General features: G+C 42.9%; 47 protein-coding genes, 13 long non-coding RNA genes and 3 other non-coding genes across 135 annotated transcripts; 30 read left to right on the top strand and 33 right to left on the bottom strand.

Annotated features, from left to right (window-relative positions):
• Positions 1 to 323: 323 nt before the first annotated feature.
• Smurf (SMAD specific E3 ubiquitin protein ligase) lies at positions 324 to 7,768 on the bottom strand. Of its 4 annotated transcripts, none has more exons than XM_033478873.2 (13): positions 7,590 to 7,768; positions 6,599 to 6,637; positions 6,420 to 6,528; positions 6,222 to 6,355; positions 5,884 to 6,148; positions 5,341 to 5,807; positions 5,006 to 5,255; positions 4,738 to 4,913; positions 4,195 to 4,385; positions 3,704 to 4,101; positions 3,169 to 3,629; positions 2,887 to 3,078; positions 324 to 2,807 (listed from the first exon to the last, which is right to left on the bottom strand). In XM_033478873.2, exons 1-12 carry the CDS (start codon positions 7,642 to 7,644, stop codon positions 2,891 to 2,893), a joined length of 2,733 nt encoding a protein of 910 aa, XP_033334764.1. In that variant the 5' UTR covers positions 7,645 to 7,768; the 3' UTR covers positions 324 to 2,807; positions 2,887 to 2,890. The 4 variants fall into 4 exon arrangements, with proteins under 4 accessions (XP_033334764.1, XP_033334763.1, XP_033334765.1 ...); XM_033478872.2 differs by having other exon boundaries at positions 324 to 2,810; positions 7,590 to 7,767; XM_033478874.2 differs by having other exon boundaries at positions 324 to 3,069.
• A 567-nt stretch (positions 7,769 to 8,335) lies between these two features.
• Positions 8,336 to 16,357, bottom strand: LOC117225448 (protein snakeskin). Of its 2 annotated transcripts, none has more exons than XM_033479020.2 (4): positions 16,202 to 16,357; positions 11,624 to 11,679; positions 10,327 to 10,485; positions 8,336 to 9,950 (listed from the first exon to the last, which is right to left on the bottom strand). In XM_033479020.2, exons 2-4 carry the CDS (start codon positions 11,666 to 11,668, stop codon positions 9,762 to 9,764), a joined length of 393 nt encoding a protein of 130 aa, XP_033334911.1. In that variant the 5' UTR covers positions 11,669 to 11,679; positions 16,202 to 16,357; the 3' UTR covers positions 8,336 to 9,761. The 2 variants fall into 2 exon arrangements, with proteins under 2 accessions (XP_033334911.1, XP_033334913.1); XM_033479022.2 differs by lacking the exon at positions 16,202 to 16,357 and adding an exon at positions 12,444 to 12,589.
• A 2,764-nt stretch (positions 16,358 to 19,121) lies between these two features.
• spoon (A-kinase anchor protein spoonbill) lies at positions 19,122 to 37,219 on the bottom strand. 3 transcript variants are annotated; one of them, XM_033478900.2, is made up of 6 exons: positions 37,024 to 37,219; positions 22,659 to 23,495; positions 21,976 to 22,467; positions 21,656 to 21,871; positions 21,447 to 21,577; positions 19,122 to 21,361 (listed from the first exon to the last, which is right to left on the bottom strand). In XM_033478900.2, the coding sequence occupies exons 2-6, from the start codon at positions 23,449 to 23,451 to the stop codon at positions 21,254 to 21,256; spliced, it is 1,740 nt and encodes a 579-aa protein (XP_033334791.1). In that variant the 5' UTR covers positions 23,452 to 23,495; positions 37,024 to 37,219; the 3' UTR covers positions 19,122 to 21,253. The 3 variants fall into 3 exon arrangements, with proteins under 3 accessions (XP_033334791.1, XP_033334792.1, XP_033334793.1); XM_033478901.2 differs by lacking the exon at positions 37,024 to 37,219 and adding an exon at positions 25,881 to 26,121; XM_033478902.2 differs by lacking the exon at positions 37,024 to 37,219 and adding an exon at positions 24,133 to 24,156.
• Positions 31,862 to 35,467, top strand: LOC143258874 (uncharacterized). Its single transcript, XR_013032798.1, has 2 exons — positions 31,862 to 32,362; positions 33,377 to 35,467. It is a non-coding gene; the product is annotated as an uncharacterized LOC143258874 (long non-coding RNA).
• A 1,435-nt stretch (positions 37,220 to 38,654) lies between the features above and the next one.
• Positions 38,655 to 40,791, bottom strand: LOC117225358 (uncharacterized). 2 transcript variants are annotated; one of them, XM_033478866.2, is made up of 3 exons: positions 40,633 to 40,791; positions 39,309 to 39,496; positions 38,655 to 39,194 (listed from the first exon to the last, which is right to left on the bottom strand). In XM_033478866.2, exons 2-3 carry the CDS (start codon positions 39,482 to 39,484, stop codon positions 38,783 to 38,785), a joined length of 588 nt encoding a protein of 195 aa, XP_033334757.2. In that variant the 5' UTR covers positions 39,485 to 39,496; positions 40,633 to 40,791; the 3' UTR covers positions 38,655 to 38,782. The 2 variants fall into 2 exon arrangements, with proteins under 2 accessions (XP_033334757.2, XP_033334758.2); XM_033478867.2 differs by lacking the exon at positions 40,633 to 40,791 and adding an exon at positions 40,465 to 40,613.
• Positions 40,792 to 41,645: 854 nt separating this feature from the next.
• On the top strand, positions 41,646 to 44,862 carry LOC117225356 (signal peptide peptidase). Its single transcript, XM_033478864.2, has 6 exons — positions 41,646 to 42,397; positions 42,619 to 42,726; positions 42,796 to 42,878; positions 42,959 to 43,133; positions 43,216 to 43,709; positions 43,783 to 44,862. The coding sequence occupies exons 1-6, from the start codon at positions 42,206 to 42,208 to the stop codon at positions 43,859 to 43,861; spliced, it is 1,131 nt and encodes a 376-aa protein (XP_033334755.1). The 5' UTR covers positions 41,646 to 42,205; the 3' UTR covers positions 43,862 to 44,862.
• Positions 44,863 to 44,875: 13 nt separating this feature from the next.
• Positions 44,876 to 45,887, bottom strand: LOC117225357 (proteasome subunit beta type-2). Its single transcript, XM_033478865.2, has 3 exons — positions 45,656 to 45,887; positions 45,204 to 45,560; positions 44,876 to 45,107 (listed from the first exon to the last, which is right to left on the bottom strand). The coding sequence occupies exons 1-3, from the start codon at positions 45,744 to 45,746 to the stop codon at positions 44,932 to 44,934; spliced, it is 624 nt and encodes a 207-aa protein (XP_033334756.1). The 5' UTR covers positions 45,747 to 45,887; the 3' UTR covers positions 44,876 to 44,931.
• Positions 45,888 to 50,472: 4,585 nt separating this feature from the next.
• LOC117225501 (uncharacterized) lies at positions 50,473 to 58,014 on the top strand. Its single transcript, XM_033479117.2, has 6 exons — positions 50,473 to 50,689; positions 53,046 to 53,244; positions 53,767 to 54,012; positions 54,274 to 54,405; positions 55,087 to 55,238; positions 55,671 to 58,014. Exons 2-6 carry the CDS (start codon positions 53,047 to 53,049, stop codon positions 55,795 to 55,797), a joined length of 855 nt encoding a protein of 284 aa, XP_033335008.2. The 5' UTR covers positions 50,473 to 50,689; position 53,046; the 3' UTR covers positions 55,798 to 58,014.
• A 401-nt stretch (positions 58,015 to 58,415) lies between these two features.
• On the top strand, positions 58,416 to 69,224 carry LOC117225502 (uncharacterized). Of its 4 annotated transcripts, none has more exons than XM_033479118.2 (7): positions 58,416 to 58,495; positions 61,414 to 61,624; positions 62,988 to 63,227; positions 65,650 to 65,736; positions 66,619 to 66,750; positions 67,556 to 67,707; positions 67,774 to 69,224. In XM_033479118.2, the coding sequence occupies exons 2-7, from the start codon at positions 61,415 to 61,417 to the stop codon at positions 67,898 to 67,900; spliced, it is 948 nt and encodes a 315-aa protein (XP_033335009.1). In that variant the 5' UTR covers positions 58,416 to 58,495; position 61,414; the 3' UTR covers positions 67,901 to 69,224. The 4 variants fall into 4 exon arrangements, with proteins under 4 accessions (XP_033335009.1, XP_033335014.1, XP_033335011.1 ...); XM_033479120.2 differs by lacking the exon at positions 58,416 to 58,495 and adding an exon at positions 60,232 to 60,339; XM_033479121.2 differs by lacking the exon at positions 58,416 to 58,495 and adding an exon at positions 60,346 to 60,470.
• Positions 69,225 to 70,045: 821 nt separating this feature from the next.
• LOC117225505 (uncharacterized) lies at positions 70,046 to 71,431 on the top strand. The gene is made up of 4 exons (XM_033479137.2): positions 70,046 to 70,235; positions 70,296 to 70,420; positions 70,711 to 70,798; positions 71,086 to 71,431. Exons 2-4 carry the CDS (start codon positions 70,296 to 70,298, stop codon positions 71,269 to 71,271), a joined length of 399 nt encoding a protein of 132 aa, XP_033335028.1. The 5' UTR covers positions 70,046 to 70,235; the 3' UTR covers positions 71,272 to 71,431.
• On the bottom strand, positions 71,240 to 128,135 carry LOC117225503 (uncharacterized). Of its 7 annotated transcripts, none has more exons than XM_033479124.2 (10): positions 127,685 to 128,134; positions 93,788 to 93,906; positions 93,269 to 93,443; positions 86,636 to 86,963; positions 85,503 to 85,806; positions 85,152 to 85,439; positions 82,671 to 84,010; positions 81,595 to 81,990; positions 80,340 to 80,495; positions 71,240 to 80,237 (listed from the first exon to the last, which is right to left on the bottom strand). In XM_033479124.2, exons 2-10 carry the CDS (start codon positions 93,875 to 93,877, stop codon positions 80,078 to 80,080), a joined length of 3,237 nt encoding a protein of 1,078 aa, XP_033335015.2. In that variant the 5' UTR covers positions 93,878 to 93,906; positions 127,685 to 128,134; the 3' UTR covers positions 71,240 to 80,077. The 7 variants fall into 7 exon arrangements, with proteins under 7 accessions (XP_033335015.2, XP_033335017.2, XP_033335016.2 ...); XM_033479126.2 differs by lacking the exon at positions 127,685 to 128,134 and adding an exon at positions 113,119 to 113,137; XM_033479125.2 differs by lacking the exon at positions 127,685 to 128,134 and adding an exon at positions 112,087 to 112,258.
• A 2,784-nt stretch (positions 128,136 to 130,919) lies between these two features.
• mlt (tubulin folding cofactor E like protein mlt) lies at positions 130,920 to 156,847 on the bottom strand. 3 transcript variants are annotated; one of them, XM_033479134.2, is made up of 7 exons: positions 156,480 to 156,847; positions 143,304 to 143,567; positions 137,909 to 138,928; positions 136,806 to 136,975; positions 135,698 to 135,806; positions 134,898 to 135,002; positions 130,920 to 134,087 (listed from the first exon to the last, which is right to left on the bottom strand). In XM_033479134.2, exons 3-7 carry the CDS (start codon positions 138,914 to 138,916, stop codon positions 133,935 to 133,937), a joined length of 1,545 nt encoding a protein of 514 aa, XP_033335025.1. In that variant the 5' UTR covers positions 138,917 to 138,928; positions 143,304 to 143,567; positions 156,480 to 156,847; the 3' UTR covers positions 130,920 to 133,934. The 3 variants fall into 3 exon arrangements, with proteins under 3 accessions (XP_033335025.1, XP_033335024.1, XP_033335027.2); XM_033479133.2 differs by lacking the exon at positions 143,304 to 143,567 and having other exon boundaries at positions 156,480 to 156,846; XM_033479136.2 differs by lacking the exons at positions 130,920 to 134,087; positions 134,898 to 135,002; positions 143,304 to 143,567; positions 156,480 to 156,847 and adding exons at positions 134,637 to 134,845; positions 153,200 to 153,218.
• A 2,257-nt stretch (positions 156,848 to 159,104) lies between these two features.
• Positions 159,105 to 188,423, bottom strand: LOC117225326 (uncharacterized). The gene is made up of 13 exons (XM_076519446.1): positions 187,915 to 188,423; positions 175,588 to 178,329; positions 174,905 to 175,489; positions 171,815 to 172,934; positions 171,538 to 171,706; positions 171,245 to 171,446; positions 170,270 to 170,764; positions 169,962 to 170,196; positions 169,409 to 169,577; positions 169,087 to 169,201; positions 167,843 to 168,161; positions 167,556 to 167,766; positions 159,105 to 166,328 (listed from the first exon to the last, which is right to left on the bottom strand). Exons 2-13 carry the CDS (start codon positions 178,294 to 178,296, stop codon positions 166,181 to 166,183), a joined length of 6,477 nt encoding a protein of 2,158 aa, XP_076375561.1. The 5' UTR covers positions 178,297 to 178,329; positions 187,915 to 188,423; the 3' UTR covers positions 159,105 to 166,180.
• Positions 188,424 to 192,632: 4,209 nt separating this feature from the next.
• Positions 192,633 to 314,566, bottom strand: LOC117225524 (uncharacterized). 7 transcript variants are annotated; one of them, XM_076519270.1, is made up of 18 exons: positions 312,791 to 314,566; positions 311,120 to 311,229; positions 310,445 to 310,502; positions 281,992 to 282,049; positions 280,927 to 281,008; positions 277,602 to 277,687; positions 274,894 to 275,026; positions 274,000 to 274,190; positions 218,292 to 220,908; positions 216,041 to 216,214; positions 204,113 to 204,332; positions 201,824 to 202,059; positions 201,281 to 201,614; positions 200,992 to 201,206; positions 200,651 to 200,853; positions 200,398 to 200,570; positions 200,156 to 200,320; positions 192,633 to 199,557 (listed from the first exon to the last, which is right to left on the bottom strand). In XM_076519270.1, exons 1-18 carry the CDS (start codon positions 312,852 to 312,854, stop codon positions 199,067 to 199,069), a joined length of 5,610 nt encoding a protein of 1,869 aa, XP_076375385.1. In that variant the 5' UTR covers positions 312,855 to 314,566; the 3' UTR covers positions 192,633 to 199,066. The 7 variants fall into 7 exon arrangements, with proteins under 7 accessions (XP_076375385.1, XP_076375386.1, XP_076375384.1 ...); XM_076519271.1 differs by lacking the exons at positions 310,445 to 310,502; positions 311,120 to 311,229; positions 312,791 to 314,566 and adding an exon at positions 282,267 to 282,693 and having other exon boundaries at positions 274,909 to 275,026; XM_076519269.1 differs by lacking the exons at positions 310,445 to 310,502; positions 311,120 to 311,229; positions 312,791 to 314,566 and adding an exon at positions 282,267 to 282,692.
• Positions 314,567 to 318,008: 3,442 nt separating this feature from the next.
• LOC117225442 (acid phosphatase type 7) lies at positions 318,009 to 320,389 on the top strand. The gene is made up of 7 exons (XM_033479010.2): positions 318,009 to 318,549; positions 318,689 to 318,883; positions 318,944 to 319,271; positions 319,328 to 319,510; positions 319,565 to 319,784; positions 319,871 to 320,065; positions 320,146 to 320,389. The coding sequence occupies exons 1-7, from the start codon at positions 318,447 to 318,449 to the stop codon at positions 320,245 to 320,247; spliced, it is 1,326 nt and encodes a 441-aa protein (XP_033334901.1). The 5' UTR covers positions 318,009 to 318,446; the 3' UTR covers positions 320,248 to 320,389.
• Akt (AKT serine/threonine protein kinase) lies at positions 320,280 to 324,783 on the bottom strand. Its single transcript, XM_033478911.2, has 7 exons — positions 323,994 to 324,783; positions 323,255 to 323,522; positions 322,944 to 323,184; positions 322,668 to 322,865; positions 322,326 to 322,596; positions 322,003 to 322,239; positions 320,280 to 321,929 (listed from the first exon to the last, which is right to left on the bottom strand). The coding sequence occupies exons 1-7, from the start codon at positions 324,073 to 324,075 to the stop codon at positions 321,589 to 321,591; spliced, it is 1,638 nt and encodes a 545-aa protein (XP_033334802.1). The 5' UTR covers positions 324,076 to 324,783; the 3' UTR covers positions 320,280 to 321,588.
• Positions 324,784 to 325,448: 665 nt separating this feature from the next.
• On the top strand, positions 325,449 to 329,416 carry Sec5 (exocyst complex component secretory 5). Its single transcript, XM_033479258.2, has 11 exons — positions 325,449 to 325,952; positions 326,038 to 326,338; positions 326,395 to 326,590; positions 326,648 to 327,149; positions 327,219 to 327,508; positions 327,585 to 327,769; positions 327,835 to 327,949; positions 328,024 to 328,302; positions 328,359 to 328,682; positions 328,754 to 328,938; positions 329,008 to 329,416. Exons 1-11 carry the CDS (start codon positions 325,844 to 325,846, stop codon positions 329,192 to 329,194), a joined length of 2,673 nt encoding a protein of 890 aa, XP_033335149.1. The 5' UTR covers positions 325,449 to 325,843; the 3' UTR covers positions 329,195 to 329,416.
• LOC117225574 (rifampicin phosphotransferase-like) lies at positions 329,356 to 334,678 on the bottom strand. Of its 2 annotated transcripts, XM_033479257.2 has the most exons (19): positions 334,546 to 334,678; positions 334,353 to 334,477; positions 334,150 to 334,288; positions 333,891 to 334,071; positions 333,712 to 333,822; positions 333,415 to 333,639; positions 333,227 to 333,354; positions 333,029 to 333,151; positions 332,750 to 332,958; positions 332,548 to 332,693; positions 332,210 to 332,476; positions 331,952 to 332,102; positions 331,336 to 331,875; positions 330,962 to 331,264; positions 330,503 to 330,892; positions 330,105 to 330,433; positions 329,943 to 330,027; positions 329,553 to 329,862; positions 329,356 to 329,486 (listed from the first exon to the last, which is right to left on the bottom strand). In XM_033479257.2, exons 1-19 carry the CDS (start codon positions 334,670 to 334,672, stop codon positions 329,407 to 329,409), a joined length of 3,969 nt encoding a protein of 1,322 aa, XP_033335148.2. In that variant the 5' UTR covers positions 334,673 to 334,678; the 3' UTR covers positions 329,356 to 329,406. The 2 variants fall into 2 exon arrangements, with proteins under 2 accessions (XP_033335148.2, XP_076375391.1); XM_076519276.1 differs by lacking the exon at positions 334,546 to 334,678 and having other exon boundaries at positions 334,150 to 334,308.
• Positions 334,665 to 338,105, bottom strand: LOC117225578 (lipid scramblase CLPTM1L). The gene is made up of 8 exons (XM_033479261.2): positions 337,563 to 338,105; positions 337,230 to 337,350; positions 336,950 to 337,170; positions 336,584 to 336,869; positions 336,310 to 336,498; positions 336,077 to 336,249; positions 335,755 to 336,006; positions 334,665 to 335,673 (listed from the first exon to the last, which is right to left on the bottom strand). The coding sequence occupies exons 1-8, from the start codon at positions 337,814 to 337,816 to the stop codon at positions 335,583 to 335,585; spliced, it is 1,587 nt and encodes a 528-aa protein (XP_033335152.1). The 5' UTR covers positions 337,817 to 338,105; the 3' UTR covers positions 334,665 to 335,582.
• Positions 338,106 to 338,552: 447 nt separating this feature from the next.
• Pitslre (cyclin dependent kinase 11B pitslre) lies at positions 338,553 to 342,260 on the top strand. 2 transcript variants are annotated; one of them, XM_033479260.2, is made up of 7 exons: positions 338,553 to 338,926; positions 339,226 to 339,589; positions 339,667 to 340,350; positions 340,425 to 341,068; positions 341,154 to 341,418; positions 341,501 to 341,731; positions 341,838 to 342,260. In XM_033479260.2, exons 1-7 carry the CDS (start codon positions 338,917 to 338,919, stop codon positions 342,130 to 342,132), a joined length of 2,493 nt encoding a protein of 830 aa, XP_033335151.1. In that variant the 5' UTR covers positions 338,553 to 338,916; the 3' UTR covers positions 342,133 to 342,260. The 2 variants fall into 2 exon arrangements, with proteins under 2 accessions (XP_033335151.1, XP_033335150.1); XM_033479259.2 differs by having other exon boundaries at positions 338,554 to 338,926; positions 339,218 to 339,589.
• Positions 342,261 to 342,395: 135 nt separating this feature from the next.
• Positions 342,396 to 343,254, bottom strand: Pdf (Pigment-dispersing factor). Of its 2 annotated transcripts, none has more exons than XM_033479264.2 (3): positions 342,972 to 343,254; positions 342,718 to 342,860; positions 342,396 to 342,633 (listed from the first exon to the last, which is right to left on the bottom strand). In XM_033479264.2, the coding sequence occupies exons 2-3, from the start codon at positions 342,841 to 342,843 to the stop codon at positions 342,508 to 342,510; spliced, it is 252 nt and encodes an 83-aa protein (XP_033335155.1). In that variant the 5' UTR covers positions 342,844 to 342,860; positions 342,972 to 343,254; the 3' UTR covers positions 342,396 to 342,507. The 2 variants fall into 2 exon arrangements, with proteins under 2 accessions (XP_033335155.1, XP_033335154.1); XM_033479263.2 differs by having other exon boundaries at positions 342,718 to 342,865; positions 342,972 to 343,240.
• Positions 343,255 to 344,461: 1,207 nt separating this feature from the next.
• On the bottom strand, positions 344,462 to 392,154 carry LOC117225397 (uncharacterized). 2 transcript variants are annotated; one of them, XM_033478935.2, is made up of 6 exons: positions 392,020 to 392,154; positions 351,410 to 351,479; positions 349,319 to 350,023; positions 347,049 to 347,277; positions 346,895 to 346,985; positions 344,462 to 346,573 (listed from the first exon to the last, which is right to left on the bottom strand). In XM_033478935.2, exons 2-6 carry the CDS (start codon positions 351,459 to 351,461, stop codon positions 346,463 to 346,465), a joined length of 1,188 nt encoding a protein of 395 aa, XP_033334826.1. In that variant the 5' UTR covers positions 351,462 to 351,479; positions 392,020 to 392,154; the 3' UTR covers positions 344,462 to 346,462. The 2 variants fall into 2 exon arrangements, with proteins under 2 accessions (XP_033334826.1, XP_076375406.1); XM_076519291.1 differs by lacking the exon at positions 392,020 to 392,154 and adding an exon at positions 358,544 to 359,302.
• TRNAR-ACG (transfer RNA arginine (anticodon ACG)) lies at positions 389,329 to 389,401 on the bottom strand. Its single transcript has one exon. It is a non-coding gene; the product is annotated as a tRNA-Arg (tRNA).
• Positions 392,155 to 393,065: 911 nt separating the features above from the next.
• TRNAI-AAU (transfer RNA isoleucine (anticodon AAU)) lies at positions 393,066 to 393,139 on the bottom strand. The gene has a single exon. It is a non-coding gene; the product is annotated as a tRNA-Ile (tRNA).
• Positions 393,140 to 393,228: 89 nt separating this feature from the next.
• Positions 393,229 to 393,302, bottom strand: TRNAI-AAU (transfer RNA isoleucine (anticodon AAU)). Its single transcript has one exon. It is a non-coding gene; the product is annotated as a tRNA-Ile (tRNA).
• Positions 393,303 to 396,106: 2,804 nt separating this feature from the next.
• Positions 396,107 to 403,481, top strand: LOC117225480 (short-chain dehydrogenase/reductase family 16C member 6). 8 transcript variants are annotated; one of them, XM_033479071.2, is made up of 9 exons: positions 399,766 to 400,432; positions 400,510 to 400,741; positions 400,835 to 400,994; positions 401,285 to 401,439; positions 401,573 to 401,750; positions 401,818 to 401,947; positions 402,018 to 402,141; positions 402,776 to 402,901; positions 402,969 to 403,481. In XM_033479071.2, exons 3-9 carry the CDS (start codon positions 400,854 to 400,856, stop codon positions 403,036 to 403,038), a joined length of 924 nt encoding a protein of 307 aa, XP_033334962.2. In that variant the 5' UTR covers positions 399,766 to 400,432; positions 400,510 to 400,741; positions 400,835 to 400,853; the 3' UTR covers positions 403,039 to 403,481. The 8 variants fall into 8 exon arrangements, with proteins under 8 accessions (XP_033334959.2, XP_033334966.2, XP_033334965.2 ...); XM_033479068.2 differs by lacking the exons at positions 399,766 to 400,432; positions 400,510 to 400,741 and adding an exon at positions 396,107 to 396,575; XM_033479075.2 differs by lacking the exons at positions 399,766 to 400,432; positions 400,510 to 400,741 and adding an exon at positions 396,909 to 396,933.
• Positions 401,422 to 405,895, bottom strand: LOC117225478 (ketohexokinase). Of its 4 annotated transcripts, XM_076519294.1 has the most exons (6): positions 405,233 to 405,895; positions 404,224 to 404,820; positions 403,720 to 404,145; positions 402,765 to 403,640; positions 402,232 to 402,445; positions 401,422 to 402,120 (listed from the first exon to the last, which is right to left on the bottom strand). In XM_076519294.1, the coding sequence occupies exons 1-3, from the start codon at positions 405,373 to 405,375 to the stop codon at positions 403,746 to 403,748; spliced, it is 1,140 nt and encodes a 379-aa protein (XP_076375409.1). In that variant the 5' UTR covers positions 405,376 to 405,895; the 3' UTR covers positions 401,422 to 402,120; positions 402,232 to 402,445; positions 402,765 to 403,640; positions 403,720 to 403,745. The 4 variants fall into 4 exon arrangements, with proteins under 4 accessions (XP_076375409.1, XP_076375408.1, XP_033334956.1 ...); XM_076519293.1 differs by having other exon boundaries at positions 402,261 to 402,445; positions 402,765 to 404,145; positions 405,233 to 405,893; XM_033479065.2 differs by having other exon boundaries at positions 401,422 to 402,180; positions 402,261 to 402,445; positions 402,765 to 404,145; positions 405,233 to 405,893.
• A 3-nt stretch (positions 405,896 to 405,898) lies between these two features.
• On the top strand, positions 405,899 to 412,054 carry Sym (symplekin scaffold protein). 4 transcript variants are annotated; one of them, XM_076519278.1, is made up of 16 exons: positions 405,899 to 406,015; positions 406,581 to 406,777; positions 406,865 to 407,098; positions 407,171 to 407,457; positions 407,524 to 407,753; positions 407,826 to 408,011; positions 408,081 to 408,523; positions 408,597 to 408,869; positions 408,946 to 409,129; positions 409,202 to 409,443; positions 409,510 to 409,688; positions 409,761 to 409,921; positions 410,005 to 410,140; positions 410,238 to 410,602; positions 410,701 to 410,778; positions 410,861 to 412,054. In XM_076519278.1, the coding sequence occupies exons 1-16, from the start codon at positions 405,938 to 405,940 to the stop codon at positions 410,966 to 410,968; spliced, it is 3,381 nt and encodes a 1,126-aa protein (XP_076375393.1). In that variant the 5' UTR covers positions 405,899 to 405,937; the 3' UTR covers positions 410,969 to 412,054. The 4 variants fall into 4 exon arrangements, with proteins under 4 accessions (XP_076375393.1, XP_033334949.2, XP_076375394.1 ...); XM_033479058.2 differs by having other exon boundaries at positions 410,882 to 412,054; XM_076519279.1 differs by lacking the exon at positions 405,899 to 406,015 and adding an exon at positions 406,031 to 406,366.
• Positions 411,390 to 413,877, bottom strand: LOC117225479 (17-beta-hydroxysteroid dehydrogenase 13). Of its 2 annotated transcripts, none has more exons than XM_033479066.2 (7): positions 413,604 to 413,877; positions 413,212 to 413,388; positions 412,975 to 413,139; positions 412,750 to 412,902; positions 412,428 to 412,687; positions 412,233 to 412,358; positions 411,390 to 412,170 (listed from the first exon to the last, which is right to left on the bottom strand). In XM_033479066.2, exons 1-7 carry the CDS (start codon positions 413,646 to 413,648, stop codon positions 412,104 to 412,106), a joined length of 993 nt encoding a protein of 330 aa, XP_033334957.1. In that variant the 5' UTR covers positions 413,649 to 413,877; the 3' UTR covers positions 411,390 to 412,103. The 2 variants fall into 2 exon arrangements, with proteins under 2 accessions (XP_033334957.1, XP_033334958.1); XM_033479067.2 differs by lacking the exon at positions 413,604 to 413,877 and adding an exon at positions 413,447 to 413,562.
• Positions 413,878 to 414,029: 152 nt separating this feature from the next.
• Positions 414,030 to 414,869, top strand: LOC117225483 (uncharacterized). Of its 3 annotated transcripts, none has more exons than XR_013032802.1 (4): positions 414,030 to 414,236; positions 414,370 to 414,456; positions 414,597 to 414,649; positions 414,728 to 414,869. It is a non-coding gene; the product is annotated as an uncharacterized LOC117225483 (long non-coding RNA). The 3 variants fall into 3 exon arrangements; XR_004491521.2 differs by having other exon boundaries at positions 414,740 to 414,869; XR_004491520.2 differs by lacking the exon at positions 414,728 to 414,869 and having other exon boundaries at positions 414,032 to 414,236; positions 414,597 to 414,714.
• A 2,261-nt stretch (positions 414,870 to 417,130) lies between these two features.
• On the top strand, positions 417,131 to 511,391 carry Lapsyn (Leucine-rich repeat activity-regulated protein at synapses). 2 transcript variants are annotated; one of them, XM_033479079.2, is made up of 6 exons: positions 417,131 to 418,116; positions 428,431 to 428,580; positions 505,597 to 505,820; positions 507,080 to 507,322; positions 508,050 to 508,685; positions 509,722 to 511,391. In XM_033479079.2, the coding sequence occupies exons 2-5, from the start codon at positions 428,520 to 428,522 to the stop codon at positions 508,644 to 508,646; spliced, it is 1,125 nt and encodes a 374-aa protein (XP_033334970.2). In that variant the 5' UTR covers positions 417,131 to 418,116; positions 428,431 to 428,519; the 3' UTR covers positions 508,647 to 508,685; positions 509,722 to 511,391. The 2 variants fall into 2 exon arrangements, with proteins under 2 accessions (XP_033334970.2, XP_076375410.1); XM_076519295.1 differs by lacking the exon at positions 428,431 to 428,580.
• Positions 500,568 to 507,155, bottom strand: LOC117225484 (uncharacterized). 2 transcript variants are annotated; one of them, XR_013032806.1, is made up of 3 exons: positions 507,016 to 507,155; positions 506,528 to 506,669; positions 500,568 to 505,834 (listed from the first exon to the last, which is right to left on the bottom strand). It is a non-coding gene; the product is annotated as an uncharacterized LOC117225484 (long non-coding RNA). The 2 variants fall into 2 exon arrangements; XR_013032805.1 differs by having other exon boundaries at positions 506,839 to 507,083.
• Positions 511,392 to 511,922: 531 nt separating the features above from the next.
• On the bottom strand, positions 511,923 to 516,818 carry LOC117225477 (uncharacterized). Of its 3 annotated transcripts, none has more exons than XM_033479061.2 (13): positions 516,461 to 516,818; positions 515,823 to 516,039; positions 515,502 to 515,754; positions 515,280 to 515,418; positions 515,036 to 515,205; positions 514,582 to 514,956; positions 514,351 to 514,510; positions 514,205 to 514,271; positions 513,860 to 514,103; positions 513,698 to 513,799; positions 513,509 to 513,622; positions 513,116 to 513,430; positions 511,923 to 513,037 (listed from the first exon to the last, which is right to left on the bottom strand). In XM_033479061.2, the coding sequence occupies exons 2-13, from the start codon at positions 516,036 to 516,038 to the stop codon at positions 512,436 to 512,438; spliced, it is 2,757 nt and encodes a 918-aa protein (XP_033334952.2). In that variant the 5' UTR covers position 516,039; positions 516,461 to 516,818; the 3' UTR covers positions 511,923 to 512,435. The 3 variants fall into 3 exon arrangements, with proteins under 3 accessions (XP_033334952.2, XP_033334953.2, XP_033334951.2); XM_033479062.2 differs by having other exon boundaries at positions 513,509 to 513,589; positions 515,823 to 516,119; XM_033479060.2 differs by having other exon boundaries at positions 515,823 to 516,119.
• Positions 516,819 to 516,962: 144 nt separating this feature from the next.
• On the bottom strand, positions 516,963 to 530,731 carry cib (thymosin beta cib). 2 transcript variants are annotated; one of them, XM_033479077.2, is made up of 6 exons: positions 530,571 to 530,731; positions 519,387 to 519,540; positions 518,695 to 518,808; positions 517,925 to 518,038; positions 517,734 to 517,847; positions 516,963 to 517,642 (listed from the first exon to the last, which is right to left on the bottom strand). In XM_033479077.2, exons 2-6 carry the CDS (start codon positions 519,514 to 519,516, stop codon positions 517,614 to 517,616), a joined length of 501 nt encoding a protein of 166 aa, XP_033334968.1. In that variant the 5' UTR covers positions 519,517 to 519,540; positions 530,571 to 530,731; the 3' UTR covers positions 516,963 to 517,613. The 2 variants fall into 2 exon arrangements, with proteins under 2 accessions (XP_033334968.1, XP_033334969.1); XM_033479078.2 differs by lacking the exon at positions 518,695 to 518,808.
• LOC117225486 (uncharacterized) lies at positions 519,874 to 521,085 on the top strand. Its single transcript, XR_004491526.2, has 2 exons — positions 519,874 to 520,660; positions 520,742 to 521,085. It is a non-coding gene; the product is annotated as an uncharacterized LOC117225486 (long non-coding RNA).
• A 993-nt stretch (positions 530,732 to 531,724) lies between the features above and the next one.
• Positions 531,725 to 534,789, bottom strand: LOC117225437 (TBP-associated factor 6). Its single transcript, XM_033479001.2, has 9 exons — positions 534,657 to 534,789; positions 534,276 to 534,593; positions 533,889 to 534,207; positions 533,413 to 533,816; positions 533,139 to 533,342; positions 532,868 to 533,050; positions 532,588 to 532,804; positions 532,163 to 532,491; positions 531,725 to 531,982 (listed from the first exon to the last, which is right to left on the bottom strand). Exons 2-9 carry the CDS (start codon positions 534,453 to 534,455, stop codon positions 531,887 to 531,889), a joined length of 1,932 nt encoding a protein of 643 aa, XP_033334892.1. The 5' UTR covers positions 534,456 to 534,593; positions 534,657 to 534,789; the 3' UTR covers positions 531,725 to 531,886.
• A 92-nt stretch (positions 534,790 to 534,881) lies between these two features.
• On the top strand, positions 534,882 to 537,255 carry LOC117225438 (RCC1 and BTB domain-containing protein 1). 3 transcript variants are annotated; one of them, XM_033479002.2, is made up of 10 exons: positions 534,882 to 535,093; positions 535,171 to 535,343; positions 535,407 to 535,562; positions 535,629 to 535,815; positions 535,872 to 535,999; positions 536,083 to 536,340; positions 536,412 to 536,551; positions 536,636 to 536,727; positions 536,790 to 536,920; positions 537,006 to 537,255. In XM_033479002.2, the coding sequence occupies exons 1-10, from the start codon at positions 535,012 to 535,014 to the stop codon at positions 537,144 to 537,146; spliced, it is 1,488 nt and encodes a 495-aa protein (XP_033334893.2). In that variant the 5' UTR covers positions 534,882 to 535,011; the 3' UTR covers positions 537,147 to 537,255. The 3 variants fall into 3 exon arrangements, with proteins under 3 accessions (XP_033334893.2, XP_076375404.1, XP_076375403.1); XM_076519289.1 differs by lacking the exon at positions 535,171 to 535,343 and having other exon boundaries at positions 534,910 to 534,929; XM_076519288.1 differs by lacking the exon at positions 535,171 to 535,343 and having other exon boundaries at positions 534,936 to 535,093.
• LOC117225535 (uncharacterized) lies at positions 537,105 to 538,181 on the bottom strand. Its single transcript, XR_004491539.2, has 2 exons — positions 537,892 to 538,181; positions 537,105 to 537,720 (listed from the first exon to the last, which is right to left on the bottom strand). It is a non-coding gene; the product is annotated as an uncharacterized LOC117225535 (long non-coding RNA).
• Positions 538,182 to 538,419: 238 nt separating this feature from the next.
• NFRKB (nuclear factor related to kappaB binding protein) lies at positions 538,420 to 545,098 on the top strand. Its single transcript, XM_033479175.2, has 15 exons — positions 538,420 to 538,663; positions 539,024 to 539,272; positions 539,338 to 539,570; positions 539,642 to 539,907; positions 540,043 to 540,395; positions 540,468 to 540,802; positions 540,888 to 541,133; positions 541,196 to 541,429; positions 541,500 to 541,721; positions 541,811 to 542,199; positions 542,272 to 542,592; positions 542,662 to 542,854; positions 542,922 to 543,699; positions 543,765 to 544,088; positions 544,180 to 545,098. The coding sequence occupies exons 1-15, from the start codon at positions 538,658 to 538,660 to the stop codon at positions 544,618 to 544,620; spliced, it is 4,590 nt and encodes a 1,529-aa protein (XP_033335066.1). The 5' UTR covers positions 538,420 to 538,657; the 3' UTR covers positions 544,621 to 545,098.
• Positions 544,847 to 571,318, bottom strand: IP3K2 (Inositol 1,4,5-triphosphate kinase 2). 5 transcript variants are annotated; one of them, XM_033479176.2, is made up of 8 exons: positions 570,991 to 571,313; positions 567,536 to 568,569; positions 566,802 to 567,123; positions 566,490 to 566,730; positions 546,872 to 546,952; positions 546,394 to 546,756; positions 545,878 to 546,090; positions 544,847 to 545,639 (listed from the first exon to the last, which is right to left on the bottom strand). In XM_033479176.2, exons 1-8 carry the CDS (start codon positions 570,996 to 570,998, stop codon positions 545,307 to 545,309), a joined length of 2,595 nt encoding a protein of 864 aa, XP_033335067.2. In that variant the 5' UTR covers positions 570,999 to 571,313; the 3' UTR covers positions 544,847 to 545,306. The 5 variants fall into 5 exon arrangements, with proteins under 5 accessions (XP_033335067.2, XP_076375402.1, XP_076375401.1 ...); XM_076519287.1 differs by lacking the exons at positions 566,490 to 566,730; positions 566,802 to 567,123; positions 567,536 to 568,569; positions 570,991 to 571,313 and adding an exon at positions 563,355 to 565,204; XM_076519286.1 differs by lacking the exons at positions 566,490 to 566,730; positions 566,802 to 567,123; positions 567,536 to 568,569; positions 570,991 to 571,313 and adding an exon at positions 556,188 to 556,547.
• Positions 552,346 to 556,183, top strand: LOC117225534 (uncharacterized). The gene is made up of 4 exons (XR_013032804.1): positions 552,346 to 552,485; positions 552,576 to 552,913; positions 553,062 to 555,276; positions 555,363 to 556,183. It is a non-coding gene; the product is annotated as an uncharacterized LOC117225534 (long non-coding RNA).
• Positions 557,759 to 558,815, top strand: LOC143258875 (uncharacterized). The gene is made up of 2 exons (XR_013032801.1): positions 557,759 to 557,996; positions 558,680 to 558,815. It is a non-coding gene; the product is annotated as an uncharacterized LOC143258875 (long non-coding RNA).
• On the top strand, positions 564,796 to 565,455 carry LOC143258876 (uncharacterized). Its single transcript, XR_013032803.1, has 2 exons — positions 564,796 to 564,936; positions 565,201 to 565,455. It is a non-coding gene; the product is annotated as an uncharacterized LOC143258876 (long non-coding RNA).
• Positions 571,319 to 571,632: 314 nt separating the features above from the next.
• Positions 571,633 to 573,361, bottom strand: LOC117225532 (uncharacterized). The gene is made up of 5 exons (XM_033479177.2): positions 572,857 to 573,361; positions 572,648 to 572,784; positions 572,409 to 572,550; positions 572,211 to 572,332; positions 571,633 to 572,122 (listed from the first exon to the last, which is right to left on the bottom strand). Exons 1-5 carry the CDS (start codon positions 573,026 to 573,028, stop codon positions 571,685 to 571,687), a joined length of 1,011 nt encoding a protein of 336 aa, XP_033335068.1. The 5' UTR covers positions 573,029 to 573,361; the 3' UTR covers positions 571,633 to 571,684.
• A 169-nt stretch (positions 573,362 to 573,530) lies between these two features.
• LOC117225439 (interference hedgehog) lies at positions 573,531 to 582,262 on the bottom strand. 6 transcript variants are annotated; one of them, XM_076519281.1, is made up of 9 exons: positions 582,125 to 582,262; positions 580,694 to 581,989; positions 578,633 to 578,713; positions 578,266 to 578,520; positions 577,209 to 578,192; positions 576,295 to 577,137; positions 576,094 to 576,219; positions 575,290 to 575,424; positions 573,531 to 575,213 (listed from the first exon to the last, which is right to left on the bottom strand). In XM_076519281.1, the coding sequence occupies exons 2-9, from the start codon at positions 580,854 to 580,856 to the stop codon at positions 575,143 to 575,145; spliced, it is 2,658 nt and encodes an 885-aa protein (XP_076375396.1). In that variant the 5' UTR covers positions 580,857 to 581,989; positions 582,125 to 582,262; the 3' UTR covers positions 573,531 to 575,142. The 6 variants fall into 6 exon arrangements, 5 of the variants coding, with proteins under 5 accessions (XP_076375396.1, XP_033334895.2, XP_033334896.2 ...); XR_013032799.1 differs by having other exon boundaries at positions 574,983 to 575,213; positions 576,104 to 576,219; XM_033479004.2 differs by lacking the exon at positions 575,290 to 575,424 and having other exon boundaries at positions 576,104 to 576,219.
• Positions 578,187 to 580,472, top strand: LOC117225441 (uncharacterized). The gene is made up of 2 exons (XR_004491510.2): positions 578,187 to 579,397; positions 579,499 to 580,472. It is a non-coding gene; the product is annotated as an uncharacterized LOC117225441 (long non-coding RNA).
• Positions 582,263 to 583,031: 769 nt separating the features above from the next.
• Positions 583,032 to 587,239, top strand: Dis3 (exosome complex exonuclease RRP44-like protein Dis3). The gene is made up of 14 exons (XM_033478664.2): positions 583,032 to 583,234; positions 583,325 to 583,498; positions 583,581 to 583,738; positions 583,823 to 584,010; positions 584,092 to 584,318; positions 584,396 to 584,674; positions 584,765 to 585,049; positions 585,127 to 585,364; positions 585,435 to 585,693; positions 585,776 to 586,019; positions 586,081 to 586,301; positions 586,368 to 586,536; positions 586,608 to 586,886; positions 586,961 to 587,239. The coding sequence occupies exons 1-14, from the start codon at positions 583,181 to 583,183 to the stop codon at positions 587,126 to 587,128; spliced, it is 2,943 nt and encodes a 980-aa protein (XP_033334555.2). The 5' UTR covers positions 583,032 to 583,180; the 3' UTR covers positions 587,129 to 587,239.
• A 1,144-nt stretch (positions 587,240 to 588,383) lies between these two features.
• eRF3 (eukaryotic translation release factor 3) lies at positions 588,384 to 593,770 on the top strand. The gene is made up of 7 exons (XM_033478667.2): positions 588,384 to 589,123; positions 589,852 to 590,039; positions 590,225 to 590,345; positions 590,414 to 590,876; positions 590,970 to 591,276; positions 591,429 to 591,861; positions 592,027 to 593,770. Exons 1-7 carry the CDS (start codon positions 588,883 to 588,885, stop codon positions 592,068 to 592,070), a joined length of 1,797 nt encoding a protein of 598 aa, XP_033334558.1. The 5' UTR covers positions 588,384 to 588,882; the 3' UTR covers positions 592,071 to 593,770.
• A 329-nt stretch (positions 593,771 to 594,099) lies between these two features.
• On the bottom strand, positions 594,100 to 609,862 carry LOC117225266 (acyl-CoA synthetase short-chain family member 3, mitochondrial). Of its 2 annotated transcripts, none has more exons than XM_033478665.2 (13): positions 609,644 to 609,862; positions 605,702 to 605,948; positions 598,838 to 599,003; positions 597,271 to 597,560; positions 597,095 to 597,191; positions 596,795 to 597,003; positions 596,403 to 596,631; positions 596,095 to 596,205; positions 595,785 to 595,984; positions 595,388 to 595,533; positions 595,105 to 595,327; positions 594,857 to 595,032; positions 594,100 to 594,466 (listed from the first exon to the last, which is right to left on the bottom strand). In XM_033478665.2, exons 2-13 carry the CDS (start codon positions 605,814 to 605,816, stop codon positions 594,371 to 594,373), a joined length of 2,058 nt encoding a protein of 685 aa, XP_033334556.2. In that variant the 5' UTR covers positions 605,817 to 605,948; positions 609,644 to 609,862; the 3' UTR covers positions 594,100 to 594,370. The 2 variants fall into 2 exon arrangements, with proteins under 2 accessions (XP_033334556.2, XP_033334557.2); XM_033478666.2 differs by having other exon boundaries at positions 605,702 to 606,056.
• Positions 609,863 to 615,048: 5,186 nt separating this feature from the next.
• Ms (neuropeptide receptor myosuppressin) lies at positions 615,049 to 628,160 on the top strand. The gene is made up of 3 exons (XM_033478856.2): positions 615,049 to 615,255; positions 627,253 to 627,473; positions 627,543 to 628,160. The coding sequence occupies exons 2-3, from the start codon at positions 627,260 to 627,262 to the stop codon at positions 627,629 to 627,631; spliced, it is 303 nt and encodes a 100-aa protein (XP_033334747.1). The 5' UTR covers positions 615,049 to 615,255; positions 627,253 to 627,259; the 3' UTR covers positions 627,632 to 628,160.
• Positions 628,161 to 628,432: 272 nt separating this feature from the next.
• Positions 628,433 to 637,660, bottom strand: LOC117225348 (C2 domain-containing protein 5). The gene is made up of 15 exons (XM_033478845.2): positions 637,068 to 637,660; positions 636,510 to 636,906; positions 636,306 to 636,446; positions 636,019 to 636,235; positions 635,803 to 635,922; positions 632,840 to 635,346; positions 632,210 to 632,359; positions 631,965 to 632,133; positions 631,114 to 631,900; positions 630,733 to 631,050; positions 630,462 to 630,660; positions 630,221 to 630,393; positions 630,033 to 630,158; positions 629,817 to 629,963; positions 628,433 to 629,742 (listed from the first exon to the last, which is right to left on the bottom strand). Exons 2-15 carry the CDS (start codon positions 636,877 to 636,879, stop codon positions 629,656 to 629,658), a joined length of 5,511 nt encoding a protein of 1,836 aa, XP_033334736.2. The 5' UTR covers positions 636,880 to 636,906; positions 637,068 to 637,660; the 3' UTR covers positions 628,433 to 629,655.
• Positions 637,661 to 637,727: 67 nt separating this feature from the next.
• Positions 637,728 to 642,566, top strand: LOC117225349 (NCK-interacting protein with SH3 domain). Of its 4 annotated transcripts, none has more exons than XM_033478849.2 (11): positions 637,728 to 637,859; positions 637,937 to 638,075; positions 638,672 to 639,041; positions 639,135 to 639,322; positions 639,389 to 640,216; positions 640,294 to 640,496; positions 640,569 to 640,672; positions 640,749 to 640,967; positions 641,024 to 641,196; positions 641,338 to 641,435; positions 641,496 to 642,566. In XM_033478849.2, exons 3-11 carry the CDS (start codon positions 639,017 to 639,019, stop codon positions 641,584 to 641,586), a joined length of 1,929 nt encoding a protein of 642 aa, XP_033334740.2. In that variant the 5' UTR covers positions 637,728 to 637,859; positions 637,937 to 638,075; positions 638,672 to 639,016; the 3' UTR covers positions 641,587 to 642,566. The 4 variants fall into 4 exon arrangements, with proteins under 4 accessions (XP_033334740.2, XP_033334743.2, XP_033334742.2 ...); XM_033478852.2 differs by having other exon boundaries at positions 639,138 to 639,322; XM_033478851.2 differs by having other exon boundaries at positions 638,832 to 639,041.
• A 60-nt stretch (positions 642,567 to 642,626) lies between these two features.
• TpnCI (troponin C type I) lies at positions 642,627 to 649,362 on the bottom strand. Of its 2 annotated transcripts, none has more exons than XM_033478854.2 (6): positions 649,151 to 649,362; positions 647,708 to 647,738; positions 645,281 to 645,424; positions 644,849 to 644,968; positions 644,128 to 644,259; positions 642,627 to 643,107 (listed from the first exon to the last, which is right to left on the bottom strand). In XM_033478854.2, the coding sequence occupies exons 1-6, from the start codon at positions 649,172 to 649,174 to the stop codon at positions 643,079 to 643,081; spliced, it is 480 nt and encodes a 159-aa protein (XP_033334745.1). In that variant the 5' UTR covers positions 649,175 to 649,362; the 3' UTR covers positions 642,627 to 643,078. The 2 variants fall into 2 exon arrangements, with proteins under 2 accessions (XP_033334745.1, XP_033334746.1); XM_033478855.2 differs by having other exon boundaries at positions 649,172 to 649,360.
• Positions 649,363 to 649,532: 170 nt separating this feature from the next.
• Positions 649,533 to 653,814, top strand: LOC117225355 (uncharacterized). Its single transcript, XR_004491482.2, has 2 exons — positions 649,533 to 650,856; positions 651,227 to 653,814. It is a non-coding gene; the product is annotated as an uncharacterized LOC117225355 (long non-coding RNA).
• On the bottom strand, positions 653,401 to 654,537 carry LOC117225354 (translocon-associated protein subunit gamma). The gene is made up of 4 exons (XM_033478863.2): positions 654,294 to 654,537; positions 654,001 to 654,128; positions 653,816 to 653,907; positions 653,401 to 653,725 (listed from the first exon to the last, which is right to left on the bottom strand). The coding sequence occupies exons 1-4, from the start codon at positions 654,421 to 654,423 to the stop codon at positions 653,527 to 653,529; spliced, it is 549 nt and encodes a 182-aa protein (XP_033334754.1). The 5' UTR covers positions 654,424 to 654,537; the 3' UTR covers positions 653,401 to 653,526.
• Positions 654,538 to 656,670: 2,133 nt separating this feature from the next.
• LOC117225353 (RCC1 and BTB domain-containing protein 1) lies at positions 656,671 to 659,704 on the top strand. Its single transcript, XM_033478861.2, has 10 exons — positions 656,671 to 656,901; positions 656,985 to 657,202; positions 657,304 to 657,429; positions 657,501 to 657,750; positions 657,903 to 658,018; positions 658,076 to 658,375; positions 658,445 to 658,566; positions 658,633 to 658,730; positions 659,139 to 659,269; positions 659,344 to 659,704. The coding sequence occupies exons 1-10, from the start codon at positions 656,817 to 656,819 to the stop codon at positions 659,485 to 659,487; spliced, it is 1,590 nt and encodes a 529-aa protein (XP_033334752.2). The 5' UTR covers positions 656,671 to 656,816; the 3' UTR covers positions 659,488 to 659,704.
• Positions 659,705 to 672,596: 12,892 nt separating this feature from the next.
• Positions 672,597 to 805,350, bottom strand: LOC117225352 (acetylcholinesterase). Of its 8 annotated transcripts, XM_033478859.2 has the most exons (10): positions 805,110 to 805,350; positions 804,709 to 804,942; positions 730,437 to 730,595; positions 708,513 to 708,836; positions 704,321 to 704,551; positions 701,907 to 702,198; positions 700,793 to 701,428; positions 699,648 to 699,809; positions 698,218 to 698,393; positions 672,597 to 673,953 (listed from the first exon to the last, which is right to left on the bottom strand). In XM_033478859.2, the coding sequence occupies exons 4-10, from the start codon at positions 708,823 to 708,825 to the stop codon at positions 673,799 to 673,801; spliced, it is 1,965 nt and encodes a 654-aa protein (XP_033334750.1). In that variant the 5' UTR covers positions 708,826 to 708,836; positions 730,437 to 730,595; positions 804,709 to 804,942; positions 805,110 to 805,350; the 3' UTR covers positions 672,597 to 673,798. The 8 variants fall into 8 exon arrangements, with proteins under 8 accessions (XP_033334750.1, XP_033334748.1, XP_033334751.1 ...); XM_033478857.2 differs by lacking the exon at positions 804,709 to 804,942; XM_033478860.2 differs by lacking the exons at positions 804,709 to 804,942; positions 805,110 to 805,350 and adding an exon at positions 797,683 to 797,798.
• LOC143258878 (uncharacterized) lies at positions 709,719 to 716,523 on the top strand. Its single transcript, XR_013032808.1, has 2 exons — positions 709,719 to 709,939; positions 710,993 to 716,523. It is a non-coding gene; the product is annotated as an uncharacterized LOC143258878 (long non-coding RNA).
• Positions 750,384 to 751,435, bottom strand: LOC143263847 (uncharacterized). The gene is made up of 2 exons (XR_013037172.1): positions 751,254 to 751,435; positions 750,384 to 750,678 (listed from the first exon to the last, which is right to left on the bottom strand). It is a non-coding gene; the product is annotated as an uncharacterized LOC143263847 (long non-coding RNA).
• LOC143258879 (uncharacterized) lies at positions 795,829 to 796,750 on the top strand. Its single transcript, XR_013032809.1, has 2 exons — positions 795,829 to 796,162; positions 796,235 to 796,750. It is a non-coding gene; the product is annotated as an uncharacterized LOC143258879 (long non-coding RNA).
• Positions 805,351 to 813,275: 7,925 nt separating the features above from the next.
• Positions 813,276 to 816,809, top strand: LOC117225506 (uncharacterized). Its single transcript, XM_033479138.2, has 6 exons — positions 813,276 to 813,384; positions 814,383 to 814,469; positions 814,569 to 814,731; positions 814,848 to 815,042; positions 816,130 to 816,241; positions 816,552 to 816,809. The coding sequence occupies exons 2-6, from the start codon at positions 814,388 to 814,390 to the stop codon at positions 816,747 to 816,749; spliced, it is 750 nt and encodes a 249-aa protein (XP_033335029.2). The 5' UTR covers positions 813,276 to 813,384; positions 814,383 to 814,387; the 3' UTR covers positions 816,750 to 816,809.
• Positions 816,810 to 818,404: 1,595 nt separating this feature from the next.
• Positions 818,405 to 820,553, top strand: LOC117225507 (uncharacterized). Its single transcript, XM_033479140.2, has 6 exons — positions 818,405 to 818,486; positions 818,674 to 818,753; positions 818,855 to 819,014; positions 819,095 to 819,289; positions 819,819 to 819,930; positions 820,280 to 820,553. The coding sequence occupies exons 2-6, from the start codon at positions 818,678 to 818,680 to the stop codon at positions 820,472 to 820,474; spliced, it is 738 nt and encodes a 245-aa protein (XP_033335031.2). The 5' UTR covers positions 818,405 to 818,486; positions 818,674 to 818,677; the 3' UTR covers positions 820,475 to 820,553.
• A 2,207-nt stretch (positions 820,554 to 822,760) lies between these two features.
• LOC117225508 (uncharacterized) lies at positions 822,761 to 824,917 on the top strand. Its single transcript, XM_076519302.1, has 6 exons — positions 822,761 to 822,852; positions 823,040 to 823,119; positions 823,221 to 823,380; positions 823,459 to 823,653; positions 824,183 to 824,294; positions 824,644 to 824,917. Exons 2-6 carry the CDS (start codon positions 823,044 to 823,046, stop codon positions 824,836 to 824,838), a joined length of 738 nt encoding a protein of 245 aa, XP_076375417.1. The 5' UTR covers positions 822,761 to 822,852; positions 823,040 to 823,043; the 3' UTR covers positions 824,839 to 824,917.
• The last annotated feature ends 2,688 nt before the right edge of the window (positions 824,918 to 827,605 follow it).

An 827,605-nucleotide genomic window follows, 5' to 3' on the forward strand; every position in this document is an offset into this window, starting at 1 on the left:
CTCGAACATGCTTTGATTTAGAAGTTGATCAATTTACTTATATATAGAATATCTATATGTGTTAGAGTTTTTCAACGCGTACACATATTTTCCTTTGTATCTAACACCAAGAGACAATGAATTATTAAAAACGTGTTGTTTTGTGAATATTTAGATTTTACTTGATTAAAATTTCTTTGCTGATATTCGTCCAAGTGGTGATATTAGTAATCTCTGCTGGCTGTCCAACTGTGGGGTCCCTATCTTATAGTAATCTATACATACGTTTTCGTGATTTACGTTGTGATAATTTTTTGATGTTTTTAGAATTAACGAGACATTCCTTAAAATGGCATGCAGCATTATTTTTATTCCAAAATATAATAGACATAAAACTTTTGTTCTTTTTTTCATTGACATCATCTCCAAGGCACTAATAAGGCCTTTATTCCCGTCAGATGCAATAGAAATTAAAAAAAGTTTGCGATATGAGAAACTTGTGGGAGACCCTCATTGTAGTTGTCAGCAATTCAACATCATGAATGCCCAATTACTCACGATATGTAAATTCAAATTATAAAGAAATTAATAAAGAAACTTGAGTGCAATCTTAAAAAGATTTAATATCAAGCAAACAAAAATAGAATATTTAGGAGTCATTGCACTTTTCAAAATTTGTAATATCATAAATTTCGGGTAATACTGTTTCGCAGAACTTTACAAATATGTCGACATGAACGTTCTCATGATCACTATCAATATCAATCGTCAAAAGGGTGAAACATATACAACAAAAGTATGAAGGCAAAGTAGTCAGACCGTATTTCAAAATCAAAAACGGGTGATACTTTTACAGGTGAAATATAAAAGATGATGATGTAACGTAAATAAAAACAATGTTAAAACAAGTATTCATACAAAGGTTTGTCGCTTCACAACTCATACGAGTACATGTGGAATATTCGAACAAACCATTGATAAGTGTCCCCCACTGTTTCTTCCTTTTTTTACGATATGTTTGATCACAGTTATGTGCAGAATAAAATACAATGTAATAATAATACGAAATGATGATTCGTGCTATTAGCCGCTAGATCTTTACAATAGAAGTAAATACTAGAGACCGAATGAAGGATCCGTGCGATAAATAAGTTTCTCTACGCTTTACTAAAAAACCTAGTAAAGTATAGATTATTTCGTGAATTCCTAAAGTAAAAGAGTCGATTCGAGCAAAATTTATTAACTTTACATAAATGTGTCGAATAAACTCTTTCCTTAGATATCTATACCGTGTTTAAATTAAAGCTAATGTACATGATTCACGATTCAACCTACACTAGAACTTGGCGTACACGTTATACGCTTCTGGTATTAATTTATATTAAACTTTATTATTTATATTTTATTAACGCATTCGGTGCTGTCGGCTCCTAAACTAGCAACAATAATCTGCGATTCGTACGAATAACGCAGCGATAACAAAATTTGCTGATTGCGTTACGAAACTCCCAAACGCAAGTGTTGTTTGTATTGCAACAAAAATAGGTTTAATGCTGAAACGCGCTTTCTTATTTTCGATAACGGGATTTTAACGTACGGAGCATTTACACGTTACTAGTCAGTGTTTTTCATGAGAAGAGCAAAAAAAGAGAGGTATTATTTTTTTTCCTTTAGTTTTCGTATACTTATCACTCATGAGAAAAACGTTGACTAGTAGTTAAGTAAACATTCCTTATTTATATTCAAATGTACGCTAATACGTTATCATAGTTGATGCAAAATCAGCGCGTTCCTATACAGAAATGAAAGCATCTATAAAATATATTCATTAAATAATAAACGTAACACTTGCGTTTAAGGTCATGATGTATATATAAATTTTGTATTTTCCCCTTAGCCACCATGAGCCATTGTGTTATAATACATTTGTAAAATACTAGATTCCCAACACATGTTTTCAATATCTGATTATAGTAGCGTGAATTTGAGTATACGTTATTAATCTGACACTAAATTCTATTACTTCGGAGATAGTTAATGTAGAAGTATTAATTGACAGTGCATATTGTTACTACATTTGATTCAAGAGAAACTGAAATCTTTCGAGAATGAAAGAACATTGCACAAAAGAAAATTGATTTGTACTAATAATGCGTATTAAGTAATTCTGAACACTCTGAGATTCTTAAGTTGTTTGTCGACTATGTTTTTACATTTTTGTTTAATACAAAATACTAACATGAGCGTGTTTAGAATTGAACAATGCTTTTCATTTTGTGAAAGAATTCATTTTCCATACATATTTGTGCATGCATGATTCATCTATCATACCTTGAACAATGAAGTTAATTCTTTAATAGTGATCTTATGAGTTAATTATTGGTACTATAATTATGACGGAAAACTCGATTACTATAAATAAAATTGAAAAAATTTAGGCCAATCAAAATGATTACCTGAATGAAACTGCAATATTTGCACATCACTATCAGTCATTGAATGATAAATAGCTAGAGACCAATATAATCAGAACTTCTGAGGAACCATTCATTTTTTAAATGTTCATGGACGAAGTGAGAAAATCACAAGAGTGTTTACATACATGATATACCAATCGACAGTCGCTTGTCAGTCATTACAACCACCAAGGCCATTTGAATATTTGTACAAAAAACATTGTCAGAGATATCACTGACATTCTACGTATTAACATTTTCATTTTATAGTACTAGCTCTTTCCTTTCTTATTCTTCTTAGATAACATCTCTTGGTACTTCAAACATTAATTTTTAATTTAACGACAGTAAAAATCTGTCGACGAATATTCCCTGCTATAAAAATGTATACTCTGAGTGATTCTATGAAACAGAGTATATACTATACAGAAAATAAGGTAACGTATTTTACCTATTTATTCAACAGCAAAACCACAGGTTTCTTCAACCGCCTGTGTAAGCTTATCAAGCATTTTCTGATAACTGGGATAACTTTCGGGTATATCTATTCTATTGAAACAAGTATGCGCTTTTGGCAAATTTTCACTAGGTGCATCGACTGCATGAATTGTGAACAGACGTGGACCTGCAGCTCCTGTTGAACCTATGAAAAATATATTAATCGTACAAGCCAATATAAAAAAAAAGAAAGAAAAAGCAGTTAAACATATTCTGAATATATGTATGATATTACCTTGTAAAGCCTTAAAACCTTGCAAGGGAACTCTGGAACTTCCGGTAACAAACTGAAGTAGTCGGGCTCTCATTTCTTCTCCGTAAGACTCGACTATTTGCCAGAACCACTTTACCACTGGCGTATCAGGTGTGCAATGTTTTAATCGTGTATGCATTTTCCAGTCATTAATATCAATAGTTCCCAAACCACCTATAACCAATTCTAATTCTCTTTCGTCGAATGGTCTTAACAGTTGCGGTGGAATTAGTTCGTGGAATCCCTTTTGTAATGCCAGAAACTGTTGTTCAATTCCTCGCATGAAGCGATAATTTACATATAGGCGGACATATTCCCTTTTATTTTCTTCAGTTACGGGAATGTCTTTGCCGCCTGGTTTTAGCTCGTGATTTTTTAATACTCCGAAACTACTGTGTTCTACTGAAAATGTAGCATCCAAAACTCCGTCTATACTGTTTTCTCTGTCAAGAAAGTAACAATACTTTTTACATGTTCTCTTCTCTTCTCGTACACAGAATAATTCATGTTTACTTACAACATCCACGTGAGACTTCTGTGTAATTCTGGATCGACCCCTTCTATATCAGTTAGAGTAATTGCTTTGTTAAGCAACATTTTGTAAAACGGAGTTGTGAATCCACCGTCGATATGGTGACCATGAAAAACAGCAATTCCTATTATCCTGCCAGCAAAGTGGAAGTACGATAAATGTTCCGGATTTATTCCTGAATCTGGATTAATCTGAAGCGTATAGTTGTCATCTCTCGAATATTGAAATAGTCCATATTGTGGATTTAACATTTCATGAGATAGTAAATATAACCATTCTCGAGCAACACCACCATAATCGAGGCCTTCTTCACCACGGAATTTTACCATAAGCCTTTTCCGCATGTCTTTTGGTCGCATTTTCATTATTAATCTATACGATTCCTGAAAAATTGTATAGACAATTAGAATAAGTACCACAATTTTCATATCTCGCTTATATTATTCACTTATCTCACGATATTTTTCAATACTCACTTCGAAAATTTCATTTCTGGATACTTCAAGCCTACAGTGTCCACTCTGTGGTTGAAGAGCATTTAATTCTGCCCTCAAACATTTTAATTTCGCCACTAGATCTCTTTTGTATTTCGGCAAAAGTTCATTATCCATGAGTTCCTTTGGCAATTCAGATACGGTCTGCGCATTTTGACTCGTTGTATTTTCCACTAAAATCAGAAGCACAAATGTACAGAGCACGTAGATGAAGTTACTATATCTATTGCAACCATAATACAAACACTAATTACAATACAGAGCTCTAACAAGTAAATAGTGTCCAAATCGGAAAGACATGTCGCTAAAGACTGACTAATGAATAGGAAGCGATTGCTGAATAGATATCCGTGACGAGATAAGATAAAATTGTGCGATGCACAAATATGTTTTTGTTTTGATCAGCCTAGGATTTAATTATAATGATAACGTTAGCAAATTGCAAGCCGAATACATTTAAAAACAAACATTAAAAAAATAAAGTATTTAAAAATTGTAATACTATTTCATTATTTTCGGACTTACAAGTTGGTGAATTATTGTTACTGCCACTCTCTGTTCTTGGCCTTTGTTGAACTATATTGCATTGAATACTTGGCGATGTTGGTGTCTCTGTTTCTGTAGTTTCGCTTGCAGCTGTGACTGCTGGTGAATTATTTGCGCTACTTGTTTGATTAGTTGTACTATTATTTTGTCTCCTACTGTTGTGATAAAAAAATATCATAATTAAGAAAAAACACTTAATAAGCTGTACTTATTATATTATTGATAATTAAATGTATTGTTAGCTTACTTTAATAGATTGCTTATAATTTGACTGGATAGTCTAGGATCAGTGAATTGCGTAGTTCGATTATTATGATCGACAAAATAAACGCGACCACTATGCGTTTGTCGCATTTCCCAACCACTAGGTAATGGTCCAAGTTCACTTGCTAATTCGTTGGCTGGTAAATCTCTAGGAATTCTAGGATCATGCCACGTAGACGAACCAGTTGGTACATGATAAAAATACACTTGACCTTGTTGGGTTTTTCTCATTTCTGTGAAATATTGATTTTCTTATATTCTTCGTTCAATTTGTACATGTCCTGCAATTAGAAGCGTTTTTAATAACATAATACTCACCGTATCCTCGAGGCAAATCTGGTGGTTGCGGAGGATCGTATCTCATCTCGTTATTAGCTGTTACGCTGTTTCTGTTTCTATTACTTCGATTAGGCCTCCGTGGTTGACTATTATTAGTACCACGATCTGGTCTAACATTCCCACTTTGATTGCCGTTTTGTTCATCAGATGCTCTTACTGGTCGACGTTCTCTTGACGACGCCGGTGTCATATTTCTTGTATTATGTTGATTTTGTATGTTTCTATTCTGTTGTTGGGTCGTTGGTGTATTTCTTGGGGTGTTTGATGTAGAACTGTCTCTGCTGGGTGTTCTACTAGGCGTTCCTTCACCGTTCCATTCAGGTGTGCATCTTGTAGGACTTTCAGTGGTTAGATTAGGAGGGCTTCCACTACCACTGGGCGAAGTAAATTCCGAAAACGGAAGTGGTGGTGGCTCGGGTGTAGTTGGTATAATACCATTGTTAGGCCTGATATAAAATCATATAGTATAAGTCATTTACATTCGAGGAGCCACATATTAGTTTGTAAAAAACAAAAATATACCGAGCATTTGGACGAATCCATTGTGTACTTCTGAGGTAATGATTGACATAATAGAGACGTCCACTATGAGTTCTCCTTTCTTCCCACCCTTCTGGCAGATCAGTGGGACAACTGAGATCCCCAAGAACATCTACCACAGCATTATGACCTACTGTATTGCTCACAGCACCATTGTGACCATCTCGTGACAATAAGGATACAACAATTTGTCCTTTAACAACGTCAGTGTCATCTGAGTGGGCTTTGCAAAGGTCTAGTCGCTGGTCTGTAAAACATAAAAGGTTCACAATTATGCCTTATCAATATATTGTTTCCAATTGTTACAGCAGGCAAATTACATCCAGTATCCTTGAGTCTTTGAATTGTGTTGGATAATATTCGTACACATCCCAAAAACCCACCACCTTTCTTTTTATGAATTTTCTTATGATTCCACACTGATATAGTAATGCCATCATTCTTTCCAATGTATCTAGAAAAAAACATGAACCGTTTTTTCCAAATAATTACAATCATATAGCAATAAAGATACTTACAGGTCATAATGTTGGTTCCATTTAGGATCTAGTGTTGCTTTGCATGTATCTGTGCTATGACACTGACCAGAACCGTCTACTGTGATCTTGGCGAAAGGGTCCGGTAGGCCTAAAACCAATCTATTATATTTCACTGCTTTTCACATATCCTACTACTTTTTCGCAAACAGGATACTCACGAAACAAATCTTTCCTGACAAGATTACGGGCACATAAAACTGTAAAATTCACATAATTAGATTATACATTATTTTGTATGAATCTTATTCTACCAAACATGTATCAATTACACATAAACAGACACAGAGAAACAAACGAAATTAATGTTGATAAAACTAGAAATTGAATTAATTTTTTAAGCATTATCCTTTAACAATGTGTAAATACAATGTTAGCATTACCTAAGACAGTTAATCGAATATTATGTTTATAAGTCACTCTTCTATCTAGAAACAGAGTGTACTAAAATCTATATTGCAGACATTTAAAAAACGAAGATAAAGGAAGAACAAGAATCTGCTAAAATGATCTAATAAAAAAATTCGTTCTAAAGAACATGCACGGTTTTAATCTATCAACAGTACGTACATCAAACGTACGGATGTATTAAGAATATTCATTTTAATGGAATCGTGGGTTCAAGCATCAGCGCTAGGCGTCTGACGTTTCTTAATTAGACCTATTCATATTCGATTTGATCTCGGCTATATTCCTCATTGAATCAATCAACATTCAGCGAGTATAAACTGAAAAATGCTCGCGGCGATTGTGGCTCGGTGAGAAGCATTATTAATTAAGGGAGAATAAATGCTAGCGTAATAAGTTCATCGAAATTAACGTTTTTGGTTTACGGTCTCCCGGAGTGCTCGCGGTGGGGTCTTGACCTCCGATAGGGAGTTGCCATAACCAAAGGACGAAAACCCTAGTCAAACCTTTTCGCGTGCCTCTTCGTTATGGTACGAGCAACGGGCGAAGGTTGTTATTTGGAAAGGTTTGCTTGACATTTCTGGGAGCTTAGAGCCTCCATAAGGTTTACGATGATGCCATATTAACGAATACACACAACAAATACAAAGCATGAAAAGGATCACAACGCGTGTTGTGTCGGCTGTGGGCCGACTTTCACACTTCTCTGCCGATCGAATCATTGTGATTTCCTGATAAACTCACTCGTCAAACGAATCTTCATGGCCCCATTCCTCCTACTACCGCCCGGATTCGACATTTTCCACGCACATTTAACGCTTCCTACCGCACATCGGCACTCTAATTAGTAAATAAAACTGCTGCCTCGAAGCGGCGGTGCAATCCGCACACACGCAATCATGCACGATCGACTGTTGCAGTTAATCGACCTTACCGACACTATCGACTCCGGTTCTCCCTCTGTCGACTTGAACCACTCGAGATATCGAAACTACTGCGTGATACTGCCTAGAACGGTTACAAGGTTTCAATTTCCATAAAATTGTTACTGCAATTTTCAATTAATAGATCGACTTTAAGCAAATACGTTAACTTTGGAAGAACAACAAACTTTCGTCTAGTTGTGTTAGCAACTATTTTGTTAATATAAATTTCGATGTTGAAGATGTATTTTAATGATCCACGTTACGTGGTAATTAGTTAGCGTTATGAAAATTATTTATGTATTATGACATGTAAATATTATAATATATTAACTATAAACTTAAAATTATAATTAACTTAGAATCAAATTAGAACTTAAGGATACATTATCAATTATATTTAAGCGATCATTTCAGTCGCGTTTAACATTGTTTCAGAAACATTTTATGCAAATATTTCAAATTTTTCATCTTCTAAACAAATTTGAATTTATTTAAAATTTTTTAATTTTTTCCAGATCAGGCGGAAATGTTTTTGATTTTAAATGGGTGTTTAAGAATACAACATTGGTCTAAGCTACTTTTTATTGAAGACAAATATATATTTACAAAGTTATAGAATTTATTTTAAATAACTGCACACAGGTACATGTATTACATATTAAAATTTTCGGTGTTACATCAGGATCTATGATCCTGATGAGGGTGATATATTCGTATTTATTAAACATTGTATAAAATATATAAGTTAACAGATAAACCAGAAGAAACGTTGGATAATATCGTTATAAAAAGGTGTAACATCCATGCGTATAAAAAATGTAAGGAATCAGCTTTCTAAGTATGACTTGGTAAAAAAAACACGTTTTGCTTTCGCACGGTAGCCGTTATTGGGCGTAGAGCGCGATTGTAAATTAATTTATGCGTGGCAATAATGATTACAACTTTCACTGGCCTTAGAATTAGAGAGGGACTGCAGCTTATTCTAGTTAAACGTATCGATATTTTGGTATCATCAATGAATGTTACAATTTTGAATTATCGCTACGTTCACTCCTTCATTTGAATTCGTGGATCCGAATAGATAAAATTATTTCAACGAAACACTTTTCGTCACGAACAAATGTATTCACGAAAGTATCCGAATGCTTACGAACGAAACGTTTCAATAAATATTTTTTTTTTAATGCAATGGGATGCTTATTAGTTCAATGCTTATTATAACGCTGTAAATGTAAAATCTCATTTTACATTAGAAAATTGTGAACACAGATTAAATAAAAGCTCATCACCTCGGTGAACGGTTTCACTGGATAAAGCTTTTATTTAATCGTCGATTGTATATAAATTGACGAATTTATTATACTCCGTTTATACGCAATAAGTATCTCATAGCGAGATATAAATTGAAAATGTAACATACAAATTCACAAGGTCTTTAATGACAATTAAAACAATCATTAAACAAATTTTTGAAACTTACTCTTAAGAAGTATGTTAACCTGAAGGCGAAAAATTGCAAGCAAGTACGAATGGTCCAGTTAATATGATCATCATACCCTTTTATGGCACTTTATGGATTTTTCAGCAATGCGTGAATACTTTCATGACTTACCACTCACAACTCCATCATTCAATAAATATTTTCTGCTATAAAATATTACAGTTTCGAATATGAGAAAAATGATTATTCAACGTAAGCATGTTGTGCATATATTATTTATTTCTGTATACTGATATTCCTCTGAAAAATCTATTCTGTCGACTTTTGTTATTTTCATTTGTACTCTGTGTTTTGTTTCATAAGTTGCTCTGCAATGTTTCACGCGTGAGCTCATTACCGTTCATCGTTCTAATCGGTTTAGTACGATGCTCCCATAGAAGTGTTTAATGGAGTAATTTATTCGATCTTTGGCAGTATTTATGAATGAAAATTTCGACAGTTTCGCATCACGGAATGTGATTGTACTGTGTGTAACAAGTATCATTGGATTCAGTTTTCTCCTCGGAACGTAAGGAACGCGTCCACGAGGAACAATGCTGCTTCGATTATGCTGATCGATCCTTTGGCGAGACCTGTGTCACGGAAAGATTTGGAGTACCTCATCTGTAAGAAGTAGTCGATGTTCAATGCGCCGGTGATGATGAACAGGACACAGCCGACCACGGCGAAGAAGAGGTCCTGCGGCAAACAATTTATATGAGTCAGTTTTGCATGGTGTTAGATTTCAGTCAAGTATTGTCAATATTTGAAATCTCAGGAGCGGTTTATTTCAGCTTAAAATTATTACTGGAACATATATCTATTACAATTTAAAACTTCTGAATTCGAAAATTAACATTGAACTTGCCAAGACTGAATTTAATTAGATACTTTCGCCATTTTGATTATATCTTATGTTTGAATTAAGAAATTTAGTCGACTGTTTTCTACAAAAGGGTCTCCGTAATTTGAGCAATTTTGAACGAAAAAATGCGAATTCGGCAATTTTGTCCGGTGCGGTAGGTTTAAAGTTAAACAAATCAGTTGTAAATTAGGAAATTTTGTGCATACGTACCACACGCCGATTAACTGGCGTCCCCATTACATTGCCAGCAAATAACCCCACGAGAATGATTAAGTATCCGCCTAAGGTACCCATAGTAATCATTGCTGTGTGTTTATCGGCAGGATTGAAAGAGTGATAATCCAATCCTATAAGGATGCATACTATCAACTGAAATTTAAAAAAAAGAAATACCATGAAAATTTGAATACTCGTAAAATGTGTTATGCAGTTTCGAATGTTCAATTAATTCTATAAGAATGGTCGTTGGAAAACTGTTATGGAAAATGATATTAAGTTGATTACATCAGTCTGATTGTGAGCTGACTGCCATTAAACTCGAATGTAGGCCGATAAAAGACCTAAGCATGGACGTTGTGGTCATAAATAATACATTAACATTCTATAATTGCGTTCCAGTTAGGAAGTTTCTTCTATTCCGAGAAACACGTATTCGGTTTTGAACTGTAATTCCGTATTTTGTCATCGAGACGATTACTAACGATGGAAGATTGTATTCTAGTATTATTTCTAAGTATTCCTATTTCCTAGAATTGTGTGTCACTACTTGTTGCACATAATATTTCATTTATTCAATTTGTTATTGCGTGCAGATTTTTCAAATGTACGAAAGCCTTTCTAACAAGGCCTTTCTAACAACATTTCTATTTTCTTTTTACAATGAGTAATTTTCTTCAATTATAATTTTCATAAAGATCTGCAGTCTATTTGTCGTGGTATGGTTACAAGATTTTATAATCAAAACGAATTTATCGACAGTTTTCTTTCATTCAATTATCAATCTTTTGTAAAATACTGTGTCTTGTATAATGTTTCTGATGACAAAAAATGTTAGCCTTTCTTCGTGACTGGAAAAATTGTATATTTTATAAAAGCATTTTATTTAAATAAAATATGAAAAGAGTCAAACAAATACGGTATAATTACAGTAAGTCGCATACTTTCGCGAGAGATTTTAAATGATTATCGTGCGCTAAACGCGAGCCTAAAGGAACGTAACGGAAACGAAGACAGTGATTGTCTTCCGGTCTAACAAACGGTGTGACCACAACGAGAAGATAATCGCTCGCTTCGTAGTCTTCGGTTATTATACTAATCTCCATTCTGGGACGTTCTGAAGACATTCTCTCCCGAAAAGTGTTCCCTTTGCTTTCGCGATGTTTACTTCGTTTTGAAAGATCCGTCTGCCATCGAAGAATATTGGAATTGTATATTCAAAATATCATGGACCGTGACGTAAATGATTAAAATGATTGCTGAATGCTTAGTCACAGATAAGTTTACTTACCAGTTCCAAGAATTTGATGATGGTAAGTCTTGTGATGGAGGCCATTTTGAATTAATCTGTAACAAAGTACATAGTACAAAGAACTTTCACTGAAACTATTCTTCGGCAGGTAATCTTCATTACCATGAATCATAACATCATAAAATTGTTTAAATAAAGATAACTGTGTATCATGAACAGCAAATAAGAAGGTTGTTCATTCGATGACTCAACATAAGTTCGCGTTTATTATATTTCTTATCGTTATCTTTCTTCGTGTTCATTAATCAATTACAAATATTATCGCATCTTCGGTCAATAATTCTCAATTTGGCTCGATGGGGTGCAATTCCGAGTTACTGCTTGAACGAATGTTTTCGGTCATCATTACATTCATGCATTCTCTATTATGATCGATGAATAACTGCACATAGTGATCGTTTGACTCACGCTATTAAATGTAAATCGCTTCGCACATAATGCTTAACGTAACATCCAGTTAAAGACTTGATGCAACCTTATTATTCATTTACGCGTTTATGCACTTCTTTTAATAGACGCCTGAGACGATCAACATGCTTAACATTTAATAATATTAATGAATTATCTTTATTTCTCAATGACCTCCGCGACAGTGATAGTGCTACTCTTACATGATCGTGGACGTTATTTATGCCGTTTAACAATTCGAACGAAATAATGCTATAAGAATCGTGGAACGTGTAGCAGCGTTCGTTGTTTAATTTGCGGAATAATTAAACAATATCAGATAGTTGAAGAAATAATTTGAAGCAACAAACGGTAACGTCACAATTTATTTAGCTTCTGCAACTGTATTTACTTTTTATAAATTGTAGAATCACGATTGTTAAATTATTCCAGAATCATTCAAATTTTGTAAACGTTTGTAACGGCACATGTGAATCACAGACGTCAACAATAACAGAAACGGGCCACTGACGACGTTATATTTAGACGGTCATAGGATGACATAAGGATTATGGTATCGACGATGACAGTAACCTACAACACAGGTTTCAAAATTTGTCTCGATTTTTCCCTTGCATTTCATTGCCGAAAAACCATATCACCCAGAAAACAAGCATTAAAAGCATGCAATTTAAAAAATGTTTGACGAATAGACACGTTCAGATAAGAGTTATGTTCTCAATATCCAACCATTTCAATTTCTTCTATTGTATTATACTTCCACGGTGATTAAAATCTGTAGAAATTGATCGAGGATATACTTTATCTTGTTAAGTATCGTATAAGGAAATAGATGTAAACAAAAGGAACGGCTCGTCAAACCAAGGCTAAATTTAAACGAGCAGCTATTGTGATATTTACGCGCTGCTAAAAATCTCATTTTCCATGGAATACTTTGCGCAGTTAGGTCAGTGGAGCAGGCATCATTTGCGGCGGCCGTGCAATACCAAAGATGGACAGAATAGCTGGTAGAAATACCAATACGAGTCCAGAGCACATGTACCATCGTTAAACGCATAATATTACGCAAAAAATGTTTGCAGACTTTCGTAACAAAGAGTTAAAAATCCTGCTTGCAACGATATAATATATGTAATATAACAATATAATATTATATTATATTATTATTATATTATATATATTATATATTATTATTATTCTATATTCTATATTATATATTATTATTATTATATTATATATATTCTATATTATTATTATTATATTATATATATTATATATTCTATATTATATTATATATATTATATAACAATTGCAATGGTATTGCATACAGTTTAGAAAGCCCGACAGGGCAGACTATTTTCCATAGTCTTCGCTTCGAGCGATGGTTGAAGTAATCTCTTTGAATCCGTGTTTGCAATAATCGATATGTACGTAGAATCGCGCAAGAATAGCGACTACGTATTCTAGGAAAATAAAACCAGAAAGAGTGCACAGTTTACGACGATAAGCACGAAATCTTGTTGAAACAGCACGGTTTGCGTAGCACATGTTCTCAATAACACCTATCGTAAACCTATGGTAACTCACAGGATAGAACGACGCTGGGCCCGAAGTGTTTCGAAGCTGCACTCAATATAGAGGCCTTTGTTTAAATGAATTTCGTGGCAGAGATACGCGCGTACCTACGCGAAAGAGAATGAACGCTTATCGCACGTCCTGTCGCGAGAAACAAAAAAAATACAGTGCCCGAAAAGAAAATCGAGCGCGCGCTTTCACGTGAGAAATCATCGACTGCGACAGAAAGCCTTGACTCAACTTCGCGAACAGTTTCTCTTGACGTGACTTCTTTATTGCACATAGCGCTCGAAGGACAGATGCTTTCTTTGAAAAGTTGTCCCCGGCGCTTCGCATGACATCGTTTTTTAAAGGAACGTTGAATTAGATCATCGAGTAATTACATCGTGCGACACCACTTTCTGTTGCTTATCGCTTCGAAACATTTTACGAACCCGTAAAATGTTTCTTTCCTTTTAGTGACTTTAACCACTAATAGAACAACCGAGCCCTAAACGCGGCTAATGTACATACATTGTTCTATTAACAACGACGAGATTGGATTTATTTGAACATGAGGAATTGCAAAAAAAAATAATAAGAAACCAGTCCATTCTAGTGTTAAATATAGTAGTTCTTGTTGAATCGATTATTCTACTGAAATATCCACCGTGATTATGGTAAACGTTGTGTTACATTAATTTCGTACATGAACTCTTTAGAACATTAAAATTCTTTGTAACATTATAGAAAGTATATAATGGAAATTTTACCGATTGGACATATAATTTACATTTATTTATTTTATTTTACCGATTGGACAAGAGCACATGTTATCGCTTGACATTTACGTATGCGCGAAATTCTCGCCGTTCCGCTTAAAATAAAGATTCATAGTATACCCGATGAAATGTAATCTCCTGCGTGGCTCATTTTACTTTCAATTCAATTAGAATGTTCAATTGAAATAATTATTGTTATCACACGTTGAATGTAGTCTTAAAAGTATTATCTCACAGCAGCTCTCAGTGATATCATCGGCATTGATCGGAATTAAGAGCTTCTCGAGTAACGAAAGTGCATTTATCATGCTTGACGTCTGGATAAAATATTAACTTGAACGGAAAACAGTTACCATTGCAAAGCTCATAAGCGCGCGGCTTATGCGCGCGTTCGACGGGAACTGACGGGATAGAAAAAGTGTTTTCAAATGTGGAAAGTGGAAACCGGCATTTACGTTTCATACTAATTGCCGCGAGGGTCCGCGCTAACGTGCGAATTTTGCCACGCGTTTGAACAGTGCGACTCATTATGTGAGTCACGGATAAAAATTGACTCGCGAACGAGCTTGGTCGCGTGATTTTCCAACACGTTATTCAATTACACGTTTAAGATGATACCCCGACACCTCCTTGTCTCTAATTGTCAACCTCTTGGCCGGATAAACAACGGTGACTCGTTTCACTCGCGATTTTCTTACGTTGCGTTATATTTTTCGCCTTGATCCGTGGTTTCCCCTATCTAATCGCAGCGATAATAACTGACAAAATTAGATTTTGCTAAAATCCATGGCAGAACGTTGCAGTAAAAAAAAGGATGATATCAGAGCACAGTATTTTGTACGAAAAATTTAATCCATTTTCGATGTCTCGCAAGAATTTCATTAAATTAATATCACGACATTGTTAGAGTATCTTTTTGCAAAATGATTGCCATTATCACTTTTCTCGGTAATTTCGTTACGCCGATTTTTGTGCAAAATAAAAATTGTCTACATTAATTGCAGATTATAGGAGACATTCGCTTAATAATTTTAACGTGTTAAAAATAATGCAACAGGTTTTTAAAATTCTTTAAATGTTTTTACGATTTCGCGAAGCATTAAATCCGCGGTCGATTGTTTATTATAAATAGCGTCGATATTCTTTTCAGTAAGAACTGAATGTACAAAGACGCTTCTTCGTTTCTTTCTTTTTTTGTCATATGAAAATGCAACAGCCTTATTCCGATCGTAAGAACGTCGGCTGGTCTTCATCAACCGGCAGCGTATTGTCGAGATGGGCGGGAGCGGAACCTCGCCCTTGACATGTGCCCATACAAAAATGACCAAGGTGTTAAATAAAAGCTTCTGGCGTCCAACGTGTGACTAGCAAATTGCCGTAATCTGTGCCAATTCAACGCCCTGGAAGATTTCTATTGAAGTAATCTCTTCCACTAGCTCCAATAAAAGTTCAAAAGTGTCCTGACGAATCAGTTCAAGGCGCGCCTCAACGTCCTCGTCGGTTCTTTCTATCATAAAACGTCTACATTCCGTTTCATTCCCGACCATCCTGCGCGTTGCTGACGTTCTAACATGTGATCCGGTTTTTGTCGCGACAACTTTTTCAAACTCGAATATAAATTATATCCCATTTGTTTCTTACGCGCTTCGTCCACGAACTACACATATCCCGAGTGTTAGTCACGGATTTCGAAGCAAATGAACTTTTCGACGAGCGCGGTAGCTGGCCAAAGTATTTCCCAAGCGAAATTTCCCGAACGCGTTGCAATGACATTTCGATGGATTGGACTCGATGATCGAAAGCGAACACTTACATGTGATTGTTCGGTGGCTTTGCTGTGCCGCACGTGGACGTTCACGAGACGAAGGTTCGGCAACGACTGATGCTAAGGTCTGATCGCGTGTCGCGAAGGAGGGACGCGCAGCTCTGATTTTTACTTCACCACCGACAGAAACACGCGGCTACGCGGCTCTTTTTAAGATGATCTCACACTTGTCACGACCGAACAACTTGTAACGCAAGAGAAAATAGAATATCGACTTCGAATGCTATAGGCAGAGTGCAGCAACGTGAAAGAATGAAAATAGGATACGCGAAAAATGCGGGTGTAGATTGGTTTGCATCTTCGGCTATCAGCAGCTCCTGCGCGAATCCGATCGTTCTACGTTCTAAAAATGTTAATAATAATAATCTTATTTATCAACGGGATGAACCCTTAACGTTCGATCACTGGATTTTTTAATGTTATCGTTTATCCGAATGTTATAAGATTTTCTCAAAGGGTGGGTAAGATTCCTCGCAAAAAATGTCAGTGTACGATCCGCGCTTGGTTGATTACTTAGCGCGTAATTGCTACTTATTAACTTGGAGGGTAAAGAAACCGAAGTTGAACGTAGGTGGGTAATAGAAGAAGACTCTTTGTGATATACGAATGACGTCGTGGCAAAATATTATCCGCATCGGATTCAATTTCATTTAAAAGTGTGGACACGTCTTTATACACCTACGTTTCACGGCCTGCTACGCAGGCATGTGTGTAACCTCCATTTTACTATACTTGAGTCATCTCTGTGATACAGTGTCTCTCATATGTAAGGTCTTCTCAATAAATATCTCCATTATCTCGTGAAGTGTGCAACAGAAATAGAAAAGTATATTTTTGGGATAAAGCCGATGATGGTGCAGCAACTCGAATGTACCGCTTGAAAAGAAATACATTCGTGATCCCAGCTTTGTTATGTTCACATTTTTATATCGTACATGAAAAGAGTAAAAATTCCAAATGAAAATTGCCTGTATTAATTGCAAGACACGTATCAGTTGCATCGATATCTATTTCTTAAAAATAATTTTAACGAATTGAAAATAATGCAACAGTAGTTGAAACGTTTTACAAAATATTTTGACTCTTTTGCATTCGATCGTACTCGTTTTTATCGTAAATGCATAAAATCTGCAGTGAACTAATAACTCTATAGCTTGACAAATTTATTATTTTTCGATGTTCCCCCTCGTAAATGTTTACGTTCGTTTCCTTTGATTCTAAAAAACGATGTGAAAGATCAACAACAAATGATCCGTCCTTATGTTTTGTATCTTTTTTTCACAATTCGATCGACAGTCGCAAAAATGTTTTTTCCGTGGAAACGTTGGAGTGAGAAACACTGCATTGTTATCACGTTCATTCAGTCAATGGCAGGGCACATGTTTTCGTGAAAGGGAATACGGAGTTCTAGGGAAGAAGAAAGTCAAGCGCTCAATTATCGCAATGCGAAGTTAATTGTAATTTTATATTATCAATTAAGCGTTCCAGTTCTCGCAATTTATTGTGCAACGTACGGTTTACTTTTTGCGAACCGCTTGCCATTGAAATTCTGTAATGGTACTCTGATTCACCGCTGGTTCACGCATGTGATACGTAAAAAATGTAATCGATTAACTTGCGTGGATACACACCCATTATTTATTCTATGAATTCTGACAATGTTACATATTATTACGTCACGCCAAGAGAGTTTATGATGTCTATCCTCACACCTATTCGAAAAATAAGTTTTGGTAGCAGCTCTTTTATATCCTTTGGTGGAAATTGAAAATATATAATTAACAGTTGTTTAACGGTGTTTTCTAAACTCAATATATATGTTATAAATTACATGCGATTAAAAAGTAATTATTATTTCGATGAAATATTCGCTTGCAGGCATTTCATGAAAAAATTTCGATACAAAATGCCATTGCGTAAAACGACTCTAAATACTTGAGAAAATGCTATTGCCTCTAAATTTGAAAGAGATAAAGAAGATTGAAGACAGTGTGGAACTTTTTAAATTATATTTAATGATTTTATTTAATCAACTCCGAATACAATGCTTCCATATTTAATGATCATATGTTGAAATAAACTAAATACTATATTAAAAATTAATGAAGAATTTTACATTTGTCAAACTTTTTTCGTTGCTTTATCTTTTGCTATATCTTATGCCATTGTGGTAATCGTTTCAAATCTTGTCTAATTGTACTAAATGCGTTTTCGCGGAGTCCATAGTTGATACGGTGCATTACGTTGCTGCAACGCCCTCATGAGTGACATCATTTCGCTAATTGCACCATGACGTCCTATTGTATAGCTAGAATGCGAAACGTCGTGAACTTCTGCGGAATTTATGGCAGTAAACTGCAAAAATAAATCTATGCCGTCAGATTCCATAATAGATGTTACGTACGTAGGTTGTATAGTGGAAGCGACATGGTCATCCACCTAGCATGATGTACCCCATAGAGTTGTACACTTATATCTGTCTGTTTTCCTATTTAATTTCTGTAGTTTTTCTTCCTTGCCCTTGAATATGAAATTTTGTATATAATATGATAAAAAGATTAAAGAGTTTTGTTAAAAATTCGGAACTAGTCGAATCATTATTATGCGAGCTAAATATCATAAAATGCGGTTTTTTAACTTTAATTTAAACTCTCAAAAGATAAAAAATTCTCAAGGAAATACATTTTTAAATCAGATAAGGATTATATAAAATTTTATTAAGAAAGTCTTAAAAATAGTTAAACTTCTACTACACATTTAGATGAGAACTTATTATTTAAAGAAACTAAACAACATTCTGTGTTTCGTAGAAATAGCAACGTTTACCTTGAGTGCCACTTGTGGTCGTGATCGATTGACGGTGTAGAATTTATTTAGTCAGCTTAGGATAGAAAATAATAACGCATAATTAAAATGATACAAATTTAATGAGAATGCCAGAGGGTACATTGAGGTATATACAAAATGAGCTTAATTTAGTAGATAATGATAAATGAAGTTGTAAGAAACACGATTGGATCCGAATGTTGCCGTCGTGCACATGTTTTATGCACATACACAACATGAGCATGCTATTATTAAGAATCGAATGAGACAAAATTATTGATTGTACTATTTCTGATTAGAAACGTATATTCAATATTAAAAATAAAACATCTGTGTAACAATTTTCGTTGCGACACATTTATGGAACATATTGTACTGATAAATATAAAACGTTTATCATGAAGCATACACACGGTTGAACAATGATGGCTTTTAATAACTGCGTCCTATGTATATTCATAGAAAAACAATTCTATTATGATTAGGTATCAACATCAATAAGTATTAACATGTAACAATTTTCGACATGTGCTTTTTTTTCTTTTCACTCGGTACTAGTACCAATTACAAATGACACTTCTTACATGTTTCTTTAGGAATTTTTTATGCTTTTTATCACACTAACGGTGGTAATTTTGTCTTATAAATAATTGCCACAATTCGTTTAATGCAATTTAGCGTTACGAAGAATAAATGAAACGCCCGAAAAAGGATAATTCGTTGGACACTATACAATGAAATATAAATGTTATATTGTACGATCGTCTACATTGTTACCAAAAGATTACCAGCTCTTTCATATGCCCAATGGCAGCAAACTGTTTAAAATGTCATATTACATTTTATAAGACACTTCAACCGGGATGTGGGAAGCAAAAAAAAAGTAACAATTACTTTATTTGCCGCATAACCAGGAGAGAAGATGTTATCATTACACAAAAGAAGTTTGTAATATAATACATTGTTTTTCTGTTTTTCTTACTGTTGGAAAATAACTCAGCCAAACCGACCAACATATACATAATTATATAAGATACAAGCCTCTAACGTTAAATTATACAGGATAATATCGATACTACAGTTTTCAACAATTTTAGACAACAGCGACCCCAATTTTAAAGGAATCGCGGCGCTTTATAATTATCTTTCATTTTAATAACAATCAGGATACAAAACGAAGGAAAGAAGAAATTAATTAAATAATTAAAATAACATTTTCTGGCATAGTTAGACGAAATAAGTCTCTCTGGCATAGCTTAATCGACTAAATGATTTACGTTTCGAATGAGTAAATTTTGGCTGTAATAGAAATTACGGTCTCTCTTAGAAGCGAATTTCCCGATTCGTCTGCAATTGTTAATAATGTTCATCACTTTTGATCAGTGCTTGAGAAATATAAAATATATAAATCAACTACTGTTCAATTTTGTCATCGTTATCACCGTGTAGAGTTATCTAGCGCCTATCCGTTTTTCGTTTTCCTCGCTATCCTTATTATCATTAAGGTATATTATAAATACTTTATAACTGAAGAAATATTGTTACACTATATACAAAGGTATGATTAAAGTCTGCTTACGGGGAATCTAAATATGCAAAATGCAACCGTCAGTTGCATATTTTTCAGTAACAGTCTCAGAGTTAGGGTTTCGTTCTCATGTTTTTCGAACTTAAAACGTGAGCGTTTTGGTTTCTAATTATCGAAGCCATTTCGCAAGAGGACACTTGTTCGAGCTGTAATCCGAACACTTTGATCGTATTTATTCGAAAAGTAGAGGAGGCTTCCGAAGATAACTCCTAAAGAAAGTTTAGGCGCAATACTGCTCCGATTCCGAAAAATAAATTGTTAACAACGTGAAAAAGTCGGTCGTCGTGTGTCAATCACGTGAGTTGCGTCATATTACTTGTCGAAATTGTCTCAGAATGCGTCCCCAACACCTTCTCTCGATCAGAATATCAGAATTATAGTTCGTTCTGTTCCCTTGCCAGCTCAATAAATATACTTATACGAAATAGTTCGACGGAATTGTTTTTTAAACAATCACCAGGAAGGGTCTACATCGTATTACCGAAGTACGAAATCATGAATCATGAAAACTCCGAGTGTGAAAAATCGCTTCGGATACACGCGTACAGTGACTAAAATATTATATAATCACGTATTATCACCAGATGATACATCTTTATACAACTCAATTAATAAAGACTAAACTCTTATACCATGTTGTATGAAACCGATACACTGTCTTCTGGAACTATATATTCTAGCGGTACCGGGTATGCTAATTCGCGAACTATTAATTCATCAGCAAGAGATATCACCTGCGAACAGAAATCCATTAGCGATTTAATACAAGCAAGATGCATAATATAGTTGAGTATTTCGAAAATTATCTTGACTACTTACCCCGTACTTTTGAATATTAAGATAAAGATTAACATATATGCTATTGTTAATGTAGCCTTCGATTTGAGCTTGGATAACAGCACCGCTGCACATGTGAAGAACTATGTCGAAAGCTTCTTGACACCACTCACCTAATATAAACGAATGTTACAGTACAAAACACTTCAAGCTATTGTTAAGGACTGTGTACAATACAGCAACATGCTCACCATTTGTTGGCTGTACATTTGCTAACAATACTTCAATTGCTTGGAATGGCAATGTGAGATAATCTGACCTAATTTTTTTCATTTCTACGTCACTGAAATACCAGTAACCCCCGTGATCTACTAGCCGTACTAAATGCCGTTCACCATTGGGATCTGGTTTCTCGACATATGCCCTCACCCACTTATGTTGCCAATTTGCTACTAGGATCATGCCCCCTGGAAATTCAGTACGAATTAGAAAGTTAATAAAGACTGCAGAGCTTCGTGCAAATAATGATGTGTGAAATTCAACATCGTGATAGATTAATAGAAAAACTCACTGCTAAGTTCTTTTGGAGCTGGAGGTGAATCTGTCGTGTTGTATAATTTTGTCATACTGTCAACTAAGGTCCATAGATAGGGGTATGTGGGGTGAGTAGGAAGTTGTACGAAGAGGCGATTTGGTTTAACTATATGACATACGATAACATCGTTATTTACTCCTCCCACTAGGGATAACTGCATTAACTCTGTAAGCCATTCGTTGAACGGCAAAACCTGTTGAAGGTTCACGTCCGGATATCTGTTTTCTGGGAACCTTTGTCGTATCATGTCCAGAGCGACTTTAATCCCTTCTGGTGGTCCCGATATCTGACATAATTTCAAATCTCTCGACGAAGGATGACAGCGCAGTTCCATGTGCACGTTAGCTTTTATTTGTATAGTTTGTAAGAAACTACGGCGGGCACCAAGTAATTTTCCTACCAGTCGTTGTGGTATATTAAATTCGTATGACGTTGGACCATCTTTCAGATGATCCTCGATACTACCACCTGGAATAGACGTAGAATTTTAAACACTGTACAATACATGTAGATTTAGCGTTGTGTTAACCAAGAGTTTTCTCCATCATCAGTACTCTAGAATGTTCATTTTGAAAGACATTTTACTAGAATTTCCTAAATACTGATGATGAAGGAAAACTGTTGAACAGCGTATCTATTACCATATGTATTACTATTACCTTTACCACTATCTGTACTTCCTTCGCTTCTAGCTTCGTCTGTGACACTGCCTTCCAACACGCCAGAAACTGGACTGTGATTAGCAGAATCTCTTTCGGATAATACTTGCGTTGGACTCTTGGCGCAATTTTTGGATGAGGTGGCATCAGGTTGCTCCTTCTTTGGATGGCAGCTATATTCGTAATTCACTTTATGTGCCTCTTTCTTATCAACGTGCTGCAGTGAGTTGACCTCGCAAGCTATCTTCTGTTCTTCTTCTTCGGTAACGTTCTCGAATATCTTCATCACTTTGCTATTAGGCTCCATTGCGCTCTCCACAGAGGAGACGCTTCTACTTCTGGCGATCGCCTCGAAATTACTTGTCTTGGGATTACTACCAAGCTGTATGTCCATTTTGCTGGATGTGGTATTATCTGCGTAGTTGTACCATGCTACCTCGTCTTTCGAAGATGTTTTTGATCTTGAGCTGTGCGTGCCCGGCTTTCTCTGAGGAATATCTAGACTCTCGCTTCGCTTTCTGGGACTGCAAACGGTCTCATCCGTCGGCTTGCTGCAAGAACTCAGCGTGAACGATTCATTCGTGTGTACGTCGGTGTCGTACAAGTTCGAGTTGACTTTCGACGTGGCTGGTTCTTCTCGGCAATCGACGGGGGTTCGATCGCTACGATCGGAGTTTATAAATCCACCTGGATCACCTCTGTCAACTCGGCGCCGTTTGTACCAGAGGAGGCCAATTATGAGCGCGAAAGCAGGAAAACTCCACTTCACAACTTGAACGTGGGTAGCTGACATGTTTCTGATCCACCGTAGCTGTTGTTGTTGCAAACCTTTTTATCCTGGAATGAAGAAATATAGTTTTACAATTCTGCATTATGGTACTTCATTCACGTTTCTCCTTTTTCTTTTGTTTTCTCAAAAAATATCTTCGATAACGAATCTCAAGGGACAGCAAAATATGCTACATACAAATGAGTTTAATGTCTAAGTAGCCAATCTCGCGTTCTGTCCGAATTGCTCTAATAGCGAGAACGAGGAAATGATCGAAAATAACGGTACAACTACGTGTATACGCCGATTGTGCAAAGTCGATGAAATTTAACTTTTGCTCAGAACTATCTTAAGGTGGGCTCACACGGATCCACGCTTCAGTCTAACTTTTAAAATACTGTAATCATTTCAAAACGTTTTAAACATTTTAAAAACACTTTTAAAGACATTATCAGAAGTAGATCCTCGGAATTGTTTTTACTTGAAGCAAGGCATAATGTGCGCACACCTTTACTCAGTCTCCTTCACTAATTAATGTTTCGCAAGCGTAACTTCCGGCCGTGAAGGGTGCTCGCTCGAGTATCGTTATTAAGAAAGCAAAGATCGGAGTCTCTTACGGTTCCACGAGGCGAGCAATTCAGAAAAATGTAAACGCTGATCATGGAAGTGGATGATTGATAAACTAAAACGACTTAATAAACGTACAACTTTACAATTTTGTTACTCCTTCGGCGCGGTTGCAAACATTCCTGTAGAAACGATTTCCCATTGTAAACACAACACATTTGTTGACGACTACATGGGAACTGTTTAGGTAGGCTACGTAAACGACTCGATTAGACACGAAGCCTGTTGGCGCGTTTTCCGCTAAAGGCAAACGTCCCGCAAGGACCATAATCCGTGAGCCTAGTCTAAGATTGTTTGCATTTTTTGCTCCGTAATTGGATTCTAATATAATCCCAAATATTTCTCGTGACGTCGGGACTTAGCCAAATTTAAAAGTTACCGTTGAACTGGCACTTTCCCTTGATTCGTATACCGTCGGCATTCTGCACTTAGTCGCGGCGCGTCCCAAGACTTTCAGGAAGCGACCGAGCGCTTCCCACGGAGTAGAATAATTTCGGATGCTCGAAGACTGATGCGCGTGATAGGCAATCACGAAATGAACCGGTGTTCGTTGACAGAGAATTGTGCAGGATACTCCGAGATAGGCCGGATTGGCGATCAACGATAATAGAAAAGTTTGAATCGCAGATTCGAAGTAAGCGGAAAGGTGACACTCGAAAATACGCGTCACGAGTATAGACTTTGCTTTTAATTTATACTAATAGTTCGTGGAACATGCTATGTTTCCAGCAGACAAATATTCTGTGTCTACGTTACACGAAGAATTCCTCTGTATTCAGCAGCGACTTGAAACAGCGTATTGCAGTAAAACAGTGCAATATTGTTACAATTACGACGAAATCGAGGAGTGCTGTTTTTCTAACAGCGCAAATTAGAAACTTTTCATAGACGAATTACGAGTTCGAATTGTGCGAGTTCTGCTTCCAGTGGAAGATGAAAAGCTGACAGAACTTTCACCAAGATCCACGTTTCGGCGTTGTTCCTCAATAATGCGTGCGACGAACGCATAAAATCAGTCCATTCTGTAGTTTGTACAATCAGGGTTCCACAAAACGAGCCGAACAACAATTACACGAGCAAACCTCGATGCTCGAATTACAAGACGGGCCATTCCCAGAACGAATAGCCCGAATCCTCCGCTTCCACGCAATCTCCATTCGCCTTCCCGCTCGCGTTACATACTTTGAGTGTGCCTGTAGAGCACGGTTGCCCGGTCACGTTGCATGTCGCGGAGCTTTCCATCTGTGACGCCGATAGATCCGAGAAACGGATCAATTCTCGCCGAAAGGAACTGCCGAAACGCGGGCCGGTGTGAACGTTACCCAAAAACGCGATACTATCGGGTTTTGTAATAAGCCCGTTCGCGTTTTCTTGTAAGAAAATATAGTACAGTGCGGTCGACGCGAACGGACCTTATGTCTTAAAGTAGACACTTTCAACTTTCATTAAAGCCAAGTTGCATGGACATAGCCCCGCGAGAACATATCTCGAAATTCGTCCGAACTGTCGCTTTAAATTTGTGTAATTTTCCTTGTCTTTTTCCTAGGTGTCAGAAGTCTGGGAGCAGACTTATTATACAACCTGATATGTACAAGAAACTTCTCACAATTCCCGAATTAGTGGATTCGTGGCGTTTCGAAGGAGAAATTGAAAGGCTACATCCTCGGTGGAACTTTCCTCGGCGGAGAGAGGATTGCGACAGATTCGACGGCTGGGAGAATTCCAGGGCACGCACCAGGGGGACACCATGGGAGACGGCATGAGACACGAGACACGAGGCCTCGAAGGTCGGGGAAGCTACTTTTACAATCGGAGGCGGGACTCACCGTCGTTACGTCCATGCTCACTGCCATCTGTCGCTCTGTGGTTCCTGACCAGTTATTGGCACTATCTTTGAGAAATTGTGTCTTTGACACCTAGAAGAAGAGCTCGCGAAGACAAGCGACAAGACTCGCAGGCTCGGGCGTGAATTAATCTCGCTGGCGAACCTGAACGGCCGCTGTCTTCTGTCGCTTCGACAGTGACTGAACTGGCGCGAGCACGACGGGTACTGCGGTTTGCGGAACAGCCACGGCTTGAAAGGACGCGGTAACTCTGGAGACCAGTTCAACCGGAACCGCTCACGATTGCGCAGACGCGATTACGTTAAGCGGCGCTCACACGGTGATAACGATGTCTGATAACGAGCGGAATCGGCTGCTTCAGTTTTGCATCGACTGACCGGCCAGCGAAAATATTTGCCGATCCGGCGATACGGCTGAATCTAAGCGAAGTCGAAGAATTCAATCTTCCGCTGGCCGGTTCTTTAACCTACCGAGCCGGTTTCACACTTTTTTTTGTTTTAAAGCTGTTGAAATGGCAAAGATTTCTAGTAATAGTTTAGTAATAATTAAGACGTTATAGTAACAATTTGGTAGTAATTAAGACGTTATGGTAACAATTTGGTAGTAATTAAGACGTTATGGTAACAATTTGTTAGTAATTAAGACGTTATGGTAACAATTTGGTAGTAATTAAGACGTTATGGTAACAATTTGGTAGTAATTAAGACGTTATGGTAACAATTTGTTAGTAATTAAGACGTTATGGTAACAATTTGTTAGTAATTAAGACGTTATGGTAACAATTTGTTAGTAATTAAGCTATTAAGCTTAGTAATAATTAAGTCGTTATAATAACAATTTAGTAATAATTAAGATTAATTTCATCACTATAAAGTAAGCGCTCGATGGGTTTAATGTTCACACTGGTCCAAGCCAATCGAAATGACTGGTTTCCGATTTTTTCTTCTGTAGTTTCTGATGTTACAAAAATATTTCTATGAGTAACTTCTAGCTAAGCTTCTTCGTTCAAGCACGATACTCTCTGGGGACAGTGGGATCTCGTTAATTGATATTACTAGTCGTTAAATATCAACACAAATTAGTACCTCGATCGAATAAAGATCTTCCACCTTGATTGCAACAGTAAGTTGTTTAGTAAGAATGTATTCATTTTAAGAAAATTAAGTTTAACATGAGAACAGGGGCTGAGAGAAAGTTTAGCAGTGGTGGTAATAGTCTCTTTCGTAGTGTTACGTAGCTATCATTTGCACGTGTCAGAGGTAAAAGGCAAAGTTTTTGTCCTCCTCATCATTGAGGGGGACATTGGGACGTGAACGTGAGTTCAATCTTGATCTCCGAAACACCTAATCGATCCTTTTGTGGATTCAGGAAACAGATGGCTGTGGAAAACTACAGTGAGCATCGTTGCTGCCCCTCCTTCCAAAATTGTCTGCTCCGAAGGACGATTATTTTTCGTTGAAGAAAAAGGAAGATCCGAGAGATTGAAAAATGATGGATGCTCGACATGATCGCACTAACAGATGAGCTCTTGGTACATCTATAAATGAAGAAAATTCAAATGCATGCGTACAAATCAACGTGGAGACCTTATCTAATGTCTAACACTTGAACGATTGATCACAGTGATTGGTCAGCACGGTACTTTTGGAAAAATTGTCGCAGCGTTCCGCTAAGATTGCAGTTAGCACCGTCGTTGGATAGAATGACACGTTATCCGTGATCCAAAACGATTCGAATAATACCGCGTCAGTATCAGCGTGTCATTCGACCCCCTGGAAGACTAAACAGCGACGAGTATGCGACACAAACAGCGGAAAGTCTCAACCTGCGATTATTCATATTGAGCACCTGTTCCTGCCAGGCATTCGCTCGCACAAAAGGAAAATATTATTTTGCTTCCCGGTTAGAATTCTTGTGTAGAGTTAACGAAGAACTTGCTTCTTATCTTCGGGTAGCTGGAAATTATCTGGTTAGCGAATTTTCTGATTTACGGTGGCCATGTTGACGCAGAATCTGTTTAATAAAAACAAGGAAAATGCTGCATTAATTGCGATTGGTTTTTTAATGAAACGAAGTGAAGGAGATAAATACTAATATGCATAAACAGAGTTCTCGATGCAAGTGGCTAATGTCATGCGGTTGCTACAAAATAGTTTTAGACGCAGGAGAAATTCCACCAAGTACTATGTATTAGGATTGTTTTGAAAAGATGTTAAACCTAATATTTTCTATTCTTTTAGATAAATGGAATTTTATTCTACTTTGTTGCGTACATGACATTAGTGTCATGTGGTTGCTACAAAATAGTTTTAGACGCAGGAGAAATTCCACCAAGTACTATGCATTAGGATTGTTTTGGAAAGATGTTAAACCTAATATTTTCTATTCTTTTAGATAAATTGAATTTTATTCTACTTTCTTGCGTACATGACATTAGTGTCATGTGGTTGCTACAAAATAGTTTTAGACACAGGAGAAATTCCACCAAGTACTATGCATTAGGATTATTTTGGAAAGATGTTAAACCTAATATCTTCTATTCTTTTAGATAAATGAAATTTTATTCTACTTTGTTGCGTACATGACATTAGTGTCATGTGGTTGCTACAAAATAGTTTTAGACGCAGGAGAAATTCCACCAAGTACTATGCATTAGGATTGTTTCGGAAAGATGTTAAACCTAATATTTTCTATTCTTTTAGATAAATGGAGTTTTATCTACTTTGTTGCGTACATGACATTAGTGTCATGTGGTTGCTACAAAATAGTTTTAGACAGAGGAGAAATTCCACCAAGTACTATGCATTAGGATTGTTTTGGAAAGATGTTAAACCTAATATTTTCTATTCTTTTAGATAAATGGAATTTTATTCTACTTTGTTGCGTACATGACATTAGTGTCATGTGGTTGCTACAAAATAGTTTTAGACACAGGAGAAATTCCACCAAGTACTATGCATTAGGATTGTTTTGGAAAGATGTTAAACCTAATATTTTCTATTCTTTTAGATAAATGGAATTTTATTCTACTTTATTGCGTACATGACATTAGTGTCATGTGGTTGCTACAAAATAGTTTTAGACACAGGAGAAATTCCACCAAGTACTATGCATTAGGATTATTTTGGAAAGATGTTAAACCTAATATTTTCTATTCTTTTAGATAGATGGAATTTTATTCTACTTTGTTGCGAACATTTATCAGTGACCGATTAATTTTGCTGTAATTGTAGCAATTCGCGCAGTATCGATGGCAAGCAATTTCTAATATAGCGAGTGACGACGAAAACGGTACTGCGTGTATAATTGTAATGTCTGTTGCATGGTTGGGTAAAGTAGGGAGGAATGGATCGTTTATAGTTTTAGACACAGGAGAAATACTTCGAAATTTTTCCACCAAGTACTATGTATTAGGATTATTCTGGAAAGATGTTAAACCTAATATTTTCTATTCTTTTAGATAGATGGAATTTTATTCTACTTTGTTGCGTACATTTATCATTGACCAATTAATTTTGCTGTAATTGTAGCAATTCGCGCAGTATCGATGGCAAGCAATTTCTAATATAGCGAGTGACGACGAAAACGGTACTGCGTGTATAATTGTAATGTCTGTTGCATGGTTGGGTAAAGTAGGGAGGAATGGGTCGTTCATGGAACTCCCTCTTCCATCGCAAGTCGTTTGATCAATTCGATGACTGTCCTCTCACTGGTACAAACGTTACACTACGAATTCTTAATGAAACGTTCCCAAATCCCTTGATTGAGTCTGATCGTTTAGACGAGCAAGGAGCGCGTGCGATTCGAATCGCTAATTCGCCACAAATTCTACGCTACGGACTCTGTAGCAATCAAAACTACATCAAACTTCACAAAAATCGCGAACTAAACATTTTATACTTTATTCTCATATTTCATAAATGGAAATATTAAGTCGGACTTCGGAATGGTCGTCATTTTGCAAATGGGTCGCGAACATCGTTTTGCAAAATGGTCAAACATTAATTTTGCAAGTAATACTTTTCGCTGTTACCTTGGAGCATAATTGTGTTTAATGCGTTATGCATAATAGATTCACTTGCAATTAGAAGTAAAGTATTATGAAACGCTTTTACTTTCGTTTACCAAACTGCTTCGACCAATTTCGAAGCGATTTACGTGTTCGCCGTTTCTTTATGCAAGCTCTCGTCATCGAAAATGACTTTGTAGTCTCGGAATGGAACAAAATGTCTTCCATCGATCAGATGATTTCACACGCGAAATCATTGCTAAAAGTAAAAGGAGCGAAATTGGTGAACGAGGGAGGCCATTGCGCAATGCTTCGTAAAATTATAGGTTTTCGTCGGTGGCAGTTAACACGGACACAATTCCGAGCAACAGGTTTCAAGGAATTTACGTTACGCACGCTTCGTGTGCATAAAAATTCGTGTCTCGTGGACACTGTATCCATCGCGTGAACGATTTCACAACGAGGCGAAGAAAGAGTCCGATACAGTTTTCACATCGGCGATAATCAAAAGTTTCCTGCGATCGCCGAAAGTTCTCGTCCTCTTACTTTTCGTGGAATTTCTGCGACGAGAACCGACGGATTGCGGAACTTTATGCGATCGCGGTGCGTGAAAGTCAAGATAAAAATTCGACGAAATTCGATTTTTCATTTATTGGAGGAACGGAAACCGTCAAAATGACGGGTCACTAATTTTTTAAATTTACGATTATTCGTATCGTAAAGGTACATTTATGAGTTATTTACTCCATTTATATGTTACTTACGGCAAATGTTACAATAACACTTGCTAAAAATCGGAATATAAATGTCTTATTGTTACTTATTTTCATAAACTACTATAAAACAGCTGTTTTTTGTGCTCCGTAAATCTGATGTTAAAAACGCACATCGTTTGCATAAACTATTACAATCTGTTCGCGAGTGTACGAAACCGATTACATCACGAAGAGAGTCCATTACAAATGCAAAGTAGTTAACGACCGCGTGCAGCATTATCTGCAATTCACTCACGCGTATCCGTGTGTAACGTGCCAATAATTAATTATTATTTTGCATTGAGCCGCACCTATTATCGGCCAACACGCGACATTTTCTGCAAATATGCTTAAATTGTAGATCTGCTTTTGATCTTTCAAACTGAAACATCCATAGAACCGCAACATATGTAATCACGTAGCGTGATCATTGAATTTCACACTGAATTTTATAACGACGACCGCATCGCGTAATCATGTCTTATTTCATCTTGTCATTATCTTAGATTGTAGATAGCGCTCAAAGTTGCTAAAGCAACATAGTTGATAGCGCAACGGTTACATAACTGCAGCAGTTGGTAAAACGCGATAAAACAATTATAATTGCGATAGCAGTGCGAACTGGCGTTTCTCGATAAGGCTAGGATCGCCAGAAGTACTCTCAAGATTCACCCTACGTTGATATCGCATAGATTTACGTTAGAACTTTCTTCATGAAATCATCGTCAACACTTTTGCGAGATTTCCTTGGCTGTAAACTCAACAGTTTCAAACATTCCATAAAATCGAAATAATTTATTTAATAAATTAAAAATTGTATTACACTGTGAATTCGCTAAAATTCATTTTAAGTTTGGGGGAAATAATCCGACACGTTAAAACGAGACCAAACTGGATAGAATTATTTATCATATTTTCTCGTGTAACGAGCAATTAGAATCGCATAAGCGTACGTGATCAAAATGATATCGCGTTCGGACGAATTTTCATCGGAACAATCCCTACCGAAACGTTTACTTACTGTCTTCTAAACTTAAGATTTATCGCGCACCACCTTTCGAATAATACAGTTGCCAATGTTATCAGAGAACGGTTGTATTACATATGGAAAGCTGCATTATCGCGCGCGCATAAATAAAATATTACAAGCGATTACTCTTACTTAACGCCTCATTATCGTCCTCGCGGTATCACGTTAATGAACGACTAAAGATATAAATCCGGGTGTTGCATTTAAACTACGCATGAACTTATCATTATTTATGAGAACTTTCACGGCACGCCATTCATCGGGGGTACAATCGTCGCGAAGAAAGCTCGTGTACGTAATAAACACATTACTGCGGCCGTTCTGGCTGCTCGACGAGCCGATCTATCGATCATCGACGTGCCAATACCTCGGCAGGGTGGACGACCAACGGGGGCTGCTCTGCTCGCTCTCCTTTCGGGACAACGAACGGGAGCGAGCAAGGTGATCCGGCCAAGGTGAGACGGGAGAACACGAATTCTCGGGCGTTTACCAGCGCCGGTCGAAAGGGAGAAGGGGATATACGCACACGGTGACCGAAGAACAAAAAGTTCAATTAAAACGAAACCGGTATCCGCTGTCCGTCGAAGATCGAATCGGCGACTCCGAGAAGTGGGTTACATTGCTTTAAATCCATGGGATATCAAAATTTCAAGAATCAGATGCCGCCCAGGTACGTATAGATCGCGCATCCTTGGACACACTCGATCAAATACCTCGGGCTACGAACGTCTAAATTATGCACCTTCCTGTCACCCTCGGAAGGTGAATGTTCTGAACTTCGTAGACAATGCTTGGATCTGGTCCAATACTTGAAAATTTTAGCGGCACGTTCATTGCCGGATACGCTTTTTGGGACCAGGTAAGCCGTTGCTGACGGGTTCCTTGACCCTGTGATGGTTGAACCTGATTCCTCAGAATGTACGCTCGGAGAAATCGTTCGAGAGGACTCAGTGCAAAATGAGTACCCGATGATAAATTCCATGTTCACAATTATTTTGCAATGTCGTAGCAGTAATCGGTATACTGAAAATTGTTCTATGGTCATTCTAGGGTGTCACTGCATAGTTAACACTATGCCGTCCGGTGGCACCACGCTGGTGCCCATGCAAAAACTATCTGTTGTATGCCGGTGCTACCACTTTGGTGCCATTTTAAAAAACTGAAATAGCATTTGAACTATATTCCTTGGGTGTTGAAAGGCAGCAAACTAGCTATAGCATTGTGCTTATTTAACTAAGAATTAAGTACGAGAATTCTTGGATGACATATCTTAATTTTAGGAATTTATATTACCGCCATCTGCAAAATTCTTTTTAAAATCGAAAATTTCCAAGCTATTATGTCGGCGTCAAACAAAAGAATCATATCTAAGATCTGCGGACGGCACAGCGTTAATAACAGTCAAAAGCATCGCAATACAAGCAAATGTGAATAAAAGTGATTCAAGCGATTCTAATTTGTGCTGCCAGAGAAGTAGTCCAAGAGTGCAGGCGAATGGAGAAAAAAGATCGAAGCTAGCTTCTCTGATTTAACAGGATTAAACTCTGATTTTACCCCAAAGTTTGTTCTAAATTAATTGCAGGTTTTCATTAGCTTCATTGCTATGTAAACGTAATTTAATATTTCACAGGAATTAATATATTGCAAGGAATCGTCATGGAATGAATCAAATGAATTGTTGCAGATTTAAAGATCAACTTGAAAGTCAATTTTCACCAAAGAGTCTGCGATGGACATGCAAGGTCGACGCGGTTCCGTTTAACGGGTCAGGTGAACATCTCCATAGGCTGTTCGAAGCCGGTTATGATATTCGAGGACAGTTATTATCTGGTGTACCCGGATACGAATATTATGTATTTGGATCATGGGACCTGTATCTAGGCCCCCTCGCCAGTTTTCCAAGATACACGGACCGTGTTCGAATCGTATCTAGCATCCTTTCATCGTCCTGAAAATCACGATCCGAACGGTCTTGAACGTTCCGCGATCGTGTACACACGTTTTCCGGCCAGTGTGTAACACGAGTAGCAGTTCAATTTGTTCCGTTATTATTGGTTTATTCTTCGACGAAGGGAGGCACCCATCTAACTCGCGGGGATTTACTGCGGCAGCTGGTTAGAAGACACATAGATATGCAAGAAACAAAGGTGGCCGTGGTTCAACGTGCTCTTGGAATGTTCAACCTGCACGCAGAACGATGAAGTAACCGGGCTCGGGCGAGAAGAGGGAGAACCAGAAGACCAAGAGGCCGGGAGAAGGACGACCGAAAGAGCCGTGGAAGAGAAAGGGACGATCGAGAAACCGTATTGCTTCCGTGGTACACGTTTTCGTACGAAAATTTCGTTGCACGCGCTGTGCACGTAACTCTCGTGTCGATGAACAGAATTGTTCTATGTCATGAACACACGACCATGTGTCCGAGAATACAGTAAAACTTCGATTAGCCGAATTCAAAATTGATAGTTGATTTCTTTTTATTTTCGATCGTTTCGAGACTCAATCGAGGTCCTTCAACGGTTTCACATCGCGAATAATCAAAAATCTAAATAACAAAGATCGAGAAAAACTCCAGTTCTGGAGATTCTACCGTACTTTGAAAACAAAATGTTGACACCTGAGAATTTGTACATGCAGCAATGTTATTCGTGAACCAAGAATTTCTGCTAACAAATACCCCGTCACATTTATATACAGCAAAAATCAATTAAAATCTTTTTTTGACCAGTGTCAAAAGTGGATTATTATTGAACCAAAGGTTAAGCGGTATTTTTTTGTAGATAATGGTCAACGTTTACAGAAAAAAGGGGAACGCAAAAAAACGTATTATAATTTCAGCGGTATGCGGTAGATTACAAAGGTCGGAGGTCAAGGTTCGATTGAGAGGGGTGGAATACATCGAGTGTTGTATAAAATTGATGATGTAAAATTGAATAGCTGTGATAATCTTGTGTAACGCTTGAATAAGATCAGTCACCGTCGGCAGTAATCATGAAATATTGATGACTAAATGTTCCGTGCTCGGTTACGTTCATTCATTCTCGTGTAACACCATAATGTTGAAATGGGGAACTAAATCGTTCTCGTTGCGTCTCATACACAAGAAATTAATTTAATTTTTCTAATTATTAAACGTGCCAACGAAATGTAATGCAACGAACTTTTCTAATACTTTTTGTTTTAATTCTTCTAATTTTTTTAATTCTACCATGATGTTATAGTATCTACGTATATGAATTAAGTATAAATGATAGAACTGTATATCAAATATTTATATAATAGTCGATCACAGTGGCAACACAAGGTAACAAGAGCGAGGCTATTTAAATTATTGTATGCCACATCTAATGCTTACATAAATCGAACGAAGCCAATCGAAAACTAGGGGACTCCTGTTCCTATATTTTGTATTTATGAAGGATATCCTGGTGTTACATTTATTACCAGAGATTAATGTGTCGTACACTCGATATTTGGGTCCTATCTACTTTATGCTCGCAGCGTTGATAATAGATACGTGTTGATAACCACTGGTTATCAACACGTACAAAACCACCGATCATTGAAGGTGAGCCGTAAGAAGTCTTCCATTTCAACATTGTCTATTACACGTTAAATCTCCGATCGCGTGAATGTTCAGTCGTTATTATTTATCAGCGGATGTTTATGCGAAATAAAAATTATCCAAGTCAATTGTAGGAAATCAGAGACAAATGTCTTCCATTTTTCGATAATTGTAATATGTTGAAAACAATATTAACAATATCCTTAAATCGTACTAATGTGTACACAGTTTCTTCACTTCACTTGATCACTTTTAACGTAAACGTATCAAATCCGCAGTCTAGTTATTATATTTCAAGTGGTCTAGTCGATGAATAAACAACTTGCGTAGCCGCGCGAACAATTTTCATCCTGCCGTGTTCTAACGATTTTGTTAATTCTATAGGAACAATATTTGGTGATAATGCTCACTTCGGTCCGTCGCTTCGATGAGAATACTTTGTAAAGCAGTTCTGAAAGCTGGCGTTATCGTTACGCGCTGCAACTAGGATGTGTACCGTAAATACAATCGTAAACACCTCTACCGAATTACATAAACATAATTTCGAAACGATCGTACCAGAATTAGTTTCAGAAAATTTTGCCACGCCGGCGAGTCGAACGCACGCCCAGTTCGTGCCGACAAAACATTCGGCGGTGTTCAAAAATTAGCAACGCGACGCGCACAGCTTGAAACTTCCACTCTTATTCGTCGATAACGCTTCTATTAATATTCGCATCTTTCCGTATAAATTTATCTCGGCTATGCTGCATCCGGATGGAGGATCCGTGAAAGTAAGTTCCTGCAGGACGGATTCCTCATTTTGCGGTCAAGCTGTCACGTGGCCCGATCGAGGAACAATTAAACGATGACTCCGATAGTACATACGGAAATAGCCAATGCCATATTCAGGGCCAACCGCCTTAGAAAGCTAGGCGGCGGATTACGGAACGGATGTATCTTAGAAATAGCACGTAACTAAAAGCGACTCTTACAGTCTGTTGACCCTTTAAATGTCCGTGCACAGATGGAGGAACAGCGACGACCACCAAAGCTGCGTGGAACGCCTCAGGCGTGCACATGCTTCCGAGTTGTTTTCAAGATAGTTTATCGACTTTGACGAACAATCAAAGGGAACGAATCGGCTCGAAATAGCCGAGAGCACCTTTTTTTCCCATCCAGCAATTTATCAGAGAATGATTTCTTTCAATCTCCATGTGCCGAGTGCAACTGTGTTCCGCATGGCCAACAACGTCAATGTGTCGAATAAAAACATGAAAAATACGTGCGCGAGATTTTAATCGTGGCAAAAGAGGGTGAACGTTCGGTAAACGTTCCGCAAACACGCTATTTCCAGATTTCGCCTAATACTCGATGATATCATTCGATAATATTCGGCCGCCTGAGGAGGATCGTTCCATGGGACACGTTTCCTCGTAAACGAAACGGGACACCGTGTACATGAGACGAACCATGCGTCGCACGTTTCAAACATCCGAATTTTGGTATTTGCGAAAACGTGCCCGTGTATCGTGGCAAACGAAATTTCGTCGAGGCGTGTGCGACCCATCGAGAAAATAACCGCAGCCTCCATACGAGTTATCTGTTACGTTAAAATCGACGTCGCTCGAAGCCGAAACAAAATTTTCCCCGTCGAATCGTTGAACTACATATCGCGAATGATCATTTTCGGGAATCCACGGTTTATCACCGGCGATAAGCCGGAGATAAAGGAAAGCCGCTAGGCAAGCCCCGCTAGCACGAGGTCCACAGAAAAATGGTCGACGTACCTGTATAATTACTTGTCATTCAACATTCAATTTCTCTTCGACCCTCCGTGTGCGTCCTGCGAATATGTACGATCAGTTTCCGGGCACACCGAACAATCAACTTTCCTTAAATTTCCTCGAAAACTACGCAACGTGATCACAATGTTTTTCCTCGCACGCGAGAGACAATATGGCGGTACAAATTTGGGAGCAGTATGTTCGGCACAATTTGACCGGTGAGACACACGTCGGCGAGATGACAAACTCGTTGTGGCGCGAAATGCATTGACATTCGAATAATTGATTTACGCGCCGGATAGTTTTATGCTGCCTCTTTTAATAATCGATTGGTGCGATTGAACGGTTGCTTTCGTAGAAGAGGAACGATTAACAAGTAACATATGCTTTGAATTTGATGTCAAATATTAGTTTAGAATGATTTCGGACTGTAATGCGCATAAGCTGTTTGCCATGAAAAATCGATTTTCGTCGTTTTCATCTTTTCGACTGACATCTTGCGGCCAGTTATCGCACTACAATTTAATGCCACGGATTGGTTGTAGATAAAATATGTAAACATTAAATTAAATTAATAAAAGGAGTTTGATTTAATAAACTATTGATCGATTTGTGCAATTAAGATTTTAGAATATATATAATTAGTAAATTTCATAAACTTGTCGCATATAATTGTCGTCATGTAACAGCGCCATGTACCGGCAAAACGCACTGAAACTTCTCCAAAATTGTTCCCGGATGATAATTTCTTCTTTACCTACGTAACTCTAAATGGAACCACGAAGGACCGCTGAACTTACGGTGGATTTTAGTAAATACATGCAGTAGATTTTTATCGTTGTATTGTCGGTGAACGTGGGCGCTGGAAAATGGATCGCAGTGATCCAGTAAACATATGCTACACGTCCTCGATTAACCAAATCCTCTCAAAAAAGGAATACAAATATTTACGCTTCATGCGATATTAATCTTGTAGTGCTTCATAAGAATTTTATATTGAGTAGGTGGGTTATAATTATATTTTTCACATAGAGAGAAAATCTAGGTCAAACAGGTAAATAAATGCGAGCCATTTTTCGCATTAATCTACAATATTGTTGTTAATTCGCAACACCTACACTGCAAAGGATCGTAGCTGCGGCATGGGGCTCTGAAAGATAAACGAAGCTATCTATAGCAACGCGATTTTCACGCAACGTGAAAATAACTTTGTAATCGAATCAAAAACCGCGAAATCGCGATTATTTGATTTGCAACGCTGTACTTTAAACAATTAATTTCAATTTCGTTCAAAATTAATTAAAGCAACGCGTGTTTATTTGTTCGCAACGCTATTGCAGGTCCCGAATGTGCCTATCTGCACTGTTGTTGGGGCGGCGAGGTCTGCCCTTTATTGTTGAAAATTAAACTATTGCAACACGATTATGTTATCACAACACTAATTCAACGAACAGAGATCCAAAACCTGACGACATAATGGGGCTTTTGAAGCCCCATTTTTGAATGATGAAATAATTCATTAGATGTATTAACTTGTTAGTATGAGAATCGGGTATATACTTACAACTTGCCAGCATCTAGATATTGTTAAATTATATTTCGTACAAAAAACAAACCAAAAAACATTAGTCAAATACTTTTGTCCGCACAGTCATTTATTATTATTAAAGAATGTCATGATACATATTCGTCTACAAATCAAAAGAAATACATTAGTTTACACACTTTGTTAATTAATAAAAAAAAGGATTAGTCGAAATTTTCAAATATTTTTCTTTGTAAGTCGGTATTTTGTTTTATTCTTTAACTTATTCCTTATACGTTCAACAGTCAAAGCAAAAGTATTCGGATTATCCGGAAAATAATATGCTTCGGCATTATTATTCGAAATATTATTCACATCACACTTTATCTGTACAGAATACATAGGCTCTCCAATTGATCCAAATATATCATCAATATAACCCAAAAACATAAATTCTGTATTACAGTTTTTCACTTCTGAACAATGTAAAAATAATGGGCTTCCAAAGAACAGAAGATTACTTGGAGAGAGTACTTTTACAATAACCACATTAAGTTTCTGAATAATATCGGTAACATGTCCTCCAAGACGTTCACCATGTGTTTCATCGGGTCCTGCATCCTCTTGCAGCTTTAAATACTTCTTCATCCTACACAAAGGTATGTATTTGTTTAAATTAAATATATTGTTTAAGATTAAAATACACAATTCTTGCAATTGTAACCAAATTTTTTAAAAGTTACACATGTATAATAAAACTTACCATCTCGTTGTTTCACACTTTCCTGTTACTATTTCTGTTTTTATATCTGTTTCTACTTCTGTTTTTTTTCCTTTTTTAGATCTGGACCTTTTTTTACTGGATTTCTTTGAAGATTTAGAAGTACCTGGAACTGCTTCAGAATATTCTTCTGTTGTCATTTTACGTTTAGTTGCCATTGTTTTATTTAGCTAAAAGATAAATATTTAAATAATCGTATGGGTCGTATCGGCTCGGGTTCCCGAAAATTTCGAGGTTATCGAATGAATCGAGTTTGCTGAAAATTTTGAGATTCTCGAAGGAATCTTTTCGAAAAAGTCAAGATTTCCAGAAATTCTGAGAACCTGGTTACCGTTTCTCAAATTGTACAGAAAACTGCATACTTATTACTTATTAGTGGATATAGTTGCTAATTATCAACAACTATAAAAACGAGTCGCAATGTTCGAATAATCATATCTCCTCTTTCCAAATGATCCATTTTTGGTTCCAAGAAGAGGGGACAATTTAGGAGAATTTACTGTACTCCGCATTACATAATTTTGTAATAATACAATCGGGATTTCCGATCATTTACATGCGTTTTAATACATTCATGGTTTCAGATTTTTTATTGTATATGTGACAGGCAAATTATCATAAAATTGTACAATTCGAAATATATGGAGTAGGAATAGTGTACAAATACGTAATAAGTATGCACGGTAGTTTGAGAAATGTAGCCGGGTTCTCGAACTTTTCGGAAATCCCAATAAATTCGAGAATATCGAAATTTTCGAGTACCCGTCTCCGAAGTCACCACTTGACCGACATTGATTTCGCTAACGATATTAATTAACCGACATTGTGAAATCACCATTAATGTTTACATTCATCGACATTCGGTTCACCGACAGTTTTTGTTCAATACATACATTATTATGTGGTTATGTATGAAGGTCAATATATAGTTATTACCATAGAGATTTAAAATTATTTCAGTCTATAATTAGTTATTTTGGATGAACAGTTATTTTGTGATAATTAATGCGTTTAATATATCAATGTCAATATCTGTGAAATGAGTGTCGATGATTTTACCATGACAGTTAATTAATATTGTCGGTTAAATGGTATTGATTAAGACATTATCGATGATTTGATACAAACACAAACGTACATTTATGAACGTAAAATAATTGGAATACTCGAAAATATAATGTGTATGATAGTAATTGTTTCAATAAACCATTCAATAATGGAAGACTTCAGATGACATAAATATTATACACTTTGAATTATATAGTTCAGAGAACTACATAACAATTACACCGTGAGCATTACTTACGAACGGTTGTAACAATTGTATGGTATATGATTCTGTCCAAGGTGGTGGATGGGTGGGCCTAGGAGTCTACAGTAGTGGATCGATCAGCTATGCGAATTCGTTTGCGGTTCGATTCCAGTGTCAGCGTTAGACGTCAGTTAGACGTTAGTGGGCGTCAATGTAGGTGTCATGCGCCGGCGCGGACAGTAGAGATGTTCGATTTCGATTCGATTCTTGAAAAAATCGATTGTTTTAGTAAAAAGAATCGATTTTTTAAATCGACATTCTACAGACAATATTTCTGAGAATCGATTCTTCTCCCTGAGATTCGAGAACCGACTTCCATATTTCAGCGACATATGAATTGTAGAAATGAAGTTCTTTCATTGCTGTTATTTATTTATTACCAACCGAAAGATTGACTGAAAGTTAGAGAAACTCAGATGTTCGATTGCATTCGTACGTACAAAATTATAAAGATATATAGCACAAATTCCTTTTTTTAGAACCAATAGAAATATTTTCATATTTCTTGGTTTGGTTTTATAATTGCACGGCGTCATTGCAACCAAAATTTTCTTATCTTTCCTCGCAGTATGTATTTCTATCTAAGCATTGCTGTTTGTTGGGTATGCTTCACAAACTTATTGTTTGAATTTTAACTGATGATGGATTTGGATCAAGTATAAAACGAAAGATAGTACGAAAAGTTGTTGTGTTTAAAATTGTTTTAATTTCACTTCTCTAATCGTCGGACATAACCTTGTCTCATTTTACCTAATCTAATTTGTTGGATTCTTAAGATTTTTAGAAATATTACGGAATTGATAATTTACTATAATTATTGTTTCTGCATACATTACTAATGAAAAACTGGCAATTAAAGTACGATTAATTTTGTCAAATTTAATGTATGGCATCATAAAATTCTATAGGTTATTTATAAAATTATACGAGATCATTTATTACTAATTACTATTATTTCAATTACAAGTTTGTTATAAAAGCTATAAAGCTGTACAGCTTCTATTGTGAAAAATAAAATTACATAATAATTTTTCACCAATTTTAGCAAAATCGATTTTTTACGAGAATCGATTCTCGTGATTCGATTTAGAATCGATTCTTTAAAAAGAATCGGACATCTCTAGTGGACAGGCGCGAAGCTTTCATATTTTTCTTATGTCTTAGACTATATGCTCTAAATACTTTATTCATAGACTTGCACTGACTTAGGATCTGTTTTTCAAAATGACAAAATGTGTGTGTAACACGAAATTCCACGTGATGACTGATCCAGTCTGGTCTACTCCGATACCACAGACTTTTCGATACATCAGAGTCCCATTCTCAATTGTTTAAGTCCATTTACATTAATTTGTCAGGGATAAAATAAATGATAGATATGTTCGTGCGATTGCATCACATGTGTCTACATATGTTAGGTATTTACATATCCAGTGAGTATGATGTTATCGTGCACGTGATGAAAGACATGGAGGGGGGGCTAATATGACGTCGTCCTTATCCCTCGTTGAGGGATTTTGTTGGCAACGCTGAATCTGGTTGGTGTAGTCGTGTCGACAGATTCAAGATGGCTAGCGAGATTAATGAAATCGTTGCCCAAATTAGTGAAAATGTGACGGAAAGGAATGCCTCGATAACTGGGAGAATACCCTCGACTCCCGAAGGAATGGCCATCGCTTACGGTAGCTTGATCATTATGGCTGTTTTGCCGATCTTCTTTGGCAGCTATCGGGCTGTTAAACACCATATGGAGCATCAGGTACGCCACGCGTTTCCCCAACAAATTGTTACAATAGAAAAAAAAAGCGAAGATCACCCGTAATCTGTTGAAGATAATTGTAGTTCAACACAGCTAATGTTTACTCCCATTAATATGCCGAAATTTGAAAACTGTACCACCAAATCCGCGGTTAAAATCATGAACTTCGTGTAATTAATGTTCGTGATACGATATTGACCATATTTATTCATGTATTGTAGGCAAATAGTGAAGAGAAAGGAGCACCAGATGCAATGACTTGTAAAGAAGCATTGATATATCCATTCATTTGTAGTTTCACATTAGTCGGACTCTATGTGGCATACAAGGTATCGAATCAGATACTTTCCCATTTTGTGGTTTCCTAAGAGATACTTAATGTTATCGTATTGTTTCAGATATGTCCGGAGAACTATATCAATGTAATTTTGGTTAGTTATTTCCTCTTCCTAGGTATCTTTTCCTTGTGTAATGTCACCAGGTATAAATAATTCATTCGTATTATATTCATGTACTTAAAAAGCTTTAGACTGAAGTATAATAATTCTGAAACAATTACAGTCCCTTAATTTCATCGCTGGTACCTGCTGCTATTCCAAAAACTCAATACCATTTCATGTTCACCAGCGGAGAAGGTGAAAATGCAGAGTCTATCATAGCCTATAAGTTCAATCTTCATGATTGTGTTTGTCTGGTTTGTTGTTCCCTTATTGGAGCATGGTACGTTCTAAAAAAGGTAAAAATTAATATTTCCTTTCATAGGGATTTATCCAAAGTTGATCTAAATACAATAAAATAATTGTTACTTGAATTTTTAGCATTGGATAGCAAACAATTTGTTTGGTATCGCGTTCGCGATTAACGGAGTAGAACAGTTGCATTTGAACAATGTCGTAACAGGATGTATCTTGTTATTCGGACTTCTTCTCTATGATGCATTCTGGGTCTTTGGTACAGACGTGATGGTGACGGTCGCAAAATCATTCGAAGTTCCAATTAAATTAGTGTTCCCGCAAGATCTATTGGAGAAAGGTCTCACCGCAAATAACTTCGCCATGTTAGGCTTGGGGGACATCGTTTTACCTGGGATTTTCATTGCACTTCTATTGCGATTCGACAACAGCTTGAGCAGAAAGTCGAACGTCTATTTCTATGCCACCTTTTTCGCATACTTCATGGGATTACTGATCACAATGTTGATCATGCATTTATTTAATCACGCACAACCGGCTCTACTATACTTGGTGCCCGCTTGTTTGGGCACTCCTATACTGTTGGCGTTAGTGAAAGGAGACATAAAAGCGCTATTTTCGTATGTATCATTCAATTAAATTGTCCGTTTGAATATTCGCTGATTTTAGCTTAATTAATTATGTATGTTACAGTTATGAGGATTATCCGAAAGTTGTACCAGAAGAGAAACAAGAAAAACAGACGCAAGTAGAATCGAAGAAAACGTCGTAATATTTGAATTGGAACTGAACCACGTTACCGAAACCTTTCAGCATCGCTATCACGCTGATATTGTTTTAACAAATCCATTGAATACCAGGAGCAGGACCGATCGTTTATATCTCATGCTCAAGATGTACAATCGTAGCACGCGATACATGAGAAGCATTATTGTGCTTTCGACACACTCTATGGGATATAATCTGATACTTTCAACACCGTAATCAGATGATGCCTTGAAACACGGTTCCGCAACAATTATGATTCGAGACTTAGTGTATTCTCATTTTTCGTTTCCCGTAACAACCGAGAATCGTAGAAATCGAGATTCGACGAAACTAATACATAGAGAATTTACTAAAGAACGTAAGTTATATATACAATAGCATTGGTATAGGGAATAGAAATTGTTTCATATCCTTTTCGGTTTTTAGTCAAATCGTATTGAATGAAGATTTGATATAGAATTGGCATTAGTATACCATTTGCGTTAGAGATTCAGGCTTCCGCCGCTGATATAAGTATTACATTTTCTTCATAGCCGAGTAAATTTCGATTTTAATCTTCCCTTGTAAAAAATTACCCGTATCCTACATATATTCGGGATGCTAGTAAAATACGTTTAAAAGAAACGCATATTTTTAGGTTGAAATTTTACATTTCTACATAAAAGAGAATGTTTTCCCTATTGTAATTGGCGGCACTTCCTGTGCGTTAAACTTACTGGTAGGCTGAATAATTCCATCAATATATGTATTCATATTTTTGAGTATATGTACTTTCCATATGTCTTACCCAAATTAAGTACAATCTTTTTTGTCCGCCGTGGATCCATAAGAAGTAGTCTGGCTCCTTTAGGCCAGACTTAATCTCTTTATGACAGTAGAAAATATTTCTTAATTTATTGTTCAGTTAAATGCATACAATTTTTGTATACCATAACTATGTTGATTGTCACAATTTGTAAAAAGAAACTTTTTCGAAACTATAATAAAACTACATTTTTTTTTAAATTCATGCATCGTCCTCGTTTTTCAATTACCATTTATTGAGTAGATAACAAACGAATAAAAATAGTGATTTTATGACTTAGCAGCATCTTCTACTGCCAAACTTTTTGCAGTAATGGAGTCCAAATCTTTGATGCCATCTTTGGATACCTTCTGTACTTTGAAATTAGGAAGATTGACTATTAAACGTTTTTGAATTTCTCTGACACACATTTTCATTAAGTTATATGCCTCTTCTTCTGTAGAATCTGTAATGAATACAAAATAAATGTAATTCCCTTTTTAGTAATGCCAGGTGCCATAGTATTTTAGAAATAGTATTTTCGATTAGTAATTCTTATTACCTAGTTTATGGTACCTATCCATAATGGCCAAAGAGAAAAAGCCTCCATAGCCATGTGCTGCATAAGGCACGCTGACACAGGACGCTAAGTAATCGATGAAAAATAATTCTGGTCCAGTAATATCGTCGTAGCCAGCCATTAGTAAATTTACAAAGTATGGTGTTCTACTTCTGAGATAATCAGCCAGATTTCTCCTTGTGAAACAAGCAGCAGCTCTCGGTGATAATTCGTAACCATTCCTCATTTTATAAAGTTGTATATTTTTTCCTATGTACTCAGAAAATTGTGTTGTGTCACCGGATTCTCCGGACACTGCCATCACTAGCTTTTCAGAGATCTTATGTATTTTATGCTCATCTGAAATAACGAAAGTAATACAATTTTTATTTGCGTTGGATAGAAAATCAAGTTATTGAAATAACGTGGGAATTATGATTAAACAAATTTCTTACCGTTCTTCATCACCATTATCGAGTGGGCTGTAGTCATGTCAGCCGCGATCAACACGAAATCTTTAAATTTTATTCCAATTAAACACTCCATTCTGATGGATCCTTCCTTCTTACACTTACGTTAAAATTAAACTGAATTAAACTGCTGGATTACAAACAGTGAAAATTGCCTGTCACCCAATGGAAGGTTAACTTTCGCTGTGTGAAACAACGCCGGTCAAGATTCTGTATATTCTATGGAGACTACAAATGCTTTTACATAGATTGTAAACACAAATGATCCTTGCCACTTCGCTCATACGGGACAACGGGAATCGCGGCATGAATTATGTGCTCCTAAAACCAAAATTTAGCGCCATTACGTGCAGTGGTAAAACACTCAAACTCGAAAGGCATACTCACCGACAGAGCAAACACATTTTAGAAATCCATAATGATGCCATCTAGCATTTTCGATAAAAATGTTTGCAGTTGGTAATTCGTCTACTAATTTGAGTATTTCGCCAAATACATGTACTGGCGCTGTTTGGACATTTCGATGGGTTCATCTCGATGCGACATTTGCGACACTTACAGAATCGTAATCTGTCGATAATTTTGACGAATACAGTGAATTCTTCCTAATCGATGCTTAGGTTGTACACAAAAAAGAACAATTTGTGAAGAGGAGATACGATTATTCCAGTCTTGCAGCTCGGTTTTTGTAATTGTCGATTATTTTCTCACTACGTGTAGTGGCGCTATTTTGACATTTTCACGTGCAAATGATCCGTACCGGATTTTACATCGTATCTTATGGAGACAGCGGTAAGAATCATCTGTTCTCGTAGGAAATGCCCATTAGGAACTCAAAAAATTATGGATTCGGTGCTCGTAAATATATATTTTTGCATTCGTATGTATCGCCAACAATTCTACGAATATTCTATTTTATAGAAATATATATAATATAGAAAAAAAAATATATATATATATATATTTTCTATAATATTTTCTATATATATATATTTATATCTATAATTATATATATTTCTATAAAATAGAAATTCGTAGAATAAAAAAATATATATATATTTTCTATAATGATATATATTTCTATAAAATAGAAATTCGTAGAATAAAAATATATATATATATATATATATATTTTCTATAATTATATATATTTCTATAAAATAGAAATTCGTAGAATAAAAATATATATATATATTTTTTCTATAATTATATATATTTCTATAAAATAGAAATTCGTAGAATAAAAATATATATATATATAATTATAGATATAATATATATAAATATATATATATTTCTATAAAATAGAAATTTGTAGAATTGTTGGCGATATATATATATAATTATAGAAATATATGTATTCTTAGAATCCTAAAATTTTCAGTTACCTCGGAAGGACTTCCGAGGACCCAGAAGACCCCCGGTAATTAGAAAACTAATAATTAGAAAACCTCCAGAATCTCTGGAAGTCCTAAACTCTTTCCAGTCTTTAAATAGAACCGATTTTTCGTTGGTTCGCTGAAAGAGGCAAACATCTCGAGAGGAACAGACAGACCCGTTCGTTTCACTTCCTGTTTAACATACCTGTCCACGGGATAATATGCGTGGATCACGCGAGAATAGGGCGGCTGCATACAAATCATCAAACACGAGTGCAGCGCGTTCGGATGTTCCGCTATGTTAACGTTTTGTGTGTCAAGTAGCTGTAATAGATATTCTAATAAAGAAAGTCATATACGGCTAGGAGATCCATCGAAATGTTGATCTAATCGTTGTACACGGGGTCTTCCTAAGCCCAGCCATGTTGCAGATCGACCACGAATCTAATGAATCGAATCGCAAATAAATCGCACAGCATCGTTGGTACTCCGTTATTAACTCGTAAACGGACTGTTGCGTGAACTGTTGAAATCCATTTCAGAGGTCTAGCGAAACATTTAATTTCCAATGAAAGAATTGAAAAAAAAAAGAATCGAATACTTGCAAGTTTCTAAGGTTTCCGGGACTTTGAGCCAGCATGCAACGGTGCTTATGACTCTGTAAAGATCGCACGAGCTATCACGCGATATCAAGAATGAGCTGCGCAGCTTGGATCGCGGGAAGATGAAAGATAGAAGATCCCCGGTCAGAAATAAACGGAAGGAGCGGCACAGAACAGAAACTGCTGGTATGTCGGTGCGTTTCTGTGTCAGCGGTAAAGGTCTAATAGCGGGCCCGATTCTCCTATTCCTTTCGGCTTTATTACAGGCGCAGGAGCATTGATTATTTCTTCGGGATCGGTCGAAAGGAACGAGTCTGACGTTCTTCGGCCTCGCTAAGTTCACAGAACAGTGCTTAGCCTAGAAACTCGTCAAACGGAGGGACCTCCTTTTATGGTGGCTAAGCAGCTAGGCCTTTTACGTTGTCGCGAAAGATTCGACAGTCTCGTACGGATGCTCTTTTTATTCCGTACAGCTGAGCGGTACTCGTCGATGTTGAAGAACAACAAATGTTGCTACAAAACGGTAAATTACAATTGTAATCATCGAATTAGCGCGACGGCCGAGTCGATGGCCAAACGAATTCAATTTTCATTAACCCTTTGCACACGAAGCTATTTTAACCGTAGATCCAAAATCATTTTTCCGATTTACAGCATTTGTAGCGGTCTCAGAATCGCCGCTCCGGTGCAAAGGACTACGTCAAGGTCATGTTACGGTTAAATTAACCCCTTAACGTGCACGCTCGAGTTAACTCGAGCGCGCTGAACTGGCCAAATTGTGCACACTCGAGATAATTCGAGCGACGCTGTGCTTTATGTTGCTATAATTTTTCACACTCGAATGTAATCGAGAATTGAAAATAACAATGTGAAAGCAAAAAAAAACAATCGTTTTATTGGTATTTACCATTTACATGAGATTGTATATCCTTTTTCTACTTATCACTTACGACTTATCTCTTCCATGTGAGCCGCTTTCCGACAGCGTATTCATATTCAGATTCTGATTCGCTCATTTTTCAATATATATTTTACTAAAATATAATGTAAAATAAAATACAATAATAATAATAATAATAATAATAATAATAATAATAGTAATGTTCTGAAAATTAGAAATCACACCAATCGTATAAATTAATTAATTGTATTTTTGTAATTTTCTTACCAAGACAACGTCCTAAATTGTGTCTTTTCACATTAAAAAGAATTGATTTCTTTTGGCCGGCCTTTTTAAAAAAAACTGTGCATTAAAAGGGGTTAACGTTATGTTATATCCAGGAAATTAATGTCTCCGACGTCTGCAGTGCTTTTTCAGTTCTTTCTCGCTGTCAGAAAATTCGTTTCACGGACATACAAGAGACTCGCGGATTCCTAGCTCGGCGACCGCCGCAACAAACTTTCGTTATTGGCATAACGGTGAGCCGCCGCCATTAACATAGCCTCTATTGATTCCTCGCGGGACTTTTCGCCGAAATAGGCGACGTCTGCTGGAAATTCGAGCGACTTGTTCTGGTATGCACGCTCGCAAGGGCAGGACCGTGGACGAGCATTCTCTTCGTAACGCCCGTTAGTTTTCGACGGGGCTGTACTTTTATTTTCGATGACCCGGTAATGACCAGTTCGATAACCGGTCTTCGTCGGTAACGACGGACTACGCAGCAATTTGACTCGGCAAGTGTGTCAAGCATGGTCAACGGCATTCGTGCCCGGCATCTTTTTATTTTTTTCGACGCTCCCGATCGATCCGGGATCGCGACGATATTCCTTTTCTTTCTTGTTGTCTTTTTTCCTTCGCCGAGGACGCTTTTTCCCCGCGCGGAAAGAAGAATTGGATCGGCAAATACGCTCGAACGGAGGTTCGGCCGATGATCTCCCGGGATCCCAGGTCGTTCCGAGCATGCGGCGATTAGCGAGATCCTCCTAATAAGAAGACACCACGCCAGCGTCCCGCTACTGAAACAGTTATGATGGATCGTGATCGCTTGGATCGACGGTGCATCGATCGGTCGGACATTCGCGAAGAAAAGGAAAGCCTGCGGCCGATCTATCTCCGATCAAATCTTCATGCTTCCCGGGTCGTCGTCGTCGTTTTATCGAATTATTCGCTCTCTTTCTCTCTCTTTATTGAACAAGGCAACCTGCCGAAGGAGGGTAGAGCAGACAAACGTTTCTTTCGATGAATGAAACAATAATTGACAAGGTAATAGTATCGTGGTATTCGGCAACGATTTTGCGAATTGTATTTCATTCAATAACGATTTACACTTGGACGCATCTAGTCCGCGAAGTCCATTTTGAAGAATTCTGTCCTCGAAGTCAGCATTTATTTATTAGCGAAACAAATAGATAATGATAATTAAATAATAATAATGAGTACAAAATAATATAAAAAAATTCTTTTTCTTTATTATTATTATTATTATTATTATTATTATTATTATTATTATTATTATACAGTGAATGGGTTAAGCCAAGAAATTCTGACGTATACCATAATCAAATTTATAATTATAAAATATACTTAAATAAATGTATTTCTCGTTACGCTTAGGGAAAGGAACGGAAACTGGCAACAATCTTGGTCAATTCTTACATCTTTTATTCTTTTTTCAATCGAGAGAAGACAACCGTTTCGCGTTGTAGGATGATCGAAAGTATGCAGACAAGTAGCTGGATCGTTCGCAAGGTTAACGTACGTGCCAAGAACGGTTTCCGGGGCGCGAGTTTCTGCGAACCGGCGGACTTTTGGCAGAAGAATTCGGTCGCGGTGGATCGCGAACGGGGGACACGCCGAAGAAGCTCTGTTCGAAAACTGGATCTTCGGGGTCCGCGGCGGCGAACGGCCGCGGCCGCGTCGCCGCGGCCAGCGGCGGAAGATTGGTCAGTGCCATTGAAAATAGTGCCAAAGGCGTGTGGTCATTGGCCGCGCGGTCTGCCCCCCACGTAAGTGCGCAAGCTATATAGAAGGCCCCGCGTGGAATTTCATCTTCAGAGTCGAGAGTCAGTGTCAAGGAAGTCCAGCTGAAAGTAGCGAAGTGAGTAGCCCGCACTAGAGTATTCTGGAAACGAGACTCGCCCGTCCTCGCCGCGTTTCGTTCTTAGACACCGCGGCAATCTACGTCGTGCGACGCCGATCTGTCTCTTCGACGGGGACGTTTCACGAAGAAACTCGCGGTCCTCACGCGGTTCGTCCTCTTTCCTTCGGCCTCTTCTCTTCGATCTCTGTCTGCGTTCATTGTCTCGGCGGTCTTTCTCTGTACAGAGCCTCTGCTCTTACTTTTAGGTTGAAAAATGGAAAATGATGCGAAATGAAAATCGCATTCGTGAATCGCGACGACCGGTTGCCAGGTGGAAAGTTCTTTCGGTCTTTAACAATTTTAGTAATTTGATGATACTGTAACGACTGGACTGCGTATCTTCGTGCATTTACGGGAAGATTGGGTGGTTACGATCTCAAATAACGTAAAGATTAAAAGCAATTATATAATATACAAGCAATTATAAAATTAATTAAAGCAATTATATAATAATTATTATATAATATTTTTAATTTGTTAAGATTGTTAACGGAAGAATTAACTTGCTGCTATTCGTTGAAATTGGTGCAAACAATGTTTATTTTGCATTCAAGTCCGCAGTCTGGTAATGACACCCTTCAATTCTCTCTATTTGTCTACCGTTTTAAAATTGACCTACGCATTTTTTAGCCAAAAAATGCATAAAATTCGCGGTCTATTTACAAGATATTCGGGCATCCGCGAGATTCCCGGGTACCCGGGGGTATTTCAAAAGATATACGAGACATGAGATAAAAATTCTAATTCGATGGTTTATAAATTGTACGGCGGAAATAATATGACCAAATAATATGAACAAATTATTTTCATTTTACGTTATTTATTTTTTAAAATATAAAATCTAACGCACTCGAAGGGGCATTAGTTAGATCTCCATTTCCATCTCGGTGGACGGTGATATTTCGTTTATCATATTTCTAATGTATGTTGTAATTTGATTTCTTATTTAAAACCTTTCACCTCTAACTTGACCTCTAGCTTTATCTCTAGGTAAACCGTTAAAAGAGTTATAAAAAGATAAACTGTATCTTAAAATCAAAATAATTTTTCCATATTATTTTATCATATCATTTCCACCGTTAAAGTTTTATACCATCAAAGTAGGATTTTAGACTTTTCTATATCATTTTGCGATATTATTTTCACCGTTCAATTTTCATACCATCAAAGTAGAATTTTAGACCTTTTCATACCATTTTGCGATATTATTTCCACCGTTCAATTTTCACACCATCAAATTAGAATTTTAGACCTTTTCATACCATTTTGCGATATTATTTCCACCGTTCAATTTTCACACCATCAAATTAGAATTCTAGACTTTTTCATACCATTTTGCGATATTATTTCCACCGTTCAATTTTCACACCATCAAATTAGAATTCTAGACTTTTTCATACCATCTTGCGATATTATTTCCACCGTTCAATTTTCACACCATCAAATTAGAATTTTAGACCTTTTCATACCATCTTGCGATATTATTTCCACCGTTCAATTTTCATACCATCAAATTAGAATTTTAGACCTTTTCATACCATCTTGCGATATTATTTCCACCGTTCAATTTTCACACCATCAAATTAGAATTTTAGACCTTTTCATACCATCTTGCGATATTATTTCCACCGTTCAATTTTCACACCATCAAATTAGAATTTTAGACCTTTCCATACCATTTTGCGATATAATTCCACCGCTCAATTTTTACACCATCAAAATAGAATTCTAGTCGCAGCTGTACGCGATTTTACTTCCTCACGTACTTCACATACATCTTATACATCTTACGAAATACGAGATCTCGCTCGGTTTAGGATCCCTTCGAAGCGCGGCAGAGTTTGACGAGGATCGTCCGCCACCTCGTAATCAACCAGTCGATCGTCGCATCACCGTCGATCGCCGCGGGATTTCATAAATAATTACAGCGGCCGCGAATCACGGCGACCGAAGTCGCGTCCACGTGCCGTGAAACGCTCGGTACCAGCATTTTTCCGCGAGCAAGGGCGCCGGCGACAGTACAACACCGCGACCGCGTTTCCCTGTAACGGTACCGCTCGGGTTCAACAAACCGGCAGCATCTAGCAAGAAGTGGGCTAGTAGCTGGTGCTGCCAGGGCGACCTTAACAGCTCTGACACACTTACCGACAGCTGGGAGCCGTTCGCCCCGCGCTGTTCCCGTTTTTACTTTTCCTCGGTTTTCGTATCGCGGGTCAAGGTTCCAAACGACAGCCCCGGGTGGGACCGGAAGAGCTCGTCTTCGTCCCGTGGTCTGCGGTCACATTGTCACGGGAGTCTCGAACCTCTGTTGCAGGATGTATCAGAAACAGTACGCGGCGCTGTGCGTGGTGGTTCTGGTGCTGGGGAAGGTGGTCGCGCTGCCGCAGGGTCCGCAGTATCCTCAGCAGAGCCAGCAACGGGTCAGGGACGACCGGAAGTTCGCGGAGAAACCGAACGCCATGAAGAAGGTCGGCATCGACGAGCTGAACGAGGTGAACACCAATCAGATTCAGGTGAGAGGGAAGCACGCCGATTAGGTTTTCGCGATCGTCGCTGGCGAACCACGCGACGAATCGATGATGAAGCAAAGCTCCGAGCCGATCGAAATGATCGGTTTCACGTATCTTATTTGAAAATTGCTGGAACTGTAAAGGCTCTTTCATAGAAAATGTTTGAATTAATTTCTGGAAATAATATAATAATAATAATAATAATAATAATAATAATATAATAATAATAATATAATAATATAATAATATAATAATATAATAATATAATAATATAATAATATAATAATATAATAATATAATAATATAATAATATAATAATATAATAATATAATAATAATAATATAATAATATAATAATAATAATATAATAATATAATAATATAATGATAATATAATAATAATAATAATTCACGTTCTGGAAACAATTTCTAAATAAATTCGGTCATATAATTCTCCCAGAGCAACGCGCATTCGTCGCTTTTGCTCCGTAGGTTCGTTGTTAATTGTGTTCCATTCGTCCCGACAGGAGAGCAACGGCAACAGCAGCTTCTCCTGGTCGAACATGCTGGGAGTGCTGATGCGACTGCTGCTGGGACGCGTGGCCGGCGACAACGAGGCTAGCAAAAACGAGATCGAGGACGGCGCGCCTGCTAGTCCCTGGGCCAACGTGGTCGCAGTGGGTCTGAGAGTGATCACTGCTCTGATCGGTGGTCCTCAGCAAGGCGACATCGAGGGCATCGACAAAACCAACAACGACGGGAGCCCTATGCAGGTGGGCAGCATCGATTCCGTTAGGTCGAGCCGTGAATAACTTCCGATTCAGCTAGGTAGAATCTGTTGTTCGTATCTCTGTCCACCGGGACAAACGAGTGTTTGCTTTCGCTAAATAGACGAGGCTTCGAAATAAATAAAATCGAGAAACGAAAGAGACAAATGAAAAGAACAAGATAAATGTCTGGTGACGAAACGGAAGTTATTTATGACTCGAGACAACATCGTCGGCACCGTGTCCAATCGAATCTTGCTCCGACAGTTCATCAGCATCGTGGTGAACCTTCTGGACGCCTTGAAGACCTCCTTCTCCCATCGTTCGTTCACCGCCAGGTCCGCCGGAAGACGGGACACCGTTTCGGAAGCCGCTGTCGCCTCCATCACTATGTTCAAGGTACGATCTTCTTCGGCAGGGTCGCAAAGCTGACAGAAGCTTTGCGTGTTAATTCGGAGACAGGGTTCTCGTCTTGAAACAAGTTCAAAAAACCGTCGGCTGCGGGAATTATCTTTAGAAATTATTTTATAGAACGCATTCCATTTGCGAGATACGGCCGTAAACGGCTATACAGGGTGATCAAATTGTTTCCGCTGGAACGCGCGTCCCTTCGGACCGTGCAGTCTGTTCCCCTAGCATTTTTCAGTGCCGTTAACGATAACGGAGATACTGCTTCGGCGGATCACTCTGTATAAGGTGTCACGCACCGCGAGCTCCGCACAGCGACCGCAAAAAGAGCAACACCTGTTCGCAAACTATCGCTTCACGGTCGAGAGGGTCCGGCCGACGACTGTTGGCAGGCCGACCCAAGTGTCACGCCCGCGCGTGACACAGGCTGTCGGAACGTAAATACAGTAAATTCTCTGAAATTGTTCCTCTTGTGAACAAAAATTTCGGCAATTTCGGACGAGGAGATACGACGATAACAGCTATAAAAACGAGCCGCAAAGCTCCGATAATTGTATCTCCTTCGTCCGTTGCTCAATTTTGTTTGCAAGCCGAGGGACAATTTGAGAGAATTTACTGTACACAGCCGCGACTGAGAATACGAGAAGGAAACGCGACACGACTCGATTGCAGGGTTACATGAGGTCCTTGAAGAGCTTCAACAACGTCGGCCGAGCGGAGGACGAGGGTCAGCAGGGCTGCGCCGAGCGCGCCCTTTGCGAGGCGAGCGCCGAGTGCGTCGCAGACGCTCAGGGAACGTCGTCGATCTTCTGTCAACTTGGCTCGTAAGTCTCCCTCCGATCGAGCAGTCGAAGAAAGCCGATTACGATCATTTCTGTTACATTGCCCCTCAATTTGGAAACGAAAGTGGGCAACTCGGGAAGAGGAGATGCGATTGTTCGAGCCTTGGGGCTCGCTTTCATAGTTGTTGGCAATCGGCAACAATAAAAGCGAGCCGCGAGACTCGAACAATCGTATCTCCTCCTTTCACATTATAGCTTTGTTTTAGTATTTATTTGAAAATAAATTATGCAACATTGAATGCGTATTGGGAAAGAACATATTGATATTTATAAAAGTAAAATCAATGTCCATCTTCGTTTCCAAGCCGAGGGACAATGTGAGAAAGTTGGCTGTATCTTTCATTGGAACGATCGAGTTGCCACTGTTCGATTTCCATCGACTTTCCATCGACGTTAATCGTCCTCTCGTCGAAGGTACGCGACCAGCTACATCCTCCAAAGGCAAAGCGGAGTGGGCTTCGAGGCCCTTTACGAGGCGGGACGACGGGGACGCACTGGACAGGACTGCAGGACCCTCTTCATGGACTGCAACGCGGTCTGAGAGCGCCCAGGCCGATGTTTCGCGGTTTCTCAGACTGTCTCGGTCGCCTCGAACAAACGGAAGACCCTAGGAAATCGAGCGGAGGTCAACCGATTACAGTTTTCCCTTTTTGGCGCGATTCCGAGAACACGGCGAGCCTCTGTCGCGCGGTGCACGCCATTTTCTATTGGCTAACAGCTCGATTACGTCTCCTGAGACACTGTAAGGTGCCGTAAACGCGACGATAACAGCGAGACGCTGACGAGGGAAAGCTGTAATCGCTCGCTGCGATTAATTGGTTGACAGTGCCGTTGGGTAACCAAGAAAGACACGCGCGATTTTCCTGCGTCGTTGTGGAATTTTGTTGAGTCGTTCTGAGTCGATAATCTTTCGTTCAAAAGCGCAGTCGAGTTGGCTTTCAATCGCGGCAGAGTGTACAGGTCGATTCGTAGGAGAAGCGCGACGGATTTCTTGGTCACCCGATAGAACCGATGAAATTGATCGAAGCTCTCGGTGTTCATGGGATCAGCATGGTAAGTCCTGGGAGTAGTGTTCTGTCTGATACCGCATCGATACTTATCGATACCAGTTAACAAATTTCGATCCAATACCGAATTGTATCGAAGACGCAGGTATCAAACAGAATCGGTACCTCTTCAATACTTAGTCTGAAATATCGATACCTGACCGATACTCAGAGCTGGGTAATATTTATAGAGAAAATATTTTTCAACAATAGATTCTTCAGATAGAATAGTATTTCAAATAGGACATGAAATTTCAGTAGATAAAATATTTTCATTTCGATAATCCACAGCCGAAGCACGAAGTAAATATTTTATTTTAATAATGCAAAACGTAAAATAAAATATAGTACATTTTGGTAAAGCTGTGAAGCATGAAAATAAAATATTCCGAACTATGGCACGAATATTTTCAGTGTTTTTCGAATGAAATGCTATTTGAGATATTGTTTCAAAAAGCTTTTTTTGAGAAAATAAGATATCTTATTTTCAGTAATACATGCTCGATTTTAAATAAAATTATTTGCTATTTGCCACTTAAAATACTATTTTACCTAGCTCTGTTAATACTTTTACGGGAATATCGATACCTTTTCCGATACTTTCACAATAACGGAAGTTGCCGTTAAATGTTTTCTGACGAACGACAATTCGCGAAGCATCGAACGTGCATCGATACTCTCGGAAAGCATCAAGGAAACTTCGATTCAATACGGTATTTGTTCGGTATCATTTTGAGAAGCCTCGACAACGACGAGTGATACTAAGTACCTAAAATTTCGATACATATCCGATACCTGCTATTAATTACTATGGTATCGAATTGATTGAATATCATCAATAATACTAGTATCGATCCCATCGCTACCCGTGAACACCGACAGCTGTCGAACAAGTGGAGAAACACTTGTCCAAGTAGACTGAAGAGGACTCGCGGCGTGGACTCGCGAGCCTCGATCATCGCCACGATACTATATCTATGTTTGTTAAATATATCGACGGTAGAGTTAGTGTGGACTTTCGCTGGCAATGTCTGTTGCATTGTATCCTCGCGCTTTATTTATATTATACCGAACAGTTTTATTCAGGCAGGTCGATGGTAAGTAGCGTTATCAAGCGAGAAAATCGGGAGACGCAAGGATCGAAAGCGGAGGAATCGCATGATGCGGCACGTATGATTCCAGGGATGAACAACTCACGATACGATAACATAGCTTTTCTAATTCTAACATTTTAAAACTGAATTCTTCTTTTAACATGTTGCTGACAGTTTTCTGATTCAAATGAGACCAAACACGGCATAATTTGGACAGATATTTCCAATTACGTACAATGAAATTAATCAAGATATGTAGTTGAATAAATACGGTCTAAAGCAGGTCGCGTTCGGTCTCATTTTAATTGAAAGGATCTCGCCAATGTGTTAAGAAGGATTTTCACTTATAAAAAAATTAGAAATAGGAAAGTTACGGCATCGTTTTTATTCCAGCATTACTGCGTATTCGCGTTAACGTGTCTCCCGAAGTTGTCCATTTTTCGATCCCATGCTGAGGGACAATTTGAGAGAATTCCAGCACGGAAGCTTTCACGAGGAAAATCGGACTTTGTGCTCTCCCGCGGTGCATTCGAGAACGCTTGGTGGTTGTTGCTATTTATACACATCACTGTACATAAAATGGCTGTATGCGTTTGTAAATAAATGTAAATGAAATTAGCCCCGGGAACCGGTACTTTTCACCCCTCGCCCCAATACTCCCTCCTGCGAGAAGAGCCGTCGACACCGAACCTCCCGTCGGTTCCAGAATATTCACCGATCAGCGTTGTTTCCTCCGGAGAAGGAAGAAAGTACGCGTATCATTTCCGAATCGAATCGAAGGCCAAGATCGGCCGAGGCACCGACGATCGTCGCGATCCACGACGTCGATCCTCGGCTTTCTAAGCGGACGCAGCCTGCGAACTCGTCGGAACGTCGTAACCGTGAAGCTACCGATGAAAAGTGTTTTAAAAGTAGACCTCCGGCCGTTCGGTGACGGAGGATTGGTCAGTTCCATTGAAAATAGCGCCAAAGCCGCTTGGTCATTGGCTGCGGGGCCTACCCCCACGTGGGCCTCGCAAGCTATATAGCAGGCCCCGCGAGGAATTTCATCTTCAGAGCTGAGAGTCAGTGTCAAGGAAGTCTACCTGGAAGTGAGCAAGTGAGTAGTACTCCGCTAGCCGAACACCGGAAGTCGTACCGTCTCGTTTTCATTCAGCACACCTCCCCCCCCCTCTCTTTCGATTTTGCTCTGATCGAATTCGGCCGCACAAGTACCGCAAAACTCGCTCGAAAACTCTTCCTTTCCGCCGGTTTTCGACCTCGCAGAACATTTTGCTATCGTACTTAGTTCGGTTAGGCTCCGTAAATAACGTGCATCGCGTGAAAATCCGAATCCAAAGTGAATCGTGGACAATTTTAACGATCGCGTCTTCGAGTCGACCATAATGTCGGATGATTCGGTAAAATCAGCTGTCTCTTGTCGGTCGTTTATTTTGTTTTTTCTTCTATTTATATTTTTTGTCTTTTCGTTTTATATTTATGTTGAACCCTTATCTATATCTAATGAGAGCAAAAATTCGTTTATTTCGGTGACTCGTAGTTGGTAGACGAGAACAATAGATTTCTACCTAACTGCATCGGAAGTTATTGATGACTCGACCTAATAGAAGCTCGTGAATCGATCGTAGTTTGAATTATAGATATTTCTTAGCGTGTAGTGCAGCACGGGGAAGTTTCTCGAACGCATCGGTTTTCATGTTTTAGTGATTCGATGACGAGTTTTTCTTGTGCAGCTCCTCTTGAGAGCGTGCGATCCTCCCGACAATACCAATTGCGTTGGGAATCGCGTTCACAAAAGGCCAGGTCGCGGAACGGGCCCCCGGAACGGGTAGAAAACACCTTTCGCAGGTGTCAGGGTACAGTTAGAAATCGTTCGTGATTTTTCCGGCACGCGTGTACCGTTTTCGAGAGGCTCTCGCCGCTCCACGCCTGCTCCAGCACATTCGATACGGCTCCGACGACGTTTCTTCACGGTGCCAAACGAAAACTTCGAGGCGACGTAAGGCGTGTCTCAGTTCCCGACGTCTCAATCGATCTCACAAAATTATTCCACAATTATCCTACCGTCGTCGACACGTCGCGAGCTCGTCGAACGTCGGATAACATTTCACGCTTGCTGAAAACACTGCCGAAAATTCGCCGAAAATTCGCGCAATTTCGCACCCGAATCATGTTCAATGCGACACTGCTGGTAACATTTTGCCGGCGATAAATGCAAACGTGAAATAAAATTTCCACATCTCGCGGACGTCTTACGCTGTTCCAGAAAAATGATTGCTGTAACTGCGATCTCGTAGGAAAATACTACGTGCTGAAAACAATGGTCTACAAAATTTCTAAAAACAGTGTCTAACAGATTTCGAGAAAAAATTGCTCGGCCATTGTCAACCGGTAACAAGCTCGTCAAATTAATTTCGCTGGTACTCGGAAGTCGGAACGATTACCAGAGCCGAATACGCGATCCTCAAAGCGGAACCGTTCTCGCCGAGCCCGCAACGATCCGGCAATTCCATTGTCTTCGAGGCGTGAAGCATTTTTTATCCGTTCTCCCGGAACGATCGTCTTCGTTGCGTTTTTCTCGGCCATGTTATTCGTCGTCCGAGGATTTCCGCGCGATGTTTGCCGGCTCTCGAAGCTTTCTTTTTCCGGGATAGCCCATCTGTGTCGGTCGTTCGACGGCCGCCGCCGAAGAAGACGCCGACGACAGTAGGTCGCGACCGCGTTTTCAGGTAACGGTACCTGTCGGGTTCAACAAACCGGTAGCCGCGACCGAGAAGTGGGCTACCTGGTGCTGGCAGGGTGACCTTAACCGCTCTGACACACTTTCCTGCCTTTCCAGCCGTTCCTCCGATTCCCGCGACTCATTCGTTCGGCTTTATTCGTTCCGTGCTAGGTCGCTCGCATTTTCCGCAGTCCCAAGGCCAAGGCTCGTCAACCAGCAAGGTCAGAAATCGCTGAGTCGATCGTCTTCCGCGATACCAGCTTCGTCGCATCGCTTGCCGCCGCGCTCGCAAAATCGGACGATTCGTCTATTAATCTCGACCGCGGAACGATAACACGATTTTCATCTCAAGGTCAGTCTCTTCGGACATTGTAAAATCAATCTTGCATCACAGAATCGTCGGCTCTGTGATCTTCGTCTGGTCACGGTATACGCGTGAAACTGTCGAGATTCGATCTAGTACCAGTTTCAACAGCGTTTCATTGCTACAAGCAACTTTTAACTAACAATATGTAATTTTAACAGAATACGGCCCGGGCTGTTTGTGCGTACATTTTTGCGTGCATGTTGTAGAAGGGTTTTTATTTTTGGAATAGATAATTCAAGTTTCGACTGTTAAGTTTTTCTTTTCTATCGAGGTTTGACCAGTTTTAGTTCCCCGGCTTTTCACGAGCGATCGAGATAATTTTCACTCATCCGGACGGTAATGTGTTAACCCTTCGACGGGGGACCCTTTTGACAAAAATATAACTAAATATGCTTAGGATCGTTCGTAACTTTATGTTGGTTCTTCTGTAGTCTCTTTAACGAGACATCTAAACATTTCAATTGATTGTCAGAAACAACAATATTTATATCGCGCGACCAAAAGGACCCAACCTCCGCCGTCCGAGTGTCGACTATAACAGATTGAGCTTGTTTGGAAACTTTTCGGTCGCGTCGCTAAATCGTCGCGGAGATTGTCCCGAGTGCCAACGAATTTGTTCATAGTGGGTGCGACAATGTTTCCCGTCGAAGCGGAATTGGTCGGCGTCGGATCGCGTGCGAGTGTCTCGCGTGTGACACATTCGGGACCAGATTTTCTCCCGGACGAGTCCCCGATCCTCTACTCTTGGTTTCTCTTTTGAGTCATTCCCGTTTTGATCGGACAGAGAGAAAGAGAAAGAGAAAGAAAGAGAGAGCAGCCATAAAGCTCTCGACGCGTTCACGGTCGAGATAGCATCCGAGCCGCGGACACCTTCTCTTTCCGCGAATCTTCCTTACGGTTTCCGGCAGCTTGCGATTTTCCCTTCCAGAATGAAGTACAATCAGTACGTGTCGCTGTGCCTCGTGGCGCTTGTCCTCGGCCAAGCCGCCACCCTGCCGCAGCATCCGCAATACTCGCAGCAGCTGCAACAGCCCCAGCCTCAGCAGATCAGGGAGGACAGGAAGTTCGCCGAGAAACCGAACGCTATGAAGAAGGTCGCTCTGGACGACTTGGACGACATCAGCACCAATCAGATCCAGGTGAGCACGCCTTGTACACCGCTCTGCGATTGAACTGCAATTTCGTTAGGTGCATTTTGCGTTGGCGCGTTGGAGTTTCTCGTGGCTGTTGGTAGACGATCGATTTTTACGTCAAACTCGATGGGAATTATAATTCGTTATGGGAATAATAGTGTTATAATTTCGGTTCAATTCAATTCGGTTCTCCTTTCTTCTGTTCTATTCAATTTTTAATTAATACCCTTGTTAATTAAGCAAGGCATGGAATACGTTTTCGCTTTATGAGAGATCCGCGTTAAATAACACGATTCAACTCGGTGAAAACAATACAACGGTCGGAGAACGCAATTGAACTGCGCTAAATCGCATTAAATCATATCAGGTGGAAAATAAAAAAGATTGATTTTTCCGTTCAACCTATCTGTTGAAATTCAACAAACTCGATACGAAGTCTTTGAAACATAGTTTTTGCTGATACAACGTTTTATTTCTGTCCCAGTTTTCGCGTTTGATTTCTCTTAACAAATTATTTATTTTTTTCATTTATTTGTTTAGTATTTAAATTAATATTTCTACAAAAATTCAACGTAATAATATTGGTAATGATTAGACTGCGGGTCTTAATGCATTTATAGCAGGTGCAGAAACGTAGATTCTAGCAGAACGTATATTAATATATTTTATTTTTATATATTTATTATTTTTTTTTATTATATTTTTTATAGGGTTAATATATCCTTTGTACTCGAGTGGTGACTCTGAGCCACCATAAAAAATTGTTATATCCTATAGCAAAGTAATGTTCTTGCATCGTCAAACCCTTTTATATTTTAACAAACTGTTAAAAGTGTAATTGTGCAAAGGGATTTTATTTTATTTTTATAATATGCAATCTTTTAGTTGGAGAGACATTTCTACAAAACAAATTTTAGTCCAACGACACATGAATTTGCATAAAAACCCGCAGTCTAGTAATCACAATAAAATAATAAAAATGAAAATGTCTGGGATTTTGTTCAAACTGAAATATGACGTAGTCCATGACGTAGCCATTAACTCATCATTTTGCTAATTTCGAATTTGTTTAAAAAAGTACAAGGGCCTGAAATCTACGATTCTTGCCAATTATTTTCCAAAAAATGCGTTTTACTTAGGAATTTTTATCTCGGAAACTATAGATCGCATCGGGATGCACCTTTTCTCGTTTCACTTGAGAACGATCCATCTTTCCAATGAAATTTTGATCCGATTGAAGAATCGTTTTCACCCGCAACATTCGGAGAGCGTAGAAACGGGTGGCTTCGTTCGCGAGATGCACCTTCGCGAGGGTTGAAACCGGTGCGAGAAACGTTTGTCTCGAATCCCGATCGTTTGGTCCCATCAGGAAGGTAGCAGCAGCGGTTTCTCATGGTCGAACATGTTGAGCATGGTGATGCAAATGCTGCTCGGCCAAACCGGCGGCGTGGCTGGGCCCAGTAAGAACGACATCGACGATGGCGCACCGACCAGTCCCTGGGCGAACTTGTTGTCGATGGGCTTCAGACTGATCACCGCCCTTCTCGGCGGACCCCAACAACCTGTCGACGGCATCGACAAGGTCGACAATCAGAGCAGCACGATGCAGGTAGGTCGACGCGCGGCTTGATCGCACGATCCACTCGGTCGACGCTGTCGCAACGGAGGCTCGAGCTTTCGAGATCGATTGTTCCGGCGGAATTGTTCCGTAGCAAAGAGCTCGCTGCCATTCAGCTCTGTGTTCCGTGCATTTCCGTTTTTCTCTATCTCGTTTGCTATGGAATCGTTCCGTGAATTGCTTTAGTACCTATACGTTAGACGCGACACGCTGTACAGGTAGACGAGTAGCGTTGTCCTCGCTTAATTGGAAAATCGGTTGATTATTAAAAGTAGATCGGTAGACGATTAAGCGGGGAAGATCGCAGTCGGTGAATTGCGGACCTGGATGCATTCGTGGCTTGTCGAACCTTGTTCGAAAATTATTATTATTATTATTATTTTGTTTATTAACAGGCCTGCTAGCAGAGTCACGATTTTGTATTTTACGCGAAGAACATCGAATTAATTTTCTGAATGTAATTATTTAACATCGTAACACGATTGCATGATATTCAGAGAATTTATATATTATAGTGTTCTCTTCGACGACGCTTTTATCGTGTTTTATAAGAGGACACGATGTATTTAATACGATAAATACAATGACTTATGTATAGTATAGTGACGCTGCTAGCGAACGTGTTGACGAGTTTCATAAATTCGTTTGGAGTACAAGTTCAACATACATTATAATAAAGTAGAAAAATTATAGTAAAGTAAATAAATTCTGATAAAGTAAAATGGTTCTAATACAGTAGAAAAATTATAGTAAAGTAAACAAATTCTAATCAAGTAAGAAAGTTCTAATAAAGTAGAATAATTATAGCAAAGTAAAAAATTTTAATAAAGTAGAAAAATTATAGCTAAATAAAAAATTCTAATAAAGTAAGAAAGTTCTAATAAAGTAGAAAAATTATAGTGAAGTAAAAAAGTTCTAATAAAGTAGAAAAACTAGAGCAAAGTAAAAAAATTCTAATAAAGTAAAAAGGTTCTAATAAAGTAGAAAATTATAGCAAACTAAAAAATTCTAATAAAGTAAGAAAGTTCTAATAAAGTAGAACAATTATAGCAAAGTAAAAAATTTTAATAAAGTAGAAAAATTAGAGCAAAATAAAAAATTCTAATCAAGTAAGAAAGTTCTAATAAAGTAGAACAATTATAGCAAAGTAAAAATTTTTAATAAAGTAGAAAAATTATAGCAAAATAAAAAATTCTAATAAAGTAAGAAAGTTCTAATCAAGTAGAACAACTATAGCAAAGTAACAAATTCTAATAAAGTAGAAAAACTAGAGCAAAGTAAAAAAATTCTAATAAAGTAAAAAGGTTCTAATAAAGTAGAAAAAAAATTATAGCAAACTAAAAAATTCTAATAAAGTAAGAAAATTCTAATAAAAAGTAGAAAAGTTATAGCAAAGTAAAAAAATTCTAATAAAGTAGAAAAACTAATAAAGTAGCAAAGTAAAAAAATTCTAATAAAGTAAAAAGGTTCTAATAAAGTAGAAAAATTATAGCAAACTAAAAAATTCTAATAAAGTAAGAAAGTTCTAATAAAGTAAAAAAAGTAAAAAGTTCTAGTAAGGTAAAAGAGTTATAATAAAGTAAAAAAGAAAAAGTTATACTAAAGTAAGGCACAAATAATTGAATGAGATAGACAAGGAAGGTCGTGGGATCTCTCGTGCAAAGCTCGAGGTCGAACCGCATATTGATTTCGTACGAAGAAGCTGGACAAGTTCGAGTGGTTATACAAAAATGATCAATTAGAAATGTTGCCAATAAATGCAAGCGTCCGCAGTTTATCGATCGCACCAAGTAGCACACCCACGCAGTAGATTGTACATCGCTGAGCATGAAGTAGCCAGTTCGAGGATCCTTTGTCCCTTACGACGTTGTCCCCGCGCCCTGTTAATTTTCCATATGTCCGAGAACAAAAAAAAGCGAGATGTAACGACGTCGTTAAAGAAGCCACAACGGTGTACGAAATCGGTTCCAGTCGCGACCGGTTGCCCGCCTTAACGATGTCGCCCGAGCAATTAGAGTGGCCATCATTATTCTCGCACGGGGCGTGGTTCCGTTAACGATCTTCACGTTTTCTAAACGATATAATTCGCCGGCCGCGGCGAGAGATTTTTCGATCTGTCGTTCCGTGTCTCCGAAACTCGCGCAACGTTCTAATTAGCGAATCGAAAGTGCATCGTTGTGGCTGCCCGTTCAGCGACGCATGCACGGCCAAGAAGGAAACGCTGAATCCGCGATCCGGGACTATTAGATGTCGCGCGTCGGTGGTTTCCGGGCCCAATCGGGCCCCGTTTTTGATCGTGCCCGCGTCGCTGACGTTCCACCGCTTGGGATTCGAAAGTTCAAGCTGCCGTTTGTAAATAATCTACGTGAGAACTTCCAACTTAGAGCACACACGGCTGGTGTCGGTTGTTTAGGATATATTGGCTGCGATGCTGGGCGCGTTTCTGGGACGAGACAGGGACCCTAATCAGATTTATACCATGGCTAAAAACGCTTCCGAGGTTAGTACGCAAACAAAATTGTGAACGGACGAAACACGACCGTCAGGCTCTCGACGCTTTGCGGATCTCCATCGTCTGTTTTTCCCATTGCGAACACTTTGCAGCTTTCTTGAAAGTTTCAATGATCATCGTTTTCCAATTTCTGTGTTTCATTCTGAATCTAGTCGGTTTAACAAATTTCTGTACACTCGTACACTCTAGAAAACTGATCGATATAACGTCTCAAAAATAAAAAATTCAAGCGATTTGGAACGATTTGAGAAGAGTTGTTCGGTTTGAAAAGCGCGTTAACGCCTCTTCAAATCGAACAACCTTTTCCAAATCGTTCCAAATCGCTTGAACTTTTTATTTTTGAGACGTTATACCGATCAGTTTTCTAGAGTGTACGAGTGTACAGAAATTGAATGTACAAAAAATGTTTAGATTCCAATTGGTTAAAACGACACAAAAATTCGAAAACGATGTTTCGTCAACTTTTTCATCCGAGCTTGTAACGAAATTAGAAAAAGTAAAAAGAAAATGCGTTTCGTAGATCAGGTTAGATCAGGATCGAGTGCGTTACCTCGAACGGGACACCCTGTATATGCGGATGCTGATAATTTCGTTGAAATCGATCGCCGGAGGCCGGCGCGCGGCGTATGCTCGGCTCGGTTAATTCGATCGGATGAAAAGTAGCTCGGCAAAGCGTCGAGGACCATAGTAAAATAGAAACTTACGCTTTCCTCGTGTAGAATGCTTCTACTCTGTTGACTCTGCACTCTTAGTTTCCCGGCGAGGACCCTTTCATCTCGAATTAAAACAATTGTACAGAGTGTTCGACGATCAAAGGGTCCGCGAGAGAAGCCGCTCCGATCCCGTACTAATTCGATTCCTGTTAAATAGTTCATTAACATAGTGGTGAACCTTCTGGACGCCTTGAAGACTTCGTTCTCTCACCGTTCGCTCACCGCTAGATCCATGGGGAAACGTGACACCATTTCCGAAGCTGCGGTCACCACGCTCACCATGCTCAAGGTAAACCCGCCGGGTCGATGCTTGTAAACGAATCTCGTTCGGTTTACAAGCTTCCGTCGGAAAAAAATTATTGAAGAAGATTAAAAAAAAAAGAAAAACTGACTCCTACAAAAACTGAAGAATCTGTGCTTCGATCGCATTAATGTCGCGATGCTCCAAGACTCAGAGTTTATGTCTTGTTTCGATAGCTCGTGGATTTGTTGCTACGATGATATATATTTACAGTAAAAATTACAGTAAAATAAAATTTCAAGCTAGAACAAATCTAACTCCAACAACTAGACGCCGTGGATTTTATCCATTTACGACAAAAATGACCACAGTAATTTCTCCCTAATTCGCGTTCAGATTGCGCACAAAAATTGGACAATTGTGGAAGAAGAGATCCGATTATTCGAGCCTCGCGTCTCGTTTTTATAATTGTCGACAATCCGTAATTATAAAAACGAGTCGCGAGACTCCGATAATCGGATCTCCTCTTCCAAAATTGTCCATTTTCGTGTGCAATCCCAGCGCGAATTAGGGAGAAATTACCGCGGATCGAATACAAAACAGTGAAAACGTTCGCAGAATTCGAACACGCGTTCGCATTATTTCGAAATCGTCGAAACGATGTCAACGTATACGTAGCTCCTGCGTCTTGCAATTAGCGTGACTATCGCTCGTGAACTTCCAATAAATAATTTTCCTCGCGAAAGATGTTTCGTTGCCGGTGAAAGCTACCCTAAGACGTGATTTCAAGCTAAAAAATCGGCCATCGAACCGCTTCGTCGTTCACTGGAACCGGATGGAACGTTATTTTCAGGGTTACGTGAGATCGCTGAAGTCGTTCAACAACGTGGGCCGCGCCGAGGACGAAGGGCACCGAGGTTGCGCGGAGCGCGCCCTTTGCGAGGCGAGCGCCGAGTGCGTCGCTAAGTCCCAGGGCACCTCTTCCGTTTTCTGTCAGTTCGGATCGTAAGTGTATCAGCCTAATTAACGATGCAGAGAAAGCGCGAACTATAGAAACTGTTTCTCTCGAAGGTACGCGACGAGCTACCTGCTGCAAAGGCAGAGCGGCGTGGCGTTCGACGCGCTTTACGAGGCGAGTCGACGAGGCCGCAGCGGAGAGGACTGCAGGACCGTTTTCCTGAACTGCAACGCCGTCTGAGAGTCTCTCGTCCCGATCACCTGAGTACGATTTAGGCCGCGTGGGACCCGAACGGCTCCGGACTCGAACGCACCGATGCTCGAACGACTTAAAAACGTTCTTAAACGACCGAGTCGTACGCTTCGATCGACCGTTATCCTTGACAAGTTCGAGATCTTCGCTGGCAGCCCGTGCTGCTCGGGGTCCCGACGCTTATATCGCACTCAGAACAGCGAAGTAGCTTTATACGCGACGTGGAACATGCGGAACATCGTGTCGAGACCGACGGACTCGCCGGGAATCTCGGCGGGCCTAACCCTCGAGGCTCTCGGCCGCAGGACTCGGCTTATTCCCTCGACTGATTCGGCTCTATTTCGCGATCAACTAATCACTAATCGTTCTCGACTGGCCTATGTACCGCAGTAAAGTAACGCTCACGAGAATCGGCCGAGTTCTCGGCGAATGATCGCGAGTCCTCTCGTCGGAGAGTTCGTCCGCTTTACGGCGGAGACGAAACGGAAGACCTGAACGAACTCGAGGAACGCTCGGACAGGTCTCTCGATACTATTTATTTCTATTTATTGATTCTGAATAGACTGAGGATTTGATGCGTTCGTAAAGAAAAATGGCTAGGTGAAATTTTAAGCAACGAAAATATTCGAAGAATCCGAATCTCTCTATGTATTATTTTTAACTGACTTGAGTCGCCGAAGGCGGACCAGAGATTTTCATTCGACTCATCTTTGTCGCAATTGACGAGGACAAGTTTTATTTTGCACGAAGATCCGCAGTCTAATTATGAGTAAACCTAGATAGTAGACACCGCTCGAAACTCGACCTCGGCTACGATGCCAGATGGGAGACGAAGCAATGAGATCGCGCCTCAGGAATCACGTCTCGTGGTGACGAGAAGCACAAGCCTCCCTGAATCGACAGAGCTCGAGTTTATCCTTTCGTATTTAATCCATAGTTTGTTCGCGGTTTGCGAGACAGAAATTCACTTTCGGGGAGGAAGACGAGCTTTGGGCAGCTGGATCATCGACGATCGGTAACGATAACGTGCTCGGCGGATCTTGGCACGGTCGGGCCGAGATTCGTCGTTGTGTGGCCCTCCCCTCGATTCGAACGAGTTAGCGTCTCAGGATACTATATTCGTTTTTTCGCCACCCGTTCGAGATTATCTACTGTATATAGGCAATTATATACGTACGCAGAGTGACCGGGTGGACCTTATCGCAATAGCCCGCGCTCTATTTAGCTCGGTTAGCGTTATCATTTAGAGTGTAAGCTGTATTTATGCGCGGATTGTATTTCAATCAAGCTAATAAACGGTCTCGTTCGCAAATGGTTCATACCCGCTTCTCTAATCCTGTCTTTCCTTGTTAATTCCGATGTTTGTTTCAAGCGTTAAAAGCAATCTGAAAGCGACACGAAAAGTTTTCACTTTCTTAGCGGTGGGACCTTGAAAAATTTCGGAGCAAAAGTGGCTCGGAGCCACACACGCGGCCTATTATTTCGAATTATCTCGAGAAATAAATTTTTTCGAATTCTTTATAAACAGACATCATATTCGTGGCATACTCGTTATTGATTACATTAATCGATTATTAACTTTTTAATTTCCGATTATCCAGATTGTAAAGATACGTTTACGAATTATTTGTTTAATACTTGTCTTGCTTTCGGCAAATATTACAATAACGCTTGTTGGAAATAAGAATGAAATGTCTTATTGTTGCTTTTATAAACTAATAAAAAAGAACAGCTGCTTTGATAGTGTTTCGTGAATCGAGTTAGTGTTCACGCGATAGAAATTGTGCGTTCTTTGCACTACGATCAAATGTCATACACTGATTATTGTAGTAATTTGTCGTCGTATTAAAATAGCAGAGCTGTCGACCTACATTTGTTAACAGCGAGAATTAATTCGAGCAGCCGGTATAAAAGCTACTTTTAATCGCTACGGTTTCTTCTGCAACAAATTAGCAACATCGAAGCCAGAGTGTCCGCTCCGAGGCTTCAACTAATTCCTCCACCGTCCCCTACGATTAAAAGAAGCTTAACCCGCCCGGCCACGATAAGAAACAATGGAACAATCGTGTTCGCAGCTGGCCAAAAATTCGCCGCGACCTCGATGACCGTCGCCGTTAAGTAAAGCAACGAGGACGACGTGTACTTAAACTGTGCGAACAGCGGAAAGGCGAACAAAGTGGCAGCAGGAAGGCGACAAGGAAGCTGCGAGCCGCGACAGAAAGCAGACGGAACGGACGGCTCGTTGGAAACAGTCCGGCATCGCGCGTCCTGAGGACAGTTCGCCGAAAAGTTACGAAACAGCCGACGATTTATCGCGACCGAGGTGAGACGACGACCGTGACTCGGCTCGGACAGAGTTTCGCAATGGTGATCGCTGTTTCAGATGACGTTCAAGTCCTTGATGAACTTCGGGAACTTCGCTAAGGATTATTATTCTTCTCCCGTCGATCGGTACCACAGCGCCTCCAGGGGATACCATCATGGCGGAGGGTGGCAGAGTTCGCGAGGGTAATTATGCCTGTGCACTTCGATCCACCGGTTCTTTTCGCTACAACGTTCAATTTTCTACTGTAATTTTTATATAATTTTTATGTGAATAAACGAAATTTGGTTCGACTTTATCTACCTTTCCAAGGATCACCGGTAAAATAATTTACATGTGGAAGCGATCTCTTAGACTTTCTGCTAAAAATGCCAGAGAATTTGGAACGAACAGTAAAATGGTGGATCTCTTAGCGACAGAATTCACGAATTAATGAACAAAAAGAACCGTTGCAATCGTGTGATCGCTTTCGCAGGAATTCGAAGGGTAAAGGTGACGGAAGTGGAGCAGCGTTGAGTGCCTTGACCTTGCTTGCCTTTCTGTTCCTGATAAATGTCATGCAGGTATGTATCTATCAATTATCAGAAATAAGTTATCTTACGTACTTATTATCGCTGATTTCAAGCCGTTAGAACGGATTAAAATAAAGAGAAGTCTGAAATGAGAGATACAGTTCTTTTTGTACTAAGCCTCTTTGCGATCGACGCCATTTTTACTCTAGCATCATACCTTGTCAACGAACCTGTTTTACGAACAAGCAAAAATTAAATTCAGCATCGACTAGATCGAAGAGCTCGCGAAAGATGAAATTAGCGAAACGAACGACATTTGAACTTGTTTCTGCTTGCAGCAATCCTTGCAGGACACGAACTCGACGATGCCAACGATGGCCACCGCGGTGTTGCTTCGGGACGGCGAGCTTCCGGTGGTCCTCGACACGAAGGATGAGGTGGAATTGAAGAAGCAGGACGAGGCGAGGCACAGGACACCAGCGAAATCCAAGATTCAAAGGCTTAACAATCAGTATATTAAATAAAACGAATCGGTACATAATGATTGATACACGATAGTAGTCGAAAAAGGATGGAGAAAATCAACACGGATCGATCGGATTGGAAGCTGCTTCGCGCTCGTTTAACAATCCATCCTTGACGCCGCCTTTTACATCTGTATTTTTAAGATAATATTTATTTGAATCATTCTGTAACAATTCCTTAAACGGATGTGCCTCTCACGAAATACCGTATATTAATAGCGTAACGCTTGTTATTCTCTTAATGCACTCTCTTCTAGCTCGCTTCGACGTTCATATTTGTATTCGTTCCTTCTCGTTTCACCGTTTTTCGGTTTTCACCGTTTTAATTCCCGGTCTCGGTTAATTTACCCGCTAGATTTAATTATATACATATAGAATCTGTTTTCTGTTCTCAATTGGAATCAATGTAATCAGCCGTATAATTTCTTTTAAGAATAAACAGACATATATACAGCGAAAAATCTTGATCTCTTCTCGTCATCGACTATATCATCTTTTCACGTTTCTGTCGCACGGTTTTTTCCCTTCTTCATTTTTATCTTTTTTTTTTTTTTGGTTTTTGGTTTTTGGTTTTTGTTACGTTACGATTTTCACGGCGCGCTCGAACCTCGGGCGGGCGCGCGATCGAACTGACACTTCCGGTGGTCGACGCGGGAACTCAGTCGAAAGATTATTTATAAGAATAGACTCTATAGGAATAATTAATGCTGTTCCTCAGAAAATAACAGGCTTAGAGCCGTCCACGACGAAGCTTCTCGCTTGTTTCTACGCGACGCACTTCCTTTCTAAACCGCTTCTCACCTTTTCTTTAGTATTTTTTTTTAGCTTTTTTGTCTCCCGTCTCTTCGTTATCGCGTTTTCGCGCTTTCTTTTCTTTCTTTTTGCTTTTTTTGTTTTAAATGGGTGTATCTCGTTTCGCCCCGGCCCGGTCGCGATGCTTTTCTCAATCGACGACGAACACCGCGACCTAGTACGTTCTCCGAACTTTCTCCGAGCATGGCGTCACTCGTGGCGACGAACAACAAAATGGCGTGCGAGATTTCCGGCTCTGACGAGGACTTGGATCGCTCTCGCGTCGAGAACTTTCGGGGAATCGTTTCTCTCCGCTTTTCGCTGCGATCTTTTCCGTTCATCTCTCACTTCTCAACGATTTGCCGCGCTGAAACGCAAGCGACAAGATGGCCGCTGCCTCGTTCCCGACGCGCGATCGATCGCAGGCCTCGGATTTTTGTACGTAACGTTACCAGCTAAGCATCAGCGCTAAATTGATTAGCTCTTTACAACTTTTCGAAGGCGAGAGAGCATTCTAGAGACTAGAGGAACGCAATTTGAAATGATTGAGCCACCCGTCGGTATACGCAAACAATCTTTTATTCTCTTCCTCCGGTTGTTCTTCTCGCTCTTTCTCTGCCTCTCTCATTCACACTCTCAATCTGCCTCTTTCTCCTTCTCTCTCTTTCTCTCTCTCTCTTTCGCCTGTTTCACTTTCTCTCATCATACCTCGTCTCACGGCGTTCTCACGATATGCACTCTCCGATGACGTTTTTTATTTACACAACGGTAGAAACATTTAAATACTCTTTTAGACTTCCTCGAGCGTAGTCGAGTCCCTTAAAAATAATCGTGAATGCTAAGGGGAGGCTGGATCCGTGGTTACGAGGGTGAGTTCCAAACATGTACTCCTCATTCTTCCCTCTCCTAATTCGAAAGGGGGGTCATCTTTTGTTAAACGGTCGCCACGGGGCCGCGGAACCGCGGGAGCTCGAAGATAATACGCGGCGAAACCATTTTTTCGCCTCGGCGAACCATTTCGCGCCTGGCAATTTTTATATTCGCGCTCTGAAAACTTGCTTTCCGAGTCGCGAGTCTCGCTTTATCCAAATTAAGTGACACGCCTTTCAACAGTTGGCATTGATAAACGGTTTGATTGTTGTTTGTTATTTGATTCGCGTCATCATTAATCGTAAACAAATCACCACGCTATGCAGCAACGTGTACGCAGTGTTGAAAGCTATTATAAACATTCGATGGACGCCTGATTTCTCCAGGAGGAGACATCAACTAGCCCCCATGATCATGTCAGATCTTTTCCTATGGGGCTTATGAAACAGTAAAGTTTATGTCAATAAACCACAAACGATTGGCGAGCCAAAAAAACAATATTATAGACGCCGTTAATGAATTAGAACCCCAATTACGTAATAATGTAATGGAAAATTGGGTAAAACAAGTCGGGCTCGTGAAAATAGCCGGGAAGCGGACATTTGTACGGCACTGTATTCCACAATAAATATTATGCAATGGACTTTATATTAAAATAAAGTAACCTGAAATGTCTCAAACAGTTTGTGTTTTATTTCAATTTAAAGACGTGACACTCAATTTGGATAACGCTATAGCTCTTCGTGCACCGTCATTTTCGTCGCCCAGAATGGCGACAAAAATGCCATCGCCGACACGTTAAATTGCATAAGTCAACGGAAAACTGGCTCACCGTGTTTATCTCCGATCGAGAAAGATCTCAGAGAACAACAGAGGCTCGGTCTGCGTGACAGACAATCTCCAGAAGACTTTCCATGGGCCGCCGTTCCGGGGCCCCGTGGCGCAAAAGATGGCGGCGTTGAGTGATTCCCGGATGGCGGCTGAACAATCGACAAAGAGATGAAGCTACGCACATCAATATTCAAGGAAAAAGACACTACATAATTACGCGCGGCTAACGATCGAAGGTCCCTTCGGTGGTTCACCTCCCGTTCTAGCTACGGTTCTCTTTGTCCAAGGGCGAAGATAAAAAGTAGAACAATTACTCAATTCCTAGACGCGTTAGTACACGGGAGAACTCGAGGAGAATCGTTCCTGCGCACCGGCGGCGCAGCGAAATCTCGGACGAGCCGCGATCGACATTGATCGTTAATAGACGGCGGATTTTATCCATTTATAGGAAAAATAGTGAAACGTAAATTCGTGAAAAGATTCAAAGAAACTACGAATGGTTGTTGTACTAACACTAAACCTATCGAGCCGATCAAAATGACCGGTTTCTCATTTGTCGTTCTCAAGCGACTGAAGTTGTAACCATTTTTTCATAGTAAATAACTGAAATGAATTTCTTAATCCAAACAATCGTTATAATAGAAATGGCGAGAGGTCGAAATGAATACAGTCTGTTCATCGATATAGAACGACACATGTTAGTTACTTTCAGGGCTCGGTAGGTGTTTCCGTTGGAAACGTTTTGGATTCGAGAAAACGAACGAACAATGTCGATCGCACGGCCTGGAAAGCTTCGAATTCGATCGATTTCTCGAGTGTTCCCCGACAGAAAGCGTCGACGTGGGTCGACGAGCGTCGACTTCCGGTGCGCCAGGACGACACGCGTTTCCCCGGCTGTTTTTTCTTTTTAATTCCATTTTGAACACAGTGTTATTTTGTTTGTCTCGGTTGTACACAGAGCTAACGTAGTCGAAGAAACGCAATTTGTTGAGCAGAAATTGTTAAACACGACCAGCGTTCTTAAGGGAAATGTGTTACGCAAGGAGCGGCACGGCGGCGTGGCGCGTCTACCGGGTGAACGTTATAATTCTGAACTGCGATCGGGACGCGACGCAGAGCTTCTGTCTGATCACTAGACTGCGGATTTGATGCACTTATGGGAAAAATGAATAGGCCAAATAGAAAGTTGTAAAGGAATTAGAAGAACTCACGGATACTGTTACATTATTTTTAACTCATTACGATTGCTAAAAGAGGGAAGATATTTTCATCCAATTTATGTTTCTTAGAATTAACTTGGGCAATTTTTATTTTGCATACAAAAACGGAGTCTACTGACAACTAGATTGCGAGAAGAATTCGAGAACACTTTTTTATTATGCACAACTTACTAAAGTTATTAAAAGAGGAAAGTCATTTTCCTTCAGCTTACGTTACTCATAATCGAGTAGGACAACTTTTACCTTGCATAAAAATCCGTCGTCTACCGATCACGCTGCGCGGGAATCCCGCGCATGCGTCACCAGCCCCACTCCTTGCGTCAGCCGCCCCCACTACACGCGTAACTTATTTCCCTGCGAGCACTGAACACGACAGTTGTTCGTTTCGTTACTTTCCTGCGACCACGGGGCGCTGCCCCTCGTCGAGAGGAGGCTCGCCTAAACGCGATCGAGGATCACCCTCTAAGGTAGCCTCGTCGACTTTCGACCTCTACTCGATCCTCCTACTGTACCAATCGGCAAACGGAAAAAGCACGAAACAGCGATCTAGTCTGCCGGAAAGGTTCGCCGCTCGGCAATGGCCGACCGTCTCTTTTGCAGTAGCAGACGCATCCTCTGGGGCGCCGCGAGAGTCGCATTCATTCTCGTCGCCTAATTTACCCTAAACCATACACAGCGGATATACACCGTGGCTCGCTCGCGCAGCTAATTTAACAAGATCCCTATCGACCGTACGATCCATTAACTTTACAATTACCGCTACTACCTTGTACTCTTTAGGTCAACTTCCACGGAGCGGAATCGACCTCTCCCGAGGGAGCTCGGCGCTCTTTATCCTAATTCTTCGGATTAGGCGAATCGAGGCTCTGGGAACAGCTGAAATTGATCTCTGGTGGCCCGCTAACGAGAGGCCCGATGCCATCGATTCGTGTACGATCGAGATACCACAGCGGTCGATACAAATATTAGAAAACGATATAGTGAAGCGTCGAGAAATGATCAGAAAGCTTGTAATATTTATTACAGATTTAGACTGCGGATATTATGCATTTATGGCAGAAATGGCTAAGTCATATTTCAAACTGTGAAATGATTAAATGAATTTAAGGATAACGACGTACTATTTTCTATTGATTAAGATTGTTAACACTGAACCTACCGTGCCGGTCATAACGATCGCTTTCACATTTTCGATTTTTAAATTGTTGTCACCATACAGATTCTTTGCTTAAGAAACGATCGTACAAATCCCAATTCATTCGAGCTTACATTATAACAAAAATAACAGGAAGTCCAGACGAATTCAATCTTGATATTCTTACAAAACAGCGCACACGTTAGTCACCTTTAGAGCTCGGTAGGTTAATTGTTAATGTAAGAATAACATATATTTTCATCGTCTGTATTTTACAATCGAGACGGACGATTTTTACTTTGCACAAACATCCGCAGTCTGGTAACAAATAATCGACGACGATCTCGGAGCGAGCCTCTCGTCTTCCCTCGAGGCGGAATCGATCGATTCCGGTCGTTCGTGGTTGTTTGATTCTGTCTTGCATCTAAGCTCGCTAACTAATCGCTGCCTCCGAGTCCCGTTCTCGTGGCAGGCCGTTCCAGAACGCTCGCCAACGGCGGACGGTGGCTCGTGACCGACAAAATGGAGATATCTAGAGGAAAAATCTCGAATTCGAAGGATATGACGTGCGGACGATCCTCGACCGACCGTGCACAAGACTCTTAACCCTTTCATAGGCACTGGGAACTATGCTCCCCGCTCACTTTTAGCGCCACGTGTGGACCACCAGGCTCAAATATTTCCACCGTCGAAAATTCTTATCGCGAATTGAAGTGTTCTCGAATATTCATATTGTGCCCATAAAAGGGTTAACGAATATCGGCGGAATGAACTATCGATAACTCGCGACCATCGACAACGGAACGCGTGCGGAATTCCTCGACTTCCGCAAGCCCAACGCATTCTTGATGTTACGACGACTGATAATAACAAATTCGCGAGAAGCGTCACGGTTGACATGCTCGGTTAATTTGTTCGCGAAAACAAGGCCGAGTCGCTGCGACGGCGAGATGTTCCCTGTGTTTAGTCTCCCGATGAACGACAACCAATGACGGCCATTGGGGCCATTGTACACCAAACGCGGTGAAAAGTCATTCGAATAAAATATTACTATAATGAAAAGTTAATTTGTTTGTTGGGAATATGGACTACAATTTGACATAATCTTTTTTACCACTTATTATTCATATTAGCTTTTAGTTCTGAATGGTAAAAAAAATGGGTTTTTACCTATTTTTACTTATATATATATATATATATATATATATATATATATATATATATATATATAAATTTGATTTAAATTTGATTTAATTTAATTTAATCTAATTTATATATATATATATATATAAATTAGATTAAATTAAATCAAATTAAATTAATTTCAGTGAGGAATAGAGCGTTCTGAAGAGACCCATCTCGAAATCATTCCGAAATAAAATCATTGTTTAACACGTTCCGTGCCACGTGTACCATCGATGGTACACGCTTGCATGTTTACTTAGTGAACTGAACAAATTGTTTACAAGAAATTTAGAACCGAAGAATCAATTTCCACCGCAAGAATGGGCGTTGATAAGTTTTTGTTACGTTGTTATGTGTACGAGAATTAATAATTGCACGTAATACATCAAGTTTTAGTAAAATATCAAAGTGTGAAGATTCGAGTAAAAAAAGCTCGGCACGGAACGTGTTAAAGATGTGTTATTTAAAAAAAAAAGAAAAGTCAGGAAAGTGGGTAAATGACTCATACATATTTACGTTGTATAAAATATGATACAAAGAGATGTGTACGCATGATTTATAAGCTGTCTTTCACCGCGTTTGGCACGCAATGGGCCAACTGCGCGACGGCCATATTGGAAAGTCGTCGGGAAGCCGGATCGGAGGACTCCGCTCAAAAGTCGGTTGCTTCCCGAAAACAGGCCAATTGTTCCCGGTGATTTTGCATAGAATCATTTACGAGTCAGCTCGCGCGTCAACGAGTCGGAATACGGTGGAATATTTGCAGACCGGAAGTCGGGGGTGGGCCGGTCGCCGGTCGCCGACGCCGATAACGATCTTATACTTTCAACATTCGATAAATTTTACGGCACGACGGAAAAAACACTTACAGAGCTAAAATTCTACCTACATGATATGAAGCTGGTCGATGATACCGTCGATCCTGCGAGCCACCGTTCGCCGGCACGGCGGGTTTCGCTCGCACCCTGCCCTCTCTCTAACCGTAAAGGAAGCATTTTTGGTCATCGCACGCGCGCGCGCGCGCGCGCTCGCACACACACACACGAGCAAGCATGCTTCTGTCCGTAAAAGGTAACGTGGAATCTAGATAACGAGGAAAAACGAACGAGTTCTCGTGGAAGGTGCGCCCCTCGACTGAAATATTCTCCCGAGGAAAATGACAACGTTCCGGCTATTGCAACGTACTATGTACAAACGCGCGACGGACGATTGCAAACTGAAATGCGCCGGGACGAAATCCGCCCGGCGAAACCGTCGGGGCGGTCGTTGCTGGCAACGACGATAGAAAATGGGGAGAAAGTGAGGAAAATGCCGCGAGACAACGGGCCGTTCTGCGTTGCCTTCGATTCGAAGGATCGGGCATGGCAGGGAACGTAACGTTCCCCCCTTAGCGTCGCGCGGTTTGGAAAATACATCGAGATGTTTAGAAACGGCAGAAGTTGTTCGATCTTCGCCTTCATTGTTCAACGATTTACGGTTAAATATGTTGCGGGGTAGAAGAGAATTCTCGCGCGACGATATGGAGGGAACTCTGTACTAAAACGAGCAGGTCCGCTCTAATAGCTGGCTAAGAAACTGAAGCCAGCTTTTTGCTGTTTTTCAAGATTATCCAATTCTTCGCTGAGGGAAGGCTTTTATCTGTCTAGGCGGTCAAATTGTACTGCTTTTTATACAGTGATGCGCGTAAATCAACGCGCGTCACGAAAAGTTATTCGTTTCAGTTTTCTTAAGAAACACGTTAGACTTTGCAACTTTGATAAAGAAAACCGAAACGTTCCAGTCGTCGCAGAAACAACTGGAACGTGTTAATTTTCGTCGCAAAAAAAAATGAGACGTGCTCGTGTTTCGTAGTAAATATGAAATACAATAGTCTTCCGCGGAACAGATGAAACGTGATTTTCTTGCTGGTAAATTGAAACGTGGTAGCACAGTAATTAGATCAGTGTACAGAAATAGATACAGTACATCTAGTTACATAGTAACTAGATCGGGGTGTACCGAAATTGATACACAGCAACTAAATAGAAAATTCATTCATTCATCTCCCTAAGATCTCACAATAACTGGCTCAAAAACTGTTTTCTATGTTTCGTTAAATATTTTGCATTCTCTGCGTACTTTGATTATGAAACAATTTTGTACTTATCCGAAGGACACCAACATATAATTGAAATGCTTCATTAAAATAAGAATATATTTAATAAGAAAGCATAAGAAACTATTTAATTTTCATTTAAAACCATCTAATTTCAGTGTGAAACTTAATTTTAATCGAAAACTATTTAATTTTAATTTGAAACTTCGGCTTAATTCGAAACTATTTCATTTTAATTTAAAACTATTTGCTTTTCATTAAAAACTTTAGACGTCACTTTAATGGGCACGGTAACTGACGCCCTCGCCCTACTAAGAAAAATGTGACGTGTTACTTTTCGTGACGCGCGTCGAAAATAACGCTTCCATGTAGACGATTTCGTTCAACTCTGACAAGAGAGCTATTTGAGGAAGCAAATTCATATCCATGCCCGAGGTGAATCGAGGACCCGGTATCGGTCGCTAGAACGCCGTCAAATAATGAAAATGAAAATGAAATGAGAGTGAGAGAGACTGAGAGCGAGAGAGAGTGTGTGTGAGAGAAAGAGAGGGAGAGAGAGAGAGAGAGAGAGAGAGAGAGACAGAGAGAGCGCGACGAGAACTCGGCCGAAGGAGTCGAACGAGGAGGAGAATTTGTTGAAAAGGGAGAGTAAGGCGAGGAGGCGTGCCGTGAAATGAATTATTGGTGCTGGATCTCGTCAGTCTCGTCCTGGGACACGATGCTGGACCTGTTCGACCGTACGTCGAGGTCCATGCCGAACGGTCTCGACGAGGAGTCCGCCGCGAGAAGGGTTTGCGCGCCCTCCTCGATGCTCAGGCTACACTCCAACGAGCTGTCACTGAAAGTACAGAAACAGACTTCTACTCATCACTAGCGTCTTCGACGTGTGTCCTACGAAACGGTGCCGCTGTGATCGACGATCGTACCCGGGCGCGTTTACCTGACGATGCTGGCACGATCCACCGATCCGGACGCCGGCATCGTGCAGTTGTCGCCGTTGCACGATCGTTCGCCGTTGCTGCTGCACGAGGACGATGTCCTGGTCGCCGCGGCCTCTCTCAGCGACGCTCTTCGCGACTCTTCGTGGCACTCGCACCTGCCGATCGATTTTTTCACCTGGGGTTAGCCGCACAGAGGGGAGGATCGGGCTTATTTATAGACGCTACGTGTACGCGCCGCGACATCATTCATAAGCGCGACCGCGACAACCTAGGCGAAAAATCTTTTCGAACGTTACGTCGTCCTCGTCCAGGCTCTTATCTAACGTTCCTTCAATTTGTTTTTCAAGCTTGTTCTGGCTTGAAATTGTTGGATAAGTAGAAACATTCTCCAGGCGAAGGTCTCTCAAAGACTTGACTGTTTCGAGTGTCAAATTGACTCTATATTGATTATCTGGCGGGTATCTCTATATTATCTGGCATCAAATTGACTTTGTATCAATTAACAATGACTTGAGGTCAAATTGACTTCATATCAATTAACAGTGACTTGAGGTCAAATTGACTTCATATCAATTAACAGTGACTTGAGGTCAAATTGACTCCATATCAATTAACAGTGGCTTGAGGTCAAATTGAGTCCTTGAAGACAAATTGACTCCGTATGAATTAATGATGACTTGACGTCAAATTGATTCCGTTTTGTTAACGATGACTTCACGTCGTATTAGCTTCGTATGAATTGATAACTTCACGCAAAATTGATTCCATATCAGTTAATGTTGATCTAAAGTCAAATTGACACTGTAACAATTAATGGTTAATTTGACATCAATGATATTAAACCAGTGGCCACCATACAGTGGCCTTGACGCTCAGATTGTGCATGATTTTTATATAAATTATATTTATATATAAAATAATATATTATTAATTATATTATATTAATTATTATTATCGTTATATTAATTTTTATAATTATATCATATTAATTTTAAATATTTATAATTAATATAACTTTATTATAGTTGTTGACAATTGATAACTATAAAAACGACTAAGGCTCGAATAATCGTATCTCCTCTTCCTAAATTGTCCATTTTTGTGTACAATCTGAGCGATGAATTTACTCTAGTTAGATTTTTGATCATAACTAACGTGCAAATGTGTCATCGTCAACGTTGAAAGAGATTCGCGGAGGTACCAAAGCTGATTCTATGGCTATAAAGGTGAGAAAAATGCGAAATTTCGATTTACCTGCATTCCTCAGGCTGCACGTAGCTGTACCCGGACTTGGGCTCGTCGTCGGCCCGCGGGATCGTCTGGATCCTCTTCGGCGCTTTCCTCTTCTCCGGTATCTCCTCGAAGTTGATCCAATTGGTAGGTCTGGCCGGGGCCCTCGGTGGCAGTGGCGGTGGGCTCGGCGACTTTCCCGCGGCCCTTCGGCCCGCGTCGGTCACTTTACCGGCGAACTCCGTGAACGTGTTCGCCGGGTGTTTCCTGGGGCTCTTCAGCTTGCGGCTGTCCTCCCGGGGCAGCGAGATCTTCATCTTCTCGATGCGACGCTCGTCGAGCGATGTCTGCATCACGAACTCGTCGAGCAGCGTCGGGTTTATGGGCGTCGTCGACCGCGGCCTCTCGATCGGTATCGTTCTGGACATCGTTCACAAACCATTTGGTGTCGGGTGCTATCGTGAAACACGCTACCGTCGCCGATGCTCTACCATCGTCATTCTACTGGTACCAAGCGTTTTTGTTACGGACAGTTGCGTGGTTTTGGTTTCGTAGACTGTTCACCCCCATACGCTTCGCCGTTTATACGATTACGATCGTTCGCTGCTCGATCGGTCGGAGATCGAAGTCGGTTGAATCAAATTTACTTCATACAAATGAAATCAAACGCTATCGAATTTAAATAGAATCTATTTCGAACGAATCAACGTATCTCATAATGTTTAATCAAGGCAAGCCGTACAGTAACATTATCATTTACTCCACTCGTTTCTCCAACACTTTGGCGCGTACAAGATTACATTTCGAGACGCAAGCCAACATTTACGTAAATGTCGCTCACGCCGCTACGATTCTAGTAATTCAATGAATCGCGAAAGAGAACGCGGACGAGCTATCGCCCCCCTGTGGAACGTATGAGGGTCGTGTGTATCGACTGTGCGGAAGTGTTTCATTGGTAAAAGTCTCCGTGTCTCGTGGATGAATTTCGACAGCGAAGTAAACACCGAAGCCAACGAACCGAAACGAAACAGTTAGCGAACACCGTGAACAAATTGCCATAAAAAACCCGTCGCCACGGACAGATCCGGCCTATGACCTACCTAACTTCTTGAAGTCGTTGTTTGACAGGCAGGATCGGCACGGCGACGCTCTTCTCTAAAGGTAGGGTGGTCGGTACGTAGGGTAGATCCTCCTCGAAGCTCTCCTCGTAAAACAATCCTTTCCTCTCGTCGGGCAGCTCCTGGACGATCTTCTCGGCCTTGTTCCTGATGAACTCGATCTCGGAGTCCCGCTCGGACTCGGAGCTGTTGTGATCGAGATCGGAGACGACGCTGGGCGCCTTCGCGAGGCCGTCCTCCGCTCTGAGCCCGTCGTCCGGCAGCTCCACGGACTTTCTGGTCTGGGCGAGCTCCCTGGCGAGCTCCTTGGCCAGCTCCTTGGCCAGCTCCTTGTGAGACGGCTCCCTGTGAGACGGCTCCTTGTGAGGCGGCTCTTTGTGAGGCGGCTCTTTGTGAGGTGGCTCCTTGTGAGGCGGCTCTTTGTGAGGCGGCTCTTTGTGAGGCGGCTCCTTGTGAGGCGGCTCCTTGGGCTGCTGCTTCTGCCGGGGCGCGTTCTCGTCGATCCTCTCGGGCGGCTCGATCTGCTGGACCTCTTTGCTCTTCCTCTTCGGCTTAGTGATCTCCTTCTTGCCGACGGAGTCTCTCGACGAGCTGCTGGACACTCTGTGCTCCGAGGAAGGCCTGCTGTCCGCCGGCTTCGCCTCGGCGATTTTGCTGTGCGAGCTGATCTTGGACTCCTTCGAGGAGCTCCTCGAGATCTCCGAGTCCTTCGAGACGCTTTTCGGGAGCGGGCCGCTGTCCCGCGAGTAGGACCTCGAGGTGGTCTCGATCTGGGCCTCGGTCTTGATCTTGGCCGGCACCGGGTGATGCTCGATCGACACCTGGGTCACTATGCTGCCGGTCCGCGGCTCCGACTCGTACTCGTCCAGCAGCTTGGTCGGCGTCTCCAAAGGAATCGAGACGCTCTCGGAGGGCAGCGCCTCCTCGTAGTTCCTGTCGTCCGCGTGCAGGCTTATGAAAATCGAGTCGTCCTTCCTGTTGTCTCTGTCCGCGTTGAACCGGAACTCAACGTTCCCTATGCTCTCCAACGAGGGATGGCCGCCGCTGTCCTCCAGCTCGGTGCTGCACGCGGCCGCGATCGCCTCGTCGTAGCTCTTCTTCCGTTCGCGTTTCTTGAACAGGCTCAACGTCGACGAGAACACCCCCTTGTTCTTCGAGTCTTTCTTCAGGCTCGAGCCTTTCTCCGCGGACACGCGCTCGCGCGACTTCGATCTGCTGCGCAGACTCTCCGTGGTGTCCTTTATCTTCGAGGTCAGACTACGTCGCGGTTTCGTGCTCGGCGACGGTGATTCTGGGCTCAACACACTGCTGTCTGTTCGGCCCTTAAAAGTTGAACACGCGGATCGTCAAGAACATGCAGTGTTATGCGACACACTCTTCTCGAAAAAGCTAGCGGGTCTTCTACAAAGACAAAGCAAGGAATCCATGTGCGGGTGAGACAAGCGGGCAAAGCGTACAGCGGGACGCAGGCGCGAGCCTCCGCGACCCTGATCCTGCGATCACGATCGAGCGATCGAGAACGGGGTGGGGACCGGGAGGCCAAGCAATGTCTAGTTTTCTAGGAATTTTCTTATTAATCTGGTAGGAAGGCGGTTGTTGATCGATAACGTACTTCCAGGCATTCTACGGTCTGGAATCTAGACTATGAAAGGATTTTCGGTGTCATTTGCTCAGCCCTCCCAGCGCGCAGTGTTCCGGGAAAAAAGTCATAACTCGCGAACTAATTAATTTTCGAGCGAAATATACCTTAATACTTTTTTTCAATAGAATGCAAAGCCGAATCGATCGGCGAATTAAAAGATATTATTTGCTTCGAATAAATTGCGATGAACTTGTTTGTGCGCTAAATGGAAAGCGTTTTAGAATTTTAACGGACTTAGAAAATCCTTAAAAATTCCTTTTATTTACCTAAAAATAAACGAAACGAATGAATTCATAAATTCATGAATATCTTGTTTAATACTTGATTAAATAATACGAGTATATACTATAGTACTTCATTGTCACTATCATCGGAACAAGTGTTAGTAACTTAATGTAATGCGTGATCTAATAATAAATAATTTTCTATGCCTTGGTAATCTTGTTTTTATTGTTTTCGTATGTCTGATTGAAACCGACTCTATATGAAGATTATTTAATAAGTCTTTCTTAGATTGTTCTCGTGATTCGACAGCAGATTTTTCAGTCTCGTTACGAAAAAGAAATTGATATCTTCAGTTAAGATCGAAGATTTTTACAACCTAATTGAAGATTTACAACCTACGTTTCGTTATGGATTATTTTGAGACAGCTAAATGTGCAGATCGTGCGCTTCGATTTTGTGACTTTTTTCCATGGGACGAGACACTGTGCAGCATTGTGGTCTAGATCGCAACGGATGGACGACAAGGTCGGAGAAGCGGCAGAGAGGCTCGCGAGGCTGCGTCTAAGGCAACAGCAGTCCTAGACGACGAACAGTACCTTGAACAGGGAGGCGAAGCTGCTTTTTCGGGAAACGGAGGAGGGGCTGGGTGTCCGGGAGCCCTCGAGCTCCCGAACCTTCTGATGCCTCGGCAATTTCGGGCTTCCGGTCACGCTGCTCGTTGTCGGAGTCGTTTGCACGATTTCCTTGAAGTTCTGCGACTTCTTTCTCTTGTCGTTGAAGTCCAAGCTAACCGGCTTCTGCACCTCCTGCGGCAGACTCCGGCTGGACGACTGCTGCGCCGTCGTTGTGCTCTGCGTGTCCGCCGGCTTCTTCACGATCGGAACCTGCGCAATTTCGTGGGATCAAGGGAACGCTTAGGAAACGACTGAATCGCGCGCGATACGAACCTCTATGTTGACTCGCTCCAGGAATCTCTTCGTGATCTCCACCTCTCTCTTGAAGATCTCCTTTCGCTCCTCCCGGCCTCTCCTTCGCGGCTTGTCCAGAGGGTCCGGCTTCAGGTTCCCGTCGATCATCGACACCTTTATGCTCTCCGGTATCAACGCCTTCGTGGTGTCCGCCTCGCGTTTCAACAGGATCTTCTCCAGGTCGTCCGTCTCCGGCTTCGACGGCTCTATCAGGTTGTCGGCCAGCGTCGGCTTGCTCCCGCAGAACGAGGTCTCGAGCAGGCATTTGTGCGGACTCGGTGACCTGGCAGGGATCATCCAGTTCGATATTCAACGCCTCACAAGGTCGGACCTTCTCCGAAAAAGTACGCCACGATTTATAACTTTGTACGATTTTTGATGAAGTTCGGCGCTGTTATGTTTGCGAGATGGTTGAGCTTGAACGCGTTATCGGAAATGGAAAATCGGATCCCAGATAGCACAGAGGGGTCTTTGGAACGTCTTAAAGACGTCCCGAATTGGACGACGTTTTAACGTCGGAGACAAGACGTCTTAAAGACGACCATTTTTAAGTTATTACTAGACTTGAATAGAAATTTCGTGTCTCCATTTTGCGATACAGTGGCTAAAAACAAAAGTGCTTCTTTCTTCAATAGTTTCACTAAATTGACAATAATATGACAACATCCTTGAATTGTGCATAAAATTCGTGCATAAAATTCGCTGACTAGTTACTACGAAGCACAAGAATTGATCAACTCCGACCTTCTACATCTCGGTAACCATTCACGAAATTAAAAAATTTCAAACAACATTTGATTCTCTAAACCTTTCTGCGAAAAGGTAACATTATGCCTTCAACTCAAATTCGCAATGTTCCCGGCGTGACGAATAAACTGTGCGGATCTTTATGGAAAATAAAAATTGTCCAAGTCGATTGCAAGAAACGTATGTCCGATGAAAATGATTTCTCTCTTTCAATGATGTTAATAAATCGTACACAATATAAAAACATTCTGAAATCCTTCTCGCGTCTTTACAATTTCGTTTTTTGTCAAGTCGATTTACTTAAAATCCTGAATACGAAGAACCGGCGAGCAAGTACTCGGACGAAAGTCGAGTGGTAAATGTACCTTGAGGAAGTAGCCGAGACAACGGAGAGCTTGCCAGAGGCTCCAGAGCCCTGGCTGCCGACCGACGACAACCTGGACGTCCTGCCGCTGATGTTCAACAACACGATCTCGGAACAGTTGCTGTCCTTCCTCTCCCTCTCGAGCTTGCTGCTGTACTCGGACAACGAGGCATCGTCCTTCTTTCTCTTGGCTAGCTTCTTCGACTCCCGCCTGAGATCCTGCTCGTGCACGGGATCCTGCAGGTCCAGCTCCTCCGTGGACGATCTCAGATCTTGAGCGTCCTCTTTGTAACCCAGCGTCAGCTTGCATCCAGGTGGAGGCTCTCCGCCTGGAACGTTCACCGGAAGCCAGCTGTTCACCGTTTCGACAGGACGCGCGGCTCGTCGTCGATCTACGACGATCACTCTCCGAACGACTGGGGCTAGCTGCTACTTCTCTATCAACGTTCCTCGGTTACAACCTACTTCTACCGGCGACTATTATAGTCTACAATCGATACAGAACAGTTGGCTAAACCGTGCTCGGATGGAACACCGGGCGTCATGCAACGCGCACTCTCGCGCGCCTGTGAGGCTCATTTCATGAGAAAAACGGATACTCTTCGCAGGTGTAGATCGCGACCTCAAACCTACGGATCAATTCCTCGGACAGCCGCGCTACTGATTAACGTATCGACCGTATGCATTCAGAGCCCTGCACACAAAGCGCGGGCCACATTATCGAGTAACTACGCCTAATGCATGGTAAACAGATTTTCTCGGCCGCTAGTTTGTTGTGTCGGTGCATAAATAATGCTGCTCTTTGCGAGCATCCCTAGTGCCGTCCCGGAGATGTCCACTCGTTCTCCCGACTTCCTGCGGCCCCGGTTGGAAGCTCGCGACTCGCGTAGCGCGCTTGGAAAGCGTTTCCGTCGAGGAGAGCGGCTCCTTAGGAAAATAGAACGCGATCCTATTACCTAAGTGTACCCATTACTAACAAGGGGAACTTACGATCATGGGAATCGCTTTCGAATCGAGAATGGGTTGAAGTTATAGTACATAGCTGATATCGATAAAGTTTAATAGGAATTTTCAAAATGGGCCTCCATTTTTCCAGATATTTTTATTTAAAGTTTGCACGGAAAAAGACTGACATATACAGAGAATATCCATTTGAAATCATTAAAAAAAAAAAAAAAAAATCTAAATATCTCGAAAATTGTACATTTTGGGGAAAAATGTTGAACACGAAAGTGACTCGATCTCAAGAAAGAATAAACTTCTGCGTGAAACATTTTGCCCGGGAACGTGTTGTTTCCGAGATATATTTCGATTTGAAGTTTTCAAATGATCATCCTATATATCGCATGATCCTCCATACGAACTTTAAATCGAAATATCTCATAAACGAAGACGCATTTTGAAAAATTCTATGAATATTATATCTATAATACTACGTATATACACTGTAATATAATCTTGTACCTAATATAATATATGTATAACCTATGGAGGGTGTTCCATAATTATGTTAACACTGGGAAAATGGTGATTCCTGGGGTCATTTGAAGTATCTTTTTCCTCAGCGAAAATGCAATCCGTAGCTTTGTTTACGAGTTATTAACGAAAAACAGTGACCAATGAGAGGCAAGTTCGGCTGGCACGAGACGGCCGAGCCAATCAGCGGAACTGGGCTTCGTGCGCTCGTTGGCTGTACCGTCTCGCGCCAGCCGACCTCGTCTCTTATTGGTCGGCGTTGTTCGTTGATAACTCGTAAACGAAGCCGCGGATTGCACTTTCGCTAAGGAAAAAGTTACTTCAAATGACCCGAGGAATCGTCCCTTTCCCGGTGTTAACTTAATTACGGGACACTCTGTATAAAGTAATCTTGACATAATCCATTCTCGTTTCAAAAGCGATTTCCACGATCGTAAGTTCTCCTTGTAAGTACAGTAAATTCTCTACAATTGTCCTTGAACTTGTAGACAAAAATGGACGATTTGGGAAGAGGTGACATGATTATTCGAGCCTTGCGCCTCGTTTTTATGGTTATAGACAATCGGCGACTATAAAATTGACTCTAATTCGATCTTCCCAAATTGTCCATTTTCGTTTGCAAGCTGAGGGACAATTGAAGAGAATTTATTTGTATTATATTACCAACCGACGGCTGACATATTATTTATGCAGCGATCCGGAAAGAGCCGCTGGCACACCGCTGATCACGAATTACGACACCGATCGGCTTCAAGAGTTCTACGAAATTCTATCGAAGATCCGATGATTTACTTCCTCGAAGATCGTCGACTATGCGAAGCCACGTGACGCTCGGACACGTGCCGAACGATTGTCCGCCGTTTAACGAGCGTGCAGAACAGGGCCGGTCGACGCGGGCTGTTTCAGCGAACGACGGAGAAACGTGTTGCTTCATCCTGCAGGACGCGGCCGTTTGTGTGTCGCGGCGACAATGGCGAATATAGGACGAACTTCCGGTAGCACCCGCGCGTCCCGCCTCCGTAAACGCGCCTCGCGACCTGTATTAATTCGTGGCCGTGCACGCAGAAACGGGAATCGGGGCTCGCGTTATCTCCGGGGACCATTTCACGGCGTCGCGAATCGTCTCGATCGATTCGCCAGCGCGACGGTTCTCTCCGAGGTGAACTCGCGTTTTCTGCAGCTTCGTAGTTTCGCATGGAAACGAGATCGACGGAGGAAAAACGCTGGCGTTGGTGGAGGCTCGTCTTGTCGGGAGCTCTGTTTGCTGGGAACTTTAACGGAGAACGAAATTACACGCGCAGAACGATGGAATTATATGTGGACGAATATAACCGTGAGATTTTCGATGAAGGAGTGAGAGGAAAGGGGAGAATGATATGTTTTGAGGGAGGATTCGTTTTGGAGAATCGAATTCGGATAGAGGGTCGTTGGAGCGGCCATCTTATCAAGGAAGGGAACAGTTCGAGAACAATCCAATTGAAGAATGCTTCGTAAAAATAAAAAATATTGTATGCATTTATTTGGAATGTGGGGACATAGTTGAGCCGTTTATTTTGAAAGTGGCATAAGTCACTTTGTTTTTAAGTCGATATATTTAAGGGTTTGCGTTTTAACACGTTTAAAAATATGGATGCTAACTTTCGAGAAGATTTACTTGTATTTGTTATCTCAGGATACTGATATTTTTCTCAGTATAAATAATTTCGTATAAACATTAAAAAATCACCACTTTTCACTACGGTAAAGTGACTTATGCCACTTTCAAAATAAATGGCTCAGTTATAGAGATAATTTGAGATGGTGGTAAAATAATTTAAAATTGGAGTAAAATAATTCAAAATGCGATGAAGATAATTTAAAATTAGAGTCAAATGATTTAAGATAGGAATAAGATAATTTAAGAGAGGAGTAAAATAATTTAAGATGCGATGAAAATAATTTAAGGTGCGATGAAGATAATTTAAAATGGGAATAACATAATTTAAGATAGGAGTAAAATAATTTAAGATGTGAAGAAAATAATTTAAAATAGGAGTAAAATAGTTTAAGATGGGAACAAAATAATTTAAGATGTGAACAAAATAATTTAAGATGTGAAGAAATTAATTTAAGACGGGATCAACATAATTTGAGATGTGAAAGAAATAATTTATTATGTAACAAGTTGTAGTAATTAAAGGAAATGTCTCAATCAATTGCTAAATAAATAAATTGGTGTTTTATCCAAAAATAATTTATGCAATCGATTACGACAATTTAAAGAAATATTTGAATAAATTCACTCGGTATACTCGCGGTTCAAACGAATCGAAGGTGTCCAGTGCATTATGACACTTGGAATTGTATACGCTGACCTGATAACCTAATTAAAGGATTCGCGACGCCCTCTAGCATCGCTAGCCAAGTGTTTCCACGAGTTCTAGCAATGTAAAGGACCAATGTTCCTATAGCCCTCAGGAATACAAAGGGTCAGTATTCCCAAGAACTTTAGAAACGCGAGGAGTTAAAATTCGAACCGATAGAAATTCAAGTTATGGGCCAGAACATTCTCCTAGGATCTTGAGGAAATAAAAGAGACAACAGGGATCATAAAAAAGATCATGATGCAAAAATAAATAATCAATGTCCGATTGATGAAGACTAGGTTTACGGAACTCGGACGCTACTTGTTCAATATAGAATTCTATTTTATTTTATTTTTATTTCATTTATACGAGCTCGTAAATAAAATAAAAATAAAATAAAATAATATTCAGCTTATCTGTCATTACTTGCGGCAAATATTAGAATTACACTTCAGTTCCTAATCAGAGTAAATGTCTTATCGTTACTTTTATAAAGCAATATAAAACAGCGGCTTTTAATGCTCCGTAAATCCAATATTAAAACGTGGAAAGCGTGTCACCAAAATCGCGACCCAAATCATTTAATACCACGAGGTAAACGAAAAGAAGAGAAACTTCTATTCCATCCACGGTAATTGTGCATACGAATAAAAGAGCACTGGTCGCGACGCTCGTTAAAAGTGACAAGGGTCTCTTTAAAAACTAAAGAGGCATCGGTGATATCGAATGCACAGCCGCGGTCTGGCGCCGTGCGGGGAAAGTGAAACTGCATCTTGCAGATCGCGTGACATTCAGACGACATTGTAAAACTCGTGAGTGCATTCAATTCTTTATAGTTGATGTATGACGTCCGGGTGCTCGGAGACCGACGACGCGGCAAGGTAATAAACCCAACGGGGCCATAAACAGGGCCATAACTCTTCCGTCGGGCTCGTTTCAAAAATGTCCAGAACCGCTCTCCGCGTCGCGGCATAATTTCGCTTTGCATCTTCCGTCGACCGCCGCGGTTCAACTACATTTTACTGCCGCGAAGTCGCCCCATCGGGCCGCGGCAGCGACGTTTTACGCGACATTCTTCGCGAGCCTGTCGCGGATAGAACTTCCCTTTCATTCCATTTCCCACAATGGACGGTCGACGTTATCCGATGTGACCAAGCGCGGGCGGTTTACCCAAACAATCACGGGCCCGACGGTCGTTTCTCCGCCCCGAGTCGCCGGAGAAAATGGCGGCAAGAGAGCCCGAAACTGGATCGTTGTTTCCCCGAAATTGGGAAAACCGAGGCGACGCGCGAGACGGATATTTTTCAAGAAACCCTCGGGGACGCTGGAGTCACGAGACAAAGCCAGAGAAAGAGAGATGGAGAAAGCCGTATCAAACTGTCGTTGTTTGATTGCCACATCCGGCACGAAATTTCCAGGCGAGCGGGGAAACCGCCGAGACGGACGCGGACCGTCTAGCGTGCTGTAATTGAATTTCGTCGCACGCCCGACGCTCCGGCAATTCAATTTTCTCGCGGTAACGGCGCTACCAACGCGAAAACTTCTCCGACGGCCAGCGACTCGCTTCTTTTTCCACCTGTACAAATGTGCTAAACGCCGGAGTGACGTTCGGCGAAGGTACAGTGGCCACCGAGACAGAAATCCTGCCGAGCTACGAGTCTAATATACACTGCTCTACGAAAGGGTAAAAATTGGCCATGTTTGACTGACGACAACTCCCCGAAAAAACATTGTAAGACGACGATCTTTCCTTCAAATTAAAGCTTGAAACCTCTACTTTAATGCACTGTTTCGTGATTTGAAGTTCGACACACTCTCGTCACCGTAAACCGTTAAATACGAGGCAACGTTTGACATATTGAAAATTGCCAAGTTTGACGAAATGCACGGACTTTATAAAATTCTTTTCGCGGACGTTGTTTACAGTGAGACGAAGCTCGAACCTTCCCCTTTAATTTAAAAAAAGAGAAACGAGGCTGTGATTTTTTTTCGCGTAGTTGCAGCACTTTGAAGTAAGCCCTGTATTTTTGTATTGTCGCCATTGGCCGCACCCGATGTGCGCCACGGGGAGGTTGACGGTTTAAAGGGTTACAGTGACAGGGGTGCATCAAACTTAGAATTCGAAAACGTTATTTTAAAGTAAAAGTTTCAAGCTTTAATTTAAGAAAAGAATCATCATTCTACGATGATTATTCGCGGAGATATCGCCCGGCTAGTTTGCGAAAGAACGACCCCCGGAGCCTCAACCCTTTTTAGCTGCCGACCAATAATATATTACGCACGCTAAGTAAAATGGCTTTTGTTTATATGCTTAATTATAGTACCTACTAAGGAAGCGATAATACGGATTTTAAGGAACCGATCACATTTCAAGATGCCTGTACACAATTCCCATAAAAGTAGCCAGCATTTCGATTGTATTACTTGAAACATGCGCAAACCAACGGTCTATCTAAAGTAAATTCTCAAAAACATTGCAACGATACGAGCGACTAAGCTAGAACACCTCGAGAGAACGCCTTTTGATCACTTCTCTAGCTAGTTATCTGCACGAAATGACCTTGACTCGAGAACTAGACGACTCGACGACTCGACTAGAAGCTTCGATTGACCCTCCGGAAGAGCGAAGGGAATCGAGAGCAAGCTGGTCGGTCCTCTATCGAAGCTGAACTCGCTAGAAGCTGTTTGGCCGACGTCAGTAGCCTCGCAGGGCCGATAAAGGGCGTGGGCGAGACATTTCGCTCGGCAAAGTCGCCGCGAAATGTAAACGTACGTTGCCGTGGAAAAAGGAGAAAAAGAACGGCGAGAATTACCTGCGAGAAGCTCCCTCTCGGGCGTCGAGTCCCTGGAGTTACTGTCCTCATGGTGGGAGGAACTGCTGGCCCTGCTGATGTCAATTCGCGGTGTGCTGGGTGTCTTTAGCGAACTGCCAGGCGTAGCCGGCGTGGTGACCTCGACGATGCCTGGCATTCGCGCAGCCGGTTCCCCCTGCATTCAAATTCGTAACGCTGGTTTTTCGCTCGGGTCACAGTCACTGGGGTGTGGTTGGTGGTGGTGGTGGTTGGTGGTTGGTGGTTGGTGGTGGTAGTTGGTGGTTGGTTGGTTGGTTGATTGGTTGATTGATTGGTTGGTGGTGGAGACGGCAGGTTCAGCCTGCTCCGGGGACGCGGAGCTTCGAGAGTGTTTTTGCGGAGGGATCACGCACGCTTAGATCGCCGAGAGATCCTCGATCGAAGGTCGAAGGTCTGGGGGACGAAGGACTCGGGCACGGATCACGCCCGTGACGCAGCCGAGTTAAAGAGGACGAAGGGAGGACACAGGGAAGGACTCACGTTTTCCACCTCGTCGGACAGGTCTTCGAAGGATGCTATCGGCGCTGGTCCAAGCTTCCTCTGATGGGCGCCCGGTACCCCTGACGCCATATTTTTCGATAGCTCAGCCCTCGATGATGCTGCAAAACACCCTTCGTTTTAATCATTCGCGCTGTCGCACACGCGCTCCTTACAACACAGGACAACCACCGATCGTCTTAATTTATCGAATGCCTTAGTTGAACTCCACCTTCGAAACGTCTTACTACGAATCGGCGACCTGCTGCGCAGGGTTGTGCCACCGCTACCCAACTTTTTAATTCGTAGAACTTGTTCGCAAACTCTCGTCACACGTACTGTTTAATCGAGTCAATTTGTCGGACTCCGTCTATGAAAAAGGTCAGACATCGCGAGGTCGTTCGGGACAGGTGTCATAGTGCACAATCAGGGTACAAGGTTAGAGCCGAACTGTTCAATCACTGTTTGATCAGAGAGAATTACGGCCAAGGAGGATGTCCACCCACGTACCGCACAACAGCTTCGACTCTCAAGGTGCTCTCAAATCATCGAAACTGTGCACAGGGTGTCCCGTTCGAAGTAACACAATCAATTGTCTCCTAAACTATAGTTCGTTTCGAAAAATGTTTCACATGAAACTTATCCTGTTTCGAGGGGGACGTTCTGTCGCGGTAGCAAATTTTTGGCTGTTATAGAACAATGAATTGACCGTGAAATGCACGATCCGTTTACTTAAAAAGAAATATACAGTTCCGTTGAAGAAAATCAAGATCACCAAAAAGATCACGGAAGCTCGTCCACCCGGCAAATATTTGCGAACATTACAAGACATTCCTCTCGAAACAGGGTAAGTTTCATTCGACACATTGTTTTTTAAACGAACTATGGTTCGGGAGATAATTGAATCGTAATTCGGACACCCTGTATATTCGTGGTAACGTCACCGTTTTCAACGATTTTAGAGTTTCAAATGCCCGGGGCCGTCTGCCGACTAACTAGCGCCCGATGCCACGGTCCGATCGGGAAACCGTTGCCGGACCAAAGAAGCTAATCAGAGCCGAAGTTAGAGCATTTAAGCGAAGGACGAACCGATTAACTCGCGCCACGTCGCTCAGGATGAGGGATATCGAGAGGCCTCTCGTCATCCGTCGGTGCTGATCGAGCACCTGACCGACGAACCGTCCCTGGCTATCGGGTGACCGAAACGATCGGACGTGACGCGTCCTAGTTCACTCGAAATTGAAAAACGATAATACCATCGCACGACAGCGCCGGCTCCGCGTACGCACGTATTATGAAGCGCATAGAATCGAATTACTTTCCCCGTGACTTGGCCGTTGGAAAGTTTGAAAATTCTCTCTCTGCCGAGGAAATAATAGCATTAAATGCTCGGGAAGCTCGTTCTTTCGGCGCAGCTAAAATGCGCGATGAAAACGTTTGCCCTCGGGTTTCCGGTTTCCTTGGAAATTGCTGTTGGAAATTTATCCGATAAACGTGTTCTGCGACGAAAACAAATAAAAAATACCAAGCTGCGAAGGTAGCCGAGGCCTGCGAGCGACGGGGAAATCTTCGGCGCCGCAGCTGCCGACAAAATGGCGGACTTCGGTCTCCCCGTTTCGCAATTATTCGGATCGCGAAGGTGCTTCTGCGGAAGATCACCGCGAATTGGGAACCACGACGAGTTGGTCGGGTTTACGGAGGATTTTATAAAAATTTCAGAGCTGGTTTTTGCGTACCCCGCGGTCTTTTCGCTGGATCCCGGAGCCGGCTTCTCGGTTTCAGGCTCGAGGAAACTTCTGGTCGGCGATGTTCTGCCGAGGGCTTTTTAACGAAGAACGCTCGGGGAAGCTACCAGCCTTCGAATTAACGTTGGCTGCCGCCGGGACCGAGCAGCCCACGGCTCTCCTGCCAGCGAGAGCAAACATTCCGACAAGTTGACGCGGAAACAAGCCGGCTCGAAGTACTCGATGCATATAATTGGACGCAACAGCGGCCGGGCGAACCGTGCATCGGGATCTTCTTGTGGTTCGATCAGCCAGGCTTCGATGAAATCGAAAACTACCGGCTGGAACCTCGACCGATCCCCCGGGGAATCGAGGTCACTCGGATAATTATTTACGAATTGGTACCGCCTGATCGAACCTCATTACTCGAGCCCCGGCCAAGCGACTCCTACGATTAGCATAGGTAGATTCAAATTCGTGGCGGAATTAGCAAGGAAAATTGGACCGACTGCTAATTTCTCATGAATATGCTGGGATTGACGATCGCGCGTGTCAACTGTGCCGCGTGTACGCAAGCGACGATACAATCGCCGGACCGCGGAGTTTCCACGCGAGACAAACATTGTTTGACACGGCAAGAACAAGACACAGCGGTCAAATGGAAATTTGTTTGCTCCTTGAACAATTTTTACACATGCACACGGGGTGCATGATACGGCTTCGAAAACTCGAGATTTATGGTGCACGTGCGAGCTGTCGAGCACGAAACTGGAAAGGCAATAACGACGAAATAATAAATACGATAACAAAAACTGCGAATCGTTCGCCGAGACGAAAAACGGCTGCGTCACAAAAACCAGCTGTACGAGAACGCGTTCCATAAATACATACGCCATTTGCACGCTAAACGTTGATTTGTTTGCGTGCTAATGTCCACTACAGACAGTTTCGTAGGATATTATTGAGTGGATTACAGATTATGATAAAAATGGTGGAAAATAAAAATATATTCGGTCTTGTCATTCTTATCAAGAACACACGTTAGTAATTGTTACAGCTTGGTAGGTGTAGCGTTTAACACTGTGCAATTATTTTAGATTTGTTCTTTTACGCTTACTGAAATTATAAAGATATTTCTGAGACCGATTATTTAACAAATTCCTTTGCTCGATAATAAATTCAATCTTGTCATTCCTATCAAGCAACACATATTAATAATTGTTACGCCTTGATAGATTTAGTGTTAATACTATAACTATATAATATAATACTATATTATATTAATACTATATAATATAATATAATACTATATATTAATACTATATAATATAATATAATACTATATATTAATACTATATAATATAATATAATACTATATATTATATAATATATGCTATAATATAATACTATAACTATAATAATACTAACTTCAGATTTTTCCTTTTACAGTCACTGAAACTATACAAATATTTCTGAAATCGATTATTTGACAAACTGCTTCACTCGAGCGTACATTATAATAAAAATCGTACAAACTTTTAGTAAATTCAATCTCGTCATTGCTCCAAAGTAATACATATTATTCGCGTTTAGGACTCGGGCGTTTAGCTGTAACGTTATCAGTTTAAAAGCTGTTTACAAGAAATCTTTATCGACGTTCGTTGGCCAACGGTGAGGACGTTACCGTGGACCGACCCTGTTTCGATCCAGGGAATCGTATTATATCGGTAGAACGCCGCGAGGAAGTTGAAAGTATACGAAGTTTACGGAAACGGCGCCGGGGACGCCGTGGAAACGCGAGCGGCGATCGTTTTCGGGTCGCCATGCAATTCCTTTCCCGTTGTCCCCTTTGAAACGGAATGCGCGAACAATCGGACGACCGGCTTTCCAGGCAGCGGGCTGGGAATGCAGTTTGCTCGAGAAAGCGCAAAGTATATATCTGGAGCAGAAAAGAGGAGAAAATGTTGCGCGAGTAGAAAACGCGGCGGGGTTCTTCTATTAATGAGAGCCGGCGCTAGACTTCGTGAAACTTTTCCGTCGATGGCTCTCGGAGCCTTCAATTTTACGCGATCGCCTGTGCGCGGTATTTGCGGCCAACAAAATTCACTTGTATAGACTGATCTTTTCGGATAATTATTTACTTATTTAACAGTCAACGTTTAATAATTTATTCGATCAATGCATTCTAACGGAAGCTGCTTTACGACTTCAATAATTATGAAGACAAAAATGTGAAACCGGTGACAGGTTTAGTGTTAAACGTCGTAGATCAACCCCCAAAATTGTTACAAAATCAATGTTGCGGAAAGAAAGTGCAATCAACTTCGACAAATATTATAACAGATTGAAGATAAGTAAATGAATTAGTGAAACTGAAACCAGAACGTTTGAATTTACTATTAGACTGCGGATTTTACGCATTTATGACAAAAATGGATAATTAAAATCCAAAACAATGAAATTATTGCAAGAATTTAAGGACATCTCTGTATTATCTTCAACTAAAATGATTAAAGAAAGAATAAGATTTCTATCTGACTCCTTTTTGTAATGATCGTCGAAAGATAATTTTTACTTTACACACTCATTTGCTAATGTTAACATTATTTTGAAACATAATATAAGAAGTTTCAATGTGTCATAATAAGGGTTAACAGTACGAACGAATTTTTGAAGCTAGCACGGAACGGCACCGAAGATCAGAAGCTGCTGGAACATTAGAACAATGTTGAATTAATTCGTTACGAAAATAAATTGCTGTACGCCCTGTCAGTCTTGAAACGGTGGCATGCTCTAAGAGGATATCCGTGAGTCGATTCTAAATGGGGACCATGGCTTACGGGGTAGCTGGAAAGACGAGCCGAGTGGGCGGAGATTCCGCGGCGGTCGGTTTAAAGAAGCTCGCATGGAAAAAGGAAACTCGCGATGTAAGAAAGGTCGTTGATACGCTGAGTCAATTAGCAACGGAGTCTCGAGGGGCTCAGACGGAATCTCGTGCTTCAACGTGTTAAACACGCCGTGCCCGGCCGTTCGCTTCCTCATCGAAAGAAGAAAGAACGACGCTGCGACGACGACGCTGCGACGACGCCTCTTCGCCGCGAGCCAACGACCGATCGAACTTGACAGAGTGCCGCCTATCGGCGCAGGAACACGGAGATAAAAATCCTGCATTGTACGGCCAACATTTTCACTCGGAACAATTAAACGATAACGGGGAACACCGAGCCCGGGGCTTACGTAACCGCGAGCAAATAATTTGCGCGCGGTTTTCTTCCCGGAACGTAATCCCTGCTGAATTAAAAATGGATATTCGATGTTGATCGTTACGCTATGGGTGGAGATATTTTAAATTAACCCTCTCGGAAGTATTTCAAGCTTGCACACCGCCAGGCACAAGCTATTTTTCATTATATATTCTCATAGAAATTATCTACTAAAGATTTTTCCGTCGGATATAGAAGAGAAATGATTTATTTTTTAATACAAAATTCATTGATGTACTTTCGTGAAAATCGTCGTGTCTGTTCTTCCAAAGTTCCCTCTGCCAGATATTACGGTTTCATCGATCTAAGTTAAAGGTTAAGGGTGAATATTCCGAACAGCGAGAATGGTGTGTTCGAAAAATTCTGTGAGCTCCGGCAGACATTTTTGGAAACGTTTGAATGTTGTTCCAGGATAAACGAGCGATAAAAATTGCATTCACCAATTTTCAGAGAGCACAGGGGAACACGAATCGTATTGATTTTTACATCTCTTTTTTTTACAATTAGCTTCCCCTGTATCCTTTAATTTGGTACACGTTTCATCCTGCTTCATGAGATATTTTATTTTTTTTCGAATTTATCAGTAATAACGATCTCTTCGAACTGTGGCGATATACGTCAAGATAAACAAGGCCAATTGTTGTTTCCCTTGCTATTTATTTTACGCTCGAATACATTATATTTAAAAATGTATATGTTTCTTGATTGTTATATTACTCGTCAATATATCAATGTATTTCGTCGATTGTTATGTTAAAAGAAATAAAATATATTGAATATAAATATGATTGAATTACTAACAATATTAAAATATAGCTTCCGCGGAAATTTCATTTGAACGGAAAATTGATTTTGATTTTCTTTTTTTTTAGACCGATGTACTGGTTACACCGTGCGACGGTGCATCAACTTTGAACTTCCGTTGGCAATCGCGTGGAAGGCGGACGGAATCGCGGGCTTAAAACAGTAGACAAATAAGCGCGAAGGCCGCGCGTAACTTTCGGCAAAGGCGATCCATCCATCGAGGCGGTAATATCCTTTAAAGTCGCCGGATTTGGCTGCGAGCCGAGACACCGGTTATAGATTTCGGGACCGTCCTCGAAGTTTCCGCCGATTCCCATTCGGCTCGCTGACTCGCGAACGATTTACGTTCTTCGACGGCCGGCGATCGGCCGTGGACACGATTAATCGAACCGACGAATTAATCATTAATTAAACGGGATCGCCGGGGCTCGTTACCAACGGTGAAAAAGCACGCCGGGCCGCTCGTTAACGCGTTCCCCTAACCGGAAAACGACGCGTTCGATTAAAACGCGCCGGCGAAACGAGTGCTCCTGATTCTTTTAGCCGAAATCCAATCGGCCGAGAGCTCGCGGATTTATTTTGTAATCAAACAGCGTGATTCTCTGGTGCAATCTCGGCGCCATCGGTTTTCGTGGCTATTAGAGCTTTCATTTTGTATGAAACGTAATAAAGAGAGGGGGAACCGTGTTTGCCGGGGATGTGTACACACGTACAGGGTGACTCGGCTGAACGAGGCCATCCGAATATCCCTGTTGTTTGTCGAGATATTGATGAACTTTATTGACAAAAGTTGTTCAGTTTCAAGAGATCTGTAATACGGCGGTAATCATTTGCTTGCAGATGGAGTATTTCCGAAGATCTCGAGGTTACATCCACTCTTTTAACACTTTGACTGCCATGTCGATTCATATATCGGTGACAACATTTTTTTTGGCGAACTTGACATTGAGTGTTTACTATAGTCTATTAACCCTAGAAAGATAACCATATGACAACGTACGTAAAAGATAACCATACGCTTCAGAGGCGCATGCTTTTCTAAGGCGTCAATTTTATACTAACAATGGATATTTATTTAAGTTAATCTAGTCATTTTAAAGGTTTGGCATTATTGTAAAAATAAAATGCATTTATATTATATTTTTTTATATTTTAAGTAATTTTAAACTTAAATCACTAGACCTCTATGAAAAATTAACAAAAATCAACAGTCTTCGGTTTATGGGAACAAATCCCGTAAAATATCACAAAAAATAGTGTTTTATCCTTACAAACTAGTAGACAATAATATAATCAGTGTAAAAAAAACTATAATATTATAAAAAATTTCTTTAGAGACAGTCATGACAAACGTCTTTCTTGTGTTCACCACAAACTGTCTTTTTCATTTGGCACAGGTCATCTTTGACATTCTTTTCTTTTTAGACGTGCAAAGACTGCAATAACGCCTTTTTTTGGTTGAGGGTTCTTCTTCATCATCTGTGGAAGCCTGTACAGCAGATTTTGGAAGAATATCTTCAATGTTGCTTCGCACATGCCTTGGCAAAGTGGGTGCTTCCAGTCTTTGCGTCATCCACGGTGCAGTCAGTTGTTTATTTCGCAGGCGCCTCTGCGACGTAGGTTATCTTTCTCGGGTTAAAGAAATCAGAATCGTCTTGTATCTACAAGATTCGAGAGTGTTACAGATGTAATTTCTACAATAATTCTCTATTGTTACAATATGAAATAAGTTGTTCCGATTTCGTGCAATTTTTATAGACATTCCTGTGGCTGTCGACGCGTTAATTAGAATCATATGTTTTTGTATACATTAATTGCTACAGTCTGATAGATTTAAAAAAAAAATAAAGATTGTATTGTGTTTCTGAAAAAAAGTACCTAACCTTGACCCATATATATTGACAAAAGATTAGTTTAACATTAGAACCACCAAACCAGTCAAAATGATTGGTTTCTGATTTTTTCATTTAGAATTCCTGATATTATAAAAATGTTCCTCTGAAAATTTTTCAGATGAATTTCATTGTTCGAGCAGATATTATAATAAAAATCTAACGAAGCTCAAATAAATTCGATCTTGTGGTTGTTATGAGACAATATACATTAGCCTTGTTAAAAGTTTTTTTTTGATAGTTCTAGCGTTAATAATATCGTTGAAAAACTCCAAAAATAACAGAGATATTTAGGTGGCCTCTTTTAGCTGGGACACTCTGCACACGCAGTATATTCCAGCACGAATTATATTGCTTTTAATAGACGGGAAAAATGTACTCGGCGCACCAATTTCCGTGTACGGGCTCGACGTTTACTGATAACGCGCGACGCTGAAATCCGTGTTTACTGGAAATCCTATCGATGTTACGACTAAATTAATGAAATGCGATCCTCCGCGTCGAAAACGTCTAGGATTTGGCGATGGAACGTCCAATTGCAAAATTGAGTGACGTTCGCGTCCGACAAATTGTTTGTTCGCTGAAAATGCTTTTCTCCACTGAATCCTGATCGATTGGATTACTCGTTTTTTTTTTTTATTTTATTATAACGCGCGTCGAATATCGTATTTAACCCGAGCTTTATTTAAACGCGTGCTCCAACGCTGGTGCTCGAATGAGAATGAATACGTTAACAATTAAATGGGCCATTTAAAAAGTGACTCGTCAACATCCGTTCATAATCGTCGATGCCGATCGCTGCCGTTGAAAGCCACGTCGCGATGTCCTCGAATTTTTTTTCGAACGACGTTCAAACATTCAATACGTTGTCAAAAAATACACCACTGTGTTCGAGGGAGCGCACGAAATAATTCTAGCTGAAATGAAAGTGTAACTTTTACGGTCCACGTGGGAAAAATTCGCGGCGTTGAAAACACGACGGTTTCGTAAATATTGTATGTCTTGCGGAGAAAACCGCCGAAAAATTGGCGAAACGCGAAACGAAATGGTAACGTTTGTTGCGCAGTTGGGCGTTATTTGAATTGTTTCGAATCAATATTTATTTAACAACAAGGTAATTATCCGAACCTATACTTTTCAGTCGAACGTTTTATTTGAATTACCTTTATCCATTATTCGTCAGAAGTTATTCCATTCGTTTAACACTAGGTTTACTCGTCACAAAATGACGGGTTATTATTTAAATTATTTTTAATTTATTATTATTTAATTTACGATTATTCGTAATATCGATTGTAAAGATATATTCATAAGTTATTTATTCAATATACCTCTGTTATTACTTGCGGCAAATATCACAATAACACTTAAATTCAAAATCAAAAGTTACTTTTACAAACAGATATAAAACAGCTGCCTCTATAGTGCGCCCTGAATCTAGCATTAAAACGATTAAATAATTCTTTATTCGAATAAACGTGCATTCAGATCAATTTTCATTCGATCGGATATTTATCCGACAGCGTCGAATAAAATTTTATTCGTTCAACGTGTTCCTCTCTTATCTCCGTCGCTCGAATAAAATTTTGCCAAACTTCGGTTTTGTTGGTCAACGATGCGAGCCGACGGAGGGACACTCGCATGATTTTCTCCGGGAAGTATCACGGTTAAAACGAGCGGAATGTCAGCGAGCGTGTGGAACGACGCGGAATGCGAGCGCACCGGCCGATAAACTCGCATCTTCCGGTTCTCGTGCAGCCGTCGGCGGAGTTATACTACTCGATCGGTTCTCGTCGAAGAGGGATATAACGCGGTCGGGGCCGGGCTGGGAAACTGGGAACGCAATTTCGTGGTCCGTTTGACTCGGAGACGGGCGCGCGTTTGCAGGTCGCGCGCGACGCAGGATCGGCCGGCGGCGACGCCGTTCAAAAATGCTGGGAACCCGGAGCCCCGGTGTTTGCGGTGCCTGTTCTTCCGGGCGACAGGCTCAAAGAGATTAGCTCACGGTCTGCGGCCCCTGTTTTCGGTTACATTTGTCTAGACCCGTTAAAACGGTCTTTGTATCGCTCCCGACCGCTTTGTACAGCTGACACGGCCTCGTGCCCGCCACCTGGCGCAGCCCTTCATCCCCCTTTTCCTTATTTTCGCCGATAAAACGCGGCGGCGACGACGCGAGCCCGTCCGGCCTTTCCCCGTCTGTTCGACGTTTCACCGTTCCAAAGTGATCCTGATCTCTCTCGTGCCGGGACCTGCATTAACGTCATTTAATGCGGATGCACTTTAGTCAGCCGCCGCGTTCCAGCCTTCAGAGCATTCTCCTGGTATCGCGATCCGACGTTATTTAACTGAATATTCTCCCGCGAAGAACAGGAGATCGTTCGTTTTTTTTTTATTATGCCTTCCAACCCCTTGCCGTACCATTTTCTTCTTAATTATAATGATCGGAACTTTTACGATAGCAATGATTTTCTTGATGAAAAAGAAACTTCATATTTATTGCGTGCTTACGTCTGCTCGAATGTTGAAATATTGGTGACAAGAGAATAGAAATATTTCGTTTCTTTATATGTGCAGTTTTATAAAACTGTTCTAAAGTTATTTCCAAATGCGATGCTTTGGAGTTGTATAGAAAAGATGTTCGACTTTAATTTAAATTTGTTTTAGTGTTCTTTTATCAATGAAAACGTTGAATGTCCTTCTTCAAACTTTTATGGGATAACTTTGCTCCGGTCTGGCCTACTTAAAATTTTATGTTCCGATTCGAAGATATTGCAGAGTCACGGCGATTTTAATAGTGCGACGCACCGGTGCGTCCTTTTCTCCAGATTTTATCTTATAAATTAGCTTCAACGATTTCTCTTGAATAATTGTCTTATTTGTTTCAATTAATTTTCAGACAGAGGATCAGTACGCGCAATGAATATTTCCTCCGATGTCTGCGAGAAACTCGAATGACATATAAAAATGTCGTCTTCCGATCAATTCAAGTAGCCATCTATTTTTGTTTAACCCGAGAAAGATAACCTACGTCGCAGAGGCGCCTGCGAAGACTGTTGATTTTTGTTAATTTTTCATAGAGGTCTAGTGATTTAAGTTTAAAATTACTTAAAATATAAAAAAATATAATATAAATGCATTTTATTTTTACAATAATGCCAAACCTTTAAAATGACTAGATTAACTTAAATAAATATCCATTGTTAGTATAAAATTGAGGCCTTAGAAAAGCATGCGCCTCTGAAGCGTATGGTTATCTTTTACGTACGTTGTCATATGGTTATCTTTCTAGGGTTATATTCGTTCAATTTACTCGTCGACAGGATGAAAGTTGATCGTGGGAGAACGCGTTCGAAGAGCGCGGCTTGTTTGCAAACAGATGTAAAGGTTGACACCCCCATGAATATTTATAGTTGTCGAGGCACTTCAGAAAACTCGTTCGACAAGGGCCGGGTTGACGAAGACAGTTCGGCGTCCTTTTCGCGGGTTAAAAACTCGTGGAACTATCTGAGAAGCCTGCGACGTCTCCGGAATCGTTAGCGACAGTGGCGAAGTAGTTAACGGACCGCGGAAGTTCGCCGGCGATTTGCATTTTTGTAATCAAATTCGGGGAGTCCGAGGCGAAGTAAAATCCAGCGAGCCGAGTTTCAAGTTCTAATGGAACGGGAGTTAAAGAATAGCTCTTGGATGCTTGAATTGAAGCCAGTTCCCATTGGAATACCTATTTTCTAAAAAAAGATATATGCATTTGCATCATAGTTGAACATTATTCGAATAAATCCTACGAATACGATTTCATTCGAATAAAAAAAGAGATATGCATTTGCACATCATAGTTGAACATTATTCGAATAAATCCTACGAATACAAGTTTATTCGAATAATATATCGAATAGATTCTTCGAATACAATTTCATACGAATAATATATCTAACAAATTCTTCGAATAAAATTGTGTTCGAATAATATATCGAATAGATTCTTCGAATACAATTTCATACGAATAATATATCTAACAAATTCTTCGAATAAAATTGTATTCGAATAATATATCGAATAGATTCTTCGAATACAATTTCATACGAATAATATATCGAACAAATTCTTCGAATAAAATTCTGTTCGAATAATATATCGAATAGATTCTTCGAATACATACATTCGAATAATACTTCGATTAAATTCCTCGACTAAAATCGTTATTCCAATAAAATACGCCCGACTCTGATTCGCACAAACGCCGCAGTCCAGTTATAAAATACCATTTAACATCGATAAATCCAGTTCACATTCGAGGCGCAAAAATATGTCCAGAAAACTGCGACGCCCAGCGACTGCAAGGTTGCTGAACGTCGCGTCGTAAAAGCTAAGTCCGATATAAGAGGATTAACAGCGACTGAAGGAAGCAGCTTGAGAATCGGGTAAAATCAAATTGATTTCCATAGATTTGAATGGATCTCTGGGTTCGCCATGAGACAGTAGAAACCCTTGCCATTTTGAAGAGAGTAACCTCTCCCAGATTGAAGAAGACTATCGATTCTATTAGAGGTTCGAGGAAGGCGCCGTAGGAGGTGCCTCGCTGACTGCTCTATCGAGATCGGTGGTGTGTTTCGAGGAGCTACGGTCATCGATTAGGAAGTCCTTGATTTTTCACTGAGCCGCGAGGTTTAACGACTCCTGCGGGCTGGGTAGGCGATGGTTAATGCGTGGGAGTGGCTGCGGGAGCATGGAATACTGCCAATATCTGCGAAGTGTCTATTCCCGAAGGAGGATCGGACGTGGCACGCAAGAGAAAGACTGCGAGAGAGAGGGAGAGAGAAAGGGAGAGGGAGATAGACCCTTGAGAGGGAGGGAAGAGAGAGATCCTTGGGAGAGAGAGAAAGAGAAAGAGGAAGGGAGAGATACTTAAAAGAGAGAGAGAGAGAGAGATACTTGAAAGAGGGAGAGAGATCCTTGAGAGTGAGGAAGGAAGAGAGAGACTCTTGAGAGGGAAGAAGAGAGAGAGAGAGATCTTTGAGAGAAAAAGGCAAAGAGATAGAGAAAGACTCTTGAGGAAGAGGGAGAGAGAGAGAGAGCGTGGGAGAGAAAAAGAGAAGAAGAAAAAGAGAGAGATCGCAGAAAGAGGGGTGGATAGGGTGGAAGAAAACAGGAAGAGAAATAGGGCCGTCGAGATATAGGAGAGCAGCCAAGGGAAACTAATAGCGGCCCGGAAAAGCTCCGAGATGGTCGCGATTCACGCTGCGTTCCCTGATAACGAGGAAACGGCGTGGAGCGGCGCAATCACTCGCGCGCGACTTATCGGCCGGATCTGCTCTTAACGCGGCCTCCAATTTCACCGGGGAAGACAATCGATGATGGGACTCCGGGAGCACTTTCCCTCTCTCGCAACAGAAAGTTAACGAAATCGCTCCAAAACATCTCGCCGGAACCAACAAAAGAACAACATCCAACGTTCGCGTTTTGTCCCGCTCGATTTTAAAGCTTCCCCTCACGTTCCCGCTATTCTGTATTCCGCCCGTTCGTTTTTCCATGAATGCATAAAATTCACTGCCTAGCCGTAAATGCAAAACACCCGCGTCCCGGAGTCGTTTAAATCTTACACCGTCGAAGCAGAAACGCTTGCAGCGTTTGCAAGCCGTATGGATCTTTGTACGGACATGCAGACGGTGCCGAAATCGGCGCTGTTTGCTGGCTATGTAACTTTCGCCTGACTAAAATTTGTGCCTAACGATTGTCGGTTTAACCTTTCAGTTTTTTTTAGCTTGTCTCGCAGAGTGATAAGTAGACAGCGGATCTTCATGCGACGTAAAACTCGTCTACGTTAATTGTGTAGGAAATTGTAACAGTTGCAGAGTAGAACTTCGTTTATCCGAATTCAAAATTTGATAGTTAACACTGGAGTTACGGAGCACAAAAGACAGCTGTTTCGTATTAGTTTATAAAAGTAACAATAAGATTCTGATTTTTAACTAGTGTTATTGTAACATTTGCCGTAAGTAACATGTAAATTGAATAAATTAGTGAATAAATTGGTAAATTAAAAAATTAGCGACCCGTAGTATTAACGTCTCTTTATTTCAGATGAATTATTAATACGGCAGTATAAAATAATAGATCGATATTTAATCAAGGTTCTTCGATAGTTAACCTCGATTAATTAAAAATCTAAATAACAAAGACCGAGGAAAGTCCAGTACGGTTGATCGAGATTCTACTGTAATAAGTTAAAATTAATGTTAACGAATTAAACCGTTAAATTCTCGACTCTCTTCAAATTCTTTCTTCTCCTTAAAATAACTGGAGAGTGAGTTATCTATTCGAGCTATCCATTTCCGTCATAAATGCATAAAATCCACAATCTAGTGACAACACGTCGAATTGACGAGCGCGACCAATTGGCGGTTAACCCTGAAACACCCTGTATATCTGTGTATTCCGAAGGGCTCGACCCGTCAAGTAAATGTTATTATTATTATTTGCAGCGTTAAAGCGATGAAAATGTAAGCTCCGCTTTAGCGGTTGTGCAACCCGATAGGCGCGTCGCAACCGTGCAGCCATCGCTGCCCCGAAAAGCATCCCCCCCCCCTCCCCCACGGCTGCCCCGGAGCGGCTTGAGCGGCGGGAAGCCGATCGCCGCGATGAAAATCGGAAAATTGTCGAGGCTTCGGGGCTCCGCTTGTTCTCGAAGCGTTGTACGGCAACGACGCGCTATAAATAGAGGAGCCTTGTTAGCGGTTAGACGTCGTACGTACACACGGACACGCGGCGGTAGACGCGGCGCGCGGACACACAATTGCCATCTTTTTTTAAACCGGGGAAGAAGCTCTGGCCGGCCGATAATCGTCCTCCACGAGCAAATGAACAGCCGCGGGACCGCGGTGAATAATGAAACGACACCCCGGCCTCGTGCTCGCCGCGATTTACGCGATCGTCAGCCCGTTTAACTTCAACCCCCCCGTGCCCACGACTCCGCGGTAGCGGAGCCCTGTTCCCAGGAAATTTTTCACCGATCCCGCCGCGCGCCGGGTTTTTTAAACCGCGTAATCCTCGCCGGAACTGCGCCGAAACGATGGAATTTTTCAGCCCTCTGTCGAAGGGTGATCGATAAGTCGGCCGTACGGCCCTGTAATTTTCGTTCCGGCAGAGACATATCTCTGCCGATTAGTGGACACGTTGGGGCGGCGTCAGCGACGGCGTATAACAAGTTTCAACTCGATCGTGTCGGCTGTATGGCGTATTCTCCGATTCGCTGTCACTTTTAATTTTCTCGTTTCTGTACTTTTTTTTTTTTTTTTTATTGACTTGGAGCAGTTACAATCGACTCGCTAATGGAATTGTGAGTGAATCTGTTAACGGTTTACCGTGGCATGAGCAGTGTAATTTATATGGTTACGTTCGATCATTGCATGTTGCGGTATAATAACTGGACTGAAAATCATATTAGGCAAAATAAAAATATTCTGCTTACATTGCAAGACATAGGAGTCAAGTGCACAAGCTTGTTTCTTTCTTTAATAATTTTAATTGGTTCAAATTGGTACATTAACATTCTTAGTTTTTTTTTTAAATATTTTTACCGCTTTAAATTACGCCTACTCATTTTTATTATAAATGCATAAAATCCGCAGTCTAATAATAACCCGCGTATGATCGTTGTAACAATTGTATGGGTATTTACTCGTACATATAAATAAATGAAATGAAATTAAATTAAATTAAAGTAAGTGAAATTAAATCAAATTAAATTAAGTTAAATGAAATGAAATTCAGTTAAATGAAATGAAATTCAGTTAAATGAAATGAAATGAAATCAAGTTAAATTAAATTAAATATTCCCATAATCAATCCTTTTCCAACGCATTCATAATACAATCTGTAAAGCCCTTCGTACTTTAGGATCTAATACAGTAGAACTCCGTTTATTCAATATAGTACTCTGTTTACCGACAAGTGGACGTCAGAAACGATGCACCTATTATCCGACTGCAGCCTACGCGACATACCGATTATACGACATACCGTTTCTGCTCCTTCTTATTTACAAATTCTAGCACAGTCTTCCTGCATAGTAATGTCGGACAATTAACGATTTAATGCAGTTACTCATCTGTGCGATTCGTCCAGAAACTATATTCCAAGCACGTCTTCTCACAAATCAAACGAACAGAGAAAAAGAATGATGCTTTGTGTCGATGAACAATTTGAAATTATCGGACGCTTAAAAAGAAACGAAACAACGAATTCCTTGTCTCGTGAATACGACGTTGCTAGATCTACTCTATATACCACTAAAACTAACGATGATAATATACTAAAATACAAAGAGGAGAGCTGCAGCAAATAAGCGAAAAAAGGAATAAGAACGAATAACAGCCTCCACACGCGGGTGAAAATAATTCAGCTTTGAATGAAAGATCAGATAACGAACACATCGGGATCACGGAATTATATAATGTCGCAAGCTGCATTTCGCACTGCATACATAGAGCGCGATGCAAAAGATGTGACAAAATAATAACGACTTGATTTATCGGCGGGATAAACCCCTTGTCACAGTGAGAGAAAACAATAATAATAATGACGTAACAGTCTCACGAAGACGGATGAAATACGACCAACTAAAAAAGGCTTAAATGTGAAAACTTTACATATTAAATGTGAAAAAAAATGTGAAAAAGAAAGGAAAATAAAAATACGATATACACGAGATATAATTCGTTTGTTTCAGCGAATGTTCGATAATCCCGAATTTCCGAGATTTTCGAAAAAAAACAGCAAGCAGTTGATGGCGTACAATGTTGCGTGGGCGACGATCGGCGGGCCGAATAAATCTGGGCCATCAATCGCAGTTAAAGAAGCGCCGAAACGTCGAGAACGGGCGCACACGCTCGCGATTTCTTCGCCGGTGACCCGTTAAGCCGCTAAACGCGTCGCTTTCTTTCTGCAGACGTTTCGCGAACGATCTTCCCTGCTAACGACGCTTCTTGCGCCGCGTGCCGGCCGGCTAACTTCGTTCTGGAGAGACTGTTTTGTCGGCGGAATAAAGCGCCACTCGAAGCGGGTGCCGTGCCGCCCCGATGCCGAGAACTGTTCCGCGCGGTAATCGGTTTTTCTGCTAACGACGACACCATTGTGCCGGGAATCGCGACGAGATTCGACGGCAAGAGTCGCATTTCGCGGGCCGAACTGTGCCCGGCTTGTCTCGATGCTAAATAGTTCGTTAGCTTGTCGCAAACGTTTGTGTTCCCGGCTGATTTTCGCGTTCCCCGGCCGACTCGCAGAGCTGCTCGTGAATCGCGAGACGAGACAAGTTTATGCATTTACGCGGAGAAGAAGTGCTTGAGAAATTGCCTTCAACGATACTTCGAGTGTAACTCCGAGTGCAACAGATTCTGTCCGAGACCTCGTCTCGAAAATAATCGACTGCGACAGTTTCGTGAACGCCGTCGAACGGAAGTAAAATGGCGTGTCTGATCATCGCTCGCCTTTTCTACTTTCATCGAGGTAAATCCTACGAATTTAACCCCTTGCACTGGGGTGTCGCCGATACGACGACGCTATCTATTCGCGTCAAAGTGTCACTTCTATTTAATCATTATCATTCTTTTACATACCGCAAAGTAATCGCGTAAAATATACCAAATTTTTTACTTGTTAATTTCTACACGTTAATTTCATTTATCTTAATTCTAAAAATAACTGACCTCTATTTCAATTCAATTTTGCTGTTGGTCAGAAAAATACGTCAGAACAATTTTCCGAGTGCCAAGAGTTAATCTCCATGCATATCAAACTGTACAGTAACAACACAATTTGGGACAAAATTTTGTGCGTTCGTTTTCGGCAGAACCGTGGAACGACGTATAATGAAATTGGAAAATGTTAATTTCCAGCGGTGGTAGAGACGCTATTTATTCGCGTCAAAGTGTCACTTCTATTTAATCATTATTATCCTTTTACATACCGCAAAGTAATCGCGTAAAATATATTAGCAAAAATACAAAATCTTTTATTTGTTAATTCCTATTCGTTCATTTCATTTATCTTAATTCTAAAAATAACTGACCCCTTTATTTCAATTCAATTTTGCTGCTGGTCAGAAAAATACGTCAGAACAATTTTCCGAGTGCCAAGAGTTAATCTCCATGCATATCAAACTGTACAGCAACGACACAATTTGGGAACAAAATTTGAAGCGTTTGTTTTCGGCAGAACCGTGGAACGACGTATAATGAAACTCGAAAATGTTAATTTCCAACGGTGGTAGAACAGAAATAGATGCGTTCTGCGCTCGACGAAGATTAATGCAGGCTTAAAAGCGGCTAATAAACATTGCCTCGGAAGAATTACAAGACAGAATTCATTCGAATTTCTCACAATTTTGATAACAGAGCGAGTCCGAATAAAGTCAACGATTTCAAGCAGCGTTATGACGTCGATAATCATGGGATAAAAAATGTGAAATTTGACCGGCGGTGACAGGTTTAGCGTTCAAACAGCGTAGCCTAATGGCTCAGTTCGTCGTTTCACCGAAAGCTCATTGATCGGCCGACGAGATATCCTCGATTGGCAGCATCAGAGCGGCGGACCGTCGACGATGTCAGTCGCGTTTGGCAGCTCACCGGATCTCAACAGGTCGGCACAGGTACGTCGCACAGGTATCGCGACGCGTTACGACGCCGAAACATGTTCGCAGTCGATTCACAGCACTCGCGGCACTCGCGGCTGCGTATCCGGCATCGAGACTAACATCTGCGTCACTGTTCGCGAGCCGGAACACCATCCCGCGGTACGAGCGGCTGCCCGCGTAGGTACGCCACTGGAAATATTCGTTGCGTCAGCCTCGAATTTACGCGCGAGATCATTTGATAAAATAAAATCATGCGATTCTGTTACGCCGCCAAGTATGACCGGCTGAAATTCTCCGCGAGGAGTCACGCGATGGTTTCCTCGTAGCTGTCAACGTGCGCGATTACGGCCGATCCGAAGGCTCCCGCGATGCATCGAAAAAGCGACCTTGGCATTCGCTGTAACTCGCGCTCCTGCCAAGCTAATTTCTGGTCTTGCCAATTAACGGGTACACGAGATGAAACAATGATTGTCAAATAGCGCCTCCTTTCGTCGGCGCGTTGCAGTTTGCACGAGAATCTGCATTGCGGTCGCTTGTTTATAAACATAATTAATCGCAGCTACGTCTTTCAATTAGCAACGCGGGTCTCAGGATCTCACGATTAATTGTTTATTTACGCTGCTTGCATTGCATTCAATTTGAATCGTTCGCGCGCGTCGTGTTTTCGCGCTGCAATAATTATTCGACACACGGCGTCCATTAACAAATCAATAATTGAACAAATAATATCCACGGGAATTATGTCGCAATTATTTGCTGCAATATTCGTTGTCGCTCGATAACGTTCGCGGCAATGCGAATCGCGTTCGTAATTATTGTATTCGACGCGAGGAGAGATCGCCGGCTGTTTGCGATCCGGACCGCGCGAGCATTCGCGATTTACTTTTCGTTCGAGGCCTCGCCGGAATTTAATTAGCCGGACACCGAATGTCTGTGTCTTGGTAGCAGATTCTGCGAACCGGCGAGCACCGGTGTTTGGAATTTGAATGTTTCAGCGAACAAATACTCCCGGCGCCGTACATACCGACGGTTTCGCGAAACTCATGGATCGATGGGTCTCGCGGAATCCAAAGAGAACCGGCCGTCGCGTCGTTCCCGCAGGTGAGTGCACGTCGACGGAGAGGAAAGCCAGCTTTTTATCCGGGATATTAGAGCAGCCGGCGACGATCGCGCAGCTATCCAGAGCGTCCCGTGTATTTATAAACGTCCTTTTCGTCGGACGACTTTCGAAATTCCGGCCTCCCGTCGCGATACTTGTCCGCGGGGTCGCGAGACTCGATAATAATATTTACGGTCTTTACTGAGACTTCGAACGAACTCCACCAGTTTCACTGCACTTTTCGAAAGCACGCGTCTTTCTGCGATCGAAATCTGTTACACACAAATTGAATCTGTAATTGCAAAAAGGAAAAATATCGGAAGTAGAAAAATAATTACGGCATTTCAGAAAACGAAAGTAAATTTTCTTTTCTTTCTAATTTCTTCTTGATATTTCCCTCTAGTGAATTTTTACGAGCTTTCTGATATTTGCTGGATTTCATTCAATTTTTGAAACAAGCTTACGTAAAACTGTTTATCTGATTTGCTGATCCGCCGATGCTTTTGTCAGTCTAAATATATGTTTCCGTTCTGCATTGTAAATAAATTAAATAAATGCACGAATGAATGAATTAAATTAAATTAAATTAAATAAAATTAAAAAAGAAATTAAATTAAATTAAATTAAATTAAAAAAGAAATTAAATTAAATTAAATTAAATTGCGTAAATTCAGATCGGACAAATTGATGCAAACCGTGCAGAATATCGATGTAAAATAATTATCCCGTTTCTGCGGGATAAAATCGCGCGGGTACTTAAAAATCGACAGCTCCGACCTGATATCGATTATGCGTCGCGAACCAACCCTTGACACGAAAAACGCGAAACAGAGGAAAGTATAACTTTCATCAAAGTACGGAGACTGGCAACGTGGTAGCAGGAGGAAACCGGAGGATTCGAATCGGCGAAGCTTAAGGAGGTGGAAAATCCAACCCCCGGGGGTAAACAAAGCGGAGAGCCGAGGCGCGCAATTGTTTGTAACGCGATTCGCAAGTTCCCGGAGTCCAATTAAATCTTTAGCTAATTAAGTAGGCCCGTAACGAACCGTCGCGACGGCGACGACTGCGTAGACTCGCCGAGGAACGAAGCGGAACGAGAGGAACGGCGTAGGATATGAAAGGACGAGGTTTCTCGAGAACACGCTGTTTGCGATGATAACGGAGGGCTACTGATTGTATATAGTATATATTCTGTTTTTTTCATAATTTATCGATCTATTGCTTTGTCGAATTATCCGAATAAAGAATTTTTCGAATTATTCGAATAAAAAGTTATTCGAATAAAGAATTTTTCGAATTATTCGAATAAAAAGTTATTCGAATAAAGAATTATTCAAATAAAGAATCATTATTAAAAAATTACTAAAAATTATATGAAATTATATAAAATTATATAAAAAATTACTAAAAAATTATGTGAATAAAGAATCATTTGAATACAAAATTATTTGAATAAAGAGTCATTCGAATAAAGAATTCTTCGAATAAATAGATAGAATAATTAATGACTAATAATGAATTATCCGTATAAACAGATAAAACAATATATAACGAATAATGAATTCTTCGAATAAAATATACGACTAAAAGGAACTCATTCGGATAACTATCTTACAGAAACATTTATTCGCGAAACAATCCCGTATAACGTCCACAACTATGGTGCTGAACGTTGTGCAAAGTTGCGGAAGAATTTCCTGGAATACGGTGCTGAAGATTTATCGCATTGATGTTCAACAAAAAGAAAAGTATAAATGCTACTGCTCCCTTTTCAATCGGGACCAAAGCTCTGTTCGGTTCTCGTCGATGTTTAAGCGCTCGAGTAAACGCAGGCACACAATAAAGTACAGATTTTCTTTTCCTCTTAAGAGAAACGATTGTGCAATCGAAACGATTCTAATCATTGTAATTGCGAGGAAATTGATACGGCGAGGAGTTAAATGAAACAATAGAGTGTTCTTTTAATCTCGCGTTTCGCAGACGCCAGCCTCTGGCGCGTTAAATTACATTAGGGCACGAAATGAATGTTCAAATCTGCACAAACGATTTCGTCCGCTATCTCCGGGAGACGCGGCACGCGAGGCACTAAGTAATTGCCTTAAGGGACTGCCGGGTTATTCGATATTCGAGGCGATTCGTTAAAACGGAATTGAAATCGTCGCTGATGGAACATTTGCTTCCAGATCTCCGTGCGCGAGACAGAAATTCGATGTGCTGCTCGTGCCTGTTAAATAGCGGCCGATAGATCCCGTTCGAAACGGGTAATTAATAAGGGCTGCGATAGCTAATGGATCGAGGGCTGTTTCCCCCGAGGTAAGCCTTTGAGTGGCTTCCGTCCGGAGCCTCGGCAAACAATAGATACAATCCACGGTTTCCTAACGTCTTGCGTACATACGCTGTGCCTCTGTTGACACGTGCCCCTATAACACGAACTGCCCCGTGAAACGGCAAGAGATTTATAACTTTCATCGATGCCGCCGCGAACAATCGAGTACGGCGAATCGGTTCCCACCCAAAACTCGCAAAAACGAAGTCCCCGCAAAAACTTGCGAAATTACAACAATAGCTCCCTCGCCAATTATAAGGCTGACCTCAGTCCGTCCAACGAGCAGGCACAGTCCAATCGATTACAAACCCACGGGCAAATTGATATTACAAATTTATGTAGATTCCCGTTCCTTCGGCTAACAAACATCCACCAAATGTCGCCGTAGACCGAGCTACGTCGTTTCCAGAGATATGGCAAATTCTAGTCGAATTAGATTCCATGCGAGTCTCTTAAAAATTCTTCCTAGATTGAAAATTCTTGCTTCTTTAGTGGTAAAGAGTGATCTGGTTATTATTAGGTGTCACTCGAGTTAATTTAACACGTTCACTGTCAACTACGAGTTATCTCGTGGCAGATGACCATCACGACGCGTCTGTTAAGGATTTTTTACTTGTTATTACTTTTTACTTATTATTATTTTTTACTTCTTAATACCTTTTACTTATTATTATTTTTTACTTCTTACTATCTTTTACTTGTTATTATTTTTTACTTCTTACTATCTTTTACTTATTATTACCTTTTATTTATTATTACTTTTTACTTCTTACTACCTTTTACTTATTATCATTTTTTACTTGTTACTATTTTTTACTTATTATTATTTCTTACTTCTTACTACCTTTTACTTATTATCATTTTTTACTTGTTACTATTTTTTACTTATTATTATTTCTTACTTCTTACTACCATTTACTTATTATTATTTTTTACTTATTACTATCTCTTTTATTTATTATTATTTTTTACTTCTTACTACCTTTTTTACTTGTTATCATTTTTTACTTGTTACTATTTTTTTACTTATTATTATTTTGTACTTCTTACTACTATTTACTTATTATTATTTTTTACTTATTACTATCTCTTTTACTTATTATTATTTTTTACTTCTTACTACCTTTTTTACTTATAATCATTTTTTACTTGTTACTATTTTTTTACTTATTATTATTTTGTACTTCTTACTACTATTTACTTATTATTATTTTTTACTTATTACTATCTCTTTTACTTATTATTATTTTTTACTTCTCTTACTACCTTTTTTACTTATTATCATTTTTTACTTGTTACTATTTTTTACTTATTACTATCTTTTACTTGTTATTATTTTTTACTTATTACTATTTATTACTGATTACTATCTTTTACTCATTATTATTTTTTACTTATTATTATCTTTTATTTATTATCTTTTACTTATTATTTTTAGCTTATCATTATTTCTTGCTTATTATTATTTATTTACTTAAAAGAGAAGAAATGTCGGCGTTTAGAATAGAATTTTTCGAAACAAGCCTGCCATTGAACGTGTTAAAAGCAACATTTAGTAAATGATAGTAAACCATGATGAACCCATACGGGACATCAAAGAGGCGCCGGGCTATGGTCGAACGAATGATCTAAATTCAGAAAGATTCTCACCGGCGAAGCCGCAAAAACGTTCGCCGCAAGTGGCAATAAAGCGCCCGGTGAAATTTCCATGGCAGAGCGAATTATAGACGAGATATCCTTTGATTACAGATCCGAAAGGGGCATCCAGTGAACCGTTGACGATCGGAAAGCGGCGACCGCGGTCCGACGAGACGAGACGCGACGCGGCGCGGCTCGGCGACGACGCTGCTTGCCACCCCTTTGCAGAAAAATCCGCAAGGTTCCCGAAGTATTTCAATTTCAATCGAGCCTTGCACGCCAAGACTGCATTTCGCCCGTGTCGCGGAATTCCCCCCAGGGAAAGCGAAAGTATTCGGAGGGCAAGACGTGGGTGAGATTCTTTCACGGACCGGCTCGCTCGCGGCTTAATCGACCGCCACCCTTCGAAAGATCTCTCGTGCCGTGCCGCGGTATCGTGCTTTAATGCCCCACCCCCGAACGACCCCACTGTGTGCAACGTGCACCGAAACCCATGCACACTCGATCCATATTCAGCCTGCGTCCGCACGTTTCGCTTCACCGTCACGGCCCGCACAGGCCCGAGATCGCGATACCGTGTGACCGAAACGCATTTCTTGCAACTATTGCTTTTGTTAGCAGCATCTTAGCTCCGAAATAAAATTAACACCAGATTTACCGATAGGCCGAAACGCATTTCTTGTAACTAATTGCTTTTCCTGACAACATTTCAGTTTAAAAATAGAATTAACGCCAGATTTACAGATTTATTAGTTTATAATAGTGTAATAGTACTAGTTCGTAAAAACAACAATAAGTTATTGTAATATTTGCCGCAATCTCTTTTTTAGAATCTGAATAATCGTAAATCAACAAATTATATTAAATTATTATATTATTATATTATTATATTATTAAATTATTATATTAATATAATTAACGAAATTAACACCCGTCATTTTTGACCGGTTCCTAGTGTTAATTGTAATTGAGATTACTTCTTTCTCTTTTAAACATAGTTTAGATTTATACTGTAGTTTCTGTCCGAGAGTAATCAAATCAAGGAATCAAAGGAAACAAAATCTGGATAAACGTATTAATAAAATCACGTTCGATGCAAATTAAAAAGAGTTAATCGAGTTAACGCAGTCAGTTAAGATAAAACACGGCAAATTAATTGAATTAATACGCAATTGTAAAAAGCAAAATTATTACCGAGTTCTGCAGACTTCCGCGAGATGTTCAAGTTGCAATATATCAGAAAATGTTTGTTACGTATTCTTCGAAAAAAGAAAATTCGGTCCGAGGCGAACTTTGAAAGTAGAAAATTTTGCGGGAAAATCCCGGGACACCCTGTACATTGCTGTAAGTTAGAAACGACTTTGAACCGTATTTCGAGCTTACAATTTTATCGCTCTTGGCCAGGATTTAGCGATTTCTCGCCTGCGTGCGGCCTGGTCCGGAAGAGGAGAACGAGGAGAAAAGAGGAGGCGGGGTTGTAGCGGCGAAAATAGGAGGCGAAAGCTTGCGGGGGGGGGGGATGGGCGGAGAGCGACCAGATTCGCCGTGTTCCGTGCAATTGATCGGATATATTTATCGCGTGGTGGGAAAATTAGCTTTGTTATTTTTACGAAGCGCGGAGCCCTAATTCTCGCCACCCCCGCGTCGTCGCACCGCCCTCCTGTAGCCGGGCTGAAAACGCGCGCGGTTAGTCGGCGCTAATTAATCGAGTTCAAGGCAGCGATCCGACTCGGCGGTACCGTAACCGCGCCTAGTTCCAGAAACCGGACTGTTCATTCTTTAAATGGATTTCATTGTGTTCGGGGATCGATCGCGATGGGGCGTCACCACTTTCGGCTATCATATCGATTTCCGTTGCACGCGGATGTACAATTGGTCGCCGGGTTTCGCTTTTTCCTTGTTAAACACCCTTTGAATTTGCCTGGTGTATGATTGTAGCGAATCGTGAACGCGATTCTGTGGAGCAGGGGTGGACAAACTTTCGATCATTACATACATTTCGATCTGTTTTGTTTTTTTTTTAAATTATAAGCGGCGGTCTACCAACATCATATGTGTCAAGCGACCATAAGAAGGGCAGTAATTTAAAGCCAGAAACAAGTTTAAAGTTAAAATGAACATAGATAATATGAGACTAGGAGTCCTCCGTCTGTCGAAGGACTGTTTTATGAGAGCGGCGGTAATGTGGATGTTATAAAAATGGAAATTAACGAATGAATTAATTTCGAAATGATCTTAAGCTAGGAGGAAAGCACTCTAGAACTCTTTAATCCTTGGTAATTCTGGTAACGAAGATGTTCATAAAGCTGCTTTATGAAAGAACAGTGTTTTATAGGTGTGGATGATAAAAACTGTCGTTATTCAACTGTGGGGTTTACGTAGCTAAGATGCAAATGAGTGGACGATCGACGAAAAAGTGGGATGTTTAACACGTTCCGTGCCACGTGTACCATCGATGGTACACGCTTGCATGTTTACTTAGTGAACTGAACAAATTGTTTACAAGAAATTTAGAACCGAAGAATCAATTTCCACCGCAAGAATGGGCGTTGATAAGTTTCTGTTACGTTGTTATGTGTACGAGAATTAATAATTGCACGTAATACATCAAGTTTTAGTAAAATATCAAAGTGTGAAGATTCGAGTAAAAAAAGCTCGGCACGGAACGTGTTAAGGACAACTTCGAGGATCGATCGAAATAGAAGCAGGATAGAAAGAAAGAATTTTTGCTTTCGAAAGTCTTCGTGTTATTATAACTCATTGCGAACGAGAATTTTTGTAAGCACTAAAGACAATTGCCTAAGAGAACTTGATTATTTACCAAAGAAGTAAATAATGGGTAACATGAACGATACATCTTGATCTTTTATTGCGAAAATAATCAAATTATATGTCCGCAATTTTTTGAATAAGATGTACGACCCCGACGTTGTCGCTATGACGACATTCGTCGTCAAAGGGTTAACATTCTCCAGATTAGCATCCTTGAGGAAAATAATGAAACGATCACTTTTGCAGAACGCCGTTCCAGACGTCGATAACGAAACGTTCCGATTCCGCGGCGATGCAAATATTCCACCGCAGAAATGCAATAATTCTAAGTGAATCGGAAGACGCGGACATTTTTTGGAAGTTCGCTAAGTGAACCGAAGCGTGCGGAGATTTTCTGAAAGTTTTCTCTAAGTGAATTGAAGAACGCAGTGCCGAAGCGACTTCTGAAACGAGAATTGAATAGGCTCCTTCGAGTCCCACGGGTCGACGACGAACGGCAGGTTCATCCTCGGGTACACAGTTTAGTGATTTACTCGACCATCCCTATCTCTCGTCGCTATAATTAAACACGCCGTCGCCGACACACAGTGGTCCGGATTTGCCAAAACACGAACTGGAGTTAAATTTACGACTTATAAAATGACAATGTAGTTGGACCAGCAGAACACTGATTTTGCGAGACAAAGAGTTCGGTTCAGTTTTGGCTTTCGAAGCACGAAGATCTAACGTAGCTAGCGATTTTATTTACCCTTTGCGCACGAGACTATTTTAATTCCAAAATGATTTGATTCCAAATGATATTTAATTCCAAATGTTTCAACCTACAGTATTTCCATTTGGTATAATTGCTTTTATTTGATATATACGAAATTAATCGTGTATGCTTATAGAAGATTTCTATTCTATTATTCGACAATTTTGACAATTTATTAAATATTTGATAATTTAATAATGTGAAAATTCTTTGTGAAAATAGCGTAGCAATTTTTAGCGTCGCCTGAGAGTCGCCACGCGAATGCAAAGTGTTGAAGAGTGTTCGTTAAACGCTATTAAAAAGTGTGCCCTAAGAAATATTACTTCGCCTCGTATTAAACAATGACGGAAAATGGCAAAAAGGATTAAAGGATTAAACAAAATGGCAAAGGAAAATTACATGGTTGGAATTACACAAAGGAACCACTCGAATCGATCTATAGAAGAAAAAAAAGTTGCGTTTCAGATTTCTTAAAAAAGATTTGTCTTTATAAAAATCATTCGTATTATATAAATACAAAAATAGAATATAAATATTAACGCTGATACCCATGTAACGAAACATTTATATATACAGGAATTTTACTATCGTAGAAAAGTAGTTCGCGACGAATTTTTTACTCTGACAAAGGAATAGTATCAGAGTCGGATTCTACGCCTCAAAATGCCTCTGTAACGGTTCCATTTGTAATGGAGAACGTACAAATAACACAGCCATTATGCTAGCTCATGTTTTGTCGAATCCGGACCACCGTGCGACAACAGTCTCGAAACTGTGCGCGAACTTCCCGCAGCCTGGGATCGCAGTGTACACAGACAGATCTCGGAGCCTTAACCCTTCCGACACATTTGCAGGATCGTTTCTGCTCTGTGCTCGTTCCGTCCGCCGATCGATCCGGATGATCCGAGCGTAAGTGGGCCAAAGTACGGCCTGGCGATAGGTATTCTTACAGATAGCTAACTTTAAGTTTCCGCTTAACCCGTCGACGCGATCGGACCTCGGCACCCTCGATTCGACGGCCGGCACCCTCGACTCGACGGCCGGCCCTCCCTCTCTCCCGATCCCACCCGCTTTCTCCGCGACTTCGCGAGCTTCTCGACGGAAAGTCCGAAGACGCGTCAAAAGACCCGCATCGTTTTTCTCGCGAATCTGGAACGACGGCGACGGCATTGAGTCGAGCGAGGCGCGAAACAGCGGCCATTTAACGAGAAAGCCTTTCCCGACGCTCCGCTTTCCTCGAGCAGGGAACGCGATATCCCGGCTGTAAAATATTCGTTGGATAAAAGTCGAAGGTGTCCGTTCGTTAAAAAACGCCCACGCTAGCGAGGAAATATTCATCTTTGATTCCCCGGGCGCACTGTGACCTTTCCATTCGTCGATAAAATTAAATTGTTCTACATTTTGATCGCGAAACTGCATCGAGCATAGGAGAACAACGATGCTCCATTTCTTTTCAGAAACAGCTTGCTATGCAAAAGCTATGCACGCGCGCATTCTCTTCGGTCTACGCCACGGTCTTTTCTATAGAAAATGCATTCATGAGTTCCGCTGCGCGGAGACTGCTTCTTTTTTTCCTAGAAGGGATTGCTCTGTTGCAAGACGAAGCGAATAAAACGATGGATATTATAAGAAAATTCAGGGAGGAATTTAGTCTGAAATGCTTCGCGGTACGGCGGATGTACCGGTCGAGGCCGGTGCATCGTTTCTGGCAGTCTGTTTTATCTCAGTATGCTTGAAATTGTTAATTACAATAGCGTCAAGATAGACAGATTTGCAGCCAATGTTATGTGATTCGAAACGAATTTACCTAAGCTGTTTACCTAACTGCCGACCCGCTGATTCTCGGTTTGTATTAACACTTCAACAGCCGCTTTACCCGTTTGGGGGTAGTGAAATTATTTAAAATTTAATTTCCATGCCAATCCGTAGAAATATCTTAATTTTATTAAGATTCGCAAGAGGTGAGAATGTTGAAATAGTAATCGATTGCTTCGCATGTTTAATTTAATCGATTAAAATACTTGAATTCTATGAAATTTTGAGATGTCTTTGACGCGGCCATCAATGTGTTTAGTTTTTGCTTTTTACTGTAAAAATGGGGTTTTATCTGCACATATAAATACACAAATCTTTATTATTATTTATATTTTCTTATTCGAAATTGGCTGAGGTTTTAGCGACAAACAGAACTTTAAACTAGTAAATATATCGTCTCTGGTCAACACGTACAATTAATGTTGAAAGCATTTTTCATAAATCATAAACTATTCTCAATAAAAGAACTAGTGAAATTGTATGGTTTTCTTACGATAAACGTAAAGGTTATGTCAAGGTTATATACTACGTGCGAAAAATCTGTAGAATTACGATACCTATAACCTAAACATAACCTCAAAAGAAATAAAAGAAATGAGTGGAGAAAATGCAATGCAAATAAAATTAATAGCAGAAAGGATCAAACAGGAGAAAGCAGAACAAATGAAAAAGAACAAAATTAGAAGCAAATTCATATGAATTCGTAACCACAACCGATGCTCCTACCCTAGCAACGATGCAATAGCACCAGAAACAACCCTTGCGATCTGCGACAGATCAGCCATAACTTCGTAACCGACGAACATTTTTAAGCCAAAAAATTACGAGGTTTCTCTAACGCGAACCTTATCGAACACGAATAAATTTTTTAAACAAACTCGCACAGTTCTCGAAGAAGAAAATGCTCCAAGGTCGCCTACCGTTTGAACGTCTTTTTTTAAATTGCGAGTGGTCGCAATGTACCGGGCAGAGGTTCTGAAAGCAAAATTATGCGAGCTGAAAAGACGCGGTACAAGCCCCGGGCGATCTAGAACGTCAGCACGGCCCTGTCGGCTAAAAGAAGGAGCGTAAACCGGACGCGATTATTTATGCAGGCCAGATAAGAAAGAGCGTATAACTTATGGAACGGGCTGGTATCTTTCTGGCGTGGAGCGCGTCTGGTGGCGGCAATCGCCGTCCCCATCGCTTTTGTAACCCACCCCCGGGGGTCGTCTCTGCCCCCGAAACGCAACGTTTCCCTCGAGTTCCTTTGGCGGACGGGTTTCCGCGAGTGTCGATCGGGGTCGATCCGTCGGGAAGGGAGAGAGTAAGAGAGAGAGAGAGAGAGAGAGAGAGAGAGAGAGAGAGAGAGAGAGAGAGAGAGAGAGAGATCGTTCAACGCGAACGTCCTCGGTTGGAAGAGTTCCAACGTTAATAAAGTCGCACCTTCCACCCCCGGAGCGCGAAAAAGTTGTTAGGAGCCATTTACCTGAGGGCTCTAACCGACCCCTACAGTTTTCGAGCCCGCGGAAAGCTTGAACACGACCGGCGACGCCGAGTCGAGCCGAGTCGAGCCGCTTTCTGCCGTTCTGCCGAGGCCTACGTGTTCTCGTTTAAACCCTCGTCACGTCTAATTCGCCCATAGGGCCCCTCCCGCGGAAGAATCGTTAGAACAGAGTGGCCTCGACTGGATCATTTTGATTCCCATCTGGGAATCCAATGCCACTGTCTACGATCGCGATCTTTTCAACGCCGTAGCTTCGGGAAGTATCTGGACGATTTTCCGATTTCCCGAAATCGCTGACATTCAAGCTGCTGTGGTTTCGTGAAAACATATTGCACGAGAATGAGTCTAGACTCGTCTTAAAGCTTGAAGCTTCCACTTTCGTAGACCGTTTGTCATTCTTTCCTGAGGTGAGTTTTCATGATACAGCAGGACGGAAACTGGTGACACGATTTTTCAATTTAGCACCAGAAAGGGGCATTTTTTCGATTTTTAGTAATTGGCGATATTCGAATTATTGTCATTTCGGGGGAAAAGATTGTATGACCAGAATCTTGGAGTCATTTTGAAGCTTGAAGCCTCTACTTTCACAGATCATGCGTCATTTTTTTCGAGGTCGCGTTTTATGATACGGAAGGTCGGAAATTGGGGACACGGTTTTTCAGTGTAGCATCAGAAAGTACCAGAAATTTGCGACACTGAAATTATTATCACTTCGTGAAAAAAAATTGTATGGTAGTAACCTTGCAGTCAATTTAAAGCTTTAAGCCTCTACTTTCGAAGACCGTAAGTTATTTCGTCATCGGATAATTCTGCACGACGCAGCAGATCAAAAAACAAAGACGCGTTTTCATCTCTCGAGCACCATTATTCTTGTTAGAAAAAGAAATAACGATGACGATGGACAATTTGTTCAGGCGACGAGTCTACCGTAGACGTGAAGTTCGAAGCTTCCCCTTTACAACGACACCCTGAAACTCGATCTACGATTAGTCTTCGTCGTCTTATCGACCTCTCAATAGCAGGTATATATCACGCTCTTTAAAGAGTAGTAATAGCGGATTACTTCGTCGCAGCGAAGTTCCACGGAACACGATTACGATCAGGCGAGTCTAGACGACGAAATAAAATATTAAGCTGGTAATTATACAGGCAAGTTGGTGGGCTCGTTTAAAAAAAAAATGACAGAGAAGAGGATAATGATCTGCGAACGCACGAAGCTCGCAGCAATTTCGCAGCGAGCACGGCGTCTCTCTCGACATTTTAATATGAAAGCAACATTTATTCAAGCACCTAATAACGACGACTGCGAGAGTTTCTGCAAAATTGTCGTTTCCAATTTGTCATGCGATTTAAAGGGTGCTCGCGCTTCCCCTTTTCAAACATTCAATGTCCTTTAACATTTACACGTTGGCTCCATCAACCGTGCAATATTCACGGTTCCATCTTTGAAACAAATTGCATCGAGCGGAAACACAACAGAGAGACAATGCTCGTAGTATCGGGAATATAAAATGGCCGAATACGCACGCGAAGGGGGTACGAAAACAACGGGAAAGGTCAAAACGACAGCACTGTCCCGTGGAAAGATGAGAAAAATCCGCCGGCGATTTCCCAGCGTTTCCTCATTCAATAAGCGTCCCGATAACGACGCACGGAAGCTCCCCGTTTATCTCGTTCGCGGATCTTCGCGATTTACATTTAGATTTTCCCGGGATCGAGCGACGCGACGCGACGCGACACGACGTCCTATCAGAGATAGAGATTCTATGGGGGTGGGTTTCGCGGCGAGACGGCCGACCCCTTCCATGCCACTTTCTTCCGCGACCGGGTTCGCTGCACAATTATCCTGCCATGAATAGTTCACTTCAAACAATTTCCATATCCGATTAAAAATTCATCCCGCGTATTGATAATCCAAAGGGAACCGTTCGAGCCGCGTTTCACACTGAATTTACACCGGGACTCCGCCAGACAGGGGCTTTACGCTATATTAAGGCTGTACTTTATTAATTGGGTTTACGGTGCACTAAAACCAGCTATTTCATGTTACAAATAACAAACGTTCGGACTTCTAGCGATTTTCATTATAAAATACATTTGCCGACAAAAAGTAAAGAAACACTGAAACTAAGAAACTCTGATATTTTAATAAATATACGCGCCTTATTCGATTAAAAATACATATCGTAGCGAGGGCGTATAACACGTTGTTCGTATTGCAACATTCTTTTATTTAGTGCGTACGACAAATAACAAAGAAATAAAAAATAAAATAAGTGTAATGAATTACGAAAATTAAAAAGAAACTGGAATTAATAGTTTGGTCGACGCGATACATATATTGGTTCTATGTTAAGAAGTTTTAATACACCCGAGAATATGCATCTGTGTGAAATATTTCTTAACTTTTGTCGGTAAATGTATGTTCAATGAGATAAAATTGAATAATTTCGTTATAATTTCAGCAATCGTAAATTCGAAAATGTTCAACGCGAGAACAAATGACGCGAATCCGGTAAATAACCAGCTAATAAGTATCTGGTTAATAACTTCGACGTTCCCATAAGAAGATATTGTAACTCGATAATGGCCGTGTAATATTTTTATAGACGAATGTAGTTTCCGCGGAGAACGTAGGAGAAATAAAAGTTTCAATAGAGACGTAGTTTGCGTAATGACCCAGATGGTAGCGCTGAAGGAAATTGCTCTAAAATGTTCTACTTGTTGATGAGACGTTTGATAAGTTTGTTAAACCGAGTGCAGAAACTCGAAGACATTATCATTGCTGAGCAAGATAGATGATGATCCTAATTATAATTGTTTTCAAACGTTGCACCTGCAGACTGAACGACGGTAAGTAAATATTAAAGTTAATTCGAGAGCCGAAGCACGCAAAAAATAAATTGTCTAAGCCGAACACGAAAAGCAGAAAGAAACAATTTCCCTGACAAAATTACAAATCCTAAAACAAAATTAACCCTTCCCGACCTTTTTCCGGCAATTGGATCGCAGCTCGTCCGAAAGCGAAACCACCGTGATTCGGTAGCATGCAAGCTTTCCACAGAAAATTCTGTAATATTAGCGTAACTGTTTTCGCGCAATCCTACTCGAAAGTGAACCTATTAGTTCCAGCCCCTGCGTGCTCGCGAGCAGAAAGCCCGACCGTGGCACTAGCGTTCCGAGCACTGTGCAAGGGTTAAGATCGCACGGAGATTAGGCGAGCACGGCGTCGCGACGCGCGAAGCATCGTCGGACGGTCGGCTCCTGAATGGGCTCCAGGTGAGCGGGTTCGTTTAAAAGGAAATATAGGACCCAGCCGCGATTGTCGGCAGCAGCGGGGACCAACAAAGAGCGAAAGACAATGGGTCACTGGCGCGGGTATTTACTCGTGTAGGAGATCGGGCCGGATCGGAGTCCGCGTAGGTTCGGAGATTGGTGGAAACGAGGCCACAGGGGCATCTCGTCCGTCGATCGGGGGTGAGAGTGATTTTCACGAGGAGGCAACGGTTGAGCCGCGACAGGGGCGGCCGACGCGATATCGATTAACAAACACTTGCCGATGAATCCTAGTCACATTAGTCACCGAGTGGCAGGATAGATCGCGCGGATCTGGCCGCGATCGATCGCCGAATCCTGGCGAATGCCACGGTACGCACCCCTTTAAGCGGACCACGGGAACAACCCCCGGTGTCTCACTTACCCCAGTGCCGTGTCCTCCATGCCAACTATCGGGAAGCAATCGATCCCCCAGGTTCCCGCTACACCATCCTCCCTGATCGGCCCAGTTTGATCGCTCGTCGTTGCTCCGCGCCACCACTTTCGCCTCTTCTTCCTCGACGTCGACGTCTTCTTCTCCCAAAGCTGCTGCTTTCTCCTTCTTTCTTCTCTCTTCTGCACGATTTCTTCACTCCTCTCCTTCTTCCTCTCTCTCTTCTCTATCCAGTCTCTCTCTCTCTCTCTCTCTCTCTCTCGTGCACGTTCTCTCGGCCTGGGCCAGCGGCTACCGTGGACACGTCTCTCTGCCGACAGCTTACATCTTGACGGTCCGTGCCAGCTGTGTTCCGCAGGAGACACGCTCTCTCGGCCCTCTGCACCGACGCACGGCGACCCACGTCCTACTCATGCTCGTTGTCTCTCGAACGCGCACTCGCCACCCTTACCCACGAACCAACGAACACCAGGGGTGCACGACGCCGCTGTCGGGCCACCGGGCTACCCTCGCCCGCCATCTTTCAAACCGCCAGTCGAGAACGTTCGGATACTGTCGTTCGAAACTCTGGATTTCGTCGGCTTGCACGCCGATCCTTGGTGCATAACATGGGGTAGGATTTTACCTGATTTTCTGTCCCCGTTGCTGGAGGGCGGATTCTCTCTCTTGAAAGCGATATTGCAGAAATTAATTCGTCTCCGAGTACGTTGATATCGGTGGATTCTGATAAAATTCTAAGGGTGGTTGTATTGCACGTGGGATTGCGACTGTTTTCGAGTGACATTTGTTGGAGGGTGGTTTTGGACGCAGTTGGGCGAATTGGTTCGTTTCCGAGTAAATTGAAATTGCAGTTTTCCAAAATTGTGAAGATTGTGCTAGCATTGTTTTTTTATAATTGTTGAGGATGCGAGGGTATCTCTGGGAACGATTATTAAATGAATGAAAATGAAAGAAGCGCACCCCTTTTGCTTTGTCATTGAAATTAGGAAATTGTGGGACCATTGGAGTCTCGATAAATGCTACCACGTAGAGGGAGACAGTCACTCGAGGCTGCCCGCTTCGGAATTATTGAGAACACGTTGGTGCTGTTGTGGGAAATTATTAAATATATTGATTTATTCGTGCGTGTGCCGCGATGGAAATCAATCGAAGCCTCGATAAATGCACTCTTGAAATTTGCATAAGGAAATTGCTGGGAACGGCCGCTTGAACGGCCCTGTCCTATTATTCGCGAAAGAATTTCCAACCCTTTCGGAACGGTGGTAAAAATAATTTTTTAAGGAGACTCTCGTTGCTTCATTGTTCCCCGTTCATAAACCGCAATACCTCGCTTAAATACACGTCTTCCGCACAATAGAAACGGTATTGTCGCCTTAATCACGCTGGGTTCACACGTTCGGTAAACGCAGCAAGGTGAATGACCCTGTTACCGACCACGCGAGAACGCTGTTCTCTCTCTCTCTCTCTCTCTCTCTCTCTCTCTCCCAATGAATACCGTACAACCAGATACGGAAACGCGCTCGTTAAATATCAATCCGAACACCATTTTTCTTATCTCCGGCATGCCCCGAGCGTGACGTATTTTTATTAGAAATTTATAACGAGGAACACATTCGATCCAATGCCCCCTTCATTGACCCACTTGCGCCAGCAACGAGAATTTCCGAGCAAATGAATGCAAAATACTGCACCCCCCCCCCTCCATTTCTATTCAACCGCTAATTGAATCTTTCCAGCTAATCGTTCCGCGATTTCATGGCACCGGAAACTTTTGTCATGCAATATCACCACCCTCGGAAAAACAATTACGGAAATACTTCACCTTTCTACCGCGGCTGGAATTTTTATACTCGTACGAATTCGCATTTTGCTGACATTTTATGAACGAACAAGCGTGTGAAAAACATTCCCAACTTCTTCGTGGAACGTTCAACGAAAATACCAAAAGCCATCAGCAAAACTTACCAGCTCGAGTCGTCGAAAAAATCGTCGGGGTTGCGCGATTCGTCCAAATAACGGCGAAGAGATCGCGCGACTGGAATATCTTCGGAATGAAATTGTCATCGTCGAGGAACAAATGGAGGAGTGAAGCGACGATGAAATTTTTGGAAGATTTAAGACGCGGGGCGCCGCAACGGGGATGTCCTTCTCTGCGGACTTAGCGCGGTAGTAGGGGGCGCAGGCTCCCCCAGGGTGGGATTAGTCACGATCCCACTCGGTCGTAAAGTTTCAAAGGTAAAAGGAAAAAGGTGGCGGCCCGTAACGAGCTGTCACCTCGCGCCGGTCTATTATTCCGGGTCGGATGATGTGCCATGTAATTGAACAGAATTTCGCGGCACTCGTTAATTGTTTACCACGGTCGACGTGGACGTGGCGCCCCTTCGATCGATTCTCCGCTGGAAAAAAATGACAGAAGAAAAAAAGAACAGATTCGACATTGAGAACGATGAGAAGGATCTACGTAGGCACACGGTTAGGGGAGGGGGTTGGTTGCAATTAGAAAGATTGAACGTTGGTGACTTGCAGTGCGGAGATTCGAGATCGATGGGAATGGGATTGGAGGCCTCGGAGCCCGCTGTTTGCTCTTTGATTTGCGAGAAACCCTAACGAACCTACCCCCTGGAGCAGTCGCGCTCCTCGAGGTCGTTCGCGACCCCTAAGTTGTTCCTCTTTTGGAATCGTTCCCGGCCTTCGTTGCACTTCGAGCTGCGGTAGAAAATGTTGTCAACAATTTTCAAACAGTGGGAGAGGAACGGGGCGATGGGGCGCAGGTGTTCACCTCTGCCAGGGGCGGAGCTAGTCCGCCTACCGCCCTGCGCGATTTTAAAACCATGAATCGCTGGACATAAACGCGTCTGATGGCCCTAATGAATTTCACATTGCCTCCTTTTTACAGCCCGCCGCAGATCCGCGATTCTCCTCGAGAATTTTACTGCGTGATAACAAAAAGCTGCTCGGCGTCGTAAGCGTCGGCCAATCGGCGCGACGGTTCCCTTAGGGACGTCGCGACGGCCAGCGTCGCGATCGATGCGCTCGCCTAGGCTCGGCTATTCTCGCGGAAAAGCCAGCCCCATGCAACCGGTTACGAAATAATATGCATCCCGTCAAGGCCGGCGAATCGTTTAACCTTTTCCAGCCGGGCATCGATTCGGCGAACTGGAGGATGAACGAAGGAAGAACAGAAAAACGCGGAGCATCGTCGTCCCTGCCACAACCATCTCTAATCTCTCATATATAAAGGATTTTTATTTCGTTAGTACGTACACGTTTGCGCCAGCACAAAAAAGGATCGTTATTATATAAAATCAGAATGATGCAGAGCTCCTTTTCCGAGACTAGACACATACTGCGCGCCAGGATCTCAGGGGCACGGGCGTCGATCGAGCGCGATCCCCGCGTTCCCTGGAATTCCGACGTCAACAACGGTCGCGATGCAGCGTGCGATCTTCGAGGAACACGTCTCTGCCGACTCTTCCGACCCTCGAACCCTCAACCACATTCTTCGGGACCTGCCGCTGGAACGTTCGAACCGGGGAACGCGACATTTCACGAACTCTGACCCCTGTGCGTTCCTTAGATCGCCGATCTCTTTCATTCTCGGATACTTTTTAACGTTCGGCCTCTTTGTGTCTGTGCGAGGACATTTGTTGAACCCTCCGCTCGGTTTTCCGTGGCTATATACATTGACATTTCAGGACACTCGTTTTTTACAACTCTCGCGATAGGGTTCTCGACGATTTTTAGCGGCAGCCATGACTACATACTTTCTGATCTTACGGTAATAATTGTTTCCAATCCCTCCGAACGTACTTTCGTTCGGTTTTCACGATAGTCATTGATAGACACATTCATTTCTGTTGAACAACATAGTTCTTTAAGATCGACGTCGATCTTCTGATTGGATAATGTTTTAAATAATTGATAGAACAATTTCTTACGCGTCATGAAAACGTTCGCTCTTACGCTCGTCAATTTAAAATAACTGCGTGGAGAAGTATGATTCAATTTTCCCAACGTGAGATCACAGCAAGTGCATTCGAGCGTGCAGCAAATATGCATGAAGTATCGTTCTAGGCTCTTGTGTGCAACCATTGTCAGCAGAACAGTATCGGATTCTCCAGCAAGAAAGAGTATCTAATAATCTTTAGGTACGTGAAACGCACGCGGGTCGATGCTACAATTTTTCCGGTACGGTAACAGTATGGTTCAATGAGATCGTCGATCGAAGAACGTTCCAAGGTCAGGTCCCGCGCACCTGAAGAGTCGACGAAGTTGCGTCGCGTCGCGGAGCCGAAACTCGGTCGTCCGCGCGTTCCAATGGTATTTACAAGGGCAGTGTTAGAAGTATCCGAGTTTATGCTAGTTAAAAGGCAGGCACTAAGTGACTCTTCAAGGTTCCCCCCCGTCTCTTCCTTGATCTCGCTGTTGTCGCGGGACACGCGGCAGACAACGCGTTGCCGTTTCTTCGTGCTAGTGTCCTTGCGCGAACGATCGGCCATGGCATCGTCGGGAAACTGGTGTCTGCACACTCTCCGAATCCCAAAGAAAAACAACATATACACCACGAAGTGAAAGACGGCTGTAAATTATCGGCTAAAAGTATAGAAAGTTGGCGTTAACCGATTCGTCGTCAACGATTGTTCTCCGGAGCTTAAGTACACATCGAAAATGCATGGGGACTGCGACCGAAAGTGTTCCATGGTGTCGGGGCTCGTCGCCCGACGCTGGATAACGTTTGAACGACGCTTTAAAAAAAAAAAAAAGAAAAACAGAAAAAAGATCTGTTCGTTCGTCTTCTTCGGTATCGTCCAGGACGACCGGAGTCCTCGGGAATAAACGAAAGAATTCGGTGTGTCCACGTGCGCGGACGATACAAAGCGGTACACCGTGTACACTTTTTTTTTACAACGCCCAGCCATAGTCTTCAGCAAACTGGTCCGAAGACGACTGCGGTCTACAAAAATAGTTCGCTCCCTCTTTCTCTCCCTTTCTCTCTCTCTCTCTCTCTCTCTTCCTCTCTCTTTTGTTTTTTTCTTTTTCTTAAAAATTCGTCCGCAACTCGCTCGCCTTTAGACAGAGTCCTCTTACAGTTACAGAACATCAACAAACTGGAGTCAACATCTCACTACTCAACATTCACCGTATTAACACTAGAAGTCCGTCCAGGTCTACTGTCGACCAAGCACTCTCACTGTGTTCATTCGTCTCTAAGTCGACTGGTCAAGGTCTACGATGATTTTTTGACGTCTCTCTTCCGTACGAGACACTTATCAATTGCTAAGGTTTCTTGCTTCACTGTACAGTAGCAAAGTAATAACTGTGGCACCCGGGATGCCGGCTAGATCAGTGGACGCTCGATAAGCAGTCGCGCCGGGGGCTGTCGCGCGATATCCCCGCCGCTTAGCCTCCCCGCAAATTGCCAATAGTCTACAAATTTAGTTACGAATTATATTAGTTACAAAAGAAGAGGAGAGTATCGTTGAAACGGAACGAAATCGGCCGCGAAATCTCTGAAGATTCTTCTTCGGCGAAGAAACAATCGCGGCGCTGTAATCTCGACGTCTTCGACTAGTATCTAAGAGACGCCGTTTGGAAACACGTCGATCAACGTAGAACCGTGTAGGTAAGTCGACGCGAGATTGTCCCCAGCGGCTGCTTATCGAGCACCCACAGCACTCAGGAAGGAATCCGCGAGCGGAGTACTACTTCTTCTAAGTACGTAACTGGTTTCATTTCCTCTGATAGGCTGCTGTAATCTACGCTAACGATTATTGCGAAGCTTCGCGGAAGGGTCGCCGATTCTCGCCGGAATCTGTCTCTCTCTCGTGTAAAAATGAAAATGTCCGCGACGCCCTTCGCCTAACGATCTAATCGAGTATCAAACGCGGGCCAACGATCGTACCCGGCGGACGCCCTCAGGGATCGATCGCGATCCATCGACTCTCTGCAGCCCCCTCCCCCACCGCTCTCTTTTCGAAACGCTTCTCTTCGAACCCTGAAGAATCGACGACGTGTACACAGTTCGTCGCTAGAAAAACAACTTTACTCGAAGAATGCTTATATAAAAAGATCTCGAGTGTCCCCGACGTCGACTTCCTGCGATCTTCGCGGATCTTCGTCGATCGCGGCGGTCCTCCTTTCTCTGTTCTCTTTTCGGGTCGTCAGCTCGTTACTGGAGATCGGACCCTGACGATCGTCAGGTCTGTTTCGAGTCGTCCGACGACTCGCTGGCGAACCTTCTTCAGGAGCGTATCGAGGGCGTGCCGGAGGACGCGGACACGCAGCGGTTCAGCTTGCTGTCGATGATGATCTCGTCGCCGTTCCGTATGTTGTACCGATACAGCTGCTTGTTCGGGTAGAGCATCTCCTCGGGGCCGTATTGCGCCTTCATCACCTGAATGAAACCATCGGATCCATTAAAGCAACGTCGCAGGCACGAACACCGCAGGGTGTCTGGCACAAGTGCACGCAATTCATTGTCTTGGAATGCGTTCAAGATACGATAGATACATTAAACATAATAATATATATTATATTATTATAATATATATCATAATGTGTAATAATATATAATATATATTATATTATTCTAATATATATTATAATATATAATAATAATATATAAATATATATATTATGTATGTACATAATTTTTCTCTCTTTTCTTTTTGTTTATACTCTATTTTTCTTTTTTCTCTTCGTTTGTACTCATGCGATTGCCATTTAAAATCTCTTACTTTTTACTACTTTTCTGTAACAAAGGGTAATTCTGCCCGTACACATGAATAAATAAATAATAATTATTATTATTATTATTAGATTAGACTGAAAGATCAAACCGTAAGTAACTGTTTCTAAGAGTAACTATTTCGTGTCCTGAACAATCGCAAAGACCATCAAGGACTTGCGCCAAACACAGTGCACACATACACACACGCACACTTCTGGTGTACCGTTCGAAGCAAAGAAAAAAGGGAAAAGAATTTTCGGTACGCCTATGCGGACACACTGTAGAAACGATTTACCTCGATGCTCGATAATTTTCGAAATTTTCGCGGCTCGCCGAGGTTAGCGCGATTTCGTGGGAGGGGTGTGTGGGTTCTATATCGTGATTTCGTGGTTTTTAAGGGGACTCTCGAGGAACCAATCATTCTGCAAAACAGAAGAAACAACAGATAAAGTGACGTCGTCCGGGATTGCTCACCTGGTCCACGTAGAACAGTCGCATCCGATTCGCCGGGATTTTCACCATCGTCTCCAGCTTGGTTTTCAGCTCGAAAACCGTCCTGTACACGTCCACGGAGCGTACCTACAATTTCCCAGCGATGTTTAACAATGTATCTACGCGCGGCGGTCTATGGGAAACCGTGAATGCCCTTCGAACGGCTTGCGGTAGCAAAGATTGATCAGCTGAGCGAACAAACGCGACAATTTTACAAGCGAGACGATTGGACATCGTTATTTACCCTCGTCTTTTCCTCATAGTAATTTCCATTTTGGTGCATACTGACTAAATTGTAATCTTCGTGGATAATGACTAAACTTTAATTGTCGTGGACACTGGCTAAATTGTAATCTTCGTGGATAATGACTAAATTTTAATTGTCGTGGACACTGATTAAATTCAGATTTACATGGGTACTGACCAAATTGTAAGTTTCGCAAATTATGCTCTAGCATTTCATTCTCAACCCTTCGCTTATGATTTTCACACCCTAAACATTTTTTAGAAGAAAATAGCACGTTCAAAAATTCATAGCAAAAGAGCAGAATTCGAGTTCGACACGAACGAATGAGAAAAAGAATTCGCAGAACTCGCAGATTTCGTTTGAAAGCGAGATGGACTTGCGGAAAGAACTTGCCGAGTCGGTCGTTCGCGTTTGTATCGCACTGATCTCGCATGATTGATCCACGGCGAGATTAGGCAGTGGGAACGGGGGGCGGACGAGGGTTAATTACGGTGGCCAATTATCGGTTTCCGCGGGCAAACGGCGAATAATTTACCTCGACCAGGTCGCCGTATGTGAACGTGACCTTGACCCTCTTCTCCGGCGTCAGGTCAACGTGAACCAGCGGGTCCAGCTTGCCGTGAATAGCCACCAGCTCCGAGTACCTGAAAACGGAGGAACAGGGTCAAGTTAGGGTTCGCGCGTCGCGGCGACAAACGCCGCCCGTGAAACTAGAATAGCTTTATGGTTTCTGGTGCAACTAGAATAGAAACGATGAATGCGGAGACCCGGAGAAAATATACGGCAGTTAATTCCCGGCGGGATTGACGCCAAATTAACTTCTCTGCACTTCGGCCAGGCCGGCCAGGCACGAACACGCCATTCAAGGATCTGAATTAGTGGGACAATGGCGGCTCGTTCATTTAACCGAAATACACTCGGTGTTCTTCTGGTACGACGTTCATGTAAATATTAGGTCGAGTCATAAATAACTTCCGTTTCTTTATCAGACATTTATTTTATTCTCTCGTATAATATTTACTCCTTTCTATTTTTTATTTTATTTATTTTGAACCCTTATCTATTCGGTGAAAGCAAAAACTCGTTTGTCCCGATGACTCGTAGCTGGTGGATTCGAACAGTGATGGATCGCATCGGAGATTATTTATGACTCGTTCTCTTTACGAAAGCGTCTTTGATCCTAGTGAAATTGGAAAATGGCGTCGATCCATCGGAGCCAGTCTTTGATCTTGACAATCAGAGGACCCGAAACGATCATTCGTTTATGAAAGTTTGTGGAAGTTTCCGACTCAACAAGCTCATTCTCCCAAAGGGAAGATCGAGCATAAAGAACGAACGAGTCAGCGGGCGAACAAAGAAAAATAGGAAATTGGCGAACTTTCGTAATTCCAAACTCGTTCGTTCGCAAATCGACTATAAATATTCATCGGCAAGTGTCCCTAACAGTCTCGAAGATCCTTGAACGGCGCGCACATGGCGGTCCACTCGCGGACAAGATGGCGGCCGATGGGTCCGGATCAAGAATAGAGGAGCGCGAACATAAGGAGGCCGCGGCTTGTCGAATGAAAACGGAAAGACAGGAACCAGACGCTGACGGATCTAAATCGAGGAACGGCCGATCGAATGGCGAGTTTTCGACGCACCTTTCAGGCCTGTCCGCTTCCGGTTTGTCCATGTAGTAGCGGATGAAGGCCCTCTCGGCGTCCTCGCGTTCCTGGGACGATATCACGCCGCCGCCGTTCAACGTCTCGACGTTCGGCAGCCTCGCTATCAACAGCTGCCGCCTCTCGTGCTCCGTGTACTCCCGAGGACTCTGGAACATCGATTGCTCGCTCTTCATTGTTTTTTTATTTATCCCGCGAGCCGGATGCTCGCAGCGGGAACGAGACAATTAACAGACCGTGGCCCGAATTGTCGACAGACCTCGGTTTAACTTTATCGGCCGATCTCTACGCAGATCGAGACTTTAATATCCCGTAGATTATACAGGTAGATGCCGAAGAGTTCGAAAGGGCGCACAGATGTCAGTTTCTGATCATTAGACTGCGGATTTTTGCGCGAAATTAAAATTGTCTATGTTTGTTGCAAGAGTCGGGAATCATTTGGGAACTTTTTTCTTTCTTTAATAGTTGTAGTAGGTCGAATGCAATGTATCGATGCTCTTAATTCTTTAATTCTTTTACTCTTTTTCTTCTCTTTAAAGCTACAGATACTCATTTTTGTCACAAATGCATGAAATCCCCGGTCTACTAATTACTCAGTCTTCTTTCGATTAAATGCTTCAAAATTCGACAATTAGCCACGGTGATCGATCGAGATACGGTATACGAGATTTCTAGAAGAACACTGCTATTTTTAATAAAAATGTAACGTTAATATTACAATCGTCTATCGTTTTGTGGTATTTGCTGCTCACATCGCGTACTTACCGACAGTTCTATATCTTGTTTTATTCGAGCAGCAAAGATGTTAGTCGTTGTAATTTCTTTAAAAATACGCGAATTGTCGCGCCTGTTAATCTTGCATTGCATAACGGTTTTTTCCCGTGTTCTTTGCTTAATTTTAAATGTAACGGTATACGTAAGTACTAAATTTATTAACTTTCTGTACAACGGATTCTACTGTAAATGGTTTTCGCCATATTCCTTGCTTGGCTCCCTAGCAGTGTTCTTCTAGAAATTTCGTATACTGTACCAGGGAGAAAAGTATCGAAAGTCAAGTTTTAGACGAAGGAAAGCTCTTTCACCTCGAAAAGAGGGCAGCCCTGAATCCTCAGCGACTTCAGGACCGGGAACCTGGCGAGCCTCTCGACGTCGTCCCACGTGGAGAGCAGCGTTCCATTCACGTTCAAGAACCGCAGCTTCCTGAAGGGATCGTGGGAGGACTTGATGGTGGTCCCACTGGACTCCGACTCGGACTCGGACCTGTCGTAATTGACCTTGCCCTCGGCGTATATCCGATTCCCTTTGCCGTCCACGGACCCGTTCTCGTCCACCCCGAGATTGTTCATGTTCTCGTTGTCCTGGCAGAGGCTCTCCTGCTCCTTCTTCTGGCATGTGGTCTCCTCGTCGTTCGAGTTCCTATTGTCCACCAACGCGAGCGATCTCAGCGGACACTCCGCGAGGACCAGGCTCTCCAGATTGGGGAAGACGTAGCCCAGCTTCGAGATCTCGTTCCAGACCTCTATCGGGTTCCCGGTGAAGTGCAGCTTCTTCACCGAAGGGTTCCCGTTCTCCGGCTTCTGGTACTCTATGTCGACGGTCTTGTACTCGTTCAAGGACAGGTGTAGCTCCTCCAGGTTACGCAGCAACCGTATCAGTCCCTGCACCGTCGACCAGGACACCCTGGTCCCGTTCAGGACCAGGTTCTTCAGCAGGTCGTAGCTACCGTGCTTGATCTCGAGGACCTCCGCGAGGCTGTTGAAGCTCAGGTTCACGAACTTGATCTTCGGCATGTGCTGCAGGATCCCGAACACCTCCGTCCATTGCGAGAGCTTGTTCTGGGCGAGGTCGAGCTCCTCGACGTTCTTGCACTTGCTGCGCAGCTTCTCGTCGTCGTTCCCGGCGCACTCGATGTCGCAGTCCTGCAGCACCAGCAGAGCGGGGACCGTGTGCCGCGGCGACTTCTTCGGGATGAATATGCTGACAGAGAGGGCGGCCTTCGGCGAGCTAGACTCCGTCTCCTCGTCGGTCAGCGAGCAGTCGGTCGTTGAACTACCGTACTTCAGCTCCAGCGCTTCCAGCAACGACGGCATGTTTACTGCATTCTGAAAGGAAACAGAGTCCGCTCTTGTACTCGCCTCGCTCGAACCTTTCGTGGGATTCGGGGGGGTCGGTCGGCTCCTAATTATTGTACAGGGTGTTTCATAATTCGTGGCACAAATTGGATCGGGTAGGTACTACAGCTAGAAATTCGATGAAAAATCAAGAATGACGAAGTTCCGTGGGAGGCTTCGTTTTCGAGGAAATCAAATTCCGAGTCGGAATAATATATATATATATATAATATAAATTATTTATAAATTATATATTATAAATTTATTATTATATAAATATTATATAAATATAATATATATATATATATATATATATATATATATATATATATATATATATATATATATATATATATATATATATATATATATATATATATATATATATCAAGTCGAGTACACGCGCCTTGAACGATAGTTTGACTGAAAAATACACTGATTATCTTAGTATGCTGTGTTAAATGTATTCTTCGAACGTATCCCGACAGTTAACGAATCACTAAAACAATTTAGCAAATGAAAGCCGTAGACTGATTGAACATCGTATCACGTACCGTGACTTCGAATGTACCAACATGCACGATATTAATTTCTCTGTGTACAGCTATGTATTTATTAATTATTCTTTAGAATTAATTATTTATAGATTAATTGGTTATATTATTTTAACTATTATTCGTACGATTTTGTATTATTTTATTGGTTGTATCATGTTTACGTCAATTGGACAGCAAACTTTTAGTAGAATATTCATCAATGGTGCATACAGGAATTAGAAGAATAATAACAATTTTATAAAGTAGGGATTAATGATTGTTACATTGTTATAATTGCTCATGGATTATGTTCATCTGGTTTATTTTATTTAGTTAACTCAAACTATCAAGAAAGCAATACACATTTAATATTAATTGATGAGGTAGAATAATTAATTATATACCTAAGACAACATTGATACGATTTTTACTTGGTTCATGGAATACAGCATATCCTGTTCCATTGAATTTAATTAGCGAAATTATAATATTAATAAGCTTAATTGATTATTATTATTTTATTATATATTTATTTATATTTATATTTATTTATATTTTATATTTATTATTATATATTATTATTATTATTTATTTATTTATTAATATCATCTTGTTCTTTTTTACTTTACGAGAGTTAACGAGATTCGAGTAAAATGTGACAATTATTGGAAACTAGAGTCGATCGGTTTCTTCAGAGAAGCTTTCGAGACGTCCATCGTTACTTCGTTCCTCCAGTTACAAAACATTCACAATGCATCATTTCTCTTTACGATCTCTGTCGCAACCGTGTTCCGACGCTCTCGACACATTCCACGAGCTGGTCATCATTCTCTGATAATTCTAGTGTGACGGTGTTCGCTGCGTCGTAAATTCGCGCCTATAAGAAGACGATAAGAGTGTCTCTAGCACGCAAAGCAAAATGCGTTTCGTTGTAGAGCGTGATCGCGTGGGCGAGCGCTCGCTCGATCGTGGAATCGTTTTCCAGCGGCGACAAGGGAACCGGTACCGGTTTTCCGTCGCGCAAAAAGACAATGCCGCGACCTTAGCGGATATGGTCAGACCAGGTATTCGTCGAGGATGCCCGGTCGCACCGGCTCTTTCCTCGATGATGCCCGTGTCTTTCTTTTCCCGGCGTTGTCGTCGTCGTCGAAAGCCACTCTGCTCCGCGTTCTTCAGCCCTTTGTCTCTCATTCTCAAACATCTGGCCTACCTTCCAGCCTTCGTCTCCGACGTTTTTACGCTGCCCATTCTCATTAGATGCGGTGCCCCACGCTAACTAACCCGCCGGCTGTGTGTTTCAGCGAAAAATTCCTGCGATATGTTGCAGTAACGGAACGTACATATATATGTATACATATAACACTGCTAGAATGCATTTGATAGTATGTGATGCAAACGGAAAAATTGCCACCGATAGCATTTCTAATCCATCTGTATTTTCATCCTTTTTATTTCCATTTCATGCGAAGATATTGAATTAAATTTTTTTAGAGTTTTTAATATTTCATGGATTTATTAAATCAAAGCGAATTTATTATTTGAAAGAATTTTTTTCATTGAAACAAAGCGAAATGATTTTCATTCAAGAACAAAGGTTTTAAGGTTCGAATCTTTTTACAGGGTCTAAAGATTTGCGAATGATACTCAGAACGAGAATGAAAAGCTTTGTTTCAATCTGAAACAGGGGTTAAACGGCTTGCGGATCTTTACGCAAAATAAAAATTATGTGTCGCGATTGCAGCGAACAGGAGTTAAACAAATATTTGTTCTCCTTTTTAACATTTTTAATATTTTGGAAAAAGTCTACTAGCATCGTTGAATTTATCTGCATTCACTGTTTTGTAATCTGCCTGTATGCACTTTCGTCGCAAGTGCATAAAATCCAATGAAATAAAATAAATTACTGTTGCATTAGATAATATATTAGATGATATTTTATGCACTTATAGGAAAAATGGGTGAGCGAAGTGCAGAACAGTAAAAAAAATTAGAACAATTGAAGAATCTCGTCGAAATATTTTCAATTTGTTGAAAATATTCAAACGACGCATACATCTTTGTGCAACTCTTGTTTTTATGCAATCTATGTAGGCAATTTATATTTTGCATAAAGATCCGGGGTCTACTAATAAGCCTGCGAGAAATATCTTGAAAAATATATTTGGAAAAATCGCAGAGTAAAATCTACTGATAAGTTTGCACGCAAACAATCTATGAAAATATGCTTGGAAAAATTGCCGAATAAATTAGAGAATTGTTCTAAACGACGTGAAAACGGTCGAGAAAATGGTCCGAGGGTAAATGGCAGGTAAGCTGCGGAGCAAAATGGCGGAACAAGGGTTGCCGGTGCACCGTAAAAAAAAAAAGAAGAGGAAACGCGCGTCTCTCGAGGACATCGCTAGCGGCGCAACGCTGGATCGTAGCGCTCGCTTCTAGCAGGCTTCTCGTTGGCAGAGCCGCACCGGAGAAAGTTAATTTCGCATGGCCGTTGAACCGATATCGCGATTACGTAGGGGAAGCCGGGGAATAATGCAATGACTATTATGCCGGCCCCGTCCACTCCTCTCGCCGTGTCGTCCCGAGCGTGTCGCCCGGTGCGCTCTTTTCCCGGTCCGTGCACAATTTGCCCCCGAAGGGGATGAAAACTCCCCCTTCGCAAAGATCGACAACCTTTTTTTTTCTTTTTATTTCGCCCTGTCCCGTCGCGCCGTTTCGAACATGTCGACGCGGTTCGTCCTCGGTCTTGTGCTCCGCCGCGGAACGAGACGATACCGAGGGCACGGCAAACCGAATTAGAAAGCGGGAGACGGAAAGGAGGGAGCCGTGTCGCGTCGAAGTTTCGCGTAAATGGAAACGACACGGTTTGGCCGGTTTCCAGCGCTCGCGGCCGCCTCGGACCTACGCCAAATCGACGTAACGCTTCTCAAACATGAACGATCTATACACACGCGCGTATTCCGTAATCGCGTTCCCCGTGATTTTCGTTCTCGTTCGCCGGCAGAGAGCATTTTTGATTCCAGAGCTGCCGCATTCCATTCCGCGGCCGCGCGCCCGCGATTCGTGTCGCTCGCCGGTTTTCGACGCGCTCACCTGCCGAGGTTCGCACAACCGGCCAGCCTAATCGGTTCAGGATGATACGATAGAAAGCACCGATCGCCGAGAAACGGACGAATCGCTATCTTGGACCGGATCTTAATAATTTTCTACACGGAAGGGAAACGTTTCGACCGAGAGAACCGAGGAAGATGGTGGATTAGTTTTTTTTTTGCGCGCGCGGAGATGCACCAGTTTCGGAGCAGATCTGTACTCCGGGCAGAAACCGGACCGACGAACTTTGGACGATGTCATATTTTCATAGGCGGTTCTGTATTCTCATGCGAGGCCGCTGGAAAACCGCCAAGATTCGGAAGCGAATCATCCGTCTTGTTAGCCGCGTTATCGGCACGTTCGTAGACGATAGCGAAATATAAGAAAATATATTCGGTAGAAATAAGGACAAAACTTCCTCCGTACGGTCACGTTGAAGCAAACGCAGAGGAAAATCGCGTACCTTCCGCGCACTTGTCCGATCTGCAACAATTTCAACCGCGGTTTCTCGCTCTGTTCTGCAACGAGATATTATTCTTTCGGCTAAACCGGGATCAAGGACGCGAAAGTAGAGACTTCAGTCTGGAAAACGAGCGTGAAAAGAACCTCGTGAGATTTTTCTGCGTGAAATTACAAGGGTACGAAGATCGTGAACTTTTCGATGATAATTTATCGTTTCTGCAAGTTCGCTGGAGCGGCGCGATAAAACGTGACGCGGATTAGGAACATTGAGGTGGCCTAACTGTTTCCGCAGGTGTCGAAATTGGTAGGGTGTTCCTCGATCGTGCATCAGGTCCGGAGAAGCTCGGCTATCCGATGCGTGGCCATCGCAAACGGCGGATTCTCGACAACAGGTCGCCGGGTGTTGGTCACTGTATACCGGGTGGCATGGAATCACGGAAGGTCCTTCGCCTTGATTCCTTTCCGGTCGAGGACGAGGATGGGAAGGGTATCCTGGGGACAAAGGACAGCCTCTGTCTCTGTTTCGCTCTCGGGAAGGCTGTAAACTACAAAAGCGATCGTTTTGAACAATGCAACAGCCCCGACATTGTAAAACACGACTAGGCTTTTGTAATTGAACGAGCGACCGAGCCGTGCTGATAATAACCATGCAAAACGATCCTAATGAAATTACACAACGCGGTTCGGTTGCATCACGCGATCCGTTCGCTGCTCGGTCCCGACACAGAGCCGGACAGAGGCAACTGCAACTGCGACTGCAACGGCAACATCACCGGCAACGGCAACAACAGCCGCGGTAGACGCGAGCACGCGTTGCTACTTTCTCCTCGGGCAATGATTTTCCGCGCGCGCAATGCTCGCGGCCGTAAATCAAACCGAGCAAATTGGAATGGCGATCGAGGCGGAAACCGGCACGCCGAGGAAACGATTAATAGGAGCAGCGGATGCCTTCAACTCTCCGAGCTACGCTCCACAGAGACGGCTATTCATACTCCAGTAGCATGATAACTTAATTCGAGCTAATTCGACCGCGGCTCGATGCACCGCATTGTCCACCGTGGACGCGCCGCTCTTAAAACAACGCGCGGATCGCCGCGTTGTAGGTGCCTCTTTCGTGTAGTTGCCGCGTAAATCACTTTCTTAGCCGGGACTCCGAGAAATAAAGATATTATAATGGAAATTTGTTCGTTCGATCGTAGCGCGATGCCAGGACTGGGAAAAACCTGATTTTTGAAATATGAAATAGACTAAATATGTTTTAAGATCAATTTAGATAAACATTTTTGTTTTCACGTGTGCTACTGAATTTATTAGATAAACATTTTCTGAAATAGTAGTAACAATAGCTTTTCAAATATATTTAACTACGTAATATCCATATGTAACTATTATTTCGAAAAATGTTTATTTACAAACTTCTGTATTACACGGACAAAATTATTTATAGACTATTCGCTGTTTCTAAAATCTATTTCTCCCAAGCATTGTGCAATAATAATATTATTTCTCACTTGCACGATTACTTATTATTTATTTATTTGTCATTTATTATTCATACGATTATCAGAGGCAAGAATGAACCAGAAATTGATTTTCTCTTTCAAGAATCTTGGTGCTTTGATAACATTGCACTCTTAAAATGTTTCAATCGTTGTACGTCCGGTGGCTGCAAAGTAAAACCGTTCTGCCCCAAATCGCAGGAGGCAAGAACGAAATAAAAATTGATGTCCTCCTTGGATTGGTTCGGTGAAAATGCCGCGCTAGCAGTCTCACATTGCTTCGATGATTCTTTTCTATTTCGCGAACACATTGTCGCGCACGCAAACGAAGGGTTTTTCTACCCGTATTCGAGGATAAATTATGATTAAAACACGAAAAAATAAATAACAATAATAATAAAAATAATACATTTTCCTCATGAACACAGAAAATTCGCAGCCCACTGAAACACCACCGATTTCAGTCGCGAACGAAACGAAGGATACGCGACATTGAGCGCGTTAATCACCGTTCAAACACGTTTCCGTGACAGCAAATGTAACGTTGAACTATATCAACCGGTTCAGAAGAGTTCTCGGAACGCTCCTTGGCGAGGCGCGAGTCGTTTTCCCTTGATCATCGAAACGCACCACATTGTCCGACGCGCCGAGAAGATCGCCGGAGAAGCGGCGAACACTTTTTCCCATTGGAAACACGATACAGACTATCGCGGATCGTTTCTATCCGCTCTCTTTAACGTATTTCCTCGGACCTGTTAACAAACTTTGCGGTTCGGTGAAAGTTTTATTAAATTGTCTATGACTGTGACTGCGGAGAGCTAATCGCGTGCGTACGCGTTCCGAATCTTTTCAAATGTTCCACGGTTTCTGCCGATTCTCACTTTCCTTCCGTTTATAGAGTAACCGGTGCTTGCTGCTACCACCGGTAAGGTCAGAACGATCCACATTGAATTTCTAGTCGCTTTTTTTGCCTAATCTCTGTTCGTCGACCGCCACGTGTTCTCCTCCTTCACTTCGCGCGCGAAGCGGCTGTTGCACATTCCGTTGCAAAATCTGTTGCAAAATCTGTTGCAAAATCTGCTGGAAATTCTGTTGCAAATTCTCGATGCTCGAGTTGTCAATTTTTGATTGTTCCATTTTTAACACAAAAGTTTCGCTGTTCGAAAACGTTTGCGCGTAACCGGCGTACTTCAAGGTTGCTGCATCGTTTTACAAACATGGATATAACTTTGTAAAATATCAGACAGCGAAATTCAATTATAATATACGTTGCTTCGTTCAGAATGGACTTTATTCGGATTGCGATTACGCGAATCAATTTTACGATTGGACTTTCTGCTTTTAAATTGCATTTCACGGGCAATCAAGAAAATTACCATTACCGGTCGACCGGACGGTAATGTGTTAATGCACATCGAGTTACATCGGAGATTGGAATATTTACGAAGACGCAGCAAGTGTCCGTAACAGCTGACAGCCACACGAATTCAGCGAACGCGAGCGTTAGGGTGCTTTTGCAACGTGCGGCGAGCCACGCAGTTCCTCGGGGACTCGGTTTCTTCAATGAAACAGGGACAAACGTTCCCGTTTGACTGCGGCTATTCAAACGGAGCTTCCTAACGAATAGCCGGCCCCTCTGAATGTCTAATAACTCTGAAAAGCACGCCGCGGCGGTGCAAGAGCCCCATAAAGGCGCGAATCCTAGCGTCGCTAGCGCGAGCAACTGCGTGGAGCTAAATATACGTCGACGGTGGCGGTTACGAAATGTCAAGCAGAAGCTGCCGAGTACTGGGTCAGTCGGAGACGACTGCTCTAGAGAAAGACTCTGTGCTCGAGGTGCAATCCGATCGACCCTCGCGAAAACGTCCCTTCCGAATCGCTCAGGTTTTCAGGATAGAGTCAATCGGAGGTATAAGAACGTTGCGATCGTTCGCTATGCGTAGCATTTCGGTCAGTTTCGGAGTGCAGAGGCCCCTAATTCATTGTTCGAAATCATTTCGATTTTATGCATTTATGGCCGAAACGAGTGCAGTAATTTCTCCCTAATTCGCGCTCGGATTGTGCACAAAAATGGACAATTCAACACTAAACCTACCATCGCCGGTCAAGCGACCGATTTCACATTTTTTATTTCATAATTATTGAAATCATAAAGCTGCTTTCGTTAGAAATTGTCGAATGTGTTTCTTTATTCAGGCGCGCACTTGACATAACCTTCGAATTCTTATGGGAGAGAATTAAAAAATTAGAAAATATCATTCTATAATTATCAATCCGATAAAGTTACTAAGAAAGGAATGAACTGTTTAGTCAGTTTTTATTTCTTGCAGGCGATTTATAGAATTTCTATTTTACACGAAAAGTCGGCAGTTTATACATCATTTTTAAGCTGTCGATGCAAAAGCAATCTCTTCAACATAGTTTCTCCGTCTCTCGCGCGATAAGGTTCGCTAATTCGGTGCAGGAGAATTGAAATCACTGACTCTGAATATCGTTTTGACCATCTTTGAACTATTTCCACTAGAAAGTCAAGTTGCGCCTCCGATGCACAATGCACTCTTTGAACCAATTTACAATTGCTTCGAATTGGCCATCGACACGAAAACATCCCTTGAAACCTGACGCGAGAAAATTGCTGCCTGGCTCCAAGTGTCGCATTGATCATCTTCGAATGACTTCCATCAGGAAGTTAAACAGCGACTCTATTGTCCAAGTTACCTTTCGGAATGATTTTCAAGGCATCGTTGCGAAACGCTCGCGAGCGAAGTTGTACCTCTCGAAGACGAGCTAAGTGAAATTCAACGGTGACACACGCACAACACACACGCGCGCGTGCACGGCGTTGCAAAAGTCTGTTTATAGTTCGTTAACTAGCGAAATGCGACACAGGATTGTTCGGCCTAGGAGTGCACGGATCCTCCAGGTGGCAGGACACGTTCGCAGCGCGGAGCTCAAGGCCTTAGAAAGCTGCAGAAAAGACCGCGGACCGTTCCCCGGTAGCGGAGCTACCATTTTCTACTATAATTTTCCCGTAATGCTTTTGGTCCAGGCCCGCGGAGAGCAACAAAAACTGATAGACGATACTTTCTAAACGTCGGCCCGATGGAGCAGAGCGGCTGCGCAATTTCCACGGGGTTCTACAACGGGATCGGAAGTTCGGATCCGAAAAACGGCGAACAGTGGTCTCCCAATGAAATTGTACGTACGCGTGCGGTGTCTCTGAAATCGTTGTAACCAGACTGCGGATTTTGTGCATTTACGTAGTACATCAAATTTGATACGGTGAAAACATTTAAAGAACTCAAGGACACGATTGCGCTGCGTTCAACTCGTTGGAATTATTAAGAAAAGAAATAAATGTCTTAAGCGCCTGCATCTTGCAGTGACTGCACGCAATTTTTATTTTGCATGAAGATCCGCAGTCTAATTATAACTTGATAAAAAGAAAGAATCGTGCAACAATAAACCTGATCGCTAGACCGTGGTGTTTCATGCAGAATAAAACTTGCCTGCGTTGCCTGCATGACGCAGAAACTGCATAGACATTTCTTTCACTGTTTAATTATTTTATCGACTCGAAAATAGTATAATAGTATTTTTAATTTCTTTCAATATTTCCGCTGTATTTTAAAGCTCGAAGTCGGCACTTTCGCGGGTCACGGGTCATTTTCTTCTGAAATATTTTCACTCGACATAGTTATCGGAAAACCGAAGAGACTCGTTTCCCAGGAAAATCGTTCGAATTCGAGCATCTCTTGTCTTTATATCTTAAATCTCTGGTGAATTATCCTCTAGACCGAACGTACCATAAATTTAAGGATCCACTTTTACAAAGACCTCGTGAAACTGTCCGGAGGATTTCTGTTGGACCTCCCATCGAGCCCGCGCGTTCCGAAATGTTTCGCGATGCTTCGAGGGAAATGCAGTTTGCAGCCCGCTCGCGGTGCCGAATACTCCCCGATAAAGCGTTCCGGGACCCGGAGGACGGCGGCCGGAAAAGTTTCCGGTGAAAAATTTGACGGGAAATCGTTGGGGAAACTGAGTTTCGTCGAGGCGGGTCGATGCGAGAAGGAACTATCGACGAAGGTCCGGCTGGCCGCAGTGTGCTGCGCAAATGCTCTCCCGTCTCGGAATATTACTCGGTTAGCCAAGGTTGCCGTTCGCTGAGCTCACGACCCGAGAGCATTATACACGTGCGTGCAGATATATCTGCCACGCAGTTACAAAGACACGCACACACCTCCGCAGGGACGCCTATTTACGATACACGCGAGGATCCACGCCTCTCTACAGGCGCACAGCCGCCGTCGCCGTGTCGAACGCGGATCAGCGTCTCCCAACCTTTTGTCTCTATTCTTAAACCGATTACCGGCGAATGCGCGTCCTTCCTCGTTTCCTAGGCTAATCGCGACACCCCTCCGACAACCCTCGGACGCGTTGCATTTCATGATTTCGCGCGGTTCAAGGCCGACCCGCCGTCGCGCCCCCGTTTCCAAACGTAATTTCGGATCTGGCGCGACCGGCCAGCCTAAAAGATTGGATTCGATGCCGCCGCGCTGCCGATTTTATGCGCTAAAAATACCCGGAAGGACGCTAGAAGAACCGATAATTTATTTGGTGGTTTATTCGATTCGGTAAGACAGAAAATAGATCGTTCGTTCCAGTTGTTCCCGCGCAAGCTGGCGCAATTTGCGGAAAAATCTGCAGGCTCTAAAATATAAAGGACACTTAAAAATATACAGAAAAAGTTTTCCAGTTTCATGTTATTTAATGCAACCGATTGTAACGAGTCTTGATAACGAAGATCAACTTCCGACAATATAGATGCCGAGAAGTCATCTGCGGTTACCTAGCCGTAGCTATCTAATGAATTTTTCTAATGACTGTGCACCGTCTAAAGAACGCTCAACTATTCTCTGTCTAAGGTAGCATTGTTCCGGGAGAAACGGCTGAATCATGTTACTGCAGGCGGTTTGTCCTCTCGCGAGTAAAATGATTTCGACCTCGAAGCGTTCCGACAACGACGTCGACAATGAAAAAGTTCACGAAAAGAGCAACGAAAAAGACAATGACACGAGCGATTAAGACATCGCGAGAAGGCGTTCGGCACGAAAAACAGCCGAGGTCGAAATGCTCGCGAAGCATTGCGGTATCGATGCCGGATCGGTCGAACGATTTTCGCGGGGCCCGACGGAATAGAAACCGCGTCGAACGATCGAAAGCAAAGGACGCGGGACGCGAGATTGGGAAACGCTGTGCCCGCGATGCCAGTGTGCACGTACGCTTTGTTCGTTTCTCGGCTTTTAAGAGCGTGTCTCGCATCGGTGCACGGCAATTATATCGACGTGTGTGTGAAAGCCGACAAGAGATACATCGGACACCGTTCGCTGTGCACGTCTCGTTTGGTACCGAGCCTGGTGCTGGCTTTACAAAGGCTTCCCCAGCGCACCGTCGGTCGAAGACCAAATTTTTCTTTCAGCTTGAAACCGAGATAGTCCGCGGGAAAGATGACCACTTTGATATTTAACGTCTTTGTGCGGCAGCTGGATGCGCGAATGCATTCTTGCAGTTCTCTCGTGAGAAACACGAGCGGCCGGATGGGGAATGTGGATCAGTAGAACTGGCGGTGTCATGATCAGACCGCTGATTTCGGTGAGCCTCGAACCGCGATCGTAAACCACCGCCAACGATACTCTAGGATCGAAGCACGAAGACGAATGTAATCTGAACTAGTATTTTACCGGTTCGCGCATATAGTATAATTGCTTGAACTGCGACTTTCTAGATATGCATAAAATATTAATTGATTAAACTACGATCTTACAGGTCTCTGTAAGATATAATTGTAGAAATTATTACATGATTTACTACGCGACGTTGTACATTTATCTCAAACGGAATTGAATAAAATTCAACCGTGTACATTTATCTGAAGCAGAATCGAAAAAAGTACGACTTTCTACATTTACTAGAAACAGAATCGAATAAAATACAACTTTCTACAATTATCTGTAGGAGAATCGAATAAGATACGACTTTGTACATTTATCTTATCGAACGAAACATGATTTTACATATTGCGTGTCGATAGAATCGATGATGTCATTATCAGACTGTTCACTGTTCAAAGCCGGCAGCTAGAAGGTAATTTCATCGATCCAAAATATTCTTGAAAATAATAGAATCGGTGTTCTAAAATTCTTTTCATCTTCCTGGAATCCGTAGGGTACGCGGTATGATATAAACGATAAAAAACAGAGTACAACAGATAGTAACAAAAAAATTCTCTGTCTTGCAGTTACAACTTTCTTCCGGGTCTAAAATACCGTGCACACCAGGCGTGGCTTCTTGGCCCTCGGGTTCAACGAAATAAACACAGTGCCCCACAGAGAAATTCCTGCCAAGAACATCCCGAATGACGCAAATTCGCTGTCTCCTTCCCGCGGAGTCCCACCGAAGGGAAAATCCAACGACCCGAACGCGTCGTTCGCATCGCGGATCCGTGATTCATAGATCTCCGCGTGGAGAACGGTTTCTCTCGATTACCGGGACGAACCTCGTAGATCACGCGAGAGAAGAACCTCGTTCCAAGAAATTACTTTCCTCGTGACGCCAGGAAGAGAAAGAGAAGAAAAAGGAGAGAGAGAGAGAGAGACAGAGAGAGAGAGAGAGAGAGACAGAGACAGAGAGAGAGAGAGAGAGAGAGAGAGAGAGAGAAAGATTGGAGATGATTGCAGGAAGTTGTCGGCTGCTTGAGAAGATCTGTCGATAAGAAGTGACGATCAAACTGTCCGTAACGTTTACGTTAACGGGGGATCAGCCCGGTTAATTGCTTCCTGCCGCTGCCGGGACTGGGGATCCGGGATTAGTAACTTCGGGAACCCGTCTGCAGCCGAAACTGCCGCTGATCCGTTTCTAATATTTAAAAATAAACAGCTGGCAGCGGCCGGCCTTTTCGAACCGCTTCGGGACAATGGTCGCCGAACCCGTTGCTTGCTTTCTAATCACAAGCACGCGAGTATTTTAGGCATCGCGTAGGCCCTCCGAACCATGGGGAACGATAGCGAGCTATTATTCCTTTATTATTCCTCGGGGTTCGTTCGGTCTGCTGTTCGTAGCCCGCGGGGTCCGCGAAAATCTGCGCGAAGTGGTCGCGAAATAGCCTAAAAACCCTACGAGCAACTTTTACGGTGCACTTGCAGCTCGTTCTGATTTTATTTTCGCAGATGGGTCCCACATGCTAAATAAAGAAGTTGCGCGAAAATAAAACGCGAAAACTGATATATCGTAATTAAGGGAAAAGTAGAGAGAATGCAGTGCGAACATTTCTTAACCTTGAGAAATCTGCAATTTTCCAATTTTGTTTTGGTTTGTCAATTTTTCGCGCACACAGTATGTAACAAAAAAATCTGAAAAAATTCTATAATGTGCGGTTTGTAATCCAAAGTAGGCCAGGTTTTTTCTCAAAATTTTAGCAAGCCACCGAAGTCACCAAGCCACACTAACATTCGACTGGTTTTCAAAATTCATTTTTATTGTAGTATATTCGAACAAACTGAATTTTACTAGGACGTTTAAAATGCAAAAGAGTAGGAATACCATTCACTATGATTATAAACGCTCTGGTTTCAGATTGATGGATAAAATCGCTTCGATTTTATGCGAATTTTTGGGGTTGATCTTCGGTAATCAACGCGTTAACGAGCACAGATGTTCGCATAATCCGTTGGAAGTTAGATACGATTAAAAGCGAGTACTTTCTGGTGTAACAATTTCGGAAATCTCCGGAGATCGAGTCTGTTCCGTGTCACGTTCGCTAGAGCGAATGTCGTGACGGGGGTGTACGTGTTTCCTGATCGCGTTATCAGCAGAACTTATCTAATCTGTTTGATAGCGTGCAACTATCGACAAGGACGGGAATTTTGCAATTTTGCGAGCCTCGGTAAGCCGTTTGATGACAGTCCGCCCTGATCGAGTGTACACGAGCGATTCCGTTTCGACCGAGTGGAATAATGGATGGAATAATGAATAGAATAATGGATGGCGATTCTCTGAACACTTTCACGATCGCGCCATAAGCCTCACAAAATTCATCGAATTAATGTCTATTTAAGCCTAAATTAATTCATCGAATTCATTCAATTAAATTCAAATCTCAAAACAAACTTGTATAGCATCGATTACTTCTCCAACATTTGCACCTCTTGCAAATATTAATAAAATAAAGAAATTATAATTTTGATTAGTGTAAGAATCAATTTTCAGAAATTGAATTTTTAACAATTCTGTCACCCACGTACTGCTGACGCGGCAGTGTTTCATAAAGAAAGAAGAAGTGTTCAATGAATTGCGAAAAACTTCGAGTCAAAACCGATCGATGGCAACAAAAATAAGTAAGCAGAATAAGGGCCACGCGTTGAGAAGATAAAAGTGGAAGATTTTCTCATTCGGTCCATCAAGCGACTTCGTTTTAAACGAGAAGATCTCCCCGTTCGGTTGGCCAAGTGTTAAGAGCCGACACTCCGAACAAGCTCCATCAACGAGAATTAACGATACGTGCGCGGTTGGCATCGACACGCCGTGTCGACGTCGCGTGTCAGACGAACCGGAAAATCGAAATCTGCATAAAAATTTGTAACGGCCTGCCGAGGACCGTCGAAGAAAGACATTGTACGGACCGATGGATGTGATTCGAGCGAGGAGCTCGACTCGCACAATCGTGATTCCAGGCGCAGCGCCGTCCGATTCCGCATAAATTTCGCGCTTCCTTATGTCCGAGCGAACGTGTCGGAGCACAGTTTCTCTCCTGAATTGCATCGGCCTTGAGGTGGCGAGGGAACGACGCAGTTCACACGAATCCGCGGCTCTTTGTCCGAGCCTCCTTCGTCGGCCGTTATTGCCGTCGAACTCGTAGAACGAAGTCGGCGCGACCGTTCCTCGCACGAAACGCAACAATGACTCCGATTAGGCTCTCGCTGCGGCTGCTACGCTGTCTCGACGCGTAACGCTGCCTCTTATCGTTCGTCGCATGATGAACGAACCATATTTATGTAAGCTTCTGTGAATAATTGACGCTTTATCGGGACAGCCGAGTTTTCCGTCTTCGACGAGCGGGACTTTATCTTTAACCTTGAACATCGGCAATTTCAGCGGATTTCAGTGTTCACGGTGGTTTTCCCTAGTTTTCTGGTTCCTGTACTCGGGGATTCTCGTTGCAAAATGCATCTTGATGAACTGCAATTACGTTCGTTGCGCGACAAGACTTAATTGTAGTGATTACTGCAGGGTACAGCTAATTGTACCCTGTTGGATTCCTGATGAAGTAGATTAATTAAATAAACTGGACGTATAATCAATAATAGTTTAATGGTTTAATGATAGCGTAATTTTACATTCCTTGCATAAATCATGATATTTCGTTAGAATTTAATTTATTGTATTTTATTCTATTCTACCTGATTTTATTTTATTCTATTCTACTTCATTTTATGTTATTTTATTCTTATTTTGTTTAATTTCATTTTATCCTCTTATTTTATACTATCAATTTTATTTTATCGTAACCAATCGAATTCGTTGAATAAACTAAACGCGGAGAGAAGGTGAACTGCATACAATTATTACAACGTGTACAGTAATCACTCGAGTTTTAAAACGAGTTCGAATTCATTCGGCTAATAAACCTGCGCGAACCACGGACGGAACATGCAATCTTCTTGTCACGGCGCGTCCACTAATGATCGCGGGAGTCGCAAGATCGATGTATCAAAGGTATTTCGACACGCGACATTTACAGAACGTCCGGACGACGTTCGATAATCGATCGCCGATTCAAAATCATCGACCACGGTTCATCGTTTCGGCACAACTACGACGCCGATGATCGATCCACCGTAATTGCTGGCTAATAAATCCGACTTTTCGAGCGACCCAAGTCTCGGTAAGTCTCTAGCCAATCCGGTTAAAACGAGATTTCTCAATGAAATTCACGATCGAGATAAGAGGTGCGATTGCGACAGAGGATACTGGTTCGAGGAAACGACGACGCGCCGCGATGAAAATACGACGTAGAGCAGCTGTCAAAGCGTGCGCTGCCGCACAGCTGATTGCGATTATGTAAGTCCTCGAACGCGTAGCTGAACGCACTGCGTCGCAGAGCGTCGATTATATACACCGCCAGACGCCGCTCATTCGTCGAAACGTCGAAAACACACTATCGTTTCACGTTAAAACGCTATTCATCGTCTACGAACCAGTCTTCGAACTGCGTCTCTAGCCAGTTTGCTGGCGGCGACATGCTTTCGATCTAAAGCCTCGAAGATGTAGTCTCAGAATCTGTGCTAATTCAATAGATAAGTCATGACACCGCTGTGGATTAGCAATTTAGCTGCCGGAAGTCTGCTGACCGTTTTAGAGCTCAATAAAATAATATGAAGCTCTGTGTACTGTTATTTATACTTCACACGATATTATATTCATAGCACTCTGTTCACGATGCTATACGTGTTTATAGTACTCGACATGTACTACTTAGCAAACCAAAAATTCGTTGAATACCACGAACAACCCTAATTCGTAAAACGAGATACCCTAATTCGTGAATCAACTATTCCGTCCCAACAAGAGGCAATTGGAAATGTTTGTGAAGCATTTATTGGATGGTTCGCACTCCAAATTCACCTTCGCGCAAATTATGAATTTGTACGAATTCGTTCCCTCGAATATTCTTCATAGTTTAATCTACAATGGTGTTCCTGCTTATTATACATATACATTCGTTGTAACAATTACTGCATCAATCGCAACAGTTTCAAGAAACAGTTACGCAGATCCGACAAAGGAAATCGAGCTGGCTCTATAAATTCTAATGATTCGCAATTACCAGCAATAATTGTAAGTGGGTTATGCCAAATTAAACTGTACATCCTGTAAAATTAGTGTCTTATGTTTATATAGAAAAAAGAAATATTTTATTCCCGAGACATGGGTGTAAATTTAATTTGCAAACGACTGTGCACAATTCACGAAATGGTCAAACAGTCGGAAGACTGTGCAAACGTCTACCACCAATTGCAACCCAACTAGAACATTTACCGTGGCGATCGGAATTCAATTTATAAAATCAGCTGCTACGTGTCCTATATTTCCTCTCGAGTCTTAAACTGGGGGTTTCAATTCGCCGCGAGGATTAATGAAAACCCTAAAATGGTCAATCAGTGAATTTTCCATGCATCCACCACCACTCCAACCTGGCTGGGACATCTCCCGTGGCAAACAGAATTCAAACAATTTACAAAATCAACAAATACGCGCCTGTATTTCTGCAAACGTTTCGTTCGAAGTGAATCTATTTAGCAAAAAAGGACGAGCACAATCCGAGAGATGCGTATTCAGACAGAACCCCGTACATCCGCACCCCACTCCAAGCTAGGCCCATCCACCCACAGAGGGTGTCGCTGTCCTCCATCTCCAAAACAACACCCATCCGTCGGGAATAGGTAAACCACACTCCCGATTTCCTTATCCAGAATCCACAAGGATCGGAACAAGATGGGAAAAGATGGAAAAGAGGAATATCGACGAGGGAGGTCGAGCTCGGCCTGTCCCGCGTCTAGGTTCCGGAAACAAACAGGCGGCGGCTGCGGCGACGTGGCCGCGATCCGCGCAGGCTAACTGCATCGGAGAACTCTGTCCGTTGCACAGGTAGGTATGCCAGAGCGTTTCGCATCGCGGCGAATAGAAGGGACCAGGAGCGTTCTACGTCGCGGCGTGGATCGATCGAGCAAAGTCGGAGAGCCGACGGAAAGATTGAACGGGGAACAGAGCGAGAGACTTTAAGATGCGGTACAAGAATATCGCGCTTGGGAATCGGGTCAAGGATTCGCGTTGGATCTCGAAGAGGCTCCGAGAGACGCCCGTAATATCTCGGCAATGATAGATCAGATCAGCTCTACTCACTGTTGCCTCTCGTCGTATGCGCCCGACCTCCTAGATGTCACCGGATATTATATCCCTGGCCGATCGACCTGGCGGACCACGGGCAAAGCTGATTCCCGTCTCTCCGTCTGTCTCTCTTGGGCGCTCACTCGCGATCTTATATCGCCGCGATCATCAAGCCAGATGTGGACCCCTCGCGACACCCGAACAGAGGTTAGAGTGTATAAAAAAAAAAAAAGGTAACCAGTGCTGTGTGCCGAGAGCACCGACACACGAACGTGCCGCTCGCCGTCCACCGTTGAACTGATTTCTGGCTCCTTTGTTTAGTAAACAGAAACAGCTGAGCCGCGCTACTGGTTACGCTGGTGGAGGTGGCGGGAGACAGGTCTCCTCTCTACGACGCGCGACCACTGCACCGCGCAAGCACGCCGCTTGACAGGTCACGTGGCCCCGCTCGCTCAGCCAATCACCCGATGCCGCGACTCAGGGCCGTAGCGTTCGCGGCACCGCGGTGGTTTGACCTTTAGAGCACCGTTGCTACGTTCCGAGAAAAATAACAAATTATGCTGTACCAGGCAGTTTTATCTGTCGTGGTATCCTCGGCTCTTCCATGTGATCCAGGTTACAGTTCTCTGTACCGAAAATTCTGTGTACAGTGGTCTCTTCTTCTTAAGAACGACGCACTTTGGACAACAAAGGACTCGTACAGGACTCGTCGAACTGTTTGGAACGAGGAACTGTCTCGATTTAGTGCTTATTTAACTGTCATTCAAATTCTGGTATTGTTTGTTGGAACTCGTTATTTGAGCCGTTCACAGGCCAAATCGATTGGCTCCACTTTTTGAAATATTTTAAATTTCAGTGTCAAAGCACTTGGTTCAGTCGTAACTTTTTTTTATTTATGATAAATTTCCCAAGTAATAGAGAATAGCGCTGTTGAACAACAAAATTGTTTTGGTCGTCGAATAATAAATAATTTGTTTCAGCCGATAACAATTACACCGAAGCTATCCTGTCTTATTCATTCTACATGTATTTACATGAAAGCTACATCTGTATTTATGCATTATGCAATGTTTATTTCAACTTTTATTTTAAAGAGAATTTTGAAGAACAATGCATATTATTTCATCACATTTCTCGACTTTCTGTTTCATGGAGTTAATCGATTATTTAGACTAATTAGTTGTACTATCCTTTGCTTTAATCTTTATTTGTTCCGATTTGTTATTTACCCGATTATCGTCCAATTATGCTATCATTTGTTGCGATACATTCGTGCTTTCGGTTCGAATTTATTGTATTCGCTTAAACTTCGTTCTGCGTGAAATTGAATGGAATCTTTTCTTGCATAATTTTTCATGTAAGTTAATTAAGTAATTCGAACGCGAATGCAATATCTTTATTTTTCTTTTCTTGTAGTTCTTGTTTGTGAAGTTCATTCGGTCGACTAATGATCCACTCATGTTTATCATGTTTTTCCAAGATGATAGGTAAACTGTGGACTTTAAGCGAGATAAAAATTGTTTCATTATTTGCGAGATATAGAAGTCATTTTAATGTTTAGTTCTTTCATCAATCTAACTCGTGTCTGCCATAAATGCGTGGACATTTCTTTCTCTACTTAATTCCATTCGTGTTTCTAATGCATAGAGATATGTTTCTTCGCTTGATTTAATTCGTGTTTATAATGGATATTTATTTCTTTACTTGGTTTAATTCTTGTTTTTTATTGGATAGATATTTATTTCTTTGCTCGATCTAATTCGCGTTTATATCGTGGATAGACATTTATTTATTTTCTTCATTTCATTCCTGTTTATCTTGGATAGACGTTTATTTCTTGTTTCGATTTCAACCGCGTTTCTAATGCGTTGACATTTATTTCTTTCCTTGATTTCATTCGTGTTTACCGCGAATAGACATTTGCTTTTTTCCTCGATTTAACTTGTCTTCGCCACGAGTGCACGAAGATCTGCAACCCAGTGACAAATACCGAACGTTCGCTACTTGTGCAACCGCATCGCTCGCATCGTCCCGCGGCCTGCGAACAGCCTTAAAGATTACCGAAAAACGTGCTCCTAGAGAACTGCGGAACGTTATTAATTCTCGAACGGTAGAACACAGCATAGAACGATCCTGTCGCGAACTTTGTCACCGAGATGTTCACAGCCGCCCGTCGATCGAATTCTTCCCTTGAACGATCCATCGAGCAGCGGTTCCCCATTCTCGATCGAGCGATGAAATTAGAACGCGGCAGGAATTTCAGTGTCACGGAGAAAGAAGTCGCGGATTTCATGAATGCGACGCGGTTGCGAAACGCGAATCTGTAATTCATCGATGGCGCGTAACTGATGTTACGTGATATCCCTGGCCAAGGAATGCCGTTAGACACGGTGTTAGGCGCGAAAACGCTCGATGACTACGCCGCTGCCGTGCAACCTGTTTTACCGTTACGAAACTTACCCGAATCATCGAACGCGCCGCCACGCTCTGCTAGCTTATTTTCATTTTCGCCGGAATTCCGAATGATTTCTAGCGGATGGCACATCCTCAACGATCGATGTCCAGCGATTCTGCAATCGGTTACGAAAGATCCGCGCGCGAAGGTGTTCGGGATCGATAAGATCGTCGTCGTGAACCCGATTTCGTCCCTTAAACAATGTTATATTATTTATTGATACATAGAATTTATCAATAATACCATCAGCTAACAGTATTACACTTGTTCCTGTCTAGTTTCCCGAAGGTTCTCGTTTTTTTTTGTTCTCGTTTGCGAAATTATAATACATACATATGTCGGGGGGCACGCCCCCTCGATCGACGCTTCTCTCTTTCTCTCTCGCTTTCTCTCTCTCTCTCTCTCTCTCTCTCTCTCTCTCTCTCTCTTTCTCGCTCGCTCTTTGTCTCGTCATTCTTTGTATTTACCGCGCAGATTACTATGTTAGATCACAATTACAGATCATACATACACGTATAATTACACATTATGACGTTACATACACGTGTTGCCTTACATATATGTATATATATAATATATATATACCTTTGTATTTATATATTTATATACTTATAAATAATGGATCTGATTCGCCCCGGGATATGTCCGACGCCGTGGTCCTCCTTTAATTTCGAGGCCCGACGCCGACTGGAAAATGAAACGGTGCTAGGATCACCGAGAGTGACAGATATAAACGTAGCCTAAACTTGTCGCTAGCCCCTAAAACGGTGTTCCTCGAACCACCTAATTAAGTTCGTTGATACAAGTGAGGCAAATCTGCTTTCGTCGACGAGGATACTCTTGATTTTTGCACGCGGATTGGTCGGCTACGACGATCGCTAGAAGTCATTGTTAAAGGAACGTTTTAGCCGTATTCGATTGTTCAGCTCGAGGCGCATGCTAACCTGTAGAAAATGCGTTCTCGCGACGCTCGATAAAAAGCTGCCGGACGAAATCATCGGCTAAATCTGCGACAGCGCTGCGAATTCGCGCGGAATTTCGCGCGGGAAAGACAATGATGCGCGTTCAAAGGGGTTCTATATCTTTCATTGCATGATTCGCGTGGACACGCTCATTCTAATCTGCTTAAATTCACCTGTACAGAACACTAATCTCTCTCTCTCTCTCTCTCTCTCTCTCTCTCTCTCTCTCTCTCTCTCACGCACTCTTAATTTACTTATTTTTTTTGTTTTCGGTTTAGCGTTAATGATACAACAACAAGACTACGTAGCTTATATCTATGAACCGTACGGTTTAATTGCTAGCAATCGGATATAGGAGCGCCAACAGGCGGAGGTTGCAACGATCCTGCAAGATTCAGCGGACTGACGGAAACTTTGTGGATCGTGATCGCGAGCGCTTCGGCGGGTCAAGGTAGTAAGAATAAATGTCCAGCAGGATCGATGAAGAGGGTGTCCACTTTTTTATGTTTTCTGCCTCCTGGAGTTCGCAACGATCGATTCTGGCTATCTTCTACATATGTATGATACATATGTTGGTTTTTAATTATGTAATGAAATGTATGTGAATATTAATTCCTCCCCTCCGCGGACCCCTCCATTTCGCGTTGTCGAATGCGGTATACTCATTTTTACGGTTATGAGACAATCTCTGACTCGTAAAATGATTTAACAGTGTAAACACGCTTTAAACACGCGAAATTGATTCGCTTACACGAAGAAAGTTCTGATCAGAATTCGAAAAACACCTGATGCCTAAACATTCGTGTTCAATCACGTCAATTTATTCATATTATTGACGTACCGAAGAATTGTCAAGTTCAAGTATCATGTAACAGAAATAAGTGTATGAGCCTCTGCACTGAATGTAACAAAAATGTTTGCGGAAAATGTATTTCAACAGCTGAGTTTACATGTAAAAAATGTTTTCAATAATTGTTTTTATTAATAATAATGCTTTTTAGTGAATTGTAATAATAAAAATGTGTTTTAATAAATTTTTAATAGTAATGTTTTTAATAATTGATTTAAAATTAATAAATTTACATAAAACTAATAAAATCAATAAATTTTAAAAAATTGATTTGGAAGTACTCTTTTTTACAAGAAACCTCAATTTTGTTGTACGAGTCAAATTGGCTCAACGCAGTAAAAATAGGTATACAATCAACATCCGTAAATCTAGCGTTTATTTGAGTTTGGTATACTCGCGCTTGGTTATGATTGGCTAAAATGGTGGCAGTCTAAGAGGAACATAAGCTGCTTCTCTCTCTAAATCTTTTAGACACTCGTCGATATTTCAGCGAAACGAGCGAAGCCCGGTTCGACTGATCGGGGGCCCAAGTGCATCGACGCTAACGGTTCGTCGCGAAAATTAGACTACGCTGGAAGATGCAAAAGCGAACGCGTTAATAGGAATGTAAATTTTAAGTGTCTACGGGGATTCGATCGGATCGATCTCCAGGCGGCTCGTTAATTCGAAATTGGAAAAGAACTCGGGCGGAGCCTCTAACGTCGATCGCGATCGCACACGTCGAGGCTCGTTTATTATTAGACGGCGGATTTTATACATTTATTAGAAACATTGGCACGTCAAATACGGAATAGTGAAGATATTGAAAGAATTCAAAGAACATTGTTACAGTATTTTCGATCGATCAAAATTATTAAAAGAAGAAACGCATTTTAATTTAGCTCTGGTTTCGTAATTAAAAATATCCGCTGTCTACTTATCATCGTTCGACGGATTGCGACTAAACACTTGCGAAGCCGTTTGGAATCACGATCGATGTCCGAAGTCGTGCTAAATCAGGGGTCACAACCTCCTGTAGTTGACTGGTCCTCCTCGTACTCTCATTCGCTCGATCACAGGCATACACGGTAAACTCACACGCACGATATATGAGAATACACGATCGGTAGGCAAGCCGGGATATCAAACATAGATCGATAGATCGCTAGTTTGAATCCCATTCCTACGGATATTTTATCTATCTACGCATTATTGTGTCATTATTCGGATTTCCCCTTTTTTCTGTAGATACACAAACGCCGTTCCGGATCCATCGCACGACGCGGTGCGATATTACGCTTAGGTGAGATCACGAGCTGGAAACGCTTTATCCCGAGCGGCGGGATCACCTGGATAGGTGCGCACCCTCGGGATCCGTTTAATGTATCGAACGCAAAACAGACCGCCACGACCCGGACGGAAAAGCTTTGGCGCTGCTTCTCAAAGAACGGAATCCAATTCTCCCTACGGTCCGTCCAATAACTCCGCCATTGCAGGCGACCATAAGTCCTAAACCATCCTCTCGTAATCTCCTCTAACAGACTATTTCTCTACTCGCGTTGCAGCTTAGGAGCCTTTACATTTTTATACATATATATCAGACAATGGAACATTAGTCACAATACGTATAGTCACAAACTCGTTTTGCGACTGTATTATGCATACCTAATCGCTAGACCGCGGATCTCCATGCAAAATAAAAACTTTACAAGACGATATTTATACGAAGTAGCAGAGATGAATTGAAAGTGAGTTGTTTTATTTGAATGATATGGTGTAACAGTATTTTATGAAATTCTCCTTGTGTTGTCTTCGCAACTTTATATTTCTGCCACTCATTTTTCCCATAAATGCATAAAATCCGCAGTCGCACGTAATTTAGAAGCCGCTACCAGTTAATACGTAATTATGACAGACAATTAATTTTTGTTAAGCTCAAAAGTAATGTTTTCTGCTTTTTTCTCGTAACGTTTGTACGAAGTATTATTACGTTCGTCTGAGTTTTTATTTAATCCAAAACATAGGACAAACTCGGGACAAAATGTCATTTTGCACTTTAAACAAAACAAAAAATGAAAATAAAACAGGTAAACGTAGGTGAGATTCGTCAACGAATGTTTCAAACTGGAATTACATAGGTCATATATTTTTTTCTTTTTGTTATCTTGTCCTGAACAAAAACGTCCCATTCACGGTAGTTCTCCCCTATCAGAGACGACAATTTTTTTTCAATAAAACAAGCAATAAAACGAAAGGATTTCCACCGATCCAGCAATTGTTACGTTGCTCGGCGTTATCGCAAAATTTCGAAGGACCCGTTTCCTGCTTTGGCAAACACGCTCCGAGAACGGAGCCACCGGTGCGACATGCAGCCGCCATCTTGTCGGAGCCACCAGAGGACACAACGACGCTAGCAACCCACGATTCAATGCATCGTCTCGCGCTGACACGGATCAGAGCGACAATCTACAACCGACACGATCGGTCGATTAACTCTACTTATGATGCTGGTTTGGCGTGCCGAATATCTCATATCTGCGAAGGGACCGCGGGACCGGCGCCCCGAACGGCGTCTAACAGGTCGCCGCGGTCAGTTTACTTATAAGTCAAAGACTAGAATGGACTCTTCCGGTTCTCCTTTGCAGGATGAGAAAAAACGTTGAACGTAAAACGCCCAAAAATCCTGAACGGAAACTTACGTGTCTAGGTCTTCGTTCCCTGATTAATCGCTACTTCATCCGACCGACTCTTCCTTACCCTAATGGATATATGTGTGCATCGTCCTCTCACTCTCTCTTCCTCTCCTCCCGCTCTCTCATACACACAAACACACAAAACACTCTCGTTCTTTCTCTCATTCATTTATTCATTCATTCATTCATACATTAATTCTCTCCCTCTCTCTCTCTCTTTTTTCTTTTCTCTCTCTCCCTCTCTCTCTCTCTCTTTCTCTCCCTCGCAGACATACACGCGCGCGGAACTGTTCGCGGCCGGAGATCCATAGATCCCGCCGCGATCAGAACATAAATTTACGTGTACTGCTTATGACTATATTCTATGCGAAGCGTTCGAGGCTGTTCTTATCGTTAGCAACGAAACGCCCGCGACACTACTAGTGGATCATTCATATAGGATACCGCGCGAGCTCGATCCTGTCTCGCTCGCGCGAAATTATAGACTATGTACTCCTTAATTGTCTAGTAACCGACGACGCTTAGTATCGATAAACTACGCTCTACGACTGGATAACATTCGATATAGATCATCTGCAAGCTCAAACGAATAAGATATGCTATGCGATCCTCCGAATTGCAACCATTTACGCTTAATTAACAACTATTGTCCTCTGATCGACGTGTTTTATGCATGTGTGTGTGTTCGCTCGTGTACGTGTGCATGCGTGTGCGTGTGTTTGTGTGTACAGCCCCCTCCAAAAGTATTAGGAGTCTAATTACTTATACTTACTAATTACTAATTACTAATTACTAGTTACTTATACTTATTTCTTAGTAATATTTTATGTTTTATATTAAGTTTTATGGCATCGCATCGTCGAAAGTACACGTTAAATTCAAAGTGTCCGTCACTTATGCAATTAGTTTAGCCATTTTAGACCAAGAAGTAATTACAAAACGCGGTGGATATATCGGCGAAAAGAAAATTGAATTTTTTTTTTATAAGATCAATGTTATTTTTATTATAATGGAAAAAATAATATAGATATACGTACTTATTATCGTTTCGTATAATTAACTTTGAAATGAATTGAGGAAATTATAACAATTTCCTATCGGTTCCTTAAATTTATTTAATTTTCTCTCTCTTTATCTCTCTCTCTCTCTCTCTCTCCTAATACTCTCGGAGGGGATGTTGCCCGCGTATGTAGATGAGCGTGTTCCCTGTGTGTAGGTAATCCCGTGTGTCCACCCGATCGGCTGGGAGCAACGCGTTCTATCCGAAGACGAAAGAACCGAGAAAAATAGAAAGAAACTCCTGACGAACTAGTTAACAGGTGGCCGGCAACAGCCACTGGCTATCGATTCGCTCTTTGACGAACAGCGTGGCAAAGCGTTTTTCGCCGCGAGTCCGTGTTTGACTACTTAGCAAGCTAAACTGAACGTAAAATCGGTATTGTCCACCCTTACAAATTACTTGTTTCGTACGTACATTGTTTCGTTAACGGCTACGAGTTCAGCCGGGTTCCCACTTCGCTCGAGACGGAAGAGCCAACGAGCGGATTCCCTTCGACAAATTCTCATAACGCCGTTCTCTCGTCGACTTTATTAATTACTGTACGATTAAGGGCGCGCCCCCGTTCGGTATAATGATCACGAGCACCCCGCCGCGCGCGAAATCACCACGATTGGCCCATTTTCGACGCTTTATAATTATACTACTACTACTACTACTAATAATAATAATAATATAATAATAATAATAATAGTAATAATAATAATAAAATAATAATAATAATAGTAATTAACACTTTGACTGCCACGTCACCCATATGTGGGTGACGGAATGATTTGTTCAGACATGACAATTAATTATTACGTTAATCTATTATATCTTCCTAATTCTATTTAATTTAATTAATTTAGTTATTTATTTATTTATATATATACGGGTGAAAACCTATTTTTTACAATACAGAACTAAAAGCTAATACTACTATAATACAATGCAATAAAATAGAGTTATCGCGATTTGTAAGACGTAAGATCATTGGGAAAGCAATCGATGTCGCACAACTCCGCTTCTCGATTTTAATTCGATTAGATAAAATTCTTTAATTTTGTGAAACATACGCGGTTGTCGGCGTGGCAGTCAAAGCGTTGAACGAGCAGAGATCTCGGCTAGATATCGGATTGGATCGTATACTGCGAGATACGTACGCGATAAGGATATACGAATTCCGTACGTTCCGTACGAAGGAACGGAACTTTGGATGAAGAGGTAATTCGTTGCGAAGCCTGTCCTAATCGTAGTCGCGATTTCCCGTAAGCTGGATCGACAGATCCACGACGAATCGCGATCGCCCCGCGCGGCGGCGCACGGTTTCTTACGTTGAGCAGGTGTAATATTGTCGTTCGGTAAACGTTACAACGATTCTTATACTACAGACACAGCTCAGACCGATCGCGGACTGTCGAGACGGGTTTTTCGATCGAGTAGGAACACGGCTTGATCGGGAAGACGCGCGGCGAGAACCGATCCAGGCGGACCGAGCCGAGCAAACGAACGCGATATACATACATATAATTGGATAATACTGACGCGCGCTCGATGCTCGATCATTTTTCACACGTCTTAGGAAATCTCGAATTCGTCCTGCTCGCCGCGGAGATCGTTCGCCGCGCGTCCAGTCACAGGCATCGTTTTCTCTATGTTCGTCTCCTATATACCAACGGCGAATTATCTGCGCGCAGGCGCCGCAAACACCTGGACCTTGTTACCTGGCGGGATTCGTTTATTCGGAGTCGGAATCGAAGTCGGAGTCCGGATGCACCTCCGGCACCTCGCTCGGGACTTCCGGCGTCGTTTCCGGGATCTTCTTCGCGATCGTCGCCGACACGTACGCGCCCGGCCCTTCGCCCTGCGTGTGCTCGATCTCGACCCTGGAACATCGTCGGGATCGTTACAGTCTCGGCGCGAAATTGTTGAAACACCGCGAAACCCAAAATACTTCGTGGTTAATCCTTCTCTTCGCAGTTATTGCGATTAGAAATTTTTGATTGCAATAACTTCTTAGAAGGGAATGAAAATTGATGCTTATTGCTAGCGTAAATTTACTTGAATGCTTGATCATAAGATTGATGGTAAGAGATTAGAATTGTATTCCAATTTTAAAGGACAGAATAATATCTATATTCGATAAATTGTTACTAGAAATTTTCATCACGAGTCGAACTCGTGAAAATACGGCAAGGGGGTGCGAAATCGGCAGAATCTGCTGGGTGTTGAAAGACAATTTGGGTGGATTGTTTGAAACAGTTCACCCCTGAATAATTCGTTTGTCTTTAACACTAAATTTACGTGACGGTTCGACAATTGGTTGACGCATAATCGAGCTACTGCCACTGGGGCATGTAAAAATGATCTGATTTTTGTCGGAAATAATGAAAAACTGCTGTTTTCACGAGCATTAAATTTTCACTGCTCGTAACAACGCCAACCGATCTCTCAATGAAACGTTCATAAGTTACCGAGAAGTACCAAATGCATTTCTCAAATTTTCATTGTAAGCTCGAAGAAGAAATGTGAAAATAACGAGTGCTTTTGCATATTTCTTTTATTCCGAGTAACAGAAAAATGAGATCGACAAAAATTACCCCTTCTTTTACGTCGAATACGATTCAAAGATAAAAAGTATATCATTCTATTTTAAAAAATTAGGTTCGACCTTCGTATCTCTTCTTCGCCTCCAAACTCTTTTTTCCATTGTTAAAGACAAACCAGTTATTCAAGCGACCCGTTTTAAATGTCCCACCCCGTAGAAAGTGTGGGGTCGACGAAAGGGTTCGAAGATTCCCAGAAGATTTGCAAACGGATCGTTATCGGCGAATTTCAGAAATTATTATTCATTATTCATTATTATTATTATTATATTAATTATTTTAAGGTTCTGTGAACGAAGTACAGTAACGTCTTTCTAATTAACGCTCCGATTGTCCACAAAAATGGACACTTTAGGAAGAGAAGATACGATATTTTATCGCTTGCCCAACAACTATAAAAAACGAGCTACAAGGTTCGAGTAATCGTATCTCCTCAACCTAAATTATTCATTTTCATGGACAATCTGAGCGTCAATTAGAGAGACATTATTGTATTAGATTTCTCACCTGTACTCGTGCCGCGACAGGTTCCTTACGTATTTCTCAGGCGGAGCGTCGCTGTCGCTGTTCTGAAAGCTGACGCTTCTCGCCGTCGTATGGGACACTTGCGTGGCCGGCATAGTGAACTCCACGTAGCAGTACTCGGAGAGATTCTCTGGTATCTGGTCGTAAGAAGTCAGAGCCATGCGACAGACCAGCTGATGCGTTGTGTACGCCCCTGAAAATTGCCGAAACTTGTTAGAAACTGAACCGAGGATCGCTCTCGATGAAAAGGTCGAAGCAACGGAAGCTACCTTGACCCTCCTTCGGCAACCTAGGCATCCTCCAGACGATGGCGCGATGCTGATGCTCGTACTTCGCTTGGCCCGAGGTCACCTCCATCAGCTGCGGCTCCAAGGTGTCCACAGCGCCGAGGAATCGTTCTATACCTTTGATCTTTCCGGTTCTCCTGTGGGCAGACTTCACCGAGCCGTACCTGAAGTGCTTCTCCACCCTGAACAGATAGATCCAGCATTCGGGAATGGGGAATCGGACCATCACGTCCTCGCAGGGCACTTGGCCGAGCTTTCTCGAGGCGAATCCTGGCACCAGGATGTCCGCTCTCAGCTCCACCTAGCATGAAAATCAGTGTGAACTCCGTCGAAATTGCAGTTAGGGTTGACGGGGCACCGTTTACAGTAAATTCTCTCAAATAGACCCTCAGCTTGGAATCGAGAAATGGACAACATAGGAAGACTAGACACGATTTTTCGAGTCTCGCGGCTTGCCTTTATAGTTACCGATATCTCGTGAGAGAGAGAGAGAGAGAGAGAGAGAGAGAGAGAGAGAGAGAGAGTCGATAAACTTAAAAGCCAGCGACCAGCATATCGGTGTACATTAATACAAATACACAATAATGCTAGAATAAAAGCAGTGCCTTAACTTCTTTATTTCTAATTTTTCACGCCAAATTTTTGTCAGATTCTTCCAATTAAGATGAGACCAAATACGGCATGAATTACACCATATTGCCATGAACACTCAAATTGTCCCTAAGCTTGGACTCGAAAAATGGACAACTTGGGGAGACCATACACGTCAATGCGAATAAAACGAATAAAAACGATGCAATTACTCCTTCATTTCTAATTTATTTTTAAGTGAAAATCTTTTTTAACACATTGGCGAGATTCTTCCAATTAAAGTGAGACCGAATACGACATGATTGCACCATTGCACCATATTTATTCAATCACATTGCGATTGATTTTATTACAAGTAATCAGAAATATCTGTCCAAAATATATCATGTCAGCATTAAAGCATTGAAATTAATTTGTTATTCTGTTACGAGCTGTCATTCCGGGAATCTTAGTCGATACTTCGACGAACATTAGCACAGGCGTAGGAATGACGCGTATAGGCGTAGAAATCGAGCATATAGGCGTAGGAATAGCGCGGGGATAATGCGAGTAGACTTCTAACAGGGACAATGTGGGAGAATTTACTGTATCGTACTCGTTAGTTCGGGCAACGTTGACTAAGGTTCGACCATTACCTTGTTACCGGTAACGCACATTACGGCTTTAAGCTGCAGGGGAAGCTCTCTGTTCTTAGGCGGTCGCACCCGGAATCGCATGAGTTCGATATAGCATGCATCGGGTGGCTTGAACCTTCGAACGGGTTAGTCACGGTTAATCGCAGTCGGCAAATCGATGGCGTCGGGCTCCGCGGAAGGTTCGAACGGTCTTTTTGCAGCGAAAGCTGATCGATCGATCGACGAACTCGCCGATGAAGACGACTGAACTTTCCGCGGAATCCGATGCCCGGGGTTAGAAGGTGTTAGCGAACAATGTTTCTAGGTGGGTCGATGCACGTACTTTATGATCCTTGATCTCTCATACTCGTCCTGCTGGACGCACGCGTGGAACTCCACGTTCTCCAATCGAATCCATTCTTCCGTCACGACTGGAATGATGTCGTGCCGCCCTACCACTTCCTTCCCCTGCCTCCACATGTCGTTTATTCCCAGCTCGACGTCGGGCATCCCTGGAATAGTAATTCGATTCCAATCGTTGTCAATTGATCTCTCAGATAATAAACTGGTACGATGTTCCACAATTTGATCGTGTTCAATGACAGGGTATTGGAGCCTATTATTCTGGGGTCGCTTTATATTTATCGAATGAGAGATATTAAATTCTTTTATTGACACATTACGGTCCGGGCTTGTGCGAAAGCTTTTGCGCGTAGTGCAGCGTGTAGCTTGAAAAGAGAGGTCCTTATTACCAAAAGAAATTGAAGTTTTAACCGTTAAATTTTTGTTATTAAGCTTTGACTATTATTAGTCGTTCGGACGGTAATGCGTTACGATATGAACGAAACGAAAGAATAGAAAAATAAGTTATCCCGGCGAACAAACGAACGGCTCACCGGAAAGGAAACCCAAGAAGAACAGTCGAACGCGCGCGATCTGCTTGTCCACGTGGCCCTCGGCGCTCTGTTCTACATAAAGCTCGTCAACGACGGTGATCTGCACCTCCTCCATCTTGTAAGTCAGCGCCCGATCTCGATGAGCCAACAGTCTGAACAGAGCTTCGTCGATCGCGCAGGAGAACTGTTTCAGGTCCTCGTAGTTCTGTGAGCCCAGTTTGAACAGCTGTGAAATCTGCAACGCGATCATCCTTTAAATAAGGCAACAATCACTCCTGATTCGATCGATCGAAACGAACGAAACGTGCCTGTGGCGCGTGCTCCACCGGCAGTCCCAGCTTCTTCAGGTCGCTACCGAATTCCTTCACCCCCTGATAGTCACCCTGGATAGCGTACGCGGCGAACTGGCTGAGCTTGTTGGTCAGCCTCTCGGCTTTCGTCACCTGGCCGGGCCTGACCCCGGGTCGTTCCTTGTAGAAGATGTACTGCAGCTTCACCGTGAAGATTTTGCCGTATTGATCGAACTGTTGCGCCCCGATGTCGGACACCGAGTAGCAAGGTAGGAGCGGCAGCTCTTGGAAAGGGTCTTTGTCGTCCTTGTTGTTGAACAATTGCAGAACAGGATTGTCGCCCTGGTAGACCAGCTTCAGGAAGACCTTCTTCCAGAACCGCTGCCCGGTGATCTTCTTCTTGTTCGGCTGTCTCAGCTGCATCTCCCAGCCGTCCCCGGTGTACGTCACCCTCGGGAAGTCCTCCAACGGCTGGCTAACGTCCTCGTCGAACAGCGGCGTGGGCGGAGTTTCCTGAAAAGTGTATTTCACCGGTAGGAAAATATATTGATCGGAGTTCCGGATATCGAATATCGTGAATAGACCACGAATTTACAGTAATTTCTTCCTGGTTCGAAAATTGCGGCTCGTTTTTATAGTTACCGATTGTCAACGACTATAAAAACGTGACGCAAGGCTCGAATAATCGTGTCTCCTCTTTCCAAATTGTCCATTTTTGTGCGCGATCTGGGCGTCAATTAGGGAGAAATTACTGCATATGGAAAATAAACGTGATCCGCATCAATTGCATGCGACAGAGACTAAACAGCAAATTCATTCTATTTCTTAATCATTTTAATACATTAAAAATGATAAATCGACATTATAAGATTCCTTTAACCTTTATACCATTTTAACTTATAACCACCCAATTTTGTCACAAATGCATAAAATCCGCAGTCTAATCGTGAAGTGACGAAGGCTCTACTCGAATGCGAATGTTTCCACGCGCACCTGAGAGTCGGTCCTGGTCATTTCCGCTGTTGGAACAGCCTCCGTGGGGATGACAGCCTCCTGGCCGAAGCCAGACTTGTCGAAAGGATTGAATCTAGGCGAAGAATCGACGTACGCAGAGTTCTGGGGACTCTTAGGGGGTGGAGCTAACACTGGGACAGATCCACCCTCGATGTTGACGGCTTCGTCCCCCTTTTTGGGCCTGCGAAACGACAGCAAATATGCTCGTTAGTGGTTGTATTCTTTAAATTGTCTATTGAAAATCATTCCAGCTTGGTATTGTAAACGTTTACTTGATGAAGACGCTGAAGTCCGGCCCCTCGTCGGACTCCGCAGACTCGACCCGCTTCATCTTCGTCTCCTGCGGCGGTGCGGTCATGCTGAGGAACGAATCGAACCCGGCTGGCTCTCCGAAGCCGGTCATTGCTGTTTCTGACCCGGTGGCCGAAGAGTCGCCCCAAACTGCAGGATGAAATTGCAATACTTGTAAAAATACGAAGCTCGGAAACGGACGCGTTAGAAGCTCGATACGAATTCGAGACATCGGCCGAGTGTCTTATAACGGCTCACCATCGCTGGAAGTGTCCATGGCAGTCGGGCCGCCGCCAAAAGCGTCCATGAACGGATCAGCGTTGGCATCCGGCTCCGCGGCCTTGTCGAACTTGGACGCGAAGATGTCGAAAGCATCGCCGGTGCTCTCGATGACCTTGGTGGTTGCTGCGAAGCTGTCCAGCTGGTCCTCGGGCCTGTAAGATTCGCTGTCAGGGAACTCTGACGCTGGAAGCGGACTGGTGATGCTCGTTGGGGTGACGTCTTTACTGAGCCCCCCGAAATCCCCGAGCAAATCGGAAGCGAAGGGTCCCGAGGGCGCGGCGACCTCGCCGGTGGCGAACAAGGGTTGCGTGGGCGACGGTCGTGGCGCGGGGGTGGTGAACGGCGAGGTGGCGGTGTCAGCCATGCCGAAGGGCGTTGTGGTGGTGGTGTCAGCCATGCCGAAGGGCGCTGTGGTGGTGTCAGCCATGCCGAAGGGCGCTGTGGTGGTGTCAGCCATGCCGAAGGGCGTTGTGGTGGTAGTGTCAGCCATGCCGAAGGGCGCTGAGGTGGTGGTGTCGGTGACGGAGAAGAACGTGGACTCCGCGGTGGCTGTCGCGAGCTGGTCGGTCGCCGTCGAGAACAACTCGGCTGCCGTGATGGTCGGCTGAGGCTCCGGGACCGCCGGGGACTCCGTCGAGAAGTCCAATGCAATGCCAGCTTTGTCTTCGACGTCGCTGCCAACCACCCCGGTCGTCGAGACGATCGAAGGCCTCCTTTCGCTGCAGATGGACGCTGTTTCCGAGTAGTCCCCTCCGAAAGCGTCCTCTCCCGGAGCTAGAGAGCCCTCCTGCTCCGCCATGTTGGCGAACGGGTTGTCCTGAGCGGTGGTGGTGATCGCTGCCACGCCGGAGACCACTCCTGCCGCGTCCCCCGTGGTCATAGGCGCCGAGAAGATCGTGGTGGTGGTGGTGTCGGTGTTCGGCGCGTCGAACAGGTCTAAGATGTCCCGGTTCTGAGGTGCTTCCATGGCGGCGATCTTGTTGTCGTCGGACAACAGGTCCGGCACGTTCGAGTCCACGTCCAGGAAGTCGGCGAAACTGTGCTCCGGCGTCGGCGATGGAGAGTGCATCAGCGTCGGGCTCGGCGTTCTCGTTGCCTGCGATAACAATCGCACATGAACCAATATCGATCTACCAACCTACTTACCGTGTTCCCCAGGTTCGGGCGTTGCGAAAGTATTGGATTGGCAAGAAAGTAATTTCGATTTGCAGCAATAGATAGCGTCACGTTTGCATTGTCATTCTTTTGTTAGGGTTATAATTTTGTTGTCTTCAGCTTTGGTAGTTGACATGATTAGGTTACTATAGAAACAAATTCCGTGTAGTTTTGTTTACAACTGATAGTTCGCTGCCAATTTTAACATGGAGTGCAGAAATGAACATTTTCGACACATTTTACTTTTTTATTTTCATAAAGACAGAAAAGCGACCGAGGCTCGCAAAGAGATATGCGAAGTTTATGGCGTCGATTGTTTAACAGAACGCCCGCGTCAGAATTGACTCAAAAAATTTCGTTCTGAAGATTTTTCACTTAAAGATGATCGACGTTGTGATCGACCTTCTGAAGTTGACGATGACAAAATCAAAGGCATACTTGAATCGAATCGTCATATGACTGTACGAGAGATTACGAAGAGGTTAAATGCATTACAACCAACATTGAATATCGCATAAGATATCTTGGACTTGTTAAGAAGCTCGATGTTCGGATTCCGCGTGAATTGAAAGAAATTCATTTAACACAACGAATCAGCATTTGTGATACGCATTTTAAACGTAATACAATCGACCCTTTTTTGAAACGAATTATCACCGGTGATGAAATATGGATCGTTTGCAATAACATTAACCGAAAAAGGTCATGGTCCAAGCGTGATGATCCAGCACAAACCATATCGAAAGCTGAATTGCATCAGAAAAAGATCACGCTGTCAATTTGGTGAGATTACAAAGCTATTGTGTATTTTGTGTTGCTTCCAAGCAACGAAACGTTCAACTCAAATGTTTACTGCCAACAACTTATGAAATTGAAGGAAGCAATCGAAGTGAAAAGGCCATAATTGGCAAACCGCAAAGGAATCGTGTTCCACCACGACAATGCGAGACCTCGTACATTTTCAGCAATATGTACAAAATTATTGGAGCTTGGTTGGGAATTAATATCGCATCCTTCATACAGCTCTGACCTTGCACCAACGGATTATCATTTATTTCGAAGTTTACAAAACTTTTTAAATGGTAAAAATTTCAATAATAACGATAGCCTCGAATCGCACTTGATTGAGTTTTTGACTGATAAGGACTAGAAGTGAAACGGCTATAATTGACAAATCGCAAAGGAATCGTGTTCCACCACGACAATGCGAGACCTCGTACATCTTCAGCAACATGTACAAAATTATTGGAGCTTGGTTGTGCAGTGATGTCGCATCCTCCATATAGCTCCGACCTTGCACCAACGGATTATCATTTATTTCGAAGTTTACAAAACTTTTTAAATGGTAAAAATTTCAATAACAACGATAGCCTCGAATCGCACTTGATTGAGATTTTTACTGATAAGGACCAGTAGTAGGCAAAATGTCATCGAACAGAATGGAAAATATTTGACTGATTAAAGTTCGTTTCTTGTATAGAAAAAATTGAGTTTTATTTCACATTGAAACACCGAAATTACTTTCCTGCCAACCCAATAATCACGGTTTTCTGAATAGATAGCGTTCCCATTTGTAGCCCAAGATCCTACGATAGTCTACCAAGAAAACCGAAATTGCTTTGCAACAACCCAATACAGTAATGTCTCCCTTACTGGCGCTCAGATTGTGCACGAAAATGGACAATTCGGGAAGAGGAAATACGATGCTTGCAGCTCGTTTTTATAGTTACTGATAATTCATAATTATGAAAACGAACCGCAAAGCTCGCATAATCGTATCTTCTCCTCCCAAATTGTCCATTTTTGTGCACAATCTTAGCGTCAGTTAGGGAGACATTACTGTACTCTGGCGCAATCGTCTTAACCCATCTCCCAGAAACGATGTACCCTGAATGAAAGCGTCGCACCAACCTGCAGCCGATCTAACAGATGGTTCGAGGTGGCGTCCATGGCCCCGGTGACGGACAGGATGAGGTCCTTGGTGTGCTTCGGAGGTGCCGGGGGCGGTGGCGGTTGTGGCCTCGGCGGGGGTGGCCTGGAAGGCGCATTCCTGCCATTTTTCGGCGGAGCCGGCGGCTGGGGTGCCGGCGCAGGGGGCTCGACGGGCTGGCCGAAGATCTCCTTGGAGGGCTGGCTGGCGTCGAACAGGTTCTCGGACGACCCGGTCGTCACGAGGATGTTGCTGAGTTGGCTAGCGAATATGTTGGTTGCTGGTGTTTCGGTGGTGTCCGGCTCGAAGCCGGCGGTCGGCGCAGTTGTGTCAACGCCGAACGAGGCGAACGGGTTCGTCGAGTCGACGCTGATGGCCGGTTCGTAGGCCGCCGGCTCCGGGGTGTAATTCAGAAATGGATTCTCTCCGGCCCCGGTGCCCCCCGAGTCCCCAAAGTCCTGGAGGAACGGGTTCGAAGCCTGCGCGGCCATCCTGCTGTCCTCCTCCGCCGGGTAGTCGTCCATCAGGAACGGATTGCTCCCTTTAGAGTCCATGATGGCGGAGAATCAAGTCCTAGCTAATACTTTCGAGAGGTCGCGCCAAAGGCGTCGGCAGCAAAGATATTGAAAGAGAGGGGGGTGGACAGAGACGCGGGGGAGGCTTATTTGTCCATCAGCTCGGACTCCAGAAGCCTCAGCTCGGTCTTGCCATGTGCGATGTTGGCGAAGCTGGTGTCGAACGGGTCCACGTCCTCCGCGAACGCAGGGTTGCTGGTCTGCAGGGGTGTCAGGACCTTGTCGCCCGGGCCTTGGTCGTCGATGCACAAGAAGTCCTGCGGGTCCTTCTTCTCTTCGGCTCTCGGATCGAAGTCGTCGATCTCCGGGACCGCGGCGGCGATGATCGCGGTCAAGTTGACGGTGGCGGGTCTCACGGGGACTTCCTCTTGGATCTGCTGCAGCTCGCTTTCCAGGATCTTCAGCTCGGCCTTGCCGGGGAGGATGTTGGTAGCGATCGATGTGTCGAACGGGTCCTCGTAGGACAACTCCTCCTCCTCGATCTTGTTCTCGATCGTAGGCGTCAGAGGCTTCGCGTCCACCTCTACCTCGGCGTCCAGCAGACTCTCTTGTCTCTCGGGCGGCTGTCTAACCCGCGGCTCCTCGAACTTCTTCAGAACGGACTCCTGCACCTCCTGGAACTTGAGGTCCTCCGGCCTGACGGAGGTGGCCGTGAAGTCGCTCTGCCTCCTGCCGGGCTCGGACTTCTGGCTGAAATCGTGGTCGCTGACGCTGTGCGGCAATTTCGACTCCTGCTTCAGCAGCTCGGACTCGATCAGCTTCAGTTCCGTCTTCCCGGGAGCTACCTTGGCGACGAAGCTGGTGTCGAACGGGTCCACATCGACCTCCTCCTCCTCGATCGGCAGCGACTCCTCGATCGACTTCTGCGAATAGTACGGCGTGAGCGGCTTCGAGGGCAGAGCCTTCTCCTCTTCGCTGGTAGCCAAGAGGTCCGGCCTCTTCGATGGAGTGGGCAACTCGAACGCTACCGCCTTCGCAGGCGCCAACTCGAGGACTTCCGGCCTCGAGGTCCTGCGCCCGCGTTCCGGGGCCGCGGTTGGATCTTCCTCCTCGTTGAACTCAACCTTGAAGACCGGTTGAACGGGAGCAACGACGGGGACCACGGGAGCAACAGGGGCTGGTGGTCTCGGCGGGGCTTTGGAAACAGGAGCAGCTACCTGCTCCTCTTTCCTGGGGTCGAAGTCGTCGTCGTCGTCGTCTTCTACGATGCCCGGTGATTCTGCCTGATCCCCTAGCAACTCCTTCTCGAGGAATTTCAGTTCTGTCTTGCCCGGTGGTAGTTCTTGGACCGAAGAGGTGTCGAACGGGTCGACGTAGGTGATCTCTTCGACGGGTGCGATGGGCTGATCGGCGAGCTGAGTCAGATCGGTGGTGGATCCTCCTAGCAGGTCTTGCGACGGCTGCAGACTCCTCGCGCCATCTTCGGACAGCAATCCTGTCTCGTAGTCCCTGTTCAAGCCGGCAGGATCGGTCAAGGATATCGTCACCTCCGAGATCGGCAGCTCCTCTAACTCCTTTTCGATGAACTTCAACTCTGCCTTCCCGGGAAGGATGTTCTCGGCGAAGGTGGTGTCGAACGGGTCCTCCTCGTCGACGAAGGTGGCAGCCTCGAAGCTGGCTTCTACGATTTCGGTCTGGAAGACTAGATCCTCCGGCGGCTCCTTGGTGCCGAAAGGATCCTCCGCCTCTTCGAGTTTCACCGGCTCGTCCGGCGCAGCTTCTAGGTCGAACTCCGCGTCGTCTAGGTCCGGGATCTCCTCTAGGATGTTCTTCTCCTTCAGGATCTCGAACTCGGAGATGTCGAGAGGCTCGTTGACCGGTTTAACGTCCGCGGCGGCCTCCTGGGTGGCTATCGGGCTGACCGGTCTCGGTAGAACTGGAGGAAGCTTGGTTAGATCGACCGGGATATCGGGAAGATCGCTGTCATCGTCCAGTAAGGTTCTCGCTGTTTCGACCGGTTCGGCGGTTACGTTGCCTGTCGGCGGTTCCGCCTCGTCGAAATCGTCTAGCAGAAGGTCCTGTTGAAGCCTGGGCCGCCTGCCCCTCGATATTTTGCAGGTGCTGACGTAGTCGATGCGCCCGGAGAGAACCTCGACCGCGTTGCCTAAGCTGACTAACTTGTTGCCTTTCTTGTCGACTGTTTTCAAGACCTTGTCCGCGCTGGTGGTGTCGAACGGATCGTCCCCGGCCTCTTCTTCGGTTGGGCTGTCCGGGATGTAGGCTAGCTTCACATCGATATTCTGCAGAACGTCCACGTAAGTGGTGTCGAAGATGTCCTCGTCGACGGAGTCCTCCTGGTCATCGTTGTCCTCCGGGATGTCGACGAACCCGTCCTCGCTCACCAAAGGCCTCTCGCCTTTGCCTCTACCTTCGCCCTCGAAGTCTGGCGGCTCGTCTTCGATCGGGTTCCCTTCCTCGTCGAAACCAACCCACTTATTGCCTTTCTTGCTGCACTCCTCCCGACTGTCCTCTTCGTCTTCACCCTCCCTCTTCTTCCGGTTCTTCTCCTCTAACGGCGGCTTCCGCTGGAAGAACGAGGTCGACTTGATGCGGTCGAGGTCGCCCTGGGTCTTCTTGAGGATCGAATCGACCCCGGCGGTCAACGCCTGGAACTTCTTCCACTCGTCGGAGCCGGCGTTGCTCGCCTGCTCGCCGGAATCCTCGGCCTTCTGCTGGGCCTCCGCCCGCTCGCGCCTATAACGCTCGAGCTCCTCCGGGTCGAACTCGTCTTCCTCGGCGCCCTTCTTCCCCTTCTTCTGCTTTTTCTTCTTCTTCAGGCCCTTGGCTAGCTTGTGCATCCTCTAAGAGCTACAGTGGGTCGCGCGAGGCCTCTGAAACCAGCAGTTTACAACATTAGTGTAATCACCTTCCCGAGGAATACGTTCGAGTGGCACCGACGCCGAAGAGATCCAGAATCTTCGCCAGAATCGGTCTGCGCAACTCGAATACGTTCCCTTGATAAAATACAGGGTGTCCGAAAATTATGTTACTTCCGGGAAATGAGGGGTTCCTCGGGTCATTTGCAGTAACTTTTTCCTTAGCGCAAATGCAATCCGCGGCTTCGTTTACGAGTTATCAACGAAAAACGCGGACCAATGAGAGGCGGGCTCGCCTGGCGCTGGGCGGGCCAGCCAACGAGCGCACGAAGCCCAGTTACGCCCAGTTCCGTCTCACGCCAGCCTCTCATTGGTCAGTGTTTTTTCGTTGATAACTCGTGAACGAAGCCGCGGATTGCATTTGCGCTGAGGAAAAAGTTACTGTAAATGACCTCAGAGAATCTTCATTGCCCTGAAATAATATAATTTTAGGTCATCATATATCATTCTGTTTCTCGAGAGAAATCTGCTGGCTACTCTGTCCAACGCGAATCTTGTGAATCAGCGATTCTTCTGGATTCTCTCTTCATCATCCTCGGCTGGAAGAATCAATGTTCGTGGATCCGAGGACGATAGAAGAGAACAATTCTCAGACTGAGAATCACTGAACGCTTCGACGCGTTGACAATTGGTTAGGTTAGACAGTGCTATCGACTACCGTTACTCGATCCACTCGTGCTGGTGTGCGTGGGTGTTCGTTATATACCTACTGGAGTTCTATGGGTCGCGCTCAGAACTCGTCGACAGTTTGGATTCTCGCGGATTAAAACCTTCTCCGGGTACGAACGACGTGCACGCAGTGATTAACCCCGCAGGCCGGTGGCTCGGTCGATTTTGACCCGGGAGCTCGATTTAAATTGTTCACTTAATTGCTCGATCTTCGACGATTAAATCAAAGAAAATTGCTGTCACATTAGGAACAGCAGAATGGCTAATAAAACTTCAAGAAATATCTTCAGAAATATGTTTGAAAAATCGCCGAGCAAAGATGAGGATTGTTAGCAACATCGTGAGCGGTAAAATTGTGAAAATGGTCCGTCGTGCGAAGGTTAAACGAAGCGTCGCAAGTCTAATACCTCCGTAGCGGTGCCAGATTCTCGATCTACAAGAAGATGGCGCGTCGGCCATGTTGGTGCACGGTTTCCCAGCGGGCACGCCAAACCTTTCGACCAGTGTCGGAGCGCGACACTGCACGTTTCTAGATACCACAGCCGGGAGAGACACTATCTCAGGATCGCTACGTGATTAGGGCAATCGGACAGAGCCAGGCTTCGATCTCGTCGGAGCCGACGCGTGCGAAACGGACGGCGCGCGGCCGTTCCCGAAGGCCAGCTCCCACGCAGCTTTCGCACCGAGATCCTCGAATACTTGTTGCACACTACCGATCTTTATTTATAGCCGGTTACACGTCGGTTACACCGTGCTAAATTGGTCCGATGTTTTTCCAACGCGCCGCGGTCACGCCAAGAAGCCGCGCGAGTCCTCGCGTTCTCGCCGGCCGAACCGCAGTTCTACGGCGTAGACGTTGCGCGGATAGAAAAGGTTCGGCCGGCGATCGATCGGAGTCGGAACGAGTGCACTTCGACGAGTCCTTCCGGCCCCTGGCGCAACGAGCCGCTCGTTGTCCAAGATATCCGTGCCGGGCCGATACAAATCTCCGCCGCGAATTCGTTCGCGCGGCATGGGACCGTTGCCAGAACACCGCGATCGATCCCAGTGCCGTAACCGGCGACGTTCTCGCCCGACCCTTCGGCTCCCCGAGACGGCCGAACTCTTCGATCATCGTCGACGAACGCGATCCGACCGAGAACCGCGGCACCGGTCGGATGCTCGGCATCGATCGCGCCGCCGCGATCTGCCTCCGGCTGCGTGATAAGGAGCTTACAGGCTTACGCCGTGCGATATTTAGCATATCAGTCGGACTAATCCGGCCCGGAACGGGGAATTTAATTAACGCCGTCCTGCACGCGGTGACGTCGCCCGATATCCTGCGAACCCGTTCCGGCGTCGTCGAACGCGCTACCATGCGCGAGAATGCTGGCAATGTTTTGTGGCGCAGTCCGCTGTGTCGCCTCGAAGACGACCGAATTGCCAGTGTCGAATAATTGCGCGAATTCGCGAAATTACGCTGCAACTGTGAACCATCGAGCCGAAGCTTCGTCACATTGTGCTCTCTCGCGGTTTTTTAACACCAGAACTGGCAAACCAGTCGAAATGACTGGTCTCTGATCTTTTCTCTCACAATTTCTGTATATCAGTAAAATTGCTTCTAAGAGAATTTTTTATTTCAAGCGTACATCGTAACAGAAATTCTACAGAGTCTAAGTAAATCGAATATTCCCCGAAACAATACGTGTACAATAAGCGCGATTAGGGCTCGGCGGTTCCAGTGTTAAACGCCAAACCCACCGAGCCGGTACGAAACGACCGGTTTCACATTTTTTTTTTTAAATTCAACGCTAGATTTACGGAGCAAGAAACACAGCTGTTTTATATTAGTTTATAAAAGTAACGATAAGACATTTATTCTGATTTTGAACAAGTGTTTTATTGTAACATTCGCCGTAGTTAACGTATAAATTGAATAAATAACTCGTAAACGTATCTTTACATGAATAATCGTGAACTAAAAAATTAGTGACCGTCATTTTGACGGGTTCCGTTAAATCTAGTGTTAAAATTGCTGAAATTACGAACACTCTTTTATGGAAAATGATTGAATAAATTTCCTAAACCGTGTATTCGTTATTATATAAATATTATTATTATTATTATTATTATTAGTGTAGTATATAGTATATATATAGTATATATTATTATTAGTAGTATTCGTTATCATATATCATAAAAACCGTGGAAAGTCTGAATAAATTCAGTCTCGTCATTCTTACAGAGCAACGCGCGTTCGTCGCTTTTAATGCCCGGTTGGTTTAGTGTCAACCCTTTGCGGTCGAAGCTATTTAAATTCGAAATCCAAAACATGATTTCTGATCTACAGTATTTCTATTCTATATAATTTATTGCAAATTTATGCGCATGAAATTGAGCCTACCGGCAAGTACAACGCAATTTTAACAGTTTTTTAAAAATATAAACGAGTCTGATGCCCTTACAATGATTTTGAAAAATAGTACACCAATTTTTAGTGGCGCCTCAGAGTCGCCACTCGATTGCAAAGGGTTAAAATAATGCGGCGTTGTTTCGAGGGACCGCCAGCGGTTTCCGTCTATGCTATCGGATCGCACAGAGGCCTACGCGGTCCGAGATTGACCGGCGGCAGAAGCAACGTGCCCGATACAGAATTCCGTCGATAATTGGAGGGGTGCACGTGCTCCAGATTGTTGGACAAGGGTGGCCGCTCGCTAACAAACTCGCCCGCGTCTATCGCCGGCCACCCTTGGCTCTACTAAAACCGATACCGAGTACACCTGCACGTACGTGTTACACCGGGAACCCGGGATCGATAACGGAACAGGAATCCTCGGAGCGTTCCCGTTCTCTTTCTCTTTCTGTTCCACGGCGCGACGGAAACGCGATCGACAACCGATCCTTTCGCTCCGCCGGATCGACCGCAAGATGTCCGCCGTCTGGTTCCGATTCCGGTTCGACGCGATATCGGAACAATCCAGAAGCACCCGGCATGCCCGCCTCGATGCACTTCGCCATTCTTGGCCACGGTTTAGAACAATCGACGAAGACGCTCCGGTTTGTCACCGAACCAGAACAGTGTTGGGCGTCGCAGTAAATTCTCCTTAATTTTTCCTCGGCTTGCAAATAAAAGTGGATAATTTGGGAAGAGGAGATTCGATTATTTGCAACTCGTTTTTATACTTGTTGGCAGTCGGAAGCTATAAAAACGAGCCGCGAGACTCGAGTAATCGTATCTCCTCTTCCGAAATGATCCATTTTTGTTTACGAGCTGAAGGAAAATTCGGGAGAACTTACTGTATTTCGATGAAAAATTGCAACAGAGACTCCCTAATTCGAACATTTATTTTTATAATATTCTGGCATCTATTATATTGAATACGTTAAATAAATTTAAATACGTTATCATTTGGTAGAGAACTTGGATTAAATTATTCGATAATAAAATATTTGGTATCAGGATATTATGAAAATAAACCTCCTGATAAGAGAGTCTCTACTGTATTCAAATAACGATTCGAACATTATCTTTATTCGTTATTCGAACGTTCGAATGAAAAAAGGTATTCTCTTATCCGACGAATAAAGATACAGATAAAAGATGACAATATTATTCGACGCTACGTGTAAAATGCGCTTCGAATAAATTCTCGTCGAATGAAATTATTTATAAATAATAATAATAATATAAATAAATAAAAATATAAATAATAAAAATACTTCTTTTATTCGAACGTTCGAATAACGAATCAAATTTATCTTTTAATCGTCATGGGAAATTTGTATGTAGATAAACATTTTGCCCAACTCTGAACCAGAAGCTCGCTGGATCGCGCAATGTCAATAATTCCTCGTGTCGACTGCGCTTAACGAAGAACTCGATAAAAGTCGATAAGACTCGAAGGACCTTTTACAACGAGCATGGAATTGCGTCCAAGAAGTATACAGATTTGCAAGTTGTGCTGTTTTCTATCTACTACGAATTTCTATTCATCAGCAAACATTTCTGCTGCGCGAACGTTCATGAAACAGTTTCATCCGGCATCAACGAGAAGGAGTTCGAACGACGCCGAATATTTTTGATGAACAGATTTTCCTAGAACAGATTTTCTTCGGGTCTCAATTTTCTGCGCGCTCGACGGAAAATCGATGAACAACAAACAATAAGTGACGTACTCGAACGCATCGTCGTCGGCTGGATGCGGTTTGAAGAATTTAGAACACCGCAAAACGAAATGTTAGGATAGCGACACGTAAAAGGGCAAGGTTCATCGAGTATCGAGCGCCATCGTTAAAGTTGTTCCTTATCCGAGTCCTCCTAACCTCTCGGTTCTAAAAATGGCGGAAAAGTTGAAGAAAACCGAAAGACTGTTTTTAGATCCAGCCGGCTGTTTACTGGCGCAATAAGTACAGTAATTTCACCCTAATTCACTCATAGATTGCGCACAAAAATGGACAATTTGGGAAGAGGAGTTACGATCGTTCGAGCCTCGCGTCTCGTTTTCATAATTATTCATTGTCAACGATTATAAAAACGAGCTGCCAATATCAAATAATCGTATATCAAATATATATTTGATATTTGATATATATATCAAATAATATATCAAATATATATAATATAATATAATATAATATAATATAATATAATATAATATAATATAATATAATATAATATAATATAATATAATATAATATAATATAATATAATATAATATAATATAATATAATATAATATAATATAATATAATATAATATAGTATAATATAATATAATATAGTATAATATAATATAATATAATATTATATATATATCAAATAATCGCATCACCTGTTCCCAAATTGTTCTTTTTTTGTGCGCAATCAGAGCGCGAATTTCGAGAGAAATTACTTGTATTGAACTCGCGGAAGAGCGATGGCTGGCATGTTGGCACGACAAACAGAGAACCTACAATCGAATAAACCCATCGAATCGATGACTGATCAATGCCGGAAACTCGGCGGGAGCTTCTGGCTTTTCTGGATTCGAGAAACCTGTTAAAACAAGCTCGCAGAACCGTAAACAGTTCCGATTAACGATCCGCGAATTCAATCGCTCACGGTTGAAACAATATTCGTAAAATCATTGTTCATGGGGGGGGGGGGGCACGATCGAGTGCCAGCTGGTCGGTGGAAACGTTTGAACGATAGGTGACGTTTCGATATCGATAAGGCAGCGCGACGCGATAAGGTTTATTCTTATCTCCGGCAGCCAGATAATTAAATTTGGCTCGTGCCGCGTCACCGAGTTGAATAGAGATTATCGACCAGCACGGTTCGAAACCCTGCGGGCCGGGTATCGAGACCGACACTTGTTATCAGTTAATTATCGGCGGCCCGTGAATGTTAATTCGTCGGGGAATCGGCACGGACGAGCCTAGGACGCGAATCTCGCGGCCTAGGCCGTCGCCGCCATCTTTATATCTCGCGTCTGGAACCTGATTTGCGAGACACGAGCTCCATGCTCGCTCGCAAAATCAATGTTCGCGTTCAACGAATCGACTTCAGCGTGTTCCACGATTCTTGGGAAAGTTCGCTTTTCTGCGACTTTCTTCATTTCGCCATTTCCCTTTTTTCCACCAATCAGATCTTTCCAATGTTTATCCTCCGACGCGACGTCGCCGTTGCGGCGCGAATCAAATTGTTCGAAATTCAATTCCTTTCGTCAAGGTTATCCAACGATCTTCAACTTCGTTCTACCGACTCGTTGCAAGCAATCGAGACAATCCCTTTCGTCAGGCAGGATTCAGTTATTTTTAGCCTCGCCTGTTTTACCGACTCGCTCCATTTCAACGATTTTTCAATAACACATTTTATCGTTTAGTCCGCCGCGTTCTTCGACGGCGCGATGACATTTCCCCGGACATTTTGCGCGAACGAGTGGGAAAACAAACGTTGTCGCCGGCGCGGCCTAGAAATCCACGACGGAGGCTCGACGATCGTTTCGCCGGGCCGTCGATGTAATTGTCAGCTGTAATCGCGCTTTGTGTAAAGAATCTAGGGTACGGTAACCCCCGCGCGCGCTTGCAATTCCCAGGAAACCGCGAACGCGAACGCACGGCGGCCGCGGGTGACACACTATCCCACTTCTGATGACAATGACACAAAATGATCGACTCGCCACTGGCCACTGGGAAGGAAAATTTCGATCCGCCACGAAGGAATCGTCGTCCGAAAAGTTCGAGGAGAGGTCGCGACGAGGTCGCGGAACCGAAGACGGGTAACAAATGGTGCTCGGCTTATATTTAGAAGCCCCGAACCCCCATACAAAGCCTGGCGATCTTCTGGAAACGGCTCTGAAGCCGGTGGGAACACGCGCGAAACGAGTCGACTTGTAAAATCAGAAAACGGAGATATTGTTGAAGCCACCTGTACCGGAAACGGCTGGCTGCGAGCGTCATCGCCGATTCCGTTCGACGACGGGCCATCGAGGAGCAAGGCACGGGATCCCGAGTCGGACTGGCATTTCGGACGTAATTGAGAAACCTTCGGGCCAGGAGTATCGGTCTGATATCTGGTACAGTTGTCCAGCGGATTTCCGGCGAGGGCGCACGCGTAACGCCGGCACCGATGATGCTCGGGCCGAAGCTTCTCACCTGTCACGCTCGCCGCCGCGCGATTGAAGACCGTCGTCCAGCGTCGCCGCGATTCCGCTCTAGTTACCACGAAAATTCCCCGGCCGAGATCTGGAACCCTTTGAAAATCGACGGGAAAAAGAGATCGACGGCGAACCCAAGCACGCCGCCGAGGGAAAAAGAGAACGGGCCACGATATCGACCAAGCCAGTCCTCAATGGACAGCTTCATTATCGTCTTAGCAACGATCATCGCTGAGTCAGCTATGTTCACGAGGGTTTTTTTTCCCCAAGCTTTCCACGCAGAATTGTTGTCACCGGATGTCTTGTTTCGTATGACGCTTCGAATTGTTAACGAGAATGGCGACGAAGTAGACATTTCTCTTTCGTGTTACGATTAGACGCTTCGATTCCTTCGATCGCTCGGATTCGTAAAATTCGTCATTATTTATTCCTCGCGATCGACCAGATCTTCGATAAAATATTAATTCTTTTCAGCGCGTGGGAAGTCGACGAAATGGACAGCCAATGTCAGAAAATTCGGAACGAGTTTGCAGAAACTGTTCGCCTAAACTGCTGATTCTATAGCAATATTAGCCTTTTGTTGTATTAATTTGTAGTTGTATTAATTTGTTGTGTTAATATTAGCCTTTTGTTCTTCGTGAAAAATCGTAAAAAATGGGTTTTTAGCCGTATATACAAATAAGTAAATAAATTAAGAATTGAGTAAATGAATAAATCACTGTGTTCAGCGTGAGACCAGCTGATCCCGGAAACACCTAACGAAATGTCGCGTTTTCTGCGCCATTACCGGGCACTCGACCATGGAAAACCGGGTGCCAAGAATCTCCGTCACTCAAAAATAACTGCCTCGTCATTTTCGAAAACGCGAGAACGTCTTCGTCGCGGAACGTTCAGACACCTGTGGACTGGTGCTGCAGTATTGTTACCGAAATCTTTCAATTATTGCGCAACAATCGACGGAAATCTGTGCACGGAACGGTCTGTATACATTGGGGTTTCTGGACGACCTCGAGGTACCATCGCAGGATCGATTAACAACTTCGTCATCCGTTTTCGGACGAGAACGACCGCTTCATCTCCTGACGCTGTTAACCCTAGAAAGATAACCATATGACAACGTACGTAAAAGATAACCATACGCTTCAGAGGCGCATGCTTTTCTAAGGCGTCAATTTTATACTAACAATGGATATTTATTTAAGTTAATCTAGTCATTTTAAAGGTTTGACATTATTGTAAAAATAAAATGCATTTATATTATATTTTTTTATATTTTAAGTAATTTTAAACTTAAATCACTAGACCTCTATGAAAACGGTGCAGTCAGTTGTTTATTTCGCAGGCGCCTCTGCGACGTAGGTTATCTTTCTCGGGTTAAATCGACTACGCCGAACAGACGATACTCGTCTCGGAACGCGCCATGGCACCCTATAAACTAACGAATTTTCTCTGGAAGAGAGGCCTCCGTCAATATCCTCAATCCTTTCTCGAGCACCTTCGAGAAAAGCCGAGGACTAGGTCGAGGAGTTACACAATCGTGCTGGGGGATGGAGAGCCTCCTACCCTCGCAGAATAGCCGACAATGTTCATCGTACCCGAAGCAACCCCGGAAAAATCCGTGGACATACGAACGTTACGCGATCGCAACAAGAGGATGAAAAGTCTAGCAAGAATTTTCCTAGCGTCGTTTCGTAGCGTCCCCTTCGGAAAATCGCGGCGACCAAATCGTGGAGAGGGTAGGGGTTACACAATCGAAACAGCGAGCAGAATGAGGCGCGATTGGTTCGAGAAAAAGCCCGAGAGACAGCTCGGAGGAGCCGTCGCGGCGCGATCGATCGGGGAAATCGAGGAAGACCGTGAACCCTCCGAGATACCCTAAAAATCTATCGGCGGACGCCGCACAGTCCGGAGGACTCGAGACAAGAAGTCTGTCGAACAGGAAGACGCCGCACAGTTCGGAGAAGCTGGGTGTCGGGCTCGGCGTGTCTCTCGAGGCTGTTTCTCGCGGTGAAAAATTGGGGTGCGCGATCGACACGCGGCCTAATCGAGTCGAGTCGGGTCGAGTCGAGTCGGCTCTCCGGTATCTGGAGCGGATCAATCGCTGGTGGAAGCGTAGGTGTCGTAGGCCCCGCGTGCCTCTAGGCTAAACGTTCTCGCACACAGTTTGCATTCCGGGAGAGAAGCCCGTGCGACTTGGGGGTTGGTTGGTTGGTTGGTTAGTAATCGTCAGGCAGGCTCGCGTAATCATGTACTTACGATTCCAGCCTCGTCAGCCACATCGGTACGACGCACATTTTTTTCGAGTCATCCCGCGGGGTATCGAGACTCCTCTCTCTCTCTTTCTCTGTTCGCCGAGGCCCGGAGACGCCGATGGATGACACACACTTTTGGGAGCCGCGGGGGAGGGTCACACCGAGAAGAAGAACAGGTAGAGGAAAGGTGATTCGGGGGGACGGGGACGGTGATTCTTTCTCTTTCTCTCTCTTTTTCTCTTGCTCTCCCTCTCTCTCTCTCTCTCACTCTCTCGCTCTCTTTCGCTCTCTCTCTTTCTCTCTATCTCTCTCACTCTTCCCGTGTCCCCCTTTCTCGCGAAGACAGAGGATACCAGACGGAGCAAAACTGACGCGGAACGGTACCGAACTTCCGGAGCTATTGAGAGAGGGTTTCTTCAGGTTGGAGAGGCCGGTTGCTCTCTCTCCTGGCCTGGAAAACACGGAAACTACCGGGCGTAGAGAGCCGCGAAGGCCCTGCCGAAAGCGAAGCCGACTCACCTCGTACTCTCCTGCGGCTCGAGCTATTTCCAGCATCGATCCATCCGACTCGCGGAGAAGAAACATGCGCGTACAACTTGGACGCCCACCGACGCCCCCGGCGTCCCCGGCGCCCCTGCCTACGGACCCCCACCAGCGGTACACCACTCACCCTCCAGCTAGCGACGGCCTGAAAACCCGACGGTACGCGCGCGCCTACATTTCGGGATCGATTTCTTCCGACGAAATTACCGAGCCCTTTGTCGAACCGTCATTGGAGATTTCATGTGGTTATCTTCGTCTGCATCGACGTTTTAAACATTGTTCGCTCGATGACACTCTTGCGGGAGACGCGGTGCTCGGGGTGGAGGAGGGGGGAGGCAGTCTCCGCGGTGTCTTAGTAAGTCGGCTTCCGATAGACCGCCTCGGCCTTGGTCTTCGTCGAATTTCCGTCCACGATATCTCGGAGCCCTTTCGTCGAACTATCGTTGGACATTTTCTCTGGTTATTCTGTTGGAACATTTTCGAACCGATTCGTTGTACGACTGTTGTCGGTGTCGCAGGGATTGGTACTTCGACGCGTTCGGCGCCGGTCGAATACCGGTGACACTGATTTTTCACCGGTTTTGAACATTCATTTTCGTTGTAATTTATTCGAACGAACCGAATTTTGATCAGGATGGTTCGGATGCGAAAGGGTTCTAATGTTTATCCACTGCGGTAAATTTTGATTATTATTTATAATTTAAAACTTTAATAATTAAATATATTTAATTATTGTACAATATTATTCGGTTTAATCAATTGTGGACTCGTGGAGAAAGGGTTTTTATTATCGTTATTATTATTTATTCATTAATTAAATCAATTATTGCCTCCCTTTGTTATACATAATTGCTTGCATTGGTGATAAAATTATGGAATCAGCGTTTAAAGGTTGTTATTAATTAATTATTAATTAATCTTCGCAGAAGGGATAATAGAACATTTCAACGGTGTTGAAATTTTAAAATGATTCAGACGTTCCTTTTACTTTGAAACTGTGTCATGGTTGACTTTATTGAGGTCTTTGCTTGTATTAAATCTTCAAGCACAGGAGAGAACGATTCTATTTAAATAATACAATGGAATCCCGATTGTCCGGCACCGTTCGATTCCAATTCAATTGTAGTTTTATTCTTCTGCTAGTAAGTTTCGATTGAGACTTAAGAGAGTAAAATATAGTAAATCCTGACCTGAGAAAAGATATTTTGAGCACACGAGAATGTTCAGCGGAATTTTCTGCATCCGAATAATGCGAATAAAATGTATTTATTATTGCAAATATCTTGTACAGATGATTCTTGCCGCTTTTCCCATAAGAGACCGTGTTAAAAACGGCACGAATCAACCGTCCCTGTAAATGTAGAAATAGCGCCACTGCACGTAGTGGCAAAACGCTCAAACTATTAGCCAAATTACCAACAGTCGATTTCGCTGAACAGTTTGAGCGTTTTGCCACCAGTCCACTTGGCGCTGTACGGACCTCGAAACAAGCTTCGCTTTTTCTCCGCAAGGGGCGCTATAATCGCCCGCATATACACAATGCATTGTCGCCGAAAAACATTAATTATGGCAAAATTAGAATGTTACGATATAATCAAAGGTTACAGGACTGTTCAAGAGAATCTGCTGTACGAAATTCGTGCGAGAAAAGCTCCAAATTATCGGGAATATTTTAAGATAGAAGCTGTTAATTTTGAGAGAATTAACTTCTTTTTTATTTCCAGAAACCAGGCAGAGATTAAAAGATTCCCCAAGAGGGAAAGGATCCGAGAGTTCGACGGCAGCCTGTGTTAAAGGCTCAAAATTTCCGGAGTTCGCTTCGAAAGGATTTTTCGTTTCGTTGAACGCTTTCAAGTGCGCCCGACTTTTCATACATCCATCACGCGCCACCCTTTCGACATTGCCACTTTCTCGTAGGGGTGGTTCTCCCACGGCGAACGTTTCCGGACGAATTGAATACAGATGGGAGAAAAGATACTCGCGGCAATAAATAACCGTGAATGAAACCGTCGGGGTAGAACCGCGAAAATTTTGCGACTCCGCAATGCGATTACGCAACTCGCTAGTAAATATGACGAACGCTCCCCTTGCCAGAAATCTGGACACCTTATTCCTGCGATAAAACAATTAGCATAACTGACTGGTAATTCGAGAAAAATTTTACAAGCTTGAGACAATGAATTCCTTCGGATAAGAAATTCTGTTATTACAGCGAATATTATTAGCAAAAAGGTTAACAGAGTTAGTCTAGAGAGAATTTCTTTGTGCAAACTAATGTTAATTTAAAGCAGAAAAGAGCTTCGATCATTTCGCTGGTAGCGTTAGCATTGATTTAAAAATGAATCAAAGGTTGTCTATGCTAAGTAAGAACAGTAAAAAACGCGACAAGGAAAGAAATCTTATTTCCATTTCAAACGGGGAATAAAATAACCCAGGAAGATCGAGGGGAAAGATCGACAGACTTTTCCGGGATTCGATGCCAGCAGAAGGGGATGAGGGTGACGTAATCGAGATAGGGTGCCGTAACAATGAGTACACGCTCGAGTGTGAGCCTTTTGATAGGGCGTCGTATCTCGCCGCTGGGAAATGGGATAGGTCATGCGATTTCGTTCATTGCTGGCACCGAATTCATTTCGCAAGGGGTTGCAATGCTCCCGATACGCGTACAGGGTGTTCCAACAACACCCGGTACCTCTACAATCTATCTTTTACATCCGAGACTAAATCGTAATTACCAAATACAATTATTTCTTAACATGGACTCCACCTCGAAATAATTTTCAGAGGCAGAAGGAACAAACTTTAACGCACATTAGTTCCACCCCTATCTCGGCACCCCCCTCGTTTACCACCGAGTCTGTATTATCGTTCACATCTCCCCTAGGAATCGTGAATCACGAGCAATTTACAACCCGCAGTAACTTACAACCCCTTCTAGATCGAGTCGCGGCTCACCTGACGAATTTCCTTGCGTATCGTTATCCGACACTCTACGTGGAAATTATGTTCGTTGCTGAAAAATGAAGGGAGAACCGTGGTTCAGGCTAATTGGGAACACTTTCCTGATTAATCCATGCTAGGTTTTAGCGGTTGTTCTCTGCTCGTTGAAACGCTATTAACGAAGAAAAGGCTCGTTGGAACTGTTGATAATTAAATAATGCAAATAATCGAATTGCACGAATCGAAATGAATCGACGAACAAGGTGCGATGATTGAAACCTGGGTGTTTCACCTTGGGGGTTGCTCAGCGATGCGAGGGTGATGACTAAATTGCGGATTTTATGCATTTATGATCAAACTCGGCAGGTGTAATTTAAAGCAGCGAAAATATTAAAAGTAACTAACAATGTGGATGTATTAACACCTTACCACGATTTGACGAGTTCGACTTGTAGCAAAAATTTCGATTAATAATTCAAGTATGGACGTTATTCTGTTCTTTAAAATTGCAATGAAATTCTAGTCTTTTGTCATTGATATTTAACCCTTTGCACTCGAAATTTAAAATAGTTTCTTGGTCCTATAGTATTTTCATTTCATATAACTATAATAAATTTTGTGACTCAAGCAACACAGTTACACTTCGCAACGTTTTTCCTTTAAATATAAACAACTTCGATGATGTTAAAATCATTTTGTAACGTGATAAAACAATTTTTTATGGCGTCTCAGAGTCGCCACTCGAGAAATTATTGCAATCGAAAAATTTCTAATCGCGGTAACTGTGAAGAAAATGATTGTGTCAAGGGGTTGATGCGAACTTCGAAAAATGATCAAAAGAAGAAGAAAGCTTGTGATCGGCTCCTGCGTCTTGCAATTAATGCAGAGAATTTTTATTTCGCATAAAGGTCAGCAGTCTGGCGACGACGATGGAACATTGACACCACTCTGGCCGAATATTGCAAATATCTCCGCAATAACTGCAAAACGGATATTTCTACAACCGAAGCCCAGTCGTTTAGTCTTTTTGGAATCTAAATTGTCCACTTGTGAACTGCACGCTTCGATATGAAAGCGTCAGCTTTGGTCGATGTAAACCTCTAAAACTAATGTACGTATATGGTTTTCTTCTATGTGTGGGTCGTCATAGTGTGCGGCGATCCAGATCCTTCAGGATAAACTCCGATGGCGGCGGAGGGGAGCTCGGTCTCGGGCGTGGTGTGAAGCAGAGAAGCGACCTTAGAAATATTACAGTAACTTTTATTTAACGAAATATATAACAGAATATGGAGGAAACTGGAGGGAGTGGAACGGCGACGCTCACGCGAGATCGGGATATCTCGCCGGCCCTCGGGATCGAAGCTCTCGGCGCTCCTATACATATGTATACATATTCATGTCCTGTGTGCCTGTGTGTATGTATATAATATACGTCGCTAATCCTCCGACTCCTATTTACACAACGCCCTCTCTCCCGTATCCGGAACAACGATCTAAACGCGCGTATCCCGTTCGATCCCGAGGGTGATTCGCTCCAGAAAAACGAAACGCGTCTTTCTGTCTTCCTTCTTCTTCATCCGCTTCTTCTTTCTCACAAAACGCCGCGTAACTGCCTCCCGACGAATAAACGAAAACAGAGGAAAAAAAAACGACCCACGTTCCCGTGAGCATCACGCGGGTCGGTGATCGAGGCGACCATGCTGCTGCTCCCCGGGCGCGGAGGGTTTGCGGATCGCCGCGCCGCGCCGCGAACACCGGAAGCGAGTCGCGGCTCGGCGACACCCCGCACGCCCGAGGAACAACCGATTTCGCTTTTTAGAATGTTCCGCCGCGCGGTCGTGCGCTCTACCCTCGCGTTATTGCTAATTATACTGCTCGTCGATCGACCGCTAGGTCGGTAACCACCCCCGGAAGCGCGGCTCGCGGGCCGACCGATGATCCGTGAACACGGCCCGAGGACTCGCCCCGGCGAAAGTCGAGAGTTCCGGGAGAAAGCGAGGCTCTCCTGAACTTCGAACTCTCTCGAACTCCGGCATCGCGAGACTCCGGCGTCGTCGAAAGAAACGTTAGCGTTCCTCGCGTCGCGATCTTCAACTTCCCCGTAACTTTTTAAACCCTCGCACGACTGTTCGATCGATCTCGCGTCCGCCGGAGCCTCGTTCGGCCGATCCCGGGTCACTTGTGACCCGCGCGCTTCGATCACGCCGAAGACGCGCACGCGTTCGTCAGTCTGTCGCATATGTGCTCGGGCAAATTTGATTGCGAGCATCGCCGGAGAATTGAATTTCGCAGTGAAACACGTGTGAAGGTAATAATGGCGAGGCTGTTTATGGGTCATGAGTGACCCGCGAACCGCTTCAGATCGTTCGATGCCAATAAAATTGAATAACGAAAAAGCGAAAATGATTTTAACTGGCTTCGTGATCGTAAATCGGAGTGGTTTCGTGAACCCCGACGGAGCCATAAGTGCTTCAAGGGGGGGAGCGGGGGGCAAAGACCTCCGTTCTCTGAATTTCCGTAAACGGCGAACGCCACAGGTGAGCAGAAAGTTTCCGGTGCGCTCCCGGGGGAGCTATTGGCGACACGATTCCTCTATCTTTGTCTAAGGACACGGCAGAACGACGATTCGTAACTTGTAGAACCTTGAAAAAGGGGGATGCCCGGCGGGCTACCTGGCTGCGGCGCCCCCGAGAGCCTCTAAACACGTATACGAGTGAAAACGAGGAACCATGGTGCCAAGATTCAATTACGATTCAGCGCGTGGCGATCGACGAGCGCTCGTTTGGTTTTTAACCCCTCGACCGGGAGTATTTTCGATTGCGAACGCTCAGGAAGACGTAAAACAGTCGACTTGGAGTACCGTGAATAGAAAAATTTGATCGCAATCGGCGCGAATACGATGCACACCTCTGGCAGAATATATTATAATACATCAAATAAATTCAGTGTACGATGTGAAAATTGTACGTTTCCTGTGAGAAATATTTTCTTTGACCTTTTCACTGCTGCAGACGTATATTTACGATATGTCTATTATATCTATTATAATATATATTATATACATTATAGATTTTAATATGTTATATATTATAAATTATAATATATTATATATTATAGATTATAATATATTGTGTATTATAGATCATAATATATTATATATTATAGATTATAATATATTGTATATTATGGATTATAATATATTATATATCATAATATATTGTATATTATAGATTATAATATATTATATATCATAATATATTGTATATTATAGATTATAATATATTATATACTATAGATTGTACAATACATTGTATAATATAGATTATAATATATTATATATTATAGATTGTAATATATTGTATATTATAGATTATAATATATTATGTACTATAGATTATACAATATATTGTATATTATAGAGTATAATATATTATAGATTATAGATTATAATATATTATATGCTATAGATTACACAATATATTATATGTTATAGATTATAATATATATATTACAATGTTATAATATATTACAAACTATAATAGGTATAACGGACGTACCACAAATATACGCCAGCAGCAGTGAACAGATTAACCATAAATGAAATACTATCTCTTGTCAGGGTATTAAAATCTTTACACAACGGTCACGTGACGGCAGCCAGCACGTTCTTTCGTATTTAGTACAAAGATACGAGCATTTATCATTTTTCAAACGTTTTCTTTTCCTAATGTACACGAGACACCACTTTTTTATGTTTAATAAATGCTCAAGTAATTCAGTCGACAAGCATATTTACAATAGTTTGTTGCATTATTCTGCCAGGGATGGCGTTTCAATATGGACGACAACAAAGTGGAAGAATTATTGTTCGCTGTATTAAGTAGAAAATGAATAATTAGCGAGAGGTGACGGCAGCTGCGAACGACGAGAGAACTCGTCATCCCCGGTCGAAAGGTTAAAATAGGAAGCGGAAACGATCCGTTCCGACGGCCCCCGTCGCCGACGACGGCACGGGGGCAGACGATCTAACGCGACGGCGACGAGTCACGACTCTGATTTCATTTTCTTGTTTAAACACTAACACACCACCGATTTTCTAAGACGACCTTACACGACTCTCTACCGCATCTTATTGAATACAGTCGAACGAGGAAATCCGTGGCTTCCGCGGTTTCTTTTCGGTTAGGGGCAGAGTTTTGGCCCTCTAAGGGTGGTTGACCCCTTGCGCCGTGATATCGCGACAATCCTCGAACTGCCACCAAACATTTTCGTATCGAAATAAAATTCTATTTTCTCGTTACAGCCATCGTCGATTCAATAATATTTGAATTGTTGCCGGTCGAAACAATTATTTACAAAACCGCAATGTTGAAATTCTTAGAAGAAAACAGATAAAACTCGTGGACAAAGAGAGCGTGCCGCTTTAGGACGACTCACCCTATAGTTTCAACAGCACGTCTCCCAAATTATACCGTGTCTGGGAGGAAAAACTTCCCTTAAAACATCGAAATCACAGGGCAAGGGGTGAAGTAGAAATGCAGATGCATGGGGGTAAAATAATGACATCGATGAACGAACACGGAAGAAGGAGAGCTGGAGGTAACGAGCACCGCGAAATCATCCTGGCCTCCCCTGGACGAGGGGCTGGCCGTCGAGGGGGTTGTCGGGGGAGGAGTCAACAACGAGAGTCGATCTTAACAAAATACTCGCTGAATTTTGATATTCCTGTATCGCATCTTTCTCGCTCTCGCAGTGTACACTTGTGTGCTCCTGTATCTGTGTCCGTGTGTGTATGTTTAGCATGTACGTGTACTCGCGCGCGCGCGCGCGCGCGCGTGTGTGTGTGTGTGTGCGTATATACCGTACGTATATACAAAAACGTATATGCACCTATACATAGATAACGTATCTCTTTCAAAGTTGTACGTTTATTTTACACATAAAGTCGGCTGTTCGTCGGATAAACGGAATCATGCTGCTTTTCGTTCAATGTACAGAGAATGCCGACGGGCACCGGACGTTGCGTCACGCGCGTTTAGGATCCCCTCGCGGTCGCTCGGCTGCGGGTCCTCGTGCGAATTTAATCGCGTAAGCTTATTCCGTGAAAATCAGAATAACGGAAGCGTATCGTTTCGTTGGCAGTCAATTCATGTCGTAACACGCGTTCGATTGTATCTTAAAAGTGCGAAGGATTCCCCAGTCCGGACACGACGCGTCCGCGAAACAACTTCGAAGAGCATGCTGCATTTGGCAAGCTGCGAGAAATTATGCGAACACCCATAGGACTAATCGAAACAAGATTTCGCGAAAATTCACTAAACCCGACAGGCGAGAATTTGCCAAAAATTCCGCTAGCTGCACGAAGTTCCGCAGTCCGGGCGCGAAGAGGAACACGGTCCTCGGAGGACTCTGGAAACCGGAAGTCGCCGATGCCCGCCGGCCGCGCTCGAGAAAAAGAGTACGGGTCGCAGTAGCGAATCGAATAATCAGAATAACCAGAATGATAATAATAATTAGAATTAGGATAATAATAATAATTAGAATAATAAGAATAAGAGAATAATAATTAATTCGAATAACGACAATAATAATACTAAGGACAATAATAACGATAAACCTCTTATTCGTGATCTCTGTTTCTATACAAGTGCACAAATATTTACAGAAACAATGTAACGGCGGACACACGTGGTTTGGGTGTCGTTGAGCGTGTTCCGTAGACTTCCCGCCGCGTTTCTAGCCAATCCCGTTCTCGTTTCACGCGTCTCCCAATCCGAATTAGCGCGAGCCCGACCGGTCTCGACCTGGACAGGACAACAGCCTCGGGACGCCATTTTGGCACATCGTTACCATTCAAATTGGCACAACGTCCCGAGGCGTCGTCGACGATTTCGCGAATTCGATCGCGGCCGAGCCCGCCACTCTTTATCGTTCGGCTGGACTCTAAGCGACACCGAGATCGTGCCGCGCGACACTTCTCCTCTCCAACCGCGTCGCCGGACCGTCCTTTCGCATTTCCGCGCCGGGAACAAATACTGGCACAGACGTCAAGATCCAGATCGAGAATTTCCGTGTAAACTAGGAAGAAGAACGGTCCTCCCGCTCCGCCGTTGATCGCGGTGCTCTCCCGACATAATGATAGAAACGCTTCGAGTCGCCAAGAGAATGATTCAGGACCTCGCGGAAGAAGTAATAGTGACCTTAAGGAAGCTCCAGTTTATCTGGAAGTAGCTTCTCGAACGCCATAAACGCGTAACTTCTACATTCCAACGGCGAATAAATGGAGAATGGCGAGCGCGATGAGCAATTTAGAACCCAATTTCAAGATGGCGGACACTCTGGCGACCAACGGCGACCGAGGCGGACCGGAAGAAATTCGTAGAACCCTCCGGGGGGGATAGGTCAGAAATTCCTGGAGCCACGAGACCTGTATCTCAGCGGGTTCGACCCGTTAAACACCGTTGATTATTGCTAGTCGTAAACAAGTGGAAAATGAGCGGAAACGTTCGTCCGTTCGTTTGGCCGAGGAAGATACACCGGGTCGGCCGGTTTCGTCACCGTTCTCTCGAAAAGTCCGTTTTCACGCGGATTCGCACCACACGAGCCTAAGTCTATCGTATTTAACGAGGTCTACGGGCTGGAGGGGAGGGGGAGGGGTGGTTAGAGGGTGTACGACACACTTGTCTAAACAAACACGAGACAGAGAAAGAGATAGAGGGGACGAGGGGAAAGAGATGCCGGGAGAGACAGAGGGTAGAAAGAGACAGTGGGGGGTGTCTACGACGAACGATGAATGGGGGTGGTGGTTGGTTTCATGGGAATTCCGTGTTCACGAGGAACGCGGTCACGTCGAGTCCCTTCCGGCTTGGAACGCGGCAAACAGGAGCTCGTGCCGGGTCCTCAAGTTCCTAGACGATTCGAGAACGCTCCTGATTGCCCTAGATGGCTGGTGGTTCGGTATCGCTCGCGGCCGTGTCCGGCAGGAAGTCGGTGAGTTGCTGAAAGAAGGCCGATCTCTTTCAGGATTCATCTTTGGGAAAAAACGTTTGTGTATCTTACGCGGAGCTGCGACGGTTTTCCCTTGGGATCGGATATCGTTCGCGAGTTAAAACTAGGTGTCCCGAGCCAGCCTCGAGCCAGAGGGCCCAGCGACGGAGGTGCCGAAGCTCGAGGAGGACTCGCGGAAGCGAGATCCTGAGGGTCGCGTGGAGCGCGGTCGTGACCGTCTGCAGGATTCGACTCCAAGGTTGTGGCGCCTCGTGTTTTCCGAGGCCCGGTCGAGGAACGAAGAGTCGCGACACGACGGGTGCTGGGGCTCGTGGACGCTGGAGACGTCGGCGACGATCCTCGAAGAACATCTGATGGCAACGACGAATGCAACACGGAAGACTACGCCGAAACCAGCGGTACTTGGAGTACGATAGTCTGGCAACGAGTGTTTTGATACGCGCGCGTGTACGAAACGTAATATTGTATAACAGGCACCAGATAGAAGAACGAGTCCTTTGAGGAGCCTCGGGTTAGCCTTTGGAGCTTGCTCTTTCATTTCCGCTGTGCTACTGGCCCTCTCCGCGCCTCGCGGCAAGCCCCGCGAGGCTGCTAGACCCGGTCCGCGCGGGGTGTCTAGACCTGGTTTTAAAGGGTGGCTCGCGCTCGGAAGCTGGCTTCTCTCGTTAATCTATCCAGGACGCGGGGACCCATTGCGGCTCCCTCTCCAGGGAGTTGATCTCCGTCAGCAGATCGTTGTACGCTCGATCCGTGTCGGTGTTTATGATGATCATGTCGAACAGGTGGCCGTACTTGTCCTCCATCTCCCGCGCCTTCTCGATGATGTCCTTCAGCTCCTCCTCCTTGAAGCTCTCGTTGTTCTTGATCCTCTTCTGCCGGAGCTTCTCCAGGCTCGGCGGCGCGACGAACACCACGTAAGGCTTCAGGTCCGAGTTACGGAGGATCTTCAGGCTCTGCGGGTGCAGGTTCAGAACACAGATTTTCCCGGAGTTCACCACGGTCCGTATCGCCTCCACTGACGTGCCGTAGTACGCCTTCTCGTATTCACCGTGCTCGACGAACTTCCGGCCGAGGATGTCCGACTCGAACTGAGACCGAGAGATAAAGTGGTAGTCCTGTCCGTCTACTTCCGAGTCCTTCCGGGGACGACTCGTGTCTGGAATAAAGGATTCTTGCCAGTGCGGTGTAGCGAGGAGACCGCGAACCGGTGAATTATTCACCGAACAAGCCACGGCTAAGCGCTTATCGATATTAAACGTTTGCCTTATAATTCAGTATCGTGGTTTCCGATGAAAATTTAGTAAACCGATCCTGCAGTTAGCTGTGTTCATCCCTTACACAATAATGTTACGCTGAACCTGATCTTATATTGAATACGAATGTTATCCTAAATCGCATCAAACTTCGAATCTTCTCTTATCAATATCCGGAGATGAAAATAAATGAAGCCGTACAGTTGACAAAAATTGTCTAAAATTGTAGCGCAAAGGGTTCAAACGTGCAGAAACTGAGGGATTGAATGTCTACGTTGTCGGTCAGAATAGACGACGGGATCCCGTGGTAGTCATTTTAACTCTTCGAGAGAAAGCAGCGCGGCTAATACCTAAATACGATCAACCTAATCCCTCGTTAGTGTGTTTACCACGGTCTCGGCTTGTTCAGCAATATCGATCAACGAAATCGCGTGCATCCCTTGCGAGTCTCGTGGAACGAGCGCGTCTCTAGGGTGATTTGTATGGGTTTGAACGGCTTACGAGGAATTGCCGCTGCAAAACGCTCGCTGTCCTGCATCAGTCTCTGTCTCAGCTCGTGTCTGCCAATGTTCGGTGGCCCGATTAGGACGATCGGTCTCTTGTGGTTCGCCCTGGGATAGTACAACGCGACTTCCTCGTACGTTAGCACCTCCTCGCTGTCGTAATCTAAACGGGACGCGTGAACGGGAGACATTAGTAGACCGGAAACATTAGAGCCCGCTATCATCCCCCCCGATATCTACCGTCGATGGCAGTCGTTGCGTAATGCGGATAACCGTCGTCGTTGTAATTCGCCCCGAATTTGTTTCGCTTCTTCTTCTTCGGATTCTTCCGGGCGCAGAGCAGCGTGCTGGACTTCTTCGAGCTGCGCACGGTCGATTTGTCGCCGGCGATCGTCTGCTTCATCGACTCTCGCCTAAGCAGACCAGGCAAAGGTCAAGCGAAATGTCAGGGACGATTAATTCCAGGCTGGCGCCGGAAGATCGATCGACTTACTGGTTCTGGAAGGCTTTGCTGGGGATGAGACCGGCCAGGGTTTGATCCTCCTCGCCTTCTCTGTACGCCTGCCACCAGTTCGGATCCTCCTGCGAGATCACGTGCAGCACGTCGCCCTTCTGGAAGCTGACGCCCAATTCTCGACAGGGTATATAAGGGTCCTCTTCGGGATCGTAATCGAAGTGCGCTCGTATGTGCTGTATCTGGAAATGACGCAGCCTCTGTTAGCCCAAAATCGACCAGACATTTAGATTACGCTTAGAATTAGATATATTCCCTCTCTAAATTACTGAATAAACATCCATTTAATAGATCGTACGAGCAGGAGAACGTTCAGCTACCTGGTTGTTGTCGTCTCTTCGACTCGACAGGTTGTTCCAGTGACTCGAGGGAGCTGGCAACACCAAGAAGGTCAGACTGCCCTGCATCCCCGCCAGGATGTCGCAGACCTCGTTCACACTTTTCCCGCGCATCTCGACGCCGTTCACCTCAAGGACCTCGTCGCCTTCGTGAAGAAGGCCCGACTTGTCCGCAGCCCCGCCTCGTACCACGCGACCTACGATCGTCGTTCGATTAAAAACTGTTGCACTTTCGAGTCGCCGAAAGGAAAAGTCGTCTAGGAAAAGTTACCTATAATGACAGCGTCGCCCTCGTTTCTAACGGTAGCACCCAAGGGTTCGTTCGTCTTCTCGATCCGGATGACTTTAATGTTGTCCACCGCCCTGGTCCCACCTCTCCAGCTGGACGTAGGGCTGGGAGGTCCGCTGGGCGACGATGACGACGGGCTCTGCTTCCTCTGCTGGCCGTCGACGTAGGAGACGATCGAATCGTGCGCGAGCAGCAGCGCCTCCATGTCGTAGCTCGTCAGGATTCCGTTCAGCTCCTCGACGGCCGTTATCGTTTCCGCTCCGCCGACACCTGTTGCCGTCGACGACGATTGCCACTTCTCCAGAATCTCCACGCACTAAAACAACAATTCGCCGTAACGAGCTCGTTACTTTAGAGATCGCGGTCTGGCTGGACGGGGAACAAATGGCCGAGAGAGGCACCCGAGGAACGCGCAACCGTGTCAACCGTCGTGGCAATCGGTGCGTGGCTGTTAACAGGACAGCTGAAAATAGCCTGTCGAGACCATTTGTCTTCCATCGCGGAGCGGAAATTGGGTTTACGCACATCCCGGGCCAACGTGGACGCGTCCTCCGTGTGGTGCTTCAGAACTTTGTTCGATCGCAGCTTGCTCTTCAAGGCGTGATGGGTGGCCAGGGCGGAGGCGAATCGGTTCTGGACCAACAGGGTTCGCACAGCTTCGAGTTCCGCTTCGACGCCGGGCCCCGAGATTCCCAGGGCGCCGGAAATGCTGCGCAGCTGGAGCTGTAACCTCTCCAGGATCGCCACCACCTCTCCGTACGCTGAAATAATGCACACAAGGTTTAGTCGGACATTCTTCGGGGTCTGACAGAACCTTTAATTTAACATTCCAAGTGCGACATTCGATTTTACTCGTATTTTTCGCAGCTATCCTATCGCAGATCCTTCATTTCGAAGCGTCTTCCTCGACAACATTGTAACAATTAGAGCACTGATTTAGGTTGACTCGATTTTAGATCCTCTGCTCGAGTGGATCGTGCCTGGGAAAGCTAATTACTCGAAAGCGCTACGAAATTCGGCAAGATTTCGGTTCCAGAGCAAGATGGCGGCGCCCTTAGGAACCCTCGGCGCAACGATCCCATGAATCTTGAGAGCAAAACGTGAAAAAGGGCCGACGATCGAGTTATGTAGATATAAGCAGGGTCTTATAGTTGCCCTAATAGGGCAACGAGTGTCGTTAGCTCGCCATCGAGTCAAGAGGCTACGACGACGAGGGTGGTGTATAGTACACTGTTTCAGGAAAAGATGATCTCCTTAAGAGACGGGACGAGATAAAATTCCGTGAAAAATGTCCCGACAAAGTTTCGCAGTCAGGCAAACGTGCATTTCGCCGTCCATACTCGAACCAAATCCCGCTCCCTATCTTCAAAGAGCAAAGACACGATCTCTAGCTACGAGGGCCGCAAAGATGGCCGCCATCTTGAGAGCTCTGGCGCCTGGCGCGTCCGATAGCGTCTCCAATTATCTCGAAACTGAACACGATCTTTAACTATTGCACTTGTACGAGATAGTATTTTTTTGCACGAGTCTCTTTGCTTTCTAAGTAATCAAGAAAATTGACTCGAATGTTATCACAAAATTTGTATTAGTTAGTTTTTATTAGAAATTATTTCAACAAATTATTATATGGAGGCGATTCGATGATGATTTTAATTGACATTAGTTTAGTGGGTTGAGTACACTTTTAGTTGAACAGAAATGTTACGAGTTTGTTCGTTACTTAAATTTTATTACTTTTTGTTTCGTTACTTAAATTTAATTAAAAAATTACTGAGGGTTGTGTACGATTTATGTTATAGAGTATAATATAAATTTAAATCAAGAATTAATAAATTAATTGAATTATAGGTATGAGGTTAGTTGTAAGATTTTGTTCATAAACAAAATTTATGTTTAATTTAGAATTTGAATAATTTGAATAATACGGTATGAAAATTGAATTTAGCATTTAAGTGACAGTTTGCATTTGATATTTAAATTAAATAGTGGTTAGTTTAGTGCCAGCATCAGCGGTTAAACTATTATTACAAATTAATTTATATAATTTTTTTTAATTTTAATAGTATAAATAATCATACTAACTCGTAACCTAATGCAGGCGTAGCTTACAACTCCTGTAACAATTTCTCGACCGAATTTGCACTGTCAGAGTAGAATTTCAATTCTTTTTGGCTTACGATTTTCAGCTAGAATCAGCTACAGCCGAGTTTAGGCCGATTTTCGACGAATTTGAGTGACAGTTTGCATTTGATATTTAAATTAAATAGTGGTTAGTTTAGTGCCAGCATCAGCGGTTAAACTATTATTACAAATTAATTTATATAATTTTTTTTAATTTTAATAGTATAAATAATCATACTAACTCGTAACCTAATGCAGGCGTAGCTTACAACTCCTGTAACAATTTCTCGACCGAATTTGCACTGTCAGAGTAGAATTTCAATTCTTTTTGGCTTACGATTTTCAGCTAGAATCAGCTACAGCCGAGTTTAGGCCGATTTTCGACGAATTTGAGTGACAGTTTGCATTTGATATTTAAATTAAATAGTGGTTAGTTTAGTGCCAGCATCAGCGGTTAAACTATTATTACAAATTAATTTATATAATTTTTTTTAATTTTAATAGTATAAATAATCATACTAACTCGTAACCTAATGCAGGCGTAGCTTACAACTCCTATAACAATTTCTCGATCGACTTTGCACTGTCGGAGTAGAACTTCAATTTTTTTTGGCTTACGATTTTCAGCTAGAGTCAGCTACGGCCGAGTTTAGGCCGATTTTCGACGAATTTCACGCGAGCGATGTGACTTACTGAGGGGCCTGGGAGGCTCCTCGACGTCCTGCACCGTTTTCGCGAAGACATGGCTGGGTCTGGCGACGGTGGTCACCTCGTCCTGCGCGTAAGCAGGATTCTCCTGGCCCGCGAGGCTGGTCGCGTGGCTCTCCAACGCCTGGAGCTTCGTCGATCCTCGTAGCGATCGATTGAGTATCTCCTGCCTCTCCTCCTCATCCTTCCGTTTCCGCAGCTGCTCCTATAATCAGATCATCGATTTACGGTCTTTCTGGCGACCTCGCGGGCGGGGGCCAGATCCGACAATTTCCTGGGACTGCGGACTTCTTAATTCGATCTTCCATCGGGCTGCGACGCGGAACATCTCATCGTTGCTCGAGAAAGAGAAAGAGTGAGACAAAGAGAGAGAGAGAGAAAGAGAGAGAGAAAGAGTGAGAGAAAGACATTCACAGAAAAATATAGGGGGGACAGAGACACCGGTGGGGAACATTTAATTACCTTACCTCGTAACCAACGATTTACGTAATTTCGCCGAGATAATCGGGCCACGAACATCGATCGGACATATAGGAAGACGTTCACGCGGAAACTGAGAACGAGTTTATTTCGAGAATCAGGTCGGCGAACCCGGAACATTATGAAACTTCGCGTTGAATTATCGATAACATAATCCTATTTTTAGTTTGCTTTTCGTTTAGTCGTCTCGAAGGGGGTGAACCGACCCTTGGAAAAATCGCAGAATTTTCTCGTTCGTGACTTTAATTCTCGCCGCACCACGCCCGGGTCTTTTCAGGTCCGGAACTCGAGGCCAAACTTGACCGTTTGACACTTGATGCCCTCTGCCGTTTGTTTATGTTCGAGCGATAACGAATCTTTTTATGCACTCGCGTTGTTCAATTATGTGATTAGCACAACTCTCCGTGGAGATTTAAGGAAAAAAAAGAAGTGGACGCAGGGGAACAGAAGCAACCTAAAATGATCGGAGGAAGTACGGACAATCGAAGCGTGTCTTTCGGATGAAAATTCTGCGACTTCAACAGGGAGAGAGAGAAAGAGAGAGAGAGAGAGAGAGTAAGTTCATCCTCAGAAATCTATTGTCGAAGAAGAAAGCGAATTGCGTTACGGACCAGTGACTCAACGAATTCCAAGGTTTCCTAGATTTCCGGGTTTCCGAACCTGGCGAGATCGGACGTGAATCGACTGCCGTATCGAACTGGTCACGACCCGACCGACACAATTGGGCATTATGCTCGCCCTAGGGCGCATAGCTGGCAATAGCATGAGAAACGAGCGTTGCGCCGATCGCGTCCTTGGACCTTGCGTTTACCTACCTCGTTTCCCACGCATCTCGTGGCCGGTACGCTCGGCGAAACAGGCAGAACAAGGCAGAACAAGGCAGAACAAGACAGAACAGACACCGGCAACAACGACGAGGCAGAACCGTAAGGGCGTAAACGGCGAATGAGGGCGGTCGCACAGTGCGGCCGTCAACGGACAAAATACAAAAAAGTCACCGCTTCGTTCAAAACTATGTGCACGATGCGTGAAAATGTCTAAATAATCATATTGAGCAACAGAATGTTCAAAAACTTTAGCCAGAGATTAACTTCGAGCGAGAGTTCCCCGAGCGAATGCAGTAATTTCTCCCTAATTCGCGCTCAGATTGCAGACAGAAATGGACAATTTCGGAAGAGGCTTGTTTTTACAGTTACCGATTTTGTCAACAACTATAAAAACGAACCGTGAGGCTCGGATAATCGTGTCTCCTCTCCCAAATTGTCCATTTTTGTGCGCAATCTGAGCGCGAATTAGGGAGAAATTACCGTATTAGGAAGATCATATGCACTGTCTTATGAACAAAGGGCAGCTTTACGAAGTGGTCTTTATAAAAAATGATGGAATTTATAGAAATTTTATAGTACTTATATGCAATACAATAATTGACCCGAAATGAAATAATCAAGTTCGATTTATTTGTTCACACTTTTGATAAGGTCTGAAGAAAAAAAACGGCTCAAAATATCACGGAATTCCTGCTCCGACATATTCGTCGGACAGTATATTTTGATATTATAAAAACTTTTTGCGCGCGAAAGGTTGCCGATCTTCGGAGTTATTTAACAAAATACGTAGCCATGGCCGGTCCACGAATTTTCAGGCGCCGACGCAAAATTCATGAAAAATTCTTTCGGACAAAATATTATTCGGCTAACAATAAATCGTGTTCATGAAAATTCGTGTGAAAGTTCTCATTCGATAAAGAGATAGAGGCGACCAGATTTTCTGTTATGAAGTCATACAATCTTTTTGCGCAAATCGTTGCGCAAATGGACAAATTATTAAGACATTTCGTTCGAAAATCGATTTGCTTCGAAGTTATGATTTTTGTCCGAAAATTATGATTTTTATCTCGTATAAACGGCGCACTGTGCGGCGGTGAACATCTATGGCGGAGCGTGACGCGCTCTATCCGACTATCAAGCAAGCAAACCCGCCGATCGGCGACGCTCGCCGGATCGCAGCGAAGCGGAATGCGAGCCTCGCGAAAATTAAATCGATCCGTTCTATCTGCGGCAATAAATTCGGCCGGGAATCGGCGCGATATCGTGCCCCGGCGAACCTCGATTCACGATCGACGCCCACCGGCCGATAAAGCCCGGAAAAATGCTCTGCGAACGCGTCGCCCGGCCGATTTATGTAACAACGCCCGGGCAGAAATACTTGGACGAAGCCCCGGTCACTCTCGCTGCAACCGGAGTAAGGCTTCGCCAGCGTCACCTCGTACCGATTCGATGGATTTCCTTCGACTACGGCTGGGAATCAGAGCCCCGCACTTGAATCCTGGGTATAGGGAAGCTCGAACAGAAAGGGTGATCAACGAGTGGCTACCTATGCTATCCGACCAGCTTCGTTATTTTTAACGGCGGTCGGACGGAGAATTGTTATTGACGATATTCGGCCAGACTCCAAAAGGGTGCTCTTTGGGAATTTTTCGAAGAGTAACTCGACAAGGTGACTCTTTTCTTTTTAACACGTTCCCTGCCAGACCGTTTTTTGAAGACTTTCCGTTCAAGCCGCGTGGGGCGTATGCGCCCCACGCTTTACATTTGTATTATTTTGTTTCTGGCGTATGCTTTACAATAATTAAAATAGTGCAAAAATCATAATTATCAAGGAAAGGTTGTATAGTTTAACACGCATAACACAGCAAACCAATAAATTTATTTTTCTAGGAATTACTTTAACAAATACCTGGCTGATCATTATTATGCCAAGCGAGTTGCATCCTCACATATAATTTTTTTTATCATGCCTATATTAGTTTAAAATATAACATTTTAGTTAAATTCAAGTTTGTATGCGATTACAAAGGGATGTTACGATGAACTTTGTTAAAACATGGCAAACATAAGTGTGGTTTATCCACACAACTATCGCAGAATGTTACAACTTTTACAGTACTATAGAACTATAAATCAATCCCAGCTTCAGTGAAGCAGTAAGTATTGTGTCAACGACACGCGAATAAATGACTGATCGGAATAAGAGAAATGCAGTTAAAACAAGTTACAGTAAAGAAAAATTGCCCATCACGCCGCGTGGGGCGTATACGCCCCACGATTAAATGAGGGCATCAGCAATAGTATTAAGATGTCCATAATTGACTGCATAATGAATTTTTAAAAAATTCTTCATTTTACAATGATAATACCAAATGGCTTGAACGGAAAGTTCAGCGTGGGGCGTATACGCCCCACGCGGCAGGGAACGTGTTAATTTAGTGTTCAAGGTCAGGTCACTCTAATTAGGTTGATAGTAGACCGCGGTTCTCTGTGCGAAATAACAAATTTTAAAAGTCGATTGTGTAAGAAACAGAAATAAAAATAAAAATAAATTGTTTCTTTTAATAATTTTTATAAATTGAGAGCGGTGTCACAATGTTATTTTGTTCTAGTTTGTTCTACTCTGTTTATTGCTCTTATGTCTTCGCAATTTCATATTTTAACCGCTCATTTTTCACATGAATGTATAAAATCCGCAGCGTAGTTGTTAACAATCACGTTGAAGGGATGTGTAATTAAATAGTATTTTGGGTCTGCGTTTAAATCGAATGGCGAAGTTCGATGGCAAGGCTGACACTCTTTTATTAGAATCTGCTGTTTGCAGCACTTCTGGGAAATTCGGTGTGCGATGTTTTACCCTTTCCTGTCTACGTTTAGCACAGTTGCTCGAAATATGTTTCATAGTGTTTCGAGCATTGCAAAGATCGCAGATATTGGGTCCCGTTTTGTCGACTACGTAGGATATTGTATCCGGAATGTATAATCGATTCCCAATCTTCTCTCTATCGCTTGATCTTTCTTGGCACAACGATCGCTGAGTTAGTTTTGACGAGGTGTCTTTGTGCAACGTGATAAACGTATTTTCAGTATACAGTAAATTACGGTATACATAATAATATATATATAATTTACGGTATACAGTAAATTCTCCCTAATTGACGCCCAGATTATACACAAAAATGGACAATTTGGGAAGAGGAGATAGGATTATTCTAATAATTAATTATTATATATATTTTTATAGTTACCGGTTGTTAACAACTATAAAAACAAGTCGCAAGGCTCGAATAATCGTATCACCTTTCTCCAAGTTGTCCACTTTTCGTTTCAAATCTGAGGGACAATGTAAGAGAAATTACTGTACTTTGGATGTACAGTGAATTCTCTCCAATTGTCACTCAACATGTACAGTAAATTCTCCCTAATTAACGCTCAGAGCTTAAACAAAAGTGGTCAATTTGGGAAGAGGAGATGCGATTATTCGAGCCATGCGGCTCGTTTTTATAGTTACCAGTTGTCAACAACTATAAAAAAGGAGCCGGAAAGCTCGAATAATCGTATCATCACTTCTGAGGGACAATGTGAGAGAAATTATTGTGCAGAGATTGCAGATTGTGCAGAAAAATGGACAATGTCAAAAGAGGAGATACGATTTGACAATAGGCGACTATAGAAACGAGCCGCGAGGCTCGAATAATCGTGTCTCCTCTCTCTATGTTATCAATTTCTGTTTACATATTTAATGACAATTGGAGAGAATTTACTCTATTCGAGAATTTCGATACGATTTTAGCATCGAAATTCTAGGTATTGTTACTGAAGAATTAGAAGAAGCGTCCTGAGAGAAATCCTGCCAATAAATCCGCAGTCTAGGTGAATAATTGCGACAGCTTTGGTGACAATGCCTTATAAAAATTAATTAATTAATTAACATATACTAAGCACGTAGAAACACATTCGGTAAGTTTCATCGAGATATGACATTTGCTTCGTTCCAGAAAAAATCCCAAAGTCCACCCTCGATATGGAACAGCAATTGTAGCAACATACTGTTTCGAACAACTTGATCATTGTTCTTCAAACTGTCAAATGGAAGGACACGAACAGGCACAGCACGTAACTTCTGAAAGCTTCTGAAAGTATAAGGAACGCTATAAAGGACGATCAGACGGAGGCTGAACGTTTCAACGATGCCAGACGACGAAGGACTCTTATTAATCCCGATCTGTCCGACTCACGCAAGAAATCCTGTGATGGTTCGCAACGCGTTTCCGCGTCTGCGCAAAGAAGAAACGCTTCCTGTTCGCAAATCACCAACAGCATAAAGTACCTGCGAGCAGAAGAAATTCCTCGATAGGCAAATTCCACAAACGTCCAGCGAAAGAGACGCAAACAATTTACTGCGAAGCTGAAGAAGCGCGTCCTGGGTCGTTCGACGAATCGTCGGACACCCTGTAGAGCGAGGTGGCAAGAAGAAGGGCTGTCTATGGCAACGTGGCGGTCGGTGCACATTAACAGGTTGCGTTCCACGCCAAGGACCCGGAGTGATGCGACCAGTGTCATCGGAACGACGGGGGGAAGATCACTCGTTATCGTTCAGGGGGAGACGATTCCAGGGGTCTGTTTCTCTCGACGGCGTTACCGGGTCCGCGTAGAAAAAATGCGGTTTCCCGGTAAAAGGGGCCACAGAAAAGCGAGGTATTGCTAGTGCAGGGGGAAACGAAACAGGCCCGACCGACTGAGTCAGCCGCGACGGTCCATACACACCTATCGAAAAACGCCGTAACGTTACACTCGAGCCTTGTAATCTTAGACCATTGTGCACGGGGGGTTCTTTACATTCCAGACCACACTTGACTTAAGGCGGCTGGCGCGAAAGGTTTTTAGAAGCGTGTCCGACGCGGCTTGTTCTGCTTCTGGCATTTCTCACGGTGAACCACCGTATCGGGACTGGGACCTTTCCTAATCGGCCACTCTCGACCGCGATATCATGCTGCAGCTTCGACTTCGCTGCGGCAAAGGAGATTGGGGTGGGCCCTCGAAGGGCTGCCTCACCCGTTCAGTTTGAATTTGCTTTCTTTTTCGAGTCTCGGTTAGATCGAATATGACAAAATTATCCAGACTTTATATATATAAACCCAATCTTAAATATTCTAATAAATTCGCTAAATACTGGACGATTTTCGATGGCGAGGATATTGTTAATTCGGTCAGAGTTCGGTCATTCTTTGAATTCAAGAGGACATTTATGGCTCGCTGGGAGACAAGTTAACCGTTTCCGATGAGAACAAATTTGTCACACGAGAGCATTGCGGTACCCAAGAACCGCTACGCAACAGATCAACCCCTTGCGCTATGATAACTGGACTGCGGATTTTATGCATTTATGGCGAAAATGGCCGAGTTGAAACGGCGAGGACGTTAGAAGAATGCACGAATCTTGTTGCACTATTTTTAGCGTGTTGGAAATATCGAAAGGAAACATTCATTTTTGTTTAGTTCTTAGCACTCGGAAGATTCTTTTTTATATACCTATGATTCTTTTATACAAAGTTGAATTAAAATAAAAATCGCTGCATTTTGTAGGATTATTTAACCCTTTATTTAACCCTTTGCACTCGAGTGGTGACTCAGACACCACTAAAATTTATTATATCACGTTCTAAGATAATTTTTATATCAACAAAGTTAGATTTAAAAAATTGTTAAAAGTGTAGTTGTTGTGTGAGTCACAAGACTCAATTTCATATGCATCAAATGCACTTTGTCATATAAAATGAAAATACTATAAGTCAAAGAAGTTATTTTAGATTTACAGAGAGTTAAAATAGTTTCGAATGCAAAGGGTTAATAAATCAAAGATTTTGTGGGTTTATTTAAGTTTTTTTACAAGATTGCCTTGAAAGATATAATTTAGTGTTGCCGTATCGGTGACATCCGAGTGTAAAGGGTTAATTCTTATTTAATACAATTGGGAGCAATTTTTATTTTGCACGAAGATCCGCAGTCTAATAATATCGAATCAAACTCGTCGCGAGGTTTTTGTACGAGATCTACTAAATATGAACGTTATTAAGCATTTTTTAAGTCGAAACGAAATTTTGCCACCAAAATCCAGGAATCAAAGTCAACGAAGACGTTCAAGAAACAAAAAAATCTCTGGTTTTATCAAGGAAATTATTAAGTGCTGATCGACGCAGTTCTGAAAGAAATCCTGTTTCAAAGGGGTTAACGAAGAGGTTAAATTAACTCGGGGCGACATTCGCATCCAGAAAGCCGGGAGAAAGAAAAATTGTTCCTTCTGACAGGAACTATCAAAGTATTCGTCGATTCAGTAAACAAATTACCTAGATCTGATGGGAAATCGGAGGTCAGGAAAACAATGATTAACGAAGCATGTACTGAAAACGTTGATCAAGAGGTTGCCGAGCATTTCGGGCGGAATCGGCAGAGAAGTATGCGCCGCGGAACACGACTCTGGCATTCCGCATGTATAATTTAGCGTTGCGTAAGACTGTAAAGGCGACGGGAATCGACGCGACGCGATGCACTGTGGTCTGGCCGAGCAGCGATCCATGACAAAAACTCAATTTTCCAATTTTCGTTCTTTGAACGATTGTTTTCTTTTTTCTAATGGGTTTACGAACCCCCAAAGCTTTAAGATCTAAAATATTAGTTCATTCGTGCGGTTCTATGATTAGATATAACATTATGAAGACCAGCTAATGAAAGTTTAGAGAAACGTATTTGTTAAATTAATCATTAATAGTATAAGTTTGTATTCCATTATTATGTTGGTAAGCTGGTATATTTTAGTTACTTATGTAACATGTATCCACTTTTTACTTAATGTGTAAATGTTGAAATGCAAATAATTCCTACATATACCAATCGCCTCATCTGGTTTTAATTAGGCGAGGTAACAAATGAGACAATACCGAGTCTCATGTGAAACCTAATCTATCAATGCTGTTCTTCCTAATTAAGCAACCACAGTGTGTACACGTATGTGATATAATAAGAGTGAAATTATATATATATATTTCACTCTTATTTCATATATATATTTTCACCTTATTTCAGAATGAATATATATATATATATATATATATATATTCATTCTGAAATAACAACAATAAACATTGCAATATATACAACAATTCAAACTTTAGGAAGACTTACGGAAAAACAGTTAAAAGTTGTTCGAACGAGACTTGTTTGATACGAAAACTGATTCAATTGTTACATATTTTTATGTTATTACATATCTTTGACTCGATAACATTGTCACGTCCTGCGATCGGACACGAAGTATTTTTCGCAAAACGTTTATGCGAAATCATTAAATCAAACGAAAATGTTAAACGCGCGAAAATCGTGTTGATTCGAGTTCACACGAACTGTACATAAAGTTAAGCGAAATAGTAGTTTATTCGAGTGTAAGAATCTGTTTAAATCCGCCACTATTGAACATTTGAATACGGTGAAATAACTATTTCGAACTCGTTATTAACAACTGAGTCGGGAATGTTTAAATGCGAGACAAAGAGAACTCTATAAAAATAAAAGGTGGAAGGACGTAACAATATTCAAGCTGATATCGAGACGAATTCAACGACCTACTATACTACAACCTAAACCATTTTCACTCGAGTGGCGAACCCAAAGCGCCATTAAAAATTCTTGTGACACATTTCAAACTAATTTTATTAATCAAATTTGCTTATATTCAAATAATTGTTAAATGCGTAACTGTTGTATGAGTCACGAAATTCAATTTCATGTGTATAAAAAATATATATATATATATAAACTGTTGTATGAGTCACGAAATTCAATTTCATGTGTATAAAATTGCATTAGGTTATATACATAAACTGTTGTATGTAACTGTTGTATGAGTCACGAAATTCAATTTCATGTGTATAAAATTGCATTAGGTTATATATATATATATATAATGAAAATACCGTGGGTCAGAAAAGCTAGTTTAAATTTTGCATTAATTTGGCTTCGAGCGCAAAGGGTTAAACCTTGAAACAACGCTAAAATAACGTTCGCCATGGTTCGCAGCTCTGCGGCAGACCACTGTGCGACGATTCGTTGTTTAAAAGGGACAGGGTTGCCCAGGTTCGAACAGGAAATTACGGATCCCGGGCGCACAATGGTCGCCGAAGGAGCGTATCGGTGTCGGCGCGGCCGTTTCTATAGATTTCGAATTTCCTATTTGAGCGGTGGAAACGTTTGCACGCGGCGAGAAATTAATCGGCGATGCCTGGCGACAAGCGGGATCGCGCGGCTGCTCGCAGCTGTTGCACGCGCGTGCAAAGGCGTATGCAAAACGATCCTCGGCCCCGGAGAACAACCGTGGGATGCACCAGCTCTCGCGGTGGTATGCGCGCGCGGATCGTTAGGCAATTTTCTAATCGACGGCCGACGCGGTCTTGCCGCTTGGAAAATCGTTCCCGGGGAAATCTTGACCCGGAGAACCGCTGGCGCGGGGATAACGCGCGGAGAATGAATTTTTCAGCCGGGAATAACGACGCAAGGCGCAGCTGAAACGCCCGAACCGCGGAAAAAAAAATACGACAGAATGGGACTTTTCGAAGCAGCAAACATCGTTATTTAACGTTAGAACTATGAAAACAGGCAAAATGACTGGCTACGAATCTTTTCTTTTACAATTCCTGATATTACGAAAATGTTCCTACGACAAATTTTGGGATGGACTTTTTTATTCAAGCATATATATTGCAACAGAGGTCCCACGAATTTTAAATAAACCCAATCTTGACGTTCTTATAAAATATTATACGATAGTCGCGTTTACGGTTCGGTAGTTTTTTAGTGTTATTAGTATAAGAAAAAAGATTGCAACATTGCAGAATCGTAGTTCTATGTCAATTCTTGCTAGTTCAAATGATGCAAAAAAAGTAATGAGAATTTATCGAGTCTGCCTCAAATTCGATTGAGTTCTGTTAATATTATCGTTTTAATTCGTTATCCAATTTCGTTATATATATTGTGTAATAATATATGAAAATACTGATGTGAAATTCAGGACTTCGTTATTTTATTCCTGAAAATATTTGTTACTAATAAACGGCTATGTTAAACATTAATCCGATTATAGATACGCGATCAGCGAGCGGAAAAATCCTGGTACACACCAATTGTCGTGAAAATCGTCCAACGATTTCACATTTCGTCCGGACGTTTTCGCGCGGCGTGCGACGTGGCCCGCTTCAAAATTCATTCGGCTCGAATTGAAAACGTTCTCCACGTTAAAACCACCGAGTCCGAAACGCGACTGAGCTTTCGGGTCGGGATATTCGAACGCGGAGAACGAGGCGAAAAAGCTCGGCTAACGACTCGGTCTGGAATTACGTAGTGCACACGTCGTTCCTTATCTTTGCCAGAACTGGCGTCGACGACGTGGCGTGCAAGCGTTATTTCACTTAGCAACAGATCAGTTAACAATCGGCATCACCGTGCCGGGCTGGAATGCGAACGGCCCCTCCCCCCCGGGTGTCGTCGCTCCGCGAAATCGTACATTGTCTTTCCGCATAATCGTCGGGACGATGGTTAACTCTTTTGTTGTTGCGCCTCGTGTTCCGCTGACGCGAGTATCGTATAAACGATCATTATGCGGCATAGACCGCAGCGGTCACCGATTGCACAACCAAACTGGGCGGAATTTTGCCTCCGGTAACCGGGAATTTCGAAACGAGGCGCGTCGCGGTAATCCAGCAAAACGGAGACCATAGAGAATCACGACGTACTTGGAGTTCGTTCGGCGCGCCGGACGAAAAGTTCGTTTTACGTAAAGAAACCGAACGAGAGACAGCTCGTTGTTCGCCGAGGGCTTAGTTAGCAGCCGTTGTTGACATGCGACCTGCACCACCGGCTCAAGAACAGATCCGAGGAGGGGTAGATTTTTGAAATAGTCAATGGACCGTAAATATTTTCATGTTCTCTTATGTAGTCCCGAATTTGGCGAACGAACTTTTCTTTAAAATGGTAGTTACACGTGGAAATAGCATTTCAAGTACAGGATGTCCCGAAAATGTCTCGCAATCCGGAAATGTGGGGTTCCTGAGGTCATTTGAAGTAACCTTTTCCTTAGCGAAAATGCAATCCGCGGCTTCGTTTACGAGTTATTAACGAAAAACACTGACCAATGAGAGGCGAGCTCGGCTGGCCAACGAGCGCACGAAGCCCAGTTCCGCTCATTGACTCGGCCGTCCCACTCCAACTGATTTGGCTTCTCATTGGCCACTGTCTTTCGTTAATAACTCGCCAACTAAGCCGCGGATTGTATTTTCGCTAAGGAAAAAGTTGCTTCAAATTACCTCAGGAACCCCCCATTACCGAGTTACAAGACATTTTCAGGTCGCCCTGTATATTTGAATACTATTATTATTCTGTCACATGAGAAGACAAGAATATTTATAGTCTACTTACTAATTTAAAAATCGATTTTTCCCCAGCTCTGCTCAAGAACGCGGGACAGGACCTTCCAATAATCGCGTTTGGAAACGATCCGGCGTTCGACGAATCGAATTCGCGGGATGACGGCGGAACCGGAAGTGATCGATGAGCGTACCTGGTATTTTCTGATGGAGTGCAGCTGCTGCTGGGTGGGCTCGGCATTGGCGTAATCGGTGGTCTCCACATTATTGTTCTGCGTGGACAGACGCAGGTTATCTTTCGGCGGTCTGGCAGGCGCCCTCTTTTGATCTCTCGGCGGTATGGCAGGTTTCAGCCCGTTCAGACCGGCCTAAAAATCCGTTCCGAAAAGAAACAGGCTCGCATTAATCCAGCCGTGGCGTCGGATGGCCGCCGCGATCGCGACTAAAACGAGTGGTTTAACTAAAAACTCTCTTTTCGTAATCGATTCTCCCTTGGCGAGAAGTCGTACGTAGAAGCTCTTCGTCTTCCAACGACGACGACGACCACTCGTGGACGTCCTCCGACACGCGTCCGCTTCCGGTCTCGACCACGCGGAAGCGAACGGCACAGAAGAAGAAAGAGAGAGAGAGAAAGAGAGAAGGAGAGAAAGATAACAGACGCAGAAGTACTAGATGAAGAAATACAGAAAGAAGAAGATTACAGGAGATAGAGACGAAAGAGGAGTCTGGCGCTTGCACTACGAGAAAGAGAGAGAGAGAGAGAGAGAGAGAGAGAGAGAGAGAGAGACAGTTTTTCTACGACTACGCAGACAGCGTTTGCAATCGGCTCTGACTACTTTACCATGCCTTCCAAGTCTACTACAGTGTGTCCGTTCCGCATGCGTTCTCTGTCGCACCGTGCCCCGTGAGAAACGGAGCCCCGGGTTTCTTGCTCGGCCCCGCCGACGATCGAAGAATCAACGACCCAACTTCGGCAACTAACAGACTGCGGAAGTTCCAAAGCGAATTCGCAAGTTTCTAGACAAATCCCCGTTCTGCTCCCCTAATTGCCGCGTTCGGCGATTCACGGGGTAGCCCGGGCGAAAAATTAGTTTGGGAGCTCGGTGCTCGAAACTTCGACGTGAATATGCAACGGGCGCGTTTCTTGTTTTGCCGTTTAGATCAATAACCGAGAAGACGGCCCATCCGCAGTCTGTTACGGTCGTTCGATGCTTGTTTCGACATGTGTCGCTGTGGGTCTATCGTACGCAGAAAAGCTGACATTATCCTCAGAATTTTAAAAAACCCGGAAACAAGCCGAAAGTATTCGCGTCGTCGTTAACGGAAGCTGACGTGGTCTCCGAAATTTCGAAGAGGCCAGGGTCAATCGCAATGTACATCCCCCTCCAAAAGTATTAGGACAGCTGCTAATTCAGTGTATATAAATTGCAATATTTCGTTCACTTTAGGTAATATCTACATGGCATCATATTAAGTGCATATTAAATTATAAGCGTTTTGCACTTATGCAATTAGTTTAGTCATTCATTGCGCTTTGTTCATTGATAACGTATCCTAAGTTGATTCCGGCAGTCTTCGTTTGGTTCGATACAACGTTATCGATTTCCCGTTATGTTTTCTTAACATGTGGAACACACTACAAAATGCATGGAACCAAAGAATGGAATGGAACCAATAATAGAACCAATAATAGAAGAGCTAATGAAGCGAATGGCGAAATTGGTTCAAGAAATGATTGAAAAACGCGGTGGATCTATCGACGAGAATGAAATTGAATTTTCTCTAATTAAATTAGCGATATATTTGTAACAACGTGAAAAGAAATATATATATAAGTATTAGAGTCATTGTCTAGTAGACTGGTCCCTCTATCATCGACAAAAAATTCAAGTTATATAGTTCACTTTTAAAAAAAGTTACGAGAATGAAATTGAATTTTCTCTAATTAAATTAGCGTTATATTTGTAACAACGTGAAAAGAAATATATATATATATAAGTATTAGAGTCATTGTCTAGTAGACCGGTCCCTCTATCATCGACAAAAAATTCAAGTTATATAGTTCACTTTTAAAAAAAGTTACGCCGTTTTTCAAGTGGTTTTAAATACATGTCCGCTACTGTATACGTGCTTGTTACAATTTAATCCAATTAGCTTTGAAATAAGTTGAAAAAATTAGAACAATTTCCCACGGTTACCGTTCCTATTTACTCAATTTCCTGCAAGAGTCCTAATACTTCCGGAGGATGGTGTACACGCCTATCATTAACGGAGACCGACATCTCCAAGATCATCGGCTTTGGACCAAGTCAGTAACATTCCCAAAGACTCGTGACAGTGACAGTAAAATCCTGCAGACCCTCCGATCGTCGGCTAAAGCCGCGGGAGACCCGGCGACCCCCTTGCCCAGGCGCAGGGCGCGTAGAATGTCGAAGCAAAGTTTACCTGTGGCGTTTCGAGATGGTCTAGGCCCTGGCACGAAGCGTACGTACGTATCCTGGCAGAGAAGTCATCGAAGATGGTAGCGTCCAGTATGCGCCGGCTCGAACCGCTGGCTGATGTACGCCAGGGGATGATTCTACTCGCAAGATTCGAATCCGAGAGGCAGGATTGGCGTAGACCGGAGCGGGAGTAGTCGTGGCGGGGGCGGGAAATCTCGGAGTCGCTCCTGGATAGATCCCGACCGGCCGCGGGCCTGTCGGGGCCCCGCGAGAGCTTGTCGCGCTTGTACTCGATAGACAGCCTCGAATTTTTCAGATTTTGCGTGTCGGGCGACTCGTCGGGGCCGACCGCGACCCGGCAACGATCGCTCCTCGGATCGGCGAGCCGATCGTTCGTCGATCGACCGCCGGCGGACAACTCGCGCAGAGAGTTGCGGGAATTTTGATTGGTCTCTTCCACGAACGACAAGCGTCTCGGCCGAGAAGGTTTCCCTTCGACAGGGTCGAACGGCGGGCACTTCTCGAAGACGACGCTGCAGGGTCTGCTCGAGGACAGGTCCTTCGAGAAGCGGACCTGCAGGTGTCCGGAAGCGGGCCTCGTTTCGCCGTGCTGGCTCGGTTCGAGCCGCGTGCTGGGGCTTAGATAGATCAGCGAGCTGTTAGAGGGCGAACGGTGTGCGATGCTCGCGGTAGAAGCGTGGCGTGGAAGCGGTTTGCGGTGGCGGGGCTCGTGGTGCACGAAAGATAGGAAGCTGTCGAGAAGCAAACTCTTGACTTTGGACCTTACCTTCTTCGTGGATGAGTCGCGTTTTCTGTCTAGCGTGCGCGCGGCCACGGTAGACGAGGAGGACTCGGTGGTAGCGAGCTGGTCGCCGCTACCAGCCAGCATCGCGAGCGCGAGCTCGTTCGGGGGGAGATGCCGGGACGGCGCGGTCGTCGGCGACGGCGACGGCGACGGCGACGGCAACGGCAACGAGGTGGCCGTCGTCCCGTCATCCCCCGCGACGGCCGCCGCGACCGTCGCGACGGCCATCGTCGTCGTCCCGTTTCGCTCCCGCTTAGGCTCGAGCGTGTTCTGCTTGCTGTTCCCGGGGGTCTTGTTCGGCGGGGGATAGACGGGATGGCACTTGGTCACCGGCACGAAATCCGGCGGACAGTCGACGGCCACCTCGCGGTACGGCCTCCCGCCGACCACCAGAAAGCTACGCTCCGCGTGCTCGTGGTCGGTGGAGGCATCGCTCCTCAGAGTGGAGTAGCCGCTGGAGATCTGTTGATGGCGTTTCTTCTTCGGCCGCTGCCTCGAGGACGAGGACAAACTGCTGCCCGACTCTATGCCCACGAGATCCTCGCTGGATCCAGACCTGATCAGCTCCTCCACGTCCAGGGACCTTGTCTTCGCCTTCGTTTTAGCGCGGTCTTCCGTTTGTCTGCGGTTCTTGCCGCTTTTCAACGACTTCGCCGGAGTCGAGTCGGTCTGCAGCTCTCTGGGCTCCTTGTTCCGAGCCGGAGACGACCTGTCCTGGTCCCTGGGTAGTCTCGGAATCGTGCACTGTTCGTCGATCAGTCTGGTCAGGTCGGAAACCTCGTCGGATCTCATCAAAAGACCCTGGAGGTCCTGCAGGTCGGCCAGTCCGTACGCCGGGTTGTCGAAGGAGGTCGCGTCCCTGGTTCTGCCGAACCTCGGGGCGACCTTGATCTCTGGGACCACCGGTCTGCAGGGGGAGCCCAGGTCTATCCTTCTGGCGTCGTACGTCGGGGACTCTTTGTCTCTGGTTTTGGCGTGCCTCAGCACCAGACTGCTGTCCAGGGGAGCGGTGCTGTCGGATCTGCCGGAGGAGCTCCTCGGACTGGCCGAGTCGTCGCTGCAGGTCTTCAGCATGGTCGGGTAGTCCTCTTTAGCGAACGGATAGTCCTCCTCGACGTCCACGTCGACGCTGGATTCCTTCTGACCGTGCGCGTCTTCGTTCACTCCCTCGTCCTCCTCGTCGTCGAAGTCTTTGAACGGGTTCTTCAGGTCTGGGGAGCCCAGGGTCGAGGGACTCCTGCGGTACGCGTCGTTCTCCGCTTGCTTGCCGTCCTTTCGCGGCTTCTCGTCCTCGTCCTCGAGGTTCTCCGGCTCGATCTTCAGCTCGATCTTGACCATGTGCGGCTGGTGGTGACCGTTCCTTGCGCACGGGCGCACGCTGGCGTCGGTGACGTCCTCTACGGTCTCTAGGCTAGTCGGGACTTTACCGTCCGCGCTGGCGATGCGCGGTGGAGGCGGCGGAGGCGGCGGCGGCGCAGGCGGCGACTTAAGGGTGTCGTTTTTAAGGTTTAGGGAGAGGTCGAGGTCGCTAGCTAGCTCGCTACGGGGGCCACGAAGCTCGTTCCTATAGTCGGAAGAGCAGTTCTTTACCTTGTTGGGGTAGGCCTTCTGTAGAAGGGTGTCGGGGACGTCGACTGGTAGCTCCCGGTGAGGCCCTAGGCCGCCAGGGGCCCACATCTCATCGGGACCCAGTCCCTCCTGCGGCTTCTTCGCGTTGTTGTTCTCCTGCAGCTGCTGCTGCTGCTGCTGTTGCTGCTGCTGCTGCTGTTGCTGCGAGTGTATGTCCGTCACGCCACTGCCGTTACGAATTCGGGACCTGTCGGACAAAACGGAGAAGGTGACCGTTTTAACGATTTTCGATGCGTCCGGTGCTACCTACATCCTGCATCCCCCACACACGTAACCTAACCCTCTCTCTCTTTCTCTCTCTCTCTCTCTCTCATTCACTCTTTCTCTCTCCCTCTCTCTCTTCTCTCTCTTTCTCTCGCCATATATCGCTCTCGCATCCTCGTTCATTCCCGTTCATTCTCTCTTTCACCCTCTCCAACGTGCCATCTCTTTTCTTTACAGAGATCTCCGGACACGCGGCTCACCTCTATTCAACGGCGACCCACTCACACGCTATTTACAGAACGAAGTGGCCGCGCGACCCGATGCTGCTTCGAAACTCGCCTACATCGCGGATTTTTTTCCCCAGGCCGTGACACAGGGTAAACCCGGGTGCTCCGATCATCCGCGAGACTGGTCATCGTTATTATTCTAACGGTTGACCAGTGGAAGAGACTCTGCCGATAGGGAATCTCAATGATTCTGCTGATTGGAAAGAAGCTATTCCCTTGACGTACAGTTTCCCACAAAAGCGTTCGCACACCGTTTAACGCTAAACCTACCGCGGTCAAAGTGGCCGCTTTCTTATCTTGCAATTCTGCAAAGTTTCGAGACTCTTTCGTGGAAAACGCTTGAACAAGTTATATTATTGGAGCAAGTTTTATAATAAAAACTTCGCAAATTCAAAATAAATTCGGTCTTCTCACTTTTGCGAAGCAGCACATGCCAGTTAGTATCACTGCTTGGTAGGTTTAGTGTTAAAATGCAATGACTCCTTTTAAACTGAACTAAATCGCTTGAATTTCTGTTCAGATGTTGGCAAGAAATCTACAAATCTTTCAACGGCTGTCGCTTGACTCTGGGTTAACGTTGATTTCAAAAGAAATTCAAGTCATTTAGTACGGCTTGAGAAAAACGTTCTCGCGTTTTGAAAGGTGTGGGAACACTTTTGCGAGTCGCTGTACAAACTGAATGCAAATCGGCGCGGCTCGAAATTACTGTTTCATCTGACCGAACTGAACGTGAACGAAACCTTGGAGACGTAACAAATAATTTTGCAACAAAAGACCACGCTAATTATAATCCCAGGGGTTAAACGCGCTATTCATTTTTACATTTTTACTTTTACATTCATCGCGTTACATCGTTCACTTTCCTTTCAGTTTCACTTCACGATAATTATGAACCCGGATCTCTCGAAATTTACTCGCGAAAGAACGGATCCGTAGCTCACAGAAACGAAAGATCTGCCGATCCCGGGCAGAGTTTCGAAGCATCGTGTAGGTTACGCAACAATTAACAGATAAATACGAATACAAGGCGAGTACAAACAATGACACAAAGGGGGCCGAGATACCAAAGTTTCGATATTAAAAGGTGCCGCGAAGGGGTCAAATGCCATGGTACCAACGTGAAAGGTGACGATAGAGAGGGGAAATACCGGAATCTCGTTACCAAAAGCGACGCAAAGGAGGCAAACACACTGCGGAAACAACGGATAGAGGTATACGGGGTTGCACGGTATGCCAAAAGTACGGCGGCTGCTCGAACAAACTCTCTCCGTACACTCTCAAAGGAAAAGCGGTGCCAGCAACGGCGTGCTCGGAGTTCGGTGAGAACGCATCGACACACTCGGGGGAGAGGAGTGCGCGGTGCACGCTAACTACGGAGGAGCGGAATTAACCAAGGGGAAGTTAACGAGTTTTCTAAACGCGTTTCTTACGCGCAATCGAGGCCAATCTAGGTTACAGCCACTTACCGACGTAAAATCATAGTTCGAAACTGCGGCCCGCGAACGGGACCGTCGCGGCCTCGCTTGCAAAATATCCATCGGGAGAAGTTACTTTTTACGATGAAGTGCGAACGAGCGACTCGGTCGTCGTGTCCGCAGCCGGAAGATTAATCCTCTGGCTGCCGTTTCGCTGACAGTGAATTACCGTATCGAATCTCATTGGTAGCTGTTATCTTAATCGGGAATTCTTTGCTCGTACGATCTCAGCTAAAACGTCATTTAAATTCCATATTCCTTACGAACAGCTTCGCCGGTAAAAGATCGTATCTCTTTATGACTCTCGGAAATAATTTCGGGAAAACTGCGCATATTTTTTTGTGAAGGTCCGGAATGGTTGTTAGACAGACACGAATTACAAAGTCGAATGAAGAATGAAAAATTGTCACGGAGAAACGAAGATGAGCATTTTCTGTTCGCCACGATGAATCGTGTCGGTACTCGAAATACTTCGAGATAAAATGCTGAAATAAACGGCTTTAAAAAGATCGTGTCGCGGAGCTAAAATAGTGCTTCAACACGAATCTGAATGAAGCGTACGTGGAAGGATCGTTCCATCGGGAGTGCACATGTATATTTTCCCGGTGAATTTTTCCAGGATCGACGCGTGAATGAGCTATTATCGGAGAGCCGGTGACCTTAAGAGGTGAGCAAGGGACGCATGAAACCGCCGATCGACGCACGTGGAGTGCCCGACCGAGAGAATTCTGCGTAAAAGTGAATTTTCACGCGACGCTGAGTATCGGTAGAAAGCTGGGCGCCGTACGCGCGTGTCCGCCCTTTTCTCGTGTGTCGTACCTGACGCCGACCCACGAGAGAATCGAATATTTAATCTTATTTATTTATATTACAGTCTGTTATATCTAGACTGAAATATTCCAGACGATGTATCTCAATCGCGGACGTCTATTTTGCATGCAAATGTCGAGCACGAACGCGAGACTATGACTCTCGAAACAACAGCAAGAGAATAAAAGGAAGGGTCGATATAAATAATAGATAATCGAAAATAAATAATAACTCGCGCGTCGCCATCGATGAACTAACAAGTAAATATCGTAAAATGATTCCGCTATCCGAATTGCAATCCTTCGAATCCTTCGAGATCGAATGGGATCGGCGCAAAGAAAATGCGAGGACGGAACGGCATCGTTACCGATGCTGCATCGACGTTGTACGAACGTTGTCGTGACGAACAATAATTGGTGCATCGAAAGGCAGCTCGATAACCAGAGAATATTGCCGGCCGATTCGTCAAAGTCGAAACGAAATCGTGTTATTGGCGAGCCCGAAAGGGCGTCGGCATGTTGCATCATCGATCAGCAATAAGAGATTAATGAAGGAAATTGCGCAGCGTTGCTCGCGGAAAGGGCGCGGGAGAAAGAGCGAGGTGAATAACGCGATAGAAATTTCAATGGAAAGTCGCGGGGCAACGTGGCGCGGCGGTTATTCGATCGGGTTCTGGATTGTCCACAGCAGCCGCGATCGCTGGGGAATTTTATCGATTCGACAATTAGCACGTGCCTGGCCGTTCGCGCGCGTCCGTCCGACGTACACATCGGCTGGCTTTTCTCTTTCCCCGTTCTTTATTTTCCACGGTCCGAGGACGAGCGAAACCGATGAAATTCCGCGTCGCTCGAGAAACTTTGCTCGTTAATTCCGGACTCGGCGAAGATAAACGAGAACGCTCGATTTCTCGGGCCCCGCGGACTTCTCCAGAAATTGGAAAACTCGTATCGGTTATGATCAATCGCGGGTGCTGCGCGAGCCCGGGCCAAATATTTCTACGTGGAAGCAGCTGTGCCTCCATTTTATTCTTAAATCAAGCACGGGGCGCGGTGGAGCCAATTACTGGGCCCTGTTGACAGCCTTCGGGAGTTTTCGCTATTAGCGCCATAACTACCGTGCTCTCAACGAGACTAAATGTATGTTGTTTTATAACAATTCCAAGATTGGATTTATTTAAACTTCGTGCCATGGATTTATTTGAACTTCCACCATGTGTGCCTGGATAAAGAAGTTTTTTTTTGTATGAAAATTCCTACTAGAAATATTTTTATAATATCGGGGACTGTAAAAGAAAAACTCAGAAACCAGACATTTCGATATAATAATGATATAATAAATAATAAGTCATTGAAGAGCCCAAATTAGAGACGACTGTTTTAACGAACTTTCATATTTACATTCCTCCTGTTTAAAAATATGACAGAGATGATTCGAGGTTTGAGACTATGTAGGCCTATCCTGTGGTAACCAGCACAGTAACTAACGCATCGAGCGAAAAATGGGTTCAGTTACTGTGCACGGTAAATAAACCACCGAAATTGAAACTAAGAACAAAAATTCAAATAAGTAATCGCTGTTTTGTTATTCAGATTGTAAAGATACATTTATGTGTTATTTATATCTGTTACTACTTGCGGCAAATATCACAAAATAACACTCGTTCGAAATCGAAATAAATATCTTATTGTTACTACTTTTATAAATTCATATAAAACAGTTGCTTTCAGTGCTGCGTAAATCTAGCGATAATAGATTATTCCCGTAGAAGAATAAATAAATAAAGAACAATTGTGCGTAGTTTCCCTCGAGTATCTGCTCTCCACGGATCGTGATATCCTCATCAGTTTCCCGATAATTCGGTCTGTTGATTGCGCGTATGGCTAGCTCGGAAAATTGTTCTGAATTCGCAGCGCGCGCATTAGTGGAACTTTCGAAACGACGCTGCGCATTAAAATGTAATAAATACGTTAATTACGGAGGTATCCTCGAACTCGTTCAACGGATACAAAGCCACGGCCATCCTGAATAGAATTTTCCGGTCATTTACCTCTGGCTGCCTCGACTATTTTGAAAGACCGTCACCGAAGCGTGCTCGTTAACTTATCGACGCTTCAGCAGTTGCATCAGAGTGTCCATTCATAATAACCTGTACCTCTTTCCAAATAATTCTGTGCAAACGTAAAATATTACGGAACCCGCTCGACCTTAAACCAGCACAGTGGCCGAAGCAATGGTAGGTTCATCGTATTTTCGTGATATAACAACGTGCTTCATGTAGTATTTCTGTGTTTTGTTATTGGCGGACGATTATTTAAACAATATAGGTAATTTTTATTAATACGGTTATTTATTATTGTATCAATATTAGAAAAATTTGGAAATTTTGTGCGGAATAATTGTAGGTTCGCTTAATATTACTGCTTAATGCAATTGGAAATTAATTAATTACGATACTTAGTTGGTCCTTCATTGTTTTTTATGATCTCGAGTATACTTTGCGGCACACTTGTGGAGCAAAGTGACGAAATTCTGTCAAAATCGAAAAACTTTTGATAGAAATGAGAGATAAAGCGACGATATCTTTTTTACGTTGAAGCTGAAACGTTGCAGAACAAGGAAAAAAATAAAGTGAACGTGGTATGGACATTGTTCGCCGTTGAAAAATTATGTTAAACTTAAAATGTGATTTATCCAACAAAATTCTGACTCATCCAGTACCATGTACAATTGTATATTTTTTTGTGACATGTTACATATCATTTCCCATAGATTTTCACACGCCAATTTCAAATTCGGTCGTATAATTTGTCTACCATTTAAGGATTTTTCACTCGCCCCAAATCATCAATGATGAAGGAGAAATCGGAAAACTCGAAGGAACGAAACCATTAGACCTTCCTAATTGGTAATTGCCAATTGTCAATCGTTATAAACGTAACAACGTAAGAAAATTACATCGAATCAGATGGCATCGAAACTGCTGGTTCGCCTAAAAAAAAAGGTCAGCTGCAGATGTACATTGAATTATTAAAAAAAAAAGAAGGGGGAAACTTCAGTATTTTGAAGATCGACTTAGGCGAAAAAACTGACGAAATCGTGATTCCGCGAGCCATTATTCCTGAATCGTTGTTTCGGCCACCGTGTCCTCTCGAAGAACGACACCGGCAGTCGAACGATTCGCTAGGCCGACTCATCGACGAATTAAGCAGCACGGTGTCCCAAAGAGATCGGTTCGCGCCGCAGTTCGTTGCCCCGTGGAATTATCATCGGCGGATCTACGGAGGATCCCATAGGAGGACAATAGATCCCGTGGATCGTTCACCGTGACCGAAAACCCGAGCAGAACGCCGCAGACGAATTCCCCGAACGAGCGATCGCCTCTGATGGAAAGAGACGGGGTTCGGTTGAACGCGATTTTTCCCGTGGATCCAGTTACAAGGGCAACGGAAAGGGGGGGGGAGGGGGCAAAGGAAGAACAAGAGCCGCGACGGCATTACGGTTGTGGGTAAGTGGCCACGTGAATTCGACGGGGCGGGAGAAGCAAGACGCGAGCGGAGGAAGAAGAAGAAGAGGGGAAAAAAACGAAAGAGACAATGCCGCATACCGGCTGGCCGGACAAAAGCGACAGAAAACGCGGGACGCAATGGCGCGCGGACCGTTCGCGAGCGATGCAACGTAAACGAGTTCACGTTCACGTGCGTTCGCCGGGGATCTTTTCAAAGGATCCTTCCCGGGGAACACGCCCGCACGATTCTCCTTTCACGATAGTTTTTTTCCCCGACGCGACGCTCCTTTGTACGCTGATTCGTCTAAGAAACGAACCCGCGCCGCGCCGCGCCGCGCCGATTCGAATCCTTCCTGGAGACCAATATGGCGCTCGCCGGAGTCACTTCGTCCATCAATCTCGTTCATTAAATGCGATAAACGATTAATCCTACGAGAACGAATAATCGCATAGGAGGCGCAAGTATGTGCATCTAATAATAACATAATGATAACGTTTGTTTGTTGGTATCGTTCACTGTGTACGGCTCACAAAACCTGTACATTGTTCTACGACGATGGCGAGATTGGTTCTGCTTAAACTTCGTACGATTTTTACTGAAATAGAATCTTGAATAAGATATCTATCCGAAGATTGTTCATGGAAATATTTTTTATAACATCAGGAATTGTAAAAGAAGAAATCGCGAACCGTTGTGACTGATTTCCTAGTTCTAGTGTTAAGAATACTACAAATTAATTATTATGTATATAATAAACGAAAAAGAGAAGAAAACTATACATAAAAAGAGTAAGAAAGAAGAAAATGATTGATTTTACTTTTTCGATTGAATTATCGTAGTATTATAAATAAGAATTGTTTCATAACTGAATTGAATAAAAGTTTATTGTCGTTAAAACAGAGGAGGAAGAAAGATAAAAAAAATATCCATTAAAATAGAAAAGAAATATGAAAAGAATAGTATTATAATAATTATATAATAATAATTATATTATAATAATTATATTATAATAATTATATAGTAATAATTATATAATAATAATTATATAGTAATAATTATATAGTAATATAATGTATTGCTCGAATTTTCCATTATCCGAGTCTTCGATGTGTGATCTGGTTGTCCCATAAAAAATATTCTTAGTGCTTTGAAGAAGTTTCGATTACTATTACAATAATAGAATATGTACGATAAGGGATTTCAACTGATACAAGTTGTCCGCACTTTTATCAAACTAAAACAACTAAGCATTTTTAGGAATCCGCGAATGCTTCGATTCCTTCTTGTTCATAACAATGCGATTCTTACTTTCACTGCAGCTGCACCGCGATTGTGGATTAGTTTAGTCAGAGACGACGATTGCCATGCGAATATGGCGTTGCGAAACGCGTACGGCTTTAAGTTACAGCACGCCGCAGTCAAAGGGTCAGATACCGCAAGATGACAGGAATATTTAGAGACGCGTCGAGAATAGTGTTCATCCTTTCAGAGCGACAATTTGTCTGTTTTTCGTTTGTAGATGAGGCTACGCGGACCAAAATGGCGCGCACGCTACCGATACTCTGCGTATAGTCGATGATAATGATGTTTCGTTTATTGTATTGTTAGTGAGTTTGTTGGACTAGCCAATTTCCTTGTAATATATTGTCGACGTTGTAAATAATGGGATAAATTTATTAATAACTATTTAACAATAAATTCTTAAATAATTTTTGTAATAATTATTGAATAATATATTCTTAAATAATTTTTGTAATAATTATTTAATAACAAATTCTTAAATAATGTTTGTAATAATTATTTAATCATAAATTCTTAAATAATTTTTTTCATAATTATTTAGTAATAAATTCTTAAATAATTTTTTTCATAATTATTTAGTAATAAATTCTTTAATATTTATGTAATAATAAATTTTTTAATATTTATGTAATAATGTATTCTTAAATAAATTATTTAATAATTCCCGATTCTAATAATTTTTTACAAGAAAAAGAACATTTCTATTAATTTTGTACCTACAATTGCTTAAACAGTTAAATATTGATGAAAAGAGAATCGCATTTTATTCCGACTTAGAGAAACGGAATAACATTCATACTCAACAGATTGTTCCTAGAAATCTCCATCACGAGCGAGACTCGGAAAAAGTATGCCAAGGGGTTAATTCAACCATTATTCAACGATTTTGTATGCTATATTTTTGTCTGGTTTTTATCCTACCGTATGCAGAACCAATTATAGCCTGCATAATTCGATCAGCCGTATTACCACGGTTTCTGACTGCCTTGCCGAACATGTCGATTTTTTTCTTGGTTCGCTGCAGTATTTCAAACACCAACTGCGGAATAATGTTTTATAAATGTACTATCTCATTTTCTTGTATAGAACTAGAACGTATTTCGCTATATTGCAATGCATTTCCTAGAGATTGAACCAAATGTTTAGAAATATCTTAAGATTAAAAATTATTGAACCAATTTATCAAATTAAACATTTCTAAATCAATTTATAAAATTGATGTTAGTTAATTTATTTATACAGTTAAAAATTAATAAATCCACTTATATAGTTAAAAATTAATAAATCAATTTATAAAGTCAAAAATTAATACATTGTATTTCATATATATTTATGTAATACGTATAATACATTGTATCAATACATTGGATTAATATTAATACAATACAATGTTTGTGTATATCACTGTACTACTATTATTAATGTACATAAAAGGCAGATGCCCGTCAATAAATAAATAAAATAATAATAACATTCACTTTTATTCCGATTATGTTATAATTGGTAGATTGTTAATATGATTCGACAGAAAAATCCCGCAAACCAGACCTCGCCCCCCCCCCAAAGTTCGAATTAAAAGCCCGGCTTCCTGGCGGGTTGCATCACCTAAACCCAGAATCCCCAAACATAGGGGACTCCGGTCATCGAGAATCGTGCAACCGACCACAATATCGAACTCCACACGGTAACGATGGAACAGCCCCGAGCTAACAAACAGGTCAATAATCGCGAGAGTAAACGCGTCGCGGCCGATCCCCGGTGATAAATCGCACGTAAACTGGACTGTTGCAAGAGTCCTCTCGTGTGTTCTCATGCTCGGCCGAGGAACGCTCGGAATGAATCCGGTCTTAGGAGAGATTTTCGCAATGGAAAGTCGCGGATCGGCGGATCGAGGACTGCGGGCACGCGGGAACGCGAGAGACCCGATAATTGTCGCGGCGCGATCGCCGATTCATCGCGGCTGCTATCGGCAATCGCGTTACGAGCGATCAAGGCCGCCGTGAACGATGACTGTGCGTCGATGGAAGGCTGCATTCGTACGTGTTCCAGCGCGGTCAGATAAAACGGATAGGGTGACACATCGATACGGAGAGTGCATCCAACGGCTACGTGGCTACTGGACGATATACAGGGAAACTCGACCGGGCCTCGCTCGCTCTCTCTCTCTCTCTCTCTCGCTCTCTCTCTCTCTCTCTCTCTCTCTTTTGTCCGGCTTTGTCCGAGGAGGCAGACCGGTGTGTATCTAGGCTAGACACTGGCTACGGATTTAACAGGGATTATACTGTTAAAGGGAACGAGCGGCGCGACTCGATTCGACGGGGTACTTCCAGGAAAAGCGGTCGAGAGGCCGACCTCCGGCAGAACAACCGACTTCTCTATCCGACAATTTTTGCCCGGAGGTGCACGCGTGTCTCTAGTTTGCCCAATCATATGGAAACATCTGTGGCTCCGGGGCTAAACCACCGTCATTTGGACGTTTGCCGGAAGCGCCGGGGTCAAGTGCTCTCTGTCTTCGACGCGCGGGCGCCGTTAAAGAAACATTATCCGACGTGCTTTCGGCCACCGTTCGCTGTCCAAGTCTCGTTTCGCCCATTTTCCACAAGCTCGATCCCCCTCCCGGTTCCCACGAATTTCGAGAATTGTGGCGTCGTTCGAGGGCGATAGGCTAAAACGATCTACTGGCTCAAGGTGGACAGGTGGTTCAGCGTGAGTCATTTAACACGTTAAGCGCCGTGTCGGTCACCGGTGACTGACGATGCACGATTTAAAAGTCATATTCTTTTATTAATATATTCTGAATAGTTTGGGGATCAGAAGATAGTGCACGATATACAGATCAAAAGTATTAATGGTTAATAATAGTTTAACAGTTTAATAATAGTATAGTTTTAAGTTCGTTGTGTGGAAATTATTGTATTTTATTTCTGTGTCACTTATTGTATTTTATTCTAATCTACTTTATTTGATTTGATTTTCTTGTTCCAATTGTATGTATCTTATTTTATTGTATGGTATGCGAGCTATGACGAGATTTAATCCGTAGGGAAGCCAATAAAGTTCATTGTTATGTACGATATATACAACATAGAAGTTACATTCTTCCATTAGTCAATTTTAAATCATTTGGTGATCACGAAAGAATGCACGATATACAATTTCAAAATTATATTCTTCTGTTAATAAATTTTTAATAATTCGACGATCACAAAAGAATGTACCTAAATATTACTTGTTACCAAGCAAAATTGTAACGAGTATCGTTTCAACACGGTATATACGCGAAAATGGTCGTCCTTTGCAGGTTTCGCAGGATGTTATAACGCGGGAAAGGAAGACAAAACAGGCTTGGCGCTTAACGTGTCAATTGTGGCGTCTAAATTTATCTGTAAACGATTCGTTGCGTTTTCAATGACAGTTCTTTGGTATCGAGTGTACGATTTAATATGATCTCGCGCAGGTCACCTTGAGCTCCGAAGGAAACCGAATGCATGATTTATGAGAAGGCCTCTTTGCGATTTTATGCGTGCGACAATAAGCATTCTCCAATGAAAAGATGGCGGTCGTCGAAAAGTCGAAGATTCTACATGGAAAAAAATAGGTGAATTTTTCTTCGCAGAACGCGCGTGTCGAAGCCAAAGCACGTGTGCTGTTATTCGAGAGACAGTTAACTGCGATGACGACTTCTACTCGGACAGTTTGCTTGTAAATAACAGCGACAACGGCGGTGGCAATAAATACAGAGAAAAATGCGACAATGCCGGAAACACATGCTCCATACATCGGTGCTTCGAAAAACTGATGCCTGCCTGCGACTGGCACGAGCTCGAAGCAAACTTGACGCGCTAATCGCTTCGACTCCGATGTCAAGCATTTTATTTATCACTTCATGATAAGCAAACTTCACTAAAACTGTTATGGTAAATGTTAAAAAATTGAATATGCGTTGGCCTGTAAATATAAACTTAATTATGCCCGAAAACAAATAAACGCCACAGCGATTGATCAGTCCATAATACCCGGTTCCATTATTCTATACTAAAAGTAAAAAAGGCTGCACTGTTTTTCTAGCTACCGAACGGTAGCACCAGTTTTAGGAAGATGTAAAATTAAAACCTCTTGCAAGCGTGTCAATTTTATCAGGTTCAATAAGTAATAACTAGACTGCGGATTTTATGGATTCATGACAAAAACGTGTAATTAAATTAATTAAGGAAAGGAAGAAGTTTCTATTTGCATTCCATTTCTTGCAACTGATGCGAACGATTTTTACTTTGCATAAAGATCCGCAGTCTAATGATAACGGTGTCGTTCGCAGGTATCAAGAATATTTTCGCAGATATTATCTCGGCCCCAATTTTCGGACGAATTTGCGTACGCTCATCGATTGCACCGAGTGTTCTGCGGCGAGAGAACACGCGACTCGGCGGCCATATTGAAACCGCGGGTCGCCTTTCAGGATCAGAGGGCCCGTCGATCCCGACGTTTCTGAAAAGGTCCGTTTCTGTTTTACAGGACGCAGGCCGGCCCTTTCGAGGCGAAAGGATCTGGTTTTTGTCTAGAACCGTTCCACGAAGTACCCCGTCGCCGTCACCGGGCTCCAAGCACGACAGACCTAATGGCATTGCGCCTCTTCAGCACCCGAACCCTCTTCGGCGGTCCTCTTCTTGCAAGAAATCCGCTAAAACCAGCCCATGTTCCTTCGCGACGTTGCTGCGGCTGCTCGACGGCTACGTTTCGCGACAATTCGCTGGGAAAACACGATTCACAAGTCACGAAAACCGCCGGCAAACCTAATTCGAGGCGGATCCGATACAACAGCAGTGGACAAAACCACCTTGGCAACGCTACAAACCGCGAGCCTGAATGGCTGTCTATTTAATTAAGCGACCTGTTGTTTCAATGCTCTTGCATTTTGCAATTCCTAACCTTTGCTCCATCGGGCACATCTTTATGAATAAATAATTCCATTCCGTTCGGATTAAATTTTCTGATATAGCCCTTGCTTTTGTTATACGCATACGTTCACGCCAATTTTGTTATTCCGTGAACACGAAACGAGATTCCTGCATTTTATTCCGCATAAATGCATGCGCTATGAATACATTAGATCTATAGTGTATTAATAAATTAGACGTTAGGTTGATTGATTGACAGCTCGGTAGACAAACAATGAGTTTGCTGTTTCCAGGCCGGGATATACAGGGTGGATGAAAAATCATGATACAACCGGCCAGGGGATGATCCTGCACGGAGAAACAAGTCGAAAGAAAAAAAAAATAGTAACATTTTCTTTCATTTAAGACTGCGTTTCCGAGAAAAATAAGTTTAAAGATCCGTCGGGTTTGTGCAGCTTTTGTAGCATAACGAGAAGTAGAACTTGACGGCGAGATGCGTCACTTGATTCCTACCCAATAATATCATTTTTTCAACATAATTTTCCTGGAAAAATTTCTCGCCCACCCTGTATAAGCAATGGAACACGCGTAAACGATCGTAAAACGATCCCGAATAATTTGCCAGACGATCCAAGCACCAAAGATTGGCTGCAAGGGGCCATTTTACGGCGGAAGAACTGTAAATCCGTTATGTTCCTGGCCGTCAGCGCGGCAGTCAACAGGTTCGTCCTTATCAGAGACAGTGTATTTGCCCATCTCCGGATCGATGCGAGGGAGCAACGGTATTTAACGATGGATCCAAGGTCCTAGGCGATTCACCGGGCAATCTCATGCGAAATCTTCCGGCGTTCACGTAACGCGATACGCTATCATTTTCGCGGCGGCTTCTCGTACGCGTTCGGAAACGTTCTCACGAGACGAATTCGTCGAATCTAGGCTGAGATTTGCTCGAGACGATTCTGTACGGTCCACGGGCCACGTCGTCGGTACGAATTCGATCCATTTTCTGCGCGAATGGTACCTCAAAGATCTGGCATCCTGTTTCCCGTTAATCGAAATCAGTGTCATTTGTCAAATCATAACTTCAGCTACCAGAAAGTACCGCGACTTCACCTGCGCCAATTATTACAACCATCTATAATCGTTACTAGACTGCGGATTTCGTGCATTTGTGCAAAAATGAAAAGACATAATTTAAAACAGTTCAGAAATTACAGCAAACTGAAAATTCGATGCATTAATTTGTACTTATTAAAATGTTTTAAAGAGAGGAAAGAGAAACGTGCGCTTCTCTCCCGTGCCTTGCAATTGGCGCGGACAATTTTTATTTTGCATAAAGTTCCGCAGTCTAATTATTACAGCTTCTCTTGTCCGAGGAGCTCGCCCCGTGACCAACGAATCGCTGTAATCGATGAACATCGGCATAGATCGATTCGACGTTGGAAGTCTGAACGAGCCGCGTACAGTTGGAAGACCAACTGCGGCGTAAATTGAAGGCGAGCTGAAGGGAACCGCAGTCGGGAACGTTGAAGAACATCAACCGTAAACGTGCTGGCCGTTCACGGGCGAGAAAAATGCGAAGAAGATCGTGCGACGGAAAGCGAAGAAACCATTCATCGCTCAACGGAACTCCGGAAAGAGGAAAATTCCCGTGGTCGAGGGGGAAAATCTGGCCGGCAGGGGCCGAGGATCGGTGGAACGCGGGCTACACGAATACCTGGCGGCGGTGGCGGCCAGGTAAGCGGGACTGCAGAAACGGAAACCCGAGACCCCCCTGCTCCCCCTGGCGCACAATGTGAGAACAAGTGTCTAATGGCTTTCCTGGGCGAGCCGCGATTACGTAAGCCCGCGGATCTCGGGACGAAAATCATTCTCGACTAGCGTGCCGTGTGCTGGAAAAAAATCGCGGACGGCTATTTTCTCGATTGGAGGTCGATTTGTCCACCGTCGTGATCGTTCGCACAGGCACGAGAGCCGCACCGGCGTTTCCGTCGTGGATTTTCGAGGGCCGAGCGCGGCGGAAATTTTAATTGCGCTCGCCATTAACGACGGCGACCGTATACAATGCGAATATTTATGCAAATCTCCGCCGTCGATCGTCTCGTGGAGCATAGAAAGAATCGGCGGGATTCGTTGTTGCTAGATCGTGGACAATGGTTACGGAATCCGTCGAATCGTTAGCGAAAGCGAAAATGTTTCGCTGGGTTTTCGGAATTTGCGAACGTCGTAAATTCGTGGTCGCTACGGCGCTCCGTTTCGAATTCTTCGCTAATGAAGGCAATTAATGGGTCGGGATTTTCGTGATGTTGCCGTTCGTCCGAGTCATTCGGTATTCATACAGTTACGCCGTGCCGGATTCACGATTCTCTTCGACCTGCCGAGTATTTTCTAATAATATTATCGAGTTTGAGCTTTCTCAACGGGCACGCGAGATTTCATTAGAAACATCGGCGACTGTACGACGCGATTCGCAAAATTGCCAGGTGAAGAATCGAGCCGTTGGCGACGATTTCACCAGAATTGATCGTGCGAGTTTACGATGTTCCGCAATTATTACGGAATTCGAGCGATATTTTCCTGCAAGCAGAGTGCGCTCGTCTTTTATTTTTGCTCGTTCAAATCAAAATTTAACGAAATCCGAGGGGCATCGGGAACTTTCTTATCGACGTTAACGCATGCTGAATCCGACATAATGATCGAACTAATTTAATCTCGCGAATTCGAGCCAGTTTTCAACGCCCCCATCTCGATTTCCGGTCGCGCGCGTTCCAATGGGAAAACCGACCTCCGATCGAGAAAATCCTCGTAACATCGGCCGCGAGCGTGTCAAAACGAAACGGAACCTGCAGGTTCGAAGTCCTGGCAAGCATAAAGTTCGACGCCAGGCTTTCAAAGTCCCGTTGCCTGCCCATTCATGCTCGTTAGCCGAGTGCCTGGCAAATACTTGGTGCACGCAGGATTAAATACCTGTACCTCGCGCAGGCTGGCAGGCGTGGCTGGTCGGTGCGCGCCCAAAGGAATGCACATTTGATCGATCAACGAGACAGCAAACGTTTTAAGTTTCGCAGATCGAATCAACCATCGGCCGTGTGCCCCGCCTAACCGTAAAGCTTTCGAAATTTTGCGCCGGGACGCTTCCGACAGGGAAAACGACCGGGGAGCGCCTGTCCCAGCATACATCGCGCCGAATGCCGAATCGAGTCGTAACAGCGACGATAGCGGCCGCGACGATCCTACTCCGATTTCACGTTCGCTTCCTGAATCTTCGAATTCGACCGGAGGCACACGGCGCAGTGTTTTGCCAACGAATTCAACCGAAGACGGTTGTCTACGCGGTCGCAGTGTTCGGCTTCTAGAGCTTCTCCGAAGCGGCCGGGGACGGGACTCACGGGGGAACTTGTTCCCCGAATCGATTTCCATACAAAGAACAACCTGAACAACCCTCGCTGGGATTAGAGCGAGCAACAAAACCGGAAGAACGCGACGCCGAGCGTTGCGACGCGATGCGACGCGACGAGAGGCTTAGTTGGGGACCTACCAGTGGAGCGTTTTGAGGATTCTCATGGCGTGGCTTCTCAACAATTCGTCCTTCGTTCAAACCTCATGGACGGACCCTCTCTCGCGTGCAGCGCGGCCGAGCAGCGAACGGTCGAGGAATCTCAATCGCTCGGCTATCTCGAGACACCTTCCATCATGCCCTCCGATTCCTCTCCCTGTCCTCCTCTGTCCTCTCTCTCTCGCTCTCTCCTCTCATCCGTCTTCCCCTTCGAGCGTCCTTCCTCTTCCCGATCCTTCGAATCCTGCTCCTCTTCGGCTCGGATTCCACTTCGGTTCCACTTCGGCTCCACTTCGGTTCCACTCCCGTGTCCGCGACCGCGACGCTCCTCTTCCAGGCTCCCTCGTCGCACTATCACTCGGCGTGTTCACGCGCTATCGAGCATTCCCACCGGATCGCACCAACACACAAATCTCCCGCACATGCATACACCGTGCGGCGTGGCGTATTCGAGGAATACCGAATCACATGGCAACCACCGGCGGTCCACTCCGATCGAGGAAAAGCGCGAGCCCGCGCGGTTCCAGGGCCGTCCGCGGTATTATCCACTCTCGCCGGGCCCTACGGGGAAGAGCCGCGGGTCGACGGGACGCGACGCGACGCTCGCGGGAACGCGCGAACGGAAGAGAGACGCGCAGAGACGGCGGTGCACGGGCGCGAGCGCGAACGCGGCACGAAGAAGCGCAGACTCGCTGGCAAAGCGAAGGTGTATGCACCTTTTGAAGGCTGCATGCGGCAAAGAAGGCGGCACAGCGGCACAACGGCGGAGCGGCAACGAGGAGAAGGAGGAGCGCGGCAGCGCGCGAGCCAGCACAAGCGCGTTCTCTCGCGCTATATCGCGTGGAGAACGCTCGTACCGGTTTTGGCCCGCCGCCGGACAGGTATTCCCGACTCCGTTAACCGCCTTAATTGCGCCCGGCTCATATCACCCTGGGGGAAAAACGCCGCTTTCCACCACCCCCTCCGTTCGACAACCACCCCTCGGTTCGGGGTACGCGATTGGAGAACACTGCCGATTTTCAACCACTTCGGGAAACTAGGGAACTCTGCTCGCGACCGTTGAACAGTAATCTCGACGGCGACGTTGTTGTTGTTGTTGTTGTTGTTGGTCCGCGCGAAACTTCGATCCTTGATTCACGGAGGCACGCTGGTGATCCTCTCGGGATCGACGCGCGAGGAACGGTTAGGGGACCGGGATCGGTTCACCGACACTGCGGGTTTCACTTTCAAGGTCGCCGGCGGCCCCGGTATTCGGCGGTCGGCTCCGTGGACGGTCGCGGGCGGAAGATCTCTGAACGCACGACGATCGCTGGCATCCCTCCAGCTTTGGACTGACGTGAGTTTGTTGGCTTCGGCTTCGGCTTCGGTTCGCTCCGAGCTCCGAGCCCCGACCGAGGCGAGCCGGTGTCCCCTTCTCTCGCTCTCTTCGTCCCTCCGCAACCGTTCCGTCCTTCTCTCGCTCGTTCCTTTCCCTCGGCATACCTTGCCCCCTCCATCGGACAAGTCCTCCTCCACCTTTCAGCTGCGCGTTCCTACCTAACCGCCCCTCCACGACGGCTCTCTCGGTCTCCTCGGTGCCCCTCCAACGCCGCGACGGCTCGTCGCGACGTCCCTGTTCAACCTTTCCTGCCCCCTGCGCGCACCTCTTTCCCCCCTCTCGCGCCCTCTCTCTTTCTCACCTGTGCTACTCTTTACAGAGAGTCCTCTCTCGGTGCGCACACCTCTCTCCATCCGCTTCTTCCAGCCTCTGCCTCCACCGGTCCCCGTCTTCTTCTTCTTCTTCATCTCCTGCTTCTTCTTCTTCTTCTGCCGTTGCCGTTGCCTCCGCTGCCGCAGCCGCCGCCGCCGCCGCCGATTCTTCGTCCCTTTCCTGTGCAGATGCGTCACCTCTTTGTTCGTCGCGAGAGATTCCGGCCGGCTTTTGTTTTTCAACGACTCCCTTTTCACCACGGGGAAAGACGGACCCAGGGTTCGAGCACCCTCCAGACGCGAGATCGGCGACGACGACCGGAAAACCGGTAGCCCATGCGATATCCGCGGCTTTTCGGGGATCTCGACGCTTCCGTGCTCAGCGTCGCGAGAGCAACGGGCTTCGTAATATATCTAGCAATTCGAAGGAGACGTTCGAGTCTACCTCCTTAAGGTCGCGCGATAAAGTCGAAAGATATCGTGGAACAGCGGAAGCTGTTTCCTATCGACTGACAATTTCAACGAGCTGGCACCTCGGAACGAGAACAAATCGTTTATTCTTATCCGAAGTTGTTAGTGAAGTTGTTTATTTAATCATTTAATTGTATCGCTACAAGTTCGTTGCAGAAGCGACGAGAAACATGCGAGGAAGAAATTCTAAAAAGAAAGAATTCCTAAAAGGAAATTCCAAAGCGTTATTGCTTTTTAATATCCGGGTGGGCCCAGCCTCGGAAACGTATCCAGCTAGACCTTAGCTTCTGAAGGAAGCTCTGCTTCGGGAACCTTTTTATCGTGCACTCTATTTCGTCCCGTAGATCCCTATTTTCCCGGCAATCCTGCTTGTTATCAGTTTTTACCTCGGAACGTTTCAAACAAGCCTCTCCTCTCGTTCGTCGACTCGCGGATGGCTTTCTCTCGTCTCTCGCTCGCTCTCGAAGGTCTGGTAGCTCCTCTCTCTCTCTCTCGCGCGCTCTCCCGCCCTCTCTCCCTGACGGTGTCGTCGCTCCTGCGTTCCGGGGATCACGTAGCCAGGCATTGAAGTCTCTCGGCCACGCACGGCCTGCAGGAACGCGCCCGAGAAGCTGATCCCGCCTCGCCTCGCTCGGCTTTCTCTCTCTCCCTCTCTCTCTACTTCTCTCTCTCTCTCTCTCTCTCTCTCTCTCTCTCTCTCTACTTTTCTCTCTCCATCGTCTCGCTCTCTCGTCTCTCAGCTGATTCCGGCCAGCGTTTCTACAGAGATTCCTGCTCGTCCTTTTCCTACCGACGAACGGGGATCGACGTGGATCACGATCGAGCCTTGAGGTTAGATCGAAAACGGCTACTAGCTGTACTTTGCCTTTCCGTGGCTGTGCTGTTACTATTCTTGGCTCCCTTCCTCGCTCGCTCTTCATCCCGAGGTGGCCAACCTCGCGGATAGCCACAATATTATCAACAAAACGACGCTATTTTTCCTAATAGCGACGTCCTCGTTGTTCGTCCGGCTGTTGCGAATGCAAAGCACTGAATTTTAACCTTCGGACGGCGGACATTTTTTAGCGTTTACGGCCGCCACGGCTAGAGATCCGTTCGAATCTTTTACGATCACAACTTCTTCGATTCGAACAACTTTTTGGAGGGAAAAGAAAATTTACATTTCTATCCGCTCTTACCGGAACGCTTAAATATCGATGGCAGAGGAACAGTATTTGTTTCCGAATTCAATGAACGGGACACAGTCATACTCGGCAGGTTATTACTGGAAATTCCCATCGTGATTCGGTCTCGTCGAAGTACGGCAAGGGATTAACCCTAGCGCGCTTAAGGGATTAGAAGGTTTAAGATCTGCTCGAGGGTGGGCCATTTCGTATTCAGGTAAGAAATAGTGATACAAATATTATTTATGCGGCACGAGGCAGGTATATTTGTTTGTACAATACTGATCAATAATACGCTTAGGTATCTGCAAAAATAAAGCAAAATTTATGTTTCAGATTCTGTGGACGTTCTTTGACCCTCCCTTTAGCATGCTAGGGTTATTGACTGAAAATGACATTGGAACGTTTATTAGGATGCTAAGATCGCTATGAACAATTCGCTTTAAATGATACAACATGACCGCGTGGGTTTTACGCTGTGAATTTTCGTTCGATCTTTCTTTAGATCGCTCGATAACATTTTGTCATCGAAAGACGTTATACCGAAGTGCACCAGAATCCACGATAAAGGTGAAATCGATACAAAATCCAGCACTAGAAGATCGTCCTCCTAGTTCGCGAATAAAATTCTTGTACGGCAGATGTTCCAGCAGGTGAAATCGCTGGAAGATTCTTCTCAGAGCCGTTTCCACGGGTCGGAGGCGCGAGAAAACGTCGAAAGGAGGAGGCTCTCTCGTTTTCGGTATCGATCTAGTTTTCCTCTTTCGCGCAGAAGCTGCCGGCAGCTTTCTATGATCGCGGCGCGACCGGTCCGAGGCGTTTCCGCGCCCGGCAGCCGGAGCGGAAACCGCGTTAATCGAGGCGGAATGGAGACAGAACGGAAGAGGAAGGAATTAAAGATTTCCCGGAACGTCGTCGCAGTCTTCGAGGGCCTAATATCGCGACCCACTGTCCTACTAGCGAACGAGCAATCGACTTTTGCGCCGGATCGACGTTTCACCACTGTCGTCGGAGCGGTTTCGAGCGGAACGGTGCGCTCGTCCACGCACCGTACCGTCGCGGATTTTCGTCGCGGAAAATTGGAACGTGGTCCCGCTTGACCCGGCCACCTTAAACGGCCATCTTTCGTCTCCGAGCCGCCGGCTGCCACTCGTCCGACGTGCTCGAAAAGATTTCGACCCAGTAATAAAATGTTTAAGCCGCTCTTCCGGCCGGAATACGAGCAGGAAGTAGACACGTAACCGCCTCGTGTGTACAGCCGCGTGAAACTCGGCGAAACTGGGGCTTCGGCGGCGCGCGATTCATCGACTGTTCGCTTCGTTCGGATGTTCGTCCGCTGCACGATCGCAGAGGAAAATGCCCTAATCGGTTCACCAAAATATTTTAAACGTCGTCGGGGCTCGTTTCGCGCCGGAATTTCGCTCCGCGGATGTTCGATGCGGTGGACCGTTCAACGTGGATATTTGTGCCGGGATCGAGAAACTTCTTTGGCATGACGATTTTGTAAGATGTTGTTGTCAATGTGGTAGCTCGTTTTTATTTAATGGATTACTTGATAATTTTACTTAATTATTGTAATTTAGTAATCGGGTATTACAGTGCGGATTATTGTAACAGAGTAATCTCGGTTTTCCGAATAAATAGCTCGCTCAATTAAATTTCATTAAATAACAATGGACTGTATCGCGTTCGGACGTTTACTCAATAATTGTCCGCGAAATGGTCTCTTTAATTCAGTTTTGAAATGGAACAATAGGTTCGGCGTTAACGTGTGTATTGTTTCGTAGAATCTTTTGTGCGCGAACAGCTGTATTCAGGAATTTTAATTAATAGACCGCGGATTTTGCGTATTCACGAGAAAAATGTACAGATCAAATGCAAAGCTAAGAACACGTTACAAGATAGTTACATTGTTACATTGTTTTTCATTTATTACGATTAAATCTACTACAATTAAAGGAGAAAGATATATGTATTTTGATCGCAAGTTTATACTTCTTAGAACTACATAACTTGAATAATCTTTATTTTGCGTAGAGATCCGCAGTCTATTAATTAGCGTATAAAGTAAAAAGCAAGAAATAATGTGCATCAACCAGCAGAACACATTCCATCCGACTTTTTGTCTGCAACAAGAACCTGTCTGTCCCGCGTAAAAAGGAATTTCCTGAAAAATCGGTCATCTAAAAAATGGTTAATGATCGCGGAGCGAACGAATTCCCGCGGCAACTGTCCGACGATCAACGGAATTTAATATATAGTTTCGTACAACTGATTTCATTGGACCGACTTCCAGGTCGCGAATTAAAGGAGCCGAGAAGATATTCGCTGCGGCTGAAAACGAGGAAGTCGTCCGCGCGGTCTCGGCGCTTTTAATTACGCCGGGTGATTACGCAACGTGCGCGACGATCCTTCGTGCATCGTTCACGTAATCCGGTCGTTATCGAGCGAACCGAACGATTTTCGTCGCGTTCCCGGAGCGCTTCGGAAATTTTCGGCACCGGGATTTCGTAGGCCGACGATATTTCCCTCGGCGCCGGGCGTACTCGACCGCGACATTACGAAACGACCGCAGAACAATAATGAAAAAGAGGGGCCGCAGGGAGGAGGGACGGGAGGAGCACGAGCATGAATTCGGGCGAACGAGACGCCGGTAATTATTTGCCGGAATTAATGCGAAATTCCTGGCCGATCGACGGCATCGTCACGCCCCGGGAACTCGACGTGTCTCGACGAGAAAACGAGAGAGCATGTCTGCTGCTCGCGTAGAAAAATTCGGCTCGCGATCACAGGCCTGCTAATCAACTTTTCATTGTTTCCGGAGACACGATTTTTCGGCGACTCGACTTTGTCGAATTTTGATCGCGCGATGCTTAATGTAATCAGCATCGCACATTTGCGACGTTTACGAATTTGTAGTTCGCGCGAGGAACATGAAATTAATTTTTGTGAATACGATTATTTAGCAATTGTAACACGTGGCACGATTTTTGGGGAAAATGGCTTCTCTTTGACGATATTTTTGTCGTCTTTTATAAGAGGACGCAACGTATTCGATACGATAAATATAATGTTGATAAATGCAATAAATATAATGCTAATAAGTACAATAAATAAAACGTTCGCTGGTGACAATTGTAGCAAACGCGTCAACGGTTAAGCTGTGGATTTTTATGCGAATTTATTATTAAGATTTTTATTCTATTTTTGTAGATTGTTCGAAAACCTGGCTGAGAGATAAAATGGATTCGCTGGCTAAAGATTGTCTCCCAGATTATAGATTTTTTATTCAAATTCGGATTTTTATAGATCGCCCGGAAATCAGAACGAAGGAGAATCATTATTTCGTCGACTGAACCGACGATTAGAGGACGAAGTCTCGTTTGTGTAAGTTGTTCAGAAAACCGGACTGAAACAGACATTTCTGTCGCCTGGCTAAAGATGATCGTCGTCGAGTGACGGACTTTTACGTGGAATTTTATAGTTTGTTTAGAAACCGGAGGAGAAAATGACCGGCTAATATATTCCGTGAAAATAGAGCGGAAATCTCATGAACGTTCGTTAACGTGGACGTTTCCTTGGGCTCCGTGGATTTACAGAAGCAATAAATGCACGCCGGTTCTATGAATTCCATTGGAAGACGGCTCAGAATAATCTGCGAGATTAAATCGCGGGTTCGACCAGGAATATTATCATTATCATCCGTGGAAATGAAAACAAAAAACGCGATATTCATGCTTTTCCTTTCGTTCTTATTCCTCGTTTCTTCTGTTGAATAACGCACGAGTATACCGCGCGACCGTAAAATAGAAAGGACGGGGCACGGTAAAAACTCGCGGCATGTGCCCGACTTTTGCCGCGAAATTTCGAAGATAATTAACGAGGTGCCGCGGTGCGTCACATTCGCGGAACACTTGCCGGAATCACGGATGATCCCGTTCGAAAACGAACGCGACCGCCTGGGTCGCGCGATCCGCTGAACTTTCTCATTATTCCCGGTGTGTACTTACGAAAGATCGATACTTTTAATCCATCTTTCGCCGCACCGCCGGAAAAGCAAACTAAATTAATTACAGCTTACTGCGTTTGCCGACGTGTTCGTCACGGGACTCCCCCGTTCTTCGACGTTATGAGAACGCGATCCCGCGGTTCCCGCACGTATCGATTCTCGTTTGACGTTTCGCTTCTATTTTTTCCAACGACACATTTATTTTCGGCGATCCGACGCCGTCCGAGAAGCACGTTTATAGAAAGTATAAAAGCCTTCTCCGATGTCCTAAAATCCGATCGACCAGCCACTGCAACTTCTCATTTCCACCGCTGGATTTAACCGCTTTCCATCCCACGGTTTTCCCACGGTTTTCCCACGGTTTTTGCATAATTTCAACGTTATCAAATTTATCGAGTTTACAATTATCAGATTTATTTATATTTAAGAAGCTGTTGGAAGTGTAACTGTTGCACGAGTCACAAAATATAATTTTACATATAGTATAACTCGTATAGAGTATAACTCGTTAATTATTATGAATTGATTGTAATAAACCACCTTTTATAATCGTTAATCATTGATCAGATTAATTTTCGCCCAACTCTGGTGCTAGCAAACGGAGGTAATCAATACATGGATCTTTTTATGCGAACTAAGAATTGCCTATCACGATTGCAATGAACAGAAGTCGAATGAAAATACATTTCATTAACATTCATTAACATTCGGTAAATTGTAAACGATGTAACAGCATTTCTAAAATCTTCAACAGTCTTCATTTTTATGTATTCGATCTGCTCATTTTTCTCATAAATACATGAAATCCGCAGTCCAGCAATTAAACCTTCAAATTATTATAAATTAGTAACAATAACTAACGAGATAGCCCGATTAATTTTTGCCTAATTCTTATAAATTGATTATAACAACAAACGAGTTATAATCGTGAATCACTAATTAGATCATTTTCTACCCGACTCTGACCAGCACGATTCTAACAAAAATAGGACTCGCAGGTGTTCCTTTGCAACAAAACCGACGAAATTGCGATCCTAATCTCCTTCAGAAATGCACACCAAGCCACGAGCCAATGAATTCCGAAATGAATTTCTCAGCCAAGAGCGCAAGGAAACCTGCCAACAGATGGCAAGGACAATAACGAAGAAACGCTTCCAGCAACGATCCCCCCCAAAAAAACCTCGTGTCCGAGAGGAAGCATGAGCGAGCTCCGACGAAAACAGGAAGCGTTCCTGGCCACGGAACTAATAGAAACGGTCCACGCGACAGATCAACCGCCCTCCAACAGCGCGATCCTCGGATTTTCGTGCTGGCGTCGCCGCGACACGTGTATACAAGCACCACGCCGAAGGATCCAGCATGCTATTTTATGGGGAACCGCCTCCGGAGAACAATGCCACGCGGCCCGGCAAACGTCTACGTCCCGCGGAGAACTCTCGAGAGAAACCAGATTCGCAGCGCGCCGCGGAAATTGCCGGCCAGAAGTCTTCGAGGGCCAACGAATCCTTATTTTTTCGTTCTCGAGTGGCTCCGGGGGCTGGAGAGTGGCCGACAGACGGTCGCCAGGCTGTTCGATCTTTCGTCCTTTAAAAAACTTTCACGAGAATCCTGCATACGGAGTTCCGCGTCGTCTGCGAAATGATTACGGAGAGACGCGGGTATTGAGAATGCTTTTTGTTGACAGATTTTGGAGAGATACTAGATCTTTGGTTCTTGGTCCTAGGATCCTTTCGATAGGATCGTTGTCTCACGTTTTGCAGGGTGTCCCAGAAATGTCTTACAATCCGGAAATGACGGGTTCCTCGGATCATTTGAAGCGATTTCTTCCTTTACAAAAATTTTCTCCGAGACACCGTTAACGAGTTATTAACGAAAAACAGTGACCAATAAGAATCGAGTACGGCTGACGCGAGGCGGCCCAGCCAACCAGCGCACGAAGCCCAGTTCCGCTCATTGGCTCGGTCGCCTCGCGCCAGCTGAGCTCGCCTCTCATTGGTCACTGTTTTTCGTTAATAACTTGTTAATGGTGTCTCGGAGAAAATTGTTGTAAAGGAAAAGGTTGCTGCAAATGATCTGAGGAACGGATTGCGAGACATTTTTGAGACATCCTGTATATTCTGACGTTAAGCTTACGGAACCATAAGAGCAATCATTTGATCTAACTTGATCAAAATTAGACAAATACATTGCTCAACAAAATTATATTGTAGAAATATTTTGGATAAGTATTGGCCAACTTTGACTGACGATAACTCCGCGGAAAATCATCGTAGGATGATAACTATTGCTTTGAAATAAAGCTTGAAATTTCTGCTTTAAGACAGTCTTTCTAGATTTTCAGTTGACGCACCCTCGCTACTGTAACCCTTTAAACAACCTTCCCATCAGGTAACGTCAAATCCAGCATTTATATGGCAAAATGCAAGGATTACTTTAAAGTGTTGTAACTTAACGAAAAGAAATCGCAGCTACATTTATCTTTGTTTAGATTAAAGGCAACGGATCAATCTTCATTTTACTGTAAACAAGCGTCCCCGGAAAAAATTTTACAACGTCCGTGCATTTTATAAATCTTGGCAATTTTTGATATGACAAACGTGACCTCACATTTAAAGGATTACAGCGGTAAGCGTTTATCAAACTTAAAATCCAGCAACACTATCTTAAAGTAGAGGTTTCAAGCTTCAATTAAAAAAAATAGTCATCATCGTACGATGATTTTTTGCGGAGTTGTCGTCGGTCAAAGTTGGCCAATTTTTATCAAGTTCGAAGCACTTGAAACACGTTGTTTAAATCGGAGCATCAAATGAATCAGAACAATTAATGTCCGTTAATCAAATAATGTCCAGAAACAGATAAAAGTTAAATAAAACAGAATCAGAGATCCCTAAATCTGCTCCGATACCAAAGACAAAATCAGGATAATTTCCAATGTTCGTCCACCAATTTTAATGTACTTCGTGATACCTGAATCACTTTCCCTAAATTGGAGCACCGAATGAATCGGTACGAGCGATGGCAGAAGAATCGCAAAACAGGTCTAAAAATAGATGAGTCGAACAGGTCGAAATCAAATGTTCCTGATCGTGCTCCATTTCCGAGCAAGAAGATAGAATCATTCCCAGTGTTTGTTCAGCAATTTCCACAAACTTTGAGGTACCGCTCACGGGTCCTCTAAATCGAACTATCAAATGAATCGTAACAAGGTCAGCTTAATCAAAAGTAATTGGAGATCATCTGCACTCGATTCCCACCTTGCAGCCGCGTCTACGCTCTCGCGATAAGCACGATCCGCAAGGAACGTATTTATTAGGTCGAGTCGTAAATATCTTACGACGCAGCTACGTAAAATCTATTGTTCGCATCTACCGACTACGAGTTACCGGGCCGTACGAGCTTCTGCTTCCACTAAATAGACAAGGGTTCGAAATAAAAATAGAGAAGAAAAGAACAAAACAAGAAATAAATAAAAGAGGAAAATAAATGTCCGATAAAGAAACGGAAGTTATTTACGACTCGACCTAATACTGCCTGCAGAAGAGTGACACCGAACGTGTGCATCGAACGTTTACCTGCAGAATAGAGTGGCGATCCTGAGCCTGTCCAGGGTGCAAAGCCAGCAGGCCCTGCAGGGCCCGCAGGCCGTCCAATCCACATCGATCATTCTCGGTCGGAGAACATGTTTTACAGGTACGAGGGGAACAAGGTGCACCCTCGATAAGAGGATCGCGGGTGAACGAACCACGAAAGAAAACACACGGGGGTAGACAGACGGGACGAAAATTGTTGACACGACTGACGGTCCGCGCGCACCATGAGAACTGGGGCCTGGAATGCGGTTTATCGTTCTCGGCACCTGATATCGAAAGCTTATCTCCCGCGTCTCGTTCCTTCTGTGTGCATACGCCCGCCTCGCCTATCTTTCCCAAAGAGCTCGCGCGCGGACGTGTAAGTACGTGCGCGCGAACGCGTACGTGTACGTTGAGCCACTTTGGAATCGTCTCCGGGCACCGAGTGGAATTGATTTCCACTCGCGATCGCTCGAGAGCACGCTCAGCCGTCGAGAATCGCCGGCTTTCGCAGCGGAGATCGTTCCTAATTTCGACAGCTCGAACCTCGCCGCGAGACTCATCTCGTAGCCTGATGTCGTGCTCCTGCGAGCGACTCGTAAAGATAGGGCAGATGAGCGAATTTCTGCGTCCTGTTAGCAACCTTCAGGACGTTTGGCTGTCAAACGGAACTGTAGCAATTTAAATGACATTTTTAATGAACTTAAAGGTGAATCTGAAAGCGCCTTTCGTCGATGGAAATTTTCCCGAGTATCGAATCTCCTTTGAATATATTAGGGGAAAGAAAAAGATGGTTCTGGAGCCAGTTACTGTGTGGCTAGCGAACGTTTGGAAAAAGATTCGGTGTTTGGTTGCTTCGTAAATCGGAATGGTCGTTTTGGGAAGGAGTTCATGCGATTCTGCTCTGTGAACACGGCTTGTTTCGCTGTTGCGTAAAGAAGTATATGACAGATAACGGGTGACGTTTGTTTGCGAGCGTAGATAAAAATTGTTATCGCTTCAGATTCGTTCCTTTCGTCAGGCTGCACTTTGATTTACAACTTTTACACTTAACCCTTTGCAGCCGGAGCCATTCGGACTCGAAATTCAAAATAGTGTTTCCATTTTATAGAAACCGGTGCGTTTTGTACGTGTGAAATTGAACTTTTAGATGTAAAGTGATAACGTTAAAATCATTTCAAAACGTGATACGATAATTTTTATCGGTAATTTAGAGTTTTGCATTTTTCAGGAAAATGTAAAAGTTAACGTACCGGTTAACGCTTTGCACTCGTGTGATGTCGCTGGGACACCGCTAAAATTCTTATATCACGTTCCAAAATATAATGTTGATATTAACAAAGATTAGATTTAAAAAATTGTTAAAACTGAAACTGTTGTTATTAGCCACAAGACTCAATTTCATATGCATAAAATCCACTAAGCCAGAAAGATTATTTCAGATTTGCAGTTAAAATGGCTTCGAATGCAAAGGGCACAAAGATCAGCCTTTGAATGTTGAATGTTGCTGCCACTTGCCATCATCCTAAGCGACATATCACCGAGCCCAGAAACCGATATAACACAAAACGAAGCGACTTCCCGAGATCGGTGTTAATCCTACCGAACTTCCCCTCGGCTTTATACACCCGCGCACAACAGGCTCGCAAAGATCGTTCGATCGATGCGATTATTCAGCCTCGCTGGAAAAAGAGGACGCGCCACCGGCGTGGGCCGGTAGGCAGCATTTCTTTCGGTTGACGGTAATAATATAACTTAACCGATGCCGATGACCCATTGGACTAATTAATCCGCGCGTTCGGCTCGGGTGAAATCTCTCTTGTATCTGGTAAATGGCTTGAAACCCGGTCGGATCTCGTTCGCGAGCTGTCCGCGCCAGAGCTGCCGCGTGTTTTTAAACGAAAGATAAAAGAGCCTCGGGAGAGCAGGAGGACGGGTTCCACGACTGGTTCGACGATAAGGAGGATCGTGGGCCCCGTGTCCCGTCGATTTGCCTTTACACGGCGCCAAAGCGAGGCGCACGCACGTGGCCGATCGAATTCTCTCTCTCGCTCTCTTTCTCTCTCTCTCTCGCTCTCTTTCTCTCTCTCTCTCTCTCGGGTTCTCTCTTGTTTTCTCTCTCTCTTCCTCTCGTGTTCTCTCTTTGTGTATTTGCTGGGAACACACGGTGTGCGTGTACAGTGCACACCTGACGGGGGCAAACAGCGTGCCCGATCGGTCGTGCACGCGATAGACACTACTCACTACGCAAACCCCATCGATGAGTCAGCCGGCGTGTGACCAATAAAACGAACCATCAAACAAACCATCATGGAAACCGTCCGACCTTCGTCGGATCGGTCCGACGAAACGGAGCATCGCGAAACGGGAACGGGCTGCTCGAGCTGTTACGCGAATCCTCGCAGAACGTGACGTCAACGATCTCCCTCCCTCACTCTCTCTCTCTCTCTATCTCTCCATCTCTCTCTCTCTCTCTCTCTCTCTCTCTCTCTCTCTCTCTCTCTCTCTCATTCTCTTGAAGCCGTCACGTGACCCAGAATCTAATGAAGTTTTCGTGTTCCCGGAGCAATCGGCGTGTTTATCTTTGCACAGACCGGCTGTCAATTAAAAAGGCTCTATCAAGGTTTCTAACACAGAAAAGGTGAGATACGCACGCGGCCTCGACGCGGTTTCCTGAAGCTGACGGAACTTCGATGCTTGGCAAATCGCTCTGGCTTCGTACAAGAACGATTCTCGGTCTATACATTATTTCCCGACGAATTTTTAGGCGCGTGGTTTGAGAAATTTCGATGTATAATGCCTGAACACGTGTAACGTTTTTATTGTAAAAAGTCGGTCTTTACCCGTATACACAAATAAATAAATGAATAAATAAATAAACAATGGTAAAATAACGGTCTGCGATGTGTGCTGTTTGTTTCGCTGGCCGACTCGATTGCTGGAACGTACTAACTAAAGCAACGTGCATACCGTCGATGCATAAATGAGAAAGATATTTTCAACGAACTTACGTTTCTCACGATTAACTTGAAGAATTTTTATTTTGCATGATGATCCGCGGTCCAGTAATTATTACCAACTAATCCCTTGCCGTACGATTTTCTTTCCAATTATGATGACTGGACGTTTTTCGATTATAATAATTTCTTAGAAGAAGAAGAAAATTTGTATCTATCGTGTGCCTACATTTCCATGAATACTTAAACATTGCGGAGAAAAGAATAGAATTTTATTGCAACTTAAAAAAACGGAATAACATTCATACTTGACAGGTTCCTACTAGAGATCTCCATTACGAGTTAGACTCGTTAAAGTACATCAAGGGGTTAATATTGAAATTGATAAAAAAGGATTGACTTTGGTCCCGACGAAGAGCTTTTAATAATACAATACAAATGAAAATTAATCGTAAAGATTCGAACGGATCTAGCCGTGGCTGCCATAAACGCTTAAAAATGTCGGCCATCCAAAGGTTAAGATGACTCGGGAAAGTTCCGTTTTCACTTTCGTCGACGGATCGCGTTCGGATTCGGAGGTCGGTTTAGGGCCCCGACAGGCTTCCGGGCGTCAGGTGCTCGCCCCTGCGATTCGGTGGGCAGGAAACGCAGGTGTACACAGCCGGTGGATCCACCCTAGCTGGAGGTCGAGCTCGAGCCCGGGGCCTGCGAACCGCAGTTAAAGCCTGATCCATACTCGGCGCGACGAAGCGACGCGACGCGAGTCGAGCAACAATGGCGTTTTTTTAGGAACCGCGGCGACTACAGGTGTACAATAGGGCAGGTATGACGCGGGGAGATACAAATTGACGTCGGAAGCCGTAAGGCAGCAGGAGGATCGATGAATAAACGGGGCTTGGACATGTGAACGGTGCGGAACGGGCTTAATCGCGGCCCCTGGGTCACGACGAGACGAGAGACGACAGCCTGGAACTCGGGGACGGGGGTCCGCGGTCACAATGGCGTCAGGTACGAGTAAACAGTCGCAGGTAAGGCCCAGACCGACGGCTTTTCCCGTAATGATTCCATTGAAACGGCCCTAGCGTGGCACCGAGGCTGCTCGTGGGCACGCCGGCGCGGCACAAAGTGGCCTAAAATGGCCAAGTTTCTGTCAAAACTGTAGAACATTTGGCAGAGATCGGACAGAGAGACGATTTTCTTTTTTTTTTTTGCAATCGGTTGACTGCGGATCTTCGTGCAAAATAGAAATTTTCGCAGGTGATCGCAAGAAACAGAAACGAAAGAAAAATGAATTGCTTCTTTTAACAATTCTGATAAATTGAAAGTAACGTAATTAAACTCTTTGAATTACTTTTGTGCTTCACAATTTTTATATTTCAGCCACTCATTTTTGCTACAAACGCACAAAATCCGCAGTCCAGCAGTTAGACTCGAAATGTTCTGAAATCAAGAAAAATTGTAAAGAATGAACAATTTTCGAGACTGAAAATTTCCGTTGAGCTTGAAGTTTTCCAACAAAATTCTGATTTATCCAATGCCCGCGTACAGATGTTTCGAATCCGCAAAATTGATCTACCACTTCAGAATTTTGAGAAAAAGAAATCGATTCGTGTGAGGAAGCTAACGAAATCGTGATCTTTCTCGTTGAAATGGCAAATGACGTGTAACACGTCGTAAAAAGAAGTCCAACTGTACACGATGTTCGATAAATCAGAATTTCGCAGCATTATTTCAAGTGTGACATCAATTATCAAGGTTAAAAAAACGTTTGAACCTCGTACACCAGATTCTCTCGATTTTTCCCTCGTTCCGCAACATTTCAGCTCCGGCGTAAAAAATCTGCACCGCTCGATCTCGTTCCTGTCGAAAGTTCTTTGATTCTGACACCACTTTTTCATTTAGCACCACTGTGCGCCGCGTCGAGGCGGACGCTTTGAATCATACGAACGCGTGAACGACGACAGTATCGCCGCGAGTATCGTTCCTGGAACCGGCAGCTCGAACGCGAGCATTACGGCGTTAGGGGACCTGCCGAATCCACCTATTCTCGGCAACGGGACCACCCGCCGTTTCTGTCGAATTACAACGGGCGAGTTGTGAACAGAAAAATCAATCCGGCAAATAGTTTTTTATTTTCCGTCTGACACGATTTAATCGCGACGACGTGCGAAACGAACGGAATATTCGAATGTTGTAGCAGCATCTCGAATTCAGCTCGTAAAGCGCCTAATGAAAATCGCGCAATTGCCAAAAGTGGCACGTGAAACAATTTCACCTTGGCGGTTCGACGACGTCTCGTGTTCAAGGAGTTCGAACGCTCCAAGGCCCTGGAGACCCTCGAAACGACCGCGAGAGTCCCTCCAGACCCGGCCGAGAATTTCCGAGATGGCGGGCCGCGCCTTTCAAGAATTTTCGAACGATCCCGAATCGTCGCGTGACCGAACTGCTTGAAAACTTGTACGGAGACACTGGGAGAGCGATCCTCCCGCGGTTACGGACGATCGCGAGCGGTCGCGAGCGTTCTTTTTTTTTGCGAACAGAAAATACGCCGCTGTTCTTTCCGACGAAATATTCGATTCGGGACAAAGGGTTGGATCTTGCTCGTAGAATTTCCATTTACTCGATGAAAGTTTATTCACTGTTGCGGACAATTCGACAGAAATATAAAGAGCACGTACAGACAATAAAATCTGGAACAAAAGGATCTTCTATCGTTCGAGCAGCCTCCGAACAAAACGTGCTCACATGATTCTCTTTGTCTCTCGAAAGAAGCAAGCCTATTTTGGATTATGACACTTGTCGACGGTTTATGATTGGCTGGCGCGGTGATCCTTTTGTTCATGAAAATCTGGTCATTGTCCTAGCCCCTCGGCCGGAGAGAGAAAGATATCGGCTTCTACCCGAGTGAAAGGCTGCCGAATGAGGAAGGAAAGAGGGAAACAGAGACAGAAGGAAGGAAAGAATAAGAAAGAGGGAAAACGAGGGAGAAAGAAAGAGAGAGAAAGAAAGAAGGAAGAAATGCAGGAAAGCAAGAGAGAGAGAGAGAGAGAGAGAGAAAGAAAGAAAGAAAGAAAGAAAGAAAAAAGAGGAAATGTAAGAAAGAAAAAGAGAAAGAAACAGAAAGAAAAAGAAAGAAAGAAAGAGAGAGAAGGAGATAAAGAAAGAAGAAATGCAAGAAAGAAAGCGATCGTCGTTGAACATTACCGATTTTTAAAGCAGACCCTGGTCGGTCGGCGGCGACGCGACAGCCATAATGAACTTTCAATTAGCGTGGTCGCTCGAACCTTGACAATAGGTCAGTGGCTCTCATGCGAACGACGCGCCTATGCGCATCGCTTATGGATTACGCTCGCCGTGAGTCGAATCCGAGGGCAAAGGAGAACCGAGACGATCGCTCGACCTATTTCCACCGGTAAGATTTCGTTCGAGGGGGTTGTGATCGAACGATTCACCGGATAGAATTGAAATCGATGGGCCTCGAGGCGGAATTCGAATCGATTCCACCCCTTTCTTTCGACTAATCCTAGTGTCGCGAGCCTCGTTAACCCTCCTACATTGTCCGACTTGATTCGACCCGAAACTAACGGCTCCGGTCTCTTCACCCTCTCGTAAAACGTTTGTCGAATGTTCGCTGAACGTATTCTGCTCGCAAAGTAAAGAGCAACATGATTCGAATTATTGGGCTGGCAAGAAAGTATTTTCGGTTGGCACGCACAGAGAAAGCTGCAATTGTTGCTTCAGAACCGAAATTACTTTCTTTTCAACACAATAGAATGGTGTTCTGGGATTCGAAATCCCTTTAAAGCGCCATCTCTGGAAACAACCCTTGCACTTATGGCTGACGAGTGTATTCGTTTGACGACTGAAACTACCGAGATATTATTATTTATTATTATTTATTATTATTTATTATTATTATTTATTATTTATTATTATTTATTATTTATTATTATTTATTATTTATTATTATTTATTATTATTTATTATTATTTATTATTATTATTTATTATAGCCTTCAGATTATAGAATATAATATATATACAGTGAATTAATTCGAAATATATGTATATTGTTTTATAACAATGGCAAAACTGCGGATTTATTTAAACTTCGTACGATTTCTATGATAAGATAAGCTTGATTGAATCGTAATTAACCTAACAATTTCTCGCAGAAAGATTTTTATAACTCGAATAAACGTGAAAGAAAAAAATCAGAACAACCGGCGATTTTAACTGGTTTGATAGTTCTAGTATTGAAAAGAGGAAATAAAATTACGGCCATGCAATGATCCCATTAAATAGGATCATTCTCCCAGCTGGAGAATCGATCCATTGAGCCATAGAAGAGAAGCCTGTTTCTTTCAACGCTAAATCCACCCTCGCCGATCAAATGTCGGGACCGACATTTTTTTACTTTCAAATTGTTGAAATTACGAAGATTCTTCCTTAAGAAACGATCGAATCAATTTCTTTATTCAAGCTTTCAATTTCATATTTCATATTTCATAATTCAAAAAAAAAAATGCTATTCAAGGATTGTAATCAACATGGCGAAATTTTTACGGAGATTTCTACTAAGAACCTGTTAAATACGAATGTTATTCCGTTCTTTTAACTTCGAATATAAAATTCTGTTCTTTTCTCCGCGATATTTAAATATTCAAGGGCGAGAATAAATAAAAGTTTTCTTCTAAGAAATAATTATAATCGAAGAACTTCTAGTCATCGTAACTGGAAAGAAAGGGGTACGGCAAGGGATTCAAAGTGTCGAATCAGTATCGTTCTCCCGGCGAGAAATCCGAAGACTGAATGAAAGGGAAAAAATAGACTGTGTCACGAGCAATTACTGGAGCGATTGTCCTCGAAATGAATAATTACCGAACAATTCGCCTCTTTCCGCGGCGTATTAATACGAACACGGTCATCGGTACGTTAATAGAACTCCGATCGACTTTCCACGGAAACAGAATTGCTCCTTTTCTCGATCGATGGTCGCGTTTCGCCGCAACCTTGAGCGGTACGCGATCGTCTGCGTCGACACCGACAAGAGGAATAGAGAGCACGGCCGCAACCGGAGGGGAAAACAGGTGGGAAACGCCGATAAAATGCTCCATTTCCCAGGTGCGCGCCGCGCTCGGGCTCCGTTATGGGGCCGCAGCGCGTGGCGCGACCGTACGGTGCCTTGTGCAACGGACAAAAGTCAAAAAACTGACGCCAAAAATTCGTGGCATATTAGTAGTCTGTGGATTTTCGTGCGAAATAAGAATTGTCCGCATCATTTGCAAGATATAGAAACTAGACACCCGATTTATTCTTCGTTCTAATAAATTGAAATTTTTAAATTCCTTGAATCTTTTTACTACCTTAAATTGCGTCTACTCGATTTTCCCATAAATCCATAAAATCCGCCGTTGTAATGGCTTAAAATGTTTTCGACGCTGCTCGTCCAATTGTGTCACATTTTCGCCGTTCATTTCCAGAAAAAAGTTAACTCCGAATTTTAGTATCTTTATGAATATTATAAATATCGTACGTGTATAAAAATTTCACATATCATGTTAGCCGATCGTCGACCACTAGCTGGAGGGTGGCAATCTTCCGCGCATCTTTGCGCGAAGTAACAATGCCCGCATCGTCGGAACGGAACGGATGCCTCGATGGCATCGTATAGCTCGCAAACGCAGAAATTCATGAAATTCCCGGCGAGGACACGAGATCGCGCATCGAAATGCAATTGTTAGACCGTAGCGAGCGCACGATAGACTGCGATCGGATCGTAGAGAGAAATCGAATATTTCCGAATCTCCGAAGCGGCCGCGGATCGAGACGAATCGCGAAGAGACTCGACTCCTCGCGCTTCGATAGGACTCCCCGATCCTCGGGGCAATTAACGATTCCCTATCACGGAACTCGAGGAATGCCCGGCCAGTCAGCGACCCGGTGTGGCGGTCGATGCATCGCGTGCCACGATCACTCGAATGCAAGTCGCGGCGAACTTCGGCGAAATCTCGAAATCGGCCAAGTTTCGGCGTTCTCCGGGATATTGCTCTCCGTTGTGGAGCAGCGGGCCCGTTTAATCACTCGCGCCGCAATGCCGCAATGGCGCGCCCTGTGTGCGCCGATTGTTGACTATCCTGAATGCCGATGGATCTGCCCCATTGCGAATTTGATCTTCGTCGTAAGAGAGTTTGCCGTGGGACGCAATAACCCCGGAGTTCGGGCGACAAATGGCCCACTGCGTCCAAGATTGACAGGTTGCCCATTTCGGCGAATAGGCAGGCGATCCCTCCGATCGGTCATGTTAATTGTTTGCGAGGGCGAGTGTTTATCGGGAGCTACGAATACGTCGACGGGATGTTAAGTTATCCCATTCTTTTTTCTCGCGGTTGAATCGTTTTCATCGAAGACTTCTCTGATTTTAATTTACAAAGTTAAAGGAAGACGTGATTTTGCAGCGAAACGAAGATATATTCTCTGTCATAATCTTCTGTACTATACACTTTTAGGTATCTGCTATGTACTTATTGCGTACGCTAGAATTTTGCTTACTTTGTATTATATTTATATAACACATTTATGCTATAATACTTATATTTATATAATAGTCTTTCTTTCTATTTCTTCTTCCGTAACAAAGACACTTTTTTTGCCCGTATACTGGGCGAGGCTGAATAGCGACGGTGCGTCGAACTTAAAATCCATAAACACCACCTTAAAGTAGAAGTTTCAAGCTTTAATTCAAAAAAAGAGTCACCATTCTGCGATGATTTTTCGCGGAGTTATCCTTAGCCAAATTTGGCCAATTTTTATCAAAAATTTTTCTATCCTGTAAATTGTTTCGAACAGTGTATTATTTTTGAATGCTTCCTCGATCAAGCAATTTATTAATGAGGATCATTAATGAAACAATTGACAGCCTATAAACTATCACACGCGCAGAAGTTCGACAAACTGTAATTGTCTCCCTTGAAAGGCGAGAACAAAACTTCCCAAAATACTCTAAAAATCTACGAAATTCTTGTGGTCTCACAGCTCCGCATATTTTCCATCGTTTCGCGAATAAACCACCTGATCCGAGACTGCCACGAAGCTAGAACAAAACCTGTCGTCAGCATTTCACCTGCTGACCACCGTTTCCGACGATCCCGCGGAAAGTCGACGCCGCCGGATCGATCGAGCCGATAGGCAACGGGAATTTCTAATCGCGCGGCGACGCCCGAAGGAAAATCGAGAGACGCGGCTGTAAGTGAGAGGCGAGGAGAGAGTCCGTGTTCTCCTCGGTAGCGCGATTAACTTCGGGGAAGAAACACGGGGGCCGCGAAACCACTCGATTTCGGAGTTTCAAAGCCGGCCGCTGGATGGAGGGCCGCGGAACGAAAGCGCCGCTTTAACGGTTCGAACCACTTTCACGGAGGCCGCGAGTGCTCGGTGAACGAGCACTCGAGATCCGTGCACTCTCGAGAGCACGAGTACTCGCACGTATCGGCTCGCGTGCGCATCAAAACACGCGGAGAACCAGCCCCGGATCCGCTCCGCGCCGCGCCGTGTCTCGGATATCTCTCGCGTTCACCGATATAGGCTAGAAGAGCCAATTACTGTGCCCTTATCACACACAACTTTACCCTAACCGTTAATGACTTTTTAAACTGATTTAAGTAAATAATAGCAAATTATTTGTGTTGATTCGATTAAAAATCTACTCAACCCCCAAAACTAATGACAATTTAAAATGAAAGTTCATTTTGTTGATTATACCCCCGTATAATTTGTTCAAATGATTTACTATAAAAAGTAAGTGATCTGTATTAATAATACTACTAAATTTTAAATTTAGTCTATGGCAATTTTATAAAAACTTTGTAATTACAACAGTACATTCGCACTACTACATTAATATATATATATTAATTATTTATCTATAATATTAATATAGATATATATATATATATATATATATATATATATATATATATAAATAATATATATATTAATTATTTATCTATAATATTAATATACATATATATATAAATAAGCATGATTTTTACTCAGTTGGTAAACAACTTTAGCAATTAAATTGGCCGTTTACGGAACAGTCGAGAATACGATGATTAATAACCGCGGATTGAAAGGAGCGATCGTGGATGGTTTTCGCTCTGTGAGAGCCTAACGAGAAGGATCGTGGAATGTCAGTTATTGTTGCTTGAATGCACTGCTTAGTTAGATCATCGAGGCCGCAATAAGTAGCCTCCAGGCTATAATATACTATATTACACAGCCGAGTAATCCTAGATTCTGCTGAACGTCTCGAAATAGATCGTCCTCATCAAACGACTAGATTATTCCACCGAATCTATCCTCGATGCGATAAATAGAAACAAATTGCACCGGGAAAGATGTGGAATAACAACGATCGTAGGCAATTTTTTAACGATAACTATTATTAGATCGCGAATTTGATGCATTTATGAGAAATATGAATCGGTTAAATACAAAGTTGTGAGGGAACTAGAACTTACGAATGTTGCAACATTGTTTCCAACTTATCACAACTATTAACGCTTGATTCACGAGGCATAAAAAACAGCTGTTTTTATATTAGCTTATAAAAGTAACAATAAGACATTTATTCTGATTTTGAACGAGTGTTATTCCGTAATATTTGCCGCAAGTAATAACAGATATGAATAACGCATCGAACGTATCCTTACAATCTGAATAATCGTAAATTAAAAAATTAGTGATCCGTCATTTTGACGGGTTCCGTGAATCTAGTGTTCCAAGAGGAAAGATATTTCCGTCGAACTTGCGTTTCTTGCAAACGACTTGGAGAATTTTTACGTTGCATAAAATTCCGCTGTCTAATGATTATGATACGACAAAAACACCCTGAATAATACCGAATTGATGTGGGTCGATATGGACGATCGAGGGATGATTTTTCCGCAACGGTGATCGTAGGAGGATAAACGACGGTTGCGTGACCGGCCTGACCACTATCGAGAGCGCGTTATCATTTCCGAACGTTATTCCCTGCGCATATCGGTGTCAATGGCGTATAAATCGACGTGTTCGACGGTTTTAAATGCGACCGCAGTCCCCGTGTGCCGCGACCGCACTACGTTTCTTTATTTTCGACGTGTACACGATAACGCACACGGCTTATCGACGTTACGTAAATAATGCCGGCTTGTTTCGCGGAACGGAAACGGAACGCGCGGCGCTCGTCAGCCGAGTCAATCGTTCGATTACTCTGAAAATACGAGCGGAACACGGGTGCCCCTGGGAGCCCCTTCGTTTTCTCTACGCCAGCGGGCACAGACGAGTGTGTTCGACGATCTCCCTTTGTGGAAACCCTTTGATCGGGGCGCAGGTCGCTGGGGAAATTATGCATTGTCGAACACGGTTGCGTATTGTTGTCTACGGAAACCGGCTCCGGCACTTTTCACTCTCGTTACGCGTTATACGAACGAGAGCCGATGGGACGCGGCTCGATCATTTTCGAACATGTTCACCGATTCCCATTGTTTCTGTAGTCTAAACGTCTCCCGTGTTACATATTTAGTTTCAATTGTTGCAAGCGTTTTTCATGTCATATAGTCACAATTGTTGCAATCGTATCTCCCACGTTATTCAGTTGTAATCGTAACGAGCATCTTCCATGTTAAAAATAAATATTCCTCGCCCAAAATGAACCGTCGTGTGACCAAAACGTACGAATAAAAGCTATTTTTCATGATCTTTAAAGCAATAACGAAGACCGCGTAGACGAGTCTGAAAACTAGAAAAGAAAACCGGGCAAAGTCCGCGAGAGATGATTGTGAGCTATTTTCAAGGACCGCGGAACGATCGAGAAACCAGATTTCCTGATTAAGGATCGACGGATGAATCCGTGATCGATCGCGCGCAGGAAATTGTGCAAGCCGCGCGGCATTGCGCGGCGAAACGAATTACGAAAGGTTGCTCGATAACGCGTCTCGCGCGCGAGAGGACGCGATGGGGTGAGGCCCGGGGACGCAATTTCATCCGGATCGTGAAAAGAAAGACTTTCACGGCGAGACGAGCGCACCGTGACCGAGTCCAGCGAGATTCGCGGTTCTGGTGTCCGTTATCCGAGCCACGGATATCGATTTGCACTCACGAAATCGATAGCCGAGCCGAGCCGAGCCGACTCCGGCCGTCCGCGTTCACGCTCCGACTCGCGCGGAGCATTTTTTCACGTCGCGGCCTGCGAGCGGATTTGCATCGGGCCCCGTGCGGCTCGAGGACTCCTCCTTAAAAAGCCTTCGGCCCGTTCCCGTGGCCATCAATATTCTTGTCATCGCGCCTCCCGTCGAAACAGATCGATCATCTTATTCGCTCGCACGGCCGGCCGTGCCTTTGGCGGAAGTCCGGCCGCGAATTCGAAAGAAACGCGTTCCGTCAACGTCGGACCCCGGCGCGTTCCTTCTGGATCAGTGGTTCGCACGTAGGCGCGAAATCCAAACGAATTCTCGAGCCATTTGTTGTACTCCGTTTCATCCCGCAGATTGGGTTTCGTTCGATGTACGTAAAACGATCCTCCTCGGTTTGAAGGAGCGCTTCCATTTTCGTTGAAATACCGCCGCGCGAATCGAGTGTATTTAGACATTTGATAAAATGGAAGCTTTCTTCGAAACCGTCAGCTTTTCCGCAACAATTTACGCTCACGTTTGTTCGAAGTTAATGTTAACCTTGCTTCGCTATTTTACCGCAGAAACGCCAAATGATCGTTTCGATCAAAAATTTTATATTATTTATATTATTTTATATAATTTTTTTCATATTATTATTTATATAATTTTTATATTATTTATATTACTATCATATTCACACTTATATCATATCATTTATATTATATCATATTTATACTTGCGTCAAATTTTATCGTATTTATATATAAAAGATTTTGGATATTAAAGATACTCGTAGTCCGTTCAAAGTTAAGAAAAATTTAGAGATCGTTGTTCACGACTGTTAAGCACAATCCTTCGAAAAGAACTCGAAATTAAAGCGCTGTCGTGAGCGACGCAGGCCCGAATCGTCTTTTTACTTTAAACCTAATGAAACGAATTGGTCCCGCCTCCAACTTCGTCCGCTTTGTCTGTGCAGACCAAACGTAGCAGGAAATTCTAAAAAGAAGTACTGCACCGTTGAGGACACAAAGGGTCAGCTAAGCATGCAATGAACGCCGTTTTTTGTATTTAGTACAGTGCAACAGGACGAGCTCTATTTATACGTGCACACACGAGAGAAACTGTATACAATACAGCATAGAAGATGGTCTTCTTATAGATCCGCCACTGTTCCCTGGCGCCGACACGATGCATATTTAAAGCTTCATCTTATGAAACGCGACGCAACAGCCTCGTCGCCGCTGCAAATCCCCATAAAAATCGCGGTTCTCGCGAAACCCAATCGTGAACGCAGATCCCTCGTTAAATCTTCGAGGGTCCGAGCGGGGACTCCGAATGAATTAAAAGCGACGAAGATTAATTGGATTAAACGGTCGGAGCTTTTCGAGCTCGATCGCTGGAAGATCGGTGAGAAATCGATGATGCACTCGACAAACGGTCGGAGCTTTTCGAGCTCGATCGCTGGAAGATCGGTGAGAAATCGATGATGCACTCGCTGCATGCAATGGGCGCAGCTCGGGCCCGATTCCCGGCGCGCTCTAGCGTCCCGTGGAGGTTCCCCGCGACACAGCCGTGGAATACCGATTGTTCACTTTCCCATTGCGTTTCCTGTTCCGACCACGTATCCCGCTTTCAAAATAAAAAACACGCAGAAGACGAAGCAGGAGAACGAAAGGGAGAGGGACGCGTGAAACGAAGAGCCGGAAAGAGAGAAACACAGAAGGCTAAGGGGAGAAGAGAAGTAGTGGCAAGGAGGGCGGAGGGGAAGGACGTAACGAGGATGACGGCATCGTCGATTCGACGCCGATGCACGTCCGTCTCGCCTATTGTTCGACCGGTTGCATTATGCGCGTCATTCGACGCCTTTTATTCGGTGTTCAGCGAAATCTGCTCGCGATATTCGCGATCGCAGGCGTTCGATCGTAATCGCCTTGTTAATCGACGCGTCCTTTCAGCTTTCAGCGTCGTCGCCGAACTGTGCAGACGATCCCCTCGATTTTTACAGATCCGCTGAATCGTCGTACTACTTGTCATTCTTCGTTGCACCTTTTCGGTCCCGAGGCGTCAGAAAATTCCCAGTGATATCCGTCGATTCTGTTTCTCTATTTCATCAATAGACCGCGGATTTTATGCATTTATCAGATAAACGAGTCGATTTCAAATTCGAGGCGGTGAAAAGATTCAGAGAATTTAAACGCACGACTGCATTGTGTTCAACTCGTTAGTTATTAAGAAAGGAAACGAATGTCTGTTGAGCTCCTGCATCTCGCGGTCATTGCACACGATTTTTATCTTCCATCTTCATGGAAGATAAAATCGCAATCTATTAATCGACATTTTTGTAGATAGTAATGTCACTCAATGTGACTCTGCCATTCTTTCTTTGATCTTCGCGACGACTTTGTTAGATCTCAGAATTTAAAACGAGTGTTAATATTTCTAAAAAATTTAGACTCACTGGTAAAATTTTGGTAACATGATTTCAAGTAATCTTTTGATTTTTTTCAAACAATTTCAACCTGAAGTTTATAATGATTTGAAACAAAATGGCGGGAATTCTGAATACTTTCATGGAGCTCGTGATATGTTCTTACTATTTCAATGCCTGTATTTTATTTAGAAGTTGCAATTTTTAAGAGAAAAGAATTTGAAGAAATGTCCCAAGAAATGGGACATTGCCGGATAATGGCTTGAAGACATTTTCAAGTAGACGTTTGAAATAAAACGTCCCGGACCGGACGTTGTTTTAACGGTTGGAACAAGACATCTGAAAGACGTCCCGAACGACCTACGCCTTTAAAACGGCCAGAATGTCCTTTAAGACGCCTTAAAGACGCCTTAAAGACGTCTTTGTGTTATCTGCGGATATTTAAACGAAGATACTGCAGCTTTCAAATTTTCCTTTAAAATCTTTTATAAAATACTCTTCGTACAATTAACCATCGAAACCATAAATTCGCCTAAAGCTCTAGAGACAATAAAATGCTCGTGAAATGAAAATATCGTGAAATAAAAGAATCAACAAAAATGACTGAAGACTATGCAGCTAGGAGGATCCAGAAAAATTCGTTGAAAACAAGAGATCGATCGGAGGAACCAGCGGCAACAAAAAGTCCCCGTTTCCCATGGTGAAGGAAATTACCTCCAAGTTATTCATGGAGAGTGCAGGGGGAGCGCTTCGGGTGCGAGTGAATACGCCCATTGACACCGGGCCACTTTTGCACGCCGGTGAATGCATCGGGAAACGAGTGCTTTGCCGTGCAAACGTTCCGAAACGCTGTTTCGGGATCGTTCCCCGTCTACGAAACCAGGCCGCCGAGCCGAGAGATCTACCCCGCGACGCGACGTCCACGAATCGGAATCGAGACCGACCACTGTCTCAGTTCTTCCCGCGATTTCTCGATTAAATTCTCCCCCAACTGTGAAAACCCTCCAAGTTGCGGGCCTCGTTTCCGCGTAACGAATTTCCTGTTTCGAAAGCCGCCGCGCGCCGGATGTTGACGCTTCGATGATCGAACGCGCGCTGTTTTCCCTTCGAACGACAATGCCGGGGACCGAGCCGCGCTTCCGTGTCTTCTCGTTTCCAATAGGAAATTAACGGGGAAACAGCAAACACCGGCCGAAATTGTTTATTTCGCGCGCGAGACCATGGAATTGCCGGCGACTGACGTTTGTTGCATCTATTGATCTGTACGAGCGGGCTCGCGGATCGTGCAGAAGCACGCTTTCGGCCGCCATTTTGTAGAAACAAGAACGCTGCGAAGTGTTCTTCCGGAGGCTGAGACGTTCTTCGTGGTCATTTCTATTGTAGCGGAGGAGAGAAGACTCGGTTCTACGAATACTTCGAATGACTTTACAGTTTGTTAGAAATAGACTGCGAATTTTCTGCATTTATAACATGAACGAGTAGAGTAGTTTAAAAGCCGATTACAGTTGAGTGATCAATTACTGTGTCTTTCGTTTGGTTTACTAATGTTTATATTTATCGAATAAGACGCGTTACATTTTTTTTCAGCAAGAAATGAACAAGATGAAAGGATAAGAAAATAGTAATATGTCTTATTCGAGAAATATAAAGGTAATTATGCCCGAAAAAAATCAAAGGCACAGCGATTGGTCACCCCACAGTAACCTACTACCACTACCCTACTCATTCTTGTCGTAAAAGCATAATTGGTCATTCTGTCTATCCCTTATCGTATTATCTGTGCTAATTACTTTGTTACTCTATGCAAAATAAGAAATTCTGCAAGACGATTGCGAGAAACAGAAATTAAATAACAATAAATTGTTTATTCCAACAATTTGAATAATTTGCAAATAGTGTAACAATATTATTAAATTGTGTTCTTGTCCTCGTAATTTTATATGTCAGCTATTCATTTTATACATAAACGCATAAAGCCCGCGGTCTAGTTATTACAATTATCTTGAGAAATTGTTTCTGTGTGACTTTCGAATCTTCCAATTTACACTAGATATTTTCGAATTAAATCACTGTATGTATTATACTCTGTAATCTAAATGGGGTATCTCGCGCGTTCAATTAATTAATAACAATAACAAATAATATAATAATAATCAATTAATAGATAACAATAATTGGTACAAGGTTATGTCAAGGTTAAATTAATTAATAACAATAATAAATAATATAATAATAATCAATTAATAAGTAACAATAATTGGTAATTTAACCTTGCCCGCGAGTTTTCACGACGACCTCTAATAACGTGTAAACCGACTTCTATTCTGTCGGACGATAAAAATTGTAATGCGAAGATGAAACGACCATAACGCAGTCGAAAGCAAAGCCTTCGGCCGTACACCGCGTCCGCCTAATCTCTTCAAACGATTCCGGGCTATGATCGCCGAGTGAATCCAATCGAATCGCAGCGGTTCATAAAGAATGGATCCGGCGGACCAGTCCCGGCCGTAAAAAGTCTAATAAAACAGAGATCGGCGAGTACGTGGCAATTTACCGAGACGAGGAGGCGTTTCGTTAAAAATTGAAGATCCCGCCGGGTCCTCGGGCTAACAGAAAACAGTACGCTCTCCGCGTGCACACTCGCGAAGAGAAGTGGCTCCTCGTCTCCTCCTCTGTTCCCGCCGAGCCATTCGTCTCCGTCGTTCCTCCGCTGCTTGTGGACGACCGAAGGGAAAACAAGCGGCGCGAGAAGGGACGCGGAGGGCGCGAAGGGAGCGAGAAAAGGAACGCAGAAGGGAGGAATCCGAAGCCGGCGCGCGACAGTGTTTCCCAATCCGCGTGTTTCGACACCCACGCCTCGCGAATGTCATCCCGGCTTCTTGCTTTCGAAGCTTCGCGAATCAACGGGACGCGTCCGCTCGGCTATTCGCCACTTCGGATCTCGCCTCGGCTTCGCGCGACTCCATCTTGCGCCTTCGTTTTCACGGCTACGTTCGCCAGGCTGTGGATCATTCGCGAGACAATAATTTTTAGCAAGGATTTTAAGAGACCCTCGAACAATTTGTGAAGCTTGCAACGCGTTCGAAAATACAGCATTTCATTTAAAAGAATTAAAGTAACCTTCAAATGACGAAATTAGTACAAATATTTTAACACATTCTACGTAAAAAAAAACATAAAAAATGCATTTGATGCTTTTTTCATAAAGTAAACCGTTGACCAGTTATTTTAAACAGCGATTCCACGGCGATCAATTTCCAAATTACCCAGTACTCTAAGCAAATAGTCTGAAGCTTAAAAAAAAATATTATTCGCGTGTTCGTACCTTTCTTAAAGCTGTAGATTTGTACAATAAAATATAACTATATCATCACACGCGCCAATCGATACTATAGAACCTTAAGTCATTCGCTGTAATATTTCTGCGATCTTTTCGCGTTCGCTAACTACCTAGCTGTTGTTACGACCTTGATAAATGAATAATTAAAAGGAAAAAATTTTTTAGTCGCAGGGCATAATTGAACAGGTAATTGTTCCGTTGAGTATTTTCAGAAGACGAACGCAGCGTGCCTAACGATGCACAGGCGCTTTATTAACATAATAATCAGGAAGTCCATAATTTTCGGTTGCTTAATTGCTTGAATATCTTACGAAGGTGATTTGCTGCGTTTAATGAAACTGTGGCTCATGGAGCTGTGACTTACGAGCAGACTTCTTTTACGATACCCAGATTCCTCTGACAATTCACTTTTGCGAAAATCCGTACGAAAAATACACGAAACAGTCACACTTCAGAAATTGTAATTATCACGCGTGCATAACTGCAACTCGCGCGAAATCGCAGCATCGGAATGCGCCGAGCGATCGCGTTCAAGGAATGAACTTTCTAAGAGATGCGCCGAACGCTCGAGCAGCTGAAAAAATAAATTCTGGTCGAGCGAAATCCGTAAAATTCCAGCCTTTCGAAACCAACGACGTTCATCAACGGAGAAGAAATGTTATCGTTGGATCGCGAATTTTTCTGCTAGATCGTTCTTCGTCTCGCGGTTGTTCTTAATGGATTAAAAATCACGCGTCGATATTTTCGAACGCTTCTGTGCTTTTTAGTACACGGAATCGCATTTACGCGATTTTACCATAAACGCGTGAAATCCGCGGTCTAGTTATCGTGGTAATTAACGAGAGCTTTCACTGCGAGACCGAAGAGAACGAAATGAAAATTGCGAACAGTGAATAAATTCGAGTCTAAGAAACGATCATGATCTCTTCGGGGGGTTCTCTTTTAAACTATTAGACGGCGAGCACACAGCGACGTCGGATTCAAACTAGCTGAATTAAGCTGTTTAATGTAAACGTGGGTCGATTCACACCATTAGCTCCTTGTTTCCGTGCAGAAGGAAATAAAGCTTGATTTATAGGCAATCTTCCGGATTGTCCAAGGGGTCGATGTTCATAGACGATTTAACACGATGCTCTCGGTTCTCGAGCAATCAATTTACTTGAGTGACGCCACTTGTGCGCTAAGTGTCTCGCCGGTAATTTATATCCGGGTCGATCGCAGAAAAAAAGCCCGAACGAAAACAGAGAGAACTTCGCGTTTCCAGCGTAACGAAGTCCGAGCAATTCCGCCCGTCCCTTTCGCGACGGGGAATTCGATTTTTTCGGGAAAGTTCGAGGGAAAGAACAGTTATAGCTGCCGGCCAGAATGAAAGAGACGGAAGTTCTCACGCGAATTATCGCGGCGTCGGCGTTAATCTCGCCGCAAATTGATCGGGAAATATTAATCGCTCCGCGGCGATGCATCGGCGGCGTGGGCCCCGCGGATTCCCAGGCGATCCAAAATACCGGATAAATTAGACGCGCGAACCGGTGTTTTAATCTCGTCGAAACTTTAATGGATATCGAGCCGGCGCGGCTAGGCGGCGCGTGTTACAATGGCGACGGCTGGTCCGCGCCGAATAAATTCCTCGCGAGAGAGAACACTGAGAAACGCGGGAGGGACTCGGTGCATCGCCGGGGACTGGAAAACGCATTGTTTAGGCTGCGCTTATGCACCGGCACCGGTCGACCGGTGGGTGTGTCACGAGCGTGAAATACCAGCGAGCAGAGCCTGAACTACGACATCAGCGCACAGTGGGACAAACGGGCAATCTAGCTGGAAAAAAAGTCGTGTCAGAGAAATAGACGCATCTTCTATTTATTCTTGGTCCGAAATGTTTACCGAGGCTAACGATACCTGTAATAACATGTTTAGTAACCACGTAAGCATAAAAACCGTTGCTCGAAGACTTGGAATCGCGATGAAATCATGAATCATGATGAAATTACACATTCATTTGTGTTCTAAAGAACGTTGTGCGGGAACAACTGGTAATTGTTCTTGAACTTTTATCGATCATGAACTATATCGTGCATGAGTAGACGTTTCGAAACCTGTATAAACATTTGTTCATCGATGCATTTTACAAGAAATTCTGGAAGCTTGTATAAAGTTAATTTGTTGCATCGTTTAGTTCGCTTTAGAAGCGAAGGTCTAAATAATACCAAGAGATACCGCCATCAAACTTATATGGCGTGAAGTTTAAACTATGCAGAACAGATTTTTCCAAAATTTAACTCCTAATATCTGCTGATCGGCTTGTCGCGTCATTTTTTAATTCTACCGAGACCTACGAGCCTGTCGTTGTAATGTAAAACTAACAATAAGAATTTGTCTTTTAATTTCCGCAATTGAGAAATTTTGTCTACGATCGAGATCGGCAGGAAACGAAAGGTCGAAGTCTCCCGTTTACATCGACCGCGTACAAGTTAGCATAAATAGCGTCGCTGCTGCGCAGGATTTAGTTCCATCTAGATTCACAGCAGCCGGTCCGAAGACTCTGGGAAGATTCTAGCTCTAGGCAGATCCTAGGGGCCACCAGCGTGGGTTCGGTGGTCTCCCAGCTCGGCCCTGGGACCTCCGTCTCCCTCGAGAAATTAATTATCGGAGCCGGCTTGTAAACCGAGCCCGGGCGACACGCCTTTAATTAAAAGTTCAAAGCTAGTTTTCGGAAAAGAAGCCGCGCGAGACCGCCCCCCAGACCGGCTAGCCTCCTCGGATAATAATCGTAAAGACAATGCCCGGTACTACCGGGAAAGTTGGGAATATGAGCCCGGTGCCGTGAACCGGGACTTTCGAATTCTTAACCGGGCTGGACCAGTTAACTCGTTGTTTGCGCTCGCTTTTTAGTCGCTTTTAATTCTCTTCATCGGCCGAGCGACCGTTCTTCCGTTTCATTAGGCCTCGTTCCGCCGCACCTGGAACACCTTTCCGTCCGAGAGAGAAATATGTTCGGCACCGATTCGCAGCCTGTTCATCATAATCGCGACATCTCTCCACTTACTTCAGAACTACGCGGACTCTCTACGCAAATTCACATTTTCATACAATAATTAGAATATATAAATATATATCATAGAATAATTAGAATCGAAGGAGAGCTTCCTTCGCGTTGACCAAACGATTACACATTGTGAAGAGAAAATCGAAATGCTAACAGACGTTGTCAATTTGTGCGGTCTTCTTGCATTTAAAAAATCTATTCAACCAGTTAGCTGTTACAATCTCTTTGGATAATGTGAAATTTTCACGTTTTTTAATTTTTTTTTTTAAATAGAACACTTTTGTAAAATACACAATAATTTAATAGAGAATCTCAAAGTTATATATCCTCAAATAGTTAGCAGTCTTTGACGAGTACGTTCGTCGCGAAACGAATTCCAACATTTTTTCTTACGACGTGTGCACTCTTAAAAAAAAACAGCTAACTGGTTAAAAATACAGAGCCAGAGTTTGCGACAGTTTTTCCGACAATGCAGAGCGGAACAGCTGACCCGTTCGAAACCTATATTTACCAACCCGTTCAAAACCTATATTAACACGTCCGCTTTTATTCGAGCTGAATCTATTGTATTTCATTCTATTCTATTTTATTTCATTTTATATGTATTAACTTGTAAACCGTAAGGATACCGGTAATGTTAACACATTCGCTGCCAATGCCACGCGTTCGCGACGGAATGAAATTAATTACGTGTACGCGGCTACTAGAAATTACGACTCGCAACAATATACTCGAAGATCTCCTGACATCGCCCCAACAATTAACAACAGTTTCGTTTATCATTCACAAGAGGATACGTCGTGTTCGGTAAACCGTTACGCTTGCGAAAGCTGTTGTTGAAACAAACGCTGTTAGCGAGCGCGCGATGCGTATTCGCGCTATTGTTCCATTTTTAGAGTGTCATCCGGAAAGTCGGCTGTTCCGGTTGACTTAGAGAAGCCTTCGCCTCGAATCGCGTCGTAAAGAGCTCGGCGAAACGAAGAGGACGAACCAAGGATCGGACCGACGGCAAGGAATCGGTGGTCCTTCCGCAGTCGGCGAGAGCTGAAAAGCGCAGCCCATCTCGAAACGTTTCTCGGCTAATCAATATCGCGGCCGACGCAAAGAAACAACCGTTAAACCGCATCGCGGCGTAAAAGCAGCTCTCGAGGAACTTTCAAGGGCGGAACCGCGCGAGTGGGCCGGGGTAGCAAAGTGGCCGATACAATCCAGTCCACGGAGATTGATCGGCGACCTCGAGAAACCTCTCGAAAAATCGCGAAACTCGAAGGAGAGACCAGACCCAGCTCCACGGGAATAAAAGGTACCGGCTGCTCTTTTGATACCCGGGCCGGGGTTCATAAACGTGCACTTTGCGGGGAGACGGGTCGCCGGTATTGCATTACGCTGCTCCGTTAACGCTGTTATCCTTATTGCGTTATAATTGTGGCGGGCCGGCAACGTCGCCGCGGATTAATCCGGCGACGATTCGTCTCCGGGCACCGTGGTCGGCTTCGAAATTTCATCGAGAGGGACCCGGGGGTGCCACGGTTTGACGAAGTTTGCACCCCTGGACCCCTCTGCGGCTGGTTTCCCCCCCGGTAACGGAGATCCCTGGCGCACACCGGCGACCAACACGGCTACCGCGACATCTAACAGTCACCTGCGGAGGCGCCTATGCACCGGCCGGCCAAGGAACTGCATAGGCGCGGCCCGGAGCTGCAGGCAACTGCGAGATCTGCATCTAGTTCCCGTGGCCTCAGCGCTGCAACTGCAATTCCCAAGTGGACGCGGGTCCCTTGGATCGTGCAGATCGAGAGGACCGAATCTTACAGAAGTTTTCACCCTTACGGATTTCGCCGGGGTTCGATGACCCACGGTCTTTTTTTGAAGCTAGATTTACGGAGCACTTGAAGCAGCTGTTTCAGATTAGTTTATAAAACATTTACTCTGATTTGTAACCAGTGGAATATCTGCCCGCAAGTAACAATTAGATTGCGGATTTTATGCATTTATGCAAAGAATGCAAAACAGTAACACTTTTATACTCCTATCAAATCATTAAAATTATTAATGAGGACAATGAAAGGATAGTTTTTATTTTGCATTAAAAAAATCCGTAGTCTAGTAATAAGAGATATATTGAATAATTGTAAATTAAAAAATTAGTGACCCGTTATCTTCGCGAGTTCCGCAAACCTAGTGCCAATTAATGCAATTTCTGTATATTCTTCTAAATCGATTTTCAACAGGTTCCTGTTTGGTATATCGAAGGCGGATCGAAAAGAGCACAGTGTTGATATAACACTAATTAATTGTTTACCAATGTGGTACCAGATTCTAAAGGTATAGTTCTTGATGGTCTGCAATTATTTTTTCTAAATAATTCAATTTTTGTATTCTCCTTAAAGTATAAGCTAATTTTCCATAAGTTTGAAATTGGTGCATTGAAGATGCAAAAGAAACGTCCGAAACGGGACGTTTCAATTAACTTTCATAATAGTTTTCATAAAAATGACTGACATACTGGGATCACCATAGATCCCAAACAAATACTATAGCAAACGTGTTAACCTAATTCCGATACGCTCTGACAGTAGCATAGTTTCGAATACAATATTTTAACGTAATGTCACCAGAACTTTTAATAATCGATCCCCCCCCCCCCCCACCCGAGGGAGCTGTATTCTACATTTCTGTTCTATCGAGATCGATTTCCGCCGCTCTCAAAATCGACGTACCGACGCCGACCAGTTTTCGGTTTGCAGCATGATAAATTAATAGAGTCTCATTAGAGTCTGCCGCTATTAAAGATAATAGCGACTGAAAATTGTGGATCATTAATCGGTGAACCCGGTATCAGGCTTTTTGGAAGCGGCGATTAACGATTAGCAGCCGATTACTGAATTATTCAGGCACGGTAGCTAACTACGGGCATGCGTCAATTATTGTTGAAAAAAAAGGAAATTTTAACAACGAACAAAAATTAATCTATAGTTTACTTAGTACTAAGATACTAAGATATCGGTTTACATTTTCGTCGGTTCCATCAGCGGGCAACGACGGTGATGTAAACTGTATATAATAGATACCGCGATACATCATCACCGGTACCATTAGATACACATCGTGCCCTGACTGTTTGGGGATCCCAGCGTCACGTATACAATGTGAAACGCGACAAATAAACGTCTCTGATTGGTGGATAAGACGAACCCAAGAAGGGTATAAAAGAAGCGTTTTTTCTTACCGGACTCTCAGTAGAGTTTGGTCGCTCGATCGTTTTCGCCCATATAACCATAAATAAAGTCTTTTTAAGAAAAGAATTAGAATCATATTCATTTTTTCATTCCATAATCCCAATAATTATGATATCCCCAATTTCGATAACCAGCTCCAATATCATTGTTCTTTGAGACGGTAAAAATCGTCGTTCCTCCTCGAAACAATTCTCATTTGCTCATCGTCATTTGCTCGTCCGAGCAGCCGTGCTAAATCATTCGCACTGTCGCAACTAAAAATCCAACATAGAGGCGAGGCCGAGTAGTTGCGACATGTGACAACGACAAGATAAACGTCGCAACAACGTGACTGCAGATTAAAGTCTACATGCAGGTTAAAGATGCGTCTACTAGAGAAGTGTGTGCCGTAGAATCGACTGAAGGCAAAAGGACACGGCAGTTCAACCTCCGCGCGCTGCTCAAGAGACCATAATTCCTGGTATACCAACGCTAGAACCAGCGAGCCCTAATTTCATTGATTAATTAAATTTTCTGCGATTTCTGTTATAATGACGCTTGAATAGAAGAGTATTTAACTCTTTGCGGACGAAGCCGCTCGACGGGCGAGCGTCGCTGTGGACGACAGGTATTGGATATAAAATAAAAATGTTATAAGATATAATGTTATAAATATGTGGAAAACTTTGCTGGTTTCTCTCTGGTATTGACACTGAAAGACCGACTCGACAAACTGAAATTCATTCTGAAACCTACGGTTAAATTAATAAATTTGTATTAATAATTACTAAATTAATAAAAAGAAAAAAAACGATAAAATGACTTGGGCGGCTATTTGCCGATACTCGTCCGCAAAGGGTTAAAGAAGAGTATTTAAAAAATTCTCCTAGAAACTTTCTTACAATATCAACAATTGTAAAAGAAAAAATGAGAAACCAGTCATTTCGATTGACTCGGTAGCTCTAGCTAACATGGATCAATCCCGTGGAAGAATAAATGAATAAATAATTGCAGAAAATAACCAGTTTCCCGCGCGTGTAGCGCAGGAACTATCGGCGTTTAAATTTCGACGGTTCAGCAAGAAAGATTACAATTGGTGGAAACGGCCCGGGACAAATGGACGAATGGACCCTCGCAGCGCAGGAGGATTGAAGAAGACGGTATAAACGCGGATCGATCGCCGGTGAATTTGAAGGTACTCGCCTCCAAATGGGCTTCTGGTCGTCACGTTCGTCCGGTTGGTTCAGGAAATTGGCGTCGTTCACCGCCGAAGACGTGGATCCCCGCGGCGACCTTGGCCCGCCCTCCAGCTCCCCGATCAGCACCTCCGTCTGGCCATTTTGGAACGGGCTGCTGGCTCGTCGTTCCCCGGCCCTTCCGCTTTGCACCGGTGTCTGAAACCAAGCCACGAGTTCTCCCTCGATCATCCGCCGAACCGATCCTCAAACAGACCTCACCTCCGCGGGACCTCTGACGATCGTGAAACGGGGACAACGCCTCTTGTCGTTGGCAGCCCGAGAGACTTGGCAGATACGAGCGCGAATTCTGCGGAGGAATCCGCAGTCTCGGCCGTTCGGCTCGACCGTTTCTCGCGACCGCGTGTTTCCTATTGCTCCGGCGATCGAGCAGGTTCGGCGTTCAGATCTCGGAGCGATCGCTGGTGCCAACTCTAGGACTGCCGTCGATGGCTAAGACGGTGGTATGCTAATGTATTTCGCCAGCGAACGACCGTTCGGTTTTTCCGTTCTTTTCTTCTCCGATTACTAACGACATTCTTCGACGCGCGTAACCTCGCGAATTAATTATGCGGGAACGAGCCACGGACAACGAATCGCCGCTGTTCCGGGAAATGCTTGCCTCACGCCCGACCAATCAGCGCGGCCATGCCGCGCCGCGCTGAGGCCGCGTGTTTACATAAGCGACGACGCGAAGGAGAAATCATTTTTACGCGGGAGGTGCGAAGACCGAGAGAGGCGGGGAACGACGGGCGCTGGCTCCGTCGCTTTCAAGGATATTAAAAAACGGACGTTCGACGGTCGACGGTTCCTCGGGGAGATCTGTCGCGGTTTTAAGAGGATTTGATTCGGTTGGACTGACCAAAAGCTTCGTCACCTCGGGGTGGCTCTGCTGCTTCTCGAGCGCGTCCTTTCCCTCGATCGAGTCCTTGCCGGGCCCCTTCGGGATCGTGCCGTTGCTCAGCTTCGGGGCGAAGGCGGTCGAGCTCGGTTCCCTGCGACAGTGTACACAGTAATCCGTAAACGCGACATCGACGAGCAAGGGACAGTGTGACACGTTCGCTACCAGCGAACTAATTACTAATTTGCACACAGTGACCCATAAAAGTGCTCCGACATCCCTTAAAACTTTTTTCGAACTCTACTAAATGACTTAAAGACTTTTTAAGTGATAAAGGGACTAATGCAGCAGACAATGACTGAAACGTTGTTTCTTAACTTTGTTATCGCATCGAATGACGAAAGAAATACAAAACTCACGTTTGTTAAGTTTTTCATCCGAGACAATCGCGAAAATTTAAAAAACGTCATTCGTAGATGCATGCTGAAAATTTTATCGAAATTTTGTAATTTTTAACTCTCGTTTGATTTTTAAATTTCGTTTCTTTTAGCCTTCGTGACGTTGTATTGAAGTACTGTTACTTTTGACTGAGATTTCATTTATTGCTTTCTTCAAGGATCTTGACATATATCATATGTCATCAAATATATCATATATATTTTTTATCACGGTAATTAAAAAAGTTGAAATTTGAACGTTGTTGCCTTTACGAATGGGACACAGAAAATGTTCATGGATGGGACGCGAATAAATCATCTAGCGCAATAAACAGTGAAGAAAATTTCTTTTTACTGAAAGGATTATTTCTTGTCATAGAACACTAAAATGTAATATTAACCGGAGATGCAAAGAAAGATTTATGTAATTTAAGATCATTATATATTATTATACGTACTTACAATAAATAAAAAAACAGTACTTATAAGATGAATACCAAAGTTACTTTAATAAGTTACACTGTCTCATTCATGAATATGCCTGTCCCATTCGATACAGCCAATCGATGAATGGGACTAAATGTGCTTTCCAAAAAAAAAATTGAAAATAAAACAAGTAAACAGCAACTTCTGTCCTAAACAAGTGTCCCATTCATGGTGCTTGTCCCCTATCAACGGGGATGCAAATAGAAGATGAATGATTGGGAAAGCCTGGCGAAGACACGGCTCGAAGCCGCGGGGAACACCGTGAACCTGCATTGACTTCTGACACGGTGATGCCGCCGGAACAAAAACAACAACGGTATGCGCGGTTGCGCCGCGATAGGGTATCAATCACGCCGATCGCAATGCCTCGCATCCGGCCTGTAATTGCACTTCCCAACGGTTACGCGGCCAGTTTTCTCGTTTCGCAGTGCGCCGCGGGATCCGCGCTATGCCAATTTCTACCACCGTCAACGGACAAACATAAAGACAATACCTTTTTTATTCTTGAATCATCTATCGTATCTTTTCTTTTCTTATTTCTATAATTCTTTTAACTTGCTACCCGTGCGACTAAATGTCGTACTTTTGTGGCACAGAGATTTGCTCGCGTTGATCAAATAAATATTATAATCATCATTATATTATAAAGGATCCGAGAATGTCCCTAAAAATCCGAACAACGCGGTTTCTCGGTTCGCCAGAATTTCCACGAGTCGAAAATGACTTCACGAGCTCGAAGGCATCCTTGGGAAATCATAAAAAAGAAACTGAGAAGCACGTCGGAATGATGCTTACACGTTAACTGCTCGGTCAGCAGTCGTAAGAATTGAGAAACGGGAACGAAAAGTCGAGATTCATCGCAGATTCCAGCACTTCGCGCATTCGTAAAGACCAAAACTCTTCGAAATGATGTCTAATGTTATATTCAACGGAGCTTCGGACAGATTCGTTCATTTTTCATTTAATAGAAGCATCGATAAGAGGAGGCATAACTTGATCTAGCTTCGACTCTGAAGCAGAAACTGGATCTTGGCTCTGCAAGCTTTGATAAGATAGGAAGCTCGAATATACATTTTAACCGACTTAACCGAAATTTCCTAGCATCCTTCTACAAAAATCTGAATTCGTCCAACTGTGTCCGGGATGACAGATGTGTCCAGTTCTATTGGCTCGTTCGGAAAGTCGTTCCGTTCTTTCGCGAGAAGACGAAAGACGATTTTTTAACTTTTTACAGTAGAAGAAAATGCACAGAATCTCTTTAACATTTCTCTGGTAGCTTCAAAATCCTATGCTCGCAGTGGTCCTGTTTTTTATTGGCAGTATTTCTTCAGCATCTTAAGTATCTTTTATCTTCAGTTCTTGTTAGAACACCGAATCAAGTACTCATCCAACAGCCTTGCAAAACGAAATTCTGTTGATAAACGGAACAACTTTCCGAACTTTCCGATAGTCGAATGTCGTTCGTTTCGCAAGGGCTGGCGCCGAGCGAGATTCGCATGAATTTTGTAATCGGGGCAAACAATGGGCTCGGGCAGGTGACAGTCCGTTTAGCGGACTCGCCTCGCACGAGTCTAGGACGTAACGGCTCGAGGACGATCCACAAGTGTGTCCTATAAAATTTAACAGTCTGTCAATACCGGTTTACGAGCGTGGTCGCCCGGACGCCGGCGCGCGCGGCTCGCCGCGGCGATCTTCCCAACGGAACGACTGGAAAGAAAAAAGACCAACGGGACGAAGTAAAAAGAAAATCGTGTCGCTGGGGGGGCGCCGAAAGCGGGGAACCGTCAGGAATGAAATGGCACTTACTTGTCGGCAACCGTCACGGTAATTTGGTTGCCCGTCACATTTTTGCTCGCGCTGTCCTCGCTGGTGGACGCGGCCGACTCGTTGATCTGCACAGAACCGAGCACGCGAAACGATCAGAGAGCCGTGTGTTACCTGGCAAACGATCGCGCTTTGCCACAGCAGGGAAAACAGACGTACATAGGAGAGAAAGGGAGGGAGAGAGAGAGAGAGACAAAGCCAAAGAGGGAGGAGAGAAAGAGAGAGCGGGAGATCCACCGTCCGGGAAAAGCGTTCCCGATCGATGCTCTTTCGCGGCGCGTCAAGCAATGGGAAAAGAAAAGCGAGAGACAGAGAGACCAAGAGAGTCGGAGATAGAGTGAGAGAGAGAGGGGCCAAGTCGGCTCGCACAAAGTCAGAGAGAAGCGAAAACGTTTTTTCGGGGCGCAACCTGTGGAATACGCCGGCGGAGCTGCGCTTCGGCCAAGGCCGCGCATGATCGCGCGACCGCCGCTCACTCAGGCTCATTTACTTTGCATTCCACATGTCATAAGCAGCCTCCGTGACCGAATCCGCTCGCTTGTCTCCGCTTGGACAAGACGCCAATCCGCCGATTCGCCGGTCCGCGAGCTTCCGATCAGTATGTCCGATAGATCCGCGGCGGGCACGCGGACGGAATACGAACTAATTGTATTGAATACAATGGCCAGGAGCGAGAGATAGGCCACGATCCTCGGCATTGTACTCCGCGGGGAACGAGTGCCGCGATCGATCGTTTCTGCTGCGTGTTGACTGCGCTTCTTCGACATCGGAATGTTTCGCTTAGATGTCGAGTCAACTACGGAAACGTCCCGCAGACTGAATCGCTTCGAAACCGAACAACTCTCCGATGAATAGGACTGCGATCGTTGCGATTGTTGCGATTCTTCTATGTAACTATGGAGATCTCCTATAAACGGTCGGCACTGTCCCGACGATAAACAGATCGAGCTATAGACGCGATTCGCTAATAACCAGTTCGAATGCCAAGGATGAAATACGAAGCTGCTCGTTCTTCCGTGAAGGAGCGAACCTTGAAGATCGGTCTCGAGTGTAGACGTAACTGAAAACCTGAAGCATGCGTACCAGAGAGGAATGCAGCGTAGGAACTGAAACGTATCGGTGAACTCGAAACTTGTCTTCCAGTGGAGACGGAGACGAAATCTCTGAACCGGACCTCGGTCGGGTGAACTTCGGAAACTTATCCACCGAGGGAGGATGCGCCGCACAGACTTGTTGTTCTCGTATGGAGTCGCAGGATAGACCTCGAAACATGTATGTTAGTGGAAACACTTGAAATTTACTCGAATGCGGAGGTGTCGCATGGATATTGGAACTAGCTTCGAAAAGAAGACACACCAAAGAAATTCGCGTACCCAAACGTGGGAGTACAGCACGGACCCCGAAACTTGTCCCGAAGTGTAGCCACTGCTTAAAGCTCTTGATCAAATGAAATTCCATGATATGGTCGCCGAAACTACCACCACGAAAGATAATTTGTTAGAAAAACTTCTTTCCAAATGGGTCCATGGTACAGACCTCAAAACTTACCCCTAACTGTAGTCACTAATTAAACCTCATTCAATCGAATGAAACAGATAGACGTTGAAATTAGCTGCTAAAAAGAGAGTTTACTAGGTATACTTCTTCCCAAACGAGACCACAAACTTCGAAAATTGTCCTTAATTATAGTAGTGACTATTTAAACCTCATTTACTCGAATGAATTGTGATAAGTTGGACGTTGAAAGTGCCCCTACTAAAGAGAGTTTGCTAGAGAAATTTCTTCCCAAATGGGTCCATGATATAGACCTCAAAATTTACCCCTAATTGTAGTCACTAATTAAACCTGATTCGATCAAATGAAACACCATGAGACAGCTGTCGAAACCAGCTCTTGAAAAAGGAGTTTACTAGGTATACTTCTACCCAAACTGGACTATGGTTCAAGGTTCGAAACTTGTCCCTAATTATAGTCAATATTTAATCGTCATTTGCTCAAACGAACTGTGATAAGATGGACATCGAAAGTACCTCCATAAAAAAGAGTTTACTGGAGAAATTTCTTCCCAAATGGGTCCATGATATAGACCTCAAAATTTACCCCTAATTGTAGTCATTAATTAAACCTGATTCGATCAAATGAAACACCATGAGACAGATGTCGAAACCAGCTCTTGAAAAGGGAGTTTACTAGGTATAATTCTTCCCAAACGGGATTATGGTGTATATTTCGAAACTTGTCTCTAATTATAGTCACTATTTAAACCTCATTTACTTGAACGAATTGCGATAAGTTGGACGTCGAAAGTGCCCCTATAAAAGAGAGTTTACAAGAGAAATTTCTTCCCAAATGGGCCCATGGTATAAACCTCAAAATTTATACCTAACTGTAGTCACTAATTAAACCTCATTCGATTAAATGAAACACCATAAGATAGACGTCGAAACTAGCTGCTGAAAAAAGAGTTTACTAGGTATATTTCTTCCGAAACAGAACTATGATGTATACTTCAAAACTTGTCCCTAATTATAGTCACTATTTAATCCTCATTTGCGCAAACGAACTGTGATAAGATGGACGTCGAAAGTACCTCAATAAAAGAGAGTTTACTAGAGAAATTTCTTCCTAAATGGGCCCATGGTATAGACCTCAAAATTTATACCTAATTGTAGTCACTAATTAAACCTGATTCATGATGAGACAGATGTCAAAACCAGCGCTTGAAAAGTGAGTTTACTAGGTACACTTCTTCCCAAACGGGATCACGGTGTACAATTCGAAACTTGTCCCTAATTATAGTCACTATTTAAACCTCATTTCCTCAAACGAATTGTGACGGACGTCGAAAGTACTTCCACAAAAGAGAGTTTACAAGAGAAATTCCTTCCGAAACGTGACTATTGTATAAACTTCGAAACTTGTTCCAAATTGTAGTCACCGTTTAAACCTGGTCAAATGAATTGTGATACGATAGTCATCGAAATTAGCTCCCATAGAATCTCCTTCTCAAACGAAACCACAGCACAGACTTCGAAGTTATTCTCCAGGCGGAGACGCAGCAGAACCGAAAGATCGCGAGGTCCGGCCATCGGCAAACGGTCGACGGACTCCTCCTCGACACGATTGCCCTCCTCGTTTCGCGGGACCGACTCGCGTTCGCGTGTTTCTATGGGGTTACGTAAGGCGTTGTTAATCCGACTCGGTGAAAGGCCAGCGAGATCTTCTTTCCGCGGGCCGATCGAGACGAGACGGCCGGACTGGAAAAGCCTAGGTTCCCGCGATCGCTTGTTACACCGACGGCGCTTACCTCTTGCTGGAGGATCGCTTGGATATCGCAGGGCTGGATCTTCCAATGGGACGCTAGCCTCTTCAGTCTTTCCTCGGCGCGCCTGCAACCGAGAGACATCGCCTGTTACGAACACGCTTTTCATTTAACGCCTCGGCAGCGGTTATTTAACAGGCTTTCTAGAACCGGCGATTTGCGGCTCGGATCAGCCAGAACCCCGATCAAGATCTGCGGCGAGAAACTAATCAGATCCGGAGTGGCTTAATTACTTCTTTTCTGCTGTCGATCACCTCGATCGTTAAAAAGCCTGTTATTCAATTTTCCGTGTTTGGGATCGACGTTGATCGAATACGTGCAAACAAACGATTCTTTCTATTTTCTCGAGATCTCAATGCACTGTTATACCGGATATTTGTTCAATTATTCATTATTGTTCTAATGATTAGACTGCGGATTTTCAGGTGGAAAGGATCCACCGATCGCAAGAAGCGTGCGACAAATGAAGTGTACTCTTACGTTGTCCACTCGCTTTCGTCGTATAAAATTCGTAGTCTGCCAACGATATTTACCGAATTCGATCATTTATTACTAGACAGCGGACTTTCGTGCGAAATAAAAATTATCGCGATCAATTGCAAGATGTGAGAACTACGTAGACATTTCTTCCTTTTCTTGATCATTCTAATGAGAGTTGACGGTAACACGATGATACTTCCAAATTGTACAAACGTTTCTGCTATTTTGCATTCGACGATCTATTCGTTTTTGTCACAAATGCAAAAAAATCCGCAGTCTATTATCATCAGATATGTAAACTCCTACAGCAACAACATCAATTTTGTCTGACTCCCAAATATTCCAACGCAATTTACACTATGTACTTTCGAATTAAATCGCCGTGTATATTATATCCTGTAATCTAAACGGTACTTTGCCCGTTCAATTAATCAATAATAACGGTAATAATAATAATAATGTACATCGCTGAGCAGAACCTGCTGTATTTCCTGAAACACGCGAAATCCGCGTCTGGCGTGCGAAACCCGGCGCGATCAACTGCAACGCCGAAGAGTGTGCATTAATTACCTTTCGACGGCGATGACCCAAGCCTTCCGCACCCGGCCAGCCTTGAAGCCGTCCAACTCTGCACAAAAACAATATCAGTCGGATTAATCCTCGGTAATCGGCGTCGAGTGCTGTTACGTGTACGCTTGAACAGAGAAATCGGGATAGATCGCGAGAAAGTGAGAGAGAGAGAGAGAGAGAGAGAGAGAGAGAGAGAGAGAGAGAGAGAGAGAGAGAAAGAGATAGGCGACGAGAGGAAAGCGGATCGATCCGTTTTCTCGCCGCTTGTGTCGGACCTCCGCCGTTCCTGACCGAGCCTCCGGCTCCGTCCTCGTCCGGCTCCTCGTCGTCTATGAACCTAATGGCGGACAGATCGAAGTGTCTCGCGATGTCCTCCACGGTCTGCTCGGCCTCTGCGAACGACCTGGACCCGTCGTCGTCGTCGTCGTCGTTCTCGTCGACGACGAAGGTCCTCGAGTCGATAGCCGGCGGCCCGCTGGCCGAGCATCCGCAGAGGATCATCTTGCGGAAGAACCTCGACATCCTCCTCTCCCGTGTCCTCCACCCTCTTCAGACACCCGAAGAACCGTTCGCAGAACCGTCGAGTCAGTGTTTTGCCGAGCACCGCTTGTTTTCCTCGATCGTTCTCATGTTCCGAGCGACGGCGACCAAGTTTCGCGTCGCGACGCTCTCTCGGACACGTTCGACGAAACTTTTCCGGAGGCGCACAGACACACCGAGGAGGCGAGCACAGGTCCGAGCGACAAACGTCCCGGGTCACTCTCGAGGGAGAGCTCTCTCGTGCCCGCCGCGACTGAGGGAGCGAAGTTCGCGGATTTTTCGGCGGAAAGTTTTCGGCTCCTCGAGGAGCAGAGCAGCCGAGGTGACGAGGAGACGAGCAGACGCGGCGACGATGTTCGCGCGCGCACGTGTCGCCGGACCATAGAAAATAAACTCTGCGACGACGGGGCCGGGAATGGATGGCACGGCGCGCACCGACCAAGGGGTTTATATTTGGAACCGCTCGCCGACATCCACGATAAAAATTAAGCAGCGGAGACCGAGTGCGACGCGCGGTTTACGCCACTGAGAATCGTCGGCCGCGAACCTTCCGCTGGGGAAACGAGGGCTGCTCCGATTCAGCCTATATTCGGCGATCCCGATTACGTCGCTGATACGGTAAATCCCGCCCTAATTGACGCTCGGCTTGGAAACGAGAATGGACAATTTTCGGAAGAGGTGATACGATTATTCCAGCCTCGCGGATCGTTTTTATAGTTTTTTATAATCGGTAACTAGAAAAACGAGCCGCGAGGCTCGAATAATCGTATCTCCTCTTCTCAAATTTTCCATTTTTATGCGCAATCTGAGCGTCGATTAGGGAGAATTTACTGTACTCTGTCGTCCACGGTGATCGTTTTATTTGAGATGTAGGACATAGTGAGTTTTGCAAACTGATTCTTAACACATTGTGTGCGAGACAGGTATTAATAGCTTAATAAAAATCTGCTTTTATAAATTTTGTCATATGTTTGAAACAAATCCCTTTGAATATATGCCTGCTATCAAACTCTTATTGTTGGTTTTGAAGATATTAAATATTTTAATTATACAAGTGAATGTTTTCATAATTCGCTGGTTTCGAAGGAGTTTTACCGTATTTCTATCTTGGAAAGCGCATCGTCGAACGTGAGATTCACAGTAAACGTTCGCGAATTGTACAGAGATTTTTCGATTTCCCATTCAAATCGGCAAGAATGTGTTACGCAACGGTTTTATAACCCAGCAGGAATAAATATGACACGAATTTTCCACTAAATTGTTGTGTAGAAAGTGTGCTCGGCATTGGAAAAGAAACCGCGAGCTGGTTAACTTCCCCGTTATTAATTCTAAGGAAATGCATTACAATTCGCTTTATACACGGTGTCCCGGGAATTTTCCGCCAAACTGCGAAAGCTTAAGCTACGGGCCAGGAGAAGAAAGAAATGTTACATGAAGTTTGTGCGAATTAACGATTTGTTACAGAAACATTTAGACAGTATTTCAGTCATTTCCGTTTCTTTGCGCGGGTCTGTTTCATAATTGGTATAGCGAGCGATGATAAGCACAGATCTATCCGACATGTTTGTAACTGCACAAACCGTACGATGAAAATGATCGAGCCCCGAATCCAGTCGCGGGCGAGAAAATTCCGGGACACCCTGTATACCTCTCGGTTATAAATCCCCGAAAATCTAAGCATTCCGCGAACATCCACAAGCAGGAAGCCGCATAAACAACATACAACAGCGTATCCGCAGCGAATCTAAGGAACTTATGTTCCACTTTCTAACTGCGAGTGATTTATTATTTAGGGGAACGCGGGAAACGCAATGAACGGAAGACTCGAGCACGGAGCCGCGCATAATGAACGCGAGACGCAGGTAAAACTGCCGTTCCGTATGGTTCGCTAAATCTTTTGTGAATTTTCCATTGAAACTCATTTGGCCATGTATCCCGGAGATAATATAGATATCGTCGGACTGTTCTCATCTTACTAACATCGTCGACAGAAGAGACACATTTCTAACGAGCCTCTATTTTTGGAGATTGACGATTGGACGATTTTTAGTGAACCGATATTTCTTTTAATTCGTGCAGACAAATTTTAGTGCTTATTACTGCTTACTGCAGCTAATGCAGAATATTCTTATCCTGCAGAGACATGTACAATCTAGTTATCTCACCCAAGAAACGTCTCTCGCATTAAACAAATAATGTACTCAACATACAGTGACGGCCGTGTACTTAAGGACACTTAAAAAACGGTATAACTTTTTTCGAACTAAACTAAATGACTCGAATTTCGTTCGGACGACAGAACGACTAAAACTTGCAATGAAAATTTCAGCATGTATATAAGTGTCCGAGATCTACATCGAGACTTTTTATTTCTTGTTTTGTCATTCCAAGTAACAGCAATATTTAAAGAAAATGTTACAGTTATCGTCTAATATATAACCTTTCTGTCACCCAAAGAATAATTCGAGTTATTTAGTGCAGTCTTAAACAAGTTGCGCAGTTCTTCAAGTGTCCTTAAGTATATGGCAGTCACTGTAGATCTTGGCGCAGTAATCGCGTTCCCAGTGGAAGACTGTACCCGCGGCTAATTAATAATCGAATCGCCTAACAGCGCCAAAGTTCCAAGTAGCCCAGCGACGAGGTCGCACAGTGGAAAATAGTCCAGCAGTGGCTGCGAGCGTGACAGTCTTGCGCCCGGCAATAATCTTATCGTGCCGGAGACACTCGAGTTTCTGGAAAACAGCCACTGACCCGGAAGCGGCAACGAGTCAGCAGGATTTTCATTATTTTTCAGCGGGCTCGCCAGCCGGCGAACCGGTCCTCGAATAATGGGATCCGGTATTAAATTCGGGACGGGGCCGCCGCGTAAATTGCACGCGATTTTATCTCCAAAATAATCGAGTAAACAATCGACGGGACGCCCGCCCACGCGTCCCGCTGTACCGGACGATCTCGCTCGTCGCCCCGAGATTCGAGATTCGATCGGGACCCGTCGACCAAGATTTTTATTGTCTTCGACCGGCTCGCTCTCCTCTCCTTCCTCTCTCTCTCTCTCTCTCTCTCTCTCTCTCTCTCTCGCTCTCCTCCCTGTCTCGCTCCTTTCGCTGTCAGACCGGCTGACGAACTCTTACTTTCGTTAGAATCGACGGAAACACGACTGGTAATCGCTTTCTGGCTCGATAACACGCGATCGCGGCAAGCTATCGACGAGCATCGAGAGTGCAACAAATTGGAGCAGAGCTGTGTTGGTGTTCCGATCCAGGTGTAGGTGTAAACAGCTATTATTCGGTCGTTGGGGGAAGTGGACACCGAGGATTTGCGTGACTTGATGTGAAGCGCAGAGTTCGGTATTATTCGAATTAAACTTTATTCGAATTAAATTTTATTCGAATTAAACTTTATTCGAATAATATTTCGATTATGTACTTCGAATAAGATTTGATTCGGATAATACATCGAATAAATCCTTCGAATGAAATTTTATTCGGATAATACATCGAATAAATCCTTCGAATAACATTTTATTTGGATGATACATCGAATGAAATGATTTTACTAATGCTACTGTATCTGTCGTAAAATCTTGTTCTCTGTAACACTGATGTTTTTGTTCCGGATTATGTGTACTTCGTTTGTATGATTTAAAAGGACCTAAGTTTATTCGCGAAATATTTCGAATACATTCTTCGAATCAAATTTCATGCGTTATTCGAATAATAAAAAAGCGCAACTCTGCGAAAGTTTAAAGGTCTGATCTTCGTGTAATTTCTTATTTACGTAAATTGACAAATTCTGGATAAATGGACTTTGTCGACTTAATGCTGAGCTTACTAAAAGTAACTTAATAGCGAGTATTTATTATGAGGAGAATGTGAATTCAACTGGACGGTTCGCTATTCCACGATTTCCTACGAAAGAGTCTTCATGGTAATTTTAATCTTCCTTCTGACGAAATTAAAATAGAAGAGCCATTGATTTTTGTCAAAAATATTAGCTCAAATTAGATTAGATCGAATTCTTTATCGTTAAAAGACAGCGATTTTCCGCAACTAAGACCGAAGAATAGGAACTTGTTCGGAGAAATTTTCGTCTAGCCCAGTAAGAGCAGCTCGGTTCTCGATTGTCGTTATCGTTGGTAACTAATAAAGCCCGGGCAGGTCTTGTACAGCGTGCGCAACAACCTGAAACGTTATCGGCTCTCGGCCGGCTCGAAAGGGAGCAGCGAAAGGGAGAAGAGCTTTCGTTCTAAGCTGACATTAGCGCATCAATGGCGGCGTGGGCGGCGGGTCTCGCCCTTGAAAAATTGTCTTGGCAAGCGGCGAGGCGCTTTCTCCGAATCGTCGAGCGATATTTGAACACGTTCTGGCCGGCCGCCAGGTTTTCCCTCCGAAACGGAGCAGATCGCGTTCCATTGTTACGAATTTTCTTTTTCGGGAACTCTCTCGCCGGTGGCCCGACACGAGAGACCGTCGGAGAGCAAGCGAGAACAAGAGGGCCGGGTGAATTTACGAGTTAACAGGGACTTGAACCGAACCGGAGTCGAACGGTGTTTGCGTGAATCGCATTACCTGCTCGACGAAATCGCTCCAGGAACCGCGCGGATCTGTTTCACGGCGTGTTCTCACCTTTTTCTCATCGCGAGCAACGCCGTTGAACGCGTCGGAGAATGATCATCGGTCGAACCTCAAAGGCTTTCATCCCCCTCTTCCCAACCCCCGTGGAAACCCGAGGACAAGAACGCCGGCATTATCGAGTCGCGGATATGTTTATGTAGATCCAAGGTTTTAAGGGCCGCTTAATATGTTCGCCGGCGAACCTATAAAAATTCCGCGACGACGCGTTCATACACACCTCTTCATAGATATTTTATGCTTACACTCTAGCCCGCGTCTTCGGGAAATTTATACGAAAGCCGATGGATAAAGACATCGCCGTTCCATTTTCTTTCAGAGGTCCTGGCGAGATCCCGTGCATGGTAAATCGAAGACTGTACAAATATCTCAATATCGATTAACGCATTTATTGATCTTCATTTTGACCGAATTGATATTTTATCTGAAAGATTCGTTTCGAGACGGGAGAATTTATAATGTTTTAGGTTAAAGACAGTGTGGCGATAGACCGTTTATGCGATGAAAAATTTCTCCTACACGGTTTACAGATCCTGGAACCAACCAGAGGCTTGCTTTCTCCCATTCTGGCGCGCTAACTTCGACACCGAACCCACTAAACACTAAACTCGGCCATGTTTTTGATTGACTTGAAGCATTTACAATCAATTCCCTCATGGAATTATGGATAAATTTGGTCATTATGACACGAGGAGTAATTTGTATATACAAGCATAATTGTCATTTATTTTTGTACATATATATTATAAGATATATTATTTATACGTATATATTATATTATTATATTTATATTATATTATTATATTTATATTATATAATTTATTATTATACATAGTATAATTTGATCATTATATATAGTTAAATATAGTATCATAACTTGTGTACGATCGCCGTTATATTTGCAATGATATTAGATTTACTTAGTGAATCTGTTTGTTAGGTATCGCTAGTATCGGTACGAATTAATTCAACAGCCGATGGGTTTTTATGTTGCAATAACAATTGTACGCGGCGTTCGCTGCAGTTTGATATTTCATGTCCGGCAATGTTTTATAGATTCCGAATAATCGGCGGCGGTTTCAGCATCGACTGAATCGTCGGACTCGACTGCACCGCAAAAGCAAAGGTGTCAAAAAATTGTGCACAGTTGCGAATGCAATCGGAATAATGGCGACCGAGAAAGGTGAGAGACCCGCACGTTTTTGAAGAGAACGAGCTCGTGCGCCGGAAAATTAATCGAACTGTCAAGCCCAACCATTGCCTGTCCGGATCGATTTTAAACAATCTTCAACTAATTTCATTGTCAAACAAATAGTGCCTCGCAAACAGTAAAACGAGCACGGTTTTCATTGGTCGCGCAAACAATGACTCCCGATGATCGGTCTGGTTCGAAAAACTTGTATCGCGAGTGCTCGATGCCGATTCGCAGAATCAGCTCCTTCGGAACCGTTCGACGCGGGACAATCGAACGGCGTGCCGTCGAAACGTTCGACACACGGGCCGATAATGTTGATTACCGTTCATTAAAATTTCATTGACAATGGCTTGATCAAACAATGGCTATGTATCGGCGATATTGGTCCCGCTGCGTCAACCTGTTTGCCCCTGAATAAAGAACCGACCAGCCATTGACTTTTGGCTCACCAAAAATTCTATGAATACGTACGGACGGCTCGGAAGCCAATCAGGATAAATAATCCTAACATTCAGATAAATAAGGATTTTGCAAATTAGCTGTAAGAAGATAACAATGCCGCTAATAATGCGATGCACAATTTTTGTTATACGATAAGATGGCATTCGAATGAAGAAACGAAACAAAAGAAAAATGTTGATGTCTTTTTCTACAAAAAACAATTCCCTCTGAATAATTTTGTTTAGTCTATTGTTTATTTACGAAGAAAGATCCTATAGTTATTTATTTATTTTTGTTTAGGCGCTCAGGAATACGTATTTCCTTCCTTTACACCGAGATCTTATGACAAGGAGAAAAAGAAAAGTGAACTTACGCTGGAATGGCTTCTGAACCGTCCATAATAATAATTAGAGCATTTTCCTCGCGAACGAATCGACCACGGATTCGAAGGTCGAAGCTTTCCCTTTACAGCGACCCCATAAAACTTGCTGTGCGATTTTTTTCCCGGTGGTTTTATCGAACCCCGAACGAAAGGGGTGCTGTCGAGTTTACAGTCGTGTAAAATCGTCATGAGGAGTTTACGCGATCTAACCTGTACCTCTTTTGTGGTCCATAAAACGGCGAGAAAAAAATCGCACTTTTAAGTTTCACGGGGTCGTTGGAAAAAGGAAGCTCCGACCTCCGAATCCGTTGTGAATTCAGCCGCGAGAAATATTTTCTAAGCATTCCATAGTCCTTTCGATTCGCGATGTTTCCAGGACGAGACTTGCGAGAAAGGAAACCCGAAGTTTTCAAATCAACGAAATTTTATTTTTTAGCTATACCTGTTCGACGAAGGTACGTTTTAGAATAGTACGGATTTCGGCAAAATTTTTCAAAAAATTGGAAATCATTGTTGTAACACTTCCGGTGCGGCGGGACACGGGCTAATCTTTGAAGAGGAACGTGAAGCGATTCGCGCTGCGCGCGACAACAATGTCAGTGTTCGGAAAATGCGGACGAAGTTCAATCTTCGCGGTAATTCGTTTCGGTGTAGCCTGTGCGGCGACGCTAGGAATAGAAAGAGAAGAGGAAAAATGAGAGAAGAGAGCGGGGCGAGCGGTTGTTCCGCGAGGTTTAAGAAGCCGCGCGGTCGTAATCAAAAATTTCGCGGGATCTGGGTCAAACAACTCGTAACCTTCGCGTCGCGCTTTCCCGCTTGACAAAGCTCGGCCGAGGGAAAACTGTGCGCCGCCCGCTTGGAAACCGGACGAGGAAATTCCATGAGAAATTGCTCGCGAAACAAGGAAAGACGAAGCAGGAAAAAAGCGACGATTTTCGAGCCGGCACGACGCGAGACATTTTTGCGCGCGAGAGTACATTAGGAGTACCTTGTTGTGGCCACCTTACGGATTTACACGAATTTCAACGAATAAATATTCTTAAAGTCTTGTATCGCATAAGAAATGTGCACATTTATATTAATATCTAACTTGCAATAGGGTAACAAAGCGATTCAAGAATTACAGTAAATTCTACCCAATTGTTCTTCAGCTTGTAATACAAAAAATGGACAATAGTTGTTGATAATCGCGAACGATAAAAACGAGCCACGCTGTTTGAACAATAGTGTCTCCTCTCCCCAAATCGTCCATTATTGTTCACAAGCTGAAGGACAATTGAGGCGAATTTGTTGTATTACTAGACCGCGAATTTCATGCATTTCTGTCAAAAATTGATAGGTGCAATAAAAAATTGTAAAGATGCTGGACGAATTTAGGAACACTGCCGCAGCGTTGCTGATTTGTGAATATTATTCAAAGAAGAAATTAATTTTTCTTCGTCCGCGCTTTTTCACAATAGATTGTTAAAATATTTATTTTGCATGAAGATCCGCAGTCCAATTATTATAAAAATTATTTACTATAAAAACCATTTGTGTGTACACCAATACCGGTCATGTTTAGTGCCATTTCCAGCCATCTCAAAAATATATTACACCTACCCTATCGCGACGGTGTGCGAGCGGCACGAAGCAGCTGATTAACCGATTAAGGATTAACATTTTCTCGCGGAGAGGCCCAGGACGCTCTCTAAACTAAATCTCGCGTAAAATTGCGACCGGTCACGGTCGAACGTGCCGCCAGCTCGCGCGGATTCGTCGAATTCGGGTCGAGGGAAACGGTGCCGTGACGACGACGTTCCAGGGAATCCTTTTCTCGGTCGGAACACATTGTTATACGGCCGACGACGAGATATAGCAAGCGGAATTCTTCGGCCGACCTCGGCTGGCTTGCTCGCACCCCCGCGATTGTGGATTTTTCTTTTCGAGTTCGATTTTTCCGAGAAATTCCTCGCCTTTTACCGTTCGTGCCTCGAATTCGGCTTTCTTTCTCGTACGAGGCTCGTAGAGAAATGTGCCTTCGATTTTTAATTGACTCGAGCGTTTTGATTCACCCCCATAATACTTAATGAACTGTTCGATACGCTAAATATATGATCTTTCATGAGATGGGCGCGAGATCGAGAACAGCGTCGATTTTCCTTTTGTAAGATGTTCGGAAATATGGGTCTTCAATTTTCAATTTTACTTAACATTTTATTATTATTGTTATTATTTATTCACGAGCTACTAGACCCTTTAAATCATACAAATTAACTACACGTAACAAAACGTAGTCCAATAATTTAACACAATTTTTTAATTCAATCTTGGAACTTTAGAAACTTTGATTAGAATCGATTAAAGTGTATTAAAATTGTTTAAAATCTCTATAGCTTCGAAAGTGTTACAGATGTAATTTCTCCAATAAATCTCGTCTTCTCTAGTCTTACATTATGGAACAAGTTGCTCTGATTTTCTGCGATATATGTATATGGGCATTGCCGTGGCAGTGAACGCGTTGATGCACCTAAACATAGATCCTCTTGGGAATCAAGAAATAAACAATCGAATTATTGGCGAAGAATTGAAGAAGAATCTCGATCTTCTTTATCTTCGTACGAATTTTCGAAAGACACGCAATTAAACTCCGACGCGGAATTCCTACAATTTGTCATTTTCGAATCGCCGACTCACCGAGCTTCTGCAAGAGATGGTTTTTAGTTGCCGTTTACGGATTCCGTCTCGCGCACGTACTTGCCGAACAAGACATTACCAAGTACGGAATTATTGTATTATGGTCCCTAGACAGGATCCAGGCAAACTCGTAAAATTGTTCTCCCGAGGACCGACGTTTATGAATACTGCAAAAGCTAAGCAAGCCTCGAGGTTGCTCGGATCTCGACTCGAGGTCCAAAGGTGTTAGCCTGGTTTTTGAAGCTAATGACGGCAATCTACGGGGGGGAAGGGGACTGATTAATAGTTCAGAAGGTACTCGGCCGAGTAAATTGCAGGGGTCTCCGGACCTTATTACGTGCTCGCATTAGGTCAATCCGTGCGTTCGCGGTTTCCTGGACCACAGTGTGCAGGAATTTTGTGTTCTCGCGGCTTCGGCGAACGCGATCTGTAACGCGATTATTTGAAAAGTTTCGCAACTTCGATGCTCGAAATGGGTTCTACGGAAGTTTTCCGCGAAAGCCGAAGGAGCTTTATTCGGGCGACCGTGTGCAACGTACAAATGTGTGGCCTGTTAAAGAAAGTAATTCGATGGGTTGCTGTTACGGAATTATTGACATTTACGTAGAACCATTCCTTTCAGTTCGACATCGTTTATCTTGCGATCTACATTCCCGTAAGATTTATGTTCGCAGACAGAAATGCTCGATCCTTTCGTCGATGAACAATATCCTTGTTCGATCGATCCCCCACCATTTGTCACATGCCTATTCTTCCAGCGATAACTTAACAAATTGCTTAAAAATTCCACGTACATTTTCTGGTAGCGCAAGAATTTATTCCTTCATACCAACACTCGGGCTACCGACCCGAAAGCTACGACACAGAGGTAGAAAAATCATGTCTCGTTATTCCACGACTCTCCTTCTCGCAAGAAGTACCATTTCCATCTTCCATCCATCAGTATCTTAGAAAATTATTCGAAAAACCAACGTCTACTTTTTAATAGCATCCGTAACTCAAACGGATGATGGTTAAAATGTGGACGTAGAAAAATCCTGGATCATTATTCAACGTTTCTCTTTCTCGCAAGAAGTACCGTTTCCATCTTCCATCCATCAGTATCTTAAAAAATTGCTCGTAAAACCCACATATATTTTCTAATAGTAACCAAACTCAAACTGATGACTCGGAAGGTAAAATGTGAACATAGAAAAATCCTGAATCATCATTCTACGCCACTCGTTCTCGGAAGGAGTACCATTTTGATCTTCCAACCAGCGGTACCTTAAAAATTGTTTTAAAACCCCACATGTATTTTACAACAGTGTTCAGACTCAAATTGATGGCTCAGACGGTAAGATGTACAGATAAAAAGATCATGACTCGTTATTCCATGTCTCTGCTTCTCGCAAAAAGTACTATTTCCATCTTCCACCCACCGGCATCTTAAAAAATTGTTTTAAAAACTAATATATATTTTTTAATAGTAACCAAACTCAAACCGATGACTCAGAAGGTAAAATGTGAACGTAGAAAAATCCTGAATCATTATTCTACGCCACTCGTTCTCGGAAGGAGTACCATTTTGATCTTCCAACCAGCGGTACCTTAAAAAATTGTTTTAAAACCCCACATGTATTTTACAACAGTGTTCAGACTCAAATTGATGGCTCAGACGGTAAGATGTACAGATAAAAAGATCATGACTCGTTATTCCATGTCTCTGCTTCTCGCAAGAAGTACTATTTCCATCTTCCACCCACCGGCATCTTAAAAAATTGTTTTAAAAACTAATATATATTTTTTAATAGTAACCAAACTCAAACCGATGACTCAGAAGGTAAAATGTGAACGTAGAAAAATCCTGAATCATCATTCTACGCCACTCGTTCTCGAAAGGGGTACCATTTTGATTTTCCAACCAGCGGTACCTTAAAAAATTGTTTTAAAACCCCACATGTATTTTCTAACAGTGTTCAGACTCAAATTAATGGCTCAGACGGTAAGATGTACAGATAAAAAGATCACGAATCGTTATTCCATGTCTCTGCTTCTCGCAAAAAGTACCATTTCCATCTTCCAACCACCGGTACCTTAAGAAATTGCTCTAAAAACCCAAATATATTTCCTAATAGTACCCAGACTCAAACTGATGACTCGGAAGGTACGATCTGACGGTACAAAAATCCTGCCGCATTATTCCACGCCTCCTACCAGAAGTATCATTTTCACTCTCCATCCGCCGATAGGTGGGAAACTGTCTGTCCAAAAATCGATTCTCCCTCGCGCGAGCCGAATCGTTCAACACCGGAGCGAAAAATCGACGGGAAACGACACGAGGAGACGATCGCGAGCGCATCGCGGATGCTGGGTCCCTCCCGTACGGTACACGAGAGCGGGAATACTCGGAACCACGGCTCTGGAATACAGCTTGACGCACGGCCAGGCGAAAACCAGTTTCCTAACTGTATAGGCGTTCGCCGGTGTACGTTTTACAACCACGCGGTGGAAGTCAGTCATCGCGTTGCGCCGCGTAAAAATGAAAGTTCCTCCTCCGACGGTCCCTAATAAATTCGAAATGGCGTGGCCGTGGTGTGACCGCGGTGTGGCCGTGGCGCGGCATAGCATCCGGCAGCCAGCGGTCCCCTAAACTTCTTCGAAACGGGGTTCCCTCCGGGCGACGGAGTGTCGTCGCATGCAAATTTTGCGGCGAGACGGCCCGCGGTCGGGGAACTCTCGCAGTGAAAACGCGTTATCCGCTGTCTTCGCGGCGCAAATTGCGCGGAATACTGGAGGCTATTTAGCAATCTAAATGCCATGCCGGCGCGACACGGCGCGGCGCGGCGTGTCCGGGACGCGCGGAACAATCGCGTCTGCGTCTGCGTCGCGTCGCGCGCGATCCATTTCTGTGTCACGCCCGACGCGATTCGTCCGGATTCGCTAATCGGACCGTGATTTTCATGAATGAAAATTATCCGACGCGATCCCGCCTGCTGAATCGCCGAGAACACCGTTCGCGAACTGCCGGCCGTTTTGCATAAGCTCGCGAGGGCTGCGCCGGGATCTGCTAATTGGAAACGAAATGGTACTTCGGATTGGCGGGACCGTCACTTCGAAGTTTCTTTGTTGATAGCAGCCTGCGAACTTTTGTACCAAATAGTAATTTCAGGACGCGAATTTCATCGAGTTGAAAATATAATGCAATTGTATTTTTAAGTTCTTTCAATTCTTCTGTCGTTTTGCATCTGATCCACTCGTCCTTGCCATAAATGTGTCACGTCCGTCGCGGTCAATAGTTCAAAATTGTTTGCTTCGGTTGGAAGAAATATTTTCCTAATTTTAACATTTCTGATAAATTGCAAATGATATTGTTCAGTCTGATAGAAACGACCTTGTTCTGTCATTATCACAGTGTGATTCTTTGTGCAACAGTTTCAACATCGGTCGAAGACAGTTGAGACTAAAGAGGAAGAAATATTTTTCTAATTTTAACAATTCTGGAAAATTGCAGATGATTATTACTCGGTCTGGCAGAAACACCTGTTTTATATCACACTGCGATTCTTTGTGCAACGGCTGCTGCATAGGTCGAGAACAATTAAGACTAGATAGAAATGACTATTTTTTTAATAATACCGGTAAATCGCGAATGGCGTTACTTCAGCGTTGTGAAAAACTGGATATGCATTCCCAGGGGAGGGCATAAAAATTCTTAAAACAAATGTCGCAGAGGCTCGCACGCGAGCTGCAGTCCACTGAAATAATTATGAACAGTAGCATTGCGTACTCTAACGAAGTTGCCGGCAAGTTTCTCCCTCTCCCGTGCTTTAATTCAGTTCTAATTTCATTCTCAAAGCAGTAAAGCAACAATTTCCAGGACCGCGCGCGCTAACAGGAATGCAGTTGTAGCACCGAGGCTTCCAGCGACAATTTCCTGAACAGGGACTAACAAGAATGCAGTTCTACCGTGTCGTCTTTTTGGACTGCATAGAGTGGTCAAATAATCGCGAGCCGCGCTCTGAAGTGCAATCAAATTCATAACGAACGAAAAATAGAATTCGAACGCATAATTGGAATAGCCTCTTTCGCGGACCAATTTAAAAGTCCTCCACGAATCCTCAAAGCGTCTTTGCTTTGTTTTCGGGCATAATTAACTTCATATTCGTCGAATAAGCATATTAAATTTGTTTGTTCACGAATAAACAAAATAAAAGAATGGAAAAATTTAATATATCTTATTCGATAATTATGCCCGAAAACAAACTGAAGGGCGCAGCGATTGGTCATCCCACGGTAACCGGCTCCACTGCTCTACATCGGTATTATTCTATTTTCATCACCTGCTTCCCACACACACGAAACCAATAGAAGCGAATCCATTTTTAGTACATCAGGTTAGATACATTCGTAACGAGTCCGATAAGTAAGTAGTTAAAATGCAAGCCAGCTAAAGAATTCAGGCGCTGAACGTTTACGGCTCGCCGGGTTAAAAACGAACGATATCGGAGGGTGAACGGAGTCCGCGCGATGGCGGCAATTTCGCGGACCGCTAACAGGAACGCGGATCTATCGCGGCGCGGCGGTATCGCGCGAGATCAGCATTCCAGCCGAAAAAAGGCTGGTTCCCCGCCGCGTCCTGGCCTCGATCGGCCACCATGAAATTCCCGGGCCGGTTCCGGTGAAATTCCGGGAATCGCGGCGCGTTTTCGGTACGCGAGCAGCGAGTCGCGCCCGCCCCCGCGTCGAGCCCCGCCGGGAAAGTAAATTCGATTAGCGTCGGCCACTTTCCACTCTCTGCGGGGGTAAATTCGATTGACGCCGCGATAAGATCGAACCATTAGCAGCGTGAAACGCGTTGTCTAAATTGGCTGCCGCGTAATCTAGAGCACTCGGGAGGACGTCCGCGCCTCTCGCCGTCGAAAACGGGACGGCACGGAATGGGACTGGTCGGATCGGTCGGGTCGGACGGGAACACGACGGGCAATCCACGTCGAAACCATACCATGAATCTCGCCGGCCCTCGATCCACCCGTCGGAAAATACCTGCTGCTGAAAAACGATCTCGACGAGCCGAGCTGTCGCGCTCGATTCTCAAGCAGCCGGCGTCCGGTTTTCGAAAAATACGCTCCGGACGAATCGCGCGCGGTAAGGAACAACCACGATTTTGATTAACGCGGAGCTTTTCTGTTCGTGTTGCAATGTCGTGGAACAGTTTTTAGGCGACTCGATTCGATTCATTTTCAGAAAGCTGCTGGTCGCAATGGTTGCGAGCAGTCTATCGTTGGAGATCAAACGGGTGGGACATTTTTTGGTTACTTTTTTCCGATAAAAAAATATAGCTCGCATTGCTTGACATATTCAATCTCGCTGAATCTATCCACCTCGAAATAATTTATTCATCTCTGACCAATCGAAAATGTTTACAACGGAATCATTCTTCGATTTGTTCGTCATCCCAATCGATTGCCATTCAAACAGATTTTTGTATACTCATTCTCTAACAAACTAGCCGGTCTAACATTTATATTAGCTCTACCGGAAAGTTCTGTCCGTTTGAGAAATGAAAGGAAATAATAGATTTTTCATAAATTTAGTAATATTTATATATTGTAGAATATAATTTCCGTCATTACTTATGACCTCTTGCCAGCGTGATGGCAATTTGTGAGCAACATTTTTCAAAAATATATGTCTCAAATGAATATGTGCATATCTATCGAAATTTGCAATGACATTATCGGACAGAACTTTCCGGTAGACCTAAAATATATATTCTCTTTCTATTTGTTGTTACTTCTCGTGTAACAACTAATCTCTCTACGTTGTTATTATTACGTTATTATTATTATTATTATTATTTCGAAAAAATTCAAATCGCTCGGACCAATTTAGAAATGATTATTCCCTTTGGATATGTATTTAACACTAGATTTACGGAACCCGTAAATCTTTTTTAATTTACGATTATTCATATCTTAAAGGTACATTTATGATTACTTGCGACAAATGTTACAATAATACTTGTTAAAAATTAGAATAAATGTCTTATTGTTACCTTCATAAACTAATATGAAACAGCTGCTTTTTTATGTTCCGTAAATCTAGTATTAACATGACTCCCGACTCGAGTGGTAAATATCCAGCAATTTCTCGGGCAGAAAACTCCCTGGCACAAGTTCCTGGAATTTTCGAACAGGTTCCCGTGGATCCGCTGAAATTCCCCGAAAGCGTAGCCTGGCTGCTCGCAGCACATCAGCCCCTTGAATTCGCTCCTGGGGCCGAGCCGATAATCGGAACAACCGACCAGTGTATAAATATTTTCCAACGATCTATTTTTCTTCTCCCTTGCACCCTTCGTTTTCACGCCCCGTAACCTACACCTACACTTGCGCCTACACCAACACGTACACGGAAAACAAAAAACACGCGCGCGTCTACACACGCGCGCCGCCCGCGAGTATCTTTTTCTGCGGCGCGGCGCGGCGCACCGGTACAAATCGTGCTACTCTCTTTTTTCTCGTACTTCCTTCTCCTCTCCGTCCTCCCCCGCGTGTTCGAAGCTTATGCCCGCAACGGCATCCAGTAATTGTCCCGTGCTCGCGGTGCGTGCAACTCGCTTCCCTATTTTCCGCGCGGAACCGCTCGCTCGAGCCTGAACCGCCGCAAATGATAGCCTCGAATTCGCAATCGGGACTCTCGATTAACCGTTCGACGACCGTTTCCTTCCGCCATCGGCCTGGACGAATGGCGATAGAGGAAATGGGAAGAAATGGTGCTTGCTGATCGAGGCTCCATGATTGTCGATCGGGGCTCGACGCTTGCCGATCGAGGAGGAGCTCGTCTGGAGGAAATTCATCCGGAGCACCGGCTTCGAATCAAGGCCGGGTTCTCGAAGGATTTTTCATCGAATTAAAACATTAACCCCTTGCTATACTTCGACGAGCCTGGCTCGCGACGGAGATTTCTAGTAATAATCTGTTAAGTTTAAATTATATCACGTCTTTTCTAAATCGAATAAAATACGTACTAATCTCTTGTCATCAATAGTCATACATTCGAGCAAATGCAGTCACACTGTATATAGAATTTGTGTTTTTTCTTTTTCTAAGAAATTATTACAATGGAGAAACTTCTTTCCAGATCGTTGTAACTATGACGAAAATGGTACGGCAAGGGGTTAATTGTTATCTTGTTAATCTTTGGGACTACCTGAAGAGCTGGGGACGCTTCGAAGTGTTTCCAAAGTTGTTGTTAGGCCACATTGTCGGGATCGAACTGAATCTTTGATAATTCAAAGCTTTTAAAGGCTCGACCTATCTTTGCATGCCATTAACCCCCGGACGGCGGACCATTTTCACGACCGTGACGGTGTTAAATAAGAATTTTAAACTTTGTTCAGCAATTTTACAAAACATATTTTTAAAGATATTTCTAACATACTTATTAGCCTTTCTGTGGCTATTATTCACGTATTAAAATATGTACTAAATTATGTATTGAAATGTGTATTAAAAAATATGTATTAAAATATGTATTAAATATATTATTTATGTGTCACCTGTTGCAATAACACTCGTTAAAAATCAGAATAAATGTCCTATTGTTACTTTTTTTAATAAACTAATATAAAACAGCTCGAAGTTGCCGAGAAGCGATTTAAATACTCTGGGTCACAATTGTCCTGGCCACCGTCCTGCGAGGGTTAGAAAGAAGAAAATCCGGAAGGAGAAGTGCCACTCTCGGTTAGAGATCCGACAGGAGGACAGAGTGGATTGATAAAATAAAAAAGAATAAAAATTCGATGGATAGGAAAAAGTGGAATCGATCGCGATATGGGGGCGTTGTCTGTCGAGGAAACGCTGGACAGGGAGAGGGGGATGAATTGTGAAAATAACCGTGGTGGACAATTGTATGCACCTCTGTTTACAGCATCGGGCAATCGCGAATATTAAAAAACGGAAAATGAACAGGAGAAAGATAACGAAACGATCGATTGAAAAGGATTAATTATAAAAGACTGGCGACGCGAGGCAACGCGGGGAGGGGAGGCGCGTCATCAATTGGCCAGATCGAGGCAGAAGGAAAAACTGCCACTCACAGCCGAAGGGTTGACAGGAAAACGGCGTGGTCGGGAAGGGTCTCGTCGTGCACCCTCCGGAGCGGTATCAGCGTTATCGTTTCATAAAACGGAGAAATAAAAACGCAACGGGAAGGCAAAAACAATAGGTGCTCGTCGCAGGAGATTCAACGGTGCTGGAACGCGGTTGGTCGAGAAAAGGGTTGTGCTGCACCCCATGCGCGGGGCACGGAGGTCATCGGTTGATAAAACGAAAAGAAAAGGAGGCAAACTAGAAAACAGGAAAGAAAAAAATGTCACTCATTGCAAGGGGATGAAAAGGGGTTTAGAGATCTCGAAGCCGGGTCGAGAGGGGTTGCGTGGTGCACCCCTGATGCAATGCGGACGTCATCGGTTGACGAAACGAAAAACAAAAGGAGAGTGGTCGGAGCAAATTGCGCTCTCCTGCACAGAATCAACAGGATGGAGACCTGGCGCGCATCTCGAGCGTGATTATCAGTGCCGTTGCAGTTGATAAGACGAAGCTAAAGGAACGGGAAAAAATTGGACACGTTGCACGGGGCGAATAGAATGGAACGTAGCCGGGTGTATGCATCCCCGGCACTGTTATCGTTGCCATTAGAGTTGATAACGCGCGAGAAAGGAGAGGAGAAAAATTGCGGCGGATCGATAGCGTCGCCGGACCAAGTAGATAAAATGAAATAAAGAGAAAACGGTGAAGAAAATGAGACTCGGGGTAGGTAGAACCGAACGTGGTTGGTCAAGCAGGCACGGGAGTGCATGCCGCAGCATGCATCGGGAGCTCGCGCGCTGAAATTTTCGCAGGATCGAAGGGCTAGATGAGTCGCATCGATCTCTGACGCCACAAAGGGTGCTGCGGATCACTGGTCTTTCGCTTATCCGAGGTCAAACTGCACAGGTCTATAAACACCGCTGCGGACTACACGTTCCACGGCCATTTTTACACCAGAAAGGTGCGCGCCCCTCGGGTCCCCGGCGACGTCGAGATCGCTCTATATTGGGCGACGGACCAACTTCTTTGGGGAATGCGGCTGCGAAATTGATATCGCTTTCCCGCGATCGAACTCTCGTACACCTTCGGGACGGTGCGCGGCCCCGTAGTTGTACAACTGCTCGAGGAGGAAACTATCGCGGAAAAGCCACAATTCGCGGCAGAATCTCGGAAACATGCTAGCCCAGCATCCGCGATTGCATTCCGGCGTCACGCGTTCCGATTGTTCGGAAAAACTTGCCGCAGACCGATGATTCGATTAAAATCTCGATAACCGTTTCAACTGTTTCGTAACCGAATCACGACCACGAAAATCTCGCAACCTCAGAGCGATTTGGTCGCGGAAACCGGCGAGCTGAAATTTTACGTGCCACGTATAAAACTCGAACTTTTCACGACGCGAATTTGTTCCCGGGACCTAATCAAAGAATCGTCTTTGCCAGAAGCCATGCGAACAATTTTGATTGTCTTCGAAAATCGGTCGCGTCGTCTCGAGTCTTTCAATACTTTTGCCACGCCAACGCGGCTTTGAAAATTTCATAAAATGAAAGTATTCTATTCGATCCAATTGAAGTTGGAAAGTAAAGTTCCATGACATCGATTACCGTTTTACCGTTCTCACGTTTCTCGTGTCTTAGTAAAATTAGGATATTGCGATAAATTGGCGCAATTTTTCGAATCTGAGCGAACGATTCCGTCAGCCACACGTGGGCGACGCTACAGTGAAAGTGACTGTGTCCACGGTATCTGTCGTAAAATCTTGTTCTCTGCGACGTTTATTTTGTTCTAATAACTCGTAGATAAATCGTAATAACAATAATATAATAATAACAATAAATAACGAATGTAATAATTCGTGGCACGATAGAACTTGCTTCGTAGCAACCACCGCCCACGGTATCGGCTTTTATAGCTCGTAGCGGCTTCGCGGCGCAGTCGACGGCCATGGAAACGAACAGTTTCGAAATTCCGATTTTCTATGCAGCCGATCCGTGGTATCGATCCATCGGAACGGTAACTCGTTAGCGGTTGCACCGCGTTGCATCGCAACGCAGCGCGGCGCGGCGCGGCGCGAAAGTGTCTCCGGAAGAAAGCGGATTCGTGGAAACCGCGCGCGGTGCGCAGCGGTTCGGAAACAACGTCGAAGCGTGCACGCACGTCGATACGCGTCGTGCACCGACCGATTGTTGCCCCTTCGTCGGCAAAACATTCGCGATGCCTCCCCTGCGCCCGATACGCAAATACGAGCACGCGCGTTTATCGGGCCGGCGCGGCGGGACCGGTGTTACCGGTGCGCGAATCATTGCGATTTCCACTAGAAAACTCGACGACCTGCTCTACTCTTAAATCGGGCGTAAACTTTGCCGTGGGCTGCCCCAAGGAGCACCAGGTTAACGGAGCCAATTACTGTGGGGTAGCCAATTATTGTGCCTTTCCTATATTTATAATTATTATCGTGGAAGATACATCGAATTCTTTTATTTAAATTCAATTAATTATTTGCCTCTTGAAATTAGACATATAGAAGACGGAAGTTCTTGAAATACCACCAAAATTATTTCAATTGTTTGATACTGAATTCGCGAAATTTTCTGTAAAGCTTACGTTAAAGCTTGAGAAAATACTGGACGAACGAAGATTAATATTCAGTAAAATGAATCGTCCTAAGCAAGATATCACAACGTTAATTGGTACAACATATTCAGATTACAAAATACAAAACTAATGAAAAACTAAGAGCTAATTCGAAGGTAATTTTTTAGAGGATACGATGTCCAAGGTAGGTCAATGCTGGCTCTCTAGACCACGCCCACGGAGAGCAATCTTCACAGAGAAAATCCCTTCTCTACGATATTATTTTTCTTTGGCCCTCCAAGGCAATCCGAAGGCTTCCTCAACACAAAGATCGAGTACAAAGCTAAAGATTGATTAGAAAATATCGCCTTGTTTCCCATTGGAGACTAGAATCTGGCAATTTTAATGATAAAGTAGAAGCTAATTCGGAGATAATTTTTTAGAGAATACAATGTCCAAGGTAGGTCAACGATGGCTCTCTAGGTCACGCCCACGAAGAGCAATCTTTAGAGAGAAAGATCAAGAAGCCACGCCCACGCAGAGCAATTTTTGACAGAAGGAGAGCAAACAACCACGCCCACTATGTCTGCATTCCCTGACATCTGCCCGGAATCTTGGCCCCTGGGACAATCCAAGGCGTTCCCGGAGCAAATACCTCTTGCTGTCGTTGCGTCATGATCTAATCCTATCGACAACAACCGTCTCCGTTTCCACAGTATATACAAGGCAGTCTTTGAACGAAAAGGGAAGAATTAAAAGGGAAAAGTGATTGCAGTCTCCAGAGCTAAATTTGAATAGAATCCAGGACGAACAAGGACGAAGATTGCTCTGTAGGGCACCGCCCCGGTTCCGTCCGAGCAAAACCACGCCCACTCAAAGCGTTCCTCGCCCGTGTCTGTCCGGAATCGACCCCGTGAAGCTCGGCGCGAGCGACTATTTAAAATGGACTCATCGAAGTTCGCAGGAGCCGGCTGAATCGAAATGATCTATCGGCTGCCGATGATCCCCGTCCGCGTTAATGGCGCGCTCTCCGAGCCTTTGTGAAGGCGACGCGAGCGTCCAAGGTAATTCGTCCGCGGAAAAGGCACCGGATAATTATCGAGACCATCGAAAAAGCAATCGCCATTTGTCGCTCGTAAACCTAATTACGCGATAATGTCTGTCGACGTTGGCAATTATGAACGCATTATGCACTCGCTAATGCTTCGGAGGCTCCCGCCAGCCGAAGCGAGTCACGATACCGTCCCCGGAGAGGATCGTCCCACGGCCCGAAGCAACGCGCGACGTTGTTCCTCGAGGTTCGCGGAAAATTATTAATATCGAACGGCTGCAAATAACCCGGAGCGTCGCAGATAGACTAATAAACCGACCGTAAACAACCATCGTCGTGTCGATGATCGATGCGACGATAAAACACAAGGACCCCGGACGAAGCGTTTCGCGGAGCTTCTTCCAATCGCTCAAACAAATCCATTTTCACTGTCGCCGACGGGTTTTATTTTACTGCGAGTTCCCCCCGCCCTCGTCCGAGACAGGGACGGCGGGCAGGAAATAAAACTGAAAAGCAAGAACCGGAGAACGATTCCTCGCCCGCCGTGGCACGCGTTCGATATTCAACTCTCCGAAATTTCGTCGCCCGCTTTTATGCCGGCCCGGGTTATCTTCAAACTCGATCAACGAATCGACCGTGTCGCGAATGAAACTGTCTACGAGAAAGGGAATTTGCATAATCGCGGGCGGTCTGTTTGTACGCCGAGGCTGAAAGTCCCGTGTCGGTTCGCGAGCACCGGGGAAATCGAGATAACGCGTTAACAGTGACGCGGCTGCCGACCGCTCGATCACACGAAAGATTACTCGGCTCATCGATTAATTAATCTAGCTCGCAGCGTCACGGATCAACTTCTGACACTGGCGAATATATTTCGACGGGCGACGCGGGAATTGAAAGTTTCAGCGACGACTTTTTGCGGCGGCGGCGGCGCGGCGGCCGCTCGTCGATTCGACGAATGCGCGGAGCACGATGGAATTTGTACGGAAATGGAGATCGTTCGGCCAATTTTCCGTTGTTTTACAGTTCGAAGATTGTTGCGCGTCGACGACGAAGCGCGAGCGTGAGAAATACGAAACGGTAGAAACTTTAGCGGCGCTTGCAGGATTTCGTAATATCGTCTCTAATTTGTGAAAGGGTCGCGCTCGAGCGATGCGAAAGGAAGGTGGCTTTTTTGGAATTTCCTCCGCGGAAATTAATGGACTTCTCTTTCAAACGGGGATCTTATTTCGGTGCCTGTGCATTGCACAACTTGCAGTAATTTTTTCTCGCCACGGAATCTCGAGCCGAGAGAGGAAAATTGTAAATCTTATTAAACCAGAGGTCGGGCGGGAGCGGCTTTAGAAGTCGAAAGTCTTTAAGACAAAAGCGAGTAGCTGTTTTAATTTGAAACAGCCGGGTGGTTAAATGACTTTCTGAAACGATTAAAGAAACGAAGGAGCTGCTGACTTCCGTGCAACGGACCCGGGACTCCAACCACGAGTGGCCGCGTCCCGTTCGAACGACTTCGAATCCAACGAAAATAGATCGTAATTTCTCAAAGATTATTACGGGATCGGAAACTACGGCGGCATAAATAAACGCGGCGGTTTCCGCGGACAGGGTCTTAGGCGGCCGAATGGGATTCGATTATATTCAAATTTGCATTGGAAACCCACTCGATCGGCGGTCGATGCCGGCTGCGATAGCGGTCGCATCGCAGCGCATCCCACGCATCGGCTCTCTAACCCAGAAACTGCAACCATGACGGATGCCTTGTCTCCGTTTTCGCCTATTAACGTGTCGCGTAAAACGATGACACATTGCTCCGTCGTGCGGGAGCGGATCCACGTCGCTCCGGCGACGTGAGCTCACGAAAACTCATTTTCTGTCGCCGTGTCGCGACGGTGCACAGTGAAACGAAACACCTATTTTCGTGGACATCGTCGGCCAATCGTCGACATTTCCTGCTATAACTACATTGAATTTTTAATATGTGATCGTAGCATTCTTACGCTACGTTCTCTTGAATGCAAGAAAATGAAAGAAGAAAACGAGGATTAAAAAGTAGAATAATGAGCTGCTGACAGCTGCGATCAATAAAATAAATCGCAGCTATCAGCGGCTAATTTCTCTACTTCTTAAAACCTTATCACTGAAGGAGTCAATTTAGGTATTTTAGATCTTGGATGATTTTTAACAAAACCTAGTTGAATTACGATAGCATTGAGTGCAATGGATTTTTATTTTATACAGTCGTTAAACGATGAAATTTAAATGAAGTTAGAATGTTTTTTTGTAGGATATCATTGTTAATAAAATAGCCAATAATATGGAAAACATTGATAGACTAATAGGATTCAAGCAATAATTATTATATTGTGGATTTGGTTGCATTTACGGGAAATATGGGAAATATAAGTGAAACATAACATATTCCCATATATGGGAAATGTAGGTGAAACATGAAATGGTAAACAAAATTAAAATAAACTAAAAATGTTGATATGTTAATTGCAACTTATTAGAATTATTTGAGAGAGAAATAAGATAACACTCGGCTCCCGCGTCTTGCAGTTTAGGCGGACGGTTCTTATTTTGCACAAAGATCCGCGGTCTAATAATTATTTAAAGTGGAGCAACTAGAAAAAAAGACCGGGATTTTTGTAACAGCCAAATTTACATACATTTGATTGAATTTACATACTTATTAAAGATTTAACGAAGTTACAGTACAAAATTTCGACAGTAAATGTTGCCCGATTACGTCCAAGAAAATAGATGTTTCGTTCCACTGTGCGGCGGTCGTGCAAGATACGGCCCGTATCACACGCGACCGTGGACGATTGCGCGTTCTATGTGCACGATCCTCCAAACAGGGCCTTAATACGTGTCCTTAGTACGCGAGTGCCGCCTCCGAAAAACCGATCGCGATGCGCCGAAACGTAAAATCCGTCGATTGAAGCCCCGTCGCTTTGCGAGTCGGTAACGAGCGTTGAGCAACGTCCTGCGATTCCGATGGAAATCGCACCGTGTTCAACAGTATTTTCGAACGCAAAATCGCAATCGAGTTCTCTGTGAAAATCCAATGCAATTACTGAAATCCTAATGACGCTTCCTCGCAAGGAACGATTCGTTCGAGGACACGTTGTAAAAATTGCAAATGATCTAAGTAAAAGCAACCTTGGAGTTCTTTGTACGGCGAGCGTGACGTGACAGTGACGCTGGTTACTATCAAGAGGACAGCTGTTAGCAGACTGTAAGATAATGTACGATAATCCTTGAAAATGAGGTAATAGATTTTTTAAACGAGTGAATCCATTTAAGAACTCGGTCGGACAAATTACATGCGTTGCGCGCATGCTCCTATGCATATATCTTAACGAGCAAACGATTCATCGAGTAATTGTATACATTTCTTACAAGGCTAATTGAGTCACGCCAGTTGTGCTGTTTACTTGTAAGCGGACATCTACTAATAGACCAGAGAATGTGAAGATAGTTCTCGAAGATACGATGATAGAATTTTTAAACGAACAGTAATTATTGAAGACGATTCTCGATTCGAGAACCCGTAACATCTAAGCAAATTCAAACTTATGGTTCCAACATACGTATCAGACCGACTGAGACGTTGCTGGTTAGACTGTTTACTATTACGAAGAAGACAGCTGCCAGCTAACTAAACATGAAAATCGTCCTTCAAAGTAGGATATTAGATTTTTCAGTTGACTAGATTCTGTAACACTAGCTGTCATGAATTGTTTAATTTACGATTATTCAGATCGTGAAGATACATTTATCAGTTATTTATCCAATCGATGTGTCATTACTTGCGGAAAATATGACAGTGACACTTAAGTTAAAAATCGGAATGAATGTAATATCGTTACTTCTATAAATTAATAAAGAACAGCTGCTTTCGCGGTGCTCCAAAAATCAAGCGTTAAGAACTGGTTGGACAAATTCCATGGATTTTGCGCATGACGGTGTGCATAAATCCTAACGAGCAAACGATTCGTCGGACAATTGTATACCTTGCCAAATCGGGGAAGGAAAGTTCGGTGACACGAGGCTGGTTACCCACGATTACTAAACGAGTGGGCTCCCGCAGGCAATTGCCGCGAGCCAACGATTCGACGAAAGCAACGCATAAATAGGCCAGAATCGTTGAAAATCGCTGGGAATTAAGTAGGACATCGACCGCGCCGAGTAGGTAACTAATTCGTGAACGTTCGTCCGCTTGTTCCGGAACCACGGGAAGAAAGATCGGTCACCTTTCGCCGGCGATCCAGCGAGCGTCGAGCGTCGATCGGCGATTAACGGTAACGGCGCCGGTCAGAAATCGTGGAAAGATTCCGTGGCTGGTCGTCGGCTCGTGTCCACGGCCTCCTGGTACGCTCGTCCACGTATCCAGCTGCCATCTGGCTCTTTGTCCCGGTTTCCGTCGACCGGTAAGTCGACCGGCGAGCGGACAGCGGGCGAACGGCGAGAGAACGACGATGCACACAGAAGAGAGACACACACGCGCACAGAAACAGCGGGAAGAACCGATCGGCAAAGAACAGGCCGAGAGAGAAAGAGAGACCAGAAGGGAAAGCGGAGGCAAGGAGGAAGAGCGGCGAAACCCGGAGAACCACGGTAGGGCCTCGGTCGAAGCACAGCACAGCACTGTCGGAGCACGAACGTGTCCGCTTCCTTCCTGCTTGCACGGCTCGCGGAAAAGAAGCCGCTCTCTCGGCGTGCACCAGCCTGCTACCGATCACACGCGGCGACTCGTACCCGCTCGGCTATACCCGATCGACCTCTGACACACGGAACACTGTCGGTTTCGACAGCAGGAAGACGGCAGAGAACCGCGGAACCGCTGGCACGTATGGACGGTTCCGTACTAGCGAGGACCGAGCGTGACAGCGGATACATTCGAAGGTTAGATTCGCTCGGTTCCTCCTGGGACCTCTCTCCGAGTTCTCCGCGGCGAACACCGGGGCCCCCTCCCGGCCCCTCCGGCCTCCCGCCGCTCAGCCGTTCAACGGGCCCAGAGAGTCCCCCCACTCCAGTCCTCGCGAACTCCACTACGTATACCCGCAGCTCGCGTCACGATTACGGCGACCCGAACGTTTACCTGGCGAACTGCCGGAATCGCACGAGGAGACACGAAATCGGCCGACGATTTACCTGCACACCGCGCCAGTGAAATTGCTATGACACACACGCTCGTCGGACGTGTACGATCGCGCACGGATTCGCTTAAGGACGGTTCGATGGATCATTATTCGGAAATTGAGCGTTCCTTTTTTTTTCTGTTTTTTTTTTGTTTCCGTTTCTCCCGATCCGATGCACTCGTCGGTTTAATAGGATTTATGGGACTATTTGTCGGGCTTTGCGTTTGTTGATTGGCGATGTCAGGGAATCCTTTGGGTCAATGGTTTCGGTTGGCATCGTTCGAGGGCCGAGGGTTAATCGGATTTTGTTCCGCAAGGGCGGCTGCTGGGATTGACGCCGATTTTCGAATGGCTTTTTTCACAATTTTTAATCGTTCCGTTGCATTAGAATGTTCCTTTAGAATGACACGGTTATGTTGTTGGCTCGAGTACGTACGTAATTTCTGTCTTCGAAAACAAATTACATTGAATGTTGCCTCCTGATCTCGTAAGTGACAGCAAGTCGTTGCAAATAATTATGGATATATTGTTCATCGAGATACCGATTTAGTTTAATTTACTAGAGAACGTTTTCTCGCGAAATCGCTCGAGGATATATCTTCAATTTACGCAGATTGTTGAAGACAAATTGATACCCGAACTCGAGGTGGATATACGGGTGGATGAAAATTTTGGGTGCATTCTCAGTGTATTTTGAGTGCCAAGTTACCAAAAGTGGGTCTAGGTACTCGCGCTTGTGATAAAGTTATGGATGAATAAAAATGTGTTCAATTTACATTGCATTGCCAGGAGTAAAAACTTCTAAATACTGGAATGCTGGAATTTGGTAGGTAAATTAATATTCTGAGTGAACCCTGCATTGGCAAATAGTTGAAGAAAAATGATAAGTACCTGATGGTGGTACCTGACGGTAGTACCAAAAGGTATTCAAACAAGATACAGTAAATTCACCCCAATTTTTCTTCACTAAAAAATAGACAATTTGGGAAGAGGAAATACGATTATTCGAGCCTCGCGGCTCATTTTTGTAGTGGCCGATTATCAACAATTAACGAGGTGCGAGGCTCGAATAATATCCCCTTCTCAAATTGTCCATTTTTATTTACAAGCTGAAGGAAAATTGGAGAGAATTTACTGCAGCTACCAAACATTTAAATGGATGAGTATAGACCCGAATATTTTGAATATTAGTATCAAGAATGTACCCTACATTGTCAAGTATCTGAAAAAAAATGTTAGACACGCAATGGTCCCCGTGAAATAGCAATCAAATAGAATCATGAGCTCTCGAACCCGAGAAGAACTTGCGGCTCCATGGAAAATTCGTGATTATTGGTATGTACGGGGTCCGGATAATTCGCAGCGGTGAAAGTGTTCCCGCTAATTGGTAGCGGGCAACCGATTAAAGATGGCGGCACGCGATCCTGCGGACGAGTCCCGCCGGCAAAATAATGGCAGCGTTCGTATGTTTAATCGTACCCTGTCGCGTTGTATTAACGGACCTATCGTTGCTGCCACGATCGAGCCGGCTACTGAAAATCGATATACCGTTTGGTACTTCTAATCGTTCGACGTGACACGTTTATCCTCTTTAACGGTCCATTTTGCACATCGATTTTTCCCTCGCTTTGCGCCGCTCCTAATGAGAAGTCATTCGAGACGTTTGCCCGGCCAACTGTTACGATACTATTCCCGTTTCTTGCCCGCCGCGGAATTATGCTAATGAAAATGCTTTTCGATGGACACTCACCCCTCTTGTTTCCGCTTCTTCTTCGGACCCGCAGGCATATTGTTCGGGATTTGATGCACTACGGATAGAAAAGGATTTTGTGAGTCGTCGTAATAACATTCGAGCTCGCGCGAAATTATTCGATCAGATCGAATGAATAAACTTTCATATTTATCGTTTTTCTTCTATACTTTCTGTACGTCTCTTGGAAGATATCGTTATTAACGAGCAAACCGAATTTTCTATGCAAGATTTTATAGTATAATTTTAGTCGACAATCTTTATCGTTGTCTTCATCGTTCTAAATTTAAAAAGAAAGAAACGTCGTGCCACTAATACTTGTTTAGTTTTTTAAAGCATGAGAACGTATACTGTTTTATGAACATTTCATCCGCACGATAATCCATCGCGTTCGCTTAATGTACATATAATATTTATCATGTTTAATGCACGTCTAAGTGAATTTGTCAACAATTCTATGAAAATACTCGCATCAAATATTTCAATCAAATATTTCCAGCCAGAGGCAGCAATCCGAAAGAAAATCGAGTTTAATCAGAGGGAAGAGGCGTCGACGGCTCTTTATCTTGAAAGTGGAAACTTTTTGGCACTTTAACGCCGGTTCTCGCGCTTTAATAGACTCGCATGGGGAACGGACGCGAACTGGAATTTCGGTGATAAATAAACGTTAAGTACCTCGTATATATATTGAATCACTTCGGGCTGGCTGGCGTTCTCCAACGTGCTGCCATTAACTTCTAAAATTTCATCTGCCACCTCCAGCGTGTCCACGTTGCCCGGCGAACCTGCGACCCGTTCGAAATTGTTTCAATTACTAACAAATTTCAAGCAATCATGTGAACGTGTGTGTGTGAGAGAGTGAGTAAGTATGCGTGTGTGTATGCGGGGGAAAAATGTTCCTGTATTCAACGAAAATCATTCGCGATAACGGACTAAAGAGGATTACGTAGAATGTAACAGCGGCGCGGGCAATATCTGCTGGGACAGTAGAAAGGGACGGTGCCCGGTCAGACAAGTGATCCGATTATTTGCAGCAGGACGAAGAATTTTTCGCGATATTCATGGCTTTAATGAAAGAAGCTTCAAAGCGGAGGTGTAGCTAAACTTCTGCGTGCTTGACGACCACCTTCGCGGCCACTCATTAAACGGCAAACACCGCTGCTAATTAAAGACGGCAGAGGACGAGCTTCTTTCACGGCGGCCAACGAAATATCACTTCTTCTTTTTTTGCCCCTTTTCTTCTTTTTCTTTTTAGTTTACCGACGTCCACCACATACGGCCAGACGCGAGATGTGCAGGTCAATTTCAAATTTAAACGCGAATTCAGCCCGTATTCAGGGAACAAGTCCTCTAATTAGAGATGGTAGCATGCTCCGAGGTAGTAATTTTTGAAAAATTCGAGCGACCTCGATTTGCCAAATGGAATCTTCGGGCCCAGAAAGTAAATCATTTCTTATTGTGTTTCGATAAAAGGACGTAAATAATTTGTAAAAATAAAGAGCGCTACGATTTTCTAGAATTAACCCTTTCTCCTACAATATTGTGTCGGACTATGCTACGAAGATTTCAAACGGAACCCCCACTAAACCGAAATAAAATAATGCTACTTCTTTTTCTCACACATATTTGATCATTGGATTAAACTTTGGCATACAATAAATGCAAATATTATTTTACTAGATAGAAAATTATTAACAACAAGAAAGTTCAAATCAACGTAGCTTTCAAAGAAACGAAAGTTCGATCCTGGAAGAAATAACAGATGAATTCGACAGATGGACTTTCTAGTCTAAGGAAATTCTAATTGCAAGGCAAATCCTTGTTAATGTTTTCTATGCATCTTATCGAACTGGATAAGAAGAGATTAAAAACAAGTCGAAAATATTTCGAAGGCCGTTAAAAACCTCTGCCGAGATCATCGAACGTTCCGCAGTGATTCTCCATGGGTGGAATCAACAAATTCGCGACGGCCAAAAATTCAACCCCCGCAATTTCCGCGGCCCCTGAATCAGTAAATCTGAATCGGGTCACATTGACCCGTGGAATGGTCGCGACCCCCGTCGAATCCAACTTTCAAAAGGAAAAGCGAGGTACGATCGAGGTATTAAGGACACTAAATAACGTGGAACGGCGTACTCGAATGCACCGTACCCGAATATCCCAGAGAGAGAGAGAGAGAGAGAGAGAGAGAGAGAGAGAAAAGGACAAAGAAAGAGAGAGAGAAAGAGAGAGAGAGAAAGAGGGAGAGAGAAAGAGAGAGAGAGAGAGAGCGGGTCGGGTACTCGTGCACCCATCTCGGCCTTGTATCTATAGAGAAGCAGGTGTGGAGGGGCAATCGATGCTCACCGTACAGTTTGATCTTGTCATTGTGGTTGATCAGTATGATAATGTATCCCCCGAGATCGACCATTTTCGCTGTGTCGAGCGGGTAGACGGTCGGTCTACTCGGTCAGATGCTGTAGAGCGGCGGGTGGTGTTTCGGCAGGAGAGACAGAAAGAGTAAGAGAGAGAGAGAGAGAAGAGAGAAAAGAGAGAGTGACAGAAGGAGTAAGAGAGAAGAGACAAAGACTGAGAGAAAGAGAAAGAGAAAGAGAAAGAGAGAGAACGTTGACACCGGGCGCGCACGATATCACAGGCCCGTCATCGCCGAGAAAACGATTCGCCGATGTTAACGTCGTCGTAGCCGCGTGCGATTCCTTCCGTTTCCTCTCGCATCTTCGCTTAACGTTCGATGGTACTATCGACCTCGCGCGACCTACTTTTCACCGACAATATCTACGCTTCCTGTAAACGTAAACGCGCATATTTCCTCGGTGTCCGCTCTGTCCGACGCCGCACACAGTTCTTCGCGGTCAGTAACAAAAGACGGAGCCGGCGATCCCCTATTCTTGCTGCACCCTCGAAGAGACGCACTACGGGGAACGGGGCCAGCGGCGTTCTAAGGACACCGAGGTTCCACACCGACTACGAGACTAGAACACGAACAGAACAGAAAGAAAGAGTGAGCTACGCGACGAGTATTTTCGGTTTAAGATACGCAACCTTGCCCCCCCGGCCCGGCCGGTGATCCCCCAAGCGCGCGCGATTATTATCCGGAAGGAACTTCTTGTCACTCGTCGACGGCGGGAGAAATCCGCTCGCGGATCAGCGGACAAGTCCACCTGGCAGTCCCCGCGACGATCACCGTGTCCCGTCAAGGCGGAACGGTCCGCGGAGACAGTCCTTGAGGAAACCCTCTTCGGGGCCCCGGTCGTGGGCCCCCCCTACATCCTCGCAACAGAGTCTCCTCTTCCACGGAACGATCCACCGAGCTCAGAACTCCCGATGGCTCAGAACTCCTGGCTTATTGATCAGAGACTTCGCCGGACTCGGCTCCTCGCTCGCTTCCAGCATCCTGTCCCCTTGCATCCTTGCTCTCCGTTGCTCTGTTCCCGTCCTGCGGCATTCGGACCGCGCGAGGATCACCCGCCAATGTAAGACGACACCGGACCGCCGACAGCTATCCTCGTGCTAGCTCGACGAGGGTCCTGGCGACTCCTGCTTCCGATCGGGAGAAGCACATCCTCCGCGGTGCTTCATAACACGGTGCTGGCAAACGCGCGACTAGGCTCTTATGCAATTCGACTCCTGTGGACCACCGGATGGATGGATGGATCTGCCTCTCCCCCTACTCCTCCGCCGCCTGCTCCTCGCACCCTCCCTCCTCGAAGGACACTCGCAATGTCCTGATTAGAAAGCGGTGCACTCACATCCCCGCCTCCCTCGAAGGACTAGGTCCCTTCGAGAAGATCGACAGGACTTCGTCCAACAGGACATCCCTACGAACAGACTCGATCCTCCCAGGGTACGGGTATTACTTTCGCTGCGAGTCTCGATCACAATCGTTTCTCCCACTGGTCTACGTCCGCCCGTGGAACGACCCGATCACCACGATTATTCACCGACACTACCCGACTCGATTTCTGATCGTCGAACGAGAGACGAATCTCGCGAAGGCTTGCCGCGACGTCGTTTAGAGGCTGGCGAGTTTCAGCGAGAATGGGTGTGAACCTGTGCGTGTTAACCGACGGCGGCTGCAGCCCTGACATCGCTCGTCGCCCGCTGATCTTCAACCCTCACCGCGTCGCGGCGACAGTGGCGGCCGCGTAGCGGCGCCCTCGTCGATTCCGCGCGCCCCCACTCGTGCCGAGCCTCGCCGAGCAGAGTCGCACGCAACCCCTACGCGAGACGCGAAGCGGACCGAGCTTTCACCCCTTTCAAACGTTTGTAAATTAACAATGAGACTCGGCATTCTACGGTACAACAGTCGAACGATGTCTGATTATGTCCTGAGCGTCCACTGTCGGACACACTCGGGGTGATCACCCCCGCATCGCCGGGCTAGAGTTCCAGATTACGAAGTATCTTGGTCCAATTTTTCCGAGACCGAGTTTCGTTCCGTGGATTTTTAATGAGGTGTGTTGAAGTACTAGATTGAACGAACGATCATGCCATAAAACATCCCCTATTGGAAGAGCTGGATACGGTCATCCTTGACCAACCGGGTGGAGCCTCAGACTGGTGTATCCTCGGAGCGGAGGTTCTTAAATCAATGATAAATTATATAGATCTTTAATAGGGGTTTTAACGAAATAGAATGATTGGTTCTGCTTAATAGTGGAACACCCATTATTCGAATAAATTGGTAGGCTCACCTCTGATCGATGAGGTGGAATTTCTTGGATTAGTGATCAATTTCGTAGATTTTTAATAGGATAGTATACTGAAGCTTCCCCTATTCGAATATCTTGTTATGCTAACTCCCTAACTGTCGAGACGGAGTCTCGAGAAGTTCCTCGGATCAATAATAAATTCCATAGATTTTTAATGAGTAACTAGCTCGAATGCTGAATTATGCCCGATAATATCATATACCATCCCCTATTCTGATACCACGCTGTGTTAATCACGACTGACGATATCGGGTCTCAGAGTGAAGCCTCTTAGATCAATGATAAACCCTAAATTTGTAATGAAGGATTTCAACTTGTTCAATTATGCCTGATAATACGGGAAAGTATTATCGAAATTAACATCCCCTATTCGAATAGCCTGTTTATTAATGGGGCGGAATCTGAGGATGCAGTTTCTGAAATCAACGACAAATGAATGTTCAATAGAATTTGTAACGAACGTTATACCCTAGGTTTGAATATGGAAAGCTGTACCGTAGATTTTCTTTCGTGAAGGATAAAACAAACGGTAGCCATCACCGAACGCGGCTTCTCAATGGCCCGTTTTATCGATCTATCCCCGTAATAACGTATTATAAATAAAAACGGTTTTTTTAACCTTGTTTTGAACGATTTTACTCTCGACAGAATCTATATTTACGGAGATCTCGCCGGTATTAATAATCGTAGTAGTAATCGGGCCGTAGTCAAAACAAAATGGTAGTATTACCTATGGTACGCTCAGCCACTGGAATCGTTCCAAAGCAAACACACGATAGTCTCGCGGTCCTTGGCCTTGATCGAAATACGGATGCGATACTGTGAAAGTAATTGTTATCTTGCTCGATTATCGCTCCGTTCCTTCATATGCAACGAAAGAAAGGAAAAGTTTCTGCAATCATCATCCGGAATTGTGTCTCATTGAATAGATGAACTAACAGATAATAAAGTGAACACGTTGACTACTAACAACCAATGTTGCATAACTCTACTATTTTATAATTTTAAATAAGGAGAAAAATATAAAAATAATATCAAGATGTTTGACTCGTAGACAATATCAAGAATGTATCATCTTAAATTATTTATTACACATTAGCCTTGTCATTAATACAGTGGCGATCCTCACCAAAGGATTAGTAAATTAATTGAATTTAGAAGTGATTAGATGATTGATGCACGAGTCACGCGATAGTCAACGTGTTAAGAAGAGAGAGAATTAAATGAGCCAACAGACAACCATGTTGTGTGCGAATCGACAAAAGGAAGCTCGAATAATGGGCGACTGTGAACATTCCCCGAAAAGAGAGCATCCTAACATTAGAACTAGGAAGATGGAAGAAGAATGAAGGGGCAGGCCCGTGGTGGTGTCGTATGCGTTCACATTCGTTGGATGCATCCCGTGTGTAAATACATGTTCGCGCACGTGCGCCGTAAAATCAGAACGGCAATCGCTGCGACAAAGAGGGAGGAAGAACTGGCAGAGCGCGTGATCAATATAGGGCATAGGAGATGATGGTAGCTCTGCAATTGCCTGCTTAGTTCCTCGCACGCTCAAGTCCGCTTTAGCATCCCAACTTATTACAAATAAGGCCCACAAGCTCCCATTGATTGATATACCGGATCACTGCAAATAAAATCGAAATAAACATTTCTGGTCCCACATGTTTGTTAACAAAAAAAGAAAACCTGATTTACCCGATTTGAAAGATCGACTTTCTTTTACTTCAATCGATAATAGCATACATGGAAATTGTATCTGCAAAGTTTCAGACAGAAATTCGGGGTATTCATGTAAATGCAGCTTGCATCAATTTGAATTTGGCGGGCATAATAGAAGAAGAACTATCCGATCGATTGACGTGTCCTAATGCATGCAGCTAAATGATAACCGTCCTCGATGAATCTAAAATATATAAAAGGAATATAGATTAAACAATTACTCTCTATGAACAATAGCAAGAATGTTTTTAGCTAACAATGGAAGGCTACGAGATGCCCGCCAACTTGCACTTCCGGTATTAAGACTCTACACAAATGTGTATATACATATATATGGACTTCCAGCGTACGTATTTTAACAAAAAAATTAGTGCACATTCCGCGAATATGAGACAAATTATCCTAATAAATCCAAAAAGATTTAGTTCTAAATTTCGTTTAAAAAGAATCACAAAGATCGCCTCATTATCAGCGTTTGAAACCGGATACCGCTCCATCTGAATTTCGTTCCAATTTGGTTCCAAAGGGTTAGGGCATTATGAAAAATATAAGTTACAAAAAGAATGACTTTTTTATAACTTTTACATAGCGATGGACAGTGCGCTATTTTACACCTAGCAAAAGGGCAAAATCATTATGTCAATCTACCAAATACAAATAGATATTATCCATTTCTTTCAAACTTAAAGTAAATTCTGTTTTTCTGCTATCGATACTTAAACATTAAAGTTAATATAAATATATAAGGGATATAAATTTATTTTTCATACCTAATAGATTATGAAAAAAAGTTCTAATCATTGTGACTGCGAGAAATTTTATAGCAAAGGACTAGCTATTGAAATCATATTTTCGGATTCTTTTAAATCCTGCATGGTCCTAATGCTTTAAATAATATTCTCTCACTCGATGATACGTGTATTTCGCCAGAATTTATAGCAGCATCTGTTTCTTCTTGTATATCGTGCAGTAGGATCACGAATGCCATTCGAAATGTGTTTGGGCATCAGATGCAAAGTGCAAACTGCATGCTGCGCTGCAATCAATTACAGTCAAGATGGCGCTGCTATCGTAAATCGCAAGATGCGCGGTAGCAATGGTAGCCAATGACATATCATGGTATATATGTAACTATGTAATGTAGCATAGAGCATCGCGATGCTTTATTTGAATAAGATTAGGGTGATGTTGAACTTTGATCTCAAGCAGGATGAGAGTGACGTTGAAGGAATCCACAAAAATGTAACGAGTGAAAACGATCGATGCTGTCTCTGCAAACAGTGTGATAAATAACTGCCATGCTCGCGATACTGAACAGCTGATAAAGATGCACCTTTAGTAACGTTTGACTCATTGTTTTCCTCATGCGATTTTGAAGCGATATTTAACTATTACGCACAAGTCCAGTATCCGTTGTGCGTTGGAAGGCAGTGATGTGTCCATAGTTTCTGTATTTTTACGTCTACTTAAACGAAATCCATGGATCGGTGAAATTCATAAATTCAGAGTCTGACGATTGAAGTGATTTATTTGTTACCTACATTTCTGGAATTTATTAAAATCGGAAGATGGCTGCATTTATCTTTGCACTTGCAATTTTCTCTTCAATCTCCACTGCATTTTCCAATGTCATTTATTATCAACCAGAAGCTGTGCATATTGCCTATGGGGGTAAAAATATTTATGAATACTTTATGAAAATTATGAATATTAATAAATCATTGATTATTTATAGATAGTAACTGAAGCATTTGCATACTGCTTCATATAGTAATTTTGATTAATTATTTTATGTTGGTGTATTTTATAGATAACATTCATGATATTGTCGTCACTTGGAGCACAAAAAGCAATACAGGAGAGTCTATAGTGGAATATGGAATAGGAGGATATATTCTAAGTGCGAGTGGAAATGCTACGCTATTTACTGATGGTGGGAATGAAAAGCAAAAGCAGTATATACACAGAGTATGGTTGAAGAATTTAACACCCGACAGCAAATACAGTGAGTTGAATAATTTTCTATTTTTCATGAGAGGCCTATTGATAAAATCTTTTTTAACAGTGTACCACTGTGGTAGTAAATATGGTTGGTCAAATGCTTTTTACGTGAGAACTGCTCCTGAAGATTCTGCAGAATGGTCACCACAAATTGTTATCTTTGGCGATATGGGTAATGAGAATGCTCAGAGCTTAGCAAGGTTACAGGAAGAAGCACAACGCGGACTATATGATGCAGCAATTCATGTTGGAGATTTTGCTTATGACATGGACACTAGTAATGCACGTGTTGGAGATGAATTTATGAATCAGATAGAAGGAGTTGCTGCTTATATACCTTATATGACAGTAGCTGGAAATCATGAAGAGAAATACAACTTTAGTAATTACAGGTCTGTTGGTAATCACTTACTTTATGTTTCAGTGTTACTAATATGAATCTTTCTAGGGCTCGTTTTACAATGCCAGGAGATAGTGAGGGTTTATGGTATAGTTTCAATGTAGGCCCTGTTCATTTCATTGGTATAGAGACGGAAGCATATTATTTTCTGAATTATGGCTTGAAACAGCTCATTAAACAGTATCAATGGCTAGAAAAAGATTTAGTAGAAGCCAATAAACCTATGAACAGGTAAAATAGAACTGTCTCTTGTTATATTCAGATAAATCAAAATTATTTTTTTAGAGAAAAACAACCATGGATAGTAGCATATGGTCACAGACCAATGTACTGTAGCAATTTGAACGGGGATGATTGTACAAATCATCAGAGTCTCATTAGAGTTGGATTGCCATTTTTTAATTGGTTCGGACTCGAAGATCTCTTTTATAAACATAAAGTAGACTTGCTACTATGGGCTCATGAGCATAGCTACGAACGTATGTGGCCCATGTACAATTTCAAGGTAATTTCGTTGGTTTCGTAAACCCAAGATTTTGAGCATGTTTTTTCAAATAGATTTAATCAATGATAAAAAGAAACTAATCATAGGTACAAAATGGTAGTTACGAAGAACCGTATAAGAATTACAAGGCACCTGTACACATAGTAACTGGATCGGCCGGATGCAAGGAAGGTAGAGAAAACTTCGTCCCGAATAAACCTGAATGGTCTGCATATCGTAGCTCAGATTATGGTTACACAAGGATGAAGGCATATAATCGGACTCATCTATATCTTGAACAGGTACTGGATATAGTTCGGAATAGCAGGCACAAGGAATGTTCGTTATTATTCATTTTACAATATGTTTCCGACGACAATAGGTATCTGATGATAAGGATGGTGCCGTGTTGGATCAAGTTTGGCTCATAAAGGACGAGATTTTCCCGGCGTACAATATAAATCACCTTGCAAACAAACTGTAGAGCACGTTTCAGGAGAAAAGTAATTGAAATAATTACATAGACATATCTTTTTAGTTATCATTTTTTCTCGTTCGACAAAATGTACCACGCTGTTTTATGGTAAATAGCAAAAAGTCTATAGCTATAAACTTCAAACAATCGACTTTTTCTTTTAATTCTATCTTTAAAAATTCTCCCTGTTCCCCCTCTCGCGTTGAAACGAATAAACTACAAGTATTTGCTAATTACAAATAAGATGGAAATTAATAATGCGTACGTACAATATAATTCTTTAATTGTTAAAATATAAATATATGTGTGTATGTATATATATATATGTATATATATATATATATATTTTTTTTTATATTTATATATATATATATATAATATACATATATGTATATAATCATTGTAGCATATAATATTAATAATATAATATTAGAGTAGCATTTTATATTTCCATCTGATTCTCACAGTAAATTATTAATTATCAATGATACATAATGAAAGCGCGAACTGTAGTAAAGGAAAACAAACCTACTTTTTCAGTAGTACTAGTCACTTATCAAAGAAAACGCTTCCTTTCAGTGCTAAAAATCTTGATCTCAAATTTACACGATAATTCAATTAAAGCTGTAAATGTTTTTCTATGCTCCTACTTTTAAAATTGATACACACCACTAGCCCGTTGGTTGGCTTCTTTCCAAGTGTAATTTGTTATTTTGGCTTCTGCTATAACAGTTGACTAATAAGTTTAAAAAAATAACCAGGAACTTCCCTTCCATAAATTATTATAATAAAGTTGATGATGAAGCTAGAAAGTGTTGAATCATCACTTTCGTAGAACAAAGGACTGTAACTATGATTATCAAATATCGTTCTTCCACATGGAAGAAGCGTGCCGCATTTTACAATGTAACACAGCATCGGGGATGAACTTAAGTTTAGTTTTCGTTCACTCTTCTTCCTCTATGCTTTAAGACAAAAATTTATCCCCATCATTATGTTATTGTAAACCTACTCAGCAGGTATAAATAGTATTAGCTCAATCGGGTAGTATAGTACACAATCTTTTTTCATGTACAATTTCAACGTGTGCGCGCGTAGTTGCACATGTTGTGCATACACACACACACGCGCGCGGACACACACGAACTTGATCTGCCATTGGAGATATGTGTTAAAATTTATTCGAAGATGCATGAAAAAAGCATCATAAATTAGCAAAAATGATACTTGAATTAATCTGCTTTAAAAAAAACGTTTTCTCAAATCGGTCGACAATACCTCTTTGTTTGACTGTGCCCATGCATTTAGCCACATATCTCAGTATATAAACAACGAAAACCCTTGATACTGTCAGTGATTAATGGAAACGATGGAAGAGGTTGCTGCTGAATGACTTTCTTGATAGGAGAACTGGGGAAAATGTTCTTGTTCTTCGGCTATCGAATTCAAACCACCCCCGCTACCTAAAAAGCTTTGATCGGGTGGAGTAAGCTCGACACTTTCACCCGTGAATTCGCTATCAAAGTATCGGGTGTCTGTGTCAGAAGTTACTTGAGGTTTAAAAGGAGGGGGAATTTTCTTCTGCACGAGGTCCGCCCAGTCAATCGACGAAAAAAACGCATGATCCATAATCTCTTTCGCGTCGTTAGGTCCACCTCCCAATCTTTTGCTTGGATCTTTTATAAGTAATCCTGCGAAATAAAAATCATTGATATAAATGTTTCCTTCACATGAAAAAATTGATTTGTAAAATTATTCACTGACCACCCAGCATGTCTTTCGCATCATTACTGATCGTCCTTGGAAATCTGACTTCTTCCATTACAATCAGCGTAAAAAGTTTCTCGTGGTCCTTGTTATAAAAAGGTAATCGACCACAAATCATTTCATACATAACAACTCCAACGCCCCACCAGTCCACCGCTCGTCCATAGTCGTTATCTTCGAGCACTTCTGGTGCCAGATACTCGGGAGTCCCGCAGAATGTTTTCGTCGTTCTTCCTACACGATTGAAACGTAACCAGTATTTGTCAGTAATTCTCAAAATTTGAGAATACGTCATTGATTCTCTGCTCTCTACACCTTACCATACGTTATATCTTCCTTACATAACCCGAAGTCAGCGATTTTAATGTGTCCATCTTTGTCTAAGAGAAGATTCTCTAGTTTGAGATCACGGTAAATGATACCCTGTGAATGAAGGTAGCCTAAAGCCGAGATAATTTCGGCCCCGTAAAATCGTGTACGATCCTCGCCGAATCTGCGAGAACGTCTTAAGTGAAAGAATAGTTCTCCACCGTTCACGTATTCCATTACAAAACACAGTCTGTCCGCCGTTTGAAAACTATACTTTAAGGACTGTAAAATGAAACATTAATTAAAATTGTAAGGATATAGCTCTGATATAGGGTAGTTTCTATGTAACATACAATTAGGAACGGATGATTAGTAGTTCGCAATACTCTATTCTCGGTAAGTGCGTGCGCGACCTCGTGTTTACGTATGATCACCTCCTTTCGTAAAATCTTTATAGCATACAAGTGTCCTGTCGCTTTTTCTCTGCAAAGTATCACCTTTCCGAACGTGCCTTTTCCCAAAACTTTTAAAAATTCGAAATTCTCAAGGGTCTGCAATGCAAAAATCAGAATTAGAACTTCTGGCTTTGCTGGTAAAAAAAAAGTTCAATGTATAAGCATTGTACATACTACTTTTTTCTTCCCTGTACTTTTACTACTAGAAGTTCCTTGAACGCTAAATTTTGCAGACAATTCGTCGATACTGCCACCATCTACATCCGAAGACGACACTCCAACAGACCCACCAGAATCTGACCTACCGCCTCCAGACGATTCCATTTCAACATCTTCAGACGAAGATGAGTGTTGAATTGGAGATGGTTGAGGCTGCTGCTGGTCCTTTTCACTTGCTAATCTAGCGGCTACGTACCTACTCATAAAAGTAATATTCTAAGTTTTGCTTAGGAGCAATGTATGCAAGATAAGAAGATGAAGCAAACCTGATTGCTGCCACCCAATCTTCTCTCTCTTGTTCCGTATCTACATGAAAAGTTCTTTCTATTACAGCTGCCCATTGCAAACCTCTTATAACAAAGGTATAAGGCTTAGGTCTATCCACAGACATAATCTGACATCCTCGAACAGTAAAATTATTTAAAGGCTGAGCGGCTGCTGCCATTTGTTGATCGGGCTTTGCTTTGAAGCCCACCAGTGTACCATCGTCCCGTAAAACGAAATACCTTGACCTCCAGTTTTTAATGTGCTCGCCTACATACAAACAACAAATCTTGGAATCATTTCACTTAGTCATTGTGGAGGCTACAAAATTCTGTGAGAGTGTCAGAGTTCAATTTGTTTCGCAAGTAATCACGTTACTTGTTTCAGATTGTTTTCTTGAATTTTTTCAGACAGAAAAAAGTTCAAACAACCTCGACAAGAGCAGTTCGATATTTTAAATCGAGACTGCGACGATTTATCAAGGAAAAGATCGGAGAGACAACGCACGTTTGCTGGAAATACGACGTTGTTTGTGAAATAAGCGAAGACTTTCTAAAATTTTCGCGGAAGACACGTCGGTCATCGTATTCTTGACATTTTGCTAAACAGACAATCAGTCAAGGTTCGAAGGAGTACACAGGCAAACGGGGAGAATCCCGTTTCAAGTTCATGTCGCAGATTCGTTGAGAGCGAGGCGAACGGGTAAACAAAAATATTATGAAACTGTTCTATGGTGTGTACCGCGTTTTTGAAGCCAGCCTTCTTTAACGACACGCTGACCGCCGCCACCGGACGCTGCGACGTTCATCGCTGCGTCCCCCATAACTCCTTCCTTGATCTGAATTCGTATGCAGGCTCCTGATACTTCTTATTTCCGTTCGGGCTGAATATTCCAGGGAAATTAGTAAAACACAACAGCGAGAATGGCACGAGTATACAAACTTGAGCAATCATAGATACACGTTTGGCAGGTAAACTCGAGTATACTCTGATCGACGGACGCACTAATGCGCACTAACTAGCATTGCCTGCTTATTCCGAAGATGGCGCGTCGATCAATCATGATTAAGGAAGAATTCTCATGGAACAATGTCCTTCTACTTTCGGCCACCGTCGCTCGACCGGCACTGACATTTCTTTTGACAGTCCCGTCTATATAACCCACTTTTTTAGACATGCATACGCAACATCTTTTGTTTATCACCGCTTATTTTGTTGTATGTACACAAATGCATCGATCAGTGGGAGAGCTTGAATTCAAAGGCGATGCAAACGATTGCTAATGGAAGCAGATATTACTTACTGTTTTATTCTCGCTAAAAGTGGGTGGGATTTAATTTACCAACCGATAAGAGTCTGATGACTCTATGCGTAGATATCGGGTTTGCTGTCTACGATTCAGAAGTTCTTTGGATCACTGTGAAATTCTACTATCACGTTTAACGCTACTGATTATGTATCTTTACATTTGAATTTTTAGGAGAAACAAAAAGTCTCGTGTACGTGTGTATGTATATGTACACTCAATTTGTACTACGAACATAGACGAATAATAAGACTAGACTTGAAACTTCGTGTATCTCTGTGTAGTCCAAGGTTGGCTGCTATACCGACTGAGAAATTTCAGGATACATAATTTGAGCGACCTCTTCTCATGGACAACGATCAATTGGATAACTAATAAATTCATTGAAGTTAGTATTCAAATCCACATCCTATTCCACACCCTATTTACACTCAAAGCCACTTCCAATCCGCAGAAATACTCAGGACCACACTACTTACCCTGAACTTTCTAAATTATGTGAATATTAATTAATATTGGAATAGAAATAATCATTATTAAAGAAAAATACATATGTACATCAATTGAAACTAATTGTAAACTCTACTCATTACTCAGTTGGTAACGCTGCGAATGACACAAAATTATTAATGCTCAGAAATAATTGCACGGAAGGTCTTAGGATGATACTTCATCTGTTATTATAGCAATTAGCATATTAGCAAATTCATTTATGATATATTTTAAAGAAATACGTCTTACAATACCTAAAATTTTGCAGTATATAAAAGTAGGAGCAGGTGAATTTTCACCCTATGAAACTTATAAGGGTCAATAGAGGGCTAATGATCCACGAAATTGAGTTAGCTCATTAGTTCTATTGTTATACATGAAATCATACATCTGGAAGCATCAAACAACTTGGTTCGACTTAGGGATGTCCATAAAAGATCGATTTTTGATAGATCATTTGGGCATCCCTACAGTTTGAGTTTGTTCTACCTAACTACAATTTGTGACGTCAATGGCCGTTACTGTCATTGGATTATCAGCCGTTATTATTTTGACAGAAGTCCAAGTTATCTTCTAACCTGTACATCCATGTATAGATTTTACAATCGTTATTGACATTTTAGATTCATGTTGCGTCCTAGAAAGTTCTGGAATAAAATATGTACTTGCCGACGTTTTTAGGGTAGAACTGTAGATTTAATCATAGATCAATGATCGAGGTTAGAACCATGAATAGCCGATATTTATTCGCACAAAAATAGGAAGAATTTCGTATTGAACCGAAATCAAGAAAATGGGTCCACCACCGGTGGTAACGGGAATATCGCCCAAGGAAGGACCGCCAGGAACCCGTGTTATTGTTCGCGGTGAATTCCTGGGAAACAAAGCTCAAGACCTTGTAGGTTAGTATCTACCGATTATAGGACTTGAAATATATTTTCCATCAAATAAAGGATACGATATTATGGTAATGTCCGATGCTTTTAGGCTTAACAATATGTGGTTGTGATTGCCTTCTGTCTGCCGAATGGAAATCCACCAACAAGATTATTGCTAGGTCGGGACCTTGCAAAGGTCGTGGAGACATTATAGTTACAACCAGAAGTGGAGGACAAGGGACATCGACGGTACAATTCCGTGGGTATCATGAAACTATAGGGCCTATGAAAGAGTCAGCAGTATGGGTGGAAGAAGCTCCTTTACAAAGTTTTGTCTGGGGAAGGAGAACACTTTCGCCAACGAATTATCAACAGGAAGACCCTCTAGGTCTGAGCGTGGAGGGCAATGAGTATGTTCACTTAATGATGTATATTGACATGAATGTTTCAACATGTTTCTTTGTAGCAAAAAGTTCCCTGAAGATGAGTTGATGGAACTTTTTGGAGAAGGCAGCGGTGATCTTACAAACGAGAAATTTCATCCTGGTTGGTTTCTGTTGCAACACCATCATGCTACCACTTTTGAGGATCTCAAAGCTGGATTGGCGTATCTTAAAAGAAAAGTCAATTCCCAAAAGGAGGGTCAACTATCATTTTTAAAGGTGATTGGATTCTAATTTTTATCTTTGCTTGCTTATTGTGGTTTGCAATCTTTTTAGGCTAATGTAGGGTCAGTAATGGAACAATTAGACACAATAATGTTACTAAAAGAACAATTCGAAACAGATATAAAGACGTATGGTGGTGACCCTACCGAGAAATTAGAGAAAGCTATTCAACAATCTATGACCGAAGCTAATAAATTATTTGACGATGTATTAGCAAGAAGAGATAGAGCAGATGCAACAAGAAATGCTCTGGCAGTAATGCAACGATATAAGTTCCTTTTTTGTATGCCAATTAATATAGAGAAGAATATTAAACGGGGCAATTACGATCTCGTGATTAATGACTACGCTAGAGTAAAGAATTTATTTAAAACCACTGAAGTGGAGGTCTTCAAACAGGTGTTACAAGAAATCGATAATAGAATCGAAATGCTCAAGGTATTTCTAAAGAACAAATTGGAAGAAATGCCTTTGAGTTTGGAAGAACATAAAAAGATAATTAGAAATCTTGTTAATTTGGAAGCTGAAGGAGATCCAGCTTGGGATGCGATAGGTATTCATATGTATTAAATTTAATGATAACGTCCCAGCAAACAGAAAATATTAACTATTAATTTTTCAGTTTCACACGCAAATTACTTGAAAAAGAGTATTACGGCTTGTGTACAGGAACATTTGGAAGCAGAAAATTCGAGCGGGGATGATCTGAACAAATCAAAATTTGGACAGAATAACAAACAACTAAAAACGAATAAGAATGACGATGGTAATATGTTTCCACAAATATTGTGCATTGAAGCAATTTGTGATATCATAGTTGAACAGATACCAGATCTTTGGAGATTAGGTCAGAGCTATTTTACCGGGCAATTGCATGTCGCGGTGGACGTGGAAAAACAAACACCTTTCAAAGTAAATCAACATTAATAAATTAACATTTAAAAAAGGATGTAACATTTGTCTGATTCAATTAATCTTCTTGACATAGAATATCGTGCTATCTAGCATGCAACACGCAATGGAAGCTATGAGAAATATGTGCAGTAACGAACAGGACGCAGTTTGGCTTCTACATACTTTGCGCAGGATTAGACAAATGTACGCTTCGCTGATTCACTTAGATTTGCCGAGCGATGCATTGGATATTTTTGGAAAACTTATACTGGATCTAAGGTAGAAAATACTCTTTAATACTCCCCTTTTTTATTATACAATAAACTAATTATCTTTTTAAACAGATTACAGTGCTTTGCTAGTCTTTTCAAGCAAACAGCAGAAAAGATTGCAGCTTTGAATAAAAAGGAAACTTGGCAAATTGAATACGTGAACGAAGATGGCGGTGTTACTAGAGTGGTGATTATTTTTGTATATTGAAAATTCATGCATCTGTCTCCTGATTCAATATACATTCTCTGAATTCTGCACAGCCATATTTATTCGAGGATATGGTCATGGATGTTTCAAAGCGGGCACGGGACACTGTTGTAGCTTGTGGTCCTCGAGAAGGTCAATTGTTCGCTAATCCTGCGCATCAACAATTGTATTATAACTCTATCAAAGCACTGTTTACGTCGTTCGCACGATGTTTACAGCAATTAGCATTCAGTGGCTGCGAGGAGGCTTTAGACGACGACGAATCTTCCGTTTCTCAATTAGTTGGTTCTCCTTCCGGCTATAAAAGCAAGAGCAATAAACATCACGGCCCAGTAAGTCCTTCGAAATCAATGTTGTAATATTTTCACTACTTATAATTTTGTTTCAGACATGGGAACAATGCCTTTTAATTTCGTTAAGTAATATTCGCTACACGTTGAAAACCATTCTACCAAAAATTGGAGACGCGTTAAAAGAAATGGATTACCCGAGCTTATCAAACGCGGTTGGATGGAACTCTGATTGGACATTGGAAACGTTGGATACTGCCGTTTTGGAAGCGTATTTGGAACGACGTTGTGATCCATTAGTTGGTACAATTGAGCCCAGTATGTATCTGGGTGGTCTGGAATGGGATTTCGAAACAGAACCGACTCACGTGAGACCGTACGCCCAAGAAATTTTAGCAAATCTAATTGCTGTACATGCAGAAGTATTTATCACCTATCAGCTTCTTTAAAAACATATGTGATCTCTGTTATTATTAATTATATTTTTTGGTAGGTGCGCCGGGTCGCGCCAGCTTTGCTATATCGAGTATTGTCTCACATTGTTGAGACTGTGGCAGAGGAGTTAGCAAGACTTATGTCATGTGTTACTCAATTTCGACCCGCTGGTATTGTTCAAGCACGAACCGACATCATACTTCTGCGAAATGCCTTGAGAGCTTATAGTACAACCAGAGCAAAGTTTGTATCTCTTTTGTTTGGAATTATGTACAGCAATGTCAATATTTTTCAACGCACATTCGTTGACAGAAACTTCTTCGAGGAGGCCCTAGACGCTATACCCCAACCGGTCAACAAAGAGGATCGCATGCGAATCGATATTCTGTTGACAAAAGTGACGAACTCCATGCAATTACAGTTATCGTGTCTTGCCAGTAACACAACAAATAATACTCCGCAACTGGTAGCCGATCCTAATCGAATTACCACTGTATAGTAACACTAGAGCTTTAAGGACCTAATGTATTACACTCGCCGTTATATTTTTATACCGTTGCAACGGGACTCTATATAATACAGTATCCTTACTTGCTACTATTGTCATGGATAAACGAGAAACATCTTCAGATGTAAAACTGTATCGACAGATGCGCACGATTAGTGCTGAAAGATAGAATTTGTTTATTACAGAGGTTTATTACAAGAATATTACTTTGGATTCTCGTTTTCTTCGTATCTTTTTACTAACTCTAAAACCCCAGTGTCTGCGACCAGCAACACTGTATCACCTAAAAATCCGTATAGAAACTTTAACATATTATTTATTTCTGTTTTTCGGGATACGAACAATATACCTGTTTTGAACAGTTGCGTGGCACCCCTAGCTCCGACTATGCAAGGCAAACCGTATTCTCTGGCTACAACAGCCCCATGACTTATAATTCCACCCAATTCAGTAACTATGCCGCTCAGTAGTGTAAAAAATGGACTCCAAGCGATATCGGTGGCGAATGTAATTAAGATGTCACCGCTTTGTATTTTATGAGTCTCCGATAAATCTGTTATTACGCATGCTCTGTTGAGTGCAGAACCGGTACATACCGCAGTCCCTTGAATCTTTATGGAACCATCGGTTGTTAGGAACCTATCAATTTCCGACTCATTCTGCAACACGACATTATTTAAAACTTTCACTATTAATCAAGATAAAATGAACTCTTTCTAAACTAAATATCATAGTCTACCTTGATTGGAAGCGGCATGCCGGTATTAACTTCAGGAAACCGAAGTTGCTTCAGTTTGGGATACAGTCTGTGTCTACGGACGGCTCTAACACAATGTACAAATGTATAAATATTACACGGAATAATAGTACTTCATATAATTAGTAGCAGTTTGCCACTTACCTCTGGACAAGCGATTTATTACGGTGATTTAATACTTCTCTAATTTCATCTATCGTTAAAAAGAATATAAGATCCTGGTTGGGTAGATATTCTTCCAGGACCATCAATTTCCCCAGCTTCTTGAAAGCTAGCCTAAACTTATGCACAACGTTCACGAGTAAAGACTTCGTCAACTCTCTGCGTGTAACACTTTTTCTACTAAGGGGTACAATTACATTTAAAATCGACCTAATGGCTTCTGACTTTGGTGTCTTCAACAAAGCCACCGTTTCTTTCGCGGTCAATTTCTTTTGTTTTGTGTTGTCCATGTTCGCCGATGATACCATTGTCTGGTGATAATATTGTCATTTAACGATTTAGTACAGAAATGGTTCACTGTGTCAAATGATTCGTTTTACCTGCAACGTTGTAATAAGCGTATCCGGTCGTAGGGACCAAGGTTCCATCATCAGATCTAATTCTTGGATACATCTGTGCCCATGTTCCTTGAGAACATTCTCGAATTCTTTTGAAGCTGGCGGACAGTTAATTTTCATCCAATCAATAGCTTTTGTAGGATCCAGTTTCTTAAATTCATCATCGAGCTCACACGCCTTCAGATACTTTACTATTTTCTTAAGGCTTACCACTACTTGACCGCTAACTATATCATTAACAGTGCCCAACAATACGGCAATGTCCGAATAATGATGAGGTACAATGTCGTCGTAACCATTCGTCAAGATTGCCATCATAAGCATTTGATATATGACACTACCTCTCGTTGCCAGTGAGTGATATTTTATCATCTAAAAAATTTAAATATTTAATGGCAATCCCATATTTAATGCAACACCCATCAACAATCGATGACTTACTTCTATATATTCTGATATCTTTTTATTAATTTCATTGTATAGACTATAAGCGGTGTAAAAGTTCTCAAGATTGAAAGTAATGCTACTTTCAAGTTGTCTGGCAACCGGTTCTACAGAACCATTTTGTAAAATATCTTTGACAAGCATCCACAACCAAAAGCACCGTTCGTATCTACTGCATAAACCATTTCTTTCGAGGCCGACTTTGTGTATTTCAGGCGTTATCATAATATGTCCGCATAAAGCAATGTCACAAACTTTATTTGACAGTGAAATCTCTTTATCAGGCTGACGTACAAAAAGCTGCAATGATAAACAACTATTATTATCCTTATCTTATGCGTGTATATTTAATTGCTTCTAAAACAACTTACGTTGTAATAGTTCAATATGCACCTCATGCTCACGACATTGAAACAGTTCGCATCAGGAATGTTGCTGGAAGGGTTAGCTGCATCGTTAAACGGTTTTATGAACATAGAAATTGTCAAAGGCGACATTGGACCCGGCATTACCTCGCCCACGTTCGCGAACGATAGTATATCGATATCACTAGGCACTACTGTGTCGAGTTCATGTATCAACTCGAAATCCGTCCAGTTGTACAAAGTAGTAATGGGTCGTGCTTGGAGCAAGTAGATCTGCTCACCGACTACTGCCCATTCTATATCTCGAGCGCTACCAAACAGACTTTCTAGGTTTGTTCCAATAGTGGTTAGTCGTAAAGCAATTTCTCCCGATATACAGACTTTTTTCCTCTCCTGCTCGCTCAAATCAATTGTAATCAAGCCATCATCGTTTGTTAGCATCTTTCGCTGTTTGCTCCCTGGCATCGTGCTGTTCATAGTCAGCTTATCATCCCAACTCTTATGAACTATTATCGTGTCCGGTTCAACTGCAGCTGATACCACTGTCTGAATAAAGTTAGCTAGCATAATAAATACCTGCAGATTTGCCGTTCAGATTGGTTAATGTATGTTGTTATCGTACCTCTCCCAGACCATAATTAGCAGTAATAACGATATTCGAAGGATCCCCGGTTGTTGGATGTCTAGTGAACATCACACCAGCTGCATCAGCATCTACCATCAGCTGCACGCAGACTCCCATGGATGATTTTGTAAACATGCCGTGCTGTTTTCTATATATTCCAATATATTCCAAATTAGATTCTAATATAATTCTAATATATTCCAAATTAGAGTTCAATGATTTTTATTTGAATAAATATGTATTATTCGTAATTACCTATATATCACACTTTGATAAGAGTACAGACTTGCCCAACATTTAGATACGCTTTTAATTATATTATCTGCACCTTGAACCCCTAAGTACGTTGCATTCTGACCAGCTGCTGAAGTTTCTTCGCTATCTTCGCCAACTGCACTGGATCTTATTGCATATTTATAAGGTTTATCACTATTCTCTTCTGCCTCCAAATGATTTAATGCTTCTAAAATAGATTCCCTTACTTCATCCACAATGGGAGCGGATTGGATAACCCTAACAGCCCTGTAAGAGATACATATAATGAATATCGTGCATGTAAAATTAGGAGACGTCAAATCAGTTAAGTAATTTACCTATGGCAGTATTCTTGCAAGTCACCTGTTTTTTTACCAACGCTGACGTGCTCGATGTCGTCAATAACTCCCTGCAGTTCTTTATTGGTGTGCAATTGCAATTCAAGCCCAAAAACGGTGATGCAAAATCCTTTCGGCACTATAAACTGTAAATCACTCATGTTACTTGCGACTTTAGAAATCGGTATAAGAAATTACTTACGCCTGCATCTTTAATCGAAGTTAAGATCGCGAGGGAGAATCCCTTTCCGCCAGTTATATTTTCGTTTTGGCACTTTACGTTGTCGAAAAACACCACATAATCACTTCTTTCCAAGTGTACATGAAGTTGTTTTAATAGTTGCAATTTTCTAGACGGAGTTGTCTGGCTCGGTCCATCATACGAATTGCATAGCTGCAGCAATCCAACACCTGTTAGAAAATTATTTTAATAATGCTCAAGCTAGTAAATGCTATATCGTGATGTTTTTAGTAACAATACCTGGTCTTCCATTGAATTCTAATTTTACAGGAATAATTTTGTTCTTCCAATCCCAAGGCTGACCATGATACAAAGTCACTGGTTCATTGAATTTCATAAGAATGTCATAATCTTTACCTCCAGCTAAAGTAAAAATTATAAATTAAATTTTTCAATGGTTGTTGCAAACTTTTGAAATTGAGTGAAAACGTGAACAACCTTTGCACCATGTTCTGTGTTCGGAATTGCTTGTCAACTTCTTTTCCATAAAATCAGCTAATGTGAGTCCCATGCTCTCTATTTCGCGAATCGCTTCGTCGTTGTCTTTCAGTTGTCCACATTGTATTCTGTAATTACATAAAGAGTCGTCACGAGCTTTGTTATAAACGATAAATTGCTTAACTTACGTCGGAAAACTATGTTTTGTACTGCTCGTATTAAGATAAAACAAGGCTCCAAACTTCGTAGCGCCAAACAAGGTAACAGATTCTTTGAACTCGCAAGATTCGTGTTTTCCCCAACGATGCTGATAAAGTCCACGCAAGTATAACGCGGAAGTTTCTCCGTCGTTGTACCTTACCTCGCCTAACAGAGAGCCAATGTAATCGGTACCTGTGTAGTCTAGTTGTCTTCTAAAATAGTTGCACAAAATAATATATAGAGTAATCAGTTATTTATAGAATAATTTATGGAAATATGAATACATTTTGTTCATCCACTTGGGACTTCTCCATGGTTCACGAGCTAGAACGTCCGCGTGCAGTTTGAGACTCCAGTCTTCTGGCCATCTTAGTGGTACGGAATTCACGATAAAACTAAATAGAAAATAAAATATTTAGCATTTCATTTCATTACCTACTTAAGCCTAGATTTCTCTATTTACAGGAAGTTCAAGCGAACATGTTGCACATTTTTGTCGTTGCATTCGTCGCCTTTACTTAAATCCCGCAACATGCCATTGTAAATTATTCTCCAACGCTGATGTGCTTTCAAAACTTCTATTTTAAGATCTGCTGTCGCCCATTCTTGATTGAAGCTACTAACCACCGTGGTGTCAGGGTAGCCTGAAAAAAAGTTGTAGAATTATCCACAACTCTAGACGGGGGAGGGTACAGTTTGCGAAATTTATCTATTTACTGTACCGGGTAGTACGAACAGACGACCATCAGATGTTGTAAGATGCAACGTTGCTTCCACCGTTTTAAATCCTCTATGTGAAAACTTAATCAACAACGAGTTTCCGGCCTGATCAGCTCCATAGAAAAGCAAAGTGTGGCTGCTCTAAATACAAATCCGATAAACTATGAAACAAATCACGAAGAGCAATTGTTTTATTCACACTTACATTTTTATCTTTTATTCTTGAAGTCTTTAGCTTTTTATTTCTCCAATTAGTCGAAGTCGCTGTTTTTTTTCTTCTCATTCTGAGGAAAAATTCTGCCAACCAGTATTTTAGTAAATAATTTACACCTAAAAATATTACCAATCATTTCAGTCTCTTGTACTTCAAAGTCTCTTTTAGATGATAGTATACGTACTTGGTAGTTTGCGTATTGAATTGAAGCATAACGGGTTTTTTCTCACAATTTTACTAAACGTAAGATACAGGAACAGTGAAATTCCGATGGAAAACGTAATTTGAATAATAAACCAAACGTAGTCCATATTGATTTTGTATTTTACCAAAAAAAATAACGACGTATCAAATAATAGCAACAAGTACTGTTATAACTTAATTAGTATTCTCTTAAGACGAAGTTCTGCCCACCGTAAGCGGCAGAATGGGACAAAATTATTGTTATTTATCTCACTTCAGACAAAGATAACGTTCGATAATTATCATGGAAAATGCACGTGTGCTGTGTAGATAGAAATTCAAAAATGCGATCTCACTGTTGTCAGATTTTTCATACCATTTTAAACAGACATATTTATTAAATTTCAAAACGTATGTTTTCATGTGCTATTTAAGAAAACCGGCTACTAGAACGTCCAGCAGCGTACTGGCGTACTGACTATTATTACATAGTAGTTACTATCACTTTAGCAATTTAAATCAGTACTGGAATTCTCCTCGTTGACGATTATATAACGAACTCGTATACTTTTGAGAGACTGAAACTTAAGCACCAATCTGGAAATCCTACACTTCACAACGTCATTATTTGTGAGACATGCGAACCAATCAACCTCGCACTGATTAAATAGAGTTGTATACAATTTTTATACTAAGTAGTTTTATACAAACGTTATCGCGAGATCGGTATTACATTATCTTAAGCCGTCTAAGAAATCCATCTCTGTAAGTGTCGCAACGATCTGATAAATTTCAATTGCGACTCACAGATCTGTGAGAGGAATAAAGATAACCGTTCGGATCTTGTTGTATTTCCGATCGATGCAATTCGTAGAATATCTCGTTGCTCGAATCACTTTCTTACATTTAACAAGCTTCGTTAGGGTACACTTGCTATACTGGATTCTCGCAGCTACAACTCAGTTTCTCACTATACCACAAACAGTGAAAAATATATTTCTATCTCTACATAACATTATTATCTTTAATTAGTGGCTTTCAATTTGTTTTTTTACTCGAACTTGCGAAATCCACGGACTCCTCGCCAATTGTATCGATATCGGGGCGAGATTTATCGACGGGGTACAGCCTGAAAAATGTTGTACCATGTAAGTTGATAGTTCTTTATGAAACTAATGACAAATATGATTCACTTTGATGGATGACTCACCATCTTTGGTAGAGATAAACAAGGAATACTGCATCATCACGGAAGCAAGCTATTCTGTGTGCTGTCGGTGTAACAATTATAAACGCAAACACGTCATCAATGAACGTGTTAAATGCTTTATACATGAACGTCCTCCATGGTAAATGCGATACAGACTTAAGCTTGTAATTCACGAACAGCTGCGGTAACATGAATAAAAATCCGAACGCGTAAACGCCATTCACCAATGAATTGATGCTCCACGAATACCAGCTTAAAATAACGATTTGGAGTTAGTAATAGCTGCTTGTGATCTAATTCAGACAGATTTGCAACCAGTTACCTTTTATGGGGTTGATAAAGTAAAGAATATATGGCTCCAATGATAACGAGCGGATACAGCAAATAGCTTAAATATCGCATACTTTCCGCATCAAATTCTCTTGTCTTCACTTCAGCAACATTTTTGCTACTGGTATGCAACCTAAGTTTCAACACCTTCGTCAGTTTCCATATCTGTAACGAAAATGTTCAAATGTTTATAATAAATACTAAGAAATATATTTGATTTATTACCTCAATGATAGATCCTATTCCAGCAGGAATTAGAACAAGCAAAGAGGAACCTTCGTCCAGTAAATAGAGGAATATGACAGTTTGACTGAATCCTCTCCATAAGACAGTCCACTTGCTCAGGCCAACTAAATTATTTTTCTGTCTCCAATAACTAACATCATTTTTAAACGCCAGAAAATCGAACAACAACTACAAAAATGCAAAAAGTAATTAAAATAAAACAACGTTGCATTATAATACTAGTTATTCTACATTTATTTGTATTTTTACATACATGAATAGCTGCAATGAAGAATGTTCCTCCTAGAATATATATATTAGTATCAGCAAAGATTCCTTTTACTTCATCCACATCTTTGTCAGTGAATCCAAGATTCTTTAAGGCATGCATTGTAGGCTCAACGTGCAACAGTAACCTTAGCTTTCCAAGAGATATCGGGGAGTATTGCAGTGTAACATTAATTGTGTTATTTTGTGGTAAGATTCTTATTAAATCATGATGTCTGCTTTGCAGAAAATCATTGTTAACGATCGGTAAAAATGTCCGGCTGTGTATAATCCTGCACATGCATAAGATCATTAACAATTTGCTTGGAAAAAAAACATATTAAATAAGACAATATAATTATAAATTATGTACTTTAACTGATTCACTAGCTCAATTGGTATAGTTTGCATAGGAAGCTTCACGTCATCAGTCATTATTGTAAATGTTATGCGGCTCTTTATATGGGTCACAGGATGTATGAAATCTTTCTTTTTCTGTGCATTTGTATTTTTCTCTCCTAACAAATTAAAAGCCTTTGCTTCAGGAACTGTGTACTGTGTCATCTTAATAATAGTAAAAGATGTATATGAATCCTGAAAGATATTTATATTAAATATTCAACTCAATATGATTCGTATCTAAGGGTATTTACCTTTTGTAGATCATTAAATGCAATATTTTTGCTGTATTTTCTGGAACTGGGTGCAACAATGATATAGAAATACAGTGTGCCATTGTTTTTTGTTTTACGTGGCACAGTTACTGTTATTGAACTAGAACAAGCACATTCACATTAATAAATTTTAATTAATGATTAATCTGTGGAGCTTTAAGCAAATTTACACATTTATAAATTTTATAATAATAGTGTTTAAGTCTCCAAAATTGTTTTAATTTTACATTTTCTTGAAAATTTTCTAACACCATAAACACGAGCTCTGCAATTATTTTCAGAAAACGTCCGTAATGAAAGTTGTATACTTACAAACTATCTGGATGCGTGTAATTAAAATTGTCGATACCATAAACGAAGTCGAGGTGACCGTTATTCGAGTATTTGTCGACGGAACTGTAAACCCGTAACTGTAAATGTGGCTTTTTGCTCAAGTAAGATGTCAAACACTGTTTTCCTTCTTCGCAAGACGGTGCAACGAATAACAGTGACAAATTGTATGTCGTATAGGCGATGTAACCTAAAAACACCTCTATCAAGATCAGGTTCAGCGACGGCCACTGCATTTTCTTTGCTTTCTTTTCTAATGTTTACAACATGATCCAGATAATACGGTTTGAAGTTAAACGATGCACTTTGATCGCTAAATGGTCTGTGAATGTGAAATTTCTTTCAAGCGGCGCGTAGCGTATCACACGAACGAGTTTGTTGACATTTCACCCACTTGTACACGTGTAAATCGTTCACAGATTTTTGCCGGTTGAAAAACATAACAGATAAGACATTTCGAAATTGTGACAGAACCACTTACAAACATGTCACGGTGGCAGCCCCACCGTTATCATTATGCATAGCGTCTTTAGCGGAATGTGACTGAACTAGAAATTTAATACGAAAATTTAGTGAAAAGAATTTGAAATTAATGCATCTGCAGTAAAATTTCAATTATCCGGCATGTTCAAAATCAAGATTCCTATATCTACATCACGCAAAAAAAGTTCATTTATCATTGTAAATGCAGAGAACAGATGATCCTTGTCGCTATTGCTATAAGATCCGAAAATCAAAAATACCGCCATACGGGACAAGTAGCATCTCTTGTGGCAAAATCTGGAAGCTCTATTCAGGTCCGTACAAGCTACATTGGTAATTGTTTCGCTTGTGTTGTGTGTGTTAGTTGTGCTGATATCGTGCTCTCTTGCTCACTTATCACTTTCTCTTTTTGTCTAAAACTGGTGGGGGTTTAACTGTGAAGCGTCAACCAATCAAATGAAAAGCAGTTTCTCTACCTGCTTCATAATTCTAAGCCGGTTGCCTCCGCGTGGGTTTATTACGATGAATCATTACTGTAGCTGCCATTACTGTACAGTGGTTGATAGAGGAATCAGAGTGGGTGAAGCGTGATGCTTTGAATTGAGTGTCTTGTTTATTATCTTGTTGATTAACTATTAAAAATGTACATACAATCGTGACTAAAACGTATATTAATAAAAATCATTCTTCTAACTATAGTGATCGGAATCAGTCGTATTCGCGAAGTATAATTTTGTTTCCAAAAACGTAACAGTAGCGTGTGTTTATGCTTTCTTCTCCGTTCGTTGACAAATGGATCTTGATAACCAAAGCGAAGATGGAGAGATAAAGAAAAGTCCTTCTAAAGACATGGATGACTTTAGGTAATGCTCGATCTGTACTCATAACCTAAAATAACCATTTTAATGTTCGATTAACAAACTGTCATACGATTTTTCTCTGTAACAAAGTTTTGAGTATTTAATGCTATTAGTAACCTTATTGTATGTATTCCTATAATTTCTGCAATCTCATTGTTATAACATTTTTGATATATTTTTTCATTTAGTGCCAGTTGTGTAATGATCATTTATATTTATTTATTTTCGCTTATAACAATATAATTTAGATTGTGCGTGTGATCATTAGTGGTTTTGAGAAAAGTATACTTTAAGTTTTTCAGAGGAGGATGGCGGGGACACAGCAGATTCTTTGGACATAAAACCGCCACAGGCTATTGTCCGTCATCACAAGTCTAACTCCTCCAGAAGGAGAGACAAGCACGGGGATAGACGAGATCGTAGAGAAGAGAAAGAAAGAAAATCCAGACACCATGATCGTGGGGAGGACAGGCACAGAGATAAACATAGACATCGTAGACACGGTGTAGATTTGTTAGAGAGATCAGATCGTTCAGAAGGTTCCAAGAGGGAGAGAGAACGGATAGAGAGACTCGAGAGATTGGAAAGTCATAGGGAAAGGGAATCTAGACATGATAGAAAAGAAAGAAGCACGGGGGATCGTGTTTTAGAAGATTTAAGAGAGAGGTATGAAGTATGCAATTTCTGTTGGTTTCATTTCAGACAACTTTTATTATAAGCCTATTAAAACATTCAATTTACAGATTATTGGACAAAAGAAGAGAAAGGCGAGAGGATTCCAGAGATATACGTGATTATAAAGGCGACGCTCGTTGTGAGATTCGCATAGACGATTCTCGTGAATTACGTGATTCCCGTGAACGCAGAGAGATCCGAATAGAAGACATAAGAGAGCGACGAGATATTCGTTCTGTCCCAGAAGATGTTAGAGAACGTCGCAAAATTCGTATGGAGGAGCACAGACACATGAGAGTAATGGAGGAACAATATTCAGAAACAGAGCTCATAGAGCGGGCCGAGAGAAGCGAGAAACGCCATAAGAGATCCCACAAACACGATCGACTTCGTGACAGAGACAGAGAGAAAGCGGAACGTGAGAAAGAGCACAGAGAAAAGCAATTGCGCGAGGCTATGGAGATCGTGTCTGAGGAACCCGACGAAATGGAGATGAATGAGATGCCAATACCGCCTAAGGATCCTAAGGAGATGACTGAGCAAGAACTCAGAAAAGAGAGGCTCTTGGAAGCTGACAGAGAAATGGCTAGGAGAAAGGAAGTTTCTAGAATGGAACTGGCAGCGCGACGAATGAAGAGAGGAGAGAAACGACCTCTAAGTCCTGACAACAATCAGGATCCCTCCATCGTTGAATTGTCTGATGAAAGTCCGAGTCCTGTTCATTCGGATGAAGTTCGTTCTAAATCGGTGGAGTAAGTTATCTTTATTTAAGAAAATTATCATACTTAATTAGATGCGAAACCTAATGGAGTTTCCTGGATTTCAGGTCTAGACATTCCTCAGATGGTCAGAGAAGCATTCGTGAAAGATCATCGGATAGACATTCTTCCGATTCATCTGAGTCTAGCAGTGAAGATGACGATGAATCCAACGATTCTAATAAAGGTTCCAACGCGGACTCCAATGATGGCTCCGACTACAATAATCCAAGTCCCTTGTCTGTGGATCGGCTAGCCAAGTCTGATCATTCCGATGGAGAATCGCCAGGGCATGTTGACTCCAACGGTGCACCTAAAACTGTGGAGGAAGAAGAAAAGAAGGAAGAGGAACCCGAGTTGCCTCCTTACTTACCTGCGATTCAAGGTTGCAGAAGCGTTGAAGAGTTCCAGTGTCTGAATCGCATCGAAGAAGGCACCTATGGTGTAGTTTACAGAGCTCGTGACAAACGCACGGACGAGATTGTTGCTCTGAAACGATTAAAAATGGAGAAAGAAAAAGAGGGATTCCCGATCACCAGTCTTAGAGAGATAAATACTTTGCTAAAAGCACAACATCCGAATATAGTAACTGTCCGGGAAATAGTTGTCGGTAGCAATATGGATAAAATATTTATAGTAATGGATTATGTGGAACATGATCTTAAATCGTTGATGGAAACGATGAAACAGAAAAAACAGGTGTTCATACCAGGTTTGTTCGATCTTCTTTTGAAAACTATAAATTTTATTTTCAATTTTTTTTAAAGGATTGATATAAGAAAATATCCTTTTTGCAGGCGAAGTCAAGTGTCTCATGCAGCAATTGCTAAGAGCAGTTGCACACTTGCACGACAACTGGATCCTCCATAGAGATTTGAAAACATCGAATCTGTTACTGAGTCATCGAGGTATCTTGAAGGTTGGTGACTTTGGCTTAGCCCGAGAATATGGTTCACCGTTGAGGCAATACACTCCAATTGTCGTAACGCTTTGGTACAGAGCTCCCGAGTTGCTGTTAAGCGGGAAAGAGTATAGTACTCCCGTTGACATGTGGTCTGTCGGGTAAGCATACAACAAGAGAACAATACCAGATAATTTTTATAGCGTTGACCACAGCGATAAAAAAATAATATTTTGTTTGCAGTTGTATTTTTGCGGAATTATTACGAATGGAGGCATTGTTTCCGGGGAAATCAGAGATCGATCAATTAAATAGGATATTCAAGGAATTAGGAACGCCGAATGATCGAATATGGCCAGGCTACAGTAAACTTCCAATGGTGCAGAAGATTCCATTTGCTCATTATCCTGTGAACAATTTGAGACAACGTTTTAGCTTGTCACTGTCAGATTTAGGAATTGAGCTCTTAAACAAGTGAGTTTTTTGTTACTTAAATTTTTTTCTTTTTTTTGTTACTTAAATTTTCTGCACTGCTTCTATTCAATTTTTTGCACTACTTAAAACGAAAATATATTTGCAGGTTTCTTACATACGATCCTCAGCAACGAGTGACAGCGGAGGACGCGTTGAATCACGGCTATTTTACAGAAGCTCCTCTACCGATCGACCCACAAATGTTCCCCACATGGCCAGCCAAGTCAGAACTTGGTATCAGAACAGCGAACGCTTCACCCAAACCACCAAGCGGTGGTAAAGAGTATAAGCAATTAGGTGACGGCGATGAAGCTGACTTAAGTAATTCCGGTTTCCACATGGGTCTCACGGAAGGTGGAAGACAGCCTCCAGTCGGCGGTGGTTTCCATTTAAAGTTTTAACTCTTCACAAGTTCAGCGAGCCCAAATCGAAGAAACTTTTTTACTATAGATAAAGCTTTGTACACTAATTGCAAACATTCGATGAAAATGTGTGCGTGTAAAGAATTAAAGAATGTCACATGCTAAAACTTTGCACTGTAATTCTTCCAAGAGTCACATCGTATAACATCGATATTGAAAAGTTTATGTTTGTTTGAAAATTATCAACGTGGGGATTGGTACTTGTTGCAGCGGATGGAAAATTGAGGAGAAATACAAAAACGTATATTTCTACATTTTTATTAAGCCTGATACGTTACAACGTCCAGAAATTTTCTTAATATTTATTATTCGTATAGAACGTAATATGATTTTCGGGATAGTTTACTCGGTAATTCATTTCCCAACGTTATTCACATTTTTCGGTAGAGCCAACAATGAGTTTATCAGTTCGGAGTTGCGTTTAGGATGATACAAACGTTGAGGCAACAGTAGAAGTCTGACCAGTTGTAAATCGTTGTCCTGCAAGTATAATTATACAAAAAGTTATTTTAGTTTGCGGATATATATATATATTATAACGCTTCGTATTCATTTTTTGTTTACCATTCCTCCCCCATATGGATAATTCAGTCCCAAAAAATTTTTATCCGTGTCCTCTAGTACTCCAATTGTCTCGTGTACCACTCCCAACATAACGATCAGGATGATCATGCATTTGATTGAAGCCATTGAAGTATCTTGATACACTGTACTAATAATTTTAACAGTAATAATTAACAGAATGCTTGATTCGTTTGAAGTTTTGTAATCGTGAACAATAGGATGTTGGTTTCACAGATAGATAATAATGTAATTACCTGTTTCTCTCGGCCAAAAGACTACTGCGAATACTTCCGTTGGACGTGCAAGCTAACTGTGCGCTGACTGCATCCTAGATGCGATACTTTTATATGCAGCCGGTGCTCGTGGGGGATGAAATATGTTAGCGGCAGATGTATCTGTTCGTGACAGATTTAGCCCACCCTTCGAGAAAATCCCGAGGAGATCACTCCTTAGATCGTCCTTTTTCTTCAATTACGTAAATGGACGTTGTGCGAATGACAGTCTCTTCCAGATCGGCTTGAAATCCTTTCTTATTCGTTCCCCTGCTCATGGATAATTAGTATGTTTAATTATTTGAATATCGCCATTTGTATCCACGAATTTCTTATACAATTATTCTTAGTTTGGATTTATTATAATTAGAGATTATCTTTCATTAGATTAGAATAACGTTTATTGTACTGAATCATGCATAAAAGTTACGCTACTATTGTAATTGATATAGTAGAAGATTGGTAGAAGAAAGTATTTGTTCATCTGCGACTTTTAATAGCAATCGACAATATGCCAATCAAATCGTATCTTCATAGCAAGTAAAATTATTGTAAAATAGTTAAGAGAGATCAATTTTTTAACAGACTATTAAATTGCTATTACATAGATTATTAAACTGTTTAATTTTTTAATTCCTGTAAAATACAATGTAAAAATTGTTGGCAAGAATCATTTTCCCCGATAAAATTTAAATATCACGCCATTACGCATAGTGGCAAAACGTTCAAACTGATCGACAAAATTACCAACCGTTGATTTCGGCTAACTGTTTCAGCGTTTTGCCATTTATTAATTGGCGCTGTATAGACTCTGAACAGAGCTTCCAGATTTCTCCACTAGGGACGCCACTGTTTGGCTAGCAGTTTGAGCGTTTTGCCATTTACTAATTGGCGCTGTACAGACTCTGAACAGAGCTTCCATCTTTCGCCACAAGAGGCGCCACTTGTCACATGTGCCGCGATTTTTAATCTTCAGAAAATTATAATAGAATTTTATGGCAGTAGCGTCAACAATTGTCATTTGCAATAATAAATGAATAATAAATTGCTTCGTAAAAAGAGATTCAAATTCTGCTTATACCAAGGAACTAGGTGGTCTTGTCAGTTAATGTAAGAGAAAACATACGCATTAATTATAATGGAATTTTATGGCAGTAGCGTCAGCAATTGTCATTTGCAATAATAAATGAATAATAAATTCCTTCATAAAAAGAGATTCGAATCCTGCTTATACCAAGGAACCAGGTGGTCTTGTTAGTTAATGTAAAAGAAAACATACGCATTAATAATAATACGAGTGGTTTATTAAATTATAATAGAAAATTATAATGGAATTTTATGGCAGCAGCGTCAGCAATTGTCATTTGCAATAATAAATGAATAATAAATTCCTTCATAAAAAGAGATTCGAATCCTGCTTATACCAAGGAACCAGGTGGTCTTGTTAGTTAATGTAAAAGAAAACATACGCATTAATAATAATACGAGTGGTTTATTCACAACCGTTACCATACGATGAATCGGTGATAATTTTACATTTATTAAACGCTACGATCTATCACAATAAACTCTGTTTTTCCTCGATAGCGGGAGGCTCGGTATAGAAATATATTTGAAACAACACGCGCTAACCTTCTACTAGAACGTAAATCTCAGAAAATTTGCACACCTAAAAGATACATTCGTAATTATTGTACACGTACATACATACATATATACAAGCTAGAAGTCGTTAGTGGAAAAAGACGAATCGAATATCTCCGCTTCGCGAACGGTTTTGCTGGATATGTTGTAAAGGCGTGAAGCTACAAACTACATAATGTATTTGGTCCGATCCTCTCGTTAGCCCGGTTTCGTTTTTTCATTTTTGTTTTTTCGAAAATAGTCTGTGTTCTTGAAGCCGACAAGTAACGTGCGCAAAGCGAGTTACAATTGTTCTCCAGTTACCCTATTAGAACCATGTGTACTCTCTTTCAAGTTCGAAGACCGTAAGAAACGTTTTTGAAGCTTGATCACAAATTAAGAGGAGATACCTAAACGTGGTCGTATCAATAGAAATTCATAGTACATATATACAGGATATCCTCTCTTTACTTTATCGCGTAGAAATATTTCTTTCGCTTAGAGTTCTCTTAAAGGTAACAACGGCCAGCCTGTCTCTTTGCATCATAAAATAGAAAGCCACTACATACGTTGCAGCCTTTAACGATAGTTCAGTGCCTTATGGCACGGGGTCACGAAAGGTCACCGAGGATCGCGTCTAAATCATAAAACAATACAGACAGAGGTCTATTAAAATACTATAAGCAAAAGAAACTCGCAGGAAGCGTTACCCGAGCGAAACTTGTATACATTGACTTCAAAAAATATTTCACATATATTGTTCTAACTATCGTTACTAGACTGCGGTAATGTTCAGAATACCGTTTACCATTTCCAACGTAACAATTACAGTCAGACCTTCTCTCAATCTCACTCTTGTTGCTTGGAATTGACGCGGATAATTCTTTATTTCGCGCAACGGTCCGCAGTCCAGCGATTGATTTCGATTCAAGGAATGGAAATAGTCCTCGATAACGGGGTCATGTATAATACACTTTTTAAAAGGTAGTCGGACATTTAAACTTATTGAAGTCTAATCTAATCGACCGAATATGGCTTTCGACCTCGGACGGGGCTATTTTCATCCCTCGGACGTTCATGCAAGTATTGTTGAACGACTCGGGCAACGCCGCTTGTTCGATTCGGTGATAAAGTTTGGTGGCTACCCTCGCAGTTTGGAAGTATTCTCTGGCGACTTTAGTATCTTCGTTAGGAATTCATTTTTATGAAATTACCTCTCTCCCTCTCCGTCCCTATTTTATATCTAACTAGAAATCAACGGTTTTATTTGTACTTAATGTTCTAAGGATTTTATCGTTAACCGTCGCGCATCGATAAAGTACATTCTATTGCACCAACCGATTTCACTGCGGCCTGAACGAGGTTGTTCGCCGGCCGCGAATAGTAACGGTAGAAAAATATATATACGGAACGGTGCTGGTGACGAAATCAAAATCCAGGCGTGTGTAAGAATATATTCCCAGTCGCATCGGAAAGGACACGATGATCACGGGAATATAGGAATGCGTGCGCGTCCTGTAATTTTGATGTGTCGTCAACGCTCTCTCACCCTCGGGGTAGGCGAGTTCGACTACCATCGGATCCTGCGGGAACGGATAAAAACGCTTTGTTCGCTTCAGCGAGAGAGTGGAGGGAAGTAAAAAGGAAGAAAAAAGAAAGTACAGAAGAAAACAACGCTACCGGAATCCACTATCGTCCATACCGTTAAAAAACAACAACAAATAAACGCAGCGCACGGCACGCGTCGAGTTTAAGTACTATTGCTCCAACAATGAAATTTGTTCGTGCGCTTCACCGTCGGAAATACTGAACGTTTCCATCCTCTTCCCCGGCTGGATTATCTTCTTTTGTCATAGCTTCGTGTGTTTCACGCTGTCCGTCCAGTAATTCTGTATTGTCATCGCCTCCAACGAGTTTAGGAACGAGTCGTTGTCCAGGCTGTACATCTCCTCGGAGTTATCCTGCAAGAATCGGAAGTGGTCATATTCTGCATTTCCTTATTCAATAAACCAACTTATCGAACGCGCAAATGTCAAAGGACAAAAAGACGCTTCCTCTGGCTCGCAACAACAAAATTAAGAACGCACCCGATTGCGATGCGATTTTTGAGAATTTTATGAAAATGCTTGTCAACCAGCATTCGAAGAATCTGCTCGAATGTTCTCGAACTATAATCGTAATCTCTCTCTTTCGAGGTTACAGCGGAGATTCTGTCCTTCTTTCATTCGTGCATTTCGATACCCCCGTCGACCGTACGTTTCCGTAGACTACGTATTACTCACACGAATAGTGGAATCGTCGATGTAACCGGAACTATCGGGGTTGCTGCACTTATCGCTATTCAAGGTCTGCGGCGGATTCAGGTACCTGCGCCTGCAACAGCGAACTCGTTAGAACCTTTCCGAGCGGCTTAGTGCTCCGCGCCGAGATAATTACCTGTACATAATGAATCCGAGGCTGCCCATTGTGCTGAGTATGACAACAGTCGCGAGACAGCTTCCGGTGATGGCGGCGATGTCTACGGTGGACCTCGAGGAGCTCTCTTGCTTCGAGTTCTCGCCGTTGTTGTAGTCGGGCAGATGGTCCCCTTGGACCTGATCCCTTTGGAAATCTTTGGGAAATGCACTCCTGGCTCGGCTTAGACGCGTGGACTCGCTCACGCCAACTAGAACATCCAATTTCAGACTTAATCAGTAACTCGAACCGAGAAAGATGTCTCGTTCCCCGAATCCTAAACGTTTCATGCCGACGAGTCTTCGCGTCAACGATTTGAATAGGACGAGTTCCAAAGCAAACGGTGCATCCTATCTAGCGAGGAACAAACGAATCTTTTGAACGATTACAACATCCAATTTCAGACTTAATTAGTATTGGGTTGTCCGGAAAGTTCGTGCCGATTTTCGGTAGGTAGCGTGAGAGACCTGACTGAATATATCACAATTATTGAAAACAAATGGCACGTGTACATATCCTAAAAGAGATAACTTCAGCCATATTTGGAGAAAAGTTCGTTTACGATTCGTTAATTTTTATCGGTTTTGTACGCCTTAGAATATGGTGGCAAATAAAGTGCATTATAGGCATTTAATGCTTTTCTTTTTCCGGAAGGGCAAAAATGCCACACAAGCGACAAATAAGATACGCGCTGTTTATGGCGAGAATGCTGTAGCCGAAAGAACTGTGCGGAAGTGGTTTGCTCGGTTCAACCCTTTGCACTCGAATGGCGACTCTGAGGCGCCACTAAAAATTGATATGCTATTTTTCAAAATCATTCGAAGAGCATCAAACTCGTTTATGCTTTAAAAAAGACTATTAAAATTGCATTGTACTTGCCAATAGGCCCAATTTCATACGCATGAGTCGCGATAAATTATATAAAATAGAAATACTGTAGATCAGAAATTATGTTTTGGATTTCGAATTCAAATAGCTTCGACTGCAAAGGGTTAAAGCTGGAAATTTCGACCTTGAAGATCAAGAACGCCCAGGTAGGCCGTCCACCACAGACGAAGATATGATTAGAACAGAAATCGAGAACAACCCACGCTCAACATTACGTCAATTAACAGAAGTGCTAAATAAATCAAAATCAACCATCCACGATCATATTGTGAAGCTTGGCTATGTAAAATCGGCACGAACTTTCCGGAGAACCCAATAATTCGAATCGAGAAAGATGCGTTCTTCGTCGACGATCTTGGTCAATAATTTGAATGGGACGAATTTGAAAGCAAGCGGTGCATCCTATCTAGCGAGGAACAAACGAATCTTTTGAACGATTACAACATCCAATTTCAGACTTAATTAGTAATTCGAATCCAGAAAGATGCGTTCTTCGTCGACGATCTTGGTCAATAATTTGAATGAGACGAATTTGAAAGCAAGCGGTGCATCCTATCTAGCGAGTAACAAACGAATCTTTTGAACGATTACAACATCCAATTTCAGACTTAATTAGTAATTCGAATCCAGAAAGATGCGTTCTTCGTCGACAATCTTGGTCAATAATTTGAATGGGACGAATTTGAAAGCAAACGGTGCATCCTATCTAGCGAGGAACAAACGAATCTTTTGAACGATTACAACATCCAATTTCAGACTTAATTAGTAATTCGAATCGAGAAAGATGCGTTCTTCGTCGACGATCTTGGTCAATAATTTTGTGGCGGACCAGACATAAAAAGACACGTCCTTCAAAAGCGGGGTGTGCATATGCCTTTTTCGGGTTTTCCCGACGCAAGGCGTACACACCGCAATGAAACAATAAAAACGTTGGGACACAGCTTCGGACCATAGGTCCCGGATCACCCCGGTCGGAAAATCTTCGGGAAAGGCCTTCGCCCTTCCCAAGGACTTTCCCTTACCAATTTCAATACGTTCTCCCCAATAAATACGAGGACCTCTCGACCGGGAGAAGTCAGTTAGCAAGTTTTCCTCCGACTCTCAACGTGTTCATATTTCTGTCTCATCCGTCACTCGTTTACCTTTACCTTCTACACACTGTACCTCATCGCCTTTTGTTACAAGTTATATTAAAGTTCTCGTTATATAAAAACCAAAAACTCTCTCGGGTTATTTTATATAAACCGTCGCAGTAACCCCTGCGACGAAATTTGAACGAGACGAATTTGAAAGAAAGCGGTGCGCATCTGTCCGACAGGAAATAAAAGAATCTTTCGAACAACGAGATTCCGCAAATGGATCACCTTCGAGGATCGACGCCGCCGTGGCGAACAGCTGCGGCTTGACTAGCTCCTCGTCGATCTCGACGTCGCCGTCGCCGTCGGACCGGTTGAACGACCTGATGCCGGAGGCGCCGACGGACGAGGCCAAGGACGAAGAGGACGCGGACAACAGCGTCGACGATTTAGTCTTGTTCAGTACCAGCCTGATTCTAGACACCTCTTCCTGAAGAGGCAACACCGTGAGGTCCTCGACGAAGTCCACCGTCGAACCGTTCCGGTTCTCGTCGAGCCTCTCCTCTTGCTCGTACTTCGGCCTGGCCGTCTTGTTCGACGTCAGGATCCAGGTGATCTTGCTGTCCTTCTTCGTCGCGGGGCTTCGAATCCTGTCCGAAGTCGCCGGCCGACCGATCGGCTCCAGGCTCGTCGCGTTAACGGCGCGCGCAATCCCGTCACGCCGGAAGTCCTCGGCGACGGGGTCCACGCTCGTCACCACGACGTTCCCTCTGGCCTCCGCGGGGGCCGAGTCCGTCGTCGAGGGCAGTCTGTCGAGGACCATGGCCGCGTTCGTCGCCGGGTTGAAACCGATCGCCTTTGCTACACGGAAGCCCGGTCGCGCCTCTACCATTTCCGCGTCCACAGAGGACACTTCCGGCGTCGGCTCCGAGCTCGGACGACTCTGCACGCGAGGCTCCGCCGTGCTGGACGGCACTGGGTTCCCTAGAATCACTGAACATAGCATGCTTTTGTTAGAACACTCCGTCTGGTTCCGTTCCGTTGGTTTTCTTGGTCTTCTCGCCGGGCAACTGCCGTGCGACCAAGTCGTTTCGATCGGACCGTTTCGTAGATACACCCCCCTCCAAAAGTGTTACACTTACAGAAAATTAGATAAATACGAAAATCCGGCATGAAATTGCTCTAATTCTTTTTTTAACCGAATTTCGAAGTTAATTACATTGAACTGTAACAAGTACGTGAATATATTTCACGTTGTTATAAAAATAACAAGTCGATCTACTGAACGAGAATCGAACGTTCTTCTCGTCGACATATCCACCGCGTTTTTTGATTACCTCTCGGACTAACTTCGGCATCCGTTTTATCAGCGTATCTGTTGTTTTTGATGCTCTTTGATTCCATGCATTTCGTAGTATGTTCCACGTATTGAGAGAAAATATATTAAGAATCGATGCACGTCGCACCGAGCGAAGAGTACGAAACGTACCCTGGCGTTCGTTTCAATGAACAAAATGTAGTAAATGTGTAACAAACACTTGTACATTAATGTCTACCGTCGACAATGCGATTCCATATCGCAGATTCGCGGACATTACTTTCAAACTGAGCGGAATATTACGGTTTACACGAAATAGGCAGGTGTTCTAATACTTTTGGAGGGGCGTGTACATCCGATACCGAGGCGAAACGAAGCCTCCGCTGTGCTTTCACCGAAGAGCTAGATCGTTTAAGCGACTTCGATCCGGATTTCGTATAATCTTGTAACAATAATACAATAATGATAGTAAAATTGATTCAGAGATACGCGTAGAACAAGCGCCTTTGCGAAGTAATAACAATTGGAGAGATTTTATGTAGCGATACAAGCGAACAAAGTAAGACAAATAAAAAGCTTCGAAAGAAAAATATCGCGGACGCGATGAAAAGTCGCGACAGCATGCGCGACTAGCTGGCGCAAGTTCGGGGAGAAGCAATAAGAAAATTTCTGTTCGCGAATGTCTGTTACGAAATGTACGGTCGCAAGGCTACGGAATCAACTATAAAATGGCCATAAATTGGAAAGTTTCGCCTCGCGACAGCGTTCGCGGGGGTGCGTTGTGGCAGCCGGAGGGTCGAAGCTCGGCCATTGCGCAGTAATCGAGGTCCCGGCCGCGGATCGACGGAAACCGTGTCGAGGATCGCGGATCCTCGCCGCAGAGACCTTGATCCCTGGCCGCGGAGACGCCTCGTCTGCGATTTCGCGTTTCTTTCGGAACAATTTTCATCCGGACCGTGAACGAGCGAAAAGCTTTTGTTCGCGGCCGCGGCCGCGTGAAAGGCAAAAACGCCACGCGTCGCGTTGTCGTCCTTGATCGCCGATGATTATTTAGAACGCACCGAGAAATTGAGCGGTAACCCAGAACCAGTGCATCCACCAGTGCAGCGTCATCGCGTCATCTGCGTGTACCTGAAACAGAAACGTGCGCTGTTAGCCGCGTCGTTGGATGATCGATTGCGCAACGCGCCTGGAGGCGAGTCCAAATGATCGCGAAACGAGGAACGCGTGATTCGGTGATTCACTGCGGTCGTGTATACAGGGTGTTCCGAACACCTGGGGCCCCTCCTCGAGACGCGTCACGGCCCCGGCAGAGATCCCGCGCGCAATTAACTAGAACGTAATTAGACCGCGGATGTGCGCGCCGCGTTATCATTCCGTCGCGGATCTTCGCGCGTTCGCGGAGACCTTGCGTCGCCGAGTCGGCGACGTTTCATCGACGAAGAAACCGTACGTTTAAGGCCTGGCTAAATTGGAGCGCGGATCCATAGTTCGGATGGCAAACGGCGTTTAATGGACGTCGGTATTTTTCTTGGCACGGACGCGAGTTACGGCGGTCGGCTTCGTATCGCGCTTTTTCCATGCTCGACGCTCTTTTCGTATTCCACGCTCTTTTCGCGTATTCGACGTTCCTTTTTCTCGCACTCGTTGCTTTTTTGGTTCGGCATGACCCGAGGCAAAACCGAGCGATCGCGACAGAACCATCGCGTCCCGTCGAGTCGATTTGGTCCTAATAAATTATTTTAAAATATTATATAAAATATTATATTTAAATTAAAATTCATAGTAATAAAATTATTATTGTAATGTAAATACCTAATAAATTATAATCCTAACGTTACATTTTAAATTATTTTTATATTAATTAAATAATTTAAATCCTAATAAATTATTTTAAAATATTGTATAAAATATTATATTTAAATTAAAATGTCACATGAACCCGTCCCGTCGGTCGGGTTCCGCGTCGATCCGGTTACGCGTACCGAAATTTGTCATCGTAACTTGTATTCGGCGCGGCCTTTAACAGGAAAAGACCGAAGGATACGACACGGTGACACAGGTGGTGCAGTCACCGGACGGTTTTAGACGATACCTGTCCACGATATCCCGTTACGCGGACTCTTTCCCGCGCGAGTTCGCTCCGGAACGAATAGCGAAACCGAGATGGAAATCGTGGGACCCACGGCACGAGCGAGCACTAACGTCAACATAAACAATTAGAAAACCAACAGTCGGCTAACATCGTTACGATGTAAGCAGCGCAGCCTGCGTTATCAGACCAAAAATACTTTGATACCAATAGCTGCTACCTATCCGCGGATTATTTTGCTCGAATTCGCCCGGTGATTTCTCTTTGGTGAAATTCGGGTCAGACGTGAATCGTAAAATATTTTTCGGAATTCCCGCTCCGGAAAAGCTAGAAATATTTACAATTCTTATCCGCTTCTCCGATCCGCGAATCAGCGGCGTGACGTGAGGCTATATTTATCGTTTCGCAATTACTGTAAATTCTACCTAATTGACGCTCAGATTGGGTACAACGAACGGACGGTTTCGGAAGAATAGCCTACTTGCGACTCGTTTTTATAGTTACCGATTATGAACAACTATAAGAACGAGCCGCAGGGCTCGAGTAATCGTATCTCCTCTTCCCAAATTGTTTATTTTTTAGTATAATTTGAGTTTATTGTATTTAGAGTCGGAGTATCTTAGAACCAGATTAATGAAAAAATTTAAAAAAACAACTGGAAATGTTCACATGTTAATTAGAACCTATTAAAATTATTTAAGGGAGAAACAAGATCGCACTCGGCTCTTATGTCTTGCAAACAATGCAGACAATTTTTATTTTGCATAAAGGTCTGCAGTCTAGTTATTACTAGACTATGGATCTTTATGCGTTTATGACAAAATTTATGTAAATGTAATTTAAAGAAGTGAAAGGATACAAAGAATTTTCAAATGTTAATGTATTATTCTCAATCTGTTAAAATGATTGAAGAAAGAACAAATTTGCTATTTAGTTCCAATATCTTTCAATTGATGTGGACACTTTTTATTTTGCATAAAAGTCCGCTGTAATAATGTAGTAATAATCTAGAAGTGACCAAACTTATTTTCCACAAGTGCTTAAAATCCGCTGCAAAGTAACCATTTTCTACGTCTGCTACAAGAAATAAGAGTTTGGTAAGCAATCTCTTCTGTTCAATCCTTTCTTTTAAAAATAATTAGACTGCTTTTTTATGCTGGTTTTATGCATTTATAGGAAGTACGTATAGACGAAATATGGAATAGCGAAAAAATTAAACAAAATGAACTGAAAATGTTCACAAAATTTATGTAAATGCAATTCAAAAGATGAAAAAAATACAACGAATGTTCAAATGTTAAGGAATATTAAGAAAGAACAAACTTACTATTTACTTTCTACATCTTTCAATTGACGTGGACAATTTCGATTTTGCATAAAAATCCCCTATCCAGTAATAACCTACAAGTAATCAAACATATTTTCCAGAAGTGCTTAAAATCCGCTGCAAAGTAACCATTTTCTACGTCTGCTACAAGAAATAAGAGTTTGATAAACAATCTTTTCTGTTCAATCCTTTCTTCTAATAATAACTAGACTGCGAATTTCATGCATTTATGGGAAATATGTGTAGACGAAATATGGAATAGCGAAAAAATTAAACAAAAAGAACTGAAAATGTTCACATGTTCATTAGAACCTATTAAAATTATTTACGGGAGAAACAGGATCGCACTTGACTCTTACGTCTTGCAAACAATGCAGGCAATTTTTACTTTGCATAAAGGTCTGCAGTCTAATTATTACCAGACTGTGGATATTTATGCGTTTATGGCAAAATTTATGTAAATGCAATTCAAAAGATGAAAAAAATACAACGAATGTTCCAATGTTAAGAAATATTAAGAAAGAACAAACTTTCTATTTACTTTTTACATCTTTCAATTGACGTGGACAATTTCTATTTTGCATAAAAATCCGCTACCCAGTAATAACCTACAAGTAATCAAACATATTTTCCAGAAGTGCTTAAAATCCGCTGCAGAGTGATCATTTTCTACGTCGTCCTTTCAATAATCATAATAATTTCGAAATAATTAAATTCATTTTTCACGAAAGTTTAACGACCGTTACACCTATCGACTACTCTCCGTCGTCGCGAGAACATCCCAAAATTCTTCCAAACCTCGATAATCCCTCGCCCCTTTACCTCCGGCGATAGAAATTGTCCCGACGAAAGGATATCGAGATATCGCACGTTGCCCAGGTCCACGGATCGCGTCCCAGAATCTGATATCGGCCTCGGAGGGCCGCGGCGCCGAGGTCGAATTTCAGTCGTTCTCGAGTCTAAAGTCCAGCCGAAGGTCAGCCTTCCGAGCGGATTAATATGGAAAGTGAATGATGCACGAGCGAAGGAAACGGGCGCCGAACGCCGAGCGTCGCGCCGCGGCGAGATGCGCTTACGCAACGGTCCCAACGACCGCCGCGTGCCTTTCAGGAAACAAGTTTTCCTTCTCCTCTCGGCTCCCAGGGCTTTATGGGACATCCACGGTCCCTTCTGTATGTCTTCTCCAACCGCTCCGGCACACCCTTCGACCCAGCGCGTTCTACCCTAATAAAAGAAATCACTGTCGCGACGGTCCCTTCGGTACCCACTAACTTCTGGGCCACGTTGAGCCTCTTGAAATACCTTGGCATACACCTGGACCGAAGACTAAATTGGAGGAAACACATCTGGCAAAAAAGGAAACAACTAGGCACACAATTGCGCAAAATGTACTGGCTATTAGGACCCAAATCAAAATTGTCAATTCAAAGCAAAATAATAATCTATAAATGCGTCGGAAAACCGATATGGACATATGGTATACTGTTATGGGGCTCATCCTCCGTGTCCAACATCGAGATCCTCGAGAGATTTCAGGCAAAACTTCTCCGCATGATAACAAACTCCCCATGGTATATAACGAATAATAACATACGCAATGACCTACAGATACCTACCGTCAAAAATGAAATTAAAAACTTTACCGACAAATACACTGTCAAACTCGAACTTCACCCAAACATGTTAGCAAACGAACTACTAAACGAACAGACTGATACGCGCAGACTCAAAAGATTCAAATCGCTAGACAATAGACACAGATTTCAAGATACTCGAGGTGCAATACTAGACAAGTAGGAAATAAGTTGATCTCAAAAGCAAAACGTGATAAAACCTTTATAGCAATTATATTAGCTAGAAGAAAACCAAAGAAGATATGAGCCAGTGGGCGAAATATCTACATATTACGAGTAAACAGCTATAAAATCTTGCTTATTGTTATTTTGTAACAGATTGCAGATGTACTTATCAAAATAATAAAAAAAAAAGAAAAAGTTGAGCCTCTTGGATTCGAACCTGCGCAACCTTTTCTCACGACGGATGTATTCGGAAGGCGTCGTTCTTGTACGCACCGTTACTAATCTGCGAGACATCCCTGAATTCCTAGGGTTTCCCAACACTTTCGCGACCACGCTAAGAACCACAAGAATTTCATAAAATTGAAGCGTTTTATTCAATGAAATTAAAATCGCATGACAGACTTGTATGACGTCAGTCACCCCTTCGGCATTCGAGTCACCCATTCGGCAAACTAAGAAATTATAATGTCGATTAGCGTAAAAATGATCTTTTAGGAATCAAATTTTATTTAACTATTCTGTCGCCCATTTATGGCTGACACGGCAGTCGAAGTGTTCGCAGAGTTTGATCGAAACTGTGTGTTATATAATGGAAGAGAATGTATTCAATGAATTCTAAAAAAATTCCAGGTCAAGACTGATCGACGACAACAACAAAAAGTAAGCAGAACGAGGGACACGCGTTGCTAAAAACATTTGAAACGCGGAGATCTACCCGTTCGGTTTGCTAAATGTTCAAATCATGGACCTGTAGAATGTTTTTGTGTATATAAATATGCGCAGCGTCTCTTCATTAACATATGTATACTGTCATTATACACTTCATCGCATATACTGCATTAACATATCTCTTTATTAACATGTACAAAGTTGACCAGCGTTCGCGCTGTTATCATTGCTGTGAAACAGCGCAAATGCTGGCCGATCTTTTTACATGCGAATACAAAAGATAATAATATTAAGATAATATTATTATATTATATATCATATTAAGATAATATTATTATATTATATATCATATTAAGATAATATTATTATATTATATATAATATTAAGATAATATTATTATATTATATATCATATTAAGATAATATTATTATATTATATATCATATTAAGATAATATTATTATATTATATATAATATTAAGATAATATTATTATATTATATATAATATTAAGATAATAATATTACATATTGATACGCTATAACTTTCTACACGTCCATGATTTTAAGTGTTCTAGTATATCTATAACATAGTATTATACTAGGTTGGTGCATATGAAACGACGGATTTTCTTTACATGTGAACATTCGTCTCCCTGTTTTCGTTATGCTTTTGTTTTTGGTATAATCTCGTTTACAGTCGCACTGTCCATTGCCAGAGTCACGTTTCGACAAAGAAGATTTTCTCAAAAGCGTTCCATTTTGTTATTTGTCTTGAATTTCGTAAGGATATGAATTCGACCGTAATTTTTTTGCATGAGTTAAGTATCGCGGTGTGTACAAGTATCGAGCAACGTTCGTGAATTTCGTTTGTAAAATGACTGGTCTGGGAACGTTGCAGCAGCGGCAATTATAGATCTGCGTGTCGAGGAATGTGCTGATTATTATACAACTCTCAACCGGTTAACACAAAATGTTGTCATCTCTTCGTGACGAGTATACTCGACGGAAACACCTAAGCAGTTATATTAAATAAACATATAACCGGTTATATTAAATTATGTATTTTATAAGACCGTTGTACATAATATTTGTAAATTATGTATTTTATGAGAACGTTCTACTGGAATCAAATATGAAGAGATATCAAAAATATCAAACGTATATGGTTTATTATTTAATTACAGTATAATTAGTCAAGGAAAAGAGACATTCTTCATATTAAATTATGTATTTTATAAAAACGTTTTACTGCAATCAAATATGAAGAGATATCAAAAATATCAAACGTATATGGTTTATTATTTAATTACAGTACAATTAGTCAAGGAAAAGAGACATTCTTCATATTAAATTATGTATTTTATAAAAACGTTTTACTGCAATCAAATATGAAGAGATATCAAAAATATCAAACGTATATGGTTTATTATTTAATTACAGTACAATTAGTCAAGGAAAAGAGACATTCTTCATATTAAATTATGTATTTTATAAAAACGTTTTACTGCAATCAAATATGAAGAGATATCAAAAATATCAAACGTATATGGTTTATTATTTAATTACAGTATAATTAGTCAAGGAAAAGAGACATTCTTCATATTAAATTATGTATTTTATAAAAACGTTTTACTGCAATCAAATATGAAGAGATATCAAAAATATCAAACGTATATGGTTTATTATTTAATTACAGTATAATTAGTCAAGGAAAAGAGACATTCTTCATATTAAATTATGTATTTTATAAAAACGTTTTACTGCAATCAAATATGAAGAGATATCAAAAATATCAAACGTATATGGTTTATTATTTAATTACAGTATAATTAGTCAAGGAAAAGAGACATTCTTCATATTAAATTATGTATTTTATAAAAACGTTCTACTGGAATCAAATATGAAGAGATATCAAAAATATCAAACGTATATGGTTTATTATTTAATTACAGTATAACTAGTCAAGGAAGAGAGACATTCTTCATATTAAATTACGTATTTTATAAAAACGTTTTACTGCAATCAAATATGAAGAGATATCAAAAATATCAAACGTATATGGTTTATTATTTAATTACAGTATAACTAGTCAAGGAAGAGACATTCTTCATTAAATGATGTATTTTATAAAAACGCTCTACTGGAATGAAATATGAAGAGAGTCAAACATACACGGTGTAATTACAGTACAACTAATTAAGAAAAATACACACTTTGATGTTCATTAAATTATATATTTTATAAAACCGTCGTGCCGAAATCAGATGTGAAGATAATCAAACGTATGCGGTGTAATTACAGTAACTTACACGCTTTCCAAAGGGATTGCAACAGCTAATTAAAGAATATCTGAGTATCTTTTCGTGTAGAATAGCTAGGCTGGTATCTTCTTACTGCGGCGATGATTCGAGCGACTCTACTTAGTTCCGCGTCCCCCCGTCAGCGACAAAATGGCGGATCGGCGGCCCGGGAAGAGGACCCAGCGGACCGAAAGCGTGTCGCTTTTGCGAGTGAAAAGTCTCCGAGGAAAAGAAAAGAGCCCGGAGCCAGGGACGCGAAAAAATCTGTTACAGTTATTCGCTGGCCGGTCATGCTCTCTTGACTGTGACCAGTTGCGCACCTGGACGGTACGCGACGCGAAGCGACGAGACGCGATTTCGCAATTTTTCCCGTCGTGCCGCGCCGCGCCACGCCACGCTGCTGTTGGTCCGGCCTCGACGGAGATGCCGGAACAGCGTCGCGCCGCTCCCTTTCCGCTTCGTAAACGCTTGCCGTGTCCGCGATACACGTTCATCGAGGAGGAATTTTTAAGGAGTAAAGAGACTGCTTAAGTGCTGCTTGTTATTTCTCTTGTTCATTGTTTTATTAACGCTAGAACTACCAAGCTCTAAACACGATTAATGAATATTTAATTTAATTTGATTTTTTTTATTTTATTTTATTTTATTTTATTTTATTTTATTTTATTTTATTTTATTTTATTTTATTTTATTTTATTTTATTTTATTTTATTTTATTTTATTTTATTTTATTTTATTTTATTTTATTTTATTTTATTTTATTTTATTTTATTTTATTTTATTTTATTTTATTTTATTTTATTTTATTTTATTTCATTTTTTTCATTTTATTTTATTTTATTCCACTTCATTTCATTTATTTCTACATACGGAATTGTATTCATTTATACTTCCTGCAATTTTTATCATAATATATGATTCAACGAAGAAGTTCGTGCAATAATTTTTAACAAAAACATTTTTACAGTATCAGAAATTGTGAAAGCAACAAATCGGAAGCCAGCCATTTTGACCGATTTGGTAGTTCTAGGGTTAAGTTCGTCAATTTATTTAACTATCGAGGCGTCGAGAATAATGTCGTATGATGGTCTGCCGATACGGGGATGCACAGAATCAATTGTTACGCCACGATTATGGGCTGAAACAATTTTCGCAATACACTGCTAAGACTCAATGGTAATCGCACGTGAACGTAAGGATGATGCAGCTTTGTGCAATCGTCTCGATCAGCATGCTCGAACGATCGACAATGGCTATCTCGAATAGCAATCCTCCTTGTCTCCTTCCGTCTGCTGCGTTACTCGTTTCGTCGGCCGCACGACTTTTCTCGGAGACAAACAATCGCGAAGTTTCCGTCAACGAAGGCACAATGAGGCGTGTAAAGTGGCAGAACGAGCGGTCGGGAATATGTAATGACAAGTTATCGGAGAGTTAGCCGGCTAATTTCTGGACGGCGTATCGCAGGGACCATTAATTCCGCTGGCAACGTAATCGAGTAATTAATTGTGCTCGAGCCGCAGGATCAATAAAACAACGTTAAAATGCAAGCTCGTCGTTGCGCCGCGGCCGCAATCTGTGCCCGCGAGATTATTTTATCTGTTGTGCTCGTCGTTCCCGTTTTCCTTATCGATCCCCGAGCGAGTTACATAAAACCGCTCGATGAATCACGCGGATAATAAAAAGACCGTTTGGTGCCCGGCGAGCACCCGAGACGTCCAAGCCCGTCATCGAGAGAATAATTCGCGGGTTAGCATCCTGCACGGTGTCCGGCCCGTTCTTTTCTCGTGCCACATCGTTTTCAGACCAAAAAGCTGGCCCGGATCGCGTTCTAGTCTCATTCGCTCGTCGATTGTTCCTTGGAACTCTGCCTCCGCGATGGATTCATTCTACTTTGACTCCGAGCCCGGATTCCCGTCCATCTTCTCCAATTCTTTCTTACGAAATCATCGAGCTAAAAGTGAGATAGGTAGGGGAGGCCGAGGCAAAGTTGGTCTAAAAAAGTTCGGCGGAGGATACGAAACGTTTCCTTTGGTAAAAGAACGCTGAAATAAATTTAAATCATAATCGAATATCTTCTGTACACAGTAATGTCTCCCTAACTAACGCTCAGATCTTGCACAAAAATGGACAATTTAGGAGGAAGAGAAGATACGATTATACGATCCTTGCGGTTCATTTTTTATAGATACGAATTGTCAACAACTATAGAAATGAGCTGCAAGGCTCGAATAATCGCATCTCTTCTTCCCAGATTGTCTATTTTTGTGTACAATCTGAGCGTCAGTTAGAGTAGTTTACTGTAGTGCGAATTTCCGACCGTTTCATTTTCAACAAAGTTAATCTTTAAGAAAGGTTCTTAATATTTTTTAGAGCTTACAATAATTTCATAGTTGTTGACAATTCGCAACTATAAAAACGAACCACAAGGCCCGAACAATCGTGTCTCCTCTTCCCAAATTATTCATATTTGTAGACAATCCGAGCGTCAATTAGAGAGACATTACTGTACATAGTTCCGAAGCATCACGTTTGGAAATAACCTTAAAGTGGTTCCAAAACTGGGCCAAAAACAGGATGTAAAATTAGAAATTAGACAAGTCAATGAATTACACTGAACCGTTCAACAAGTTCGTCGGTTTGTAAATAAGAACAACGCTTCGAAACACTTTCAGGTAGCTGTATTTAATTGTATTTCGTTCAGGTTCGCAAACCATTGATCGAGAAATGCAGCAGTTTTAAGTTAGTTCAGCCACCTTCAATCTTATGAATGAATGTTCAACAAAGTTCTCTTTGCCCCAAGGCTCGTTATTCCCCGATCTCCCCCCACGTGGGCTTTATCGAGCGAGTCTTGAGGAGCATTTGCCGTTTTCTGCTTTCCAAAATTCCTCGAATCTTTTTCCCGCATCCTCAATTTCTGCGACCTTCTTCGCGCAGTTTCAGCGATGTATTTTTCCAAGGAAGAACGTACGACGCTTGTCTATACAAATTCAAGATGTTTAGTACTTTTAGAGAGGGAGAGAGTTTGTGCGTGCGTGTGTGTGTGTGTGTGTGGGTGGGTGTGTGTGCGATAGCAATTGACACGAAATGCGAACGGTGAATGCGATTAGTGACTCGAATCGGTTGTTTCACGTCGCCTGGAAGAGAGCGGTTCCGATCCTAAATTCCTTGCCGCGATGAGTCACGTTGGAACAGCGATTGAGCAACCGATTACTCACTCGAATATCCGATTTTCTGGATGACGAACGCGGCGTGCTCGTTCAGCCGAGAATAGCTATAGTTCTGAAAGCTGATAACGAAGCAGATAACCATCGGAGGCGGACGGGGACTTGTTAATTCGCCGCAATTTCGTATTGAAAATCAATGTCCCGTGCACGACGCGAAACTCAAAAGATCCCCGCCGACACTCGTGACGCTCCAAGCCACGAATAACTCACTTTCGAAAGCTTGATTACGCAAATACGTAGGCACGTAACTAACTGGACTGCGGATGTTTACGCAAATTCGACTTTCGAGAGAGGATGATTTACGAGAACACGAGTTCGGTAGAAATTTCTTCCTGAAACGATTTCCAGTTGGAAAAAAAGGTAATCATCTCAACTGCATCTACATCGAATTTTACATAATCGCGCGCATCGTTTCCGTTTACGATACACGCGTGTCGTACTCGAAACATTTTTTTCAGTCCCGAGCCTCTTCGAGATCGCCTCGAGAAGAAACGGACAACGCCTCGTGTCGACAATCGCACAGAACCCTTCGAGACGCCACGATCGGCGCACGATTTGTCGGGCCACGAAGATCTTTATCATCGTCGAAGTTCTAAATTCAGCCGTCCTTATCTTCCTGCTTTGAATATCTACGAGCTGCAAAAGTGCATAGCAGTCTTCGAATGACGACACGAATAGATTACATCGTAATTTGTATTCCCGATACACCGCGTTCGAAGGAAACTGTTCCACCGATGACATCGGCGGGCCGAGTCACTCGCGGAAGGATCGGCGACGACCTCGAGCGGCCAGAATTTTCCAGAATCGAACGGGAAAGCTTCGGCATTGTGCCTCGAAAGGCAGACGGGGGCTACTCGGCGCCGGTTCGGCCGGTGGTTTAAATCGATCTAGCCAGTCGAGCACTCTGTCCACGTCCAGTGCCGATATTCCTGCGCGTTCACGTGACTAATGGACCATTGTCCTGGCACGGACACCGAGAGGTCGGACAGACGAAATCCACAAGGATCGGTCACTTTCAGGGACCGGTCGCTGACACGTACCCGATAGAATTTCATACCGGCTCGCCGTTGTTTTTTCCCCTTTTCTGGCATTTTTATGGGGTCAAAGCACCCTCTCCCACCCCCACTCCCGCCCCCCGAGCCATCAGACCGCTGTCACTGCATTCCCCCTCCCTGGTGGAGCCTCGGTGATTATTTCACCGATGTCCTTCTGGTCGAAAGAATCGGACGGCTATTTATCTTTTTAGCGGAGAAAAATAGAACGTTATTCTTTTTAATAGAGAATGAACATGTTTTCTTTTTTTATACAAGAAAATTAGGAACCGAAAGAGTAGAACAGAATCTTTTTAATAGAGAATGAATATATGTTTTTTTTTATAGAAAATTAGGGATACAAAAAGCATCTTCTTTTTAAATAGACAATTTTTGTGTATTTTTGACAAAGATCGAGCAATGGTAAAAATAAATTGTTCTAGTTCGAAACGAAGATTATAAAGAGCGTAAACAAAAATAAAATCAAGCGATGTAACAAGGATATAATCGATCAATATAACAAAAATATTAACAAGAACATAAACGATAAAATAGTGTAAACAAGAACATGACCGATCAATATAATAAAAATATTAACAAGAACATAAACGATAAAATAGTGTAAACAAGAATATGACCGATCAATATAACAAAAATATTAACAAGAACATAAACGATAAATAGTGTAAACAAAAATATTAACAAGAACATAAACGATGAATAGTGCAAACAAGAATATAACCAATCAATATAACAATAGTACTAACAAGAATGATAACAAGAATATAAACGATCTTTCTCTGTATTACGAAAAGAAGAATTAATTTTTAAGAGTGTACAGGGATTCGAATGTTTGCGGAAACTGCATCGGTGCGATGTGAAAAGAACAACAACGTAGAAAATGGAGTTTCCGTGGGAGAGGTGCGCCATCAGGCAGGCTCTGAGCTGTCTCAGCTGCCTCCAAGAGGCAAACGACCATGAACCGATTAGCCCCGGAGCCTCTTTCTGCCGTTTGTTAACAGGCAATCCGGTCCACGCGAGGCATAGGTTAATTTTAGCGATTGACACTACGGCCTCTAATTGCTCGTTAATCGCGTTTCCCAATCAGCCAGCTCTGCCCTCGTTCAACCTTTCTCGGAACCTCTGCCCTTGCCTCGCCCAGAGGCGGCAACCTTTGCTGACACGCGGACGAGACTTTTTAATCAAAATTGAACTCATCGACTCCTTCTAGAAATTTCTTAAAAGATCTAATCTAACCTAATCGTTCGTTTCTTGACGAACGTGGACATTGGATCTGGTTGTGGCAGTTTTTTAGAACAGCTTGGAAATAATAACTTCATTAGAATACGATCATTTTCGACGTGTATTTTGTTTATTGTGTGTCTAAATATGCGCGAATGCTCAAATATTAATGACAAGAGGCTATAATTTTATATTACAATTTTCATGAGCGCACGAAGTGTTGCGTCTAGAGACAAGGGCCATAAAAAGGTCCCACCATTGGGGAAACCCTCTCAGGCCCCAACAAGGGTCAAGGCAGACACCCCCGTCCAAGGGGTGATTCGTGCCTTGACCAATAATAAACAATCTACCTCCATCCACGGGTGCTCTTCCACGACTTTCCAGCGTTGGAAGAGCATTCTTCCACCAGCGCTCGCAGAGAGTACAACACAAAAAATAAAGTTCTCTAAGACTACTAGAGACCCTTCCACGTCATTAATTTGCCGTAGGAAGCGTGAATCGAGCGTACAATAGTTCGGTCGCGCATGTACGTTAGGCGACTAACCGAACGTACGGACAAAACACGAAGCTTAGTTCCGCTGATTGGCTCGGCAGTCTCGCGCCAGCCAAGCTCGCCACTCATTGGTCACTGTTTTTCGTTAATAACTCGTAAACAATGCCGCGAATTGCATTTTCGCTAAGGAAAAAGTTACTTCAAAAGACCTCAGGAATTCTCTACTTCCGGATTGCGAGATATTTTTGGGACACCCTGTATGTGTCGCGAGAATCAAGCGATGGCGAGTATACTCGTCAAACACTTAGCGAGCGTCGCTGTTAAAATATTGGATCAAAAAGACGGTTTTATTTGACGAAATTAACAATTTTATTATTAATATTTACTTATTCACTTGACATTAATGTATAATACATACATGATGAACGAAAAACGCAGGAAAAATCAAATACCTATAAAAATTAAAAATTCAAACTGCTGCTGTAGTGATATTTAGTGAACCTTTGCATGTCGAACACCAATATCGTGATTCTTTTCTAATCCTGTTGGCCTCGAAATATTCTAAACATCTTGAAATTTGAGAATATGTTTTCGTTTTCACTAAAATTACAATTTAAGTAGCCGATGGTCACTACTTTTCACGCGCGACGAGTATACTCGTCGTGACACAAAATACACTAATGTCTCTCCAATTGACGCTCAGATTGTCCACAAAAGTGGACAATATGGGAAGAGAAGATACGATTATTCGAGCCTTGCGGTTCGTTTAGCTTTTAGCTTTTTTTAGCTTTTGTTTGCTTTTAGAGTTACGAATTGTCAGCAACTATAAGAACGAGCTGCAGGGCTCGAATAATCGTATCTCATCTTCCTAAATTGTCCATTTTTTTGTGCACAATCTCAACGTCAGTTAGGGAGACATTACCGTATACTGCAACTTCGCAATGACGCGTACACTCGTCGAACACAGCTAACTGGTTAAGTAGAAACAAAGCGCGAAGAATTTCGAAGGATCAAATGTTTCCATTAGCCTCTTTGTCGCCGGCGTTTCTAGACGGAAGAGGGACATGCAGTACGAACAATGGCGAAGTCGTTTTCACGCATTCCTCGAGATCGAACCGTGGGACGCCGCGCCAGGAGCGTCGTCATTATCGTCGTCCGCGCGGCGAAGATCGCTTATCTCCGCTTCCTTGCTTCCGCTTCCGGAGAAAGAGCTGCCCCTCGCAACAAGTGATTCGTTAACGCGTTCGCGATCATCTGGATCAGCGGTAAGCTCTCGCCCGGAACCCCGTTTCGACTCGGTCTCCGTATATCTGGGTCAGAATCGCTTCGCGAGAGGCTGTTTGTTCCGTTCGATCGTGGCTCGCGCCGATCGCGAGTCGCGTCGCTCGCGCCGGAAACCGACTCGAAGAAAGTTGCCGAGTCGATCATTGGAACCGGCGCGCCGCGGAATTGTCACGGTCGACCGACACGCCGATTCTCTGCTTCTCCTCCGCCGATCCACGCCGGTTCTCCGCCCGCGATTGCTGCAATAGCTGGCCAATTTTTCGAAGCGCGATCACCGACGATCGGTGATCGCGCGCGCGCTTTCATCGTTCGCTCCAGTTCTCCGATTTTCGTTCGGCACCTACTCTCTTCGTACCATTGTCCCTTTCTCATTAACCTCTTTGCGTTTTAATCGCAAGCGTCGGAACGGTCGCAGCTGGAGCACAATGTCCCGGCAGCTCCCACGGCGTTGAATCGACGAAATTTCATCTGGGAAACGCGATTCCGATCTGAAACGCCGCGAATGCCAGCTTTCGATCCCGGTATCGATCACCGAAATATTCTACATTCTACGGTGCTGCAAATGATCCTCTTCCAGCTGTTATTGCGGTCACGGTTCAACGTCGTTCTTCTTCCTTCTGTGTTAATTTTTCTCTGTGTCCTTTTTCTTTTATTTTTCCTGGATTTCTTTTTCACCAGTGGCAGCTATGTACTTGCATGTCTGATGAAATCTCTCACCTACTATATCCATTATACATATGTGTGTATATACAATCATACAATCCGAAAGTGGCGGGTTCCTCAGGTCATTTGAAGCAACTTTTTCCTTTACAAAAATTTTCTCCGAGGCACCGTTAACGAGTTATTAACGAAAAACAATGACCAATGAGAGGTGAGCTCGGCTGGCGCGAGGCGGTCGAGCCAATGAGCGGAACTGGGCTTCGTGCGCTGGTTGGCTGGGCCGCCTCGCGTCAGCCGTACTCAATTCTTATTGGTCACTGTTTTTCGTCAATAACTCGTTAACGGTGCCTCGGAGAAAATTTTTGTAAAGGAAGAAGTTGCTTCACATGATCTGAGGAACCCACCATTTCCGGATTGCGGAGACATTTTTGGGACAGCCTGTATTGTATACATATATTGTATATATACATATGTTTATATGCATATTTATTGTACACATATATAATTAATAATAAATATATATAATAAATTATATATATATAATTATATATACTATTTATATATATAAAAGAAAGAGATTTTACATAGTCACCGCACGAGCACAAACAAAAGGAAAGAAAAGAAAATAATAATTATAATATATATTATAAAAATAATAAATAATAATTATAATTATTATAGTAATAATAATAATAATAATTTATTTATGAATATGAATGAGCATGAATAATGATAATAATAATTTATATATGAATATGAGTGAGCATGAATAATGATAATAATAATTTATATATGAATATGAGTGAGCATGAATAAATTATTATTATTATTTCTATAATTATTATAATTATTATTGTTGATATAAAGCGATATAAAGTTGATATAAAGATCCATAAAAGAATCATCGAGAAAATCGAGACCCCGAGCGGACCGGAGAGATCCTCGATCACGGAGGAAATTTGTGAGATCGATACCAAAGTGAAAGATTGGAGAATCGGAGGATTAGAGCGCGACAATGGGGCAATCCGGATGAACGGGCGAATCGGATGATATAAACGGGGATGCGATTCGAAAATCCGTGTCCCCGTCGTTACCCCCGGACCGGTATCGGATCGTCTTCTCCGATAGAGAGGTCGACGACCGGCGCGACGCGACGTTCCCATCGAAATCATGCTCCGTTCGACACCGTCGTTGCCCCTTATCTTCCCCGGCGGGAGCTCGATCGTTTTTCAACGGCGACCGTGGAGAAAAGCGACGACCGCGGCTCGTTTTCGATTACCCGATTGCATAATGCTGAACAACCTTGCTCCAGCCGGCTCGTCGATCGCGCAGAACTGGTCTCGCGCCATCGAGCCCCGATTAAATGAAACGTGGAAAACCGCGGGGATGGAAAGATACGCGGCGGTGTTCTCCGGGGCGGACCCATCGGTGCGGCGCACAGCGCAGATAAATGAAAAAGTTGCGCCAACATAGACGAACTTTTCGGATAGAAACGTGATAAAGCGGCGCAGATCGTTTTACCTTGAAGCTGAAATGCTGCAGAACGAGGGAAAAATAGAGAGAATATATGATGCGAACGGTGAAATTTAACCGTGAAAATTTCCGTTCGACTTGAAATATTCCAACAAAATTCTGATTTATCCGACCTCTTTTTTAATGACATGTTACGTTTTCTCGTCGATTTCGACACACCGATTTCAAATCCGGTCGTAAAATCGACTGCTTCAGGATTTTAAGAAAGAATCGGCGGGTTACCATCTCAACAAAAAAAGTCATGATTTCGTTAGCTTGTTCACCGAAATAGATTTTTTGTTCAAAATCCTTGAGAAGAGTTGTAAATGATGTATATACCATTGTCATAAAGAAAAATTCAAGTGTACACGGTATTGGATGAATCACAATTTTGTCGGAATATTTCAACATTCGAGAATGTCTCTCTATTTTCCTCTTAATCTGGAACATTTCAGCTGGAACGCGAAAATGAATCGTCGTTTGAACTGATCTCGATGAAAAGCTCTTTGATTTTTACGCAACTTCGTCGCTTTGGCCCTCCGCGCGGTGCTTCTGTTTACTCTGGCAAGCGTTATTTCACCGTGAAAAAGAAATTCGACGGCGCTTTGCTCGGCCATCATCCTGTAACGAGCGAACGATAAGCATCTTGCAGCTCTAGTACGGAGAACCGTGAGAATCTCGGTCACGGAAGCTACGAAACTGGGTGAATCGCGATGGGAGGTACCGCGGCACCCGTGGATTTTCCCCTCGCAATTATTTAATCGTCCACCCGCCTTTTTTTACGTCGCACGTTCGAACGAAACACCTATTTCTGTGAACGTCGCCGGCCAATCGTCGACATTTTGTGCTATAGCTTCATTAAATCTGTAGACTGCGGATTTTATGCATTTATGATAAAATTGGATAGTTATAATTCGAAACACTGTAACAATTAAAAACATTTTAAAAGTCAATGCATTGTTTGTAATATATCAAGATGATTCGAGGAAGAACGAACTTGCTATTCATTTTCTATATCTTGCAATTGACGAAGGCAATTTTTATTTTACATAAAAATCTGCATTCTAGTGATTCTAGTATTAGAAAACACAAAAGAATGAAAGAAAAAAGAAAGGGAATTAAGGAGAAGAAAAAGTAGCTGCTGACAGCTGCGATTAATCAAATAAATCTAATATAAATGTACAGTCAGGGACAAATACATGTGAATAAAACGCTAATTAAAAATGCTACAACTCTTTCTGAACTAGGCTAAATGACATGAACTTTTTTTTAGATGATAGAGGGACTAGTATATTAAATTATAATTTTGCTACTAATTATTTTTCTATTACTTGAGATGACAAAACATATAAAAAACATACGTTTTTTTAAATTGTGACAAAAATTTAAGGAGTGCGTTTTTCAGATCTCGATAATTTGTATGCATGCTGAAAATGTCATCGAAATCGTTCAACGTTGTCGACAGTCAATTTTGGTCGACGAGACCAAAGAAAACGGACGTTTCGTTCCATAGTGCGTCGCCGAATGACGATTTCGAGAAATTTCCGAGCTGACCGCGTTGCGGAACTTTCGTGGAAGTTGCCTTCTTCGCGGGGGAAAGGGAATTCTACGAGCTTGATTATTGCGAAGCTAAAATAGTATCGCATCAGAATGTTAACAAGTATCGCAGTTAGGGGCGCCCTAGAAAATTCATTTCACTTTCGCGCCGTTTCTCTAAAAATCGCATCGGTTCACTAACTGACCGATTTCTTTCCTGGATTCGCGCTTCATGCTTTCACTCGGGAAGCGATCGCAATATTTTTATTTCTTCCGTTCCCCGTTGGCGATCCGAGGAAAATTCGGACTTTCGAAGGAACTAAACGCAACCTCGACGACGCTTCGAAACGCTGTTTCTTATCGCTCGTTATTCCACAATTCATATCTGCTTGTCTTTCCGATGATTTTCACGATTTAAAGTCGTCGCGCGATTCCCAAAAAATTAAATCACAGGAAATGAATCGTCGCATGTTTTTATTTTTACCAGAAAGGTTGTTCTAATAGTTCGTTTGTCAATGGTTTGCTCTTTTCTAATCCGCATTTATTTAACAGGGGGTGGGTAAAAATAGATTTTTGAAATAGTAAATAGACTATAAATATTTTTATCTTTTAATGTAATATCGAATTTTTGGCAAATAAACTCTTTTTTTTATATAGTAGTTACATATGGATATTACCTAGTTAAATGTATTTGAAATGCTATTTCCATATGTAACTATGTATTTCAAAAAACGTTTATAGTAGATAAAACTATTTACAGTCTATTAACTGTTTCAAACATCTATTTTGTCCCAGTATTGTCGCTGTACTACAGGATGTCCCAAAAATATCTCGCAATCCGGAAATGGCGGGTTCCTCGGATCATTTGCAGCAACTTTTTCCTTTACAAAAATTTTCTCCGACGCACCGTTAACGAGTTATTAACGAAAAACAGTGACCAATAAGAATCGAGTACGGCTGATGCGAGGCGGCCCAGCCAACCAGCGCACGAAGCCCAGTTCCGCTCATTGGTTCGGTCGTCTCGCGCTAGCTGAGCTCGCCCCTCATTGGTCACTGTTTTTCGTTAATAACTCGTTAACGGTGCCTCGGAGAAAATTTTTATAAAGGAAGAAGTTGCTTCAAATGACCTGAGAAACCCGCCACTTTCGGATTGCGAGACATTTTTAGGACACCCTGCATATATCTTTGTGGGAAACGAAAGGAGCTTTCGAGACGACCGGACATTGTATAAACCCTCGCTGAAATGCATAATACGATACCATGGGCAGAATAAACAAGCGGGAGATAACGTAACGCGGCTTATAAACAAATTTATTTGGCTTATCGCTTGACTCGTACCCCGCGTCGCCGTGGTATATCGATTAAACTGTGAAAGGGTTAAAGTAATTCGGAGAACGGACACAGTTCGGGGAAGCGGTTTGCTTTCGATCAGCGTGATTAGACAGCCGGTTTATCGGTCGATCGGATAAGATGGAACACGTGCGGCCAGATCGCGAAAGGAAAGGCGGGGAGGAGACGAATTCGACGTCTCCGGATTAACGACAGAGAGCATCGATCGCGTCGATTGAAAGACTTCGTCTGCGAGCGATCGGGCCATCTGCGCGTCGCTAACTCGATAAATCGTAATTTCGAATTGGAGCAGCGTTCCCGAATTAATCTAATTTCCCTGCAGCGACTGTAACGAGATCCGAGAGGCGAACAGAGACGCGATGAACGCGGACACGATCGAATCGACGCGGATCGCGGCAGATTCGAGAGGTCCTTTTATTTTGTTTTATTTTATTTATTTATTTATCAAGATCGCATTAACAGCTAAGTCATTAGTAGACCGCGGATTTTCAAATGCAAATTCTCATTTTCACACCTCGCTGTACAAACAATTAAGAAGCAGTTTCTTTCGTCAACTAAACAATTACCCACTGTAAGAGGAAATTGATAATGCAATTGGACTTTGTTAATTTATGCGTTCCGTTGCAATTTAGAAATCCACGCGCACCGTAAACGCACGAAGATCCGCAGTCTGGTCATTAGCCACCGCGGAAAGATCACAGAAATAATACACTGAGTAACTTAAGTTCTATAGTATCGGTTGGTGTGTGCGTGCGTGTGTGTGGTAACACGGTTCTACTTTATTGTATCAATCTGTAGCTCTTAGAAAGGTAAGAACATGAACAATATAGCTTTTTTATGTTCAGACATTCGCTTAGAGTACTGGGTAATTCGAGAACTGATCGTCGTGGTTGGAAAGTTGGACGTGTAAGTAATATAATGTCCGGTGGATAATAGAACATTGGAAGTTTCACAAATCCTCTACAACTTGGTCTTTTCTATTTCTGAGCGACGAACAATTGCTTTTATGCGTACCTTGTCCTATTTGAAATAGTTCATTAGCTGAGGTGCTAATCCATTTCGCATTCCAGTCAGCCGTGTCCCTCCGTTTTCTCATTTGCATGATAAATTGAATTGAAAAGTATCGATGTCGTGGACATTCATCTTGCGGACCACGGCAAACCGAAATACAAATTTATCATATCCTATGCCATTCGCCTGGTATCGTTAACATCGCGACTGCGGTCTAAAAGTTTCTGTTTCCCAATTGTCTGGAAGAGAGGAGATCGCCGTTTCGAAACGGATTGCATAATTAGTTTGCTACTCTAGAGGCGAACTCCGCGGCCAGCTCGATGAACCTAATCACCGTGGCGCAGTGAAACGACTTCATTCTCTATCTAATCTGATCGATTTCTCCCGGCACAAAGATCATCACCGCGTTGTTTCCGAAGAGAATTTTATGGCCGAGATAATTGTGAAATATTTTACGATAGGAAGACTAACAGGAGGACGACAATCTACGTAGATATCAGCATACGTCGCAGGAACTTTTGCGTCTTTCGAAGAACTTGATCATGGAATTGATACTATTTTCACCGATTTTACGTATGGCGCTTATGTTTACCAAATTTTAGCAATCGTTACAGGAAAAATTGAAAAGCTGATTGACGAAAAATCGTCGAACTTGGAGTATCAATTTGAATCAAAACTTTCGAAACTTTTGATAAAAATGGTGTTAAGTAGGAATGTTCAAAAATGTCGTTTCACCCCTTTAGTGAAAACAGTGATAGATAAAAATGTTCGAAGATAAAAATGTTCGTTTGACCGCTTTGGAGAAAACGGTGTTAAATAAAAATATCCAAAGATGTCGTTCGACTTCTCTGATGAAAATTGTGTTAAATAAAAATGTCCAAAAGTGTCGTTCGACTTCTCTGATGAAAATTGTGTTAAATAAAAATGTTCAAAGGTTTATGTTCAATAAAAATGTTTGTTTCACCGCTTTGGAGAAAACGGTGTTAAATAAAAATGTCCAAAGGCGTCGTTCGACTTCTCTGATGAAAATTGTGTTACATAAAAATGTTTAAAGATTTATGTTCAATAAAAATGTTCGTTTTACCGCTTTGGAGAAAACGGTGTTAAATAAAAATGTCCAAAGGCGTCGTTTGATACCTCTGACAAGAACAATGTTAAATAAGAATGTCGAAGGTGTCGTTCGACCCCTCTGATAAAAACAGCGTTAAATACCAGGCACCTGGTTGCACAATGGATTATTTTTCGGTGCAATTGATGCTCCGCAGCCGGAAAGAGCAAGTGAAATCTAGCGCACACAATCACCAGGAAACAGCAACCCTGTAATAACTCGTCCGACCGACACCGACGTAACATCGACGCTGTAATTACAATCGCCGTTAACAATTACCGCAACAGGGGTCCGCGGCGAGAGCCAGCGAGCGTTCCGCTCGGGCCCGGAGGAGCGGATTCGCAGATTTCGTTTCGCAGATTATCCAACAGCCGCTCGTTCGCGATTCGAAGCCGGACGCCGTGTTGCGCGACGCATTCGAAAACTTCGCGAACTGAAGCGACCCGCGATGCACACGCGTCTGCCGACTAAATCAAATTTGATCTGATTCTGTACCCAACCTGCGACTCCCTCGTAGCAGATCTTGGAAATGCTCCATCGGGATCTTCTTTGAAACCATGCCGGGATTGCTCGCGACCGTCGACCGTATCTTTGCGCGTTTGCGAACAATTCTGTGGCGAGAAATTTTGTTAAACCTCGCACGACGGTGACCGGATCTCCGGCGACCTTTATTACGCGTAAGGAAACGTGATAAATTATTTATTGTAAATAGCAAAAAATGAAGAGTTTTTATTATTTCCTATATCCCATTTAGTTACGGCAATATTAGCGATAATAAGAAAATAAATAAATCGACGTAAGTGAAATGCTGTAGATGCCGGTATGGGTCGAGCGAGACCCGGCCACCGCGCCAAAAGAGAACTATCTCAAAAATTCCGTAAAATTGAAATCAAATCGGAACAAATAATTATGTTGTCTGTATGTGGGCGAAGCGCCAGTCCGCGCGTTGGGTCGCTCGAAGAGTCACGATGTTGCAGAAGAATCAGCAGTATTTAAAAGCGCAGCGTAATCAAACGACTCGATACAATTTACGGACTGCGCTGGTAGTGTGCGTTTACGGCGAGAATGGACGAACGCAGCTTCAAAATAATTTCATTTAATTTATTTCACTTATTTATATGCACGGCTAAACGCCCATTCTTACAACAAAGAACAAAAACGTATAATATTAATGCTGACAACGGTATAAAAATAATCGAAATTTTAGAAAAATTTGAAGAAAGTCGAAGGACCTAAAGTATCTAAACGGCAGCAAAAGATTCGTGGAATCCGGAGAAGATCGAAGGACTAAAAGGATCGAAAGAGTTCAAAGAAATAAAGCATCTTTTACTTGGCTCCTGAATCTTGCAGTCGATGCAGACAATTCCTATTTCGCATAAAGATCTACGAGTTAACGATTACCACCAAGGTTGCTAGAAGTCGCCTTCCAACCGAAGAGAGCCTCGCGCTCAGGTTGCCTTGCAATCTAATTGCAGAAAAGGAAACGAGAATCGCGGCGTACGCAGGTGTCTCGGAAAAGCTAATTTCGAGTTTGTCGCATTCAGAAGGTGGGACTGGCAGCGGGTTTGAAGAACGAAGCTCGGCTCGTTGAAAGTCAGCGGGCGATCGAAGGGGTGGATAACAGCGTTTCGTCGTTGGCGTACGCGCGATGGGCAACAAACAGCGCGAAAGCACGGACAACGGGCAGCGGACAGCGGAGAACGGACGCGCCGAGGCAACAATTAACGCCGCGCGAGTGCGAGCGAGCGTGGTCTCGTTAGCGAGCAGGGCCAGACGATTCGTTATTGCGGCGACCAATTATCACCGGCGCGGCTCGACTCGGCTCGGCGCGTCCTCGACGTCGCCTCGCGTTCACTTCAGTTTCAATGGGCCAAGTTACATTTGCTTTTAATTGCGACGCGTTATCGTCCGGCAGACTTTTCGACCGATTATTTCCGCGCGATTTCCGCCGCGGCCCGCGGGCTGCTTTCCCTCGCGCCGCGACGCGATGCGACGCACAGTGGGACGAAACATCCGCGCCAAATTCTCCCCGATTGTCCCTCAGCTTGTAAAGAAAAATGGACAATTTGAGAAGCGGAGATGCGACTATTCGAGCCTCGCGGCTCGTTTTCATAGTTGTCGACAATCGGCAACTATGAAAACGAGGCGCAAGGTCTCCTCCCGAATTGTCCATTTTTGCTTGCAAGTTGAAGGATAATTGGGGAGAATTTACTGTATCGTCTTGACCGCCATCAGCCAAAATCTTCAATAAGTGATCGTAGCACACGAAACTTGTCAACGCTTATCAACGCTTATCGACCTACTTATCAAACCTACCGGGGTCTAAAAGCGACCAACAAAAATTACCACGTAAGAATTACAAGATAGAATTTATCCATTCAGAATTCTTGTAACAGCGTGTGCCCCTGGATGAACAAATAAATTCAACAATTTCTAATGGAAGCAGCTTCGTGACTTCGACACAGCTATGAAATCGAAGATCTGACACCGGTCGTTTGACCGGCGGTTTAGTGTTCAAGATTTAATGAAGCTACGGCACAAAATTTCGGCAATCAATTCTGGCCGACGACGTCCGAGAAAATAGGTGTTTCGTTTCACTATGCGGCACGGCGTCGAATAGCGAGACTTGCGAATTCGACTCGGAGAGGAGGCTTTTCCCCGAAGCTCCGCCTTCGAAGAATGAAACGGACGCGTGACCGGAATTTCAATCGGAATTTCATCCGGTAACTGTTGACCCGAATTGCCCTGATTCTGATTTCATTAGCTCGCCTTCTTAGAAACGGCAACGTAACTCGATTTTGATGTCTCGCGAGAAGCTATTTGCTGGAGCCCGCGAAGCGTTTTCGCGAATGTAGGATGAGAAATCGAACATTAATCCTTCTTGCTTTCGACGTGTATCGATGTCGTTAAAATTATTATTATTATTATTGTTATTATCTATTGGTAAACGGTCCTTTGTAAAAAACGGTTCTTTTTATTGGTAAAAGTTCTTTGCATGCAAATAATTTCAGAGCAGGAGATTGTACGCATTATGCGACTGCACTGGTGATAATTAGACTGCGGATTTTATGCACTTATGGTAGAAAAAAACGAATAGCTGAAATATAAGATTATAAAAACATACGAAGAATTGACTAATATTGGTACACTATTTTCTGTTTCTTACAATCCTCTTGGGCAAATTTTATTTCGCAGCCTAGTGATAATATTGTGCAATTAACGTTTAGAGGTCTGCAGAGAACCGGTAAAAAGAACGACGTTGCCGTCCAGTGCGCGTGAAACTGCCGCGATGCGATTCATCGGATTACATAGGCCATGTTTAGATTAAACATTGTATACATAGAAGCACGATACAAATTCAAGGATGGCTTTAGAAGGCATTAGAAATACATCTGTCTAGTCAACGATGTACAATCGATGTTATTATTAATCAAATCGAGGATGAAACTTTGATCTGCGATCTGTCTACACTCTGGCATCGTACCTCGGTTGGTCGCGTTGTGTACCGTCGAGTATATTCATGATCGTTAAATACCATGGGATCCTTTTTGCCTACGAATTTCATTTTCTCGGTTCCGGAGGTGTGAAAACGTTTAATTGCTAACTGCCTCGAAAATTGATAACGATAAGTGTGCGCCCGACGCAATCGCGAGCACGGATCGCAAGAAATCATTGCACGGCTAATAAACACCGCGGAATGATAACGCGGCGCACACGAATTTTCGCTAATTGTTTATGTAAAAAGCTACGTGTAAAAGGCGTGTGCTTATTAAATTTCATAAGCTCGGCCGGGATTAACTGCGTTATTTGTGGCCCCGTTATCTATCTACGGCGATCGCTGCAAGTCCGTCTCGGAGTGGAATTAATGAAAAACCGCGATAATCGGGTTTCACTTTCGAAGGGAAATACTCGGGGATCACGAGAACGGGCTGCTCCGGGCGTATCGTGGGAGAAAACACAAATGGCGCATCCGTAAATCATCGCAGGGACGGGACAACGCAAAGCAACCGACGCGATGCAACGCGATGCACCGCGATGCATCGCCGCCTCAGGCGCTCGTGACCGGCTAATAAGTTGCAGCGTGTGTGTTTCTGAAAGCGAAAGCTTCTAACGCAACTGGTAGTCACGCTCGCGATCATGCAAAACCACCGAGAAAGCAGTCGCGTCGCTTTCCTTGCCGATTAGCAAAGTCTCGTTATGCTCGATAAACCTGACATTTTTGCGAGTTAGCCGCGCGATTAACTATTCGAGCCTGGCCAGCCGTGGACGCGAGCCTTTAACACGTACAGGTACGATGCTCGCGATAAAACTGTGCCGCTACTCGAAATCAGGAAGACGTTCGCGAGTTGCGTCGGTTCGAACCTAAAATTGATCGGTTTAGATCGAAACGTAGTGATCGAAGTCTAAGGCATTTTCTGGTCCCGTCTTATCGGCCAAGTTTAAAAACAATCGTTTCCGAGCAACAATCGTTTCTTGTTGATTCAGGTAAAGGGAACTTTCAGTGCGGATCGATATTGGTTCGAGTCTAAAAATCGTTTCAGGTCGAATCGTATTGGTCTAAAATACCATTTCAGGGCGAATTTTATTGGCTCGCGTCAAAAAAAAAAAGGAAAAGAAATGATCATTTCACAGCGAATCTTATTGGTTTCGAGTTTAGAGATAATCATTTCGGGGGGCCGGTCTCATTTTTTATTTGCAAATTGTTCGAATTGTGGAGATTCGTTTTTAACGAACGATCGAATCAATTTCTTGAATCAAGCATGCGTTCATATAAATGTCATCAAGTATGCGTATCATAGAAATGACGGAAGGTTTATATAAATACAATCTTATTATCGTTATAAAAAGTAGTAACATACGTTACTTACTTTTACGGCTCGGTAAGGTTTAGTGTTAAATCCCGAACGCCCTGGAGCGTCAGATATGGCGGAGGGTCGATCCCAACCGAACTAACTGTGGATCTTTGTGAATTCGTTCGATCGTTCGCAAGCTGTCGGTTTCTTTCTCTCGGAGACAAAAAGTATCAATGTTTCCAGTCGGCTGATTTATCAATCAATCGACGGAGGCGACGTCCGCTGCGTCGAAACAACGCGAACGTCAACTCTCGACGGTCAACAAGGAAGAATTGCAGCTCCCGAGGTCGCTGGAGAACTGCGGGGGTTAATCGAATGTCCGCATGCGAATTTCCGCGGGGAATCAGAGAGAAAGAGAGAGAGAGACCACTCCGGTCCGGTTCGTTAAACCTCGCCGGAGGACCGGGTGAAATGGAATTAAAAATGGAAATTGGAAAGAATAAAACTGGATCTCGGCACGCGAAAAAAAAACTGAGATCGGGGATAATCTCGACGAGGTGAAGTAGAAGAGAGGCCGGTAAAAACTGGGGACAGGAAAACAATGTCTGCGGTTGAAAAGACCTGGCAGGAAGTCAAGACACACTATCGCTTAAAAGCTTAACTTTCGCTTGCTGTACAAGGACGAGGTTAGATTCACCGTGGAAAAGGAAAATTGTTGTACGACTTAGTCACTGGCGAAGATTATTCTGCGCCTCGCGATCTATTTTTGCCTGTTCGCCAATCTCCATTGAATCGTAAAGGATGAATGTGGATATAATAACATTTAAAAATATATGAATATATTGTATATAATAATGTTTAATAATGTTTGAATATTTTGTATATAATAATATTTAATAACATGTGAATATATGTATAATAATATCTGACAATATATGAATATATATTATATACAATAATATTTAACATATATATATTTTTTATATATTTAACATATTTAATATATATATATATATATATATATATATATATAATATAATATAATATATATATATAAACAATGATAACAGAATTCTTTAGATAACAGAATTATCTTATATTTTTAATCACATATATATATATATATATATATATATATATATATATATATATATATATTGGGTTGGCAACTAAGTAATTGCCGATGTCTCTCATTCCCACTTTTATGATATCCGTAAATGTTATATTATAAAATTATTATTATAATTATTATTGTTATTTATTATTATCCGTGAATGTTAGCAACTGGACAAATTGAATGCAGCGGTCAAGGTGTCATTTTCCAGCAGGACAATGCTAGGTCGCACACGTCTTTGTCCACTCGGCAAAAATTGATGGATATTGGTCGGGAATTGATGTTACACCCACCATATAACTCTGATCTCGCGCCATCGGATTACCACTTATTTCGATCCCTGGACAACTCCCTTCGTGGTAAAACTTTTAACGATGACGACGCTGTAAAATCTCACTTAACTCAGTCTTTGGCCGAAAAGGATCAGACTTTCTACGAGCGTGGAATTTTCAAGTTGTCAGAGAGATGGCAAAAGGTCATCGAACAAAATGGAAAATACATTACAGATTAAACTCCGTTCCAAGTAAAAAAAATTTTTTATTTCATTGAACAAATCGGCAATTACTTAGTTGCCAACCCAATATATATATATATAATATTGTAGAATATTGCAATCAATTCACAAGTAGAACTCGCAGTAATTGTAGCGCTGTGGAACTACGACATGATGTGTATTTTATGATAATGCGCTCAGTTAAAAATATAAGATAATTCTGTTATCTAAAGAATTCTGTTATCATTGTTTAATTAATCATTCTACTGCATAGTGTCGATCCGATCTATTGTATTTCTTATATTTGAAAATGTAATATATACCATGCCAAAATGTTAAAAAGTCAAGTCAAATGAATTGCGAGGTTACTACGAATTAACTTAACCCTAAATTAACTAAACTGTAAATTATCTTAACAATAAACTTAGTCAGTGAACAATAGACGCATTAGTAAACAATACCACTCGTTTCTCTCTCACAATGAGGAAAATGTGACTTGCGCCACTCATGTTTACTGCACAAACGGTGCATCCTTTAGAAATCTATATATCAGAACCTTGCCGCCGTCGGTGATAAGAAGACTGCGGATTTTACGCATTTACAAGAAAAATGAATAGATCGAATTCAAAGCTGCAAGATCGTTTAAATTTATTATCGCTGAAAGCATTCGAAGAAGGGATAAATGTCTGCGTGGTTCCTATTATCTTGCAATTAACGAAGACAATTTTTATTTCGCGGAAAGATCCACAGTCTAGAGAGAAAGCGCGGGGGAGGGGCCACGTGGCCGGATAACACGGGGCCAAATTAGACGATGCAGGTAATCGCCGGTTGATAAACCGTGACCCCGTGGAAATGAAGGAGCGAAGAAGGAAGAACAGCCGTGAAAAAGAGTGCCGCGACGTTCGCCATTGTCTATTGTCCGGCCGCGGGTAGATAACCAAGGCGAAGTTCCCTTTCACTCGCACGCCCGCGTCCTGGATAAGGATCCCGAGGACCGAGAACAATGGAAGAGGCTTCTCCGCGCGTGCTGGCAGCTGGCAGCTGGGAGCTGGGAGATCGGCGGCCGCGAGATCGTTAGGAAACGCGTCAGGCTCGCGAACGTTGCGAGACGGATAGGAATAGAAAAGAAGCGTGTTCGCCGATTTTCTCCGGTTCGCGGACTTTCCTCCTCGCTTCTAACGGCTTACGAAAATGAAACCGCCGCGGCTAGATAACTGTGCCGGGGTAATTTATACGCGAGTGTCGAATTACCGGCGAGCAAAGCGAGGGGAAAAGTGAACGCGCCGAGAGAACGGTGCCTCGGCGAGGTGCCGCGCTTCGGAGGATCCTCGTTGATCCTTGAAGATCCCGTTCGGGATCACGATGCGTCGCGCCGATGCTCCTCTGAAATCTCAATGATTTCTTGCGGCAACGGAGATCTCTTTTTGTACGACGATCGCGGGACGCCGTTCAAATGTTTTTAACACACTGAGCGCGGGAAATGTATCAATGCCTTTTTCAAAAATTCAATTCTTTTTTTTAATTTCTATCGATCTTTGCTCGTTATCGAAATCTTATTGGCAATTTTACAAATATTGGATGTTTTTTTAAAGAACGGATTTTCCTCGAAATTCGCTGATTTTCCCCCGTTATCTATCCGTGACCCGCCGATAGTGTGTTAATATTTGGCATTTCGCAACATCGAACAGTACGGCGGTTGGGCGTTCGAAAATAAAACAATTCATTTCTGAGATGTTGAATTTCAACGGATAGGTGGAACAGAAAAATCAATCTGGCAGAAATAACTTTTTATTTTCCACCTGATATATACGATTTAATCGCGAAAGAATGGAACGACGTGTTTCGTCTTCGCCGACCGTTTTATTGTTTTATCGGGTTGAATCGTGTTAGTCAGCGCAGACATCTCATAAAGAGAAAACGTATTCTACACCTCCCTCAATTAATAGAAGCGTTAATTGAAAGTTGAATAGCGTAAAGTGAAAGTATTATATTATTCCCATAACTGATTATGACTCCAACATGAAGTTTTAGGTTTGCTTCCGTCGAATATGTAATTAACACTTTTCCGACATAAGGGCGACGTGTATTAGCAGCACAAATAATGGATAAAGGTGCGAGATTCGATTAGAAGTCGAGAAAAGACGCGCGAGCAAATATACGTTACGTGTGCACAATATTTTTTACGTACGATTTTGTGTACATAATATGACTGTGTATATTGTGTTATTTGTGTCTCTATCTTGTAAATAAGTTAAAAGTGTTTTATCTTAGTTGCTATATACGTATTTGAAAGTTATTGTATTTATAGTTACGGGTGAGTTACAGTTATTCCATACCACAGCACATTTCTATCGCATTTTTCAACTTTCAAAAAGGACAGAAAATTGACGTAACATATCGATTTTTTGCATTATTTTTTACAGCTAGTTTCCCCTGCTTCCTTTAATTTGGCACACGTTTTATCTGCTCCTGAGTGCTCTTCCATGAGATACTTTCTAGCATCTGTCAGTAACAACGATCTCTCCGAACTGTGATGAAATACCCGAAGAGAAACAAGACCAATTGTTGTCTTTCTTATTATTTATTTATGTTCGAATATATCTGAAAATGTGCATATTTCGTAATTATTATATTACTCGTCGATACATGTCAGCAATTATTTTATATGTCAAAAATTATCTTAAAAATTAAATTCAGCGAATATAAATATGATCAAGCTACTAACAGTATTAAAATATGGAAAACGGAATTAAAATGGAAAATTAATGCTTTTTACCGATATACTCGTTACATTGTGTGCCTCGTCAATATTTCCAAACGTCGTAACAAATGTAATCGAATAGTAATCGCCGGAACTGTCAGACTGCGCCCGACGAATCACGAACGATTATTCCATGGACAAAAGATTGCTGGTCCCCGTTTCCCATCGATTTCGCTCGGCAGATTAACCGGCACTGATTCCGGCCGTTCATGAATTTTGAAAGCGGGACGCACGATCGTGCAGTGTATTTTGTTAAAGAGCTGAAAGGACTGCGAGAGCTTTTCTCTCGTCGGTCGGCCCGCTCGCGGAGCCGTGCACGCGTCGACCGTAGAAAATTTCGATTGCATTTCGACATTAAATGACTTCGCTCTGTCAATAGTCGCATGTAAATACCGAGCAGCGGGCAATAAACGGTTCCCAATGTGTTCGACGCGGCCGGAATAGACGCATCCTGTGGAAATTCGCGTCCCCGACCGGAAGTCGAGGGAGACCGCATCGAGATAACCGGTCCCCGCCAGATGTCCCGATTACCCAGCATGTCCACGACCCACCGAATCATTTGTCGCTGAGGAAAAACTTGAAATACATTATTTAACCCTCGGACGGCGGACATCTTTCAGCATTTATGGCGGCCACGGTTAGATCCGTTCGAATCTTCACGATTCATTTTCATTTGTATATTGTTTTGGGACCAACGATAATCCTTTTATCAGCTTCAATACTAATAGTTAATAATTACATGTGACTGACACAAAATTAGAATTTAGATGGAATGTTTGTAAGTCTGGGTCCAAATGGACCCGGCTCCCGTCGTCCGAGCGGACGACAAAATTGTGAATAAGAGCATCGATAATCTACGAATTTCATGTATTTGCGAGAAAAGCGAATAAGCGATACTCGAGAAGAGTTTAGGAAGAATTTATTTATTCATTTATTTATTTATTTATTTATTGAAATAACGTGTCTAGGCCCAATATAACGTACAGGAAATGATGAAATATAAAGGAATGTGCAACGTACGCGACGTGTGACATACAAGAGAGGTTACAGGGCGGCTCTCGGCATCTTATGCAATGTCATTTCACAATTGCAGACACTGCCATTGAAAAAATATCGATTTTATCGGTGATCCCATTAGCATAAATACAGATTCCGGTGATCCGATCATAGAAGCTAAGATCGGTTTTAAATTTCGGTGTAGCGGATAATGGAGGGAAGCGGATAAAACGCTCAGAGGTATTAAAGTTAACTGAATTAAGTAATGCCGAAGAGTCGACAACATTGTTAATAATTTTGAATAAGAAAAGTGCATCTGCAGCGATCCTCCGATTCTCCAATGTAGACAAATCAAGAGCAAGCAGAATAAGATCATAATTATGGTCGGTTTTCAACATTGGAGACTCCAAGATATCTGATCGAATGCGATAGAAACTCAGTCGAAAGTAACAGCACTTCGTACAACGTTACGAGAAAAAAAAAACGAAAAATATTACCTTCAAACCATAAAAGAAAATAATTGTCTGCCATAATTACGCATTAACTGCTAGCGGTTTCGAATTACGTGCGATTAAATATGCATAAAATAGTTGTGAAACAAGCATAATTTTATTATAAAAGGATGCATAATTTTTGAGATAATGGTCAGGGTTAATACGACCATACGAAATATTAAAAATTATGATAAATTCAAAATTTTTTAAATTATCCAATTTAAATCCGATCTTAAATCCGATCTTGTTATTATAACAAATTCATTAAATGAATTACCTACCCCAATTAACATTATCTGTCGATGAAATTTTCGATCAATTTTAGAATTATTTCTTATAATTCAAATATTGTATCAGGATTATTTTTTACTACACATTATTGTTCTAATACAATATATGCTTTTGAAAGAATTATTCATGTTATAAAAAATGTAAACTTTGGTTAATTAATTTGCTTAACTCATATAAATGGAGCCTCATTCTTTTTTATAATTATTGGGTTGGCAACTAAGTAATTGCCGATTTCAGTTATAGATGTCTCTCACTCCCATTTTTATGATATCCGTAATTGTTATATTATAAAAAATTATTATTATTATTATGTTATTTTTTATTATCCGTGAATGTTAGCAACTGGACAAATTGAATGCAGCGGTCAAGGAAAAGCGACCAGAATTGGTCAATCGTAAAGGTGTCATTTTCCACCAGGACAATGCTAGGCCGCACACGTCTTTGTCCACTCGGCAAAAATTGATGGATATTGGTTGGGAATTGATGTTACACCCACCATATAGTCCTGATCTCGTGCCATCGGATTACCACTTATTTCGATCCCTGGACTACTCCCTTCGTGGTAAAACTTTTAATGATGATGACGCGCTGTAAAATCTCACTTAACTCAGGTTTTGGCCGAAAAGGATCAGACTTTCTACGAGCGTGGAATTTTCAAGTTGTCAGAAAGATGGCAAAAGGTCATCGAACAAAATGGAAAATACATTACAAATTAAACTTCATTCCAAGTAAAAAAGAATTTTTTATTTCATTGAACAAATCGGCAATTACTTAGTTGCCAACCCAATATTTATAACATCATATATATTATAAATATATATATTCATATTGGATTTTATTTGGAATTGGAATTTATTATAACGTCGATTCAATATGTGTCCCATTCATTGCAGTTATCCCCTATAATTAAAGAGTAGTGTATAGATCCTTAAGAACACGAAGATCATCGAAACTATGAATCTACTTCTGCCTCCCGCAATTAAAGTCGACAATTTTCATTCCCATCTACAGTTTAATCATCGGATTACTCGCGGAGGCAGAAACGTGCCAGTTCGCAGGGACACGGATCCGTCCAGCTTATCGAAGCTTCCACCATCTCCAAAATAAAACGAGAAGCTCGTTAAGCACTCGCAAACTCGTTCCCGGCAGCGAACGCGCACAAAGCCTGCAGCCCCGATGATCATTGTCATAGCACAGGCCTAAGCAGACACAAGAAATCACGTCCGCGTAATTTATTGCTGGCAGGCGAGCAATCGCCGATAAGCTCGTTCCAATTCGCCTCTAATTAAATCGAACGTCGATTAACCGCGTTGATTAGCGGTCGTTGGTCAGCATTGATTCGACGAGGAACGCTCCGCGACTGCCTGGAAAGAGGAAACTACGATAAAACCGGGTTTGCGTGGACGAAATTGGGAGACACGGTTCTCTTCGATATTCTTCAGCTAAGTGGACTGACTAGTCGAATGAATTTTTATAGCTACCTGTGGACCTGCCGGTCTTTTATTGGAAACGTTGAACGACGAAAGTGAAACCGCCAATGGTGGACGATTTGAATGAAATAAAGGGTGGTTCGCTGTCGGATTTTTATTAGATAATTCGCCCGAAGATTTAAGAGCGACTTATCAAACTATTCCAGCATCTGGCTTTTGCTCTTGTCAGAAAAGTTAGACGGCGAAAGCTCTACCGAGGTTTCGGACGAGGAAATTCCGACTAATTGTCCTCTGAATTATTTTTTAACGAGCCCGCAAGAATGACGGACCACTTGATTTGTTAATTTACGGTCGTTCAGACTGCAACGATGCATTTATGAATGATTTATTCAATATCTCTGTCACTACTTGTACAACAAATATTACAACAACGCGTGAGTTAAAAAGTCAGAATAAACGTGTTATTGTTACTTTTATAAGCTAATAGGAAACAGCTGCTTTTAACGTTCCAATAAATCTAGCGTCAAATAGAGGGAACAGCGATCCAGAGAAAATAACGGAGACTTTTCTATTTAAAGATACCATTTTCTTAACTGCTTTTTCTTTTCGCAATAGTTCGGACGAGCTATCGCCTGGTAATCTCGCCTCGATTAGAGTCCAGATCTCGTCGAAAAATACACGCCCGGTGAAACTGTTCGAGTAAATTCGAGACTGTATTATGGGAGGATAGTGTTCCGCGTCTCGCTGCTCGGCACGAGCTGAAATTCACCTGGCGAGATCGTCTGCCGAGTTCACGGTGGAATGGCGGGGAATCTCGATGGGGTATTTGGCGGAGCGACCCCCGGCCCTCTGTTTATCTTCCGGGTGAAGTTTCTTGCGGCGTCGAAGAACGCAAAAGGAGAAACAAAGTGTCGAAAGGGGGCATCGTCTCCTGGCCCGGCCGGAATGCGCACTATTCCTGGAGATTCTTCGGCGGCACGTTGCCGCTCGCGCTTGCGAAAAAGTTCTTCCTGGTCGTGCTCCGTTTACACGAGGCATTCCCGTGCACCTGACGAGAAAGTATCCGAGAGGCTCGCGATCGATTCGCAATTTTATGTATAATTCATTGGCCGCACGTTATCTCCGCAGCGTTCCGATACGAATTATCTACGATCGACCGACACACGGCGAAAAATTCATCGGGAACGCATTTCTTTAACGCGTTGACTGCCGCGTCACCCGTACTCGGGTGACAGCAAAAGTTCTCATCAGGCCACGTCACCCGTAATTCGGGTGACGCTGATTTGACTACTTACAAAGGATTTCCGAAAATGTTTCGACAAATATTCTACAAGAGGTAATGAAACTATTGAATTCTTATAAAAATGGTTTATTAAAAAAATTATTCGCAGTGTATAACATTAAAACATTCTCTGCAAAGTTGAGGTTGATCAGGACAGCTTGGACAAAAAATTGTTTGTTTTTTCAGATATGCTCGTGCCTCTGATCGGTCCATTTCGTATCTTTTATTTGAACTGTAGCTTCCTCAGTATCATCAACATTTCTGTCTTCTTCCATGACCAATTCTCGTAAAATCTCGTCAATAGTATCTTCATAACATTCATTATCACTAAGATTATATTTATCAGTATCCAAATCAGAATCTGACGATGTAATTTTATTTATGCTTCTCCTTCCGGGCAATCCGATCTCTTTTCATTATTGAAAAAAAATAAGGGCAGAGATTTTAAGTTATACCATTCGGTACTCGGCAAAGATTCCAACTGTTCATGCAGGAACAGAAACAGACATGAATTAACGGCACTATAGCGGCACGAGTGGCCTGTAGGAGATTTTGTTGTAAATACGCGTGGCAGTCAACGTGTTAATGAGCAACCGCGCGGACGATCGAATTACAAGCAGGAATTTCGCAGCGAAGACAAGAGTATCAAGAAACTTCGGAACAATCGTCACGTTTCATACAGAGTGCTTTATGCGAGATTTTTCCCGTCCAAAATAACGCAGACTGGTCTTGTCGGAGGTCAGCCGCCGTTCGCGTTGTTCGAACTCCTAACATAAATTAATTCGGTGCTGATCGAAAATCCTTTTGTACGAACAATTCTCTACGCAGATGCGCCGAAGGAGTGCTATCGAGAACGGAAAATACAGGGTCCCCCGGAAAGAATCATCCGATCTCAAAAATTTATATTTTAAAAAATTACACACAGAAAATTATAATTCAAACACGAATATAACGGGGAAATGTGTGAGTTTTTGTTTACAAGTGTTCAATATGACTTCCTTTCGTTACACGTATGATATCATTGCGATATGAAAGTTCTTGCCAAACACGGTGTAATGTATCTCTGGTAACTGTTTGTACAGCATCACAAATGCGTTTTTTCAGTTCATTTACACTTGTAGGTAAAGGTGGTACAAAGACAAGATCCTTCACAAATCCCCAAAGGAAGAAGTCGCATGGGGTTAGCTCGGGTGATCTCGGAGGCCAACTGTGTAGAACCATATTATCGGATGAACTGCGACCAATCCAACGGTTTGGTAGTTCCGTGTTAAGAAAATTCCGAACCTCCAAGTGCCAATGGGGTAAAAAGTAAAACTCGCACATTTTCCCGTTATATTCGTGTTTGAATTATAATTTTCTGTGTGTAATTTTTTTTAAATATAAATTTTTGAAATCGGATGATTCTTTCCGGGGAACCCTGTATTTTGCGCGGAATGGTCTTGTCGGAGGTCAGCCGCCGTTCGCTTTAGCGAACTCCTAACATGAATTAATTCGGTGCTGATCGAAAATCCTTTTGTACGAACAATTCTCTTACGCAGATGCGCCGAAGGAGTGCTATCGAGAACGGAAAACATTAGGGTGTCCCATAAGTTCTTTCCGCGCCGCGCTATTCATGAATCTAACTGGCTGTGTTTATATAAACACGCAGACTTACCCCTAGGCTGTTTAGGGTATCGGTTTCAGTCATCCCAGAGCTATTTTAAAGTACGTTTCGTTGGTGACAAAGTTCCTTACAAAAATTTTTCTACGCCGTTCAATACGGATAGCTAAAAGAAGCATATATTTGCGGCATGTTATGCTTCATTGCTTTAAAAAAAGTGATAGGGCAAAGAACACTGCAAACGAGATTTGTACCGAGATTTGTATTTTTACGGCGATGGTTCTACGACTATTAAGACAGTCCGCAATTGGTTTAAGAGATTTAGAGCTGGCAATTATGATTTGAAAGATGAAGACCGCAGCGGTCGTCCAACAACGATGGATGCGGACCTCATCAAAAATATGCTCGCTGAAAATCCGCGATATAGTGTGCGCCAGATAGCGGATGCCACTAACATACCCAGGATAACGGTACATAAGCATTTAATCAAGATGGGATATGTGAATCGACTCGAAGTTCCGCACCGTCAAATTTTCGTCACGACAACGCAAAATCGCATGTTGCGTTGGTCCTAAGACAAAAATTATTGCAGTTTGATTGAGACGTTCTACCTCATCCTCTGTGCTCCCCAGACATTGCTCCATCCGATTATTACTTGTACCTCAAGGTTAAAAAATTCTCTCCGTGAAAAACGGTTTAAATTCGTAAGCGAAATAAAAACGCACCTTGACCAATATTTTGCAAATAAGCCTCAACAATCTTGGAAAGACGGCATAACGAGGCTTCCTGAAAGATGGAAGAAGGTAATAGAACAGAACGGTTCATATATAACGCGATAAATTAACTTTAGACAACAAATATCGTGTAATCATTTCGCATCAGAAAAAAGGAAAGAACTTATGGGACACCCTAATATTTTGCGCGGAATGGTCTTGTCGGAGGTCAGCCGCCGTTCGCTTTAGCGAACTCCTAACATAAATTAATTCGGTGCTGATCGAAAATCCTTTTGTACGGACAATTCTCTTACGCAGATGCGCCGAAGGAATGCTATCGAGAACGGAAAATATTTTGCGCGGAAAAAAAATATTCCGATCCTGCCAGGATTCGAACCTGGAATCTTCTGATCCGTAGTCAGACGCGTTATCCGTTGCGCCACAGGACCGCCTTGTTTCAACCCCTCTAATTTTAGAGAGAACTGGTGCACCGAAATCACGTTAGAATTCCTCGAACTCTGCGAACGATGTATTCTATTCGTCTATCGATCAACACCTACGGCACGAGTAAATTCGTTTTTCTCGCACCTGACGCATTTCATATGACATTTAGAACTTTACTTGACCTTTTCGTCGAACTACAACCCTGGCGTCGGATAAAAAAAAAAAAAAATTAGTTCTCGGAGATGTCCCGTTTAACTTCGTGCTTTAGACGTAGCCGCAATTGTCTCGCGGTAACCGTTGGTTAACAACTTCGCGAAGAAAAGTTTGCCGAACTTCCGAACGAAGCCGTCTGATTTATTCATTCGTAAACGCGGGACGCGTTTTGTTTGTGTTTATAAGAAAAATCAACTGATCCGAAAATTCTAAACATGTTTCGACAGAATACAGGAAATCAATTCCCGAAGTTCCTGTAACCTTCATTAAGTTCTATTAATTGTTCAACGTGCAATTTATGGATTTTTTGAAGTGCAATCTTTTCGATCAATTTTTTAACACACGATCTGTTCAGTTTTTAACGCACGATTTATTAATTTTCCAACGAGCAATTTATTAATCCTTTAACAAATGATTTATTACTTATTTAGCAGTGTAGCTACATAGCTTATACAATTTATGAATTCGCCGCGAGAGATATCGCACCCTCTCGGTCTGCATTTCACGAGCAATATAACTGCGGTTTATAATTATCAAAGTCGGCATTGCATAATAAACTATACGCAAGCAAGAATTGTGTAATGACCGATATAAAGTGCCAATTAATTTCAAAATATCGAATTATTATATAATCGCGGCAACAAAAGAACGAGCGGCGTTTATCTAAAAACTAAATTGAGTTCCAGTTACTTGCTCGTCGTAAGGGGCCCGGAAAACGTCGGGCAGTTTCAGCTGGTTTCCAATAAAGGTAATCGGTTGCGCATTACGGGTGTACAAAAATGGATGCAACTCGGGAACAAGGTCGCGCAGGGCACATTTTTATGGCGACTTTTTTCGTTTGTAAGGTGACCCCCACCCCCCATCGTTCGCGGTCGAACTGGGTCCCTAACAGTTCAAACGGAACTATCCGCACGCCGGACGTCTACTAGACACATATGTACACGCTTGTCTATCGTCTGTCCCGGTATAGTAAACAGGCAAATAGTATATTCGAACAGCGGGCGTAAAACATGCCGTTTTTATAATGCCCTCGTCGCTTAATCGAATTCTTGCCGCGAAGGATTAAATATAAACATCACAATGACCCTGAACTCCTATCTCTCCACAGGGAGTTAATTACATTAGCCCCTCCAGACACGAACAAATTTTTTTCCCCTATCTCTTCCTATATTTACATCCCCTTTTCTTATTCGATTCTATCAACTAATATTAATCCCTTATTATTATATTATTATTATTAAACCCTTTCCCCATTCATAGCCGAGGGTGAGGAAGATCAAATACTACATCTTTAAAAAGAAACTCTTTCATAAAACCACCTGCGGCGCCAATGCGTGGTATTATTTTTACTGCTGTTACGTCGTAACATCGAAAACATTTATAGATACAGCGAAACGATCAACGCAGAAAAAGCCGATTTACCTAAATAATATATATATATATATTTACCTAAATATTTACCTAAATATTTACCTATATATACTTACCTAAATATTTACCTATACATATTTACCTAAATATTTACCTATATATACCTATATTTACCTAAATAAATATTCAGTGAAATTCTAAGAAACTCCGGAACAACGCCTTAGGAAAACATGTGGCCGAAGTGACCATCAGGTGAGAAGAATCACACCTGGACATCCATGGGGTTCGCCGACTCCCGAGCGAGTCCCGAAAGAATTCCAGGAGTCGGGCATTTTTCCGCAAGGGAAAATCTCTGATTCGTTGGCCCTATCGCCACCATACTCGCGAAGTCCTCGAATTTGTCAAGCGTTGGGCAACAGACTTCAAAAGCTTCGAGACTATTCAAACATCGTGCTGTTCACTTGCGAGGCCTCGTCTCGAATACGCGTCGGTCATTGTTTGATCCCCTCGTCGGACCGAATATAAACAACAAGTCGAAAGAGTTCGACACAATTTCCTCAGATTTGCAGGCTTGAAGCAAGGACAAGGAACGACTTTACAGATCCTAATAATGCTCCGATTATGTCAACATCTACGCTATATCTTTCAATAAGTAATTCGCTCGCGCCGAAACAACAACGTTCCAACGATGGTACATGTGTACCCGTGTGCCATAAAGGGGTTCAGACAGAGGAGATCGACCACCGTATCAATTGAATCCTGAACGATTCGCGCCATTTAAAAATACGTGACACGATTCCATTGACAATAGTACCTACAATAGTACCGAAGTTGTTGTCAACGGTGGAAAACGATCAGACACAAGAATGATATCCTAAAATCGTACGAGAACAGATCCATTGGTATAATGGTAAAGCAATAGGTGTCGTATAGGGTCCGACGGTCGCAGCTTCGAAAGAGAAGTAAAAAGTGGGTTGCTCGCGTCGGGGAACACCTCGGACGCGTGATCGTCACCCCGATAAAACAACGGCGAACTCACCGTGGTCGATGGAACTGCGGCCCCGGAACGAAGAATAAGAAAAATCGCGAATGGTATCGCAACAAGCGACAGTCCCAGCCAGCTAGGAACGTAATCGGTGCACGTTCGTGGCGCGCACACGATCGCACACGGGTCGCCGATACTTTCGAAACAATACGCGCACCTCGTGACACTTCCGCGAAACAACAATAATCGAGCACTTATCGAACGATCTCTCTCCGTATCGACGACACACACCCAGGGACCAGGCCAAATGGGAGACAGACCGTTGTTTACGCGGACCGGAAGACGGCGAACGGTTCGGGTGTCTGTCCGCTCACCGAACGAACCACCGGACACTTTAAATCGACGAGTAACGTCAATGTCACCCCGTTAACCGTGCATCGGGGAACAGTAGAAGGGTGCCGATCCGATGCGGCGGGGTATCACGGGTCGCCAGCTTTTGCCAGCGATCAATCGATGGTATCCATTCACCGTTCGCACTCGGATCGGTCACGTGTGTCACATAGTTGGCGCGCGACCCGTTCAGAAAACCGTGGACACCAGCGAGCAGCGGCGAGAGCTGTCACGAGCCGTCCTCACACTCGCCATTTTGGTTTACACTGACACTCGGGAACGGGCAGCGAGGTGTTTTAACGTGGGTGCGCATGCGCGCGACAGGTGGCTGCCCGGGAGTTGAACGTGATCCGCAATGCCGGAGTTTTTCGTTTCGCGTTTTCCACGGTCACGATCCATCGCGATCGAAAACCGTTTCCAGACCGAGCAAGTCGAAATTCTCGCGCGACCGAGTTCGAATGGAATTCGACCGATCTCACCGTCCGTTGAGTTACCTACGCACGAATAGTTACCGACGATTGCTCTGTTATCGCACGAGAATGAAAATCTCTGTGAGTCAAGATGTTCGCCGCTAGGGGTCGTAATTATGATCAAGGGTTTTTATTGTTTTTCTTGTATAATAATGAAAGAATTTCGCTGTGCGATAATGTAAGCATATCGAAAAAATATTTAAGAAGGGCAAAACGACTCTTGTAACTGGAAAAAAAAAGTGGCCCATGGGGGGATCGAACCCACGACCTTCGCGTTATTAGCACGACGCTCTAACCAACTGAGCTAATGGGCCGCTTGATACATAAGAATTTCTGCACGATTTTTAGCGGATAGTTCAGCTTTCAGATATAGATGAAAATTTGCTGCGCGCAAAAGAAAACTTGGCCCATGAGGGGATCGAACCCGCGACCTTCGCGTTATTAGCACGACGCTCTAACCAACTGAGCTAATGGGCCCCGTTGGTATCAACTTGCTTAGGGATTATCTTTAGCTTCATAGCTGCGTTCATATTTACTCTTCCGAATTTCCTGGTAAATATTTATGCGCTAGCAGGGTAATTTATTATAGTTGCATTACTATAATACAGAGTTCAGTGTTTAACTGAACTTAAGATGGTAGTATTCTTACATGTTTAATTAATGCGCTAAAAAAAATAGTTCATGACAAATTTAGAACCGAAGAATTAATTTCCACCACAAGGATGGGTCATAATAAGTTTGTTTCATTATTATGTATACGATAATTAATAATTACATACAATATATCAAATTTTAGTAAAATATAGTTAAATATAGTAAAAATATAGTAAATATATTTAAATATAAATAATATTATTATAATAATAAAATAATACAATAATATTATAATTAATTATATAATAAAATATATTTAAATTATATTTATAGTAAATATAGTTAAAATATAGTAAAATATAGTTTAAGTAAAATATCAAATGGCCAATTTGAAGAATCGAGTAAAAACGGCATGGAACGTATTAAAGAATGTTTCCGGATAACGAATACATTGTATTTGCATTTTTATATTTACAAAAAACATACATATATTTCCGAACAGGAAACGATTCCGGGACTTTGGATTTACCAGCCGGATGCTCTACTCATTTCGCCAACGCAAGTTCGAGACATTTCACTTATGTTTATGGTACATTTTGAAGATTCGTAACTTTAATTATTTATATCTTTAAAATTACCGAGTATCTACACCTAATATTTTAGACGCAAAAACCAGTTCAAATCAAAATCGTACAATTGGGGTCCTTCCCTTGTAAGATCTTGACTTCCTAAATACGTGTCAAAGAATAAGCCCCGTCGAACCCAACATTTAACCTTACCATAAATTAATCGACTGCGAAATTGTCTCGTCAGACTTTCTGCCTCCGATTTCCCTTACAAATAAGCTGTCATTACATATAAATGAGACTGATTAAACACTAAATATATTGAAAAATATTTTATTGCCCATGGTATAAATCGTGACATTTGATCTACGACTGTTAAACGTGAAAAATCTCATATGCTCGGTAATAACTGTGGGATCAAACTCCATATATAAAATACAGAAATATACTTCCTGCCGCGGCAACCAAACTGCTGACAATAGCACTCGGATGACCGTTGACTCCGGCATAGGATCGTAAACACCAGCGATTATTTTATGAATCATTTCTATCTATTAATTAGACGATAATGTATAGTGAAGACTTTAAATTTTTATGTTATCACTATGCCGTCCGCAGATCTTAGATATGATTCTTTCGTTTGACGCCGGCATAATAGCTTGGAAATTTTAAATTTAAAAAAAAATTTCGAAGATGGCGGTAATATAAATTCCTAAAATTAACATATGTCATCCAAGAATTTTCGTACTTAATTCTTAGTTAAATAAACACAATGCTATAGTTAGCTTGCTGCCTTTTAACACCCAAGAAATATAGTTCAAATGTTATTTCATTTTTTTAAAATGGCACCAAAGTGGTATACAACAGATAGTTTTTGCATGGCACCAACGTGGTGCCAACAGACGGCATAGTGTTAATAAACATAGGTCAATGAACACACAGGAATTATGTAAACACAGTTGAAAGTAATGCATTTCTAAATACCTTTTACATTTGATCTCGACTATTTTGGGCGGCTTTTTATGCGCCAAATTTCGAGATCATTCACCTAGCATGCACTGTGACTAGGTACAGTAAATAATGAGGCGTAAGCTAATAATTCGCGAATGAGTCCGCGTTTTATTTAGAGCGGTCGGAGCGTTTATGTTTGACCACGTGAATCACACTCGTTTGAGTATGCAGATGCAGCGTGAGCTGCTCCGATATCCCCCAATCGCTTAATCGAAGCGCAAAGAATGTCAACAAGCGCAGAGGTAATTATATCGTGCGCTGCTTTGCAAGTTCAAAGTCGCATTAAACGATCATCGCAGGTTTCTCGAAATCGTCGAAGTTTTTGTGCATTCCGGCCGCGCGAGGCTAGCGGAAGATTTCAAAGTGTACGTAATCCGGCGATGCGATCAGCATACGCAACTGTTAGCATCTTTAACGATTAGAAAACACGCCTTTGCAGCCAGCAACGGAAATCGACGACGGTTTCAGAGATGCTAGTTGCCAGCAAGAGCGTTTTGAGCGCGGAACTATTGTTAGACTCGCCGTTGCATGCGAAAGACAGTCCATTGACCGTTCTTCGTTGGCTCTAGGTATAGTGAGATCGATATAGGGTTCACGAACCTTCCTATACTGGGGATAGAACGATGAAGAATGCATCGAGAAAAGCTTGGGGGACATGGAAAAAGTTCGTCCGACACGGAAGTTCTACGGACGTCGATTTTCGCTCATTCATTTCAGTTTCTGTTCACGGTCAACGCTAACAATCGCATCACGCAGTGGCCCATACGCGGCTAATAACAATTTTCTGTACATCAAGAGAACTGATGCAGTACACACTGTTCCTTAATAGACTGGGTTTACTGCCTGACCCACTGCCGCGGTACAAATAGTTCCGCGCGACTAACAGGATTGCAATTAACCTTGATCCCCAGGGATCACGAAGGATCCATGTTCTCACACAGTTCGGAACAATCAGCTGACAGAGATTCTAATCGGTCGTACAACACATTCGAAGAATCTGTAGCGGAGAACGCTGGCGAACGCCATAAACACCTAGTGCGCGTGCTTCGAAAGACGTGCGTGTACGTACGTGCTTTTTCAAATACGCTACAGCGGTTCTCCTCATAGTGGATCACGCTGCGGCTTCGTAGCCATCATCGAAGCACGGCAGATTAAAATTTTACCTGTCGATGGACGTATCGTGCCCCGTATGGGGGATCGATGAATTGGTGCATTGACCCATGGGCCGAGTATAGTCGGATCAGTTTCGCGCGTCAAATTCAATTTTCATCGCGGAGAATCGTGGCAAAAACGGCTGTAACCGCAAACGAGAAGAGAAGGAGTATCTAATCGTCGAATTAGATATCGATATCATTTTCTTTTTATCCAATGGCATTTTCGTTCGGGCCGATTACACGTCATTTTTATCATCGTCACTCTCCCTCTGCAAGCATTTATACATTATCACCAGCGGCTGGCCGATAGCTTAGTCGCGACCGTTTTGCCGGCACATCCGACACGCCGTCACATTTCGCAGCTGATAGAGTAACCAAGCTATCGCGACGAAACCGCTACATACGATGGACGGACAAAACAATTGGTAAGTCGGACAATTTTGCGACATTTACCTACACCGACTTAGCGAAATCCGCGAAATTTTCGTGTCGCGCAGGACTAGCGGAATTTCGCGAATCGTTCGATTCGCGAAGCCATAAATCGGCGGGAGAGCAGATCCTCGAATGATCGATATTCGGAAGAAAACCGGCCGCGGGCCCGTTTAACGGGTAAACGTCAGCACGCAGCATGCATCGCAAAACGAAAGTGATTGTGTAAGCGATATATAAAAGCCGGTATAGCATTGCGAGCGGTTCGGTCGCATGTACGAGGAAGAACTGTACGCAGTTTCGCGCGTGAGATGCTGTTACCAGGACAGCGAAAGTGAAGACCGCGCATCCACGGTGATATTTTTCAATAGAAAGGCTCTCTCGTCTTTTTTTTTTCTCCGCTCCAACGTTATCGTGCTTTTTTGGGACCACCTTATCCGATCTCGGGGTCATCTCCGCTTGCTCCGCGTCCGTTGAATAACATTCGGCTCCTTTCCACACTCCATACGTCGCTGCAAGAAAAACATACGTATCAAGGTTGGAGACAGCAGCCAGTTTGACCTTCGGGTGCGATATATAACAACGGTTCACGTAGTACTCTTTTTTCCGAAAAGATTTTTGGAGCAACGTTCAATTTGAGAAGCTCGCCTTATTTGGAACATTTTCGACACCTTCCTCACGATAAGCAAATCCTTGCTGATAACGCGCAGCGAAAACTAGGTTGATTTAGACAGTTGATTAGACGGTTGATTGGGCAGTTGATTAAACGATTACTAGTACTGATTTTTATAGCAGATTGTGAATCTATTTTATTATATTTTATCTTATTTTATGTGTACGTGTATGTATCTTATTTTATGTGTACGTGTATGTATCTTATTTTATGCACATATTTTACGATATTAATAGATCGTGAATCTCCGGTGGTCCAGGATCACTTGTCCGGTCATTCGTATGCATTGCCATCATGCAATTTATGCTTCCTGTTGATCTTCCGTTTTGTTGATGCGAAGGAGAAATAAAAGAACAAATTATATACTTATCTTGCATGCTCACGCAATTCTTATTAGCATTTGAATGGTTTTTAAAACAGGATGACTTCCTCGGAATTGGACTCTAGTCAGAAGCTATATCGTGTTTTACTGCCAATTAAAGTATAAAACATATAAGAATTTCCGCGCGATGTCACGTCACACGGCTTCGCGGCCGCTTCTATCTGGCAGACCTGCTCGCGTGCCGTTCACGACATAAACAAAATAATACATGGGTCTCGCAAGACCCGGCGTCCGCCAGCCGAAAGTTAACGGCCAATTCTCATCTCCTATTTTCCTGAAAAAATCTTATCTTTCGTCTTTACTCTACATTACATACTCTTGTCCACTTTACAGTGGATAACGAGTAAATTAGAAAAAATTTTAATTAATTACGAGTAAAACGAAAAAAAAAGTAATTAATTACGAGTAAATTAGAAATATTATATATTTATGTTCACTCTCTCTCTCTCTCTCTCTCTCTCTCTCTCTCTCTCTCTCTCTCTCTCTCTCTCTCTCTCTCTCTCTCTCTTGTCTTATTCACTTGTCCAGTAATTAATTACGAGTAAATTAGAAATATTATATATTTATGTTCACTCTCCCTCTCTTGTCTTATTCACTTGTCCAGTAATTAATTACGAGTAAATTAGAAATATTAAAAATTTATGTTCACTCTCTCTCTCTTGTCTTATTCACTTGTCCAGTAATTAATTACGAGTAAATTAGAAATATTATATATTTATGTTCACTCTCTCTCTCTTGTCTTATTCACTTGTCCAGTAATTAATTACGAGTAAATTAGAAATATTAAAAATTTATGTTCACTCTCTCTCTCTTGTCTTATTCACTTGTCCAGTAATTAATTACGAGTAAATTAGAAATATTAAAAATTTATGTTCACTCTCTCTCTCTCTTGTCTTATTCACTTGTCCAGTAATTAATTACGAGTAAATTAGAAGTATTATATATTTATGTTCACTCTCTCTCTCTTGTCTTATTCACTTGTCCACTGTGAAGTGGACATAAATATATAATATTTCTAATTTACTCGTAATTAATTACTTTTTTTGTCCACTTTACAGTGGACAAGTGAATAAGACAAGAGAGAGAGAGAGAGAGAGAGAGAGAACATAAATATATAATATTTCTAATTTACTCGTAATGGAAAAAATTTTTCCATCAATTAAACATATAAATAGAGAAAGGAAAGGTCCCTCGGAATGAAAACAGAACCAAAGTTCACGTTGATACACAAGTTTCTTTGCAATATGCAAACTGGTGTTCCATTGCGAGGTGTCCATAAGTTGCATAGTTGTTCGATCTTGTAAACGTTTACCTTAAACGGTGCTTGCCATAGTGGCGATTCCCCAACCAGTTTGAGACAGGGGTTCGCGGCCTTTGATGCGAGGGCCGGTCCTGGTTCAGTATCTTCAACCAGTGCACCGCCACCGACAAGGTGTTCATATTGTACCTGGTTCTCGGTTGATCGCCTGCAACCCCGCTTTAACAGCGATTTCCCAGCGAAATCGACACGCGATAGGAGGGTGCAACCACCTACGCAGCTGCTATTCTCGCCAATATTCTCGATCCTCCTATAGTCGAGCAGCCAGCAAGAAGATTCACCTCCGTAGTGACCAGGGGGCATTATAAGCAGTCGGTTCAGTCGCGATTCGAAGACGAAGGGAACCGGTTCGCCAGATTCCGCCGATTTTTCACCCGAGCGATCCACGCCGACTCGGTGAGGCTTCTTCGAGTATTGTGTTCATGCTCCGAGAGGGTCGAAGTGTTTACCTTCGCCAGGGAAAAACGTTAATCCGTGGTGTTTGAAACATTTGCGTTCTCGACCTCGCGCTGGAAGAAACATAATTCCTGGCCGAAGAGCGCGGCGTGGCTATTTACGTACATGAGAATACACGCGTCTGGTGTTCCGGACTAATTATCGTCCGCCCGGAGTCTTCGTCGATCAATTCTAATCGGTTCTTCTATCGTGCCGTTTCAGTGTCGGTTCTTGCACGAGTGTTTGCGTTTTCTGCTTCTATTCCTCGTGTCGCGGCCGTTTAACGGGCATCGCCTTGAAACTCATTTAACTTGATTGCATTTCACGCATCGGATAAATTCGCTGCAAATGTTTGTAATTATGCTCGTTCATGTGTACATGAAGTCACCGCTTTCTTCGGCGACGATCTCTGTGGTGTTCGGTTTACACGAAAACGATTTTTCTGTAACCCCGCTTGGACGTTTATTTTAAGTCAATCCGCTCGTAATTGTCAGAGTTTATTACGCGGATGGAAGTAAACAATTTATTAATACCAGTTCGGTATTATAAATTTCACAAGGCTGATTCGCATATATTTTTATCCTTAACTGATCGAATGAATCGGATCACTGTTATCACGTGTCTCGTCTTCGGCACAGCCAGTCCACACCGGATATTACAAAGCTCCGCAAATATTAGAACGGTTATTTTCGACTTCTTTATCAAACACTAAATCCAGGAATCTCGAGATTTCTGGTCCAAAGTCCGCTAGTACCCAATCACTATCAATATAAGATCGAAATATTATTAGCCCTCGATAGTTATCTGAATTTCGTAGTTTTCGTTATCTCCTGTTACATAAGAAGCACTTCTCGTAAGAAAAAGCTGTAAACAAAGCTAGTTGATAACCGACGTTATCAACATCTTATTTCACAATCGGAATGTTGATCACTCTCCTTTCTTAAGATCGCGTCAAGTACCAACCGGAATTAACTGCGTTATTCAATTGTGGCTAGAGGAGTGCGAAAACTTGAAAATATAAAATCGAATTCTACTTCTCGATCTGGTCAGTTCCATCCGAACGACTCGGTTTCTTTCAAAACACCGCAAATCTTCGACTTATCACGGTGCCTTCGGTTGCAGATTTCGAATCCCGAGAAACGCACAAAAACATAGATATGCGTAATTAAAAGGCGACATCCGATTTCTGGTGCTTCCACAAGTCGATCCCTGTTTCGCAACCGGTGAAATTGAAGGCTTTTTACATAATCGCGTTCGGTCGATTCATTCGTTGGTGCCCCATACTTGCCGGTACCGAATTCCGATACGCCGGAAGATTGTAAAGATAACCGGTTTGATAGCCGCGAGTCAGGAAGTTTGTACTTTACTTTGATAAGAGCTATCTTGCTGGTCAATCAGGAGGCTAGTGATTCTTATTAGCGAATTTGGGATTTTTCGAATTTTTTAGGGAAATCTTCCGTGAGATCATGGTGAAAGTGTCCGGAGGCGCGCTGCTCTTCGTGGAGATCCTGCTGACGCTCCTGAAGATTCTCTACTACACCGGGGAAGGGATCTACAGGTTATTCGTCCCTGTCGAAGAGAAGAGTGTGGCTGGAGAGATCGTCCTGGTATTTAGCGATTAACTTTCCAGTAGCAAATGGAAATCATTTGTTCGATGAACTTGCGCATCCCTAGAACTTCCGGAAATCGTTTTAAAGGATTGTTCCGCTTAAATGATGTAAAATCAGCCCGTACATTTGAAAATGGCGTCTCGTTCGATCGAGAGCCACGTTGTAATATTTTCTCAATGATTTTTATTAAATGTTTGCTTACCTAAGGACGCCTGTACGTAATTGAATTTGAAACAGGCAGGATTGAGAGTATGGTAATGAAACTCTCCGTTTTACTTTCTGCGTAGGTTACTGGTGCAGGTCACGGAATTGGCAAGGAATTAGCATTGAAATATGCATCACTGGGTGCAACAGTTGTCTGCTGGGACCTGAACCAACAAGGAAACGACGAGGTAGTGGAGGAAATCAAGCAATTAGGCGGGTCTAAAGCCTACGGCTACAAGTTTGTATTTCCATAATTGATAACTTCCAGAACTGGAAATCAACATATGCAAACTTATAAGAACTAGTTTAACAAGACTGGTCGTGTTTGCGCTCAACTTTATCTTGGAATTGATATTAATCTTTTGTGATAGATGCGACATATCGAACAGAGACGAAGTGTTGAAGGTGGCACAGAAAGTCAAGGAAGAAGTCGGTGATGTGACGATCCTTGTTAATAATGCCGGCATCATGCCATGCCATACCTTTATGGGTCACTCATCGGAAGAGATCAAGCGAATATTCGATATCAACGTGTTAGGACACTTTTGGGTAAGCATGTGGCTCTTCAACATCTCTGTCATCGGATTTTCCTACATTTCTTGCATCTTGTCCGCAGACTCTGCAAGCTTTCTTGCCTAGTATGATCAAGAAGAACCACGGGCACATCGTTGCCCTGTCGTCAATGGCCGGCGTCGTCGGTCTCGCGAACCTGGTGCCATACTGTGCCTCGAAATTCGCTGTGAGAGGTGAGAATTTTTTTCTCTTGCGCTGGCTTTATCTTTCGTTGTTCTATCATGGTTCTTCTGGTAAATGCAGGATTGATGGAGAGTCTGAATGAGGAGCTTCGATCGTCGTCCAAGGACAATCCTTCAAATTTGCAATTCACCACCATCTATCCGTACATGGTGGACACTGGCCTCTGCAAGAAGCCAAGATTCAGGTAGGCTAGTCCGTTCCGGTTTACCTCGCTGAACCAGTTCTAATTCATTGGTATTAGATACTTAAGTACAGTTACGCGACGAGAACTTACAGAGTTCCTCCGATTTCATGTAACTGTACCTAGTGTGAAAACGATCGGTCGGAGTTGTTAATCAGATAACGTGTGTTCGCATGCAGGCTCGATTATTGGACCAGAGGTGGGCACACATTCTAAAACGAATAAATCAAACTAAATGTGGCGAGCATGCGAGCCGCTCTATTCCCAAGAATAACTTGTGTCAAAGAATCACCGTCCGTGAAGTTCTCTGAAATTAAAAACATGTACAAAACAGGTTCAACGAGTGGAATATTATTGATAACGTGATTTTTAAAAAACAACGACATGATTACGATAAAAAGTATTGCACAATGAAATGAGGATCGTAATTAATTCTGTTGGGAATCGAGCGGCTTGTACGCTATTCGGCTTAGGAGTTTACTACTTGCATGTTATTCATTGTAACTGTCGGTTTGAAAACCGCTTTTAGGTGCATTGTGTAAGAGCATCGAGTTTTGGTACGAGCTCTAATCCGAATAAAATATGCGTGAAATGATGTACGGTGAAGTAACCAATACATGGTATACTTTTTATTCAGGTTCACCAGCTTCATGCCACTGGTTTCAGCGAAACAGGCAGTTGAAAAAATAGTTGCGGCGCAGAGGCGGAACATCCGAGAAATATCCATTCCCGCGTACTGGCTGTATGTTAACTGTTTCTTAAGGTAAGGTATATTCCGTCGGCGATTCCTGATCGTATTCGATAAGTTGACACGGTTTGCTTCTTCCCAGATCTTTTCCTGAAAAGGGCCTAGTCGGCGTGGTGGACTTCTTCAACTCGGGCGTCGATCCGGACAGCTAACGAATGTCCCCGAGATCTATCCACGCGGTTAACAAAATAAAAAAAGAAGTCTTGTCAATGACCCACGTAACAGCTTGTCAACTATAAACAAAAAAAAAGGAACAGCTTGTCAACTATAAACAAAAAAAAAGAAACAGTCTCGTTTATATATCTGATCGGTTTTTTTGGTATCATCGTGTGTACAATTCTGTTTATAAACTTGCAGATAAGTTTTTGATTAGGGAATGGAACTCCTTGGAATATTCCGTTCACTGTCCATCACTATCTTCGAACACGGTCTAACTTTCTTTTTTCTCTTGTTGTTGGTGCTCCGCAAGGAGTTGTGCATAATATGTGTAAACCTGAAAAAATATTTCTTGATGCGCAAGAAAGAAGCTTGTATTTACTTGAATGTTCTCTTTTCTTTTTTGAATGATTCATATTAAATGAATGTTGCCTGGTAACCGTCTTTTGGTTGTGATTTACATCCTCGGAACAGTCGGTAAACGTGCAGACACGAGTAACAACATCAATAGAATTTATTTTATCTGAATCTGATCAAGACACATAGCAAATTTTAAGATAAACATGAAGGATTATCGACACTTATTTTTAAATAGAGTCTATAAACATTAGAAAACAGTTAAGGCTTATATAAAATACCGTAAAAATAGGTACAAAACGTAGTCTTAAAATATTTACAGTATCGCTTGGGTCTATCAGTTCGGCTAGCTGTTCAACGCGTTTTTGAACATTTCGTCTAGTTTGCTGTAGCCTTTGAAACCAACTTTAGCGCCGGCCACTCGGCAACCAAAAGTCACAGCCGCATGTAAAACGCTTTGCGTAATAAATTCAGTATGGCTCCATTCTATGCTTTCTATGTTATAATTCTTTTTAATATTTCGCTTATAGTCCTCGTCGTTCGATTCAATGGACTCGGACATTCTCTTTTTCATGTAATCTAGCTTAGCTTTATTTAAATAGTGCAGCACTGCTGCATTGAAGGTATCACCAGCACCTAAGGTGTCCACAATTTTGTGCGGTGAAAAGGCAGGCGATTGTACTATAATGTTGTCTGGAGTCTTTGCCATAGCACCTCGATCTCCCCAGGCACAGATTAAAGTTGCTCTAAGAAACATAGAGTCACTAAACTATTCCTACACAGTAGAAAATATATGATTTATAAGTAAATCTTGAAACACATACCCAGACTTGGCATCATTGGTAACATATTTCAGAGTGTCACTCATATTATCGTGCCCCCTACTTTGAGCAAAATCCTTAGATATAAATGCCACATCAACGTATGCTAATAAATCTAATAATTCTGGTTTTGGATTTTCTAACTCCACACTAACTGTGATCGGCATTTGACTCCAAACCCCTTCTTTATCTACGGAATCTTGACTGTAACTCAACATATTATTATAATTTTCTACACACTGCATCATGGACAATACTTCATTTAGATTTCTGCCTTCGAAATGAATCCAACTGTAGTCCTGCAGACGCAATTGCTCGAAATTTTTCAATATCAATTCAGGCATTGAGGGATTATGATGTAAAATTGTACGTGAACCAGTGCTTTGACTTAGAATAACAGTGGATGTAGGACATCCTATTCCTTGCACCATGGGGCAGTGAGAAAAGTCAATATTGTACTTTTTCATGTCATTTTGCAGAAAATTTATGTGTTCATCCAAACTCAAGGTACCAAAGAATTCGCATGAGGTTCCCAAGAGGGAGAGAACTGTGCAGGTATTGGACGCATTGCCTCCCCTTTGCCATCTGTAGTCTACAGATCTGAAACATGATAAAATTAGTTAAAACTTTAAGAAGTTCTCTAATATTATTATATTCTAGAATATTATTACTTTTGGATACATTATGAATCATAGTAATATACTTCTGAAACTTGTTTGATGTTATCATTGATTGTTTAATATTATTTTTTTAACTTCAACATAGAAAAGTGGGCAGTAGAAAAGGTATAGGTTTCATATTCAGTAGTCAAGTTTATCAGTACGAATATTAGTTGATTATGAACTTATAATACGTTCGAAGCAGTGCTCGATTTTTAATTACATTCTATTGATTCATTCAAACTATCCGAAAGTGGAGCAGCGTTCAAATGTCATCTTCAAATATCAGCTGATTAACGGAAATGAAAGATGAAAGATGACATTGCGCAATCGCAAACGGAAGAAAAACTTACCTTTGATCAGAATCCTCCTCGGGATACTGCGTGCATGTTTGGACGATGTCTAAACAAGTCAATCCAACACAGAGAACTTTTTGTTGGTTTGACTCTGCAGTAGAAGACATGCCAACAATTTTCTCGTAGAAACTCGAAATCATAGCAGTTTTTGATTCCGAACACTAAAATCACATCACATTCCTTCCGTGCGGGCAACAACAGGCGACGAAGTCCTGACCTGATTAATGAACTAATGGAGATACCGACACATGTATACTCAGTACTTTCGTTTCATTTATACAACGTTCCTCTGTTATCTTTTAGATTACGTGTAGGCGATCAAGTCTCGACTCGACCTTTGACACGTAGCATAGCGAAATATCGATAACTTTTAAAGTTGCTGCAGCTTTTATGCCAAAAATAACGATAACAAGTTTCAAAAAATATGTAGAAGTAGCTGCGCAACAAACAATGATATTGTGTTCCTCGAGAGTCGAGACACCACATTACGCAGTACATATGTACTACATATAGGTATGTAGCACACCTTAGGCGTCTTCGACAAGTGTATGTGTTTACAGACTGAAAACAAAGTCATGATCCATGATATGTTCTCAACCTTCAGTGTCACGAAACAGACGTTAGTTGCTATTGGCGAACATTGTTTTGTTTCACGATCTGAAAGTCGAACTTGATGACGGAATTCAATTTCCCGCTTCTTTGATGCAAAACGATCGTAGCGCTTGGCTACGGCTACACAACTATAATTGCATATGTGTATGTACATCTGTGGCGTCTATAGTAAGTGGTAAAAATGCCAAGATGGCAACTGAAGCTATTTCGTCCGATGTCGAGAGAACTTTTATAATTTGTTGACTTAGAATTCTGTATACGATTATCGAAATAATTCTCGTGTAAAAAACGCAGAGTTTTAGCTTTATTATATGAAATATTCTTTAACTCTGAAATAGGCTTAAACTAGCGGTACGAGTAATCGTATAGCGTACCCGGAGTTGCGGCATACGATTCGTCTGACAGCTTCTTTTTCGATCATTTTTGTACACGTTTCATTTTAATTTGTTTATTTAGAGATATAATATGGATCCTCGAATACATAGACGATCAGAGTCTGAAAAAGGACCCGGTGATTTGGTCAGTGTCATAACCTCCAAGAGATGCTTTCATTTAAATACAAACAGATCGTTTTGCATATAATTCATGACTTTCTAACGATTAACATTTATACGTTCAATTCACTTATCATTAAGAATTTTTATATTTCTTTATTCAATAAGCTGCATATAAGTTGCTATTATTACTGAAATCGAAAGAAACTAGGTATTTTATTTTGCATGAAATTTTTCAGATAGTTGAATGGCTAAACGAGGCTTCTTTGAGTCCAGCAGAGGACGTCAAAGTCTCAAATATATGTAAAGTCCAAGAAATCTTAGTAAACAAGGAACCGCAGTTACTTCCATTATACTTGGACGAAGCCCTGCAATTTTCCTTAGATAGACATACTGAAGTTAGGAAAACAGTCACAGGTTTTATAGAAGAAGCAGGGTAACTTTCGTTAAATATTGCATTATATATTGCATTATAATCATTGGTTTGATCATTTAAGATTTATTGGTTACATTTAATTTGCAGAGTAAAACAACCAGAAATAATTCCACGTGTAGTTCAAATACTTTTAAGACTAGTTGCTGATGATTCATCAGCTGTAGCTAAAAGAGCTTTAAGAGCCAGTGGCAGGATACTAAGATCTGCATTGAAATGGATATCCGTTGCCACTACAGTTACTCCAGAAATGGAAGTAGCTTGGGGTCAACTCAGTGCTCTTAAAATACAAATTATAAATATGATAGATAGTGACAATGATGGGTAAAATAATTATTTTATTATTCTCCGGATCCACTTGATTACTTTTGATTATTAATTGGTTTTATGTTTCAGTATTAGGACGCAAGCTGTGAAGTTTCTCGAAGGTGTTGTTTTAATACAAACATACCCAGATCCAGACTCAGCTAAGAAGCCAGATGACTTTTCCTTAGAAGATATTCCATTAACTTTAAAAATAGCCCGTAGACGAAAGCTAGAAGAAGAGGCTAATGACGTAATGGATTTATTAATTAAATTTCATGGATCACCTCATGTTAGCAGCGTTAATTTAATGACATGCATGGGCTCCCTAGCATTTATTGCTAAAACAAGGCCCCAATTTATGCCAGGAGTAATACAAGGTATGTATGGCCTAAAAGTAATAAACGCTTGCACAGACTTTGTAACTAATAAATTCCAATTTACAGCTCTGCAAAGGCTGCAAAACGATTTACCTCCAACATTGTCTGACTCTCAAGTAACTAGTGTACAGAAGCAACTAAAATTAACTTTATTAGGTCTAATGAAACACCCCGCTAGTATAGAATTCGCGTCTACTATAGCTAAACAATTGACACAACTGGGAGCGAAAGAACAAGAAATAATCAAGTCTTATCCAAAACCGGAGGATATCCGACGCATGAAAAAGCGACATCAAGTAAATTCGTTATTAACACGAATTAGAAGCAGCGACGAGAATTTATTGTTTAATAATGCATGTAATTTTTAGGAAGCGGCTGCTGCTTCTGCTGCGAAACGCCTTAAAGTTGAAGCTCCCTTAATACCGGATGAACCAGAAGTTGTACCCACCCCAGTACCTCCTCCGAAATTACCAGAATTATTGGAACTTTCGGAGAATTTCATTTCTGAAAGATTAAGTGTGGAGATTGCTACAGATTTAGTAATGGATAGCATGGTAAATAACGATTCTCTAACAACGATCATTAATTTAAAATCTCTTCTCTTAAATATATCTTAATTGCAGGCCTGGGTACCAGATTCAATGACAACGATCTTTCAAAGAGAATATCAGCCTACATCAACGACCGACATCAACGTTCAGCGGCAAACGATTGCTAAATTGTTGGCCGTGCAAATTAAGCAAGCTAAAGCAAAGAGAAAGAAAGAAGCTAAGGACGAAGATGCTGTCATGGAGGATCTGATAAAGAATCCCACAATTAGCGTGGCAGAGGCGAAACGTGAAAGAAAGCGTGAAAAGGACAGGGAGAAAGAAAAGGAGGCGAAAGCTTCTTTAGAAGCTCATGAAAAGTCGTTAGCAAAAGCGAGAAATCGTCTAAAAGCTTTGAAGTTATCCGAAATTACGAAGCCATTGTCAAAAGAAGTGAAAGAGAAAATGTTATTAATGGCGGTTAATAGAATCCTCTCGTCCGAGAAGACAGCCGTATTTGGCGGCGTTGCAGCCATACGGTAGATTAATTTGATAAAATATTATTTTATGGAACTGAAGTTTAATTTGTATTAATTTATTATTTCATATTAGGTCCAAGATATTAACGACTTTAGCCGCAACATTTAATCCCTATATTAAGGAGGCTGTATTACGATACATCACCGACGACATGAGAAATCGTTTGGATTTAGCTTTAGGTTGGTTGTACGAAGAATATGCGTTACTTCAAGGTTTCCAAAGAAGAACCACGCTATGCACGAAGCCTCAAGAAGCGCCGCATCAGGCGTACAATTTTCTGTTATGCACTTTAGTGTCGGCGATCGATCTAGTTCAAGGGAAAGATCGGGATACATTATTGAATAGGTAACAATAAAAATTCAAATAGAATACCTAACATTTGTCACTAGATATTATAAAATGCAAACAATTGATTGAGTAGGTTATATCTGGAAGCTCCCCTAATTACGGAAGACGCCGTGGAGGCTTTAAAAATGGTGTCTTCCGAGGAGACCAGAGGGCTGGCACCATTGCAGTTATTGAAGGAAATGGTTATTCGGAGACCTACGAAGCAATTAGTTTTCTTAAACGTCTTATTGTGTCATACTGGACACGAGAACAACACGGTAAGCAATCTCTATGGTGTGCTGTTTAAAACAATCTCAAACTTTTAATTTTCTGTTTACACTTATATATAGATAAGGGAAGCAGCAATACAATTAGTTTGCGAGCTATATAGTCGTTCTGAGTTAAGTAAACTTATAGAAGAGTATGCAGTCCTTTATTTAGGCTTTTTGCGACTTCATGCACCACCAGAAATAGTGTTTGGACAAGACCGAGGTAGACCACAAATAGAAACACAGTGGACAGAATCGACAACAAGAGCATGTCTTGGATTGTATCTTGCGTTGCTAAGCGAACATCAAGATTTGATCCATGAGTGAGTTGCAATAATACATTAAAAGTAATTGTGAATTTTTACTAATAATTCTTTGAATTCTGTTAGATTGGCAAGAGTTTATACATCGATGAGCGCAGATGTAAAGCGCATGGTTCTGCGATTAGTGGAAGGACCAGTGAGATCTCTAGGAATGGGCAGTCCACAATTACTGGCTTTAGTTGAGAATTGTCCGAAAGGAGCCGAGACACTGGTTACGAGAATTATCCATATTCTTACAGAGAAGTGTACATAACTCTATAATATCATGAGGTGTGCTATCAATCTTTAGATATTTTAATATATTATTTTATATTTAGCTGCACCGAGCGCAGAGTTGGTTGCAAGAGTGCGAGAACTTTATCAGACTAGGGTCTCGGATGTTCGGTTCTTGATACCGGTATTAAACGGTTTAACAAAGAAAGAAGTTATAGCTGCCCTCCCAAAACTCATAAAATTAAATCCCATTGTTGTCAAAGAGGTAACTGTTTCATCTATACTTAACCTTGCATGTATAAATTTAACTCAAGATTGAATATTATCGGTTCGGTGACTTTTTCACAGGTGTTTAACAGATTACTGGGAACACATAATAATGACAGCGGTGTACCTCATACGTCTCCTATTACACCCGCTGAATTGTTAATAGCCCTACATAATATAGATCCAAGTAAAGCAGAATTAAAAACCATTATAAAAGGTGTGATAATGCTCAATGTTGGTTGTTAAGGGTGCAACGATTTTTAATGTTTTGTTTAACTTTTGTTAAACTTTTGTTTAATAATATCATTTTTCAGCTACTTCGCTTTGCTTCGCAGAGAAGCAAGTGTATACGCAAGAAACAGTGGCCGTTGTCATGCAACATTTGATGGAGATGACACCACTGCCTACGTTGCTAATGCGCACGGTGATACAAAGTTTAGCACTGTATCCAAGGTTAAGTGGGTTCGTTATGAACATACTTCAACGATTAATTCTTAAACAAGTTTGGAAGCAGCCAAAGGTTTGGGAAGGTTTTGTCAAGTGCTGTGAGCGAACACAACCACAAAGTTTCGCTGTCATTTTACAGCTTCCTCCAACACAGTTGGCAGAAGCGTTGAAAATGTCGAGTAATTTGCGCGCACCGTTATTAGCACACGTTGAAGCTTTCGCCGAGAATCAGGTAACTTTGATATTTTCAGTATTTTATATTGACCATGGATGTTGTTCTATTTATTATACATATATATGTATAAAATAAACTGAATTACTGTTTTATAGAAAGCGCACATTCCACAATCGATAATGGACGTTATTCAGGGTAAATCACCTTGCGACATGCATGATGAATTTGATATTGTGAGTAAAAATGCTTGTATATAATGAATTGATCTTTATATTATCGTAAAAACTAAATAAATATATGAACTGATCCAAACAGCTTTCCTCAAATTTCTTGCAGGCTCCACCCGGTGATTATCCGATCGAACAAAAACCAGAAACAATGGAAACTGATGTTTCAGAACCAGCACCACCTGGTTTAGATTAGCATAAACTTATTCCAGTGTTGGGATCTGAATCATCATCTACAGATTGTCCCAACTTTAACGAATTCACACTGTAAATCATAAGTATTTTTCTTTTTACACCGTGATAAATCTGAAACGTTAGATTCACATATTCTTTGACTCACACGTAGAATGTACATAACATCTCGGATCTACAGTTCTTTGATTGAAAAACAAATTGATTTTATTGGTTTTGTAAATAGAATTTACATGATCAAACGTAAGAACATACATACGTATGTTGATTTCACGGTATAGTATACTCTCCATTACATATCGAAATTAATTGAATCGAAGTTAATTTTTCGGCTTCCTGAGTATCACGAATCTACTTCTGTATAAACATAATGTTTTGTTTTTTTCATTTCAACAGGGATCAAACAAGATTATTATAACCAAAAATTTATATTTGTAAAAATATATTTATTAATACTTTCATGAAATATATAAAAATATTGTTAGAAGACATGCAAATATTATTGAGAAGTTACAAATTTGTAAATATTTTGTACACAGTATAGGATATGTAATCCAAAGTGCACTATTATATTGAACAATAAAAAAATAAATATTTTGTCACGTTGAATCATAGCAATATCGTGTACATAGATATAGATCATTCTTATGATACAAAATGCGATAACGTTTTCTATCTGTTGCACAAAATATATGTGATTGACATTGTGTACAAAAAAAAAAAAAAAAAAAAGTTACTGGAAACAATAATCAACTTAGAGTTACATTAGACTTCTTTGCAGATGTCAATCTCAAACAGTAAGTATGACGACTGTTTTTTAGATTCTGATTTGTACTAAAATAGTGCCATGAATGTGCTTATAAAGTTTTATACGTTGCGTGCGTGTCTGTTACTGCATCGATTAGTGAATTATCCTGTTGACTCGTAATTAATTCGCATGTGTGTCTTACATACGACATCTTTATTCCATGTAAATATTCGCGTATATGACACTGAATTACAAAACGGAAGTTACTAAAAGTTACGTTACTGAAAGGCACTTTGAAAATCGAATGATGTAAAAACAAAAATAAAAATTTTCTTATACAAATTTGAGACTTCTTACGTAAATTACCCTATAATGCAGAAACAATCGAACATTATCCAAAATCAACTCCAGTATCTAAGAAGTCGCGCAACATGAACGATGCCGATTTTGGAAGTATTCTGAAAGTAAGAAATAATAGATGCATGCGCGATATTTTTAAGTGTATTAATTATATGCTCACCTGAGGATGTGTTTCAAATACAACAGATACCCAGGTATGCTGAACTCCACATAATTTCGACGGACTCCATCTAAAATTTTCTGAGCCGCTTCCGCGGCAGGCATTGTGCCCAGAAAACTCGGTATTCTACAATATGAAAAGTAAGAACATGACTCTTTTTGTAGGATCGCAGTTTTTGTTAAGAAGAAGTCTTACCTAGAACGAATATCTCTAGCTGATTCTGCATCTATAATAAATGGATAAATATGGACTAATGTAACTATAACGTCACAATTAGAATGTCTTAATTCAGTATGAAGTGATTCAGCTAGTCCTTGAATAGCAAACTGTGCAGCAGATAGTAAGACTCTGCTCGAGTGCTCAGTAGTAGCACTTGATAGACCAGCCACAGAAGACAGAAATACTATGTGACCCTTATTTTTTGATTTCATTGAAGGCAGAATTTTTTCCAGTAACTAAAAGTATCCACAACTGAGATTTACAAATTGATATTTGTGTATAATGTATGCATACTTACCCAAAAGTAGCTAATAATTGTTAAGTTGATTGTGTGAGTTACGTCAGGGTCAGGATTATTTTGAAGCAAGGATGCAGGACTTGGTATAGAACAATAAAAAAGCATTGTAATATCACCAAATCTTGCTTGAATGCTTGCCACAGTATTGATCAACTGTAATTGATTATTAATTTTGTTATCAAAATAATTTACCTCATATTCCAATGTTATCTGTAACAAACTTACACGTTCCTTATTAGTGATATTGCAAATATATGGTCTTATTTCACCTAATGCGTATTCATCCGGGATGATATGACCATCTACTGTATCTATACAAGCAACATTGACACCCCATTTACTTAAAAGAAATGCCAGTTCTTTGCCTATTCCATGTCCACCACCAACAACCTAGGGTAAACAGAGATGTTTTACAAATTATATACATAGTTTTTAAAATAATTCAAATGAGTCTATATATACCACTGCAACTTCTCTAAACACTTTTTTCTGTGGTGGAGGGCAGATTGTTCCATATATTGCAATTAAAATTTCATAATTGATCTTGGCAAAAAGTGTTATAAGATCACACATTAGAATAAAAAGAGAATATACTCTGAGTAACATTTTCGGTGGTCTGAAACTTCTCCGTATTATATCCTGAAAAAAATAATTAATTTTAGTGATTAACTTGAAACATTTCTTGCAACACACGTACCATTTTCTTGAAACAAATAATTCAAATCTAGTGTAAACACAATCGTGTTAAGAAACGATTTGGATGAATGAATCGCGAGAAACAGGCTTTTATTTAATCGAAATGTATGTATTAATTATCATTTTGAACTTTATGATAACATGTTGTGTATACCTACCGTTCGAAAATCTTTAACTGACTGCCGATAAAGGTACACAAACATTCGCTATGAATCGGTAAATTGGTTCGCCTGGAGGTCATTCGAACAAGATTTGAAATTTCAAATACATAATAAATTTCTAAAAAAGTGTACCGTTTACTTCGCAACTAGCTAATAAGTACATTACAAAAAGTTGTTTAAATTGAGTTTCTTGCATATAAACATTCAAAACAACGTGTTATTATTTTAATGCATCATATATCTATAGTAGTAGTAGAAGTAGTAATTTATACATAATATATTTATATAATTTATATTATCCAACATATACATAGTCTATGCAGAAATAATAATTTAAATGACGATGAGCTGCAAAGAAATTTATAAACGCACGCGCAGGGTTACTTGTATGCATACATGGCATACAGAGCACTATATGTTTACGAAAGTGGATTCTAGATACACTACCACAAACGACATCGTACACCCTGTTGTGTGGACATTTTGGAGCTGTAATCGGTCTGCTTACATCAAAAAACTTTCCTTAAAATGTGGTGGTTGGAGATACTTCCAAGTGTAGCTATAATAACAGTCGCAACTTTAATTCCTCAATACACAGCTTACTATATAACGCAATGGAAATACCGAATCGTGAGTAATCTATGCAACTTAACCTATATCTCTAACATTTTGCGTAACAGATAATTTTAAAGATGTTTCATTAAATTTTCCTCGTTCTTTCGTGTGCTTTAAGTTGTAGTTACATTTTATTTTCTCATTACAGCCAATGCGCAGATCTCTGACTAACACCTATGATATCAATATGAATTTGAGGGATACTAACCTACACGGGCAACCTTGGATAAGGGCAGTAAGTAACTTTAATGTTTTCTATCATTTAATAATGATATATTTATTTTAGTTTACTATACTTGCTATGACATTGAACTGTAGAAACTCTTTATTTTTCGTCAAAGAAGTTTATGTAATGAAACTATTTCTATTTTACAGGGTCTAGAGCAAATCCCAGACAAATGAATCTAATGTACGGAGTGGTATATCATGTTAGTATTAAAACCCATGTAAAATACAACTTGTAAAATACATATTTATAAAATGTTTTCCTTCATATGATCTCTCAGTTTATCTTGCAGTTTACAGTGCCAGTTTACACCGTACCTTCTCCGCTCCAGTTATAGCAACATTTTGCAAATACGTTACACAGAATTTAGAAATAGTTTGTATTCTTAAATGTTTAAAAATAAGATTCCAAGGGAACATAAAGTAGTCTCCGATAAATCAGTTCACGTTCTACAAAAACCCGCTTTACGTACGAGTGAACATCCGAGTTACATTTTCTTATTAGGAGAAATAAATTGGTCAGAGTAGTAGCGCAGACGTTTCAAAGGGTATTTCGTGTATCTCATAATCTGTTATTGCGATGAGATTGTCCTTTGAAGGGAGCGTCTATGCGAGGAGTGGTTTGCGCAGTTCTGGTCACGGATGTTCGGAACAAAACTCCTCCGTAAATGAAAAATTAATAACTGCAAAGTAGTTCTGTCAGAAGGAATGTTATTTCGTGCCCGCGTAGTCGGACAAAGCAGACGTCCAGCGTTGTCAGACGCGGCGTTGCGTCGGGAAGAAAAGAGAAATATTCGCGGGAATTCGTATTTTCTCCGCGCGCGCGCGAGAGAGAGAGAGAAAGAGAGAGGGGAGGACCGTATTTCCGTTATTCATTTCCTCGGTCCATTTCCAATATAACCGTGGCGCACACCTACGCGCGCCGAAAATTCTCACCATCTCAAGTAAACTCGGAAGCGGCACGCGAGAGTCTTTTAAAGGGAAAAAAGGCTCCAGGTGTTCCGGACGTCGATGTCCTTTGTTTTCACGCCATTATAGTTCTGAACCCCTCGAAAATATATAAGATCGCCCCCTATGCGTAGCAGACAGAGATAACGAACAATAGGCAGCCGAGGGGACGGGCCTTTGAACCGGGAGCACAAAGGGCGTTACAGGTATACACGTACGTGCATTTTTCACCAGGAACGATGATAAAAAAAAAAATAGAGAAGCAGACAGAGTTAATAGCGATTATCACGGGACTAATTAAACTGTCACGGAAAAGTTGCAAAAAAATTTTTTGTCTTCATTTGCAGGGGTTAGCGCGGCCGCATCTAGGACACAGGAATGTTTGAATATGAAATATTGTTAGTTCGACGTGTGCGTAGCGAAATTTCGTTCACAAGTTCCCAACAAATTTTTGCATTTTAATTATATGATGTGCGACAAAGGTTTTCCTACAGTACAAACAATTCTATTAATATTTTCAATAATAAGCATTCTAAAAATATTTACGTTGCTACACACAACACGTTGGAAAAATTTTTCTTTCGCAATATGTATGTAAATAATTTTCTCGACGACTGGAAAACTGCATTACATTGTATTGCGTCACTGTAGCATGATTCGTGATCATCACTGATACGAGATATCGTTTATATAAGACACTGGGTATTGCTTTAAAAAAAATTGGTCGCCATTAAGAGGTACTAGTCAATACACTGTAATTGATCGTGATCGTAGCGATTTGTAAAGAATAAGATAGCGTCTCGAAATAATCGTATTTTCTAGATAAAGTGATTGGCAACGTTTTCTCGTAAATAACTATGTCATTGCATTATTGTCGATTCGATAGGAAACGTTCTACTCGAAGGCCATTCGATCTTGCAAGATATAAAATAAAGAAGATATCGTTCGAAATAATTGCACTTACTCATCGATTACTGTTCGCCGCAGGATATAATCTCGGTTTCTGAGATAGGAGCACTTAGAGGCCGAGAGATAGTTTCGGAGATTTAACGGATCTTAAAACGTTTCCTGTGCTGGTACGTCAGATTCGGCTGAACGAAACTAGAATTTATCGATTCCGCCATTCATCTCCCTTACGCGATACCCGAGACCCCTTTCGACCAATCCCGGGGTTTGAGATTTTTGATTCTAAAATTTAACCGCCACGCAGAGGTGTTTCAGGAAAAAGGGCGGCCAAAATTATTTCCCGCCATCGTGTTCTCTTTTTTCAAAGAATCAAAAGAATTACAGTTTTATCACAGAGAAATACTTACGAACAATATATTACTGAAGGCATTAGTTGTATATCTCAATTTTATCTACCCTCTAAAATCCCGATAAAATCAATTTCACTCCATTAAACATTCATTAGGACACGTGCCTTCGAGAGAAATAATCGAGTATCGATTCAAATTGGATGGGGCAACTTTCGCCCAACTTAATTAAGAAATTTCTTACTATTATAGATACATATATAGCTTGCCAGTTTGTGGCTGGATCTAGGACCGTTGCGATCGTTTAAGTAACAGGTAAATATCAGATAAGCGTCGCCTTACATTATGACGAACCGTTGCTATTTGTCTATCGCATTATGACGGATAACAGGTGTTCGATTTGGGATCCAATCACGGCAAAAATCTGCAGGAAAATCACCGCTGCCTCGAGATACGCTCTCTAGCCTATGGCGGAGCTTTAAATCGGTCTTGGAACTCGGCGAGCGGGCCGCAGTCTAGCGCGAGACGTCGCGGAAGCAGCATCGTGTTCGACGCGTCGCGATCTTCCCGTCTACGATCTTCTGCCGATCCGTTCTTACGATAATCGGTCGACTCGCCACGATTTCCCGAAATTCCACCGATACCTGGCCCGGTTCGCGGGAAACGACCGAGACGCGTGAAAAAAAAGATCCCCTCGGGAAGAATTCGCGCGGGAATTGGTTGGAAAGCGAGTCGCGTTGCAAGCGCATCTGTCCGGCAGTTGTTCCAACGGTTTGGAAAGGAACCGGCACACGGTTTGTCGGAGCAGAATCTTCGGGACAAGGGAACGGCGTGCAGGCGAGGCGAAGGATTTCTTCGAATCCCCCCGGGAGAAGCAGGGACGCGTTCCCGCAACAAGTCCTCGGACACGTTTTCCATTGTTTCGGGGCCGCGTTACTCTTTTCCTCGGCGCAATTAGCTGTTCCGTTATTAGACGCGTACCGAGCCGGAGGTCTTGTTCGCAGTGTGCTCGCATAAATACATAGTGTATCGACGAAAGTTTCGGTCGGTGTTCACGGTCAACCTGTTAGTCATGTGGGAACGGTAAAAACGCCGCTCGGGCAGGAACTCTGGAAGAGCAGTTTTCTCGGGGAATGGTATAACGATGACGTAGTGTGGAACCTGCTCCTCGTTCCGGGCAAGGATACACGATGCTCTGACGGGTAGGTCGTCCCTTCGCTCTCTCCTATGTTGTGGGCTCGTGCGATGTTTGTTCCCCGGTTCCGCGAACGGTGCAACATGACCACCACCACCACACTGTGCTCGAAAACCCGTCGCTCGAACTGCTCCGCGAACGAAACACTGTGAAATTGTTCTCTTGGGACTCCGGTGAAAGGAATTCGCCTAAATCGAGGCACGTGAACGCTCGTCGATCCGGATCATGTGGCGTTTTCCAACGATCTCCCCGGGACGCCACGCTAAGAAGATGGGTAAGTGACTCGCCGAAATCGTTACAGATTTTCCACGCGATTTCGATAATCGATCGCCATCGATCTCGCGACACGTTCAGCGCGCCGGAAAACTATTTGCATTGTCGCTTCTACGTGGCTGTTTCCCGAAAACTCGACTTTTCGGACCACTTTATCGTGTTCGATATTTACGTTTGTGACACGGTGCTTTGACAGAGGACAGCCGCGGAATGTGTGAAATAATGCGCCTCGATAATTAGATTTCCACGACTTAAGAAATCCTCGGACAGCCGACGCAAGTATGTATCATCCGATTGTCGGAAGGGCCTATGGCCTTCGGTGACGTTTTTCAACGCAGAATGTAACTAACCTGTGTTGCTTCTTTAGAACGACAAGACTGAATTTATTTATGCTCCAATTAAGGAATTACAACCTCGATAATTTCCAGATAAATCATGTGAAAAACCGGTTATTTTGACCGGTACGGCAGGTTTACTGTTGAACGAACGCGTCCCGACGTAAAAGGAATTGCGACTTAGTTCTCGAAAAAAAAAAATCGATCGCGCGTCGCTCGTCCAAACATGTGCAAGCACCTACGACGCGTTTCGTAATCGTCGTCGAACATTTTTCCTCGACGAAGCTTGTTTATCTTAGCGATTTTCCTCTTGCAAATCCGCTCCGCAAAAAACACGCGTGCAGAGAAATGCTGCTAGAGAATTTTCGTCGGATATTTTCGGCCCAAGGACACCGGGTTCCAATTACCGATTACCTGTACCGTTAAGTTTTCCCTCGTTCTGCAGCTCCGAGGGAAATATTAATGGTTCTTCTGAGAAAGCTTGACAGCGAAAGCATAATCCTGCACCGGGCATTGTGTTCGCAGCGTTAGACGCCCGACGCGTTCCAATATCGATTCTAATCCAGTGAGTCATGGCGATCGGATGATTTAAACAACGCTATTCGATACCGTCCGCTATTAATACCTGGAAAAAAACTTGTGTCACCTATGGCCAAGGATTTCGCGTGAAAAAGCTAGCCTTATTTTAATTTCATAACTCGAAAGTCGCGATACGAATAATTTTTAAAGAATCAAGTCGACGCATTAGCTCTTGACGTGTCGCGTCCGCCATCTTGGAATTACGGTTTCGAAAAATCACCGGCCATGCTTTTGCTATTATCACGATTATATTTATACAGAATGTTACAATTAAATGCATAAGCGAACGCAATTGATAGTATTGGTTGCGAGAACATTTATTTGCGACGGAACAGTCATTTTTTGTCGTGAATCCTGACACAGCGCGTTTAAATATTTACAATTTTCGCATCATTCTGCACGGTAAAATGCATAAATTTTTCTACGCGTACAGTCGTAGAGACTTTCACGTTGCGACGATCGAGACTGGTACGTTCGGAAACAGCCGTTGCTAGGGGGGAACGTGAACAGTGTGGCATTTTCTGCGGCGTATTCCTGCGAGTAGCGCCCCTGGTGTAACCCTTTGGGATGCGTCAGCAAGGGGTGAGGAAAATGGCGGGTCCCGACGGGATTTTTGTGTGAACAGCAAGGAAGATCGTATTAAGAGCGAGTCGAATTACATTTCCTTGAGTCGTGGGACAAACGGGCGTCCTTATCGTCTCGGGAGAGCTAATCTTCTTTCGAGCACGTTGATAAATCGTTCTTCGACGACAGTTTTTCCGTGCGCGTACGACCGAGACGAGACAACGGTTGTGCTACGGGAAAACGGAGCCGTTTGTTATGTAAACACACGGTTACTTCGTTGACAGACACAAATACTGTCGCGATAAAAATGGTCGTCGGCCATCTTGAAAGCGATACATCTTGAAGGCTCGCGAAGGTAGCTTTTTCTTGCGGACTCGCGTCACAGGGGGCTGGAAACCGATACTTTTTTTTTTCTTTTTAATGAAAAGAGAAGAGAATCCAGAACGAGCGGTAATTGCAGCCTCTTTTAAGCCGGATTTTTAGGGGATGTGGAGCGAGGGCCATATGCAGATTGCCCTCTGGGGCACTGGCCTGACTCCGTTGGAATTCGGGGCACCGAAGCCACGCCCACTTCGGTCATTTATCAACCCGTGCAGGGTTTTCCAACATAGCATTCCCCGGTTGAGACGATTGTTCACGTTTTGTCGTCTGGTAGTACGGGTTTCAGGTGTTCCACTTTTCTCTGTTTAGATTTTCTCTCGTCGATAGGTCATAAATAGTTTGCGGACATGATTCATTTGATACGTAAGGCTTTAAGAAAACGTGTGGTAGGTTCTGCTGGAAAATTCTGTGGTTGCTGACCTCGGCGAGGGTCCTTCTGGTGACTCGGTCAGCAGCACTGCCCTAGGGGGCAATCGGGGGCGTTCCCAGGGCAGCGGAACGATTGTTGGCCGCGCCTGCCTTAAATAATCGACACTTCGAAATCGGGTCGGCAGCTTTCGGCGCGCGCGAAGACTCGGAAAGAATGTGGGGAAAGCGTTTAATTAAAATAATACTCGTTGCGAAAATCGCGAACGATGCGTTCCTCTCTCTTTCTCTTTCTCTTTCTCTTTCCCTGGGGCACGCGGGCCGAATATTCGCGCGCGTAATTAAAATTTCCATCGCTTTGAATTCAGTCCGAACGGCGCGCCCCTTTTCGCGTATTAAATATTATAGTCCCAGCACGCATTCGCGGGCGCAGGAGGGATTCGTTAACTTTTATCCGCCATCTCTCTGCCTCGCTATTTCGCTGTTGAAAAACGAGAACCGCGCAGAATTTTCCCGTTCTTCCCTCTTTGCCGTGCCCGATTTTCGGTTTCGTTCCGCGGAATATGTTCATGAATTTCCTGTAAATATTACCTCCAACGGACTCGCGGCATTTTGATCCCGGCGTATTGCGGACAACGAGTGCATTCTTTTCGGTCGTTTTTCGTCGAATCACGACCGTCGCCTCCGGCCGGACACCTTGCGCGCGGTGTCTGGCCGAGTCGCGGGTGGATTGCAGCCAAACGAAACTCGATAAACCAATCACGTGCCATCGATTCATTTTCAAGTATAGTCGGACACGGCAATGGGAGCGTTAGACGATGCGGTCTCGTCGATATTCCATCGATACGGATAAACCGAAACAAACTTGGAACTGTGTTGCCTGCGACGCGCGGGACTCGAATCCCGCGAGTTTGTTTTGCTCATTAGTCGAATACACGTTCATTAACCCAGTCGCGTTGTGCCTCCGGTTCTGTCGATAAAAACAGGTAGCTATTACTGCAATTTCGAAAATTTCACCGGGAATTCTAAATTGCTATGATCGTTAATAGCTAATAGATCTGGCTCTAATTATATCATCGAAGGATAAATCGATACCGTTGACGAAGCATCGAGGCGATTTTTCCTATGTTCTTCCAGTCTTTCGTCCCCTCGTCCCTTGTTTTAGAAACACCCGAATAGGTATCGAGAAGTGGAGCCACATGTGTTTGCACGAAATCTCCCGAGTCCTTGCCATTGCCGAGCAACGTGACCTAAAATTTCCGATTCTTTTGTCAATGACTGTGCAAGCACGTGTATCAGGTTCGCGTTCGGTCTATGCAATTACTGAATTCATTCAGGAGTCATGCCAGCCCGGAACAATGCTTGATAGCGAATACAAAAGTTTCCTCGTTTCTGATCTCCTTTCCTTAGACGACTAAATTATTGCCGCAGATCCTGTTTCTCCGCAAGTTCAACGTACATACCCCTTCACCTAACCCCCTGTACAGTCCAAGTACACCAGAATTCCACTTCTAGCTGGCAGTTTAAATTGTCAGCTACTCGAACTAGATAATAAACGTTGTTCACAGAGAAATGGGTTCGAAAATCTGCGAAAAGAATATCGTGCAGCCCCGGTTGCCGCGAAACAGTCGGAATCACTCTATAAAGTCTCGACCTCGAGCCAGCAGAGTTTTAAAATATGCAGAGACCAAGAAGCAACATTTATTTCTCTATTTACGCACTGTATGGACAAAAAATATAATATACAACACAGAATGATAGACAAGAAAGTTTCCGAGAGAAGAAAAGAAATGTAACGGAACAGGAAAAATGACGCATCGTGTACAGGATAAAGTGGATGTTAGTATACTATGATCAGTTGTAGACCGTGAACTCGGTTTTAAAAGAATGCGTTTTAACATGCATAACGGCGGACGACTCCGCGACATCTGAACATTATCGTACACACATCGCGCAGGTTATTTTCTGCGACTTCCCTCCGTGCCGGGTTAAGAGCAAAAGGGTGGAGAAGGAGGAGGAGTAATTGTATCGCTAAGAGAACGCGAGACAAAAGTATCGATGATGCGTCCCTTTGGCCCGCGAGGGAGCTACGAAAATCGAATCCGTCAGAATCAGATTTTAATAAAAACGTCTTGCGCCTTTTGCTGGAAGAAGACTCCTGTCTTCCATCGACTCGATCCGTCATTCGGATTTCCATATGGCGAAACATCCAGCACACGTCACAGAACTTTCTCTCGGCAAGAGGGCGGCGCGCCGTGGATCGTCAAAGGACGTAATAATACGTCGCAGAAGAGAGAGAGAGAGGGGTACGACAAGCATTACGGTTCGAATCGCGGACACCCCCTCCCACTTCCGGGATTTTTCCGGGGGTACCGAGGAATTTTCCGAAGGTTTTCCGGGGATTTTCCGCGGGTTTATCTGGAGTTTTCCGGGGTAGTCGAAACGAAGAACGCCTCGCCCGCGAAGAAAAGCGCGACTTCCGGCGGTGAAAGAAAGATCGCCGTGGAGCCCCCTTTCTATTCGAAGCTGAAACGCGTGCGGCGTGAGCGGTCCGCTCGCGCGTTACACAATCAAGCGAAAGCAATTATTCCCTCGCGTCCGCCCCCGTGAATGGGGACGCGGCGAATGCACAAGGATTATTGCAATTTACGCATGATGCAACGTCGTTTAATTATGCGTTTAAATACAAGAACGAGCGGCGCGTGCCTCGCCATCGGTGGATCCCAGGAGAATCCTACTTTATACCTTGTTATAGGCCGCCTTCAGCAAGCGTGAACAGTGCCTGTGCGAGCAAATCGGCAGTATTCAACATCGTTTTTCCGAATATGTACCTCGGATTGTCCAATGACATTTCATGATCATAATTATTAAATTTATTTATTTATTTATCCATTCATTCATTCATGTATAGGGGTAAAAAATATCTTCTTACAGAAAAAGAAACAGAAAGAGGGAGGTCATAAGAAACCATCAGAAGCATTTTATCTTAAATGAATTATAATTATTAAAAGAAAAAAGACATTTCCATCCGACGTTTGTGTCTTACAATTAACGAAACAATTTTTATTTTGCACAATGGTCCGCAGTCCGCAATGATTATATTGTTCTCTTGCAATTTGATCGATGTTCGTCCTCAGAGTGTTATCCACCTGTCCCATGATTGTTTAAATAAAAGAATTTACGTTTAGTATATATCAACGTGTAATATGCTGAGCGAATATGGCCGACAAAGGAATACGATCAGGATAGAAATAGAATAGAATTTGTTTCACAAATGCTGTTCGAGAATGGCACCTCGATACCGTGGGAGCATGGTTTATCTCTTCTCTCGTATTCGTCCATGCCCGTATCCATAATCATCTAATCTATAATCCGTTTGCGAATTAATGCTCAAACGATTCGGTTCCGTAATGGTATTCTGCAGGAAACGCGGCGTCCAGTCGGAGCCGAGCCAGGTTCGTAAATAACGGAAGCAGGCGCGAGCCCGTACGGGGGTTTCCGCGCGATCGCTGGTCGCGCGAGCCATTAGAGGGCCGCGGCGAAGGATGAGACCTTCCGCAAACCGCGTCTTCGCATTCCGTTCTTCGGAAAGAATGGATCGCGGGTCGTATAACGAGAGGGCGTGTCGCGCGAAGCAACGTAACGATAAATGAATCCTTTTGTGTCGCGCGCAGGCGAGTTGTCGTCGGCTCGGCTCGGCGGCCGTCCCGTCGTGTCGTTGAATTCTGTATCGAAACTGGGCGACAGGGGTGGCGAAACTTTTCCCCGTGGCACAGAAATGGTATTCCGGCCGGCAGCAGCCCGGTTCGCTCCGTTTCACGGTTGTTAGCGATATTTTTGATAATTGCGTATCGTTGTGTGCCGGTCTCTCGTTGTTGGCTCGCGATCGGCCAATCGATAGCGCATTTCCACCGCGATCCCGGTTCACGGTAATTGATACCCCGTAAAAGGCCGTCTTTAATCGGCTCCATGCACTCGCTCTCGCCCTCGCTCTTCCCCGGGATATTTAACATTTAAATATTGAATGGGCGCAACGGGCGATCGCCGCGAATATGAACGGCCCTCGATCAAATAGCGGGCCGGTGCGGCGCGCTTTTTTTTTTTCTACCCGGTTTCCACCTGTTTCGGATCTCTTTTCCGACCAGCGGACCTCGTTCCTCTTAATTTTCCAACGGTACCGGCATTGTTCGCGCGGAATATCCTCGCGGAAAGAAAGCGCATTACGGAACAATCGGAGTTTTACACCGGGACACACCGACGGCTCGCTACGGTCCGGTCGCCCGGTCGGCCGCCTTTTCGAATATGCCGTTTAATTATCAACAATATGCCGGTTCTATTAAAATCCGATCAACCCGCCCGGAAAGGTTTTATTCCGACGCGAAATTGGATCGCTTCCGGCTCGTCAAACCGGAGCCGATCCGCGAAGCGCCGCCGATTTCCGAACGTAAACCGACCGGCGGATTACGCGCTGCGGAAAACTTTTATGTCCCCGTTCCCAAGTCTATTTACGGATCCATGATTTATTAGTTCAACTTAGTTTCCCGGTTTAAGCCGATAATGTGACCGTAATTAAGCTCCGATTTGAGAACCGACCGTTTCGGACCTCTAATACCCCGACGGTTTTTCCGTTCGAGGTCGAACTATTAGGTCGAGTCCGATGCAGCTAGGTAAAATGTGCTCGTATTTATCCGGTATGAGAGCTTTTGCTTTCGCTAAATAGATATGGGTTCGAAATAAATAAAGGAAAAACAAGATAAATGTATGATAAGAAAACGGAAGTTATTTATGACTCGACCGTAGAAAATGCTAGTTCGGTAAAGAGTGGACGAAATTGCTTATTCGAAGCGCCGCGTCCGTCGAATCGAATATTCTGCAACCGTTTTGTTCGCGTTTACCGATTCGTTGCACTTAACAGTCTGACAACGCGTCATCTTTCGGGATTTTTTTCTCTCGAGTTTCTAGAAAAACGAGCCGCGAGGCTCGAAGAATCGCGACTTAGTATGCTCGGATCTGCCGGTTTCAATTCCGACCTCCGAACATTTCCGGGAGAAATTACCGTATTCCGTTCGAAAGCACGTATCTCGGGCTAACCGTAGTAATTTTTCGGTTGGAGAATATTAAAGAGCGTCCAAGTTATAAATATGTTGCGAACCGTCTCGCTGAGAAGTTATTTTACTAAAGGCGTTGCACGGCGAACTCGATTCCTCGTAGCTGGATCGCCCGGAATGAAAAATTCATGAAGATTCCTTTAATACACGATTTTATCCGGCAAATGACCGAAGAGTTTCCGAGCGAATTAAATATCCGACAAAACGGCGATCCGATCGAACGCGCCCGAATTTGTCATTCTTTCGGCGGCTTTTGAAAACGCGTTTCGCCCGCTAACGATCGCAACGGTTTCGGTAACAAAATCCGTACGTACGCGTTTCTTTCTGCGAGCAATTTTTTTTTTCTTTTTTATTTTGACGCGTAATTTTTCGTTCGTCCCGCGAAACGAGACAAGCAACGCGGCTGAAAACGTTGTTTGCGCCCGAACGTAGTCGCATTACCATTCGTTTAAAAAGTTCCCGGCAGCCTCGAGACTACCCCGTCTCACCGGATGAGGGTTAACGCCTATCACCGAACCTCTTAGCTCTTAACTTCCGCTAACGAGTGCAATTATTTGCAGCTACTTAGCGTAATCATTCCGAACTAAGTTTCTTAAGACTCGGGGAAATAAATGAGTTATTTGCCTCCTCGTTTCATCCTCGCTACGGCTCGCGCTTCCGCGAAATCTCCTCAAGGATGCGTTCTAGCTTCTACTGTTCAAGCATCGATGTTATCGATCCTTTGCAGTCGGAGCCGTTTCAACTCGAAATCCAAAATAGTTGTTCTGACCTATTTCCTTTTTATACGATCTAACGCATTCGATAGATATGAAATCGAATTTTGTGACTCGTGCAACGGTTACTCTTTTAACAATTTTTAAAAACATATAAACGATTTTGTTAATACTAAAATTATTTTTAGACGTGATATGACAATTTTTAGTGGCGCAATCGGTTAATTTGTGTCTCTCAAGTTATTAAAATTAAAAAATTATTCGTAAAACTTGAAACTCGCGGTACGGTTCCGAATCTGATTTCACCCTCGCATTCGTCGTTTATAAACAGACCGCGAATCTTCATGCGAAATGAAAATTCTCCGCGTATCATTTTTTATCTTCGTCCGTAAAATTTGGAATACGTTCCGCATTCCGCTAACTAGAATTTAATGCATTAATTAGATATTAGAAGAAAATGCCGGGATGCCCGCCAACGTCACATTATTTCCAATTCATGAAAATCGAATTACCATTTAACAGCAGTTCCCCGCGGCCAACGGAAGAAAATTTTAATTTCGCTCGGAGCACCCGCGAACGTAAAGATAACGGCTGGCAATTTTATGGGTCCCCGCAGACCCAGCTGGAATTAGAGGAGGAGGCAGGATTCGTCCGGGCGTGCAACGGCCAGCCGTTCGCGAAAGGAGAGAGTCGCATAAATCGGGTTTCAGCGTTTGTACACGGTCGAGCAGATTTCGGTGTCACTCGAACGGCCGGCGCGCGGTGGGGTTCAGTGGCTATCCCATTCGTTTGTTAATTACTGGATATTAATTTCACAGCGGCGCGGGCCCGACCGCTTGATTAATCACGGTTATTACTTCGGCCCCCGGAATTGAAATGGTCCCGCGTTATTATTTCATAATCGGCCGCCGCGACGATTTCTCAGGCGATCGACAGTGGTTGAAAATGACGCGGGATCCGCTTATTGCCGGAACGTTAGCCGCCCCTCGACGACGTTAATTCCGTCGGTGGCCGGTACCTCTGCTCTAACGTATATTCGGCCGATAAACGAGTCCGCCGCCATTATAACCGGGCCGTGTCGTTAAACCGGGAAACCTGTAATGAGGGTTGCCCGCGAGGATTTTCGATGAGCCGTAAATTCACTCGGCCCTCCGAATGGCCCGGGCACGCGAGAATTAAGCTGTTGCTGGCTTGTTTCACAGATGCACCGCGTTTAACGCCAGGCTCGGAAGCTTTCCACGGCTGCCAGAAATCCCTCGCAAACACTTTCCAACCCGGTGACATCGCAGTTTCCAACCACCGGATTCCTTCGCGCCGCGATTTACCTTCTTGTCCGGTCGATTTCCCACGGTGGAACGAAACACCGATCTTTTTTGGACATCATCGAGCAAAATCGATTGCTAGAATTTTCTATAGCTTCATTGAATCTTCAATAAGCGATCGCCGCAGAAGAGAACACAACGAAAAATGAAAGAAGAAAAAGAGAATTAAGAAGTGTAGAAAAATTAGATTTACTTTATTGGTCGCAGCTATTTTTTCTAATTGTTAAAACCTTATCGCTGAAGGAGCGAATTTAGGTATTTTAGACCTTGGATGGTTTCGAGCGAAACTTGAAACCGTTAGTTGAATTCTGATAGTATTGAATGCAATGGGTTTTTATTTTATACAGTTGTCCAACGATGAAATTGCAATAAAGTGGGGCGACTAAATGTTTAGTGGTCGGCGGGAAGCCAGATTTATATTTAAATTGTTTAAGTTGCATTTCTTCTCGGTAACTTTTTTTCCCAAAAGAAACGATAGCGTAATTAGTACAGTAAACGGATGAAATGAAGACAGACGTGCTAATTTTATTACAAACGTTTATACATAATTAAAAAGCATGTACTCTCAGACACAACTGGCTTACTTCGTCTCTTTGCACAAAGCTTTCTAAACCGACCCTCCGCCTTGCTAATTCGGCAAAGACTAACACGCAAGTAATTCGGGTCAAGATAAACCGAGCTTAGTTGGCCTACGGTTTAGGATTAAGATTATTTGTCTTGGCAAAAGATATTTGCCGACCTTAAATCGCAACTAGCTTGCCGCGCAATTAATTTATCCGCGAGCATTTGGCACTAGCGGGCGAAGGACAAAGCGCGTGAAACGTAACACTTTTCCTCGCCGTCCTCGGCGACGCTATAGACGTTATCGCGGCGCTCGCTAATTCTCAACCCCCTCCGCGGAACATTGTCTTCAGTATTTCGTTTCACCTCGATTAATCATTTCCCAGCTATTCGAGAACGCGGACCTACCACCTGAAACTTTTGAGGGCTGTTCTCATCGCTTCAACGTTAACATTCTCGTGACAAAAAGGCTGTAATGCTTCTTGGTGCTCCACTTTCGAAGACAAGTTCATCGGCTATCGACGCAACCGCTCCCGGTAAGTCTCTTTGTTCTTTGTTACCACGTTGTGGATCTTTGAGGATTAACCCTTTTCGCGTATAATAACGAGCCGGGGCGAGGATTTCACGTGTAATCTACCAAATGCGAATGTTATCCGTTTCTTTTGAAAGGGAACAAAACTTGATCCTTCGGTGATCCGTATCCAGGAGTTCGGGTGAACGTGTAGACATACAGGAATTTAAAATCGGATGTTTCCATTAAGGAGATTGTTGGAGACAAAGAGGTCTGGCCGATGTAGACGCGAAGAGCGCAAAACGCTAAGGGGTTAATAAATTAAAACTGTACTTTTATGGAAGCTTACTACTGTTTTAACGGACTGCCGCATTAGTGCCCATAAAAGTCGGACAAAATTAAATTGACTCTGTCTAACCGAACGATTACATTCGTCGTTAATAATTTCTTGCAGGAATAGCACAACTTGGACTGCAGAGATTATTTTGCGTTCTCCCCGCTTCCTAGTTGCAAATTCAACGAAGTAGTACCATTACGGTTTACCAACGCACTGTCCAACAAATTGTCATTGTCCGAGGTCCTCGAGTTTGCTAAATTGACCGAGTCCATCGAAAAAGCCCGCGAAAAGTAAAGAATCGCGAAAGCGAGGAGATGATCAGCGCTTGGCCATTTTTATTCGAAAGTAAAATAATATGTATTTCGGATAATTACAAAAGGCAATAATATTTCGAATAATTGCAAGATAAAATAATATTTCAACCGATGTCATTGTCCGGGGGCCCTTGAAATTGCTAATTGACAAGAGTCCGTCAAAAAAGTCCGCGAGAGGTAAACAAAGCGCAAAAGCGACGAGAAGATCGGGGGCCGCGGGGAACAGGAATAATTCGCAGGATAATGGCGAATGGCGGGTCGACAATAGCAGCGAAATAATTTCACCGCGTGCAACAAGCGCCGCGGTGGAAGCTGTTCGGGATATATTTTTGAGTTCGCTTGGGGGGGAAAAAAAGGAGTCGGCAGAATCAGAAAAGTTTTTCAGCGGAGTGGCTCTCCATTGTATGTTATCGCGAGCCCCGACACCAAGTGTCGGGGATAGTCGGGGATAGTCGAGGGATGAAGGGCCCTCGAAAAGGTCCGCCGTTCGCTGCGAAACGAAATTCGTTATTCCGTTCGGAAATCTCTAGGCAGAGGCTGGAGGCTGTCTCGAAACCGCGCCGGTTGCCGCCCGCCGCGCCGCGCCGCGCCGCTCGCAAATCGATGGTCTAGTTAAAGCTGCGTGCACGACACGTTAACGAGCGTTAATGAAAGAGTGACGGTGAAAGAGAGGAGCGAAAACGGCGAAAAGGGAGGAAACTCGGCGAGGATGAGTCTCGGTGTATATACGTATAGAAGTTCTTTTGCCCGGTTCACGGTGCTAATGTTTACGAGCGATCGTTAGAACGTTCAAGAAACCGAGGTCGAAAACTTTTTTCGCCTTTTAACGTCCCGATTTTTAGCACCGCCATAAAAATCTGTTGCTTTTTCGGCCGCGCTGACGACCGGCTTCACTATGCTTCTTACACTCTGAGCAGTGCCTCGACTTCTCATTCTCCGTTGGATCCAATTTGCCGTTGATTGATAGAAATTCTGTTCCGGTATTATTCTGCGGACTGGGCAACGTAAATGCATAAAATCCGCAGTTTACTTATTTAGCCTTTTTGTTGTTCCTAATGTGACAGCAGTTTCTTCGATTTAATTGTCCAAACATTTAGCGATTGAACGAACCATTTTAACAATTCGGGCCAAAATTGACCTAGATACCGCCTCGCGAGGATGAACATAGTTTTTATTTAACACTATAATACCCTAAGAAAGCGTGTTTCGTACGATGTTTCCACCATTTGATCACTTCGCGTTGAAACTTACGAGAGATGATTTTTACTCCACGTGTATTTCCTTTAAGATGTGTCTCTGGAAGTGAAACAATTTGTAGATCTAAAGCGCGAATTAAAACTAAGTATCATCTCTCGTCGTCTGCAGGATGTACTTCCTTAACGTCAACATAATTTATGTAAAGTAGCTCGATGCAATTGCAGTAGTACCTCGTTGGTCGCAACCTCTGGTACCTGAATTAGTAGCTGCTGTGTAAACACGTTCCACATGTAAATAGCCCAATCCAAGGCGATCCATATGCAACGTTACCGATATACACTGATCAGCAAGGATTTCATTCGGCGCTGTATTGAAAAGTAGGGGGCGGGGGACCGGGACAATTTACCCTAAAAAAGATTTGGAGAGATCTATTTACTTAAGCCATTAGCTGCCAAATTTTCTTTTTTTTGAATTTTTGACGGGAAAAGTTATGTATATGCACAAAAATGTGTGTAACAATATAATTGTATTCAAATTATGTTTTGTTGTGAAAATATCTTATATTTTCTAAAAAGTCACAAATAGGGATTGTGGCAGGTTGCATGAATAAAAAAATATTTGTTTTAATTGTATGAAAAACAAAAGACTGAATAAGTAACACATAGTTACTGTAAACCTCTAAATTAGATATTTATGTATGGTATTTAATTATAATATAAAATCCAAACCAAAAATATCATGCTTCAAATATGATAATTTTGTTGTGTTCAACTTACAGATGATTTCCAAATTTGTTCACCTGTTAAAGAGAAACGAAACACAAAATACACACCGTCTGCTATAAACAATATTTACCGATATGTATAAAATCGTGGCAGTTAATGGGTTAATAAAAGTATTATTATTAGACTGCGAGTTTGTATGCAAAATAAGAATTGCCATCGTTAATAGCAAAATGTAGAAACTACATACACATTTATTTCTGTTCTTAATCATTTTAACGAGCGGACAGTAATACAATAATATATTCATATCGTATAAATGCTTTTGCTGTTTTCCGTTTGGTCTATTCATTTTCGTCATAAATCCATAAACTCCGCGGTCTAATTATTATAATTTAACGGGCATAACTCTCATTGTGCCGATAAATCAATTTAGTATACAACTTTCTACCGCATGAATTTTCATTATACGAATAAATGTTCAACGATGTTCTTACTGCCCCGGTCACACCGAAATGGTTCCCACGATTAGTTGGGATAATCGATTGCGCTTCGACCGCGCGTGCAGATATATCGGTGAAAACGAGTAAAGATCCGCGGGCTATTATTCGCTGTTTGACGGCTCGATCGCTGGCGAAATTAACGATTCCGGGCGTCGAGGGTCGGGCAAGATACTCGCGTGATCCCGGTGCTCGAGCTTATCGCAATAAATTTCGAGGACAACGGACCGAGCCGGGGATTCTTCCTGAAATTAGCCGGGAATTTCATTGCGGAAGTTGTATACGCGAGCGCGGGAGCCCGGGTCCGGGGGTAGGTGTAGAACAAGTTGTGTGTGTATCGCGTTAGTTCGGGTCGAAGTGGGCGAAATGGGAGAGATGGGCGAAATGGGCGAAATGGGAGAGGGCCAGGCGAATCGTTGCCGATTTCCTTCCATCGCATCGCATCGGCACCGTTCCCGCGGAATTGCGATTTTTATTCCCGTATCGAGGGAACGGGACACCCGGCCGGCCCGACCGTGCAGAAGAGCTCCGACGATATGTTTCCCAGATGCGCTCTCACGAGCGCTGGAAATATCGCGCCACTCGAAATTCGTGTCGAGCCGGGAACAGGTTTTATCGGTTCGAGCCGAGTCGAGTCGGGTCGGGCCGAGCCGAGCCGGGCCGGATCGGGACGAACCGTATTCGATCCGATCCGATCCGATCCGATCCGATCCGGCGACAGAGTGCTTGTGTAGATCCCAATGCTACCCGGTAGCGATTTTCGATCCCTTGTGTGCTCGAATCATGCGTTTCGAAGTGTATCGGTGTTTGATTAAGCTATCGGATGACCTTTGACCTCGGGACGTCTGCCTTATTTTACAGAAGACCGAACGATCCATCAACCGTTTATAGTTTCGTCTGTCTTTAGAGCACTCTGTTTGTTCAATCGTCATCAGCCAGATATGCCAATTTGACACGCTTTGTACCGTTTCGATCATTCGCAGTGCCGTGTTTAATTAATTGCGAAGGACGAGGCTCTTCTCTTCGCGGGAGTTTAGGGTTCGGTGGTATTGATTTTTGACCGTTCAGCCAATTAACCCTTAACGCTCGTACAAATGGGCCGTGCTGTAGAAACGAGGGCGCGAGAGGTAAGTGCATGTGAACATTTTTGGAAACGGTCTGACAAATATCAAACAACCGTATACGCATTGCAATTATCGAATTGCGAATCGTACGTCAGAAATGAGTAACTGCAATTCGATCCACGCGTTGTCAACGGATATGGGAAAATTTTATTTGAAATGGAAATAATTGACTTCGAACTGTCATTTTCAATGCTGTTATTTGTAAATGAAAATAATATCGATCCATTTGAAACAATAACAGTTTCAAACAGTGAATTGTTACGTTGTTCTTTTACTTCGAATACGCCGACAGGAATACGATCATTAAAATAATGTGCAACAGAAAGAGTTGATTTTAAGAAACTTTTACGTCGATTTGCTTCGAGAGAAACTCTCTCTCGAAGTAATTTCTTCTTGAAGAAATATGCAACAAGATTTTATTTTAAAGAATCGTTGCATCGATTTGCTTTGAGCAAAATATTACAGCGCGCCATTGTTGCGAAACACGCAAGAAGGGTTTTTTTTTCTTTGAAAAATAATTCCTATCATCGAATGATCAATTGACACAGCTAGATTGGTCGTTTTGTCTTGCAGAAATGTCGATGATAATATCAACACAAATCAGGCTCAGAGCTGATAATCGGTCCTTCACATAATTATCAAGAATTTCACAATTATATCAAATAATTAAAAAAAAAAATAATATTTCGAATAGTTACGAAATGAAATAATATTTCAAATACATGCAAGATAAAATAATAGTTTACTATTATCTCCATAGAGCAAACCTTTTGCTTCATTATCGGAAAATGATTGTACAAAGACTCTCCGATGTAGCTCTGCCAGATGTCTGAAGTTATTACTACATTTGGTGGCTAACGTAACAGTGTGTACATTAAAATAAAATTGAACCTGTTAAAGGAGGAATAGCGATTTGGCTCGCATCTATCGCCGCTGGATCGCAATGCAGGTCGGTAACGATTCTCGATCGCCCGACATGCACCGCACCTCGCCCTTTTCGCTCGAATAATGCGTTTGGAAACGGCGCGCGAAGTGTATCGATGTTTGATTAAACTTTCGGCGACGGATAACCGGCCCCCGCGCACCTTTCACCCCGCGCCATGTGTCTTATCCTGTCCCGCATCGGCAGAGACGACCGAATAATCCCTCCGCTGCTTGTATTCCCCGTGAAATTGTCCTTCTCGGAGGGCGCGGCTCGAAAAGTTCGAGCAGCAATTCGCCCCGTTTCAACGAGAAAGGAAGATTCGGATCTGGGAACGTGTCGCGCGTAGCCTCCGGAAATATAAATTTTCCGACAGGGCCGAAAAATAAAACGCTGTTTTATTGAATCCAATTTCGGACGGGCCACTGTTCTATTTAAAATCGAATCCACTTACAAGTTCGGCTGTCTGGCTGGCTCGCGTCGGACAGCGAAATTGTATCTCGTTCGACATCCTCTTTCTCATTGTTATCTCTGTTTGATCTTTTCGATGTAATTTCTAGCGAGCGAACGTATCTTGTTTCGGCGAGTCCCGAACCGTTCCGATCCTATCGAATTATCAAGGAAAATGAATTTATAATGTATAGCTCGGACAGAGAGAGAGAGAGAGAGAGAGAGAGAGAGAGAGAGAGAGAGAGAGAGAGAGAGAGAAGGAGAGAGAAAGAGATGATTTTCTGCGAGCTCGTGCTAATCAATCCTTCGGTGTCCAACTTTTAAATGGTTGGAATTATTAAATGCTTCGTTTCGTAATGAAACGAATGTGACAGAAGATTAAACGAGTATGCGTTGCAGAATTAATTTTTCTCGACTCGCTTTTTTTCTTGCTGTCGCAAGATAAAAGAAGAGAAACAATTGATTGGACCACTGCAGAGTAAATTTATGCTTTGTTTCGAGTAACGCTGTAACAAATGATTGACGATAAAATCATCGTGCTTCAGTTTTCCTTGTAATGCAAACGAGGTACAGGTGCGGCCGCAATCAGTCAGACAAACATTATGTGTATATTAAGTTAACCGATTCGTTTGTATTAACAAAAATATGAAAAATTGTACAACAATGATATTAAGATGATACGTTATACAAAAATGATACAGAACTTAAATGGAACCATCATAGGCTCGTAACGCTTGAAAGGCATTCCGTCAAAATTCTGAAAGTGTAGAAAAAAAGTTCGACGTCGATCCATATAATTTATTTACTGTAACGAAACTTCGATTCGAAGCTGAAACGAATGAGATAAGACAATAACTCGTAGATAAATGAAACACAAGCGTAGAGGATTAGAAACGACTTAACCAGTATGAAATGAGAGAGAGAGAGAAGCTTCGAATGATTAGCATCGTTTGTAAAGAAGGATCGCGCGATCCGCGGGAAAATATGCAAATTTAATCAAGAAACGGATGCTGGGTACGCCGTAAATTCTTGGAACGGAGCAATTATCTCGGGATCGTATAAAGAATATGATCCTCAAAGTCACGATGCAGATCGTCGGCGTTCCTCGGAATAGCAGTACGAGGCGCAAAGGGTGAATTACCGGTGATAAGATTTCGGTGTTGCTGGAAGAACCTCTAATCAATCCGGTCTTCGAGTTTCTCTACGAAGAAAATCCTTGAGTGGCTCGATTCACGGACGCGGGACGCGAGCGATATTATTTCGCCGACTCGGATTCGAGGGATTCGATTACCAATCAGGGACGGAGAGCACCTGGGCAGGGCGTGGGAGGGGTGCACGACTCGATCCGAAAAAAGATTACAGCCGGAACGACGACGCGTTTCTAAAAAGCGAATGAATCGGGATCCAGATACGGTGTCGTAAGTCGATCGATCGATCGTTGGGAAGACACCTGCCGGACACCTTCTCGTCAGCTGTGCAATTAGCGGTTGTAAGCAGAGGCCTGCGATTCAATCCGCCGGTATTTTTATCGATTCGTCGCCAGACTCGATTAAGCCGAGGACACTCCACTGGATCGGCTGTTGACGCTCTACTAGGATAATCTCAAATCGATTCGGCTCCATTTCTGCACCAGAGAGCCCTTTCTGTCTTTAGGCTCGTAGTCTGCTATCAGTATTCCATTTAATCTTCGGCTGCGCCGACAAATACAATCAATTTTTCTTGTTTGGCGAACGTTGAACGCACCGGCTCGCAGAACCGTGTCAACACCTTTTTAAACGATATTTTGTTTTTAAACGGAACAGCTTTTTTTTCAAATTCGATCAAATTTATATACAGGGTGTTCCACAATTATTTTAACAGCCGAAAATGTGGGGTAGCCGAGGTCATTTGAAGTAACTTTTTCCTTTGCGAAAATGCGATCTGCGGCTTTGTTTACGAGTTATTAACGGAAAACACTGACCAATGAGAGGTGACGGCGCGAAGTTCGAGAGCCCGCAGCACGAGGCTTTGACAGATAGTCGGGGCGGTCTCGAGCCGCGTTCGAAGTATTGAACAAATCACGAAGCGAGAACGTTCCGGATTTTTTTTCACTACGTAACAGTGATATTTTTTAGAAAAACGCTGTTCACCTTTACTTTAGAACGTCTGAAGAATATTTACTAATTTTTCGTACCCGAAATAGTAAGTAATTTAACCGTGACGACCGTTTTAATTTTCTAGTGTGCATGACACCTTGTGTGTAACATATGAAATTTTTAAGCAAGGTGTACAGTGAAGATTAACAAAGTACGTAAATGATATTTTAATTTAAACAATTCCGTGTCCGAACACAGTTCAACGAATGATTCGCAAAGCTAATTTAATAAATAATAATCGTATTAAAGAACGTAAGGGATATGTTTGAGAAAAATATGAAAAATATTATCAATCACCTTGAGAAAACCTTGATATAACCTTGATATAACCTTGACATATAAGATTATGTATCAAAGTTATTGATAATATTCTTCATATTTCTCTAACAAACATATCCCTTACGTCCTTTAACACGATTATTATTTATTAAATTAGCTTTGCGAATCATTCGTTGAACTGTGTTCGGACACGGAATTATTTAAATTAAAATATCATTTACGTACTTTGTTAATCTTCACTGCACACCTTGGACACCTGTATACAGGGTGTCCCAAAAATATCTCGCAATTCGGAAATAAGGGGTTCCTGAGCTCATTTGAGGTAACTTTTCCCTTTGCAAAAAGTCTTTTCGAGGCATCGTTAATGAGTTATTAACGAAAAACAGTGACCAATGGAAGGCGAGTTCGGCTGGCGCGAGACTGCCCAGCCAACGAGCGCACGAAGCTCAGTTCCGCTCATTCTAGCGGCAACTGATCTTGCCTCTCATTGGTCACCGTTTTTCGTTAATAATTCGTAAACAAAGCAGCGGATTGCATTTTCGCTAAGGAAAAGGTTACATCAAATGACCTCGGGAACCTCCCACTTCTAGATTGTGAGACATTTTTGGGATGATACCCTGTATATATATATTTTTTTATTAACTTAGAGCATTTACAATCAATTCCATCATGGAATTGTGAGTTTTGTTGACGATTTACTGTGACACGAGGAGAAGTAACTTACACGATTACGTTAGATCATTGAATATTACATACAGTATGGTATAATTTATATCGTATAATTTAAACATTGTTTCACCAAACAATAGCAAACAAATTGTTGTGAACGACTACAATTAGTCCAATTACGGTGAAAATGTGTAGACGTAATTTCAGACCGCGGAGACATAGGAAACAAGACGGTAAACTTGTTCAGGCAATCCTGCCTAAAGATCCGCAGTCTAAATGATTTCGAAACGAGGACGACGTCGACGACGACTGTGCGCGTCCTTGAAGGAACGTGGAGGAGCCAGGTCGCGTTGGCGCGATAAATTGGGGTCGAGAACGCGGCATGTGCGACGCAGTTTTTCTTCGACCCGTATCAAAAGCAGGGGAATAGAAATAAAAGGTTTGCAACTTCTTTAAATTCTCCCGCGGTAAACACGTAGCGGCGGGTGCCGCGTTGCACTAATAATTCAATTGGAACACGGCAAGACTTCGCATTCGATGCAGAACCGCGCTCGCGGCGAACCATTTTCACGGCGATCGAATGACCGGCGTTCGCGGAATAAAAGCCGGGCCGGTATTAAATTCCACGAAGCTTTATGCAGATTCCGTGCGGATTTTTATGCGCGAGCAGAGAAATAATTCGCTGCAATGGATGTAACGTGCCGCGAGGAGCACAAAGGTTCCGCGAATCGCTGACGGCCGCCGCTCGCCGAATCTGTTGAACCGTGGTTACTTACTTTCGCGGTCCGGAAGAGTAATGGAAACTTCGGCGCGCAGCCAGACGACGACGCGACCGAGAGCTTTTGTATATCGGGTAACAACGGCGCAAGTAATCTTACCAGAACGGCGCTGTTCCGCGAGCTAGATCGGTCTGTTACGTTGTTCGGGATTAACTTTCGAATTTGAATGGCGCGCCGGGTGTTGCCGGGGGGCTGGTTACGCGCGGCCGTGTCCCCGAGGGCCTCCTCGAACTCGGAACAGGCGGATCGCGGGCGTAAATCAAATCGAAAGAAACCTCTAGGACCCCGCGAACCTGCCGGGCCGCGTCGCCTCGCCGATTGTTAAATCGAGCTTTCGTTCGATTTCCACCGTAAATAAACAACCTGCAGCTTCCGTGCTGCTCTCGCTGCTCGCGCAATAAAACTTATCGAGGGAAGGATTTTTCGCGAGTCGAACGGCACCGAGATGAAATATTCGGGCATTTTTGGCTTTCGCGAGTAACAGTAAGAGTTGATCGGCGCTTCTTCGTTCTGAATTATTCCCCTAATAGGACGAGTCAGTTTTTGTTCATTGTGTATCCTCGTCCGCTTTCTGTTGCACAGTTTATTGTTGAAGTTTATTATTATTTAGTTTATTGTCGAAGTTTATTAGAATAAATAAGGGAGACGTAGAGTGAGTTTTGAGGCAAAGGGAACTTTGTTGGACATTTATTCATAAAATAAAAATTTCTGTGATAGAACGTTGTATACTAAATTGATTTATCGGTACAATGATAATTATATTCGTTAAATTATAATAATAATTTTATTAAGTAAATAAATAAAGTAATGATATAATATATAATAATAACAGCACCTCCGATCGGTAATATACTAGAAATTGGAAGAAACTCCTTTATCCGAACATTTATTTTTACAATATTCTCGTATCCGTACGTTCTATTATCTAATCGCTGTATTATTGCAGTCAATCATCACTTAGTGGAGAACTCGAATGGAATTATTAGATAACAGAATCTTTTGACATCAGGATATTACAAAAATACGCCTTCAGATAAAAGAGTCTTTACTGTGTATAACACTCAATAGTAGTTGCTTAAGAGAATACATAATGATAAGACATCATTTGATATGAAGCTTTTATACGACCATTTGTATCACATTTTTATAAGAAATGTTATTCAACTATTCGTTTTAACCAGCGATAATGACTTTATCTGAGTGGGTTAACATCACAGCGGCGTAAGCCAAATGTTCCTCATTGTGAGAAACGCGTATTATTTAGTAACACGTGTATTGTTTACTGTCTAAATTTATTGTTAAAATAATTTACCGTCAAGTTAATTCAAGTTAATTCACTCTGCAATTTATTTCACTTGTTTTCTTAACATTTTAGCTTGTATACGTTTTCGAAGATCTGACTTGCTCCACTATGATTCTGACCCACCCATTTAGTTGTCGACGCGCGAAGTCTTCGCCACGAATCGGACAAGTATAGATAGTATATGCTAGTATACGCTTGTCCTTGACTTCCTCTCAATTTTAGCAGAATATTGGCACACTTTTTCTAGAATCCACTTCTCTTCGTATACTCGTTCGGATCGAAAGGAATCCAAGGCTTCGTGTAAGCGGAAGTTGCGAGAGCCTGTGCCCGCTCGATCTGTTCATCGAGCCTAAATTTAGCCAGCCGGCGCGTCCTTCAATTTAATTCGTTCTTCTTGACCCAAAACCGGGTTTCCTTGTCCGTCTCGCGACCGCTGGACAGCTTTCGGATTATTAATGAAGCGAGAGGAAAGTTCGATGTAGCTGGCCCGCCGCGTTTCGCAGAGTAGAGGAAGCCTTCTCGTCGACCCTGTTAATGTCTCGAGCCGGCAAATTTCGGGACCGGGTAGAGGACGACGATCAGGTATCGGGACTTTAGAGGTTCGTGCGTCCGGATGGCCGAAGCGAAACGAAGCGGAGCCGAGCAGAGCGGAGCGGAAAGTGGCTCTAGCGTACACTCCGGCAATATTGCGCGCTTTCGGCTATGCGCTCCAGGGTCTCCATCGTATTGGAAATTAATTTTCCTCCGGGAATGCATTCGATAGCTCCCTGTACTGCATGTTGTTCTAAAATATCTTTCCATCGGGCGTCCGGATCCCTCCTCTGTTTGCCGCGGACGATACTCGAACCCATTTCATGGCTCGTGGAACTTCCATTAGCGGCGCAGTTTCCGATAGAAATCTTATTATTAATATTTCACGTGTCACGGTCCCGGACCCGGGGCTCCGCCGACCGCGCCACCGAAAAACAGACTTTAAACGTCCCCCCCGATGGATTTTACGCTTTCCTAAATCGCAATCAACTCGACCGGCGACCGACCTTTTCCCGAGCGCGCGGAACCGATTTTATTTCGCCGCGGCCGGCGCACGGCTTTTAAATGCACCAGCAACATAATAACAACGGTTTTTAATGGGGACCGAGAATCGACTTGCGGTTTTCCGGCAACGAAACGTTCTCAGTTCCGTCCAATGTTTATCGACGGACAAGCGTTATTTTTAACGTTTTAAAATCTTTGCTACTTCGGCTTTCACAGCGCCACAGCTTTTTCATAATAATTATTTATATCTTTTCCTTTCGCCGTTTTATTTCGTCTTGGCCTGCAAATATCCGAGAAACATCTTGAAAACTAATATTTTATAATATATAATATATACATTTTATAATATATTTTAAATATATTTTAGAGTAGTATATTTTACATATATTTTAGTAATACATGCCTAATATGCTTTAGAAGTATATTCTAAAAATATTTTAGTAATATATACCAAATATATTTTAGTAGTATATTTTAAATATATTTGAATAATATATACCTAATATATTTTAGTTTTCATTAAAATTTCAATTTGAACTCGTCCCAACACACAATAGCGCCATTTCCTCGTGGCCACTATACTGGACGGGAACAGCAGACTCGTTAATTGATATGTTGTCGATGCAGCAAGAAATAAATCGCAGTAATAAACGAAGCTTAAATGACGAAACGCATCTCGATCGTAAAATGCGCAAAGATAAGCCCATTTTTCACTCAATGCATCAGCTACCAGCATTTGTTTCGTTATCTTCGTTGCTATAATAATTCATTGAACGCAACGTATCTCTGCTGCGAAATATTGAATCAGTTCAGCAAAGCAAAGTTCTATTCTCCCTTGAACATTATGCTGTGCAGAGTACGGCTTTAAATAACAGCGCGTAATCATATTTGTCTATTATTATGTAAATTACGAGATTGTAGTTACATCGCATTCAGGCTGTAGCGTATTTGTTTAATTTAAGCGCTAACCAGGCCGCGTTGTTTACGCATTCATGGCAAAAATGAGAAATCACGGAACAGCGAGGACATCAAAAGAATGTTAGTATTTGCTGCTGAAAAAAATTATAGGATGCGTACATCTTGGATAAAAATTAGCCGTACTGACGATAACTCTGCGAAAAATAATCACACAATGACGACTCCTTTTTTAAATTAAAGTTTGAAACCTCTACTTTAAGATAGCCTTCATGGAGTTTAAGTTTAACGCATTGTCGCCACTGTAATCATTTAAATGTGAGGTCATGCTTGCATTGCCAGCAGGGATTGAAAAAGCAAGGGTTACTTTAAAGTGCTGTAACTTTCGGAGAAAAAATCGCAGTCGCGTTTCTTTCTTTTTTAAACAAAGGGGAAGGTTCAAACTTCGTTCCACTGCAAACCGCATCCCCAAAAGAAATTGTACAAAGTCCGTGCATTTCGTCAAACTTGGCCATGTTCGATACGACAAACATGGCCTCGCATTTAAAGGGTTACAGTGGCGAGGGTGCATAAAACATGAAAAAAAGTGTTCATCATCCCGCGATGATTTTTCGCGGAGTTATCGTTAGTCGGTGGTGGCCCACTTTTATACAAAATATTTCCATGCTACAACTTTTTTTAAGCAGTGTATGCAGTATCAATGTAGCGCGGATCGTCGATGTAGCACGGCGAGCTAGTAGCATGCAATCAAAATGTATGGAATCGCGTAGCGCGGTGTATTATTTATTTGCGGTACGCCGGCGCTTCACCGTGTTCGTTCCCTTAATTTTCTAATTGATCTGCCCACGGAGGAGCCTCGTCATTATTGTTGCAAGGCCGCGGAACGATACATCAGGGTCACGCAATTCCATCGGAGGATCGATGGCACGCTTTGTTCGCCGCGGAACCTCGCATTCTATCGTGGTCCACCCGATCCGATTGATTCCGCACGCGAGATATGAAATACATTATTAATATCGGATGTCGGTGCAACAGAAGCTCCGCGGTGTCGGGTGTCTCCTGGAACGCGCGAATGGAAGGTCGATGGTATCGCGATCACCTCGCCGATTTTCCCGCGCGATCCACGTTGTTTCGTGTACAATGGCAACTCGGGACCGAAAAAGATCATAACTGTCTAAACTAAATATTCGTCGACATGATGCTCCTGATACTTTCTTAAGGAGAATACACAAACGCATCGATCAATGCAAAATGAATTCTACAGTCTCGTAAAAACGAACTAGGATTTTTTATTGAATAGAAATTTTTGTATTGCGATTTATTCAGAATTTTTGCTTTACTTTTTGTAAACTAATCAAATATTATATGTAGTTTATATGTAAAATATAAGATACACATATATAGAAAATATGGAAACATACAGAAATATAAGAAATGCGATATATGAATAAAGAATGGATAGAAAGTGAATAAAAAATGAATAAAATGAATACAAAGATGCAACAAATCTAAGATACGATAAAATGTAAGTTCGTTGAGATGTGTTAATTGAAACTGCTTGCTGGACAATGGAACGAAATGCTTGTAGTTCTGCAAAAGATTAGCGCGCATTTTTCTCCTCTTTCGTACGTATGACTGTGCGTATGACGACTTTGATGTACGATCTGGTTCTCCAAGGAAAACATTTGTAATTTATATACTACCGTGATGTGTCTTATTACAAGCAGCTGTGTGTAGTCTTCTTTTAAAGGCTACACCGCGCCACGTATACAAAGGAAATTGTCATCCCCTCGTTGTCTTCGAGTTCTTTCGAAAGAAAGTGATATTGTAACGAGAGGAAGAACGGGAAACTGGGTTCTGGAATGTTCAGATTATATTCTCAAATATTTGACCGTCGATATGCCCGTCCGAGTAGAAATCTTGAATCGAATTTGCGACAGAAGGTTGTATTTTAATACAACTAATATACTATAATATATAATATAACAACTGTACTTCTAATATAACTCACATTTTTACAATAATGCGCAAGTGTCCAAATACTTCTTCACGGCGTTGCACGTGTTTCGCATAGAGAAGGTATGCGAACGGAGGGTTGATACCTGTCCCCGGCGATTGACCGAGGAAATGGTTGCCCTAAATTAGTAATCGGAGAGCACTCTGTGCACATACACTCCTAAAATATAAACCTCGAAGCTGATTACGGCAGAGCCGTGCAATTTCGTGTGCCGTGCGCGCGCGTCTTTATAATTTCAGGAACGCGGCGAGGGTTGTATGAGCAGTGTATCCGTCTGGAGGGCAGCCCTGTATTTATTACACTGTCAATATTGGTGGTAACAGGGTCCGGAAGCTGGTCGGCGGCGATCTTGAATGGAATCCGATGGGATTCCTTGAGGTACGAGTGGATTGTATGTACATCGTCGGTGGCAGCAAAGGGACTCGCCATCGAAACGACGCGACGGACCCGGGCCGCATTCTTCGCGAGCTGCCGGCTCCTTTTCGCGTTCGTTACCGCGATCCTCTTGGGCTGCAACTGCGCTTTCTTATGAATATTAAGGCGGCCGACTCGGCCCGGCCCGGCCCGGCCCGGCCCGGCTTGGATCGACCCTCTCTCCCGCCGTTATCGTTACTATCGTTATTAACGCCGGCCGATCGAAGACTCGATTATACCGCAGTTTCCGTTCGACACCGAGGCCGCGGGGTTCATCGATATTCCTCCCGGCATATTGGAAAGAATGCTTCGCCGGGCCGATCTTCTTTTGCATCTTTAATTAGAACGATTATTCCCATGGATCCTGCACCGTCCTCTTCTTCCTCCTCTGCCTTCTGCCTCTCGGCTTCGGCTTCAACCTCTGCTTCTTCACCCTCGCCCCCGCCCTCCATTCCTCCAGGAAATTCCTGGTTCTACCGGCGTCCACGGCTAACACGCTGGGAGCCGGCGATAGCTTATCTATAATTTAACGTAATTAGAAGTAGACACTCTAAATCTCCGGCCGTCACCGTGAATCCCACGGTCCTATCTTCGCGGATCAATTTTCGCGCGTTTACTCTTTCACGGGCCAATGCCGTGCCAGCACAGCGCACCCGAGCGAGAACACGCCCCTCCTCGACGCGCCTGTCACGTCAGGTGAGACCATCGTTGTTCAGGAAGTTCCTCGGTCACCGTAGTTCCCCGTGAAACGGCGATCAAACTCCGCGCCGTCGTTCCGGTTTCTCGGACGTTTCCGAGACAAACGTCAACCCGACGCTGTCCTCCGTTTCTGACAAAAAAGAAAAAAAGAAAATATGAAACAGTCTCGAGGATGATCTAATTTGGGACTGCGAAAATCGTTGGTTCGTTCTTCATTACGGGGCCGGAGAAACTAATTTGCGAATTTTCTCCGCGAAGTTACAGCGGTTCGAAGATCATTTTGCGGTCAAAGTTTATCGATCCTCTCGGAATCGTGGATAAATAGTTATTATTATTATTATTTGTTTACGGGCTATTAGAACGCTTTTAAATCGTGCGGATTAAATGCACATTATAATCCGGAAAAGAAATAGGGCTGTAAAAACAGTTCTAATTTTTTAAGAGGCAAGCAAATCTTCTGTTGAAAAAGAACAAACTTAACGATACAACGTTAAGGATTGTTGCTTTTTTTACGTTGCTAATTGTTCAACAACAATTTTGTTTGCAAGCAAGATGAATTCAGTACGTTGTTAATTTGATTTTTATTATTATTATTATTTATTAATGCATGTACACGGGTAGAAAAATCCTTTGCTACAGAAGTAATAAAAGTAAAGAGATTATATATATAGCCGTTGAACGAGTACAAAGAAAGAAAGATTTTCTGAGCTGCGATCCGAGATATCTGGTCCAATCGTTTTGTAATCAGTAGACTGCGGGCGTTTATGCAAAATTTATATGTCAAAATATGCAAAAAATGTGTGCAATACTAATGCAAAATATATTCGGAGATATGAAATATGTGTGCAAAAAACATGAGAATTATATAGAAATTGTTTTATTATTTGCATTATTTACTACTACTTACTACTGCTACTACTACTACTGTATTTGCTGCTATTTATCTTAATTTGCATTACAATGTGTTACGATTATTTTTTCTATATTCTGGTCTGACAATTTCTGCCTTTTATCAGATAAAAATAATTTATTCATATCACAGGATATGATCGAAACATACGTACACTTTTACTGATTACTAATTAGCGATCAGACAGATGAAATGATTGCGAAGCAAGCAGCACTTAGAGCAAATATTTCCAGTAAATTTTCGTTTTTATTTTCTCTTGCCTTTATAATTGTTGATTTATAATTGTTAGTTATCCATTTTTGTGCACAATCTGAGCGCGAATTAGAGCGAATTTACTGTATCTCTAGCCGAGAATATGAACGCGCTGCTTGAAATTCCTGTTTACATGGCTGAATCACCGAATATCGAATACGTAAGGATTCCGCCTACCAAACTGAAAACCGGAAGCGAAGCCTTGGAAACGTTGGCTCCATTGTTGCCGGGAGAGTTCATCGCGGACGCCGATAATTAGCAAATGAAAGCGTTCATACCCTTCTCCACGACGAGCAATCTCAATTTAATTGTATCCTAACAATTATGCTGCGCCGGCGAATAACAAAACTGCGGCCATCTTCTTCCTTTTACCGGAAAATGTAAGCCACCGGTTGGCCCCGTATCGCTAATTACCATGCCGCGGCCCTTCATGGAAAATAAAAGTGTATCCTACTCCGAGCGCGACCGATGGCAACTGAAACGGTAATTCATTTAACCGCTTGCATAAATTGCAAAATGATTTTCTAACCTTGCTCGCACTTTCGTCGCGAACGCGTGAAATCTGCATTGCGATGTTTTCGTTGGAATTCACCCGCGTAGGATTTATAGGGATCTCAATCCAAATTGTATTCTTGAAGTCTCGTATCGCATAAGAAATGTGCAAATTTTGATGGATTTTTGATATCTAATTTGCAATAGAGTAACAAAGCGAGCAGGTGCAATAAAAGATTGTGAAGAAGCTGGAAGAACTTAAGAGAACTGTTGCAACGTTGTTAACTTGCGAAAAATATTCAAAGAAGAAATTCATTTTTCGTTGTTCTCTCTTTCTCTTCAATTCAAATTGTATTCTTGAAGTCCCATATCGCATAAGAAATGTGCAATTTTTAATGGATTATTTCATACCTTTAGGTTTTTGATATCTAATTTGCAATAGAGTAACAAAGCGAACAGGTGCAATAAAAGATTGTGAAGATGCTGGAAGAATTTAAGAGAACTGTTGCAACGTTGTTAACTTGCGAAAAATATTCAAAGAGGAAATTCATTTTTCGTTGTTCTCTCTTTCTCTTCAATTCAAATTGTATTCTTGAAGTCCCATATCGCATAAGAAATGTGCAAATTTTGATGGATTATTTGGTATCTTTAGATTTGATATCTAATTTGCAACAGAGTAACAAAGCGAACAGGTGCAAATAAATGATTGTGAAGATGCTGGAAGAATTTAAGAGAACTGTTGCAACGTTGTTAACTTGCGAAAAATATTCAAAGAGGAAATTCATTTTTCGTTGTTCTCTCTTTCTCTTCAATTCAAATTGTATTCTTGAAGTCCCATATCGCATAAGAAATGTGCAAATTTTGATGGATTATTTGGTATCTTTAGATTTGATATCTAATTTGCAATAGAGTAACAAAGCGAACAGGTGCAATAAAAGATTGTGAAGATGCTGGAAGAATTTAAAAGAACTGTTGCGACGTTGTTAACTTGCGAAAAATATTCAAAGAAGAAATTCATTTTTCGTTGTTCTCTCTTTCTCTTCAATCCAAATTGTATTCTTGAAATCTCGTATCGCATAAGAAATGTGCAAATTTTGATGGATTATTTCATACCTTTAGGTTTTTGATATCTAATTTGCAATAGAGTAACAAAGCGAACAGGTGCAAATAAAAGATTGTGAAGATGCTGGAAGAATTTAAGAGAACCGTTGCAACGTTGTTAACTTGCGAAAAATATTCAAAGAGGAAATTCATTTTTCGTTGTTCTCTCTTTCTCGCGATTGATTTTGAAAATATTTATTTTCCGTAAAAATCCGCGGTCCAATTATTACGCCACAAAAACAATAAAATAAACATTTTTCACCGTTTGCAGCCGCTCGTACATCCGTTCCATGTACAATACCATTTCCGGCCACCTAAAAAATATCATATTACACGCACCATAAAGTAACAACGAAGAATAGAAGTGATTGAAATGCGGCATATAATTCTTCGATGAAATTTCGATTTTCTTTATTATACGGTATCGCTGTCGCCGTAAGTGCACCGAATCCGCGGAGCGCATTTACGCCGTACAAATAAATGCGACGAAAATAAATCGAAACGGAAGAGCGGTTGCGTTTGTAAGCGCCCGGTTTATTTTCATTCGAAAGTCACGTTCCGCGATTCTTTTCCGTACGTCCCGAGGATTTTTCGGCTCGGGATCAACAATGGCGGCCGGGCACAGGGTCACGTGGCCTCATTCGTCCAAAGGCCATCAGATCCCGACCGCAGATTTCCGCGGGAAGGAGACAGAGGATACACCGGGACAGAGGAAAAAAGCGGGACGGAGATAGGAACCAGGAAAGGAGAGCAGGAGCAAAAAATCACGCAACAGTTGCGAGTCAGCAGAGGCTGGCGGTTTTAAAATATTCACGCTTTCGAAATCTCGACTGAATCTCGAAAAGGTAGTACGTACCACCGGGCCGGGCACGGGAAACTGTTCTATCCGACGGCGGGATGCGTACGAGGTTGTTGCAATTCCGCGGGTTCATTTGTCCAAGTCGGCCGAGCTCCCGGTAATGGATACGTCGCGCGCAATATCCACCGTCGCGCTCGCGAATATTTATGAAGCATCGTCGAAGATGAACGAGAAACCGCTCGCGGAAACCTTTGTGATCCTCTCTAGCTCTCTGTGAGCCAGCCGGGGCTCATCGGGGACGCGTCAAACCCGGCGACGTTGTTTCGTCAGGTCGCGATGATGTATCTCGCCAACGGCGACGTCCTACGTGACGTCGTCGGATCCAGGATTCTCGGTCGAAACGCCTGCTAAGCCAGAAACCGAAACCGCGGGCCAGCTTTACTCGTGAAATTAGATCGCTTGCCAAACTCGATAAGTCCAAAACGCTCGTCAAATCGGAATCGCTATATATGAATATTATTCATTTTCTCCGAATCGAAGTAAAATGTGATTCCTCTGTTGGCAAAATCTAAAGGTAAAAGTGACAATGAAGACATGCTTGAAACAATAATTTTGTGTCGAGGAAATCATTAATCATCGCCGTACCACTCCCGGGTCTTTTTGGACCCAGAGCTTGGGGCCTGCCTTTACCGTTTTTCACTCGATGCCGTCTGCCGTCTGTTTATGTTAGAGCGATGACGAATTTTTTTATACTTTTATATTGTTCAATTATATGATCCGTGCGACTCTCCTTAGAAATTTGAAAAATAAGTATAGCAAGATAATAGCAATAATTAGACTGCGAATCTTTATGCAAAATAAAAATTTTCTGCATCAGTTGTAAGACACGGGAGCTACATAAAACTTTCTTTCTTTTGTTAATGATTTGAATAATTAGAAAATGACATATTGGTATTCTTAAATTGTTTCTATTTTTTCGTTGTTTGAAATTTTACGCAGTCGATTTTGTAATATAAATGCATAAAATCCGCAATCTAATAATAACCACAAAACTTTCGTTTGAAATGATTGTATACAGTAGCCCACAAAAGTGTTCGTACACCTTTTAAAACGCAATAACTTTTTCAAAACTGAACTAAATGACTTAAATTTTGTTTTAAATGATGGAGGAATTAGTTTACTAGACGATGATTAAAAAGCTTTCTTTTTTATTTTACTATTACTTGGAATGAGAAAGAAAAAAGAAAAACCCTTATATTTTAACTTCTTTATATCTGAGCCTATATAGCGAAAATTTAAAGAATGTTTTTCGTAGATCTCAGTAACTTATATGCGTGCTGAAAATTTGATCGAAATCGGTCAACCCAGAGTCGAGTTATAGGCGTTGAAGTATTTTAAGAACTGCAGATTTCTTACAGTTTTTGGTCAAAGTCATGATGAAACTGCGATTTTTGCGATCTTTAATTTGTTTAATTTGTCGTAACTAATAACAACGTGAACCAATTTGGATAAAATTTTCCATATGCCTGTAAATTACCGAGATCTACGAAAGGCATTTTTTAAATTTTCGTTGTAGGCACAGATAAAAAAGTTAAAAAACGAAAGATTTTTATTTTTTTGTCATTCCAAACAATAGCAATCAGTCATCGTCTAGTAGACTAGTCCCTCTACCATTTAAAAAAAATTCGATTCATTTAGTACAGTTTTAAAATAGTTACTGCGTTTTAAAAGGTTAAATTACAAACACTTTTGCGAGCCACTGTACATATGGCGATGGGTCCGTTCGAAGCCAATCCACGGGGCTTCGCGTGAAAGCCGAAACGCCGGTATTGCGAGGGTTAAGGACGAAGAAGTGCTAATCAAGACAGCTGTGAAAGAAATCGTAGGACAACGGTTTAACAGGAGAACGAATAAGAAAAAGAGCGGCTAGATCTGACCCTCGGGACAAAGGTGTCCGCGGGCCACGATGGAATCGGCGGGGTGCGGCGTTTCTCAGTCTCGGGCCAGCTGTCGAATCCAATTGTCGGTGTCTAGAGGGCTGTGTAGGGTCCCCAGGTGGTATAGAGGTCCGAAAAAGTGTCACGGAGCCTGCGGAACTTGCTCGTGGAGCGCGTGATGTCGGATCAGCCGACCTCGATAGACTCGTCAGCGTCGAGCCAGCAATTCCGAACTCTGGAAAGTTCGGAACAACTTCGGAGCACGGCTGTACTCGTTCCTCCCGGCATAGGAAGAAACGCCGCGCGATGAGAACGTCCCGGCGACTAGACGTGGCCCTGGATTATGGTTTGACGTCTCTATTTATGTACTCCTCCCGCCCTAGAGGCGGTCGAGAGAGATGTTAAGGGTCTCCGGCACCAGGATAACAGATACCAGGGCCACTGTCTCGCTCGTCTAAACTCGTTCGAACTGTCTGTCGTGGCGCGCGGTAATACGGACCGCCTCCTACAGATCTACAGACAATTATGGTCAAAGGATATTGACGGATTTCATTGAAAGTTTGACTACTGATCGTTAAACTGCGAATCTTTATGTAAAATAAAAATTATCTCCGTCAATTTCAACAAACGTGAATCAAATAGAAATTTTGTTCTTCCTTGAATAATTTCAGCGAGTCGAAAAAGAAACGCAGGGATGTCCTTAAATTCTTTTGATGTTCTCATTGTTTTAAATTTCGCCTAACCATTTTTATTATAAATGCATAAAATCCGCAGTCTACTGATCGCGAATTTGAATCTCAAATTTCCAGAAATTAAATCCTTCACTGCTCCCATCGCAACGTCGTTCATGGCAATAATTATTGAAGTCATAGAGTTGTTTCCATTAGAAATTGTTGATTATGTTTCTTCATTCAAGCATATATAATATATATTATATATAATATAATATTATAAAAATCGTGAAAATTTCAGTGAATTCTATCTTGTAATTCTAAATAAGGCAAGACTTCGTGGCTCTTAGACCTCGGTAGGTTTAATATTAAAGTAGCCAATCCGTAAGTTAAAACGTCCCCGCCGACAACTTCGATTTCTAGGATTTCGACCACGATTTCGTGCTTCTGTTACGTTTCGGGTGCCGGAGCCCGTGCCGGGCTGGCAAAAGCAAACAGGAAGCGGTCCCACCCGATACGACGTCCGCCTACCGATTTAAGCCGGATGATCTTCGTGAAGAGAGAAAGAGAGAACCACTCGGCCAGTTCTCCGAGCACTTCCGCCTCCTTAGGGACACTTTAAAAATTAATTCCAAGTTCGAGCTGAGGTATCTAATGATAAGGGCGGCTGCGTCGCGCGTCGGCCTCGTTTCTTCGTCGAACTTTCGCCCTTCTTATTCGATACCCTATTTGAATTTCGAGCGAACGCCGGACCCCATCGCGGTTAATTAAAGTTTCGCCCGGCCCTCCATCGGGAGCAAAGTTTTCCCGGGTCGCATCGTTCGAGATCTCGTTCGAGATCCCGTTCGAGAGACTCATTTCGAGTGGTCCTCATCAGTGTTCACAAGGAAATAAGTTACGCAAGGTTAGCGGCGTGGCGCAGCTATCGGGTGAACATTGTAATTCTACTGCCGCCCTAAAACAAATGGTCCTGTCTGCAAGATTTGGTAATTTGATATTTTAGTAAGCGCGAGTATTTATTCACATAAGATAACAATATTACGTAATTTATGAGATCCTTACGTAGGACATCAAAACTTAGCACACTTGTAGAAAATACGATACAGATGCACCAAAATGTCAAATTGGCAAATTTTGCAGATAGGACTTGCGCGGGTCTCCCGGCGTTTGCGTTATCTGCCCCCGCTCCTCGCGTAACTTATTTCCTTGCGAAGATCGGCCCCCGCGCAACCGGGAACGAGGACCTGTTCGCGACTGTTCCGATCGCGAGAAAAAGCCCGCGGTGTCTCTTGTTCAGCTCTTAGCGACCAGCAGACGAGGCGGTAGAGATAAATAGCCTCCCCGGTCGCGAACTTCTTTAAGATACATGGCGGTGTCCCGGCAACTTCGCAACTTGGACCGCACGCCGAGCTATTTGTAATCGCGCTCCTTCCGTCATCGTTTTTTAACCCCGTGAGCCGCGCCGCGCCGCGGCGCGTCGCCGCGAAAAATACGTAACGGTCTTCGAAAAAGACGCGCGACGGCCCTAATGAAATTCGCTGCTTATTTCCGGCGAGATAAATGAGCTCCGCTTGTCGCCTCTTCCCGATAACTTAAGTCCGAGGAAGTTCTTTTCGAACGCCGGCTAGTCCCGTGTCTCTTCGAGCACGGAATAAACAGGAAAGAACAACCGCGAGGAGCGAAACAAAATATCTCCGCGTTAATTGTAAGGTACGACAGCATTTTTCCTTTCCCGTGCAATGGCTACGCTGCAAGATTTCAGCTTAACTGCGCCAACACTTTTTTCAGAAGAAATGTACACGGATGTGCACCGATCAGTACAAAAATATACAATTATATTAAAGATAGTGAAGCTACCTTCGCTTTTTATTAGGTCAATAAACTTTTTACAATATACGTTATCGATTTCTTTTTAAACTAAGAATTGATTAATTTTTATATAACAACATTTTATGCGTACTTGTTTTTGTGGAACGTTGCTGTTTCCTTTTCAAGTCTCATCGAAGTTGATAACGAAATGAACGTAAAACATTAGTATTGATTATAGTATAAATGTTGTAAAAACTATCTAGTATATTCCAAGATGTTACTTGGAATAGATGTTACTAATATCATGATGTCACTAAATATCAGATGTTACTAAATTCACCTTATAAACGTGGCATTTAATGGAATCGATTGGAATCAATTTGAATCAATTTCCAATATAATTCTTGGCAATACGTGAGTAAATTTGGTAAAAACGATGGATACTGTTGAACTCTCTGAGTGCAGTTATTGGTATCTTTTGATTTAAAAAATGTATGCTTTAAATGCTTTGGTTTTATCAGTTCTGCACCGCACACGGTGGTTGGCTACACCACAACATCGACAAATAACAGCATGGAAGTGTAGCTGAGGCGAGTCGCCGTGTACAATTTCATTATCCGGTGGAGCCACGAAACGCGTTCGCGATAACAGCTTTTTCCGGAAGGGATAATAATGTTCCTGTTCTTAAACAGACGAGAGCTGGATCGATCCGAGACGTTCGCCTCGTCGATCACGGATTACGAGTCCCCGGGAAGGAAAGTCTCTCGCGACCGTTCATCTCCGTCGCCGTGTAATATCGCAATTATTACCGGCAGCGGGAGCGTGTCGCAGTTTTTCCCGCGATGCCGAGCGGGAGAACGCGTAAGAAAAATCAAATCGCTCGTGTCGGACAACGTCGTGCCCGACAATTTCCAGCTACTGAAATGAAAGCAGTAAAGAAGGCGTTATTAGACACTTGGCGGACCGTGTGCTTCGAGACGTTAAAACGGATTCCCGTCGTCGGCCCGAGGAACTTGCAATCGCGGAAAATTTTCGTCCTGCGGATGGCCAACGTTCCCTGACAACCGAGAACGACGGTGTCTCTCTATAAGCGGTCAAGTTCGGGGCTGCGCCGTTATCGGGCGGCCAATCGCGCGCTCTCCGTGCCCGGTGGGCGGAGCCAACGCTATTCCACATGGAAATTTATCATTTATCGACGAGAAGATCTCGAAAAATCGACTTTTCTGTAGCGGACCCGCAACGTGGGAGGGAAGGAATTTTCGGACGCGGAAATTCTAACCTTTCCAGCTGTGTGCCGTAAGAGATCCGGTTTCAAGGACCGTTAGACATAAAAGTGACAAAGGCCCAAATCGTGGGCCTTGTCGTTTGAAAGCTCTCATAGCCGACTACCTTTTCCGAAGTTGTTTTATGAGAGGTCATTTTTCACGCCGTTTTCAAGGGCAAGGAATTTCCCTCTCCTTTTTAGCAGTTCGGAAACTCGTCGACTGGGACGACCGTACATCCCTTACCAGTCGAGTTCTGAAAGAAACGTTGAACGGTCAAACGACCCAGATCATAGCAGATGTATCGCCGCGATATTTTCTTTCGTTGGGAAGTTTTATCGTCGTTGTTTCGTTATTGTTAATTTCCTTCGTTACCGTTGCTATCGCTTTCTCATTATCGTTATATCCTTGATTAGTTTATTGTTATTGTTGTTTTACAAATATACTTATTACTCGTTATACGTTACACGCGCACTGTTAGACACTTATTATTATTATTCACATCTATATTTACTCCACATTTCTTATATTAGAAATGCAATTAAAATTCAACACTTTCGTAATTGTTTGTCGAGATTCAGAAGAATATTCGACCGATCAGTATGATATTTTGACTGTATTTCGAAGAAGAGATCTCTTTGATTTAAAATTTTGCAGACAAAATTAACTGACGATTTCCCAGTAAAATTGTACATTTAGATCGGAATAATTACTATTATTAACAAAATCATTTTCTCTCGCTAATCATGGTAGACAGACACAGCTTGACAAGAGTAGACATATTTATTTATCTATATGTAATATTTAGTGTCCAGCTCGAAATTATGGTTAGAACCAAAAAGGTCGATACGGTTGGAATATTCGTAAAAAGTGATACGTTTATAAAAATCGTATTCAATCGGTTAAATTGCTCCAATAAACTGAGTGCCGAGTGCAGGATTATATTAAAAATACGGTCCTTCAAATGAGCATCGCGCTTGGAAAAGGCGCAAAGAAGATCCGCGGTTTTCGCTAATGGGAGAAAAACATTCAGCTTTTAAAGCTCCCGCCGGGTATTGACGGTTATTAGGCAAACGCGTGTGACGATTATCGTTCCCGATTCATAGTTAAAGGGCTCCCGTGCACGGGCTCGTGGCAATAAAGGGAATAATTGGCCGGTTTCTTGAATTCTTCGTTTCACGGGCGATTTGTCGAACAACAGGCGCGCGGATACGATCTAATTGCTCGTTATTCCATCTCGCTCGGCCGGTTTATTAGCCTGGGGCGATGATTCAATATATTCCCGTCGATATATTCCTATCGGGGTAGCGCGGGTTCAACTTTTCCGCCCTCTGCCCTCCTGCAACTTCGACCCGCTCTTCTTCTTCTTCTTCTTCTTCCTCTGCTTCTACTTCCGCGTGGCTTTTAAACTTTCGAGGATCGAACTTTGTAGTGCCATTCAGCCCCGGTGATTCTTATTAATTCCCGCCATTCGCGTCCGTTTCTTTGCCGGCGCTGGGCCGCGAGCATCCGGAGGAACAGTTTCGCTCGGACTTTCTTGTAATCGAAGACTCCCGAGATCCATTTGGTGCTGTTCGTATGTTTACCGGGGCTCTTTCAACCCCTTGCCCTCTTAATAACCGGACCGACCCGCGCGGAAAGCTACGAAATGGAGTCCAGAAGCCGGAAAAATGGCTGTTACTTTACAGTTATTGTTTGTTTGTTTGTTTGTTTGTTGTTCGAGCGGTCGCCGATATCCGCCCGAGGATTCCATTGTCGGCCTCAGTTCAGCCGTAATATTTAATAAACAACTGGTCTTCAAGCGAACTTTTCTAAAAGCTGTGGCTTCCCGAGAGTTCAAACCAGGGGTTGAAAACAGTTATGATATCGGTTCCGGTTCTTGAAACAATTATGAAGAGCAAACCCCGACATAATTCAATAACATAATCCAACATAATCCCCAACGTAACCAACATTTCATATCTATTTCAGCGTTCGAAAGTGGGTCTCATGGATCTTTATGCGAAATAAAAACTTGTTGACTGATCTGTGAGAAACGGAAATGAGATCAACAATTCTTCTTCTAACAATTTTAACAAACTGAGGAGAGAACTCTTATTAAATTTTTCTAATGCGTTCACATTTTGCTACTATTTCTAGTCATTTTTATCATAAATAAATTTATCTCCAAGTGAACCACTTCCTTCAAATTTTTTAATTATTCTTTCAATCTGCACGTTTGACGGACAGTTTCCTCTTCCACGTACTGTATGCAATGTTATTCCACCGCCTGCACAACTTTCAACAAATTTGTAAGAACTTCCAACGCGATAAACAAGCGTTGTTGAATCGAGTATATCTCTCCATTTTTGTTCACCGCAATGTTTCCACTTGTCAAATGTCGAATAATAGACGGCAATACAACAAATTTAAATGGCACGAAATCTAAAAGTATAACGCTCAAAAATGGACACACTTTATAATCTCAAACCTCGAGACAACGCTAAAATAATTGAAGCCACAGAGAGTGAACTGCCAGGGTTCACCGTGCTGCGATTCGGACTAATTTACGTTGCTAATTCAATTCGCCGTGATGCAGAGGCTGAAAGGATTGAACTTGAAAAACTGGAGTGTGTCGATTTGCTCGGAAAGAAGTCGGCGAGGAGAAGAGGTCGCATTCTCGCACGATCGTATCAAGATGGCGGTCGATCGGCCCCGTATAAAGATGAGTAGAACTCGGGCTCGGGGGATCCATCCGCGGCGTGGCCGCGATCCATTCGACAGAGAGTGAGAATACGGTATACGCTGTATCAATGAAATTCCAAATCGTACAAGTTTCTCGGTCGGATTCCGACATCGAGAAGCAGACCGGCCTCGCCTCATTGGGAATCCGCCCTCGGTCGAATTCAATACGATTTATATCGGGCTCCGGGATCTCGCGAAAAGCCGCGCCGGGCTCTCTTGGATCTCGGCTCATTTACATTCCTGTTTACACACGGAGGCCGCCGTAACCGGCTACGGAAACGGAAATAATATCGTGTGCCGACAACGGTTCAACCTATTATCTCCGTTTGATCCGGCATTTGCTCCTATCGCTGATAAAAATCGGCACAAGTGGCCGGATACGCCGGCGCATATCCTCCCCTCCATGCGACTTTTCACGACGACTCTCGACATGGAAAATTTGACGCGTTCGTGACGAAAATAAACGACGGGAATTTTAGAACAGCGGATACATTATTTTAAAGCTGCTACTTCATGTAATGGTCAACGTTGCATAAAGTTTCGTTGTATGATTTTCGATTAATTTGACTTTCTGCAAAGAGAACCAATAAATGGACCGTTTATTTTGAAAGTGGTGCAAGTCCACTTTCTTTCGTTTCGAGAAAATTGAATGTTAGCAGATCTGACAATTAAAAAATATAGGTTAATTATGTAAAGTCTGGGAATGTTTGTACTAATTTATCAATATGTAATTTGATTATATAAATTTCTTCTAGGCGAATTTAAATAAAATAACATACAATTTTCAGGCTGCAAATGGACTTACACCACTTTCATAATTAGTCAATTGTAAATATTATTTAATTTCAATTTTGAAATAACAAATATCACTTTCTTTTTTTGCTGGAATGAATTTTCCTTTTTTTGTAAAGTACTCTTGTCCGGCATTTCGCTTAATTTTGTTTATTCGTTGCGTATATTTTCCTTTATTTTCTTTTACAGAATCCAAGTTCTCAGTAACAATATCCTCATCTGATGAAAATTCTATCTCTATAATTCTTCTCCTCTCTTTACGCTTCATTAATTTATTTTTCATAGTAGAATTATCTTCATCCTCCGATTCTAAGATTATTCTTTTGTTTATATTCATGGGTCTTATTTCCGTGTAAATTTATTTAAAATAAAATAAAATAACTAATAAAAATAAAATAACTAATAAATAATAAAAATATTTTCAATTGTCATAAAATAATATTGTCATAAAATAACATTGATTTACTATTTCTTCTTACCTATATCACTATCTGATGTGAATATGAAATTATCCATTGTTGGAGGAAAATGAAATAAGTAACCTAAAATAGTAACTTTTGGCACGAAAATAAAACAATATAAATAGCAAATAAAGCAATTGTGAAGCCACCGGTGGCCACTAACCCCGCCACCTGTCTATGGAAATTGGGCTTACACCACTTTCATAATCAATGATTACGCAATTTCTTTTACCGGTCAATTTTAAATTGAACAAAGCATTGGCATTTTTTAAGATATTAACTACTAACTAGTTATAAACAAAAAGTTTACACTAAATAAAGCATAAATTACGTCATATCTCATTTTTTTTTAAAAAAGGACTTACACCACTTTCAAAATAAACGGTCGAAATATCGAGTCGAACAGCGGCCATTTTGTCGTAGATGCTGATCCGCACAATGTAGCGATTTTTACATTATTAATCGATACGACAATACATTATTAATCGATAGATTTCATTGATACATTATTCATCAATAGATTACGAATATGTATTGATACATTATTAATCAATATATTGCGAATTAATACAGTATTAATTAATATATTAATACAGTTATATAAATACATTATTATCAATTTATCTCTGTTGGGATTATGGAATGAAAATGAATATGATTCTAATTCTTTTCTTAAAAAGGACTTTATTTTATTCCTTTATTGAGAGAAGGTATATGGGCGAAAACGATCGAGCGACCAAACTCTACTGAGCGTCCGGCAAGAAAAAACGCTTCTTTTATACCCTTTTTGGGTTCGTCTTGTCCACCAATCAGAGACGTTTATTTGTCGCGTTTCACATTGTATACGTGACGCTGGGACCCCCAAACAGTCAGGGTACGATGTATATCTAATGGTACCGGTGATGATGTATCGCGGTATCTACTATATACAGTTTACATCACCGTCGTTGCCCGCTGACGGAACCGACGAAAATGTAAACCGATATCTTAGTATCTTAGTACTAAGTAAACTATAGATTAATTTTTGTTCGAGGCTAAAATTTCAACAATCTCTAACTGAAATGATTGAGAAAAAGAAAGACATTTGTACGCAGCCACTGTACAAAAGTATTCTTTTGTATAAAATATTATCCGTCTAGTCGTCAATAGTAGACGGTTGCTTGAAATTCCAATTCGTCTTGCAGAAACGTAAAAATTAAGTTTCCACGATAATACCGGTCAGCGGTGCTCCACATTCGGCGCCATTTTGCCGAAGAGAGCGGGAGCCACGTCGGAACTCGAATAAATGTCAGAAAGAAAACAGCGCACCGGTGCAGTCGATGCACTTAATAATTCAATGAGGGAGAGAACTGGAGTGGTGAGAGGGAGAGAGAGCGAGAGAGATAGAGAGACGGAATGGACGGTGCTGGTTCTCGTAAAAATTCCAACGAAATCGAATCGACGATTAAAGATCGAATCGGACTCGTTATCGGAGGTTCTGGCCGGCCGAAATTTATGAAAAAGAATGAATTATTCGTTGTCCATGCACGCGATGAATTACACCCGGCTACAAATTGCTCGCGTTTCATGCAGATTTTATGCAAGCCATTTCGTTAAAGGCTTCGGGCCGCGGCGCGGAGCCCGGGCCGCATTATTTTTACGCGCGATAAAATTTCCTTCCCTTTTCTGCGCCGGCTCTCTCGTCGCTCTCGCCGGCGTTGTCGTCCGCACCCTTGAAAAATAACAACCGCGTTTCTTGCTCGCGAAGCCGAAATTGTCGATGCTCCGCGGGGCTCGAGAGGGGCCGCGCAACGCGTTCGTTAAGCCGCGTTCACACTTCGCCAATTTCGATCCACCGTCCGCTCGTTGAAAATCCACCGGAAAATCGCCGCAAATGCACTTTAAACTCGTCTAATGCGAGTTCCTTTACGATGCTCGAACGTGTCCGCGCGAAATGTGTGCGTGCAAAATGTTCGATTAACGAATGCACAACGGGAATCTCGAAGGATTCACGAAATAATATAGTTCATTCGATGATGAAAAAATTGCAAAGTGAAGATGCACGACGCTGAACAGGAAGCTACGGCATGTCTCCATTTTGCAGACGGCGAGAACCTCTGGTACGCCGAAATTTTGAAACTTGTTGGACAAGTGAGTTTGTCTTCTATTTCCGACAGCAGCAGCAACAAAGTGTAAATGAAACAGTTCCTCTTGAACTCGTTCGTTTCCGTCTCTTTTTACCAGTCTGCTTATTTTCACTGTAAATAATGATACGAATAAAGCGGCAACGATAGTCTCAACCAACTTCTCTCTCTCTCTCTTTGTTATCATTTTATTTCTGCCCTCTTTATTTTTAAAAGATATGTATTTCGTTGATGTGCCACGACGAACGTCGTCGTCGTTTTCTAGCCAAGACTGCCTCTTCCCGCGCAGCAAAGACAGAAGATACTTAAAGCGGGAATGTATAATGTTTGACCGAAATCAGGGTGGAACCAAGAAGGTGCCTCGCAGAAGATAAGACTTCTCGAGATAAAATCTCGGTCAGGTTTTAAAGGAGCAGTTCTGCGGTCTGTGGCAGTTTAATAAGTGAATATTGCCGGCAATATCAACATTATGGAATAATTCGGAATCACCGGCCGTTTGTTGCAGCCGCTTTAAACCGTTCGCACGGAAACTGCCGGTCACTAATGACCCCCACGGCGCCACTGGCAGGCCGAGTGCCGGTCATTGATCACCCCCGACCTGCTAACAGGTTAACCCACAAACGACCACGCGTTCTGCAGATTTTGTGCTTCGCCCTCAGCATTTTATAAATACAGTCGGCGATTCGCTAAATCTCCGCTTCCGACGAAAGCACGGATTCTCGGTTCGCCAAAAATCCAGACGATTTAAGATCGACGCAATTTTATAGTTTAATTAACACGATTAACGCACTAGTCGCGTTTTGGGCTCGGTCGACATAATCGATCGAAATAACTTTTAATCAAAATCAATTGAGCCATAAGTATACATTAGTGTACATTAGTTATTAATTCATGCGACGAGAGTTCGCGTACATTTGTCCACCTAATCATCGCTAATTGCCAACACCGCGCAGCCGGGTAATAAAATGGCAAATGTAAGGAGGCAACGGGCGCAGACACATCTGCACAAGAGTCGTCTGGTCGTCGGGATGGTTCAGATGGCAGCGGAAACATTTGGGGGGATTTTTCGTGCGGTCTTTTTCGTCGTGTTCGGGGAATGAAGGAGTCGGTCAATCGGCGAACAGATCTCCGGTATGGAAACGGCGTTGCGCGTTGAAGGGAAAGCAGAATCGCGGGGCCGTTTATAATTAGCGGCTTCGAAAAGGGAGCACGGAGGGAGGGTGAGGAAGCCGGAGGAGGAGCTCGAGCGGTGCGTGTGGCGGTCGGCGGGCGAAACACCCGGCAACAACAATGCTTGGTTCTCGTCAGAGTGACGGGCCCACTCTATAAATCGACGGTTAAAATAATATTTGCCGTTTCCACATTATTTCCGTCGAAGTAGCTCGGGATATTGCGCCCAGACCCGTCGTTTCCTTCTCCCCCGATCGTCCCGCTAAACGCGAGCCATTTTCTAACTCTTTCTTCCGCTCTCTCTCTCTCTCTCTCTCTCTCTCTCTCTCTCTCTCTCTCTCTCTCTCTCTCTCTCTCTCTTCTTTCTATATCTCACGCTCACACTTTCAACAAAGAGAGAGGGAGACCTCTTTTTGATAATGGGATTTCGCTATCCCGACCGCGATAAGGGGAATCTCACGGGAGCGAAAGGCTGTCGAAGGTGTTCCCGATCGGTGAAAACTGGCTGGAAAATCGCCGGAAATGAACCCCGATCCGGACGTCGCGTCGACGGTCGAACGAGAACGACCGGGGAAAAGCCCGAGGGACCTGATCGCGAGACCGTTTCTTCTGCTGCTGGTCCAACACGATTTATCCGCGGCGACGTATTCCGCTCGAACCGCCAAGACAAAGTTTTCGATTCTCATGCTAATCACTCTCCCGGAAGAACCGACACCCAGCCGCGAAGACGTATAGACTCGGTGAAAAAAGTTCGACAAAAGAAGCTGCTTCTTGTTCTTCTACCCCCTTTTCATCGGGGATCGTCGTACATTTTTAATTTGGAGCTTCTCGGTTCGGCCTTTTGTAACGAGCTTTTACGACTTCGCGCGGTGCTTCGCGCTTATATGGGAGCTCGGGACAAAAATCATAACTTCCAAGCTAATCATTTTTCGACCTGGCATACTCGTGATACTTTTTTTTAAGAAGAGTACGTAAACGCAAAGAGATCGTAGAATTTCATAAAAACGAGACTAAGGTGACCTGCATTTTTTTTTATCGAATACAAATTTTGTTGCTAATTCTCGCTCCTGCGATTTTTCGTTTGCTTGTTATTTAGTATAACTTTTGTTCGAGCGATTTTTGCATCGGTTTAGTAGAAATGCTTGAAAAAATCTATTTGAAAATGTAGTAATCTTGCTATTTTCAAGAGAAAATAATTTGACGTGTCAAACAGTGTTCGATAAGAATAATTGGGGCAAATGGTTATTCAGCATTTTCAAAAGTCTTTTAAAACGCAACTTACAAAAACGAGGCTAATCGGATAGACGTTCAGCCAATGGAACGTGTTAAAAATAAAAATGCGCCGAAAATTTCCCGAAAATTCTGGCATCGCTTTTGACGATAAACGGATTAAATCAGTGAAAGCTGCGAATAGTATTAAAATCTACGTATCTTCGTGAGTGTTTGAAGCTGTTATAAGCCGTGAATTTTCGTCCGTTGCACGAAGCAGCGTTGTGTTGCTTCGTACCCGCGAACATTTCGAATTACATTATTTCAAACATTACGCCGAATGATATATCAAATGACACGTTATTTTATTTCACAACGTGCTTGCAACGCCGTTGTCCATTTCGCAACGATCATTTTACAGAAATCGAGATCTTCGTGCAGCCGGGAGGTTTCCGGCGGTAAACCTGGAACGAACATTTTGCAACAAAATTGTCCGGCGTTCTGTCGTTTAGAAACGAGAACTGAGGTGGTTCTTCGTGTTAGTTGCCGCTCGCGCGGACCGTTGATAGCCACGGCGATTTTATATTTTTGTGAAAGCTGCGAGGGACACACATGTTCCATTAGTGTTGAAAGGGTTGAAGTTCACTGACTTCGGAGTTCGACGAACCCGTGCATTAGGAGTTCCAGAGTTAATACCTGTGAGAGAACACTTGTATGCTCTACATTAAATGGCACTTGACTAAGTAAGCCTGCTTATAGAGGACTACAATCAACTGTTTTAGCTTACACGCCGCGTTTGAAGGCGCGCGAACCATTCTAGCCGGGAAGAAAAGCAAAAATTTAAAATTCACTGACTTTGGGATCCATTCGCGCGTGTATCCCTTTATCAGCGGTTCCAAAGACACCTCGTTCAGGGGCGCAGGCAAATTAAATTATATTTTCGGCCGTAAGCAAATTTATTCCCGCAGCCCTCGCAGAATTCTGCGCCGCGTTCCTTCGCTTCCGAATTCCCTGAACTCATAACGTATATACCAAGAGAGCTATCGTACTTATCGAACAAAGCGAACTCCAATTTTCCTTTCGTTCTCAGTGGCGCGCGCGCGCCGTTCCGCTTCGCTGAAATTCGAGTGATCGCACAAACGTTCGCGCGAAGTTCCGCGACTTTCGAGACTCTCCTTTCGAAGTTCTAAGGTTAATATAATTTTGATTAAGCCGGTATTAAGCCGTCGTTCGAATGGAACGCGGGATTCGATGAAGATCGCGGTTGCAAGGAGGTGGGCGGGGCCGAAATGGGCGGAGCCGATGGAAACGCGGTTGCGATGATATCGAACGTCTCGGATTTCTTGCTCGAGGTCGGCCCGTTACCGTTTCTGGGCCAGCGAACTAGTTTCCCGGAATCGCGAACTAATTGTTACGTAACCGTTATATGAAAGTCAGTGTCACAGGTAACGCTACACCGGCCTTCCGACCGCAGAGCCAGGCCTCGTGGCTCGCGAACGATCTCGTTACGAATCACCCGCTTCCGTGTCCACGGATAACGTTTCCCGGCCGATGCGATGCATCGAGATACCGATCGCGCAATAACTCGCCTCGCCGGCCGAGTAAATAGCCCGATCTGTTTTCCCGCGAAGCCCCGATCGCCTCTCTCGATCTTCGTCGCTCGTCTCGATAAACGAGACAAGATCCCATCGGGACGATTCTCGATCCTCGATGCCTTTCCTTCGGAATCGAACACTCGCCTCGGAATTTCCCTCGATTTACCATCGATTTCAATCGATTCCGACGGTCTCGGTACTGATTTCTCTCGATCTCTAGCCTGATTTCCATGATGCGGCTTCATCGAACGGGCCAGGGGCTGACGGGGCGGAGCCAGGGCACTCGTGGGCGGGGCGAGCGCACTTAATGGACGTTCGCGATCGCGAGCGGCCAATAGCTGTGCAATTTGTATCGAACGGTAACGTTAACAGCCCTGAAATCTGCGATTTTTCTCTACTGCGTCTTCAAGGCACAAGAATCTCTTTATACAAGAATCTAGTCGGACTTTGTATGTTTATAATAATTGTGTGAATAGATTCATTTGCATCGTGAATCGGCATTGTAATAGATTAAAATTTGATTGCAGATATTGCACCTTCTGACAGAATGTAATCACGACTATTTAATTATTATAATAATAATTATTATACTACGATTATCTGAAATTATTATTATTATTATTATTACGATTATCTGAGAAGTTGACCGAATATTTGTTTTCGTCGAGACCGTTGAACTGTTCCCCGACATGATAATAATATATACGACATAATAATAATAAATTAATTAATGAAATTAATTACAAATTTATTAAAACTTACGCGAAAGGATTCCGTCGAATCCGCCGCACTTCGAAAGTTCTTCGCAAATATTTAATCCCCGTAATCCGTTACGCAATTTACATTAAATTAAACCAACAGTTACTACCCGCTTCAGATTCTGCACCCGGGTTTCCGTCGAGCAACCTTTTCCTTTTACGTTCCACAAAGATCGTCTACCATCCGGCACACGCGAATCGAACGTTTAACGTTTAACCCTTTGAAACTCGGACGAGTTCTCCTTGCAGCAGCTCGTGGAGCATTTTTTCTCGACGTGATATTTCATAATTTTGTGTTCTCGTTTCTGCATTTTACACGGCACGCCGACGACGTAATACACTCCGGAAGAAACGCGAAGCGTTCCGCTTAAAAAACTTGTGGGCGACCATCGTATCTCGATGAAAAAGTAAAATAACGTAAAGCTGATTACGGTGCTGCATGTTCCCCATGTGTGCTGCGAACCGCGCGGCTTTCCGCTTGAAACGTTTTCCCGTAGAACGAATATTTTACGAGTTATTCGATGCGGTCGTGTTATACGAGAGACTCGTCGCCGCTCTGTAGAGCGTCGCCGTATCGGCGACAACCGGTAGCACGGAGTTAAATGTTTCAAGCGGACTAGGTAACAGGTTAAGACAGAAACATGCATCACCGGGAAGCCCGATGAAGGCCGTGATAAAGACGAGTGTTGCAAGATTTTCGGCGCGACCGGCCGCGCGTCATCGGATCGTTGTTTATGCGCGGGCTCGGCATTACTACGTGTCTCTTCAATACTCATTAACGGGAGGGGACCCCGTTGATACAGCGCACAGGTGTGTTCTCGAGTAACGAAGGAGACGCGTACAAACTACGATCGCCGATGGCAATAAATCAATGGAGAGGCCGCGTTCGCGACGTTCTTCCCCGGGGCTCCGCTGCTCGGTTCGAGCACCCGCACTCGCGTTCCCGTTCGCGAGTGAATAAAGTGCACGGGTGTCGGGGCGACGTTGATCCTTGCCCGGCGATTTATCGCGCCGATAGGAACAGATCGTCGATTCGACGAGCCCCCTCCGGGGTATTGTTCCGTCGAGGGAACGGGGATGGCTGAGAACCCAGAGAACGCTGTAGCAAACCGGTAACAGGCATCGTTACCGAGAATCGAGGACGATGGAGGACCCCGACGACGTATAATCCATCGACGCCGGAAAAAATTCGATCGTTAACGCGAGGCCTAGCACACCGTGCTCCAACAAATTGATAAGTGTATCGGCATCCGTGAGCGCCAACCGAACGCTCCGAGGGTTTGGGGAGACAACGGGGCAAAGTTAACGCAGGGAAATTCGGAGGAAACGATTTCGTTGGTAAAAGAATGCTGAAAGAAATTTCAATCGCGGTCGAATATCTTAATTATACATAATTGCAAAGCATCACGCTTGAGAATGACTTTAAAGCGATTTTTAAACTGCTTATAAAGAAACGAAGTAATTAGCTCCTTCTCTCTATGTATACAGAGTGTCCCAAAAATGTGTCGCCATCCGGAAATGGTGGATTCCTTGGGTTATTTGAAGTAACTTTTTCCTTAGCGAAAATGCAAGCCGCGGCTTCGTTTACGAGTTATTAATGAAAAACGCCAACCAATAAGAAGCGAGCTCTGCTGACGCGTAGCGGCCGAGCCAACGAGCGCACGAAGTCCAGCTCCGCTCATTGGCTCGGCCGTCTCGCGCCAGCCGAGCACGCCTCTCATTGGTCACTGATTTTCGTTGATAACTCGTTAACGAAGCCGCGGTTTGCATTTTCGCTAAGGAGAAAGTTGCTTCAAACGATCTGAGGTACCCGCTATTTCCGGATTGCGAGATATTTTTTAGACACCCTGTATATAAAATTGGAATGTAAACGAATCAATGAATTACATTAAACTGTTTAACGAGTTCATTAGTTTGTAAATAAGAACAACGCTTTGAAACACGTTCAGCTAATTTTAGTTAATTATATTTGTTGAGGTTAACAACAGCCTTTGATTAAGAAATGTCGCAGTTTTAGAGTTTAGTTTTCCGGTTATGTCACCGCGCATTTCCACGTTTCGTATTCGTATGGACTCCGTGAAATGCGTCTTCGGTTGCACAATGCAAAGAGAAATGATAGAGACGCGTGGTTTCGCTCTGTTCCTCGAAATCGATGGATTCGGAGCAAATTGATAAGCATATCGACATCTCGAAGTACCAAAAGTGAACTCTCGAACAGTCGTTTTCACAGGTTCTATATTCACCAAGTTGAATAGATTATGCCAAGAAGGTTTCCAACTGAAAACTCTATATATATATATATATATATATATATATATATATATATATATATATATATATATATATATATATATATATAACTGAAATTTTTAAGATGATTGAGAGTTTTCAGTTGGAAACCTTCTTGGCATAATCTATTCAACTTGGTGAATATAGAACCTGTGAAAACGACTATTATATATATTATATATATATATATATATATATATATATATATATAAATATATAATAAAATATTAAATACTTAATTAAATCGTAAGTGTGGAGCTAAAATATTAGAATCGATTGGCTAATTTATGCAAAACCCCGCATCGAAAACAAGCGACACTTCGAAATGGAGCTAATAACCGAGTTAATATTTCACATCAGTCCGTCGTTATTTCGTATTGTTCCTATAATTTTTTAACGAAGCATTTTCGAGTCTACGTTCACATGACGATTCTTTTCTTATTTCGGGTCGTAGAATTGTTCGGTCGAAAAAAGCTGCGACACCTTGTATACGTGAGGGTTATTTCTTTCACAACCTTACTATCACGACTCGAGCCAATACCTTCTAATGGTTCTAATCGTGGAATGCATAAGTGAGGTAATATTAACATTATGCCGTTCGCAGAGCTTAGATATGATTCTTTTGTTTGACGCCGGCATAATAGCTTGGAAATCTTAGATTTAAAAAAAAATGTCGAAAATGGAGGTAATATAAATTCCTAAAATTAAGATATGTCATCGAAAAATTTTCCTACTTAATTCTTAGTTAAATAAGCACAATGCTATAGTTAGTTTGCTGCCTTTTAACACCCAAGAAATATAGTTCAAATGTTATTTCAGTTTTTTAAAATGGCACCAAAGTGGTACCACCGGCATACAACAGATAGTTTTTGCATGGCACCAGCGTGGTGCCACCGGACGGCATAGTGTTAACTGGAAGTGACAGTTAACATCGACAGAGTCGAATCAAACTGATAAGTATAACACGAAAATGCACGAAGAAATAGCTCGCACAAATCTCCGCTCCTAAATCAATATTAAACAACATTCCCGCGATCGCTACGGTAACTGTAGAGTCCGCTCGGAATCACGGCTGGTTCCAGCTTCGAAGCGTCCGCGGTCGAAGACGAAGACGAAGAAGGAAGAGCCGAGCAGGCGGTGCTCGTCGTCGATAAAAGCGGCCTTAAGTTCTCCATAATTGGAGCGAGGAACGGCGTCTCGGACGCGCATCGGCGAGCTCCCTTAGCCTCGGCTCGCTCGAAAAATCGCGTCGCGACGCCACGCCGAGCCGCGCCAACTCGACGTTGCGGAATATTCCGGGGAGGACAAGCGCTATTAGGGGATTCCGCGCGCGGCGGAATCACTCTATCCGGTGCATTCCGCGTGAATACGCGAACGCACTCGAATTCCGGGGGGCTCGCGATACGATCGCGCGAATTCCGGGGCCGATAGCGCGAGATCTGGCGCGCATCGTCTATCCCGCCGCTGGAAATTCGATTCGGAGGATATTGCGTGCGACAGACCCGCGTTTTGTTTCGCTTCCGCGACAGGATACAGATACCGCGTGGTCCTCGCGGCCGTATTGGATCGGGAAATTCGCGATCGTTCCCTTTCCTTTGGCCCAACCCCGCTGTGTTCTACGCGATCCGCCGGCGGATGTTGTTCTTCGTTCGAGCTACCCTGCAGCCGAGGATACTGGGTCACCGGAAATCCGCTGGATCTACGGTGATTGCGTACATTGTGATATTGTCTGGCGTCGCGGGGAGACGGTTCTCGAGCGGGGCTCAATGGGGATGGAAAACCTAGGACGGATCCGGGGGAGCGGCAGTTGGTTTAGCGATCGGTATTGCTATGCGGAAGGGTGAGAGAGTAGATTGGAGGGCTGCGCGAGCGGCGCGGCGGAGGTACGCGATATAGTTGCTGGAGATATATCAGCGGCACGAGGACAGGATGTGTGGCGACGGGCGAGTGGATCCGGAAATGCGATTGAAACTGTAAACAAGTGGAAGAGGAGGAACCGATTAGCGGAAAGAAGGAGACTGCGCATCGGTTGATCAGGAAAAATGAACGAATAAGAAGTGTAGGACTGTGGATGAATAGAGGTAGGACGAACGGAAGAGTAGAGTAGAGCGAGTAGGAGGGTAGAGTGGAACGAATAGGGGAGTAGAGTAGAACGAGTAGAAGTGTAGAGTAAAACGGGCAGAGAAGAATGAGCGAAGTAGAATGAATAGAGTAGAATGAGTAGAAGTGTAGAGTAAAACGAGCAGAATAGAATGAGTGAAGCAAAATGAATAGAGTAAAATGAGTAGAATGTGAAGAGTAAAGTAGGAGGAGTAGGGTAGAACGAGTGGGAGAGTAGAGTAGAATGAGTAGAATAGGACGAATAGAAGAGTAGAATAAAAGGAGTAGAGTTGCACGAATAGAAGAGTAGAATAAAACGAATAGAGTAGAATGAGTAGAAGAGTAGAATAAAGCGAGTAGAATAAGACAAGTAGAGTGGAACGAGTTGAGTATAATTATGTAGTGGTGTAGAATTAGTAGAATAGATTGAGAGTGGAGTATAACGAGTAAAGTAAAACGAATGGAGTATAATTAGTAGAATAGAATGAGTGGAGTAGAACGAGTAGAAGAACAGAGAACGAGAGTAGGGTAGAATGAATAGACGAGTTGAGTGGAATGAGTAGACGAGTAGAATAGGACGAATAGAAGAGTAGAGTAGAACGAATAGACGAGTAGACTAGAACGAGGACACGAGTAGAGTAGAAGGAGTAGAAGAGTTGAGTAGAAGGAGTAGAAGAGTAGAGTAGAACGAGTAGACGAGTAGAAGAAGAAAAGCAGATCACTAAAAATTAGAAAACTGTGGATGACTAAGCGCAAATAGATCGGCATAAACGGTCAGTATAAACGAGTAGAGTGTCAGAAGAATGGATCGGTAGAAATGAGAAAACCGTAGACGAGTAGTAAGACGAGAAGAAGAATAGATTGAAAATTCGGGAAGTGTAGTCGAGTAAAAGAAGGGACGTGGAAAGAAAGAAAGAAAGAGTCTAGTCGAAGCGAAGATAAAAGTAGTTGAGTAAAAACGAGAGAAATGGAGACGCGTGAAGGAAAAAAAAAGTGGATCGGTGAAAAGCAGAAAAAACATGGGCAAGTACAAGAAGAAGCATAGATCACTCGAAGAGCAGAGACTGCGGATGAACGGAAGAAGAATAATGGATCAGCGGTGTAAGGGAGAAAGCATAGACGAATTTCGCAATTTTCGCGATTCTTTGGATCGTTCTCGCCGCCCCGCGTCCAACCGCTCCGAACAATATTTCAGACATAGTTGCATATCGCCGGTTGCACTACTGTATTACGCATGCATGCACCGTGCATTCGGCGCAATTCGCAACCTGTCCGCGCCACTCGTATTTGTTACGCAACCAGGGATAACATTCTTTTCTCATTCGAAACGGTTTGTTATACCGAAAATACCGCATGTAATTCGCACATGAATCCCCAATAAAATCAATGCGCTTTTTCGTCTATTAAACAAACAACCGCGCGAAACAATCCGCCGTATGGATTCGTTTTATCCGACCCGGTTTTTAATTGTCGATTTATTCCATTAATCGCAAGTTTGTACTGCTGCGCTGGAATCGAATACGTCGAGCAGAATCCCGGCTGTCGGAAAAGCCTCTAAAATGGTGCTGTAACTACGTAGATCGTAGTCTGTTGCATTCCTCGATGTTACGGGCATTATTTCTTCAGTTTCTATCAATTATATCATGTACACTCTGCGACGAAAAGATGGCACATTTTTCTTTTTTAAATCAAGTGATATTTATTTATTCAACGTTACAACGAATCGAGGATTAAATATCGTTCGTTGATTCTTTGTTTTACGGAATTTTTAGCTGGATATGCTATTCACTTCGTCCCAGTATATTTCCATAAAAATTCTCTTTTTTTCCAGATAAAATTGCATAGACCGACGGAATTCAATTCCATTTCATTCGTGTTTGTTTATATCCGTGTTTTGAATGTTTGTATAAAAACAAAAGCCTGGACGCAATGTTAACGCTAGGTTCACGAAACCAGCAAAAATGACGGATCAACAATTCGTTAATTTGCGATTGTGCAGATCGTAAAGGTACATTTGTGAATTATTTATTCAATACATATATTAATAATAATAATAATATATACATATGTTACTTGCTGCAAATATTACAATAACCAGAATTCGTAAATATTTCAATAGCCAGAAGACCATTCAAAATCAGAATAAGTGTCTCATTGTTACCTTCATAAACTAATATAAAACAGCCGTTTTTAGTGCTCCGTAAATCCGGCGTTAAGTAATTCATTTCGAATCGTGCTGTCTTTTCGTCGCGGAGTGTTCTCATAAACATACGAGATATGTACTGCAATTAAGATATCTTGGCCATTTCGAATGGTTGTCGCGCGAGCGAGAATCGCAACTAATGGAAAGAAAATCCAAGAAAGGCTCGACCTAGATGCTCGTCTAATCTCACTCTCGGCAACGTCTCCGCCGTTCCGTATAAACGGCGGCGTAACAATCAGAGCCCGAAGGAAAGGGGAGATAGGGAACGAACGAACGAACGAACGAACGAGCAAGCGAAGGACGCGGACGCGTTCGGCTCACCTGGCCGCCTTTGAGCGGCGTAAATCTTGGTCGCACGCGGCAGCCAGGTACTGCGGACGGTCTCCGAATGCAAAGGATTCCGTAGTCCGTGGAATCACCGGCTCGTCGACAGAATTAAATCCCCGGCAGTACGAGGCGGGTCTCTCTCGTTCTCTCTGTATCTCTCTCGGTATCGCATCGATCCCGGCGTGTCCGCCAGCGTGGTCACCTTTCAACGAGCCCTGCGGGTCTGCGCGTCCTTGCTTCCTCTGCCCTGCTATCTGCCGTGAACGACCTTTGGACCGTGGCAAATACAGGATTTTTCTGTGTCTCGGGGCTCGCGCGGCAATCCGATACGCGAAAGCGCGTAATCCCAGCGGCGACTCCCGGCCCGATCGAACCGATGACGTCGGACGCAGTGTCCTAGCGGCCTAAATTTGGCCTAGGCGTGGGTCGGACCCGGTGCCAACGGAAGATTCCGGCCTCTCCGGTGGTTATATATCCGCGGTGATTGTTTCTTTTTCACCGCTCCCTCGGAACGTCGATTACAAACCGAGGCCGGTCCACCGGCTCCGGCCAGGCCGTTGAACGGGCTCAATGTAATCAACAGATGCAATAAACCCCCGGCCATGTTCGGCCGAATCCCGAGATCAAAAGTTTCCGGGATATGCCGTTCGGGCCGGGAGACAGCTCGCCCTCTCTGTTTTCCGAAACGATTTCCTCGAGAAAGAGGCCAACCGCGAGATCGCTTTCTTTTCTTCGACTTATTTTCGGTCTCGGTCACCTGTCACGCCGCATCGCTTATTCCGACCGCGTACCGCGCTACCGGGATTACGGGAATCTAATGCTTATTCGTTCGCTGAAAGATACCGGGGACTTGTCTCTCTCTCTCTCTCTCTCTCTCTCTCTCTCTTTCTCTCTCTCTCTTTCTCTCTCTCTCTTTCTCTCTCTCTCTTTCTCTCTCTCTCTCTTTCTCTCTCTCTCTCTTTCTCTCTCTCTCTCTCTCTTTCTCTCTCTCTTTCTCTCTCTCTTTCTCTCTCTCTCTCTCTCTCTCTCTCTCTCTCTCTCCGAGCTACGTGCGCTCTCGGTGGCTCCTTAGTAATCGAATATCTCAATCATTCTCTCGTTCGCCGGTGATCGCGCGTGCTCCGTTTCCACGCGCCTCCGGCGTATGATCTGCTCGATGTTCCATTAATCACGAATCGGTTGCGGATCTTTTCTGCGGAACGAAAGTGTTCCGCCACGATCGCACGAAACCGGATCTACGTGGACATTTGTTTCTCGTCTTAATCTGTCGGCCGGCGCGAGACGCGATATATTTCATCACACCGGGAAGGCAACTCCGATAGGAGACGAGTGTATCGAATCTATTCGTGAACGACACGAGTGATTTAAATTTAAACGTAACATTAGCCTTGCCAGTTTTTAACACTCGTATTACCAAACCAGTCAAAATCGCCGGTTTCCGATTTCTTCTTTTATAATTCCCGATGCAGTAAATTCTCCTAAATTATTCTTAAGCTTGGAAACAAAAATTGACAATTTGGGGAGAGGAGATAAGACTATAAAAACGAGTCGCGAGGCTCGAATAATCGTATCGCTTCTTCCCAAGTTGTCTATTTTTGTTTCCAAGCTGAGGAACAATTTGGGAAAATTTACTATAATTTTTATTCGCTATGAAAATGTGTTTTTGTAGGAAATTTTTATATGGACTTCATCATAATAATATATATCATAATAAAATATATCATAACAAATTATATCATAATAAATTATATCGTAATAAAATATATCATAATAAATTATATCATAATAAATTATATCATAATAAAATATATCATAATAAATTATATCATAATAAAATATATCGTAATAAAATATATCATAACAAATTATATCATAATAAAATATATCATAACAAATTATATCATAATAAAATATATCATAACAAATTACATCATAATAAGATATATCATAATAAATTATATCATAATAAAATATATCACATAATAAAAATCGTAGGAAGTTGAAATAAATCCAATCTTTTTTGTCATTGTTGTAAAACAATATACACATTAATTATGTTTAGAGTTCGGTAGTTCTAGCGTTATAGCGAGTTTTGTCGTTCCTCCTTGTCGCTTCTTTTTACCATCGCGACAATTCGGCACCGAAGTGGAAGTTAAAAAGGCCAGGATCGTCGTCGAGCCGGTTATATCCGCGGCCATTGTAATAAGTAGTCCGGGGATTTCCCTAAAGGTACGAAATAAATTTGCATCCAACTCCTGTTTCTCGGGATCGTCGCGCAAGATTCTCATCCGGCAAGTCCCGGCAAATGTCTGCACGGTTAAGTCCAGCTTCTCCGCGAGCGTGTAGCGGCTTAACCGGGGAAGAGATCGTGGCGTGGCATAAGCGCGCGTCGACTGGTTAATTGCGACGATCTCTCCGGGAGCCCGCAGCCCCGAAGTTCTTAATCCCTGAACCGGCTGTCACCGGCGTCGAGGACACGTCGGGGTTTACGTGGTCGGGCGGCGTGTGAACCGGTAAACTTGACCCAGTCTTGAAATATCGTCCGTCGGGAACGACCGGCTATAATAATCCTGCGGAGAGTTTTCCGTCTTACGAAATTACGCGTATACCGGAGAAAGAGAAGGGAGAGAGAGAGAGAGGGAGAGAGAGAGAGAGAGAGAAAGAAAGAAAGAAACAGGAGAGAAAAAGAGTGCGGTGCAAGAGAAGCGGCTGGCTCTCGACACGCTATTTTCGCGGCTCGTTGTTACCCGGACCGGGAACTAGGTGGTCCATAAATTTCGCCTAACGATTCCCGGACAGGTCGAGGCTGTGCGCCGGCTTCTGCTGAAATCGCCGAGGACGAAGCCTCCCTTTTTTCCCGGTCGGGACTCGGGGCTCCGGTCTCGGGAGTCGGGACCCCGCGTCCATCTGTTTTCACGCGAGGTGATTAATCGCGCGTAATTCTCGCCCCTCGCCTCGCCGCGCCGCGCCATGCCATGCCTTGCCCCGTGTCCTTCCGATCCCGACCGCTCCAAACCGCCGGCCTTTTTACGTTATTTCGTTTTAACTCGGTTAGCAGAGGGACGGGACCCTCTGTCCGCGCGGAGGACGCGCCAGTGTAACGTGAAAGTATTAATGCGAGAGAGCTCGCCGCCAATTTCGGTAACGCGTGGAAAATATAGGCGAAAAAGCCGCCGGGTGACGCATGGGGTAGGGGTGAACTGCCACGAATGGGACACATTGAATGGGACGTTACCATTATCTCAAGAATTGTGGATCTTTTTGTAATCGAATTGTGCTTGTTTTGTAGCCATGTTGTGCGCATCTAATCACGCGCGATTTGAAGCCGCCAGCAATTAATACGTAATTGTGGCAGACAATTTATTTTCTTTATGCTTCAAAGTAATATTTCACGTTTGTAAAAAACTGTATTCAGAAAGCAGTATATCGACGCAAAATCTGTAGTAAATGGGTAGAAAATGTCAAGACGGCATAAAAAAAGTCCTACATTTTTTTTGCTTATTATGCTATTTATTTTTATGATATTTGTTAAGGTAATTTTTAAGATATTTCTGTTCAGAGATTTTGGTTGATATTCTTCAGTTTCTTTTTATTGAAAGGATTATTCCTTGTCATGAGATACTAAAATGCGATATTAAAGAAAGATGTGTGTGCAAAGAAAGATTTATTTAAGATCATTATATAATATTATATGTATTTACAATCAATGAAAAAGCAGTACTTATAAAATTAACACCAGGATTACTTTATCTTGTTACACTGTTCCATTCAATAAAATCGATCGATGAATGGGACAAAATGCACTTTTAATTGCACTCAAAAAATTAGAAATAAAAAGAGTAAACTTAAATGAAACTCATCTCGGCACTATGCATTTTTCTAGTAAAATAACCGATCTTCCGAATGTTTCAAACCAAAATTAGATAGATCGTCCAGATTGTTTTTCTTATCTTGTCCTAACGAAAAGTGTTCCATTGTTGGTAGTTCTCCCCTAAATGGCAAAGGGACGACGACGAGCCATAATAGAATACAGCGCCGGCTCCGCGCGAGGCTTATCGATCTCGCGATCCCGTCGCCATCTTTGCTACATTCTATCCTGTTTACGCCTTCGACACCCGTTCCATAAACGAACAAATTGAAATATCGAGTTGTGACCGTCGTTCGGTGCTATTGACTTTTTTTATGGTAAACACGGACATGTGGGAAACGCGGGGAAAGGGTAGAATTGCTCGCAAAAGTTCGCAGCTCAAATGAGGTGTCGCGGATCTCGTTTACGATCGAAGTTGGACGAATTTGAAAATATTACACCGGTCGAGGCGATTGTAACGGCGGAGGAGAAACAGGACAACTCGTTTGTGCGGCAGACAGTGCTGTGAGTCACTTCAAATCGAAAATTTGAAATACATTGCAAACAATTCGTTGCAGACTCGCAAACATGGCCCCGCATTTAATGGTTACGTTAAAGTAAACTTTGCGAGAAAAAATCGCAGCCGCGTTTCTATTTTTTTTTTCAAATTAAAGGGGAAGGATCGAGCTTCGTTCCACTGCACACGGCATCGCCGGAGAAAATTTTACGAAGTCCGTGCAATTCGGCAAACTAGACAGTTTTCGGTATGACAAAACATGGCCTCGCATTTAAAGCGTCACGGTTGTGTGGGTGCGTCAAATTTGAAATTGGGAAACAGTGTCTTAAAGCAGAAGTTTCAAGCTTTAACTTAAAAAAAGGGTCTTGGTCCCAGGATGATCTTTCGCGGAGTTATCGACAGTCGAATGTGGCCAATTTTTATCAAAAATTTACCTATACTATAACGTTGTTCGACGGTGCATGTATATGTAGATGCGACACTATCGGAACATCTACATCTCCCTAATTAGTTCGGATGATCGTGGTTCCACTGTAACCGCGGTGGTCCTTACGCTTTCACGCCCGAGAACGAAGATACAACGCCTTAAAATTGTTCTTTTTACTGCAAAACGCGAGAGAATCATTGGTAGACTGCAGATACGATGCGTTTACGACAAAAACACGTACGTCGAGCGTAAAACAGGGAAAACATGGAAAAACAATTTTTCCGAGCTGAATCGTGAAAGAATTTTATTGCCAGTAGAGAAAGTTGTTCGGGCCGCGTATGCAAAACAAGTGTTCCGAAAGGACTTCTTGGTAGCCGACGAGACAGCAAAAGAACGTTGGACAAAAATTAGTAAAACGCTAGAATCCTGTTCTAGAGCTTTGTGAAATTACTCGAACGTAATTGTATCGAGCCAACTGCGACAGATATTGATTTTACAATAGACAGAGGCTGCATTTGATAAACGTCCGCAGCAATTGAAGCTGCCGCGCCAACGAACTCAACGTTTTCATCAAATTGAAGTATTTTACTTGATAAGAGCCATAAGAGAGAGACACGTAACCCATAAGAGAGACATTACTTCGGTAGAACCCCATTGTTCGCGATATCGCCACTGCCCAAAACTTCGACACCCGAGCGGCGAAGTTCGGGTCCATTTATACCCAAGAATACAAATATTCTCGACTATCTAGTTTCGGTCAATTAATTAAAACTATCAACATTAAGATCTGCATCAAATTTAACGCATCTAGAAGAAGCACGTTGAAAGTATGTTGAAAAAATTGCTAAATGAAATAATAAATGATCCCAAGCACATTAAATTATACATTTGTCAAAAAGGTCCGTTGTACGAGGGCTAAGGTATTCTATTTGACGGAGTTAAAGTTGCCAAGTAAAGTGGCACGGCGTCGGTTACAATTCCAACATTCGGACGTACCGCGAATCCGAAACGAAAGGAGAAGATTAGGGAAATGAATTTTCAAATCCGAGTACAATGATATCTTGACGGCGGTGAAAGAAGAAAAGGGCCCCTTGGGATCTCGTAAATGAAGAGCGACCAAGTCGGGTACTATGCGGTGGAGCTCGAGGGACCGCGATCAAGATGGCCGAATCGAGTCGAGCGAAATGGCGGGAAGAAGTTGCGGGGTCATCGCCGGGGTCTCCGGGGGTAGTGGAAAGTTAATTTTCATCGGGAATCGAGAGCGCGGGACACGGCCATTATCGGGGACGACTCAAGATGTTACGCTGATGGTCCGAACGGCTCTTCGGGGGGAAGCAATTTCAAAGCCGTTCAGCCCTGGCCCCCGTTATTTCCGGAAGTTACGCGGGCTAATAACGTCGCGAGCGTTTCATATAGATCGGTCCCGGCGAAACACATTCTTCCGTTAGCAATTTTTCGCGCGGCACCGGAGTATTTAATATCGCGAGCACGACCGGCGAATAAATCATGGTCGATTCACCGGAACCCGGCGACGAGGAGAGGGTTGCGAAGCGGGTCGGTGTGCCGGTCGGAGCCGGGACCGAAGGGGCGGCGAAGCGGAGGGAAGCGTTTATCGAAGCAATTGCACGCGACAGGATTTCGAGGCGGCGCATAATGGCTCGCGACGACAAAAGCAAAGGACCAGCCAGCACTTTTCTTTTTCCAATCGGCGGAAAACTGCTGGAAAACCACCGGCTGCTGCTGCTGCTGCCGCCGAAGCTGCCGACGACGCGGCGACGGTCACACGCCGGCCACCGACGGCGAAGCGAAGAAGGAAACGCGGCCGCTCCTTGCGCAGCCGGGGCAAACGAGTTAATGGCCAGTTATGAACTTTCTTCATCTAAGTTTCGAGCACTTTTTTGCGTATAAATTGAAATTTTTATCGGACATTCCGCACCCGTAACGAGCGCGCCCTAGCCGACAGTTCCCGCGGAAGTTCGGGGGATCCGTGCGCGCGATTTCTGGGCCCCCGGAGACGGAAATTTCGCCGGTCGGCGCGCCGCGCGGCGTTCGCAGTTCGTCGCAGTCGTTCCTTTAAAGAATAAAAAGGCTCGCGGATTACGACGCCAGAGATTCGATCGTTCCGCAGCTTTATCGTTTCCCCTTGAAAATTTCAGGGACTCTGAATGGTTAAGCGTGACCGCAGCGCTCCGCGTTCATAATTTAACGACGTCCTGGGTCATTTTATTAACGTGCTAACGCGACGACGGCAATCCGCCTGCTGAAATGGCAACTTTCCGAGGAAACCACTCGGGTTACTTCCTTGAAGATATTATTTTTTTTTTTTTCGTTTATATTAACGCTAGATTTACGGAGCACTAAAAACAGCTGTTTCATATTAGTTCATATTAAAAGTAACGATAAGCGATTTATTCTAATTTTGAACTGTAGCGTTATTGCAATATTTGCCGCGAGTGAAACATGCGTTGAATTTAAATAAAAATATCGAATAACTCGTAAATGCATCTTTGCAATCTGAACGATCGGGAATTAAAAAGTCGGTGGAAACTCCGTCATTTTCACGGGTTCCGTGAAACCTAGTGTTAACGAGCATTTGTAAGCCCTTCTACAGTACAGGCTTAACATAAATCCCGGACATACTGGGTATAAAATAATCAGCGATTAACACAGAGTGCAGAGATGCATAAGGTTCTAAGAAGCGGCAGAGAAATATCGAAGGGATTTAAATAATCGCTCGGATCGCCCGCCGTTCTAGACATTCTAGTTATACAATTTTGATACCCTAATCCTGTCCTATACGGAAACGTTCGATGTTATACGCAGCGGCTTGCAAATTACACTCAGCTTAAAAGGCTCTAATGTGGGCAAACAATCAATTATGCCGTTTGTGGTTTTAAATATGAAGGGTAGATCCGCCATGGTTCTTCTCTGCTCGACCGTAGACGTACTTAGTACGCTAAGAACAGGATCGTAGTCGTGTGAGAGAGAAGACACGGGATCAATTATTTCCATATTTGAGAGCCGTATTCGCGGCGGGGTGGGACCATATTTTCGATTTCGTATTGTAGTAATTTCCGATGAAATCTGGCGTGCCACAAGGAAGCGTATTAGGACCCATTTTATACACTCTGTTCACAGCGGATCTCCCAAAGAACCCACGTACAATTACTGCCACTTTTGCTGATGATACTGCAATCTTAGCATCGCACAGCAATCCAAAAACAGCATCTCAATACGTGCAAGAAAACCTCGACTCCATACAAACATGGCTGCTGAAATGGAGAACAAATGTGAACGATACCAAATCCACCCATGTAACCTTTACACTCGGGAAAGAGATATGCCCACCGGTAAAAATAAACAACAAACAAATACCACAAGCAGAATCAGTGAAATACCTTGGCATACACCTGGACCGAAGACTAAATTGGAGGAAACGCATCTGGCAAAAAAGGAAACAACTAGGCACACAATTGCGCAAAATGTACTGGCTATTAGGACCCAAATCAAAATTGTCAATTCAGAGCAAAATAATAATCTATAAATGCGTCGTAAAACCGATATGGACATATGGTATACAGTTATGGGGCTCATCCTCCGTGTCCAACATCGACATCCTCGAGAGATTTCAGGCAAAACTTCTCCGCATAATAACAAACTCCCCATGGTATATAACGAATAATGACATACGCAATGACCTACAGATACCTACCGTCAAAAATGAAATTAAAAACTTTACCGACAAATACACTGTCAAACTCGAACTTCACCCAAACATGTTAGCAAACGAACTACTAAACGAACAGACTGATACGCGCAGACTCAAAAGATTCAAACCGCTAGACAATAGACACAGATTTCAAGATACTCGAGGTGCAATACTAGACAAGTAGGAAATAAGTTGATCTCAAAAGCAAAACGTGATAAAACCTTTATAGCAATTATATTAGCTAGAAGAAAACCAAAGAAGATATGAGCCAGTGGGCGAAATATCTACATATTATGAGTAAACAGCTATAAAATCTTGCTTATTGTTATTTTGTAACAGATTGCAGATGTACTTATCAAAATAATAAAAAAAAAAGTATTGTAGTAATGTAAACGAGAAACGAAAAGGGGTTCCGAGCTTATGCCGAGGCTCCTTAAGCCCCGCCAAGAAAATCTTCGCGCGGAAATCGATCTCGGCCGGTTGGATCGTGCGCCGCCGGAAGTAGCTTTCACTCCGGCGACGTCGACGTTTGACGTCGACGACGGGGGCCTCCCGTTTCTCAGCCACTTTTCGCGGCGGCGCGGCGTTGCACTTATCCGCGCGCAACAATCCGCCCCTCGGCCCGGAAAAAAGAACGCCACGCGCGAGCCGAGCAACGTGTTCCAGCCGTGTATCTTTACTAAAAATAACAACCACTTCTGCCTGGCTCGGCTCGCGCGAGCCCCAGCGATTTTATTTATTTGATTCGAGGCGTCTGAACGCGCGTCGTCGAGGGCTCGTCCTCCTTTCTCGCAGCGCTGCTCGCGCCAGGAAATTAGGGTAGATGTGTGCCGGTTATGGCCCGCGTGGATCGTCGTTTCTAGCCATAAGTATTAATTATTATGCATATTTTTTTATTCGAAGTTGGCTACGGTTCGTAGCGGTCAACGGTGTCCGATTTATAATATAATTTAATTAAAATGACAATAAACTGTGAATATTTAACCAATGGAAAATAACATCATTCGACACATTTGGCGCACATTGCAATTACCTCGATCAATATTTCATTTATATTCAATTATCTTCTTCTTCTCTCATTGGAAGCTAAATTCTCGTTAAACGTTCTTTAGCACGACACTCGCCGATTAATATTTATACAGAGTTCTCAATTCTCGGTGAAATAATCTCACACAAACGGGATCTCAACCTGGTAAATATATTGCCTCTAATGGACACGTATAAAATCCGCGGACTAGTAATAATTCTCGAATCACTTTGTTTCGCGAGTTAGATATGAAATGTAAAGGTATCAAATAATCCATTAAACTTCGCGCATTTCTTTCGCGATACGAGACTTTAAGAATCTTTGGCTTGAAATTCCTATAAATCCTTAACGCGGCAACAACCGGTACTCGTGCCCCACCGAAACTCCTGCGAGGCAACAACGCGGGCTCCGAGTCCGCCTCCTCCCGTCTCATCCGATTTTTAACTCTAATAACTCGATCGTCGATGGCTGTGCGGCGCCGATCGATTTTTCCCGGCTGTTCTTTACGAGCTCTTTTTCCTCCCCGGAGCGTTCGGCGTTCGCGTTCGCCGCACCGCATGAAAGTTGCAACACCGAAGAAAATAGAAAATAATGAGCACCGACCTGCCGCAGCATCTCTCGCGAGCCGACCGCGTTAAATATTTATTAAATAACCGGCGCAAAGGGTTCGTTCCGCTGGCATTTGGCTGCGGATCTTGGGGCGATTGCGCTGGTCAAAGGGCGACGGAGAATTATGGAATTCGAAATTTGAAATTCTCTGCAGAATTCCACCTCCCCCCTTCACCACTCGGCACTTCGTTCATCGCCGTAGCGCCGCGTTTACGTTCGCCACCCTACCCCCCCCCCAACGCCCCCCGAACATCAGACGAACTTATTTAATTCGATCGGGCCTCTCCGAGCGCGCCGCGATTATGATGCACACGCCGGCCCTGTTGCGTATTGATCCGGTAATTGGTTCATTCATCAAACACCGCGACATACGCGAACAATATTCTGCAACGAAACGAGACGCATTAACAATCGCTGCCCCGACATCGGAGAATCGGCGATGTTCCGAAATGCTGTTGGCTATTGCGAAGTTCGCCCCGAGCGAAGCCCTGCCCGTTTTTGAGAAATGGAGATTCGATAATAATGCAACAGGCCTGTTGTTTCTTACGGGATACAGCGCGCGCTCTTCGCGAACTTTTCCGAGCGGAGGTTCTACTTAGCGGTACTTGTTCCGTTCCCAGTGAAACTTCGGCTTACGCTTCGCGAATGCGAACTCGAGGTCCGCGTCGGTGTAACAACGAAAAAATTCGAAGAAAACAAAATCCGCGAGCAATAGTTCTAATTAGAAGCAGGAGAAACGTTGATGCGTCAACAATCTTCCATCTCTTATCTATGATCTAACGTCTCGATACTTCTTCTTTTTTCTGTACGTTTTCCTTTTTTCTCTTTGTTTACACTTACGCGATATAAAATCTCTCTAGTTGTTCACCCTTTGCACTCGAAGCCATATTAACTGGAAAATTTAAATGAACTTCTTTTCACTTATGGTATTCCCATTTTAGTGACAAAGTGCATTTTACGCATACGAAATTGGGTCTTGTGACTCGTACAATTTAACAATTCTTTATACCTAAGCTTTGATATCATAAAAATGATCTTGGAACGTGGCGTAACAATTTTGGTGATGTCTCAGAGTCACCACTCGAGTGCAAAGGGTTAATACTTTTTCTGTGACAAAGGGTTTTCCTTATCATTCTATAAGTTCCTAAGTATCCTAAATTATTTGTATCATTATCGCCTCTCCGTCGAATTCTCGCAGTTCCCGAACCCATCAATTATTTGGTCATGCCACTTGCCAGCTCGAAAAGGACCCTATCGTAGACGCTGATATTTCGAAACAGGTCAATCGATCGGCCACAAAATATTTTCGGCGCAGCACGTCGCGTCGAGCCGCGCCGTGCGACGCAAATTGTCTCGTTAACTAATTCGACGCCGATAATTCAGTCACGTCAAACGGGAAAACACGTCGAGCGTTCGAAACTCGAAAATTCCGGCGGGAGATTAATAACACGGGAAACACTTTGCGCGCGGCGTCGACACGGAACGCGGAGCAAAGTACCAGGCCCCAGGTGTCTGGAAAGTTTCGCCCAGCTCTGCCCCGGTCGCTCGCCATTTTTACGACCGAGTCGGTGATGTACAGGGAACAATCGAGCCAGATGATCGGCCGGAAAAAAGACGCGCCGAGGCGAGTCGTGACGCGTCGAGGGCGCGTGGAAGCCGCGTGGAAACCGCGTGGGCATCGCGACGCGTCCGCGGACAAGGCGATCGCCTCATAAATATTCACGATCGGCGAGCGATAGATCGCAAACCGGGACAGGATGACGAGTCTCTCCTCGAGGCTGCGGCCGCGTTAATCCGCTCACGATTCCGCCGATCCGCGGCGACCTCGAGCGTTCCGCGAAAACAAACATTAACGACTGCGTCGTAAAAATCGGTTTCCGAACTCTCGCTGCTACTGGAAAATTGAGAAAGGTGACGAGATTTCCTAAGCCCTTGGCACTAGAATTTTATATGACACACTCGTTGTGAAGATTGCGGACATAATTGGCTAAAAACGCTGCTAAAAAGAAAAGTATAGCATAGGTAAATTTTAGGTAAAAATTGGCCGACTTTGACTGACGACAACTCCGCGAAATGTGATCACAAGATGATGGACTTTTACTTGAAATTAAAGCTTGAAACCTCTACTTTGAAATAGTGTTTCCGGATTTTAAGTTTTACGTAACCTCGCTACTGTAACTCTTCAAATGTACAGCCATGTTTTTTACATTGAAAATTGCCAAGTTTGACGACGGACTTGCAAGGGTTACTTCAAAGTGCTGCAACTTCGCGGGAAAAAATCGCAGCCGCGTTTCTTTTTTTTTATGTTAAAGGGGAAGAATCGAGCTTCGTTCTACTGCGAACGGCACCTGCGAAGAAAATTTTAGTCCGCGCATTTCGTCAAACTTGGCAGCTTTCGGTACGACAAACGTGGCCTCGCATTTAAAGGGTTACAGCGTCGAACGATGATTTTTCGCGGAGTTATCAACGGTCAAAGTTGGCCAATTCTTATCAAAAATTTGCCTATTCTATAATTATGTTGAGCAGCGTATGTATATGTGGTTGAGATATTCGGATAACCGAAATGCTACTGCATTAATATGCTACTGCATTAATATGCTACTGCATTAATATGCTACTGCAGTAATTTGAGTGCATAAATGGACAGCGTGGTGTCTACGTTGCTAAGTAACGTGATTGAATCGACAGCTTCCGAAGCAGAGTGAATTTCGAAGTAAAAGATTGTTTCCCATTGTGCCGCAGCCATGGAGATTCTTGGGGATCGATACGAACTTCCTCTCGATCGTCGGCGACTTCCGGGTAATTAAAGTTTCTGAAACGGCCGCGAAAGAGGAAATTTGATGGATCGAATTCGGGCGGGCTTATCTTCCATCGCGGAATTGGTCGGTCGGAGATGGAATTTCGTCGACGTATAAAAACTCATCGGTGATTCGGAAATCGACGTCGGTCCACGCGACTCCGAAGAGCCCCGAAGCTCGTACGAAAGTTACGGGCCTCGAATCCGACGCGTTTGATTGGATCGGGGGGAAAAAAAAAACAGTCAAGGATTTTCGGCGGTCGCCGAAAGTTTCGAAACGCGGCGAATTCGCGAACCGGCGAACTTCCGAATGTTTAAACATTCAAATTTCAATTCCGCGCGGTCCTCCGCCACGCGAACCGTTTAAATATTCAAATTTCAATTCTTCAAACTCCGGGACGGCCGCGCGTTCAAATATTCAGATTCGAATTTTTTTTTTCAATCCCCGATCCCGCGAACTTTTCGAACTTCCGACTTTTTCGAGCTTATGATATCGGCGAATTACTCGGAGTTCGAACGCGTTCGACCCGCGGAGATTCCGGCCGTGAAAAATAAGGGTCGAGGACGCCAGAATAAAATCCGCGGTGTGCTTCCGACCTCGGGATAATCGAACTGGAAGATCTATCCGCGAAGAGTGCTAATGAACAGGAAAAGGCTGACGTGTCTGCAAAGTGATTCACTCGCTTCTACTTCTTCTGGTCGTATTTACACGTCAGACGTTTCCGATTATCGCTGGAACGGCGACGAACGTGCTGAAATTCTGTTCCGCGTTGCTCGTCATTTTTCCCGAGGCGCAACGGAGACGGAAGACCGACTCCCGAGCACCTTCGCCATCTTTCTCTCTCTCTCTTCGAAAATTGTTCCCACCGCCGCGAACAAATTTTCCAAATTTGTTATCAGTTCTCCGAGAACATTTTTACAGAGTCGTTGAACAAGGCGCGGGATTATTTTCAAGAAACTGCAGCGCACCGTCTTGGCACCTTCGCAAGTGCCATATTTCTCTGGCTTAAAGTACTCTTTCGTTCGCCGAGAAAACGTCATCCGCACGCAACCGCAACCAACGGTATAAAATGTCGCGGAATCGCAAGAACAACATGCAAGAGCGAAGAACCGACAATGTTCGCACCCTCTCGATCCCCTGTTTCCGGGTGCCGTCGACTCGTCGACGACGGTCGTTCCGTTAAAAAAAAGACGTAGCCGCGCGGGCGTTAAATCGGTCGGTGACAGTCGGCTCGTACATACATCTTATTAGAGGACGTATTCCGGTTGTTCATCATGCCGGATCCGACGGGCAGAAGGTGTGTTTCCGGGAGCATGGATCCGGGGACACGGTGTCCGATGTCCGGTGATGAACGAGGACCACCCCGGAAGTCGAGGAGAGCAGGACTCTCTCGTCCTCCGGAGAGTTTCTTTTTGTCCGGCCGGCGAGTCCTCTCGGCGTCGGGAGCCGGCCAAAGTGATGGAAAAGCGTCGGGACGCGAGAGATTTGAAGGTTCATGGGGCGTATTGTTCCGGCCGGGCTATTCAGCTCGGGCAAATTAAATTATTCGCGTCAGTCGGCGCGGAGCGTCGCGCGAGTTCTGCCCCCGTGAACGAGGATACGCAACAAAGCTAGTTAGAAAAGCCGGCTAATGCCATTGCCGCGGGTGTTAATCACGTCCCCGTCTGGTTAGATCCTGTTCTCGTCGGGGAAGTTCGCGAGCTTTTCGACATCGTTGATCCGCGAACCGTGATAACGCGTCCGGCATACACCGAGGCAGCCGCCGCCGCAGCCACCACCGGGTTTGTCCTGCGGCGTTTCTTTCTGCGGGAGCCGGGGCTCGCTCGGCTGGAACCGTGATTTTCAAAACCGAACGCCGAACTTCCGATACCGTCTCTCAAGTCAGCTAAATTTAGCGGTTCGTTTAGCTCCGCCGCGCCGCGCCGCGCCGCACCGCTGCAGTTTGTTAGAACTTGCTACCTACCCTCATCCGTTCGCAGTATTTTGGCCCAATCAGCGGGCTCCTGGACGTAAGAATGCGGCGTCTGCAACTTTATTATACATCGTTAATCATTTTTTCCTACCACTTTCCTGTCGATGACCCGAAATTCCACCTATCGCCGCTACAATCGGGTGGCTTAGAATCATAGCGACGTAAGTCGCGTTTTTCTCATTGTGAGAAATACGGAGTGTTATTATTTAGTAACGCGTGTATTGTTTTTTGTGATCGAATTTATTGTTAAGATACTCCAGAGTTAAGTTACTTAGTAATTAAATTACAAGGTTACAGTAACTTCGCAATTAAATTGTGAATTATTATTTTATATTATTATTTTATAATATCAAATTGTAAAGTTATAGCAACTTATAATTAAATTACGAAGTTTATAAACTTTTCATAAACTTTTAAACTAAATTATAAAGTTATAGTAGCTTCGTAATTTATTTCACTTGACTTTTTAACATTTTGGCATAAGTATCTTGGTGGAGTATTGATGAAATTTCCTGTTCGTATCTTCAAAATATATTTTATAATTGTACAATGTAAACCATTAACTATTGCAGATATAGTCGTACATAAAGATATCCTACTTGTTTCCAGGAACAGCATCCATTTTACAGAATTGAAATTAGATATTTTCAGCGCGAAGCATCTCTAACTTCGAGCTGCGATCATTTTGCAGATATAAATAATGAAACCTTCGGTACCCCAGTTTTTCCGCGGACGCTTGGCCATATCCAGCGAAACAAGATTCGCTAAGTCAATACGGCGGGTCTCTTCCAATCTAAAATCGTGCGCGAGATTTCGCGAAGTCGACGAGCAGCACTGTTCTTAAGACGGTAAAGCAGATAAACGAGCCTCTTTATGCTTTTGTTAGCGGATCCGGAATGGCTCCCGGTCCGTCGATTAATGACTCCTTCAAGAGGCAGCGAAATAAGAGCAGCGGCGTCTCTTTCGAGAGCTGATTCGCCGAGAAAAGTTTCGGCCCGCCGGAAACGAGGTTCAATCTGCTCGGATAGCGGCCGGTGCTAGTTACTATCCGCGGCATCGCGTTTAAAGTTTAATTCTTCATCGGGCCGGCCCGGTGTTCCCGCGAGATCGGGCCACTGCGAAAAGTTCGATCCGCGAACTCGGTTTATTTTCGTCGTCGGAGATTCCGATAATGCAACGTCCCCTAATTGTTGTCCAAGGGGCATGCGTTCATGTGTTACAAGTCGAAATGGCTCACCGCCTTCGGCACAAGTCGAAACGGCCATCTTGTCGCGTCGTTCCAGATTCGAAAATGTCACGAAATCGGAGCGACTCTTGCCAACGAAATTTTCTCGAAAAATTCGTCGTCCTTATCTGGATAGATAATTCTGTCCCGCTATTTCCGGGGCGATAGAGCGCTCGAAGTCAGACCGCGTTCGTTTACAAATTCATTCTTATTGACGCTCAGAGACCTCTTTCACTCCATGAATGTACGAACATGCAGGATCAAAGCTAGCCAATTACCGTTAACACAATTTCAGCGAGCAGCTTTCCGATCGCAAAAGCCGGGGACCAACAACAGCTCGGTGTTCCCCGAAGCCGAAAATCAGCTGGCCCCGTGTCGCAGCGCCGATCGGCTACGGGATCGCGGTGGACCCGTGTGCTCGTCGCAGGCCCGTGACCGGCCCGAACCCGTTCGACGCCCCCATAGTCAGAGAACACGGTGTATCCCGTCGGTGGAACCGGAGGCTTCCTGACAAGGAAGTGACCGTTCGTTAACGGAAATCGATGGGAACAGTCGGAAAAAAGGGCTGCCAGGAGCATTCCCGGCGTCTCTACAGGACGAACGGGTGACAAGGGGCCGCGGATTGCGACGGGACGGCGACGGGACAGGTCACGGGCACGGGACGCTCGCAGCGTGCAATAAACGAGCGGAAACCTGAAACGCCAGGACACGCCTGAAGTATGCGAGTTACGTAGCCGAGGATCGCTCGCATTCACCAGAGAGACGGCCCTGGCTCTCCGGAGAAACTTTCGGGAGAGAGAGAGGATCTCCTACGAGGCGAATATCAACGTCGCCGCGCGACAGCCTGCCCGGGCACTCGTTTAATTTATTTTCTCTTTAAACTGCTGCCACGGCGAGGAGAGCCGGCCGTTAATGGGCGCCGCGAGAACTACTGCTGTTTGCTCGGAAAATATCTGTTCCCGATGCTCGCGCAACGAACACGACGACGGATAGAACACCGGGACGGAGGGCAACTTTTCACTCGGCGCGATTCAAATGTCCCTCCGACGGCCGCCATCTTTCTGGATCGCTTTTATCGCGAGGAACGAATTTTGGGGCCCTTTGGTTCTCTTCCAACTGAACGAGGCGACCCCTCTTACATTTTTCCTCCAACTCTCTGCTGGAGATTACATCCAGCTTTTCCAACGTTAGTCTTTTTATTCGATAAGAGTACCGCTATCAGCGGTCCTCCGTCTTCCGCCATTTTTCTCGATCGCTCTTATCGATCGATACGAACTATTTGGGCTTCTTCGGCTATTATCGATCCGAACGATGCATTCTTTTATATTTTTTCTTCCATGATTCAAGCCCCTGCTACATGCTAGAAGTTAGTTTCCATTTTTTCTTTCGACAGCCATTTTATCGAGGCTCGCCATCTTTTCGACGCTCGTCGATTAATGCAACACTTCGGGCCTCCTCGCCAATTTTCCGCCGATAATATTCGATCTTCTATATCTTTCTCGCAAGCATCGAAATCTCTGCCGAATGCTAGAAATTATTTTCCATTTTTTTCTTGTGCCAGACATTTTATCGAGGCCGCTATAAGCGGTCCTATGCTCGCCATCTTGTCGATGCTCCTCGATTAAAACACTTTGGGTGTCTTCATCCATTTTCCGTTGACGCAATTCGATCTTTCATATTTTTCTCTCAAAGATCGAAATCTCTGTCAAATGCTAAAAGTTATTTTCCATTTTTTTCTTTTGACTGCTATTTTATTGCGATCTCCACGAGCGGTTCTCCGACGACTGCCATCTTTTCGCGTCACCTTTATTGCTCGGAGCAGACTTTCGAGGCATCCTAAATATTGTCAGCTAGAGCAACGCGAATTTTTATATTCTTTTTCAACTCTCTACGGTGCTATTAGATACGAGATATTAATTTCTGTCTCCATTTACCGGTCCTTTTATCAGAACGAATGTCTCGCCATAATCGGTCCTCCGACTCTCGCCATCTTTCTGGGTCGCTTTTATCGCTCGGAACAAACTTTTCGGCTTCTCAGCAATTTTCTACTCGAGCAACTGGAACTTCTGCATTTTTTAAACGTTCCACGGCGCTGTAGTCGGCTGCTGGGGGATTGGTTCCCATGCTTTTCTGTTCCTCTTGTCAGGAAATTGGTTCGGACATTCGGACAAATCCAACGAGACACTGCACGGTGATATTTCATTCTGTAGAAAAGAGTTTGACTAACTACTAGCACTGCTACCAAAATCGATTAGTATATATCTCCGTTTAAAGCCAACAAGATTGTATTTACCAGAACATTGCGCAGCTGTTTTATTACTAGACCGCGGATATTTGTGCGAAATAAAACTCATATTCGTCAACTGCAACAGACGCGAGTCAAATAAAAATGTTGTTCTTCGTTAAATCATTTCGGTGAGCGATACATCGATGTCCTTAAGTTCTTTTAATATCCTCGTCGTTTGAAAATTTCACCTGACCATTTTTATTAAAAATGCAGCATACATAATAATAAATAATAATATATACAATAATAAATAGTATTGATAATAGTAGTAATCAGTAATTAACCCCTTAACGCGCAGAAACGTATTAACACGGGCGTGCAAAACCGGCCAAAATGTGCAGACCCGTATATAGACGGTCGGCGTCGCAACTTATGTCGCTAAAATGTTCAGATTCGAATATATCCGGGCAGTAAAAATAACTTAATAAAAACCAAGGAAAACATTCAATTTATTGATATTCATCGTGTAATTCTGTATTGTAAGCTGTAAAGTTTGTTTATTTGGGATTATAAAATATGGCCTTTTAGGGTGACACTTATAAGCATCTCTGACCTGGTAATTGTTTCTATCTATCTATATCCATTATTGCGTATCTAATTAGCGTTGGCACTTTTGTGAGTTTTGTTATGACTAATTTATTTATTACTCTCCAGTTATCTCCGATCTCTTTCTATTTTTTGCTTATTCAGGAATAAAATATGCACTTTTAGGATGGAAGTAAAGTAGACGTTATCAAAGTGAATTTCTTCAAAGACAATTGTTTTTTATTTTTTACAAATATTATTAGTGTCAACATATAAAAACGTTTTTGTTTTATGGTGTATTTTTATAGAGAGTAAATTGGATTTTCAGTGTATAAAAGGTATGTTTTCTAATGTTGAAATAAGGAATGTTGGGCTATGTGCTGCACCTTGTTTTGAAATTTACCATACAAAAGAAAATTTTGAATAGTTTTAGTTTATTATATATTTTTCAGCTAATAAATATTATTATTATATTATTACAAATTTAGGTAAAATTAAATATTTTTCAGTTTTTTTTTCGTCTCCTCCTTCCCCTTCAAAATAGTAACTGGTAATTGAAAAACAGTACGGTGGATACAAAATTCGATTTGCAATGCGATTCAATATTCACTATAATTATTTATCCACTATTTTTATTGAATTTTTAGTAATTTTTGCATTTTTTTTACATATTTTTGGCGGCGGTTCGGGAGCCCTCTGCTGGCGGGTCTGGAGGTAGCCGCCACATATTTATTGAAATTAAGGTCCAAATATGTATTTTCTTAGATAAAAAAAATTGATTTTTTTTTGTCGGTTTTTTTTTTTTAAATTGTGCATTAAGGGGTTACTAATAAACAATCCGCAATCCGTTTATTACGATCTACGCCCGAATAGATAGAAGCATGAAGAATCTGGGATCGAGGAAACGAGGCGCGAAGAAGGTTAATATATCGACAATATCGAATAAAATAACTGCCAAATACCATAGACTTTCGTACGTGCGCCTGATGAAGAACGAGTAACATTTAGAATTATGCGAAATGCGATGAACGGAACAGAAATTCGTTGTCCGAGCTGGAAAAGCGCGAAAGTGTAAAGTTGATCAAGCGCGACCGCGGGAACGAATTGGACGAATCGACGTGCGTTTAAGTAAATTTCACGGGTGATTGAATGGTCGATCGGTCGGGAAACGAGGTATCGGTGACACGCGCGATGAACAGGTGTCCGCGAGCGCCGGTTAATAAACTCGAACAATTTCCCCGAGGATACTTCCACGGATAAGCGCGATATTTGTCGGATTTCTGCGCGGAGCGAGGAACCGCAACGACGTCGATCGGCGGTGCAAACTTTTCGTCCGATTATAATTAACATTAAACCTACCGAGCTCTGAGAATGACCGACGTATGTTGCTTTATGACGATGAGAAGACTATATTTATTTAAACCTGTCGTCATTTTTGTTTTACATGCATGCTTGAATAACGAAATCGATTCTGTGGTTTCTTAAGAAAGGATCTTCGTAATTTCAACAATTCGAGAATAAAAAAATGTAGTGCGAACTGCGCGAAATCGTTCGGAAACACCTATTTTCTTGGACGTCGCCGACCAATCGTCGACATTTTGTACTGTAGCGTCATTGAATTTTTAGTAAGTGATCGTAGCAGAGTAAAAGACAAAAGAATTATAGAAGAAGAAGTGAATTAAGTAGAAAAATATAATATAATTATTATATATTATTATAATTATATTAATATAATATAATTATATTTTTCTACTTAATTCATTATATATATAATATAATATAATATAATTAAGTAGAAAAATATTTATTGTAAATATTAAAATGTAAACCACTTTAGTCACTGGAATTATTTAATGGAAGGAAGAAATTTTTATTAGGATTTATGTTTGTCGATGAAGATAATATTTATTAATTTATATCATATTTATATTTGATATTACATTTATTAACTCTATATTCATTTATTAATATTAAATAGTAGTAAATCGCAACGAAATTGCTGCTGTCGAAGGGATTTTCACGTTGTGATAATTAGTCTGCAGATCTTCGTGCGAAATCGAGTCTCCTAAGGTTAATTTAGTAGCATCAGAATCAGAAATCAGATAATTGACTCTAATCGAACTTTATCGAACATCTTGCTCTACTGAGTTAGTAGTATCGATGGATGCTCGAACGAATAAACGGATTCAACGGTCTCCGAAAAACGCGTTTCCCGAGCTTAAATAAACTGCGAATTTCAACAAAACCCAAAACAAAAAGTCGGCCAGCTCAGTAATTCTAGTGTTATTATTATTATTATTCCGTCGTGGCCAGCCTCCGTTTACCAATAACTTTGTTCTGCATCGTCGATGTTTCCAGCGGATTTCGGCGCGAATCCCCGCGTTCGCGGTGCTTTATAAAGATTTCGCGAGCGTTATGCGTGTCCGCGAATTAATCGTTAATAACTCGGTTGAATGGAAGAGGCAAGAACAACGGCGTCGCCGGGTTGGCCGAAACGTAATTCGGACGCGCATTAAATGATGATTGCGATTTAATTGTTAATTCCGTTACAAGTTACTTCCACTAACTGTTAATTACTCACCGTGACTCCGTGCACCCACGCGGCGGATTTCGAGCATCTGCGCGCAGGTGCGCGCGGATAATTAAAAAACAAATTTCGGAATGAACGTTTAATTCGCGAGATCCGTCAGCAGCTACTCTCTCTCTCGACTTTGATATTTAACGCTCGAATATTACGCTCTCGAATATTTCATAAAATCAAAGCACACCTTATTCGATCGAGGTAAAATTGCAAAGCAAAATTTATACGGGCGTCGTTTGCTTTTTCAACATTCGCGCCTGTTGCAGCTCCTAATAAAATTAAGAGATCACAACGTTGATTAGCGTGAAAAGTAATTTCCAGAAATTAAATTTTAAACAATTCTGTCAGTCACGCACTGCCTACGCGGCAGTCAAACTGTGTTAACGGAGTTTAATTAAAACTGTGTTTTATAAAGGTAGAAAAAGTATTCAACGAATTGCGAAAAAGTTCAGGTCAAGACCGATCGATGACAAGAAAAAGTAAGTAGAATGAGGGCCACGCGATGTTAAGGTGAAAGTGGGGGTGGTTTCCCCATTCGGTCATCAAGCGAATTAATTTAAAAGGTGCGGATCTTTTTATTCAGTTGTCCAAGCGTTAAAATAGTGGTAGATCCGGTTCGTCTTCGCGAGATCGGTTGGAGAAATGCACGTTCGGACGCGCGCGATACAAGTCGACGCAAACTTCCATGGAAGCGGAAGCTTTTATTTAAATTCTTTCTTTGTTCAAATTGCTTCGGAAAATTCGGTGTTTGCAAAACGATTCGCGTATCAATCGTCGCCGATTTGTAGTCAGTTTAAATTGCAACCCCCGTTCGCCGGGGGCCGACACGCCGGAGAAATATTATTTCACGTGTCTCTGCGCCGCGTGACTGAATAAACAATACTACAACGTTTAATTAATTAAAGCCAACACGGAATGCAAATAACTTGCGCCCTAGATAATATCGGTGCGGAGACTGTAGGCGCGCGCGCGCGCGCGTGCCTTCGTTCGGCTACGCGCGGCAAATATTTTGAGAGTTCATCCGGCACGTCGAAATTAATTGACGGAACCTCGGTAAAAATCACGCGTCGATGTCCCCGGGAAATTAATAATCCGTAATCATCGCGAAACGATTCCATAAAACAGAACCGGGTTTTATTAATGGGACCAAAGTTACATACGGGTTCGAATTCGTTGGCGCCGTCGTTGAACCGGAAATATTGTTAATTCCGAATTACATTAAAACGTCGCGTACGCGCGGCTTATTTTTAGGAAGGAAAATTGGTATTAAATATCCAGCGGTACCATCGATGGATTCGGACTGCTCCAACGAACCGAAATGACATTACTCTTAATAATAAACCGCTGCTTTCGGTGGTCCGAACGGATTTTAAATCCTCGATCGTCGAAGACCGAATTCTCGCGACTGCAATTTGACTTGAATCTGACGCAAACATCTCCTAAAATACACTGTAATCGAATTGCGCGCGACGAGACTTGTCCTTTTCTGGAAATTCCCGTTTCCTTGAATTGTCTCGTCTCGACAAAAATACATGCATCGGCAGAGAAGGGTGCACGCGGCTTTGATCGCGGCGTACTCTCGGAAATAACCATCGAGCGAATTAGACGAATCAGTCGCTGTGACTGGCTGTCGCGTGTCAGTTTACTGGACTGAGGATTTCGCGCACTTACGACGAAAATGGGCGGGCGAAATATAAAAATGTCTCGCAATCCGCATTTTAGAGGTTCCTGAGGTCATTTGAAGTAACTTTTTCCTTAGCGAAAATGCAATCCGCGGCTTCGTTTACGAGTTATGGACGAAAAACAGTGACCAATGAGAGACGAGATTAGCTGGCGCAAGGCGGCCGAGCCAATGAGCGGAACTGGGCGGACTCGCCTCGCGCCAGCCAACGCCTCGCGCTTTATTGGTCAGTGTTTTTCGTTAATAACTCGCAAACGAAGCCGCGAATTGCATTCTCGCTAAGGAAAAAGTTGCTTCAAATGACCTGAGGAACCCCTCATTTCCGGATTGCGAGACATTTTTGGGACACCCCGTATACCTTTCGATTCATTAAAATTATTGACGGAGGAAATTTCCGTTGGGTTTCTGTTTCTCTTAAAAACGATGCAAAATAAACATTGTTTTTATTAGCCACAAGATACTGGACCTACATAAACATTTATTTATTTTCTTAATCATGTTAATAAGTGGGCAGCGGTACAACAATATTTTCGTATTGTTCAAATGTTCTTGCTATTTTGCATTTCGTCGGCTGACATTTGCCATAAACGCATAAAATCCGCGGTCTACTGATCATCACCACGATAATCGTGAAAAAAGAAATTCGATAACAAATAACCAGTTTCATTAACGCTAAATTTACAGGACCCGTCAAAATGGCGGGTCACTAATTTTCTAATTTACGATTATCCATATCCTAAAGATACATTTATGAGTTATTTATTCAATTTATATGTTACTTACGGCAAATGTTACCACAATAACACTGGTTAAAAATCAGAAATAAATGTCTTATTGTTACTTTCGATAAGTTGATGCAACAGCGATGCTGCATCGCGGTACGTGAAACGTGGCGTGCGTATATTTTACGCCTTTCGCACATATCGGTAGACTTGCGAGCGCGAGATACGCCTTTCGCAGTGAAAAAGGTTAAAGAGCAATGTTCCCGGCAGCGTACTGCCGGACAAAGTTGTTTTTAATTATTTCCCGGCTAATCGGACGCCGGTTGCGGGCCGTCAGTTATCTCGATAATGGATCGTGTCCTCGAGCAATTCGCTCATTTCCGTATTGGATTCATCGTCGGGGATTAATTCTGTTTACGCTGCCTGCAGCGACGATTCGCAATAATGTTTATCGGCCGCGGTATTTTCGCGTGTTCCGCCGCGTCGGGAATCAATAATGCGGGATAACCGGGATCCTCGGGTCCCCGGCTGTCGCCGAACACCAATGATTCAGGCTTACAGGATCGATGAGGAGACTCCGAGAGTCCCAGGAAATCCTCCTGCCGAGGCTCGATCATTGTCAGATCGTAGTCGCGAAGACGGCGGAACACGCTCTCTCTCTCTCTCTCTCTCGTGCGCGCTCTCCTCTCTACATCTCCCGCCCAAAAGGGTTCCAGTTTCGCAACTATCGGGTTATCGTTATTATTTCATTGTACGGGTGAAGACTCGATACTCGGCCCGGTCTCTATGTATAATCGATAACGAACCACGTGCATTTGATTTCGTGCAGCCCGAGGCGCCGCCGAGCAGCGCGGCGTAATATGTACTTCGCCCGATTATATACCGTTCGGTAATCCGTAATAACCGGAAGTCTTTCGCTTTTCAGCTCGACCTGGACAGGCATCGGTCCTTTGATAAGCTCGGGATTAATATCTGCTCGGATTTCCCCGGGCCCGGCGGATTATTATTTGTATTAATTTATACTTTTCCGTCGCCGGAAATCGACCGACCCCTCTCCCAGAATCTTAAAACTCTCCCGACGGTATCGTGTCTCCCGATTGAAATTATTCGACGGTGCGACTGCTTTTCCCGGGATCTTGAATCTCACCGGGATGTTGAATCAATCGGAAGAGAAGTCGGCGATCTTTCGTATTTACCGATTTTTAGCAAATTCCTTTCACGATCGTTGCAGGAAAATTGATTAACTCTGATGATTTTTTCTTTTACGATTCCTGATACTGTAAGAATGTTTTTGTCAGAAACTTTTAGGTAAACTTCTTTATTTTAAGCATACATTGAAATTCTATAAAGTTTAAATGAATCAAATATTCTCAAATATTCTGTAAATTAGTCGCAATTAAGGCTCGGTAGTTCCAGTGTTAAACATATAAAATAGATTTGAAGTTTGAAAAAGCGTTTGTCGACCCCTTCGGTAGTAGTGTCCATACAGGGTGTCCCAAAAATGTTTCGCAATCCGGAAATGGGTTCCTGGGATCATTTGAAGTAACTTTTTCCTTAGCGAAAATGCAATCCGCGGCCTTGTTTACGAGTTATTAGCGGAAAATATGTGACCAATGTGAGACGAGAACAGTTGGCGCGTGACGGCCGAGCCAATCAGCGGAACTGGGCTTTACGCGCTCGTTGCCGCCTCGCGCCAGTCGAGCTCGCCTTTCATTGGTCAGTGTTTTTCGTTGATAACTCGCAAACAAAGCCGCGGATTGAACTTTCGCCAAGGAAAAAGTTACTTCAAATGACCTCAGGAAGCCCCATTTCCGGAATATAGAACATTTTTGGAACACCGTGTATTATGCAATACATTAGTCCACAACAGAAATCGAAGCTTGAATCCAGAACAATGTAAAAAATTCTCCGAGGTTCCTGAATTATCACGAGACCGCGGATTTTATGCATTTTTTGACAGAAATGAACAGTTTAAACACAAAACTGAGAAGAGATTCGACGAATTTAAGAATATCGTCACATTATCTTCGACTTATCACAATCGTTGAAACAGAAATAATGCTGTCATCTAATTTACATTTCTTACAATTAAACCTTTGCACTCGATGACTCTGCGACACCGATAAAAAAACTATGATGTCACATCACAAAATAATTCTTACATTATCATGTTCGTTCATAATTAAGAGACTATTAAAAGGTCTCAGTTTGAGAACAAAAATGGACAATTTTGGAAGAGAATTATTAATAACGATTATATCAGCCTTGCGGCTCGTTTTTATAGTCATTGACAATCGGTAACTATAAAAACGAGTCGCAAAGCTCGAATAATCGTATCTGCTCTTCCCAAATTTTTGCGTACAAGTTAAGCGTCAATTTAGGAAGAACTTACTAATACTGATTTACTAGTAATAATAATCGAATCACTGGGATACTAGGTCAATTTACAGAAATCCATTGGAACAACGTGAATCCGAGCGTCCGAAGGCCATTAGAAATCCTGAAGTTTCAAGCCGAGTAAAACTGTGTAGGGTAAATTGAAATGAGAAAGGTGCGAAAGATGGTTGCCGATCGCGAGGACAACCGTTATCCATTTCGTTAGACGTCTAACGACTTCTCTCCCCTGTTCGGAACTTGCGACGGGAACAGAGAGATCGAACTTGGGGGAACTAAATCGATTGATTGCTCGCACCGGCAAACTTAATTTCCGCGGCGACAGTCGACGGTGATCTCGGGCAAACATCGATATTACTATGCGACTCGTACGTCGTTGTCGTTGTCGTCGTCGTAGTCGTCGTCGTCGTCGTCGACGTCGTCGTCTGACGTCGTTTGTCGACCTTCCTGCGAGAACAGATTGCACACGGGAATTATGTCGGTGGGGTCTTTTGGTGGTTGGCGAACCGTGGATGAGTCAACTAGAATGTAAAACGTCGAGATAGCGGCGGTTTACAGCGACGAATTGTTTCGAAACGGAGGGCAAACAGTCGATAACGGGCTTCCCCGAGGAAAGAATCGAGCGTTCCAGCGATAAACCGCGTCACAAAAGCTGCGTAATCTTGTCGACTACTCGAGAAGACTCTCGGGCCTCTCTTGTTGCCGCGATAAGATAACGATCGTTGCATCTTGCGCTCACGTCCGAATGCAACGTCATTATTTTCGTTTCGAAAACCATTAGTTCGTTCCTCGAGTGTCGCTTGAATTTTCAAAGGTCACAGTTCGATTTTTATGCGCCGCATCGTTCGTAGACGTTGTATTATATGTATACGTATATATTTTTTAACTTTTTTTGTCTTCTCTTCTCTCAGGTTTTTATATAATACTTAACACCTCGACGGCTCCGGCAAACACCGCGAAAGTTTCATAAAATTGAAGTATTTTATTCGGTGAAATATAAAAATTGTACAGCAAATTTATGTGGTATATGTTACTTTTCCAACATTCTTACGTCTCGCGATTCTTGACAAAATTTAGAAATTATGATCGAGTGGCGAAGAAATTAATTTTCGAAAATTAAATTTCAAGTAACTCTGTTACCCACATGTGGGTCCGAATGGAACATCATTATTTTCGTTTCAAAAATCATTAGTTCGTTCTTCGAGTGTCGCTTGAATTTTCTAAGGTCACAGTTCGATTTTTATGCGTCACATCGTTCATAGATGTTGTATTATATGTATACATTTATATTTTTTAATTTTTTTTGTCTTCTCTTCTCTCAAGTTTTTATACTTAACACCTTGACGGCCCCGGCAAACACCCCAAAAGTTTCATAAAATTAAAGTATTTTATTCGGTGAAATATATATATAAAAATTGCACAGCAAATTTATGTGGTATATGTTACTTTTCCAACATTCTTACGTCTCGCGATTCTTAACAAAATTGAGAAATTGTGATCGAGTGGCGAAGAAGTTAATTTTCGAAAATTAAATTTCAAGTAACTCTGTTACCCACATGTGGGTCCGAATGCAACGTCATTATTTTCGTTTCAAAAATCATTAGTTCGTTCCTCGAGTGTCGCTTGAATTTTCAAAGTTCACAGTTCGATTTTTATGCGTCACATCGTTCATAGATGTTGTATTATATGTATACATTTATATTTTTTAATTTTTTTTGTCTTCTCTTCTCTCAAGTTTTTATACTTAACATTTTGAGTCTCGGCAAACACCCCAAAAGTTTCATAAAATTAAAGTATTTTATTCGGTGAAATATATATATAAAAATTGCACAGCAAATTTATGTGGTATATGTTACTTTTCCAACATTCTTACGTCTCGCGATTCTTAACAAAATTGAGAAATTGTGATCGAGTGGCGAAGAAGTTAATTTTCGAAAATTAAATTTCAAGTAACTCTGTTACCCACATGTGAGTGTCGCGGCGAACAAAGTATTAATAGCGTGATTATAATACACTTTTTTAACAGTGCAATTATGATATACCTTATTAATAATGTAAACAGAACAAATTCGGTTAAAAATACAATTATGATACATTCTTCAAAAAGTTACTCTAAATAGATTTTTACAATTCGAATTTTCGCGAAGACGCGTCAAAGTGTTAAGTTTGTATTTTTCTTTTAATTTTTTCTTGTTCTTTTAGTTTTTAGTTTTTGTATTTCATCCGTCCTTGCATGACTAATCGCTGTAAGAAAAAGTTTATCCCGTTGACGAGTAAAGTTATATAACAATGTTATAAGCAGTTTTCTGCCGTTCATTAGAAAACTCGAAGCACTTTTGACAATCTTGAGACGTCTGCAATACAATTAAAGTAGATGTCGCAAGTTCCGTGCCTTCGGCCAATTTTTGTTTTGCCAAAGCTTTCATTGAGTACGCGAATTTTCATTTAACGCATTCGAAGTACACTTCGATTGATCAATATCTTTTCTTGCGACAAAAATTACCGATTCAACAATGTTTCTAGTGAAAATAAAAATTTCACAACATTGTTGAATCGGTAATTTGTGAAATTTTTATTTTCACTAGAAACATTGTTGAATCGGTAATTTCTCTCGCAAGAAAAGATATTGATCAATCGAAGTGTACTTCGAATGCGTTAAATGAAAATTCGCGTACTCAATGAAAGCTTCGGCAAAACAAAAAAAATAAAAATTTGTGAAATTTTTGTTTTCACTAGAAACATTGTTGAAACGGTAATTTTTCTCGCAAAAAAAGATATTGATCAATCGAAGTGTAATTCAAATAACACCTATTTTTTAATAGGTGTTTCCGACTCCAATGCGCACAATTACGTTCCTCGTATCTCTGCGTCCGTGAAATAATAAAAAGAAGAAATATAAACGATCAATTCATATATTTATAAATTATCTATCCACCCTATAAATACAAATGCTTCGATTACCGCGTATAAGCAAAGAGTAAATAAGTAAATAATATAAGTAAAGTAAAGAGAGACGCCATGTGAGCGGCGTAGCTTCGCCGAACGAAATTCAAGATCTAATCTATATACAACGAACGCACGAATGGTAACGTCCATAGATTATTTCCAACTCGCGAGCGCTATCAAAGAAACACTCTCCTGTTGATCGCAAACGAGGAAGTTTTCCATAAAGATCTGCTGTGCAGTCTATATCGTTCTCGCGCAGCGTTATCGGACCCTCTGTTACGGAGTTAAGGCCGCGGGAGAGAAAGAGGGCAAGAGAGAGAGAGAGAGAGAGAGAGAGAGAAGAGATCGCGTTCAACTTTCCTGGAATAAATTCCGTCGCTTCAAAAGAAGGATAGAACAGACTCGTTAATTTCTGCATCCAAGAGCGAGGACACGGTGTTCCCGAGAGGCGCAAACCAGGAGAGCCGAGGTCTCAATCTCGCGATTAATCGAGTTGTATAAATAATTGCCGCAAAAATCTTATTCCCCGGGGGGGAAACGCAATTCCGAGCGGTTCGTCGGCGCGAGACGACGAAGCGCCCGCATCGTTTCTTACGCGCGGTTTTAACGAGTTGCTTGGTCGCCGTCGCGGAAACGGCCGAGTGAAAACATCTGAAATCCGGGGGAAAATATTTACGCGGCGGTCGGCGAGCGAGACACGGGGCCGAGAACGGGGAGAAACGGTGGAAAACGCCCGGAGGTTCCATCGCGGATCTATCGAGGAAGACGTCCGAGAGGGCGGCGGGTTATTTGAACGGTCCCGAATTGGCCCGCGTGTCACCGTGGTTATTTTTTCCGGCGAACCGAGAACAATTACGAATGATTGCGGCTGACCGTTCCCATAAAACGGGATCGCGCGTACACGCGCGCGTGCGCTCCCTGCAAATTGAAACCGAAAAACGTGACGAGCGTGAAAACGGACCCTGGCCGGGCGCTCCCCGAGCTCTGATCAACCGATGCCCCGTTCGATCCCGAACGCGGTACTTTCCCGGAACGACGCCTGTTATTCCGAAAGACGCGGGCCGGACAGGAGGACCCCTCTCGTCCGACGGCGGTTCCGTGAATGGCGAGCTAATTTCGCGCGATTCGCCCGCCGGCGGACGCAATTTCTTGTTACGGCGCGCGGCGGCTCCGTCGCCGCTGTTTCTATTTTATTTCGTTCGACCGGTTTTTATTGAAACGCGCGTTTTCAGCGGCCGGTTCGCGGGAATTGAAAACGGAACTGGCCGCCCGTGTTTCAGAGTTCCATCGATATTTAAAAGAGCCCGGAAATATACCTGCACCCGGGTGTTTTAAGCGTGTTATTGACACGTCGATTGGCGCGCAGTTGTAACGAGTACGTCGATGAGAAATATTAAATATCAATTTTCCATTAATACAATTATATTTCGATACTGCTAGTTAAATGAATTAAATACTAATTAATTAAGTTCTATTAACACGTTCCGTGCCGAGCTTTTTTTACTCGAATCTTCACAATTTGATATTTTACTAAAACTGGATGTATTACGTGCAATTATTAATTCTCGTACACATAACAACGTAACAAAAACTTATCAACGCCCATTCTTGCGGTGGAAATTGATTCTTCGGTTCTAAATTTCTTGTAAACAATTTGTTCAGTTCACTAAGTAAACGTGCAAGCGTGTACCATCGATGGTACACGTGGCACGGAACGTGTTAATCAAATAATTAAATGCTATTAACACATTAAAGGCGAGGGATCTTGACGAAAGTATGCTAGGTAACGCGGCGACCGCCCCGCCTCGTTTTTCGTCCTAGAGCGGGCGATATTTTGTGTAATCATAAAAAAATTTAGACTTAAAAAAGTTTATTTAAACTCTTAAAACTAAAAGAACTAAACACTAATTACAAAAAATGTTTTAAAGTACATATTTATGAGAAGTCGAGATAAATCGTAGTACTACGACTCCCGCCTTTAATGTGTTAATTTAGTACCGTTTGTCAAACCTAATCGTATCTGTGTTCGGTAAAAATGTTTCAACATAATTTTTCGCATGAAACAATTGATGAAATAGTATCGACGACTAACGCAGTGATTAGGAAATATATACATTTTTCAACGTATTCAAGCATAAATAAATTTGTTCATTTCGGCGTTCCTCTTGAAATCCGTGCAGCCGGTTAAGAGTTTACATGCACACGATTCTACATCTATTCACACGATTCTATTCCATTCTACGTATAGAGAATCATCTGGGCGTACGTTACGAACGTTGGACATTCCGCGGATTTCACAGGCGGCGTCGATTGTTGAATATTTCTGCCTGTAAAAAAGGGCTGCGCGAAACCGGCACGTAATCGGCCAGGCGCCGTTTATAGAAAACCTATAGCTGAAGTGGAATCTGCTTAATAACTAACTTTACGAGAGACCTCTCGATTCGCTACTCTGTTTTCTCGTTCGATTTTTTTTTCCACGACGGTTCTCCATCGAGCCCGGTTGCGAAAGTCGGGGTCAAAAGAGAGGAGCCCCGTAGCCGGTTAAGCGTAACGGAAGACACCAAATCGGCCAAAGCGAATGCCATCGAACTCCGGATCTGGCTGTGCTTTTTTCCAACGATATTATTTATCCTCGCGAACCGGAGGCACCGAGAGAAAAGGAGAAAGAGTGAGGGAGAGAGAGAGAGAGAGAGAGAGAGAGAGAGAGAGAGAAAGAGAGAGAGAGACAGAGAGATAGAGAAAGAGAGAGAGAGAGACAGAGAGATAGAGAAAGAGAGAGAAAGAGAGAGAGAGAGAGAGAAAGATCGAGTTAATTGGGAAAACACGGTGTCCGAGCGAAAATTTATCGAGAGAAAGATAGAGAGAGCGAGAGAGAGAGAGAGAGAGTCTGTCCGTGGGAATAAAGTTAGCCCGAAGCTCTGCTGGCGCTGCCTCTGCGGTTCATCAGAGCTTGACACAATAAACACCGAGCCACCGGTGTCTTCTTTCAGAAAACTCGCTGACTCCGCTTGGTTCGCCACCTCGCCTCATCTCGTCTCGTCTCGTCTCGTCTCACCACTATTACGTGGTAAACAAATTTCTTCGCGTGAACAAATTCTTCGCGATCCGGCCCCGAACAGCCGGCGCGCGCGCCGCTGGAACACGCCAGTCTATGTGGATTGAAGTGTTGATCGGACGAATGCCAACCGAACCCAATTATTTGTAGGAATCGCGGCCAGGAGAGATTACACTTCGGTCGCGTAATCTCCGTACCATTGCTGAAACGTTATACATATGTTTCTTGAAAGTTATTGACTGTGATTTCAATTATAATTTGGGGTTGAGAAGGTTCTGATGAAACGATTCTGAATAAACCAGTCATTAATAACCGAAGAGATCTCACAATCGTCACAAGTGCGGATCTTTACGCAAAATAAATATTGTTTGCACTAATTGCAACATGCAGGAACTACAGAGACATTTATTCTGTCTGTTGATCATTTGAATGGGCTGAAAATAAGGTACTTTTGAATGCTTCAAATGTTTCTAATGTTTTGTATTTGTGACCTAATCATTTTTGTCATAAACATATAAGATCTGCAGTCTAGTTATGATGTATATCGGCCTCTGTTTCGGTTCTTCAGAGCCGATATTTATAGTGTTTCTGTACATATACAGGGTGCCCCAAAAATGTGTCGTAATCCGGAAATGGGAGGTTCCTGAGGTCATTTAAAGTAACTTTTTCCTTAGCGAAAATGCAATCCGCGGCTTTGTTTACGAGTTATTAACGAAAAACAGTGACTGATGACAAGGTAGCCGAGCCAACATGCAGTCGAAGCTCAGTTCCGCTGATTGGCTCGATAACGCTAGGCGAGCTCGCCTTTCATTGGTCACTGTTTTTCGTTAATAACTCGTAAACAAAGCCGCCGATTGCATTTTCGCTAAGGAAAAAGTTACTACAAATAACCTCAGGAATCACGCCTTTCCGGGTGTTAACATAATTATGCTACACCCTAAATAAAAGTTACAAATGGACGATGTATAGGCGAAACATAAAATAGCGAACAAAGTTGAAAGAAACTAAAAATGTTGTTACATTAAGTACAACTTATTTGAATTATTTAAGAGAGAAATAAGATCGCACTTGGCTCCTATGTCTTGCAATTCGTACAGACAATTTTTATTTTTCATAAAAATCCTCCATCTAATAATTATTTAAAGTGAAGCATCTGTGGGAAACAACAAGACCGGAATGTTCTCGACAGTCGAATTCACACGCGGGCGAATTTTCTTCTGCTACGATTATTTATCAAAGATTTCATGAAGTGGACAATCAATTTTGGCCGATGATGTCCGAGAAAATAGGCGTTCCGTTCCGCCGTGCGGCAGCGGCGGCGTATCTCGTTCCGTATTAAAACAAAGTTGCTAATATTTCATCGGGCCGGTGTTAGAGGATCGTAGCATCGTCGGGAATAGCGGTAGCCCGAGAGTCTCATGGACGACCGATAGGTATTCGGTGCCGTTAAAAAATTCACGCGAGGTATCCGCTCGCGTTCCTCCCTTGGAGACTGCATCGGGAATGCCTCTCAGAAATTCCCCCGTCATTGTTCCGGTTCGGAACAAGGTCGGGAACCAGGCTGACGCAAAATAATGCATCGAAGACCCGCTGGCCATCTCTTCAACTTTCACGATTTCTTTAGGAAAGAATCCCGCTCGAGAGAACGTAACAGAAGTGAGAACGGTCATGAAAGCTCTCTCACGACCGACGAATGTTCTATCGCGTTTCTGTTCCGATGCCAAGCTTCCGACAGTTTCGCGGACGATCGATAGATCGCCGTGACGTTGCCCCGTGGGCTTCGAGAACTCGTCGATTCCCGATTCCCGATTCCCGATTCCCGTTTCCGGATTCCCGAGATACGCCGTCCCGGAACCGCTCGAGACACCCGAGACTTGTCTTGACCGTCGATTTCAACCGAGAAATCCGCTCGTCTCTGTTACAGACATGGGTCTGGGCATGATCATCAACCGGCTCCTGTTCGTGGGACTCGTCCTGGCCGCCGTGCCGGGCACCATCATCCCTGGATCCGCTGGGTCCACCCTGGTCATGCACCAGGACATACCCTCGAAGACGTGCAGGTACAACAGGGTGTACGCGATGATGCAGGTGCGCTGCGTGAACCTCAACCTGGCCCAGGTGCCTGCCAACTTGAAGACTAACATTCAGGTACCCTCGATTTCCTACCAAACAATATATAATCTATACATATTTTGCTTTGCTCACAATCTTCGAGGACTTCGACACGGGCGCCGATGTACACCCATACACGAAAGTGTTCGAAATACTTGTGTAACTTTGACCGAATAGATGTATTTTGAAGGGAAAGTATCCTTTACAGAGTATATTAAAGTACACAGGATGTTTCATAATTATGTTGACGCCTGGAGTGGGGTGATTCCTGAGATCATTTGAAGTAACTTTCTCCTTAGCGAAAATGCAATCCGTCGCTTTGTTTCCGAGTTATTAATGAAAAACACTGACCAATGAGAGGCGAGCTCGCTTAGCGCTAGGCGGCCGAGCCAATCAGCGGAACTGAGCTTCGACCGTACGTTGAGGCTCGGCTGCCTTGCGTCTGTTGTGCTCGCCTCTCATTGGTCACTCTTTTTCGCTAAGAACTCGTAAACTATATCGCAGATTGCATTTGCATTAAGGAAGAAGTTACTTCAAATGACTTCAGGAATCACCTTTTTCCGAGTGTTAACATTGTTATGAGACACCCTGTATAAATATCAAATTGCAAGAAATTTTCGATTTAGTATAAAACGTTTATCTACATAATACTTTTATATTATTTTAATGTTTTTTTTTTAAACATCGAATTTTCACGCCACCCAAGTATTCAAACACCTTACAAAATTAAGTTGAAAACTTACAGAAATAAATTTTTCTAAAGCTTTTACTACCAGCTCCAAGAAGTTCGGCATTTTAAAAATTATTATTTATTTGCGATCGATGTCGTTTTAGATCCCTTTCGTGTATTTATCCTCCTTTGAATGGGATGGTAACCGCGTCGAACTAAAAACAATGTTTGTTAACAGATTAATAATATATTCTTCATATAAGTATTAATAAAATGATTCAATCACGCTAACTCCGTACACGCAAGAACAGATATAATCGAAGAATCCCTGGCATGTCTAGAACCATCGTTGCAGCATATTGTAACAATAACCTCTTTACTAACCTATAAATTTTATTTCGTTTCATTCCCTGCGTATTAGTTTCTCTTGCGCCACAGGGTTTTCTTCGCGAATAAATGAACGAATGGAATGAAATAAAATGAAATGTTCAAAGGCACAAAGCAGCAACGAACAATTTTATCGAGCCGTTGCAGCCTGGGAGAATGTCGAAGCTCTTCTACCTTCAGAGATAGGTCCCCGTGCACTGTAACGATCCTCATCGATCTCCCATGTAATCCGTTCCAGATCCTGGACCTGTCCGTGAACAGGATCCGAGAACTAACGAACAGCAGCCTGGCCGCGTACACGAGCCTGGTGTTCGTCTACCTGAACGACAACTTCATACGGTCGATCGACGAGGACGCGTTCAGCAACCTGCACTATCTGGAGGTGCTGGACCTGCAGGAGAACGGCTGCGACCACTTGCCGCGCAGCATGTTCCAATTACCTTACCTGCGGAAGATGTACCTGGGCTCGAACGACTTGCAGGTAGTGTTGAGAATGGTACCGCGTCGACATCTATCGATAACAGTTGACAAATTTCGATCCGAATTGTATCGAAGGCACCATGTTTATTCGTTCATGTATTAGAAACAATAGAAAATAGAAACATACAAGTACAGTAAATTCTCTCTAGTTGTCGCTCAGCTTGTAAACAAAAGTGGACAACTATTTTTGTATTGTATTTGTAGCTATCGACTATTCGAGGCTCTCGCGGCTCGTTTTTGTAGACGGCGATATTGTCAACAATGATAATTGAAGAGAATTTACTGTACAGCTTTTGGTTGGTTTTTGTTTGAATGTCAGTAAAAATGTAAAAGTTAGATCGTGTTTATAATTACACAGCACTGTGGGTGGCCTTCTTTAGTTAAGATACATATATATATATTATTATATTATTATATATTGTTATATAATATAATATTATAATAATAATATATATAATATTAATATAATATATAATATAATATATTATTATATTATATATATCGTATTTTATCGTATTTGTATATTTCTATGTTACAAATAATAGAAAATAGAAATATACAAATATGTTTTGTTACGTTTTTGAGACGAGTGACAAATGACGAAGACGAGTGATACTAAGGTACCTGAAATTTTGATACATATCGATATACATGTTATCAAGTACTTTGATATCGAATTGATTGAATATCATCGATAATATCGGTATCGATTTCATCATTATTTTCAGGACGATATGTTCACGCACATGGAGGTCGCGTCGCCGTTGAACTTCCTGCAGATATCGAAGAACAAACTAAAGAGGATCCCGCAGCTGGGCCTTGTGCCCACTATGGCGGAGCTGAACGTCTCCCAGAACTTGATCGAGTCGGTCACACCCGAGGATCTGGCGCCTTTCTGTTTCCTGAAGAAGCTCGATATATCTGGGAACAGGATCAAGTTCAACGCAACCGCTTGCGAATGCCAGACGCTGCACCATTGGTTGAAAACACGCGAGATCACGGTGCTGCCAGCATTCAACTGCACCGAGGAGTTGAAACAAGGCTGCCTGCCCGATCCGGTGTTCAACAACAGGACTAGCGAGATGTTCGACAAGTGCTCGAACATGGAGCGGCTCCGTATCCAGACGAAAAAAGTGAGGAACATCTGGATCATCGTCGCCTCCTGCATCGCGGGCTTCCTTTTCGCCTTGTTCGTTTGCCTCACCTGCGTGCACAAGAAGAACAAGCGCAGGAAGAAGAAGCTGAAGGAGCAGCAGAGGCTGAACGCGAACAACGCGAACACCGAGCTGTTGAACAGCAACCTGAACCAGCCGGAGAACACCTGAGCGGCGGCGGGATCCAGCAAGGCCACTGAGAATCGTCAGGTACCAAGATCGCGCCGACAAAATTCTCGGATTTGTATTTTGTAAATAAATGAGACATTGGGCGAAGCGATGATGCTCAGGTTGTGTGATAAGTCGGTTTGCGTCAGGTACCAAGATCGCGCCGATAAAGTTTGCAAACGTTACCGCAGTGTTTTAAAATTCTCGGATTTGTATTTTGTAAATAAATGAGACATTGGGCGAAGGGATGATGCTATCAGGTTGTGTGATAAGTCGGTTTGCGTCAGGTACCAAGATCGCGCCGATAAAGTTTGCAAACGTTACCGCAGTGTTTTAAAATTCTCGGATTTGTATTTTGTAAATAAATGAGACATTGGGCGAAGGGATGATGCTATCAGGTTGTGTGATAAGTCGGTTTGCATCAGGTACCAAGATCGCGCTGATAAATTTTGCAAACGTTACCGCAGTGTTTTAAAAGTCTAGGATTTGTATTTTATAAATAAATGAGACATTTGGCAAAGCGACGATGCTATCAGGTTGTGTGATAAGTCTCTCCGACGCCTAGGAGAAGACAAGGAAAATTACACGAATTAAAAGCGACAGTTCAGATGAATTTTGTGATATGTTCTCGTGGAGCTGTTTCTATGTAACTTAGCTTAAATGAAAGCTCTAAGTATCTGCTTTAAGACAGGGCCGATTAGATTGCAATAAAATGACGAGATCGTTTTGAAAAATTAGAAAGAATCGAGCTCTGACATCATGAGGTTTACAAGAAAACGTGAACGGATTTATTACACAACACTCTTTGCAGAAACTCTCTGATTATCATTTTGTTAACGAACGTGGAACTGGTGGAGCGATGACTTCACTTTATACTGTAGTTACTCGCAATCTCGACTTTTCAGTCTTGAAAAATTCTAGCAAGATTATAAACAGAGCAAACAACATTCATCCGGATGTGGCAAATGTTGAGAATTTCATAAGCATTGTATAAATAATTGAGAAACTCGCAAAACGATTACTTTTACCTGTCATTAATTTCGTGCGAACTATATGTAATTTCGTTTCTTATTTCCAGGTGCAAAGAGAGGGCCCTCTTTCAGCGAGCTTGTTTCCAAAGAGCTTCCGAAAGACATCCGAACACATTTACAAACGTGAAGAGGATGTGGTGGGTGCTGATAGCGAATTGAACAAAACAAAGATGCCGTTGAGCTTATAATAAATAAGCTGAGAATAAATTGAGAACGACTATCGTGGCCGTGGATATTCCAATTACGGGCCAGCTTAGGCGTTGATTTCACCCGGCTGCTATCGTTGGCCCTCTCGCCCGTAAGCAGCTCTTTTCGATGGCCGATACTCGCTCGGACAGCCGTCGGTTTCTTTGAAATGGTTCACTCGAAAAAATTGCGCCATTTAATATCGATTCGATTGCCGTTTTTACGTGCCTCGACACGCTGGACGTATCCTCGCGGGGTGGCAAACTCCATTTTTTCCTGGTGTCATAGAAAAAATCTCGTTCGCGCAGCCCGTCGGGCCTGTAATTGCAATTACACGCGAGTTTACCGCTGGGAGATTGTAACGCGCCGCGTTTAATTGCAATTAGAGTCGTCAGATCGGCGCGTATTAGCGTGGGGTGCGCGCGCGCCCACTCGGCGGGCCTCTTTTTTTTCATTTCACATTCGCGAACCCGCGAAACCGGAAACGATAAATGACGTTCGATCGAACTGCCCGCCGTCGAGTCCCCGCGAATTTCGATCCAATTTAATTTGCGTCGCGAGCGAAACGAGGTTTCATATTCCACTCTTTTTACATTAACGAAACCGTGTTGTAGATATATACTCTTATATGTGTATGTATGTATACGTATATACCTCTATATGTATGTATGTATGTATTATTATATCGTATTTATTTATATTGAACGTCGGAGAGTTCTATATTATTGTAACACTCGGTTCGTTTTTTACGCGACGCCTTTGTCGGTACTGAATTTATAGAGACGTCTTTACGTGGCCGGAAAACCAATTTCGATGGCCTATTTTTCTTTACTAAGGTGCCAAATAATGTTACTTTTGCGTTAGGAGACAGCCCCTGGTTTAGCAATTTGAAAAATTATCTTCTATACTGCTTCGATTAATATTAGTATTAATAATAGTATAAACTTAAAGATTATTTTATTTTTAGCGTTTTAAATCAGGTCCATCACACCCCTCTTTAAATCATATTTCTTGACAAGGTTCTATGAATTTTTGTTGACTGTGTATGTTGTACGAAGAAATCGACATTCGAAACCACGTGAAATTGATAACGACGCTTCCCGCGTCCTCGAGCCTCCTCCAATGCTGCCAATCGCTGTCATCTTTCTAAATACATTTTACACTTTAGAGTGTCGATGGAGTTTCTTAAAATTTACAATAATTAAGGCAACAACTTTTAACATTTTCATACTTCTTGGTAACTTAAGCTAGCGAGTTATACCTGAACATTCCAAGTTTATCGTATTTAAATTATAAGTAAGCAGGTTCATTGCATGAGTAATATTTGTACGTGATATCAATAGGATGAATGTTCGAATGAAATTTCTTCGTATGCAACTGCCCGTGATTGTACTTAAAACTTCGTTGTAGCGCTATATATTTCATTTTTTTTCTCTCGTAGCGTTTACTACGTACGAAACGGACCTATATACGTTGTACAAAAGATGTTACCGAAAGTTTGATGGATTCCATGAAATAAATCTTAAATCCAGTTGTTGATTTTATTGAGAACCTTTCACAATTTATTTGAAGTTTAACCAAGTGGCAAATCGCTCAAACTGTGAGCCAAAACGAACTATGCTTAATTTTGCGTACCAGTTTTAATCTTTTTTTAATCTTTTGTTTTTGTCTTAATCTGTGATAACGATAACATTAATTACACAATTAACGATTCCGCGCTGTTTACGACAAGTAGCGCCTCTTATGGGAAAATCTACAAGCTCTGTTCAGTGTTCGTACAGCGCCAATTAGTACATGGCAAAATGCTGAAACTGGTAGCCAAATAGAGCTTCTAGATTTCACCACAAGAGGCGCCACTGTTTCGCTAATATTTCAGCGTTCTGCCATTTACTAATTGACGCTGTACGGACCCTGAACGGAGCTTCCAGATTTCACCACAAGAGGTTCCACTTGTCACGCATGGCGCTACTTTTAATTATCTATTTTTTTATACGAGACGTCCAGAATATTCTTATCTACTTATTTCAGTCAAATTTCCCTGATAAGAGGTTTAAGCAGCCCATTTCACTAGCAAATATAGATCTTTTTATTTGCAAAAAGGTGTCTTAACAAACAATATATGTAAATAATAACAGCAAAATATATTTAGGAACTAAAGTCACCTGTATAAAATTGCATAAAGACTTGTTTTTCGTTTCGAGTAATCTATGTTTGGCGATATTGTAATACGAAATGGAATCATCTGCTGAATAGAATTATACAGGTATGTTACTATTAGTACTATCTATTAGATCGCTATTACTTACTTAAGTTCGTGGTTTGTACTATTGCCGCTTATATTCTTACAACACTTTATGATATTATTAGTGCAAAAATATTATTACTCTAATTAACATTACGTATCAAAATTACTGTTATAAAGGAACTTTATGTGCTACACATATCTACATTCCTAAGTACTAGCAATACCGATGGTTTGAGCAATACTGTTAGGTAAATATTCAGTCTTCTCATAGTAGATTGTGCGCAAAGTATAAACATACTGTTTTACCTTATACCTTTGTGCAAGATAAGCTTACAGGTTTGAACATAGTTGCATAGTTATGCATTCCGGAGTGGGAGTGGTCTGACTGATATTTTGTGTCAGCCCATTGCACACTCCATCTGCAGTGACCGGCAACATCGGAGCATACTGCATATAATGCGGTTGTCCAGTAACTGCATACCAATGTTCTTGCATGTTTTGAGGCGGCATACTGTACGGGGCAGGTTGAGGACACATGTACGGAGGGCATACGCTAGGATAAGCCTGTGTATAATCCATTCCGGGACACAAGTGCGGCGAATATGGTTGCATGTTGCTATTATCGGGCACATCTGAATGCGGTAAACAAGGTATTGGGAAGAATCCTGGATTAGGTGGGTAATATGGATTTGCGAATGCTTCTGTCTCGTTTGCATAATATGGCATCCCGGAATACATGCCCTGTTGCATATACGGCGCTTGATACGAGTTCATCGCTGCAGCCGTTGAACCGTGTATTTGATGAGGTGCTGCCATCGATTGTTGCACACTATCGTTCTTTGATTCTTGAGATTTAGAGGACTTTGTATTTGGTCCACAATGTGAATACTGATTACCCTGATGCGTAAATTGTGATGATGAACGGTGTCGATCTGAAGAATAAATGGTGCGTTTGTTAGGGCACAATTAATCACAAATATTTTATTTGTGAAGTTGTTTTCGCAACATACTGTCTGAATTCCTCTTAAATCGTGGAGCCAAACCGTTTCTATTCGGACGAGAAGAATCTCTATTAACCGGCTCTTGATCCTTCATTTTCTCGCGTTGTGATTGCAACACATCTTTCCCTTCATCCGTCTTTGGTATCTCGGGACTCTGTACCAGCGCGTCTTTCACGTTCACACAATTATCCCCGCTTTCTTGGTTTAATTGACTGCTATTCTCTTTTTGATCACTACTGTGATCCGACCTTTGTGGCGACATTATGCAATGTTGCATCACACCATTCGCAATGGTTGTAACTTCATCCTCGTTCTGTGACATACCTACAGAACAGATAAATTTGCATTTAAAGAGTGTAATAATATATAGAGACATTTTTGTAAACATAAAATCTAAAGCACCTTGGTACCATTGTCCTACATTGGATGATTGTTCGTTTGTCAAATAATTCCAGTTGCTGCTCCCACGAAAACATTCTAATCCTAAGTTATAAAAAAATCTCAAAGTAAATGGATCTATAAGGAAAAAATATAATATGTAAACGAAGATTAATTACGGGCATGTATGTACGAAATGATTTTCACTTATACCTGATAACGGTAAATCGCTGCCGTTTACATCAACGCTTTTTTGTACCGAACAATTAATGGAACGTAGCATATTATCCACTTGAGTTGCGGATATTGGCTCTCCTGAGAAATGATTGATAGCTATAGGAACTGTTTGATCAACGAAGCGATAATCTTACATACCAGAATATGGGGAATAGAAATTTTCAATTTGCGTTCTTTGGTTCGGGTACGAATCAAATCCTGTATTATTATCGGAATTCAATGCGTTATCAGGTTTCGAATTTTTTACTGGATACTTTTCAGCATTCTTGTTTACAAATGTATTTTTTTCTTTACGTCCTTTGCCATTTTCTTGTCCGATATCCGCTACTAACGATTGAGTATTATCAAGATTCGTTCTTGTAGGGAATATTTCAGAAGAGGCCTATGGAGAAAGACTTTTATTAATGTTTTATATACTGGTTTAATATATTATATATTGGTAATATATATTGGTTTAATATTTTTCGTACTGACTCAACGTACATTAGCCGAATAATTTGCATATTTTTCCAATCCATAGTTTTCATATGCTTGTGACTGTTCTCCTTTCCTACAATAAGAGACAAATTCGTATAAAGAAGAGCTTATAATACTAACTGCTCTTGAGATATCAAAAAAGAAACACTTACAAACTTTCCTTTTTCCACTGAATGCTGTTTTTGTTAGTACTATCAGTACAATTTTCATTATTTCCATTTTTATCAATACTACCTGAAGAAATAGTCACACTGGAAACTGACTGCTTAATCTTGCGTGAAACTGCACTGTAAGGTTTTTTCCATTTCTGACCTAATAATACAAATATTTTAGCAAGAGAGGAAGTTTTTGGATAGTATAAATGTAGTTCCTGAATTACTAACTTGAGTCTAAAAGCACATTTCGTTTGCACACTTGCGGCCAATTACTTTGTTTACTTTTTCTTAAAGGCAATGGCTTGAGAGCAGAGTATGGTACAATCTTCTTCTCTCCTAGCTCTTCAATGAAAACCAATACGGGACCCTGATCTTTACTCATTTCTTGTATGTGACCATAGAGATATACAGGATCCTGTTTGTCAATTTTTTGTAATGCTTTTGCATCATTGTAATTAGCATCTTTCTCAAGCGAAGACACATAGACATTATTATTGTTAGCTTTGTCAAAATCTTCTTCATTAAAATCCATTTGAATTAAACATTTACCACCAACTTGTAATTCATGACTATTGTGTCTGGTCCAGCCTGCATTTTTTACTTCTAAACGATTTAAATTATAATAACCTTAAGCATAGTCAGATGTACATAATTATGATATACATAGAAAAAGTTGCATTACCTCTTCTGATCTCATGCCATATATCAAAATCAGTGTTACGATAAATATTAGGATCAAGGGCTTTTGCAACTCTGTAAGGAAATGGCGGTATATTCTTTGCAGTACTCTGTGCATCATCCAGCTCATCATTTCCATTCTCCACTTTACTATATATTTCTGCAGTCAACTGACTAAACAGATACAAAATGAATTTAGATATATATTTCCAATCAGTTACTAACAACACAAGTATTAAAAGTCTTACTCTCGTATCTCTATGTTGCCTTTAAGGAAAAATTTGTCATGTCTAAAAGTAGCAGTTCTATCATGTAACATCTTATGAACAGTAGACTCTAAATTAGCCATGTTGAACACACCTTTGTAAAGTATTTGATAAACAATAGCTGTAAAACAATGCATAGATAGTTACATAATTATACCAACTCATCTGATTTATTAAAGGAATTCCTGCACAACATGATCTTACATTGACAATAGGCTGCCGATGCAACAAACTCTTGCGTGCAGATACTTTCATATTGTTTCTGTGGAGTATGGCACAAATAGATTGTATCTTTGAAACCATTGTTAGTAACACTACGTTGAATCTGTTTCTGGCCACTAAATATAACAAATTCCTTTTCATACAACAATGACATAGCTTGGATTTCATTTCTACCACCCCATTCAGTAAAACAAGCCATTTGGTCTAGATAGTCATCAAATGGTATTGCTATATTCTAAGAAATAAAAGTTTCAATACAGAAACCATTAACAGGACAATGCGGTTTCAAATTTGCTTGTGTACCTCAAAAGCTGATTGTCTCATTGTTCTCATAAATTCCACGCACTCCTTCCTGACTCTAAGATGGTAGTGTTGTGTCATGTAAACTTGTTCACTGACTGCTCTGAACAAACAAGTTGGATCTCTAGGTGCATGTTTCCTAAAATATCCTTTAGCTTGCAGCCATTCGTCTACAGGTTCTTGCGCACGTTTCGACGGTTTCCTGGGCGATATTTCCATTCTATTTCGAAAGTAAACTACCATTTAATGATAAACGATCAGAATGTTCAATTAGCGATCGGTGACCATCGAGTGATGTAGCTGTAATCAGCAACAAACGTCTAATTTCGTTAATTCTTTTCAATCATAAGCAGTAAACAATCGATGTAATAATGATGAAATAATGCAAATTTCTTTATCGATTAATGGCCAACTCTGCTCTTAGTATATCTGTCGCGGGATCATGTAAACATTGAGATAATACGAGATCATAATTAACATTCTCAAGTTGTATGTAAGTAGTTTCGATAACAGTCTGCGACATTCGAAAAACTAGGAAGGACATTAGTCTTCGTCTTTGTATAGCAAATCGCGAATTTGAAAATAAACAAAAAAATGTGAAATCTACAGTGATAAGAATAAATACATATATTTGTATGTACCTGTTTAGAGAGGAAGTAACGATAAGATGTTCGAAACTTGTGCGAGCGAAAATCGTCGATTGTAGCGTTTCTAAGACGAACAATTAAACCATTTAATTTGTACTTGTGAAAGGCAGCATGGCTACCAAAGGACTAGCAACAGGTCTTTTCTCACGTTGTACATAGTTCATAGAATCGATTTCCGCGAGACTGACTAATTATTGGACTGATACGATTCGCTGACCAATCATAGCTCGTTATTCCATCATCACTTTATGACATGGTTTTTGTTGGGGAAAGACACCACCACCACCATAAGCTGACAAATGACACTCTCCCTTTGTTTGAACTTAGGCGCGTCAGTTCAAACAACTTGAAAATTCCACAGTTTCTTCGTTAAGTATTTCTTTTAATAAGAAATATTTGTAGATGCTAAACTAAAATTTATAGTAAGATTTGATACGTAAGCAGTTCTTTTGTGAACGCATGAATCGACATTGAAAAGAATACAGTAAAGTTTCGATCTTTTTTTTACAAATTACTTTTTTATTCGTCATAATTTTTATCGGAATGACAATGCGATGTGTACGAAATATTAAAAAAGTACAATAGCCCGTTTATATAAAATATGATTTTTACACAAATATAAGGTCAACCGCTGTACCATTGCGATATATCTGTAACGCATGCAATGCTACCCAATTTTGTTGCTATCGAAAATAACGTTCGTCTGGCGTGCAGAGCTTTTCTTAGTATAAAAAGTACATCCTTTGGCGAGTTAGTGTATAAAGACGGATGCTGATACAAGCCCAAAAATGCTTAGATCGTTGGTAACGTTAGGAATCGAACCGGTTGCGCTTTATCAAAACTTCGTTATCGTATTTTTCGTTATGTTTGGGCCCGAACCCTCACACCGCCTAACCGTTGTTAATACAAATAGGTCCGTGTAAAAAATCGACTTGTACGTGTCTCGCCGAAAGGAACGCTCGTGGCGGTAGGATAAGTATAATCATAAGATTACATTAACACAGTGTTTCGCATTTTCCTTTTTTTTTTCCTGTCGGCAATGTATGAGTAATTGTTATAAAATGTCGTGATATAGAAAATGGAAGAAATGAGTCGCTGCTCCCTTTCTTTTCTGTTTTTTTTTTCTTTGAATCACAAAAGCTTCCTTTTAAGCAGCTATTTTCTCGGCGTCGATCGCTGAAACAGGTAATATAGTTTCATTTAGTTTTCTTCTCTTCCTTGTAAATGTTCTCAAACTGCTACAAGGTGATTCAAGTTACAGATTTACCTTCTTTGGTTGGCAAAGGATTTTTCTCCAGCGTTTCCGCGTGTTTCAGTTTCGCCTGATCGAAATTTTCAATTCCAGAGATTAGCTGCTGCTTACCCTTCTCTTGCTGGATCACTGTACAACAGGGATATACAACGTTTACTAATCCTTTGTAAAATTCGTTTGTAAGAGAGAGTAAGATAGTACTGTACCATCCTTGTCAGGTAGAGGATTCTTTTCTTGGGTCTTGGTGTGTTTTAGACTGGCCGGGTCGAACTTCTCAATGCCGGCGATCAGCGTTTGTTGAGTTTTCTCCGCGGCTACGTCTATAAAACGAGAAATCATTATTAAAAAGAGGAAAATACGATTTGCTCCTTTGCTTCCTTGCTCCCCTGAAGTACGCCACAGAATTTTGAAGAAAAAAGCGCAGATATACGTTGTCTGTAACCAATCAAGCGACCAATATGATTCTATGAGTTATCTTTCAACAGAGATGGCTATACAATATTATTATGATATACAATACTAACACTTTAGCTTTTCAATAATTCTATTTAAAAGAATCTCAATTTCTTTTTAGGTGATATATTTTACTGTAGCTATAATATAATTTATCAAGGAAACTTCCAAAGGACAATTAGACAAATTCGCATAGCTAAAGTATTAATTTAGTGAACATTATAGAGTAGGAGACCAACAATTTCCCATGAAAAGTACTGTGCAGAAACGAGAAGATAACTATACAGATACAATACTGGTTGGTTGATACTTTAATAGAGTGTGAGAAGCAGAGTGGGGGGTGTCTCTAGTTATCTCGTCGCCTCTCTACAGTACAGTACATAATTCCTAAGCTCTTTGAAAGCAAAAGCATGTAGCGTATATAAACAATTCAGATGATCATGTGCCCGTGTTTGCATCAAAGCACCGAAAGCAACAGGCCCCTCTATTACCGGCTGCAGAAACAGAAACCTGTCTGCGGTACCTTTGGCGTTGGGTAAAATAATCTTCTCTTTCGTGTCGGCGTGTTTCAATTGACCTGGCTTAAACGACTCCAGGCCATGGATCAATTCCGAATGCTGTCGTTCTTGTCGCACGTCTACATACAATATTTCTATTACAATCTCTTTAAACAAATCGGATTCGCTTTCATGTGACCTCCGCTGCTATATCGGTCTCCTCGTTAATTACACACTTGCGTTAGAAAACAGGACATACAGAGTGTCTCTGTGTTATTGTCATAAAACTTTTGTATGTGTACAGTAGATTCCAGCCAGCATCTCTTGGCTTCATTAAAGAGCTGCTAATTAGGATTATTCGATTAGAATCCATTTGTTCAGTTTAGTCCCAAATGAATGGCTGCATCGACTCAAATAAGCGGAATCTACTGTATACAGTCAGTCACAGAAATACATATATGTACATCTACTGAGTAAAATCGCTTGATTCTATGTTTCGCAGTAGAATGCAAACTTCTGTGACAGATGGTAGGTCCCACTCGACCATTTCTCGCGAGGATACAGCAGATAATGAAAGAAAACGGATTCATATTGAACATCTACGATACTTTATCTCAACGAGAAATGGTTCTAGGGCTCACATTTCGAGTTCTTTGTCAGATATAGCCCAGTTAATTCCGAGATAATCAGCGTAATGCGAGTCCAAGGCGAAATGTACCTTCGGCAGAAGGGAGAACATTCTTCTCAGCGGTGGCGGCTTTCTTCATGCAGCCGTGATTGAAGCCCTCCAGCTCGCTTTTCAGGTCTAAGGCTACTTTCGGCAGATCCTTCAGCGACGGACTCGACATGGTGGCTCTGTTGTACTCCTTAATCTGTAATAAAAAAGAAAGGACAATTACGATCGGAAAGTCAAACCTCCACTTTCGTATAACCTCGGCGAAACAGTTCGCGCGGGACGTTACAACAGTTCTTCGAACAGCATTATGCGTCTTCCTGATATTTTTAATCGCGAATATCTGAATACTTTGATCGACCCGTAAGCGGTTCTCGCTCGGCGCTCTAATGCAACGGGCACCACCTCGGGATGATGCCAGATTACAGCGAGCGACGCGAAACTTCCAACTACAGAAGTGACATCAACAACAAACCGTACAATCCGAGATTAACCGAACTGCCGTTCCGTTTTTTTTCCCTGTGCCGACGCGATACGTTACTGTTTACCGCGTCCTGCGCGACGAGACAACCGCGAATTTGATAAAACAGGTCACCCTGATAAAAAAGTACGCGATTCTAGCCGGGCGACATTTATAAATAATTACGATTCCTAAGCGAGATTATTTTTCGACGAAAGTGCTCGCAGCCAGTGATGAGCCGCGCACGAGTCCTATCGTTTGTGCTTCATTCGCAATATCATTTTTGCGAACTTGCTGAGACACGTTTCTACGGTTTGTGAAGAAAAATCGTGAAGATATTTCGTTACATTGTTTCCAGAAACGCTGGATTGATTATAAGAAGCGACCTTAAACAAGAAAGACATCGTAGAAGCATCGTACGAACGAACGCTTTTAAGACCTACGCACAGAGACAATAGGAAAACGTGCTCGTGGTTGAACACCCACGTTATAACAACAAACATGATTGCGCCGCGGAAAATTACCGTTTCGCATGCGAATAAAAACGAAAAGTAAAACGAAGCTCCATCGAATTCCGTCGAGTGGTCTAATAATTGCGGGCGAACAATAATAACAATGGTTTGCGTGTAAGTAAATAATCGGCGCAAAGAACGAACGCGCGAATCTCCCGGTGTCGGCGAACGCGACGTTTCATTGTTATCGTGCTACCGGGAATGGAACAAGGTTGTGTGACAACGTGAACCGTTTATGTGCGCACACTATCGACACATATCGATAGGACGGTGTCGTCCACGCGGCGTTTTCCGATGCAAGTTATTGGCAGGAACGTCGGAACGCGTCAATGGATGCGTTAAACAAGGTACGACGCGCCTTCGATCGTTTCCAGACTCAAATCGATATCGCCACTACCGGAAAATACTGTCTACCTTTCAAATTACAGCGATTTCTAGACTCGAAATGTCAGGGACCAAATGGAACATTATTATTACACCGGCAAAACTTTTTCTATAAATTCTACGAATCCAGTAAACAGTTGCTAACGTAGCAGTAATATCGAATAAAAATAAAACGAAGTCCATATAAGGTAACATAAGTAGTCTTTCCATAGGTGGACGCATCAAAGTCACGAGTACGTCAGCCATACTGTTCTGTTCAGAGCTGTAGACAAATAATTAGTGGACTGCGGTTTTTTATGCAAAATAAACATTTTCTGAATCATTTGTAAGAAATATATAAATATAATAAAAAAACGAAATATATAAATATAATTAAAATAAGTAAACATGCATTTGTAACTTCAATAATTTCAATAAATCAAGGAAAATGTATGAACAATCTCTTATAAATTCTTCTAATGTCTTCTTTGTTTGGTATTTCAGCTTGCCAATTTTAGCACAAATGCATAAAATCCCCGGTCTAATAATTATATAGAGAAACTCCGCAAGTTTCGTCGTATTAAATCGAAGTTGCCCAAAAATGTTTGTGCTCATTGAATGATTCGAGTCGAGAATGTTGCAAAGTCCGCAGATTTAGCCTACTATTAGAGAACGCTTGGAGAACGTCCGAGGAACGAGAAGGTCGATTTTCTTCGCTCGGCGGAGGAGCAGGACTCGGATCCTCTCGGAACCTGGCGCGGGGATGCGAGAACCGAGGAAAGGCAAGTGCCATAAATTCCAGACGAGTAACGGCACTGTTTCTGCCGAATGCAAAGCCAGGCAGCTGTTGCTCGCCTAGCGTTTCCGGTCTTCGCGTCTTGCTTTGCGGCGAAGTTAACGGATTTTTCGGGTCTCCTTTCGAAGCGCAAGCTTTTTTCCTCTCTCAATTCTAATTAACGAACGCTCGCGGAACGGCGGCTCGCCTTCAAGCTCGACGGACTCGCGGATCTCATACTTCCTAATCACTGGACAGGCTGTAAAAAAGGAAAAGAAATTAACGCTGCGTGTTTCACACGAAACGATCTCCTTCTCTCCCCCCCCCCCCCCTCTCTGCATATATATACATATGTCTCGTTAAAATTCGGCCGGGAACGAATCAACGGCCGAGACTTTTCTTTATCTGCGGATCTCTCGCCGCCGCTGCACGCTGCCAACTAACGCGTTACGAACCGGAAGCGGCAGAAGCTCAGCGCGCTTCCGGTCCCCTCTTCCCTCCATTTTGTTTCTTGTCACACATCCTTCGCCGCCGCGATCCCCTACCGAAACGCTTGCGGTTTTTATCGGTTCCGATTTTCTTCTGCGTTCTCCTCGGGAAAGGAACGAGCTAACTCACGTGTAACGATTCGATGTATCGGGTAAATCCAGCAAAGTCCATTACAAGCTGGTCTAAAAATATACAGTGGCTTCGCTAAGTCTCCACGCATTAAACTTTCGATTTTCGACAAATCGCGCGACGTTTGAGCTATCAGAATTCCGTAAAAACGAGGCGGTCGACGATCAAACTGAATCGATTTTAAAGCTTGAAGCTTCTACGTTTTGCTGCGCATCGTTCACTTTCTCTTAACATATTTCTTTTACAATATAGCAGACGAAAAAGTAGAGACATGCTCTTTCTTGAAAATAGTACGGATCGATGCGTCTGTCGACGAATTGGAACGTTCTTCTTGTGACCAATCCTATCGTGCATTTGTAGCTGGAAGCCTTCCCGTTACGACAATTCCATAAATTTTAGTGTACGAATTTTTTTCGCCACGTTTTATAAAGCTTTCGCCGAAAGACGGCCCGCTGCCGATTTCGCAGCGATAAAACCTGCGACTGAAATATTCTCACTCGACAAATATACAATTTACCGGTAACCGCTATTTCTCGAAAATTGACTTTCATGTCCGGCATCCTTATCACGCGCTTTTAACGCGATATCGCTATCGCCTGGTCGACTTCGAGGCAAGGATCTGTCACGGTTCGAGCGTTCACGAAAACCGTGAGAGGTAAAAATCAAAATTTCTCTGGCACGAGTCGACAAAAAGAAAAAAAACGTGTAAAAACGAATAATTGATAGTCATCGCACGTCCGATGACTCGGGGACTCGTCGTTCCTACATCGAATCCGGTACTGGCGGTGCTTTTACGCTTTACGGTTGTTAGACCAGTGACACGCAACCAACGGAACCCAGGGGACGGACAATTTCACGTAGCCAACCATCGCTAATGATTAACCATTGTTGATGATTGGCCGGCTGTCGACCAATTCTTTTCACAATTTTCCCACAGTTGTTGTGCCCGGCGAGCTAATCGTGTCTCGAAATTTCTTCGGGACCCACGGCACTGCCTTTAATTTGTTAAAAGAGACATCGGGATTTCGAGCATTTTCGATATGCAATATAAAAGTTGATCGCCCGTGAGAAATCGAAGCGTCGAAGAGCAAACGCAACTGCGATAAGTGTCGCAGTGGCGTGCGTACCGGCTGGCGACGGCGACGCGTAATTAACCAAGATTGTGCACCACTGGAGCCCACAGTGGTGACTCATGCCCGTCGTACCCCCCCTACCATTTCTTTCTGCGTTTTCGTCGCTCCGTTTTTTCTTCATTTTTGCCATTCGCGTTCGTTACTTTTAGCATCTAGATGACTATTTTTGCGGGATGACATCTGCATTCCGCGCGGCTTCAGTCACCGCGATGAGGAATCGCGTTATCAAAGCGATCATGGCTAGCCCGCGGCTCCTTATCTCCTCACCGAATCACCGGCTTCGATCTCGAAAGCTTCCCAATTTCGCTGAAAAAAACCACGGATCTTCGCGCTGCACAAAGAACGCCGCGAAAACCCGTGACGGATTTTGTCAGAGTAATCGACCTCTGAATACCGTTTTTGCTGCTCGGGCGTTCGACTGTTCTTTCTGTTCGCGGGAAACATTTCGAAATCTTTCGACACGAACGAAACGAAACGAAACGAAACGTCAGCGTCGAATTACTCCGCGAGCCCGATTAAATGCGCGACGTCTGCAACCGGCTCCAAAAAGAATGCCGCTTAGAAAACGAGTCAGCGTTCATCTTTCACCGGCTTCACGCCTCGCGGTTCTTCATTGTCGCGGCGAAAATACGCGGAAAACCGCGCGGAAACGGAGAAACCGAACCGTCGAATGAAAAGAAGATCGCTTTCAGAGATCGTTCCCGGAGGATTCGTCTCGCACCGGAAATACGCCAGGTCGTTGGTATTTCTGCGCGAGCGGCAACAGTTTTGCCCGTTTGAATTAGGTTGGCCAGGCGCCGGAAAATGTTCGTTTTCGTCGGAAAAAAAGCGGACGGCGTAGCAAGGAAATCGAGTTGTTCGCGAGCTGGTCGACGGAGCGGGTTCGAAGTCCAGAACCGGGCGAATGAGCGTGTACGCCAGTGGCTCCAGGAGAGCGTTTCGAGGGATACATGTTCCAACGGTGGGTCAGCATCGACAAGGCTGTGTATAGGTCCTTATATGGTAGCCGGTCGTATGGCTGTATATAGCGAGAGCTCGAAACAGGCCGAATACGCAACCGTGGAGCACGCTCCGCGTCCTTTACGTATCCCGCTCGCTTGAATATTTCTCTTCTCGGCGACGCGACGGCGCGTGTGGGAGTGCTTGTGCATCGTGCGCGCACCCATACACGTTACGGGAACACCATCGCGTAACGGTAACAAAACGAAGAGGAGATACCTCGGCGATTAGTCTCGTTTAAGGCCCGTCGATAATTTCCACTTTAATTATGGAACGAATTGGACGACGGGATCTGCTTAAGGATGGACGGAAACCCCTCTCTGTCGTTGGTGGGCCACAGATTCAACGCGCGTTTTCGTTACTTTTTAACTTCGTCCCGAGAAGCATCGGTTCCGTTAACGCCGTTAGAAATCGACGCGGGAAATTTGGTCTAGCCCATTTGGTCGACCCGACGAAAGAAATCCATTGGAGGAGTCGGGCGAGCGGAATCCTGCGGGGCTGCGAAGCGGCGGAAAGTCGGTCGATTTCACAGGAGCCAGAAAACCGTGCGCGCGGTGTCTCTCGCCGGGATTATCGCGCTTGTCGGGAGGAGAAATGAAAATGCTCGGCACGGCGTGCTCGGTTGTCGGGAGAAATCACGATGAATTCTACTTGATCTCGCGAGGAGAAACGAGGGCCGAGAGTTAATAAGGAAACTAGGTTGGCCGCGCGCTGACTCGTGCCGACTCGCGCTAGCCGGTTTGCAGGACGCGCGTTGGTGTAAGTACGAACGAGAGTTATACTCGTCGCGAAACAGCATCGGCGTACAACCACGGTGGATTCATTCGCGTTTCACGACTGGTCGCCTTGGAATCCGCGAGACTCGTCCATAAAACGGACTCTACGCCGGCGGAATTTCAATGTCGCGTCTCGTCGCCGATTCCCCGAGGATTCGCGTGGGATCGGCGATAGAGGTGTCGCGGATTTCGGGCCATCGAGCATCAGACTCGCCGTATTCCCGATACAATTCGGCTCGTCCTTTGGGCGAAGTCTCGGCCAGTCTAGGATCGGAGAAAGCGTAGGACGGAGGGTCCCGCCATTTTGTTGTCACGGAATTCTAGGCTTCTGCTTCGACGATCTTACACGACGACCGCGTTTGGAACAGAAGCTCCGTTGTTCTGTTTTATTAATAGGGGCATCCGTGAACAGGCTACGCCATTTTGTTTCGTCGCGTTTCTAGCTTGCCGCACCGGCCTTTTGAAACACTTCCTACGACAAGGACGCCTCGACTACGGGCCCCGCTACTTCGTTTTCAGCGACGGTTGCACACCGTTTGCAATTTTCATACGGCTCCTATCGTCCTTACACTTAGCACTAGGCATAGTGTCAATATTTAATCCGCCACAGCGGTGCGGAATACTGAATCGACAGATTCGACGACTCGGTTAAAAATGATCGTGGGTCGACGAGTCCCGATAAAGCTCTCGGCATCGCGGGTCGAGATCGATCAGAGCATCGCCATGCGAGGGTCGTGGCATTGGATCTCTTCACTCACTAGGGCACTGATGCATAACTGGATTATCGAGCACGTCCTCCTGATTCCGCCGCGTCTTAACCTACCGGGCACTGGAAGCGTCGTTCTTTTCTAAGAACGACGAGACTGAATTAATTCGGGCTGCTCGCCATTTTGATTGCGCTCTATGCTTGAAGAAGATCCAATCGTCCCCTACGAAAGTCTCCTGACGATTTCAACAATTATAAAATAAGCAATGTTAACCCTTTGCGGTCGAAGCTATTCGAATTCGAAATCCAAAACATGATTTCTGATCTACAGTAGTTCTATTTTATATAATTTATTGCGACTTATGCGCATGAAACTGAGCCTGTTGACAAGTACAATGCAATTTTAATAGTTTCTTTTCAAGTAGAAACGAGTCCGATGCTCTTAGAATGATTTTGAAAAATGGTACACCAACTTTTAGTGGCGCCTCAGAGTCGCCATTCGAGTGCAAAGGGTTAAACCGGTCATTTCTTCGGTAGATTTGCCGTCCGGCGACCTTTCTACGGATCAAATTGCTGATCTAATTACGATAAATAATTACTCGTAAGTGGACTATTGATCTTCTAGATTTATGACAAAAATGGGTAGGTGAAATTGGGAACGGCGAGATGATCAAAGGAAACTAAAAACGTTCGTGTACTGTAATTTCAGCTTATTCAAATTATTTTTGAAACAAATAAAATTGTGCTTGGCTCGTTTGTCTTTTAATTGTGATACAGGCAATTCCCATCTCCCCATTTTAGGGGTTACCCGAAATCGTTGAAACCCTACAGCACTCTAAACTCGGTTTCTCACTGAATTCAGTCTCGCCGGTGTATCAATGGCTGTTCGAAGCTGATCGATCGCGAGCGTGTATCCGGCGCGGCGGGTCGATAACATCGTCCGGTGATCGTCCAAGGGTTTCGGACATTGTGCCCGGTGGATCCTGGCTGGGCAGGAGAGAGAAAGAGAATGGAGGGGGGATCTTACGGATGACGGCTAACGAGTTCGCGCGGGCTGCCAATTAACTTGGGGTAATCGCGTTTAACGGAGAGACGAGGCGGAGACTCGAGAGCATGCAGCAGGCGTTCGGAGCGTTGCAGAGCGTTGCGGACCGGCCGCTCGGCGCGTGTATCGACCGGTGGGCTGCAGTTGGCCACCTACGTGCACCTAATACCCACGTAAAATCGTGCACAGCTCGCACAGCGTGCACCTAGAAAATGCGTTGCGATCATTTAGTGTCGCACTCCCGCCCTAGGCGAACGCGATATCGTCGCCCTCTCTCTCTCTCTCTCTCTCTCTCTCTCTTACCCTTTCTCCTTCCTTCTCCCTCTCCCTCTCCCTCTATCCCTCTCCCTCTCTCGTTCTGTCTTCCTCTCTTTCTCTGTTCGATGCGACCGTGACGGCTAACGAACCCTGGACGCCGGGAGTATCGTATCGAGCGGTGGCGCGAACGTTCAGGAGCGTATTACGTGTTACCAAGCGGCTCATCCGAGCCCTGGACCCGATTCCATCGAAACTCCCGACTGTTTGTCGGCCCGGTAATGCTCCGACCTCTATATGCTGTAGAGTCCTACCACAGAATCCGCAGGACGTCGGTTCGAATCCGTAATCGTTAGGCGACGAACGGCCCGAAAACGAAGGCGTGACGTTGCGGGTGAAACAGTTGCTTCAAGGTTCATGGCCGCGTCTTTGTCTTCCGATTCTCGGACCGCCGACTTTGCAAGTGGCCTGATTTCCCTACTGGCAGCACACGTTTCAACCCCCAATATTATAATTCCAATGTCTTGGAATCGCCGATTTCATAAATTTCGTTGAAAAATCCCGGATAAATCGTGCGATTTGAGGCGAAGAAGAAAGATAATAAAATATGAACACGGCACGCGGTATTTTCGGCCGGCCATCCAAGGCCACGGTCCCGTTTACGTTCAGGGCAGGGTCGGGGAGCCTGTCGTCCCGGGCAAATATTGGAACGGTCCACGCCCGAAACGGATTCGTCATCGGACGATCGACGCGATGCGATAAATTACGCCAGGACAGAGAGCGGGCAACCCTTCAGCGGTCAAGTTTTCGCGAACCAGCGCCGCTAGGCACACGAACGATGAATGAAGCGTTCAAGAGAGAACCCTTTGACCCAATCTCGTAGATTGTAGATTGCTTTCGCCATTAAGGCTGCCCGGCGACGAGCAACATCCTGGCCGCAGCACTTGACGGCGAACGCAAGGGTGCGGTACAGTCCTGCGCAACAGTTCGCGAATCCTGCGATTCCAAGGGCTCCGGAATCCTCGGGACCTTGCACTTTGCTTCGAAAGCAGAGCCGGCCATTATTCGGACACAAATATTGAAATCGATCTTCATTCACGCGAGATATATAATAATATTATAATAATATAATATATATAATAATATAATAATCTAATATATATAATAATATTATAATAATATAATATTATAATATATATAATAATAATATAATAATATTTCTTATGGCAGAACAGCGCCATCACTGTTTCTGTCATTTCTTTTAAACTGCAAAGCCTATGCGATAGTTCGTTGCTTTATGTACAGAATTATGCGAATTGCATCGACCGATGCACCAGTTTCCCCGTCGTTCAATCCTGCGGATTCGAACGTGCTAATAAAATCATTTGCATTGCATTAAAAGCCGCGCAAAGCAGTCGCCGGGTTGCTTATGTTAATTTAAGGAGTTGCAAGTTATACGATCAGATTTAAAAAAAAGAAAAATGACCATAACCTTCAACTATTCTCTACTTATAAAAATGATAAGGACTTGTAAAGATTGAACAGTGGCCCCTAGGTAGAACTTGTCAGAGCGAATGCCGTTGCTTCGAGATTCGAAACGGGTACGGTATTTTTCTACAGGCAAATGTGAATGAAACGAACGGGTGTGTGTGTGCGTGTGTACGTGAGGGGTTGCACCGGGGGAGCGGTCGACGGGTGGCAGACGGTTTCATCGATTGGCAATGCGGGGGTAGAAGAGTGGGGTTCGTGAACTCCACAGCTATCTGTACATATACAATACGTATGCATACACACATATATATGTATAAAGATAGCATATAATGCCTAGGAACATGCACGTACGGGTGCACGCTACTCCGTAACCGTATCCGGGGCCGTATCGACGACCCAGAGTTTTCATGGTCACGGGTAGAAAAAAAAGAAGAAGAAGAAAACATGAGATTTTCAATATTCCGCGTGGGTCTGAACCGCCATCTTTTCTCGCTGATACGCGACGCAGTACGAATCAGGTAAATAGAATTCGTAGAATACTTATTCGAAAAGTCCTTCTCGCTCGCCTTGAAGCGAGCCAACTCGTTCGGGACATGATAAGATGCAAATACTCTTCGCAGACTCTCCCTCGGACTTCATAGAAAAAAAAAATAGAGAGAATACATGTATTCGATCGAGAGCGAAAATAGCATTTGGAAAATTACCCACGATCATGAATAACGCTTCTCCTACCAGGATTGACTTTAACAGTGTCTTGAGATTAGAGACTGACGCGAATACGAGCAGCTTATTAAACTTCCTTCTTCTAGACGACTGTATCGTGATCGGGCGTATTTGCATAAAATCTAAGATTCCGATTAGAAAATTAATTGATTGACTAGGGGCATAAAATGAGGTGAAAACACAGGAGGATCTTTTGACGAGGGTTAAGAACCGTCACATCGGGTTCCGCGCGATCCCTGTTTTCGCAAATGGCCCCCGAAGATCGCGGATGTTGCGCAGCAACTGGGAGGTAGCATCGGCAAACATTAAACGTCGAAAAGAACGTGGCAGAAAGCTTGTTTCATCTTTCTTCTAATCACGATGAAATGGAGAAAAATCGTGCGATCCTAACGGACAAGACCGCGGCTCGCCGCTCGGCAACGAGAAGCGCATTTGCACGGCTGATGCGCAACGGTGTGCATCTGTCAAAACCACGCCCTTGTCCAATCCTATCGCCCTAACAAGCTGGATACGGGAACGCGGTCGGTAAGGACGATGTCCCCGAAATTTTATAATCTCCGGAAATCCTCTGCTGCCTGAATTTGAGTCAGTTATTATGGTACCCACTTCATCGAGATCTGTACGAGTTCTCTGTGCGATAGTTCGAAAGGAATCTGTCACTGTAACTTCCGGTTTCGCCCTACGCGTTCAAATCTTTCCCGAGCAGAAACGAAGGACTGCACTGCTCGCGAATTAGCCGAAAGATTCGATTTCCTTTCTCAAAGAATCGTGCGAATTTTTAATCGAAATCAATTAGAGCCAAGAAGAAACGAAGCTATAACATTCTCACTACGATAGAACCGAAGAACGAGGTCTTACCTCCTAGTTTTCGCTTCGACAAATTCGTGAATAACAGCGAAAAGATTGCGCGAACGTTCCCGGCCCGGTGAAATCTGCTCGAGCCGACATAAGATTCGGGATACACACAGAACGGGTACAATGATCTGACCACACCCCACCATTTTCGATCTTTGAATGCCGAAGTCGATCAATATCGAGTCGAGTCGAGAGCGTGTCGCGAAACCGGTCGATTCCCTGGTTGACGGTGGTATACGTAGGGACGAGCAAATATCTCTACACGATCGAACACGATTATTGTGTTCGCGACGACGAAAACACATACGCACATGCACGCATCCAGATTCTGGATTCCAGAGTGTAGCCGTAGGCCTCTACCGTAGTGTAGTAGAGCCTCTCTTCGAGCGCTCGAAGGAAGCCGATGATATCCGCGTACCGTCCGCGAAACGCTTCTTCTGGCGCGAAGAAGAGCGTCCAAATTCGCATGCAATTTCTAGCGAACGAGATTGGAATGTGTCGCGGCAAGGAGCACTGACCTGTCAGTTGACACTACGAGAGGTAGGCGAGCGCAAAGAACACCGTCCAGCCGAGCGTTCAAGGGCAGGAAGGAGACAGCACACTGACTGACCGGCTAGTGATTCTGTGGCACGTAACACCAGGTAACACCGGCGAGCCACTCTACCACTCTTGCCTCCGTCAATCCTACGCCTGCACTGTACCGTCCCCCCCCACCCGAATTCCGACCCCGACGGCACAACCAATCGTAGTCCAACATTCATCCCTCCCCCGTCGGTGAATCTCTCCCACCGACCCGCGAACGGTTCCTCCAATCGTCTCCTTGACCGTCATCGGAGGGTGGCTGACTCACCCTTCGCGACGGAACACGATTTCACATTCGATGCACGAAAAAAGAAGTCTCCGCGTTAAGCGTGAACTTGCTTTTTACGGATCCTCTCCGGTTATTGAACTATATTTACGTACCGCTCCTATTCCATGTATATTCGGAATCTCTCGAAGTTTCCAACCTCCGATTAGTCTCGATGAAAATACTTCTGCAGCTATTTCTGGTGAGACATGGAGACCGGGGCTAAAGGACTTTCAGGGGTGGACGTTCCGTCTCAAATGACTCATCGGGTAGTTATCCCAGCTGCGCGTCATATGGCCGTTCCGTTGGGTGTTTCCTGTATGTAGTACTTTGAAATCATATGGTCTCCTCGGGTGTATTGATCAGATTGCAAGGGAGATTCGGGAATTTTGTAGTTGTATTGTTTTCGAGTTATTTATAGTATTCAAGATAGCAGACGATTCGACTGAAAATTTACTTAACTGGAAATACTACATATACATGTTCTCTAACGTATATAATTCTTTGATGAAGTGAAACAACGGAACCGGAGCCGCGATAATGTTTCACAACTGGACTGAGTTACCAATTGACGAACGAATGCATTTAAACACGTTGTCTTCTATGCCAGCAAATATGTCGATGTTACAGGTAACATAGGAATTGTTCTTTACTCGTACCGATACAATTTCATTCGAGCGAACCCTGTAGACAAAGTATCGGAATAGCCTGATCACCGTATGGGGTTTCTTCACGAACGAAATATAAGAATGGACCTACCAACCTAAGGGTTTCTGTAGTTTAAGAATTGTCAGTCCCTCGAACACTTTACACATTTTCCTCAAATTCCTTTTTATATAAAAAAAATTTAATCTTTTCTTGTATATTAGATACATTAATCTTAGGATTCCATCGCTGTACAATGTGTAAGAAAAATAATAGTCCGACTCGTTTAAACGAAATACAAAGCATCACGCATTCGTATATCAGTAATCATTGCACTTGTGGTCATTGAAAAGTGTTCTTTTCTTCCTCTTGACCTAATGAACACTCGATGCCTTGTTGCGTGACAAAAACGTTCTGTGTCTTCGACGCCAGATTTCCCTGTAACCGTATTATTGATTTAATTGATAATGTTTGTCCATCTATATAATTACACAAGATATTCTAGACCATAATAGAGTATGCTCTATCGAATGGTAACATTTTTCACCACAGCTCTGTTTTAATAGGAATAGGCGAGTGGTTTAGAGCACCCTTTGCATTTAAAAATGATATACATGCCTGCGACATCGTAGTTGTAGAAGTATGACTGCTATTCGACATACATACGACCACTAATTTAGTACCACCACTCTGTATGTGGGCCTTCTGTTGAACGACATTTGTCTGAGAAATTATAACTTGTTGCTGCTGTGATTGCTGTTGCGTTTGAGACGGTTGTTGTTGCTGTTGTTGTGGTGGTTGTATGGTACAAGTTGCGGTCGGTGTTTGTGATCGCGATTGCAAAATTACAAATTTTTGTCCACCTCCTGTGGTAGTACCACTAGGGGTTCTACTTGTGCCCAGCATTATTGTACGTCCAGTTTGTTGACCAGGACTAGAACTCGTCACTTGTATGAAAAATTAAAAAAAAAAGAGGGAAGGAAGTATATATAATTCAATTCCCTGACGCAAACAGTGTTGTTTCGAAGAAAGTTAAAAATTACCAGCTTGCATGATGGTCTTTCCTGTACAAGTTGGACCTTGTTGACTTGTTGTCAAAGCTGTTGTTGTAGACGCAGTTGTTGCCAACGTCGTCGGTTGGGTGCGAGCCTTCACAACTGCTGCGCATAATGCTGGTCCTATGTAACCATAATCTTGTTTGTAATCTTCTACATAATCAGGCGGGGACCGTATAGTTTTTAAAACAGGAGCGACAGATTTCTGGAAATGAAGCTCACGTCGAAGTACACACAGGAGGAGTTTAATGAACTATATTCTGCTTACCACAAGTAGAGTTTTAATGTGACCCGCTCCGTTTTTATCCACGCTTGACAAACCCGACCCCTCGATACACGATTCTATACGCTCAGAAATGGACTTAATCTTCGGAATAACCAACGCTTTTATCACTTCCGGACCCAACTCGCATAATCCCTCGATCGCCCCATAAAGTGATGCTAGTGGGGTCTAGAAATTAATCAATCGATAATTATTATTTCCACCTTTTATAGTCATAGGATAATTTTCAATTCTATTGAAATTGAAATTGTTTCACCTGATTATTCTTGGCCAATGCTTGACCGAACATTCTGGTCACACGTGTCTGTACATTATTCGTGGACGTATTAAAATTTTTACATATTTGAGCCATAAGACGCGAAGCAAAATCGCGCAGTGCCCAGTGATTGTCGACATCCGGTCTCATACATAATTGCCGCGATACTATGCAAGTAGCGATAGACGGTATCAATTCATGTAACTGTAAATTAAAAGAACATATAAATGGACGCTTGTTGAACCTCCTATGAAAAAGAGATTAAAATACTTACATATTTCTCTAAATAAAGGCTCGGATTGTCCAAAAGAGCTTTAACCATTCGCATTAGATAAATTAGAAGTGCAAGATGATTTTGTACAACATTCACACGAACTCCTTCAGCAATAAAGGTACACATGCGTGCCAGCATTTCATGTAAACCAGGATCAGCGGAAAGAGATTGTAACGCTTCTGCTCTGCGCGCTTCATCCGATCCGACGCAGGCTTCGGTAATTTCTTTATAATACAATTGTTGCTCGACGCTCAATTCGTGCGTAGCTAATTGTTTAACGTGAACAGTTTCCACATTACGTAATTTCTGACTCTTGCCTCCACCTCCTGGTTTCCCAACACCAATATTTTGGTTCTTATTTGAGAGTTTACTTGTTGGATCGACGCTTTCCAATTTTTGTACGTCTACAATGGAATTGGTAAAAGTAATAATATCAATGAAAAATTAACATCTATATTATAGTTTAAAATTGTTACCTTTAGAGACTGGAGGTGGATTTTCTGGTATTGTGGGCTGAACACCATCTATACAGAGCCAATGACTACGCAGTGTAATCTCTAATGGCAATTTTGGCCATGATTGCCCACCTGACATTGATATAACTTCATTCAAATCAATTTCTTTTTCTTCCACGAAATGTAATTCTCTACCACCACCAGAAGCAAACCGGAAAGGTACATGATCCTTGGCAAAAAATCCATATGTTGGTTCAATATTCTTAATTTTTAGAGCACAATCTATGTCGTGAGTAGTCATACGTTGACGTTTACCATGTCTCATAAATTTGGCTGCATCCTAAATATGAGATAATATTGTTTAATAGAAAATTTTGGTTTCAATTAATACTTAGGAAATACACTTACCTGAATGATTTCCTTAAGTCTATAGCTTACATCTTCAGCAAGATCTTTGGCAGCTTCGTCAGGAAAGTTTCCAACACCTATGCTCTCTGCGATTACCTTTATTGATTCTTGGGACAATGTAGTCCCATAAACAGATTCACTTTCGCTCATTTTCAGAGTATTCTGGTCATCGCAGTCCATATGATACACTAAACTTATACTCTAAACTTTTGTAATTTTGGTTTTATATTCATTATATCAATATGATTTATGTCGTGTAATTGATTAACAACATAATTACACAATTATTTGATTTTAGAAACTTTGAAATCCGTTCTCCTGTCAAATACAAAAGAATACGATCATTTAAACTTTAAATACTTTGTTTCTTAAAATGCTAACCTCAAAACAAGTCTACTAATGCAACAGTTCCAGTCTGTTCCAGTTTTCTTCGTCACTCTCAATTGCTCTCAATCACTCTCTGCGGCATGCTGCTGTGATACATAGATAGCAGGGTTGTGTTGTGGCCAGGGATGCTCTCACGTTTGTGATTGGTCATGTCATGTCGCATCGATCGACTACGCTGCTCTCTACCCCTGCTCTTTCGAACTGCTCATCCATAATGTCACGAATGAAGTCATGTGGTATTTGAAGGAATGACCGTATTCATGGATGGTAATGGCAATTCAATAATACTGTATGCATGTAGGTCGTGTGTATAATATATGTATGTACATAATTCTTAAATTCTAAAAAAATGGCAGATTTAATGAAATGGCCAGTTTTTAATTTGCTAGAACCAGAATTTATACAACAGATCCGACTGGTTCTCATATATGGTAATATCAAATTTTGTTACTTGCAATAGTATGTAAAACGTTAGTAAACGTACTTTAATATTCAATTGTATTACCAGATGAAAAAGTTTGCAACCCTTTAATCGTAACAAACCATCACAACATATTTACACTTTCTTATAATTCTGGAAATTTCATACCACAACAAATTAAAGCAGAACACAGCTTACTTATTAAAACCGTAGCATATATGAAGGGACCATATATTTTTATACTCACATTTACAGGAGAGGTATTTCATTATAATAATAAATATTGAATAATGCGCTGTATTAAATATTACAATAATTAATAGGTATATCTAATTGATAAGAACGACTACAACAAGGATGGATTTATTTCTGAGCAATGCAAACTGGAAAAAAAGATGAATTATGTATTTTGCAATGAAATGATAGAGGATATAGCCTGTGGAGAAACTCATTTTTTAGTAGTAACATTTTCTGGAAAGGTAAACAATTTTCTTAATTATACCAATGTAATTATAAGAATTTATAGATTGTTTTATCATGTTTAGGTTTATGAAACAATAATTAATGATTCTGCATTTGAATCTGTAACTGAGGATGCTATTAACTTAAATAATAGAATAGTTTCTATTAGTTGTGGAAGTGAATGTAGTGCAGCAGTCACAGACGATGGAATGATTCATATTTGGATTGATGATTCTGACATAACCACATTTACGGAACTTACTACAATAAGTATGAATAACATCTAGAGGTATAAGTAGACTAGTAATAGATAATTTTACTTGCAGATAAAATAGTTTGTGGTTATTTGCATTTTATGGCATTAAGTAATGAAGGTGATGTTTATACTTGGGGTTCAAACATTTATGGACAGTTGGGTAATGGCACATATGTAGACAGCAGTAAGCCAGAGAGGGTAAATTGTTAATAATTGTTTATATGTTGTTAATAAATGTTTGAACTCTTCATTAATATTATTAAAAACCATTTCAATTGAAGGTAGAACAAATAAGAAACGTGGTGGATATAGCAACTTCCAGTAACCATGACATAAGTATAGCAATGGGAGAAGGCAATCTTATTTTTATATGGGGTTCTTGTTTAGGACAGAATATCAATGTGCCAACTCCTACAACTTTGAGCTCCATCCATGATGCTTTTGCATGCTATGCCTCACCAAGAATTATGCATCAGCCACTTGTTAATAACTGCAATTTTAATCTGCTCGATTCTCTAAGAGACGCATTTAACAATGAAGTATGTATTTGAATATAATGCGAGCATTCACTTTTTAGACACTATTCACTGAATTCTTTTATGTATTTTAGGATACTAGTGACCTTACTATTAAATTACATGGAAAATCTGTACATGTACATAAATCTATATTGATACTTCGTTGTCAGCACTTTAGAAAAAAATTTCTAGAAGATCCTGTGTACAATTCTACGAGACAATGCATGTCTATGTTAGTTCGTGTAATATGAAAAATTGTACATTGTTTAAAATTATTTTAAAGTTTGTGCTATTCTCCATCAATCATTTATTTCAGTGATAATGAGATGTTCTCATACGACGTGTACAAAGCTTTCCTGGAATATTTGTATACTGACAAAATTAATCTGCCTCCAGAAGATACTTTTGGTAAATATATAAATTTTTCATTGTGGATAAATTTTGATTATTACATTCTTTTATTTCCACAGAACTGTTACAATTGGCTGATTATTATTCCATGAATCAATTAAAGAAATATTGTAAACAATCAATATATAAGAATATTAAAGTGAAAAATGTACTGAATGTGTACAACTTAGCTATTAAATACCATGCTAAGGTATATTCTTATGAATGCTTTGCATAATGTTAAAATATATTATACATGTAGTATCACACATTATATTTACTATACCATTTTTTAGGACTTGGAAGATTATTGTTTTAAATTTGCTTTAAGAAACATGACAGCAGTGATAGGAACCCCAAATTTCGTCGAATTAGATGGATCCATAGCCAAATACTTTATGATAAAAACTGCTGAAACAAATGGATTTCGAACGTAACTTATAAATTAAATTATTACTTATTACTGTAATTATTAATTACTACTAATAAGTACTTAATCAAAGAATCTGTTAATTAAAGACTGTTTTCAAACATTTTCCAACACAATTTCGTTTATCTATTTAATTCCTTTCATGTAAGTGATCTTTCTTGTTTTTCATTTAAAATACAACGTAAATTCCAACGTAAAATACAACGATCATTTGTTCTGATCAAATTTAAATTTAGTGTCATTACACGTAGTGGTAAATCGCTTAAACTAATCAGCAAAATTACCATCAGATGATTTTGGACAATAGTTTCAGCATTTTGCCACTTATTAATTGGTGCTGTACGTACCTCGAACGGAGCTTCTAGCTTTCGCCATAAGAGGCGCCGTTATCACCCAAATAAGAATTGGTTCTTGCCGGATTTAAAATTAACCTTTTAAAACAAGGTTTTAAATAAACCTTGTTTGCCTGATATTGGTGCAGGGGAGTCTCTTAAATACTTTCATGCTCACAAAATATTTGATTAATATCTAAATTGGCAGACCCCCCATACCACTTTCCACACGACGAGAATTATCCATAGCTGTAACAAACATTCAATTTTCTTTATATTTATGACAATAAATAGGCATAAAAGGCGCAGTCTAGTAATTATGGCAACCTGTGCTATTGATTCGATGCATAAAATCATTATAAGTACATATTTTGAAGCCAGAGCTATTCATTTTACGCCGCTGGCTATCAAGATACATACCTCTTTCCTTTATATAGAAAATTATTTTAGGCCTTCAATACCATATTTTAGTCGTAGCGATAATAAAGAAAATGTAGAGATGTAGTTCAGTTGTCCGGTGTATTTAATTATCTGACACTGTCTCAATTCTGAGCAGACCGGATAGTTGAAATTCTACTGTAATTCAAAAATTCAAATTAAATTTCGCTCTCTTTTGGAAGTACCAACTGTTACAAGTGTCAAAAAAATGGCACTAAAAAGAGTTTCGCAGAATTTAATAGAGTCTCGATTTTATTCTTCGAGTAAAACGAAATCCAACAAATATGTGTATAAATGAATGCATAGAACACTGCAATATGACCTGTTGTTCCTTGACTTTAACGATATTATAAATCGTTGGTTTCGAGAAGCGTTTGAACTAGCCCTAAAATCTCCGCCATTGAACGGCCGCGACTATAAACCGGCGAGGAAGGTGCGCGCTCTCAAGATCCTTCAATATACAAACACCGTGGTTCTGTTTGCTGTATTCCACGCCATGACTAAAATTTGTCGGAAGAGTAGGAGTGCAGTAGCAGTGACAGGTCAAACGGCTAACAGCGAGATTACTTAATATTCGCTCGATACGAGACGAGGATTTCCTTCATCACGAAAACGCCTCGAATTTTCTCTTCGGCACTTGGTTTTTCTGTTTCGGGAATTATCGTTTCACCGCGGAAATTCGGTGTTTTCATCCGAATAGCAGAACTTAAGGAGCAAGAGGAGAGCAAGCGCAGGGAAACTGAAAAGAATGGAGGTTGGTCGCGATTTATTATTTCGAAATTATACGACTGTATGATCGATAACACTGTATACGACGGAAACGCGCGATGTATACTCTGTGTCACGTTACTCCAAAGTCCGCTAACTCTTCTCTCTCTAACGCTCATAATTTCAATCGCCAAGGATAATTCAATCGGATAATTGATTAATTAGATAATTAGTCAAGATACGTTCCACGCGCAGTCAGGCATTTTTCATATCCTGTTCAAACTCTTTGTTTTTTATATTACCTGCATTCTTTTTAATAATACTCATGTATAATGAATATACTATTCATTGAATATGTCTGTAAGTTGGTAATAAACTAATCAATATTTATTTGCTATGTATATAGGTTGATGAATGTTCAGCTGGGGGAGACAGTGGAGCAGAAGAAGATGAAGAGGATGGATCTTCTCATGGATCCAGGAGCAATAGCAGTAGCAGTAGCATCAGTGGAAGTAGCACGTCCAGTGACAGTGGTGATGAAAGTGGAGAAGAGCATGGTTCTAGTGGTAGCGAAAGCCATAGTTCTGGGGACGATGAGGAAGATGAAAATGACAATACAGAATACTCTGTTAAAGCAGAGAGTCCAGATACATTGGTAGAATCTATTAATTTTTCAACGACTATATAATTGTATGTATACAAGGAAATTATTATTTCTAGAAGTGGGAGACTTGCATTGTTGCAAATACCAAAGTAAAACTACCACAAGATCTCTGTGAACACACTGTAATTTTTAAAGAGTTTTTGGATTATCCTTATATATGGAATGAATGCCTAACCGAGAATCAGAGAGAGACTCTCTGTAACCTGTTACCTACGTTCCCAAAGGATTGTGATGTAGAATTAGAAACAGAGAAGACTTTGCGCATGTTGTTTGATAATGAGAATCAAAGGTGTGTTGAAATCTTTGATTGAAACCATTTTTTAAACGTTAAACATCTAAATTCATTCGCGTTTATTCCAGATTCGGCGTGGCACCGTTAGAAGCGTTCCACAGTCATTTGTCTGCCGGACATTACCGACCAGACATCAGAAGAATGTGCAGCTTGGTCCGCAAAGCGCAACAGAGAAGATTGTTATTCGAAGAACGGAAACGGTCGTACGAACTAGCGAGCCAGCTGTTAAAATCTAGGGAGAGTTTACTGTCGAACGCGTACAAGCAAGGCTTTTGTCAGCCGGCGCAGAGGACAATGTCGAAGATCCACTGGAGGAAGCCGAAGCCTGCAATGGGTAAGTGAAGCTACCGCTGCGAACGGATTGTCAAAAGTTTTCTGGCTGTTTATACTTCCCCCACACTACAGCCGTTTGGCAGTGAAGTATGTAGTAACTTCCGAGGGACAATACTAACAAGCAATGCACCGACAGTTGAAGAGAAGACACAACTGCGCTATTTGGAGGAACTGAATGCGCTGAGGACCGAGCTCGGAGCGATTGCGAAGCTAGCGGCTGACACCACGTCTGAGAATGAGGAGAATTATCCGTACTATCAGCTCTTCGGGGCAAAGCAGAAGAAGAAGAGGCGATCCCTCATGGGCGCACAAGGCCTGTCCATCAGAGGCCTACAAATGAATCATGATGACGAGACAATCCGACCTGTGTTCTCCACGCTGCAACGGGCCGAGTTCCCAATGAACAGGTCGTTCTTCATTCGGGAACAGACTGAGGAAATTTACCGTGAGATGCTGCTCGAGCACAAGAAGCGTCGGGCACGCCGCGACGTGCGTAGCATAACTGTTCTTCTATGTATATTGTTCTATATATTCAATTTTATTGGATAATTTTCGTTTCAGATTCACCCTGAGCTGAACACTCAGGGTATCGCACTGGCAGACCTAACTCAGAGAGCACAAATTGGCCAGAAGCACAAATTGTCCCTCGGACCATCAATGCGAATGACACCCGCAAAGAAACGAATCAAATTGGAACAATCTTCGCTTTGTCCACCCGCGCCAAGATTAATTAACTCGAACTCCATAAAACATGAGAGCGACAATAGCGATTATTCTCACACGACTGACGATAATAGGCATTCCAGTGTATTGGATATGGAACACAGAATGTTGACACCGATTAAATCGGAGCCTGTGGATGCGTACGAAGTGCATCAGATGTCGAAAAAGAAAATGTACGTTTGTTATTATTACATTTTGTATTATGTAGAAGTATTCTTGGATATGAAGATAATTATAAGTGTCTTTTCATTTTTGTAGGAGTCCACCTACATCGAAAGGCAGCAAGTCATCCATAATGTCGACGCCAGAAATTAAGAAAGAAGTTGAGGACATGGAATACGAGGATATTAAAACGGAGCTGAGTAGTGGAATGAATGAGGAGATGCCCACCGAGATGGAGGAAGACGAAGAGAATGATAAGAAGGAGCTTGATTTAGACAGTATCGATATGATGCAGATACCTATCCAACTCGACGATGGAATTGACATATTAGACGATGTGAAGTATGTATTCTTGTGTCAGCGTACGATTAAGATTGACATCTTTATCTGCAACGTTGCTTTAGATGCGAAGACGAAGGTGTTATGTCGATATCAGGCAAGGAATTGAATGTTCCGACGAGCGATGAAGCTATAGATATCAACAGCGGAGCAGAATTGATGCAGGAAACACATGCTTGTTTCTTCTCGCTTCTGAGGGACGCTTTCACTTCGAAGGGCGAGTTTAGAATGAGCGGCATCGAGATGAAAGATGCTGTCACTCTGTGGCAAGGAAATCCTATTTCACCGTTGAACGACTGGTCAGCGTCATTGATAGACATTTGTCCATGCTTACAGCTAATTACTAACTGTAAATGCTTGTTAACGCAGGTACTCTATGGCGTCATCTTGGACTGCACTGGTTCCATTAGCCTTGGGCTTTCTCGCAGGAGAGTATATTTACTCTCAAGATGTGAGCGACCGTCAGGAACGCGAACCAGAGCTTGTACCCTACCTAGAAAACAAAGGAAACGGAGTTTACGCGTGGATTGGTGCTGGCCGAGATTCAGACTCACGGTTATCGGATCTGTGTGCGAAATTTTTAATGCACAAGTAAGTTTGTACATCAAGAAGTACATTCTTACATTGTCTAGTATTATTCTATGGGTGATACGATCTTAAAGAAAATCACTTTCGTATAGGGATTCATTGGGTCCGCCAACGTCTACTGCTGCTACTTGCTCCGTGGTAACCGTGAAGCAACAACCCCAAGTAGCTCAGCTTAATTGCAATCATATTAACAATAATTCCGGCAACGGAAATACTACAGTAAACGTTAGAGCTAATAGTCCTGCAATAGAGTCGATCAACGTTGATGGGGGATCCATCAACACAGTGGCTGAATGGGAACCACCGCGGGCCTTGTGGCCCACCGAATGGAAAGTTCGATCTTCCACCGCGGACGAACGTGAAGAATTCAGGAGACAAGAGCGTATGCGCTACGCTGCCCCACATAAAGCATTCACATATAGGATGCACGGGTATGCATCCGTCGTAGGTCCTGTCAAAGGCATTTATCAGCATAATGTCGGTACGTTTAATTAAATAACTACGCTAAAGTTAAAAATATAAAATATTGATTTATACTTGAGTCCTTTCATAGCTTCAGGATTGACTAAGGCTCGCGGACACTCGTTACTGGTAGCTGACCGTCCAAACTTCGTGACGATTCTAGCACTGGTCAGAGACGCCACTGCTAGATTGCCTAACGGCGAAGGAACTCGAGCCGATATTTGTCAGCTACTGAAGGATTCACAGTATATCAGAGAACAAACAGACAGCGACGACAAGGAAGGATATTTGCACTCAGTCGTGTCCGGTGCCTTGGACAGATTGCACTATGAAACGGACCCTTGCGTGCGATACTATCCGCGACGCAAGGAATGGCTGTATCTTCATCGAGCACGTTCAGAATCTGAATTTGGTTTGTATTTACAAATATTAAGTTTATGCGGTTTTGGACAAAATATATCATGCCGTTGTGTGTTCACAGAAATGTACCATCAACAATTGCAAGGAGTTGCAAAGAATAAGAAGAACGTGGGCAGCATGTCCCGGAACAAAGCTCTGCCTCTAGTAATGAAGCCTACCAACATCAACAAAGAGCAATCTCCGAGCAACAGCAAAGAGTCTACGCCCAAGAAAGAAAGAAAAACTACAGCTAGTGCGCAACCAGTTATTTCCAGGTTAGTTTCAAGATATATTTTCTTCCAGAAGCTTATTCTATCGCATCATTGTCACATCATTTTACAGGAAGGAGCAAAAGAAGATCGAGGAGAAGACGGCCAACGAACATTGCGTTTCCACCGAGCAGTCCATTGTTACAAACGTGACGACGACAACAACTCCTGTAATTAGTGCCGTAAGCGCTTCTGTCCCTGTCACGTCTCTTCCCAGTTCTTCTGCCTCGATCAGTACCGTTACCGTTGAAAAGGAAATTGCAACGAATGAAGTGAAACCGCTGATCACTACGACAGCTCCAGCTAAGAAGGTGGCCAACATCGGAGGGAAACCGGTTGCTGTGGTCAAGACCAGCGCACAAAGTTTGCTGCAGTCTAACCAGCAACACTTTCCTCATCATCAGATCCAAGTGTCCACTTCCGCTGGTCTGCAAACTATCAGACTGTCGGGACACTCTGTGCTGCACTCCGCTCAGTCCGTTGCTGCGAGTAGCACCTCCAGCAATTCCACCAACGTAAACACAAACTTGACTACTATATTCCCTCCTGCCAAGGTGCAGAACCAGCAGCAACAGCAACAACAGCCGCAGCAGCAACAGCAATCGCAGACTATCGTGGCGAACCAAGGAGGAAAGAGCATTTTGCAGACTGCGAATATAAAGCAGCAACAATCTCAGCAGCAGCACGTTCTACCCGGAAAGACTTTGCTAGCTTCTCAGATCAAATTAGTTAGTTCAGGACAGATTAAGTCACTACTCACAGGTCACGGTCTCCAAGGTCAGACGATATTTATCAAACAATCATCACCGTCTGGAAATCAACCGCAGCAACTGCAACAGCAGCAGTTGAAGGTACTGAATTGCACGTGATTATCCTCTGTGATACAATATCTTTAAACATACTGATTGTGTTCTAGCAACAACAGCAACAGCAGCAGCAACCGCAGATTCAGCAACGGGTTGTAACCAGTCAGCAACAATCACTGCAAACGTCCGGTATGCAGCGTATAATTGCTCAGATTGGCGGGAAACCAATCGCTGTACAGATCCAACAATCACCGCATCAGCAACAGCAACAACAACAGCAAAAGATATTGGCCAAAGTCCTAACAAGTTCAGGAGGCGGTCAATTAATATCCGTGGAGAGCCTTCTTGCCCAAAAGGGGCTAAAGCTGGCAACAACTGCCAGTCATGCGAATCAGCTTAACAGACAGGGGAAGCAAGTCATGACTCAATATCAGGTACAAACTTGAATTGTTTCCTTGGCATTAGAACCACCGCTTAAAGGGTGGACCTCTTAAAGGATCTGATACATTTGAATGAACTTCTCAGGTTGTATCGCAGGCGCAAACGTCGTCGGGGCAATCGAAAATCATTGTAAGCACTCAACAGTCCCAGCCACAACAAGGCCAGACAGTGCGAATGGTCACAGCCCAGTTGGCTGGCAAACCAATCGTCTTAGCCAGTGGCAATAAAAATGTCGGAGTCGGTGTAAGCAGCAGCGGAAGCGTGGTGCTCGGCAAGCAGCAATCGTCACAGCAGCAAACGCAGCAACAACCGATCATCCTGCCGAGTCAACTGCTCAATATCAAGACCTTGCACGGCTTGAAGGTCATACCAACGCCAGCAGGCCTGAAAACCACTGGCGCTGCGGTTTACGCGCGAGTGATAGCGCCGACGACGATAACCTCGACCCAATCGACGGGAAACCAACAGCAACAAACGATACAAGCACAACAGCAGCCAAGGAACAGTCCTTACAACACACCCTGACAGAATTGATACTCATTCTTCTTTGTTTCATTACATATTCTTTGTTTAGTTGAATTGCGTGGGGTAATTTCGGTATTTGAAGAGGAACTAAAGCACGACACCCATGTAAAAAGCAGTGTAAACGTATAGGCAATGTTCGTGCGTACAGTTTCCAAGGAAGCGAGATTCTTCGAGATCGTAACATGACGTAGTAGCGAAGCCAACGCTAAATAAGTACACACGTGGGTCATTGACCTTGTTTTCTATTAAGTGACGGATTATTTACAAATGTATGGTACGATTTTTAAATACAAAAACACCTTTCGTTCTTTATCATACTCACTTACACATGCAGACACACAAACATACCCGCAGGCAGGCAGACACACGCAACGTACACTTTCTCTCTTGTATCAAGAAGATTTTGCGGCGTCGTATTGTAACGTATAAATAAACCTTACGTAATTACCGTAGAAGATTAAATTATTTTTACAAAGGCTTTCTCTGCGGTCTATGTTATTGTGAATACCTAGGCGGCAAATGGCCGCCGCGTCTTTGGTCAGTTTCTCGCGAGGATTACCGTGAACGTTCTACAAAATACGAAATATGTATCTATGTATGTACAAGACTTGGGAAGAAGCGACGCACAACAACGACCGCGTTCGTTGCGTTCTCATTGTGCGCTTCTCGAGCACTTTGACCAACAACTATGTCTGTTCAGAGTTCCGTATATCTTGGAATATATCTATTAAATTGTTCACGCCTATCAAGTAGCCGTCCTCGTGGTTCCCCACCTGCCATTCCGCGTCGTGGCGGATGCGTGGCAGATGTTGAGGAAGGGGCAACGTTTTCGCAAAGTCGATCATCCAAATTCCAGCGTTTTTAGCGTCGTGAACGAACAGTAAGCTGGATCCAACGACCTCGTGTGATGCGAAAAACGGAGACGCCTTCAGCGTCGCCCTTATCGCTTTCAATCGCAGGATGTACTTAGCTACTGCATGGGGGTAGCCCTCGACAAACCGCCTCAATGCTTCCGTCACCTGTAATTAATAGATTTCTGAGTTTTGTCTCCGCAATTCATATGAATTCGTAAAGAGATCTGCCATCTATTAACTAATTCTTCCAAAGTATTTATAAATACTTTGTTCGCATCCATACTTAAACGCGACCATCACTTTTGTCGAAATCTTTTTCTGATTTTTCTCCTCAGAAGTGTAGTCTCATTTATATGTAATTTACAGATAGCCCGAGTCTAGTAGCCAGACGCAATTAACAAACCTGTTCCCGCGTCCTGGTTGTTTTGAAGTCCTTAGACGAACCACCGTGGGCAAGCTTGATGCCTTCTACACGAAAGCCGAGCGTCGCTGTGCTCGATATAGTCTCTCGCCAGACCATGTACCTCGGTTTAGTGACACCTTGCACTCGGCGTTCTTCGGCGCTCGGCGCGGTCGGATCCACCTGTACCATCTTCTCGTACATGTCTTTCCTTAACTGGGGACAAGCTCCTATTAGACTCCGATAAACCGTGCCTGCCTTATCCATCCGGTTTAACACTTTGACTGCCACCTCATTCGCAATGCTTCGATGCGGCAACATGTTTTTCTAGATATTACAACCATGTTTAAACTTCTCGCTACTTTGGGATTCTATATAAAGGTTCTTAACAATAATCTGAAAGTGCACGAAAGAACCGCAATAATCGTTTAAATATCTTTTAGCTTGTGAAACTTTTGCGAGAATGTTGCCAGTCAAAGTGTTAATCCCTGGTCCATTTGATTCTAGATCAAACTCTACCTTAGGTCTTTCCTTGGCTTTCGCGAGCTCGGATTCGAGATAGGTCCTAACGCCAACTTTGCAGTCCATTACACAGGGATGCTCGAAGTCTCCCAAAAGATCCTGAAGCTGCAAGTAAGAGCACAGCACAGTTCTCTTGTTAACGCTGTCCTTCTGATCAGCCTCCCCTGTTTCAGCCTCGTCTGCGTTTCCTTCCTCCGCCTCCTTCAGGTCCAGAACACCTTCGAACTCCGGCACATACGGCCTCAGCACGTCGTTCATCAGCAACCGGAAGCAGGCTTCCTCCTGGGGACAGAGTTTCTTCAGAATCGTTCCAGGCGTAGGCCCTGCTCGGAAGTTCCCTTGGTGTCCTGTTAATTGCACCTGGACCAAGAAACAATTCTGTTCAATCATCAAGTCCGATGCCAACTACTACTACTATTCACTCGGGAGTCTAATTTTTGTTTGCAGAGGAAGACGCCGAGATAGCTCCACTCACCCACGGATATCTCTGTCTCTTGTACGTCTGAAAGAACGGTGTCCAGTGAACGATATTCCTAAGCTTCCTCCATCCGGAAGACTGAAACCAAACAGAAATCCGATATCACCGGAGATTCGCGGCAATCCTCTAAGCTCCCGGGATCATCCGGGAAAACGATACGCTGATCCCCGTGGATCACGTCGTAAATGGTCACGGAACGAGGATTACGTTTGCTGTTCGGAAGAGAGGAGGTTTGCAGGGGTAGTTTATTAACAATCAGCAATTCGAAGGCTGGTCCTCGTTACCTTGGGGATCGCTCGCTCGTTAGACCGTTCCGTGTGATCGGAATCCCACTCGGAACTGAGATCGTCACCACTACCCTCTCCCCATTCCAGGTTCGCCTGAGGTACCGCGAGCAGTCTCAGGTACTGCTGATAGCCTGAGCTTCTATTCAAGCAAGCCTCGTCTTTGTGACTCTGCCCCCTAGCACATTTATCACACTTGTGTCTGCTTTTGCAGGCTCCGATCTCGTTTTCCACCACAACACTGTCCACAACCACTTTCGGGCAGGATTCAATTTCCTTCCGACCTTCACCGCTCGGGAAACCATTCTGCAGTCTTTCCAAAGCAGATCCCTTGATGTCAGACTCGGTGTTCGAGTCCAGGTAACTTCCTTCATTGTCTAATTCAATCTTATTATCCGTTTCGTTGTCGTCCTCGCCAGTTTCATTCTGCAACCGTTGCTCCTGCTCTTGCGGCTGCGTTCGTAAGAACGACGGCGAAGGACTCCTAGAGGAGGACGGCGAACGACGATCTACGATCGACGCCGAGAACCGCCTGGACATCCTCTTGTTCCGCGATCTGATCATCTTCCGCAAACCCAACGGCAGTTTCTCGCAATCATCCGCGTCCACGCTATCCTCTAATACCGATTTCGAGCAAACCACTATTTTCGGCACTGTGATTCTCTCGATCTGCATCTTCGATCCCGACGATCTGCCGCCTGACGGATCGTCGAGGTTTCTCTTGATCCCCTAATAATTCCTTTCCAGGGTTCTATAAAAGCGTTCGAATCTTCATCTATGATTCCATGACGGTTTTCGAAGAGAATTCGAAGAATTTAGTATTTTGAATCTTTATCGAGCAAACCCTCTTTCGAACCGAACTGTCTTCGCTCTCCAATCCTTTTTCCAGGGTCCTGCGGAAGTTCATGAAGAGGATAACGTACCAACAAATGGTAAAAACCGGTCCAAGACAACAGCCGTTCCAGCTGTAGAGACACCACTTTCGATGATCACAAGCAATCTACACTTTTAGTCTATCATCTACTGACTCGCGCGGCTTCAGACGCATTCCCAGCGAGACAGGTACACCATGAAGACCTTACTGGACAGGTGGCCGCGTTTCACTTTTGCCGATGAGTCCTGTCCGAATACCAGGCAGTCAATCCAGACCCAGCGTCAGCGGAAACAAACGTGCAACGAGAAACTTTCACGTTCTTCCGTCGTCGTTGTCGTCGTCGTCGTCGTCGTCTGGGGACCACGTTGCGATCAACCGTAAATCTATTTCCGGCGATTGCTGGATCACTGCTCCGTGATCCACGGCACAATAATCTCCAGCAAAAAGAACGGTCGAGTTGGGTCACCTCGTTATCTGCGGCTATCGGCTGCTTTCTTCTTCAGCCAACCTCGAATCTCGACTTCGTGGCCAGCGATTCATTCATTTTCCGATCCCTCCCGCTGATGCCGGCGCCCGCCTGTGTCTTGTAATCGCTGTAATCACGAGATGCGACTGAATCGAGACACCTGATTCGACTGGACGCGTCCACCCACGTCGCGTGTTCTCTCCGGGCCCGGGGTCCGACCGTGGAAAGCGAGCCGCGTGTGTGCTACTTTTTATTCGGCGAGGCGACACACGAGCGTACTCGCGTTACGCAAAATTCCGTCAGCTCTGCAACTGCGAACCTCCTCCAGGTGTTTTCTACGAGTCGTCTATAGTACCAAGACCGTGCCGATACCGCGCCCCTCCGCCCCTCTCGTTCGATCATCCGTTACACTCCTTTATCTTCAGAATAATCAACCTCCGGCTGTTGCAACTTCGCCTCGCATTTTCACACTGCTTTACCTCGTTCTTCCTTGTTAAAACGATAGGTGTTGCTCGCTCGTTCATTTGGTCAACAAGCGGGTTTCTTATTCTTCGATAGCTTGATCATACTTAGTTTGGCCAGCAAGTGAATATCAAGAAAGTCGGACGATATTCGGTAGCTTCTTTTTATGCTGCTCATCCTGCGGTATCTGCATCAGCCGGTGCCGTCGTCGTCGTCGAAAAGTGACTTGCTCGTTCGCTGGTTCCGTAAGAGAAATTGTAGAATATCGGTGCACCGTCACTGCACGCCCCACTCGATTTCTCCAAACGCTTCCGACGAGGCAATTAATGAAGACGATAGTTTGGAGGCTCGCTTGCTCTTCCGGATCGAACGAATGCTCGCGGAAATACGATATATTCAACCCGATATAGACCAATCCTCTTTTTACCGCGTTCTTTTTCTGCAAATCTCGTCACCCGTTATCGTTGCTATTTACATAACGTTGGTATTTAAATGCCCCGTTACACGAATGCACAAAATTAGAGAGTTCCGAGATACAGTTCGATTAATTAGCTCGCGGGACTACCACGACAGACAATGATTAATATTCTTCTTCTTGCGCGACACTTGCGGTTCCGTCTTATATCAACACGACGGCATCAATGCAACGTTACGTTAGCACCGATGCAGAAACTGTTCTAGCAGCACAATCTCATCAACGATATGTATGTATATATATATACGTGTCCTATTATCTCCCGACGGATCTTCTAAAGCTAACACTTTTTCAGGTAACAAGCAGTTAGAGCCGGGACGCTCCGAGATTCAGAGAATATAACCGGATAGTTAACAAGTGGATAATTGGTAGCGCGAGAGCAGTATCTCGTTACCGAACTGATCGGGATCCTTAGCGGGTCTTGTTCTACGCCACGATCGCTGGATCAACACCGGCCGTTGGACTGGCTCGGCTGTTTATCGGTGCACATTCCAAATAACTGGCGCTTTGGCCTCTCGGACGCTCGTTACATAATTCGTGACGCTCTCGCCGTCGACGGTACACCGCATTTATTTCCATTTAAATGGTTTACGTCAACGCGATCGGGGCAGACCCTCGCGCGACAAGGATCCGCTTCGTAGTTTACGCTCGGCCGCGTGCGGAAACGCCGCTCGAGAGGATCGGCGCGATCCTCGCGCGGAGTGCACGTGCATTCTTCTCCCCTGTCGAGGCTCGAGAGCGGTGCAAATCGACGATGGGAATCACTGGCGAAAATTCCAGAGGGGAATCTCCATAGCTGTACTATCCTCTAGCATCCACTCGTCGGCTCCCAGGACTTCCGGTTGCGCCGCGGATGCCGGGAGTTGTCCACGGCGCGAGGTTCCAGCCTCTCTTCGAGGCTACCTGCGAAGATCTCGATCCTGTCCTTTTGTCACTGTTCCCTTGATATTTGTAGAATTAACCTGAACGCATAGTCGCCTGCAGGCTGCCGAGGGAGAGTCAGTTGAAGGGTAAGGTAAACACCGAGCCTGTGGCTCAAGTTACAGGCTGATATGTTAAGAATGTGGGCATGATCTTATCGGAGATCATAAAGCAGTGCAGAAGAGTTGAGTTCCCCTCTAACAAGTGCGATCTTTCGCACGGTGCCGGCTGGAACATATCTCCAAGCGCGACGATAAAGTATCTTGTTTAATTGCTTATGCTCGTTTTCTCGCGGTTTTCCCTTCTATTATCATCAAAAGATTATCGTCGCACGATCGTGCCGCTTCCGTTTACACAGCCGGGACACAAGCAACTCCTTCACAAATCGCCGGTCACTTTTCGGAAAACCGCAACCGCCCTCCGAGACGATGGTCCTGTTTTCAAAGAGAACCGACACTGATAAACCGGATGATCGTTGCGTTCGGATGGCTTCGATTCGCGCAGATCGTGAATTCGCCGAGCCGAGACGACGACTCGACGATCGAAATGCGTCATCGACTAATTAACCGAGCGCTCGCGGTCGTCATTAGCCAGAGTTATCAGGAGCGGACGAAACACGCCGTTGGCGAACGTCACCGATGGCTAACCGACGCGGAAATTGTTATTTATTCTTATCGGCGATGCTTAAGTGGTTATCGCAGTCCGAAGATATGTGAAAAGAATACATATATGGAAAGCGGACAGACGATGACGAAGGAACAAAAGACGGTGAAATCGCGCGTTGTTTTAAGAACTATGATAATTCGTCTCGATGATACTATGAACTTTGCGTCACCGATTTTTACTGGCAGATACATAAATCCTAGCTTGTCTTATGTTAAATTGCGAAATCGCAATTGCCATGAATTATGGTCGAGAAAAAGCGACGCGTAGGCCAGTGACCCGGCACTTTTGACCCGTATCAGGCTTCATTATGCATGCCATCCGATAGAAAAATAGCTTGTAACGCAGACGAGCCGGGACCCGTTGGAAAATTTTATTTTGCAAACGTGTGCGTGCCACGAATAGGTCTCTTAAACGGCCTACAGTGATCGAACAGCAATTGAACTTCAGTTTTATTTCTGCGATCCTGTGTCGGCCAGACTTTTTTGTACTAATCGTTATATTGCCCATTAACATTAATGCGACAATTGAAAAGGATCATTATAATGTTTCCTAGCTGTAAGAAATGCATAGTTTGCATAGTCACGCGCGTATGAGAATGTTCCAGTAAAATCTAGAATTGGACCGCGAAGGGTTGATCTGCGAAATAGTCCCTTAAATCTCGAATACGAAATCGGGAACAGCGAATACAGAAATTCAGGTACAGGGTTCCCCGGAAAGAATCATCCGATTTCAAAAATTTATATTTTAAAAAATTACACAGAGAAAATTATAATTCAAACACGAATATAACGGGAAAACGTGCGAGTTTTACTTTTTATTATTTTGTTCTCATGTACCAAACCGTTGGATTGGTCGCAGTTCACCCAACCTAACCCCATGGCGACTTCTTCCTTTGGGGATTTGTGAAGGATCTTGCCTTTGTACCACCTTTACCTACAAGTGTAAATGAACGGAAAAAACGCATTTGCGATGCTGTACAAACAATTACCAGAGATACATTACACCGTGTTTGGCAAGAACTTTCATATCGCAATGATATCATACGTGTCACGAAAGGAAGTCATATTGAACACTTGTAAACAAAAACTCACACATTTTCCCCGTTATATTCGTGTTTGAATTATAATTTTCTGTGTGTAATTTTTTAAAATATAAATTCTTGAAATCGAATGATTCTTTCCGGGGAACCCTGTATTTGCCCGCGCAATTTCTTTGTGATTTTCCGTCGGGATCACTGCGAAGCCTCTCTGTTTGAGCAAAACATTTGCCGTCTTCGGACGCATGAATTTCTCTGCAAACAGTCTCCGAGCGCGCCGACGTTCCGTCTATGTCCACGCGGTAGCGAGTGTGCCCGGATCGCCTCCTGAACTTTTCAATGCACGTTCGTCCAGTTCGGATTCCAGAATGTCCGAGCTGCTGCGAGTAAGAGGTCACCTCGAAGATTGTACCGTCACATGAACAAGGTATGTAGTCAACCCCCCGGGGAAGCGATTGGGAACTCTAGAAGGCGATTCAATTATTGGATTCGACTAATATGGAGAACGATTTTACAGGTGCGCGGAACATGATCGTCGGCGAGTTTAAGAGAGCCGTAGTAATTGGCGTGACAAGGATTCTTTGCATTCAGGATGGAAACGCAATTCACTAATGGCTGAGCGAGCGAGACGTTTAAGAGGCGTTTAATAGGTACGTTAAACGATTACTCTGTTTTCTGTTAATATAGATAAAAAATTTTAACAAGATCTTCATAAATCTTTAATTCAACATAATATAATATATTTATAATAATCTTTTTAATGCGATCAACTTCCGAGAAATGATGCTCGTCGCGCAGGATAATATCACCTCGCAATCCAGGAAAACGACTTCTGGGAGAGAGACTGCTATTTAGGTATTTTCTAAGATTTTTCTACGAGAAAATTACAACATTATCTATATACGATATAACTTTACTTTCAACTAAAGCATTTGTGTGCAAACAAAAATGCCCGCTAACTTTCCCAGAAAAGATTCCTACAACTCCTGTACATATTTTTCAGATCGTCGTCCTTTAACTACGGCGCTTAGGTATCATAAATATCGCGAGAATGGTGTAACAGATGAAAGAGCCAGAGAGCAATGTAAGGATCGCGAGGATCGCGGCCGCAAGCGATCTGGGAAAAGTGTTAACAAGTCCCGGCAACGGGTTGTCAGCGCCGATGGTCATTCATTTGATCGGTGGCGACGCGCGACTCTCGTTTCTAAATAGCGGGAGGTCTTTACGGGATTCTCGGCCGTTGTAAAAATCAAACAACATCTCCGGCATCTGGTGCAGCACGCGTGCAAAGGCTGTCCGCCCCTGATGTCAATCCTCATTCGGCCGGTGGCTCGTAAAAGCCGCGTCGACGACGCGATACGCGCGTGTATTCACGGTCATTTCGCAGTTTTTCGTCTCCCTCTCTTTACCTCCAGCCCCCGCACTGCTTGTCACCGCCTTTTACAAGCCGCTCGTGATTAATAAAACGTGCGCAAATGACTTTAAGCCGGCCGTTTAATTATTCAATTTTCACACGCACGACGATAGTGACTCGCGATACCATCTCGCGTGGGTTCTTCACGCAGCGAGACGAGTGGGCACATTAGGTGGAAATTATTCATAGATCGTTCGTGAGACTGTTCGAAATTGTTCTCAACACGTTCGTAGTTAGCAGTTTTCACAGCTTGATTTGTTTCGTTCGTTGTATTAACCGCAAACATTCGTAAAATCTGATAGATTACGGGATTTCAAGCGCAAAACTTTTCAAAATATTCATTTGTTCGAACAAGTTTCATAACTTGTTTAAACTTTAACAGGTTTCAATTCGAACACTTTTGCAAATACAAAACTGTTCGAAAAGTTTTGTGCTATTGTTATATTATTTTCGACTGATTGAAATTATTTAAAAAAAAATCATTTAGCTTCTGTTTGCTTTACAATCGTCGCGGACGAATTTTACTTTGCACGAAGATCCACCACAGCCTAATGCTGAACCTATTGTCGAACTGAATTAATCGGATACCTTTTACGCGAGACACGCGCCTGTGACGCTGTTAGCGAACGTGTTAAAGTAAAGAGTAGATACGAAGGCCTCTTACAGTTTTCGAATTGGTGATCCAATACGGCTATGTTTACCATTTTCTGCGATATCTCGGCAGAACAAAGATCCACTCGAACGTTTGTAAATGCTCCTCCCGTTGAGATCATTGGAGTCGATGGCCATCCGATATTGGCAATGCCGTCTCACAGGAAGAGTCTCTAGGTCGCATGTCGCCGGGGTTTATGGGGATCCGATGGTGCTCGTAAAGCCGAGACTATCGGGGTTAAGTGTCCTTTTTGCTTTTGCCGTTGCATACGAATTCGATGCAGTTTTGCAATTAATGGCTGGTCACCGGTCGTTTTTTCTTTTCTTTTTTTTTTTGTCGAATCGACGAGGGAATCCGCGAGCGAGACGGCAAAGGGACGTGAAACGGGGAGTGCTCGCGGACCGATCAAGGCGAAAACCCTTGACCCAGATGCCATCCGGCCAACAAAATATTCGATAAATACGCGCCGAGAGGCTCGGTCGCCTCAAAATCGAATGATCCCGGCCTCTTTACGATGATTCGCGCGCGAGTATCCTGCATCTTTATTTGCTTCTCTGCTCGAAGATTTATGCCCCGGCGACTGCAAGGCTGGACCCTTACACATTTATAGCAAATTTTGCCGAGCGGAATCCGGGGAAACAGATTTTACAACGTTGGGGCTAACCAGTAATGACAGTGATTGCTGGCATTGCCTTGCTGCGCGGTGTTCATGGAAAAATATGAAACCAGTGACTGTAGTAGTTCCAGTGTCAACAAAGTTGTTTATTAAGGTGATCAGCTTTCGTTCGGCTCCAGTTTTCAGCAACGTGGCCTTGGGAATGTGAATTTGCATAAAGATCCGCAGGAAATTCTGTTGGTCGCGATCACGTTTGATTGTATTCGCATCTCCAATTGACCTGGGTTCTTTTTATGTGAACGTCCAGCGAATCTCTTCGTGATTCACGGTGTTCCTATTTACCACGAAATCCACCGAGCCGGTCGAAATGACCGGTTTCATATATTGTATTTTAGAATTGCCGAGATTATGCAGACTCGTTGATAGCGAATGATTGTATAAATTTCTCAAGCAAAATTGTAATCAATATTGTGGAAAGTCTGAATAAATTCAATCTTATTATTTTTACGGAGCACGTTCGTCCCTTTTAATGCTTGGTAGGTGTTTAGTGTTCGGTTCGTAGATCATTAATTTTCCAGGAGATTCTATAAAATCATCTAAAAATACCAATTCTCATTTCCAGGGGTATGAGGATCGCCTGCTCGCGTTTGCAATCCAAACAACGGTGCACTTTCTGCGTAAACTTTCTGCCTGTTCAAAAACAATCGGCGAGCTCGTAAACGGAACAAGAAATACAAGCCTCGCGCGTGGAGGACCACAATAGCTGGAAAAGTTACTATAGACCGTGTCTGACGTGGAAACAGATACTCGCGGTTTTTGCGAGCGTTTAGGCCAGTTTTTCGCGCCGAGAGCGACAGGAGATTCCCGAAGGCAGATCGGCATTCCTCGGCCGAAGGAAACTGGAGCGGCCGAGAGAGCTAATTGGTCCGCATCGGTCGATTAGCCAATGGGATCGAAACGAGAAGGAAACACGACCGCTAATTGACCGGCGCGGCTTTTCTCGCGGACGGCCAAGTTGCATAAACCTCCGAGTGCCCAGCTGAAGCAGCAGCCGCGAGGAAACCTCGAAGAATTTAGGCCTCTGCCTCCCGGCTTGCGCAACAGACCGATAATAAGTTTCTAATCGATCATCGAGCTGTCGACGTCCCTGCATTCATTACGCCGGCTGACCAACGGCATACCGAATGAAAGTGAAACGTATCGACGGCTCGGCCGACGATTTCGAAACCTTTTTATCGCCTCTGTTTTTCGCCGATCGACCGACCGGCTGTCGCGGGGACACAATGTTCTTGTTAAACAGCCTGGCAAAAGGACGCCAGAGCAGCGGTTGATTGATTTCATTGAGACATCGACCGCCCGAACGAGGAACCACCGGGAACAGGTTCACGGTCGTCGACGTACGACGGCTACGAAAAGCATTTCAACCTTTCGACCTTCGTGAAGTTACCTTTTTCTGTCCGACCTGCGGCGGGCTGCGCTGGTGCTTGTCGACGATGCCCAATAAACAGTCGTCGCACTTGCAGTAGAAATTCCTACTCGACGCGGAATCGTTGGAGAGCAGAGAGTTGTAGGTGCTGGCACTGGTCTGACTGTCCATCGAGTCGGCTCTCCTCAGAAAAAGGCTCCTCCTCGGAGACGCTCCGCTTCTCCGATCTGCCTCGTTCTTCTCGTCCTCCCGTAAACTCTGTTTCTCGATCTTCGCCAGCAGGATCTGCTCCATTAGATTTAACGTTGGAGGCGTCGAGAGCGTCGGCGACGATGGATGAGAACTGCCGAGTCTCTTCTCTTGCTCCATTTCTCGGTCCATGTATGTCCTCGAAAAATTCTGCGAATCGAGTTCTTAGCAATTTAGCACTGGACAAATTTCTAAGAAGGTCAGAAGGCTCTAGAGTTATTTTTCCTGTGGACTTTCTCAAACTTTATCTCTCCTCTTGCTATCGGCGACTCGCTCGACGATTAGGAAGAATTCCTAGCAGCTGGTATTTCTCACTTCAGCTTTCTCTTTTGCAAACTTCTCTGGCCGTCAATTCTTCTCTCGATTACCTAACAATTGCTACCGAGGAGTCAATGCTGAGTCCTAAATTGATCTTCCTTTTATCTAGTCTTCTTTTAAGCTCTTCTGACCGATCCAGCAGCATTTGCTGCCAAGGATTTGCTACAGAGCAATCGATCTAAGAGGTCGTCCAAGTCGAGCTTCCTGTATCCAGATTTCCTTGTGCTTCGAGTCTTCTTCTGGCAATCAATCCTTCACCGTTCGTTAACGATTGATTTGAAGGACCAAAGATCCTGGGAGTTAGCCGAACAGCTTCCCGTTTCCATGGACTACCGTCGACGATGATCCTCGATGGATCGAGAAGAGTCCCACCAGAGATTCTAGCTGATCGGTCCTCCAGGACGATTTTCCGAAACGGTCGGCCACACGACGCTCCTCGGAACGATCCTGCCGTCGAACTGCGACATTTCAAACGTACACTACGCGACTCTCGACTCTTCCACGAACGTTCCTCGGAACACTAACACCCGCATCGAATTCATTGCCGAGTGCCGTGGCAAAAAATGTATAACGGCCGTGACACTACACGCGGCGGGATCAATTTCTGCGGACTTGGTAGCGTTCCCGGAGAGTACTCGGGTAATTCGCTCGGCGGTCAATTGACTGCGGCTAGAGGGAACTGCGAAAACTGTAACCTTCGAGTTGATCTAATAGCCACGCTATACTACTCCTTTCGCTTTGTTTTCCTCTCCGCAGCGCGAAAATACACGGTCCCCCGCTTTGCTTCGAGATCTGAATCGCGACGGACGGAATGGTTCTCGCGCAGGGGAATAGCAGGTACGGTTCGCGATTAGGTTCCGCGTGTCCTTGGGAAGCAGGAGAGACTCTCGAGGACACGGAGAGGCCGGGATCCAGCGGCGAGCAGGGCCCGGCTGCACGCTTTTCCTCTACTGACCCGAATTGAGTGCTTCCTGTTCACCAGCCGACCGCGTATTACTCGATCATCTATCGCGTGTATCACCTATATGCCGCGTGACAACCAGATCTCGCTGTTCTGTGAACTGTCGCGGCCGCGCGCACCTGATAGGCTGATGCCACAGGTGGTAATCGTACCTAAGTACCCATGGGAGGACGGTTGGTTCGCCGGAGCAAGCGGAGCACTACAATTTGGTCTAGGATTACAGAGGTATGTTGACCTCGCACTGGACCCGTGGTTTACACCCTTCTTTGCGGGGTGTCGAACGATCTTGGAACTTATTGGAGGTAACGGAACAAATGTCGGAGCTACAGCGGCTCACAAAATTGTTCGTACACCTTTTGAAACGCGATGACTTCTTTCGAACTGGACTACTCTATTAGACAATAACTAAAATGCTCCTTTTTATTTTTTAATTTTGTTATTACTTGAAATGACAAAAACAAAACTCTAGGTTTTTAACCTTTTTATCTGAGCCTATAACGGAAAGCTACAGGCGTTGAAAGATTTAAAAAAGACTTCTTACCGTTTCTGGTCGAATGTGCCAAAAATCGTGACAGAACTGCGTTTTTTACGATCTTTAATTGTTTACAGCTCGTATCAAGGTCAGGCGATTTCCATCAAATTTTCAGTTAATTTTAAGTTACCAACTATAGTTAATTATAAGTTACCAAGATCAAAGAAAAGCATTTTTCTTCATTTTCCTTGCAGGCTCAGATAAAAGTGATAAAAAAGCGAGAGTTTTGTTTTTGTCATTCCGAGTAATAGCAAAATTTAAAAAGAAGCATTTTTGTTATTATCTAATAGATCAATCCGATTATCATCTAAAAGAAAAATTCACGTGATATAGTCCAGATTGAAAAAAGTTATTGCGTTTCAAAAGGTGTACGAACAACGTGCAGATCACTAGATAGCAGACGATTATACGAATTATCGAATAAGGAATAATTTGTACGAAGGAATTTTACAGATACGAAGAAAAATTGCCAGGCGAAGTCGGCGTCAACCGAGCAAAGAGATCTCTAATCGTCATAAGTGTTTCCTGGCGGAGACGTCACCGATAGGAAGCAACGTAGCGATTTTCCCAGCATAAATCTGCGGTCCCAGTGCCGCGGTGCAGAGACAAAAGGTGTTCGATTACGTCTCTGCTTGCATAATGAGCCAGTATTTGATCCTCCGATTGACGTAATCCATTCGCCTACCGCGCCGATAATCATCCTCCGTAGGCTCTTTGTCTCGCATCTCGCAGAAAATTTTCCGCAGTATCGAACGTCGCGCTCGGCGGAGAAACTCTCGAAATCTATACAGGGTGTCCCACAATTATTTTAACAGCCGAAAATGAGGGGTAGCTGAGGTCATTTGAAGTAACTTTTTCCTTTGCGAAAATGCAATCCGCGGCTTTGTTTACGAGTTATTAACGAAAAACACTGGCCAATGAGAGGTGACGGTGCGAGAGAGAGGGTCCGCGAGAGAGTCCGCAGCACGAGGCTTTGACAGAAGGTCGGGACGGACTCGAGCCGCGATCGAAGTATTGAACAAGTCACGAAGCGAGAACTTTCCGGATTTTTTTTACTACATAACAGTGATATTTTTAAGAAAAACGCTGTTCACCTTTACTTTAGAACGTCTGAAGAATATTCACTAATTTTTCGGACTCGAAATAATATGTAGTTTAACCGTGACAGTCGTTTTAATTTTCTGGTGTGCATGACACCTTATGTGTACCATATGAAATTTTTATGCAAGGTGTACAGTGAAGATTAACGAATGATTTGCAAAGCTGATTTAATAATAAATAAGGGACGTAAAGGATTTGTTTATTAGAGAGATATGAAAAATATTATCAGTAAGAAACTCACCCATTTAGTTGAGGATGCATTTGCTGGCTGAAATTCATGATGTCGAAGGGCACTGACCTTGTACAACGTACAGCTGATCTTTCACTGCACTGTCACTAAACACTGATCACTTAATTAATCACTGATAATCCGAATCACTTGTGGATATTTAAGAAAGATCACTGAGACTCGTTCGCGGATAATCGTTTATTCGACGCGTTCGTTCGGAAGTCGACGTTTCACTGCCAAAAAATCGAGGCCTCGACCGTGGGCCCTTGTCGTTCGTCTTTCGGCCGTCCGAGGAAATAACACCCGATACTATTTTCTTCGAAGCGCAGGGTACCGCCAAATGAAATAAACAAGATATGCCGAGACGTAAACTGTGTCCGACCCGCTGTCACCCTGCGCTCTTAGAACGTAATTAATGGCCGTGCGAAGAAAATGGTATCGAGTGTCATTTCCTCGGACGGCCGAACGAAGAACAACGAGGACCCACAGTCAAGGCCTGAATTTTTCGGCAGTGAAACGTCGACTTCCGAACGAACGCGTCGAATAAACGATTATCCGCGAACGAGTCTCAGTGATCTTTCTTAAATATCCACAAGTGATTCGGATTATCAGTGATTAAATAACTGATCAGTGTTTGGTGACAGTGCAGTGTAAGTGAACTTCGCAAATAACCATACCGGAGGTTCCACCGACAGTATCCCTCGAATGTTGCGGTCATCGACCTGGGATCAGCTGTTCGTTGTACGAGGTCAGTACGTACGAGTCAGCAAATGCATCCTCAACTAAATGGGTGAGTTTCTTATCGATAATATTTTTCATATTTCTCTAAAAAACAAATCCTTTACGTACCTTAACGCGATTATTTATTATTAAATCAGCTTTGCGAATCATTCGTTGAATTCTGTTCGTACACGGAATTATTTAAATTAAAATATCATTTACGAACTTTGTTAATCTTCACTGTACACCTTGCATAAAAATTTCATATGGTACACATAAGGTGTCATGTACACCAGAAAATTAAAACGACTGTCACGGTTAAACTACATATTATTTCGAGTCCGAAAAATTAGTGAATATTCTTCAGACGTTCTAAAGTAAAGGTGAACAGCGTTTTTCTTAAAAATATCACTGTTATGTAGTTAAAAAAATCCGGAAAGTTCTCGCTTCGTGACTTGTTCAATACTTCGAACGCGGCTCGAGTCCGTCCCGACCTTCTGTCAAAGCCTCGTGCTGCGGACTCTCTCGCGGACCCTCTCTCTCGCACCGTCACCTCTCATTGGCCAGTGTTTTTCGTTAATAACTCGTAAACAAAGCCGCGGATTGCATTTTCGCAAAGGAAAAAGTTACTTCAAATGACCTCAGCTACCCCTCATTTTCGGCTGTTAAAATAATTGTGGGACACCCTGTATATGGTCGAGTCATAAATAACTTCCGATCCAGCTAGGTAGAATCTATTGTTCGTATCTACTCGCTATGAGTCTCCGGGACAAACGAGTTTTTGTTTTCGCTAAATTGATAAGGATTCAAAACAAATGAAATAAAAAGAAATAAACGATGAAGAAAGAAGATAAACGTCCGATAAAAAAACGGAAGCTTTTTATGACTCTCGACCTAATAATTCTCGAATCAACACAGGCACGCAACATCCGTATTAATCAAACTGTTTGAGCAATCGTAGGCGATCGTTCGAACCACTGTCACAACAAACGGATCACCTATGTCGGAGGACTTTCACTAAACCTTCGTCGATGATCTACGCGCGGCGATTTATGATTTCTGTCGTGGCTGCCAGACAATAGTCATTAATATCGCGGGGAATCGCGGGCTTGTAACTGAAGGAGAGACGAAGAGCCCGGAATCGTTATCAGCGCGAACGGGATCATTGTTATCGGCGATTTGGCCGATCAATAACGCGGTATTGCGAGATATCGAACGATCAAGGTGCAGAAACATGATTATGGAAGCTAATCGAACAACCTGAGCTCATCGTCTGGCATGGTTTTCTTCAAACCCCTTGATTTATAGGGTAAGCTATTGTTTATTATTTCTTGGCGATTATTCGATGCTCGAAAAAGCGGTCGAGCTATCCCGGACTCGCGCGCTGAAAACTTGGTACACCATCTGCTGAATATGGGTTTTACCAGCCCGATAAGAAACGCTTGAAACTTGGTCTGCCGTGAAAGGAAGCTGGCTGCCTTTTAGCGGTCACGTTCTATCCGTGACTGTCTTTGAGCCGCGCCGCGACTCCGACCAGCTCGAAGATCGCCAAAGTGCGATTCGAATGGGGTAATTCGACAAACATGGAAAAAGTTCGGTGCGGTGAATAAAAGATGAGGCATCCAATTACAAGGTATGGTGTGCTTGACTATTTAACTGGATGGCTTTTTCATTATGAATGGATCCCAAGGTGAACAAAATCGAAGCAATGCGAAAGGGTTGCGCGTCGAGTTGAAACAACAATGAGAATTTTCCCTATGCCGGTAGCGAAAAGATCAAAGGAACGCCCATGGAAGTTCCACAGACCCTGTGGAATTCGTGGAAGGCGATTACATCGAGTGGCGCTATTACATATAACGAGAGAGCGCTCTCTCATTTAGAAGCAACGAGGAGGCTTTGTTTTTGTCGCGAACCACAGGATAAGACGATAAGATTCAACGACAATTGCTTATCGGTGTCGTTTGCTAATCATTCTCCGTCCAAAGATATCTATTATTTATTGTTGTCAACAATAACACGTTGGGTAAGACAGTATGTGTTTTACTCGCGTGACGAACCCGGTTCTGAGAACGAGAACTAAGTATCTCTTTTTCGAAATGCCGAAAGATTGCAGATGCTCTTGCGAAAAAATTGAAATTTTTCGTGCTAAACGGGCTGCCGCGCGCGCGCGCTTTTACTTTCGACCGTGGTCCGAGCCAAGCGGCTTTTCGCGATTAGAAAACAAATCGGCACACTGGGATTTCCGACGACCCACGTCCACGATATTATTTTCGGTCAGGCCGCGCGCGCGATGTTTTATTCATAACGCGTACGTGTCATCCCGTGTGCAACGCGAATTTTCTATGTCGTGGAGCTGGAACGCGTGGTTGGATCGATATAGGCACTCTCGGTCAGCATACGCTTAGAAAATCTTCGGCCCACGATTGTCTCTTAGCGTTTCAATCGCGAATGCCGCAACGTCATTGTTCCGCGGTCGAAACAAAGAACGCCTTGCGACGGAGTTCGTTCGAACGTTGAATGAAAACTCTTCGACAATGATTTTTTCTAGAATCTACGACTACATGCTTCGAATGCTCGCTCCTGACCTTCGAATCGTTTATTCTTCGCTGTTAACTACAAATGCTTCCTCGAAGGACATTCACGAATTCCGAATTTTCGCCAAGCTTGTGGTAGGAAGTATATTATCGAATTGGCCATTGGACTTGCTGAAGAATGTTTCATCTAAACGTCAAAATCATTAGCACAAGGACCTTTAAAGACACCATACCGGACCAGATGAAAAATCGTTTAGAAACTAGTTCTTATCATAGAACCTTCGAAACCACCTGGCAAAACAAGATAAACGATCATCTAAGGTTAGAAGAGTCCAGGGACTGTCTACTGCTAGCAAAAGCTCTTAAGAACACTTCACGAAACGTGCGTGATCATCTTCGAAAACAAGATAAGCAGTGATCTAGAAATTAGAAGCACCTAGCGTGCAATTCTCCTAAGCTGCTAAAACACTAGCCAGAAGAAGATGATCGGGAATGATGATCCAAGATCCTGCACCGGAACGGAAACGTGAAAATCTCGAAATACCTTGTAGAGCAATGCGTCGCAAGCGATATTTCCGTCGAGGATCTCGTCCAGATGGTCGATCCTAAGTAGGCCGAGGGGCCGTTGCTTTCCACGCTTCATCTTCCGCGTCCTCCAACTTTCCTCTTGCCGGAGACGCAGTCATCGGGAGCGGATCACCGCGTGAACTAGCCGACCGCGAAATTGCCGTCGCCTCTGCGGTGCACATTATCACCTGGTAATATTTGTTGATAAGTGCCCGGCCGGCGGCGAACACGCGACGAGACCCCTTCGTGGAAATCGCTGCGCGCTGCTTATCAGATGGCAGTCGCTGACGAGTCGCAACTGCGCGTCTCCGATCCCAAGAACCTAACCGATTATCGCTGAACACCTGTTCGAAGTAATCTTTGGCTTAGCATGACGCCTGCTATGCTTACCACGTGGAATTTGACTCGAGTCAAGCTCGGTCAGGGTTCAGAATTTCGGAGCAACAATCCTACCCTACGAAGACTAAGTCCGCCGTAATTGACTCCCGCTGATAACGAATGAAGATACACTCTTCCCGACCAGCTCCACCGCACAGTAAACAGAGGCCGATTCGTCGCGCTTTATTTAAATCAAGTTCGCCTTCCTCCCCCGGTTTCGCTGGTATTCTATTTTTTCCCGACGCGGAGCGGAGTCATCGGAATAAATGATCCGCCGTATCGCGTTTCGATCCTATAAATATATGGGATCCATGAGCCTCTAATCGATAACTAACACCATCCTCGAAGGATGAGTTTATTGGTAACTCGGTCGGGACACTGAGATCTTCAAGAACCCGAGTATCACCGAAGATGCCGCAAACTGTTCCAGAGAAAGTTTCAACGATTTTTCTGGCCATGTTGATGAGCAATTGAAAATTGGACGTTGCGGATAGAGTATGATAATAGAGATTTGTATGTACGGGGAGACCAGCTGACGCAGACTGACCGAATCCTATGGTACGCGGTGTCGCGAACGGAGACACTGCCGAGAGACCGCACACCGCTGTCACCGGTCCTCCACTGGTTCACTGTTACCACATCGACTACCTCGGCTAGACTGGAGATGCCTCGAGCTTGAACTTTCTGGCTCCTTGAACGGAGCGGGATAATGGAGCATTTGAAAGTAAAAGCCAGTAGACCTATTCTCTTTATGCGGGCCAACTCTGGAAGCGGCTGGTCTTATAATCAGTGGCATAGTGGAAACATCGATGGACGGACGCATCCTGCAGGAGCTATCTTAAAATACTCTGTTACGACTGTTTATTATAATAAAAAGTGTCGCAGACAAAAGTTGTAGTATCTCAGATGGTGTTTAAAATTTAGCAACTAATTTTATTGTTTTTGTTATATTGCCACTTTATAGATGTCGACTCTGATCTCTAACTAGAAGATTGAAAGAATTGTCAAAGTGTTCCAGATGTTTTTATACAAAATGCAAGGTAAAAAATCTTAATTAGTACGCCGTGAAGTCCTCTTGATACTGTACAACTTTTGTGTGAAATCTTTGATCGTATAGTAAACGGTTGACGGGCTATTTTAAGTACAAGAATCGCTTACCGCAGAAGTTATTGTTTCACTAGGTGAGTCACACGTTCCCCACAAATTGTTGAAACTAAACGGATCGCAAAGGATTAACTATGACAGAGAATAAACTTAGAAATGCATTATTCCGGTATGAATAATTTAAACAACGCGGTCGGCCAACGTAGCATGGTGGTGCTTCGGTTCAGCCAAGGTCGCGCAAATTGGCATTGATCTCATTTGCTTCATATTCTATAATAAAATTTTGCAGATAGCATTGCAGAAACTAAATTATTCGATTAACTTGACACAAAGTTTTTCAGCCGGGATCAAGAACTAGCATCAAATTGTACCCGGCCTCGCTTGACCGCTATCGCCGAGAATCCGGTTCCCAAGCTCAATTCCACGCTCGCGGAGAGGAAAGGTGTAACTAGTGACGTCAAGCAATTGTGGAATTTACAACGGTGTTTATAAGCGGTGGTGGTTCTCGCCAGGTGATAGTCAGGCTACGTCAGTGGCACGGCCTATACAAAAGTCGCACATTCTGTCTGTTAGATAAATTAAACTAATGAATTCGGTTCCGGTCTCGCATTCCCAATACCATGAAATTTCCCGAAACTCTTTGCCAATCCTCCACGCGGATCAAAGAGAGATGAATTTATGGGATCCCGGTGAGCGGCGGACGCGAGAGGCTGCGGGGACGAGGAAGAACAACATCGGCTGCAGCGTTCAGTGCACGTCACTATAACCCACGCAAAGAATGCACAAAGCGATCGTGCACGTGCGCGACGGGTTTGTAAACACGTTGATCCATCCGTATGGAAAACGAGTATGCAGAGACAGGGCCAGGTATGCTACGTACAAAGGACGGGCATGCATAACAGAATTCCGTCGTTCGCTGTATTGTTGCGGCCTCGTGTTTCAAAAACAGCGACGCGTGTCTTCTTGTACTATCTGTATCATTTTCTAGGAAATTTTTCAAAGATCATTCCGTGTCGACATCAATTTTTTCCGCGTACTGAAACGTTGAAGAATAATTCTGTGATAAAAATAAGCCTCCAAACAGGGATATAGAGATAGAGAATAAGAGCGCCTGCGTACGAAACGTAAATAAAGCTGAGCCTAGAGCAGTCACGTTCCCGTTTTCATTAAGAGCGTCCCTAAATACCAACGCGAATTCCGTATTCGTCGTATGAACGGTTCGTTTGTTCACGAACTGGAGCACAAGCGTGACGTTGCGTAAGATAAATTAGCCGCGTGTTCGCCGCACGGCTAACGAGCGTGCGGTGGTGGTGTCGTGCTAAACATAGCTTTTTCCTTCGGTGTAACATTGAAATATTTATACACCTGCAATGGAAATACGTCAGAACAGGACGGACACCGAGCTGTTCAATGAATTTATGGTAATTTTATTTATCTTCGCCGCCGCTCCTTTCGTTCACGGAATCTTTCTCCTTGAAACAGTTCCGGACACATCGTTGCGGTACAACATACAATTGGAACTATCCGACGAGATGCGTTTCCGGCAACCGAGACCAGTCCTTCCCAACGCTTTGTCTACCCTTCCTTTCTTATCTGAACGAAAAAGCGATAACGGTGGTTTCACACTTACTCTAGGCTTCGGTGGCGGCTGATCGGTCACGTCGGATTCGTCGCCACTAAGACTGGACGTCGTCGAGCAATCAGAGATTTTTCTCGAAGGAGGAATATCCAAGAACTCGATCTTCGCTTTTTCCTGCAGTTCTTGAGAGTTTTCTTGAGTATATTGCAGCAGCTGAGAGTCCAGCTTTGAATAATAGGAGTTTGTTGAATCTAGACAGGAATTCCGTCTGTTTCCAGGTTCATTGTAGTTCCTGGATAAAATGTTTCAACATTAGAAACAGCAGAAGTAAAGTATTAGCAAACAGAACTTTCGTGCAGGTACCTTGTAGCAGTAACATTCATAGAATCAAGACACAGACAACTGGAGTCTGAATGCCTCCTACTGCGACAAACACTTAGGAATTGATTATCTAAGGACTCTCGAATCTCATCGCAGTCTAAGCAGGAACAGCTGCTCGCTTGACTAGGTGTGCCACTGGTTCCTTCGTATTTCTCGAGCTCTAGGTCATTTCTTTCCAGCTTTTCGTCAAAATAAGAGTAATCTGAGTAGTCACTGACAACCACACTCGGTGTTCTCCAATATCTGGGCCTCCCTTCATTGTGCTCAACTTCACTTCCCTCGACTGCATTTGTGCTGTCCCACCCTACAAAGTATATTATTTAGTACGAAATACTTATTAACAGAGGCTTCCAGTAGCTAAAATAATAACTTAAAGTATTCGACAGCAAAAAATATTCAGTAATACCAATTACAGAATTAAAATAATTCGGCTAAAATAAATAACTTCAACAAACAAAAAAAAGAACCAACAAAAACGTTGCAAGATGAAGTTCGACTTACACGTCCCGGTGTAAATTCAAATGTGCCACTAAGAAAAAAAGGAAAACGAAGAACACGCGGAACGATGACGTCAGTGTGCGCAGAGCGCGTGGGTCAGGGGAACGTGTTTTGAACGGACGTGCCCCCTCTCGCACCGCAAGCGGCAAGAGCAACTGGTGTCACGGCATCACACGATCCGAACTGCACGTATTACACATATATTGCATCCCCCTCACCTTTGATTTGATCTTCGTCGCTCAAGACCGCGCTGTCCGAGCTGCAGCATCTAGTGACCCGTAGTTTGTGTCGTTTTAGCTGGTGCGTGGTGGTCAATGAGGCTAGGTCCTCGTCGCTGGCCGCGGCTGAATCGAGGCTCCAGCATCGGGCGACGGATCCCCTCCTCCGTTCAGGATCGGCCTCGATCCCCTCGTCGCTTTGCGGGCTCTTGCTGAGCGACCTGACCACCGGCATTCTGATTGTGTCGAACTCGTCGTAGGTCTCGTTCGCCTCGATCGGATCAACGATCGGTGACTCTTCTTCGTGAACCTGTTGCTTCTTCGACCTCATCGCGTGGCCGGCTTCCTCGCCGGCTTCTCGATCACCGAACAGCCGCTCGAGACTGTGCACCAGCTCGCATACCGACGAACCACCCTCGCTTTCGGCGACGTACTGATACTGATTCTCCACGATACCGACACGCCGTTTCCGCGAGATCTGACCGCCGCCGCTCGAGACCGAGACCGAGACGTTCCGTTTCCACGACGATTCCTCCGCGCCGACGATCGGCTGCTCCCGCTCGGGCCCCTGTCCGCCTCGCGACAGCTGTTTCGACTGTTGCCGACGTCTCAGCACCGTGTAACTGTTCTCATCGCGTCGGCCTTGTTTACGAGAGGATTCCCATCGTCCTCTCCGCACTAGGTCGCCAGACGTTCGATTTGAAATACGGGAGATGCATCGCGCACCGTGCCTGAACCAATCGCGACCACGGCGTCGACGCTGGTTCAACCAGCCGCCATGTTGAATTCCGTAGACCACGCGGGAACTAGACGGAAAACGTACGTCGATCATCTGACCTGATTTCATACGCCGGGCACGGGGCGACTTCGAAGGATTTCTTTCACGATCGGCAACCGCCTCGTCTGTTCTCCGGACTCTTCTCTTCTCGGTCGCTGCATATTTCCTCAAGATCGGATAGCTTTGGTCCTCCTCGTACGTTATTCTCACGATCTTCGAAAAGTTTACCCTCTTTTCGACCAGGTTCCTCCTCGCACTGGTATTGTTTCAAGGCCGATTTGCGAAGATGCCATGGTACACGTACAGAAATTGGTTGAAAAATAATTTTTCGTTAGAATATTTCTAGTTACGATACATATGTACTTATTAAGTGAATGATTTGAACACGAATGAATAAAGCAGTCACAAATCATAGATCAACGGATTTGATTCTGTTTCATTGTCAACGTGAACCGGCTGGAACGAGATGAAATATAACTTGAAATCGAGATTCGAATTGATTTAACAAATTCTAATTCGTGCTTATTGTATATTACAAAATACCCAGATCGATGAATTGAAATTTACCACTGAAAACAAATGAACCACAGTATATCGTACTGTATGCATTCTAAGATGGTATTGAAAGTTCGTGCTCACTATTTTGCTGGTGTGGCATGATTCCCGTGTGTTTACTATTGCGTCCCACTTTAGGCATACATAATGGCCTTTAGGCCAAGCTCGAAAACAATTCCTCAAGAGTGCGACCGGCATTTAGCATTCCGAATACAAATCTCTACGCAAGAACTCTAATCAAACCAGTTCATTGTTTTTTTCGCTGATCTTTATTTATTCGCGTTACGCTATAAACAATATATGTAATACCAGAAATTATTACATTTAAAGCATAACGTAGCCATTCACAGAAAACTAAAAATAACTAAAAAAAATTGTCTCATTGGAAAGCAACTCCTACTACAAAAAAGCATATTTCATATCATCGAAGTTTCCCTCCAAAAGAAAAGTACTCGTCCAACGACAAAGTGATTTTACGGTAATACGCGCGCACGAAGGGACATAAATTTTTCTAATAACAACGCAGTCATTACGAGCTCTTATCTAATCTCGGCGTAATACTATTACACGCCTCACCGTTCCCCATTCAAAACGATCATTGCAGTTATGCTTCCCTACGAAATAACCCAAAATAACATCGCAGGTGCTTCTGTCGCACGCAACAGCCTATCGTTTTACTATCGAAACGGAAACATCAAGAACTGGTGTTTTCGAGAAAGCTGTGTCGATCGAAAGAGTAGAATGACTTTTCGCGAATCGGATAGTCCGAGTAAGAGTCAAGGACCGAGTATCCGGGTCGAAGAAATGCGGAGGGAAAGATGCATGGAAGAGGTATGCCAGGGTTGCTCCTTGCTCCTGCGATTGACGTCACAAGTGCGTCATCGGAGGCAAAGAAACAAGAAAGTGCGATTGAATGATCGCGCGGCGGTTACAGCGGCCGCGTACCGCTGCCTGCTCTCGTGTATCGTTGCTTCTTTCTCTTTCTCGACAAACGGTCCATTATCTCGTCAGTTCAAGTGCCCCTTGGCCACTTGAGCCTATCTGTGCTGCAACCGTTCGTTCGTTCGCTCGTTCGGCTGTTTCATTGTACGAAATAACCGTGTACCGCAACGAGCGGAATTGCGAGCCTTTTCTTCCTTTTTTCGCTGCTTCTCTTTTTCTATCGCCTACGTATCGGTTTTCAGTGGCCGGGAACCGTTCCCGACTGCACGCTGCACCCGGCGCAACATTGCGGCGGCCGCGAGATAAGATTGCGAAACGGGAGGTCCGTCGTCATTTTTACGTCCAGGAAACGAGTGGCAATGCGTAAATACATAACAAAACGTTGTCTCTACGCAAATTCAACAAACCTCGCCGACAGGGGTTTCCAAACCAGATAGTGGCGACCCCCCATGGTCTACGGGAAGTTCGAGCGGGGGTTGTTTGGAGGTTGATCGATAAAAAAGTTTTCTGAAGAGAGATCAATTCGAATTTCGCATCTGTTTTCGATACGTGTCGGTTCGGGAGATTCGAAGACGTTAGGATTGTTGGGAACTTCGTCGCGCGGGAATAATCATGTCGAAATGTTTTCCGATTACGTCTACGATTTCGTAAAAGGAGATAAGGTTATTCGAAAATAAACGCACATAAATTCGGAAGAGATCCGAATGTCGGTCGCGCGCTTCATATTTGGAAGACGGAAAGAAATTCGATGGACAAGCTAGAACGATTTCTTGGCCTTTCTATTTGGGAATTCAAAGATGATTCGCACGGAGGAAGGCTAGACGAGGCTGTGTAGCCAGGCTCATATTTGTGACGAAATCGGGTCAATGTCGGCCCAAGGCTAATGACTCGTTCGTGTTCCAGATAAGTAATAACAAATTGTGCTATTATACCAAACATTCGGTGGACAATACTCTACGAACGATTATTAATTCGTCTGAAGGTTCTGCAGGATCGTAACTCAAAATAATAGAAATTTGAATTTTCAGCAAATATTATAAGACGCTAACTGCGTGCGTAATGGTTTCTGACGTCATTTTAATGGCGCGGGAAAGATTCGTACAAAAAGAAAAAATGTGTTACTAACGTGCACGAAATAAATGAACGAAGTTTGTTTTCGATTTCACGTTGCATTTCTTACCTGTCCATCTCGACGTTGTATTCTGCATTTTATTCAGGACCGAATAACATGAAAACGAATTGCGGCAAGCATCGAATTTAAAGTACAGGAGTAATTATCAAATTTTGTGAAAAAAAATTGATTTGCAAATTGTTCGATCTTAACAAGCAACTCGTCGACGACGCGATACGATTCGATTCTTATGCTTGGAATTCAAGGAATTCGACCGGATGTCCTCGACGTTCATTATCGCTCGCAATCACCACGGGTGTTAATTTTCGATCGTGGTAACTGGATGGAGCAATGTGTGCGATGATTGTACGTCAATCGTAGCTGATGGCTGACTGAACTCGAGATTTGAACTTGACCACTCCGCGGTGACCACCTATACTCGAGTTCCTGTCTAAAAGGAGGGGATCGATTGCATTGAAATCAGTTCTCCCAGAAGGGAAGGTTTACACCTACGATTGACGCAAAACTTGTAATTAAGATACCACGTAAACCGCCAAGATTCATGTGATTCCATGATCACATTACTTGGTTTCCTCTTGTGGCCATGGAAATTTAAGACACTATACATTTCAGTGCACGCGCTATTACAACCGATAAAAAATAATAGACGATTATTATTCTAACAGGTAGAAGAATTGAAGGATCTTCATCTTTTCCTGAAACTTTTATTTTAGAAAAGTATTTTCCCTTAGAATCTTAGGTTTTACAGGACTTCATAGAAAGTAATATCAGAATACTCAGTTGGATCTAGCACTAGAGATCCAAATACCTGTAGGTCTTGTGCGTTTTTGTCTAACTCAAACGGTTTTAGCCACTTCTTTACCGATATTCCTGTCTTTAAAGTCTTGAAAGTTGTTTCAACAGATGGTCTAGTGACGAGAATCGTTCCTTTTTGGATGTTAGCTTTTAAGAATTTCCAGATTTCTGTATGCACAGAATCTGGAACATAGAATTCAAATGGATTGTTCATGATAATGACATTGCTACTTTGTACAATCTCTGGACACTCTTCAATCCTCTTATTTACAATCTCAATGCGGTCATTCATTTTGTACTTTTGTATGATGTCAGACTGCAATGTGCAAAGATCTTTATTCATTTCAACACCAATGATCTTGGGTGCTGATGAAAATATATGTGCCTGAAAATGCATTTAAATTTCCAAGTTAGTTACACATAAATTTGTCTTTAATGAAATGATAGCATTAAAACAGTATAATGTAATTTACTCCATAGAGGACAGCACCCAGTCTAGATCCTATATCAAGAACAGTTTTTCCATCCATAGATGGTAAAATATTACAGAATACATAGACCATTGTAGACACTGACATGGAATGCGATATGATATCTAAAACAGAATTGTTATAATATTCTCATAAAGTTAAGACATTATTAATAGGAAAACTTAATCAGTGGTTCCCTACTATATGTTTTCACATTTGTAGATCCACATTTGCCACAATACAGATTGTCCAGTTTCCCTTCTTGAATGAGGTCGTCAACCTCATTATTATCATAAAGAAAAGCATCAATGTGCTTTGTTGAAATAGCATCACAATCCGTGTTCTAAAGATTTATTGAACCAATAACATTTGCTCTTATCTGATAACACTTCACAAGTCTATCGTGCAATTGTAATTTTGTATAACATCAGGCAACAGACCTCTCCAACTGTTGGTGCCACAATGTTTTCTGATGGCAATATGCTATCAAATGGTACTCTATCTCTGATATCAATAACAATTTGTTTGATATTTCTCAGGCGTTCTTCTTGTATATCGCTGCCATTAGAATAACCATCTAGAAAATACATTTTCCTCAGTATCATTTATTTTATACTTCATATATTTATGAATATGAAATGTGGTATACCTATAAACTTTTGTGAGAGTGATCGCATTCTTATATCTTCAGGCCTCCAGTTATCAGCGATAAATGACAAAAAAATTTGTTGATCTGTTTCATTTAAGGAACATATGGTGTCCGTGAATATTTTTATTGCATCTTTCGCAGACATCGTATCGTCCTTAACAGTCGTAGCCATTTTTCAATGATACTTTCTTATAATGTGTCACTATACACGTGCTTGAGCGGTCAAAACAATTAATCGAAATGTGACCCCTGCTACGTTGACACGACCAATGAGTTGTTCTTGAATATACGCTGTTATGCGTGCTCACAAGACACAAAATTACAATCAAATATTTCTTTTACATGTCGCAAATTCCGAAGAAATACTATACATTAACGGTTGCCGATTAGAATATTTTCAATTGAAGTTTAATTTGTTTACGTATAATGGCAGAAATTGCAACGGTATGTGATGCCATCAACGGGAAAACGTCGAAGTTTAGTACAGATCATAGACTGAAGAAACACACAGACATTTCGCATTATGCGATTCTCAGAGGAATACATAATTGAAAATCATAGATTACATCCAGAAGCGAACCATGCGGTATTTCGTGTTGCACACTCTGTAATACCGACGATGCTAAAATTGGCGGTAAATTTTTGTCTTTAATTTAAAGATTAAGTAAACGAAATTAACGGATTTTCATATGTTTATTAAAAAATGTTAAGTACATAAAATGTTGATATACATACATACGTGTATATAAATAATTAATCTTAACATTATTTTGTAGAGGCAAGAAGTAAGGCACGTATGCTTCTGCATAAAATCTGAACCATCCTAATATATACAAAATTGTTTCTTCCTCTCATTCACAAAGTGCTATCTTATCTTGGCAGCATGGATCGTTATATTATAATTAATTTTAAAAAGTATAAAAGTTTTAAATAATTAACTTTACGTTAAAAATACACATAGATATATCTGTGTATGTATAAATATTCTTTATATATGTATATATAAAGAAGTAGCATCATAAAATTTTACAAATACTTATTTACAAATCTTAGTCGTTTCTTCGTTGTCTGATATCGAAATTTCAACAGGTCGTAGAACCTTGAGCAGTTTTACGAATTTTTAGTCGCAAGAGTCATCATAAAGCTTGATTACCGTCAGGAATAAAACAACGATCACTAAAAAATTATTGCATCTAACTCGAAGCTAGGAGAAATACTGCTATTATAAGTTAACTTCGTACCATTACGTAACAAATACTGTTAGCAACGTATGTACTAGGGATTCGTGTCAGATTCTCTCTAATGTAAAGTATGTACTAGTTTCATCAAGGTAATGCTGCCGATTCCGTCGCTAACGATACGACGAACATTGAATACAAGCGGTGCGAAGTCAGCGATTGGGAAGAGCAACCAAAAGTTTCGATACCATTGAGAACTATCCAAAAATAATGGACGCACAATATAAAATACATAGCACAGCTACCTTTTCTTTTTCTTATCAAGCGCAATTTCATTCGCGTCTAAACTCGATCTAACTATCAATAAATCGCGTATTTACAAAACCGTGAACGCTAGTTTATTTAAATTAGGAAACAAAGATAACTTTAAAAGCTGCCTGGTGTAAAATTAATATAAAACCTACGCGAATGCGATGGGAGAAACACTTCTCCCGCTAAGAGACAAAAATAATAAAGTTGATTCAGTTCTGAGCTCGCGCGATTCTATTAGCTATCTATGCGCGCATAAGCTGACTTACACATAAATTCCTTGATTAATTGTCGACCATAAAGTGTGTAATGAACAGCAACATCGAACAAGAAAAAAATTTCGTCGAACAGGTACATTAATAATTTTAAGATACGCACTTCATGGTTGAACGTTGATTCCCTTATACTACCTTGAGCTCAACCAAAAGGTATCATGCACGAAGGTAAGACCTAGAACTTGAATCAAAATAAAACTACTGGACGAACACTTGTCCGGTAATTAAATCCAAGTATGTGAGCATACCTATTACGACACCCTGTACATGTCTTATAACGGTTTGTTCACTGAACTCGATGACATCTAAGATCTACAAGTTTAAAAGTCTCACTAAAAGAAGCATCGCTGTCGCTTTCTCCAAATGCGTTAAAATGAAGAATCGTATATTCTACGTTAAAATTGGAAAATGAATCCTGGCACGATAACTGGTTTCACAGAGGTTGTTCGATAGGCAGTGATCCCTGGAGCAGAGCGGGCTCAGTATACGATGTGTTCACGTCAGTTCCAGCTGTGTCACTGTTGTTATGGTTGTTGCTGTTGTTGTTTTGCCCGTTTAGAAACGAGGCCATTTCCATCGGCGACTGTTGTCCGCTCTGTTTAGAAACATGCGTGTTCGTTCGCTTCTTTCAGATCAGCTCGAAGGGAGCGAGTTTTGTGGGGATAACGTACGTGTACGGTGCTCGGAAGAAAAACGAAAGAAAAGCGGCTCCAGAGAAGAGTGCAGAGAGCGAGTAGAATTAAAGTAGCAGCACACGCGATCAATGCTAAAGCTAGGAAAGACTAGTCTCCTTAATATCGAATAGTCTGAAAGCAGAAACACGTTAGTCCAATGTAAATACATAGATGCAGTCGCGTGCGGATAGTGCGTAAGAAAAAAAATAAAATAAAATAGAGATTCGCTTTAAAATAGAACGGGGGGCCGAAGCACCGCAGAGGTGAACGTGCCAAACTTTAAGGCGTACCGTTGGAACACAATGGAGATCGTTCAATTCTAACACAATATGGATGCATGCACTGCAACACTAGAGACTTAAAACAAATACTAAATAAATTTAAAGCAGGTTTAATTTCCATTACAACTCGATCTCAACATCATCTATGAAGAAGTGCGACAAATCTGAGAATTACATTCACAGTAATTATTTCGTCGTATAAAAATCAAGCTCTGCATTGTGTTCCAACTCCACAGAACACGCACACATACACACAGAACTATACGGATGTTCTCAGTACAAACATCGTAGGCGCACATAATGAACACGTACGCGATTAAAATTGTGTTTACGTTCGCCTAATGTACTTCTGACTGTGAGGGAAAAGTCGAATGACTTTAGACAATGGAAACTGAAATATGTATCTCTTTTAGGCGAAATCAGAGTATTATGTCTCTTTTTCTTTTTCATGAAATCGGCACAGCCTTCAGTCATTCTTTTCCTCTGAGACAGAGCAACAATTATTGATATTGCTACTTACAAATACCGACCTTAGGCTGTATTATATCTTCAGATGTGTCGAGACCAGCGAGCGGGTTTGACGTTATATTTATCTTCGAATCGGTGACTCCACCGTTCATTACTCTTCCATTTGTAATAGGTTTCCCTGAAGAACAGAATCAGATTTTATAAAACCTGTATCCTTGTTTCACTTACTGCTAGAATCAGAAATTATAATCACCTTCGCTCTGCGAAGATTCCCGACTCTGTTTGTGTTTAGTCCTCTTGTACACTACTGCTACTGCAGTTAGACCACCTAGTAGAGCTGATCCGCCAACGACCCCGCCTATTATTGCATACATGTTCGCGTTTCTATCGTCCGCAGGCCTTACCCGACTATCTAACGTCAGATTGCTACCGTGATCATTACGATTATCATTCTCGTGGTGCTCTACGATTGGCTTCTTCGTCTTCTGCCGGAGAATCTGCGAGAATTCCGACGCGGCGTCCACCGAGAAACTCTGCACCTTAAACTCATACGTTGTATCGGGTTGCAAATGAGATATAGTTATATTGAAAGAGTCCTTTCCTTCGACCGTAGTTTTCACATATTCCCCAGCAGATGACGAGGCTCGATGGTACACATAGTAGCCATCAATCTCTGTTGATTTATCTGGATTTTGCCAGATAAGCAACACTTCATGTGGGCTTAAAGCTTCAGTGTTTGTTAACAACGGTATGGGCATTCTGTTGCTCTTGAACCCGCCACTTTTGTTCAGATGGAAGCGAACCGAATTCGGGCTGAGTTTATTATCATTGTTTGAATAAACTGCAGCAATCCTGAACCGGTACGTATGATTAGGTTGCAGTTCAGTGACCTCAAACGAACCCACATGATTCGGTATCTCAGAGTTCGCAGTATTCCACTTTCCTGGCTTGCCATTTATTTTTGGTCCAAGCTCTCGGTATTGAACCTTGAAAAACTGAATCGGTAATCCTGTGTTCTCAGGTACAGACCATCTTACCATCACGGACATATCTGATAGTCTCGTGACATTAGGTTGATTCGGTGGTACCAGAACTGCTAAAAATTCAAAAAACACGTTCAGACACATTCAAACGTTTTACTCTGCTAAACTAAACATTGCAAATTACCAGTGCCTTTGCGCTTTCCATCTTTGCTTCTCCTCCTACCCCCTCCCCTCGTGTGCTTGTGCCTTGAATTAGGAATCCCATAATCTGGCCGCGATTCAGTCGTACCAATATGTTGTTTCGGGTTGACCCTCAATAAATTGTCGCCGGAGTCTGAACCGTAATCATTGCTCGCAGCACATTGAACTATGCCAGCGTGTTTTTTCTCAACTTCCGAGATAACGAGAGTGGAGCCTTTAATCTCTAGATTATCATTTGGCGTCAGAGATTCTCCATTGATTAGCCATTCCACTTTTGGATATGGTTCACCGGTTACCGAGCAGGAAAGCTCCAATTCTCCACCTTCGGAGAACGTAGACGCCTTCGGTGGTTTGACGATTTTCGGCGGTTCCATTACTTTCAATATGATCACAGACTTTATATGTCCACCTTTGCTGCTCCACATACAATCATATTCTCCTCTGTCTGTCGATTGGACGTTCATTATCGTTAAGCCCATGACAGTTTTTACGGAATTCGTTGGCAATGGACTGCTCAATCTACTCCACGTAACAGAAGGCACCGGGTAACCAGCACCGAAGCACTCTAAAGTAACATTCTTACCCCGCAGAACCTTGTATTCGGTTTGCGGCTGTTTGATGAAGTACGGCGTTTGGAAAGTAGGATTAGCGTGTACGTTCAAAATGGTTTTACGATTGCTGGTAAACAATTGGCTGGTTATATAATTACTAGCTGTGCAGTGATAGTTTCCGCTATCCGATACTTTAGCATTTTCAATGATCATGGTCTTCCCGTTAACATTCGGTATGAGCTTGTTGTCTTTGTAGAACTGTACTATAGCTTCTGGTGCTGAGTAAGGGACGGGACATGTTATAGGTACTGTGTTTCCTGCTGCAACGTGTATGACGACGTCGTTCTTGTCGGTGAACTTCTGCAAAGTTGCAAGCGTCAATCTTGCTGGGTCAGAAGCTAATCCTAAACTGGTGCCTACAACGATAAATAAAAATCAATCGACATGCGGAGAAGTTGTGAGAGTAAGAAAAATGAAGCCTGGACTTGCCATAAAAAGCTATGCACCGGTAATCCCCGGCTTTTGATTCGTCATCGAAATTCACTACATGCCTGGACGTTTTGCCACCATTGCTAGGCGTGTGAAGAACTGGCACCCATTTGTCTGAGTTCAATCGTCTATGACGCCAAGCAAAACGTTCCGCAGGAAGGTTCAGATTGCATTCAAAGTTCACTTCGTCGCCCAACGGTGCATCCAGAGGTTGAGGGTGCCGGGTAAAGGACATGCCCGAATCTTGCCTTTGTTCTGTGAATGAAAGAACATCGATAAGTAATCCATACGAATCAAAAGCATCCTACATCAATCTTGGTTGAGACACCATTAAACATGTAAAAGAGGATTTTATGAGAACACTCACCGTGTGCATAACTGACCAGAACGTGAAGCAAAGTCACAACGACGCCACATAGGGACGGCATAGGCTGCATCTTGACACATTCTGGAATGAAGGAAGAGATGAGTTCATTACGCGTTACTCGGCTGATTCGTCTCGTTCGCTTTCCCGACCTCGTTGCCCGGGGGTGAGACGGAAATTCGCTAGAGTCGCCAGCAAGAGTCCACTAAAATTAATGCCCGGCAAGCATGTTTAAGTTTAGAACGGCGGAGAGTTCACGTGGAAATAGAACGCATTCTCGTTCTAGTTTTCACGATATCGTGGCTCGGCGACTTCGAGACGCGAAAACGTCAACACATTTAATGGGACCGCGCATATCAAGCCCTGGTAAAACGCCCTAATTTACGCTGGCCCAACTTGGCTTCCCGTTTTCAAAATTCCCGCGTGCGCACATCGCTCTGTCAACTGGAGTAGTCTTACAACTTATAACACGTTGTAAACATCTTCTATAAATTAATGAACGCAAATAAGTTCGAACATATTACATACAGTATAATACAATACTATGCTCATTTTAACAGTTTTATATTTCGTCCAAATATTTTTTCACTTTGCTTATAACACATTTATCCTTGATTTAAAATGATTCCATAAATTCTATGCAGTTGGTGTACCCTTGAGTGGTCTCTTGGGGCACAACATCGAGTTTGTATTTAGCGCGCAACGAAAGATGGAGGAGGGTGGGGGCTACCGGTGCGACCTCAACAGGAAATACCTGTAACTCGATTGGTTGGTACTTTAACGGCTTTTAGAAAAAGACGCCAATTTCATTTTAAAATATTGGTTATTTAAACGTTTAATACCGCTATAAGGCATTACGATTTTTTCAGGTCGAGTGGACATTTATACTATAACTTGCTGTTAAACTATACGTTTGAAAAGATCTTGGAGATATAATTGTGGCGGCTATAAGACAAAATTGGAAATGCATCGGGGAACAAAGAAAGCAAGGCCGCCGCGAAAAGTCGAGGTGGGGGCCAAGATGCCACAATAACAATACGAAAAATAACCATATACGGCAACGAAAATCGTTGATCATTGCGCGCACCACACCGCTTTCCACCCACGTGTCGACGCCTGACCATCGTAAGTGACGATCAGAAAACCGTACCGACGTGTCCGAGTCCAATGGAAATTATTTGTTGGCTAACACACGCGCCTTACGTAGGCAGATCCATTCACGGTATTACATCGTGATGCTCGCCCACGCGGCACTCTGCCACACGGAATTAACGCACACGCATTCTCTTTTCTCTAAGAAACATTTCCTCCACTACCGCGAACTCTCTTTGATCGGGCACGAAATTATATTTAACATTTCATTTTAATTATTTATCCGAAGAAACTTGCTTCCTGCTATTGGGGAACAATTCATGTTTTTACTCGATCTCATTTCATAATAGCAGATCTCTGTCAAAAGCGCTTCGGGGAACTATAAATATTTTTAATGAAAAATGTTTGTGACTCGAAGAGTTTTTCGGGCTCCTTAAGAATTTCATTAGACAAGATGACGAGTCTGTTACGACGAAGAAAGAAATTCGTCCAAGAGGATTCGTCATTGTCGTCGTGAAGCGAAGGGACATTTTTCATCGGAGACGAAATCCATAGGGCGGGAGGGGGGGTACAAAAAGCACACGTTCGGCCCGTTCGCAAGGCAGTTTAACGTGTTTTATGTACGGGAGGACTCTTAACTTCTGGTTAAATGGTAGCATAAATGCCGCTGGTATGTAACAGGTGAGAAGGGCCCCAAAGAGGCTGGTTTCCGACGTTGCCTCTCATAAAAATAAAGAACTCGAATTCCAAAGCAGTGGTTGTCAACCCCCCGCCGCACCCCGCGCCCTCTCGAACGATGCCTCGGCACACCTAACCTTACGGACGAGCCAATGCCACCCGGGTTACGCACACACGCTCGACTTGATTGTAACAGCTGAACGAAAGAGAATTAGAGTTGTTCCCTTTGCAACCGCTGTTTAACTAGAGTTTCTCGAATTCCTGAATCATTTTAGGACATGCAGATGAACCTACCGTTCGTCGAGCCAGGATCGAGAGTCTGGTTTCCGCTTTCATGACCTAGCCGTGTCGTTGCCAACCAAAATGCGGAAAGATCTGGATGATCGAGAGAACAATAACAGTGTACTAAATCTCGAACGATCTCTACTGTTACGATACCACACGAAACAATCCACATTTCTAACTACTTTTCGTACTGCTAAGATTCCGAAATAGATCTTCTTAATTATATCCTTCGTTATACGATGGTCTCATACAATGGGGATTTAAATTAAACTACAATCTACAAAATGAAATCAACAACGATATATGAAAGCTTTTTTTATGTTCGTACATGTTTGAGAAAAATATTCGAACGTATATTTAGTTTTTCAAATAAATCAGACCGCAAATGTTTGTTTACGATAAACGTATCAAGATAATTTGACACCGTGCTTGTGTAATTTCTTTTAATTCCGACGTGGTTAGATGTTCGAATCGTCGGTTTTTAATCTCTCAAAGCTTCCCGGAGACGCATTGTACTACAGGAATTAAATTGACGTTAATTTCGTGCAGGAGTAAAATGTAGTGTTCCGTTACACGTGACAAACAGGAACCAGGAAGATCGGGTTCCCATTGATCGTGCAGGTCCGAGAGAAGTGGACCCTTCCTCTCGGCCGATCGTCGATTAATCACGTGAACGGTTTTCGTTGGTTTCGTATCGTCGATGTTCGATACGAACCCAACTGCGGCTAACTTATTTCTCTTCCTCGGTATGCACAGGGCGACCGCTTAGACAAAACGAGCGAAGAATATTTAGCCGTATATGTGTCATACACTATTTTAATCTGCTTCCCCATAGCTGCCACTTATATTCCTGCCATCACCGCTCCATTTCAGAGGAACCATAACTGTAATTACTATTGTTTCTTTCGTTTTCAACATTTGTTTCTCGGGCCCTACTATTCCCACGGACACTGATCGCTGTCTGTATGCGGTCACACACGAATACCATTCGCTCGAGTTCGCGTAGCTGGGAAGATGACAGCGCGTACCGCTGACGCGTTTATCAAAGTTTAATCAAAAAGCACGTAACATGCATACCATACGTCGGAACGCAGGCGCATTGAGCAGCGCGGTATTATCCGAACGACGATTTCGTTGATTGTTTGGGTTTGAAAGATCCAGCAAAATTTCTCGCGGGAGACTTCCTGACGCTCGACCGATGCACCGGCCGCTCAAATTTTAACGAAAATACCAGTGGCTCACCCCTTCCGGCAGGTGATCTTACGCCGCGACATCATAAGCGAATCTTCCGGACGATAAGCACTCCTGTTGGTCGCACAGTTCCGTTCCCGACCACGATTTCCCATGTGTAATTTCACAAAATGCGAAATTAATGTCAAAAACGACGAAAATCAGCGATACTGATTAAGAACAATGTGTTTGTGTAAGGTACACACTCACCCTTTTGCCTTCGATCCGGCGGTACGATCCTTCCGTTCCAGATCTTTTGGGATACCCGTGAACTCGTTACCAATGCTCCTCTCGGAGATGAACGAGCAGTTCCTGCGATCTTCTTCCGGTGTATCACTTCATTTTTCTTTTCGCCGATCGTCGCAAGGTCCGATCGATTCGATTTCCTATAGAACACGACGCTTGGCGTCCACCAGCGTACCAGACCAGCACACTGGAATGTAGACCGACAGGTTTTGAACCGCGATAAAGTATGCAGTTGTTCGCCCCACTCCTCCTGTTGGAAAATCACTAGCGAAGGCGGAGGTCCCTATATCGGCTGTGATAATCTATGTCTATGGTGTGTATGATATACGACAGTATGTACATACCTTATTATATATGGTCTCAGGTACATACATATACGGTCTGCAGATCTTATATCTTTGGAAACAATAAAAGTATCTTAACACTGTTTACTTTCCTAAATCAAAATAAAAACAGTATTTGCATTTATCTATTAACAAAGATTTACTTTATCGTTGGTTGTATTCACAGAGTCTTATCAATGAATTTGAATTTCAATTATGATACCTTCAAAATTATATTTTTAAACATATTCTTTCTTCCAGTTCGTTTTAATATGCGTAAAATGTCTGGATACTTTGTGAATACAGACTTGAATTTCCCTCTCTTATTGTTAGTTTATATTCCAAACTCTAGTGGTGTTGCGAACTGGTTTATGAAGTTGATGAGAGGTTATTAATCTATAAAGTATAGTATTCATGCATAGAAATTAAAGTGATTTGAATAACCCGCTCTTTCCTTCTTTAGTTTCTGATTTTTAACATTGATGGCGTTGTAGTAACAATTATGTACTGTATGCTACACATATGTATGTATCTACATCAATCTATATCATGGAGGTTTGATCCACGTGTAGTAGTGTTGCTCGGTTTATGATAGATATTTTCAAATGTGAAGAATAATAAATATAATTTCTTATTCTTTCAAAGAGAACCGGTGTATTATTATTTAAACTTTTATTGTGTGATAAAAAAAAGGAAGATGTTAACAACAAAAGTTTTCTTTCGCAAGACCAAGAGTGGCAATGTTTTTAAAGTAAACAACAAACGTTTGACAATTACTTGATGAACTTAAGTCAATCATAAATAATTAAAAATGAATGAATATATTTATTTCTCTGTTTAGACCGTACGTGAACATTATCTTCGTGATGACATTCATTGCGGATTTCTAGCATGTGATAAATGCTTGCACAGAAACAAAAACATTATTTTAGATGATGATGATTCCAGCGTAAAAAATACTAAACTCACGCAACCGTATTATCTTTTATTAGATACTAATATTGTTTTAGATCAGGTGAGTATGGATTATATAAAATAGTGATAACATATAGAACTGATTTGTAACAATAATGATAACAATCATTTTTTGACTATAGATTGATATTTTGGAAGAAGATGTTCTATGTAATGTCATAATTTTGCAAACAGTGTTAGAGGAAGTCAAACATAAAAGTTCTACCGCATTTAAAAAGTTGAAAGCTATTATTAGTGAAACACATAGAAGATTTTATGTATTTGTTAACGAACATCATAAGTATGTAAGATATATTATATTTAATATATTAGCTATAATCAGAAGTGATTTTCAAAGTTATTATAATATATTTTTGTTGAGCAGAGAGACATACGTTGAACGTCGTCCGGGTGAAAGCATGAATGACAGAAATGATAGAGCAATTCGTGTTGCAACAAAATGGTATAATACTCACTTAGCTGCTATTAATTGCACTATTAAAACTGTGCTATTAACAGATGATGCAAAAAATAGAGAATTGGCTGAAAAAGAGGGAATACCAGTCTTAACAAGTAATGTTTCTTTGTATTAATTTTATCATTATTAATAGTTTCAAATATTATCCTTATGTATATGTGTTAATTTCTTTCCAGTGGAGGATTATGTGCTATCGTTAGAAAATTCAAGCCTATTAGCAGATAAATTATGCAAACGCAATTACGGTGTAGAGAATAGCAGTAAACCATTTTTTCCATGTCATCTCACTCCAGTTCAACTGCATGATGGTATCAAAAGTGGAAAATTTCTGCAAGGAACATTTGCAGTCTCAAGAGAAAATTTTCTTGAAGGATACGTAAATACAGAAGGGAGAGAAAAATCTGTAGGTGCTTCATTGTTTCCTATATTACTTGTCGCGTCTAAATACGGATATAAATTATTATATATATTTGTTTCTAGATTCTTATTCAAGGTCGAAGTAATCTGAATAGAGCTGTTGATGGTGATACAGTTGCAATAGAGCTTCTAGTAGAGGAGCAATGGTCATCCCCTAGTGACATTGTTCTGCAGGATGAAGTAGAAGCAGATGTAGACGATGTTCTAGAAACTGAGAAAGTATTAGACAAATTTGTTAACACTAACAAAATGGAAAAAACCCCCACTGGAAAGATTGTCGGTATAATCAGAAGGAACTGGAGGCAGTATTGTGGGATATTGCAACCTACTAATATTGAAGGGGTAAACAGTCTGGAGTTCTCAACATTAACCCAAACATTCGGTGTACATGCTATATAGTTGTATCTCATAACCTTATTAATTTTTCACTAGAATGTGAAACATTTGTTCGTCCCAGCTGAACGAAAAATACCGAAAATTCGAATCGAGACTAGGCAGTACGAATTGTTGCGTAAACAGAGAATTATAGTTGCTATTGACTCATGGCCGCGCAATTCTAGATACCCTCTGGGTCATTTCGTTCGCGCTTTAGGCGAAATAGGGCACAAAGTGACCGAGAACGAAGTCATTCTTTTAGAACATGATGTTCCACATAGTCGATTTTCTGATGCGGTTCTTAGCTCACTTCCTAAAATGCCTTGGTGCATCACTGAAGCTGTATGTATATCAATAAGACGAGACCTACTTGCCAAAATAATTTGCACGAACTAAACGCATGATTTAACAATACTCAGGACATAGCTCAAAGGGAGGATCTCAGATATTTAGATGTATGTTCGGTCGATCCTCCAGGATGTACGGATATTGACGATGCACTCCATTGTAAACCATTAAAGAATGGTAATTTTGAAGTTGGCGTACATATCGCTGATGTAACACACTTTATTAGACCTGGTACAGCTTTGGACAAAGAAGCTGCTTTGCGAGCTACGACTGTGTATTTGGTTGATACGAGGATTCAAATGATTCCAGGTGAAGACGAATTTATTAACAGCTTATGAATCATGTTTCAATAAAATTGCTGACAAAATATTGGTTACAGAATTGCTGAGTACAAATCTGTGTTCCCTGAGAGGAAACGAAGAAAGGTTTGCATTCTCTTGTATATGGGAAATGGACACAGATGCAAATATAGTTAACACCAGGTACTGCAAGTCTGTAATTCGTTCACGGTCAGCTATGACTTATGACCAGGCGCAATTGAAAATAGACGACCTCACTCAGCAAGATGTACTTGCACAGTCATTGAGAAATCTCAACAATCTGGCGAAGAAGTTAAAACAGAGACGTTTAGAAAATGGGTACATATATTGTTTACGTTGAGAACCATATTTCAAGGTATATAAATTATTTACAAATAATCATTGAATTTTTGTTGTGTAGTGCATTGGTACTAGCTTCACCAGAAATTCGTTTCCATGTTGACGACGAAACTCACGATCCCATCGATGTGGAGGCGAAGAAATTAAAAGAAACAAATTCCATGATTGAAGAGTTCATGTTGCTTGCAAACATCTCGGTTGCTGAAAAGATAGTTGCAGAATTTCCGGAATGCGCTGTATTGAGAAGACATCCGGAACCACCGCCTGCCAATTTCGAGCCTTTGATAAAAGCTGGAAAAAATCAGGTATAAAAATTTCATTGGAATATTAATAGACAATGTGATAACGTGAATCCCGTTCAAACAGGGCTTCGCTATAAACGTCAACAGTGGAAAGGAACTGGCAGAATCTTTAGATCAATGTCATATAGAAGACAATCCATATTTCAACACTATGTTAAGAATATTAGCAACTCGATGCATGATGCAGGCTGTGTACTTCATTAGTGGCATGCATCAACGAAGCGAATATTTCCATTATGGTTTAGCGTGTCCTATTTATACTCATTTTACGTCGCCCATTCGAAGGTAATAGTATATAATAATTCCTATCATCAATAGAATGCAATTAATACGCTATCTTTTAATATGTAGATATGCAGACGTAATGGTTCATCGTTTACTGGCGGTTTGCATAGGAGCTGACGCTACATATCCCGAATTATTAGACAAAAAGAAAAATCATGAGCTCTGTCATAATCTGAATTATCGAAATCGAATGGCTCAGTATGCTGGTCGTGCATCTGTTGCACTTAATACTCACGTTCGTATTTGAGATAATTTTTAGTTTTGTCGTTTAATTTTTCTATTGATAATATTTCTTTTCTTGTGCAGTTGTTCTTCCGAGAGAAAATACAAGACGAGGAGGGATATATACTTTTTGTACGAAAGAACGCGTTGCAAGTACTGATTCCGAAATACGGTTTAGAAGGAACATTGTACTTAAAGGACAACAAAGAAGCAGGTGTGTCGTTTCAGTACGGTGCCGAGGATCATTCTCAAACTTGTGAAAATATTATATTCCGTACATTCGATCCTGTTATAGTCCAAATTTGTTTGGACAGATCCAATGTACAGCATGAAAAATTAATATTTAAACTAGTTCATCCACATGTGAGTATAGATATCATAATAAATGGTAATACAATATGCATAAGCAAATATTGATAAAAATGATGTTGAAATAGATCCCAGGATTTAGCGTGTCTCCAGTGAGTGCACAGGTCTCTTGTACTGTGCAACAAAATACGGTAGAAGTAGGTAAGCGAAAAATGGACGAAAATGTACATATGGAAGATAATACTGGGGCAGTTGGAAATAAAAAGAAGAAAAAGAAGAAGAAGAAGCAGACTTAACATCATTTAGAAATTTCAATTTTCGAAGGATTTATTTTCGAGTGTATGTTTTACATTAAATCTTTGAAATATATATGTAACGCGAAGAATAAATTATTTTATAACCTGTAATCACTTTACATTGTTGTACGACCGTATGGTGACTATGTTAGATGGAATAACCAAAATAAAATTAAAGAAACTGTAAATATTATTTTAACGAATAATTGAAATATTTTAACGAAAAAAAATAGTGTCTGTTTAAGGTGACCGCAAGTGTTTAAATATCTTCTAAACCAATTATATGAAAACCTAAAAGATATGGGGTTATGTATTATCAGTCGATTTTCCTAACTAAAAAAAACTTCAAAAGACACATGAAACAATAATAGATCATTATTTTTTATAAAATGAACATTGATAACAAACATTTATGCGCTTATTAACATACAGAATTGTGCACTTTAAACATAAATTTGATAATATTTGTATATATATATGTGCACACATATAGTGCGTACACATTATGCGCATTAGGGTAGCTCCTATTTTTGACTTTTGAATTTTCTTCGCGGTACTTACAGACTAGTTCTAATTGATAAAAAAATAAACTGTCAAAAATTTGAATTCATTCGAAGACCAGGATAACTGAACAAACTTTGATACAATAATTTATAAAAATACTTACCATTTCAAAGATTTTTAATTTCTAGAAAATAATGTAGGAAATAAAATACATACAGACATTTTTTTCGTCTTGATTGATAAGAAGTAATCAAAACATGTTATGTACAATTTTCAAAATTAAGAAAAGAAAATTTTAATCTTTTCTAACATTTTTTCATTTTCTTTGAAAACTATTCGATGTACGAAAAAGGTAATACGATATAAAAAACATGACTTGTCTATACTATTAATTTTGTCTGATATATTTTTTGATATAATCAATAATTTAGAATATGAAATTATTTATTTTAATGTTCAAGGGCTCAGAGGTACGTATTTTCGTTAAACAAACAGTTCAAATTTTGGCACAGATTAGTATTTTGTCAATTGGTATTATTCTGGAGAATGCCGCAGAACAAATTTTGAAACAAATTTTCATTAAGAATAAATAAGAGCCACCCTAATGCGCATGCATGCGCATATACGCTCATGCTGCGGGTAAACCAGTAAAAACTCGAAGAATTCGGTTGAATTCGAAAGAAACTCGTTCCGTAGAGTTGTCGTTCTCTGTTCGGGAAGGCGTAGCGCTGTGAAAACGGCGTGTCTCTTTAGCATATTGCTTTTTTGTGGAAAGTTCCACGTTATCACGATGGGTTTTGGTGTTCGTGTTCAGTCAGGAATCGGGTTCGTGGTGCCAACATAACCGGTCGCGGCTAGAGATATTTTCGGGAAAATCGTGGCTGGAGGAAAAAAAACGAATTGGAAACGTCGTTTGTTGTGCGACGGTAAATCGGCTCGTCGAATTTCCGTTCGATTTCCGTCGGGTTGTTCGGCGTCCACGGTCCACACGGAGGAACGTTCTCGGGTTGAAAGTTGGTGTTTTGATGTTTGTAGTTCCGGCGAAGTGGAGCAACGAAACAGACCACGGGGGTCGCACGCGGGGTACCGATACGCGTGTTACGGTGTGCGCGGATATCGTAAATAATTATTTTTTTAAACCCCGTCCCAATCGCAGTCGCGGTTACAATCGAGATCCTGCACATAGCATAGCGTGACTTTCGTGTACGAATTATCCACGAGGCCGGCTCGACTATCGAACTCTGTTAAATATGGCGAACAGTGTAGCACCAGATTCGTGGGAACAGCAGGCGGACAACGGAGACATCGGCCCGCCGCAGGACAAGTCCATCGAGAGCAAATTCTCGACTTTGAACGTGAACGCTGCGGAATTCGTGCCTTCATTCTGCATTCATTCTTCGCCGCAGGATAGTAACGCGGCCGACAGTTCCTGCAATGTCGCTGTCATGACGAATAGTGTAACCACCTCTGTGCCCCCTGAAATACATCATGGTTAGTTTTAACAGAGAAATGGAGTTGATTCTGCAGCCAGCCTGTCAGTCGAACTCTGAATCTCTATGCTGTGCAATTCTGTTAAGCTAAAGTTCTTGGTCTTACAAATGCTTTGTTGTAATTGCTCCGACTAACCCCTATTGCTTGGCTCGCACAGAGATCTAAGCACCTTAGTAGTATCGCAGCACATGGTCAGAAAGTAAATAGACTTTGTAGCTTCGACAAGATATCTCTAGGCTTCCATTGTATAGTAGATATTAGTAATTGTTATTCTTTGAAGCACGAGCATGCGTACGTACACTTATGTTATTAATGTTAACTCAACGTTGTGCAATGCTAGTGCTAATATTAAACATAGAATATTTGTGCATGTAATCAAAACATTGGATTGATAATTAGGTACCAATTTGATTTTGGAAAGATTTTCAGTAATGTTTAGGATAATATAATATTGCATTTCATATATAGCCATTGTATAATTAGTTTCAATTTCTTAATTATTGATTATATAAGAAGATCCTAGAAAATTGGACTATATATGTATACAAAATATTTTTTATAATCATTTTTCAATTAATCACACGATGATTGATTAGATAAAAGACCTGTAGTTTATGAATCACTACGAATGTATAAAAGACCATAAATCTATTTAGTATCTAATGAATTGAGTCGAATAAATATGATTAGACTACTTTAATTTAACAAATTAAATGTTTTTATTTCAGGCAGTACCACTCCAGTGGTTCTAACAGATCCAATTGGCAGCCGCGTGGAGGAACCGCCTGCCGGGGGAGGGGCTCCACCTCCAAATGTCACTGATCAAATAAATACTAGTCCTGAGCATCAACCAGCTGATTCCTGGGAAGAAGCGGCAGTGGATGGAGATCCTCTGTTAACTCCTGAAGATGAAGAAGTATGCTCAAGCTTTTATAAATAGCCTGACATACATAGGAGGAGCTCCCTCAGAGTTTGTTTAATTTTCAATTCTTAATAGTCGTATTAAAATGTCCCATAAGAATCATTCGAACAGCTTGAGTAGGTAGTCAAACAATCTTCATTTTACCCAGCATCATCTTTGTAAATCTGAATTGTTTATAGGTGGACAATGAGGAAGACGAAGAGATGGTTGTTAAAGTACCTAAAAAGAAGCCTGTTAAAATAACGGAAGATACTAAGAGTAAAAAGGAACATGTTAATGTTGTTTTTATAGGACACGTTGGTAAGTGGAGCACTGCATGAGAACATACAAGAGTAAGGACGAAATGGTGATACAATTCTATGTTACAGATGCAGGGAAATCAACGATTGGTGGACAAATCATGGCATTGACGGGGATGGTAGACAAGAGAACCCTCGAAAAGTACGAGAGAGAAGCAAAGGAGAGAAGTAGAGAGACGTGGTACTTGAGTTGGGCACTAGACACGAATCAAGAGGAACGGGAAAAGGGAAAGACGGTGGAAGTTGGCAGAGCGTATTTTGAAACAGAGCGGAAGCATTTCACGATCTTAGACGCTCCCGGCCACAAGAGTTTTGTACCGAACATGATCGGCGGCACAGCACAAGCTGATCTCGCTGTTCTAGTTATCTCTGCGCGAAAGGGCGAGTTCGAAACCGGCTTTGACAGAGGTGGTCAAACAAGAGAACACGCTATGCTGGCTAAAACCGCTGGCGTGAAGCATTTGGTTGTGTTAGTAAATAAGATGGATGATCCGACCGTGGAATGGGATGAGGGGAGGTACAATGAATGCAGGTACGTACCAGGATTATGAACTGAGAGAGTGTGTCACGGATCACCGGCTAATCCATACCGAAGTATATAACGTTTATTTGATTTTATATTTAGAGACAAAATACTGCCATATCTTCGCAAACTGGGATTCAACCCCGCAAAAGACCTCACGTTTATGCCAGTTTCTGGACAGCTAGGCATCGGCTTGAAAGACCCAATACCGGATCACCTCTGTACGTGGTACACTGGTCCACCGTTCATATCCTTCATCGATTCGCTACCTTCGCTTAATCGTAAGAACAACGGGCCCTTTATCATGCCAATTGTTGATAAATATAAGGACATGGGAACAGTGGTGATGGGCAAGGTCGAGGCGGGAGAAGCGAAGAAAGGACAGTCACTACTCGTTATGCCTAACAGGGTAAAATATCGACGATTCAACTCATAATTATTCGGTTAAATCAAGCATTATCTAAGATACCTTCTTACTCTTTAAGATATTTAGTTGGAACATCTTCGTAAAAATCGTACAGATAGTTCCCTGTTTTAATTCGCTTATTTGTGTCTCTTTAGACGGCAGTGACGGTAGACCAATTATGGTCGGATGACGAGGAAGTGACATCAGTAGGTCCAGGCGAGAACGTTAAGATCAAGTTGAAGGGGATCGAGGAGGAGGACGTGAGTCCCGGTTTCGTCCTCTGCGACAGTAACAATCCCATTAAGACAGGAAGAGTGTTTGATGCTCAGGTGGTAATCCTAGAGCACAAGAGCATCATCTGCGCAGGCTATAGTGCTGTGATGCACATCAATTGCGCGGCCGAGGAAGTCACAGTAAAGGCACTGATCTGTCTTGTGGATAAAAAGACGGGCGAGAAGAGCAAAACCAGGCCGAGGTTCGTCAAACAGGACCAAGTGGCCATCATGAGAATCGAGTGCTCCGGTGTCATATGCCTTGAAAAATTTAAATTGTTTCCACAGTTGGGACGTTTCACCCTCAGGGATGAGAGTGAGTATTCATTTGTATAGAAGCAGAGCCTCATGAATTATTCTCGGACAAATTAATTTTTTCGCTTCGGCGTTAGTGCCGAAGAAATATCAGTTGGTACTCACAGAATCTATATATAGCCATTCGATAATACCGTGCTAACTGGTTCTGTCCTGTATTTTCCAGATAAGACTATCGCGATCGGTAAGGTGCTGAAAGTGGTAGAGTAAATGTTGCTCAACTGTAACCACGGATGGGGATTTATTAATCAATTTTTTGGGAAAACGACGAACGAACACATGCAGAAGAGTACGCAAAGCCGAACACAGTACGCACGAGAAAAACTAAAAACAAACAAACGAAAAAATACTAACAAAGGAGCAAAACGTTAAACCAGCGTAACAAGAACTATTTGCGAGCTACCGTTAATTGTAACATACACCCATCTACACGCAAAAGATGCAAGTAAATGAAAAAAAATATGGATAAAGGAATTATACGAAGTTCTGCGTCAAATGAGAAAAAAAAGAAGCACATTACATCGTATGCACAGACAGTTGGGCTGGGGTTTGGGGAAAATCACGTCGGGGGGGAGGGTGGGGTATTTATAACCTGAAATAAAGAGAAAAAAAAGCAAATAGATTTGATTATATAGATAAAAAGAAAAAAAGGAGACAAGCAGCTAAAGTTAAAGTAAATGAAACTCGAGAGCGCGCGCGTGTTCCTTTTAATTAGGTAAGCGGAACGACAGACACTCGCAGCGGAGTTTAATTATATGAAAATCGAATAATGATCAAACGATGGAACCGGTGTCTCCTTTGAATATTGTAAAACACGATATTTTTATTCTTCTGAGGTGCGAGACATTGAACGAGGGACAAGGGGGAGTGAAGGATCACCGATTTACCGCGAGTAAAAACAAACTAAGTAAAAAAAATAACAAATATTATTAATATTATTGTAATGATTATTGAATAATTATTATTAACAAATTTGGTGGTAAGAAAAACTGAGAAAGGAAAGAGGAGAGGCAGAAAATTTATTCAAATAAAAATCAGCTGAATAGTGTTACACGACAATTTATAATTATAAAAATTATATTAATTATTATTATTATTATTATTACCATTATTATTATTATTATTATTATTATACTGTTTCTTATTAAATTGTCATTAAAAACAAATTTGCAACAAAGACACTGCTCTACTAATTTCGATATTTAATTGTAGTTTTTCTTACGGTTGTGTATTGAGTTCGTTCTGATTTGCTTTTCGCTTGCACGTGCTCTGTTTTCTCGTAAAAAAGAAAGAAAGAGAAATTTATACGTTTCCGCGCTCGACGCTGCCAACGTTCGTGTAAATTATATCGATGTACTAAGTGATTAATCGACATCAGATATCAGATGTTCTTAAAGCTGTGCTTCTCCAGGAAAAAAAGAGTCTCGAAGATTCCTAGTTGATAATGCGAGAACAAGAACAGCACAAGACGAAACGAAACAAACTGAATGTCGAGATCGAACCGAAAGGAAGTTAATATAGAGAATTTTCAAAGCATATACAAATCTGTTGTGAGTGCTTTTTTTACACGTTTTTAACTGCTTCTTCTTTTCTTTCTTTGTCGTTCACGTTACGAACACACGTTCGTATTTCCTTGTTTCTTCTATTGATTTCTTTTGTGTTTCTTTCCTTTTTGTCTTTTTTATTTATAGTTATACTTTCGGTGTTCTTCTTTTTTTCCGTAACGAAGCCTATACTTCTTAATTAATGAAAACCAGACGTTACCAAGTCAGCTTTCGTTTCCACATCAATTGTTCGATCATGATGATGGTAAATGATGATATAATCGTTTTATGAATTATGTTATATTTTTAAAGCTGTTAATATTATATCACGATTGGCATTATTAAAGCGAGATTGCGATCCACGTATACATATATATTTTTTTCCTTTTCTCTGATCACGATTCACACGAAGCTGAACAAAGCATCGTTGTGTATGGTATCTTACCGAAGATCTTTTTCCTTTTATTTATTCGTTTTTATCGATTGATTCTATTATTCATTTTAGACGTTAACTGATCCACTGAGATGTAATTATTTAAACAAAAAAAAAAAGGAAGAAAAACGTAGAGATAAGAAATGGCCTATAACAGCGAGTGGAAAGCTATGATATTAAGTTGCTTGAGCTCCGACCTCGTTTCCCGATCACGATCGAGATCACCGTCATTGTTTTTTAAAAAAGCAAAAGAAAAAAAAAGAAAGGTTGTTCACTTTATTGTACCGTTCAGAACAATGTTACACATAGATTTCCGTGCAATTTATATGGGATTAACTTGTTGTGGGTAATCGGAGTTTCGTCGACGCGTCTTTCTCAAGCACACACACACTCCTATGCGTGTCAGCTATATATCGTACGTAGGTTTATTACAATTTTATATACGATTATGAGAAGAAGAAGAGAGGAAGAAGAGAAAAAAAGAGACAAAAGTTTATATAATAAAAAGTGGTAAAAGCTTAACTAAACAGTTATCATTGAGGATCCGGCGCTAGTTTAGCGTATCCGAGCTTCTGAAGTACTTCTTTTATCTCGCGATACACCGACGCGTCCTCTATTGTACTTGAAATCTGGAAGAGAAAACGAAGAACGGTATATTTTACATTGGCGAATAGTGAATGAATAAACGATATTACTCTTTATCTCGTACAAGAGAGCCCATAATTTCATTTCACATTCCGTTTCATTGTACGATCAGAAGTACACATGTTTTAGAACGTCTGCAATATCCATTCCGTTATTTTGCCGTGCCCCGTACAAATAAATAGCAGGATAATCTAGTCTATGCTTGTGATCGAAAGTTTCTTCTCTCGACATTCGCCTCAAGATAGTGCCTACTGTGGCCGAACAGCGGTTTCTAAATCGTTTTTACTTCAAATCGCCAAAAAACGTATTCAAACTGTTTTCCGATGTTCGTTTCAAGTTTCTCGACAAACTTGAATCTCGGACCGTTTACTTACCATTACGAGCTTAGAACGTGCCAAATTGGCAATGGACTTGCGAATTATTTTCCCTGAACGCGTCCGGGGTAGACCTCGCACAGCTGCTGCGGTCCTAAACGATGCTACGGGTCCTACAGAACTCCTCACAGCTGCTACTAAATCTTCGTTGATCTGTTCTTCGTTCTTCGTCGCTTCTGTCCACGAAAATAGACAGATACGATCACAATAGAAGCATCACAGAGGCCAATAAAAGTTCGAACTCCTACCTGGTCTCATTGTGTAAAGGCACAAAGGAACCTCCCCTTTGGTGGGGTCAGGCACACCGACAACAGCAGCGTCGGTGACGTCAGGGTGTGCCATAATCACGTTCTCGAGAGCCGCCGTGGACAATCTATGCCCGGCGACGTTTATAACGTCGTCGTCCCTGGCCATGACATAAACAAATCCGTACTCGTCCATGTAGCCGACGTCCATGGTGTCGTAGTAACCCTAAGATGTGTTTCGCCGATTGGTAATGTCGCTATTTTTGTTTCGAAAAATTGGACTTACTGGGTAGTTGGAGAAATAGATCTCCTTGAATCGATCATCAGCCTCGAACAGCGTTGCTATGCAGCCTGGAGGCAACGGCAGCTTTATAACAATTCTACCCAGCTCCTTGGTCTCGGCCTTGCTACCATCATCTTTCAGAATATCGACTGGAAAAATTCGTAGCTTCGATTACGAACAATTTTTCCCGACCGATCAGCTTTAGGGCAGACATTTCAAAGAATATTCTAATGATCTCTGGCTGATGGATCGCCAGTAGGTTGTTCATGCGATGGGTAATGTCGGAGACCGTCAGGACGTCATAGAAAAATGATAAGCTCTCTCAAGAATTTGAAGGTTGTAAGTTTATAGCCTTTTTGAGCTGTGTTAGATATGTTTGCCGTTATTTTGGAGAACGTACTATGATAGCCAGGAATAGGAGGACCAGTGCTGTTCTTCGGTATGTGAGGATAGTGGCCGTATCCTAGACATCGGGCAGTGATAGGGTGACCGGTCTCTGACTGCCACCAATGGTTTAAAATTGGTACTTTGAACGCCTTCTCCGCCCAGAGCTTCGTTTCGTAATCGCAGAACTCACCGGCCACGAATATAGTCTTCAATCTGTAACGTGTATACGTGTGGAGTTTGTGCATTCGAAATTGAAGATACTTCAGATCTGATTGCAAGAAATTTCTAAGAGAAGGAGGATGTCTCTGAAACGAAAGACTTACGACTTCGTCGAGTACTTTCGACCCAAAACCAGGTTCCCATCGGCGCGTCTAATCACTCTAAGCGCCGTTGGCACGCAGAACAAAGCATTCACGTTGTGCTGATCGATCACCCTACGAAACGTGAATTTTTTATTACCAACCTATGGATTCCCCTAATCGTTGAGAAGCTCAGGTAAAACAGAACTTTATTAGCTTGTCAATGATATTACTGAATAGTCCGGCTGCTTCTAACAGAGTTTCTATCGAACGACTGTACTCTTCATCTAACTTTCTAGACTTTCATCTGTTAACAGATTGGAGACTCGAACCTGAAGTATTGTGCAGCATCCGGGGTCCTGTCAGGCTTACCCTCGTACATCACGCTTGTCGCGCCGTAAAGCAGGGGCCCATAGCATATGTACGAGTGACCTACGACCCAACCCAAGTCGGAGGCAACCCACCATACGGAGTCCTTGTTCATCGCATAAACCGTTTTCATTGTCCAACAGACGGATACTAAATGGCCACCGACCGATCTCACGATCCCCTTCGGTTGACCTTGAATTGGAAGGCTGTTTTATCATGGTCATCTTCCACCATGCACTATTTACGCTAACTTCGCTTCGGTTGTTGTTTAACAACTTCCGTTCAACGTAGCGATAAATATTTCATTTTTGTGATTTTACAAAAAATGTGTTTGTTCTATTTTGCATTGAACTACCTGTCGTGCCCGACGTGTACAAGATGTACAAAGGATCGTTGGCTTTAACCGGTTGACAGGGATGAGGTTTCGACCGTGCTATCGCAATGTCCCAATCGATTTGATCATCTGCGAGGATGCTCTGCCATATGTTCCTCCTCTGAAACACTATACACTGTGGTCTCTTCACAGCGATGATGTCCAGCGCCTTGTTTAGCATGTCTGTGTATCTACACGCAAAATCGCGTAATGTAAATAAGATTCGACGAAATATTTTAATAAAAATAACAGACTTTCGTAGAAAGGACAGACTGCGCGTACCGAATCACTTTGGTCGGTTCAAGACCGCAGCTGGCCGCAATTATCACTTTTGGCCGCGCGTGATTTATCCGGACGGCTAATTCGTTTGCAGCGAAGCCTGCGTGGAAAATGGCGAGTCTTAATCATTTTGCGGCAGTAATGCAATTTTGATCGACGTTGAAGCAACGTATACTTACCACCGAACACTATCGAGTGAATGCCACCAAGGCGCGCGGTCGCCAAAATGGCGATGATGGTTTCCGGTATCAACGGCATGTATATGATCACTACATCCCCTTTGCCTACGCCCATTTCGGCTAGGCATCCAGCCAATTTTGAAGTTTTCTCCAGCAACTCGTTATAAGTCACTCTTCGGATCGTCGACACCAAAGGACTATCGTGAATTAGGGCAACTTTGTCACCGTTCCCGCCCAGAACATGGCGGTCCACCGCGTTGTAGCAGGCGTTCAATTCTCCGCCGATGAACCTTTACAATTTTTACATGTCTTCATTTCTTCAAATTTTAATGTAATTTCGTGTTCGATTTAATATTGTAAACGTTGGGTTTAGCGATACGTTCAATCTCGAAGACTAGCCTCCTTTATTTTTACCGATTCCGCCCACGATATTTCTCGCCTCTTTTTCGATCTCTTTTATCAGAGAAATTCAAACTTAGATAAACGCTTCGGAATATTCTCTGGGCACAGAAAGATTCCAGAGACTCTTCTGCGCGCGTATCGTTTAAAAAAGTTTTATTCATTATTGCGAATAGAGAGTACATATCATTCTTGTTATTATTGCCATCTCAAGTTCAATGTAAACTTCCGGCAATTAAAAATAACGCCATTTATGACAAGTTGCGCCTCTTGCGGCGGATCATGGAAGCTCTGTCCAGGCTCCGCGCAGCGCCAATTAGTAAATGACAAAACGCTGAAACTGTTAGCCGAACAGAGCTTCCAGATTTCGCCACCGTTTGGCTAGCAGTTTGAGAGTTTTGCCATTTACTAATTGGCGCTGTACGGACCCTGAACAGAGGTTCCGGCTTCCGCCACAAGAGGCGTCACTACATGTACAAATTATCGTAATTGTACTTTTGTTTGGTGGCTAATGAGCTAGACTTGACCTAAAGCTTCTCGTTTAATAAAAACAAAAATACTTCGTTGAATAACCTCGTGGCGATAGCGACAAGATTTATATCATCTCAAAATATGCCTGATAGGTAAACCTGCCTTTTAAGAAGCAGATAATTCGTGCCGGAATTTTCATCGTGTTTTATGGTAAAAACGGCAAGTATCATATCCTTAACTATATTTATACCTTCGAAATATATCCTTTCAGCTTGTCAATGACTGCAATTTAGCTTATTTTTCATATACATATTCTTATTTCAGCAGGCTTATTTCTTATAGCAAGCTATTTTTGACAAATTATCATATATATATATATATCTTTTCTCAACAACCCTCTAACACTGTTAGAACATTCTTCTATTATTTATATCGCGATTCTTGTAACAATAAAGAACGAAACACCACCGCCAATAATTTCTTTCGACGGAGATGACAAGCAGGACCATTAAGACAGAACAGTTCTCTGTAGCAATAAACATTTCTACGAGATAATTGCTAACGTTTCGTTTCGCGGGGGTTGTTGGAATGTCCCCGCCACGACGGGCGTCTGCGAGATGATGGCTCATGAAAGATTAACGAGCCACGAAATCGATGGCGTCCCGACGACGTATATAAATTATAAATGAACACCTACCATTTCGTGAATGGCGGGTTGGAATTGTCCAGAACCTTCGTCCACGGTTTGCTCCAGTCGATGCATTCCGACACGTTGCCCCAGAACTTCTCTGGGTCCTCCAGCGAGCACTGGTACGCCTCGTCGTACGCGAGACAGCGCTCGTAACAAGGGTCGACGATGTAATCTGAAGAATGTAATACATTTATTTTCCTGCGACCTCGGAACCGAGTAACGGACACGTGCTAGAAGAGTTCCCCGATCTTCCACTTGGTCTGCTATCTAATTTCCGCGTAAGTTTCGCACAGCAACGGAACAGAATTGGAAACAGCATTATTTTAACGACCGATCACAATTTGATTGGTGACAGCCAACGTATCCGCGGGCGTGCCAGCAGTTTTACAAGCTGTCGCGAAAGCGAAAGTGCAAAAGAGCAGCGCCGTAAAATTAACCGTGACAAATTGACGACACCAGGAAGCGTTCTTACTTCAACGGAGTTGTAACAATGGTCGTAATAACGGCCATTTGTCGGACCGAAGACATCGATGACACGAGTAAATGCGCCATTATCGAGCCGTCGTAAAAGAATGAACAGAAACAATGGTCCGCGATATAAAATTACGGACGATTGGTAATGCCAGGAGGTGACATCGTAGAGAATAACAATACATATGCCGTCAGACGGAATACAGTCTGAGAAATGCATACTAATTGCGTTTATCTATCTATTTTCAATGTCAATCTTGTTCCGTCATTCCCGATGCGCATTTCGCGTAGAATATATATAGCATCGTGAATGTACCGTAATCGTCCCGATGTTTATTGATTATTATATAATAATAATAATATATATTATTATTATATAAATATAATAAATATAAATATAATAAATTAATATATATATTATTATTATATAATAATCAATAAACATCGGGACGATTACGGTACATTCACGATGCTGCCAGTGAACGTGTGAACGCTTTAAAAGGGGAATGGAGCTCCCTCGGACGAAGCAACAGTATCGATTACCACGCGAATGGCACCTGTTGCTTTGCTTTCGCGGACCGAGGGGTTAATGCGAACATGATTACCATAGACCGACCACCATTAGAACCGTCGCCACTTGTCGGCCACTTATCCTTTCCTCTTGTTTCACGGGTTACTTTATCTTCACGCTTTCTTTCCTTATTTTGCCGCGAGACTCTTTCAATTTCGGTTACTGTCGAATTTTCTTAAAATTCCAGTAGTTACGAAATGAAACAGCAAAGTGGCCGAATCTTCAGGATTTCGTTTTCATAATTTGATCATAGTTTCAGTCAATGGGAACAATCGTGAATCACTTCCTGTCTTTTAACAAGGGAAGATTAATCGATAGGCTGCAAATTCAAAAGAACATTTTCGTTTAACTGAGAGTTAATCTTGACAATTTTTATTTCGCATAAAGCTTCGGTCGCATAAAGTCAGAGATCCGGTCCTAAATCAGGAAGATTATCAACGATATCGACGTCTTTAGGAATTCATTATTTCCATACCTCGGCGGTAATGAATAACCGGCGAGTAATGACATTAAAAGGTATGGAAATGTATGCTCCGCGTCGCTTTCATATAATGAGCTGGTGCCGTATCCAAACCGGCACAAGTAAATAACGTGTAAATATTATAAAATTGCTAGGACAATGGCGAGCGGCCGTTATTGCCCGCGCATTGTCCTCGCAGAGACGGCCAATTAACGGACACGTCCTGTTTGCGGGTCTCGTCCGAAATAAAATTACCGGGAACAGTTTAATTAGCGGCTACGGGTAGACGGCGACGTTCGAGATCGATAACTTAGAATCTATGAATATTTTATAGGTTTCCCGTTCCATTTTCATTGCGAAATCGTTTACTGTTCGGGGGCGAAATGTCAAGAGCCCTCGAACTTGCCTGCTCAAAAAGTGCCGAAATAGCGGCACTTGTACTTGGGGACATCGAGACTTTCAAACAATGTCAACAGTTTGATTCAAGGATAAATTAATAATAAAAGCCGGATCTTCTATTCGAGAGCTGCGCGATAATAGAGTCTTATTCTACAGGACTGTAGCTCTAATCGAGACGAAATGTTATTCGTCCGTCGTCAAAATAAAGAGATCATTTAATTATCGAAGGTCCGCCAACTTTAAAATTTCCTTGCCCAGATTTCTGCCGGGTGTTCGAAAGGGCTGTTTTATTTCCCCGGGGCACAATGTCGAGTATCTGCTTCAGAAAGTATTATTCTATTAATGCTGTCGTATATTTAGGGAGTTTTTCGAGTCAGTGACGCCTGCCAAGAAAAAAGGGGCGGATAAAGACGGGCCTATTGGATTTCAACCCCGGATTTCCGGTTGACAGCCCATGGTTCCGCGGACCACCCCATATTTAACCGGAACGTTGACATTGAGTATACCGAAATTCGTTCCGGGAACAAATCTAACTACTTTCACGACCTCACGGTGTCGCTATAATTAACGAAAATGCTGCCTTTGATAAGTCGCCGCGTTGCACAGCGTACGCTACACTCTGCGAGGCCATTCCAAAACGAATCGCAAGTTGAAGTTTCTTGAACCGTACGGAATGAATTTGAATTTGAAATTCGTAACTTGATCCGTGATAATTCGATTCGTAATTTGATTCGTGATTTGATATCAATTCGAATTCGTAAAAAACATTTTAGCCTCAGATTCCCGCACTGTTTTTTTCATGTAAAGGGATCCCGCAGAAATTTATTAACGGGGGCGCGAAAGCGGAGGCTTCGCTGTTCGGTCTCGAATCAGCGTCGTGCGATTGTACTTCGTTAATTATCATTCATTGGAGCGATCGTATCATCGAGTTCCAGTTATTAATTTTCAATAAACTTTCGATTTCGTTCTATGAGCAGCAGGAGTTCATTTTGCGACCAGTGCCACAAGACAGTACGGAGATTGAATGAAAGGTGGCGACAAAGTATCGAATCACAGTAACTAGAGAAATGATTTATCGAGTTTGCGCGATCCTCGTTGACCTCAATTTTAATCTGCGTCACATAACCGTGTCTCATGAATATTTAAAGTCCCCTGATGGGAACATTGTCTTACCGATAATTCCTTTTTTTTTCTTTTTTTTTTTTACCTCCGACTATGAATTATTCATCCGGAGTCGCCGGTACCGAGTTTATAGTAGTTTCCTATGCCGAACGCGCCCCTTTAACGTATCGCCCACGTGTTTGCGTTTCCGTGTATCGTGAATTAAGGGTATCGCGTGAAACTGTCGCAATAGCTTGTCACCGACGTCGCGTCGCACAGTGGTTCACGTTCCGCGGGGAGGTGCGGTTTTTATTACTTTCTTTTAAAATACCAAGCTTTCTTCGCTTTCTAGCCTTTTATTTACGTTTGTGTGTCCAGCGCAATTATTATTATTATTATTATTATTATTATTATTATTATTATTATTATTATTATTATTATTATTATTATTATTATATAGCGCTATTATTAAACGTTACTGTAGCGTGTATCTTTTTAATTATTTTTTTTAATTTTTTCCAACTATCGTATATTAAATGGAGCCATTAATTAACGAACAAGCCCCATTTAAGCGTATTAAGTAAACAACTAGTCAACGATTGTATTTTCCTTAGCAGCGAATGTCCAACATTGCAAAAATAGAGCTTTGCCAGCTCTCGAACCACTGTGCGAACCAGAATTTTACTTTCTCAGGCTTTTTCTTAGCGACGACGACGAACCGGCGACCATAATCACTGTAATTGTTAGCTATCGTTCGTCAAATATCTCAAACAACTCAGCTTCGATTTATCGAGTTGGAAATTCCTTTTGTACTTTCGATCGTTCCACTTCCTCGACCTTTCCTGAAATTTCGAACCGATATCCAAATTCTTTTAGTAAAGGATCCACTGTTTTGGATTGTAAAATCGCTCGACCTACGAACTCGACCTTCGAGATTCCAGATTTTAATAAATTCGAATGCATTAACACGCTTGGAGAAAATTCTTTTTAATTCTCGTAGAACGATTCGTTCTGAGTAACAAGGGGACACTGAAAAAATAGGTCGATGGTGATGTCAAAGAGGTCACTGATCGCTAAATATTCAAGAAATGCCGACTACTAAATAGAACTATTAATACTGAAGAAAAGGACACGATCTTCGAACAGGATAAAAATTCTGTTTAAACCGTGCGCAAGAAATCAATGTAGTCAAACTCCCCCGCAGTGGAATTGCAAATACTCTGCAGCTCCAGTAGTAAACACTGGATTAAGCCAGACGATGGTGCAGCGTGAGCAATTCGGGTTCTCTTCTCGGCCATGCTAACGCCCAAGATCTCATCCCGCGATTATTAGACGCGCCGGCAAATGATTCGACGCAGTTCACGAATTAATATTAATCAATTCAAATAGAACACGTTACTTCGTCTTCGGTTACATTCTTCGTCGAATGAATACGATCACAATAAATTTCCTTATACCATTTTTCGAGCGCATAAACACCACGTCAGTCACGTAAGACGTCAATGAAATGCCAAGCGTCAACTAAGAGCGCCGCCAACTGCAAATTGCCAGTCAGTCTTCCTATTTTCAGTCTTTGACCGTAGCAACAATAATAGAGTCCACGCGGATACACAATTTTTCTAGGTCGGGGATACCATTTTTATTCCATGTATCGGAAGAAAACGCAGAGCTCACGAAACGTGTGAACATACGATTCGAAGTCTTTCCTGTTGTTCCGTACGAATTAGCATACGAATTCCGTACGAATGTCCGACGATTTACATACGTTTTATCAAAGTATCGGCGCGGCTTTCGCCGATGATCGACAACGAGCGTCGACGATCCGAATCGTTTCAATTAAGCGTGACCGTTTAGAGCGCGGGTACAGCAGCTGCGACGAACAATCTAATCCCGTTAATGGGCATTAGCCGTGTTCCTTAACAATCGGATTCCGGCGAGCACAGTTTCGCGCAGCTGCGGTGCGAAAACGTTCGGGGAATCGTGTTATCGGGACGACGCGACGCAAACACGTCCTTATCCGGCACGTAAAAAAAAACAAAAACAAAAGAAAAATAAAAGCATACGACGTTCTCGCTGTTCTCCCCGGTTTTCTTTCTGAACAAATTCGAGTAGTACACCCTCGTAGCACGATAAAGCGGCAGGAAAAGAAACCGTATATCTCAAGGAGTCGTTTCACAAGGAAAGCACTTTAATCTTCAAATTCTGGATATATAGTTGTATTTGCGAGAACGATATTTTTTGTCTTCGCAGACCCGCTTGAATCTGGAAAATTAACTCCTTTCGAAAGAAAGATTGGACTTCGATACTGAACGGAAAAATATAATAATATAATTATTTAGATATATATAAATAACCTCTATTAATTATCTTTTTTATTATTGTTATTATATATATAATTATTATTAATATAATATATTGTTAAAATAATATTATTATATATATATTAGGCCTATCGGAGAGTTCTGTCGGCTTTTGAATTGAAATGTAACACAATTTTCATACATTTAATAATATTTATTGTAGAATATACTTTCCATTGTTACTTATGACTTCTTGCCAGCGTGATGGCAACTTGTAAATGCCATTTTTAAAAAATGATTTATTTTTAGAGGCGAAGAACTCGACTAGTGCTTGGTTGACATCAGCTTCAGTTTTGAATTTTTGTTCCTGTAAAAAGTTTTGCAAAGAGAGAAACAAGTGATAATCGGAGGGTGCTAGGTCTGGGGAGTATGGTGGATGCGACAGAATTTCCCAGCCTAGCTGTGCGATTTCCTGACGAGTCGCCAAAGCAGCATGTGGTCTGGCATTATCATCGGTAGCCATGTTTTCACGATCGCGTCTCGCTTAATAATGACATGAGACATCTTTGTTTCAGTTTATTTAGGAGAGTACATGTGTGTAAATGCAATGATAAAGAGAGATAGTCATATATGTCTCAAATCAACACGTGCATATGGAATGAAACTTGAATTGACATTATCGGACAGAACTTTCCGGTAGACCTAACATATATGTATAATAATAACAATAACAATAAAAAAGATAATTAATAGAGGTTATTTTATTTAAATAATAGAGACGATTGCTGAACAAATTAAAACGAACGACTACGCCCTTTGAAATGAGCCAACGTACACTCTCCTCCGCGATCTTTTATCGAAGTTCCAATAAGTCAGACCACGACAGTTTTCCATCCGAGATTTATCCCACATCTGCTGGATAAATCTGCCTACATCCGATCGTCGGCGTACAATAATCCACAAGAATTGGCATCAAAGCGACCTCCGATCTGGCGGATTCACGAAATCCGAAACGGAGCGTATTTTCGTATAAGCTTTCGGTTCGATCGAACATTTACGCTTTCGCTTATGCGAAGCGCGTATGCCGCACGTAAAAACGATCGTTTGGTAATCGCGACCCCTCGGACGTGTCGTTCCAATTCCGGATCACGAACGATACCAGTCTCTTGTATCCGACGACAACGCAATGAAACTTCTCCTTTTCTGGAACCGGGAGTGTCGGACAATAATTCTCGAAAGTCTCGCAACGTTCACTTTTCGTTCTTCCGGCATCGTCGCGAGGACCTTCGATGACGCCAGGTTGCGACAGCTAGGATAACCGTGGGGATCGCGCGGTCTTGTTCCTGACTCGCGCGGAGAACCGTTTTAGAATTCGTTCCGTCTTTAAAATTATTCCCACCCGTCCGTTAAATAATATTTCATTCGTTTACTTAAGAACTGTCCCGATCTCTGATCATTTAAATATCGCGGCAGCGGAAAAGCGCGGCGGAGTTTCCCGCGCGTTCTCTCCCGCGGAGAATTTCCAGCCGCGGAAGATGTTTTGTTTCCGTCGATGGAAAAATACTCACCGGAACGGTAGCCTCTTCTCAGCGGTGCCGAGCTCGCGACGAGCGATTGAAAAGTCGTTTCCTGCAAGTCGGTGGAACGCGTGCCGAACAAGTCGGCGCTCATCTGATCCAGCATCGTCTGGAGAAGATCCTGGAAACTCGGCGTCTGTTCAAGCAGGCTGCGGGGGTGGCAGCGCGGGCCTGGGGTCCACCCACGATGTCTTCCGGCCGCTTTCTCTGCCCGAGAACGCTGTCGGCCGATCAGGGGCTGGAAATCACAATGCCCTAAACAGTCCCTCGATTATACTTCGAGAACTTCGGGCGGTCAGCTGACGCCTGGACGTTGAGGAAACTTGAAAGACCGACGCCGACAAGCCTGGCGGGAAATCGACTTTTTGAGATAGCGAATGGATTATAAATATTTTTATCTTCTCACGTGATACGGGATTTGGCGAAGAATTGTTTCTTGATATAGTTGTCACGTATGGAAATTGCATTTCGAGTATGACACAACTGTGCAATATCTACGATTTTCAAGAAATGTTTAATTGCCAAATTTCGCATTACATGAGATGATAACAATAATTATAGTTTATTTACTATTTCGGAAAGTTATTTTTCCCCAATCCTGGACGCCGAAGGCTCGCGCGCGCTGCTGAGCGTTTACTAAATAACGGATGATCGTTAACGCTAGATTTGCGGAGCACAAAATACAGCTGTTTCACATTAGTTTACAAAAGCAACAATAAGACATTTGTTCTGATTTTTAACAAGTGTCATTGTAATATTTGCCGCAAGCAACGCATACATTGAATAAACAACTCGCGATACGAATAATCGAAAATTAAAAAGATAGTGACCCGTCATTTTGACGGGTTCCGTAAATCTAGTGCTAATTTGCTCTGGATGAGTTGATGATCTTGAATCTTCAATTGATCTTCGATGAGAGAATTTAGTATCGCGTTAATAAGTACACGGCGGTTCTTTATGCAGAAAAAAACATTGTTCAACAAGCTTGCGTGAAATGGAAATGTTTCATCTCAATAATTTTGACAAGTTGAAAGCGGTATACAAATATTATTGAATTCTTCATACGTTTTCGTAATTTCATATTTCAATTATACAGGGTGTCCCAGGTTTTAATGTTCAAACTTTGTCAGTGTATTCTATGGCACGAAGTAAGAAAAACATGTTATGTAAACATAGGTCATACAGAGCTTCATTAAGTAGTTGCAACAAAAATTCAGAATATAGGAATAGTAATCAACTTGCTGTTACTGCGAGCATTGGCTTGAATAGATCAGTACATGCCGTGTGTTTACGTAAGCTGTGTTTATTAATACAATACATGATTGACATCGATCGAAGATTCTTTTTTATTTTTTATTTTTTTTTTAGTTGATTACTATTCCTAGTCTGAATTTTTGTTATAACTTCTTCATAAAGCTCTATATGACCCATGTTTACATAGCATTTTTTTCTTACTTTGTGCCATAGAATATACTGACAAAGTTTGAACATTAAAACCTGGGACACCCTGTATATGCCATAAATGCGTGAAATCGGCAGTCTACTAATAAGTATCTTTGTAATCCATTTGTCAGAACGAGCCTAGTGCTGATCGAGTCGCGTCAAATTAATAAGCTTGTATTGCACGAATGATCTCCGACCATTCTATCTACCGACTACGAACATTTTCTGGCTTGCAAGCCCCTTCTCCAAGATATAATTGTTTGTCTCCTTTGGGTATATATTATTTCTAATCTCCTCCTCAGTATCGTACATCTTCCCCCGGATATTGAAACTATAGACCGAAAGCACGGGGAAGAAAATCCCTAGAACCAGCAATTCCAGCACCCTCCAGTTCCCCCTCGGCGCCCGCCGGTGGGCGGTAGCGCCTACGTTAGGAAATTACGGCTCGCCGGAACACGTCCCATGTTCTTCCCAGCGTCTTCTACTTTGATTAATAGAATTCGGTTTGCACATCCAATCGCGGGGCTCGACAACGCCTGCTTTCTAATAACACCAGCAACACGGATCTAGCAAAGAGAATTCCGGGCAAAGAAGAAAGCGATCGGCACCCGCGACGTTGACACAACCGCAGAAAATAACGTTGCAACATTTTCTGGAGGGTGAGGAGCAGAAGGACGAAAGGGATTTCGAAGGGTCAAACATGAAATTAGCATCGGCGGAGGGACGGAAAGAAATATTTTCAGGCATTTATGCGGCACGGGTTGACCGTGGGAGGACAGTCCGAAAAAATTGGGGTTGAACGCGGATCCTGTATCCCTCCCCGCCGGTCTGCTGCGAAACCAACCCTCCCATATGTTTGACTTTCAAAGAGTTTATACCGGAGGCCCGACGGGACACGTGTCCGCCTCGGTCGAACATTAAAATCGCGGCGGAATTCTCTGGCTCGCGCGGGTTCGGCGATAGCGCGTTGATTTTTGCGAAAACAGAAATACGTCTCGTTTCGCGAAGGATCGGACGGCGCATTTATGCACGCGAAACGTATTTGATTTTTGTCGGTTTTGTGCCGCGCTGTCGTCAAAGCGATGAAAGTTCTACCCGACAGTCGCGCGTGTTTGACTTCGAAAGGGAGTCGCGACTCTACAGTTTTCCTCCGTTAGTATTCTCGTTTTTAGCAGATTTTTGACATCGTCGAGTCGCCGCAAAATCGCGATTCGTGCTGCGTTCGGGAGTCGAATCGCACTTCGACGAAGAGGCACAAGCAATAACACGATAGAAGAACGTGGATAAACAGCGACGAGACGGTATCCGAACCGAATAATCGCCCAATGTTAGAGAACGATGCGACAGGCCGTTTTGTGTGGAGGTCACGGGCGGTTCTCTGGCATTTAAAAGTTTAATTAATAGAATTCCGAGTCGGGGCTCGCGTCACCGCTATTTATTCGAACCTGCGCCCACAACAATCACGTCGGTGTTCCCGTTTACTTTCGAAGAAGCCTGCTCTTAGAAAACACGTCTCATATTTTTGCAGTTAATAGCATCTCCGAGGGTCCGAACTCGCGCAAAGAAACGCCAAAGAAACGTCTCTCTTCTCCTTTTATAACCTTTTAACTGCGGAATTGTTCTTAAAAAAAGACCCGCAGAGTGCGGAATTAAAATCAGGCAACGGACGGGTATAGACGTCGAACGCAGAGCAAACGGTCCTATTGTAAATTTTACGAGAAACGAGGAGGGATTACGTTTCTGTTCGATGAAAAATTAACGATTCATTCTTGAAAAGGTTACTGTTATCGAACGCTTGAAAATCGTCAAAAAAAATAATGAAATTCATGAACGAGAGAAATGAAAGAAGAAACATAATTTTAAGAAATTCTATCGATTTCAGCGCGATAGTTTAAAAAGCAAGGTACTGCAAGAAGTGGCACTTCGCAGGTTGTACGTTGTTATCGTGGACTCCTTACGGATTCCATTTCTGAAGCAATTCCATCGCAAATCAACGCTCGGGGCCCCCTCAGGGGCCCAAGTCCCTCTCCACCGCATTGGTAATAGGAAGGAAATATATCGCCAAATAGATATTCTTGTTACATTTTATTGAAATTTCGACTCTTTTTATAGCCAATGGTAATCTTTTATTTCAACTGCAACGCAGTAGAGATTTGTATGTGTGTGTGTGTGTGGGCAGACGTGTATACACGTCGAACGCAGTTAACTGGTTACAGTAATTTCTCCCTAATTGGCGTTCAGATTGCGCACAAAAATGGACAACTTGGGAAGAGGAGATTATAGTTACCGAGAAATTTATAGTTATCGATTGTCAACAACTATCAAAAAGGGACTCGAACAATCGTATCTCCTCTTCCTAAATCGTCCATATTCGTGCCCAATCTGAGCGCGAATTAGGAAGAAATTATTGTAAATAGTGTCGAGGTCGTTTCGACGCAGCATTTCGCAGTATAGCACGTCCCAGAAAATGATATTTTCATGCTATATTACCGATGGATCGCGAGAACCTCCCCGTCGCGATCGCTGCAGCTTCGATCGAACCGCCTGAGACGTTTCTCCGCAAACTTTCCCGGCTGTTAATCCATGACGATACGAATCGCAACAACTTTCCTCGGGTTCGCGTCGAAATACAGTTCCGGTGGTGTAAATTCTCGATCGATTTCTCTATCGCACGATTCTAGTTGCACGATCGAACGGACCGCATCGACACTGAGGACGGTGGCCCGGAACCTCTATGCTATGTAAAATACGGTGGTCACGTGACGGATCTACCTCCCGAATCGAAATTTGATCCGTAGGTCAATTAATTCCGCATTCGATCCGCATTCGATTAAAACGAAGATCGTTGCATAATGGACAGTCGAACAATTTCTTGTAGACGGCCGCCATTTTCTTATCCCTCCCTTCGTTGAAATTTCTTCGCCGCCGGGCGTTCGGGAATATATAATAAATAAATATTTATTAATTTAATAATATTTATAATAATTTTATATAATAAAAATTCGGACTATAATCATAGCTTCTAAACCAATTAATTTTCGGCCCAAGTACGTTAATCATTTTTTAAAGGGAATACAAAGACGAATCGATCTGTACACGAATAATGTACGGTTATTTAAAAAAAATTGCAACGATTTTGATTTTTCGTCGAATAAAGAAAATCTTTTGTCAACATTAAGTATTGCAATCTTTTAGAAACTATGTAACGACTAACTTTCGTTCGAAACATTTTTTATTGCGAATTACTGGATGTTGGGTAACACATATTTTAGCACACAAAAGTGTGGAAACTGAACCAAATGACTTGAATCTTTTTTTTAGACGACAGAGGGACTAGTCTACTAGATGATGGCTAGAAAGCTTTTTTTTTTAATTTTGCCATTACTTGGAATGAAAAGAAAAAATTAAGGACCTTCGTTTTTCAACTTTTTTATCTGAGCCTATAACGAAAATTTAAAAAATACCTTTTGTAGATCTCGGTGACTTATATGCGTACTGAAAATTTGATCGAAATCGGTTAACTCAAAGTCGAGCTGCGGGCGTTGAAGGATTTTAAAAACTGTAGATTTCTTGCAGTTTTTGGTGAAAATCGTGATCAAACTGCGATTTCTGCGATCTTTAATTTGTTGTAACTCGTAACAACGTGAACCGATTTCGATGAAACTTTCAACACGCATATAAGTTACCGAGATCTACGAGAGGCATTTATTAAATTTTCGCTATAGGCTAAGATGAAAAAAGTTAAAAAACGAGAGATTCTTATTTTGTTCGTTTTTGTTTATGTTCTAATTATAGAACAGTTACTTAATTACAGTGCTAGATTCCATCATTATCGAAGGGCACAGTAAATCGTTTTGCATACGAATTGTCTCGAATTGAGCCGATTACATGCGAAATGTATTTGGACAACCGAGGAATTCCGAGGACCGGACAATCGAGGTTCTGCCGTATTAAAAATTAGCGTATGGTAGCATAAAAGTAGAAACTCCGAGCATCGATTTAAATACCAAATCATGATTTTACGGCAGTTTTTGCGGGAGCTGCGGCTGACCGAAGCAACGACGATTTTTCGGTCAAAAATTACCGACCCTTCAATTTCGCTGCCGAGTCTGTCGTTCGCCAAGGGGTTAAGCCGGACTTCGTGTAACGAAGGAAACAAGGAACGCCGGGATCTGTCATCGATCGAACGAGCTCGTGAAAAACTTGTTGGCCTAGGTCCGATGAATTTTTCAGCGTCAGAATCGTCCCTTCTCCCTCGAAGTTATCGCGTAAAACAAACCACCCCCAAGGGGCGCCGGCATTGATGTAATTTTCGTGAAACGATTAAGTTTGTGGCGGATCTTGAGAAGTCGTTTCGCATGGAAACAGTCCCTTGGTATCAAGGGAGCCGGGACTTCGCCTCGGTGTTTTTGCTTCGACAGTTCTGCTCCTTTGATTCCTGCCGCGCCTCGGCCATCTAATACACCGGAAAATTGTGGAAAGAGTATTCGCAGTGACACGCGTTCCGATAACTTAACCGCGATCGCGATATTTCCAATTTATTTCTTCAACTTCGCGGGACCAGCATTGAAAGTTTAGCAGAGGCCACGGTGGAAGGCGTTGTGGGTCGCTAAAAATTGGGCAACAGGGACTAATATTTGGTAATTCGATAAATGAATCGCCGGCGTGTCGATCGCGATGCACAGCATAGCTGCACGCGCGACCGAGAGATTTTCGTGGCCGTCCGCGGCGTCGTCGGCGTAAAAAAAACCGTCCGTTCCCTATCATTTTTCCTGTGTTTGCCCATTCCAGTTTTATGGCGCCACGTTTCGCCCCTATTTCCGCTCATTAATCGCCTCGTGTATCATTCAATCAGCGATTCGCTGTATACTCGCCGCCTCTCGATCTCTCGATTGTCCGCTCGATTAGGAGCCGATATAATATTCGAACGATATCTTAATGTCCCAATCCAATATTCTCGGTCTCTATATATCACGCGATTTTTATTAGCCCTTCCTCGATCCTTGGACCGTATCATCGAGATCGTTCGGCCAAGATTTTGGTGCTTCGCGAGAGGGGAGCGTAAACACGAACGACTCCGCAGGATCGTTTCCCCGTTCCTTTTATCGTCGGACCTTTTTGCTTCACGATTATTTCGTCCCCGCCATTGGTCGGCTCACTTTTGCAAAGAATCAGAACGATTCCCCTCGAGTTTTCCACGGGTTTCCGCCTTTTTTCTTTTTGTTTTCGAAATCCGACTTTTCAGCGAATCGTCGCGTTTCTGACGAGCCGAACGTTCGCTGCTTTTACCTTGAAGCTTTCAGCGGAGTTTTAAAGCGTTATCCCTGCATTCATAGGAAGAATGCATCGATGACATTATAGAACAGCGAACAAATTAGAAGACATCGAAAACGTTGATACGTTCATCGCAACATGTTCGAATTATTTACGAGAGAAACCAGATCGCAGTTGGCTGCTGAGTCTTGCAGACGATCGATGCAGACAATTTTTATTTCGCACAAAGACCTCCGGCCCTCCGACCGGATTGCATCTCCATAGACCTTGTCGCAAACGAACAGTTCGCTTTATTCGGCGAACTGAAAACGCATAACATGCGCCGAAGGTGATCCCGCGTTATTATTTCAAGTCGCTGTGCGCGTGCCACATCATTAATTCAAGCGTAAAAATGAATGCTGCAGGATCAGAGCTGCTCTATATTTCAGCGACGGTGAGGGAAAAAAACGGATTTTCTTTTTCGACCCGGGAGGAATGGAAAAACATGCGAGGGACCGCGATTAGGAAACATTTAAACATTAAATCGCGCGAACTCGCGCCGCGAAGCACGCGGGACGATCTCGCAATAAAAACTGCCGGATTTCCCGGGGGCGTATGCCCAAAAACGAGGATCGACACGTATCTCTTCTCAATATTTTTCTCTCGCTTTTTGCCCCGAACCGGAGATAACGTTTTTCCCGTTCGTTTTCCACCGCCCTTTCTTTTAATAATAATTAATGACATTCTACGTCAGACGGCGAACATTCCCCGGAGCTTAATGTTTGCTTCATTTTTATGAATCTATTATTTACTGCTGCCTTGTAGAACAACAACAATATTCTCCGCTTCGTCGAGGCCTTTGACGAAGAAATTGCTCGATGAAGAAATGTTCCAGTTAAATAAGCCGTTGTCGATAACTTGCGAAAAGGAATCTGTCGCTTCTGAAAACCGTCGCTGCGAAACCGTCGCAGATTTTTAATCGTCCTGTTACGGCCCTCGTCGTCGTAAAATCATCGCGGACGTGAACTGGCCGGGCTTCGAACGGTTCTCACGATCCGGGAGGATCGGTGTTGAAGTTCTTGCGATGCTAACTGCTACTCGGCGAACCTCGTTAGCTCGCCAACGGCCGCGCCAGTACCAAGAACCTTGACTGCAGATCTAAAAGACCTCGAAGAACTTCGAAAAAGCCGGATCGCTGCCGAGAGGTCTTCGCGGTGCTCGAGAGAGAATAGCATTAAAGATCCGCTGCGTTTTACAGTTCTCCGGGAACCATTGCACCCGCGAAACGACTTCCGCGAGCTCCTCTCTCAAAAACCCTCATCGATCACCGCACGATGAAGGCTATGAAGCGCTCTATTATCAGCGAATTCAGCCAACATAATCGACCAATACGGAACGAGGCTCGATAAAAATACAAACGAACTTTGGCACTGGAGAAACATTTCACCCTTTCGTTAACTATCGTTCGCACTTAAAAATTTCACTGTTGGACCTTAATGCTCTTTCCTAACGGTTTCGCTGCTTATCTTCATTATCAATATGTTTTATCAAACAAAACGTAGTTTCTTTAGGAATCGTTAAAGGAATCGTTAGATACGTCGCTCGTGCGGGGACAACAGTGCTTTTGATTTTCATTGGTTTCGTCCGGAAAATACCAACAGTTCGAATTACGATATCTTTCATTAACAATTCAAGATGACGGTAATATGAGACAAGCCGAAACAAAAATTGTTTCCTTCATACGGGAGCAAATTTACGTGTCTGGAATTTGTAATAGTTTTTCCAATCCGTTCTTTTCGAGGACGATCTGTTTGAAATTTTTCTGAAAAAGTGTAATTAATTATATATGTTATAATAAATATATATTGTGATAATAATTATATATATTATAGTAATAATTATATATATAATTATTACATATAATGTAATTATAATGTAAATACATAATAATGTAATTAATTAATTTCTATGTTAATAGAAAAATGGCCAGATCCACGAGTATAGTTCAAAATGTTAATTCGAGTCTGCTCAACCAAATCTGAAGTCGCAAAGATCGGATCGATATTAAATTTACTGTGCAAAATCATAAATAAACTATCCGGTTTAGAGCATTAACAAATAACTAAATAAATCAACGTGCATCCCGGTTACGGGACCAAAGAAAATCGCGTCGAATCGGAGGTTTAATCAATTATTTTCAAATCGGGGGATTTCCAGATCAATTAGCTCTCCCTGACCTCCAGGCGGGAGCACTTTGAAAATCGTCTCCGGAGGTTACGTTAATCCGCGACCCTCTGAATCATTGAGTTTCCCGTGTAGCACGTTCCGTAAGTTCCGAGAGCCGCACCGTTAAAAATCTCGTTAGTGGGCGTCGCGACCCAAGAAGAAAGCGTCGGCGAACAGGGGCACGGAGGGGGTGAGTTGCGCAACGGTCCGCTTGGTGCCCCATGAAATTTTCATCGGACGTGTCACGGGAAAATTGAAAACGTACGTCAAACGAGGTCCGCGAAGAGGGTGTGATATGCGTGCGATTTCGCCTGGCCGGCCGCGGCCGCGGCCCGGCCGTCGGAGCGCGCATGGCCGGCCCGCGAACCGCTCGTATTTAAGGGCTGAACGATCGCGAATCTCGCCACTATCAGCCGTACCCTTGGATCTTATCGACGCCCCCGCAAACCGAAGCCAACCGTCACACACGCTCGACCGCGACCGGCAACGATCAAGTGACACTTACGTCGGAGTGACCGTCGAACACCCCGGTGACCGGCCATCAGCGACCACCCTCAGCGGTCGACAGCAACAGGAGCAGCAACGTTCACGGACACCTTGCCAGTTCGAGGATCGGGCAACAGGTTAGCGGTATCTCCTTATTTCCGATTGGTCGACGCGCGAAGCGCCAAGCCCGTGCTAAGCCGCGGCAAGGCGCGCCGCTCCGGGGGTGGAAAATCGTATTCGTATCGTCTGAATTATTTAAGGAACGGTTTACTGCGACGATAGAATTTTCAAGCAGACTCTTTCCTGTCAGTGCAACAGGATTGTACGTCGCGGATTGTACTTCGGCCGAGGGCTTCGCAACGTGACGGCGATTTAAATTTTAGAGCAGGGGATGTTTTCTGATGCTCGCGATGGACGGTAATGTTTGCTGACGTTTCAAAGTAGATTTCTCGCTGTTCTAAGGATGATCGCGAGGATTTTTCGGGTTACGTTAGAGCGGCACCAGGGTCTAGCTAGGGGTGTTTCTCGGAATATTGTCGTTGCGAGACGATTTTTATTGTTGGAGGGACGATCGCGATGATTTTCCGGACCGTGACAGCGGACCCCTCTTGAAATTTGTAGTCGGTGAACAATTTTTTACGTTACCGATCGAATGATGATGGGGTTGTAGAATAGGGGATGTTTCTTACTGTTGGAGCAAAAATTCAAACAATATCATTTAACCTCTGATTTTGTCAACAATTGTCCGTTTCTGTACCAAATAAAACGTTTAGCTGTAATAGGTTAGTGGAGCCCTGTTATTGTGGGGTGACCGATTGCTGTGCCTTTGGTCTGTTTTCGGGCATGATTAAGTTTATATTTATCGAATGTAACATGCTAAATTTTTTTATTCAGAAATAAACAGAAATAAAACAGAAAAAGAATTTATTCTGATCTGTTGGATAAATATAATGTTAATCGTATGGCTCAACTAATCTAGCTTTTACCAATTAGTAATGAAAAAATGAGCAATTTTGCAACATTTTCGATAGCGGGATATTATTTTTGAGTAGATATCTTTTATTTTTGTTTAGCGCATTTCTTCGATAAAAATGTTCTAGCATCGACCCGGCGGATCGCGTTTCCAACATAAGAAAAAAACCAATCACGAGGCTCGATCTAGCTATCGTTAAGCTGCCTCAATCAATTCTTGTAATCTAAGTTTTAAATCGACTTGTTATTAGTATTCATTTAATTACTTTGAGCCGAGTTCTTCGCTGAACTTGTTTTACGATCTTTTTATATGTATAGTCCCGCGAAGTTTTATATTACGATACTTTCCCCCGTCGGATCTCATTCAATTTCCTTTTCCTTTTTCACGGGGCTTTTCTTTTTTTTCTCAGCCTGTTAATTATTTACGCAGTTGCAACAACTGTTTAACATTAATAACGCCGACGCGCGCGGCGGGGACAATTAATCATTCTAACTAATGTTCAGATAGAACGGCGAGCACAGTGTGCAGTTAGAAAAATCAATTAATCTTAATACGCCGAGCGTGTAACAAAGTTTTTCCTGCACTTTGCAGAACGTCCGATACGTTTTCATTTTATCGTCGCGTCGCCGTCAAACCCATTTTATTATTGCCAATGATTCCAGTTTATTTCGTTTACTCCGACCGATGGGAACCATTGGATTTTCGTATGCGTCGATTCGTATTTAATTGTTGCAGGCATCCGTGCTCCCATTTGTTTCATTCTTCACGCGTTCTCCAACGGAATACGATCGATCCTTACAATCTTTTTTTTCAATTCTTCCCTCTTTCAATCCTTTTGAAAGGATTAATAATAATCCCCACGAATAAATATGACATTTCGAGCTAACGAGGATGACCTGTTGATTCAGCGAAGCCTCCGTTGGCACTGAAAAATCGTTAAGAAATTCTCGGAAGCAACAGATCGCAGTCTCAAAGCGATCCTTTTAACCCTTTGCACTCGATGCTATTTTAATTCCAAAACGAAGACATTTGTTTCAACCGACAAATTGAACGCGTATGCTTGTAGAAGATTTCTATTATTTCACGATTTATCGAGTACAGTAAATTCCCCCTAATTGACGCTCAGATTGTACAAAAAAAAGAACAATTTGGGAAGAGACGATACTATTATTCAAACTTCGTCGCTCGTTTTTATAGTCGCCAATTGTTAACAATAATAAAATCGAGGCGCAAGACTCGATTAATCGTACCTCACCTTCCCAAATTGTTCATTTTTTAATAAAATCTGAACGTCAATTTGAGAGAATTTACTGTACAGACAAATTTGATAACGTGAAAACTCTTTTGAGAATACTGTACCAATTTTTACCGTCGCCCCAGAGTCGCTACGCGAGCGCAAAGGGTTAACACGTTCCGTGCCACGTGTACCACCGATGATACACGGTTGCATGTTTATTTAATCCGCTAAAAAAATAGTTTATAACAAATCTAGAACTGAAGAATTAATTTTCACTGCAAGGATGGATCGTTATAGGTTTGTTTTACTGTTGTATACAGGTAACTCTACTATAACAGGGTAATTAGGTTCCTAGAAAATGTGTCGTGTGAAACACGACTTATTAAAAACAAACTTTTTTTCTTAATTCCATACATGCAACTTAACTTTCATTAAAAATATAAATGTGTGCATAACACCAAACGGAAAAAAAACAAAAAATATTATTTTCATTTAATGTTACTTTAATTTAGTAAATTTCTTCATCGTCATTACTCAGTACAATCAAACGAGAATATTTTTTTCGGTTCAACGCGATATCACCCTTCACTTTCTGAACCTTCTTCTTCATTCAGATTTTTTGTACCTTCTATCCTCTTTAAAAAGTCTGTAGTTTTGCTGGTACTTACAAGGTAATTGTAGATTTCACGGTATGAAGATAGACAATTTTGGAGTTCCCTTTTGGATTTTTGGCTTCTTTCAGCGGAGGAGTATACATTTATGTACTCTTAACACTAAATTTACGGAAAAGTGACGTCAAAATGACGGGTCATAAATTTTTTAATTTACGATTATTCGTATCCTGAAGATACATTTATAAATTATTTATTCAATTTATACGTTACTTACGGCAAATGTTACAACAACACTTGTTAAAAATCAGAATAAATGTCTTATTGTTACTTTTATAAACTACTGTAAAACAGCTATATTTTGTGCTCCGTAAATCTAGTGTTAATTATAACAATTATATTTTCATGTAAAGTTATTTCATGTTCGTTATTCCTTTCTGTCATTATTTTAAGGTAATTTAGTTCTTAAATCTGTTAAACAAAAATCAAGTTATCCAGTGCTGTAGATATACAGCGTCGTACAAAGGTTCCCGCAATTTTACCTTATTAGAGCGAAACAGTGCCATATAGGTTGTAGTGTTATACCGCAATTTATCCATTGGCGTATACGATAATTAATAATTACAAATAATATATCAAGTTTTAGTAAAACATCAAATAGCCACAGCGCGGAGAGTAGACTAAAAACAGCCCGGCACGGAACGTGTTAAAACTGACTTCGGACGACTTGACGACTGACACGGACCTCTTAGATTGCGTCGAAAATACAGCAACAAATTGCAGAGACAAAGCGGGACTACGCGGAGAAGGATAAAACGAGATCGAGAGAAGCTGCGTTACCAAAACAAATGAACTCGGCGGACGCGTCGACACCCGGCCAACCATAACGGTCATAAATCCCGATTTTCCTTGCGAAAAATTCAACCGGCTGAAATGGAAACGTTAGAGTCTCCGCGGAAAATTGTGAAATGCGCGCCCTGAAATGCAAAAGATTTTCCGACGGGACGGCACGACGGGAAACATTAATTCCGTCCGAGACACCTGCGGAATGTCTCGTTTTCCGCGAGACCTCCGGGACGATTCAGGGTCGGGGGGAGGCGTCGAGTCGCCTTCGAGACGGTTTCCGGTTGCGGAACGAAATTCCAATATATCTCCGGGCGCGACGACGTATCCCGGATCGGGACAACGGGGCGCGTCGGGAACAAGGATGCGCCGACAGGACACGTATTTAATCAAAAGTTTTTAAACCACGGCTCCCGGGACACGACGGTCGCGGGGAAACCTCGACTGTTGCCGTCCGATGGCTCCGGCTAATATTCTCGCCGGCCATAAAATTCCCGCGACATTCCTTTTACGGTCTTGTAAATAATTACCGCCGGCTGCGCTGTTTGCTCCGGCGGGCTCTTCCTCGTTTACTTGATTAACTTCCTCTGCCCACGGATTTATTCAGGCCCATCGCGGCGCGGCGCGCCGGCACCGCCTGATTAAATTGCCCGCGAAATTTTTCAGCGGGCAATCCGCGTTCGGCGGATTCTTCAGTTTTCTTCTCTGTTCGACGTTCCATTTCTCGAGGTCCTGTACCGCAAAGTCGTGGACCAGCGAGAGGAACTTATCACGGCGTGCAGACTTCGCGAGCACAAAAGCCCGCCTACGCCGACCAGCGTGGGCGGATCCGCGAGCGATTATAATTTAGAAAATGTCGAAATATCGCAAGATTGCCAATATCGGTACGATTGTCGCAGAAATTCAGCGGAGTTCCGTCTTCTCGCGACTTCTCCAAAGTTCGCATCTGTTTTATTTTTCTCAAATATTGCGGCCCGCTTCTAAACATAGCAGGATATTACGTTCATCGAACGCGCGAGGTGTTTTACGTCTACCGGAAGGTTCTGTCCGATAATGTCATTTCACGTTTCAATTCGTGCGCGCGTGTTCATTTGAGACGCGTATTTTTCCAAAAAGTGACATTTGCAAATTACCGTCACGCGCGCAAGAGTGTAACGAGTAACGACGGAAAATGTATCGTATCGTACACAATGAATATTATTAATATAAATAGATAGAAATCCATTCGAATCGCGCAACAATTTTACCGTTCGTTTGTTATTCGAGCACACTATTGATTGTTAAAATCGGACACGTGAGAACGCCGGCACATTAAACAATGCGTCTTACTGGCGCAATTGATCTGACTATTATGCATTTGTTAATCCCGGCCGACCTACGATATTGATCGACTCGATTGTATTGTACGCGATTAGTATTTGATCGACATATACTTTGTCCGAATTCGGTATAAATACAAACTGATAATCTATAATTTAACGGACAAATTATTCAACGTAGCGCACCGTCGACATACAGTGGCCCACAAAACTATTCGTATCACTTTTAAAACGCAATATCTCTTCTGAAACTGAACTAAATGACTCGAATCTTTTTTTTTAGATGATAGGAGCACTAGTCTACTAGACGATGACTGAAATGACTTCTTTTTTACGTTTTGCTATTACTTGGAATGACAAAAAAGCAAAAGTCTCTCGCTTTTTTAACTTTCTTTTTCTGAGCCTATAACGAAAATTTGAAAAGTGTCTTTCGTAGATCTCGGTAACTTATATGTGTGTTGAAAATTTTATCAAAATCGGTTCACATTGTTACGAGCTACAACAAATTAAAAATCGCAGTAATCGCAGTTTTATCACGATTTTCACCAAAAACTGCAAGAGTTAACCGATTTCGATCATATTATCAGCACGCATATAAGTTACCGAGATCTACAAAAGGCTTTTTTTTTAATTTTCGTTGTAGGCTCCGATAAAAAAGTTAAAAAAACGAGGGTTTTCAATTTCTTCTTTTCACTCCAAGCAATAGCAACATTAAAAGAAAGCTTTTTAGTCATTATCTAGTAGACTAATCCCTCTGTCATCTAGAAGAAATTCAAGTCATTTAGTTCAGTTTTGAAGAAGTTATTGCGTTTCAAAAGGTGTACGAACACTTTCGTGTTCGAATAGAAATTTACACATTGTTCCAATGGAAAATTAACACTTCTATTTCGAATAGAAATCCTACACAACGGAGCAGAATCCACTGTCCACGCAGAATCAGCGGAAAGAAATAATATCCCCCTTGATCTTGAATTTCGTCAACATCTGCAACTTCGAACCGGAGGAACGATGTTCGATTCACAACGATACACTCGGCGGAACAATATCCACGAAATGAACCTACAAAAGACGATGCCACTGTTTATCTTAATTTCCATCGTCGTTCGGAGCTCGGAACCGTAGGAACAACGTTGTTCCAATGATTAAACTTAATTCCAACCAAGAAGACGGAGGTGTGCAAACAGAAGATGTTGTCGCAGACGAGCATCCTGAATTCCAGGATCCATTATACAGTGTTCTCGCATAATATTCCCCGTTCCAGTCGCTTTTTTCCTCCGCGAAATAGAATGAAATCGGCGCGAGATCTCGGGGAATAGAATCGCGCGTAGCATCCGCTCGGAATAAATCCCGGCCGACATTCCATTGCACTCGCATTACCTACAACCTTCACAACCCCTTCCACCCTTCCGCACCTTTTCCCACCCTTTTCCATCGTTCTGCCACCCTTTACGCCTTTTTCTTCCCGCTTGTGTGTCACTGTCGCCGACGGATCGTTCTCATGCATGGGATCCGTTCGATCGCGAACCGATGAATCCTCTCGCGTCGCCGAGGCCGGGAATTATAAATGGCTCCGCGACGCGTGTCCCGTTCTTAGAAAAGACTTCGCGCATTCAATCGACGTCGTGCCACCTTTTGGATTTTCACGCGCCTGACAGGTCCGAGCGAGTTCAAGTTCTCGTTAAAAAAGTGGCCGGAAGCCGCGCGAGAGAAACATACTTTCTCGTTCAAGATCCCCCGTGTAATCTCGTTACGGCTGAGTGGAGACTCTCGTTCTCTGATCGGTCGAATTGGATCAATTTCGGGCTAATGAAAATATGACCTGGGGATACCGATAAACTTATCGCGGCGGATTCTCGGTTTTAATGGTACGAAGAGTACAGGCAATTTCTCCGCAATTCGCGCTCGGATCGCCTTTGTACGAAAATGGACGATTTGGGAAGAGGAGGCGCGATTATTCGAGCCTTGCATCTCGCTTTTATAGTCGTCGACAATCGGTAACTATAAAATAATCGAACGATCGTATCTTCTCTTCGCAAATTGTCCATTCTCGTGCGCGATCTGAGCGCGAATTACGGAGAAATTACTGTATTAAGCACTTCTTCGTTCAGTAATCGCTCGTTCAATCGTTTCAATCTCTGCTATACCGAGCACCGAATTCTCATAGCCGTTCAGTAGGAAGTTCCGATGGCTCTGAATGCCGCAGGATTTTTGAGAAATTGTTTATTCAGATCCGCAAGAACCGATTCTACGAGTAGTTGGAAAGTTTCCGAGTCATTTCAATATTGGTCAATAGAAGTTCCCAAGCAGCCGGCGCATTAGTTGTTCAAATATTGAATCGTTCCACTAAATATTCAAGCACACAGGAATTGCGCTCGTGCTTTCAGCTACGAAAATGTTTAGACTGCGGTCTATAATTATTGAAACGCTTGTTCGAGTACATTCGGAGCACGCGGCGCAGTTCGTAAGCACTAGAACACGATGTATCCTGCCGTTCCAACACCTTGCTGGCGCACATGTTTCTCTAGAGAGAACGCGTTATACGCGTAATACGCTACTTAAAAATAACGATTTAACCGTAACAATATCGACTGCGCTATTAATTTGACAAGCCTGCCAGAGAAAAAGGATTTTATCGGACGAATTTTCTGGAAGCCGCGAGTGTCCAAATATTTGCGCGCGGCAGCGTGCGTCAACGGTGTTGAAGAATTAATTAAATCAAGCCGTCGAATGCTCAAACATTCGGTCGGGGGAACATGTCGAGGCGTGTGTGCCAAGCAGGTTACAACTTCTTAAGTATACGATACACTCGAGCAGGCGATTATGATGATCGCGATATGGCGACCCATATTCGCGCGTTGTCTTCGTCACGCGAGCCGATCTTATTCCCGGCGGTTTCCCGCGGACAGTTTGGCTGGGGAATTTACAAGAATACGCCACCCCCGGTCGACGACGTTTCAACAATAGCAAGAGACCGTCGATCCATCGGCCAGTATTTCAGACACGCAAACTCGATTAACAGCTGACATTCATTTCCGGCGGCAATCTAGCGACCTCTTGATCGATCTTCTCGGCTGCCTCCCCTAGCTGTTTCTCTCCGCCTAGGTGTCCCGGCTCGCCGAGATTTGCATAGGGCATAGGACAGCTCCGACCAAGGCGATTCTGTATACGTAACCGGAGGAATTTTCGCGGATCCGCCCTCAGGAATTTAATCGTCGCCGGCTGCAAACTGTTTGACGGACAAACGACCGTTGTTTCCCACCGTTCATTGAAATTTAAAACTGTCCGGGACCAGCTGAAACGGGAGACACCCGCGGCGGCTGCCAAGTTTCAGCCACTCTAATCCACCGCTTTCCGCGCCACGTCGGCCAAAGAAATTCCGAGACACCAAGCCCCAAACCGACGAGCATTTTTCTCTGAAATGCCTCGCGCATCTTTGCACGTTCATACGTTTCCAAAGATTTCTTGCACGCTCTTGGATATCTAAAATCATTTTGCGCCGCTCTTCGCTTCTCTCGCAAGTTATATTATCGATATAATATAACTTGATATATATATATATAATATAATATATATATATATATATATATATATATATATATATATATATATATATATATATATATATATAATATAATATATATGTATAATATATATAATATATATATATATAATATAATATATATATAATATATATATTTATATATATATATATATATATATATATATATATAATCGATATATAATTTCCGCACGTTCAAACTCTTGGCACGTCCGTCCTTTCTTTCGGCAACATCTTTATCAAAACGTTCGTTGCATTTGATATATAAAATATATTCTGCACGGTCTGTTCGACGCGCGCGGTAGAAAATGTCGGCAAACAAGCCTCCGAATTGAATTACAACCTTACCGCCTCTACGACGTCTCCTTTCTCCTTCTACGACTGCATAATTGCGTAATATATTTCTCAGAAAATTACCTGAAAATGAGCCAATTTTCCCCGCATCGCGCAAGAATGTTCGCAATTAGCATACTTGCACAGTCGAAGCGGATTACACGAAGTTAGTTGCAACGGCGTTCCCGTAATAAATTCGTTCTCGGAACTTCTTAAACCGACCCCGCCGTAGAACCATTACACGATCGCTGCAACACGAAGGCGTTAAGGCGTTCGATTGTGGTGATAAATAATTCCGTGGCCACGTTAAATCAGATTTGCCGTGGTAAACATCGTTCGGATGATCAGGCGTTCGGTTCCGTCGCTGCGCCAGTGATATAAGAGCGAATTGGGTCAGCCGGTGGCGCTTCCACCGCGTCGTATCGTAACTTAAAAAGCAAACTCGAGGTGTTCCAGGTACGCGAGACGGTCTTTCCACGGTCCTGATGCCCGGCAGATTGGTCAGCGTGGCCATTAAACGAGATTAGTGAGCCGGGGAACAAGCGAGGGCTATTATTTGCCGAAAGAATTTCGTTTCTGCCGGCGAACAATACAGCGTTTCGCTGTTCTTTGTTCCGCGATTCGAGGATTAAATTAGAGTGCACGGCGTTCGCCGTGACAAAGGACTCGACACATACCTCGCCAGTGCCAACAGCGCGAAAAATGCTGCGTCGCAATTATTTCCTATTTGTGTGAAAGGAATTACAGCTCGGTTGTTTATGGGCCGGAACTGCGCCGGCTAAATTGAAGTTTATAAAAACCGCGTTAACACGGGGTGTCTTCGTTAGAAAATTACGCCGGGGCCATCTGCGGCATACGCCCGCCGTTTTGCAGAAGTTACGATCGCCGCACGCGCGATCGCAATCATCGTAATTGTTCGTTAAACGTTCGCGGTGCAACCAGATACATATTCGTGACCGGGAGAAATTATTAGGAACGGAAGCCTGTGCACAGTTTAACAAGTTTTGCTCCTGATTGAAATCGCCATGGACTTGACGATCGAAGTTTTTTTTATTTGAAACGACGTATCGGAAAATTTCATCGACGATTTTTCTCCGTGATTTGACTGCTCTCTGAACGATTATTTCAGTTTCACGATAGAATAAATGCATAGATATAAACCAAATTACCGAATTCTTTTTTACAAAGGCGTTCCACGTTAGCGTTGTTATTCTTTCCTATTGTAAGCCACGAACGAGTCTTAGGATTCCTCCACTTCCGGTCACGCGAAGAGGTCCACGAGCGGCCGCTTCGCGATTGATTTATGATCTATCGATCGCCGAAATTACTGGCCAGGACATCACGAAAGCAAACCGTTTGGCCATTAACACCGCAGGATCTTAATTAACTGCCGGGAAACGAGAAAAATTATAAGTGTCGCCGCAGGGTTCAGGCAATTCATCCAAGGCAATTCCATTCCGGCTGTTAATTATTGATACGTCGCCGAATTATTTACGCGCTGCTGCGTCATTCTGCTCCTTTATTACACGAAATTGTTGCTTCGACGACCTCTCATTCTTCGCGTCATCATCCTTTATTGCCGTGTTACATGAGCACAGCGCTCGGGACAGCGCAGCTTTACAACTCGACTTCGAACTATCCTTCGAATTTCTCTAACATCCGTTTCAGAGTCAAAGATTTATTTTTTCATCGAATCATTTCGTAGCTGTCCAACCTTCATTTTTGAGAAACTGCGCTCGTTACTTATTATTAATTACAGCTCGACGATCCTTTTAACTTTTAAGCGAATCCAAGGGATTAAGTCTTCCAACTTCCAGCTTCGTTAATTAATCAGCATAAAATGGTGGATCCAGACTTGTCGTAATTCCTGCAAAAAAGAAGAACGTAAACTGCTGCGTGCTCCGGAATTTTCTCCGAAGGGCTCTAATCGATGAGAACAATAAGGGCACGATGTAGTGGCCGGACGTGCCAAAAATACAGATTTATATGTTGTTTGCCGTGGCGTTGATACTCGAGCCAGATTTATTGGTTATTTAATATAATCCCGGGCTCGTCCGTGCGTTCACTTTGTTGTAACAATAGGACGAAGGATCGGACTCCCACGGTGTCCGTCGCACAGGAGCGAAGCGAGAACTATTAGAGAGTCCGAGCACGTAAGGACAAGTAATGCGATTTCCCCGTCTTTGTGCTCACTTGTGAGATCACATTCGGATCAACGAGACTTATTTACTCGATATTCCGTGACCGTCTTGTGTAACACAATACCCTCCTTCGTTTTCTATAGCATCGACAAACAGTGGACCCTCTTTCGTAACCGATCGCTCCTGCGAACTTTCCTTTCCCTGGCATTTCCTCGAGAGGATCACCTGACACTCGTTCCTATCCGCACCCCTCCGATGTCAAAGTTTCGGGAACGTGCCACTAATTTTGTACTTTTCGCTCTCCTTCGATCTTTTCTCAACTATTTTCAAAAATAATCCTAATCGACAGAAAATAATATTTTAGCCGAGTTTCGAAATCCGAATTTGGTGAACGTCGACTTCGCGTTTAATTATTCCCTCTTTCCTTCAATTCTTCTACACTAATTTCAAGAGTGATCGCGACCAGTAGCGAAGTAAAATAATTTCTTAGCCATCTTCGAAGAATGAAAGGTAGAGACAGTGCAGATGGAAAAATGTGGAGGCCGCTTGAAATTCTACCTCTTGGCTCGCCAATGTAAAATACACCTCGGGATACTCCTTTGCATCCGGCCACGGACACAGCTATAAATGTTAATGCTTTTTATGATAACGCCGGGATCCTGGTACGCATCCCGCCGCACGATTTAATGGAAAAACCTGTTGCTGGAAAATTGATTTCCCTTCGGACTCCCGCGTATCCATACGCAACGAGCTAATCTTTTTGTCGTCCGAAGTTCCTCGGCTGTGTTTTTAATCGGTCGCGCTCTTTGTGCGCGGGCTTGATTAACTTGTAAATTGTTGATTAGGTGTCTAGAACTTGAAGCAGTTAGAAGCCACGGTAAAAAATCAATTGCACTCAGGGAATTCTCGTTCGCCCGCCTTCCAAGATTACCGCCACGCTTAGCGAAACAAAATTCCACGAAGAATTTGTTCGTCTTCAAATGTTGATCTTTGAAAAGATTGCTGGACGATCTTTGGCGGACGAAGCGATAAGAAACTGAATTTCTTTTAGAACATGAAAGATCACTTTTTCGGCAATTGCTTTAAGATTCCGTGTTTTTGTTTCTTTTTTATCGAAGGAGGAAAATGATGGGCTCAACGGTGGTGATCCTCGTTTCGATGACGACCATGGCAATCTTCTGTAACAACGTTCTAGCAGCTTTGCCGACCCAATGCAATCCCGGATTTCTGGACGATCTTCCCCCTAGGATCCGCAAAGTCTGCGCGGCTCTTTCCAGGATATATGAGCTGGGCTCAGAGATGGAGAGCTACATCGATGACAAAGAAAATCATATAACAGGTGAGACGAGTCTTTGGTTCGTGTCGGAAACGCGTGTAAAACGGGCAACGTTTCGTTTTTTGTTTTTAGGTTTCCACGAGAGCATTCCCTTGTTGGACAGCGGCGTGAAAAGACAGGACGTCGACCATGTTTTCCTCCGTTTCGGAAGGCGTCGTTAGGCCGCCCGCAAATTATGCTTTACACTAAGAAGATACTGAACAATTTACCTCTCATCACTTGATCGTCTCATCGTCCCAGCTACTAAAGGATATTTTACGAATTATTTTAGACATTAATCGTGCAAACTATATAACGAGAATGACTCGCTGTTTCTGTATAAAGCGCACTGCGTTCGAACGAGGCCTAGCTGCGCCGATGGGGTTCGTTTCTTCTTGCAAATAAATTCTTTAGCCAAAGCAGAAGCAACATGGACCGACGTCGATTAATTCATTCAGCTGGAACTTGATTTTACTTCGTAAGATAAATAACGGAGCGGTTATGCAGCCATCTCTAATAATATTTTCTTTGATCGGGACCCTTTCGTTCCGATGTAATTTCGAATATCCGAGGGACTTCCTATAATATTAACGCGGATATGCTTCGAGAAGTGAAAGGAATAAATATTAATGGAAAGAAACCTTATTAAAATATCACAAATTGTTGTTTATTTTCGATGTTTTGAAAGAATAAAATAGCTTTCTTCCCTAATGACGATCCGGGGTTTATTAAGTCTTAATATATAAAACTTAATCGGCTGAAATCTAACTTCGAATATCCACACGCAAGAGACTTTATCTTTCCTATAACACATGAACGTCAGAATGATTTCAGACATAGGGAATACATATTAATAAAGGAACCCTCATTAAAATATGACAAATTGATGATGCGACAAAATGACGTTGCGTAGAACTCCTTAAATTCAACACAAGCTAACCATTTAATTAAATTATTGTAAAAGGAAGAAGACACACGAACAATTCACTTCGACGAAAATTTTATTTGATCGCGTTGCAACAGGGACAGAGTGATTAACGACTGTGTAAAAATAAAACGCAAAACTTGTTTCACAATGCACGTCCACAGGGTGACTGATTTTTGTTAACGACAAACAACAACCGAGTGTAAAATGTTCAAGACACATACATAACAATCCAATGTACAAGGTATATTTCGTAACCCTAACCGATAATCTAGTTCACCACGATTCGTGCAGCTCCCAGATAAAACACATTCAAGACTCTTGTTCCCTCCGTCATAGGTGGAAAATAGTTTCGCGGATTCTTTATCGTTCTATTATCTACAAAATTTCGACTTTTTACAGGCCATTGACATTCCTACCCCACGTCAACGGAAACAGACGTTCCCGGCGTTGATATCGATCGTTAACAATTAAAAATATTGCAAGTAATCAGGTATAATGAACGTATGTATACTCCTACGCCATTTTCGTTCTTCATCTTCGAACACATTCTATGGCACTCAAGGAAACAAATCCATCAATCTCATCGATTTTTAAACATTTAATGGGCCCGGCTGGTCACTATAGCGACCGAAAATGAGATTCTTATTTAATTTGCACATGCTGAAAATGTTGATTAAAATCAACAGATATTATAAATATAATGTATCCTTGCTCCTCCTACAAAGATGATTAAAATGAAATTTAATTTTGAATATTAATGAAATTGAACTTTTAATGCTGACCTTCCAAAGATTAAAGGATAATCAAATCGCGCCTGATTAAAACTGAGGGGAAAATTGAGCTCTTCTCAGATGCCCTAATCATATGTATAGTTTGCTTGTAACGGTCCCTACAATGCTGTTGGGTGGGTGAAAACGATCCTCCGCAAACCTTTATATACAATTCTGAAGGCACCTCCTAATGATCATCAAAGCTTTACGTATGTCTAGAATCGCTGGATCGCGCATGTGCGTCGTGAGATCGCTTAGTATTTACGCTAGAACCGCTGGACTCGGCTAAAATGACACGTGTGAGCGTTATCTACCATCGACCTTGATTGCCACGACTCGAGGATTTAAGTACTTATGCTAAAATTTCGAATATTTACAAGCCCTATCCTATCACAGGATAATAAGTCGCGGCGCGTCCTGGTCGACCAATAACGTTCGCCGAAAAATCGAACTTCCGGCGTTGGTTTTCGCAATGCAGCTATGGTGGTGCCGAATGAGGAGGCTGGGGTCAGCAGTTTGAAGTTCCACAGTGCTTTTCGTTTGCGAAGTACGACACTGACACCACGTCCCCGCCAACATTTATCAAGCTCTGTCCCTGAAATGCAAGAGAAACTTGTTAGAATTACCTAAACTAATCCTAACTAAACATCTCATCATTATTGATCCTACTTGATTTTTATGGGGACTATGGAGCAGCACACACTTGGTCATAAAAAACGCCACCATGGCATTGCCTCCCAAGGCCGTTATGTGTGCCCGAACTATTGCAAGAACCTCCATTATAAAACTGTGCGTGAACCCACTCAAACCACCGTTCTAAAATAAGTATACAATTCAGTTTATAGAAGTTTACTCATTTAAGTGAATTTCCAAAATGCAACAAACCTCTCTGATTGACGTGCTCTCACGGATAAAGAAAAAGTTCAAGTTCCCTAGATACCTTTCTATCCGGCCACCAGGTAGATATGAAAGGGGAGTTATATCTACACCGTATCTCCCTTTTAGAGGCACCTGGAAATTTTGTATTAATTTTTATAACCTCGTACACGTGTAACTGGTACACGGACACTCACATGTTTGTGTTTATGCGTTGTGTGAATCTTAGATCGCAATGGTGAACGAGTTCTAGACTTTAATCCTACAGTGTTAACTAAGTTAGAGGAGTTTACTGTGACACTGCTGGATGCATTGTCGGATGAAATTTCGGCATGGTCCACATCCAAATTAAATATCATGTCAGTGTCATCTGAAAAGACGAAATTATTCCATAAACATTTAGGTTGTAATTGCAGACAACTTTCTTGAATCACTTACCAGATTTTTTCACCTGATCTTTGCTCATAGAATGGGTTATTAGCTTCTTTCTGGGCTTATTCATTTTAACAGGATCACCTAAACCAAGAGCCATGCCTATCACCGTGAACTGTATCTCGTCTGGTTCAGGAAGAGCTAACTTAAACTGCATGTCGCAAAGGGCACACGGAATCATTTTCCTCAACTTGAAGTACACCGACTACAAGGATAAATAGATTATTGTAGTAACGCTACTTCAAGACAGAAAATCTTTATGCAAATAAAGATGTACCTGAAGTAGTTTAGCGAAACATTTCGAGGGCATGGACGCGAACTGCCCTGTAGGAATCTTCGTCCTAGAGATCTGTGTGAACATCTGTAAATTCCTAACGATCTCCAGCTCATCGAGTCCTGGGATCGTTTGAGTATTTACTACATGAAAGTCGTCAGGAGGTCTATCATCCATTAACAACGATATTCTATCCATATCCTCTATGTCATCGACTTCTAATACACAAGTATCCCTCGTACCGACGCTGAAATCCAAGTCAGGCAGCTCCTCGTCAGACTCGTCGGTGTCCGAAGTTGGAACTCGACCATTTTCAACATCCTGTAACAAATAAGCTATGCACTACCAGTTTAGTGTCTCTGTCTTCATCTAGATAAAACTCACCGCAACAGGTTTAAGTCGATAGAACTCTCTATTTTTCTTGACTGTCTCCAACAAAGTTTTCTGGATTTCTGCTAGCTGTTCCTCCTTGTGCCAAGAATTCCCAGAAGCAATTTGTGGCACCGAAGGAGTAGGCAAAGCAGTCAGAAAGACAGCGCTACCTACAGCCATACCAATGATCAACCGTTCCCCGACAGAGACTTGTAGCTTCAGGCCGAAAATGGCGTTCATTCCCTTAACTTTTAATTTGTTTAGCAGCAAACTATGCAGCTCGTACTCTAAAAATGGCAAGCAATCTGATATCTCTTTCGCATTCAACTCTCCTCTGAGGTCTTTTTTATTTTTGCACACGGTGGCTTGTATTATACACCCCCTTCCAGTCATCGCAACATTCTCCGGGAGTTCTATGGTAGTAAACATCACATCTGGTACCCTAGCTCGCTTGCATATTGCACATTTGGATACGCTCACATGAAAAGGCACGCTCGTCTCGTTGTAGGGCAGGTGGCAAAGGCTACATTTACTTTGAAATTGAGCGTCGTGGTCTTTGCTTTCTGAGGTGTGTCTTACTTTACCACTTGGATGAGCAGAGGTCGTTATTGACGAGTCTGTTTCGCTTTTCTCTGCTTTTACAGGTACGGGTTTCTGTTGGGACTTTTCTATTTCCGCGGGATTTATTACTGTTCCCGATTGTCCTTTGCTAACGAACACATTATCGGCATCCTGACTCGAACTGTGCAAATTAATGACGGCTGCGGTACCATAAGCGTTCAACACGCAGACGTCGTCACTATAAAAATGAACAAGATGTAAGATGATGATTCTAATTGGCGCTAATTAATAGAATCTCTTACCAAATACTAGTTTCCTCCCTATAACCGATGACTACGTTGCAGGCCAATGCTCTAGCATGAGAACGAACTTCCATTCTAACTTCTTTCCACCAGCTATCTCGACTCTCAGGCTCCTCTAAATTACTAATCCTCTCCAGTAGCTTGACTGACCTTGAGCTTACAAGACCACCTACCTCAATATACGTATGCATTATTAATATTCGTAGAAATGATTTTTTTTTACAGACGATCATCGCAGGTCTTACCGAAATGGAGGATAAATCCGGGCGGATATTGTTGCATAGTAAGAAAGGGATATTCTAACATTTCAAAAGCATCCTGGTTCATAGTTCTTATCACAGCCGTGGGTGTCTTTAGGAATCCAGTCATTGACCTATCAGTTCCAAGAGAATTACCTATAACACACAGTATAATTTGTTTTTAGTTAACCAGTCGACTTTGCATTTGATTCTGTGTATGTAATTATGTCTCTTTGCAAGAGGAATGTCTCATAAAGTGATACAACTACTTATTATAGCACATAGGCACCGTTACCCTAAGCAAGATATAGGCAAAGAAGTAAGTAATCGAAAAAGATGATTACCTATAACCGCGTGGGATCATCGTGACTAATGATAGTTTTTGGTACAGGAATGTCTTCTTTGCCGGGTATAACTCACTTTATGAGGCAACCTGTATTTTGAATCTGGACCCACAATGAACTACCTCAGGGGCAATGCATCGATGAATATAGTGCTGTCGAAGCACTATGCGATAGATTAGAACAAATAGAGTAATGTTGCTATAAGATGCATAATCAGTGAGACATAGCTTTATGCAATACCTGATAAGGTAAATATAGTTTTGTAATTATTCTGTCATGTAAAGACACTCACCTTTGGGGGTGATGCTCAGGTCAGAGTCACTGGATCTTCGATGCAATGACACTGCGGGCTGTGCCTTGGTCGTTGGTACCTGACAGACTTTTGAAACCATGGAGGGAACAGCCGGAAGTGGACAAGATGGACTTATAGATGCCTCGTCTTGTTGCCTGTGATCGGGAGAAGGACGGGACACACACGAGTTGTCAGTGATATTAGCAGTGTTAGTAATATTAGTGAATTCATCGTTGTTTGATATCTCGTTTATATTACAAATGCTATAACTCTTGTGTATCGCACGATCGATGGATGGGAGTGATGACAACTGGTTAGTATCAGTCGGTTTTAATTCCTTCATCTCTATGGCACCGCTACTAAACCTAAGCGAATCGCTGCTCTGAGTGTCTACAGTTAATTCTTTGGCAGCGAGCTCATGCGATTTGAGATCGATTACGGATCTTTCTGTAATGAAACTCTGCCTCGAGCTGAACGACTCAGTTCTATGTGAGTGTGATTTCATTAAAGTGTCGCCAATGATTATGCTCTCGAGAGAGGAATTGTAGGAAGAGGAGTCAGGTGTCAATGGTGGCAATATAGATTCGTTCAGAGGATAGATAATGTCTGAGGACTTGTAGATCTGAAGGCGTCTTTTCAAACATTTATTGTGCAAACTTTTCCGCAGATTCGTAGGATGGATATTCCTATAGATTCTGTCTCTCTTCTTCCTTTTCAATTTATAATGATCGTTATTGTTGTAGCCATCGGGATGTTCCATCATCTTTGTATCAATTATTTTGATCAAGTCCAACATTCTGCGTTGCCTGTTCTTATGCTCCGTATTGTGCACATCGTTGCAAGAAGACTGTATCAAACTCTCAATGCTAGATGAGGTCTTTGATACAGAATCTATGGTTGCTTTACTGTCCATGATTTCTCTAATACAAGACTCTACAATTACAGAAGCCTGAAATTGTTGCAATGATGGTAGCGACTGGGACAGTGTAGAAAACTTCAGCACATTATGTTCTTCCAACTTATCAAACTGTTCGATGTCTTTAAACGAGCCTCTGCGGGAACCGTTGTCAGTTTCTTCATCGAATGACTTTTCTTCTTGGTGCACTTGGTCAAACGTTAGTCTATCATTTCTTTCCGTATCGCTGTTTTGCAATAAAGAGTATGCAGATGCGGACGGCTCAGATTCATCGACGTAGGACAGTTCATCATTTGTGTTATCAGTCTCTACTGGGGTGGGCTGGCGAATGGTAATTATTGGTTCTTTTTCTGTGTTAATTGATGTATGCTCATCCTCCACAGTTACCGGGAAGAACGGTGGCCGTATCTCTACAGGTGTGCTGGTCGCAAGAGGGCAACAGGAATCTTGTGAGTCTGATTTTTGCTGATGCTGCATATCGTCCCTAATAATTTGATTCACATTTGCTCTGTCGTTTCCATCTATATTATTGATTTGTGGTTTCATGGAGTGTGAGAAATTAAGCGGTATTTGATTTGTAGATATGCACTTAATCAGAAACGATGCATCGTCCACGTGAAGAGGACATGTCTCACTATCTGTTCTGTGTAATTTAATTCTTAATGATCTTGATCGTAGTGGAGGGAAAGTATCAGACCTAGTGAGTGCTCTGATCAATCTGTAATTTGTCCCTTGTTCTTCGTCAGTCGATATCTTTGAGTCACGTAGAACAACATAATTAGCACTGTCTATTGAAGAGCCATCCGAGATGTCATTAGAGCTAGGTGTATTCTCTTCGAACGACGAATCGAATTGTGTCTTTTCCTGAGCTTTCAACAACAAAGCGTCAACTTTCTCTCTATACTCTACCCTTTCTCTCTTTTCATTCTCACGTTCATGAATTGCATCTTGATCGTGTTCTGGAAGTTTACTATCTTCTTGCAAGTTATTACATGGCGTTGTTGGTGATTCATGAACCTCATTAACGTCTTCCAAAGGCACTTTGTGTATGGATTTGATCAGAAGAGAAGCTATGCCTTCCTTGCTCTTGCTATCTCTGAATATTTTCGGTCTTCTTGGATTATGTATGCTTGCTAATGAAGATCTAGCTGAGCTAGTCACGCGTGGGATCATTTTATTGTCTCCGTCACTTGAACCAAACAACTTCTTTAAGTTCTTCATACGAACGTCCAAAATACTTTTGTTGCTCTCACCTCTTTCGTCCTCCTGAGCTAGCATGATTCGTATAGAAGCATCTTGGATTACCGATTCGTTTAAACTCGAATAAGATACTGCGGATTTCTTCATATTGCTCACTCTCTGAGGTCTCTCATAAGATTTCCCATCTTCCGATTCATCACATGAATACTCTACAGCTTTCACAGCTCGTTTTGGTCCCCTATGCGTCTTTGCGTGATGCGAGAAGTTATCCTTTATACGCATGTTTGTAATAAAGGGATTAGGGACACATGTAGGAGTGACGGGATATAGCGGCATACTCTCATCGAGTCCTGCATGTTCCTTTTGTGCTTTGTGTTGTGAAAAGAATGCCCTATATGAAAACGTGCAAGTGAATAAAAGAGAAAAATACCTATTAGTTCATATATTCAGATTTTCGTAATCAAAAGTATAAAGCATAACTGTTCTAATAACTAGAATTTTACCGATGTAATCGCATCTAATTCTATCATTTCTTTTTTTCTTCAACAGCTGGTTTCATTCTTTTTCACTATGAAAAGTGATAAAAGTCCACTTAAAAAACTCTTCCATGCATTTAGTTAGTAGTAAAGCAATGTCAGATTCTCTTCTACAAAGAAATTCCAATACTGAATTAGAACTAATCAGCATACCACTCACAACACAGAACACTGTAAGGTAATATCGGCATTAGACGTTCCGCTAGGCGAAAGGCAGTTCAACGATTATTAGGATTATCGAGCATAATTAAACAACTTATTCGCGAGAAAATAGATTAAGCACGTGTACTTGAAAACATTTAAATACTTACTCTTCAATATTGTCGGATGGCAAGTTTAAGGTATCTTGTAGCTTCACAAGTGTTACAGCAGTACCTATCCCTCTGGCAACAATACCAGATTCACCTTCCAGATCAAAATTTTGTAAATATCTGTACATGGATAAGCAATTACGTATTGCATGTATTTGAAATACTCTAATTACTCATGACAGCCTGTATAATAGTCATCCAGAAATATAAGCCTACCCGATAACAGCATTTCCACCAAGGTCCAAAGCTTTCAGTCCAATTTTTCTCTGAACTTCTCCGCTAAGTTTAAAAAATAACGTTTGACGTGCTTCATTAGAGGCTCTGGGTGTTCTTATTTTGTCAATCCATTTGTATTCAGGATCATCGCTAACAACTAGCTCCTCAACAAAGCCATGAATGCTCTGTGTATGGTACCCATGTGGTATATTCGGTGCTGAAATAATATTCAATGTATTTATCATGGAATATCATCTCTGTTTACCAAGAAATGTTTGCATATTTACAATAAAAAAATTGTACACCACAGGAGGATTGTCTGAATTTGTTAAAATCAGAGAATAATTCTACTTTGACTATGATATTGACTTCACCACGAATACCATGCATCGTGTCATATACAGGAATCCACCCAGTCATGACTGAACCTGGAATAAAGAAATGTTAACTCAACTTCTAAAACAATATAATAGTTGCAATTAAAAGCTAACCACTCTGGGAACCAGTGTTTGTATTCATGGCAGCCTCTAGTGTCCAAATATTTTTAACAGTAGGAGGTACTCCAGGCAATAATAATGGATTTAGATTTATGTAAACTTTGCCTATAGCATCATTTGCAGAGTACGTGTCATGGTCCATCAATCTAATCTGCAAGGGCTCATCCTGTAGCTCTGAATCGTCAACTTCGAATCTGTACCATTCAGAATTCCACTGAGGATTCAAAGACTTTCTGCACACATCTGTCTTAAACGTTATATTGCCAAATTTTAATTCTACATAAGCATCTGTTGTGTCTCCTGACCGATCCATCACTGGCAGGTTACGACCCGCCAGTACTTTCACTTTTATTTTGCCTGGCATTTCAACAGCTAGTGTTCTAATGGAAGTCTGTAACAAGTGGATTGTGATTATTATGGTAACAATAACGATGAAGGTTATGTTTAGAAACAAATCTTTCTTAATGAAACTTTATACCTTCTATCAAATTAAACATTGAGAAAGAATTAGTAGAACTAGGTGAAATGTTTGAATCGTGTGGAGGTACTTACTTTCGAAACACTTAGAATGCTATTAACGTTAGCTATCGTATGAGATTCATTTGACGATCCAATGGATGATTTATTGCACTAATGCGTGGAGCTTTTATTTCGACGAGCATATATTAAAGCACTGTGAGCTAATTGTTTTAGCGAATGGTGCGATTAGAACTTCGTTTCGCGCTAAGCTGATATTTGTTTACAGTCACATCGCCGAAGGAATGCATCGCGTGGTTTCTCACGAGATTTAATGAATTTGTTGGTCGGATTTCACGGTGAACGAGAAATGATGCTCCGAAAGAAACGTTCCTGTGACGGAACTCGATAAAATAGGTATAACGTAAATTTCTGAACCGATGCTCGTTGCTAATTTTATCGATTACTTTATTGCTGTCAGTATCCTTTCGCTTACCCTAACGTTTCACCAACAACGTACGAAACCCAAATATTGTGTGCATTATAATTGGAATTGGAGTACGCCCAGATTATTGCTCTTTAAGGAATTTCTGCGTTTTATTGGTTTAAACGCGGAGCATCGCAGTGATTTTGATATGTCCTCTATATTACATACTTCTATTTTAGGTTACAGTTACAGAACCGAGAAGTGTGCTCGTGCTCAATTTGAAAATTTATAAACTTATTACCGACCGAGGAATGATTATCGATTGCAGCGCGTATGTAGTTCAAGGAAAAACAAACAGGCGGTGATTTGTAGTTAAAAACTGTTTCCCGCGGGGACAAGTTTCTGTGATAGTCACTTGACGCTCTTTATTCGATTAAAAAGGTTTACACTCTCTTCGCAAAGTTAGTTTACATAATTAAAGAAGCCAACTGCTATGTACCTATATAAGAAAATTGTTGCATTCTTGTCCTTTCTCCAGCGACCTTCACCGTGATAGGAAAGACTGCAATATAGTCCGCATGCGTTATCAACTAGTGGGGGAAACTGCATGTGCATTTGTGCATTTATACGAGAAGCAGAGGATTTCCGCAGCATTCTGCTTCGCGCAACCGTATGAGGTGAGAGGATGTTATTGTTCTTTGCGTCTATAGCCAGTCTCCCTCATTTCTGTACCTTTATTTACATGCGTTACCATTACCTGTCTCAAGCGATCGTAGATGTTCTATTATTGTCGTCCCCAATTTTTAATTCCACTTCGTCCTAATTCTTTTTCAGCACGTTCGTCCCGCTGTTATTTTCGTCACCGATTCATGAACTAGAAGGAAATTAATTCGAACGTGTAGGTTTTAATTTTACGATATCCGAATAATCTTGTTTATTCGATTAAATGCATGTGTGACTTAACTCATATGATTGTCTTTCGCGATTATCAGACTGAACTCAATTCTGATTTATTTTACGAAAATAGAAACTCTCGTATAGTCATCACACATGTAGTTATATATTACACATTAATAAGTTCTTAAATTTGTTTATAAGTTCCTCACGTGTTACACAATTTTCTCTTAGCCAATAATCCTACAAGAAATTATTAGACCATGTTATTCGAAAATAAATTCCTGTGGCTATTGAAGTGTGAACTCAATAAAACTTACATTCGGTTCGATATAGAATGTAGACATTAAAAATATATTGTTCTATTGTTCGAGTACAGGTGAGGGTGAAATGCGTTATACGTATATGCACCGCTATAGATGCATCCGTAATCCGTAATCTACCCATACGTTGGGTATCCTCTCATGCAGTATTGCAACTTGCAATTTGCAACAACTGCAATTCGGTGTCATTTGGCCTACGCCAATCTCACGTTATAGGGGGCCCCTCGAATCTATCTATATAGTCAGTGGACAAAAAAGGACAGCCAAGAAAAATAATGTCGAGCACGAATGAAAGTGAAATTAGTGAGCGGCGGTAGGCAGGCAGTTCACTTCCCGTTTACTTTTCATCTGGGCGTTGTCCCTTCGTGAACGGAAAGCGCTCTCCGTTTCAATCGGCGACCATGGGTGACAATTCCGCGAGGTTAGGTGAGTCGGTAATCAATCAATGATCACCTGTCAAATTCCACCTATGTCTCGTACAATTATCTAACATTCTTACCGTCGTTATTTTCACGCAAGCAGAGAATTATGAAATGCTTAAGGCTCTCTACGATTTCAAGGCCACGTTCGCCAAGACCCTCACTTTCCAGGAGGGTGATTATTTCATTCTATACCAGATCAATACCAAGCAGAGAAATTGGTGGCAGGTGGTCAACAGAAACGGGCTTATCGGGTACATACCATCGAATTATGTCTCTACCATCAAGGTATGCGTGCGAAAAAATTGTAACATCTGAAAATTTCATTTAAAATAACCGAATGTGGTCTTTTAGGTACCTGCTCAAACGTTGATAGAATTTTTGGAGGATTGCATTGAACATGTGAAGGAAGAGACAAAGCAGCAGACTGGATCCTTGTATGTGGAGAAACAAGACCTTCTCTTGAAATTGATAGAGAAGAAAAGACAGGCAGAGTCTAATAAGAAGACTAAGAAGCAAGCTCCAATGCCTCCTGATTTTGGGAACACCACGCCTAGCAAAGAAATATGTTCACCTCTCTATAATGCCAAAGAGGGGGATGTTAACACAGCTCCTAGCAATACTTCTTATATGACAGCACAAACAACATTGCACACTAATGCTAGTGATGATAAAGAGGAAGAGCCTGTTGTTCCACAATGTCAGCAAAGAAGACAATCTTTGCCAAGACAGTCTTCTTCGGAGACTCAGAAGATTCAGGCTGAGATAAAGAAGAGTCCTTCCCATGGCAGCAACAGGCAGACTCCCACTAGTTCGCCTATGAAAACTAAATCAACTTGTGATATTAATTCTCACACAGCTTATCAGCTACTTGACCAAGTTCGTAGGAATACTCAGTTAAGCTATGAGATGTCTAAGGTGGCAGTCACTGTAGTGGTCACTGGACTCCAGCAATTATTGCCCAAGAATGTGAGCCACTACTTCGATGTACTGCTGCATCAGCTGGAAACACCATTTACTGTGTCACAAATGAGCATAGAGGAGACTTATGATGCCAATAGATTGAAAGTAATTTTTATAGAGCTTACTTCCTGCAAGGAAGATTCACAACAGAGAAATTGGATGCTATATGAAGATGAATCTGTTATTGTTGACTATATCAAAGAACTTACCTCAATATTGGTACATTAAAATACATTAGAAAGTTGAATCATTTAGTGTTTAAGTAGATTGCGCGTATACATGATTGAATTTTGCAGACGAACGCAGATGCGAACGTATCTAGATATATTTTGCAACAGGATCAGTATAATGGAGTTAATGTACTAATACAATATTATCAGATGGAACCCAGGTGGACTATTAGACAATTGTTGTTACAGTCGTTTGGGGTGATGTGCAGTTTGGATTCTGTGATCTTAACTATAATGTTAAACAGTGTGTTGCCCATGGAACTGGCAAGGTATTGTTCGCTATATCTTAAATAAATCTATGCAACAGTTGAATTCATATTTTAAAATGTATTTTTAAATAGGGACATGCGGAGTAATCCTAGGAATGTAACAAAATTAAATTATTCTTCGTTATTGCTTACTATGATTTTCTCAATGGGTGAACCTATGCCAGTTACTCACTTAGGTGAATAAAATAGGTAGTATGGTAGTATAGATATATGGTAGTAATTAAAATGCTTTAATCATATATTTCATTGCAGAGCAACTGGGTCCAGATTTCATTGCCTTTGTTCTGGATTTAATAGAAAATCCCCCAGACATGGACTTGGAAGATCAGATTTCAGATCTGTTTGTGAATTTAATATTGTCTTACAATTTACAATTTACAAATTCGGAGAACATAGTTCTGAACACGCTGAAGGAACGAACAGTGGCAAAAATTTTTACCGAGAAAATTTTACTTCTGTTCAATAGAGAAGGTAAGCGTAAAATGATATGTAGATTTGATCTAGATTTTAATGAAACACCCTTTCAGAGGATCCAGTCCGTATATTTGATCACGAACCGCCTCCACCTCATTCTATACTCAAATTATTTATTGACCTATTCAATAATGATGTTACTGCGGGTCTCTTTTACACCAATGATGTAAAAGTTCTAATTGATATTATTTTGCGGCAGCTGTACGATATGTTTCCTGGGGATAAGGTACTGAACATAAAATATAACCAATTACAATGATATTTGAAACATCTAGTTCAATTATCGCCGTTCTTAAATAGAAGATGGTGCCACGACATGGAAACCATTGAGGAAAACATAATTAATAATTAATTATTATTTTTATAGCGTAGGCAGTATTTAGAATTATGCAGACGAGTTCTGCGAACCTCCGGCTACAACGAGCACAGATACCGCTCTGAGGACCTACTCAAATGTTTCACAAGGTCTGTATTTAGTTTAATCAACTTTATTCTTTCATGTTAATAACAAAAATTGTTTTATAGAATATTCTGCGAGGAAACCGGAGAGAGCCAAGAGGATCAACAGTCGGTACGCGAAATCAGCAATGAATTTCCGCATTTGTTCAAAATGTGACATTTACTTCAGTCCTCCGACAAGCCTGACTTGGAAGAGGATGATTTGCAAACTCTAGTATAAATGCGACTTTGGTATGTATCGAATACATCGGAGCAGAAGATGAAGTACGAATCAACAGGTTACCGATCAGAAATGTTCTTTATTTTTCTAACTTCGATTTTGCATATATTTTGCTCAGTCGATTGTAATTATTACCGAGTACGCACACTATTCGCAGAACCTTCGATCGCATGAAAGATGATATTTTTTTCCACTTTTAATCTTTGTAGTAAACTACAAAATCTAGATGAAAAAAAGACATAAGTTAGATCTGCATTTAGAAAATAAATCGTTGTATATATTGTAAGCGAGAAACTTTTTCTCATTCTAAGCATGAGGACCATCAAAGTACAGTAGAATTATTTTAATTCTCCTGATAAATGAGCTGAAATTAGTCATGTAATGAGATAAAGTAGACTGCACAGATAAAGATCACAGATTAAAATATTATTCTATTATGCTAATTAAACAAATTTTGAATCTGTAAAAGTTATTTATTAAAAGAGAAAAAGAGAAAAAGTTGTCCATCGGAAAAAGAAGGAATTTAATCTTTAACGAACAACAATTATGGTCTCTTGTTCCCTGTAAACCATAGTCTAGTCCGCGTATGGGCGTGTCCGTATAGTGTTCTAAGTCATTCGCTATTTACTAATTTATGTTCGACATTTTCTTGTGAACGATATCTATTTAGCGTACCTATGATTCAGAGTATTGTAAACGATATGTTTCGCGAGTGTTCGCGACGAAATTTCCAAGTTAATTAGTGCCACTATCATAATATAGTTATTGAACTTTCTAGTCTATTGCTAGCGACTCTATTTTTTTAAAAGTATTGTACCACGTTACGTTTGCGACTATTGTCATGTCAATTATAAAGAAGTCTCTAATTATTGTGATTATAAATCAAATGTTAATGAAATAAAAGGGAGTCTAGGCGATCGAAGACTTTTTCCCTCGTCCTCTAGGTATATACAAATTTTAGGTGTACAACGGCGAAGTTGTTTTTAATGGTATTTTATTAACAACAATAAATACTGTCCATGAAAAACTTAGCAGGCGTGATGCAAGTGTATGAGACTTGTGATTTCGTTACATTATAATTAATGATAATTTGCGTACGAAACGGTTAATTATGTAGGCGGCACTCGTTAAACAGGAGGAGAATTGGCGCGAGACCGTCGGTATAGCCACTGGAAGTCATCCTTGATAAAAGTGTAAGTCTCGAGATCCGATGAACTTGTCCCTGAAGAACCGGAGGACGCGTCATGACGTTAGGAGGAGACCTTTGTACGTTTTTTTTCTTTTTGTTCAGACATTGTTCTCGTGCATTACATTATTTTTTGGTTTTCCTTTTTTAGAAACACGCAGATAATTAGTTTTGAAGTAACGCGACCGTCGCACATTTATCGTGTTCGAGATGGATTGTGCTGTACCACCAGTCAGAGTCTGTTTATTCTCCGGTCATCATCTCCATGAATTCTGCAATAGAGAGCAAACTATATTTTTCATCTGGTCGAAAATAGAATTAGTATCTGCGAAGCCTGTGCTTTTCACGAGGGGCAATATGTAATTTTGAGGAAGAAGTTGGATGTCAGATTCAATAAATCACACAAACTTAGAAGACAGTCCGCCTAAAATACGACGCGCCGAGAAAGTATTAACAGGTAGTCGGGCTCAACCGTTCCAAGCCAAACAAAAGGGAATGCCGAGACACAATTCTTATATTTACTGTTTACCGGGCCGTTTGTTTTGCTGCGATTGGCAAAGTTACACGCCGGATATATTATTGCTAATATGCGAAGCAGTTTGCAGGTTGTTTCAAAAAGGAGAAATGCCAAGTGTCGTATATCGTAGTTGGACCGAAGCACCGGCGTCATCTTGCATAATTTAAAATCGTCGAGGAGCTGGGTTGTACGCGCAGACATAGAAAACTTGGATTCTAACGTGATGAAACGGCGAGACGATTTTGAAAATAATTGTTATTTCCACTCGGATCGCTGTTATTAGTATGTACGAAAATAGAGAACAACGACGAAGATAATAATTCTTGCCTGTTGACACTGGTCTAACTTTCATGTTTACAAACAATGACATTGCTATTTTATTTTTATACGGTAATTCGTCATTTTGTAAAGTAACTGATGAAGATGAAAGTTTGCATGAAGTCTAAACTATCTAATTATGAATTGCAGGTGGAGAAGTTGCTGAAGATTTCTGGAACGTTTCCTGGAATTGGTTTCTGAGGCAGGAAGCTGCGGAAACCTTTTCATCGATAACGTGTAAATATACAAAAATGTATGCTTGAAAAGCGCATGCTGGGCTCCACAAGCAATAACAAATGTTGACGTTATTTATTTCACGACTTATGCATGAACATTGTAGCAAAAGAGGAGCAATATCAAAGTATGAAAAGCTTTTCACTGTAAATCTAGAAATCTTTGTACATGGAAAGATTGCTGTTAGGAGAATGTTTGTGTGCAAATCGAAGAAAGAGTTTACCATCGAAGTCTACCGTGCCGGATCCATCGGAATCGATCTCCTCGATCATGATGTCCAGTTCCTCGTCTGTGAGCTGGTCATCAAGTTCTCTCAAGATTTCACGCAAACACGTAGTCGGGATGTAGCCGTTTCCTGCGCAGAAAAACCCGGGCGCCATTCTGAGTCTCATAATACAAATTCAACGGAACTTAAACAAAAGGTGTATTAAAACTAAATCTGAGCCTGAAGTCCGCAAATTTCCTACTGGATGAATTTTCATGCGATGCTGTCTTCAGGTGTGATGAAAAATCGCGTCAGTCAAGGGACGCGTTTGGACGATCAATTACCGCTCAATCTTACAGCAGGATTTATAGGTGCAGGAAGAAATTTAAGCGAGCGGAACTGGCGGCATTAATTCATGTCCGAAACTCTTTGGTTTAATCGTAATTCATAGAAGATTCGTGGCGAAACGCGGACGATTTTTGGCCGGCGGCCCGTCAGCCTGCTCGAATTCGGTCAGCTTTCATTCCCATGCAAGACGAGACGTCAACAGCGCTTTTACTACGCGTTCCGAGAACAGTGTGCTATTTCGGTGGGTCGGATATATATCATTCTCCATTCTTCTATCGCTTTGATCTCTTCGCTCACGTTCTCCAGTTGCGCGACAATAATCGTAGAACGCGATGAATCGTATCAACTTAAATATACCCTGAAAACTTAACCGGACCGCAGAAATTCCTACCTTCTTTGTCGTAGAGCCTGAAGGCTTCCCGAAGTTCCTTCTCGAGAGCCTCAGCGTCCTCCTCAACAATGAACTTCGCGGCCAGCGTGACGAACTCTTCGAACTCGAGGCGTCCTGATTCTGTAAATTAGCAACGAGCAATTCCATTCAATCTGCGTTCATTTTGGTGTCATTTACAGTCGGGGTAAACGTGAAGATTGTATTTCTCTACCGCTGAAACGTTACACGCCGATTGAGTGCGATTAGACTGTGGATCTTTACGCATTTATGGTACTTACGTACTTTTGTTTAGCGCCACTTGCTAAGGATGCACAAAGATTCGCAATCCCGTAATTAACATTATTGTTACGCGTAACTACATTATCAGTTTTATAAGTGATTGTTTTAGGCGACTTTGCGGCGTCTGATCAATCGCGGGCTTATATTACTTACTGTCAGCGTCGACTTCCTCGATCAGCTCGTCGAGGGTCTTCTTGTTGAAGGGTTGGCCCATCAATCTGAGGATGTCGGCGACCATGTCGGTAGGTATGCTTCCGCTCTTCTCTCTGTCGAAGCTGTCGAACGCTTTACGCAGAACTGTATCAGAAAAAGAACAGAATGCGTTTCCTCGTGCAAGAAGATTCGAAGCCTCACTTTCGTCGTTGCGTCGGGTTAAGAGCACTCGACGATACGGTTCAGATTTAGAATCCGATGTTAATGCCCTTCCGTACCCCCGCGATTCTGGCTCGACGCTTATTTGGCCCCGTGCACCATCGTTCATACTAGTTAGAACGTTTATTTATCGATGTCGACCGGCGGTGATCCGTGCGATGAAATTTTACGGTAATTTACAGGCGAGCAGATTCGTTATCACGCGGAAAAACAACGAGCGACACGCGATGCTAGCTACCACACGCTTCGGAAGGTGATTCACGTGCGAGAAACTTAAATCGTAGAAGACGTCATTACGCGGTGTCTTCAGTCAATTCCTACTGTAAAAACGTTTTATTGCGTGATTGTTTTCGAAGCGAGAATAACAAGCTCTGGATCGTAAAATTGTTTTCATTCTACGGAATTATTTAATTTTGCACGATTACGACGATTCGATGGGACCGGATTAAATTGAGATGATTAATCTTGCAGTGTCAGAAAATTTCTATTGTCAACAGACAAGAGTCAAGAAAGTGAAATTAAGTACTTTAATTAATCGCTAAAATGATGATCCTATATCAAATCAAATGCTGTCACACCTCAATATTGCTCCTCCACAAATTCTTAGAAGCTATAAAATGCTAACAATTTTGTGTAAATATTCAATTGGATAAAGATCGGCCAAGAATTCTTCTCCAAGATGGCGGATGATCGCCGAAAGGATTATCCAGGAACCACGGGTCGTCGAATTTCGGGATTACGCGGGACGAGGCGGGTTTCTATTTTTCAATCGTCGGATCGTTTCCCTCTGGAGAAACCTTCCTCTATTTTTACCGATCCGATTCCCGCGATCGAATCGTCACGCGATATGCGCTAACTCGGTTCCGCAGCTATACATAGGCACCCGCTGGCTGCCCTCGATCGAATCGAAGCACAAATAAACTCTGGGAACGCGGCTTGTAGAAGCGGAGATAACTTATCCGGCCCGCTCGTTTCTCGCTCTATTTTCAAATTTTTTTTTACCCGCGCCATCCAAACCATTCTCGAAACAAGATCGATTTCTTCGTCCTCTTACGTGCTCGAGCCGCGACACTTCCGGTTACGTCCTCCACACGTCTGGCGTACAAGCGTTAATTTTTATGAAAAATTAAACGTTGGAAACAGCGAGACGAGATTAAGGGATGTGGAAGGTGTCCCTTATGAAAATAATAGAATTGAAGAGAGACTGAAAAATAGAAGAAGTCGGGCAGACGGAGAAACAAAATAATGAAAATTAGAGAAGAACGAAAGTTAAAATTTGATATTCATTTGTGAAGGAATGTGTGCTCTCGCGGGACCAAAAATCCTCGAACGTGTTTTAAGGGCAAGGCAGATCGCGCACCTGGCGTAGCGATGTTTCAGCAGGAAGCATAAATTCGCGACCGCGGGTAAGCAAATAAATGCGAAACACGCTTGTATTGTTTTCGCAAAACCGCTGACTGACAGTGTTCGGGCCAGGAAAACAATGTTCAGCGCCGGGGCCGGAGAGTGTTCTCCGCTTGCGTAAGCCTGAGATTTTGAAACCGACGATGACAGGCTTTCTTTGTCCCGGGATCGCGGCCTGGCACCCGAACAGAGGCAACCCTATTCTTTGGTCCGCGGGTTTCGCCGGCGTGAACAGGCGAAGGGACTAAAGATAGTCGACGCTGGTCGCCCGAGATCTTTCGGAACGATCGAACGGGTCTTTGACGCTGACGAAAGGGTCAGGAAGCCGAAAGGGAAACGCTCGTCGACGAACACGGTACAGAGAAAGAACGAGAAGAGGGCTAAATTTAGTTTTCGTCCAGTAAACACGATACCGTTTCGCTTTCGACGAATGTCGAGAGGATTGAAATACCGGAAAGCCAAGAATGGCACGACACGTTCGACGGATGTTGAATTTACGAGAGCCCTTGGAATTAATAACCGAATTGCAGGAGGCTTTTCGAGAAGGTCGCGCTAAAAGCTGATTAGAATAAGCCACGGCGGAATTCGTAGATTGTAGATCAAATTATAACAAATGTCCGTCGTATTTCTTAATTAGCTGTTAACGCAAATCGAATCAGGATGTCTAAATATAGTCGTGATCGGTAAACGCGACAGATATATTTCTCCGACATTCGATCTTCCGTTCGACTGGCGTTCTTTTCGAACTGATTTAGCCGACGATAGAAATTAGCATCGACGATTAGTTGATTGAATTTTACATACCAGCGATTTGTTCGGCGGGAAGTTCGTCGGCCTGTGAACACAGAAATAATGGAACTGTAGACGTCTGGTCCGCACTTGATGTCACTGAGATACTCGTTGCGATTATTAATTAATTAATTATTCCCACGCGAATAGAGACGTTCGAGAATATTATTGAAGAGAGAAAGAGAGATAATAGAGAGAGAGAAAGAGAAAAAGAGACGATTTGTTATTCGAATTGCAGAGTCTGTGAGCTGTTACCAATAATAAAGTGTCAGACCGAATTAATTTGGATGGAATTTTCGATGTGTGCGTTCGTGCAATATTAACATAGGTCCGACGAAACTCGTGCAAGATTCAAAATAATACGATTAATGTTCACTGTTCGGTCGAGCTTGCAAGTTTTATCACATGGAAAGAACACCGGAAACCGTCGAGTATAAATAAGAGGGCAGACCGAACGGCTCTTGCTACTTTCAGTAGAAACAGCCGTTAGTGGTCGGACACACAGTCGCTGCCTTTCCTCCAAACTCAAATGTTTGTTCAACAATTTTTCAAACGACGACTACTGTTCCAATCTGATCGATCGCGTGACTTTTGTTTCCTGTTCCGGATGTTTTCGGTCTTTTGTTTTCGTTTTAACCGGTCGGTAGGAAGAAAGGCGTCTCGACAACAGAAATTCGCCATGTAAGAAACAGTCACGTTTCCAGGATCTCGGCCTCTGGGTACAACAATAATCACGATTAATTTCGATCGTCGTGCACTATGGAGTAAAAAAAAAAGTGAAACAAAAGGGCTATCACAGGCTAGAGACTAGTATGGAAAAAAAATAGTAAGATAAAGATGCCATAAACAGAGAGTGCAGTGGATGCAGGCATTCCGCGTCGGACAGGGTAAACGATCGCTTCTGCTAATACCATCAACTCCTTCGCTATCGTTATCACTGGTACTCACTGACAAACACAAAAACATTGTTAAACTACATAGAGAAAACCTCAAAACTTGCGGATCAAACAAAACGGGAAACTCAAAACAAAATTCCTTCGCTCATGGATTCCATGACACTCCAAAAAAGAAAAAGTAACCCAGAAAATCATTTGCAAATCTTCTAAATAGAGGTTCCGGAGAATTTCGTGTGCTACGAATGCGTCAAATCTGTAGACCAGTGGTGAAAAACGGTTTCGAACACTCCGGAAAAATCTGTTTAAGAAACAATCGTCCACACTGTCGTCCAAAGGTTCGAATCGCCGATAGACCGAAAGGATCTAACGAAGACACAGCGAGAAAGAGAGCAAATACAGAGACAAAGAGAGTGTGTGTGAGAGCGAGAGAGAGAGAGAGAGAGAGTGAGAGAGAGAGGCGAGACGCGGTCATCAACGAGGAGGCGTTGTGTATTAAGAAAAAAAATACGATAAATAAATAAACAGTAGGAAAACGTGTATGTTTACCAGGGCGACGACTTACGATATCATCAATAGAACATACCATGGTGTGGCGCGGTCTTTTTTTTTCTTACTTAAAACGTTTAGCTTAAAATCACTGGTATACTACTGTGTACTGGCCGGCCGTCGGTCTAGGATGTTTTTATCGCGGCTCGTTACCGGTTTTTGATTTCGGACAGAGAGAAAATCGTTCGGTGGTTGTATATGGTGGTGGTGTTGCTGACTGTCGAGCACTGTCACGAGAAACGGCCACCGTCGCGGTAATATTCGAATTGGAGGATATAGCGGTTGCGTGGCAGACCCGGACCGCACCCCGCTCTACCTCCAGCTCTCCGATCCTTAGCTCTCCTCTCTCTCTCCCTCATCCTATCTCTCTCTTTATCCCTCCTCCCTTCGTCTCTCCACTCTCGGCTTCGTCCGGTCTCTTCTATTCGCCTCGGTTCGCTTCTCGTAGCGGGCCTTAAAGCTTTTGGAAAGGCGCTTGCGCTATTTCTGGGATGCAGACGGTGCCGCGAGAGGCTCGAAATCAGGGCCGTCTTTTCGGCTTCGCCTCCAGACCATTTCCCCGTGCTTCCTCTTTCGCTAGAAGTGCATTCTTCTCGACGACCATAGCCATTGTTCCTACGTTAGAACTTACTTGCTTAGAAACGACCGCGGCGGTAGCAGCCGACCAACGCCAGCCAGACTCGATCTCGTATATAGATCAAGACAAGCAGAAACGATTATCTTTCATTTGGAAAGAATCCCGGTCGAAACGCATAATTGATTCTTTGAAGAATATATCTCCGTGCGGAGCCGTTGTACTTGTAATAAGTTCAATGGTAAAACTGATGTAATATTATATCGAATGTCTTCCCCTTAAATAAATAAACGAAGCGTGGATCGTCGTAGCTCGAACATTAGATTTCTGTACATCAGAAACGTCGGGTCGAGACAGAAAATAGATGCAACAGGATTTTTCCCCGTGTTGCCCCAATTCTTCCTGCTCAAACACTTAGCTCGAGATATTCGTACTAATCGAGAGATAATTGCTAGGACGCCAGTAAGATGCACCCCCTACATCTTCGAGCTCTAAAGTAAGAATTTTAATGGCTTCCGAGAAACCTTCTCGGTGCCGGCCGCGGCTGTAAAGAAGCTGGAGATATTTTTGTGAAACCGGTGGGTAGTTTGGAGAAGACAGCGTTCGTGCCTAACAGAGCCGTTTCATCCGCGCGTCCGACAGACTGCGTTATAAACCAAACTGAATAGGCGAACATGGCCTATTGAAGAACACACCGTTGAGCCTCGCGGACCGTAAAAATAATGCGAAGAAAGTTGGATTCGGGGCTCTTGAATTAGAACGTCGGGAGGAACGAAGCGACACAGAGCGCAACTGCTTCTGCACGAAGTAAATTTCTCCGGGCGAAAGTGTTTCTTTTTAATTTTAGATGCCCGCACGGGGGGTTGTTCCGTTGACTCGCCGATTTCTTGAATCGTTCATTGAATCAGCGGTGTCGCATACGTCTCCTCGGGGAACGATATTCGCCCGCTGTCGGTTACGAAAATAGAGAATGAAAATTGTACGATCCGCGTAAGCGACAGTAAAGCCAGCATACAAACGACAGGATCGATCGTTCGGACCTGGGGCAAGGAGGTGACGATGCCAAAAACAAAGGAAACAATTTATGTGTACGTGCGGACTGGTCAGTGCCAGTGGTTTAGGCGCATCGCTGATCTAGAACACAATAAGTAGGTCTATAGCGGGTCTGCTTAAGCCAATGCTCATGAAATCATCGTAGACGTAAAATTCGCAATCAAAACATCACTCTTCGGGCAATATTATTCTAGTCTCTTTAAACTATTTTTCTCGTTTTTCCCCCTGTGAAGTGTGTTTTTTTTGTGAGCCCTCGCTTAATCTTTAGGGATTTAATTTCTCCTTTGAGGACGCTCAGAACATTTTTTTAGACCCTAGACACTATTTTTTCCCACACATCTATTGAATAAGACAATACCCACATACGTTCGGTTCTAACAGTTCCACTGTTTGATCTAAACTGTTGTTTTATCCAAGATCCCCCAATGCATCGTTCTCAGCACTAATGTGTGACGTTTCTTTCAGCAGCAATCGAAACAGGTCGGGAGAATAATGGGGAACTTGGATCAGTATCGACGGGCTCCGTGGTTCATCCTCTTCGATATTCCTATCAGAAAACTAGTAAACAAAACGAATTATCTAGATGACCAATACTAACAAAGAGTTGTGGGTGACTGCGTGGATGGGTGCCAATAGTGTTCTTTCCGGTCTAAAACAACAGTAAACAAACATTTGCGATCTCACGCATTTTCTTCTCGTTGTTGTCTCTCTGTTAATAGGAACGGAGATGTCTGAAGACGAAATACAAATTAAGAAATCCTGTATCTATATCCACCTATATCCGTATTCTCCTTTTCAACTGTTTTTTAAAATGCCAATGTTCATGGCTCGATTTGCAACTGATTGTTATCGAAACGATTATCAAAAACTATATTCTGCGAATTGGAATATTTGTTCCAGCAAAAGTAGGGGAAACATTTTTAACTTTTGTCGACATTGAAATAATTTTGTATTTTATAATCTGTTTAATTATTGGCGCTAGAGAGCAGAAATTGTGGATGGTATAATTGTTACGATTGTATAAATCGAGGTTGAGCTCGCGGCAAAAGAGAAACTGGGAGGCTAGATCGGACGTCTGCGATCCAGGATTGCTGATGGAATGAGTAACAGGGTTATTATTGATGGAACATTGCCGGATAATAATGTGGGTCGGCAACGCGAGAACCGTCGGAGCTGCTATGTCTGGAGAATGCGGATTAACACTTTTGGAAACGATCCAAAACGCGGTGTGCCTAAGTGCCATACGTCGAACATTGTAGATTGTTATTTATCGGTGATACGATCGTCCAGCTGATTCCAAGAGATCGCCGGTCTCCAATTCCGAATCGGCCCTCATGCGTAATAATCGAAGAAATTCGTCAAAAGATTACGTTAATATCACGCGGTCAGATAAATCAAACCAGGAAGCTGATACGTCTCTGCCAAATGCACACTTATGATTGTGCCAATGCAAATTCCTTATAATATGAAAACTCGCGACACGGTTTTCCTTAACGCAGCTGTTCCTCCCCTTTCATTGCTGCTACTTGCATAATTTGCTAACATCGCACACGATTAAAATATGAGAAAGAAAATCGACGTGATTAAACGGCACTGGCATCTGAATTAATTGCATGAGAATCGCTGCAACACGTCTTAGCAACTATCTAATAAATTTTTTGGAAGACGCGTGCCTGAATTTGCAAACACACGATTTAGCGCTACTCGTTTTTCTGATAAAAGCATAAAATCCGCAGTCGATTAATCACAATCTTTTATTTGAATGATTAAATCCACTCAAATGAGAAGTTAATAAAGTTCCGTACAAAGTAAAATTACTGTCTTCGCGTTACTACGAAACTGGGAACAGTAAACTAGTCGAACAGATTAATTATTTGAAGCGACGTTTCGACTAACATTTGTGATTCAGACTATAATGCCCGAACATCGTATAAGTAAATGTTTGTATTTTCACTGCCGCACAGGAATAGAATATACGATTTGGCGAGGGATTTTCCTTCGACGGGCTATATGCTGGCAAGTCTCCAATTCAAACAAACAAATAAAGCATTAGAATGACCCACGTTGGGCTGCTTATAATGGATTACAAACTGTGATCCGTTATAACGCGTCATCCGCGGCGGGATTGGGTCTAATTGATTCGTATTAAAATCATCGGCTGCCTGATAAAGCGTAATTCACGGACGAAAACGGATGCAGAGGCGTGTGTCGCTAATACAGCCGGTCGTCGACTGCCAGAAACATGAGTTTTCTAAACGCAAAATATTCGATAATAAGCGCGGCCCGTTAATTTACCCGCCGAATCTCGCTGGGCACAGTGACAGAAACCGGTAAGTGTAACACGATCAATCATTTGTCGCTCGTTTATACAGAAAATAGGCACGATCGTGACTCAAATACATCACAAATTTCTCGGTGGACTACACTTTAAAGATGCAACTACTGATCAAGCTGTTTCAACTGGTCCGGTAGTTCTAGTGTCGCTAGGTAAATGTTTCTACAGTTTACAAGACAGAATGAATAACTAGAAAAAGTTAGAATAATTAAATGATCTACATTGGTATTTAAACATTTGGAGTATGATGTAACAAAAGTTCAATGCATTCGAATTTTTGAGCAGGAAAGGCAGTCGATCGAGATTACTATAAATAGAGAAAATTTATTATATGTAGACATTCACTCATATAAAAAAATTAGTTACAGAGTCTCGCAGAACCACCTGACACAGCAAATGATTACAGTCACGTATTATCATACTGTATACATTATTGAGTTCCAGTTGATAATAGCGCGAGAAGTGCGCTCGTCGCGCCAACGGAGAATATATAATTAACAGCTGGAGTAAATGTCTTTAGAATGTAAAATGAGAACACAATTACTAGAGCCAAGAAGAGGGCATTGTTGTAGAAGATTGAGAAGGTGGTTGCCTCATAATCTGCCACTTCATTCTTTTTCCATAAAATTCTGAAAAAAATTATTCATTGTTATTATTGGTTGATAATAGAAACTCTTAAAAAACTATGTATTATTAAAAACTGTACGATCGTAAATTACCTCTCATCTTTCTCTTTTTTGCTCATCTTCTTATCCTCGGCCAACTTCCTGCTCATCTCCTTGGTTACTGCATCCTGTCTTTTCACTGCAATCTGTAAAGCCAATGACCACTCGTTTTATTTTCATTCTCAAGCATCACAGCTGGGCTCACAAACCATTTCTAATGCCACGGACAAATTCCTTACCTTGTGTTTAAGGATAAATTTCGTATTTTTGTATGCAAGTGCAAGTGCATATGTGCTGGCTAATGTGACTAAAACGAAGGATATCAGATTTGCATAAATATCAATCAAGTGGATCCTCCAGAACAGCCCTGAAACAAGCAAAGAGGTTATCTTGAAAGAAATTGAATTCATTTTGTAATAATTCGCTTGTCTACACAATCATGATACAAACATGCATTAAATTTAATTGAAGATTTTGTTAAAATTATTGCAAAAATATCAAATATGACGATAGCCACGTTTTGTGTACTCACAGATGGGGATCGCAGAAACGATGAATGCGTTGCCATAGAAAAGTGCCGATGATTTCGTAGAAACATTGCGAGAAAAGTCTTGCAGAAGCAATTCCTCTTCTTTGGTAAATGCTTTCGATTTTCCCGACATTGTTCGCACCGTTCTCTCAGATATTTCAAGTTCTCTCTAAACAACAAGTTGTCACAAACTGTCCACACGAATTGAAAACCTTGCCGACAATTTAATACGCATGCGCAGCTTTTGGTAGTGTGGCAGCGCGTGTGACGACGTGTTCGTAGAAACGTCATTTCGACCATTTCGACGGTATACCTGGGTGTGTCGCCGTCGTCGCCAGTCATCCACTCGCTGTCACAGACTTAGGAGATAAAAATTACACTTCCACCCGTGTGAAGTTGACTCACCATATTAACCAATATTAATGAAGCATAGCTCAAAAAATTGTTCTTTAATTGTTCATAATTGCTCACTAATTAGTTTTAATTGCTCACTTATCCTTTTTGAGAAATATCCAAAAAACTTGTTGAGACGCCTAGTGACTTTTAAGAGGGACTAGGGACTTTTAAAAACACGAAATTTCTGAAATAATGCATAAAACGACCTACCAAAGAATTGCTCTCTTCTGATGATTACTGCTCTATAATTACTTTTAATTGCTTACTTCTACTTTTCGAGAAAGTGCCTAAAAATCATCACACGGTCTCGACTCCGTGACGGCCGGCCGATGTGAAGTTAGTCGAAGGTATAAGCCCGCCATTGCAATTCGATAAGTAGAAGTTGTAATTTATCAATAGAATATCTTCAATGTAACAATTGTTCGACGCATTCGTGGTTTTAAAATCACTGTGCATGTTTGACGAGATTAATTACTTCCGTTACGAAATGATACGACGAAATAGCCATGGGAGTATTTAATAATATCATTAGCAAGAAGAGTTCTTGTAAATATTAAATATCGGAAAGCAATCAATTTATTAACGGACAATAATTTCTCGAAATATTCGTGCTTGAAAAATTATTTCATATGTCTGATTCTATCAATTATCTTCACTAACAAATTAAATGGCAAAATAACCAGTGGGGTGCTTAACCATACTTCCAACAAACAGAATTGTTGTGAATATTAAGAAGCGAGAAATAATAAATTTATTAACGAAAGCAATTCGATATAATAACTAACCGATCGTTTTATGCAATTAAAAGTCTCCTCTCGTTATTTAAGTTTTGCGAGCACTGGGTAGCATCGTTGCAAAATTAATTGTTGCGAACATTAGATAATTAGAAATAATCGAAACTATCGATTGCCATCGATCACGCCATCAAGGTATGTCGATGTCAATGATGAGCAATTATAGGCAATTAAAGAGCAATTTTTTTGAACTATGTTTTATTAATATTGGTTAATATGGTGAGCCACTTCACACGGGTCATACTTCCGCACTGTGGTCAAATTGATATATTTCGTTCATTTATGCTAACTTATTACGTTGTAATACAAATTTCGATCTACAGACGTTGTACTAAAGATATTACCAAAAGTTTGATAGATTTCACGAAATAAATTTTAATCTATTTCATTGTGATCGTAGTATTAATTAATTTAAAATGCAAAATCATGTTAAAAATATTAATCGTCCTTATACAGTTCCGAACATGTTGAATAATCAGAATTCTACTGGACTTGAATCTCTTTTATTCGGAAAATTTAACAGCTAAGGCATATTCGGAGAGTACATATATGTGCAGGAGACTCACCTGCATCTATATCATGCAAAATAGGTGTGTTCATTATTACAATTATAAAGAATTAATGATTTTTGTCGCAATATTACTGCCTATAAGATTCAAACTACTGAAAATCAAATATAACGTCATTTGTGGCAAGTAAAGCTTTTTGTGGCAAAATCTTGAAGCTCTGTTCAGAGGTCCGTTCAGCGCCAATTAGTTACATGGCAAAACGCTAAAACTGCTAGCCAAATGATAACGACAAAGTAAATTTTTTTTTATTAAATAGAAAGTATATAAAAAGTATATAAAAGTTTATATACTTTGTTGTATTATGTTTATATTATTTGTGAGCCAATCTGCTTCGACCAAATATGTACATGTAAAATTTTTAGTAGTGTCCTTTGCGAAGAAATTGGTGTCAATTTGGTGTCAACTTAGTTTCTTTGCTTTTTACTTCGCTCCTCTCTAACAAATTCCGAAACACTTACTCCTTATTCCACACCTGCGGGTCCCAACTAATTCTAGAAAAAAATATTTTTCCAAATTTGTAAAATTTCTTCATCCAAATCCGATAAAGTAAATTACACCCTTAGGTCTTAGGCATAGCCATCAAAAATTACACCAACGATAAGTGACGCCTCTTGTGGGGAAATCTTGTAGCTCAGTTCAGGAGTTTGTGCCAGTGTCGACCAAGATCAGTTGTCATCACATAACCTTATGGAATATAATGAAATCTCGTCGAAGAACACACTTTTAATGATTCAAATTAGTTTAAATATCACAAATATTATTTCAATATGACTTCAAAATTGAAGGCTTGGCCAATATTTACTTTCTTACAGCCAGAATTTATATCGAAGATTCGAATGGTTCTAGTATTTGGTAAACATTGTTTATTGCTATTGATAATATACTTCATAGTAGTATGTAAGATGTTAACTATTTTTTAAAATTTATTTAAACAGGTAATTTGAACAATTCTTGTATAATTGTGACAACGAATCACATGGTATATGGTTTAGGAGACAATACTGGCGGCTGTCTTGGAATAGGCACAAACGAAAATAGTACTACTTATCCAAAACCAATTCCTGAATTAAATGAGAAAGATATTAAAACTTTAACATATTGCACTGAATCTGGTCAGAATTCATATGTTGCAGCCTTAACAAAAAATGGAAAGGTATGTTTAGTTTGTTTGTAGAAACATGTATTTGAACATTCTATTGACACAATAGCAAGTTTTTAAGAGTATTAATACTAATAAGAGAATTCATTCAATAGATATATGCCTGGGGACAGAGTGATAGTTTTATTAGTTCAAAACCAATGGAATTAACAGAAATTAAAAATGTTGTGGACATTGTTTGTGGAATGCATTACTCTTTAGCACTAACAGAGAATGGATTGGTAAAGTATATTATAGTAACAAAATGAAATAGAATAATTTTTAATATTACATAGAGACTGCTTGCATGCAGCTATATAGATGGCATCATCAGTCAAGTAAAGTAATATTCAAATTACAAGAGTTCGGGGATGATTATATAAACACGAAAATTGTTGGAATTAGTTCTGGTCATTTGTTCAGTATGGTAGTTACAGAGAGTGGTAACACTTACATGTGGGGTGCCATTGATACCAAGTCAAGAAGATACCAGATACCATCCAGGTCACATAGTCCTGCGTTCAAAGAATGGAAGCTAAAACCGTTATCTGGAGTTATAATTGGTATTATCAACTTAGGATTATCAATATTTAAAGAAATGTATTCAGGATATTTAAATAAGTTGTTTTGAAAATTGGAAAAATGAATTGTTAAGCCTTTCTTGAAAGAAAAACGAGTAGTATTGTTTATTAGTAGAGTATATTTATATGTATAGAGAAGGTGGTTTGCGGTTATCATCACAGTTTGGCATTAAGCATTGATGGATATATCTATAGTTTGGGTTGCAACTATTTTGGACAGTTAGGATTCTCAGGCGCAGAGGCTACTTCGGTAAAGTAATATAACGCAATTGAATGAACAAGGTTGAATAAATAAATGTTTTTGTAGTGGCAGAGTGTACAAATAAAGCAGAAAATATTGGATATAGCAGCTTCTCCTCGCTGTAGTATATCTGTAGCTATGGCAATTGATTATAAGATTTATATGTGGGGAGAGTGTTTAAGTCAACGATTTGTAGTTCCAATATTGATTCCAAATCTGTCAATACATGATGTTTTTGCATACTATGCATTGCCAAGCATCATGCATCAGCAGCTCGTTATCAACAACAAAGAAGAAGAGTATTGTGAGGATACTTCAGAACCAGTGGACTTACTGGAACATCTAAGAGTAGCATTTGATGACAGTGTATGTTTTCTACCCATTCAACCTTATAGTCTTAGTCGTGTTTGCAAGATTTTTTTCTGTATGTTGAAGGCTACTAGTGATCTCACTATAGAAGTGTTGGAAAAGCCCATTTATGTCCACAAAGCTATATTGAAGATACGTTCTAAGTATTTTGCAGCAATGTTTAAAACATGGTTGGAGAAGGACGAAAGGTAAACCACTTATACGAATTTGCAAGGCATACTGCTGGGTTTCACTAGCACCTGTTTTCTTTACAGTGTAATAAAAGTTTGCGAGTTCTCTTACGATGTATACAGAGCTTTCTTGAAATTTCTGTACACCAACGAATTTCATCTACCCATAGAGGACGTCGGAGGTAAGGCATTCAACATTCCTCTTATGTTCGCTAGGCGGGTATCTATCTTAGAGTAAAACTCTCCACAGTTGTTCTATAGTCTCGTATATGCGGGACCCGCCAGGCCTCTTACCCTTCCCTGCGTCTTGCCTACCTGTGCTGCGGAATTGTCAGACAGTTGCCCCCACAGTCCGAAACCGATTCATTTCATGAGAGTAGCTATCTGACAGTGGCCCTAGTATGACTCGAGTCTCGTGACTCCGCATACAGTTAGGCAAAACACGGGGAGGGGTAAGGAGACTGGCGGGTCCTGTACATACGAGACTATAACAATTGTCGAGAGTTTTAATCTCAAATAGACACGCGCCTCTATATTCACTTCTAACATGTTTATCGCGATTTTTATATTCTGTTTTTCCATTCGTTTAGAACTGCTTAAATTAGCGGACTGTTACGGCGACGAAAATCTGAAAACGGCGTGCGAGTTCTTATTAACGAGAAACTTATCTCCTACGCAAGTGATACCGACGTACGTACAAGCTACGCAATACAACGCTACGGTATGTCAAACTTACTGTGTCACAAATCGCTGTTTCTTATATAGTTGTAATGCAATGGTATTTTACGTTCTCAGACTTTAAGGACTAACTGTGTCAAGTTCGCTGCGAATTTTATGTCCGAAATTGTTGGCTCTCCGATTTGGCAACAGTTAAGCTCAGACCTGTTCAAACAATTTATAATTGAAGCCAACAAAACAAATAAGGTTTTCATTAGCTAAATTAAGCTTAGGTTTAATTATACTTACACAGTACAAAAGGTATGATCGAAGGAAAAATGAATAAAACATGATGGCTTTGTCCTTCGTACATTATTTTTATTACGATAATCTCAATATATACAAGCAGTAAATTTTTTTTTGTTGGTATAATATGTACGTAACTACCGATTATTAATAATATTCAATAATGGTATTTAATAAATAAACATTATATATATATATATTTATTTATTTATATAGGTAATATTAAGGTAATCGATTTGCCGTTTGGAAAGTAATTATGTGTCTTCATTTCGGTCGCCGCAATTGAACGCCCCTGTCCCCCAGAATCTCTGACCGCGGAGGAGTCTTGACAACTAGTGTCCCATGTTAAACATTCAAGACGGAGACAAGGCCGGCCTCGAAACAGCAATTCGCGGCTTGCGGCGATTTTTCGCGTATTTAATAATTATCTAAAGAATTGAAGACTGCGTTCTTCCTCGTTAACGTTACGTCTTCGTCTCCACCGCCGCGTGGTGTAACCGACAGCGCGCTTTCTCTGAGAGCAGGAAGACGTCGTCGAGTCGACAGGCGATCGAGAAACAGTGTCCCAGTACTCCCTAGCGTCCCGCATCTGTCTCCGGATTGTGGTACGTCAACGAGGAAGAACAGCATGCTTATTTCTAGGAAAGGTGTTCTGATCGTGTCCTTTTGTTCTTAAAAAGGCATCCGCGGCCTTCGAGAACCAAGGGGAACGGTGTCGGGCGGTCCGTAACGGCTGACTCGAACCGAGAATCGCTGCTCGACACGACAGGGAACCGGGGAAACGCGATCGATGCCCCCGTAGAAGACGTCGTCGTGTTGAGCAACTTGACCAGCTATTCGGCTATGATAATTAATTAGTTCTCTCTCTCTGTACTTTATTCATTCTCTTTGGAGTTAATTAGAGCGTATTTAGGCCTGCGGGCTACTTATCCAGCGACTCGCTGTGAATCCCATTGACAGAAGTCGAGAGAGATTCTCTCTCTCTCTTTCTCTCTCTCTCTCGTCCTCGACGAAGGAGGAAAGGAAAAGAAAACAACGATCTCTCCGCTAAAATCGTTTCTGTTAACAGCCTCGGCACCCATCGGCCCTCCTGCGTACTTTTTGCCCCCCCCCCCACTCTTGTGGTCGGGTCGCACCTGCTGCCCTGTCCCGTACAATCATCGTTCCTTAACCTCGTGTCCCGCGAGGAAGCCGGCGTAGGCGAAGCGCGGCTTCCGCTGTTAGGTAACGATCGCTGTACAGGATTTCCTCCGTAGTGTCGTGTTTCGGCAATCTCGGAGTGACGGCCTTGATGCGACCTTGAACCAGAGTGTCTGACCGGGTCGCGGAGGACCGATGTCCCGACGACTTGCGAGTATTGTACATTAAATTACATACATAGAGCCACCATAGTTCAAGTCGTGCCACCGTGGTTAATATCGGGTTACGCTATCTCCCCGAACGTCTCCCGTTGGCGTCCTTTCTTATTCTCTTTCTCTCTCTCTCTCTCTCTCTCTCTCTCTCTCTCACTCTCTCGTTGCGCTTCTTTGCTTCCGCGGTTTGACGATCGAGAGAAGCGACCTTTGTCGACAGGGCTTGGAACGGGGGCGTAAAAGTAACCGTTTAAACTTGTTTTACAAAAGGGGGTTCCGATTGAATCGGTCCCGAGAAATCCTTGTCTCGTGCAATCGTTCCAAACGACTGATATTCCCGACTAGTCTTCGGCACGATTTTTATTTAGCTGTCTGTATCGGCCACGAAGCGGTTCCAGAATCGATTACGGTTCGTTCCCCGCGCGAAAATATTACTTCCGAAGTTCCATCGCTAGGCGACCAAGTCGTAAACGACGGTCACCCTCCCCGGCAGACGTTCGAATGCAACGAGAAGCACAAGAGGATGTCGGACGAATATTAAACGCGTCGAATGAACGATTGAGAAATGATTGTCGTAAAGTGAACGCCGCGAAATGGAACGGAAACTGAAAACAAGAAATCAGTGCTTTGGCTTCCTAGCTGCTTGATTTGTTACAACGCTTCGTTAGACGATCAATGATATGTGGAAACGTTTCTACGTTTTCTAGAATGATTATGTACAAAATCAGCCGCCAATAGTCAGCGATACCACCGATTTTCTGGAACCTTTCGGGAACCGACGCGACCGTCTACCCTCGATCGTTCGAAGAACCGAAATCTTCGTTGTAACAATGCCCAAGCCCTGCCTGTCGATGGTGGCTTCTTCCGGTTCCTGTTTCTTATCGCTTCTCTTTTTTTTTTGTTTCGCGCGCGTTTCTTCGTTCGCACGCGTTTTTTTCTCCGTTTTCGCGTCGTTTTACCTCATGTGTGTGTGTGTATGTATGTATGTGTGTGTGTGTTGTTTTGTTTTGTTCGTTCGCTCGAGTTCACCGCGACGCCTGGCGTCGGGCGGTGGAGGATCGTTTAGAGTCCTTTGTACAGACTTCTAGGAAATCGTTCTGAAACCTCTGCCGGCTACTCTGCGTCGATCCCGAGGGGTTCGCGTCTACTTTTTACTTTTGATATTCGCTGATTTGACGCGTCCCGGGACGTCAACCGAAGCTCAGGACGCGCGAATTTTGTTTGCAGCCGCGCGGTCCACCGAACGCTCCCGATCCCAAACACGGTTCCACCCCGTTACCGTTCCGTTTCTGGCCCACCTTGTCCCCCGTCCCCCACGGGGCGTCTACTACTCGATTGCGACACGCTTCGACGAGGGCACGTTTGTTCCTCAAGATCTCAAGAACACTGATATATGAATGACGTTGCAGAGTAGATTATTTTCACGTAACGGCTCTGGGTTCGTTTGTCGAAATACAGTGGATCACTCCCTAATTCGCGGCCAGATTGCGCACAAAAGTGGCCGATTTGGGAAGTGGCTCGTTTTTATAGTTACCGATTGTCTACAGCTATAAAAACGAGACGCGTGGCACGAATAATCGCATCTCCTCTTCCCAAACTGTCCATACTTGTGCGCAATCTGAGCGCGAATTAGGGAGAAATTACCGTATCCTGATTCGCGTCGAAGTCCTGCTGATGTTCAACGTTCTGCGATCTCGTCGGCATATACCTATGCATATACGTGCGTCTAAAGAGTTAAGCGGCACTCGGAGCCGCTACATTTTAGAAGAGGAACAGCTGAACAGTTACACGATCGGACGAAGATGGCCGGCTTTAGTGACACAAGATGGCCGCCCGCGGCGATTCCCGCTCGACTGCATACGCCGGAAGGATACGAAATAAAAATCAATAGAGTCAGACAGACCGGCTGGAAACGTTCCAGCCGACGTCATTATTCTTCCAGTCTTTCCCGGTCGCCGAAGATCCGCGCGAGCTACGACGGTGTAACGATCGCGAGAGACCGGGGCGCCATTGGTAAACTGGATGGCGTCCGAACCGGATGAGAATTAATCGGCTCGCATCGGGCGGAAGCACGATCGAGGAGGAAGCGTTGGTTCGCAAAAGAACCGAGCCGTCAAACGAACAGTTTGTCCTTTTATCTGAAACGAAATCGGAATGGAGGACCCGGTCGAGGAGGAAGCCTTCGGGGAGCGAACTTGCCCGATCGCAGCTTTCATCCGCCGCGAAAGGATGCGTACGATAGACCGATGGCGGATCGGTTCCTGAGGAGAAGAGGAACGATCAAAGCTTTCGGGGACCGAAGTTCGTCGATCAGCAGCTTTCGCCAGCAACGAAATGACGCGGATGGTAGACGGATGGCAGGCGAATGGCAGGCGAATGACAGGCGGATTGACGGCGGATAGGCCGCGTGTCGTGGATCGTAGCGTTCCCGGAGCCGCGGACTAGTTTCTTTGAGCACTTTGAACGTCTCTCGTCGCGTCGTTTCATCTTCCAGCGATCGAGTCGACGGCCCCGATAGGAAGAGAGGACAAACCGCAAGCAGACTCTCGACGGCTTGAAAGATTTCCGCCCGCGAGTCTGTCCGCCCGTCGGCCGACTCGGTTCGCTTCTCCGTTCTTCCACGGAGCTCGGGAAATGTTCTCCGGTTTCCCGATGAACGCACTCGCGTCGACTAGCAACGACTCTGCAACGGCGACGAAAGCACAACACCGTCGAATTTTTCAAATGATTTTATACGCGGAACGATTCCATAGACTCTCACGGATTAATAAAACGGTACGTATCTCGGAACGTTCTAAACATTCCGTCGCGTTTGAACGGTGCCCTGAAAACGGCAATTTTGTCGCGCGACGTTTGTTCGATTCGATTTTTACCGATTTCGTCTTCGATCGACGACACGGAACTCGTCCGACGCGAGCGTGTTCACACGGACATCGACTTGTCGAAAGCGATAAAGCGGTTCGAAGAAGCGAATGGGTCTGGGAGAAAGGGGGAACGAGCCCACGGAAACGCAAAAGTCTTGAAAAACTGATTCGCGAATCGAGCGACGGGCTCGCGGCACGCTTCTTTCCCGTTTTCGTTTTTACGCATCGCGACGCGACCCTCTCTCGCGAGCCGCAATTGTTGCACGTGACAAAGTATGTACAAACGTACGACGGTACCGTCTCTATAGTATATATATATATATCTCTATACACGCTACAATATGTATATATTTATATGTATATATATATACGTTTATATGTATAGTATGTATAATATTATCATACATAATGCATTGAAATCATCGCAGTGAGTTTAACGCGGCAAGATAGACGTGCACGGGCACGAGCACGTGCTCCTAACGTTTTCGCATAGTGCATCAGAGAAACCGAAGAGATCCCGGCGAGAGAACTCGTCGAGATCCCGTCGAGATCTCGGGAATTTTCGCGCGGCAATCGTTGTGGCTGACAGAAATAAGTCGCAGAATTAAATCGTAGCTGCGGTGACGGTAAGAATGGCGCCGGAACGTTCCTCGACATTTCAAGCTCATTTTAATCCGATAAAAAGAGTTAGCGCGACGTGTCGATGCGAATCCCTTTGCGCCTCTCGCGGTCGAAGATCTGGCGACGCAAATGAATTCGTTAACCCCTTTCAAATTTGATTCCGAGGTTCTTCGAGCGTGCAACACCGAAGAACGATGTCGAAAGTTGTGCACCGTGTTGTGCGAGTTCCGTAGCTAACGATGATCTATGTATACGTGGATCGTTCGCCGCGTGCTCGTGGCCGTGCGCTCGCGCTGTCATTCTACTTACAGTAATAGTTACTATAATATTATTAATGGTTAATCTTAACTTAACTTAGCCTGAGAAAGACGAGAAGAAAACCGAGACGATCGCGGCGAAACCCGCTTGTCCCCTTTCCTTCCTTCGATTCCGCCTTTCCCTTCCTGCGTCGTGGATCGTACGTCACGCTGGATCACTGATCTAGGATCGATCTACGCAGCCCCGTTCCGTCCGAGAGCGACCGACGAGGATCCGACCGCGTTCCTAAGTTCTCGCATCTCTTCGAGTCCGTCCTTCGGCCGACCCTGTCGCGTATCGACGACCAACAAAGAGTCGCGCGTAACGATCTACGCTGGAATTCTTGGAATTCCAGGTGAAAATCTTTCGTTAACGCACAAGTTCCTCTGACCGATCGGTCCCGGGATAATTTCTCGGAAGTCTCACGCGTTCGTTCATGGAAGAAACATTTGCGCGTCGGCCGAGTGCCTCCGACAACATGGCCGTCAGCCGCGCTTTCCAATTTTTGTTTCACTTCACTTTCTATATGCTTTCAGCATTCCGATTTATTTATGCCCCGTAATTTTTAACGTATCTCGAAATTTTTTACAATCGTCGTGCGAGAAAATGTGCCGTTCAGCTTCGGAATAGCCCAAGAAAGATCTCGAGCGTCCATGCGAGCGTCTTCCAAAACTCGGATTAATGAATATAAAAATACTCTTTGTACGTGCCGTAAACAATGTGAGAACCTGTGCAAACGCTGCTTCGAATGTCCGCAAGACTAGGCCCGACCATAAAGGATCATCGTAAGAATTCGGTGTTCAAATTTGAATGAATCCACTCGGAACAGACGCGGACAGTTACACACGATTCGTTTCTTTGATAATCGTAAAGCAAAGGTTGACGCGCGGAAGTCGACGTTCGCCGATGTAACGGCACGCCGCGTTTTCCCTCGCAATCCTACTTTATCGGACGTTATGGTAACGTGGATTTTGCGAAAGGAACGGCACCACCGAACGTGACCAGGCCGAGTCGCGTTGACGCGGTAACAGCCCCGAGACGAGGCGGGTTCCTAAAGGAAGACGACCCGCGGCTTGAAACATTAAGGCGCGACCTTCGTCCGCAGCCAGGCTGGAAGAATAGAAGCGTATTCTGGCGTAAAATCGATGCGGCAGCCGCGAGGAAAATAGAGCGCACGGGGAATTCGCGAGCCTCGAACGCGAACGTGAACGCGAACGGAGCGAAGGACCGGACCGGTTCTCTGTTGCCACATGCCGGTCCTTTCCTCCCGTTCCCTCCTGTTTCGTACCGTTTCCACCCGGTTCCTCCCGTTTCGATCGCACCCGGTGCGGCAGACCCCGTCGTCGCGGCCCGAGTCCGCCGTAAAACTTGATTTTATGGCGACCGCGCTCCGAATTCGGCGGACTAGCATCGAACCGATCGGCTGGCTCGATCGACCCGCGTCGATTATTTTAGAGCAGCTTGTCGCTCCGTTAAGGGTAAATCTTGAAAGTTAACGAGCCGAGGGCGACAGCGATCGAATCAAATGCGATTGCACTGCGGACTGTCTGCGGTCGTGGAAACATCGAGTGAACGCGAAACAGCGTTTCTTATATATATCTCTGTGGATTTTACGCATTTATGTAAAAGCTGAATAGATAAAACACAAAACGGTGACACTGTTAAACAATTTCCGATGCAGCTAGGTAGAATCTATTGTTCGTATCTGCCCACTATGAGTCACCGGCACAAACGAGTTGTTGCTTTCGCTGGACAGGTAAGGGTTCGAAATAAATAAAATAAAAAAAGCGAAAAAATAAATAAAAACAAAAAAACGAAATAAAAGTCTGATAAAAGAACGTAAGTTATTTACGATTCGATTACATTATTCAGAACTCGCGCAAGTTATTCGAAACAGGAATAAATGTCTACGCAGCTCTCGTCCCTTGCGTTTGATGCGCAACATTTTTATTTCGCATAATGATCCGCGGTCTACTTGTAACGGGTGCAGGAGATTTTTATGTTGCACAGAGATCCGTTTTCGGCCCTCTCGCATTTGGGTAAACCAAAGCTAGATGCTGCGGGCTTCGGTGTCCAGAGATCTGCGAGATGAACGCGCGACGATGAATCGAGAAAACGGGACGGAGAAATCGAATCGCGAGGAAGCCCGCGCGTTCTTGGATTCGATCGCGTTAGAAATCGAGGGACCGCCTCGCGTATCGATCCGACGGCTCGGCCGTTTCGAGCAGACCCGAGCGACTTTATGATCCCGCCGGCACCTGCGACCAGCCGCGCGACCCGCGACCGTCTTTCTGACGAGCCGTCGCGCGTCGGCGACGCGGACAGGTGATCGAGTATTCGGGCTGCGTAGGCCCGGTCGATCAGCGGGAGCAAATCAGCCGCGGCGAACGCGATTTGCAATTCTATCGGGACCGGCTCGAGGAGGCCCGGCTTGATTTACGTCAATTTACCGAACGGAGCGACGCGTGCAAGCGAAAATTAATTGGCGAGCGTGGACGGACCGCGCGTATCGATGCTCTGCCGCGCGAAATTCGATTCGCACGGACAGACCTGCCGGGCAACGGTGCCACGCGATTCTCGCAGGATTTAGGACGGGCTTTAGACAGGACTCCGCGAGAATTTGGACGAGGTCCGAGGAAATTTGACGAGGTTCTAGAGTCCTCCTTCTGCGAGGGAAACCGAAGAAGAACCAGGGAAATGAAGAAACGCTTCGGGCAGGCTTGTTGCAAAATGGCATTTGAATTCTACGAAACTGCAAATTTTACGAAGTCTGTACTGTCGTCCGGAAGATTTGTCGAAATGTTGCGGATTCGGACAGAGGCGTGGCGCCAAGGAACAGGGACGGTGAACGTCGAGCGGATCCTGGGCAGTTTCGACGGAGTCCGCGAAGGATGTTTCAGAGGGGACGTTTTGCTGGCTGTCACGGTCGGACGGGCAATCATCGTTTTCCTCGCGGCGATAATATCGCGGCCGGACCGGGCCGCGTGCCTCGCTCGGCTCCACGGCGTTTAAGTCTCCGCAATTTGGACGAATGCAATCGACTCTGCAGTGGCTGCACCGCATTACAAACATGCGCACGTATAGGCGGCTGCAGAGCATATAGATCGAATTGCGGCTCGCATTACCCTGCTTCGCCCTCTCTTTCTCTCTCTCTCTCTCTCTCTCTCTCTTTCTCTCTGTCTGTGCAGATAGTCGCTCCACCGATCACCGAGGCCAGATTAAACGCCGCCAGGATCCTTCGCTCGCGAGCAACGCGAAAAGAATCGACTATTCGACCGGATCGCCGCGTTATAAGTCGATCAGATCATCGGACCGATCCTCTCGACCATGCTCGGACGATACTGATGGTCCGCTGAAATTGCTCCGTCCTGTTTCCCGACTTCCACCGCGGGAGGATTCGTTTCTTTCGGCGTTCAGCGCTGGAAATGCTCGGAACACGCGAGAGTGTTCACATGGCCGAAAATGGATCAAGAAATCACGGACCTGTCCTCCCCAGATGATACAGTCGGTCTACTAGGTATTTCTTTAAACAACCCGAGACCCTCGCTTAATCTCGTCGCCTGTTACAAAGCCCCGGGCACGACCTTAACACAGAGTTAATGGGATTCTATATTCTCCAACATCGTAAATCTCAACAATCGCATCGTTACGGGGGATTTAAATCAGATCTCGCCGGCTCTAATGACGGTAAATTAGAAAATTTTGTGTAATCGTGGGATCTTTGCTTGCACAACGATAAAGAAAAAAATCATACACCCCCGTGTGGACGCACGTGGAAACAGAAGGTCGAATCCAGATTTAACTTTGCCCTCTAGGGACATTTCCGATGAAATTAATAGAAAAATACAAGACGACGACGTCCTGCCCTTAGGTGCAATCGAAGAAGCAAACTGCGAATGCAGTTGTGAAAACGAGAACCTAAGTCGCGTTTTATGATAATTAAGATGAATGGCAAATTACTCGAACCACTGCGTATCGAACATCGAAGCTCGCCTAGTCATTTCTCTTCCTTCTGTAAGGATCGTAAATTACAAATACCGGTATTCCCTGCAATTTATCACTTTTATAACGAATATGTTCTTCCCGAAATGTTTGCAAAATGTAGCTAAATAATCCCGCAAGGGATTCGCACGCTTAAATACGAAAGGAAAAACGAAACCGTCGGTTCGAAAATTCGCAGCGAAGACAAGGACGATCGGGAACGTTCCCGCGTCGTCTTTAACACGAGCTATTATATGTCCGCGGTGCAAACAGGCTAGTGATTCCGATACATCGACGACCACATTCGTAATGCACTTTCGTGTCCGTGCGCGACGTGAACGCACAGTCATCCGCAGTTGTTCGCCATCGACCAAAACGTCGTGTCCTTCGTCGGAATCTTGGTCGATTGGTCTCGGGAAACGCGTGAACGGTCGTAGGTCGAATGCGGGCTTCGTCCAGGAAATAGAGAATAACGAACACGCGCGCGGATAATGGCCGGCCGTTTTATTAAATTTTCCAACGGCCGCGGCCAGCTCGAGTCATCCTTGCCGGGTGCCGAGTCCCGGGTACATATATGTGTACGTATATTCATATCCACGGGACGAGTGCGTCCCGCGATAACGTTCAGGTCGACGGCGATCCCGCCCGTAAAATAAAAGCCCCCGATCCGGTGACCCACATCGGTCTCTCCAACCCCCCGTCGCAACCCCAACCCCTGCTCCCCCACCTGCTAAAAGCCTGAAACATTCCACGTGCGCCCCCGGAACGCCTCGCCTCGCCTCCTCGTTTCTCCTGAAACGGAAAAATGCCGCAGGATCCTCGGGATCCGAACGCAATCATTTAATCAGCCCGGTTCCCGGTCGTCGACTGGCCTGCGGAACTTTCTTCCACCCCCGCGATCCCAATTAGACTGCGGAGTTTCATGCACCCGCCGATTTCCGACCGACTGTTGATGCCCACGTGTTCCTAAGCTGCCAATTTACTTCTCTCCCCGATGAAAATGATCTTTTCCTCGCTCTTTCTCTGCAGGATCTTGTAGTTCAAGCCTTCAGGAATGTCTCTGGAAAATCTCACGCGAGAATTTGCAATGCTCGAGGAATTATCAGCTGCCGAAGCGTAACGAGTTTGACGAACGTTCGACGCTAGTGAAACACTGGAAGGCAACGATTTAACGAATAAGTAGAAGTAAAAATAGAAATAAATAGAAATTAATTAGAAACAACGGAAATATATTTATTTAGATTTTTAGCGATTGTTATCACAACGTACGCTCGAGGAAACAAGTTTATCGAACTAATTCTCTACGAATGCGTGTTTCCAAACTCGCTAAGCATGAATTGAAACGAGTATAGAAACTCGCCGTTTCGTCCCGTAAATCTTGCGTTAAAGAGAGGTATCGCGACGTTCGCGAACGTTTACTTTATTTAAGAAACGAAGGGTTTGCGGCGAAATTGCACCCGAGCGGATCATCCGCCGTCGGAAACCGTCGGAAGAATGTCTCGCGTAGTCGACGAACGTAACCGATCGCAGTTGTCTTCGACGTCGAATTGAATTATACCGTCGCGAACTACGCGGCATGAAGCGTTTCAGTGAATTTTGCAGGATTTTCGACGCGTACGAAGCCCGTGAAAATCGCGTGCGAAAGCCACCAGCGTGCAAGAGACAAGATTTTAATCAAGCAAATTGAACGAACGGCTCGCGTCTCGAGCCTCGAGCGCGCACGATGTTATTCGAACGATCGCGAGCTATAGCGTACGCGGCAGGCGGTCGGAATAGCAAACGTACTCGAGGTCGGGGAAGCTTTAATTCGATTCTGATTAGAGGTTCAAGCCCCTCGGATAAGTAATCCACTATTTGCTCGAATAATCCGCTAATATTGCGTGGATTGCTCGTAACACGTTGCTCGCCCTTTTCGTTTCTGCACGGAGAGAGAACGCGGAGCGGCGGCACTTTTCTATTTGCCCGACAAAATATTGAATCCGGCAAAAACAACGGGCGATTCGGCCGCTCGTCGAATCAACAATTTTTCCTTCAACCGAATAAAAATATCCTGTACGTGAGAAGAATTAAGCTCCGATTAAATTTAATCCGTGCCCGGCTATCGGCAGCGACCACGCGTCGAAATTCGATTTCGTGGGGGCATGGGGGAGGACGCGGAGGCGGGAGGGAGCTGTAAAAATCGCGATAAGATTCGGAGATTATGGTTTCCACATGGGCATGCCGTTGGAAATGCCGTGGCGGCGGCAGATAAGAGAAATTACGAAGCGACGACGGCTCCTCTTAGACCGGCGACTATAATTTTTCGGATGCTCGGTTAACTTTAACAGGAAAACTCGTGAACCAATTTGTGGAAGAAGCTACGATTGAGAAAATATCCGCCGAGAAAATATTTTCAGCATTTTATATCGTCGATGAATCGTTGCGTCCTTTGTTTTTTCCCGTTCAACGGACTTCGAAGAATCTAGCAATTTTGAATCCGATTTCTTTTATAGCTGGCACTGAAGTGAAATAAGTAACCAGTAGAGACTGTGAATTTTTCTGCAAAGTAAAAATTGTCTTCGTTAATTACGATATGCAAAAACTGCACGGACATTTATTTCTCTTCTTAATCGTTCTAATAAGTTTGACACTAAAACAAAATTGTACAAATGTTCTTGCTATTTTGCATTTGATCTATTCATTCTTGTTATAAATGCATAAAATCCGCGGTCTGGCGATTAGTCTGTAGAATTTCCGAAATTATCAAATCCCAAATTCAATAGCAATGGAATTTTTAGCAACGGAATCGGTTCGGAGTGACCAATAAATTTGCGCGTGAAATGAAATTCCGCGGTACGATCGCAATTTTCCTAAAAGGAATCGCGTACCCAACGAGTTAGGAACTGTCAAGCTTCTTAACCAGGAAGACCGTGTTCTCGAGCCGACATCGATCAGAGGAACTTTCGGCTATCGCTGGAACAAGTATAATAACTTCGTGACAATTTTCGTGATCGCTGGACCCGGAGCGATCCTTTTCTGACGATCAGATTCGGGACACTGTTGATTAGGCAGTAGAGGACACTGTCTGATCCAGATCTAGTAACTCTTGTATCACCGTGCCTAGCGAGCAGAGTTGGGCACCGGTTAAACTCGGTCAACATCCGAAACCTCCTCCGATACAGTCGAACAATTTTCCGAATATTCGTCGATGTAACGGGAAACGAGTGCATTTCTCAAGTGCACCAACATGCATTAGCCTCACGTTACACGCGTTTTCATAAAAAGAACGTCCGAAGGACGATTCGCCCGAAGCTCGGCGACATTCCAGTAAAAAATTTCGCAGCTGTACGCCGTCGTTTCAATTTTGTCCAGTGCATTTATCGGTACGCTTAACACTGTTCACTGTCTGAGCCCTGAGTCAACGGAGACACAACGGTCTCGTCAGTGTTTAACGTTGAACCTACCAAGCATCGAAATTAAATGCGTTGCTTTTAATAACTCTCCGAACAAAATCGTGATCTGCGGCGGGTCAGAAGACAGCGAGCACCTCTAACAAAAATCTGTGCGGTTCTCTAGCGAAATAGCGACGATACTGGCGGTTCTTGGAATGGTCGTTTTACAAAAAGAAAAGCATACTAACCCGTTGCTATCGGGATCTACCAAGTACGAATGTTATTCGCGAGAACAACAGAGAATAACCGAGATAAAATTCTATCCTTCCATGGTGAATATTTCAAATAGCGCTTGGACAGAAATTGCCATTTGAACGTCAAGTTTCTGACAGTTAATTTAAACTTTCCCAAGTTTGATTAAAGTCTATGGAAGAACTAACGCATCTAGATGGGGCGCGTTAAAAGATACGTCAAGAAAGATAAATGAATAAAATTGCGAACGACCTAAGCACGGTCGGTTATAGTTTTGTCGGCGAGGTCCGCCCGTTCGATCGTTGAAAGCAAAGGTTGTCGGTGTAAGGCATTGAATCTAAATGATCTGTCCCACGTAAGAATTTATTAATGACAAGCATGTGTTAATATCAACGTGGCTACGAAAGCAGTCGCAGTGCAAGGGGCTAATCCTGGGGCTGGTCAAAATAATCGCCCATCTCTGCTGTCAGAGGCTCGAATGCTCGAAACGCAGAGGACTAGACTGTAAAGAGACGGCCTGGACAGCGAAACAGGATAGAAATTCGCCGAAACGTCCGCGGTCTACTTACCAGGTCGCTCGTTTACCGATGGAACCACTACCGCCGATCTAACCGGGGGCTTTCGAACGTTCGCGTGTACTCGGTCACCAGGTCGCACCGATCGTCGTCACGCACGAGGATCCAGGATCCAGTTGCAGGGTCGGGGGCCCGTCGATCGGAGCCGCGTCGCGTCGCGTTACATCGCGTCGCGTCGCACTCTCGGAGCTGTTTTTCGGAACGGGGCGGAAGAAGAACTCGTAGAATAGAAACGAAAGGGAATAGAAAAACAAGGGAGACAAAGAAAAGTGAGCCAGCACTTGGCGACGCTAGGGTCCAAGGAGATCCTCGAGTCTCCCGGCCGGGTTAGCTAGCTAGCGCAGAGTTTCTAGCGCGCGTTTCCGCTCGACACCGCGGATCTTTGCCGTGAATCCGTCGCGTCGGTCCGCGAGCGGAATCTCTCTCTCTCTCTCTCTCTCTCTCTCTCGCTCGCTTTTTCTCTCTCAGCACCGGTAAGCGGAGACCGTCGACCGCGCGACCGATCGAGCGCGCCCGTTTCCCGAGCGCGTTGATATGTCTGTTTTTGTTTGTTTTGTTCATTTGTTCCGTTCGTTTGTTGCTTCCCCGTGGTTCTCGGTGTCTCCTCGCGTGTGTCGATGGCGGCGACAACGTTCTCGTGGACCCGTTGCCACCGTGTTCCCGAAGACCCTCGTCGGTCGTTCGTTCCTACAGCACCCTCTCTTCTCTTCTCGCTTCTTCGTTCCCTCGCTTCCTCTCTTTCACACACACACACACACGCACGCACACGCACACACCACGCATACACTCTTTCTCTCTTGCTCTCTCTCTCTCTTTCTTTCTCCGCCGTTCTTTTTGGCTTTTTTGTCCGTGCTCTCGCGTCCTCGTCCGTTCCGCGCGCGTCCCCCGATCCGGGCTGCTTCGTCTCGCGTTCCAGCCGAAAAACCTTGGCTCCCTCAACGATCGAGGACGGTCCGGACCACCGGACGCAGGAGCTAGACGAAGCCTCTGGCGTCGAAGAGCGGAAGCACGCCGATCCTCTGGTTGAGCAGCCCGCCCAGAACCAGAAGACTCACCACAAGCAGCAGTCGGCCGCCGCCGTTCACGCTCGTGCCGCTGCACGTCTCCTTCGAGGCGCGGTCCAGTTTCGCTGAAACAGAAACGGAACCAGCATCGTTACCGTCCATCCTGGCCGACCGGCGAAGAGACACGGATATCGTAAACGTTGAAAATAATCGCGGCGACCTCTTAGAAAACGCGGCTTCGCCGGTATGTGGGTTAGTGGAGTGAGGGTGGACAGCTATTGTGGCTACCGGTGTATCTCTCGGGTCTCTTCTTTTGGAAAATGGACCACGGCGCGGAGCGCGCGGCCGTCCGTCCGTCCGTCCGTTCGTCCGTCCGTGTGTAGCGTTAACGAATTTCCAGTGAAGCAGAAGACGGCTGAATAGCCGGCGCTATTCAACGGCTCTGTGAAGGATGCATCGCGAGGACTCTGGCCACCGAGCTGCGTTGAAAGAGGATTGTCATTGCCGGTTGTGCTCGCCCGACTTTTAGAAACGTTTTAATGGGCCTCCGCCGTGTCACGCGTAACCCCTCCCAATTCCCGTCCTTAATTCATACTTCGACGAAAACCGCGAAACGTTTCACGTTGGCACGGATCCGCGCACTCGCGCGGATTCCGCACTCTGCGTCGCGAGCACTCGCGAAATGAAACATTCGATGCTACCGACACAACTGCAGTCAGTTCTTCATAATTGACGCTCGGATTGAGCACAGACATGGACGATTTGGGAACGGGAGATGTATTGGGTTGGCAACTAAGTAATTGCCGGTTTGTTCAATGAAATAAAAAATTTTTTTTTGCTTGGAATGAAGTTTAATCTGTAATGTATTTTCCATTTTGTTCGATGACCTTTTGCCATCTCTCTGACAACTTGACAATTCCACGCTCGTAGAAAGTCTGATCCTTTTCGGCTAAAAACTGAGTTAAGTGAGATTTTACAGCGTCATCATCGTTAAAAGTTTTACCACGAAGAGAGTTGTCCAGGGATCGAAATAAGTGGTAATCCGATGGCGCGAGATCAGGGCTATATGGTGGGTGTAACATCAATTCCCAACCAATATCCATCAATTTTTGCCGAGTGGACAAAGACGTGTGCGGCCTAGCATTGTCCTGGTGGAAAATGACACCTTTACGATTGACCAATTCTGGTCGCTTTTCCTTGACCGCTGCATTCAATTTGTCCAGTTGCTAACATTCACGGATTATAAAAAATAACATAATAATAATAATTTTATAATATAACATTTACGGATATCATAAAAATGGGAATGAGAGACATCTATAACTGTGAAATCGGCTATTACTTAGTTGCCAACTTAATACGATTATTCGAGCCTTGCGGCTCGTTTTTATAGTTGTTGGCAATCGGTAACTGTAAAAACGAGCCGCAAGGCTCGAATATAATCGTATTTCCTTTTCCTAAATTTTTGTGTGTAAACTGAACGTCAATTAGGGAGAATTTATTGTATTACGCTGCCGATCCGAGGGACTGATGCAACGATACCGCGCGACAAACGTTTATTGCAGTGCGCGCAAGAGTATCAACCCTCGGATGCCGGGCGTTGGTTCCATTTTGACCCGAAGCTACAAAGATTTCATCCAAATTGATCCAAAGGATCAACTTTGGTCTGAATAAAATGAGTTTAAGGATGTACAAATGAATATTGATCGGAAAGATTTGAATGGACTTAGCCACCCATGGCTGCCATAGCTGCTAAAAAATGTCCCCCGTCGAAGGATTAAAAACTGCAACGAGCAGCGGCGATTGCCAGGCGGCTCGTGAAAACAGTTTGCAATTGCGGACACGGAGAGTTCTACTTTTTCATTTTTTCGACGTGTGCGGGGGCGGTAAGAGACGACGGAGCGGCGTCGTTTTTGGGAGAAGATTTCAGGGCCCGGACGAAGCGAGACAAATTTCTTGTCGCGAATATTAATGGGCTTCCGCAAACAGCCGCGGGCCGCTACTTCGCCGTGGACATTTCATAAAGCGCACGGAACAATGGTAACAGGATGGCAGAGCGGTCCTTCCTTTGACGCAGCGGCCGCATTAATCGGCCGAATACAAAAGTAATAAAAACGAGAGGGGGCCGGTGCGGGCGGGAGAAACGGATCCTGTTTACCAAGAGGAGATCAGGGGCCGGTAGAACGATTTCGAGCGAAGTCCTGCGACGACGCGGATTACGGGCAGCGAGGAATTAATTTGGCTCTGGGCTGGAACAAGCGTCGCGTCGCGTCGCACAGTGGTCTGACAGAGCAGCGATTCATGGAGAAAAGTCAATTTTGCAATTTTTAGACTTCGAAGGATTGATTTTTTTAATGGGTTTACAACTCCCCCAAAGGTTATATTACTTAGCCAACCGAATGGAGAAATCTCCCCGTTTTAAATTCAGTCGATCGATGACCGATTGGGAAATCTTCCACGTCTAATTAAAAATAACTGCTTAATTTTATTAAGATTTGCAAGAGGTACGAATGTTGAAGAAGTAATTGATGCCATATAAGTTTGCTTCGTAATTTTTGTTTAATTGAATGAAATACTATGAAATACTTATGAAATTTGTTAGGTTTCTGGCGTGGTCGTGAATGTGTTAAAATCTACGATACTAGTTCATTCAGAGAGTTCTGTAATAAGTTATAACGTTACGAAGAACAGCTAATGAAAATTTACAGGAACTAATTTCTTTCGATTAATTATTATAGAGTATCAGTGTGTAAGTTTGTGTATTACGTTATTATGTCGGTAAATTGGAATATTTTAGTTATTTAGGTATCATGTTTCCATTTTTTTATTATATGTATAAACGTTGCAGTACGTATAACAATTTAAACTTAAGGAAAGCTGTTAAAAGTCGTTCAAATGGGACTTGTTTTGTACACAAAAGCTGATTCAATCGCTATTAATTTGAGAAATAAAGGTGCATTTCGTCGCCTGGGTAAGCAATTGCAAAACAAAGTATGATTTTTCAGACATTTCCGATGATCTTGCTAAAAAATGTTCCGAACAAAAGTTGTTCAGTATTCACTTCTCTTCAGATCAGAATATAAAAACTTGCAGAGAAAAGTTTTCTTTCCATAAAAAATACCGGACACCTCGATATTTTAAATGTTCATACGTATTTATAACACGATAGTATTCTAGCTGTTGTCGTGGCGAATTCAACGACCTGCTATACTATAATCTCGAGCCTTGAAACAACGTTAAAATAATTTCGACCGCGTATCGCCGTTCCGGCAGACCACTGTGCGTCGCGTCGCGCGAATCCCCGGCCTATCAGCTGCCGCGAAATTCGATTAAAATGCGCCGGGATAATCGGGGATCGGACCCGTTGATATCGCCAAGCAATTAACAAGCGGCCAAGAATCCTGACCTCTGCACGCCTCCATAAGAAACGACAGCACCTGCCAATAACTGATCTTGCCCGTACCCCGCGATCCCCGTTTCTATCTAACGCGAACACATCCACTCGAGAGGCTTTTTGATCGTATACACAGTTTAGAGGGTCCACGGATTACAGAAGGCTTTGAACGGCTCGCGAGGTCCGCTCGCGAGCGCGTGCCTCCGAACGAGAGCAGGCCGCGAAGCTCCGAGAGCGAAAGTTCCCGGCAAATTGAGCATCGCGATTCAACGGCCGCCAGAATGGCTCGATTCCGAATGCCGACGATGCTCAAAGGGAAACGACGCCCGTTCCCTCGCCATTCTAATTGCGAGTAACTGCTGTTTGCAAACTTCCCGGCAGCTTTGCCGGCGCGGCGCGGCGCGGTGCAGTGCGGCGCGGTGCGGCGAGCGGACTGCGGCTCGTTCCCCCTTTCCTCCGGCCCGCGACTCGCGACTCGCGACCAAAGGGGAAACTACTGTCTCGGACGAAATTGCTCAGCAGCCGGAGGACAATTCCCTTACGCCTTACGCCGTTACTCTCACTTTTAACGGGCCGTGCGCGCAACTATAACGCGAGCTGGACGGGGAAAGCGAGCGGTAGGAACCGTACTCTTGCGAACGGCCTAGTTCTTTTCTACGATTACTTTCGCTGCTCGATTGCACTCGATGTCAATCTTACAGCTGATGTTTTCGCGTCGATTCGATCCGCAGCATCGCTGGCCAACGCTCGCGGTTGCGGATCATCAGATTGGGGTGGAGACGACTCGTGTGCGATCGTTGAAAATCGACGCGTGGACGCAGCGTTTCATTCGAGCCTTAGCAATCCGACTATTTAGTGAGACTATCCGGTTGCTTCGACTGTAGGAGAAAATGCGAGTTGGCCGATTGGATAGATCGGGACCGGGATTTGGATCTGTCGCTTGCCGGCCGAGTGACTGCTTCAACTCCTTGGGGCACAGTGTTTCAGAAAATAAGATAGACCCATGTTGCACAGAAATTTTGTTACGTTTTAACCCTTAGCGGACGAGAGGCGACTCTCGGTCGCCACGGCATTTCGCGCGGCAGGACGAATGGCGAGCGAGAGACGACAGTCGGTGTTTATGTTAAATTTCGTTATCTCGAACATTATCCAACGTACTGTTTTATGAGAAAGTCCCTGAAGTGGTGGCGCAAATTATTTTTCCGGAGACTGGAAATTTGTTTAATCAATTCGTACATTCTCTACGAACATGTAAAAAGGCAGAGAAACGAACAGCCAGTTACGCATTTGAACTTTCGCAAAATTTTGATCAACAAATTGAGAGGAGATTTTCGTCAACCACGAGATAGATCTTCAAGTTCGACGACCAACTCTGACGAAATTCGTCTAAACGGGAAACTGCATGTAATTGTTACTGACACAAAGAAAGACTGCAAAGTTTGTTCCAGTCGAAATAAACCAGGGGGAAGGCATGAGACGACCTATTTCTGTGATACATGTCCAGATAAACCAAGAATGCATCTTGGTCAATGTTTTATAAACTATCACACCGAACGAAACTACAAATCATAATTTTTGTAAAATTATGTTCATAAAAGTGTGAATATAGATAAACTAACGAAATATAACGTTTTTGTAAGATAATATTTATATGTAAGATCATTTTATTGTACCATATAAGACACTCGACATATTTGCAAAAATCGCCTCGTCCTGCTACCTGACTCTGCCGAAAAAGTCGTCGTCCGCTAAGGGTTAAATTAAAGAAAATTCGTATATTTTTATTAACAAAGGAATCACATAATATAAAAGCATAGAAACGTAATAATTCAATTGAATTTGTTGTTACAGGGTGAGACTCGAATAGTTCCATCGTGCAACATGGGCACATGAATGCGCATGCAGCTATTGCAATATTTAGTGCTGGGTCTAAAAATATCCCAGCATGCATCGCCGTGCATCAAAAAGGTGGGACATTTTTAATCGGACCGTGCCCCAAAGAGTTAACCAATTAATTTTTGGAGAGCGGACATTTTTGGGCATTTATGGCAGTCGCGGTTATATCCATTCGAATCTTTACGATTAATATTCATATATTATTCAAATCTCTTCGTTGAGACCGTAGTTGATCCTTTTTTATTAGTTCCAATATTAATAGCTAATAATTACATGTGACACAAAATTGGAATTTAGATGAAATGTTTGCAACTCTGGGTACAGATGGACCCGGCGTTCGTCATTTGAGGGTTGAGCTCCCTCGGCCGATCGACGACACATTTTCTCCTAGTCCTTGTAAACTCAAAGACGCCAGAAAAAAAGTCGACACCTATACAACTTATTCTCGGTACCGAGACCTCCGCACATTCGTCGCTTTCGATGCGATTTTGATGTCGGTGAATAATAATGACTTGGCACTGGGCGACTATACAGGGTGTTCGGAAAATCGTGGCACAACCGGCAAAGGGGTGATTCTACATGCAAAAATAAATCGAGAAAGAGGAATAACATTTTTTTATTTAAGGCTCCGTTTTTGAGGAAAATTAGGTTAAAAAAGTAATACTATTGAATAGGAATCAACTTTGGCGCGTCTAGTGATAATATATTAATGCTATTATACTTCTCGTCATATTAAAAGCCACGCGAATTTGACGTATCTTTCAACTCAGTTTTCTCGAAGACGGAGCCTTAAATAAAAAAATGTTATTCCTCTTCCTCGACTTATTTTTGCATGGTGTACCACGATTTTCCGAACACCCTGTATAATACGATATGTACCATTGCAAAGACGATAGAAGAATCGATCTGTACCGTTTGAGAAACGAGAGAAGAATCTTGTGCACAGTGTCACAGGTGAGGGAAGAATCACGTGTACACAATCTCAAGGATGGGGGAAGAATAAAACGTGTGAATAACGGACTGCTTCGAGCTCCGAGATTTTCTGAAGAATTGAAACGCGTTGGAAAAAAGAGTGACAACAAGGACGACGCCAAGCGGGAAGGTACAAAGAGGGTGGTGGTCTTGAAAACATCCGCGGGACGATCGATCACACGCGGTTCTGCGTGCTGCGAAGAAAAATCCCGCTGGACGAATCGGCGATTAACGCTTGGCGCGGCTCGCTCGTCCACGTGTACAGGTGTGACGCACACGTGCAAACGGGCACACGTGTACAGGCTTTGCGCGCACGCGGCGACGCGACGCGACGCGGCGCGGCGCGACTCGACTCGACTCGACTCGACGCGACGCGGAGCCGAGCCGAGCCGCTGCGGCATCGATCCACCCTGCCGAGCGAGCGAGCGAGCGAGCAAGCGAGCAAGCGGCCAGTTCCAGCCCCGCACCCTCGTTTGCCCTGCTCGTCCGTTCGTTTCGTTCCTGGCCTGGGTGCCGCATGCCGCCGCGCCGCGATCAAGGCCCCCCTCTCCTCGCCCTCCTCACCCTCTCCCGCCGCCAACAAATCCCCTCCTCTCGGCCGCGTCAAACCTCCCCTCCGACCCGCCCCTTAACTTTATCAGTGTTTTGTTTCCGAGGCGCGAGCACCGAGAAAACGCACCGCCGACCTACCCCCTTGCCGTCCCGCAGCGCCTCGTCTCGCCTCGCCTCGCCTCGCCGCGGAATGGGCCGCCACCCCGCTCCGTTCTTCTCGTCCCTCGCTTCATTTTCCAACCTCTCGCGGCCACCCCCGCCTCCCGCAGCCCCTCGGCACTCGGCACTCGGCACTCGCCACTCACCACCCCGGCTCGTCCCGTCCTCGTCGTTCTTTATTCGATAATTATCGCTTGATAAGGGACGGCGAAGAAGAAGCCGGTAATTAGACTGCGGATCTTTATGCGAAATCGTATTTCTACTCGGAGCCGCTTAGCTCGATGGGGAAACCACCCTCTTCTTCGAGGCGGAGGCTTTTTTAGACCGTTCGGGGCCGCAGCGTGAACGTGTTGTGTTGCATTTAATTGCGGCCTGGCTTCGGTTCTGTTGCCCGCTGTCTGCTGCCTCGTCATTGTCCAATGCCGATCCGATAATTGTTCGATGGGGATGAAGAATTCGACCTCTTGGTTCTAGAGCGGGTTTTCCAAGTGCCGCACGTGCTGCGGCGACGTTGCGCGGAATTTGGTTGAAGGATGATTCGGGGCGCTGATTTCGTTGGCGCTTTACGATTACCCGTTGACAATGCGATAATTGTCCGACAGGAGAGAAGAATTGATCCTCCTCTGGGATGTCGAATGGTTTACCGAGCGCGCACGTTTGTTTGTTTCACAGTCGATTCGGTTTGACTTGACATTAAATCTACTGAGCCTTGAAGGCAGCTGACGTGTGTTGCTTCATATCGATGGAAAGTCTGTATTTATTTAGGCCCACCATCGTTTTTACTGTAACGTATGCTTTGGATCGAGAAATTTATTCGATCATTCTCTATGAAAGATGATTTATTATTTCAACAGATCCAGAAATGTGAAATCGGTCATGATGACCGATAGGTTTGATGTTAACACTAGATTTAATTTTTAATTTAATTTAATTTAATTTAATTTAAATTCTTTAATTTACGATTATTCGTATCGTAAAAATATATTTCTGAGTTATTTATTCAATTTATACGTTACTTACGGCAAATGTTACAATGACACTTGTTGCAAATCAGAATAAGTGTTTTATTGTTACCTTTATAAACTAATATAAAACAGCTGTTTCTTGTGCTCCGTAAATCTAGTGTTAAGCATGGTTCGACGAGGGTGGCGGGAGACTCTCTCCCTCTTCTTTGGAAACCGCCGACGATGAAGGCCGTCATTTCAGTGGTTCGCAAGGTATTTTATAGCCGTGATTGCAGATGGTCCGATGGGGGTGGGAAGGAAGCATCAGCGAACGATCCAGCGATGACGAAGCGTAGATAGCGAGGGGCGCGAATGCAACTTTCGAATTTTCCTGGACCATTGCCACGGTCTCCCGCTTCGGCGGAAAGAGTACGGAAACTTCGTTGCCAATCCCTTCATCCTATTAATCTCAATTAATTTCGTGCCGACCGCGACGCCAAAGGCGAATCAAGCCGAGGAAACTGGGACCGGATGAGCCGGTTAATCGACACAGTCTTGAGACTTTAATCGTGAGAACGCCGCGAGCAATTACGCTGATTACGGGAGACGCGTGTCAAGAGTTCGCGACGGACGTGCGTGTAGCGCATATGAAAAAAAAACCGGTGAATGAAGGACCGATCAATGAAGTCCGAGGCACGAAGCGAGGATCGGAGTTTGAAGAGCGTGCGTCGCGGCGGTATTTTTCGTATTCATTGTTGTACCGTTTCATCCGTCACGCGGACGTTTCACTTTTATTGACCCTTATTCCGGGGCCCCTTTACCGCAGACGAAGCTACGCGGGATTCTCTTTGTCGCGATTCCTCCACGCACACGCATATACATATCGCGTGTTCGGGAACGAACGGAAGAAAGCGAGGGCCGGGGGCTAGGCTCGGGCGGATCCTTGAGCTCTAGAGCTTACGCCGGACTACTCCGGATGACGTTCTTGAAGTTAACAAGGTGAAAGATCCAATTCCCTTTCCGTTCGTGGTCGGCCGACTTTGAAGATGACGCTCGAGAGCCAACGATTCACCGGCATCCAGTCAAAGCCAACCAATTACTGTATCCGCGGGGACACCGATACACCGTCTCGCTGTACAGGGTGTCTCCGAGAGAATCGAGCTTGAAAGTGCCATAGGGCCGCGGGGGGCAATCCGGTACAGCGTTACACCATCAGGGATTCATACCGAAATCTTAGAGAAACCGAATTTCAGGAATACCGGTGTATTTTCCTGTATTTACCGGTCATTTTTCTGGTTTCTCGATTTCATTGTAATTTTCAAGATTCTTTTAAGCAGATGTCAATAACCAGTATTACTTTTTTTTAAATATTAGTTTGGCAAGAAAGTAATTTCGGTTTGCACCAATAGATAACGTTATGTTTGCATTGTCATTCTTTCGTTAAGGTTATAATTTTGTTGTCTTCAGCTTTGGTAGTTGTCACGTTTAGGTTACTATAGAAATAAATTTCGTGTAGTTTTGTTTACAATTGATAGTTTGCTGTCAATTTTAATATGGACTGCAAAAATGAGCATTTTCGACACATTTTATTTTTTTATTTTCACAAAGGCAAGAAAGCGGCCGAGGCTCAGAAAGAGATATGTGAAGTTCATGGCGTCGATTGTTTAACAGACGCGCGTCAGAATTGGTTCAAAAAATTTCGTTCTGAAGATTTTCCATTTAAAGATGACTAGCGTTCTGGTCGACCTTCTGAAGTTGATGCTGACAAAATCATCAAAGCCATAATTGAATCGAATCGTCATATGACTGTACGAAAGATTGCAAAAAGGTTAAATGCATCGCACACAACAATTGAATATCACATAAGATGTCTTGGAGCTCGATGTTTGGATTCCGCATGAACTGAAAGAAATTCACTTAACACAACGAATCAGTGTTTGCGATACGCATTTTAAACGTAATGCAATCGACCCTTTTTTGAAACGAATTATCACCGGTGATGAAAAATGGATCGTTTACAATAACATTAATCGAAAAAGGTCGTGGTCCAAGCGTGATGAACCAGCACAAACCATATCAAAAGCTGAATTGCATCAGAAGAAGATCATTCTGCTAATTTCGTGGGACTATAAAGGTGTTGTGTATTTTGTGCTGCTTCCAAGCAACCAAACGATCAACTCGGATATTTACTGTCAACAACTTATGAAATTGGAGGAAGCGATCGAAGTGAAAAGGCCAGAATTGGCAAATCGCAAAGGAATCGTGTTTCGCCACGACAATGCGAGGCCTCGCACATCTTTAGCAACACGTACAAAATTATTGGAGCTTGGTTGGGAAGCGACGTCGCATCCTCCATATAACCCCGACCTTGCACCAACGGATTATCATTTATTTCGAAGTTTACGAAACTTTTTAAATGGTAAAAATTTCAATAACAACGATAGCCTCGAATCGCGCTTGATTGAGTTTATTTACTGATAAACACCAGTAGTTTTATGAGCACGGAATCATTAAGTTACCAGAAACATGGCAGAACAGAATGGAAAATACTTGACTGATTAAAGCTCGTTTCTTGTATAGACAAGATTGAGTTTGATTCCACATTGAATTACCGAAATTACTTTCCTGCCAATCGCACGATAGCCTCGAATCGCACTTGATCGAGTTTTTTACTGATAAGGACCAAAAGTTTTGCGAGCGCGGAATCACGAAGTTACCAGAAAGATGGCAAAAGGTCATCGAACAGAATGGCAAATATTTGACTGATCGAAGTTCATTTCTTGTATAGAAAAAATTGAGTTTTATTTCACATTGAAATACCGAAATTACTTTCCCGCCACTGGACCTAGCAACACTTGTAGTGAATTCGAGTTCGGTGTCGGAAATATCTGAGATAAGTCGCGTCCAAACGGAACAGCGACTTCGCCCGATAGGAAGCTGTTGAAGCTTCCCGGGCCGGGTCAGGCCCTGGTAATTATAACCCGGTCGTGGCTAATCAACGGTGATTCGGGTCAGGCGACCCGTTCGCACCGTTGGGACGTATCCGTATCGGTCGTCGATCACTCCGCGAGAGTTGGCACGGCGGACGCAAAGTGTCCTCGCCGCGATTATCCGCGGCCTCGGGCTTCCGCTCGCCGGGAAAGTTGGTCCGGGACGGGGCGAAACGGAACGGAACGGGACGGGACGGGACGGGATGATACCCGGCGACAGCCGGCTCCGGGAAAGTAATTAAGTGAAAACCCGTCGCGAACGGGCGAGGAAAGCTGCGGGGCCGAGAGAGCTCGAGATGGCTCAAGTTTGATTACCGCTCCTCTTCCACCGAACTTTTCCAATCGATCGTGAAATCGATCCTGCTCCCAGGGGCACGCTTTTCCGCGGCCAGCTGGCCTCGCCGCGTCGCGGTCTCGCGTCCGTTTCCTTCGCACACCGGGTGTCCTCGAATTACCCCCGACACCAACGTTGCTTGAAACGACTTGCAGCGATGCTTCCTCGTTCATCGTGCTTCACTTCCGTGAACTTTCATTGGTGAACACGACTGCTCGTTGCAAATGCGCTTACATCAAGGTACTACAGTAAATACTCCCTAATTGACGCTCGGATCGTACACAAGAATAGACAATTTGGGATGAGCAGATACGATTATTCGAGCCTCGTGGCTCGTGTTTACAGTCACCGATTGTCAGCAACTATGAAAACGAGGCGCAAGCTTCGAATAATCGTATCTTCTCTTCCCCAATTGTCCACTTTTGTTCATAAGTTGAAAGACAATTGGGGAGAATTTACTTTATTTGCTATCTTTCCTTTCCCCGAGGATTTTTCGAACCGTCACATTAACGTTAGATTTACGGAGCACAAAAACAGCTGTTTTATATTAGTTCATGAAAGTGACAATAAGACATTTATTCTGATTTTTAACAAGTATTATTGTAACATTTGCCGTACGTAACATATAAATCGAATAAATATATAAGAATAATCATAAATTAAAAAATTAGTCACCTGCCATTTTGATGGGTTCCATAAATCTAGTGTTAACGCACAGCGAATGCTAATTTTATGATTGCATTATACTAGGTTAACGGAACCCTAAACGCAGCTAGGAAGAATAACGAGCATATATTCATTCAGTCCTTTATCGATTTTTATTACAATATGTACGTGTACTGAATGGATCTTTATAATTCCAATAATCGCAGGTTAAAAAATCTGGAACCTGTGAAAATTACGCGTTTCGTAAATCAAGCGAAAATGAACGATACGAACATGTTGCCGTAGGACGTTTTATGCAACTATTTCTGGGAAGTTGTTACTGATTCCGCATATTAACGAGATTAACCGAAGTGGCATTTGTTTTTGATTACTGTGATTAGTTTCGCATTGCAAGGTAATCATGTAAATACATGAACGAAAACGTAAAATCTTTCATCTAATTTCTATAAAAGGGTCTAGCCGATTAAGATGGTTAAAACTGCCCTTAGAGGTTTTAACGAGCAGCTGACCAAGAAAAGGCCACCTTACTCTGTCAACCGAAGATGTCGAATCATGAATGAATATTTAGGTGTATATCGCAATGTGCACATCGCAATTACTTCTTTCTCTTAAATCACATTTTCTAGGTTAAAAAATGGCTTGTTTCAATGTAGTAACCTTTAAAATTACTTAATCTACACTCGCGGTAAAACCAACAAGTAGTAACTTTCTTTCTCACAGCAAAAACGTCGACAAATTTGGTTTTCATTTTTTCTTTTGACGATGACGCAGTTTTACGAAAAATCTAAGAAAAATTGAGGGCACTGCTTGCGATAGTACCTTATCAGGGAATTAATATCAGAGTGACATAGTATTTTGTTTTCAAGATATCTTCAATTTTCCGATTTCTTTTTGGTTTTCCATTTTTAATACCCACAGCTTGCAACCGAAAAATCTGAGAGAATTCTACAATACTCGGTTCGATGCTCGAAAGAAGTGACATTTTTTTTCAAAATTTTGAAAAGTCACCGAAGGAGAGAAATGGACGAAAAAGCGTCCAAACCTAATCTAACCTGTAACTACACTCACGGACAAGTTACAGGGTTGAAATTTTGCACAGATGAGTTTTTGTTGGTCAGCTATCGAACGGTATAATACTCATTGAAAAACCTCTAAATACAATTTCGATCATGTTGATCAGTCAGACCTTTTCGCAGCAGCATAATGATTCTAATTTCAAGTTCCATACTGATTTCATTTCAATTTCTATAGGTAAATTTGCTCCGAGTTGCTGGTAGGTATACCGGGAAAATCCTGCGAGGACGTTTCCGAGTGGAATTACTCAATAGACTTGGAACCCGCGCAAACGATTATATCGTTTCTCTCGTCGAGGATCGAAAGCACGAGCGATCGCAGAAACGTTATTGCACGTTGTCGGTATTTATTCGCGGGAAAGCTTCGTACGAGGCAAACCGGTCGCGAAACTCGGCTGAAAAGGCTGATTCACGGCTACCTGAACTTGGCACACGTGCACAGGGCCGTTCACAGACGCGAGAGCGCACCCCTTGACATGGATTTCGGTTGATTGATTGCGACCGGCTGCCCTCCCTCGGTCTTTATCGGCCTCTCTTCCGCGCTTTCCTCGCGTTCTTCTCCTCCTAGGAAGCGGACTGCCGTCCGGACAGTGTGCAGGACCGCGTGAAATTGAACCGTCCCGCCACCGAGAATCCGCGCCCGGTTTTTCTCCCTCGAATCCGACCAGCGAAACTTCGTTCTCGCCGTGATCGCCGCCACGTCTCGGTTTCTGCGGCGCAGCTGGCCCAAAGGCTTGCCGAGATGATGAAAGTCGGAGCTTTCACGAGCGATTCACGCGACGCCGCGTCCTCGATTCCGTTCGGATCCGCGGTTCCAACGAGATTCCGTTTGCGCCGTTCGAAACAGATCTACGCCGGAGCTGCGATAAATTGCGAGAGCGTCGACGAAGCAAGTAGAAATAGATTCTGTTGCTTACGTCGAAGCAACAAGTACGGTACACCTATTTCTCGATATACCGTAATCCACTCTAAAATTGCTTATCTCCGGGATACCTTAAATTACTGGATTTTAGGAAATGCCGCAGCTCCATTATAGAACGCGTCGAAGAAGGGGACACGTGAGAAAAGTCGAACGAAGTTGAAATGAAATCAGTCATGCCGTTTTTAAAGGGTACAGTAATTTCTTCCAGAAATGTTAGGAGGTTGGAATTGAGATCGGCAGATCTGAGAATACTAATTAATAATAATAATAACAAATATATATATACAATATAACATATATAATATATATATATATATATATATATATATATATAATAATAATAATAACTAATTCGGGTCTCGTGACTCTATAGAAACTTTCTATAGAAACTCGGGCCAGTCGGCGAAAAAGGCAGCGGCCAGCATGTCAGTGTACATTAATATGAATACATAGTAATGCTAAAATAAGTTAACTTTTTTATTTCTAATTTTTTTTCCACAATTCAAAGGCAATTCGGAAGCCACGTGACATGATTCGAAGGCAATTCGGAGGCCAGATGCCAGATGTCATGATTCGAAGGCAATTCGGAGGCCACATGACACGATTCGAAGGCAATTCAGAGGCCACATGACACGATTTGAAGGCAACTCGGAAGTCACATGCCACGACTCAAAGGCAATTCGGAGGCCTTATGATACGATTCAAAGGCAATTCACAGGCCACATGACACGATTCGAAGGCAATTCGGAGGCCACATGACTGGATTCGAAGGCAATTCGGAGACCACATGAGTGGATTCGAAGGCAATTCAGAGGCTGCATGACACGATTCGAAGGCAATTCAGAGGCTGCATGACACGATTCGAAGGCAATTCAGAGGCTGCATGACACGATTCGAAGGCAATTCAGAGGCTGCATGACACGATTCGAAGGCAATTCAGAGGCTGCATGACACGATTCAAAGGCAATTCGGAAGTCAAATGCCACGATTCAAAGGCAATTCGGAGGCCTCATAACACGATTTAAAGGCAATTCAGAGGCCACATGACACGATTCGAAGGCAATTCGAAGGCCACATAACATGATTCGAAGGCAATACGGAAGCCACATGACTGGATTTTAAGACAATTCGGAGGCTACATGTCACGATTCGACGGTCACGTACCTAATTACCATAGGCAAATTCACAGTAACCCGAAATTTGGTATTTCCAGGAGAAATTACTGTGCCAGTATCTTTTGAGGACAGTCATGTTCGGTACTAAATTTTCGATCAGTATTGATTGTTTACCGCATTCTCGGAACGTTTTTACGCTGTGCCGATAAGGAAGCAGAGTCAGACACAAAGCGTAGACATCGCTGTACAAGATCCTATACCAAATTTCAATGTCCGCAAGTCATTACCTCATATTTTTCTAGATTTCTACAGATAAAGCACGCTGATTCCACAAAAATCGATCGAATCCGGTCAGCCTACGGAGCATAATTAACTTGTTTGCTACCAGCATTGCTATACTATACATAGTTATGTTTCTTGTATTTATCGTATTAACACTAAACCTACCGAGCACTAAAATAGACCAGTGTGCATTACCTCGTAAAAATGCGAACGTTTTGTACAATTTTTACTACAGTAGTTACTTCAATAGTGTAATTTATTCAATCGTTTGCTCTAAAATAGACCAGTGTGCATTACCTCGTAAAAATGCGAACATTTTGTACAATTTTTACTACAGTAGTTACTTCAATAGTGTAACTTATTCAATCGTTTGCTCTGTCTTCGTTATTTTTATAATCATAAAATCTATTTAACCGTGATAGGTTTCGTGTCAAATGCATCGCATCCTCTCATAAAACACGATAAAAACACCGTCGAAGAGAAGCTATAAATTCTCTAAATACCATGCTGTATGTTAGAGAATTTTCAATGATTATATTTACAAAATTAATTAGACGTTCTTCAAACGCGAAATACAAAACCGCGATAGTCGCGCGTGTGCGATGCTGATGGCGAACGTGCTGAAAGAGGAGAGCAGACCGCGAAGTTGCCACGAAGCCGGATGAAAATGCTCTGCATCCGAGGAGGAAATATTGGAGGCAGATCTGGGAAAGAGCAAAGCACGCTGGAACGAGCCGGAAGTTTACACGGCGCACGAGGCGGTGGAAAGCTCCGCAGCGCAGCGAGCACCGCAGAAAAACGGCTCTCTAAAAGTGCCACGGCTCGTTAAGCGGTATCAGCTTCCGGCGGCTGCGACCCGCCGGAAAACGCCGCTTCCGGCCGAAATCGTCTGCGGCTGCGGCCCCGCTTCTGTCATTGATTCCCGGATCCGGCGCGGCGTCGCAGCGGGCCGTTCGATCGCGCGGAATTTTGGATGGAAGTCAAATCGCGGTGCGGTCCGCGGTAGCCGCGCATAAATACACTTTTATGGAGGGATCGTTGGCGAGAGATAACGGCGTTATCGGCTCGCCGTAATCGCCACGATACGGCACGGCACGGCGCGGCACGGCACGACACGGCCCGTTTTACAGCGGAATCCGCGCTGGCGCCGTGTCAACGGCAGTTCTGTTCCGCCGCGCTGTCGATTGCACACGGAACACGTCCGATGCGAGAGAGCAAGGGTGCATTTAGCTCCGTGACGTCATGGCCGACGGCGATGCACGCTCATGGCCCACGGCATGCATGTTGCACTATGGCGGGGCCGCGGCCCGGCCGGTCTCACGGCTGCGAGCACCGTTGCACCGGCCAGCGCAGCGCCCGCTGTTCGATCCATAGGACAACAGTCGAATACTCCAAGTGTCACGAGACACTTTGATATCAAAATTCCTGTAACGACGAAATACAATTTTCGAAACCACTCGCAGCTTTTACAGAGTACACCAACTTGTGTCGTCGAGATTTCAGCTGGAAATTTAATGCAAGAATTCGGTACTAAAAATCGGTATACTATGTAAGTAAAAAATATAATAGTATAATATATAAATAATTTTAACACTAGATTTACGGAACCCGTCAAAATGACGGGTCACTAATTTTTTAATTTACCATTATTAGTAAGAGTTATTCATCCAATTTATATGCTACTTACGGCAAATGTTACAACAACACTTGTTCAAGATCAGAACAAATGTCTTATTGTTACTTTTATAAACTAAGTATAAAACAGCTGTTTTTTGTGCTCCGTAAATTTAGCGTCAAGCAAATAACAACATATCTATTTTCGTAATTTCTCATATTAAATATTTGTCAATCTTAGAAAGACTTTTTTTGAAGAAAAGAGGTAAACTTAAAGCAAGCATTTGAGATCTAAAAAATGCATGGTTTAAATTCCCAGAGATTATATTTATTCGGAGTTATATTTTCGGAGATTATATTTTCTGAATTATATTCGGTAATTATATTCAACTTAAAAGTTGAAATACGGGACTTTTTTAAAATTGTTTCCTTGTCATTCCACCGAATTGTTTGCAACAATTGTTTCACGCATCGTCCAGCAAACTAGACCTTCAATCATCTCAAACGAGAAAAAGAATCAAATGGTTTGGTTTCAATTTTGGAGCAGTTATTGCGTTTTAAAGCGTGCCCTCGTATACTAGTCCACGGCTGAGCACCGAACACGAAGCAGTTTAGAGGTCATTAATTTTGTCCCAAATTGCCCTACTGGACCGAACAGCGTGCAGCACTTCGCTCGCCTAAATGCCGGCTCGTTTCACGCTACCCCGAGTCCGCTGCAAAAGGACCTGCGACTCGTGCACCTGGTCCCAGTGCACCGGTCGAATGTTTGTTGCATTTTGTTCGCTGCAATTGGAGGCCTTCGAAAATTGCCTACAAGAAGCTTCGTCAAGATTTTCATTGTTTACTTCGAAGATGATGGTTTAGGCAGGTGCACGGTAAATTCCATGGCGTTGGCGTTGCGTTAAAAATCGGTGCCGCAGAGGTTCCAACCGCAGAATATCGTCCCCGCGGAATTTCGACTTTGGCGAATAAGAAGCCGTTGAAACGAGGCGGGGATCTCCGGGTAGCTGATCGGCGGATAGAGGGAAAACACGGTCGCGGAGTGCATCTGCGGTCACGTCAATGGTTTACCGTGTAAACGGGCCATTAGTGCTCGTGACAACGACTCTTCCCCGTGCTCCGCCGACTGCCTTAACCGCCGTGCGGTTAACCTTTCGATGCACACCGACGTAATTATAAAGCAATGCCACGACGTCGTTGTGCTATTTCGACGAACCCGAATGTCTGCCTTTTATTCAACGATGCCGCGGCCCTAGCTTTATGCACAGTTTTCCGTATTTAGCGCCGCGCCGAAATAAGCTCTGCTCCAGAAATGGACCGCCAAGCTTCCAGACGGCTCCGGACATCGGCGACGGTGCCGCGCTCCCCTCTAAACGTACGCCTTTCTCTTCCAGAACGAAGGATTTATTCACGGGATTAGCACCGAGGACATCGAAGATGATCCTAACCATAATTGCACCGCTTCGAAGCTCCGTCCGATTTAAACAGTCGTTCCGATCATTTTGTGGAGAAGCAAACCTGCTTCGAATCAGCAGAAATCTTCCCGGAGAATCACATTTTAAACTTGCAAAGTGTTTAAGCTGGTTCCAATCTTCGATGGTACTCTTTCAAGTCTGCTCGGATCTGTGACAATCGTCTCAAATTGGATGCCACGAAATTAACTCAAATATCCGACAGCTGATAATAGACGCGGATCTACAGGGTGTCCCAAAAATGTCTCGCAATCCGAAAGTAGGGGATTCCTGAGGTCATTTGAAGCAACTTTTTCCTTATCGAAAATGCAATCCGCGGCTTCGTTTACGAGTTATTGACGAAAAACAGTGACCAATCAGAGGCGAGATCGTTTGGCGCGAGACGGCCGAGCCAATCAGCGGAACTGGGTTCCGTGCACTCGTTGGCTGGGTCGCCGCGCGCCAGCCGAGCTCGCCTCTTATTGGTCAGTGTTTTTCATTAATAACTCGTAAACGAAGCCTCGGAGAAAATTTTCGCAAAGGAAAAAGTTGCTTCAAATGACCTCAGGAACCCCCCATTTCTGGATTGCGAGACACTTTCGGGACACCCTGTATAACGATACTTCGAACTAGGAAACACTGATTCAAACTTTCATCATCTTCCCAAACGATCTCAAACGTTTGACTGCTAATAATAGACATGGATCTGCGACAACGACATTTCGAACTAGGGAAACGTAGATTCAAACTTTCAGCATCGCCTTCTCAAACGATCTCAGTCGCCGCGACACGTCCTCGAACCAAAGCCAAAACTTTGACGACACCGAATCCGATCTCGAACTTCCGACAGTGAAGCTTCGAGCCAGCTGGAACCGACGATGTGACACCTTGAAACGGCCGTAAATACAACTCCAAACCGATCCACGCAGGTTGCAACGGACTTGTCGCAGCCTGGACCGCCGGAGCGTTCTCCCCTTCGTCGGCTATTTTCACGGCCAAATGAGGTCTCGATTGCAAGAATAAGCGGGATAAGAACGTAATCTCCGGATTGCGAGGGATCCCTCGGAAGCCTGGGAAAGCTTGACGAGAAAACAAGAGCAGCACGTCGCCGAGCTCCGGGAGAAAACTCCGCGGGAACACGGTTCCCTCGTCCGATGCCAATAAAAATTGGCTCGACGGTTCGCTCCCGGGGAGGGGGGCGGTCTTTATTCGGTGCATCGAGCCGAGTCGAAAGCATAAAGAATCGGATGAAAGACGAAACAGACGTTTTCACCCCGGGCCGGTTGGCTCGCGGCCATTTCTTCCTCGCGAGGCAGCTTCCTCGAAGGGCTGCGAGCACCCTCGATTAATAGCCCGCCTCGGAGTCAATGGGATGCGAAATTGCTTCGCGAAAGTGGGGGGGGGGTGACTCGTTCCTCGCCGTTGCCAGAACTCGAACGCGGCTCCTTAACCGACGCTCGAACGTTTAATCAACCGGGATTAATCGGTAAATAACTGGGCTGCTCTCGGCGAGCTGCCGGCCACGGCTAGAATCGTCTACGTTCGCCCTAAACGGGTCCGACGCACAGTGGGACCAAATGCAACCTATTTTCTTGGACAGCATCGGTTAATTGTCCACATTTTGTGCTATAGCTTCATTAAATTCTTGATAAGTGGTCGTAGCAGAAGGAAACACAGAGAAATGAAAGAAGAAATAGGGAATTAACAAGTAGAAAAATTAGCTGCTAAGAGCTGCGATTAATAAAATAAACCTAATGTACATATATTGTATACATAAACAGTATGTGTGTGTGTGTGTGTTGTGTTGTGTAAATTCTCCCTAATTGACCCTCAGATCGTACACAAAAATGGACAATTTTGGAAGAGGTCTTAGAGAAAGAGCGATTTAGTGTTCTCAGATCTGCCAGTTTCAATTCCGACCTCCGAACATTTCTAGGAGTAATTACTGTATACGAGATGTCCCAAAGTTATTGTACAAGCGAGAAATGAGGAGTTCCTGAGGTCATTCGAAGTAACTTTTTCCTTAGCGAAAATGCTATGCGCGGTTTCGTTTACTAGTTATCAACAAAAAACAGTGACCAATGAGAGGGCAGATCAGCTGGCGCGAGACGGCCGAGCCAATGAGCAGAACTGGGCTTCGTACGCTCGTTGACTGGGCCGCTTCGCGCCAACCGTGCTCGCATCTTATTGGTCACTGTTTTTCCTTAATAACTCCTAAACGAAGCCGCGGATTACATTTTCGCTAAGGAAAAAGTTGCTTCAAATTACCTCAGGAAACCCACATTTCCCGCTTGTACAATAATTTTGGGAACCCTGTATATTAAATTTACTTCATTAATCACAGCTATTAGCAGCTAATTGTTCTACTTCTTATCACGAAAGTAACGAATTTAGATATTTTAGACCTTGGACGGGTTTGAGCAGAACATGAAATCATTAGTTGAATTAAGATGGTACTTGTAGAAAAATTAGCATTTCATTTTGAGGATCGGCCGAGAGGTATCTCCGCAGAAGAGAGTATTTCGAGAATTGTTTTCGCGTCAGTTTTTGAAGAACGATTTCACCTGCAGGAGTACGGTTGTAATCCGGATTTAAGAAATCGGATTACGTTACGAGCGAGCTGGCCTATTCGCTCCTAAATTTCCAGGAGCCTTCGAGTCTCCATGTTCCGGAGATAAATTCTTTCCCGAGTCGCGAGCCATCGGGAGGATCTGCGCGCGTTTGATCTAGACGGATCATTTGCCGAGATAACGCGCCCGATTACCGTCTCCAGGTTGCCGGGAAGACGAAGCCGGCCTGTTGGAGCGTCCATCATTTATTCAGTGCTCGCATCAAGTGTCCGCGGCCGCGGAAGCGTTCCACTTGACGCTCGTCGAAGAAGCCCGTCGCCCTCTTGCGAGCGGAAAACGCTTCGCCTTGCTGAAATTCCTCTTCGCTCGTTTCCTCTCCGGGTGATGTACCACGGATTTGGAATCGCTGGCCGAGGATTTGCCGCGGCCGAGAAAGGAGCGCGGGCTATTACGATAAGAGAGGCCGCCGCGCGGCTCCTCCTCCCGAGATATTCAAAGCTCGCGGCGTCGAGCCCCATCTCTTCCCTCTTTTGTGATCGCGGCGAGCGACGATCGCGGCCAATAATCGGATCTGCATAATGGACGAATCGAGTCCGCGGAGAGCGGATCGGGAGCCTGCTCTCCCCGGGGCGCACGCCGGAATGGCGAAATGGCGAAATGGCGCCGGGCCAGCGGCGGGCTCGCGACCTTTAATATTTCTCTCAAATATTAGGCTGCGCGAGGACATATTAATAAGGATATATCTTCCTTGGAAGCCGGCCAACCTGCTGGGCTCAGGAAACCGCGAACATCATCTTCGAAACGACCGCGCTGCGGTGGAGAACGCCCTTTGCCCTCGCCGGCCTCGCCGGCCTCGATCGCCTACGCGGCCAAACGGGGCCGAACCGAGCAAAGAATTCTCATCTACGAAAGCCAGCATGCATGGAAGACCGTTGTCTAGCTTGTCGTTTGTCCGCGGGAGGCTCCGAACGGCCGTAGTTCCGCTGCTCCCGATTTTAGCGGACCTAGAACTGGAACTTCGCGATTCTCGGTCGAACCGGACTTTGCTCCTTCTGGAAATCCAGCAACGAAGATCACAAAGACTCTCTGCTTTGATTTGTTTGTTAACATATATTGGTTTGTTTTATATTTTTGTTAACACTTCGACCGCTACGCCAACATCTTCAACAATGTAATAAAGCTCGACTAGCTTTCAAATCGAAATTGAGAAGTTAAGTTGTGAGACATCGATTACTTTTTCATTATTCACGAGATTATTCATTATTTATACGGATCTTAATAAAATTGGATTGGCGTGGAAATGAATTTTTCTATATCAAACAAATAATTCCACCGCAGTCAAACTGTTAAAACAGTAAATGCTGCTGACTGGTTTGGCCCCAGAGACAATGTTTCGAGGCAAACGACGCCAGAAAAAAAAGAGGATATATCTCGGATCTTCTGAATTTACCATTGAGAGAATTTTGACTGTAGAAGAAGCCAAATGAAAGTCGAAATCTGATAACATAACCTTGACATTTCTGTTCACATTGCACGCAGCGTGCGTACTCGTAAAAAGCTCGCAGCCTCGTCGCGCGAAACGATCGCGAGTAGAGCAACGATTTACATCGTTTGTTAAAAAGTTTCATTTCCGGCCACGTGTCTGAATGCTCGCGGTCGTCGGTGCAAGTGTCCCTCGCTCTCCTTTCTCATCCCGGGCCGATTCAATTTCTCTGGCCCCGGGGAATCGAACTTCTGTCCGCGTCTCAGCGATGATGGATGGAGAACTTGTCGGGGACTCGACATCGGGACGTCGCGCGTCTCGAGAGACAGTCGGTTTGTTTTTCTCCTTGTTTTCGAAGGTACGAACGTGTTCCGACGACCGCGATCCTGATCCGCAAACCTGTTAGTACTGATTATTCGACAGCGGATTTTTGTGCAAAATAAACATTTTATTCGGCGATTGCATGGAACAAGAGTTAAATAAATCTGTGTCTGTTTTTTTTTTAATAATTCCAATCAATTGAAAACAATGTAACAACGTTCATAAATTCTTCCGATATTTTCGCTATTCTGCATTTCTCTTATCAATTCTTGCAATAAATGCGCAAAATCCGCTGTCTACTTATTATTATCGTGGAACGAGCACGACGAGCTGTCAAAATTATCCTACAGTCACCGAGAAATCTTCTTAGTTTCTCAAAGGAACAATCGCAAATATTGTCTTCGCATCTACTGTGCCGGTCAAAATGATTGCACGTTTTTAAGTATAAAAAGATATTCGAATTATGAACGCTCTTACGTGGGGAAAAATCGAATAAATGCCTTCGTTGAATTATACACTACAGTGATAACGTTAAAAATAACGTTAAAAATGTATTTGTTCTTGTCATTTTTATGAAGCAGTCTATCGATGGATTCAGCGTTGAATATGATTAAAGGCATTGATAAATAATAATTTTGCAGTCGACGAGAATGGCCTGAGAATGATAGCAATTCAATCTAACCAGAAGTACGAGACTACAGAGTATAAATCTCGGCAGACGCGGAAGAAGAACACAGAATCCTTGTCGCTGACAGCCGCATATTCGATTTCGGTTCTCACCAAGAAGAATATTGGCATCTGTCCGGGGATATAAAACAAGAGACCCTTTGAAGACAGCCGTGACTCTAACAGAGGACATTGAAGTCGAGAACGGAGGGACTTGAGCCAGACTGAAGAAAACGATAAGACAAGATCCTCTGTTTACGTTGCCCGAAACGGGTTCTTCCGGGTCAGCGAGCACACTGCCGTGAAACGGGATTTAGGGGAAGAAGTTGGAGAACGAGGAACGGCAGGGAGATTTTATTGGCCGCGTTCGCTTCCGGCGCGGCGCGTTCCCCGCTGGACCGAGTTCAACAGGGTCCGGAAAAAGTGTCGCGCCGAGCAGCTGGCCGCGGGTTAACAAGGTTCATTTCGGAACTCGGCGGCGAGTGGCCTTCGAGCGGTGACCTTCAGCGATCTTTCATCGCGAAACTTTCGCGAGTTCTTTCGACTCTTCCAGCATTCCCCATTCTCGCGAGAACGATCGCCGCGACTCTTTCGAATCTCGTTGGGGCCCCGACTGGGTCCCGTTGAACGGAGGACTACAGTTGTCTTCCGAACGTTCGCCAGATTTTCCGCTGACTTTTTAAGGTTTCGAGCGAGTGGCTGAAACGCATAGCGATCGGATATCCATTCAGATCAGTCTCGTGCCCTCCAGAAATTCTTCCGTTCAACAGGTGTCGCGATCTACCGATCGGGAAACCTGTCGCATTCGAGTAATCGCGGCACGAATGGGTCCTCTAATAACGGAAATTCGAGATTTATTATCGCGATAATAGTAAGCTTTATAAACTTTGGCATGGAATCGTGTTGCTCGTGCAGGATCGAAGTCGGCACGTTGAATGAGAATCGTCGCTCTTCGGTTGGACGAATGAAGGAAGTGTGTACTCACATGTAGCTGTGAGAAGATGAGGGAGATACTTTTTCCAGAACGTGCACTGCTTCACTCGCAGCCCGTTGCCGATCGTGGAGCTGTCCGTGTCCAGAGTGAGGTACTCTTTACTCGCGGCAGTGTGCACCGGCCACTGGATGCCCCATAGCGATGTATCTTCGCCCATGTTCGGGTCCCTGTCACAATCGAACCATTCAGTCCTAGCTACTTCAAATATATCTGTGAAATTCGTTTACTTATATTTTAATAATTTTACGATCGGAGACTTCGATTCTAAGACCGCGGTTTATTTATGCGCCAAGCTCTTTGATATTAGGTTGGTGCGTATGAAATGTCGGATTTTTAAGTGAACATATAAAACTGAATATCTTTCTTCAAAAGCTGTTTATTTAATCAAAATATGCTTCATTTGCTTCAATGCACTTTTCCCGTGCACAGATGCCTGTCTTGAAGAAATTCTGATCTTTAGAATTAATAAACTCTGATATGGAATTTATCGGGACTGTCTTCATTTTCATACTGTTTAGCCTGTAAAAGCTGTTCTAAATGTTAAAGAAAAAATGAAAGTCGGTTGGCGAAAGATCCGGCGAATAAGCTGGATGCTGTAAAATTTCATATTTTAATTCATTTAATTTCGCAATTGTTTTGTACGACATTTGCGGCCGAGCGTTGTGGTGGAGAAGTATTGGGCCATGCCGATTAACAAGTGATGGGCGTACAATTTTCAATTTTTCATGCATTTCATCAATGCACTGACAGTACTTTTCGGCTGTAATTGTCTCCCCAGTTCGAAGGAACGAGTAGTGAATTACTTCAGTCGCATTCGTTTCCATCAATGTTTTCGGATCATCATTTTTCACAGACATTTTTGGTCTTCCACGCGGTTCATTTTGCAAGGAAAAATCACCAGACCGAAAATTTTCAAATCAACGCTGCACGTTTCGATCGTTAACAGTATTCTCCCCAAAACGCCTGGTTTATATTGCGTGCAGCTTATGCAGCATTATTACCAAGTTTATACTCATATAAAAAAATTGCACGAATATCGGTTGAATTCGTATCCTTACGAAATTCGAAGCAAATAACAAAATGGAACACTTTTGAGAAAATCTTCTTTGTTGAAATGTGACTCTGGCAATGGGCAGTACGACTATAAACGAGGTTATGCCAAAAACAAAAGCATAAAGAAAACAGGGAGACGAACGTTTGCATGTAAAGAAAATCCAACATGCACCAACCTAATAGTTTTGTCAATTTCCAGCTCCTCGCATCGTCGTTATTCCCTACAGATTTCTACGGAGAAGTCGACCTCGAGGGTCCCAGACAAGAAGCTGCACTTAACAATTGAAAAATTCGACGTATCCAGATGATTTTGACTCGACCCAGCGCTAACGCGACGCGTCGAAGAGCGACAAGTGTTCGATGCTCACCCAGTTTTCGCGAAGTTCGTCCAGTATCGCATCATCCTCTTGGACAAGGTGACCTCCTGCCGCGTGTAGCCCTTCGACTGGTCCAACGGCTCCCCGAAGATGTAGCTGATCTCGTCCGCGTGCATCACGCCCGTCCACCTGGGCCACGGATTGTTCGCGGATCTGGAAAAAACAAAACAGCGGCGCGTCTATTCCTCGATTCCACAGGTTCATCAATTCCAGAACACAGGGCGCGACGATCTCGTAAAATTAGCCCTCCGAGGCGCTGCCGGTGGCTAGACCGCGGCTCCTTATGCAAATCCAGGTTCCCGAGGAATAATTCATGAAACCAGGAAGCTGCCGGAAGCTTACTGGCTGAATAAGCGGCCCCGCTAGCCGGGAGCGTTATTAAATCTCGGCTCCCTTAAAATGGTTAGCCTTCTGTTTCATCGTAATGGCTTGTTTATTAAAGCCTTTGTGCCCTAAGTTCGGATAGAGGGAGAATGGTCTTCTTCGGAACCGGTCGAGGACCGTCTGGATCGTCGAGGATAATTTAACGAGTTCGCCATGGTTTGTTCAGTTCAGGGACTTATTTCATTCCGATTTTCGGTAGCACAGTCCTGGACAAATAGGCGTGGACACCTTTCAAAGCGGAACAAGTTCTCTAAAATTGGACCAAACGATTTGATCTTTTCTTTTGAGACGATAGAAGGTGCCAAACATTTTTACGAACATCGCAATTGGCAAGCCTTTCGAACAATGCAATTTGTAGGTCTCGACAGCTTCTGTGCAGGTTGAAAATTTCATCGAAATTGGCCCATGTTGCTGCGTGCAACCAAAGATCGCGAAGATCGCAGTTATCCGCGACCTTCGACCAGAAAATCGCAAGAAATCTAGAGATTTCTAGAGATCTTTTTGTCATCTGTCGCTTGCGCATCGAGCAAAAGATTCGAGTTTTAAATTTGTCGTTCCATTCCAACCAGTTATTAGCACTTCGCGAACATTTCTGCGCGCATTGTTCGGCGAAAACCAGCTGTTCCACCGTCTCGAAGAATTTCAACTGATTTTGGTCCAATTTGGGAAGAGCAATTCCGTTGTAAAAGGCGTGACCGGTATCGAGTGTCCGGTTTTAGTTGCCGCGTCCTCCTCGGCAATAAGATTCTCACCTGTGCTTGTAGTAGTACATGTAGACGGTGTTCCCGGTCTCCGCGTACCGTTCGGCGAACTCGTTGACGTTGCAGGTGAACTGGTAGTCGCCGACGATCTTGTCGAGGGCGTTCCTGTTCGCGTGAGGATCGTCGGGATGGAGCCAGTCCGTGTACTCGTAGATGATGGCCTGCCTGCCGAGCGGGCTGACGTACGGGTTCAGCTCGGAGATCGCGCTGACGAACTGTTCCCTGGACACCTTGACGTCCTCGGCGCCGTCGATGCGGAACAGCTCGGTCAGATAGTAGATGATGAAGTAGAATCCCTCCTCGCTGTTCGAGCCCATCATGATGTTCGCTTTCTTGAAGGAGGAGGTCGCGAGGGACCGTTGCGGCGTCTCGTCGAGGAACGCGCCGTCGATCACCGGGACGAACGGGAACTCGCAGATGCCGAGGGTGCCCCACTCGTTGCCCACGAGGTCCAGGGGGTCCTTGGTCAGCAGGCAATCGATCACCTCCTGCAGGTTGTTACGATCGTGGGGGCAGCCGACCGCTTCCGCCAGTCGGATCCCTCGGACTATCGACTCCTCGCGCGAGATGATGGCCCAGGGGGCCGTCGGCGAGCCGGACTGCATGATCGCCTGGCTGAACAGGTGCCTGGAACGGAGGAAATCGTCGAGCAGCTCGATCAGAGGCGGCCAACGGAGGATCGTCGTCGAAGCGATCGTCCTTTCCAGGCAAGTCCATCGCGATCCGGACCGAAGCGCGTTTCGAAGCGACAAGGACGTTGTTCCGCGACCGGGGCCTCGCCGGGCCCCGCTTCGTTGTTATCCGGGTTGGACGTGCCTGGTTCAGACCAGTGATTCCGAAAGCCCGGGCCCGTGCCCGGCCGTCTCCGGAACCACTGGTTTCCGTCAGCTGCTACCGGCCATAGGTCTGCCAGGATTCGAGAGGCTAGGTACGCGGTGAACTTATGATCGGTAGCGCGGATTGCAAATTGCAAGCAAGAAGAAACAATAAACGTAAGACAGAGATAATCTTGCGAATAAAACAGAACATGAGAGAACATGAGAGAACAGAGAGAACATAAAGAAACGAATTCTCGTATAGTGACTATAGGAGAAAAGGTATGCACCTTGACAGAGGCGAGAGTAGGTGCATAGAAACGGAAACGGCGCCCGCGCTCTCTCCGAACAGGGTCACGTTGTCAGGATTTCCGCCGAACGCAGCGATATTGTCGCGGACCCACTGAAGGGCCATCATCTGATCGAACAGACCGGCGTTCCCAGGTACGTCCGACGTTCCGAAGTAGAGGAAACCCAGGCTGGCGACTCGATATTGCATCGAGACCAGAATCACGTTCTCCTCCGACACCAGGGTTTTGTGATCGTAAACGTCGAGGGTCGCCGATCCGGAGTAAAAGCCACCTACAAGGATTTGTCGCGCGATTCCATCTCTCTCTCTCACTCCTGTTTCAAAGGGCTTCGCCTTCGCGATTGCCCTCGAACCGGGGAAACGCCTCGCGCAGAGCCCCCAGAGGCGTCTTCTACCAACAACGGGGACTTGTACCAAGCGCGAGACCCGGCGACTGCCGATCGTCGACCGTCGATCGTCGATTGTCAATTGCCGATCGTCGACTGCCGACTGGACCGACGACAGTCGCCCTCTCGCTCTCCGTTTTCCTTTTCATTTACGCTTTCGGTCATTTGCACTTTACACAACGGTCTTGACCCTTCGGCTGCACTACGCCACGTCGATCTCCTTTCTCCTTGAGAAAGCTTCCTTTGTCCTCGGCTCGAAGATTTCTTCGGACAACGATTGCAGGGATCGCGATCGGAAAATTGCCGAATCTGCGAAAAGATCTTCCGATATTCCGCCTGTGCTCGCTTCGCCGCGTTGACTAATTGACGCTAATCCGGGAGTCTTCCCGAAAGTTCCATAAATTCATAGGGATTTATTCAATGAAATTAATTTAGAGAAGTTCGAATGCACCGAATGCTTTGTTAATCCTTTCGCGTTTCGCAGATTTCAACCGAATGTCGGCAGGCTTTGACATTTCTATCGATTTATAAAACATTTATGACGTCGATTTTGCTCCTTGAAACAGGTACGAAGAATCGAAACAGTCTCGTTATCTGTTATCAGGTACAGTAATTTCTGCCTAATTCGCGTTCAGATTGCGCACGAAATTGGACGATTTGAGAAGAAGTAATACGATTACACGAGCTTTGCATCTCGTTTTTTTTATAATCGTTCACAATAGACAACTATAAAAATGAACCGCGAGGCTCGAATAATCGTTTCTCGTCTTCCCAAATTGTCCATTTTTGTGCGCAATCTGAGCGCGAATTAGGCAGAATTTACTGTATATCGGTTTCGCTATCGGCCGTGCAACTGTTGCTTTTCGATTTTGCGTGATAGACAAAGCTGTCCCGTGGCCTTGGCCACACCTTGCAAGTAATACGAAGCAGATATAATCGAAAGCGATAAGCTATTAGGTCACTCATATTAATAAACATTGCCAAAACATCGCTGTCTTACGGAAATCTGTGATAAGGTTATATGTCCAACTTGATATTACGTAAAGAAAATTTTCAAGATATAAAGTGAAATTATTCGTTAGCTATTACGTTTAGGACTAATAAAGGTCAATACTTTTTTACTCATAATTCGACGTTCTTCCATATTTTGATGTAAAAAATATAGTGATCTATTTTAAAAAACAAAGTTGACCTTCAAATCTTCGAAACGCTTCCATCTATAATAAAAATAAATGCACTCCGCGATGTGTTCTTTCAAACCATGTATTCTTTGTGTACAAAATCTTTTCGTGCGACGCATATTTTGTAAGCTACAAGAGGTGCACAAGTTGCATAGTCCATCCTGTATAACCGATATACCTTATAACAGTTATAAAATTCGTTCGGTTCTTCAGAACCGGTTTATAACAGTTCGAAGCAGCTGTTTCCGGAAGCTTTTGGAACGCGATACATATTCAGCGAAGACATTCCTTGTTCAATCTGCAGAAACGATTGCACGAGCGATATAAAAGTGACACGGCAGTCGACGCGTGAAAGAGTCCAGGCTCCGCTTCGATCCGCTTCGAGCGCAGGAAATATCTGAAGATTCGATTGGCAGTGATGCTCGAGTTGCAGCCGAAAGGTCGGCGAACAGACTAGACGGAGAGGATATCGCGGTCGGAAAAATCGGGGAGGTTGTTGGCCGGCTGGCCGGTCGAGGTCGACGTCGACCATAATCGATTCGGGGTCCTCCTCGAGCGGCCACCGGATCCAAGACAGCGTCTCCCGTTCGAATTGATCTGGTCGAGCTGCGAGCGTGTCTGGCCGGAGTTGAAAGTTTAAAAAAAGGCCGACCGGCTGGAAATAGCCGGCTGCGGGGGCGAAAATAATCGTTTCCCGGGTAAGAGGCGACCACCTGTGCGAAAGAAGCGATGCGCGCGGTGCGCGGTGCTCGCCGCGGCGCCGCACACGGTCCACCCTCTGAAAACGGTCTACTGATCGGACGGAACAGGTGTCAGCTGGAACTCACCACCGAATATCCATACCATAACAGCGGCATTGGTAGGCCTAGGATGCGGCGCGACCACGTTCACGTAAAGGCAATCCTCGTCGCGCGGCGTGTTCGGATTCCACATGGTCGCGCCCGCGAAGTCGCCGAACACGGTGTCCAGGATCTGCACGCAGCTGTTCGGCAGCGTGGTCGCGTTCAGGATGCCCGGCCAGCGTTCAGCCGGCCGTGGATGCCGGAAACGAAGCTGCCCTGCAACAAAACACCGCGTCCCGATCGTCTACTCCGACATTTCACCCTTTTCACCACCCGTTTCGCCTTCGACTCACTCCCCAGCTCCCCTCCTTCCTCAAAATGCTTCCCCTCATCCGCCCTTCGATATCATCCTAGACTTCATCTATTGCTAGTTTGGACTAATGGCTGGCCGCGTTTCGACCCGCAGCATCTCAAAATCGTCGTCTGAATTGTTCAATTCGTGGCGGTACTATCAGCGTTTGTTTCATAAACAGCTTTTGTGACCGTAATCCGAGACTTTGGTGCAACACCGGGCACACTTCTGGCACGATTGCACTCGTCGAAGGTGTAGATTTCGTTACAGGATGTTCGCTATTTCATTGAAAAAAAATCGGACGAGCTTGTTGCATTAAAGTCTCCGATTTTGCTGCGGATATTCTCGGCACGTTTCAGATGATTTAAAACGATTTCGCACGATTTCGAAAGATTCCAAACGATTTTGAACGATTTCAAATGATTTCAAACGATTTCAAACGATTTTGAACGATTCCAAATGATTGAAAACGATTTTAAACAACTTCAAACGATTTCGAAAGATTTCAAACAATTTCGAAAGATTTCAAACGATTTCAAATGACTTTGAACGATATTAAACGATTTTAAACGTCTTAAAACGATTTCGAAGGATTTCAAACGATTCCAAATGATTTCAAACGATTTTAAACGATTTAGAACGATTTCAAATGATTTGAGACGATCTTAAACGACTTCAAACGATTTCGAAAGGTTTCAAACGATTTCAAACGATTTCAAATGATTTAAAACGATTTCAAGCGATTTCAAATGATTTAAAACGATTACAAGCGATTTAAAATGATTTCAAAGGATTTCAAAGGATTTCAAACGATTTCAAACGACTTAAAATGATTTTAAAGGATTTCAAAGGATCTCAAACGATTTCGAAAGATTTCAAAGGATTTCAAACGATTCCAAATGATTTCAAACGATTTCAAGCGGTTTAAAATGATTTCAAAAGATTTCAAAGGGTTTCAAACGATTTCAAAGGATTTCAAACGATTTCAAACGATTTCAAACGATTCGAAATGATTTCAAACGATTTCAAGTGATTTAAAATGATTTCATACGATTTCAAAAGATTTTAAACGATTTCAAACGATTTCAAAGGGTTTCAAACGATTGAACATGATTTCAAACGATTTTAAACGATTTCAAATAATTTAAAATGATTTCATACCATTTCAAAAGATTTTAAACGATTTCAAACGATTTCAAAGGGTTTCAAACGATTTAAAATGATTTCAAACGATTTCAAAGGATATGAAATGATTTCAATGGATTTCAAAGGGTTTAAACGATTTCAAACAATATCAAACGCTTTCAAACGATTCCAAACGATCCCAAACGTACGAAGACGCCAGAACAATTGATAGGAATACGCGCCTTTTCCTTCAACTTCCGCTGCTTGCAGACAGTGTTCTCATCCGCGGGAAGATCCGCAGCCCACTCAACCCTTGCCACGGCTACGAAGGTGTTAACAAGATTTTCAGCTAACTGTTCCGGAAGCCCGTGGTAAACGGCGTGCATGGAAAGGGTGCGTGGCCGGAGGTGGAGCGGGGAAAGAAGAAGCTGCTAGTGGGAGATTCCCCTCGACGGTGGTGAGAGGCCGAAACTCGTGAACACTCGAGTATAATGGGATTTGGAAGAAGGAAAAATGGTCGGTGGTAGGACGAGACGATTCTCGGCTGGCCGTCCATTACGTAGGGACGCCGGGGCGCGTTCAACCGCTCGCCTCGATGCAAATGGGTTAATGGACTAAATGCGCGCCGATAATACCGCGCTACATTGTTTCGGCAATACAGCTGATCGGCGTCGGTTAACATCGGCTACAATGGCCGCCGCTTGCTACGCGATCGACCGTACCCGCCTCTCCCGCGGTTGTTTTTTTTTTTTTATTAACAATCGAGCTCGAACGGTAACGATAGGGACGTTCGCGATCCGATGGGAACCCAATTTGTTTCGAAACGAGACCCTCGATCTTTCTCGCGGCTTCGATAATTTCCGTCGCAGAGAATTTCTCGCGAAGGGCTCGACGTCGCGCGTTCTCCCTCACGACAGTTAAGTCCGCCGAATAAAAGACGGAGCAAAAGCCCAGCGATTCCGATGGATTTTGTCTAGCAGGATCTGCTAAAAATGCACGAAGACTCTCGGTTAATAATAAGAAGATATAAATACGGTTCTGCACTTTCTAAAATAAAATAACGATTCTTAAAGATGAAATACCAACGTCGGATCAAACGAAAGATTAAAGCTCTTTCGAGGACGGAATCCCGGGAACTCTGTCCGGCAACTCGAGCACGGGCGTTCACGGGATTCCGAATTTTCGGAAGCGAGCTTTTAATCGTTGCACAGCCAGGGGTTGAAAAGAGTTGAAAGAGATGTTTTCGGTTCTCTTCGCAACTGTTTCAGTCGGCGCCGATATTGGAACAGTTTGAAACAGTCGCTGTCGGAATCCTTTGAATCCCTGGTTGCGGCACGATCGCGGAGAATGATTCCACGGCATCCGATGTAGAAGGACGATTCGAGGCGTACGAGGGGGTTGAGGGGATCTTCTACATTCGCGGGGGAAAAAAGATCCGTTCTTTTTTTCTGTTATTGCGTTTCCTTGAAGTTTGAATCCTTGAGAGGACGATGTTACTTTAAAACGCGTTTTTCTCGAAACTGTGCTTTACAAAACGGTGCTCGCGATTTCTCAAGAAATGATTGGCCGATACCAACGAAACTTTGCACAAATATTCGGTATTTATGTGGCTATGCTTCGAACTGGAATTATTAAAAAATTCGCGTCCCCTGTTTTGCACCGGTGACAAAATCGACAAGCTAAGTTCAGAGAGCCGTGAATTTTTATTTAGCGATATTCGTTTACCTATTTCTTTTACCTAGTTCCTGCCATAGCTGCACTCATATTAGTCATTTATTCATAATATTATCATTATAATATTATTTGTAATATTAGTCGTTTATTCATAATATTATCATTATAATATTATTTGTAATATTAGTCGTTTATTCATAATATTATCATTATAATATTATTTGTAATATTAGTCGTTTATTCATAATATTATCATTACAATATTATTTGTAATATTAGTCATTTATTCATAATATTATCATTATGATATTATTTATAATATTAGTCATTTATTCATAATATTATCATTATGATATTATTTATAATATTAGTCATTTATTCATAATATTATCATTACAATATTAGTCATTTTTTCGTTTCTGGTAACAAGGAAAGCGCGAATCATGGACACCATCGACTGCGGATTTTTAACCCTTTGCGCTGGAAGCTGTTTTAACTGTGAATTTAATATAATTTTTCTGACTTATAGTATTTTTATTCTCCATGACAAAGTGCATTTTATGCATATGAAATTGATTCTTGCGACTCACGCAACAGTTGTGCTCTCAACAATGTTTTCAATCTAAACTTTATTCATATAAAAAAATGATCTTAGAACGCGATATAATAAATCTTAATGGCTCCTCGGAGTCACCACTCGAGTGCGAAGGGTTAAAAGTCCTAGGAAACAACGGTTTGCGACACCGGAATTTGTCCATGTTTCCCAACGAAAATTGAAGGACACGCAAACCAAGGTTGCCCGAATAAACACTATTAATCCGAAAACGCGGCGTCTCAACGATTCTTTACAAGAATTCTGAAAAAAATATGAAATCGAAATCGAGCGAGATAGTAGAAGACCCCCCCTTAAAAAGATCGCTCTGTGTACACGAGAGCGACGGGAAAAAAAATGTGAAAGGAATTGATCGCGACCCTTAAGCCTGTCGTACTCCGCGGGAGTCGAGTACGTTATAAATGCATAAGCAGCCGCGGTCTATTTCCGAGTGCAGAGATATAGGAGCGTAGCCCCGAGTAGGTGGAACGTACCGACAGGTTTCTGCGCGTAAGGGATCCCGAACCAGGCGTCGACCTCCTTCCCCGTGGTGGCAGTCATGGTCTTACCCCTGACCTTGCCCTTCCTGGTCTGAACCACCAGCGGATCGTCGTTCGAATGGAGGGCGGCCGGTCTTGGCAGCTCCTCGCTCGTTCTGAAATCCTTCGCGTCCTCGTGCGACATGTCCGCGTGGTGTCTGCTCTTGTGGGACGACGAGCACCAGCACGCGTCCAGGTGGACCAGCACCGTTAACACCAGCACCATCAGGGCCTCCAGTTTCGTCAAGGAACTTCGGTTTCTTGGCATCGTGTCCTCGCCTGTCGACCCACACATTCTCGCTTTAACTTTCGACCAACAAAACTTCCCGACTTTCGATCTCGACTCGCGAAATACTTTATTCGTTCCAGATACCACGGTCGATCGAACCCTCTATAACAAGGTACTTTCGGAACACGGCCTCGATGGCACGCGCTGCGAGAATTCCGACAATCATTTGACAACGATATTCGGTATTCTTTTCTTTCTTTTTTATAGTTAGCAAGTGAAATCTCGCTTGAGATGCTATATCGGCTTACGAGAAAATATTGAGTTGATCAATAGGTCGTTGCGTTTTTTCCCAATAGATGGGAATGCAATGATTTGTTGGCCACCTCAATACAATCTAAAACAATTTGTTAACGATATAATACGTTCAAATACTGATATATTGCAACAGATGATATATTGCATTGAGTATGTTGTATTATATTAGGTTAAATGAAGCAAATAGCTAAATCTTCGGACCACACTTTTTGAGAAATGAGAAGATACATATTCTAGAGATAGTATGTTTTGGTAACTGTTCTATTTCTTAGTAAATAGTGACGCACACAAAACACGATACAAAAAGACGATAAAGCAGTGTACAATAATTCTTGTAATAATTCTCGTACGCCGAAGCCGTAAACTGTGTTCGTTATAATATAAATCCGTACCGTAATCCGTATCGTAAACCGTAATCGTGATCGATAAAGCGTTCTCGATCGCGTTCTCGTTCTGTTGCCTCGAGCCCTGCGAGCGCATTTATTTATTGCCGCGCTAGTTACCGTTACGAGTGTTCTTTCGGATTTGACCGTTTTGTTCGCATAACGCCTGTTGATCGTCCTAGCAGCGTCGCGATGTTTAGATCGCGATGTTTAGATCGCGACGCTCACGTATGCACGCACACATACGTCGCGCGAAGTTACGCGCTGGAGTTCGCGAGCACCGATCGGTGTTGCGATTTCGGAGGTCGCTTCGAAATCGGATTCCGCATTCGCGGATGCTCCGGTCGTTAGCCTTCGGCTCTTACACGATTCTTGCGACACGACTTTTTATCCGACACAGCTCCCTTTGGTGGCAGAAACGTTTCCATCGCGTCGCGGATTTCGTTGGCATAAACGTAAGTACGTCTGTAAAGAAAGTGGGTCAAGCGAATAGTAATTTCAGAAGACAGCGGCGATCATTATTAACCCATTATCCGTCAATGTCCCATTTTTTGGGACACTTTTTCAAATTTTTTTCTTTTGGAAGCTGCAACTTCTAAATAAAATACAGGCATTAAAACTGTGAGAACATGTCACGTGCTCCATGAAAGTATTAAGAATTATCCGCTATTTCGTTTTAAATCGTTGTAAACTTTAGGTTGTAACTGATAACCTCGATTTAATTTCTTTTTTATTTTTAAAATCGCGTCGGGTAATGGGTTAAAGGTGTTCGACAACGAGTCCCCGGCAGTTCCGAAATATGTATTTTATAGTTCTCCAAAAATTTTCAATGCTCCTTGTCGTCGTATGAAATCGTTGAAGATACTTTAAATGAACTTATCGGACATCTATTTTTTCGAAATTTCTCTTCATATTATATACGGTCAATTCTCCCAAATTGAAGCTCAGATCGTGCATAAAAATCGACGATTTAGGAAGAGAAGATACGATTATTCGAGTCTTGCGGCTCGTTTTTAGCCCGAGAAAGATAACCTACGTCGCAGAGGCGCCTGCGAAGACTGTTGATTTTTGTTAATTTTTCATAGAGGTCTAGTGATTTAAGTTTAAAATTACTTAAAATATAAAAAAATATAATATAAATGCATTTTATTTTTACAATAATGCCAAACCTTTAAAATGACTAGATTAACTTAAATAAATATCCATTGTTAGTATAAAATTGACGCCTTAGAAAAGCATGCGCCTCTGAAGCGTATGGTTATCTTTTACGTACGTTGTCATATGGTTATCTTTCTAGGGTTAGAGTTGTTGGCAATCGGTGACTATGAAAACGAGCCGCAAATTTCGAATAATCGTATCTCCTCTCCCCATTTTTGTGTACCAGCTGAGCGCCGATTACAGAGAATTTACTCTATAATACGAAGAGAAATTTCGATTATTATTATACAGGGAGAATTTACTGTAATTACAATAACATAACGCATTCCCTCGATTTACATTGTTTCCAGGTTCCTTTTAACGCGATTTCGTCGCGACGCGACTTAAGATTTCCGCTTGTCCGCGCCGAGGGATTCCTTTTCCTTTCCTCCCTGGACAATAAGATCGCAAAGGATCGCACGGCTTAGAGTTTCAAAAGTTCGATTTCGAAAGTTGGGATCGATAGTACCAGGGAGGATAGGGAAAGTGATGGATGGCGGTATGCAACAGGAGCTTCGAGCAGAGAAGCGTGCGTGTCGCAAAGGGTTAAATGGTTAAGTAAAATTACGATAAGCCGAAGTGCCGTATCCGAGGACCGTGCGAGGGTCGCCGAGAGAGAGAAAGAGAGAGAGAGAGAGAGAGAGAGAGATCCACCCTTTCGGTATCTAAACAGAGCGGCGCGGCGGGCATTCGACGACAAAGATTCCCGCGAGAATCGGAGTCATCGAAGAAAAAGCAAAGGGGTGGCTCTGGAAAGTCTTCGCGCTTACGGTCACGAAACCGTAATTGTTTCCGTTTCCGCGAGGGGAAACAAAGCGTTCCCGGTCCCGGTGTTCCAGCTTCCGTCTCGTCCCGCCGTCGACGTCGACGGAGGCGTAACCGAAACGCACTCGTTGCCAATCGAGTGCCTTTGGCTGCGCGAAAGCGGCTCCGGTGCTTTCCCTGCTTTGTGCCGGAGCAACAGAGAGAAATGGAGAGAGCGAGAGAGAAAGAAAGAGAAAGAGAGAGAGCGAGAGAGAGAGAGAGGAGGCACCCTCTTTCTCCGTTGTCGGCGGTGTGCAGCACCGTTTAATGCTTCTCCTCGTGATAAACGAACGACGCCGAGGCTCGACGGCTGCTCGTTCCGATGGAAACGAGCCCTTTGTGCGCGGCAGATCGCTCGGGAACGATTGTTAGTTTCTTGAAGTCGCGTCTGTGTGGCCGGCGCGCGGAACGGAGCAGAGCGGTGCGGAGCGCAGCAGAACGGAGCAGAGCGGAAGACCGATCCCGAACCAGCCGGCGCGGCGCTCTGATGGGATTCGGCGTGCTCGACGTGCCCGATCGATTCGCATTCGACTAATTGGAAACGGTGTTGGGCTTTGTTCGGCCGCGTGCACCTCGACGCGTTTCCCCTGTCGAGCTTCCATCGTTTGCTCGGGACCAATTAACCGGCTCTTTCGACGAATCCACGACGAAATCGACGACTCCTACAGGCTGCTCCGTCGGACCTGTTACGCGTACCCGTCTAGGATTAATGGTATCCGCTCGAATCTCCTTTTTTTCCCTCTATCCATTCGATCAAAGGCCCTTTCATCTATCATCGGGACGAACGAAAGGGACCGGTCCCGCCGCGATCTGTCAGAAACGAAGGGTACAGTCGAGCTTTTCAACCGAATATGGGCCAACATCTCCGTGCTCATATATTGTAGAAATGCTTCGAGTGCCGGGGGGATCTGATTCATTATTCATGCGCATTTTAACCAGTCAGCTGTTGCAATCTCTTCGAAAACTGTGTAAGTTGCTGTAATTATTAGACTGCGGATTTCGTGCATTTATGATAAAAACGACTGGATGAAATATCAGAGCGTATGCATATTAGAGCAATTTATGAACATCATTATTTTCTCCTCAATTTATTAATATTGTTAGAAGAGGGAGTACACTTGTATTTAATTGCTGTCCCTTACAATTAGGCTGAAACATTGTTATTTTGCATAAAGATACGCAGTCTAGTAATTATAACGCATATGCTCGATTTTCTTCATATTTTAATGCAACACTGTTATAGAATATGTAATTTAATAGAAAATATCAAAGTATTAGGTCTACCGGAAAGTTCTGTCTGATAATGTCATTGCAAATTTCAATAGATATGCACATATTGCCATCACGCTGGCAAGAGGTCATAAGTAACGACGGAAATTATATTGTACAATAAATATTACTAAATTTATGAGAAATCTATTATTTCCTTTCATTTCTCAAACGGACAGAACTTTCCGACAGACCTAATATATGTTCTTCTTAAACAGTTACCCGTTTTTCACGAGAACACTCGTCATGAAAGTATGGCAACGTTTCGTGTTACGACGAGTATACTCGCCAAGAACAGCTGATCGGTTAACTCTTTGGGGCATTGGATCTCAGAAAATAAAACGGACCCATGTTGCACAGAGATATTGCGTTCTAAATTAAACGAAATTGGTATATCTTTATCAACAAAGAAATCACATAATATAGAAACATGAAAAGAATAATAATTCAATTCAATTTGTTGTTATAGCCGCATGGGTTCATGAACGCGCATGCAACTGTTGCAATATTTCGAGATGGGCCAAAAACGTCCCACCATGCATTATCGTGCATCAAAAAGATGGGACATTTTTAATTCCACCGTGCCTCAAAGAGTTAATGCGAATGTTCGCAAAGGAATTCTAATGTTATAGCCGCATGGGTTCGTGAACGCGCATGCAACTATTGCAATATTTCGAAATGGGTCCAAAAATGTCCCACCATGCATTATCGTGCATCAAAAAGATGGGACATTTTTAATTCCACCGTGCCTCAAAGAGTTAATGCGAATGTTCGCAAAGGAATTCTAATGTTATAGCCGCATGGGTTCATGAACGCGCATGCAACTATTACAATATTTCGAGATGGGTCCAAAAATGTCCCACCATGCATTATCGTGCATCAAAAAGATGGGACATTTTTAATTCCACCGTGCCTCAAAGTGTTAATGCGAATGTTCGCAAAGGAATTCTAATGTTTGGCGAAAGAAGTATGCAAAGATGTACATTGGCGAATGAAACACGAAACAGTCGAAAATGAGGAGATTCGAACGATACTTTTACATTATCTTCAATCCAGCGAATCGATTAAGAAACAACTTTGATTAACATAACTCTGATTTGACCTTTGATCCTGTTCACCATTAATCCTGTTCACTGTAGCTGCCGTAGAATATGTTCATTTTGCACGGCGATCCTCGGCCCAGTATTGAAAGTCTTTCTTACAACATCCACATCATTTTGACATCAACACTAAAGCTACCAAGTCGATCAAAATGGCCAGTTTGGTATTTCGAATTCGTCGAGATTCTAAAGACTCTTCCACAGGAAATTGTTGAATAAATTGGAAAGTCTAATTAAATTCAATCTTGTCATTCCTACAGAGCAACGCACCATTCGTCACTTTTAATGCTCGCCAGGATTAGCGTTAAACAACGAAGCTTTCCGTACAAAAAGTTATGGGAATGAGTCGAATTCGACGATGTACTGAAAAGCAACGATCCAGAGAAAATAGGTGGAAGGTCCTCGGAGAGACGAAAAATCGGAAAGATTTCTACGGAGATTTTCGAAGACGTCGGCGATCGATCAGCAGGCGCGACCGGTAGATTTACCAGCCTAGATTTAGGCTGATCTCGGTCCAGGTGGAAGATCGTAGCCGATGGAGAACGGTGCGGCGCGGCGCGGCGGGCTGAACGGCGGGCCGAGCGGGCCGAGCGGCATGCACCGTGTCTCTCACGCGTGCACAAGGAAATATATCGGCCAGTTCTACACGAAGGTCCGCGTTGATTAGTCATTTCCTTCTGCGTGTTCCGTCTGTGGTGCGGTGCGTGCGCGCGCGCCGCCGGTTACACGCAGTAGATCGAGGTGTTACACGCGGAAGCGTTCGTGAGAGAGAACAGAGCGTATTAGTGTCATCAGGAATGACGATTTATTGCCCGGCGAGCACCGTTCGCCCGCTAATTAACCGGCTCGCGGTGGCAGCGGGAGGAAATCAGCTGGTCCCGTTGGAACGGTGCTCCCGTTGCCGAGAGAGACGAAGGGACCGTCGAGACCACAGGAAGAGGACCGTCGAAACCGCAGGAAATGCGGTTCGAATCGGGTCGGATCGGACCGGAACCGATCCGGCGTGCAAAGAAAACCGGACGCGAAACGATTTTCTCTCGTATACCGGCGATTCGGCGTTTCGGAAAACGGCCCTTATCTCAGACTCACCAAAAGTTTGACGGCGAAACCACGCGATGCTACCCTCGCGAATGCGATTGCTGGTATCCTCGGGTCGCAGACGATCCAGCGAAACCGATCCTTGGATCACTGTCACACTCGCCGGGCTCGCGATAACAAAAAAAGGGGAAGTCCGAGCACCGTGCGACGCGAGCTGCCTTTCCGTCGACGCATAGGCGGACACAGAATCACGGACCCTGCGGCAAAACGATAGTTGGCTCGCTCGACGCGGTGGCAGCATCGTGCAACAACCGACGGACTCGTCGCTGCGACGACAGCCCGTCCGGCCCATATTCGGCTCGGTCCCCCCCGAGTCGTAAAGCCCGCAAAACTCGTAAAACCCGTAAAAACGAGACCCATGTCGCTGGGAACGCAGCTGGCGTCGCTTTTCGACACCGCCGCCTTTTGCCCTGATTTTATTACCTCCCGATGTACTCTACGAACCGGCTTCTTTACAAAAAAACAGCAGCCAGCAAGAACAAGTGGAATACCGTTGAAAAATCGCATGCTACTGTTCTCGATATTCGGGCCTTGCCGGCTTTTTCGCTGCGAAACTGTTCACACGTGTGAAGCGTTCGCTTAGAGTCTTCTCGAGGCTGGAGACACGCGCGCGTCGATCATTTTTTCTTGTTTGTCTAGTTAAAAAAAAAGGACAAATCTTCCTTGTTTTCCTTGAACGAAACGAGAGGAGACAACCACCGTTCGTCGATATAACGTTCGCGCGCTGCGAGCCTAATCGCTCGGTTTCGCATGTTCGAGAAGGATGCCCGGAAACTTTTGGAGAACAGTGTACCGCGTCGACAGTTGTTTCTAATAGCGTCGAGATTTTGTAGAACGGTTTATGGAACCGGGACGTTGTTCGAAAACGAGAGCGTTTTTTATCCAGACACCGCGGATTTTATACGTTTACAGCATGCGTTATGGAATGACGGCAATTGTGTCTTTATTGCGCGTAATGCAACGAAATGATGATAACGTAGAGTCTGTACCAGAAACGAATCCGACGAGGTCTTTGGGAGAAGGTGAACGGTAGACGGAGAGCCAGTGGAAAATACTGGAGAAAAACCGACTTGATAAAATGCCTGTTCGCGTCTATGTTTTATGACCAGACTGCGGATTTTATGCATTTATGGCAGAAATCGGTAGGTGTAATCGATATGAAGTATTTAATATTTTCAGCTTTTTCAATTACACCTACCGATTACTGTCACAGATACATAAAATTAGCAGTCTGGTTATGAAACACGGACGAACAGACATTTTATCGATTCGGTTTCAAGTATTTTTCGCTGTCTCTGTGTTTACCGTTCACCTTCTTAAAAAGACCTAGTCTAATAATCTCGAAGCTGATAATGTAGATGTATTAATTCGAAGTTATTTACCCTTTGCACTCGAAGCCAAATTAACGCAAAATTGAATATAGTTTTTCTGACCCACTGTATTTCCATTTTATTTAACCTAATGCATTTTATACGTATGAACTTGAAGTTTGTGATTGATGCAACAGTTATCCTTTCAACAGTTCTTCAAATATGAACAAATTTGATTAATAAAATTATTTTGAAACGTGACGTAAGAATTTTTAATGGCGAGTAGAAATTCGAGTGAAAATGGTTAAAATTATTAAAAGAAGAAACAAGCTTGCGATTGGTTCCTATGCCAAGCAGATGATGCAGACAATTTTTATCTCGCATAAAGATCCGCTGTTTGTTCACGACGATCGATTCTGATCAAAATAGAAGTGCAGTAATTTCTCCCTAATTCGCGCTCAGATCGCGCACAAAAATGGACAATTTGGGAACAAGAGATACGATTATTCGAGCCTTGCGACTCGTTTTTATAGTTACCGATTGCCAACAACTATAAAAACGAGGCGCAAGGCTCGAATAATTGTATCTTTTCTTTCCAAATCGTTCATTTTTTGCGCGCGATCTGAGCGCGAATTAGGGAGAAATTACTGTAATAATTAAAATTGAGGTCTCGCGGACGACCTGTAATCCTCGAAAATCGAGGCGAAGTGAAAACTCGATTATGCGAAATAAGATTATTCGAGCCTTGCGGCTCGTTTTTATAGTCGTTGACAATCAATAACTATAAAAACATATTTATGCGAATAATTTTACCTACTCTGTTCAAATTGTCCAATTTTGTGTACAAGTTGAGGAAACTGATTTGTGTCAATTAGGGAGAATTTACTGTAACACAAATATTCGGATGACGTTACAGTTACTTAATGATAGTCCTTATGTCATTTTCATTTGTTTGCACAGTGGAGACTCCCTTATCCGAACCTTCACGTTTACAATAATCTGGTAACCGAACGTTCCATGATCTAATCATGGTATTATTTAGATACATTATCTCTCACCTGGTAGATAACTTGAATGGAATTTCTAGATAGTAGAATGTTCTGTTATCGGAATATTACAAAAAAAGAATGTTGAGATAAAAGAGGCTCCATTACTGTACTGTAAATCCTTTTCCATACAGGCTGCCTTAGATTGAGCCGATTGCTCGTTGCAATGGAGATTTCTGATATCAAAGCGTCGGATAATCGTGGTTCTGCTGTACTTCTTTTAGACGACGATCAAAGTCGAGAAGCTTCGGAGTAAAATGATGAAGAGAGACTCGAAGGACCATTGCATAATGAAATCTTCCGGATCTCGCTGTTCGTTCACTTTCGGACAATCGCGCGATTAGTGGTGCAGGACGACACTGGTCAGACAGGATCCCGCAGATTCGATCAACTCCGGAGATTCTATGTATACAGGGTGTCCCAAAAATGTCTCGCAATCCGAAAGTAGGGGATTCCTGAGGTCATTTGAAGCAACTTTTTCCTTGGCGAAAATGCAATCCGCGGCTTCGTTTACGAGTTATTAACGAAAAACAGTGACCAATCAGAGGCGAGATCATTTGGCGCGAGACGGCCGAGCCAATGAGCGGAACTGGGCTCCGTGCACTCGTTGGCTGGGCCGCCGCGCGCCAGCCGAGCTCGCCTCTTATTGGTCAGTGTTCTTCGTTAATAACTCGTAAACGAAGCCTCGGAGAAAATTTTCGCAAAGGAAAAAGTTGCTTCAAATGACCTCAGGAACCTCCCATTTCCGGATTGCGAGACATTTTCGGGACACCCTGTATAAGAATTCGAGAGCGTATCCAAAGGCCGAAGAAGATAACGCGGAGCATATTAAGTAAAGAGTGTGAACTCGTGAGCCAGTTCGCAAGCTGGTTTTCTTGGCGACGGTCCGTTCGGGACAGCAGCTGGACACCAAAGCTGGCAACTACTCGGTCACCCAGAGAAAGAGAGAGAGAGAGAGAGAGAGAGAGAGAGAGAGAGAGAGAGAGAGAGAGAGAGAGAGTCGCGGTTTATCCTGGCTGATCGATACAGCCATACCTCTCGTTTATTTATGCTCTTTGCCAGCCTCTTTCCGCGTCTCCCTCTCGAAGCCCAGGCTCGCGATCCGCCTCGCAACGGTTTCGTTTGCGATACGCTCGCTCGAAAGTTCCTCGAGCACCCTCGACGCCGCAGATCGCGCCAATCGAAGCCTCTCTCCCTCTCTCTCTCTCTCTCTTTCTCTCTTTATCTGGTGACCAGCCGGATTCACAACCGGGAAAACAAGCGGAATATCTGGCGCGGTGGACGGACACGGGCCGCGTGTTCTTCGAGTCGTGATTTAAGCTCCATCGAACCGCTTTCGTTGGCGATCAACGCGGAAAACTGCGCATCGAGAACGAGGCACATCCGGATAGAGATCTCTATTGGACTTTTGTTCGCAAACCAACCAGCGAACGATCGCTGAACGCGCACCTAACTCGCTGATCGCGTTTACGGATCGATTCGTTCACGGAAAATTCGTTTGCTTTGACCCACGTTTCTATAATTAGTGTGAAAACTGTGGACTCGATTCGAAAAAGCTCGCTGTGTTGTAGAGAAAATATGTTCTTTGTAACTTATCGAAACACTGGCATGGTCGAATTCACAGTCAGTGGATACAGAATTTGAACTTGTTCTTTGCAAGATTTTTAGGATAAAAACGATCAGCCATCTATCGCTAATACAGACTGGCATGAAGCCGATCATGCATCTATCGGCAACGGTTCCTAGATAAAACATGAAACCGATCAGGCAGCTATCGGTTTAACACACTGTCGTTTGGAAGAGTATTAATTAGTTAGTTGTGCTTGACGAGTATACTCGTCATGGAGAAGTGGCAATATTTTGTGTCGTGAAAGGAAAACTGAAAAAAGCATATTCTCAAATTTCAAGATGTTTAGAATATTTTGAAGGCAGGCCAGAATAAAACAAACAAATAAAAATATGAATAATTATATGAATAATTCACGATATTATTAATCAGTTCGACGTGCAAAGTGCCATTATGCATCGTTCCTTGCTTTGCTGAATATCACTCTACAGCAGCAATTTAAATTTTTAATTGTTGCTGTTAATGTTAAGTGAATAAGTTAATTAATTAGTAATAAATAAATTAATTATTAGTAAAACTGTTAGTTTTCTAAAATAAAAACGTCTTTTTGATCCGATATTTTAACAGCGACACTTACTCTGTGTGTTCGTCGAATATACTCGTCATCGCTTAATTTTCGCGACACGAATAGAAGGCGCCACGGCTAACTTTTTAACGCCTTTGCCGCAAACTGGCGTCGATCGTCGTTATACATTTGGAATAATCCCCCTCCGAAAGCCTAAAAATCCTCGTTATATACTTGTTATCAAAAATCTTATCGCTAGTTTTGTAAAATATTAAATACTTTTTAAAAAGTGAATTTTTTCAAACTTCACTGATTTTCGTCCGCCGGGCGTATTAATCCAGCTCGATCTGTGACTCGCAGATAGCGCGTTAACAGGAAACGCCGCGAATCAGTATCTTAAAACAGGAGAAGCAGAAGCATCCTTCTGTCCGAAGCGCGGGTCGCGGAACGCGACGACACTCTCGGCCCGACGAAACATCGCGAAACGAGTATTCCCGCGAGCAGGAATTTGCCGGGCAGGATGTCGAAGCAGCCAATTAAACCGGGATAATACACCGGTCGATCCCGCCGGAATTTGGCGCGGCGCGAGATTTCGTTCTGCTTTGTCGCGCGGATACGCCGAGTCGCCTCGCGTCGACGCCTCGCGTCGCGGCGAACAAAGCGTTCTCCGCGCGACGAAATTGCTCGCGATCGCTAGGAACGCTGATCACCGATTCCGCGAAACCCGAGACCGATTAGCCGAGTAAAATTACGCGAATCGCATGCTCCAGGATCGATCCCGCCATTGTCCCGACTGCTTATTGCCCGAAACTGGCACAGCAACGCGCTTCTGTGCTACACATAAATCCATACTAAATTCCTCTCCGCTGACGTCGTTTCTAATGAACAACGTTAATGAGTCGTTAACGCCAATTTAACAACTTCGAGAAGATGAAGCGGCACGAACTAGAACAAAGAGCTACTCGTCCGTTCGTATTGGACGTTTTAAATTATTGGCGCGTCGTTGTCCCGCGATTCGTACGTTATTCTCGGTTACAATAAAACCGTGTCAGTCCGTGGTTCGGACGGTCAATGGAAAAATGACGACGGATAATCATCTTGACGAGCCGCCCCAACAATTGCACGATCTATGCAAGCATGCACAATTAGAGCAATTATTAGGTTGGTTATAATGTCGGACTTTTTCTTTACATGCGAACGTTCGTCTCTCTGTTTTCGTTATGCTTTTGTTTTTGGCATAATCTCGTTTGTAGTCGTACTGTCCATTGCCAGAGTTACATTTCAACAAAGAAAATTTTCTCACAAGTGTTCCATTTTGTTATTTGTTTTGAATTTCGTAAGGATACGAATTCAACCGATATTCGTGTCATTTTTTTATGTGAGTATAAACTTGGCAATAATGCTGCAAAAGCTGCACGCAATATAAACCAGGCGTTTGGGGAGAATACTGTTAACGATCGAAAAGTGCAGCGTTGATTTGAAAATTTTCGGTCTGGTGATTTTTCCTTGCAAAATGAACCGCGTGGAAGACCAAAAATGTCTGTGAAAAATGATGATCCGAAAACATTGATGGAAACGAATGTGACTGAAGTAATTCACTACTCGTTCCTTCGAATTGGGAAGACAATTACAGCCGAAAAGTACTGTCAGTACATTGATGAAATGCATGAAAAATTGAAAATTATACGTCCATCACTTGTTAATTGACATTGGCCCAATACTTCTCCACGACAACGCTCGGCCGCATACGTCGTACAAAACAATTGCGAAATTAAATGAATTAAAATATGAAATTTTGCAGCACCTAGCTTATTCGCCGGATCTTTCGCCAACCGACTTTCATTTTTTCTTTAACATTTAGAACAGCTTTTACGGGCTAAACAGTATGAAAATGAAGACAGTTCCAATAAATTCCATATCAGAGTTTATTGATTCTAAAGATCAGAATTTCTTCAAGACAAGCATCTATGCATTAAAATCTCGTTGCGAAAAGTGCATTGAAGCAAATGGAGCATATTTCGATTAAATAAACAGCTTTTGAAGAAAGATATGCAGTTTTATATATTCACTTAAAAATCCGACATTTCATACGCACCAACCTAATATCATCCTCTTAATGTTTCATTCGTTCCTAAGTATTCCTAAGAATTATTGGGACAATCTCAATGTTGAATCTAGAGTTTTACAACAACAGCGAGATTGGGAGATTGGGTTCATTTCAACTTCGTACGATTTCTATTACAACGTATATTTAAATAAAGAAGTTCACCTAAAAATTACTCGTAGAAACATTTCTGTAATATCGGAAATTGTAAAAAGAAAATTCAAGAACCAGTCATTTCGATTGGCTAAAGTTGAACCTTGGAAGTGATTAACGCGCGTTGCTTCAGGACGATGAAAACTTGAAAAGAGTGCGTTTTTATTTCGACCATTCGCAATCCTTATTACAGCGTATGCTTCCATTAAGAAATTGATTCGGTCAATTTCTACGAGAGGATCTCTATAATTTCGGCAACTTTAAAACGGAACGCGTGAAATCGATCGTTCTGAGCGGTCCGGTATCTTTAACGTCAAGTATTAACCCCTCAACGCAGAGCTTTTTTGAAAAAAAACCGGCCAAAAAATCAATTTACCGCCCCTGATTCAACTTTTCTTTTGGTGGAGAATTTTGATGTACTGCGCTCTTGTACCATGGAAAAAGGCTATATTTTATTCTTGAATAAATAAGTGTTATAGCTTATAATCCCGTGTAAATGATAAATATCAATAAAACGATTTTCTTTCTCTGCTTTCACATTGTTATTTCCAATTCTCGATTATATTCGAGCGTGAAAAATTATAGCAGCATAAGATACAACGGCGCTCGAATTATCTCGAGTGTGCACAGTTTGGCCTGTTTGGCGCGCTCGAATTAACTCGAGCGTACAAGTTAAGGGGTTAAGGCGTATAAAAAAGATCAGAACTCTGTTCTCTCGAGCAGAACAGTCTTTATAAAGATCCTGTAAAAATATGCGCCTTGTCTTCGGTGTAAATGACTTGAATTCTTTTATGTTAGCAAGACTAATGTAGCAGAGGATTACTGAAATGCTTTCTTTTTTAATTCTGCTATTACTTGGAATTCGGTCAATTTCTACGAGAGGGTTTTTATAATTTCGGCAACTTTAAAACGGAACGCGTGAAACCGGTCGTTTTGAGCGGTCCTGTATCTTTAACGTCAAGTATTAACCCCTTAACGCACAGTTTTTTTGAAAAAAAACCGGCCAAAAAATCAATTTACCGCCCCTGATTCAACTTTTCTTGTGGTTGAGAATTTTGATGTACTGCGCTCTTGTACCATGGAAAAAGGCTATATTTTATTCTTGAATAAATAAGTGTTATATCTTACAATCCCGTGTAAATGATAAATATCAATAAAACGATTTTCTTTCTCTGCTTTCACATTGTTATTTCCAATTCTCGATTATATTCGAGCGTGAAAAATTATAGCAGCATAAGATACAACGGCGCTCGAATTATCTCGAGTGTGCACAGTTTGGTCTGTTTGGCGCGCTCGAATTAACTCGAGCGTACAAGTTAAGGGGTTAAGGCGTATAAAAAAGATCAGAACTCTGTTCTCTCGAGCAGAACAGTCTTTATAAAGATCCTGTAAAAATATGCGCCTTGTCTTCGGTGTAAATGACTTGAATTTTTTTATGTTAGCAAGACTAATGTAGCAGAGGATTACTGAAATGCTTTCTTTTTTAATTCTGCTATTACTTGGAATTCGGTCAATTTCTACGAGAGGGTTTTTATAATTTCGGCAACTTTAAAACGGGACGCGTGAAACCGGTCGTTTGGAGCGGTCCGGTATTTTTAACGTCAAGTATTAAGGCGCATAAAAAAGATCAGAACTCTGTTCTCTCGAGCAGAGCAGACTTCATAAAGATCCTGTAAAAATATGCGCCTTGTCTTCGGTGTAAATGACTTGAATTCTTTTATGTTAGCAAGACTAATGTAGCAGAGGATTACTGAAATGCTTTCTTTTTTAATTTTGCTATTACTTGGAATTCGGTCAATTTCTACGAGAGGGTTTTTATAATTTCGGCAACTTTAAAACGGGACGCGTGAAACCGGTCGTTTGGAGCGGTCCGGTATTTTTAACGTCAAGTATTAAGGCGCATAAAAAAGATCAGAACTCTGTTCTCTCGAGCAGTGCAGTCTTCATAAAGATCCTGTAAAAATATGCGCCTTGTCTTCGGTGTAATCCGCGGATCAAATGATGAAGCAAATTAGATTTCCCGTGATTTCCAGCCGAGTATTCCCGCGTAGGGGTCGCTGGTCGATCGGCGAGGGGCTCGCGGCGAAATGTAAATAAAGGGAAAACGTCGGCGATTATTTAAATTCGCGGGGCGGGGGGTAGGGGTATCAGTAAACGCGCGGCGTGGAGCGGTGCGGCGCGGTGCCTGAATAAATCAGCCTCGCCCTCGACGACGGAGAGCGGATCGTTCGATAATTAATTACGCGCGTGCCGCGTCGACAGCTCGACCGAGAAGAAATCCCCCGCTCTCGCCTCCCGTCCGCCGCTTTTTTTATGTTAATTCCGAAACGAACGACCACCGCGCGGCATCGTAATTTCTTTCCTGTAATGCGCGAGATTTTCCAGCGCGATTCCGCTGCCGGACGCTAATCGGAACCCGCACGGAAACCAGACCGAACGTATAATCGCGCTATCCGGATCGTCGTAATGCGTATTTTCCGACGGGAATGCCGCGGGCGAGCCGATACCGACTGGCTGGGATCGTTTCGAATCGGGCATTCGGCGCGAACGAACGCGAACAGGAAATCCGGCAAGATTTTCGTCCGAGCTATGGTTTCTTGCGACCGTCGTACTGTGTCTGGCTAATCCAGACCGATACTACTTCTCGAAATAACGCGTTCCTGCGAACCATGCTCTCGGGGGTTTGCTTGAGATTTGTTACGCCTATGCCAAGATCTTCATATCGGAATTTTGTTGTCAGCGTTATCCTGTCAAAATCATTGCGTCAGAATTCGCACACCGGAATCTTTATGTCGGAATATTTACGTCTGAATTTTTATGTTAGAATCTTTGCGCCAGGGACATTGTGCCAAAATCCTTACAATGCCCCCCAAAAGTGTTCGTACACCTTTTGAAACGCAATAGATTTTTCAAAATTGAACTAAATTATTACTTGGAATGAAAAGAAAACATTAAAAAAACCTTTTTCTTTACCTTTTCTGTTTGGAGCTTATAACGAAAATTTAAAAAATGCCTTTTGTAGCCATTTGATTGATATCGGTTATATTCAGAGTCAAGAGCTAGAGTAGAGCTACAAGCGTTGAAGGATTTAAAAAACTGCAGATTTCTTACAGTTTTTGATCGAAATCGTGAGAAAACTGCGATTTTTGCGATCTTTAATTTGTTGTAACTCACAACAACGTGAACCAGTCTCGATAAAATTTGTTGAATCTTCGTTATAGGCTCAGATAAGAAAGTTAGAAAGCGAGAGATTTTTATTTTTTTACCAGCGACCCCTACGCGGGAATATTCGACTGGAAATCACGGGAAATCTAATTTGCTTCACCATTTGATCCGCGGATTACACCGAAGACAAGGCGCATATTTTTACAGGATCTTTATGAAGTCTGCACTGCTCGAGAGAACAGAGTTCTGATCTTTTTTATGCGCCTTAATACTTGACGTTAAAAATACCGAACCGCTCCAAACGACCGATTTCACGTGTCCCGTTTTAAAGTTGCCGAAATTATAAAAACCCTCTCGTAGAAATTGACCGAATTCCAAGTAATAGCAGAATTAAAAAAGAAAGCATTTCAGTAATCCTCTGCTACATTAGTCTTCCTATCATAAAAAGAAATTCAAGTCATTTAGTTCAGTTTTAAAATAGTTAATGCGTTTTAAACGGTGTACAAATACTTTTGTGGGTCACTGTATGTCAGAATCCTTACACGGTAGAACTTTGATTATCCGAATTCAAAATTGGTAGCTAATTTCCTTTTCTTTTACATAAGTTATGAATACAATGATATAAAATTATAGATCGATTTTTAATCGAGATCCTTCAATAGCTTCATCGTTATCGACTCGAATAGTCGAAAATCTAAATAACAAAGATCGAGAAAAATTCCGTTCGGTTAATCGAGGTTCTACTGTATCGGAATTCTAACGTAAGAATCTTCGCGCCAGATTCTTGACATCCGAATCTTTACGCCAGAATATTCATGTCTGAATTTTTACGTTAAAATCTTTATCAGAATTCTTAGCATCAGAATCTAGTACGCTGGACATCTTCGTCGAATGCATCGCAAATTCTACCGAAATGTTCATCGCATGCCAGCATAAAGAGTGATTCTTGAAACTGGACAGGAAATTCCTTTTTTTTTCTACGATATTCGCAAAATGATCCGCGTCTGAACCGATAAAAGAAAACAACATACAGTAATTTCTCTCTCGGAAATGCCAAATTTCGGGTTGCCGTAAATTTCCCTGTGCTAGTCCTATGCCTGTGTAATTTATTGCTACGTAGATGCTAAGGATCGATGGAATCGGTCAAGCGTGTGATGCGGCACGCGACGCGAATTCTTGGAAGATAATACAAAATAGTATGTTTCGGTGTGAGTTAGGTAAGAAAAACTGCGGAGCTACAAGGTACGTGATCAATCTTCTTCGAATCGTGGCATGTGGCCATCGAATTGTCTTCAAATCGGGGCACGTAGCCTCCGAATTGCCTTCGAATCGTGTCATGTGGCCTCTGAATTGCCTTCGAATCGTGTCATGTGGCCTCTGAATTGCCTTCGAATAGTGTCATGTGGTCTCTGAATTGCCTTCGATTCGTGTCATGTGGCCTCTGAATTGCCTTCGAATCGTATCATATGACCTCCGAATTGCCTTCGATTCGTGTCATGTGGTCCCCGATTTGCCTTCGAATAGTGTCATGTGACCTCTGAATTGCCTTCGAATAGTGTCATGTGTCCTCTGAATTGCCTTCGATTCGTGTCATGTGGCCTCTGAATTGCCTTCGAATCGTATCATATGACCTCCGAATTGCCTTCGATTCGTGTCATGTGGTCCCCGATTTGCCTTCGAATAGTGTCATGTGGCCTCTGAATTGCCTTCGAATCGTGGCAGAAAATTAGAAATAAAAAAGTTAAGTCATCGTTTTTATTCTAGCATTACAATGTACATTTTAATGTACACTGGTATGCTGGTGTTTGCTGGCATGCCCCGTGTTTCTGTAAAAACGAGCCGCGAGGTCCGAAGAATCGCCACTTAGTATTCTCAGATCTGCAGATTTCAATTCTGACCTCCGAACATTTACTGGAAGAAATTACTGTATTCGGACATAAGAGATCGTGTTATTGTTTAATTTATCTATTTATGAGAATCTGCAGCCGTTCGTGATTCGAATCATTATTTCTACGAATCGATCATTTAATCGCGTCGTTATTATACAATGTTCGCAAAATGGTTCCCGAATAATCTGCAAAATAAGAAGATTAATTGGACACGAAAAATTGCTTTCAACAGCATAACGAATGCGTAGTGCTCTTGAGAGGTCGTTGCAGAGGGGAAACTTTGCTTTATTGAGTGAAAAATTGTGTAGAACTGTATGACGACTTTGCAGACGTCCGTCGTTTCGTTCTCAAAGGAAGTCGAAAGAAGAAGAAGAAGAAGAAGTAGAAGAAGAAGAAAAAGAAAAAGAAGAAGAAGAAGAAGAAGAAGAAGAAGAAGAAGGAGATGTAGAAGAAGAAACGAGGGAGATCATTCAGTCTGTCGTCGAGAGCTGAATTTCTAGAACCCTTGAGAGACCATTGCAAAGAAGACTTTGCTTTATGGAGTGAACAATCGTATCGAAGAGCAGAAGGAAGTTGCAAAGGTCCACCGTTCCTCGAAGGAAGACGAGAGAAGAAGCGAGGAAAGTCAGTCTGTCGTCGAGCCCTCGAGCATGGCTTCCGGCGCGCCACGGCGGTTCGTCAAAGGGCAAGCGGACAGCGGCGCTTGTTCCTAGACGCGAGATTAATTGACTCCCCGCGACGAATGCTCGCCGAAGAGAGATAGGGAAAGAAAGAGAGAGAGAGAGAGGCGTCAATTAGCCGCGGAAGAGGCCCGGAGCTTTGATTCCGTTGGCCGTTCGATTCGCTCGGCTGGCCCTGGACCAATTAGTTGCTTACCTGGCATGGCTCTATTCCCCCGGTCAATGCTAATTCGTTCGTTGGAACCCGGCCGCGGAAGCATTTTTCCTCGAGAAACTGCGGAAGGCTTCCGCGAGAGGAAGAGCAAACCCGCGAATAGACCGCGTGCCTCGCGGAGCACGCCACGCGGCCGAAAGGGCAATCGCGCCGACGAAATTGAAAGCCGCGCCGCACCGCGCCGAACTGCCCGCTCAAGAGGAACCGTGACCGTGTAATGAACTTTTCGGCACTCGATCCTCCATCCTCCGCGTTTCGTCCCTTTTCTCCCCGCGGCCTTCTCTCCCCATCCTGTTTTAAGGGATCCCGCAACTGGGTCGCCGTGCTCGTTATTCGGTTCGCAACTCTTTTATTCGGTTCGCGCGAGCCTCGTCTCTTATTGTTAGCGGCGATCGTCGTTTCCATGGCGTGTTGTTGCGCGCAGACAATTTATTCACGCATCGACGTAACTTTCGGTCGCTTTCGGTAACCGGTCTAGACGAAAGAACTCGCGGCTCAGTGCGATCCTTCTTGCAAGTGGGGGATGCTTTTGGAAAATACGGCGTCGCTTTTGCTCGAGGCAACGTTTCGCAAGAGGAGAACAGATTCTGCAATTATATCCAGTATATTCTATAACGTTTATCGTACAAATTTGAGTTTCAACTACTCTTCTTTTTTATTCAGTTTCGGCTATTTTTAGTTCTTCGGCATTTCACGAGCAGTGAAGAAAATCGTCAAGAAAATCGTCGAGAGAAGTCGTCCGGTTGGTAATGTGTTGACATATCGACTTTTGCGTCACCCGTACGTTAACGACTTTTTAACGGAATAATTTTTTTAACCCCTTGCAGTACTTTGACGAGTCCGATTTGTCATGAAAATTTCTAGTAATAATTTGTTGAATATAGGATGTTATTCTGTTCTTTAAAATTGGAATAAAATTCTAATCTCTTGTCATCAATATTTAAGCATGCAAGTAAATTCAGGCTCACAATATGCATCAATTTTCTTTCCCTTCGAAGAAATTATTGCAATCGAATAATTTCTAATCGCAGTAACTGCGAAGAAAATGGTATGTCAAAGGGTTAAAATTGGTTTAAAAGACCTGAATATTTTTGAGATGTTAGACCGACTAGTTTTCTTTGAAACGAGTATACAAAAAGTTCGTTTAGATTGCAATTGATTCGAATGATAAACAAATTAAAGAATGATATTTTTTAAACTTTTTTATCTGAGCCCATAACGAAATTTAACCCTTTCGCTACGGCAGCTCCATCCGCCGAAGTATCGTCACTGAACGGAAACTCGCTCCAGAAATATGCACAGTGCGCGTGGTTTCTGTATATGTGTTGTTCTAAGTCTTAAATAATAACTGTGCCGAATAAAACAATCATTGCTCTAATGTAACAAGTATATTTACATTTTTAATTTGAAAGGACTTACAAAATTATAGGTAACATAGGTATTTATATAATTACAAAGCCTAACGATTAAATGTTTAGTATAATTAATAACGAGACGAAAATTATTAAAAGATAATAATATGTAAAAACTAATAATATAATTCTGTGTGATATACATATTTGAAAGCAAGGATCTATACAAAGGCCAACATCGCAATCTTTGCACTCATACCGCGAATCCGTTCTTTCATCATTTTTGCTACAAATTACACATCTGCGTCTTCTGTATACACTTCATTTCGATGCCGCATATATGCGGCGCCCGTACCCACAGGTCGTCGAGTGGATGCCGCATATATGCGGCGTGCGGCGCGAAAGGGTTACAAAATTGTAGATGTCTGGCATTTTCAATGCTGTTGAAAATGGGTAATTTGAAGGTTTTACGTCCTTGTCCGTTTTTTGAGGTAAAACGGTCAATTATGACCAATAAAGATTTCTGGACCCATAGTTCGCGGGTCTTTCGCGTTTTTAGGGAGTCGTCGGTGAGCAGCCTACGAGTACACTAGTTGTCTCTAAGCTTTCACGAGCAAGCCTCTAGATTAGATCTTGTGTGTTCAATAAAAATATACTTTTACTTGCAAATACTTCGCTTGCAAATAATCAACAAAAATGCATTTTGTAGATCACGGTAACTTGTAGGCATGCTGAAAATTTCATCGAAATCGGTCGACGCATAGTCAAGCTACAGTCACTGAAAGATGTAAAAATTACCTGTTTTTGTTTGAAATTCGTGAAAAACTGCGATCTTTAATTGACTACAGTTCACGTCCAGATCAAGCGATTTCGACGAAATTTTCAGCATGCTCTATAAGTTACCGTGATCTATAAAATGCATATTTTTTTTTAATTTTCGTTACGGATTCAAATGAAAAGGTTCAAAAAAGATCATTTTTTAACTTTTTTTTTTGTCATTTCAATAGATCTAAAAAACTTTTTGTACACTCATTTCGTAGAAAACTAGCCGATCTAACATCTCAAAGATATTCAAGTCCTTCGAACCAATTTTAAAAAAGCTATTCCGTTCGAAAAGGCGTTAGCGTATTTTCCGAGGTGATCTGCCTATTATCGTCGACGCGAAACAGTTGAATTTTTCAATTATTATCTAATCGCATCAGATACTTTAGCCGTGAGTAATTTTCGAGATTGTTGGCGCGGCAGTCAAATCGTCGACACGTGTCGAATCTTCGAATCGCGAAGACCCGTATTTGCTGCGAATTCGCGCGACGCTTATCGCGGTGGATGTTCTCAAGCAATTCTATCGGATAATCCTGCTAATCGTCGTGAATTCGAGAATTCGAAACGTTCTGGCGCGAATCGAGTAATAGTCCTGGCTCGTGGAGGATGCTACTCACGGTGTCCAAGTCGATGCGGTGGTTAAAGATGTTCGAGGGTGAGATATCGGCGAAGATGATGACGGAGGTGGAGGAAAGGCCCTTCCTTCGATGCTGCGAGGGGCAGATCCGCTTTCCCGCCCTTCCGTCTACATTCCCAGTTCACGGATCATCGCTCGGCTGTAACAGTCAAGTGGAAAATTGAGTTCCCTAGGATCAGCGGTGAAAAATTCGATTCGAATAGGTCACGCGGGTTAACCGATCTCCCCTGTCCTAACGCATCGACCGGGAACAACGACTTTGGACGCTGGACGTACCCAACCATGCAAAATTCGAAACGAATCCAGCCTCTTCGATCTCGCGGTTCCGCGAATTCTCGATCGAAATTGCTCCCTCCGAACAACAACGTCTCGGAGCGTACGTCTTCAAAGATATTCAGCGTCGCGTAAAAAGCCTGATATATTTTTCGTGTATTCGATGAAAATCATCTATAAAGAAAATATGTATAGCGTGCCCGAGAGAGAGATGCGAATCTTTATGCAGAAAAATCGTTTCTTGCATCAACTGCGAGATACAAACATGAAGCCTAAGTCTGCGTATAGTCTCGACGATATTAGTGCCCTGAAAATAAAGCGACACCTATTTTTACAAAATCTCAGGTCGTCAAGAATGAAATTTGTTGAAAAGAAGGCAAAGTTGGTTGATATCTTACAAATGTAAGAAATTATTTTATTCATCAAGGTATGCACCCATATTGTCCGTACACTTTTGCCATTTAAGCGGCAGGTTGTTCAAATCGATGGTATAAAAGGCAAAGTTGGTTGATAACTTACAAATGTAAGAAATTATTTTATTCATTAAAGTATGCACCCATATTATCTGTTCACTTTTGCCATTTAAGCGGCAGGTTGTTCAGGTCGGTGGTATAAAAGGCAAAGTTGGTTGATAACTTACAAATGTAAGAAATTATTTTATTCATCAAGGTATGCACCCATATTGTCCGTACACTTTTGCCATTTAAGCGGCAGGTTGTTCAGGCCGATGGTATAAAAGGCAAAGTTGGTTGATAACTTACAAATGTAAGAAATTATTTTATTCATCAACGTATACACCCATATTATCTGTTCACTTTTGCCATTTAAGCGGCAGGTTGTTCAGGTCGGTGGTATAAAAGGCAAAGTTGGTTGATAACTTACAAATGTAAGAAATTATTTTATTCATCAACGTATACACCCATATTATCTGTTCACTTTTGCCATTTAAGCGGTAGGTTGTTTAGGTCGGTGGTATAGAAGCCTAGCGGACGAGAGTCAATGAATTCCTGAAAGGCCAGTTTTACTATAATATTTAATATAAAAGGCAAAGTTGGTTGATAACTTACAAATGTAAGAAATTATTTTATTTATCAACGTATGCATCCATATTATCTGTTCACTTTTGCCATTTAAGCGGCAGGTTGTTCAGATCGATGGTATAAAAGCATAGCGGACGAGAGTCAATGAATTCCTGGAAGGCCAGTTTTACAGCATTGTCGGAATTAAATTGTTTTCCTATTAAAAGATGGTCCAAATTGCGGAAGAAGTGGTAGTCAGTGGTGACTAGGTCTGGTGAATATGGAGGATAATTAAAAAGTCCCAATTCCAGTTCTTGTAGTTTTGCCACAGTCATTTGTGCAGCGTGTGGTCTAGCGTTATCATGCAGTACGATAGGAGTCGATTTGTTGACCGATCTAGGCTGCTTTTCTTTAAGTTTTTGCATCATTTCGTCCAGTTGGTTTTAGTATATTTCTGCTGTGATCGATTAGCCAGATTTCATGAAATCATAATGGATCACACCTGCGCTAGACAGGCGCGATTACCTTTGATTCTCGGCGACCGCATGGCTCATTTGTGAGGTCAAAGTTACCTGTACGAAATTTGGCGAACCAATTTGATACTGTCTGCTGCGTAGTAGCACTAGTGCCAAATATACTATTAATGTTTCGCGCGGTCTGCGATGCCGTAGTTCCACGTAAGAACTCATACTTCATAATACAGTAATGTCTCCCTAATTGACGCTCAGATTGCCCACAAAAATGGACAATTTAGGAGGAAGGGGGGATACGATTATACGATCCTTGCGGTTCATTTTTTATAGTTACGAATTTCCGACCGTTTCATTTTCAACAAAGTTAATTTTTAAAAGAAGTTCTTAATATTTTTTAAAGCTTACAATGATTTCTTTGAACAGGCGAGAAGTGTAACTTTCCAACAAAAAAAAACAGCACGGTAAAATATTAACCCAATGTCAAATAATAAGCTGTTCAAGTTGACAATATTATTATTGCCGACCTAACATTTCTTGTGCTGCAAATGTGCTGCAAATCCATCCGTGCAATGTTTCTAAAAAATATGTATTTATAAATTCATGGAAAACAATGTGAAGTAAAGATTTCGACGTAAAAACGTCCGTTTTGTTCTCGATTTCTTAGTTAGTATTATGTTCTATTAAACGTTGTTTATAAAACCCTGTATTTAATAGAAAAATGTTGTCTTAGATATCAGTTATAATAGATCGGTTTTAACAGATCTATGGTCCAGATTCCAGTAGATCTACACAGTATACATATATCTATATACATGGTGTCCCGAAAATGTCTCGCACCTGGAAATGGGAGGTTCCTGAGGTAATTTGAAGCAATTTTTTCCTTTGCGAAAATTTTCTCCGATGCACCGTTAACGAGTTATTAACGAAAAACAGTGACCAATAAGAGACGAGCTCGGCTGGCGCGCGGCGGCCCAGCCAACGAGTGCACGGAGCCCAGTTCCGCTCATTGGCTCGGCCGTCTCGCGCCAAATGATCTCGCCTCTGATTGGTCACTGTTTTTCGTTAATAACTCGTAAACGAAGCCGCGAATTGCATTTTCGCTAAGGAAAAAGTTGCTTCAAATGACCTCAGGAATCCCCTACTTTCGGATTGCGAGACATTTTTGGGACACCCTGTATGTAGTAGATCTATACAGAAAGAAAGAAGAAAAAGAGAATTAATAAGCAGCAAAATTAGCTGCTAAGAGCTGCGACGAATAAAATAAGCCTAATATACTATACATATATTATGTACACATATGGTAAATTCTCCCTCATTGACCTTCAGTTTGTACCCAAAAGTGGACGATTTGGAAAGAGTACATACGATTATTCGAACCTTGCGGCTCGTTTTTATATTTACCGCTTGTCGACAACTATAAAAACGAGCCTATAAAAAAAGGCTCGAATAATCGTACCTCCTCTTCTCAAATTGTCCATTTTTGTTTCCAAGCCGAGGATCAATTAGGGAGAATTTACTGCAGCTCGAGAGTCTTCGATCATTCCTGAGGCGGCTTTTACCCGGAGGTTGCGAGGATTTTCTAAAGACGATGGAATCATTAGAATGGTATTATTCCAAGTCGCGGGGCATCGAGAGAAGATGTTGAGAATTTCACCAAGTAGATTGCGCAAATGATCCAGAATCGTGTTAAACGACGGCGAAAAGGGCGAGGACAGACAAGATCTCTCTCTCTGGATCGGGGTAATGGTAACAGCTCGAAGCCGGTACGGAGCCAGAAAGAAGCTCTCGCGTCTCGTCTTCCATTATGCTCGCGGTTGTTATCCCCCGGGACTCTCAGCAAATAAGAAATAATTGTCGGCTCGCTCCATAATAGTTCGTTCCCGTTCCGATATCCGAGGTATCTGCGAAACGGGAACAGGCTTTCAATTTCTTAGCGAGTCGTTTGCGAGGCGCGGGGATCTATAGCTCTCGCCGCGCCGGAGGGAAACGGAGACGGAACGGGAGATATAGCTGGAGAGAGAGAGAGAGAGGGAGAGAGAGAGGCAGACAGATCGCTAGATAGAGAGATAAAGAGTGATAAGGAGGGAGGGAGGTGGCGAGGGGAGGGTAGGAATCTAGGGGAGAAATATATTCCCGGGAAACGAGCGATTTCCCGAGGACGAGGATAACAACTCCTCGTAATGGCTCGAAGACGAGGCGACGCGAGGCGAGACGAGGCGAGACGAGGCGACGCGGCGGATAGAAAAGTCTTGTCTCGTGAAAAGACCCCGGGCCGAGGACGGAAATCTCCTTTTCCTCGGATTTGTTTGCCTTCCGTCAAGCTACGACGGATCTTCGAACGCGTCTCGTTCGAAGAACCTAAGAGGGCCGGGATTCGATTCGCTCCTTCCGGTCGAAATCCATCCCTTCGGATCTATATCTCTCCGCGCGAAAATCGTCTGTCCGTGAAACATTCTTACGCAGATCGAAACCAGAACGCAGCTTATCCAAGGTCTTTCCACGTTCACGAACTGTCGCGTTTCTTAATCGCTGTACCGCGGTTCTTAATGCGTGAAATGAAAATATTCGTTTTACATTTATTTCAGATTTCTGTGCGCACGCATGTGATTTAACCCCTTAACGCGCAGAAACGTATTAACACGGGCATGCAAAACCGGCCAAAATGTGCAGACCCGTATATATACGGTCGGCGTCGCAACTTATGTTATGTTACCTATATTAATTGAAAAACAGTACGATGGGTACAAAATTCGATCTGCAATGCGATTCAATATTCACTATAATTATTTATCCACTATTTTTATTGAATTTTTAGTAATTTTTGCATTTTTTTACATATTTATTGAAATTAAGGTCCAAATATGTATTTTCTTAGATAAAAAAAATTGATTTTTTTGGTCGGTTTTTTTTTTTTAAATTGTGCATTAAGGGGTTAACTGAATTTTACGTCCTCTGAATCCTTGTGCTCCGTTTGCAACGTTTTCACGTAGACCAAAATTCTGTATGTTGTACAATGGTGATTGAAATTGTATCCGGCGTCACGTAAATGTGAAACAAAGGTTTAAGATTATGTCAAGGTTATATTATAGGGTTATCATATATATATATACAGGGTGTCCCAGGTTTTAATGTTCAAACTTTGTCAGTATACTCTATAGCACAAAGTAAGAAAAAAATGTTACGCAAACATAGGTCATATAGAGCTTTATTAAGAAGTTATAACAAAAATTCGTTCAATGAAATGAAAGAGAATAGAAAACGAAATTCGCACGGTCATAAATTCGATCTTCGATCGATGTCACTGATGTATTTGTCAACAACGGTAGACATTTTGAAATGTATTAACACGTTCCGTGCCACGTGTACCATCGATGGTACACGCTTGCATGTTTACTTAGTGAACTGAACAAATTGTTTACAAGAAATTTAGAACCGAAGAATCAATTTCCACCGCAAGAATGGGTGTTGATAAGTTTTTGTTACGTTGTTACGTGTACGAGAATTAATAATTGCACGTAATACATCAAGTTTTAGTAAAATATCAAAGTGTGAAGATTCGGGTAAAAAAAGCTCGGCACGGAACGTGTTAATAAACACAGCTTACATGAACACACGGCATGTGCTGATCTATTCAAGCCAATGCTCGCAGTAACAGCAAGTTGATTACTATTCCTATTCTGAATTTTTGTTACAACTACTTAATGAAGCTCTGTATGACCTATGTTTACATAACATTTTTTTCTTACTCCGTGCCATAGAATACACTGACAAAGTTTGAACATTAAAACCTTAACACTAACACCAAGGTTTTATATAGACTTGTGTGTTCGATGCCTTAGAGAGATCGGAAAAAGACATATTTATTTTTCTAAACTAATTTATTTTCCATTTTAGAATATGGGTTAAATAGTGACAACTGTTTGCTCTGGCAAACAATCCCACCCGACGTGCCATGCACGTCGTTTTTGTTTCTGTGACAATCGCATGACGTCGTCGTTGGCGATTCTGTGACAAAAGCATTACGACGTGCGTGGCACGTCTTTCCAGCGCAAGTGGTTAAGGTCGTGCATTATCTCATTACGAAAATGCACGTGTAATCGACGGCTATTTAATTGACGTCACTTCCTTTTCCGAATAGACGCACATAATTTCGCGCAAATTTGTCATCGTGTTGATCCTAAGTTCTCGTACAACGCGAAAGCATGCAATACCATGATCGAGAATGTTGCGAATAACACTGAATTCTATTTGAAACAAAAGAAATTACGTATACCCAACCATGACAAAAAATAAGTGATGGAAAGCATTCTCTCCTGAAAGCAAACACGATCAACCGAAGAAACTAGTTTCGTTTGATCTAGGACGAGTTTCCCGCTGATCTAGGACGAACCTGTTCGCCCGGTTCGCAAGAAGAACGAGCTTTCATCCGGGGGATTGGGTTCGAGAACAGTTGAAATTCTTCGATCCGAATTCCAAGCAGTCGTAAAGCTCGGAAACGCAGAAATTCGGCCCCTAATGAAACCATAGATCTCTCGTTTCCGGAGTCGTTCGACGGCCCCGTTCGCCTCTTCGGCCCGGCCCGGCCCCCGACGCGGCCCGACCCGGCGTTTCCGGCCTCCGCGATCCATCGCGAGGGCGGATCTATGGATCCAGCTACCCGGTCGAGCCTCCGCGGAGCCGAAATAGAGCCCCGGGTACACACGTATGCGGCAGTAATCCAGGAATTTCTAATAAGCGTGCGCCCCACTTTCGGAATTCATTTCGACGCTGCCTCGACATGACTCGCCTCGCGGGAACGCGGATAATGAATTTGGATCGCGGCACCGAAGGCTGCCGACGACTACGTCGACGACGACGGCGATGACGGTGGTGTGTCCCGGCACCTCTCTCGTCTCCCGACTTCTTCCCCCCGGAAGCCAAACACAGCGGCTCGATAATTATTTCGTCGGCCTCGTGTCAGATCTTCCGGGGACCTGTCGCCTTTGTTGCGATCGATCGTTCTTTACGCCGACTTTTCTCACTTCCGGGGACGGCGGCACGTCCGTTCGGCTTCGAACGATCGCGGAACAGCTGCTGGATGTCCGCGATTCGCCTCGATTTCGGTCCTGCGAAGGGATGTTACGAAAATCGTGGGATTCGTGGATTCGCGATGGATTTCGATTTTAATAATAATAATAATAATAATAATAACAATATTAATAAGTTTACTCGTGGATTCGCGATGTATTTCGATTTTAATAATAATAATAATAACAATATTAATAAGTTTACTCGTGGATTCGCGATGGATTTCGATTTTAATAATAATAATAACAACAATATTAACACCAACATTAATAACTTTATTCACGGATTCGCGATGGATTTTGATTTTAATAATAATAATACAAATAATAACAATATTAATAACTTTATTCACGGATTCGCGGTGGTTTTCGATTTTAATAGTATTAATAATAACAATATTCGATTTTAATAATTGTAATATTAATAACTTCACTCGCGGATTCGCGATGGATTTCGATTTTAATAATAATAATACAAATAATAACAATATTGATAACTTTATTCACGGATTCGCGGTGGTTTTCGATTTTAATAATAGTAATAATAACAATATATATATATTCGATTTTAATCATTATAATATTAATAACTTTACTCGCGGATTCGCGATAGATTTCGATTTTAATAATAATGATACTAGTAATAACAATATTAACAACTTTACTCGCGGATTCGCGATGGATTTCAATTTTAATAATAATAATAATAATAATAATAATAATTTGATTATCGACAGGATAAACCCTTTGTCACAGAGAGAGTGGAAGGGGGGCAGAGCGATAATAATGCAGCAGTCACGGAAGGACGGATAAAATACAAAAACTTCAAACTAAAAAAGAAAAAGCTCAAATACTGAAACTTTAGAAAAGAAGAAAGAAAAAAGATATAAATTGATTATGTGAGCGGAGAGGAAAACGAGCGGCGAATAGCGTTTGCGGTAGTAAGCTTAAAGGAAGAATAAGAGTTACAAAGGAGATCAAGCTGATCGCAGTACCGGTTGGAGACAATAAGCGAACGGTTTAGGCTATTTTCGAAGGGAGAAGACGTTTTCAGAGAGCATCGTGTAAATCAACGGCGCCGCGACTTTCCGAGCGTGCTCTCACCAAATTAGAAGGCAGAATTTGCAGAAATAATGTGCGACGCGCGACGTGACGAAATTCGCGACACTGAACTTACAAATTTGAATAGCATCTTTTTTGGATTTTTTATATGTTTATCCGCGTTAAACCGAGTCATCGATGCCAACGGTAGTTACAACATTTTTCCATGCAATATTCGGCGTCGATCGATAATTCCCGTGGGGCAAAGGTCGTTCCTCTTCTAACACCTAATAGCCGTTGAATTTTCCACGTCTTTGTCCGCGCGATTTTCCAGATCATTCTGTTTTAATGCGGCAGACGAATTTTGACTGGAGCAGCGAATCTGCATATATGTATACTATGAACGTAATTATAGCAATAGAATTCGCCGCCGAGCAAACGATCGCAATTTAAAAGCATCCGCGCACCACGTGCGGGAATTTTTAATGATCCGAAACGCGGCCGTCACAATGCTATTCAAAATACTAATCAAATTGTACGACGGCGTCGTCTATATAATTTACAGCGTGCGAAGTTAATTTCGCAAATTAGTCGCGTATTTGCTACTGACGCGGTCCCGGTATTCCGCGAGAAGACGAACGAACGTTGCGCGGATTGTTGCTCGAAAACTTAACACCTCGAACGCCAACGCCGGTTTTACAGAAATCGTTCGTGGCGCCACGATGAATTTTCTTTTATGTGATGTATACAGGGTGTCCCAAAAATGTCTCGCAATTCGGAAATGGGGGGTTCCTGTGGTCATTTGAAGTAACTTTTTCCTGAGCGAAAATGCAAACCGCTGCTTTGTTTACGAGTTATTAACGAAAAACTCTGACCAATAAGAAGCGAGCTCGGCCGGCGCGAGGCGGCCCAGCCAACGGACGCGCGAAGCCCAGTTCCGCTTATTGGCTCTGCTGTCTCGCGGCAGTCGATCTCGCCTCTCATTGGTCACTGTTTTTCGTTAATAATTCCTAAACGAAGCCGCGGATTGCATTTTCGTCAAGGAAAAAGTTGCTTCAAATGACCCGAGGAACCTCCCGTTTGCGGATTGCGAGACATTTTTGGGACACCCTGTATAATGTTGAAATATTATCTGTAATAGATAAGTTACAGTGTATAACCATGTTTGACATGTTAATTGCGACAGGGGTCACTGTTCGAATTGACGATGGTAATAATACCAAATTTTAGATATTGACATTTGTTTGAAATTATATATATTTCTATCAATTTGGGCGCGCCGGTCACCGGTGGCCCCCATGGCGTCCCCGCCAAATTAACCCGAGAAAGATAACCTACGTCGCAGAGGCGCCTGCGAAGACTGTTGATTTTTGTTAATTTTTCATAGAGGTCTAGTGATTTAAGTTTAAAATTACTTAAAATATAAAAAAATATAATATAAATGCATTTTATTTTTACAATAATGCCAAACCTTTAAAATGACTAGATTAACTTAAATAAATATCCATTGTTAGTATAAAATTGACGCCTTAGAAAAGCATGCGCCTCTGAAGCGTATGGTTATCTTTTACGTACGTTGTCATATGGTTGTCTTTCTAGGGTTAAGCGCGGGTCACCGGCGACCCCCGTGGCATTCAACGTGTTAATTGGACTGCGGATCCTTCGGCGTTCTCGATCTTTCGAGCACACGATCGGGATTCTTATTTTTACTCCGCCAACTCGCTTCTGCGTTTCATTCCTAAACCAATAAATTCCAATTACACGTATCTCGCATTAATTATTGCTCGCATGTGAAATCCGGAAACTCGATGCAACGCTCCGTGCAAATAAAATAATGTATAATATTCATTGCGCCGTCCGCGCGGTTTAAACGATTTCGGATTTATTACAAGTATCGTTTCATTCCCGCTGATAAATAATACATTAAATTATCGACTTTACGACCTCCCCTTCAACACTTGCGCGTGAATATAGACGGATATATGTAGCCGTTTCAATTCTTTCTTTACTAATTTTCAGTAATTCCTGACAAAATATCGCAAAATATCTCATTTTCTGATTTTGAGCGCCGCTCAACGTGTCGCGAGAAGAAATTCATATCGAATATGTGCAATAACTGAGCTTTACATATTTTGGATAGTTTAATAATACGCGCAAGGATTAACCCTTCTGCTCCGATGGGCGTATATATACGCCCTCGAAGAATGACCGCGGGTACGAAGAGCATATATACTTACATACTTTACATGAGATACTTTTGTTAATCGAGTATCTGGCAACGCTGCATGCCTTAAACAATTGACTATCATGAAATATAACACTATTGACAAGACGATATTGTGTTTCATTCTAACGATACACAGTTTCAGTCTTCTTTAGAACATTGCCAGCGACGGATATACAGGGTGGGGCATTTTAAACAGGTCACCTGAATAAAACTCGCTTGTTTTTGAAGATAGGAGAAAATGCATTGGACCAAACTTACTTGGTATCGGGGGGCTCATATATATATTTGGTAATATATATATAATAATATATAATATATATATAATATATATATATAATCTGGCATTACCAATTTTTCTGTAGATGGAGGCGTCAAAGAGATACGAAGGTCAATTCTGTTTTTTTAAATGGAACAGTAAGTTTTTTCACTTACATTCTGATAGAGTGTTTCGAGGCGAATACAATGAACTATTATGAAGGTCATTCAAGGTCACCCAAAGTGACACAGAAAAGCAAAGCTAAAATACAGTAAAATGGCAAATAATCACACAAATTTGTTTATAAATCTAATCAAAAAATAATGTCATCTATTTACTTGTGTGTGCAATTTTTATCGTCATAATGTAAACGCTAAGATCAAGTCCAATGCAACGACCACAACACTATGACCATATGACATTTAGTACGAAAAGTCCAGAAATATTTACGACATTTCTAATCCTTCGCTGAAATGTATAAATCTTTGAATTTCTCTTCAAATTATTTTCTAAAACAGATAATTTAAAATTACCATTAACGTTTGAGGATACAGATAAGCGTACAATGTGATTGAATGTTTGTTTATCTTTTGTGACCCGTGTCACGTAATACACACACGTGATACATAAGTATTCGAAAAGTACTCTGAGACAATATATTTTCTCTTGCAGCTGACTTTGGGTGACCTTGATTGACCTCCATAATAGTTCATTGTATTCGCCTCGAAACACTCTATCAGAATGTAAGTGAAAAAACTTACTGTTCCATTTAAAAAAACAGAATTGACCTTCGTATCTTCTTGACACCTCCGCCTACAGAAAAATGGGTAATACCAGAATATATGAGCCCCCGATACCAAGTAAGTTTGATCTAATGCATTTTCTCCTATCTTTAAAAATAAGCGAGTTATTCAGGTGACCTGTTCAAAATGCTCCACCCTGTATACTAGCAATTTATAATGGTAGCGATTAAAAGGTTTACACGAATTTATAATTCTAAAATAATTTTCTTGGCTTCATTTTAATCATTCACGGGTAAATACTCGATTTCTGCCTTTGTGTGATAATATGTTGAGTTTTAAAGTATTCAATTTTGTTAGACCCATTGTCAAATCATGGGGAAAAGAAGATTTAGGAGAATATTTTTCACGAGCGATAGCGAAAATACTGAAAGTAAAAATACCGATACTGAAAGCGTTTGCCATGCAAGACAAACAGTAACGCGCTGAACATCACAAAAATCTGAATATATTTGGACTACGGAAAACTTGGAGAAGCAGAAATATATTCCGTACTTCAGTACTCCGTTCGCAGCGATCGCATTTTGACGCAACCGCTCCGTAGCGAAATGATTAAACGAGTCCGATAATTCTTTCATCCACAGAAATCAAATCCGCAGTTCGATCCGCGTAAGCAAAATCGCTGCAAGTGCTCGCCGAAGCGAGATCCGATTCTCCGCGTCGGAATACGTCGGAGCGGCGGCGATCGGGGAGCGTTTCAGCTGCGAGCATCGAACGGCTTGGTGATATCTCGTCGAACGAAAATATCCAAAACAATTATTTGCGGCCGGTCGGTATAATTATCTGCAAACAGGGCCGGGCTGGTGTTTCGGGCGGCCATTTTGAGCGTCGCGGAAGATGGAGGGGAACCAGCCGCGCCGCGACGCGTCCGCCGGCGTGCGTCCGCACGAAGCGGCCGCGTCGGAAATCGCGATGGAACGCGGCGAGCGGGTCCGCGCAGATTCGTTTACGCGGTGTATCGCCTAACTTTGCATATTCATGGCGGGTATAACTCGGCAAGATTACCGGCGATTTACCCCGCGCAATCTATCCCGATCGAGAGCGCGTATTAATATTAATGGTCGGCTGGAAATCTGTTTGATCCGCTCGTCAACTTCGACCACCCTTCCGTCTCGCGAACCACTTCGGCCGGCGCGGCGTTTCACGAAACAGAGAACACGAATCGGATCGAGAGAGCAAGAACGAAAGCAATAAAGAGAGAGAGAGAGAGAGAGAGAGAGAGAGAGAGAGAGGGAGGGAGGGAGGGAGGGAGAGCGAAGTATAGAGGGTGGACGAGTGGATTCGAGAGGAAGAACAACAAAATTTCGCGTAGCAGCGAATTATCGACTGGTCGGTGCACCCAATTTGCCTCTCGATGCGATTCGCTTATGGGCACTGTTTGCCCGCGAACACAATGATCCACGGGAATTTCTGTTCGTTCGTTTCTGCTCGCTGTCCGACCCCCGACCACCCCTCGTCAAGCTCCCGGAGAAATTAACACTGTTGACCGCCGGAAACAATGGCCTCTAAGCCCGGCGACGGCTTCCGGTCCCTCCACTCTGCTGCCCTCCGCTCGGCGTACGCCGCGCCGACGCTCCTCGCCAGCGCGCACGCGAAAAAGAAACACAAACGAGCCTCGTCCGCGAACCGTTCCGCCAATTTTTCCCTCCCGGCCTCTCTCCTCCTTGCGAGTCCGCAGTGCGCCCCGTGTTCCCCGAACTCCCAATTTCCCGCGAAACACGGCCGCGTTTTCGAGGACGCGCGCGAAACATGTTTCAACATGCTCGCGCAACCCCCGTCCGCCCCGCGGTTTTTCCCTTCCGTTTCGCGTTTCATTTTCTCAACGTTCCCGCGTACATCGATCTTCAGAAATTGCTGCAGAAAATTTCGCTCTCGCTTTCGTTTTTTCTTTTTTCTTTTTTGCAGTTTCAACCATCGCCCTGGAGGGGCGGATCGTGCGTTTCGAGAATTTTTATGCGTTCTTTATGCGGACGTTATCGCGGAATTACGTCGACGCGGAAAATTTTCGTCCGTCCACCGTTAGCCGCGTCGGTCGCGCACGTACGAGCGAGACGGGCGATAACTTTTAACTAGCTTCCGAAATTCATTTTCATTGTGATATATTGAACGAACTGTATGCTGTCGGGATTTTCGGAATACGAAAGAGAGTTGAATTAATGTTTTCTATGGTGAATCGCAACTCTCGGGGTTTTATTAACGCGTTCAGCGACGGCAATCGGCCGCTACAATTCCTGCGAAATAAAAGCAATTTAATTAATTCAACGGAACTTAGGAAGTTAAAATTGATCATTGTCGATAACGTTAAAACTCTTTCGCATTTGAAATATCCTAGTTAAATTCAGCTTGTTCGAATATACAGGGTGTCTCAAAATTAGGGTATTTCCGAGAAACGAGGAATTGCTGAGGTCATTTGGAACAATTTTTTCCTTAACGAAAATGCAATCCGCGGCATCGTTTATGAGTTATTAACGAAAAATAGTGATCAATGAGAGGCGAGAACAGTTGGCGCGAGGCGGCCGAGTCAATGAGCGGAACTGGGCTTCGTCCGCTCGTCGGCTCGGCAGCCTCACGCCAGCCGAGCTCGATTCTTATTGGTCAGTGTTTTTCGTTGATAACTCGTAAACGAAGCCGCGGATTGCATTTTCGCTAAGGAAAAAGTTACTTCAAATAACCCCAGGAATCCCACATTTCACGGAAATACCATAATTTTCGGATGACCTGTATTACAATGAAAATGAGTTTTGAAAATTGGTCAGAAATTTGTGTCACCCATACGTGAACGACGCGGCGCTCAACGTCTGAAACAGTTAGCTGTGTTTGACGAGGATGCTCGTCACGGAGAAGTGGCAGAATTTTGTGTCACGACGAGTATACTCGTCGCATGTAAAAAGTAATGACCATTGGCTATTTAAATCGAAATTTTAGAGAAAACAGAAACATATTTTCAAATCTTAGGATGTTCAGAATATTTTGAGGCCAGGCCAGAATCAAGCAAACAAATAAAAAATATGAATAATTATATGAATAATTCACAATATTGGTGCTCGACGTCCAAAGTGTCATTATGCATCGTTTCTTGCTTTGCTGAGTACCACTCTATACCAGCAATCTGAATTTTTAACTTTTACAATTAACTTTCACGATTTTATAATTAATTTGTACGTTTCTCCAGCGTTTCTCGTTTATTATGTATGTAGTATACGTTAATGTCAAGTGAATAAGTAAATATTATAAGTAACAAAATTGTTTATTTGATCAAATAAAACCGTCTTCTTGATCCAATATTTGAACAGCGACACTTACTCTGTATGATTGACGAGTATACTCGCGCTCTGTAAAGGAGGCGCCACAGCTGACTGGTTAATCGAACAATTTTGATAACGTGGGTATTTTTCATATCACTTTTTGATATTGTTCAAATTGATGTTCGGCACCTGACTGACGTATTATTTACCTCAATTTAGTAATTCGAGAAGCGATGATCCTAGCTGTAAACTGGATAGAAAACTCGATAGAAATACGGTAAACGTTTTCCTCTAAAAAAACCTTCTGACGTTAAATAATATCTCCCGGCATAAAATAGTTTTAATCTTACCATCGGTTGAACCGACAGCGACCAATAAATAAAGCGCTGCCTTGGTATTAAAATCGCAACACTTTAGTCGAATTGTAAAATACCGAAGGACATTTTCGCGCGTTAAGCGCCATGCCCGAGCCATTTGCTACGCAGTCACGCTAGAATCTCGCTTACTTCAATTATCGCCGAGGTTTTAGGGTTTGCCTGGGAGAAGGCAGCCAGCGCGGCGATTTCAACGCGTTAAAGACGCTTCCGTTTAAGAACCGTATCTTGTCGTGCAGCGAGGCGCGCCGGTGCGCGAAAAGATTTCCCAGGAGCCACGGGGAGATTCATTTGCGGCGCTGGGAGCGCTCGTTCCTTTAAAATGCCGAGAGAAAAGACAGCCGGAGACTCGTTTCTTGCGACTATCGTCGCGATGCCGCGGACAGAACACGGCTTTGCCCGGTTATCCATGCTCGGGAACGCGCGAAGTCGACGATATTGCTTTGTTCTCGCGATTCTGGTGTCTATCTGCTAAGCGGTGCGACGCACGGTGCCTCGAAATGGGGATTCAAATGCGAGAAACTATGTTATTCCATTCAACAAAATTTCTCTACGCAATCGTTTCAATCCTCTGCGAACAACAATATTTTCTGTTGCATTTTTCGGTCGATTCAATGCACTCGATTTCTCGATGCAACGAGATTACGTGCCCAGGGGCGAAACATAGAAATTTAATTAAGCAAAAGAGTTTGCTGAAAATCAACGTGTAATTATTCTTACGATGGATTTGATGTTTCACGATTCACGGCATCGTTGTTCTCCTAGATGTATGAAATTCGTCATCTATCGATACACTGTTCAACGTCCAATTGGACGACGGAACTTTGAGTAAACGTTTCCGATGGATCTATCAAGCTGAATGCGAATCTGTAAGAGAGAACGCAAACGTTCAGCTTCGATGGTATCTGCTGCTTCCACAGTAATAACGAATCATTTCCAATTCGCATAGTTGTACAGTAATTTCTCCCGGAAATGCCAAATTTCGGGTTGCTGTAAATTTCCCTGTGCTAGTCCTACGCCTGTGTAATTTATTGCTATGTCGATGCTAAAGATCTGTTTGGATGTGAGTCAGGTAAGAAAAACCGTGGAACTGTTATTATTAACTGTAGTTTTTCCCTAATTCGCGCTCAGATTGCGCACAAAAATAGACAATTTGGGAAGAGGAGATACGATTATTCGAGCCTTGCGTCTCATTTTAATAGGCCACTGTATGTCAGAATCCTTACACGGTAAAACTTTGATTATCCGAATTCGAAATTGATAGGTAATTTCCTTTTATTTTACATAAATTATGAACACAGTGGTATAAAATTATTGATCGACGTTTAATCGAGATCCTTCAACAGCATCATCGTTATCACCTCGAATAGTCGAAAATCTAAATAACAAAGATCGAGAAAAATTCCGTTCGGTTAATCGAGGTTCTACTGTATCGGAATTCTAATGTAAGAATCTTCGCGCCAGATTCCTGACATCCGAATCTTTACGCCAGAATATTCATGTTTGAATTTTTACGTTAAAATCTTTGTCAGAATTCTTAGCATCAGAATCTAGTACGCTGGGCATCTTCGTCGAACGCATCGCAAATTCTACCGAAATGTTCTCCGTATGCCAGCATAAAGAGTGATTCTTGAAACTGGACAGGAAATTCCTTCTTTTTTCTACGATGTTCGCAAAATGATCCGTATCTGAACGATAAAATAGAACAACATACAGTAATTTCTCCCGGAAATGCCAAATTTGGGGTTGCTGTGAATTTCCCTGTGCTAGTCCTATGCCTGTGTAATTTATTGCTACGTCGATGCTAAGGGTCGATGGAATCGGTCAAGCGTGTGATGCGGCACGCGACGCGAATTCTTGGAAGATAATACAAAATAGTCTGTTTCGGTGTGAGTTAGGTAAGAAAAACTGCGGAGCTACAAGGTACGTGATCAATCTTCTTCGAATCGTGGCATATGACCATCGAATTGCCTTCAAGTCGGGGCACGTAGCCTCTGAATTGCCTTCGAATCGTGTCATATGACCTCCGAATTGCCTTCGATTCGTGTCATGAGGCCCCCGAATTGCCTTCGAATCGTGTCATGTGACCTCTGAATTGCCTTCGAATAGTGTCATGTGGCCCCCGAATTGCCTTCGAATCGTGTCATGTGACTTCTGAATTTCCTTCGAATAGTGTCATGTGGCCCCCGAATTGTCTTCGAATCGTATCATATGACCTCCGAATTGCCTTCGAATAGTGTCATGTGGCCTCTGAATTGCCTTCGAATCGTATCATATGACCTTCGAATTGCCTTCGATTCGTGTCATGAGGCCCCCGAATCGCCTTCGAATAGTGTCATGTGGCCTCTGAATTGCCTTCGAATCGTGTCATATGACCTCCGAATTGCCTTCGAATCGTGGCAAAAAGTTAGAAATAGAAAAGTTAAAAATAGAAAAGTAAGTCGTCGTTTTTATTCTAGCATTACTACGCATTCATATAGTATTCATACTATAGCAAAGACCGCTGCGTTTTTCGCCGACTGCCCCGAGTTCGAATGAAAGCGAGCCGCGAGGCTCGAAGAATCGCGACTTAGTATTCTCAGATCTGCCGGTTTCAATGCCGACCACCGAGCATTTCCGGGAGAAACAACCGTATTCCGTGGAAACTCCCGCATAAGACGACACAGTTCAGCGCGACATCGCGGGTAGAAGAGCATCCAAACGTCGCGTACCTTCGCGGACTGGAAACCAAGTATAACTGTGCTCGCTTGCCTCTACGTCACACGGATCTACTATTTCGAAATGTGCTGAACCGCGAAGATGCTTTCGCAGGTACCACGGGACCCGAGCAAGCGCACGAAAATCCGCGAAGCGTAATCGAATGCCGGCGCGTTCCCGATACGAAGAGCTTTTCCATCGCGTCGAACAATGCTCGTAAGGAGTGTTTAAACGAAGAGGAGGAGGCGGTGCATCATCGGAAAGCGAGGATTGAAAAATGCGAGGAATTCACGGTCCACCGCGCCGGCCGCGAAAAACAATGCTATCCGAGCGACCGGCTTTTAAATAAAACTGCGACTGGTAATGGGAATCATTGTTCCTGGTCGGTCCCGTTCGAGCGACGGTTATTGTTCCGGTCGGCTCGTCGCCGGGGAAACGCTTTAAAACGAAACCTGTTTTTTCGTCCGACTCGGCTCGGGCTCGAATAAATTTCCATCCCCCTTTCGGACTCGCAAATGCGTTTTTCGATGCTAACCTCTCGAACCCGCCTCTTCCCGCGCCGCGCCGCGCCGCGCCAGGATCGGCTCGCGTGCACGGTTTACTGGCCCGGAATCCCGGTCTCCCGGAATTTGCCCGCTCGCGTTTCCAGCTTTCGGGTTTCCCCATTTTCTGGAACACGGCGAGCCGCGCGGCTAAGCGATTCGTTCATCGATCCGCCAGCCGGCACACGGGCTAATATATCACGGTGCATGTGTTCCTTCGAGCGAGGGATTATAATAACGATCGCTTTGTTATGCACCGTATCGACGGGACAAATAGAATATGGCGAGACCGGATGAATAGCGGCTGCCACCGGCGAGGCGAACGGATTTCGGCTTCGGGCGGCGATAAGTTTCGCGGCCGAAGCGGAAACTTTGCACGGTGACGCCTTCCGGTCGATAAATTATGCTACTTTGCCCACCGGAAAGCCTGTTAATAGCTGTTTTAACTGGCATATCGGCAACCACCAGCCCCGGATCGTTCTTTCCGTGACCGTGACTGCCGAACCAATTTCTGGCCTCCGTTAATCGTTCGTTTAACCCGAGAAAGATAACCTACGTCGCAGAGGCGCCTGCGAAGACTGTTGATTTTTGTTAATTTTTCATAGAGGTCTAGTGATTTAAGTTTAAAATTACTTAAAATATAAAAAAATATAATATAAATGCATTTTATTTTTACAATAATGCCAAACCTTTAAAATGACTAGATTAACTTAAATAAATATCCATTGTTAGTATAAAATTGACGCCTTAGAAAAGCATGCGCCTCTGAAGCGTATGGTTATCTTTTACGTACGTTGTCATATGGTTATCTTTCTAGGGTTAAGAATCCGACGGTTAACTCGGTTAACTCTTTCTCGTCGAATATTTTACGAACTGCTGGACGAATGAAAGATCGATTTCGATTTATGGAAATAGTACGATCATCGAGTTGATGTCTGCAAATATGGAAATCCCGATCAAAAAACATTTGCGATGCAACGCGGAAACAGCAAGTAGTTGAGTCCGGTTTGGACTTTGGTTCCCACGAACAACTTCCGACGAATTTTCACACACAGAAAACCTTCGCATCAATGATTTCACTCGAACAGGCATCCAGATGATACTAAAAAAAAAAGTTATTAAAAAAGATCGTGTCCGTTCGAAAAATCTCTAAGAAATGTTAACCCTCTCCCCTCCCAAAAATTGCATTCAAATACAAAAGTAAATAAAATATTAGTCCACAAAAAAAACACGATAAAATACTAAACTTCGGAAGGATATAAAAACACACCGAAAAATATGGAAATCTTCGGTCACAAACGATTAGAAATCGAGAAAATTGAAAATGAAGAGCTGGAAAGCTTCCAGCCTTTAGGCTGGAATCGCGAATAAAATGGGCGAACGTACAGTGGTGTGGATAATTATAGGTTCAATGTTACTTTCACATTTTTACTGATAGTTGAACAAAAAGCTAGCAAAACATTGTATTTGTTTCTTTCCACATTAGAAATAATAGAAAATAGAAATACATAAATATAATCTCTTTTTTGTATTTTTATTTCAATATTAGTGAAAATGTAAAAGTTATTTTAAGCCTGTAATTTTGCACACTACTGTATAAGGAGAGGAACCCACTTTTGTCGATTACTTCGCAACACCGGAACTAGATAAAAATTGCGGCTGTCTTCTGAAATGGTTGCTGCCGATAGAAATAAAGCAGAAGCGTCATTAATATCTCTGAATGCGAAGATACGCAGTCCGATGATCAGAACTCGAGATTAAAAATTGAAACCTGGAAAAAAACAACCCGTTTACGGCGGAACATCCGGGACAAAAATCATAATTTCTAAGCTGCTCAATTATCGACCAAAATGCCTTAATAGTTTGTCAAAGAAGATACAAAGATGCATCGATCTGCATAAAAAAATGATACGATTTCATAAAAAATTCTTTATTTTTTGATTGAATAATCAAATCTTATGTTTACATAAGTGTATATCCGCGTACAAAGCTGTTGACCGACTACAATTACATATTTTTTGTTAAATGACACCGAAGAACGCAATTTCTCGCAGTTTTCATGGTATCGAAATGTACTATCTGACAAATATGTCAAGGTTACGTCAACGTTTGGTCAGGATTATGTTACTATGAGCGAATGTCCTCGTACCAAGCTGTTGACCGATTACGGCTACGTATTTTGCTAAATAACTCCGAAGACCGCAATTTTCTGCAAGGAATATTTTTATAGTATTAAAATGTATTATCTGACGAATATGTCGGAATAAGAATCCCGTGATATTTTGCGCCGCTTCTTTTAAAACCTTATCTAGAGCGTCGAAAATAAATCGAAAAAATAAATAAATCGAAGATAAATCGACTTTAATTATATCATCTCGTGTTGATTATTATATTGCATATAAGTATCACAAAATTGCTATAGATTAATTACAATGATATAATCTGTAGCCATCATTTTCTGCAAAGTTTTCATCGTAAAACGGCCTTCTATTCACAGGACAATGCAAACAAGCTGCGCTGTAAACTAACGTGTCATTTCATTCTCCTAATATTCGCTCGGCGAACTCACTCAAAATCAATCTCTGCTCAATTTTTTGATCACATAGTTTTGAATAGGTGAATATGAATATGATGCAGCGACTTTTTCGAATTTTGTCCATTGACGGCCGCAGTATGCGCCGACTGGAATCGAAAGGAAACGGAATGATGAACGATGAACGAACGAACGAATGAACGAATGAATGAATGAACGAACGAACAGACGAACGAAGAGGAGAACCGTACCTATCAGAGCCGAGGAGCAAAAGCTCCTCAGAGTAAAAGCATCGGGAGCCGCGTCCTGTCGAGAGATTAATCCCAGGAATGGCTGGTTGGCGGAGCGCACCGCGGCATCGAGCCTGTTGTCAATTGGAAGCGGTTCAAGCGTTGCGTGCAGGCCTAGGATGCAGAAGAACGAGTTATTAACGAAAAACAGTGACCAATCAGAGGCGAGAACAGTTGGCGCGAGGCGGCCGAGCCAATGAGCGGAACTGGGCTTCGTCCGCTCGTCGGCTGGGCCGCCTCGCGTCAGCCGAGCTCGATTCTTATTGGTCAGTGTTTTTCGTTGATAACTCGTAAACGAAGCCGCGGATTGCATTTTCGCTAAGGAAAAAGTTACTTCAAATGACCTCAGGAATCCCACGTTTCACGGAAATACCATAATTTTCGGATGACCTGTATTACAATGAAAATGAGTTTTGAAAATTGCTCAGAAATTAGTGTCACCCATGCGTGAACGACGCGGTGCTCAACGTCTGAAACAGTTAGCTGTGTTTGACGAGGATGCTCGTCATGGAGAAGTGGCAGAATTTTGTGTCACGACGAGTATACTCGTCGCATGTAAAAAGTAATGACCATCGGCTATTTAAATCGAAATTTTAGAGAAAACAGAAACATATTTTCAAATCTTAGGATGTTCAGAATATTTTGAGGCCAGGCCAGAATCAAGCAAACAAATAAAAAATATGAATAATTATATGAATAATTCACGATACTGGTGCTCGACGTCCAAAGTGTCATTATGCATCGTTTCTTGCTTTGCTGAGTACCACTCTACACCAGCAATCTGAATTTTTAACTTTTACAATTAACTTTCACGATTTTATAATTAATTTGTACATTTTTCCAGCGTTTCTCGTTTATTATGTATATGGTATACGTTAGTGTCAAGTGAATAAGTAAATATTAGTAACAAAATTGTTTATTTCATAAAATAAAACCGTCTTCTTGATCCAATATTTGAACAGCATCACTTACTCTGTATGTTCGACGAGTATACCCGCGCTCTGAAAAGGAGGCGCCACAGCTAACTGGTTAATCGAACAATTTTGATAACGTATACCAGCAATCTGAATTTTTAACTTTAACAATTAACTTTTACGATTTTATAATTAACTTATACATTCCTCCAGCGTTTCTCGTTTATTATGTATGCGGTATACGTTAATGTCAAGTGAATAAGCAAATATTAGTAACAAAATGGTTTATTTGATAAAATAAAAGCAAAAGCTCCTCAGAGTAAAAGCATCGAGAGTCGCGTCCTGTCGAGAGATTAATCCCAGGAATGGCTGGTTCGCGGAGCGCACCGCGGCATCGAGCCTGTTGTCAATTGGAAGCGGTTCAAGCTTTGCGTGCAGGCCTAGGATGCAGAAGAACGGTTAAGTGGAACGCGAAACGTCCGTATGTAGATGCGCCGCGGCGCGCCGGTGTATCTGCAGGGCTGCATGCCAGCCTATGACAGGCCAGAGCCGAGTGTGTATCACCGGCACCGGTATCAGGGTTATGGATGGCCCATGGGCACGCTAACCCAGTGACATCTCTAGGTCACCGCCGCGGCTCCCGAGCCACCCCCGTTTTCGTTCCGTTCCATTCCATTCCATTCCATCCCGTCCCGGCCCGTCCCGGCCTGTTCCGTTCCGTTTCTCCGTCATCGACGACGTCGCTTTTGCTTTCGTGCACAGCCCCTCGCTCAACCACGGAATATTCGGAGACACGGTTTATCGCGCGGATGATCGAGCCGCGCGATACTTTCGCTGCCGTTTTATGACCGACTACCTTGCCAGGTCGTACCTTCGATTCGGATCAGGCTCGTCCGCTAGCTCGCGAACCGATGCTTCTTCACGATAGAGACCGGTCCTATTTCCATCTTGGGACTTCATTCTTTCCTCCTGTTGGCAAATAATCTTACCGCTTGGTTCGCTATTCCGGGCTCCGCGCGTAGTTCGCTCGTTCCCGCAAACCGGACCTTCCTCGCCGGCGATTTTCCACCGCGGAAGCTCCCCTTCGTCGCGAATATTTAATTTAGCGGATTTTCTGCAAAGTTCCGCGCGCGGTGCGAACTTCCAGACAAGGGGATCTCCTCGGATCCGCTCTAATATTCAACGTAACGGGACTTTCTACACGGCGAATCTTCTTTTTGCCAAACTTCTCCCCAGCGAATCCGGATCCATAGCTCGATGCTACTCCACTTTACGGATTAAACGCGAGATTTCCGCCTCGACCGACTCGTTGCAAGGACAACATTCTCGTCCGGAACATGCCGGCGGCGTGCGCGTCGTCCGAAAGAACCGATCTGTCTCGAGGACACCGAACCTAATTTCGGCGGACCTACATCCGAGGAAGTTCCGGAATCTCTCAGAATTTCGCTCGAGATTCGCGATCGTCCAGGAGAAGAACGGAACCTGTTCGACTTCATCCGCGAGATGGTCCGCGTTTGAATGTAGGTCGATGGTTCTGGCAGAGGGTCCGCTCGCCGGAGCGTGCACGGAATCGCGTCTGGGTAGCGGCGCAATACGTAAGCGGCTTTACGACGTTCGTTCCGCAGAGAGTTCTGCAACAAAAGTTCCCCGGCACGCGTATCCGCTCGGATATCTGCCGCGATAGCCCGCTCGGCCGCAACAGCGATCAGGCTTCTCGTTATTAGACCTCGAAAACTCCCGGCGTCCGCCAACCCCGCCGATTCCAGTTCCACGAGCTCTCTCTCTCTCTCCTCTCTCTCTCTTTCTCTTTCTGCCTCGATACCGGTGTCTTCGTTCCGTTTCCGGCCAAGATTTCGCCAGAATTCGCACGCGGTTTGCCAGTCTAAAGCGCGACCGAATGCCGCGGCGACAACCTCGAGATCATTTCGAAGGGAAACGGCGGAAAACAGAGGACAGTTGCAAACATTCAAGGGTACGCAACGTTTAAGGGAAGCATCTATTACCTTGTAATTAGAGATTCGATTTCGCAGCGCTTTCCTTGCTTTCGTTACTCGAATTTGTTCAGTTGCGGCTCTTCATTCGAGATTCACAGCTCCCGTCGACTTTGTGGTGAATGTTCGCAGTGGACACAACGTTGTTTGCTACGATTTTTGAATGTACAATAAAGACTTTCTAATTGTTTATTCATTCATTTATTTGATTATTATAATTAATAATTGATCATTCATAAGTTATTTACTCAATATACAGTAAATTTTCTTTAATTGATGCTCAAATTGTACACAAAAATGGACAATTTCGGAAGAGAAGATGCGTTTATTCGAGCCTTGCGGCCCGTTTTTGTAGTCGTTGACAATCGGTAACTATAAAAACGAGCCGCAAGGTTCGAATAATCGTATCTCCTCTTCCCAAATTGTCCATTTTCGTATGCAATCTGAGCGTCAATTGGGAAGAACTTGACTCCACTTTGTGCAGTATAATTTCTTTTAGCATCTTTTAAGATCGTTAGTCGAGACAAAATCGTTAAGCTTCGTTCGGATGGAAGATGATCGTTAGACAAACTAATAACAGAATCGGTAGCCATAATATTGAAAGAGAGACTTTGACGCTGGCAGATCCTGTCTAGGAATTTTGCGGCAGGGAAGATAATAAACGAAAATTCACATTCTTTGCAATATGAAATAAGTTCCCGCATGTTTCGAAATTTACTCAGACTTGAAAATTACAGTAACTTCTCTCTAATTCATGCTTGGATTGTCCACAAAATGGACAATTTTGGAATTACCGATTGTTAACAACTATAAAAACGGGCAGCAAGGTTCGAATAATCGTGTCTCCTCTTCCCAAATTGTCCATTTTTATGCGCAATCTGAGCGTGAATTAGAGAAAATTTACCGTAATTTTCAAATCTGAGTAAATTTCGAAACATGCGGGGACTTTTGTTATTTCATATTGCAGAGAATGTAAATTTTCGTTTATCTTCCCTGCCGCAAAATTTGTAGATATGATTATATTTGGGAATTACCGATTGTTAACAACTATAAAAATGGGCAGTTAGGCTCAAATAATCGTGTCTCCTCTTCCCAAATTGTCCATTTTTATGCGCAATCTAAGCGTGAATTAGAGAAAATTTACCGTAATTTTCAAATCTGAGTAAATTTCGAAACATGCGGCGACTTTTGTTATTTCATATTGCAGAGAATGTAAATTTTCGTTTATCTTCCCTACCGCAAAATTCTTAGATATGATTATATTTGGGAATTACCGATTGTTAACAACTATAAAAACGGGCAGCTAGGCTCAAATAATCGTATCTCCTCTTCCCAAATTGTCCATTTTTATGCGCAATCTAAGCGTGAATTAGAGAAAATTTACCGTAATTTTCAAATCTGAGTAAATTTCGAAACATGCGGCGACTTTTGTTATTTCATATTGCAGAGAATGTAAATTTTCGTTTATCTTCCCTACCGCAAAATTCTTAGATATGATTATATTTGGGAATTACCGATTGTTAACAACTATAAAAACGGGCAGCTAGGCTCAAATAATCGTATCTCCTCTTCCCAAATTGTCCATTTTTATGCGCAATCTGAGCGTGAATTAGAGAAAATTTACCGTAATTTTCAAATCTGAGTAAATTTCGAAACATGCGGCGACTTTTGTTATTTCATATTGCAGAGAATGTAAATTTTCGTTTATCTCCCCTGCCGCAAAATTCTTAGATATGATTATATTTGGGAATTACCGATTGTTAACAACTATAAAAACGGGCAGCAAGGCTCGAATAATCGTGTCTCCTCTTCCCAAATTGTCCATTTTTATGCGCAATCTGAGCGTGAATTAAGAAAAATTTACTGTAATCTGTAACCAACTACATTTTCCCAAATTATTAGATTCGCAAAACGTAAGAACGGCGACGAAGCGATCGATGTCATTAAACCTCGTCGTACAATTTTCGCGGTTGTCCGCGTGGCGGTCAAAGCAACTCTGATATCCTTATCTAAAAATGTCTAAATTAAATGTAAAAAATATCATGTCCGCCGTTGGTAGAAAATGTCTGAAACGGAGGCGAAGATACGTAGTTTTCAGTTTGCCAGGCTCGTCGGGCACAATGGAAAAATGGAATCGGAACGACCGCACGGAGGGCCGCGCGCGCGGCTCTCATGCTACTTTGTCGTAGCGTCGTGGCGCGGCGGTCCCGGGCAGCCACTTTGCGCCGCTTTGCGCCACGCGACACCGTTTCTAATTACGCGGCGCGGGCCGCTCAATTACCGGGGAATCGCGAGACCGGCCCACCCTCGGCGGCGGCAACCGGCGTCCGATTTCCAGGCTTCTCCGTTGACAATTTGTGCGTCCCCGGTTCGCACGCGTCACGCGAACACGAGCGCGCGTTTTCCTCCTTTTTCCCTGTCCACCCCTGGTAACATATTGCGCGTGTCCGCTTTCGTCTGCTCTCGCCTGGGGAACGTAACGGGGATGCGCCACGGTTCCATTCTCGTATGGTACGCCAGCGTGAAAAACTTCCGGCGTGAAAAAAAAAGATCAGGGAGAACCTCGGGAAATTTCGTACATGGGAAATTCACCGCGTGGAATCTCGTTTCCACCGAATTTTTGTCAGCGCTTTCGATGGAATCTTTTCCCGTTACTTTTTATCGATCGTGCGCATTCTTCTCCCCTCCCTGGGAGGGGATGTTCTATTTGTTCGGATCGAATTGATCTATTTTGTTAGTCCCGTCTTTTATCCGGTTTTACATCCTTTTCGCGGGGAACTGTTCTAGTCTGCTTGTCCGACCGAAAGCATCCCTGTTCCACTTGCATTTCCATGAACCGTCCTATTCTACTTCGTCCGATCAAAGGCTGCCCTTCTTTCATTTGCCTCGGCAAAGGCTGCGAAAAGAATTCGCACGCTGAGAGGATTCAATGAACGTTTTAAAAAACACGCCGACGGAGAGGAAGCTTTCCCGTCGATCACTTTTCTCCAGGACTTGCTGCCGGTACTTTAATTCCGGGCGCGGTAATTTCTTCGAATTGTCCAGACTCTGATGCGGCTGTTACTTTTTTCCCTATTTCCGAATCTCCTTAGTAGAGATCAAAGTTTACCCTCGTTTCGCGATTACTGTAAATAGCTAATATTTTAATTTGTCGTTTAATATGTCAGAATTTTGATCGTACGCGCAACTCTGAATCAAAATGTATGCCGCGCTGTTCATATCGCGAAGTTAACCCTTTCCACTCGAATGGCGACTCCAAGGCGCCATTAAAAATTGTTACGTCACGTTGCAAAATAATTTTATTAATCGGATTTGTTCATATTTGAAGAATTGTGGAAGGGATAACTGTTGCATCAATCACAAAATTCAATTTCATACGCATATATATATAGATATATATGTTGTCCCTCGACGACAGTCATCCACCATTTAAATAACAGGACAACAGCTTCGTCATCTTTACCGTGCGCCTCTTCATCTTTACCGAGTTACGATTCTTCTTTGTCCAATCGCTATTCGTCTCTCGATTTTTTATTCATTTTACTTTGAATCGCCTACGAGCTAAGTTTGCTAACTCGGGTTATACCGGGTGTCCCAAAAATGTCTCACAATCCGGAAATGGCGGATTCCTCGGATCATTTGAAGCAGCTTCTTCCTTTACAAAAATTTTCTCCGAGGCGCCGTTAACGAGTTATTAACAAAAAACAGCGACCAATAAGAATCGAGTACGGCTGACGCGAGGCGGCCCAGCCAACCAGCGCACGAAGTCTAGTTCCGCTCATTGGCTCGGTCGTCTCGCGCCAGCCGAGTTCGCCTCTTATTGGTCAGTGTTTTTCGTTGATAATTCGTTAATGGTGCCTCGGAGAAAATTTTTGTAAAGGAAAAAGTTGCTTCGAATGACTCGAGGAACCCGCCAGTTTCAGATTGCGAGACATTTTTGGGACATCCTGTATATATATATGCATTAGGTTATAATTATATTATATTATTATTATATAATTGTATTATTATATATATATATATATATAAAATATAATAATAATATAATAATATATATATTATATAATTATATTATTATTATTATTATATAAAATGGAAATAGAGTGGATCAGAAAAGCTGTATTAAATTTTGCGTTAATTTGACTTCGGGTGCAAAGGGTTAATGAAACGCGCATTCGCGGCCGTCGAAATTACGGCACTTGTCGAGCTTCTATTCGATTGTCTTGCGTCTATGTGGTTCAAGCGACAAATCCAAGAGCGTAATGGCCGGATATCAGCTCGGACAACCGGAGAATCGTTAAGAATAACGTTAAATAGAGGGAGCGGTCGACTCGGACGTAATTTCCTGCACGGCCGGCAGGATATTCGTCGGGCACCCGCAGGTGGCGGGCTCCGATCGACGTCCAAAAGAATTAGCTCGGCCGACGTCGAACGAAAAACCGGCGATTCCTCCGTCGTCCCGATAAGAACTAAGCCAACGTCGCGAAGATCGATGAAGAAGGAGTGGCCGGAACGCAGACTTCCGGCTTCGCCGTTCGGAAATCAGCGACAAGAGGCCGCCGCGCCGCGCCGCGCCGTGCCGCGCCGCAGCCGCAGCCGCGCCGGTTCGATATCGGGGCCGCGAGGACGACGAAATATCCAATTTCGAAGCCGGCCAAGGGTTCCGAGAGTCCGGTGCTTTTATTGGATTCTACCTTCCCGTTCCTGGCCGGCTCTCCCCCAGGAGTATCTACGGAAATCCCCTCGTAATTCGGTACCTGAGAAATCGACTCGAATCTCGCGATTTGAAAAATGTAACAAGTACCCCGTCGATCGTCGCGCCTCGCAGTCGTACGCTTGCGGGTCTTCGTGAATTTGCCTGAGCGAACGCAGGCTACGCTGAGGGTTTATTGGAATTTCAACGCGGACGTTCCGAGAGTCTTTCGTATCGCGTACGAAATGTGCAAATTTTGATAGATCATGTCGATATCTTCAGATTTGATATGAAACTTGCAATGCAGTAACAAAGTTATTACAGAATTGTTAATGGACCGCGGATTTTATGCATTTGCGACAAAAACGAGTGTATCGAATGCAAAATAGCGGAATCATTTAAATAATTTGGAGATGTTATCTCATTGTTGTCAACTTGCTAATACAGGTAGCTCTTCTACAACACGGTTTCGCTCTAACGTGATAGGATATTTAGCGAGAATTGTATAGCACTGCTTTGTATAGCACTGCAACTTATGACACTGTTTTGCTCTACGATAAGAAAATTGCGAAAATTATAAAACCTTTGTACAACTGTGTACTTTTACAGCACTGGATAGCATGATTTTAGTTTAATATATTTGAAAACTAAATTTCCTTAAAATAATGATAGGAAGGAATAATGAACTATAGCGCCTTTACATGAAAATATAATTATTATAATTAAGGGTATATAAATGTAAGAACCAGCAAACGAGCCAACATTACAGACTTTTTAAACAGGATAGAAGGTGCAAAAATTCCGAGAAAAAGGTTCTCGTTTGATTGTACTGAGTAGTGACGAGGAAGAAATTGATGAAATTAAAGTTACATCAAATGAAATTAATATCTTTTGTTTTCTTCTTCATATTGTGTTATACATACGTTCATATTTTTAATAAAGGTTAAGTTGCTTATATGGAATTTAAAAAAAATGTTTGTTTTTAATAAGTTTTCAGAACGTAACCCCTGTGCTTTTTGTATTGGCTCTGGGTCTCGTATCACACAATTTCACACAACATGGCATTTTCTAGGATTACCCGTATTATTAATAAAAGGAATAAACGTCTATGTAGTTCCTACATTTTAGAATTTTCATTTCGCATAAAGATCCACGGTCTAATTATTACGTTTTGCAAGAATAGTACAATAAAATACGCATTTTTCACCGTTTGTGGCCACTTGTACTCCAGTTCTTTGATACCATTTCCAGCCTCCATAAAAATTTCGCAAATGAACCATGCAATTCCGCAGATTCTTTACCAAGAATAGTTTACAGCAGGGGTGTCCAACTCAAAAGCTAACTTGGACCAAAAAAATAAACAATGCTTAACTTTAGGTGGGCCGCAAAAAAAAATCAATGTTCATAGAAACAAATATTTTTATTTTGACTAGTACATTGTCATAAACATATATAAAGTTAAATTATTGTTTACGTCCTGATACTTGACATCTCTTTTCTGATACTATCTTTCCTATTTCGGGAGAAATTTTATTGGCCGAATCCCGCGGGCCGCGAGTTTCACACCCCTGGTTTACAGTACAGAAAAACGGTTTCAGAATTAACTGTACCTGCCCACCAGGGACATTTATTGCGAATCTGGCCACCGCGGAGGTGGCGCAGATATGTTTCCTCGCCAGATCTGGCATACACGAGAAATTTAGTACCTACCCCCCGACGGAACACCTACGAGGGGTCCGAACGTGGGTAAATCGCCGCCTTCGCTCATCGTTCATTAGGCTGGGTACGGAAGACCCAGTCTTAACTCCGCGTCCGTGTAAGGAGTTTTGTGGTTTGCTTTGCCCCCAAAGTGCCACACGACAGCAATTGTACAGCGTGTCAGGCTAGGGGGCAAGCCCACCAGGGACAATAAATTTACTAGTTTGAAGTTCCACTGACCGCTAGAAATTGTAGCCACCTTCGAATAAGAAGATACGAATAATAACAGAGAGACGGCCAGAAACGGTGCACTGTCCGCAACCGGTACACCGGTTGCCCTAATCGTTCGTGTGACCGGTGCTGGTTGGTTTAGCGTAAAACGACACGAAACAAACAAACAAAGCAGCGAAAGCAGGCTAAACCGGTCTATCCGGCAGGATCTTGTTCGGGTAAAATTTCCGGGGATGAACAGCAGCGGCATAAAAGCGCTCCGGCGCACGTTATCGCAACAAAAACTGTTCTAAGCGGCGAACTCCGTTTCCGGATAGTTCTCGCGCAAGAATCCGCGTTGCCCGGAGATCCGCAGTGATAACGATCCGCGGGAATCCAGCTCTGCGAGGCGTATCGCGGCTCCGGCCGCCTAAACTTTCCAACAATGCCCGGAACCGTTCATTATCTTAAGCGGGGTGGGCTCGAGGGGGGGAGGAGTAAAAAAGCTATGTAGGTTCGAAATCCATTGCCGCGCGTTCGCCGGGCGGTTTTATTGGCGGAACGCGGCGCAGGGGGCCGGTTTCCGACGTTTTCTGTCATTTTAATCCTCGTTCGCGTTGTCTGGCCTCGTCCCCGGTCCCCGGTTCGCGAGTCTGCAGCCGCGGAACGGTGCCGTCATGTGAGCTCCGTTCATAAATGCAACCGCTCCCTCCCTCCGACAACCTCCCCCTCTCGCAAACCCCTTTCCTGGCCCTGGTATTCTCCTTTTTGGCTCCCTTTCTGCCGCCGGACCAGCCTATGAATTTGTCAGCAGGATTTCGGAGCCGCGTAACCCAGACCGGGACACGAGGTAATGAGAAAATCGAGCGCGATAAAACCCGGCGACAAACAACCCGGCCGGATTAATTTTCAATTCGCTGCCTCGGAAATCAGCCGCCATTCACCGGTCCCCTCCGCCCCCCTCCGGATCGGTGTATCGCTTTGTTTCCTGCACAGCCTGCCTCCTGCCGATCCCGCCTCCCAAGAGGGACGACCGATATTTCGGCCGCGATTGAAATTTTCTCTTTGTTCGGCTCGCTCGTTCGCGGCGAGCCGTTACTTCCCTTTTTTCCCCTGCGCCAACCCCAACTCCCCCCACTCTATCTTCATTTCTCTCTCTCTCTTTCTCTTTCTCTCTCTCTCTCTCTCTCTCTCTCTCTCTGCCCACACCTCTCCCGAGAGAACCAGCAGGGAGCTCTTAAAATCTTATCTCCCAGCCGCATCTAGAGTATCGTTTCTCTATGCGGAATCCGTGTCACTGAAAATATGTGTCGACGTTCCGACGATATTTAACAAAAGTTCTTGCTCGAGTCTTGCGGCCACTGCGAGGATAGACTGAGGATTCTGCCGGGTCGAGGCGGAGTTAGAGGCAGAGATATTTTTTTCACGGGTGCGGAGAACTGTGCTTACGGTCTCCGCGAAGTTTTGCGTCGATACCTCGATTGGTCGCGGTTCTAGATTTTTTTAATCGCTCGGAGATTGGTTTCGAGTGAAAGGAAAAGAGAGTCGCGACTTCCTCTGGATATCGCGTATCGAGAAATTATTTTTAGAAGCCCGTGACTGATGAGTGTTTTTTTGGAGCTTCCTGGAACTGTCCCCAAAGGTTCCGCGAAGTTTTGTGACGATATTTCGATCGGTTGTATTCCTAGAATTCTTTTAGTGGAGCTGGATCCGTGGCTTGAAATAGGGAAAATTTGTCCGAGGATATCGTGTACTGAAATATAATTTCTGAGTACTATGGCTGCTCTAGGGATGCAATTATTTTTTACGGGAATACTGGAAGTGTCCTCGATATACCTGAAAAATTTTGCGGTGATATTTTGATCGATCGCCGGTCTAGAATTTTTCGAACCAAGGATACACTGATAGCTAGAACCAAGGAGAAATTGTCAAATTTTTCCAAAATTATTCTACATTGAAAAATAATTTACGAGAACGCTGAGAGCACTGCAGACACAATTATTTTTCCAGGACTTCGTGGAAATGTCTTTGAAGTCTCCGCAAAATTTCACAACGATCTCTCGCTTGGTTGTTTGACTACAATTTTTTGAGTTCAAAAGTGCAGTAAAGATTTTCATTTTTCTAAGTAATGCGTCCGAGATCCGGCATAAAAATTCGAGAAAATCGTGGACTCGCGAGGAATGATGGGTTTTCACCGTTTCGGCGCCGAATCGAACGCTGTCTGTTTCTATAAATAGCCCAGCCGGTGTTCCGCAGACGGCTGACAAAGGTTACTTTAGCCACGCGTTTCCAAAAATCGCCACATTTAATCGAGTTTCCGGAGACGTCCGGAAATAGACACCTGTCGGGCGAAAACGGCGCGGACGCCGGTTTATTTGCGGACCCGGAACGGAACGCGGAATAGGAATTTGCGAAATCGTTGCAACCGGTAGTCGGGGGAGGGCGAATTTTCCCTCGGCCGGCAAAGTTATTCAAGGAACGCATGCATAATTGATGCCGTGTGCATTGTGAGTCAATCAGGCTGATTAAACCGACTTACGATGGAAAAATTGTAACGTCTGTGTTAAATTCAGTTCGTTAGAGATTACATTATTCTCACTTTCGTTACCAAGAGCAACCATTTTCGCTCGCTATACCGGGCCAAGCTGTGCAAAATCATTTTTATCTATAACCTATTATATATTTTTCTGTAAACAAATATTTTTCTTCTCACTCTGTGAGAATTCTCTAAACTTCTATACGTTCTCCTTTATGGAGTATTTTGTTAACTAATGGGTAACTTCCCGTGCATATTTAATAAATAAATAAAAATGCATTACTGTGTAACTGCAGTTATTGTTTCGGTGAAATTTTGTCTGATCAAAGGTCGTCCATATACTACTTACAAGACTACCGTTCGACTTTATTCATTTATTTATTGAATATATACGGGAAGTTACTTGTTGGTTATAAAAATACATAAAAAAATATTTCAAAAAATACGGGAAAGAGATTTAGACTGTTCGACATAAGCTGTCCTTCTTACCTCTCTCAGCCGCTTCCGGAATCAGACTCTATTCTATTCGACCCTCTAAAGAGGCTACACCTATTCTCTGCTCGCCCGATTTAAATCTGCACTCGTCTGGCAAAACAGCCTCTTTCACCGACTCGGAGCGACGCTATATTCTCTCCTCATCTAGCTAACTGCCCTCCATGTTCCCACAGTCCAACCACAGTCATCCCAATCCACTGGTCTAATCCAAACAGCCTGCACTTGTCCCATCAAACAGCAATCCACTTCCTCGACCAGGAGACAAAGTCGACGAGCCTCGGCCGTATCCGCGGCACGCATTTTCTCCCCGGGCAGGGGGGAAGCATCCATATAAACATCCGTTCTAATTACCGGAGTACAATCGTCGTGAAAAAGTAATGCGGCAGAGGCGCGCGTGCCCATCCCGCAATCAGCGGAAAAGGCAGAGAGGCGGCGTGCGGCGGCTGCTATTGCCGCGCAGCTTGGCTAACACCCTAAATCCTCGGCGATTGTCAGAGCGGAACCGTCAAGGATACGGAACGGTGGTTCGCCAGTCAGCATCCCGGGTCACGCGACTATGTAATCGGACAGTTGGGTGGCGGGCCAGGGACAGAAACAGAAACAGAAACAGGGGCGAAGGCTGGGACAGGGGCAGGGACAGGGACAGGGCCGGCGTTGTTTCGGCCGTCGGGGCTGAAATTTTCGGTCGTTGCATGAATTTGGCAGGGACAATGTATCACGTTCGGCCGGCGAGCGGGTAATAGGCGAGCCGGAGAGGCCAGAACCGCAACGTATCTGCAGTACAAGCCACATTCGTAGCACGGCGGAACTCTGCGCCGCGGCGCACGGCCAGCCCGCATCCGTGCACACCGACACAACCGCCGCTCCACAGCGCACACAGGTGGAACGCGTTTATGGGCTGGCGCGCGCACAAAGGCGAGCGAATGCTCGCTCCGCTCGCTCTGTTCGCTCTGCTCGTTCGGCTGGCGCAGGGTCGTCTGCGACTCGCGACGCAAAGTGGAACGGAACATCATTTTCGTGGACGTCATCGGGAAATCGTCGATATTTTGTGTCATAGCTGTGTTAAATTGATTAAAATGTTTAAATAAAAGAACATGGGAAAATGGAGGAACGAGAGGAGAATTCTAAAGCAGAAAAATTAGCTGCTGATTGCTGCGTTTAATGAAATAAAGGTTGCTAAACGATGAAATTTTAATGAAGTTAGAATATTCATAATTTTTGTAGATAATTATTGTTAATAAGATAGCCAATAATATGGGAAACATTGAGAACTTATTCAATGAAATAACCTAGGCATTAATTATTATACTGCGGATTTTGATAGGATAGGTGAAACATAAAATAGTGAACAAAATTAGAATAAACTAAAAACGTTGATACGTTAATTACAACTTGTTAGAATTATTTAAGAGAGAAATAAGATTGCACCTGGCTCCTACGTCTTGCAATTCGTGCAGACAATTTTTATTTTGCACAAAGATCCGCAGTCCGATAATTATTTAAAGTGGAGCAACTGGAAAGAAAAAATGGAATTTTCGCAACAGTCAGATTCGCATGCGTTTTGATTAAACCTGATACAAATGTAAAGTTCATTTCTTTGTGTTTGCTTCTGCTACGATCACTTATTAACACTTTAATGGCCGCTCCCGCAACATGCGTGTGATGCTACCGCCGAAGATTATTGGAAAAACAACAAAAAGGACGAAGAATCTTTCTTTCTATTTAATAAATTGCGCTCATACTTAACTCGTTTCGTATACAGTGTGTCTCAAAAATATCTCGCAATTCGAAAGTAGGGGATTCCTGAGGTCATTTGAAGCAACTTTTTCCTTAGCGAAAATGCAACCCGCGGCTTCGTTTACGAGTTATTAACGAAAAACAGTGACCAATGAGAGGCGAGCTCGGCTGGCGCGAGGCGATCGAGCCAATGAGCGGAACTAGGCTTCGTGCGCTGGTTGGCTGGGCCGCCTCGCATCAGCCGTACTCGATCTTTATTGGTCACTGTTTTTCGTTAATAACTCGTTAACGGTGCCTCGGAGAAAATTTTTGTAAAGGAAGAAGTTGCTTCAAATGATCCAAGGAACCCGCCGTTTCCGGATTGCGAGACATTTTTGTGTAAATTAGTAAATTTCTGTAAATTAGCAAGTGCGTGGATTAAAACTAATGATGATGATCCTGTTACATCTCGCGTCGTTCGTCCCGATCCAGTTGAAAGATTAGTCGGATGAATAAAACATCGATTAGTTAAAATATCGGTAATAAACAAAGGGTGTACGAAGGGATCGTCGTGTTTGCTATGCGAATAAAATTAAAAAACCATACATACTTTATGTGTAAGACTTGCCAAGTACTTTCACATGTAGGTGATTGCTCTGATAATTATCACGCGAAGGAAAAATATGAAATTCGTTGTATCAAATGTGTTGTTATTGTTGTTGTTTCTTGTTTTATGTGTACGTTCGCACACGTTGAATTATTTCACGAATTTACATCAAGTTGTTTTAAATTAATCCTTCGAAAATATTGCCGGCCCCTGGCGACGTTTGGCCGCGTGGACGCGCGGCCATTAAAGTGTTAAAAATTCAACGAAGCTGCAGTACAAAATTTCGACAATCAATTCGCCCGGCCGGTGGTGTTCAAGAACATAGACGCTCCGTTCCACTGTGCGACGTCGCCGTGCGACGGCCGAGCACGTGCAAATATCGGCTCGCAAACACGCCGCCGATTAGCCCTCCGCGACCCTGCCGCCGCTTCCGCGATGCCGTGACTTAGGGCTGGCTAATTTCGGACCCGAAGCACCGCCGCTTCCGGCCACCGTCGCGCTGCCTTTATGGCATCCCGGGCGCACCATGGCGACCCGGCCGGAGCCTCGCAGCGTTATTACTCCCGGCGAAAAGGGATCCGAGAGGGATCTTTGTTGATCCATTTACTTGGGAACTATTTACTCGGTGCACTAATTCTGGAATGAACCCCGACGCTGGCGGGGATGAACTGTTTTCTCGATTACCGTTCGAGCCGGCGCGGCGTCGTCCATTCATCGCGCTTCCACTATTTTCACAGGATATCCAAAGAAAGACGCGGCTCCTTCTTCCTCCTCATTGATAATTTTAGTAGAAAGATACGAGAAACGTTGAACGCGTAATCAACTTAACAACGTAACTTTTCGATTTCAATTCGGTTAAATAAATTACCGGAAGTTTGCGGAATCCTCGAGCTGATTGGCGTGGCAGTCTGAGTGTTAGATATGAACGAACGCGGTAATTGAAAAGTGATTTCGGAGTCGCAACTCGATGGAATGAACGCGAGACATCAAATAATCAGTTATCTACATAGGTATTGAAATTTTACAGGACTTTAATGTTAGATTTGCGGAGCAGTAAAAGTAGCTTTTTTCTATTAGTTTATAAAAGTAATTATTTTGATCATCTTTTAAATTTTCGTTGCAAGGCCAGATAAAAAAGTTCAAAAACGAGAGTTTTTTTGGTTTTATCTGTCATTGCAAATAATAGCAAAATTAAAAAAAAACATTTTGGTCATTGTCTAGTATACTAGTCCCTCTATCATCTAAAAAAAAATTCAAGTCACTTAGTCCAGTTTTAAAAAAAATTATTATATTTTAAAAGGTGTACGAACACTTCTGCGGGGCATTGTATATTATATAATATGAAATAGCATCTCCTCTTCCCAAATTGTCCATTTTTGCTTGCAAGCTGAAGGTCAATTAGGGAGAATTTACTGTATTGTAATATTTGCCACAATTAATCCTTTGCACTCGAAGCTAAATTAACGTAAAATTTAAGATAGTTTTTCTAACCCGCGGTACTTCCATTTTATATAACCTAGTGCATTTGGAACATGCGAAATTGAATTTTGCAACTCGTGCAACAGTTACGCTTTCAACCGTTCTTTCAATATAAACAAATTTGATTAATCAAATTATTTTGAAACGTGACCTAACAGTTTTTAATGGCACCTCGGAGTCGCCGCTCGAGTGCAAATTATTAATAACAGATGTATTGAACAAATAACTCACAAATTTGCATTATCATAAACTGTATTAATTCGCAATAATAAATAATCGTAAATTAAGGAATTAGTGACCCGTCGTTTTGACGAGTTCCGTAAATCTAGTGTTAACCCTTTGCACTCCGCTGTCCCCTCTCGTGGGACATTAAAGTTTATTGGTGACTTCGGGGAATTGAGTTATTTCAGCGCAACTTTTTGAGTCATGCATGTTTCCCTGAAGTTTTCTCTTGAAATGGCACTAGAAATCAAATCAAAATATAGTAAAATTACTAAGATATATACAAGGAAATGTCAGCGAATTTTGACGAGAACGTGAGATGCGTGCTCACGACGTTCCAAGCACTTCAAAGACGCCACTTGAAAAGAGCGATAAGGCAAGTTTGTAGAAGAAAGATCGGTATGCGAACATAGCACACACTGTATAGTGAGATTTATAATCATAAAATCTGGAGGAAAAGATTTTCAAAGCTGAACTGTCTGGTTTGAAGCGTCGAGCGATATAGATCTAACGAGTGAGAAAATCGGAAAAGTGATTCTTCTCTTGGTAAATAAATTGCTTGGTAAAAGTTTTTTTGGTAAATATTATCTTGTGAGTTAGTAATAAAAATTAGAAAATTTCAACCTATGTATTTATTCATATTTTTATTAGAACAATGGCAAAACGTTCAAACACGAATGAGTCTCATAACACAAGTAGTAGTGAAGATGAGCTCCAGATAGACGTTTATACAGATATGTTAGAAATGTTACACAGAAATGTTACTACAGATATGTAGAAGGTTTTCTTCTACAGTTAGTCTATCGTTTTGATAACAGTGATAGTGATATCGTCCAAGCAACAAGGCGACGAGAGAAAGAGTTCGCATAGATAGCGATTACAACATCAAAACAAAATTATAAAACAAACAATAACGAAATTATAAAAAATAAAATATTGATATTTTTGCAAATTTCTCGATTTCAGCCAAATTCATATAAGTCCAATATCATTATAATATGTTAGTTAGTTCTAAAACCATACTAAATAATACGAGGGTCTGTAAATGCCCGTTTCTGCGGAAAAGTGGCGCTGAGTAGCTGGTAGCCAACGTCCAGAATGGTTCGGAGTGCTAAGGGTTAAGAAGCGTGACGGACCATTCGTGGCACGAAGTATGAATCTCAAGGTTTCATCCTCCAGCGCGGAATATTCGTGCAAGAAGAAACTCTTGAGGGGATCGCCGGAAGGAGCCAAGCTCCACCCCGGTTTCCATATATTTCTTGGAAGGACGATTCGCAGAATCAGCTAACTTCCAGATCTTGATCACCCCGGAGCCCTAAGCCCTCGAGCAGCCCCCGATTGGTGAAAGTTCTCCCCAAGAGCGAAGCAAAGCCGCGGCTCCAAAGGTTGCACGGACGCGTAGAGCACCGGCCAGAAGCATCCGGGGATGACTAGGAACTGTGACTACATGGGAGTTGCAGTCCGGATGCCGGCAGCCCCAAGCAATCAGGGAGTCCCACCCCTTCTAACCTAGCTAGTCAGTGCTGCGGTTGCACCATTGTGGCGGCGGCGGTAGCCCCATATCGCGGAGTAGGGTGCTCGCATCTGCCGTGAGAATTGCGGTTAACCGGACCGCGCAGTGTCCTGCTTAAATGCCGGAGTTTTAGGAAGGACTCGCGAACGCGGTCACCCGGGTACCTGCTGCCAATAGTGACAGCGCACGGTGCTGCTACAGAAGCCCGAAATCATGATCGAAACGATGACGTGTCGTCGACGTCGATGACGACGCGATGGGAGCGACGAAGAAATATATTAGGTCTACCGGAAAGTTCTGTCCGTTTTTGAATTGAAATATAACACAATTTTCATACATTTAATAATATTTATTGTAGAATATACTTTCCATCGTTACTTGTGACTTCTTGCCAGCGTGATGGCAACTTGTAAATGCCATTTTAAAAAAATGATTTATTTTTAGAGGCGAAGAACTCAACTAGTGCTCGGTTGACATCAGCTTCAGTTTTGATTCTTTTTTCCTGTAAAAAGTTTTGCAAAGAGAGAAACAAGTGATAATCGGAGGGTGCTAGGTCTGGGGAGTATGGTGGATGCGACAGAATTTCCCAGCCTAGCTCTGCGATTGTCTGACGAGTCGCCAAAGCAGCATGTGGTCTGGCATTATCATCGGTAGCCATGTTTTCACGATCGCGTCTCGCTTAATAATGACATGAGACATCTTTGTTTCAGTTTATTTAGGAGAGTACATGTGTGTAAATGCAATGATAAAGAGAGATAGTCATATATGTCTCAAATCAACATCTGCATACGGATTGAAACTTGAAGTGACACTATCGGACAGAACTTTCCGGTAGACCTAATATTTTCTGTCCCGAGGATGAAATCGAGAGAAGTGCGTTGGACTGAATGCAGATTTTTGTCAACATTTGGGGATTCGTAATCAGAATTCTCGGAAACGTGCAGATTCCAATTTTTGAGAAAATCGAATCATTTTTTCGGCTATCCGGCCGCTATATTGGATTCGCCATTTTGTTCTTCGAAATTTAAAATTCAGATTCTCGTGAATTCAGATTCCTAGATGAAAATCTTCGTATGTACAAAGGGCCTAGCCAATTAAGATGGTCAAAATTGCCCTTAGAGGTTTTTTAATGAGTTCGATGGCTGTGCAAAATTTCAACCCTGTAACTTGTCCGTGAAGGTAGTTGCAGGGTAAATTGGATTTCGGCGCTTTTCCGCCCATTTCCCCCCTTCGGTGACTTCTTTAGATTTAAAAAAAAATGTGGTTTATTTCGGACATCAAGCCGAGTATTATAGAATTTTTTCAGATTTTTTGGTTGCAAGCTGTGGTTATCAAAAATGGAAAACCAAAGAAAATCGGAAAATTGAAGATATCTCTAAAACAAAAATACTATGCCACTCTGAAATTAATTCTCTGATAAGGTACTATCACGAGCAACGCGCTCGATTTTTCTCAGATTTTTCGTAAAACTGCGACATCGTAAAAGAAGATGAAAATATTTGTCGACGTTTTTGCTGCGAGGACGAAAGTTACTACTTCTTGAGTTTAACGCAAGTATAGATTAAGTAATTTCAAACGTTATTACATTGAAACAAGCAATTTTGTAATCTAGAAAATGCGATCTAAGGAAAAGTAAAAATTGTGATGTGCACATTGCAATATACATGGTGTTCGGAAAATCGTGGTACAACCAGCAAGTGGATGGTTCTACATGCAAAAATAAGTTGAGACAGAGGAATAAAATTTTTTTATTTAAGTCTCCGTTTTCGAGAAAACCGAGTTTAAAGATGCGTCAAATTCGCGTGGCTTTTAATATGACGAGAAATATAATAGAATTAATATATCATGACTAGACGCGTCAGAGTTGAATCCTACTCAATAGTATTACTTTCTCAACCTAATATTTCTCAAAAACGGAGCCTCAAATAAAAAAATGTTATTCCTCTTTCTCGACTTATTTTTGCATGTAGAATCACTCCCTAGCCGGTTGTACCACGATTTTCCGAACACCCTGTATACCTAAAGGTTCATACATGTTTAAACGTCTTCGGTTGGCGGAGTGGATAAGATGGCCGACTACGGAGACACTATTCTGGGGCTCCGTTTTCATTAGAATCCTTTATTTGGCTCCCAAAATTTGTCCGAGGCCCGGACACTTTGTTGCTCGGCCCGCCAGGTGGTTTGTCGCGGCTCGTGTAGGGCCTCGTTTGAAGACTCGTCTTGCCGGGTCCCGAAAATTCTGGGAAGCCCGAGGGCGAGAGTCGTCGCGACGGATAAAGCCAGCGAGGGTCTAATCCCTTTACACGGTGGCTCGGACTTGAACGCGAGGCCTCGGGGTGAGCCGGTCCTCCGAGGACACCGCGAACCGTTCGCGTTCCCGTTCCCGTTTCCTCTGCGGGGCTCGCTGCGGGCTCGTCGAGCCGAATAAAAAATTCCCGGCGAGGATATCGAAGGATCGGAAGGAGGATACGCTGGAGGATCCTTGACCCGGTTACCGGGACCTGGCCGCAGAACATCAACCTAACCTGCAGCCAGCCAGGTCCGAAAGGCCTGTCTTTAGGAAGTCGTTAAAGCGAAAGGTCTCTCCCACTTTCTCTCTCCCCTCTTCTCTCTCTCTCTCTTTCTATCTCTCTCTCTCCCCTCTTCTCTCTCTCTCCCTCTCTCTATCTCCGTTCGTTTCTCTCCTTCTGCTCCCTCCGCTCGTTCTTAAACCGCGCAACACTGTTTCGCGGCTCGTTATTGTCGCGACTCGAGCTTCTTCCTCTCTGGCATCTATTAAAATAATAACGAGGCAGGGTGTCTCGGTTCCTCGCCGATGCGGGACTCGTATCGAGTTTCCCTCGACCTGCTGCGCCGGAAACGGCCTGTTCGAGCGGCCAACGAGACGCGATTTAACCGAGCACGCCGGCAAAATTAGTGGCGGCACCCGAATATTCGCTAAAAAAAAGAAAATAATAAAGTCCTGAGAACGATTGATCGTGGTGCGACTCGCGGTCGTTTCGATTTCGGCGAGGCTGGCTCCGGCCACTGGTTGTCCTTATTCCACTTGTTCCACGATTCAAGCGTTCTACTTGCCCGCCGCATGGCTGACCTATTCTACTCGCCACGTCGATGCGCCGCATTTATTCTACTAATTGTACAGTAACGCGCAGTTCTTTCGCTCGTCCGATCATCGATTGCCATTGCTCCCTTCGCCAAAATCGCGAGCTTGTTCTATTCCACTTATTCGAACTTATAGAACTGTACCCATTCTTAACGACAATAATCTATTCCAGAATAAATTATGTCTGTTTCACATATCCGATCAACGCTGAAAGTACCATCGCTGATAAAATGATCGCGTTCACGTTTCTTATTTTGCGATCATTGGAATCATAAAGCCGTTTGCATTGCAAAATTGTCGATTTCTTTGTTCAAATACGCACTGTTACGAAAATTACGAAAAATTTCAATAAGTTTGGTCTTATCATTTTTATAATGCAACAAGTATCAGTAACGTTTGGACCTTGGCACGTTTAATGGTAAAAAAAAACAGTGACTTGTTGTGTTCGTGATTGTTCCTATGCCACTATTTTATCATAGAATGAAAATTATTTGATTTCTTTGAACGATAGCGAAGCACACTCTATTTGTCTGGTTTGAAACTGTGCTCATTCCACTTGTCTGTTTCAAAACCGTACTTATTCCACTTGGCTGATCAAAAACAGTGCCTGTTCTAATTCTACTTCACGACCGAAGACTGTACTAATCCCACTTGTCCGACCAAAGACCACATCCAGACCACTTCTCTGACTAAGAACTTCGGCTATCCTGTTTGTCTGGCAGAAAACTGTGCATGCTTGCCCGACCAAAAAGTGTCTATTCTACTCGTGCAACCAAATGCTGTATACGTCCTTCACTTGCCCGAATAAAGGTTGCATTCGTTCTACTTGTCTGACTAAGAACCCCGTTTCTCAGAATAGAAACTGTACCTTCTTGTCTGGCTAAAAGTTGTCTATTCTACTAGCGGAACCATATGCTGCGTTCTGTTCTAAATTAACGCTCGAACTACGGGGTTCGGGTCCATTTGGACCCAAAGTATAAATATTGTTATTTGCTTATCTAGATTTTGATAATTATTTGACTATATAGTATTCTAGTTTCTTTTATTTGATTATCTAGTTTCTAACAATTATTTGACTATCTAGTTTCTGTCTACTTTCTGACAATTATTTGACTATCTAGTTCTTGACAATTATTTGACTATCTACTTTCTGACAATTATTTGACTATCTACTTTCTGATCATTATTTGACTATCTACTTTTTGACAATTATTTTACTATCTACTTTCTAACAATTATTTTACTATCTACTTTCTGACAATTATTTTACTATTTACTTCCTGATAATTATTTAACTATCTACTTTCTGATAATTATTTGACTACCTAGTTTCTGACAATTATTTGACTATCTACATTCTGACAATTATTTGACTATCTATTTTCTGACAATTATTTTACTATCTTCTTTCTGACAATTATTTGACTTTCTAACAATTATTTTACTATCTACTTTCTGCTCATTATTTGACTATCTACTTTTTGACAATTATTTTACTATCCACTTTCTGACAATTATTTGACTATCTATAATACTTTCTGACAATTATTTGACTATCTATAATACTTTCTGACAATTATTTGACTGTCTAGTCTCTGACAATTATTTGACTATCTACTTTCTGACAATTATTTGACTATCTATTTTCTGACAATTATTTTACTATCTACTTTCTGATCATTATTTGACTATCTACTTTCTGACAATTATTTTACTATCCACTTTCTGACAATTATTTGACTATCTATAATACTTTCTGACAATTATTTGACTATCTACTTTCTGACAATTATTTGACTATCTATTTTCTGACAATTATTTTACTATCTACTTTCTGATAATTATTTAACTATCTAGTTTCTGACAATTATTTGACTATCTACTTTCTAACAATTATTTAAAAATTTCACATGTTTCATGATGACTCATAGAAACAGTAACGTGTCTGGAAGAACCTTGACATAATCTTGACAAAAATTCATGAATAATATTATAAACAATCTTAAATAAACATAGTTATAATTTTGTCAAAAAGCTCCGCCGTGCAAATATTAAAAATCAACAACAACGTATCCGATTTGTTCGTCTAGATACAGTTCTAATTGCCCTTTCTCGATACGAAACAGCGTCTAACCTACTTGTCTCCCTAACAACGTAATTACCGTACTCTGTCTGAGCATAGGATGCGGCAGTTCCACCGCAGAACACGCGGAATCGCTATTTAATCGGCGCGACGTCCCGGTCGAAACAGCGGCGTCGAAACGGTACGCAACGACGATCCTATGCGAAGCGGGAGATCCTCTCGGCGAAGAGAGTGTTTGCATCGCGGTGACGGCGAGCCTCGAGTTTGTCGCGGCGCGTAAATAAATGATTTCGACCCGAGGGAATTGCGCACCGCTCGGGGAGAACCGGCTCCGCCGCGATTCACTGCTCGATTTCTAGACCCTGCAGCTCCTGCCGGCGCTGGCGCCGCTGTTTGCTACCTCTTGTTGCCTGTCGTGCTCGAATCGGGCTTAATTGGTTCACTAGAAAACACCGCTGCAGTAATCGCGGATCCTCCTCCAAGACAAATCCATTCTTCGCGTCGACAATTTATTAGACGCGTCTGCCGAGAAAGCAACACGCTCTGGTCTCGACGATACCGTTCTGCAAAATCCGATTATGTTCATTTGATAAGAGAAGCTTCAGAAGGATGTTCCTTTCATTCGGTCCACTCGAATTCGATGAAATCGCGATGCTCTCTCTGGGCAACAATTTCATCGCGACTCGCGAATGAAGATTCGTCGAGCCATTTTTAGAAGAATTATTTCTCTCTTGACTTCGAAGAAATCGTGGTTGGGGAACGCCATTGTGAACTACGATCAGACCGCGGATTTTTACGCAAAATAAAAATCGTCTGCATCGATTGCACGAAATGGAAATGCACTAAGTAGCAAGTTCGTTCTTCGTTTAATCGTTTTAACAGATGCAAAATAATACGTTTTAAAATACTTTTAATGTTTTTGATATTTTAAGCTGCGTCCACCACATTTTTCCGTAAACGCATAAAATCAGTGGTATAAATATGACACAGCCTGTTGGCCGCGTCGGTGCAGGACCCGTAAGAGAGACGTCTCGCGACCTTGCCCAACCAGCGAACGATCGACGCTCGCGCGAAACACCGATAGAGCAGTTCCAGAACAGAATGGCAAATGAATCGCGATGCAAGGAGAGTTGAACGCATCGCATCGACTGGGCTGGTGACGGACCGCGGGGGTTGAACGGCGTCTAAATATTTGCTCGGAGGAGGCAGAAAGCCGAGCGACGACGCGCGCGGATGTGAAACCCGCGGCGCCGCGTGGAGAGAGGAGAGAGATGCGCCCGAGGGTGTCGCCGAAGGTTGCTTTTCTCGTTCACCCGTCGACTCCATTTTCGAAAGAATCGGATACAGCGCGTCGACGCCCGGAATAGCTCCGGGATCGCTTCCAGGGAACCCGGTGACCCCGTTGCTTTTCGAGAAAACTCGAGGAACACGGCGTGAAACCCTCTCCTCCATATTTGTCGCGCCTCCTTTCCGCCGAATCGAGTTCCAATCTGCTCTTTTTTCTCTTTTTCCCAGCCATCCGGAATTATTGAATAATCCGGCGCGTCTCCTTCCGCCGTGCCCCTGGCCGAGCTCTTTCGTCGTTTGCGATTCTAATTCGAGTGCGACGCGTTCCGAGGACCGCGTCACATCTCCCTGCGCGACCGACAGGACATCGGAATCGTCGAAATTGTCTTTCTCGAATTTTCGGAGATGCTCTCGGTCCGCTGAAATCGTCCAAATTAATAGACATTTCTCCGCGGACAATATTGTGTTCGATTTTATACCGTTATCGAAGCTGCTTTAACACTTTGACTGTCGCGCAAGTAATCTGAAAATTTAATAAAATGAAAATATCTTATTTAATAAAATTAAGATTACATTGTCAACATTCTTACGTTTCGCAGATCCGAATATAATTAGGAAGATATAATAGATTAATGTGAAATAATTTTCAAATCTAAGTAAATAATTATTTCACATTAATCTATTATATCTTCCTAATTTTATTAGGATCTGCGAAACCTAAGAATGTTGACAATGTAATCATAATTTTATTAACCCTAGAAAGATAACCATATGACAACGTACGTAAAAGATAACCATACGCTTCAGAGGCGCATGCTTTTCTAAGGCGTCAATTTTATACTAACAATGGATATTTATTTAAGTTAATCTAGTCATTTTAAAGGTTTGGCATTATTGTAAAAATAAAATGCATTTATATTATATTTTTTTATATTTTAAGTAATTTTAAACTTAAATCACTAGACCTCTATGAAAAATTAACAAAAATCAACAGTCTTCGCAGGCGCCTCTGCGACGTAGGTTATCTTTCTCGGGTTAAATAAGATATTTTCAAATCTAAGTAAATAATAATAACAATAATATTAGTAACGCCGAAGTTAAAGTGTTAAACGTTTCAACAAATTACGGGGAACAATTCGGTCTATCGGAACGATCGAACAGACGACAAACTTACTTTCAATCTTGCGCGAACGCTGAAATTATATTTCGAAAAGCGAGACTTTCTCGGAAGTCGGTTTCATGGCGAAAAATTAGTTTCAGTGGAAACGGAGAACCGTCTCCGACGCAGTTAATTATGCTGCTACTGGAAATGTTGCTGAAAGTATACTTCAAAGACGAGAGAAATTTTAAGGGCTGATTTCAACCCTCCAAAAGGAACTTCCAATCGAAATAAAAAATTCCTGGTTAATTAGCGTTTCGACTTGAATTATCAACGAGATCGTACAAGAAAATCGGAAGAAACTTTGATCGCAGTTGTCACCTCTTTATCAACGATTCGATTAGAAAAATGTTCATCGCGTACACGACAGTACCCTTTCACTTACCGAATTGATATTTGAATAAACACAGGAAGATCTTCGAGGGTAGTTCTCACTCTCGAGAAACTTTCGTGCAAATCAAACAGAAACTTCGGTCTTATTCTTATGTTATTGTTTGATCATCAACTACGAACCGATTACATTTTCTTGTAACAACCATTTCAATGGTATAACTTTAAATTCATTGTATAAATCATTGTAGTTTATTTGAGTTCAATTTATCGCATTTTATTATATTCTACATTATTTTATTTTATTTTATTTTTCTGTTTTATTTCATCTATTTCATTTCATTCTATTTTATTTTATTTTATTTTATTTTATTTTACTTTATTTTATTGCACTTGAGGTATGAGGAAATGGACCACTTGCAATCCGCAAGGAAAGTCCATAAAGTTCATTATAACAACAATTTCTTTTCCGTGGATTTGTTGGTTTCTACGTGCGTTTGGATTCGCGAGCAAAGAGAAGAGAAAGACGAATCGTCTCTGGCCGATCGAGGCCTCGCGGCGTGGAAAGCTTCCCTCGTGCATCCCCGGATACTTGACCCAATGTTATTTACCGACTTCCGCGAGATATCGATTGACGCTCCGCGGCCGCTAATCTCAAGCTCCCTATTCTAAGGCCGGGCCGAAGGCGAGAAGAGACCCTCGAACGCGGACATCTTCTCCTCCCGTCTACGTGCAAGCTGTTTACGGCTGTATGCTACTACGGACCGGCAGAATATTCATCCAGCCACCGAGTGATAGGGATCGATTACCTCGAAAATTCGAGATACCCCTTGGAGTGCTGCTATGGCAAAGAAGTTTCGCCGGCGGACCTACTCCCGACGCCTCCGGCCACCAAATATCACTAGTCGAAATTAGTGCGGGAAACTTAATACGATAAAAGGATTCGGAGAAGTTCGGTCACGTCGTTCACAGGTTATTCTAATTATTAAAGGTCTTCCTTTAGGTTTATTGGGTTATAGTTATTAGGTTTATATAATTATATAGTATAGGATTATTATATAATTACTATATAATTATACAGGGTATCCTAAGAACGTCTCGTAATCCGCAAATGGGGGATTCCTGAGGTTATTTGAAGTAACTTTTTCCTTAGCGAAAATGCAATCCGCGGCTTCGTTCATAAGTTATTAACGAAAAACATTGACCAATGAGAAGCGAGATCAGCTGGCGCGAAACGGACGAGCCAACGAGCGGAACTCGCCTCCGCGCGCTAGCCGAGCTCGCCGCTCATTGGTCATTGTTTTTCGTTAATAACTCGTAAAGAAAGCCGCGGATTGAATTTTCGCTAAGGAGAAAGTTTCTTCAAATAATCTCAGGAATTCCTCATTTCCAGATTGCGAGACATTTTTGGGACACTCTCTATAGTTATTCGGTTTCCTGCAATTGACACAGAACATATTTCTGCTGCGCGAAGATCTGTGAACTTGGTATCGATTCAGCACGATCTATATGCACTGTCATTTATGCGTCAAGATGTTTAAAAAATTCTTGCACGCTCGATAAACTCGTAAACACTGTTTAAGCAACAAAAATTTCTAGGGAATTTTACGGAGGACCGAAACGGTGTTAACACTGGATTTACGGAGCACTGAGAACAACTGTTTTCTATTAGTTTATACAAGTAATTATTTTGATTTTTAACTTAAGTATTTATTGTAATATTTGCTGCAATTGATGACTAGATTGCAAATTCTCATGAAAAATAAAAATTGCCTACATCAATTGCGAGATACAGAAACTGCATAGACATTTTCTTCATTCTTGAATCATATTATTTAGTTGAAAATAATACGACAGCAGTTTTTAAATTCCTTAAATGTTTCCAGCGTTTTATATTTGATCTTCGCATTTTGTCAGAAATGCATAAAATTCGCAGTCTAGTAACAACAAATACAGTAAATTCTCCCTAATTGATCCTCAGCTTGGAAACAAAAATGGATAATTTGGGTAGAGGAGGTACAATTATTCAAGCCCTGCGGCTCGTTTTTATAGTTTTTGACAATCGGTAAACTATAAAAGCAAGCCGCACGGTTCGAACAATCGTATCTCCTCTCTCCGAATTGTCCATTTCTGCGTACAATTTGAACGTCAATTAGGGAGAATTTACTGTATATTGAATAAATAACTTATAAATGTACGTTTACGATCCGGATGATCGTAAACGAAACAAATGAATAACCCGTCGAAACTCTGGATTCCGTAAAGCCAGCGTTAAACAACTGGCAAAAATTGTTGAAAGTGACAAACACGAAGTGCCAAAGATCTGACACGTCGTGCTACCGTGAACATACACAAACGGAATGCAATTTCCGTGAACTGTTTTTTCCCTGAATAAATAAGAACATACCGGGCCGGCGGATTGCTGCGGACAATGGTAGACTATATCGGCTGCTTTTTAAGCTGGACTGAAATATTCGCAGGAGCGGCGACAGAATGAGAAACCGCTGTCCGAGTTTTAATCTTGAGCCATGAATTTTTTGTGCCAATAAATTCGGGTCTCCTGGGCGTGAAATGAACGGCGGCGGCGACGACGACGACGACGACGAGGATGCCGAGAGACAGGTCAGGGGGGTGGGGGGTGCGTATAACCCGGGGGTTAAGGATGTCATTTCGCATCGCGCCGCAGCCGAAAGTTTCGAGCCGGAGAACACGGAAAGTTCACGCGAGCCGAAAGCCAGCAATGGAACCGAGTGCCAGCCCGAGTCAGACACCGAGACCTATTTTCTCAGTCGACCACCTCGTCGTTAGCTTCTTCCGACTTTTACGATCCTTCATCCCCCACCCGCGGCCTCGAGAATCATCGAAGATAGTCCTCTCATAATTTACCTCGCGAAAATCGTCCCCATACCTGCGTTCGATTTGTCATCTTTCGAACGGACGCTCGACGCTTCCCAGGCTTTGCAACTGCTCTATCGTGGACGGCGTTGTCATCGGATTTTTGTCTAAACATAATGATGCAAGCTTCCATCTTTGGTCTAAGCTTCTATCTTTGGTCTAGGCTTTTATTTTTGGTTCAAGCTTTTATTTTTGGTCCAAGCTTCTATCTTTGGACTAAGCTTGTATTTCTATCTTACTTTCTAGCAGAAGTTTGATTTCCCTTATTTTTATTATTTCTTAATCAGTTATCTGCTTTGGACGAGTATGATCGTCGTAACAAAAAATATTGTCATTTCTTCGTGACGAGTATATTCGTGAAAACAGCTAACTGGATAAGAAGGATGTATACTTTGATATTCTTTATTAAATTATATATTTTATATCGGTGATGTATTTAAATATGAAGAAAATACGAAGAAAATATGAAGAAAATACGAAGGAAATATGAAGAAAATACGAAGATAATATAAAGAAAATATGAAGAAAATATGAAGCAACTATGATGAAATTAAATATGAAGAAAATATGAAGAAGGAAATATGAAGAAAATACGAAGGAAATATAAAGAAAATACGAAGATAATATAAAGAAAATATGAAAAAAATATGAAGCAACTATGATGAAATTAAATATGAAGAAAATATGAAGATAATATAAAGAAAATATGAAGAAAATATGAAGAAAATATGAAGAAAATACGAAGAAAATACGAAGAAAATACGAAGAAAATATGAAGAAAATATGAAGATAATATAAAGAAAATATGAAGAAAATATGAAGAAAATATGAAGAAAATACAAAGGAAATATGAAGAAAATACGAAGAAAATACGAAGAAAATATGAAGAAAATATGAAGATAATATAAAGAAAATATGAAGAAAATATGAAGCAACTATGATGAAAATAAATATGAAGAAAATATATGAAGAAAGTATAAAGAAAATCGAACGTACGGACTAAAATCACACTAACTTACACATTTTTCAAAAAAATTACAGCAGCTAACTGGTGAAGCTAGCTAAAAATAAAATGCAATCACCGATTTTTCTAGGAGCAGCTTTTATTTTCGTGAAAATCATTGCACCAGTTAACATCCGGACGGCAAGGCTCTGAAATCTATCTGGACCCAAAGTATAAATATACTATTATTTGACTATCTAGTTTTTGACAATTAGCTAAAATTGTCAACAATTTCATGAAGGTCTATGTATATAAAATCTCACGAGTGTAGGAGAAGTGCACACATTAAAAACTATATCGAAAAGATTGCTAGATAAAATGATGAATGATCCTAAGCTATATTTTTGTGAAAAAGGATCGCCGCTCGAGCGTTAATTAACGATAAACTTAGCTTCAAATTTGAATCGAGTGCATCCTAAAACTTTGGTCCCAAGATGCGTCCACGGCATAAGTTCGAATTATACGTTAGCCGACGCCTGAACAAATTAAGATTCGGTCTCCGGCGGTTTCAGTTCGGCTCTGAGCCGAGTTTTATTCAGATTTCGAGAAAGCCACGAAGCCAGCGTTAATTCTCGAGTGAAGGACCATTCCGCGAAGAAAAATCGACGACTGGTGCCGGAAGTTCGAAGGATCGCGCCGGGTTCGAAGGCAATATCGATAGCCCTCGTCCGAATTAAGCATCCGGCTCGGCTGGCTCGCAATCGCAGTTTGCCCCGCGAACGTCAAAGGGTCTCGCGGAAAGCTCGAGCCGCTCTTACAGATTGAAAAGCTGTTGGAACACCGCGACTCGACTCGACTCGACTCGACCCGACTCGGATAAGTCGAGTGTTAATCGTCAGGCTCAAAGGAGCCCGAGCACCGCCGCGGCTCGGCGGTCTCTTCTTCTTCCTCGCGCGGAGAGCTTTCGAGAAGCAGAAAGCTCGCCGAGGCCGGCGCGAGCGACGCTCGTCGTTGACACGGTCCAACAAATATTTTCTTACCGGTTTCTTGCGGCTTTCGTGTCCGATTGTCGGTCTTCGGAATTACTACAACGTTAGGCGCGATAATAAAAGTGTGCGAAGCGTTGAATAGAGGATAGAGGACCTGTACTAGCTATTGTTCGTCAAAGTATAAGGCTAGGATGACGTGCGATGTCTGTATAAAAAAATTATTTTGTATCCTCCAAGGATTAGCCTTTTGCAGCCGACACCATTTTAACTCTAAATCCAAAATAATTTTGGATGGCCCACGGTATTTCCACTTTATATGACTTATCAGTGCAATTTGTGCAAGTGAAATTGAGTCTATGCAACAGTTATATATTTTTAACAATTCTTTAAAACTAAACAAATTTCATAATGTAGAAATTATTTCAGAATATATAACATAACGATCTTAAGCGATGTCTCAGAGTCACTACTCGAGTGTACGGGGTTAACAAACGCAGCTAACAAATTTGGGATTGCTGTGACAATTAGTAATTAATAATAAATTAAGCAATTAGTAAACCAAAAATTCCCATAGATCGCCAAATTGCTCAACCACCAAGAGAAATCCTCGAAGGTAGATCTTGCAAGATGCAGTAAACTCTCCTCGATTTTCCTTCAGCTTGTTAACAAAAATGAAGAATTTGGGAAGAGGAGATACGATAATTCGAGCCTCGCTGTCCATTTTTATAGTTTCCGATTGTCAACAATTATAAGAACCAGGTGCGAGACTCGAATAATCGTATCTCTTCTTCCAAAATTACAAGCTGGAGGAAAATTAGGGAGAATTTACCGTACATCGAAAATTTGTGCATAAAAAGAACATTGTCGCATCCGCTAACAATCGACGAAGATTCTCGCCAAATTTGAAATCGATACGTTCTCCAGACTCGTCGAAAAAACTTTGCCGGAGACGTTCCGAACGCGTTTAGCCATCGCCCAAGAAAAGAGAGCTTTCGATGGAGAACGTACGGATCGAAGAAAAAAAAACGCGCGATCAATTAATGAACGAGGATCAAACAATAGCTGAGTACGCGCGCAGGCGTTTTAATTGCGTATCCGAACTGAAATCCAAATCCGTTTGATTAGATATTCCCGGAAGGCTGATTCCCACCTCTCCCCCATTAAAACCTGAAACGGAGCTGGTTTTTTTCTCGCCGCATTTCGGGCAGGCGCCGATGCCGGCAAAGTTATCCGATCGGTGGAAGAGGGAGGGAGAAATAGATAGATAGATAGATAGATGAATAGATAGATAGAGAAAAAGAGAGAGAGAGAGCGCGAGGAAGTGAGAGGGGGAGGGGGAGAGAAGGGGTGGCCGATAATAAATTCATAGAGTCGCAGGAATTCCGCGGGTCCAATTTGTATGCGGAAACAGGGGGAACTCGTCCGGTCGGACACTCGGGGCGAAACCCGTCGGGTTCGACGCAGCCCGTCGACGCGAGTGCACGGTGGCAATGCGTCGGGAACTGCTGCAGCCGCAATGCAGCTCCGGTGCAAAGGAAAAATCGTTCGCGGCGCCGGATGCATTCCGTTCCTTCGCCGTTCCCGATTCTTTTACCCCGATCACCGGATCTCGTGCGCCTAAATGGACAGAAAAGATCTTCCAGCAATTACAACCCCGGTGAAATCCCGCAAAATCGAGGCGATATACATAATCGAACCGGAACAGCAAAGACAAGGACGATCGTACTGATTATTCTCGCGGCTCTTTTGCATCCTTCGCGTCTTCGGAGAATTTAGCTTTCTCGAATACATCGCTAAACGAATTAAGCACCGAGCTTGCAATTAATCGCATCGATGTCGTAGTCTGGACGGATTGGAATTTGGCAAATCGATCAGCGAATCGAAAGGCTTCCGAAAAGGCTTCGCATTTCAAATCTCAGAACTTATATACGTCGCGAGAGCGACGATCTATCGATCGCAAATAAGCCCAAAGTGGATCCAACGAGTTGGACAAGTGAAAGGGCGATTCTCTCTTCGGTTTCCGGCATTCGAGAAGACAAACGCCGCGGAAGTTTCCATGGAACGCGAAAAATGTCTGCGAAAGGCGGTTCGCATAAGGAGCTCGCACGTGACGTGTAAGCCACGCATTAAAAAGCAGGCGGTGGTAGGCCTCCGGGAAAACCGGCCACCGGATTGACCCGATTAGATAACGATCTGCCCCGAAAGCTGACACAACGAGCGTAACGAGTTCGACTAGCACAGCCGTAGAAAAACCTGATAGACGATGCATCTCCTATAAACCGAATCAGATACTGAAAGCCGATATATTTAGAGGTCTCGGTATTACAGCGGTATTTATTTCCACGATGTCCTAACGAAACCGCTATTTCGAAAATTGGTATTAATACCGGTATGCGACGTTCGTACCGGTAAAAATATCGATATACGGTACATTCTCTCCAATTGACCCTGAGCTTTTAAACAAAAATGGACAATTTGGGAAAAGGAGATACGATTATTCATGCCTCGTGGCTCGTTTTTATAATTGTTGACAATCGGTAACTATAAAAATGAAGTGCATGGCTCGAATAATCGTACTTTTTCTTCCTAAATTGTCCATTTTTGTGTACACGCTGAGGGACAATTGGGGAGGATTTATCGTATACAGTTATTTCTCCCTAATTAGCGCTCAGATTGCGCATAAAAATAGACAACTTGGGAAGAGGAGATACGATTAACCAAGTCTTGCTGCTTGTTTTTAGAATTATTGACAATGAACTAATTTTCCTTCAACCCTAATTTTCCTTCAGCTCGTTAACAAAAATGGACAATTTGGGAAGAGATGATACGATAACTCGAGCTTTACTGTTCATTTTTACAGTCCCCTATTGTCAACAAACAATAGAATAATCGTACCATCTCTCCCTAAATTATTCATTTTTGTGTTCACGCTGAGGGACAATTTGGGAGGATTTATCGCATACAGTAATTTCTCTGTAATTCGCGTTCAGATTGCGCATAAAAATAGACAATTTGGAAAGAGGAGATACGATTATTCGAGCCTCGTGGCTCGTTTTTATAATTGTTGACAATCGGTAACTATAAAAACGAGGTGCATGGCTCGAATAATCGTACTTTTTCTTCCTAAATTGTCCATTTTTGTGTACACGCTGAGGGGCAATTAGGGAGGATTTATCGTATACAGTTATTTCTTCCTAATTAGCGCTCAGATTGCGCATAAAAATAGACAACTTGGGAAGAGGAGCTACGATTAACAAAATCTTGCGGCTCGTTTTTAGAGTTATTGGCAATGGTCGACTATAAAAACGAGCCGCAAGGCTCGAATAATCGAACTTTTTCTTCCTAAATTGTTCATTTTTGTGTTCACGCTGAGGGACAATTTGGGAGGATTTACTAGGGAGGATACACAGTAATTTCTCTCTAATTAGCGTTCAGATTGCGCATAAAAATAGACAATTTGGAAAGAGGAGAAACGATTGTTCAAGCCTTGCGCCTCGTTTTAATAGTTGTCGACAATCGGTAACTATAAAACCGAACCGCAAGACTCGAATAATAATTTTTTTCTTTTCAAATTCTCCATTTTTGTGCGCAATCTAAGCGCGAATTAGGGAGAAATTACTGTATACCGATATGTGACGTCGATACCGAGCACTAACCGGCGTTCACGTGAGCCACGAAATTTGGAAAAGTTCGAAGCTGGCATTTCCGAAAATTCGATTAGAGTCGAAAGGACTGCTGCCCGAAGTGGTCCGACGACCGGTGGTAAACGAGTCCCAGAAACGGCGGGTTAATCCGTTCCGGCGATCCTTCGGTCGACGAGCAATATCTTCGTCGGGACCGGGTAGCGATCCAAGTGAGTTCGAGGTAAGTAACATCGTTACGATATCCAGCAATTGGAAGACAATGGAGAGGACAGGAGGAAGGAAGAAAATTGAATAGGAAGTTGATAAATGGCCCGGGGACGGGTTTGGGAGCGGGCGACGCTGTCGAGAGAGGGCACCTGCGACTGCAACGAGCCCTCGCGGCCTTATTATGCCGGCAGTTTCTCCGTAGATCCTTATCTAACCGGGTTAATCTATCCTCTCCTATCCCCCGCGAATTTACTGCCGTCGCGTCCCCTCCTCTCCCCTGTTTCACCTTTCCCCGAGCCACGATCCTCCGTCCCCTTCCACCCTCTTCTCCGCTCTTCTCTTCTGTTCCGTACTGTTCGCCGTCCCCCTCCTCCGGAGCACCATTTTCTAGGGCTTTGTGTCAGCCGACACGGCCCGCAAACTGTTTATACCATTCCGAGTGGCGCATCGCGTGACGGGAGCATCGGCTGGGTCTCTTGTGAACCACCGGCGCGCATTGCGATCGCCTAACCGCGCCGCGCCGCGCCACGCCGCGCCGCACCGTTCCGCTAGATTAACCTAACCGACGCGGCTCGGCGACCACCGGTAGCCGCGGTGGTGGCTGCTGCTAATTTTCAGTGGCGCCGCGGGGGTCACCGGTGCCCGGCAACTAATCGCAGCACCTGACTCAATCGAGCTCTAGCGTGCGGCTACTTTTCGACGCTGTTAACGCTGCCCTGGGAATCGGCCGGCTTTTCGCCGCGGACACGTGAACCCGCACCTCGGCTTTCTGCTACCTTCGGGTCGCCGTCGCGATCCGCGAGGACAACTGCGCGTCGCAGCGACGAGCGACAAGCCTCGGACATATAATCATTGCGCGACGATCGATCGAACTGATCATTGAGAAACAATGGAATAAGATTCGACATCCCCTCTGCTCGACGTCAGAATTCTACAGGGTGTCCCGAAAATGTCTCGCGATCCGAAAGTACGGGATTCCTGAGGTCATTTGAAGCAACCTTTTCCTTAGCGAAAATGCAATCCGCGGCTTCGTTTACGAGTTATTAACGAAAAACAGTGACCAATCAGAGGCGAGATCATTTGGCGCGAGACGGCCGAGCCAATGAGCGGAAATGGGCTCCGCGCACTCGTTGGCTGGGCCGCCGCGCGCCAGCCGAGCTCGCCTCTCATTGGTCAGTGTTTTTCGTTAATAACTCGCAAACGAAGCTTCGGAGACAATTTTCGCAAAGGAAAAAGTTGCTTCCAATTACCTCGGGAACCTCCCATTTCCGTATTGCGAGACATTTTTAGGACACCCTGTATAATTCTGTTATTATTTCTGTACAATTATTTCCCTTATATTATTATTTCCCTGTATAATCTCAGTTTCTCACCGGAACACAAGTTGGTCACAGACTAATTCGTTTCTATTACCGTTTCACAGGTCTCGATCGTGCATTAACGGTTCAACATTTTGCTAATAGAGAATGCAGGATAAACGTGCAACAGAATCTTGGAACAGCTTTCGCGTGCAAGCATTTCGATCGAACAACAAGGTGACTTGCATTTAACACAATGTATCGTGTAATTCGATAAAGATTTAGTTTAGCATCGTAATAACCGAACGACTGTTCCCCGCTAATCGAGCCCGATTAGATAAACGAGATTTCAACTGTGCCGGCGCGTGATATAACGCGAAGAGCGTAATCGAGGATCCACGCGACGGAATCCGGATCGTAAGCAGAATCGAAAGCAGGCGATCCAGAGGATCTCCGTAGCCGCTTTACTTTTCCCCGTCGTGCCGCGTCGTCCAATTTCTGACCTGGCCTAGAAGGCTTATGAATATTGCACCGTGCCACGACCTTTCGCTCCTCGTCGCCGCACCAGCGTCTGCCACCGTTTCATTATTGACGACCGCTTTCTTTATACGCTCGCGGCCGGATTCGTGTGTCAGACACTGCCCCCCGGAAATTACTTTTTTCCCTTCCCCCGCCTCCTAAGTACCGCGAAAGAGAGCGTGTATCTGTATGTGTGCGCGCGTGTGTGTATGAGAGAGAGAGAGGAAGAGAGAGAGAGAGAGAGGGAGAGAGAGAGAGTATGCCAACCCGCAACGCGATCGTAGGCACGTTCCACGGACCACGGGAACGGCTCCGTGAAAAGTCGATTCTCGCCTGGCCAACGCGCAACGGAACACCATGCTCGAATCCAATTTCTCTAAATCAATACCTAAATCGAAGACAATTTCCTCTCGCGCGCTCAATCATTACCGAGCCGCTAGGGCACTGCGCGTATTCCCATTTAACGCAGGCTCTGCCTCGCAGCCAATTTTCTGAATTACAGATTCCGCCATTTGTCCGCGATACCTCCTCTCAGCCTCGACTCACTCAATTAGTTTCCCTTTATTGCGCCGATTACTGAATTCCAGGTTTTCTGGGATCGTTCTACCTTATGTACAGGGTGTCGTGTAACTGATGATATAACTTGATGATTCTACGTCAAAGGATAAGTCGAAGATATAGAACAAAATTATTTCATACGAGGCTCCGTTTTCGAGAGAAACCAGGTTGAAGGTATAATAGTATCGAATAGGAATTACATATGTACTGCGTCTGGTCATGACATACCAATTCTACTTCTCGCGATGCTACAAGCCACGCGAACTTGCCGCGACTTTCAACTCAGTTTTCTCGAGAACGGAGCCTTGAATGAAGAAATGTTATTCTTTTCTTTCGACTTATCTTTTGACGCTGAATCAGCCCCTATCCGGTTGTACCGCCAGTTACACGACACCCTGTATTGTATATACAGTAAGGCGCGAAAATGTTCACGCGCTTTTTAAAACGGTATCACCTTTTTAACACGTTGAACGCCCAGCGTGAATCGCTAGAGCTTCTCCCGGCGCCACGAAGCGAACAAAAATTTACAAAAGACTAGAACGCATTGTCCCGAGTGTCCAGAATCAGCCCAATTATGTTTAGAATGTTTTAACGAATTCCATCGTAACTAATAAAATGTTATATTTTAAAAAGAAATTTAAATATAAGTATAACTTGTTAATATAAGTATATTTTATTATTTTATTCTATTATTAGTATAAGTATATTTTTAATGTTTACTTTTGTTTATTTTATACTTTATTGTTACCCTATATAGTCTACACTCGTCACAGTTGTGTTACAAATAAAATTACTATAAGTTACCTTCAAAATCCTGCTTTAATTGCACGAAGACTGCGGAAACATAGCCGTCACCCAGATATGGGTGACGTGGCATTCAACGTGTTAAAACTGTTTTAATTGGCACGAAGTTTCTCGTAAATGTTAGAGGGACTATCGTTCACTGTACAATCACTGAAGTACTTTTCTTTTAATTTTGCTATCACTTGGTGTTAGAAAAAAGGTGTAAAAGGGATCTTCCGTTTTTTCACTGTTGTATCCGAGCCTATCATGAAGATGGTAAGAAAAGCATTTGGCGCTTCTCGGTATTTATACATGTACGCATGCTGAATCGTTTCAATCGTCATTGATTCCCGAACCCATCGGGGACCAACGAAACGCACGTGGATCCAAGCACGATATCTCCTATCAAGACCGCCCAGAAACAACCACTGGAAATAACCAGTCGATCCACATCACTCGACATCATCCGGCGTGCTCGTCACGCGGCGAACACTTTGCGCTCGAAAGGCGCAACAACGCTCGCTTTTTATCAGGCTTTTTATCTGGTTCCTGGCCATCTTCCGTCGTTTCCGTGTCCCGCGGGCACAATAACTGGCAGAGGGAGAGAAAGAGAAGAGGAGGAGAGAGAGAGAGAGAGAGAGAGAGAAGAGAGTGGCACAAAGGGAATCCCTTTTTTCGGTCGGCGAAAGACGGACAATTTGTTTCAACGTCCCTACAAAAGACGAGCGGAAAGGTCGATTCCGCTCGGCGGGTACGAGGACGACGACGACGACCACGACGACGAAGAGAGGAGAGGATGCGGAGGATGAAGAGAAGAGGACGCATTGGATGAAATGGGGGCTAGAGGGGGCTCGGAGGGAACGCGCGGCGTGCCTCGGCCGCCTTGGAATTGCAGACGCGCGCAGATACGCTGCGGCGATAACGGGGCCGCGCGAACAAAGGCCAGCGTCTTTATCGGGCCGTTGATCTCGACACTTACCGGTATCGAGATGTACCTTTTTTTCTCTCCAGGGGCGCTCGACAATCGGACTCCCATTCCGCCTCGAAAATACGCTCCTTCCTCCTCGCGAGTTACCCATTCGGCAGCCCGCGCCGCACCGATAACGGGAGCCTAATCGCGGTTATCGTTATCGAGTTCGAAATCCGTAATTCGGCGGATCGCCGAAGAATGTCGCGGTTTCTTCCAGGCCGCCGCGATCGGACGATTTTGCGTCTCTCTTTGATATCGAGTTCTTGTCGTGCCAGAGGAAATCTAGTAATTAACCCTCTGGCGTGGCAGCTTCGCCGGGCTTGCAACGATCGCGTCTCGGTAACAATGAAACTGCGGATTTTTTCGCGGGATGACGTCACGAGGAGTAGTATGTAGTCGCGCGGTGGTGCGAGTCCAACGATTCAAGGATGTACAGTAGCGACTAGAGTTGCGACTGAGAGAGTTATTCGAAGGTTTACTTTTGTAATATCCTGATAACGAAACGTTCTGTTATCGAAAGATGCCATTCAAGTTCTCTGCTAAGTGATAATGTGTTACGATAATACAATGATTAGATAATGAGACGTTTGGATACCAGGATATTGTGAGAATAAACGTTCGGATACGGGAGTCTCTATTGTATCTTGAAAGAGATAGATCTTTTGAAAAATGCCGATTTTTATGTAAAACAATAGTCGTCCGCGGCAGCCGCAAGTTACGTGTTACAGTAATTTCTCCCTAATTCGCGCTCGAATCGCGCACAAAAATGAAAATCAGCTTTTAAACGAAACTGGACAATTTGGGAAGAGATGCGATTGTTATAATTAAATAACTTTGCGCCTCATTTTTATAGTTGTTGACAATCGGAAATATAAAAATGAATCTCAAGGCTCGAATAATCGTATCTGTTCTTCCCAAATTGTCCATTTCTGTGCGCAATCTGAGCGCGAATTAGAGAGAACTTACTGTAGTTGGAAACGCGTCGTCTTTAAGTTTTCTTAATCTTTGTACAGTAATCTTTGCAAACATAGCGCTATGGAACGATCGCGCAATATTAAAAAAAGAAGTATGGAATCTCGGTTTTATCGACCTATTCGAGTGGAATTAATTAACGTTTCATGAAAAATTCAATCGATACAATGGGCGTTCTCGAGAAAGAACAGCGTTTGTTCTCACGCGTGCTGCGCTGCGAACTTACAATGCTTTATCCGTCAAGCATTCTTCGCGATATTATTTTCGCCGATAATAATCGTGTTGTCGTACAACCTTGGACAAGCTTCTCGGCCAATTCTTTCCCGATCCTATGTCTCTGTCGCGAAGCGATTGTGTTACTATATCAGTCGTGTGCGTATGTAGGCACGCTTCCTTACATAGTGAATGGATTAATCTGTCTGTTCGCGAGTTACCGTTTCCGCTTCGCCGATTCATGCGAGTTCGGCTAACTTTCGAAGTCGGAATTATCTTGGAAATGCAGGCCCGCGTAGACAACCGTTCCATTTACGCTCTTACGTATTATCGATCGCTTATCTATCGTCCGCCTCGTAGCTTCGGATCGCGAGTTACGAAACGGTGTTATTATTTCGTCACACGTCCGATCGATGTTCCATCGGCCGAACGTGCAAATGAAAATTCTAAAAGTGGTAAAACGAGAGCGGCCGCCGGTCCGCCGGTCCAAGAAAATCTATTTAAATCGCACAAAATATCAATATGGGTTAAGGAGAAATCGATTCGAACCGAAACAGGAAATAATTAATTGGCAGTTTAAGAACGTAGGTTCGAGAATCTATTTTAAACTAAACAAAACAAAAAAACAGAAAAAAGCAGAGGCAGTCTAAAGGTCGCGGAAAATCCGCTTAAATTGAAGAAAAAATCAATAATCGGCTTACAGAGATAAATCACTGGAGTTAAAGAAAAAGAATAAGCTGACGTTCGTTTCAGAGATCGTTATCAATTCGTAGAAAGACCGGCCAGCGTTCGCGCTGCCGGCGATTCGAAACAGGCTCACAATCGTCAGAAATTGAGCGATAGACCGTCGATTTCGGTGCCTAGGATTCCGGCGGGCCCTGTCGCAGGTGTCCAAGGGTTAAAAAGACGCGGCGCGAGCACACGAGCGGCCGTAGCCGCGCGTTAACACCGCGCCGCGCCGGTTGTTCGTCGCCTTGTGAGGCGTGCAGCCGGGCCTGGGATGCGCTTAAAAATGCCGTCAAATCGACGGGCTCATTGAGATGCAGAGCGGCGAATGGTAAAATTGCTTTCGCTCGGATTCCTCGGCAGCACAAGATTACTTTCGCCTCGGGCCGATCCCTCCGGCAGCGGCGAGAAAGAAACGAACCCGGAGCGACGACTGGGACGTCCAAGAGAACGGCGTTGCTAAATCGAGGCCCTGGCACGATACAAAACACGATTTTCCGAATCTGCCTCAGGAACAAGTAGACCTCCCTTTGCGGCTCGCGGTGTTTCCACTTTGTTCACTTATTCTAAACACAGTTGGCCCAAATTGCATTCGGCTGACGGATAAGAGATAAAGGAGCAACGAATACAATTTTATTCGGCACAGATTATTGTACAATCTCTATTCGAATGGCTTGTTCGAATAAAGAATTCCGCGAATAATTTAGTCGAATAGCTTGTTCGAATAAAGAATTCCGCGAATAATTTAGTCGAATAGCTTATCCGAATAAAGAATTCCGCGAATAATTTAGTCGAACAGCTTATTCGAACGAAGAATTCCGCGAATAATTTATTCGAATAGCTTATCCGAATAAAGAATTCCGCGAATAATTTATTCGAATAAGGAATTATTCGAATAAACGATTGTTTGACTAAAGAATTGTTTGGCTAAAGACGCAAAGAATTATTCGACTAAAGAGTCGCTCGAAAAAAAGTGGATAGAACAATTCATAACGAATAATGAATAATCGTTATTCGAATAAAATCTTCGAACAAATCAGCCGATTCATCCGGCTGATTGTCTTAGAAAAATATTTCTTCGAAACGGTTAGAATAATAGCCAACAATGATTCCATTATGCAACTTTGTGATCTATGTAGAACGGTTGAGAAATATCACGCAATCGCGACATATAATTCAATCGCATTCCCATATGAAACGTTGCAACCTATTCAGAACGGTTGAGAAATACTGCGATTGTGGCATTGTGCACGAATGCAACGTAAATCGGCGAAACGGCTATTACAGCGATAGTCAATGTCGAGTGTGCAGGAGAAAAGCAAGAGAAAGATTCTCTGCTTGGTACACTTGCGTCTTGCGACTGATGCAACTTCCACTCTATTTAGAACTTCTGAGAAATGCTGCAATTGTTTCTTAGGTACGGTGCAATTGTGGCATTATTCGCGAATGTAACGTCAATCGGCAAAGTATTTATTACTGCAAAAATCAGCGTCGAATTTAGCTCGAAGCAGGAGAAAGATCTATTCCATTCGATTCTTGTGTCATGTAATTGGTGCAAAAACAATTTTCTCTCTGCACAAAGACTCGCAGTCTAATCACTGTTAGGAGAGAGAGAGTGAGAGAGAGAGAGAGAGAGAGAGAGAGAGGGAGAGAGAAATCGAGTCGACCCTGTTTCCCTCGATCCGTCTGAATTTCATCTCACTTTCAGTCGACGCTATACCTACGTCCACGGGGTTGAATCTCTCCGTCTCTCCCGCTCTCTCTCTCTCTCTCTCTCTCTCTGTCTCTCTTTCTTTCTTCCGTTAAGCTTGGTGGCCGTCGCGACACACAGACAACAGCCGACGCCGTTGTTGTATTGGCGGCGCATTGATTCGGCCGCGGGGGAGCGAAAAATAGTCGGACAACCGGAGGAAGTGCATAATTGTGGAATCGAGCGTAGTTAGGTCACGGTTCCTATTTTTAGTTCGGCACTGATTGTGAGTTCAAACGAAAGCAAAGGCCACCTGTGTGTGCCCCAACGTTTACTTTACGCTGACGCCTCGCTTCTCTTGCTCTTCTTCGAACTTCTTGTCTCTCTCTCTCTCTCTCTCTCTCTCTCTCTCTCTCTCTCTTTGTCCTGGCAGAGATTCATTGCAGAGCAGTTTCACGCGATCCTTGATTCGACGAACCTAACTCGCGCGAAAAATCACCGTCAATTTCTCCTCTGTCTCTTGCGTCTAACGTTATCATTGCTATTGCTTCCGATTAGTTTACGATAATGAACAGCTGCGGGAAGCTCGAACACCGTACATTAAGTATATCGAGCCTTCGAGCCGAGTACAGCCAGATTTTTGTAGTTCGCCGTTTGTTGGACTTTCAACCTTCGCTTGACGACCGTTCGTGGGTTGAAGTATAACGTCCGTAGAATCGAGTTTAAGAGGATCGTTTCAATTGGAAGTGCTTGCGACAAGAGAGAGAGGCGAGAATTCGATTAGGTTATTCGTAAATTGTGGGCCTTTATGTTCTTGTAACTTCGGAGGATCTTTCGAAAATAATCAAATAAAGACTATAATTGTCCTCGACTGTCTTTGTATTGCTCAAGAGCCGCTGAATCTATTTGCAGTGGTTCTAGAAATTTATAACATGCAAGGAATTCGAGTTAATTCATTAAATTCGCTTTCATAAAATTTCTCCGATTTTTCGTGTCCTCTATAAACTGACTTACGTTTCTCCATGCACGGCTCTCTGTCTATTTAGGTTAACGCTAGGTTTACGTTCAATGAACGTGTCGCGAGGGACAAATGTTACAATAAAAATCGCTAGACTAAAAATAAAAATAGCCCGACTAAATATGTTATCGTTGCTCGTACAAAAGGTAATATAAAATAGTCGCTTTCGGTGCTCCGTAAACCTATCGTCGAGCTTTAATCGATGTCTCGGTGGACTATTACATCGTTCTACGGATGAAGTTCTCGGCGGCGTTAGCAAGTCGGTGGTCTTTTCAGATAACGCGCGATCGTAGGAAAGCAGCTTACGTAAATTGAATTGACGTAGCCCGCGATACAAGCGGAATTAACGAATCAATTATTCGAGGGCCGCGGGTCGAAACTTTAAGTGTCCGAATCGAGTTGCCGAGTACATATTGAACTTGATACCATTCTCGGTGACTTCGGCCCGAGGAGAATTATCGCTGCCGACCACTCGACAGATAATTTATCAACTGTTTGGCCGGCGTTTTCCGCTACCGTGCTCCGAATCCTCCGCGACAACATTCAAAATGGATGCTCTGCGCTCCGAAAAAAGCCGCGGTCGATCATGCCGTGCGGGTCTCCTTTCGCTGGGATACATTTTTCTTTGAAATTCGGGAAACGAGAGAAAGCGATGCGCTGTTTTTTTCTTTTTTTGCCAAATCGAACCGGTTGGCCATCATTTTTTCCTTCTCGGATTTGTTGTTAACAAAGAGAGAAAGAGAGAAAAAGGAGCTCCCGAGTCTTTGTGGAAAGTAAAAATTCTCCGCCGCGATTGCAACAGATACTGCAATATCACGACTACAATTGTTCACGAAATTGTTCGAACGGTCTCTCCCTGGTCCGTGTCCGACTAACTCGATTTCCAACGTGTTACACGAAAGCCACGGTCTGCTTATCAATTTATCACCGTGTTGTCGAAATAATATGCAATAGCGTTTTCCTCGGAGCCAGATTAGGGTCGTCGGAATACGAGGAATCTTCGATTGGCGCACTCGAATAAACTCGCCGAATGAGTCACATGATACATTTATCGATTTATATTAACCTTATCGCGGTTGCTTTTTCATCTTCAACGAAAGAATTTACGGAGTTAATCGTTCGTCTATCCGTCGCACTCTTCCACGGCCGTCAATTTAACAATCGCATTTAGTCGGATATTTGTGAGACGTGCGCGGATCACAGTCTCGTTTTTTTACGATCCCGAGGGGAATCGCTTTCGGCTAAAACCGTGTACAGTGAACAGGAACAAATTCCGCGGTATTCCCGGAACCACTTAGCCGCGATATATCCTCCAAATTTCGATCTCGACGATGAGGAAACGACTGTCGAGTGGGCTCTCGTCGGATGACAACGCTTAAAAGCAACGTTTAGTCACCGTTCATTAAGACGTAATACAAGCAGGGCTCAGTTTTATTGGGCAGAAATGTTTGATCCGGTGTTTTCGATGTGTTCTCTCGAAGGTGACTCAGTAGGATTCAGCGGGACGGAATAATCGCAAGAAACGCAACGCGCCGGACGCTCGAGGATACGCGCGTAGTAGGATACGCAGCCGATGATAAAAGCCGCTTCCCGCGGGTCGGAGCGCGATCGATGGATTCGCTATTCGAATCGTTTCAAGGACCCCGTTTGCCACGGGCTCACTCCGATTCATCGTGTGCTCGATTCAACGTCGTCGTCGTCGTCGTCCCCATCCCCTCGCAGCCGCCGATACCCTCGTGGATAGTGCGTGGAATATTAACACCTACCCTGTCGAGGAATTTTGCCGCTCCAACGAAATTTCGGATCGGCAGCATTCGCGCGTGTGAGCTGACGAACCTGGCCAAATAATTCGTCGACGGGTTTTGCTTCAGTTCTCATTTGTTTTGTAATATATTATGTATGTACATAATAGATAATAATAAATAATATTATGTATGTGGTCGGAGGATAGTCTCGGGATCACGTGAATAAAAATGACGAAATAATTCGAGGAATAACTTGGAAAATATAAAGAAGCGAAACTTAAAATACGTGAATAGCTTAACAATCGCGCGAGTAAAATAAGAAAATAGTTATATACAGGGTATCCAAAAATTATGGTATTTCCGGGAAGTAAGGGATTTCTGAGGTTATTTGAAGTAACTTTTTCCTTTACAAAAATGTTCCCCGAGGCATCGTTAACGAGTTATTCACGAAAAACAGTGACCAATGAGAGGCGAGATCAGCCCGCGCGACGCGACCGAGCCAACGAGCGGTCGAAGCCCAATTCCGTTCATTGGCTCAGCCGCCTCGCGCCAACTGATCTCGCCTCTCATTGGTCACTGTTTTTCGTGAATAACTCGTAAACGAAGCCGCGGATTGCATTTTCGCTAAGGAAAAAGTTACTTCAAATGATCTCGGGAACCGGATGTTATACACCCTATATATTATACAGTAAAATAATGTCAACAAATTTGGGAAATCATTCAACGAATAGTTCATAAAATACGAGAAAGTAAAACTGGATATATGCGACAAGGGGGTGGTCTTAAAATCATGTCTGTAAATTTAGAAAATAATTCAGCGAATAATTTATAAAATACGAGAAAGTAAAACTGGGTATATGGGACAAGGGAGTGGTCTTAAAATCATGTCCGTAAGTGTAGAAAATAATTTGGAACGCGCTTTAGGAAATATAAATAAATGAAAACGATAGATTTGGGCAAAGGGGTAGTTTTCACGCCAGTGAAATTGGAAAGTATGTTGAATCATACATTAGAAAAATAGAGTGGAAAATGCTTAACGAAAAGGCGCAACGCAATTACGTATTTGATGGATTACAATTTGTATTGTATAGAGGTTACTATATCTGAAATTTTGTTCACCGCACCGTGATCCACCTGAATCCCTCAAATCAAACCACTCGTATAACTTTATAGCGTTTACTTACATTTGCCAAGATTTCAACGAAGCTGCGATTATTATGTTAACTTAAGTTCCAAGTATGTTTGCTCTGTAATACTACGTCAACTATCCCAGAGAACTTTCAAGATCGAACTGTTCGACATTTTTCTGTCTCGAATACTACTCTACAACTATGCATCGGTTTCTGAACTAATCATAATCGTGCTTTTATCAGTAAAGCTTATACTCATTGAAAATATTGTTGCTAATCTACGAGAGATGCCACAGTATCTGTGGACGAAGAAGATGGAATTTTATCGCGCACGATCTCTGAGACACGTTTCGTGACTTCGAACAGTAAAATTCCTGCAATCTCGAGAAACGGCGTGAACAGAAACATCGTTAAACATTTAGCTGGCTTCAAAAAATTTCACCACTGCTCTAAAGTGTTTAATACTCCTGTACAAGGAGTGTTAACAAGTCGAATGACAAACTAGTCTCTCGATGAAATCGCACCAAATCAGAGCAATACCATTTTTCTCACGCCAACATTCGTATCTTCTACAATATTTATTACCAAAATGCAGCAAAACTAAGGATTAATGAATTTCCTTAACGCATTCAGTGTCGAACATCGGCTCGAAAAATTCCGCTAATAACAAAGTTACTCGATCAGCGAAACCGAAACTAGAAACTCGAAATTCACTAAATATTGTGTTCTAGAAATCCTAGTCGTATTCAGTTTGTACAATACATTGCGATAAAAAATGAATTTCGAGCAAAATAAGGAAATAATTCAAGGAACAGTTTATGAAGAATTGAAGAAGAGAATTGATGAGTCGGAAATTAATGAATTTCCTTAACGCATTCAGTGTCGAACATCAGCTCGAAAAATTCCGCTAATAACAAAGTTACTCGATCAGCGAATCCGAAACTAGAAACTCGAAATTCACTAAATATTGTGTTCTAGAAATCCTAGTCGCATTCAGTTTGTACAATATACTGCGATCAAAAATGAATTTCGAGCAAAATAAGGAAATAATTCAAGGAACAGTTTATGAAACATAAACAAGTGAAACTGGACAGATGCGTCAAGGGGATAGTCTGAGAATCGTATCGGCAAATTTAGAAAATAATACAGCGAAAATAAATTAGCGTCACTCAATCGATGTAAATGTTTAACTTCCCGGGAATTATTCGATTCGCCCGCGTAAAATGAAATGATGCGAAACCGGTCTCTCTGAAATCGCTTCGATTCTGCAGAATCGGCGATCTCTCGACGCGTTCCTAGCTAGATCCCGATCGCTGAGCGTTATGGGGTCGCGTCCGATCGTTTCCTCGGCGAACCCTGTCCCGCGTTTCTGCGTCGCATGGTGTTGCTCGGGTTAAACGATCAAGTTCGAAAGGGAACGAAGCTCGGCTCGAAAGCGGCCGGTGTCGGCGTGGCGGCCTTCACCGCTCTCAGTCTACGCAGCGAGATTTATCGGGCGACCTCGGGCTAGGAAAATCCGATCCTCGATCTCCGGTGCATCCAGCGGACTTAAGCCTATCGAAATTTATCGGCGGAGCTGGCTGCCAGGCCAGGACAGGCCAGGCCTAGCCGGCGCGGCGTTAATCCGTGCCACATATTCCTCGATATCCGTTCGCCGATCTTATCGTTGATCCAGTAGCTTTGTCGCCGTAACTCACGCGGACTAATAGGACTATTGCGGGACGATCTTCTTCGCTCGAAATCGATCCTACGCGTCCCTACCCTACGAGCATCGGCCGCGCTTTTTATTTCAACGCTCGACAGGGAAAATACCTGCTGCTATTTTCCTTCCTTCTTGGCGTCCCGCGGCTCTCAACGCGGAAGAGACCAAGGACCACGCTCTGCACCGTTGCTAGAACTTTTCGTGGCTCGATCGTTCGTAGCACACAATGGATTTCGCCACCGGAGACAGCGAATATTGACGCGAAATCTGCCGAGCCGGCCAACATTTGTTACTTCAAAGTTGCTGAAATTGTGAGGACTCGTACGTTGCGATCGAAATTGTGGAAATTGATTCAGTCTTGGCGTCGTTACGCGGTAACACACGCCGGTCGAGGTAATGCACTCGTAACGAACCGTGCAAGAACTTGTCCTAACTTGGTTCCCCTCTCACCAGGGCATAACCGGAAACGAAAAAGCTGGCCTAAACGCCAAGAACGCAAAAACCACCCTTCCCACCCAATTTAGTACCCAATTCCACATACACAGATCTCCTCAAATCGGTACACAAAATAGAAAACGAGAAACGGAAGCAGATATGGAATACGACCAACCGGACGAAGATACTTGTTTTTCAAGAAGTACCAACCCGAAACCTCACCAGGAGGGACAAGATAATCCTTTCAAAACTCAGAACTGGACATACAAGGATAATCCACGAATATCTACTAAAAAACAAAACGGAACCTTCAAAGTGCAACGTTTGTAACGAACTGACATCGACAGCTCCAGATATGTAAAAAATTCAACCTACAGAGACGAAAATACGTACTCCAGCCAAAAACATCTCTGACCACCCGAGATCATGTTATCAAAGCTTTGAACTACCTGAGAGAAACACAACTGTACGATCAAATTTAGCAATGATCTTAAAAACGGAACCTGTCGCTAATGACCCTGCAGTCGATGGAAAAGAAAAAACCCAAAGGAAAAGAAAAGAAAAAAGAACTTGTGTACCATTCACTTTTCTACTATACCAATTAACATGAATTCTACAAGAACATTCGAATGTTTTCACAAATTATTCTCCTCGCCATGGTGCGAGATAGTAGCAATCGCCGCAAAGCATGCACAGTTCTTTAGTTCCTGATTCAAGGGTTTTCTCATTCGACACCCGAATTGGGTCAACGATTTTTGGATCTTTAAAAGTTTGATCGAAAGCAGTAAAATAATTAGTAACAGAAATAGGACAGGTCTCTCTAGCGTAGAGAATCCATTCTACTCCAAAATAATGAAACAGCAACTTGCAACGTCTGCGAAGTGCCGCGACTATGAAAACATCTAAGTAAACCGTTCCGTTGACTATTCGGATCTCGAGAACTTGGATTCAGATTAAAATAAATCGTAATTGTGGTCTCGTAGATCACAAATTATTCTCCTCGCCATGGTGCGAGATAGTAGCTAGCACTTCAATCGCCGCAAAGCTTGCACAGTTCTTTAGTTCCTGATTCAAGGGTTTTCCCATTCGACACCCGAATTGGGTCAACGATTTTTGGATCTTTGAAAGTTGGATCGAGAGCAGTAAAATAATTAGTAATAGAAATAGGACAGATCTCTCTAGCGTAGAGAATCCATTATACTCCAAAATAATGAAACAGCAACTTGCAACGTCTGCGAAGTGCCACGACTTTGAAAACATCTAAGTAAACCGTTCCATTGACTATTCGGATCTCGAGGACTTGGATTCAGATAGAAATAAATCGTCATTGTGGTCTCGTAGATCACAAATTATTCTCCTCGCCATGGTGCGAGATAGTAGCTAGCACTTCAATCGCCGCAAAGCTTGCACAGTTCTTTAGTTCCTGATTCAAGGGTTTTCTCATTCGACACCCGAATTGGGTCAACGATTTTTGGATCTTTGAAAGTTTGATCGAAAGCAGTAAAATAATTAGTAATAGAAATAGGACAGATCTCTCTAGCGTAGAGAATCCATTATACTCCAAAATAATGAAACAGCAGCTTGAAACGTCTGCGAAGTGCCACGACTATGAAAACAATTCGGATCTCGAGGACTTGGATTCAGATAGAAATAAATCGTCATTGTGGTCTCGTAGATCACTTGAACGGCTACGTAAGGAAATTATGTTTTACAACAACTAAATCGAGGCCTGCAAATTTGGCAAACCACCCGCACTATCGAGGCGTCCGAGTAAACTGGATATGTTTGGATCCCGAGATGACTGAGCATAAAAAAGCGAAAGGATATTATTATTGCAGAGAAAAACGGCGAACGATGGGAAAGCATGCGTCACGGGATGAAGGTGGGACGAAGGCAGGACGAAGACAGGCTGCTGCCTCGGCCTGTCCTCGCGATGGTGTTTGCTCCATTCGTCTCGCATTACTTTTATCATCGTGTACCGCACTTTAATACCCCGCTGTACAGATTTATGAAATAATAAACACAGCTCCCGGCGCGCAGGCCGGAGCCAGCCGGAGTGGTCGGACTTTAAAAGTTTTACGCGCGGGCTGTTGATAATGATGGTAATGGTTATTAACGGGCGCGCAGCGTTCCTAGGAACGCGGGCAGCCAGTAGTAAAGAAGACGGTTGTAAAGAAAAGTATGAGAGAGAGAGAGAGAGGGAGCAGAAAATAGAAAGAATTTTCATGGATGCGAGATACGGCGCCGCGGCGCGCCGCGCCGATTCAGCCTCCGCTGGCCCGTTTTCCGAGGCTGCGACAAGGACGTTCCCCGGGGAATTAATTTGTGGGAGCGATGATTAAATGGAGCTTGGTGTTCTTTCGCCGGGACGTTGATCAATTTAATGGTGAAGCGGAAGACGTCGAGACCGCGCCGATCTTGCCGCGGAACGCGGCGACATGAAAATTCGTAGGACACGACCGCGGGGAGCGTTTTCATCGACTAAATTGATTATCGAGGTGTTTGGCGGTCGACGAAAATTACGTACATTTTGCATGGAACTCGCGCTGGAAAAAACGTGCCGGCTATTTTTAGCTGCTTAAAAATAATTAACTTGCCAACGAAAAAAATACATCGATCCACGAGAGGTACCCTCCTCCGCCGGGCGTGCGAAACTTTTTCCCCACGTGAAATTAAAACGTTGCTCGCCGCGAGAGCGCAATGGCATCGCGGCGGAATCGTGTTTATATAGAGAAAAAAAAAAAAAAGACTGCAACTTTTCGATGCACCGTGTCGCATAGTGTCGCCAAACACACGGCCGCGCGCCAGCCAAGGTTCCCGAGTTTCAGTGAAACAAGCACAAGTGAGCGCAGCTAAAAATAATCGATTGCTTATCGATGTTCCTAAATAACTTCGTCGAACTCCGCATAATTAGACACGCTATAAAAACCGGTGAATTAATTACACGACGAGGCATCCGGTCGCCAGGAATTCGATCGATCCGAATCGATCGCGGACGGTTGCGCGCCGACATTTACATACGTTTTTACGTGGCCGCTGGTTTCTACGTTTCGGCTCAACTTGTTGCGACGAAATACGGTTGTCGGCCGCGATCGTTTAGCAAAACGGGATAACGCGAACGGGGCCCATCGGCGCGTAAACGCGAGCAACGTCGTTCGAGATTGCGTTCGGGGCTCGATAAAGCACCCGGAGCTTTCGGTCCGCTGTGATCAACGACGCTGCAAGCTGCTCGCCGGCATTCGAAAATAATTGCTGGACCCATTAACCAGTTCGCACGACCACCCTCGTCACGGTGCAAACGTGGGTGTACGAGATGCACCGCCAGCTCTCTGCTGCGAACTCGACCGGCAACAATTGAGCAGCGGTTTTTCATTTGCAAAATAACATTCTTTTCTCGCTAATGGTATTTTCCAGAACGGCTTATCTTGCTCAAGAGGCGACTAGATTTACAATCGGAGCAGCTTTTAAGACGTTAATCTTTAATGCGTACGGAGTAGAATTTCTACGATTAACTTAGCTGTAAAGGAATTTTGCAAGTTATCGCGGAGATGATAACGATAACGTCGGCCATGTTAAACGCGAGTTCGGCACAGCGAAAACTTTAAACCAAACTAAACGATTTTCTAATGTTGAACGTGGTTTTTCTACATTAATTTAATCTCTAACGTTTCATCGATCCGAGGAATACTATGCAAGATAAAAATAGCCAGCATTAATTGGAGAACACGGAATTTCGAATGTATATTTCTTTTTATCGTTCCGCGTTCGGTCTACACGGTTTTTCTGTCGCGAATGCGCGAGATCCGTAGTTTATTATTGCCGGAAGAGCCGCGAATTTCAAGCACGTATATTCGTGCGGTTAAACGGATCGCCTGGCTTAGAAATACACGAGTGCAAGAACAGTTTCGTTTCAATTAAAGAGTTTCCATTTTTGAATCTGATAGATGCACCGCGCCTGAAACTCGTGACTTCTCCTATTCCAGCGAATCGAGGGTTAAGTGGACTTCTAAAGTGGACTTTAAAAGCGTAACAACTCAATTTTCGGGAACAAGGTTCACCCGGCAGCATTGGAAACACTGCGAAAATCGCAGGCGACGCTTTTCACTTGCGAACGCGCTGTTGAAAATAACGTCAACGAGTTTCGCATCTACTATTCCCAGAATCGCGTAGAATCTCTCGAAAGAATAATCGAACGAATGATCCGTTGTTTAAGGAACAAACTCGACTACCGAACAATCCCAGTGAAACGTTTTCGCCCTTCGTCCCGACCGATCCGTAACTGCAGATTTTTCCGCGTGGAAAGCTGCAGTTACACCGTGCACAATTAACGTTCCCCCAACATGCACGTTTTCCTAAATCTTACGAACCGGTGTACAATAAACCCGCTGCGATTTCGCTCGTTCAACCCCCGTTCCTTCGGGTCCTAGCAAAAATGCATCATCGCCCCCGCGGACCTGCAATTGCATCAGCCTGATACAACCCGCGTAAACTCGCGATCGAAAAATTTCTCCGGTCCTGTGCGTTCACCGCAGAACCAACGAAACAAGGCCCAATTGCGTCGCACGAAAACCTGTCTCCCGGGCCCGAAGCACTGGCTCGTTCACGAATATCACTGGCTGGGCAGAGCCGAGGCTACGGGGACCGAGAGGCGATCTTAAATACCGTGTTTACAGAGTTAGGGGGTGGCGTGCACGAGGAGGCCGAGACCGCCTAAGACGTGACGACGCCGGCCGGAAGTGACGCGTGGCGCGGTGTAATCCGGCAGCAGGCCCTGCAGCTGGCTCTGGCATCATCTTCGACGAGCTCGCGAACGGCTGGGTCGGTTCGAAGAGATTCGATCGCGAGAGGACAAGCCGCGAGGAGCCGCGCGGAGCCGCGAGGAGCCGCGATAGGAGACGCGGGGGATCGATCCCGTCGGAAGAGACGGGACTCCGGGCACTTACGGATTTCCGAGGTGGTCGGAGCACCGTCGCCAGCTGCTCCAGTGTCCGGTGTCCAGCGTCGAGCGTCGAGGGTCGAGCGTAGGTGGACTCGGTTCAGCCGGACGGATAGGTGGAGACCCTCTGCAGCCGCTGCTGGTCCGGCTGTCGGTCTGCTCGCTCGGGTTGCCACGACCCTGACTCTGGCCTTTGCCTCTTTCCAGCTTCCGTGGCGTGCCGTGCCGTGCCGTTCAACGGCTGCTCTTCATCGGTATCGGGCTTGTTATCGGGCACAGGCCAGAGACACAGAGACACTCGCCAGAGAGCCTCGCTCTCTCTCTCTCTCTCTCTCTCTCTCTCTCTTTCTCTCTCTCTCTCTCCCTCTCGCTCTCTCTCTCTCTCTCTCTCTCTCTCTCTCTCCTCACCTGTCACTCTCCGTCTCCGTCTTCCACTCCCAGCAGCTTCGCTCCCTCTGGCCTCAGGGGTTGAACCGAGCCGACGAGGATGTGTCCAGGCGTTGACGACGACAACGACGACGACGACGACGATGACTAAGACGGCGACGGCGACGACGCAAATCGCGAGAGAAACCAGAGGAGTCTCGAGGCAAGAGCGTGCGAAAGAGAAGTAGGCCGGTTAACCGTTCAGGCCGCACTGACGAGTCGAGCCGCGGCTAGTAAGGGTAAACTGGCCTGGCATCCCCTCTCGGCTTCACCCCACTCAACCCTCTCGCCACCCTCTCCCCGAGCTCTCTCGCCCCTAGAACGCGCGCAATCCCGTTCTCTCTTTCTCTGCCCGCTCTCTGCCCGCTCCCGGCCCCTCCCCTCCCCTCGCCGCGCCGCACTCGCGCCTTCTGTCTCTTATCCGCTCTCTCCATCTTCCTTCTTCTGTTTCTCGCGCTATCATCCCTCCGGCTATACCCTACCCCCGCGGCACCGCACCCCCGCGCCATCGGACCACGGACCTCGGCGTCGCGTCGTTTCCCGAGAGCAGTATCGCAACCTGATGGCACACCACGGCCACGGACGAGCACCAGCACGAGCACGGTACTGCCTCGGTAGCAGTCGCAGAACGGAACCGCATCGCGGCCAACGAGCCTGCTCCGGAACTACACGGCGTGCTGTTTTTGACGCACCTTCGAAATCGTGGAATAAAGGAATTCGGGCAAAAATGAAATGTCAACGCGATACCCTCTACCTACCAACAATTATTTGTTTATTTATTTATTTATTTATTTATTTATCGAATATATGCGGGAAGTCGTCTATTATTTAGAAAATTACAGCAAAGAGAAAAGGAAAATACAAAAGAAATAGGGAGGTTAGATGTAACAAGATATTCCTTAACACGTTCCGTGCCGAGCTTTTTTTACTCGAATCTTCACACTTTGATATTTTACTAAAACTTGATGTATTACGTGCAATTATTAATTCTCGTACACGTAACAACGTAACAAAAACTTATCAACGCCCATTCTTGCGGTGGAAATTGATTCTTCGGTTCTAAATTTCTTGTAAACAATTTGTTCAGTTCACTAAGTAAACATGCAAGCGTGTACCATCGATGGTACACGTGGCACGGAACGTGTTAACACGAGATTTACGGAACCCGTCGAAATGACGGGTCACTAATTTCTTAATTTATGATTATTCTTATCGTAAAGATATATAGAAAGGTTGCTTTTCGATAACTAGATGATTCAATATAATTAAGAATGAAAGTGCACCGTTTAAGTAGTAACAATTAAATGCAATACTTTGATGGGAAACTTTTACTTGCGAATATTCTCATGTAGCTGTTAATATTATTATCGATTGTTTCGATGGTTTTAACACTAGATTTACGGAACCCGTTAAAATGACGAGTTACTAATTTCTTAATTTATGATTATTCTTATCGTAAAGATTATATTTATGAGTTATTTATTCGATTTATATGTTACTTATGGCACAAACGTTACAATAATACTTGTTAAAAATCAGAATAGATATAAGATAAATATAAACATAAATGTTTTTTGTGTTAGCTGTTAAATGTTAACTGCGTTTTTTGTGCTCCGTAAATCTAGTGTTAAAATCCTTAAATTCCTTAATTCCTTAAATTAATATGACAAACCTATATACGGACTATAATAACGTTGCGATGTTGAATAATACGCCTTGACACGTTGAACGCCCATTGAACATTGAATCGGTAGAGTTTCTCTCGGCGCCACGAAGCAAAAAAAAATGTACAAAAGGCTATAACGCATTGTCCCGAGTGTCCAGAGTCACCCCAATTATGTTTACGATGTTTTAACGAATTCCATCGTAACTAATAAAATGTTATATTTTGAAAACAAATTTAAATACAAGTATAATTTATTAATAAGTATATTTCATATTTTATTATCTTATTTTATTATTAGTATAAGTATATTTTTAATGTTTGCTTTTGTTTATTTTATACTTTATTGTTACCCTATATTGTCTATACTCGTCATGGTTGTGTTACAATCAAAAATTACTATAAATTACCTCCAAAATCCTGCTTTAATTGGACGAAGACTGCGGAAACATGACTGTCACCTAGATATGGGTGACGTGGCGTTCAACGTGTTAACCCTTTGCACTCGAAGCGATTTTAACTGTAAATATAAAATCGTTTTTCTAACTTGTTGTACTTTTATTTTATATGATAAAACGCATTTTATGCATATGAAATCGACTCTTGGGACTCACGCAACAGTTACACTGTTAACAATTTTTTAAATCTAAACTTTGTTAACATCAAAATTATCTTAAAACGTGATGTAACGAATTTTCGCGGTGCCTCTGAGTCACCATTCGAGTGCAAAGGGTTAAATAATGGTAATGTTCCTATTATCCGGAACGTCTTCGTAAAGGGGTCTTCGAATCTATGCCGGATTTGGCGTGAAAAATATCTTCCAATTACATTTAGAAAGTTTTCAAGAAAGAGCGCTGCTTTGGTTCCCCCACCTGCTACGTTCTACTAAAACATGTTGCAAGATGATGAACGGTGCGCAACAGAAGTATTGGGTTGCTGCGAAAGTAGTTTCGGTTTGCCACATAGATAGCTTACGAAAGTGCCGAAATTACTTTTGCCACAACTCGATAGAAGTTTCGGCGCTTCGACCGCCATCTCAGCAACCTTAAGAATTTAATCAAATTAAATCTATTTAATCGGATCGAAAGTGAAAAGTTAAGGCGTCTGTTTTTTTGTTTCGAGGATCCTCGTGAAATTTTGGAAACGTGACAGATTAACGTAAACATTAATTTTCAAATCCGGGCGAATAATTCCGCCAGCCGTGCGACGGATGACGCGACAGCGAACGCGTTAAAGCTTCGGAATCGATGCAGGTTTCATTGTTCTACGACACGTTTTAACGTAACTACGACAATTTGAATATCGACGATTGCGCGGAAAGTCGGAAAAGCGTGCGAAGACTTTACGGAGTCATTGTAAATCGTTCTCGTCCGTCGCGTGATAAAAATTGTTCCCGCATTTCTGGCATGTGTTATTTTTGAGCTCTGTTGGTTTTGAAGGATGGCACGGCAATAAAATCATTTCGCAGTTCGATCGGCCGGCGGGAAAACATTCGCGCGTCGAGTTCCACTCGACGGGCGCGTGTGCCGCGACTGCAAGAAAAGCGTTTTCCACGCGTGTATATTTTGGCCGTAGTTCATTTCCGTTCCGCCGAATTTGTTCCCTATCGTTGGCCTTGGACGGGCCGCCGTGAAAATCGCGGTGGATGCGTGCCGTTATCGGAACCGATTATGCAAATTACAGTCTCCGGTACAAATAAACCGCCCGCGCAATTATCTTATTTGTCTACCTATTACCGGTGCGCACACCGACGAGTTTATTCGCCCTTAAATAAATAAATCAAAGTCAATCAAATATCAATCGAGGATTGAATTGGACTGTGATTTCTGTGTTAATTGTATTTACCGTTTCGTGCTGCAGTTATTTCGATTTTGATATCGAGTCGGGGAGCACGGTTAACAGTTCGATCGATCGGGCCGGACCGACTTCCAGCTGGAAAATCCGCCGAAATTCCGTTCGAAAAATTCTCCGAGCGGACGACACGCGTTCGGTATTAGCGCGCTTTGAAAGTCGTCCTGGGAATTCAATTTACAATGGTACGTTCGTTGCAGACTCGTTTCGCATGGACGTGTAATAATTATACTTCGGATTTTTACGCACGATCCGATTTTTTTCGGAAGCAATTTAGAGCAGCGCTCTGTCTCAGGTTTCCTGCATAAAATTCGCAACTTTTCGCGAATCGCCAACTATTTCTGTCCGTTCATTCTATCGTATTATTTCTACGATTATTAACGTGAATAATAATAATAGAAATACTAATAATAATGGTTTACTCTGTTCGCGTCGCTCGGCGATGTTGCACTCGCGGTTGTATCGATTCCAGGTCTTTTAATTGTGTTTTCGGCCCTTTGCCGATGCGCATTGTTTCACGGTGTTCTCGAGCGAACTTGTTTTCGTTACTTTCGCAGAGCCGCGGAGAAACCGTATTAATTATCCGCTGCAACTTCCGCGTCTCCTTGTAAATGGCAACTTACCATTGTCTGCCCTTCGTTAATCCTCTTAATTACATTCACGTGTCCTATCGAGACAGATGGCAGGCGATAACGAGCACGAGCGTAATTGTTGGGGCGAGAAAGAATAGAGTAAATATAAAATAAAGTTCAAGCATGTGCACACGAGATATCGCAATAACAAATGATCGAGATAAACGATAAGAAGGTTTAAGTATGCGCCGTTGAGTACTTGTATTAGTACGAGTGATATCGAGCACGAAAGGAAATGAAGCATTAGTATAGCGGAGAGAATTTACAAAACAAGAATAAAGCAAAACAAAAAACAGTTTTTATTCGCACACTTCGTTGTTTCCGCGTTCGTCGCGGTTCTCGCGGGGAGAGGGGGGTGAGGATATTGACAAAACTAATAAAAAATATCAGCGCACCACGGTCCCCGGGTTTTATGCCATGAAAGACCAGCTTTTACAACGATGCGCAAACAGTCGTGCATTTAATCGTTGTAACAATAACGTTATTAATCAATTACCCCGGACGAGGATCGATTTTTCCGGTATCGCGGCCGTCGCGTTTCAAACTGAACATCGTGGCTCTTCAGCCCGGTTGCAAATTTATTTACTCGCTTATTCGATGTGTATTTAACAGCGATCTCGGTGCAACAAAAAAACACGGCGTAGTTACAATTAAACCGCGAGGGTTTGTACGAATTAATCGTACGATCGCTCTCTGCCCTCTTCCTCACCTTTCTCCGTTTTCACTTTGCACAGTGGAACTCGATTTGCGGTTGACAAACTCGTCGCTACCGGTGAATAAATGACGTCAAAACTAAGTACACTCTTCCGCAACTCGGTCGGACAAAAATCCGAAACTTCGTAGCTTCGACGCGAAAATCATGGGAGCTCTACGAAATTACCCTATCCTTTTGCTATAAGCGAACTTCGACAGCGAAGCGCTCTACGGAATTATTTCTTCTTCTTGTTAACTGTTACTCTACGATTAAGTAGAATAATACCATCAATCTAGGAAACACCATACCATTTTCAACTTAATAGCTTCGACATAAAATCATACAAACTCGGTTGTTCCTAAAATTCGACTAAAGTGCTGTAAACACTTGAACATAACTTACTAATTACTTCTTCAATCGCAGAATATTTACTTTGTTGCATTAATGTAGACAAAAACGCTGAAAACATCGTAACGCTATCACTAAAAGTCTACTTTCTGTATCAGAAATGTTCGCTATGTATCAGAAATTGTTTCCGCAAATGAACTTTGCCAAGATCGGCGGATTTCGACATCGTAACGCACGTCAACGGAGAGAATCGGTTTAACAGACGTCGAAATGAGCGATTCAATTCGAAGAAATAATTGCGTCACCCGAATATGACAGTGAACGTGACAAAGGTTCGACGCGAGTCCGGTAGCCCCGAAATTTCGGTCGGCATCGGGTTTTTCTGGGTGCGACGCGGTCCCTAACGAGCGCGGGACACAGGTCGCCGGCGCGGCGCGGCGACACACGCCACCGGTAATTATCTAAACGCGAACGGCAACGCGAATTTCCATAAATCCGAAACGGCTATTTTAGGTGGCCATGAAATTCGCGCGGTATCGATCGTCATGGCGTAAATGCACGGTTATTGGAAGCCGGGGAGAGCGGCGCCGGACGGGAACCGAGAACCGAGCGCCGACAACCAAGTGCCGAGAGCCGAGGGCCGAGTGCTAAGAATCGAGTACCGAAAGCCGAACGCCGAACGCCGAGCGTCGAGAGCCGAGTGCCGAGTGCCGAGCGTCTAAAGCCGAGCGCCGAGAGCCGAGCGTCTAAAGCCGAGTGCCGAAAGCCTAGCGCCGAGTGCCAAGTGCCGAGGGCCGAGGGCCGAGTACCGAGCGTCCAAAGCCGAGCATCGAAAACTGAGCACCGAGAGCCTAGCGCCGAAAGCCTAGCGCCGAGTGCCGAGTGCCGAGTGCCGAGTGCCGAGCGCCGAGTGCTAAGAGCCGAGTGCCGAGTGCTAAGAGTCGAGTGCCGAAAGCCGAGCGCCGAGAGCCGAGCGTCTAAAGCCGAGCGCCGAGAGCCGAGCGCCGAGCGTCGAAAGCCGAGTGCCGAGTGCCGAAGGCCGTGGCCCGAGTGCTGAGTGTCGAAAGCTGAATGCTGAGAGCCAAGAGCCGAATGTCGAGGGCCGGGAGCCGAGCGCAGAGTGTCGAGAGCCGAGTGCCAAATGCCGAGAGTCAAGCGCAGAGTGCCAAGTGCCAGCAAACTAACGATACGCGGCAAATCAGGGCCCGGACGGACCGGGTGAACAGTGAAGACCCAATTGTAGCGTCTCTTCTGAATCGGTCCAATGAGAATTCGACGTTTCACGATTCGAACCTTAACGAGGAGAACCCGACAACATGCGAACGCGAGGAGCACGAAGGGTCTCGTCGCCGCAGCAAAAATAATTGCCGTTCGACGCGTCGATATCGGAAATTTGACTTTTTTAAGAGCATCGCGGCTCTTCCATTTATACTGCTATCGACTGGTTTCCTCGAGACGCTGCGGAGAATACTGGGAAATCGCGAGGTGAACCTCGTCGAAGTCCTTGGTTCGGTATTAATATTGCAATCAGTGACGTATCATTTCTGATTACGAATTAAATTGTATTTCTGGTAATTGTTTAGACCAACGTTCTCCTTGCCAATTTTATTGCGCCTTTGCTATATTGTATATTTTGATGTGTGGATTGAGAATTTAAGAGGAAAAATAGTCCCTCCCCCCCCTTTTCCTTCTTGAGATATAAATATTTATATGTATATAAATGTTATATATATGTGTAAATATATGTATATAAACATTTATATCTCGGAAATGAGAAAAGAGAGTTTTTCGTTTCAGATTCTTAATCCACACGTCAAACAATACAATATAGCAAAGGCGCAAAAAATTGGCAAGGAGGACGTAATTCTCTTCACTTGTCGCTTTACTCACACTTGTTTGTTCGATAGTTGCCACTAGTTAGCGGATTTTATGCATTTTTGACAAAAATGACTGGTCAGCAACAAAAATCTAAAAGTATGAGATACTTTCATATATATCATGTACGATTTATTAAAATGATTAAAAGAGAAAAGACATTTTCGTCTGGCTTTCATTTCTTACAATTAACTTAGACGATATTCATTTTGCACAAAAATCCAAACTCTAGTCATTCCCTTTCATTTTTTATTTTTAGCACGAAGGTTTCGTCCCGCGTTGACGCATAGAAAATAAAATAAAATAAAATACAAAATAATAGGGGAAAGTGCGAACGAATTTCTCACGATGGACAGCTTCAACGAGAACGATACTGTGCAACGATGGTGTTGCTACTGTATTGCTAAAATTGCTACTGTATTGAGACGCGTGAAGAATCTCCCAACGCGTTTCCAAGATAAAATGTTCATTTAGTTTCGTTCGATTCGTATCGACAACAACCATGAGCCATTATCCTGCGTTATTATTGTTTCGCTTGACTCGAATGTACCATCCCAGGATAGGATCGGATACTTAGCAAGGCAACGAGTTTTTTCGTGAACCGTGATCCGTCTATGAAATCCAATTCGACCCGCATAATTTAGCGGCTCGAGTAGATTAAAGAATAAACGTGGATCAAAGAGAATCTGATCAACGATCTAACCGGATTAAGTGCTCCATCAACAAGTTGCTCGAGCAGAAATATTCGGGACGCGCGGAAAGTAGAACTCTGGGAATTACGGGAATCGAAAGAAGCCTAATGCCCTATTGAACGTAACGACCGCAATCCGCCGACACCGCAGATAATCTATCAGCGGCGTCGCGTCGCGTCGCCCCGTCTCGCCTCGCGTCGGGTCGCGAACAATGCCGAAAAGTATTCGCCGCGCGCGAAAAAAAAGGAGCTCGTCCATTTATCTTGTTCACGTCAGCCGAGACATGCGCCCGAAAGGTACAAAATAGTCATCCGACCTTGACTAATCGAATTTTTCGAGTCGTTGATTGAACGATTCAGCGGTCCCGATAACGAGCATCCGATTATGGTTAGTGAAGTTTTAGATGGCTGATACCGACGCCTATATAAGAGACAATTATCGGCGTCGTCCGGTGTCGTAGTGCATTCCATTATTCGCGCGGACACCGTGTACTCGAATCAGCGTGAGTATCCACGCGAGCCTCCGCGATCGCGTTATTATATCCTCGGATTATTACGCGCGGAGCCTCGTAATTGCGAACGTAATTTCGAGGAATTTTTTTCCGGACTTCTCTGGATTTGTCTGCGCGATCGATTCTTTTGTTCGTCGGGGAGAACAAGGAATTTATGGCGGGCACGTCCGGCAGGAGCACAACGGGGCTACGCGCAACTCGAATTGCGCGAGGGTGGTCCGGGTGAACGTGTTTGTTCGATGTTGAACGCCGCGCCGGGAAAAGTCAGTGAAACTCTGCGGCGGAAATCTGTCAAAAACAATCGCGGCCTGACCGTTTCCGCGCAATTAACCGCGGGACCCGCGTCGCGGCGCAAAGCGGCCGCAGCGAAATGCCACCCGAGGATATTCAATTAAGGCGGCAATTTCTTTCTCTTGCCGGGAACAACCGGTTTTCTTGGCGGGATCTTGTAGCTTAACTCTGTCGAAATGTCTCTGGAAAATTGCAAGTTGGCAGTCATGGTGATCCCGAAAATATCGACTGTCGCGTCGTTGAAACCTTTGTTAAAGCACTGGAACAATCGATTTGAAACTTTCGCTGTACCTTCGGAAACAGCCCCTACCATTGTCCGCGATCGAAACGATAGGCTGTACAGATTTTCAGTAAAGTCAAAAATACCGACAGTATCGCTTGCCGGAGGTAATCGATACTCTTCGCGAAGTCTTACAATTAGAGTTGGACACCTTAAAAAAAAAAGAAACCTCGTACAATGCTGCTACGTCACTTTCGCAGTTAGTTGACGCGATTGAAACGAAAGTATCGGAACAATCGATTCGAAATTCGAACGGAAATAATCGGGAAATAATCCTCCGGAAAAAGAACTCGAGTTCTCCAAGTGAAATTGAACATCGAGTTCGACTTCGTCGATCGAGACATTAATCGCGATATCAGCGTCGGACGGTGTATGGAGGATCGACGAGCTGGTAATCTGACGAGCTTTTGATTTTCAGAAAAAATGCGCATATGTGTGCTGGTGCTGGTGTTGGCCGCGATCGCGGCCTCGTGCGACGCGAGCACGGACGGATTCAAGCTGCAGAGTGAGTGGCAAATGAATTTTCAAATTTCGACGACTTCGGGCGGATTGCTCGATAATTCGATCTCGAACTCAATCGGAACAATGCTTCGACCTGTTTCAGTGCCGCTCGCGTTCAACGTTCCGTTTGCGAGCGATAAACTTGTCAGCGTTCTCACAAGCCTGAAAACATGGATGCAGCAAGGTCATAAGAAACCAGACATCCCTATTCTGGAGCCCTTCCAGTTGGGCCACGTGCCACTGTCAGTAAACAACCCCTTCATCAGGTACGTACAGCTTCAATTTTCTATCAACTTCGGCAAGAAGTTTCGAAAGTATACGAAGCTCGTATATCGGCAGACTATTAAAAAAATGATTGTTGTGCAATGATATGCAACGACAGGTATTTTGGAAATCTGGATAACCCGTATGTAACCGGTTTGTCGAACTTTAATGTGAAGAAGGGCGAGTACAACCTTGAGGACAATAAAGCTGTTATCAATTTAAAGTGGGATGCTATCTATTTCTTGGCAATGTACGACGTCACGTCGTTGCAAGTGGTGGATTTGCCAATGGTGTTTGGACAGGGTGCTATGGTGTAAGTATTTCATAATATTTTGCCTCTCAATGACTTGCAGTCTGCTCAATGACTTATACAGGGTGTCCCAAAATGTCTCGCAATCCGAAAGTGGGGTATTCCTGAGGTCATTTGAAGCAACTTTTTCCTTAGCGAAAATGCAATCCGCGGCTTCGTTTACAAGTTATCAACGAAAAACAGTGACCAATGAGAGACGAGATCAGCTGGCGCGAGACGGCCGAGCCAACGAGCGGAACTGGGCTCCGTGCACTCGTTGGCTGGGCCGTCGCGCGCCAGCCGAGCTCGCCTCTCATTGGTCACTGTTTTTCGTTAATAACTCGTTAACGGTGCCCCAGAGAAAATTTTTGTAAAGGAAAAAGTTGCTTCAAATGATCTCAGGAATCCCCTACTTTCGGATCGAGAGACATTTTTGGGACACTCTATAGTTTGTCATAGCGTATACGATTTTCGACTGATCGGTAAAAGCAACAATTTCATATTGAGACGTTCGTTTTGCTTCGAAGCGAAGACAGCTTTTAACGCTAAACCTATCGAGCCCTAAAAGTAACTAACGCACGTTGCTTGATAACGATAAGAAGATTGAATTATTTAGACCTTCCGCCATGTTTGTTATAATGTACGCGCGCTTCGATCGAAGATTCCGTGAAATAGCTTCTTTTAATTTCAGCAACTTCGATATCGAAAATGTGAAACTGGTCATTTTGACCGGTTTGGTACGTTCAGCGTTAACAGATTGTACGAACTTTCCGCTGTTTCCAGTCGACGTTGGCGCATAATCAGCGTCGCGCTCGTTCGAATTCGAGTCGAGAACGATCGCTTATCGAACGAGACCGACTCGATTCCACAAAGTAACGTTATCTCCGAGCGATACGACGAAACTGGTATCAGCGTCGAAAATTCTTTTGCCGACGTATAAACACGGTTCTCGGCTGATCACACAGTTCCCTAGCGTTGCTAAAACAGAGTTACCCGAATCGAGTAAAAACGTTCCCAGCCATAGATCTCCGCGGGAGACCGGCGGGAACGAAGACCCGAATTATCATCAACGGTATAGAAATTAATTGAACTTTGTCTTTCTCGTATTCAGAGCGGTAGCAAGAGGTCTCGAGATAACTATAGAGGTGAAAATCGCCAAGAATTCTGGAAACAAGTTGGACGTGTCAGATTTAAAATTGACAGTTAGTCTGGACAAACTGGAAGTAAGTGTCAAACATTAATAGTTTAGTTTCTAATATAGATGAACACTATTTTCGCCAAAATCGCGATGGAACGCCATTCGAAATTTTAACTGAATATTATTTTCGATTAAGTTCAATCGCTTTTCCGCGATTTCGAGTTTTCAAATTCTTTTCTCCCGAAGCGATTCAAGAACGTATTTGGTGAAAATATGTATGTAAAACGACCGATGAAAATAATGTTAAGTCCGTTTTCGATACGGTACGCGACTATGCAATTGCATTAGATTAGGTGGTGTTTTTGAACGCTGTGTTGAAACGATTAATGTTACAGTTCAATGCCAGTGGTTTATTGGGCGACCCAGACGAGTCTACGAAATTCAGCGATAAAATATCTGCTGAAATGCCAAAGATGATCATCGACAATCAAGCCAAACTGTCGTATTATGGTGGCCAAGCCTTGAAGAATATCTTGGATCTAACTCTAGTAAACATGACGTATGATGATTTTATTGCAATGATAAACACATAATGAATTTCACGTTAAATCATGATACTTTATGAATGAATAAATTATATTTGGTTAACAGAACTAGCGTGGTTGATAATCCCATCTCGAAAGTGTATGATTAAGATACTTGTTGCAACCGTCGCACACGATTGTTCTAAAATCAATTGCAACGCCATGCAGAACTTTGATTTCAAATAGCAATTGGAACGCGTGCTATGTTGGAACAAGGAGATCGTAGGGAAATCCTTTGGCTTACATTTCAATTGTAACAAAGAGCGAAGAATTAACATCGACGTGGTTCTAACGCGATCGAAACGACGGCTCGATAAATTCCCGGATTTTCGTCGCCTTTTTCGCCTCATTCACCCGAGATCCCTTAATCCCAGCCGCGTAATTAGCCGGAAATCTATGCGAAATCGATACACCGACCAGATCCAGGCCGCGATAAATCCTTATCTCGCCGCAGCCTCGATCCAAGTGCCGATGTAGCGATGGAAATTCCCGAAAACTGCTTGGTATACTACGAGCCAACGGGCTACAAAGCAATCGGCAGACATCTGAATAGCAGAGGACACTCCTGCTTTCTGTGGAAACGGCGAATCAGTGGTCGATTTTCTTAGAATATGCGACTGAAATGAAAACAAAGTTGTTTCGTAAATGGAAAATTGTTATGTAGCTTGACTTGTCTATTGTCTAATAATATTTTGAACAAATCAAAATAATTAAAAATTATCGAAATCTTGTCAATCAGTTTCCTCCCCTATCGGAACGAGCGAGCCCCTAATTGTTCAAAAACCGAGAATATGGTCTCAAAGTATGTACATATTAGGTCATTAAGTATGAAATGTGCGATTATCTGAAGCATCAAGTTTGATATCCGATGTTTCCGATATTTCACTTCGATCGTCGTTTCTTTTTTTTTGGAGTGAGATGGGATACGCCTTCTGCCTTTCAGACGCGCTCTTTTGTTCTCAATGGTCCATCGTATTGTCGTCTGAGGGTTAAATATTGTAGGCCATGGATAAGTCAAAAGTTCGCGTTATTTTCGAATATGAATTCCGCCGTGGAACTAATGCAGCGCAGACAAGTCGAAATGTTAACGAGACGTTTGGCAAGGATGTAGCTAATGAACGTACGGTACGTCGATGGTTTGAAAAATTCCGATCTGGAGATTTTGGAATCCAAAGTGAACCGCGCGGCCGAGCTGAGAGCAAGGCCCGAAATATAATAAACCAAACTTTCAGTCTCCAAATCGGACATTTCATACTCAATGACCTAATATTATAATAACAGAGGAATTGGATAGCAGATAATATTCGTGACATAACTTGCAAAAACCTGCATTTGCAAAGAAAGGAAGCCTGATGTATCGAAAACACCGACCGCAATCCGCAGCGATCAGAGATAATCTATCAACGCATCGGGACGAGAACAATGTCGAAAAGTATTCCGCGGAGATTGAAAAAAAACAAGCGTTCTCATTTATTTTCTCCGCGTCAACCGATATATTTACGCTCGAAAGGCATCACCTTTGCTTCGCGGAGACAAAAAATAGTCATCCGATCTTGATCAATCGAATGAAAACGAATCTCTCGAGTCTCTGATTGAACGATTGAGCGTAACTGATAACGAGCATCCGATTATGGATCCTAAAGTTCAGGTGGCCGATACCGGCGCCTATATAAGAGACCATTACGGGTGTTGACCAGTGTTAGAGTGCAATTATATATCGCGTGTACGCCGCAAACTCGGAGAAGCGTGAGTATCTGTTCACAGTTTCCAACGACCATATCCTACAAATTCTTTTCCGTTGTCTGCATTCGCACGGTTCGCATCGAGGACCATTTTATTTCGTGAATCGAAAGCCGACGTTCGACGGTGGATTAGCTAAGCGGTGATATGGAATTGAACAAATTAAAGAACCGAGGACTATTTTGATTTTCAGAAAAATGCGTGTAATCGTGTTGGTGTTGACCGCGTTGGCAATCTCGTGCCACGCGTTCGAGGATGATCTGTATCTGCATGGTGAGTATTCTTTTCGATTGTCAAACTTTCGCGACGTCGAGGATCCTGGAGATTCAGTCGATTGGTGCAAGCAAAGTGTTACGGGTTTCGTACTGTTTCAGGACCGGTCCAGATCGAGACTTTCGAAACAGGAAAGCTCGTTGGCTTCCTCGAGAAAGTGAAACAATGGTTGAAAACTGGCCACGAGAAACCTGACATCCCTGTTCTAGACCCACTTAAAAAGGACCATTTTGAGCTGGATATAACCAACGAAGTCATTACGTAGGAACGCCTTCCATTTTTGGTAATGTTGTATGTATATGTGTATATGTATTGATTGGTTGTTCTATTCGCAACGATAGACTGAAGGGTACGCTGGACGATCTGAGAGCAACCGGTTTGTCAGACTACGACGTGCTACAAGGCGACTTCGAGCTTGCTGGATTAAAAGCCAAAATCAAGTTGGTCTGGCCCGACATCGATCTTATGACCAAGTACCACCTGACGGAGGCACAACTGGGAGGTGATTTGAAGCTTTGGGGTACTGGAAATATAATGTAAGTATCGCAGCTGTCTTCGAACAATGTTTAATAAATCACCTCGATAATTCCTTTTTGGAATTATTTGGAACCCCCATATAGGGGGTTCATTTTTTAGGGGTAACAATTTGATAAATTTGTCGAGACTTCCATTTCGTTCGGAATTTAAGATAGAGGCCGTTCTTTACAGCTCCCGATAGTACTTGCTTGAAGGACCGTAGTCCAATGATTAAAGCCCGATACCGGATCGCGTTTATTCTAATTGAAATCTCAATAAATATTATCTAATGGAACAAACTCGGCTTACCGAATCTACCGTTATCTCAAAACGATAAGACGAAACTCGTGCCAACATCGAAGAAAGCTCGTTTGCCGACGAGAACATGATCCTCGGTGGATCAGACAGTTCCCTAGCGTTCCTAAAACAGAGTTGCCCGGGTCGGATAAATACGTTCTCATCCATGGGAACGACTCTTCTGCGGGAAACACGATGAGGCTCCTCTATTGTCTATAGTAATTAATCAAACCGTATCTTTTTGACATTTAGGGCTTTAGTACAGGGTCTCGCCGTAGACGTAAACATAAGCATCTCCATGGATGATGACGGGAAGTTGTACGTGAAGGATTTAGACGTGAAGATTGCCCTGAAATCACTCAAGGTAAGAATATATCAATAAGTTGATATTCACGATGAAAATATGAACGTGTTAACACGTTCGCTAGCAGTGTCGCACGTTATGCGCGACGACCACGATTTTGTGTTTCACAAGAAGAACATCGAATGAATTTTGTGAATATAATTATCGAAAATTCGAGCAGGTATATTATCGTATTTTATAAGATGATACGATGTATTTAATACGATAAATACAATAAACATAACTACGTATGCTAGTGAAGCTGCTAGCGAACGTGTTGAATAATTCGATAATCTTTGCGAACCCTGATTACAGTTCGCAAATTCGGATAAGGGTTACAATTAAACAGGATCGATTCTTAATGTTACAGTTCGACGCCACTGGACTGCTCGACGACGATCAGACATCGAAAATACTCAGCAAGATCGTATCCGAAGTAGCACCACAGATTCTCGTGGACTATCAAGATAAGGTATCGAAATTAGCTGGCGATTTAGTGAGAAAAGTGATGAACGAAATGCTAAGCAAATTAAGCATCGGTGACATAATCGGCATGATCAGTTAGGATAACTAACGTCTCTTTGTCCCGCCGTATATTCACCATGTCTTCTTTCATAAACGAATAAATACATTTAATTAGCAGACTTGCCGTAGCCTGAGAACTCCACACCCCCTTTCGATCTTTTACTTGCTGCATCATTAAAGGTCACGTTGAATGAAATGTTAAACACCCGCAGGCGAATCGTCGCCGTTGAAGGATTGTCGTATCGCATCCAAAAATCATCTTCACATGCGACCGATTTATTTTTATTTGAAATACTGTTGAAAGCGTAACCGCTGTACGAGTCGCGATACTCAATTTCTTACGCATAAAATGTGCTAGACCATACGTACGCAGACAGCGGACGTTCTGCATTTATGGTTTAAATTGATATGGGAAGTATAGTGCAGCGAAGACGCCGCAAGAATTCAAGTATACTGTTTACATTGCTTGCGATTCGTTAAAACCATTAAGAAAAATACACTTCATACAACATTGCAGGCAACTTTCCCCTCGCGGAGAGAGTTTTCCTATGTAAGACGGAAATGCTGCAGGTTAGAAAAACTATTTTGTGTACAAAGTTAAAATGGCTTCGAGTGCAAAGGGTTAATATCGTGGTCGAACATCGCTCACGAGAGAAATCAGAACGTAAGATTCAGATCGAACAGCTCGCAAGATCTCGGTACGCAAATTCTTTTTGTGCCACATCGGATCTTTTTGCGTCCTCGAACGACTCGTTCAAACGTCGCGTAATGAAACACTTAATGATATATTTTCTATCCAGCCTTTACCATAGTCCCATTAATTCCTTGTACATACATATCGAAGGGTTATTTCGATAGAAGAATAAATAGATACGTGATAATAGCTGGAGATCATAGGGAAATCCTTTGGCTTACATTTCAATTGTAACAAAGAGCGAAGAATTAACATCGACGTGCTTCTAACGCGATCGAAACGACGGCTCGATAAATTCACGGATTTTCGTCGCCTTCTTCGCCTCATTCACCCGAGGTCCCTTAATCCCAGCCGCGTAATTAGCCGGAAATCTATGCGAAATCGATACACTGAGCAGATCCAGGCCGCGGTAAATCCTTATCTCGCCGCAGCCTCGATCCGAGTGCCGATGTAGCGATAGAAATTCCCGAAAACTGCTTGGTATACTACGAGCCAACGGGCTACAAAGCAATCGGCAGACATCTGAATAGCAGAGGACACTCCTGCTTTCTGTGGAAACGGCCAATCAGTGGTCGATTTTCTTAGAATATGCGACTGAAATGAAAACAAAGTTGTTTCGTAAATGGAAAATTGTTATGTAGCTTGACTTGTCTATTGTCTAATAATATTTTGAACAAATCAAAATAATTAAAAACTATCGAAATCTTGTCAATCATTCTCCTCCCCTATCGAAACGAGCGAGCCCCTAATTGTTCAAAAACCGAGAATATGGTCTCAAAGTATGTACATATTAGGTCATTAAGTATGAAATGTCCGATTACCTGAAGCATCAAGTTTGATATCCGATGTTTCCGATATTTCACTTCGATCGTCGTTTGTTTTTTTTTTGGAGTGAGATGGGATACGCCTTCTGCCTTTCAGACGCGCTCTTTTGTTCTCAACGGTCTATCGTATTGTCGTCTGAGGGTTAAATATTGTAGGCCATGGATAAGTCAAAAGTTCGCGTTATTTTCGAATATGAATTCCGCCGTGGAACTAATGCAGCGCAGACAAGTCGAAATGTTAACGAGACGTTTGGCAAGGATGTAGCTAATGAACGTACGGTACGTCGATGGTTTGAAAAATTCCGATCTGGAGATTTTGATATCCATAGTGAACCACGCGGCCGAACTGAGAGCAAGGCCCGAGATATAATAAACCAAACTTTCAGTCTCCAAATCGGACATTTCATACTCAATGACCTAATATTATAATAACAGAGGAATTGGATAGCAGATAATATTCGTGACATAACTTGCAAAAACCTGCATTTGCAAAGAAAGGAAGCCTGATGTATCGAAAACACCGACCGCAATCCGCAGCGATCAGAGATAATCTATCAACGCATCGGGACGAGAACAATGTCGAAAAGTATTCCGCGGAGATTGAAAAAAAACAAGCGTTCTCATTTATTTTCTCCGCGTCAACCGATATATTTACGCTCGAAAGGCATCACCTTTGCCTCGCGGAGACAAAAAATAGTCATCCGATCTTGATCAATCGAATGAAAACGAATCTCTCGAGTCTCTGATTGAACGATTGAGCGTAACTGATAACGAGCATCCGATTATGGATCCTAAAGTTCAGGTGGCCGATACCGGCGCCTATATAAGAGACCATTACGGGTGTTGACCAGTGTTAGAGTGCAATTATATATCGCGTGTACGCCGCAAACTCGGAGAAGCGTGAGTATCTGTTCACAGTTTCCAACGACCATATCCTACAAATTCTTTTCCGTTGTCTGCATTCGCACGGTTCGCATCGAGGACCATTTTATTTCGTGAATCGAAAGCCGACGTTCGACGGTGGATTAGCTAAGCGGTGATATGGAATTGAACAAATTAAAGAACCGAGGACTATTTTGATTTTCAGAAAAATGCGTGTAATCGTGTTGGTGTTGACCGCGTTGGCAATCTCGTGCCACGCGTTCGAGGATGATCTGTATCTGCATGGTGAGTATTCTTTTCGATTGTCAAACTTTCGCGACGTCGAGGATCCTGGAGATTCAGTCGATTGGTGCAAGCAAAGTGTTACGGGTTTCGTACTGTTTCAGGACCGGTCCAGATTGAGACTTTCGAAACAGGAAAGCTCGTTGACTTCCTCGAGAAAGTGAAACAATGGTTGAAAACTGGCCACGAGAAACCTGACATCCCTGTTCTAGACCCACTTAAAAAGGACCATTTTGAGCTGGATATAACCAACGAAGTCATTACGTAGGAACGCCTTCCATTTTTGGTAATGTTGTATGTATATGTATATGTATTGATTGGTTGTTCGATTCGCAACGATAGACTGAAGGGTACGATGGACGATCTGAGAGCAACCGGTTTGTCAGACTTCGACGTGCTACAAGGCGACTTCGAGTTAGCTGGATTAAAAGCCAAAATCAAGTTGAACTGGCCCGAAATCGATCTTATGACCAAGTACCACCTGACGGAGGCACAACTGGCAGGTGATTTGAAGCTTTGGGGTACTGGAAATATAATGTAAGTATCGCAGCTGTCTTCGAACAATGTTTAATAAATCACCTCGATAATTCCTTTTTGGAATTATTTGGAACCCCCATATAGGGGGTTCATTTTTTAGGGGTAACAATTTGATAAATTTGTCGAGACTTCCATTTCGTTTGGTATTTAAGATAGGGGCCGTTCCTTCCAGCTCCCGATAGTACTTGCTTGAAGGTCCGTAGTCTAATGATTAAAGCCCGATGCCGGATCGCGTTTATTCTAATTGAAATGTCAATAAATATTATCTAATGGAACAAACTCGGCTTATCGAATCTACCGTTATCTCAAAGCGATAAGACGAAACTCGTGCCAACATCGAAGAAAGCTCGTTTGCCGACGAGAACATGATCCTCGGTGGATCAGACAGTTCCCTAGCGTTGCTAAAACAGAGTTGCCCGGGTCGGATAAATACGTTCCCATCCATGGGAACGACTCTTCTGCGGGAAACACGATGAGGCTCCTCTATTGTCTATAGTAATTAATCAAACCGTATCTTTTTGACATTTAGGGCTTTAGTACAGGGTCTCGCCGTAGACGTAAACATGAGCATCACCATGGATGATGACGGGAAGATATCCGTGAAGGATTTAGACCTGAAGATTGCCCTGAAATCACTCAAGGTAAGAATATATCAATAAATTGATATTCACGATGAAAATATGAACGTGTTAACACGTTCGCTAGCAGTGTCGCACGTTATGCGCGACGACCACGATTTTGTGTTTCACAAGAAGAACATCGAATGAATTTTGTGAATATAATTATCGAAAATTCGAGCAGGTATATTATCGTATTTTATGAGAGGATACGATGTATTTAATACGATAAATACAATAAACATAACTACGTATGCTAGTGAAGCTGCTAGCGAACGTGTTGAATAATTCGATAATCTTTGCGAACCCTGATTACAGTTCGCAAATTCGGATAAGGGTTACAATTAAACAGGATCGATTCTTAATGTTACAGTTCGACGCCAGTGGACTGCTCGACGACGATCAGACATCGAAAATGCTCAGCAAGATCGTAACCGAATTAGCACCACAGATTCTCGTGGACTATCAAAATGATGTATCGAAATTAGCTGGCGATTTAGTGAGAAAAGTGATGAACGAAATGCTAGGCAAATTAAGCATCGGTGACATAATCGGCATGATCAGTTAGGATAACTAACGTCTCTTTGTCCCGCCGTATATTCACCATGTCTTCTTTCATAAACGAATAAATACATTTAATTAACAGACTTGCCGTAGCCTGAGAACTCCACACCCCCTTTCGATCTTTTACTTGCTGAATCATTAAAGGTCGCGTTGAATGAAATGTTAAACACCCGCAGGCGAATCGTCGCCGTTGAAGGATTGTCGTATCGCATCCAAAAATCATCTTCACATACGACCTATTTGTTTTTATTTGAAATACTGTTGAAAGCGTAACCGCTGTACGAGTCGCGATACTCAATTTCTTACGGATAAAATGCGCTAGACCATACGTACGCAGACAGCGGACGTTCTGCATTTATGGTTTAAATTGATATGGGAAGTATAGTGCAGCGAAGACGCCGCAAGAATTCAAGTATACTGTTTACGTTGCTTGCGATTCGTTAAAACCATTAAGAAAAATACACTTCATACAACATTGCAGGCAACTTTCCCCTCGCGGAGAGAGTTTTCCTATGTAAGACGGAAATGCTGCAGGTTAGAAAAACTATTTTGTGTACAAAGTTAAAATGGCTTCGAGTGCAAAGGGTTAATATCGTGGTCGAACATCGCTCACGAGAGAAATCAGAACGTAAGATTCAGATCGAACAGCTCGCAAGATCTCGGAACGCAAATTCTTTTTGTGCCACATCGGATCTTTTTGCGTCCTCGAACGACTCGTTCAAGCGTCGCGTAATGAAACACTTAATGATATATTTTCTATCCAGCCTTTACCATAGTCCCATTAATTCCTTGTACATACATATCGAAGGGTTATTCCGGTAGAAGAATAAATAGATAAATAATTCGTATTATCCGCATCAACGAATACATATGCATCTAATATTTCTAGATTGGCAGCGAATCTCGCGCCATACAATTAGCAATAATAAACAAATCCAGAGAGTTGAACCCGTTAGCTTATGCCGCATTTCGCGCAAATGACACGTAATCGTTATCCGATGGGTAAGCGAGCCTCGACGCGGTTGCCATTGCCTCGAACAAGCCCAGTTTTCGTCGGCAGTGAGTTCAGCATCGGCAAGGGTTCCGGTACGATCGAACCAACAGCGGCTCGATATTCCAGCAACCGATAAATTCCCGGCTTTTCCTGTCGGTCCTGCTCCGGTGCATCGATTACGTCGCTCCCGTTGCTTTCTTCGACTAATTCACTCGGGATCCCTTAAGGCTCGAGCCCCGGCGCGTAATTAGCCGAAAATCGATGCGAAACCGATGCACCCGTCGAAAGACGAAAGACGGGCTCGTTGCACCCGGGCCCGGCCCGGATCCCGGCCGCGATCTCCGATAAATCCCTATCACTTCGGTGCGCCGACACGATGCAACCAACGATATAGCGAGCCGCGACCGCGACGAAATTCCGCGAAAGCTGCTCGGTCCACGACGACCGAACGGGTTGCAAAGTAATCAGCAGATATTTGCCAGCGACAGACACGCGAGCAAGGAGTCAAAGAAACCGCGGCGGGCCAAGAGAAAATCCTTGGCCCGTTAATGGACTTGGAAAGTTAATTAAGCAGGTCCCGAAGCGACGCGCACGCTGGGCCGCATAGAAGAATTAACCGTTCACCCCTATTTTAACATTATTTCAAGAGTTCAATCTTTTCGGTTCAGCTATGACTATCAGCTACTATTGAACAAAAACTATATAGCGCTAAATAAAAAAGCAAGGCGATCTCAGTTTCTTTATAAAAGAAAGAACTTTCTTTTGGGAAGCGATCTTTGCGTGATTATAATGAAAATATTGCACGTTTTGAAAATGCTGAACCGAGTGGAAGTCAAAAGATGTTCTTCGTCGATTATGGAAGACTCAGACGATTCTACTATCTCGAGCGTGCTTGTTTTTAAGTAAATTACTAACAATGCTTCTTAGTCCCAGGTGTATTCGCAGTACAGGCGAATGCGATTTCATTAACCCTTTGCAGTCGAGTGGTGACTCCGAGGCGACGCTAAAAATTGCTACACTGTTTTCAAAAGAATTTTCCCATTGTTAAATTGTCAAACAATAGAGGTCTCCTAGAAGCATATGCGTACAATTTCATATGTATCAAATAAAAACGGTCACACCAAATGGAAACACTGTAGGCTGAAACAAGGCGTCTTCATTTTGGATATAAAATAGTCACGAGTGCACAGGGATAAAAAAAGATTGCAAAGATAATATGAAATAGGTTCTTCAGGGTGTCGATACAAAGAGCAAGCATAATCGTTAACAAATTTCGTTAACTTCGCCTTTTTCTAAAGCAACGAACGTTTGGAAAGCAAGACGCATACGACAAACGTCAATACGAGGAAATGATTTCTTTATCAAATGAACGGCTAGCTCTTCGGTGCGGACCTGGGTGCGGCGCGCCGAAGATACAGCCTCGACTGAAGGTTCTATCCGCTCCAACGACCGAAAGATCCGCTGTCCTATTCGGGGATCCGCGCTCGATCTCTCGCCGATCGATTCGACACCGGAATAAACGCCTCGCGAGACTTCCGGCCGGTCCGCGCCAAGGATTAAATCTCTCGGTGAAATTCATGAAGAGATCCCCGCGGCCGCGGCCGCGGACGGCGCCAGGTCCGGCTGCTTTGACAAGAGCAACAAGTGTCTGTTCGGCGTACGCGATCCGAATCGAGCGACGCGACGCGTTTTCGAGAGGATCGCGCCTCGTCGCCTGGGAGCGGGACACTTTCTTACGCGGCGGATCACCATTGCAAACGATTTAATCGGCTAGAAC

Source organism: Megalopta genalis, chromosome 2 (genome assembly GCF_051020955.1).
Source record: "Megalopta genalis isolate 19385.01 chromosome 2, iyMegGena1_principal, whole genome shotgun sequence".
NCBI classification, from domain to species: Eukaryota; Metazoa; Arthropoda; class Insecta; order Hymenoptera; family Halictidae; genus Megalopta; species Megalopta genalis.

Bases quoted from the DNA above. Each gene is read 5' to 3' on its own strand.
- Smurf (XM_033478873.2), bottom strand. From the start codon at position 7,644: ATGTCGAATCCGGGCGGTAGTAGGAGGAATGGGGCCATGAAGATTCGT. The intron at 6,638-7,589 runs GTGAGTTTATCA...TGAATTTTACAG, and splicing joins CATGAAGATTCGTTTGACGA to TTTTATGTGCCCGTAATCTT. The intron at 6,529-6,598 runs GTGAGTATCCTG...GATTGGTTTTAG, and splicing joins TGTCAGGAAAGATTTGTTTC to GCCTACCGGACCCTTTCGCC.
- LOC117225448 (XM_033479020.2), bottom strand. From the start codon at position 11,668: ATGGCCTCCATCACAAGACTTACCATCATCAAATTCTTGGAACTG. The intron at 10,486-11,623 runs GTAAGTAAACTT...TTTAAATTTCAG, and splicing joins TCATCAAATTCTTGGAACTG to TTGATAGTATGCATCCTTAT. The intron at 9,951-10,326 runs GTACGTATGCAC...TGTTTGCCGCAG, and splicing joins CGCCAGTTAATCGGCGTGTG to GACCTCTTCTTCGCCGTGGT.
- spoon (XM_033478900.2), bottom strand. From the start codon at position 23,451: ATGTCAGCTACCCACGTTCAAGTTGTGAAGTGGAGTTTTCCTGCTTTC. The intron at 21,872-21,975 runs GTGAGTTTTTCT...CTGAATTTCCAG, and splicing joins AGCTCCAAAAGAACTTAGCA to GGGGCATGATCCTAGTAGCA. The intron at 21,578-21,655 runs GTGAGCATGTTG...CGTTTATATTAG, and splicing joins AAATGTACAGCCAACAAATG to GTGAGTGGTGTCAAGAAGCT.
- LOC117225358 (XM_033478866.2), bottom strand. From the start codon at position 39,484: ATGGCAACTAAACGTAAAATGACAACAGAAGAATATTCTGAAGCAGTT. The intron at 39,195-39,308 runs GTAAGTTTTATT...ACCTTTGTGTAG, and splicing joins AAGTGTGAAACAACGAGATG to GATGAAGAAGTATTTAAAGC.
- LOC117225356 (XM_033478864.2), top strand. From the start codon at position 42,206: ATGGCTAGCGAGATTAATGAAATCGTTGCCCAAATTAGTGAAAATGTG. The intron at 42,398-42,618 runs GTACGCCACGCG...CATGTATTGTAG, and splicing joins AACACCATATGGAGCATCAG to GCAAATAGTGAAGAGAAAGG. The intron at 43,710-43,782 runs GTATGTATCATT...TGTATGTTACAG, and splicing joins GACATAAAAGCGCTATTTTC to TTATGAGGATTATCCGAAAG.
- LOC117225357 (XM_033478865.2), bottom strand. From the start codon at position 45,746: ATGGAGTGTTTAATTGGAATAAAATTTAAAGATTTCGTGTTGATCGCG. The intron at 45,561-45,655 runs GTAAGAAATTTG...TCGTTATTTCAG, and splicing joins GATAATGGTGATGAAGAACG to ATGAGCATAAAATACATAAG. The intron at 45,108-45,203 runs GTAATAAGAATT...TATTCATTACAG, and splicing joins GGATAGGTACCATAAACTAG to ATTCTACAGAAGAAGAGGCA.
- LOC117225501 (XM_033479117.2), top strand. From the start codon at position 53,047: ATGTATCAGAAACAGTACGCGGCGCTGTGCGTGGTGGTTCTGGTGCTG. The intron at 53,245-53,766 runs GTGAGAGGGAAG...TCGTCCCGACAG, and splicing joins TGAACACCAATCAGATTCAG to GAGAGCAACGGCAACAGCAG. The intron at 55,239-55,670 runs GTAAGTCTCCCT...CTCTCGTCGAAG, and splicing joins ATCTTCTGTCAACTTGGCTC to GTACGCGACCAGCTACATCC.
- LOC117225502 (XM_033479118.2), top strand. From the start codon at position 61,415: ATGAAGTACAATCAGTACGTGTCGCTGTGCCTCGTGGCGCTTGTCCTC. The intron at 61,625-62,987 runs GTGAGCACGCCT...TGGTCCCATCAG, and splicing joins TCAGCACCAATCAGATCCAG to GAAGGTAGCAGCAGCGGTTT. The intron at 63,228-65,649 runs GTAGGTCGACGC...TCGGTTGTTTAG, and splicing joins ATCAGAGCAGCACGATGCAG to GATATATTGGCTGCGATGCT.
- LOC117225505 (XM_033479137.2), top strand. From the start codon at position 70,296: ATGACGTTCAAGTCCTTGATGAACTTCGGGAACTTCGCTAAGGATTAT. The intron at 70,421-70,710 runs GTAATTATGCCT...TCGCTTTCGCAG, and splicing joins GGGTGGCAGAGTTCGCGAGG to GAATTCGAAGGGTAAAGGTG. The intron at 70,799-71,085 runs GTATGTATCTAT...TTCTGCTTGCAG, and splicing joins TCCTGATAAATGTCATGCAG to CAATCCTTGCAGGACACGAA.
- LOC117225503 (XM_033479124.2), bottom strand. From the start codon at position 93,877: ATGGCGTCAGGGGTACCGGGCGCCCATCAGAGGAAGCTTGGACCAGCG. The intron at 85,807-86,635 runs GTACATTTACCA...GATCCCTGCCAG, and splicing joins GTCTCGGCTACTTCCTCAAG to GTCACCGAGTCCGCACAAAT. The intron at 84,011-85,151 runs GTACTGTTCGTC...TCAACTTTTAAG, and splicing joins GCTTCGCCTCCCTGTTCAAG to GGCCGAACAGACAGCAGTGT.
- mlt (XM_033479134.2), bottom strand. From the start codon at position 138,916: ATGCCGTCGTTGCTGGAAGCGCTGGAGCTGAAGTACGGTAGTTCAACG. The intron at 136,976-137,908 runs GTGAAAGAGCTT...TCGATGTTCCAG, and splicing joins AGGGCTGCCCTCTTTTCGAG to AGTCCTCGGGAGTACACGGA. The intron at 134,088-134,897 runs GTGAGCAATCCC...GGTTTCATTCAG, and splicing joins GACTGTTCTACGTGGACCAG to GTGATGAAGGCGCAATACGG.
- LOC117225326 (XM_076519446.1), bottom strand. From the start codon at position 178,296: ATGCACAAGCTAGCCAAGGGCCTGAAGAAGAAGAAAAAGCAGAAGAAG. The intron at 171,447-171,537 runs GTAAACGTTTAC...GTCGTTTCGCAG, and splicing joins GACTTCAGCGTCTTCATCAA to GCCCAAAAAGGGGGACGAAG. The intron at 167,767-167,842 runs GTAGCTTCCGTT...GGCAATTTTCAG, and splicing joins GTTGCCGAAGGAGGGTCAAG to GGGCGTACACAACGCATCAG.
- LOC117225524 (XM_076519269.1), bottom strand. From the start codon at position 282,513: ATGTCGAGGTTCTTCCGCAAGATGATCCTCTGCGGATGCTCGGCCAGC. The intron at 275,027-277,601 runs GTAAGTGCCATT...ACACTGTCGCAG, and splicing joins ACCGTGACGGTTGCCGACAA to GGAACCGAGCTCGACCGCCT. The intron at 274,191-274,893 runs GTCAGTCCAACC...GCTTGGTTTCAG, and splicing joins CCGAGGTGACGAAGCTTTTG to ACACCGGTGCAAAGCGGAAG.
- LOC117225442 (XM_033479010.2), top strand. From the start codon at position 318,447: ATGGCTGCATTTATCTTTGCACTTGCAATTTTCTCTTCAATCTCCACT. The intron at 318,884-318,943 runs GTGAGTTGAATA...CTTTTTTAACAG, and splicing joins AACACCCGACAGCAAATACA to TGTACCACTGTGGTAGTAAA. The intron at 320,066-320,145 runs GTACTGGATATA...CGACGACAATAG, and splicing joins CTCATCTATATCTTGAACAG to GTATCTGATGATAAGGATGG.
- Akt (XM_033478911.2), bottom strand. From the start codon at position 324,075: ATGGGGGACGCAGCGATGAACGTCGCAGCGTCCGGTGGCGGCGGTCAG. The intron at 323,523-323,993 runs GTACACACCATA...GTTTGTATGTAG, and splicing joins AGGCTGGCTTCAAAAACGCG to GCGAGCACATTAAAAACTGG. The intron at 323,185-323,254 runs GTTTGCTTCATC...TTTTATGAGTAG, and splicing joins GATTGGGTGGCAGCAATCAG to GTACGTAGCCGCTAGATTAG.
- Sec5 (XM_033479258.2), top strand. From the start codon at position 325,844: ATGGGTCCACCACCGGTGGTAACGGGAATATCGCCCAAGGAAGGACCG. The intron at 325,953-326,037 runs GTTAGTATCTAC...CGATGCTTTTAG, and splicing joins CAAAGCTCAAGACCTTGTAG to GCTTAACAATATGTGGTTGT. The intron at 327,950-328,023 runs GTGATTATTTTT...AATTCTGCACAG, and splicing joins ATGGCGGTGTTACTAGAGTG to CCATATTTATTCGAGGATAT.
- LOC117225574 (XM_033479257.2), bottom strand. From the start codon at position 334,672: ATGGACTACGTTTGGTTTATTATTCAAATTACGTTTTCCATCGGAATT. The intron at 333,823-333,890 runs GTAAATAGAGAA...TTTTCTATTTAG, and splicing joins CATGTTCGCTTGAACTTCCT to TTTTATCGTGAATTCCGTAC. The intron at 333,355-333,414 runs GTAAGTTAAGCA...ATGTAATTACAG, and splicing joins ACAAAACATAGTTTTCCGAC to AATACAATGTGGACAACTGA.
- LOC117225578 (XM_033479261.2), bottom strand. From the start codon at position 337,816: ATGCAGTGGCCGTCGCTGAACCTGATCTTGATAGAGGTGTTTTTAGGT. The intron at 337,351-337,562 runs GTAAGTATACAA...TGCTTGTTCTAG, and splicing joins TACACGCATCCAGATAGTTT to TTCAATAACAGTAACTGTGC. The intron at 336,250-336,309 runs GTAATAAATCAA...TTTTCGTTACAG, and splicing joins GAATAGGATCTATCATTGAG to ATATGGAAACTGACGAAGGT.
- Pitslre (XM_033479259.2), top strand. From the start codon at position 338,856: ATGGATCTTGATAACCAAAGCGAAGATGGAGAGATAAAGAAAAGTCCT. The intron at 338,927-339,217 runs GTAATGCTCGAT...GTATACTTTAAG, and splicing joins AAAGACATGGATGACTTTAG to TTTTTCAGAGGAGGATGGCG. The intron at 341,069-341,153 runs GTTTGTTCGATC...TCCTTTTTGCAG, and splicing joins AAAACAGGTGTTCATACCAG to GCGAAGTCAAGTGTCTCATG.
- Pdf (XM_033479264.2), bottom strand. From the start codon at position 342,843: ATGGCTTCAATCAAATGCATGATCATCCTGATCGTTATGTTGGGAGTG. The intron at 342,634-342,717 runs GTAAACAAAAAA...TTATACTTGCAG, and splicing joins ATCCATATGGGGGAGGAATG to GACAACGATTTACAACTGGT.
- LOC117225397 (XM_033478935.2), bottom strand. From the start codon at position 351,461: ATGACGCTGCACTGGTGGATGCACTGGTTCTGGGTTACCGCTCAATTT. The intron at 350,024-351,409 runs GTGCGTTCTAAA...TGCTATGTTCAG, and splicing joins GGTTACCGCTCAATTTCTCG to TGATTCTAGGGAACCCAGTG. The intron at 346,986-347,048 runs GTAATTATCTCG...TCGCTGTTGCAG, and splicing joins CTCGGATTCATTATGTACAG to GCGCAGGTACCTGAATCCGC.
- LOC117225480 (XM_033479068.2), top strand. From the start codon at position 396,556: ATGGACGGACAAAACAATTG. The intron at 401,440-401,572 runs GTTTGTATTTCC...CTTTTGTGATAG, and splicing joins TCTAAAGCCTACGGCTACAA to ATGCGACATATCGAACAGAG. The intron at 402,902-402,968 runs GTAAGGTATATT...GCTTCTTCCCAG, and splicing joins TATGTTAACTGTTTCTTAAG to ATCTTTTCCTGAAAAGGGCC.
- LOC117225478 (XM_076519294.1), bottom strand. From the start codon at position 405,375: ATGATTTCGAGTTTCTACGAGAAAATTGTTGGCATGTCTTCTACTGCA. The intron at 404,821-405,232 runs GTAAGTTTTTCT...ATCATGTTTCAG, and splicing joins GAGGAGGATTCTGATCAAAG to ATCTGTAGACTACAGATGGC. The intron at 404,146-404,223 runs GTATGTGTTTCA...TATGTTTCTTAG, and splicing joins ACCAATGATGCCAAGTCTGG to AGCAACTTTAATCTGTGCCT.
- Sym (XM_076519278.1), top strand. From the start codon at position 405,938: ATGCAAAACGATCGTAGCGCTTGGCTACGGCTACACAACTATAATTGC. The intron at 407,458-407,523 runs GTATGTATGGCC...TCCAATTTACAG, and splicing joins TATGCCAGGAGTAATACAAG to CTCTGCAAAGGCTGCAAAAC. The intron at 410,141-410,237 runs GTGTGATAATGC...ATCATTTTTCAG, and splicing joins ATTAAAAACCATTATAAAAG to CTACTTCGCTTTGCTTCGCA.
- LOC117225479 (XM_033479066.2), bottom strand. From the start codon at position 413,648: ATGTTTGTGTACCTTTATCGGCAGTCAGTTAAAGATTTTCGAACG. The intron at 413,140-413,211 runs GTATATATAGAC...TGTTTACCCTAG, and splicing joins TGTTTAGAGAAGTTGCAGTG to GTTGTTGGTGGTGGACATGG. The intron at 412,688-412,749 runs GTAAGTATGCAT...GGATACTTTTAG, and splicing joins CAATTATTAGCTACTTTTGG to TTACTGGAAAAAATTCTGCC.
- Lapsyn (XM_033479079.2), top strand. From the start codon at position 428,520: ATGCTTCTTGGTGCTCCACTTTCGAAGACAAGTTCATCGGCTATCGAC. The intron at 428,581-505,596 runs GTAAGTCTCTTT...TCTCTGTTACAG, and splicing joins TATCGACGCAACCGCTCCCG to ACATGGGTCTGGGCATGATC. The intron at 505,821-507,079 runs GTACCCTCGATT...AATCCGTTCCAG, and splicing joins ACTTGAAGACTAACATTCAG to ATCCTGGACCTGTCCGTGAA.
- LOC117225477 (XM_033479060.2), bottom strand. From the start codon at position 516,062: ATGGTAGTTTACTTTCGAAATAGAATGGAAATATCGCCCAGGAAACCG. The intron at 515,419-515,501 runs GTAAGATCATGT...ATTGTTTTACAG, and splicing joins ATCGGCAGCCTATTGTCAAT to CTATTGTTTATCAAATACTT. The intron at 514,957-515,035 runs GTAATGCAACTT...TAAATCGTTTAG, and splicing joins ATGGCATGAGATCAGAAGAG to AAGTAAAAAATGCAGGCTGG.
- cib (XM_033479077.2), bottom strand. From the start codon at position 519,516: ATGTCGAGTCCGTCGCTGAAGGATCTGCCGAAAGTAGCCTTAGACCTG. The intron at 517,848-517,924 runs GTACAGTACTAT...CCTGTTGTACAG, and splicing joins TCCTCTACCTGACAAGGATG to TGATCCAGCAAGAGAAGGGT. The intron at 517,643-517,733 runs GTAAATCTGTAA...TACCTGTTTCAG, and splicing joins TCCTTTGCCAACCAAAGAAG to CGATCGACGCCGAGAAAATA.
- LOC117225437 (XM_033479001.2), bottom strand. From the start codon at position 534,455: ATGGACTGCGATGACCAGAATACTCTGAAAATGAGCGAAAGTGAATCT. The intron at 533,817-533,888 runs GTAACAATTTTA...ATTCCATTGTAG, and splicing joins TCCACCTCCAGTCTCTAAAG to ACGTACAAAAATTGGAAAGC. The intron at 533,051-533,138 runs GTGAAACAATTT...ATTAATTTCTAG, and splicing joins CATTGGCCAAGAATAATCAG to ACCCCACTAGCATCACTTTA.
- LOC117225438 (XM_033479002.2), top strand. From the start codon at position 535,012: ATGGCAGATTTAATGAAATGGCCAGTTTTTAATTTGCTAGAACCAGAA. The intron at 536,000-536,082 runs GTAAATTGTTAA...TTTCAATTGAAG, and splicing joins ACAGCAGTAAGCCAGAGAGG to GTAGAACAAATAAGAAACGT. The intron at 536,921-537,005 runs GTATATTCTTAT...ACCATTTTTTAG, and splicing joins CTATTAAATACCATGCTAAG to GACTTGGAAGATTATTGTTT.
- NFRKB (XM_033479175.2), top strand. The intron at 539,273-539,337 runs GTAGAATCTATT...TATTATTTCTAG, and splicing joins CAGAGAGTCCAGATACATTG to AAGTGGGAGACTTGCATTGT. The intron at 541,134-541,195 runs GTATGTATTCTT...ACGTTGCTTTAG, and splicing joins GACATATTAGACGATGTGAA to ATGCGAAGACGAAGGTGTTA.
- IP3K2 (XM_033479176.2), bottom strand. The intron at 567,124-567,535 runs GTGAGGGGGATG...TATACTTTGTAG, and splicing joins CGACGAAGATCAAATCAAAG to GGTGGGACAGCACAAATGCA. The intron at 545,640-545,877 runs GTTTGTTAATTG...TATTAATTACAG, and splicing joins CAACCAGGACGCGGGAACAG to GTGACGGAAGCATTGAGGCG.
- LOC117225532 (XM_033479177.2), bottom strand. From the start codon at position 573,028: ATGGCTACGACTGTTAAGGACGATACGATGTCTGCGAAAGATGCAATA. The intron at 572,785-572,856 runs GTATACCACATT...TGTATTTTCTAG, and splicing joins ACTCTCACAAAAGTTTATAG to ATGGTTATTCTAATGGCAGC. The intron at 572,333-572,408 runs GTAGGGAACCAC...ATTCTGTTTTAG, and splicing joins TACAAATGTGAAAACATATA to ATATCATATCGCATTCCATG.
- LOC117225439 (XM_076519281.1), bottom strand. From the start codon at position 580,856: ATGTGGATTGTTTCGTGTGGTATCGTAACAGTAGAGATCGTTCGAGAT. The intron at 577,138-577,208 runs GTAATTTGCAAT...TTGAATTTTTAG, and splicing joins TGGAAAGCGCAAAGGCACTG to CAGTTCTGGTACCACCGAAT. The intron at 575,425-576,093 runs GTAAGTAGCAAT...TTCTGCTTTCAG, and splicing joins ACAGCCTAAGGTCGGTATTT to ACTATTCGATATTAAGGAGA.
- Dis3 (XM_033478664.2), top strand. From the start codon at position 583,181: ATGTTAACAACAAAAGTTTTCTTTCGCAAGACCAAGAGTGGCAATGTT. The intron at 585,050-585,126 runs GTATGTATATCA...AACAATACTCAG, and splicing joins CTTGGTGCATCACTGAAGCT to GACATAGCTCAAAGGGAGGA. The intron at 585,694-585,775 runs GTACATATATTG...TTTGTTGTGTAG, and splicing joins CAGAGACGTTTAGAAAATGG to TGCATTGGTACTAGCTTCAC.
- eRF3 (XM_033478667.2), top strand. From the start codon at position 588,883: ATGGCGAACAGTGTAGCACCAGATTCGTGGGAACAGCAGGCGGACAAC. The intron at 590,346-590,413 runs GTAAGTGGAGCA...TCTATGTTACAG, and splicing joins TGTTTTTATAGGACACGTTG to ATGCAGGGAAATCAACGATT. The intron at 590,877-590,969 runs GTACGTACCAGG...TTTTATATTTAG, and splicing joins GGGAGGTACAATGAATGCAG to AGACAAAATACTGCCATATC.
- LOC117225266 (XM_033478665.2), bottom strand. From the start codon at position 605,816: ATGCTGGATCAGATGAGCGCCGACTTGTTCGGCACGCGTTCCACCGAC. The intron at 595,328-595,387 runs GTAAGTCCAATT...AACACATCTTAG, and splicing joins TCTATTTCTCCAACTACCCA to GGTTACTACGACACCATGGA. The intron at 594,467-594,856 runs GTAAGTAAACGG...TTTCTCTTCCAG, and splicing joins CACGTTCTAAGCTCGTAATG to ATTTCAAGTACAATAGAGGA.
- Ms (XM_033478856.2), top strand. From the start codon at position 627,260: ATGATGGGCTCAACGGTGGTGATCCTCGTTTCGATGACGACCATGGCA. The intron at 627,474-627,542 runs GTGAGACGAGTC...TTTTGTTTTTAG, and splicing joins CAAAGAAAATCATATAACAG to GTTTCCACGAGAGCATTCCC.
- LOC117225348 (XM_033478845.2), bottom strand. From the start codon at position 636,879: ATGCCAGGCAAAATAAAAGTGAAAGTACTGGCGGGTCGTAACCTGCCA. The intron at 636,447-636,509 runs GTTAGCTTTTAA...TCTTTATTCCAG, and splicing joins AAACACTGGTTCCCAGAGTG to GTTCAGTCATGACTGGGTGG. The intron at 631,051-631,113 runs GTGAGTTTTATC...TATTTGTTACAG, and splicing joins ATCGACTTAAACCTGTTGCG to GATGTTGAAAATGGTCGAGT.
- LOC117225349 (XM_033478849.2), top strand. From the start codon at position 639,017: ATGGGTGACAATTCCGCGAGGTTAG. The intron at 639,323-639,388 runs GTATGCGTGCGA...GTGGTCTTTTAG, and splicing joins ATTATGTCTCTACCATCAAG to GTACCTGCTCAAACGTTGAT. The intron at 640,217-640,293 runs GTACATTAAAAT...TGAATTTTGCAG, and splicing joins AAGAACTTACCTCAATATTG to ACGAACGCAGATGCGAACGT.
- TpnCI (XM_033478854.2), bottom strand. From the start codon at position 649,174: ATGGTATGTTCTATTGATGATATC. The intron at 644,969-645,280 runs GTAAGTAATATA...GCTAATTTACAG, and splicing joins CGAGGAAGTCGACGCTGACA to AATCAGGACGCCTCGAGTTC. The intron at 644,260-644,848 runs GTAGGAATTTCT...TTTTCTGCGCAG, and splicing joins CAGGCTCTACGACAAAGAAG to GAAACGGCTACATCCCGACT.
- LOC117225354 (XM_033478863.2), bottom strand. From the start codon at position 654,423: ATGTCGGGAAAATCGAAAGCATTTACCAAAGAAGAGGAATTGCTTCTG. The intron at 654,129-654,293 runs GTGAGTACACAA...TGCTTGTTTCAG, and splicing joins CGTTTCTGCGATCCCCATCT to GGCTGTTCTGGAGGATCCAC. The intron at 653,726-653,815 runs GTAATTTACGAT...AATTTTTTTCAG, and splicing joins AAAAAAGAGAAAGATGAGAG to AATTTTATGGAAAAAGAATG.
- LOC117225353 (XM_033478861.2), top strand. From the start codon at position 656,817: ATGACTTCAAAATTGAAGGCTTGGCCAATATTTACTTTCTTACAGCCA. The intron at 657,430-657,500 runs GTAAAGTATATT...GCTTGCATGCAG, and splicing joins CACTAACAGAGAATGGATTG to CTATATAGATGGCATCATCA. The intron at 658,376-658,444 runs GTATGTTTTCTA...TGTATGTTGAAG, and splicing joins GAGTAGCATTTGATGACAGT to GCTACTAGTGATCTCACTAT.
- LOC117225352 (XM_076519297.1), bottom strand. From the start codon at position 709,581: ATGCGCTCGCAGGGCTCGAGGCAACAGAACGAGAACGCGATCGAGAAC. The intron at 701,429-701,906 runs GTGCATACCTTT...CCTCCGTTCCAG, and splicing joins CTACTCTCGCCTCTGTCAAG to GCACCTGTTCAGCCAGGCGA. The intron at 699,810-700,792 runs GTGAGAATCTTA...TGTTTTTTCCAG, and splicing joins ATGTACTACTACAAGCACAG to ATCCGCGAACAATCCGTGGC.
- LOC117225506 (XM_033479138.2), top strand. From the start codon at position 814,388: ATGCGCATATGTGTGCTGGTGCTGGTGTTGGCCGCGATCGCGGCCTCG. The intron at 814,732-814,847 runs GTACGTACAGCT...ATGCAACGACAG, and splicing joins GTAAACAACCCCTTCATCAG to GTATTTTGGAAATCTGGATA. The intron at 816,242-816,551 runs GTAAGTGTCAAA...TTAATGTTACAG, and splicing joins TTAGTCTGGACAAACTGGAA to TTCAATGCCAGTGGTTTATT.
- LOC117225507 (XM_033479140.2), top strand. From the start codon at position 818,678: ATGCGTGTAATCGTGTTGGTGTTGACCGCGTTGGCAATCTCGTGCCAC. The intron at 819,015-819,094 runs GTAGGAACGCCT...TCGCAACGATAG, and splicing joins ATAACCAACGAAGTCATTAC to ACTGAAGGGTACGCTGGACG. The intron at 819,931-820,279 runs GTAAGAATATAT...TTAATGTTACAG, and splicing joins TTGCCCTGAAATCACTCAAG to TTCGACGCCACTGGACTGCT.
- LOC117225508 (XM_076519302.1), top strand. From the start codon at position 823,044: ATGCGTGTAATCGTGTTGGTGTTGACCGCGTTGGCAATCTCGTGCCAC. The intron at 823,381-823,458 runs GTAGGAACGCCT...TCGCAACGATAG, and splicing joins ATAACCAACGAAGTCATTAC to ACTGAAGGGTACGATGGACG. The intron at 823,654-824,182 runs GTAAGTATCGCA...TTTGACATTTAG, and splicing joins TGGGGTACTGGAAATATAAT to GGCTTTAGTACAGGGTCTCG.